The sequence below is a fragment of the Exophiala bonariae genome, assembly GCF_035927105.1.
Source record: "Exophiala bonariae strain CCFEE 5792 chromosome Unknown scaffold_1, whole genome shotgun sequence".
NCBI classification, from domain to species: domain Eukaryota; kingdom Fungi; phylum Ascomycota; class Eurotiomycetes; order Chaetothyriales; family Herpotrichiellaceae; genus Exophiala; species Exophiala bonariae.
Window position 1 is genome coordinate 1,147,085 of NW_027042476.1, and position 1,082,861 is coordinate 2,229,945.

Below are 1,082,861 nucleotides of genomic sequence, written 5' to 3' on the forward strand. Positions count from 1 at the left end.
GGAGGAACACTGGCATTCTCAAGTCCTGAACGTTCAAACAAGGTCAACTCTCGTTCTAGCCAAACTGCACGATTGCAGCACTCGCAGCGAAGCATGATCAGCTCGACATCCACAGGAACTGAGCAGGTAGGACAGCTCTTTGGAAATCGTGTATTCCTATCACCACATAGCTCCCTTGCCCGGGGAGTCACTTACAAAACTGAGCGCGGTACATTGTTATCTCCTAGCTCATGCTATCAGCTGTGTGGTTTGTTGCCATACCACTCTCAGTATGCCAGGTGTCGTGGAAATGACCAAGCTATGGCACGTCGTGCACGCTAATTTCAATAGGCTAAGATTATACACAAGTCTCGAGTGATGCAACTCTACTGGACAACTCAAAACGATCGAAATATGGTGTTAACTGACTAGTCGTGATGCACACATGTGAAGTACTTATGATCCGTTGTGAGGTGTGCACTACGGAGTTTCTAAAGGTGAATTCTGGAGCTCTCGGGCATGCTTCTAGACCCCCGCATTTCCATCAGTAAAACGTCTCCAAATCAGATGTCGATGCATTGCCTTCTCTTTCTTTGGAATACCACGAAAACGGGCGCAGCGCAATGTTTAACCACCACTCGACATACGATGATCACGAAAATACCTCGGATTGGAAAATTGGCAGCGAGGGCGGGGTTTACGCGGAAAGGGTCCTGCTCGTGCATCTCTCCACGCTCTTAACGCACGTTGGAGGCCCTGCAGCAACTTGAATGAGTCAGCATACAAAACTCGTCATCGACTTGGTCTTGACATCCATCCAATTATTGGAGCATCCTTTACGATAGCACTCGGCAATCCATGATGATCCGGTCCCGATCAGTGCCCACCGGTGGGAGCTAAATGTCCTGCACGTTTTGCAAACCTCGAAGCATCCACCAGCAAAGCCCAGACAGACACTGCCAGTAAGTACTGTACGTATCCAGCAACCACCATAATCAGTGAAGATTCGGATGAAAGCGGTTTGGGTTCGTGGGTATGTGCATACAGGTTGACTTTATGTCATGGTGCTGAGGTATATTGTCTGGTGGTTATCATCCCGAGGAGATTGTGGCTGTTTGCCGAGTCAGCCGAGCCTACCCCTTGGGTCTCCCAAATCAAATACCTAGAGGGATACTTCAGGCCAGGATGAAGACTGCAATGATTTGCACGCATCACATCATTGATGTACCGGTTCAGAGTTCCCTCACAACCTGCAATCCATGGGAGGGGTGTGCGGAGATGGCTGAAGATGGCAGGACCCAACGTGTTGCTGATACACTTAGTGCGTGCTGTGTCAGCAACGCCTAACGCTGTGCAGGGCGGCCGGCCAGCCCACCATCTGCATTCGTCCAAGTATCTCAGGTCGTTCACTCAATCACAGCCATTCACAGCTTCGCTTGCCCGACATCTTTCGACACCGGCGTTCGGACACGACAACCATCTATGACCCGTGAGTGGTGATTTTTCCGAGCCGTGCATCCTGAGGGAGGGGGCACAAGCTCTTAGCATACTCCGTACTTTGCTGGAAAATGCGCGATTATGAACAGAGGCAGGTGGCCGAGATCTTCTGCATCATTTAGCGGTCCAACATGAGAGAGGGACTGCACGATTTGGTAAGAAAGCTGTCAGCCCAGAGCAGAATGTTTTTTCTCTTCAAATACCACTCTGCCCCACGAGCCGGACCCTGAACGTCTCTGGTCAAGATTTCTCGAGGTAAAGACTACAATCATCCATCCCCAGGAACAATTTAGGGTTCCAGGATACAATACAACACCCAGTTACAGCGCACTTAATAGCAGTTGCCATCATCACGACTTCGAAGGCCACAATCTTACCCTTCGCTCCATAGCTCCCATCCCGGAGGCAGTGAATCCGGAGGGGTCATACGAGGCTTTGAGAGAGTTCGCAATCAAGCATCATACGTATAACCGGAGTCCACCAAAGCGCTATCAACTCCGAATTCAGCCTGTTCGAACTTCCGAAGTACATCTCAACAACGTCCACAATGGCATCCTCAACTTCGCCGACATCAGCATCATCGTCCTCGGACACACTCTCACTCTCCTCCTCGCGCTCATCAGCTCGCTCCAACATGCACATCGACATGCCGGCACCACAAAAAGACTTCACCAGTCCCCATGGCAGTAACACCAACAACGCGCCATTCATAATCGCCTCGATGCCCTCACCGTCACAAAACCCCCACAACGCAACATGGGCTTCATCGCCGTCAACACACCACCACCATCACATCCACATCCCGACGCCACACCCACTGGCCGCCACAGCATCATTCCTCGACAAACACGTCCCCCTGTTCGCGAAACATCACACCGAGTTCAGCGTCAACCACGAGGCGCGCGCCGCGAAGCGCGAAGCCCGCCGCAGCCTGGTCGATACCGCCATCCCCGAAGTCGACGCCGAGCATCTCCCGCCACCAACGACGGGCTCCGTCATCGCCACGGCAATCCACGCGGCGACAGCGACAGGCGCAGGCCCCGCGTTGGCCGACTCCCGTGCCGCGGACAACGCCGCATGGAGAGAAATTCTGGCCAAGAGAGACGCGGCCAGGCGGAGGTCTGGCTCGGATGGACTGAGAGGGCATGATTCGATCGCCGAGGAGGGCAGTGATTCCGATTCGCGCGAGTATAAAGGCTCGCCGGCTATAACGCCCTGATGGAGGGATGGGGAATCGTCCAACGTGAGTGGAATCGACAGATTATTGGGTCAGCGCAGCATTGTCTCCAAATATGATGGGTTTCGGCGAGCTGAATTCGCCCTGGGTTTGGACTGCGGTCGTTGGAAAGGCGTGGGAACAGTACATCACGGGCGTTGAGATGGACCAGTGAATCTCGCCATCGGTTAATCCATGCAACGAACCTTATCACGAATGCACACAGTTTAAATGACGGGAATTGATTCCATAGCCGCGATTTGCTAGTCAGCGACGCGCCACAGGTTGCCGTTGGGGCTTCTGAGTTTGTCCAAAGTCATTTCTGGATAGATAAGCACACAACAGCAAGAGACTTCTCATATGATAAATCATTATTGGACCAAGGCTCTTTCCTGACTGCACTAGTAACGAATACAATACTATGAAAGACCAGACGACAGGATCAACATAACATGAAAGGATTCGGGTCGTCAATGCGTAATCTCATACAGGCTCGAATGACTTGCCTTAGGCCTCGACCTCGACCATCTTATATCCCTCACTTATCATGCGAGTAATGTCGTCGTTCTTGTGTTGGAGTAGTGACAAAGCGTACGCGGTATCGTCCCATTGTCGTTTGTTGACGCAGCGACCAAGTCGAGCAGAGAGTTTCTCAGCAAGATTCTTGGCATGTTTGTCCTATTTGTGCACTTGAGTTAGCAAAAGTGCAGTAAATAGTCCCAAAAGATATGAGTTTCAGCTTGTTGTTTCGATTTGGTGTATTCTCGCACGCAAACCGTCAAAATCTCAGAAACCCGCAAAAATGGCAAAAGTTCAAAAACAATCGACAATCCGGATTCCCAAATGGTCACCCACTTTAGTACTAACGAATCGGCATGGAGCTTAAGTACGGCTGAGCGAACGGGAAGCCCTGTTTTCACCATCCTATGGTCGATTGCGGAAGATAATTCCACCAATGTTGACCATATTGCGTGTGAAGAGACCACCGAATCGAACAACAAGAACGAGTGACCAACTTGTGGCCCAGCTTTCTCAACCAACGGAATGGGGCAGCACAAACTTTTTCAATAAAACCACATAGGAATTTGAGGATCCTCTTCACCGCCTCATCTTCCATGACGCCTCCATCCAGAGGACCATCCTGGGTGAGAACACTGAACATGTCCACAAACTGGTTGTAAACTGCATTGTCCTTGGTGGCAAGCTCTGTGAAGAACATACGAGCGAGATCGGCAATCTTCTTGTCACCATCTTCGAGACATTTAGCCATCTCGCCCAATTGGCCTTTGACCTTGACTTGTCCGGCCAGAATCAGGAATGTCAGAGTCATGAGACAGGTACGCTTGACACTTTCATCGCCATCGTTCAATCGTCGATATAAGAAATCGGTGTTTTCGTCAATTAGATGATTGAAGCACACTGCCATGTCTCCCAATGCGATTACAGCATTGGATCGTACAATAGGGTCACTAGAGCGTTCGAGGATAGTGATGAGAAGCGGGAGGTTCTTTTCACAATACTCACTGCTGACACACATCAGCTTGGCCAGGCAGAGTGTAGCTTGCGCCTGAAGTTTTCGGTCCTTGTATGCTGTATTGTTCGCACAGATCTCGGTCACCAATGGCCCAAAGTTTGCAAGCAGTGAATTGGGTCCGTAAAGAAGCTCACGTTCCCGAATGTGGACAATTGCTTCGGTGAAGTCGTCTTCAGTTGTACCACCAATCAGATCGAGCTCGTCCTTTTCTTCTTCTTTCTGCTTCTCAGCCATGACTTCTTCTGCAGCTGTCTTCTTCCGACGAGCGGGTGTAGGGCCCGCAGATTTCTCTGGCGCTGGATTGGCATCGGACTTGCTCTTCTCTTGATCCTGTTTTCGTCGTTTGAAATCAAGCTCACAGAGTTCAAGGTGCACAATCTGTTTGATGGCAATGTGACCAACCGTGAACAGTAATTGCGACAGGGCGGTTGAAGGCTTATCATTCGGCTTTTCGAGTTCATCTTGTGGTGATTTGGGGTCGTCCTCATCACTTCCTGGGATTGGTACAGCCTCATCCTCATCGATATCCATAGCATCGGGCTCAGGTGACGAAGCTCTTGAAAGTGATTGAATGTTTTTAGTCTTTTGAAAGACAAGTCTGGTTTTTTGCCTGAGCACTTCTGAGCACAATACATCAGGATGATCGGATAAAATGTATATCGCACTGATAGCCTGTTCTGCCATTCCATACCAGTCTTTACTCGGCGACGTGGTGAGTAGAATTGAAGCGAGCATTCGGAGAACCTCATGATCGTTGGACATTTTGGCAAGACCGGCAGAGGCAGTCTTTTGCTGAGCCTTTTTGGCAGTGGGAATCATGCGACGGAGAGCCACACAGGTGAATTTGGCAAGGACAAAGTCCTTCCTGCCCAATTGTCCCAAGCCGACTCTCAGCATCGTATCAAGTTCTTTGACTAGGATTTCAGGATTTGCGAGAGCAATCATCCCAAGAACGATGATTGCTCCTCTCCTCTGTGATTTGGAGATTTCTTTGTTAACTCCATAAACCTGCCACAATTTAGAGATGACCAGGTCGGAAATATGACCAGCTTTGAACATGGTGCTAAGTAATTGTTCCAGTGATGTCAGCTCAGCTGGTGTCGAACCAAAGGTCAAACTGATCATATTTCGAGCCACAAAATTCGCAGCGTCATTCTGATTGAAAATCTCTGGTGCATCAAAGAACAGACCTTTGTAGCTGTCGATGAGATGGGTCTGAACACCTTTACCCTCGTCGTTGTTGCTTTTGGTCCAAATGAGTCGTAGCATGCGCCTGATGCCTTTTCTGGCTGTTTCCACCTTGAAAGCGTCGATAGTAACGAAGAAGTCCATGACCTCGATGACCTCGGTCTTGTTTGGTGAGGAGAGTAATTGGACAGCCGTTTCAGATGCTTCTTGGACGACTTCTATGAACCTGAGAGCCTCGAGATAGTATTTGCGTGTGAGTTGAAGTTTGCCAATTGCCTCTGATGTTGCTGCGTCCTCTTGGGCTTTTTTCACCGCTGCAATCTTCTCCTCCTCGGTCATTTCCTTTGGTTCCGAAGCGACTTGAGTGGCATTGTCCAACAACTCGTCATCAACTTTTTCCTCGCCATCAGCTGTTTCAGCGATGCCAGGGGAGTCTGGTGGAGGTTTCATTGCATCTAGTTGTGCTTCGACCGCTTCTAGTCTTTGAGTCCACTCTTTGTACGACAGTTGGCCTCCATGCATTAAGCTGAAAGGGTGAGAAGATACCAATTTCTTCAAGAGTTTGATGGCATTTCGCCGCACGTTACTACTTTTGTCTGTTAAGCTCTGCATTGCGAGCTCTGCAGCATGCTGTCTCCTCTTAGGAAACTTTTGCTCGAGCTCGCAAACTTTCATGAAGACTTGCATGGTCCGCACACGGCAAAAGGGAGCGGTATCCAGAAACCTCTGTTCGAGTGTGTCGAAAAAGGCGTTGATCTGGATTTTGGTGGTCTCACTTTTCTCTTCCTGTTTTGACAAGTCTGCAAGCAAGTTCCCGCAAACCTCAATGACAGCACATCGCAAAGTGTGTGCCTCGCTGTCAAGAAATTTGGCAAGGAGTCCCATTTCTTTGATCACCAGTCTGGGCTCGAGTTCGGAAAATTTGACGATGAAAGCAGAGACCGACTTGGGCCCTCTGGTGTCACTTTGGCTGAACTCTTTAGCAGCAAGCTCACGCAGGATCTCGGAAGACAACTGATGATGATCATATTGCTCCGACAAGATATGGAGGAACTCAGCCATTGGTTCTGAGAGATGTTCAAAGTAGGTCAAATTCTGAACGATGGAGGTTTGTGCACCAAGGGCATGACCATGATGTTTAACGGCCACGCACAAGACCTTGAAGCAAAACATTCTGACGGCAGTGATTTTGACCCTGGCTTCACTTTCCATGATCAAGTATATCGACCTTGTAAATAGATTGACAAATGTGTCACGGTCGGAAGTGGTCTGAAAGATACGATTGAGCTTGAGCTTCATGGCTCGACACATGACGTCCATAGCGCTTTGTATCTGAGCGGGCGAGTCCCAGGCATCGTCTTTGGCGACCGACTTTTTGGAGCCTTTGCCACCTCTTCTAGCTGGGGCGGCATTTGATTTTTCCAGAGCTTTGTTCTCCACGGCAGCAATGGTCCATTGGAGAAGGAAAGCATAGGCTTCAAGTAGAGTCTTGTGGTTTGATAAGGTGTCTTGTTCGTCATTTTCGATGTCATGGTGCGCAACATCTGCTGCCGCCGATAAGCCTGAAACGATGAGGTGGAGGATCTTGCTCAGCGACTGGGCTGACAGGAAGGACGATTGCCTACGCGAGAAACATTGTCAGTCTTTGGATCATCATAGGAAATGCAACCTCGAACGTACTTTAGCAGGAATTGTATGGTGTCGAATGAGATACTCCGTAGAATGCCTTCTGAGTTTTCTGCAACCGCATCCAGGACAGGATCGAGTACAGTGTCGACTAGAGATGGGGTTAAACTGTCTGGGTCATGCTCATAGTCGGCTAGGTCCGGATGTGCTTCTGGAGTTGGTATTGCGGTCGCATCACTGAGGTAGAGTTTGAGAGATTCATTGATATCGAAATCAACGTGATCTTCCATTATGAAGGAAGGGGGTGCTTGAGTTGGGAACAAGTCGGGGATCGTTGTTGCTGTCAGAATGGTGATGTTTTGTTGTTTTAGCTGCGGCCAGGCAGTGGCCACTGCAGTGACTTGTAGATGGCAGGCGCAAGTGCAGGTGCAGGTGCAGATGCAGGTGGTCGCCGCGACGATAAAAGGCTGACCGTGGTCGTGGTCGCGGTCGCGGTCGTGACTTCCCCACGACGACTGCAGTGTAAAAACAACTCTTTCGCTCCTTCTCTTTTTCGAAATTAGACGTCGCGTGGATTCACCTCAAGTTTGATCAGACTGAAGCACACTCACCATCCAAATCATCAATTGTTTGTCCTCGCCTTGGTAAGGGCAATTCTGCAGGCCCGCCGGTTTATTGACGGATTTCCCGAAGGGGCAAGTGGCAGCCTCCACATCCAAACAAAGGGAAAGGGAACTCGGCTTCGGGCGTTTGGCCTTGCATAAGGTACCCTGGCATTATTATTGATTGGCATCCTTCGGTTCAAGCCGCCCACCAACAACAGACGCCCACTGCCCACGGGCACTGAGTACTCACCGCCCCGCCGCCCGCGCGACCATGAAATTGCCCAAGCAAGCCCGCGGCGTCCTCAAGGCCTTGCGCTCAAAACAATCCGAAATCCCGAACTCGAAGGTCAAGTCTACCGACCCCCCTCCAGAGACTCTAGACAAGACGTTTGTAGTTCCTTCCATTCGCGAACCTCTTCTCCAGGAGCAGGAACAGTTGAAAGCATTCGAGTCTGTACCTGCATCCGCATCCGTATCACCTACGCGTCGTCTGAGTGAGCCACATGCACCGCGGCCCGTTGCATGGAAGTCTACTGGTACCATCCTAGGCAAAAGATCCAGACACGACATGGGTAACACGACTATCGCTGTACATGAGGATGAGGATGCCACTTCTCATGCCTCTGCTGCTCCTTCCAGAACAATGGCTCATTTAGAATCAGACGATGAAGGCTCCCTCGCAGACTCAGTTTCGGGCAATTCAGAAGATAGCGACGACGATATTGACGACACGGTCATGGAGGATATGCGCAAGCTTGAGGAGAACTTCAAAGGCATTTCTCAGAAATATCGACTTATCAATCGCATTGGTGAAGGTACTTGCCTGCCTAGCGCCTGCTTGCAGCTCCATCTTGACTAATTCTCCCAGGTACATTCTCTACCGTCTACAAAGCCGAACAACTCCAACAGCCCGATGAGATGGACCAAGATGAGGAAGACGTTGAAAGATATATCGATATAGAGCGACCTTCTAAGAGAGCAAAGACCACTTCTGCAAGGTCACGTTTCAGACCACGCATAGTTGCATTGAAAAAGATCTATGTCACTTCTTCGCCTCATCGCATCCTCAACGAGTTGGAACTACTCCACGAGCTTCGAGACTCACCCTACATCTGCCCACTGCTGACCGCCTTTCGACATCTCGACCAAGTCGTTGCTGTCTTACCCTACTTTAGGCATCTCGATTTTCGACTGTACTACCGTGAGTTTCTGGTCAATGATATGCGACACTACTTTCGAAGCCTCTTTCATGCATTGAGTCATGTTCATAGGGCAGGTATTCTCCACCGTGACATCAAACCTACCAATTTTCTTTATGATCATTCCCAGAGAAAAGGTGTCCTGGTCGACTTTGGCTTGGCTGAGAGACAAGGTACCGATTGGCAACCATGCTTATGCATGGAGTCCAGGGAGAAGCGGAAAGATAAATTCTTGAATTCTTATGCAGTTCAAGTTTTACAGTCACAGGCAGACTTGATTTCCACTGGCTATCCCAAATCAGATACTCGCCCATCGCGAAGAGCAAACCGAGCTGGCACACGAGGCTTCCGAGCTCCTGAGGTACTTTTGAAATGCACATCACAAACAACACGCATCGACATTTGGTCAGCGGGTGTCATTCTTCTCACGTTACTAGCACGGCGGTTCCCCTTTTTCAACAGCGCAGATGATGTCGATGCCATGATCGAAATGGCATCTATCTTCGGAAGGAAAAAGATGCAGGCGGCTGCGGCCATGCACGGGCAACTGTTCGAGACCAATATCGAGACCATTGGGGAGAGGGGCTTCACACTTGAAAAGATCATTATCTGGGCCAGTTGTCGAGAGAAGGAGAATGACACGTTAAGAGCAGGAGAAGCCCAAGCAGTCAATTTTCTACAAGGTCTGTTGGAGTTGGACGCTGGAAAGAGATGGAGCGCGAAAGAAGCACTTCAACACGAGTTCTTCACAGCACCTGTCGAGGATGAGGATGAAAGAGCAGAGAGAGAAGCTGTGGAGATGAATGAGGAAGCGCAGAGAGCAAGACGGTAATGCCCTCGATCCCACATTTGCACACAATCATCATATTCACAATCGACCATGCGCTCGATAAAAGGGAAACAGGCTTGCTCATATGTTTTGCCGCGTGCATGGGCCAATTGGAGCGGTCGAATTATTGTATTAATAGCATTTATACCCCCTCCACGTCTAGTCATGGTCATTTCCATCGGCCATAGAGCGTTTGGTGTTGGTGCTGAGTTTGATCAATGTGTGCAGGACCCGAGAAAGGAGACACAGATAAAGAAAAATAAACAGAACATAATTCTAAAAGCATAATTGACAAATGACGATCACTAAAACCATGGAATTTCCACTGTGACCTGATGAGAGATGTATGGTCTACATATTCAAGATCTCATTCCTGATCGACATAGTGAGCGCCTTACCACCCCAGAGGTCCAGATGTGGAGCTAGATAGGTAGCTATGTGCTATTGCCTGACTTAAATCGACTCGAGAGTTCTGGTCGATGGCAGTTTGAACCCAAGGGTTGTTGAACTCTAGTGGTCGATGTGTAGAACTGTGACGCTGATAACAGCGCGTGACGTGACGTTCAATGTCTAAAGCCTGGCCTCAAAGGATTCCGGGCTGTCAACATTCAAAGACATCTCCTGGAACTTGACGCGTTTCACCGATCAGCCCACCGCGAGAGAGATCGAGTGGTCGCGAAACAGGACTCGCTTTCTTAGGTGGCCACTTGTGTTCTGAGTTGCACTCTGATTCCCCAAAGGCCATACCCCGCGTAAGTTAGTAGAACGTCCGTATCGCATGATACTGGCCATCTCGCTGGGTCCTGCATGTGATGGCAGTGAAGCAGCCGCTGTAAGTAACTCGCTTCATGGTTGCAATTTGTTCCTAGCGGTCGCCTGGCTGAGAAGATGCCTTCAAATTCCAGGACTTGCACTTCGTGTCTTCAACCCGTCTCAACAGCGACAGTCGAGTCAGCAGCTGCTGAAGACGACAGAACCATAGCCTCAAGGCGCATCTCCGCCAACTGCTCAGGGGTGCGAAACTCGCCTTTCCAACCATATTCCGGCCACCCCTGAGGCAGAGTCGCTGACGGTGGGAAGTGCCACCTTTCCCGGCAACGATAGTCCTCCGGGCAGTCCAAATTACACAGACCGTAAGTCTTACAGTAGCACTCCTGTACATTTGGACAGTGGACGGGCGGGCGGCCGAATATCTGATGCCACGAATATTCCAAGACACGGCCGCTGATGCTGTCCTCCAGCGTCGTGTTGAGCACCCAGTCGCGATAGCGTTCGTAGTCTGCGCGCGGACGCTCGAGAACCTTTTCGCGTGACGCCGCGAATTGTGCGCAGCATGCCACTCCGACTGTATCAGGGACTGGTTCGCCTGGGAATAGTTCTTTGAACGCTTCGCCGTATACGACTTGCGTTTGCCCTGCCTGATCTCCTTCGGGTCGGGTGTTGGCTTGTTGAGGGCGGATCTCTGCGGGGCAACCCAGGGACCAGACACATCGCAGGTTGGCGTAGCCTTGTGACAGGATGTATTCGGGTTGTAAGGATTGCATCAGTGGTACTCCGTCTGAAAATAGTGCCGAATCAGTCAGACTCGGACCGGAGATTAGGGGACGACATTCTCATGCTGACTTACCAAAGAGTGGATCGTCATTGTGCCATTGGTATCTCAAGCTATGAAGGAACACCATAACATCGGGCAACTTGTCATAATTGTTTATGATATGTCTGGAAATAAAAGTGCCGAAGTCAGCAATGGAAAGCCTAGCACTCGCTTCAAAAGGGAGGCGAGATCAGGATTACTCACGTCAGGTAAACCATTGCCTCGCGACCCTTGTTCTTCGGCACCGTCAATGGTGCCGATGCATCGTCGACGACATAAACGTTTGCTTTCCAACGGGGGATGTATTTTTTAAACCAAGATGTATCGTCCCCTTTCATCGAGGCAACCACAAATTCGACATGAGGTCCTCCAGTTGTCGACTCTGGATTCGAGTCGTCTTGTCCTGTTGGCGCTATGCTTGTTCCAAGTTTCGAAGCAATAGGCATATCAAAAAAAAGATACGATAATAGCAATGTGAAGATGACCACCATTAACACAGCCGCTCGGACGACATATCGCGCACCGAACGGCGAGTGGACTTTGAGAAACGTCAACGACATCCAGCGAGTGAGCACAGCAACATCGAAACCGAGTTCCTTCCACAGATCCAAGAGCTCCTGTAAAGCGCCCGTAATCTAATAAGCCCAAAAGACAAATGTCGACAACTTGAACGCGGAATAATGTTGAAAGTATCTTTGTCGTCCCAAACAGTTTGAATAAGCATCAAATCGACCTGTGTCGAAAGCCACTTCAGTCCTAGTTAGGTAGTTAGCTCGTGGGTTGTCAAGGACTCAAGCCGACAGCTGGTGCGCTAGGCGAGTGTAGCAGTGGCACGGACACGCAGGCCGCGAATCAGTGCTGGGGGTTGTTGCGGCCCACGGGTAAGCTGCAGGTGCACACAGGTGTTATTTTTGGTGGGCGGGCGCCCCTCGGCCAAGTTGCTCGGGCATTTGCTCCAGGCAGCAAAAGGCAGCCTCAGGCAGTAATGACCATATTTTGCTTGGTTGTCCACTCCCCAGCCCCTCTGTCAACAACAAAACAAGAACCACTTTCGCCCTTTGTCGCCACTGGCACTGCCAAGTTGCTAACTGGATAACCCACATGTGCCTTTCTCAGCAGGTGTTGGTCACTTCATGTTGATAAACAATCCCGGCCGAAAAGCTGAGAGTTGAGGTATAGCATACGCTAATCCTTTATACAGTATGGAGGGAATACGAGAACACGAGGCTTAAGACATTATCATTTTTATCAGTCATTTTCACCATTTTCTTCATCACATTCTACCATCGACATTACCATCACGATATTTTTGGGATTCTAGTGAAAGGAAATGGACGCCTCGAAGAATGTCCGGAGAACTCTTCATGCTGGCCTTGCTAAGAAGGCACACTTAAGCGGGACGGCTAGGCGGTGCTTCTAAAAGTACCTTACGCATACTCGTCAGGCGTGCTCACCCAAAACTTAATCGCGGGCCTGGGATGGAGCATTTTCCATTTCTTCCCCCTCCCGACTTCAAGCAAAGGGAGATTGCACGCAGCACGACAAGCTCGAGAACCTTTGCCATGTTGCTAAGTGGATATTCATCCCGGCCTTTCAGCGAGTAACATACTTGATCTGATGTGGCTATCTCCCAAATGGTCCTCCCATCGGCCCCCATCTGCCACACTAAATAATGGGCTACTTGCAAACCCTGTTTGATCTGGCTCACGCTGTTGCCGCACTGTAACGACGCCGATCCGCCATGGTTAGAGTGCGACCGGTTGGTCTGGACACGCTAATTACCTGATCAAGCTAATTGAAACGCGGGCCAGTTGAGGCTGAGGAGACCATGCACGATAAGCCGAAGTTCGTACGGTTTGTCGCTCGTCTCCTCAATTCCTCCCAGTTTTCTACGTTCGTGACCTTCCGGTGCCACTTGTCTGTCGCTCATTCCTGTTTCCATCGCATACTCCCCTTTCTGGCACTGTTGAATGCGAAGATCGATAATTGAATTATCGTTCTCACTGGCGGATCAATTCTCAAGGACTGACTGGTCTGGCTGCTATCACTTCAATACTCCGCAAGGGAGCAGGATTGGAAAGGACGGACCACGTACACGACCCACGATCGAGCGAGGATCTTTTTACACATATATAAAATCCAGATGTTGCTACGTTGGACCCTCCTTCTTTCTGTGCTGAGCTATTCAGCGGCGCAATCATGCTATTATCCTAACGGTGACCTCTCAACCTCGGATGCGCCATGCTCGGATGGCAGCGGTCAAGCTTCTTGTTGCAGTAGCTCATACTACTGCTTGTCAAACCATCTCTGTCAATATCAAGACGGAAGACTCTATCGTGGATCTTGTACGGATGAAGCCTGGAACAGTGGCAATTGTCCTCAGTTCTGTCAAGACAGTGAGTTGCACTCATCATCTAAAGCAAATGACCGTCATACTAAGTCGATGTAGATAACCCAGGAAACGGAATACAGGTTTTCCAGTGTAGCATTGATCTGAACACATACTGCTGCAGTACCAACAACAGTGACCCTAATTCCTGTTGCAGTAAGGCCGATGTCGAACTATTTACGCTCGCTCCGATCTCAACAATTGGTCAAATCATTAGCACAACCTTCTCGAATTTCCAGGCCAGTCCTACTACGGCCCCCACAACGTCCAGGTCCTCTACTACTACCTCTTCCACTTCCACTCCGTCCATTTCCACGACGACTGGGTCCACATCTGAGGGAAACACCAGCTCTTCTCCAACAACATCTTCCAGAACGATTTCGGACACCTCATCCTCGACTGGCACCGGGACAGCCGCCGGAGCTTCGGCGACAGGATCTGGCGAGTCTGGAGGTGGAGGTGGATCGAACACCGGTGCGATTGCCGGGGGTGTTGTGGGAGGACTTGCGGTTCTGGGCGCTATCGGCCTTGGAGCATGGTGGTTGTTCGTGCGCAAGCGCAACGATAAATCTGGGGCGGCTGCTGTTGCACCTACGTCCCCGAACGACAACAAAGAGCATTATCAGTACTACGGAGGTCCTCAGGGAGGATACTATCAGAGCGCTCCACAACACGAACCGCGCGAGATGGATGGTGGTCAGACAATGATCCCGCATGAGATGGATTCCACACCTCAAAGACAACAACCCAACGCTTGGCATGAACTACCAGCCGAATCAATGCCTCGCCGATGACCCTTCTTTGTGCCCCGAGGTCGCCGCGACCTTGACGAGATGTCGAGAACGACGAAAATGATCTTCCCAGTTGATCTTCACTCAAGAGCCAAAGCAGCATACCAATTCGAAATGGCTGATCTGTGAGAGCTTATCTTGGTCCGAAGTGCACGACTGGGACGTCGCTTTCTATGTGGTAACACCTCATCAAGAATTCGTACTTCTATCTTATTTCCGAGCGCTTTCACACTGCATATATCACAGGCGCATTCAAGGCGGACAGATCAGACTAATGACATATATTTTGCGCATTCACACTGCTTTTTTCCCCTCTGCATTATATCCACTGCGTACCGAGCATGCGTCCACAGAATACTGGTGTTCAAGGCAAGGGAAATTCAAAGCGACCCAGTATTGGTAGTCTAGATAAATCAACATTCCTGAATTTGCGATTGTTCTCAAGTCGAAATGGAGCATTCTACCTTGACAACCACATATCTGCATTCGGTTTCAACGGCCACGCACGATAAGATGCCTTGACACCATTTGTGTATATGGACATCATGTACCAAATACACAAACAGCAAATGCATACTCGCGATAGACGTCCCATCACGCTCAAGCCATGAGATAAACGATCCTGAAGGATTGATGTGGATCCCCGTGCCAGTGGTGTTAGCGTTGAGGCTTGCGAGGAATGCTTGGCATCAAAATCACGGCGTCACGAGTCACGACTCATCGAGTAAGAGTAATTGGTCTCGGAATATATTCGTCTGCACGATTTCCATACAAGATCAAAGATTCAGAAATCTTAGCCTTGATCGGTTGAGCTTCGGATGTTCCTGCAGCGTAACGGTCTCGCCAAGTGTCTCGCAACAAATTGTCCCGCGGTTGGTGGTAGCTCGGGACAAATTTCACCTCTATCGATACAGACACGATCATTGTTGAGGACTCGATCTCTGGGTGTTGTTTCACGGCGTGCATTGGTGTCAACAGTATATGTGGCATTGATGGCGACTAGCAGCACGCCGGGACAGAACCGAAGATGTTTTGCGCCTCTGGACCCTGAACTAAAAGAAGGCCGCCAACGGCCACAATTGAAGGGGATTGTTTTTGATGTTGATGGGACGCTATGGTACGATTGTTTACTTTGATTTTCCGCCATTCCCTTGATCAATTACATTATCATATCATGTTTGCCACTCCAAGCAGTGCATGCTTATATGTTATATGCCATCCTAGTCTACCACAGAATTACATGTTCAAAGAGATGCGAGCAGCGCTCGACATTCCGAAATCAGTTGATATACTTGACCACATCCGCGATCTGTCCAACGTTCCAGATTCAGATTCTGGGTTGCAGACAGAGTCGCAATCGTCACTCAACTCCTCGAGTCAGCCAGTCGAAGCGGCGCTGTCCCACACTGCATCGCCACCAGACCCGGCGCCAACGTCGCCTCAAGCACGAGCGGTGGCCAAGATACGGCACATCGAGCGGACGGCCATGAGCTCGCAGAAACCTCAGCCAGGGCTCAATCAACTCATGGCTTACCTCAGCAGTCGCAGCATTCCCAAAGCTTTGTGCACGCGGAATTTCCCGGCGCCTGTGCACCACCTGCTGGACAAGTTTCTGCAAGGAGAAGTATTCGAGCCGATCATCACGCGAGACACGGAGGGCATTGCCCCGAAGCCGAGTCCTGAGGGATTGTGGTCGATTGCACAGGCCTGGGGACTGGATCGAGACGCCGACGATGGAGCCATACAACAGCTGCAGGCAGGTAGTGAGCTAGCCGGGGCTGACCCACTAGAACTGGCAAAACGCTACCTGGGCTCTGGTTTGATCATGGTTGGCGACAGTGTTGATGACATAACTGCAGGGCGGAGAGCTGGTGCAGCAACTGTATTGTTAGCGAACGATGAGAATGAGCATCTGGTGGAGCACGAGTGCACGGACTTGAGCATTAGACGCCTAGACGAGCTCATAGATATTCTGGAAAGGGGGTTTGAGGCGCATAAGTAGACTTGTGAGAGATAATGTGGTTTACATCTCAGCTGATATCGCTGGTGACTTTTAGAATGTTTGCTACCTCTGCGAGACGCAGCAGGCCCATGGGGATGATTTATGAGAATCAACGGGCTGACTATCAGCATGATGTATCACTTACCAGTTCAGTGGGGTGTTATAAGCATCAGGCTGAAGATTGTCGAAAGCACGCTTGTCACGCCTAGGTCGATACCGAGCTAACCTGATTGTCGTCCAGACACTTTACGAGTCTTGACTACTCACAGTCGTCTTGAAGATGTACTGTTGTCGATAGCCTTGAACGGAGCCTGGTAGCTCATGGAATTGCAAGTAACCCACGAAGTACGCCTGAGACGTGGTCTGCACCCCACGTGCAAATTCAAGTAGCAAAAGAAAGGCTGAGATAGGATGCTGGGCATCTGACTCCAACCAACGGGAGAATCAAAAAGGTTGGAGGATTGATGTGTTGGCATCGATTACTGCGGCTTACCAGGAGGCGCGTGTGGGAGGACAAATAGAGTGGGCGCAAAAGATGTGATGTCGTCCACCTCTGCTGTGTGTAACCATGCCTAACAAAGACTTGGCTCAACGTGAGCTGGAGAGTGGAAGTTAGTGGTTACGCCCCCTCCCCGGAACGCGGCTTAACGGCAATGGGCCGAACTTAAGCTCGAGAATTGGCCAGCCAACCGTTCACTTGGAACGACTAGCGCACTACAACTCTCATGCTCACGGCCTCAGGCTCATCGTATCAGAAAGATCAAACACATGTATCGGGCACGAAGCTCGGAAGAAGCAGAGCGGTCAAGGTTCCAGTGCGAACGAAAATCCCGCTGAGGCGGAGCTTTGGAGTTGCTAGCAGGTGACCCTACAGATCTGCATCCGCAAAGCCTGCAAGGGAGAACCAATGAGGCATGCAAGGGAGGCAAGCATGTCAACAGAAAATCCTGATGTTCCTGGAGACAAACAAGACTGCCACAGTTATTACTGACTCGGAGGTGTGGCCTAGATTCCCCTCGGTACACCTAAGAAGAGAGGTAGGTGCTCGTCCGTGCTATTCTCCTCCGCAAAAGCTCAGGCTTCCTGTCGCGTTGATAACGATGATAAGGATTGATGGTATGTGCGTATGCAAGTGCCATCTATGGACAGGATTCGTATTCTCGAGCCTTAATTCACCATCATTCACAATGCAAAGGTGGGATACCGAGTAGATCTGGTAGAAGTTGCAATCAGGATTGACCGAGGATCGTGGAGTTCTTCTTCACTCTTTAGTGGCGTAAGCGAGCATGGACCCCCCCAAGCATGCCAAAATCCGAGCCCCCCCGGCGCCTAGAACCAAATCCCTAGGTACCCAGGGAGCAGGTGGCGGGCGCGAGGTGCCCTCTACGGATGTCACCATCTCACCACCATCTCCTCCACAGCTGCTACTAACTTACTGTTCCCGCTACCGACCGCCTCGCTTCATCTCTTCCTGTTCTCCATCTCCTTGCATCTGTGTTTACCTCTTGGACAGTTACCAAACTAGTAATTGCTGTCTGCTCACTCGTACATCGACATTCAAGTCCGCAAGCGTTGTCTATTTACTTTACCTGCTATCACGGCGTCCTCCTCAACCTCGCACTGCTTCCTCTAAACCAGCTGTATCCGCAGTCCTCGTTTTTCGTCATCCAGCCTCCCCATTAATTAATTCCTCCACACCGCAGTCCATTCTATTCCAGACACCATCACAGACTCCTTCTCAACTCAGCAAGAATTATCACACCACGGGCGTGAAAAATTACCTTTACCTTGACTGTCTGAAAACCCGACCGAGATCCCCTCTCACTCAACCCGCTGAATCTCGTCACATTTGTTTACAACTGCACACAGCCAGCGCACATACAACTTTCACCATTGCCATGACACATGCCACTACAGAATAAGCTCAATCGCCTTCAAAAGCGCATGCGTGTTTCGCAGCGCATGCCACTCATGAATCCACAGGCTTGAGTCCATTTCGACATGGGATTTATCTCTCGGCGTCCACTTCTGCCTGCACCCACCGACTCATTGCTTGGGTCGGCTGATGAGACTGGACTTGGTACAGATCTTGGAACAGATCTTTCGCGGAGAACCGATAAGACTTGGGAAGAGATACCTGGCGACGGAACTCCCATCACTATTTCTCCCGCCCCAAAACACAACCATCTCGGCAAACTGCCAAAATCTGGCCAACAGTCTCAAACCTCACTCCTCATAGAATTGTTTGAAAGCAACAACACCTCAGAATCCGGACAGAGACGGCCTAGTCTGCGTGTACGATACACTCCTTCAAAGTCGAGAAAGAAAGGCCAAAAGGCAGAAAGCCACATTCTTGTGACCGAATCAAAGTCGACCAGGAAACCCTCAAAAACACATCGCATCGCTCTTGGAGGTAACGAAACACTCGCTCACAACGTCATTGAAGGGAGCATCAGTTCCCTCGATTCTGCTGGCAGCCTCCATCCCGCTGCCCCGGTCGAAATCGACGTTCACCAAGACGAGGCTTCTGAATTCTCCTCGCTAAGTGCCTCCCCGGAGCTCAGGTACGCAATTCCCGAGTCAGATATCTCTTCTATGCCACCAGAGAGCTCGTTGGGTATCGTCAATCCAGTCACCATGTCTCAATCAGAGCAAAGCGGAAGCCTTCCAAGAGCTCCTGGTTATGGCGGGACTACCTTGAAACCACCCGTCATACTTACGGATCGGAATGCAAGTAATGAAAGAATCACTCAAAAGGTGATCGAGAAATTGAGCAATAAGCCACGGGTCTCCGCAAGTGGCAAACGCCGGCGCAGTAGCCAGCACACAAGTCACAGCAGTGTCAGCCGTGAAGTCGAAACCGACGATCCAGTCGAGGCGCGAACGTACACTACAAAAAAGATCGACGACGATTGGAATCCAAGTGCCACAGGTTCCAGTCTATTGAGCAGCACACATTTGTCGGCCGAACCTAGAGCTGGTGATCAACGATCGGTACGATCTGGAGCATCAAATGTCTCCATCACCAACAATCCTAAACTACTACAGACAGTCGAGGATGCGATCAGACGGCTCATTCTGCCGGAACTAAATGAATTGAGAAGAGATCAACGACATCATCGGTCTCGCCACGACAAACTAAGCGATCCCTCTGACATTTCTAGCAGTACAGTCTCCCGAGAAGAAAGAACACGTCGAAAATCGTCTGGCAGCAAGTCGAAGAGACGAGTCAGTCACGATTCCGAGGCTGCAAAACCGTCAAGCTCCTCTCGACATCATAGACATCATAGATATGACGGATACGATTCCCCATCTGAGCAGAGCTATGATCAATCCGAATCTGTGGAAAGTAGCAGTGTTCGTGAAGACCAGAAACCACGTAAATCTTCCAAGAGCCACCGTGCTCGGGATATCGCGGCTGGTGCTCTGGGTGGTGCGGCTTTGACAGCAGCGGCGCTCAAGTCGCATGACTCTGGTTCTAGCCTCGAATTTTCCGAGAAGCGAAGACGACGACGCAGCAAAAGCCGTTCTAGTCGAAGTGCAAGCGTCACAGAGAAAGACGATGTCTTTACCAAACACAAGGTACCTCCCATGCCTTTCGTGAGCGAGATTGGTACAGACCTCACCCGCAGTTCACTCCAATCTTCTGTTGATGGGGGTGCCACCACGCCCACCAGGAGGGAGGTTCGTGAAGTTATTCGAGGTTCTCCACTCGATCTGTCCTCTTCTGGCACACGCACGCCTACCAGAAGCAACCTCGATATAAAACGTGGGCTTGGCACCCATCACGGAAACTTTTCAGAGCGCGACCTTTCGAGCCACGACATATCTAGGAAGGAAGTACTTGATGATGGTAGTGAAGTTTCGCATGACCTCGATGAGTCCGAATTCGCTCAACATGGCTTTGCAGCATTGACAGATCCAGAACGGGCTCGGGCATATGAGAGAAATCTTCATCAACAGCACCCCATCCGGCGAGGATTAAGTCCCATTCAAAGCGTTGCGAGCTATGCCACTACCACCGAGCCGAATCGGAATTCTTTTATGCATACTCGAAGCTCAGAATCTCTAGATTCAATCAAAAAGCGGGAGCAGATTAACGATCAGGTCTCGATCTCAACTCTCTCGTCTCCTCCCAGTACAGATCTGGCTCGCTCGATGCGGCCTCATGGCATAAGCCTAGAGAATCGTAGCGAGATCATGGGCCAGCATAAAGCCTCTAACGAAAGCACGCCCCGCCAGCTGGACCCAGAGGCTATTTTTGACGAACAACATCTTGAGAATGAAAGCTACCGACAATCTCCCTATGTTGATAAGGTCACAGCCGGCCGCCACGTTGCGAAACCAATCGGCGCAACTGCAGAATTTACGGAGATCCCGATGGGTGTTGAGTCTGCGGTTGCTTCGCTCATCAGTAACACTGGCTCACCTCGCCATAGTCATGCAAGCTCGTTGGATCGCCACGAAGTCGGTGGCACAGATAGCCCATCTTACGAGCGCGATACGAGATACATTGGTAGTCCGCTCAAACACCATACTGAGAGTTATACTGAAGACAGACTCTCATCGCACTCGGCGGGTCTGGTAGCTTCTCCAACACACAGCCCAACTCACTCTCTGCCTCGGTCACTTGCTCGGTCAACGCAGCAATCCGAAGGCCGATCTGCAAAATCGCTGCGTTCTCCTCATCTCATCTCTGGTGAGGCCAACACTCAGGCAGAGCTTTCTCCCGAATCAGACATTACTACGAACCCATCGGTTATTCAAGGCCCAATTGGTGGATTAAGTCAAGGCAACACGGATCATTGGCCATATGATCCTACACCTCCTCGTTCACGTGCAGACCTTGTCCTGCCGCCTGTTAGCCGAGATATTGGATCCGCGGGCGCTGATCTAATCCCGGAGGCCTTAACTATCAGTCACAATCATGATCTGGATCCTAAACGAGACCTGTATATGACAACACAGCCACTGGCGTCTTCCCCGGGTGCCAAAGATGAAGGTTACGAGACTGGAGCAAACGCTCGATCCCCAGGGCTATATTCACAACACCGAAGTCTGCACGATGACAGCTTCAGCCCCGACATGCATGTTCAAGACACCGACTTGGGTGATGATCCCTTCACAATCACTAAGCAAGATCAATATACTGATAGACTCTCTCATGGCATGTCCCCCATGTTTGATGGTCCTCTGGATCGTGGTCGCGAGCAAATTCAATCACGAGATATTGTCAACCTCATGGATCACCTCACAGTCCGCGATGCACAAAGAAACGCACGTGATACCGAGATTTTGGTGACACTCGTCCGAAGTGCGGCTGAGATGCGCAACTCCTTTGAGGATATGAAGAAGTTCATAGCAGAACAAGATGAGCAGATGCTGGATAACTCTGAACGTCAACACGAGAAGACACAAAGAATCGTGGGTGGACCTCGACCACAACCAACAAGCGGAGCTCGTACAGCTCGCTCAGCTACCTCGGAGGAAGATTTACCGAACAAGCGCCAAAATGTCTTTCGAAGAGCTCTACGTGGCCTAGGAACTAAAAACACTCAAGAATTGCAGAATATCGAAGCAATGCTTATGCGGCTGCTCGACGAGGTGGAAGGCCTTCGAACGACTCAAAACCCAGGGCCACGACAAAATCAAGTCAGGCACACTAGCTTCACGTCCGCCGACAATGCCAGGGCACCACCCACTGACACTGGATACGAGCCTGAGGGGCAGGCAGGTACTTCCTCAACTGGTGATCGATCCGGTTTCTTTTCCAATAATTCATCACGGCAAGCAGATTACCGTACCTATAATCAACAACGAGATTCTGGTAACCGTGTAAGCACTGTGATGGAAGACAATGAAGAGTACGATGACTATGATGCCCCACTTGGTCCTGCTAAGGCTGGTAACGTTCGCGCTAGTCAGACACCACTCGACACGCCTCCAAGACAAGACTATGCCCGCCAAGTGAGAGCAGGTTCTGTGCCACTGAACACTCCCCCCCGGACCACTCCTCAGAATGTTGGTTCACAAAGCAACGATAACACACCCCACCAGTCCACGGGTGACGGGTCGGGTCGAAAACACAAGTCATTCGCGGCAAACTTTATCCCAAAAATGGTGTCGAGGTGGTCAAAGACTACTGCATCATCAGCAGACAATTTCCGCACGAGTGCACAGAAATCACGACCCCGTTCAGAAATGTCGCGATCAGGTTCGAATTTAGGGGAGTACGAATATGAGCACGATCCCCAAGGTGACGACCCATTGCGATCAGACACATCCTTCCAGAGAGAGCAGTATTCTGATGACGAACATGATGGCCGGCCACCGTCCCCTTTGATTCCGAGTCAAATCTCTGACAATCCGAAATACCAGGCTCACCGAAACAGCATGAATCTTCAACATCCACAACCTAGGCAGGGTCCAACTGGTCGATTTCAGTCCCATCTGGAGTCAGAAGCTCAGCATTACAACGATCAATTCTCCCCTACTTCTCAAACCTCCTCTCAATGGGACCAAGGGTCTTCGCTCCAAACCGCACTACCCCCAAACACCGCATATGGAGAACATCTAAGCCCTATCCCTGATAATCCATATTCCGCAGATCACAGTGTGCACTACGACAGCCGCAGTGTTCGATCTGGCACTTCTTCTCAAGGTCCTCCCAGGCCACCAAAGATCTCAAATGACGAACCATTGGTACCACAACGCCCTCCCAAGGTACCCATGAGCCCATCTCAGGCCGCGAGACAGCCCACATATGTTGATCACGTCGCCGCGGCACGAGCTGGTAGCCCTGCATTTGACAAGGTAAGCCCTGCAAATAGATTTACTGTTATTTTACTGACAAACACCACAGTCACCAGTCGCAGCGCTAAGGTCGCCACAGAGTTCAGGAAGAAAACCGTCAGGCCCAAGGCCACTAGCCGGAGCCGGTGGATCTAAGGGAGATCTCAATGCCATCAAGAGGACACGTTTTCGAGGTAGTCCTAACCAAGTCGACAGTGAGGACGAAGCAACCCGTGCTTATTGAAAGATGGGAGACCTTGTACTTTGCATCTGCCTGGAGCAATGCAATCAATATTCGGATCCGTATTTTGCGTCTTGGGTCATTCATAGCTGGAGATCGACATTTCATGTGCCGGAGGAAGCCCGCAAAGAAGCATCTTTGGAGTTTCATGATGAGGACATTGATGACGTTTGAGCGACAAGATACCTAATTCATAGCTGACACATGTTATCGGCAGGTTGGAGGCTTTCGAGATCTTCATTCCGGGTGAATTGACTTTAATCTACTACATATCCCCAGCGACATGACTCCCCTTAAGACTTCAATCAAGGCCATATAAAGACCAAGAGAACCGACTCGGGTACATATTTCTGCCTCATTCTTGCATGCAAAAATTCTCCAGCCTTCTGATGACGCTCGCACACCGGCCATCGACTTGCCGCGTGAATACTTCCGCAAAGAAGAGACATAAAACCAGACTACAAACCCAGCCCACCACGACACCAGCCAGCCAACCGGCCGCGCCATCTTTGCCCGTAAAGCCCCAAACGAAATGCGGAATACCATATCCAACAATATGCAGCACGGTCCCATGCACAAGATATAGCGCAAACATATGCTGGCCGAGATATCGTGCGAAGCGACAGGTGAATAAGCGATGCCAGAACGACGGCGTCGGTGACGCTATGTGATTCCGACTCGTCTGTAACAGGAACACGAAGAGGAGGACGCCGATTGACTTTGGGAATTTCTCCTTGCGACTATAAAATGCGGGGATGAGGTTGTTCATCCATGTGAAGCCTGGTGCGGGCTTCTTGAAGCCGCTGATCGGGTAGGACATTAGGTACAGCGCAAATGTGTACGCTGCACGGCGTAGGATTCGTCCGGCACTCGAGGGTTTGCAGCTTGACTGCGTGGTGCTGGGAGACCCTGGGAGTAGGTCGGTTGGTGATGGGTCTAACCTGACGGCGCCGGAGGCGTGTTTGAGCGCGTCGTATTGAGCGAGCGCTGCGCCGAGGAAGAACAGTGGCCCTTCCCATCTATTCCAGATCGTATACAGCAAAGCCAGCGCAATGAGGAACCCAAGTCGTACCCGAGGCTTGCACTTCGCAAGACCAACCAGAGCAATGTACAGGTGCATTGACATTCGAGCCTCATAGCCGATCGTCCACAGGTGGGGGTCGTGCTCAGGGTAGAAGGGTCCGACCCTCCATACATCGCTCAGCTTGTACAATTCCTGCAGCCAGAAGTGCAGTTGCTGTGTCAGAGTAGCGCACTGTCTCACGCTTGGCTCGGTAAATTGAGGTCTGAAATTTACGTCCTTCTGGGCGATCATATCTCGCAACCCTTCAAAAAGGCCTGCGTACGCAGACACCGTCGTGATGAACATCATGCACATGACAGGCAGGTATAGCCTGGCAAAGCGTCTGAACACAGAACAGCTCAGGCTAGACAGGACCTTCTCATGGCGGTTCCCACTGCTGTTCGAGGGTGCCGTTGTCATCAATTGCAATGCTTTTGCAGAGCAGACGTACCCCGCGATCACGAAGAAGATATTGACGCACGTTGCGCCGTCATAGAGCAATCGAATAAACGGTAGTTCGATTATCGAGTGGTGTTGCTCGTTCACTCCAAACCCTACAGCTGTTGAGTCTGTGAATGCGAAGAGAAAATGGTAGTTGAACACGACGAGTGCGGCACAGCCTCGCAGGCCGTCCATCCATGTCGTTGGGCCGATGTTGGTTTTCAGTCCACTGCTGCTGATCGGGTCTTCCAGTATGCGAGAACGTATGGACTTGGAGAGTGCCGTGGGCACCGCACTCTCCAGTATGCCGGTAACACGGCTCCCTCGGAGGTCTCGCACCGTAGAGAGAAGCTGAGAGGTCGTGATGCGCCAATGGGGATTGTTAGTGGCGACGGAAGGTTTGTCATGGTGATCCATTGCAAGAATCCAGAGAGGCTTGGGATGACCCCGCAAGTTGTGTTCGGTGAAAGATGGAAGAAGCCCGTGAACTTACATGATCGATGCCACGAGGATTTAAGTGAGCAGACGTGCATCCTCGTTGTCGTAATCAGTTCATTGGAAAAGGGGTCGGGTTCTATTTGTGTTGGAGCTACCGAACAGTGACAGTTGATGTGTGCTTAGCTTCCTGTCTGTGGTACTCCAGAAAAGCGCTTTGAGTGGGTCAAATGTTTTGGACCCACTAGCTATTTGCTGGACGGTTAGGGGCGTTCTGAATGGGAGTTTTGGACCGCGCAAACTCTTGGTTTCTGTGGTTGATCACTTGTCTGATTAGCTACGAGTACTCATTACTGTGTGCGATCTAAATGTCCCGAGGAGTTAGACGTTTCGGCAACCGGTCAAAAACTGACGAATTAGAGTTGCTGCCAGGGGCTACAGCCTTGTGTCCCACGTTGGGTTGCAAGAATCGCGAACTTCACGTGTGAATGTTGACCAACTGTAGACAAGCACCGTGTGCCACCGTGTGCCATAGCCTACAGGATGCTGAAGCACTCCTTCAATCGTCGAATAGTGGCCGGAGCATGCAAGATCTGGGATGTCTAGTTAGAGCGACAGTGTTCAGCTTTGGTTGGGTCATTTTTGAACTGTGATTCTATTGGTTTGTTCTAAAGATCACCAGCCACCTCCAGGGGACTCTTGAGAGAGAAAATGCAGAGTTGGGGACGATCTCTTGCCGTAGCGCAGAATTGGCGGACAAGGAAATACATTTCCGAACGTGCTGCCCACGGCCATTTGCGGGGGTTGCAGACGTCAGATGTTGCCCTGGCTAGTTATGCTAGGTATTTTGGAATGTTTGGATGTCGGCAACTCGATAAGTTGACATTCGTCGGTTTGAGAGTGAAGTGAGGAGTAACAATGACATCAAGGTATTCTGTCATCCTGGGCCTGTCATCAGAACTGCAGTCCGGATCCCTCATCCGGACAACCACGTCCAAGTTTGCACCATCTATGCCTAGTAGTGGTCGCTTCCTAGCTACCTCGCTCCCCAGGTGGCTAGTGAGTGGCATAAACATCTTGGACATCCTGGATATGATTTCCAGGCGCATCTCGCTTTTTCAAATATTGAATTCGCAGAACGTTCCACTTGTTTGCCCTCCACATGATGCACGAGCTTTGCACACTCAGCATTCACGTGCGCAACAGCTGTAACTTGCACCACATAATTGAATTTTCATGCGTGGAGACGACTTCAATTTCACGACCTCATTCTTATGACAACGGCCGTTCACGATGGAACGACGAAATCGAACAAGTCACGCGTGTGATAGATGTCGGGCAACGCGGGCCAAGTGCTCTGGCGACCCGAAATGTGAGAAATGTGTCAGAGATGGTACAGTCTGTGTCTATGGTGATAGAAAGAGGGAAAAGAACAAGAGGTCAAGCACGATCAAAAAAAATTCGCACATTTAACGATCAGAACTAACAGTTCCCCAGATACATGGCTGAGAGTAAGGATCGGATCGGATCTCTCGAGGAGAGGAACCGTGAATTGGCGAAGATGTTACAGCGAGTGGCGTTGAATGTGACACTACCGGAAGACTTCCAAGCCCAGGTGGAAACCCTGTTATCAGAAGTATTCCAATCCATCGTCCTTGTATCTCGAGTTCATCTCCTGACACTTTGTTGGACCAGTCACCAGATGTGGTACTTGATGCTTGTTCTGCCACGGATCCTACGCCTCGGACACCGGCTGATTTGCGGGTCGACACATCTCAGTCACCTTCTCTGGACATAACTCGTGCGTCGCGGACAATGGCAGGCCCTTCACGTCTCTCTATACAATCTCAACATCGATTGATGGGCGACGAGCTACTGGAGAAGAAGAAGATTTCCCCATCAAAATGGACAGAAGTCACGACAAATGATGGCCTCGTGAGACATTTGCTCACACTCTACTTCTGCTGGGAGTATCCCACTTTCGCAAGTCTGTCCAAGGAGCATTTCTTGCTCGACTATAATTCTGGAAGACCGCGATTCTGTTCCTCCCTGCTGGTCAACATCTTGTGTTCCATGGGGGCCACACTTTGCGACATGAAAGAAGTGCGATCAGATCCAGATGACCCAAATACCGCTGGGGACCACTTCTTTGCAGAAGCGCAACGACTCCTTAGCAAAGAAGATATCCCCTGTGTTACCACAATCCAAGCATTGAACCTAATGGCCTTGAGGCAGGCCAGGTCTGGGAACGATGTCAGTAGCTGGCATTATGCGCGAAATGCGATGCGTATTGCGATAGACCTTGATTTACCTAGCGACGACCCGGAGCAGGAGCCCGAGGAGCCATATGTTTTTACTAGGGCCGAACGTCAAGTCCGTGTTGCTACATTCTGGGGTTGCTTTGCTCTTGAACAGTAAGTCATGATGCACTACCTACTGACAGCTCTGCCATCTTATTCTGACCATACCAGTGCGTGGTCATTATTGGCCGGCCGAGTTCCTCAGATAAGGCTCAGCGAGATCAAAATCCATAAGCCAGTGATTGTGGATGAAATCGAGAAGGAAGAGTGGAAAACATATACAGATTCTGGTCCCGAAGAAGAGAATAGTGGTTATCGCCAGGAAAGTAACATAAGGTTGATCTTTGCTGCATTTACAGACCTTTCGACGATCATACACGAAACTATACTACTTCTTTATTCGAAAGATGAGCTGTTAAACAGCCACAGGCTAGTATCGACATACTTGCAATATCTCCAATGGTATAGTGAACTGCCGGATAAGCTGCGAATGGGAGGAAATTCAACCCCAGTTGTTTTATTTGCACAGTGAGCTTAAGCCCCTTCTTTCGTACCTGGAAATCTTGCTCAGGCAGGCAAATGGAATACAGCGGAAGCTGACTATTGCAGCATGTATTTTCACTGTGCCGTTCTTGTCCACTTCCGACCGTTCATCAATCTGGCAGTCATCGGCAGTTCAATTTCTCCACGATCTATCTGCCTCGAAGCATCAAGAAATATTTCATCTCTGGTGAAGTCATACAAGCATCTCTACGGCCTGCGAAGAGTACCGATCTTCCTGCCATACATCTTGATGACGGCCGAACTGGCAATGATAGCACTTAGCAGAAGCGAACCGGAGGAGTCCACTCCTGACCTATATCCCAGCGACAACATGCATTACCTTGCAGAATTATCGACATGGTATCCTTCCGCCAAACAAGCTCTTGCAATCTGCAAGTTCTTCAGAGAGCAGAGAGGCGCTACGGTTCGTGGTGAGGATCCAGTACCAGGGGGCTCAAGCATCGACATGGATGCAAAATCAGATAATGATGATGAGCGCGACAGGGGTCTGATGGTCCCGGGCAACAATGTACAGACATTTTTCCGGCCGTCTAATCCGGACCGAAGCTTCCAGAGGCCGGCGTTGAGGCCTTCAGGGCCATGGGACGTAGCACTTCTCAGCCTCGGGTCGCCAAACTTCCCACTTCAATCAAACCCACTGGGAAAAATTGTGTCTGGGCCCGCCCAACTCAGAGGAGGCGCAGATGCCATGGAGAATTTGCGGGATGCATTGAAGACCCATGGTCTGACGTTCATAGCCTGATGTCGCGGAATGGCGACCCCCTCTCCGCACAGGCAGTTGAGTAGACGAGAATATGGGGTGGTTAACTCGATATGTAGCCACATGCGAAGACACGGAAGCTTCAATCCCAGATTTCCCTACTGGGCTCTCGTGAGCCCATTGGGACCTCCCGTGCTACGTGGCTTGCTTTCATCAGTTACGCTCGTACCCATGAAAACATTCCGAGCAAGCTGGTGCGAAGTCTAGAAGTCACATATCAGACTCAGTCGTTAGACTTCAAGTAGAGCATGCTATGGATTATCCACAACTATCGCTAACTAGGATATGGCATATTCCGAGAGTGATTCATCCGCCATATGTGACCCCCATAACGACAAATATCGAGATCCCGAATGCAAGGATGCCCGCTGGCTGCACATTGGCGGAAATGGATGAAGTGTTGTTAGTACTCTGAGGGGTATTTCCTGAGTGTCCTTGGGATCCATTGTCTGCTGCACTCTGCCCGCTTGCTAATGCATATATCTCAGTCCATGGGGAAGCCTCTTGGAAAGCACCAAGTACCATGCACGTTCCTGGGGCCTTGGGCAAAGAACCGTTGAACATGCCCAAAGTGCTGGATGGCCCATGAGTCGAGTAATCAGTGGTCACGTCTCGGTTACCCGTCGCGATGTCCATGTTGAGCCTGATACGTTCGAAAATGCGATACACGGTCTCTGGCTGGTATGCATTCACGAAATGGCCGGACTGGAAGATTCGAGAGAAGCTAAAGTGCCCGTATTGTCTCACAGCTCCGCCCTGATAAGTATGATTGGTGGTGATATATTGGTACCCGCTTTGGCTGAACCCGTCGTGACCGGAATAGTTGGCATTGATGGCATAGTCCTCAGCAGCAGTCCAGGGGGCTCGAGAATCCCTGTCGCCGTTGATGAGAGCGACCTTGATGTCATTTTGCAGGAGATATTCGATATTACTCTTGTTCGTGCGAAAACCATCCCCTGTACCTGCCGGGGGTCCGGAACCCAAGTCGAGAGTGTAGGCTTGGAGGACGGCCTGCGAGATGTAGGTAAAGTTCACTGGTACCCCAAGCGCCTCCTGAATCGACCTTTGGTTCAAATAGTTGTAAACAGGCAGATAGTAAGGACATGGATCAGCGCCACTAGTGGCACTCGTGCTTACTGCGATATCGAACACGGACCTTTCTGCTCCCAGGATCGTGGAACCTACTTCTTCCCAACATAGGGTTGTGGCATTTCGGCAGAGAGAGTTCACTGTCTCATTGGTTCCTCTGGCATCTGGATCTCCCTCCTGGGCGAAGGCCCGGCATTGGCGGATGAGATCATGGCAACCGTCATGTTTGGTGAAGTTCTGTGAAGCTGAGAGATAAACATCTTCGCTGATTAATGGCTCGTACGTGTTGTTGTAAATGAAGGAGGGCCAATATGGAAGGTCATGCTCCCAATCAATGACCCCATTGGTGATGCCTACATGATCTACGCTCCATAACCTAATTGGGGACTCGGGAGCTGATGCTTTGATTTGCTTGTCAAATAAGGCGGCAGTGGCGGGTGCCCAGAAGCCTCCTGCCTACTCGTCTGTAAGTGTGAATCCGAGGGCTTCGTAAGGGAGGGTAGTTTACAGAATTCCCCCAAAAGCCAATCTTCTTATTGCTTGACTTGTATTCTGGAAATCTATGAAGATAGGCTCAGATCAGCGTATACTCTGGGGAAGTTTCGATGTATTCCGGTGGCACTCACTGAGTAAGCCAGTGTTCGGCAAAATGCCACACTGCTTTCGCAGAGGAAACAGATGTGTTGGTGGTGGCGAAAATCGTTGGATCTGTGTAGGTCCCCTGGCCCAGTATAAGATTGCTTTCTGGTATGCGTCCATTATACTCGGTCAGAGGTACGATTTCGTTCGAGGTGATGTTATACGTGGCATTAACCAGACTGGTGTAGGAGAAGCCAGCACCCACTGGTTGGTCGATATACAGCACGTTGGCGTGATTGTTGAAGGACCATGGATTGAGAGATGTGCCGCTCCCATCAAAGTTCACATAGCATGGCCCACCCTCGCTATCAAGAGCTGAGTAGGATGAGCTCTCACCTGGTCCACCTGCGAAGTAGATGACTAGTGGCGCATTATCGGGGTCATTGCGAGCTCCAAAATAAAGAAAAAATGTATTGATGTCATAGTCGAAGCTCAGGTCCGCAAGAGCTTCGCGAGGAAGGTGTACGTAGCCAGAGAATGATTTTACACCTTCTGTGGTCTCGCAAAGGCTAATCTAATTGAAAATTTAGTACCTTCACTCTCCAAAAGTCCGTGGAGTTTACCTGTTTGTAAGATATTTTCACACCATCATTGAGACTTGAACCAATGACTTCCAAGTCGCTTGGCGGAACTGGAAATTGTGCGCTGACAACGACGTTGAATAGGTACAGAACTGAGACTTTCAAAAACTTCATCATCGACGTCGAAAAAATCACAAGGAGGGATTCTTGTCCTGGTGAACCTGTAACCCAGAGTGTGAGATGGGTTTTATACCCATCAGCACGCGAGAGACAGTGGCTCGATTGATGTGTGACTGACTGTTTATACCTCGTGAGCGCTAGCCGTGTAGATACGGGTATCATGTCACCGGTGCTCTTCCTACCCAGGTGGCCTGAAACGGAAGCTGGAACTGGAGCAGTAGAGAGTGAGTAAAAGTGGCAACAGCAGTCCGAAGGTAATGTCGCGAAGTTCTGGTATGAAATCGACAGAACGTTTACCAATAGAAGTTACTTCCGCTTACTTGATCGACAGAGAGCCTCAGTGGGGACAATTCCAGGCCTCCAAGAGCATGGGAGTGGAATCATCGTCTCCGTATGAGTAAAGATGTTCCATGTTGATGGAGGAGACTTCATGCGATCCTTATGGATTTATTGGGTCCGCTCACCAATCTTACCAGACTTTGTGTACCTGACCGATTTTCGGTCGAGGATGGAATAGTACCACCCCCCCCCCCCCATATCAATGATTGATGTTACAAATAAGGATATGTCGTGTCAACGAGGTCGAGGGCCCTGTCAACTTCTTCATGGCTGAGTTGTGGAGCCACATTAACCTTGACAGCCTCGTGAACGCTAACTCGTGGGAGTTAGATCAGTCAGGATCAGGCATCCCTCTAACCAGATGATTGGGAGCTAAAATGTACGAATACCAGCTGAACATACGAACATCAAGCAACGATCTTCCCATATCTTCATGACACTCAATTCTTGAAGGCTATCCCTTGGTCGATGCTCAATGATTGAGCTTCCTCAAGGACTCGAGGCAAGTTAATTTCCCACCTCCTTTCTTCGTAGCCTTGGCTCGCACAGATCTCGGTCTACAGCTATGGATGCCGCTCCTCGTGAGCGGCGACTTCGAGTGCAAAGTAGTCGATCTTCATCGGGTTGTCAAACCTGCAAGCATCGACGGGTGAAGTGTGACGAAAAACGTCCTCAATGTCAGAGGTGTCTGAGAGCAAACCGAATTTGCGAGTATCATGCGGACGAAAGTAATGAGTCCTCCACAAAGTTTATCAATTACACCTTGCCAGCAAAAATGGTGAGGGTACCGAACCTTGATGACGTTGAGAGACGTGCTCTTCACTACTTTCGACATTGTGCTGCTTCAAAGATGACGGCACCGTTTCAATCTCAGCTTTGGGATACGTACGTCTTTCAACTTGCAGAGAGATATGAATTTATTACTTCGGCACTTGTTGCGCTGAGCAGTGTGCATGAGACGTTCTCTTGTGGTGTTGAGAACCGGACTCGTTCTCAAGCAGATGTTCTCCGATATTACACCAAAACGATAAGGGGCATAAACCAATCAATGGATGCTGAGTTGTCGATCGACGCCGTGCTGATGACGATTTTAATCTTGCACACTCTCGACAGCATGCGGAGCTATTTTCAGAACGCTCTTCAGCACGCCCAAGCAGGAATAAAAATCATCCGGGAACGGCTATCAATGTTTCATGCTTCTGGACAGACATTATGGAGTGAAGCCATGCATCGAGAATTTCTTGCCATGCAAAATCAGGTTCGAGAGTTCGGTAACTCCGGAGTGTCCAAAGCCTTCGACGCACTCCAAGGATTTGAACCTCCTTCCTGTGATCAATTCAACTCCGTCGAGGAGGCGCTCTACCATCTCGGAATCGTTTTCAACGAGATGTACTGCCTGTCAGATTACTTGGAGGTTCTCCAGAGCTCAAAAATAGTCCTTTCTGACGTGTTTGTGAGAAAGATCCAGCCTCGCTACAAAACTGTCATTCTCCGATTCAAGAGCTGGAAACGTGGCTTGCAACATCTCAATACATTGCTCTCCAGTGATTATGACCACAGGCAGAGCCAAGCGTGTTTAGTACTCAGTATGTATGAATCACTCTTTAATGCTATGCTGGAGAGCTTTCCATCAGGAATATGCTTCGATAGATTCGACGCAGACCTGTCCCGAGCCTTGGATCTGGCCCACATGTTCATCGAACGTCAGGCTTCTAGCTCTACGAGTCATACAGACTTCTCGCTTTCGCTAGGCATCATACCCGGGCTTTTCGTGATTGCTTGGCGATCGAACGACAACTTTATTCGCGACAAGAGTTTGGAGCTTCTTCGACGTAGTGACAGGCGCGAGGGTGTTTGGGACAGCAAAGTTGCATTCCAAATCGTACAACGATATATCGCACTAAAAACTGCGAGTATCGCAGATACGCCCGGCGGCCACGTGCAGATTTCCGAGATTTTTTTTGACTCAGACACTACTTGTCAATTGGTCTGTTGTGTGATAGGATCTGAAATACCGCTTTCAGGAGAGCTCTTGCCGTTTGAGGGCTTATTAGGCGAACGCAGGTGTGTTGAGACAATTCAGCTCGGACTAGACTAGGTCATCATGGGGTGTTCTGCATCAGTCTTCACATGTTATCTAGCCACATCAGAATCTAAGTCGTCGATAGAGCTATATGTTGATCGTTGTTAGAATTGACCAACCACCGAGAGTCTCATTGTTGGCCAAGATCGAGTGGCCCTTTTCCCATATATGGAATTACGCTTGCCTATGTCATGGACAAGTTAATCCATCCCTACGTCGCTTCCTGTGGATGCAGCCAGGTCGCGAGCAATCACGCCGAGAACTCTGCAAGACAGAACGTTGGCCTTTACAAGCAGCCGAGATCAAAATCAGAATGAGGAGTATTGCCCAGACGGTAGTAGGTACGGACTTCGATCGTCTGGTGGTATGAAATGAAACAAATACCCTGTCCCATCCCCGTGACCGTGACCAGAAGGAGCAGGGAGACGGGGACTTTTCAACGGAGAGGTCAGCAGGGTGGCCGCTACTAGGATGCTGCAAAGGCGGAGTTCTCATTCGGCACATGTTTGGGAGGAAAGTAAGTACTGCCATGGACACTTTTGGCTTAACCGATCACAGTCTGAGGATTAACTTAGCACCGATACCGCTTGTAAAATATTGCTCAGGAATTCTTGAATATGTTTTGTTTACAGGCCACTGAGCCAAAGGGGCAAACTATATAACCCCCTTGCCACTTTAAAGTCGCAATGTATCTGTTCTCATGGACACAATAGCCACTACTGCGCCTCTCGCTTAATTATATACATGTCTTTGTGATATGGCCAATGATACCTTCGCCCCGTCCTTGGTATCCAAGACGAGAGTGGTCACCCCACCGAACAATCTCAGTGCGGCCACTGTCACCATGCATTCATTCAGACCTTGGCAACTTGGTTAGTGGTATGTTCATGTGTAGCTGAGGCCTTTTCAACATCCTTCGTCGCGTGATGCGGCTCATAAACCTCGGTTGCAATCTTATGTATCTGGCTATTCCCATGTTCATCGACAACAAGCTCGTGCGTGTTGCTGTCGAAGTGGAGATCCTGGGCGTAAACTGCGACGTCTTCACCGAACAGTTTGGCCATCTCTTCAAGGGGGATATTTTTCGTCTCGGGAAGAACGAACCAGGCAATGATAGCACCGAGCCCGGATATGATGATGAAGACAAGGTAGAATTTCCAGCCGATACTGGCAAATGCCTGTAGGTCGAGTCAGTCAGTGGTTGAGAAGTCTCAGAGAGCCCTTTACTCACGGTTGCCGATACTTGCAAATAAACCAGATCCGTAAGAGCAATTACTGCAATACTAAGTGCCAGTCCTTTGGCTCTTATATGATTCGGGAACAGCTCGGAGTAGAAGACCACTCCTGCGACGTCGACACCAATGCTGTAGATCAGTAAAAAGAGATACGCCGCAGCCACTCCCATCCGGAGGCCGGCTTTGTTGGTGCCTTCTTCTGCGAACGAGCTGACCATTGCTGCTTCTAGGATGAGTGATATGCAGCATCCTGCAACACCAGCCACCATCAAAGGCTTTCGGCCAGTCCAATCCATGATCAAAGCCCCGATGATATTGCCGATGATACCAACGGTGATCCAGCCACACTGGAAGATCAATTGGTATAGAGTGTCAAAGCCTAGAGAGGCATATATTGTCGGGCCTTGTGTATTAATTAGTTGATGCATACATGAATGGAAGCAAAAGTCGAAGGGGGAACCCACCATAATTGTTCAGTACAAGAACTCCCCTGTCACTAGATTAGTACCAAAGGTTTCCTTTCGTGCACAGAGGTCTGAAGATGCTTACGTGGACTGTCCAATGAAAGCGAATCCCATAGCAATGAAAGATCTCTTTCGGTAGCTGGGGCGACGGAACATCTCCATCCAACCCGGTTCCAGTTCTCGATCAATCTCCGCCTGCTTGGTCATCTGATAAAACTCACTGCGAGCAAATGCATTGTCCGGGTCATCCTTCCTCGCGTGGAGCTTGAAAACTACCTCTCTCGCCTCCTCGATACGACCTTTCATGAGGAGAAATCTTGGGGACTCTGGGATAACGAGACACACCAAGCACATCCTGTTCAAGTATCAGTTTCTGTGACCTATATGGAGTATATCTGATGGCTGATCGAATTGTTGGAATGGATGCTGTTCTGAGGGTGTACTTGCATTACAGGCCAGATCAAGGCGATTCCAAGTGGAGCTCGCCACTGTGCGTCAGGGGCGTCGACGAAGTAAAAGGCAAGACCCATATAGGATGCCAAGCCGTACCCCAAAGCGATATTGACACCATTCATTCCAACCATAAGACCCCGAAGGCCAGGGGGTGCTAGTTCTGCAGAGTAGAATGGCGTTACTGCGAGATAGCCCCAGCTTCCACCACCAGCAAAGAGTCGAGCGACGATGAACATGGGCGCGTTCCTTGCACCGCAAAGTAGGGCACCGCCAAAGAGTGACAAGAGCCCGCACTCATAGAGGGCGGCTTTGCGACCCCATTTGTCGGCTACCCAGCTAGCAATGAAAACATTAATTGCAGCGCCAGCCTGGAACACCTGTAGTTAGGGAAGTCAGTCAATAGTTCAGATACCTGTTCTCCTAAAATGCAAGCTGAGTTGGTTGGCATCGGGACTTACTCCTGACATGGCACCAATCTTAACGTCGGCGCCTACCCAGATCATCAGTCTACATTTCATGCCTGCTGATTATGATATGTGGTTACCTGCGGCCAAAGCTGGCGGATCCTGTGTAATATCCAACAAGCCCATGTATACGAGGAAACTGGGCTGTGCCAGCGTGACGCCAATGATGGAAGCTGGGTAGCCGAAGGCAATCTGGCCTAGCGAGACCATCCAGCAGATAAAAAAGTTCCATGCATTCCAATGTCTCTCCGTACCGAACGCCATGGTTGCTCAGATCGTATTCAAGGATAAGGAAATGCAGGGTAGGATTGTGGTCACTCTATCGCAAAACTTGATAGAGATAGAACTCCAACCTCTGAGGAGTTCGAGATCTCGATTTAAAGTGACTGTACTAAGTACATGTAGTATGATTTCGAAGATGGAGACAACCTAGGGGACAGAGCTGATGCTGTATCGCGGGGGTTGTGCAACAACCGAGACGTACCGCGGCTATCGGAAGTATTTCGTCCATGACTCCTCAAGAGTCAACCAGGGGATATGGCGGCTTTCATGACCACATCTGAAGGGACTTGGGGAAGCTAAATTGCCGTTGGGGCCCTATCAGAGTGTCGAGCGATCGGGTGGGACTTAGGAAAGCGAGAGATCCTGTTCCAGACCCCTGGTTAGGTCAGTCTCATACATATTCTCAATATCTCAGATCTAGGCCAAAGTAGATGATGCCCCAATTCGATGAAATGGCCTTGTTGCGGGTGGCGCTGGTCGAGTCGTTAGGACAGTGTCCTGCCTTCAATGACCTCGGTTGAGGACTGTTTAGCGACTTTCGTTTACGCATGGCCCGAGTTGAGGGAACCACCTCGTGTTTTTGACTGCTACAAGGAAGCGATTCTGAACGTTGGGCTAAGCAGTTGGGGTGCGGGGTAAGACTAATCTCAAGATAGTTAGCGAAAAACTTTAAAATAGCTTACATGTGTGGAGGTTGCAAAAGGTACCGACCACTTGGATGGGTAAACATTCTGTTGCTGGCAAGACCTTTACCCTCCACCATAATGATCCACCGTATTCAATCTGCCACTAGTGCAGTTGTCAGCTCGACAAGGACCAAAACCTCAGCGGGACAGGGTTACCAACCATACGTTATTACAGCTCGAGAAGGGTCTCAGGGATGTGGATAAGGCCATTCTAGATCGTCTCTACGCATAATTTATATAGGGAGAAGAACAGCCTCCATGAGTAGAGAAAACAGAGACAATTCGACAGTTCCTCAAGTGCATTGCCTACTGCCAAGCCTTCGACACATTCACAGCACTATAGACGCTTAACTTACCTTAGGTACTTTCTTACGCGTTGAGAGTACAAGATGTCTGCGGCTCGGATCTCCGAGGAGCAAAGGATGTTTCATAGCCGTAGGACGGACACAAACGTCAATATGGGTATTACTCCACCCCAACAACACGCCCTTCTCGGGAATGGAGGCGCCATTGAGATGCCCTTAGTCTCTTCCAGACAGTATTGCTTCTGTTCAGAAACTCGCCAGAAGGGTGAACATGTTTGAAACAATCCCCAGACCGAGACTCACTTTTCTCGGTGCCACGCCACCGCTCGTGGAGGGTTGAGAATTGCGGTTGTCGTCGCATTGTTGATGTTGTAAGGACGAGGATGCAGATCAGGAGTGAAGGCAAGCATCTCTATAAAGATATGCATCCCAGACGCACCGAATCGTGACGTGCAGACTAAAAGCACGCAGCTGCTTGTGCTAAGGTCAGTTCCTTCTTCTCCAAGATTGGTACCATTCTGTAGCCAACTTGAAGGACTGCCTGTGTGAAGGATCATCGATCTCAGCTAAGATGTCATCAGTCAGTCGGGGGCGCAGGAAATTGGAGAATGAAATTCTACTTTCTAATCATTGCTGGCGGAGACTCCTGTGTAGAAGTACTTCGTTTCCTTCACTATATCCCTGCTTTTGCTGAAGATGCAGCAGAGCAATTATACCATGGTGGTGTCCAAACCCTCCCCAAGAAGGAAGACCCAAATCGAAATTACAAAGAGAGCTCTGTGAAAACTCGATCAAAATTGAGGGTCTTCAGATATAATACTTGCGAATGTGCACCCCATAACAAGCCATAACCATGTATATCAAGTATGTCATATCCTCGTTCGTGGATCCCCATTATAGGTGGGTCTTTGGATAGACTAGAATTGCTTTATACTATGGGATATTGAGGGACAGAGGTACTCTTACTTTCGAGTAGAAAACTATAATCTAGAGTAATCATACCTATAATGAGTCTTCCTAGTACTATAGGAACATTTTATCCTCTCAGACGGACTATTAGGTGTTTCTTCAGTTGTCCTCTTATTCTAATGGAGCATCAACGTGCATGGTAATGGTGCTTGGCCTAACGAAGAGACAAGCGACTAGAACAGTATTAAGTTAGTATTAAGTATGTAGATGTCGGTACAAGACCGAACTCACCAATAGTGGCAACAGCAGAGAAAACAGCAGCAGCGATCCAGACATCCCTGAAAGCCCGAAGATAGCTATTCTGGAGAGCGTGAACTCCGGCGCCAATAATTTGTGGAGTGGCACCCTGAACTGCAATAAGGGCCTGGTTGTTGTGTGAGACCAGTGCTACAATGAACTGTTGTAGTGACTCGGGTGCTAGACCTAGAGGAATCACTGCAGCTGCAATGTCCTTGCCCAAGTTTTCAGCGATCTTGGTATTGAAGATCGATGTATCTATGGACAAAGTGAGTTGCATTGAGAAGATATGGGTGCAAGGTTTCAGAAATCGTGCTTACAGATGGCTAATCCCACAGAGGCACCCAGCGATCGAATAGAAATGATCAAACCACTTGCGACAGCGATCAGATGAGGAGGCGTACTGAGCTGGGCCAGTGTCACCAGACAGGTCAAGCTCATTCCCAGACCCAGTCCGAGGATCACAGGATAGATCCACGCCGCTGTGGAACTACCGGTGGTAAGACTAGACATACAGCCTGGATTGGTTTAGACTTTGAACTCTTATTCAAGAGCATAGGGAAACATACCGAAGAAAGCCACGAAGGCGGCAAAAGACGAAATGACTGGCAAACGTACATCCTTAGTGATTGAGGAGTAGATGGCGACGAGCAATGACGCCGCGATGGCTGCGAAGAAAACTAGCGAGAAGCGCAGGCCTATCTTGACTGGGTCGCTATCAAACAAAATCGACATCTCGAAGGGATAGTAGTTGGTCGCTGCAAAGAAGGCCATGCCATCAATGAAAATGACGAGCAGAGCGAGACTGAAGTTTCGGTTACTCCGGAAAGCATTGCGACCGAAAAGATCGTGGTGGAACAGGCCGTCCTTCTTGATCACTATTTGGTGAATGAGGAGTGCGACAATGAAGGTACTTCCGATAAGCAGCGGCGCAAGTACCTGTGCTGATTTCCAGGAGTACGGATTCTCTGCCCAAGACAACGCCATAACAAAGAGCACAACGCCGACGATGAGCATAAAGTAGGTGACCCAGTCTAGGCGCTGGAGCTTATGCGACGTGACGAGAGACTTCTGTAGAGGTCTCTGGGGTGGGTTGTAAAGCAGAGCGCACGTGATTGATGAAACGGCCAACAAGCTTGCGATCAGGTAGTAGAAACTCCTGAAGCCATAGTCTTTGACCATAGCTGAACCTGCAGTCAAGGCGAGAATGCCACCCATACCCAAGGCGGCGTTCAAGCCACCCTGAGCAGCTGGCCGGTACCGACGAGGCAGAATCTCCGACGTAACGGCGTAGAGCAAGGGCTGTACGCTGAAGGCCACGCCAGTGATGGCATGGCCGGCAATCGCCATTTTCATCGATGATGCACGGGCAACGATCATACTGCCAACAAAGCCGCACGCCGTCAGCACTACTAGGAACCACTTCCGTCCCCACAAGTCCGCTGCCTGTGAAATCGGTGGACCGAGGGCCACAGTGACGATAGCGATCGTTTGGGCGAACCACACCGAGTCAGAAATGCCGTTGAGAGGGCCCGCGACATCTCTTGCAAACTGACACACACGATCATCTTAGTATTTGGCATAATTCAGGCTTCTCAAGCAAAGCAGCAGATAGAACAGCAAGAACAATTTAGGAACAATGGCAACATACCGCACCAGCGCCGACCAGTGTCATCAATTGGCTAAGGCCAATCAAGCAAATCGACTCGAGAGGTGATTAGCATGATTCCAGTCGTGCGTGGGTTAGGAGGGGGTGTCACGTCGATGACTCACTAGATACACGACAATAATTTTGGCACTGAGGCCATGATAATTCTCGATATCGACGGTGTCGATCCTCTCGAGGTCTGATGGCGGAGCCGACTCGCCCGTGGTCGAGATATGGGCGGCCCCCACATCGTCTATGGTTTTGGTCGACGTTTGTGTCATATTCGCGTTGTACGCAATTTCGAGGTTGTGAACGTGATTTAAAAGGTGACAAAGATTTGGGTGTACTCTGAGTCAGGGAGATGCATTTTGTATATCTTCCCATCCGTGGATCGTGCAGGCAAGCCATCCAACCGGCTCCACATCTGGGGCCCCAGCGGGGGATGGAGACTAGAGTTCGAACAGGCTATTCGACAGCGACAGTACCTGAGCCTGAGGCGAGAAACTTCCAGCCATGTCACTCTTCTGCTCCAAACTCGCTACCTAAGAGCCCATAGGATATCTTGGCATCAAGTAATACTAGTACCTTGTGAGACAAGGTGCTGATGAGTTTCGTCAACCACCGGGAGACGTCTTTTCCTTGCGGCATCGCGCAACTGAATTCTTAGTCAAAGGATGCACTTCAAGTCCCTGCCAGTAGACTAGATCTGCACTGCATGACACGCCATTGCATTGCCCCAGCTTCGGGGCGTTGTTGGAGGCAAACGACCCTATCAACGGTTGCCCGCACCCGATCCGACAGAACTGCCTACTGCTCCACCTCTCCGGGTGTCATTGTTCGGAGTCATACTAAGCATCGGCTCTTGGTGTCACGTTCACTGCGGTCCGCTGTTTCAACTTTGACAGCAAACACTTAACCTCTATAAACAGGTTCGGGACCGATCAAAACGAGGTATCCTAAAGTGAGTGGGCAGGAATTGGGAGTTCAACACACTAGTTGCATTTTAAGCTAGCCCGCCTGAGCCAGCAGCAACTCACACAGGACTTCCTCTACGACCAATCTATCTTTCTTCTTGCGCCGAATAAATCTTAGGCTTCCTGACTTTGTAGATGAAGATGCCGGTGTCACCAACAATCAAGTCTGTGGTGCCCCTTCATGTCGGTCAGTTCTTGTTTGTTCGCATTGAGACCGACGACGGGGTCGTAGGATGGGGTGAAGGCGGTGTATGGGGCCACATCGAAGCTGCTGCCACTGCAGTCACTCGTTTCGCAGAATACCTTAATGGTAAAACTGCATTTAGCATCGAACACCACTGGAACGTCATGCACCGCTTCAGCTACTTTCAAGGCCTGGCTATTAATGCCGCGATCTCAGGTATCGACATTGCGCTGTGGGATATCAAGGGCAAGGTACTTGGTGTCCCGGTATACGAGCTGCTCGGAGGCGCCTGTCGCACTAAGGCCCGTATATACGGTCATATTTATGAAAAGTCTATCGAAAAGGTCCTGGAGGAGTGCAAGCGAAAGATGGCTCTTGGTTATACCGCCTTCGGCCACATCAACCCATTTCTCGACGAGGGGAATGATCAGGTTTACTTCAAAACCCACGTACAGAAAATGCAAGATGCCGCCGATAATGTACACAAAATGCGCGCCGTTGTTGGTCAGAAGGTAGACCTTCTTATCGAGCTACACCGCCGCCTAACTCCTGCCGAAGCCGTTACCTTTACAAACATGATTAAGGATGATAACCCTATGTTTGTCGAAGACCCGATTCGTCCAGAGAGTGCTGACGCTATGGCTCGAGTAGCTGATCGTATCGCCGTCCCCATTGCAACTGGTGAACGGTTCTGTACTATTTACGAGTTTCAGGCTTTGTTGGCGAGGGATGCTTTAGAGTACGTCCGCGTGGACGTCGCCGTTTGCGGCGGTATTACTGGCGCTAAAAAGGTGGCGGCGATGGCTGAGGCGCATAACGTTCAGATTGTACCGCATAATCCTCTCTCACCCATCGGGCTCGCTGCCTGCCTACAGATCGCTGCGAGCGTCCCTAACTTTGCCATCCAAGAGTATGCAACGGGTTTTGAGCAAGGCATTTTCAAGTCCTCGACAAAACATCTGGGTAGTGATATTGTGGATTTTGTCCCTGAGGTACACAATGGTTTCGTCGATATCCCCAATGGTCCTGGTATTGGCATTAATGTCGTTAAAGATGCAGTATCAATTCGACCACCGTTTTTCCAGCCTATTAGTATGAGACCACACTTCGACGGATTCGTGGTTGATCAGTAAAGCTTAGTATAGGTAGCTGGGGAAGTTGGAGACGCGAGAGCGGACGCCTCGCTGGCATTGAGGACAATTCTTCTAAGCACTGTATATCTGTGGAAGCCAAGATACAAGATTGCTGCCACGGAAGTTTTACGATTGAATGTTTATCTATCTTCCTGTTTAAAACTCCCTATGCCTGAAATTGTTCTGCTTTACAATCCTCATTGCTTCCCCGGGATGATAGGAAGTGTGATATAATTGGTGTGATGAGGCCCAAAATGCAGGTGGTTCACACCTCCGAATCTGTTCTCGTTCCTGTAAAGGAATTTATGGTTAGGACCAGCAACGCTACAGAAAACGAAGAAGAGGGTTGTCTGGAAGATATGGGAAGTTCATTGAGCCATTCAACTTACCTTTCCGGCGCTTCATGCCTGAAGATACCCACTCCCTGCGTATCACCACCACTAATTTCCAGAGAAATCTTCTCTCCTGGCAGAACCACGAAACTTGTCGGCCAGATCTCGATGTCAATTGCGTAGACTTCACCAGGGATGACCGGTAGAACATCTGTTGAGAAATAGTCACGATGGGGCCAGTGATCGCGGTGGTGGGGGTGATCCGCGTTAACCTTGCGCAGACTAACGCGTTGCCATCCTTTGCTGACTGGAACTGGATCTCCGATAGTGCCCGTGTAGAACTTCTCGTTGTTCTGACAATCCCAGTGACGAAGCGTGAGGAAAATGTCAATGTCCTTAGGCACGGGGCCTCCCAGCTTCGGTGTTACAGAGACATTGACATGTGTGACAATATGGCCAGTGATCTCGGTCTCCTGTTGGAAAGCCGCAGTCGTGAATCGGTGGAAGAAGGGATTATCAACTGTGGTCAATGGTGGATATGATAGTCTTTCGTGTAGGTCTGATGTGCGTTGCCCAAAGCCGAGAGAAAGATCAGGGCTCAAGAAGTATTTCGTATAGAGTGTCCTGGCGAGAGGCCACTCTGACTCTGGTCGATAAGAATAAACCTTGCCTGCCGCAGCTTCGAGGCTATCGTATTTAACGGAACCCTTGCGTATGGCAATAGAGACTTTGGGCTGCTTCCCTTCGGTCCAGCCAGCATAATCATCTCCCTTGCAAAACGCAGACAGGAAACTTTTCTGCAATTCAACTTCCGTGTCTGCGTAGAAAGGCAAATCGTGACGACCAGTCCCTAGACGCAGAAACTTGTAGCGTGACCCTGCATGGACATAGCCAGCGATATTGCCACGAAGGTGGACTACTATGTTACCCAAGTTGCCCACAGATAGAAGAGGCACTTCGATATCTTCCAGATTATAGTCTCGCGAAGCGTAGTATTCGTCATCTCGGAAGAAACTATCAAGGTTTTCGACATCCTGGTCACGCCGATTCGCAAGGAGCTCCTCCTGACTGAGATCGCCCTCGATGGTGTCCGGACCGCGCTGATTTTTCGACCGGCCGGGTAAGCCGTACTGATTCGACTTGACCTGTCGATTCATCCAGAACTCCAGAAATGGAAGTGTTAAGATACCGCCATGACGACAGCGGTCACGGTAGTAGTCGGCCATACCTTCGTAAGGAATAATACAAGCCAGACCTTTTGGGCGCCGTGCGGCTACTCTCCATTGACTGCCAGCGAAATAACTGATTCCCAAAAGGCCTACCTTTCCGTTTGACCAAGGCTGATCAGCAGCCCATTCGATGACTTCAAAGAATCCGTCTGTGGTTGACTTTGACATTGTATCTAGTATACCGGGCGACTGACCCACGCCTACCTCGTCGGCTCTTACGACCGCATAGCCTTCAGCGGTCCAGAATTTCGGGTCAGGGACCTCAAAGGCGGAGTGCTCAGACTGATGCTTAGGGTTTACGTCCTTCCAGGAATGGTGAAGAAATCTTGTTCAAGCAAAGTAAGTCAGTTCCGTCGTTTGCTTCTGGCAGGCTTTGCTATAGGAGCAGCAGTGACTCACTCGCTATACGCTGTATCCTTTCCATACGGGCCATATGTGACGATGACAGGGACCTTTTCGATTGCTTTGGGACGGTAGACGTTCAACCGAACGAGACCGGTATTGCTGGTCAGTTTAACCGTCACATTCTGCTCGTAGATGTACGGATGACCGGTCTCATCAATTGTGGCAATGTTGTCCTTGGTTTGGTTTGGCATTGCTCAGTCTCGTTCTTGCTCGCTCTATTCGTGATTGAATGCAGATAGTTTTTGGAACTAACGTGGTTTGGGGCGTGAACCGTTGAATAAATGAAGGAATTGGTCCACTTCATGCGTTCAGACTTACAACAGTCCTGATTAGCATGTGCTTGATCATCTCGTTCTGAGAATGACGCCCAAGGATACTCCCATCTCCCCACCGAGGATCAAGTTACAGCAGATCTAGTGAGCGCGGTTCCACACCAAACGGTTGGTGGCATCACAGCTAAGCGCCCGAAAGTGGATCGCCTATCGGCCGTATCGGGAACTTGGAGAGCTGGCTCGGCCCCGCATGCAACAACAGAACGGTCTCCACCAGATATATGCAAGTGGCAATCGGGAGATGCAGGGCTAGAAATCAGATCTCGCCGGCGCCAGGATAAACTTTTGATGGTACTACAATGTCGGTTGACGGCATAGTAGTCTTCGTCTCAGCGCTGTGTCTACATCCTCAAATCTGAACCGTCTTCGTTGTTGCCTTCGAGAAGCACTACACGATCTCAATCAAGCATGGCAGTTGAACGACTCGCATCAAAAGGTGCCCCGGCGACTGGTGAGCTCAAAGACTGTTGCGATGGGACGTAATCACTGACAGTGCCAACTTGACAGACCTTGCGCCAGTTCACTTCCTTTCACACGGAACTACAATGCTCCTTGGGGAAGACTCCCGCGTCAGAGACTACTGGAGAAAGCTGGGCCAAGATGCTTTAAATCATGGTGTTAAGGGAATCATCATTATGGTCGGTCCAGAGACTCTCAGTGTTGTTGCCGAGCAGCATGCTCTAATTGCAGTATACTAACCCCGCCAGGGTGCTCATTGGAATAACGACGGACCAGGAGTGAAGGTGGCCACGAACCCGGCCCCGACGTTCATGCCACTAGCCAATACGCACCCCAAACATTGGTCGGGATGGAAGCCCAATCCTGATCTCGAAACCAGTCGTCGTATCATCCAGATGTTGCAAGGTGCTGGAATTCAGGCAGAGGAAGATGCCAAGTTTGAATGGATGATTGACACGTTTCCCATCATTATCGGCATGTTTGGTGACAAATCACCCCCTGTGTCGATTGTGTCGCAGAATTCCTACTTTGACCCTTTCTTCCACATTCAAATGGGCACTGCACTGCGGCCCCTACGGTCCGAGGGGTACCTGATCATGGGGTCTGGTGGGGGTACGCACAACCTGTACCGTGCCGAGTGGCGATTTATGCTTAAATACAAGGACAACTTCGCCATGGAGAAGCCTCCGGACAAAGACAGTATCGAGTTCCGTCAATCACTAGAAGATGTGATCTGCAAGCATGGCGGTGGACCTGAGCTTCGCCGCGGTGTCGCGCGATTAATGAAACATCCCTACTTTCGTGAAGCTCACGGTACAGACGAGCATTATGTGTCTGTTTGTTTCGTTGCTGGCGCTATTGGAGAGCCCGAAGATCGTCGCTCACAAGGAAAGCTAGGAGCTGAAGCCTGGGAATTGGTGAGTCGTCGGTCCCTTCTCCATTCATCCCTTGAGTGCCACCGACCCATTCTCCTGACCCGCGCGCTCGAGAGACGTGGGCTAAGATTTTTTGCTAGCGCACTCAATGTGAGTCTCAATTCTCAATTGGGTCTTGGCCGAAGGCATGGTTAGTCAATGTAAGCGTTTGAACGTGTCTTTACGCTGGTTCTACCCCAATATTAGTATTAAATTGTAGCATTTCTCTGTTTAGCATTAGTGTAACTCGTTTTCATGTGGTCTTTCGCATAATACTGTTCTTGTTGTTGTTGTTCTCCATATTCTTTTTTCGGATCAACTCCTATTATCAGTGGGTGTTGGTGGGACAAGTCAATACAGTTCGGCTGAACCACATCCGATGCCAAGTGGGTATATCGGAGCTATCCAATTGCCATGTTACACCCAGAATTGGTATCCCGAATTCTACCTGATAGAGTTCTCTCTTTCGAGAGTTCAACTGTCTGAGCACTGTTACTGATGTGTAAGATCTGTGGCGAAACTCGAGATATCGGATAGTGAAGCATCTGCAACATTTCTGATCGCTAAGTAGAATCAGACCAAGATCCAACTCCGGTCCTTGGAAGCACAGCAAACACACACCTGGTACCCAGGAAACACGTGAAACATCCCTAGTCACTATGGTCAATATTTTAATCTTCGGAACTGGCAGTGTTGGCACAGTCTACGCCATGATTCTGCTCAATGCTGGCGCCAACCTGACTTGTCTCTGTCGCTCCAATCTGGAGGCAGCAAAGTCTCATGGATTTACCATCAAATCTTCCATCTTTGGTGAGCAGAAAATATTTCCAACTGTGGTGGGTTCGATCCAGGAGGTAGCCGATGCGAATTCATCCTCGCCCTTCGACTTCGTTGTTGTCTCGACCAAGGCAACTTCTCAGTCTGCAGTGGCTGCTGTAACATCATTGCGGCCGCTTGTCAAGGCTCACTTCACCACCATTGTGCTGATTCAGAACGGTATTGGCATTGAGAATTCCTTTCACGATGCCTTCCCGGACAATAGCATCATTTCTGGCGTTACTTACCTACCCACATCCCGGATTGGTCAAACCGTCTATTCTCATACGGAGACTCAGATATTACACCTGGGTCCATTCCCTGCAGGGCGAGCAAGCGCTGCCGAGCGGCAACACACGGACGACTTTGCAGCGTTGATTCGAGCTGGTGGCGGTCATGCATTGGTGCACACGGACGTTCAGGTCGAAAGGTGGAAGAAGCTGATTGGCAACACGACCTGGAATCCTATTTGCGCTCTTTCGCGCTGCCGGGACCTTGAATTTTTACAGTCATCAGTTCTAGCGCCGGATTTTGTCCGCAGGGTGATGCTCGAAGTCGTGGCCGTGGCCAACGCCATTGGTTACGGTGAGCATATTCAATTGAGCGCTGTTGAGAGTCAGATGCAACGCAGCGCAGCGCGCTCGTGGCCAGGCGTGGAACCTAGTATGATGTCTGATATGAGTCACACGCGAACGATGGAGGTGGAAGCTATTGTCGGGCAAGTGGTTCAGGTGGCCAAAGGAAATGGCATCGATGTACCTAGGCTAGAAACACTATACGTGCTTCTCAGCGGGCTTGATTGGGCTCTTAAGTCGAAGAAGCAATGATTCAACCATCCTGTCAGGGTGTGAATTACAGGTCACTCATGGTTATCTTTGAGGCAAGCAGATATTGAGTCATAGAATACAATTTTAAGCAGTCCTTCCTGAGATGCAATAATGACCATGAAACGGACCTCGCTTTCCAGGATAGTCTGGTAGTTCCTGGGAGAGGAGCTCCTTGTTCCACAGAACTTGAACACCCAGCATCCTGCCGATCAATGATTGTATCGTCCACGGAAGAATTAAGGCATATCACCACTCGTTGGCAACCATGTACATGCCGAAGCCTCGATCGTGCATTCCGGTAACTCGGGCGATGGTATAGCCCCACTATTAAAGACAGAACTTTGGTTAGCACATAAGAAGAGCCTAATGAATGTGCAATACCATACCTGAAGTAGCTGACAACCACTGAACATGTTCCAAAGGAAGATGCGCATGGGTAGTGGTCCACCAATAGTTACCCATTCCTGGTGCGTAACTGGAGGCCGGTGAGCTGGCACACGACGATGATCAGTGAGCCAATCTTGGGGGTTTGTGTTGGGCTCCCGCCCTGTAACGCCATTGTTTGCCGTCAAAAAGTTCTCTTCGTGCGCATCTACTGGGCCTCTCAACTCGTTTTCGAGCTGATTGGATCTGGTGGTGATCGGGTCAGCACCACGGAGAACGTTTCGGACGCTCGTGTTCATGGAAGTAGTAGTAGACATCGTTCAGCCAGTCCTGTCAGTTTCAATGAGTGGAGAGATAGCCTTACGCCTTATTCTGACGATGGAACGGATTCAGAAACGGTTTACACTTTGGAAGACAGGCAAGTCTAGGAAGGCGTTGCTACGGAGGACCAGAAGCACACCACCTGTGGCTCAAGTACCGCTTTCTTGGGACCATTTCAGGGATGGTAATCTGTGCTAGCTGTGATGGGACGTCTCCGGTATGCTCTGCCGCGAGGTCGGACATCTCTAAGGCGGTGCTGAGGAGATGAGCTGGTGCTCAATCTGAACTTCGGGCAGTAGCAGTCGGATCGGCCCCTCTCACGTCCCCACATCGTCCTGGTTGCACGGGGTACCAGTAGGCCCAGCTAGCGTCGCGATTAAATGGCTACCATCCTAAGCTCGAACTCTGCACTGTTGGAAAGTTTTTCCTTGCCTTCTACTCGACGACAAGCAGCACCATGGGTGAAAATTGCGACGAGACCCTAGGTCGAGTGAAGTTGGCGGCCATTGACGGCCGCATGAGAATCTTGCGCTTTCGCCAGCTTCAGTTTCAAAACCTTTACCAGTATCTTATACAAAATCGAGATGTGTTCATCGAGGCTACGCAATTTGACGATGGATGTACTAAGGAAGAGGCCGAGATTGAATTCGCGTCGGCCTTGATCGACCTGCGCAACCACTACGATGCTCTCGATTTGACCACCGACCTGGAGCAGGAGTACAGGGTGTCCAAAGGACAGTGCAACGAGGCGCACAAGGTCGCGATTGGTATTGTTTATATTATTCCAGATACGATCTCGGCGCTGTTTGGTGTGTTAAGTGCGCTGTGTGCCGCCATTCAAGCGGGAAGTTGCTGTATCCTCGAGGTAAGTTTTACGTTTGGCGTTGGTTGCTGGTCGGAAGGACGTATTCCATTGGCCACAAAACATCATTCAAACCTACGCTGACGATTTATCGATGCCCATAGATGGAAAATACTACGCGCAAGACATCTGTGTTGTTGCGCCAAATATTCTCTGAGTCAATGAACAAGGATGCGTTCGGGGTCGTCCTTTCCAGAGCCTCCCCTCCTCTTTTACTTCAGTGCGTTGTGGTCGATCAAGCCCGGAAGCTTAGGACCACCGATGACTCCAAGCCCTGTAGAGTTCTCACGTCGCCAGCAACACCGAACGTGGCTCTCGTAGACCGGACTGCTGACGTTGAGCTTGCCGCAAAAGAGGTCGTTGCATCCCGGCTGGCTTTTGATGCCCGTGGCCGTTATGCGGTGGATGCGGTGTTCGTCAATGAATTCGTAGCTGATGCTCTAGCCACGGCTGTGGTTCAAGCCGCCCAGAAGTATTTTGGACAGCACAAAATTGCTGGTTCACAGAGATCCACCCGTTATCTGAGTTCTAAGAGTGACATCTCAGACATCGCCCTTCTCGAGAATGAGGTGAGGCTTGGACGCGCCAAAGTTGTCCATAGTGATTCCGGGATGACAGTCGTGGAGGTTCTCGAAAGGTGTGTTTCATACAAAGAAAAAAGATTGCACAATTTGATACTGGTACTAATCAAGAACAGGTCGAGCGCCCTTGTGAATACGAAAGTGTCATCTCGCACCGTTATATTGATCCGGTCAACCAGTCTTGATGACTTCATCGACGTGCTTGACAATGGCAGCAGCCAGCTCTCAGTCGGCGCGCTGTTCGTTTTCGCTGGCCCTCGTGAGGCGAAGTACTTGGCGCAACATATCTTCAGCCAAGTAACGATTGTCAATCATATTCCTGCCCAATTACTGGGTGAGTGTTAGCCCGCTTTCTGAAGGAGAAAAGCAAGATTGGTGATAAAAATGCTAATAAAGGGTTATAGTTGGTCCCACAACACCCATCGGGTACCCAGTATCTTTGCGAACAAGGTACTCTGCATCCATGTTCGAGTACCCGAGTCCGCAATTCGCTGTAGGTCCAAGGTCTCATCTTGCGTCGAGAATCCTTGCTGGTCCAACGAAATCCGCTTGGCTCATGGGCATCGCTCAGAAGCCGTTGAAGCCAACAGGGCAGCCACCGCCTGGAGCATGGGGATTTTTCGAACAGGGCATGGTGATTGGTGCACTGGTTTATCTTCTGCCAATCCTGAGTGTATCATTGTTCGGTGCAGGTTACGCCAGTATCTGGGGCTATCGAAAATTCACCATCCGCTCCTAAGCGCGATTCGCGATCATGTCAGACTCAAACAGCGTGGATCTCGTGGATCGGGGTTCAGGAGAAATCGAAGTACCGGGTGGTTGCCTAGTAGAGAATACGAGGGGGGGGGAGACTAAAGATGAGGCTATCTCAAAATGACACATTAAGATTCTATACAAACTACTCATGGCGGATGTACCACGTTCGCAATGATAGCAATTAGAACGTAAATCACATTGATTGTCCGATGAACTCCAACTCCACTAGTTAGTCATAGAGATACAGTATTCTCGATATCTCACCGCTCGGAGAGGACTATAGGAGTGGCGTGCCTGGTGTCTGGTGCTCTGGTAAGTAGCTGTGGTTAGATCCGATAACACATATGCTCCATAAGCTTCGCGAGCCAAGAACGACATCCACAGCCTACAAAGTCGTGCTGATAGATTGCCAAAGCTGTACTTCTGTAATAACGCATACCTCATGTTAATATTGCCCGTCCTAGGCCAAAACACATTACAATGGTGGTGAGAATCCTCTTTCGATCGTTCCAGCAGCTGACTGTCACTCCACGCTTCGGCTCTGGGGCCGAAGCTAACTGATTCGGGTGTGCGGGCCCGTAGATTGGGGGACAATGCGGGCAGCTAAAATCATTCCCTAGTTCTCCACACTGATGCAGGCCTAGTCCGAAAAGCTCAGGTGCACGAAGGCTATTGGCATAACACAGGCCGTGGGGGACGACGAGCCACCATACTAAGTATACTAGTAGCTGATCAGGCGCATGCCACTTATCAAAAGAACTTTGAAGAATTGACTGTAAGAGAGGCATTTATGCTGCACTCCTCGGAAAGAGATATCACGCCTATAATCTCTGTCTAATCTTTCCATGTCACCACCGCTGAATGTTACCATCATTGGCGCTGGCATCGCCGGCACCTTCGCTGCGCGCGTTCTGCGGGAGAAGAACAATGTAAAAATTCTGGAGAAATTCGGGGCCGAACATGAACTCGGCGCAGCTATCAACCTGGGACCGAATGCCACCACGTTCCTCGACAAGTATGGTTTCGATAGGGAGAGGGCGGGTTCGGTCGTGGTAGGCCGTTCTCGTATCTTCGATACCAAGGGCAACGTGGTCCAGGAAAGCCCACTGCCAGATCTGCGAAAGTTGTTCGGCAGCGACTGGATTGTCCAGCACCGGGCCGATCTCTGGAATGAATTGTTTAGATTAGCAACTGCACCGTCTGACCAGCTCGGCCTGACAGGGGAGCCTGCGAAGATAATCTGGGGCGCTGAGGTGGCCAAAGTCGATGTCGAGAGTGGCGACGTCACGACAGTGGATGGCCGAGTTATTCAGTCTGATCTTGTCATTGGTTGGTTTCTGCCTACAATCACTTCAAGCATGTTGTGTTGGCAAGACGAAAATACGCTAACGGTAACATCAGGGGCTGATGGCATCAAATCCTCGGTGCGACAATGCGTCGTGGGTGAAGCCGCCTTCTCCACTGCTCGCCCATCTGGTTCCTCGGCTTTCCGATTCCTCCTGCCTCGCGATGTTGTCGATGATGTGGCTCCAGGCCTTTCAGTAATGGATCCAAATAAGCCCGCTGACATCGAGATCCATCTGGCGCAGGATGCAACGAAACGCTCTATTGTGTGCTACCCTTGCCGGAACTTCGAATTCCTGAATTTTGGCGCTCTCGGGCTGGACTCACACATTAAGCTCGATACCACGGAGTCCTGGTCAAGCTCTGGTAGTAGGGAGGACTTGTTGAGGTGTTTCAATGACTACGCACAACTTCGGCCGCTTCTGGAGTATGTCATTCATCCTCTCTTCACTGTGAAGTCTCTCCTTTCTATGAAATTCCCCCCTACGAATGATATAGAGCTACTCATTGACAGACTGAACGAACAGACAAGCCCGGAACATTAAGGTGTGGCAGCTACGTGACCAGGATCCCTTGCCAACTTATATCCGGGGCCGGACGGTCATCATTGGCGACGCTGCCCATGCCATGACACCGCATCAGGGCCAAGGTGCAAGCCAAGCGATCGAAGACGGGGAGGCGTTCAGTTTATTCACGGAGCAACAGGTGAGTCGAGAAAGGGTGCCGGAGGTGCTCAAGGACTTTGACCGCGTCCGACGCACAAGGGCGTCTAAAATTCAGAATATCACAAGGGATGTACACCAGAATAAGACGCCGGAGAATATTTGGAAGAATATGAAATACAACTTCAGCTACGATGGGGTTCGGGCGTGCATAACGAAACTGGAAGCGGGCGAAGAGATCTAAGCTAGACTGGCTAACTAGGCCGCAGTGTGTATAAGATATGTGTCGGACTGGGTTGTATGGCGCCAAAAAGATGAACAAGATCTCTCTTCCTTCTACTTCAAGGACATGTGACATTAGTCCGTGACTACCTCCTTGACGGGCTCAACGCCGTAAAAACACGTTTATCACAGTACCACGCTCTCTTTAACCAACTCGTTCTGCCAATCTTTAACATTTTGCTTCCTAGGCTTGACACATTGGTCAGGTATAGCACAGGAATAATGACTGGATACGAAAGGGGTTCGTTGACCATAACCATGATGTCCCAATCTTCTTCCTTTTCTGTGTTGGAGCATGGATGTCCAGTCAACCTACTACATTAACTACTTAAGATAAAGTATCTAGATGTATTTGGCAGGCTGCCGACACCCAAGGTCTCGGGGGCACCCCTAAGCAATCCATTCCTTCAAACCTTGTGTCACACTCTACACACGTCCCAAAGCCGGGGTCTCAGCACGGCAGATTTCTCGGCTAGTCTAACCCCACAATACAACTAGTGCTCCCCATTTCTATCAAACATTACTTCTCGCATTCTACTACTTCTCGACTTCATTGCTGCCACTTTTTATCCGGGGACATTGTTCTTGAAAGATTCCCAAAATTCCCTATCCTCAGGATCTTATGCCCCGTGGCATATCATTCTCAAAGCCACACCATGTCGATCAACTTGAGAAGCTCCCACGATGTCAACCGTGCAATCGTTCAGAGTTCTGCCTTTCAATGCAGCCACTGTCACCGGAACTTTTCGCGAATTGACCACCTGAACCGCCATATCCGCACTCGTAAGTCCAGAGACAATGGTCACCGAATCCCTTCTCCTTTTCTCCTTTCCACTCTCCATTCACGCAGGAACTGCTCCACGGGTTGGCTTGGGCTTGCACAACTAAGGCGCTAAACGCTAAACAGACACAATGGAGCGGCCTTATCGTTGTATCATTTGCAACAAGGCATTCGCACGTGCGTAAGTAATGCCATTGTCCCAGTATTGCGGAGACTGTAAGCTAAATTCACACCTGTAGTGACCTGCTCAAGCGCCACAATGCCCAGCATTCAGTCTGGTCTTCGAATCCACCGAGTGGTCGCTGCCCCCCTCAACAAAGCCAAAGAGTCATTCAAGCCTGTAAGAAATGTGCTTCGTCCAAGCTAAAATGCAGTGATGGGAAACCGTGCTCGCGCTGCCTACAACGAGGAATAGTATGTGAGTACGACCAGCCGGCACCGCAGTCATCAGCCGATGGCACCTCCCAGCACCAACGAACACTCCTGAACCATCACCAGACGGGATTGTCACCTCTCGATGAGGATATGGAGAATTGGGCCACATCATTGGGTAAGAACCGACCAGACTGTGTCAACACGAGAACGCGATTTGACCTCAATTAAACTGATGCTCCCAGATATGCTCAGTAACGCTACCAATACCAATAACGGTGGAAGTGAGCTTGACCGTATGCTCATCCCAGATACCACAATGTCATCTACCTTACACTTCGACTCCGAGATCAATGCCGCCACCTTGAGCTATGGTGAAGTGCTGAGAGATATTCTCGATTTTTCAGCCAACAGTCCGGTACGTTACAAACCCACGGATCTCGACGATCCTACTGGGGATGTATGGGATGCGTACCAGGGAATGGAGCAGGACTTCGATGACTTTGACAGCTTTTCGTTCGGGGCACTGCCTACTGTTGACGATGTGTGCGCTGCTCCGAGCAGAGGAAATCACGCAAACGCCTCTAACTCCAACCCGAAGGCTTCCACGTTTGAGGAGACAGCCGTGCAGGCGGGCTCACAAGCATTCCTGGCCTCCGGCTGGACCTGGGGACCGACCGCTATGGACAGCGATTATTCCGAGCATTCCAACCTTATCATCCCACCTCACTCGGTAGGGACGATAGACTTGAATCTTCAGCCGCAGAATACAGCTTCAAGTAACATGAAGCCAGATATCCGGCACCGCATATTGTCAGTTCTGCTCAATCACTGTGACAAGGCCCAGTGGGTGCGCATTAGTTCCAGTTTTCCCTCCGATTTCCTGCTAGACAACATGACACAGCGATTCTTAGCCTCTCAACGGACAGAGACTCTCTCGTGGTTCCACGCTCCGTCCTTCAACCCTCAGAAAATGCAAGATGAGTTCCTCTTGGCCATCATTGCTCACGGCGCATCTTTGACGCCGGTAGCCTCAATACAACGATTTGGTTATGTCGTACCAAATGTGTTGCGCTATGCCATTATCGATTGTGTAAGCTCATTCTTCCAACGTCGCAACTGAATAGGGCAAATTTTGCTTACATGTGAAAAGTGGAAGAAAGACAATACTATGTCACGAGATCTGCAATTGTTGCAGACTTGGGGTGAGTCTAGCCTTATAGTACTTACTAAGTAGTTGATCCGCATCCATTAACATTCTGTCTAGCAATATCAGCAGAACTTGCAGCTTGGAGTGGAAACAAGCGCCAGATGGAAATTGGCGAAAGTAATCTACAGCCTTTGATTACGGTTGCAACCCCAATCGACAGCTGCAGGTCGATCAAGTCAAACGGCTAACACAATGATACCATTTTAGATCCTGAGACGAGCACGCTGGCTTCGAGCCGACCATTACAGAGGAATATATCCTGAAGCAGAGGACAAGGGATCGGCACTCTTTCTCAAGTGGCAGAGTTGGATCGAGCAAGAAACCAAGAAGAGGTTCGTCACGCATACTAAGTAGTATTCTGCTGGGACCCCTAACCTAATCACTGAGTACAGACTGATTTATCGAACGTTTGCGTTCGATGCACAAATATCCATGACGAACCACGTCAATCCTTTGATGTCGTACTCAGAGATGCGAGTCCCTTTCCCAGAGCCAAACGAAATGTGGGTGGCACAGACCGCAGAGGAATGGAAAGCCCAATACATGAGCTGGTCCCAATACATTCCTCACGATCAATTTACTCTTGCTGACGCCGTTCGAGTCATACTCAGCGATGGACAATGGCCTAAGCCTGGATGTACACCCGCAACTACCCTCTGTGTGCTATATGGACTTTGGGGCAACGTATGGGAGTACAAACAGCTTCAAGAAACGCTGACGGCAGTAGATCTGAACAGCTACCATACAGAACATGACGCTTCGGGTTCTATGCTACCGCTCCGTCGTGAGATGCTCGTCAAAGCACTTAACCTGCTCAAAAGTAAGGACTATACCGTACCCGAGGGCTTTTGTTCAGCGGCAGTGGCCGAGCCTACCCTGGTTCTGGAATACCTCTATATGGTACTATACGTCCCGCTCCAAGGGCTTCAGGCATTTGCAGGTCGGGATGGCGAACAGGAGGCCCGGCGAGTGTTTCCCGCGTTGCAGGAATGGGTTCAAACCCGTGAGGCACGACAAGCCATGTGGCACGCCGGCCAGGTCTATCGAGCTGCCAAGCACAATCCGATGTGGTGCACTAGAGACCTGCGAGCGATGCTTGTCTACCAAGCGAGCATCGCTTGCTGGGCCTATGGTCTCATCACCGACGCTTCTCGCCGCTCCTCGCACCGAATGGACAAAGGCCAAATGCCGGCCACACGGCATAGTTTCAAAGTTCTGTGGATCAAGAAGCAAATAAGCACGCCCCACATCCCCGCAAACGTGGACGTGGACGGCACTTATCAATCATGATTGGGAAATGGTTTGGCACGCCAGTTTTATCTGTTGCATTCATTCTCTCATTGAACTTGAACAAGTCTGTAACACAGGTAATCAACCCGAGCTGACTGATTCAACACTGACATCTATAGCCAGCTGGCATTGGTTGCTGACCCAGTCCATACCCGCCACCATAGACGTTCTCCGCCGCCATTCGCATATTCATTGGCATCATTCTATCCTTTCATTGCTCTGTGACATCTGGTTTTTCCGTCGCAAACTTGATGTTGAAATATGTATCCTCCATTGCCATCTTCTTACATTTCTGCTCCTTCTCCTCATTCCACCAACTTGGTAGGACGTCAGCGCGTTTAGCACGAACGAGAAAGTCGTCAAACACAGGCATTGGGGCCTTCTCGCCATAGATTCCGTGTTCATGCTGATCCCACGTGAAATTATCGTCGCAGCGGAGGCGGAAGCTATCAGTAAGCAATTGGTAGGCCTTGGTCTCGTCCGGACTTTCACGGAAGAAATCTCTGAGTGCGGGATGAATCAACCTGTTTGTTGTGGTCGGTCGTGTGCATCCAGCCTTGTGCTGTGGCCAGTCCGTCGCCTGGAATTCTTTATTGCATCATATTAGACAAGCAAACCCCATGTATGTGTGTGGGCAAACCTTTGGAGCAGTATGAAACTTTCTTGCAGCGACCGCATCTTTTCAAATTGCACCCAGCTGGCACATCGACCTGGGATTTACTGCAAACCTTGCACGATGCGGGCTCGACCACTACATTCGAAGGGTCTGACATTCTTCTGGGCTGTTCCGAATGTGATCGGTGTTGAAGGAAATTTCTCTCTGTGGACTACAGAGGACGAAAAGAAGGATCAGCCAAGATTTCGCTTTGAGGAACTGCCGCCCCCCCTTCCCCCTTGGTATTATGATCCGAACTGTTGCCAGTGTCTGACCAAGGTGGTTCCTTGATGTAGTGGACACTAGAGAGGTTCACCAGAGAAGCAAAGGGAATAACTATTCGTCGGACTGTATCTGAAATGTATGGGTCAGATTGCTAACGAAGTTGACTACGAATAGTCCTATCTAGCGTAACGACTGTGTATATATAATGTCCCCTAAGTTGTCCATGCGTCCATGTGTCCATGGGGACATGGCAACATGGTGACCATTATTTCCTTTCCTGGAGGGTCCATGTCACGTGACATCGCCTTGCACAGCCCCGTAGGTATAGTTGCTTTCCTGGCCCTCTGGTGCCTGCAGGTCATGACCATTTTATTGACCTTCGTAACACTTGGGACCACGATGGAATCACTCACCTGAATAGCCTTCCTTCCTGTCCAGTGTCCCTTGTTGCTCGAACGGCCTCGGTTGGAAGCTTGCAGTCTGCTTCCCTGGTGGTCGGACGGGAATGACAAGATGGGAAACTTGACTCGACGCGTGGACGACCTTCTGTAGATTGCCAATACCCTTCTTCTCCCTTGATATCCTAGCAAGCGGTTGAGGGCAGCTGTGATGGTCTGGTGAGGAGTACTAGACTTATCTTATCGACTGGGCAGCGAGCCCTTAAGTACCAGTTTGCTTTGCAGGGCGTGCACGATCTGGCTTTCATTTCAAGTAAAGATTCCCCCAATCCGTGTTTTGTGTCATGGATTGGCGACTCTCTTTGTTTCCCTCCTAGCTCTGCGGCCTTCCAATGGGATATCTGCAACTTCACTTCAGGAGCAAACAGTACCTTGTCTCGGATTGGGCAGGGATAGGCAGGCGACTTGGAATGAGCGGCTCACGACGTGCAAAAAACGACTGAAAAAAGGTCTGTGGTAAAAGATTCCTGAGAACATGCATGTCGCAAGTGGCTTGCTGGGTGGTTAAACATGCCAATCTGGCAGATATCATTACTCTTGAGCGTATCGTCCGACATGGCGATGTTGTATATATGTACATAGTTTGCAGCATGACCTTTGTTGGCTGCGTAGGACATGGAGAAGCTGGAAAAGGACTGCTCGGCTTGGGGAGGATCTGACCGTCCCATGGGAGTCATCAAAACTCTCCAAATGCCGATAATGCAAACATCAGTCCAAAGCTGATCTTGAAAGCGACGTTGTCGTTGATGGCACTCCGGAGGTTGATGCCTTTTACATAGCGCTGCACACGCTCAACGGGAATCACATTGTATCCTTTCCGAGCAGCAACCTGGAGAAGAGTCAGCTTACTCTGCCTTGTTGAGCGGACTTTGAGCTGACTTGTCAGCAACATACCTGTGAAAGTACAATCCCCAGGCCGATTAACAGAGTGAGACTGGTCGAAAACGCGCTGACCAGGACACCTGTACCCAGACCCAGTATCGCGCCGAGACTGATTTGTTTGACTGCAGCCGGGTTCAAGGTCCTTCCATCCCTGGTCAGAGGTGTTTTGGCATCGCGTGAATGTGTGTAGGGAGAGCTGCTGAAAGAGGCCGAGTCTGATGGTGGACTATATGGGGAGGTGTCGAGACGAACGACACCGCGAGGTTGCAGGAACGGCACGGATATCGAAAGTCCGAAGGCGATGAGAACTGGTCTGGAGAGTATTCCCTGGGACAATGGGCGAGATATCGCAGGGCGGAGGGCAGTTCGGAGTAGCATGTTAACGATGGCAGGAGAGGTTGGAGTTGGGAGTGGTGGTGTAGAGTGCTTTTCTTTGTTGCAGCCGTAAATCGTACTTCAGGTGACGCGTTTCTTGCTCTTTGAGACTGATTCCAAGGTTCGACTTATGACGCTGTTCACATCCAACGGCGTTGTTGGTATGGAGGAAGGAAGATAGGCGAGGTGGAAGGAACGCAGTTGAGGGTCGGCGCCCATGATGTCATTGATCGGCTTTGGACTCAGCCCGTGGGGCCGCGCTAGACAAGCCTATTGCTTGTCGCCTAAGCAGAGAAGAGTGACCGCCGTGGCACCTAACAAGAGCATCCATGGCGATGGTTAGGTAGCCTCGGTGCTGCTACTCTAGGTACCTAAGGTACATGATAGCCCTGAGGCTATTAGGTGCCCAACTGCTTGTAAAAAACGTCTTTGGCGATATCCTTCTGTGAAAACAGGTTGACAGCACTGTCCACCATATTGCTACTGACTTTCTGATCATCTCGTCACGTCTAAACCCACCATCTAAGTCGGACTACAATTTGGTGCCAACGGGCTTACCAGATGCTTTGAAATTGATGTTTGTCGATTCAACCCTTCATCCCTGGAGCCTAGTTAGTGGGCATCGTACCCGAGAGGCCAGTCTATCGCCAATGAAATATTTATCGTAGCCAGCGGCTGCGAGTGGCCGTCTTCGTATTGTCTTTCCGGCGAGCCAACACGACAGTAAATCTTAGCATACACGGATGAGGACAATGTCCCACCACCACCGGAAACTCGACGGGCTGATTTCGCGGAGTCCACCCCAGCGCCACTGTTCAACCCTGTCGTTGTGGTGCTTTCCCGGGTCCGGGGAAAGGGGGTATTCCCGAGTACCAATCCTTCAATCTCTGATTAGTGGAACTATATATCAATCGAAGGGACGTCCTTCAGACCGACAGTGGTAGGTGTCTTGTGCTTCTCCTGTGTATACGCTCTTGAGTCAAAGTATTTCAGCTTCGCAAACCACTGCGTGCCCAATACTAGCATTCAGAGCTTAGTTCTTCCCCTCCCCACAAGCATGGGCTCCATGGCTCCTGAACTGCTGAACGGCACCTCTCACCATGCCCAGAATCCCGTCGAGGTTCCGTTATTGATCGTAGGGGCCGGGCCAGCGGGTGCTTCTCTGGCTTCCTTCCTCTCACAACCACCATACTCGATGACTGGACTCATGATCTCCGCTGCATCGACAACATCTCAGACCCCGCGCGCACATATCACCAATCCAGCCGCTTTCGAATGTCTACGAGACATCGATCTGGAGCAGACGTGTCTAGAGCAATCTGTTCAAGGCGATTGCATGGTGCATACGCGATGGTGCCATGACATGACTGGTGAGGAGTACGGTCGGATCTACTCGTGGGGTAACGACCCTAAGCGACGTGGCGAATACGAAGCTGCAAGCCCCTGCAATCACGTGGATCTGCCCCAGACCGTCTTTGAACCAATCGTGGTACAAAGGGCAGCTGCACAAGGCTGGGACGTCCGGTTTCGAACCAGTCTAATCGAATTCGAGAGGGAAGCCGATGGTCGGATTCTCAGTCGTCTGAGGGATGAACTCACAAAGACGGAATATACCGTTCGGTCCAAATATCTGTTTGGCGCCGATGGTGCTAGGAGTCAAATCATCCGCCAGTTACAGATTCCCATGATAAAGAAACCTGGTCAAGGACTGGCACTCAATGTGCTGGTCAAGGTGGATCTGAGTGAATTTGTTGAGGCGAGGAAAGGGAATCTGCATTGGGTTTTCCAACCGGACCAGGAATATCCAGACTTTGCTTGGAGTGGCTTGATCAGAATGGTGAAACCATGGAACGAGTACGTACTGCCTTGACAAACCATGAGACTACTCTCTTCACAGATGCTAACCCTCAAAATAGGTGGATGTTCATCCTATTTCCCAAACCCGGTACTGAATTCAAAGAACCCACACATGAACAATACCTCCAGCGATGTAAACAGATTGTCGGTCGTGACGACCTCCCTATCGAGATCCTCGACATCTCCAAGTGGAACATCAACGAGATCGTGGCTCAATATTACTCTGACGGCAACATCTTCTGCTTGGGCGATGCAGTACACAGACATCCACCATTCAACGGCCTGGGCTCCAATACTTGCATCCAGGATGCATTCAACCTGGCGTGGAAGATCAAATACGTCGATCAAGGCCTGGCTTCACCTTCTCTGTTGGAAAGCTTCAGCGTCGAGCGACAGCCTGTGGGTCTCGGCATCGTGACACGTGCGAACCAAGGCATCCGTGATCACATGCCAGTCTGGAAGGAAATGGGGCTGATGGAAGAGACACCCGAGGAACGGATGAAAATCGTCAACAGTCTCAAGACCGCTACCCCAGAGGCTCGCGAGCGGCGGAAGAGAGTTAACGCCGCCATCGAAGGCACCAGTCACGAATTCCACGGCATTGGTGTGGAGATGAATCACCAGTATGACTCAAGCGCCGTATATCTCGATGATGAGATCAAGGCAGGTAGACCGAAGCCTGAGTGGCCTGAAGATGCTGTCCTCCACCACCGTGTCAGCACGTACCCCGGACATAGATTGCCCCACGCGTGGCTGAACAAGACCATGCCGCTCAAGAAGCAAATCTCCACCATCGATCTCGCCGGACATGGACGATTCTCGCTCTTGACGGGAATCGGGGGCGAGAAATGGGTCGAAGCCGCCGAGAAAGTCGGCAAGGAGTTGGGTCTCGAGATCAACGCCCACACCATTGGTTGGGGACAGGAATGGGTGGATGTCTACAGAGACTGGTAAGTCGATCGAAAACCCCTTCCAGCGTTGAGCCATGTGCTGACTTGAATGCGTTATCAGGGAGCGTAGACAAGAGATCGAAGAAGACGGCTGCATCCTCGTACGGCCCGATCGATTCATCGCCTGGCGGTCATTCAGCGTGCTCGAAGATTGTGAGAGCAAGTTGCGCACGGTGCTCAAGAGCGTACTTGGTTTGTGAAGGTTTTGATGTGCGATGTCTTGAATCGCTGTTTTATCAGAAGCCCAATTGTCAAGGGAGTACAGGCGTTTGCACATAAGGGCTCCCACACCGTGCTTGTTTGTGTATGACTATCGAGGCTGAAGCCAGGATTCATTCCTCCCGAATGTCCTCCCGAACCCGCATCGGGTTTCAGGGCATTAGTCTGTGGAACGATTAAATTACTTGAGTATCATATAGCGCTGGCATGGATCTACATCTTGGATCTACATGGATCTGTCCACCAGATATTGTATAGTCTTCTCCGCCTACACTGGTGTGAACAATGTTTCTGCCATCTCTTCGATACCCAGTGGCTGTCTACCTAACAACTTCTCGAGCAGGGGATCGACCACCTCGGCTTCCCCCTGAGCCAATCCGTCATGCCAACCCGCCCAGCTCTCCAGGACCCAAAAGGCGTCTTCGGGAAGACTCTTCTTCTCGAACTTGTGATACGTCTCCGCTTCCTCCTTGCCGACCAATCGCACCTCGGCCTTCCTCCCCGTGTGGCGTTCCCAAAGCTTGGCCACGTCTTTGATGGTAGTTGCCCTGGGACCAGTCAGGCGCAACGTCTGCCCGACATATCTCTGATAATCGGCGAGGATCCTCGCGGTGCCCTCGCCGAGGTCGTCCCAGGTGACCCAGGCGACCGGCCCGTCGTTGGGTATGACGAAGCTCAGAGCACTCTGATCGCCCTTGCTGAACTGCTTGGGTTGATAGCCGGCATAAAGCCACCAACTCTCGGCGTAGATGCCCTCCCGGATCACGATGTACTGCAATCCGCTCTGAGACAAGTACTCGATGGTCTTGATGTGGGCCTGTTGGACACCGGCGACGGACTGCAGGCCAGTCTCGCCACCAAACATCAGGCTCGTGTAGATGATGGTCTTGACGCCCGAGGCTTTGGCCGCGTCGATCGCTTTCTTGTGGTGAAGCCAGCGGTCGACGGCTGGTGATGGGAACGACACCAAGAAGAGCGCGTCGGCTCCTTTGAACGACGATGCCAGGGACTCGGGTGACGTGAAATCGCCTCTCCGGATTTCGATGCCCGCATTCTTCGCTCTCGACGAGACATGGTCAGGGTTGCTCGAAGAGATGATCAGTTCAGACGGTGGGATCAGGTTTAGATCGAGTATGGAACTCAGCACCCGCGAGCCCAGATTGCCGTTGCTGCCCGTAAGGACGAGCATAACTATCCTCTGGCTTGTTGATATCTGGTTGCGACCAATCGTTTACTTGCTTTGTATGTTTCGCCACCACTTCGGCTTAATCTGTGACTGAATGAAAGTGACTCTTGATTTGTTGAGGTTGCCCTCTCAGCGAGAGATTCAAATTGATCTGCTCTTTTTATATGGCTTAGTACTCCTCGCACATTTGTCAACTTGAGCCTCACGTACCATGTTCCACAGAGTTTGATAGTATCATTTCTTGGTCGCCTGGAGATAAAGATGCCGATTACCGAAGGATGACGTTATTTCGACCTCCGCGGCATTTGCACATCACCAATTGCCAGGTAAGGACATTAATAAGAGTATCGGGATCATGCCTGTGTGGCTACTGTAGATACGATTCTGTTTCGAAAAATTCAGCTCACTTATGTCCATAGGCACCATTACCATCTGTGAATATTTGAATTGGGCAACCTTGGACGAGGCGCGATGGGTAGCCTGAGGCTGCCAACATTAAGGGGCCTGCCACAAGGGGGACCTCGGGCTTTCTCCGAGCGAGCGAAGGCTTTGAGGAGTGCCCAGGACGCCACGGAGTCCATCTGGGATTCACAGGAAGTTCGCACTCAACTACAGAGCACACCGGGTGGTTAACGCCTCGCACCAATAACTGTTGTCTAGGCTCGCGGCTCGACGGAAGGTGAGATTTTAGAGCGGCAGACTCACACATTTGTCGATCGGTCGACTAGTGTGGACGATATTACCGTTGACTTTGTCCGAAATTCGAAAGTTTTATTTACCCGCAAAGAACAACGTTTCATCTGGAGTCGTGTATCGCTGCTTGGCGATGCGCCACCAATCTTCCGCGAGGATGGAGGGGAGGGTTCGACGACTCGACCCAGACTAGAATTGAGTAGGTCACAAGTTGTGCTCGTTTCCCTTTTACCCGGTTCCGATTACGAGTAGGAAAGTGAACATCATAGCAGCCGTCAAGGTCAATCAAATTATCTGTGCGAACACGACGATGTCCTGATTGCAAGGTTTGCTCACACAGATGTCCAGGCGAAGAAATGAGTCCATGTTCCCATTCCATAGCCACCGACGAGCATTGATTTCCGACCATGCCAAAGCCATGTACTCGTACCATGATGGAATACTATTTACCACAGATTGTAGAATGAAAACTGTCCCTCCCAAATTCTCCTTGTGGATATCGTCAAAATGAACAGAATCTAAAGTCTATGCTGGCATCATCATCATTCCACCTGCACACTCTGGAGAAGATTAATCATCCTCCAGAGTGTATGATTTTACAATATAATTCGCAGACTGTTGCTCTGCTGTGTTGTAGTTTGTGAATTTCAAATCCGCGAACGTGTTCATTCCTCATCGGTGCATATCTCAACGTTTGTCCATCTCCATGTGCTCGACGGTAAATGTGACATCTCTTCGAATCTCGTTCACGGCTCGGTCGTAGCGACCGGAGCTGGTGGAAGAGCCATCTCCATGGACAACATCCAGTCCTCCTCGCTCAAGTTCTTGTTCCGAAGTTGTTACCATCGACTTGCTGATGGGGTATGTGTCCAAGTCCAGATCATACTCCTTGGAAAAATCCAAGTTCGTGTTGCGTGAAGGTTTGACAGAGTGATTACCCCAATTGTTCGTGTTTCCCTGAGAGGTGGGCTTCGTACCCTTTCTGCTGGTGCCGATCTTGGACAAGATGGGGAAGATCTCACGGAGGAAAACCCATATTCCAGGTAGCGTTGTGACGTAGACGGCAACCGAAGCTTCGCGAAAGTACCAATTCATGTAGACATATGATATGAGCGATGGGACGAGACAGTATATTGCTCGCAAAACTGCAGCGATGATGACGAAGGTTCCCATGCCAAAAATGACACCAAGGATACCCTTTTGCTGGAGAGAAAGGCGGGCATTGAGCACTGGAGGTATACCGATCGCGAGGATCATGATGTCGGTAGAGATGTTGAAGACCGCATTGACGATCTGGTAATACTCGTAGGACGAACATTGTGCTGCAAGGTATGGTCAATAACGTTTCAAGAAGGAGCATTTGGACACCAACCGTTCGTGGGTGGGACAGCCCAATATTGAGAGAGAGGTCGACAGATGAGGAACAACGCCAGCTCGTCACCAATAAATGCCAACACCACCCAAATCATCACGCCGTTGAGCAATTTTCGCGCTCGGAGGCCATCACTGTTCGAATCTTGTCAGCTTGAGACACCGGATGTGTTGGTGGTACTCATACGTGATTCTGGTGTACAGTATGAGCATGGCAGCTTTCATGCTCCAAATGGTGAGTAGCATAGCATGCTCCGATACAAAGACCCATTTGCTTCCATGCACACGTTGTCTTATGATTTCGGGGGTGAGGGCTGCTTCTTCTTCTGCCGTCATCAAGTTGGACCCTCCTCCAGTTGCCATTTCATTGAATGAAATGCATAAAATTGTATACGCGAAAAGACCAAAGGCGATGAAGCCATCATCCAGTTGAAGGCCTCTGATCCCAACTCGTCGGATTTTCGAATATCTGTGACATGTCCAAATTAAATTTCGAACACAGCAAAATCGGTATTGAAATTGGCGTTGACCTCCAGGGCACGGAACTCACAATCGCAGTACAATGAATAGAGCACCGACACTGTATAGACTCCATGATTCTGGCACGAAGCCCGGGTTTGGGGATTGGGTGGACATTGTTTTGACAGATGCAGGTGTGATGGGCAGGGGGAGTTTGGTTTGGGAGCACCAGGAATATAACGTCCGAACTTACATTTAACTCTCGTGCTCAGGCCCTTGAACATTGACTAAGTACCGCAGGACCCTCATCATTGCACTATTGAGTTCAATGCACCCGAAATAATGGAGCCTCCAACCCTTGATCCTTTGCAGACGACCTGGGACGGACTTAAAACATGGTGACCCATTGAACCAGGTCCATTGTCACTGCAACCTCGACCATGCAGCGAGAGCGTGGAAGGGAGACCGATACGCGGCACCCACATGGATGGTACTGTTGTCTCGAGATGGAAATCTTCCGTCCCAGGAGAGTGGTGGGGAAGTTGAAAAACTCTGATAAACGGTCGCCATGTACAGATCTGAATAAGCTCACCATCGGAATCGGGTAGTCAAAGTCATTCCAACAAAGTGGTTAGAATATCAGCTGGTCGCATCACAATGCAGGTACCAGTACGTAAGGGAAAACAGGGTATGCTCAATTCGCCTCGGAACAGTAGCTTCGCCGAGATTCATTCGCGATCGTTTGCCCCTCTTGGTGGGGATGTCAGACGAAGCGACGGACACATGTCTCGGTTTGGGAACTGTGAAGAAGCTCGAGAGCAATCCAGAGCAATGGTCGTGATGGCCGTCAGACCCTTGTGGAGTGATGAAATGGGGTTTGGGAAAATTTCAAAGCTTGCTGATGTGTAGGAGCGGAGCGGGAGTGTGCGAGCCGGCGGGTAGGTTTGATGAAAGAGGTTCTCCAGGGATAATAATACTACACCAGCAGTCGGAGAATAACCTTACACGGAGGGGCTCCAATTCATGAACCATTCAAATTCGAGAATACTCGTACTCAAACGAAGTCATGGAATTTGGAAATGTGAGGAGTCTGTCGAATGAGGGATGAACGTTGATGCACGCAAGACTACGTTGGCCCACCCCCTGTGCCCTCGCCACTCACCTACTACGAGTAGCACCAGTTCGGTCTCTTGGCGTAATTGATAGCACCACCCAGATCCGCCAATCTCCAACGGGCACTCCCCAATAGAGTTGTTCCAGGTGGCTCCATTTGCTGCATTCCGACAGTTTGCTCACAGATGCCGGTGTCAATCACCCGAGAAAGCGTACGGCTGATTTTCCCTGCCAAAGCTTAGGCCCCTAGGTAGGTTTCCGGGCACGTAGCTGGGCCCAATCCCTTTCAATCCCGGGCACGCCTAACAATGTCACATGCAAAGTACTCGTACGGTGCAGTGCAGTGTAGAGCCCTTGAAGCGCAGACTGAACCACCACCGGCAATGCCAAGATGAACCATCGGCTATTCCCTGTATGGCAAAGATGAAGGTCCATCTTTGAGCCTCCCTGGTCCGTTTAGCGTCGATGGTGTTTCGCTGACAGATTCCACTTCCACGTTGCTTTTCACTGCTGTCCCTTCACAACCAGTTAGCCTCATCAAAAAGGTTGAGTGAGACGTGGTCAGGTAACATGGAATCCCGGTCAAGTTCCACGCATCCAGAGCAGACCCTGCGTGCCGATCCTTCCTCTTTCGCGTCTTGATATATCATTCATAATGTAGGCATTTCCGTTCTTCTGTTGTTCTTTCTTGGAGCCATTATTTATCCCCATCGCCGTTGTCCACCATGTCCGAGGTCAAGCAACCAGTTCAAGATCAGGAGTCGGCAGCTTCTTCCACAGCGCCACCCGAGGATGGCGTTCTTATCAATGCCTCTGGACACGTCCAAGAGCTCCAGAGAAACTTTTCTCTCTTGTCACTAGCTGGTGTAGGACTTGTCGTCGGCAATGTCTGGCCGGCAATCGGTGGATCCATTCTGGTCGCCATCTTCAACGGTGGCCCTCCCGGCGTGCTCTATGAATTTATCCTCGTCTCGGTCTTCTACTGGACCGTCGCAGCCTCAATCGCAGAGCTGGCCTCTGCGATTCCTTCCTCCGCCGGTGTCTATCACTGGGCCAGTGTCACCCCGGGCAAGAAATGGGGACGCGTCGTAGGATTCTATGCCGGCTGGTGGAACGCGCTGGCCTGGATCCTCGGTGCCGCCTCAATGACCGCCATCTTTGTACGTCCAACCATTCGGAAAGTTGTTACCCATTCAGAGCTAACCGTTCAACTATAGTCCAACACGGTGGTGCAGATGTATGCCCTGAAGCACCCAGATTTCACCGCCGAGGCCTGGCACGTCTTTGTGACCTACGTCATCACGACTTGGATCGCATGCACGTTGGTGTGCCTCTTCAACAACGCCATGCCCTACCTGAATCAAATCGGCATTTTCTTTATTCTTGCCGGCTTCATCATTACAATCGTCGTGTGGTTCGTACTACCTGATTGCTGATTTGACCATACTCAAGCTAACGTGACCTCTAGCGCCGTGATGCCTGGCCGCGGTGGCCGCCCTGGTCATGCAACCAATGCTTTTGTGTGGAAAGACTGGACCGCCGATATTGGATACCCAAGCGGATTCGTCTTCGTCGCTGGCATGCTCAACGGTGCTTTTAGCGTGGGAACACCCGATACCACTACTCATCTAGCTGAAGAAATCCCCTACCCACAACGAAACGTCCCGATCGCCATCTTTTGCCAGGTGAGCATCGGTTTCGTGACTGGCTTGACCTACCTGATCGCTATCATGTACGCCATCAACGATTACGACGCCCTCTTCCTTTCGCCCTATCCCATCGCCGAGATATACCGACAAGCGACCGGCTCCGCAGACGGTGCTATTGGCCTGTTGTCGTTGGTCATGATCTGTATCGGCATCTGTGTGGTCGGACTGTACATTACCAGCGGACGAACGCTGTGGGCTTTATCCCGCGATGGTGCTCTTCCATTCCCTCGGATTTTCAGCAAAGTCTCGCAACGATTCAACATGCCACTCAACGCGACTGTCACAGTGGCGATCGTGGTCACCATTCTCGGAGCCATCTATGTTGGCAGCACTACAGCTTTTAATGCCTTTGTCGGTTCCTTTGTGTTGTTGTCCTCATCATCCTATGTCGCAGCAATTCTGCCCAACCTTGTGACCGGTCGCAAGAATATCGAGGTCTATGGTCCCTTCGAACTCAAAGGATGGAAGGGCTTCGCGCTTAATGGTATCGCGTGCGCTTACATGATCGTTTGGTTCGTCATCTACTCTTTCCCATTCGCCTTGCCCACCGACGCCAAGACGATGAATTACGCTGCCTTGTTGTGGGGAGGCTTCACTATTCTTGTGTCTGCGTGGTGGTTCTTGGGTGCAAGGCGCAGTTACGAAGGTCCGCCGATGGTCAGGGATGGAGGACGTGCCACCTTGGCCGATACTGTGAAGCAGGTTGACCCAAAGGTTCATCGGGTCAGAAGTGTTGCGTCTGGCAGTGTGGAATAGTATAACGTGTGTTTGAGATTCACATTCAGAATCCGGGGGCCTTATTCTGCCCTAATCGTACCTTGAGCAGTTTAGAAAGATTTGAACGAGAGCATTGCATAAAACGCTTTCATGGCAGTTTCACGAAATTCTACTGCACATTGGACCACCGTCAGTGAACGCATATACTCCCAGGTTGAGCAGCCAAGAATTGGCCCGGGATGTTGTGTTGATGATGCAGCAAGTCAGTTCGCCCGTAAGATGCTATCATGATCATCAATTTCGCAGTAGTCGCTACTGAACAGTTGATGCAAAGGAACAACATGAACGGTGCTGATCTCTTGAAGGATCCTTTACCCGGCCCGGCTCTCTTGGTAAATCAGGTGCAGGTTCTTCCGGGGTGCCATGCGTCATGTCAAATTTCTATGATCTCGGGTTGATTATTTGTCCCTCTCACGAGAAGTCCTGACATGGACAAGTAGATACATGCTTACGGATGCCTCAAGTGCCCGATCCAACTTCCATCCGGATGCTCAGGTGTGTACTAATGCCTCAGCGGTGTATGGTCTGTACTCACAATGGAGGTGAGTGCATTGGTGGTCTGACTGCACCACGAAACGTACCCCGGGATGCGCCTAAATTTAAATCTCAATCCCCACCACGTTTAAAAACAACAACATACCTCCGCGGCCAGCTCTTCATTCCCATTCTCTCAATCCCTCACACACGTTCAGTGCATCGCTTCACATTGTGCGGCTTATCGGCCTTGACATATATTGGTGCTTCCTCATGATAACGAAGACATGGAGCATCGTCGCATCTGTTTGGATACCTAAGTATCCTTATCTTGTCGACTCCTAATGAGGAATCTCATGCTTTGTCATATGTGAGCATACCGCGAGGGGCCGAGCAGTACGGTGGCCCAAGTGGTGAAATAGTTGGTGGAAATCGGCCACTAAAGTGACTAACAGATGAATTGACATTCCGCGGAGCTTGCACTCAAACCCCAAAGCCTCCAGCAAAGAATCAATTGACACCACCGACCGCATACTCTAATGGCGGCGGCCTCTTGCCTTTTGCCATGGCGCGCTGTCTCCTTCGTATGCGCTTTTAATGTTAATGTGGCCTGACGAACCTCCAAATTGTTACGTACACAACGCACCGGCCATTTCGGCCCCCGTTTCTCCCTACTGCCATAGAGCCTCGTACCGTTGAGTATATATAGTCTCCAGGCATTTGACCAGATCACCTATGCGATGTCTCTCACCACTCCACAGTTCGTCAAGATATGCTTGCACGCCTCGCTACCACTCGAGCCATCACATCTGCCGCAAGTAGCGCCAGAGCCATCCAAGAAAGAACCATCACTGCAGCGATTACATCAGTCAACAGCAACTCATTCTTCCACTCATCACCACCCAAGATGGGATTGACTCCTGAACAAGAGGCCATCGTAAAGTCAACAGCCCCCGTCCTCGCACAGCATGGCGCCGCCATCACAACCCATTTCTACAAACGAATGCTCACCAACAACCCGGAACTCCGAAATATCTTCAATGCCGCCCACCAGAATACCGGAACACAACCCGCCGCCCTCGCCCACGCCGTGTGGGCATATGCCGAAAACATCGACAACCTCGGTGCATTGACGACGGCTGTCTCTCGCATCGGACACAAACACGCCAGTCTAGGCATTACTCCAGACCACTATCCCATTGTTGGCGAGAACCTCTTGGCATCCCTCAAGGAGGTCCTGGGTGATGCCATCACAGATCCCATTGTCGACGCCTGGGCCGCCGCCTACCAACAGCTCGCCGACATCTTCATCAACTTCGAGCGTGATCTGTACCAGAAGGCCAAGCAGACCCCTGGAGGCTGGAACGGCTGGCGCAAATTCCGCGTCGCGAAGAAAGTCCCCGAAAGTGATGAGATCGTCTCGTTCTATCTCGAGCCTCTCGACGCTGGGGACCTCCCGCCCTTTGTGTCCGGGCAGTACATCTCGGTCAGAGTGTGGGTGCCCGAATTGGAAGTCTATCAGCCTCGCCAGTACAGCCTGTCTGACGTCCCTGACGGGAAACACTTCCGGATCTCGGTGAAGCGAGAGGATGGCGTGGGTGCCCAGCAGCCCGCGGGACGCATATCCAATGTCCTGCACCAGGACACGCCCGAAGGCGCCGAGATCGACGTCAGCAACCCGTACGGCGACTTCACACTGGACACAGAAACCGACGTGCCGGCCGTGCTCATCAGCGGCGGCGTCGGCCTGACGCCCATGATCTCGATGCTCGGCACGCTGGTCGAGAGCGCCAAGACGCGCCAGGTCGTCTTCGTCCACGGCGCGCGCAGCGGCAAAGTCCACGCCATGAAGAAGTATCTCTCGCACATCATCAAGGAGAACCCGCAGGTGTCCAAGGCCGTGTTTTACGAGTCCGTCAGTCAAGACACGGACCAACAGGGTGTCGACTATGACTATGAAGGCCGCATCGACCTGCCCGCCATCAAGGACCAGGTGTTGCTGCCCGACGCAAACTATTACCTGTGTGGCCCCATTCCGTTCATGCAGGCCCATCAGAAGACGCTCGAGGGCCTCGGTGTGCCGTCCGAGAGGATCCATTCTGAGGTGTTTGGGTCGGGGATCGCGTAGATGTGTTTGGCATAGATGCTCAGAAGTATGAGTGAGGGTCAAGCATATGTGTATATGGCGCTTTCCTTTCGTCGGTCATGCCATGGTTGTTACATACTGTAGAAATATACCGGCTGTGGTATCTAGATATTGCTCAATGTTACGAGGTGGATTTAGTTGTCAATGAATTGTATAATTTCCTAGAATCCAACACCGTATCACAGGTGCTGGCCTCATGTCGGTCGGTAGCGGAATAATTTGCAACCAACAATGCATTACATTTTCGATGACATTTGGATCCCCTGGAAAGGGCAACCTGTTTGCAGTGAGCATGATCTCGATCTCTGTTTTTTTCCAGAGCCTGTGACCGATGAGTTCCACCAAGTTGAGTAGCACAATATGTTTGATTTGCTAGCATCCAAGCGAATGGACCCCTGTGGTGGTGCTGGTGAAGGCACGACGCTGAGGGAAGTTTAGGTAGACCTTAGGTTGGTGATGATGAAGCCTGGCTAGGTGGTAACCGCCCCGCGATGGATTTTGTATGCTCCCGCAACGCCACTTTGTCATTGCAGGACATATTTTTTATCTCCGAAATTTGCACTCAATCAATCACCCACATCCTGATTGAAAGCATCAGTGGTTTAGTGGTAAAATCCATCGTTGCCATCGATGGGCCCCGTGTTCGATTCACGGCTGATGCACATTTTTTGTCAAATTTTTGCAGACAGTTTTTTTTGGGTGTGTTCATTGTTTGGAACAATTTGTGTGAGCCGTCGAGTGTGTGGACGGATGATCCCATCTTTCATCAACAACTCACACACAATAAAGAGCTCGAGGCATTGAGGAGCTTGACCTCGCCGTCATTAACTTGTCACACATAGTATACTGCCCGAGAGCTCATCACCAAAATGTGCTTCTATTTCTTCAATAGAGTCGCACTGAGGACCATCCATTTATTCAATTGCAATCGCTTATGATTCTGCTCTCCATGATATAAAATTGTCATTTCGCAGATCGGTAGGTAATGTATATATCTGTATCTGAACAAGAATAAAGGCCCAAGTGAAACCCGTCATTATCCCATCTCGCCCTCTACAACTTAGCCCCAGCTTTACGCCTGGCCTCACGGTCCTTATCTCTGAGCAGACGCCGCAGAATCTTGCCCGAGGGACTCTTGGGAATGACATCGATGAATTCAATCCCACCGGCGAGCCACTTGTGCCGGGCCTTCTCCTTCTCGATGTACTTGCTGATGCTGCGTTTGACGGCGGCGTCGCTCTCCTCCAGGCCCACGGAAGTCGACTTCACGATGTACGCCTTGGGGAGCTCGCCTGCTCGGTCGTCCTGCACGGGGATGACGGCACAGTCGGCGACGGCGGGGTGGTTGAGGAGGCTGGCTTCGAGCTCGGCCGGTGCGACCTGGAGGCCCTGTGTGGATTGGGGTCAGATGTTGGGGAAAACAATCATGGGGAGAGAGTCGGGTTGGAACTTACCTTGACCTTGATCAACTCCTTTATCCGGTCCACCACCCAGATGTGTTCATTGCCACTCGGCGATTTGCGGATCTCGACCTCGTCGCCCGTCCGCATGAATCGACCCTCGGGCATGTCGACGAACGTTTCTTTGGTGGCCTTTTCGTTCTTGAGATATCCCAGGACGATGCTGGGCGACTTGACCAGGAGCTCTCCGGGTTGATTGTACCCCGTGATTTCGTTTCCTTCGGCGCTCATGATCTTGGCCTCATAGCCCGGGATCAAGCAGCCGGACGAACCGAACCAGATATCGTCAGGCGTCGTGGAGCACACCACGGTACAGGTCTCGGTGAGGCCGTAACCCTGGCGGACCTGCCACGAGGGAAACTGGACGGAGAGTTCCTCGGCGGTCTCCTTGCCCAGGGGTGCGGCGCCGGTAAAGATCTGCTTGACGCTCGACAGGTCGAATTTCTTCAAGATCTGAGGGTTCTTGACCATGGCGATGATGATCGGCGGGACGATGTACAGGGTGTTGATCTTGTACTTCTCGATCGATGTCAGGTAGTTTTGAAGGTCGAACTTGGGCAGGATGATCACACGGTCTCCACGATATGTCGAGGCGTGGCAGATGACGATCAGACCGTAGATGTGTGATTGAGGGAGGAGACCGAGTGCGACATCTTGGTACCCGGGCTTGATCTTGTCACGGCCGATCCTGTCGTACACGGATATTTGAACCGTATTGGCGATCACGTTGCGGTGAGAAATCATCACTCCTTTCTACCTCAAAGTTAGCAGGAGTGGACGACTCGTTTGCAGGGAAATGAAACATACCGGTAGGCCCGAAGTGCCACTTGAATAGCATAGGAATGCGGTTTGTCGGGCGCCTTGGCCTTTGGTCCACTTCACAGGCTCGATGGCGGGTGCGGTTTCGCCCTGCTTCATGAGTTGTGAGAGGGTTTTGAATTCTTTCGGGTATTCTCCATCGCCCGGTACTTCGCAGATGAAGACCTTGTCCTTGGAGATGCCGGATTTCTCTGCGGCTTCCAATGCGACGGGCAGTAGTGGAAGGACGGTAAAGAGGAATTTGGCGCCCGAGTTTGTTAATTGATGCCGTAGTTCATCGGCGTTGTATGCGGCGTTGGCCGGCGACGAGACACCGTTGAGACGATGGATTGCCCACGACAGCGACATGATGTCGATCTGGGCCGGTCAGCGACTTGATTTCCCACTTTTGCACTAGACGTCGATCGGGCTTACTGTGTTGAGCGCAAAGACGCCGACAACCTTGTCATACTCGGTGCCCTCGTTCACCTTCCACCCAAACTCCTGGGCCAGTGCCCGAGACAGCTTTTCAACATGGTCCCGTTGTTGAGTCGCACCTATCGATCTCCCACTCAAAGCGCAGGTGTAGGTATCCCACGATTCGGAATAGGGCCGTCTTCCATATTGCTCGTCCAGCATAAAGTCGCATATCGGGACGTCATCGGGGATCTCTGGGAGTTTTGGCACCCATTTCTCGGGGTAGAAGACCATGATTACCGCGCGGTGAGAGGGAGAAGATTGAGAAGATCGCAGAACAGACCGTGGTATTTAGCCAGAGACCACCAACAAAAGTCCTTCGAAAACCAAAAAACAGCCCGCGTGCGTGAGGATATGGGAAACCTCCACCGGAAGTAGGGAAAAAAGAGCTGATGCAACTCGAACCAGGGAGATGCAAGCTGGGAAAGATAACTGGAAATCGAAACCCTGGGATGGCGGAGTAAACTCGCACACCATTCGTTCAATTTACCCGAGGTACAAGAAAGTCCCATGGGGTGAGCGTGGGCGTCTCCATAATCGAATTCCCGTGCTGAGCACCGACCGGGAGCTTTACTGCAGCTGGTAAGCCGCTGTGTCGCCTAGAAGCCATTAGTGGTGAACAATCGTTGGACTGCACCAATGAACCAAGCTCCATTCTGCTAGCCCACCGGCCCCGACTTGGAGCCTCGGACGTCGGAAGACGTCAACTCTTGGGGTATGTCTTCCGATGCCGTACTCGTACCAAGGCTGATGAATAACAAATTTAGGTACTCGTACGCCCAGGGTCGTAATTCCGTAGGAAATAATGAAGCATTGGGTGTTGTTGCGACAAGGAAAACACCTAGACCGGGCGATGGTGAACTGTCAACTACAGGGACAATTTCGAGGTTACTCCAATCCCCGCAGTTCGAGAAGCACGTCGGTTCATTTACAATAATGTCATAATGCCGGATGTGGCGTTTCTCGTGTGACTTGAAATCTTCACGAAGCAAACCCAATCCAAACTCAGACAGCCTTGTAAGCTGAAATTCCGCGTTTTGGACGATTTGTTGAGCACTGCGAATGTTCAAGTCGATTGGTGCTATGGGAGAGTCTTGGAGCCATGTAATTTACAAGGATTTTCTGTATCATGGTACAACTGGTTGGCGTTGTTGATGTTAGCTACAAATGCTCGATTGTGGTTGGTGGCCGGTGGCATTCACCCGGCGATTTTTCGGTTGACATTGGTCAGCAAAGCCAATATTCTCGATGTCGGCCCGAACAGTTGTGGAATACACCGTGATGTTGTAGTACAATAACCGAGAGAGACCCTTCACGGTAGGTCCCCCCAGAGAAAGCGTTTCTTGTTGAGATTTGTGCAGTGGTACATCATACGAAGGCAGAGAGATCCTCCAAAGGGATACTCTGTAACGGTCGGACGCTGACGTGAACCGGGCGTTAGTGCCATGCTGATATCATTCATGGGCATGCAGCATGAAGAGCATAGCGAAGCCAATTGCGGAACACGTCTCAGCGGACAGAAAGATGACACTTTTCTTCTGTTTTCGAAATTCGACTGTGGCTCATGTATTGCATCTGGTCGATTTGGCATTCGATCATCTCAACCTGGTAGTGGTGTCCCAGACCCATCGATAAATCAGAAACCGGCCATCTTCCATCATACGTAAGCACTGATATAGATCGAGAAGAATATGCAGACATCAAAGTATCAAGTTTGTGTTGGTCAGCCTTTAGCAGGCGCTCAAGGACAAGTTAAAGAATCCAAAGACAGAAATGCTGACCAAGTATTGAGCCAGTGACAGTCGACGAAGGTCCTGTCCTAACAACTGGACATGGATGAAAGTATCATCTGTCAAAAAGGCCAGGTGTATTGACAATATTAAATAGGTCCTCTGGAAAGCTTCCAGGTTCGAAGCATGCTCAACACCTCGCAGTCGAGTGACATACAAAATCTAGTCCACTATTCGGATAGATGAGACGTGCGTTGACCTAGTTGCCTTAGATAAGAGTGACTCTTATAAGTGAGACGAAGTCATGTCGTATATAGAGGCGAGCTCGAGGTGTTGGGGGTGATAGGTTTACTTCAACCTGACTCAGCCTCGTAGCCTTATGGAGTGTGAAGCCCGTAGATGTGAGCAAGACTCAAAAATCTCAATTGAACGGAGAAGCTCATCACGAGAACTCCGACGGCACGAGTCGAGGGCATTGCTACTGAATGCCACATATTGCGATGAGTCCTCACTAGATCCCACGGTATGCAGGGGGTGTGGGGAGGCAATGAAATGAAATGAGGGATGGAACCGCAATCAAAGAGAAGTGCGCTTGGAGAGTCGAGAAACTCGAGTGTGGCGGAGCACGCAGCCCGGAGCACGATCTCCGATTGCTGAAAAGGGTTCGACTCACGTGAAAATGACGTCGTTGTTGGAGATCAAACACTGCATCGGCTTTGGGATCTTCGCAATCTCATCTTCCCCGAAATAAGATTGAGACTCTTGAAACACGCCAGCAGATTTGCCCCATGAAACAAACACGAAATGGACATTCGATGGATCCCTTTTGGTGCTTCCACCTCGTGTTCAGGGATTGTCTCTCTCGATTATTGATACTATTTTCGACTCGTTACCGCCGTGGTGCGAAGGAGGTAGATGAGAACTTGTCGCTTAGCGTGGTCAAGTTCTGAATTTGGACGAATGCACTCTATTATGCATTTTTGGTAGCTGCGACACCTACTGGATGGCCGGTGCCCTTGTAAGCAGTCTTGTACGGATAGCGAAGAAGGTAATGAATTGGGGAGGTTGGTTGCTGCAGCCTTTTGACTTTGTACCCGAGTTAGAGGCTTGGAGATTGGTCTAGGCATGGCCAGCGGATGTGTAATCCCCTACCTAACCAAAGCTGTCGCTCGAGTTAGTGCATCATGCAATGCAGGTCAAAATGCCCCAATGCATGTTGACCAAGTTATCATGCTTGTTGCGATAACGCAATCGACTCTGACATTGGGATACTATCAAGCCTGAGTTCTATCCAAAAAAAAAGTTGACGAATCTTGCTTGACTCGGAAAGGTCACCACTGATTTCCCCGCACCTTGAGTTGCACAATCGAGGCCTGAGGTTGGTGACCTCCGCACCATGGTGGAAGTGTAATGAGAGACCTAACCAGTAGAAGATGCCGCAGCTCATGCAAGCGAACCACTGAGCCTACGATATACAAAACAAGCAGGAACAATGTCTGGCAATGCGAGAACTTATGAGTCTGGTGAAGTGGCACGATCACCAGATCTTTTATGGCACATCACATACTAGCATCGCATGATGATGGCAGTTGGGAGGTGAGAGAAGGATGCAGCCCAAGAGGACAGCGACCGGAGAATAGTTCCGCCTGGAGGGTCTGGAGAACGAGTTATGTGATACGGGGGAGAGTATGATTGAGATGTCGTTATTAATTGGGCGGGTTGGGTAACGAGATTTGGAAGGAGCGGTCGCTTGCCTATAGAGATGCTCGGTATCCGCAGTTGTAGCTTGTCAAGCAACTCGAAAAGCAAGAAACCATGCATGCTGTGTCTCTTTAAGCGACAAGACTTAAGTGACACTGCAGACGCCACACGTTTGTACGGATAGCCGTGCAACAAGTGGCATGGGTTGCCGCACACTATTGGTTCGGTACCTAAAGAAAAACACACTTGGAAGAGTTGCATGCAGCCGGGCCTGGTGCAGCAGTTGAGATAACAGCATTGGAGAGCCGTGTCGAGACGTACTTATGATAGGGTTTCAGGGTCTCGAAAAGCACAGATGATTCGAGCACAACGGCTGGGATAGGACTCGGTCTCGCACAATATTTCCATAGATCGACGAGCCTTGCAGACGAGGGAAGAGGGGATCTGGTTGTGCAAGACACGCCAGCAGTGATAGAGCAGTGTTTGCCACTTGGAGAGTGAAAAGAAGATAAACTTCAAGCTCGGGCAAACAACATAATACAAATACCAATCTCCCTCGGCACGTGGTCCCGTAATTTGATCAGTTATGTGTTGCCGCAAATTTGGAGACAGTGACATATTGTAAGTTGTAAACAATCACCTCGTCATGGTAGTGGCAGTGGCAGATTGAATCATCGGGATTTCCACCACAACACTGATTATTTGTTGAAGCGGAGTAGGAGGTGGTGCAGAGATAGGGAGTGGCAAAGCTGGAAGGGAAGGAGCAACGGGAGCAACGGTGATGAATGCCGTCACTACTTGCGAAGTAATAACCCAAGGCTCTCTCATGACACGGGCAAAGACAAGCGTTTCTTGGTGCCTTGCGGGCGGAACACTGACCCAGTCCCTCAAGGTCCCAACGAATGGCCAGTGGCTGTAGATCTGGAGTTATTCCCAATCCATGCTAGACCACCCTTGAACCATCCTGGTCATTGCGCGTCCGACAAGGGTGCTACTTTCCACTCCGAGCTGTCTAGTGAACCCTCGTAAAAGCTCTATTCATCACTTTCCCATTTTCTTGTTCAACTCCACCCATATCTTTTTTCTGTTTGCCTTCAGATCTGGGCGAGCACCATCCAAGCTGGCATCTTGATCCATATACTCCATAAATCCACATTTCCATATTCCAGATCCACTGCCATTCTGCCGCTTCATCTGCAACTCGTTGAAATTTCCACGAGCTGGTGCATGTGGTCCATCATCATCACCGTGTTACCCACGGAGCAGGAGCACTCATCATCGTACTCATCTCTCGTCTCTCGTCTCTCCAGTGTCCGTCCATGTTGATCTCAATCACCCCCAGTCGTGGCAGGAGGACATTATTCCCACACTAGTTAGTCAGTAGTCCTTCCTTCACAGCGGCTTTCCTTGAATCAGTGCATTTCCTCCCCATTCACCCATCCTCATTGGTGACACAGCTCCCCAGCAGCTGGTCTTGTTCTTGTTCTTCCTCTCACCTGCCTGTCGCTTGCCCACTGTTCCTTCCCTCTACTCTACGCATCACCACAGCACACAAACTCCACCTTCTGTTCCTTTTTGCTTTTGTCTTCTGTCGACATTACACCTCCATGCAACAATCTTCCGCATCTTGTACTCATATCCCATCCATCACTCACTAGATACTCGATACCATTCAACCGCGATTTCCACTCCTTCCCATCTACTGGTCAGTCCTTCGCGCCTCATGTCGCCGCATGCTTCTCTACGAAGTGCTCGTCTTTCAGAATAGTGGATCGGAGTCTGAACTCCTCAACCTACCGTGCAGTGCAGTCTTTGCCTCTTCACTGAGTCAATTCTCGGCACCACGAATTTCACCATCACTATCACAGAGAACTGCTGAAGCATCAGCCTCTTCCGATCGTGCATGAAACGCAAATCAGAGTCACGCCTGCATTCGCCAACACTCACACCCCCTCACAAGATTCCAATCCAGTGAAAAGCATACTCATGCACTCTTGATCTGAGCTATCTTGAATCTTCAAGAGGCAGGGTCCCAGTTCCTCAATATGGCCATCTACACCCATCCCCGATCCTGCAGGACACCCGCCATCTTATATGCCATCCTCCATTTATTCCTGGCTTCACAAGTCCATGGGCTTGCCATCTCCTATTGTTCACCGGAGAACAATGCTGGCTCATTTCCAGCTTGTGAGTGTCGACCCGGTTCCCTGATTAGATCCAAAGGTTAACCACGTTCACAGACAACTATATCTACCAATCCAACGGAGAGTGTCAGACACATTGTGGAGGTGACTATGCCTTTGCTGTGATCCAAGGACTCAATTGTTGGTGCTCCAACTACATACCATCAGACCAAGTCAGCACATATGACTGCAATCAAGCATGTCCTGGCTTCCCAGACGAATGGTGTGGCTCGACCGATGCTGGTCTATATGGATATTTCGCACTGGGCTCCATTACACCTCTGGGTACCTCTGCTGGATCTGCTGCTTCCAAGACTTCATCCTCGGTAAGTCATTTTCTATCCACGTTGCATCTGTAATTTTCTCTTCCGTCTTCCACGAGCAACTGTCCATCCTAGCTCTGATAACCCGGGATGTCCCTAGACTTCCGATGAGGATAGCCAGACGACTTTTGCCAGTGAAACCTCATTGGTTTCTTCAAACTCTCCAGTATGAAGTCATCCAATTTCCCTGATTAGCTCCAAACCCCTAGCAATTCACACTTCGCCATTGTGCTTGTGAGTTCCAGCTGACCACAGACAGACTTTTATATCCACCACTCGAGATTCCTCATCAATCACATCTTCCGGCCCAGCATCATCACCGACGGAAGTCTACACGAGCGTCACCACGGTGACTGGGGAAGTGCGCACCGTCATCATCACACCAAGTCCCACAGCCACTGCTGAGGGTACACTCGGACAATCATCTACTGGAGACGGTGGCGGCGGCGTCAACACGGGGAAAGTGGTCGGCATAGTACTCGGAGTTGTCCTCGGATTATGTGCACTCATAGGAATTGCGGTTTGGCTCTGGTTCAGACGGCGGCGTCAAAGCCGAGACCAGGCTTCGGGCACGGAGAGTACCTTTACCAACAATCACGGCGAAAAGTCACCGTCGAACAACGTCCCATCGCGGCAAGTTAGTCAACTGTCGTCCTCGGGTTTGCTGGGAAACAAGGCACCTCGACTCAATATAGCAGGAATTCCACCGGGCAATGATCCGAGAAGCGCCGACCCCTCGTCGTCTGCATTTGATCGGAGAAGCTTGGGGACGGATCAAAGGCTCAATCCATATGCCTTGTATATTCACGACGAGGCCCGCCATAGCGACGTGTCTCTGCAGGACAATCAAGACTATTCGCGACAGTTAAGGGTAGGTCTTTGCTCCCGGTGTGTCTGATTGTCTCAATTGTGCTAACCATTATCCAGGTTGCGAATCCGGACCCTTGAGACCTGAATCATGTCGCATATTATCTTGAATCACCAATATCGCTCAAAGAATCGAGCATTAATCACGGCCAGCTAATGAGAAGATGAAATACAAGGGGAGCCTCCAAGGCTAACCATCACATTCGCCATGACTGATTACAGTCTTGGGAGGCAAACAAGTTCAGAGGTGACTCTGCATTGATGGAATGATGTTACGACGAGACGCCCAGTTTTCTTCGCTTTGCAAGCACGATAAGCTTGTTCTATTGAATCACAGCATTGAAAGGTGTTCTCTGATGCATTGTACAAAAAGGTTGATGGACACGCAGCTATTGCCCGGGGCCCAAAGCGGGATTGCGCTCCGTGTCGATCATCAACGTGGCGTAAGCTATACAGACTGCTAGGCTGAGCTGCAAGACGAAAAGTCCAATGCTGTTGAGGCCATACAGGAGAGGATCTCTTGATGAACTGAGTTCGGGTGTATAGTCATTCAAACGTCGTTGCTTAAAACATGACTGGTTGGGGTCAGGCAAGACGGTTGTACATAGATGCTATCATCAGAGAAAGAGAGAAAAAAAGACATGTCTCGACTTGATTTCGAACCAAAGAGTGCAAGAGTGACTATCAGAAATTTCTGCTGAGCTGATCCCTCGATCTATGCCCAACTATGGAGTCTGGGAACCAAAAGCATGGCGCGGTGATTTTGTGAACAAGGCTGGCCTGGTATCCGTAGGTGTGCCCTGTGGAAGCTGGGACAGGGGTCGGGTTAGGCTGAAAGTTTTTTGGGTTCAAGGAAGGCCGGGTAAGGCCGTTTGCTTAAACGCCCGAGGGGTGACCTGAGCTTAGCTGGAACGGAATGAATGGAATGAATGGGATAAGGAATGATCGAGGCTGAGTTGGATGAGATATAGTCAATTAGTCCTTTGCATATCCCCAACAAGGCCGACTCATTGCCACACTGGCATGCTACTCGTACGCATTTCTATCATCAACTGAATGACAACTCTCACTTTGGCGAGGAGAAAAGAACCAGGAAGAAGCAAGCAAGGTGATGGACGATGCCCCCTCGGCCCATCTCCCGTTAGCCATGGGGCTGCTTAGCGTGGCAGATTCCTGGCAGCTGGCCCTTGATTCTTTCGAGTCATTGGGCTCGAATGCATAATCGACGTCACATGTCGGTGGGCAGCCAAACTTGAACTTGACGCCCCGGCCGGTCATTTACGTTGGTAGTGGAAAAAAAGAGCCAACACTTTCGGTCACTGCCAGTGGTGGGCTGGTGGGCTGTAGCTGGCTGCTGGCTGCTGGCTGCTGGCTGCTGGCAACTTGAACTGGACATGATGGAATGAGTCTCCAGGAGTCAGTCGTACGAGTAGATAGTTAAAACCCCATTCATCAATCAACTGCAAAAGGCACCACTCCACCACCTTTGTAAAGTACTGCACTGCACTGCACTTCGCCCTCATCGTCCTTTGCCTGTCCACCCACCTTCTTTCCACCTCCACCCTCACTTCACCTCAGATCACCACATAAAGCCAGCTCCCCAGCATCTCACCTCCAGACCTTCCCACCAGCCTCATTATTTGCCGCAATCACATCTCAAGAGTAGACTGGCCTTGTTCGGACTGATTCACCCCGTCTACTCCTTGTCCAATCCTGCTTGGTGGTTGACGTCCCATCTTGTTGGGGTTCCACGCAACCCTCCGACATCAGCCGTCACCAGCGAGCATCACCCCCTGACCACTACGCCCACCTGCAATGTCAGGGCGGCGTTATGCCGACGATGTCTCGGTTTATGATGACCGAAGATCAGAAGTCTCAAGAGGCGGTGGTCGAAGGGTCTACGAGGATCGTTATGTCAAGGAAGAAACAGAGTACCGCCGGGCTCCTGCACCCACCGCGGTGCGAGAGCGAGAAGTCGTCATTCGGGATGAAGTGAGAGAACGACCGTCGTCCAATACTCCCGCGTTCATGAGAGAAGATTATGGCCGCAGCGGTGCCGGTCCCATGGTTCTGAGAGCCAAAGAGAGAGAAGACTATGAATTTGTCCCCCGCCCTCGCCGTCGATCCCCCTCGCCAGAACTCGAAAGAAAGGTCGAAAAGGAAGAGATCATCATCACAAGAGACCAATCCGAATCCCGACCTCCTCCACGCCAACGAGAAATCGAGCGAGAAGAAATCATCCTCCGAAGAGACGACCGGGATAGAGCGCCACCTCCCAGAGAACGTGAGCGTGAAGAAATCATTATCCGGCGAGAGGAAAAGGAGCCCGAGTATAGGCCACCACCACCTCGAGAAGTCAACACCTCCAAGGAGGAGATTATCATTCGACGTGAGGAAAAGGAACCAGATCGTCGCCGGTACGACGACTACAGCGACGTGGGCTCTCGCAGAGGTGACTATGACCGGAGACCTCCAAGGAGCGAGGCCGACCGAGAGGAAATCGTTATACGGCGCGAGGAGGAGAAACTGGATTCTCGTCGTTACGACGATTATGCTTTGACGAGGCCAAAGTCTCATGAACGAGCAAGGTCTCGTGCTCGACGGTCCAGTAGCGGTTCAAACGACGAGATCATCATCAGACGGGATGAGGTGAGGGGCCGTAGTGGTGATCATGAACGTCAAGAAATCATCATTCGCAAGAGCTCCCGTTCACCGTCCCCATCGTCCATCTCTTCCGCCCCAGCTCCCCGAGCTGCTCAACCACCGCCGCCACAAGTCATCAACGCTCCCACAATTCATCAAGAAGTCATCACTCATCATCGTCACATCGATCACGGCTTCGAGGTACAGTACCCAACACGGCCAAGAGTGGTCTCTCGTCCACCATCTCCCCCTAGTCCACCATTACCTGCCCCAGTCCCCGTCCCAGCTCCGGTGAGAGCTCGTTCTGAAGAACGCATTCAAATCAGCCGGACACAGACCCGCAATGGACGCACTGAGAACGAAGACATCATCATCGACCGGAATCAGGGACCCAGTCCTCCAAGAAGCGTGGCGCCTTACTCCACTCCACCTCCTCCCCGAGATGCCTACTATGACGCACCAGTACCTCGCCGTGATTATCGAGGCTATGAACGCGACGTACAAGAAGAAGCTGAATATTACAATCAACGAGCCCTTGATAGGGCTTACGTAGGCGAGGCTCAACATGGAGCCACTCGTGACTGGGCATTGGTTGACGTGCCCCCTGGTACGAATCGAGTCAGAATGGATGGTGCAGGGGGTGGTGCACAGGAAATCACATGGCAACGATATAATGGTGTTCGCAGAAGCAAGTTCTTTCCAGATGGCGCCGATGAGGGCTATACTGGAGAAGTTGGTAGACATACTCCTCTGCCCGCACCGACACCTGAACACAGATACCCACCCTCTCCTGCATATAATGGAGAAATCGGGAAAAGATACGGCAAAGAGCGGAATCCGACTGACGGCTTATGGACCGAAGTCACCAAGGATTTGGTTGTGAAGGAAGCCATCCAGGAAATGGGTTACGAATATGAAGAGACTGACGACTTCTACTACATTATTGCTTATTTACGATATGTGAGTGATCTTGCCTGCTCTTGTGTCTTCTGATCAATAACTGACAATTCTCAATAGGAAGATATTGCCCGCCTAGTTGGTCTTTCGGAAGATATCCGTAAGGAACGCAAGAAGCGTATCAAGGAAATGGAGTGGGAGAATCGTGTTCTTCCTCCACCACCTGAGCAACGGCTTACCATCGAACCACCACCGCCTCGGCATGGAACTAAAGACTGGGCTCGAGAAGAAGAGAGGTATATTGAACGAGAGGTCGTTTATCGAGGAGGCCGTCCTCCACCACCCCCAGCTTGGAGACACTGATGTCGAACCGTCTCCAAAGATTACGAATTTCCTTATACAAGTGATCGATGATAGCGCCATCGCAGTATACCTGCAAAGATTCCTTCAAGCAACAACCACTACACGCATCACGCATCCATGAGATAACGAAGCGCGAAAGAGACGAAGCGAGATTTCAGAATTTGTTTTACGGATCTACCCTGTTTGCCCCACTTTCCCCGAGCGGCTTGCTTCTCGATCGAATTTTCTGAAAGCATTTCAGCAAGCGCATGGTTGATACATGTTGGATACTAAACAACGATTTGAAATGTCATTGAACGGGTCTGAGATTTCGTGACGCATCAACGATATGATATGATATGATTGACTATTTAAATGGCAGAGCCACTGTTGATATGATGGAGTTATATAAGTTTGGGTGAGAGTGCTGGAGAGGGTTCAACTGTCAGGGAACTTGAGGACGGAGACTGATGGATTTGGGTAGGAATGGATTTCTCGAGACATATATTAACAAATTCAAATTAGTGTCATGGTTGATAGAATTCATCCTTTCGTCTCCCAACGTGCCATTCAGATGCAGCGCATTATCACTTGATGGAAGTGATCCACCGGTAGTTCTTCCATCGATCCTGCATCGGAAATGGCTTCGAGTCTCCCACCCATCTCCTCAAACCACTGGTAGTTGATAATATTCAGGGGGCACCAAATTTGAGATTGATCATTGGAAGCGATACTGCTTGCATTCGTGATTTGATCGACAATGTGAAATACATGCATACTCGTACATCAATGATATGAGTCACAGCTAGTACGTCCACCTCGTACAACCCCGTCGATCATGGCTGCATGCAGTATATCGCTTGGCCGGACTCATCAATCAATACCATATAACATGATATATACCTGACAATGGGAAGTAGATGAGCAGTGATGAAACGGTTCTGCACGATTGTGCAACGACTTCCCCGCCCATCCCACCCCCTGGCCATCGACGTATCAAACACCTTCATATCAATACGACACAACACCCCAAAGATCTCAATCAACATCAAGAATCCACCACGAACGATATCACCCCCAACAACAAACAATGAACACGGCCCAGTTCCTCGAGGAGCTCAGCGCCGACGCCGAGTCTCACATCACGCTGCTCCAGAAACTCATCCAAGCGCCGTCGCCCAATCCCCCCGGCAACACCGCCGCGGCGGCCGAGGTCCTGCGCTCGTATCTATGGGACCACGGCATCGAGACAGAAGTGATCGCGCCAGACGGGCCGGAGAAGCCGAATTTCGTGGCCGACTTCGCGGTGGGAGGGACGTCGTCGTCGTCGTCCTCTGAACCCGCGCCGCCGCCGCAGCGCATCATCCTCAACGGACACCTGGACGTGTTCCCGGTCGACGCGACGCAAGACGCGCAGTGGAAGCACGGCGGGCCGTGGTCTGGCCACTTCGACGGCACGTACGTCCACGGGCGCGGCGCCGTGGACATGAAGGCTGGGGCGGCGGCGTCGGTGATTGCGTTCGCGCACCTGTTCCGGCATCGGGCGCGGCTGACGCGGCAGGGCAGCAGCGTCGCGCTCACGGTGGTCAGCGACGAGGAGACGGGCGGGAAGTTCGGCAGTCGGTTTCTCCTCGAGCGGGATGGTGGCGCTGGCGGCGGAAGATGGAAGGGCGACGTCATGGTCAATGCCGAGCCGGGCGGACTGCAGAGTATTCGGTTCGGGGAGAAGGGGACGCTGCGTATCACGTTCACCGTCGCGGCGCTGGGCGTCCATGGTGCGTACACGCATCGCAGTGAAGGGGCGGTGCGCATTGCGGCGCGCTTGATCGGGCGGCTGGTCGAGACAGTGCAGGCGATTGTGCCCGAGTGGGACGAGGACGTCAGGAGGCATTTGGAACGAAAGGATGTGAGGAGGGTGATTGACGAGATCATGGGGAGGGGCGCGTCCGAGAGTGTCACGACGCCGACGGTGAACATCGGCACGATCCGCGGCGGCGTCAAGGTCAATATGATTCCTGATCGCTGCGTTTTCGAGGCCGACATACGCCTGCCCATCGGCTTGACCAAGGAGGTCGTGCTCGAGAGCATCGACGCCTTGCTGCGCGCCGAGTTCCCGGCTTCGGCCAGCTACGCCGTGCAAGAAGCGGCGTCGAATCCCGCGTCTCATTGCTCACCGACGCATGAGATGGTGACGGCACTGGCTAACGCCGCCGAGAGGGTCACGGGCAGGAAACCTCTCGCGATCCCGTCGTTGGGCGCCACAGACGCAAAGTTCTGGCGCTATCATGGCGTCCCGGCTTATGTCTACGGTGTGGGGCCGGAGACCATGGCCGCGGCCGTCGATGAGAGAGTCAGTGTGGACGAGTTTCTGAGGGTGGTCAGGACACATGCTTTGGCGGTTTGGACGTATCTGGGTGGGGATGGTAACGGTGGTGGTGGTACGGGTTGAACCCAGGACACGCGGCGTGGACTGCTTGGGAGACGAAATGTGCTATTCCAACATAGAGCAAATGATTAAAATCGTGAACGAGAGAGATATGTGGAATAGAGAGGAAGGGGGGAAGATGCCTTCATGAGGGGTGGAATTTTCTTCTTAATTTCATCTGTCGAGGGTTAGTGTCGTAGCATATACTGGGAGCCTCTGGTGTTTCTCTTGATTCGTGTATATGCCGTTGCCCTTGTTTATTCTTCTTTATCCATTGGCAAGCTCACTCTCATCCATCACGGTAGTTGAAACACGTGATATCACCCAACAAAATACCTCCCTTGAAGTAGAATTTTGCGTCCAAAATGTGGCCTCATTTAGTGTCGGGTAAACCACTCACGACTTGGCAAACTCTGTCAACCATTGAGCCAGTTTCTGTGCATTTTCCAATGGAACGGCATTGTAGTTGCTTGCTCGGATGCCTCCGACGGAGCGATGGCCTTTGAGACCCAACAGGCCTCGTTTCTCTGCACCCGACAAAAAGGATTTCTCCTTTGCTTCATCGGGCGAGACTCCGGTGTCAGATTTGCCGGAAATGATGCGGAAGCAGATGTTCATTCGGCTTCGGACGCTCTTGTCAGGGACGACATGGTAGGTGTCTGGGTATTCGTCCAGGGTGTCATAAAGAAGTTTGGCCTTCTTGTCTGCTATCTCCTCCTGTCCAGACACTCTTTGCGAGCCGAATGTGGAGGCAAGGCTCTGGAGGACTAGTGTAGCGACGTAGAGATTGAAGATAGGCAGCGTGTTGTAGAGACTGTTGTTGGAAGCGATGGTTGAGAATGAGAACATGATTGGTGGAAGTGCTCCGGAAGTTGGTAGAACTGAGGAGAGTTGATGTAGGAATGTTGGTGGAGGGACAAGGGTGAGCAGGGATTTGCGGATAATCACCACAGTGATACCAGCGATCCCCAGGTTCTTCTGAGCACCACCCTATATGCAAGTTTAATTGTGTGTCAGGTTATTGGAAAGGCTGGAGTACTCACGAAGATGACGCCAAACTTGCGGACATCAATTTTGCGACTGACGAAATTGCTCGACATGTCGGCGACCACAATTCTTTCATCGTCACCGCCCAATGACTCGGGAAATTCTGGGAACTCGACACCGTCCACTGTTTCATTGTCACAGAAATAGGTCAGAGCACTATGGGGTGACAATTTCCATTCCTGCTCTGGAGGGATGACCCCAAATTTGCCATTGTTGCTCTTCCTCGCATCGACAGCCACATTGACGAACTTGGACCCAATCAACCTGGAGGCTTCTTGGCTCGCTTTGAGGGACCAAGACCCTGTGACCAGATAATCCACCTTGAGGTCAGATTCAATCTCCTTCTTCACGCGTTCCACTACCTCTGCGTCTTTACCTTCGCCGAGCTCGGCCACCGCTCTTCTTCGGCGCTTCTCAATCCAAGCACCGACCAGATTTTGCAGGGCAGCACTGAACTCTCCGGTGCCTCCAGCTTGCATGAAGAAGATATCATATTCATCTGTAGGAATGTCATAGAGCGAGGTCAGTGCTTCCTTGGCGTCGGCCAGGACTTTATTTGCTGTCGGGGAGCGATGTGAGATTTCAGCCAGGGAGAGGCCAGTGTTTTCAAAGTTGACGAATGCTCTGGCACTGGCTTCAATGACTGGTGTCGGCAAAGGAGCTGGTCCGGCGCCATAATAGGCGACTTCTGATCGATCCGGCATGTTTAGTTACCTATGAGAATGGAATTCTGTTGACTGTAGATGGTCTCTCGATGACGTCAGTTTGTCTGTCAATGAAGACTGATATCCCTCTAGAAGTTGAGTTTTTAATTCTTCGCCCCTTGCAAGGAGTCTGAGATTAATAGGTCAAGTACTTGATATGAGTCAACACAACAAATGAAAAATATGGAGAAAAGTCGTGATCTCCAGATCCCCCCACGCGCCGCACACTGACGCAAAGCAAATCTGCCACAAAATCTTGGCAGGAACCGGTACGTAGTTGGGGCTCGAAGAATCAGACGGTGGATGTACGAAATGATTACGAGTAGATTATGATTTGGGAGGAGATCTGTTTTGCTGCCACCGGGCTGCCACCGGGCTGGCTCATGTTGATATTTACAGATACCCAGGTAAAGATACTGCTCTAGGAGTTTCGACGACATCCATCGGCTTTCATTTCCTACTTGGACAATGCACTCCCGGTGTCACCTTTTCGAGTACTTCAATGCCACACTCTGTCTCACTTGACCACGACCAGCGATGACGGTAGTAAGGAGATAATTTTCTCAAGCTCAGAAATGTTGTAAGACGTCGATGGGCTTTCTTTCGCCGCATAAACCAGCAGTGGGAAGAAACTGTCCATTGTCCAAACATCCTCGTTTGTGTGTCCACGTTGGCTTGTAATCTCCACCGAACCGCTTTGCTGCTATAGGGGATATCTAAGGCTCTGGCAGAAATTCACAGAACTGTCGAACATCTTCTGCATCTCGCGGAATGACTTGAGATGGCTGTTTGGCAGGTTGGGCGCCAGCATGTGCTTCGGTAGCATTGTCGACAGTTGTTTTGAGAAGGCGAACAACTGGGTCGAGTGGGCTGTAATTCCAGGAGCATTCTTGCATCAACAGGCTGCAGGCTAGAGTCTGATAGTTCCTGGAGACATATTCTGGTTTTGGAAGTTCATTGAGGGCCCAGATGAGAGTTGCATTGGTCTCCAGAGCCATACATCCGTCTTTGGACGATGCTCGAATCCACTTTAGATCGTGTTTGAACCAATGATCAATGCAGTCACAGGGAAAGGTGACGTCGACTCGAACGATGGGTTCGGGGTTGGTGGAGATGGCGAGAGCATTAGCAAGAGCTGCCAGCGCAAGGATGGGTACAGAGAGAAAGCAGTACATGATGCGTCTGTATTGAGTCTGAAGGAGAGACTGGGGGTGATTGCAGACGCGTTGCTGTTTGGTATTTTCGGGCAAAGAGACTTTTGACGGTCGTGGAAGCAAGTGATGATGATGAAACAAGTAGAAGAGAAATGATGAAGCAAAGTGAAATGATGGTACGATGACGACTTTCAAGTTGGAGCACTGACTCACTAGAACCAAACCTTGCACTGGCAAGTGCCGAGAGTGTCATGGAGTAAGGGAAGGAGCGATGGTGCTCAACAACAGCAACATCCTGTTTCGACTGATGTGATGACACCGTCAACTTCAAGGAAGGAGCGAAGCACATACACCTCCCCTGGCCTTCCAGTATGGAAACAACGCGTTGCTGCTCGACGAACGATGATAGAGTACTGTGTTAGCCATGGCTTGATTGCTCAGTTACGCCTCCAGCATGAACATTGCTCAAATCTCACACGTGTTGGGTAGGCACGCGAGACATCTAAGATGCCAGTATAGAGTAGAGAGGGAGCGCAAAGAGGTGATTGATGAGTGTAAAGCAGCCAGTTGGTCAAAACGGCAAGTTAGCCGGTATTAGTTATCGGCGGCCGGGTGGAGGCAGAATACCTAAGTACTTACCTGTGGGTACTAGGTAGTTACGAAGTAACTAGTTAGGCTCCCCGTCCTTCTTGTCCCCGGCCCCTGCAGGAAACAGCTAAGTCACGGAGGCTGAGCGACAAGGTCCCTCAGGCAGCAATCATACTCGAACAGCAATAATGAATAACGAGAACCTCACTTGATACAAAACAAACGCCCCAGAGCCGATATCAAGATTCAGAGTCCTTAGCTGAACCCAGGATAATGTAATCGATTTTGAATAACGACTCCGGATTACTGTTGTTGTCTGGCCAGCTTCTACCACGTCCCTTCTCTTCAACATCACTTCATGCCACGACGGCCACACAAAAAATCTCGACGCGGTTGTTCGGAATGTAAACGCCGTCATATCAAGGTTCGCGACCCAACATTTCTACAGAGCCCCGATTCGTTCTTTTGCTGTACACAGGAGCGACCAAAGTCGCTAACATCTGGTGGTCTAGTGCGATGAGAATCATCCGACATGTGTGAATTGTAAAACAGCAAACCTAGTTTGTGCCTTCTCATCTCACACCAGCTCTCCGCGTTCGATACCAACGCCGGGATTGGCTAAATTGGCTGTTGTTGATTCCGGGCCTTCGGAGACATCCACGCCGGCGAAATCGGGACAAGACACAGCCCAGGAAGAGACTTCAGCATGTTCCTCTGCTCTTCTTGCCGACAACCCTGAGCCTGCCTTGAATATGCAGCACCTTGAGTTTCTCCTACAGTACTGTACAGAAACGTACAAGACTTTTTCTTCAGGACATGACGATCCACTTCACGATATCTGGCAAGTAGTGGTTGTCCGTATGGCACTTACTTTCCCCCCTTTGATGTACGAACTTCTAGCTTTTGCGGCCTTGCATCTCGCATATCTTCGTCCTGCCAATGCTGCTTGGTACCTCAGGAAGTCAACCGAACTTCAGACCGAAGCACTGAGTATGTTTACAGCCCAGAGTACCGTCGACGAATCCAATTGCGGGCCAGTACTATTGTTCACCTCGGCTCTGGGACTGCATATGCTCTGCGACCCTAGCAGAATGCAAGACTCTGGGTCCAGTCAGTACTTAGACCAAGTCATTGAAACCCTTGGGCTTCTAGGTAGGGTCAAGGGACTGAGCATAACGGGGTGGGAACAGCAGCTCAAGCAATCCGAACTCAAACCGCTTTTTCTAGTTAAACATCCGGCCAAGCCCTATGATATCCCACAACCCTGTATTGACTTGCTGATGATCGCGCAAAATTCCGACTTGAGTGCTGAAGCACGCGAGGCGTATACACAGGCCATCGAACGGCTTCACTGGGCCTTTGCCATATCCGAGACCCCTTATCGAAAACACTCGACGACCAAATGGCTTGCAGCGTGGCCCATTCAGCTCAGCGAAAAATACCTAGACTTGTTGAGTCGGCGTATGCCAGAAGCTCTCATTGTCGTTGCATATTTTGGTGCATTGATGGGTTTTTATGCAGACTGCTGGGCAGTAGGAGATAAGGGCATGGCGCTCATTCGCGCAATCAATGCACAAGTTGGCCCTAGATGGCAGAGATGGATGCAATGGCCATGTTCCTTTCTTATAAGTGATGGACCATGAAGCAATTCTCACAGTATGCGCCATATGACTGGCCTCCAATAGCTGGTAACGATGCTGCTTTTGGAACTTTGAAGGGTTGTGAAATAATACTGTGCACAACGGAACCAAGGAAGCCGACAGCAGACTACTGTGTGGCTTTCTCGCGTGGAACACTTGTCAACCGCTAACTCCCTGTTCCAGGATCCGGAGTCAGCCTTGTGCTGCAGATTTAACACCGACTGTGTTCAGTCGCCAGCACCTGTCAGTACTAAATTTATACTACAAGTCTTCTACAATTTTTAATTAGCTTGAAGTGCGAAAATCGTTTGGTTAATGTAGATGACTGTGGGAGGCCATAAAGCCACTCCTATACTTGGGAGCAAGTTTTGAATTGTGTGTCCGGCAAATTAGGCAGCAGGTTTCGGTCGCAGGGTCGTTGCCCCTGAGATAGGGCCTAGCGGTGAAATGCTAATCTGTTGAAATGTCCATGTACACCAGCTCTAGCAAGCTGCAGAACGAATAACGAGTACGGATACGCGTACCTACCTGGATCCGCCGATTGTGGATCACACACATCTAACAACTTACAAGTATGTCCAACCAAGCTTCGAGAATGCTCCTCTAAACATACGGAGTAGGCGTTTGGTTCCGGAACAGGTCCATCGCAACGCCTGCTACGTCTTTTGCTAGCCTTGGGGGTGTTGATTGGTGTATTTTGGCCAAGCCTTTTCATATCCCCCTGTTCTCTGCCTCGTGCACCGCCTTGTCCAACTTCGCTTCTTTTCCACTCCACCCTTCCTTTCGGTACCACCTAAATTTGCTTACTACTCGTACCGTTTGGGAGTATTTCACGAACCCGCGAGTGAGCAATGCTCGGGTCCGAGATAGCGCGACCAGTTATCTTTTATCTATCATGTCCACTCAACCTCCCTTTCTCTGCACTGCCACAGACGTACTATGGGCCATGGCGAGTCGCCAGACCCGGTGGACCTTTTCATCATCCCTGGTTTGAAACATACACGCCGGGACGAGGATGGATACCCGTGCTCTTTCCACGTATCTAGGGCTGGAGAATAGGCTCATGCTTTAACTTTAATATATAAAGTACCCCTTGGCGGGATCCTGGATATCTACAGTGTCGATCCATATAACCATCCAACCAGTCATTCATTCTACAGATTTGTTCCCTTGACAAACCAAGTTCATTCCTCTCTACAGTGTTTCTGGTCATCTTGCACCTTTCTGTGTTGAGTCCACTCATTACTTTGGGAGTTACTGTGCTCATTGCGACTTTTGCAACTATGAGTGGTAATTCGACCAGCGGTGATCATGCTGATGGACTCTTAAAATGCGCCAATGGGGACTTCAACATCTATGGTCTAGACCCGTCCCCTGTAGCGGCGGGTGTATTTGCTGTATTATTTCTCATCCTGGCTTGTGGCCATATCTTTCGAACAATCCGATCGAAGCAGTGGTTCATGATAACAATGATTGTTGGGGCCGGCTGTGAGTGCCTTTACCTCTATGCCTTGATAAATACTGACTGTTTCCTCCATAGTCGAAATCGGCGGCTTTGGTGTACGGGTAAACGGACACAATGACCCGTGTACTCTAGGCCCTTTCATCATACAATACCTTCTAATTCTCCTGGCGCCGTCGATTTTCTCAGCCACCGTCTACATGATCCTGGGAAGGACGATCAGAGCAGTGCACGGCGAAGCTTTGTCCCCAATTCGATCCACGTGGTTGACCAAGATCTTCGTCATTGGTGATGTCTCATGCTTCCTGATTCAATGTCTGGGAGGTGGCATGCTGGCCAGTTCCAAGGGTGATAAGAAGAAGTCGGATCTGGGCAAGATTATCATTTTGGCCGGTCTCGTTTTGCAGTGCATCATGTTCGCAATATTCCTGATCGTAACCTTTGTCTTCAAGAAGCGTCTGACCAGGCAACCAACGGCGACTGCAAAACGCCCGGAGATGCAGTGGCTCACCATGATTCATGTCCTCTACGTGGTGAGCTTGCTCATCTTGCTTCGAAACTTGTTCCGTGTTATCGAATACGCTTCTGGGGAGGATGGCTACCTGCTCACTCATGAATGGCCAATGTACCTCTTTGACGCCTTTCTCATGCTTGTCGTGGTTTCGATTCTACTATGGTGGTTTCCTACCTTGATTCGACCGCCAAATGCTTACATGTTGGACAATTTGGAGGGACAAATGCCTCTGACCAATAATGGTGGCAATACGCAGTACAAGAACCTGTCGGATCGTTCGCCTTCTCCCCTCCCTTATCGCCCGGGGTACCCATCATCAGGGTATCACTAGTGGCAGACGATCACATGCGACGACAAACATCCTCACCATTATTGGATCCACGAGACCATGCGGAGTGACCCTCGGGCCAAAGCTGGGAGTTTATGGCGAGGATACTTGAAGGGGGGATATGAGCTTAAGGAATATACAGGCTGGGCCAACCAGATTTGATAGAAAATGCCTTGGTCATTTTACTCTTCTGTTGGTGAAAAGCATCGCACGGATGCTTAGATAAATAATGGTACAGCGGAGGTGTTTGCAGAGATATTGGTCTTGAATGTTTTCAGGTCCATTGTAGAACTATTGATGTTGTTTCTAGCTTAGAATAACGGCGAGAGAAACCACTTACAAGTTATCACTGGAAAAAGCGTGTGTCTCAGATTTAGCGGATTGATATGTCATGGTTGATTTCTCTTGATCAAACATGTAGGCAGCCAGCAACTGACGTTGGACCATGCAGAGGGATCCCTGGAAAGGGGCGTGCTAAAAACAATAGTCCGGGACCCGGAAGTGACGAGTGCCCGCGGGTGCCCGCCGGTTCAGCCCAGAGTCCGAAAGCGGTGAGACATGTCGATCATCCCCACCGCCTGGGATTAATTCTGCCGGTCCAACTTTCCTGCACCACCAGTCAAGCAGTGTTTTCCACGATGCCTCGATCTCCCTTCACCAAACCAAAAAAGAACATGTCCAGGCGAGGTGGTCGCGGAGGTGGTAAGAGAGGTCCTGATCTTTCTTGGGAGGATGTTCAAGAAGTTCCAAGCGGACAAGCCACCCCCACCGAGAAAAAGAAACCCACACCCCGATTTCCGAAACGTACCTTCAATGTCCCACGACCGATCAGTACAAATGAACTTGCTGGTGTCAAGAGTTACCTGAGTTTTCGTGATGCTGTTCATAAGGGACCCTACTATTCTGTGCTTCAGTCGAGCAATTTGACCGATGACAAAGGAAAAGTGCACAAGCGGGCTGGATTTGATCCCTTCAATGACCAGGAAAAGTACACTGCAAAGTATCAGAGGAAGAAGCAGACTGTCCCTGATCTTAGTACGAGACAACATCGTACGTCCACTCCGATGACGCTGGGCAACGCTCATGATATTGTTGAACCAAACACTGACATTTGCACTGTCTAGTCCTCCACACCTTCCCACAAGAACTCTGGTCGACTCTAGATCCACAACGCAAAGACCCACTTTGGGCAACCGTCGAGAATGCAGCGCTCCTTGATGCACCACGGAAGAACTTGAAGCGCAGAAGAGAGGCCCTGCCGGAGGATGACGATGATGGCCGAAACCCGGCAGGATCAGACAACGAAGATGGAAACGATACAGACGCATCGGATCCTCTATTGAGTGGCTCTCGCAGACCACGAAACTCAACCAAGGCCGCAAAAGAACGACGAGACGACCCAACTACGAAGAAAGCACGAGAAAAGAGTGGACTGGATGCCGAAGACGATTACCCCGATGACGAAGGAAGAGACAATGACGACTTGGACGAAGAGAGAGATGGAGAAGACGAGCCTATGGATTCTGAATTCGAGGAGTCGGACGATGGCGGTGGAGATGATTACAATGCTGAGCAGTATTTCGATACGGGCGAAAATGACGATGATGACTTCGGTGGTGGTGGCGATGATGACGGAGGAACTTATTGAGGTTGAACCCCTGGTCTTACAATATTCGGACTTGATTATGACGGCACCTTCACGTGGAAAGTACCGCACTCGTCTTCAATATGCCATTGGCTTTTGTTCGCACCTAGGCGAACTGACGGCATCATGTGTCGTTCCGAATCAGCCTTTCGGGTCAACGTGTGAGCGGACTTGGGAAATTCCAGACCAGGATCTGTTTGATGTCGAGGACAAAACCATATGTCTCTGCACATATGAGGAAGATGGTTCAACTCAGACGCATTCTTGGCACCGAAGAACATGATACTTACAGGTTGAAAATCTATGCAACAGCGTTGGAGAAATGATGGAGCTGAGGCTGAGAATGAGCCTGAAAGCATGAGGAATATTCCTTCCATATCCCAAACCTCAATTTACCAAAACAGACTGGCAAATCCTGTCATATCAGATTTCGTTCGTACTAGTAGGAGTTGATAGGCTCTCTACGGTGGAACATTACGTTCTGATAAAGAAGAGCAAAAATCTTGACTTCCACCAGACTCTCCGACTCGTATCAATGATTAACAGTCTGCCCCCAGTGAAAGACTGGGTGACATAATGTACTAGCGCTCGTATGACATTATGTGTAGGTTTCAAAGACGACAACATGACTACAGACAACGGACAAAGCCAGGATGATAGATCCGCTCTTATACTGTTTGGTACCGAAACCGGAACTTCACAAGACATTGCTGAGGAAATCGGTCGATGCCTTGAACGATTACACTTCCAAACAGATGTCACTGGGCTCGACAACGTATCTCTCGGCCACCTGAGCCTCTACCCTAGTTGTCTTACAGTCTTTGTGGTTGCAACCACCGGCCAGGGCGATTTCCCAGACAATGCTCGCAAATTCTGGAAGAGTCTTCTCCGGAAGAAATTATCGCCGTCGACTCTTGCTGAAACGAATTACGCCGTCGTTGGTCTTGGTGACAGTTCGTATCCCAAGTTCAATTGGGCTGCGAGGAAGTTGGACAAAAGGCTACGGCAACTGGGAGCGACATCGATCATTGAGTCGTGTGAGGCCGATGAACAGGGCGACGACAGTACGGATGGTGCTTTCCTGGCATGGCTGCCCCAATTTCGAGATGTAGTCTTGAACAGGTTTCCCTTGTCCCCAGGTCAAGTTCTCATTCCAAACGACGTTCTCCTACCCAGCAAGTGGCGATTATCAGAGAGTACGTCGGGTTTTTCGAAAGCCCAGCTAACTCAGAATGGCTCACTAGGTGGTGTATCCTCTACTACATCTAGAGTTACGGATACATTCACAGCTACACTGGAGGTTAACGATCGAGTGACACCAGCAGACCATTGGCAAGATGTACGATTCATGACATTATGTACATCGGAACAGGTTGATTATTTGCCGGGGGATGCTTTGTCTATTTCCCCTCGAAATCTCCCCGTGGATGTTGCACTCCTGATCGAACGCATGGCCTGGGGACCTGCGGCCGATGTTCCTATCCATTTTGTTTCAACTAGGTCGCATTCAGGCCGACCCCTGAATTTTCTATCTGCAGATCCAATGTTCTCCCACCAAAATCTGACACTCAGAATCCTGCTCACGGAATACTTGGATATCAATGCCATCCCTCGCCGATCATTCTTCGGTGCTATTGCAAATTATACCTCAGACAGTATGCACAAAGAGCGACTGCTGGAATTCACCGACCCGCAATATCTGGACGAGTACTACGATTATGCCACTCGACCGAGACGAAGCATAATCGAGATTCTCCAAGAATTCGATACCGTGCAAATCCCGTGGCAGGAAGCGCCGAATATCTTCCCGACCCTGAGACCTCGCCAATTCAGCATCGCAAGCGGTGGAGATTTGAAATGGACCGCAAGTGGGCAGACAAAATTCGAGCTCCTCATCGCCATTGTAAAGTACAGAACAGTCATTAAGCGAATTCGCGAAGGCGTGTGCACGAAATACCTTGCACAGCTCCCGGTCGGGACAAAACTTGAAGTGTCTCTCAAGACAGAAGGCCGTTTCGCCAAATCGGATGACCTACTAGGTAAGAGCCATATTTTAATCGGAGCTGGAACGGGTATCGCACCGCTTCGAGCGCTGGTTCATGAGAAAATCGCCCGTGGTCATATCCTAGGAGATACGTCTCTCATATTCGGTTGTCGGAACCAGACAGCCGATTATTTCTTTAGTGAGGAGTGGAGCGCAATCACTGCTCAAAACCATACGACAGACGCAACGTCGTCCGCCGAGCGCTCCAGTCTCGAAGTGATACCGGCGTTCTCCCGTGATCAAAAATCCAAGGTTTACGTACAGGATCGGATTCGCGAGCGCTCAGAGCTCATATGGACGTTCCTGCGGGAGCAAGCTGCCACCGTGATTGTCTGCGGGGCGTCCGGCCAGATGCCCAAGGCCGTTCGCCAGGCACTCGTTGATGCACTAGTTGCCGAAGGGACGAAACGAATGGCAAAAGACTCGGGATCAGGGCACAATGGTGGCCTTGACGATGGTGAGGGTGAATTAAGAGACGAGCCAATTCAAAGCCAGCATGATGCAGAGGGTTATCTTGCCCGGCTGGAGAAGGAGGACAGATACAAGCAGGAGACGTGGTCATGATGGATATGATGCTGAGTGGAGGCCTGATATATGTCTGAATCAGCATCGTCTGCACTTCATCTCCATGGACTGCTCGGCACATGGCACCGAGACTAGCTCACGAGTCCATGCAATACGTCTGAAATGAAGGCATTGTTTCGGTTGATAAAGGCGCCCATCACATATTCACCATTTCTGGTGCGTCACATCGATCTCACATGGTATCACTAGACTCTCTGGAAAAGACTATATATAATGAAAAAGTGAAAAACTTCATTCATTTCGTTACATACATACACATACCTATATGTGCCCATCAATATGCGTGCCTACGCGCGAGCCCATACTTTTCCCGCGTTCGCATGACCACATCACCAACAGAAATGGCCGACTACAAACCCGCGCAAAAGAGAAAATGACGACGTGCTCCTGCAAGTATCTTAAAAAGGAAAATCAGACCTGCACACTCGTCTTATCGACACAAGAATTACAGCCACTCTTGCCGGCGGCGACCTGGCTTGGGGTGCGGGCGTAGCTGGGCGGGACGTCGAGGGCGGGATTGCGCAGGAAGAAGTTGCGCGGCCGCAGCAGCACCGTCATGGGCTCGGCGGGCATGACGGGGAAGTCCTCGGGGGCCGGGAAATGCGTCAATCCGAACGTGTGCCAGAGCACGATGTCCTCGTTCGCGATGTTCGCCGATGGGTTCGCCGCGATCCACGCTGGGAGGCCTGCCGAGGGCTCGCCCGAGGTTTGCGGGACGTGACGACCTGCCGGGTGGATTTGGGAGTCGTCGTCTGTTGAGATGGGAAGAAGGTGCTGTTAGTATTGCTGCTGCTTTGCTTGTAGGTGGGAGAGATAGAGGTGGGGATGGGACTTACATTTGGTGACGTGCACGGCGTGTCTGGCGAATCCGGCACGCTTCCACACCAGAGAGCCTTCCTTGGGTAGAAGGTCTGGAACCTCGCGGCTCACGAGCTTGTATGTCGAAGGTTTCTTACTGTACGGGTGGATCTTGTTCTCGTTGGAGATATCCCATGTCCGAGAGGTGCTTCCCTCGTAGTTGGCCTTGGCCTGGGTTGCTGTCGTATACTTTGTCTTCTTCGCGTAGAAGGCATTACCATAGAAGTTCTCCTCTGAGCCGACCTCACCGGGTCCTCGCTCCGCGTCGACCTGGAAGACGGTGTTTTTCTGGCCGTCGACGCTTGGGTCGATGCGCAGACAAAACAGGTGCTGGTGGTTGTGTGCGTTGACGCCGGGATAGACCTCGGTGCCCCAGCCCTTGGTGTCCTCGCCGGGGTTCATCGGATAAGTGTTTAGGATGCCGGTCAATTTGATCTCGAGCTGGATGGTCCCATCCTGGTGGAAGATCCAGTAGACGCAGTATTCGTAATTAGCGGCGGTGAAGATGTGGGAAATGATGAGCTTGCGGGCGCGGGTCACGATGACTGAATCGTCACGGAAGTCGGTGTGCTTGAACAGGATGCCGTTGTCCTCCTCGTGGATGCACACGGCGTTCTTAATCGTGCTGGCTGCACCGGCTCTGTTGACGAAATCGAAGTCCATGTAATGGATACTTCCTTTGCAGTCGCATCCCAGACTGAGTGAGTTAGTCATGTAGCCACCGCCGTACTCGCCAAGATCGAAGGCGTGCTTTCTTTGATGAGGATGCTCGGGGTTGCCGTATGGGACTACCATTTCCGCGAGAGAGAGTCTGTAGAAGATCGGGCGGAGTTTGTTCTCGTTTTTGTCAAAGTAGCTGATGTTGTTTAGGACAATTCCTTCTCTGTAGTTGAAGCCGATGTGGATTGACCAATTCTGCCACTCGATTGTACGGCCTTTCAGTGAAAAGCTGACGCCTTCAGGTTGAGTGATGTTGATGGGCTTCAGATCCGTTCTGAAGCCGCCCTGGGCTTCGATTGATTTGACGTCGTAGTTGTTGGGAGGTGCCTGGTTGACTGGGCGGCGGACTTTAGGCACATCGATGTGAATGATTTTCTGAAGATTCGAGTCGTAGATAGGGCAGAAATCTAAAGCATAGGAGTATTGAGAATCATCGACATGCGGGCGGTAATACATCAATGCTTGCTGTAATCGGACTGAGGTGCCAAATCTCTCATCGTACCCAATGGTCCAAGGATCGCAGTAGACCTTGTGCATGTCCTCACGAGGAATACCAATCAGAGCGCATTGCTCGATGACTCCGGGATCTGTGCGAACAATATGCTCCACGATCTGGAGATCCTCCATGGTGATCAAGGGCTGGACATTGGGAGTGGCAGCCCAGGAGATGACTTTCTGCTCGTTCAAGTCGACGTGACCATCGAAGACCTTACCGTCGGTGGAAATGACCACGATATCAGCAATACGATGAGGCGTCTGAGTGTGCTCGGGATCTGCCAGCCACTTCACCATTTGCTCCTTTGGGGGCTCCAAAAGAGTGACGGCATTATAATATAGCTTGCCATGCTGAGCTCGAAGAAGAGAGACAGCTGATTCAATCTCTAGGGCGGATAGAGGATCGAGTGGGTGAGGAGGGGAGACGGTGTTGGACACCTGTTGGGCCAATTGCTTCACCCGTTCAAGAACCATGATGATGACGACGAGACAGTATCAAGAGATTCCAGAGGATATAGGTACGAGTGATGGCGTGTCTGATATTAGGAGAGACGAACGGGAGTCAAGCTGGGACCTACAAGATTAAATAGGTGTGAGCCTCCTCACGATCGAAATAGGTAATGCTTTGCTTTTATCGGACGGAAGCTACAGCATGGCAATTGCCTGAACATGAATGGATGCGTTCCGCACTCACTCGGTATTCGATGTGGTTCATGGATTGAGTAACGATAAGATAAGGGTTCTGGAATAAGGACTCTCACTCGTGGAACTTTCGTGGTTGCTTTCCTCATCGCCGAGCTGGTCCAATTCTATGGCAATTTTACCCATTTTAGGCCTAGTTTCGTCCTTGATAGTCTTCATTGGTCAAGACTCGAGAGTCTCGGTGGACGAGAGTAGTCTTTGAGAAATGGCAAGTGACCACGAGCCGCAGTCGTTTTCATAATAACACGTTATCGCAATGTTGAATACAGACAAGTCAGACCCAAATTCAATAGTATATTTGTCCCATATATTGATAATTCCGTGGCATTCTATGGGTCCAGTATCCGATAACAGCGGCTGGTCGCATGGGTCGTCGAGACAAGCTTGGAAATGGGAAGCAATATGCAAGGCTCGGCTCAGACGTGGTAACCAAGACATGCGGTTCCTTGATGATTGGGCAGAGATGACGAGGCTGAGTCCACGTTCACAACTTCCGAGTTGTTGGGGGGTAATGCTCTTTCTCCGGATGATATTTGTCTATCCATATGTAGCATGACACCAAGCTGTTCTTCTGTCCTCTGAATATGTACAACTCTTTTCATTTCTCCATTTTTGTTGGCTGATGCTCTTGGTCTGGGTATCTCTGGCCCACTCCAGCACTTGGTGGTGAGCCGAAACATTGGATGCTTCAAGACTCGGGGATTTTAATGACCATCACCGTGGCCGTGACCATCACCATGGGCGTGTGTATCCTTGAAAAATAGCTGTTCAGCAATGACATAACCAGCAAAAGCTACTGTAGCAATGCCTAAGCCAGGGAACGATCCTTTGAACCGGTTGAATCTCGTGAATGGGCCACTGTATCTCCATGCTTCACTGCAAGCTGGTCAGTATAATCACCCATGGATTTCCATCGACAGGTGTCCTACTTTCGCACCCATGGATCTTTTGCTCTCCATTCTCTGCTTGTCGCGGCGTTGGTGAAGGCTTTCATGTCAAAGCCAGTGGGGTTGGGAGGTGCCATGATGATGTCGGAGTTGGGGAGTTCTGCGGAAAGTGAGGCTGGAAGCTTCTCACAGGCGCCAACGAGCCGTGCCTGACTGACCGTATTTGTTAGAGAACTGTCGCGTTCTAATTCTCGTGATGTAGCTTGACACTATGGCATGACGGCCTCATCTCGCAGTTCGTGAGGAGAAGGAAGGTGCAGTCATGATGCCAAGACTGCGCTTGGAGCTCGACATGATCCTCGGTTGTCTCTTTTTCACGAAGCGAAGTGCAACTTCTCCAGATTCAGTTTCGAGGTCTGTCTTGTCTTGTCACTCTGTCCCGCGCCATCCCAGTTCATACCCATTGACTCCTCATTATTGCCCAACTACACACACTTAATACACATACTCATACTGTCAATCTCTTGCGACCGTGGCCATGTCCTAGTCAGCATGAATCTCTCGTCCATGTCTTGCATTTGACAAGCTCTGTCCTTGATTCTCCCTAACCCATGCGCCCATTTGCGCGCGATGAACACATCTGATTCATTCTTCTTTACACCATCGTCCTAATAATGGCACCTCCTCGTTACTCCAACCAGTCCTTGAATGGACCCTACCACATCCAACAGAACCACCTCCAGTCGCACGGTGCCTCCCATCAGCATGGTGCCCTTCCTCCCCCAACCCACTTGGGCACACCTTCCTTCGGCGCCGGAGGGTCTTCCAACGCGAGCCCTTTTGCCCTTGCGGGAAACCTCAACAATGGCTTCGATCGCAGCATGCTAGACACGGGTATCTTGCAAGGCCAGATGGGTCAAATGGGTTTCCCTCGTGGCGGCCCGGTTCAAGCGCATCAAGGCTACGACGCTCTTGGTGGAGGACTTGACAATAAAGACGATGCCCGAATTCGAAATGTCTGGAAACACAACCTGAAGGAAGAGATGGCCACTTTGAGGCAGCTGGTCGATGATTATCCTTATATTGCTATGGTGACTATCCCTGGACACTACCTGTCTTCCTTCTGGACTCTACTAATTCTTCCTCACAGGATACTGAATTTCCGGGTATCGTCGCTCGGCCGATTGGACAATTCACCACCAAAGCAGACTATCACTACCAGACTTTGCGCTGCAACGTCGATCTCCTCAAGATGATCCAGCTCGGCATTACTCTCTTCAAATCTGATGGGTCACTACCTCCCCCCGATGCCGTCTCCTTATCCAAGTCTCAGTTCCACCAAAACCTCATTCCTACGCCTTGCACCTGGCAATTCAACTTCAAGTTTTCCCTTGAGACAGACATGTATGCACGAGAATCCACCCAGATGTTGACAAAGGCGGGCATCGATTTCGACCGTCATGCCAAACATGGTATAGATCCTAATGACTTTGGGGCTCTGCTCATCAGTTCTGGCCTTGTGCTTGAACCTGATGTGCATTGGATCTCCTTCCACTCCGCTTACGACTTTGGTTATCTGATGAAACTCATGATCTGCAAACCATTGCCCGAAGATGAGGCCCAGTTCCACAAATATCTCGAGAAATTCTTCCCCTCGCTGTTCGACATCAAATTCATCCTCAAGCATACAGGAGTCAAGGGCACCGTGAACAACAACCAGCCACTCACTCAAGAAGCCACCATGATGGTTCAACGAATCATGACAAAGTCAGGTCTACAAGATATCGCAGAGGAGCTCGCCGTTGCCCGAATTGGACAGGCTCATCAAGCGGGTTCGGATTCCTTACTGACGGGTCAAGTGTATTTCAAAATGAAGGAAAGGATCTTTAACGGAACGATAGAGGAAGATCGTTATCGGTCTCAAGTTTGGGGGCTCAATGCGCAAATGCCAAATTCAATGGCACCGCTCACTCGTGATTTTAACACTCCCAACATGAATGGTGCCACATTCTACACTCAGAATGGCACACCTACGACACCACAAACTGGCAACATCGGAATGGCTGCTGGCCCGTCTCACACCCCTATTCCAGCCCACATGGGTAGTATGACGCCTGGAGGATTTGGTAATTTTCAATACCAGAAGGCGATGAGCTAGAAGCCTCCATTTGAACACATGGGAAGCCACACCGGGATGTACATGGGCCCCAACACGAATGCTTACATGGGACGCTACATGCAAAAGTTCATGGGTAGCCCTGCGGAAAATCAAATGAGCAGATACAGAGGGAGCTACAGTGATGGGTATAGAGGGCCCAGACGACGGTCAACGCGAACATGGCCACCGCCACAATTTTAACCACACTGGTTTATGTTTTGCGTGGATTGGCTTGACTATCACACAACTTCTGGTATCTCTGTTCCCTTGTACGCCTTTGGCTGCCATGAACACACATCATTTAACCCTCCATGACCAGCCGCCTTAGGAATTTACTCTAATCCCCAGTTTTGTCCCTTTTTTGTAATCCCAAGGATGCGCCGGAGTTTGAAAATATTGTCACAGGATGATCGCACAGTGGGCAGGGTGCAATACGGTCGGGGCGCGAGCGTGGGATATTGTAGCACACTCCTGGAGTCATGGTAGAAGAGGTGTCACTTGGTGTACCTGGACTCGCTGTTGAGGCACTGGTGCGCAAAATGGTTTGGTCAACTGAGTGTCGTTTTGGAACGAAGTCCATTGGCAAAAGCATTGTAGGAATCTGTCAGTACCCTGGGTTATGTTGACCACACTCGACCATCAAATGAAAACCTTTCTTGTTATGTATTCAACACTTTGCTTATCACCAGCCAACCAATCCATACATAAGATCTCCCACACTGCTCACATGTCCTCCCTGCTGTTAGTAGATATTGCTTCATCAGTTGTCAAAGCATGCACTTCAATATCTAGGTGTATTGCGTCCAGTTAAATGTGATTTCAAGTCGGATCAAATAGCATATCTCCATAGAAGTGTAGCGTCGCGTGGTAAATTCTGCAAAGGTCTCATACATACCCCAAATCTGATCCTCTATTCACTACTCAGGTATCTAGTTAGGTACATTGCCCGATTGTCAATGTTGCTGCTTAACCAATGTAGGCACGCATGTAAACACCCCCTCCACAAAGCAATCTCTAAATCTCATCTCGTTTCATTCATGGATGAATGGTCATTCAAGTCCTGCTGGCCAGGTCTAGCCCTGACCGGGTCACGTTCGTTGTCATCGTAGCTCTTTCTGAGCGATGCTGATTTGCTTGCTCGTCCTTTCTGAGATGTTCGCTCATTCGTTGAGCGAGCCGCGGCGAGAATGCACTATTCCTTTTCAAACGAAAACTCGCTCGACTTTTCCAAGCGCGTCTTGCTTCAGGAGATCGGTGCTTGTTTCCTTTAATGGCTTGGTGCATGCCTGGCAATTCTATCAATGCCTCAAGCCATGCGGTTCAATAGTGGTTCTCGGCCAAGTAGGCTTGCTTCTGTCCAATCGGGTTGCTGGAACTGTGGCGTCTGGCGCGGTGTTCGTAAATTGTGTGACGGTGGTATTCATCTTCAAAAGAAAACTCTCCTCTCTTGAGCATATCTTCAAGATCCTAGATACCTCTTCCATCCCTCCCGATAGAGTGTCCTTTGACCCTCCTCTGAGACCCCCGGCTTCTCCCCGATTAGAAACCGTTCCCACCTGGCATCTCGTCCAGTGCCGAGACAGATGATTGTGCTGTTATCCGCCCAGCCTAGGATACCTTTTTGAGGGCGCGACGGAAGGGAGCCGAGGGCCGGGAGATATGAAAGGGTGGAGCCGTTGAGTCCGGTGGTTTCGTCGCCCATTTCGAAATGTGCGGACGCGAAGGAGTAGATGTCGCTAAACACGCGAGGGAGAAGAGGGATCTTGGACAGGAATCCCCATTTTTGATTCGTGCTGGTTTCTTCATCCGGGTTGGATGACACGTGGGGGGATTGTGAGCGGCGGTTCGTAGGGCTCAGAGGGCTTTTGGGTTGAGCGGAGTTATTTGATACTGGGAGGTCGAATACATGTAGGGTGGACTTGTCCGAGGTGACGGCCAACATGGACGAGTTGGGTGATATGGCGATACTGAAGATATAGGCTGGATCTACACCACGACGTAACTCCGCCACTTTGGCACAATTTGAAGTTGAGAAGACTCGGATCAATGTCCCTGCTTCACTGGCTGTAGCAAGGAGTTGTCCATCGGGACTCAGGTCCATCGCTCGTAGGGCAGAGGTATGCGCGGGAATGATGCTGACATTTCCGGAACCGAGTTCCACTAGTTGCACTTTTCCTGGAGAGCGGCCGGGGAATGCGACCAATCTCGACCCGAGGCAACTGAGGCCCAAAGGATTGTCCGCGGTCTCAAAGACGGCCGTCTTCTCGGGGGGTGAGGAGAATTTGTACAGGTGGAGGCTATTCTGAATTGCAATCGCTATCCATGATTTTGTCAGGCGGACTCGCAGGACTGCAGTCTTCAACTCGAGGGTGATTGCGACCTTTTGTTTGGCGTCGTCCCATATCACAACCTGAGGGATGTATCAGTCCGAGGCTGCGAGATGTCTCGTGTTCTTCAGGGAATACCTTTGTCTGTGGCCACCTGGGGTTCTTTCCACCTCCAACGAGTGCCAGATAGTTGTATCTTCCTAGCATTTCCGCCGTACCAACACCGGCGTTTAAGTCTTTATGTGTGTTAGGAATGGAGCCTTGTGCAAATGCGGGGCAATCGTTTACCTCTGGAGACTTTGAGCTCACATGGAAACGTATTGAAGACTGAAAATGAGAGATGGTGATTAGTACAAAGAGCATCCAGACCTTTGCTTGATGCTTCACTCACCACAAAAGCCTATGTCCAGACCAACAGCGAAACATGTAGCATCGTAGTTAAATGATGCACACAACGAGACAGGTCCCGAGGACTCATCGATGACGGGGCGAGTGTTCATGGTGGAGGTGTGAGACGGTCGTTTTCATGATGTGGTAGATGTGAGTAGGGATGAAGATCTCCGAGAACAGACGGAGAAAAGTTCGCTACGGATCGACATGGGATTCTTCCAGAGGTTTGGACAATGGTGATCTGTTTGTCGATGGTGTAGGTCCGGATCTAGTACCAAAGCCTGAAGGCCGCGGTGGTTGAATGGATGGATCGCCCGCAAATGCCAGTGCCTGTGTGACGAGGAACGTGTCCATCAAGCATGACGCAGAGCCTCGCTTATGGCAGAAAGTGAGCGGTGTGCATGGGGCCCTAAAACGTTAGCATGCTGCCTGCCACCATCCGGGCCTAAACTACCCGGAGGTTAGCATCCATCAGCCTTCAATTTGGGCGAGTTTAGCCTAGGGTGCCTACTGTCTAAGTAAGCGATTAGTTAGGCTCCTCCCATGGAAATCCCAGAATTCCAGCTTGATCGGAACAGTGGATGATCCCCACTTCCAGCTACCAAATGACTTAACCATGCATCACACTTCCTCAAGATCCAGACCTGTATCCATTCAGAAGTTTATCATCAAATGGTGCATGCCTGCGGGCTGATGACTCGGATCTTCATCCTCTACCAGATTCGCCTTTGTGGCTGTGCAAAGTGACCACCAAAGAATTTTGAAAAAACGATGTCATAAGCACCCTTCTGCCCACGCGACCTGATAAAGTCGTAAAACAGCTTGAAACCCTGGCTCTTTCATAGTCCCGAAATTTCCATCGGTCTTCCATGATTCTGACCAGCTACCTTCGTCTCGCCCAGTAGATTCCGCCCAGGACGTCTTGCGTTCCATCATGAGGTGAAATCGTCAACCATCGATCCCGGATAACCTTGGAATCCGCAACGAGCCATGTCTTTGAAAGCAGATGACAGCCTCGATAGTGGCCAGAAGTCGCCTCAACCATGGAAGTCGACAGAACCTTGGGTGCACGCCTCTGTGCCACCAGGTGCCTTCCCTGTTTCTCCCAACACCCCAGCTAATCCTGGTGTATCGGGACACCAGTCTTTATCAGCCGCCGTTAAAGCTCGGCAAGACCAGTACATCCGAAAAAAGACTATGAAAATCAAGATTGGCACCTGGAATGTGGCTTCAATCAGCGGTACTGAAAAAGACCTTGGTCCCTGGTTTATTGGGGCATATGGGGTCAAAGGGCTTTCGCAGGACCTTGCTGGTATCGCCGTCGAAACTCAACCAGATGGAACTTACAACCATCATGAGATTGAGTCAGTAGAGCAACAGGAAGCCCGAGTGGCGAGAAAGAAGACTACTTTGCCAAAAGTGGATGTCCCGGCAATTGAGCACGATGAAGATATCGATCTATATGTGTTGGGACTGCAGGAAGTCATAGACGTTTCATCCATGACAGAAGCTGTCAAACCTTTCACCGATCCAAACCCAGCCAAAAAGTGGAAGAAGGCGCTTAAAAGTTCCTTACCTGCCGGCTATGAGAAGATTGCCGAACAACAATTGCTGGGCCTTCTGATTCTCATCTATGCTTCGCCAGAGTTGGCTCCTACAATCAATTCGGTCAGTACAGCTAGCGTTGGCACGGGTTTGATGGGTTATCTCGGAAACAAGGGTGCGGTCTCAGTCCGCCTGATGATAGGGGAAACGACGAAGATGTGCTTTGTCAATTGTCATCTCGCTGCGGGAGCAGATCAGACTGCCTTGAATCGACGGATCTGGGACACAAGTCAAGTTCTTGCCCGAACGAAATTCTCACCCGTTACTCCTGATGGAGAAGTCACCAATGAAATAGAAGAAAAGATAGGGGATGAAGACTTCGGATTCTGGTTTGGTGACCTCAACTACCGACTAGATGATATCCCGGGCGAGGATGTCCGGAGACTACTCCTGCTACATACTCGGAATGAGTACGATGTGGCGAATAAATCCAAGCGCCGCATTGATAGCGAACTGGGCTACTTGTCTGCACCTTCAACCGAGTCTATCGTGTCTCACAAGCATTATGAATACAGCGATGTGGAACTGCCTGCCTCGGAAAGCGCCGCCGAACCAGCACTTGACCCAAAGTCTGATCCAGCTTCACTTCATACCACCATTCAATCCCTCTTGGCCCACGATCAATTGCGTGCTCAACAAAAAGCGCAAAAGGCCTTTCACGAAGGTTGGAGAGAAGGGGAGATCAATTTCCTACCAACTTACAAGTATGACGTTGGTAGTGTTGGCATGTTCGACTCAGGAGAGAAGAAGCGAAGCCCAAGCTGGTGCGACCGAGTTCTGTACAGGACACGCCGAGATCGAGAAATATATGAAGAGAAGGCGAAGCGATTAGAAGAGGCCCGGAAGAAAGACGAAGCCATGAAAGCTCGTGGCATAGATGAGGCAAATGCGGAACAAGACGTGTTATTCGACTATGATCCAGACACTGATGGATTAGCGTATGGGGATGACTATGATGACTACGATGAGGAAGAGGACGCCATACACGACGCTGAGCTGGTCCGTACAAGGGAGGAGTATGGCGACCCAATTGAGCTGGATCATTATATTTCCCACCAAAGGGTCCTCTCCTCAGATCACAAACCCCTCTCGGCCGTTTTCACTCTGACTTACGATGCTGTAATCCCGGAACTCAAGGCAAAAGTTCATCAAGAGGTTGCACGAGCTTTAGACAAGGCAGAGAATGAAGGGCGTCCGGCGGTCACTGTGGTAGTTGACAATCATCCTGAAGACACAAGCTCAAACGCTGACGATACGGCAGACATGAGTGCCGTCCAATTCGGCCGAATTCGATATGGTGAGAAAAAGACAAGAACTGTCACCGTTGCCAACACAGGACAGATCACGGCGACTGTGGCTTTCGTTGAACGACCTTCGGAAAACGGCGAGGAAGGGAAGATTGTACCATCGTGGCTTAAGCTTTCGATGGAAGATGAGACCAGCGTGAGTTCGGGGCAGGATGGGACGAAGCCTCCTACCGATTTTACTCTTTCCCCGGGTGACACGACCGTTGTGAACCTAACAATCGACATATCCGATGGTCAGCTCGTGCATGACCTGAATACGGGTGATTTACGACTTGATGACATTCTGGTTCTGAGGGTTACGGACGGAAGGGATCACTTTGTCCCTGTCCGTGGTGTCTGGTTACAATCATCATTTTTCCGGACTCTCGACGAGCTAGTTCTTGCCCCAGAAGGTGGTGTCCGCAAACTCGAAGATTTACGGAGGCAAGCATCTCGGGGTGGTAGTGACGCACATCACTCTGCCCCAAAAGAGTTGTTTTCATTGACAGAAGCTATTCCCAGTCATACAGAACGTTCAATCGCCGACTGGTCAATGCTACACGGAGCGGACACTCCACCATGGCAATATGAAGGAGTCGGCGTTTCTTGGCCTTTCAGCTCCCAAACATGGACATTCCACCAAGGTGAAGAACGAACTGAGTATCTTCTACGCTTACGAGAGGCATTAGACACTGCACAACCACTCGAGGAGAGCTTCGGTGCAGACGTTGCTTGTATCGTCAGGCTAGAAGTGCTTGCAGAAACACTCCTGGAGTTTCTACGCTCTCTGCGAGATGGGATACTGACCCCAGATGTATGGGCAGATGTGGAACAGAAGTTGAGCGCGGCCGAAAAGGGAAAATCACAACCGACACTGGAAGAGATACAGGATATGGTTATGGACTCGATCTCAAGATCTCCCGTGCACAGTGTCTCACTGACATTCATTACCTTTATGCTCATGCGACTCATCAACGAACTCGTGCCCTGTGGAAATCTTTCCTTAAATTCCGCCGCACCGACATCACCCAATCAGTCTCGAAGATCAAGAGCATCCACTCTGTCAAGCGAGTCAGAACCAACCTCTCACTCCGGGCAAAGCACCCCCGGCCGACGTAGTCTCTTTGCACCGTTACGACGACGCCGGACCCAGAGCATCTCGACATCATCAGAATCGGCAGCAGATCCGGAAATACCCTTGCACCAACGTCGGCATCAACTCATCCAAGCTTATACTGAGATTTTAGCCCCGATTGTGATTAGGTCAGAGAATGATGCAAGTGTGAAAGGACGGGAAAAGGCGACACTGGAGTTGCGCAAGAAGCGGGTGTTGGGGGCGTTTCTGGATGCTAGACATATATGAAGCGACACGAGCAACTCGCGTCAGAACATTGTCAACGACAAAATTCATACTACTTAGTACCTTCGTCCACAGTTTTTTTTCCATATCACTCATGCTGCATTCGACATGGAAGGTCGTGTAAAACTTGAGTGCTTACGTATGATAAGCTCTCTGCCAATTCTATCTACCATGGGTCACTACTGATGATCCTGCCTTTATTCCCGAGTAGGAGACAAAGCACTACATAATCAGTCTCTGCCAATTCACGCCGTTCCGAGATATAATTCTTTCTCGTCAACTCAAGTAGTGGAAGACCCAAATAATTTAACGAACGTTGTTCAAAGGTGCAGCTGGTGGTGGACCTTCGGCCGTCACATAAGCCTTGCTCAACCCACCATCGACAACAAACTCGGTGGCATTGACAAAGCTGCTCTCATCACTCGCCAAAAACAAAACGGCCTGGGCCTGCTCAATGGCTTCTCCAAAGCGGCCGCTGGGGAAATGGACTTCTCGACGATGCCTCTTCTGCAGATCATCGCCCAACCAGTCCTGCAACAACGGGGTGTTGAGGGGTCCTGGACACAGCGAGTTGAATCGGATGTTCTCGCGTGCGTGGACGATGGCCAGTTCGCGAGTCATGGCCAACACGGCACCCTTGGAGGCGGTGTATGCAAGCTGCGGGGTGGCGGCACCCATGAGGGCGACGAAACTCGCCACGTTGATGACGCTGCCGGTCTTCTTCTGGTGGCGGCGCATGCTCAGCACGGCGTGCTTGCTGCCGTACCAGACGCCCTTGACGTTGATGGACTGGGTCAGGTCCCAGATTTTCTCGCTCGTGTTGATGGCGTCGTCGTCCTGGGCGTGCATGATGCCGGCGTTGTTGAAGATGATGTCGATGCCGCCATATTGATCTTGAGATTCGATGGCAGCGGCGACGTCGGATTCCTTGGACACGTCACATTTGATGGTCGAGATGCGAGGCGACTCTGGGACTAGTTCTTTGACCTTCTCGAGTGCCTTGGCCAGTGCGGGCTCGGAGATGTCGGCCATCAGGACAGAGGCACCCTCGCGGGCGAACAGGATGGTGGTTTCCAAACCAATGCCTCCGGCGGCACCGGTGATGATTGCATTTTTGCCTGCGAGGCGTCCTGGTCTTTGTGTTGTGGCCATCCTGTCAACGGGCTTCTTGTTGTGATATCCGATAGCGATAGCGGGTCGATGCGATGCGATGCGGGTTTTATCAGCCAGATAGACTCCTGGACCGGAAAGTGTGCTTGCTGATGTCTTGGGGAACAAAAATTGATGTCAATTGAAACAAAGTAACCCAGATCCGATGACAAGTCTCACGGTGATATCAAAGACGAGTCACCTGGACAGATTCGACCGACTCCCATCAAAAATTCGGATGTGGAACCGCATTATCTAAAGCAGTATCACTATCCAGGACGACGACGGCCAATCATCCAATCAAGCAGAATTGCGAACAGCGGATTCCAGTCGAGGGCGTGGAAACTTAAGCTTCGCCCTTCCACATGGCTTACCTAAGGTGGTTCGAGTTGGATAATAGGAATCCGCGAAACGGGGGACTGCTATCCACTGATCGGAGTTGGGAGCTGAAGTGATAGGCAATGATGATGACCAGGATGCCGGCCGTTTGATCGATGATAAATGATGATGATCACCGGCACTCACAGCCTTGCGTCACGGCACGGCTGGCAGTTTGGATATTTTGAATTGCTTTCATTTCCAAACTTAGCAAGACATCCTGGATTCCTCAGACTCAGGCTTAGCTATTTCATTTATGTTCTTGATTGTCTGAATTGCCTAGGTCCTCGGCCTCCGCATACCGAGATGCATTGTTCTTATCTCTACTGCCTGATGGCTGGTGTGATGAATGTAACACTAGGCCTTTACTAGGACAAAGACACCGCACAAAGGGAGCTTCAATCTGGAAAGTTGGACGGGATTGCCCCCCTTCTGCCCCTCTCCTTCCAGGCTTCAGGGGAGCTTATCGACTTATCGGTGGCTCCACCATAGCTTGGTCCTTAACCGAACTTACTGGTAGATACCTATGGAGATACCTAACTGCTCCCTAACAAGAACGCCACTTACGCGAGCCTCCCAGGCCTTCCATGAGCTTACCTCCCCGCAAATACAACTGCTCCATCTTTGCGGCGTAGATATGCACACACTTTCAATACCTGCTGGTTGATCCTTTCCACCTTCAAGTACCTGTATATTTCTGGACAGTACATCTCGTATCCTACCCTCATAATCGAAACCTGTGCCAAAATCAATATGGGCAGCAAGAAGGAAAATGAAATCCTGACGCTGGATCAGCTGCAGACCGAGCTGGCAGATGACACAAAGATCAAACTCGCCGGGATTGATGTTGACGGCACGCGCCCATTCAAACCGGTCCTGCCTCACATGCTAATCTATTTTTTCCAGGTATCCTACGCGGCAAATTGATGTCCAAGAAGAAGTTCCTATCCGTAGCAAAAGATGGCTTCGGCTTCTGCAGCGTCACCTTTGGCTGGGACATGCACGATCAGACCTACTTCCGAGAGCTTGAAATCAGCAACAAAGAGAATGGGTACAAGGATCTGATCGCAAAGGTCGATCTCTCGAGCTATCGCCGAATACCCTGGGAGGACAATGTGCCCTTCTTCCTCGTCAGCTTCTATGATGGAGACACCGACAAGCCCATCAGCGCTTGCCCAAGGAGTCTCCTGCGAACCGCTGTGGCAAAGCTGCACAAGGCCGGCTACGGCGCCATGGCGGGTGCCGAGTACGAGTTCTTCACTTTCCGTGCTCCAAAAGATGATACCTATCAGAGCAAACATGCCTCTTCATCTACAACGGCTCCGTTTTTGCAGTCTAACCCCGTCAATGCTCTTCCTCATCTCACTCAGGGAATGTTTGGATACTCGTTGACGGACCCCATACATAACCAGGACTGGTTCTATGGGATATGGGATGCATGCGAGAAATTTAAGTGCAACATTGAAGGATGGCACACCGAATCAGGCCCGGGCGTGTTCGAGGCAGCCTTGGAGTTCGGGGAGATCACAGAGATGGCCGATCGTGCCAGTCTCTTCAAATATGTCGTAAAAGCAATCGGCAGCAAACATGGAATCACACCTTCATTCATGGCAAAACCAAAAGAAGGTCTTCCGGGGAATAGTGGCCACGTCCATTGCTCGATCGTGGACAAGTCCGGGAAGAACCTCTTTTACCGTGGAGAAAGAGATCCGAATCCTCCGTACCCAGATCTTGAATACGTCTCGGACCTAGGACGACAGTTTCTGGCTGGCTTGCTGGAAGGTCTCCCAGACGTGATGCCAATTATTGCCCCCACAATAAACTCTTATAAGCGTCTTGTGGAGAATTTCTGGGCCCCAGTCACTGTTTCTTGGGGCCTTGAACACCGAGCCGCATCGATCCGACTCATCGCACCACCAACAGCATCGGCAAAATCTACACGATTCGAGATTCGAGTCTGTGGCGCCGATTCCAACGCCTCGCTCGTCCTGGCTACAATTGTCGCGCTGGGATGGCGAGGAATCGAGAAGAAACTCGAGATATCAATCCCACCTCTTGGCAAGGGCGACGAGGTCGGCAGCTCAAGCGACAAAGGTGAACGCTTGCCAAAAAATCTCAAAGACAGCACCGCGAGATTCATGGCCGAGGATAGTATCGCACGTGAGGTTTTTGGAGACGAGTTCGTCGATCATTTCGGCGGCACGCGAGAGCATGAGCTGCGGTTGTGGGACGAGGCTGTGACCGATTGGGAGGTAAGGCGCTACATCGAGACCGTATGACGAGAACAAAGCAGTCGTTTTTATTTCTTCCGAATTTTGTTTTGGCGGTGGTGTTTGTGGGGAGTTTGATCCTGTGCATTTGGTTTTGACTCACATTGTCAGCGTGTACACGCCTCAACATTGACTTTGTGTTTTATTGTTCAGGGGTATTAACAATAGGTCGCGATGCCAAAATTGGAAACATGTTTCTCCAATAGACAACGAAAAATCACACCTTCCTTTCTTTCAAGATTTTGTGTGCTACACTGCAACTGAATGCTCTTGCTTTGGCGCACAACATTCACATTAAGGTCGACAACGCATCCGAATTGCTTCCCATCATACTCCCACCCGATCGATGAATCGAATATGAAATTTCAAGGATGAATTGCTGAATTGGCAGGTAAACTTCTCACTTCACTACAACTCGACGATGGTTTTTTCCCATTCAAGCGTATTGTCTCCCCATTGTTCACAACATCTACCAAACGCCAATTCCTCCCCAGGAATAACCATACATTCGCTCCCCTTTGTGCGAATGCCATCAATGAGGATGCAAATTTTGGCAACAGCCTTGTTCCCCCTTTCACCCATCATGAGCCACGGCTATAGCAATCCTCTCTCTCTCCCTCTCCCCTCTCACCTTGTTACATGATCTATTTTTGGAGACCTCCCAGTGAGTATATCTGAACTCTCCATTCCAACCCGTGAAATGAAGATGTCCATATTGAATTTCAACATACTGTGTTCGCAATACACAATCTTTCCAGAGTTTTTCACGAGTTTTCGTTACTCACATTTCCTTGTTTCTCTATTCCATTACTGTCTTACCAATCTCGTGTTTTCCTTGAATTTTATCGAAATGCGTCCCGGAAGTCGTCCAAGGAGAGAAGTGAAGCTCACTCAACGCCGGCGCGAGGCTGAGGAGGCTGGCCTTCTCAGATCCGCCAAGGTCACCAAAGCCAAAGCAGCCAAAGCGACCAGAACGGCCAGAACGGCAAAATCGGCGCCTAAGACGACTGGTAATGATGAAGATGATGACGAAAATAATGGTAATACCGAGGAAGCAGAGCAGGTCTCTGCCCCTTCAGCCGCCGGTAGGGTTTTGAGGGTCAGAAAGCCACACCAGCAACTCAAGAGACGAGGAAAGCAGAGAGGACCACCACCGCGTATTGATGTCCCTCTGACTCGCGCTCAACGCCGCGCCAGGGATACATTGGCTAATATTTACTACGACATCGATAAATATGCCACCCGACCTACAACCCAAGACTTCACCGCCAACGAGAAAAGGGCTTCTCAGAAGGAGGCGGACGCCGTTCACACTGTTCTCCGTCAGGCGAGAATGATTCGCTCTCTTGATCAGATCTCCATTGACAAGCAAGGGCTCGTCGTCAGCTTGCTCCATGGTTTCGAAACAGCAGATAAGCATGTGGCAGCCGCTGTGGCGCTAGGGACTGCTGATTGGTCTCTGGATGCTGTCTTTCAGGGTAGGTTCAAGGAGTTCTTCGGTCTGCCTAGCCCCAATCTTTCAATTTTGAGTATTTGTGCTCATTCCAAGACCTTCAGAGATGCCCTATTCAGACAGGATGCAGACAGTGTCGAGCAAAGGTTGCCAGCTTGGGGTGATCTCCTTGGCTTGATCCAAAAGAACACTTCAAGTCTTGAGCTCTTTGCCGAGGTCAGGGCTTTGCCGTGGGAGGCCGCCCTCGACCAAGCAAATGACCATTTCGCGTTGCTCCTCAAGCATGTCTTCATTGGTGCTCACAGCATGACCAACGACGCCACTCCCAATCGCGATTCCATTACGAGTGAGAAGAACTTTGGCATCAAGCCTGATGATGAGAGCGTGGTTCACGTCATCGACGGCGACAAGAGAAATCAAGGTCTTTGGACATTGCAATTGAATCCGACTCACAAAGCCACGAGGAACAACGCCACCGTGGTGGTCACGGATGAGACGGTGGACGAATTCAAATCGATTTTCAAGGACAAGCACCCGAATTTGAGATTCGATGACGAGATTGATATCAACCAAGAAGCCATCGAGGAATCGGTCGTCCTCGACGGCTACGAGGAAGCTTGGTCTGACTGGCTCCAACCGATTGGAAATCAACAGACTATTGAACCTCGGTTTGACAACTCAAAGTGCAAAGTTTGTGGTAAGAAAGGTACTCAAAGGACAAAGAAACAGAGGATCAGAGTATGTACGTGTGATTTCGTGGATTTACGAGACCACCGTGGCTTGGGAAACGTGCTCTTCGAGTTGGTGGAGACCGGGGTCCTGGGGACTGGGGTTCGAGCCTTGCAGGATATCAGCAAGGGGGACCCAATCGCCGAATATGTAGGAGAGATTTATCCACAAGTAGGGGATCGATACGGTTCTTCGAAATATGCATATATTGCCGACATTCCAGAAGACTCGGATCCTACCCAAGATGAAGCAAAATATAACATCGATTCCATGCGATCTGGAAACTGGACAAGATACATCAACCACAGTTGTAACTCCAATACCAAGTTCGGGTATATCAATCTCGGGCATCTGCGATGCGTCCAGGTCGGAGCCGAGAAGAACATCAAGTTCGGTGAACAGTTGACGATCGATTATGGTCATCAATACTTCCAATGCTCACCCTTTGGCTGCAAATGTGGGATGGCATGCTGTACGAATTGGATTGAGAAAGCATTTCCGGACGCTCCCGAGAACAAGCTAACGTTGAGAGATGCAAAAGCGAAATTGAAGGCCCCAATTTGGGCCATGAAGGATGACAATGTACCCTACAATAATCCACTCCCAAAAGCAGATATTAAACTGCCCGAGGGCGTCACAATGCCTGAGTACACAGATACAGAGCCCGAGCTAGCATCCATTGCTGAAACGCCCGAGTGTCCAAAACTGAGAGCGAGCAAGAGAAGGCAGGCTGAAGATGACGGACCTCGTCGGAGCAAGAGGCAACGTTGTTGAGGCGAGCGACTAGATCATTAATGTAACAATAATGATGCCGATGTGCAAATCTTCAATATATGACCCATTTCCTTTATTTTCCAGCGAGCCGTACTGGTTCTTGATAGTGGTTTCCTACTCACAGAGATATCAACAGCAAACTGTGCAGAGAAGGGCTGGTAGATCACTTCAATTACGGCGAGAACAGCACTTCTCGGCACCGCATATGGGCATCAGCAAGTGATTGCAATGACGGTCTCCTTAAGATCATCACGCTCCGATCGAGTAAGACGCGACTTCTTTAGATCTCACCGTCACCTAAACGCTCTGAAGTTGGGCTCGAGAAAATGACAAGGAGCGAGTCCATAGAGGTCAAGGTACGAGCTGGGAAGAGGCCCCCCTGGTGAGAAATCGTTTTATCTGATTGTAGCTGCCATGACTTTGAGGAATAGTTAAGCGGACTTCGTGTCGTATCTGTTATGTCCTCAGCCTTGTATAGTCTTGGCGGCACGTGCAAGGCTGTAATTGCATTACTCCAACTTTTTGATAGCACTGCATAGGCAATTCCAGCTGTGTCGCATCTTTCATCACTTGGCCCATCTCCGCTCAGTCGTCACATATCGACGCATGGCACTGCAGTGCCCTCATCAGCACGTGTCCTACGCAACATGGCGTCTGCAAGTCATTCGTTCTCTTATCCGTTCCGAAAGCCAAAGTCTGGCTGCGCTCTCTCCCTCCCGTTCAGCATGGTGGAAACGCGATTATAGGACGTCTCAATACCTCCGGGAAGATCGATCAAACCAAAATTCGGGTCGTTCAACTAGCGAGCCAAACCCCTCTGTCAAGCCTACTGTCAAGAAGTCTACTCCCCCGAATCCTTTCGATTCTGAGGGCATCGATCGTCTACAAGATGCTCTTGCGGAGGTGAGGGTCTTGCACCAGCAGAGGGTTGAGAAAGAGCCCGATCCCAGGAAAGGTCCGCAGAAAAGCCAACCAATCATCTATGAATCACCGGTCAAACGAATACTTGAGAGATCAGCAGCCCGGAAGTCTCACAAGAGACAGCCAAACCAGGAAGAGAAGGCATCCTTATATGACAATCTTTGGGCACGCATTCTTGCCACCCCCATCAGGTCATGCTTCAGCAGCGGCACGAGATTGCCCATCGCTCTCTTAAGTGACTGGGATGTCGTTCAAGAGCCAAAGACCAAGTCAATGTACTTGATGCCGACAGGATTGGCAGATCTGGACGGTATGGAGAAGAACATGGTAGACGCGGTGCGGAAGGAGGCATGGATACGTGAACCGAATTCACGGCAAGCCCTCGAACAACGTGATATTACCTCTAAAAGGGATGAAAGTGTCTCTGAGAAAGACTCCGACATTGAATATGTCAAGCCTGATAAGAAAGCCAATCCCGTCCTCTCATTCGCGAAATCCCGTGTCTTCATGTATGTCAACTACCTTCGATACCTTACAATCATGCTCGGTAAGCAACGACCCCCGACTGGGGAGAAACGCAACCAGGCAATGGAGTATAATGCTGCTCGTCTGTTGCATCCCAGGAATAGAGAAAAATTTGGGCTAGCTACTCACTACGAGCGCAACAGGGTGGACGTTGCTATGAAAACAGGCCAGATCGAGAAGCCACCTCCTGACTCTGAAAAATTCCAATTTCAGCACCTAAAGTGGCAACCAGAGATCAGCGAACGCTTGACCAATATTTTGCAGAAGCGAGTGGTGGTTGCCTTGCGGGAAACGATTCGAGTGCTCAACGAATCTGATCGAAAGCAGCACGAGCGAATCGTGCTTCCTTTGGCCATACCCAGAACTCGCTCACTTTCCGTCATAAAGCGTCACGGCTACCGTGAAGCGCTGTTCGCTCAGCTCAAGGCTCAACTAGGCGAGACAGATGGCAGTAAGCAGGTAGAAGGCTCTACGAACACGGCTACTTACCCTGATTTCGATGAACTGGTAGAAGGGCCACCAATCCACGAAGGCCAAGCGCCACAACCTCCTCCCTCATGGCTGGCTGGGAGTATTCTACTGCACATCGGCCGAGGCGATATCGAACAGCTTCTCAACTCCGAGAGCAAACCCACACCCGCATCACCATATCTTCCTCCACTACCCAAGAATAACATGATTCCAACAATGATACCAGTGGCTGGCGCTTACCGTCTGCCAGTCTTCTCTGTACATCATCTGTTCGCGAGGCCACCCAACGACACTCGACCCGCCCATCCGGAAGCCAGTGCCGACCTCAGCGAACTAGCCGACATCATCAACACCTGCCCATCATTCAATTTCGCATGGCCACCCGTCATGCCGGCCCTCCCACTGTACTCTCCCACGGGCGACGCCGCGCTCCAAGGCCCCGAAGACTTCCTGGTCCTCATCAAAGCATTCCCCGGCGGGCCCAAGACCCTGATCGAAGAGATCTGGCGACTGTGGCGATACATCGGCGGGCGCGCATACGGCCACGAGCCCGTCTTCCACGACACAGCTTTCCGTGGAGACCCTGTCCCGGAAGAAAGCCTCGACGAGCCAGCCACAGAGAAACTCAACGTTGATGTCACAGAGGAGCGACAGGTCGTCCCGCGCGCAGAGACACACGGTCCCATAAGGAGTCTTCAGCAGCAACAACAGAATAGTACACTGACAAGCGGCGCACCCGCATCGTCCACACCACAATTGCACTCTGCATCACGACCATCGATGTCCTCCTCGTTCGGCCTCACCATGTCGCGCAAGGAGTTCAAGACCTGGCTGGGTGACAAATACCCCGCTGCGCCGGATGCATTGGTGCGTTATGAGCCTTTGTGTAAATAGTTATCTATGGGCTGGGGGTGTCAAGGAAATACGACCTATGGAGATACATATACACGTGTAGGATTAAATGTAAAACCAAGGTATACTTCAGGGCATATATTAGAGTGGCCTCTCATTTCGACTCGGGACATAAATGATACAAAGGTTGAGGAATGTTTTCATTGTATAGACTGGCGCACTGCGTCATATGAGATACAGTCTACGCCAGGTAGATCTTTTCTTCCCATCTTCATATCCTGTGAGGCGAAGGCAAAAATATGCCCAGCCAATAGTTGCTGTGTACCGCCAACGTGATCGGTCAACTCATTTCCTCCGCGACTTCGATCCGGCCAGCCTCTCTCCGGTCCCTGCATAAATAGCCCTGGGCTGGATACTGTGAGATAAATTCCTGAGGGGAAATATGGAAAAATGCAAGGAAAGTAAACTCCGACGCTTGTCCCTGCGCACTCTCATGGCGACGCTAATAAACAGAAAAGAGGAAGCTCTTCCTCGTTGCACCTGTGACCTGGAGGGTTACTCATTACGCTTTCAGGATTGCGAAAGTGTCGATCCTCCCCCTTCTGGGGAAAGTGGTGAGAGACTGTGGTTGACTCTAGCTGACGCGATAAGCATCGTAGATGACTATTGATCGGGGTCCTCTTTAGCATGTGGCCTTCACGTTGAGAAATGGAATGTGATTTCATATGTATGTGGGGGCAGGAGATCTCACCTTCACCCGAGCGTCGACACCCACTTCCAATCCACATGCAAGCATTTAAGAAGGTGTATCTCTCGTCGCCGGTCTCAAGCTCGATGGACATCCGGAACTTGTACTGATTGGCAGGAACTTGATCTGCTTGGATGTTGTCATTTAAGCGTTCAAGGACTTCTTTGTTGCCAGTCCGCCAGCCCTTTGATCTCGCGGTGATGTATGCTGGGGGATCATCGTTGGTCTGCAGGAGATATGTGGCATCGATGCGCGTGGCGAGATCTCGGACGACCAGTTGGTTGTCTTGGCCTCCGGGCTGAGAAGTTGTTAGTCATATGGATCGACATGGAGAGAGAGGTTGAGGTGAGGGATATGTCTCGACTTACAATGATGATGCCTTTGCCCCATCTTCCTGCCCATTGTCCTCCCACAATACTGACCCAATCGCGATGTCCGTACAATGCAGAACCGACCGATATCTTTGGATTGAGCTTGATGCTAATGCGGAAGTCCAACTCAAGGGTTGGAGCAGGTATCTGAAGAGAACGAGCAACATCTCCCTCGTCAAAACGATGAAGTAGATTGTTGGCAGGTATTGATTCCTTCATGACGTTCTGGTATGTGGCACATTCCAACAGATGTTGTCGCTGTCTGGAAGTGTTCTTTGCACGGATCTGATTGCAGTAAATGCATTGGACCGACAGACACTTGTCCTCGTCTTTGGCTCGGAATTCCACAAAGGCAGCGTGGACATCGTCGAGAGGGGGTGCTGGTAGGTTCGAACCCGGAGTGTTCTTGGGAGTCTTCTGTGGCTTTGGAGTGGTGCGTTGTAGGGGAGTCGAACTTGGCCCTTGGGGGGTCTGAGAGGCCATGGACGAGGTACCATTTGGAATAGTCTGCATGGGGGTGGTGTGAGTAGGCAAGCCATTGCTCATGGCACCATTTGTGTGTTGTAGATTGTTAGGAGTGCCGAAGCCATTGGAGGTAGTGCCCATGCCATCACCGGAGGACTGAGGACGAGGGGCATTGGGATGGTTTTGTAGGCCGGGACACTCGAGCAGGTGTTGTTTTTGACGGGAGGTGTTCTTTGCACGGATTTGTTGACAATAGATGCACTGCACCGACATGCATTTATCGTCCTCTATGTGGAGTCAAGTCACCTTGGTCAGCTAACTGTACAAAAGTCGGAACTTGTAACTCGTGACAGTAACGTGTATAGTACAGTCTGATACTGGGGATGACCATTACGATACTGAACCGCGCTGACTGACCTTTGGCTTTGAACTCGACAAACGCCGCGTGAACGTCTTGATCGATGGTCCGTCCCATGTTTGATGTCTGCGATTTTGGAATCAGACCTTTTGTCACTAGGTCTTTTCACTTGTCACGAAGATGATGTTCTCGAGGACGATGGCTTGAGGTTTCGTGTACGGGTTGTCGCAGTTTCCAGCTCACGCGGTTTCCAAGCCTCGACCAATTCGGGTTAGCTCAGAAACTCGATTTCAGTTCTCAACCGAATCAGTCACACACGCATGGTCTGACGTGTCAATTCAGCCGTACCGCTTGAACACTCTAGGAACCACCAGCCTTCCAAGTCTCTCTATCGATGTGCTGGATCAGATGATCCAGAGATGTGCAGATTGTTGATCTGATACTGCCTATGGAGCTTAACACGTGGGTATACTTTCAGTAGCGCGTCGTTGATCGTCGACCGCGTCTTTGTGGCGATGATTCTGAACGTGAATGTGAATAGTATTCTCCGTCAGACGTGCTTGCTCAATTATTTTATTGCATTCCACTCGTTCCTTCTCCCCTCAATTACTGTTTCATCATGACCTAGAATGGAAGGAACTACCGGCGTACTGGCGATGAGAGTGATGCTAGGAATCAGTTTATTGAGTACGTGGGTAGACATATACCGTCATCTAGTAATCCCAGCATCCATCTTTTACAGTTTGTGCTTCTTCTCTCCGCTGGCGATCTTCCTGAATTCTTCTTGAGGAGCCCCGGTGACAAATCGCTGCATACCTGCCATCACTTCCCGAACACCTTGGGCTTCCAAAGCTTCTAGATATGGCGCCCGGATCAACTGCTTGATACCAATCAGACTCTCCTGGTTCAAGTGGTCTCCCAACTTGTCATCAATCTCGGCTAGGACTTGCTTCAAGAAGCCAGTGCTGTCATTCTTGTCTTTGCCGCTAAACACTTTGGTCACGAAGCCAGTGGCGACGAGCTCATCAATGGGGATTCGGCGAGACATGATCAATGCTTCATTGGCCTTGGTTATGCCAAGTCTTTGGACCAGGCCAAGTGAGGCACCACCTTCAGCGACAAGGCCAAGTGATGAAAAGGGCGTCAACAGGAATGTATGAGGTGTAGCGTAAATGAAGTCGCAGAAGCCCAACAATGCTGCCGACAAACCCACAGTCGGCCCATTGAGAGCTCCAACTAAAATCTTAGGGTGTGTGTAGAATGATCGGGTGATGTCGAGGTTGTTGGCAACGAAGCCCTTCAAAATATCATTTCTCGAAGCATCTTTATCTTGGGAACTATCAGCACCAGGTCTGGTCGTGTTCACATCAGCACCAGCTGAGAAGAATCGACCCTCGCCAGTAATGACCGTCACGCTGACAGTTGGGTCTTGCGCAATGTCTCTCAGAAGGCAGGAGATACGGTAATAGAGGGGTTGGTTCATGGCATTGAGTTTGCTTGGTCGGTTGAGGGTGATGATAGCAACACGACCCTCCTTCCGGTAGGTGACTTCTTCTGATCCCGCGACCATGGTTGCGATATGCTCGGTACTGTGTAATGGGGAGAAAGATCAACGTCGAGCTGGGAAAGCAGAGTCGGCAACAAATGACCACAATGATACTGCTGGAAAGAACGCAGTCGATAGAGAGCAGTTTCTCAGTTTAGTGTACAAGATGTTGAACAGGATGGAGAAAGATAAGTTGCTCAACATCCATCCTCCGTCTCCGTATTATGGTTAATTCGACCCTCGGTAAACGATCGCAAACCTACCTAAGCTAGCCCTGGATGGTCTCTGCAACGGTAAAAGTAATCCTTTGAGTCCGCCGAAAGTTGGAGAGAAATGTGGAGGCGGTCTGAACGCGTTTCAACCTCGGTTGAATGGTTCTTGGCATTCATTGCGGCTCCCCAGCGTCAACAGCCCGAGGACCCCGCGGGCTGTGACGGTACGGAGTTATCGGACTATTCTCGAAGACCTTTTCCATTCCTGTCCTTCTACCTTATGATAAGCGGGCAGACAGTCAACATTGTATTCTAAAGGGAGTTCTCAACATGTAGATACATTTCGAGAAGCTATCTTTGTACCCTTCTCAGAATCTGTCAACACACACTACCTATCTTTATTTTCATTTCCGAAACCAAGATTGGGTTAGTGGCTCTTGCCCTGTACATTCTTTTTCGGCTTCATTTCAGTAGATTGACTTCCGTCAGGTATCGAGAAAGCTCACAATTCCAGAGGACTGAGTGGTGCGCCTGAAAATCTTCCCCAGAGATCACAGACCAGAGAACTTTGAAGGTGGCCACATCTTCTATCGGTGATGGTGCTGGGCCCTGTGTCAACTTGCTGATGGTCGGACCATATCTTCTCCCCTAAAACCTGCGGGAGGCCCAAAATCTCAGCAGCCACAAGTAAAGGGGTACTTTTTGCTACCCAGGAGAACAGAAGTCGCTGTAATTTACGCACTGTCCGGCTTCCTCAACGATTGCCCCCCTCTGTGGCCAACAGATAGGTCTTTGTCTCCAAAATGAATCAGATCGAAACAGCACCTCGCAAGAATAAGTGAATTTGAAAATGCTGGAACCAGATCTTTGCTGGTGACCGTAATTTCGGAGAGTGCTCGGACTTCACGGCACTGTTTGGAGGGCTGGCAATAAGTCGACCAGCCTTTTCGCCGAAGATAAGTATATCGGCAGCCATTGAGATTTGTTTGTGTTCAAAAATGTCTTTTTGTCAAATTACAATAGCTTAGGCAGTGACACATCGATACTGGTATGTGGTTAGCCCGGCGGACTACGACGGATGTCGGTAAGTCATCGCTCTCAATCGATATATCGCAAATTAGAAAGAAACAGAGGTGAAGTATTGTGTGCTGGGACACATGAATCCGCACGAGCGCGCATCTTATCTCCCTTCCCAAAGGGCGTCAATCGCGTCATGTTCAAATATGAAGCATGGCATCACCGCCCGCGACAACGCGGTTTGTCCATGTGGGAGACACTGCCAGGCATTTCAATGCACAGAGTTGGAGCATATTTCAAACTCTCTTTGCTCGTCAGCGGCCAGAGCCTGGAGCCCGACAACCATTGATTAGCGGTGCTGGCGGAGATCTTGGCCCAAGCAAAAAGACCGAGTAAACGCGGTGCCGGTGGTGAGGCTTTGACAGCTTAGCCCGGATCTCGCATGAGGCGATATTCTGTGCGTAATGATCCACCGTGTGGTCTCGAAGGGGCTGAACAATTGATGAAACCAACCAGTGAGATCTGTGACGCGAAATTGTTCCTTCAAATGTCTATGCGTAGTGGAAGCCGATGTCGCTGACTTTGAATCAGCCGTGCTACGTGGAAAACAATGTCACCAACTTGAAGGGATTTCGAGCAGGATTTGGACTGGAAGAGGCTGAATTAGTGTTTGCTGACAGCATTCTGGCCCGTGGAGATCATGGATGTCCCCCGTGCTGACACGTCGATCCCCGATCTTGAAGTCCTCGCCAAGAGATCCAACATCAGATTTCAGATAGCAAAATTTTACGGAGCACTCTGCATATCGCACTGACCATCTCTCACGGGAAGTACTCAGTACCTAGACTTGTCCCTCGCAGCTGTCTATCGATGCTTGAGGCAGGGTTTCAGATTTCAGCTCTCCGGCCCAATGTCACATCCTTCGGTTGACCCCGGTTGACCCCAGTTGAGATCATGCTTCGCTCTTATCTCGGACGTTGGGCTTCAAACATGAGCAACTCCAATGCCTGTCCAAGCCGCTATCATAGCGCTTTGCTGGCAAACTTGCCGCCATGTCAAAGGCATGACGTGCCAAAGGTCATGCCAGCTGTAATCAGAGTTGAGACAGATGGTCGCCGCTCTGACAGGCGCTGCCACTAAGGCGGCTGGTATCTGAGATACATCTTATTGGTCAACCAAGAACTTCCAATCTGAGTACAAGCCGTCCAAATTCAAGCTTCGGCGATGTGGGAAGATTAAGCCTTGCGTGAAGTGGCCCAACAAGATCTTGGAAGAATGGACGAGATGGATTATGATGTGGGACCTCATGAAGTTTGGCTGCCTCACAGGCCCTGAACGGAATCTTTGTCGGAGCCTGTATTGTTCAGGCATAACACGGTGAGCACATTGTCTTGCGATACCAACGGCTATTTGGTGCAACTCCCCAGCGGAAATTCAGTCTCTTCTCTTTATCGAGTGAACATTGCCAATGGGCAGACCACACTCATCACCAATAACGTCGGAAACAAGGTGATCAACGCACTCGGCTACAATGTTCTCGATAACTACCTTTACGGCTACGGAACAGGCGACCGCACAATCAATCGGATCGGCCCCGACGGAAGCTCTCAAGTAATAGCAACTCTTCCTGCGGGAGTTACAGGCATTGTCGCGGGCGATATTGACATCAATGGACAATACTGGATCACGGCACAGGGAGTAAACTATTACCACATCGATCTTGCGCCTAGCTCCAATACATATGGACAAATCATCGAGTCCGGTAATACCAACCTCGCTACTGGCTTCAATATCATCGACTGGGTTGCCCTGGCAGCCGCTCCCAGTGTGTTGTATGCTGTGACTTCCGGTTCCAGCCAAACTCAGACTTATCTGATGCGGTTTGACAAGGGCACCAAGCAGTTTACAAATCTTGCAAGCTATGGCTCCATCGCAGGCAACACGTGGGGTGCTGGATATTCGACCACGGACGGAAATATATATGCTTCCGACAATGTTTCCGGACAGATCTGGCAGTTCCCCATCGATGGATCAGCTCCATCGCTGCAAGCCCAGGGCAACCCGACAAGTGTCAATGACGAAGCCAGATGTGCTTATAATGGGGCCCCTATCACTCGCTGATCCACCGAGAGTATCTGCACACATGGACTTAATGTGGCGTATATGGAGGAGGAGTTGTTTCTACTGGCTGAACGACAATGGGGTTTTGGGGTTTCTCTTGCTTGGGTTTGACGGGAATAATTTGGTCGTACTTTCTGTGCCATGCGGATCTGGATATCCGGCTGGCTTGGGGTTTCTCTCACTGGGGATAAGTAGATTTTCTTTTCAAAACTTGACACCGACTCGAGTCGGTAAATGGTGTCAGGGTCACCGACCGATATTTTATAGCTGGAGATTTTTTCTATTTCGTGATCACGACGATCAACTCTCAGATGGAATTTTTACCATGTGCCTTCATAAACAAACTTAAGATGAGCTTGGTTTCATCATAAATGGAGAGTGGCAATTCAAATCTGGCGGCAGACGTACAGTAGGTGCACTCTTGACGCGGTTTCAACTTGCTATATTCTTCATCTACTCTCCCAAGTATGCAGATGTCACCACGGAAGTCAGCCTGCTTGACTGTATTCAATCCCTTGAGGATCAGGATCATTACTTGGTTGGGTATCGGTCCAAGTACTTCGCATCAAGTGGTCGGAAAACGCAACATACCATTGTGCAGGTGATGGAATAAGACATTTACTCGCTTGACAATCCGCTTCTTCAGAATTGGACCCTGGCGGTTCTTCGTAGCGTGAGGGCCAAACAAGCAGCCAACAGTGCTTCATCAAAATATCCGAAGAACAAAATTTCCAAATCTCACGCAAGTTGCGACCTTCAGGTCAAGCACAAGTTGGACAAAAACACGCGTGTAGAACTGCCGCGAATCATCTGCAAGAAATATACCAAGGTGATACTCTCTCGTCTAACGTGTCTCGATTCTCGGGTGACGAACATGTTCGAAAAGAGTGATGATCTTTACGACGAAGATGGGATCCTGGTTGGCGTCGCTTTCATCGAGAAGTTTCTCATGAAATTGGACGATATCACCATTTAGCGGGTAAGTACGACGCATTGATGGTAGCTTGGTCGCGGTCTGCTTGAGTATACCTACGTAACTCGGGGTACGTGTATAAAAATTTCTGGATTGATAAGCACCGTTCATACCAGGTGATTGAGGCCGTCAACAACCGGTTTGGGCAATGCCCAGGCGGTGGTCAACGTGCTCATGCAATCTTACGGGCTGAGGAAGCTCGTGCTGACGACGATAGATGAGTTCCTGGGCCTGTCCATCTGTTTGGAGTTTGCAGCGGTGACTGAAATGTCTGCCGGCTGCACAGCAAAGCAAAGTAAAGCAGAATATATCCCACTCGTATCATGATGACGACGCATAGGAATGAATTACGAGTTTTACACAGCGTCGAGGCTCTGTCCATGAATCTTGGCATGCAAGGAATCGCCATCCTCCAATCGCGGATTGAGGGCCTTCGGGTCCGAAAGCCACTTAATCAAGCCCCTAATCGAGACCGCGAAGGACCGTGTCCTCGCACGTTAGGCTTGCTTAAGGGCCACGGGATGCACGTCAAAGTGCAGCGTTTCAGCCAAGACCTTCCAGGGCTTCCAGGGGTCTCCGGGCCCTCATAGGAGCCCGAGGGGCCTAATCTGCCTCAGCCTTCCTCGAAAGCACCAACCTTTCCAGATGTGTCAGCATGTTTGTGTAACAGAAGCACCATCTTCGTCCGACTTTCATGCTCAGACCTGCAAGAAACTATGCGTTTATGCATGCACATCCGACTAGTCAGGTCTCGCGCTCAATCAGCATCTTAGCCTCTTCTTCACTATTGCCAGGGGACTACCGAGGCCAGATTTCTTTGTCTGTTGTGCTTTTGGAGGATCAGGCATGATTATTGACTTCGTAGCACTGATGCACTTTCGACGAACGACGCGCCATCGAATTTTCCCTTGTCTCGAGTTCCATATATTCGATATGAAGCGTTGACTCGCTCTCAACTGTGGATGCTTCACTCATTCATTCTTCATCATCCACATCTGAAAGCATAACAGAAACTTGGAAACTGAACCATCCATCTCCACCCGAAAAATGCTCCAAGCAAAGCATATCCTCGTGCTTGGTGGAACTGGTACGCGATCTTCCCTTCCCACCCTGACGACCGTTTTCTTTTCCCCATACTCCACCACCTGACTCGGACAAGCTTTCCTGATACTGACTTCACATCCTCCGCAAAGGTCCATCTGGCACTGATTTCACCGACTTGGTCTTGTCCGACCCCAGTGGGGCGAAAATCACTCTCTACGTACGGACGCCTTCCAAGCTTCCGAGCGAGTATCGAGAGGCTGCCGACCCGTCACGTCTGCGAATCGTGGTGGGCGAGCTGGACGACCAAGCCACCCTGGAGAGGGCATTGACCGAGCCAACCGTTCCAATCGACGTGGTGGTCTCATTCCTGGGACCTTATGCATCCCTCAAGGCCTTCCTGCTGCGGACCAGCTCAACCCCTCTAGCAGACAAAATTCCCACCGTCCTGGCGGCCATGAAGCACGCCGGCGTCCGGCGCATCCTCGCCATCTCATCGCCCGCGTGGCTCGTGCAAGCCGAGAGTGACGACAAGGCTACACACCCTCACGAGTCTTCCGACCAGATGTCCTGGGGCTGGTGGCTAGCCATGCGCTTCGTGGCGTTTATCCTGCCGCAGGGCTCCGTGGAGATGGAGCAGATTGGCCGCCGCGTCGCGGAGGAAGGAATGCACGGCGGCTGGGGCCTGAAGTGGACGGTCTTCCGGATCCCTCGTCTCAACAACGGCCCGGACGACCTGGAAGTGTGTGCCGGATATCTCGGGCAAGATTTCAACGGCTCTAAGGAATTGAGCCGCAAGAGCATGGCCCGGTGGCTGGTCGGCGAATTGGCGGCTGGCGAGTGGATTGACAAAGCACCCGTCGTCTCAAATCGCCGCTGATTGTCGGCCGCCTAAGGATGGCGTTACTTCATGGTTATGATGAGGGCTACTCCGGGATAACGAAATTGGCGTTCGATGGCACAATGAAACAGGGAATGTATCCTGGCACAGGTAGCACGTGGAACAGCGAGATGATACCCATGGGCTTTTGGATGGATGGATAGACAGACAGTTTACGTATACGATAGAGGATGTATTCGGGAATGATCAGTAATATGCTCAGATGTTTTATCGGAATCTGGAGTGGCCCTAAAACAGTCCTGAATTCATTGAATTCATCCTGAACAGGAAGGGTCAGGTAACTGAAAATGATTTTGTTGTTTCTGTCTACAGCCTCCCATGATTGAGAGCCTCGCATACTTCGTCCCGATCCTAGGTATCCATACTCATAATCCACACAATCCTCTGGCTGTACGGTAGGGTTTCTCGCGGTAAGTGGGTATTGAATTGAGAACCGTTGGCTTGTGTCTTCATAGAGCATGAGATACCAGGCGATCTATCGCTGATTGCAAAGCCTTCGAGACTGGTGGATTGAAGTGACTCTCTTGAGACAAGTGTTGTGCTAAACTCTTTGTAAAGAGGAGGATTAATTGCTAGTTCGAACACGATTGTCCATCCCCGCCCTGGAAGACTGTATCCATGGTGGGAGACGCTCTGTCGTACCGTTGGAACGATTGATGAGATGCTGCTCACTAGCACGGGCAAAGGTCTGCTTCAATGTCGGAGACCGAGCATAACCCACAAAGTGTGGCTGTATGGCCTGGCGTATGGCGAGAGTGAGTTCCAAGGAACCGTTGCGTGGATCAACCCCTGCTTCCAGGGGCATACGAGCAACATCCTTCATGTGTAGGCGTTGGATGGCTGAGCCACACTCGCCGGTCAATCTCGAGTATGTGTTCCATGGCTCCACGGGTGGGAAGTGGTTGATGAATCTGAACCGCTGAATGGGTTCAAAAGGGATAGTTGTAGTCGTGGTTTGTTCTGTATTGGCTGGGTTTGCGTGAAGATGGTTTCCATGGTCATCATCCTCCCGTTTTGCAGCTTTCGTATTGATATCTTCGGTGGGCTGAGACATTGATTTGGCATGCGCGATTGAAGTACAGGGTTCCGAGGAGCTCGTCCAAGCCAGACACTTTTTCGAGAAGGGACCGAGCAAATCTCCGCCACTGCGTTTTCGTGAATCACTCATTGTCCCCGTAGAGAGTGAAGATTTGATGGCAAGATCGGCAGAGATGTGTTGCGACTAGGCATCACTGTGAGAAGGAACGTAGTGAATGGCTTTGCGAATGCTTGTGTGGATATTTATCTAACCGCAGTTTTAGTTAGCATGACTACCATCCGTTTGAAAATGGGTAAATTGATGACTGGGATGTTAGACCGATCCTCAGTCAAAGATGTTTTCAAGATTAGGAAAGCACATACTCAATTCAAAGACACAAAGGAGATGCATAAGAACGATATTGGTGGTAAACCACTATTGTCCCAAATCAGCCAGTAAGAGCGACGAGAAGTTGTGACAATTGAGAGGCATAGATCCTCTCTCATTTATCCTCTGGCTTTCCTTCGAATCATTTGTGCGTCTTCTTTCAGGGTTGGAGTGATAAGTCAACGTCAGGCGCGTGGCATATGGTTTGAGAGTGACGCAAAGAATCGTGAAGGTCTAGGTTGATTGCTTTGCCCTCTTCTCGCGCTCGACTGCCTTGACAGATGGGTTTTTGCGTGAGCCTCGATAGTCCTTTGTCGTCGAACTCTTTGATTTGGTGATGTACCTCTTTGGTAGTGAAATAATGTTTGAGAATAATGTGGCGGGAATGCTTGAGAGGTACATCGCATACTGCACTGGAATAACAACCACTGCGGAAATGCCGTTGATCAGTGTTGAGGCGTAACTGGTTGACTGGCGATCTGCATTGCGCTGGACAGCCGCGGCAAGTGCGACCACATCCTGTAGACGAGCTTCCAAGTCTTGGATTCTTGCCTCTATTTGCACGGATGAAATGGTAGTTCGCTTTTCATAGCGACGCATTGCTCTGTTGAGAGCATCCAGCTCAGGTGAGATCATCTTTTTGACGTCGGCAGTCGCCAACGCAGAGGCTTTGGCAGCAAGTGCTTCTCGGGTTTCGGGTTCCTGCTCACCAGTATTGGCGATCTTATCGGCAATATGAAGTTCTAGCGCATCTAATCTATGCATAATGTCGAACACTTGCTGAGTATCTGCTCGCTTAGAGTCTAACAAAACGTCCGAGTTGGCACGCCTCTGCAGGAAGAATGTTCTACGTTGAATGAGTTTGATCAGATGAGCAATCGGTCGGACTTCAGCAACTAGGAGGAATATGGTGAGATTATAGTTGGAGACCAATCCTTCAGAAGGTCGAGTAAGCTGTGATCTGATTGTATGCAAAAGCCAAGCAGCCAAAAATGGACAAGCAAAGCAGCTGAACAATGCCACCATTTCATGGAGGCGAAGCTCCCTTTGAGCGGAAGCTGCATCAGTGTTTAGTACACGTGGGATTTTGAGCTCTGGTTGGGAATGGGGCTTGCTTGAAGTTGTTGCCTTTTGAGGCATCACCTCGCCGGAGGGCTCGTTCAACTCATCGTGCTCTTCGATGGGCGAAATTGCCGATGGAGAAATTGGTTCTAAGATAGTAGAACTTTGTGAAGCTCTGTACCAGTCCCTGGTTTTTCGTGAGCAAAAGTGCAGTGCCAGAGTTAAAAATGCAAAACTCACCATGGAGATCTGAGGGCCCAGTTCATGAAGATTGCTGCCAGGGCCAATAATGTGACATCTGTGATGAATGCACTGCCATTGGTGAAGAAAATACCACCAACGGCAGGAAGCAAGGCCAACACTAGTGGTAACGAGTGCCAGTGAGAGGTGTCATCTTGATCTTGAAAATCGTTTTCGCCTCTAGCTCTCGGCAAGAAGATGTCGTCTGTTGATGAACGGAAAGATTTGCGCGTTTCAGAAAGCGTCTCGGAAAGAAATGAACTCCTCCGTCGATTCATTTGTGGATGGCCGTCAGCAAAGGTTGCAGCTCTTGCCAATGGACGATGCCTGAGTCCATGAGGAGAAGGACTAACATGGCGTCCAGACTGAGTTGAGGGGAGTACTGTGGATGCTGCCTTCTCTGCGTTTAGAGCCATTCTTCGCAGCCTTGTGTGCTCAAAGTGTTAGATAGACTGCCGATGCCTGTACGACGTACGAAGACCCGGGCTTAACGGCAACGTTAAGACTGTCAACCACGCGTTTATGGACGTTTGAGCATCTCCAAACAACATACAAACGATAGGAACAAGGTAACGAACGCGATGTCGACAAGTAATCAGACACGTAGGAAGACGAGAGAAGAAACTGGAGATAAAGTCTGGGCGATGGAATCCACGATCATTGATGATGATGAGAGGCGAGGTTAAAGGCGGAAGTGTCATCCATGCTTCGGGCGGAACAACTTTTCTTTGGGGCACGTCATTGGCAATCCCCAAGGCCACGTCCCCCTTTCATCCTCGAACCACTTACACCTCTCACTTGCTGCTGCCAACAACCTGTCAAGCTCAAACACGTTAATGATCAATCTCGTGCAACAACATTGGGTAGCCAGAGCATGTGAAAGAGCAGCGCCGATGGTGGCTACCTGACACGGTTAGTTGTGTCGATCAAAGTAGTCCATCTGCTTGATTTGGATATCAATGCTCGACATCAAAATGCTTCAACCGCGAATAGCTTCTTGTTTGCCGAGGGTATACCTCTGATGCTTCAATCTTAAGCTGGGAGCCATACTCCTGAAGAAGTCCACTGCCCGTAGTCGCACAGCTTTGACGATCCAAGGTCTATGGGGAGCCTTATTGAGGCCCATATTGGGCCAGATGTCTTTGATACTCCTAATCAGCTTAAATTGAGAGCCGACGGTAAGCATCTTCTGCGTCGGTATGTGTCCTCCTGACTGCAATCCTCATTCATTACACGTGTTGCTCATTGGAGAAAATCCTCTGGATTCTTTCAAGTTCCCAAGATTTGCCACAAAGAAGACAGGTTCAGCCGATTTTCGTTTCCCGAGAGCACTTAGTCGCTATCTCATGATGCGCTGGGATATTCTGATTGCTGCTCTTGCCCTTTCAAGCTGCCTACTGTCTGCTCCCCCTCTCGTCACTCATATACGGAGCGCAAATTTCGCTGCGATAGTCCTTATCCTCGCAACTATGATCTTAAACGTCCAAAACTTCATCAATGCCGTGATATGGCCAAGTGATAACCTGGACAATTATTGGGATGGCAGGATCCTATGTGATGTTGAAGCCAAGCTTTCAATCGGGCTCAGCATGAGTGTCACCGGTGCCATCGTCAGTATTCTACGCCAAACTACAATCATCTTGAATATCGACAACGTGACTTTGAGTCCAACTTCTAGACAACGAATGTTCAAGATCGCGTTTGAAGGCACAGTGTGTGTCCTTGTACCAACAATTATGATGGCAGTGCACTATGTGGTTCAATCTGAGAGGTACTGGATCTTACCGGTTACTGGGTGTACAGCTGCCTTTGACAACAACTGGGTCACTGCCATTCTCATGTTTACGCCGCCAATGCTGCTTTGTATTCCGGGCTCGGTTTATTGCATCATTGTGATTTGGCGTATTGTCAAGCAGAAGAAGGAAATTGCGTCGGCCATAGCCTTCCCTGGTGCGTCTTCAGCCTCACGGGCTCGTTTCACGCGATTGTCGAATCTGGCACTTGTGTTGTTCTGGCTGTATCTCCCACTGGCTCTCTACAACTTCCTGCAGAGCTGCTTTCCAGGAAGGTATCATCCATTTAGTTGGTCTTTCATCCACCCACCTGACTGGAAGGATTCAATCTACAAGATCTCGGGAGCTCCAGCCATTACGCTAGATCGTTGGGTGCAGATTGGGGTGGGCTACATGTGCTTCACATTCTTTGGGCCGGGAACTGAAACAATCGAAGCCTGCAAGTCTTGGGTGAAGCGTGTGCGGCTAGGCTTACAGGAGATGATTCCAAGTGGTGTAAGACGAGAAAGTTAGAGGGGTTTGAGGCAGAGATGGAGGCCAACTCTGGTCTCTGATGAAGGTGATTATTCCGCGGGATTGTTCAAAGATTGCAGTTCCTCATGTATTAGAAAAGTGACTCGGTCATCCACCCCGACCAAGCAGGTTTTGAGGATTGACCAGCAAACTCAATATCAGGAGTGGTGAAATTATACACGAGAAAGTAGTCCCAGATGTCCAAGAACGAAAGGCCTGCACCTAAGCCTCGTTCGCCCGTTCCGATTACACCAATTTTGTACAGCAATGTATCGATGCATGAATTCTCACGAAACCTGGTATGTTCTTTTTACTCTTCACTGGACTCGGTAGACTCCACGCGTGGTCTCTGAAGAACATCCAGCTTCGTCTGCACTATGCTCAAGGCAGTCCTGTTTTTGCCCTCGGTATCCTCATATTGACGCATTGCAGCATCACCTTCGAGGTAGACCAAGGTCCTGTTGCGAGTGATCAGTGTCATGTATTGTAGCAGGCGAAGGAGGAAATTGCTGGCATGCGCACTTACCCTTTGGGTAGTCCTGTGATGAAATCTCTCTGGGGACCCTCCGCGAAACTGGTCACACGAAACCATGAAGTTGTCCTGTTATCTTTTGGTCCTTGGCTGGTGCCAACGACGTATTTGACGAGGGTGGAGCCTTTTGCGGTCTCGACCACCTCTGGTTCAGCGCCTAGGCGGCCGACCACGGTGATGCGGGCCAATTGCGAAGGCCGGCTGGTAGAGAAGGCGCGAGTCGCGAGTCTGGGGACCTTGGAGGTCATCTGTCTCGTGAGGAATGACATAGTTCTGATGAGTGGTTGTGGGTGGCTGGTGCAAGGAGGAAAGGGAGAGCCGTGAGTTGCGCGGTGTCGCTGTTGGAGTTTGAGTGGAGACGACGGATTCAGAGGCTCGGGATCTGTGGTGCCGAGATCGACTTACAGAATCGTTGAAAGGTCTCGGGGGATGTTCAAGTCGTGATAACCATGGGAGCAACTGCGCTGTTCGGTGCAACTGGGTTTATCTTCAGGACACGCGATTTTCGCAGAACGCGACAGCGCCTAATCAGGCAACACTGGCGTCTGACAGGTTTCTACTCGAGTATTTCGCCATTTTGCACACAAAATCGATGTCTGACTAAAAACCAGGATAAATAAAGTGCTTGCATGGTGGCTTTTCCACAGGGACATCTCACACATCTTCAACAGGCGAGTAGCTAAAAACGCGTCAACAACCATACAGGCGCACGAACATGAGACGTTGAATCATATATCCATGGTGGATCGACATTGTTCTGTGTGATGGGATTCTACGCCCGGGTCAATCATGGCCTAGATCTGTACACAACCATCACTCACAGCGGTTGACACCTGGGCATTCCGAATCTCGCGCGAGAAGTGTTCCAGCTTACATTTCCAGAATGGCCACAATCTCTGTCAAGGTTCTTCTTCTCCGCACAGGCTCTCTCCGTCCGCAGTCTGAAGTCTGAAATGTGGTCAAAGGTCTTCACGGACCCTGGTGCCTTTGTTGCCTTTGAACCACAACGGATCGATGAATTGTCTCCGGAAATAGGTACAGACTTTGTTCTTTCATGTGAGCGATTTCGACAGCATCCTGTTTTTCCTTTAAGCCAAATTCCATCGTCTTGTACCTGCTTGTGCATACCAGCTCGATCTTACCTTCGTGCACACCAAGCGACAGCCATCATCTTACCCAGACATGTCTTCCCAAAACCGTGCCAGAAAACCTGAAATGGCCCCGATCGCCTGGGTGTTCATTGCAATCTTCTCAAGCGTTCTGATCATCGTTGCTCTCGTATATCTCTACGGCCTGAGATTGAGACATGATAAGAAGAAGGCTCAACGGAGAGCCGAGAACGACGAAGTCTTTGGGAGTATCACAGCAAATACAATCAGCGCAAGAAAAAGTTTCGATCATCATCAACATGCTTGATTGAGTATGACCTTGAGTCTAGCTCAATACTTCGTCCAAGCTCAAATCCCTGCAATCGAACATCAATCCCTTTGTTTTCTCCTTCCGGTTTGGTACACCACCAGTCTGGTGAAGGAAAGCATTCTTTGTCCTAATCGCAAATGCTAAACATATCCAGACCCGGGCCTTTCCATTCTATCACGACCACCCTTGCACTATTTACTTACGTCCCGCCTTCCCTTTCTTTATACTCAGCCATTCTCTTGCGTGCGAACTTGACTTGCAAGTCTCAATACTTTTAACCCTCTTTGGTCTGTCATGATTCCAACCACAGCTCTGATAGTCCTCATCACCGTCGCCGCAGTATGTACCATCACGCTGTTGGTCGCCGTATGGCACACAATATCAACAAAGCGGAGTCCTCCCGAGGCCTTCACGCACGAAGAAGACAAGATCGAACTCGCATCAACTGACAGCAGCGGCCCTCTAACGATAGTCCCACCAGCACGCTCACCTAATCCCGAAGCAGAATCTCCGCCACCGCTCTCTGCGGGCAGTGACATAGCCGCTAAGTTCCCGAAGCCGCCGAAGCCACCGAAGACCTTATCCGCGCAGCAAAAGGCTTCAAAAGAGCGAGACAGCATGCACGAAATTCTAGATCTCTATGGTAACGACGACAAGAAAAATGCTCCCCCCACGACGCCGGTACGGAAGCGGAGCACGACGTTCGCAGATGCGAAGTCTAAATGGGCATATTTTGGAAGACACGAGGATTACTATGTTACTTGAGAGAATGCCCGAGGCCTACTAACAGTGGATGGGAGAGTAGTATCTGTGCTACCATTTATTGAGTTCGATGATATTTGCTCAGATATTTGCTGAGATATACATGTGGTCCTTGTCGGCCGCAAACTAGCCATATATCAATCATTTCCCGAGTTGCCATAATAACTGCACATTTCAATGAGCGCAATGGCATTCCTCCAAGCAAATGAAGTTGAGGAAAGCTGGTATAAAATAGGTTTGGACAGGAACAAAGAGGGAAAGGATGTCTAACTGAAAAGATTGAGCAGGGGATAGTAGGTGTAATGGAACGAACAGCTTGGGCATTTTCAGACCTTTCGTTTTTGGTACAACTCAATCAATTAGGCTCAAAGACTAGTCGTCAATGAATGAGTTCGCATGCACGAGATGCAATAAACTTGTCTAGTTTTAGTTTCAGGGCTCATTAATCGTGTAGGAAGATAATCTTCTCAACAAAATGGTAACGGTGTCCGATCGAGATGACGTTTCAAACATTGAGAATAATGAGGCTGGCTTACCGGGTTAGATCCAACCAGGCGGCGCCTTGGTGTGACTGTGGAAGTCGACCTCCTCGAGGCTGGCATCGTCAATGTGTGCGACCTTGCTACGCACTCGGTCCGGGTTGCCGACGCCGGCGCGGCCGCGGCTAACAAATTGGACGGCGGTGCCCTCTTCTTCAATCTTGCTCTTGACGCTCTTCCTCGGCTTCGGTGCGTCTGGCAGCACAATGGCTTCAGGCTGCTGGAATGGTGTCAGTAGGCGGCTTTCTGCTTGAGCAAAGGGATACTGGGTGTGAGCTGCTGGAGGAAGGGGAGGAGTGACTGGTCGCGTAGCTCCCGCGAAATAGAGGGTTTCGAATTGAGTGTGTCGGCCTTCCTTAAGAGCCTCTTCCTCTCGTTGCAGCTCCTGCAGGAACGACTTCGGTGCTTCGTATGTCCCATCTGCCTTGAGAGCCGGACGCTCGAAATAGCCTGACTCATTGCGGTAGACCATTGGTAGTGTCTTTTTGGGCTGAGCAACCACTGGCAATTGAGGCTTGTTGGCTGCCATTTCGGCCCAGTACTCCGCGTTGCCTTCTTCAGCTTTATTCTGTGCTCGATGCTTCCTGCTGCGTCGGAATTTGACGATGATGATGTACATGCAGGGGACGAAGAGGAGGGCGACGCCCAAGAAGATGAAAAGTGCAATGGCTGACTTACTGGTGGCGGACTCGTTTCCGATCATGGTGAGTTACTTTGAATAGGGGTTCGTTCTGTGGAATGTTGGTGTACTCGGCGTTCAATGTCTTGTGATGAAGTATGCTAAGCTTTAATCTGTTGAAATTGTAAAGATTTTGGTATTAGTCGGCATGAAGAACGAAGCCAATGGCGCAGCTTAAGTATCGACGGAAGATCTTGCTACCAGGTCATTGTCTATCATTCCTGTGTCGCTTTGTTCCAGCAGTCCTTGCCCTTGATCTTTTTCTTAACATGCTACAACCAACCTTTGTCATCGGCTTTGCCAGATGAAAGAACCACGGCATGGATTTTCATTGAAGGTCTATCTCTTTGTTAGATATTGCGCAGCTCTTTTGGGCAATGTTGGTTCCATATCTCGGCAAAGGACGATGCAGAACGACTGACTACACGTATAGCAGTGCTTTAGCAATGCTTTGATTCTGCTCCGCTTTCTGACGAAGGAACATCGATGTCGAAATGTGGTGCTACGGACTATCTACATGAATGCTAATGGGAAATTAAATTACTTTTTTAACCACATCCCGCCTTTCGCACTGCATTGGGCCCCCTAATTCCTTCCGCCTTGCCGCTCAAAGGGCACATGTGTTTGCCCCCTGTTCTCTTCTGAAAAAATCCCCATGAGCTTCAGATATTTCACCATAAGTTAGACTATATTGTGCAATGCTCAATTCCCCTCTAAATTCCTTTCTGTATCTTCCACTCCCTTCTTCTCCTTGACATCTTCCAAACCATACTCGGTGTCAAGTTCCGTCCTTAGTTTGATCTGCTTTTCCAAAAACACCAGAAGAAAGCTAACCGCCGAGAGGGCGACAGCGAGTTGCCAGACCAGCTTTAAAGCTCTCGAGTACACTTCGACCAATTGATCTTCGGTCTCTTTCCCAAATGACTGGATGAATTGCTTCGAAGCATACTGGTAGGCATGACCAGCCGACAGCATTTGACGAACTGACGGGTCATCTATCATATGAGATAATTGGTCGAAACGATTGTTGAAGATTGCGGCGGGGATTGCCACCCCCCAGATACTTCCGAACGAACGGATGAATGACCAGGTTGCTGTCGCTGCCGCCTGGTCGCTTTCTTGAAGACCTGCTTGGCATGCCGGGAGAAGAGTGTTGAGAACAAATCCCGAGCCACCAGCGGCAATCATTTGAAAAACGACCCATTCTGCAGTTGGTGTATATTGATCTTGCATGGTCATCAAACCCAACCCAAGGGTACAGACACCGAAGCCAAAGAGGTGAAGTGGTTTATATTTTCCAAATTTGCTCAGAAGGAGAACAGCCACAATCGCTGCTGGGAGAGCGATGACGATCATTGGCAGGAATTGAACACCAGCCCTCGAAGGACTGGATAATAAAACTGCTTGGAAGTAAACCGGTAGGAAGAAGAATAGCCAGTACAAAAGTGCAGCATTCAGGAAGGTAACAATAAAGATGGTCAATGATGTCCTGTTACCGAAAAGGCGAGGAGGTACGACAGGTTCCTTGACCCAGGAGAGAGCCTCAAATACCATGAATAGTATGAGCCCTGCGAGCCCCAAGATGAGAGATAGCAGAATGCTCCAGTGACTCCACGGGTATCTCGTCCCCGCATATGTCAGGGCATAGAGGATTGACACTGTAGATCCGATCAGGATGATGTTGCCCACATAGTCAATGCGTTTGATCTTCTCGACGAATGTCATCTCTTTATTGTACTTGACATTGAGGAATACAAAAATCAACACCATGGCCACGCCGCCCACAGGGAGATTTAGATAGAAAACCTATGGTGCAAATGTCAGCACCGTTTGACTTTGGTTAGGTCAACTCACCCATCTCCAAGTGGTGGTATCCACGATTCGGCCTCCAACATATGGCCCTATCCGTCGTTTGTCAATATTCCGAGGGTGATATATGACAGTGTGCCAACTTACCGACTGCCAAGCCAATGAAGTAAACAGTCAGGACTATAGCTATGTAGTTGCCCCTTTCCTTCAGAGGAACGAGGTCGGAGATGATCACATCAATAATCATCTACAGTCTTCGCATTAGCCGAAGCAGGCACGGGATGGGAGCTTGTCTTGCTCAGAGTGTAACTCCAAGTTGCCTCATTCAAGCTGAAGGGACCTTACATTGATGCCTCCTGCGCCCATGCCTTGCACAGCCCTGCCACCAATAAGCATCGCGCCAGACTCTGCGCCACCGCAGATACCGCTTCCCAGGGTAAAAAGGGCAACGATAATGAGCGTAATCTTACGCCTGCCAAAAATGTTGGCAAGCTGGCCAAACAAAGGCTGAACCGCAGCACTGAATGAGTTGTCAGACATTTTGATGAGCGTTCTTTCTGTAGACCCGAGGCGTCACTCACCCAGTCAAGAAGAACACATTGGTGATCCAGATGTAGTTCTCTCCAATGGCAAGGTCATCAAGTATGACAGGCAGAGAGGTGACAACCACTGTGTTCTCCAGTGAGGACAAGATTCCAATGACTGTCAACGTCGAGATGATTGTCCAGAAGCGCCAGTCTCGCTGGAAGGGCTCGGCAGGTTTCTTTTCCACTTCCTGGTCCACATTATCAATTCTATCTTCCTTCTCGTTTCCTGGACCAGTAAACTTTTGGTTTTCTAAGTGCTCTTCGTTCGTAGTAGTATCGGTGGGATGATGCGGCTGTTCGCCATCACTGGTCCCCATTGTGGAGGGCTAAATCCGTATGCTGATATTGGCGATGGGAGGTCACTGCCGCAAGTTAAGTATTTTGACATCTCGAGTACGGGAAGCCAGGTTCATTTAATAGTGAGCTTTGCAAAAGCCCTTGTGTGGCAGGAAACCATCCCATCCGATTATATCAATCTCGCTCTTGGGGTAATCTGACGCTCCTCCCTGAGTGGGAAACCTCGGAAGGTTTTGCGCCTTACGAGGCGATACAAAACCTTCCGAAAGTTCCAGCCCAAAGCACATCATTGTCTGCACATACCTTCCGACAAGGCCCTCGATTTGAAATCGAGCTATCAGGCCTTCTTAATTAGATTGATCCACTGAGCATGTTTGCTTAAGAATGGCCAGAATTAAAAAAAACTCTCCGAAGAGTGTTCAAATCACCCTGCAAGCTCCATCCCTGCATCAAATGTTGCTCCAGTAGTGTCCACTTGGAACGTCGTTTCCTCAAGCTGAAGACAAACATGTCCTCTACACAAATCACGGATTCGTCCAGCCAGGCTTTTGAGGGACTGTCGACCGATAGCACCGCTCTTACTCGTATGAATTAATCGTTCTGCTGTAGCTGCTTCTTGCTTCAACATCGTCTTTAGAAGCTCCATATGCCCGCTGGAGGTGGTGGATGCGCCCGTACGCTCTGCTGCTGCAACGGCAGTGATGCCCTTTTCAGCACGCCAGAGTAAATCTAAAGCCACATGCATGAACACTGATATCTGCATCGAACGATGCATGCTGAATGAGAATCCACCCAGATCGAGGTTAGGAATCAAAGGTGGCAGAGATTTGTATGATGGCACAGCATCATGTTCGGACAAAGCTTCCAAGCACGACAGTATCCTGTAGAATGCCATTCTCAGCAACCGCACCAAGGAAACGTAGCAAGTAGTGAGTGCCAGAATTGTAGGGTAATCAATAAGTGGACCCCCTGAAGAAGTGTCACCTCGACTTGTCTGTTCTGTAGCACTAGGCAGATCGTGGTCGGTCCAGCAATGGCCCGTGTCACTCGTCCCTTCCGGAAGCGATCGTTTGTCGAATTCAATATCCGAACAGTCGGACTTTGCATCCTCTTCAGAAGTATCTAGATATGGCGTCAGTCGAGGTGCGGTCGTAATCGGAGTAAACATGAGAAACGAGCCAACGATGCTCGTAAATTCCTGCAAGGCACCGAGTATAGCTTTGATATCAAGGTTGCTCTCTGGATGGTGTGAATGTAGCGACGAATGTTGTGCTGGCAAGGTACGTTCCATCAATGGGCTATTTCCACAACAATCGCCGTAGACAAGCTTATCAATCACAGCCAAATGCTGGAGAAGGACCGAGTTAAGGGCAGCAAGTTTCTTCAGATGATATGACTTGTCTCGATTCATAAAAATGTGCGGCTGGATGCCTTTCTTCAACCATACTTCACTCAGACTACCAGCGGAAAAATCCAGTTCCAGCATAGATATCTCGGGTTGGAAATCAAGACCAGTTCCATAAGAGCTAGAAGTCGGGTGTTCTTTGTCGATTGCCAGAAATGTGTCTCCAAAAGCGAGACTCTCAAGTGGTAGGTTTGTAAAAATTGAACTTCCAAAAGTATCAAACCCAGTTGATGGCTTTTCGGTGTGCGTGGGTAGCGTTGGGAATGTTGTGGTAGTTGTTGAATCCAAGGTATCAACGCCCGATATGCTAGACAATGGTTCGGATCTTGCAGGTTCGAGCTCCGACAGATGAGTTGGCTTCCTTGACTTGACTTGCTGTCGTAATTGTTGGCGAGATGGTCTTCCTGAAGGCCGTGGCGCACTAGTTACACAATCGTATTTTGATTTCAAACACCGTGTGCATTTGCCAGCATCATTTGGACTTGAAGACTGGTCACATCTGAGTTTTTGACTTCGGCACCTGTCGCATGCAGATCGCACTTTTGGATCTGTGACCCGACCGCTGAATTCCTGATCATTTGTCATGGCTCCGACGGATGTGAGCTTGAAGTTTGGTGCCTCGATCCAAGATTCAATTTAGCTTTGCTGGATTCTTCGTAGATGCGGATACGGTGATCAAACAGTATGGTTTGGATAGCTTGTCAGGAAGGGAGGAAGGGGATAAGATAGGCGCCTAAGGCGTGCATCAAGCTAGTTGAGGTCTTAATTGGTAGGTATCCGTACCTAGGTAGGTAAGTAGGTAGCTAATTGATAATTGCCCGACCGCCCCCTATCCTAACCCCGAGGATCCCGTGCTTGGGCCCAAGAGCCTTTAGGTGTTCAACAGCGCCAAGCAATGGTCAGCACGCGACTTCTTTGTGCCTAACGAGACAAGTCGTGCTCTGTTGTCAACCTTAAGATTATCCATTGAAACATGAAGAAGCTATAGAATAACGCCATTGAGTTTGTATAAAGAGACTTATGAGAAGCATCCATTTACAGCTCTCCAGGACTGGACGGGCGGGCTGGGTGTTGGTCTTGAAAGCAATCTTTCCAATAACGTCTCCAGTGTTTCGACATGTTCCATCAACAGCTGCTCGCTCTTCAGAGTCACTGACATTCTCCGTATCTGCATATATACAGGGTTTCGACTCTGCAGTGACTTCATGCAGAGGTTGCCTACCGAGTGAAATGCCCGAGCAGCAGGATCTGACAGTCCTGTAACTGCTCCTGAGTTTTTACATTCGTGAATGTGAATGGAGCATCCTTTAAGTCAACATGCTCTGGTAAAGGTTCGGTATAGTTGGCATGAACATGCCATTCGTCATTCTGGTACTGTCAGAAGACCCACGAACGAGCATTTCTTTTTTAGCTATACTCACTGTATGGACATCAATAACCACACAATCAGTCCTAGATTCCTGCTTCAAGACGCGGAAATCTCGAGGCGGGATCTTGTCACCCGGTTTGTTTGCAGAATGGATAAGTTGCATAATAGTCTAAACGTAGTTGAGTAAGTGCCCATGAAATATGAGAAACTCATTCGGCAGGCTCACCTTTCGAAAATCTGGTCTCCTACTATGACGATGCTGAATCTGTCGGTGGTACGCACCACGAGGGCCATCGTCACGGGCCCTTTGCTGTGTTCCATCCCTGTGCCGGCTTCCACTCCTGCCGCGCCCTCCTTGGTCAGTTTGAGGTTGACTGTGATCCCGTGTATCATTACCACGGCCCTGCGGACTGTGACCAGCGCCATCAACATGACGCTCTCCGTTCTGATTGTCATGACCGCGCGTCAACATCCTTTTAGAGCTGGCTTTGACGGCTCGATTGCGATCGAGACCTAAGGTTACAGTCTTGATGGCGGTCTGTGGAAACGTTGTTGAATTATCTGCGGTTTCACCTATTGTGTCAACAGCATCAACCGCTAGGGGGGAGTCTTCGGTTACACCTCGCACAGTAGCCAATGGGTCTTGAGCAGAAGTTTGGGCTACCACCGCAGAGGCTGTAAGGCTATCTGATACTGCCGCATGTGGATCCACAGCTTGAGTCGTATCTTTCGTCGCAGCAGCAACGGCTTCTGGAGCGGATTGAGTGACGCTAGGAGGGAGTACAGTCACATCTGGATCTTCCTGAGTCCAAGATCCGCCCTCACGGTCAGTGTCCAAGAGTGACAAGTCCTATGAGCAAGAGTGTCAGATAATTACCGTCTCCATATTTAGTACTCACTGATATGATTCTCGAGCGAGATAGTTCCAGAATACGTTGATTGAATTTGCCATTTGTCCATTCATCAAAGGTAGCTATAGCAGGTTTCTTCAGGTAGAGCCCTGTTTGGAGTCAATCGATGAAACTGTTGACACAGAAGCTTGAGGCTTCTTTGAGGCTTCTACATGACTTACTCAGGGTTCCGACGAAGGTCTGATACAAGCGTGCTTGCTCTAGCGTTTGCCTTGCGTCGACTCGAGCAAATGCAAGTTTGGCGATGATTTTGCCATACTCCTATTCCTTGTCAGTGATGATGGATTGTTTGGATCGAGAACGCGATCGACTTGCCTCCCTTTCCTTAGAGGCATCTATGATGGCCATGATCGCGACAGCAACCGCAATCATAGCCATCACTGCTCCAACCACTTCAATGGCAGTACCTGCAGTTGCTGCCGCTATGATTCAACATATCACAAGTGCCCCAGCGACCACACCAGCTGAAATTGTAATCAAACCAGTGACGGTCAGTATCAGTTTTTCGATACTGACATCGCGGGAGAGACTGAAGGCTTTAGTTGTTCTGAATGGTACGAGGTTTGACATTGCCATACTGTTTAGTCAAGTCCTTCCATTGCTGGGAAGCCTCTGGCGGCAAGGAAGAGTCAATTTTCGCTTCAAGATCGGAAAGAGTCGAAAGGCCCTGTTCTTTCAACATTCTAGCCAGCCCGGGGGCAAGTTCCGCAAGAGATTTATTTCTGAGTCACTGTTAACTGTGGACAATTGACAGGAGCAATAGTGCAAACATGTCCGCAGTGATGGTATCCAACTCAGCCTTCATCGAATCGATGTCATCTTTGAGCTGCTGTGCTCGAGCACATCGTTTTGGATTATCAGGATAGAATAGATCCCCGATACTATTTCCCACATGCTCGGCACCTTCTGTGATATTCTTCGACACATTGTCGAACTCCTTACTCGCATCATCTTTGATTTCTTGTGCTTTGACTTCAACTTCTTTGAGCCCATGTTCTACTGCAGCACTAGCATCTGCAGCAGCAGCTACCACAGCTTTACCAACACCTTCTCGAGTCCCAATGACAACTTTACCAACGACGTCTGCAGTATCAACAACAGCAGCGACTGCTTCTGAGACAACACTTTGTACGCCTCCCATACTTTGAGGGAACTGAATTAGCCACAAGAATGTTAGACCGGAAACAATATTCAGAATTCCTCTATGGTTGTATATTGTCCCGACTCAGAGCACTTACCCATGCTTAAAAGCCCTGCGCAGAAATTAGCCACACATCTACCTAACACGACCGACTATCTTGCTTGCCAGGAAGGCATACCCTGTGAAGCTGAGAAATGACTACACCATTCCAATGATGAAATTAAGGTTGATGCCTCCGACTTTCAACCTTGGGATGCATCACCCTTGCTCAGCCGTCCTCAAACCCCAGGTGGACAATAAGTGGAAAGCATGGCGGTAAGCATCGGCGCGCTCGAACAAACAATTCGAGACATAAAAGGGCATATAGCTCCATCCAGATAAATAAACTCTTTTTGAGGCTGCAACCTTGTAATGCATGATCAGCTGGACAAAGGAAAGTCACATCAAGAACTATGCAGCCGTTGAGCAAGAGATCTGGTCACCGTTCTGCAGTTCGGGTCACCAAGCCAAAGAGCTTCTCACAGGACCTGATCGTAGCAGATATGGAGGTAGAGGACAACAAGGCATCTCCCGGCTTAAAAACTTCGTAAAATCCGATAAATCGTTCACCCAAGGGTCCAACCTTCCTTGACATGCGGGTGGATTGCAGTAACTAATGTCGACCACTGCTTATGCGGACAAAGTTATCCCGGAGGTCTCATGCACCCGCGGGCCCTCTGAGCTGACCTTATTTGCAACCTCCGTTCACACTTCGTTTGATCTCGCTGGAACACTTTCCGGTGACTCAGCGCGCATACATGTCGATTATATTTCCATATCGCATGCAGGGAGAACTTAATCATATACCTGTGCACTTTTTGAGGGCGCCTTTTCATGAAGCGCGTAGTTTGGAGCCGGGGGTAAGAAATGAGCTCGCGGAAAAGAAATGCAGCATAAGCTCCAGCTGAATTTTAGCGCAAATCGGAAGATGAAGCGTCATACACGAGACTACCTAGATCCTCGCTTTGATTGGTAAGACACGCGATATCCTTGTCGGACGATCTCCCATTCATCGCGATCCAGATGAGGCTATGCCAGAAAAGTTCTACATTCATGCACCAGAATGAGACTCGCATGACAGAAGATGTCTGTGGCACCCCAACTTGAGACCCGGTGCCACCGTCGACGGTCACATCAGCGAGGATTGCTCTTTGGATCTCTCGTTCTAAGCAAACGAAAGCAGACATGCACCTATTTCTCTCGACCCTTTCTGGCAGAAAATCAGCTTCGAAGGTTCAACTGATAGCCAATGTCCATCAAGCACAAGCCACTGAATGCTTCAATTGGTAGACCGTGATAAGTGTCTCTTTTACACCAATTATTACGTTGCTTCCGCAGATCACTCACTTGGCCCCACGAGTTGAATACGCTTTTACGTGGTTCTGTTTGGTCCGTAGCGCAAGCCGAACCTTCAGCAAAGGCAATGATACCACGACCATCGACTCTATTCTCGGGAGTAGGATCGTGCTCGCTGTTGGGACGCTGAGAGGAGACTTCGTACCCAGGCCGTCAAAATATGCGTCGGCTGAGGTTAACCAACTTGAAGATCTCAAAGAAAAGGCAGAAGTCTGGGATAGGCTGGCTAACCATGAGCTGAGTTTTCCACTATCTCTAGCAACCCACCTAAAAGTAGACCATTCCCATGGTCGCCATCTAGTTGGGACCTCGATATTTGGGAGTTTCCTGACGCCGGTCGTCGACGCCACGAAAGCGATTCGTTCGACATTCGCACACTACCAGGTTTCTGTGCCGGTAGTGCCGTCCTCCAAAGCTCTTGAAATAAGATTCAGACAAATTCCTAGGCTGGTACTGTCGACATTGGTCAAGAACGCAGCACCGTCATATAAAGGATGCCACTGAACCCTACTACAATCTTGAAACGCCATACCCTGTGTACCAGGTAGGTCCGGCAGGAGATCTGCTAACCCTACCACTTCAAACTGCATCATGAGTTTCGCTTATCCAGGTAGCTTTCGATAGGAACCTCCAGGCTACCTAGTTGAGCTGACATCACCGCAGACAACGTGAACCGATCTGCTCGAGTTGAGCAGCTTACCATGCAGATAGGAGATATTCAATTGTCCATCAAGCAGATGTTAGAAAACCTTGAGAAAGCTGACCAAGACACTTACGACTGTCAATAGGGGGTCTTACCGATGGTATCAACATGATAAAGGCTGCAGCTAAACTCATCAGCCAGAACTGGTCCAGAGAACTCAAGATCGGCAGCATGGTAGAAAATGGTATGGATCTATCCGAAACTGTCGGATCCTGCTTGTCAGGTCTGAAGATCGCCGGAAAAGTTATGAGCGTGATTGGTGCGCTTGGTGAGGTCGGCACCTTCGCGGCGGATATTGTTCTCGGAGCGAAACAAAAGGAACAGCTTCAAGGGTGAGTTTATTAGGAGAACACAGCTGACCCCAAGTTCTAATACAAATTAGCTTGATCGTGGGTGCTGCCTCCCAGAGACATGTCATGGAGTCTATCTACTGCATGGTCAATGCAGCAGTAAACTTCAAGTCTAGGTTGGCAGGTGTTATTGCTGAGAAACGTCTTTTGACCAGCAAGATCGGGCAACCCCAGAATCGCCTCAAACCTGATGGAGACAAATGGACGCAAGCGGATGTCGACGCTAATGTCAAGGCTGACATTGATGCTTTTGTCCAGGATTATGCCAATGCAAGTCCTCAGCGTACCTTCCTGATGACTTCTGCTAAACCTCATACAGGCTATACAAGACTCCGCTGACCAAGCTAACATTCTTGGAAACCTCGCACTCCTTGATAGCAACCCAGGTACAGAGCGATCACATAGATTTCCCATGCTGCACGTAGCTTACCGATTTTGTCTAGGTTCCAACTCATGGAAGAACGAAGATCCCACCTCAGACCAGATCCAGCAGTATATCAAGGACCATCCACCGCTAGACGACGCTGGAGATGATGTCGGTGTTGCGGGAGAGAAGGTTCAGAAGCCTGTTCCGACGGAGTTAGGTAAGGGTCTTGATCCAGTTTCCGATCCACCCAAGACAGAGGTCGAGAAGTGTAGTGCTTCATCTTGGAATGCGACTACTACTACAGCAGATGCACTGGATGGTGCCGCGACATAGACTTATGAGTCGAGTATAGGGTAAAGTCCTCTTCGCCGGAGATGTTAAGACGATGGCTTATTTGTTTTTATGAAACACACGCTTGTTTCAAAAATCTATGAATTTCAACACTCACATAGTGATCTCGCAAATCTCGGCTCATGTTCTTTCACTCGTTAGTGTTCAATATACCAGGCCAGATCATTTTCGGGATTCATTTCCATCTCCGTAAAACCGTTTCCCATGAATTTGAACCTATTGGCGCTTCGATACTCAATGTCAAAATCTTCCGTTCGAAGTTCACCGCTAATGATGCGTTTATAAAGCATCCCACTGCCACCGAACAATGCTGTCACCCTCCCGTTGATTTCGTTTCGCTTGTACCAGCTCTTACAAGGCGCTGTCCAAACCAGAGACTTGTGAATCTCGTCCCCGTACTTGACAAACTGATCTATCACGTCAGTTTTGGGGCAAAATGATTTGATATCTTCTTCCGCCATTTTTTTAATCCAGCGGATGAAGTAATCACCATTCCAGTGCATCGCCTCGAGCAGAGATCCGTGTCCAGCGACTGCGTTTGGACCTAAGACCGTAAAGTAATTCGGCATCCTGTCAGCGGCGACAGAAAAGTAGCCTTCAGGCTCCTCGCCCCATTTTTGCCTGAGATCGACACCATCTCGACCGATAGTAGGGAACTGGGGTCGAAATGAGACGTCAAATCCCGTTGCACATACCACTTGCATCGAAAATGTCAGCGGAAAGAATTTCATTGACGACAGCTTGTCACTAGTAAACTTACAGACATCCACCTCGTGTACCATGCCATCTGCGGTGTGGACAGCATTCTCTGAGATATGGGTTATTGGGCTTTGCGTAATGTCACAATTCGGCAGGAGAAATGATTCAAGGTAGCCTTCTCCGGGTGTGATACGTCGACAGCCCAGAGACCAATCGGGGATCAGCATCTTGCAGAGTTGAGCGTCATGTCCAAGCCTTTCCGCCATTTGTTCACGAGCTGCTCTCATGGCTTCTTTGTTTGCCTCCGAGTCTTTGATGAACTAGACAGAAGGCTCATTAGATGTCTGGAATGAAGAGGTGGAGGAGGGGCGAGGGACGGGGAGGCAAACCATTCTGAAAGCTCTGTTGGTACGGCCAATCATAGCCTTTCGATGTTCCCTCATGGCATCAGGATTTTCTCGAAAGTTCTTCTTCTCAGCTTCAGTATATTCCGGGTTGTTTCCTGACTTTCCTGATTTGCCGAGATGCTGTGATGGCGGGACACGGTAGTATATCCATGACGGGCCACGGGCGAAATTCATGACCGATGTGCCGGGTAGCTTGGCCATTTGAGGCACTATCTGAACTCCCGATGAGCCATTCCCAATGACTGCAATTCTCTTGTGGGAGTAATCATAGTCCTCGTCCCAGTAGGCTGAATGAACTTGTTTGCCCACGAAGTCGGTAAGTCCAGGAATTTCAGGCCACTTATACACGCTATAAATCCAGTTAGCCCATTTTTCAGTAGACTTCGCAGAAATAACAGATTATAGACAGTTGCTTACTCAAGAACCCCGTGGCCGGATATCAGAACATCTGCCCATTCGTCCCGAGTCTGGCCATTATGTGCCACGGTCACTTTCCATTGACCTCTTGATTCCTCCCAAGTCGCCGCAGTAACCTCTGTGTTCAATTGTACATCTCGATCAAGGTTCCATTTCTTTACAGTTTTGACGATGTATTGATGGATTTCCTGCCCACTGGAATAGAATTTTGTCCACTCTGGATTGGGGTCGAATGGAAATGCCTGTGTCGTGTCGTCATTTTAGCAAAGCTATACATATTTCTTCGAATAGGGACATAAAAACAACGCAACATACATATATATGTGATGGAACATCACATTGTACTCCTGGATACCGGTTAACAAGCCAAGTGCCACCAAAGTCCCCGCGCTTCTCGAATATGGTGTGCTCGACAATTTTGTCCATTTCAGGAAAGCGATGTTGAAACTTGTGAGCCATCAAGAGGCCGGAGAAGCCTGCGCCAACTGTGACTACCCGAAGCTTGCGGGCTGTAAAGGCAAGCCTGTCATCCATTGGAATGGAATATCTGCTTTTATCCGTGAGTGGGCTTTTCTTTTCGACTGTAGTGCCATTCGACAACGGTGCTGTTATTCCACGATGACCGTTAACGTATGGAGTTCCGTCATCGATAGGCAGATTTTTCGTTGGCTGCGGAGCAACGCGCTTGCTGTCTAATTGCTGCTCGACATATGAACCAAAGGCCTCATTCGGCGCCAGCGATTCTTCTGTCAAGGCCATTGTTGGGTTTGAAAGGAGGTTGAAATTGTTGCTGATGTTTCCTAGAACTTTGTGGCAGCGGGTTGTACAGGAGGGATAATACTAACGTTCGACAGAATTGTTATCTTAGCAACAATTCATAAGATGCGGTCCCTTTATTGACCACACGTCTAGACCTGTTCCACTGAGCAATATCAGTGATTTCGAGATCTCCGCATGCAACAAGAAACGTGCTAATGAAGTCGCGCCATGGCGATGTAGTTGCCTTCATAGCCGGATTTCTTCTCATGATAATCGAGTGTTATGCAAAGTGATTGGTCCCTGGAACATTGGGATCTTCAATGGTAGACCGCTGTCGACTTCGGCTCATTCGTACGAGTAGTACCTGATGGCGAATTGGCATTTACCTGGAGAGAATGTGGGGTACCTGCTGCCGAAATGCCGGGGCGAGGGGGCTCATCCACACCTGTGTGATTGGATAATCATTGCCGAATGTCCTGGGAGATCGGGCTTGGATACCACAATCCCCTCTTTCCCAGGTCATCCCAATGCCTTAGCACGTCTGCTGTCCTACCACCCCCTCGACCTACGCAGAAGTGAACGTCATGGCGCCTTTTACCTAATAAAGCAGACAGTGTTTCGAGTCTGGTCGATGTAAACACCGTTCTTCTCAAGCGATATCTGTGAGTGAATTCATCAGCCCTGCTGGAGCCTATCGCACTGCACAACAATAAATTCGACCATATTCGGGGGGAAAGCATTACGAAGGAAAAGACTCCTTAGTTGACCATGTCGCCTCAACGATACAACTACACTGGGCCTGTAGACTGCAGCATCATCCCAGACAAGTCACAGTGCAAAGGGAAAAGCGTGATTGTAACTGGAGGTCTGTGACTGCTCTATCATTGGACCTTTATTTGAAGCTGAATGCCTTTGAATATGGCTTTTCTGACAATATTCGATTCATTTAGGTGCCAACGGCTTGGGAGAAGCATATGTCCGGGCGTTTGTGGACGCAGGGTAGGTTCCACTATTTCCTGACTGGGTATACCCAATATTCTGACAACTTTCGAGGGCTTTTGTTACCTTCTGTGATATCAACAAGGTAAAAGGAGAAGCTGTTGAGTCAGAATTGACCTCGTGAGTATTCCTCGACGCCTTTATTGTCCATCATAAGAGTGCTCTAGAGTCGGTAGTAATTTTGGTTGACTCGAGTTAAGACAGAAAGTATGTTTCGTACAATCTGACACTCGGTCTTGGGAAGATCAAATAAGATTGTTCGAAGCAGCCGTAGCGAAATCCCCTAGCCAAAGCGTGGATATTGTCATTGCGAATGCTGGAGTTGGCAGAGGTTCTGGAGACCCCATGATGCAATTGGAAGGTAAGCTACAGTCTTGTGATATGCTGGAAGTCAATGACCATGTGCTGAGCCAAGTATTGGAAATCTAGATCCCTTTGTGACGCCCACGAAACCAAGCACACATATCATCGACATTAACTTGGTTGGTGCTCTATACACTTTCAAATTGGCCGTGCATTACTTCCGGCGGAGTCCGCAAGACAATGAGCGGGACCGGTGTTTCATCTTTATTGGGAGTCTTGCTGGTTTTGTTGACAATTTAGTATGTGCTTTTGTCATTTTCGGTCTACCCTCAAACATCTTCTTGATCTTGAGCTTTCTGAGCTTGGCTAACCTGTTGCTGTCCAGGGGAGTTGGGAGTATTCGGCCGCGAAGTTTGGCCTTCGGGGTTTCATGAGAGCTGTCCGATGGAATTCGCATAATCAGGGCATTCGAGTTGCTTATGTCGCCCCTTCGTAAGTCTTCATTGATGCTTCGTTATGCTTTTATCAGATTCACGGAAGCTAAAGGAGAGAACCATAGCTATGTCCGGACTGTCATACAGTCCGCCGAGACCTACGAAGGTATGCGGCGAAAAGGGATCGAGTTCGCCACTCCTGAGAGCTGTGTCGCGGCTATAATGAGAATCTCATGTGACAAAGGGATAAATGGTGAAGTTTGCACAGACCAGATCTTCACCCCGAAAACTAATTTCTAGTCCAGGACACTCATTCGTGGTCGTGCCATATTCTGTGGCAAAGGAGGGATTTAAGGATGCGGAGGAAGACGATTGGACTGATGAGAATTATTGGTTGCAGAAGTTCCAGAGGACAGTGGTAAATGTAAGAGGCGACTCATGGGATTGAGCTAGAAACTGCATTTGTACGGAAATCACAAGATCTTCAACTTGACTGGCTCTTTCGGACAGTCTACCAAGACTTCGTATTTGACATGGGCCTTTGCAAGCGGAAACATGCGAAGCTATGGAGCTTAGTTGCTTCTGGCGCCTTCTCATGTGAATGAGCCTTTCAGTACGGAATAGCCTATGGTGATAGAGCGTCCTAGATACATGATATTCATCACTAGGCTTGACATAGACTATTGCAGAAACACCATCCCATGTTCGTTACAAGACTGGCAGGTCGATGGCCGCGGCACCTCTTGGAGGAGCACAGCCCAATCTCATCATGCCTGGGGTCACTGTACAAGTAACCCGTGGTTCAAACAAGCAGCCTCGCCAAATGCATTGAGCTATACTCATTATATCCTGCCGAAGCGTCACCGATCTACGTGCGGCACTCGGGAATTGGTCAACACATCTTTGATCCTGATTCGATGGCAAACAACCGAGATGCCCCGTGCTTACCAGGACTAACCATTCGTCAATTATTATCATTGTTCTCACTAAGTAAGTGGATCCTTTTTGAGAAAGGTGTAAAATATTCCTTGTTGTTGAGGTGCTTGACGCTAAATGGGAGCTGAGATACCCCAGACTCGGTTATATAAGTACCCCAGAAACCCCGGATCATGAAGAGCTCTTCACTATTCTAGGTTCAATACTTGAGGCAGTGCGACCATACAGATCAAGCTACTCACAATGGCAGTAGACAAAAACTCTGTTGAGAAGAGCATGGCGGAGAGCCAGGTGGAGAATGCTACCCAAAATGAAACCCCGCATGACAGGGCCATGGCAATCGAGCATGTGGAAGGTGAAATTTGGCCCGGCATCAATAGGCAAACAATGTTGGCTTTCTTTGTATGCCTCACTCCTAGAAAGGAGATCAATGAGTCAAATGTGAAATGGGTTGCTAACGCGAAATGTGTCTTCTAGGCCATTTGCACCCAGCTGAGTGCCTACGAATTGACCTTGATCATTCCTGCTGTCTCGGCTTCCTATATCAATGCGGAGCTAGGGCCCAGCAAGAATATCGCCTGGATTAATATCACCTGGACACTCGGAGCATCAGTTCTCGTGAGCGTGGGAGGACGCTTGTCAGATATATTTGGCCGCCGAAACTTTATGCTTTGTGGAGCTGCCATCTCTTTCATCGGGACCATTGTCGGGGCCACAGGGCAAAGCATTGGCCAGATGATAGGTGCTGGTGTTATGTTTGGAGTAGGATCCGGGTTCCAAGAAATGGGATTTGCCTGCATCATGGAGTTCATACCTAATAAATACAGGTTGACGGCGCTTGGTGAGTATGCCATTAGTCACTCTTTGAACTCTATCTCGATACGTTGTATACTGATTTAAACCTAGGACTCTATGGAACAAGCGCAATCATGTGTCTCTTCTGTCCTCTCATTACGTACGCTTTCATTGCGCACACCAGCATCGGCTGGCGAGGTGCATATTGGTACATGTCAGGCTTTCATGCATTCGGTTTAGTGTGCATGTTCTTTTTCTACAAGCCTCCAACATTTGAAACAAAGCATAAGGAGGACGGAGCATCGAAGTGGAAGCTCGTTGCAGAGATGGACTACGTTGGTCTATTTCTTTTCACTGCTGGATGTGTTTTGTTCCTGGTCGGGCTGAGTTTTGGCGGTAGGCAGTACCCATGGCGGCATGCTGCGGTCATTGCGCCTATCATCGTGGGATTCTTCCTGTTGGTTCTTCTCTTCATTTGGGTATTCAACGCCAACCTCAAATATCCGTTCCTTCCTCCTAAACTCTTCAGACAATGGCGAGGGTGAGATCCATTTAAATATCTCTTTCGAAGTTACTATCAGACTAACAGATAATATGAAGATACAACGTGCTGGTGGTTGTTGGATTCTGCTGCGGCATGCTGTACTACAGTATGCAGGTCTTATGGCCTCGGCAGTCCTCTTTGCTATATGTGTCAGCAAATGAACCAATTTTGCGCGGGTTATACGCAAATGTTACCCTGATGGGAACCTGGTGTAAGTTATGGCAACCTATACATGGGAAAATTGTCGCTCAATAATTCTGACGTTGTCTAGTGTCACTCATCTCGGTTTGGGTCGTGTGCGCCAGATTTGGCCATGAGAAGTACCAGATACTCGTGTTCATCTGTCTCCAGGTTATCTTTATCGGGGCTTTGTCTACACTAGATATTGGACAAAACGGCAAAGCCATCGCCTTGGTCTTTCTCATGTCCTGTGTAATTAACCAACCTCTGTATATGCTTTTCAGCATGGTATCTCTCAACCTTGATGATCAAGCTGACATGTAAGTTATACCACCAAAATCGCTGATCAAGAATGATTCTTGCTAACTTAAGGATGCTTCCAGGGGTGTGGCGATCGGGGCAATCTCAACATTTCGTCTACTTGGTGGTGCAGTTGCCACTGCCATTTACGGTTCGATTGTAGACAATCAGTTTGCAACAAGGCTGCCAGGCCAAGTCCAGAAAGCAATTGCGGGCTCCGACTTCGATACGTCTAACCTACGAGCCTTGATCCAAGCAGCTGCTGTGAACACTGCCGCTGCCTATGCAAAAGTCCCTGGTATCACCGCCCAGATCATTACAACTGCTCAGTATGCAGTCAAACGCTCGTACATCCAGGCTTTCCAAGTGGTCTACTATACCGCATTGGGTTTCGCATGTTTGGCCATTCTTAGCGCTCTCTGCATCAAAGACATTGACCCTGCAAAGAAGACTTACGAAAAGGCTGTACATTTGGAGAACGAGAAGGTTAAATTAGCCCCTGACAATGGTGGCAAAGAAGAAGTTTGAGCATGAAGCGCCGATAACCACTAGCGAGTCAAGCAAGTAGATTGCTACCATCAACAGCATCTGAATAGATCCATCAGTACGTGTGCAGATATCTATATAGCTGTCCTGGGCAGGTGGAGGGGCGCTTAGAGGCTTGAGCTAAGCACATATAGTTTTTCGACTTTCACACCTTGTAATTGTTTTGAGGTATGCCATACCATTCAAATATCAGTATTTAAAGTCATCCTTCTGGGACACTCTGCTAGACACTCTGCTAGAGTACCTACGGGGCTTATGAGCATTTAAGTATTCTATTCCCTGAACACTCTGTCTTTCTCACACACGAGGCCGACCAAGCTGGAAATAGCAGAGCTCTGGCTAGGAAGACGAGATGGCCACTGAAACAATTTTTTGATGGAGGAGTTGACTAAGCGGTGAGGCAAGCGGCTGCCCCTTGAAGATAGGATAGCTGGTTTAAGAGGAGTCTGACAATTGTCTCATCTGGGTTCCTTTATTTCATGTCTTTCCATCATGTTGATCCCTCCTCTTCGCAAGCAGGTCAAAGATTCTCGAGCAGTCTGGCCTGCCTCCTATATCATTACACTCGTGGAGCAAACTCTCCAAGTCGGCTGTGTCATACAAGGCTGAAGCTTCCTGCCGAAATCGATCCTCGACCCCTTGCGGTCCCAACCAGGGCACGTCCGACAACGATTCCTGGTGGATCGTGCCATCTTTCATTCGGATCTTCAACTGGCAGGGCTGTTTGCCTCGTATGAGCTCCTGGTCGAACTCACTATTGGTGCAGATGACGCAGCGTTGTATGAGTCTCTCCAAATCTGCGCTATTGAAGTGACGGTATGCGTTCTCATCAATGCGTCCGAACAGCAAGGCGGCTGACACTCCATACTGGAGACTCATCTTCGTTTGCTGTACACTGTCGAATGGTCCTGAGCTGTCACAACCTGGGTACTCCTTTGCCACAGTTGTTGTGATAATTGAGATATTTTCAATGTGTCCCGAAGCTCCAGTGACCTTGGAATGTAGTCCCAATACGGCGGCTACAGGGGTTTGAATCAAGTTGCAACCCGCGAAAGGTTTGAATTTGACACCCATTATCCCGCTGCCAAGTTCTGATTCAATCACAAATTTGCGGAACCTTTCTGGTGCACTTGGCCCACAATTATATGCCTGGAACAGGCCATCTTTGCCCTCCAGGGCGGTTTTGCTGCTCAATATACCTGCCTTTGCTAACTCGAAACTGGAAATACCACTCCGACTAGCTATACCCATGTGAGTGTTGATCTCTTGGCCTCCAGCCCAGGGCCATTCATTCAGCCCTGAAGCCGTGTTCGCGGCAAGCCCCAGGGCACTAGCACCCTCGTCTTGAGTAATTGTCGGATCCGCAATGATACCCACTGCAGCAGCGCCGAAAGCGCCTATGATTCCACTTGGGCGGAATGAGGATTGCACGAACCAGAATGTCGGACTGAGGAGCCCAGCGCAACGGCCATATCGTAGCCACCGATTATGCTCCTCAGCAACTGATCTCCAGTCCAATTGTCTCGCTGAGCAAGGGCCAGCGCAGCCGGTATCACCATGACACCGATATGAGCCCCTGCAGATAAATGCATGTCATCTCTAATAATACTGTCCTGGGAGTCACCGACAGTGGCCATTGACGTTGACGACAGGGGTCTGGCTTACCTGTGAGCAAGTGCTGCGTTGGTGAACGCAGCCACCTCGGCCGCAAGAGGTATGTCAAGGCCCATGACATGTGCTGATCCCTTGCCAGGGCTTGCCACTTTGGCATATTGTAGAAGTGCAGCGCTCCATGGCGCTGCCAACCCAGAGATGAGAGCGCCAAGATAGTCGACAAGGCACTGCACCGCCTTTTCCCGCACTTCAGCCTTCACTATGCAGCTTCGGAGGCGCTCTAGATGTCCGGAGGCCAATTCAGTCAGTGTCGGTTTGATCTTCTGATGGTTTCCGTTGCGGAGTGTTGTCATTTTGTCCTTATAGCTCAGCGGTGTAGTGCACTACTTTCACCATACGTGTCAATTGCCCGTACTAGGGCGAGGCCTGCCAGATGCTGCAGATTTGTGACTTCTTCTGAGGCCCGATCCACCATTAATACGGACGCCGTCGCACGGAGACACGGCCGGGGTAAGTGATGTTAGTAATTGAGCCAAGCTGGGCCAGATCATCTCATGGCATCTCGGCTCATGTCGACCAATAGCGTCCAAACTCCGAAGAGCCACAGGACTCAGTGCCTGCACATGTATCTCATCGTGGCAGGACACGGCGGACGAGGTCATCACGCAAGACAAACCATCGGACTGTTCATTCATCTGACGCAGAATCGACGCATAGCATATTTAATGTCTTGGCAAGATTCTGCTCGCTGTTGTCGTGCTTGATCTCTTCTGAAACACAGAGCCCGTTAGTTGTATTTCCATCCTCATGTCTCATAGAATCCTGCTCACCGGAGCCTCTGGCTATCTTGGAGGGACTTTGCTTGCTCGGTGGACGAGCGTGACCCTGCCACCATACGAAAAGCTTTTTGCGCTTGTGCGAACGCAAGAACAAGCCGTTTCCCTCAAGCAATATGCTGCAACGCCCGAGCCTCTGTTCTTTGACATCAGAGATAAAGAAGCAGTTGATTCTGCGGTGGTCGGCAATAAAATAACAATCGTATACTTCCTAGTGGATGCTGTCAACGTGGAGGCTCAAAAACATTTCATCGCTGCCCTCGCCGAGGTGAAGAAGAGTACTGGATTAGATGTTCATTTCTTGCACGTAGGTGTCGTCTCCTAATTATCTCTACAGCAAATTCGTCCCTATGTCAATTCAAATAGGGAGAATGATGTTGATCTTCCTTGATATAGACGAGTGGAGCCAAAATATTCTCCAGTCACGCTGGCGCTCCCATTGACAGGCCACTTCTGGACAACGAAGAGGGCCTTTACGAGATTCAGAAGGCACAGATCCCGCCACTGCTCGCCCCGGTCCAGCAGGCAAGCCCCCCTCCCTTGATTCCCAGTTCTTCTCGAGCAATACCCTTGGTGATAAAGTCCGAGCACTAACACTGAGATTTCATCGCTCGTCAGGCGATTGACACCAACAATACTGTGATTGAGGAAGCCACAGCACATGGAGTGAGAAGTTACGTTTTTGTCCCGTGCGTGGTGTGTAAGTCAGACTTGTTCTCAGCCGCTCTGCAGTAGCTTGAGAGGCGTCTCAATTCTGGGACTAACAGTACGCAGATGGGAAAGGTGAAGGTTTCGGTAACCCCATTTCGATTCAAACGGTTGCTATAATCCGCGCGGCAAAAGCGACCAGGCAAGTTTTGAGTGTTGATCCTGGACGTCCGGTTTGTACATGACATCCATCTCTTTGACCCAAATCTTGTCAAATTGCTGATCGAAGATGTGGTAGATATGGCCCGTGTGCCATGTGCTGGACAACACGACGTTGTATCTAGAGCTTCTTCGGAAGATACTGGCTGGCGATAATCCCGGCCATGGTCGGCAAGGTTATTATCTCGCGGCTGCTGGTAGCGTTGCCTGGGTCGATCTGTATAGTGTCATAGCGAGAAGCCTGAAGAAACGTGGCGTCATTGATCAAGATTCTATAACGCAGGCTTCCGATCAAGAGCTGGAAAAGATGGCCACAGCACTGGGATGTCCAAAAGAATTCGTTGCTTTGCAATTGGGAGGAATGTAAGTGTTATATTTCTTACTCTGGAAGGTCAAACTGCAATGATTATACTACCAATCATGGCTTCCAAAGGGTTGATAGCTCAGACTGACCTTCCGAACAGTTGCACACTCTCGGCGGTACATGGGTCAGAGATTGGCTGGAAACCAACCTTTGCAGCTAGCCACATCCTCGAAACAGCGGATGAGGAGGTGGACTGGGTTTTGGCCAACCTGTGATTAAGTTCTGTGCAATCGCTCATCCCCCTGGAAACTTGTCGTGGTCTAAGGTCACTTTCCACTATGCTGCGGCAGAGCTCAAGATAGAGTAGAATCCCATAATGTAACATGGTCACTCTCCCAACCAGTTGAGCGCAGATAGGTTCTCCATGAAAGGATCCAAGGTAGCATCTGATGTATCAAACAAGTTCTGGAGATGCATTGCCGGATCTGCTAACCAGGACATATCCTCCCAGACAAATCCAGTTGGTTGTTCTGCCAGTAGGATGGCAGCGATGCCAGATACATGCACCGTAACGTTGGGAAAATAGCTCCGCCAGTCAATGCCATGAAACCAATCGACGTCGGAGAGTGGGGAAGAAGTCGTAGGGTGGTCGATCGCACTCGCTGTTGCTCCCTGACCATGTTTACCAGATGGGAGGTTTTCGAATGCCTTCAGTCTGTCAAACCCTTTTACGAAGATCTCTGTAGTGGGCCAAATGCGCGCCAGCTCACCCAAAGTTAATTTCAGAACTCGGATGTCCTCGGCGCCACTTTCAGCGAGGCCTTCAATTCTTTGTGTATACAACAGAGCCACAATCGCAACCGCAACATGCCAGGATGAGATTGCTCCAAGGAATTTGATCTCGCCTCTGGCCAGAAGAGTTTTGAAGATGTGAGTGACGCAAGAGGCTGATAACACTGCGGCCGTGTAGGCTTCCGGCCATGGTTGTGATGGATGCTGTGTGGACCAATTCAAATGAAGAACAGTAACGGTGGTGAGGTATGGCAGGTGTAAGGCTAGTACGTCCCGATCAAAGGTTTGTTCGCGATCAAAGATAGTCGACAGAGATAGGTGGGAGGGAAGGTTCTGAGTCCACTTGACAAGTTCTTCAGCAAGAGGTGCGGGAAAAGCTGCTTGTTCTGGGCTATGAGACAAGTGTTGGCCTACGCGACCAATAATGGCGCAGAGTCGAACCCAATGAACGAAAATCTCTGCTCGGGGATCTGTGGAATGGGACGGACCGAAGTCTGCAACGGTAGGTTCGAGAACATCACAGTCTTTGGGGTTGATGGTGCAAGGCCGTCCTTGACAGATCGAAGTCAAGCGTTCTCGAGCCTGCAGGCCACTGTTAAACCCGGCGGGACTATCGTACGGTGGTCAACTTACGAATAACGTCCACCAGATCCTTCTTCGCAGTCCTTGCATTGCTTCGCCCCCAACGTCTTGTATGTTCTTGGGCTCCCGATGAAGCCCCACCTGCTGAGCATACTTGATAGCGATACCAGTCCACCACCACGCAGCATCTTTATGCACTTGTGAGGGTCTGTTGCATTAATTTCAGCTGGAGTACTGCGTTCACATATAGATATACGCGAGAGAGATAAGGAGAAAGGGGCACAGGAAGATAGTGTCTTACCCACGTGGTGCCCACCAGTAGAACAGCATAATGGCTTGGAGGCAAACGATAGGGTTACTGTCTTGGTCCATATAAAAGAGCATTTTTGCTCGGTTATAATATTCAGCAGCTGTTGCATGTTGTATGATCGGGGGCCGAATCTGAGTGCCCAGAAGTGCTAAAGCGTTAACCAGCAAGGGAGAATGCATTGTATCGGAATTCTGCCAGAATGTTGCCTTATCGAGTACAGGGCACCATGGCCAGCAGTGATTAAAATACGTATCAGCAAAACTCTGCTGTAGCTCCGGTGGAGGAAGGTTATCCTCCAAACCAGTTGATGAGGACGACACGTTCGCAGCATCGTTAGTGGCAATCCTGTGAGAATCTCGAGCGAAAATCTGCAGAATACCATTATTGCCGAGATAGCTCACCGCTGGAGCTGGCGGGATCGCCATGCCTGCGTCCCCAGACACATCGTCGACAACATCAGCAGTCGGTGGCACAGCACAGGCTTGTAAGCGTGATGTTGAAGAGGAAATCGTGCCTCTCTGAGCGGCAGCAGGTCGTGTGCTTGCCACCGCCACCGCGTTGTGTCCTGGAGCATCAGAACCTTCAGGTATCTCATCAAGCCGAGTTAGGTCGCGGGTTTGAGACGACCGCGAAGGCTGATATCCGGTCTGATTCCATTCTGCGTCCAGATGACCGTTTCTGGGGCCACCGTTGATGGCGGGTAGGATATGGAGATGCACCGATGCTTGGGGCTCTAGAGCACTCGAGCCCCCAGGGCTGTCACGAAATCGCCTTTTCCGTCTCTTTGGAGACCTTGGCCTGGGTAGAGATCAGCCAAGGTCATTCGGACAACGACTGTGACGACTTTCAGCCATTGGCTTCTAGAGGCAGACTCACTGGCAGAAACTTGAAGACTCGATGCAATTACCGCAACTTGTCAAACCTTCTTGCGTCCGGCTTTCAAGGTCGCATCTCAACTACATTGGAAGAGGAGGATTAGTTAGCATGCCAATAACAAGCTGTGCCCCCCAATGAATCTACCTTTCTATCATGGCACGGCAAACAGACGCGTCGAGCCCGCAATTTACGGGGCTGGGGTATAGATTGACCATTCGGCATGATCATGAAATCGTGGTATGATAAGGTTCTTGACCATGGCAAGTTGTGACACTAACTTAATTCTCGGGCATGTCTGTAGCTTTAGGTATGAAATTTTGGGCATGGAGGAGCGAGCGGGGTGACTTGGATTGCCGAGGGAAATCTCGGGGGCGCCTCTGGGCCAAGAGCTTGATACCTTGGGTTGGTAGGTAGCTAGGTACCGAGTGAGGACAACTGCCATAATCCCTGCGCGGTATCACAGAGAATTGTCCTCGATATATTGAATAACTGTTTCGGTCTCAAGTGAAGGCCCACATCTTCAAACGCAGTAGATTGTGAATGTATAGGTACAAGTGCAGCATGGGAGGCCAGGGCCTTGGGCGCGAGTGGCACTCTAAATGCCACACGTCCTCTGGACATGCCTTCTTTCAAGCTCTTCGATACTCACGCCCTCCTTGACTTCTGCACGTAGATGATCACTCAACCTAACTCTTAGCAGCCAACTCGGTGAACAGCTCCAGGCATGACAGAAGCTATTGTTTCGAACATCCCCATATGGACTTCGCCTGGCATCGGTCTCGTCGAAACACTCCCAGAAAGTGTCGGCACCGACATTAACCATGCCACCCCAGTATTTCTTTATAAGATCTATAGCTTCGGAGAAGAGAGACACAGTTGCTAACGCATCGACTATATGGTGGTAGAGATACGGTGTCAAAGGTGTGATGGTGTCTGGATGCGACATGGCACCGAGAAGGGCATTGCGACACGTCGCTACTGGGAACGCCCCCGATAGGGTGAGCCATGCGGCGGAGGCGAGGGAGATCTGAGAATGTGGCCCAGAAATAAAGAGTTGTGAATGTGGTGAGATAAAACTCGATGCAGCATCTCTCAATTGTGAGATGAGTTGCGTATAGGGTTGTGGAGAGATGGAAAGGAGGGATGCAAGGGCGTTTATACGTTCCAAGCTGTACAAGAGAAGGCCGTGTAACCCAGCCGAGGTGTCGAGATTTTCGGCCCAGTCCAAGAACTTCCACGCAGTAGTCTTTGAGGAGACGAAGAGATGGGTTTCTGGATCGACATGTGAGATGGCCTTGAGAAGAGAACCCTGGATAGTGGGCCACAATTCGCGACCAGTGGCAAGGTCCCCTGTCGCAACAACATAATCATAGACAATGACACCAAAAAGTGTGTCGTAATCAACAATGTAATCTGTAGCTGGAATGAGCACTGGCTTCTCAAACAGGCAAGCTGGGAGAGAAGAGTCAGAGCGTGGTACTGCAGCGAAGAGGTACAAACAGCGTTTCGCAAGGTTGTAGTCGCGCAAGGTGTGGTAATTGGTGAGAGCTTGCAGGCGCAAATCGCCTATCCAGACACGGCGATCTCGACGTGGTCCATCTTCAAAGACCGTTTGCATACAATCCCTTAGTGTTAACATGGATATTTCGTCGATGGTGTTGAGAAGGGGGTCATGATAATCATAGAGCTCAACTTGCGTCGAAGAAGCGACTGAGCTAACGGCAGTACAGCAGAACTCCGAAAACTTGACCTTATATTTTGGTGAAGTATCGACAATGCGGACTCGTAGGTACCGGAAAGCGTATCGACGGGGCAATGCCACGTCCTCTGGCATAAAATCTATGTTTATGACTTCATCTGGCAGCCAGCTCGTGCTGATCCAGGTATCAACGCCTGTCATGTCTTCTATCACATCGATTGGCGATTCCCCAAACGTGAGGTTCAGGCGACATGGCGCATCAATGTTCAAACCCTCGGCCTCGATGCGAAAAGATACATGGCCCACCAAATGCAGACCAAAGTCTAGGATGAATTGGGTCCCCTTGCCCCATAATTTAGTGGAAAGTAATCCAATCTCACTTTCAAGGACTGGCTTCACGTTGAAGAATTGGGAATCATCGTCTGCGAAGCGAACTATGCGCACAGGGGCGTGTCTGGAATGAGACAGATCTGGAAGTAAAGACTGAGCAGTTGCTGCGAAGTCGTGATTGATGATTGTCGGTAGAACCTCTTCAATCTTCTGGTTTTCCGGAACCTCCGCCATCTCGAATGTGGTATGAGAACATCGGTGGTGCCCATTGCCTGCCTAAAACAATGTTGTTCTCTTTTTCTCAAACTTCAAAGGCGAGAAGCTCGCGAGATCAAAGCACCGAAATACCCCGGGCGGGCAAGCTGACAGCCATAAGCTGCGGATTGTGGTATGAGTTTAACTTTGTTGGCTTGAGATTTAGCATCCAATTGAAGATACTCGTAAGACGAATCAATTTTGAGCAGCAAATGACAAAAGCCGTCGAATATCCCGAGCAAGGTGGTCCCGAGAAAAATCTCGCCCTTCGAGATCTTTATCCCTGCAAACCTAGGACGTCCGCCGTGTCGGTACCAGGTACGAGTACGCGTTAGTGATCGCCCGTCCCCATGCTGGCGGACAAATCCCTGCTGGCTCGGTTCATCTTGACCCGGTGGAACATCGTTGTGCCGAGCTCACCACCAACTTACATCTCCAGAGCACCCCTCGAAACGGGGCCCCAGAGTATCGCCTGATCTCATGGGCCTAGGCCTTATGCAGATGTGAGGCGACTCCACCGGATCCGAGTGTATATATATACATGGCTAGGTGCCCTTGTTCAACTATCACGGACCCACGATCGCTATCATATCTCACCAATAATCGCCATCCATCGGTTTCCAACACTACCTTCCTCGACTTAGACAACAATGGGTCGCCTTCGAACGGCTGGTACGGCCGTCTTCCTGGCAATTGGAGGCTTCCTTTTTGGCTACGACAGCGGCATTATCTCCTCCACCATTGCCCAACCGTACTTTGTCGAGTACATGGGCACACCAACCGAGTCGGAAAAGGGTGGCATCGTTTCGTCCTTCACAGGTGGTGCTATCCTCGGCGCGCTATCTGTTTCTTACCTCGCTGATAAGCTCGGCCGCAAGAGATCAGTCTTTGTTGGCGCCGTTATATCATGTATTGGTTGTGCCCTACAGGGTGGTGCTGTGAATATCCCCATGGTCATCGCGGGCAGGTTGATCGCGGGTGTATCTGTCGGCCTCCTGTCTGCGATCGTACCCATGTATTGTTCTGAGATCGCAACCTCCGAAGATCGTGGCAAGCTGTCCGGATTACTACAATTTATGCTCTCTTGGGGCTTCTTCATTGCACAGTGGCTGGGCTACGGTTGCTTCCAAGTCAACAGCGCATTCCAATGGCGCTTTCCACTATCGTTCCAAGTTGTTCCAGGCCTTATCATGGCAGCTGGCATCTGGTTTCTCTCAGAATCTCCTCGGTGGCTTTGCGAAAAGGAGCGCTACGAGGAAGCGAAAGATGTTCTCAACAGACTTCATGGCACCGGTGACAACCAAGACTTTATCGATTTAGAATTTTTGGAGATCAGAGACACTATTGTAGCAGAAAAAGCCATTGCAGTTAAAAGCTGGAAGGAGATGGTCTCCCGAAAAAGCTGGAGAAAGCGACTCTTCCTCGGTATGGGTATACAAGCCTTTGGCCAGCTTTCTGGCATCAACGTTATGTACGACACCCCAGCTTCCTCTGACGTTAATTGTTCCTAAACTGACATTCGCAGCAACTACTATGGCCCTCAAATCTATGCCCTCCTCGGTATCGAGACGGGTACAGCCTTGAAGATTATCGGTATCTCAGGCACCCTCTCAATTGTCTATTGCGTCATTGGACTCTACCTCCTCGACAAGATCGGTCGCATCAAGCCTCTGGTGGTCTCGGCGGCTGGCATGGCCGCCGCGTTGCTTGTGAACAGCGTTCTATCCAAATACTACGTGCTTACGGATAACCCGAACCCAAACAACGACGCCCTCCGAGCCATGGTCGCCATGAATTTTGTGTTTAGCTTGTTCTTCACAATGATTGGCATTATTTCCTGGGTCTATCCCGCCGAGGTAAGCTCCCACTGCAGTGTCTTCTGAGCCTTTGGTCCTTTGATATGTGTAACTAATATTCAAAACTTCAACAGATCTTCCCCGCCGAGATCCGCGCAAGGGGTAACTCTCTGTCCACATTCACCAACTGGTCGCTCAATTTGGTCTTTGCACAGTGCGCTCCAATCGCCCTGAACAAATTGGGTTTCAAGATCTTCTATTTCTTCTTCGTCTGGAACTTGATCGCTGCGGTGTGCTACATCTTCTTCTATCCCGAGACGGCCGGACGCACTCTCGAACAGATGGATCAGTTGTTTGGTGACCAAGTCGTGCCACACGCATTGCAGGACAAGGAAGGTGCGGAGAAGGCTAGGATGAACAGTGTTGTGAGCCATGTGGAAGAACACCACCAGGCAGTCTGAGCTCGCCAATATTCATCAATCTCATGGGGAAGTGTATCTTACTGGGTGGCCGATCGATGAAGAAGGGGCTTTTGGCTTGCTAGGTAGTTAGTTGAGCTTTGTTGTACTTGTACAGCTCTTGAACGACTACTTCATTGATCGTCAAAAATCCTTGTTCCTTTGCTCTCCTTCGATTGTGACTGCTGCGTTCATGAGGCATTCTAGCCTGCCCTTGGTCCGGAAGCATCTTGGTTTCCCTGATTGACCGTGATAAGTCGTTTGCATACCCCTTGATATGATCTAGAGGCTGAATAATGCTAGGATCAAACGCTAGCACCAGGTAGCCAAAATCAGAGAGCAATGGGGTAGGCTCAGCACTGCCGGCGACAATACCGAGAAGCTGGACCATGATCGCCAAACCGCTGCCTTTATGCCCTCCCCATGATGTCAGAGCGCCCTGCAACGCCTTCAAAGGATCTGTCGTTATGTTTCCTTCACTGTCGTACGCTGATCCATCTGGAAGGCTCGTTCCGAGCCTGCTGGCAAGTACAACCTGAGCATACATGATGTTGCTCGTTCCGATATCCCAGATGATTGGTTGATCAGGGTCATCTGTGGGGAACCCAATGCAAAATGGGTTCGTACAGACTTTGGGTTCGTAGCCGCCGTGAGGTGCCACGATTCGCGAACCATTGGACGCAATGAAGACGATCAAGTCCTCCCTGGTAGCCATCTCAGCGTAGTATGCTAGATTGCCAGAGTACCAGAAGCCATTCGCCCCAACGACCGCCACCCCAGCAGCCTTTGCCTTCTCAACAGCTAATCTGGTCGCTTCATAGGCAACAAGATTGCCCACAGCACCGTGCCCGTCAAGATGGGCAAAGGTCAACCCAGATCGCGTCACCTCAATTGGTTGCACTTTGGGTGAGCCTGTGACTTGTAGCTGTTCGACGATACTCAGGACTCTCGCAAGGCCTGCAAATGGATGACCTCGCATTTCAGCGTCCACGAGATGGTCTGTGATGGTCCATGCTTGCTGGCTGCTGTATCCAGCTTTCTCCAGCACGCTGTGACACAGCTTGATGGTGTCTTCGATCGAGATTTGGACCTTTCCGTCATTAGAAGTCCCATTTGTGGGCGACGGAGATGACTTGTACGGAACAGGCTCTAGAGAAGCAGACATGATGATAGATCCAAAGGTGTTTAAGACTCTACCAAGATGATTGCGTTCACCATTGAGTTACATTTCAGCACAAGCATCCTGAGATACATAAATCAGGATATGGGTCTGGCAATCCCCAAACAGCCTCCCCAACTTGGCCACGGACAGCCGAGGATGGACAGAGCTTTGGACAAGTCTTGCAAATTCAAGGGCTCTACTCTCTCCGCAGCAGCAATGTTGAGGGACTTCGGTGGCTGGAGATAATCTCTCATAGGAGATGTAGTTGCCCTCGAAGTCTCAGGGAATATCAGTACCATTGGGACCCATTGGACCACAGAGCCGAGATGCCGAAGCACCAAAGGCAATCAACCGAGCGACGTCCCCCTTACTCCTCTGTCATGGACACCCGCACTTTTCGCCTGGGCGATGAACACAATCTTCAGAATTTTCGATTTTCTGAGATCCTCCTGCTGGTTTAAACTTGGTCCTGACGATCTGCGGGGTCATTAAAGACTAGAGACCTACCAAAAATGGTCCCCTCGGCTGTTTTGATCCCACATTTGCTTATGACAGCCTGTGTGAAGATTGGAGCGCGTCCCATGTGATGGTCCACGTTAAACGAACATTACACAGATTTAATATTCTCCTTATATGAGCCATTATCTCGTCTGAGTATAAGCGTTGGTGATTAAACAAGAAGATAGACAAAGTCAACATGGCTGAAGCACAGAGTCAAAGCATTACCAACACCTTGAAACCAAAGTTGAACATTCCAGCCTCTTCAGTGTCAATATCCGTGAAAATAATCGATGCCTCGACCATCTCCAACGTACCTGCTCATGCATTAGTTACACCTATGGTGCCTGGCTACAAGACAGCATCGCCAGCGCCTTCATATTGCTTTCTCCTTGAACATCCCTCCGGGCAGAAAGTGCTCTTCGACCTCGGGATCCGCAAAGACTGGCAGAACCTTGCTCCGGCCATTGTCGAGAGGTTTAAGAAGGTTGGACATCAACCTAGCGCTGAGAAGAATATCTCAGAGGTTCTTGACGATGCCGGGGTTGGGAAGGAGAATGTCAATGCTGTGATATGGAGGTACGTCAACTAGTGACCACGCGAATTGCCGCTTGTCCTTGACACTCGATGCTCTCCTGGTGTGTCATATCAAATGCTAACCATGTGAAATATCCAGCCATGCGCATTGGGACCATATAGGGGACATGTCCACTTTTGGGCCCGAGACCGAACTGGTGGTGGGACCGGGATTCAAGGACTTCTTCCTGGGTGAAGGTGATGGGAAGAACTCTGCCCTTGGGAGTGTGCAGTCAAGCGATGTCGAGTGAGTCAAACCGACTGCAAGTAGATATGTAAAGACCGCAAGACCGTGAAACTAACTTTGACGACGGTTAGAGGTCGGACTGTTCGTGAGATTCAATTCCAAGGGGTGGGCATCGGCAAGATTGGCAAATTCCCAGCTTTCGATTATTTTCAAGACGGCTCCTTATACCTTTTGGACACTCCTGGGCATTGTGTCGCTCACCTGTGTGCCTTGGTCCGGACGACCACGAACCCAGACACATTTGTCTTCTTAGGAGGCGATGCAGCACACCATTGCGGCGAGGTTCGTCCATCGGCCTATGTTCCGATGCCTGAACCAATTTTGAAGACCACGGCGAAAACGTCTGTAAACCAACACGATCAATTACCTGCTTGCCCTGGCTCCTGGTATGAGGATCTACAGATTTCGCGTGATCGCGACCCAAAGGGCCCACTCTGGCAACCAGCATTTGGTCACAATATGGAGGAAGTGATGACCACTATCCAAAGTATGCAGGAATATGACGGAGATGAAAGTGTTTTTGTCATCTTGGCTCACGATCCGTCTTTGCGATCGTCAGAAGTGCGTTTCTTTCCACAAGAGATCAACGACTGGAAGCAAAGAGGGCTGAATCAGAAGCTGAGATGGAAGTGGACGGAAGAAATTCTTGACACGTTGAATTGCTAGGGTTTCTTATGAATGGTATCGAGCTTGTATTTGATTCTAGCAATGTGTACCTACCTAGGTAGAGATTGAGATTCCTCTCCACCGCACTTGGAATTGATGCATACTTCCATTCCATGTCGCGACCATTTCAACCGTCCAAAGAATAACCCACATCCTCACCCCGGCCCATGGCAAGCAGCCTTGTCCGCATGGCCTCAGCTCGTTCGCCCCTGGGACCCTCGATCTGAAACTGTGCCCGATCAACCCACTTTCCAACGGCATGTTGCAAGACTTGCCGTGCTCTCTCGTTCCCATGACCTGCCAATCCAACCGAACCATGTAGCGTCATGCGCCCTAGGGACTCCTTCGCATTGATGCCCCTGTAGATACCACGGTGCAGGATGTTGCTGTCGTAGAACACTGCATCACCTGCCTGTAGCTCCACCACTAGCTGGTCCGGGAGACTCGGCTCGTAAGGCGCAGCATTTCTCTCTATGTCGGTCCGAATTCTGCGGTGGCTCCCAGGAATCACAATAAGTGATGCATCGTCGAAGAGCGCGATGTTGTACTGCGCATGTAGTTGCTGACCCTGCGGACTTTTCTCTTGAAGCTGCTTGGCTTCCTGCTCTTCAGTCACTTCAGGACGAATGTCGTCCCGATGCCAGCGAAGTTCAAAATCCGTATTTTTCGCTGGGCTTACGAGGAGATTGAACAATTCCATGACTAACTTGTCATCGCCCGCCGGATCATCTTTGAGACCTACCAGCTCCTTGACTACCGAGAGCACCTCATCGGAGAAGTAGAGTTCCGCGAATGTATCTCGAACGTTCATGTCTGGGTGAAGGAGATGTTGTACACCCCAGATGTTATCACCCTCCTGCCACTCATGCCAAGGTGGATATTGCTTCGGCACCGTTCGTATGTACGGCCACTTACCCTCACGAGCCCTTTCTGTTGTGTATTTACAGGCTGCTCTCATGGCCAGGAGTAATTGTGGTGACAGAAGCTGTGGGATTTTGACGAACCCATCTCTTCGGAGAGCATCGAGATAGGGTGTATCAGGTTTGACTGCCATGTTGAGCGTGACTATTTGACAGCGGAGTTCTGAAATGACTTTATAGTAGCGATACCTTTCTCTCTTGTAGCATTCTGAACGATACTCCAATGTCGTTAGTATGATGCAGATGAGACAAGTGGATATCAAGCGGTTGATGGATGATAGCCATCAATACATAGGTGGTTAGTGAAGCAGCAAAGCTTCTTGACTGGCGAAGGATAGAAATGCCGCCGCCCTTAGAAGACTAAAGGGGTGCTTGGCATCACTTAGTGAGCACTCCAACTTAATGACGACCCGAACATCACCGTTGACAGATGCACACCCCACCAGCGCACCTGATCTTAACCACGGTGGGTTATCTGACTATCATATCTGACACCATTCACAGCGCCCTTGAGTCTTGCAAAGCAGGCAGTAACAGGCCAAGAAAGACACACGACAACCGCCTGGAATATTCGCAGACTCACCAGAGGCGACGCAACCACCTCAGGTGCCCAAGTTCCGCTCACCATGGCAGTTGACCTCTCGACAACGAAGCTCAACCCAGATAGTCACATTTTACTGGTACGCCTAAATCTCGAAGATAGTTAATCTCATACTGAATAGCTCAATTGCAGGACCAACCGCTCTTGCGGCTTCCCCATGAACTTGTTCGTCGCAATTTCAGAAATACGCAACGCTATGTCGAACGAGAGAGAGACCAGATTCTGCCTGCCCTCAAGGACGCAGCCAATGCCGCCCTGAGTTCTTCCCAAACACCGGACCAGACTATAGCATCTCTAGATGCCATGATACAGAGAATGCATAACTTCAAGCGCAAGTTGGAGAAACTACATGTCGAGGAAGAAGCACTGCATGACCACACTGCGAAACGCATCAAACATTTACAAGACCTCTATGAAATACCCTCTTTGACGGACGTACAATATGAACACTGGTCACGGACTCGACTAGACAGACTCATGGTCGACTACCTTCTACGTTCAGGATACTCCAGATCAGCGAATGTGCTGGCCGAAACCAAACAGATATCCCACCTGATCGACCTCGATACCTTTGTGACATGTCACAAGATTGCTTCATCTCTCGCTCGAGGTGAGACAAAGGACGCCCTCGGCTGGATCAACGAAAACAAGAGCTCACTGAAAAAACTCATCACCTCGCCCAACAAAACCACTGACCTGGAGTTCGAACTCCGTCTACAACAGTATATTGAACTTGTCCGGGCAGGCACTACGGCCAAGAAACTCGAGGCAATGGTGCACGCTCAACAACATCTCACAGCCCATGCGGCATCCCGCTCACAACCTATATTGCACGCAGCCGGTCTCCTGGCACAACCACCGGACACCCACGCCGAACCGTACCGAGCCCTCTTCTCCCCATCACGATGGCACCATCTATCCAATCTATTCATCGAAACTCACCACAACCTCCTCGCTCTCCCCGTCCAACCACTCTTGCACGTCGCCCTATCAGCAGGACTCTCCGCTCTCAAAACCCCGGCCTGCCACAGCGCCTATAATCCCGCCAGCTCATCGACGCCAGGCCACGCACACATGGCGACCAACACATCTCTCTGTCCGATCTGCAGCATGGAACTCAACGACCTCGCGCGGAACGTGCCGTACGCGCATCACACGACCAGTTCAGTCGAGCCCGACCCCGTCGTCCTGCCCAACGGCCGCATCTACGGCCGCGACCGCCTGGAAGACCTGCAGCGGAAGCTGGCCATGGCGGGTCTGAGTGGCGACGCCGGCGTCAGCGATCTCCAGATCGGGAAGGAAGGCGAGGTCCGCGATCCCACCACCGGCGAGACTTTCAGCTGGGACCAAGTCCGGAAGGTCTATATCATGTAGGCCGGCAGAGAGGAGGGACCAATCAAGAAATATGATGACTACTGATCTAGCTTCAACGGGACGTAGAGCTTTCGCTCGCTCGATATTCTCGGCCCAAAAGCTTTTTATTGCCATCATCTCAACACCCGCTCCACTAAACAAGGCATTGCTAGCTGGCAGACTCATGATGAGACCTCGGAGCAATCCACAATGAAAGACACGAGTCATCGCGCAGATAGATAGTCACGAAGAATAAGAATAAGAATAAGAAAAAGGGTGTTTATGTTTCGCAATTTGATAATTCCATTACTTCATTGATGTTTTCATTCTAAGTGTAATTCGAGTTTGTGTGTGTGTGATCTTGATTACTCCCGCACTCCTGCACTCCCTTTGAAATGCTCCAGTGACGGGAGGAAAGAGGAAGGGAAGGAAACCCCCGGACACACGCACGAATGCATCCCGTGACATACATACATGACAGCCAAGAAAAAAGTAGTGATCGTCAGTCAATAGAGTAAACAACAATAACAGGGCGATTTCTTTTTTTAACTCCGTCAGATCTCAGCTTTACCTTCGGCCTCCTCGTACGAACACAAAGGCTTTCCCACAACTCATCCACTCACTCACTCACTCACTCCCGCTCCAGTTGAAGTGACATGGACTCAGGTTGGAACGGGTCGGACAAGAAAGACCCGATCATGGGAGAATCTGAGTGTTTCCCGCAGTGGGGTTCCTAGGTACTTCCTTCACAATCCCTCTCGCCCCGGCTCACCAAACGACCACAGTCCTTGAAGTTTGGATTAGGATTACTCAGAAAACACATTAGGAGATTAATCGGCTTTTCGAATAGTCCATGAAAAAAGAAGTGTAAGCTTTTTGGTTTCAGCAGGACAACGCCGCATAACTTTTGTTGGCTTTTTGTTCGTTTTTGAGGATTTGGGTTCGGAGAGGTTTGATACACCGCGACCGTGCAAAACAAGTGGAAGGTGCCGTTGTGGCTGGAAGTGAGTGGAAGTTGTTCAGGCGTGTCCGGTCCTGGTAGGTGTCTGGGCAGCGGAACCCGATGGTGCACCGCTTCTTCTCGCTGTTCCTCTCAGGCTCATACTCATGCTAACGCCACGGTGAGTATGGCTTGTACTGGATGCGTGCCGGTGGGCATGTGTCAACGTTGACACATCATGCTTGCCTATTCGGGTTTTGGTTAGTAAAAGGTGTTTTCTGAGCAGGAGGCCATTCGATATGAGTTGGCTTACCATCACAACATGCTCGGACATTCTCCAGACCTCCAAAGCCAATTTGTTCCTGTCTCAACATCTCTCTTCGAAGTTCTTCTGCTGAATCCTTCCGACCATCACTAACGACACTTGCATCGTAAATGCTTGCACCTTCACTAGCAGCTCCGCCAGGAGTGGCCGTGCCTTCAGAGGCTCGAGGTGTTCTTCCCGTTACCGAACCAATCATGCGAGAAAACCGACTCACGCTACTTGCTCTCAAAGTCCGGTCTTTGTCACCATCCTGAGTTTGATCGGAACGACTTCTTCGTAATGCAGAGTTAGGTGCCGTGCGGCTGGCTGTGGAATCTTGTGGGTCGCGTGTGGAAGTGCTGCTGACTGCAATACCAGGTGGAAGAGTCTGAGCCTGGGCCATTGACCCTCGAGTTGTCCTCGAGTTGTAGCTGGACAGGCTCATTCGACTCCCGTCCCGCACCAGTTTGGCCCCATAGCCAGCTCCATTGACATTGAACTCGTTCACATCATCTCGCGTTATCTCATTTCCTCCAGCAGTGTAGCTCTCGCCATTTTGTTCCTCATTGCGCACTAGCAAATACTTCAAAGCATTCAACCACGTTTCATGTCTTTGGCCAGTACTTGCTGTGAACCTTACCCGACGACCTGGGGTTACGACTTCAAGACTTTTGCGGTGCAAGCCGGGTGGCATGGGATTGTCATCGTTGACCACCTGAACGCTTTCAATCAAAACACTCTTTGCTTTCAGTTCACTTCTGCCAGCTGTCTGGGGATCTTGATCAGACCAGTAGAGAGTCTTCGTGTAAGGATGGACCCAGAAATATCTACGATGGCGTGTTTCAGACATCTCCGCCCGACCTGCTTTTCGAGTATACTTCCATAAAAACTCTCCGATCATAGTTTGGGTAATAGCCTGAATGATTCTCGGGTCAGTGCCGAAGCCATGTGTTGCGACTTGTGGATTGCCTGGGGTATTGAAGCGGACATCGATCTCCGAGGCAAAGGAAGACACTGATGAGCGACGCGACATCTGCGATGTAATCGTTCCCCGATTCTGGCGAGTAACATTGGATGTTCGTACGGTGTTGCTCTCACGAGTAGGAGATCGAACAGAGTCCCCAGGTGTCTTTGGTCGCCGCATAGCTGAGGCGGGAAATGCCGGTGGCCCCATGAGAGTTGTTGCTTGGTTGGGTTGACTGCTTTCGCGGGTTGGCGATGCAACTCTGCTACTTGCTTTGGCAATCACTTCTCGGTGATCAAGAGGTAGGGGGGGATGATTGGAGTTGGCACTAGACAGTCTCTGGCTCGACGCGCTAGAAGGACGTTTGATTGGTGAAGGGAAAGGGAATGCCGAAAATGAGTCCCGATCAAGTGCTTGGGTGGATATAGGGGTTAGTTCCTTGGGCTTGCTGATGGCAGCAGGCGTTGGTACTACAATAGGCGCTGGTACGGCCGTGCTGGTCCTGTTTTGTAAGGCTTTCTCTATCTCTTCGGCGCTAAGGAGCGTCTGTGAGGCTTGATCGTTGCTGGAGGAGTGGACCAGGACGGTGTTTTGGTGAGTCTTCTCGGATTCCAGCGATGTTTTCGGCTTGCTGGCCGCAGAATTACCAGAGACATCACTTAGGGGCTTCCTATGACCAATGTCAGATGCGACTGCACGTGGCTCTTGCTCGCTCGTCTCGTCTTCCATGATCGATGGGCCCTTTGTGTCTTTCGAGGCAGCAAACCCTAGTGCAGCAGCTGTCGACGCAAGGAGCCCACTCACGCCGGCTTTCTGAGCGGTACGGGGACGGCTAGGGCTGTCCTCCACTTGGGTAGACACAGAAGCGAATGTATTTGACTTAGGCTTGACCGGTGTCTGAACCGGTGGCTCGATTGGCTCTGTCATCTGGGTGTAGATGGATGAGAATGAGAAATTCTCAAATGCTGGTACTGGTGCTGGTACTTGGAGCGCCTTTTCTGGTGAAAGTGGCTCAGTGCCGTGCATCAGCAGATTTGAGAAGCCAAACGGTTGTGGAGGTTGTGCAACGTTAGTTCTGTCAATTTCAGATAGCGTTGGTTCTGGGTCTCGCTCTTCATCCCAAACAGTCTTCGGCGGAGTGATAAAGGCAGTGTTTCTGATCGGACTTTCTGGAAGAGTTCTCTGCGGAGTCCATTGTGTCCCATTATCAATGTTTCTAATAGGTGAATTGGGAAGAGTGGGGGGTAAGGGGAAGTCGAGTGGTGAAGGTGAGTATGATTTAGTGTGTTCGGCTGAAGCTGCCTTGGAAAAGTGAGGTGAAGATGGAGCACTTGTGCCTCTTTCTTCCGTAAGCACCGCACCCGAGGCTAGATCTGGTGTCGCCTCAGGTTGCCATGGTTCCGTCATTGTCCCCGAGTCAACCACCAGAATGTTCTTGCCGGTGAGCAGCGGGGTGTCAAGAGTGCTCTGCCTGCTTGGAGTAATAGCAGGGACGCCTGGTGTAGATGTAACGGAGGTTATGCTGGATCTGCCAGGAGTTCCAAAATTCGAACTCTCCTCGTATCCGCCCAATTCCGCGAAAAGACTCTGTTCAGCAGCTGGCGGGCTACGCTCACTGGTCACAGTTGCTGGAGAATCTGCACTAGGTCCTTCAGAGTAAAGATGAGTAGGCGTATTTTCCCTCGAAAACCTCGATTGACGACCATTCTTCAAGCGGAATTTGTGGGTTTGAGTGACAACTGGCGTCTTCAGGTCTTCATCATCGTCGTCTTCTCCTGCTGACGTAGAAGCAGTGCTGATATATGAATGTCTATCACCAATGGGCTTGAAAGAGAGGGTCGGTCTTGGACCTCTTGGAGCTCTAGTCCGCTGAGACAGCGATGCAGTCTCTTCGGTTTCAGTCAAATCATCGGTGCTATCACCTGCCATACTCTCGGCACCTGTCTGGAACTCTTCACTTTCAGTAGTGTGGCGTTCATCTGCAGTCTCAAAAGTGCTTTCATTCTCGGTCGCGGTGTGATACGCATCACTAGCGTCCGTGATGCCTCCCCCAGCATGACTAGGAACTGCAAGAAATCGCTGACTAGAAGCATGAGTCGGGGTGTCTGCAATATGGTCCTCCCAATCATCCTCATCGAGCTCAATGTCAGTTCGAGATCTCCTGCTGCTCCCGAGCATATTGGGATGTAGCGGCTTCTTGAACGCATCGGATTTGGATTTTGGTCGCTTGCTCCCACTGCCAAGGCCTCCGTCACCACGACGTTGCTCTAGTTCATCTCGGGCATCTTGTAGCATGCGCTTGAGTTCGATTTTTTCGGTCTTTTCGCGATGAATGTTATTCTTGAGGTTTTGAATCATTCTATGTGCATGATGTAGCGAGCTTCGGAGGGTCTCTGATTCCAAGCCTCCATGGCGTGGTGTTGCCTTGGTTGGAGAGGGTGGAGGGGAATCTTCTGGGGCATCGACATCTCGGAACTCCTCATCATGCTCATTGCCGAGGACATTTTGGGCATCAGGGTTCTGACTACGTAGCCTTGCAGCAACAGCATGAGCAAGCTCTTGGTTCTGAGCTGTCAGCTCGTCAAGTTTACTCTGTAGAGATGCCCGTTCGCTCTCACCCACGTCAATGGTTCTTTTCAGAGTGTGAATTTCCGAGTCGTGTGCCTTTTTCGCCGTTGTGTGATCTTCTGACAACTTGCCATGTTGTGAGCGGAGCTCATCCATCTCAGTCTGAGACCGAATCTTCTCAGCAAGGGCCACGGCCAGGCTTGCTTGGAGCTTCTTTTCACGGTCATTGGCCTCACGAGCAGCCGCCATTAGTTCATGAGATTGGGTTTCGAGGTTCCAATTTTCATCCTTGTATTTTTGTTCGTTTTCATCATGGGCCCTCAGTCGTTGGGTAAAAACCAAAGTATCCCTTTCCAGCCGATCTCTCTCCGCATTGGCCTGTTTAAGAAGTTCATCGCGTTCGGAAACAGCAGTTTGCAACTGGCGAACTTGGGCGAGTAGTGACGTGCTAATATCAGCAGCAAATTGAAGATCTCCAGCTCGATTACTGGGCTGATTCCTCTGTCGTCTGCTTGGAGCGGTGACTTTCGTTGGCGAGGCGGTGGCTTGACTCGAGAAGGTTGAGGGTTCCGCTCCGGGCTTTTCTTCTCCACTGACGGCGCGTGACTTGGGCCCTAGCAAAGCCCGGGCGATTTCTTTTCCCACATCGTTGTGTTCTTTCTCCAAATCTGCCAGTCTGCGTCTCAACTCGGGCGAGATTTCGGCGTCGCCTTGCTGCTGATCGACCTCGCGGAGCTTCTCTTGTAAATCTGCTTGTTGTTGCAACAAGGACTGACCAAGCTTCTGGGTATCTTGTAGACGACGCTCTGTTTCGGTGATATGCGCCTCCAAGCTGCGCTTGACCTGTGAGGGTGATGTGCTTGCTCCCAAAGTGATTGCGTCAGGATCAATGAGTGCAGAATAGCGGTGGGCATGTGCAGGGTGGTCCGAAGGTGTATAATCGATGAAAGGGTCCATCATTCCATTTGTTGACGCGTGTAGACCATTGCTGATTGAGGGGTCTCCTCCTTCCAGCACCGCGGTAGCCATGGTGGTGGAGGGAGGAAAGGGAGTCGTGGAAGAAGTGAGATGGGAGTGTTTACCGAAGTCAATGTGTCTGTGCGGTGGCGGAGATCATGGTTTTGGACAGTTGAGGCGCTCGGGACGAAGATTGGTCGTGATATGGAGTACTGGGACGGAAGGATAATTGAGGCTTGATAACGAGCGGAAATGGTTTGATCAACTTGAACGTGGTGCAAGCGATGTCAACAGACAAAAAGAAGGACTCGGTTAAGGGATGGAGAATGATTGGCTGCGGGGGTTGTTGACGCGTTTGGACAAGTGCTGGGTGATTAGTGGAGAATAATAGTCGACGAGGAGGGCGTGGATTGGAGCAGCCGGACTGATTGATTCATAAGAATACGGCGTAGCAATGGGGATAGGCAGGTAAAGAGTAAGCAGTCTAGGATCAACCAGGATGACCACAGTTCGACCTGGTGAAAACCGGTTCTATGTAAGACACGTGGAGGGATATTGAACCACACAAATTTCTGGTGAAACAACAACAGAAAGACGGTAGGCACGAGTAGGTCTTTAAAGTCGGTGCCTGAGTAGATTTCCCTGGGGCACAGTTGATCGGTGATGGATTCATGCCTGCTCTTTTTTCCGTGCTTTTTTCCACATCAATCCAGGATCCCCGTTGCTAGTCGTCTGAGGTGCGTTGTTCCCTACATTAGTTCGCTGCAACGGATGTAAGAATTGAGGGGGAATCCTGCGGCATTCACGGTGTACGGCGTTGGGGACCTCTCGTTGGACCGAGGAATTTGGACTTGAAGCTCCAATATTCATAATTGAGGAGGCGCTGGCGCTCCTCATTCATATTGAAACACAAATCAAAAGTGCTTAACTATACAATACGTACACATATTTGTGTGAAGTCTATTAACATGGGGCATAACCCGGGGTGGGCTTGGTCACCGTATTTACATTTCTGGTGGTGGGTGCCACAAAGCTCACGGAAATCAGCGTCAACAACATCTTATGAGATATTGACCTGTTCGTGCAGAGCTTGGCTATCCAACAATAAGCTGGATGTTCATGAATGTTCCAAGAGGGATCTCGTGTCGGAGCTCCAGGGCGTGTTCACGACCAATTTCGGTTTGGTCTCTCCTTCTCTCGCAATCCACCGATTCGTTCGAGATCAAGAGACTGGAATCGGTTGGCATCTTGCTGTTGATATGGTGGAAGGTTGTGGCGATTCAATGGTTCCATTCCAACACTGCCCGAGTCGGTGATGTGCACCACAACGACGCGGCCCTTTTGAGAGCCACCAGACTTGTCGTCTTCGTCGGGAAATGTAATGTGAATTTCGGGTACAGCTCCAGAAGGTGGGTTGGATGAATTATGAATGAGATTCATCTTCTCGTCATAGACGAAGACGGATTCATTTCTGTGGCCTGTGTTGAAATTGCTGATTGATGCCGATCGACGATGATGCGGGGACACTTGGTGATAAGTAGGCAACACGGTCGCTTCTCTTGCCATTCTCCTGCGGCGTATCGCATAAAGAGCTAACGAACAAATGGATGCCAGAAACAGAAGTGTAAAGAAGACGAAGATGAGCTGGTTCATTTCGAATGATGGCGAATCGTCGTCCATCAAGGTGTCTGAAGTGCGGACACTCAGGCCGTTTAATGAATACATGATAAAGGTTCTGTCCTTCAAGGATGTGTAACCGAATATAGAATGCTGTGCCTGAGGCTGATGTTGGAGTGTCGGAGATCAGGCTCTGGCTCAGCGATCAACCTGCAGATAAGATCTGGGGGCCGTGGACTTCGCCTCAGATCTTCAACGCCTTATACACGAAAGGTTGGCAAAGACACTGCGGTGTGCATGCGCCTGGTCGAGTAAGAAGACGCGTGGTCGTATCTCAGCTGCAGTTCACACAGTGCACCGGGCGTTTGCTGTGTGAGTCCGGGTAGATAGGAGGTGGTGGCTGGTAGAGTACTCGGTAGTGGGGAAAAACGAGTGGACGGCGAAGAATTCAGCAAAAGAGTGAAGCTGAAAACTGCCTGGGTGAAAGAAATGGTTCAAACGGAAAACGTTGAAAGTGCCGTAAGAATTGACGAGGTCCAAGAAGAAGGAAGAGATGGATGAAAGTGAAGTACAAGATAGTGATTATTGATGTTCGACTTGGTTGAGCTTGGTAGGGAGTTGCGATGGAGTGGGCAACTACTGACTCTAGCCTCTAGCCTCTCGCCTCTAGGTACTGCCCATGGCTCTCCAGGCGGGTCGGTGGAAATCAAAGACAGGCAAAGTGCCTATTTCGCATCCTTCACGCGATGACAGGCATGTGGACCAGTTAAAGGCCGCCGGTAAGCCCGCTCCCACAAGGCTCAGACACTGAATCGAATCATTACTCCACACCCTCATCTTGCCGTTAGTGTTTGCCATCGCGGGCGCTTTGAGAAACCAATCAATTGAATCAAGCGATCGGTGACTCGGAGGTTGGCTCTCTCGGAGCCTCCACTCAATCAATCTACCTGCACATGTCGCACCCAGAGTGGATGCTTCCTATAGAAATTCGTCAACAAACAACTTCGCTTCAGATTGCTCTTGCCCAGTTTGTTTGCCGTTGCGAGCATGGATCCTCGATTTATGATCGACTAGCCGTGTTGGTTCTTTGGACGCGCAATGCAAGAAAAACATAGAACAATGCAGCACCGCACCTGCTTCATGCTATGGACGAGTACCGCGCATTCAGACTCAGCACTTTCTATTACCAAAGTATCAACGATGCACCTGGTGTCGTATATTCTTGTTGAAGGGTCTCTTTCTCATGCATACGAGTAGCTTCCCTCTATTCTTGTTCCAAAAGAGGCCATGATTGACACCCATGCAGCCTGCATTAGGCTTCTTGAAATTGTCTCACCTTTTCGCAGACGAACATATGGCGATCCGTTTGACAGTACGGTGGACCATTAAGGACTCCTCTAAGAGTATACTGATTCTCCGTACCAGTCCAGAAGTTCGAGATATTTGACTCGATCATGATGGGCAAATATGAATTATCGCTCTGCTTGGCGAATCCTCGATTTCCATGTGTCACTGTGTGCGAGAATTTGGAGCCAGGATACCTACCTAGGTACCCAAGTAGGTAAGCAAGCGTGGACATGTGGCAGGAGAGCAATTCCTTGTCAGCCAGCAGACATCAGCTGAACACATTTCAAAAGCCTCGCCACGTCACTCCCTCAATGTGTTTGAGCAAGTCCAAAAAGACACCGGTTGGCGAGTCACAAGTCCAAAGCAGGTCAGGCCAAGGGATTGAAGCCTATTCTCAGCTCTCTCCAGATATCTACAAGTCAACTTGCCCCATTGTTCCTTAACCGCTTACTGCCAGCATTTGAAAACAACGCGCGGGTGCATGCAGAAGCGATGGAATAAAATCAATCGATTAACCATGGTCCATGGATATGCGTACTTTGGTAAGTCCCCTGCAACCCATGGACCACGGCAAGCCATCTGAAGCCGACATACTTGGGCCCTTGATACCTGTGGATTCCAAGGGTGGCGCCCATTTGAGTCTAGCGGGCCATGTTGGGGCCTCGTCCAGCCTATCCTTGGGGTTGGCTAACAGCCTAAACCGCCACCTGGCGTTTGACTCCAAGCCTGCCAAAGCCTGAAACGGCGCCGGACTCCACCAAACTGGTTGCGTCGATCTGGGGTTCCTAAAGGCTCTAAACTCTGTACAAGTCAGTCTTCTGGGTCTTTCTGTTGCCTGCGCATCATCATCATCATCATCGCTCCATTTCTGATATATCATCTTTTTCCGGGCCCTCTCTGGTTGCCCTCTTCAAACATATTTGTGTCTCTTTCTTCGTGTAACCCGTTGCACTCGGTTCTTCTTGTGTTCTTACCAGCCCAGTTCTGTTTGTTTCTGGTCCTTCTACTCCGCCAGTCGCCCGTCAATCCAAGTTGCCCGACTCCACTCTCATCAATTTCTCACCCTCGCCCTCACCGCAAACCGACTCATCTGGCCGCCGCTCCCCCACTATATTACACAAACCCGTCGTCTCTTGCATTCCACAGCCATCCCTTGCTCCATGCACACTTCGCAGTCGAGGCGCATGTCTGCTGGCAGATGCTCTCTCTCCCTTCCTTCGCGCCCTCACTTCGACCCATCCTGCTGCCACTACCCGTCTCCTGCGCAATCAGGCTAGGGCCATGATTCTCATTTGCCCTGCGGCTGCCTGCTGAGATTGTACCATCGCTTTGCTGGCGAACGAAGGGATACATGACGCTGCCAAACCTTACTTCTCACTGAACACATCTCCTCCCTCTTAATTTCTCGCCCTCCTTCCCTCGTCTTCTGTCTGGCGACGGCGTCTGTTAGTTCCCTTGGTGTACATCTTAACCTCATATATCTTCAAACCATCCGGTTCGTCTGGCCACAAATGCTAGATTTTCGAGAAGTCACTGATTGTTTTGTCATATTCCAGTTGATACATACTTGCTCCTTCTTCTCTTCGTTTGGATCTCTTCAACACTAGTGCGACGATTCACCACTTTCATTCTTGAACCGCTAAATCTGCTCACTGCAATTGAATTGGAGGGCACAATGGACGGTGGCACCACATTGGACAGCGTAAGTGTCTGTGACCCATCTGTCAACAGATTGTCTCTGACCATGTCCCATCTACAGAGCCGAAATGGTCGGGTTGCCGTATTTGAGCGTACTTCTAGACCTTCCTTGGGTATTCCTCCAGACTTCGAACTTGCAAAAACCGCTTGGAACTCGTCGAGTCGCATATGGGGAACTGGAACGTTCATTGATACAGGGCTCGATGGCGAGCCCACAAGACGTATGTCTTATGGGTTATCTCCAGAAGAAAGTCGATCTGACGTCTTTCCAGCCTCGCCAGTGCGTCAACTCTCATCGGGTGGGTTTGGCCAAGCGAGAAACATGACCAACTCGATTCTTTCACCAGTCGATGTTACCGATGAAAACAATATACAACCCAAAATGTCATGGAATTCCATGTCGGCAAATGTCGGGTTTGTCTCACGGCCCAAAGGCCAGCCTCTCTCGCCTACGAAGTACGCCCAGAATCATGGACTAGCCTCCTTTGGACCCTCCAACGGCACTTTTGAATCCTCAAGTCTTTTTGCTGGCAGTGCACCTGATACTGAAGACATACCAGCTGACTCTCAATATTCATATTCACGTAACCATCGTCCTCTCGACCCATCTAATCGCCTGGTTTCTGGGACACGTCCCTCAAACCCAGAGCCACATCGATCTGAGCATCAACCCAGTACCGCTAACTCTGGAAAACACTTTGGAAATGATCCATTCAGTCCCGGACAAAGATTTGAAAACGAACTGCATCACTCAAACAATCTTGTCAACATGGGCAATGCGACCAGCATGGCCCCTGCCGTCGGCCACAATTTCCAATTAGTCAAACCTGGAGTTCTACAACATTCATCCAGCGGCTCCAATCCATACCGAGCTACGCCTCCATCAGTCCCAACCTCCGAAGGCCGCGTCCTACCCGCACAGCAGATCGTTTCTTATTCGCCGTCTACGCAAGAGTATGCTGAAGTTTCTCACTCATTATCAACGGTAGCCTTCAATGGAGTTCAAGAACATGCTGGATCGATTCCCGCTCGCCGAACCTCGATGTATCAATCACAGTACCGAGATGGAAATGTCACACAGAATCGGACTTTGGGTCAGATGAATCTGCATCTCTCCAATTCGGAGTCAAAGTATCATCAACATCAAGCTCACTTGAATAGGCCATCCACTTCCCGGCTCGATCCTCTTGCTGCCCCACATTACCCTCTGCCCTATTCTGGCCGTGGATCGTTGTCACCCATGGCAATGGAATATCGAAGTAACATCCACAGCCCATACTATTCTGCTACTGGCACGCCTCCGACCGGACCTGAATCGGTTCGTAGTACTCTAGCAAGTGGCGCTTCCAGTCGAACATCGCACAATGACCAAATGTTGCTTGATCAGAAATTACGCAACCTCGACACATACCATTACGATCAGAATCCGTTCACAATGACATCTTTGCAGCATCAATTGCATCAAGTTCAGCAATATGAGCTTTCAGGTCAAAGCCTTGCTGTACGTTTGAACCCACATGCACATTCCTATGCCGGTCCAAATTATGCGCAGCTTGGTGGGTACCCCGTGGTCTCACGACACTCGGGTCGGGTTATCGATAATCAAGCAGCTCGAAGCCCGGTCCTAGAAGAGTTTCGAATGAACAGCAAGACGAACAAAAGACTGGAACTCAAGGACATCTATAACCATGTAGTAGAATTCAGTGGAGATCAGCACGGCTCACGCTTCATTCAGACCAAGTTAGAAACTGCCAACAGCGATGAAAAGGAACAAATTTTCAAGGAGATTCAGCCAAACCTACTCCAGCTGATGACAGATGTTTTTGGAAACTATGTGATTCAGAAGATGTTTGAACACGGTAATCAGTCCCAGAAGAAGGTGTTGGCGAACCAGATGAAAGGTCATGTGTGGACTCTATCTACGCAGATGTATGGGTGCCGTGTGGTGCAAAAGGCTTTTGAATACGTGTTGACTGATCAGCAAGCGACTTTGGTGAAAGAACTCGACGGGCCAAATAACCAAATATTGAAAATTGTCCGGGATCAAAACGGGAACCATGTGGTTCAAAAGGCCATCGAGCGGATCCCGGGGGAGCATATTCAATTCATTGTCGACGCGCATCGTGGTCAGATGATGAAGATGTCAACGCACCAGTACGGCTGTCGGGTGGTGCAGCGAATGCTTGAGTACTGTCAACCTCAGGTTAAACGAGTCATTCTGGACGAGCTCCTTCAGAACATTCAGCCACTGATCCTTGATTCGTATGGCAACTATGTCGTTCAACACATCATTCAGAATGGTGAGCCGCATGATCGAAGATTTGTTGTGGATTATGTGCTCAAACAACTTCTCAACTTCTCCAAGCATAAATTCGCCAGCAACATAGTGGAGAAAAGCATTGACTACGCAGATGAGGATCAGCGTGCTGAGATATTGCGTCAGCTGACGAGACCGGATGAATTGGGCTCGACTCCAGTACTTGGCCTGATGAGGGATCAATTTGGCAATTACGTCTTGCGTAAGTCTTGCAGCCCTAGCAGTACATCTTGTTATATCTACTGACAATGATATGTAGAGAAAGTCCACGCACAACTAGGAGGTGCTGAGCTCGTCGGGCTGGAAGCCGACATGAAGCAGAATTACCCTCTTCTCAAGCGAACAAGCTATGGCAAGCAAGTCGGAGCGATTGAAAAACTCTTGTTTGGAGGCAATGGGCCTTCAACTGCCAGTGCGAGTGAGGGTAGTCAAGATTCAACAGACCCAAGCACCAAGACAAGTAGTACTACTGCCGATACTCCGGACACTCCCACTCGTACATCAGAGGGCAAGTAATTGTCTTGTTCCCTTGGAATGCCACCCCTCCCACCTCGAAACACATCTGTACACAAGGGTGGAGCTCTGGTGACGACAACGACGATTTCACCAAACACAGGTAATCCATGACACTACCTTTTTCTTAATTCGACACGAGCATCATGTTCCCCATAAACGGGGACCATCACGTATAGAAATGCATGATTGCAGCGCATTATTGGTACATGCGGTCTTTTCTTTTTTTCCCCCTTCTACTGGGGCGTTGTGGAGAATGAAACTTGGGACACATTTCGGGCGCCGTACGGCAATTATTATGCACCCAACATTTTGGGCAATTGTTCATGGAATGGAAAGGATAAATATGCTTTGACGAACGACAAAACGACGACTGTGGATACCCCCCCGACTTGGAAATTCTGGATGAGCGATTAAGCAAACATAACTGAGGTGGCGAAAAGGGATGGTATATATTCAGCAGGTGGCCCTGTTTCATTGGTGTCGGAATGTTTATTGGTTCTTGGGAGACGGGCGTTTTGTGACCGAAGGGTTCTAGGACTGAATACTCCTGACTTTGGTGTCTTTGGATCAGAACAGACCTGGCAAAGCAATGCATCTAAGTGCCTCGTACAATCAAAGCGCTATTAGCCTATGGGGAAGACGAAGGTGAAGTACCATTCGTGCATCCTTATAAGGCTATGAATAGATCATAGAAGGCCATGTACTCGGTCCTCATGCCGGTGTTCGACATAATTAAGAACAAGGGCACATTAATGTTTCCACTCACATGTCCTGTCCACCAAGTACTCCGTACTCAGGCTGCTGCACGGTTAAGATGCCGGTGGGCTCTTGAACCTGCCTTGCGGTATCAGGTTACACCTTATTACACCTTTCCACGAATACACAAAACTCGCCTGCGGGTTCTCAAGCAGCGGACACAAGTGTCGATGAATTAATACATTTCGTAGCCCAATTTGCATCCTTCTGCGGGGCACCAAGCTAAAAGCAGAGATTGCGAATGATGGAATTTTGGGCCCCAAAAGTTCCAGTGCTGACGCTCGACGTGTCTTGACTCTTGACACTCTTGGGGCGGTTTTTTTGGTGTGTCTGTCTCCAAGACTGAGGTTTCCTAGGTAGGGACTTCAGTGGAGCTTCTTAGGCCCTGACGCCCCTAAAAGCTTGTTCTTATAAAGCGTGGCTTGAGAGAGTAGGCTCGTGCCTAACCCTCTCTGGGCAGTTGTTCTCAGGGGATAGATACTATTCGTATTATTATTGCTCTGCAGAAAGTGGCTGCTGGCTATGGTAAGCAGCCACAACTCTGTGGACCACGTATGTAGTAGTACCTCGTACCTTGAAAGCATCCTTCCATTCTAATTGAATTGATCCTCTTCCACGCCACTTGTTCGCTTCCCACGTTATCAATCAAATATCAACACGCGTACCGCGTCCATTTCGCCTGGAGGCTGCACCGAATTTATCAAACGCATATCAATTAGTAGTGTATGGATCCAGGCTGTGTAGGTCGAGCTCGAGGCCCTCCTCCGGGAAGCCAAGAAGCACAGTCTGTACCCATATGTCCCTGGTACTTTCCCTCTGCAAATTACATAAACAGAGATCGACTGATTCATTATGAGATCAACACATCTGACAGTCTGGACATTTCTCTCGTATCCAACGGTTCTCTCTCTGTCGCGTGCTTCTTATACGGCTACCAGGGTCATGGCTATATGCCGGCATTGTGGTTGATACTCGGTAGGGGTGCATGTCGACATGTCCATCATGGCAGATTCCCAGGGCCCTTGTACCACTATTGTTTGTGTAATATCGCTTGTTGACGTTGCTGGAATTAGGCAGGATCGCTCTACCTCTCGAGGTTTCAGGCGAACCGTGCTCCCGCGTCTGTTTTGGGTTTGGCCCTCCAACCTTGTTGCTCCCACGGGCGGATTTCCTCCATCATCCACTCTCAACCCGCAGCACTAAACATCTCCCAAAGTGCCTACGAGTAACAAAACAAACCCCATGCTCTCGCGACAACTGTACCATCTCGTCCGGCGATTCCGCTTTGGGTCTCGCTCGCCTTGGATCGTCGTCAATGGTCCCGTTACGTTAACTGTTTTGATCTTGGTACGTTATGCTAGAGTCCTGGTACCTGCAGCATCCGCCCCTGTGGCTTAGGGCTCCCCTACCCGTCGTCATGGGTCTATCTGGTTCTGAACCCAAAATTCCTTTCCCGAAATCAAATGTGCTTCCATCGAAACGGCATGTTCGGACTGCCCTCGTCTTCCCCAATATCTAGATTCTTGGGTCTTGAATCCCTTGTACATGTGAAGCGCGTTGAGTTGGTCAACAACTTCTGCTTCTCGCTAATTCTTTTGTCCCGTCCTTTCTTGTCACCTGGCCATGCTCTGTTCAATCACGGCTTTCCTCAGACACGACCTTAGGACCGCAACTTCTACTGGAACGAATTGACGAGATATTTTGTCCACTTCGTATAACTGTCTCGACTGAGAGCCAGAGGCAATGGCGACGACAATGGCTCCTATCGAGCTGCCCACTGGCCGAAGGTCCTACCTCAACACAGCACCTCTACCTGATATTCACGACCCGAATTGGATCCCTATGCTGGGTGGAGCAGCTTTTCAACCTCCTTCGCCTACAGTAGAGAAAGAACTCTCACCATACCAGAATGCCTCGTTTCCGCCTTCCGCCTCTTTCTCTCTCTTCCCTAACCAGGCCACCTCCCCGAAGCCTCGACCAGGCATATCTCACAACTATTCGAAAAGCTCATTAGCTCCTGAAAGCGTAAGCTCGGAATCAAGACCACAGAGTCCTCAGGAACCCGTCGAGCCCGTACCTGTGATCAGTGAAGCCGTACGGGCTGGTCACCCAGAGAGACTAGGACATCATCGACGTCCGACATCGATGGGAGGAGCATCTATCGAAGAGAAGATCTCGGTTGGGACAGAGACTCCTGGAGAAATGATCAGTGGATCTAGCACCGATGGCACATCAAGTGTGGTTGAGGATCAGGCTGCTAGCAACCCAGAGACCACCTTGGACGAAGCAATGATCAGCCCTTCGTCAAGATCTTCCATGACTTCTACACGAAAGGGTTCAGTCTTTCCTCCCACTTCCAAGTATAATCGCAAACCCGTCTCGATGGCTCACTCTATCGCCCCCTCCATGGGCCGACCTTCCTTTGTACCAAGCCTTCCACAGACGCCTGCCGAATCACCTCGACTCGGACCTACGGTACCTGTAATTCCAGCGGCAACACCAGTGGCACAGCTACCGCCTTCTCCCAGACTAATACCGTCGGAGCCGCCACCAGAGCCAGAATCTACCACTCCCAAGCTTCACGCAATGAAATCATCAGCTTCAGAGAGACGCCAACGAGCTTTGCATTCTCATCCCTCGAACATTTCTCTTCGATCGCGACGTAATTCAAGTTCAGATGATGCAGAAATAATATCCAAGCCACCTTCAGTGCGTCATAAACCACGAAAATCAACCGACTCACGGCCAACCACCCCTCGATCCACCATCTATGATTCTCAAACCCCAACTCCAGCTCCAACTGCACCTTTACCTCAACTTCCTCCTCAAGCACGAAGACCGTCAACGCATGGCAATGGCCCACGAAAGTCGCCCCTTCTCCCATCAGAAAACCCCGTCCCTTCATTACACCAATTCAAACCATCCGAACACTCCGAGTTGGCATCCTTCATGACCTCGGAAAACACTGTGGTATTCCGGAGATTCGATGATGTCCATGTCCGACTTCTGCTGTGTCTGCAAGATGAGATTGCTCAACTCGAGAAGGAAATCCTGGAACTAGAAAATCCCAACTCTCAAGGCTCTGCATCTGAGAAGCTCCTAAAGAGAACGAGAGTGCTACGGGAGTTGAGGAAGGTAGTGGCAGAATATGGTGAGTGTTTTGACATACAACGTTTGCTTTGTTTCAACTCGACTAATTTATGATAGACAACATGCTTTCCATGTGGAATAAGATGAAGGCGAACAGCGTGGACGAGAAGACCTCGGATGATCTGAAGCAGTGGCTTGAGAAACCACGAGATGGAACAGAAGCCGGTCTGGGCATTGACGTTCAGCAAGACCTCGCCTGGGCGCAGAACAGTAAAGATCTGAGCAGCATATCGCTCAAGCAAGAGAAGGCACCATCGATAAAAGATATGCCAACAGAGAACAAAACACCCAGCATGAAGAACGAAAGTGGTGCCAACACTGGTGGTGGTGGCGGCGGCGGCGGCTTTCTCGCACTATTTGGATGCGCCAGTAAGAGAAAATAATGATGTGCGATTATGGACACTTTTGCGGCTTTCTTTCATGCGACATCTCAACACTCGATTTCGTGTTGCGTTATTTCGGCTTTGGCCACGGACGACATCTGCGACTACGGCCTGGGGCTAACTACTACGATACCATATTGTCTACGAATCTGGATGTCATTTGATTCCAGCGGATAAAGCATGATGGGGTGTATGGGATGATTTTGAAATCGCCAGACTTGGGCATGGACGGGTCCGGAATTGGCCACAACAGAGAGCTATGGTGATTTAAAACCTTATGGATCCTGTCAAACACAGTTTAAAAATTGGAGGACTGATGGATAGACTATGGATATCGCTAACTTCAGGTAGTTTATTGGTCACTTATATATGATCAATCATAAGATATGACTTACTCAAATGAAATCCTGGTGGTGCATTTACCTCTTCGTTACGAGGTTTCTCCAATGGTGCCTCGTACCTTGCATAAGCCTCTATCGCGAATCACTTCCCTAAACAGCGCTAAAGCATGATAGGAATTCGGTTGTCGCAACCGATGAAGGTGTTGATTCCCTGCCTCCCCTCCCCGACTAGAGACTCATGGACACCCGCGGATAGCCTTTTGTTTTTCGCCACGCCTTCCCCCAGATTTCGGTTTATGCGGGAGGGTCACGTGCCGGCCTCTGAAAATTTCAGGGAAAAGAGCTTGCATTGACCACATCGTCACCGACTTGCTCCATTTCCATTAGTCACAGTAAGAACCACGGACCGTCGTCATTTCCTTCTGGTCTTCTTTCCTTCCGTCTACTTTTCTTGTTTTCACGATATATCATATTTTGTCTAATCTAGGATTCGTGTTCCCTGGTGCATCAGCAAGGAACTCGGGTGCTCTTCTCATACGACATTTATCTAAGGGGCGGTAATTTGTGGAACCACGCTTTCTTTCGTCCTCCGGTGCTTCAACCATGTTTCCTCCACAGCAGGGCACTTCGCTCGACATCGAAGCTCTCTCGGGGATCTGTGGATCAATATCGATCGCCTGTTGGGTAGTGGTATTTTCACCACAGATCATTGAGAACTTCAGGAGAGGGTCGGCCGAAGGACTATCCATTGTTTTCATCGTCATCTGGCTTGCTGGAGATGTGTTTAATATCCTCGGCGCCATCCTGCAGGGGGTCTTGCCTACGATGACGATCCTGGCTGTATATTATACATTGGCGGATATCGTTTTGATGATGCAGGTGTTTTACTATCGGGGTTTCACGCTGAGGGACGAGGTTCGACCATCACATTCTAATGGAGACGCTGAGACCCGGCCGCTCTTACACAGTGGCTCGGTAACTCAGCCGCCATCGAGGGATGAGAATGATCGCTCGCGTTCCATCAGTGCGTTGCAACGACATCTCTCTGTCGACGGAACCCATTTGTCCCCTGTCACGCCTCTGCTCGATGCCCCCAAACCCGGTGATCCACCAGCTGTCAAGAACGCCAAGCCCACTACGACACTGCAGACCGTCATTTTTAACAGTTTTGCTGTGCTCCTCGTCTGCGCCGCTGGTGTCTTTGGATGGTGGATTACCTCCCGCAAAGTGCATCGCAAGCACTCCATCAAAGACGAAGAATCTGACCAACTCGAATTCGATACTTTGGGCCAGATCTTCGGCTATCTCTGTGCGGTGCTATATCTTGGATCTCGACTTCCGCAATTGTTACTCAACTATAAACGAAAAAGCACGGAAGGCGTCTCGCTGTTGTTTTTCTTGTTTGCCTGTATTGGAAACTTGACATATGTCATGTCCATCTTTGCATATTCGCCCATCTGTCGGAAGCCGGGTCATTGTAAGGCTGGTGAGTCTGGGGCTATCTATGCCAGGTATATTGCGGTCAACGCGAGTTGGATCGCGGGTAGTTTGGGAACGTTGTTTTTGGATATGGCGATTTTTGTGCAGTTCTTTTTGTATCAAAAGGTGGAGGGTGATGACGATGAAGACGATCTATGAGATACTCTCATTCGATAGGTCGGATGTTATTGTCATTCTTCAAGGCTATTTATCTGCCTACCAGGAAATCACCTAAAAGTTCTCCTATTTGGAATGTGGGATTCGGGCTTCGGTCTTTTGCTAGCTTGGAGCAGAAAAGGCATTTGTAGTGAGCATTGGAAACGGACCGATGCTCACCTGGTAAACTGTCAGACTATGCATAAAACGGCGGAGCTTGAGGGCTTCAAAAGTACACCACAGAGGAATTAGACGTCAGAAGTTCTAACCATTCGATCACCAATCGCTCTAGCTAGTGAAAATCTCAAAACAAGCTAGGGGCGCTCTCATTGAGATATATATCTACTGGAACGAATCAGTCATGATTGGATAGCATCTGCAGATTTGCTGAGATGATGCGTAAGAGTGAAAGCACTCCAGAATAGACTGACACCTTTATGTGCCTGCGAAGACTGGGGAGAACGTGAGGTTTTATTCCCGCCCTGTTTTGGATTAGGGTACTCAGATAGAGGGGTACGGTACAGAGATATGCAAAGGATTTCAAGGCGGCTCGGGCCTCTTGGAGACAATAACAACTATAACCTGACATCTGCATCTTGCACAGCCGATCCCATATTCGTGGTTGCGCCTAAGTTTATGGGACAACGTAGTGGGTGTTACAGTACTAAGCTGAAGTCGACCTGATAATTCCGCCCCCACCGGTTGTCCAGCCAACCAGGTCACCATAGACATCGACGTCATATCGTAAACAGACGCAAAATCCTTGTGACCACCAAATAGCATGTGTGGATCGTCTAGATATTCTCCGAGCAACTGAATCTCAGCGGATTAGGCAAGCCTATCCCGTCGATCTTGGAGATTAATTGACAAGCACATGGTACTCCTAGACCCTGGCAACCATCACACACAGACCGTCACACCTCTCTGTCTGATATCATAAGGCTTCGGGATTTCTTCCTTCTACCGTTTCTTCCACATACCATTTCACTCTCGTAAGAAAGAACCCATTGAAGATTCCAAGACACAATATTCTAGCTTTCTAAGCTGCCAAGTTTCAAGGACCGATCCATTGGAGTGTATCGACGATTCAACCACTAATTCATACACCACACCCAGAAAACTCTCCCACCAAACAAAACACTCATCTCCCATCTCATCATCGTCAGCGACACCGACACCACCCCAAAAATGTCACCAAGCAAGCCTCTCTCAGAACGCTCCCCCAACAAACAAGCAACCTCGCCTTCAAAAACACTATCACAATCACAATCTCACTCCCTCGAGAAAAAGCTCACCGACATGAAATCCCCACCCAGCAATAACATCCTATCCAACGACCTAAAGCCCATCCCACGATTCGAAGTCACCACGAACACCAGTCTCGGCCACTCTCACGGCCCCAATGGCAACAACAACACATATATCAGTCCCAGCGACGCGATCCGCAGCCCGACGACCAAGAAACTGAGCGAGATCAAGGGCAAGAGATTCCAGTACGTACCAATTCCGCACCGTACCTAAAAACATACAGGCGACCCGAGATGAGAATAGAATGAGACTAACGAACGCCTGAAAAACAGGAACGCGAAGCCCCAGACTCTGTTCGCCAAGACGCTGGCGCTGCAGGGCTTGAAGGCACAGTCGGAGAATCTGAAGCGCGAATCTTGAGGGAGAGCGACACGAACATGAAGAACAAGAACAAGAGCTTGAAGGTTGTGTCAGAGCATGGCATTGTTGGCTCTCTTATTTATGATGGGCTACATACAGCGTCTTCGCTTTCGGATGGAGTTTTTTGGTGTTATCAGTGGATGGAGTAAGGCTAGATGCGCTGTCTGAGACTGTGATGTCCAGTCCTGGAGGAAGGTGTTTTCTAGGAGGGTATCCTGAAAACTTGGGACTGAGTGCACTGCACTGTTATGTTAAATTTTCGCCCGTTCGCTTCTTCTATATCGATTGGGTAGAGAGAGTATTATCATCAACGTGTCTTTGGGTATGCTGCTATACAGCAATTTTGCAGTCGTTTGTGGCTTCAGGTTCTGCGCACACACTTTTATTTTGAGACCCTTTTTTTTATTCATTAGGGCCCGTAAAGTCCTGTGTTAAGGAAAGCTCAAACCCCAAGGCTCACCAGTGGGTACCTAGGTACCCATCACTTCGTAGAATAAGGGGAGGGACTTTTCGTATTTACCAAGTACGGACACTACCGATGAGAATACGGAAGGGAACTCGTGGGTCGTGACTTGGGCCTCTGACTCATAGCATAGCAGCAAGAGTTCTGTAGCGCAGCGCCACAAGGCAAATCAGGTCTGGAAGGTCAACGAACCGCCGCTTGCACCTTGCTTTCCTCTGACACTTGACAATCTTTCTTCGTTCTGTGTCTTATAGTATGGCCACAGTAATACTGATTAACGCATAAAGTCTTTCAAATTTGTCAATCCCTTCAGAATCCCAAAGACGAAGGAGAAAATCTGGCACAGGCCAATATCGTTATTTAGTCAAATCCCAGCCAGGCCCGACTTTGCCCACACCCACCCAACATTCGAAGGACAAGGTATACCGTGCTGTTGTTTTGCAGTTCATAGTCCAGAATCCTCCTATCCCTCTGCAGCTCTTTGCCACCGTGGATCAGGCGCCCATCCGTAATCGGTATTCCTTCTCGGTCATACAAAGCATCTGCTATTTGATTCGTCAACCCTTTGGAGTCGATTTCAATGGTTATCGTTTTCCCTGTCAAGGACTTGATGAAAATATGCCATGTAGAGCTGTGGCCTTTTACAGCCTCAGGCTGTCCCGCTTGTTTCCTTCTGTCTGTGCTTCCCTGTTCCGAAGCTGGTTAGGTACAGATAACGCGGCTGAGGTGATGACACGAGAAAGGAGATCTGACAAACCTGTGGAGTACCCCAATCTGATGGGAGAGCCGAGCGAAAGGCATTCAACTGCAGTCCATTTCGATGATATGCTGCCTGAACCTCATTGAGAATTTCTTCCAACTCTTCTCTTCTTTTCATTTGACGCAAACATTCGAGGAGTCGAACAATGCATCTTTCGTGAGACCAGCTTGTGCTTGGCTTTTCGATAGACAATCGAACCAAGGGACATAGCGCATCAATCACTGACGTATACTTTTCTGAGACAAGCCATTTGGTGGTCAGATGGAACATGCTCCGCCTGTACTCTTCAGAATCCAGTCCACAGAGCTTCTTCAATGTATATGTGGGGGTGACGTCCGCCAACGCTTCGTCCCAAAAGGTACCTACGATATCTGTAGGCAGTAACCACGCACTCCAATCGTCCAAGCTGCCTTGCCCCAACCTCGGGGCCATGTGTGCTACCTGAGCAACCAAGTATCCATCCAAGGCTGCCACATAGGCTTCAATCCATGACCTTTCCGGCTGTAAGATCTTGCGTGGCCCCCAGTAATTAACATTGGCGGAGACGTCCAGATGTACAAGCCAGAATAAATTTGTTCGTAACGCTGCCACGAGTGGTGGAACCCTTGATCCATTGTCTGCAGTCTGCTTGAAAACGGCCTCACCTTGAGACAGAAGTGAGAGGCAGCGTTCACAGCGTTGAGGATCCTTATGGCATGAGCATACTCGGGAATAGAAGATCTCCCACATGAGAATCGAAAAGGACAAAGAATCTTGATTTCTTTGGTTCTCCACCGAGAGCCGGGTCCGATTTAGCAAAAACGCATTGACGCGTATTGCACGAAGGACCTCTCGTCCCAGCTGAGGAGATGTCCAAGGATTAAAGGTTGAGAGCAGACTGAGAGATTGAAAACATGTTGTGCTTGTCATGCTGTTCATTTTCTTTGAGAACGACAGACACTTCTGCGCGTGCACATTGATTTCTGGATAGTCTCTCCAAGGAAAGAGTGGCAAAGATCGTTCCGCTCCGACCCTGAGGCTATCTGACAAAGGTGCAAAAGGGGGAAGCTGATCCTGTGGTTTCAGGTAATTAGATACTATGCCAATTGCACACTTCTGTAATGTTGTCAGTTTGGCAGGATTCGCAGATGCTTGCTGGTAGGTCCATTGTTGCACCAGAGTGTGCATAGCTATTTCTCGGTTTCCAATCTTCCAGCGTATGAAAGAGTATCTGTGGAGCAACCCCAGGGCCTTGCGCAAAGCCACACTTGTCGAGAAAATAGTGGACAAAATTGGTGGTATCCATTCCTCATCTGTTGGTACCGGACTGTAGACACCATCTTCAGACCAGGAACATTGCGATTGACACGCAGATTCAAGAACAGCCAGTCCAATTCCCTCATGATTGAGGAGGGCCAAGAATAGCATGAGCTCCCATGTCCCTTCCGATATTTCTCGCACTTTTTTAAGCGATATCTTCCACGTCGTCCAAGTCGCATTTTGCTCAGGACGACGCTGTGGCCTCGTTGATGGCTCAATTAGTATGGTAGCGGCATCTTCTCTAAGATGTCGCCGATATTCTGATATGCTCATATTAGTCTCGCAAATGAATGCGGCAGCCTGGTCAACGGCCAGTGCTAGATACCCCAGATCGCGAAGAAGACTTTCAATCTCGCTCTTCAGAGGTTCCACCATCTCTGAATCCTCAAGTCCAGTTATACCTTGCAGAAGTGCACAACCCTCCTCAACGCTCAGCTCGGCCACGTCAACAACAAACCACGAAGATTTGAGAGACGAGTTTCGACTCGTTATGAGAATTGCTCCTTCCATTCCGGACCTGAGAAACTCAACTCGCAGAAAATGTACCATTTCATCATCATCCAGGTTATCTACAATCAAGAGATAACCCTTCTGCCTAATGAGCCAATTTTGGCAGTATAGCTGAGCCATGTCCGGAGCAATAATTGAATCTGTACTCAATGCATTGGCCATGGATAGAAAGCTATTTCTTAGTTGTGGCATGCTGGAGCCATCCAACCACAGGGTTCCACTTTGGAAGTCGTGCCGGTGACTCTCTGCAAAGTGTATTGCAAGCTCTGTTTTGCCAGCTCCTCCCATGCCGAGGATTACTATCCTCGGCTTGGGAAGGGCTGGTTGACTGGTAAAACCAAATTTCTCCTCTAGGACAGCTAGCTGCTTGTAGCGGGGGACGAATCGAGAGTTGGTGTCGAAAGGAATTATGAAGGGAGAGGCTCGCTGAAGCTGTGTGCCTGGAGGTGATGAAAACCGGTTCCGACGAGGGAGAGAACCTGCGTAGTAGTAAGTAGGTGCATAATTTGCGGAGCCAATTCATGTCAGCAGTCTGACCATGCAATTGAAACTCATTCCAATGCAGATAGGAAGTTCTAACCTTGATCTCCTCGCTCCAGGCGATGGGTCTGGGGCCGATCAACGTTCCTCCACTCCTCCAAAACCGCCTTCGTACACGCCGCCGCCGTCACAGCCGCATAATCTTGCCACCGCTTATTTTTATGAGAGTCCGCATAATCACACACGCTTTTGATCACGATCGTCGGCACAACATGCCCCGTACCGGCACTTTCCATCTCGAATCCAATCACTTTCTCTTCCTGAGCAATCTGGTCACGATGCCTCCCACTCTTCATCACTTGGTTGCTACAAGCCATTCGGCCAAAATGAATCGCAGGTGCTTGGGCTTCGTGGACTTCAGCGTCATTTAGAACCCGTCCATCAGTACCCACCCCCATCGCTTTTTGTATCCGTGTGCGCTCCACAGACAGACTGTCGGCGCACCCGAGGTCCTCACACGAGCTTTGCAGTGCTAGTTGACAAGCTTCGTCGTCCTGGCTCTGGCAATTATCACAAATACATGGTTCATGGATCTTGTTTGCTTGAACGCCCGTCTTCTGGCGATGCTTATGTCGGTGGTCAGCTGGATATAACTTGTCGTGTTCTGGTCCTGGATAGACTGACTGAGAAAATCCTGGTTTTGCACAAACCTGAGCAGAATAGGCAGCCGTCTTCTCCTCGAGTCGAGTCCGTACTAGATAGCCTGATAGTCTCCCTGCAAAAGCTCGAATTTCCGGGTTGGCCCGGCCTAAAGTGTCTTCCTCCTCTTTCTTGCGCACTAGCCTATCAGGCAACTGTCGACCAAAATCGGTCTGGATCACCGACGTACTGATGATCACGTCCCCCAGCAGGATTTCGGTGCCGTCGGCCGTGATAGGAATGCCGCCACAGACGCCTACCACCAGTGCGCATTTGATTCCCTGAAAACTAGCTCCCATGTTGGCTGCCACGGCGGTGGCGGTAATCATGCCCATACTTGGCATATATGCCAGAACTACATTTTGGTCTCCTATCCGCCCTGTTGTATAGGCATTCTTATCCGCAGCTGACTTTCCGTACGAGAAGCTGTCTGTTTCATACTCTTCATCTAGCAGCGCTTCAACGGCGTCTCGTTCGATGCGCAGGGCGCAGATGATGGCGATCTCGAACTCATCGCGGCAAGATGGTTGAGCGGGGAGTGCCATTAGGATGAACCAATCTGCACAGTGCCAATGACCAGGAGTCTAAGCCAGAGAGGCTAGTGAAGCTTGATGAGCCAGAACAATGACGGTCAAGGGCGCCGTTGATGGGATACAGTGGCTCAGCTAGGTGAGTTGAATTCATCTTGAAGATTGATCTCAATCAGGCTGAAATGTGTTGGTATGCCGTAGGCTGAAGTACGAGCTGAGTGGAATGTTGCGGTGGTGGTTCGGGTGTGTCACTACTCTCGTCACGTGATGAACTAAACTCCCGGTTATTTGGTAGTCTCGCTACTTCCCGCATATTATGGGACCCCCTAGTGGGTCCAAAAATCGGATCTCAAAATAAAGTGTATAGGTATGCAGAAAGCGGCTCTGTGACGGAACGAACATGACAGTGACTAAGTCGAGGCGTCAGGACAATGCTGGACACAGAGTACTTAGTATTGATAGTGCAAGGGGATCGTAGAATCAGCGGATCACATGTGAAGATTGTTTCCAGGCTTTTTGTGATTGAATCATATGATTATTATCTGTACAAGAATGGATAGCCTTTGATAAAAGAGCCAATCCTGAACATTCCATCTCCCACTGTGATTTGAATAGGTATCAATCTATCTGTGATAATCCAGCAGTACTATTGCCGTAGGATCAAAAACACATGTTCCCCTTCAACGCCTTCGCTTGCTAAAATGCATGGAATCATAAATCTGAGAACTCGTGACAAGATAGACCCCCGGTCTGGTATTCATCGTGATAGCTGGGACGAACAACTCGAGATTTGGGGATGGAGAATTCGAAATTCCATCAACTCTCTTTGTCATTCTTGGTGTCCAACAAAAAGAGTGTGATTTACTTGGCAGCAAATCTACTTCTGGCACGGAGCTTGCCACCAAACATCCACAAGGCGAAGATGCCAATGATACCACCAACAGTCAAACCAGCCAGAAGCGAGACACCACTACCGACACCCAGGTTGTGGAACAAGGGCCGGGAGAAATGAATGGCGCCCGCTGCAATGGACGATCTCACAAAGTCGTTACCTGCGAACAGGGAAGCAGCGTATTGAGGGTATGTGAGTGGGATGTAGATGAAGATGCACTGGAAGAGGATGAAAATGCCAATGGTGAAGATGACCACACCGATGGTTGGGACGATCCAGTGAATCTTGGGAGATGAATTGGCGGTCCAGGCAAAGAGGAACAGTCCTATTGGGAGCAAGAAGGTTGCTGGAAGTGCAGGAATCAGGCGTCGCTCTGGTTCACCAAGTCCTTGGGTCATCACCTCTGGTTCAAAAACGTAGCGTAGATACCAGACGTAGATGGCGATGGCGATGCTGACACCAACGGAGATGGAGAGGAAGATCAATCCGATTTCTCCTGCGTTCATGCCATAGCCTTGAGTGGGTGAATTGGGACCATTTCCGATTGCGTAGACCAAGGGGAAGACTTCGAAGAACGAGTAGAAGATGGCGTACATCAGAGCAGTGTACAAACTGGTGAAGAGCACAGCAGGGTCAAGAGCGTTGATTTGAACTGGATGCCAGAGATTGTCCACGATAATTTCGTTAACAGTCATATTCTCCTGGTCAATTTCCGATTGAGATTTGAGATTGTTCTTGCTGGTGAGTTTTCGAAGGCGGGCCGCACGACGGAGAAGGATGTTGGAGGCCGAGGTCTCTGGTAGGAGGAACAAGAGTGAGATGTAGACGGGAGCGGCGAGCCAGACGATCTCCCAGAGTGACCAGTGCCAATTTTCTGCTGGAACAGAGAATCCCGAGATGATGGGGCCGAGGGCAGGACCTGAATTTTTGTTAGTTTAGATATTTGTGTGAATTTCGAGGGAGGTTGACTTACCTGCAGTTGCAAAAGCAGCCCATCCAGTAAGGAAGTAAGGCATTTTGAGAAGAGAGTAAATATCTCCAATCGAAGCACCACCAGTTGCAAGGCAAGGACTGCCGAAGAACCCCTGCAAGAATCGGAGAACGACCAAAGCAGGGAAACTGTTGACCACAGCTGTGGGAATACTCAAGATAACGAAGATGCCAAGCGTCACCATATAGGGAGGATTTCTTCCAATGATGGGAATTTCCGATAGTGGTGAGAAGATTAAAGGGCCAATACCGTAACCCAGAACATACATGGACAATCCGAGGCTGGCGACGGTCTCGGAAACACCCATCTGCTCAACAACGTACGGAATTGAGGGTGTGTAGATGGCGGAACCCATGTAGACAGCTAGGGTGTAGAGATAGACCTGCAAGACGACCAAACCTTTCTTCTTGTTGGACCAATTCTGCGGGTTTTCTGGGTCGTCGGTTGTGTACCAATCAACAAGGATGGTTCCATCGGAGGTGACGGTTGGGGCGATTGGTCGACTGACCTGGGCCTTGAGGGCTTCTTGTTGGGTGGCATTGGTATACGCTTGTTCCAGGGATGCGCGTGTATTGACTTTTGACATATCAGCTCTGCTCACGATCTTGGAGAGTGATCTCTCGGAGGGAGCCATGGTTTCGCGGTCAACTGCTGTTGGCGCAGTAGTTAGAGGACTATGGCCAGTCTCGAGGTCTTCTTCAAGTCTCTTTTCCACCGAGTCTGGAGAAGGAACACTGGAGGCATTTGAGCCGATGGTTTTTCGATGGTCTTCGTACGAGGCTGGGATCTGGAAGTCGGCTTTTTCTTCTGGATACTGAAGATACTTGTTCTTGGTAATCCATCGGATGACCTGGCCCACTGGGGCATCTCTCAATAAGTCTGACATCTTTTTCTGTGTAGTGTAGTGTAATGTGATGGTGAATTGGCTGTGTAAAGGGAGGAGAAGGCTGAGAGATGTTGATTGTTGTGCAGTGAGGTGATGTTAGTCACGGAACACAGACCAAATGGGATGAGAGTGAATATGGTTAAGGTCAATTGAGCGTGGGAGGGAGTGAATATTATACTTCTGAATCTGAAGCACGTCAATCTACTTTACCTTTGCCTACCGTATGAGTTCAAGGATCATTATTAGCTGATTAAGTCCGTGTTCTGCGGGTGTTCGTGTATCCCGCCGAATACTGTACGTCGTGGTATCAGAGCCTAGCGAGACTGTCTGAATAATCAATAATGTGGACCCCTAGAGTCGGCCTGGAGATCACATCAAACCGTGGAGCTTAAGCCCAGAAAAGTCAAGTCCGTAAGCACGAAAAGCCGGCGGCTGGACGAAAAGGCTTGACGAGAGGCACGGGGGTAAAGATGGATTGCATGTGAATTGTGATGGGGAAGCTTGATTCAAAATGGGTTTCGTCCGAAGCACGCACTAGATTGCCGTTGATGCAATGGGGATAAGTAATACGAGTGAAAAACAACGAATGAAGTGTTGATCCAGGCAGGATGTGCAGACCCTGGGCTGAACCTTCCCAAGGTCCCCCACTGCAAAAAAATCAAGTTGGAGGCGATGACGACGCCAAGCCGCATTTTGTCAGCGGCCTCAACGGAAAATCCTTTTGTTATTTCCAGTCCCTTCTCTCGTCATAGCACACCGAGTGGTAAGCCATCCATCAGGCTGAAGACTCAGACTCATAGCCAAGTGAGTGGTTTTCTTCTCAAACTGTTGGATAAACGGAGATGGATATGGAATCAGCATAATTCTCCCTCTCAAGTCCGATATTTTAATACCCTGAGAACCTCAATTCCACAAGTCCGTATTCGTCCAATTCCCTCCACCGTTGTTCGGCATAACAATTATCCTTCAAGTCCACCACTGGCATCTGGCATTGACCACCACCACCTCCTCCTTAAGGCTATTTTCCACACGCAAGACAGCTAATCGCCCCAATCTGGTTCTTACTTACTTCGAGTCTGGAGAACGAGGGTCACCTAGGTACTTAGTATCCACATCAAAGATTCAATTACGAGTACGACTGATGCACCACCTCCTCCTTCCTTCAAAGTTGTCCTACTTCGTACGTACACACCCAACCTGGTGAAGACTTCTCTACTAAACGACATGCTTACTTATCAGGCCTCCTCCACTACCCGTCACTATTCGTACTAGCAGGGTTGACGCCTCGTATTCCCATCGCATTCCTCGCGGAAACACACAACTCGACCAATCGCCCTGGCTCTCTGCCGTGTTCCTGGTTGACTCAGCAAGCCGCCAAGGTTTTAACTCAAGCCCGACTGCCTAGGTACTTTACATAATCGGCAGGCCTGACACCCCACCTGATAGGAGTACTAAGCGACCAGAGTTCTGATGATACTAATCTTTATAGTTCACAAGTTCCTTCCAATTATGAAGTTTAGTGGATATTGGAAACACATCCTGAATCCTGATGTGACTTGAACCGACAGAAGTGGATTCAGGACTTCAAATAAGACAGGGCTTGAATCCTCTCACCAGCAACTAACTACTAGTCTATCATCAGATAGCCCAGGCCTCCACATCATCACCTGCATGGATGAAAGGCTCATCAATCTGCTTAATGCCCAGATCTCCACATAGCACACACTGCTCAGCGACGAGCCCGTCCAACTCAGCAACCAGCTTCATTCGTTGTGGACCAATACTAAGTCCCTGATTAACCTCGGTCTGTAGGTCTTTGATGCGCTTTCGTTTCGAGCTTCCGGAGTTCTCCAACACACGTTTGCCCAAACAATCGCTGTGGAATGCATGCTGACATGGGAAGACGAAGAACTGTCGGCTGAGCACCGGTAACGTACAGATCCAGCACCGTTCGCCCGACTCCACGATCGCATAGCGATGGTCTAATGCCGCTATTTCGGCCTTGATCTGTTCGGCCGTGTGCTGTGAAATATCCATTTCCTGTTTCAAATTGTCGATATGCCGGGAGTACTCTTCTAGCGCTTCGCAGATCTCTTCTTTGAAATCATCAATCACCACAAAATCCGGGAAGAATGGGATGAGATCTTCAATCTTGAGTAAGTCGCACTGTTTCAAGAAACTGATGGCATCTTTGATCGACGATGCCTCTTTGATCTTCTTCTCCGCAATTAATAACCACAGGCGTTTTCGGGTCTGGTCGTTCCCTTCTAGCCGATCTGCGACAATGGCCGCCAGATCGACATCATCGTGCTGAAGGGCAAGTTCTACTGCTTGTTGGTATTGCCCCATGGTACTGTATATGTGCACACAAGACTGTACCCGATTGTGCTGAATACATAACCGTAATGCGAAATCCGCATCGTATAAGGGAGGAGTGGGCTGAGTTTCAAGATAACCCAGCAGCGCGGTTTCCGAATTCGACGGATGGGATGCCATGATGGAGATCAGAGTGTTGTGGACCGAAGCCGGGACGCTGAAATCGTTCGTAACAACATAGTTGAGATATCTCACTGCCTGATTCTGCGGCAGCGGCACATTGGCATTTTCGTTGTAGGTCAACAGCGCAGGAATCATCTTCTGCGCGTCAATATTATTTCTCCTCACCAGAATCTCCACCAATCCGGTTGCGACATGCGACATGAGCACATTGCTATATCGATAAAATGTCTCTGGATTGCTCTGCTTGTTAAGCACCGAAAGGGCCTCGGTCCACTGTCCCCGTTGCACCCAGTATGAGAGGACGAAATCGTAGTCCGTGATTGTGTTGGCGAAAAAAAGCAATTCTTCCTCTCTGTCATGACTCGAGATCACTTCGTAGGTCGTTTTGGCATCAAGGTCTGACTTGTGCTTGTTGACGAACTCTTGAAACTCGGCTCGTGTCTTTTCCAGCTCTCTTTTCGCCCCTCCTGCATCCGTGTTCTCGATCAGTTCCGCCTTGGTGGCAACCATGTCGTCGAGTGCGTTGAGTTTGGCCATATAAATCTGCATAAGCCAGGTTGCTATCATGACTCTCTGCATGTATGATGACTTTTTGTAGGATCCGAGCTTGGTTGTCAGGTATTTCCGGAGTGCATCTTCTTGCCCATTGTCAATTAACGACAGGCAGACCTCTTCGAAGGCTTTGCTGCTTTTGCCCCATATACTTGCAGCCTCGAGATATTGTCCTTTACTTGACAGATAATCTCCTGAAGCCGTAGCCACTGAGTCCTTCTGGGTTGCATCTTTTGCGTATTTCAATGCAGCATCGTAGTCTTGATTCTTGAGCATAACTTTCCAGACATCCCGCTCTTCATCATTGGCTACTACTTCGAAAATCTCCTGGTTTGTGAATAGCCAGTATGTGTTCTTCGTTTGATCTGCAACAAGACCAAGTGCACTCTGCCCTGTCTCCAACACAACCTGGTCATAGACAACACTCCCATCGAGTCTGTTGACCGCAACAATGCGCCCCTCAGCAAGGGCCAGTACATGCCATTGTGACAGTACTACAGAAGAAATTGGGTCCTGAATAAGCTTGCGACCGCCACGTGCGGATATAGTCTCGGGAAAAATTGCTCTAGGATGAAGTTTGGCCTCATTGAAGACTTTGGAACCAAGATTGGAAGTGGTCGGAGAGGTGAGAAGTTTGCCTGTCAAGACACCCTGAGAGTAGAGCCATGCAAAGCTCCGTTCGGAACCAGCTCTGGAGTCTGCCGTCTCCGGAGATACTGAGAAAGAAGATGGGGCCGTAGCAGATGCACCAGGGGCGTCATGCGTGATAGGCGCCTCTTTAGAGAACAAGTCGGCATAAATAGATGCGGATCCTTCTCGCCCACGACCACCTGTTTTGCCTATCCAGTGACAAAGCCTCGAATGCGACGCAACAATGACCCTTCTCATATCAGCTCTACCTTCCACAGTCTCCGTCCACAAGCCCGTGACCGCTCCGTCCGGGATCTTCCATACCTGGGCCGAATATCGTTCTTCCCGTCGATAGAATTCGGATGCAGGCTCTATGTATGTCTCGTATATGTTTCCATCCACTGCGCCAACCAATATCTCTCGCGTCGATGCCGTCGGCTGGGAGGGGTTCCATGCGATCGACTCAATAGATACGCCTTTTAATCTCGACAACGCTCTGGGTGTCTTTGACTGACTGTGGAGGTAGAAGTTCTCGCCTAGGGTTGTACTGATGATGAGGTGAGATGCCGAGGGGTCGAGGAACATGCGCCGTATTAGCCCGACTTCAGTTGTCTTCTTGGGGAGATCGACATCTATTCCACAAGTACACATCAGCTATGTTTGCAGAATAAACAGAATGGTATCGACCAACCGTCAATGTCTGATGGGCTCTCTAAGTCGATGCGGAGAATGCGCCCCGTAGCGAGAGCCAGAATCAATACATTATTGGCCACCTGGCCTGCGACAAAATCCGAGGCGATGTTGAACTGCAACTGGACTCGTTCGACGTTGAAGATGGGGAGAGAGGTCTCGACACCACCTTGTGCTAGGCCAGGCGCCACATAGCCTTCATCGAGATCTAGCGCCATGGAGCGCTGTTTTGGAACGATCTCAATACATCTCGTGCTTCTTGTTGGTTGTGGGGATTGTTTGTTGTACGCAGGCAGGAACAAATTACTCTTGGATGTAGGCGAACTGGAGGGAGTGTCACTAATTGGAAGAAGTGCTGCAACTGCGTCATATTCACGTGACTCAACCCTGCACCATTTGCCTCGTAAACACTGCATGCTGTGCTCACTGTAGGCTCTTACCCAACCTCTAAAACTACCCCGGAGTAGCAATAATGTAATTTGGCCTACCTGGTAAATTGGAATAGGCAAAGAACACAGTCCCATTACTTACAACACCATGACTACCCGACTCCTCGTTTCTATTTCCGAAGCAACCGTTTGCGTTTCTCCGTCCACGTACATTCTCGTGAGACAAGCCAGACAAAACCCCTCCGGTCTCAGGATGACTCTGTAATTCTTTGCTATGCAAAGGGAAGCGGCAGCAAGTCTAGCTTGCCAATTGCCCCGGGCACGGATGATGCCAGCTTGTGAGGGAGGCTTGATGATTTCCGCAAAATTGTCGATAGACATGAAATTCACGTTGGCAGAATGTTCGGGAGTCTGATTCTGCACCGGTGTGGCGTTGAGCTCGTTGTTGCCATGTCCACATTCGGCGACCGTCAGAAGTTCAGTCGTCAGTCGGGGGCTAGAAAACGTAGCCAGAACATCGAGTTCCCCAATGTGACGTTCCTGGTCATAGACTGACACGAGTGCCTCCAAGAGATACGCCTCGATGTCTCGGCCACCTGAGTATCCCACATCTACTTGCATTGAGGCTTCTGAAAAGGTCAGATGGAGGCTTGTACCGGAGAAAAAGTCATCTAAGGTCCCATCGAACTCCTGACGGTTGTATTCGTACCACTCCCCAATGCCATAATCTCTGATCATGGGCTCGAGTGGTGGTACGAGGAATGCAATGCCAGCTCTTCTAATGTTGCCTGTGTATCTTTGAATGGCAGTTTCTTTCGGGTTTGACGCTGGGTCACGGAGAAGAGCCGAAGCGATGTATAGTGAGTCAGCTACAGAGACAGCAAAGACCTTCGACAGCTGATCCGGTTGAAGATTGAACGTTCCCGTTTCGAACATGGTTATGCATGCAAAACAAACTGCATGATCAACATCTTCGAGCTGCATTGACAGACGCGGTACATGACGTTTCGGAGCGGATCCGTAGGCCATCTCCTCGCCTTCTTCATATGGATTGTAGCGGGTGATTGTTGGCCTCTCCCGCGATATCGTCGCTAAAGTGCTTCTTCTTGTGCCGTTGGCTGCGCTTCGGACCCAGTGGGCCTTTTTGAAATCCATTTGGACTGTGCGTACGTCAACTGTTGCGCCGTCCAAGTTATTGTACAGGTTTGCAGCAAGGCATATGCCCCATAAGTGGGCGACCTGCTCGACGCTATGATCAAGTTCTTCTGCAAGCTTCTGAAAGTTGACTTTGGGCGGCGTGAAATACTCCATAATTTTGTCGATAGACATCACGTATGTATTCGGTTTGTTCTGCTCCACGGTTATCCTTCCACCCTGATGAATTACAGCCGGCGACCGCTGGACTTGATCTCGCCTTCGACGAAACAAGGCAATGCCGTCAGCAGCGCCTTCGACTAGCTCGTAAACTATATTCAAGCCAGGGGAGAGTTGAAGGATTATGATAGGATCTTCTCTGGAGCTCCTTTGGTGCTCGTGCCGTTCAGATCGGTGTCGTCTTTCAGCGCGGGACACAATCGTCTTTATACCACTCTCTGCAGCTGCATCCAATCTCTTACCAGAGCGTCTACCCAAATGCCTTTGAAATACTGGGAATGAAGAATTTGAAGATGGAACCGCTGTGATAATTTCGCCAAAGTGAGACAATTCTCTCGCCCGTCGATCTAACGCTGGTATGCTCCCCTCTAGCGAGGCTGGCTTTCTTTCGAAACCCAATCGCTGTGAATCGGATGGGGGATTCTTCTTTTGATCGTCGGTCAGGTTGTTAAAGTGAGGCCTTCTTTCTCCGAAGGATTGTTGGTCGTCAAAGGATGATTTTAACAACCACCGTCGATGAGATTTTGGACCTTGAAGCTTTCCATTGCCAGTTATCTCGGTCTCAGGAAGAGCAGTCGCATATTCCACAGCATCTCGGTGTGTCACATGGCCCGAGTGCTTGAATTCATATTCAATAATGAACTCATAGTCTTTGTTCGGAGACTGATGACTCAATGTTTCTGCCATTTCTCGAAGAAGCTTGATCTTGTCTTCAATCTCATAAGCAGCTCTGAAAAAGCTAAGTGGGCTGAAAATATGTTGGAATGGCTCCCCCTTGAAAGTGTGGCAGTATTCCAAACCTAAGTTTCTGAGTTTCTGTACTTTCACTTCGTCAAGTCTGGATAGATAGTGCTCAGAGGTTCTCGCGAATAGTGATAGCCAAGATTGGACAGGAGCCTTGATTCCCAGCGGAGCTTGCTGAGAGAATACTTGTGGGTTTGACCATATTGGTTTGCTGTGCGCCTGTAAGGTTCCCTGCTCAAGCCAAGTTGCCACGTCCCTGAAATACTGAATGACATTCTTCTTAGCAGTAGTTCCATTGTCCCAAGGTTTCAGGTAGGCAGTGGTCATCACCCACAAGAACTCATCCATTGTCAATCGATCTCTTTCAGTCGTGCTGATGTTGCGGCAACGGGAGACAGGCAGCCCATAATATCGGAGATTGGCGAGAGGAAGGGACCAGTATATGGATGTGTATGCTTTGGTATCTCCTGATTCTACTGGATCTAGCCCCAAAGTAACAATGCCACCACCTTGGAAGAGGGGATCATTCTGTTCAATAGTTTTGCTTTCCGACGAAAGATGGACCATGTTGGGATAGAGATGCCACGACGACATACCCAGGCAAATGTCTCCGCTCTGCAGTCGGAGTAAGGGCACTCCGTCCAGCAGCTTCTCCATCTGGACCATGGCGGATGTCCAAGCCTGTACGACATTGCCATATGTTTTCCGCGAAGTGTTGACGGGTAGCCGTAAATTGTCGAGGATTAATCGAAGCTGGGTCTGCCGCTTTGCCATGGCGGAATCAGCAACCCGCAGCCATGCACGTGCGCTCGCATCCCAGTCGGCGAGATCAGATCTGAGAAACATCTGAGCTGCTGCTGCGAGGAGCTCCTGCTCGACTTCTCCTTCTTCGACGAGTTTTCTCTCGACCTCTTCTTTTCTCGCCGCAATGATCTCGACCCAGATGGACGTTGCTTCTGGGGGGATCCCACATTCGAGCAAGCATGCATGCTAAGAGGTGGCATGCTATGGCAGGCCTCCCTGACGTTGCCGCCGCCCATAATGTAGTCCCATCTGCCCCAATGTTGCTTGCGAAGACACCATGAGCCTGGCCATCACCCCGTGGATTGGACGCATTGCTCCGAGCGATTTCCGAAGCACGGGTTCCATACGCTTTGATGAGCCTTGGTGTGGATGGGATGAGGCTTTTGAAGAGAATCCCGAGTTTTCGTGCAATGATATGGCGGTGACCTTCTTGGGCTTCTTTTAGGCGAGTGGCAGACAAATACTGACCTATCTCTTCAAACTCGCGCGGAGGAGTGATTCTATTGGTGAACAAACTGAGCTCGATGTTGAAATTCGCCACCGCAAATGTCGCTTCGGATCGCGCCGCTACTGCCGAAGTGTTGAAATTTCCAAACGATGCCATCCCAGCTGATCCTAATCTGATGTACCACCAGTACCAGAACTAGGTGCTCCTCGAATCGCTATATGTGAAAATGAAGAGAATCACCCTAGCACGACGGTCAGTCTTCGGAGACAATGGCGTCTGGCAAGCCAAGGTAATCGAGAGCTACGAAGCCAGGAAGTGGGTGAATGCAGGGCGCCAGGCTAACATGAGGCTGAATCGCTCACAACCCCAATTCTGCACCAGGTTATGCTGTAGCCATGTCCAAGAACCTGGGGTTAACATCGGAACAAACTAGCAGGAAGGCGCTACAGCTCTATGCTCCGCCTTCTAAGAGAACCCCTCTCGTTGTCCTGCCGTGTGATCTGGCCCGTTAAAGCGACCTGCATCCGGCGTTGTCAAGATTCAAGTCCACCTAACCCAACGAAATCAAGTCGTCTGTCATCTATAGCAATCCTGCTAATTCGAGTCAAAAGCGGTGGCCTGCCTGACTCCAATACTGGCAGCGCTGCTAGCATCGCTCTTTCCGTTACTGAATGAAAAATGGTACCTAGGTAGTCAGGCAAGTCGGGGTGGTGGCATAGATAGATAATAAGCTACTGAGCACTTTTCTAGACGCGAATCTACGATATCGAGATCGAGAACCGTCGACCAGAATATTGGAAGACTGATAACGAAGTATTTAATTTCTTGTGTCTCTTCATTTTTAAATAACGATATCGAGCTTCGATACCCCTACCCTGAAGACGGTCGAACACAACCACTAAATTTAAAACTACCTAGACTCCTAGTGCGCAACATATATAGATACCTTTCTCTCAATAAGACTTGGAATGATGGCTTCATCATTCGTAAAATCGCGCGGAGGATGCGGATCCCGTAACTAGACTATATTCAACATCCAGTCCCCTGGCATTTGCCATTAGGTCGACCACTACCTACAGCACGAAAGAATGTAGCCAGGGCTATGTTCCTGCAGAAAGGTCCAGTTTGGGGCAGTAGCAATATACACGGAGCATGAAGTCCAAGCAGATGGCCAGTCTATGCAAGATGTCTCGTGCCATCTTCAGTCCCAGGCACAGAATAAACCAACTCAACTACTACCAATGATGACCAAGATTCCCACCAGAGCCCTGTGCGAACCCAGCTCCATCGTCAAAGCCTCGTGCTCCCATCCGTCCCATTCCACCATTGGTTCCATGATCAAATCCAAGGTTGAATTCGAAATCAGGTATCGCGAGGAAATCCTGCAACACTTGTCGTTCAGGATGATGGACCGTCTCGTTCGAAGACATCATCATGCTGTCCAACCCGAAGAAAGCAGATTCAGCGGCTGAATGAAGGGGTCCAAGGCCTCCATTTAGATCTGTATCAGAATTCGGGATGGCGAAATTCGGGATACCCCCGCCATTTTCGCTGCCACTGTCGATCGACCAGTGGTGCGGCATATGGTGCTGTCGAAAGCTCGGGTTTATATCGGTCTCCTTCACCGAGACTGGCATGCTTGTGTTCTGCATCCTGTGGCTTGGTGCATTGGTGGCGGCGGCGGCACCACCTCCCTTGAGCATGGCCTGCCAGTTCTTGAATCTGTCATACCCGGAGACAGCTCCCGAAACGTCGGGTGAAGCAGTGTCCGGAGATTTTGACGTCGTGGTGAAGAATTGCAATCTTGCCTGTGCTCGTTCCAGAGCCTCAATGAGAGAGACTTCGGCTCTTGCCGATGCTCCACTCGCAGACATCTCTCGTATCATGGACAGTCCTGTCTGCAGTGGCTCTCTAAATCGGTTGGTTTGGTTGTAAATACAATAGGCAATGAGTACCAAAAGCGAGGCCCGGCAAGAACTGTACTCAATATATGAAGCTCTTGCTAGACCAATCCCGTCTCGTAACATTCGACATACTGAAATGGCCTCCTGTGCTGCTTGAACACAGTCGTCAATGAGGCTTGCTCTGCGTGATGACTTCTTATCGGTCTCAACAACACCAGTAGCGGTAGTTGCGTTGCTGTCCTTTCTCGAAGTTGAGTTGGGGGTACTTCCGGCAGCGTGGCGACTGAATAGAAAAGGTCGTCCAACAAACATACGTACTAGACAGTACTCCAGTTTAAGATGCATCCTTGGACGCGAGCTCGTCGACCGTATGGAGCCTGCTTGACTGTGGACTGCATGTGGTAGGTTCTCATACCACTTTGCTAGAGAGTCTTTCATAGTGATCAGGCGAGAGAGAATGCTTTGCAGCTCGCTCTTCTGGCATTTCCTGAGGAGTTGCATTTCCTTGAAAAAGTCTTCGAGCTTATGCAACAGGTGAACGGATGCCACCATGTGAGGAATATTGGAGGTTGAGCTAACGTGAATCATATCAACTCGGTCTGTGGGCAGATCGGCATCCACATCGGATCGAAGGACGGATGTTGGTCGTCCATGGAATATCCCGATCTTCTTCTCCACAACATACAGAGTCCACCAGACGCGATTCTTTGTTTCGATCGTGATCTCATCAACAGCTCTCCCTAGGTACTTACGATGCATGCCATTGACAATCGCTATTTTCATCGCTAAGTTAAAGTAGGTATAAGCGAGCCCAGAAGCATCAAGAGGAAGGCAATAAAGTCCAAGGAGAAGGCAGGCCTGTACACTTTCCAGTGATGAAATCTGAATGACTTCAGGTAGAAGTTTTGCTGCTTGTTCGAAAAACATTGTGCCAACCTCATCTTCGGAGAAACTCATTCCTCCTAGAGTCGATGCGCCAGATGGATTCAGTGATTCCAGATACGCGTATTGGGTACCGATGGCGAAAATCGCAAGTGCGATGCTGACCTTACCTGCGTCCTGTGGAACAAGTTTATTTGGTGTGGTGTAGAACACATTCAGGATATCCAACAGCCAAGCCCTATCGACGTAGAAGTAGTTTGACTCGGCATGGCGGAAGAATACATGAACGAGAAATTCTGCGATGTCTCGGGGAGGACAGCAAGCCAGTGCAGCAGAAAGACTGTGTGAGCTTGACAATAGTGGCTCCGCACGCCAGAATTCCGACACTCGTTCAGAGTTCGGCGCGTCTGGATTGCCACTGCCCATCCAGTCTTCCACATGTCGTTTGATCCGTTGCGAGAAATTCCAGTATGAGAATTCGCCAGAGTAGTGAGTCACATTGCCCTCAACAGGTCGAATCTCAACATCATCATCGGCTAGGACCGGCCCCTCGCCTTCGGCTTCAGAGGTCGTAGACTTATTGCTTGAGGTGTCGACTAATGTGTCCGCGACTCGCCGCAAGTTGGCTGTATCCAGATCTAACCCGGGAAGCTTGTGTCGTAGTATCCTCTCCAGAAGTCGAGCTCGATCCTTTAGTTCGGCTGGCTGATATGCCGGACTTGGGGACCTTGAAGCAGACAAGAATGTCAGCAACGATCACGAGGGAACGACAAAGATGCCCTCCTTACAAGATTGAAGTGCCTCCATCTTGCGGTGTTGGCTCGGACTTGATGCCTTTGAACTCGCAAGTCCGTCGAAAATGGGTACATCGTCGACATGGAATACCTCCCTCACATTTTTCCTTAACCCTACGACAGCCATCACATCTGGGAAATAGTTATTAGCAATCGAAGCTTGAAGAGCAGGAGAAATGCCCACGCCCTAACAGCACGTTTTCGTTCGTCTTCAGCTACCTTCCTTCGCTTCGCTTTTCTTCCGCTGGTGGTGTGCGGGGAGTCTTGGCCATCGAATTCTTCGTTCGGGGCTGCTCGCTCGGGAAAGTCGGCGGTCTTCATCCTAGTTGCATTGTCCTTTCAAGGATGATGGAGATATGCAATGCAGTGAAGGCGCTGGCTATCTTCCATTGACCCGGGTTTGCAGCTTCGACTGGGGCCGGAAAAATTGCCTCCGCCTTAGACAACTAGTGTTCGCCACGGAACGTGAATCGCGATAGAACCGTAGATCAGGTCATTACAGCGCTCCGCTTAAGTTGTGGATATGATATATTTCAAGATTCAATGACACAGAAGATCCAGAACAGTCGGAAGGTCTGTGGATCCCTTGTTGGAGGTGGGTTGTCCATTTTGTATGTACGCTAATGTGATCTGCAATCTTGGAAAGCCCAGGACGGAGTTACCCGTTCGCTACGAGTGCTCGTCACGAACAGCTTGAGGATCAGAAAGTACTTCGTACCTTATCTAGATACCTAGGTAGGTAACAATCGCTTCCAGGAGTAAGCCTATTCCATGGCGTCCCTGTCATACACTGGCAGGTACTGATCTAAATATGTTATAACATTCAATTCCTTGAGATATATAGGTATATTGATAATTCATAGCCGTTAAAATTGCCTGTCCAAAAATGGAAATTCCAATGAAAGTTCTCATGACCAGCTGCTTATCTCTATATGCGAGATAGAAGTGCACAAAGGGCGACATTATCGGAAGATGCCGGCTGATCCTAAGCCAGATCCAGATAACCTGATGTTGGCTGATATCCTCGATGTTCCACGGAAGCCTGGCAACCATCCTTCAGTCTCATCCAACCCGGTGTATAGATTCATAAGCTGCTTTGGGACCTGATATATTGCGGTTAAAGCGAAGGCGGCCTCGTCAATCCGATCCTGCAGCTGCTGTATTATGAGCAGACCGCTAAGAATTTGTTCCTTAGCGGGGATGCTGGAAGATGCCAAGACTACTGATATGAACTGTCTGGGCAAACCTTTCGGTGTGATGATCGTGTTTCCTGAACATAGCACCGTGATAGACGCTGCCTAGGGTCGGGGTTCTGTGTAGTCCAGGCAAAAACCCCAGAATTCAAAGGTTCATGAGTTGTCTCCTGTCAACGGGTCGAAAAGGATGATAAACTCAAAGTCCTCAGTGGAGCAGGCAATTCTTGAGCACAACGCTTTCAGTAGTTCTTTTCATAGACAGGCCGTCATTGACGATTGCTTACAAAGAAGCAAGAGATCTAGGAGGAAGATTGGTGGAGTTGGTGAGAAAGAAAACCACAGACACTGGCGTCAACAAGTGTCTGTCAACGGAACGATTCTTACCAGTTGAGAGCGAGTTCACTTGTATCAACTCATCTAGAGAACCTACCGAGTTATGGTTTCAAAGTAAAGGTTGCAATGGTGATAGAGGTTTTGCAGGTTTGTGAGTTCATGATGCCCGGCAACATTCCGACAAGCCGCTCCCGAGAGCGGAAGGTTTGCCGTGCTAATGTACTTATCACTCCACCCACCACATCAGTCTGGCCAACTACCGAGTACCCTGGTCTACGAAGGACCTGATACCACCAGAGCACGCTCAGTCTTGCATTTCGGTCGATTTGGCTGAGAGCACCCGTCCTCAATATATACCACTGACGATGCCGTCCTCATGTAAAGAGATCAGTGAGTGCACCTCGAACCCTTCTTCTAATTCCCAACGACCAAATCTAACCACCATCTTCTGTGCCCACAGGAGCCGCTCTCGCAGCATGCCTACAGAACACAGACTGCATCATGGTCGACCGACACACTCCACTAGAATGCCTGTCGTCTCCGCACCTTGAAACACTTCCAATGCAATGCCAGCAACTCAAACGGGGTTTCCGCGACTGCAAGCGCGGCATGGTAGATATGAGGAAACGCTTCCGAGGCAATGCGCCCATCTCAACCAGTCTCGAGCTCGAGGGTGGCGGCGATAAAGGAGGCCAGTTATACGGTGGAAAGCCGGCGTTTGATGTGGTGGAGAAAATGAAGAAAGAGCAGCGTGGTGAGGTGGAAGGCCTGGGTTTCGATGAGAGCAAGACGAGAGGCCTGTGATTGACTCTCTTTCGAGGGGATCGAGATGGTTCCAATTACGGCGTACGCCTACGACGACGCTCGATTTGTCCGACAAGTGGAAGAGCTGTTCTCTCTGCCCCTTGACCCACCTCCAGATTAAACGATCCAGAACTCCAGCTTCGACAAAGGGGTCCGGAGTGGATAGCCTCTGGCCTCGAATGACATGCAACGAGACTCGAAGAACTCTGACAAATGCCGACGTGTGCCTTCAAGTCCTCCCTCACGCCGTTGCGATGAGACGGAGTCGGCGGGCTTTGCAGGTGGCAAGCTATGTGGTATTCGTTCGCAATGGACCTCTCCGAAGGAATGCTTTTTGAGGGACAATCCTGGCGATCTCCGAATTGGATCTCCTGTTCAACAACGAGCAATAAGGTCTGGAGGTTGTCTGTATCAGACCCATATCATGATGCGCCTACACCAGGATTGATGGGGTCCTAGGGAAAAGCTCGGTATCGGACACGGGTCAACAGTACATATGTATCACTACTCCTGTACAAATAAACAAATATTTTGGCATCCAAAGTGATCATTGAATTTGAGAACCGCCATACCCACATATCGATTTTGAAGGTTCAAACTCTATTCTGCTTTTCTTTTTCATGGCCAATCTAGCCTAGCAAGCTATATTCCGTCCGGAGATCGGAAACCATAAAATACATTTCTTCTCCCATGAGCTGCAGGTCTGGGAAGGTTGATACTCCAGTCATGAGCATGTAATTTACCCATTCAAGGGAACCAAACGACATCCAACATCAAATTTATTTAGCCGGCGCACTAACGCTCAACTTCCGTCTCCTCTCACTCTCACTCTGACCCTTCGGGGGTTCCGAATAGAGCCAGAGGGCAACGAAAGCCAAGAAGCCACCAATGACGCTCCAGAGGCCGGTGATCCAAGGCCACGCCCCGCTGATGGCCCAGGACCGCGGCCACTCGTCGTGCGCGAAGTGGCGCACCGTGACCTGCCGCTTCTCCTCGATGCTTGTCAGCCACGGCCGCTTGTAGTTCACTTTGAAGGCGAAGATGCCGTGCTGGTCGGGAGTCGTGAAGGTCGTGGTGTAGATTGTGCTGTTGGGGGATGGTGGGGAAGCGGACGGGCTGAGTGCTAGGCGTTGGAAGGGTGATAGCATGCTGAATTCGAGTTGAACGGCGTCGGTGGTGGACGGTAGTGTGAATGGTGTCCAGTGTGTGCGTGACCATTGGGCGATTTCGATGTTGAATTTCTAAGGGAGAGGTTGTTAGTAGGCTGAACCAGACATAGAGGTAAGAGGAGAGCAAGTTACCACGTCGTTTTTGATTCGATAGATCTCCGGGTTCGAATCACCGATTTGAGTCGCATTCTGGTTCGCTTTGGTGGCTGGAGTGATTTGGTAGTGGTTGATATCTATCACTTTCAGAACCCCAACTTCCTTGAAAGTCCATTCCGTCAATTGCTGTGCGAATTCCCTATTGACGGTTTTTACGCTCTTGCCGTCTGGTGTCTTGACTGAGGCATCAAACCATTTGTCCTGGAGCGATTCAAGGGATCCCAGCACCACAAAGCGTGCGGAGTTGCGTGCCTGAAGAGCCGAGATGAGAGACAGCTGCGAGCCAGTCGCAAACACGTCTTCAACACTCTCCGCATCGTCCTTGGGGTTACATGCGTATGCAGTCACCGGAGCCTTCAATATGGGCGCAACAAGTGGGCTCGTGTTTCCAAGAGTCTGTCCGACTGTCTGTGGGAGGGCCAACAGTCCACTTCCTCCGAAAAAGTTCACCACATCTGCTCTTGAGGGGTTCGATCGGCTGACCAGCAGGACATCATGTTTCTCGCCTGCAGAGGCAGTGTCATAGTTGAAATGATCGACGACCACCGAGTTCTTGTCTGTCGGAAGTGTAATGTCGAATTCTAGTAGGAGAGACGAGATGGCAGAGGGTGTGCCTGATTCGGCGGAGAGTCCCAGTAGTACGTTTCCGCCTGCATTGACATAATCGAGGAGGAGTTTCGGCGTTAACGATGGGCCATAGCCTGTCTATTGTTTAGTAAGAGGGCCATGAATGAGACAGGGTAAAGCCAACCCTTCGACTTGGGAGGTGTTAAGAGCACATGCTCGAATGCAAGTTCTCCATGTCTGAATAGAGACAATGCATCGTTTCGCGGTGATTCAAAGGACAGTTTGAAATCCCGAGCTATTGTACCATTCAATCAGCATATGTAGGTTCCTCTTGGGCCCTGAACCGTACCTTCTAAATCTGCCCAGAATTTCGAATATAGACTCTTCTGCGATTCATCCTCCAAGACGACCAACAGTCTGTTTCCCACGGCACTTCTGGCGGAGACCACCCCCAGAAATGCCAGTATCAGCAGGCATAAGGAAGAGAAAGGCCGCATCATGATACAGCGACCGAAAAGTATAGAGGACGTGAGTTCACACAGCAGCACTCATTTGGCGTTCACACGGGCTTCAAGAATTGTTCCGCAATTGCTCACACGCCTTGAACTGTTACTCCGCAGAGGAGACGTGGTCAAGTGCAAGGCTTTGCCAAGGCCCCGATCAGCATCACGTGTCTCAGCCTTGCACTGTCTGGATTTCCCCTCCACCGTAACCCCCAAGCCAGCTCGCTCCTACCCAATCGCAGCGTTGATGTTCGAGCTTAACATCATTTCAATGCGATCGTGACTTTGAGCCCAGGAAGGAGGAGGGTATCAGTTTTACAAAGCCAAACAACCACGCAGAGCACAGAACGACCCTCACGACTCTTTTCCCCATCCAGAATACACCAACAGTGTCCTTGGTTCCATCCAATCTCCGGAGAGCAGACTGCTCAGACCTCCCACTTAAACCCCCTCTACCGAAGTCCAATCTCTACCCTCCATTCAAACACAATGTCCGGCATCCCACAACGATTCTGGGGCTCACCGGTCCGGTACCTGCGTTGGGCGGCGCACGAGAAGCCTGCGATTTTCTGGAGCTGTGTGCTCGGAGGACTCTCACCATTCACGTTCGTGGTGATTCCGCCTTTGAGGAGATGGGCGGGCGATGAAGAGCCGGCGAGAATACCTTTGACATATCCTAGTGAGTACTGCCTTCGTTTGTTTCACTCGAGATCTTGGTTGCGGAGCGATGGAACGACCGAGCGTTCCTGGTCGTGTTGAGGTCGAATGCAAGCAACAGGGCAATGGGGCTGGGGAAGCATGATTAGAGAGCAAATATAGGAGCTGGAGGAAGTGTTAGAGAGATACAGTCTACTAACCATGTTTTCTTGCAACAGTTCCCAAAGGACCGAGGAAGATACCAGAGGGCTTTGATGACCCAAAGTGAACGCGACTAAGCCAGACAAAATCAAGTTGTACGACCTTTGGAACATAAATAAAGAAAGATTACTGAAGTCAGTCGGAGCGTCTGGTTCACTTTGCAGTGCAGCAATGAGAACGACAGACAGTGCCGGACTGGGTAGAAAGAGTCGCTGAGACGATGGGCTTGCGACTGGACCGAAGACAAGAGAATAACTAACTATTCCTCACCTTTGTACATACCTTCTCCAAAGAGAGAAACAGAAGATGAAAAGATCAAAAATGGAAACTATGACGGTGTGAAGTGTATTCTGTTTTGTTTTGGAATCTGCTTGCCATTTTTTGGAAAACTATCTAGACTTTCCCCAATGCCTTGCTCTGCAACCCAACCCAGCACGAAATGAAGAAAGGAAAATTGAGGATTGAGGAGTGCAATAACCAAGGTTGTTCTCCTCGGCTGTCCTGTCCAACTGGGTAAAGAGTGTCCTTTCCGATGCCTCCACTTTGACAAAGCCATTGAACGTGGGGGTCGCTGCTATGCTCAGGACAGTGCTCACCACTCCATCCGGAGTTGGAGGCGGCTCGTGTAGAAGAGAAATTGTGTGGCAGAAGACAGGTCCGTCCGGGTCAATCCACCGCAAGAGACGCACTGAGTCTTCGCGCACGCGCACATTGATCGATTCGCTCTCCCTTGGCGGTCGTGCGAATAGCCTAGTCTTGATCCTCCATAAACTCATCACCGTCACCGTCTTCTTCGGCGTCGCCGGCGTCGTTGATGAATTGTGCGTACTCTGCGTCTGTAGCACCATTGGCCTGAGCATTGGGAACAACATTATCAGCACTGTCAGGCTCAACCGAAAAGCCAGTGACGTCAACAAGACGGGGATCAACAGGGATAAATGCAGCGAGTTCAACACCGGGTATGACAGGGGCAGTAGTTCCGGGAACATGAGTGATGGGGACATTGTTGGAGGCGGCTGCGACACGACTAAGACTAACCTCAACACCGGCGGGTCCAGCAGCGTCAGTGCCCTGGGATTCTTCTTCATAATCATCTTCGTCTCGTGCACGCTTCTTGCCAGCTCTAGCCTGTGCGAGTCTCATGGCGTGGTCGTCGACGGTCCCTTCGTCTTCCTCCATCTCGGACAGGTCATCTGGCTCGTTCTCGACATCGTGTTCAGTACGCGCCTCAAACCCCGCATCGGCTCTTTTCATGGCATCCATTCGAGCGTTCTCTTCCTCCAGGGTCTTGTACAGATCCTCGAGGGCATCATGCTTGCCTTCGTAAGGGCTGTACCACGGGAAATCCATCTTCTCGATCTTGGCACAGGTCAGCCAATGGATCTGATACGCGCCTCTCTTCAGATGAGTGTTTTGTTCGATGAGGGGCTCGACAAATGCCTGCAGGTCTTTCTTGAGCACACCCATGTGGGCTTCGAGAACGTGAGTGGCTTTGATGCTCATGGGGAAATATCGGTGGAATTCCTGGAAGTCCAGGTGCGAGAGATATGCCTGCCCACCTTCGGCGATTGCACAGTAGATGTTGAGGCCGCCGTCGGGAGCACGTCGGGTGCGGTCGTCGGAGATGCATTGGGCAAACCATTGACGAAAGAACCCAATACACATCCACATGTAGATGTCATTGGCATATGAGGGACGGCCAGGCTTCTGTGCGGCTTTTCGGGTGGTGTAGGCAGGGTAATGGCCCAGGATTCTGAGCTCAACGGCTTCTTTGACAATCGAGAGCTCTCTGGCTTTTTGCGCGATGGTCAGACGTGCTGATTTGGGGATACCTTCCTTTACCGCGTCCGACAGTGTCTCCCACTGGCCCACCAGGTGAATGGCTGCTTCTGTGAAAATCGATGGTGAGTGAAGACGGCAAGCAAACTCAATCCATACAGCAGGTGCACCCAAGATCGAGGTCCAGAGAACATTGTCGTGACGAAGCAATGCAAGGTCGGCAGTCTGATAGATGAACTTCTCGGAGCCGATGATCTCAGCGCATTCAATCATGGAAATCACATGATCGAGGACAACCTGCAGATTCTCACTGTCAAACACAGGCGCACGGCTGTAGAAGAGGCCAAAGACCCAGTCCCAGGCTTTGTCATTGGATTTGTCGACTTTCCCATTGATGAGGCGTGGACCGCGTGGAGTGCTTCCTAGTGTACGGCCAGAGTTGCTTACTTCCTGCAATCATACTGTGTTAGTCGGTGGTGTTTGCTCATCAGGAAAGTCACTGTCTCCAGTTTGACTTACCAATCTCACAAACCGTCCGTTATCATTGTCTGAAGTCGCTTCCAACCACTCAAAGTGATATTGTGGGGCATTGTTGCGTCTGGCTGCTGCGTTCAGGTGAGCACCGGGGTACTTGGCGATTTCTTTCTTGAAGAAAGTCGAATGGCTCTCCAAGACTTGTTGGTGAAGACGGTATGTCTGAGTGGTGGATATCATGATGAAAACATTGCCATCACGGAATTTGGGGAATTCTGACTGCTCAGAAGTCGTCATGATGATGAAGTGATGTGAAGGGGATCAGCCAGGTGCAGGGTGAAATTAAGGATGCTCTGTGAGAAGATACAGGTAAACAGGAGCTCATCCGCAGTCGGTGAGCAGACGAAGAGAGAGGCAATGTGTAGTGATAAAAGAAAACACGCGGACGCGGAGAGTCGAAGTTGAGGCAGATTGATATAGGCGCGAAGGCCGCGCTAGCAATGACAATGTCACCGTGCTGCCTGAGTCACTCTTCACAGCAGTGACAAAAGTGCAGATTAGGAACAGCGCGCTGCGCAATGGTCATAGGCAGTGGGTAGGCGCCGGGGTAATTGAGTGAAGTGAATTTGAAAGACGGTGAACTTTCTGTCACTTGACGACAGCGGTCACCCAAAAGTGATTCTGTATAGTGAAGGTGCAAATCCCAGCCTGACTCTCAACTCACGTCACATTGATATTTTTGCTTTCCGTAGCGGTCACCTCAAACGGTAATATGTATACCTCACCTTAAGAATACCTGCCACTCCTGTATCAACAACGTCGTAAGAGCCCTGTGATTTGCAAGACTAGTGCCCGCTAAGTTTCCAAAGAAGTCCTTGGAGAGAAGGATCCGGAGTCACATTTAATGACAAGAAAGCCATACAATACACACAGGAAGACCATCAGGCCTATGATCTTCTTTTGATGTGAGCGAGTGTCAGCCAAGAGAAGGGGGTGAGAAGGTGTATGCATTGGAGACTGACAAGGGATCCAAACAACGCTGGGTCGGATAGAGCCCCCTCAGAAAAAGCAAGGCGTCACGAAGCAGATTCGGAGGGCGGACTTCTGGTAATCAAACATGAGAACAGACATGGCACATTTCTGGCGTAGTGATCCAGCAGGAGAAGAAGCATTGAGGAACCGCAAGAATGGAGAACACGAAACCTGTATACAGCGAAGACGAAAGGTTGAGAGCGACAAGAACTTCAATCTTTGGTGGTGGCCCGGTGTATTCATGCATTTGGTTCGGCACCATACTTGTGAATTGTATGACCTGTCCGGCCACATATGGTGGAATGTGCAACATTGAACTCCTGAATCCACATCGAGGAACATCCAGATGATGGCGCTTATGGGAATTGCTGATCTAGACAGTAAAAGAACCCAAGGAGTGGCATGCCAAGTCATGTCGACATGAGTGAACAAAGGACCAAGGATAAGATGTGTCTCATTAGTAACCCTGACCGAGTTCATTTCCCATCCCATCCGTCCCACTGCATAGCAGCTTGCACGCGCCAATTCATATGCTAGGTACAAAAACATTTCAATCCGAATGACCGGCATCGCAGAAATGGTATATAAATTTGAGAAGTCCGTTTTGTGTAATACTCCAAGAAATCTTGTAAAGGTCCGGATACAAGCCGGCCGTCCAGCGCCAGAATCCAGAGGCCAAGTGCCGTTATAACATGGTGATCAATGTCTAATGGACCAGGCGAGTCTGCGTTCTCATGGTAATCATAAATCATAACCTCATCAATGGTGATGTAACAATCCAGGAATGATTCAAGGAAGCTGTTCTTGAAGCATAGCAACGCCATTAATGTAGTTAGAGAGTCCGGGAGAGAAGGCGTTTTTCGTGTCGGATGCGACTCCGCATTGGAATAAATCGGAGAAGAAGTTGTCGACTTCTGATTGGGCCAGAAAACAGAGCAAACTGAAACATCCAGAAAGGCACTACACATCATCAAAGACGGTATAGAGGGTGAGGCAGGTGTCATCTGCCATGCCTACGAGAGGGGTCAGGGTAGCCGGGGGGATATGCACCCATTATTTCCCCTCCTCTTCTTTCAGGATAAGTAGCCGGTATAGATGCAGATACAGGTGGCGCCGATCTGGACGATGTGGTATAAGGGGCGGGGATATACCCTCCTTGTGTCGTTCGACTTATAGACGGGGGTGTGGAACTGCCAGGGAAAACAGTCCTGGGTTCCCGTTGTTCCGATGGATAATAGCCTGGCTGAGAGATGGGTGGGTAGCCTGGTTGGTTTGACGAAATGGAATATGAAGCCGGATAGCCAGGTTCCGGAGGATAACCAGAAGTCACCGTGGGGCGGGGAGGAGCCATTCGTGGGTCTACTTCACGATGCCTTGGAGGAGGTCTGTCATAATCATCATCGAGGTCCATTTCTCCTGGATAGCGGCGGTCTCTTTCCTGGCGGGCTTGCATTTCGGCATATGAACCTACACGATCCTTAGACCGAGTTGTTGGGTTGTCGCTCACAGGCGTACCTTGCGAACGGCCCTGTCTGGCCCTTCTGTCTCGCTCACGATTCCATTTGACGGTATCTTCTCGTAGTGACTGTTCCATCGCCTAAACAGGAGTGATCAGTAAGGGTCCAGTTATTATCATAAAGTGATGTGTCCATACCGTTGTAAATGGGCGATAGGCTTTGACCCAGAATCCGGAACGTCCCTGCAAGGGTATAATCAGCACGATGAATTCAACCTCGGGAACCAGCAATGCGGCATACTTGATCGTTACGACCTGGGCGGCAAGTGGCATCCTGACCAAGATATTTGCAAATTTCATGCTGGATAACTTCTCGTTCAATGCCTTCTCCTGGGCAAAAATATTCCGAGTAATGAGGGCTGGGCCTGACAAGATCACGATCCATAGCCATAGTGGTATCCATTTGAGTTCGACTTCTTGTGGCCGCATCATCATAACGATCATTAGGAGCATAAGGAGACCTGCTCGCCGGTGGCACTTCGCGATATATCTCACCAGTAGTGGGATCTCGATAGATAACAGCCTCAGGTTCAGTGGTACGACCACCCATGGCACGAGGGTCAGGTCGAGGGTCGAGTCGAGCAGTAGCATTAGCTCTTGGGTCTGTCCGGATGTCCATGCGGTCAATCCTGGGATCAATTCGGGATTCTATCCTGTGGTCTATCCTGGGGTCCATGCGGGGGTCCATACGGGGGTCCATTCTGGTTTCCATGCGGGTGTCCATTGCATCAGTCATACGAGAGTCTCTGTCGTCTATTGTTCTTCTCTCTCTTGTAGTTTCAGTCCGGTGTTCTCTGGGCTCACGTTCTCGGGTATCTCTACGAGAAGAGTGAGAAGAGTGGCCAGTTTCTCGACGACGACTTGAACTGGAGTACTCTGGCTCATCAGGGTAGCGCGACATGGTGGGTGGTAGAGATAATAAAAGAGTTGGGGGAAGCAGGCGTGGAACAGGTCCTGGTCAAGTCGGGCAGCAACAGATGATCAGCAACAAATGGGAAACTAATAGTCAGAGGCAAGGAAGGCGTGGCTTCGCGTCCTGTAAGCTAAGGCAAGCTGCAAGTATGATCCAGGGAAGAGAGAGATCCACCAGGTCCGTTGGTCCCAAGAGTCCTGCAAGGTTAGATCCAATAACGGGTGCAAGATAGGTCGTCCAAGGAGAGTTTGAGGTGTGAAAGTGGTAATACCGAACCAAGGAAGAGAAGAAGACAGATGGAGGGAGGCAGAAGGCAAAATTGGATAGAAGTGAGAGTGGGCGAAGAGATGTGGGTGATGGGCGCAGGCAGCGAGCGCTTTGGGCTGAACTGAAGCTGCACACAGGATTGAAGCGAGAGATAGCCACCAATCAATGCACTGCAGCCCTGGTGCGTGGTCCTGTTGATCCACTGGGACTTGATGTACGGGAAACAAGTACCTTCCTGGGTCTGTCCGTATAGTGTATAGTGCTGTGAGTTTGATTCGAAGGGGGATGTACGGAGGTACCTGACGTTGCGGCGTTGCGGCGTTGAGAAGTGAGAGCAGGAAGGATAGAGGGGGAGGAGTGGAAGAGACAAGAAGGTCTGGAAGGGATTTGCGGTTTGACTAAAGTGCGGCCTGAGCCCTAGACGTGGAACCGTTGCCCAAGAAGTGGATTTTGGGGGGGTGGGATGCCGTAGTAGCCGCCGTGATCTGCAGTTTGGCAAGAGAATGGAAGGTGGGATGGAATTTGAAGGGAGAGAATGAGGTGAGAAAATCAGGAGAGGAAATGCCAGCTGGCACCCACCAAACCATTGAAACCGAGGCGAGAAGGATGAAGGCAGACAGACGGGGCAGAAAAGACCGGTTAGAGAGTCACAGGGCCACAAGTATTTGACCACAATCCTGCAGCTGGGTGGCTACATTCATCTAATTAATTGGCCACCACCCAGCTCATGGTTCCAGAAATGTCCAAGAATGTGATTTACCAGTGTTTGCTGACGGGGACAGACCTGTTGTTCCGCCCGCCACACCACTGCCAGCAGCGACCAAGGGCTCTTTTTAACTCGCGTTTTCCTGACGCACGGCAAAGTCTTCCAGACCACAGCTCCATGATGCTTTGCGCTTGACTCAAACTCACTGACCATCTGCTGATTTTAACGACCCAGGCTGGATAAGCAACAGGAACGAAAGGAACAGTTCTGTATCCTATCCTGTAAGTCTTCAAACCGTGTTTGCCGTCAATTCCACCGGACGTGAATGAGAACCGTCTAATCATCCTTACCTGAGGGTGAGACACAAGTGAACCTCCATTCTGGCAGCAATGGGTGGTCAAGCAACAACAAGGCCTGTCCTGGCCGTAAGCAAACAATCATGAAAGGACCGTCATTCAACGTGATTGTCCTACAGCCTCACCTGCATTGATGGTTCGTCTGCAAGATGCTCCATCGTTCTGTTAGCCGAAACTCTCTATCTTCCTGTGGCAACGATGATGAAAGCGTGGCATCGTTGGAGCCTCTCGTCAACGTCCCAAGGTTACCGGTCGGTGGTAGCCACAGGCTCACCCATGCTGCCATGCATGCCTGAGAAGCCCGAGGAGCAGTAGCCCGGTTAAGGAAAACTGGATCCTAGGCACCAATAGTACAACCTGGGCAACTGTTACGCCCCAAAAGCGTGGGAGCAACCGAAACATGGAAGCCCAATTAAAGGCCTTCCGTTCCCCATCTCCGACCAATCGTGCCGGGTTGGGCATCAACAAACGTGGTGGCTTCCACTCAGCTGCACTATCGTATCTACCATCCAAGTCCTCCGTCCGTGGTCACAGTGTTTTCTCCAATACGGCCAAGAAATGAGCCCAGCTGCATCATTGCTCCTGTCATTGGGCATCAACCATTTCGTCACTGGATGGCACCGTTTCCATGTGACACATCACGCCGTTGCTTGTGTCTGGGGACACTCTTCTCTTCTATCTACAGATACATCCAAGTCATCATCTTGTCAGGCTCAATCTCCACCCAGGTTGCTACTGCTACGTGTGGTATACCCCTGAAATCATGGTTCGGAATCGTGGGCATGGACAGACTGTGGTCCGCGGTTCTGTATTCATTACTAGGTAGGTACAAGAATCCATCTCAGAGTCCATGGGATCTCAAAATGGCTCGATATGTCTCGGAACGTCTCGCAGACTGTCGATCGGTCCGTCGCCATAACGGCGGGCAATGCTCACATTCCGGCAAACATGGCTTCAGTGCATGCTTCACAGACAGATCATCCAGCATTGATTTTGTTGACACAGTCAGATGCTGGTCACACCATGCAAGCTGTCCTCCAGGAGAATCCAAGCAGCGCTCACTTGCCGACAGGACGCCTAGCGACGAAGTACTCTCAACTGTGGCCCCGTGCAGATTTTGATATGTTACGGGCAAATGTAGCGGCGTGGAGACGTTCACGATGCTTGCATTGGCACCCCGAACCCTTGCAGGTGATCAGTTACAGCTTTGACTCTCCTCCGACGGTGAGCGTTTTAATTCTGAAGCCGGTTCGAGGATAATGCACGCGTATTCCTTTCTCCTCAGACCCAATGTGCAGGACTGCTTCGTCCTGGCTGAGTCCTATCAGGTGTCCTGTATCATGATGTCGGGAACCAGAATCAATCGGGTAAATCTCAACCAATGCTCCTTGCCGTAATCCTAACGGATCCGCCTGGTCGATCCCCAAGTCTTTTTCCGCAAAGGAAGCGTTGAAAATACGTTGAGCTGCAACATCGCCCTTTAGTGAGGTGGGTTTGGGTGCCTGCGCCTTTGCCTTTTGCAGCACGCCGTTGAATCTCTCTATCCATGCGAATACCTTAGGATATTGCTTCGCAGAAATCAGGTCCCGGGGAAGTGCTCCCTTGAGGCCATTGAGCCAATCAAAGGTCCAGATAGCTTTTCAATCTCGCATTAGCCTCAATCTGTAGGTCGCGACCTGCAGCGTACTTCCTACTCACCTTCAATATCTGCAAGTGTGGGTCGATCAGTCTTGAGCACCCAATCACGTCCATCCGCCAACAGGGTCGACTCTAGGAATTGAAACCCGCTCCTGATGGCGGCCAGTGCCTCTGGTCGATTCGCGTCGATACCTTCTTTGCTCCAAGGTCTGCTGGTAAGATCCTCTCTGTCTTTGACGAATTTGGGATCATTCAACAATGGCATGCTGCTCGGTATGAGCTGTGACGCTCGGTTGAACACGCCGGATTCGACGGCCCAGATCTCGAGGAATTTCTGGATCGCCTTTTCCTCGGGGTTGGAAGCTCCCAGAGCCCCATCTGGAAACAACTCTTCTAGCTTTCGCAGGATAAGCCGGGAGTCGCAGTAGACATCACGACCGATAGCAAGCAAAGGAATTCGTCGATAATTGATTCCCAAAGCTTTGAGGTCTGGTCGTGGGAGTACTGGGGCTTGTTTCTGGTTTCCACATTAGCACCATGCAATGAAATAGCAACCTAAAGTTGAATCGCCTTTTCAACTCACACATTCAGCATAATCAATCCCACGAAGTGCCAAGTACCATATCACTCGTCTCGCATAAGGTGAGAATGAGTAGTGATAGAGAACGATACCATTGTTTGGACCGTCCATGATGCCTCACAAGAACTACTGAGCTTCACAGCCTCCTGTCCTAAAGTTATGCTTTTCCCCGAGGATTGAGGGTTCTGTTAAATGCCTAAGAGCTTTGCGAGAAGGCCTTCGTGCAGCTCAACTCCTGCTCTTCAAACGTGAGAAGCTCAACGGGGTCGTGGACACGATGCTCCAACATTTGGACCTCGGCATCTTATCCTGTGCGGGGCAGCCTCCGGAGACGACGCCACAATCATTTTCATTACACTCGCCAACATCGTTGCTCCTGTGTCCTACCACGAAGACGTAGGTGAATTGATAATGACACTGGAATCCATTCTCCTTATAAGTACTATTTATTCTGCTTGAGGTCTATAGATGGGCGCACTACATTCCGCCTCGACTTCATGGTCTCGTCAAAAAGACCCTGGGGAGCCGTTCACCCTGATTGCTTGACACTTCTCCTCAAGAGCTTACTGTGCATCAATCACATAACCTCCGCGTACATATAGGTGGGCAGATAGGTAAGTCTGTGTTCCAGGATCGTGCAAAGTAATTGCATGCCGCAAAATGACTCCGGCACCAGTCGAGGATATTGTGACATCATTTGGGGTGTTGACATAACCATGAGGTCAATGACATGGTACAGGCACACGATGATTGAAATAGTCCATGCGAAGGCCAGCATACCGTCATAATTGCGCTACAGTTTTGTGGGTGAATATAGGTCATCATAACCCTACCTGTGATCTTTGAGCATCACAATAGTCATAACATCTGGAGATATTCAGCATTCCCCATTGAACAACATCATGTCAGACCAATCCGGCCGAAACAGTGGAGGCGATCTCTTTGATCTCGCAAAGGACGGCACAACAGTACCAGACGATGCAGCACGACCGAGACATATTCCTTCCGTTCCTCGTCCGGATCAGACCACGAGTGAACGTGACCCGAACGACCTAGGCAGTTCGACGCTTGCAGGAGCAGCAACCAATGCGGGAGATATCCCCCGAGTACGTTCAACCGGAACGCCAATGCATATCATCGGTCCCCATGCTAACAGATGGTGAACCAGACCACCCGAGACACAGCGGGCGACGAAGTCATCACGGGCACGGGCGATTCTCTCCCGGCCCAGATCGACTCCAAGAGATTGCATAATGTACCTGGAGGTGTCACACATGATCCCTTTGCAAAAGGCTCGACCAGGATGACCGCACACAAGACGACAGACTCAGACATTGTCGCGGGAGCTTCGGACGGTCCATTGGCAGACCGAGCTCCAGGGCAAGAGCAGTTGAGTGACGAGCAAGTAATGGACAACGTTGAACGCAAGTCATAGAGTGGCCTAAGAACACAGCAGTTCTGTGGGTAGCATATGTATATAACTATGGAATCCACGCATGTTCAATGCAGTGACTGTGCTTGACCATGCAATCAACCACCCGTTCATATCTACTAGAGAAAGGCGGTCAAACAAATTAAATCTCACCTGCCTCATATCTTATCAACCAAAAACCACACCGGGCCGGGTCAGCGAAAGGCTTATCGAATAGGTGGGCGTAAACAGCGTAAAGGGCCCCGGAACGGCCTTCCCGAACTGGGAATTTGGTGTCCAGATTGGCCACGAGCACGCGTCAAGTGGAGAGGAGAGGAATTGGAGGTTCTGCGTTCTTCTCCGCATTATTCTCAAAAGAAACAACCCACTGCAATTCCTGGGTCCCGCCCTTCATGTTGATCGAAGCCACAGTCAAATAATAAATACCAGAACTCCCACGAGAACCATCTACCAAGGGTCAGGTATCTCTGTCACTAATACTGCTCTAGCAGACAACGACTGTACATATTTTGAGGGGCTCTCCTCACTTGTTCCTACACTACCTCAGCGTCTAATTGTTTCATTCAACATCATGGCCTCGTTTCTGCGCCCCGCGAGCTTACGCTCCGTGACTCGTCTCGCCGCCGCCGCACCCTCGAGATATTCATTCAAGGCTGCTCCGATCCGAAGTCTCGCATCCGCCTCCAACAGCCGTAGTGCCGCTGCTGCCGCGGTCGCCCACGCCCCAGAAGCATCCTCCTCCTCCAATGAAGTGCCCTTCTTCGCCGACGAGCCCGTGGGACCAAATGTCGTGACCGCGATCCCGGGCCCCAAGAGCAAAAAGGCCATCGAGGAACTACACAAGGTGTTCGACACGCGCAGTCTGAACATGATGGGCAACTATCAGCAGAGCTACGGAAACTACATCGCCGATCTGGACGGCAACGTCCTACTCGACGTGTATGCCCAGATTGCATCCATCCCCGTCGGCTACAGCAATCCCGCATTATTGCTCGCGGCAACCTCACCCGAGATGGCCTCTGCACTGATCAACCGACCGGCGCTGGGCAACTTCCCACAGCACGACTGGGCGGCGATTCTGGAGACCGGACTCCTACGAGCGGCACCCAAGGGGCTCGACCAAGTATTCACGGCGATGGCGGGCTCGGACGCCAACGAGACCGCCTACAAGGCAGCGTTCATGTGGAAGGCGCAGCAGCAGCGAGGCGGCCCGGACGTCGAATTCACCGAGGAAGAAATGTCGTCCACCATGGCCAACCAAAGCCCCGGGTCGCCCAACTTCTCCATCATGTCGTTCAAGACGGCCTTCCACGGCCGGCTGTTCGGCACCTTGACCACCACCCGCAGCAAGGCGATCCACAAACTCGACATCCCCGCCTTCGACTGGCCGCAAGCCTCGTTCCCTCTGTTGAAGTACCCGCTCGACCAATACGCCGCCGAGAATGCGGCCGAGGAGAAGCGTTGCCTGGAGGAAGCAGAGGAGGTCATCAAGAATTACCACAACCCCGTCGCGGCCGTGGTCGTCGAGCCCATCCAGTCAGAGGGCGGTGATAATCATGCCAGCCCAGCGTTCTTCCGCGGCTTGAGAGAGATCACCCGTCGCCATAACGTGTTATTGATCGTCGACGAGGTCCAAACTGGCATCGGTGCCACGGGCAAGTTCTGGGCCCACGACCACTGGAATCTGCAGGATCCTCCGGACATGGTCACATTCTCGAAGAAGGCACAGACAGCAGGTTACTACTTTGGCAACCCTGAGCTTCGACCCAACAAGCCTTATCGCCAGTTCAACACCTGGATGGGCGACCCAGCACGTGCAATTTTGTTCCGGGCCATCTTGAATGAGATTGAAAGACTAAACTTGGTGGAGAACACCGCTCAAGTTGGTGACTATCTCTATTCTGGTCTAGAGAGCTTGGGACAGAAATATCCAGAGCACTTCAAAAACCTCCGCGGTAAAGGTCAGGGCACCTTTATCGCCTTTGACAATAGCAAACGTGATCAATTCCTCGCAAAGGCCAAGACCTTTGGCATCAACATTGGTGGAAGTGGTGCCACCGCTGTGAGGTTGCGCCCGATGCTGATCTTCCAGAAACATCATGCAGATATCCTTCTGGACGGGCTGGAGAAGGTGGCCAAAAGTTTGTAAATGATCTTTGTGCAAAGGTGGTTCTTTTGCCCGTGGCGTTATGGTGATGATCGTGGTGTGAGTTTTGATGCATAGTTGAGCTTGCTGCTCCTTGCAACCGACACCGACGTAGTTATCAGATTTCAGCTTTCAGCAGTATAATCCCAAACTTCGATTGATTCAATTGAGAGCTTCCATGATTTGTGTTCTTTGTTTTGGTGTGCGCACAGCCAGTGCCGCGTGGGAATGGAGAAGCCAATTGCCTGCGGTTATCAAGAAGCCACGTCATCCTCAAGGGAGCTTCCATCCCTTGGTATATACTTGATGCCATTGTCTTCCAACGACTCCAGAACCTCCTTGGGCAGTTGTCCCTGTACCTTAGTGGCGTAAATACCAGGCTCATACTCGGTCAACCTCTGCCACTTAGCCACCCACGATGTCTTGGGATCACCCAGTGCGATGAGCCCCTCGAAAACCTGAGATGTGCATTCTTGAATTGCGTCTTGTGAGTTTTTCAGGCCGAGGATCGCTTCGCAGTTGGGGCAGCCACCGCGGTAGAAGTCCTATGCGATGAAAGTCAGGTCTGCTGGAAATGAATGAAAGGGATTGGGGATGTGGAGACAGGGAGGGTCTACATTCATAGCCAGCACGACAGAGCAGACCATGCAGGCGCGAGCATTGCGACCAAGAGCAGAAGTCATGGTTGTGGCAGGGCGTCAAGGAGGTAAGATACAGAGAGCGGAAGGAAGCGTCGCGCTCGGAGTCTCGTATAGATGAGAGTCGATGGGAGTGTAATGATAAGTGAGAAGCAGGAATGCCGCCGCTGCGGTGTTCGTTGATGATGAAGAGGAAGTTGCAGGCTGATGAGAAAAACAGTCGTGGCTTCCCTCAATCCTGCCAGCAATTAAGGTTTCGGCAGATCGACGATTAGCGCGGATATGCTCTCCGCAATCGGACTTGGCAAATCAGGCGTTTGGAAGCAAAAAGAAAAGGCCTAGAGATTCGTCGCCTGGAGCCTTTCGGTGCTTGACTCGCCAGGTGAACCCCGTACGGATACAAACCACGCTGCACCCAGAACAGGCGAGAAAGTCCAGATTGGAGAAAAAAAAGTGGTTCACTCTTAACTCGAGGCTAGAACTTTCCAGCCATATTCCCCAGTCAAACACTCGACACTCGAAACTCGGTTTACATTTCGATACTCTCGACTGCAATCTTCACACGTGCCCACACACCCCGTTATGTCACGATAGCAATTGTTCTTCTTTCTCGGTCCGTCATCTCTTACCTCAGACTCCTTCGATAAGCCCACATACCTGTGCCTGCTCCGCCTCCAACAATCATGGCAGCGGCTTCAGATAAGACAGCCGCCACTGCACTGAAACAGAAGGGAAACAAAGCCTTTGCAGAACATGACTGGCCCACGGCGATTGATTTCTACACAAAAGCAATCGAGAAATACGACCAAGATCCTTCCTTCTTCTGCAATCGAGCGCAGGCAAATATCAAACTCGAGGCGTACGGCTATGCTATCGCAGACGCCACATCGGCCATCGAGCTCGATAAGGATTACGTCAAGGTGCGTCAAGATAGTCACGTCAAACTTTGGTTCCACGAACGCTTGAGCTGACATTGTACCTTTGTTTAGGCATACTGGAGAAGAGCTATTGCGAACACTGCCATCCTCAATTCCCAAGAAGCCGTTCGAGATTTCAAGATTGTGGTTAGGAAAGAGCCAAACAACAAGGATGCCAGACTCAAGCTGTCAGAGTGTGAGAAACTCCTCAAGAAGATCCAGTTCCTCAAGGCGATCGAAGTCAGCGATCCTCCTTCGGCCTTTGAAGGTCTCGATATCAACTCGATAGAGGTCGACCAGTCCTACGATGGAGTACGGTTAGAAGAAGAAATGACACAAGAATTCATCGACGACATGATAGAGCGCTTCAAGAACGGCAAGAAGATCCACAAGAAATATGTGTTCCAGATCATCAAAGCCGTACGAGATATTGTGTACGATGAGAACACCATGGTCGAGATGGAAGTTGAGCCTGGTACACAACTGACGATATGTGGTGACACCCATGGACAATACTTTGATCTCCTGGAGATTTTCCGGCTCAGCGGCTTCCCCACCGAAAAACACTCGTATCTCTTCAACGGTGATTTCGTAGATCGTGGATCATGGTCTACCGAAATCGCGCTGCTCCTCTACTCGTACAAGTGGCTGCGACCCAAACAGTTCTTCTTGAACCGAGGAAACCACGAGACAGACGATATGAATCGGGTGTATGGATTTGAGGGCGAATGCAAGGCCAAGTACAACGAGAAGACCTTCAAGCTGTTTTCCGAATCCTTCTCTGCTCTCCCCTTGGCTACCCTGGTTGGCAAGAAGTATCTGGTTCTACACGGTGGTCTGTTCTCAGACGACAAGACCACTTTGGACGACATTCGCAAACTCGATCGTCATGTCCAGCGACAGCCTGGTCAGCAAGGCTTGATGATGGAGATGCTATGGACTGATCCTCAGACTGAACCCGGACGCGGACCCAGCAAGCGAGGAGTTGGCTTGCAGTTTGGACCTGATGTGACGAAACGCTTCTGTGAGAACAATGGTCTCGAGGCAGTCATTCGAAGCCACGAGGTCAGAATGGATGGCTACGAGGTGGAACATGATGGCAGGTGTATTACCGGTAAGTTGAATTGACGTCGCTATTGAGTGAAAAGGACGACTAACATGCTCTCAGTATTCTCCGCTCCCAAATATTGCGATACGACCGAGAACAAAGGTGCTTACATCAACGTTGGGCCTGAATTGAAGCTTGAATATCATCAATTTGAAGCAGTACCCCACCCCGACATCAAGCCAATGGTAAGAGATTTGCGTCCGTGATTTCACCATGTCGATTGACTAATTCATTATCAGGCTTACGCAAATAATTCCTTGATGTCGGGCATGTAATGTCGGTCAAGATTGTAACGTGATTCTACATGAATGTGGAGTTTCGACTGCTTGGTCATTTGTGTCACTACAAACAGATGTTCAATGATAGAGGTGCCAAGGTGAAGCAAGCAACCACAGGGATTTAGAGTTCGGGCTGGTGCCATGTGTTTTATGTACCTGGGAAAGTTTGTCAGAGCATCATGATTCTGGTTGTTTGGCATGGCGCGGATATGGTCATTGTTGGAAGCAGCTTGAAGCAAGCGAAACTGGATCAATGGCTGAGCATCAGCCACCGACTAGGTGTCGTATGGATCTCACGATATTCGAGATTGCCGTGGAATCGGAATGAGGTACCGGTATGTACTGACGAGTAGTTATCACAACGGGTACACCAATTCCCTTCAGGCTTGAACTCCAGGGCATGCTGTCCAGCACATTCAATTTCTGTGCCACTTGGGGTGGAATTGATTGTGTGGCCATGCATCTCGCGACGCCACAGTTCAGGGTTCAAGTTAGTGAAGCCAGCGCGTGACCGTCAGCAACATGTCTTGTTCCACCCCCGCCTCGGTGCCTTGAAGCCACTAAATAACTCTGGCCGTGAGCGAGCCTCATTCGTCGACAGGCTGAAACCCAGCCCTCCTCGATACGTCCCAAACCCGCCTGGCGTTGTCTTTGCCCTACCAAAAGAGAGCCCACGGAGGCTTGAAGGACCACCCAGTCAACTGTCACAAGCTTACGAGGTCTTCCACAGCCTGCCTTGACGATCCGCCCCTTGGTCCCTGACGCACTTTCAATCCGTAGCCCTTTTGGTGTTGTTTCTGTTGTTTCTCAAGTCCCAGTGAAGTGTGCCTGATGACCGCCCGCTGTGCGCTCCCCTTCTCCATACTGGCAGTGCTTAGTGCCCAGTGCCCACCCACCGCCTGTCGGCCCCGCTCCAACCCAACGTCAATTATTCAAACATCCGGAACCTCACACCTCGAACCTCAAACCTGACACCACTGCATCATCACGCATCATCAACTTTGTACAATCATCAATCTTCCTCGTCGTCGTCGTCGTCGTCAACGAACCAGTCACTGTTCACTCATTTGCACGCCATTCAATTCCATCGATCCAACATTGTTTTCGTTCACCTTCATCCAGCCTTCCAGTCAGCGCCTTGCACCCTTGAATTGGCATCTCAAACTCAAAGGCACTTCTGTCTTCACCACCATCAGCTAGCGCCAAAGCCCAGTGACTCCCACCTTTTCCGCCTGACGAAACGCCACGACTTTCACTATCACCACGACCTCGCTAAGTAACCATCGTCGTCCACATTCGATCCATCGCAAATGTTGCTGCCTTGGGATATCTTAGTCATAACTTGATATCATCTTGCATCAGCTTCAATATTTCACACGTTTGTGGATAGTCACCTCCAACCTCGAAACCCAACCGCATCCAGGATTCCAACTTTGTACTGTGCACAACAATCTCAGGCAAACCTCCTGGATCTCCACCCCACTGGGTTCCAGAAAGCATGGACCGAGCTTGCAATTACGACTCGGCTCAGCAACTGGATGCATTAACGTCGAAATCATCCTCAAGGCTCCGCTTGAGTGGTGATTGGTCCCGAGTCAATCTATCAAATCCTGATCCTTCAGCCATGAACGCACGCCTCGCTGACCGAAAGGAATCATCTCAAGTTGATATATCAGAACAGTCTTCAGATGTGACGATTCCAACTTCAAGATCTCGGGTTTCAAACCCGGCCACTACCATCGTTGCTCCAGTGCCCATCAAGCCTGAGGTTCAACCAAGCTCAACAATCCCATCAATAGTCCTGCCCACAAAATCTAGGACAGCACCCGTCGCAATGAAAACCGAACAGCGGAGTCCCTTCCTCACCATTCTCCCCCACGACATTCACTACATTCTTGCAGTGAAATACCTAGACTTCGACACGCTCCTCGCACTCCGCCAAACGTGCAAAACAATATTGTCTCTGCTGGACCCGGACCTCGTGCACCGGATCCGGTCGGCACTCGTGCAGAAGTCCCTCGACAATGAAATCAAACGATTCCGCGAGTACCGCACCATTTACCCGCGGCAACGGCTCGGAGCGCTGTGGGATCTCCTGTACGCAGCGTTCGACTTTCGACTAATCGAGCGGCCTGCGAAAGAACTCTGCTGCTACGGTTGCCTGGAGGTGAAGCCGCTATGGTGTTTCGTGGAGCGCATGAGCAACAAAGGCACGGGTCTAGGTGCGAAATCAGCCCGCGACCGCGTCTGCAAGGACTGCATGCGCCGATATCGCGACATCGAGGGTCAGTGGTGGAAGGAGAACTGGGTCAAGAAGAGCGAGACGGTGCGGAAATCCAGTCGACGCACACGAGTCAAACGCTGGGCGCTGGAAGGCCGGAGTCTCGTGAACCCCGAGGAGGAAATCGGCGTGTGTTCGTGCTGTGGCAGTGGGACGTTCGAGTTGTGGTGGGGTTGCGTGACCTGTTTCGAGCTCGAGGAGAAGCGCCGCAGAGAGGAGGATCTCATGGAATATGCCGGGCTCGAGAGGCGACTTATCGACATGCTTGAGACGTGGCGCGCCAAAAGGGAAGCGAAGCGCAGATCTCAGCAATCGACGAGGGAGCGAAGGAGCAGGCGCTGGTGGATGCCTCTACGACTGGATCTGAACCTTCACTGGGAGGGCGGTCTCGCAGAGCGTCGGGCTGCACTGGCCGAGTGGAAAGAAAGCAGGAACCACAACGTGTCTTCGTCGTCATCCACACCAGCAATCGCCCACTCGAAAAAGACCTCCAGAACCGGCCTGCTCTCCTCAGAAGACACCGAGCACGACCCTCCCCGCTGGCGCGCCATCGAGCAAACGCCGCTTCCCAAGAGCCGCCGCGAGGCACGGTGTTCCAGCTGCTGGGTGCCAAACTGTCCGCGACGCACATACATCCTGGGACTGGCATATGAGCGACCCCTGCCGCGCGAGCGTTGGTGCGGCGACTGCCAACAGAACTACAAGACGAGACATGCCAGGAAACGCGAAATCAATCGCCGGCGTAGGAGGTCCCTGGGTCCTGACACGTCGGGCATTTTCGGCGATTCTTGGGACGGTGGGTTCGGGACGCTGTTTGATGAGGTCGAGAGTTAATGAGTCAGGGAAAGAAAATAGGAGGAGAGCTTGATCAATCTTTCTATGTACGAGTTGAGGTTAAGAAAGAGGTGGAGGAGCGATGCGAGACTCGATAACGATAGGAATATGGACGGATATGAAATGAAACGAAATGAAATCAGATGGAAGGAAATGACAGAGGGGCACAATGATCGGTGAACGGCCGGAATTGCCAAACACCATCTCGAATGGGATGTGGTATTTGCGCTGTGGTCATCGTTTCCCCAACCCATGTACGATATTGTCAGCTACAGACAGCTAAGTAACGGCCGCGTTGTTTTTTCACATTTTCATTGAACTTTTTGTCCCTTCAGGAGTTGTGTTTCTTTCACTTGTTCGGCGACATGTGTACAATATCATATCGCGACGGATGATCAATGGGCACCAGGACCATGGCATGTGGCGATGTTCAGCGAGCCCAGCGAGCCCAGCGACTACCCAGTGTGATGGTGGACGAACTATCACAGAAGGCCGAGCGGGCGTTTGGACGATGAGGCCGAAGCGATCGGGGACAGGGACGTAGAGAGCAAGAAATACTAAGTGACGGCAATGACTCTCGACTGGCTATCGCAACCACGGGCAGTGGAAATGTGAATTCACACTCAGATTCGCGCGGCACATATGATTCATGCATCAATCTCTGCTTCCCTCGTATGCGATATCGATCAACCCAGGTCCCTAACTAGGTAGATGCGATGTTGGTCAATCCCCAAGGTACATGCCTGGTTCACCTGCCGCGTATCAGCAATGCTGCCTGAAAGGAAAGGCACGAATCTCAGTTCCACATTTCAGAGTTTGAGTTCCAGCATACTCAGGTTGTCTGGAGGTGGACATTTACACTTTTTGTTTAAGCTTTATCGGTTGTGGATTTAACATTGTCCTTGCTTTCTCATCTATGTACTCAATCAATTATCGGAATCGGAGGGTCGGTAGGCATTTAGGTATCTACACACATCATGTTTCCCACAGTATGAGGTATTCGGCACAAAAGACGCCCTGCGCGATTCCATGTATACTTTTCCGACCGAGCACAAATACGAAGGAAATGCAACGCCGTAGCCAACGTACTGTAACTAGGTACTGCGGGGTGGATGGAGAAGCACACCAGTCCTCTGCTGACGTTGCACGCGGCTTTGACGCCAATCAAATACGAAGGACGTCCGTATTCCTCGATTCAGAGTTGTTGATCCTTTCCACCTTCCAACTCAGGCCTTGAAAGCCCTTCCAGGAAGACAATTGTACCAGGGCGCGCCAGAGCGCTAACGTATGCATTCGCTGCCTGGTGGTATATCATCGTCGCAGGATACATAAAGGCAGCTCCGGGACTTCTTTGTTCTTGGGACCGCACTGTCAGTTCGTCTTGGATTTTATCCCTGTGTTGATCCACTATCTTCAACCTCCCCAGCCTCGAGGCAGTGGCTCCGCGAAGCGTGATGACGATGGCCTCATCGACCGGCAAGATCGAGATCCCAAAATCCTCCGTCACCGTTGATGTATCAGTCATCAATAGCACGTCCTGGGTCGGCAATGTCCCTCATTGGTTCGTCTTTGAGCCATTATATCCGGGGTTCGAAAGGAATGGAGGCCCAACTTTCGTGTTTTACATCTATCACAAACCTTCAAACTCTCGACTCCTCTTCGACTTGGGGGTCCGGAAGAACTTTCGAACGCATTTTAGTCCACACTTAATGAAAGGGCTGGATGAGATCCACATGCAAATCAGCGTTGAGAAAGACGTGTCCGAAATTCTGGTCGAGCATGGCGTACAACCTGGCGATATTGATAGCATCATCTTCAGTCATCATCATTTCGATCATGTGGGTGACACTACCAAATTTCCAGGCACCACAAGGCTAGTGGTTGGTCCAGGGTATAAACAGAGATACTTACCAGGGTGGCCTGAAAATCCCGAGGCGGCAGAGACGACAAGTGATACGTATGAAGGAAGGGGAACTGTTGAGATTGAATTCGCGCCCAATGATCACCAGGTATTGACGATCGGGAAGTTCAAGGCGTACGATTATTTCGACGACGGGAGCTTCTATCTGTTGAGCACTCCGGGACACACGGTAGGGCATCTTTCCGCACTTGCGAGAACGACATCCAGCAGTGATGACGGTGGAGGTTCAACATTCATCTTCCTCGGTGGCGACATCGTACATTCCTGTATGGTCTTCCGGCCGACTGAGAAGTATCCACTCCCGGATCAAATCTCGCCCGCACCAAACAGTGCGCCGTTTTCGAATAGTACATGTCCAGGCGATCTCTTTGCATCAATGCACCGATTCCGCAACGAAGAAGATGGTGAGAGGAAATCACGGACCACCCCATTCTGCTTGGTCGCTGGGCCGGATGAAGACTTGGCCGAGTCTCAGAGGAGCACAGACGAGTTGGCAAACTTCGATGGCGAGGACAATATCTTGACTATATTTGCCCATGACGGGTCCTTACTAGACGTGTTGGAGTACTTTCCACAGAAGGCGAATGAATGGAAGAACAAAGGATGGGGTCCGCAGGGACATTGGCGATTTCTAGAGCCTTTGATGCAGTCCAAGAAGGAGGCTTCTCATTTGTAGTGTGGTGCAATTGACCAACGAGGATTTGTTGGTAATGACGATCTCACAGATAACATACATCTTCCAGTTTGCAGAAGCTATGTATAATTGCAGCTGGGTGGAATGGATCACGGAGCCCTAGGCATAGGCAGGTGCGACTAGGCTGAGAAGTGCCCACAGTCGTTTGATCAGCCTGAGCAAAAGGATACGGAAGAGACTCGGGCATTTCTCGATTCATTTCTTACTAATGCTCTAGAGTTCTTTCCAGCTTCGCACTCTGACCAGAGCTGCTTTCAAAACCGACATATGCAAATGATCGTCCTTCGAGTTTGGAAGGGTGAATAACCTGATCATTCCGATTTCTGCCTTCCCAAATTCCTGTCCGCTCCGCCGAAGCCTCGGGAGATCACACCCAGACTCTGGTCATCGATTCCTAGCATGAGAGGAACCAGTCCAAGAGCATGTGATATTCAGGGTCACGGGTTCTCTAATATGGAGGAACATCCGTCGAGTGGAGAAAAACCTATTGCCGAACTACTCGTACAAGAGAGGTGGTTTCGGGCCCCACGCTTATGTGAGGGCCCAGGGACGCCGCTGTGGCCGAGTTTTTTTCTTGCCCCAATATTTAGCCTCGATCTTACACTGTACTTTGCCTCCCCACTTTGGCTGATTTGGAACATCAGTGCTCCATGATACAAAAATCGATGCATGCTGAGGTACGGTATGTTTTCATAAAACTCCGCAATTACCCTATTATTTCTCCCAGTGCACCTCAAATCATTCACGACTGTTGTTTAATTATTCCCCCTCACGTTCCATCCAAAATCCACAACCGCCCCTCGGCCCCGTTTAACTCAGCCTTGCCCCTGAATTATTATCATTCTCCATTCCGCTCTTTACACAACTGTCTCCGTACTACTAGCCATAACGAACGACTCGACATGACTGTCACGACACATAGCGCAGCCTCAGATTCAAACGACAATGGCACTGACACACCAAAATCAGAAATTTCGTCATCTAGTGAATCCCTCGCCAGTACCAACAGCTCACGAAACTCATTGATAACTATCACGAGACGGACGCAGCTTGACTTTTCCGCCGTACAGGACATATTTTCAAACCGCTCAGATCCTGCTAAATCCGATGGATCGCCTCTTTGGTATATACTCACAACAGCCGTCCTTCTCTCCTATCACAAAGAGAAGCTCATTGGCGATTTGTGGACATATCTGGCATGTCAAGTCCAAGACGATACAGGTCGTCTATCCGTGGCCAGAATACTTCGGGAAGCGTGTCTAAAGTCTAGCACGCTGGTGGGGTTTCCGAGGGTAAGCTCCATTTGACTCGCAATCTGTTGACCTTATGATGGAGGTCTGAAATTGACGGTACAACACTCTCCCAGGCAATTAATGCGCTCTTCGCATTGAAATCAGCCATTGAAGGTTCAACGCCGCATCTATCTTCAATATTAGCTGCAGATAGTTCATTGCGCTCCCCATTATCATCAACTGAGAAATATGACCGGGGCCTCGCCTTCTTCAACGCCATTTATCGTCAACATACTTCCAGGGTCATTTCAGCCATGGATGCTACATCTGGTGGCGATTTGACCCACTTTGCAATCAATTGCATTTATGGAGAACTTTTATCGGAGCACAGTATCATCGGTGGATTGGACACAGGTCTCCTTGAGTTCGTCTGTTGTTTGGCAGATGGTTGTAGTCCACAAGCGAAAGGGTGAGTGAAATTGTCCTCTCCATGACAGAATATATTTCCTAGATTTCTCTTCGCTGACCAATATTGCACAATTTCACAGACACTTCTTTGGTTCTATCAACCTAGGAGCAACAAACCAAACTCTGAGATCGACAATTCTCCTTACGGAGAGTATCGCATTGCAGTTAAAGGCACCTTGTCCGTGGCTGGATGATCCGGAAGAACATTCCTTTCTTCAGCGAGCTCTTGGGACGCCGTGATTCGATGATGAAATCGGCTTCTGATCTTGCAGATGTCTCCACAACAGGTATATACTGATCTTGTGGCCGGCAGTACACTTGGGAGTGATACTTACAGAGAGGTATAGCTCAGGGGGAGGTCTTAGGGGAGGGTGATTGCGAGCTTCTTCGGTGATGTTCAGGGTTCTGGTGCATATTGCTTGGGAAGTGTTTTATATTGTCAGGGTCCAGGTAGAAGAGTACTCGGAAGACAGCGCAATCTGGTCGAAGAAGTGGGCAGGATGTGGAAGGAAAGTCAAGATCTGGCATGGGCAGGGATAGCCCACTGCTCAGTGGCAACTAGATCACAACATGTCCCTCAGCGGCACTTGAATCCTCTGCGCAGCGTTTCAGGTAAATACCTTGGGACTAACATAGATACCCTTTGTATCTAGCATTGAGACATGCAGTCACGATACAGCAAAGCTGTCCCAACAGATCTTGACTCAGACTATTCCTTCGAGCGACTCGTCCATGCCTGTCAAAACCCCTCAACTTAGCCCATCCGACAAGAACCCACCGACTCGAGCACCAGGGCCTGGCAAAAACCTAACTAGAAGGCGGCCTCTCGACATTGCGCCATCGAATTTGCAACCACCACAATCTCGGGCACTCAACCCGATGCGTATCATGATCGCATCGCCCAACGTACCTATCTCTTGCCCGGTGAGATGGACAATAATTCTGTAACGCGCCATGCAATCGGCTCCTCGGCGAAAAATAAACCCCCGAGTATGGACATACCCCGCCTTCCCTCAGCGCTTCCGACCAGTATTTACGCGCCTCAACTGCATGGTTCTATACGGGCGAGTTCGAGGTCCGTGAATGACATGTGGAATGATTCTGTTTGTTGAGCCGGTCATATGGCGCGAACGATGCGGCGGTTGATCGTCTTGTGGGAGAGATAAGGGTTGCATATTGTCCGAGTCGGTTGTTGAGGTATTTCCGCGCGCGGCTTGTTGTTGAGTTGGTAGAATAGGTATTCACTCTGCAATCTAGAGGTGCATGTTTGAAAGTATGGAAGACTACCTTGTATAGTTTTTATCTATGGGGGAGGGGGGTTGCTCGAGTCGAAGTCCTGTAGCGCTAAGTCGTAGTAAATTTCAAGCTAAGTAGTCAAGGGAAAATATGGATGACAGAAGGGAACGATGTTGTCAGAAGAATTAAATTTCTCAATAGCTATGTAGGCTTTCACAGCCAACGCAATATGTCCTGACCTGCCACTACCAGTAGAAAATTTATGTATTGCGTGTTCCCAAACCACTTGTTGCATCATGCAGCATCTGTAAACGTCGTCCACCATGATTTCAAGAACCTCAGGCTTGCATTACTGTACAATTACCTGCCCCTTCTCTGTTAGAAAAAAGACCAATGATCAGTACTTGAAGGTGGGAGAGAAGTAAACAACCACTTACAATTTGGGACCAAAATATCGCTTGATTATCTGCTTTTTGTTCACTTTACCCATGGCGTTCCGCTCGATGTTGTCCACTAGCTTGAGTATCGTTGGAATCTTATATGGTGCCATGTCTTCCTTGAGGCATTTTCGCATCGTTGCCAGATCCATGGGTGGTGCCTATACGTTGTCAGGTCAAACACTTCGCAGGAAAAGGGGACAAAATCTCGCGAGTTCCTTACCGATTGTTTCGTCTTCACCACGGCAGCTACTCTCTGTCCCCAGTCTGGGTCTTCCACTCCTACAACGACCACTTCAGAAATGATGGGTTCCAGGCCGGCATTTCCCAAGATCTTTCTTTCGACCTCGAGGGCCGAGATTTTGTACCCGCCGCTCTTGATCAGATCAACACTCTCTCGTCCGAGGATAAAGTAGGCTCCATCTGTGTTTCTCTTCGCCACGTCGCCGGTCTTGAACCATCCATCTGGGGTGAAAGTCTCGGATGTGGCTTCAGGCTGGCGGAAGTATTCAGCGAATAGATTGGGACCTTGAATCTCAATCAGACCAGACTCATCCTTGCCAGAAGATAAGATGATGGCTTTTGTCTCGGGATCCACAAGACGGACAGAAACTCCCGGAAGAGGCCAGCCCACACTGCCGCTGATGCGCTGCGCAGGGTCAAGGCCACAGCTAAGTGCCATTCCAACCTCGGTCATCCCATAGCGCTCTAAAAGCTCATGTCCTGTAATCTCACGGAATTTTTGCTTCGTCGATACTGGAAGAGCCGCTGAGCCACTAACAGTTAGACGGAGAGCTTTTGCACCTTGCCTGGCTGCAGACTCTGGCGGAGTTCCACGGATTTTGGTGTCGAAATATTCAATTAGTCGAGAGTACACGGTTGGGACCGCCATGAACATAGTTGTCGACCCCTTTTCGGTCCATCGGTCCCACACAATTTTGGGATCAAATTTGGCATACATCTCCACTGTCCCGCCTGCCAGAAGTGTTGCAGTGAGGCCGTTGATGACTCCATGCACATGATGCAGTGGAAGCATGTGTATTAGATGATCAGATCGTTGATATTTCCATGCTTGCACTAATGATCGTGCCTGGAATGTGAGAGTTTCGTGGGTAGTGACACAACCCTTCGGCCGAGATGTGGTTCCTGACGTGTAAATTATCAATGCGCGTTGTGTTAAGAGTGGAGAAGCTGTGAATTTTGGCAGGCTTCGAGTGTTGTCTTGGGTTCTGGGTTTTGACAATGGGTCGAATCTGAGTAGAGGGACGTTCTGAGCCTTGCTGCGGAAACCTGCCTCCAGACCTTGAAAGGATGGATGCAGGATGATCAAAGAAGGGTCGGAGTCCGAGATTGTGTAAAGTAGTTCACTGAGAGGGTGAGTTGTACCTGAACTGTTAGAAGGCATCCGTAACCACCGATTAGAGACGTTGACGTACATAACGGCACGCAGATGGCACCAACTGCCCAGATAGCCCATTGAGCAACGACATAGTCATATCCTGCTGGGACAAGAAAGGCGATCCTCGGCTCTTCTAGATGTACTCCCACGTTTGAATGGCTTTGTATCTCCAGGGCGTCTTGGAGCTTTGTCTTAAAAGCAGCAACATCGCTCAAGAGGTCCGAGTAAGTAAACTCTTCATTCTTAGTCTTATCGATAATAGCAGCCTTCAGTGGTTCGACAAGTGCGTGAGATCGTGCGTCAAGAAATAAAGGCAAAGATGGTAGGGAGTGAGAGACTCCCTGCGTATGGTTTGATGCTTCACGTTGGGTAGCAATGGCAGGATCGAGAACAAGGCCAAAGGTAGGTAAATTTGGTGCTCGCGTAACTTGGACGGCCATATTGACTGGTCAAGGATTTCAATCTGGATAGTAGCTTGGAATCTGTACCTTGACTACAATTTGGAGACTCAAGAGCCTTGATAAACCCATTCTGTCTAAGCAGAAAATCCCCATGTTCCGCGCTGACTCCATCAGGCAGTAGAATATTGCCGCAGCCCCATACTAGGCCGTCAACACACTGGTTCGAGGGCAATTGTCCGTTGCCTCTCCAATTCAGATATGGGCGATACTAGATCTTCCGAATATGGTCACCATAATTCTTCGGCACCAGTTCAAGATAAACGGCCGAAGAAAAATGGCCGTGGGTGAGGAGGCTCGGGAAAACGTTATCAAGAAACCCAAAGAGGACTAGAGGACTAGAGGACACTACATCTCCTTTGGTCATGCTCTCCCGTAGAATATTGATGCTGATGCCAAGCTTGCCGCCGACATTGCCGATCTGGCCGATGTAAAAAGGCCGATGTCTCCCTCCTCCAAACTCTTTTTCCCATTTCAATGAACTAGATTCTTGGAAAAGTCTTGGATTTTCTGCAAAGACCAGGGGTATCAAAAGCGCGGGGTTGTCTCATAGGCTGACTACGCCTGAGCCTCCTCAAGAAACACGATGTTATCCTGGATCTTGACCTCAACAAGCTCGCTGCCCAGGAGCTTCCAAGACTTCGTTCTCCATACCTAGGCATAATGGCCTCCGATCATACTTGAGAGGATCCCTATGAGCACAGGGTCCGGAATCACTTCTGGCACCGAAAGCAGTGTCTTCCAATCACATACCCTTCAGATCTTGCTGTTGGGCCGATGGTGATCATGATTCTATAGCCGATCATATTCATGCGGTAGTCGATTGCTACAGTATGTCGCCCGTGGCGCCAATCAGAATTGTTGAGATGCAGACAACCCAGTCATCTTATCTCCACAGAGAACTTCCCCGTTATACAGACCCCGGGTTGTCCCCAGACTGTGTGCCATCGCATGACATAAATACTGGTGGTGAGCCCGCTGATCTCAGGTTGCATTTTGTCAGCGCGACTCGTCAATTTCCTTCTCATTCGATACATAGTATCTTCTCCTCTGACACAAGCGCGTTTGAGAGCGATACCCCAATCTTCAAGCATAAAACACCATCATGAAGTCGGACGAGCCTTCAGCTGCCCCGGCTGACGCTGGCAATGTCCACAAAATGTCGATTGAGAACATTGAAGACTTCAAGGAGCAACCAGCAACAAATGGAGACTATGCAGGCGCAACAGCAAAAACGGACCCTGTCGAAATCGCATTGGTCAGAAAACTTGACTGGCGCATCATGGTGAGTAGAATGTCTTCATTGAATGGGCGGGCTGTTCCTAACAGACATGGAAGCCCACTCTGTGCACCATGTACTTTCTCAACTACGTCGACCGCAATGCTTTAGCACAGGCGCGTCTCAATGACCTCGAAGAAGATCTCAATATGACCGGCACACAATTCAATACCACCATCAGCATTCTTTTCGTCGGTTATGTCTTGATGCAGATCCCTTCAAATATGATGATTACCAGAATTCGTCCCGGCTTGTACATGAGCAGCTGGATGTTGATCTGGGCTGTTGTGTCTGGTGAGTCTACCCATTGCTATTCATTTTGCGCGAATACTGAGCCAGACCTTTCACTGACTGAATCCAGGCTGTACTGCATTGGTTCAAAGCTACGGTGGCCTCGTCGCCGCTAGATTCTTTCTTGGTATAACCGAAGCGCCGTTCTACCCGGGAGCAACTTATGTCCTTTCGATTTTCTACACTCGTAAAGGTTAGTTCATTCCAGCACCCTTGATTCGAGTGGGCAAGGGCTAATACAGATTCACAGAGGTTGCTTCGCGAATCGCACTTCTTTACTGCGCACAGATTCTCGCAACTGGTTTCTCGGGCTTGATCGCTGCTGGTGTGTTCGCCGGATTGTCGGGCGTCCATGGCATTGCAGGCTGGAGATGGCTCTTCATCGTTGAAGGCGTCGCGACTGCTGTCGTGGCTCTATTCGGTTTCTGGCTTCTGCCCGACACTCCGTTGACTACCCGCTGGTTGAAGCCTGAAGAACGCGAGTTGGCTCACAGCCGTATGGAGCGTGATCGAGTCGGTACCCAGGCCGAGACCTCCGCCATGGAGGGTCTCAAGCAAGCTTGCAAGGATCCCAGGACTTGGGTGTTCTGTCTCATGCAGAACTTTCATCTGTCGGCTTGTTCATTCAACTCTTTCTTCCCAACGTAAGTGCCACCATCTCAATGCATCGTTCAAAGCTGACAAGTGTTTCCCAGCGTTGTGAAAACTCTTGGATTCAACACGACTATTACCCTGGTGATGACTTGCCCACCTTTTTTGTTTGCAGGAGCAGCCGGTATCCTCTTTGGCTGGTCATCTGGTCGCTATCATGAGCGTACCTGGCATATTACCACGGGCCTAGGTATTGCAATTGTCGGATTTGTAATTGCAGCATCTACATTGAACACCGCTGGACGATACATTGCATGCTTCATCTTCCCAGTGGGCGCATATTCGGTCAACAGCGTCATCATCGGCTGGGCATCCTCCACGTTAGGTCAGACTAAGGAGAAGAAGGCCGTCGTCCTGGCAATGACCAACGTGGGTGGCCAAATTGGCTACATCTATGGTGCTTACCTCTGGCCTAAGGAGGACGGACCCAGATACGGCATCGGCTTCGGGGCCAGCGCAGGTTTTGCTCTTTGCAGTATTGCATGTGCCTGGGTTATGCGGATCCTGTTGAAGCGTGAAAACGCCAGAATCAAGCAGAGCACCACCGAGAACGTCAATCTCTACGGCTACTAGATGACAAAAGTGTTTGAACAGGATTTCGAAGAAGGTCCTCGGGCGACAAGCAATACCTATGATTATGGAGCAATGTGGCGAGCTCTTTTGTTGGCTATGAAGAATCTAAAAAAATGAATCCGTGGCAGATGAGACTGTATGCTGCGAGGCAATTCTTGAGGAATATAGCTGATTCTGGAAATGGGCTATGAAAAGAGGCAATACCGAGTGGGATATTTAAAACACCAGTTGTTGCTATTTACAGGAATGAAATCTAGAACTGTCATACCAAATGTGGAACTGCTCCAATGTCTCAGACACGACTGTGTTGGGTCTACTAATTACAAAATGATGATAACATGTTTATAGTGACAAATTGCTCTGACACTGACAATAATAGTAGGAGTTTCAAAGGAGTTTGAGATGAACTCCAGGCATATCCAAACCTTTGCCTGGAAGTGTTGCGTCTGACTTCAATTTGGTCCACCGAATACTGGTTCACCGTAGCTGCGCTTCACATTTCAATGACTTCCAAGCAACTTTAGTTGCAACGACGCCCAAGGTTCTTTCGACTTCCAAGGTTCATTGATTTGTACAAGGCAATCGCATCCCTTGAGTCATCTGTTCACCAATATTCCGTACACCATCTCTTAGTTCTGTGTCATCTTCTGAGTTCTACGATTCACTCGCGAAACGATTGCTTTACTTGCCACTTGCACGTGTCAATCATTCTAGCCGGGCCATTTCGTAACATCCCACTACCATACAAAGGCGGCTGCGGGCGCAGCATAAAAAGACAAACTTTCGCCTTCTGATTGTCTCCCCCAACTCGATTTCTCGGATACGAAAGCCTTCTGACAAGATCCAACCCGTGGTGGACTTTCCTTTGAGCCAAGATGGCGTTGCCAAAGAGAATTATAAAAGAAACTGAACGGTTGATGGCAGAGCCGTACGCGAAGACACCCATGTCTGGCGAAAGATTGTGAGGCTGATATACACATCATAGAGTCCCTGGAATTAGTGCTGTTCCACATGACGACAACCTCAGATACTTTGATGTCAGCATACATGGCCCCTCCCAATCTCCATATGAAGGTCGGTTCATGATGTGTTTCCGTGAAGAAGGATAATGAAGCTGATTGTTTCAAGGTGGCATCTTCAAGCTGGAACTATTCTTACCAGAAGATTATCCCATGACACCTCCCAAGATCCGGTTTCTGACCAAAATCTATCACCCCAACATCGATAAACTTGGACGCATCTGTCTAGATGTTCTGAAGAGTGGGCAGCCCTCCGATTTGGCATAGTTTGTACACTAACAATAACCAGGCAATTGGTCACCTGCTTTACAGATCAGAACGATTCTTCTTTCCATACAGGCTTTGCTTGGTGCCCCCAATCCAGATGATCCACTGGCAAATGATGTTGCTCAGCGATGGAAGGAGGATCAGGAAGCTGCCATTCAGACTGCCAGAGAATGGACCAGGACACATGCCATGACATGATTTAGGTACTAGCACTGGACTTTATCTGCACAGATTTGCATTATGATGCCAGTGAGTATGCCCATGCAGGCGTTGGGGTTGGTTTCGTCAGCCGTGTATCCGAATGGTCCCGATACAGCAACTTTGATTGAGATTTGATGCGTTATGATTGCATGACGAACTTGGTATAATATGAAAGGCTTTCGAAAGTCAATCTTCTCTTGCGAAATTGGGTTCCTGGTGAGTATACTGTTCTTTGTCGTATCGTCTTCTATCATGGCCTTTGAGAGCGTGTCAGTCTCATCGATGTGCTTTGTATTCGCTGCCCGTTCCATGCCTTGTGATATATCTCATGTGATGTGCACCCCGTCCGCCTTGATGACACTGGATCCGCTTTTCTGTTGACGAGAAGTGCTCGGCGACAACGATGCGATGGACAACGAGAGCGTGCCATTGGCCGATGATGGGGGATGAGCTCGGCGTCGACGCCCAGTTCAATTCTTCAAGATAGCATCCAGACGACTGCTCACCTTCTTTCATAACCACCGCATCATTCGACTAAGTGTTCATCATGACCACGCCGGTCAAAGACGTCGTTGCCGGCGAGCCTGACACTGGGTAAGTCCTATCATGTGACGAGCACCAATCGCTTGTGGCTGACTCAACTTATGCACAGTCCGTCCCTACCTCCGACGCCAAAGTCGGGCCTCTTCTCTGGGGCATCCCTGAGGCGAATTGGGAGCAAGTTGAGCGCAAGCAGCTTGTCTCCTAAGAGCCGCAAAGGGTCCCCAGAGAGGAGTGCCCTGACGAGGCTAGGGGGAGGGCACGTGATCTCGTCACCTCTGCCGTTGAGAGTGCGACGAGGCTCGCTAAAGCCTCTTTCTATTGTCACCACGGCCTTTCACCCTCTGGATTTTGATCCAGTGCGAGTCTTGGAAGCGGCCAGAGACGTCGCCCTCCCTCCCTCCCCTTCCCCCCCTTCTCCGTCCAAACTGGACGTTTCGACCATGGCTGGTGAAAAGCCAAGAAAGCGTGCCATCGTAAGTGAAGTCTCAATTGTGACTGGTGACAAGCCAGTGACAACAAACCCAGCAAACTCTCAATTTGTTTTCAGTTGACATTTTCCTAGATCGACAACATGGAGATGTTTGGCAAGCAGGTTGAGCCATTCCCGCAACTTCCTTTCGCGAGAAAGAAAGAGCGTGACTTTGACGAGGAGACAATCAAGCCTGCCCGTTCTTACGCCCGTCTCCCGCCGCCGATCCCGTCTCAAGAAGCCATGGCTCGCTCAAGTGCACAGAGATCAACCAGTTTTGGCATTGAACGAAACCAGAATACTGAGAGGGTCATCACTGGCAACTTTGCTTCCCTCCTCAACCTCCCTCCACCAACCTTGAATCAACACCCGACCACTCAATCCGACCCTAATTCGGCCAAAAGTGACGCACCATTGATGTTTACAACTTCCACCGCAGATGAAATTCGAGCGTGGGCAACCCAAAAGCATCAGCACGAGGGAGTGCGAGAAATTCGTCCAAGAATCAACACCAATCCATACCAAGTTCCTGGCAATGCTTTCTCTCAGCCTGCTGTCAACACTTCCTCTTCCCCCCATTCTGCTCATACCACACCAAGCCGTACTTCCAAACCTACGGGTCTCCGAAAGAACCAAATAGCAAGTCCGCTTAGCAAGTACGGAAACGCTAGCGAAGTTACTCTAACTGCTACTACCCCTGGACGCAAGAGCTCAGACACAAACGGCCTGAAGAGCAAGATGTCACGTCTGCAGATTGATCGCGATAATCAGGAGACTGATATTTTCGATATTCTCGCTGAAGGTTCTCCTTCAGATATCAAAGCAGTACCGAAAACTCCATCTGGCAGTCAGTCTGGGTTCAAGACAACCAGCGAATTCGAACACAGAAAGACAGGATTGCGTAAAGTGTCTGCCATCTTCAAACCCAAGTCTGCAAGTGAGAAGAACGCCCCAGACATCTTCAGCCAAGTGGAAATCCCCAACTTTGACGGCAGTAATTGGTATCGACCTGATCTTGTGAGTTCCACATTTCCTATCTTCTAAAGGACAAGCCTAACACGTACAGGAACTCTTCCTCCGCCGCACGTTGAACTGTTGGTCTCGTGACTACAATGGAGGAGATCCGAAGCCAAGACACCCCAACACTGGTAAAGGATGGTACTCTCGCAACTTGAAATGCACTACTTGTTTGGAGAATTGTTGCCCAATCTGTGACCGAGCATGCTGTGCATACAGATCTGCTGTCCTAGCGCTTGGAAATCACAAGAACAACACTAAGACCTTGAAAATCGCCGAGGAACGCATGCACCAGATCACCACAGTTTTCCCATATGGAAGAGAAGTTTCAACATTCCTCCAATGCACTGAAGGCGATGAAACCGGATGCGGCAAAATGATCTGTCCTGATTGCTGTGGCCAGTGTCCCACCGATATCTGCAAAGATGTCCAATGCCGTCGTTGCAAGAAGGACCCGTGGGCCATTTGTGACTGGCACGATGAGGAGGCAAACCTGAAGGCTTTGTAAAAAGTTTGGTCATTGTTCGACGATGAGATGAAGCATACTTCTTTTACATGTCCAATATCAGTGACACACGAATTGGGTTGGCGTTGGAATGACAGGATGATAGGATGATACCATGATGACGAGATGACATGACAAAAGTGCTGCTTTAGACTTTCCAGTTAGGCCACCGAGATGAATATTCCTCGACCTCTTGAGCAGGGATCTCAACCGTGTGACAAAATGTAGCACTATGGGCCATGATGATGGAATCGACGAAACAGATCCTGAGAGTGGATCAGAGTTTTTCGACCATGCTCAAAATAGCTGAGATCAAAATCAAAATCACGAATCAATCCAATGTTCTGGACCAACATGGCTTTTTGATGCTGGTCGGGTTTTCATCCGACCTCGTAGATAGTACTGGGTATTTGCCTGTCAATCAAGAAACACAGACCAGAGCTAACATCTACAGCCTAACCATAGGGCCGCCCTAGCAGTTCAAGCATTCCTCTCCACGGCTTCAACAATTGTCTTCGCCGTCAACTCAATAGCACTGACGTTAGGACAATGCCCGACCTCCAACTCAACAACGTCGACCTTCTCACCCTTCTTCTCCTGCTCAATGAACTCAATACACCCGCGCTGGAAGCTCGGCAGCAGCACCTCGTCCTTGGTGCAAAAAATCCACGTGACAGGGTTCTCCAGGTACGCCGCATGCTGGATCTTATCCGAAAAGCTACGGGACGAGTGGCACCACATCTTCGACACCCATTGCTTGCCCTCCTCCAGCGGCATATCGCTGAAGACGATGTGCGCGGACTTCTCGGCGTTTTGTTTCAAGAACTTGCCAGTCTATTTTCCCCCCGAGAGAAGCATTAGCAATTGCTCTGTTGTCATGATAACATCAGGGTCCTGATGGCAGGAAACATACCTCATCGAAGGGCTCCATGAAGTCGAAAGTCGGGAGGCGGTCGGCGCACGTCTCGGCAGACGTTGATCCAACAGCCCCGACAATGCAACTCAGGTAAATGATGCGGACGACACCGCCGCGTTTCCCGGCACTCTCTCGCTCCGCTTTACTCAGGCCGTGCGCGGCATCTGTCGTGACAAGGCCGCCATAAGAGTGGCCTACAACGACAACGTCTTTGCCCTGGTCGGCCAACGCTTCGATCTTTTCGTGGAAGTACGCTGCATCCTCGGCCAGACCCTGAGGTTCAGAGTTCTTCGGGTCGTCGGTGTAGGATCGCAGATTGTGCGTCTCTGCCTCGTAGCCGTCTTTGGTCAGGCTCGACACCAGGTCGTTGTAGAACACTACTGGGCAAGCCCCACCGGGGATGACCACGATCGCAGGCTTGCTGGAAGTCGGGTTACCTTGAGCCATTCTGCTTGATGTTTGATGTTTGGATCGACGAAGAGGATTACGTGCGGTGTAGATACGAGACCCCCGGTGTGTTGCTGATGCCGCTGCTGGCCCGGGTAGGTAGGTGTATAGCGATATTTATTTAATGGCTTCTCAATCCCTCTCGCTATAGTCTTAGAAATCAGATTCGGTGCCTACCGCGTGGCTGAATAATGAATGAACAGTAATGTAGTTCTTCTATACATCTCGCCTTGTAGATATTACATATCCAAGTGCGAGAACGGAGTCGAAACGGCCGTGCTTGTACCCCATGTCAGAAGTTTACATGTTCTGACCATTCTTCGGATTGACGAACATTCATCCGGTCAGAATGACTCGGTGTTGAGGCTTCGCAACGGGACTTGAGAGCATCATTTCTCGTCTGCTGTTTAGTTTAGCTTTGGTAGTCACGCAAAGTATGCTGAGTTGAGCTTAAACTTGTTTGCTAACTGCGTAAGAAATGTTCAAGTTGTTTGACGTTGATCGCCTTCAAGGGGCAATGCTTCGGCAAGCACTCGGGTATCCAGTACTGCGGAGTGGAAAGCAGGTATGGCGCTTCCACACCATTACTGTGGTCCATCGGAGTGGCTGTCTTGTGCCCCGCTGTACTTAGGTTGACAGTGTGTAGTTTGTTCTTCCATGCCCAGGTGTGCACTGCGCGTATTGACCGGTAGTGATGCGACAGGTAATAGAAGCGACCGTGCAGCATCATCCCCGGTGTCACATTGAGGGTATTTCGAGAGACTGAAAGTGGCCAATCTGTGTCCGGGAATGTTGATCCCAAGATCAACTCACCGAGTCTGTCAGGGGGCGACCACAAGAAAAGATGATAATGTGACGTGCCTTGATGAAGCCATGCATATGTCACAGTCTCTTGAAGAGCCTCAAACTATTTCCACCGTATCTCAGCGGTTCTATATGTAAGCGATTCCCCCGTACTAACAATTTGGAGGCAGCCTTGTGATCGATACTCGGGATTCCGTGTACAGAGTTACATGATAGCCTGTCGACGCCGGATGCTCCGTAAAAATCAATGACCTGCTTAGAAATGGGATGAAGGGAGTGCTTTCTTGATAGGGGTATATTATGCTTCGGATTCACGAGGTATTCATGGTTTCCGAAGATTCATCATCATCATTCTCAAGCTGTCCATCCTCAGTCTGCAAATTGAGTCCCAAGTTAGTTGGGATTAAAGGAAGCTACACCAATATGAAGATCACAGACCCTGCCATCCCATTCGACTCGGTTGTCGTGGTTATCGGCGCAAATGGCTATATGGGCGTGGAAACCTGTGAGAAATTGCTGCAAGCTGGCTATCGTGTGAGAGGCACCGTTCGAGACATTCTGAGAAATCACTGGATGATAGAACTCTTCGAGAAACAATGGCCGGGCAAGTTCGAATTGACAAAAGTGGAGGAATTCACAGTAGAGGGTGCTTTCGATAATGCATTCAAAGGTGTGTTGGCTTTCCAGATGCCAAAATACCTAGCTTAAAGCAAGATTTGCTAACATCCGTTTGGACAGGTGCTTCAGGTGTGATATATGTCTCAACTCCCATCGTCTTCGACGCGGATCCCGCCAAGTCGATTGACCCGATTGTCAAGGGAACCATCAACACCCTGCAGGCCGCCGCCAAAGCTGGAGTGAAGCGTTACGTGTTGAGCTCCAGCTCCAAAGCGGTGGAGTCAACGATATACAACGTACCACATACTCTGACCACCGAGTCATACAACTACGAAGACCTCCGCATAGCACGCGAAGAACCCATCGTACATACCTTCGAACGCGCGGTGAGTGCCTACAGCGCTGGTCGGGCCGCCGCCGAACTGGCTTTCTGGGACTGGATCAAAACCAACAACCCCCCATTCACCGCCAATGTGGTTGTTCCAGATGGAGTCTTCGGTCGCGTACTGGGGTTCACTCAGCTCAAGGGAAACTTTAAGCTGACTACTTCGAGTCTCATGCTCAAGACAGCTCTGTCTGGTGGGCGCGAGGGGGTTGTCTCTCATGTTGGTAAGCATAAGCGTATATTTCCATGTGGAGGTTTCGTCTCACCAAGTCTGTGGCTAGGCTACCTGACCGACGTTCAAGACTCGGCACGGCTCTTGGTCGCAGCTGTAGCTTCAAAATCGCTGTCGAACGAACGTATTTTTGCTTACTACCTGCATTATACCTGGAACGACCTTCGGCAGCGGGTCCGTGAGCTTTATCCCGATCGCACCGACATTGTGACGGGCGATGATTACGAGGATTTAGGTCGGGATCTGGGAGATGCGGATGAGTTGATCCGAAAGTCGGAAGAAATCCTTCGCCAAATTGGTCAGGTTGGCTTCAACGATTTGGACGACATTCTGAGGGAATTTGTTGATTGCTGCTACGCTGTATGAAAAGTGCGGGCGGATCGGACAATACTCAGAGCATTAGTGCTAGACCTGGCCTCAGCGTGCCAACGGCAGCGTTTGTCTTGTCGAACACATTGACTGCACATTGCATAGCGCAAGTCGGGAGAACAGCCTGGTGAACCTTCCGCGCGCCAGGTCATGCTGATGTAACTTCTGGTTCAACAAGCAACAGAAAATATGTACAAATTCGCCAACACCCCAATATATAATGAACACTATGTAGGCTCAGATACATTCAAATACCCCAAACCCCTTTTCATGTGTATCACAGATGGTGCAACGAGGTGGCAATCCAAGCGTTTTTGCCACAATCCAGCGATGGTTTCGAACATGCCTCACAGGCTATAGCTGACAGTGGCATTGAACGGACATAGAACAGCTCGCGCGTATGATATGCCAACCCGGTATAGCGTTCAGGAGGGGTTTTTTTGCTTCATGGGTAAAGCTGTAGATCCAAGAGAAGACGTGCGACGTATCGAATCTTTGCAGGGGAGTAAGATTGGTTGGGCACATAACGCCGGAAGTCGAGGCTTCGTGTGGAATACTTGCAATACATTCATCATGTTCCGTAGTGAGATCCATAGTCTAGTCCGCCTCTGCTTCCGTAGGTAACAGTTCGGCTGGGCGCCTTCCCATTGCTTAGCGTCGGAGCATACGCCCAACGTAACGGAGTCAGAGGAGCGCAATGGGTTGACTGACTGCCAAAATCACAAACCAAAGTTTTGCTTGACACATTGATATTGTGTGGGATTTGTCCAATATAGTTGTTGACGTGATAGACAGTCTGTTGACCCAATGTTTTCGATGCCCATTGATATAGAGAGGGACGCTTGAAGCCGCTGAAGGTAGATGAGTGTGACAATTTGTCCATGGAGTACAGTGATGGAACTTCAGCTATGTTGATTTGAAGTACCTGGAAAGACGGTATTCCAATAGGTAGTGGTTTGTTTGCAGATATCAGGCTTTCCTTCCCAAGCAGATATCTTGCCTTCATATTCGCATGCCAGGTCGTGGAGGATGTCCCACATTCTACGCTCCAAGTCAAAGCCAAAGAAGCTGACCGCAGTCTGTTCTTCATCAAACCATATCCTGCGCAATTTACCGTCGGTATCTTTCGTTGGGCCTGTGGCACCAAAGGAAACATCGTCGAAGATAGAGGAAGGGTCGAGTTTAGGAAAGTTTGCGTGTACAAAAAGTGGACGTACTTTAGCATCCTGTTCAGCGCCGGTAGACTTGCTCTTGAAGTCTTCTACGGGGTCGAACTGTGCCATAGCTGAGCCTCGCCACTCCCTAGTCGTGGTTGTGTATCCAAGTGCTCTGACCGGCTTGCGAACTGAATAGAAGCTCTCATTAAATACAACAGCCGACCATAGGAACGTTTCCTTGTCGCCCTCACCAGGAGCCCCCTGAGATTGCAGAGGGTAATAAAAATCGGGCCCGTAAAAGTTGTAGTATATGGCCAATAAAAGAGAGTTCGTATGCTGTTTCTTTGAGTAGAAGAGCTCCCCAGATTCAGTTGCAGAGTTCTCCCAAGGCGCAGGTACTGGAATACCTGCTATCTCAAAGAACCGTGGACTTTCAGAAGGGAACCAGAAATCCGGCCAGCGGATCATCCCGGTCGATAGGAATGGTTCGGAGTCAAAATATATGTCTGGGTCGACAACGGGAAAGCAATCCGAGTCGAGGAAGAGTACCTGTTCGAAGGACGAGAAAACGATGGACATGACTTTATACTGATACTTGTCGATTCCCAAATTTGCTTTCGTCTTCGATGGATCAAAAATCTCCTCAAGCACAAGACAGCGAGCGTTGAGTGAGGGAAAAATCGAATCGCATACTTCCGAGTCCCACTCATCCTGAGAGGCAAGAAAGACTTCAACAGGTAGTTTTGAACCAGTACTGCGGAGCATGCGGATTGAAACGAGAGCGACGGGAAGGTATTGGCCCCCCGCGGTGGTAACTATGCCTCGAGTACTGGGTACGAACGGGAGAGAATACCCTGCGGTCTTCAAGTGCTCTACAAAATGTTGGTGAGAGGATCGCAATCCAGAAGCCTGCTGGTCGGAGAGTGAAATGCGATCAGGTCGCTGATTGCTATGATCAGAAGCATCATAACCAATGCTCAGATCATTGATTTCGGGGTGGTCCACTGGAAGACATTGGGGCTTATGCTGAATTATTTGTTGGTACAGAGGCTGCCAGAGAGCTCTTTGTGCATCAAGAAGCGATTGATTGAAGATATTATGAGAGTGTGGAGCCGTTGGTGTTGATAGTGGTGTTGTATCTAGAGCACGCAAGTTAAGCCTGTAGAGGGTGAAAAGCGAAACGACACAGCCGAGGAGTATGGACAAAAGAAGCGCAGAGCGCGGGAGTCGTTGGGCTGCTGAAAGCAGCATAATCTAAGACAAATCGTACATGGCCTGATCCGAAAAAAATATATAGAATAAGATAAACGAAGTTATAGTGGTAGATGTGATGCTCAAATGTGAAAGAAGTGATAAAATAAACGACACATGAGGAGACTGAGACTGCTACAAGACGAGGCTTGCGTTCTGACTTCTAGTTAAAGTTCCCTGCAAAGCCACCCTCAAGTGCAACGGGTAGCCTGATGGATAGGAGAAGCCTCCCTAGCTCCCTAAACTAAAGGTGAGGATTAGGGGTGGCGTTCCAACCCCTAACCTTGCTATTCGTGCGGCTGTTTCAAGCGGTCGAGTAGCTCGAAATGTTGATAGCATCCTCGACCGGGAAAAGAAACACTCTGTCTATAATGACTTCGATGCGGAATGCTATTGAACGCGAATCTCAGACAAAGAAAGAATGTTCGTTGTTCAAATTCCAAAGTTGGTCCTAACAAAAGACTTTACTTACCTGTCGTAGATGTAGGTATGCTTCCGGGGACTGGTAAGCCACTCTTACATAGCTCCCTGGGGCGTCCGATGAACGGTTCCGGGTGCCGATTCTAGGTGGGCGGCTAACGACCAGATCATTAAGGCGGCGAGGGGTCAAGTGTGGCGCCCCCATGACGATGACGTCGCCTCTCACAGGCAGGCTGCGACTATTCCAAACACTTCTTCCTCGTAGGAAGGAGCCAACCGTCCACTTCGCAACAGTCTCACTTCAAGCCTCTATGCCTATCACCTCACACAGCCGTTTGAAACCAGGTCAACTCGTATCAATCGTCCTTAAAGCAGATCATCGCACTGGCAAGCAGGTTCAAGGAACCGTTGCACAATTATTGACACGCCACGACCACCCCCGAGGCATCAAGGTCAAACTTAACGACGGGCGAGTTGGCAGAGTACAACAAATCCTCCCTCAACCCTCAAACCAGACATCCTCGTTCTCGACTTCCTCGCAGCGCAAGACCATGACTTCCAACAATCCATGGGCCGATGCGCCTTCACAAGGCAGCCCGTATGGCAACCAGCAGCAACCTCAGCAGCAAGGACAGGATCAGAGATACTATGCCAACTACAACCAACCACCCAACCAGCAACAACAAGAAAACCCATGGGGTCCTCCTCAGCAGCAACATGGCGGCCATCAGGGCGGATATAGCGCACCTCAGGGTCCGCCCCCATCCCACCACCAACAACAGCCGCACGGGCAACAACAGCAGATGCACCGTTCCAACACGGACCAAATGCTCGTGGGCAATGAAGGCGACCGCGCAGCTCAAGTCGAGCACATGCAGCAGTATGAAGCCAATGCGCCTCAGAGCGAAGACGACCGCAATCAAGCTGCGCTGCAGAAGCAATTCCCCAACATCGATTCCAGTCTGATTGCTGCGATCTACAATGAAAGGAAACCCGATATGGCGGAGGTCAGGGAGTTGCTTCAGGAGCTGAACTCTTGATTCAGGACCTGCATCATCCAGATCCTGTTCCAGGGTGACCAATGTATTGTGTCATACATCTTTTTGGAGCGATGAGAGAACCGGGAAATTCCTTGGTTTGAAGGTGGCAAAGAGAGAGTGCAGTGCAACACAGCGTTAGTAACGACGACCACGTATATGTATATTTTTAAGCCAAACGAGGATTGTCATGGCCTTCACTTCTTTTCGTTGCGCTTATGCCTTGTTCTACAGCGAGATTACGAATGCCCTAGCTACTAAGAATGGCTGAATGATCATATGTTCCTTGATTGATCATAACTAACGACTAGGACATGCCTTCCTAATGACTCATGTTCTAATTGGCATCCAGCCACACTAATAGCAGGACCAAACCAATCGACATTGAAATATGCCATACGATAGATATCTGTGGCCTCCCTCATCCAGCTCCCATCCCACGCTAAAATTGCTGCACAAAATAAATCATACACATAAAACATTTCTTTCCCCTCTGATGACGGGGCAAAGATCCTTCCAACACGCCCTGAAACTTGCATGATCATATCATACCAAAGGGCATCATGATACTCGTTGCTTTTTGAAAGCATTTCCGCCCTGGAATTTCCCAGCTTCTCGTTGTCGTTTTCGCTCGAGTTCTTCTTTCATGATCCTTTCCGCTTCGCTCATGGGCCGCTGTGTAGGGATTGACGGTGCTTTTTTGTTGCCTGATAAGGCGTTCTTCTTGGTTGTGGCGGCGAATACATTCTTCGGTTTACTTGTCGTAGGTGATAGGCCGAACGACAGAGTGGGTTTCGTGGATGGTTGTTGTGTTTTCTGGACGGCAGGTTCTGCTGTCGTCGTAAATGTCGTCGTAGTGGATGTGCCAGGTCCGGTGGATTTCTCCTTGTCCGACGAGGAGTCATCACCTTCAGTGAGTGGTGGACTAGGAGGTTTTTCAACGGCCGCACCATCATCAGCAGATTGCTTTTTCGCCCCAAAATTTAGTCGTATCTTCTCGCCGTCCTTCCGTCTGATTCCTTCACCGGATCCTGGCAAGTCATCATTTAGGTCTTCTTCATCCTCAACACCCGCATCCATGCCATCCCGCTTCGCACGCCGTATTTGCTCGCGAATCATTCTTTGCTCCAATTCCTCATCTCCACGGTCCTGGCGTTCTCGTTTCCTCAAATGTTCTTGCCGTCGTAGGGCTTCAGGGCTGTTGTCGATCCATGAGATCATCAGTCCGCTTGCGCCTGACCGACCCTCGTTCTTCTCATCCTCGTCCACGCGGCAAATGCCCTCTCGACCCAGATATTTGGCGAATTCCGTCAAACTGGACCACTTGGTCGCATTCATGTGTATATGTTGCTTGTTCGAGATGTATTCTTGGTAAAAGTGGTTCACATTAACCTTCTTCTCTCCATGGCCGGTCCGCAGCAGTTGAATGAAATCTTTCATGAACTGGTTGGAGAAATCGTTTATCGCCCTTCGCGGGTCCTCGCCAATTACCTGCATCTGACGAACGTGGGATTCGGAGGCAACGTGACACTTGAAGCCGTTCTCATCACGCATTTGTCGGGAACAAGCCTGGCAGTACCATCGCAACCGTTGAAGTCCTTTCGACTTCATCTGGTTGGCGATGTACTTGGTTGATCCGACTTCTGCTTTAGGCATCTTGATTGTGGTGCAGGGAGAAGGGATGAGAAGATTGGGAGACGGCTTTTCGAAGGTCCTTCTGTAGATGGAGCCGTAGAAGCGTCGAAGTAATGAGATAATTGTCTTGTCGTTGAGTGGGAAGTGGATTGTCAAGGACTGGATGGAGGCTGCGACTTCTGATATTGATAACTGACTACGGCGGAGTGGTGAGAGTGGCGGTTGGTAGTGATCACGTGGGAAGAGCTTACCTAATGGTGATTGTCGAAATACTAAAACGATCTCGTGCATTTGCTGGGTCATGAATGCCAGAATTAGAGGTCAAACCCCCCCAATCGGGTGAGTTTGGGATAAATAGCCATTTCAAAAATTTGACTTGCTGGATCAGGAAATCCCCAATATGGATGTGTCGGTGTCCTAATGCAGCAAATTAAGGGGTCGTTCGGCAAATTGACTACTGGCAGGCGCTGAATCAATTCATTACCTGCTTGCTCCAGACTTACTGCAAGGCGCGAAATGCATAGGGCTTTAGAAAGCAAATTCAGGGTTCGAAAAAGGAAACGCCCGGGATGCGCAAACATTCTAAAGGTGTCACACTGTATGATAACACCTGCAAACTCTCTTATTGAAACATGGATTGATCTCAAATATGCTGGAAAGGCAATATAAAAAGCCTTAGTATTACTCCTTGTTTATGGTATATCTCCCTATCCTATCTATGTTCGTTAAATTGCGCTGCTATATCCAATCCAGATGACAGCCATCCCTCTTGTACACGGTTTTGGAAACGAAAAATGGAAATCGTGACGCTCGACAATACTCCAAAGAGTACAATCAAGGCTTGCTAAGCTGTTCTTTGCGGTAAAACTGTAAAATTTATTAGTCTGAGAAAAGCATAGATTGCGAGATATGTTGACTTACCATGAAATAACCCACGCAGATGCTCAAGTTGGCAATGAGGCCGACCCAAAACCACGCAGTGAAGATACTTGCGAAACCGGTGCTGATGTCTGGACTGATAGGTCCTGGGCCGATATTGTTTGGTGCACATGCTCGAGCGACTATCGTGGCCACCGAACCCAGAACTTGGGCCATGATGAGAGTGAAAGCAACGTGTACTCGGGTTAGTGTAGCAAGGAGTATCATGCCTAAGCCGACACCTTGTAGTGCATCTAATGTGCCGAGCCACAGCCATAGAGCGCGCGAGAGTAGTGCTCCTGTCGTATAACTACCGGCCCAAGGAAGGTAAAGTCCAATATTGCTGGTTCCCCACCAGATTTGAGCCCAACGAGGCGCACCGAGACCGATGGCGAAGAGAGGAAGGATCCAGCTGTGAGACTTGGATAACATTCCCAAAATCCACAGGATACCAGCCCAGACACCGATAAAGAACACCGCCACGAGGATGACAACTTGCCAAGTAGATGTGTGGGGACTACTCCAAAGGAACGACCAATTGCGACCATAAGGGGCTGAGAGGAAGAAGTTCTGGATCAGGACGGTAGCGAAGAACCAAAGTACAATCTTACGTCGGCCGAGACTGGTGTAGAAGCTGGGCATTTTTCCAGGTGCCTGTCGATAGTAGGTAGGCAGACCAAACCACATGAGAAGGCCGACTGCCCACAAGAGGCATGCGATGGGCAATGTGATGGCGGTAATCTTCCATGAGTTCGTGATCGGGTCAGATGTAGCTAGTAGACTATTGGTCTGGGTCTTGTTGAGGTACGAACCCCAATACCAAAGAGCCACGACGTAGACTTGTTGAGTGCCCTGGATCACACAAGCACGGAAGACCCAGGCTTTGACTTGGGCACCTCCCTCGTCACCAAAGTTCAGCGCGAAGAAGATCGAACCAGACGAGGAAGCCATTGCGTAGAACGCAGTCCCAACGTTCTGAACCCATCCTCTCCCACTGACAGTCGAGGCATAGTGAGCCAATCCAATAAGGATAAAAGCCATACCGTAGAAGAAAAATGGTAGTGACAGGCAAAGAACTGAGCTAAAGCGTCGGAAGAGAATCCACCAGCAGATTGAGGTGGCCAGATAGATGGATGCAACCACATACAGTTTTTCTGCTGATTGACCCACTTCTCCGGTCAATAGAGTGATTTGATACGAGTTCGCTGCGATGATCTGACCAAATGCCATGAAGAAGGCATAGACTGGCCAGTCTCCAATCCGCAACTGCATCCATTTTCTCACACCGGTTGGAGGCACATAGTCTTTGCCGAGCAAGAATTCATCTCCTAGGTTGTTTTGGTCACTTTCGTGTCCCTCGCTGTCATGCTCGCTTTGTTCACCAAAAATTGAGGGTGCTGCGGAGGTCACACGCGATTGCTGAGCGCTTGGTGTGTAATGATGTCGGCCCAGTTTGGCATCACGGAAACTGGTGAACCAGGTCTTCTCAGACTTGACGAGGAACTCTTCAATACATGTGGTGGATTCAGAGTTGCCGCCATTGAGAGTCTCTAGTTTCTTTTCGAATGCTCTCGAAAACTCGCCACTGGTGTCTGTAAAAAAGGGATCGACTTTTTGCAGCTTGAAGTCGGTCTTCTCCCCTACAATCGAACTGATTGAAAGCATCGAGGGGGTGGAGGAGATTCGATTACTTCCGTCTCCAAAAGCTCGAGGAGGAGCAAGAAGGCCGGATTCTGGTCCAAGGTGAGGGGTTGGGGGAGTTGAGTGACCAGTATAAGGACTGATACCAGGCCTCTGTTTGGGGAATTGGGTCAGTTCAAGACCAGGAGTCCTCGAGTAGCCAAATGCCCCGTCCAAAGGTGGTGATTGTGACCCGTCACCATCCGCTGGCACGCGTTCATAACGACCCCGAGTTCGTGTTGGCATAGTAATGTGGTCATCTTCATCAAAATCACTATCTTCTGGATCAGAGGCATGATCTCCCTCATCGCCGTACCTCATCACAGCGGTACCAAGTCCACTGTCATCACCCTCCACATCAGGCACTGGAGACAGGACAGTTGGCAAACCTGACTCATCACCATCGTGTTGATCATGGACGATAACATGGCCCGGCCCTCTCCGGGAACCAAGGGAGGCCGACCTTGAAAGTCCCTTCGACAACTTGGAAGAGTCCCTGGGCGTGTGGGACTGTTCATCGTGGCTTTGTTCTCGACTGTGGCCGATGTTCTTGAGCCGTGCCGCAAGTGAAGACAAGCCTGCATGGCTTGAAAGTCTGGAATGCCCAAAGACGGGGGTCTGCAGACCTGATGGGGTAGCGGAACCAGACATGGCGGGGGTAGTCGCACCAGAAATTGGTCGTATCATGTCCCCTGTTGCCATATTCCTTTTCGATGCTTCGACTTTGTCGTGAATTTTGACGGCTGTAGACTGCAGAACTTCAAGGTCCTCAACCCAACTCGCGACTGGAAATCTTTGTAAGCTACTCCGAGCTCTCATCAAAGCACGAACTTCCGTCTTGGAACTCAAAGCTTCCTCAATCGCTTGCTTAAATTGGTGGATCAGATGTACCGTGGAAACACTCTCAACAGTGTACCACCATCCTGGCATTTGACCTAATCCACCGACTCTGGCACCAACCCCAAGAGCTCCCTTGCGACCGAACTCGACAGCCACCAAGCCGAAAGGCTCATCTCTAGAGGGAATCAAAGCAAACTCGGCGCCAGAAAAGATGAATGGCGGAAGCGCTGTGAAAACAGGCTTGGAGAAGACTCTTCCAGGATAAATTTTCATCATTTTGTCCAACTTCATGGCTGCGAACTTGCCGTACAGATCGATCACAGGTCCGATAGTAATCAACTGAGCATTTGGATTTGACTCGAGAACTGATGGGAAGACATCCGCAATCAGGTCAATACCCTTTTGCATGGACCAGCGGCCAACGAAGACGAACAATTCAGCTTTTGGATTCTGTTCAAGCCCGGCCCATTCCTGTGCCTGTCTCTTTAATTCTGGACGAGCAGCTTCAAAGACAGGATCAACATGGATGTCTTCCTGTTTTGGAAGCTTCTTGTCCCATTCACCGGTGTCAGAAGGATCGGGATTCGGTAGCTTACCGACCTTCTTGAGACCCCAGAAAATGGGATACCGAGCATAAGATCGCTTACCATACTTCTTGGATACACCAACAGCACCAAAGCCCTGTTGATGGACTCGAAGGTATGAAGCACCTGCGTGTAAAAGATTGAAAACCTCTCCGAATTGGACGTAACGTTGAACAAGCTCGGAAGAAAGGTTGAAAACAGAACAGACCTCCTCACGCTCACGCTTGGTACGCATGGGCCACAGACCCTGGAACTCAGCATTGTGAAGAGAAAGACATGCGGGAATCGTTCGAGGAAGAAGATATAGTGGTGCAATTGAGCCGTGATAGTCGTTGATATGATAGAGATCCACGGGGAATCTGTTGATAGCCTGAGCGATGCACTGGTTCCAAGCAGAATAATAGATTGCAGACGACAAGTCGTCCATTCTCGGTGGGTATGGCTCGCTCTTTGTCTGCTCTCGGAACACGGGTGCGTCCAGGAGAACATAGGTGATATTTCGCAGCACATGGTACTGAACTTGCACCTCATAGGGCTTACCCAGAATCGTGACAGTCATGGGATCAGCTCTGTTGTCCTCGGGGTAGTCGACACCTCCGACACAAGGCACCACCCAGATGAGATCTTGGTGTCCAAGGTTCTTGCCCATCAATTGAGCCATGACGCCCAGTCCGCCGATCTTGATCTTGATTTGCCAGTCTTCGATATCATATTCCATTGTGGCAATTAGTACCGTCCGACGTCTTTCTTGATTGATTACAAGGTCGGTGGATTGCAGGAACTTCTGTTTGCGGGTAAATTTGGCCATGATTCCAGAACCTGCCTCTTCGTCATGTCGCTTGAATTGTTTCTTGAATATTTCAGGGATCAAGTTTGCCTTCTCTGATATTCCGATCTCGTTGAACTTGACGCTGTAGAAGGACTGCATGAATGCCCAGACAGCAACGGCAGCCAAGAAAACCGGAACAACCCACAAGAGTATGTACAGAATCATCTGGTTGTACATGCTTCCCGAAGGTTGAAGAGCAAATCGCATGGTACCGTCATTGATGACGATTCTCCAGCCCAAATGAGGTTTTGGTGGGGGCTGGGTGATGTTGAGTACCACTGAGGAAAGGGAAGATGGTGGAAGCCGATCGAGAACGGAATCTCCATCTGCATCGCCAAGTACATATGTTTGATCGGGCTGGCCATCAGGGTTGACTCCCCAAACATTTATCTGCGCCAAAGTTCCTTTGAGGCTCCATTCAGTCATGAAATGATGCTCCCACGTCGAATTATCCGTCAATTTCATTTCGTTGTCTAGACCTGCGTCAAATCCATATTGATTGTATGGTCCGTTAAGGAATAGGTGAGGAAAGCGTCTTGGTGTATGACCATCTAGATCAGCTTGTTGAATGTGGTCACTACTGCCAGCGAAACGACTGAAGTATTCGACGCGTACATGAGTGCCTTTCCACTTCTGAAGCTTAGTACCAGACCAAGGTTGTTCTTTGATCTCCGTCTGCCCACCCTTGTATGGTTGCCAGTCTGAGAAAGAGGAACCCCAGTTGGTTGAGTATCGCCATTGGTCTGCACCAGCAGCAGAGTGAGAAAGCACCAAGGAACCGGAATCAGTCTTGGTGAGAAGTGTAGACGAATAGTTCGCACTCTTAGTGAAGACTATGGGATTGTCAAGCTGACCGATTCTGAACAAGAATTTGTCCACGGCATTGGTATGTTGGTCACCTCCTTCGCTGGTCGCGTTTCGGACGATTATTGCGTGAATACCATTGGCCACTCCATTCAGGCGAGCGGACCATGACCAAGTTGATGATATTGCACCCACATAGTCAGGAGTTTCAGGGTTGCTCATAACATTGCAGCTGACACTGTCAGTATCAATTTCAGGGATGATTCCAGACTCGGTGGTGGAATTGAGCACAATGCTGTTTGTGACACTGTCACAGCTCATTTCAACAGAGAAGCGCAACTCAATCTCGACGGATTCAGTCTCGTTGGCGCCAACAGTAGACTGTATTCGGACGTCATGACCAGGGCTGAATTTGGTAATCATGGGTTTTGGACCAACCCATTGATCGATAGGCACATATGCACGATAATCGTATGCTTCCATATCTAGCTTTGCCAGACAGCCATTTGATAACTCACTTCCATTGATGCCCAACGAATGGACGCTTTCGAGTAATGTGTGCTCATCGTATGGATGAAAAAGATTCTTAACAGTAGTCCCGGCGTCAAAGGGAGAGATTAAGCTTGTGGTGTTCAGAGCAGTGTCGTTATTGTTGCAATCGAATTCCCATGTTCGTGAATCGTTGGTGTTGGAATATAACAACCAGATTGGCAGGTTCCCCGCCCCAGTGCCACTGAGGTCTTGGTGTCCAGGAAAGCCGGATCGAAGGACTGACCACATGCCAGTTTCTGTAGTGACTTTGCCAGAGCCAGGATATTGGACTTGCTGTGTTTGATTCGACAACTGTTGGAGGAAGAAACCATCTTGAAGAACTGGAAATTGGTCTCGAAGCTGGTTCATGTGGTGGATGATGTTGCGAACTGGGTGTGACGGGTCTCTATGGTCGAATGACACGGTATCGTCGTGACATCCACGACGAGCTGCATTAAGCGGCATTCGGTAATACTGCGTTGAATCGAGGTTATAGCAACCATGCGTTTGCCAGGCAGTAGCTGAGGACATAGCCTGCCGACCAAAAATGTAGTTGGAGGCAGTATTATCAAGGACATAGAAGGCCTGTTCCTCACCCCATAGAAGGAGCGGGGCTCCAGGAAGTTCGATGGTTGTCACAAAATGTCCCAATAGCTGGCGCTGAACACCGTTTGTGATCGCAGGCCAGCGAAAGACATCCTGATTCGTGACTCCAAACATATGTCGAGGATCAAATTTGCCAGTGTTGGGATTGACGAAGTCATTGGTCAACATGAAATCGTTCCACATATCTACCCAGTTGGGTGGTGCATCGTATCCTGCTTCAAGATTGCCGTCCATACCAAGGAAACGAGTGAGTGTGCGATAGACTGTATAGTGAAAGGCGCCAGAATCAAGACCTCCATGTTCTGGGGCTCGTAGGAAATACTTGTCATCAGAATTGTTGGTCATGGTAACCGCCGCAGTTAGATTATCCGGAAGCATGTCAGGTTGTCGACCACGGCCAATGAAAAGACTTCCGAAAACATTACCACCAGTAATTTCTCCAGGTAGGAAGAAGTTGTCTTTGCCATGACGCGCAGCACATTGACGCATCGCTTCATTCATGAAACCCATGGCTTCAACAGTACTTTGTGTAGCCTTGTCATATCGATAGCCATCGATGTCAAGCTGGGCAATCAACATGCAGTAAAAGTTCTCCAGCTTGCGTCGCACAGGCTCGTGCCATTCACGTAGACGATCCTGCACGGATGCAAACTTTGATAGTTGACGACGCCAGTCAGGGAAAACACCAAACGCTTCTGTGTCTCCATACTGATCGAAGTCACTGTCATAGCAGCCGACCATTGCTTTTGTTGTTTCTTCGTCGACTGGGTATCCTGTTTCGAGCCAGAACTTGGGATACTGGCACGTCTTGTTATAGTTGTTGCCAATCTCGAAGTCGTAGTATTGACGATTTGTTTTCCATTGAACCTGATGTTCATCAAGGCTGAAAGGGGTGGTGGCGTTAAGGTAACCATTGAATCCGATGAGATCTCCGAGTGTCGCGAATGTGTTATCCAAGACAACATACATACTTCTCGCATGTATCTCCTCGATTGCCGTTCTCCACATCTGGATATTACCGAAATGTTGGTCGAGGATAGAGAGGTCAAGAGGGGAGTACTGGTCATAGCCCCAAGGACTATTGATGAAGGGTGACCCTGCGATATACAAGCCCTGCCTAGGTTAGTATGACAGTGATGATTGAAGGACCTCGACTTGCCTTTACGCCCATGCCCTGTAAGTAATCTAATGTGTCCACCAAACCTTGGAGATCGCCACCATGTCGCATCTGGTTTGAATTGGTGTCATGTTCGAAGCTGGTGCCATTGATATTATCATTGGAAGGATCCCCATTGACAAATCTGTCTAAGAACAAGGTATACCAAGGGAATCTCCAGTTCTCTGGGGAAGGTGTGTATGTGTGGCCGGTCCACTCGCCCCAGTAGTCGAGCGGATCGGTAGCGGTCTTGTTCTCGTTAAGATTATATTGCACATAGGCCTCATCGTATCGGAAAGCGCTGCAAATTGTGAAAAAGAAAACGTAAAGAAACAGTATAAGGCTCGACATGATGAAACGATTGGGATGATTTGGGGTCAATAACGAAAGGTCGTGCAAATGCAACGGGCTTGAGCGAGTGTATGCAACCAACGAAGGTGCTAATAGTTGTAGATTATCGAGGGATAAAAGCAATCTCGAATTGAAGAAGGAAGAAGGAAGAGAGAACCAGTATTCGTACGGACGACCTGATCGAAACCCCTAGTCTTGATCTTTCGGGGTATGGCTTACCATTGGGAACTTTGAGGATCCCAGCGATGCTAATGCAGGTGCAGCTTCCTGTTCAGGGTTCTGCTGGGAATGAAAGGTACGGCTTGAGCCATAAAAATTGTGGCTTCATATCACAGCAGGCGTATCATCCATCATAGCTGACCACAGGTGGAGCGACTTATGAGACACGATAAGCCTCTGCGTTGCCTGCTGCGCCGTCTCTGTGCCATGGATCCTTATGCAGGAAGGGACTCCAAGTAGGACGGAAGCTCCTGTTCCATGAACGGCTGAGATTCCCATTCATCTGTGTTGGGTGGCCCACCAAGATTCATGGGCTTCTGTGTCAAGATGGAGTGAATATGCAGCAGGCACATGGTATGGAAAGTGCAGCAGAACTGTTGGATGTCGAGCCCACTGGCTCCAGCAGACTCCACCAGAGGAACAGAGAATTCACAGCTACAAGGCTACTCAAATTCTCCTGCACAAGATTTTTCCAGCGCAGTAACACCGAAAAGGCGGATGACGCCGTGGGTATTTTCGTGGCAGGTCTCATCGTGCTTGCCTCACATATCGAAACCAACCCAACAAGCTCAGATGTTGGTCAGCTAAATTTGGAGGGGCGGCAAGGCTGGAAGTATCAAGCGCCTCCTTTGAGTTGTGTGAATACCAGGCATGGTCCGCTTTTCTCCCAGGATGTAGGAAGTATGCATCAAGTGCTCCATCCCAACGGCGAGTTGTCTGACACGGTCAGGAGTGTCGCTTTTTGGCAGGGAGGCACAACACTCACATGGCATGAACTGATGTCAAAATCTGGGTTTAAGCCTCTGTTCGTGTTCATCCATGTTGGGCGCACTAGATGCTGGGCATACATTTTGCCAATCATCCAACATGGAAAGATGTAGCAAACCTTAATTTTGCTTGATAATGGAGTGTCTCACAAACACCCTGCCTGTACCCATGTCAGCAGCATCGTCATAGTGGGCAACATAATTCAAGCATCTCTGTGACTGATTTGATTGAAAGTCGGCACAAGGACAATGTTCAAGTTTGTCATTAGCCGAGAAACCCGACCTCGATTCTCGCTAATCAATACATATCCCAGCAAACAGTTGCTTGTCCCTTGATGGAAGAGGCTTCGAAGTTCCTAAGCCATCAGTAACTTTTCCGAATGTGGAGCAAGAATGATTACGAGCGTCCACGGTTGCAGGTTTCAGTCATGGATGACGAGTCCCGAGTACCTCGTACTAGTAATCCAGATAATATCGACAGGTCGCAAATGAAATCCCTCGGCATAGTCGGGCTGTGAGTGGCAGGCGACATTATCTCTTTCTGGCAAAAGGGGACCAGATGTGTATCTGGGAAGACGGAAGGAGTTTGGTGGAATACGAGAATGGCATGCACCTGCATGATTAATTTTGATGCAGGCACCAACCGTCTATTCCAACGTTGGGGACAGTACTCGGTATGGAATCTGAATCGGATTGATCGCGCGACGGAAAGCAAGGTTGTGTATGGTTGATTTTGGAGGTTGGAACAAACACAAAGGTGCCAAGGCGGCACTGATCTTCGACTAAATTTTCGCGCGAATGCACGCCTGAGGGACCCCTGCAAGTCCCTGTCTTATCGTTAAAGGCGACGCCGGAAAACGCCCCTGCCGTGTCGGTTCCCAGAGTTGCAGCGAACTTGCAGGGCTGCTTGACCCATGACCTTAACTATCCGTCACTAAAAGGCGGCCTTCCTTCGGCTCAATCCTGGCTGTGGTATCCGGCCACTCCACAGGGCTTGCTCGTTGTGGTCTCATCACCACACGCCACAGCCCAACACTCCATATTTGGGTCAAAGTGTGATTGTTTGGTACTGCTTCGTGGAAAAAGTCAAACATGTTTTACACGTGTATCCCTCATCCCTGGCACAAGTTACATTGCCCTGAGTAACGTTCGAACCACCATTGGTGATCTGCTGCCTGTCCCATCATTATCTGAAGCGCCTTCAGGGTTGAGCCCGCGCACGGATATTGTTATCCACCAGAGAACCCAATGTTGTCTTGCATATCCAGTAGCAATGTTTTCATCCCACCCGAGGTCATCCCAGCACGTACAACTATGAGTACAAATATCCGGTACCTGAATTGCAAAAATAGCATCAGCGCGAGTGATTGCCCCTGGCCGTCATAGATAAAGTGCTCCATGGCGTTGGCTAGAACCGCTTCGCCATTAGCGGTATCTTGCCCCCTGTTCGATGCACATGCTCGAGATTTTCCACAGGATTATCTCAACAATCCGTTTGCAAGCATTCGCAATCCCTATGCAAGGGTGAACATGTCCACATTGCTCGGTATTGCTGGACTGAGGCCTCTGAAAAACAGCACCTGGTGCCTTTGAAAGGATTAGCTGGTGTCCAATGTGGATGCCCGTAAGGCTGTAGACTGGGCTGGGATTTGCCTCATTGAAAGTGGTCGAGACAGAGTCACTGACCACTTATCGCACACCTCACTTGCCCAGAATGGCGAGTTGACGTGATCCAGCCATGGGTGACAGTGGGTGACAGTCCAAAGCCAATGCCACATGCTATGATACTGTAGATCCAGACGACCGGGTCATGAATTCCAAGCACCAGGCTGTTGGGTCGAGACAAACCCCCTCAGACTTTTATCTCGCCCCGAGTACAAGATAAACTCAGCGCACAGACATGATAGAGTGAGATCGTAGCTGCGCACGGTCGGTGTTAGGAAGAACCGCACAGAGGTCGACCCGGGAGATAGATTAGCTTGGAAATTTTTTGGTTGCGGGCGTGGTCTTAGAAGCTCACACTGGTGTGCCGGAGCCTGGTGATCTGTTGTTCCTGTGACGCCCACGTTATCGGTGGTTTGGACTCCGTGTTCACGAGCTGAATGCCTAGCTTTAGTCCTGCAATTGTCCTTTGCAATATCATGTCCACGAGTTATCACGTAGTCAGATCGCTTCACTCCACCCAACTGTAAATGGCCAGCGACCATGCTGCTCCGCATTAATGCCAACGATATGTCGCTCTTCCAGATTGGATCGCTCCAAGGGATCTTCGAAGTGAAAGACGAACTGTTGTGCTCCAGAATTCGCAAACATGTTCAAGAGTTCGAATATCTTTGAACTTCAGAGACCAAATCACTCCAGAAGTTTTCGGACTACATGATAGTCCGACATCTCATAGTGACTGTAAATAGGCAGGTGGAGATCTTAGTGTCTCGCAGCTCTCTGGCTCGAAGCTCCATCTTTAAGACATCGCCATGACAATCCGCGCCTTCAGATCTCTCTGCAGGTATGAGTTTGAGGAGGTCATGTAATCTTGTGGGGCTTCATATTACTAATAATGGCTTTCTTTGAGTCGTGGTCGATATGGGCCGGTCATACCCCCTTAAATATTGCGTGTCTTGCATGTCACTGGGCTGTCATCGAAATCTAGAGGGGGATTAGGTGACCACTAGCAACATGCCTGAAAGTGTATTCTCACTTCATTTAGCACGATTAGATATCCAATTATCGCGAGCACAGGCACCTGTTCAGGTCCAGAGCAAATACACCAACAATTACGATCTTTAGAGTTGTGAGAATTGGAAGCAGACAGTCAAACTCCTGAGAAGCATTCGGCATGTAGCGCAAAATGTCGTCCAGATCTGCGGCTATGATCCGCCGGAATCGATAAGCGAACGCGGAAGTTGCAGCTCCAGTTCATGCTCGCCAGACATTCAAAGTACCTCCAGCCAGTCTGTGGCTGGTGGTGAGGATCAGGATGAGGGTGCGTAGTTCGGGTCTCGTCTCGAGACTAGAAGCAGCTCTGAAACCCCCGAAGCCTCATCAAAGACATTCCCTACAATGCTTGTCCCCAATTTCTCAAAGGAGAGGCTTCCGCAATGACTCAACGCGAACCCCACGAGCCACGGACTTTGCTTTCGCGTTTGAGTGAGTAATCCGGGACCTAGACGTTCATACTCCTATGCTCCAGTCAGTCTCAAGAGAGCATCATCTGACCATGATACTCTCGCAGCATAGACGGTGTCCTCGTCCGCAGCGCCAATCCCATTCCCTACGCCTCCCAGACACTGCAATTCCTCCAGCGAAACTCCATCCCCTTCATCCTGCTAACCAACGGCGGGGGCAAACATGAGTCTGAACGTGTCAAAGACCTATCGTCGAAACTCGACGTCAACCTCGAGACCTCAATGTTTGTACAGTCCCACACACCGTTCGCAGAGCTTGTCCACGGCGAGAAGAACCTGCGGGACAAATGCATCATGGTAGTGGGCGGCGAGGGCGGACGTTGCCGCGATGTCGCAGAGATGTACGGCTTCACCAACGTCGTCACACCGGGAGACATTTACTCAGCACACCCAGAAATTTGGCCGTTCAGCAAGCCGTTCTTGAAAGACTACTACTCCTCTTTTGCCCGCCCACTACCCAAACCCATCAACTCTACATCCCCCGAGGAAAGTCTCAAAATCGACGCAGTCTTCGTCTACAACGACCCACGAGACTGGGGACTTGATCTCCAAGTGATCCTTGACGTCCTGCTGTCCCGAGAGGGCATCATGGGGACATATTCGTCCAAAAACGGTGACCTCTCGCTGCCTAACTCGGGCTACCTCCAGGACAACCAGCCGCCACTGTACTTCTCGAACCCGGACCTGTTGTGGGCGGCCAAATACCATTTGTCGCGCCTCGGACAAGGCGGCTTCCGCGAGTCTCTCGAAGGCCTCTGGCGCGCCGTCACTGCGCATTCCCACGGCTCCAACACCATCGCGCCAGAATTGTACAAGACCGTCATAGGAAAACCGTACACGGAGACGTACTCGTTCGCAGAGAGCCTTCTACTACGGCATCGTGATTCATTGTTCGCTAAGGAAGGTGCCTCGACGAGCTTGAAGAAGGTCTACATGGTGGGCGACAATCCAGAAAGCGACATCCGTGGGGCGAACAGCTACGATTCGCCGCACGGAGTCGAATGGGTGAGTCTGTTAACCAGGACCGGTGTGTTTCGAGATCGGCCGGGCCATAAGCCGACGTGGGAGCCGAGAGCCATCGTCGATGATGTACGAGCTGCGGTGCAGTATGCATTGAAAGACAGTGGGTGGGATCAGCAGCCTTTGGAATAGAAGGAAATCACAGATGATAGCATAGAAATGACTTAGCTCCCCAGGGATAGATGATAAAGAATTCACATTCAGTGATTCTAGCATTGGTCATCAGCTGTATATCCCTCGTAGCAAACGTCAACGAGGATCTCTTTCCTCATCTACACGAAATCAAAAACATCACCACCGCGATCATTGATGAGCCGACCGACCCTTTCGGTCCCCACGATCCTTTCCAACTTCATCGCATCCCACTTGGAGAACAAAGCGCGGATAGCTCCTTTCCCCTTGCCCGGGACCGCAACGCTTCCACCGTCACCACCGCCCGACTTCGCCCTCTCCGAACTCAACGCCAACAATGAAACCAACTCCGACCAGAAGATCGGATTCTCGGGTACGCCGTAGAACACAACCCGCTTGACGCCCTTCAGCCGGTATCGGAAATGATGGTGCGCACGCTCCGAGTACAGCAGCAGACTGTGGCGACCGTTGAGGAAGTGCGAACGCGCGCGAAGGACATCCTTGCGCGGCGTGTACTCTGAGATCGAGCCGAAGGAGAGGTTTGTCGCGTCTGGCGAGGTCGAGAGGTAGTTACGCAGCCGGACGAAGTCGAGGTATGATGGGACGAAGAGCAGGATGCCTTTTTGATGTTTCGGGTCTCGGAGGATGGGTGGTAAGATGGTTGTAGTGAAGGTCTTGAAGCGCTGGTCGGAGTCTTGGAGGGCTGTGGTGGAGGAGAAACGAAGGAAGGTCTGGGGGACAAGCATCGGGAGAAGGGATGAGATGGTGAGCATGGCGCCCGGGTAGCTGGGCTGGAGCTTGACTCGGCCAGAGAGGTTGTGGAGGTAGGTGGATGCCAGAGCATTGATTTCAGGGGTAAGGTAGTCGGAGAGAAGGATTGTCTGGCGGAGGTATTTGGCTTGCCCTTCAAGATACCAATGACGGACTCGGGAGAAATCACAGCCGTGCGAGTCCTTTGGTAGCAGGTTCATCTGAGAGAAGAGGTAATCGACATGTTGCCAATTCTGCATCTGAAGAGCATTTGCATGGTCGACAATAAGGACCTCGATGGACGAGAGGAAATCTGCATCGTGAGTCTTCTTTTTATCTTTGCCGCCCCCTCCAGTTGTGATCGTTCGCATCAAACCTAACGGAGATCCAATGATGATGTCCGAATTGTAAAAGCCCGAGAAGTATTTGATGGTTTTTCGGGTGAATTTGAGACCGATGCGGAAGTCTTCTTCATGATTGCCACCAAACAGTTGACGGAAGTCTTCTGGCTTATCCTGCCATTCATTCTCGTTTTCTTGAGAAAACGTGTCGAGAAATCTAGCTTTGTTCTCTTGTTGATCAGGCTCGCTGAGTTTGACTATGCTGTCCACAATTCGAACACACGCCTGCTTGGTAGGAACCACGATGAGAACTTTCGGTCGAGTGAATCCCTGATCTCGAATGTCCAGTACTTCGGATCCGGTCTGGGTGCTGAGTTTAGTGTTGTTCTTGAGCACTCGATCCCTTGTTTTCAAAACGTGGTTTAATGCGTGTAGACATGACGTGTCTCGTAGTTGAGCTGTGTTTCTGAGTTCCCGGCACCCATTAACGACGTCCTTGTAATCAAACATATCCGCCGCCATATTTCTCTGGTCAGTTGACAGTGCTGAGACGACCTTGGTGCCTTGATCAATGAGTCTCTGCTTCAAGAACAAATCTTTTGCTGATTTGACAGCACGGGAAATGTGCGTTTCTCCAGTGCGGGACAATTGTGTCCGACGTATTTGCGACTCAGATATCGATGATCGAGTTTGCCAGTCTTTTTTCTCGACCTGTGCTGCGGCATCCTTGACCACTTGTTCCGTCATAGCAGCATAGTGTTGCTCAAAGGGATCACTCATGATATGTTCTTCATCCTCAGAGTCCACTTCATCGTGTAGTCCGTCTTCTTCGTCCTCATCCTCCTCGTCTTCAGCATCTTGTAGTACCTCACCGTCTTGGACTCTTAAGCCCGCACCCTTGGCTGTAACCTGCGAATTTGTGGTGCTATTTTTGCTCGTGGTGATCGATTTCGTCTCGACTGAAGTAGGTTCGGTTCTTGCTTTCTTCCTTGGGGGTTCACTATCGGTCGTGCGAGCGTTCAAGGACTGCAGGAGGGCCAAGTAGGAGTTTGTCGCTGGAGCCTCATCCTCATCTTCATCCTCGCTGTTGGATTGGGCGCTGTCGAGCCCTGCGTCGTCTTCTTCCTCGTGGCCCGTGGACGCTTCATCTCCAGAGTTGACATCACCAGACGCTGGATCATCTCTATTCACGTTAGAAGAGTCAACAAAAGACGCATTATTGCAAGCGGAACTTACTCTTGTTCTTGTAATCGTGATGTCCTGAATGTCGAGCGGGCGTTCACCGCACCCCTTCCCCTTCCCCTTCCTCTGCCCCGACCCCCTCCGCGATGAGCTGCAGTACCTCCTCTCCTTTGACTCTGCGCAGGCATCTTGCAGTCGAGTTGAAGAGGATGGCACGACACCAGACGTCTCTTGTACTTGAATAGAAACTTTTATTGCATGCGGAGGAAGTAGTTGGAGAAAAATCCGCATCTTATCTTATCGTTCGCTAGCGGCATTGAGCCTTGCCAAGGCAGCCTTGTCCCGCCTCCTTTCATTGTTCAGCCTGATGAGATCTCTTGTTCATAGAATTTACAAAAGAGTAAGGTTAGCCGACAGATTTGCCAGATTTGGGGACTGTTAGACATCGCTTTGGATTTCAACAAACGCTTGTAGAGTATGATTGTGAACTGGAATACAATTCACGTCAACTTCCTGCCAACTCAGTCGTTTGATATCTATTTCTGACGCGAAAACAGCCTCTGGCGCTCTGTCCGTAACTGCGGGCCGATATGTTTCCTCTTGAGGCAAGGACACAGTAGCAAGTGCGAGGCTCTTGTCGATCTACATTAAAGGCACTTTAATCCTAGTGAGCTTCAATGAGGTGTGGCTTTCCCATCGCATCAGAGGACATCAGAACACTAACTTGCTACAACGTTGCGTGCAATGACTATATACAAAAACTCGTGGATAATGGAGTTCAAGTCAATGTTGAACTTTCTGATTGAATTGCAGTTCAGCTATGTTGGTTGATGTTTGGTAAGCTTTGAAGACCTTTCTGTTTTGCGATCTCAACGCCTTGCTTGAATAATTTGATCCACCTTTGCATTTCGAAGCCACAACTTCATCAATATGTGACACAGTTCTTTTCCAAGAGATCAGCATGCTGATATTTGATTTCTGTGCAATGTGGTTCGTGCAGAGTATGGTTTTGGTGATTTGTAATGACTGGCCAGCCCATTAGACCATGTCTGCAGCTTCTTCAGGCGTGAGAAGCGAGCTATCAGAGACATCGACAAGAGCCACCTTGGTCTCGACCTTGGCTTTGGCATCATCATCATCCCCCTCCTCACTGGCTTGATCATCTGCCTCGTTCTTGACGGTTTCCTCATTCTTAACGGCTACATCACTCTTGGGAGCGGCTTTCTTCGACTTCGTGGTGGCTTTGGCAGGTTCCTCGTGGGCAGTGTCATCTTTGGGAGCCATCTTCTTCGTCTTCGTTGCAGGTTTGGCAGGCTTCTCGTCTGTAGTTTCGTCCTTCGAAGCAGCCTTTCTAGCCTTCTTGGCAGGTTTGGTAGGTGCTTCGTCAGCAGTATCGTCCTTGACGGCCGCCGCCTTGCGTTTGTTGGTGGTCGACTTGCGAGTCTTGGAGGCTTTGGTGCTCTTCAAAGCAGGAGACGGGGCAGCGGTGGCAGGATCATTATCGTCGTCAACTTCGCCATCACCCTCCCCATCAGGCAAGGTAACACGGCCGCCCTCGAACTTGTAGCCATGCTTCTCCACGAGACCTTTGAACTTTGATGCACTACCGATCAAGTCAGTACGTGGTTCAAGAGATCAAGCTCGAAATCGAGATCGACTTACGCGTTCTTGCCATATCCGATACCGATTTCTTTCGCCACACTATCCCAGGCAGGCTTGACAGATTCACAGTTCTTCATGACGCTGAGGAATACCTTTATGGCGGCAGTCGTACCGTCTTCGGCTACCTTGTTAGCTTTGGGAGGCATATTGAGAGATCTCTATAACTGTTAGTTCCATGAGTGAGAAGATTCGAGGCTAGGCGAACCGAGAAGATTGAGTAGTAATGGCTTGAAGAGTGGGTTAGATAGAGGAGGATGAATCAAAGTACGAAGAGAGAAAGAAGTCAGGTAGAGAGAAGGAATTTTCGGTGAGAAGGTGTGAGAAAGAAATTGAGAAGATGAAGGAATCTTTGAGGTTCACTTCTGTAGCATCAGAATAAAGTGAAGTGAAGTGAATCTTTCGCGTATTGCCCGCCGAAATCGATTCACACCTCATTTAGATCTATACGAAATTTCGTGAGGACAAAGCCATTCAGATCGTGCACATTTCCGACTTGCACACAAACGGCGAAAGGTTAGCCATGTACTACTTTAAGCCACCATTCTTATTTTTGCTGTATCCAGCTCTGCCTCCTCTATCCTGTTGTCTCCCCAATCCAGAATTCAGTGTTCGGAGTACTTCAACATGGCCAGTAGAACTCACAAACAAGAGCGGAATCTACGAGCACGCAGGAGCCTTCACTACTGAAAACATATGTACGAGGCCAGACTCAATCAAGCTCATGTATTGAAAATGTTATACCTCTTCGATGCTTGCTTCTAATTGTAGCCAATGTCATCAGGATCTTGCCTGGACATGTCAACACCGTAGGTTTGCTTAATACGAGACTCGTTTCGACCTCCATGGTGTGTTGACCAAATTTGATGCTCAGTAGTCCACCATCCTCGCAGTGCAAACCAGACGGGTTCAACTGTGCTGGACTTTCGGCCAGGAGCACTCAGGTACCGGGTTCCACAACTCCGTCCTCAGCAACAGACTGCTCATCATCCACGTGCTCATTCTTGATAACAACCTGACCAGAATCGACCTCGTCATCGTTTGGCTCTGTCTTGATACCCTTCGGAGCAGCCTTCTTGCTTGGTCTGGCCTTGGTGATGACAGATTTTTCTTCCACATCGTCTGATGCCGATCCCAAGCCGTTTTCACTCGCGGTAGCATCAGCCATCTCACTCGCCTTGCGCTTAGTTCCGCCACCACGAGGTTTTTTAGTGGTGCCAGCACCAGCAGCGGCACCGGCGCCAATACCGGTATCTCCAGCTCTGCGAGCACGGCCGACACCACCTCCTGCCATTCCCCACTTCTTCATGATTCCCCAATGGCGATGATAGCTAAGAACAGTCAGTTACCATAAGTCTACCGGATGGATCGCAAGCAGCACAATCGACTTCCTTTGGGATGTAGAGGACGATGGTAAGAGAGCGAATGGAACCTTACCAAGCGTTAGCGCTCTTGGCACCAAGTTCCTTTGCGACTTTGTCGAAGTCGGGCTTTGAGGTCGGCGGAGAGTGTTTGATGCAGGTCATGATGAATTTGAAATCCTCATCGGAAGTCTTGGGAGCCATGATGAACGGAGAGACTGATGGTTGTAGTGGTTGATGCTGTGGAGGGATTTGTGGTGGCTGTCAAGAGGACTGAAAAGTAGTAAAGCTACTCGTCTTGATGTTGTGATTGAAGAGGAACCTTGATACTAATTCGGCAAGACGAGAAAATCTTTCGGATCAATAGAATGGATGAGGTTGGAAGGAGAGAATGGAGGATGCCCAGGATACCTTTATAGACGAGGAAGAAGGGAAGATTCAGGTTCACATGCGAAGCTATCTGTGAAAGGCTAACAGGGGTAGCAAAAATGAAGTGAAGTCGGTTATGAGAATGAGATTGGGTATTCAAGGCCGTGCAAAACTCACTTCTGGTAGTGTATACAATAAAGGTGGAGAAGAGAAGGTGAAATTTGTAGCTCTCATTTGGTCGATCTTGATTGTATGATCGTCTGAGCATGTGATTCTGTCGCTGCCTTGACTTTCAGCGCGTTGAGAGTTATAGAGACTGTATGACTATGGTTCTCGCGATTGCCTGGAATCCAAAGAATACCCAAACTACCTAGAACCCCCAAAGTCTCTCAATTCTCTCAAGTCTCCCAAAGCTCCCAAAGCTCTCAAGTCTCGACTCATGTGCGAAAAGATTCGGGATGTTTGCGCCAGCATAATAGACTATCTTATCGGAGTGTGTTTGCGAAGGAGCAACAAGGAACAGCACTCAAGGTAGATGGCGATCTACTCCTTCTCGCTGGCCTCCTCATCTTCCTCATCTTCATCGATTGAATTATCTCCATCCTCATCATCCTCGGCCTTGGCATCCTTCGGATTCATTCGCATACCTCCACGCATGGGTAGCTTGGGCTTGACGACTGGCTTCTCCTCGGAGTCCTTGTCAGCGTCTTCAGTCTTGACCGCCTTGCCTTTGGTGGCAGCAGCGGCTTTTGGAACAGTCTTGGCCTTCTTCTTCTTTGGTGCTTCCTCCTCGGCCTCATCATCGTCTTCGTCCTTGACAGTTGCGCTGGATTTCTCAGGTGCGGCATTCTTCTTGGCAGGTGCCTTGCGTTTGGCAAGAGCAGCCTTGGTTTTGGTGACAGTGCCTGCGGCAGCAGCATCGCCAGTAGTATCTTTGTTGGCCCATGCAGCACCTTCTTCGCTGAGCTGTTTCATGATTGCACGGAATTTGTTGCTGTTTCATATTAGCATGGTCCTCGAATGAGACATTTGGGTAGGGAGGGAGTAGGTGACAGCGAGGTGTGACCGAACGGGGAAGACTTACGCAGCGCCACCAGTGCTCATACCCATTTCCTTTGCCAAAGCCTCGAAGTTGGGATTGACCTTCTCTTTAGCATGCTTGATGCAAGCAGCGAGGAAAGCATCGTTCGAGACCGTCGTCTTACCTTCAGCTTTTGGAGGCATGATGAGTGAAGGGTTGATGGATGGAAGAACGGGTATGATGAAGAGGGAAGTCGATAAAGAGGATGGGTGCAACGAAGAGGCGAAGAAGTCGATGTGATGTGATGTGATGTTGTGCGAGAAGATTAAGATCGGTGGATCTGAAGAATGGACTAAATATGTGAAGAAAAACGCATGTTAGTTGGTCAACAAAATGTGACGAGATGCCAACTCCAATCAAAGCAACAAAAAGCAATGAAAGGAATGACAAGTAACGTCGTGTATGATATGCGATACTTACAATGACTGAATGAGTCAGGTTGACGATGGAGGAATGTGGGAAGATCGGAAGTGGATACAGAGAGAAAAGAAGAAGATCAGATCAATATGTAGAAAGTGGGAGGCTTTTATTGTGAATGAATTTGAGTCTCGCGAGTTCATGTACTGTAGAGTAGAACACTGCCTAGTGGTGTCTTGTGTACGGTGACAAAGAAGTTGTACTCAGTGAATGAACAGGTAGTGCTGGTCGTGTTGTGCTGTGTTGTGCTATGCCGTGACAAGAGGTTGTACTTTGTGAATGAACAAGCAGTGCTGGTAGTGCTGTGCTGTGACAAGAGACTGCTTGATACGAGCCAACCAGGAATGGATTTTGACCAAATTCTCATTCGCATGCCTTGTGTATGCAGAGGCGATGTAACTTCTTTCTTGGATGGACGTGCGATGGTGGTGGTGATGGCGCTGTGTGCAATTTTTGGTGGGTATGAGCCAGCTGGATAATGATCTTGATCTTGCAAGAATCATGCAGTAGCCGAAACTGTTGCTGTTGCTGCTGCAGCAGCTGCACCGCTGCCGCCCGTCACGTCGTCCTCGTCCTCGTCCAAGCGAGGCTTTTTGGTGGTGGTGGTGGTGGTGGGATCGGCATCATCGCCGCCCTCTCTCTTGTCATCGTCATCGTCCTCCTCTTCCTCTTCCACCGCCCTCTTCTCCTCTCCGGCCTTCTTGGCCCCTTTCCCCTTCCCTCCCCTCTTCCTCTTCACTCCCACTCTCTCCCTCCCATCTCCCCTAATCGTGAGGCCGAGCGGCCGCGCCATGCGAGAAACTCTCGCATGCCTGAGTGGGACCTGATTAGCGTTTGCATCTCACAGGGGTGCTGCAAAAGGAGAGGCTTGATTGAGGGCCATGGTAGGTATAGGGGGTGACGTTGTACTTACAAGGCCGTTGCCTCCACCCCAGGGTAGTTGTTGGCCTGCAGCCGCTGGTAATCAATCACCAGCGCTGGTTGCACTGCGGCCGCCAGACAAGCCAGAAGGAGTCTCAGATCAGCATCGCTGATATTGATTGGTTGTTGCGACATCTTGGTCGCTGTTGGTTATGAAGTTTGTGGTAGAGGTAAGGGTTCAGGTTGAGGACAGATCTGAGAACCAGATCTTTCACAACAGTGGTCGACAACGGTGCTAACTCGTCTCGGCGCCCTTGCAGCGAACGCTGGCTCGGCGAAACAACAAGCTGTGAGTCCATTGTTGCGCCCTGCCCATCTGGAGAGCAGGCCACTGATCTCGGCATCAAGCACTGATGACAATCGCTCCCGTTAAAACTGAGACAACGACCATGGCAGTCATTCTATCACTTACCGATGATAACAAAGCTTGTCTCGGGCTTGCAACTCATCGAACGAGTGCACGACAGCTTGGCCGTCAAAGAAAAATATTCAGATCGACGTTCAGATGATTATGGACAAACAGAATCAGAGTTGGGAGTTCACGGCGAACGTTGCCTACCATTCATGAGGCTGTATAGCGGCGAGATATATTGCCCTGAAGTATTAACAGATTGACGCCGCCCTCAGCTTCATCGATGCAGTTAGGGCAAACACCGTGGTTAACAAATGTCGAAAGCCTGAATGCCCATCTGCGCTTCAATACGAGACAAGATTCAACCGTGCCTGATCTACCTTTAGAACATACAGCAGTTGCGGTGTTGCAGATTATAGGTAAGCCGTTGATCTACAGCGGAGCTTTCCTGAGCATCAGATGGTAAGCAATCAAGAGTAAACCTACAGACACATCTTTTTCATCTTCCGTGCCAAAGTCGGTACATCGTACACGATTGGATAACATGAGCTCTGCCATGCCGGATAATCTCTGGGAGAGACAGAACATTCGACTTCGGTACTGCGGGCTGCGATCCGGATGCAGCGCGGCTGCCACAGCTTGAAAGTCTTATGAAACCCAGTGCATTATTCATCATCAGTGATGGAAAGCTCTGTGGCTCGGCGCGATTTTCCTCTGGTAAGAACCTTTGCAGGGCGTTCTAAAAATGACCCATTTCGGGAGCTGGCCATCACGGTATTGAGACAGGTCGCATGGAGTTTGGTTTGACAGTACGCGAACGTCAAACCAGCACATGACTGTATGGGAAAAGATGAGATGTATGGAAAGATTTCGGAGTGGTGTGACAATTTCTCGATGTTGAGCGCGGCAGAACTGGTAGAGAATCTGGAAGGCTGGGATTCTGGCAAGCTCACCCCTGTCTGAAAACTCGTGGGTTGTTGGGTGCCCTGGTGGTCCGTGGGGCCCCTCGGCCGTGCGCGCGGCCTTGCCCAAAAGATTTTCTCGACTTTCCGTAAGGTGACGGTTTGGTGGCTTTCGGGACCTCGCCTATTCTCGCTAGTGAGTTTCTTTCCACGTGGATGCATCGGAGACCCCGGGTCTTGTGGCTCTCAGGACAAAGTTGGGTGGGAATTTGGAAAAAGCCCCAATCAGTGGTTGACCCAGACGCATTCCACTCTGACAGTCTGGCACACGAGTGATGGATGACGCCGCCGCCAGGATGACAGCACCCGGTGCTGTAGGTCCAAAGTCAAATCAAAGACTGCCGGGTCCAGAATTGATGAGAAGTCAAATCGGTTCTAGACCTGGCTTTTTATTCTTCCCTTATTATCGGTATTCTGGGCTACGATCAATGCAAAGCCATACCGTACCTAACGACGCCTCGGCCTTGAACGGATGCGATCCAAAAGTCCCAATGCGAGTGGTGCTTTGGCTCCTTTCTCCTTCCGTTTCCAGGAACCTCAAAATCGGTCCCTCCAGTTCCCACTTGCGTACCATGGTGCTGGAACCGTTCACTCCACGTGGCATCATTTGCTCCATGTGGCTGTCAATGCTCCTGACTAAAGTGCGCTGTGGTTCGTAGATGGCTCTACAGTGTCCATGTGGCATCAGTGTCACTTGTCCCTGGGTGCATCACCAGCAAAATAAGTCTAGTGTGATTGCTTTTTGACATGAATTCATCTGATCAACGTAATGTACATTCTATCCGATCTTCTGTTCTGTTCGTTCCGTTTTGTCACCGCTCGCTAGAAAAATCCAAAGTATTGTACAAATCTCCCGCATTTGGAAGTCACCCTGCCTGCCTAGCCACCGTTCATCTCCTTGCGGTTTCGCCCAAGCCCCCCCGTCATCATCCGACGTTGACGGTTTCGTAACAAACGACGTGGCCGAACACCACAACGGCTGAACATGTGGTCTTGCTTCAGCCGGGAAAGATGGGAATCTCATTGACCCAACGCGTCTTTACCAATGATAATTCACGTTCAGGGCCTCCTGTCCAAACTGTGGCATGAGAAGTCTGTGCATAAAAGGGGTATCAGGGCGTCAGTCATTGGTGCTCACAGGCACAAGATGAGATCAACAAAACCCAGGTAGATGGCTGGAGACCGCGTTACAGAAATAATGGGACCGTGGCATAGCTCTTCGCCAGGCTTTTTCCCTAGATTGGGATGTCGATTTGTTGTAGATGTATTGAAAAAGTAAATGTTTTCGCCTCAAAATGCTTCGGAAAAATCTCGTTAGGCTGCCTTTGGACTGGTTCCTGGCAAATTGGAGGCTGATCCTCCGTGGCAACCCTTCTCGTGCCTTTTCATGTTGCTCCGTACACTGAAATATTTTCCACAACCCTCATGTTTACATTTGTACGGCTTTTCTCCAGTGTGAGAATATGTATGAATCTTGAGTGAACTGGGTCGTGAAAATGGCTTGTTACAGGTGGGACATATATATCGTTCTTGTGTTTGTGGATAAGCTGGAGGGTTTGCGGGTGGATAGTAATGATGATGCTGCCATGTTGGCGTTATTCGTGTTTCTATGGGTGGTAATCCTGGAGCAGCCAGGGGAGGGGGAAAATCCATCGGAAGTGGCCGCTGATGAGCAAGCCCTTTGTAGTTCGGAGCATCGCGTGGGACATCGATATAGCTACTTGGAGGCGGTCTGCTTAGGTGATCTTGCATGTTTTCTGTAGCCTGACGAGTCAGATGCACTGGAGACCAGTGATGAGAATTATCAGAGACCGGTGAGTATGTCGTCGAACCATTAGGATTCGATGGATATGTAGACGGTCGTTGTGTATAAATCTCTGGATTTGTGCTTGACGAAACGGCAGGGTAATAATTGCTGCGACCAGACACGGTCGATGGTGAAACATTTGTAGATGTTGGCCTTGGGAAGTCGAAGCTCGAGGCTGGTGGCAGTTCCGGAGTAGGTGGGGGCAAGTTTCGTGGGCTTTCTGATACCCGCGGTTTGTCAGGGCTTATTCTGTTACCCAGTGAGCCTGTAGATACTCTTCGAGAGGTGTCGAATTGAGAAGAGGGGTCGTTTCCTGAAACATGTTAGTCAACCCATTATAGAAGATCGAACCATGGCAACGAAATCATACTCTTGTCAGGTGGCTCAGTGACGGCAGATATGAGACTCGAGATCGAGGGCAAGAAGGGCCTTGTCTTTGTTTCTTGCTCCATTCTAGTAGTCGCTAATGAGAGACTTGGGAAAGGTAAAGGGTTGTATAGAGTTCGATCCGCGTGGTGACTTGGAAGAAGCGCCAGTGCCATAGTAATTCTCAGACACCAGATTATGGCATGAATAAAAGTATCGAGATTCCCAGTTCAGTGCTTTCGTTCTGAGAAACAAATGATGCTACTCAATTCCGGTGAACGTAATGGCCTGGACGAAAATGGACGTGGCGATGATGTCGTGATCTGAAGTCGTGTCGTAGTCTCGGACCCTGATCAATAGAGACTGTGGCAGTTTCCAGGTCGAAGCAGGACGATGATGGGTCAAGAATAAGTTGGTGTAAGAATGGATGGCTTGCGAGGTGGTCAGTTGAAAGGGAGACGGACCGTTGGAAAGGGCGAATTGATGTAGAAGACCAGTAGGTTGTGGAGTCGTGTACAAGTCCTTGGATCCAGTGATCGAGTTGGAACTACGACCTTGGGTAAGAGTAGGACAGGCTCAATCAAGAGTGCCCTACGCTGACAGTTTACTGACGGTTGACCAGTGGTTCAAGGATCCGAGGTGGACAGTCACTCGGCGGGGGCTACCGGTTGAGAGCGGACTGGCTCTCGAACCGAGCAATCGAAAAGGAAGGATCGTCTAGATAAGTCCCAAGTGGTTGGCCAGCGCGTCAACTAGTAACCATTGACAAACTTGAATAAGAAGTGTAAAATGTGTGCCTGGCTGGCAGTTGAAGGGTGTACGATGTGCAGGCTTGGTGGGAGATCAAAAGTGGGCAGCAGATGAGTTAAAAGGCGCCGTCCGGCCGTTGGCAGTACGGTAGCGGCAGGGCTAGCACACTGGTCGAGTAAGTGGTTGCTGACGGGGTAGGTAGATCTTAGCCCTTTGGATGATGGCGAATGTTCATCCACTTATTAGGTGGGATTGTTGGATGGTGTGTTGTGCGGAGCGTGGAATCTACTGCAAGCCTCAGGCACTGGACTCCCAAATGCAGACAGGATGTCAGACACCAAAGATGTCTACCAGAAGCTACTGTGCTCGTCGGTAGTAAGTCGACAGTGGATATCCGTACTAGGAGAGTATGTTACCATACCCTGTATGAATAGCTATCTTGCCGTGTGTTTGCGCCTGGTCTTGGCTGGGTGAAATGGATGGTCACTGACCAGGCGAGCTGGGCTTGAAGCGACTAGACTCCCTAGCATGTGTTAGCAGAGATGTAGCTTTGAAGACCACTTCGAGCATAGGGTTGAAGGAGTAATGCCGAAGTGGGAGTAACGACAGGAAAAGTAAGTGCAGGGGCCAGTGCGGGTTATACTTGATGTCCAAGTGACGGTGTTGGCTTCGTCTGGTAATAACCGAGACTGACAGAGAGGACGACGCGACTCACAGTGACCCAATTAGTGGGCAATCCAGGTTCCAAGCGAGAAGATGCACGGACAATTGGCTTTACGGGGTCGGCAGAGGCCGTGGTTGGCCAATTCCATGCAGTGATAGCGACGCCGTAATTTCTTTCGAGAATTCTTGCCGGGTGTCACTTGTTGCGGATCGCTTGACCCTGAGCGTCCTGGTCAGTGTTCATGGAGAATTAATTGTAAAAGGATGCATTTTGGCGATCAGGGAGAAGGATGGCTCGGAAACTGACGGGGGGGGACACGACAAGGGTTTGGCCCACATGGACATGTACAACGGCCTGGTGCCAGTGGCTTGAGAGATAACAATGCCGGATAGTGTTCAGCTTCAGTGACAGTGGTGTGTGTACCGAGTACGTACTCCGGATACTGAGGCCAGTCGAGCTGGAGCGGGGCGGATACTTACGAAGTACGAAGGAAGTATTTGTACTCCCTTCGACGCCAGTAGTGGACCACTTTCGGGACCAACGGAGTGGAGGTTTGTGTCAAGGGGAGCCAGACTATCAGCGAGATTAACGTATCAGTCCACAACTTGAAGGGACGACGATGAGCACTATAAGCTTGGGGGGATTCGACGACGACAGGGGGGAGGGGGATTGGAGGGGAGACTCCTTGAGTGACCAAGGCATCACCAGTGTGTTCGATTCACAGAGCCTAAGGGTACCGACTTGTGCGTACGGTTGAGAGGTTCCATGGAGCCTGAGGAACGATAGACGATGTACCGTAGCCTGTAGGATGGATGCCAGAAGGAGGCCGGACCCGGTGGGCATGAACGAGCCTGAAGCGCTACTGCCACAGTTGGCAATGGCGAGGCGGCAGGCTCGTCTACCACGGTCCACAAGCCTGAGGGGCAGTCTGCACTCTGCAGTCTGAGATTCCATGTCCCAGAGTTTGAATGAACCGGCTTGCCGAAGCGCGATCAGCGATCAAGCGGCAATCGTGGAGACTTCCAGGACTAAAGGGCAGGCTAAGCCAGGTAGTTCCAGGCCTGTGCACTAACCCCCCTGTTCCCAAGGCACTCGCACTCCGCCCCTCCGTATCGAAAAAAAAGATCATCATCACCCTCCGATATTGAGGCGAGCGTCAAACCTGTGGGTGCCCCCCGGCCCAACATCTGTGTTCTTATGTCAAGCTTCACAAACTGAGCACACTTGGATTCTGCATGTTGACCATCTGGGGGTTGCAATCCACAGGGAATTGACTGCCCGCCTGTCATCGGACCCGTGCAATACCTAGTTCAGTATTAACTTTCGCTTTGCTTTTTCAGAGCATCCTGGGTTGAGAGTTGGGAGGCTGATATCAGAGAGCCAAGGATATCTGTTTCATTGAACCTCGAACCCGATGTAGCACCCATAAGCGAACGGGGAAGAGCCTGGCGGCCGACTCAGGTGCATTAGGTGCCAACTACCTTGTGCAGTCTCCCACGACTCGGATTACACTCCAGTTCTCCTACGGAATTTTCACCTCTCAAAAGGACTCCGTACCACCATCTGACTAAGCCTGAAGTTGATAGAGCGGGAGATCATCTGCAGGTGGCGGTGAATCTCGCGCCCATTGCATCCACGAGCTATCCAACCCGAATGTTGATACAAGACTCTGTACGTTGCTACTGTTTACTGGAACTGGGGAGGACACTGGATGACTCGGGCGATTATCCCCAGGTCTTTCAAATGACGAAAATCGCTCCAGGCCTTCCAGTCACGAGCTCACCCTGGACCTCTTCCCTGTTCTTACAACCTGGACGCTCGCTTAATAGAATTGACAACTGACAAGGAATAATCCAACAACCCACCCAATGAGACTCTTTCGGAGATTATGCACAGGTTTTCACACACTCACTTGATCGTAAGGTACCGAGGACCTTGCTAAAAGCTGCTGACGCTGGTTTACAGGTCACAGTGTACCTCAAGAATGCAGGCAGGCAGGACTGCTAACGGTCTGTGGGAGCAATCACCCTCTAACACCTCGATCAACCGTGTCTCAGCCTGCCGGAATACCTGGTCGTTGTTGAATTTATCAGTTCAATTAGTTGCTCACATTCCTGCTCCCTCAATATGAGTGGATATTTTATCCTTGAGTCTTCAAGTTGTGCCGAAGTCTAGCGCCGCTATTTCTCGTCAATCAACCAGGGTCACAATTATCGTCATCCGAATCCCTGTTAGTAACCAGCTATGCCTGTCGATCGTGTCGCACATGGAAAGTTGGATCGTCCCCAGTGTCATCCTCGTCATTTCCCGAGGGGCTGCTGACCGTCACATCAAACTACTCCCATTCGCTGCTGGTACACACCCAACCATGTCATGTCCGGCGCACCCTCCAGCGTTTCAGCATCGCTGAATCCCTGCCATGGCACGATTCAAAGCGAGATGAGAAGGCACACTCTCACCGTCCGCTTCAATAATGATGACGGTTTGAAGTCCTGTTGTCCCTCCGTCCTAGATACCAAGCATGGTCTAGTTGTGGCTCTATTGTTTTCCCACGTGTACGGCTAGAATCTTTAGCTTCAAAATTGTCCCAGAGTCCTACCCGTATCCATACCTCGTCCTCGAAAGATGATGCCCAACTCCGAGAGGGTAGTATTTTATAGCCCTAGTCAGCGCTTACAAGCAGCTACGGGGTTGTGGCATTACTTCGGCTGTTGCCCGGCCCAATGTCTTCCCTTCCAACGCACAAGCCCCTCCTCAAGAATGCCTGGAAATTGTACGGATTGAGACAAATGCACCAACAGTTTCTGGCCTTGTGCAGAATTTAACCTCACTAGGCATGGTGCGGTGCGGTGTGGTGCAACTTTCCACAAAACATTGAGAATTTCCCCAGAGCGCCTTGCCTGGCCAGGCTCTGTCATCCGTTCCTGACAGCGGACGTCCCGTTTCCGGTAGGCGTGCAGCAAAAACCAGGACCGTTGCCTTGGGACGTGAGGCTGTGGATCCATGGCCCAGCAGCGCAGGTGCACGGGGGATTCTTTGATGAGACCACCCATCAATACACTGGCCTATATCGGTATACGGAGAATTGCTGTTCACAATCGGGGTGGACCTCACCGCACGTGTGCAGCTTGCCCTGGCATTCCCTCTTGGAGCTAGATGGCCGAGTATCTACAGCTAATTCTGTGTCATGCAGAAGGGCACCAGGTGGAGTTATAGCAATAAACCGTAGATGCTCTCCAGCAGGACATGTACGGCTCGATTAGGCATGTACTTGATCAGCCGATGTTCGAACATAAGTTGACTTTGAAGGATTCCCACTTCATCAGAAGGTACTCCATGGTTCGGGTAAGACGATGGAACTGCTGGTCCAGGTATTCGCGCTCCTCCATGTATACCAGTCATCGATCATGATATGAGGCATCTGAACAAGGAGCCAGCGGCTGGGCTTGCAACCGTCCAACGGGCTCAATTTGTTTCCGCGATCCACCATGGGTCGTTTGCGGCTGGAGAGACGGATCGTTGGGGCAATGGGTATTTCTGGAACCAAATTTGTCTCTGTCAGACAGGCTCAATTCAGAGTACGCCATGCCACGTGGCGATTGAATGCGCTAACGATGCACGGACACCTCTTCCTGAATTTAACTAAACCCTCGGTTATAACGATCGCCCTCTCAACTCGGCCATGGAACGTAAACTTGATACAGGCTAAGGGACGCCGTGCATCTGACCCTTGTCGGCTTGTTGGGATCTTCTTGTGTGAAGCCGTACGGATACTCCGTATCCATGTTCAGATGATGTGCAGATAATTCGTCAAACGTCACATTTGATTGGCAGAGCAGATGTGATGTGCTGGGGATCAACATCGAGGATTCCAGCTGTGAGGATGTGTGCTTGTTCTTTGACACCCATCCCACCTCGGCGTTTTAGATTCGGCTTCATTTGATGTTGCTGTTCCCTGGGTCAGCCTGGCTCTCAATGGCCATATGAACCATGGTTGAGCGCGTTCTCATCCCAAAGTCCAGTTGGAGTTACTGAAGCACGAAGGACTTTGACACAGGCACAGAAATTAAGCTCCATGGCGCTCTCAGCACACGAGGATCGCTGCATCGCTTGCATCACTAGGCCTCTAAGTAGCAACCGCACGGGCTCTGTTCAGTCCGTAATGTTGACCGTGCTCATACGAGTAGTCCGTCAGAAATTGCTCCACTGATCTCCCAGCTGGTCAGTGGTCAAAGCTCTAGTACGGGCAACGCGTCAATAAGTGACCACTGTGGCTTGAGCTGCACGAGGAGCAAGGTGAGTTTGACGCATGCGAGAGGCTCTATTGAAGTCGAGACCTTTGTTACTCGTAATATGCCAGACAAGGGTTCACCACAAAAACGATGTCGCGAAAATTGGCAAGACACGGGACCAGGCTTACCTCGAGAAGTTGAGAGCCACAACAGCATCTATGGTAGCGATTCTGAGGTATCGAGGATTCCACCCGTGAACAACAATTTACAAGCATACCTAGGTCAAACCCTGTTATGACCCTAGGCACATCTGTCTAACCCCTAATGTAGTTGGAACCTGCCTGTCTGCAGCTAGATAAAACGTGTTGTGATCGCCAGGGGATCACCCATCATTGGTACTTCCCGTATTTCGCCCAAGCCAGTATTTTCTGGTACCAATGTTGAAGAGTGGGTAGCCTGGGTGTTGTCCTCTAGAATATGGACACTTGTGGTCAAAGCTCACGGATAATGGCCATCGGTGCTCCTTCGACTTGCCCGATGCAGTTGCATTCATGCTTTACTACGGGATCCTGTCCATACTACCTAGGTATGCGTCCGGCTACTTCGTCCTTCACGTTTACTAGCAATAACCTAGGAAGCTGAAATTTACTTCCCCTGCCCCACTTTCTGTAGGGTGGGATTGTTCTTTCTCGTTGGGTTTTCTAGGGTGACGCACTCTGGGGCAGGCCAAACCTCTTCAGGTCATCCTTCTAGAAGCGAGCTTTTCCTTCAAGCTTGCTGCTATTCCGGGCTTGTGCTCGTATACGACCTGTCCAAAGTACGAATCCTGCGACTTCGGAGTAGCAACATTTGTACACCCCCATACTGACCAGTGACTACAGCATGGGTGATGTTCACAAGTACATCGGCGGTAGTTCAATTGATGGCAACGACTGTCTATCCGCACTGGAGCGATGGCTTGAAACTCTCTCATTACGCGTGGACTTGGATCAACCATCTCCCCGCAACGTTGAAATGCTGCGCAATCCCGGTTTTGAGCCCCACGCTCAACCAAATCAGTGTGTGACCTGGATTCCCGTAAGTAGGTCCTGATTGGGAAGGTGTACTTTGTCTGCAGATGCCGGAGCACGAGCGTGTCAGGAAGGCTCCCTTTGACTTTATTTGACCGTCGGCCATTTGAAACCCTCAGATCATCCACTTTGAAGGCATGGATGGCCATCTCGTCAATTTCCGCTCACTACGGATATGTTTATCAAAGTTTTCAAGCACTGTTAGTTCTTGGTTGGTCGCACTGATTAAGACCTCTACCAAGCGACAAGAGGGTCCTTTGACGGGGAGCTTTTATTCTACGACATTGCTCGATGCAGCCTTCCCTGGTCGAAAATAGTTTCAAAGCCAAGCAGGACTATAGAGCTGGTCAATGGCCACGGATGACATAGAGCCTCGGTAATTATTCTAAACGGTGTGAGTTGAGTCTGCCATGGAGGTTGGGTTCAAGTGCACCGAATGTTGGGATTAACCCACTAAACCTCATGATTCGAACATCAAGTATCCGTCCCTAGGTATCCGTGGATGCAACTAACATTTTAGCAGGCGCTCCGGCTGCACCCTTGTCAAGAAGAGGTGATGAATTTGAGGACTTGCAGCATCCCCCCCGTTCCAGCCCAAAAACTACCACGTGGCCGCCACTAGCAGCACGTCACACAAGTTAGCGTACTGGTTCGCAGGCCTGTCCCTCGTAGTTCCTCCACGAAGCACTTTTTCGCTCCTTCGAGTCGACATGGTCGTTTTACATGATTGACACAGTACTATCGAGGATCATGGGTAGCATTGCCAGCAAGAAGCGGTGAGCGCAGCTTTCGCAAGCGTCCCTCTTTTTTTCCTCGAAGGGAATCCCCCGTTCTGACGCAACTTGGGTATCTCCGGAAGCAGTGGAACCGAGCTCTCCATGACTTCGATGTCGGTTTCATGGCGCCGAAGACTATCAGGCATAATGCCATTTTAGCAATGAGTCGCTGACCTCTTGGGCTTGACGAAATTGCCCTGGCGATATGCATTATTTCGTCTACCATAATCATTGTCCCAAGCTCGAACAGGATCGGCGCTTTCCCCACATCATCTCTGCAAAGGTGTGACCATAAAGGTTTCCAATACTGCCTGCAATGTACGGATAATTTCTGCTCATCGAGACCGTTTGTGCTTGTCAACGCTAGCACGAAAGTACCTACTCGATTCCCAGGTTCGTCGCCGGCAGATCATGCCACCGGTTGGGCAAGCACGACCTCCGCCATGGCTAAATTATCAGCAGTCTCGCTTGCATCATGCAACTTGAATTGCCCGTTTGCTATTTACGCGCCGAGAGCAACGAAAGGAGGCCGGAAACATCGCTTCGGCGCAAGCTGTTTGGATTTAAAGCTAGGAGTGATGACCTGGCTTAAACGACTTATTTTTGGCAGGAATAGCCGCGCTCAAAGGATAGAACAGGCTGACAGCGGTAAATGGATTTTGTTGTGTCCCAATCTATCGAGCAGATCCTCAATTTTCACACTCATTGCGAGGTGTCGTTGTCGCCCTGCCCTGGCACCGTTTGACGTACACTGCTTGTGATAAGCTAGCATTGTTGTCTGATCCGCTTTTCCTATTCCAAGCCAGATCAGCACACACCGTCGGCATATTTTAAATTGGCTGATTGATTTCTTCCTCTACTCGGACTATGCATTCTGCTATCCAGGCTGTTTAGAAGTTTCAATTCCTAGGATTGGCCAGTTTTCCCTTCGGAGGACTCGCATCCGTACAAGGTTGTGACAGGAAAGCTGGCGCTCATTATTGATCTACCTACAGTGCCTTCCAATGTGTCAAATCCAGCTGGGTTTGAAAATTACTGGATTGCAAGTCGTTCCCCAAACGAGCTTGCAGTGGCTCACAATCAACCTAGCCAAAGTATTAGCAGTAAGCGATAGGACTACTTGTGCTCGACAGCGTCGGCGATTTAACGTTTGGGTACCAATGCAAAACTGTGCAATGGCAGCAGCTGAGAACTGTTGCCCCATGCAGATCACTACCGTCACGCTGCTTGATTTCCATCAATGATATTGCCATTGCAAATGATCGTCTGATCTAGGCTCATCTTTATGATGAGGAAGAACCCGCCTTACGAAGTTAGAGATATGGGTAAGCGAGAACCCCAAGCACTGAGGGTATGATTTTGATTGAGTACGAGGTACTATTGCACGTCCGTCAGCCGTCACTGGTGAAGCCAATTTGTAGGATTTGGGGATCCCAGTGCGGCTGATATTTAAGAGTATGTCGAGTTTCTGTCAGTGCCACATCCCCATCACATCGATATAGAGTTTTGATTTAGTTGGCATGGAAGCAAGTTTGCGTGGAAAGTACGGAGTTAGATTCCGACAGTTTCACGACCGCGCATGAGTGATCACACCATCCGGTGCATACCTGGACTCGTCAGCGCGACGAACAAACTCCACGAGCATTCTCTTGTTCAATAATTAATGTGATTGTTTGGCTCATTTTCCCAAGCTTAACACTGTCGGCAGTCGCCTGGGTTTTGCTTGCCCTTATCCTAGATGTGTCCCTTTGCCAACAACATGACACCGCTGATCTCTCATATATACTTATCTCAATCAAAGGACAAGGCAAGCTTCGGAACATGAATCACCCAGCACAGTGCCCTTCTGCATTGCAATTGAATCTTCACTCACCCCAGAGCTGTGCGTGCTAGCGCCCAATCTCTTCCTACCATCTCACGTGACTAGGAGCCTTATTCACGTGATCTCTCACCATCAATCAGGGTGGGTACACTCACAAGGACGAAGACTTCAACAACGCCTATGAATCAAAACACAAGCAGCTGGAGGGCTCTTGTCCATGTAGACAAATACCAATGAACTTATAGACGGAGGTAGTATGTTGCTTGGGTTTGAAACGTGCTATCATCAAACAGCGAAGGCAGGATTGACGTCATCTTCCACCCGTTGCGCAGCAACGCTGTGAGGGTCAACAAATTCTCCAGATCCTCCATGGTGTCGGTGCACTTGACCAACTGCTCTTGCGCATATGCCCTCTGGTCATCCAAATTATCAGCCTTCACAAAGCTCTATCGTAAACTTTGAATTCACAGTTTTGAAGCGTTTACTCTTATGACTATAGTTCTTTGACCCCTCTAAACTGCTTCACGTCAGCTCCTTCCCGGGTAGTTGTCGTGGGCGTTCCTTCTGTTTCTATTAAGATGGCTCTCATCCCTGCCGAACAGGATAAGTATGAGGTGAAGGAAGTCATCGGTAAGAAATCAATTGCACACTTGCTCCCTCGCGGAATTCAAACTCACACTGCGTAGGTCGGGGTGCCTTTGGTATCATCCGAAAAGTTCGTCGGAAGCAAGATGGCCATGTAAGCCTGCTGAATCTGGCGTAACACAAGGAATCGATCACTGACTCAACCAGATCCTATGTCGCAAGGAAATCAACTATGTCAAGATGTCCCAGAAAGAACGAGATCAATTACATTCCGAGTTTTCAATCTTATCATCCCTCAACCATCCAAACATTGTGGGATACTTCCATCGAGAGCACCTCAAAAGCACTCAAGAGCTTTACCTGTACATGGAATATTGTGGCGGAGGTGATCTTGGATGCGTGATCAAGGAGCTCAAGAGGAAGAATGAACTTGCCAAAGAAGAATTTGTGTGGAGAATATTCAGCCAGCTTGTCACAGCATTGTATCGTTGTCACCATGGCGTCGATCCACCGGAACCTGGCAGTGACCACTCTCGACAGAAGGAAATTCGACCTCCAACTGGGCAGAAAATGATTCTTCATCGCGACCTGAAACCTGAGAACATCTTCCTTGGTGATGATCAATCAGTCAAGCTTGGTGATTTTGGGCTATCAAAGCTTATGCAATCACATGATTTTGCATCTACATATGTTGGGACGCCTTTCTACATGTCACCCGAGATCTGTGCAGCTGAGAAGTACACACTACATTCCGATATCTGGTCATTGGGATGTATCATGTATGAACTCTGTACAAAGGAACCACCTTTCAACGCCAATTCCCACCTGCAACTTGTTCAGCGTATTCGGAAGGGTGTCTTTGACCCTATACCAGGCGTGTACTCCAAAGATCTTGCCAATGTCATTGCCAGCTGCCTCAAGACAAACCCCATGCATCGACCGGATACAACTTCACTATTGAGTGTCCCGTATATCTGGTTTGCCCGCCGCCAGCAAGAAATGGTCAGCATTGGTAAAACCCTGAGGACGCGAGAAGAGATTGCAGAGCAAAAGCTGAAGCAGGCGGAGGAGAGGCTTTCTGCTCTGGAAACCGACAAAGCCGCCATGAAAGTGGAGTTAGACGCCCGACTACGCCGGGAATGGGAGTTGAAGGCGAGACTTGAAATTGATCGACAAGTACAGATCGAGCTTGAGAGATTACGAAAAACTTTTGACAACGAAGTCGAGGTTCGTGTTACAGCCATGCTCCTGGACCGCGAGAGATCCTCAGAGTTACGGGCCTTGAGAGAAATCCGTAACCAATCGAAGGTGCAGAACAAGGAGAATCTCAACCCCAGTTCATCAGTCAACACTTCCGGAGAAGAAGACTTCCCTTCAGTGACTGATTTGACCGATCTGTCTGAACTCTCCTTGGACTCGCCCGTTCTGTCGACAACCGCAGCCATCCCGCCGAAGAAGGCGAAGACACCATTTGCGCGATCGAAAACCACCTTTGATTCTCCTGCTGATGTCCCTATGGGCGAACCTTCACCAATGTCCATATCTTCATTAGCACTTTCACCTCGACGGACTGCTGCAGCTCAAGTTACCGCTAATTCTACGGTGACCGCTCTTGGGGCGAAGAATATATTCGCACATGCAGCCCGTCAGAAAGCGAAATGGGAGCCTCAACTTGCATATACGACAGATGCAGAGGAAAATTTGGATTTCGGGGAAGACTCTGAGGATGACGATGATTTCCCAGACCTGCCTAGCCCTACGAGGCCAAAAACGAACCTTGTCAACACTGACCCTTTCAAAAATCCACCACCGGTCAGCTTGAGAGGCAGACCAGCTTTGATGAGACAAAACACCACCGCCACGATGCAGAAGTTGACCACAAAACCCACCATATTTCCTTCCAGTAGTACTGCTACGCAAGTACGAGCCGGCATTGCATCATCGAACGTTGGTAATGTTATCCGAGGCATCCCTCGAGCCACATTTGATGGCGAAATCAAATCCATCACAACAAAGACAACCAGTCCAAGCCGACGTCTTAGTAAGATACCCAGTCGAAACGATCTTCGAGAACAAGCGAGCGGCAACGGCAGTGACGGGAGCACTAGCCCAGTGAGACGATCAGCAACTACAACTGGATTGACCAGCAAACTAGCAGCTGGAAGAGAGCCTGTTGCCGTTGGCGGCTTGGGAGGGCGTACTCTGGTTGAATTAGCTCAAGCGCGAGCTGGCGGGCGCGACTCCAATGAGCGTGCTCTCAACAATGGTATGAGATCCAAGGCCGTTACCGACTTCCATGATCGAGTCAAAGAGTTGCCACCTGTGCCCATTTGGGATCCAGAGACGGCTGGAGACGACATGCCGAGTCCGTTCTTGAAACGAGATGTGAAAGCCATCCGTATGATGCGGTGATCCTTTGAGAACTCAGATGGCTTGAGGCGACCACTTACCAGAATTGTGAAGGCTCAGTATGACTTTAATGATGAGACGTGATGGCTATTTGTAGCAGGACAGTCTCCAAAATGTATGCAGGGATGTTTTTGGTGGAAGTGGTGGGTAATGCTGCCAGATACTCCTTCTCTGAGCTTGGTAGCTTGGGCATCGTCCTGCCTTCGCAGCGGACAGTTGGAAAGGTGTCTGCTGATGTGATATGGCGGATGTATTTTGTTCTTTTGACGTTGGGATTTGCTGCCAGACAGCGTCTTGACAATGTTTCCCCCCCAAATTACGCGTGTGGATGACTTGGCTGCCTGCAATCAGCGATTTGTTGCGATTACAGCATAAGCATAGCGTCTGGCGAATGGTATGACATGACATGAGAGGAAAGGAAGTCCTTTTGTATTGGAAAATCTTCTTTTGTTCCTGGGTGTGGGATCCGATACCAGGTAGGGAGTTGCTCTAGACAGTAGTACAGGCAATTACATTAGGTATCTGTGAAAATATTCATTCAGGGCATCGTAACAACACTCGGTCTCACAAATGGAGATGAGACGTATGTATGCGGAGACCGCTATGTCTCAAGAGATGCCCGCAAAGGAAAGTGCAAAAGCTAAAGCTGTTTGCACGAGCGGCATAATGCTCGTACCAAGTTGGCTGGCTGGGGATTATCATCATAAATCTCAGGGAAGAATAGTAACTCTCTCCACCCAAAAGAGGTACGTACGCGCGGGTACAGGGAAGTGACCAGAGTTGGGTACCTACCTAGCTCTGCCTAAGCATCCTCGTCCTCGACCTCCTCGATCTGTACATTCCGACTTGGCCTTTGAGGGAGCGACTCCGTAGCAACACCACCACCACTACCACCGGCCGTCTGGTTCCGTTCAGGCTCGTCCGCACCAGCATCCTGCATTTCCAGCTCTTGCAGAAAGCGGCGTTCTTCCTCTGCCAGTCTCTTGGCCTCCTCCTCGTCAATCCCGGGCTTGCTGTCTGTTACCGCAGCGCCGGTCGTCGAGGCCGCCACCGAGTCTTGCTTCGCCTGCCTCTCCTTCTCCTTCTGCAGGTAGCCCTCCGCCTCCAGTCGGTCCATCTCCTCGGGCTCGAGTAAGCGCCCCGCGGGACCGCCCTTGGCGGCTTCCTGCTTCCGGCGAACGACGTCGGGGACGAATCGGCCAACTGCTTCTTTCTTCAGATCGCGGATTTGCGGCGCACTGGAGTATGTTGTTTTAGATTCCACGGTGGCTGTTGGTCTATTGGGGAGTGAATGGTTCCCTTGAGGTGCGTTTGCAGCGTCGTTTCCGTCAGCGGCGGTACCGGGATTCCTCCTGAAATTACTGCGGGCGAACTCGCGTGGTATGGGCGGCGGAGTGTCTTCGGGCATGGGGATGCGGCGCACCGAATCATCCGTGTCGCTCCCCGAAGAGTCTCTTCGGTTATGGTGGGAGATTTTCCGCTCTCCGTCATGTCTTCTCTTGCCAAGGACGTTCCCATTGTTGCCATCTCCTTCTCTCCTGCGTTGGCTGTTAGCACCGCCGAAGTTTGGCGCTTTCTCGCCCAGTGCTTCTCTCGCTTTCCGCACCGCTCGAAGGTCTCGTTCAAGGTCCTCGAGAATGGCCTTTTCACGGGCTTTGATCTCGCCCGAGGCTTCAAGAGCTTTCAGGTCCTGAATCTGTCGCTCGATACGGTCGGGGTTTCGCTTAGCCAATTTTTCATTGCGGCGCTCTTGGAGTTCCGCGCGACTCTTTTTTAGTTGTTTCTGTTTCTCGAGTTTGCGCTGTTGCTGGGCCGGATTGATCGAGCGTTCTTTATCGCGGGCCATGGTGGAATTATGTCGGCCTGGGAGTTTGGTGGGAGGTCGTATCAACAAGGCAAGAGAGTGTACGTCAATCAAGTGAACGATTGGAGTTGGAGTAAGGCTCTGCCAACTTTGTCCCCACAATTACGGTGGCACGAGCGTCGCCGTAGGAGATGAATGATGATGCAGATGGTACGGAGTAGGGCGTACGGTGGACCAATTTACACGAAGTTTTTTGATGACATGGTTCTTAAAGGGCTCACCGGTCAGAAAAGGTGTCGACGGGAGCTGAAGTTGGACAAAAGGAGCGGCTGAGGGCGGTAATCAGGGTTTGACAGTTGCAGTAGTCCTGCATTACAGGCTGCAGCTACGGTTTGAAGGGCATAAAGTGGATGGGGAAGTGGTTATTCAGAACAACCTCCTGCATGAACGGGTCTCGTTGGAGGAGTGAACCGAGTCCAGACCAGATTGAAATAGCAATGCAGTGGTTGTTGCAAGCGATGGAACACAAACATATTTTTTGGGAATTGGACAAAAGAATTAGGTGAGGCAAGTACCTACGCGTACGAGGAGGTAGGGCAATCGGAGTGTGCACTTCCAGTCCTAAAGTGCCTTGGGCTTTAACTGAGATGCTAATCATGGTGGGGGATGACGGAACTGCTCAGGTCTCCCGGAAAGGAGGGGCGGCTGGAACAAGGCTGGCGGTAACCTCGCAGCCCGGCTGAGGGTTTCATGGAAGAGTCGATGGATCAAATAATAGGAGTATTTGTTCATAATCATCGCTACAGGGTAGACATGAAATCAGTTGATAATGCTTCCTATTCAGCACTATATGGGAGATTGGTATCCGTCCTTGCTCGTGATCCGGAGGAGGTATCTTCTGGAAGGTGGGATGACTTTTCAGCCTTCACTTCCACCCACAGGATGCACGGACAGGTGGTTAGACAGTCAAAAGTGTGGGATGAACACGGACAGCTCCAAGCTCGTCCCTGGTTCCTTAGGGGCCCGGAGGGGGGAAGTTATCGCGCGACTCGAGTAACTGGGTCATTTAATATTTGGGCCAACCCGTCCTTGAAGCTACCGGCTACAGGGTACAGATTGGGCCTTCTTTAACCATTTCTAAGCCTGTAAACAGCCCGCCAGGTGGCCGAGAGGGCTTCTGACAGGCTCGACAGAGTCAGCGCATAGGAGCCGTCCACCATTTTTCCTCGTGAAAATACTCAAAACTCCTGGTTTTTTGCTTTCTTGCTCGTGGCCAATAATTTGAAACATCCATGACCACCTTCCCCTGCTCGCCCACATCCATGCAGGTTGATCACGCTGCTCCTCCAGAATTCTCGTATCCATTATCCACCAGATATCCATGGATTTGAAGCTGCTCCGTCCCGAGTACTGCTTGAACAGCATCCGCCTCACAGACTGGACTTTTGCAAGTTGCATCTTGATCGCTCTTGTTGTTGCAATTGTTCAGGAGACTGAACGTCTCCTTTAAGTACACTCGTGTCCTGCCACTGATCTTTTATATACCCTCAACCTACATATATGTACATGGATATGGCTGAGGCGATGGCCAACACTACTTGTTCGTTCTGATTGAGCTGTACCTGTACAGACCCATCTCGAGCGTACCATCACACTAATTTACCACCGACCTACTTACTAGCCGCGCTTCTCTCCTCCTCCACCTCCTCCTCTCACTAGCAGTCCCTCACTCCTCTTCTACTTTTCCCTACGACTTGGTTTGTTCATCGTCGCAGGTGATGAAACAGTCCTCCACCACTTCCGTCTCCGCTTCCGTGCCCATTCTTCTATCCTGCACATACTCTATTTTGACCTTCTCCTTTCCTACTCACCCTCCTGTCGTTGTCCGACTCTCCTTGGCCTGAGGCCACTCCGCTCCTGACCCCAACACCCCTCTTCCTCTGCCTCTCCCTCAAACCCCCTCGACCACAGCCACCCGCCAGGAACGAGGCCTAGAAGGACTGGGTTAGTTTCTCGTTTGAGAGAGAAACATTGCAGCGCTTCGCCAAGTTGAGGCTCTGTTTTTGTCCAGAGGCGCCCTCTCATACGTCAAGCTACAATGACCAGGCTCATCCCTACTGCCATATCTCGCAGCCAAATCGCTGTTGGCACCCTCTTGCACCACTCTTGACGGCTTCCCGCACATCCTATCAGCTCTTAGAATTGCTATGTTATGTTTGATCTCCACGGGAACCCGTCAAAGCCACTGCTCATCTCAACGACATTGGTTACAGTCTCGAACTCTCCAGTCCACCGTGGACGTCCATGTCCGCGCCTCAGTCCGTCGCCGACTCTGTTTTGGGTTTGACTCAAGCCGAGTTGATCTTATTTCGCCAACAACAGCAGGTTCTAGCCCAGCGCAGTCATGCAAGTGGCAACGCCCAAGACCGTGGCCGCGGCACCAACAGATCTCAACCAAGTTCAAGAGGCGCATCCGCCGCCAGCAGCCAAGGTGTCACAGGTCGCATTATGCTGGACCCCCACAGTTTGCACAGTCTATATGTTCACATGGAAAATGTCATGCGAGGCATTCAAGAGCGAATCGGAAGAGTATGGTGCCCCCCACACCCGCACTCTTTGCGAGTAACCCACTAACCACGTTTTCCATCCGTATAGCTCGAGGCCGCCACCGAACAGTCCGTCCATAGTTCCAACAATCGTGCAGCTGGTACTGTCCAGGATGCCGATGCCCAGATCCGGAGGATGAAGCATATACTCGCAGAAATCGATCGCTGGGAAGACGAATTTGAGAAGCTGAAACACATTCGAGAAAAAGTCAGACAACTCAGAATCAAAGTCGACAACATGGGCGATAGACTAGACCGAAGCCACTCAAGTGGTCATGGTTCGGGCACGCGCCCACGACGTTGATTTGGCTTTTCACATTGAACCGCAATACCCAACCTCCCGATAACGACCAACACATTACGACAATCCGTTACATATTGCTATTTCCCTCCCGCCATATCCACTTATTGCCTCTCCAGCGACACCTCACCTCGTTATACTTCCATAATATTTGATCTGCGATTGATCAGATCTAATATGACTTTCCAAGTTTGTTTAATCATTTCTATTCGACGGCGAAGGCAGACAGAGAAGCCTCACGGCTGGATATTGATTGATGAGGCTATGTTTAATGATTGTATGAATATCAGGGGTGTATTACTTTTTTCGGTAATCATCATTCTGGGTGTTTCAGGAGTTGTTGTGATATGCTGTTTCTTACGCTATTTACTGTACTGTGGAGGTGGATTCTGGTTGAAAAGCGTCTCTAGAACAGTCATGGCTCACGCTATAAAAGAGACAACCTGGGACAATGATCAAAGTTTTCCGCCCTATTTGAGCAATAACTGACCATTGAGGTATTTGGAATGGAATGCTATGCACTGGGGCTCTTTGTCTTGTTTGTTTGATCCTCGTTGTCAATCTCCTTCCTAGTCTTTGGTCCAAGTGGAAATCTTTTGACGGTCCCACATCTATGGCAGTGAATCTCAAAAACATCAGCCCATGGCTTCACACCACCCTTGCTGGGGTTTACGATCGTCTCATGACTGGACTTTCCAGGGACGAGTAAAGCGTCACAGCGCTTGCACATTGTGTGTTTGACCTTGGGAGTAAGCCGAATTTGAGTTTTCCTGGACACTCCGCGAAGATGACTCAAGAGCCGGACCGACTCGGAGCCATGTCCATCATTTCTTTTCTTAGCAGTCTCTGTCATTTCAAGGGAGGATGGATTGACATTGGCAGCGGATGGTAATGGAGCGTGCTGTTCAGTCCCTGCGAGGAAGCTCGCTGCTTGGTGTAGGTATGACAGTCTAGAATGGAGGTGCTTTTGAGGGACAGATTGATTACCGCCCTTTGAGTTTTTTGATTTGGCCATGACTATTGCAGATTTGCCTCATCGTGTGCCCAGACTGTCATGCGGTAGCTACAGGCAAGCCGCATAAATTTTCTGTCCTTGTTGAAGTGTTCCAAGTTAGTGAGGCGACAGAACATTCAAAACCTTGCTGTTGCCCGGAGCTTTGCTAAGAGATAGCCAGATAGTCTTTTTTTGGCCTAGTATAGTTTACCCCTGCCACGTGACCACATTCTTCCCGCAGCCGCAATCGCAACCCAAAGTGAACTTGAACCCGCAACGGTTGCCTCCCCATTCTCGCTCTCTCTGAAAACGACTCACGCACGACCTCAAAAGCTCAGACATTCATCCCTCTGCGAGCAACCATCTCTCCTTCATCATTCCTGACTCTTGAACCCTCTTCTTCCAACTTTCTCTCCCACTTTTCCTCCCATCAGGCCTTTGCTGGTTCTGTTTTCGGTCTCATCGATCATTGTTCAGACCCCTCATCATCTTTTCTTTCCCGCCTCATTTCACCTCAGCCTTTCGCATCCTCTGCGCTCTCACCACAACAAACACCAATCACATCATCAACTAATCAAACATGTCTGCCGAAGAAGATCTCATCGATTACTCCGATGAGGAGCTGCAGTCCACTGAGACTCCCGCAGCAGGTGCCACCAATGGTGCTGCTAAGAAAGGCGACTTGACCGTCTCAGGCGGCAAGAGTACAGACAAGGGAAAGGGCAGTTATGTCGGCATCCACTCCACTGGTTTCAGAGATTTCCTGCTCAAAGGCGAATTGCTACGAGCCATCACCGACTGCGGTTTCGAACATCCTTCGGAGGGTTAGTCATTCTTCCTGCAAACAATATTCCTCCATCTCTGTTCCTGCTTCGAGCGTCCGTCCATCTCCAAAAGAAAAGAAAGGTGTCAATTCCACCACTGTCAATAGTCGGAGTGTTCCCGCAGCCCTTTGATATCGGCTCAGAAAGGTGTCACATATGCCTTCACCAATTTTCGCCTAGTTGGCTAGCTGCTTTCAGACTCGCAACGCAAAAGACCTAGACGCAATCAAAGTCTCATCATCGAAAGTTGATGAGACGACTGATGCGCACAGTTTGATACGCTGAGAATGCTATCACTGTTTTCTTGTCCGGATGACAAGCTTGCCTTCGTTGTAGTATTCGATAGGCAATGGATGGTCTTGTTTGGTGTTGCGAGCAATTTATCAAAGAGGTGGAGAGCTTACCTAAAGAACAACAATACCTTTGACTGAAGACATCGACCATACAAGGAGATGGACGGACCAAGCTGCGATATTACCACATTTTGATTCTGGAAAACAAGTCTAACATCCGCACCTCACTACAGTCCAGCAAAAATGCATTCCGCAAGCCCTTCTCAGTGTCGACATTCTCTGTCAAGCCAAATCCGGTCTTGGTAAGACTGCGGTCTTCGTCTTGACCACCCTTCATCAGCTTGAACCCATTCCGGGTGAGGCCTCGGTCTTGGTTATGTGCCACACTCGAGAACTCGCATACCAGATCAAGAACGAATATGCTCGCTTTAGCAAGTATCTTCCGGAGGTCAAAACTGCAGTTTTCTATGGTGGCACACCCATTCAGAAAGATATCGAACTCCTCAAGAACAAGGAATCTTTCCCCAACATTATTGTCGGTACTCCAGGTCGTCTCAATGCCCTGGTTCGCGACAAATACTTGTCATTGCGCAACGTCAAGGCTTTCGTCCTTGATGAATGCGACAAGATGTTGGATCAAATCGGTATGTACACAACCATTTCTCGAAAGCCATTCCCAATCTAACCAGACGCAAATCAGATATGCGCCGAGACGTTCAAGAAATCTTCCGTGCAACTCCCACTGAGAAGCAGGTCATGATGTTCAGCGCCACTCTTCCAGAGACAATCCGTCCCATTTGCAGAAAGTTCATGAGACACCCACTGGAAGTCTTTGTTGATGACGAGACCAAGCTAACCCTGCACGGTCTTCAACAATATTCTATCAAACTCAGCGAAGGCGAGAAGAATCGTAAACTGAACGATCTGCTTGATAGTTTGGAGTTCAACCAGGTCATTATCTTCGTCAAGAGTACACTTCGAGCAACTGAACTGGACAAATTGCTACGAGAATGCAATTTCCCAAGTATTGCTGTCCACTCGGGAGTAAGCCAAGAGGAGCGGTGAGTACCCAGAAATTGGTCTCAAATAGACGGCAATACTGACAAGAGAATAGTATCAAGAGATACAAAGAGTTCAAGGAATTCAACAAACGTATCTGTGTGGCTACTGATGTCTTTGGTCGTGGTATTGATATCGAGCGTATCAATCTGGCCATCAACTACGACCTTCCCGCCGACGCTGATTCATATCTCCATCGTGTTGGTCGTGCTGGTCGTTTTGGTACCAAGGGTCTCAGTATCTCATTCGTCAGCAGTGAGACTGATGAGACAGTCATCAAGGAGATCGAGAGTCGATTCCAAGCACCATTGCCTCCATACCCAGAAGGAGGTGTCGACTCAAGCACCTACATGGCATCTTAGATGGCTATTGGGAAAATTCTTGGAGCGCTGTGTATGCACAACACCAGCTCACGCTCTTTATTTCAGGGTTATTGACTTCTCTCCTTGTTCGTGTGTATGACCAATACAATGGGTGGTACTGGACACTTGGGGGATGGGATGATGCAACGAGGCAACCTCTTAACAAATTGACAACACTATAGGTTGATGCCAGAAATTGACAGAAAAGCTATTACCTTGCATGATGTGTTTCCTTATGGGCCTATCCCGAAAATCTTCTTGCTGCTCATACACCCCGAGCGTGCTACCTACTAGTTAGCTACCAAGGCCATTAAATGACATGCCAGTGCTTGTTCAGATCGCCTCTGTTTCGTGTTCTTTTAAAATCAGGGTTGTGTTCATGATTTCTATAGCATCCGTCTATAAATGCATATCTGTCTACTTCTATATGCCATGCTTCCTTCATATAACACGCTACAATACAACACCAAAAGTGCACGTATCCTTCCAATCGACATCAATAGGAACGGTACCTGCATAGTATCAAGCGAGGTGATCATCCTCATGCCCACGTCCAAATATTTCATCAATCGCCATCCATATGTAGTGCATACGCATAAGTCAATTCATCTCTGGGCACAACTAGTTAGAACTCAAGCGAAGCCTCCATCTACATCGCAAGGACCCAACCACATCTCGCCCCGCCCGCGCCCCGCGCAGTCGAATGTCGTTGCAACGTGTCGCATCAAGTCTCCATTTTAAGCGTCGAGCTTCAAGCGCTCCAGCAGCGCATCGATCTTGCCGAGCAGCAGCTGATAGTTCACGGCGTCGGCGGCGAATTCGTCGCCCGCAAGCTCGCCGTCGAGCGTCCGCACGGCCCCTCCCTGCAGGAGGATTGGCACGCCGGATCCCGCGTTGTTTTCGATCTCTGCCTGTGCTTGCTGGCTCTCTGGATTTCCGTTCGGGTGAACGTTGGGCAGGGCAGACGGCTTCGCGCCTCCTTCTGTTGCGGCGTGATCGAGCGGCTGGCACTCGGTGGCAGTCATTGCGTCCCGCACAGCGGCCTCTTCGTCCATGACTTCGTCGATGCCCACGTCTTCGAATCTCAGTCGGAACCTTTCCGACAGGTAGTATCGGATGTCGTCGACGAGCTCGATGCTGTCCGTCTCCTGGCGTGCGGTGATTCGCCCAGCTGACTCCTGCACCAGTTCTGCGAACTCCGGGTCGTCAATGTACGCCTCCAGTCGGTATGCGATGTAGCGTGCCGCGAACTCCTCGAGGCGTTGGACACGCGTCAACCAGGCGGCACGCAGGATTTCGTAGATGTCGATGACGTCTTCTGTTGCAGTGGCGTTGCTTGCGTCGAGGTCGAGGTGGGCGCTGGAACTGCCGTTGGTCACTCCGTTGCCGCTGATCGCGCCGCCAGACATACCCGTTGCGTTGCCGTTGGCCAGACTGGAGATGACCACCGCGGCTTTGGCTTTGACTTTGTCGAGGAACAGCATGTCTGCGGCGAAGAGTACGTCGACTGCCACATCAAGGCCGAAGTCCGCCTTTTCGGTATACAGGAAGGTGAGGATGATCTCGAGCACGGTGGGTGAGCAGTCGATGTTGACAATCTGGAGATGTGGTGTCGATTGTGCTTCGCGGAATGATGACTCGAACATTGTCGTGAAGTATTCCGAGCGCAGGAGTTGTGCTTTGTGGACAGGGTAGATCTTGGATTTGCGCGAGCGGGACTGTTGGGGTCGTGAGCGTGAGGGAGAGCGGGATGCGTTGCGTGATGTCGTTGATGTTTCGAATGGAATGCCGAGGGCTGAAGTGGTGGATAGTAGCGTGTTAGACTGTTGGTTGGTGCCTTTTACGGCGCTGTCTTCGTCATCCTCATGATCCTCATCGGCGCAAAGAAGGATATCGGCGAAGATGCCATTATCCCGATCCCACTTGATGTCGTTGACCTTGGCTGTATCTGTCTCCATGGCATGTCGCAAGACGTTATTCTGGAACCAAGATGCCAGTTGATCTCGGCCTCTTTCAACCTCATCCTGTCGCCGTTGTCGTGCCAATCTACGATCTGTATTGTCAAGGATGAGTTGTGAAAGATTTTGGATCTCCAAATGCTTGCTGATTCGATCGACACCAGCAAGAATTTCCGAATCCGTGAAGCCAGTTCCTGGCCCACCACCAAGATCGCGTGGGAGTTCGCCCAGATATAGGTGTTTTAATGCGATTCCAAAGGCTTGTGGTGGAATCGTTGGCGGTAGCTTCCATGAAGCTGTGTCCGGGGCAGAAACAAACTTGCTACTGAAATATGGTGAGCGTGCGGCAAGAATGTATTTATGTAACTGAAATGATTCCGTTGGCGTCGTGATGGTGATGTCAGCCGTTTTAGGGTGATCTCTTGTTAACAGCGAAACCAAATGAGAGGCAAGTGGTTGAAGTGGGTCGGTAGATTTGGAATAATCATATTGTAATAGTAGATTTCGTATTTTATCGTTCAATGCGTTATATAGGCATCTGATTCAATGTATCAGCATCTGCCCGCTTCAAACATGGACGCTTGGGTCAATAACCTTTCGCCTTGGAAAGTATCTCGTTCGCATAAAGCGCCAGACTCGAGTAGGAGTTGAACAGTTTCAAAGTGGCCACACAAGCTGGCCTTTTCATAGGGTCACCAAATGTCCTGATGTATTGATTTGAGAACAAGAGCGGTCAGACTTACCAGGATCAAAGGAGTATAATCATACTGATCTTTGGCATTGATGTTAACGCCCTCTTGAATCATTTCCTGACAGACCTTGAGGTCGCCACGTCTGGAAGCGGCACATAGTCTCTGGAAGTTTTCGCTGAAGTCCAGAGGATTGTCTTCTTTCAGTATGCCTTCCTCGATCAATTTCTTCTCGTCGTGAAGGCTCCTTTCGAGCTGGTCTTTTCGAAGCAGCCCATTCACACTCATATTCTTGTAGTGACAATGATGAGCTGTGTTTCTATCCAATGGTGACTCGACCCAAAGACAAGGCAAATGAATAACAAAGATGGAAAGATGGATCACCAAAGCCAAAAATTGTAGGAGAGGGAGGCAACTTCGTCATATTCATATCCAATGGCGGCCCGATCTGATATGTATGTCCAGTACCCATCTCGAATCGACAGGATTTAAGATTAGATTAGATCTCTGCATAGCCAACTAATATAGCAGGTATCGCGAGTAGTCTTCAAATCACGTGAAGATCCCACTGAATCGCACGGCCCACGCAAAATGATCGAAATTTCCACGAGGCTGAGAGTGCAGTGTGCGGGAAAGTTGCCCGCAGTCTCAAGTTGGATCTGGAACCACCACCACGCCTTCGACCTTTCGTAAAGGCTGACAAGTCTATCGCCAATTCAAGTCAACAGTCCTTCATCACACCCTTCTGCCCAGCATGGCTCACGATGGATCGTTGCATCTGTCTCGGCCTCTTGGTCCCGCCGCAGTTGGTGTTCAACCCACAGTGGCTCCTCTTCGTGTCGTGATACAACCCCAGGTCAGTCCAAAGAAAGAGATACAAGAGACAGTGTACCCGTTTTTTCAGCCTACTGACAATCGGCCCGTTCATCTGACAGGCCCTTTTCTCAATCCTGGATCACTGTTCCCGCCGCCCTCCAGACCAACAACGAGTCATTGGCACCCTCCTAGGAACTCGCTCCGATGCCGATGAGTCCCAAGTCGTCGTACACTCCTCCTTTGCCGTCAGTCACACCGAGACCACTGATCAGGTGGAAGTCGATATGGAATACCAAAAGGCCATGCTTGCACTACACCTTCGCGCCAACCCCAAAGAAATCCTGGTGGGATGGTATGCGACGAGTTCGGAACTTAACACTTTCTCGGCCTTGATTCAAAACCACTACAGCAGTCAAGGTGAAGGTACATTCCCATATCCTGCTGTCCACGTTACAGTCTCGAGCCAGCCGGGCAAAGACGTCGAAGTCAGGACGTACATTTCATCGCCCGTCGGCGTGAGCCCCGAACGGGCAGCCGATTCCGCCGCATTTATCCCCGTCCCCTACGCCATCAACTATAGCGAAGCCGACCGCGCAGGTGTCGATGCCATCCAGAACGCCAAATCCTCGGAAAACGGCACAGGTACTGCACTGACGGATATTGAGAATCTCGAACGATCATTGGAGGACACGTTGGGCATGCTCGACCGGGTGGCCAAATACGTGGAAAACGTGATTGAAGAGGAAGAAGAGCCCTCGACTGCCTTGGGTCAATTTCTCCTGAACACGCTCGCTCTCGCGCCCAAGGTTGACCCGGCCGAGATCGAGAAGGACTTCAACAACCATATCCAGGATGTGCTCACCATTTCATATCTGGCCAACATGGTTCGCACACAGATGGATCTGTCTAATAGACTAGCAACAGCACAATTGACGATTGGTGGAGGAGAGAGCACAGGAGCAGGTGGAAACGAAAAGGAAGGTGGACGGGGTGATCGAAGAGGAAACAGACAAGGAGGAGATAGACAGAATCGACAGAATCGGGGAGACAGCCTGTCAGTGGCCAATTTGTGAGCATGACGTGGCACAGTTTTCAATGCCGGCCTCATCCCGTTTTCCCTCCACGACTTGAAATTTTATTGCATGCATGCTTGGAACGACACCCTCATATGATCCATCTATGAAGTATGAGTCCATGCATTGCTCGGCAGCTTGCTGGCTGGCTTCGGCATGATTTGGGATGCAGTGGGAAAAAGTACGGCGTCCGGGGTGGTGGATAAATAGGTGTATCCAAGCAGTTTCTTAGACCGACCTCGTTGTCGATTGACGAGTGGAAATGTTGCTGGAGGTCGGAGATGTTAGGGTATGGTCGTCCTTGGTCGATGAACAGCTGATGACAGAACGGCACCAATACCCCTGGGTTCGAGGTGTAGGTAGAGGTCGTCACTGAACAAATGCCGCTCGATGATATAATACAATCATGGCGAAATGATCATATGAGTTCCGTTCCTGTTGATGACTCCCCCTTCATTGCGAGAGAAGCATCCCATGGAGTTCCCAAGGCTGCCTCGATATGGTCTGCCAACCACAGATACTCATAAATGTGTTGCATTATGACCATTCCAAACTGTGTTGCCGGGCCGGCGTGAGAATGCAAGGCCCGACGACGAGCGCCCTCTCTGTAGAGATCGATGTTATGTTTGATATTCGATCGTGGGAGAAGACTCGGGTCGGTCGATAGACGGCTCTGCTCATCGACACGCTCAACCAACCTCGCTCCTCGCTTTCTTACTGGCTCTCTCGTCAACGTCCATCTCGTCACCAGCAACACTCTCCCCCCTTCCACCACCAACACCACTCTTCGCATCGTCACCCCCACCACCGACAGCCGAGGCACCATCATCTCTCTCCCGCTTCTTACGCCTACCCCTTCCTCTCCCTTTGCCCTTACCCGTACCCTCCTCACCCACTACCTCACCAAGATTGACCAAATCGCCGACTGCCATCTTGGTGCCCTCTCTTCCTTCATTCGTGTCAAACAATTTCTTTTTATTGTCGATGTCGCGCTTCTTTTTGAACATTTCCTGCACGCGGCCCAGCTTGACGGCGTCGCGGCGCAGCACAAATTCAAAGTCCGACAGCTTCAGTTTCGCCCGTCCGCTGTACGATGCCGCGCTTACTGCGTTGTGGCATGTTTCGATGATGAAGTCCGTAAGGATCTCGTCGAGGACCCGCACTGTTTCAGGGAAGGGCTGGTTGAATGGCTTGGGTTCGGTATTGCTGGTGGCGTTGGAGGTTGTGGCGGTGTTGTTGTTGGTGGCGCCGTTGTTGCTGAGATAGCGCTGTGAAGAGGCACCGATGGGTGCGACGACGTCTGGGTGCGTGGGTGCGCCGTAGGCGAAGAGAAGGGCGGAGAGTTCGGGTCCGAAGTTCAGACTCGCCTTGTGTCGGCCTGCTCGGGCGCGTGGTTCCATTATAGAGATGTGCGGCCAGTTGGAGTGAGAATGAGTGAGCAGTGTCTCAAATTGCAGATCTAGGATGATGGATGGTAGATGAAGGAGAGGATGAGCGGGCCATGGACGAAGCAGCCTGTGACGAGCAATATGACGCGTGGTTGATGGTGAGCAGATGGGTAGACCCTATAATTGTTGAGTCGAATTGATTGACGTATCCATGTCTTGAGAACAACTCTTGGTTCACTTCACTGGACTTCATAGATGACATGGGGCATGAGGGAGGATGTGCCACCGGAGGAGTTCTCGGTAAGGCTGGAATTAAAGTTAGCGAGTCGGAGTCGGGAAATCTTTACTCCACTGACGAATGCCAGTGTTCAACTTCAACTTCAAGTCCAAGCCTGTAGCAAAGAACCCCAGTCCTGTTCTTGCCCCAACAGGCCAATCTGTTCTATTTTCCACATCGATCGCCTTCGCCATCCACGCCTGTCATACTAGTATTGGACAACAATTACAAGACTCCCTTCTTGAGTGCTTCCTTTCTTTCTACAATCACAACGAAAAACCACCAGCGAATCAGTCAACCAAAAAATCAAATCCCGCCCTCATCCAAAATGGTAAGTCATATCAATCAACACCTGGACCATCCCCCATCCCATCACCACCAACTCGCATGAGTTACAAGAAACAAACGATACATATCACATGGCCTGGCTCAAATCCTCCAGCCCAACCTACTAACAACCCATCAAAACACCCCTTAGACCGCAATATTCAACTTCCAATCCCTACTCCTGGTCTTACTCCTCTTAATCTGCACATCCACATACGTGCACTCATTATTCCCAGGACCCATGGACCGGAATAAAGACGGGTGAGTTTCTACTCTATTCTTCTTTTCCGCTTCCCATCCTTAATCCAACCAACAAATCCCATATGTTGCTTCACGATGACTGGAAATTGGAAACTAATTTTTGTTTTGTATTCAGCTTTCTGGGGATCTTTTGGAAATTCGCCAGGATAGGTGAAAGGCTGAGTCCGTATATCAGTATCGCGCTGGTGTTTATGGCGGTGAGTTTCCCAGATCTCCCGAGAAAGGTGGGGAGGACAGTAAGGACGGGAGGAAGAAAAGGGCTCCTGCTCTTCTCTCCCGACTTGTATTCCTCCTCCTCCTCCTCCTCCTCCTGTATAGGACCAGTCCAGCTGACTTTTCATCTTGCGTGGTCCAGTGCAATATGATCGTCGGATAGAGTATTGCGTTCCAGCCATCGTCCTGCCGAGCCGCAGCAGGCATATTCATGCTACCACGGTCTGAACATTTGGTGTTTTGGGGGGTTTTCTCCGCGCTTCTTAGGGTGCGATACGACGGAGTTAGAGGAGCCAGTCAAGTAGCGTTTTTCTGTCGAATGGAATTCTATTTTCTTTTCGTGCTTCCCATTTGTGGTACAGGCATCAGTGTAAACTATCGCTTCCTCTGGTTCTGCAGAAGAACACCGGAAATCAATCACCTGGCTGAGTATGAAGTGGTCTGATGATAGAAGTGGCTCTCATACGATGTCTGATTAACTTCAATCATCGACATCTGGAAAATAGCTGCTCGCCAGTGTGTGCATCAAACATGCAGCATCATCTCTCGCTTTGCAACTACTCTGCCAAGCCTCCTTCAATTCTTCCCGTCTGTTGTGTTCATCTCACCCTGCCTCAATTGTAAATGAAAGGGAAAACCTCATCATCTCTGACCCGCCTCGCTCTGACCCTGCCCCCCGAGACAGTCCCGTCCCCACCCTCGAGCTTCTTCTCCAGAAAAACCAACTCGTCTTTATTCTTGCCCTGCGCAATCACCGCCGCCTTGGGCATGCCCATGAACTCTCGAAATGTCGTTGAGACACGCTGCACACTAAGTTCTCGACTTCCAGGCGTGTCGAAGCTGGAATCTATGTTGAAGCCTTTGTCGATCTCGACAAGCGCTGTGACAGGGACTTCGTCACCAACTTTGCGAATGAGTTGTATATGCGGATCTCCGTACTTTAACCTGTTCTCGCGTGTCTGGTAGAGTAGAAGAGCATTCCCACTCATGAGTTCTTTCTTGGTAGGGCGGTTGCGCTTCCACGGTGGTCTGATGTCGAGGGCTTTGTAGCGATTTTCGAGGCTGCGGAGGTCGAGTGAGTGATCTACGTCGAATGGGTTCCGGGAGACTGGCATGTGGTGTAGTGGGTCAGTGATGAGTGGAGGCACTGCGCGAGAGCTTAATTCATCGTAGTAGTCGCTAGCCTCTCCGTCGTCTTCTGACTCGGATTCGATCACTACGCCACGTGCTCGAAGGGCGTCGACAGCCCGTTGTTCGTCTTCATCAGTCCATAGCGGTTGTGTCTTGGTCGGTTGTGGCTGTGGTTGTGGCTGACGTCGACGAGGAAGAGCTTTGTTGATCTTGCCAGCGACAGCGCCTGGGACAACAACGTCCGGTCCTGGATCCACACTAGGAGAGAGCGTCGAGACCGAACCTGATATTGGGAGCGGCAAAGTAGGAGCCGAGTCTTTTGATTGATCCCGTGGTCTTTTAAGGACATTGATGTTGTTTCTTACATCCGGAGCCTCAAGGGAAAGAGTGTTCGAAATTGAAGTGGACGGAGGTTGTGGGGGTAGCCGATTATATCTCTCCATTCGATCGCCGGATCTTGTGACTGCCAAAGGCAAGTCGTCATCCGAACTGGACGAAGGTGGTGGGAGCATCGGGTAATATCTCTCCACTCGATCGCCGGATCTTGTCACCGCCAGAGGCAAGTCCTCAACGGACGAGTCGTCTTGGGGTCTTGATCGTGTGAAGGCCAGGGGTAGATCGTCATCGGAATCATCTGCTGTTTGCCTCATATTCTCACCCAGTGTCGCTACTGCTCTGGTTTGTAGCTGCGGGACTCGACGATCACCAGGAAGTGCCCTGGCTGGACCCTCGGCAGCAATGTGATCGCTTGTAGTAACGGGGGTTTCAATGAGATTCAAAGGATTTTTCGAAGAGGATTCCTTCTGCAACGCATTTCTTGATGGAACTTTGACAATGAGTCTCAGTTTTGGAGGAGGCCGCTCAACAGGCGGTATTTGCGCCGCCAGTGGCTGAGCGTCCAAGCCCATTGACAGGTCACTGCTCTCTGTCTCACTAACTGCAACATTGGCCTCAGTCGAGTCTTTGCTGACCAGGCGTACTGCCTCATTAATCTTTTGCCACATGTCAATGCTAACTTTTCCGGTCTGAGGACGTGTTGGATTGACCTCAAGGAACAAGATACATTTCTCAACATCCAATGCGCCTCCCTTCGCATGTAAGCACTTCTTATGTGCATTTATGCAAGGCTTGCAGCGGTAACTTAGGCTTTCGGACGTTGCTTTTGTTCCTATTCTCTCCTTTGCCTTCTCAACGATGCCGAGTTGATGAGCTTGGTCTGAAATACCCCGCGGAGCACTTGATGCTGCGGGCTGTATCTTGCTTGGGGGAAAAGGTATCTGATCTCCAGATTTATGTACGCATTTCTTGTGTGCATTTCTGCAGGATTCGCAACTGGAGCTCAGGGTTTCAGACGTGATTTGTGCTTTGCCAGATGTTTCGGCTTGATGAGCTTGGACTAATATGACCGCCGAGTGACTTGGGGATTTCGCGCGGCCGAATAAACCAGCCACTTGATCCTCCACAGTGTTCTTGACAATTGGGTCGTGTCCATGTTGAGCAAGGTGATTTTGCTTGGTCAACTGAACGGGTTGAATATCGGGCTCGAATGACTCGTTCATTATTTCCGGATCTTGTATTTCATCTCTTGTGCCCAAGATCGGTGAGCCCAAAGCTGGAGGAGGCATCTTTTGGAACATTCTCTTCTGAGCATCACGTTGCTTTACCTGAGAAGTAACATCCTTGACGATCTCCTCTAACCTTGATAGCGATGCTCCGGTTGCAAGCTCTGCGGATTGATTCAAAGCCTGTGTTTGGTGGATATGACGATAGTCATCCATTGAACTATCACGAGAGCTATGAAGCGATGAGGAAGCCCGCGATGTCGATGCTGCCACATGTTCCACGACTGGCACCAATGGAGGGATTTGATGTGGACTATTTCCGAAGATCGTATGCAATCCACTTTGCGTCGACGGTATATTGGTCAAAGCAGCAGATCGTAGCCGACTTTCGGCCTCAGCCAGCATATCTGCAGCATACGAAGGCTTGTGCTTTTTGACTGAAATGAACAAATGGTCATCTCGATTAGTGCGCTTGAGAATATTAGCAACAAGTCGCCGAGACGATTCTTCAGACTCAATTTCTCTGCCTGATTTCTTATCAGAATTCATCGCTGCTGCGGTTGTCCTTCCAGTGATTTCAACATCACTGTCGTCACTCACGCTTCCCGGCGCTCGTGAACCATAATCCTGCACCGCTTTCCCATCTATTGTGCTGCATGCGCGGCACTGAGTGGCTAAGCCCAGGATCATTTTCCCACATTGGCTACATTTCTTGACTCTGTTGTCAGTAATGCTTCTTAAAGTGGTGTCACCCACCAAGCGAGAGGACGGGTTTGTCTCTTTTTGCGCTTTTCTAACAGATGTCTTTATGTCAGTTACAGTCGAAACGTTGGAAATGCGCTCAACACTATCGAGTGAATTCGTATCCGACTGGTTCTGGGCTGATGTTCCAGGTACAGCATTCTCAAGACTGTTGATTCTCTCTTTCCGAGGCTGACTTATACGCCCACCACGCTTTGCCATCTGCCGCCCAGCACGAGGATGATGGCCTATAGGTAGTGAAATAGTATCCGTGATTTTCGAGTCGTGGCTTGGAATATCTGCCACGGCAGTAGTGAGAATGGGCGACGGCATTTGTATCGTAGAAGGATCCTGATTGGTTTGGTCGATTTTCTGTACGTCTGTAGGTTTTGACAATCTATCAACTGATGAAGACGACATCATTCTTGGGATAGAAGTTGAGGACGAGACTAGAGCTTGTGGTACTCTCGAGTCCAGCACAGGAGAGACATCTGATTGTCGAGCGTTGAAACGATTGCCAGTGGTCAAAAGCAGGCATGATATGGCAGAGCTGCTGTGAGTGTATGGGCACTCATTCTGGGACAAGTGACAGGATCCCCGGGTTTCAAACCGAGGGCATATGTAATTTTTGAGTGAATTGGTGCGGAATGGAGAGCGAGAATCTTTTGCAGGCTTCCAAGCAAGGATACCAGTGTCTCGATGAGCGTACACGCAATCCTTTTCGTAATTTGTACATGTGCCATTGACCTTCCAGTAGTAACAGGTGATGTGCTTGCGAACGACATGGTGCTCGAAGGTGACGTGTAGCCCAGTGTCCCTATGAGAGTAGAGACAGTCCAAGGACGACTTTTGGCAGCGACCTTCGCGCCATTCTGCACATGTGAATGCCCTTGCTGGATTCCTGCCGTTGGGAGCATAATGTCCAGTGTCAGAGTGAGCAAAGAGACAGTGATCCTCAAAAAGGTTGCATCTGCCCTTTCTCCACCAAGGACAAGTGATTGATTTGTACAATGTGCCCTGCGAGGACTCCAACTTCGTTTGAGGGGCAGGATGATCTTGATCGTGTGTGGGAGGCCGCGAAGGAGGTTTGAGGTCATCCGTCGACGGCAGAATAGTGTTTCTGAGAGATGCAGAAGCGACAGTCGGTCTCTCAGTGATGCTAGCAGATCGAGATACATCTCCACTAGTTGGACCACGGCCTTGGTTCTTGAGGCATTTTCCGCAGACGAACTCCTCAGCGTCAGCACTAGGATATGTCAGCTTTGGTCAAAGCACACGTAGACAAAGATGGATGGATGAATACCCTTTGGGAGGTTTTGGGTTACCGCAGCTATGGTGATATCCTCTCTCACATCTGATACATCGGACGAGAGGTGTGAGGGAGCTGCCCGGCGTGCGGCATTCTCGACAGATCGTTTTGGTCTTCGAATCTGTGGTGGATGAGTTTGAGGCTGTATCTTCAGTTGGGATCTTGGCCCGTTTTAAGGCACCAGCGACCATGTTCTTGTTAGGACTGTTCATGGTTTTGTCAAATTGAAGGGACGATGAAAGTGCGGAGTCCGTCAAGAATAATTTTGGATCTTGCAAAGAAAGTGCGACTGCCTTCAATGGCACTCTTTGTTCATCCGCGACCCCGTCGACATTACAAGTTGCCAGCGAATGACGGTCTTCTGTTCCTAAGGATCTTAGTGCAGGATCAACAGACGAGCTAGTCATGTCGAAGTCATCGTCCGTTAGACGGGGTGCGAATGTTGAAGGTACTCTACTTTGACCCATATTGTTTGATAAGCGAGCTGCATGTTGTGCCTCAAGAATTCGCCAGAACACTGCTGTTGTCACCTCAGCTGTTAGTCTTTCTTGCTCTTGAGACTTTGATCCAGCCTCTTCTCTCTCAAACCCGCCACGGACTGGTGGTGGTGGAGATGGCTCTTGTACACGGTCGAATGTTTGTCGCGGAGGACTTTCTCGCCACACACGTCGAGCTCTATCTCCACGTACGTGTTCTGGTGATCCAGCCGAAGCTTGCTCAGGGCTGGCGACACCGGCATAGTGATTAGGACCTGGCCGCCAGACATCTGAAATGCTAAGTCTTCCCCCGCGGCCAAAATCCTCCCCTGAGGCGTACGGGGAGGGTCTATACACATCATGCTGCCGAGAAGCTGTCGGTCTTTTAGAAGTTGGAGGTGTTATGTCGCGTCTCATGGAACGCGGTTCTGTGGGCGGTGCTCGGGGAAGGTCCGAGGCTGCTGAAACCCGCGCCGTCATATTGCATGGTACCTAGATGATTCTTGATCACCTAACTAGCTCAGCATCCTGTAAGTCATCCGGATGAGAATGGTAGAGATTACTCCTGGATAGACATGTTGTTAGCATTTATGATAAATCTGCAATAAATCCAGAAACACGGCAAGGCGGAGACTTCATCAGGTCTTTTCAGTTTTTGGGTCTTCACTTTGCCCAGGTCAGGCTGATGTCTTGAACTCGAACTTCCCGGCTCGTGAAAGAACCTCAGCCGACAAATACATGAAAAGAATTGCACCAATTCCCAGTAGCTCCCAGAGCAGTCGTCTCACACAGGTCTTGATTGATCTTGGTTTGTGATTGATGTACACCGCTGCCATTGGCTTGAGCTTCCATGTCTCGGAAAGATCAGCCCCATATGAGCGGCCCAAAGAACAATATCTCAATATGGACAGAACCTCCAACGGAGACAACTCCATTGAAGAGGAGAAATCTGATTCTTGCCTGGTTCTGCCCTCACAAGACGATATATGAAAGACAACCGAGCGGGTGCTACTGACAATGATGTTCTTCGATTCCACGGGAAAATGCCTGCGTCCTCGTTTCTCTTAGAGTATGGGAAGTCGCACCCAAGAAGCAGACCATGACCAGCGGGGTATGATCAATCTGACCTTTTACCAAGTGCTCATCCTTTGAAGTAGATTCCTTGCCCCACACAGCATGGTGGCATTCGTCGAGATACAGTAGCATGGGCAATTAAGAACGTACCGCAGCAGAATTGACCGTGCATAATCTTGTCCTGGTCTTCAACGCATCACCCCATGCTGCCCCCCATGATGCACCAAATCAAGCAACCTATGCTTTTGTTCGCCTGTGGTTGGCTTGAGATGTCTGCCACTCTGCTGATTTGTGCAGTCTTGTATACGCGTTTTGGTGAACCCTGTCGAACACGTCGGAAATGTACAAGAACACCCAGTGGTACCCAAAGCGCGCGTGGCTTCAAACAATTGATATTCAATTGAATCCTGCCACTGGAAAATTTAATATATTTGAGTCAAGATAGACGTGAGCAGGCAGTGGCTTGCAATCGTGTTTGGTAATCAAGGAACAATCTAATGGTGGACATCTCGTACACGAGGTAGTTGATACTTTGACTCGGAGTGGAGGTTGATAATCGCTGGCACGGCGGGGCGGCGCTCGTGCTGAGGTTGGTGGGTGACCACTGGTGACACTGGCCCCCTCCCAGGCTTCGGGCATCATTGGTGCCCGGGACTCGGGGGCCAAGACTCTGCATGTTGGCGGTCCAACCACTGGAAGTGGGAGTGTCAATCCAATCACAATCACAGTCACACTCGTGCCTCTCCAATTTTAATACAAATTCGTCAGTTAATGTGTGCTACTCTGTATAAATCTATGTTCCGTGTTATGTTATATCATACAAAGGAGGAACAGCTTATGTGCTCTCAGATATCGGAGCTGAGTCCATGCCTTACTAATCATCACAAATATTAATACATGTTCCTAGTCCCCCGTGGCCTGTCCATGGTTATGGGGAGACTCGGTCGTAGGGAGACCAGAGGGAATTCCTTTCGCATCAAAATCTGCCTCAATGCGAGACGCGAGCTCTGACCCTGGATTGTGATCGAGGAGAAACCTCCACTGTGACATTTGAGGATCGACTCCCCTCACTTTCATCATCTGCCTGATATTCTCGGCCGCGGTTTGCTGCCCATGTCTCGTGAATGCAGAAACAAGCAAAACCCAGGTCAGTTCCGTAGGTTCGCACAAATTCAATCGTTCCATCTCTTCCAGCGTTTCCACCGCGTTGATCAAGGTCTCCGGGTTGCGACCCCAATAGGTGATGAGACCATTGTATAGGACATCATGAGCAGCCACAGCGCACATTTCCGGATCCCCCATGTTGACCAAGTGGACGAATTGAAGCCAGAGATGTGACACTCGGTGGTCTGAATGCTGTACTAGGATATAAGTCCAAAGCGTGAAAGCCAATTGGATTCCATCTGGGATTGTTGTCGTCAGCCTTGTCTCGCTTGGAGGTAAGGGATCAACAATAGCCAGCTTAACCAACGGACCTCGGTCGTAAACTCGGTCATAAACTGCCAATATGTGCGCCAATGACTCTGTCATTGGAAGTTTTCGTTCGAAGTAACAGACATATCTGACGATATTCATGGTATAGGAGACGAGAAACGGATCCTTCACAAGGTCGGGACTCCGGTGGATACTGGACATGATCCGATTGAGGCCTTCGAGATCACCGCGCTGGAAACAGCTTCGTAAAAGTACCAGATGTCTTCTAGCATCCACCGTGATGTGATTGCCTTCCATAAATCGGAAAACTTCCCACGCGACATCTGGCAGGCCCAAGGCGACCGCGCGCTCTAGAACGACATTGTGCAAAGCATCGTCTAGTGGAATACCAGTCGCCACCAACGCGGGCAGAATCTGGAAATTCAGCCCAGTGGATGAGCTCTCGACAGTGTCAATCTTGAGTAAATTGTAAAATCGGCGATGCAAGTCTGGCGTGGCTGCTTTCAACTCCTCGGGTGACAGGCGTGCGAGAATATCCAAGGCCTGCTTGGGCTGCTGATGATATGTATAATGGTCCATCATTGCGAGGCGTAGCACCAAAGGCACTGGATCGTAACGAGCAAAGACCGAGTCAATAATGTCTTGACAGGTATGGAGGTTGCTATGATTCAACAGGGCGACAAGGACATTACTTGGCATTTTATTTGGCCAGCGCCCGATCTCAGCAGCTGATTCAATCTCTTGGTCGAACATTCGCCGAACAGTTGGCTCCGTTTCGATAGTCGTCTTGTAGACTTTGCGGAGGTAGAAAAGGCAATCACATCGCATGTGCAAGCGAAACGTTGTGAGATCTCGCATTAGCAACATGACATCTAAGGCGGATTTGGCCGAGTGTGCTAGTGCACCAATGACCAGAGGGACAAGATGCCTGGTCAAGTAGCGAGCAGGAATGAGGGATGTGTTCCCGGACAAAGTCTGCGACAGCCTCAACAGGCTTGCTGCCTCTGATTGGAAGACAATAAACCTGCTTCGTGCTTGTCCAAAATCACCATCTTCTGGAAAGGCCAATTTACCAAATTGATAGTCCCAGTAGAGCTTTCTGGATCGTCGATACACAGAGTGCGATTGTTGAGCAGTGATCGATTGTCGAGCAGTGATGCGATGGCGCCTGGGCATAGAATCAACTTGGCGTATGCGTGGAATGAAACGCTGTGATGGCGAGTCGGAGAAGAATACAGTAAATGTTGAGTTAGCTTGCGAACGCTGGACTCGGAACCCAAATCCAGTTCGGGTCCTACATCGATCTCGCTCCTGTTCTTTAACAATAGGATTGCTTACGACCATGTGTATCTCAGGTTCCGAGTCATGTTTCCTGAGGCGGATATTCCAAGCTCTGTTTCTGTGCTCTTGACGAGTTCTGACCGCGCTGACTGATCGTGTTGACGGACCGTTGGTTTTCATTCTTGAATGACGACGGCCATTCCTGGCTTGGTCGCTAGTCCCAGAGAAAGTTCTCGAAGAGTAAGCATTTGGATCGAGGAGGGTTTGCGAATCGATGGGGAGATCATCGCTTGAGCGAGGCTGTTGAGACGAGAAAAACCGTGATGATAATTGAACGCATGTTGAACGAGAAGCAGTAACAAGGACAGGAAGTCGTCGAGTCGACCAATTGCTATGTTGGAGGCATGATAGAAATGTGCCAATCGACCTGATGGACATTCAGAAGTCCATGCATTTGGCTTCAGTCGAAAGGATACGTGTTTAGGTGGTGGTGTTGGTGATGGAGACGTGGTATTGGAAGTGCAGGCGTTCTGTACCTGTCGTGTCTGCGGTCCCTGTGCTGTCGCGAAGAAGTTGAAAATCGTGAAAATTGTAACCGGCCCGAAGTTAAGCCGACCCTCTCATAGAGCGCGCCCGTCCAACTCGAACTGCAGATCGACTATGTACCAGCATTCTAACTCCCCAGGCGAGCAGAAGAATTAATTCTACCAGGACTGTTCTAAGTCCTTTGCCCTTCGATACTTGGGAGACTGTCTTTGCCAATTTCCAGATCCAGCTGTCCTCCATTAGCCTTCCCCAGTCATGTCGGCCACTCACACGAGTCTGGACGCAGCCTCAGTCGATCGCAAAGCCCGCCTAGCCAAACTTGCCTCTCTCAAACGCAAACAACCCACCAACGAAGAAGCTGTGCAAGAAGAACAAGAAGGCCAGAATTATCAACCTTCCAAAACCGACGCTTATCTGTCTGGCCGGAATTACGATGTGGCTACCAAAGGCGCGAAACTTGGGTTTGAAACCAACCCATCCGCTGGTGCTGAGACTCTAGAGGCCCAGGCAGAGCGCATAGCCACTGCTACTGCCGAACAAGCAGCCAAGGATGAAGCCGAAGCGGAGAAGGGTATTGATCTGTTCAAGCTCCAGCCGAAGAAACCCAACTGGGACTTGAAACGAGATCTCGCAGAAAAGATGAAGATTGTGGATGTTCGAACGCAAAATGCCATTGCTCGATTAGTGAGGGAAAGGATAGAGAACGCAAAGAAGGAAGCCTTGAGTAAGGGGAGCACCTCAGACGGACAGCACGGCGAAGAGGTCGGCATTGAAGGCAGCACCCTTGTCGAGAGTATTCATTTGCGTGAACAGGAAGAGCAAAGAGAAGCAGAACTGGAAGAAGAGGACCCTGATGTGTCTTGAAGTATTACCCTGAATCCAAGACGTCTCAAAATCATCGGGAAAATAACCTGAACACCACACACCAGATATGCCTGCCCTCAGAGAAGAATCTTGAGAAGATCCTGGCCCGGGGTCTGGGAATTTCACGACGCTCTGAGCTTTTCTGTGGAACACGGATTGCCATCGAGCATGACCACGTCTAGCAGCCATCAAAATGGACGATGTGGTTACCAGACTTGCCATATTCTTCACGGTCGGGTTAGCATAGCACGGCACTGATAATTGGCAGAAATACTTTGCCATTCGGACCTCGAATGGGCATCCCTCCACGGTACCCTACAGGATCCGGAGTCTTCTCGCCAATGAGGAAACCCGTCGGTTCATGGACATGGGACCGATGGGAGCAATTCCGATTTATGTGTTAGGCGCAGCATATGGTGAAGGATGCCAAGCATCTCAAGGTTGGCAGGAGAATCACGCGATGCAAAATCCAATGTGATGGTGTGTGTCTCGCTCTTGGGCGAACAAGGCAGACTACTTCCGAATCGGCAAGGTTGCGCAGATCAAGCGTTCATGCTTTTGAGTGCGGAGTGAGTTGGACCAACAAGCCCGGGGACTTCAGTAGTCAATAGAATTCAAAATTGGGTATCAACCATGAATGAAACACCCAGTGCTTGATTGGCAGCAGGGAATGCCGACCCAATCACTTAACCTCCCAATACCATGCAACCAACGTACAATACTGCATGTAGTCTGCAGTGCCCAACCCGACTCATAATCCTCATTACTGATAGCAAGATCATACACAATAATACACCCCATCCCCCTCAAATATCACATGTTCATAGCCTGAGTTAACGCAAGCCGTTTGCTATACGGACTCAGGCTGCGTTCCTTCCTCTGCTCTCTTGCTCGGCCAGTCGAATTCCCATTACCATAGCGTTCACGCAAAGCCGGACTCTCGCGACGAGCGTGTCGTCTCCGCTCAAACGCCACATCTCCGTTCCCGTTCCCGCCATCGTCATCATCGTAGCCTTGCCCCGAGTCCATGGACCGCCTGTGCTTCGTGATTTCCCCTATATCCATGCTTGGGGTATGCGTCCTGCTGCGATGGCTGCCTCGGCGTGTGGAACTGGGCCGCCCACGTCGGTCGATCGGGCTTATGGTTCTGTGGCGCCGGCTTTTACGGTGAGAGCCGTGAGGCCTTCGTCTCGGCGATGGCGAGCGGGAGTGAGACGTCGACGTCGACATGGATCGGTGTTTGCGCTTGCCGTTGGCCAGCGACGGTGGTGTCTGGAGGCGGTCGCGGCTCACATTCTCGCTCGTGTAGAAGTGGCTGTCTCTCGTGCGGTCGTGGCTGTCGCCAGGGGTTCTCGAACGGGATTTGTTGGTCGAAACGGTTGAGACGGAGTCGGATGAGACCGACCGTGATAGTGATCTCTGTCTTGGGCTTCTGCTTCGGCCACGGCGATTCTCGATATCTGGCGCTGGACCGCCGTTACGATTGGCTTCTGCTTCGGCTAGTTGTTTGTCGGCGATACCTTTGCTGGTATAGGGTCAGTTGGAGTGGTGGGGTGGGTGTTTCTCTCCATATATGCTTACCTGATCAGTAAATCATTGGGACGGTCGTTAGTAAGTTTGGGTATCAGTTTCGGATTGAGTAGCTGCTGGGTTCTTGAAGGCCGAGAAATATATGGTCGTTCCTGAGTGGAAGCTTTGCATTCATATGAATAGTGGCGTGCATTAAGTCAGCATAATTTTTACCGGGAGCCAGGTAAAGGCAGCATATCTTTTTTCAAGCATTTCTGGCAAACAGTAGAAGCGCTGGCTTTTTGAGGCCCTAGGCCAGGTAAGGTTCGGTAGCGATTCATTGCAACTCTGTACCGAGACAAAGAATCGAAAAAAACACCCCCGGCCTCAGGCCAGGCACTATTCGATGACCGAAGAGTGAGAGCAGCTGATGGTGTTGAAGAACAGACAATCACAGCCCGTTTGAAGAGATTTGTAGGGTAGTGATAAGTCGAAAATGCGCAGACTGTCGGGCCTGTTCCCGGGTCAATCAGCTTGATATCAGGTATTGACAAATCTATTGCTCTGGCCCAAGAATGAAAAGCAATATTGGAGTCTTGAAGGAATGAGTCGAATTAAAGTGGAACTTTAAGCAGGCAGAAAGAAACAGGATGGATGTCTGCAAAGAACGTTAGGGTCGAAGTATGAATAATGCCAGAATGTGAATGGCAGCTGCCCATCCACGAAATGCCTAAAGTTCGAGTCGTCGTAAGAATACTACGGGTAGAAGCGGCAGTCAAAGGCCGCCTTTGTAGCTGAGGAATGCCCTATACGAAGCAAGTTCATGCCTAGAACACTCCTGTTAGGGACGCCTAGAACTATTTTAAGTCCTAGTCCTTGGCATCACGTGAAATACCAGACCTTGCTTTGCAAAGCCATCGGACAGAGATCCCCATCATTCTGACATCTTTCACGCACGTTATTCCAGGAGTAAAAGTGCAATCCATTGCCTTGCTTGAGTAGATGTGCAGCGACCCAAGGCATTGAAACTGTTCCCGCCAGAATAGTTCAATTTTCCAATTTTCGACCCACTGAATCAACCATCTCTAAGCCCTGAGTATCGAAGCGTGTTGGGGCTCGGGAGAACTTGGTTCCTGATGAAATCTTTGAAGCACTTGCATCCCGGTGATTATGACAGAGCAGACAATGCTTCTAAGCAGCCTGTTCTGATGCACCTATGAAGCGGTTGAAACTGAAGATGTTTTCTCGATCCGTCGGCCAAGTTGCTGGACAATCAAGTCTTCTTGGCTTGAATTCGTGGATGATCGGTGCACGGGTCGATCGTGGCTCGCCGCTGATGAGGACGGAGTTGCTCGCATATATGTCGTCTTTGATAACAGAATTCTGAGGCAGCTTCTTACTTACTTGACGTGGGTTTGTGCTTGCTGACTTCTGAATGCTGGATTGACAGCCTGGTCGGCCATGAAAGTCCTAGAGTCGGAAAGACAACCCAATTCTATTTCAAGGTGGGTGGAAGTGATCTTGTTTCTTGTGTATCAACTCAGAACGCACTTAGTAGGCACCGGCAGTGTTAGCAGCTTGGCCCTAAAGCTATCTCGCGCTTCTGGTCTGCAGGTAACCTTAACCTCTTCCAACGATCAGAAACGGGGAAAGATGAAGACGCTTTTGAGTGGTCCGGAAATTCAATCGGTCAGTTATAATAAGTGTCCCGACTGGCACGAAGAAGTGCTTGAATTGACTCAGGGTGATGGTCGACCTCGTCATTGAGAACGGCGGATCTTCGCCTGTTGTCAGAGCATGAAATCTACAAGCAGTGGAGGTATGGCGAACCAAGCAGGCTACCTTGGTTGAAATGATCTAGACCACTTGCAAGAACTTATCCAACCATCATCAACAGAAAATTCATACAAGGTAGGTCATCAGGTTTACAAATTCACCTTCAAACTTTCATACTCCCATTCCAACGCAGGAGAATCAATTGCGAATCGGTCTACGATCTAGGCAACCTGGCTGTTGTTCTGGAGTACACAAAAGTAAATCTGGGAAGACATCGTCGATACGTTCTACCCATTCGAGCAGGCTGAAGAAGCTTTGCAGTCTTTGTGGGATGGAAAAGTGGTAGGAAAGCTAGTACTGTCTCAATCTACTAACAGTGGCTGTCAGTACTGTACTACCACTCAAACGGTACCTTCTCCATCGCAGAGCAGACAAGGAGAAGATGACCATTATGCTGGTCCCCCTTGATTGCAGCCTCGGTTTAATCGGCGCGCGTGTTCACAGCGTCGCAATATAAGACCCCGCCAACAGCCACACTCCACGTTTTGATTTTTGGTCTGTATACAACCTAGGGCATAGTCTCGAATATCCGTAGTTGTCGTTGCATCTGTTCAAGTGTGTGTGCCCACAGGTCTACCAAGGGTCAAGGACGATCTGTTACAAATATAGGTCACGTGTGACTATGGCAGCGGAATCGCAAATACTTTGCTCCGATATGTCTTGGCATTTGGAACCTCATGTACGGTTTTTGGATCCCCAGATTCACGTTTCTCGTTCTCCAGCCTTAACGTTGCCCCTCGTGTCCTTCCATGTCTGTCATTGCCCTTGATCAAGGCGCAATGGACTAGGACAAATCTATCGTCAATCTCTCAGCCAACTTCAGTTTTCAAGCTGGCTGCGTAACCAAGAATCTACAGCCCTCATACCACAGTCTTTGGCCTCCTCACTCTCAATCGCCCATTTTGCCTTGTCCCTGCAATCTTCCACAGTCCAACACACAAGAGCCTATCTATCAGTCGAATCCATGGAGGCCTTTAGGTTGTTCTGCGCAGGCTCAGTTGATGGGCAAAATCTTGTGTGAAGACGCAAAACGGGACTTCGAAGCGTTACTTTTCGCTCGTGTAATCCACATTCATTTTCAATCCTCAGCTTGGTAGCCTTACTTCGTGCTGTTGGATACGACGTGACGAATCTCCTTGGGCATCATGGCGTCTTCTCAGGTTGGCTCTGTTCCGGCAAAATTGTCATTTGCAAAGGTATGTCTCTCCTCTTTCTACCACTGATCCAAATCTACCCTCAATCTAACACATCAAAAGGTTGCAGCCATGCGTGCACCCACTTCACCAGCATCAAATCCTAATCCTAACTCTACCGAGGAGAAAAATATCCGCAACAACGGGAACAACAATATCACCAATCCACGGAAGATTCCACAGGCAAACCAGGCACAGGCAGCCCCACCAGCCAGTATAAGGAGAACAAACGAACCAGTCTTTGGCAGGATGGATGTGCAAACACAATCCGACTATGTCGCAGCTGCAATTGAGGGGCTCTCTTTGGTCAAAGATGCCGCGACAGCTGCAGGTGACCTTCACAGTGGAGAGAGTGGTGAATCTTTGGAAGATGACCAGTCACATTTATCAAACTCTTCCACAAAACATCAGAATTTTGACACAAAAAGCATGGCATCCGTCACGACCTTTGCCATGGACGAAAAAGAGAGTATTCGTCCTGATGACAGTGCAAGTGTCAGAGCTGTAGATGACGATGAAGCATCGATTCCTCCGACTCGAGAATTGGCCTTCCATCGTGACCTTGATCACCCGGCAATGGCCTCTCGTCAAGGTCTACATCCCGGCTCATCTGGTGTTACAATCGCTCCACGCCGTTATCACACATTGACCTCGACCAATACTCCAAGATTTGGGGATTTGCCTGTGAGCCCTATCGCGCAGACAGGTATTTCCGATGAGGAATCTACCACTGGTCATCAAAATCCTGCCATCGACGAAGCTCATGAGCGCGCTGCGCAACTTCCCGTAGCACCTGACGAGAAGCTACTGGATGCATTAGCAACGCCAAAAGACCGTCTACCTCTTTTGCAACTGGAAGAAAAACTACTCGCCTTTATCGCACATCCGCGATCCGAGTTCATCGATCTTCCGCCTCAAAATGCATTTGCAAGACTTCTTGCGCACAAGTTGGCTGACTATTACATGCTCGCTCATCATATCAACGAGGATGGCACATCAATTCGTCTTTTCAAGCCGACGTTGATTACTATGCCAACCCCATTACACGTGCTTGCTTCGTCAATCCCTCTGGGACCCACTCAACCACCAGCTGCCATCACCATTAAAGTCCTGCGTAGAGCTGGACTCGATGCGCGCCAGCAGTCAATTGGAGGAAGCACTGCAGCCAGTTCATCGGCTCCGTCAAAAGCCACCTCTGATGCTGGACAAGAAACCAACAGTGAAGAGGGCATTACTTCGCCCTTGGAATCTACACCAGGGAAAGATAAATCAAAATTAACCCGAGAAGAACGTGAAGCTCAGTATAAGGCAGCAAGAGAACGAATTTTCGGTGATTTTCAAGAACCGATTCCCAGTGAGAATGTCTCTACTGGAGAGCACTCGGCCAGTCTGTCGCGTTCAAGTTCATCAAGTGGCAAACGCAAGACTCGAAAATCTAAGACTCCAAAAGATGACAGCTTTGAAGCTCGCTCTGCCTTCATACCCAGCTACACCCCGATGACCATGCAGAACATGCACCAACAATATCAGCCCCAGTACTCAGAGCAGACCTACCAAGGATCTTATCAGCCGTCTGATCCATATGGAGCAAGCATGAACTATGGCACCACTCCTACACAGTCATTTCCGGGCTACGATGCCAATATGTCGTTCAATGCTCCTAATCCTTATGCGACTCCTCATGGTAACAATCAGTTCAGCCCGGCAGAGTCTTGGGGTTCACTGCAACCCGCGGCGTCCACCAACTATTTCAATTACTCACAGCCTCAAAACAGCTATCAGCAGAACATCTCACCCATGGGAGCACAGGTCAACAACCAATACATGCAACAGCCTCATTTGGGTTTGCAACAAAATCAACCATGGTTGAATAATCAATATCAGAATCCCTATCCCCAACAGCCAGTATCTGGGAATACCAATTCTGCTGGATGGTCGGGATATCAAACCAATTCAAACGTGAATAGCTCTCAACCCTATGCATACGGAAATTTGCCAGGCCAGAATTTCAGTGGGAACCCCCAATACAATCCACAACACCCAGTGCCAGGTAGTTATTCTAGATCCTTGTTCAACCCACAGACCAGATCATTCGTGCCCAACAATGCCCCGAGTCGCAACGGAGGTCGAAATAGTCGAAAGAAATTGTCACCAGCGTCAAGTCAGAATCGAGTCACTGGTGCATCCAAGCCATTTGGCTCTGAAACACCTCTGAGCAATTCCCCTTATCCAGGACCACGCGGCTTCGATAAGGGAATGAGCCATTCATCCTCCCCTCAGCCCAAGGAAGATTCTCTACAGCAGAAGTACGGCGCTCCCGCCCATCTTCCAAAAAAGCCTCCACCATCTCAGGTCTTTCCTTCATACGATATGGAAAGTATTATGAACACTAACAGCGCTTCTGGTACGAATCCGACGGCTGCCAATGGAGGAGGAGCTGCATCAAGTGGCGGCAACGCTACTGGCACATCATCCGCATAGTCTCGTGGTATTCTTTGGCCCTTCGTTATCATATCGCAGCATTATCAAATCGGTCGATCATTCACGGAGAAAAAAGTTAGTACTGGGCAGGAGAGCCAGGCGTTTTTGGATATTGATCACGGGGGATAGGAATTTGCAAACCTGACTACATCAGTCAAATACGGACCCAAGAATACGATGCGGGTCTTGAATCAGCGTCTTACAGCCAATCGATGAACCCATGCATTTGCGTCGCACTGGACCTGTTTCGCATAATATGGAAAAGCATGAAATCGCATGGAATGGGCCTAGACACACACACTCCCGTACCTGACTACCGCTGAAGCTTTGATTCAAAATCGGAACAAGCAGAGGAGAGTCTTTTCTGTATGGGCGTTGGTCTGGCTTGTCAATATCTATGTACTGTAAGAACACGTCCAACGAGGACATGCAGGTCAAGCCAACAAACCAGCATCGCGTCCGAGCGACGAAGAATTGAGCTTTGGACTTTGACCGACATGGCAATGCCCTGTGCTAGCTACTGTACCTAGGCAGCTGAGTTACCTAGTTAGATAGGCAAGTAGCTTCAATCCGTTCTTTTTTGAAGAAAAGTAAAAACATCCATCCGTCTTACCCTAAAATCCCACATGGCCCCCTTTTTCTCTCGTCTTCTTATCCCATGTGTCAACCCTCTTCGTGGTCGTGTGGGGACGTATGTCTCTATGTACGTGCATGTGGTATAGCGTAATATAGATGTAGAATCAGGGAAAGTTATCACCAGCCCCTGCGAGGAGACGAATACGGCACCTAGTACTAACGAGGCGCCGCTCCAGACCTAAGATGGAGGGGAAATCATGGTCGATTTGCATGCTCAAGGTATTGGGCACGTAGGTAGATTGGTAGGTACATTTCTATAAGCTGTATGCTGCATGCTGTGAGCTGTGACAGTTATATACCGGTTCTGTCTCAATTTCGGGATCTATCCAACCCTTTCCCTCGGGCATCTTTATTCGTTTGTTTCTTCGTCCATGCATCGCCTGCCTAAGCCATCAACCACTGCTTCCTCATACGTAGTTACTTGCCAAGGGCATCTGCGCGTGTGGGACATTCATGTTCAAGGCCAGGCTCTGCTGGACAGGGCTCAGGTCGCGCAACTCGACGCTCTCGGGCTGGCCGTGCCGCCTGTGACTCGCGTGCATGTCGTTACTTCCATCATTATCCTCAGCATCATTGTTGCGGTCGTCAATGTCGTCAATATCATTCATCAGCCCCGTCGCCTCCCCGGTTTCTCGCACTACTGCCGTGTCCGCATGCTTAGTCTGCCTGTGCGCTGCATGACGAGATCCTCGTCTGCCGATGTTGATGTTTCCATCGTCCTCTCCATCTCCACCCCTTCCGTTGCGGTCCTGTTCGTCTTTGTCCCTTGCACTGGCGACCCAGATGGCTCCGGCGAGGATGAGCACGCTGCCGATCCAGCTCATCATGCCAGGGCTGACGCCGAAGACGAATTTGTCGCCGGCCAGCGCGAAAAGCATCTGTGTGTACACCATGCTCGTAGCGCGGGTACCGCTGCTGCTTGTCTTGGGACTATTGGGTGGAGGAGGGGGAGGAGGGGTCTCAAGATCGTGGCTCCATCGCCTTTCAGATGCGTCATTGCTTTCCACATCCCTGGGCTTATGTCCTGACTGACGCCTTTGGTGAGGTCTCGTGTTGAAGCCGTATTTGGCATGGCTTTCCGCCGTGGGCCCACCGTATGCCAGGCCGGCAGTCAGCAGGAACTGCATGACAAAGCCACAGACGCCCAGGCTCAAGAGTAGACCCCATTCGGTAAGGTTCGCAGGGAAGCGGAAATTGACGTCCGGGAAGATGAGGAGGGCGGCTAGTGAGACGATGGTGCACCACGCGGAGAAATAGTTGATGGAGATGAATGCGTGGGCGCGTGTGCCGATCGCGCGGATCAGGGTAAGTGCTCCGGTTGCGCCAAAGACGCCGAGCATGGCGATTCCGATGGCGAGGAGGTGCTGATCTGTGGTTGGGTCTTGTGGTCCGGCGGCGTGGGATGGGCTCGTGGAGTTTGATGATGCGGAGGTATTGCTATTGCTATTGTGGGTGGGAGATGGGACGGAATCGGGATTGCTGGTTGGTGAGGAGATCAAAGATGCCGGCTGTGCAATGAAGAGCACACCAACGAGACTGACGAAACCTGCGATCTGTTGCTGTTTACTGAATGTCTGGCCCGGGATGATGAAGCTGCAGATGTAGCAGGACAGGATGGGTGCCAAAAACGTCAGGACAGTGGCCTCGCTAAGCGGTAGGTACAGTAGACTGAAGTATAGACCGAAGACGCCGAAGAAACCAAACAGACCTCTGAGAACGAGCAGCCAGCGGGCATCTGGCGGGCCCAGCGGGAAGTGAGGCACGGCTTTGGTGTAGATTCCATAGGTGGTGCAGAGCAGAGTGGTGATGGACTGACGAGTGAAGATGATCTGGAAGGGATGCATAGCAGCGCCGTGAGGTCCTGGAGTTTCAAGCAATCGAGTGCTGACGTTCATACCGGCACCGAAGACTTGAGAGGCCAGGACCAAGATTGCGCCATAGTTCGTAACATAGAATGAGTGGAAAGCAGCCGCGATGCGGGAGCGAGGAGGTGATGCGGTTTTCGCATCGTGTGGTAGGATGGAACGTATGATGGGATGCTGAGTTTGCAGTTCATTGGAATGGAAAGATAGTTCGGAGAGATCGGAATATGTACTATCGAGCGATGGTCGAGAGGGGCGGAACGAAGGCACGTCTAGATAAGATGGACGGCTTTCGATGGGCAGCGATGGTGTATTTATTGTTCTCGACGATGATGGCGATGCTAGATTTGTATCATGGCGTGGGATGGATATGTCAACATCTGCCTGATGGAGAGAATTTGTATCCATGGACATGGTCTATTGGGCCATTCCAAGCTCGTGGGATCTTGGACTGCAACCTGGCTTGGTTGGATGGGTTGGAAAGTTAATATGTCTAAGCGAATATGTAAAATATTCATGTGTCGAGAGTGGGAATGACCGTGATGTTGGTATATAGTTAACAAAATGAAGGGAATGAAGCCCAAAGTTTCCTCATCAGAATACGTCGAGAATGAAAAATGGTAAAATAGCACTGGCAAGGCAGCCTGACAACCGTCAGGAAATAGAAGGGTGAAGTTGCAGTGAGAGAATTTGAGGGTTCTGCATGTGAGTCTGACGATGAGTTGATGATGCCTGGCATGCTTGGTACTATTCGGCAACCGGCCTGGTCGGCACATCGTAGACAAATCCAACAAGGAACACCAATCATGCCTTAGCGATATCGACTATCCACCCGCCCTCCGACCGAGTTCAAGTTGTGGCTGGGCGACCTGGATGATCAACACGGCTTGATTTGTCCGGCTAGTGCAACCGCAATACGGATGCATGGGGCATTTCCCCAGAACTTGAATGGATAATGGTTCGACAAGTGCACGAAAGTGATCAATATTCCTCTTCAAGTTCTCTGTCTACTGGTTGCTACGAAGCTGCTTCTGCCTCTCCTCTCCGTAGCGCCAACAAAGCTCTAACATCAGTCACGTACTGCAGCGCCTCTAACATGGGTATCAAATGAAGCAAATCGTTATCTGTTGGATCATTGATCCATCCTTCAATCGGGATCGCATTGTCTAATAAGTCATGTCAGCATTCGACAGATCCCTGGATCGATTGGAGGCCAACTCACCTTCATGGAAAATATAGCTGACGGGACTGTTGTCCAGAATAATCACCTTGCTCAGATCAGGCTCAATGCTGCTCAAATCCTTGATATAGGCTCCATTGCGGAATGTACAGTGCTGTCGGTAGTACCTGCCCGCGAAATACTTCCTTTCTACCTCCAGCCAGTCAATGACGGGATCGGCATATTCTTGCACCGAGGCAGTAAATATCACCAGTTTGAACCATTTGGACACCTTTCGGAGGAACTCGTCGCAATGTGGTCGTTTGTGCACATAATACAGAATGGGATGCTGGGGTCCTATCACTGGGGTAGCTTGACCTGGCTGTGGAGCGGAGAGGGCCACGGGGGTATTGAGTTTGACCTCGACCATATGACCCGAAGACATGCGGCCGCCTTTGGCCAAAGAATGTATCAGAGTCTCGTCAAGATCAAGAACCAACGTCTTCTGTTGTGGAGGCGAGCCTCGTCCGGGAGAACGGGGGATGAGATTGGAATACGATGGTTGTCGTCTAGGGATCAATGGGCGTGGAGGCTGAGGTGCATGAGGATACCTGGTGATACGCAATGATGGAGAAGGAGACCGAGGAGACTTGATATTGTCCACAGTGAGGGGGGTGCTATCACCGAGTGGACTTCCGGCCTTTTTCTGCTTGCGACGCTTGACGGCGTCCTGTTCCTTGATTCTGATGGACGATCTCCGAGTTTCCGACTCCTGGCGAACAGCTTTGTCTTGTTTGGTCTTGGGTCTCGCCTGATTCTGATCCGCCTTGCGTGCATCGTTGTCGGAATCGGAACCCAAGGTGGTCAGAGAGTCGCTGGAATAAGAGTGTTGCAATTTTGCATCAAGCAGAGGGCGATTGGAGAGCTTTTCGGTAGCGGCTGACAGACCAATCGCTTTGGTGGCACCACTCAAGGACGAACGATCTCGGCGTGGAAGACGTGGAACAATTGAAAACTTGCCCTCTTGAGTTCTGAAACATCGAGCAACGTAGACGACGGGAGCCCCAATGGCGGCGAGGATTGCAGTAATGACATCGGCCAACCTCTTCACATAACGCCTCCAGCCATTATCCCACTCAGAGACGGGGAGTCGCTCATCCAGGCCAAGCAGAGGGGACTTCTCATCTTCTTGATCGTGCTCATCCTTGAGGGATGGTTCGTCTCCTGGTGATGTGGGGTCTTGATTAAAGAGAGAGAAGGTGGAATCGAACTCTTTTTTCAGCTGGGGGATATGCTCATCGGTGTAGGTTCTCCCTCTTGGAGCTTCTTCAGAATAATCCTTTTTCAAGAGATTACCTTGAGAATGCGAACGTGGCCGAGATGGTTGAGGTTGGCCGATGACCCGGGATGAGATGAGGTTGAGGGAGTTCATTCTCGTGCGCGGTAGTCGCGCACACCTGGTCGAGGACTGGGGTGAAGTCAATTGACCAAATATGTCGACAAGGAGTCTTTGAAGTATTCGAGGGGCAGTTGACTGCGATTGAGGGACTGCAGGCGGGCAGGATGGGAATCGGGTTATGATGGCATTTCGGAAATCAACGAGAGTGGGGAAGATGGAAGCGGCAGTGGAAGGGGATCGAACTAATGAGGGAAGCAACTGAGGGCAAGTTTTACATGCTGTTGGAGAATCTATTACTGGTACAGTTTGAAGTACAGCGAGTCTGAATAGCGGGCAGGATAAAAAGAAATGAGAATGAAGATGTTGAAGATGAGGTGGAAAGCTGAGGTGCAGTTGCAGTTGTAGTGACAGACAAGGAACAAGGAACAAGAGCAAAAGTGGATGGGGAAGACTGCACTGGCAGTGGAAAGAATTGGTGGCTGGGGTCGCCCTCAGAATCACTCCAAGGCGACTGTCATCAAGCGGGCTGAGACGTGGGTGAGAAATGGCAGTGGTCTCAGCCTAAAGCCGAGGATCTGACCCCTGGGATGCTGGTTCTTCTAGTTAAACCTCAGGAAGAGGCACACCCAAGTCACCCCACTAACTACCGCCTAGTTCCGGTACATGTAGGTAAGAACCCCACCACATCGCGCTCTTCAACCCTAACAGCCTGAGGTCCACACATGCGAGTCATAACTTTTTTTGACCACCCACCACGATACCCTCCAAACGCATACGAGTACACATCAACACCATCGCAGCCATGATCCAGAACCACAACCATTCTCTCCTCATATGAAACAGAAATAACTATCGTCATCAATAGTCTTGGATCCTCTGCCCACCATGGCACCCACAAATTCCTCCACCACTCCGGGCTTTGCCAGCTTCCAAAGGCATCTTTCCACCGAGCCTGTCGATTCCTCCACCCAATATCTCGTCTCGTATGTTATAACTCGTGTCTCTTTCATCAATCCCAGTCCTAACCCTACCGCTCCAGTCTCCTCAAAAGACGCCAAATCAAGGGCTCCAAAAGATGTGCCGTGGCAACCACCATTCTACTCCTTCGCACCGTCGAGTTGACCAAACAGCCCGACTCCGCCAGACTCATCCAGAGAGTCTCGGAAGTGGGAAAGAAATTGATTGACGCTGCTCCCCATGAGCCTGCCGTTGGAAACATTGTCCGTCGCGTTCTGGCCATCATACGTGAGGAGGAGGAAGACGATCAAAAGGGAGACTACAGTGCTCCTGTCAGTGAGCCCGAATCCGACAATGTCACTCCCCTCGATCATCCTCAATCAAGATCCGTATCCCATGGTTTACCCAATGGCTTCTTCAACAGGGCTGATACCGCCATGGGCTCTTCACCTTCCCCTTCACGCTCGGGAGGTGCCTCTCGCCCTCCCTTGATGAGTTCTCACACTGGTGTTCCAGGCGCTGCTCGTCCTGGTGTCACTTCCATGTTCAGCATCCTCGCCCACCCCACCATGAGGCACGGCGGGGTGGAATCCCCTGGTCGAAGTGGAACATCCACCCCTCAAATAGGTTCTTCGGGAATCCTCCAAAATCTACGTCCCGAAGTCATCAAAGGCATCAAGGAGATCATTGATGAGATCAACGAGGCCGATGATGAGATCTGTGGCGCCGCCCTCGAACAAATCCACCCCCAAGAAACAATCTTCACCTACTCAGCCTCTCTGACCGTTCAACGTTTCCTCCTGAAAGCCGCTTCCAAGCGCAAATTCACCGTTTTCCACGCCGAATCCTACCCCAACAACCACATCAAAACCCATGCTCTCCTCACAGGCAAGCAGGACACCGCTCCCAGCTCCACCAGTCCTCAAGATGACGACGACGAAAACCTCCCCAGCGACACCTTTTCCAAACCTCTCACATCTGCAGGAATCACCGTCATCATGATTCCCGACTCATCTATCTTCGCCCTCATGCCACGCGCTAGCAAAGTCATCCTCGACACGCACGCCGTCATGACCAACGGCTCCGTCGTTGCCGCCGCGGGCACCAAGGCCGTCATCAAAGCCGCCAAATTCCACCGCGTGCCTGTCCTCGCTCTGGCCGCCACCTACAAGCTGTCCCCTCTGTATCCCTACGACCCCTACAGTCTAATTGCGTACGGCGACGCCGGGAAAGTAGTGCCCTTCCAGGACGCCGAATTACGGCAGGGTCTGGTCTCTGGTGTCCGAAATCCTCTGTATGACTTTGTCGAGGCCGGCGATGTGGATTTGTTTGTCACAAATCAAGTCCCCGCGGTCGTCAGTCCGGGCTATCTCTACCGCGTGGTCAGGGATCAATACCGGGATGAGGATTTGGAGCTATAGATTGTAGATGATGCAAATGAAACCCTCTGGTCTAGAATGAATTGATACCCCTACCCGCCCAATGACACGCTCGATTTTGTTTCAATGGAGATAGATGTACTACTTATACAATACAAGCTTGGAATATGTACATGAATCAACCGCCCCATCTATCTATCGACACAAGTTTGCGAGTAGAGTTCCATGCATCTATTCCACTCGGCGCAGAGGCTGGATTTCGTATTTCATCCTGGAAATGGGCAATCCCTGGCGGGGAGATGAAAGAATCCAGGCTCTTGATTTAAACAATCCGAAACAATCCGAACAACCATTGTTCAATCACGCCTCAACAGTGATATTAGTGATCTTAGCCTGTCTGGCGGCCAACCTCCTCCGCTTGCGACTGCCACCAATGCGGATCGACGAAGCGAGGGAGACGGGAAACTCTTCCTTGGCCAACTCGTCCCTCCGCCTCTCGATCTCGCGCAACTTCCACTTCATGCGTCTCGTCTTCCGATCGTCGCGATCGCCGGCCTCGGCAATGTCCGACTTCAACGCCTCGACTTCCTCGCCGTTCAGCTCTCGCTCCTTGGCCAATCTCCGCCTCCTCGCCTCCTTGTGCTTGATGACCTCGTCGTCAATGTCCTCCCATTCATCCTCTGCGTCTTCTTCTGCTTCTTTCCCGGCCTCCTTCGCCGCCACTGCTCCACCTCCACCACCACCACGCTCAAGCTTCCGTACCTCCTCCTCCAGCAACTCGAGCCCGCCCTCGCGAAACCGCGTCACCTTTCGCACGTTCATCAGTGTCATCTCATGCATAGATCGATCGTTCTCGCGTTCGTGCACCAGGGTCCGCGCCGTCATGTGCCACCGCACATCTTTGGGCCCGTCCACCAGACACAGGATCGCCGTCTCCGCTTGGTCTTTCGCCCGATTCTCCTGCCGTAGCACTCGTGTGTATCCGCCCGGTCGGCTCGCGTAGCGTTCACGTAGAGGCCCGAAGAGTTTCGGGATGTGTTTCTCGGGTTCCTGTGAAGTTGAAAACAATAACATCGAGATTAGTATCCGTGACACAGTGATAGATTGATCAGAGGAGTTTCTCCCTCCTCGAGGTGGAACGTACATAGAAGATCGCCTGGGCTTGAAGTCTTGCAGCGCCAGTATTCCTCTTTCCCAATGTGATGAGCTTCTCGGCCATGCGTTGGGCTTCTTTCGCTTTGGCAAAGGTGGTGGAGATGGTTTCGTGCTCGATCAGAGATGTCACTAGGTTGCGGAGCAGAGCTTGTCGGTGTGACGACGAACGTGACAGATGGCGGTACTTGATGGCCGACATGGCTGGCTCAGATGCGGCGGCCGAAGCCTGTCGGTTTGGATGGGAGTCGGGAGGTGTTGCAGGCAGAAATCGTGTTTCCAGGTAGCTGAGTAGTAGAGCCTCCTATCTGACTCCTTGGTATATCACTGGAGTCAATTCTCTGACCGTGGGTGGGAGACTGGTAGTTATTGATGGCTGGGTCAGGAGACAAACTTGAAGTTGCATGCATGAACTCGAATAATTTGGTCGGAGAGGTGCCCAGTGAACTTTTTGGAGGTGGTTGCCCTTCCACCAATCACCAGGTGACTTCGGATATGTTTCTCCGATGACAGATCCGTGTTTCTGGATAGTTTTCTGCATTTCACACGAATATCTTTATAGTCTTATTGGGACGGATGTATCATCTTGTGTTGTGGATGGTACCAATGTTTCTAGATTATGATACAAGGTGACATATCATAACGAGGACAAGGGCCATACGATATCTTGGGGTGGCTTTGATTGAATATGATCATGTCTCCTACTCCAACATTCTGACTTCTCTGGGCAATAGAACTACAAAGATACCTTACGCCTGCGAGATGTGTTGATCTCCACACCCCGCTTGAGCGATTCCTCTTGCCTAATCTAACTACAAGCAACCGAGGAAGAACGCTCCAAAGGGGACTAGTGCTAGAGCACCACTGACAACGAAGTGACTCGCAGCACCGGTGAATGTAGAGGTCGCAGCGGTCGTGGATGCGGTCCCGCTAGCAGCCTAGATAGTGGAGAGGAGGCCTGAGTCAGCACGATATTCGCAGAAATCAAAGATGGTGAAAATCGAAGAGACACTTACCCCCGCAGAGCCCGAAGACGCAGCTGTCGCAGAAGCACTGGTGCTTGCAGCGCCCGAACCTGAGCCCGAAGTGGTGCTACCGGTAGGAGCAGAAGAGGATGTCGTCGAAGCGGTGCCGTTGGTGCTCGTCGCATTCGCAGCGGCCACCGGCGTAGCGTCAAGCCCACAGCGTTCAGCCGCAGCACCCACACTCTCACCGTAGTACTGCCAGATGTTGAACTCGAGCGCGCATTCCAGACAGGCTTCCAGCTCGGTTGTGAAGGTGCTGTTGTCGCAGTAGTTCTCGGTTCGGGCGATGGTGATGACGCCGCCTGCTCATGTCTCATGTTAGATGCTGGTCGGTTTGGAGGACTTCTTGATTCGAAGAAGCGGTGATGGAGCAATCGGAGCCTTGGTCCTCTGAGAGCTCTCTTGATCTGGCAGTCATTGGGTGCTATTGCCTCCGGATCCCAGAAAGAGAGTCACTTACCGCAATTCGCGTGGCAGTCATACTGTGGGGTCCCTGGTGCCTGGCGGCGGAGGAGAGCTTCTGTGTCCCTCAAGGAGAGTGAGGCCGTGGCTGAAGCGGTAGCGGCAACGGCCGTGAGAGCAAGGATAGATAAACGCATGGTGGTGAGGGGGGAAACCCTGAGTGGCTCGAACACTGGCAGAGTAGTAGAAGTACGGGAAGATGGTCAAACGAGTGAGATACCGCACAGGAAGTGGGTAGGAATGTACAGGACAGGCTTCTGAGCTCTTGCGAAACTTGAAGGGAACGAACAAGTCTCGACCTCGCTGAGGCTGGGTCCCATGTATTTATTATGGTGCTCGTACTCGTAGGAAATGAATGGTCTTTATCTTACCCTCCGTATCCCGGAGCTTGCCCTGCCAAGGGCAAGCTCGAGCTAAGTTTACTCTGCTTTGCAGGGGCAGCATATTATGCCATCCAACATCATGGCTGGATGCGATGGCCGGGGTGAGCTGCAACACATGGGTGATCGGGTGGGGCATTGGCATCCATGACCAGCTTGTGGTTCCGCGAACCGAGACATGGTCTGGAGAGGTATGCAGAGCATAGATCCACGCTATGTACGAGCTCATGCGATGCGTGGGAGGAAAGCCGTCTGCTACGAGAAAGTGTTGTTCTCGGACAGGAAAGACAGCAGAGGATTAAGCGAGAAATGGTACACAGAGTTGGCCGGGGTTTCTGGTGGTCGGAATTTGACGAATCAGCGACGAACCCGGTCCTGTTGGAAAGAAACCATTGATCTTGGCAGTGAGTGATTTATCTGATAAGATTGGATGAAAAGACTGGGAGGGAAAAAATGAATTGCCGAGGATCAGTATATGGATTCCAAATGACATGTCAGTTGTTGGTTGATGGCATGCATAGCTCCGATAAAAGCGAGTCTGGCAGAACTTCGACGGCTGGGCCGGCATCTAATCTGATTAGATTGTGCCTACACCAAGGAGTTGGCAGCCTTACTGATTGGAGGCCATCAAAGGCTACTCATGTGCCAATGCTCTTGATCAGCTTGGTGCCTTTGGTGCCTTTGGTCCCTCACCTGACAGAAACCGTCTTGCTTTGCTCCAAAGACTATCCATCAGTTAGTTGAATATCTCCAAGCTCCACAATTGGTTGAGAGAATTGTTCCCAAGATGCTTAGACGTGGGTTCACACCGTTGTCGGCGTTGCTAGTCACATTTGAGCCACACTAGCGGTTTCCTTCCCTTTCTCTTGCTCGAGCGTGCAAGCCTACCAAGTGGCCGAATTCAAACCTACATAGAGGATGAGCTGGTTGGTGTGCTATATCTTCCGAAGCGCCCACGTCCAGGGTCTGAAATAGATGTCGTCCTTTCCCTCCATATCTAAATATCTCTCATTCGAGCAGACCAACAACTCCACCATTCTTCATCCATAGTCCAGTCAACATGCACGTGGTTGCAAGCCTTATCACTTCTGTGGGCTTCGTTGCCAGATTAGCTTTCGCACAGGACCATGGCGACGATGCTGCCCGAGAGATGGGTCCGGTAGCATTCATGTGGCCACCGGATCGTCTTTGGGGTGCTGATTTCGATAACCATGCTCCTTGTGGCTCTGCTGCAAGTGTCGGCAACCGAACCGTCTTCCCCTTGTGTACATTCTCCATCTCCACGGCTATAACTCGATGCCCATGCTGACTCATTGAAGTGAATGGACAGATCGCACTGGTAGCACAAGATGAATCCTGGCAAATCCAGGTTGCGATTTCGCACAACAGCAGTATGTATAAGATAGAACTCGCTACCAGACATGGTCAGCTAATCAATCACCAATACAGATCCTCTCTCAAACGATGACTTCGAGACTCTCATAGCACCCACGAGAATTCCGGAGCTCAATGAGGGACATCAATGTTATCCAATACCCAATCCGGCTGCGGATGTTGAGGCAGGAGCGAATGCAACTCTGCAAATCAAGTACACCTCCGACTTTGACACGGACTTGAACGAGACATTTTACGCATGCGCCGATATCACATACGTTGCAACCAGCCAATTCACCGTACAGGTTCCCTGCTTCAATGCCACAACCGATGACTTCGACCTCCCTAGCGAGAATGACGACGATGACAACAGTACCTCGACTTCGACAGGCACAGCTGCAGGAGCCTCCGCAACAGCTTCCGGTGCAGTGACCACGTCAAAAGGGTCTTCTTCAGGCCTTTCTGGTGGTGCAATTGCTGGAATTGTTGTGGGCGTGGTGGGTGGCGTGCTTCTTGTTGCAGGGGCATTTTTCTTCCTATGGCGACGTGGCCAGCAGAACAGACGTCTTCGCCAGCAGCAAGCCAATGTACGGAATGTCAAATGGGAGGAAAATCCACAAGGATCGCCACCATCTCAAAGCTCGAGTCAGGACATTGGCCTCAGAAAACTCTAGAACTTGATGGTCAAGGGGGGTCGCCCATCGATAGAGCTGTTCGAATGAGGATCGATGAGAAGTACATGAACGTGGGAGTCTGTCCTCTGGCAGACTGATTGATGAGATGATGAGCTTAATGCATACTTAGCGAATGAATAATGGTTGAGCGGTACCCTCCCTACGATGTGGGTAGTATTTCGTATCCAAGTCCCAAGTGGCGATCTCGGATCATGTCTTCCGTGATCAAGTCAAGTATTCAGGGCAACTACCCAGTAGTTGTGACACTCTATACTAATCCCAAGATCATTACAACAATGTGGTAGTAGAAGAAGTTCTGTAAATCCCTCGAATGTGAAGCGGCAAGAGCGATAAATCTGAAGCAGCAAGGAAAAGGCTTGGCGGCGAATTTGACCGACGCTTTGCCGGACCGGAATGCTCATCCATGATCTACTGCTCCGTACTACTACAGTACTACCTCATATGGCGCAAGAAAGCTGTGACTTTTCTCATCTTCGGTCTGAGGGATAAAACACTTGCACACTCCCCACCGCCACGAACACGCCTCATACTTTTTCCCGGTCATCTAGCTCCCCACGACCGCAGGGTTAAATTTATATCTTACTGGAAGCCCACCTGCCCGACTACATACCAGGTCAAAAGCTTATCGTTCGTGCTGTTCAACCTCGAGCTCTCTCTGACTTCAACCTCAACACACTCATTCTCCCCCACCTCAGCAACAAGTTCAGAGTTTCATTCACACAGGATTTGACATTGCTCACATATCGCAATGGGTTTCACAACAGGCTTCGTCAGTCGCGGTTCCTCCCTCCCCTCCTGCGAGTCTACTAACAGCAATCACAGTTAGGAGGCGTCACCTTGACCTACTCCATCCTCTACTTCTCCCTCTACATCCATCGAGCAAACAGGAACGTCCAGCGCACCCTACTCTCCCAGCAATCCAACCTGCTCAACTCCGTCATCGACCCTCCTGCGCCACTCCCAGACCCACCGGCATATGAAGTCCGCAAAGCCGGCCTGACCGAGGTGCTGAAAGACCGCTGGAACCGCGAAGTCGAGAAGCTCGTGCGCAACGCTCAGGAAACCGACTGGGCGCAGAAACGTGAACAGTACGAGGATCGCCTGTCCACCGTCTGGGGTAAAGTGCGAGCTTCGGAGCAAGGCCGCGAAATTGAGGCCAAGGCCAGAGACCTAGAGCAGAATGTTGAGGATAGGGCTAGGCAACTGGGCCAGACTGTCAAGGATAAGGTTGCCGAAGGCAAGGATGCTTTGACGACGGCGAAGGACGAGGCCAAGTCGAAATCCAAATCGGTGGGTCGAGAGCCAAGGTTACTTGAGTTAAAATGAAATCAGCTTCACAAGATTTGAACGCCGGAGCAGCAATTGGTTGACACTCAGTTGGGCTGTTTGAGAACGTCTTTGCGAAGATTGAGGCGGTTATATGGGGACAGTTCTTCGATGGGCGGATATGACCCAGTGGACTGACACGACTGAAGCGAAGCTATCTCGAGGTATTGCTGATCCCACAAATACCCTCCAAAGTCTTCTCATAGACGGCTCCTTCGAACGCATAGAGGGCTCTTGAGGCAGTAGGAGGATTTGTTTTCGCCAAACCCCGACAGCAGGCAAGACGCCATCTGCAAAAGCCGACCGCCAACCCCCCGTTACGCACATTCACCACGCACACAGTCAAGTCGTCGAAACCCAATACTACCGCCCACCAACCGTATGCGATGGGATGTCGTGTGGAGGCCACCCTGACCGAGATAGACTGAGGAAGTGGCCATCCCAAAGGAGACCCCTTCTTCTCGCCAACAATATACAGAATGCCAAGTGGGAAATTACAAGCTCAGAGGTTTCACAAGACTCTGGTAGTCACCCCAAAGAATTACCCTGTTGGCACTACCAGGTACACGACGCTTCGTTCAAACACAGCGCGAGCTCAGAGCTAGCAAGAGGAATAGCGCACGGTATCCGGAGATAATGTTTTTTACCCAATGGCAGAGATCCTCTCCACCTTGCTGCTCGAGTGGAGGAAAGCTAGCCGTAAGCCGGAACATGGGGCATCAAAGACCATCAGAGGCACATCACACGATTGGTAAAGGAAGTACTCGCAAAGCCGATGAAAGAAGAGGGGGGGGAGAAACGACCATCACCACTGTATTTTTGGTGTTTCGAATTCAATTCTGGAGACAAACAGAAGCAGCAAGAAATGGATGCAAGCTTGGTGCAATGCCCGAGTGATCATGTCCCACTTCGCCGCTTTGATTTTCCATGTTCGATTTCTTATTCAAGTTGTTCAAGAGACAAAAGCTCCATTTCAGCCGCTCTCTCGTTCCATTTTCGCCTTAACCGTCCATAGAGTCGTCGTAATACGCAATTTCAATTCGTCATTTCCTCGGTCGTGCCATTTCATTCTCATCCATATCATAGCCGTCGTTTCGTATTATTTCTGGTGGGAGGGCGTAATTTTGCCCCCGTTAGAGTGCATTTCGAGGGTGTTAAAGCTGTTTGAACTTGTTGTGTCTAGTAGCAGTAGAAGAAACCTCACTATATCACATCTCAACTCTGATCCTGGTTGGACAAGACCGTTTGTCATGTTTGCCAGTTTCACTCAGTGAAATACTACTTACCACCAATTTGAGACAAAGGCAGGCTTGTTGAATAGTCCCGAATCCTTGTCATGAGGGTGTGGGTGTCACTAGACCGGTGGACTGTTCGTTGGATCTCTGCAGACTTCTCTCCAGTTCCTTGACCCGAGCTCGAAGCTGTTCGTTTTCTCTCTTGACAGCTTCCAATTCGGCACGTTGAAGTGATGCTTCCTCGTACCTGGCTGCTGCAACCGCGGCGCCTGAGTTCGGGCTGCGAGGATAGGCGGATGTCGGGGCGGATTCAGAGCTGGACGTCTGAGCAGGGTGCGTGTTTGGATTGGAAGATACAGAACTTCGATGTGGATAGGACGTGTATGCGCTATATGCACCCTGGCTAACATGCGGGGAAGACGTGAGAGACGAAGAGCGGAAACCCGACGCAGATGTGGAGTTTTGTCGGCTCATGTCTGGTCTGCTAAGTTCCATGCTGGGTCTGCTGCTCGCCTGGACGCTCTGGTCTCGAGGAGCAGCCACTCCAGAAACGCTGGTGTTTGTGGCATTGGCGAGACTTTCTCGAATGGATCTGGCGGATCGTGTGGACAGATTTGAGGAAGAGCGGTGGCGTCGAGCTGATGTCGGGATGATGGTGGTGGCAGTCCCTGTGGTGGACGTATATGGGTCACTGGAAGAGAAGAAGTGATCAGAAGTGGACGAAGTAGTCGAGGCCACGGACGCTGTTTGTGCTCTTAGAGCGGAGAGTTCGCGAGTGAGACGGTTCACCTGAATGCTGTCAGAACATGAACTAGATATCCCGCGACAAAATGGACATGTGCTTACGATGCTTTCCTGCTCCTTCTCAAGCTCAAGATGTAGCTCGGCCGCTGTTAGAGGTCTGGGATGTCTTATAGGGCCTGAACTGTTTGATTAGCGGCGGCATCGAGGGAGAAACCACTATGTGATAAGCGACTGACCTGGTCCGATGCCCACTCCTGTGTTGTCCCCCAGTGTAGCCTGAGCAGGACGCGGAGAACTAGGTAGGCTGCCATTGACAGGTAGGGGAGGAGGTAACATTTGGGTGGAGGTTCTTCTCGAAGCCGATTGAGGCCACACTGGTGCTGCTGCTGATGATGGTGGGGGTGCTGCGGACGCTCCCTGTGAGGTCGAAGAGCTTCGAGGAGAACGTGGCACGGTGTTTAGATCCGGAGACATGGTTTTGTTGTGATGGTGGTGTGGTCGTGGAAAAGGTCAAGTATGGAGGGTGCGGGTTGAATGTCAAGAGGTTTCAGTGGGCCATGGGGCCAGGAAGTACCAGGAGGATGCAGAAAGTAGGAGGTCAGGAATGGAGGCACCGCAATAGTGATGTGGTTAAGACAGTGCAGCAAACAACCTGCTGGCTTTGCAGAGAATCCCAATTCACAGCAAATACAGAGGGTACGTAGAGACGGGGCATCAAGTGGTTGGTAGAGAGGGAGAATCACGATGGAGACAGTCCTCTGTGAAATTGAGTGTCGCGTTCTCGGACAACCAATCACAGGTGCACATTCAACCATTACTTCAAACCTGTAGAGCATGTCTCACTGGTCACAACCGGAACACTACTGATATCACTGTAGTACGACTTGATACTCAGTCAGGTAAGCATCCACCGGGTAGTTCCAAGCAACACTTCTGTGCTCAACCCGGAGATGTCATGGTTGCGTTTGTAACATAAATCATCAATTGTCTATATCTTGTTTTGGTCCAAACATATCCGTGTTGCTTCGATTGTAGCCATCAAGGGCGTAAACCTTTGGTAGCCTGTTGCTCCACTCCAACTTATGTTCGACTCTTGTGGTGTCCACTGCTCCCAACTTGGAACAATCTAATACGGTCCTCAAGGATGCACCATGTATCATGGGCTCCATGGGACAAAACGAAGCGATTGAGTTTTGACCCCTCCCCAAATCCAACTCCCATCCCATATGCAGCAAACGGTCCTTGGTAATGGTGACAGTCACAACGCACTCATCTTCAACTGCTGCTCCTGCTGTCCTCATAAATTTGACGCTGCCTCAGCGTGCTCTAGCCTGACTTCGGCTTGCTTGCTTACAGGCACATCGGCCGAACTCTTCCGTGAGTCGGGCTCCAAAGACGCATCGGAACTCGTGTCTCCGTCCTTTGTAGCGTTCGCCAACTTCGTAGATGACTGCGCTTTCGCTAGTTCATCAAGTGAACTTGGAGATGAATCCCGCTCGGATCGCGCGTGCTCCACGTGTGCACTGCCATCACCTTTCTCTTCCTCACCGATCATAGCAGCAAGAGACCGAAAATTAAACATCGGCTCAAGACTCCCTGGAGGCGGGGTTCCAGTTCCCGAGAATGTAGCTGGTCCAGATTCGACGAAGGATGATGAAGCGGATGAAGCATTGGACATCTGTCGGAGGTGTGAGCGACGAAATGGCTCAGCGGCCAACGGAATAGGAATCGAAGATGCCAAAGACTCTTGACTGGTTCCAGAAAGTGACAATGCCGGAAGATAAGATGGTCGGGGATTGTCTTCGTCGGTCAAGGATCTCTCCATAGGAACCCCTCCACCGCGCTCCACATTCTTCCCCTTACCAGAAACTGAATCGTCATCGACTCCGAGAGAAAGATTGCTTCTTGACCTTTCCATCAAACTGGATGTCGAGTCGCCAATACTAGTGTTGGAGTTCATTGTGAAAAGACTGCTTTTGCGGGCCGCCTTGTCAGCCTTCTTCGACTCCTTTTCCTTTTTCTTAGCTTCTTTCCGGGCGTCTTTTTCCTCTTTCTTTCGCCTTTCCTCTTCCGCTGCTAGACTCAATCGGATGGCTTCCATCATCATCATCTCTTCCAAATCGTCCATTCGACTACGTCTTGAACTACTACCACGAGCTGGCGGTAAGAAGGGATTCGGTCTTCCCTCAGCGCCTGCAGGAGAAGCGGCCTCTGGTTGACGTGATGCATGTCTCTCTGCAAGCAGAGCAAGTGCACTCAAACTTGGGTTAGGGCTAGGCTCCGCACCCTCAATGGTCGTGCGGCGAAGCATGTTACGTCGACTGAAAGTTGAGAAAGTTCTTGGTTCAACGGCATTTTGCCCATTCATAAGGTACGCTGCCGTATGTAAAGCGGTAGCTGCCGCTGCACGTCGAGCTGCATGTGCACGTGCCGCGGCTAATTTCGTCGCCCAGTCAGGGCGAATCTTGTCTGTGGTGATGACCTCGGGAGCACTGGCAGACAGGGAGGTTCCCCGCCGGCGTCCAGGCCCAGGTGATAGAGTTCCCGATGAAACAGACGTTTGTGATGATCTCGCAGACATGACTTGATATGGTTGCGACCCAGTACCGTACGTAAGCCCACGTCGAAAAGGAGGGGGTGTATAAGTGATGCCGAATTCTGGTGTTTTACAATATGGACAGGTCGCAACTTCCGAAACCAGGAGACCTTCCGCCTGTGCTTCCCTTTCTGTTTCGGAGACTGGGGGAGCGTTGGGATCTGGCTGTTCATGCTCAGGTTGATGTGGGTCAGGACGCTTTATTTGGACGAAACACTCTGAACAGATCGCCTGTTCACAGCATCGGGTAGTATTCAAGTATGGCGGGTAGTACAGAAAACAGATGGGGCATTCTGTTGCGTCTTTATACAGATAGACCTCGATTGGCTGTCCATTGACGAAGGGGTCTGGTGGTAGCTGAAATTCGCGCGGGGTCATGTCAACCTGAGAGTGGCTCCGAGAAGAGGTGGTTAGAGAAGCCAATGTTTTAGCACGGGTCCTGAAGATGTTGGTACTGGGAGAATTGGAAGGAGGTGGTGGTGATAGACCCGGTAATGGGAGAGAGTTTGGAGTGGGAGACACAGGTGCGGAGCTAGCATCTGACTGGAAGGATTGCGATCGAGGTCCTATGGGGATAGTGAGGTATTGTAGGGACTTATCCTTGTCCTTGTCGGAGGGAGTCCTTTTGGTGAGGCGATACTCGAGTTCGGGAGGTACCTCGTCAGCCGGAGGTATCTCCATTCCACGTGCCGCAGCCATAAGCTGGTGCTCGGCCCAAGAATCCGAAAAGTCGTTCAGGCCTCTCCAGAAGGGTGCCAGCCTGCGCTCAATCTGTAGGTAATTAGCATGCACCTTCGACTCACACTATCCTTTTGGCTTACCGTCAATTGTCGAACCATTCCCTTGTTGAAGTCTTCATTGCCCACGTACACACCTTGGGTAACAAGATAGCCGCCATCGACGTGCTCTTCCCTCATACTGCGCTCTCGCTCTTTGAGCCTGGCTGCCCGTTCTTTTTCGGCTTTCCTGGCTTCCCTCTCCTGTTTGTTCTCCCGTCGGGCTTCAAGTGAAGAGGCATCTTGTTCATTGGTTCCGCCAATTCCGAGAAATGAGAAGTCAGGTCGGCTCCCTCGTCGTTGCTGGCGAGAGGAATGAGGGGCTCGGATAGTCGGCTCGGAAGTATTGGACGGTGTATCTTGCCGTAAGACAGGACTTGCATTCCCACTGACTCTAGAGTCGGAGTTGCCCTGCCCACGTGCTTCTTTGGTCTGAGAATTTCCCATGTTGGGCTTGTTCTTGAATGATTTGAGCAGTCTCCCAGTACTCAACCACCCCAATATCGTGAGATCATCGCAACATTCTATGCCTTGATCGTGCTATCCAAGACACTCGAGTCAGTGGATTTGCTCCTGTATAGGAGAATGTACACTGTCGGAAAGAGCGGGATCCTTGTGAAAAAGAGAGTGTACTGAAATGGGATCGCGGACGGATTCCACGGACTTGGACCCAGAATAGAGATTGAGCGAGTAGGAAAGAGACTGGCGATATGTGAAGTAGGTACAAGATATGTAGTAGGTGGTAAATTATGATAGACAAATGCGATGGGATGTGGTGCAGAACAAGCGTAGGCTGCAGAAGCTGCCAAGTACAAATACGCAAACCTGGGCTTTAAACCTGGGAGCGGAGGGCAGTGGGCATGGATGGGAAGGATAATGATGGGTAGTAGTAGTAGTAGTGGGAGTAGGGGCAAGGTTGTAATCAATGGGGGGTGGTAGGCACAGCGCAGGTATCATTTAGGTATTATTGTTCTACCCGAAGCCCCGCGAGCTGAGTTATTCACATTGCAGAACCGGCTGTATCCGTTCAGCACGGAGGATGGGGGGTTGGTGATAGCGGTGGATTGAGCGATCACGATACGGAGTGCCTTTATCCGCTGACAGGGGCATTATTATCAACTAGTTAGTTCTCCGGACTGGTTAAAATGAATCATGCAGGGCCTCGGACCCCATGAGACCGTTGGTCTCGATTCCATAAACTACTACCAGAGGTATTTCCAACTTCCAACTTTCAAGGTTACTGAAGGACTATGAACTTGGGGTTGGTGGACTCTTAGTTATCAGATTCATCACAAACATTGACACAGCAGTTTCCCCGGCGGAGTTTGGTCACTAGATACCTGTAGGTCGGTCAGAGTTACAGCCTGAGCTGGGTTAGGCCCCTCTTCAGAATTCCGACCGCATGAGCAACTGGATTTCCAGTGTACCTCCTACGAGTACCTTACTACGAGGTAGTACTACTGAATCCCCTCGTTCCTGGTAGGGCAGTGGATAAGCATGCCGACCACACCTCTTTAGCCCTTAGCGCCCATTTAAGCCTGGCTTTCGGCTCCGTCCCCCTCCAAAAATTGAGGTGCTCTCCAATTCTCATCACTCAGAAGCCACAAAATATCTTTTGACCGGCCTCGGTCTGTTCTTGCATAATTTCTCGACAACTCTTGTCACCACTGCATGCTAGTTATTTGCTGTGAGTGACCTGAGTCTTACTGGCCAGCATGAGAGAGGATTTCACCAGACTGCATATTACTCCTTTGAATCCAGATCTACTTCCGATCATTCTAGGCCCGAATCTCGTCAACTCGGCGGCTAACATTTCCTTCAATACCATACCGACCTTTCCGGAGAACAACTACGGTTATCTTGATCTCCCAGTCATGGATGCGGAGAGAATTAAGAAGAAGGTTAATGGCGCCATACTCAAAGGGAAAAAAATCAAGGTCGAAGAGGCCCGCCCAAACAAGCGCAGACGGATCGAAGAATCTACGGAACGAACATCACCTACAGAAAGCGGAGCAGAGGCCAAGAAGTCCGAGATCTCGGAGAAGGAGAAGAAGCAGTTCAATGTAATAGCCGGGCACGAGCTTCCTGCTGAGCGCAAGGTCAAGCGCGGATGGACAGAGGTGGCCAAGTCGAAATCGGCGAAACTCCGCAAGGGAGAGACCAAAGTTCCAGCATCCAAGTACTCAGACAAAGAAGAACTTCTCTTCAGAACAAAGTTGCCTCAAAATCGTTCAGATGGCCTAGGCTCGGGGAAAGAAAAAGAAAAGATCAAACGGAAAAAGAGTGGTGATGTGGTCCATGAATTTGCCAGGTCATCTAAGCAGCCGTCATTCCTGCGCGACAACGTGGGTTTGGGTATCAAAGGACATCTCGAATACATGGAAGGGCAAGGTTGGGTGAATGAAGCTGGTGAGGTCATCGAACCGGAGCCCGAAAGGGTCTCACGCCTGCGACAAACGACGGCCTCGGTTACTCGCTCTAAACCATCAGCAGCCAAGATGCCGCAGCGATCGCCTTCTCCACCATCTTCGCAGTCCTCAGACAAGGATGAAGACTCATCTTCGCAAGGCTCGCAAGAAGAAAACAATTCACTGCCCGTAAATGAACAAGATGACGAGACTAGCAGTTCAGGGTCATCGTCGATTTCAGACTCGGACGCGGACCAGTCGGTGAGCAAGGGTGAGGCGAATGACAGCGATATCGAGCAGAAGGGAACCCCTGCTCTGGATGAAGTTCATCCATTAGAGGCGCTGTTCAAGAAACCGAAAAAGCCTACGTCTCAGGATATCGCAAAACCGTCATTAGAAGTGTCGACTTCCTTCTCTTTTTTCGACGCACAAGCCGGGGATGAGATTGACCAAGAGTCTCGAGTACCTGGAACTCCTTTCAGTTCGCAAGACGTCAGGTCCCGAGGTTTGCGGAGTGCAGCACCCACCCCTGACACGGCCTATCCAAGCAGATTCAATAGCTACGGAAGTACCGGTCTCCCGGGAGATGAAGTGGATGAAGACGATGAGGAGGAGGACTCGAGAAAGGCTGTTGGCTCAAAGCGTGGTCAATCCTCCACCAAGGCTGCTGCTGAAACTCCTTCTCAGAATCAGAGTGATTTCGAAAAGAAATTTTGGGAAAATCGAGGTGAGAATAGCCGTGCTTGGAAGCAACGACGTCGAACGGTTCTCAAGGAGAAGCGTCAGCGTGAGAACCGTGTTCGTAGACCCAAGAACTGGTGACGCTGCATTGTTACACCTTGTTGCTCTGAGTGGTATTGGAATCAAACCATGGAATGCCCACAGTGCGTCTCTCACGTGCAACTCCAACGACGATCTCAATACTGAGCCATATAGTATGATGTCGCTCTTGTCAGACCATAGCATTGGCACCATTTATACATCAACTTCTCCCGGCGCCATGAATTAATACTAGAACTAGAGAAACCGGCTGCTTATTTTCATCGAAGCTGTCCGGAGAGAAGTTAATGTATGCCAATACAATTGGATCAGTTTGCCTCTGACTTTGAATTGAAGCCGGCTGTAGATAGGGGAAATGTACACGGCTCATGAATGATGAGGGTAGGTAGGTAGCTGTCGGAGTACGAGCCTACGCGCGGTGCCTTAGGTCTAGAGTAAGATACTTAGTATTCACTCGTGTGGATTAGGTGCTTACCTAAACACCCTATTTGGGACTGGAGCTGAGAATCTGGTTCTCGCTTTTCGGAGTCGGCGGCACTGGCTTGACGTTTGCCAGACTCAGTGTGCCAAATGAGATCCAACTAAACTTGTTAGCCTGATCTAGCACTCCGGGGTTGTCCTTCCCATAAGTGACTGCCTGGTATTGTACTGAGTAGCTTATTGCAATAACTTCAGAAGGTTACTCACGACACGGCTCAACACCCCAATCTCACACGCGTGTTGTTTCTGATCGCCTTGATCATGAGTTTGCATGGACGCGCATAACACGAGATACACGCGACAAGAAACAACTGGCCAGACAGTGTGCAAGCAAGGAATGATCTCCTCCAGCTTCAACCTCCTACTCAATAATCTTCAATCTCTTTCTGTCTGATGCCGCCAAAAAATCAACGACGTTCTCATACCAAGTCTAAAAATGGCTGTAGCCAGTGCAAGGTACGGCGTATCAAGGTATGCAAATCAACTCCCCATAGGTTTCCCAAATCACTGAACCACCCCTAGTGCAACGAGCAGCACCCAACATGTAACAACTGCGAGCGCCGACAAATCTTTTGCGACTTCTCCTTATCGCCTGGGGCCAGTAATTCTCCTGGTAATGGCGAACATGGACAACAGCTCGAACGCTCGACCTCAGGCAGTATTAGTCAAAGGACGCCATCACAGGTAGCGGCCGACCTTTTCAAGCAGCCGGATCTTGTGAGCACGAAGAGCACCACCGATTTGGATGTTACAGATCTTCGGTTGATGCATCACTTCTCCAGTGTCGTGGCTCTTGATCTTGCCAACGACCGAACACCAGAGGCACGAGCCTTATGGCAAGTGCATGCTGTTGAACTCGGATTCAAGCATCATTTCTTACTCCGAGGCATACTGGCAGTGTCGGCTTTTCATCTGGCTTTTTTGCACCCGGAGAGGATGGCAGAGTATGCTGTGATCGGAAGCTCTCATCAAAGCATCGGACTGAACGACTTTCAAGCAACGTTACCCCATGTGAATGGAACCAACTGTCATGCGCTTTTCGCCTTTTCCTGCCTGATTATTGTTCTGGCATTCGCTTCTAGCACAAAGGCTAAAGCGAGAGATCTGAACAGCGAGGTTCTACACTGGTTTTATCTCCTGAGAGGTGCGAATATTGTGCTGAATATGCACTTCGAAGCACTTCGATCTAGTTTCCTTAAACCCTTATTGGATGAGATGGCACATATCGAGAACACCGCCGCCTACCGATTTCCTCACACCGAACAGATCACCAAGTTATTCCGGATTTGCAACTCGAAAGAACAAGACCCAGAATCTGCTCAGGCTTATGACCTAGCCATCCATTCTTTGCTCAGTACGTTCATTCAGGTGTCCTTACTCAGAGACCGTGGCGAAGGAACTGTTCTCGCTACCTTTGTCTGGCCAATCAATCTCTCACCACGATTCTTAGATCTCCTGGAAGAAAAACAGCCCGAAGCCATCATTATCCTTGCCCACTATTGTGTGCTTATTTATTGGTCAGAGACCACAGATTCTAATGAGAAGACCTGGTTTATCGTGGGCTGGGCAAAGTATATGCTGGAATCCATCCGAGAGATCGTGCCTGAGGCGTGGCAAGAACACCTAGAGTGGCCACAGGCGATGATCGTTGAATGAGTCAATGTGCCTAGTATTGAGACATACCTATTCCACACCCATGACTTTTACTGTTCAGATGCAGTGGGGTTCAGAACATCATGATGGTTTCATTGTTTGTCTTCTCTGATCTCGACCACAGTCGATTACGAAGCTTGGTGCCCCACCTCTTTCATCACATCACGACTAGCAATGTGTCCAATACAGTCAAAAATGACTAGGTGTACCTACGCGTTTGATACCTCCTAAGATGGTATTGATTGGACATCTCGGCATTTCCCCTTGGAAGGTATTCGATTTGAGCATATTGCGTTCGGGGCTAAGCTTGTTTACGAAGATAATACAGGAGCACGCGGGCGTTTTCTAATATGCAATCTGGGTTTTGTGGGACCATTTGCTTGCGACCACAGTCGTCTTTGGAGGTCTTGACTCTCGACTGAGGTGCGGAGCTTCAAAAGACTGCGACCAAAATCCAAAGGGCTACTCCTAAAAAACCAGCGTCGGAATGAACAGACGAACTGGAAATTTTGTACCATATATACACGACGGAATGATCGGCTACTACCGAGAAGAATTAAGTCGTGATGCTAGATTTGTCATTATTGTTTCATTGCCGACCGCTATCTACAACACAAGCTTCTTACATCAGACGTCGATATGCGTACGAGTACAAGCACCTGGAGGTGATTGTGGGGACCCTTTGGAACTGGTTCGCAAGCGAGAACAGTTCCGGGGCGTGAAAGGGAAGTTCGAAACGGAATAATGTACTCGTAGACAGGCCACGTCCTTGTGCAAGGATGATTTAATGTAGTGGGCGCACGTGATAAGAAGCCTTGACCAGTGCCAGTGATGTCTGTGGCTGACTCATGCCGGCGGCACTGGCGGTGTCTTCTGACCAAGGCTGCTCTATGCGTTCCTGTCAACTCCATCGATCATTTTTAGCATCCCTCATCATTCTTCGGCCGATTTCGTCTCATCCATGATCTTCAAATGAAATATATACTGATTGATGTCACTACATGGTGAGCATGATCTGCAGAGTTCTAGACCGATCGTTACCGGCCACGCGGTCTTCATCAGGTGAGGATTCGGTGCACAAGACGGCCTCGACCAGTGGATCAATTCTGAAACGACTCAAGACCTGAAGCGCCCCCTTGTCACAGCATGCTTTGCACCTCCACCAACCGTGCCCTCCTTGACACTGCATTGACTCCCCTTGAAGCTGCGCTTCGTCCACTTCTCTCATTCTCATCTATGCGTTCTCTTCTACCTATCCATTCATTCATTAATCCTCCAGCAAACACGTTCTTTTCTTTCTCTGCCGCCACCGTTCCATCCCCTCTCGACCAGATCGAGCGCATCACAAAAACTTTGTCGAGCAGGTCTCGATACCATTCTTCAATTTCCCACCACTTTTGGACAGCCCTCGGGGTGGTGGTTGAGCAGCCATGGTGAACAAGATTCTACTCGTCTTCGTCGGCTTCGAACTGGCCTTCCTGCTTTGCGCAGTCCTGCACCTGATCATCCCTCTTTATACCCAAAACAAGATCAAGACCAGCAACAACGTGGACAATGTTGCACCCAATGTCCTTCTTGATCACTGTCCTCTCTTGGGTAAGATCATTTCTGTTACTTGGTACAGTGGCGGAAGCATCTTAACTAACATCATTCCTAGCATCTATGGTCAACGCCGTCATCATGTTCATTACTTCTCTTCTTGCCGTACCCGCCTTGATTAACAAAACTAACCGCTCCTACCTTGTTGCACATTGCTGGGGCATCGTCCTCTCCGCGGCTCTCACCCTGGGAATTGGTTGCGCAATCTGGTTCTCAACGCTCGAGACACATAAGAACTTGGCTCCGGTCTGGACCGAACAACCCGACGATGTGCTATCAATGCTGCAAGAACGCTTCCAGTGTTGCGGTTACGACAACCCAGCTCTGTTCGTCAGAGACACTATTACTTGTCCGAATGCCTCCGCTGCCGCTCGACTCGGAGGCTGCATGATTCCCTTTGGTCGATTCGCCAACCAATTTCTTGACGTTGTCTTCACTACATTCTTTGGGTTCGTCGCGATTGATGTGATGACCTTGTTGGCCGCCATGTGCGTGATCACGGATCGCAAAGAGAAAGAGAGATACAGATTGATTGATGAGAAGAGAGGTTACGGTTCTATCTAAGATGTGGACGAGGTCAAGACTTGAGGAGATGGGGTGAGATTGAGGAGATGTGTCGAGGTCGGAGGAGCTTTTGAAAAAGAGGAAGACGGTGCACAGGATTTGATATTCGTTTCACAGCATGAAAAACATCACGCAAAAACACACCCCATCCAGAGGGACGCCTGGGACAGGAGGAAATGGTTGAAAGAAGAGATGTATGCTGTGCATTTGTCCAAGATATTAGCGTTTTCTCCAGCAAAGTACTGGCGTTTTGGGAACTGTCTTTTTTTGATAGAGAGAAAGTTATCGAGCCCATGTAGGAATAACGAGAGATTACGATTTGAATCATGAAAACCGACGACCGTTGCCATTTCCCACAATCCTCCCAGTTGCAATTCCGTGGACCTGAGCAGCGTTTTACCACCCACGACTGACCGGACGAACCGGTTGTTACTTCTTGGTCGACAATCTACAAGCTGGGTTAAGAAGCCAAGGTACTCGCTGTAGCTACACGCGATATGGCGCGTTCTATAACTCATGCAAATGCGAGCTCGAATAGAGGTCCTTTGATGGCACGAGAAGAAATAGACTTTACTCCTTCGATCCCCCGTCCCCCGTCCTCCCGATCTGCAGAGGAGCACCCGGATCGTCGACATCATCATCCACTTTCGCCGATCGATCGTGTAGGTAGGCTCCCATTGAATAGGTACATGGATATATATATGGATATTTATTTCTTGAACTATCCGAGTAGTGCTTTCCCCCACATATTGAAGCTACTTGCCAAATAAATATTGTGCTCTGGAACACGTAGCATACGCGCATATTGTCCCAGTCTAGTCAGGCGCGCACAGCTCTCGCCCTCACGATCTCACGACACGCGATCCTTTCTTTTCCTCATCATTCTTCGAGGACAGCAATCCATCGCCCAGCCCAGGTTCACTACCCGCTCAGGGGGCCCAGCTCCTAGAGCGAAAACTAGCGGTCTGCGTGATCGATTCGTTCAACTCAATATTCCCAAGGCCGATTGTCGTGTAGACAATAACTATCGTGTCAAAGCCCCCGTGATCGTCTCTCTGGGTCGATGAGCGATCAGTGCGGGTTTTGAGGCGTTTTTCGAGCCTCCGAAGAAAGGACCGGCACCGACCGCGATCGCCAGAGGGCGTTGATTTGCGTTCTTGCACACCGTGCTTTTTGGGGGGAGGGATGCACTGGCATCTTTTCAGGGGGCTTGTAGCTCTACGATCGGTGGGAAAGCTCTGACCATCGTGGGCTGAAAAACCAAGGTCCTTTATTTTTCTGTGGAGGTGGAAGTGGATCCGAGCTCTAGATATTGACTTGTACTTGTGAATCTTGACCTTTTTAAGGTTACTGAATATTATACGGATCTATTGGATTTGTCGGCTTTGATATGGCATGGACATTGGTCACGCCATCGTCGAGGGGAATAGGATTCGCGTTGACGCGCCATCTTCTACGCACTTTACCTTCTAGTGTGCCCGTTGTCGCAACGGCACGGTCGGACTTACAAGGGACGAAGGAAAGGATCCTGTCAGATATAGAGTTATCTGAGGATCAAGCGTGGCGTCTCGATGTGCGTGAATGCCATCTGCTTGAAGAGTCATCCATCTCCGACTTGGCAGGTTACTGCCAGGACAGGTATAATGACAAGTCGAAGGAGGCCAAGGCTCACTTGAGGCTTGCGTTCATGCTTCCTGGTATGCTGTATCCTGAACGGGCGCCGGACAAGATCGAATATGACTCGGCGCTGGAGACATTGAAGCTCAATCTTCTGGCGCCGATGATGTTGGTGAAGCATTTCTCTCGGTTTCTGCCACGCAAGGCGACGAAGCTCGAGGCTTTGTCAGGGCTGCCGGACTCGGCGGTTCTTGCACTAATGAGTGCTAGAGTGGGCTCAATCGGCGACAATCGATTGGGCGGTTGGTATAGTTACCGCTCATCCAAGGCTGGAGTCAACCAGCTTGTCAGGTCGACTGATATACATTTGAAAATGCAGAGTGGGAAGAACGCCATGTGTATCGGATTGCATCCTGGAACGGTCAAGACCGGCTTGAGTGAGCAGTTCTGGGAGAGTACGCCAAAGGAGAAGTTGTTCAGTGCAGAGTTCAGTGCAGAGAGGTTGATTGAGGTGGTGAATGGGGTGGATGAGAGCGGAAGAGGGAAGTGCTGGGACTGGAATGCAAAGGAAATACCTCCCTGAAAAGGTCTCCATGAGAGTGACATATCAGGCCTGGTGCTACAAGTTGAGGGAGAAGTACGAGGTATGTACTTAGCTTCACCGAATGCAGCAAGGTTTGGGCAATGACATCTTTTTGCCGTGGGGCTTATCAAGGGATCATCTACACCGACAATGTTTCGATATAGGCAAAGGACGCTCGAACGTGAGTTATACAGCCGTGAAGCTCCGAAGCGATGTACCTTGGAGGAAGACGGTTCATTCTGTTTGCACCATGTTAGGCGCCGGCTGATTAAGTTATTGCGTTTGATGGGCCACGCGATGACAATTTCCATTGCGTGGTGCAGCAAGGCTGACTGTGATTTTATATCATCAGTCCCACCGCATCCAACTGGCCAGACGGATTGCAGAGGACGGGTTAGAAGGCAAAGCCATCATGTGTTTGAACCGTCAACCAGCGGCGGAACCAGGCAGGCATTGATGATGATTCAGCGAGAGGGAGTGGCTGTCAGCTAGTTGGAGGGGCCACCCACCTAGTGACCCTGAGCAATACGCTAAGGAGCAAGCCTCTGACAGAAAAGTTGGGGGTTGTCGGTGACGGGTTCTTTAGGCCTGACACGATGCTCCAGCGAGTGCGGATCGAGTTGGATTTGTGTTTCAACAGGCATCAATAATAATGCAAGTGAGATACCTCATAATTGTTCGTACTTATTACCAGTTTGCGTAAATTCGAATGTTTCTCCAAACAGCTGGCCTTGCATGAGATATACAAATCCGAATAAATTGGAACGAGAGTTTCGAGAGCGAGAGAGATTTGCATCTCGCCTGAGCCTGTCCGTTCTGGACATGATCAAGCCCCGGGGGGAGTTCATCCATGGTGCAGACTTCAGTGGAAGCTAACACGCTACTTAGAAACTAGCAGTCTTTAGTGGCGTGGATCATGGTTTGGAGGGCCCGGGATTGGACTTTCAGGCATGGGCTCTGCCTCTCCCAGTGGGTGGGCACCCTCTGATTCAGTGATTCTCCCGGGCAGTCGGGGAGGAGAAAGACCCGCTGCAAGCCTCTGGTTCTGCCAATCACACTCTAGCCATGCAACTCGGTGGGCGAGCAGTTCAGTTCTCTGTGTCCAGTCTACTTAAGGTAGGCACTGCCACTATTCCCCTTTCTGACTCTTTCCTTTCCTCTCTCGTCCACTGTCCACATCTTTCCTCTCTCGAGTCTCTTGCCTTTCACGTTCAGGCTTCTGTCCCGTGCAACCACCAATATCAATCGCCTCCCTTCTGTAAGAGGTTACAACCTGAAGGAACTTCCAAAGTCCCTTTGTGGTTTTTTTCGAAAAAGCTTGAACTGGTGTGGTCGACTCCCGACTCCCGTCCACCTACGAGTACCACTTCCACAAAAAGGTACGTGTGTCAAACTGTTCTTGTTCTGGCATTGGTGTCTTGTCCATTCCCCTTCCATCCAAATGCGAACATCATCTTTTTCAACCTTGCCCCATCGAGAGACGACCAGTATCCAACGCGTCGCGTCGAATACCATCAGGACCTGGCTTTTCTGTTCAACTGCACAAGACGCACGAGAATATGTACTTGTATATTCCATCTCGACAATCCCAAATTACTCAACGGCTCCACCACTGTTACCTGCAGCACCTCTCTGGCCGGACCCCGGAAGCTCAAGAATCAATGCACGGCTGCTCTGCACGTTCCAACCAGCACCACTGCAACGAAAGAACCCTGGCCGCCAAGCCTAACGTCCAGCCCCCTCTGGTTGATGCACCTGCTCTTTCCTCCAATGCAACCCACTGGAAGTCACGCTGCCCATTGAGGTTCCCTCCTTCCCTGGTCCCCACCCTCTCTCTCACTCTGCATCCTCAAGGCTCTCCTTCACCGATTGGCACTTGCCCCTCGACCACACCCTCCCACTGTTCTTGCCCGCCTTGCCGAATGCCCACTGCCCTCTGCTCTCATTCTTTCTCTATTCATTTCAACACCAAACCCTTTTCTACTCAATTCAGCCCATACAGAAAGTGGTTACCTCCTTCTATACCCAAAACCCACTTCTTATTCCCCTTTCAGTTTGATTGTCGCACATCCTTCAATCCACAAAGCTTGAGTCTTCAACACGTACCTGTCATTCCCCCGGATTGACCTAGTCCTCTTTCTGCCTGTGCCTACATCCGCACCTCTCACTTGTCCGCGTACGTTGCAGTGACATACTTCACCATCCAATCCATAACTTCACCTACACGAAGTGTTCACAAACATTCCTACTGCCTCCACGATATCCACTGCCTCGCCTCAACTGGTTTCTTGCTCTTGCTGACTCAATTCTTACAGAGCCTTGACCAACATCATCAGCTGCTCCACGTGGCTGTAGCCTTTCTGACCAACAACTCTTAAGGTTCGTATCCCATCACCGATTTCCTCTTTCGTCTATTGACTCTTGCTTCTTTGGGCAGATCCTGTCATATTTGATTCGTTGCACGAGTGCTCCAACATGGCCGACATCACCGATCCCTCAGCTGGCCTTGACCATCCTTCTCCCGGCGACGATCTGACTGGCAATGGTGTCGATTCTCGAGGCACAAAGAGACAGCGAACATCGATGGCGGGAGATGACGACGACGATGATGACGAGAAGGGTGGACGTGAGCGCAGAAAGATTGAGATCAAGTTCATTCAAGACAAATCCCGTCGTCACATCACCTTCTCGAAACGAAAAGCTGGTATCATGAAGAAGGTCGGTCAAGTCCAGGACGCTTTTTGCCCAATCGTCCCAGACTCTAACTTTTGTCCTAGGCTTATGAACTCTCTGTTCTTACTGGCACACAGGTGCTTCTCCTAGTCGTCTCCGAAACTGGTCTGGTCTACACATTCACCACTCCCAAGCTGCAACCACTTGTCACCAAGGCTGAGGGCAAAAACCTGATTCAAGTATGCAATGCCTGCCCCGACCCATGTTCCTAAATTAACCTTTGCTAGGCATGCTTGAATGCACCCGAACCTTCCGGTAACGAAAATGGTGTTGATGCCGCCGATGATGTTGCATCACCTGATGATGTGCCCCCAATGCCCCCAACTGCTGCTGGAATGCCCCGAGCTGCTCCCCATGGTGGCTACATGACTCAAGAACAACAACAGCAAGCAATGTATTACCAGTTGCAACAACAACAAAACCAGGGCGGTCAATACGCAGGTATGCCACAGATGCCCCAGCATCAACGCGCATAATCCACCCTAGCTTCCTCACATAACGATACCCACAATTCGCGGTTGCTCTCAATCGAATCGTATGCAACACTTCGACAGTGACACAAGCCATCGTCGCAAGTCTGGTGAGAATCGATCCGAGTCATAACTCTACACCATCTACCAGATGTACCTCTTCTCCAATCAACTGGCGTTTTCAAGTATTTCATGAATCATCAGCCCGGGGTTCTCTATCAATTTCAGAAGTGGGAGTGTACATTCCAGATCCAGGTCCACATCATTACCTAAGTCTGTGTATGACTCAATTCATTGGAGTCGTAGGAAACTTATGGGGCACGGACGGCTAGATGGGAGGGCAAGTGGGTGCTATTTTATGATTAGGACCTGCTTCTCTCGTCAAGCACAGAAAATGTCAAGTTGATTCTTCACAATTGTTCGACTACTCTGCCAATAATGAAAACTCTATCGAAACCCATCATACTCAATTCTTGAACTCGATTCTTCCGGTCCTTCAGGCCATCTTGCATTCGTGCTCTACAATTTGCTTCCTACCCATGTCGGTTGTCTCTTTTCCACAAATGCTCGAACGCCTTCATGCAAATTCTCTCCCTCGTTTAATCTCCTTCCCCAGACTTCCACGATGTTTGTGCTTGCATGTTCTGCAGATCCATCTTCCCATCCGAGGATGATGCCAGCCCGACTAACGATCACGCTATCAGGAGAATTGCTTGCAATCTGTTCTGCATACTCCAAAGCCTTTTGAACAACGGGCCGGGAAAGCACATGTGCATCAGCCGGTGCATCATCAGTCACGGCATTGACAAACCCCCACTCCTTCATCTCCCTCGCGGCGACCGGCCTGCCAGTCAGAGCGAGCTCCATTGCTCGAGGTCTTCCCAAAGTCCTAGCAATCCTAGGCAATGCACCAGCGATGGCGACCGTGCCACGCTTAACTTCGGGAAGACAGAATTGCGCACTCTTCGCAGCCACGACCAAGTCCATATTCGCCACCATCTCCAATCCGGCACCAAACGCCAGTCCATTGATCGCGCCGATCAGCGGCTTCTTGCCACTCCGGCGACTGACGGCTCCGAAGCCGCTGGCTGGTAAGGTACTTTCCCCGCCAGTTGTCTTGGCCGCAGTGCGTGCATTGCTCTCGTTCCACTCTTTCAGATCGGCGCCGGCACAGAACGCTCGCCCTGCGCCTGTCATGATTGCGCATCGCAGCCCGGGCTCGTTGTCATACCAGGCCAGCAGCCTGTCGAGAGACCAATGTACCGGGGTAGACAGGGAATTCAACGACTTGGGGTTGTCGAGGACGATGAGGAGTATTTGCGAAGTAGGGAACAGAATCTTCGTCGAGAGTAACTCCGGTGGAGGTGTCTTGAACGATGTGGTCGTCGACATGCTGAAGGTTCTGATCACCCTTTCTGGTACTCACTTCTTCCTCTCAAGAATTCCACGTTTTTGCTTCTGATGATAGAATCGTTCCTACTCATTCGCGTCAGGCAGTGCAGAATAATTGGAGTCGAGGGCACCATGACGGCCAATTTAGGAAAGCTCCCTGAATATAAATACAGACTTCGCGTGATTACTTATCCAGGCATATTGCAGGTCACCGCATGAAGGTCTCCTCAAATTCAGACCAACTTCTCAAAAGCTTTCACCTACCATTGAAGCGGGTCACTGACCATGACCATTGAGTCTAACCGCTACCATTATCCATTACCGAGGTCATAAGGCTCCACAAATTCAGGAGATGATTAATCTTTTCAATTTCATCACAGGAGGTGTACTTCTGCAGAGATCTTATGCTGTCCTTTTGACGACATGTTTTGCAGAAGCGGCCGAGGTGGGCAGCTTAATCAAGTTGTTGAAGTCGGTCGCGAGCCTCAGGCTCGACTTCTCTGGAGAGTGTGGATATACCTGGGGACGGAGGACAACTAGCTCCGATGTTCAGGGAACTGGTCAGTTTTAAGTATGATTGAGGAATATTTCTAAGCAGGTAAATGGTGGAGTATCTCTTTTCCGGACAATCATCACGAGGTTTTCATTATCTCCGCCATCATGTTGGGATCGATTGTGAACGCGAGAACTTGAACAAAGTTCAATCGCGCCAACTCTGAAGTCACTAAATACCCCGCTTAGTCATAGTGTCATCAAAGGCGTATATACGCGGAGTGTCGATCAGATCATGATGAAGCTATAGGTCGACAGCCCGGCAGGAATAAATAGCCCTGACCGGACGTCTATCCATTGTGGAGTTAATGAAAGGACCATTGGACTGCAAGGAAACATCTGAGTTTGAAGTCTCCCGAGACTACACCCGAGCTATTAAAAAGAAGCAAAGTCAACAAGCACTTCTTCATCATGTCCTCCGGCGGCTTTGAAACGCTGCCGAACGGTGCGTCTAGCACCATCAAGCCATGGAGAGTGGATATCCCGCAGGAGAGTCTCGATGAGCTGAACGTCCTACTCAAACGGACGCCCCTCGCACCACCAACGTACGAGAACTCTCTTCCAGACGCCGAGGACAGACATCTAGGCGTGAGACGAGACTGGCTCACCGCAGCCAAAAAGCATTGGGAAGACGGCGGGTTCGACTGGAGGAAAAAGGAAGAATACATCAACACGTTCCCACACTTCAAAGCGCAGATCCACGACGACGCTCTGTCAAGCGACTTCGACATCCACTTCGTGGCACTGTTCTCCAAGCGCAGCGATGCTATCCCAATCGTGTTCGTGCACGGCTGGCCCGGCAGCTTCCTGGAATTCCTGCCTATGCTCGAACTGCTCCGCTCCCGATACAAGACCGCGGACGAGCTCCCTTACCACCTCATCGTCCCCAGCCTGCCTGGCTACACGTTCTCCTCAGCACCACCACTCGACAAGAACTTCACCATCGACGACGCGGCGCGGCTCTTCGACCGCCTGATCGTTCACGACCTCGGTCTCTCGGCATACGTCGCGCAAGGCGGGGACGTGGGCGGGCGAGTCGCACGCAGCCTGGCAAGCCAGTACGAGCACTGCAAAGCGGCGCACCTCAACACGGCCCCCATGCCCGCGCCGGACCCGTCGAGGCTGCAAAGCCCCATCAGCGCGCTGGAGCACGAAGGCATCGAGCGCGGCAACCAGTTCACGCAGACGGGCAGCGCGTACGCGATCGAACACGCCACGCGCCCGAGCACCATCGGGTTCGTGCTGTCGAGCAGCCCAGTCGCACTGCTCGCGTGGATCGGCGAGAAATTCAGGGACTGGACTGACGCCGACCCGCCCCTCGACACCATCCTCGAGTCCGTCGCCCTGTACTGGCTCACCAACTGCGCCGCCACCAGTCTCTGGTCGTACCGCCAGGTCTTCGGGCCGGACGCACAGACGCATTCGTCCGAGAAGTGGTACATTGGCAAGCCCTTTGGTTTCTCGTGGTTCAAGAAGGAAATCTCACCCGTGCCCAAGGCTTGGGTCGAGCTTACGGGGAACTTGGTCTTTCATCGCCAGCATGACAAGGGTGGTCATTTCGCGGCCCTGGAGCACCCGCAGGTCTTGTGGGACGATGTCGAGCAGTTTCTGGCCCAGGTACGCGGCCAGTGTGGGTTTTGAGTGGTTGGAAGTCAATGGTAAACAGCCAAGTGGTTTTCAAATGAAGTCTTAACTGGCGAGTATCGTATGTCTAATCGGTGTTGTATTACCGATCCCGCTTGAAGTTTATTGGTGGGCATACCGATTCGTGTTCGATCACAAATCTCGACTCTTGATTCTCAAGTCGAAAGTGGTGAAAACAATCGATGTGGAGTGATTGATTAGAGCCAAGACTGTTAGTATACAAGTGTCAGTAATATAATACGTGATCAAGGGATGATGCGAACTGGAAGGGATGGTAAGAGACAGAAGTGAAAACAAGCAAAAGAAGTGAGGTTGACACGATATTTGATTATTCATGTCTATTGGCTTTTGAACTCCTTGAACCAAGCCCATTGATCACAATATGATGAGATGCCACCAGCATCCATATCTATCAAAGCCCTCAGGCAATCACAAGAAGCTAGAAGTTGTTGTGTGATGGTAAGAGCTAGAAATCCGGTTTATAGCGGTCCCATCTTCCTCGTAAAATCATCACCCAGGGTCATCGTCTCATGACGGTCATGTGTGCATGTTGTCAAAACATTCGCAGATCACTTCTTCTCGCCCTGGACGAGCTTGACCTTTTCGAGAATCTTTGGGTAGAGAGGATGATCCTTCTCCAGGCCGGTGAGTTTGGTGGTAGCTTCATCGGCAGAAAGGGTGCTCAGGATCTCTGCAAGCTCCTTGCTCTCGTCATCACCTTCAACGTTTTGGAAGCGAAGAGCGTACTCGACACCGCGGACCAGAGCAGTGACGTCATAGCCACGTTCGGCGAGCTGAGCAGCAGGACCAATGAATCGCTCCTTGCGACCAAGTTTGCGGAGGGGAGCACGGCCGACACGAACGGGAACATCCTCAAGATGGGGGTTGGAGATACGGGCGATGATGGTATCAACATACTTCTGTTGTTCTTCAGGGGTGATGCCATGCTTTCCACTGATCAGATGAGCAGTCTCCTCGAGAGCCTCATGGACTTCCTGTCGGATCTCCTTGTCGGCCATAGCCTCATGAATGGTCTTGATACCCTTCTGATAGGCGAAGTAGGCAGCAGTAGCGTGGCTGGTGTTGACGGTGAAGAGCTTACGCTCAATGTATGGCTCAAGGTCATCGACCCAGTGGATGCCCTTGACGTTGGGATGACCAGACTTGAAGCCGCTGGTCTCGACACACCATTCGTAGAAAGATTCAATGACAACGTCGAGGTTGGCATCGGCAGGTTGGGTAGGGACAATTCTGTCAATAGCGGAATTGCCAAATTCAGCTTTGCTGCCAAGATCTTTGAGGATCTCAGGCTTCAAGTTCTTGGGGTCGGTGATGAGGGCTTTGAGGGCATCAGTTGCGTTGATCATGTTCTCACAGGCAATGACTGCAAGAGGCTTTGAGGCAGTGCGTGCAGAGATACCATCGGCGATAGGCTTGGCGATGAACTTGAGGACATTGGGGCCAACAGCGCAGGTGACAATGTCTGCGTTGGCAATCTGTTCAATGACATCGTCCATGTTGTACTTTGAGTTGATGGCACGATAATTGGTGATGGTCTTGCTCTTTTCTCCATCTTCACCAACTTCAGTGATCTTGTAGGACTTGGTGGCATTGATGCGGTCAATCAAGTCGTCAACAACATCGACAAAGACGACGGCGTAGCCTGTCTCGTGAAGAAGCTCGGCGATGAAACCACGGCCAATGTTGCCTCCACCGAAGTGAACAGCGGTGCCAGGCATGGTTGCTATTGAGTCAGATCGACGCGATGAAGAAAGGGAAAGTCACTGACGTCGCGAATGATTAGTGAGATGGACGCGAGAAAGGAGGGAAGAGACATACCGTTGTGATTACTTTGGCTCTTGGAGAGAAGACAACGTCGCGCGAGAGAGATTGCTGAAGAACTTGTGGTGTCACTTGAAGAAGGACAGCTGTGAGAATAAAGAAGTTTTTGAAGACTGGAAGACAAGTGAAAAGCTAGTGAGAAGGAAATATTTATGGGAAGTCGGTCAACAAAAAGCCGTAGTGAAGTGGGATGGCGACAGTCACGACCTGTGGCACCTGCACCTGAAAAGTGATGCAAAGTGAGCTTCAGGTTCCTTCCAGTGGTGAAGCAACCCCGCGTGCGTCACTGCGGTGAGACGATAAGTCAACCCCCAGGGCTTTAGGACAGGAGGTAGTGACGTCCCGCCCCTTAGGCTTGATAAGTCCCAACTGACGCCGAAAGGAAAGGGAAGCTTGGGCAGTTCTTGCCGCAAATTCAGCTTCACGATTGGCCTAATTAGACCTCCCTCGTCCCCGTAGTCCCCCCGGCCGCTCTCATCGGGCCACCATTCCACTTTCCGTTGCGCCCAAGCGCTTGGCCACACCTTCGATCTGAAACATCCTGGTCCTTACCTCATTAGCATCAGTAAAACAACCGACCGTCACATGCATCATATACTCGGTAGTAGACAGAAGAGATACATATAATTTTGATATTACCTGAAAGTCTCAGTTGGAGATCCATGATATAGTCAATCCAAGGTTGTTGTTACATTTAGTCATTCGCTTGCTATACTACGCCAATACTTTATCTCGCTTGTCAAGCTGAGCTACCAACAGGTAATACCTCACCCCTCAGATCCTGCCCTTCTCTCCATAGTGGCGATCTTTGCGCCTCCCCCCACAACATTGTGCAATGGACACAATAGCGGCAAGCAGCATCAATGCCGTAGCTGCCCAGGTCATTCCGAGGAACCGTCCTCCTTTATATGCTGCAATACCAATATCATCACCATACTTGTTGATGGTGTTTGTTGCTTTGACAATAATTGCTGTCGCAATGGCAGATGCAATTCCAATGCTGAGAAAAGCAAGCTAAGAAAAAACACACAAGTTATTAGCGTCAATCCCTCGTCTCGATTCGGATTGAAAAGACTCACAAAATCAATCACGAAATTGACCAAACCAGACAAACGCCCAGAGCTGAAAATGGCCCAGATGGCGGTGAGAATTGCAATTCCTGAAAAAGCAATCCCAATAATGTAGCACACCACCATGGCGTTCGAGGCGATCCGGATAGCACGCTCCGCGTCCTGAATCTCATCAGGCCAGTGGATATCCTCAAGAGTGATCCCACTTGGAAGTGCATCCTCCACAATCTTGGTGGGTTCGAAGTGGAAAAACGTCGTGCGGTTTGAGCATTCCGTGGTGTTCATGCTTGGGTTTTTAACTGTGCTGTTGGGCGAGTAAGAGCCTTGACAAAAATCCATCACGTGGACTCTGAAGAAGTCTGGCAGGTCGAGCGCTTCTGCAATATCAGAAGTAACATCGTTGATGAGATCATTAACCTCCTCCTGCAAGTCGTTGACTAGGTTATCGAAGAATCCTCCATCACCATCCGTGGTGTTGAACAGACTGGTGTGGCCTATCCGCGAGATATTCAGCTGCCAGCTGTCAGTGACGGGTTCATCCAGTTCGAGTACTCTTCCTTACCGTCATCATATCTGAATCTTGGAGGAATGATTTGGTGGATCCTGCGAACAGTGAGAGGATCGATAGGACCAATGCCGCAATGGCACAAGCCAGCGTCAAGAAAGCTGTCAGCCTCATATTGTATATCGATATTTTATATTGTCAATCGAACAATTGATTGGAATACTTTATAACCGACACTAGCAATATGGTGACAAAGCAGTAGTACAGGGAGACAAAATCTGGGGAATGAATCCAGAAAGCCAACGCTTTAAGAATCACGAAGTTGACATGGCCCAAGAGCAAACGCTCGCATGGGCGACTCACCTGTTTTATTTTAGATTTGCGTCAAAACCTGCATTGACAATGTCGTCTGAGATCGATCAGTTGGGCAGACGTAACGGCTGATGGTGAGAACAGGCCTGTTCACGAGGAGCGCCAGGGGTTTGAATGACCGAGGTGGAGGCTGGACTGGTTGGTTTAGATCGAATGAGTCCAAGCGCCGCCTTTGTTTCTTGAGAGAAACTGTGGAAACACAGCCTGGTGGCCGTGGGTGGACAGTGGACACCACTTAGCATTTGATCGTCCGGCGCCACCTCTTCGACTGGAGCTTCCCAAGCTGGCTGATGCCCTATCACCACCAACTGGAATCTCAGCCACACTGGGATCGTCATTCTCCACCAGGCCCGTCTACGTCATCTTATACCACGGGCTTCAATCTCAGCTGGTTCCTGGTGCAACTAACCAAGTTTTTCGACAATGAATGGCTTGAGCCGTTCATCGTCGCTTACAACTTTGGGTATGGTGGAAATTGAAATGATAGTACTCCTTCATGGCACGTGTTTTTCTTCTGCAGGTCAGATGCTAACTTCCGTACGGAGTAAGGCTGGCTCCGTGCAACCAGAGAAGGCAGCAATCAGCTCCACATCACATGCACCGAATACTTGGTTCACAGACCACACAGAGTAAAGAAGTAAACCTCAGTTTCAACGATGTATCTGTGGATACAACAACTATGTCTATTCGTTTGATTGTCCACAGTGTTCCGTATCAACATTCCACACATTCTGGGTAACAATCACGCGGGAATGTCTTTCACCCCTGGTGTAATTCCGACTCATTCAGCCAGTCTGATTTCATGTAGAGGTTCCGGGGTCTCGTGGTGAAACCACATCACAACGAGTGATCTTGTGCCAGAACCTCCTCAACATCGTTAGTGATGATTGGTACATGTGACCGGTGTCTTTTGCTTTTCTCAAAGCCCAGCACAACAAAGGAAGTCAGCATCTGGTTCCAGTCTTCCTAAAAATCTTTTCATTTGGAATCATACAATCCAGCCTTGATTTCAAAAGGTCTCGTGCTTGTAGCCGGTCATAAGCGAGTAGTGATTGACGAAAGCCAGCCTCGACTGTCTTAGCTGTCAATGAATGTGTGGGCCACGTTCAAGGTTGTATCATGGCAGCCTTTCAACCACAATTCCCGAGGGTTAGGAACGTCTGGGCAGGGCATTCAAAGTGTTTTGCTCCATAACCTACTGCCGACTGCCTTTGAAACCCATTTGACATTGCACACGAGTAGATACAAGACCTTGGAGAGGATGATTGAGTGTAAGAACGCCTCGTATCATCATTCCGAAACTCCAGAATCTGGTTGTAGATCTTGAGTATCGCGTCTCAGCTCTTTGATTGCTGTCTTGGTCATGTTTTAACACACGGCATTGTCAAATTCGGTGGGTGGTTCTTACTGCCAGAGCTTCAGGATTGACTCCATTTTCTACTAGCGATACGCAAAGAGACAACTGTGTACGGTCAAGTTGTGTATTCTGGTCCCCGAATTCAGTAGAGCCCGGAGGATTGTGAGAGTGTTCCCATTACCAGCAAGATTGAGATCTCTTCCAAAATGTCAACGACTTCTCTTGCTTTTTCACGCTTGGAATCTGTTGACGGCATGATAGATTTTGGATCAGGCTCGGTCCACGGGTGCAAAACTGATGTTGAAGTCCCACTGCAGCACAATTCGGATTTCCCTGAATGACTTGCTCAATAGAGGAATGCTGGTGGACCAAGTTCAAACGTGGTCGCGGATTCAACTTTCAGGTAGACGCGTTGTGAGCACGCTAGTACCAATACGGCTAGACCATCTTCGAAAGGGACCCGGAGCTTCTCAGCGCAACTCTTGATCTACATCAGATATGTACCTACAAGCACATCTCAGGCTCTTTGACCCAGCGTGCTCCCATGTCTCAATCGCCATTCATTGAGCCATCCAAGAGTTTGCAATGACCGGCACCATGGGTCACGCTGGAGCAGCGCCTTCCGCCATGCCTTACAAATTCATGAACCTACGAAAGATCTCTCGAGTGGACAGTGGAGATTTGATTCAAGAACTGCGCAGATTAGAGCGAAAGACATTTCCTTCGTCAGAAGTCTTCCCATTCGAGCAGAGTATCTTGAGCAGACAAAACACCGAGGTTCTTGTTGGGCTGTCTGATGCGCCAACCCTAGGTAGGCTCGTGGCTTATGCTGTATGTGTAAAATCTAATCATCGATTACTGCTTCATAAAGTATGTGTCTCACCAGCGCATAGACGACAGGGGCTGGGAGCAAGACTTCTGGAAATGCTCGTTCAACAAGCCCGTACATGGTCTTGCCGAGGAATTGACCTCTGGGTCCACCAAGAAAACTATAGCGCCATACGTCTATACACCACTTCTGGATTTCTGGTGCAAGACACAGTTGACGATTACTATGCTCCTGGGCAAACTGGGATTAAAATGTCACACCCTTTGCAGCCCTGAAACGGACTTTTGATACGTACAGGTGGCGCATTCTCTTTGCTCAATTACCCCTTGCAGAGCTCCAGGAATCACAGATGCCAACCCCTGCGAAAGGTCATAAAGTGCGTACAGACGCTGGTCGTGCCTTTAGGCTGCTCTCTAGTGTACTCGTCTCAAAGGTGCTACACCTTCAAATGCATTCACATCAGAGCTTATGAATGCCTCTCAATGAACGCAAGACGCCCTCACTGGGAAGTCTGTTTACTCTCTTGATCAAAGCTGCTTCGTGTGTGCCATATCTATCGTTTCCAATCAGTTTTCAGGTTCCACCTGTGGCATATGCTTCACTTCCATTCGACTTTCAGTTTGCCGCCACAACTTTCACCTCGACTGGTCCTCAAGTCCTCTATGGCTTGTCCAATGGCCCAGAATGGCTAAACCTCGACACTATTGGTCGGCGTCTATACGGAACTCCTCATGCAGACGATGTGGGAGCTACAACATTTCAGCTGACTGCTTCAGATGTTGCAGGAGCTACAACGACCAGCGTTGCCTTAGTCGTACTTGACTCCATGGTCCTGACGCTACGGGAGCCCATCACGGCATACCTGGCTGAACCTAGGCCGGCTTCATCATCGCCTCATTCGCTGTTCCTACGCCCGGCGCAGCCCTTTACATTCAAGTTTGATCGCAGCTTGTTTGGTGGTTCGAATGCTGATACCGAATATTACGCGATCTCGGAAGACAATTCTCCGCTCCCTTCATGGCTACAATTCGATGTCACAGAGCTCCTGTTCTCAGGTGATAGCCCTCCGTTGCGCTCGAAGACGGCGCCTGCACAAAGATATGGATTTCGGCTGATTGCATCCAATATCGCGGGCTTCGCTGAGGCGATTGCTAAGTTCGATGTAATCATCGATCTTCACATCCTGGCCTTTACGAACCCTTCTTACACTATCACGCTGACTGCGGGCGAGCCTTTGGACACTATACCCCTTCGAGATCTGTTGATGCTGGACGATCGGCCTATCTCAGATGATGAAATTGCGAGAGTTGTCATAGACGGACCACCCTGGGTCGAATTGAATGCGAGTGAAATGTCACTAAGTGGCTACCCCAAGTCACAAACCAATACGATCATTACAATTTCCGTGACAGATGTGTTTCGGAACAGTGCTAATGCAACATGGTCGCTTGATTTTGAGGAATCGCCCATTGTATCTTTAGGTGTTGTTGCAGATATCGAGGTCTCGGCAGGACAGCATCTTCAATACACTTTTGATATCCCACCAAAATTCTCGTCGATGCAAATAGACCTTGACCATGAAGATGGATTGAGTTGGCTCAAGTATAATGCAACAAACATGACCATATATGGCGATATACCTTCATCCTCACCAACCAACGTTTGGAATGTCTCAATCTCCTTCCAAAATGCAACAGTAAGTGCCACAGGTGTTGTCATCCTACGTGTGACAACGAGCATTAGACCGACTACAACAACCTCAACAGTGGACGAGACAAATACACCCAGTGGTCCGAGTACTTCTCTTGGAGCTACTATAACATCAAAGGTGACCCCAAATCGGCAAGCTTCGGATAGCGACTGGAACCCTGTCCTTCTCGCTGTCTGTTTGTCTGTTGTTGGATTCATCGTCGTGTGTTTGATCTTTCTCCTTGTGTTGTACCGCCATCAAAAAAGACGGAAGGATAAGGACAATACTGTAGACAACGCAACTCCTTCCCGACCGACATCGCCAAATGAAAACGGGACTAACGGGTTACAACCATTATCACTCTTATCGCTCACGTCGACCATTGAGCACCCGGAACCTGTGAGGAGTAACCTTCCCCTTAGACCACCGAGGATTGATCTTGCGTGGTCGAATGATTCTTTGCAAAAAGCAAAGTCAAGAATATCAGGCTCAAGATCTTCTGAGCAGCAGAGAATGTCTAGACTGTTTAACGTGGATTCAAATGCGGCAGGTCCGAAAGCTCCGCAAGCGTCAACGCAGGTAAGGAACGCGAGGAGTAGAGGAGGTAGTTCGCTGGGGGAATGGCAGCCATTTCCGTTGCAGGACAGTCTCCTGGCCTCTTCAATGAATCAGCCGATCGCTTCCACCAGCCTGAGCTGCATAAGAGGCGCAAGGAGAAGCTTGCAAAGCCCACCAAAACGCGGATCGATAGGACTTCCAGACAGGAGAAGTGGTGCAGGACATGGTTCTGGTATCATAAGCGACACTGGGATGGAACATGAGTGGGGAGACCCATTGACACCGTGTCCTGTGAATGGAAAACATCGCAGTACAGTGGCTCTTGAATCATTCCCTCTCCCACCTTCGGAGCCAGCAAGTGCTACAGCAAGATCTATTTCACCTTTCGGGGTACTCTTTGAGTCGATTGAGGGATCGTTGAGTTTTGAGGCAGAGCGTCAGAAGTGGCATACAGAGCGTGCTAGAGCCCGCTTAGAAGGAGCAGCCCGGTTCTCAAATCGGGGCTCTTCAAGGTTGATTTCCGCCTCGCGATACAACAATCACGAGAAGAGCAAGCTGGGGATCTCAACACTTTCGGGTGGGAGCGCTATGGAGCACCACCATGAAGTCCGCGATCAACTAGAATCCAGGGAGCATTCATGGTCAAAATGGTCAGGAACTGGTCCAGCAGCTCAAGACCTAGAACTGATGCGCAGTCCGCTTGGAAACACTGAAGCAAGCATGATTAATAGAAAGAGAGGCGGTAGCACCGCAAGCAGCAGACAATTTGACTCCGTCGCCTCCTCAGGCAGTTTATGGGAAGATGAAAGTCCTTCCAAAGCACCAGAAATCACGGGCGCACGTTTGCCATTCAGTCCGTTGACACAGTCACAAGAGAACATGAGCGGAGGCGATACGGAGGCTTCCTTGAGACAAGAGCGAGTGGCAGACAAGCGAAAGCCGGTGAATGTGGAAAATCGTGGGTTGAGAAGGGTTCAAAGCAGCCAACAGGGTAGTCTTAGTAGTCTACGGTATGTTTGAAATATATAATGGGACGGTTGGAAAGAATGAAGTTTCTGCAGTAAGTATCTGGCTTGGTGTTATGATAGAAAGATGCTAATTCATGTTAGAAGCCTTATGGCATATGAGGTAGACAGCGACAGGTATTCGACAGGATTGCATTTTGAGATGAATAATCATTTGATCAAGTCGCACAAAGGGATTCTTAGTATTGTAGTCGCCGTAATATCGCTCATTTACTTGGACACTATTTCTGTGGTGGCACGGGGAAGGTCTAGTTAAGTGGTGGGGGGCCCTTCGGGTGTGAGATAAGCGGATGTTAGGTGGGTGATCGAGTCTTCTGGGGGCTCGGGGTCAAATATGAATGCCTGAAGGCTTAGCGAGTGGTTGGCTTGGCAGCGAAACCTCACCGTTGCGTAGCAGCCAGCTTACCTGCAACTTAAGTGAATGATGCTGCGGGCTGGAGTGAGGCGGGACCGATTTTCAAGGTCGTCATTTTATCGCACCCAGAACCATCCAAAGCCTACGACACCCACCTCTTCCAACTTACATCTTTAATCCCTGCACGCGACAACTCGACTTTTCTCATTATTCTTGTCCTGCACTCAATTCTATCTCACCGTCCACCAGTGCTGAAGTGAACCCGTCGCGACCTCACTTCAGTCGATCTGGGCTGTCTCGCCCTCCTTTCTCCCCCCATTGAAATCTGCACTCCCTATCCCCGCCTCTTTTTCGAAGCTTATGACAACGCGCGACCGTACATGACCATTGCAATAATTCATCTCCATCAGACTATTCGAGACAGTCACCATGGGTCAGACTTTGTCGGAGCCCGTCGTTGAAAAGGTGCGGTTTTTGTCTCCCCCTTCTCCCCACTACTTGTCACCTGTTCTTCACTACCTGCACTCGGCGGCGCGACCCACTATCAAGGCACCGGATCTACCTCGTTAATTGCGTTTCACTCCTCACAAACATCCTCTCATGATTACGGTGGACAACCGTGGCTAATCAAAGTTTCCAAAGTTATCCGACAGTGGCGCAGATGACTGTGTCCTGTATGGCCTTTCGGCCATGCAAGGATGGCGCATAAGTATGGAAGATGCACATGCTGCAATACTCGACCTACAACCCGAACAGAATGGACAAACTCTGAAACCTGCTCCCCCTGATAAACGTCTTTCGTACTTTGGAGTCTACGATGGGCATGGTGGTGAGAAAGTGGCCCAGTTCGCGGGTGAAAACATACACAAGATTGTGGCCAAACAAGAAGGCTTTGCCAAAGGTGAAATTGAGCAAGCACTCAAGGACGGGTTCCTGGCAACAGACCGTGCAATCTTGTCAGGTCTGGATTTTCAGTTCTCTGGACAAGAAGATTACTAAGAATCGATATAGATGCCCGGTATGAGGACGAAGTCTCTGGCTGCACTGCTTCGGTCGGTGTGATCTCAAGAGACAAAATATGGGTTGTAAGTGTCGACCATTGGTATTTGTCAGTCTCATACTTCATCTGACTATCCCAGGCGAACGCTGGTGATTCCCGCTCAGTACTCGGTGTGAAAGGCAGAGCAAAGCCTTTGTCATTTGACCACAAGCCACAAAACGAAGGTAGGCAATTCTGTTCGTCACACCAAAGCTCGTTCTGACATATGCACAGGCGAGAAGGCTCGTATTAGTGCCGCTGGCGGTTTCGTCGATTTCGGTCGTGTCAATGGAAACCTGGCCTTGTCACGTGCTATTGGTGATTTTGAGTTCAAGAAGAGTGCTGATCTTTCACCTGAACAACAAATCGTCACAGCTTTCCCTGATGTGATAACACATGAAGTGTCGAGTGACGATGAGTTCCTCGTCATCGCTTGTGATGGTATGGTCAATCAAAGCATGAGATTCGGCGGCTACTTACCTTGCACGTGTAGGCATCTGGGACTGTCAGTCATCGCAAGCCGTTATTGAGTTTGTTCGCCGAGGCGTTGCTGCAAAGCAGGAACTGCATCTTATATGTGAAAACATGATGGACAACTGTCTGGCTTCCAACAGCGAGACTGGCGGTGTAGGCTGTGACAACATGACCATGATTGTCATTGCCCTTCTCAATGGAAAGACCAAGGAGGAATGGTACGATCTTGTTGCCAAACGTGTGGCCGATGGTGATGGTCCATGTGCACCACCAGAGTATGGTAAGTCCTTCCAGTACTCCCAAGGCGGGATTCTTTGGTCTAACGCTGTTCTATAGCTGAATTCCGTGGCCCCGGAGTGAGACATCAATTTGATCATGACAGTCCTGATGATGAGTATGAGTTAGATCTAGACCATCGATCTAGAGGATTCGGCGGTCGAAATGGCCGGATTATCCTTCTCGGAGACGGCACCGAAGTATTGACCGATTCAGACGACGCAGAAATGTTCGACCAAAGCGAAGAAGACAAGGACACAGCAAACCAGGTGAAGAAAGAGACCCCCGACACTTCCGACTTGGACTCGACCCGGAACGAGCGAGAAGGAACGCCAGGCCCGCAATCAGCCAGTGATGACAACAAAGCATCTAGCCATCGAGATGCATCCCATGGGCCCGGTACCGAGATCAAAGCAGTTGCTGATGAAACAGTGGAGAAGAAAGCTGCGTGAGGGATGGATGTAAAGGCAGATCCAGGCAGATCAAGTTTCATCACGAATCAAGATACCCCCCTGACCCCGTGCTTGTTGATGAAGTGACGGATTAACGGAATTCCGATGTATGACAGACCAGAACCATATCAAAGCCCAAACACATCTGGGCTGCCGCCTGGTGGTGGATGGGTTATTGATTTTCATGTTAAGAGCTACGAGCTAGGAACAGACGGCTACTTGCACAAGGTCCTTGTAGTAGATAACGATACATGACGCGTTTTGGCGAGTATCAAGGCGTGTCCAAGTCATGTTCCAATACAGAATCACAGAGCTTTATTGTCCAGGACTTTCGAGCCATCGATCTGCGGCAACCCGTGCCACAATACGAGAAGCTATTCGTATCATCGTATGTGCCAGTGCCACACGGCGGATGATGATGGTGATAATGACGTTAGATGTGGCTGTGCTTTGAATCGGGGATTGTGGCTGTGACGGCTGGGCGAAACAGATTATTGGCAGGATGTCGAGTCTCAAAAGGCCGTGATCTCGACCTTGAAGTCGACCCGTATTCCACACGCCATGGCCTGAAACATGGCAAAGTGCAGACCAGCATGACGTTGACTTGCAGCTTCCAGTTTCCTCGCATCGAAAAAAACAGGGAGAAGAGGACAAAAGCGTACTCGTAGCAGCCGTGAACGAGCACATGTTCCAACATTTGCCAACTGGCAATTACCTCACAGGCATAAGCTTTCGTCGGCCGGCCTGCTTTGGGCACCACTGCTACTGGCAGTCGGAGGGGGTTCCTCACCAAAAACCGCCCTTTAACTTTATGGTCTGGTCGGGCTTCAGCTCCAGTGGTGCCATTTGCTTTGCCCATCTTGTTATGCCCTTAGGTTCATCCCCTCCCTCTCAAGCTCTCCTCTCCGTGTGCCCCGTACTCCGTATTATTATTGTAGCCCATGCCTATCTGAATATTATTATTTCAACCTCCCCGTGCCCACTATTCTCCTAGTATTCCATCTCTCCACCGTGACGTTGGAAATTATTTACTCCTTCTTGGCACTGCTGGTGTGATCTGATCTCATCCTGAATCACCTCCTTCCTCACTCAAACAACTTCTCTTGTCGCGTCGCCCACACGTTCAAATGCAAACAGACTCAACTTGCTGACTGGTCTGGTGAAGCTTGTGTCCTAAACATCATCATGTCTTCTCCCTCATCTACCGGCTCCGCAAAGCGGAAACGCACTTCTGCCTCTGAGCGACTGAGGTCTTCCGCAGTGGAGCTGCAGCAACCTTCCTCCAGAGATGCTTCTGGCGAAGAGCTTGCCGATTCTCCTTCGGTCAACACTCGAACTCGCAAGCATGCACCCTCCCTCTCAAATGACCTCAACGTGCCTCCTAGCAAGCGCGCACGCACACGGTCGGGTGCCAAACCTGTCGACACCAACGGAGCTGCTATTCCAGACGTGAATGTCGAGGGTTCTGGAGAGTCCTCCAGTGCAACCGAGGACAGCGATGAGCTCGAGGAGTCGAGTGGAAAAAGCCAGAAGCAAGCCGATGATGGTGGAGACCTCCTCATAAGTGTCCCGAAGGCTGGCTTGAGAGATCCAATAGGTGGCTACAAGACAAACCCTCCTCCTGAAGGAAGGCCAGTTCGAGTGTACGCCGATGGAGTATTTGACTTATTCCATCTCGGGTTGGTCGCACCATTCCATTCTGCTGTGGTGACATACTGACATTCTTACCAACAGACACATGCGCCAACTTCAGCAAGCCAAGACTGCCTTTCCTGACACCTATCTGATTGTCGGTGTGACCGGGGATTCAGAGACACATAAGAGAAAGGGTCTGACCGTACTGACTGGCCGCGAAAGGGCCGAGACCGTCGGTCATTGTAAATGGGTCGACGAAGTTATCCCCAACTGTCCTTGGATCGTGACACCAGAGTTTCTGCACGAGCATCAAATTGACTATGTCGCACACGATGACGAGCCATATGGTGCCGACGAAGGTGATGACATCTATGCACCCATCAAGAAGGAAGGTAAATTCCTCGTGACGCAGCGGACCGAGGGTGTGTCTACAACCGGCATCATTACAAAAATTGTCCGAGATTACGAAAAGTACATTGCTCGACAGTTGAAGAGAGGAACTAGTCGTCAAGAGCTGAATGTCAGCTGGCTCAAGAAGAACGAACTTGATATAAAACGCCATGTCTCGGAGCTCAGAGACAGCATCAAGACCAACTGGAGCACCGCTGGAGGCGAAATTGGCCGGGATTTACGGCAATTCTGGCAGAGTTCTCGACCAAACAGTCCATCCCCGTTTAACAGACAACTTGGTGATGGCCTGAGAAGTCCCAGCGCTGTCAGTGCCCTCGACCATCTGAAACACTTGGAGGTTCCTGGTAGTGCCGAGAAACGAAGCGACTCACCTGGTAGAATCAGTCGAAGTGAGGATTTCGCCGCTGGTTATAGTCTTGGTCTGATTGGTGGCGTCAAATCTTGGGTAAGTTCATTTCTATCACAAAACCTGTTAAGGGCAAGCTTTCTAACGCTCATTTCCCAACTTAGATGATGCGACGTCGACGATCACTACATGATAGTCAAGCCCCAAGTCCCGAGGGTAGTGAGACCGACGAGGCTAGAAGTCCACTTAGCCCCGACGGAGACTCTTACTTCAGTGGTCTCAAGACACCGCCGGTCCGTGGCCGCAAGGGAAAGAGCAAGAGCGACCTTGAGGACGAGCAATTCGAACGTGAAGCCTTGGACGTCCTGCATTAACCTGTCCACCACAACTTTGTGCAGTTTTGAGACTTCATCGGGATCTTTGAGCTTGTCTCCAGTCATTACAAAACACCTCGATCGAGGAAGGTCATTGCCCAGTCTCATCATTTGAGCTCCCTCAACACCTCATGCTCCTCGAGAAAGCTCTCGGACTGAGCTGTGGGTGCTTCCCGCGCTGGAAAGCGAGCACACGGGGCGTCGTCTACATTGTTGGTCTTAGCACTCGTTCATTTTCTTTCTAGTGTATCAGTTAATTCACTCCGACCGCCTCCCTAATCAAACAGTCTAATATCATACACGCAGTGGCACTTGTGGGATACAAAAGGGGTACAGCTTTCAACTCAGCGTTGGGAGTTTGATATTTTTATCTTTCCATGTTCAGATCTTTTTCGATAGAAATGATAGAATTAGTACAGAAAAGCATACATACTTACATCATGATACTTCCTTCCGATTACTGGTGTGATAATCTAATCTGACTGAATTCAGCTTCTGCGATTACGAGCCCTAGATTAAAACGATATTGTCAATAAGCAGCTATCATAGTTCAGTGCACAACTTGTTGATGGAAAATATTTGTTTTGTCATTCGTGCCTAAACAGGGCATCTATTGTTCTGGCGGTTTTGATTTTCGTAAAGCGCCTCGACCGACCTTGTCTAATGGCAATGGCAGAAGGGGGAGAACAGTCCATGTTTTAAAACAAGGGAAAAGACTCTCTTCCGTCCCAAGTCATACTTCGATCGATGAATGCCGGGGGCTGTGAACTTGGACCCCATTCCCGATTTCATCCTAGGAATGGAGGACAAGGACCCCAGCTCATGCATTCATTCATCTCCATCACCGTCCATGCTTGACCACCTCCACGACTCCCAATGCTTTGCTGACTTATTTTTTTGGTAAACCCTGACTCCATGTGCACGAGGAGAGAGACACATGCAGTATCGTGATACCGTCGTTCCCTCCAGAGTCGTCGTCGTTGAAGAATGGTCGTTTCGCGAGAGTGAAATCGTCTATGATCTGGGCTTTTCCTTCTTCTCCTTCCACAGAGCGCTCAAACCGACACCGGAAACCTTGACGACCTTGAATCGCACACCGGGAATATCACCCTTGGCTTTGCCCTTACGACCGAAACCGGCGATCAGGACCTCGTCGTTCTCATCCACAAAGTTGAGGCAACCATCGTTGGGCACTGCGAGGCCAAAAAAAAGAGTACGGGTTAGCAGTTATATTCTTCCTCTAATTTTTTCACCACGAGAAAAGTTTCCCCTGGGGACAGAACATACCGAAAGCAGTGACCTTCTTTCCGTTTTTGATCAGCTGGACTCTGACGCACTTTCGAATGGCCGAGTTGGGCTGTTTGGCTTCGACACCGACTTTTTCAAGCACAATGCCCTTGGCGTGCGAGGAGCCACCGAACGGCGATGACTTGTAGGCCGTTCCGAGGAGTCGCTTCTTGTAGTGGAGATCGGCCCATCGACCCTCTTTGCGGGCGGCGACGAGCTTTCGTGCGGCGTTCAGACCACGGGGCTTGCCTCTGTTTGTCATTTCTAGAGCGGTGGTAAGATGTTAGCTTTGAGATTTCCCTCTTCTGTTGTGCGTGGGATTCGATAGAGATGTGCGTCTGCTCTTCCGGAAAAGACGCAGATTGTGAATGGGATGGAGAGTGTGGGAGTTGTTCGATAGGTTGTGTGGGATCTGTGGAAATGGGATCTGAGATCGAGAGCGTGTTTGGGAGATACGTACTGGCGACTGTGACAAGCAGGTATTGATAGAATGGGAATTAGTGGCGCTGAGGTCGTTGTCGATTCAAAGGTCGAAGTTCGCTGGCTTAAGAAAATCAAGTGTCTGTGGGAGCGCCAAGACTGCGGTTGGAAATGCTTTTGGTGGCTGTTTGATGGCAGCCCGGACCACATAGCTGTCTCACGTGACCTTACTTAGATAATCAATCAATTATCACGTGTGCTGGCTTGGTAGACTACGAGTCTCGTTCACTCTCTCACTCGATCAACAATCTCAAGGCTGTCAACCCAGACACCCATGATCTTGAGGAGATAGTCCATCTCATTGCGGCGAGAGCCCGCTCTCTGCCTGGAAACATGAATTCATCCGCAAGGAAAACACCTCAACTGGAGTTACCGTCGCCCTTTGATCAACGACCCAAGCTCAACACGACAAGGACGGCGCACCGCTTACCTCCACCGGCACTCTTCCAGGGACCTCCATCCAAGAATGCCTCACATATCTCTCTCGTCCTACCGGGTGACCGAGGTGCGGGATCAGACACAGATGCACCATCACATCGGATTATGCCGCGACCATCAGGCGTCCCACAAGCGACATCGTTCTCGGGACCCGCACTGCGCCAGCCAGCGACCGAAGCCGACGACCACCGCGCCGAGAGTCTATGGGCAGAGATGCAGAAGACGCTCGCCGATGTGGAGGTTTCAGCGATGAATACCTCACACGTCCTGGGTGCTTCGCACGCCAAAGCCCTTGAGGATCTGCGAATGGCGCAATTGTCCCTGGCGCATGCATGGGCGAAAAGCGAAGCAGACGAGCTGAACAACCATGACAACGACTCCGACGCTGAAGAAGCCGCCACCGTGGCCTCAAGCTCCTTCGGCACCAAACCCAGCCCGGGAAAGGGCAAGGCCGCCCATGCAGAAGGGCAAACCACGGCGTTCACGAGCAATAAGAATCTGGAGGAGGAAACGGAGCGAGACATCCACTTTGCACGGAAGAGGCGCGAGGCCAACGACCGCTATTTTCAACAGGTCAATCGTGGCGTGCTGGATGTGGTGAACAAGCTGGACGAGGTAGCTGGTGCGATGCGCAGGGTTGAGAGGGAGTCGAGAGAGATCTGGGATGAATCTTCTGGCGATGAGGATGTTAGTGACAGTGAGACGGGTGGGTCTGGGACGGACCATACGGGCTTGATGGACAGTCCTGTCATTGACAAAAAGGAGCGAGAAAGCTGAGGTATCTACCATTCTGATATTGGAAAGTGTTCGAATGTCCGATTGTCTTGTGCGATTGAGCAGATAGCATTACGCTGTTTAGCACACTTCCGGCAATCACGAAGGAGAAAAGCTCTCCACATGGAATACCACACAGTTTGCCGGGCTGTCGGACGACAATTATATCACAAGTCCAGCTTCGGAATTCGGAGCTCTGCAACGGTAGTACATCTAGTATCTACTGGAAACCGTCGCAGAGCATGGTTGTGCCCGAGTACGCTAGGTTCCATGGACCACAAATACTGCTTCGAAGTTCGCGTGCAGAAGCCAGTCCTTGATACAGCCATGAGCACTACTTACGTGGGATCTTATATGGCACAAGCAATTCTTCCTACAATCCTTACTCCAAGACAAAGATTGGGACTATTTGTGGGGCTATTGTGGGTTAGCCAACCGTTGCGGACAAGCGGTGGAGGAGGTGTTCCTTGATGACACTGGGTCGGAGGAGAGGTCTTCTTGAGATCTCTATCCTCAACGATGTTAAGGGGTCCAAGACGATGCATGAGCCTAAATAGCTATTACCATCCCTCTGATTTGGAACTGCATCGGGTAGAGAAACTGGAGGGGCTTGCCATGTTCAGACGTGGTTTGGTAACGCTACAAGCTGTCTCAAAATGAGATCGCTCGGAGAAAGATCAGACGTTCAAGTCAATCAGCAATAATCAAAGTCCGTGATAAATGTGTATATTTAGGGTGTCATCGCAACGTATAAAGATATTCTATATCACGATGATTGAGTCAGCCATTCTCAGGTGCTGGTTTCAAATTATGGTCAGTGTGAGCTTCTTCCTCATGGCTGTCTTTTCCCGGTGAAAGCCACTTGGACACCCACCCTCTATTGCCACTCTTCTCCCGACTGGTCTGGTCGTAACGACTCGCTCCTGCATCGCGGGAGTTCGGCCTTTGGTTTTGACTCTGGACTTCGTCATTAGCGAAGCGCACTGATGTACTTCGTTTTCGCGCGTGTGTGGAGTCTTCATCCCCTGGTCTACTCATGCGTGGTTGTGGTGCACTGCTCTGTCTGTGCTTTGCACCATTCGCAACGTGTTCTTCCGAGTCACCAACTCCATCATCTAACTTCCGCGGTTTTGAGCCTGACGAGCTACGTCGACTCCCTATCGATACAGCCTGTGATGAGGCAGAGTCACCCCGTCGACGATTTTTGAAGTTGTGGCTCATGAATGGAGACGGAGTGCGTGGCAGGGAGGCAAGGTAGTCTGGCTGACTTTCCTCATCATCAAGTTCAGCCCATATTCCCTCCGAATTTGTCTCTGATGGTGTTCGTAGTGTCAATCCTGGTGGTCGAGACCGTCCGACAAGAAGTGGAGTTTGCTCATCGATAGATCGCCTCGATGGTGAGGCTGAGCCCCTTCGCCGTCCTCCTGGAAACAACAGCGGCTCTCTTTCTTCGGAAGGAGATTGGACCAAACCCATTCCAGGTGTCAACGGAGTTCGTGGAGGCAATGCCTGGTGAGCTGCTTCTGCTGGGGTAGTATCATCCAACCTCCAAGACAAGGACAATACACCGCAGAGTAGAATCACAGTCCCCAAAGCAACGAACCCAGCGTGCAGAGGAGTCAGCCTCGAGGCCTGTTGAAAGTATATCAAACCATCTAATATCGCAATGATATTATAGATGCAAAATACAAATGGGTATAATACACTGGTGCTGCAAAAAAGTAGCCCCAGATGTAGATAATACAACTGGGTCAAGGCAAAGAACAACAAGGCAACAAGTATTAGCCATGATTGAAAGCGGTTGAATTGGTTGTTATGGTCAACGATAGTCCTGACCAGAAGCTCGACAGCAGATTTTGCAACGAGGAGTGAATGAGCGGACAGAATGCCTGAAATTAATGCATAACTCAAGCCACGGATGAGTCGGAGTCGGCCAAGGCGCAACTTCAGAGGCGGAGGAAGTTGAGCCGTAAATGATCGTGGGATCGTGAGCTGAGGTAAAGAAGGTCTTCGTGGAGATGTGCCTTGGGTCACAGTGGATGCGGATCGGGGTCGTTCTGATTTTGGCAGACTCTGGGCAATATACTGGTGAGATGACCAGATTTTGAGTACATGGGCGAACAAAATTGTTCCAACCACCACAACCAAAGTGCCGACCATCCAAATGATAAAATCACGCTGATTGAGCAATTCGAGAAGCTGACCCAAGCTGTGAGCGGGCTCAGCGATCGCGCCAAACGTAGCGATCAATGCGGCGCCGGAACACGTCAGAACGGTTCCAACAATCGAGAAACGAGTGAAGGGTTCGCCCAACAGCAAAGTGGCGAAGGCGGTGTTGAAAACCAAACCCGAAGCTTGCAGTGTTGACAAGACGGGCAGGGGAAGGGTCGTGATCTGAATAGTACTACCGACTAGGTTGGAGACGACAAACATGAGCATCCCTAGCTGCCATTTCCTTCTTTTGTAGGCAGGACGCCGTGTTTCTGGCAGATCTTTTGCATCTTCGATGAGATGGGATTTGCGCTGGAGGGTAAGGCCAAGGGATTGAATTGAAGTGGAGAGGAGGCCGACAATGATTCCGATCTAGCTAATTGTTAGTATAGATGCTCCTGCCACAAGGGACGATAACAAGGGGGACATACAGCAACGCTCCCTTCAGGCGATATGTCACCGAGTTGGCCCATGGTACGGGCAAACGGACCGTGGAGCTAAGGAACGGGCTGGTAAATCGCAAGTGTCCATGCGCATTGAAGTTGATGGTGGAAGCGCTAGCAAGCGGAGGGGCATTTTGGAAGTTGGATCATGGAGTGAATGAGATATTCCGATACATAGTACTAGAAAGGCGAAGTAACGTGAGGCAGGGGAAAGAGAGGCGTGGAGGGAAAGATGGTGGTCAGTGATGACAGTGGTGAAGTTGATCGTAGGGCGAGGGTGACAAGGCTCAGGGCTGGCGGAAGAGAGAGCCTTGCGTTGGCAGTAGTAACGGCGATGCAGTGTAGGCAAGTGCAAGTGCACGCATATGCTTGCATCTTGTGACTTCCTCTAGAATAAAAGTGACGACACGACGGTTCCGCAAGGGGTTTAGTCCCGCCTTGGCTGATCTCGCCAATCACAGGCGTGCTGCGGCAGAACGAATCACCGCCTCTATCAATCCTGGGGCTGCCAGTGCTGCTATCGCTACCAAACTGCAGGTGTCTGGAGAACGAGTATTTATTTCTCTCTCAAAACCGACCGTTGTTGTTGCTCCTTCAAAACGAACAGAGAATCCCTTGGCAGCTATCTAAAGAGTAATCACATCCGTACTTGGGAGATCCCCCATACCTTCGGGACGCCCCTGCCATTAACACCTGTGCCTGCTCCTGCTTCACCAGTACGAGGTGCCAGTGCCCCGAAGTACCCAACCAAGCAAACCTCAGCTTGTATCCATTGAAACTCGCACAACCCCATAACCCACAGCCATCATGTCGTCTCAAGCTCTCTCGGACGACCAGGTAAGCTTCGTCATCCACCACCTGCGACAATCAGAAAGGACGCTAATGTACCGAACCCCTCCAGGTCGCTTCCGAGTTGAAGAAGATGACTGCCTTCATTCGTCAAGAAGCCCTCGAGAAAGCTCGAGAGATTCAACTCAAAGCCGACGAGGAGTTCGCTATTGAAAAGTCCAAGCTTGTTCGTGAGGAGATTGCCGCCATCGACAGTCAGTACGAGAAGAAATTCAAGCAGGCCTCCATGTCACAACAGATTACTCGCTCTACCACCGCCAACAAGACCCGCATAAAGGTCCTCTCCGCCCGTCAAGCTTTGCTAGACAAGCTGTTCGAAAATGCACGGAAGAAGCTAAGCGATGCTGCTACAAAGAGTGGAAACTATGAGGAGATCTTGAAGGGTTTGATCCTCGAAGGGTTGTATATCCTTGCGGAGAGAAAAGTCAGCCTCAGAGTAAGGAAGGCCGACAAGGACAAGGCTCAATCAGCCAGCAAGAAGGCTGCTGAAGAGTACAAGAAGAATTTTGGGAGCGAAGTTGAAGTTACAATTGACGAGAAGAATTGGTTACCTCAAGATTCGTGAGTCTCGCGGGTGATTTTGGTGTTTCCACACCAAGGCAACTGACTAATCGCTAATTGCTTTCTTAGGGCTGGAGGCGTCTTCCTCTACGGTAGCGGCGGCAAGATCGAACTCAACAATACTTTCGAAGAGAGGTTGCGCATGCTTGAAACGGACGCTCTACCTAGCATTAGAGCTACACTCTTTGGAGAGAACCAGAACAGGAAATTCCGCGACTGATCACAGGTCTAGGTGGAGAATGTATACAGGGTCCAGAAGGAGTTCGGTGGTTCGCTTGAGGTCCAAATGTCCTCATGCTCAATAGGTGCTGCTACTAGTTGTTGAGGTGAGATGGGTCAACATAGAAACAGAATTCATGTTATTGATATGCGAAAGAAACCAGAAACATCAGTGTTGGCCACTTCCGATAATCTTTTGACCATGCCCAGTTTTCTCGCGACACGTTGATGACTTGTTTCTCGACCTTGTCCGCATGATGGAGTCATAGCCTACAATGACGTGAACGATCAGGTATTGAATCGATATTACCACCGAACACCACGCTCATAGAGGCTATCTATAGCTCAACTTAGGCTGTACTAACATGCAAGTTAACTCCCTCCCTGGCGCGAAATCTGCCCAGCCACTGGGTATCATCCTGCAGATCTAAGAACAGAACAGAGCAACTCCCGGCCCCCTGTCAGGTAGCTCGTAAACACCTATCATGCAATAGTATTCAATAATGGTATCCGTACCCGACTCAGACAGTCAGCCTAAGCTAGGCCCAACTGCATACGGATTGCCTTCTCTGTCTCCGACGGCTGAGAAGTATCGGACGTGACGGGGCTGGTCCCGCTACTGGCGGTGATGGCACTCACGTCGTTGGCGGGAGTATGGGGGTCTCGGTCTGTGTTCCCTGGTAGTCTAGAAATATGCATATGCGTGTTATGTACTTCATGTCTCTTGGTGCCTGGTAATGATGCATCGGTGCGTTGTCGCGACTTCTGCGCGTGCCCGTCTGTAGCGGGCGACTCTGTCCAGGACGCCGCGATCTCGCTGTTGTCTGCCTCTTTCCCCTTGTCCTTCTGCCGGTCGAGGAAGTTCTTCAAGAAACTTCTCCCTCGGTCTTCTGCCCTGACTTCGCCGCCATCTCGTGTCTTCCGGGTCTTCTCATCAAAGATGTTTTTCTTCGGTCTGACCTCGGTGCGCACGCTGTACAGCAGGCGGAAGTGGAGGGCTTGCAGCACATCTTTCGCTTCGGTGCGGCTCATATGCGAAGCACCCGTGTCAACGATGGCGATGAACGTCGATCGGACGGCGTCTGCGAGTCGGTCCACAGCTCTGTTGAATGCATTTTCTTCGCTGTGTGAGAGAAAGCTTCCAGGGCGGCCGCCGTCGCTTATTGCCACATCTAGAAGGTATGATGATGACCGTAGGGAGACGTAATCTAATGGGTCTGAGCTCTTGTGGCGACTGGTGTTGAAGGACGGAGAATTGGCGATGAGTTTCGTCAATGAATCAAGGTTGACCTCGAAATGATCAAGCTTCTTTGTTTCCAGCGTTTCGGCACCGAAAAGAAACTGTTGAGCCAGAGTAATGCGCGTTCGACATGCGGTAGGTGAGACTGGGGCAATATGTGCAAGCAACTGGGCTTGAAGCAGCGGTGTTTGGAGATGCCGCCCAACATCATTGAGCATTCGTTCTACGACATGCGACTGTACATCGGTGTCTTTGAAAGATAGTATTGTCGATAATAGCTCTTCCACTTTGCCAGCCACAAGCCCGTCGCTCATCAATTGTTGATCAATAGCTAATCGGCAGGTAGTTGAGGTCAATTTGCCCAGTGCAGCAAAGTCCATATCTTGGGCAATCGCTCGAAACAAATCAAGAGCTGCTAGAAGATATCTCGAATCTCGTCTATTGGGTTCTTTGGTGGAATAGTGTCGAGGTTCGATGGCTCCTGAATCTTGCAGGCTTGCGAGCTCCGCACCTAAAGTCTGAAAGACGCGGTTAACGTCTGCTGTGCTGATATTAGTTCTCGTCCATGCTGCGCTCGCTTTCGATAGACAATTGATATATGCCTGCCTGGCTGCATCATGCGGCTCGGTCACAACATTCTGAAATGTCCATCTCAATGCAGGATCGTCCAATTGGCTTCTAGCCGCAAGTTCGACCATGTGTCCTGAGAGATACGCCCTGGACCTGGATCCATCATCTCCAGCACGCCAAAGACCGTGAGGTATGCTAGGTAGGGGAAAGGACTTCACTGGTGGTGGCTCGTCCGTCCAGTCGTTGACGCCAGTCCGACCGAAAAAGGAAAACGATTTATCCGTGTTCAATACTTCCTGACGCCGCACAGCAGTCAAAAGCCTAGAAACGCCATCGTCGCCGTCTTCTGTCATTGCAACTGCAGCAAGAAGATTCCGATCCACTTCCCACTTCCGATCCAATGACTGTGGCTTGGTTGATTCTTCGTAATGATTCTCTGCTTTCTTGACTTTCTCCTCAGTCTCCTGGTCGTCGAAGTGATCTCCCAGAATACCTTGAATATCGAATTTGCGGGCATTTTGTTGAGCATATAGCGCTCGCAGCTTATCTTTCCCCACTAAGGGATCAGAGCGCCCCCTTGTGAATAAACTCAACGTCTTGATGCGCTCTGCCTCGTTCCGGTCCTCATCGATGTCCGGAGAGGACGAGCACGAGGTCACTTGCTCAGTCTCTCGACTACCAAGGATATCATCTAGTGAGACTAGAGAGTCTGTATCTTCGTCGGAACCGCGAACCTCAACTACCTTTCCGCCCTTGACAACCGTTTGCGTCGATCCAGGCAAATCAGCAAAGTTGAAACTGTGAGACGATGGCTTCGTCGCAGCATGGTTCTTGGCCTGTGGTCCAAAACGCGGGGCTTCTTTATATGTGGTTGCTGGCCGTAATCCAGATTTCGGGTGAGGACTGCGGATAGGTAGAGATGCTCTGGAGCCGGGTGTTGAGAGGGGAGAAAACAAAAGCCCCGATGGCGTTCGCTCTTGACCATTGTCTCTATGCCTTACATTCTTCGGTGTCCTCGTGGGAGAGACATCTCGAGAGAGGCTGCTTGTCGGTGGTGCTGGCTCGTTCGATGGCGATGGTCGCTTAGTGGGGACACTGCTTTTGGTATATGGCCGAAAGAAGTCAGAGATTGGACGTTTCTTTGCCGGAGAAGGCATGGGAGCAACTGCAGAACATAATCAGACAAAACAAGATCAATAGTACTTCCAGCAAATAATCAGAAGATGAAGACAAAGGTTCAGAAGAGGCGCCGTCAACGAGACATGGTTCCTTCGTTGCTCTTTGGTAGTAGATTGATTGCCTGCAACGCGCCAAGTTTCCGCAAAACGCGTAACGTCAAGTGGTTTGGCGATTAGGGCGATTGGGGTGCCTGGGAAGTGCCGGGGCTTGCCTGGCCACAAGCCCGTACACGCCTATACAAGCCTACGGAACCCTCCGAAGGCCCGGCCCATGGAAATGAGGGGCACTGATAGTTTGTGGCAGGTTTGGCTTTTGATGGGGTTGTTCAGGCATCGATATCAAAAATTCACTCACCTTTTGAAAGCTCCCGTCGGAGTCTCCCAGGCGATGCGTGTACGCCCATGACGGATGACAGCCAGTTTCATGTGCCTTGGGAGCTTTGGTCGATCCTGTTGTTCCTCCCAAAAAGTGCGTACACAAATCCTACCTGCATTGTGTTGTGTTGTCGAAGTGGTAAGTTGTGCGTAATGAGTCCAAAAGTTGTGGTCACCGTCATCTTTGTCCAAAAAGGAAAACAAGCAATTTATTTTATTGTGATGACAACCAGCAGGCACGAGCAGGCTAGAACAAGTCTCGCGGTAGTTTCTAGAAGATAGATACGAGGTACTACACATGCATAAACATCAGGCTTCCTAACGCTTTACTGCAATGCAGACCAGCATTTTCCTGCAACTGTCCAATCTCAAAACGAACCGAGCTTTCATACCAAAGGTCCAGCACAGCAGATACAGGATCGGTTATGGAAATATTTTCTACCATTCCTGAGAGTACCAGTGAAGGCTCTCATATCATAAGCAGCATCTCAATCAAATTGAGACCCTGCGGGTTGAATGGATGACTAGAGGTGCCTTTGTGAGAGCAGATTACAGGTCTGGATGCGTATTTCTTCATAATAAGGACTGAGAGCACTATGCTTCTGTAAGAATAGTCGACTGAGCAGGTAACATTTCAGTGTGCTTGTATGTAGCCTTTTATCATGTAGACATGAACGGACCTAATGAACGTGCAGAACAGTTGTCGACTGCTGAAATTTCAATATGAAAAATTTACTACTGCGAATCTTAAAGCATCAAGTGGCTGCAAACGCGATGCACGCTCAGGGCGATTCACTCCGCCGTAATCATCACTGCATTCAACACTGCCCCTGGAAGCATTTCGCAACGCAGCTCTGAACGAGTGATGTATCTGTCCAAACATTTCCGTTCCGAGTTGGAGTTAACGTTAATTCGTAATTGGTATCGAATCCTCCAGCAGACCAGGCCGTATACCCTAGGAATACATCGGAATTACTCGCGAGGTAGCTGAGCTCCTGACAAAGGAATTGTGCGCAGTTTGCATTGTTCAGACCACCAGTTTCGGTGAGCAGAGCAAAACGACCATTTGATCGTAGATAGTTCGCCAGATTCGAAAGGCCTCCTCGTCCATAGTTCGTCCCGACATTATTGGCAACGCAGTCGCAATTGCATCCTGAATTATTGGAATCCAGATATTCGTGGACCTCAAAGACCAGCTTGGAAGTTCCTCCGGACGGATCTGTGATGCCCATCAATGCTGGACCAGAACCATCCGAGTTTGAGGGGAGGTAGGTGTTTGCATGCGTCCAGCCCTTGCCTGGAAGCAGAATCATTTGCGTTATGGCTCCTGCCTGGCGGATAGCATTGACCGCACTCTGGAGCGTATCAGCCCATCCAGTGATACTGATCACTCCACCGTTAGGTGAGTTGCAGCTCTCATCATGGGGTTCGTTCATAAGTCCAAAGGCAACTCGGCTCTGTGAAGCATATTTCGTGGCCAGTTGAGACCAGATACTAGCAAACTGTACAGCACTGGGCCCATCTTGCCCTATGATTTTGCCGTTGAACCGAGCATAATTGTGTAGGTCGATGATGCATAGAGAAGCCCCAGCATCTAAGCATCCTGAAACAAGCGAGTCGTAGATGGCAAAGTTCTTTTGGCTTAATGTGTTCACACTAAGATCTGCTCCATCAAACTGATTGACAAGATATTGCCATGACACCGGAAGTCTGAAGGCGTTCAGCTTGTCGTCTTTGACGAAATGATTGATCTGCGCGACGTAGTTGCTGGGGTCGACGTAAGGAGGCTGGGTGATTTTTCCACACGTATCATAGGATCCGAAATCGAAGCCGGCAACGTTCACTCCACCAAATTGCAAATGACCGCCCGTGGGGGTTGGCGTGGAAGAAGACGTTGCGGCCACGGTGGGTGGTGTGGATTGTGTTTCGGTTATCGCCGTGGACATGATCGCTGTCGCTGTACTTGTAGTAGCACTTGTGGAAAGAGCGCTCGCTGTTACGCACGAGTGAGAAGTTTTCTTTATTCCTATATCTGAACAGACTTACCACTTGATGGCGAAATGCATTGCCAATAATAGTCATTGCCATATAAACATGGCCAGTTGTCGTTACAGCAAGTGGCACCACTCCAACCAATACCACCGCACTGGCCCCAGTTCGTCGCGCAGCTCGATGGTGCTGGGCTGGTGGCTGACACAGTTGTTGCTGTGGGAGAACTCGGCCCGGCGACGTCACGCGGTGGAAGACATTGGGAGTAGTAGTCGTTGTTGTAGGTACAGGTCCAGTCCGATTGACAACAGGATGCCCCATTCCATCCTATACCACCACATTGCCCATATGTTGGGCTGCATCTCAAATCCCCAACGTAAGGTCGACACTGCCAGTAATAATCGTTCTCATATTGGCAGCTAGAACCAGTAGCACAGCACGTCTCTCCTGCCCAGCCGATTCCACCACATTGACCGTATATCGCATTGCAGCCTGGCGAGGCTGCTTGCAAAGGGGTGAAATACAGTACAGCTAGAACAAAATGAACACCTGCGTACCTGGTCCACGATGTCGAACCCATCTTTGATCCGGACATTTCGATGCACGCAGAAGGAATGGAAGACGTGTGTTGGGTACCACGCTGATGCAGATTTCATCCGAGCCAGACCGACAAACATCTCTTATATCTTTTAACCCCTTGATCCAACATCGACACCCGCCATCAACCCTTTGAATCATGAACACAGCTTCTTTCAAGCCAAGTCCTGCAATGCAAATTAGCGAATGTTGACAGTCCTGACAATGGAAGGGCTGGAAGTTATTTCGACATCGTGCTCGGACCTTCCTACGGCTAGTACCCAAGTCCCGGAAATTTGGTACTTGAGTCAGGGAGTTCTCAAGAAAAGCCGTTCGCGTGGATGATGGTGCCACGGACTCCTAGCACGTCTGCAAACTGCTCATTCGCACTGGGTCGCACAAGGAGTAAAGCGATAAGCATCGAACACTAGATCATTCTAGGTTTCGATTGACATCTGTGACATCCATCTGGTCACAAACACGTGCATTGCTCGAACTTGTGTGCTTCGAAGTCCCGATTGACTATCCCACAGAGCCTTAAAACCATTGCTATCCGTTCCGACAAGGCATAGCGTCCCCGACCCCGAAGTAGAAGATCACTCTTGCACATTCATAATCTGCGATTTGATCCAGAAACATACATTGGAAGGCTCGCTTGACAACGATACCACGCACCGACCTTCGCCATCCTCATCAAACCCCGGCTTTCTTCTCGCAAGATTGGACTTCGTCATCACTTATCAGCTGCAGTACGCCGCGCCTCGACGCCAGATGGCCATCGATGTTATTTCACCTGGTACATGAAGGCATGGTGTAGTCATTTAGCGTGATTTAAGCGAAAGTTTTGTGAGACGTTGATGCTCCCCGAGGTGACGGCCAAGACAGATTATCGAGAACCGAGGCTATCAAAGAACTTAACTAGGGGCAGCCAGTAGCTGTCAGTCTGTCACACAGCGCCCAACAAGGGGCTAGATTTCAAGTACCCACTAACTAACTACGAGTACGACTCTTTCACATCTCGACGCCAAAACGTGCACAGGCGAAATCTAGACATAGTATTGTTAATGTCAAGCTGCTGATACGGAGGCTCATCGCACTCTGTGGCACCTTCTAGTTATTCTCACAACGTAGACATAGACACCGGCCCGCTCAACAAAATGGCAAAAAGCACACGACTTGGGAAGTGAAGCGCCACGTTAAGAGTTAACACCAACAGAGAGTTAGACAGCGGATCTTGTAATTTTAATTTTAAACAATTCCTGACGTTGAAAAGAGCGCCCACTAAATATGAAATCTGTGCTAACCACTAGGCCACTCATACTCTACAAGAAGCGGATGCCTGCCTCCAGATCTAGGAAGTTCTTAGAGTATGTGTGGAAAGGACAACGTTGATCTAGGCACGGTTGGCACCTCAACAACAAGGAGACCTCGGGAGGTACTTGACCATTTGGCCTCAGACGATGCTAACATGCCTAGGTACTTAAAGTCCGTCAAAAGCCTGCCTCCCCAATGGCTCGATATGCGGCGGCGATATAGGCCTTCCCTCTACCGGATCCAATGCCCACAGCACTCATCTTATTCATCACATATGCAATCGTCAAACGGCGATCCAAGTCCATTACAACAAACGACCCGCCATACCCACCCCATGTACAAACACGCCTACCAACGGGCAACCATTCAAGGATGGTGTCTTTCATAGGCAATGCGTACCCGATGCCCCAGCAAATCGGGGCGTTCAACACCAAATCCGTTCCAAAGGCTTGCTGGCGAAAGATATGGTCGATTGTACTCGATGACAAGAATTGTGTCTTGCCCACTTTGCCATTTAACGAAATCACCGACATGATCCGAGCGATGGCTGAGGCATTGCTGTGTCCATTACCAGCACCCCATTCTGACTTCTGGAATATCTCGGTATTGGCAAAAGCGGCATGCATTGGTGGGTTTGCGAATACTTTGTCAGCCATCGAGACCTCTTCACCCGGTGGAGGTGGGACACGAGGAGCAACACCAGGTGGTGGAATGACAGGCGACACGCGAGAAAGATCTTTCTCCAGTACCCCGAGCTGAAAGTCAGCTTCAAGTGGTCGGGCAATATCTTCTGCAATGAACGCTGTCAGTGATTTTCCGGACACTCGACGTACCAACTCGCCGATCAGCGGCCCAAGTGTGAGAGAGTGATACCCCGACGCTGTTCCAGGTTCCCACCATGGACTATCGGCTGCCAATAAAGTAGTTGCCTTCTCGACATCACAAACATCTTCTAGGGAGACTTGCTTGTGGAATCCAGGTAATCCGCAGGTATGCGATAACACATGCCGAACCCTGATGTCCAGTTTTCCATTGGCAGCAAATTCCGGCCAATACTTGGAGACCTTTTCGTCTACATCAATGAGACCTTGGTCGACAAGTTTCAGAACGGCTAGTGCGGATACCGTCTTCGTCGTTGAGAAAATGCAACTGATGGTGTCTCTCTCCCAAGGCTTTGACTTCCCTGCATCCGCATATCCTCCCCAAATGTTGACAACATCTACCCCATCAAGATTTACCGTGACAGAGGCGCCTAGCTCTTCCTCTGAATTAATAAACTCCTCAAGTTGGGCGGCCACCCCTCGAAATCCTTCGTCACAGTGGCCTTTGATAGTACTCATCTCGTGAATGGAAGTACGCTTCTCCAAAAGATAAAACAAAGCGGAGAGCATCACAAGCCTTTGATTGTTGTCATGCTTAAATCTCCTGATCACCCCACCTCGCTCCTCGTTAGTTAGGGAGCATTCATGTGGGGCCGGCAGATCGCATTAGGCTTATGCGATTGTTCCTCCGTTCCAGGATCGCTGGTTCGTCATCGTAACGATCATTCTGAAGCTTCCATTACGCGTCGTCGAACCTGACATACTAGTCTTCGTGTGCCGATGCTCAATGTGAGATATTTTTATGTTGCTGAACAGAACAGGTTGAAGGGCGTGACCCTCCCCGGAATTGAAATGGCACGCCTAACCCTCATGTCCATAGTGAAAACCCTGAATGGCACCTCATAATATGTTTCGGTATTACTACAACAGATTGAGTAAGCCCCAGGTGTGTACATTTTGTTCCCTTTCACGTCTTTCGAATGAGCCAGGGAGTTCTATTCATGACCAATATGTCAGCCTCTATCGATGACTTCATCTACTCCGCCAGGTTCTGCTCGCTTGTGGACGGAATTACAACTGAGCATCATGTGCCAGGCCTTTCCATCGCAATAGTTCAAGGCCAGTCTGTCTTCTCGACTGGCTATGGCAAAGCCTGTCTTGAAAATCCTACACCTTGCACAGCAGATACCCTTTTCGATATAGCATCGTGCGCCAAGTCTTTCACAGCAGCAGCTGTTGGCTTGTTGGTAAATGATAACGATGCCTATCCCGAGGTGCAGTGGGAAACTACAATGTCCAGCCTACTACCAGACGACTTCGTCATGTCAGGGGTCGGCTATACGGAGGCGGTCACCTTGGAGGATATATTGAGTCACAGAAGTGGTATGGCTGCGTATGTTATGATCCAATGTGCTAATCCAGAAAAGTAGCTAAATCTGGTCCGCAGTCACAACGATTCTTACATGAGCCATCGAGCAGCGACCCCGGACAATGCGCGATCCATCACAAGAAACTTACGAAACCTGTCAGTGGCAGCTCCTCTTCGGACACGATACCTATACTGCAACATGATGTACACGGTAGCTTCATACCTAGTGGAGGTGAAGAGCCAGAAAAGCTTCGCGGACTTCCTCCACGATCGTATCTTTCAACCGCTGGGTATGCAGTCAACAAGTTTGCAACCAAAATTGGCAATGATTAAAGGGCATGGTGATCGAATTGCAACCGGATACTATTGGGGCAAGGATGAATCGACATTTCATGAGGTCCAAAGCCCTAATTGCGAGGAAGGTCAGGGTGCTGGGTCTATCATGGCGAGCGCGAACGATCTGATCAGATGGGTGAAAGCATTGATTAATCGAGAGGACCCCATTACCGACAGAGTCTATCAAGGTCTTGTCCGAGGGCGAAGTCTAAAAAACCCATCTGCAAAACGACTGAAACCATTTTCATCCCCAGCAGTGTACGCTGCAGGTTTAGAAGTGCACTACTATAGAGGCCATGTGATCGTTGGACATGATGGTTCCATCTCAGGCTTCACAAGTCGATTCTTCTTCATGCCAGACTTCAAGTTTGGTGCAGTTTTGCTCACAAATTCCAGTGACGCAGGATCAGTGACATCTATTCTAATGCGTGAGCTGATGGACCAGGTGCTTGGAGTGCCAGAAATCGAGCGCCCACAACGAACGTTCAAGAAAGCCATCAGTGCAAAGAGTGATACCAAACCTGGCATGGTGCGGTCAATATATCAGCGCAAGGGTGTACAGAATCGCAGCAACGGAGGCAAAGGCAGCGAGAAAAGATACCAAGGCAAAGAACAACCGCTCGAGAAATCAGAGCATCGCGACAGAAGTAACCGAGATCAGGATACACCACTAGCTACTTACATTGGCGACTATTGCAACCCTGGATATCACACCTTGGTTGTTGAGGCTAAGGGCAATCAGCTTTTCGTTGATGCTACAGACCGCTCAAATGGGTTTACACTCAATTTTGAGCATGTCAGTGATCAGACGAAGTATATCGCACATCTGAGTGATATGATCGAAGGTGGCGACGACGCTGTTGAGGCAGAATTCGTGTTCGAGCATGGGAGGATAGTCAAGCTTGGACTGCAACTCGAGCCAGCTTTAGAAGACTTGATATGGTTTGAAAAGGTCTTGTGAACTCGAGGATATTTAGATATACAGTGAGCCAGTGAGTGATGGAGATTAGCTTTGTTGCTATATGGTATTCCCAATGTGAGCAACTCAAGGGTGTTTGGTGGACCATGGAGTGGTCACTCAAGAGGGTACCTTTGCATTTCGCGGTCTGTAGTGGACACACTCAGGACTATGCAATCTACATAAGCCCAAGGGTCTGGATGAATCAGCGGCTGAACTGACGACGAAGGTGCCTTAAGTTCGTCTGCCTAGAGCTCGTACTCGCTTTAAAGTTGGCTCTCGAATTACATCCTAGTTCTGAGCGGCGTCCCTGAGTCGCTTAACAGTATCTTCCGTTGTCCACACTGCGTTTGCCATGAACCGGAAATTTACCATTGCAGCGACATAGCCATCCCCTTCCGTGTTTCTACCTGCAGCAATGGCATCGCGAACCATGGCGACTTCAAACCCGGCTTCAATAAGGTCACGCATGTGGTTCTCCAAGCATAAGTTGCCCACCGGACCTGCCATGATAACCTTCTCAACTCGCCTCATGCGTAGTTGCTTGATCAGGTCGTTTGAAAGACACGACAGACCTTTGTGAGGCGATGTATTTGCCGTTTTCCCATCCATGAGGTACTTCTTCAGCCGCTCGGGATAGTCAGCTCCTGAACCGACAAATCCTTCTAGGTCGACTGGATCCTTGCGTCCAACGAACCCGTCCGGAAGGTTGAAGAGATAGTCAGCAATTGCACCGCCTTGAGCAACCCACTGTCGATCGGTGGGATAGTAATAATGGGGTGAGTGAATCACAAAGAAGCTGTTCTCTTTGGCACACTTCAATAGTCTCTCTATGTTGTCAAATACGTTGAGTTCCTTCAGTTTATCAGCTATCAAGTGGTAGTAGCTTCCAGTTTCGATGAGAAATTCATTCTGAATATCTGTGATCACGAGTGCCGTGTGGCTTTTGTCCAGCTGCATCTCGGAATTCCGATGAGTAAATGTGAAAGCCATCTTCGTACTCGGAGCGTGAATTAAGATACGCAGTGTTGTCAGGTAAAGGCTAGTACGGCTTCAAAATTCCAGCTTTACGCAGAAAGCGAGAATCATGATACGGTTATGGGAGGACTGGGCTGTGAGAAGAAGCGGTACTTATAGTGGGAAATCAATGTGGTAATACCAGCAACAGGGGCTGTTGTGCTTGGTATGAACGTTGATATAGTACTGCATGAATTCACTTCTCCTTTCGTGAGTTAGATTTGGTAAGCCGCAGCAAACTTCCTTCGACTCAAGAAGAACCAAGTATTGACTCTTTCTCTGCGTCCTGTCAAATCAAAGTGACATGTTGCATTTCAAGCAAGTGATTTTTTTCAGTTCTCGTACGCTAGGTTCCAGTCCTAGTAAGCCAGATGTTTCCAGATCTATTAGTGCCAGTGGTGCTTGGAGAGAGGAGACTCAGGCGGCAGACGCTGCATTCCTGTATCAACACATCGCCCTGACGCCACTGCGAATCGGGTATGAATGCAGGAGTTGTCTACAACAGCACTTAGCATCGAGTGCATCATTAGCGTGCGGACCAGGGGCGGCCCAGGGTTTATAATAAGCCGCTGGGATCAGAGTGGGGCCAGGACCAGAGCCGTACTTATTTCTCGAAGAAGAATATGCAGCATTACTATACCAGCCGTCTCATAGTAGTGGAGTTGCACTCTTGGATCGATCACATCATGGTTGACGGAGACTAATCTACGTATATAAAACCACTGAAGCAGAGTATATTAGCAATCTACGCAGCTGTCCTAGTCGTAAACACCCACTACAGTTCAGTCTCATAATAAGAATGGCGGAGCTGTTAACAGGACGCAAAATTGCAATTGTGGGTGCCACCGGCAGACTGGGCAAACCTACTATCCAGGCTTTACTCTCAAAAGGGGTCCACAAAATAACGGCGATTCAACGTTCTGAGTCCACGAGCGAGTTTGGACCGGGAGTACTCGTCAAGAAGGGGGTTTTTACTGACGAATCGTTCCTGGTGGAAGCGTTAACGGGCCAGGATGTTCTTATCGTCATTGTTCCTATCCCTAACATGGATCTTGGAGACCTATTCATCCACGCGGCGGCAAAAGCTGGTGTCCCATACATCCTACCAACAGAGTTTGGCGTGGATACGCCCGAGTGGGAGAATGAGCATTCTATGATGGCGCCAAAGATGGCGAGGCGCCGGCTGATCGCAGAATTGGGAGTGAGCAGCTGGATTGCTGTGATCGTGAACTTTTGGCTGGACACAAATATTCGAAATGGGCTATGGGGAATTGATGTCCGAAGCCGCAAGGCCGAGATATTCAAAGATGGCAATGCCAAATTCTCGACAACAACTCTCACACGTTGTGGCGAGGGAATCGCCGTGCTTCTCAGTCTGCCGGAAATCGATCTGGCCCACTACAAGAACCAATCTTATTACTACTCCTCTTTCGAGCTCTCCCAAAGAGATATTTTCGAAGCCGTCAAACGGGTTACAGGAACAAAGGATGCAGACTGGGCAATCATGGAGACAGATGCCGCACAGGCTGTTTTGGGTACCGAACCCAAGATACGCGATGGGAATGGTTACGCAGAGTGGTACAGACTTTTTGTGATGTTCTTCCAAGGTAGGCGAGGGTCAAACTATGAATATAAGGCCACTGATCTACGGAAATATGGCTTGCGGAAGGAAGACCTTGACGTGGCTGTCAGACGAACGATCGACGAGATGTAAAAACATCACGGGACGGGCCAGGCCAGCCGCATTGTTCACGGTTGAAAGTGGCTTTAACGAGAGCCTCCTACAAAAATTCATCATTGAGACAAGTTTCTGGCTTCCTCTTCCTCTTCCTCTTCCTCTTAAAACCAAAAGACGCGCACTATTTGGCAGCGAGCGTCCAGTGTGAGTACTGACACAATAGTGAACCATCCCAGTGACAGCCACACAGTTTTCCGGTCTAGCATTAAGACAAAACCTAAAGCACTCGTCTACACAGGGCCCATAACATCTTCCTGAATGATCTGTAAATCACTGTGCCTCTTCGCTGTCCTCAGTGCATTCGCCTTCTTCTCGGCAAGTTTCCAGCCCTGAGTCATGACAAACAATACCCCTGCCGCCATGACCAAGCTTCCCGAGAACACGAATCCGCCTCCAAAGTGGTTCTTCTTGACGTCGATTATACTCCCTACAATCGGCGTTCCAATCAGAATGCCAAGTGCTGCGAAAAAGAAAGACATGCCCATCCACGTTCCAATCAGTTGCATGCTTGGTGCGAGAGAGGCCACCACTGCCGATGGCAAAGACACTACCGCACCAGAAAGAAAGCCGTAGATGATGGCGAAGACGATCAATCTGGCCAGCGAATTGATTACAACACCAATGTATGCAATAATGGCTGAAGCAAGTGTACAGACAGCCAACAATTCGAGTGAGCCATATCGGTCGGCAAGGAGGCCAGGAATGATTCGACCCAAGACCGAGGCTGCATTGAGAATTGGCAGCAGATAGAAAGAAAATTCCTCATCAACATGAGCACGGATTTCTGCAATGAAGATAATGTAGAAGATGGGGATATACAGACCGGCAAAAGCTAGGAAGAGACCGGTGCTGAAGAGGATGAAAGGCACATTCTTGAAGGCTTGAGGATCAAATATTGCTCGCGTTGTTTCCGGTGGTGGAAGTCGTGTCTTCAGGACCAAGACACTCACAAGGAGAGTTCCGAGGGAAATGAAACCAAGTACCCTTGTCGCCCAGGGGAACCCGATGCGAGGCTGTAATCGATGAAAGACGATCGGGTAGACCACACTGCCGATACTGCCTCCCGACGCTACAATTCCAATTGCTAGAGCTCGCTTTGTGGTGAAATACGTGGCCACGATGGCCACACTCGGCAAGAACAAGCACCCAGTACCTAAGCCTATGCACAGTCCCTGTGAAAGGAAGACCTGCCAGTAGTTGTCTGAGATACTGTTCATCATGATACCAAACACGGTAAGGAATGTTCCAACGGCAAGCAGAATGCGGAAATAGCCACGATCAAAGATCGGTCCAGCCACTAGACTGAAAGACACTAGTAAGAATGCCTGAAAGGTCCCGATCCAGGAAATTTCGGAAGCGTTGTGGTTGTGTAGGAGAGAGGTTTGGTAGTATGTCTGGTATACACCAAAGGTGTTGACGATGCCCCTGGAGAACACTTGTGTAAGTCAATGCAATCAAAGAGAACTTGGTTAATTTGCATAGGACTACTAACCAGGAATTAAAGAAGAGAAAATGGGCACCCAGCACCTGGATCCATGCTTGAAACCCTCCGTTCGGAGCTGGTGGCATTGTTGCTGCTGCCAATGGGCGAACATGTTGTACTTCTTTCCGGGGAGACGCAGATGATGGGTCACCAGATAGCTGTGCATCAAGATTTTGTGGTATATCAATGGATTGTTCTGTCTCATCCGTGTATTGAGCTCTCTCTGTCCCAAGCATTGCCATACTGGGTATCAATATCCCCTCAATTCGGTGTATTGACTGTTTGAACTTCGCTCCTGATATCACGCGCTTTGGAAGGCTTACTATATATGTGTACTCACTCTACCACCTACCTGGCTATCAGTGACATTCACAATGCTTACTCACTGATGTGCGTCATAGACGTTCAACGATCTATTCGAAAGCTTTGTGGCGAGAATTATTTGTTATCTCTCCAACATATTCGTAAGACCATGATCGGGAAATGCCCGATGCCCCTCTATAAAATATGTCACCCTGGTCCGCTTCCACGCGGACCGGGGTGTAACTCCATTTTATGTTCTCAGAAATCAAACAATGCTATTGACTCCTCGTAGGTAACGGTGATCGGACGTTTTGCGGCTGTTGGGTTTGACTCACTCTTTGAATCCTTGATCTGAATTTCAACGTTGAGGCCGGAACCCTCGACTCCACTAGAACACAATCTCTCACTCAAAAGAGACTAGGAATGAGCTTCTCTGCTGGGATTCGACCTGCCTTCAACAATAATTTGTCCTTCCCTTGAGCACATGTTTGGCGCATGTTCTTCAGGGGTCCTTGATGTGGTGTCATTGTCTCCTCAAGATTTTTCTGCTTCCGTTTATGTGAAACCCGGAAGTGTCTTTGACCTGTGGGACTATGAGAAGACGATATACGACATGTGAAAAACGAGTGAGGGCATATACCGAGGACGAATTGCGACTTCAGAGCAGAAAGAAAGGCTGGATTACTGCCTGAGCTACATGAAAAGACAGCTTAAGTAAAAGGCATTCAGTGTATTGCCCTATAGATCCAAAAGACATGACAATATTACTAGGACTTCCCCGGGTTTCAAGTACGGAGTCTTCAGCCAGCAAAAGGGAAGCCTCCAAACGTTGTCGTCAAGAATATTGGATCTTTTTCCAAACGTGGCACCACTATAGATTTCAACTGCTCAATGTCCCAGTTCGCGAACAAGACACGCCCAGACAGGGGCCTTGCTTCGTGGGTGGCAAGCCACACGGTAAAATGAGCTGGTAGTTTGACTGGATTTGAGACGAATTCAGCTTTTGATTCGAGAATGCCTTCTACTAGGCTGATGATCTTTACGGATGGGATATTACTTACTGGAGTCTATGGTATCATCAAGCTGCAATTCGCCTTTCTCGTAGAGAGCAGTCCGGATGACTCCAGGTTGCACAATGAAGACGTTCAAATCAGGGTGCTCTATGGCCAAGAACTCATAAAAGCGAGCTGTTCCCACCTTTGATGTTGAGTATGACGAATTCTTTGCAAGGAATGGGAGACTTGGTGGCAGAAACGCGAAGCCGCTTGAGTAGGCTACGATTGTACCACCAGAGTTTTTGTATGGCAAGAAGGCCCGCGAGAAAAGATAGTTGCCTTTGATATTAATCTGCGGTAATAGACATATTAGGGTTTCAAACGACCCACAGACGATGCTGGAATTAGAGGAGACATACCTCGAATGTCTTCCACCATTCATTCGCGTCGCTGCTCTCAATCGTTTCTGGACTGGGGATGTAACCAGCGTTAGCAACGATGACATCCCACGAGCCAATATTTTTAGCAGCTGCTGTGACAGCAGCTTCGTCCACGATATCAGCAGTATGTACTACAACATTGGTCCCTGGATTCTGCTTTTCAACAATCTGTTTCGTTTCCTCAAGCAAAGATTTGGTGCGACCGAGGATATGGATGGTGCTAGCACCGGCTTGGGCGAAGGCTGCGGCAACCTCTCTACCTATGCCTGCTCCGGCGCCTGTGATGACTATGATTTTCCCGGTTTGAGATAGTTCGGGTCGCGTGGGATCAATGGCGTCGTATGTGTCGTTATGCCACACAGTAACGGGGGCCGGGTATGGCGGCTGCATTATGAACTATCAATCTGGAATCTGAGAGCTTGACCACGGGTGACTGGGTCTGTTTTATGTCACCCGTCCTCTTCGTTCTTATATCCCCAGATTTGCAGCACCAACATTCGGAAAGCTAGTGGGACTACTTTACCTCGGAGCCATCGAAGTGGATGAACAAGTGAATCAAACAGCAGTATCTACCAATTCGTTGTGTACTTAGTGATTCTGCTTATAAATATGATTGAGGTACGGCTATGGATTGGGAAGCAGCCTGCATGGACATAGCACATTAACGTGACGCAAGCCATTGTCGGTTCACACAAACTATCTATTGACACAACAATGTCTCCACCGGGAGATTACACATCATACCGAAGGAGGAGGATGAAGTATCTGAGAGCCAATACCGTTGCGCTGAAGCGGATTCTGGCATCATTGGATGAGTTGGAGGCGCGACAAGGCAGAACGAAGGCACAATGCTGGTCCGCATGGATGCTGGATTGGGATAGTCACTTGCTGGCCAATGTAAGGAGTAAATAATTGCTAGCAAACACGACGGGAGTAACTCCTGGATCTCCTTCGGCTCAGTACAAACATAAAACTGAACTCCCTCAACAAATTGGTTCATTAGAAACCAAGAAGGACTTTCTGCAAACCTACCTACGAACATGATTTGAGAAAGTGGCTCGTACTCGGTGCCTTCTTCTGGTTTAGTGTGCGGACCAGGATCAGCATTCACCGGCCATGTAACTGCCTAGTCATTAGTTCGAACATGGACCACTGAAGAAATTCTAGTGTGTTAGGCCCAGAGTCTGGTCGCTATATCTACTGAATCTGGTCGCTACATCTGCTGCATGTGGAAAATGCTCACAAGTGGAGATCCTCTTTGCACACGCCACTACTCAGCCTGGTGCCTGTAGTTCGGTGGCCCGCAGCATTTGTGGACTGTGTCTTTGATTCTGTGATTGTCTCAGGCTTCTCCACTTTTCCAGCCACCATGAGACTGTATAATCGCTGACCATAATATTATGTAAAATAATTCATAGCATAACATGTCAGCAACTGTCTCTGTGCGTTAAGAGCTTCATGATCGTGGAAGGAAGGGGCACAAGTCTCAAGGAATGGAGAATGCTCATCGTCTGGACAGGCAACGATAATGTCAATGCGCCACTGGTTTTCTCGTCTGTGGTGCCTGGTCTTTTCTCTGTGTATAGTTTTTAGCAGCTTGATCTGGAATCGCTTGGTCTGTATCCCAGTAAACCAGAAACTCTCCTTCGCCGCATCAAAATCCTATAAAAACTCTGTAAGGTCGCACTGTTGGGACATAGCTTCGAAGACGATCATGAACTGATCAATGTGATGCGTTTCTGAAAAAAATTTCCAAGCCACTCTTCTACACTAGTGCTTAACCTGTCTTCCAACTCCAAGCACAGGACAGATGGCATGATCGGCATGTCTTCACTCTACGTTGACAGTATCAGCATTGATCCTTCGCAACCTGGCTACCGATATGAATTTTATGTGATATCAAGGAAATCCAAGCAGCAGTCAACCCCAAAGTAGTGTATGATCATTTATCTGCTTACAAGAGGCGAGGCTTTCACGCCACCCTCATCTACACTACTTGCAGTGTTGATCTCGCCAATATACAACACCAGTTGCAGTCAGTATGAACTTCATTGCATGTAGGTCTCTTGTTACATTCAGCAGGAACCATGTCATCAAGATCAACCCGTCTATTCGTGTTGATAAGACCAAAAGAGTGTTCGAAGTGTCCCTCATACGGCATTCACGCTGCTTGGGCCGCTCAATGGACTGCGAACTTGGATCTTGCGCGAAGTCTCTTGCCGAAGATGTAGATAGCAGATGTCCCAAAGATTCCAGCACAGCTCAACCCACCGAGAAGACTAACACCCCTATGAACGCCCAGATTGATGAAGAGCGGTCGGGCGAAAACCACGGCACCGCCCGCAATGCCAGATCTCCAGATCGAATTGCTAGCAAAAAGAGAGGCGGCGTATTGTGGATAGGAAAATGGGATATAGATAAAAAGCGATTGCATGGTGAAGAAATGTCCAATGGTGAAAATTCCCACGCCGACCAGTGGCACTGACCAGTGGATATTGGAGTCAGAGGTCCAAGCAAAAGTAAAAAGCCCTATTGGAAGTAAACAAGACCCGAAGATCGCAGGGATGAGGCGATGCTCTTGCTCACGGAAGCCATTCTTGAGGTTGTCAGGCACCATGTAAAAATACAGGTAGGCGATGTAGCTCGCAATAGCCACAGTTACGCCAACCAAACACGACAAGAACGCGAGACCGGTCTCTCCGAGGTTGAACCCGTAGAAAGGAGGAAATACCAGGGGGAAAACCTCGAAGAAGGTATAGAAGACTCCGTAAAAATACCCCGTATAGACGTTGACGAAAAATATGGAGGGATCTTTGAACATGATCTCCATGGGCTTGATCAGCGCCGAACTTAGAATTTGGGATGTTGAGAGATTAGCTTGGTCAATCTCGCTTTGAGATCGTAGTCGCTCGTCACCCGTTATTCTGCGAAGCCGACGTGCTCGTCTCAACAAGATGTTTGGGGTAGAGGTCTCGGGGAAAACACATAAAAGTAACAACAGCACTGGTGATGCAATCCAGACGACTTCCCACCTAATATAGTGTCAGCAACGAAATCTCAAAAGGCCGGAATCACTACTCACATTGGCCATCTCCAGCCTTTTGCCATAGCAGCGAATCCTCCAATGACCGGGCCAAGCGCAGGACCTGCCCAGGCAGAGAAGACCCACCAACAGAGACCGTATGGGATATGTGTCAGCGCGAACATATCGCTGATTGTCGCTCCTCCATTAGCCAAAGCAGGACTGCCGAAGAAACCCAGCCAGAATCTCAAGGCCAGAAGACCTCCGAAATTGTTAACAACGGCGGTTGGGAAGCAGAGTACCCAGAAGACAATAAAAGTCGACCAATAGACTGGGTTCCTGCCGATGACAGGGATCTCGGTCAAGGGGCTAAACAGAAGATCCCCGATACCATATGCAAGTACATAGAGACCCAACCCAAGAGTGGTAGCGACCGGGCTGACTCCGAAATGTTGTACAAGACCAGGTTCGGATGCAGCGAAGATTGGACCAGCGCAGTAGACGGTAAAGGTATAGAAGCATAGCATGAAGACGACAGCGGTCTTCTTGTGCGACGACCAGTTCTGTGGGTTGGCTGGGTCATCGGTGGTGTACCAGTCCACCAGAATTTGGTTATCTCGCGTTCTCTGAGGCACAATTGGAAGAGAGACGGTACGTCCGATCTCGAGCATTCGCTCTGCTTGCATCCGTTCATTCGTATAAGGCCTGGTATGGCTGGTGCTTGCAGTATTGATTCTCCCCAGGTCAGCTAACTCAGGATCCTCGGGTCTCCAGGAGCGTGGGCGGTAGATAATATCGTTTTGAGCGATGTAGGAATCACTGCCTTCAACGGGAGGAGTTTCTTTGATTTCTACCTCGTCGCCCTTTAGCAGGGCGGTCCATGTGGCAGGAAGCTCGAAGCCAGGTTCGTCCTCTGGGTAGCGAAACAGGGTGTTCTTTGATAGGAAGCGAATAAGTTGCCCTAATGGCGCTTCTCTGATAATGTCGTGCATTCTGACATAGAACTGTAGCAAGATCGATGAGGAGAAGAGCTATGCTTGATGGTTGTGTAGGTACCGAGATTGTGGATCACGAAGAGAGTTACTATCCAGATAGGAGCGCGAAAAGTGGAAGTAAAATGCTGGCCCAGGAAACATATCTGGGCAAACTTTGCAAGCCATCACTGATGCATTTATAAAGACGATCGAGGAGCATTGCTTGGGGCCAAGCTGAAGCTGCCTTAAGCATGAACAGACCCTAATGACTAAGTCATCAATACATCAAGCCCATGAGTCAGCGGCGACTCAATGGTTGATTGAGCGGATACTAAGTATGTTGCAGAAGCGGAGCACAGTCCTGTCCGTAGGGATCAGGGCACATCATGGAGCGTTATGATAGCTTTGACCGACGGTATTGCTCGAAAGAGTCGCGATAGGCCAAAAAAGGGTGAATTTGGCGTAACGAGAAGCGAAGATCTATATTGAGCTAGGGACTAATTCAGCTTAACTCGGACCGCCCCTGGTCCGCACTTATATACCGTGGTCCGCACTGGGTGGAGGTTGTCAGTATCTTCCCGACCAGGAAATCTCATCACAGGGATACGTCCTGCGAGCCCTAGGGCACTCGCTTCAGCCATATGCAGGGTTGGTGATCGACGGGCTTGTAATCACCACTCCTGCTCTGCCGGCGGTGGCCCCTGCTCGTCCAACCTGGTCCGCAAGCTAAACCTACAATGGTATGGAACTTTTAGTGACTCAACACCACGGCTCAACTGCCACACAATCTTATTGTCATGACCAAGAACCTCCGCATATCTATCCTACACCTTGCACACGAACGTCCAACACGATGAATGCATGCGCGTTTTGCAAGCATGGAAAGCGGAAGTGCGACAGGGCTAGACCCTCGTGCTCCAACTGTATCCGGTGGGTGGCCAGAAATTGCTTGGTCGGCTTCCACGTTGTACTGAGACCTCACGATCTACCAGCCTGAGACGACATTGTGTCTACACTGAAGACGCAATCCAATCTCAATTTCATGCCCCGTTGCCTGGTCCTTCTGGTCACCGCCAAGATGGGCGACTCAGGCCCAATTTCGTCGAACTTTCGGGCATCTCTGGTCTGTTCAATCCGCGAACCCCAGAGCAATTCATAGTTACAACTGCCACGCGCGTTATTGGCTCACCAGACAGCATGCGCTCCATCTCAACCGATTTTTTCACCGGCACCCATCAACGCATCTCAACCATATCCAAGATCAAGTTTCATGAAGGGCTTGTATCACTGGCGACTACTCCCAATGCCGATTTCGCAACACTATGCCTGGCTATTCTGCTCATCCAGGAAATGCCGGTAGGCAAGGGAACAGTTGTTCAATCCCCCCTGTATGCCACAGTCAAGAGCTTCATCAATATGCTGGAGGCGTCTAATGACATCTCTCTTGACCTGGCTCATTGCAGAGTCCTTGTGACATTCTACGAGATGGGCCACGGTCTTCATACTGCAGCTTACTTATCCGTTGCCGGGTCTGCGAGACTGGCACGAACTTTGGGTCTCCACCGAAAACCCTGGCGTTCATTGAATGCCGATGATGGTAAAATCATGTTGGAGGAGAAGAAAAGAGTATGGTGGGCTATAGGAAACATGGACCGATTTATCAGCTTATGTTTAGGAGATGCTCATTTTGCGACAAATGACTCAGAGAGACGGGATCCGCTTCCCATTGAGGATCTATTATGGTCGGAGATTTCAGATATGGCAGAAATCGAGCATGTCATTTCCAGCGCACCTTCGCTTGACACACCTTTTGATGTCCGGGTCGGTCAGATGGCAAGAGAATGTCAAATATCTCATCTCGCAGGCCGGGTTGTCCGGCATGTTTTTGATCCTCTTCCAGATCAAGACTTCAATGTCGAGGAAGGCCTTCAGCTCGAACGCACTCTAAAAGCCTATTTACCGCTACTGGCCAACGAAGAATTGGAAATAGGCAAGTACTGTGGTGCATTCGGGGTGTGCAATAGGTTAGTGACACTCTCATCCCACCTGAGACTCAAATTTACTGACCGAATGATTGATACTGTAGTGCTCTCTTTGTGCTGTATGAGTTCATGCTAAGCCATTGTCATGGCGACTCTGTCGAGAGAGACAGGATCGTACAATCTATTAACGAGATTTCGATACGCGTTATCATCTTTGCGGAAGCGACACACCGCGACAGGGAGGTGAACTACCCCATAGAAACACAATCGCCCTACCTCATTTACTCCTTGTATCAGGCAGCCGTTGTGCAGAGTCGCCTCTGGAAGCAAGAGAATGATCCTCAATGCAAGCGTAACCTCGAGTCTCTCAACGACATTCTCCATGCTTTCACCAATAGATGGATGATAACATGTAAGTCCACTCACTGCGCGCGACCCAGAACGTCGTAGATGCTGTTTCTTTCACTGATGCGATCGATGAAAAGGGCAATATCTTGATATCCTGGAGAACATCAACGATCGTTGGTCGCCTATCGTTCTTCCTTTCCAAGGGGTCTTCATAAGTTCTGGTCAACCGACCATCACGTCCTAAAGCTACTGGTAATAATACATGACAAGCATGTCTCTTTCAAACCAGAAAACCCAAGAGCGCACTCACGCTGTAAGAACTTACTTGCCATGCCAGGACAAGAAGCTCGTAATTGATCAATTGGAAGTACTTACTTAGTAATAAGTGTTTCCTCTGGCCCTCCTCGCCGTAATAAGTATTAGATTCCAGCTTAGAACCCTTCTCGTAGGGAACTAGTACATCAGCTTTAGACTCCCAGCTCTAGACTGCAAGTGGGCTCTCGCCTGCTACGAACAATGCTAGTACTGTCAACAGTACTAAGTAATTACTTGATACTTAATGAATGATTGTATAGTAAAGATCGGGCGTTGGAGAATCGGAGGAATCTGATGCTTGACGGCCTATCAGAGCTCTAACTCAAGGTGACAAGATATAAGTACTACTAAGTACTACTGTATTTGATTCAGCGTCGCATATTTCATACTAGGACCCTGCTTGAGATGTGCACTTACACTACTACTTACTTAGTACCAAGTAGTAAGTACTTCCTCTCTTGCACGGTGAATAACGAGCAAACGTTAGATGTCTCTAAGTAAGTACTTAGTATTCTATGCACGCATAGGCCAGCATTCAGGTCAACGGAAGAGCGGATTTATTCCGCTCAGCGCTATCCTGAACTTGGATTCTTTCGTGAACTGTTCTGAACTATTTACCTTAAGTACTTAACTGAACAATGGCTATTGAGCACTTAATAGTACACGTATCATAGTACCAAAAAGCCTACGTTTTTAGGAGTGACAGTACTAAGTACTATCGCTCAGTGTGATTTCTCATCCCAACTTTAAACAAACAATCAAAGTGTGCCAGTGGCAAGGTCTTAATTCATGCTGAGACTGATCAGGCGTGGGAGAATATGGGTGCCATTCAGCAACCTGAAATCCGTTCGTGGAGCGCGATGCTGTATCGAGTGATAGATACTTAGTAGCTTACTAAGTAGCAACACGTGCTATATTATGGTTTCAAGTAAGCAGTATTCTCGATACCAGTTACGTAGTAATTACTAGTAGTGTCAACTGCCTAGCTTTGAATTGTGAAGCTGAAATAGTTTATTACACCTTCATACTAAGTATCATCCTTTCTTTGGGCAACGCCCTAGCATCCATCCACAGGCTGGGTGTTACGAACTGGGTTATGACCATGGTCACAAGATGCGGAGGCCAGGCGGTTAAGGAAGGTACACCAGGAGAAGTGAGGCCATGTCACGTGACCGGAGGTGCTCTGTACGGAGTCGCCCCGACACAGAGCAGGATAATATTTTATATACACAGTCATTACACTAGATAGGACTATTCGTAGTCAACTTCGTTAGCAATCTGACCCCTACATTTCAGATACAGTCCGACGAATAGTAATTCCCTTTGCTTTTCTGGTGAACCCCTCTCGTGTCCACTCTATCAAGGAACCCTATCCTCGCTGCTATTCTGTGCAACGCTGGCTTTTTAAGGTACTACTAAGTACTTATCTACCTGTTATCGCCTAGGTCACTCAGGGACGTGATGCTTAGGATGGAGAATTGCGTCGAGAGGCGTCGCCTAAGATAGCCGACGTTGAAACCATTGACTTCCAAGGAGCTTACTTCTCTCGTGCCCAATACTTAGTACTTACTAAGGCAAACAACGCAGATACAGAGAATTTCCCGCAAGCTTTCCGGGGGATACTGGGTAAGTGCTGAGTCAATGGAAAACCCCTGCTTGTCAAGACAGTTCCCAAATTGCTGCAAACATTACTAAGTAGTAAGGTGATACAAAACCGGCACGACTGTCTGGTCCCGATCAGAGTACACAGGATCACTCGCACCTCAACGACGCCCTGACCAGTAGACATTGATATTATTATCAGACTATGAGACTGCACGGAGGCTTCCCCAATTTAATAAGTACTAGTAAGTACTAGATTCACCCTTGCCGAAACAGCAAAACTTCAACCACTTTGTACAGCATCTCAGAAGTGATCAAAATTTTGTCTAAAGGAAAGTTGTGCTGGGTCTTCCTTCTAGACATACTTAGTAGTCTAGATAGAATCTGAACCATCACCGCGCATCCAACACCCTCAGCGGCTGGGCAATATCCTTGGTCGCGTCGTTCACAAGAGCGCTTTGAAATTCCCTCAAGTCCTCAAGACCATTGTTCTCACGTTGTCCGGCTGATTCCCGCCGAGCACGTTGAGAAATGGTCGAACGCAGGTCCCTATATTCGTCATAGTCGTGCTCGTAGTGCAAGGGCTCCTTAGACGCCTGTTTTCGGCTGGATGGTTCGTCCTGAATACTAGTATAGCCATATTGCTTCTCCTTTGTCGGTCGAGGGTGGTAAGGTTCAGCAGTATTAGATTTCTGGCGTGGTTTCAACGGGTTCCTTGGTTTTGGCAAGGATGATATCCATTTCAGGTACCACGACCGTCTTAGCCTTCTTTCCACTTATCACCTTCTTTGCCTTGATATAAACTACTTGCCAGTGAGTGTTACCAACCTCTCTATCATTGGCCCCGTCAATTGCATTCAGGATCTGGTTGCGCCGTAAAGTAGACATGCGGGCCCTTTGTTCTAGGACTGTCCCGTCGCTCCCTTTCACGCGGATCTTCTTTTCAATATGTTCAACAGGCGCTGAAATAGTATCCTTAATCGCTCGGCTCCAGTCTTCCCCACTCTTAGATAGGTGATAATACAGATAGTCTGGCGACAGCTCATGACTATCTATAACCTTAGTGCGCTCCTTATGGTGCTGGACTTTTTCGAATTCGTGATCTTCGTGGATAGATAAAGCTGACATGCAATGCTGGGCGTGTTGTGGACTTTGATCTTCGTAGAAGATAGGTTCTTCGAGCCGTTCTTCGAGAAGATGTTCATCTAGGACTTTCAAGCCTATATCAGGATTGATTGGAGCGAAGGAATCACGACGTAAAGGGCGGTCCATCTTTAATGAAGCCGAATCAACTAGTCTAGACAAGCTAGGTGCGATTTGCTTCGCTTGCGGGTGCGTTTTGAAAGATGGAAAGAAGGAAAGATGTAGAACGTATGGAGAGTTTAGACCAGGTCTGTTAGGGCAGTGCTGCTGCAAAGTGGGCATTGGTTGATGATATGCAGTAGAAGAATCGTGAGAACAACAATGCTAAAGACATACAGATCGATTTGAGTCGAAAGGATGAGAAGAACTAAAGTACGCAAGAGGCTGCAGGGTTAATCAGTCAGTCGGAGGACGTCCAATTATGCCAGATTTCTAGGGAAGTCGAGAGCCATGCTTGCTTTGCACAAAAGTTTCGGTCGAGCAAGACCGGGTTGGTTGATCGCTTGTCGAAGCAAATCCGCGACGGCGACAGTGGTTACCTGTGTCAGGCGAGCCAGTTGTAGGTAACCAAATCAAGTACGGCTGGTCTAGATGTAGCTGATATGAATGAAGAACTGCGTGGCTTTCTATTTTGTAGTAAGATCGGGTGGGCGAATAGAGGGATTGGCAGTAGAGGAGCGGGGCAAGTTCAGAGTCTACAGCAAGACGAACCAGTGAGGCGTTCAAGCTGATATCAGCGAACAATTGGCGTTTGACACTTCCGGCATCCCTGCCGCTGGTGCTGTTGCTGCTTGCGAACTGGCCTTTCGATGATCGAAAACAGCCGTCCTCCACTTGCGCAAGAGACACAGGCCATCCGGGCACCGGCATTTTGTCTCAAGATTCAGTGCAGTCATCATTTATGTCCCTGAGCCCCATACAGTCTCTCGTCTCCTCTTTCGACGAGTTGTCTTGATTACATCCTGGGTTCCACTTTCTGATCGCTTCGTGTCCGCTACTCGTTCATATTTTTCGATGCAAGCGGTTCTTGGGCCTCAGACACCTGCCCCTACATTATGATATTCGAACCATTGTCAGCCGAGGACCTTTGCGAATATATACTAGTACTTCGTAGCTCGGTTGCTATGCACGCCCGAAGCAGAGCTGAATCATATACGTTGTTCCCGGGTACTGAGTGCCCTCCTGTTCAAGATAATCGCATGTCAGGAGGTAGGTACCAGCTCAATACCAAGGATCTAGGTACCTGAGTCTTAGTAACATGTCGTAGGTAGCTTTTATTGCTTCGGTGGGCGGGTGCTTCAACGCAGGGAAAAGGAGCCACTGATGTATACAACGCTAAGTCTGATGTGGAAGAACTTTGAAAGTGCATTATTGGACCCGCTACATCTGGAGTAGTGTTGGCCGCACGCAAATGCATAAATTTCCACAACTGCTGCAAAGTTCCCGCACAGCCTTGATTCCCAGATATCATACAAATAATCGATGATCACCATGCGCCTCAAACCAACACCAACCGAACGACGAATGTCTTGTTCGTCAAGCCTATCACACTGTTGATGACAAAGCCCCGGATTCATTCTAAAACCAAGTCTTATCTTACAAGGAGTGGGGGCTCAACGTGCAAATGGAAGGATGATGGCAGTCAAGCTCTCCTGTGTATGCTGCAGGGTTCATGCGCGATGATGCCAACGACCCTTCTGGGAGATTCATTAACTAGTGCGCACTCGTACTATAAGAGATAGCATTGATCTCGACATCTGCCCCTTCGCCTGATGATTATCTGCCTCCGTACAGATACGAGTGCTCGAGTCAGTCCTTATACTTGGTATCCTAAGTATATTTATTGTGTGCGGGATTGTCATATGGCACTCAATCGAGTACTTGACAAGGTACATCGCACACTGGACAATATCTCACACAAGAGCGAGATGGCTCCCGAGATTCCCAAGACCATGAAAGCTGTCCAACTTGTAGGGGTATGGCCTCCCCTTTCCGTTTGCATCTGCAAAATGGACCTTCGAGGCTGACAGAATCGCAGTGGAAAAAGCCATACGAGCTACATGAGATAGACGTTCCCCAGGTCGGCGACACAGATCTTCTGGTCAAATCTGCTGCAGCAGGTTTCTGTCATACCGATTATCAAGTTTGGGAGGGTGTCTATGAATCACCGACCCCTATTGTGCCCTCGCATGAGCCCGTTGGCACCATCGTTGCGGTTGGTTCAAAGGTACAAGACAAATGGAAGGTTGGTCAGCGTGTGGGCGCATTGCTATTTCGGCACCAATGCCACCATTGCCTCAAATGCAAGACCACAAATGATATTCGATTCTGCGAGAACATTGACTTTGCCGGCCTGAAAGCCGACGGAGGAATGGCAGAATATTTCATTGCTGATGGACACAATGCTGTCTTGTTGCCAGATGAGGTGGATTTTGAGAATGCTGCGCCACTGATGTGTGCTGGGGTAAGTGACACATGATCACCAAATAGTGTTATGCTTGTCGTTGGCAACAATTACATTGTGAAGCAAACTGATCTTCTTCAGGCAACCACCTGGGCTGGCATCGAGGCTTCAAGAGTGAAGCCAGGCGACCCGATTGGCATCGTTGGCATCGGTGGACTTGGTTCTCTGGCTGTTCAATTCGCAAAAGCGCTTGGACATCCCGTGGTCGCAGTTGACAATCGGCCAGAAGGCAGGGCTCTGGCACAAGAGACCCCTTTGAAAGCTGACCTCGTTGTTGACTTCAATGACAAGGACGCAACCGAGAAGATCAAGAATTGGGCTGGCGATGGCGGCTTACCAGCAATCGTGATCACCACGGATAACAATGATGCCACCGACTGGATGCTTTCCACGTTGAGACCTCATGGGGTTGCGGTACCTCTTGGCTTGCCTGTACCCAATGTTCAATTCGACTCATTTGCGTTAGTTTTCCAGGAGCTGCTGATCGTAGGCTCGGTGGTGTCCACCAAAGAACAGGCCGCAGCAATGTTGGAGACGGTGGCCAAACACGGGATACGCTCCCACATCACTACTATCCCTCTTGAGAAGGTCCCGGAGGCGTTGCCAGGTGCCTATATGGATCCTCATCTCAAAGGTCGTCTCGTGGTGAAGATCGCTTGAGAATTCGCACGGGAAGTCCGAATTAAGTAAAATGGTTGGTGCGTCAATGTGTAGTTTCGAATCATAATAATGTTCAGCTCCTCCCAAAAAGCGTCATTGGTCTGGTAGATCCAGTGTGGATCGTTCCCAGCACTCTTAAGAGCCTGCTGATGACACAATTCTGGTTACAGCTTACCTGAGAAGGCCATGGAGGGTGTTGGTCTCCAGGCTCGAACTTCATTGGTGGATGGTTCACATCTTGGTGATCACTTGATATTGAACTTTGACTCAGTAGGAGAATGCATGGGTTGCTGGCCTCCGATACTTCGTATTCCCAGTCGTCCTGGACATTCACGGACTACAAGCCGGCCGGCCATGTAGACTGATGATGGCAGAAGCTCCGAGGCTGCTGGCGGTCGGGTCATGCATTTCGTATCTGGTGTTCTTTACACCAGTCGTGGGCTGCGAAATGGGTGACGTAAGCAATATGGGGTTAATCCGCAATTCGATGCAGGTCAGGCCGTGAAATACCGGGGATGACCGACTTTTGCTTGGCCCCCGACGATTTGTGGGGACTGATGCCCTATCAAGATGATCTATCCAACACAAGAGCTCCCTCCACATCGGCTGGGTGGCCGGGTTCTGCGGTGGGTATATCGTTCCTAGATGTCTGAGGCCTCCCTCTTCTTGTAAGAAAGCCTTGCCACGGTAAGCGACGAACTGTCCCTCGTCAACTTCAGTGCCCCGGAAACATTCCATTCAAAACATTTACGAAGCGTGAATCGTTGCTCCCAATGATGGATTCTCCAATCTCCGATGTGCAGTCTTTGCCGAGCGATGTCCCTGTTGTGGTCGTTGGCGGCGGTCCCGCTGGCATGATCGCCGCGTTGCAACTCTCGAAGAATGGAGTTCCATGCCTGCTCGTTGAGCGGAATCTTGATACAACCAAATGGCCGAAGATGGATATCACAAATTGCCGGAGTATGGAGCTTTTGAAGCGCCTCGGCGTAGATCAAGGCCTGAGGGAAGTAGGTATGTTCTGTTGTGGAGTTAATGCTTTTCGCCCACGTCACTGTTGAGGGAGGCGATCTAACCATGTGTCAGGTGTGCCTGATAACTATAGTTTCGATGTATTATTCAGCACAGGGCTTTCTGAGCACGGACGGCTCATAGAAAAATGGGTATATGCTGTCAAATCGTAAGCTATTAAGTAACTGTCCAAGACTGACCAAAGGCCAAAGGATCTCCCATCGCCACGCGCCTGGCGAGAAAAGATCAAGAATCAGAATGACGGTTCTATGCCGCGTGAACCATATCAAAGATGCTCCCAAGCGATTTTCGAGGCCTGGCTGAAACCACGGATTGAGGCTGATCCCATGATCACGGCCAGGTTCGGCATGAAGTTCGAGACTCTTACAGAGGATGGAAAAGGAGTTATAAGTTCGCTTATTGACCAGTCCGGTGAACGTCACATCGTGAGATCGTCTTATGTGATCGGCTGCGACGGAGCTGGCAGTAAAGTCCGTCAAAGCGTTGGCATCACCATGACGGGAGGACCAGTGTATGAGGCTGCCTTCTCCCAGACTCCCCCCTCTAAAGTCAGATACTAATGAGTAAAATAGTCCTGGAGCTATGTATCTCATCCATTTCAAGTCTCGTGATCTGGAAGTTCTGCACCGTCAGGGCCAATTTTGGCATATCTTCTTCCTGGCAGGCTCGGTTATTATCTCCCAGGATGAGAAGGATACTTGGACGATCCATATCCCAGCTTCGATCGACGCTAAGGCCTCTGACATGGACCCCCATGCAGAAATAAAGAAGGCCTTGGGCCTCGAGGAGTCGAAATTGGCCGTTACTGTAGATGAAATACTGGTTACAAGTATGTGGAGACCCAACATCTACCTGGCAGACCGCTATGTGTCAAGTGGTGGCCGCGTTTTCATCTCTGGCGACGCTGCCCATCAGAATATGTGAGTTGCCTATAATTTCCCTAAATCTCGAATTCGGGCGGATTCACTCTGTGAGCTTATGCCTGCGCTGACTGCTATTATCTCTAGACCTACGGGAGGTTATGGCATGAATACCGCAGTCGGAGACAGTTTTGATATAGGCTGGAAAGTAGCTGCAGCAGTCCACGGTTATGGAGGCCAATCCTTGTTGCAATCATATGAAGATGAGCGGAGGCCAGTGGGAATGAGAAACATCGATCGATCTGGTGCTCATTGGAAAGTGCACGCCACCTATGGAGAATGGTGCGGGCAGGCCAACGGCGCAGTTTCGTCTTCATCGGATGAGGGCAAGGAACTTCGAGAAAAGGTCGCACATCACGTCAGAACACACGACGGAGAGAATAAAGACCAGGGAATCGAACTTGGGTATCGCTACAAGTCTGACGTGGTTGTGCTATTGGAAGATGCTGGCACAGAGCCTCCTTGGTCGGAGAAGCAGTATATCCCATCAACCTGGCCTGGAGCTAGAGCTCCCCACGTTTTCCTCAATGATGGAGAGACAAGCATATTCGATCTATTTGGTCAGGGTCCAGCATGGACTTTGGTCGATTTTACGCAATCTGGTGATCATATCAAACAGTTCAAGTCCGTACTTTCATCCTTGAGAGCCAAGATTCCACTCGAGTTTGTCCATTTACCGGATGAGTCACATGTCCGCAAGATCTGGGAACGAGAAGCGGTGCTAGTCAGGCCGGACGATCATGTAGCCTGGAGAGCACCCACAGGCGATGGTCTGGATATTGATCCAGAAAAGATTCTGTTGATTGTGACAGGTCAGGGGCAAAAGGACATAGGTGAAGAACTGATGGCTGACCGAAACGATCATGAAAAGATTGTGTTTACTGGGACAATTGGAAACGTCGAACATGGCAAGGTTGAGCAGCTAGCTGCCTTTCAGCAGTAAGCCGAGTACAATTCGCAACATAATGAGCCAAACTATGATCAAAGTAGGCAACGTCAGGATGCCCAATCGGCGTTTGCCGATGCTGTACCCTTTGGGAGTCTGTATCCCGGAAATGTGGCTGGTGCTCACGCTTCCACGAGTGTTCTGCTCCGTATTTATTGAGTGTGGTTGCCGATATTGCTTGAGCTTCGTTCCTTCTCAAAGCGATAATCAACATGTCCGTATGAAGCGTCACATGATAGAGATACAGCAAAAGTCTCACAGTTCAATCCGAGCACTGCAGAGCTTGATGTGTATCAGAGATAGCACACTGTTGAGGGTGTTGCATTCGGAAATAGAACACTCGTGCGCATTGATCGCAAGATTTGCTGGTAGCGTAATTGTATGGGAGGCCATGGTTAAAGTATCATGACGCACAGCCAACTTACCTAGTTAGGTATTTAAGAGGCCCTGCCACATATAGCCAGGTGTATATAGCAGACTTCCGAGCTCCAAGGCTTATGAAGGTCCCCAAAAAATCCATCTTATCAAGCCTGGTCTCATCGGCCAACCCTCCCTGGTGATAATAGCGAGGTGAAGTACTTCGGCGCGTAGCTTGCTACATCATCAGAGGACTTTGGCGAAGGAGAGTTCTCAAATTTCGAATGGTGAATCCAGAAAGATTGATGTCATATGATAGCAACCACATGTACAATTTGTTATAATATCTCTCAAGGTAGTTTGAATGGAACATTTTAGACGATTCAGAGAGGCTTTTTGGAGTGACAGCATCTAGGGATGTTCCCTCAATCCACACCCTGTCTTTCTGGGCGGCTTTAGAACAGTCATTGGAGTGCAACGTTATGGCATTTATACAGTAACTTTGTTTGACGGCTAGGACGTATAGCGACCGTCGGCAGCCTACACTTTGCAGAGAATACAATATATGCCGAGAGGACGTGTATGGCGTACGGGGGATATGGGAAAGTCTTTCGGAGATCTTTACAATCGAAAGAGAAATGATACCTGATTTCACTTGACTCGTTCATAGGGTGGCCATATTCAGATCCAGGTCTATCTACACTCCCACAACTTCTGGCACGCCCGCCCACCATCAACCACACTCTGACTAGATGTTACCATTGCTCGCAACCTCCCGCTCATCTGCTGTCGCTAGCGACTCTTTGATCTCCGTGAACCACGCTTTTGCTGCAAGCGGAGGTACCGCATTACCGATTTGTCGGCTCTGCGACGTCTTTCCACCAATAAACTTGAAATCAAGTGGGAAGGTTTGGATTAGCTTCATTTCGCATGTCGTATAGAGTCTCTGGCCGTCTGGATGATAAACCTTCTCGCTGTTTCCACTGCACTTAATAGTGCCTGATAGAGTCTCTGGATTAAACGGATTCTTGGCGATTGAATGTGCACTGTTGACATTATGATCTGGCAAGCCGAAGGGAATATTTGAAATAGCATCTCGAATAGATGGCAGTGGATGTAGGTGGCTGCCATTGCCATGGGTTGGCATGGGCAGTGATGGAAGCTGTTCACCTGGGCTTGAAGGAATATTAGCTTGATATGGTGCAAACAGAGGACTTGTGATCTTACCCAGCAGCAATCATGATGAGTCGTGTACGCGTTTGTGGCACTCCATATTCACTCAACTTCAGAACCGCCCATCGAACGCTATATCCTAAGCCGGTAAACATTGAGATAAGCTTAATAAACCAGTCTCGATGTTTTTCCTTCTCCAGACCATCGGATTCCTCCACTGTTGCAATTCGAGGGCGAGTAAGACGGATGAGATCTTCTACCGTGGTAAAAGTAGCAAGGTTGGCCGCGTTCTTCTCCGCATTTGGTGTTGTATTTGCTGGTGAGAAAGGCTGGCAAGGAGGGCTCACATGCATGATGTCAACAAGATATGGACGTGGGTCGCGCATTACATGCCTGAGGAAGTCGGCACAATTCTCCAGTCGACATTCAGTACCACAACGATTAAAAAAGCGCTTGGTATAGGTAGCCATCGCATCTCGATCCATATCGAACGCCCACTTGATTTTCAAACCTGCGTCGAGTGCACCCTGAGAAGCACCACCGGCACCGCAACAACAGTCCGCTATTGTGTACTGCTTCATGGTTATGTCATCAAAAATGTGCTCTTGATGACTTCCACCCAGAGCTGTGACACCAACCCCACGCCAGATTTCTCGGACCTCTTTGTCACCGATCCGAATTGGCACCAGAGCTCCGCTCTTCTGAAGACGATGACCGCACATGGAATCTGATGGTTTTAGATGCTCGACACTGCCTCTCAGGTGTCTGGTACCTTCTTTTCTTCTGCGATACATTTCAGAAGCTAGAGGCAGAACGCGTTTCCATCTGCAAAAGTACAGTGGCTCGAGTGAACTTCCTGCGTCCTGCTCATAGTTCATGTTATGATACGGCTGATTCGTGAAGATGATTCGGCAATTTCGAACTACATCGTCCTCCGATCTCTCAAACTCGATCACCTGTTGGTCTTTAGGGTGGGCGTAAGAAACCCAAAGAAGCTCCTTATTTTCAAATTCGACACAATGGTCATCAGTGTTTGGATACACAAGTTTGTAGCCCTTGAAGATGATTCGATTGAGGCGGTCTGTCTTCCACGATCTGATATGGAGGTACGACCCATCTTTCAACTGAACACTCCATCCAGGGCGCAGATTGATTTGTTGTGGATCGATGGTTCGAGAAGGATCATTTTGAGAGGAATTTGTGCCTCGGGTATTGTTTCTTGATGGCGGTAGACGGACTACGAACTTCTCCATGTCGGTTGTCTTGCGAGAGTCGGGCTAGGCTTTACTCAGTCGGACGGTTGATGTAGAGAGTAGTAAGGATAGGCCGTTCGAGATTGAAGAATCGTGTTACCAGAACACTGCACAGAGGACAAAATACTGGGTGGGAGAGGGGGGGTTGTTATTTGGAAGGCTGAAGTCGACTGTGGTGATATTCTCTGGGAGACGAGATATTGGCAAGCGTTTTGGCAAGAAACTGTAAGAGAGGATGCTTTCCAAGAGTGTCTAGACTGATAGAATCGTTGAAGTAATAACAGAAGCAGTGACAGGAAAGTTCGCAGGATGCCCTGAAAACAAGAACGAACAAGACGAGTTAGGTTCGCGCGGTATATTTGTGCGATAGCCACAGCACATGCTATGCGATAGTATCAAACTTGAACACCTTGGGATGATCGCTGTTGTGAGAGCTGTTGTATTGCCCTGCTCGACAAGATACAAAGCGATTGTCTTCCAGAATGTCGCCACTTCCACTGTCGATTCTTGTATCCTTCAACTTCAGCAACAAGACAACAACGAGCGAGTGTGAGACTCCTCAGCCATCGCATAGCCCCGCCTACAGATTAAGAACGACACCACTATGCAAATTCTGCTGCTTTGGTGCATTCAGAAATGCACAATGTCCCAACAATGAAGCTTGCAAGACCCCTAGCAGAGATGGGTGTCCAAGATGTGGAAGTCCCACCATCTCTTGAGCGCATATGAGGGGGAAAAGACACTCAGTAACATTCACAATGAAAGAACAACTACATGATGAGTCATTTATCACGGACTTGATTGAGCATTCCCAGGAAGTCCATGAACAACTTCTATTGTCTGATGGAAACAGAGACAACGAGGCTGCATCAGTCAGGGGTTTGCTCACCTCCCGGGACATCGATGTTCCGATCCGACCACATCCGGTAAGACTTGCCTGTCTGACCACCTTACAAGGTGTGAAGGCAGATTGAAGCGACAGGAACAACATTCATCCGCAACAGGCATGGTGGGGCAACCAAAAATTTCCTCCATCCTTTTTTCCCTGCCAGATTCCGAGACCGTTCACAATGAGGGAGGATTATGGATCCCGCCTCTCAAACAACCCACCTCGGAGGGCAAATATCCTCTCCAACTCGTGTTGGCCGTTATCTTCCTTCTCTAAGTACTACATCATGTGGTGTATCGAATATTCTGAGCCGTTGAGTCTCACTGCCTCCGATCAACTTCCTCCCTGATCATTCCCTCGAAGCTCTCAATCTCTCCTCAGTCTCCCTGACACTACACCTCACGGCATCGGGAAATCCGTCGGTGCAGACGGACCTTCATCCCTTGAAACAAATCAAAACTACTGCATACTGATTTAGGTAAGACAGAATTCCCTTGTGAATCATTGCGAAGTCCTTAGGATGAGCCCACTTTTATTGTTTTAGATGTTAGACTGCATATCAATCTTGCTGAAAACTTCGGGTCTGATCGGACGATCTTTTTTGCGCGTTGAGTTACACTTCTGTGTATATACAGCCCAGCTAACCTGGTGATAGATCTCATCCCGGTGCCTTTGCTAAATCAGCAAATATGTGTGGCATTCTGGCTCTTATTCTCGCCAACAGTTCCTCCACCTCTGCCGCAGTTGATCTACACGAAGCCCTCTACCTCCTTCAACATCGTGGTCAAGATGCCTGCGGAATCGCGACCTGTGCGACTGGTGGAAGAATATATCAATGCAAAGGCAATGGTATGGCTGCAAAAGTCTTCCAAGACGGCTCAAGAATTGTCGATCTGCCTGGCTTTATGGGAGTCGGTCATTTAAGATACCCAACTGCTGGAAGCAGTGCCAATGCCGAAGCACAACCATTTTATGTCAACAGCCCGTACGGGATCTGCCTTGCACACAACGGCAATCTGATCAATGCGCCCGAACTGAAAAGATATCTCGACATCGAAGCACACAGACACATCAATACTGATAGCGACAGCGAACTTATGCTCAATATATTTGCGAATGAACTCAACGAAACGGGAAAAGCCCGTGTGAACGATGATGATGTTTTCGCCAGCCTTAGCCGGATGTACGATAGATGCAAAGGTGGATGGGCATGTACTGCAATGATTGCTGGCTATGGCATTATTGCATTCCGAGATTCGTTCGGTATTCGGCCCCTGGTCATCGGGTCCAGAAACTCTCTCGATGGACCTGGTAAAGACTATATGGTAGCTTCGGAGTCCGTGGCACTAGAACAGCTCGGCTTCAAAGTCATTCGTGATGTCATGCCTGGAGAGGCCGTTATTGTTCAAAAGGGACATGAACCAGTCTTCCGCCAAGTCCAAAAGCAGATTGGATATGCACCCGATATCTTTGAGTATGTCTATTTCGCTCGTCCTGACTCGGTAATGGATGGTATCAGCGTTCATCGAAGCCGTCAGCACATGGGTGCACGGCTTGCGGAGCGGGTCAAGAAGACACTCAGCCCACAAGAGTTGGACGAGATCGATGTGGTTATTCCGATCCCAGAGACTTCTGTCACCTCAGCATCTCTCGTGGCCCAAGTGCTTGGAAAAGAATATTGTCACGGATTTGTCAAGAACCGCTACGTGTTCAGGACATTCATCATGCCTGAACAGAAGGCCAGGCAGCGAGGTGTCCGACGCAAGCTCAACGCGATGGCTATGGAGTTTAAGGGTCGAAATGTTCTACTAGTCGATGACAGTATTGTACGCGGGACCACAAGCCGTGAAATCGTCAACATGGTACGTGAAGCTGGGGCCAAGAAGGTGCATATTGCTAGCTGTGCACCACCAATCACCCACGCCCACATCTACGGAATTGATCTCGCCTCGCCATATGAGTTGGTTGCACACAATTATCCTGGAGCAGAGGCGATTGCCAAACACATCGGTGCTGACAGTGTGGTTTACCAGTCGCTCGAAGATCTCAAGGCCGCCTGCGTTGATGCAGCTCGGGAAGCCAATAGCGAAAATGCGCCTCAGAATTTTGAAGTGGGAGTCTTTTGCGGTTCATATGTCACTCCGGTAGACCAAACATACTTTGAGCATCTTGAGCGGATCCGTGGGCAAACCAGAAAGTTCAAGGTCATGGATGAAGCACGACGCGCAATTGCTCAAGGGATTGCTGGCCATGATCAGATTCAAATGGCGACCAATGGCGTTGTTGTCAGTGAAAAGGGTACCATTGTTCCAGCTCAGAACGGAGAGATGTTGACTCCCTCAATCAATACCAATGGCCATGACCAACGGCCTTCACAGGAAGATGAAAGTCCATCGGTTCGTGATCGCATGGATATTAGCCTTCATAACTTGGGAGACTTCCCAGATACATGAAAGATTGTGCTGCACTATTGGTCAGGCGTGAAAGGTGAATTAATCATGGCGTATGGGATATGCTTCGCAAGATATCATTGCTTGAGGCAGGAGGCTCGCTTTGCTGCATTTCGGTGGGAATCTTCTATATACAGCAGCATAGGTGTTGTGCGCAATGTAGCCATAATGTCTACTTAGGTAGATAGGTAGCAACAAAGTACAATTGAGAATGTTGTGTTACAACAACCCTTTTTGATGCAAAACACGAAGCACTTCTTTCTCAATCCGTGTGTGGTGCAACCAGAAATTGTCCTAAGGGTCCAATCTACGTAATGACGCGCCAATGCCCACTGAGCAGATTTTGGTTAGGGCAGCGGACTCGATTGGTGATCCCAGCCATTCCGCACGAACGGGAGATGAAGGCTTGGTGGGCTGATCCGTAGTCCAATTCGTTATTTTCTTCAGCCTAAGGAGCCAGTCCCAAGCCTTGCGGTTGTCACTGTAGGGGAGGCTGGGGGTGGGGGCTGTTGACAACAACTCGCAATTGCAGCCGCAGTCACAAGATGCTACAACTCACTTAGTTACTGCACTTGCGCCTTCCTCTTCACCACCGGCATGTGAATTCTGCGTTACTACTTTCCAAATGCGACTTCCTCTACAACATTCGCTCCTTCCGCAGTCACTGCCAAACACCTTCCTTGTCGCGTGATTTCCCCTTGCGCAGCGATCTATTCCAACGACTTCCGAACCATCCTCATTTTCTCATGGAAGCCTCACGACAGTCTCGCGCATCTGGACGTAGGCGACCGTGCCACTTGACTGATTGACACATCTCTATCTTATCCGTACTAGTTCATCCTATCATCCATCACATATCTACCTGAACAAGCACAGCCGCGGCACCAACAATGTCCCGCCCGCCTATCCCACGTTCCTCCGTTGCGAGTGGCCTTGCGCCTCCTCTTGCGCCGCCTGGGTACCCAGGCAGTGTTCACGCATCTGGAGTCTTTCCACCGCCACCGCCGCTCAGTGCAGCACCTAGTCGCCCGCAATCCCGCGTTGAGCCTCCTCCTCTGAGCGCAACCCTTGGCCCAATGCCGGGAACTCTTGAACGCCCCATAGCCGGCCCTAGGAAGCGTCTTATTGTCACTTGTGACGGCACATGGCTCGATGCGGACAACGGGCTGTCAAATGGTCAGAAGCAGATACCCTCAAATGTCTCAAGGATAGGCTGGGCTATCAAAGATACTTCCAGAGACGGAATTCCTCAGGTTGTCAACTACCAGGCCGGCGTTGGCACCATGGGTGGGCGCGCCTCCCGCACTTTCAGCGGCGCCACTGGTTTCGGCTTGAAAGAGAACATGCGCGAAGCATACACTTACCTTGCAATCAACTGGAAGGCTGGAGATGAAATGTTCCTCATGGGCTTTAGCCGTGGTGCATTCACGGCACGAAGTATTGGGGGTATGATCGGAGCCCTTGGCCTACTGACCAGGGCTGGTCTACCATTTTTCAATGAAATCTTCGAGGATTGGGAGCATCGTTTCGATGAGCGGTACGAAAGCAAGTACCCAGAAACACCATTTCCAGATAAAGGTCCCTTCGATCAACATTATGTGGATGAATTGGTGAAGAGGGGCTTGACAATCATGAATGTGCCTATCAAAGCTATCTGCTGCTGGGACACGGTTGGCAGTTTGGGCATTCCGAAGACCGGGCTGTTGAGTTCTATTGGAATAGTGAACCCAGGCGTGCATGAGTACGAATTTTATGACACCCGACTGCATCCGTGTATCGAAAATGCCTTCCAAGCTCTTGCACTGGACGAACGAAGATCCCCATTTTCACCAGCTCTTTGGGAGAAGCGTGACAATGATCGTACGAATTTGGTTCAGTGCTGGTTTCCTGGCGTACACAGCAATGTTGGGGGAGGGTATGAGGACCAGGATCTTTCAAATATTACCCTGGCGTGGATGATGAGCAAGCTTGAACCATTCCTGGACTTCCGTTCAAATTTTCTAATCGGTCTTTGGGAGGAAAATCGACGTACTTATAAATTAAGTGGACAGAAGACTCGGCCATGGGCTTTTGGGGAGCTGTACAACTCTGTTAAGGGCTTTTACTCGCTGACGGGCACAAAAACAAGAACACCAGGGAACTACTACCGTACAGATCCCCAAAATGGCCGACCAACGTCTAAGAGGCTAAAGAACACAAACGAATTCATCCACGCGAGCGTCAGGGCTAGATTGGGCTTGCAAGGTCCGGGTTCGCAGGACCGAGGCATCTATGATCCACCAGCATTGAAAGATTGGACCTTCGAGGCGGAGATGCTTCCTCCTGGACAGGGCGGTAATGCCGACCACCTTGCGGTCATCTGGACGGATCACAATGCGAAGAACACTGGCGGACAGGAGAAGATACCCGAGGCGATCATCTCAGAAACAGAATTGGTCCTCCTGAAACAAACCCCTCGAACATATGACTACGTGTTGGACCTGCGGCCTTCCGCAAAGGAAAAGAGAAGAAGTCGCCGCGTTGAACAATTTGATGGTGCCCCTCCTCCAAGGCCATCATCTCAGGCACCACCGCATGCAAGTGGTAGAAGAACTGGAAGATTAAATCCTGATGGACTCCCCGAATCCGAGGAGGATAGAGAACGACGGAAGAGACGGAGTCACCGAGAGAGTCGAGATCCAGAGAAAGCCCGACGGCGAAGAAGTCGACGGTACGATGAATGAGATTGCTGCGACCTAATGTCCTGGATTCTGACCTCGAACTCGATCTGCTATATCCGCAACGCTTCTCAACATCCTCATACGTTGCCATTGTCTGGGAACGTGGTTCGCATCCGAGATATCTTTAGCTCAGCCATCCGTGGATACCAGCTATAATAGCATCGTGGCCCGCCATCGCGATTCTGGCAATAAGGTTGGCATTCTTACTTCGATAACCATCAGAACACGAGCCGATCTAAGCTCAATCTGCGGTGTTCTGACAAGTCATCGACTCATCGTGGAAAATCGACGAGGCAACATCATCAACAGGTGGTGCAGTTGAAGATTGTATCTCCACAAGCCTTGACTGATGCCGATCGCCTAGCGTGTGAAAGCGTGCTAGCATAAGGTGAAACGCGTGGCGTTGCCTCTCGTAGATTACTGAAAGCTTAAATTGGTCGACCCTACGTTACCCTATCGCCTAAATCGCCTAGCGATTAGTTTTATCAAGGCCTCGCCATGGGCGATGTCGAGATTGTGGCATTCTTTCAATGCCCCAACATGATCCATGCATGAAATGACATGTCTTCCTACCAGTCTGAATCTCCTACTTAACCAGAGGGATGCTCAACCCACAAGGCTTCATTCCGTGATATTCTCAGCGTGCATACTAGCAAGCATGGTAGATTGGTCGGCCTTAAGCGTGGCTGCGAGATTCTCGGCCCTCCTCTTCCCCGCAACCCAGCGCATAAACTCACCGTAACTCTGCGGCAGCACGTTGACACTGTCGGACGACAGGAACGTGTAGAAGAACGTGCCCGTCGACTTTCGTTCCTGGTCCTGGTGCTCGACCGGCCGCACGTGCGTCCGCACCATCACCTGGATGCGTGTACCGCCGCTGGGGTCCGGCTCCGTGTACGAAACACCCGCGGACACGTACAGCACCGATCCGACAGGAACTGGCTCTTCGAATGTGCTTGGGTCAAGGTTCAAGAACCGTGGTCGCGTGTGGCAGAAGGCGGCCGCGCAGGTGAATGCTAGTTCGAAGGTTTGCTTCAGGAGGTACCCTCCGAAGATCATGCTGTTTTCCGGGGAAGGCTGGAGGTTAGCTTTTGATTGTCTGGAAAAGAAGAAAAGGGTTTAGGTGTATGCTGATGGGACAGACGTACAAATTGTGACGGTTGCGGTATTGCGGTTGCATGATCTGTGTGCTGTGAATCGTGGTCTTGCTCATGTTCTGCACGTTCTTGGGTTGATGTTTGGGATTCTTGGAGTCGGCGTACGCGAGCGATTCGGTCCACATCTTATGGATTTCGATCGACTCCTCGGCATCGGGGGCTTTTTGCAAGATGTGGGCCGACTTCATGGCTTTTTTGTTCTTGTAGTTCTCGGCTCCCTTTGCGAAGATCGCTTTCTCGGCGGGCGTCGTCACTTCCAGTGGCGCAATGTTGATCGGTTTCTTCGTCTGAGGGTCCAATGCCACCATGGTGAAAGCACATGTCATGAAGACGTGTTCCGGTAAGATCTTCTCTCCTTCTGCAGGAGCTTTCGCTATTTGTAGCGTGATCTCCATGCTGCTTCGCCCGGTCGCGAATGTGACTTGGCCGCTCAGTTCTAGGTCGCAGATTTCCCTGATCGGATTTTGCAGTGTGATTCTGTCCACGGCGGCGGTCACTGTGCTGACACCTTCACCAGTGTGTTTGTAGGCTACGACGCCGGCCATGGCGTCGAGATCCATAAGGAGCGTCCCCGTCCGAATTTGTCCGGTGTAGTTCGCATATGTGTCGAGAAGCCATTTGTCTTGCTATGAACCCGCCAGAGGAGAAAAAAGTCAATTCAAGCTACGCAGGTCTTTCTGAATGGGAAGGCATGGGTGTGGGAGGGTGAACAGGCAATTCATCATTGGGTATACTAACAGCCAGTGGGAGCACAAGGCTGACGTAGCTATCTGACATTCTCTTTGGGGTCACATCTGGTTTCGGGGTTGGTTTCGGGTCTGCTGCCGCGGAACCATTTTGCGATTCTCTCAGTGCTTCTATCCATGGCGTGCGGATTCTCATCTCTGTGAGTGCTTTGTAGACCCCATCGGTCTGGCATCTTTTGCTTGTATGGAATGACCGTCTGCATGCGAAAGTCGTGGGCGGCAGGGCTGGGCTGCACCGCGCAGATGCCTTTGGTGCCCGAAGCACGCGTGCTATTGAGTTGTGACGCATCTTTGAGGTGATCTAAGCGGGGACGGGAGGTGGTGGTAGCTGTCGACCCCTCCACAGGGTCAAGCAGCGCAACGCTGCCTTTTCTTAAAAGTCAGTGGAGACTCGGTTGGGGAGCATTCAAGATCTCAACATCGGGTTCTGAAGGAGCTAGATAATATAAATGAGTGATATTGCGGAGAGTTGAGGACTTGGACCGATACTATCCCAGTCAATATGGACCGTAGTGATGGAAGACCCGCGGGTGCAGGCGGAAGAATTGCGGCGATATAGCGGAGCTTAGAATTTCCGCTCCGATGATGATTGTAAACACAAACTTGAACGAGAAAAAGATTAGACCGTTAGACTTCAAGTTGTGGTGACGATTTTCGTATCATCTATAGCATAGCTAAGCCTCTTGACCATTGAAATCGTAGAATCAGTAGGCCTCCGTTGGACATGCAAGCAAGGTGAAGCACATGGACGACGAGCATCAGGGTTTGTCTTTGGTCTATCATAAACGACGAGGTTGCTCTCATGTCAACTGACGATGACGACGATGAGCATAATGGTATTCCGGTCAAGGAGGCCTTGAGGTGAGGTGCAAATTGAATGTATGGGATCAAGTCAACACACGGTTTTTTACATCTATTCTTCCAGGCCACCAAGACGGCGCCAAAGGGGGAATATTGGCCTACCTAATGTATGTCCATTTGCAAGACCTAACGTATATTTCGTACGATCAGACAAGGTTGGCATCAAGTGGCACGAATTTGAGGTCACATCGCTTTCTCTTATCTCGGCCTTGAAAAGGATAACTCCATGTCGCCAGCAAGTATAAGGAGTAGTATAAAGGGATATGAAGTGCGTGGCTCATCCCCGTCTCGCATATTGGCGTTGGGCGAAGTAACCAGGGTACCCTACTAGCTGAAGAATAATTCGCTTCTCACAAACGTTCCTTTCTTCTATCCAGATGTATCCTAGCCACCCAGAGAAATTGACCAACAAAGGAGTTAAAATGGGAAGGGTTGTTATTGACAACTAACCAGATGCATCCAGATAGCACCTCGCGGGGCACCTCTCACACTCTTTCACTTCGGAGAGGAAGACTAGCCCCTGATTTGCATGGCGACAATCAATCTCGCCAATAGGCCTACTTGCCGATGCTGTATCATAAGTAGAGGGGATGTCCATCGACTTGGGATTTGAAAAATCGAACAAAGAATAGTCGTCAGCCCCACCTCCAGTTTTCATCAATTGGAACGTTGATCAATTTCCCCAGGTGTGGAGAATATGGCCAAGCAGCCTGCCCAGTGAAGCACGCCGCAGCTCACACTCCCCTGGAGAATATTTAATGCTCGGAGCTTCGCCTTCCGGTGGAAGTGATCTCACCTCGACCTTTTGCTTTAGTCATCCCCACGCTTTCCTTGTCTTATGGCATCCCTAGGAAGAGTCGTGCAGGCCTGCGAGCGATGCAGAAAACAAAAACTCAAGTGCGATGCGACGAGGCCTTGTACACTATGTATGCGCGCCTCAGCAGAATGTAAACCTCGTCAGGTACTGGGGAAGAGGAAGGCGACGCAGGAAGCACCGCCCCGAGAAACCGTGGTTACTTTTTCGAGCGAGTCCAACAAAATCCCGCTGGAAGTCGACTATGTCACTAGCAGGTCAAATGCTCTGGAACGTCGACCGACCGACGAACACATTCCCGCCTCTAGTCCAACAGAACAGCAACAGTTTGGCGCAAATAGTTCAGTCATCAATTTTGCGAGAAATGTGGCCAGAGACCATGATCTCGAGTCGCCAGATTTGAGCTCGACCATACCTGGCGATGCTGGCGACATTCGAGAAATTGGCTCAGCATGGGGCCTCCGAGGAATGCAGATGCCCCCATTACTCATTATGCGCTCCTTGATCCAAGCCTACTTTGACCGTGTACAATGGTTTATATTCCTTTTCCACGAGCCAAGTTTTACTGCCCGTGTGGAATCTGTTCTGCGAAAGCCTCAATGGACTAGGCAAGATCTACCGGTCGTGGTAGTCGCCCTTACAGTTGCCGCAATGGGTCTCAAATGCGTCCTACACGATTCTTCATGGCACGGACACCAACACCTGGAGTTGGAAGGGTTGAATCCTAGGCTGTTGCTTGCAGACTTCATCTCCGAGATTCGAACGCACATGTTAGATCTAGTTGATGATGGCCAGATCGAAACGGTACAAGTTTGTTTGATCTTGGGCACCTACTATATCTATAATGGCTCTGCACATGCTGCCTGGAGTATTTTATCATTGGCTGTCAGTACGGCATACGCTCTTGCATTACACTGCGAGAACCCCGCGGACGATCGAGATGTCGAGTTACAGGTGCGCCGACGGACCTGGAATCATGTCATCATTGCAGATACTTTCTCATCGATGATATATGGTAGACCAACCGGCCTCGATGCCGCCTTCGCCCGGGTACAACCTCTGTGTGAGCTGGACGACACTGCCATCAACGGCCCCTCATCTCGATCAGGAGGAGAGATACCACCAAACGGGGTGCGCTCCACCTTGGCTTTCCACGTCCTCAAGTACCGTCTATATTCGATCACCAAGCATGCTCTATCAACTCTTCGTCTTCTAAGACTGAACAATCCACTATCGGAAGAAGATGCCATGTCACTACTGGATACCATTCGTCAGACTGAGCATCAACTCTCGGACTGGCATAGTCAGATTCCTGACTATCTTACCATGGAATACTACAACACCGGCCTCCGTGATGGTGACGGCCATCAACCTCTTCACAATCAGAATTCCCCAAGAACAAATCAGAGCGACAGGTTTTTGATGCTACAAGCCATTACGCTCCAAGCTACGTACGACAGCAGCGTGATATTCCTACGCCGTCCTCTCATCGAACACAGGCTAAATTTGAATGGTGCAACAGGCACTGCAAAATCAGCATCGGAATATCGAGAAAGGTCACTGGACATTGCCATAGAAGCTGCTCTGAGAATTTCTCGTCTACCCCTGGGAGAACTAGAACATCACCTAGTGCTTTCTTTTGTCTTCATGCACTTCTTTACTGCGGGTGTCATATTATGCATCGTTCCTCCGACAGAACCATTCAGTGCTCGCTCACAAGAGTGCAAGTCTGGGGTCATGCGTATTATCAGAACCAGTCGGGCACATGGCAACAGTAGCAAAATGGCGAAACACCTCGATGAATTACTCACACCACTTCTTAGCGCTACGATACAACGAGAATTGAACAACGCTCTCGATCCACAATCAGTATCTCTGACTGCGGAATCAGTTGGCCAGTCTGCAAGAATCCAGAACGACGAATTGAGCACTGTTACTCCTCAAAGGAGCGAGCAGTTCCTTCTCGATCAAAGCAATCAATTCCATCCGCCACCAGATTTCATTGCCAATGACAGCATGCCACCCCCTACGAGGGAAAATCTTCAGCAGCAGTTTCCTCACGACTTATCACAGCCAGGCTACCAGAATCCAGGTCTGGCACAAGTGGATAACTCTGATTTCCAGTTCGATGCACATCTAGATGAAACATTTGGGGCATTTGGACAGAGTAAGTCTCCTACTTTGCATTTCTCAATCCATGTATATCCCTGCGCAGTATCCAGCCTACCAATTTTCTGACAATGGTAACAGTGATGTTCAATCTTCTTCCTGATGATCCATACAGCCCCTGGAATTGGGGTGGAACCTTAAGATGATCGTTAGTTATGGGACACATCCATATTAGATACTCAATATTTCCTCTGACCTTGTTTTTATTGGCAGTAGTAACCGGAAATTAAGATTGCTACTTGTCGAGTTGTTGACCTCGACTCTTGTGTGCAGAAAAGCTGTAGAGCTGGTGGGTAGGACATTGGTAAAGCCTGCGCGAGAAAAGGAGCGATGAGAAGTTCTTTTTCTTGGCAGTCTGTTTACCTAGGTAAGCAAGAGTTTGAGCTACGGCCTGTTCGTCGCTGCTGCATTCGATTCCATGCCCTCGTCGCTGCCTAAGATAATTTCCCTGTGCCTTGCTGACTTAAAGACTTTGCTTGACAGTTGAGGTGGTTGCCATCAATGCAGAGAATCTCTTTTGAGATTCCCCCCTTTCTGGCACCCGTGATTTTCGACAATGGACAATCTGGAAATTCAGTTATGGGACAGCATGGTTGTCCATCGAAAAACACAGCTTGCTCTTCATGCCAAAGCCCATGCCACAGTATCCAGCGGAGCAAATCCGAGTGCTTCTCACATTACTGACCATGATGAAGTTCTGACATCTGGTCCTTATTGGATCCCCAAAGCTCAGACTTTTATCCTGTCGCTCCATCTCGATTTTCACGAGAGCATAACAAATGTCTGTGACTGTGGAACAGATGCGGTTGATGTAGTTGCTGACTCCATTGGAACGGCTGAGGTAAGCTGATTATCCCCCTTTGTCTGTCGCTTCTAACCTCGTTTGAAGCTCTGGTCGGAGCTTGGCTACGATGTATGTCAGCTTGCTGTCACACGAGGTGATAGTGCTTTCGGGAAGAACTCTCCCACCATCGAGATGAAGATGCGGGTAGGACCAAGTGTTCTCCTTTGCTTCTCATTACTGACTGGTCGATAGTGTTTCGATCATCGTGATGACTCCACCCTCGATTGCCCTCCGGACATTCGAGTAGTACACTTAACGTCCGTTCGAATCGACTGTCTGCTCAAGCATGCATCCATGATAGCTCCACAGCCACCGAATGGCTCGGTTCATGCCTCGAAACCAGACCCTATACCCGTCTCATCACTTGACCCCTCTCCAATTGGTGGCTTCATGCTTCCCCAGGCATCAAATGACAGATCCGAGGGTATTGGAAATTGTGATCAGAGTTCTCACAGAGAAGACACACGCCTTCCGAGTACAATGGTGACGAGGATAAGATTCAGAGAGACACAGAAGCAAGACGCTTTTGCCTTGAGCGACGATGTCCTAGTACGACTTGTCGATGCTGTCCTACGCAAGGGTATTTGCACAGATGCGATGAGTCAAAGTCCTAGTATCAATGTGGTTTGCGAATTTCAGAAGCTATCACTGTCCGAATTTGCGCCAAACATCTTCAGCCGGGCTTACAGCAATGATTTTGAGCAACAAGCTATTTTCGTCAGGGGACTTGCCAGCATATTATCCTCATTCTCGCTGTCCAGTAGACAGAGTACAATCCAGTCAGGTGCTCTCATTACGAATGGTGCTGATGATGTGGACAACAACGGGCGTCGATTTGCTCGGGAGCTGTGCCGGAAAGCAATGTGGATGACACTGGCTCGTGGGCTTCGGAGCAGCAAATCAGCACGACGATTGACTCCACTATGCCCTATCCGGAGTGTACTTTCTGGTACACATTCAAGGCAGCAAACGGGCATTTGTCCCTCAGTGCTCATGCAAAATTTGGGTTCGGAAGATCTATGGAAGAGATCGGCGATGAAACGAGCCGAGGACGTCTATGGGGAGATTCCCCTGACCAGACAATGTCCTGAGATACCCGCAAGTTTGGACTCTTTCAACGAATGCTCCATATCTGCTGTCCCGTCAATCGATGATGTCTTGGATGCAGCAATGTCCGGCTATCATGACGTGCATTCCGCAGAAGAGGGTCAACGAGAGTTAGATATCTTCGATCTTCTTCAAGAATCAGAGAGTATAGGGGGGCAGATCGACGAAAGGAGAAACCAGACACGCAGCATCTCACCAGAAAGTGATGTGTCAATGCTTACGGCTCTGGTTCGAAAGGTTACTCACACTGTTGAACAAGCACATGCAGTCAAAACATTCGATGTGATTGGTGGTAACACTTTGCTTACTCAGAATGTCATCCGCATGCATCCGCCCTGGACGAATGTGAGCGTAAGGGATGATGTCCATTCACCAAGCTACGACGAGCGCGGGCCAAGCTCACAAGAAACTGCCGTATCGCAATGGGTTGGCGATATATTGGACAGGGAGCCATCTTCAATATCCGAACCATGGACTTGTTGCTCGGACAGTTGCACAGCGCTGGGTATCAACTGCAAGACCGCTATTACAGATCACGAGCTGATCTCCGTCATTCAAGACACCATATACGATTCCGCTGAGGAAGAGAACCTGCTTGAAATTTCAATGACGCTATCCTCCAGTGAAAGTGAACGATTGACGGACTCTTCATTATCAGACGTCCTTGGAAACGACCATCTCTTGTGGCACATGTGGAAACGACGAGCCAGTGTGGCTCCACGTGGGGAGGCGGACATTGAAGACATGAAGATCTTGTACGAATCAGATCCTGACATGAAGCTCTTCGCCAAAGACTGGAATATGGACAACAGAGATATGGGCTCAAGTAGCAATGGTGAGCCCATGCTTCAGGAAATGCCCTCTCAATTGGGGAAAACCAGCTCGTCAGCAAGCCCTACAGCAGATAGACGGTCTTACTTCACACCAAGTCGATCATCCTCCTCCTCCTCATCACCTGCACAAACACCCTCAGACGCTAAGCTCCAGCGCCGGGGGAGTATGTTGAAACGACTCTCATGGGGAGGACGGTCACATTCAATGGAATCGGCGGGGCTCAATATGACTAGTCTTGACGGTAGAGATTTCGAGGTGAAGAGAAGAAGGACTATGGAAGACTATGCGACGATGGAAAAGGAAACCAACGGCGATGCTTCAAACGAGATGCTCTTTTAAGACGAATGACAACGACATATACCCACACTGCTTTGGCGTTTGATAAAAAGGATCGTGTCTAGGTGTTTGGGGAGGGACTTCTTGCCAGTTCGTGCACTAGTTCGACATGTTCCGTGACCATTTTACGGGCGAGCTGGCGAAGGAAAAGTTGGCGATGAAATTTGGGAGGATGAGCGTTCATGGGCAATGCTATTGATTAGGAAGGGATGTATATCATTATCAAGTCACAAAAGACGAGTGAAGGACATTCGTCGAGAGCACATAACAGCATATAATAATAGTACTTGAAAACCTGTGGATACGAAGCACCCGAAATATTCAATTTTATGCGATGAGTGGTGAAGATCCAGCGTTTAGTTAGATCTCGCTTCTTTCACCCAGAATTCTGATGTCGACCTACGGAGGAGGTACGAAGTACCTACCTGAGCAGATACCTAGCTAACCCTTCTTGTTAACTAACTAGTTAGTTACTCTCCTCGGGTGAACCTCGCTGGGGATGGACTTGCTGGAATTGCTTGGGATTGCTTGGGAGGCGACGCCTATTGGCGTGGTGGGGTGCTTTTTGAGGATCCTCCAGGCCTTTGGCTGCATCCGACTGGTGCCCAACTTTTGGCACACGATCGAAGTTTGTCCATTAAAGCGACGCCTGAACGCATGGCATTTCTGCAAATTCCAGGCCTGCTAAGCCTAAAGTTGGTAGCATCGATCAACCCACCCTTTGCATCAAGTAAGTAAGTAAGGAACTAACGTAGTTCGTTCCCTGGGTTTCATTGCTTCGGTCGCCTCTGAGGTCACTCAATCGCCTACGGTTGCTCACTTCCTGCTACCCAGTCCCAAAAAATCTTGACGACGTAACCACATGTCCTGCACATGAACACTGGGTCAAAGTGCAAGGACCTGCCAGTGCTACTCTGTTTTCCAGCCAGAGAAAACAACTCGGTTCATCTTTCTCCTACCACTACTGGCCATCCACGCCCACCACTCTGTGCCTGGTCCAAGACCTTTGCCACTGCCCCTCTCTCTCCTCTTGCCGGGCCTGTACACCTGCCCCTCACCTTGTCATCAGGCTTGCACCGCGAAAAAGCAAAGCTGGCTTCCCTCAAGACCTCCAAGACCTCTCGCAAGCGCGTTCACCAGCCCTCTCTATGGCAACGTACTGCTTCATTTATTCCAGGAACTGAACAGTATAGGACCCGAGCCAAATTGTCCACCCATTCGCGCATACCCCTCATATACCTGGCTTCTGGGCTACTGCTGCTACTCTTACTTGTCTTTGCTCAGCTATTTGTATCACGAGACGTGAAGCCTCGACAATCCTCCTCTTCTCCGGGCTTTCCTTCCTTCCCCCAGATCCTCCTGAATCCTTTTGGAGATAGTGTCTACAAGCAGGAGGCATACTACGACCAGCTAGAACCTGGGATACAGTGCAAACCCAAGTCTCTTTTCTCCGCCGACCTCCCCACCACGCACGCCCTGACCAATATGGCCCTCGAAGCTGAGGCAAAGCGCATTGTTGCGCAGTTTGAATATTCTGTGGAAGATGTCAATAAAGGTGTCCAGGAATTCATCCGTGAGATGGAGGAAGGTCTGGAGAAGCAGGGCACACCATTGAGTCAAATCCCAACCTATGTCACATCGGTACCCAATGGCACAGAGAAGGTAGGAAAAGAATTCCATCTGTGATCTTGCTAACTGGGATAGGGCGTATACCTGGCTGTTGACCTAGGTGGTACCAATTTTCGCGTGTGTTCCGTCACTCTGCACGGAAATCAATCCTTCTCCCTGCAGCAGTCCAAAGTGGCCGTTCCACGATCACTTATGGAGGCTAAAACAGCTACTGAACTGTTTTCTTTTCTAGCTAAGCAAATAGAGGCCTTCTTGGTGGCCCACCATAGCGACCACTTTGAAAAGCACAAACAAAATCCCGTGGCGGAAGAGTTCTTCGACTTGGGCTTTACATTCAGTTTCCCCGTGAACCAGATAGGGATCAACAAGGGCAATTTGATGCGCTGGACAAAAGGCTACGACATTGAAGAAGCCCTTGGTAAGGACGTCTGTGAGTTGCTACAGAAAGAACTGGATGCATTGAAGCTACCCGTCAGGGTCGCTGCCCTTGTCAATGATACGGTGGGGACACTCATGGCGAGATCCTACACTTCACCAGGAAAGACTAAGACACTCATCGGTGCTATCTTCGGGACTGGTACAAATGGTGCATACGTCGAGTCATTGGACAAAGTCAAAAAAATGAAGTCCATTGACGAGGCTGAAGGTGGTCAAGCCAATTATGACAAATCGACAGGTTTGATGATCATTAATACTGAATGGGGAAGCTTTGACAATCCCTTGAAAGTTCTCCCCAATACTCAGTATGATGTCGACCTAGATCGAGAATCCGTCAATCCTGGTATTCAGATGTTTGAGAAGCGTGTCTCCGGCATGTTTCTGGGAGAAATTCTTCGTCGGGCCTTGCTGAGTCTTTATGAGCACAAAGACCCCAAGGTTGCCCTTTTCAAGGATAACTCATCACATGACAATGACATTCGAAGCACTACTACTGTTGACCCAAGCAGTGCCCTCTTCAAGCAATGGGGTATCGACACATCTTTCCTTTCCATTGTCGAGGAAGATCAGTCAGATCATCTGCGGATCACTAAGCAAACACTAGAGAGGGAGCTCAATATCGGAGCTGCTTCGACCGAGGACTGTGTAGCAGTCAAGATGCTTGTCCACGCCATCGGAAAACGAGCAGCCCGCTTGAGTGCCGTGGCATTGGGAGCAGTTGTCATCTCAAGCAACAAGCTGAAGGAAGACGAAATGGTAGACATTGGAGTTGATGGCAGTCTGGTAGAATACTACCCGGGCTTCGAGGAGTATATCCGTGAGGCCTTCAGAGAGATTCAAGGCATTGGCGAGGATGAGAAGCGCATTAGAATTGGTCTTGCGAAAGACGGTTCTGGTCTTGGAGCAGCATTGATTGCTTTGGTTGCCAACAAGTCCGATGTCCCTTTGTAAGGGAATCCATGGATACTCCTGGCAATCCGAGTGGCTGGCGCGATGGGTGGTACGAGGAGCGATGACGAGGGAGAGCCCTCTTATTCTTTGTAGCGACATCAATGAAAAGCACAGCAGACTATCAATAGCACCAATGCATATATGCGGATCCAGAAGATTGTCTTGTCGGCATGTACCTCGGTATTAGGTACCCACATCAGCACGAATCTTTTCTCCCCTACAAGGTACCTAGCGCCTGGCGGATGATGGCTGACTCGTGCAAATAAAATGACAAAAATTGTATGACTCATGAATATCATCACCAACATGACCCACCAAGTTACTGTCTTGATGTTGTACAACACCTCGATGTCCTAAACTGACATTGAAAACCTCTCCATCTCAATTCCGACGTACAGTCAGTAATTGGCGAACGAAGAAAGGTCTCACACTCCAACGGCTATGAGCAGCGATCTACAGTTATGGGCTCTGCCACGCCTCCAGCGCCTCCTACCGATCGATGACGAATCACTCAAAGAAATTATCACATATACCTCAACGCTAGGGAAAGAATCTGGGGCCGAGCATCTCAAGAATCTGTTGGGCGACTCACCGCCAGCGCTGGAATTCATCTCCTCCTTCAACAGCAGACGCCCAGACATCGCAACTTCTTCGAGTGGAGGCAATCGAAGATCGAAGAGCCCCGCACAGCCTTCTCGATCTTCGCCGGCTGGCGATGAGACCGGCGTGCCAAGTGTGAAGAAACGACAGTCGAAAAGGTCGAAACCGCCGCTGCACTCTGCTGGGCCGGCGCGGACGCCTGAGGGGTATGGGAATGTGGGTGGTGGGTACACGAAGCACTATGACAGCGGCGACGGGTATGCGTTTGGCGGTCGAGAGCCAGATGCTCTGCAGGTGCCTCAGGTTTCGCATGGCCCGTCAGGGGGTTCGTCTGCTACGTCTAGAGATGCGTCGCCGGCGGCGCGGGGAGTGCAGAAGATGCCGCCCTCTGCGTCAGGAAATTTGATCTCGGATTTTGGATTTGCCAACGTGCGGGCCAAGCAGTCGAAGAAGCCTGCTCATGTCGCACATTCGCAGCCGCAGTCCCAGTCTGGTACTTCTACGCCGCACAAAGGAGCTACGACGACCACTACGACGAGTGTCTCTGATCTGACTGCCGCGATCGCTGCTTTGGAGTTGGCCACGAATCCTACGTTGTCCTCACAGCGGAGGAAATGCACGTGCAATGCTTCGATTCACCCTTTGTTCTCGACTGCTCCAAATTGTTTAAATTGTGGCAAGATCATTTGTGCTCTCGAAGGGCTACAGCCATGCTCATTTTGCGATTCACCTGTTCTCACCAAGGGTCAAGTCAATGAAATGATCAAAGCATTGAAGGAGGAGCGAGGAATCGAACGGATGGCAGTGCACAACGCGGGACAATCACATTCAGGAGCGGGGACACCGCGGTTTGGTGGCTCAACCCCAGATAGTGCATCGGGTGACGAGGCATCCTCCGCAGCAGCTCGGGCGAGAGCACATCGAGATAAACTTCTGGCTTTCCAAAGAGAAAATGCTCAACGTACAAGAGTACACGATGAAGCGGCCGACTACGATGCGACACTAACGCCAGGCACAACACAGTGGATGAGTCCTGTGCAACGTGCGGCGGCTCTGAAGAAACAGCAGAAATACCTCCGAGAGCTCGAGGAGGCGAACCGACCTGAGTGGGAGAAGAAGAAAACAGTGATGAGTATGAGCATCAAGAACGGGAAGTTGGTCAAGACGTACGAACGTGGACAGGCCCCAGCGTTGAGTGCGAAGGATGAGGTCAATGACGCAGAAACTATTGAGCCCGATGACGCTATGGATCAGCATTTGAGCATTGGTGAGAAGGGCGCGTTCAGTAATAATCCCCTTCTCGCCACAGGCAAACTCGTTCGGCCTATATGGAAGGCGCCCGATGGAAGTCAGAACTTGAAGGGCAAGGGGCGTGAGTCGGGTGAGGGTGCTCCTCGTGCCAGTGTGTGGCGCAGAGTCCAAGATGACAACGACGACAATGAACAATGGATCTTGGATGGCGGCTTACAAGGCTACGGAACGGAGAGTAGGTTGATGGAAGATGGGAGTCAGCAAGAATGTGGATAGGAGGTCATGACATAGACAACAGTGCTCTTATGGAATTGTTTCTATCCGCTCGTACCTGGAAGTGAAATAAATGGAGGCTCCTTCTGACGCGGTGAAGCTGATGCCAAGCCATCCACAGTCGCTGCATGCTCAACAGTTGGATGTTTCAGGTGGTTGCCGGCTTCCTTTAGGCTCATTTTGGTTTCTTTAGGCTGCCCGGAGTATCGCTGGGTCACCCAATAGCGCCCAGCTAGAAGCATGGAAGCTGCAAGGCACCAGGGACAGGTCACGTGGATGTGTTAGGTTGAAGGCCACTAAAACGGTCACCTAAACCGCGTTGGGGTAGGGCGTGCACCCCTGTTCCCACTTCAAGTTGTTCACCGTGCGACCCTGGCCATTCTGCGCCCATTCATGCCCTGGGCCATGCATCCCATTCCCAACTCCCGCCCCTCGCCCTCGCCTCGCCCATCAGTGCCATCACCTTCTGCAGACCAGCACCACCGAGACCACCACTTTTCGACCTAACCCATTCGTAAACGCCCTGTTTCCATACCTCGCTTCCTCCGCGTACATTTTTGTTCCAAATGTTACACCTCTCGATTTCACGACTCGGCCGCTTTCCATCATCTACCAGCACCTATATTTCGTCGTGCCAGTAGACGCGTGATCCTCCGTCACCTACCTCTTTGTCCTCTCCCTTACGACACAAAGCACAAACCACGAGCCCTGGACCGGCCTCTCCATCGCGAACCTCGAAACCCAGAACGCAGCCCAACACCACCCTGGTCGATCATTCCACTCTTGAAACCCCATCGACGCAATCCGCCACACAGCAGATTCTGGGTTCCGGATTTATTGAACATGTGGTAGATCAATAACGGTGGTCGAATGACAGAGGCTTCTCGTGGTATTCCTCAATTGTCTCTGGCTGGTTCCTCGAAGATATGCTGCTAGTGTGCCGGCCACACTACTATCAACATGACTTCAATATTAGCCGTTGACACGATAGCTGCGGCTGGCTTCAGAGACACTGATCTCAGCAAGCTGATGGATCCCGATATCCCCCCTCTCGCCAGTGCCCGCGTCTTGCTGAGGCCCGACGATGCAGGCCGGACGAGCACGGCTGGTGGTCGCTCTGAGGATCTAGAAACCCCTCGGGCCCTGAGCGAGAACGGAAGAATAAATGGAGGAGAACAGCTGGACATTATACACGCTCTGGATGACTCCCCACCAAGAGTCGATGAGAGGCCGAATGGACAGAGCACCAAGAACGAAACTGCACTACTGTCCCTCGAAGACACTACAGAGCTGTTCAGGAAGAAGGTGGCCGATGCAAGGCAGGATACAGAGCATGCCCTAGCTGGAAGTGAAGCAGTCAGCGATGCAGTCAAACCAAAACTTACTCTGGATATGGGCCACTCCAATATTGCAAGACTGCCAGAGAGTGTCGTTGATCTAATCAAGGCAGAAGTGGAAAGGTTGTCCTTGTCCCATAATCAGATATGGCACATTCCTCTACGTTTTTCGGAATGTACCCACCTCCGGTACCTCAATATCCGCTCAAATGTCTTCAGAGAAATCCCAAGAGGCGTATACAAATTAAATCAACTCGAAATCCTGGACATCAGCAGGAACAAAGTCAAGAAAATATCGAGTGATATCAAAAATCTCAAATCCTTAAGGGTGTTCTCCATGGTTCACAACAGGGTGGAGGACTTACCTGTTGAATTATGCGAGATGACGAAACTTCAGATTTTGAAGATCGCCGAGAATCCATTACGGTTTAAGTTGAAAAAGATTGTTGAGGCAAAGGAGTCTGAGGTGTCTTTCTCGGAAATGACTGATCATGAACGGGAAACTGCCATCACAGTTGAAATTAAGAGATACCTACGGGATTCCCATCCCGTAATTGCCCCGATCGATATCGAAGCATCTCTCGAACTTGACGAAAGTCCAATGGAAACACCCAAGCCATTTAAGAGAGCACCCAGCAGCAGATTTCCTGTCATTCCGAGTACCAACAGCATCGACTCTGGATCCGAAGGGAACAAGTCTTCTCCAATTCAGCCTAATCCACCTCCTATACCTACCCGTTCACACTATCGCGTGGCTTCGGGGGCATCTGGACAACAGATGCCTATCCTTCGTAGACCAGGGATTGCACCTATAGTCAATCAGAGTAACAACGAAAGGAACCGAAGCAATAGCGAGAGTGTATTACAGGCAACATCAGCGGTCCGCCAGAAGAGAATGGGTATGTTGCGGCGTGAGAAGCAGCCGGAGCTGGACAGTATCGACGAGTTGAAAGTCAACCGAAACAGTCATCTCCGAGGTTTCAGTCACGGATCCGTTCTTAAACGAAATGGTGCCTTGTCATCCCCGGGTGGAACGAGTTCTTCAAGTCCTAACAGCCCCAGAGATGCAAGGAGACACAGACTTGCGTTCGTGAAACGTCTCTCAAGCTTACCCGAGCACAAAGTCGAAAATGAATGGAACAATCCAGTCATTGAAGGCGCCAAAGGTATTCTCTACGCTCTCTACCAGATTCATCCTCAAATATCAGGCTTAATTGCTGCCGTCAGGAACAAAGAGGTTCAAAGAAGAAGCACTTTGGAATTCACCTTTTTCAATGCTTCCACTCATGTTGATCGCCTGAACGAGGCCTTGGAGCAAGCAGATTTGGTTGATATTGAAGATGAGGACGCTGTCGAAAAGATTGAAACGACCGTCCGCCAAGACTGTGCAACATGTATCATGGCTTACACCCATGTGACCGCTCAGTTGCAAGACAACGTCAAAAAGATCGTCGCTGGAAGTGATGTACGATACGTTCGAACTTTAATGCTCCTCCTATACGGCAGTATGGTGGAAGTCAGAAATGCAATCCAGAGCTTCGGGGCAGATGTCCAAGTTACACAAGGTTTCGGACATGCGAAGCAGATGCCCAGTGCAGGCTCTAATATGATCCAAACCATTCCGGAAGAATTCAGCACACCTCCAAAAGCCGTTCGAGCAATCACACCTACCCGAGACAAAACTCGGCCCGCAAGATCAGGCCCGAGATTGCGGAGCGATACTGCCATTCAACATCCCATCCTGGACAACGTTCCTACATCTCAAATACCTTCTGTACCACCTGTTATCACAAAACCACTCGAGACACCTATACATTTGACAGGTACCACAATTAACGGAAGTCTTAATACTGGCACCTCATCGACTTTCTCCTCTAGTGGAAACACTCTGACATCCAACTCCAGTACTGGCTATCGGTCAAGGTCGAGCTCTCGGACAGCCATGATGAACGGTTCTTCGTACTCATCTGTTGCCAGTACTCCCCGATCCGGCGAAGTCTTCAATCTTCCTCAGAACAGTGCATATTCTACTCGTGTCAACCCAGCCACCGGACTTACTGACGCTCAAGAAGAAACAGTCTTCGAACAAATATTCCTTGCACTGACTCGCGCATACGATGCAGCTCTCCACACAATTCCAATCGCAAAGGCACAATTTCTTCGCTGTCTCGAAGCAGCAGAGGAAAACCGCCAACCAAAGGCTGTACACGATCTTTGGTCAACCTTGGTTTACCGAAGCAAACAGTGCATTGATGTTTGTGAAGCTCTGCAGATCAGGCTTGTGAATATGCGCTTGACAGATCCCAACGCGCACATGATGAGTAGTGGACGGAACGACCCTTCTTTGTGGCTGCTTTGCAAAAACTTTTTGATGAATTTCATCGATCTCCTCACTGAAATGAGGGAAGCCAAATCGCTCCGACTGTTGTCTCAAGAACTCATCACGATGCTCCGTCCAGTCCAGAAAGCCAGTAGAGAAGCTGGGCGTCTGATAGAATCGAGCCCATGGCGTTATCTTACAGATAGTGCGACAACTGCTATGCCCCCTCTAAATGCATTCATTCCGAATTCAAATCAACCTCCAGCGACCAGTGTCAATGGAAATGGATATACGAATGGCATCAATGGTGTCCCTTCTGGTTACCCTCTTGCGGCTCCTTCCAGTCACGGCAGACTTAGCCCATTCCCACCTCCATTGGTACCCGTTCCGCCACTTCCCAATGGATCATCCTTGACGCCGCACACAGCTACTAAGCACAACTTCAATGGATTCATTGTTCCGATTAATCATTCCTCTTACGGTAACAGTCCTGTCTCAGTTCCACTTCCTGCCACACCACTCTCGGCTGCTTTGGGTCCAGCTGCTCAGGCCACCGTACCGATTCCAACACCAGTTCCAAGCACACCGGCCAGTGCATACGGTGACCAGTTTTTCAAGGGAGATGTGTTCCAGCGCGCTGACAGTCTATTGAATATGCAGCAAACAGGGAGCATGAACTTCTTCGGCCGGAGATAAGGATTTCCACGGAATTTTTGTATCATCGGTCTTGTCCCTTCACAAAGAGACCACTCCGAAACTCACCCCAGATTCATCTTCTTACAGCAGTCCCTCAATGAGACTGCCCCTGGCATATCCAGATCTACAATACTGTTATTACTATTTCGAACACCAAAGTCATGGAAGAATGGACTTCGCCACAGTTCGCATGTTCTTCAATATCCATAGACGGCACGAGCTGCAGGCTGCATTGGATTTGGTAAAGCAGCCATTTTGGAACACGAGCGAAAGCACAGATGTATCATCTACAACACCCGCCGTCAAACGGCATACCTGATTCTACACCACAGCGATTGATTGTCCCGTATAATGAAAGCGTCGGAAATTCCACCACCGACGCCCGACGAATACCACGAAGTCCCTTATCGACAGGGTACAAAGACAGAGTGACGAGAACGAATTGACTGACTTGAACGGCTGCTAGTATAGAAGGAGAAAGGACTGGGACAGATATCAGGGGAACCGGATCAACAAAAGACACGAACTGAGTACTGCCCAGCCATGGCCATGGGTTTCGTTCTCAGGACTCGGGATTTCGTGTCACGAAACGTACGGATATAAGAGGTCAAGTTGAGTGCGAGTGATATATCTCGAGCGTTTCGAAGTCACGCCGCTGGAGAACGGTTAATGCAATGTGCCAGCGGCTGTATACTACGTACTATAGTGTATGTCTAATTAGTGTATGTCTCTAACAGGTGATGAGATGATCAAAGCATAAATAGTTCTGAGTCCGATGTGTGAGACATTTTGGTCACTCTTTACGCGCCCGTCTTTCTGATAGTTCTCTAAGGTGTCGGCCGTGCCTCACAAGCTTTGCCAACCAGCCACCACCCCTCCCCTTGGGGTCTCTCTCCATCACAGTGTCTAACCTGCCACTCGATCCCCATTTTCAGCTCTGGCGTTCAACAGCGGTGAAAGCGACCTCGTCACCGGGCTTCAAATCCGGCAAGGGTTGGACGGTCCTGACGACCCTAGCGGGACTACCCATGGCGACCGACCAGTCCGGAACATCTCTGGAGACGACGCTGCCGGCGCCGATGGTGCAGCCCTTGCCGATGGTGACGCCGGGCAAGACGACGGTGCCGCCGCCGATCCAGCAGTCGTCGCCGATGACGACGGGCTTGGCGAACTCGATGTACTCGCGCCGCGACGTCACTTCGGTCTCGTGCGTCGCCGCGAAGATGGACACGTTGGGCCCAAACATCACGCGGTGGCCGATCAGGACGAGTGAGCAGTCGAGTATTACTGTGCTGCGGGGGTTGCAGGTCACGTTAGTTGGTGTGGTGCTTGGGTGCGAGAGTACGGCTTCCAGCTATTATATCAACGAAAGGTGGGGGGCCGGGAGGGCCGGCGGGGGAAAGCACGTAGACGGAGTAAAACTCACTTCATGCCCGCGTAGAACCGTTCTCCAAGCGAGACGTTACAGCCGTAGTCAAGATAGAGGGGCGGTTCGATGTAGGCGTCCTTGCCGACACGGCCGAGGATCTGGGTGAGTTGCTCGTAGCGCGCGTTGGCCCCGTCGGTCATGGTGAAGGTCGGGTCGTCCAGACCCGGAAATGTCGTGTTGTACAGGTGACACCATTTGCGGGCTTTCCAGCGTGTCTCTTCTAGTTCGGGGACAAGGGAGTTGTATCTGTTGGATCCGGGTAGGGAGGGGGAAGGAGGTCAGCCAGTGGGGTTGAAGATGGGTGGGAGTCCTGAGAGATTGAGATGTGTGTGGATTCAGATGAGATGAGACGAGATGGGGGGGAAGTTATGCACATACAACATGCCGGAGATCATCTTTTCGTATTCCTCACTCCAGGGGACGTGTTCCAGCTCCTTTGCTGTTGCGATCGTTGTCTGGTCTTTCTCTGTGGCCGCCATGGTGCATTGAAGGTCTAGGTTACTAGGTGGAATTGTAGGTCCAGAATTTCTGGTCGTGCAGATATGTAGGGGCAAAACACTTGAATTGAAAGTCCCGTATGTGTTTGATTAGTTCGGAGGAAAGTTATTTACGATTTCAATCTACAAAGTCAGATATCTAAACTATTTTACACTGCACCAACAAGAAAGATCTGAGAACGACGTCATTCGAGTACATTGAACATCTGAGTTAGATGCCCGTGGGACAGTCCGAATACGGAGATCTAACCTCTCGTCGCATGAGATCTGACAATGACAGAGCCTTGGCCTCTCTCATATTCTGCCGATTATTCCCCCGAGCTGCTTCCTGCACAAGATCCATGGTGACTTAACAGCATAGATGAGGTACGAAATGCCGGAGAAGCCAAGCAGGAGGGACTAACATCTATCTGGGGGATGCCTGGGCCGGCTATTCAAGCACAAAGAATGGGAATGAGTTAAAACTATCAATGATTGATTATGATCCGTAGGATTGCTCCATTGATTTATGCTCAGAATGCATCTGTTAGGTCTGCCTTGCTTCATGCCCTCTAAACATGTCTGACAGTCCACGATCGTCCTGCTCGAAACCTAGTTACTCAAACAAGCATACTATTCTATCCACGAAAACAGTCGCCAATCACCGTCCGCAAGGAGTGCGTACACAACCAAGAGTCATCCCAAGTTGGTCACCTGTAGAACCAAAGAACGTCGTATGTCCAAGTATCATAAGTTGTCTTTACCAAAACCCGGCCTCCTTCAAAGATCGCTCAATGCCCTTCTTGCGTGCCCGGTCAAGCACCAAAAGGCTGCGATTGCGAAAATTGTTCTCAAGGACCTCATGAATATTGACAAACGTGCTCGCCGCACCCTTCTCTTGAGTCAATTTGATAACACTTAAGTTGGCTTTCCGGCCGTGTTCAAGTACCGAGTACAAATATGCGTGAAAATGAACGGGCTTGAGAGACAGATCTGAGAGGTTCATGTCAGTAAAGAGGATTCGAAGACAACAAAAATCAAGTACTCACAATTTTCAGCGTCCAGGCGTGCTCGAATAATGTCAGTACCTGCTCGTCGCTCGGTAACAACATCTCTCAGTCCGTATTGATGCCAGTGGTTCAAGATCTTCAGAAGTTCTCTCCTGGCTCTGGTTTTGGTGATCACAAGACAGAGTACTCGAGTCGCTGGTCGGACATTGAACAATCTTGCGAACCAATTTTGATTAATCTCAATCGGGCGCGATGCTGCAGCGGCAATGGCAGCGTCAACACTTGTGGCAGGTTGATACGTTCTGCGTACCGCCGTCTTCCCCTTCCCATTCTCGCCATTCTCGGCCCTCTCTTGAATTCCGAATTCATGAGACTCGGAATCGTCTGTCGAGTCCTGCACAATGCGGTGGTGGCCAGTCATTACTGGAAGGTTATCCCTGCCTCTTGTGTTCTTTCCGAACATTTTCTGAAACCAAGTTCGCTTTTGCGTTATAGTTAACTCCATCTCAGCCATTTCAGAATCACTGACACGTTGCCTTGAAAGACTTGAAGAGTTGGTAGAACCGCTTGGTTGCACCACTTGAGACCCTTGATGTTCAGAACTCTCGTCGGCATCCTCAGCTGCTTCAAGGCGTTCTTGCGGGTCTCGTGGAACAGATGAACGCTTCGCCAGCCATGACCATTTTCTGGTTGTAGCAGAACTCGTACCTTGCGGTCTTCGCTTTGGAGATCCTGGATTCTCATCGATCGTATCCAAGCCATTTCTCCTCGGGGCTAGACGTTGATCATAACCGCTACGTTCATACATCAATCTTGTAGACTCGGAGGGCCCTCCTCTCAAGGAGTTGATCGGTGCAGCTTTGTTCTTGCGAATTTTCAGAGGTTCAACACGAGTGAGCGGTGAACTTGGGTCAGGTGTCACCAGTCGAATGGTTTTCCCGTTTTTGTACTGAGGTGTGTTGGATTGGACGGGATCAGACGCAGCACGAGTGTTTCCAACACGGTTGTGCTTCAAGTCGTCAATAGTGTTGGTTGGTGATGTCGAACGATAATGACGTGTCGCAGTGTTGGATGTTGGATCTGAAGCAGCTCGCTTCTCGAAGCTTCTCTGCTTGTCGATCTCAGCGTCAATTCTTTTATCGAGAGCGGCCAACACGTCAGCAAGCACGGTCGGTTCAGCATCGCCCCAAGTTTGAACGATTTCCTCCCGCCGCTCAAGAAGTTCATGCAAGATTGGGGTTGCAGGAAGTGGTCTATCTCGGATGCTGGAAGGAACGTTAGGGTTATGAGCGGACACCGATGTAATCGATGATTGCACAGGTTGAATTGGGCTTGTCTCGCTGACAGTCGATACTGAAGATCGATTGAAGGCTTCTTCACAGATTTTGCCCAACTCGGCGCCAACTTTTCGGGTGTCATCCTTCCAATAGTGGCTTGCAACACGAGAATTCTTGACGTCGACATCAGAAGTAGATTTTCGTGGACGATAAGCCTGCGGTGGACTGGGGAGACTGGGCGTACTTTGACTATGACCTTCGGAGATGTGATCAATAGTACTTCGAGTAGGGAGGCGATCTATAGGACCGGTCTCGTAGAATAAGCGACGATTTGCGTCTTCATTTGATCCTTGTCTTCGGGGATGTTGAAAACTGATTCTACGCTTATAGCTCACAGATTTTCTGATACCTGGACGACGTCTCATGCTCGACAAAGAGCTCCTAGAAGTGGCTGTCGAGTATGATGCACGTTTCTTCTGTATCAGCTTCTCGAGTTCTTCGGAAGTGAAAGTGGGTAGGACTGGAATATCGTCTGGATACCGACCACTAGCAGCACGTTTCAGACTTCCTACCGAGCTCATAGATCGACCAACATTGGTCATGGGTCGACGGCGCATCGCAGAATTATAGCCATCGTCTCCAAGGGGAGTTCTTGAGGCGCGGAAAGGATCGTAACTACTCTGAGTAGTCTTGCTCGCTGCAGTGGCCGGATGTTTATAGTAGCCCTCTCTCTTATTGTCATCACTGACAATGGAAAACTGGGAAGTCCGTCGTGCATGACCTCTGGTGCCCGATTTCTTCGCTTGCTTTGGGACTGGTCTAGTAACATGATGGTAATCACTTGTAGAGTAATGTAGAGGGTCACCAGGATAATTCTCGAGCTGATCATCACGAAACTTGATCAATGCCCAGTAGAAAAGCTTTTCGTGGTTGGGTCCTTCATTCATCAGTCTCCGAATCAACTCATCTTCGTTCTCACCATGCCACAAAGTTGACAGACTCCGAAGAACCTCAGTATCAATCTCGGAGCGACGAGAAACACGCTTCGACTGTGTGTGGATCTCTGGCGGTGGTGCTGCACCTATGAGTGGTTGGGGTGCAGACAGGCTCGTATGATACATTTCATACTTGCGCATCAACGGATGTTTCCATATGTCCTCCATGGAAATTCTCTTGTCAGGCCGCTTTTGCAGAATGCGTTGGATGAGGTCGGATGCTTCAACACTCAGGGAAGGAGGCAGATAATACTCGCCTTTCTTGACAAGGCTCAGAGTTTTGCCCAGACTGCCACCGTCGAAAGGCAGAAATCCATTCAGCATCGCAAATAGGATGATTCCTGTGCTCCAAATGTCGGCCTTATCACCTCGATATTGTTGTCCATTGACGACTTCTGGGGCTGCATAATGTGGACTACCACATGATGTGTTCAGCCACTTCCCCTCGGGTTGAAGGGCAGCCATTCCGAAGTCAGCCAATTTGATGTTTCGATTGCTATCGAGGAGCAAGTTCTCTGGTTTCAGGTCACGGTGACAGATGTTGAAACGATGACAGTATGACAGTCCGGCAACGATCTGACGATAGAGTCGAACAGCCTCTCCTTCTGGGAGTGCTCCATTACCCGAGACATAATCAAAAAGCTCGCCACCCTCAACATATTCAAGGACCAAGTAGAGCTCGCCGCGATTCTCCCAGATATCGTACAGATTGATGATGTTGGGGTGCTCGATCAGTTTCATGATGACGACTTCGCGCTCGATACCAAAGGGCATTGTTCGTAAGCCAGCCGCAACAGCAGCTGAATCCTCACGATCCATTCGAGCCATACTAGCACTTTGAACCAATGCAGCAGACTTCTTTGATACGATCTTGACTGCAGCTGGTTGGCCAGTCAAAGCATGTTTTGCAAGGCGAACGCGTCCGGTCGCACCTTTTCCAAGTGTTTTCCCCAGTTGCCATGGTCCGACATGTGTTTTTCTCTTGGACTTTGCAGTTGCCGAGGTTGCTGATGAGGTTGAAACTTGTGAATCGCGATTGCTTGGGACAGTATCGTCGATGACAACGGATAGACGCTTGTTTTCAATCACTGGCACTTTGTTCAACAGTTTTTCTTGGACTGAAAGGTTGCATTCAGGTTTGAGGGATTCATGGTGGGGGATCCGACGCGAGGTTGAGATTGGCTCGCTTTGCTGTCGACCAGATTGACCACGCGCATATGAGGGAGAAGTTCTTGGTTGGATCTCAGCAAGTGGATGTCTTCTTGTTGAGGGCTTGTCTTGATTTGTATGGTTTACGGGAGGGTCCATGTCGTGTGAGGGACCGTTCTGTGAAGGGGACATGGTGGCTATCACTCGCGAATCGAAGGTGGTCTCTCAGATGGAGAGGGCCATCCAGGAAGATCTGGCTACAACAGTGAGCTTTGCGTAGGTAGACTGAGACAATCAACTTACAAGAAGAGCACAAATGTGCGCGGTAGAGATAATGCTGCGTTGTGAGCAGACAAAGATTTGAGGGTTGTCAATGTCTTGAAAATCCGAAGTGATGAAGTAGTAACGCGGGGGATGGGGGATGGCAAACGCGTTGTGATAAATGATATGTTTTGTGCAGGGCTCCCAAATCAGTATCACTGCCGGACTGTATAGGTTCAACACAGGCTGATGAGTACGGAGACCTCCCTTCCAAACGGCCTTGAGCTCGGTTGACCTGTCTGATTTAGACAAGATGCCTTTTCACACAGTTTTGCTCTGGGTGTTTGTTGTGCTTATGGTTAGATTCCTGACCAGTCGGAAAGGATGTGATTGGGCACGACTGAGGAATGCTGGCGCTTTGGGCATGGAAGAGGCCAACTGATGTTCTAGGTAAGTCCAAAAGAGAGCCAAAACCAAAATGAAGAAAGGGGATCCAAAAAAAGAACGACTTGAATGACACCGTCAACCTCACCCTCACTTGACGGTAACCAAGATGACAACGGTGGTGAAGGTTGTGAGATGAGGTAGCAGTCTGGCCTTTGAAAGCATCGACTGCCGTTCTTGTCCTTCCCATACCTTGGCAAGTGCGAAGGCGAAGACGAAGATGAAGAACCCCTCGACATTATTGATCATCAAGGAAGGGTCGATGGACCCGTGGATGCTACTTGAGCTTGAGACACCGTGTCCAGGCTCAGGAGCGACTTACCGAATACCTAGGTATTAGGTATGCAACGACTGATATTTGGCATCAACAGATGGAGATTAGCCTTCATCCAGAGCCGGGACTTGATGGACATCGTCGTAAGGAACAATCCATATGAAGTCAACCACTTCTTGTGCCAAGCCATGTTGAGTGGGTTAGCAGCGTGGTTACTCTTGCGTCGCCGATATCTAGATGAGTGAAGCATCCAGCTGGCATCTTAGTGTTGCTGCAGCTGATATACGAGGTATATGAAGAGTCCTCTACCCCATTTTACGGGTACGAATATTCTTTAGAAGATAGGGAGTTGACGTTGGATGTTGATGTTCCACTGCGGCTAATCTGGTGCAAGTCGGATGGCTGTGCCCAGCCATCGAGACTACCTCGGAGTCGGACAAGGATATGGATGACCTCGCACAGCGGCACCTACGAGTCTGGGTAAGGACTCGTCAGCTCTCGGGGCAAGCTAATTACTGGTTTCAGTTAGACAAGCCGGCCACCTAACTTATCGGTAGGTACAATTATTGCACAAGTTGAAGTTGCACATCCGGGACGGCGTGGGGAGCTCCCATGGAGCTCTAACTAGCTAGCCTCTTGATGATTGCCGGTGTCTGACGTCTCCCAGCCCCGTCTGTCTCCCACCTCGCTCCCATCCGGCTCCCCTCGTCCAATAATAGGGTTGGTTCGCTGCAACAAGCACGTCAATGATCCTAATCGATAACCTCATCTCATCTTCTCCGGAGTTACTGGCTCTCTGGTAGTGAGTGGTACGTCTTCATCTTTGGCTTCTGCCTGATACTGTATATACATCCCTTATCCTCTCCACCTTCGCATACTTCTTCTCCTGTTCGATCGGCCGGTATTCTGCATACCATCGCACTGCTTTCCTGGACATTTGACCTTATCCTTTGTCCTACTAATCTCTCATCATGAGAGCGGTTGCCGTCCTCTCGCTGGCCGTAGTCGCCTCCGCCTTTGTCATCCCAGATCAACAAACCCTCGAGTCTCTAGCCATCCAGGATCAGGTAGCTGATGATTCCGCCACCCATCCATTTTGGGATAGAGTTCATGAAGCAGAGACCTTTTGGGAAGATCTCGAGGAAGAGTTCACAAAAACCGTTCATTGTGCAAAACACAAGTTTGCGGATGCGGTTGACACCGTGCAAGATACCGCTGTCAAGTACAGCGAGGATTTTCAGAGCGCCTTTGCTGGTGATGCATGGCTAGAAGCTGCGGAATATGACGACGACTTGACCGAGTCTGATCCTCCTCATCATGGTCCCCCTCACCACGGCCCACCTGGCCATGGCCCTCCAGGCCACGGTCCTCCTGGCAAAGGCAGAAAGCCTCACCATCCTCCACATCATGGTCCTCCCAACCAGACCATTTACGAACTCGTGTCCAAGAGCAAATACACCACCAAGCTAGCCGCCGCCATCGATGAATTTCCTGACCTGGTCAAGCTTCTCAATGGCACCAAAGCGAATTACACTCTATTTGCCCCCACCGATCGGGCCTTTGAAAAGATCCCCAAGCACGCTCCCAAGCCACCTAAAGAATTCTTGGAGAAGCTGCTCACCTACCACGTCTCTCCAGAATTCTACCCAGCCGGCCGAATCCTGGTGTCGCGTACTCTCCCAACGGCACTTGAAGCTGAAGCCATTGGTAAAGTGCCGCAGCGTATCTCGACCCAGGTCGGCTTGAGAGGTTTGAGTTTGAACTTTTACTCCCGAGTGGTTGCCATCAATATCTTTGGAACAAACGGAGTCATCCATGGTCTTGACAGCATCTTACTGCCTCCCCCAAAGGCCGTGGATATTCTTTCTGCCCTACCTGGTGAATTCAGCACTCTGGACTTGGCACTTCAAAAGACCGGTCTATTTCCATCATTCAATGACACCTCAAGCCATCATGGTGGTACTCTGTTTGCCCCCTCAAACTGGGCATTCCAGCGCCTAGGCCCCAAGATCAATGCCTTCCTTTTCAGCAGATTTGGATTGAAGTATCTGAAAGCACTCGTCCTATACCACGTTGCCGACGACATCACCCTCTACTCTGACGCTATCTATAAGGAGGACTCGTCAGAAGCTCCCCCTCACCATAAAATCCCAAAGAGCGTGATCCATGTCGATCTTCCCACGGGGCTTGAAGGTAAGAAGCTAAGCGTCGATATCGCTCGCTTCGGCAGGCTCGTCACCATCAAGATCAACGGCTTCACGAGAGTCAGCGTCACAGATGGAATTGCCAAAGACGGTGTCATTCATGTGCTCTCCAATGTACTGATTCCGCCAAAGACTCCGGGTGTTTTCAGTGTTGCGGATCAAAGCATGACTCTAGAAGAGTTCAAGAACAGACTTGCCCCGTTTGTGGAAGACCCGGTCGACTCACTTGATGATGAAGAATTTAATCCTGAGTTATAAGCAACCGAACAAGAATTCAGAACTTGAACACACTCGGCTCCAGATAACAGTTGTTGGAGTATACAGGTAGCGGCATCTGTTGATGATGTTTGATGATGCAATGCCGACCCACGATCATTACCGCTTATCACGTAACTTGGAATTGGTTGGAGTTCTTGGACAGATGAATATAGCACGGAGTTAGCGAAACACGAAACATGTTATTTCTCACGAATCAATGTGACTTCTTGCCCTTGACCATGTTGTCCTTCTGCCATGTGTTAGAAATGTGCTGCAGTGAGCTTCTGGGTTACACTCTCGTCGTCCACATCTACCCCGTCAACATACCACCTGCCTTCAATTCCTTCCTCTGGAACAGCCACGCCATCTCCGTTCTTGCCCAAAACAATATCATTCCCACTCATATGCCTCTTTTTCATCTTCCCAGTTTCGTAATCAAAAGTCCAATCTTCCAGGCCATAACAGCGCTTCCATTTCATCTCGTCGTGGCGGTCCTGGTATTCATACCAAAACTGGACGGCAATCTTGTTTTCCGTGAATGCGAACAATTCTTTTCGAAGCCTGTAATTCGCTTCCTTCTCCCATTTCTTGGTCAATAGGTCGATGATTTCGGCCGTCCCCTTGATGAAGGACGAGCGGTTGCGCCAAACACAGTCAGGTGTGTAGCCGTTGGAAACTCTTGCTGGATCTTGTGTGTTCCACATGCCCTGCGCGAATTTGACCTTTTCCTGCGCGGTCTCTAATGTGTAGGGTGGTTTTAGGGAAGCCATGCTGTGTGTTACTCCGGTTATGATGCGAAAGGAGAGGTACTAAGTATTGAGGTTTGGAACAGGATGGGATATGCTGAGGCCTACACTACAAGATCTGACCCTTTTTAATTTCCCATGGCCCTTTTATCTATGTCGGGTGAAATGTCGTCCCAAGCTAAGGCTCTCTACACCCAGTCTGACCGCCGTCCTCACATTCCTCGAACCTCATCATATCCCGATATGAACGAGCCCACCCGACCCGCATCCCTGCCCACAAGGCCCTCCAATGATGACCAGGCAAGTTGAGCACTATTGGCGGAGGACATCGTTTCAGGGATAGTTCATGACGAAGCATGCAGTAGAAAAACCCCTCTTGCTGGTGGATGTGCGTGCGTCCAACTTACCTCGTCCAATCTTGAGCCTGAAATATTCAATTTCTGGGCAATACATTAGGCAGGTGGAAATCTATCACTACCGCTTTCGACTGATGATGGATCTGCCGCTGGATTATTCAGAAAGGACAAAAGCAGCAACGATTTGATAAAGCGCCAAAGCGGAGAGTTGAGTCAGATGTAAGCCTCCAACTGGGTCCAGAAAACTCACCAGCCTGCATTGCTGGGTGAGGAAACGCCCAACTTGGAAGCGAGTGTACCCCGAAAGGCTGATACGGCTTTCCCGCCTCGCAATGTTGGCAACAGTGGAACAGTCCATTATTCAGTTGCTGGGTCATGGAGAGGCCGAATTGGTGGTGATGATACTGCCAGATCTGGAAGTACATACATACACTCTGCACCGTGTCTGTGGCGGAAATTAGATTAGATTAGATGTAAGCCCGGAGACCTCAAGTATTGTTTGTCCCCCACCTCAAAATGCCCCTCCATCACGTCAACCGGCGATACCGCGGTTTGTTTCATCGAGTCTGAGTTCGCCGATCGGCAAGGAGTGCACTGCGACTCTCCCTCTTCACTTTCCAAATATTTTCTTCTTGCGTTGCAATACCAAGTAGATCAAAATCCCCTCAGCACAAGCGTCCAACATGTCCGCCCTCAAAGTGGGAGATAGTTTCCCCGACGATGTCGTCTTCTCGTACGTGGCGGTCGCTTCTCCAATGCAACCTGTGAAAAAGAGACGTAGATGTCAAGTCGGCGAGGCGTGTTTGATTTCGAACAACACTCGGACTCGGCTTATCAGAGCCTCTCTGGAGAAAAGTCCGAACTGACGAAAATTGTGTCATAGCTACGTACCATACACGCCAGAGTCCTCCGAAATCACCGCCTGCGGCATCCCGATCAACTACAACGCCTCGAAAGAATGGGCGGATAAGAAAGTCGTGCTTTTCGCCGTCCCTGGCGCCTTCACCCCGGGCTGCTCGGTGCGCCATCTACCAGGGTACATTGAGAAGCTGGACGAAATCAAGGGCAAGAAGGTCGATCTCGTCGCCGTGCTGGCCTACAATGACGCCTTTGTCATGAGCGCCTGGAGCAAAGCCAATGGGATCAAGAACGACGACATTGTGAGTTTGTTACATAACCCTTCAGACCCCTGGACCCTTTGGTCCTGCCTCCTTCTCGAGACGCCCCCAAGCGCAAGAAACCCTGACTATGCATGCATGGGGCATGTTGGGTCTATGCAGGTGTCTTGCATAATACCCGTTTCGTGTCGCTTCCTAGAACAAGTTACCCTCTTCCATCTATTCCTCACTCCTTGTCGGGACAAGGAGGGTCGCCCCAGTCGATCGGCTGGCATATTGCATTATGGAGTCGGACCCTCGCTTTTAGCTGGGAAGAAGACCCTGGGCTGACAAATTCCGGGTCTTGCGACTCGCATTCTTTTAGCTCTTCTTAAGCGATCCCGAGACGAAATTCTCAAAGTCCATCGGCTGGAACCTTGGCGAGCGCACCGCTCGTTATGCCTTGATCATCGACAATGGCAAAGTCACCTACGCGGAGAAAGAGCCTGGGAGGGACGTTACGGTAAGTGGGGATTTTCCTTCTTTCTGCTTCCACATGTCTTCTATTCGTCTCTTGGGTCCACTGTCGCATATCAATCTCCCCCTTTATCTTTTGAAGCATATGTCCGAGCACAATCTCTTCTTAACCCCCGACCCGCATCTTGTCTGGTCAATAGGATGTCTCGATGCTTGAACGCTCCGGTCCGGCGTTACGCTATTCCTCTGGTTCTACAACACGACCACGGGTGATTGGGGATGATTGGTTCATGTGTTTTGCACGTCTCATGTCTTTCTTTCCCCCCCCCCCCCACCACAGCGACAATCTATACCATTACAAGGATATAAGATTGTGCTAACGGTGATGTTTGTGTCAATTCTTAGGTCTCGTCAGCAGCCGCTGTGCTCGCGAAGCTGTAAAAGATGCCTTTCTCAAACCTGCTCAGCAGTCAAATACTTCGCTCATGTTGCTGAACGCTTTGGAGGAACGGGCAACACAGGTTGAAGAAAAATTAACATAGAAAGAGCTAGATTGACTAGGAGTGAACTCAACTAGAACTAGACAAGAATTCTTGATAGGCAGACGAATGCAAAGCAACATGGCTTGAACGACGTTTGTCGTCTCTTCTTTCAGAGCCTTCCGTCTCCCTCGATTGTAGTATTTCGAGCCCCCCTGAACACCAGACAGAACGCTTGCAATAAAGCCAACAAATCAAATCGTCATCACATAGTCAGACCATGTCACTTGAGATTCAAAAGATCCTCGAATGCTGGTAGGCCGTTCTCATCCAAAATCTCTCCAGGCTTCGACGCTGTCGTAAGATCACTCCACAACGAAATTTCACGTTCATCCAGTGAAGCAAAGTCCTGCGGTGATGAAAATGAGAAGGCGTCAAAGCTACCGAGGCTCTGGCTGTTTCTGCTACCGTCTGTGGTTGATTGCCTTTCCGAGGAACTCGAATGAGCTGGACGTGCTTTCAGGGCTTTGACCTGTCCCCGCAGCTCCGCCAGGCGCGAGTTCAGTTTCATGACGTTTTCTGATTGCTTCATGTATGACTGCATGAGGTCTTGATGCTTCTCATTCAGGTGTTCAAGCTGGTACTCGAGGCCTTTGAGATGCCGGTCTTTGCGCTCGCGAAATGCACGTTGTGATGCGCGATTTTGTGCTCTTCGGCGCTGAGGGCTCGTGTGTTAGACAGAGTCAAGAAACAGCAAAAGAAATATGAGGTAAGGGCCATGAACACACCAATTTTGTGTTCTGTGAGCCTTCTTTGTCCTCGTCTATAGAGTGATATGAGGAGTCGAGCTCTGGAAGCTGCAACTGGTGGTCGAAGTCGACTATATTGTTCATATCCAAAGGCTCCCAGCTTTGTTGGGTTTCTTGAAAGGCGCCTGTATTTGTGTTCGCATACTGTACTGTCTGATTGAGGTTCTTTGGTGTTCGATCGTCATTCATTTGACTCCAGATGAATACAGATCAGAGGGTGGTACATACCTGGGGAGAATTTGATGATGAGGAGTTAAATCCTTGTAAATTTTCATAGTAAACCCCATGAGAAGCAAAAGCCTCTGGATTGTTGTAGAAATAATCCATGTTTGTCTTGTGGAGTAGTATCTTGTCGAGGGGAGGCTTATTCCACACAAAGACTCGATGAAAGAGTTTTTACAGCCTCGCCGAGGATAGTGATGAATTCTTGACTTTCAACGCTCGATCTCGCGGGTTGTTGAAGCAATCGGGTTTTTGGTTTGAATCGATATCAGAAATGTCGGGGAAGAGAGAACCTAGATATCAACGGTTTACAAGCTTCTTTCTTTCTGAGTGATGCCGTGTCGAGAGACAACCAGATATACTTGGATTCCTTGTTGCATTGTTTTACTTGGTAGCTAAATAGAACTAGTGGCAGGTAAACTCGCCGCTAGATGGAGGGGCCGGAGAGAAGCGAAGCAGAAGCCAATGAATTGTCCGGTACACAGTGCTGAATCCAGTATGGCGCCAAATGTGCCGATCTGCGTTGGAGCTATCCCCCAACGGGCGACGACGAGGGTCCTCCCTTGCATCGTAGTGAATCAACTGTCGACTGGACAAGGAATATCTTTTTCGGACGTGGACAAATTACCTCGTACGTGGCGGTTACAGGTGCTCACTGGCAATACGGAGTGTCAAAATCGCGGTGATAACCACTGCTCGAAACCCCGTGAAGCAAAAATTACAAATAAGGCTGGCCACATAGAGCGTGATGCGAGTTTGGCTTTCGCCTTTCTTCCAGGCGGCGAGTCGATGAACAGATGGCTGTTGCCTGAAAGTAGCATGCGAAGAGGTACGATCATGAGTAAGAGCATTTGTGGTAGGTCATTAATATCTTGACCTTGATTGCCAAGCTGGTCTTTTAGAGATGTTGGAATTCGGTTCTTTGATGTACGACGAGCTTGAATCTGGGGCAACATTTAATTGCCACATGTAGAAGGTACCGCATTGAGAAGGTGCCTAGGCGCGAAATGGATGATTTGCCATGTGTTGGCTAGACGTTTTACCGATTGCTTGGTCTTGTTCTTATAAGACACAAGGTAGTGCAGGGGTTGGTAACTGCTGTCTGCAGGCCAAGGCCTCAGAAGTTAGAACCCGCAAGAATGACTAAGAAGTCAATGTGGGTCATCTTACGAAGTACCTCGTACGAAGGACTGGGCTCCGGGCACTGGCGGTCAGGACTAGGCGAACATGCTTGACGATTGGCACACCTAATTACCAAGTGTTAACTAACTTCACGACCAGGTGTCAAGTACTTGCGGTTGAGGTAAGATCTTCATAGGTAGATACTAATAGCCACCCAAGCTCGGCCACTGGTATCCCACACTCCGAGGGGTTCTCAGACTTTGGATATTCTTTGGGCGCGATTTAGCTAGAGTCTCGTAGGTCATTTCTAGAGAATCTGAGGTGCTTAACCTGTGGTTGAGAAACAGTCAGGTGGAACAAGTTCGACATCAGAAATAACTAAAATACGTAGGATTAGTATGGCCCGTGAGCACGTTGTCCGCCTTCTCTGAGTTGTTCCGGTCGTCATCTGCAAGATAGGTGTGACTCAGTGCCTTCCTCTAGCGAGTCTTCGAGATCTTCTGGTTATCGAGGCTGGTGGTTGTTGCGCTGCGGTGCCGGAGGCTCAATTTCGGCTCTTGTGAACTTTTTTGGAGGCCTTTTTCCTGGGTCTGTCTTTGTGACACCTCCTGAAAACGCGGTGCACTCTCTTTGTGAACGTCTTCCGCGACTGGTATTGTGGTTTGAGCGCACTCCGAGCTCCTTCATGAGCCCAACGGTCGCGAAGGTCACCAGCATGACCTGGAATCCACTGAAGATGTACTCTGACACCCAAATCGCCAAGCGCTTCAATCATCTCGTTCGCACGCCTCATTGGTGACCGGTTACCTGGACATCTGCCAGATCGCCAGCAGGTATCTATGGAGCTCAACACCTGTTGGCTATCTGTGAACACGCTCACCAGATTCGGCATTGGCCAGGGAATAGTAGCTGCTTGACTCTTGATCTCGTCGGCCTTCCCTGGCATTTTGATTCTGGCTTTCGTAACGACGGTGCCAGAGATGCGTTCGCATTGGTCGACGGCCATCTCCAAGGCTTGCGCTACAGCAATCATTTCGGCATGTCCTATTTGGTTGATACCGCGTGCCACAAAACAGCTTTCCCACCATTTAATAGCAAAGGCTTGATCACTGGGCTGGCTGTTGTCGAGACGACGATGTACGACACAGAAGCCGCATCCCTCAAGTTTCACCGGCTTAGGCCCACGCAGGCAGGCGTCCGTCCAAAATGACCACTCGGATAGCGGTTCTTGTGGCTGAAGAAGAGCTGCTTTCTGGGAGTTGAGAAGGGCGTCTCTTCTAAGTAAGATTATCACCAGGGGCCCCTTCGACATTAGCAGCTATTTTTCGGGATTGAAGACAATTTTATTAGGACGCTCAACTTTGATATGGTTAGACGTCGTGTCATCCATGTTTTGTGGAGCTGGTTCTTGCGTCTGATCTTCTCTTGATGAGTTCTCCGAGGCCGTGAGCTCCTGAGACGGATGGGGTTGGTCTTTAAGCCACAGAGTTGAAGTTGGTAGGGCCATGTTTGAGAATTGCAACATAGCCAAGTTGATGACTGTCAGGTTTGGTGCGCAATTAGATACTTATCTTGTGAGGACCTGAATCACGTGGCCTGACTCGCAGTGCCTGACGGAACCCAGTGATATGAGCCAGATTGTCTCCTTCCTCGTAGTCATTTTTGTATCTTGAAGGCTCTCGCTTCGTACTAGTACGCCGTAGTTGGGGCCTGCCATTAACAAGTGTCCTTGAGGGTTAACAACCCCAGCAATACCTCGCCTCTCTTATAAATCTTATAACTGTGTTCTAGACTACCTAGTCAGCAATCGACAAAACATCTGAGCAACACATAGCCGCACAAGAGGAGGTCGAGCGACGCCGAGCTCTCCTCGCGCCTCACCTAGCTGGCGACGTTTGGCTTCATCGATTTGTTCAAGTCAGGGTTGGTTGTCATCTTCGGGCAAGGCACGGTGGGCCAAGAATTCGATATGCTTTGCCTTGCTCAGCCTTGCACTGCAACCAGGTGTCGTGTAATGGCTTAGCCCAGCAAAATCTCAAGTCCTGAAAAGTGCAGAAGATCTAATAAATCTGTGATGGCGAGGAGTCTGTCAAATCTCAAGTGGATCTGTTTTCACTAGTGGTGCAAAGGATGCCTAGCTGTGGCCAATGGTGCTCGTGCTCCCTACTTACGAAGTACTTCGTAGGTACCTAGGCAGGGGTCATTGAGGGGGCAGAGGGGGGCTCCCCCTGAGATTATAGTTGACAAGGGTAATTAGGTACCTACGAAGTAGTACTCGTAGGAACCGAGTGGGAGGTATGTAACTAACAACCTACCTAAGGTAGGTACCTAAGTACGTGTACGTAGAGTACACCGAACCCTCCTCAGCGTCGTTGGCACGTGCACAGCTGAGGGTGGCAGATTACCTAATGTCAAGGATCAATACCGAAATTCGAACTCGGTCTTATTTAGCTGAACTCGGTACGATTAAGTTCTACCGGTGTTGCAACTGCAACCATCCCCAGCCATCGCAAAGCTCATTAGATATTCCTCGAATTAACAAGCGACGATTTCTGACGGTGCTTGCAAACTCGCCGGCCAAACATCGCTGCTATTATTACTCTTCAGGCTCTCGAAAGCTTCGAGATTTGATCTAGATCTGTAAGGGATCTCTCCCATTTTCCACAAGTTGGCGACGGATGGGGTTGCCTCTACAGGGCCAGGCTAGCAGCACCCGATCGCCAGGATTCGTGGCCCATGTAGCATTATCATAAAACCACCACTCGCAATAGCGTTGCAGGGCAACTCATACCCGAGAATCATACAACCAGCATGGTATCCTTTGCCACACATCCTTGATGTCTCCTACTCCGGATCCCACGACCAATGCCTTTACTTTCTTGAACTACGACTCTCCGGGTCACAATGCTTCACACCGACGAGCTGTCAAATCTCATATCTCAAGCAAGTACAGAACGGCCGTTCGACAGCAGGCCCAACCTCGTTATGCATTGCCACACCGTGCTACACCAGAGTCAATAACAACACTCACCAGAGCAGGTAGTGAGCAGACTACGTCACCAAAACCGAAGCGAAGGAAGCCTACGCCAGTGTCCCAACCCGAACCCGACGATTTGAACAGAATCCATCAGTCTGCCATCACTTCGACTTTGCCCTTGATTTCTGGAGCCTTACGAACAGATCCATTCAATTCCCTACCTGGCCGACAAACTCCTTGCGTCGCGGGCGCTTTGGACTACTATATCAAGATCCTGTCTCCGCTCCAAGAGCCACTGCAACTCACCATTGGCATGACAAGCCCATTGATGTCTTGGGTGTTTCCGGTCTTCATCTCCCATGAAAGTGCTTACCATGGAGCTGTGGCTCTGTCTCAAGCTTATATGGAAAAGCAAAGGTTCCCAATGTCACGGCCATCAGCGGAGGTCGGTTTCCATCGGCAAAGAGCGGTTACTTTGTTGCGTGATCAGATCGACAATCTTAATGGACGACAACCCGACAATGGTATGATGATAGCAGTCCTGGCTCTAGCCAGCCTGGATGTTGTCTATCAGGAGGACAGTGTGACCAATCGCAAAGGTCTTGCATTGCTCGTTGCTTTGAAAGGAGGTCTAGATAGCTTGGGGCACCGGGGTCTGATCAAGGCGTATCTGATAGCCTTCGACTACTTCTGGATGTTAGAAACCGGTGCCGCGAGTATCTTTCCTCTGTCTAAGCGAAAGCAGCGTCGAGAGTATCCTCGCATTCCATTCGAGACGAGCACCATCTCTATCGTCTCGACTTTGCCGCCTGGCTTTGCGGTTGTGGCTCAACAGGGCACCCTTGGAATGGATGTCCTTCGAATATTGTCTCGAGTGTCCTTGTCCCACTCATCTGAGTTCAAACCTGATGACGGCGAAGACCACCCCGATATTTTCGACACCTGCTCCTGTCTCCACGCATCTTCAAGCACTGAACACAGCCTGGAGAAAAATTTATGTCTTGCTGTCATCTTGTTCAGTTTCGACAAACACAACCCGTCTTCCTCGTCGGCAAAAATTACGGCCTACAGAGGTTCGAGGAAAGAGCTGACAAGATCGCTACCATATACACAAATACGTAACATGGAGGAACGCAACTGCCTGACCTGGATCTGGATAGTTCTCCTCGGTTCATGGAATAGTGACCTGGACTTCCGTGGCCATACCTCGGAACTGTCCCGGGTTTTCTTCGAGAACATTGAAGAAGCCAGACGCTGGGAAGATGTGGAAATATTGATGCGTCAGTTCTTCTGGCATGATGGACTAACGCGAAGGTGGTATGATAGTTGGTGGCAAGCACTCATTGCCTTCCAGGAGAACTCCATATCGCCATGGCAATCATCGTGGTCTGATGCTCCTGCCAGCCCCCAGCAATATTCTTCGATCCCTTTCAGAAGTTCGACACAGGGGCAAAGCTCTCGACCAATCCCCTCTCCTACGAATAGTACTAATAGTATTCCAAACGCGGCCAACAACGAAGGACAAACGACCCTGGTTCTCCCACCGATGGTGACTCTGGATACGTACTCCGGTCAGATCAAGTGACCTGACGGCAAAGGAAGATACTGCTTTCAACTCACAGCGATTGCAATGCTGACTTCGAGCATCTTGGGATCGGTCGAGTATCATCAAGATCTCGAATACCAAATGGACCAACACAACCATTCTCTCTTATCTCGCAATTAACCACATTGGTAAGCGACGTATACACCAGCTCACAAAAATCGGATCGCACCGTGAGCTCATGCCCCAAGCTCCCCACTGATCGGCTGGTGTCCATGATCGAACGCAGCATCTGGCACCTGGTGGAAATCACTCCTCCACAAAACCCCGTCAAGAGGCCGTACACTTCCATCAAGGTGACATCTTCTCCACAGAAGATACCTGTAACATCTCCAACCAGCAGTACCATATGTCCCTGCCCCGTGCCTGTCACATGGAAAGTCAATTAGCCAAAAACGTGAGCAAGGACAGGTAAGCAGGCGATGAATCAAGTCCGACGGCACGGAAGCTGGATACATTGAGGGAATGAAAAATCTCCTTCTGTGTGACATCGGGAATGTCTCGCAAACACACGATCTCAGACGGGATCTCAACTTTTCGATTCCAACTGCATGAATGGCGATGCATCCACCCGCTGCCTTCCACAAAGTGGACAGGGCGGTTTCGGGAACTTTTCTTCACGCACAAGACTCCTGAGCGCATGATTGGATACACGTATTTGTATAATGTGGCCAGACGAATTAATATATCTGCCAGTCTGTTTAATTAATATATATTGCTCCACACTCATTTACGATGTGTAACATGTATCTCATTGCCGATGCTGCTTTTCTCCTTGCATCCAGCCATAAAAGGAATGGATTTGGGTATCATGTATCAACTAAAAAAAGTAGGTATGTAGGTAAGGAAGGCATCATGCCTTCTCAAAACCGGAACAGCAAGAAATCTAAAAACAAAAATCCGTTTTGTAACTCGTACTCGTCAAGTAGTCGGTTACTGTTCGCTCATAAATTCCTTGCGTAGGCTGAATGCATGTGTGTATGTAAATGCGTGGAAAACCGCCAAATGAACCGCCAAATCCGTGGTGTCTGCCTGTTCTTTTGTCGCAGGCCCTCCGTGGCGCTCCCAAAATTGATGCGTGTTTATTCGTGTAGGGATTGAGAATGATAACTCCGAAATATATGCGTGAAACTGTGGTTTTTGTCACGAAAATGGAGAAGAATGTGTCGTCGTCATTGCGTAGTAGTGGTGGTAGTTGGTCCAAGACTGCTTCAAGCAGAGGAGTTGCGTAGAGTGTTATTAGCACCGGCTTGCATCCTTCGCATGGCCTCCCGATGGGCATCCTGCATATCAGGACGTCTCATAGCTTGATCCATACTTTGCTGCTTTCTTTGCTGCTCCCGCTTTTTGTATTCCTCAGTCATGCGTCTAGTCTCTCTCTCAGCCTGCATTTGAGCTCTGCTGTTTTCGACAGCCACTCCACTGGTACCATTGGTCATCGTACGCTGTTGCTGTGACAGTCGCCATTCTGCAAGTAGAGACTCTCGACGCTCTGCATTGGGGCGGGTGGATTCCTTGCGAGGTGGTTGTCGCGAGTCATACGAGTCAAGGCGTGTTCCCATTGACGAAGACATTTGCTGGCTGGCAGGTCTGACGGACTGTGGGAGGCTGACCGTGCTGTTGTTATGGTAAGGATTTGAGGGTGTTTGAGATGTGTGTGGCCGTGGTCCCGCAGAATTTGTAAGGGAAGATGAGGAGAGTTGCCTACTGGGCATCATGTATGGACCAGTTGATACTCGTCGGGATGGGCTTTTTGAGGCAGCGAAGACTGTTGGCACATTTTCGTCGATGGGTGTCGTTACCAAAGACGTGGTCGAACCTGGACTGAAACTGTTCCTGCTATTTCTGTGTCCAGGCAACTTCAACGATTGCATTGAAGCTGTCCTGGAAGGTGCGTTCACAGTACTGAGGCTTGGACTTGGACGTCGATCTGGATCGGAGAAAGATCGTTGAGCCGACACCGGATTGACAGCAATCCCAACTCCCCCATTGCTAGCCTTCACGGTTGGGGGCAGCAACTCTGGAGGAGGTACTTCGATTGCAGCCACGGTGGCTGCTGCCTTCTTCTCAGCTTCAGGTATTGGTTTCGCGAGCTGTGTTGGCAACTCTGTGTCATTACCGGCAATAGCTTCCGGCTCCTCACAAATGGGGATTTCAGCGACACTGATGTGCTTTGCCCATTCGTTTGTACGGTAAGACAAGACCACGTTCGACAATTGACTTGGAATCGAAGCAAGAGCCAGGGCAGTCAAGCTATCAGCAGTGGAATTTGACTCTTCTGTCACCTGCGATTGAGAGTAGTCCTTGTTGCTCTGTGATGCATCCTTTTCCGCAATCTCTGTCAATGAAACACTACTTGAGCCCAAGCCTTCATTCAAAGCAGTTGAGTCTGATGCTAGCTCTGATGCCTCCCGTGGCTGGATGGGAGCCTTTGTAGTCTCCACAGCGAGTTGAATACCAGCATTTCGGGATTTCCCATCATCCGATCCGATGGGAGAGATGACAATCTCTGGGGGCGATCGCACATCATCTTCTTCATGCTCGAGATTTGGAAGCTCGAGGATTTCATTGGCTTCATCCAAAGTTGCAGCCACAGAGGATGCCCTACTATAGGGCCTTTCCACATCGAGAAGATTTTCGTTTGACTCTGATGCAGATGCACCTATGTTTGATTGGCTGAGTCGCTTGGCCAGACCTGATCGTGGTTGTTGAGAATCTCTTTTGCGTGTGGGGAGGTCTTTACTCTTTCGTGGACCGCTCGATTCTTGATCATAAAGTTGTTGATAACTCGTCGGGGATCCCTTTGCTTTCTGATTGCCTTTTGATGCTGCTTTATTTGCAACCGAGGTGTCAACCTCCTCCAAGGCTTGAAGAGCCTTCCGGCGCTCTGCTTCCGCGATCACTTCGGGATCTTCTTCGATTTCCTCAATCACATCCACAGCGAGGGAACTTTGGCGTTTGTTCTTGGATCCATAACCAGAGATGCGCTTGGGTCCGAAAGCATTCATTTCCAAACTTTCTGCCGACGAAAGAACAGACGTTGGTTCCAGCGCAACGACAGATACACTTGAGTATCTCTTCTCAGGATGTGCATCCTGCCAAAGAACCGTGTTGCGTTTACTTTGTAGGCGATCGCCATATTGTCTCTCCCATTGCGTTTTCTCGCGATCATTTTGTCGTTGCAGATGCCGTCCTAATGCAGCGTCGATGGCCTCTTGTTGTCGGTCAATCTCTTCCTGGTCTGCTTCTACCACCATTTCCTTGGTCCTGATGACCTTCCACAGTTTGATCTGTGATAGTACGCCTATGATCGTGCCAATGACAAGAACTGCAATCTCCACTCGCATACCTCTCGTCAGTGGAAACGTTGTGGTGCCTAGTGGGAAGAGATCGTCATTGAGATCCCAGATATAAAACCAGAACTCCTTCATACCTGCCCTCGTGAAGCAGTCAATCCCGAGAACAAAGGCAGTCGCGCCACTGAAAGAGGTGGATCCTATCAAGGCATACGGCCGAGTATATGAGCTGAGTGAAAGCGCCCATGCAAGTATGCAGAATATGCCAATAAAGATTCCCTTTCCAATTTGATTGGTGATGAGACCTCCCGCTTTGAGCGTCAGGAGCCACATACTAAACGTGAAGCCGCCGAGAAGACAACCGAACCCCTCTGTGAACTCCTTGAACACGAGTGCTCCTGCACCAAAGATGACTCCAGTCATGAGGATGGCGACGAAGAAGCCTCCTTGAATGGCATTCGTTAAGGGCGGATGCATGACATACTCGACCAGAGCTGCGGTTGCCACGCTTGCGAGGAAGCCTGTGGACAAAAATATCTGAACCCATCGGCTCTTGACACCTATCAATGCGTAGATGGATCCCAACACGATCAGAAAAACTCCAGCAATGCCTAACGCTGGCGTTATCGTTGGTTCCCAAGGCAGATTATCTTCCGTTGTTGCCTCGCTTGAAGGGGAAGTTGCATTACCTGCGAGAGTGTTTGTGGCAGTGGGAGCCGATGCTGTCGTTGCCGGAGACTGCGTGGTAGATTTCTGCGTGGATGAAGCCGCAGTTGTTTGCGAGGACTCCCCATGTTCAGTTGTCTGCGCGGCGCTGGAGGTGATAGCCTTGCTACTGGTTGAGGCAGCTTCAGTTGTGGTAGTCGGCGAGTTGGTCGTCAAGTTTGGGAGATCTGTATCACTACCAGCAGTTGCTGAATCTTGCCGTATTTGTAGGGCTGCCCTGTCGGGATTAGATGCACCTAATGGAATCGCACATCCCAAAAGGAGCAGCAGGCTAACATAAGATGTCCGCATTTTATATTCGATCAAGTGGTCGTTTGGAGAGGATTGTCCTGCGCTCTGCGCGCAGCTGCCAGGACGATCAGTACATAAGACCCAATGTCCGTACTCGTATGTAGATGATTACACTCCCACGTCAGTCGGCTTTGTCTCTCGGCACGGGTAGCTGTGATCAATGTGGCTCATGAATGGGCGTACCGAGTAGGTTCGCTAGACAAACAATTATGCATTTAACAATATGAATATGAGAACGTGAAAAAGGACATTCACAGCAAAGACGGCTTGACAGGATAATCACCCGACAGCGTCGCTTTTCCCCACCTGAGGCGACAGCGAGCAGCCATACTTTTGAATCAAAATGACAAGCATCGCTGCTGTGGGCCCTGAGGATCGCTGAATGGGGGATAAGGCCAGCATGGAACAAGATTGGATACAGTGACGAGGCAAGCCACCGAGTTCCTGGAGCTTACCTTTTGGGACAAGATGATCCTCAATTTACAGTCCAGCAAGAAGCGAGGCGGGCACGAGGACAAGCCGAATGGAAACGTGTAAACTAGTTTCTGTGGAGGACTCGCACTAGGTGGAATATGTTACCAGGATGATCAATCAACAGGAGCATGGCTCGGAAGTGGCGACCTTGTCTGTGTTGATGCGACAGGAACAATGGGAGCGAACTCATGACGCCAAAATTACGTGTATCGCGTTGATTTGATTCTCAGGACTCCAGAGCACTGATAGCTGAATCCAACCTGAGCGGTCAACTGTCTATTTTTGTTACAGTGTGATGAAATCGGAGCTTGGATTCGTGATGCGTTGGATAGCGGAGGTTTTCACGCGAGGTCGGCTGCAGGGTGAGCAACACCAGTGTCTGCAGGTTGCAGTGATCTGCTCGGTACGCAAGGTTTTCAAACCGCCCTTGTGGCTTCAAGGAGCTCCGCAACCAAGTCAAGTCATGGGCTCTGGGTAGCTGCAGATTGGAGGGTTTGGCTTCCAGTGGCTGCAGGGGCCGAAATTGGATGAACCAAAGACACACGAGGAGGAGAAACAGGTCTCGCCAGACCCAGACGAGATGAGCCGCTGAATGTTAATGGGAGAGTTAATTTGCTTGGTGGACGGTTTTCCGGGGATCCGACACCTCGTTCTCTGAAATTGATGTGCTACGAGTATTCAGCCTCTTCTTTTCACATCGGTACCTCGTACTTCTTCTGCTTGATGACGAGTTCACGCGTAGCTAAAGGATGCTTTCGAGTAACGACCGACGTTCAGCACTCGGCACAGCGTGGTCATACAGAGTGTCTATATGTCTAGACCGATGACCAGCCAGTAATAGATCTTGTCGTGATTGAAGCAGCTCACCAAATCCCCCTCACAAGCCGGCACGACCCTACTCGTTAGATGGATCTTCCTAGCCGCTACCCTAGCTGAAAATCTCCGATCAGGGTTCCTTGGATAGTCAAGCCCGGGGCTAAAGAGCGTCAGGGGTCTCCCGTCCGGGAATAATCTCCTTCACCTAAGGCTACGACTACTCCGTACGAAGTATCTCTCCATGGCGGCTCCTCCGGGAATACTGATCACATCATTTCTTCTGGAAAACAAGTCATTACCCGATGGATCGATTCCCTTATCCGTCTTTATCAATCTATCGATATAGCATCCACTGCAATTGCGTACCCTTTCGCCCCCAGCTGGTGATTGATACTGATTGCTGACTCGCACTGACGTCTCAAATTCGCAGGGTATCTCAAACTACAAACGAAATTTAGGGCCAACAAGAACTGAAATCCTGAATTGCTACGTCAATATTAAGGGGGCTTCGAAACGCTTGGGCCGACTGCGCCCACCAAGAGTTTCCCTCAGCCTAATCACGTTCAGACTACGGACTTTGGAGCACGAATGGTATCGTGATTCGTATGCCTTCTACTAATCATGATGGGTTTTGAGGCCTCAGAGGATGAGACCGCACGGGCTGAACGGCCGCCCCGCCCAATAGCTAGCCAAAACCTACAGTTGGGCCTGACATAAACATCTTGTCAAGTGCTTTACAGGTGAAAGCACACAGTCCGCAGCCAGAACCGAACTTCCTCAGCCCATCCCACGTCTCATTCTCGTGTCGGTGAGAGATATGCAGGAACAGTGATTGGGCATACTGCAGACTTCCTGGCTCCTTGGCGTTGCCAATGCGATGGGATGCCTTTAATTCATGAGCTCAAGGAGAGCATCCTTCTAATTTTATGCTCAAATACCTCATCCTCTTGAAGTCATTATTGACTTTGATATGTTTTGCAGAATTATGGATCTCTCTTGCAGGGCCGTTTAGGTCTCGTGTCACATGATGCTAAGTATAAGTGTACTTTTTAAGGCCTCTTGGAATCGGTGGATATTCGCATCCTACTGTGCCCGTAAATAGAACAGCCAGCCTTTGACAAGTGACTCAGTGTATATTCACAGTTCCCCGATCTCTCTCCGATCTCAACATGGAGCGTTCCAAAGGAAAGTCCCTCCATCAAACTGGACACAGGATGACTGAAAGATGCTGGCGACGAGACAGACTGAATCTTGTTTGACACACAAGTAATTTGCCAAGCTGCACATACCTGATGAGAGTCCAAAGGATATTTCTCTGCAAATCCCACCAAACACTTCACTTTGGTACCTGTGCAGTCAAGGTCTCAGTTTCGACAATAGGGCCATGGTACACCTTCCTCGCCACCAGGAAATAATATATAGCACCACCCGCAACCCACCCGGCAAGAACCACTGTGCTATAGTTCATGTTCTGAGCCGTCACAGGCTGAAGACTTGGAAATGTGGAGAAAATCATTGCAAAAATTAGCCAGATGATTGCGATGATGTTGACCACTATTCCGCCAACTTTACCGAGTCTGAAAGGTCCATATTCGGCTGGCGAGAGTCTTGGGCGTCCAAAGCGTACCATATAAATAACCGGAAGAAGGTATGACAGATAAGTTCCAATAATGGCCATCGAGAGGATGGCATTGAAAGCAGTCGTACTTCCGAGGTAGATGAATCCCAACAGTCCCTGCAAGACCGAGACTAAGACGATCATTCGTACCGGCACTTGCAATTTCTGGTCTACGTGGGAGAAGTATTTGGAAAATGGAGCAGCATCATCTCGTGCGAAAGCCCAGAAGGTTCGGCTTGCGGAAGTGAGCCCTGCTGCGTTCGCTACGCTGGCGATGAGACATATGATCAAAGCAAGGATCGTAGCGCCAGCCTGAGAGTATGTGACATTGAGGAAGAGCTGGATGAACGGGAAACCGGTGGGTGATTCCAGCAATTCGGTAAGATCCCCAAGCGAGAAAAGCAAAACCAGGCAGTATATGAAGCCAAGGACTCCGTTTGCAACCACAGAACCGACCATTGCCAATGGAACATTCCTTGCAGGACTGGGCAACTCCTCGGCCAAATGTGCAGCGGCATCATACCTACTCAAGTGGTCATTTTTATGTCTTTTGTGATATACAGAAGCAGCATACCCAAGGAAGGGATAGACACAGCTCAGCAAGCCTACCAACCAAGCCAGGCTGTCGCTGGACCAACCACTAGAGTTCGAGATTTCGACGAAAACGTAATTGGCTGAGTGCTTCTCAGATCTTGCGCCAACCACTGACGTGATAACTAGAAAGCCCACGACATGTAGAACCCCGGCTGTGAGGTTGGCATGCGGAAGTATTTTCACTCCCCATATGTTGATCGCGGCACTGTAAACAAGAATGAGCCAGTAGAACATCATTCCTTGATATCGCTGTGGGACATATGAGTCGGGATGATTCAGTGTGATGAGGGCCTGGTATTGCAGTCCACCTGCGAAGGCTGCAGATGCGGTAAGTACGATCTGGCCTCCTATGGAGATCCATCCTGTAAACCACGATGCGACCGCTCGACTCTTTACAGGAGCAAGAACAGCCACCCAGTGGTATTGACCTGAGCATCGTTAGCCATGGATCCCTTCTCACAAGACGGCGTAAGCCACCTCCAGCAGTTGGCCATATGCTACTGATTTCGGCAAGACTCAATGCAATCGAGAGTGTGCCAAGGAAGGAAATGATACTGCATGAGTAAGTTTATGGATCAGAGTCGGTTCACGTGGCGGAAGACTGACTAATTGTAGAATAGACATGGTGCACCTCCGCTTATCAAAGCTGTTGCCACAACTGAGGAGAGAGCTTCCCATGTTGCGACTAAGCAAAGACACAAGCATCCCAACGACCAGATTGAAAATTCGCGACGCAGTTCCTGTTTGTGCCCGATAACAGCCAAGAGCTCTTCATCGTTTAGTGATTGGCGATGGGTTGGTACCCCTATCGCTACGACTTTTTCCCCAGCACTGCAAACTCCTTGCTTCTCAGTAGTCATTGTAACGATATGTTATTAGAGCTATTGGGCATGACAGGTCCATAGTCAGATGATGGTAGATGCCGTGATGCTTGGAGCGATGATATATACATGCTTTCCCGGCAGCTTGACACAATCCGCAACCTCGTACCTTGCTCCATCTAAAGCTTTGCGCCAACCACGGTAACCAGGGCCCTCAATATCCAATATCACCATCGTGATAGAGGTACGGCCAATCAAAGGGCATTTTATACGACGACAGCGACCACGAACAAACCTCCAGTCTTAACGAGCGAGGAGAAACGGACAGCGGACATTTTGCGGCCGAGGATGCTGGAGAGGGCAAGGGGGAAACTCAGTGACATTGCGGCGCACTTCCGCCTGTGTCCCCTACTGCCAATCACAATGGATTGCGCAAGCTTTGAGCTGCTGGTTTTGTTTGGCTGCTGAAGGAATTCCTTCCTCTCTCTGTTTCCTCTTTGGTCGATTGATGAGGGGAATAGTCTTATCTGGACTCTCAGAGCCAGAGGATTTCTGAGACTCAAGCTCTTCTCCGTAACTCTAAACGAATCCTGTGTCAGCTATTCAGAGCAAAGACCTTCAGATAAACAGGCTGGTCACATGTTTTCTTTGCATCCAAAACAGAAGTCCCATGCGAGCCAAAGAGTTTCAGGGCTTCTACAGTTAATGGGCAAAGCCATTCCGATGATTCCTTCCAGGTCCCGGAATCCGTCTGAATGATCCAATGTCATTCTGCCACAACGGATCTCCATTGTTACAAGTATTGAGTTGATACCCTGTATCTTTCCCACTCAGTATTGGCTTCTTCCGAATTTCACTCAAATAGGTAAGAGAGAATAGTGTTGCCCCTGCCAGGCAGGCATGATCTTTCCGATATAAGTAGGTATCTGTTCAACGTTGAACTTCTTTATCAATACATCAACACTCATTCTTTTTCAACCAAACAATCGCTATCATCCTAGACTTGAGAAAATGGCCCCTCATCCATTGGATATTTTGACGCTCGACGAGACTAATCGTGCTCGAGATATTGTCGCCAGCCTTCATCAAGACTCTGTTCTCAGCTTCAGAGAAATATATCTAGAAGAGCCTCCAAAATCTCAACTGGTTGAGTTCCTGGTGGCCGAACATGCAGGAAAATCAAGCACTCCACCAGCTCGCACAGCGCTTGTACAATATGATGTGATTGGCTCAGATCGAATCCCCCGTTATAACGAAGCAATCATCGACTTGGATCAAGGTAAAAGAATCAAGCATGTTGTCGTTGATAGCAAAACGCACCATGCAGGACTGACGCTGTAAGACTGATCAATCATGAACTTCATACTGGTACTGATAAATTTGCAGCAATGAGTTTGACGTTCTCGTCGAAGCTTGCAAAACCTCTCAACTATTCAAAGATGTTGTCGCAGAGTTCCAATTACCTGAAGGATTCGAGGTTATTGTTGAACCTTGGCCGTATGGTGGGCCCAAACCAGAAGAAGAAAACCCACGCTATTTCCAGGGACTTTGTTTCGGTAGAGACACACGATCTGGAAATCCTGACTCGAATTTTTATGCTTATCCTCTTCCGTTCATTCCCATCCTGGACGTGACAAAGGGAGAGATAGTCCGGGTTGATCGCCTGGCCACTGGTGGCAAGGGTGATGCCATAGATGCAACAACCGTTTCAAAGGATGTCATCGGGCATTGTAAAACTTCAGAATACGTTCCAGAGTTGTTAAAGAACGGAACGAGGAAGACTCTGAAACCACTTAATGTGCTGCAACCAGAAGGCGCCTCATTTTCTGTTGACGGCGGACTTATTGAATGGCAAAACTGGAGATTCAGGGTTGGATTTAACCCTCGAGAAGGAGCCACTGTCCATGATGTCCACTATGATGGAAGAAGTGTGCTTTACAGACTCAGCATCAGTGAAATGGTAAGTACGTTGACTGGCGTCTGCAAATGATACTGACTGTTCCAGACTGTTCCCTACGCAGATCCTCGAGGCCCCTTTCCCAGGAAGCAGGCCTTCGATTTTGGTGATGGCGGTGCAGGTAACTGTGCAAATTCGCTTCATCTTGGCTGCGACTGCCTTGGGGTGATTAATGTGAGTCTCTCAGATGGTCACGACGCCTTCCAGATACAGGAGTCTAACTTGTGCACAGTATTTTGACGCTGTACGAACTGGCCCCGATGGCACCGCCTTAACGGCCAAAAATGTAGTATGTCTTCATGAACAGGACAACGGTATCGCATGGAAGCACACCAACTGGAGAACCGGTAAAGCGGTCGTTACGAGAAACCGAGAACTTGTTGTTCAATTTATCATCACCCTCGCCAATTACGAGTACATCTTCGCCTACAAGTTTGACCAGTCGGGTGGGATCACGATCGAAACTCGTGCCACAGGTATTGTGTCTGTTGTCAATATTGATGCCGGTAAGACCAGTGCATACGGAAATGTTGTATCGCCAGGAGCCTTGGCCCAAAATCATCAGCATATCTTTTGTGTTCGAATCGATCCAGCCATCGATGGTTACAAGAACACCGTTCTGGCAGAGGAGTCCCATCGGGCGCCTGTCAGCAAGGACGCGAACCCCTATGGCAACTACTATGAAGTGAGGCAGAACGTTATTGAGACAAGTCAATACCTCGACGCTGCTCCACAACACAACCGTGTTATCAAGATGGTCAACAAGAACAAGCTGAATCCGATCAGCGGCAAGCCCGTTGGTTACAAATTCACCCCACCTGCAACTCAACTTCTTCTGGCGGATCCAACATCGATCCAGTCCAGGAGGGCTCTGTTCGCACACCATCACGTCTGGGTTACGAAGCACCTTGATGGTGAACATTATGCCGGAGGCCGATATACCCTCCAGAGTCGAGACGAAGTCGGCGGCGTTGCTGATGCTGTCAAGCGTAACGACAAGGTGGATGACGAGGATGTTGTCGTCTGGAACGTTTTTGGTCTGACCCATAATCCCCGAGTGGAGGATTGGCCTGTCATGTACGTTTCTCCTCCCGAGTCTACCACACCACGATCCAGCAAGCTAACAAGATTTACAGGCCCGTCGAAATCCATCAGATCAATCTCCGACCAGCGGATTTCTTTTCAGAGAATCCAAGTATCGATGTGCCATCGTCCAAGAATCAGGCATCAGTACTGACTACCGGACGAACCAATGGTGCAACCAATGGTGCCACAAATGGCACAAATGGAGAATGTTGTCACTGATCGTGACTTTCATATCGTTATAACTTGAATGATTGTATGACCATCATGTCTTGCAACGGGTCCTATATACTTTGGCCGAGAGCACATCTTTTGCACGCAATAAATAGATACAAGGTGACACAATATGGATAGCGAGTCCTGAATAGACATCAGTATGTTTAAGAGCGCGTTGCATCTACTCCTAAAAGACTCTGAAAATCAAAGTTAATCACGCAGTGGCCATGCTCGATGGAAAACAAAGTTGCCAGCCCCAAAAGTGAGCATAATGTCTTGAGTCAAATAGCCTCGCTAATCTCAATCTACTTTAGAACCATGCAGGAGGTGGTGCCCGGGCAGGTTCGATTGGCTGGGGACTCTTTCAACCCTAAATAGCCGGTGGTGTGCACCCTTTGAGATTTATTGGAAAGGATGGGAGGACGTGCGTTTGAGTTCTTTTTCATCACCGTGCAGAGCCAGCCGCGGCTTGGCTGCCGTGTGAAAGAAAGCCTTCCATGGTTTAGCTACGGGTAGTGACTGGCCCAGACCTCGCATGGACCACGACGATTCCCGAATCTCGCTCATCGTGGTGCATAGGGTTCTCGAAGATCTTTGGTTGAGCCTCCCACCATCCTCTATGGTAAGCACTGAGCCAGGCGCTCAGACGGCGACGCCACAAAAGATGGTTTGGGCATGGTGAAGAGTTTATCTCGGAAGCCTGGGAGCTTCGATTGACCTCAACTCCTTCTTCTCAACCATTGTGATTCATCATCATGCTCCCATCTTAACCATGACCACGAAGGCTCACAATCCATGGAGAAACATCCTCAATCACCGTTTGTTGAATCTGTTTCCGCGCCATTGACGTTCAGTGATACACTCTCCCCACTGAGGACAACCACCAGCCGGCGGAGCGATGTGCCTACTGCCCTTCGCTCGCCGTGGCGACATTCGGTGTCGACTCGCCATGGGCCCCTTCCAACATCGCGAACGGTGAGGGAGTTTAGAGCGGGCCGCCAACGGCGCAGACTGTTCGCTCAAGGATTCACGCAGTTCCTCATCACCGTTATTATGTGCGGTCTGCTCGCGGTTTGCCTGGCCGTGTTCGGGAGACTTTCTTGGATGTCGGTGCACCAAGTCAAGGCTTTCAATGCGTTGATTGTGCTGCTCTCTCTCTTCCTCGGGAACAATCTAACAAGCTCGTTCAAGGAAATGGCACTCATTGTGCGGTGGAGGATCTTGGCCGCAAATTATCGCTCACTCGACGAGTTCGACCTCATCATGCACTGCGAGAGCTTACGGAAAGTTTTGAAATTGTGTTGGGTCGCTAGAGAACGTGGACGAGCTTTGTTCTGGCTCAACAAAACGCAACTACTGTGTTTAGTGTGGGTTGGCGTCAACATCCTGCTCCAGATCCTCGTTGCCCTGCTCGGTCTTACATACAATCTGGACACCTCAACTATTCCGGCTCGGAGACTCGGTTTGATCAGTATCGCAAACTTTAGTATCATCGATGATCCATGGACCACCACCGATCCTGGTTTTGACTCACAGCTAGGCTCGTCAAACATTTATGGCAGTCAGTCTCAATACTATGCTTATCAACCTGTTGAGCCAGAACTCAGTGGGGATGCAGCTGTTTGGGGTCGACCGAGCAGCCCGACAATATACTACAACAAGAACTACACGACATTCACCTATGTGTTTGAAGACTCGAACCCTGCGAACCCTGATCTCACACTTCTCAGCTATCGAAACATCAGCGCAACCACCACATGCGTGAAACTTGAAATTGTGCAAGGTGGCAATGGCAGTAGTTCGATCCTCACCTTCATTGACGAGAACCGTGTACAACGGACGATCAATGTAGCTCGAGTGGGACCTGGAGCAATGACATACGTTGGCGTACTCAACTCGACCTGCGGTCCGCGTTGTACAAACATCATGGCACTGCAGAGTGCGAATGGCGACACCATTCCGACACCATCATTCTTCAGCTGCCAGAACACCATGACACCGATACATGGCATTGAACGCTATTTGATGGGCAACGCAACCGAGGCGGCATTCCAGATACCGGAGCTACAGACGCGAATGCTCGCAGGCGCCATCGGCTGGACAGGCTTCAACTTCACCATGGGAGACACATACCAGTATGCACGTTACCCAACGCAATCGTGGTGGAGTCCCAATTTCCCAGCCAACGAGACCCGGATCGCGATGAACATAATGGAGTATAGCATTGGAGCCGTGGCGTCCTTCGACTACAACGGGCCCCGAAGCAACGTGACCGGATACTATCCGATTCCAGCACAGGAGGTCGACATCCAATGGAAGTGGTCAGCGACCATCCTCGTGGTCACACCGTTTGTCCACCTGATCGCGCTGGTCTGTGTAATTGCCTGGGGCAACTCGGCCATCATTCGAGACGCGAGTTGCCTGAGCACGGCGAAGCTGCTGCGGCCGATCGTGGAGAAATTGGGCGACAGCGGATGTCTGCTGAGCGGGCAAGAAATCGCTGAAGAGTTGGAGTCAGTCCGCGTCAAATACGGCTGGAGGGAGCCCGCCTCTGCGTTGGTGTTCAGTAATGAGATCGACCAGCATTATGTCAGGCACGTTGATATCCTGGAGGAGCATGAGGGGTTTGGGGAACAAGGCTCCATGCCACAGGGGAGGTATGATGGATTGGGCGTGGAATCCGATCGAAAAGACCAGTGTTTGCGAGATTTCGATGAGCGGGCAGCTTTGCTACAGAGGCGCAGAACACGGCGATCCATGAGTCTGTGAGAGTTGATCGACTTTAGCACTTTAGATTTGTAACAATTTACTCTACTATATACTAGTACTTCATCTGGTGCTGGAGCCTGCCAAGGTCGTGGTCCATGTATACTTATCTCCTAACTCGATAGTCGGTAGTTCTGTGTGGTGAGCTAACTACAAACAATCATATTCACAGACTGTCATCAAGCGAATCAACAGGGAAGTCGTAACCTGCCCCTTGACGTCATGATATGGGCCATGGGCTTCGAATATACGAGCATTGAGTCTTTACGGGCGTTACTTACACAGGTCGTTAACATCTGTAAAGAGAATGCTGGGGTTCTGCGTTTGCCAATGATGTATCTCCAGAGGTGAGTGGTTGTTCCGGGAATGACAAATCGATATCATTATGGGATTACTCATCGTTGGTGGACACTGCCGCATCACAAACCACACACGCTAGGGGAAGGAATACTCGAGAGCCATCCTTCTCGAGTATCGGGATGTGACTTTCGTAATCCACCCACGATGGTCATTCTATGGATTATGCCATATGATCTCTAGGAATGGACCCCTCTCGATGTGCAAGTGAAAGTTCGTGAGCAGTCGTTCTTGAGTCAGCAGAGTAAAGCATACATTCAAACCTGTGTACAAGAATACTGTATACTCCTCATTTAATCTTGAAATGCCAAGTTGCTTCTCTGGCCCACTAGTCGTGTTAAAGTCATTGGCAACAGGAATATCATATCGAGGCAGAAGAATAGAAATAACATCATTCAGACACTTTCGCTGGCGAGGATGTCCCAGGCTCCCGCGTGTGACTACTGTCGACATCGGAAACGCAGATGTGATCGAGAAACACCGAGATGCTCACTATGTGTGATGTAAGCCCCGGATCCATATCAACAATCGTGTGAGTGGTTGGCTAACCTCGCCTATCAGAAAGAACAAGGAGTGCCGCTATACCGAGTATGCATGTGAACTACGCCGTACTGGTGGGACTGTGAACTGACTTGGTCATAGGCACATGCGATGGGTGTTCCCTGATCAGTCATCAATGCGAGAGGAGACACCAGACCTGGAGAGTAGTAGTCAACGTTCAAGTCAACCTTCTGGCGATGTAGTCGAATTTCCCGGCGTTTACTTTCTGGATCGAGACGTTTTCGACAAGTCCGGCGTCACCATCCCCGTCGCCAAGTTCCAACTGGACCAGAGTATTCTCACCACATTCGATCAGGCATCGGAGATATCAAGCAGATATTTCACCTGGATACATTTGTGGATGCCGATAGTTTCGAAAGCGAAATGGAAACGTATAACAGGACCTCTGGCTCGACCCAATTGTGATGTTAAATTACTGCTCTTTGCGATGAAGGTGCTTCTATGGACACCCCCTGATCAGGTAGCCTTGCGGAACCCACGACACCAAGACTACCTGCTATTGAAGCACCACCTTTCGAGGGCACAGGATGCTGGTGTCTTGAGTCTGGAATTGCTTCAGACCTGGATTCTGGTCACGATATACGAGTACTCACATGCAATCTACCCTGCCGCATATGTATCAATCGGCGTTTGTTTTCGATACAGCCTAGCTCTTGGGATAAATAAGCAGCGTCGGAATGAGATGGACACGGCTTCGACGACCAGTGACGCAACAGAGGAGAGAAGAAGGGTATGGTGGTCTGTTGTCATACTGGATCGGATGGTCTCACGATCCTCGGACGGGCCTGAACCCCGATCAGATGATTTGTTACCAGTTCTCGACCAGGCCTGGGACGACGGCAAGATTGACCATAGTGGCAGTTGTCCTGTCTCTGCACCGTCAAGCACAAATATGGGCATGCTAGCGCGACTTGCACAATCGGCTTTCTTGCTGGGAAGGGTGTATCGCTGGAAAAACCATCCCACAGGAGATGTGGATTTTGATCGGTCCGAAAAGCATCAACTTGACCGGGCATTGCGCGCCCTTCTCAACCTCACATATGAAGAAGGGGCTGTTTTTTTGATGGCAATCTGCCCACAGATAGCCCTCTGTTTCAGCGCTTTGGTATTGTTACACAGCGACGATCCCATCCCTAGATCTTCGCTAACAAGCCATGACGCCATATCCACAGTCGATGGATTGTATAAAGCAAGCGTGCAAGACGACACCACCGCTGCCATTCAGACGCTGATCTTCCTACGCCCAATCGCAACTGAATCAAACGCCAATATTCAACTGTTTTTCCGAAGACAGCCATGGTCGATTGAAACATCGTCCCCGTTACTCTTGCACTGGACCTATCTCACCGCTGTAACTTTCTTACAGATCAACAATTGTCTGCGAAAAGTTCAAGGCTCTTCGGAACTTGATGCAGCATTTCTAGAACACACCAAAGGTTTTCAAAAGGAGGCTGAACTGGGTGCAGAGTCCATGAAGAGAAAGCTGTCGCTGCTAGGGAAGCAGTGGTTGGCAGCAGATACATATCTCAAAATGATAGAAGCTCGGGAAACTGGGATGGATGATTGAATGGCTCTGGAACGGGGCTTCCATCGCGGCGGACTCTCGGATGCCATACACCGAATCCATCACAAGATGACGAGGCAGAGAGGTGCGCCACTCAGTACCAGAGTTCCTTCGATTGGCTTTGCTGTTAGACATGACGGACAACAATGTGGCTTGCGATGAAGCGGGCAGGTCGGTGAACAACTGAACTTTGTGAAGCAGCCTTGATGGTCAGACTACAGAGCCTTTTCGAAGTATCATCACAAAGGTTCCATTGGGAAGATCCACAAACGAGTGATAATAGGGGTCGCAGAATCACCGGAAAGACAAGGCTGTGACAGTGCTTCTCGATGGGGACTTCCTAAGTACACCTAGCCGTTCATATGGTCAAGTGTACAAAGTCATGCATTCCTTCCGCATGATTGAACATGGGAAAGAGTCCAACTTGGGACCGGATCCTTGCAGCCATTGACAGTATGATCGACTAGTCAGGAACAAGACCGGGGGTTGATGTAAAGGTCCTGTGGTGGGCAGTGTTTCACCAGAGTTGTGTCTGGGACTGGACCAGCGTCTAAAGTCTCTATATTTGGGGTCCAAGAAGGACGGGCAGTGGTGGGCTGAGCTGGACAAAATAATGGCTCGGTCGGATTGCTGGTCTTGCCTGTGACATGAGCATGGTCATGTCTCTATAACCAAGCAGATTCTGCATGCTGCGTCCTATGAGTAATAGAGCTGAGGGTTGAGGTGCAGTGGTGAGAGGCAAAAGAAAGATGGCAGCCTGGAGCACGGAACCTGAACCTGAACCTCGCCGATCAGTGAATCCCAAGACCCCGCCCTCGCCTATGATGCTCTTTGTCCACCTGAAACATGCTCGGGTTTAGAGTCTCTTAGGCCCGCCACAGGCCACAGTCACACCTGGAAGCCAGGAGTACAAGGCCTCGTAATCGTCCCTCAGTAACAATGGATACCTGCTCAAAGCACCGCCATCCATCCATCCTCATTCATCTGCGTCTCACCACCATCGTCCTCCTTGTTCTTCTTCCATTTCTTCCATCTTCCTCCCTCCCTCCCTCCCTCCTCATACGAGAACCCTCTCATCAATCATTCTATCAAGAATCAACCACGATCTCATTCGCCATGATTGACCACATCTTTCGCCGTGGGTTCCATACCGCCCATACTATGCATGGTATGATGGTTGATTCCGATCAGGGCGACGACAAGCCCGTTCAAGTGTCTCCCATCGCACTCCTAGTCTTGTTTGCCACGAGCTTAGTATTCGTTCTGTTCATCTTCGGAGTAAGTCCTCACGCATGATGGTTGCGTTGATTGTTTGGGCGCTGGGTGCTGACTTTGGACCATCAGATTGGATACACATACGGCCATGTCATCCCGACTCTATGCATGATTGAATCCTCCGAGACCGAGGCCTACGTGCCAGTCAGCAACATTGAATCTACCGAGCCCCCTGCCTACTCTGCCACTGCCACTCCCAAGCCTGCCCGGGGCAGCCGTCAAGATGTCGACGATGAGGCAGACATGGATGAACCCGATCTTCTCTTGGTCCGCAACAAGCCCATCACCGCATCGATCCGCCAAACCATCCTTCACCTCCGAGCCCGTGCGGGGTTCTTGTCTCGCTTCCGCGGCATGTCCATGTACCTGGTCTGGAGTTTCGTCAGTATGATCTTGATTTCCATCTTCAGTGGCGCAAGTGGCGTCCGCATCTACATTGCTTTTGCAGCCATTGTGAGCCAGACGCTTCTCGCAACGCTACACATGGCATGGATTCATATAGTCATCTCGGAACCCAGTGAGAAGAGATGGTACCAACGTATCCCGTCTTACCGAACATGGCCCAAAATTGCCCCAGCCACTGCTCTATGGGCTACCACCAACCAGGTTGTTTCGATTCTCCCAATGTTGGTCACTGGTTCATTCGGATCCCTGAAGCACATGAACAACCCAGAATATGAGCCTGATAAGAAGGATCTTTATGCTGTTGGCGCGCAAGCCTTCTTGGGCATGTTCCTCACTTTGGCGTTGTTTTTACTCCTGCAGATCCCGGCTAGTGTCACTTTGGTCCGAGTTGCAGCTTCTATGCTTCCTGAGGAGGACGAGACCATTGTGCCCTTTGATCGCACATTCGGTGGCAAGACCACACCTGCCATCGTTGGTGGCCAGGGCAAGATCGGATTGGTTGAGGCTTGGAGGTCCTTTTCCTGGGCTAGTCGAACACGCTTAGTGAGACTGATGATCAAAGTTGCTCTCATCTCAATCGCTTGCTGGGTTCTGTTCACCATGGTGTTGGTCGCTGAGGCCCACCTTCTGTTTGGTGACTCTCTTGGAGAGGTCATGAAGACAGTCCATGGGATTGGCCGTCACAATTAAGGGAAACCAGTTTGTCTCAGCTCTCGGTACACCCCGAGGGAATTGTTGAATCTTGAATACTCCATCAGAAGTGCTTGATTCCATGTCATGTGCTTGTACATTACGACCAAGGAAGATCACCTGCAAGGCACCCCAGAGAGGCAGCACTAGGCGTTTCTCTTCTTACTTTTGGCCCGGAAACAAGGGAATGAAGACCCTCGAGAGTCAACCGGCCCATAGCATAGCATAGCGTACTATATCAAATACCATCTCAGCATTGTTTCATCATTCCATTCTGTCTGGTTGTCTACGCTTCGTACGAGTGGAAAGCTGAGTGAATCCGCAATTGCCACGGCCTTTCTCACTGAATGCCGAGAAGTAGCCGATCCGAAGCAGTGGATGCTGCCAGTGAGCGCAACGAAAACGGCCCGGAGAATGATGGATCACTTTCACTGGGAGACACGGTAGCCCTTGGCACCAAGTTACCCCGAGCCTCGGCTTACGACACGCCCATGACGCCCCCCAGAACCAAATTCTCAGGCTTTGCGCGGGCACGCGGGTCCCCCATGGGTGATTTTGTCGCTGGAGCTCACTGGCACGCGGTTGACAATCAACACCCACCCACCGTTGGATTGATTCGAATTGGCTCTTGCCCTGCAGGTGCTTTTCTGCACAGTGCCGTCACAAAATCTATAGTAAACTCGGAAGTCAACTTTTTCTTCCCTTCCTCCTTGTCTGGGTAGCTATCAACTTAACGAGGTTTCTTCTCTGATCTCTGGCTTGTGCAATATCGCACTCCTCTCTACCAAAACATCCCCTTCAACACAATCTACCACACAAGCTTACAGACCATGATATCACCTCGCTGAACGACCTTGCTCATCGTCGTCTAACTACTGAGCACCCCTGCTCCTGCCCCTCCCACAAGCCTCTGGGCGGAAGATCATTTCATTCTGTTTCCTCCGCCGGCCCGCTCTTGGGGTGTGTACCAGAGAAAGAGAAAAAGGAAGAGAACATAACAAGTTTATCTTTCCTCGCCTAAGCACGAAACCGTCACTGCCACTGTGGAAAGAGAGAGATAACGCTGTCACGACTTTCTCTGACCAAGTTCGGCCAACTCTACTTTATTCCCTAGCAATACGTGCCTCGCTATGGCACCTACCATACCAACCTCGGTGGATCAGCTACCCTCGACGACAGAAGTCAAAGAGCAGGTCAAAGAGAAAGCGAAAGGTGCTGCCTCAGGACTAAGATCCTTGGCCGCCGGTGGTGTTGGCGGCATCTGCGCTGTCATTGTCGGCCACCCTTTCGATCTGGTCAAGGTTCGTTTACAAACGGCCGAGAAGGGTGTATACACAGGCGCCATCGATGTCGTGAAGAGAACGATAGCCCGTGAGGGTCTCGCTCGGGGTCTCTATGCCGGTGTTTCTGCTCCACTCGTCGGTGTCACTCCCATGTTCGCCGTAAGCTTCTGGGGTTATGACATGGGCAAAAGACTCGTGGACAACTTCTCGACTGTCCCAATCAAGAATAACACGCCTCAGTACAGTATCGGTCAAATCAGTGCTGCTGGCTTCTTCTCCGCTATTCCCATGACTCTCATCACTGCGCCATTTGAGCGAGTCAAGGTTCTTCTCCAAATCCAAGGCCAGAAACAGCTCGCTCCCGGCGAGAAACCAAAATACAGTGGCGGTGTCGATGTTGTGAGACAGCTGTACAAGGAAGGCGGTGTCCGCTCCGTCTTCCGGGGCAGCGCCATGACGCTCGCGCGTGACGGACCGGGTTCCGCAGCTTATTTCGCCGTCTACGAATACGTCAAACGCAGCCTGAGCCCCAAGGACGCCGAAGGCAATGCAACCGGCGAGCTCAGCCTTCCCGCCGTCATGACCGCCGGCGGTGCTGCAGGCATCGCCATGTGGATCCCCGTCTTCCCGGTTGACACCATCAAATCGCGGTTACAATCTGCCGAAGGACGGCCGACGATCAGTGGCACCATCCGCGGAGTCTACAGGAACGGCGGCATCAAGGCCTTCTTCCCCGGATTCGGTCCAGCTTTGGCGCGAGCCGTTCCTGCCAATGCCGCTACCTTCTTGGGCGTCGAATTGGCCCATAAAGCTATGAACAAGGCATTCGGATGAAGGAACGAGGTTTGCTGAACAAGCTCTTTCTCAGACGTTCTATATATCTTCGTCTACCTATTGCGCGTGGTGTTTCGGACGGTCACTTAGCATGGGGAGCACATAGATAGAACAACGTTCATGTTTTCCCTTAGGTAGCATACGTACAGATACCAGGTTTTGACGGTTGATGCTTACCCCGTAAATACATTTCGTTCAGATATTGTCCTAGTACTCATATCCCCGTCGAAGTGTGACTGAACACGTGCTTCTGCCCCATGGGTGGCCTCTTAATATGTCTCTTTGTTCTATCGCTGTTGCTACCGACCGGTGATGCTATCCTCCGTCGGCCACTGGCAGTGAGACTTAACCGCCAAGGCATTAGAAATCATAACCAGAAGGGCATCTCCGGAACGCGGCGCACGTCCTGAGATGTGTGAGACTCGTGTACATGGAGGTCCATAGTTTGATATACAGTGATGCCAGGTGCAATCTCCAGGGGCCGAGCCTTGCCCATCCAGACTGTGGGTGAGCAGCGTAAGAGTTGACGACAGCAGTGGCTCAGCCTCCTCCCACGGAACACCTCCACTAAAATCATCTTCACGCAAAATTGCTCGACAAGTGTTTGACTTTCCTGCTCCCACCCGAGCCCGCAGCAGTGCTGAGAGGACTTGCTGTAGGAGGCATCTTAGTCTCCTCACTCGGCCTCATTGCCGAACCTGATAGTCTCCTTCGGCCCTTCATTCTAGCCCACAACGCATTACGATTCATGATGAGCAGCCAGGCGAGGAAGACCGAGATCGTCGTCGGGATCGTGAAAGCCCAGTACACCCAGAAGCGGCTGCTGATGACCGTGGGCTGGTCCCAGTGCAGCGACGGCACGGAGAACAGTGCAGCCCAGAAAGTCGCGGGCAGGAATCCCATTGTCATCACTGCGATCGTCTTCATGCTCGTGCTGTCGTGCATTGTGGAACGCGCGATTGAAATGGTTGTTTGTGCGTCGCCACGGGCGAGGAGGTTGAATATCTGAACGCGTGTTAGATGCTTGAGATTAAGTCGCGAAGGAGAGGGAATAATGAGGTGCGTACCACCGTGAGTTGGTTTTCTGCCCTTTGCTTGATATAGTTGACGTAGTTGAATCTCTGTTTCAACTGTGGTTCGAGAAGCTTCGCGATACGTCGGATCTCGACATCGCGCTTCACAACGCCGTTAATTCCAGCCAGAGCCGTTGGCAATTCGAAGCTCAATATTGCGTCCAGCATCATCTCCGAGCTCTGCAAGTGCTGCATCATGTCCGCCAGCCCGACGAGGACGCTGCTAGCTAACCGGGAGTGGTCCGACAGCTGATTGAGCGCTTCTTCGGCGTCCAGGATTGGAGACAAGGGCTTGTCGATGTGGAAATGGCTGAATCCCGTGTATTTCTCCGCACGTCCTATGCGTTTATGCTGGATCTTCAGAAATCGATCGATATAAGCGATCTTCTCCAGTGCAAACATCAAGGCGAGATAGAGCGGATGCCCTGAAAGACCACTGTATCGCTTCAGATGCGAATGTACCGTGGGATAAGCGGCAGGCCCTCCAGGGCTGTCTCGCGACAGAAGAACCCCATCCGTAGAGAGGGTCTTGGTGTCGTATGTCCACATTATGAAGTGTGCTTGACAGTTGGCATGGAATTTGAGGAAGCGGTCATGATCTCCAGAAGGAGAATCTATGCATGGGAGCTGGAAGAATCCGGGGACATTCCATTGTGCCATGTACATCATGTACGGTTCGAGATTGAATGACCGCCATGTATGTTGGAATACAGAGGAGGCAGAAGTGACTCCACGGTCTTGGTGATAGTACAGGTGTACAATTCTGGTAGTTGTCGAGTTTGCGTTCGTAGGCTTGGGACACTCGATGAAATTTCGTAACGCCGCATCGTCGAATGTCTTGTCCTCGAGTTTGGTGTCTTTGTCATTGATCAGAGAGGACCTGATGTCAAGGACGTGGTATTGGCCGTCAGTTGGTTCCTTGCAGAGAAGGTTCTGGAGTAGTTGTTCGGCATCGGCTCTGAATGTGTCCATATGGTGTTATCTATAAGGTCTATTATGACTTATATCTGTGCGGAGGTACGTTAATTCAAATCTGAATATGATTAATATTGACAATCAGGCAGCAATGCCGTACAGAGAGTGGTAGAATGGAATCACGAGGCTGGACTTTTGGCCCCTCTTAGCCACCCCCCATGTCCTTGGTTAGTTAGCTGACCAGTGAGGCATTTGACCATGAAAACCCTGGACATTACGCAGGAAATCTTTTAGGAGGCATGGACCGGCTTGACTGTCATGATATTCAAGAGGAATGGTGTTTAGCCATGTGAAGGACGAGCTTATTCACTACATGGAAGGGTCGGGGAAGCATTACTCATAGAATAGACGCATACTTGGTGGGTGCCTGGTCTTTGTAACATCATCATGATCACCAGGGTCGACATTGAACATGATCAGAGACTGTCTCCAAGACTTTTGAACTCGCCTTGTCAATGCTGAGTGGACATTGGGAGTTCAGAGGGAAGACATGTCTTTCATGGCCTCTACCGCTTGCTCACATTGCCAGACATGCCACTTTAAGGCCGGATAAACTAGAACGGCTAGGAGCGTAGATTGTTAAAGCGGCCTCCTAGTGTCATCCTTGGATTGTCCCTTCCACTCCGCATATTACCCCCGACTCCCTGCGTGCTCTCGGTGGGCGTGGAGGTGGTCCGTCATCGCTCTCAATCCCTCTTTTTGGAGTCTCTTGCTAGTTTGCACATTGCCGGCTGATAAAATGGTTCTGTCCTTCATTCTCGTCCAAAATCGCCAGGGTAAGACTCGTCTCGCCAAGTGGTACGCTCCTTACACGGATGAGGAGAAGGTCAAATTGAAGGGCGAGGTAAGGAATACATTACTTTGTAGATGGACGATGATCATCCTGACGCATACCACAGGTCCATCGCCTCATTGCGCCTCGTGATCAGAAGTACCAATCCAACTTTGTCGAATTCCGGAGTGCGCCTTCATCTTCCTCATCCGGTGCCAACTCGTCTCACAATCAACCTCTCGTGCGCCAGAATTTATCCTCCACCAAAATAGTCTACCGGAGGTACGCGGGCTTATTCTTCTGTGTATGTGTCGATGCCAATGACAACGAGCTGGCATATCTCGAGGCCATACATTTCTTCGTTGAGGTTCTCGATCAATTCTTTGGCAATGTCTGTGAGCTGGACTTGGTATTTAACTTTTACAAAGTCTATGCGATATTAGATGAGGTGTTCCTCGCGGGAGAGATCGAAGAGACAAGCAAGCAAGTCGTCTTGACGCGGTTGGAACATCTGGACAAATTGGAGTGACCGACCAACTGGGACACACCGGCCAAACAAATTACCACTAGCCATCATGGAGGGTATACGGTCAGTAATGACCGTCATCCATCAAGAAGGGGTTTCTCTTCTGATATTCGTGCAGACTCTGCTGCACTGCTGCCGGATGGCTCAACAATCTGCAGGAAAATTATCTTTTCGGCATACACACACCGATATATGGCATTCAAGCAAGCTGAGCATCTCATTTGTAAAGAGGACGACTTTCATGATACTTCCGGGGGGGGGGGATAACTGCCTCACAGCTCGTCCACGCTTGGTGAATGTCCTGGAGGAGAAATCCGAGAAAAATCTCTCCTCATGCGCCAACGGCACTGTTTCACGATATCAGCAACAAGAGTGTGTTGTATCTCATGGAATGGTAGACGACACATTTGCGCCAGTCTGAATCAACCTCTTTCTCACTCCAGCTGGTCAGCCCCGTACATCTCAGCTGGAGCACAGCACCACTACATGAACAAGGACATGTTTCGAGCCACCTGGATTCTAGGCATTGCTATCCTGAATTGAATGAGGACCTAGCTTGGGTGAGAGATGACTCTCCGAGCATGCTTTCCCGCCTCCGTTGTCTCGCCATGGAAGGTTGTGGCACGAGTCTTGAACAACAGACACAGCATATCACGCACACTGTCATCTTCAAGTCATTGAGCGGTTGTGCAGCTTCAGACCTTGGGTTGCGAAGGAATTGATTATCATAGCACAAAGTCACAGCAGAGTGGTATCTGACGCCTTAGTATTACATAGTCACAGTATCAGCAATGATCCTCAACCTTTCATCACCACATACCGCCTTTCGATTCTCATGATTTATATTGATATGGGTCGTATCTCATGGGAAGAACAGAACTACTGTGTCAACCACTCACTCATTTCAGCGCAGCAAATCTCTTCGCCAGATCATCCACCGTAGGTACCTTCCCAGGCACAGCGCCACCTCCTGACGCTGCCGAGCCCTTCCCTTTTGCCGCCGCCGCTCCCACCGTACCCACCGGTTTTGACTTGTTATCATTCTTGCCCACCACTCCTCCACCGGGTAGTTTGACCTTGGGGCTAGGGTTGTCTGAGCGCGCACCGGGCGGGGCAACCGAGACAGGGCTCTTCGCACCGAGGCCTGCCGGCGGCGTGGCATTCTGCAACGATCCAATATCGATTTTATTGGGCTTTGACGGCGTCGAAGGAGCCGCGCCGTCCGCCGGGATAGGTGCTTCTTTTGACCCTCCGCCCATTCCGTCGTCGTCGTCGTCACCTTGCTCGCCGTCCACTTCCTTCCCCAGCTCATCGACCTCCTCGCGATGCGGCGGCCAATTCACGCCGTATGTTCTCGCGATCTCCTCAAGATACGCCTGCACCAACCTTTCTCCGGGCGGATCAACCCTCAGTTTATCCACAACACGCGCAGGCACACAATTGTCGACGTTATCGTTAGCACGAACGGAGAACTCCTTGCCAAAGCGATCGATCAGCATATTCCGCACGATCGCCAACTCGCGCACGTCTCTTGCCAGCCGCGGCGCCGCGTAGATGATACTGGCAGCGGCCTCCTCGAGGCCCGTCGACGAATCGTCCGCAGCACCGGCACTCAACGTGCCGTCCTTGATGTTCTTGTCGCGCACGTCCAGCAGGCCGGCTCGCGCCAGAAGTAGTTCTGTGTACAGCTCCAGGATTTCCATCAGCTCGACCGTGATGTCTGTGTGGATGATGTTCTCGACGCGGATGCGTGCCGAGGCCTCGCGGGACTGGGAGAGCAGTTCGGCCATCTCGCGTCGTGCGCTGATCGAGAGCGCCGTGTCTTTTTTCTGTGCATTGCGGAGCCGTGGGATGAGGAGCCGGAGTGTGGATTTTAGTTTTACCTGTGGCAGGGGTGAGATCATGGGGTCAAACAGAGCCGGGGGAAGAAAGAGAGCAAGATTCGTAGCAAGTAAATGGGAATAACAGGGCTGCCTACTGTCTGAGGAGAAGCTGATGGCATGGTCGGTCGTGATGTGGGGGTGTTGGAAGTTGCGGAAGTAAGTGTGTTTGGCGTCAAATGGAGATGATGTATCGAGAGTGTGGTATGGAGCGGTAACGAGATCTTAATACCTTCGGATTCTATGATAAAGACGAGTGGCTGTTAGTTAGTTGGTATTCCAGAATTGAAGGCTGAGATGGTGAACGGAGTAACATGGAAGTGGGGTGGAGTTGATTCTGCACAACTTGAAGGTGAAAATGAGGGGAGACACATGCCGCCAGCGCCCGGCGGGGTGGCAAGGTGGACGCCTGGACTCAGCCTTGGGCGGTTTCGGGTGCTAAACAAATAGCCTATAGAAAGTCTCTGCCCCTAATGATAACCAGACGAGGCTTTCAACACCGGGCATTTGTCTGTTTGTCAGGGCATTATTGCACGCAGGGCAGGCACCTGATACAACACCAGGAAACCTACTTGGGGAAACCCAACGACGAAAAATCAATCATCAACCTCGGATTAAAAATTCAGACTATATACTGTATATGTGTAGATATGTATGTACCATTCCATCCAACCTCTTCTCTCGAGTGAGAACAATAAAATATTACAAGAATATTCCTGAAAGCCTTCACACTTGCTCCCTTCTCACTTGTGGTCGGTTGCACTGCTCTCTCCAAATCTCATACTATCTCATCAAAACCATCTGTGAAGGTCACACTCAGCTGTTCAAGTAAAAATCTCCCATCTCGTCTTTCCCCCTTTCCTCCATCAAACCACCCATCGCGACTGGATTAAGTAGTCCAAAAGATCAAAACGTGGGCATCGTCAGAAAGATATGAATAGGCGTTGTCCTCTCTTTCGCTTCTCAAAAAAAATTCCAACAGGTAACAAACAGCAAGCAAAATCACACCATTGGAACACGCTCATGTACATTGGGGAAAGGGCTGAAAGTTCAACATCCCTGGTAGATGCAACCTACCGAGAGAAGGTGGACTGATCTCACCATCTCCCGGTATATCTCGGTAAAAAGCAGTCGTTTACTGTCCGGCTAAAGCGTCCAGCCATTGCCAGAATGAACCAAGATCGGTATTGAAAGTGTTTTTGTAAATGTGTTTGCAAAAGAGAAGGTAAATTTCAGAGGGTTTATTGAGGAGGCTTCTCTAGACCCGGAGAAATGGTCGAACCATATAAATATATGAACGAATGGAAGAAAAATGGCTTCGGAACTTTCGTGTCTGCATGGCCTGCTGCGCTCTGTGGGTATCGAACTCGGGAAATAAAACGCTCCGCCGTCAAGGCTACTGGTGATGTGTTGGGCATAGAACAAGGGCTACGTTGATAAGAGGAGGCATAGTGATAGAACTGATGCGACACTCCAAAGGGAGGCTTGCATTAGCGATGCTGTTCCAGTCGCCGTTTTCACTGACGGTTGAGGCCCGGTCTTTGATGCTGCTGCTGTGGGTTGTGCCTCGCCTGCACCGGTCTGAGCAGCGGTTTGCGTGGCTGTCGCTGCAGTTGAGTAGTCGAAGAGCGAGTAGTATTGAGATGGTCTCGGCGACGGAGAATAGGCGGTTGATGTGTCATTATCCCAGCCTGACCAGGTGAACGAACTGGATTTGGCTGAAGAGGAGGACCATGCCGTCGTGGTGACCGAACTGGTTGTTGCATCATCCGAGCTTGTAGTACTCGATGCACTCGACGTTGAAGCCGCAGCACTGGTTGATTGATAGAACTGACCTCCACCGTGGTTACCTGAAGTGCCACTTGAGCCAGTCGAAGGCCCAGACCCGCTGTCACCACCGGTGTTGAACACAACAAAGTTGGCTGTTGATCCTTTGTTGACTGTCACCACGCAGAATGCACCGCCACCTGCACCGTTGCTGGCACTTCCCATCATTTCATTGACTTTATTTTGGCTAGGATCAATGCCACAAGGAAGGCCATTACAACCTCCGTTCGGGCACTCAATTCTCACACCCCAATTCGGGACTTCGTTCCGGAAAGGTGTCGTTGGCTCCAGGTAGATTGGATTCCATCCCAATTTGATGAAAGTCTCCCCCGATGTATCGACATTAGCGCCTGCAACATAGGGCGACCAGTTGCCGACGTCCTTTGCCGTCGTCCCCCAAACACAAGCTTCCTCGGGACCTATTCCAGGTCCGTTTATGTAGTAATGTGCTGCGGTAGAACACCAATAACTTGGATCTGGAACAGCGAGACTGGCTGTGTCGTAAACCGGAGTGGGTATTAACATTGCTTCGTTTCCTGGAAGCACGGTCTGACAGAACGAAACGACGCCTCCCGCCTTGTTGACGACATTGATGTTATTCGATGTTGGCTGACAATATGGCTTGTTGGGAAAGGGTTTCTGCACGTTGCCATCCGAGTCACAGAACAATCCACCGTTCTATCAGCTGTTAGTAAAGTGTCCACAACGACGGAATGAGTAACAGACCATCGACTTTGGATATGAGTAGCTGGTGGCACTGGGATCCCATTGGACCGACACTTGACCCGGAGGGCAAGCATAGGGCATGTAGCTGCCTGGTTTTGGTGGCTGATCAGGGCTCATAGCCCAACCAGCATTCTGTTGACCTGGCGTTACTGGAACCAAACCAGCATCATAGGGAAATGCGCATTGTCCTCCACGTTTCTCGACTTTCGGTGCTGTTGTTTCAGGGATCGCCCTTATTTCCACACCCACCTCCCCATCCTCTGCTGTTGATCTAGCGTTGATCTCTCGAGTCGAGCGGTGTCTCTTGTGAAGCGCATTGAGGTGATCATGTGTTGCGTGCTTTGCGCTCACGATTGAGCTGAGTAGAAGCAGAAGCGCACTGGCGCTCGAGGTGATGGTTCGTTTCCGCATTGCTATAACAGGTTCGTGTTATAAGGAGTGCTGATACATAAACTCTGGACTGCAATGTGCTGTATGTTGTTTTTGTTGCGCTTTCTGACGCGGGGAGTAAGCTCCCGAATGAATGACTAGGGTGAGTTCGTTGTGGTAAAGAACGTGGGTGCTCTCAGAGCTTAGCGACAGTGACAATCGACGACGATCAGTTCCAGCGACGACGGAAAACAAACTTCGAGCAAGACAGCAAGGCAAAGGGCCTACATGTAAAACGAAAGACAGAGATGGATCGTGTCGAGAGCAGAAACAAGTAAAGGAGATGCAGATCTAGCTTAGGCGGAGGGCCTGTGCAAATTGGCTGTGACGAAGTCGCAAGACCAACAGAAGCCACCCTCGAGCGATGCAAGGCTGGTGCATTGCTGATCCATAATAGTCCACTGTTTATCTTGCAAATGGAGACAAGTCAGGGATGTCGGCCTTGATCGCGTCAAGACCCGACCCGCTTGGCGAGGGTCAAATTTCGCTTAGCCAATCACAAATTCTCCCGACTTGAGCTTGATACTTGAGCTTGTTGAGCAATATCCGAAATGGTCGAATCACGACCTTCGCCTCTTGGATTGTGGGTCTTGCATATCTCGCCAACCGCGCCTGGTTGAAGAGGCAACTTAACATTCGCTTCTCGCAAAGGGTGGAATGGTGCGATGCTCCAGTTGAGCCGCCAGATAGACTGTGGACCTCTGGGACGGAAATCTATGCAATGTTCCAGATTCTGATGATCCGACCACACGTTTTTTGCAGACGCCAGGAGTCATTTGCTGCTTGTTGACGAGTATACTGAACAGATGCCATATAACCATGAACCACGTTTGAGGGTGATACCTTGGATGGAGACACGGGCCTTGGGTGCTGAAGCCAGCCAAGGTTTCATCGGCCCCAGGTCTCTGAAGGATATCTGGCCGCATGTTTAGCTCATCTTGTTGGGGTAACGCCTTTGAACTAGACTAGAGCCCAAGCCATGCCGAGACTCCGTGAGAGTGATTTTGCCAGAGCACAATCACATGCAGTACGAGTAGTACTAGACTTGTCAAAATGTCACAGCTTTCTGATTATCACGCGACCTCTTTGGCCGTAGGCGGACAGTTGAAGCAAAAGTCGACGAAGATGATATCTATAATCGTATATTCTTGGGAAAGATCTGTATGGATGATCTGCCGACTGTTGACATGATGCCGCAAATCTGGCATGTTTGGCAGGAACCACGCGAAATGGAATTGATTGACATCTTCAAGTTGGGTGGAAGCATCTCTCACCAACGGGAGATTTTGCTCTTTGATTGCATTTCTTGGCAATAACATTCTATCACGTGACATATCTGGTCAGGATTCTGGAACATGCTCCCTTTTCTCACGAAAAACCCTGAAGATCAAATGTCCCACCCAGCCATCTACACGCTAATCATCCACCAGTTTGGAGGGTTTGCAACAACGGGCTCCATACCAAATCGTTCTCAAATCCCCGCCAACCCCAGCAGATACAATAATGCTTCGCTAATAGGACGAACTCCTCCACTTCATCCATCCATTCCAACCCCTCAATCCTCTCCTTTTCCTCACTGTGAATCCACTTGTGCCAGATCGTGTCAATGTCGGCTGCTTCTGCTCCAGCTATTGGCTCCTCTGAGGTTGCGATGAAGCCGTGATCTCTCAGTCGTTGTCGTTGCTCCTCCAGTCCCGAGTATTTCTCGAGGGTCTGCAGTTGAATTCCCCTTTCCAAAAGATTCCTCACCATCGTCTTCCCGAATGGGTCAAAGGGCCGGATGGGTTCGTAGATTACAATGGCCAAAGACGTGCTTGGTGGAAAGGTTTGATTGAAGTACTCCAGAGCATTGTCCGCATCTTCTGGAGGCAGATAGATGAGACAGCATTCGGAGATGATGAGCGTCGATAGTGCTGTGTCGATTCCTGTGAGTTTTATTCCTTCCTTTCGCAAACCACGAAGATCTTGCGCATGGATGGAGTAATCCGGCGAGGATAATGCCGTTTGCTCCTGAGATACTTGGACATCAGCAGCATGAAAATCCAAGTCACATAATGCCTTGCCTTCCTGAGAAAAGAGTGGACCCCGTAATTGGGCGATCTTGCGTTGTGTGTTTGCCGCAAAATCAATTTCATGGTAGGCCAGATCAAGACTCTGATTCCTCTGCTTCAACCGGAAATACCTGGTATCGCTGCCAGCTCCGAGAGAAATGATTTGTTTGCGTCCCGGTGGTTTCGACGATAGGAAAGTGTCGACAATTCTGTCAATGCCCGTCGTTCTCACATAAGTCCCTGACAACGTCAGATGAATTCACCGCATCACCATTCCCCAGGAAGTTCCTTACCTCGATTCATCAAGGGCAATCTTCTCTGGACGCCATCTCCCGTTGTGAGGAGTCTGGCGAAGGGATCTTGGAGATATCCAGCCTCAATGGCACTCAATCGAGAAGTTGCGGCATCGTTATCCGTGTTTCGCACCACTTGGTCATGATCGATTTGTTTACGACCTGCGCCTCCAGCAGCACGATCTGCCAATCCGCGACCTCTTCCTCGCAGGCCACCTCTTCGCAGAGAATTCAGATTGGGTATCTGTGGTGCCGACATCGTAATCAGTGAGACGGTTTGTTGAAGTGTGGCCTAGATTGAAGCCTGGTCCATGCAAGGTGAGGTCATGCGTGCCAAGGTTTCGGAAATCTCCTCGCGACTCACCCCGTTTGGGTTTGAGGGTCTAATATAAAGTTGGCCCTTGTGTAGTCTTCAGGGAGAAAAACTTAAACCTACACAAGTCCGATTAACCACTTCTCACGACTTCCTGCTTATTGATTTAGGACAGGAAGGATCGTAATTGTGGAGGTATAAAGACTAAAGTAAACTTTGTATTCATTGACCTAGTGAATGACTTGGAGAGTATCTAAAGAGAGAGTCTTTTTCATGCGCTACATGACGCTGTACACCAACAGGAACCTTGGTTCTCTAATTCGCCCCATTCAGTCTCCAGCATTGCGTCTCGCTTCGCAGGAACAGGATAGCTCTCTACCCACTAAACCCGTATTTCTTTGAGCTTTGCGACAACCTGATGATAGAACTCGGTCTGGAGCCGTGCGGCTATGACAGGATCGCTTTCATCATCCATCTCATTTAGTCCAAAGGCCTGGCGCCCAATTAAACAAGTCTTGACGGCGTCATACATGAGTTGACCTGCGTTGGTCAAGACATTGTTCAGAATTTGTCGCTGCTGAAGCAACAGGCTCCGGACGGGATAGGTGTCTTTCAGCTGACACGACTCCAGCCTCAGCTCCAGGAGCGCATCGATGGGCTTCCAGTAAATAATCTCCAGCAGTACGATCCCCAAACTATAATAATCATAACTCTTCCTGAACATGCCGATGCACGCGCTTGCTGAGGCGGCCTGAATCTCGGGGTGACGATATATATCATGAGCAGGATTTTCCGGCCCTGCTGCTGACAGCTCATGCTGGTCTAATGGCCGAGCCAGATCGAACCCGGACAGAAAAGGTTTGTCCAAGTCGAAAACATGATAGCATTGATCCCAGGGATGGTCCACATCAGCCCGAACTTTCTCATCCGTCGCGAAGAAAAGGATATTGTAGCTTCGGAGCGCTTTGTGTAGCCAGTTGACGGCATGCAAACGTTCGATGTGTTCAGCTACCGCGACAGCCAGTCTCACGCGCTGCGTGAGACTCGGTGTGCACAATGTTCTATCGCCGCGTTGATTCCGACGTAAAAATTCCAGGAGGGAGACAGGTGGCAAGCTGGGATTACAGTTTCTCGGTTTCTCGAACACGATGCCGCACCGCCGCGGGCTCGCATCCGATGATTTCACGACAGTCCGGTCGTAGAAAAAGCCAAGACAACTGGCGGCACGAAAGAGCTCAGAGCTTTTGCTCTGGCGAAGCATGGCTACAAGGGCTGTCATGCGATTGTGGGTGGTCATTTCCAGCCCACCCTTTGGTGGGCCGGGCATGCTGTGCCTATAATATCCATTTGAGGTTGTTGTGGAAGGCTGCTGTCGACTTTGCAGCCTCCATTCTATCCAAACATGTTTTGGCTCTGTACGTACGCCACCGCGGTAGAAAGTCGCCTCAGTTCTGGGATCCTCAAACCCACAGTCTGCTGACAAGCCGGGATCGTGAAGTTCAAAATGACCCTGGCTGAGCTCGGCCGAAGCGATATCGCTTGCGATATCCCTCAAGCCCAAGCCTTTGGCAAATGATTCTGTGAGCTGCCCATTCTCGACGGCAAGGTTAAAGGCCTTTGTCCTGGCCAGGGATGCAAAAGTGCTTCTCAAAGACACCACTCCTGCACCGTCACGAGTATCAGGAGAACTTCGAGTCTGAGACGCAGTAATGAGATGATTCGATGAGTCTTCAGCTCCTAGCGGCGATGGAGGGTCCTGGAGAGTCTCTGCTTGGAATAAGCTGAAAAGCTGACCCATGCTGGAGCTTAGCTGCATTATCCCATAGTTTGTCCGGGTCTGCAGATCGAGCAATCTTCCCAGCTGCCTCCTATCCAGCAGCTCCATCAAAAAGTCATTCAGGAACGCTAGCTTGCACAAAAGCCTGTCAAGTTTATCCTTGTCGCAAATGACCCAGCGCAAGCGCCTGGGAAACTTCCTCGTATCATCAATGTAGGACAGAGCTCTTCGCATAAGGAAGTGGGAATGTGAAAAGTGCTTCTGGCGCGAGGGATCATGGTCCTTGGCCTCTTCGGAGACATGTTCCACTTGCTCCTCTAGCTCCACCAAACTTGGCTTTGAAACGGCTGCTAGCTGCTCGTCGTACCGGCCAAACTTGAGAAGGAGGTCGTACTGCTGCTTCAGAACCTCCAGAAGCACCTTTTCGGACGCCCTTCCAATGGACAAGCTTCCTTCATCTTCAGATACTTCGACAAAAAACCCCCAATCGAGGAGCCGCGCTTGCTCGATTTCAAGCCGCAAGCGGATATACTGATATTCACCAGGCAAATTAGCGGCCTCAGAGAGAAGTTGGTAACCTGAATACCTTGTCAGCCTTACGGTGTCCAGTCCTGTCACTTTCGAGTGCAAAGTAGTCCGCCTACCTTTGACACATCCGGCAAACAGCTGAAACGTCAAAGAGACGGCAGCCAGAGCCATGTCTGCCATTTCGTTCTATTCCGTGTCAAAAGCCTCCAACTGTAGCGACAAGACGATGAGGAAGGGGATCTATGACGATAAGTTTATGGAAAGATCAAATGTACACCAGTTAGCCTTGCCGGGGCTGGAGGCAGTGAACACGAGAACATGCGAGCTAACAACGCGTAGGAAGTCGGCAGCCACGCATAGCTGCAACCATGTACTAGTGGAGCTTGGGTGTTTCCGCTAGTATCTCCTCCAGAGGAACACGAGAAATTGGGCACAAACTTTGGGATAGCCTCGAGGTGACGAGACAGCCAGCAGGTCAGCCTTTACGCGCCCTGAACGTGGCTGTGTACGCCCACTATGCAACAACAAGAGATGTCACATGAAGATTCAGCCCAGAGAAGAGGCAGTCAGTCCAATGGCAATTGACACCCGTCCAAAACGCCGCTGATTTCCTCAGTCAGGCCAGGCCGTTCCAGGAAACGTCCAGGGCAGTGCGGAGGACTCGGGGCGAAGGTAGCATCTGGCCTGAACGGTATCCGACCAACAATCACGTGCTAGATGTCTAGGCAAAACGAGCTCCCTATCGTCTGAGAATCCGTCCGACAAAGACACTGCACAGAGCAAAAGCTGTGAAACCACACCATCGACATGGTAGGATCGTCGTCAACTAGCGATGGGCGGACAGGATCGGATAGCTTGAACATCTCGGTGCAATCCTCCTTGGACAGCCTCGAGGACATGTCCAAGGCTGTGGTATTCTTTCGCAAAGATCGTAGCGAGTGCCATCCACACAAGTTCACGTCTGAATACCTTTCCGAAGATATGCTGGGTAGGGGGACCTACGGGGATGTGTACAAAGTCAGATGCCTGGTGTGCCGCCGAGTAAGTCTATTCGATTTTCGTTGGTCTCGACTTCGCCAGACTGATCATGACCGCACAGAATTATGCCAGAAAGGTCATCCGGTTCGCTCACAAAACCCTGCAAGCGGTTCGTGACAAACACATCAAGGACACTGACTTAGAGCTCCGATGCTACATGACTCTGGATCATCCCCACATCCTAGACTATGTTCATCACGAGTTGAACGATACCAAAATGCTGATTTACACCGAACACTGCCAGTTCGGCGATCTTAGTGCCTTGCTACGCGAGATCAAAGAGTAAGGCCAGCAATTAAACTAGTGTCGATAAAATGTCCTGACAGCTTTAGACCCTGTGGGACAGACTTCGCCTGGCAAATCCTCGAGGGTCTCGCATCTGCCCTAGCGAGATGCCACTCCGGGCTGAAGGCGTCTCGGAAGGATTGCCTTGTGCATGAGTACACTGAATTTGAACCCGAATGGCATCCTATTCTACATCGCGACATCAAGCCAGGAAACGGTACGCGTTTGGCCGTTGACCACCCATCTACTCTTCATTCCTGTTCCCCATTTGTTAACATCATCATTGCTAGTTCTCCTGGCCGCATGTCAGCAACAAGACCTGTTTGGCCCAAGCGAAGCCTACAGTGGAGAATTTGTGACGAAGCTCGGAGACTTTGGAACATCGTTCAAACTTGAGAAGGGCGGCAAATCCCCTTCCACACAACGAGTTGGAACCAGAGACTTCTGGGCTCCGGTAAGCTCGACAAACGTGCCAGCCAGATATAAGATGCAAGATTGACCACTTTCCAGGAAATTGTCGAAGAACAGAAACTCATGGGCTGTCGAATCACGAAATGGTCCGCAAAATCTGATATTTGGGGTGTTGGCGCTGTGCTGCATTGCATTCTGGCAGGCTTCGTCCCACCAGCAGATCAACCAACATCGATACCAGAGCGGATTAACTTAATCAGGCCCCAGGTGTCGCCCGAGCCTGGGCCTTTCTTGGATTTGCTCCTTCATGTCGTCAGTGAATGCCTAGATCCACTTGAAGACGGCCGGTATCGACCGTCTGCCCTCCAGCTTCTCGCTGTTGCGATCAAGTCAGACACTTCGCATAACGGCCTGCGACGAAGCGAGAGCTTTTGGCAAGTCTTGTTGACCACTGGCGCCGAAAATGCTGCTTTAGTTACCACCCACTTTGTGACTAAACACTTGCCATTGCTGGCAAATGCACAGACAGTCTTCAGTCCCAAGGAAATCGCGCTCATTATGGCAGTCGTATACTTGTACTGTCCACACCTAATCATGACAGCCCACTCTCGGCTTTGCCAGAGCTTCCAAGAGGATCCTCGGGGAGGCACAGCGTACCACGCACTTACGTATCTTGAAGCTCAGGATGGCGGCGAGGAAGCTGTGCGCCTCCAGCTTGAGCGTCTAAGATGGCCGTTCACGAAAGAGATGCTGCCCATGGCGGTTCGGCGGAACAAGTCCGGCCTCCTCCCAAGCAACCTGGCAGCATGGGGAGGCAATATTGCTCTGTGCACACGGCTGACAGAGATTGAGTGCGTGATAAGCTCCGCCCTACAACCGTGCAACACAAGGGAAAGCTTTTGCTAACTTTTTTTCACCCCTCGCAGGGAACAATCGCGATTGCTAATCTCGCCGCTCAAATCTCAACGCACGCAGCTTGAGGTGCACGCGACCGCAGAATTCGACACCATGTTCGAAATGCTTGCGTATAGCGTGCAGCAGAGCTTCAATATCCCCAGGGAACACGCGTCGGCCGTGGTAATCGAGACCGCCGAGAGGAGATATTCCAATATATTCCGAAAACTGGTCACACTCAGCGTCGATCTCAACGTCCGCGGCGACCGTGGACAGATGCCGCTCCACATCTTTGCCCATCACGGTGACTGCTCTATGATAACGTTTCTGCTGGCGCAGGGAGCGGCGATCGATGCCAAGGACAAGCAAGGGCGGACGCCCTTGCACTGGGCCGCGTGGGCTGGCCAGGCAGATGCTGTAGGTGTGCTTCTGTCGAGGAAAGCACACAAGGACGCCACAGACCGCGAAGGCCGGACCGCCCTCTATGGTGCTGCGGGAGGCTGCTATGTGGACGTTGTCCGTCTGTTACTGTCCAGGGGTGCAGATAGGAGTCTTGCAGGCGGCACCAACAAGGAGACACCACTAGAGAGAGCTAAAAAGAAGATGAATAAAGAGCTGATGGAATTGCTGAGCAGTTGATCTAATCACATAGCTGTAGAACCTATCTCTTGTATTCAAGGGCGGCATTTTAATGAGTAGCAGGACGCGTATATGAAAGACTCAATAAAATTACAACATACATGCTCCTGACTTGAGCATTCGGGTGACGAAAAAATTACTCCTCTCAATTCGGCTTGACCCCGTACTCCAGAAAGACCATAGCAATCTCTTCATTATCGTTTTGACAAGCTAAGTGTATTGGCCTGACTTTGTGATCATCAGTGCTCTGCAGTTCTCTCTCTGCCTCGGTGTCTAGGACTCTCCTCAAGAGTGCGGGATTATCCTGTAGGGCTGCATAGTGGACGATATTCATGCCTCTAGCGTCGACAATATTCGTCCGGGCTCCATGCTCGAGCAGCATATTGACGAGCCTCAAGTTCGAATCAGCAACGGCTCGGAAGAGCGGTGTCATGCCGGTGTAAGTGCAGAGGTTGGGGTCGGCGCCCGCTCTGATCAGGAACTCAGCAACATCCGTCCGCTTCGACTGGACGGAAAGGAACAGTGCAGTGGCGCCCCTGTCGACTTGGGCGTTGAGATCGGCCCGGGCAGCGACCAGGATCTCGACCACCTCCAGCGTGTTGGGCTTGTCGAACTGGGCGGCAAGATGGAGCGGCGTCCAGTTGGTCTCTTCCGTGGCATTGACCTTGGCCCCGTGTTTGAGCAGCGCTTTCACAATCTCGGGAGAGGCCTCGTGGCTGGCAACCGCGAGGCAGGTCTTGCCCGCCAACCCGTCCGTGTTGGGGTCCGCGCCGTTTTCGAGCAAACAGTGGACCAGTTCCGGCTTCTCATTGAGGCACGCCAAGGCCAACGGGCTATGTTTTCCGGACCCGATGTTATTGACTTTGGCGCCAGCCGCCACGAGAGCCCTCACAATCTCCATGCAGCCCTGATTGTCTTTGAGGGAGTAGCTGGCCGCCGCTACGACGAGGGGAGTGAATTCATCCCTTGTTGTAGACTCAATGTCGGCACCTTCCGCGATCAGGAGCTTGACGACCTCTAGATGGCCGTTCTGGCAGGCCTGGAAAAGGGCACTGCGTCCGTCCTCTGCCAAAGCGTTGATGTCTGCCTTGCGTTCGATCAGTGTACGGCACGCTTCTTCATGCCCATTTTGAGCCGCGATTATCAGCGGAGTCCACTCGTCATCCTCGCGACAGTTCACATCCGCTCCGCTGTCAAGCAACGCACGGCACAGTGTGGAACTTCCTTTCTGTGCTGCGAAGTGCAGGGATGACCAGCGACTTTGGATCTTCTTCTCTTTCTGCTTGGTTTTATCGTCTATAATGCTTCCCAGAACAGCTGCGTGTTCTGTGAACAGACTACGGAAGAGCTCGTCGAGCTCACTTGGTTTGTCGCGAGTACTCGATGTCGTAGTGTTCTCCGTAACTCCAGGAAATAGAGGGCGTTTAGATCGTACGGTGCCGGGGCCCGACACATAATCCTTGAAAAAGGATTTGAATGGCTGAGGTCTATGCGGACCTGGGCGGGACGCCAGAGAGGGCCGTATGATCTCTTCATCAGCATCTTCGAAAGTCGGAATGCTTCGAGGACTTCCATCAACACTGACATCGTCTCTCAGAGTCTCGTGAGAATCGGGACAGATGACGGATCGGCTACATAAGCGGTCAGAATAATCACATGGCCGACTGCTCGTGGACACCATACCCAGTTTTCTGACCGAAGGGCATGGAGCGCCAGCGGTCGTTGCTCCCACGAGGCCTAGAAGCCCGTCCGTCGAGCAAGAAGGAAAGCTGTCTAAGAGCTGAATTCTCGGTGTCTCCCATGGCCTCTGAACGGATTCCGTAGTGTACGGCTATCGGATTCTAAGTGGGGGAAAGTCACGCAGAGATTCAAAGGATGGCAAGGGCGACTGCGGCCTCTGGTGGTACTGAAGTAAAGTCTCTTGAGCACTTCCCCTTTTTTTTCGATAGAGCCGAGCATGCATTCACCCTGTCCTTGTTAGATCCTTCTTATACATCGTGACAGTCAGGAAGATACGAGTAGGCAGCCACTATCACAAACCTCGATGTACCAAAGGTCAGCCCCGTCAGGCAACCCGATTGTGTTGGTGAGAACTTCATGCGGTGGCTCTCGCACTCTGTTTGGCTCCGTGGTCTTAGCCACAGCCTCCCGTTCGTATTTGATGCATCGAAAGGACACCGCCCTGACACTTGGCTAGGCAAACCGCCAGGGGTTATCAAATAGTCTGGTCAGGCTATCGCCGACGACTTTGCTTGACAAGATCAATCCAGGCCGGTCGAAACACTGGGGGTTCAGCCTCACCAGCTTGGCAAAAAGCTCGGGGCGGTCCGTGGCTCCCGACCGCCGGCATCCATCCTTCTTCTAGAGCATGAGCAAGGTACGTAGCACATTGGTGAAGGATTGAACTCAGCCTTCAGTCACGACCAGCGAAAGCTTGCCTTTGCTTCAAATGTGAACCTCTGTGTGCTACGATAAGAGTGAGAATTAGAAAGCCCTACACAACCTATCACCATCATATGTCTGATGCACTAACCGTGCGAGGATCTACGAGAGTCCAGATATTATGGGCATGAAACAGATTAGATGGGCTTCGAATCAAGATATTCATTGAGATGAAAAGGGTCATATTCACAGCAGTGCGGTGAGTGCACAGGCTAATTTTGGGAGAACAACACTCTTTTATGCGAGCTTCAACCTTTTCGCCTCATCTTCTTCTCTGCCCTCTGTTGCAAGACTTTTCTGCGCTTCTCGAAAGTCTCACCAATGCCACCACCATTGATCGTACCATCCCCTCGTGGCCCATCAATCGTGTCACGTTTCCGCTTGTCTCTACGATCAAACAATCCTTCACTCCTACCTCTCCCAGACGCAACGGTCCTGTTGATCCGATCACCAAGCCCACCCAATCCAGTCCAATCTTCCCCACCAAACACCTCTCGAGAGTCTCGCTGCGACTTGGCCTTCTCTTTCTTCCGCTCTGCTTTACTCAAAGCGGGGAGTCGCGTGAAGTTTCGTTCTTCGTATGCTGTCCTCTCCCGCTCCTTTTCCCTGTCACGTGTTGACATGGCCCCACGCCCTTGCTGTAGAATCGTACCACCGGAGCCGATTGATGGCTGCGCCTGTGGTGCGGAAGAAACCTCTTCGTCAATGTATTCGTCAAGTAGTTGCGATCTGCGTTTGCGGCTAGGCTTCTCGTCACGGTCTCGGACACTTGCCGGCTCAGGCATGGTGGTAGGATTTATGCGCGGCGGCCTGTATGCGCCCGTCGCTGCTGGTTCGCCAGAGCGAGTCTTGAGAGCCGATTGGGTTGTGGTCAACGGTAGAGATGCATTGCGCAGGAGCGCTGCGGCTCTAGGCCCGACAGATGGCTCATGGACTGGCTGATCTGCCTCAACAACCGCGGACACTTCGTCTTCCGACTCTTCAGAGTCAGAGCCACGATTTGCTCTGCCTGCTGATGGTTTCGTAGCGCCGGAGGTAGTGGAAGACTGCTGAGTGGCCTGCCTTCGGGCTGCCTCGTCGGCAGCACGGACGACTTTGTCGATCTGATATTTGAGTTTGCCTTCTAACGGTCGCACGCCTCTTTCCAAGTAAACTCGGACCTCTACCAGTTTCTTGATCACCTCGTTCCGAACTCTATCGTCGCTCGGATCATGGCGCAGGCGTATAATGACGAGAAAGGCAAGATTCTGCAGGTACGAGAGGAGGAGATCGTTTTTCACATCGAGTAATGAGATACCATCACTGCTGGTAGATGAGTCGGAGGGAATGGCTGATCTCGCTAAGTTGAGTGCAGATGTCAAATTCGAGAGTAATCCAACAGGCGAAGTATCTATCGCCATGCTAACGACAGGCAACCTATGTGTAGGACAATGTGGCAGCTGTTCAACTTGATTTTTGTTTCTTCTTCCTAAAAAAATTATTGTTACTCCGCAGTTCAAGTTCTTCCGGACAAAAATTTACGGTCGAGCAAGAGGACATTAAGCGTACCCAAGGAGGAAGGATTGCCAAGACTGTAAAGCTGATGACATGGAATACTGCTAAAAGAATCCTTCTCTGCTCCTTCTCTGCCAAAGTAGGTAAGCATTCAACGTGTTGGACGGTGTACACCTAGCGTGTCATATACGTGGTAAACTAGGCTGTCAATCATGTTGTTGGTTTGGGTAACGAGAATTGACCGGATACCTTGGTCCCCAGCGTTGCGATCATCAGATAGGTCAAGAGGAAGACCCGGGGAGTCAGTTTCCAGCAACACCAGTTTTCCATCAAGGTCGGACTGGGTACCCGGTCCATATGATTCTCCTGCACATACGTTTACAATTCTGAAGCACTGCCTTCAACTTCCAGTCATGATCTGTCCCAAGGTAGGTGGTACCTTCGACGACAGCGTCCTTTAGCTTTGGTGACCTTGTCATCCTCAAGTCAGCGGCATCACACGCGTAAGACCGTTCCATGGGCGTTGATTTGATGTCGGCAGGTACTCACTCAATCTAACGGGTGCATTCTGCATCAAAAGCAAGAGAAAGACGGAAAGAAGGAAAACCCCAGCTATGTCATTGCGATGCGATGTTGTGGCCAAGAGCCTTTCAAGCAACTGTGCTACATGCTGTCACTAACTACTTTTCTATGCCATATAAGTCTTGCATTAGCAGGCTATCAACAAGATCCTGTTACGCATGATTGAGAAACTACAGACTTCTACAGATCGACCCACTACGATCGTTGGTCAGGGTAGTTGACAATCAAGCCGCTAATTGGAACCCTTACCGAGCCGCTTTGGCTGCGACCGCTAACCCGTGGTGTAAACCCAGTCGAGACACTATCTAACAGCTGGCCCAGCTGCTTCGTCTCCAAGATGACAACGAGGCCGCCAGGAACGATAGTCACTCAACTGGGCTGACTATCTTGCATTTTCGTGGAACATAACAACGACAGCGCAAACTCCAGTTCCTTTCCTCTCCATGAAACACACCGGCCTCTTCGCCTCTAACACCAACAGAACCTCAATGAATGGATTAACAGTCGATTTAGATTTCACAGACGTTTCCTTCCCACATTTCTCAGATACGTGCTAAGCGTGATGCGAACCAGGAATGTTGCGCATGACCATCCATCGGACAATAGATCTGGATAGGTCTACCACCGCAAACTCCGACACAAAAGCATAAAAACAGATTCACCTAGAGGTAATCGTCCTACAGAGGTCATCGTCCTACAGACCGAATCTAAGCCAAGAACGCTACAGAAATTGGAACGTCGCATACATTGTCCAAAGTACCACTGAGATATGCAAGGCTAAGTAGCACCAAGAAGCCAGGGATTTCATATCCTCTCAAGACTTAGCCACAAGAAAGACCGTCGCCGCATCCACCTCCCACGAGAATCAACATCAAATCTGAGCTCATCTATATAGAGGAACAGAACTCAACCATGGGCACCGCAACCACGGGCACCACCCTGCCTCCCAAACCCGAGATCTCGGTAAACACAGGGACGCCCTGAGATAGGCTGAACCCGGCCCCTGAAACACGTTTTTTTTACCCGCGGCGGACCGAGCCGTCCGTCTTCTCTCTTGACTTTCGACTCTCCGTCTCTCAGGTTCGACATTCCCAAGTTCCACCTAAGTCAGAGGCTTCAAGAATCTCGACGTCGAATGCCCAACTCACTATCGTGGGGCACGGTCTCAAGCCTAGCCTAGCGTATCAAGGCATGAACATGAGTCAATCACATATGCATAAGGTGAAGCATCGCAAGTTCCCCTTTTGTCATGGGCTCGTCGATTATGTCTATGGTATGGTATAGCATGGATGGATGCGGTCCAAGAAATCCGCTCACCCACAGATGAGGACATGCTATTCTCGCAGACATTGATGGCGCTCAAAACATCATATTCATTGACCGATCGACCTAACGTTTCCGACCCAGGCAGAGCCCAGGAGGGGGAGTGGGATATTTGCAAACATGCCGAAGGAGAAAGTCGTGCTTCTCGGTGCGACATGCCTCACTACAGGTAGGTGGGACATCCACGCCGACCAAGCGCTGCGCCGTCTCTGCATCTCTGTGAAGAAGACATACATGGGAGCGATGGATGTGGAAGCAGCCAGACAAGAGTAAGCGGGAATGGAATGGAAGTCGGAGATATGGTTAGGATACACACGCGGCGCGCGCTGACGACCAGGAGAGCTGAGGGCTGGACCTGGACGTGCCGAGTATGTATGTATGTATGTACGGAATAACTAAAAGGGCGAGTGAGTGAAGGTGGACCAGCGGTAGTAGTGGGGGATATGAGGGTTCATTGACCCTCGGTCCCGGGTCTGCTATGCCAGGGCTCTCTTGCGTACTTGGGGCAATTGAGGATATTGTATGTAGAGTGGCTACCTGAGGAAATTATGCGCCGAGTCGGAGTGTAGTCAGAGAAGCGATGGAACTGCCCACGAACGAGCAAGCCCAAGAGGAGGCCTCGCGCTCATGAGGATGCTTCTTTGGCTCTCCCGAGTCATGTAGAGTATCTGGCAGATGATTACAGTATGCTATGCTTAAGTATGCTAGAATTAACTCGAGTACGGGGCCCTCGAGACTTCTACGTTATGGCTCGTGGTTACTTTATCGCTTGCGTCTCCATTAGCCTCCTGGGGGGGCAAACTCCCCTAGGCACCTACATCTAGAGCTTATGCCACATGAGTTCCAAGGGATGTTAAGTGATCACAGTGCCCTTAATGCCCCCAGTGCCCCTTAGCAATCTCCTTCATCACATGCCGAGAAGTGCCGGCTAGGGGCTGAAAATGTGTTGTATTGTGAAAATATCCTGCCTGGAAAGGCCCGAGGCCTGAAGGAAATAGGTAAGAATACATAAGGGAAAGGCGTGAGGAGCGTCGGGAAAAAAACAGTTCCGTCGGGTCCCCTGCGCCTTTGGCTAAGGAATCTGGGATTCTCAGGCCACATGGCGTTCCGCCACAAATCTCGGACAGCCTCTTGTGCTTGGGGACGCTCATTTCTTCGCAAGCCCTCGCAAAAACCAGTCTGTCACCCAATCTCACGAGTGTCACAACTGTGGCCATCCCGAGAACCATCAAATCCCGGGCACAGGACCAAATTTGGCTTAGCCAACCACACCAAAATCTCCACACCATCTGCAGCTTCCATGCCTCATCACCTGCAGATTACAGGTCTTGTGACGGAGGAATGGCCGCCCAAACAACCAAGATTGAGTCAATGGCCAATCAAAGTGATTCTAGGGGTAACACCAATTCAATGAAAATGGTAAGCGTATCTGCAGGTGCTGCTTCAAAGGTTGGTGGCACTCGGAAACCGGTCGGTTGAACGCTTGCTGCACAGTCGATCGCTGCAGTACAATCGGCAACGGTTCCTGGGCATCTTGAACCGAACTACGCTGGCGTCATGCAGCATTTCCCACGTTGCGGGGCGAAAAGCAGCAAGTCGCTTGGCCCAATTTGGGGGGTGGAGCGGAACCTAAACCAAACTGCCACGTCAACGACATCAGCGGCCGGCTGCCAAGGCTAATTTTTGAGTTCCTGACGAATGAATGATCATTGTTGTTGATGAGATCTGATTTGCTGTGATTAGACGTCGTTTGAAGTATGAGGCTGAGAAGACAAAGGGATGCCAGTTCGGCCCCTGGCCTTTCAACACCTCGGAACTGAAGTATTGTGAAACATGTTTTGAAGACTGTAGGAAATTCGTCCCATTCGTAGAAGCAAGGAAATTCGTGCCATCGTTATTCGTGAATACATGAAATCAATGGCGGCTTCGGCTGGCTTTTGCATATGCTTCAGGATGTTTCTTCTCCGCCTTTGATTTCATCGACCTGCGTATTTTTCGGTTAGCGACCTCGTTGTTGGAACCGCCGATGTTCGCCCAGGAGCGATATTTCCACTTACGAGGTTTTCTTTGCGATATACTCAATATCTCGTCTGGTTTCTCGCGTAGCTTCTATACCTTCAGCGAAGTTCACTCTGGCAGTTTTCAATCTTCTCTGCGCGAGTGCTTGCAATTCCTGCAATTCGCGCTGTTTGGCATTCAATTGCCCAGATCTTGTCTAAATTAGCAGAGGCATCATTTCAGTCTCGCTTCAGTAACTCACGTTTGTGCCTGAGAGACCAGCGCACGATCCATTGTGATGGGATCAAAGGCATCGTTCATTCTCTGGCTTAACATATCGACAACATCAACGCCGCCGTGGTGGTGTGAGCTATAAGAGTCATAGTCGCTGTGTTGGCTGGGAGCATAACTTCGCCCCGAGCTCACCGAATAGCTACCGCCAGACGAGCGACTTCCGCCATACGAACTTGTTTCAGACAAATCCGATGGAGGTGACATGGCTCTGGAAATTGGGTAGCTGTAGGTCTGGCTCTTCTGTGGCATGATGACCGGTGGAGACTTATGGTGAGAAGCATAGTGGGTGGGATGGCGTGAAGTGGAAGTCATTTTCGGTGCTGTTGATGGAGAGGATAGTAGGTTATGGGGTTGGCCAGGTGAGATTGGTCAAGAACAAGTCAAGGTAGTGCAAACACGTCGAGGCAGTGGGTTCAACGAAAACCTTGGAAGATGAGAAACTCTTGGAAACTCTGAAGGTAAGTGATATGAAAGGAAGGAGAAGGAAAGAGGGTCTGGAAGACAACTGAGCACGCTTTTATAGGCAAAGAAAAGTTGACGCTATCACCCATTCCACCGGGGGATAGATTGCCAGCTCACACATGGTCACAGTGGGCCAGTATGATTCGGACAGAGAGTCGAGGGTGGTGTCATGCTGAGGCATCGACCCCGCTCGCAAAGTTGGATTGACATGAGACGGAGGAGGGATATGACCAATGTGATGAGAAGATTGAGGCAGGGTCGGCACCGTCCGCAACCTTCCGCCCAGCTGAGGGATGGCAAATTTGAAGCGGGCCCAGCCAAAGAGAGCGGACGATGGCCCTCCATGATGAAGCGGCGACATGGATGTTTGTTAGCTCCAGTTTGCGGGAATGATGGACCCAGCCGGTAGCCGATTTCCCAGGAGGAAACGGGAAGAAAGAAGTGCTGATTGGACCAGAGAGGGTTTTGCCAGGTCTTTCGGTGTGCTTAGTTGCGGGATCTAGAATCAAAAACGGCGGACGGGAGTGGCTGTTTGAGGAGCGAGCACGGGGGAATGGTGGTGATGGTATAGAGAGACTAGGGGGGTGGTGGGAAAGACTAATCGGGGGGGAAACTTGTGGCAATTGTCTTTCTCTGGTACAGGACATCAAGGAGGTTTCACTGTTGGCCAGTGTCAGCAGAACAAGATCGAATGTGAATCATAACATAGGATTGGAAGAAAAGCCACTGAGGGAGGGAAACCGGTCAGAGGAAGGCTCGATTGAGGCTGAATACTGTTTGGGTCGATCACAGGTGGATGGTGATGTGGTGATTGAGTAGTGAGCATTTCCATGCACGGGCAACACCAAGTACGAGGTTCTCGGCAATCCCTACAGCCCTCGGTGGTTTATTATTTTTTGGCCTTGTGTTGTTCGCACATTGCACGCAGACGAAGCGAAGCCGAAATGGGATGGAGGGGTGTATTTTTCTGCACGGGCCAGGGTGGAAATAAAGGAAAGGAGGCAGGTTCATGAGAGGTCGGGCTGAAGCAGCAAGGAGCTGGGTCAGGAAAGGGTCAAGCGTGGAGGGAGCGAGAGAGAGCCGAGCCCTGGGAGAAGTGTGGTGAGTGGTGATCGAATTGTGGAACGTTCAAGGTGCAAGTGCCTCACGCACTTTGCACCGAATATGCCAACATGACGGCGTGATCCGGTGAACTGACAGTCGGGTCAACCCAGGCCTGGAAGGTGAAGCCCAGGAGCCGAGCTGAGAGATGTCAGCGTGTGTGAATGTGGTGATGACGAAGTCGGCAGGCGTGAGAGTGGGATGAGATGGGATACGGAGGAGAGGGGAGGGGTGGTGATTCTGAGACTCATGATGGGCGTGGACAATCTAGGGGCGTTTTCAAGTATTCTAGGTACCATAACCTATCGGTTCCCTCCAGTTCCAGGCCTGTCTGAAACTGAAACATATCAAAGTCGCTTAGAACTGTTGACGCTAGGTCTACAAGATACGGAGCACTCAGAGTGTGGTCCCTTCAGGCGTGGTCTGTCGTTGGAATTTTAAATTGTGAATCCCTTCAGCCAATGTCCCCGGAATATTTGGTTTGATTGGGAACGACTGCTGGCAACCTTGGGCTTGCCGTGATGGCCGCTGGATGCCTGTAACCGCAGTCAACTCATCCCCTCTCGGCGGGCGATTATATTGAACCCCCACTCCAGTTCACTTCTGGGTGCCTGGAGGGCAGAGGGCCTGCCACTTGGTGGGCTTCTTGGCATCTCAACCACCCACATTTGGTGGCGTCCAAGTTGGCTCCGGAGGCTGCACGACATCACACTGCAGTCAACAATCACCTGCTTTCTTGACCACAATTCCCCCGTCGTAGATAACTATAGAATAAGCAATCACGAGTCCTCTCCTGCCCCAATTGCAGAAGTAGGATGTTCTTGGTATCAATGTCTATGTTACAATATCGTTCTGTATTAAAACCCTCCCGGGTCATTACCTAGGTATTCAACTCGACTCATGCCCTCGGATCTCGAGCACGCCTCGGCTACCTGGAGATCTAACTCGTTCATGCAATCATCGCTCGTCTGGGGCATAATTATACCACCAAGTTTTGTGTCCGAAACCGGTAGCCAGGACGGAATAGCCTGGTCCCATACCCTTGAAGTTGAGTGTCGTGCTCATTCCATGTTCATGATCCCAATGCACCGTCACCCTTGACATAAAGTCCACAACCAATGCTCACCCGATCGCTAGCTATGCTTGTCCAGAGTCAGGCGACCCAGCCTGTTGCCTCAATCCGCAGAGAACGAAAGGAAACCAAACACCGACCTGTTGAGATGCAGAATTTGCCAACGCCATGCAAGATCGTAACGATACTTACCTATCCTTCCTCCTGCGAGCCAAAAAAGACAGTGGCGTCAAGACGACAGTGTCCGGCCAAGACTCGCCGCTTTGTTGTGATCAACCAGGCACCCTCCTTGACAACATGGCATGGATTGACTTCGCTTTGCTGGACGATCCTTGGGGGTATGGAGGCCGAGAGAGTGGCAGCAAGCGTTGTCACCAACTCTAACTTTGCTCAAGATTCCGGAGGCCTATCACGTAGGAACACGTGTGGCACTCTCGGGTCTAATAGTGTCATCATCATCGTCCCTAGCACGTTGAAATCCACCGGCTTCGTAAGATAGTCAGTAAATCCTGCATTGCTTGCCGCCATCCTCTCTTCCGGCATTGCATTCGCTGTCAATGCCATAATCGGACAGGGTGTATATCCATGTAATTTCTCCCAAGCCCGGATCTCGTTGCATGCTTGGTACCCATTCTTCACGGGCATCTGGATGTCGCAGATGATGAGTGAGTAGTACCCATGACCACCTTTCTGAACCATATCAACGCATTCTTGCCCATTCTTGGCCGAGTCGTTGGCCAATGACACCTTTTTCAAATACCGTTGGATCACCATTCGATTGACATCGCTGTCTTCCACCAACAACACTCGGTTGTTTTGATCGCCAATCGTATCCTTAACAAGTTTGGCAATCTGCTTGAAGTCATCCGAGCTTGACTGCGCCACTTCTCTCGCCCGATCTTTGCTTAAATTTCTCAACTGCGCCGGATCGAATATCATAGCAAAAACCGACGGCTTCACCGGTTTGTGGATCAAAAAAGCTTTCCGCCCACTGGTTGTCAGTGTCGTAAAATCCTCAAGTATGTCTCGTTTCTGATAATGGTCCGTCACCACAACAAGGGCAGGGATCACTGCAGCAGTATAGTTGACCATCTGCCTCATAAACAACATAATGTCTGAGGTTGCAGGGAGATCAAGAACTATGTGCGTAAAAGTCGGAGGCTCCGGTCCATTGATCAATTCTAGGAAAGACCCAATATCTGGCCGAGTAGTCACATTGGCCGCAATCTGATACGGTACCACCTGTTCAATATGTTGCTTGATCGCAAATCGTGCATATGCTGCTGGGCAAATTATCATGATTGAGTAAGTCGGTGGGTGAGCCATATCAGCTGTGATTGCAATGCTTTGTGTGTCACTTTGACTTCGTCGGATGCCCGGGGACGAACTCATCGACTTATCGGCCAAAATCTGTCTCTCGCTCAGGAGAAGCGTCGACGTCCGAATAGGGAGAGAATCAGGCGTTGGGATCAAGGAGGAAATCGAGGATTGTCCAACTGTATTGATGGAGTTTGATCTTACGGACATTGAAGAGCTCTCCGAGGGAAGGACTGGGGGTGAAACAACTGGCGGGGATAAAGTTGGTGGAGACGAAAATGCAGAAGAGTGGTGCTCAGGTGATACTGCAGGCACATATCTCGAAAGTCCGGGTGTCTGGATTATGCTCTCAGAGTGCATGCCTAGACGAGGCGAGGCCAGCGTGTTAGTCCGGCTATCTGATCGAGAGCGTGGACTTGTGCCTGGAGCGGGATTCTGGCGCGCCTGACCTGTCTTGCTAGTCGGTGTTGGTGATGTCACCTCACTCGTAGAAGCCATCTCGACTCTAATGTAGAAACTGAATGTCGAGCCCTCACCCGCCTTGCTTTCCACGGTAAGGTCACCACCGTGCAGCTCAACCAGCTGCTTGGAAAGAAATAGACCGAGACCGGAGCCAGCCTCATGATTGGTACCACCACCTATCTGACCAAATTGTTTGAAGAGACGTTCGAAATCATTCGTGTTGAAGCCCCTACCGGTGTCGACAACTTCAAATGCAATATAGTTTGATGCTTCGGCATTCTCTGCTGCATTAGTCGCTGGGACCTCTGGAATGAAACATCGCATGTAAACCTCGCCTTGCTCGGTGAACTTGACTGAATTCCCGAGGAGATTGAGGAGGACCTGTCTGACTCTGAACGGATCACCTTTGACAGTAGCTGGAACATTCGGCTCAAGCAGATAATTGAGTTCCAACCCGCGTTCGATAGCTCGAGAGGAAACTGTGTCAATGACTTCTTCACAGAGGGTGCGAACCTGAAACCACTTGGGTACCAGTGCCATCTTTCCTGCTTCCACCTTGGTCACGTCCAAAATGTTGTCCACTAGCTCGCGCAAGTTATTTGCACTGTTCTGAATGGTATCGACCGTCCTCCTCTGATCATGATCTAGAGTAGACTCGACTAACCACGGCATGCTCCCCAGAATGCCATTTAACGGCGTGCGAATTTCATGGGACATGTTGGCAAAGAATTTCGTCTTCGACTCCATCTCCGAGTGAACCTTCTGGTTTGCTTCGTTTAGTTCCCTTTCAAGAGTTTTGCGTGTCTCGATATCTGTGCATGTTCCATACCAGGAGGCACGTCCACTTGTTTCAAGCAGTCCAGTCTCAACCCGGACAAGTCGGACCAAGAACCAACGGTACTCTCCACGTTTTGATCGCAGACGAATCTCGGTGAGGTAAGAAAGTCGCCCGTTTTCATCTTTCTCCACGGCAACGGAATCTTGCTTGATCATGCGGTCAAGTAGTACCTGATCTGGCGCAAAAAGAGTCATATGTGTGGGCATAGAAGGCGCCATGGTCCTGTTTGAATCGCTGGAAGAGCTGGTGTTTGGAGAGAGAGATCTGGTGATGGTTGCCACGTCATTAGGCGAGAGCACTCCGCATTTGTGAAGATCATCACGATGAACGTGCTTCGCAAAGCCTAGACCCCGGGCATCCTCCAAGGTTTGTCCAGAAAATGCATGCCATTGTTGATTGACAGCCACGATGCCATCACCTTCGACAGCTTCAAACAATACTTGTGGAATAGCATCAGCTAGTGCCCGGATTTTGTTGTCACGCGCCATTGTAGCCTCCCTTTCACTTGCCTCGAGGTTTTTGATATACTGTTCATGGACGTCCAAGAACGAGCCAATCCAATATAACAAGCGACCATTATGGCTCAAGAGTGTACTGGCCCGGAAGACGAACCATCGAAAGTCACTGTCACTATTGAAACGCTTAACCCGAATGTAGTGGGTGAATTGGCTTCCACTTTTGATGGCATCATTCCACAACCGCACCAAGCCACTTCGATCCGCAGAATGCACATTCTTCCAAGGATCCCGGACACGCCCATCTCCCTGACTTCTGAAGGCGTCAAACTTACGATTCGTCCACACGAGATCTCCACTACCTGGTTTAGCCAGAAACAGTTGTAGAGGAATTGCGTTCAGCATGAGGGAGGAGATCAGCTCAGGCAGCGGGCGTTCACTGTCATCTCTAGGCAAGCTCTCCCGATGCTGAGGAAACCTCCGAGATGCGGATGAACCGGTCCATAACTGATCGCTGATTTCACTTTCCGAAGCACTGCTTGCTGTTCTGCCAGTCAGGGGACTTTGAGGCTCGGCTGGCGCTTTGCCTGTTGCTGTCCCTTTCTTAGTCGCCTTCATGTTTGATGTTGATTTGTCCTGCGGACGCTTTGTGTTCTCATTTTCTTCTTTGATGACACGGCCACCTGGTGTCAGTGGGTACTGGTTTCCCGCCTTCAGCCTTCTGGCGGAAAAGTAACTGTCCACCATTTCCAGACCTGACTTGCCTGGTGTGGCTGGATGGCCAGTGCTGAAACCAAAGTGTTCAACAAGTGGAGTCGAGGCGACTGAGCTTGAGGGACTTTCCTTCAACGGGCCTGGACTGATATTGCCTTGATAACTGAAGACCCTTGCTTTATCCTTGTCCTGGGCAATTTGTCCGCTCAGCTCTGCCACGAGCTCCAGCTCGGACCCTTCGTCCGAGAAAGTCCCACCAAGACCAAAAGCACCACCATGCCGTGTATTGGGGTTCCCACGAACTCGGTCATGGATGATAGAATACTGCTGTGCCAATGAATACGAACTGGCCAGGTGAGGTAGCAGGGCTTCCAGTGAGTGTCGCAGGCTCCGTGGATAAGGATTCAATGTGGAAGAAAATGACAAGATAGCAATAGGGAAGCGCAAGTTGGATGTTATTGCGCCTCTGGACAACAAAGGCTGTATTAGTGGAATGTGGACCAAAGTTTTGGACATTTCCGCCCCGATTGCGTTAAGAGACTGATTTGCCGAAGTGGCATAATCGTAAACTGGAGGATTTTGTTCGAACGCAGTCTCATCAATGGACGCGGTTGGCTGTACAAAAAATGGGGATTCACTGGGATCAGGACGAGCAGCAGGTGACGGTGATGGACTCTGCGACCATGGCGAAGGTTCAGGCTGTTCATATTCGTCAATGGGCTGAAATGAACGGGAAGCTAAAGGATCCTCTCGTCGAGATCCTTTGCGCTCTTCATTTGGATCTGCCAGAGGCGTAGGTGGTGCACTCCGGTATTGTTGAGATCTAGGTGCATGCTCCGAATATGCTCGGGTCATGACCACGGGTTTCCTCTTACCAAAGAGAGAAGACACCGTGGTCCGCACGAGGAGCGCATCAGCCTCCACTTCGAGTGGTTGGATGGTACGGTGCACGTGACAGCGCAATGTCGATGAAGCAGACCCGGAGGAGTTATAGGTCACATCGAAAGGGAAAGGTTCGGATTCGGTGGTAGATAGGGAGCGGGGTGTGGGGGATTGCTTTGTCAACCTGGGCATCACGGGCGGTGCTGTAGAGGAAATATCATCTTGCTCCTTTGGTGAAGTGCTGTAAGCACGAACTGGACCTGCAGGTCGCTGTCGGGCACCTCGAATTTGGGCATCGGGAAAGGGGCCTGCGATAGAATGTCGGGAGAGTAGAGGAGGGCGACGAGACTGTGTTGTAGTGACTTCGCCAATACCCCTGCTTGCTTCAGACTGCCCACTTACAGAACGATATTCCAGCTCGGATGCTGAAAGAGAGTCAAACTGAGAAGGGTTGGAATCGCTGCCATATATGCTATAGGTTGCCTTTTGTCCCCAAGGAACATTTTCGAGATCAGTAATGTCACCAGGGATGGCCAAGGATGCTCGATCGGCTCCGTATGCTTCGGACAATATCTCGGTAACATTGACCCACCACATATCAAGACCTGGTTCCGCGTTCAACATGAGGATCAAATCGTATAAGTCCGGAGCTGGGAAATTTGGATCATCAGGGTAGAACTGACTCATGGGGGTCTGCCCTACGGGTGTGGAAGCATCTGAAGCTGTTTGTGTTCGGGAGAGAGGCGCAACTGCACGAGGATCGCTGTTGAGGGGTTCGTTCGTGGGTGATAACAGGGTAAAAGGTCTATGTGAGGGTCCCGAGCGTTGACTTAAGCCTCTATCGAGACGCAAGTTCATACGAGGGAAGGGGTAAGAAGGGGTCCTCACGGTACCAGGAGTCATGTCGAAGGAGGCTCGAATGGTTCGTGAAGAGCCCGTGGACATAGTGCCGGTGTTGATGGATTCATCGGAGCTGGACTCGGTTTGGGAAAGTGGGAGCAAGGGTTCACCACCATCATCGGCTTTTGCTGTGTCTGCAGGTGAAGTGTTATTTGAAGATTTCATCTGTTGCTTCTGAGCCAAGGCAATGCTCATTTTGCGCTTCATTGCGTCCATAACAGCAGGCTCGCGTGACAAGACATTGGTAACTTGAGAGTGGACCAAATGCGCGGATGGTGTCTGGGTGGTTGCAGCAGGCCTATTTTCCGAGCCGCCCTCCTCTTTCGCTCGTTTAACTGAAGCCGATGAAGAAGTCTGGTTCTCGTTGGAGCGCGAGGAATGACCGCGCGACGAAAGGCCGAGGCGGTTGGATTTTGAGGATTTCATCGTGATGAGTTCGAGGTATTATTGGTACATTCTGACCCTGTTGGGTTGATGGTTCGAGGGAGAGGCGTCGTTCTTCAATGAGTTCTGGTCGAGGCACTTCCAAAGCCAAGGTGTGGCAGACCGATTCACCTGAGGCCAACAACCATCACCAACGTTCCCTCTCGAATACAGCCTCGAGTTGAAACCCCTCATGGGAAGGTAGCCAGCATGGTAGGAGTAGTGAAGTGAGGGCGGGCCAATATGGAAGGGAAAATCGGCGGTGCAGCCCAGGCCAGGGTAGTGTGTGTAGAGGTAGTTGACAATCAGTCAGGTCTTGTCCAAGACGAGTGTTGTAGTAGTCAGAAAGACCGGAAGGTTTGGGGCGGGAGAAAAGATGGGCCGTGACGCCACGCGATGAAGAAGGCAGAGTGTGAAGGGGATTGGCCGGATAGTGTGAACAAATGGCCGGGGAATGACTTGGGTGTCTGCGTAGGAGACGGGTTTCGCGTGTTGAGGTATCAACTACGAAGTACGAGGAAATGGCAGTCGCAGTACCTAGGAGGAGTGAATGGGCAGGTGCATTGTGTCCTGCGTTCTGCGTTATTGCGTCTGAGAGCAAGTGCAAATGAGTGCAACAACTTGAAGTTTGGGAGGTGGTCATAGTTGGCAAGTGCGACTACCAGTGGCAGAGGAGAGTCCACCCATGGCTGCCCACAAAACACTAAACTAGGGACTTGCGATGACGTCGACGGCGAGGTCATGCAGGGTGGCTTGCAAAAAAACCCCTAACGAGCAAGCGCCATCTGCCACTGGCACTTTTGTTCTGTTGGTTCCTACCCTCAAGCCGGGATCCTTGCCTCCACGCTTTCAGGCACGGAAGCAACCTTCCAAGTTCCAACACTGGCGGGTGAAGCTGTCTAATAAACATAAACCTCGACATCTACTCGTATCACTGAGAATTCTCACACATCACGCGCTCTCCGAGTGTCGTGACCTCCAACTAGGAACATCCCTTCTCAACATTCATGTCTGCCAAGTATTCCTTTAGTCGCACAAGGCTACAGCCGTTCTTACCATCGAGACACTGCTGGGATGCAGGTGACCCCAAGTCTTGGTGCAACCTGTTAATCTCTTCTCTCACCTGCAGTAAATGAGGTTGGCCCATTCAATTGGCTTGGTTTTGCTAATCTTGAGATGCCATACCCTTCAGGTTGTTGCTCAATCAAGTCAGTCGAACTCTGCAGTCCTTCCATTTCAAGTTGCCTTCTTTGATGCCCCGAGTATTCGTACTCGTGCTACATTCGGTTGTGCTTTGGAGCCACAGCCGCCCCTACCCGATTATCCACCGGCTTTCTAACAAATCAGACGCTAGTTGACCCTTTAAATGACGAAACTCTGCCTGTGATGATGACCGGTTCGAAGAACTTTCTCCAGATCTTTTGAAGGATGAAATCAGCAGAACGCCTCCCTGGTCTCCGGGGCTCTCCCTAATCAATCCCCTTGCCAAATCAAACACCTCGTAATTGAGGAGTCCTTACGGAGTACTGCAACGCCAACGACGAAACACCATTGTTTCTCCCTTTCTGGTTGATTGCTAACAAGTCTTTTCATCACCCAGCAGTGGCCTCAACCTGACGACCAGAAAATCCTCCACTATAGCCTGAGTGAAACACGCCCCTCTCGCCTCACTTGGGGGACTGGTTCGCCCACTTTTCCTACTCCATACCAACATCACTACTGCCCTGACCAACGTGAAGATAACAAGCAATCATAGTATCTACGTAGCACTTGTCCCACAAATTCGCATTGCTTTTTCCTACTGGTGCACTGACCTCTGGCTTCCATGCCTATCTGTCCACAACACTCCATCCAAACGGTCGCTTGGTGACACCAGACCAACAGGGCTACGCAGTAGTCAACGGCCTCGAACGATTTTATTCATTCCAATTTGCGACACAGAAGTCATACATCAGAGAAGCGATCAGCGATCGTCACAAAAGGTAACTAGGTAGGTACATATCCGTACCTGCGCCAGAGGTCGATATGCATCCGAAACTCAAACCATTCTGGAGCTATCGGTATATCATGTCCCAATCCCTGGGCGCCGCACCCCAATCTTGTATTTGATCGTCAAAAGTGTACCAAATAGCGAAATTGATCTCGGCCCACTAGCACAACTACGATGACGATCACTTTCACTCCTCTCCCCTGCAAATGCCAATGACAGTGACAATGACGGAAGGGTTTGTTTACAGGTGGGATGACTGATCTCTCGTAACCCAGAACCACTTTATTACTCCCCGGACGTGCATTTCCTTAAAGGTTCGCACCTATCTATTTATATAGATGTCTACTTCGTCCTTTCGAGGCCAGGTACCTAACGACAGGTCTCTCTCTGTACAGCATGTTAGAATCCAGCTGTGAACTGAACCAGCTCCCTACCGATACATCAAATGCCACATGAGTCAACGTCGACCCAGGGCCTGCACACACATGTTCACTCACCCCCGCAGCATCCTTAGCTTAGGCGGGTACATAGTCGTGTTGTATTTGGCAGGTATATACGGCCATCGTAAAACGACCGTTGGTGTTATTCTTACACATCTATACCAACTCTTCCAGGCATAGAGTCACAGGCGTTGAACCAGACAGGATTATGAGAGGCGCCTTGAGATCATGGAGATTGTCTCAGTTGCACAATGGCCGAGCTGTTTACACTACAGGCGACGTTCGATGCGATGTTCCAGTCCATGTTCATGTTCGTAGGGTCAAACTAGGCTAACGTATATCCAGATCCAGACGCAAACACAGGGTTCGGGTCCAATTTTATGGACGAAAAACCAAAAACCAAAAACGCCTGCTGGGCTTTTACATTGGCAAACGTTAGAGCAATACAATGTACATAGGTCGGTAAGGCGTTCATACAGGTCAGACATTCACAAGTGCCAGACACCTGTCGGGTATTGTGCACGCGCCGGCGAGCATCCACAAAAAGGAACATGTGTCGAGTTTTTCTTCCATTCCAAGAGATCTCGGGTGTTCCTGTGAAGTCATGCCATAAGGCTGAAATAGCTAAAGTTAATGCTCGGGTAGAGTCTTCCGAGTCTGCTTTCAATTTTCTAGTCCACCTTGATCGAACCGTAGATGCGGTGAACAAATTCGTAGGAAGCGAGGAATCCTATGGTTCCTAACAGAAAGAAAGGTGACATTAGTAACGCAATCAAGATACTCTGAGCATTCGAAGGGAACTTACCAGTGAGAACAAAAACCAAGAAGCTGATAAGAGCCGAGTAACCCACATAGAGCACCGTGCCCGTCAAGCCACCAAAGCTGACTCTCGTAGCCCAGAAGCCCAGTGCATTTAGGAACACATAACCACCGGTCATACCAGCGCCGAAGAATGCTCTCCACTGCCAGCGGTAATCCTCGGCACAAAGCAGGAAGTACACGAGCAGAATCGTTGTGCAGGCCGAGGTGACAACCAGTAGACCATAGCAAATAAAGAGGAAACCAAACATGTAGTAGATCTTGCTGGTCCAGAGTGATGTCATGATGAAGTACAGTTCGACAAAGATGGCGCAGAATGGCAGAACCCCCGTCAGCAGGAGGGAGGGGAATGTCCGGAGTGATCGAGACACAGGGGGAATTTGTCGTGGAATCTGGTTGGTGCGGGTTGGTGACTCTATGGCTGGTTGGCGGAAGCCATACCAGGACCCTGCCACGCTGAGCGGAACGCTGATCAGGAACCAGATGGCGATGATGGCCAGCATGGTCGTCAGGGGTACGGCGCCGCTCGACCCCTTAGCCCATACGAAGATGTTCAGGAAGAAGAAGACCAGGAATACGATGCCTGGGACGAACACCGGAGTGAGTGCAATGTTCACCTTCCACTTCTCCCCACCAAAGCTCTTGTATGAGCGAGCAGAGACATATCCGCCAATGCAGCTAAAGATGGTGTAGAGGAGAAGACTGATGGTGGTCAACCAACCTCGATTGGATGGGGATAAAAAGCCCAGCATCGCAAAAGCCACCGTCACTCCGGTCATGACAAACAACTGGACACCACTACCGAGCAGAACACTCAGCATCAGTGGATGAGGCGGACTCCGAAAAACATCTCCATGGACAAGCTTCCACCCCGAGTCTTCTTGGATGTCTTCTTCAACAGCCGAAGTGCCGGAGAGATCATCCAGATTGATATTTTCCAGGCGATTGTATCTTGCGATGTCTTTGCGCAGTGCCCTCACCATGACAGTGCTGACCATACCAAGGAGGAAAACCACAAACACCGTTGAATTGATGAGTGAGAACCAATGGATCTTGGGGTCAATAATGTGGAGATATTTGTCCCACCGAGTCGCCCAGGCGGTAGTGGATGGGCGCCAGTAGACACTGTAGGTGTATGTCACTCCAGTTTCTCCTTTCTCTTTGAATGTGAGTGCGCTGGATGCAGTGGCACACTCGGCTTTTCCTCCTTCGAGATATTTACTGCCCGAATATGACTGCGGTTGAACCAGGACCCCCACCACACGGTACTTCGTGCCACGCAGGCCGGCTTTATGGTAGTCAATGATGATATCCCAGTGGTTGTGCAGAATTTTGGTGCCATCCTCTTTCACCTTCCCCAGTGGAAAGCCGGGACTCGAGAAACGTTCGTGAGTCAGGGGATCCTCTCGAAGTTCCGCTGCGGGCAGACCATCGATCAGGAGATTGACGTTGTATGCCTCTTCAATGCGGGAGCTGACAAACCCGGCCGCGCTTTCATCAAATGGAACGCTCTTGCAAGCGACTTTGCAGGTTTCATTCTGACCCATCCGAAGTTCAAAGGGCGATGTTCGTATGCGGTCGCCGAATATTATGCTGCCCAACGATTCCCGCACCCATTGGGGCCCTCCTTCTGGCCGACAAAACCGGAAAGCAGGGTGATAGTAGTCAAACGAGACTACCGCATGGATCTGTTCGTCATGTCGTGATATTGAGGGTGTCAAGGCATTGACTGTTAATGGGACCCGGTCGCCTAATGAGTACGATGATGGGGCGACGCCGGGGAGGTAGAATGCTGTGGCGGGCTGCAGGAAGACCGCGCACAGCAGTGCTGCAGATAGTAGGTGTATCATTGCAGTCGACGAGTCGGTGGATCAGGAATATGAGAAGGGAGTGGTCGGAATTCGATGGTAGAAATGGAGTTGCCTACTTGGAAGAGGCAGGATCACCTTCCACTCATCGTTGTGTCTCACAAGATATCTAGATGCAAACAAGGCAAGAGCAATTAGGGATGTGATTGAATAGTATCAAAGAACAATTTTTTGAGCAGCGAGTTGTTTAGTACTCTTTGTGCAGTGACCCTGGACTCGTGTCCTTTAGTTGGCGAGTCTCCTGGCCGAGTTCGCGCTGTCAGTCGCGCCTTTAACTTTTTGTTAGACAGCCAAGAGTTATGCCGTATTAGGTACGCATCGTCGTAAAAACTTGTACCGTGCTTGTAAAGACATAATTATGGCGGGAAACAAAAGGTCAATCTGTGCATCATACCTGTAAATTATCTCAATTTGTCGAAATGTGAAAGTGCACTAATATCTGCTAATGCCTGGTATAGGAGCCGCTGTATCATTTGCAGCCATCACTGGCAGACGGCAGAGTCGGGAGTTGAAGCAGGTGTACACAAGTCCCTGTCATAGTATAGATTCCGCGGACTTGTGTTCGAGTTAACTTGGATCGGAATCGAACGGAATCAGGATGACCATTTCTGTCCAAAGGATATGGAACTGGAGAGGTGACGAACGACAACATCTGTTCAAGGGGCTACTTTTGGCAATGCCGGGTTAAGCAATCAGCCATAGACCAATTTACTCAGCAACAAGTCAGTCGTTATTTCATCTCAAACGTCTTCTGTATCCTAGGTCTCGTACTCGTATACACACACACACTCTCACTCACTCTCTCTCTCTCTCTCTCTCTCTCTCTCTCTCTCTCTCTCTCTCTCTCTCTCTCTCCTCATCCCAGAATTTGTGAATTTGTGCAGCTTTTCGTCCTGCCGATCGTATCAAATCTTCCTCCTTCCACAATCACGTACACTCATTTAGCCCCAAATCAGGCCTTCAATGTGATGGATAGTAGACTGCTCCTCTGAACGCCAACTTCCTGCTTTGCATTTGCGTTTGCGACCCAGAGGAAAACCAAAAGTCAAAGTCCACAATAAAAATAGGAAAAGGTCGGGATGAGCTCAATGTCCCAAGTTCAGACCTCAGCGTCGGTAACAGCCACCATATGCTCGTCCTGCCATTCGTACAAATATGATTATGCATGAATATCAGCATCTTCGGCCGGGTCATCTTCCTCATCATACCAACCCGTCATATAGCGACAAAGCCGAAACGATGGTTTCATCCCTTTTACTGCCTTCTTTGAATTCGGCCATGTCGAGGCTGCCATTCTCATCCTTGTCCATCATTCTGAATATCTTGCGAACGCGTTTCTCGGGGGTGTCCTCATCCTCGGGTAATTTGACCATTGAACCGACCTGGAAAGAACGGGGTAATTGCTGTCAGCCTGACAAAAATCTCACCACACCGATGGGACCACATTCACAATCAGGGATAAGCGAACTCACCATCTTGTAGATAGCCTCGACAATAGCGAGCATTTCCTCATAGCTGATCTTTCCATCTCCATCGATGTCGTATAGCTGGAATGCCCAATCAAGCTTGTCCTCCATTTTGCCACGACTAGTCACACTGAGGGCGCATATGAACTCTTTAAAATCAATGGTGCCACTCTTGTCCGAGTCAAAGACCTTGAAGACATAATCTGCAAAGGAGTTGGGATCGCCAAAGGGAAAGAATTGTCGGTAGATTTTCTGGAATTCTTCCTTGGTGAGAGTCCCCGAAGGACAATCTTTAAGAAATCCTGAACATGTTCAGCCGCAGTCAGGGAGGTAGAGAACAGGCGTCGAGCCTACCTTTATACCATTGTTGTAATTCCTTCTTGTCGAAATGTGTGGACTTTTGTAGATCTTCTAATTGCTGGGGCGTCAACTTGGACTGTCTGCGCAAAAGCATTAGTTGTATTGCTCCGGTTCAGCTGTTGGAAGCACCGGAGCGGTGGCTCACTTCTGACCCATTCTTAACCCTCCTTAGGCCTTGCGGCCTTGTTAGTCCCAAGTCAAACGAATTCAAAGATTAAATCTCGAAGGGGGTCGAATCCGGGGTGTGGTGGTTCGTAGTCGCACTCTGAAATCGGCACGGAGTTTCTTCTGTTGCGATAGCGGGGTAGGGTGTGACTGAGGTGCGAGTCGGGTTGGACGCCTTGGGATAAAGAAGTTCGGAAAGGATGAAACGGAGCAAAGGTCGAAGAATAGAAGAGGTCAGGGTAGTATGATGGGTGCACAAAAGATTAACCAAGTCAAACAGCAGTGGGATGAGCAGAAGCAGAAGTTGGAATTGTGAAGAGCGAAAAGGCAAAAAGAGACGGGTCGGAAGGCAGACGCAGAAGCGTGTCGGACCAACAGGAGTTCAGTTGAGTAAACGCAAACGGGAATGCTTGTGTAATAAGATTTGCAGGGACAGGAGAATTACAAGAATAGGTGCCCGGATAGATTGATCACTTCAGCCTCCGAGATCCAAGTGTCAGTCCTGGGCGTCCACTCGGTACATGAGTTGTTCTTGTAAGCGGTTAGCTGGTTGGAAACAGTTTGTACGGAGGAGAAAGCTAACCGACTTGGTCGTATCGCAATAACGGGGTGCCCGGCGTGTGAAGTCACTGGCAGGGTCCGGGCTGATGACTCGCCTCAAACATAAAGGGTCATGTCACGGTGGGGGAACAAAGCAGCTCGCTTGATCTTCAAGTTCAGGCGTCTCTTTGGAGTCTGGACACCGAGTCTTGACTCTCGAGGCACTGGCACGAGTCACAGCCAGCCAGCCGCAACCGACAAGACTCCGAAAGGCAAGAGCCGCAAAGGTCAATATGCACCTTATTCATTTAGGGTATCCTTTGTTCAGGCATGATTCTTCTCAGGCCTAGAACCTTCGCCGCACAAGAAAAGCTTGGAACTATGTAAGCACTTGAACGATCAGCAACGATGTATGATTGTAACCAGTAAATGGCAAATACCGGGTTAGAGGCCTCGGTCCATTCTCGAGTTCCTACTTTCCAAGTCACCCACCAGGTCTCCGGTAGAGAGTACCGCGTGGTATCTTAGCCATCAACGAGACCTTTGACGGTTGCAGTGCGCGACTCTAGCAAGGCATGGCCAGTCTTCTGACTGAACTCCATGCTTCCGATTCTGGTGACGGAAACCTGAAAAAAATTCCCCGTTCGCCAGTTGTGTTTTGTCTATTCTAATAAAGCCGCCTGGTTAGTGTACAATACATCCACCACGTTGCTGAGTTTCTCGATCGTCTCCAACGCAGCATCATAGCCAGCATCACGCTCAACTTCATCATAAACAATCAAGCATCCCTCTCCCTGATCCAAAACACCAATGATGACCTTGTCAAGGATCATCTGTGACAACTTTCTCTCCACTTGTTGAGTATCGAGACCAACCATCTTGGCGACATGGTCAATTTCGACCTTGCTGAATGGCTCAATGACCTTAATCAGATTCTGTTCCAGCATAGCGTCATACAACCGTCGTAGGTGGTTGCGAATGAAGACATCACTACCCAGTTCGTAACGGTAGTTGGAAAGTGCCTGCTCGTATTCTTCCAGCGATCGATTGGAATGTGCTCGAGCCACGGCCTTCATGGCTTCAAGATTGGTGCCGGCATATTTCAATGCTTGCTTGGAGGACAAGAGCGAATTGACGTCGTCCACCAAGTTGAGCATGATCTTGCAGAGCAGCATATACTGTAAAGCTGATGTTGCACGTGCGGTATCGTCTTGAGCATGATAACCATCCAGAGCCTCGATGAAATACGAGAAAGCCGTGTTGAAGTCCTTGTCCTCGGCGTGTAGCATTCCACTCTGCATGTCCAACCCGGCCTGTAGTAGAGGTGGCGTGTAGACGGATGCTGCGGACGTCCTAGCTGATGTGAGAGCAGCTCTAGCTTTGGCCTGGTTTGTCAGTGCATGATAGACTCTGGATTCCAGCAATTGCACTTCCACCAACACCAGCTTGTCGTCGAGCCTCTTCAATTCTCGCAGTAAACCGTTGATGAGGGTAAGAGCATCGTAGTAGGCCTGTTTCTGCATATAGAGACTCACGAGTCTGGTTTCTAGGTTCTGTCTCAGGAATGATCTCTTTTCGGAATTGGCCCAGTCGATACATGATTTGGTGGTGGAAATCTGGAGTTCAAGGGTGTCTGGAATATCGGTGAAGAAGTCAAGGAGTTGTCGTACTGAAAACCCTATTAGTCAATGTCCAACAGGAATAATATATGATTCAAAATACCTAGTTTGGCTGTTTTCGCTTTGGCAAAGGATGATAAAGTTGACCTGCTTGTCTTCACCAACTCAGCAAGGTCATCTGTCCGCTTGCTGTCTCGATAGAGTTCTCCTAGGCCGACCAGGGCGTTTTCATAGTCTTGAAGAGCAGCTTGATTGGAACCTGGGGATTTGGCAAGGACTTCTTTGTAGAGACTTTCGGCCTGTTTGGGATCTGATTTGGCGAGCGATTTGGCCTCTTCGACCTTTGAGGGAGGAGGGACCATGACTGATTTGAGGGAGAAGAAAAGGTCGGATTAGGAAGAGAGAGAAACAATTGTTGGAGAGGACAATTGATCGACGCGCAGAGTAGGGGAGTTAGATGATTGATGGCGACGATATTGTTGTCATTTAGCAAACCCGCAGGCGCAGATGGAGACGCAAGCACGGCTGTGAATCCAAGCCAACTTTGGCAACGACACAAGGCTGGCACTGTTCTGATGGGTGGTTGATTGGTGTGTTGGGGATGACTAAGCCAAAGTTATCCTTTAACAGCCCCAAAGTTGAGCCTAGAGATCACCGTCGCGCCCCCAAACACCACCTAGCAGCTCAGAAGCCTCGCCTGGAACCCCTAGTACAGCTGTCCCTGCTTTCTCCAACTTGAAGAGTCCCCTCCTCTCCTCTTCTTCTGCCCCACAAAAAAGTTGAACTGCTTTTCTCCAACTCCAAAGTCGATCAAAAGTTGATCATCGAGTTCAACTCCTTCCCTTCTTCTACCTTTCAAGGCAATAGTACAATGTCGCTGGCAAGATGGTACGTCGACTCTCAACCTTCAGCTTCGAATTCTACTAATTCGTGTCTCAGAAAATAAAATCTCTCACCCGGCCTGCGGCGCCGCCAGGTGACGCCGTCCGCCAACCTCGAAATCTCGATCCCGCACATCATCCTTTTGAAAGAGCCCGTGAATACACAAGAGCCCTCAATGCTGTCAAGATGGAACGTATGTTTGCTGCGCCTTTCATCGCTCAACTTGGTAATGGCCACGTCGACGGGGTCTATTCCATGGCAAAAGATCCTGGTTCACTCGAAAGATTGGCTAGCGGGAGCGGCGATGGTGTAGTCAAAGTGTGGAATTTGACCAGTCGTGATGAGATTTGGCAGACAAGAGCTCATGAAAATGTGGTGAGAAGTGTCTGTTGGACTCCGGATCGAAAGTTGCTTTCGTGTGCCACCGATAAATCCATCAAACTATGGGATCCTTACAGTACCGACAACAATACTGCTCCACAGGCGACATACTTAGGACAGGGCGCTTTCACGTCCCTCTCTCATCATCGCGATCACTCTTCTTTTGCTGCTTCATCCAGTTCTATCTCCATCTACGACCTTTCTCGCCCTTCCTCTGGGCCAACCCAGGTCCTGAAATGGCCCACATCCACTGATACCATTACTGCCATTTCCTTCAATCAAACAGAGACGTCAATCCTTGCCTCCGCCGCCCTAGATAGGGCAATTATCCTTTACGACCTTCGGACATCCTCCCCTCTGGCCAAAACCACACTTCGTTTTGCGTCAAATGCGATTTCGTGGAACCCTATGGAGGCCTTTAACTTTGCAGTGGCCAACGAAGATCACAACATTTATATTTTCGACATGAGAAAACTCGATAGAGCGTTGAATGTATTGAAAGATCACGTGGCTGCCGTCATGGACGTCGAATTCAGCCCAACCGGCGAGGAGCTAGTCAGTGCTTCATATGATCGGACCATTCGACTATGGAACCGGGATCGAGGCCATTCCAGAGACATATACCATACTAAACGTATGCAAAGAGTCTTTTCAGCCAGGTTTACCCCCGACAATAATTATGTTCTTTCCGGATCAGATGATGGAAACATCCGATTATGGCGATCAGATGCTTCTAGTCGAGCTGGTGTCAAGTCAGCTAGACAAAGACAAAAGCTCGAATACGATCAAGCTCTGGTTAAGAGATATGCACATATGCCTGAAATCAGAAGAATCAAACGGCATCGACATATCCCCAAGACTGTCAAGAAGGCGGGTGAGATCAAAGGAGAGGAACTCAAGTCCATCAAACGCAAGGAAGAGAACGTCCGGAAGCATAGTAAGAAGGGCAGTATGCCTCGTCAAAGTGAAAGAGAAAAGATGGTTCTGGCGGCTGAAAAGTAATGCCCACCATGGGAGGGTGTACATGGGATTTTTGGATTTTTTGCATGAGACGATGTTATGTTAGCGAATGGATCCGTGATCACGGAGGGCGTGTGGCGTTTGACCATGAGAAAATGGAAGGACAATAGAATACCTAGGTACATAATGACCGAGAATACCCATCAGAAATCAACATGATAAAAGTTTGATATTTATTGGAAGAGTCGAAGGCACTTATAACAATTATTTGAAATTTGTCACAGTCGTTGAAGTCGACAGCCTCGTAATGCACATGATATTCACATTCCATCCAATCAGTCAATTATATTCCTAGAAAGGCTAAGTAAGATCGCCTTCCAACCTTTATATTTATCGATCTTTGATCAGTGTCCGCTTTACTCAACGACCTCGCAAGACAACCAAATCAGTTTTTCTCAGTGGAGTAAGATGAGCGGTGCAAAGAACAAGTTTGATCTAGGGACACTCTTGAAGAATCAACCACAATAGACTACGCATGTCTTGAGCCCAAACACGACAACCCCAACCGTCACCACATGCTCTTCACCCACCAACAAAGAGTAAAGTAAGAAAATTGACCCCGGCGTCAATAAGAAGGATGGCTCGCTTTGGTGCCAACAAATCCATCTTAGACTCATTCCTAACAGAGATTGTGTCCAGCATCCGCAGCAAAAATGGCCAGCGTATTGCAGAACTCATCCAACTGGATTTCGACAGTCTACCGCCTGAGCGACAGAAACCTTATGCCGAACTCAACGCCGAACTCAACACGCAATATCCAGCGTCGTCCAACGACATGCAGCTGGTGACGCGGTGCAAGAGCGTACTGTCACAGGACGAGTTTGGATCTTTCAGCTCGCCTTTCTCGGACAGCATTGTCCATTACTTTCGCTATCTGAGAGATTTCACTACGGCGAACAATCGTGCGAAAGCTTTGAAAATCAGGCAGTTGACGAGGTAGGTCGAGCGCTCTCTCACCTCTCGATGCTTGCCTTCATTCCATCTCAATATATTCTCTTAAACTTCCAGACCTTGACGCTAACACCCTCCCAAAAGCCAATGTGTAACCGCACTAGGCGACTCCAAATACGGAGTGATAATGATACCCATCGTTCTATCATTCTCACGCGTCCTCGCGGCCGTAGCAACAAACCTCGACCGGAACCAATCTCAACAACAACAGCAACAGCAACAATCCGCCCCAGCTGGATCCGCCGTCGCCGGCGGCGACACTCCCGGCAGCAGATTCAGCTTCGTGGAAGACGCGGCCAACGTACTCCGCGACGCCTTCATCAAATGCCTGGCCGGCTCCCCAGGCGTACCGAGAACGTCGCGCCCCAGCCCACCAGACGACAAACGGCTCGGAATCTACCTGACCGCCAACTCGTGCCTCAAACTCCTCACGCAATGCGGAAAGCTGCGCAACGCCCAGCAGATGTTCAGCAGCATCGACGCCCAGTCGCCACCCCTGGCATTCTACCCGGCCGCCCAGCGCGTCACTTACCTGTACCACCTGGGGCGATACCACTTCGCAAACAGCCACTTCATGCGGGCGATCGCAGCCCTGCAAGCCGCCTACGAGCAATGCCACGCCCAGGCGCTGAAGCACCGCCGCGCCATCCTCATCTACCTGATCTCCGCCAACATCTGCGTGGGGCGGTTCCCGTCGCCGAGGACCCTGCTCTCGCGGCCCGAAGCACTCGATCTCGCCCCCTACTTCGTCCCGCTGTGCAGCGCCATCCGCTCCGGTGACCTCGGCGCCTTCCGCCACCTCCTGACCCTTGACGACCCTGACACCACCAGCACCAACACGAATACCTCGGCCCGCTGGTTCCTCCGGCACGCCGTGCTCCTCCAATTGCAGGATCGGTGCGAGATCCTCGTATGGCGCAGCCTGATCCGCCAGGTCTTCCGACACGCGGGGTACCTGGGGGCCGAGGAGCGCAAAGTCCCCTTTCTGCGCCTGTATCTCGTGCAGCAGGCGGCGCGATGGGCCGTGAGCCGGACGAGACTTGAAAACAGCAACAACGCCAACAACGCCTCCTCCTCTAAAGACGATGACGACGAAAGCTACACCGACCCCGAACTGGCCGACATGGACGCGGCTATCCACGAGACGGGCTTCGACCTGTCGTCGGGCCAATACCTCGACATGGACGCATCATCGTCATCCGCCGACCTCGTCGACTCCCCTTCCGCCCTCCCGACCCTGCACTCCTACTCCCAGCCCTCCAGTCACTCGCAATGGCCAAGCATGCCGGAAATCGAAAGCATCGTGCTGAGCCTGATCCAGCAACACCTGCTGCGGGGCTTCGCGACACACACGAACCCGCGCTTCGCCGTCCCGGGTGCCCAGAAGCTCGGCGGGCCCATGAAGGCCGGCTTTCCGGGCGTGTGGGCCGTCATTTCCGCGCGGTTGGGCTCGACGACCAACGGCGGTGGTGGTGACCTGGTCGTGCCTGGCTGGGTGGAGGAGAGGAGTTTGCGGAGCTCGGCGAGCGGTGGTGGTGGTGGTGGTGGTGGTGTGGTGAGGATATCTGGCGCCAGGATGGCGGGTGCGTGATTGTGGTTTGTGTGAGGGATATTTCGGTTGGGCTGGGCTGCTTTGCTTTGCTTTGTGCTGCATTGCGACACAACACACAATGGGCGGAAAGTAAATGGTAAGGGTGCGACTTATGTCGAGTGTGGAAGAAGATCCTGGAGGTCATGGCACCTGAAGGCCAGCAATATCTTATAGCTAAGCTGGCTGGCTGGCTGGCGGGCAAGATAGCCACGAGGAAGAGCAGTGGAACAGCATACGGGCAGAAGTGATATATTTTCTCTCCAAGGTTATTTATCCTCCTTTCACATACTATCACATCAGGGCGCGATCTGAACACCCACCCACAGCTATAGGGATTTCAATAATACCCAACTCAATACTGAATGTCTGCGAGATGCCATCCATTGCTTCGAAATCATACCCAAAACGTGCATCACCTGTATGGCAACTATGCTGCATAATTCCGTGAAAGAACAACGACAAGAAAGGACAATGTGGTATATAAACATGAACAAACCCAATCATATCCACATCGCAACATATGCAACCGTAGGAATAAGTAGGGCCCGGCCCCCTTTCAAAGACAAAAGCTAAAAAAGCGAGCCAAAGAAAATTCGTCAACTCTGTCATATCGTTTCGTTTCGTTCGTCTCATAATATCTGATTTGATTTGATTCGGATTTGGTTTTTTCGCTTCAATGTGGAACCGGGGCTTGGACGTTGCCTCGGTCCAACACTAGGTAATTCATTGAGCTATGCTGTAAAATAGTGAAAGATGGAGACCCAAAAATGCGTCAAGACATTGCATGGCATGATCTTCTGATTTTCTTGCTTGGTCGGGAAAGAACAATAGAGCCCAATAAATCCTTTGGGATGCGACTACTGACTTTATTTTGGCTGACTTCAGATGATGGAATCGGCCCATAGACTTATCGGAAGCACCTCTGGGGGCTGTTGCCACATGATTCGGAGAACAATCAGAGACACTTTTCGGGGGACTCTCTACCCTATTTTGCTTCCTTCCAACTGCAACGGGTTTGTGGTGTCGTGATGAGTGAAAGAAGGTCAAAATCCGAACCCGTGATGATTTTCGACGTGATTGGTATGTCGACGTCTGTCATTGTATTGTCTGCGGGGACCTCATCTCGCGGATCAAGGAATATCGGAAGCAATGGGACTGCCAATGGCAATCACGTCTCCCAGGGCATATCCGCATCCTCGACGCGCGTACAAGTGAGATACCCGAGCCCACCACCACCGCCATCGGCCAACATGCGGAGATCCAGTTCGAGACAATTCCTAGTCAAGGGTTTGACGATATCGCGAGCGACATTCTTGATTTCGTCGATCTTGCGCTCGAACCGACGGACATTATCACGTGTATACAGCGTCGCCGAGGCGGAAGTCGTGCCTGGTGGTTGGATCTTCAGGAAGCGTTTCAGTTCGTCATGGTTGAGGAAGGATTCGGGGTTCGTGCTGCCGATTAGTCGGAAGATGCGGCCTGTTTGAATTGGAGATGGAGGTGGAGGTGCTAGCGTTTGTGGAGGGCCTGGTCGTCCAGGATTTTGCGCTGGAGCCAACGTGTTGGGATTCTGTGGGTTATTATTGTTATTATTCGCCGTGCCAGGTCTAGAGCCTGGCCCGTTCTTCAGAATTCCTCGGACTTCAGGTGTCGTGTTCTCTGCCAGCCACTGTCTCCATAAACTCATGGCCAGCCAACCCAGATAATCGTTGGACGGGTTAACTCTTTCCCCGCGGGATGTAGTCAACGTCAACCGAAACAATTTCGTCTCGATCTTCTGCTTCATCTCCTCCAGCTCTTCCACCAGATCCTCAATGAGATGGATCACAGTGATGGGCACTTCATACCCACCTCCCGAATGATCGGGTGGTTTCAGATAAGGCGATGCGGACGGCCATTGGCCAACGACGTGTGTAAGAGCTTCGGAGAATATAATCTTGCTTCGGGCGAGATATCCCAGTTTGAGATAACTCGGGGGGTATTTCGCGATCTGCTTGAAGAGTCGACTTGAGAAACGGAGCAGGTGATGGTCGATGCGTGGTCCTACCACCGGAAGAGCATCGTACATATCTGCGAGTGACAATAAGGCTTTACATTCTGAATAGGCCGAGGCGATGTTGCTGGAGTTCAAGACTGGGGGAAAATTGTAGAAGATGCGGAACAGGTTGTCGTAGTCGCGCAACAAGGGATTTGTGAGTGTGGGATCTGGAATGGTATTATCGAGTTGCGCAGTGGACTGTGACGCTGGTCCATGATGAGATAGAGCCAGGTTGGCCATTGAGCGGAAGAACGATGTGTGAGTCGGCTGTGGTCTCGGCCTTTGCTGTTGTGATAGAGGAGGAGGTTGAGATGGGCGGAAAAGTGGTCCTTCTGGTGTACGTTTGACCAAGATAGGTTCATCATCCTCTTCCAGATTTTCCCAATCGAGTTCGTATCGAAACCTTCGGCGCGGAGTTGAGGTCGATGACAATTGAGCCGTGGTCCCTGTCATTTCAGCTACGGACGCCGGTCCTGCCGCCACTAGGGGTCCAGGAATCGTACTCAACTGGGACGATTCTTCACCTATGGCACTCAGAGCCTGGGCCGCGAGTGGCGCCGTCGAATTCAGCGGCAGAGTTGTACTCTGCGACCATTCGGCGCTCGTGCTTGCTTCAAAGAAGCCCGAGAATTGCGCCAGGGTAAATCGATGTAAGAGGTATTTCTTCTCCTGACCGTCGCATGACAAGACGAGCTCGACATCGCCTGAGTGGGAGAAGAAGGGAAATTCATTCTGCGGAACATGTGTTGATCCGCCATATTGTGTTGCTCCACGGTGATGATGGTGCCTTGAACGGGATGTTCTCGAAGTTACGGAGCGTGCGCCACGCGAATGCTCGGCCACTTCGGCTCGAGAGACCATTGCCACTATTCGTACAGTGTAATGTCGATATGACTATTAGATCAGGCTGGCATTGGGGTCGGAGAGCATGGTCTATGGGTGGAATTGATGAGGGATCTGCTGGGGATGCACTTCGCCGGTCGTGAGGGAGCAGTGGTGGGATGCGAGGGACAAGCAGGAGAATTGAGAAGTGTGAGGGCTGTTGTGTATGGCCTTGGAATTTTAGAGGTTGTCTGCAAAGTCCCTCTTCAGCCTACGCGCCTCATTCTGAGGGAAGGACGCCTTGGGGTAAGGGTTGTGGTGGGATGTATTGGGGCGCTGTTGCGGTTGCGGGTGGTGAGAAAAACAAAAGCCTGGATGCGATACGGCAAGGATGATAGGCGGGGGGACAGAAACAATCAGCTATCACTGAGTGAGATGTTTCATGAATTTCGAGAAGAAACACCTGGTCAGGGAAGAAAAAGAACTGCAGCGGCCGCGGCTACAGAGACATCAGAGAGAGGAGTCACGACTCACGAGAAGCCCACCAAGGCTGATACTCGTAGGTACTCGTAGGTAATTTAGGTGTTGACCACCGCCCGCCGTGACGCCCCAGCAGAGTGCGGCTGGAACCGTGCATCTGACCAGCGGTCATTCCCTTTGTCTTGCGTCTGGGGAGGCCGAAGTGTGGCGAACGAGGGAGCGACCGGACAGATGAATGGATACAGCTCGTATGCAGGTCCATGCAGGCTTGGCCAGTCAAGGCCCCAGAAGACGACTGAGAAAGGCAAAGACCAAGGCAAGACCCATGATCATCGACTCTTGGGACCACGATTCGATTTTCATTTGCGGGTGCCCATCCTCGCTAACAAAGCCCATGAGAGGGTCACGGATTTGCAGTGCAGAGTTTTGCAATTGAACACTACTGAAGCTCAGATGGGTTGGAAAGAATAACTTAGGTCATGTTATTCCAGTCCAGTCTAATTGTACCCCAGGGCAAGCCTATTGAACGGGTGACCGAGTCTGTTTAGCCCCTGCTCTGCCGACTCTTCCCTCCCCCAACACACACTGGCAGTTGTAACTCTACTGGAACCTCAACGTGCAAAACTGAGCCACATAGGTATCCTGTCTTCATGTCAAGGATCCCAATCCTAGCATACTCACCTCAACCAACACCAACTAACATGCACAACACGACCATACAAAACTGTACACACACCGTTGGGGCTGGGGGACGACGCATGCTACTCATCGTGCTCCGAGTTCTTGTCCCACGCTTTCAAGTTCAAGTTCAAGCTCAAGTTCGCCAATGCCAAGTTATCCATCCTCTTCGAGTTCATCCATAATCGCAATGCTATGCTATGCTATGCTAATCCACTTCATGCTCGGGTCCAAATCAAAACACCGCCGTCAGCCCACTCTTGGACTGTCTTTTACTGAATCGTTTTCTTCCCTTGAGGGATTCCGCGTCCCCTCCAGAATGTTGCTTGTGTAGTATTCCTCGCCCACTGTGTGAGTGACTCCCGGATGGTGGGTTCAGATCCGTCGCGTGGTCAATCGTGCTCGCATGACTGGAAAGTGCCGATGACGATATGTTGAGTGAATCATCCGTCGAGTAATTGTTATTCGAGTTTTGTGTCTGTAATGAAATGGCAATCTCGCGTGCTCGGACAAGAGTGTCGAGCCATTCTTGCGCCGATGTGGCTGATGCCATTTGTTCTCCAGATGAAGGTTTCTGATCTTCAAAAACATAGTGCTTGTCCCGCTGTCAATCCGTTAGTCGGTCATATCACCCAGTCCACAACTCACAAACTTACTGTGTTGACAATCCACTGAGTAACCCCCTTCATATCAGTGGCACTGGAGATTTCAATGCCCGGCGAAAGCAATGATATCTCCGACTTGGACTTCTTTTCTTCACCTCCCGCAGCCGCGATGATAATCCGAGCACTCGACGTCACCATCACCAACCTCTGCCTCTTCTTCGTCGTGCTCCCTCCGAACAACCGTGATAACTTCCCCCCGCCCTCATTGCCGTGCGGACTGTGGGGATTGGGTGCGGATAGCACAGAAAGATTCCCCAATTTCAGTATCCTCTCATTGTTCCTGGTCAGTACTGGAGACCATTCAATGTCAAGTTGGCTAGGAGGAGGTAGTTCCGTAATCACTCTCGGCTTGGGCTTCTGGTTGCTGGGCGGGAGCATTGTCGGGTGTGTGCTGTGGCTCGATCCAATGTCAGGAGGATAGTTCGTTTGAGCACCTTCTCCATTGAGCTTGATGGGCGGTGCTGGGGGCGGTACATAGGCTTTCAACCGAGGTGCTGGTTGTTGCCACAACCCTCGACCCCATTGAATGCCTTGGAAGAATTGGTGATTCTTCGCGTGTTCGATAGGTAACCTCATCTGGGGGTCCAGTACCAGCAGTCGCTCAACCAAATCTCTGGCGACCTCAGGAAACCCTCGAGGAAACTCGTAATCGAGCCCGACAATCTTCTGGAATGTATGATAGTCATTGACAGCCTTGAACGGCGGCCGTCCCGCCAAAAGTTGATAGACAATACAACCAAAGGCCCATAAATCGCTGGCCTTGCAGGCGCATTTGTCAGTTAACAGCTCGGGGCTGACGTACTCAGCAGTCCCAACAAACGAACTCGCTCGATTCTCGGACGACGTTGAATCAGACTCGAATCCAACCGGTCTTCCATCGTCATCCTTCTTTTCTGGTAGTATCTTGGCGGTTCCGAAATCAGTGACTTTGATATACCGGTTGTCGTCAAGCAATAGATTTTCGGGTTTTAAATCTCGGTGTATCACTCCACGGCTGTGCATATATTCAATCGTGTCCAGTATCTGTGCCGCGTAAAACCGTGTACACTCCACATCGAAAGTCGACATTCTTTTCAACACTCCCAACAACTCTCCACCCGGACACAAATCGAGAACAAAATATAGCGATCTTTCATCCTGAAAGGTATAGTAAAGCCTCACCACCCCTGGATGGTCTGTCAACCGGTTCAGAGTGTCCTTTTCGATATTAACGTACTTGACCTTTTTCTCCTTGATGATGTGACGTTTATCCAGGACCTTGATCGCATAGTCTTTCCCACTCTGTCGGTCTTGAGCTGCAAGCACCGTACTGTAAGATCCTTCACCCAAGGTTTGGCCAAAGTTGAAATCCTTGACTCCCTTCTTGACAGCCTTCAGAACTTGCCGACCTTCGGCATCATATTCTCGTTTGACCCCTACAGCGGCCCCTCTTTCTTGCCAGTCATTGTCGGCGCTGGCTAATGGACGGTCTTCGATATTATATGGCGAGCTGGACAAGGGTGTTTGGATTGATTTTGGTGTGGTTGAGAGAGGTGTCGTTCCGGCGGGTGTATTTCCCATCCGACCTCCGGTCAAGCCCCTTGAGCTTCTCCTAGGAGGTAAAGGGCCGTTACCAAAGTTATATTGGCCTTGTCCATATGATCTCTCAGTATGACTATCATCTCTCGAGGGGACACCGGCCACATCCCCGATTCCGGAACGTTTTGATGACGATCGTTGAGGAAATGCGGCTGAAGCTGAGCCGTCACTACGGACTCTGTAGGAACCCTGGCGAGACAGATTGTTACCATTGGCAGCATTTACTGGCATCTGAGTGTAATAAGTCGAACCGGGTCGGGAGGCATTCTGTCGTGGGTCGTGAAGGTTCTGTGGAACCATGGTGGGATACTGTGGGAACTGCGATTGTTGTTGGTCTTGGTAGGTATAGGGGATATTCTGTCGGGGTTGAGACCGATCGGAGGGGCGACCATTCTGTACAAAGGAGGAATCGGTGGGAGTGGCGGTGGGAGTTGGCATATCTTCTAGCGGAGCCTCTTCGATGGGTGAGACAGGACTGTCAGGCCGCTGAGGGATGGATTGCAGATAGTCTCCGGGTCTCCCCAGAGCATCGACGAGTGGAGAGACTCGTGGGAAGGAAGTTGTAGGATGAGGTTGTAATGGGGTGTCTGGTGATGCATCATCTGGGTTGGCGATCCGTAAGGGACCTAAAGAAAGGTCGGCCATTGTTGTTATTGTCCAGGTTTGAGACTCGTGGACGAGGTGGCTTGGAGAAGAGATGGAGGTGTCAGTTAGATGACGTGCCTCTCTAGTTCAGCGACAAGAACTAGGTTAAGTATACGAATGGGTGCATTTTGACGAATTCGACATTGAGTGGAGAGATGGGAGCGGCCTCTCGTCTTGCTAAATGCCCCAGAACGATATGGGATGGGAAATGGTGGTGGTGGTGGCGGTGGTTGTGGTGGTGGTGGAAGCCAATTCGGATGTGTTTCAGAGCCTGTGCTGTGTAGTGAGTGGTTTGGGGTGTAACGGATCACCAGGTGAGTGTTTGAATTGGAACACTGGATCGTCGGTGGATGAGATGATAGCGAGCGTGACAGTATGAAGGATAGACAGACACAACACGGGCCGTTACTGAGTTGGATGTTAGTAGTCGGAAGTTGGAAGAAAGCTGCAGTTCGGTGATTGTGATTCAAGGCGTAGTGGTGGTTGTGGCTGAAGAGGCCGCTGGCAGGAAGCGACCAAAGAGGTACGAGTATCTCGTACCCTGTACCTAACGGAGTCGTTGCACCGAGTGTTCGTGGCCCTCGAGGTGGTGCAGTACGGCGTACCTAGGTAGTTTGCAGTGCAGCCTCAAGTCAGATTCCAGGTGATGGCTCCGGGTGTGTGCAGCGCTGTACGGGGTAGTGTCCAGGTCCCCAAATTAGGTCAGGTATTGCTGGTGTCTCAGCTGCTGATTCCAAGGCACTACTGCCCACTAGCTGCCATTAACTCGATCAAAGAGGACTACACAGCCTGGCTGCCCAATAATTTGTCTGTATTCTCCACGCTAATAGGGTGCTAATGCCCACACCTACGACTTTGTAGTACAGAGTATTCTGCAGGACACCCATGGAACCCCCGCTGGACTCGGTTCGTGTTGAGAATACAGGGTTGAAGACTGAACCAACCTCCAGGGCTACTTCGAGAAAAGATATTTCCGTACGGATTATTTCTCCACGACCGTTGTTCTGCAGATCACTGGCAACGACAAGATTGCTGTGGAGACAGAATCCCAGCTTCCGTACTTCTGAAATCTCCGTATTGAACTCTACAGATATCCATATTAAACTGGAGCATCGGTCTCCAGAGTGTTTGTATTCGTAGTACCCACTCATACTGGTCCTTTATATTAATACTCGCCTGTCATGAGGTTGATGGACAACGAAACATTCATGCTAACCCTTTCGACACCAAACACCTCTTCCAATCTACCATTCCCGCTCGAATCAAAATCTCAGAAGTATCCATAGGTAGCCAAAAGAGACCAAGACACTTTCAATAGTGGCCAGCAATCATCGCCTTTTGACCCCAGCCTTGTCATTCGCCACAGCATTACCCGTTGCAAGTGCGTTCGCCTTCTCCTCGATTGGAGTCTTCGGTCCCGACAAGGTTTCGTGGTCCAGCTCCGTAGCCATCTCCTCCACCATACTGGCTCTCCGATTCCGCTTGAAGTCATCTGTAGGCTTGTCCTCAAACCTCTTGCGGACTGTTTCGATCATCTTTCCAAACCAGTAGAAGTTGAGAGAATTCAGAACCAGGTTCGAAACCAGGTAAACTCCCGCGAGCCACACTGGGATGGCCTGGGTGTGTGTACCCGCAAACTTCATCACCTCCGTTTGAGCTAGGATGCAGCTCTCCTGGCCCAAACACAGCTGCCCGTCTCTCGGAGCAAAGATGGAAGAGTGTGCCGACTCGTGCAATTCGCGATATACCGGTATTGTGGTGTTCAAATGCATCGTGTGCCATACATCCTGATAAACTCGAAGAGATTGATACGTGCCCCAGAGTAGTCGACAGCTGAAGAACATTGCCAGCAGCATCATGCCGTTGTACCACTGTAGTTTCGAGCCCGTCATATTCAGCTTGTCACAGAACCAATGGATATTCAGAAAGGGCGACGACAATTCGTATAGGATGAACACTGGTCCGTAGTAATTGCAGAATGGGCGCTAGATGGATTTGTCAGTTCAGTCACGAGCCTACACCATCCACCATCAGTCACGGGACAGCACTCACAAAGCCCAGGGAAAAGACCGACAAGGCGGTAATGGCATGGGCCCAGATGCCAGGACCAAAGATCTTGACATAACGGGTGCTGACGACAATATCCCAAACGAAATAGCCCGTCGCCAGCGCCTGAATCAACCCGGATGCGCCTGTATATCCATACACGCGCTCGACGGCACTGTGCCGCATATCGTATCGTTCCTCATCATTGAACATGACCCACAGTGCGAGTCCATTGATCAGACATGACTGCAGCAGCGACACCACGTGCACATCCCAGTTGATTCGCGTGCGTCGTGTCAGTTTAGGGTAGATGTTGGGAAAGAAGAGATTGGAGAGCACGGGTGAGAACAGCGATTGCGTCGACTGGTACAGGATGAATGCGAATAGGACTTCGTGAATGTGGTAGGGCAGCGACGGGAGATACAGGGCTTCGGCGTATGGTTTGGTCAGGTCGACGAGCCAAGGAGGCGGTGGTGGAAAAGGATCTCGCATGGTTGTTGGTAGAGGATGTAGGTTCGAGGGAGATGATAGGATAATTCGGGTCGTAGGAAGGGAGTTCAAGGAATGAGATGATTCTTCTATTAGGGATTGTCGTTCATTACCGATTCCGAGGTGGTGGTCGCAGGAGCCTGTGGGGACTGTACGAGTAAGGCACCAAGACGGTTAGTGACGTTTGGGAGTGTGTCGTGGGCGACGCTGAGGCTGAAGTAACGCTGCTTTTGCCCAGTGGGAGCCAAGACTGACATAGAGGGAATTTGGTGCCGAGGGACTCGTACTCGTAAGCCTCAGTACTACACATAACCACCTCAAAGTACTTTGCAACAGAGGGCTCTATCGGACAAAGGACACTAATTCAAGTCACTTTAGACTACTCCGCATGGAGACACTGTGTCATTCCTACACGGGTTCACAATCGAGACGACAACTTGACATCGCGGACCTTCCAGAACGGACTCACCCGAGTCACTGGATCACACCAAATTGTGGCACAGGAAATCAGCCTATGCATGCCACCAAAACATTGTTTTGGTCCAAGTCATTGATGTTGCCGGTACATGCTCCAAATGTATTACCAAGGCATATCGACTCGTCGATGTCTCAGTCGATTCTCAAACGAACCCGTGCGATATTCTTTCAGCTCATGGCCATGCAGGAAACCAACCGGCATCCCTGACAATGTTGATTGGGGATAAGGACAAGGTAGGTCCCGCTCGACGCTTGATTTGGTATTGAACACCGATAGTTTTGAATGCCCTCGAGCCGTGAGTAGAGTGCTCTGCATATTTCATTGGGCTCCACTTCTGTCCATGCTGTCCAAATCTGCCGCTGTCCATGACTTTTATAGTGATTGAATTGGCAGCGTTGCGACAAGGGAGGATAGGGTTGACGGTGCTCCACTGATATGGCAAGAAGTTCAGCCGCCTCCAACACCTGTCCCGAGCCTTACGCTAGCACCCATTTTGTCAAGAGGTCTAGGGAAGACTCGAATGGACGTCTTCGGGCACGAGCAAGTCGGCTTCATAGAGAGACTGGGTAATTATTGGATCGTACCACCGGCCTGCCAATTCCGTGATCTCTTGCGCCTCTACTCATAAGCCCTACAGCTTGAATGGAGAGTTTCTTACTTAAAACAACTGTCTCTCGTCCTCGGACACGGCGCATCATGCTCAAGAGCTTGCCATCTTTCGTACACCTCACAGTGTCCTGTTGATTCCAATCGCCTCGAAAGAGATTCTTGCGGCTCGATGGCAAACAGCTATCACTCACTCGGAGAACCGTCGATGCTAGCTACATAACACCAATTGATTAGGCAGACGGACAACGACGTGAAAAACATGTTTGGCATTCCGACGTTTCCGCTTGACATTGTCTTTCCCTTTTGATACATACATATCATCCTAACCTTAATACGATATTGCAGCACTTGGTTAGGACAGCGCGGCCAGTGTGATCCGAGTTTTGACTACCTAGTTAGTGTATATGGCCAGTGGGACGGACACAAACAAAAGCGGACCTCCCACATTTGCGAGATGGGGTGGTTGAGCTATGTACTACAGCTACTTAGGCATGTTCACCAGGGCAGCGCCATACTCCTCTCCAAGCGATGAAGAAATTCTTATACTCGAGAATCGCGATCCGTAGCAAGACCCGGAACTCGAGAGAATACTTCGCTCTTGAGACTCTCTTTCCACAAGTCCTCATATTCGCAGTGGGAAACTATGTGTACCTGGCTACTTCCTCTTGATGCATTGATAGGCAGCACATCAGAAAGGAGGCAAAGCCAATGATTGCATGTTCTTCAGCATGAACTAAACCCCCAGAGACACATAATGATTCCTGATCCATATCCATAACCAATCCCTATGATCATAAACCCCAACAATTACAAGACGCCCAGTATCATTATGTCGTTAAAACCGATAAGACAACTCGACTCAACTCAACTCCGTCGATCAAGGTCCAATCTCAGAGATGCATGTCCTGCGCGGTCATCTCGAAGTACTCGAGTGCTTCTCCCCTTCCGCCATCTGTTCCGGCTGTCAACGGCTCCGTGCCCAAGCCACTGTCACTACCATGGTATTTGAGACCCTCTTCCGTGATCAAAGGTGGCGGTTGAAGATCCGAGAGACCATCGACGACGATCTGAGCAGTGTCAAGATCATCCTCATCGTCCAGTGTCGTCATTCCCATGGAGTTATCCTGACCAGCATCGACCTGGTTGGGACCTAATCCGGAATGAAGAACAACAGCAGTATCAGGGTCTTCCTCTACTGCCTCTTCATCCTCCTCGGCAATCATGTCTGTCTGGCCATTGACCGTTCCGACAATGCTACTAGCATAGCTCGTTGAACGCCTGCTGACTGAACTGCCTGTGCCGTAGGTCATGCTATCACTATACATGACGCTAGTGCCGTAACTTGTTCTTCTCTCAGTGCTCACATCGCTTTCGTCATCATCCATGCTATCGTCATGTTCTTCAGTGAAGTTCTCTTTGTTCGTCAGATCAGATGGCACCCCGTTCCAGCTTGCTTTCCGTCCGTTAAGGTAGCTGCTAGGATTGCTTTTGACCGACTGGCTTCTCTTCAGGCTGACTAGGCCAGTCGACTTGGGAATGGGAGCAAGCACCAGTGCCATGTCAGCCGCATTCCGACCTCGGTTGCCTGTAACGTGACTGGTGCTCAGGATTCGTCGGTCGACCGTGGATGTCCTCGGAGTGGATGTGGCTTTGGCGTTGATGCCTAGAGGGTTTCTCTTCTTCAATGCAACACCAACAGCACTACCAATCGTGGAGTTGCCGGCCTTCAATGATGTCCTCCGAGTAACAGTGCTGGCAGTACTAGGGACACGCTTCAGATTCATCGAAGCATCACGATCAGCGGGAGAGACCTTGGGCCGTTGCGTTGTTCGTGGTGCTCTGGCCGACCGCGCATGATTGACTAGTCCTTCCAGTATACGACGTTCGAGTATTTCGGCTCGCGCATTCATGTCTCGCATTTCGTCTTGTCGAATACTCAACGCCGTCTCAAGTTTGGCAACATCTCTCGTCAGTCGTTTTGTTTGATTGATGAGATCATCCTGCTCTTTCCTCAACTGGGCCATGGACTCCATCATGGCATTTTTCTCTGCGTTGAGTGATACAATATCTGCTTCAACCTTCTCCTTCTGAGCAGTCCTCTTTTCCAGCGCGATGGCTGCTTCGGTGGCTTCTTGTGCCTTAGATTCATGATGCTCAGCCATGAGTCTGGCTTGAGTTGTAACCATGCCAGCAATTTCGGCGGCTGTTCCCAGCACCTGCTCATGGATTTCATCCAGCTTGGACATGGTAGAAAGAGAGTCTCTGGTATCTCTATGGTGATTTTCAATGCCAGCGAAAACCTCTTTTGCAAGGCTTGCGTGGGACAACAGAGTGTCTAACTTATCGTGAACCTCACTATCATCGTATTCCTTCTGAACAGGAATTTGAGGTACGATGATCGGGCTGGAAGGAGCTGCAGGCAATGCTGGTAGCAGAGGTGGAATTGCTGCAGGAATCGAGTCGACACCAGACTTGATTTCTTCAGTGGCTTTGGCAAAGCTCTCAGTCTGTTGTTGTGAGTGCTCGTAGTGCTGGCTCACAACCCCAAGTACTTCTCGGATGGCAGCTAGGACTGCAGGGTTGTGCTCAGTCGCCGAGCTTTCTAGTCTCATCGTGGCAGCAAGTGCTTTGGAAATCTCTTCTCGTGTAACTCCATGCTCAAATGCATTGGATGTGTGGAGGTTCTCCAGCTTGGAATTAGTATCCTCGATTGACTCAAAAACAGTCTTTGAATCCGCCGAGACTCGCTCACACGTATCGGTAACAGTAGAACCCAGAGTGTCCATCAAAGACTTGAGGTCGTCCACGACAGCTTTAGTCTTATTGGTGGCCTCAAGATGTTCGCCATCGCGGCCCTCCAGCGCGCTAAGTTTCGCATCGTTGGCAAGCTGTGCGTCATCGTACTTGGTCATGAGTTCATTGAACTTTTCGTCGATGATGTCTTTCAGGACTGTCCCTGTCTCATCATGTTTGCTGAACAGAGTCGCATCTCGCTCCTCCATTTCAGCTTTACTTGACGAGTGATGTTCCATATGCTTCTCAAGTTCGCCTTTGATCATGTCTGCCATCTCAGTAATACTTGTTGCTGTAGCATACTTACCCATATCATCGTGATGCATACCAAGGACTTTGTTCAATTCCACGATGCCTTCTGCGCTGCCCTCGACCTTCACCATGAGCTCGTCTCTGAGATCGCCAATCACATTCTTGACATCGTCGATTTTTGTAGCCAGTCCGCCGTGCTCAATCTTTCGGGCTTCGAAAGCTTGGGCAGTGAGACCATTATCGGCTTCGAGTTGCTCACGGAAAGCTTTGAGGTCATTCTTCACATCTGTAAGATCTTCCTTATTTGGAAGCGTGGCGAAGTCAGGCAGTTTGATATCCTCGAGTTGGCTTTTGATGTCCATGCAGAGAGTCTGCATAACCTCGAAATCAGTCTGAGTCACTGGCGATTCATGACCACTGCCTCCGAGCCCATCGAGCTTCAATTTGAAGTCTTCGACACTGCCTTGAACATCTTTCAGTAGCAGTTCAATAATGGTGAAATCTTCCTTGTTGTTTGTCTCTGCAGCACGTTCTACCGACTCTTCGATTGCAACCTTGATGTCTTTGAGACTGCCCTCCATGGCATCAATCTGAATAGCTTTGGCAAGTGGTTCAGCTTCAGGTGAGAACACCTCATCTAGCTGAGCTTTGACATTACGTAGTAGAGTTTCGATTGCATCAGTGTCGTCCTTTGATGCCGCATTTTCTGGCATGATGACTTCCGGAAGGGGGACATCGCGAAACTTGCTGACAGTGTCGTTAACCTGATGGATTGCTGTAAAGATTCCATCAAGATCGTCTTTGTGCAGTCTCATTTCTTCAGACTTAGAGTGATTGATTGACTGCTCAACTTGGTTGATGGCACCATAGATTTCATCCATATCATCCTTGTGAATACGAACATCCGAAGGCATTGGTGGTGCTCCCATGCCATCCAGTGCCTCGACTTTAATTCGGAGCTGGGTGATCATGACTTTCAGGCCTTCTATCTCCTCGGAAATACGGTTTTGATCATGAATAACCATTTCTTGACCCCTAGCGGACGAAGGATCCGAATTTTCATTTTGCTTTTCGTTGAGTTGTTGAATGTCAGCGCGTACATCCTCGATTCCGGTTTTCAACATATCAAGAATTTCAAAGCTCGTGCTTAGATCAACAGGTCTGTCAGTAAGTTTTTGAATGTCGGCCCGGATGCCATCAACGCCATCTTGAAATGCATCGAGCAATTCACTCGTGTTGGACAGAATGCTCTCGTTGCCATCCTTAGGGGCAGAACGGGCAGACTCTAGGCCGTCTCGAATGACGTCAAAAACCTCATCGCGGTCGAGATTTCCTCCACTCTTGATCAGTGTCCCAGCCAGCAGGGTGCGCATATGTTCGAGCTCTTCTTTGACCAAACGCACGATGTCTTCGCTGTTACTACTCAAAGATGATTGTCGATCGTCAGAGAGATCATGAATAGCATCCAGTATTTCGTCCTTGTCTAGTGTTTCGCCACTTCGACTGACACTCTTGCTGATGGTATCCCTCAAATGCTGAAATTCCTTCTCCATAGCATCAAGAAGCTCAGGTGTGTTTGGTGCTCCGTTCGTTCGATTGGCAAATCCCTTATCCAGATCAGCTTGCATAGCAGCAAAGCCAGCCTTGACAGTGTCGATGATTTCGTCTTTGCCAGTAACGTCAGAATTGCGGTCGACGTAGCTTTCGATGTCGCCTCTCAGGTCTTCCAGTCCATCTTTGAGGGCGTCCAGCACCTGCTCAGTGTCCTTTCCACTTGCAGCTGAGTATTGTTGAAACTCCGTCTTCATACTGCTTAGAAATTCGTGCATAGCTTCGATGACCCGCTCACCCATTCCGCCCAGAGGATTCTGCTCACCTTCCAAGCAGGCTTTGATGGCATCGAAAAGATCCTCCCGATTAAACTCGATGTCCTTGGCAACAGGTGCTTGTTGAGACAGACCTTCTTTAATGGCTTCAATAACATACTCTCGGGCCGAGGTCTCCTGCTCTGCAACTCCGGCACGGACAGCCTCGAAAACATCATCCTTTGTGAGATCGTTCTCGCGCGGAGCAGCCTGTGGTAAGCTTGGCCATTCAAACTCTTCCAAACAATCGCGTACAGCCGTCATGACTTCTTCTCTGGTGACTCCAGGTTGCACTTGAGCTTCAGGCGGCTTGAAATCCACCAGGCCTTTCTGGACCGCATCAATGACTTCTTCGTAGGTTGCGCCGGTATCCCGTGTGATTGGCTCTTGTGGATGGTAAGATTTCAGTCCTTCTTTCAAGGTCTCGAGTATCTCGTCGCGTTCCAGGCCAAAGTGTTCAAGAGCAATCTCAGGTTTGCAGTCCTCCCAAGCATCCCGGACTGCCGCGATGAGCTCCTCTCGCTCGGCAACAGGATCTCTGACCGGAGCTTCCTTCGGCCGTGGAAGATTGGTGATTGCATCACGGACTGCAAGCAGGATTTTCTCTGCATCGACTGTTGGGCGAACCTGCTCGAGAGATCGTTCGTTGTTTTCTTGAACCACAAGGTGCATATGTTCTTTGAGCTCGGCCAGACCTTCTTGGACAACAGCTGAAATTTCATCTCTTGTCGCGGCCTGTACCTCTGATGTTGTTGATGTGGATTTCTTTGGTGAGCCTGGTTGGTCTAATTTCCGCGCGATCTCTCGTCCCATTCCAAGTACTTCTCCACGCAGTTCTCGTACCAGGACCTTAACCTCATTCGTTAAGCCACCTCCCTGCGCTAGGGACTGTTTGACACTTTTTAGCATCCTCATGATCTCCTCGGTGATTGCTTCAGATGCCATCGCAGAAGGTTTTCCTTCGTTGCTGGATTTGGTCGTTGACATTGCTCCAGCGTCCAGATACATGTCAACATTGGAGGGTGATTTGCTATGATCTGCTCCGGCTGAGCGAATCAAGGCCTTTGAGCCTGAATTGTCTTTCATGTCCTTCATGATAATCAATATGTCTTCGAGTTTTGACATCATAGATGGATCAACAAATGGCTGGGAAGGACTCGCTTTCTCAGTGCGAACTAGTGCTTGTGACTTGACAGCTTCCAGGGTATTCATAATAACTTCCTGTCCCTCCCGAGTCGCCATTTCCCTTAGGACCTTCTCGAGGAGAGCAATGCTTGCCGCACCATCAACACAAGCGAGCGAGGGAGATGCTGTCAACTCTCGTTCGAAAGCAGCAGAAAAACTTGAGGGGCTCCCAATACGTGGAAGTCCAAAACTCTTTGGTCGTGGCGAGCCATTGTGTGCTTTTTCATCCAGGTAGAAGCCCATGTTTGGAGTTGATCTACTTGCATCCGGGGCAGCCAGAAGGCGAGCATCCAGGTTGGTAAGCTTAACCTCTAAGCCACTGACCAAGTTCCGTAGACTTTGCTGTATGTCCTGATGTCGAGTCGTTGTTGCATCTTTAAGACTCATCAGATCTGAATAGTTGTCTTTACTTCTCTTGTTGAGACTCGCCATCTCCTTTTGTACATTTGTGACAATGCTAGTCAAACCCAAGATTTGAGATGACAAAGCATCGAAGGAGTATATCGGTTGGGGCCCAGGAGAAGCGCTATTCGTGATGTCACTGAGAGGTGGTGTATCTTGTCTGGCTCTCATTGCCTGTAAAGCCAGCATATTGGAGCCTGGAGGAGTGTTTTCCAAATCCTTTGCTCTGGCCGAGCTTCGATCAGTTGGAGTTGGAGTCTCTGATCCCGAGCGAACGGGGCTGCGTTCTGGGGATCTGCTTGTGCGGAAGTCCTCGAAGTCCACAAATTTGGCGGTTCGAAGACCTTTGTCAGGAGATCTCCTCTCCAAGGAGTCGCTCAATCGAGGAAGACTTGGGCTTTGTATATTCTGCACCCTCCTGTTCTGTGCTCGCATGATGTTCCTGTCTGGTGAAAGCGGAGATGGTGCAGGATTTGTTGTGTAAGAGCTGGGAGCATTCTCTCTAGCTCGAGCAGCAATAAGAGCGGCTGCTTCGTCGATGCGCTTCGATGTGTTTGATCTGGTGATTGGACTTCCCACTGTTGGGTTGAGTGGAAGGGGAGGAGGAGCTCTGTCTGGATCTGAGCTATCCCACCTGTTCAGGAGGTCAACATGGTGGTTTCGGCTTAGAATGATGGTTGTTGGGGACGGGTAACTTACATGGGCACGGAGCTTCTGCCAGACTCCGAGTAAGAGTGTTGATGCTTTACCAAGCGAGACTCAGCACGGTCGCGGGAGTCGTCTCTGGCCATTACTGAGTTGGTCAATGCCTCTGTGGGGAAGCACTGGAAGGAATGCTGTCAATTAAGATGAGAGGCCAATGCTCATAGTGTACATGTGGTATTAGAAGTTGTGCATACAGCTTGTTGCCAGCACAATGTGTAATTGTAGGCCAAGGAAAACAATACAGCGACACACTGAAACAATTGGAAGTGAGAACTTTTGCAGACAAGGTATAACAGTAGTGGCAGGTAGCATTGGTACATACATACTGTGACGTTGGGTCGATAATAGATAAGTCGGCAGCCTACCATTTTAGGAGAATGTCAACAAAGCTAATCTCAAGGCAGCCTAGTGAGTTTCTCTGGCCGACAACCAATCAGCAGCCTCCACACATTGCCTGATGCCAAGACTGCGAAATTCCAAAATGGATCTGAACTTCTCAATCGCGAATGACTTGATGATTTGCTGGTGCACTACAACTTCACCTCACGACCACATCAACGAAAAGTCGACCTCAAGATGGTAAAATGTAAAGAACCTCACCATCACTGCGATCATTGTCAGACCGCTAACAACTTGCAGTCCTCAAGGTCGGCCGTGTGGCCATTATCACTCGAGGCCGATATGCCGGAAAGAAGGTATGGAGCCCACGACTCTTTGACTTTGGATGCACAATCGGCGATTGCTGGATCACATAAAGCGATGGACTTGGACAACGGTACTAACACAATCCTCAGGTTGTCATCATCCAGCCTGTCGACAACGGCTCAAAGACCCACACTTTCTCATATGCTCTCGTAGCGGGCATCGAACGATACCCATCCAAAGTCACCCGCCGCATGGGCAAGAAGCGAGTCGAGAAGCGATCAAAAGTCAAGCCATTCATCAAGCTTGTCAACTACAACCACATCATGCCCACACGATACACGCTAGAGCTGGAAGGATTGAAGAACGTCATCTCCAACGACACATTCAAGGAGGTTTCGCAGAGAGAAGATGCCAAGAAGAACGTCAAGAAGGCACTGGAGGAGAGATACCTAAGCGGCAAGAACCGATGGTTCTTCACCCCTCTGAGATTTTAGATGTGGAGCGTGGGAATGAATGGTTGTCCTAGGTTGGCATTTTTATGGCGATTTCAGGCATGATGGGGTTTCAGTTTCAACTCTCCCGCGCTCCAACGGAGAGTGAGTCGAATAACTAGAGCACGATTCCACGATTTCCGCTGACAACCGCTCTTCGGAAACAAAAAGCATGGCTGCGACCCAGCAAACTGTGTGAAGGGTGGTTCAGCGCGAGTTCTTGACCTGGTCAGGATTGAAAAAAAGACCCAAATTCTACAATGCCAACTTTCGAAAAGCATATTCCTTGGTTGTTATTCGTGGTCTATGAATTTCGTGATTTCGTGATCTAAATTTCACTCGAGGTATAAATCATCCTTCAGACGTTGCAAATTTCTGAAGAGACCAGCCGCGCCACCAACCTCTGTAGACGCCTTGGAGAGACGGCCCATGGCAGAACTGGGGCGCTGTGTAGAATCTGATCTGGCATCTCGTGAATTCCTCTGCGCCTCCAGGGCCTTTTTCCGATCCTCGACGATCTTTGTCAGAGTATCCACGAACCTGATCCTTGCTTTTTCTTCACCAGTACCTTTCCATACTTGGGCCAAAAGTCGGTATTCTTCCACTCTCCGTGATGCAGCTTCGTAGCCAGCTAGTCCTCCAGGACCAGAGTTGAGTAAGTCTGTAATCTCGGCCCTGATGGCTCTCAAGACCTCCCTGGCTTTGTCGTCCTCCTCAGTATATTGGATACCCAGTTCTGGGGCTGAGACTGATATCAAGGACGAAGAGATGTCGGATGGTGGAATGGACCATTTCATAGCTTCGCCGAAGATGGTTATGACGGCTTCCAACCGTGCCTTGACTTCTCCAAGCATACGTAACTGGATAATGAAATCGGGATCGTGGTTGACAGCCTTGATTTCTTCTGTTTCTTCCGCCGCGTCCTCAATGTTTTTGGATGTCACGTTCCCTTCAGGCTTTTGGACACCATTGGCCATTTGCTCACCCACGAATAGTTCTATGTCCTGGCGCAGAGACTCTGATAGAAGCTCATGTAAGCCATTGACATCGCCACGCAGTACTTCCACCTCGTATGCCAAACGATTTCCACTCCGAATGATCTCGTCAGTCAAGGAGGTCAATTCTGAGGAAGAGCGAACATTGTAGGAGTTCAGCGACGAGAGGAAGGTAAGTGTATCGGTGCTGGCACTTTGAATCTGTGCTGAACGATTGGTCTTCTGGGCCTGGGTCTGTGATGACAGACTGAGGGTTGGAAGGGCTTCATTCAGGAAATCGACGGGGTCAAATTGAGGGTGTTTCAATTTGGCATCCAGCGAGGCACCCACATCCTCAGATCCATGGCTAGCCTGGGACAAAGCGGACATGGCGCGTGGTATGGTGTACTGCTGAATCTAACCTGCTGTCCTCAGCACTGGTTGGTTGAGTACTCCACGAGAAAACAATGTGGTGTCGTAGATACTTAATGCCGACGCCATTCGATCAGAGACTCGTATGTCAATGTTCAGCCGGCCGACTTCTTGAGGGTATTGTTCTCTGACATAGTGCCATCGAAGACTCTCTGGGCTGAACGGTTGTCAATTGAGTGCACTGCGGCAGGATGGTCTCGTAGCCTGAGTCGACAAGACGGTGGATCAAAATGGTTGTGAATGCAGCTTCAATCACGTGCCGGCTCGTCCTAGCGTCGGGCTGCATATCCGCAAAGGCGTCCAGGCGAAACACAAACTTCAGCCTTGTTGTTCTTTTTCCTCGTTGCATGTTTAGCAGCACAATGGAAACCATGGTGGCTGCCTGGGGGAAACTTGACTTTATGCATGGCAGTCCCCTTAGTATCTCTCTTTAAGGTTTGATTATGCCATGTGGTATTGTATAGCCGCATTCAACTTGTGCAAGAACACTCCCTTCATTCACAACGTTAGTGGCACCACCACCAAATCTGTCTACTATTCAAGGTAATTAGGTAGGTGCATCGCTTCACTTGCCCCAGATTAAGAACTTCAACAATTCTTCAATGACCTGCGAGCTCAACACGCTGCCTCTGATCTCACTTGATCTTACATTTTCCCTCCTGCAACTGTTCATCTATGATGTTGACTTCTCTTCCTCCTCCTAATATCTGCTCCATTCTTCAAACCACCACCACCTTACAAACCCCTTTCAAACTGAGCAGCCCATCATGGGTTGGCAAGTGCTCCTTAGACATTTGGCTGAGCTGAAACCTCCTGCCTCAATCCATGAGACTCGATCTTCGGATGAAGGTTTGGTGAGCTGTTATTTTTCCTGCTACCCAGGTGAAAATGAGCCACCAGTCGTGGTCAACATTCAGTTGTGCGCCTCCAACATTGACGAGTACCCCGAAGGCAATGCCTTCATGATCTTTACCACTGACGAATCTGTCAATCAAAACATCCCCAAGGCATTAGGCGATCTGTCCGAACGTACTCACGGTCAATCACTGTCCGGTGTGTTGGAGGAGATCTCTGAACTACTGACCCATGTCATCACTTGCGAACCGTCAATTTATCCACAGAAAGACACCGACTCTCAATCTGAACGGTCGGATTTCGAATTTGAAGATGATTCAGATGTGGAATTCGGATTCGCCAAAGAGCCAATTCTTCCACGCAATTTTGGAAAGCCAGCATCATCCACCCTTCCCTCGTCCGTCGACCCTGCCAGACTTCGCAAAGACCTTATTGCCCTCAAAGATGCTGGATTTCGCATTGGTGTTCTTGGAGACCTGAAAAGAGCAGGCATTCTTTGCGTGTCTCTTAGGATCGCCAAGTTAGGGCTGTCGGAAGAAGCGTTGGAAGCTTGGAACTTGCAGCGCAAACAATACTTTCTCTTGATGATTGCATACCCCCAAGGCTATCGCGACATCGACAGAGTTAAACAAGAGCCAACCTTATCTGGTCTGGCCCAGATACGTGTTGGTGTCTGTGACCACTACAAGCCTCAACTTGCGCATGTGTTGCCTCTCTTTCCAGGTATCAAGTCCGGATTCTGGTGTGATATGCGAACAGCTGCAACGAGCAACCAAAGCATTCTTCAACCACTCTTTATCGGCAAGCCACTCAACGAGCTCTTGCATGGTCATTTTCCTGCCATCATTCGAGCTCGGCTCAATCATGGTCTGAGTTGGTTGGGAGCTGAACAATTCGTTCAAACCATGCAGGCAGCTTCCTCAATCGAGGAGCTCGAAGACATGAGTCAATTCCACGTCAACGACGCGTTTACCAGTGAGAGTTTTCCTCCGCTGACAGTCACAACTGCGGACCATGTGGCGCAAGCTTCCTCCGATTGTTTATCATTGCCACTGGTTGCCATGCAATTCGCCATTAGGCATTTGTCACGCTGTACAGAATTCTGTCTGGTCTGCCACCGTTGTCTTGATAACTCATTTGGTGCACTGAAACCATATGTGTGCTCAAAACCGCTCTGTCTTTATCAATACATGGCAATTGGCTTTGGTCCAAGTATTGAACGAGAAATTGTTTCGCAGCCGCTCGTCGTTGATCTTCTGATCAGTTTCTGCTTTTTCGCAGCACAGGCCAGAACCCTGAAAGTTTTGCCAACTGGCATGGGTCTTCAAGTTCCGCTCATTCCGCGACCAAACGCTGAGGTCTCTACTGTCCAAAATAAGCATCACGGCCCATATGCGCCGAAATCCAAAGACGCCCCCACGCCCCAAACAACCATCAAAGAGTCGTTCACTTGCTTGTGGAAGCTTGAAGCAGAAGAAAATGTGATTGATGTCGAAGAGGACAGCTCTCAGAAACTACAACGTCTCAGACCAGGAAACTGGGTTTTTATCATATCAGATGACAAAAAAATGACATCTTATGGTAGGATCAAGAGAATACAGTTGCCTCGTGTGGAGCTTGGAGATGTCATTGCACTCGAAACATTGGAACAAGCCATGGCAAATCTAAAGTTGTCGAGAGGAGGCGCGCCCAGCAAGTGTTACATATATGATCACAACTTTGACGATCTTTCAGACCTCGACAAACATCATGGAATCCACACTTTGATATTGACCTTGCCTAGCGTTGAAGAAATGCGCAAGTATCTACTTTGTCAGGGTGCGGACGCCAAGTTGGGAGATTGGACAGCCAGAATGTCTCCGTCCGCTGTCAGTTTACTCCGCTGGATCATCGCGTCGAACACATCCAGCATCATCCAATTGAACCATCTTGACGAGGATGGCACCTTTGAGGAGCCAACTTCAGTTCAAGATCGAGTCGGCGGAATGGAGGGTTGGATCCAGTTTCGCTTTGCTCAGGGTGCCCCAGACAAGGAGAAGCGTTTCTTGGAGTGTGTGAAGAAAGCATGTCCGGAAAAGCAACATCCAACTTTATTCGGATGGCACGGCTCGGTTGTTGGTAACTGGCACAGCATTATTCGGCAAGGACTTCGATTCGACTCGATTGTGAATGGGCGCGCTTTCGGAAATGGTGTTTACTTGAGCCCTTATGCCTCGACAAGTGTTGGTTATGCACGTGGCAGCTTCATGATAGGGTGGAAACAGTCACACCTTCAAATACAATCCGCCCTTTCTTTGAGCGAGGTCGTCAACCAGCCCACACAGTTTGTCAGCCGCCAACCTCACTATGTGGTGGGAAACATCGACTGGATACAAACTCGATATTTGTTTGTCAAATCCAAGATACCCACCGAGTCATGTGGACAGCCGTCTGCCGTTTATGAGCAAGACCCCAGTCATACTGTGTACAATGAACGTGCAAAGCCCATCACTATTCCGATCACAGCAATCTCCAAGTCTCGACGGCCCGGAAAGAGCATCGTGTCAGATGTAAGTGGGTCGACGAAACGCAGTAAGATGGTTAGGGACACTGACCAAGCCACTGCTGAACGGCTCAATGATGATGCCGAAAGTTTAGCCTCAGATGACGAAGACTTGGCCGTCTTTGATGGTGCCTCAGACATGATTCTTGAAAAGAAACGCGAAGTAGAAGATGCTGATGGTGAAAAGACAGACTTCGTCCCAGGTTCGTTGGACGTCAGTGGAATTCAATTCCTTGCTCCACCAAAGGAGGCCTCAATGACTTCAACCAGGGCATTGATGCGATCATTCCGCGAGATTCTGGCAGTCCAAGAAGACACCTCACCAGCAAAATTAGGGTGGTATATCAACCCAGACATGGCGGAAAACATGTACCAATGGATCGTGGAGCTCCATTCCTTCCCACACAATCTACCCCTGTCCAAAGATATGAAAGCCGCCGGGTTAACGTCAGTGGTTCTAGAGATGCGGTTCTCCAACAACTACCCCTTCGCGCCTCCATTCATCCGGGTGGTCAAACCACGCTTTCTCCCTTTTCGTCAGGGTGGTGGTGGCAACGTGACGGAAGGTGGCGCCATGTGTATGGAGGCCCTTACGAACACGGGCTGGACCGCAGCGCAGGCTATTGACGGGCTGCTTCTCCAGGTACGTATGGCCATACTTGATGAGGAACGACCTGCGAGGCTAGCTACCAGAGGAAATGCGGGACGAGAAACTTACGGCATCGGTGAGGCGGTGGAGGCATACATTCGTGCATGTAGAAACCACGGGTGGACTGTTCCGGAGGGGTTCGAAAAGATGGCATTCGGGCAGCAGTGATGTCGACTGGCGTGGCCAGAATACATTTCGGCAATGAGTATGAGCCATGTTCCAGTTAATGCATATCAGTGAAGTAGAATGGGATTGCACAAGGCAGCAGTACGGCGAGATGCGGGATGGGCACTCTGAAATACTGGCGCTTGCTATTACGACACAACGACTTGACGAACGGACCACAGAGGTAACATGATGAGAAAACGAAAGTGCAAGGCTACTTGGTCAAGCATGGTGTGTGGCGCACAAAGGGTATTCATGGGCATTCCGACGGAATCAATAGCACAGGACGTAATTTCTCGTCACGTTGTTCCAGTTGGAACCCCATGGTTGGGGTCAGGGAGTCATGCAGGACGGTGCTCTGGGGTCAGGTCACTGGTGCCATTATGATATCGCAAAGGGTGCTTTGACTCGACAAAAGTGTAAATTTCTCTCCGTTGCTACCATCAAGATCAGAAAAAAGACTTGGTGGCTAGCTAGCTATGAAGTCTAGCAAATGCATCATCCTGCAAAAAAGACTGCCATACGACATAGCCTTGTCCCGCCTATGGAGTTCCGACCTCCCTTGAATGTTCTTTTCACATGCCACATGCGCAGCGCGGGAGCTAGTCAGAGGACTTACTGTGTCCACTGACTGCCTGCCATACAGTGAGAGCCAGGAGCGGGCCGACCACATGTCATCATGGCGTCGTAGTCGTAGATATGTTCCAACGGCGGACATAGTCCGTTTTCCTACAGATATGAGCCCGGTGGTTGGCGATCCCGAACTGCTTCCCGTTTATAGCTCACTTACAGTCGGGCTCCGCTCCATCTGTCGATGTGTTTCATCCGTCTGGATCTACACAGCTTGAGTTGCTGGGGACGTCGAATTGCATAGGGATTTACAATGATGACAGGTCACAATTATTCAATAGTGGAGGGATGAAGTGGCAGCAAAAGTATCTAGGGAGTGAATGAGGTCGGGAGTCTACTCCTGGTAGTTCCTAAACATGGTGTTTTACTGACGGATTCTTCATAAGCATGGCAGCGGCAGCAAGACGACCAGATCAAGGTTACAAGAGGTCAGTTCAAGCTAAAAGAATGTTGAGTCCTGAGAGACCAGACACGGGAGGATGGGTACGGCTTAGGAATGGAACGATCCGTATCGGCTGCACAAAGCATGTTCCCCGCTAGCAATCATGATATCCGCACTAGGATAGTGAGGACAACGAGGGTTGGCCAAGAGATGTTATTCGTGCATCCGTTGACGTTGACGCATGTCCATGGGAAGCGTGTGGCTGAGGGTGGTTATGGTCAAGCGGGATGGGGAGACAAGGCGGTTAATGGGCGGCTTGACATACCAGCTCACCGTGTCAGGTAAATTGCCGTGATATCTGCATGAGGGCAGGTAGGTTAATAATATCAATTTGAGGGAGCTGGGATTGAGTTTCACATGCCAGGCTGATAACAGCATGACGAATCAAAAAGGGTAAGTTGAGGTCGGCGATTTCATCATCGGGAGGCGAATATGGTATCTGTGACATGGGATGCCTGAGGCATGTTGAATTGATGCACGAAATCTGTCAGGAGCGATAAGGCTCTGACAGTGCGATACAATATATCGCTCATTCTCCTGGTCGCTTTGATCAGGCTAGGACTGTGGAGAGGGGTATGGCATTCTTATGACACAGCCAGCCGCGGTCAAGCAACACTGGCAGACGAGCCCGACACCACACGAGACCAGGCGTAGACGGATGATGTGTTAGTGTTAGCATGGTCTTAGGAACGATGTCGGTAGATGGAGTAAAGTGGTGTGCAACAAATGGTAGTTCGTATTTGAGGTCATTCAATTTCCTGAATGTTGATGTTGTCAGCTTCTGAAAGGACATTGCCTATGACAGGTTGCGCTTGAGCAGAAGAGTAGTAGTCAGGCTGGTTAGATTCGTGATAATCGTACTCGTACTGTCTGTTAGCCGGAGAGTGAAAGTACTGAGGGACTTCTGGAGAAGGGTTCCGCCGTCATGGCAGTCTGCTATCTGATTGACAGTCCTCGACTGTGGCTTTCACATGTCAAGCGAATTTCAAGTCTTGGCATCTGTCGTGCCACATTGCATGGGATGACCGGTGGATGGACCCTACTGCCAGGTCGGAAGATTTTCGGATGGGACTCCCAGGATCAGATAGTTCTCGTGGTAGGGGTACAACGGGGAGGGCATCCGTCGACGCTTGCAATTTAGTGAGAATATTTATACCTAGGTGACAGAAGTTACAGATGTGTGGCGGAGGTTCCATCCAGAGATGGCAGGTGGCTAATCACTCAACAAAAGATGCCTAGGTATCGTATACGAATTATGCACTCCGTAATGTGGAGGAGGAGTCGAAGAACAAAGAGGGGAGAGAACACGAAGAGAACGGAACAGGGAAGAAGGAGTGAGAGTGAGGGTGAGGGTGAGGACAAGGACAGGGCATCATGACGAGGACACAAGGCAGCCACCAAAGGCTCAGTTTCCCACACCTGGCTGCACCTACACCTGCATCATTATCATCGAACTTGCATCACAAGTTTCAAGGGCAAGAACGACCATGACATATCATACGACGACTGGTCCAAGATGATAATAATACTTCTTTTCCCTTCGCAATTATTTCAGCCACAGTAAGATCCACATGGTTATCCACCACTGAACCCTGTCTCCAAGTCTGCACCGGTGAGTTATGACCCCCATGGACTCCCGCGCACTTGATTCGATTTTCACATGCCATTTACCAACGCGGCGTCGATCGAAGCATGTGCAATATTTTTCTCCCTTGTTCTTGTTCAACCTTCGCGCCTCCCTCAACATTCCGTTCCTGTCTTTATTACAATCACTTCAATTGTATTCTAATCTCATCTTCCATCAACCCAACTCACCTTAACCCTTTCTTCATCCATCCTACTAATCACCATCACCCCTCACCAGCCTCCAACAACTCACACAATGGGTGACGCTACTTCCAACGGCGACGTGCCTCACTCGGCATTCTTCTCTGTAAGTTGACAACCACCAGAACACCATCGTGCTGCCTTCAGACTTGATACTGACTCTATGTTCCCCTAGCATATCACCTCATACCCTGTTGTCTCCGATTCCATCAAGCTCGTCCAGGAGAACCCCTATGGAGCAAAGTCAATTGATCTGACCAATGCTGGCTACAGCAAATTCGTCAAACCCACCCTTCCATATTTCCAAACTCCTGCCTCATACGCAAAGCCCTACGTCGTCAAGGCTGATGAGCTTGGTGACCTGTTCCTCTCAAAATTCGACGAGAAAGTCCCCATTGTCAAGTCGGAGACAAAGGAGATCAAAGGCACAATCTTCGGTTATGTACATTGGCCTCTTGAGAAGGCCGGAGAGACCAAAGACTGGGCCTTGAACACATATAGCAGTGAATACAAGAAGATTGGAGGCGAGGGCTACGTCACCGGTGGAAAGGCCGTGGTCACCACCTCCTTGATCTTAACCTCTGATGCCCTCAAGTGGGTCAGCTCATTCCTCCAAGCAAAGAAGGAGGAAGCCAAGGAAGTTGTTCAGGAAAAAGCAAACAAATAAATGTCGACATCCAACATCTCCAACCTCGATCACCCAATTTGTATAAACGATTCAACAAATAGCATACGATACCCTCAAATTAAATCAACGAACTGCGCCTATCAGACTTTGTTGTGTGGGAGAAATCCCAAATTCTGTTCGTGGCCAGCTTTGAGAGCTAGGCATGTTACCAACTCTCACCTTTGGAATCCTACTTTTACAACAGCCATCTACGTCAGAGGGACTATTCGTGGCTATGAGCGCGATTTCGACAGGCTTGTGGTAAAGGTGGCGATGGTTTTCACAATTATTGAGTGAAATTGTGCTTGACCACCCGCGCTTTTCAATGTTTGTTGCACGGCGAACGTGAGTGTGCCGCTGCTCACCCCAAGATTTTATGACTAGGCTTAGTTTTTCGGGGTTTACATAGATTTTTTGTTCAATGAAATACTACAAGACTGAGTTCAGATAATCAGCATTCATTTTCATTCTCTTGATCTAGTGCTGTTTCCATTCCATTGGCACTATCACTCTCTACATCGAATCGAAGATTTTGGCTGATTGATAGCCACCCAGATAGCGGCCAAAATTGCGCTGACGTCATATCTCTTCTTGATACGACTTAGTACTCTCTACATTCTCCTGGCATTGCCGTCTTCCTCTTCTCACAATCGTTCCCTTCAGAACCGAGTCCGCAATTCGGACGCCGTGTGACCAAAAGACACATATGGACACCAAATCACTGAGGATGAACCGCAGGAAATCGCCTTGGATTTGTGCATGTTTAAATACGTATTCCCTCAACATGCGTACCCCTATTGGACCAAGTCGGAATGAATTTTACGTAATCAGCCCAAGCTTTGAGGAAGTATTGCGTGTCAAAAGTCCGGTACTCGGTACTCATGTATGCTATGTAGACGCGTGGCGTCCCACTAATAAGCGGTGCTTAGCGTTAGATGGTCAACAACAGGTCAATATCTTAACTGCAGACAAGATGCACTGCGACACGGTGGAAGTGCTTGTGGACAATCTCCTCGAAAGAACCAAGAGTTCGATTCTCATCCTGCGACGGCATTACCCTGTATTCAGCGAATGAAGCTCTGAAGGTGACACGTGAAGCTTCTGAATCAACCCCAAATGGTCGGGGTTCCTGGACGCTCTAAAGCGTGTCATACCTGTCGGAGGCGCAGAAAAGGCGTAAGTCGTACCTCGTTTCCTACTAAGTACCTTGTAGTGAGAGAACATGTATCAACTCCTGCCCACCAGCCTTCTTTAGCCGAGTCACATAGTTCATGAGGATAAAACCACGCCACATTTCGCACGGCGATGTACTAAGTAAATGAGGCACTCCTGATTGGTACGAGCAGAATTGGACTAACGTGCTTTGCACAACTTCCAGTGTGATGAGAAGAAACCAACGTGTGGGCAGTGTATGCTCTCTCGCATTCCCTGCGAGGGCTATGATCGACACTTTCCCTTTGTCAACAGTGGCCAGGGGCATCGTGGCACCAGTGACCGACCATATCACTTTGAAGCTACGGCTTACTCCGTGGCGAGCTTGTCGTCGTTTCCACCATCATCCGCATGGTCGGAGATAGCACCAACTCATGTCTTGCGGCAAAATCGGCTCTCCGCCCCCGTCTTAGAGAAGTCACTTGAGCGGACTGCTTGCGAGTCCAAGTATCTCGAGACATATTGGACGTCTCTGCTCCCTCAAGGCCGGGCGTTTCCACCTCAAGTTGCACGCTATTCAACTACCAATTGGACGAGTGCCATCCAGGATCTGTACAGCGAGGACCCTCTTGTGCGCGTTGTCTTACTTGCAAATGCTCTCACAATGGCGGCCCAGCACAGTGAAGATACGTCACGCATGGTGCAAGGGAGGCGGCTCTACGGCTTGTCGCTACGGGCGATGGAGCGGTCGCTGCTGAACAAGAAACAGCAGAATTGGAGCAAGATTCTGGTGGCTTCCGGACTGTTGGCAAGTTATGAGGTAACTTTTACCAATTTCCTAAACATGATGTTTTTGTTCGACACGTGGTCTGACCAGTGCGCACTTCGGTGCTAATAGTTACTGCTCAATGCCGGTGAACGACGTTCATGGCTACCCGCTCCAATGTGGCTGACACACACCTTAGGTGAAATTTCTATTCTTGTTGCTGGTGGGCCCGAAAGCTTCGTTGAAGGGCACGCACACAAGTTATTTGTCGATTACCGCCTTCATCTGGTAGTTCACGACCCATCAATGCTGCATGCGAACATTGACCCTGTGTGCTGATAATGGTTTCGTGCAGATATACCCCTACATCCAGAATCATAAGCGCTGTCCCTTGAGCACCCTCGAGTGGAAGACTATTCCATGGTCAAACCATCCCAAAGGGCCGAAAGACAAGCTGATAGATATTCTCATTGAGATTCCAGGGATACTGGAAGATATGGGTGCTCTTGAGACTTTATCTACTCAGCCAGAGAAACGGCACTTCTTGGGTCAGGGTCTTGAAGAAAGGTGCAGGATGTGTGATTGCCAATTGCTTTCATGGTCAACTTCTTGTGGAGAGGATGTTGTTGCCTTTGTAGAAGGTCTCATCGCGTCCCAGGACCTAGAGGAAAAGCATTGAAGAGTCAGCACCACCATCAACCGAGCTCGCTATGGCCCACCTAGGAATGATCTACTGGTCAACCTGCAACCTCCTCTCCCAAATCCTTTTCTGGCTTCGCAAAGCCACTCACTCTAGCGAGGACACGACTCGGCTGCCACCGCGCATAGATGCGTATCTGTATAGTCGCAAAGTCGCCTTGCTGATACCATACTTCAAAAAGCCCGAGGTCGGCTCTTATTTAATCAGTTTTATAGGTTTTCCGGTTACTGTCGCTGCAAGCTTCCTTGCAAGACAGGACTCAGTGGGAAATTTCTCAGAGGCTCGAGCCTTGCTAGTCAAGGCCTTCCGTGGCGAGTGGGGTAAGCAGCTGCAGAGCTTTCTGGCTACTTGGCCATGGATGACCCCCAATGAATCAGACACGCTGGGAGTGGCAGAAGCACACAACGCCGTGAATTGAGGACGAATTACAGAAAACATGACGGCACCGCATGTACTCTCTGAATCTGTTCAACGTCTGCAAGCTCTGAATAACTCTCAAATGCTCTGTGCAATGCCGACGAGCCGGCCGATTGCGTACCATACCGATCTTTGGGTTCCACTCTCACAATCTAGCGTGCGAAATGCTTCTCTTTTTGGCAAGCGCCTTTGCGTCAGCCAATCAATGGCCATTTCGCACTCTAAGCAACCTCAACGACATGACATATGACGAAGAGCGAAACGGCGCAGAGGCATAGTAACGAAGTCCATTTATCAAGTTCAAGCCCTGCTGCCTCTAGTTTCCGCCCAGCGACTGCTTCTACAATCTTACTCACTAGCATTTTGCACGCCCACCAAGGGACTTTTTTTTCCGACGCATTCTTCTGAACTGACGGGATGGTTGAGCAAAATCACCACTTGAGAGATTTAGACGAGGAGGGTTGGCACAGGAACATCCGTTGCAACACACCATCGCCCAAAAGTGACATTGAGGGAGACGATTCGTCAGACACCGTGCTTCAAGAGGCACACGTAGGTAAGCAGGCTCTTGAGGGCTTTATTCACACACACCCTCTCTCAAATACCGCTTCTCCTCCAAGCATATCCCATTGTCACCTGCCAGGGCCAGTCGTGATACTGCAGCGGCGGCCTGGTAACAAGGACAGGGGGTTTGTCGAGGCATATGCTCCGGCGCTGGAACAATTTGGCATTCATCAAGACGAGTTTATCAGCTTCGTCAGGGCAACCAACAGAGCTGTTCGGGCATCTAAATGGCTTAGCGCAATTCAGCTCGCAGCCGCCGGCGCACCGTTTGTACCCAATCACATCGCCTTAGGGGCATCGGTGGCGGTCCAGGTAATAGCCAGCGTAATGGCTAAGGCGGAGACGAGGTGGAAGTAGGTGAGAGTCTTCTCCGGCGAAAATGTCGTTGAATTTTCTGCTAACATCGAGATTGCAACCGTGCAGAACGAACTCATTCCTAGATCGGGTCAACGAGGAATACTTTCGGCCCCGAGGTCTCTACTGCCTGCTGATGGCGTACACACCTATCAAATTGGGTGCTAACGCGCATTTTGACGTTGGCGAAGCTATACCCAGGGAACAGCCCTTGCCCTCGACGTCCTTGTTGCTGAAGGAGCAGAGTTTGGCAGTGCGTACTCGGAGGAACCTGTGAAACCCGATAGCGGGCACGGTCGAAGGAGAAGAGAGCCTTCCGTCCAATGTTGCCCCTTTGGTCTACCCCACAAAATTCATTGCGGTTCAAGAGGATCCCAAGTCGACAAAGTCCCGAAACACAGTAGAACGAGTAACCGAGTACCTCGATGATCGAGCGCAAGCTCGATACGTGAGTGCCTCTCTGTCTCCTCCCTTGTGTGGATAGAGATATGTTCTACAGATTCTCAGCTGATCACTTTTCTTCAGGCCAAGGAAAGCAAAGGAGACGTCCTCTCGCAACCATCCCCGCCATCGTTCAAGCATTGGCTCCTAGACCCAAACCATCCGGCGACCAATGGCGGTCTGCTTGGCTTGATTTCGGGAGGCTACCTGACGCCCAATGCCGACAAGGCCAAGCAGCGTATGCAGTCATCGCTTGATGCCCAGACCCAGGCGATTCAAAAACAGCAAGAGGCCATGATGAATAGCTTGCATCAGCAGCTAACGCTAATGAACCTCCCTCCAGAACAGGAACGGGCATACATACAGCAGTACAAGGATGCCTTTCAACTTCAGGAGCAGCAGCTGGCCCAGCAGACAAAACTGCTAAACAGTGGAGCAGGCCATGGGCGCCGCATATGGGTATATCTCACTCCTCAACTTGGTATATTCACCCGATGAGGACTAATGCTTTTCCTTAGACGTTGTCATATCTGATGATTGTTGAAATACCATCCGATGAACAGATTGCAACGGCCTGTGAAAGTCTCAAAGCCTCGGACGGCAGACAGTTCGGCCCTGAACTTACAATGCAGGCTGTGGAAATAGGTTGATAACGGCCTGGGTGTTTGCCAAGATGACCGAGGATGAGAATGAAGATTTGAATCTCAAATGCATCGAGGATCAGAGTACAAGGAGGGTTCGAGAAGTAGCCTCATTCACTAAGACCCGATGTGGTTCTGAGATTTATTGCCTACATCTCTTGACTGAGGAGCGACGACAATTTCCGAGCACTCATGCCCACCGTGCAAAAAGTCTTTGAAGTCTAAGGTCGCTTATACTGTAGTACAATATATACCGAGAACCCATGCTCAATAGTTAGTGGTCACTTCTGGGATGCCAGCCACTCGTGCTTGCCTAGCCGTTGTCTAGTTAGTGCGTCCTCGGCCAATACGCTGTCGAGAAGTAATTCAGATGCCGACGCGATGTAGAGATTGTAGGCTAGCCCAAAGGTAAGGGTGTTAGGGATACCCAAACGCCGTATTATAATCAGTCATCGCCCATTAGTTAGTGCCCAATCTACCTCACCTAGCTTGACTGAGGGTGCCACCCTTCGACCTTGGCTAAAGATTGGGAGGAGGTGGGGTATCGCGCTTCTTTTACTAGTATATGTTGTGGCGTTTATTAGCGATCATCCCCGTTACAATCGCTTCTCTTGCGAAGGCCGACAGCCAATAATGGAGTGCCGTTGAACCCCGGGCTTGCTCTGTGATTACTGACCATTCTTCTATAGGTTGCCGTCAATTTAAGCACCTTGCCAACAAGACGTGATCAAGCCGTGTCAAGCTCAGGACACGGGGTAACCCAAGTCGAGACTCTCCTCGTAACTAGAGCGTGGCGAACTCGGTGGATGCTCTACTCGACAATTTCCTCTTGACGGTCGTTTCCCCCCAAAGGTTTCCCATTTTAAGCACCACGGTTGACTCCCAGATTTGATATGCTCTCGTTCTAGTTAGACGCCGCCATTGTCTACTGAGGAGTGAGGACATTGTTTGGTCCATTGATGTCGTCCCAACTTGAACCTCAGGTCTCTTCACCTCATGATTTGATCACTATGTCGCAATGACCTTGAATTTATCTTTGTTCTCGAAGTTTGCTGCCCTGTCTTTTCTGGCGATTTTCGGAACCAGCTTCTTTATCGCCTTTGCGCTTCGCGATACTTTCCCTGAACATCCACATTTCCCTGGAACTTTTTTTTCCACTTCTCGAAATCGTCCTGTTCAGAAAATCAAGTCCGTGATTCGGATACCCTGTGTAGGGCCCAGGGGTATCTATGTAAATCAGAATACCGAGGATGAACTACAGGGAGTCGCGCTGAATTTGTGTATGTTTTTTAATTGCCGTACATCCTCCTGTTTGACCAAGTCTAAAGTAATTTCAGCCTTCTCCGAGCCAGTCGGCGGCTCCTATGCAACACTGGGTTTACCTTACACATTACATACACCCAACACGAGATATGGCAAGTATGGCTATGGAGAGAGATCAGGGGAGACTAACGAGACTCTCGTACCATGGCATTTACTATCCTGGGCGCAACTGCAGAATGATTGTCTAGCTCAAAACCAAGACCGATTTCAGGACTCGATGAACATTTCGACAAGGATGAGATTCTCCCCGTCCCATCGCGCTAAACCACGCCTGGAGGCCAGGACCATTTCTACAGGTCGGACGGCAATCGTGCTGCGTGGGTGGGAAGGCTATAACTTCACCTCGATAGACATGTATCACATCCGGTCGCTGGTAGCAGAAGCTGGGCTAGGCTCAAACGCCGACTATGCAGTGTTTCTACTTGTCGACATCAAGGACAAGGACAACGCCAGGCGCATCTTTCGTAACGACAAGAGCTACGAGGATGCTCTACGAGATCTGGTTCCTGACGAGTTTCGAGATATGACCGTGCTCTTCGACCAAGATTTGCTCAAGAGTTGGTATCCTCGGATTTCCGAGCACTCGGTCTTTTTCCAGGTCTTTCAGCCTCTTCAATTGTTTGCCCAACTCTTCTCAGGCTTCGATCATTATTGGCAACTCGAAATGGATATGAAATTCACTGGCAATTCGCGCCTTTTCTTGGACGCATTGTCCAAGTTTGCGCAAAACGATCCTCGTAAACAGTCGGTCGAGCGCTCGTCTTATTTTTACATCCCCAAGATCCATGGGCCCTATGAAGAGTTCAAAGCAGCGATCAACGAGAGCTTGTCTGGTGGTGGAATTTGGGGTCCCATCCAAATTGCGGACATCAAACACCCCATCGGACCTCAGCCACCTTGTAGTAGCCCGCAAGAAGATGATTTTACCTGGGGCGTGGGCGAAGAGGCCGACCTCATTCTCACAAATCCACTAGCAGACGTGAGGACCGCCAAGTACTGGCCGTTCAAGTCCTGGATGCAGGGATTCAAGAACGGAACAGACACATCGCGCTACTACAGCCCCGTGGCAATGGGAAGATACTCATGGAACCTGCTGAACGCCATGCACCACGCACAAGCCTCGCAAGGCCTGGCCCTGCCTTCCGAAGCATCACCCGTCTCGTTCGCCCTGTACCACGGCCTGAAGGTCTCGTTTCCACCGCACCCGTGGTTCCACCAGCCTCAAGCCCAGCGAGAGGTCGGCATTGAAGAGCTGGACTCGCTCTTCAACGGAGGCACTCCTGCGCAAAATGCTCGAACGAATAATGGCCTCTCGTTCGGTAAGGCCTTGTACAACCCGGCAGGCTCCTACAAGCTGTTCAATGGCGGAACTTGGTGGTGGGTTCCCGGCTACCCGGGCAGGATCATGAGGCACTGGATGGATCAAGATCGGGCCGCAATGCCCAGTATGCTAAGGGACATGGGGGATCAAATATGGGCACCGATGATGGCTTTGCATCCTGTCAAACACGGCGATTTGGGAGTCTAAATTTAGTCTGGAGTAATCTCTACGTTTCAAAAATAAAAATGCCACGATCCACTAAAGTCTCGCTGCTTCTGAAGAGCTAAGGTGTAAGGTGATGGCATGAGATTTCCGATGACCATGGTAGACCTGGCGCATCCTTGGAACCTTGCAGAATTCACACCCTGCGAAGCTCACAACACCTCACCGAACCATCGTATGGTCTTGTGTTTAATCCTTGCAAGGAAGCTGCAGCTGTCTCTTCACTCGGTGCACCATATTCTAACCCCAACTTATGAAGCTGCTTTTGTCTGTCCTACAAGAGAACTCCAACTCAAGATCCATAGATGATCAATGTGTAGTTTAGAGCCATGGGTACCTAACGTTAGCTACTTGGAATCTTTCACATCTGCTCCTGGTGCAGTAAAACTTCAAGTCCAGAGGAAGGGCATCTGATCGACATCAAATCCATCTAGCTCGGACAGATCGAGACCGAAAGGCATGCTGTTCAACAAAACATCGCTAGCAAAGGCATCGCTGGACTGGAAGTCTTGGGGGTGTTCTGCAGCTGCAGCTGCAGCAGCAGCAGTATCGCCGCCTATGGAGCCATTGACACGTGCTTCCGATGAACCAGACAATGCCATCACGGGGTTCATGTCAACCGACTCTCCTAAAGGGTGTCCATATACGGCGCTACGGAAGTCGGTGTGCGAATCTCCCTGAAGGTAGAATGATGTCAGTTGCTGGCGGTCGCCTAGCCCGTCCCACGTCCAGCTACCTTCTCCTTCGCCACTGTAGTGATATATAGCTGCTGAGGCGTTTTCTGGTGCTGGCGCATGCGCGTGCGAGACAAGGCGGTTTTCGGTCATAGCACTGTTGACCAGATCTAGCGCTGGGGCTCCGCTGGGGTGATGCGTCGCTTCTTCACCCAGACATTGAATCACATCGTGTTCGCTGGTCTTAGACGGAGCTTGAGCCGTCTCAGGCACGACCAAGCCCAGGTCCTGTCTGAGAAAATTCAACTGCTCGTGGAACTCGGCGGCGGCATTGTTGCCACATTCGCGCATTTGCCCTAGCAGACGCCATGCGGTTTCGGTCTCACTCTTGACTTCGTCGACATTTCCAAGTCTCAATGCCACAGCAATCGTCAGTGCCATGGTGGACGTGAATAAGATCAGCGCGTCCGTATATCCAAAAAGTGCAATGGATCCATCCACCCACAACTGGATCAAGATGTGGTTGATGTTGCGTGCTGCATAAACGCAGTGGTCTGCTAATGCTCTTGCAATCGGGGGGATGCTGTTCGACCTGGCGGCAGACTCTGCGGTGGTCCTGAAGCACTGCTGGAAGATGAGATATAAGATAGGTCGAGTCGCAAGGATTACACACTGCCAATTGATCAGCATGGTTCGGCGATTTCACCTTTCCGATAGCATCTAGGCTTGGTATAATGTGGTCCAACTCACTTGATTGAAGAGAAGATGTAACGATGAAATTCCCCTCGAGGCTGTAACCGAAGAATCCATCTTGTTCTCGACCGGGAGACTTTCGTTCCAGTCTTTCAGGCGCGTGAAAATACTGTGCACCGTCTGCAGAAATGTTTGTCCCCTCGACAGTCCTGAGACCACATACATGTCACGGGAAATGAAGCCCACAATCTTGGCTAGGTTCAGCTGAGCGTTGAGGATGCTTGGATTGGGAAACTCCGCCCTTTCCGCTGGGGAAAGTCCTTCCCAGGACGGCAAGGATGTACTGATATCTTCGTCCCTGAGCATCATGGGGTGCCCATGTTTCGAACTACACAAGCGTTCTAAATAGTGAACTGTCCACCAAACTCGATTGCGGTGCTCTCTTTCCACCGCCGGCAGCTGATGACTGCTGATGTTGCGATGCAAGCCCAATGTGAGGCTGACGCGCAACGCCAGTCCTATGTAGGCGTACGCCGAATTTGTGCGGTTTAGAGCATCGAAGTAGAGGGACTAGGTGATGATTTAGTAGAACCCCGGAATCTTCCACACCTAGCATGGCTCGGATTTGCATAGTCTTACCACTAGCATCAAAGTTTCAACATAGAGGATGGTTGCATCCTCATAATTGTCCTGTAGCAAGGACATCGCCGTCAAGAAGAATGCAGTGCCTAATTTTGAGAGATATGTGAGTTAGCTCAATGTGGAATAACAATCGTATCATGAAGACGTGAATTACCAGGTATCTTGCGTTCCGTACTCGCACTGACGGGTCCATTCGAGTAAAGTTCTCCCAGTGCATAAATCACAAACAGGCGACAGATCCAAATAGGATCTTCCACCCGTATCACATAAAAATCATCGACTCTCTCCAGGAAGGCAGAACCTAAGTTTAGATGATGCGTGTCACCAAGAAAACGCTTGACTAGCCGGACGAGGATCAACGCATAACTCTTCTCTGGCAACTCATAACTGTCGGCAACTCTTCGAAGTATGCCTGGATCATTGAAGTATCGATGCTCAGTTCGTAGCGAGACAACTCCATCATGACCTCTGATTGACTCTCGTAGTTTCATGCCAAAGGCAATCCCTGATGCATCTCCTAGGTAGACTGGCCGTGACAGATAAGCGGACTGAACGAGCTGCGGCCTTTGAGCAACCAAAGGATTCCCGGCTTCAGAGGCCATTGTCTCTGACGAGGGAGGCTGTGAAAGCCGGATACTGTTATCGCTTGGCTCATGTGGAGGCGTAGTTGAAACCCGTTCTTGCTGCATATTTGCCTTTTCCTCTAGACTTTCGAGATATCTGGCCGACTCCTAATCAGTAAGATGGCATATAGACCTCAGATAGATATTTATCCATTAGACCATCGCACCGACATGCCTTTCGACCGTTGGTACTTACTCCCTCTCATACATGGGGAAATTCCTTACCGCTCTGAAACAGTCACTTTGCGATCCTTGACTGGGTAAATGCAGTCTACCTTTTTGGTCGAAGTGCGACAATTTAGACAAGGCTGACCCCCAAAACATTTGATTTTGTAAGAGTGGCATCGTAGACATCTGCGAAAGAATATCAATGGAAATCTCTCTGATTTGTGGTAGAAGAGCTGGCGTACGCAACCTCGCGTCTCCGTTTACGGGGACTTCGTAGGTGTGATGCCTCCATGGCGACCGAGATGGACTTCACATCCAATTCAGATTCCTATGGTTGTGTCACTCCTATCGGTAACTGTAACAATACACCGAGTCGAGGAGGCTCAACTGAGTAATAGATGTTCAATCATATGCTAGGCGAGAGCGAAACGAAGTGTACGAGAAGTGCGGATGGTGTTGGAGGTCTCGGTAGTTCGGCTACATCTGTAATTGTGACCGCAACGACGTCAGCCTTGGCTGGCGGTTTTGACTGCGCACTAGAGCTTATCAATGCTATCCTTTTAGACCCGAAGATCGAATTGATTCTTGGCTCATCATGCGACACTGAACATTTCGACGGAGAGGCCGAATTGTCTATTTGGTATGGTCACTGAATCGTGAAGGCCTCTAAGGACCTCCATTATCGACTATATAAAACCCTCGAATGAGGCTTCGAGTTACAGTTGTCCTCACACAGCTATGGCTAGACTTAGTCACATAGCACTCCCCAGCAAGAATGAAGCTATGACTTACACCTATTGATAATAAGGGAAACCAGCGTCATCTTAAACCAGAAACTATGTCGCAGGTGCCAGTCCCTGAATATGGTAACATCAATAAGAGTAGCGGAAGAATACGTCATAGTCGCCATGTTCAGGGCATGAGATAAGTGGTGTTCCATCCCTTTCGGCTTGAGCAATGGCTTGCTCACGTCGTCGATTGACAATCTTGAAGCCCACAACCAGCGCCACCACCACGAGTAGACCAAAGACCGCGAGACCCATACAGATGGACAATCCACGTATATATCGAGGTGATGTGGGCGTGGTAAATATTTGACCGGTAACCACGCCTGAAGTGTTGGCAAGTGTCAGACAGAGTCCAATCATACTGGCTCGTTTAAAGTGACGAGCTACATTGTCGCATAGCCACATGATAAGCAAGGCAACGGTGGGATATATTCCCATTGCAACTGATACGAGTTAGTCTCTCCCAGAATATATGAGAGTGTGAGCTTCATACCAACTGTTGAGATATTAGCAAAAGGGAAAAAAAATTCGGAGTTGCCGTGAGACATGCATACCATAACAAGCAAAATAGCGAACACCAACCGTTTCCACCGAGATCAGAATAGCATAACCAACGATCATGCAGACAAAGCCTCCACCAATAGGGATGCTACGGTTTTTGAAACGATCAGATGAGATACCAGCGACTATGAATACGCCCAAGGCCCAGACGTAGACTGGTACTGTAAGCAGATTGGCGTGCACCGATGTATAACCCATTCCTTTGAGAATTGCTGGCAGGAAAGTTGTAAAACTATAAATGGTCAAGTCGCCACAGTAAAGGATTGCAACGCTTGGTTGTGTCAGCGAGATGATTCATCTGAGGTTGCGTACTCACAAGGCATAGAATTTGAGGTCTTTGAACACCTTCAAGGTCTCGCCCCAAGTGAATTTCTCGTCAATTCCCCAAGAAGGATTCTGAATATACCGTAGTCTCATCAACTCTTTCTCCTCAGGAGTAAGAAACCAGGCATCGAGGATATCCTTGGGAAACAGCCAAAGAAACACTGGAATGATGCAAAGCGTGAGAATGCCCTCCACGATGAACAGCCATCGCCAACTATACTGGATCAGCAACCCCGCTCAACGAAGTCGTGAAAGGCAACCCACCCTTGAAACTCGCCCGGTCCATTGATTTGGGTGAGCCCATATGCCAAAAGTCCACCGAAGGCACTGGCGATGGCACTCCAAGAATAGACCATGACCATGCGAGTTCCTCGCTCCTCCTTTTTGTACACCAAACCAAGGTACGTCTCTAGGCATGGGATAAGTCCAGCCTCGAATGCACCTAAAAGCAGACGGCATGTGTACAACCCCTTCCAATTCTGGATGAACCCCATACATAAGGTCACCAGCCCCCACGAAGTACAACATCCTGCCAACAACGGCTTAGGTCCAACAATTTTCACAAGTATCGCAACCGGCGCCTCGAATGGTACATAGGTAGCGAAAAGCAGCGTGACTGCTGTGCCGAACTGATTCCCCACAAGGCCAATATCTTTAGGCATGCCAGCGATTGACGCATTCCCCAGGTTGCCCCTGTAGCAGGCTGGAGTCAATTTCAATTGTTCTCTCTCTGGTAACAGCGTTGAGAGTTAACTCACCTATCTAGGTTGCAAAACATGTACATGATGCCGATGAGGAGAAGGGCGTATCGCTATGGAGGTCAGAGAGAGTGCAACGGCCCGAAAGTGGTCTTGACTTACGTCGAACTTGCGCATCATCTTTTTCTCTTTGATCGGGTCTATCATAATCGTACTCCCCAGCTCTATCATGGAGACTTTGGAATCGCCATCAGGCTGATTAGGCATTGGGGCGGGTTCCATATTCACACTCTTCTTTGGTTGGGACATGATGATTGGTCTCCACAAGTCTCAGAGTCGAGTAACAAATGCTGGATTCAGATTACACGAGTTACTGGGTTTGACTGTAGACACAATCGCATTCTGAGTGAAAGTGGCCGGAAGTGTGGGCATGCAACTGTTCCTTTCTTTATATCCCGGAGAGTCCTGTGCCAATGCATATTATCAGGTAAGATTAAAAGCATGAAAAAGCGACTCTTATCAGCCGAACAACGCCACGACTGTGGACAAGCCGGAATATCAAGCGAAGCACTCTTCAATTATGGCGGGAAATATCTCGAAAGACTTGAGTCTATGCAGCCAGAATGGGGCTCCGAAAAGAGGCTAGCCGATGCCGGCTAGCTTACCGGCGAGAGAAGAGAACTTACCGTCGGCGAGACTGCCTCATCGCCGGTATGTGACGCTGAACTTTCTCTAGCATCATAAGTCTGGTTTATGATTTGTCCCATGTTCAGTCCACATCCTCGACCGGGTTCGTGCGCCTACGATAAGGATGGATCCATTCATGGGAATGCGGGGAGAGGGAGTGTGCGAGTCTTCGGTATCTCTTTCAACCCACCGGAGTGGATCCGCCGCTCAGACGAGCACCTCCTGCGAGTTTCAATGGCGATGTCTCAGCTCACCGGTGATACATAAAAAGCTATGATGTGTCCCAGAAGTTTGAATAGCAATGGCTCGATTCAATCCGCACGTTCCCTGAACTCCAATTACTGCTGCAGAAATGCCTTCTATCGCCGTGGGTGGCATCAGAATCGCCATTGACAGAGGAGGCACATTCTGTGATTTGTAAGTGATCCATGAACCGGTATTTGTGTTGCTTCCTAATCATACTCGCGGTGAATAGCTGGGCGTCGGTGCCAGGTCGATCCGACGATATTGTCTTCAAGCTGTTATCAGTATCACCTGACGAATATTCAGATGCTCCGACAGAAGGCATCCGGCAGATTCTGGAGGAAGCGACTGGGAAGACTATTCCTCGCGGAACGCCTATCGCCCTAGAAGATGTTGAATCGATCCGTATGGGTACGACTGTTGCAACAAAGTAAGTTACGAAACACATTCAGGGACATTCTGCTAATTGACTCAACAAGTGCATTGTTAGAACGAAAAGGGCGGCGTGTAGCGCTTGTGACCACCAAAGGATTTCGTGACATACTTCTAATTGGTACTCAAGCACGTCCACACATATTCGATCTGTCTGTGCACAAACTGGAGCAACTTTACGAGACAGTCTTGGAGGTCGATGAGCGAGTAACCTTCGAAGCAGCGGCGGAGGATCCGAACTTGCCCCCAATTGATGAAAACGACCCTGAGTTAATAGTTTGCGTCACTGGCGAGATCATTCGCATCATTCAGAAGCCAGATACCGACAAAATCAAGCAGGACCTAGATGGCTTGTGGAATGCTGGGTTTCGAGATCTGGCCATCGCCTTCATGCATTCTTACGCTTACCCGGAGCATGAACTTACCGTTGCGAATTTGGCTCGCTCCATGGGTTTCAGGATCTCGGTTTCTTCTGAGTTACAACCTTCCATCAGAATGGTCACCCGCGCCCAGTCAGCTACAGCGGATGCTTATTTGTCGCCTATCACAGCAGAATACTTGGAAGGCTTCGCGCAAGGCTTCAAAGGTGGATTGAAAGATAAGAACAGTGGAAAGTTGCTGATATCCCAGTCGGATGGTGGTCTAACAACATTCGATAAGTTCACGGGTCTCCGAGCCATCTTATCTGGACCTGCTGGGGGCGTTGTGGGCTTCTCTAAGACGTGCTATGACGTCGACGATGGCACACCAGTTATCGGATTCGACATGGGCGGTACGAGTACCGACGTTTCGCGATATGGTGGATCACTCGAATATGTCTTCGAATCCACATTAGCAGAAGTCACTATTCAAAGCCCACAGCTCGATATCAATACTGTTGCTGCTGGGGGTGGTTCAATCCTGGCGTGGAGGAATGGACTGTTTGATGTTGGACCAGAGAGCGCCGGTGCACATCCTGGCCCTGCATGCTACGGAAAGGGAGGGCCCTTGACAGTCACGGATGCTAATTTACTTCTTGGCCGCATTATACCGATATACTTCCCTCAACGATTGGACCTAGAAGTTGTCCGCTTCAAGTTCGAACAATTAACGGAGCAGATCAATGCAGAAAAACAAAATCTACAAAAACTCACTGCCGAAGAAGTAGCCACGGGCTTCATCTCAGTTGCGAATGCAGCAATGACGAGACCTATTCGTGCACTCAGTGAAGGCCGTGGTTACGAAACAGCAGGTCACAATCTCGCCTCCTTTGGGGGGGCTGGTGGGCAGCACGCCGTGGCTATTGCGCGAGACCTTGGGATTGGCCGCATTTTGGTTCACAAATACTCTAGCATACTCTCGGCTTACGGCATGGCTTTGGCTGATGTGGTCGTCGAGATGCAAGAACCGACGTCATTAGTGTTCGATGGTAAGCCAGACACGGAGGAATTGCTTCGCCATCGATTCGCAAAGTTGCAGGAAAAAGTCGACCATGCCATTAGCCGTCAAGGGTTTGGCTCTCACAAGATCGAATACGAAAGATTCTTAAATATGCGATATCAAGGTACCGATACAGCCTTAATGACTGCCGAGCCAATGTTTAAATGTGAGACGTTCACAGATGCGTTTGTCGCAAGGCACAAGCGAGAATTTGGGTTCACTCAACAACGGGAGATCTTGGTCGACGATATCCGTGTCAAAGGCACCGGCAAAAGCCAAAATACTGAGCTCACGAGTCCATTTATTGAACTGAATCTTATCGAAGATCCGCCGAAACCGAAGGAATCAGAAACGTGCAAGGTATACTTTGATCATGAAGGTTGGTGTGAAGTCCCACTTTACTTCCTTCACAATGTCAAGCGCGGCTCACGAATTCGTGGTCCGGCGATGATCCTGGACAAGACACAAACGATCGTATTAGACCTGGCAAGTCAGGCTTCATTCCTACAAGACCATGTCATCATCGATCTTGTGGATCTTCATCGAAAGCAATTGGATACGCATGAAGTTGACCCTGTCGTGCTATCCGTCTTCGGGCATCGCTTCATGAGTGTTGCAGAGCAGGTAAGTGTCGTTGTACCCTCAGCCTTGTGCACATAGTAAAGAAGATATCTTCGGATGTTCATTGGTCCTCGACGCTAATTGTCAATTTCCAGATGGGTCAAACACTACAGAAAACTAGCGTATCGACCAACATCAAAGAGCGATTGGATTATAGCTGTGCTGTTTTCTCCGCTGCAGGAGGACTAGTTGCAAATGCGCCACATATACCCGGCCACTTAGGCTCCATGAGCACGGCGATATCATATCAGGCCAACAGATATCAGAAAGGGGAGCTCAAGAGAGGTGATGTTCTTCTCTCGAACCACCCCATCGCTGGAGGCACTCATCTACCCGACCTTACCGTCACAACCCCTGTCTTCGCTGAGACCGAAGGAGATGAAGATCCAGAAATTTTATTCTTCGTTGCCAGCCGCGGACACCACGCTGATATAGGTGGTATCACTGCGGGTTCCATGCCCCCGAACTCTACAGAGCTTTGGCAGGAAGGTGTCGCCGTCGAGTCTTTCAAGATGGTAAAGGAAGGTGTGCTCGACGAACAAGGACTAACCAGGATCTTGTTTGACGAACCTGCCCAATACCCTGGCTGCAGTGGCAGTCGAAACCTGAATGACAACATCACAGACCTCAAGGCTGCCGTTGCCGCCAACGAGAAAGGTATCCGACTCGTAGCTAGTCTAGTTCGAGAATACACCTGGCCGGTTGTCAAGCATTATATGGAGGCGATTCAAAACAATGCCGAGATGGCTGTCCGTGCCCTGCTAAAGGATTTTGCAAAGCGCTTCCAAGGGCACTCCCTTTGGGCGATTGACTATATGGATGATGGCAGTCCATTGGAACTCAGAGTTACAATTGATGCGACGGATGGCTCGGCTATCTTTGACTTCACTGGCACAGGACTTGAGGCAATGAACAACCTCAACACACCAATAGCCGTGACGGTCTCAGCCATTATTTACTGCCTACGCTGCATGCTTATGGTGGACATACCTTTGAATCAAGGATGTCTAGCACCCGTCAAGGTAATCTGCCCCGAGAAATCCATTCTGGCACCCAATCTCAAAGCCGCCACCGTGGCGAGCAACACCGAGACCAGTCAGAGACTGATCGATTTGATCTTTAAAGCGTTCCAAGTCTGCGGTGCCAGTCAAGGAACTTCGAACAATCTGACCTTTGGTTATGGTGGCAAGGACGCTGCAGGTAACATAACGCATGGTTTTGGCTACTATGAAAGTATTGGGGGAGGATCTGGAGCCGGAGCCGACTGGGAAGGCCAGTCTGGCTCTCACGTCCATTTTACCAACACCAGGATGACAGACCCCGAGATCCTCGAGCGTCGCTACCCGGTACTGCTGCGGGAGTTTTCAATTCGTCGAGGCAGTGGAGGTGCCGGACGCAACAGAGGAGGTGATGGGCTGGTCAGAGACATTCAAATGCGACGTGCTATGGAAGTCAACGTCCTTTCGGAACGACGCGTGCATCCACCGTACGGAATGCTGGGAGGCAAGCCTGGGAAACGAGGGTTGAATCTGTGGATCAGACATTACGAAGGTGAAGGATCAGAAGCGACCAGGACCATCAATCTGGGAGGAAAAGCAAAAGCTTTCATGAATAAGGATGACAGGATCATTGTCATGACTCCCGGAGGTGGGGGTTATGGCAAAGATCCTACCGAGGTGGAACAGTTCGAACTCAAAGACGAATTCCGATTATTCGATGCAGGGAAGAAGCAGATGAGAAACGCTAGAGGAAGCCTTGCTGATAAGTTGGCGGCAGCTCAATCAAATTAGATACTGCAGGATCCTGTGCAGGTCGCTGGTACAAAGAGATACCTCGGATAACTTGCATTTCACACATAAAGCACCTAAGAGTTTCATGCAATCCTCGTGGATGTCGTCTGATAATACCTGATGAGCACCTGAAGGCAGTTCGACCTGATTTGCAACCACCGTAATATTTTGGTACGCCGTATCACACAACAATATGATTAGTCTGAGCCCAAGCTCGAATGCACTTGCCAAAGATGTACATCGGAATAGTCAACAACGAGACGCCTACCGTCAAACCACCCCATGTGGCGAAGAAAACTCGAGGGCCGTGGTTTGTTAGGTAGTCATTGAGCATGAATGTCAGTCCGAAAGCGAACGAACTCTTGATCAACTGGCTTATAATTAGTATAGTTCTTTACCCCTTTTGGCTTATGGGGGAGACCTTACCATGGCAATACCGAAGACTTCACCTGGTTTGTTCGTGCAGACGTCGTTGGAATACGCGACAATCCCGGTGCAGCCGACACCGATTGCAAAGTTGAGGATGGCGAGGAAGACACCACACACGTACGGAGAAAGTCCATGGTGGACTGCTTCACCCAAGCCAAATGATCCGACAGTCATGGTAATCAAAAAGGGCACCATGATAACCAGACGGAACTCTGGTTCGAAGATACCACCGTTTCGCTTAGCCATGAACTTGCTAATGTCATCACACAAGCGTCCGCCAATGATTGTACCAAGGATCGAACCAATCAAAGGCGCAACGCCCACGAGATTTCCAACACCAATCGCAGATAAGCTGTATGGCGGTGCTGCAAAGATTTGAGCGGCTACCGCTCCTTGAATGATCATCCATGTGAAGACGGCTGAGTAGGTGAGACAGCTCCAAATCACAGCTGGGTGAAGTAGGGTCTTTACCGGTGATACACATAGCCAAAGAACTCGGCGCTGGTGTCGGATTTCAAATGTGCCCAGACCCAAAATCTTTTGTACCTTTGTTCGTTCTGGGCGTGTAGTTCCCAGATCCAGATCAGTGACTGGAGCGGCCATGTCCTGGGCACTCTTTTTCTCCCCGTCATTTCCACTATGGGTGCTTCCCTGTGAGCATGGAGTTGGCAAGTGTGATGGCTGCGCTATGGGTCGATCGAAGCTTGTCTCTGGTAAGAACAAAATGACACAGCCAAGGACAACTCCGTAGGTGATGCTTATGAGCCAGAAGGTCCATCTCCAAGTCAAAGCAATTATGACTTGCGCACTTATGGTTGGGGCGATGTTGATCGATGCCTTTGCTTGTAATTAGCAATAGTGGTCATAGTACCAACGGTGACTACCAAGAAGGACACTCACTGTCACTGCGAGGTTCCAGACGCCAACTCGAAGGCCTCTTTGATGCACAAAGAATATATCGTTGATAGATGCCGTCCCGGCCACGGACAAGAATGCTCCCATTCCAAACCCTGGAAGAAGTCAGAACAGCTCGCAGGTCAATACCGGTGGTGCTTACCTTGGAAAAGACGAGATACGAGCAGAGATTCGTATGATTTAGATGTAGCAGCCCAGATGCACGAAACCAGCGTCAGGAGGGTTGTGGTTATGTAGACAAGTCGTTTCCCATAAACCACCGACAGACATGCACACAGATAGGAGCTGACACCAAGTCCAATTATCAACGAGCCGTTGAGTAGAGTAACCTTGGTCAACGACGTAAAACCAAATTCGGCTGCGACAATGTTGAATCCTGGAACAAGGATAGGACCTATGACACCCATCGAGCAGGCACCCAGTACGAGGGTTCCGAACATGAGTTCCTTTCGGACTCGGCTGAAGTTGAGTGGATCATCTGGAGATGCTGATGGCTCCGGGACCAGAACGACATATCCTGTGTTGCCGTTGCTCTCGCCCTCGAGAGACTCAAGCAGAGATGTGCCCTGGGGCTGCGAGTTGGACGCTGGGTTGATAATTCCAAAAGCCATGGCAATGTTCGAGATGGTTTGACCTTTGCAGCGCCATGGTACCCCTCTCAAGGTAGTATATATATCCAGTCAAAAGGTCGTTCAACGACTGGTTGTCAAATTCCGTTCGCCCTCAAAGGTCGTTCACTGATCATGGGCGCAGAGCTGTTCCGCAATCGATGCTCTCGGAATTGGCCAATCACAACACCTCATGCAAGTGCTTAGCGGCGGAGGAGCCTCCCGCCGTCGATATTTCTCCATACTCAACGCTCAAAACTGAATCAGATTTCTGGACATGAACGAGGGAGATAATCTCGGTAGTTGGAGGCGGAAGTCAAGCCGCGGTCTTGATGATTTGTCTGTCACATCGAGGTTTGGTTCAAATAGCCCATTCGAAGCAGGCACTTCGCAGACCAACTGGAAACCCAGCACTTCAACTCACAATTTCCTCGTACTCCCATGATGCAATTGCCAACAACCACTGGAACCGTCCGGGTCGCCGTCACTCAGGCTGAACCAGTATGGCTTGATCTTGAAGCTACCGTTGTCAAAACGTGCGAGTTGATCGTGGAAGCAGCAGAAAATGGTGCAAAGCTGGTCGCCTTCCCCGAATGCTGGATCAGTGGTTATCCAGCATGGATCTGGTAAAAGGATGATCCCGAGAATATATAACCGATGGAGCTGACGATTCAAGGTCACGTAGTGTGGACTTCGACTTAACATCACGATACTTACAAAACTCGCTCAAAGTTGAATCCCCGGAAATGCAACGCATTGCAGACTGCGCACAGAAGAACAAGATCTTTGTTGCTCTCGGATTTTCGGAGAACTTCCACGATTCGGCGTATATTGCACAAGCACTCATTGGGAGTGATGGACAGATCTTGCTCAACAGAAGGAAGCTCAAGCCAACACACATGGAGCGAACAATATTTGGCGATGCATCAGGCGACTCGCTCAAGAACGTTGCGGAAACCAACTCCACACTTGGAAGAGTGGGAATGCTGGCCTGCTGGGAGCATACTCAACCTCTTCTCAAATACCACACTTACCTTCAACGGGAGTCCATTCATGTTGCAGCGTGGCCGCCGCTGTGGGAGCACCGTGGCGGTCCAGGTTTATGGTCCATGGGCATAGAAGGTATTCCATGACCCATCTTGAGCAGACTAATGACGTGCTAAGTGAACTCTGTAGGAGCTCAATGCTTGTCCCGAACGTACGCAATCGAGTCTGGGAGTTTTGTCCTCCACACGACAGCCGTGCTGTCTCAGAAGGGGATTGATGTCATGAGGACTGGGACCGGCGCTCTATTCAATACTCCAGGGGGAGGAGGTTCTGCCATATTTGGTCCAGATGGAAGGCAGCTGTCGCAAAATCTGCCTGGGGATGTCGAAGGCATAGTTTACGCTGATTTGGATTTCCAGGCTATTCTCCGCTCCAGGGGATTTTTAGACGTGTGTGGTCATTATAGCCGGCCAGATATGTTGTGGCTGGGCGTAGATGATACCGAAAAGAAGCATAGAAAGCCCATAGATCCCAAGCTCTGAAATGAAAGAAGTTGCCTGACTTTGTTGCTATTGACATATTGCTCATCCTCACTCGTCGCCACAGCTGCAACCCAGGGGGTTCTCGCAAAGGCAACTTAACAGTTGGCTTTGGCACCTTTGTGCTGGCAGATTCAATGCGAGGTCTGTGAACACAACTCTAGATCGAAAAACTTGCAATGCTAACGAGTAGTTGGTGAGATAAGGATGCTTTAATAAAGAAAAAGGAAGAAAGGGAACAGAGGTTCAATTTGGTGCGGGGTCCTCAGGCCCTAACTGCCTAAGCATGACCCGGAGGATAATCCAGGGCACCTATTTGCTCAACTAAGTTAGTTACCTAGGGAATTAGTAAGTAGTATTAGTACCTGTCTAGGTAAAGAACCCTAGTTAGTTAAGTACTTATTGAGTCCTGGAAGCTGACTTTGGCGGCACCGGCTTCGGGGGTCAGAGTCAATGATGAGCCGTAGTAATATCAATTGTTTTGGTTACTGACTAGGCACAGGACTACGATCCCAACAATATCACAATCTATATAGATAAATAGATGACTGACTACCTAATTAGGTAGTGAGAGATTATCTCAGAAAACCGTGGGCGACATCCCACCTACCAAGAAGTAGTACTGACAACACCTATCTTCTGGAAGGATTCTCCGGGTACCAACACCCTTATCTCTTGCGTCTACTCCACGAGACTGAAGCATGAAGTATCGTTCTCCGCTCTGTCCTTGACTTCAAAAAGAATCTCCATGAGTGAAAAGGCTGCCAAAGTTGAGATTGCATGCGAAGGATGCAGGAAGCGGAAGCGGAAGGTAAGAAGTGCGAGCTGCGATACTGCGGCTTGTGCTGACGCGAAACAACAGTGTAACGGTGCACGTCCAGCATGCATGGCATGTGTTGCGAGAGCGCAAGATTGTCACTATCTTGATGAAGAGGTATCTCGCAAGTCTGTTCGGCTTAATCATACTTGTTCAATCTCGGTGGCTGACATGTCACCAGGCGTAAGTTGAATGTCGATTATGTTGCCAGCCTCGAGGAAACGATAGAGGTCCTTCGAGGACAGATTTTAGAACTCAACAAGAGATCGGACAATGACGAACAATACCGAATTCGTCGAGAGCAGGAGCTCTTTGGTGACGAGCATCCCAATGCCACGCTTTCAGGCGACTCTAGTCGGGAAAAGCGATTGGCCTCGGCCGTCGACGAAGTCAGTGCCATGATCTGGAAGATCGATCTTGGAGCAGATGGAAGGCCACAGTTCACAGGGCCTTCAGGTAATTTCACATTTCAATCAGCATCAACTATGGTCGAGCAAATCTCAGCAGCACCAACGGATGAACGGATGACAATCTGTCATTCTGAAGTCCGTACCGCAAAGCAAGAGTTTGTGAACCACTTCATAAATCATGTCAATTTATATCATCAATTTCTTGAAGCATCTCAGATAATCGAAATAGATTCGATATCATCGGGAGGCATCGACACTCAACTGCTGCGGGATGCTATCCATGTAGCTGGCTCTCGTTTCTCATTGCGACAGGATGCGGACAAGATAGGCAAACTTATCATGGATGAGTTCGAGAGTAAGGTCCTTCAGACTTGTCGATCGCAGCCATCCTCATTGGTTGTCCAGGCATTGTGTATCATATCTTGGTATTGTCTCGCTTGTTCACAGGACAACATGGCATGGATGTACCTTCACATGGCGTCCGCCATAAATCTGCAACTTGGCCTTCATGTTACAGCACTTCAGAATCTACACAACCAAGCAGGAATCATGTCTCCGAACGATGCAAGATTATTGCGTATCTTGTGGTCCTTCGCTCTGCAGGACCGAATTCTTACTGCAATGCTAGGCAGACAATGCAGTCTCCCTTGGAAGCGCATTAAAGCGCGAGAGTTCTCCGAAACCCTTCAGCCTGATGCGAAGCTGGAAGAGATTACGTTCGGACATCAATGTCGACTCTGGTACTTACTCGATCAATATCTAGACCAAATGTACGCAAAAAAAAAGGACCAAATCCCTATCATTTGCTTCAAAACTAACAAATTATAGCTATGACTTTGACTTTGGTCGACTCGATTTCAAACGTCGGAGTAAATTGCTCATCGATGGCCGTGAGCGACTGTTCGACTTCCACCAGAGCGTGGATCGTCGACTACGAGAAGACGGCAAACAAAAGCCCAAATGCGTCATCGTGTTTCAAATGTCATATCAGACAGCCCTCCTGCTTGTGCATCGACCCTATCTCTGTGAGAAACCCGACACCTGGATATATCGGGTGGCGTTACGTTCAATAACCGCTGCGGCATCTTCCATAACACGCCTTGTGCACATATACCGCAAGACCGACGACCTAGCGAATGCGCCTCCATTCCTCGTCCACCACATCATGAGTGCGGCCATCATGCTCTTGCTCAACACAACATCTACAGACCAGGAGATCTGCCGACGGTCGATTGGTCGTTTCCGACTGTGCGTGTCGGCCCTCGAAGACATGCAACAAAGATGGAAACGTGCGGCAGATGCCATATTGCTGCTCCGAGAACTGGCTCACAGATGGTCTGTCGTGCACGTACTTCCGATTCATCTCAGTGCACCGTTGGCTGCCTCTGATACCAAGGCGAAGCAGCCCGCGGTCCACGTCGAAAAAATGCTCGGAGATCAAAGCAGCAACCCCGTTGGAATGGACCATGACCTCTCGACAGAGCCCGACCCTTTAGGATTCGACTTCGGTGAGGTTTACATGGCTACAGGATCTGTATCTCCCGAACCATGGGGATTTGCAAATGACTATGCTCTTCAGGATCTGACCGCATATCCAGACTTCAGCCAGATGTTCAATCACATGTGGCCTGATAACGGGTGGGATTGAGTTACTTGGTTTTTCGAATCACAGTTGGGTTTGATTATTTGAAACAACTTCAAACCCATCGAATTTCAATTGCGACAGGGAACATACTGACTAGGCCAAATCTTGGACGCTCTCGGACCTTCACCCCGCGACATGAGCGAAATGCCATGTGCACTCATCGCCCTGGGCTCAAATCGAAGGACTGCAAGTTCGAACACGACCGCAGGCGGTCTGAATTCACACGAGACGAACAGAGTCGGTAGAGATTCCCACTCAACTGATCACTTCTATGGAACCCACGCTGGATCTCAGCGAAAGCATCCTCAAAAGGACATCAAATGTTGGAATATTGGATTTCTGGATTATTCTGACGACTTCTTCCGGACGTATAATGTGCAGGCTTGAGGAGCTGTAAGAACATGCCAGATAATGCGAAGTCAGATGGAGTTTCTTTTTGATAGAACAGGAAGGGGATGTCATGATATGTTGAGTACTCCCGTGTGACTACTTTGCGTCGGACGTTTTCAAGCGCCCATCAGTGATAGGATACTGCTTGCCCTCGCGTGCTATAATTACTGTCCCTTGCTTGCTGAACTCCGGCTCCAGCACGAGCTTCAATCCCCATGGTGCTGTTGAACCTATTACATCTAAAAGATGTTCTTCGTTGAGTTGATGGAGTGTGATATTTGTATCTCTCAGCTGAAGAAATGAAATGTCCTTGACTTGAGCCTAGAGCCTAGAACCGAATGGGCTTCACTTGTGAGACATTCCGCAACCATTCCTATGACACACCGGCGTGGCTGCTCGATGAGCTGATAAGCATCACTCTGATATCATCGTATGTGTCTCAGCGGCCGCCCAGCATCTTTGAAACCTTGTCACCCAACTTGTCCACAAGACTTCTTCTCTGCTGATTGTGAATAGGGGGTGCATATGGTCCACCATTGCCGTACTGTTGCCCCGGATAAGGCCCAGCCGTTGAGGTAACAGGTCCAGTGGCCGCGGTGAAGCGAATGGTCTGGCCATGAGGCTGGAAATGTTCGAGGCCCATGCATAACACTCTAGCTTTGCGATTGTTCCAACCCTCGTCTGGCCGTCCAGTTGCATGATATATGCAAAAGACTCTCGCATCGCCGGGGTATGGTGAGACCAGAAACGAAGCGTGACCAGGTCCAAACGGTCCAGGACCACTCGGATCACTTTCGAGTAGTGGTGTTGGCCGTTTCACCCAGGAACGTTCATCTCTCGGGTTGCCGCCATTGTAACGTAATACGGCTAGCTTGTAATCACAAGTCCAACTACCGTTGGCACTGTAAACAATACCTTGGAAGCCCGGTATGCTCAGCCAAGTGGGGCCTTCATTCACGCCTCTCCTCCCACCATCGGGCCGCTCCCAGGGCAGGCTCGCACGGGAAATACATGTCAGGGTATTTGGAATGGCCTGCTCGGGGTTCGCGAGTTGAATGAGAAAGAGGTCTTGTTGTGTGTCCGAGCTGTCGCCCAGTGGCCAGCCAGAGTAGCAGCAGTACAACTCGTTCGAATTCAGCGTAAATACCGTGGCATCGATATTCCAGTGATCTGGCAACCCCTTCATCGGGCCGACGAAGGTCCAAGCATCAGCGTCCATTGGATTCTGGGATTCAGATCGCAATATCGTTGTGCGGTGTGATCGATTCCCTATTCCTCCATGTGCCGCACAGAAATACACATACCATCTCCCACCAAGATAATGTAGTTCTGGAGCCCAGATGTCTACCGACCACTCTGTTGTCCCTGAAGCCGGCTTCCAGGCGACAATTTTCTCACAATTGCGGAAGTTCTCGAGCTCTTGCGATGCCCATATTTCTACCCGGTTGCCTAATGTGAAAGTCAAATAGAAGCGGCCCTGGGCTGCGACCATCCAGGGATCCGGCATGTCGACATCACAAATGACTCGATTCGACATTGTGGCTTTCAAGCTTGCTCAATTGCTGTGACATACATAAAAGCTGTAAAGAGATCGTTTGGAGTTACCATTTGGGGAACTGGGTCTAAGTTGTTCACGGGCGTTATTAGGCGGTTGCTCTCGCATCGGGTTGTTGTTGCGAGCCAAGCCATGAGATGACGAGGCGTGTGGAAACTGTGAACGAATGACAACATACGTAAAGGTAGGTACCTGAGCACTTGTATCAATAAGAATGATGCACCTGGACTAGACATCACTTGGACCCATTGAGAATGATCACACCTGTGCACAATGATTCTTCTGACAGTATTGTCTTCTCATGATAGTAATGAGTTTACCTATTTGGCTCAGCTTCGAGGAAAGGGTACGGGTGACAGGGAAAGCAGAACAAAACCAAGAAGCAAATTTGAGTAAAGGCACTTTGAGTTGATTTTGGAATCGGAATTAGTGTAATATGAATCGTTGCACAATCGCCTGGGTATCTCAAAGTCATCAATCATAGCTCATCAGGTCATTACCCCCTTCACTGCTGAATTCGACGAAACATGACCGAGGCAGGGGTGTAAGCAGGAGTCGTTGAAGCCAACAATTGAACTCGCCTGGCAGCTGGAGTCACGGGTGGTAGCCTCTCGTCCACACTGGCTGGTTCTTGTTTGACATTTGCGGCACCCGATCTCCATTTTTGTAGGAATCCCAAAGCTCGCTTTTTCTCGTTTCGCCTGAACAGCCCGTCCGCATCATTTTCAAGTCGGGAAGTCCGGAAAGTCAGATTTCTCCAGTTCCTTAACCTAGACAAAGAGTAGCCGTCTGTCTTTATCGTGTGATATTCGTCCGCTTTACGCTGATCCTCGAGTATCTTCCTAGTGGGCGAGAGCCATTTGGAACCGAAGATCTCAAGGCGTGCGATCGCATGTTTGTTACCAAAAGCATCCGCTTGTCGTGTCAGATCTTGAACCTGCTCTGCCTTGTTGAACATGACCATGATGGCCGAATGAGCCACCCGTCCAGTATGTTCAATCTTCTTGCGAGCCCGGAATTCGTCAGACATAATTCTCATCTCACGAATGCGAATTGTCTTTTGCCTCCAAGTATTCAGCGCGGCACGTCCAATGTTGATTTTCACTTTCCGTCTCATTGACTTGTAGGCCGCCGAATATGTGGCTTCCTTACTACTCTTGACGAGCGCTTGCCATCTTCGAAAATATTTCACTGCCAGCATCTGTTCATGGGCCTGTTGAGCATGTTTTTCATCGGCTCTGATACGAGTTTTCTCTCTCCATGTTTGAAGAGTATGTTTGCTGGAGAAGTATTCTACAGCTGCCATTGCTCTTCGGTCGTTGACACGTTGCTGTTCGACATGGGTGTGCCATGTGCTCAGCACTCGGCGTATGATGTTGCGACCATAGAGGTGGTCTGCTTCTTGGTGCCTTTCGCGGAGGTCGGCCCTTCTAGTAGCAACGACCTGGAGTACATTTTGAGCAGCTTGACGAATGCTGATCGCATCCGCAGCAACTTCCATTTCCTTGATATCTGCAGTTTTGTTATGCCAGTCCTCAAGAGTTTTGTGTAGAAGTCGTTCGTCTCGTACTCTGACAAAAAGCCTCTCCCGTGCAGCAAGAGTCCAAGTTTTGAGAACAGAGGCGGCGTCACGCTTTGCTCTAAACTCTACCGCAACCCTTTCCAAATCTTGCATCTCTTTAATGGTATTGCGCCAGTGAGTGATCGCCTTGCGCGCCAAGTTGGTGCGGTACACCTCATCAGCCAGTCTATTCAACTCAGGATTCTCCCTCTCCAAAGCATCCTCTCTTTTCAAATACAATTTCTGGCGCCATTGATCGAGCGCCTGCGATGCTAGTTTTCGGCTATCGAGTGCGACGGCTTGCAGCCAGATACGGTTGTTGTCGTCGAAAGAGTCGGACGACTGAGGTCTCGTGGGGAAAGGTGGTATCACCTCAACGGATGCAGCACGTCTGCTAGCACCATATTCGCTTCCCCCATCAGTGAGAGTGCCGTCGGTCGTTAGAACGATATGAGCTTCCTGTAGAACATCTAGAAATTTTTCATTGAGGGGTGTTTCAGATTCTGTTCGTGCGAGATCGAGGAGCCAATTTAGACAGGGGTCTTCGACATTGGGATTCTGGCCTTCCTCTAAATAGACTGCCTTATGTTCACGTCGAAGAGATTCCGGAGTTGATTCAATGTGATCTTCCTGTAAGCGGAGGAGAACACGGTGCAGACGATCGATGTCTGCGGGAGAGAAATTGCGGATGTCATGAGCAAAGTCTGAGAGCTCTTCTGGCTTCATGTTTCATGGCCAGGATCCCTTTATTCATCTTGATTTCGGGCACTTGGTCAAGCTACTTGAAGAAGAAACGCGTGAGGCAACGACGCGTAAAAAGAGAGTACGGTGGGGCATTTTGTGGAATACGCGCGTGCGTCCAGCATTCGTTTCTAGCTAAATTGGTGAAAAAGTCAACAAACACCACCATCTAGATTTGAACCAGAGACCAAAAATTTCGGCGTCTATTATAGCTCCTATTCTCCGTATCATACACGCGTCCGCAGCCTCAGAGAATGGATAGAGTGTTCCTGCCAAAGCACACTCTACTGTGGAGCCCCGACCAACCGAACCTCCAAGGACATTTAGATCTCCAGATGCAGGTATTAAGATTATCTCTCTCAGACCCTCCTGTCGACAGAAATCCCGGGAATCAAATATATCTGCATGTGAAGTGGTGAATTGATATTATATGGGGGGGGCGCCTTAGGTATCGAAACCTCGCTAGGACCCAGCCTGAGCGAGAAGCCATCACCTCAATGAGGACTCCCTAACCTCACCTCAGAATCCGTAGTCGTTTCGATATGCGTCTAGCTTTTCCAACGAAATACCGCTCCCTCCACATACTATAACAACAACCTTGCTATTCGGCCCAAAGTTCTTCACGTACTTTTTCAATGCCCCGTTGTATATCAGGGAGAGGCTCGCACCACAAGAAGGTTCCACGAGATATCTCTGATCATTCGCGAAGTGCCAACATGCTGAACATGCTTCAGAATCCTCGACTACCACTGTTGAGACGTGGTCACGGAGTGCTTCCTTGAATGCATTCTCTGCAACCCTCAGAGCCCCCAGTGTCTTCGCCACTGAAGTGATCGCTGGGAGGGTGACCCATTCCTTCTTTGCGACGGCCTGTGCAAGAGAATCAGCACCATTGGTTTCGACGGCTAGTACTTGCACAGGCTGTCCTTTGTTCCATCCGTGTCTGTCCAGTCCTAGCATGATCCCGGAGAACATGCCACCTCCGCCTACTGAGCATACAATGGCATCAGGCCGTTCATCCATCTGGTCAACCATCTCATCTATCATAGTTGAAGCCCCTTCCCAAATGAGAGGATGGTCAAAGGGTGGAACATAAATCGCTGTTTCTCCTCGTGCCTTTGCCGCCTCCATCACAGTTTCTCGCAAATACTTGTCTGCGTAAAACCATGAGTCGCCATGAATGATGATATCCGTTCCTCCAGCCTCTCGGAGTTTTGTGATCATATCTTGATCGGTCGAGGTGGGAACCACCACCGATGCTTTGCACTTCAAAAATACTGCTGTAGTCACGCAGGCGAGCCCGGCATTTCCTCCGGAGGATGAATAGAAGTGAATGTTTTGACTACTGGATGCCGCATTCTGATGTTGTTGAAGATTGGAGAGCATATAATTCCCAATACCGCGGCTTTTGAAAGAAGACGAGGGCTGGGTGTTTTCAAGTTTCAAGAACACTCGACTGATTGGTCTGATCAGTATTTTGAACCAAGTATATTGCTATGTGGAACAAGACAGCTCACCATCCTGCTTTACCGGAGAGTTTTCTTGACTCAAGGAGTGGTGTTGAAGTCCACGGCTTCCTTTGTGGAGGACTGCCTTCAGACATTTTGCTGTTGGAATATCTGGTACACGGATGTTGCTTTGAAACGATAATAATTATGCTATTTAATGTTCCAATATCGACCTTGGCAAAGGGCGATCGACAGCACCCAATGTTGATATCTAACTCTAAGTTAACAGCGCCCTTTGACCTTGAGTTTTCACCAGTCTTCCAGAAGCTTCCCAGAGGGAGCAGTGTGGTTCATCAATTGTCCACTTTAGGCATGACATACGAGGGACTGCAGTCTAAAAGGAGATTGTCCATTGGCAGATCCTTCCCGGGAGCACGGATATCCGCGTGATTCAACCGGCGCGTTACTAAGTATTCTAAACCATCTTTCCTTTAAATAACGACGAATCTCTCTCGCATTCGAATGACGGTATTCAATCAGTGGACCAATCGATTGACGAAACTAGATTCATCCGTATCACCAAGATATGGATACGCGGTCGGTGACCATGACGCCTGCTCGATATGAGATTATCCATTGCTTAACTAGATATTAGTTCAGCACGTGAAATAATCGTTGTGAACTGCCTGGTTCGGCATTCAATGTAACGTCTCGGTGTTTGGCTGACCTATGTTGCATCATCCACAAACTGGAGCCCAGGCACCCAGTATGAGTTCCTTTTTATACCACACGAGAATCCTATCGAGTCAATATCTGTTCAGGTAACACATGTAAGATGGATCAAGGACCAGAACTAAAATCGTCAACGAAGCTCAGTCGGCCTCGGATTCGAGACTTGGGTTACCGCCCTGGCAAATTTGAACCAGGCCCGCGGAACTCAATCCTCGATGTGAAAGGTTAGTGTATGCTCTTGTCGAACGCCCGAAGTCGGAAAGGGAGAATGAAATATTGACTTTGTCGATAGGACTCCATGTTGGGCAAACCACCATCCATAGAGAGCCTGACATCCATACCGGAGTAACCGTCATTCTTCCACGGGACCCAGAGGACATATATCTCAAGCCTTGCTATGGCGCAACTCATAATCTCAACGGTGTCGGAGAACTTACTGGGAGCCATACGCTGAATGAGTGGGGGATTTTGCGCAGCGTAAGATTCCCGATAGAGGATATAAATCTTCAGTTCAGCTTACATCTCAGCCCATTGCCATCACAAACACGGTTAGTGTTGGAAAAGTGTACGATGCTCTCTTTCTTTGGGGAGCAGAACAAGCTCGCCTGCGTGGCGAAAGTGATCTTGAAGCAGTCCGACGTTTCACGATTCCTCTCGTGGCAGAAACCTATGACGGTATGCTGAACAACATATTCGCGTCAGTTATTGATCGCGATTCTGTCAACGAGGCTTTATCAGCGGCATTAAGTCAGAAAGAAGTACAAGAAGGCAACTATGGTGGGGGTACTGGGATGATATCTCATGGGTACAAGGGTGGGACAGGTACCAGCTCCCGCGTACTTCCTGGTTACGAACGTGATTACACCCTAGGCGTGTTGGTGCAAGCCAACTATGGCAAGAAAGACGACCTTCGGATCGGTAATGTCCCAGTCGGAGCATTACTCGCTGAGCCAAAACCCAGTGACCCGCCTCTTCCTGCTGGTGGAAAGGCAGTCGAAGGAAGTAAGTGCATGCATACACTGTAACGCCTCAGCAGAGGAGCACAACTAATTGAGTTATAGGTATCATTGTCGTGGTTGCGTAAGTGTCACCCAACAGCAATACGTCGAAAGGGATGCCGCTTACTTAGGAATAGGACGGATGCTCCTTTGCTGCCTCATCAACTACGGCGCATTGCACAGCATGCCGGAATGGGTATCACACAGGTAACGTTCTTGTTCCATATCAAGCACTCACCAAGCAGCTTGGGTGTTAAACATTCATACTATAGGTCACCGGCCATGCAGCTGGGCGAAACTTCTCTGGAGAGATATTCCTCGCCTTCTCGACAGGCACTTCACCGGATCGACTGGCACATGAATCCAACGGATTCGCCTATCTCCCCAAGCTGGAGACGGAGAAGGTGGAAACACTCAAGAATGAGACCATCGATTCGCTGTTCTATGCTGTTTCGGAAGCCACCGAAGAAGCAATCCTAAATGCCATGTGCAAAGCTGAAAGTTTAACCGGGTTTAATGGTGTGCATGTGAATGCTCTGCCCGTTGACGAGGTCAAATCTCTGCTCGATAGATACTCCATACCTCGACCGCACATGCATACCTAGGCAGTGATTAGTGTTACATCGAATCCCGAGCGAGTGGGTGTTGATAACTCATACCAATATAGCTGCTGACTGTCATGGCGGTCAGAATGTCTCGCCAATAAGATCTTGCGAAGTTCTGGATTGGGTTGCGCAGGTGTTTTGGGACAGTCATCAACATTTACCCAGAAAGCAAATATCAGACCACGTCGCCCATGTATTCTGTGCTCAATACATATTGCCAGAGTTACTTTGTGACGCACTTCTATTCTCAAAAATACGTGATCAGATCAGCTTAGCTGGTGCAGCATCCCTTTCCCCAAGAGGCTCAATGGTTAGCCTATCAACTCAATGTGTAAATACTCACTGGAAGACACCGGACCAGCTCTCGAAAGATCAGTCCACGCGTCCCAAAATGGTGGCGGGTCAATATTGAACAATTCATGTTTGTTGGTCTACTTCATCACGTTTACAACAGTCCGCTCGGGGTTTAAGAAGTATATAACATGGAGTTCGCGGGCATTGCAACACTGAAAACATCACCAACAATACTCTCAGTGTCTTGAATCAAATTCACTATCCCACCAAGTATTACCAATTCATATCAATTCCATTGCTACGGAACTACCATCACGATGCCGAACCCACGACACCACTTCAAGCGTCACTTTGGCTTCCCCAACACGGGTGCCATCATGGGCTTTCTTCCTGACAGTGTCTTGCATGATATGGTAGCCACACTCGGGGAGTTCATCGGTACTTTTTTGTTCTTGTTTTTTGCATACGCTGGCTGCCAAGTTGCCAATGACCCTTCCGAGAGAAACGGCCTGCCTGTTGAAGCAAACACATTGAGAATCATCTACATTGGTCTCAGCTTCGCCGTATCTCTGGCTATCAACTCCTGGTTGTTTTATCGCGTTAGCGGTGGTCAACTAAACCCAGCTGTAAGTATTCTATCTGTCAGGATACAGATGGTGGTTCACGAAGCTGACCAGATACCTCAAGGTGACACTGACATTGTATCTCGTTGGTGCCATTCCAGGACGTCGTACAATCACCATTTGCATTGCTCAGATCATCGCTGGAATCGCTGCAGCGGGTGTTGCATCATGCACATTCCCCGGTCCCATGAAGGTCGATATCAGCTTGGGAGCAGGTACGAGTATTGCACAGGGCTGCTTCATTGAGATGTTCACCACAATCCTGCTATGCCTTACTGTTGTGATGCTTGCTGCTGTGAAGCATAAGGCGACCTTCCTGGCTCCCCTTGGTATCGGAATGGCCCTCTTCGTTGGCCATTTGTGCAGTAAGTTCCATAATGCGAATCCCCTGAGCATAATAACTTACCAATCATTTCTCTCGAAGGTGTCGAATTTACCGGTGCTGGTATTAATCCTGCAAGAGCGTTCGGCCCGGCCGTCGTCAATCATTCGTTTCCTGGTTATCATTGGATTTACTGGATTGGGCCACTCATCGGCTCTCTTGTCGTTGCACTCTTTTATCACATCCTTGAGTGGCTTGACTGGAAAAGCGCCAACATCGGACAAGATTTCGATGACCTGGAGGCCCAACACCTCGATTCGAAGAAGCACACGCCCAGGCCGAACATCTTTGCGACTTCGCTCACTCCTGATCCCGTAGAGCCAGAACCAAAGCTTCAACCCGAGGAGGATGGTCAGGGAAGCGAAGCGACAACTCAGCATGAGTAAGATCATGTGAAAAGACGGTGCTTCGACCTTGCATCGCCAGGTAATTACAAATCAAAGCTTCTGCTCGTGTACCGAGCGGTCAGGAAGGAGGGAGGGAGGGCGAGGCGTGAGAAGGGTGCTATCTTGTTCCTGGCATAGGAGAAAGAGCAACATGCATTCAGCATTGACACACTAAATAGAACCTGTAATATAGTTATTTGCTTTTAGCTTTATTAAGCATTAATGAGAGGCATCGTTTTGCGTCAATGTCGCTCGGACGACCACCATTTCGTGCGCGCGAGTGTGACGAGAAGGGATGGTGGAAAGGATGCCTTCTGAAAAAAAAGTCAACTAGTTGATTTAGAGTACCCACGTACCTAGGCACCTAGGCAGATTGAATAGGCACCAAGTTAGGCATGTACCTAGGAACATAGGTCCGGTTTAAGCCTACGACGCCGAGGGCGAAGGTCCCACGACGGATGTTCTAACCCGTAGCCCCTCAGCGGAGAATGTCCTCGGCTTTCGTTAAAGCCAGCCAGTGGACAACAAGCTTAATGTTACACTCTAGTTAAAGGCCTCGGTGGTTTGCACACCATGTTAAGTTTATCAATGACTTCTCAGCAGGTGGTACGACATGATCGTCTTCGAATTCATGCGTTAGCATGCGACTGAACGGGCAACATGAGTCTGCGAGTTGACAAAACGCCTGACTGGCTTGAGAGCTATGCGACCAGCCACCATGACTGGCAGCAGACCGTTCAAAATGGTGAGGTCATCCATTACCGTCGAATTGGAGTCGTTGAAGGACTGTTCAACACCGATGGAATTGATTATGAAGGACGAGCAGATTTGACTTTCAACCTTCAAGTCGAATTGAAGACATCTCTCAATGTAGAAGCTCTGCGTGAACGATTCGTGCAAGCGTGGGCCGTTTTGAGGCAACGGCACGTTCTTCTGTCAGCTCGTGTCGCACAAGTCAAAGAGCTGCTGCCATTTGTCACTGGGCACGAGGCGGAAGAATGGATCTATGTGTTCAAGCCATGCGCAAGTCCACGAGATGCATACTTGGAAGCGCAAAAGCACCTCGTTCAGGTTGAAGACCAATACTCCACAGTCAGAAACGACGAGTTTTTCACTCACACGTTGAATTGCTCTCGTTGCCTTGATCCTTTCGTATCACTGAGCAGGTTCTATGTCATGCCACTGATTTCGAAAGGCAATGGTGTCTATGATGCGTCATTCATGATGACAGCCGGCCATGAGATTGTGGATGGGTTGACTTCTATGAGATGGATGTCTTCACTCATCCATATCCTCAATGAGTCTCCAGAGCAGTTGAGACTGAACTTGAAAGATCTTTGTCAGACTTCAGCGGTTCCTCGATTACCACCAGCACAGGAGTCACTTTATCCGTCAATGGGTAGCAGCCCAGCAAGAAAAAGGTGGTCTTGGTTGATTTCTCGTATCCTTCGTCACAAGAAAAAATTACCACCAGCTTCATTTCAAAATCCACTGCGAAGGAGGATACCGTTAGCCAAGGCACAGTCTTTGCCTCCAAAGTTCTCCAAAATTCTCGACTATTCTCGACTGCCGCCTCTGAACACGTATACTGTTCGGCCGACTTTGAGTGCGGCTTCTTCACAAAGGTTGGCGAAATTATGTCGGGAAGCACGAATAAGCATAGGGAGTGGTTGCTTTGCTTTGGTAGCCTTGGTCATGATGTTATTCGAGGAGAGATGTAATCCGAACATTCCAGCAAACGAACGCTTGCCCTTTGTCGGATCATTTCCAGTCAATCCCAGACCACTCCTGGACGGAACCCCAACTACGGGGAAAGAGGATAACTTGATGTTAGCGTTCAGCGAAGGCATTGCCCTCCGATTTCTCGCAAGCGAATTAGACTTTGAAGGGAGATTTCGACTGCTCGGCAAACAAGCTCATCGACAATTACGCCAATACCAGAAGCGTCCTCGGAATGTTCACGCAAAAGCTGTTTTGGGATCTAGCAGCCCTGAACAGCTATTACCGATCATGTACTTGGTAACGATGGAGCGCCTTGAGAGCAAAAGCTTAGAGACACGGAAGCGAGGCTGGAATATCCAGGGAGAGTATCCTGCTAGAACGAACTCAACACTTGCCACCTGTGGTGTCAGCTCTGTCGGGCCACGAGGTTCCATCATAGCATCAGGGAAATTCAACACAAGCGAGTTGGCGGAAGGACAAGAATTGGCGGTCGACTTCCGTGAGTTATACACGACTGTTCGGGCAAGGGATGGCGAGTTCTTGGTCGGAGCGGTGGGTGACAATGGGATACTCAAATTCGGAGTCAGCTATGATGGGTGCGCCATCGATCCTGCCCTAGCCGAAGAGTGGAAGCAGGTGATGGAGACCATCATGGAGCCCAAACAACCGTCATCCATGTCGAGATTGTAGCCGTTGTGTAGATGTAGTCCTGGTAGTCGAAGGTGAGCTCAACGATGTCCAGCGTCATCATTCCTCTACTGCTCGAATCAGTGTTTGTCAGCGCTATCTATATACTACGTGCATTGACTTCCAGCGGCCATTGCTAATCGAATCAATGCATGATCATCGCTGAAGCGTTTATGGCTGCGTGTTGCCAAGAAGATTTGGACAACCTGGAGGCAGCATGATGGTGGCGACTGAAATGTACTTGCCTACCTAAGAGACAATATCGTACCAAGGAATTCAATTCGGAGCCACGAAGCTCCGAAATTTGGACTGCAAGAGGGATATTGGTCAGCCTCAAACTCACCAGAAAACCCCTGCTACTGAGTTTACCTAACCAAGAGACCGAAGTAATTGGCGTAGTCAACCAAGACTCTGAACCTTCTCGGCCGCCTTCGCCCTCCCTTCGATGCTCTTACATAACATTGGTATTCATCAACAATCCCTAGGCTCCCCCAATCCTTCGCGTTGTATGGCTTCCTGGTTGGAGTAATGACTTCTCCACGAAAGCTCGGCAGCTAGTGACACCGAAAGGGTTTCCATCGTCGTATCAACATCTAGATTGTAGAGTCCCGAGGGAGCCCCAGCCGTCATATGATGACTAACTGTGGCACATCTGACGGGGTTCTGACGCTTCACCGAACCAGGACCACTTACCTAATACAACGACTTGCAAAGTCTGGCATGTTCAGCTACAGGGTAAGGACGTAGGTGTGGTTCAATTAGCTCATAGGTGCTGCACACTTTTCATATATATAAGGAGGTCAAGTCCTAAGTTTTCGTACTATATTCCATTTCCAAAGTACATCCATCGAGTTCTCCATCCATAAGTAACCAACAGCTTCAACGACTCTTAGCTCAACTCACTAACTCACCAACTTTCGAACATTCGACAAATTCAGAACAATCTCCAGTCTAAAGACCGCTAAGCCAAAATGTCGAAGAAGATCTTGACCATTTTTGGAGCCACGGGCAACCAAGGCGGCAGCACACTGTCGGCGGTGCTCAACAACCCAACGCTAGCAGCCAAATACAAGATCCGGGCCATCACACGCGACCCGAGCAAGCCCAGCGCACAGTCACTGGCGTCACGAGGGGCGGAACTGGCGCAAGCGGACCTCAACGACATCGAGAGCGTCAAGAAAGCGATTGCCGGGTCGCACGGCGTGTTTGCGGTGACCAACTACTGGGAGACGATGGACAAGAACGCGGAGCTGCAACAGGGCAAGAACATCGTGGACGCATGCAAGTCGGAAGCGGTGAAGCACCTGGTATGGAGCAGCCTGCCGCACGCGGAGAAGCTCAGCAACGGCGAGCTCAGCAAGATCGAGCACTTCGACTCCAAGGCTGGGGTGCAGGAGTACGCGGAGCAGGTCAAGGGCGACGACCTGATCGTCTCGTACTTCATGCCCGCGTACTTCATGTCGAACCTGCCGACGCAGATCAAAGCCAGCGGCGAGGACGGCGTGGCCACGCTCAGCCTCCCCTGGAACGCCGCGTCGACGTGGCTGCCCATGATCGACATCCGCAACGACACGGGCCTGTTCACCGTCGGGCTCTTCGAGGCCGGCGAGCGCGCCAACGGCTTCGCCGTCCAGGGCACCAGCCAGTGGCTCCATCCGCAGGAGCTCGTCGACACCCTGAGCGCCGTGTCCGGCAAGCCCGTCAAGTTCGTCGAGCAGCCCTTGACCGTCGAGGCCGCCGCCCAGAGCGGCAACAAGATCGCCGAGGAGCTCGCCCAGAACATGTTGCTGATCCGCGACTACAGTTATTTCGGAAAGGGCGCCGAGAACAAGCAGGATGAGAGTGACAAGTTCTTGGTCGACGGTGCGAAGAAGAGTTCTTTCAAGCAGTTTGCCGAGAAGACGCAATGGCAGTTCTAAGTTGGGTGCAGTTTCGGTTGTTGAATAAACATAATGGGGCTAAGGCAGTTGGTACAAGTTAAAAAAAAATATGACATAAATGAAACATTACAGCTCCTTCGTGACGCACCTACTCTTCTTGTTCTGATGAGGAATACATTGGCCAGTGGGCTTTCAAACGCCAGGTGTAAAGTTCTATCGGAGTGTTGTTCAAGTCTGGCGTGCACGCTATCAAAAAATCATCATGTACAGTTAGCAATCGTCACTCCGAGACCAAAAGTATTGATAGACGATAAGCTTCATCCAAGTCATTATTTTCTGTGCTAGCTAAGAGCGACAGTCACTATTTGAATCACCTTGATGGGAATTCAAGCAATCGTATTGATACAAGCGATAGCGAGTGCTCTGATACTTGTTGGGTATCTCAATAAACAATATTCCAACGCCGGGAGAATAAAGATGCCGACCCAAGTAAAAATGATGTCGTACCTTCCGGGCAGGTACTGCGCGAAAAGTACGGTTCCAACTATTCCTCTTCACACGTTTGTACTCGTCGAGAGGTTGCAGAATTAGATGTTCTCAATGACTCTGGCATTCATCGCCTGCTGGAAGCCATCGTTGGCGCCAAACTCAAAGGCATTTCCACCGGTGTTTTGCTTGGAGTTATAGCCACTTGGGCCATCACCGCGAGGGGTATGCGGTTGGATGTGCTGGAGAGCCTCTGGTGGGATAGTTTGGTTGGCGGCTGGCAGGAAGATGACCTTGCTGTTGGCAGTCTTGGCCATGGCTTGCATGGCTTCAAGGTATCTGATTTGCATTGCGGGTGCTGAGCTGAGGATATCGGCAGCTTGTCTCATGAGTTTGGCAGATTCCACTTCGGCACGAGCAGCAATGACCTTGGATTCACCAATTCTCTTGGATTGAGCAGCCATAGAGAGCGAGTCTTGGAGATCATTGCTGAAGATGATGTCCTTGATGAGCATGGATTCGACCTGAACACCCCAGCCAGAGGCGACATCTTCGATGATTTCACCGATGGACTGCGCAATTTCCTCACGGCGTTCAATAACGTCCTGGAGAACACGTGCGCCAACCACGTGTCGCAGTGTCGTCTGAGTTCTCTCGACCAAGGCTTGTCGAATGTTTGAGATTCCGAAGGCAGCCTTGTGAGGAGAAGTGATATGGTAGTAGATGACGGAAGTCAAGTTCAGAGTGACATTGTCCTTTGTCATGCAGACCTGTCGCGGTACTTCGACAATCTGGATCTTGACATCGACCTGAATGAGCCTCTCGGATAGAGGGTTGATCTTGACCAAACCAGGATCCACGGCGCGTGTGAAACGACCGAACTTGGTGATTAGGCCGACGTTTCCTTGTGATACGGGCTTGTATGGGTTGGGGCAGATGACGCAGCATGGAATGGCACCCATGAAACCGAGGCAAGCACCGAGTGAATTAACTGCAGATCTTGTGAGTAGGAGGGAAATTAGGAGATGGAGGGACTTGACATACTCATGGATCCATACCAGCCATGGGTCTCAGCATCGTGATCGCCCTGCAATGTCTGCGCGTACGATGGCTGAAGGTCTTCTCGTCGCGGAGGTTGGACCTTGATGATACCACCATTCTGAGGACGAAAGCCAACAGGTGGGGTGGGCGACTTGCCGGCGTCGAGTGCAGAACCTCTTGGAGAGTCCATTGCTGGTTGTGTTTTGGTGGTGGAGGTCAATAAAGACCGCGTCGACGACAGGGTGAAGGTTGAAATGGGTGTTTGTGAGTGTGGTAGATGAGTGGCGCGTGCGCAACTTGTATACGGGTGGATGAGTGGATGAGTGGATGAGAGATAGACGATGACGGAGGGATCGTGGGTAGATAAAGTACTACAGAATGTAAAGCGTCATGGATAATACTGTAGAATGCAGGGAGTTCTTTTAAGTGTTTGAGGACAAAGTCTGAAAGTGAGGAGTGGAGTGAGGGTGAGAGTGAGAGAGAATCTACAGGGATGGATCGACATGGGCCATCATTGGTGGCTAACATCAATGGAGCCCTTCTCGGGGTTGAAGGAAGACACTATTTCTGGACTGCGCCTTCAAAGAGGAGTTGAGACTCGAGAGCTCATGGGACCTTTTCTCTTTTGCCGATCCAACAACAAGACTGATTCTCCGAATCTGCTTTTGACTAGACTCTAGACTACCTGAATGCTTTAAGCTGAGAAGGGAGCGGCCTTGACACTGGTTACTTTAACAGTAACAGCCACAATGATAAGCCCAGCGCAGGGCCAGGCGCACCCTCCCCTGGAGATTCGAGAAGCGAACTTGAAGGTCGTTCGTATTCGAACCCGAGGGACACAACTGAAGCCTGACAGAATAGCCTAGCATTCTGCCTCGACGCATCATCTTGGCCCAGGGCCCTCGGCCGTCTAAGCGAAGGCTAACTTGGGGAGGGAGGCCCCGGGGTGCAGCCCACAGTCACTCTCCCGCACCAAAACTTCCGGGCAATGGGCGTGCTGCTGCTGCATGCCTGCAGTCCAGGGCAACTCTGAGGCAGTGCTAATTTCCATCCACTAGTAACCAGTTGGACCAGACATCCCTTCCATCTGTCAAACGCCATCTCGGACTGACTCGTAGTACAGAACCCTCCGAGTAGCCTGCCAGAGGACTGTTCTCCAGCTGATCCATCTTTTACTTTCTGGCCTGCCAGTGAAAACCACTCCTTCACGGACCGCTTTGAAGCCTGAGCCGAACTCCCGCGTTGGCCAAATGTCACGGAGCACAAGGTTATCAATCCTATGTTCCATTCTCCACTTACCCAGAACTTTAGTCCCTCGGCAAGAAAGCTTGGTCCTGGGAGATTTACACTTCGCACTCTATGACATTTGGTTTTGTCGCGAGGGCACCACCTTCATGCACCTCCACGCGTCCTGCAACTCACAATTGATCACCAACGGGATATGGCATGACTACCTACCCTTCCACATTACCATTTGCATTTGCATTGGCGACCCTCCGTTAATGCTTTTGATCGACGAATCCAAGCTAGCGCCCAGACAGAATTTCATCATGACACTCAAACGCTCGCCCCGAGTGGTGGGCTTACTCCAACCATGTCCTGCTCCACCTGCTGTGCCAGCAACGAGTGAGCCTTGCCTTGGCACAACAATATGATTGCTCCTGTACAATCCTTCGTGGCTGTGGATCTCAGCTCTCCTTTTTATATGAGGTCCCGTACCAAATCTTGTCATCACTAATTGATGGTGATCTGAAGGCTTCTGTCAGGCGATGATGGTCTTTCGGGTAATCGCAACATGGGCATCCACACAAAGCCAGAGCACAGCAAAGTCGATCTTTAGCGACCAGAAATGGGTATACCAAGGACATATTCCTTGGCCCTTTCTTGGATTGCATATCAGATATCCGAACTACTCCATTCCACAGACGATGACATCCGCCGAGTCTTCTTCCCCCAGACTTCAATCGGCACGGAGTGTTGGACTTGAGAATCGAGATAAGGAGTACTCGGTTCGTCCGGGAGAGCCATGGAAACCGGCACCAGCACACAACTGATCAGCCAACTCGCCTTCAACTTCTGGAAGCTTGCCAAGATAGGTTAGGCCCCCTTCCCTCGCCCCGTGACCTCGCTACGCCACATCTTTCATCGCTCCGCACTGGCACCTTATTGGCGTTGGTAAAGTAACTCTGTGCCAAAAATATCTTGCGCTATTCCCCAAATCCCTCTATCAAACGTCCCTTCGCGTCTTCTTTTGCCCCGACATCTCCTCGCAAGTGACGGCCCATTTGCCTCTTCTCAACGTGTGCATCGAAACTCAAAATCACCGTTCCTAACCGGGCAAACCTCCAAAGGTTCATCCTCATAGGCCAGCACACCTAGAACTGTGCTCCGGCAACATGTCCCGTGTGTTAACCTCTGAAGTACCAACCTTCAACGTATTCGTATCTCCACGACATCAGTATCCGACTGTTCCAATGTTCTAAATGTAGCAGCAAAGTTGTCGAAAGTACTTTCTCTTTATCCCGAACTTGGTTACGGGGAAACCACGTACCACACTCAATCCCGTTGACCTACATCTTCAAGATAGCACATAGTTCGACGATCAAACATCATTCGATTGTTACGGTCAACCGTGAACTAAGAAAAGAAGCAACACTAGGGCCATTGAGAAGTATATCGGGTCTCTAGAAAGAGGCTGATCATGTGGTAAGATGACATATCAACCCCCAGTTGAGGTTCACAAAGTGGCCAAATCACTGTGATCACTCGTCCGAATTGAGAACCAATCATCTTTTCGTACAGGAGTATAGGGGTATAGCTTGCCAGTGAGGCAAACCATGACCCTTGATGATTACTGGCCTGGAGAAAACCACTGTATAAGCTTTGATGTATGTCTACCACAGAGGACGGCCATCATGGTGATTCATGGCGTCTTGGGACGAGTGGATACACCCGGGGATTGAGCGGCACATGTATCTCCATGCAGCGATTGAGCCTTAGGATATCCAAGTCTGCAACACAGAGGCAGAGCCACAACATGCTCGATCTCCTGAGCCGGTGGGTTCTTGCAAGATGAAGCTAGCTCGACTTCCACTCTTTCTTTTTTTGCCACACCCTTCATTTCATGGCCACTCGTGTCGAATATACCTTGCCCAAAATAGCTCTGCAAAGTACAAATGAATTCCATAGAGTGAGGAGCGATCATGTCCATAGGATCTGCAATGGATGCGGCACCAAATACCTCCACGATTTGAAAGCTGAGTTTACCACTACCTACTTTGTACGCAGGACGTAGCGGGCTCATAGACGTCTATGCAGGAGCCCGTCTTCATCGTTTAGTCTAACGGGGATAATATGTCGATGCATCTCAGAAGACTGTACTCTCATACTTCAGGTTAGTAGCTCTTCGCTCGTGATCTCCGTGGGCATGGAATGAATGCCTCTCTCCTCTTCAGGGCGAAGTACTACACCAAACCACTCTCTCAAAGCCGCAACACGCTCCGCCTCACTCTTCGCTTCCACCAAGACTTCTTTCTTCCCGGTCCCTATCCTCCTCTCAACCTTTGCTCCAGTGAGGATGATCGATCCAATGGCCTTAGTCCTAGTCTCCTCGTCGATCAGCGTGCGCACCAGAACCAACTTGTACGTGAACCAGCTCTTCGGGTCCTTGTGAGTACGGTAATTAATGATTTCAAAGTCTTGAGGCAGCCACTCGAACTCGGCAAAGCAGTATGCTCCCGACCACTTATTTGTCGTCGTGTTCTTGAGCTCCAGCACCCAGACTTTGTGGTCCGTGGTATTCGGTGCTATTGCTCTGTGGACAAGTCGCACGAAAGAGCCGGGCACAGATTCCCGTTCTTCCAAGGATGCTTCGGTCAGTGGCATGGGAGTTATCGGAGAACCCGAGCCAAAGCCCACGTCGACCTATGAGGGCGTCAGAATATCATAATGGTTCCTCGAAGGGTCATCACTCACAAGGTAATGCTGGCCGTCGATGGTGACAATAATCACCTCGTGTTGCCTGTTAAAAACACACCGTAAGCCCAGAGAACCTCAAAAGGAAATACCATAACCCATGGCAGGACGTGCACGAGTAGACCACTCACCAGCCAGCAAAGCCCTCAGGGTCAGCACCGCCCATCAACGCATTACTGATCCTCGCACCCGAGACATAGAGGTCATATCCAAGCGACCTCAGGATCGTGGAGAAGAAAGCGTTGTTCTCCATGCAATACCCACCCAACCGTCGTTCGACCAGCTTGTGATACAATGCATCCGCGTCGAGCGGCAGAGTTCGATGGTGCGAGTAATGCAGCGCGACATTGCCCCATATCGTGGCGCAATTCTGTCGGAGTTGCAGTAGTGTCAAGGCGGCCAGAGGGTCTTGCTTGATCTCCGATCGAAGGGTCGCCAGTGAATATCTTGGGTCCGGGTTGATGAACGAAACATACTGGGCCAGTTGCGACTCGTTGTATAATGGGCGATGGCCACGTGGCGGTCCGTCCTCACTTGATCCCATGCTCTCGGTTCAGTTTCGCTCTCCGCTTCCCTTGTATGTAGATGTCGTTGTGATTGTATCTTTTTCACAGACGACAAAACGCAATACTATCTGAGCTATGTTAAGATCGCGTGGATTTCGATCTCTAATATTGAAAGCCCCTATATTTACCGTGATTCACAGAGTGTATTGAATCAGCTGTCTGAGTCAGTAGGGCGTGATAAGTTAGTCAACTACAAGAAATGGTAAGCATTTGGAATGCGAAATATTTGCCATCAACGATAATATCGATTCCGAGTTGGTGGTCGGCTAGTGAGTGATGGAGATTTCCGTTTCCGTCGGATAATGTACCCAAGAGATACGAGTACGATTGATCAACTCAAGTGAAGCTTCATTAGGTGCGTTTGCTGCCATGACTATCGGTTTGATGATGGAATCACCTCACAACAGCACATCTTTGCCCGTGAACAAGGCTGAGTTCACCAACGTCTTTCACGAGGCATCTGATCATGAATAATGCGTGATATTGGGAGTTGAAGAAATGATGATGGGCCGAAAGTGGTCACACCCTTCACCAAAATTGCCAATGTACGGGCAACATGTTTAGGTGCCGAGTACCGAGGGTAGGGAGGGTATTAGGGGGTCTGCCACCTATACTGCGCCCTAATCGTCTTGTTGCTGTAGCCCGTGAAAGCCAAAACAGCCGGAACAGAAGGACAACTTGTAACAATACTTCTCTGGCTTTAAGTCTTCTGTCATATGAATGAGAATCACCGCAGTCACGTTGCATCCCAGCAAATCTTCGCCCCGTCAGTAGAAGATGGGAACAAATCGCAGAATAAGACTGAATACGTGGACTGCTGTTGCTTGATAGCCTCAGACATGGTTAGTCTCAGCCACTTCTAAGCAATTACGAGAGCCCAGCGCCAACAATGCCCACTGGCCAGCCAACCCGGCCTCCTCCTGGTCCTTTAGCCTGTTTCATCACGGTAATCGTTCTAGAATCCGACCTGGGGGCCACGGGTCTCTGATTTCTGGATGTTCGAAATCTATCCTGCAATTCTTGATATTCTAGATACGATTTTCCACGTGTCCCCAACGTACAGCAACCATCCAAATCGAGTGAAATCGCACTTCTCTGGTCGAGACTGCTGGATTCTTAACACTTATCCTGCGCTTGACGCACTTACCTTGGTACTTACTTACTTGGGCAGGCAGGCGCCCGGCTCTCAGACCTCGTGGGTGACTGCCGGTCACTTTACGCCACATTGATCGACATCCCACCTCGGTATCAATTTCCAAAGTTACAACCAACTTGCTCAAGTAGCTACCCCACGAACAGATTGGTTCTTTTGTGGCGGAAATTCACAATCAATACTGTTCCTGACCGCGTAAAATTGGGATGTCAGTCAAGCTGTAAAGGCCACTTCGCCCTATATGTCAGCCATGAAGGACACACTCCGGAAATCGAAATCTTCCAAAACCGACTCGTCGAATGACTTCGATGTCAATTCAACGATAACGTCTCAATCCTCGGAGTCCCACTCTCTCAATCCATGGGCAAGTGAAACATCTTCTGCTGTAAATGGTGGGGAACCCATATCACGCCAGGTCTCAAAGGTATCGAAAAGCCCTGCCACTAGTTCACCAGATAGAGCAGTGGGTTCTCAGTCTCAGAGTCCGCCACCTTCGGCATCAAGACTTGAAGTGCCAGCGGAAAATGGTACCTCAGCCGACGATCCTACGAAGCCTACACGCAGACGGAAGACCATCACTAAAACTCCGCATACTTTCGAGCTGGCTGCTGATCTGAACCCGGTCAAACCAAAGGATCCTCCATCTCCCGAGCCACAGAGGCAGGAAGCTCCGCCCGTAGCATCTCCTGCTCCGAAAAAGAAGAAGCGCGTCTCTCAGATCGCTCCGCCTAACGGAAGCCAAATGAGTCCTGTTGCTGTGAACTCCGTGCCAGCCATATATCAAAGTTCTCCGCCCACCTCACCCAAGCCTGTGACTACTACTCCCTCAACTCCGAAACAGACTACGAATGCCATTGCACCGAGTCCTTCACCCGTATCACCGAAACAAAATGCTGCTCCTGTGTTCCAAGCACCTCCAACTTCCCCTAGTCAGCCAACAACGACGGTGGCGCCAGTCAATCCGTTCACAGCAACCCGAACGAAAAAATCTCTATCGACATCATCGCCATTGACAGCGTCTAATCCGTGCCGTTTCACTCCACCAGCCCTTCCGAAAGAAGATTTTCACGGCAAAGTCATCGTAGTTACCAACGGTGCTTCTCTAGTGGGACAGTCCCTGATACGGCAACTTCACCAGGCGGGATGCCGCGTTATATTCGGTGACACCAGTACTGACCAGTCACGGAGGTTCATCAGTTCCCTTGGACCTCCGCATGTTGTTCACTTCAATAAATGCAACATGAGTCGATACTCCGACATGCTGGAATTGTTCAAGTTGGCCACCACAATGTATGGCCATGTTGATCATGCCATTTATAATGTGGGTGACGATGGAGGTCAAGCATCTACCGTCGGCGAAGGCGAGAAAGGTTGGTTCGATGACCGGACAGGTATCAATAAAACCTCGCGGATGGGGTTGAGTGAAGTTGAACGCGAACCTTACGACATAGGAGATGTCCTCGCTGCAAGTGTTCGCTTTACACGTATTGCGCTTGCCTATCTCAAATACTCCCCAAAGTCGAAACCAAGCAAGAAAACGCCAATCAACCCATATTCTACACCTCAACCAGAGCCGAGATCTAATGCAGCAAAAGACGACCGAAGCTTGACTTTTGTTACAAGCATCGCCGCCTTCAAAGAGACACCACTGCTACCGATTTACCAGGTCACCCAGCATTCAATATTGGGACTGCTGCGAAGTTTGCGGTCCACTATCGATCCCGATCCAGAACGTGATGGGGTACGAATAAATGCGGTCGCTACAAATATCATGGTACCTCGTGCCGTCGCACAATCAGGAGGCCGCATGTCGGTGCAGCTACCCCCCGATAGGCCTGAAGACGTTGCGCGGGTGGTGGCAGGAGTCATAGCGACGAATTCATCAACACCTGGGATCAGCGAGTCTGCAACGGGCATTACCAATGGTGGTGGAATCTGGTACGAGAAAGGATTTGAACGAGGAGTGAGAGAGAAATTCCTCCATGGAAGGCTCATCTATACCGTTGGTGGAGAGGGATGGGACATTCAAGAAGGTCTGGATCGTAGTGAGAGTGTTTGGGTGGGAGGAAAGAGTAGTGAAGCACTTGCGAAAGGCATGACTGGCTTGGGTCTTGCTGCCAAAATTGCTGGATCGGAGAGTACTTGGATCTTGGACATGGCATAAACTTTCTGGATGGACACATACAATCAGACACTTTCTCTGAGTCGGAAGCATTCAATAAATTCTTTGGGAATGGTATGGACTGGAGATAAAATTTCTACTTCCTTTAGCATATACAGCAACAGACAATTTTGGGTTCCACTTCTCGACTTCTCGACTTCCCTTTCTTTCAACCGCTCACTACCCCGCCAAGTGGTTGGATCTGGACACGTTCATCGGGGTGTTATGCTGTGTGGGATAAGCTCAGATAGGCAAAGCTTGTGCTCGTTTAGGTGGCGACTCCGCAGCTGCTTGGTGGCCATATAGGGTCTCCCGGGGGCGCCCTAGGTAAAGTTGCATCTGATGAGTACCAAAGCAACCTCGTCGTTGTTTACTTTCTTCCTGCAGAATTGAAGATGTACGGACGTGATCTGTCGAGTTCAAAACTACTAAGATACTGAGGGTGATTTTGCACGCGCTTGAGACTGCTAGTGAGCACGACAAAGATGGGATGGCCATGTTAGAGTGGTCACGCTGCAGTGCCAGCGGCTCAAATGAGCTTATGCATTCCCATGTCGGTTTGTGTTTGTGGCTTGCGTCGAGACTGAGGCTAGCTTGAAGCCAACCCTCCAGCTGGGTTCGATTGATAGAATGACTCTTCTTTCCCTCTCGATAAGGCCTTAATCGCGGCAACTGTCGTCAAGAATGGAGTTTCGAGCTTCTTCTAACGCATCATCAAGGTGACCAACATTTCTTCTCCTCCTTCCCAGACCTGAACCGGACCTTGAATCACAATTCGACGCGCGCTTGCATAAGGTGCGATTGCCTTCCGGCACTTTAACGGAATGCCGTCAATGATTCGCTCTGAGACCCGACCATGAGCGACTCAACAAGTGCAGCCTACAATGGATTGGAAGATTTTATCCTCGATCCGATAGGCATTGCTCTTCAGGCCACGATTGGCGACGAGCAGACGGCGTATAAGGATCCTGAGAAGCAAGAGCGATACTCTCTCTTCGAGTCCGGCACCATCGATATCTGGGAGAGCAATGACGGTGCCGACGTGTTTCATCGGTCTTATCCCATCTCTCGCAGACTACCGGAGGACTTGTTTGAATCCTTTCATCCACAGGTTCCTAGAGGTCAGCGTCTGGCCATGAGATTGCTCCTCACACGACCCGTCATGGGGAGCAACCAATATGCGCGCATCGATGATCTTGGACCTACGGGGGACAGACAGATTAACTATCTACCCTTTGCAGCCAGCGAAATGCAAAGACTGATCCGGCAATGGGATCTCAACCCCGAATATGTGTGGATGAGACTCAATTCCCGCGAGGTGGGCAATTTCTATCGCAAGACTTCATGGAATTTTGATCTATCAAACCCGCAAGCCAGGCGACTTGGTAAGTAGCTGTTTGTTCCGCCATAGCAGCGCTCTTTCGGCTGTGGCAAAGCTGAATCGAATAAATAGCACTTGTCATCCATTTTCCATTTGTACTTCGGCCCGCACGAAGACTGAAGTATATTGCCGACCGTAAGGGAGGCCAGGTTCAGATCCCTTCTCGCAGGACAGCCAAGTCGGACTACAACCCACGACGCGATGATCCCTTTATCTGGTCGTTTGCGATGTCACACTCCTTGTTAAATGGACAAACCAGGGGCCTGATTGATGGTGTCACCGAATTCGCATTCGGCGATATCATGCGCCGCTTACAAGAGACGCGCGAACCATATTATGCTCACCCACTCAACGTACCCGTGGTATTGCTCAGCATTTTCTTCGACCACATCGCGTGGGAGATAGGCAGATTATGCCAGGCTGTTCGACAATTCGAGATCCTCTCACGAGACGCCCAGATCAGCTCGTTGGAGGACTACGACACCATCACCACCGAACTTCAATATGCACGACGCTCTCTGGACTTTCAATTGTCGCTGTCGAAGTTCCTGCTCGAGACGTCCAAGTTCCTGGAAGAGAAGATCTTTGCTAGGACAGTGACAACGGATCGCGAAGGCGGTATGATCGAGCAGTACCGTATGTATGTGTTTCAGACCAATCCTCATATTGAAGAGAAGTTGAACAACATCCAAAATCTCATCGAGAATAATCTTTCGACTTGCCAATATCTGCAATCCAGGACGAGAGATGCTCTTGACTATGTATGTTGTCCACCTCACCTGAAGACTCTGTAAACAGAAGACAGAAAGCGATATACTGACATACCGAACAACAGATCAAAGGACAGATAGCATGGTACGACAGCCGCGCATCCAACGACGACGCCGAAAGCAACAAGACCATGTCCTTCCTGCAAATGGTGTTCCTCCCCTCAACCTTCGTTGCCGCCATCATCTCCATGAACTTCTTCTCCTTCGATTCCAACCCGCCCAAAGTCTCCGGCTACATCTGGATCTTCTTCCTCGTGGCACTCGTGCTGACCGCCGGAGTCATTGCGACGTACTTCCTGTGGAAGAAGCGAAACCAGATGAAGAAAGATGCCGCGGAGGCGAAACAGCTGAAGATGAAGGAGGAATGGATGGCGCATAGAGGCGAGGCCGGGTCAGAAGCTAGCGATGGGCCGGGCGATGATAGCTACGATGAGCGAGGGCACAGGAAGAGACGGAGGAGGAAGAGGGCGAAATCTAAACCGATGGATGCTGAGGATCTGAACCTGGGTGCTACCCGCAGTAGGGAAAAGTGATTACGATAGGTAGGGCTGTTTTGTGCCCGTTGAGAAGAGAGGAACCATGTGAACCGTTGGTTTACGAGGGTTGATGATGGTTGAATATATACAAGCGATAATTGTGCATGCTCAAATCTGAGGATCTACATACCAGAGTGCTGGATCCAACAACATAGGAAAGGTGGTAGGACACCAGTTTTCACTGTATTCTAAGTTACTCTATACTCTATTGAGGGTCAATCTTAAGTTGAGCCTAATTCAGTTATACTGATCCCTGGATGGTCCTTCCTCTGTGGAAAGAAGCATACGCCCAAAAACAGAAATTCTCAACGCCCAATTAAGAAATCTGAAACTTTCCACGACCCAGCAAAACCCCAGCGTTAGAGTAGGCGGCCTCTCTATTGGTCAAAATGGATTTATTTCCTTCACCCCCCGAATTAGGACCAGAATCTATCCCAATTGGGCTTTTCACAACACAACAATGCAGAATCTCGAGGGTATTTTTGCTTGCGGCACGAGAGATCCTTGTTAGAGACTCAGAAATTTGAACCGACTTGAAAGTTGACAAGTCCGTAAGCAGAGAACTGGCATTTCCAAATCGAGAACAATCTGAAAAACTCCACGACACAGCAAAATCTCAGCGTTAGGGTTGGCGGCCTCCCTATTGGATCAGACCAGTATTCATGTCCTTCAAGGCTACCTGGGAACATTACTGGCCTACTTCCGGCTTTTCGTAATCCAGCAATGGTGGATGCATGTCAAGGCCTGTTTCCGTGGGCACGAGGTTTTGTGCTGCATCACACATATGATGACCGATGCCGAATGGAGATTGCGTGACTGCTGGAAGTAGAACATGTCTGACATTTCCGCGACCCAGCAAAATATTCCCAGTGTTAGGGTCGGTGGCCTTTTCATTGGCTCGTTTACCTTTTCGTCCTCAGCGGACTCAATATCTTCAGACATAAACGGGTGATGTTTTGAGATGGCCATGGAAGATCTCCCGATAAATATATTTTTAAAAGAGTGTAATGTAAGTAAATGCCAAAATCTAAATCAAGTCTACGATACTGCTGCCCGTCCATACCTGGAAAGCCTTTCGTCGGCGACCCAAATGCCAAAAAATGTCTGTTAGAACGCCCTCGCTATGTATGCATGCTGCTCCCGCAAGTTTCCTTCTCATAAGGCATCCTATGGAGTCCTCATCTGCGCATTATTCCGTCTGTCCTGTCCCAGCTTCTGTTTCATATATTCGAAGTCGTGAACCAACCCACAAGCTCAAGCGACCACACCGCACTGAATGGCGCCAATGACAGCAGGCGTATTGCGGTCAGTAGACAAGGTGGCGTCCGTGGCAGTCGTTGCTGCATTGCCGAGGGGTTTTTGGCCGGCGACGTCGGAGAAAACCTGGCATGAAACTTGGGTCACATCGGCACCATCGGCGCTGATAAGAGACAGGTCAAGTCCACGGGTACCGAGGTTGGTGTTGCCAACTGCGACCAAGGCGTCTAGAGGGAGGTCGGTCTGGACGAATTGATCGGATGACTGTTCGAGCTGAACGCGGACAGTTCCTGAGGACGCTGAACCGGTCTGTGCACCAGAAGACGATGCCGAGGGGGCAACGCCGCCTTCAGAGTTGGAGCAGAGAAAAGATCCAATTGTGACAGCATCGCCAGAGACGGATTCCGTACCGCCACTGCTGGTCGCGCTGTAGCTGGCGTCCTTGCCTGCGGAGAACACAGAGCCAACCGGCTGGGTGGCGGTCACATCGGAGAATGCTTGGCAGAAGACTCCAGAGTCTGAGACAGATGCGGCCACAGCTTGGCTTGACTGTCTCGAAGTGGCGGTGATTTGATCCAGGGGGACTGAGATGGTTGTTGCAGAGTCACCGTCGCCGGTCTTGATAGTGATCACGACTGAAGAATCGCGCACGGTGAGGGGGGCAGCGCATGCGATGGCGGCGAAAAAGAGGGTGGCGGCGCTAGAGATCATGGTGGACTTCATGTTGGCTGTTGGTTTCCGTAGAGGAGCTGTAGACGTTGATATTAATGAATTGACTGGCTTTTAAGAAAAAGATTATGCAAGGAGTGTGGTGGTTTAATATGAGAAAAATAGGAAATAAGGAAATGACGATAGGAAAAAAAAGGGAATTTTGGCTAGTTGATCTGTGGATGAGTTGTAAAAGATCATGGTATCGAGACGCATGTGCTTCTTATACCTAACTCTCCAGCAGGTCCGGGTCATCGAACATCTGCAAGGGTATCGTTCCAAATCCTAGCCAGCATCAAATCATCCACGCAATTCCTCTCAGGTGGACAGTGATTGCGCAATGCGTCGGGAGAAGCATACAAACTTCCGCTTCGGAAGTTCTTAGGAAGTATGCCCTTGGAGTAGCAAAAGGATTAGAATCCATACACTTTCGGCACCAAATCACCTCAAGGCTGTGATCCTGTGGAGTAAATCCAATCGCCTGCAGAAAATACCTTTTAGAGTCAAAGAGCCGTAAATAGTCCTCGATGGTCTTCGGCAAATCAATTAATATGATTACTTAACAGGTTGTCTTTGTGTATCCCCAGGAGACACGTATGTGTCCTGGGTAAGCGCTAGTCATGAGAAAGAGATCCCTTCCTAACAGGGTTGAAAAACTTCCAGAATAAGCAGCATGAGAACTCGCCACCATGATGGGGTCTTCAAGAAAATTTGTGATCCTCTTTGTCGGTGTATAGTCATTATGTTTGAGTGGAGGCGGGAACGATAGGGGACCAGGTAACGGGAGGGATATGAGGATGATGCATGATTAGAAGAATTGCCATCTGTAAAAAGATTCAGGTCATTCGGATATCCGGGACGATACTCTGCCACATTCGGCTGCGGATCATGAAAATCATTCAACGTGTGATTTGACATGATGAGAAGAGGAAGATGGCAGCAACAGACAGAAGTGCAAGGGTGAAAAGGTGAGGTGAAATGGAATAATGGGCAGATGAAAAGATCCTCAACCATTTGACCAAATTATGGTGCTCCGCCGATCCTCCGTGGGGTCATGAATCTCCTAATCGGTCAACTGTTGCTTCCATTTCAGGCGATCTTGGTTCACGTGTTACCTTGCCTGCACCTCCCACAATCCAGCTCATCCTCGATAGAAGTATATACCTATGGATAAACACCAGGAGCAATACTGATCAGATGCATGTGTGATATCCAAAGCAAAGGTACGAAAAGAAACATGTGACAAGTTTGAACAAAAGATAGAATTGCAAGGACTATTTATGAAACATCAATTATCTTCAAACAAGTGCCCATTGTTCAGTATTGGACAGCATACAGCTGTTCGTATGAATGACTCTGGTGAGGACAGCATTTTCTTGTGACTCTCAAATCATGGCGAGGCTGAAACGGAAGCCTCCCATATTGTCCCGAGCCGTCTTCAACTGGAGCATAGATCACGGCGTATATGGCTCGCTCGATACACATTCGGCTCAAGTCGCAGCCCCGTCCGCTTATATAAAGTGGGAAGTATGGCTGGTCAACCATAGATAGTAGTTGAAAGTTCAGTTTCTCGTAATCTTGTGTGGCCAAGATTGGTCGAATATATCTCTCCCAAATGCAACCGTAACGAACATCCTTCAATCTGATTCGATCCCCTGATTCGCATGTGAAAGGATTCCTTGGATTGGACGGTTTAATCGGTTGAGGAATGCTCATTAGAAGGAAGATTGAACTTCCAGGTGTCATAGCCTGCGCATTGTGTATAACCGGTTGGTGCTCTCACACCTCGAATCGATGAGCCACCATCGGCTCTCTGTAAGGTCTTGTGACGGCAGTGAATGACATGGTCATAAGAGATGAGCTCAGTAATGAGTGGTGCCTGGGTTCTCATGGCGCGAACCAATCTTTCCCAGGCATAGATGCAGTGAGTGATATGGTAGTCTTGCGCAACATATACAGCATCGTGCTCGCCCTTTCTCATCTCTTCGAGAGTGAAGACGTGCTCCGCACCAGGATCAGCGTACCAAGTCCAGTTGCCAACCTCGAGGAAACGCTCGGAGAGGACCGAATCGAAGCAGTCTTTCGGGGTCCAGAGTTGCATCATGACATCGAAGACACAGCCCCGATCTCGGGCCTCTTGGGGGCTGTAGCCACAGTCTTGAATCACAGCAGGCGTAAGAATGTCGGCATCGACATCGGCGGATTTAGAATCATCGTCATTAGGAACCGCGGTAGGGGTGGGAGCTGCAACAGCAGGCGCGCTCGCAGTGACTGTGACAGCAGATGAGCTGGCGCCGTTGTAGGAGACAACCGCCGAGCCAACTGTGGATAGCACGGCGGCAATGACGGCGACAAACAGGGTACCAGTCGCGATGGAAAGAAGGATGGATTGTTTTCCCCAGCCTGATGGTCTCAGGTATCCTTCTTTTTCGGGGGCTAGAGGAGCCGCCTCATCACTCGTCGACACAGATCGGTAATGATGCTGTCCACCCATATTAGTGGTGTTCCGATGGTTTGTGTTGGGGGTTTGAGGTCGGACACGAGAAGAAGGTAGAGCGTCTTGGTGTTCAGTACGATCTAGAACAGGTTGAAAATGATTGGGATATTAGGAATAGTGTAGAAACACAGCAAACAAACGAGTGAGTTTTGCTTTTTGACTACAGATGCAGGTGATACGCTGCTGAATTGAAAAAGGTTGATGTTGTTGGCGGAGTGATTGGGTTGGAGGGTTGTTTTGTATGAGTAAGAACGAATAAAGAGGTGGAGGAGGAGTTCTGAGGGCTGCGCGCAGGAGTGGCAACGACTCAGGAGGGTAATTGGGTGGGCTGAGGGTCCAGGGACGGGCGAGGGGGGGGGGATTCGTTCAGGGGCAGCAGGCAAGCCTAAGTTGAACTGGTGTGGCCAGTGCTCGCCCAGGCTAATCAGCAACCTTAACCGAAAGTCGATGCAACTGCCACCCGCACCCAATAAATTAAGATTACCGTATCGATAGCAGCTGCTCAAGTGCCTGTGGCGGCCGAGGAGCCACTACCTGGGCAATTACCATCACCTGATGAGCATATTTTGGTGTATCTACGCCTATCTGAGATCTGAGTGAGGGCATAAATACCTAGGTGCAAAAACACACCACCTGCACTCATATATGGAAATTAGGAGTTCCTCCTTCTCAAAACAGGGAACCCGATTGTCACTGATGCCGTTCTTAATATAACTCATGGTACTACTGAGTACTTGCGTCATTTATTGAAGCCCTGGGACTTCGCTGATGCGACGAGCAGTTCTTTTCTTGCCAAACGATGGAAGACAATAAATCCCTTGACATCCACGAGGTAGTGTACTCATATGATGTTTCCTGTCTGCCCTTCATGCAGACTTATGCAACCTCGTCGATACCCCGTCAGAGCTGAACTTTACCGAGTAGGCTCACTGGCCACTTGTTAACCACCTAACCAATGCTGCTCAGGTGCGTGTGGCTGTGCATCAGGCTCCAGAATAAGAACGATCTTATAACTGTGCCAGTTGGCTGCCTCCAAGTCTCCCAAAGCTCTCCAGCCACACCGGCCGAGCGCCTCAATTAACCGTATTTGGAGTAGCCGAGTAAGGCACCTCGAGCATACGAGAGTCTATCCTCAGGCTCCCTCCATACCGCCCAATGAACATCACGTATTCGGGTAGTACCTGAAACTTCAATGAGACCTTTAACCGACTTTACTCTTGCCTTTGTAGAATCGATCCGTCCCAAATAACATTCTAAGATATATTCGATTGTGGAGATAAATTACTTATCATCAACAATCAACCGTGCAAGCACTCAGATTGCATATCAAACAACGTCTTCACTTCAATTTCTCTCACACCCAGAACGGAGAATTTAATCACTCACGATCAACATGGGGAAACTACAAAGCCCACGAAGTCCACCACCCACAGCATCGTCACCCACTCGCACGCTTCCACGCATGGACCCTCCACCTCCGTACGAGGCAGGTTCATCACGCTCGTCTTCCGCGCACAGCAACGACAGACTACAAGGCGGGGAGTCGTCGCAAAGCCGAGCCGATCAGCGAGGAGATAATGCACCAGAGCTACGAACAGACTTCCAGCAGGAAGAACGTCCCGAAACCCGATCAGAGCTGACCAAAGCAAAACCTGAAGACGGCTGTTGCACGTTTGGTAGAGGCGCAACGGGATGCATGGTGTATGGGGATCATGCCCAAGGTACGAGCCGCCCATCGAACCTGCTTTTGATGGCATCTTAATTTATGCAATCAACTGGTTGGCTGAATTCGTTATCTAGGCTGTATGAATATCGGAGATCGCTCAGATGGTATGGACTTTCAAACGCTTCTCCCTAGATCGGAAGTGACTCAGACTGACCAAACTACCTTTTTAAGGCTGTATGAACTATGGCGACGATACCAATGGATGGTAAGTTTATAATTACGCCCTTCCAAATCCGGCATCGCTAACAAGCTCCAGCATGAACTACAAGTCGCGAGACGGATGCCTACTATTCAGAGCCACTAATGGAGGGTATGTATTCACCCCACGGCCAACAACTTCAGACTAGAACTCGTTCTCTGTCCCAAGAAATGCCACGGACTAACAGTCGTACTCCTAGATGTCTGAACTTTTGGACCAATAAATCGGGTTGTATGCAATGTGGCTGAGCGTTCAAGGGTCCTCCTGATTCTATGATCCCTTTGATGGATGTATGTTGTTGATGCAGTGTGGTGGCGAAGTGTTGGTCTTGATATACCCACATTTGCTTATAATGAGCACAGCAGCGTTTACGAGAATGAGAAACCTTGATACTGTCCTTGAGTGGCACTTGACGACAAAGATTTCCCAGATACTTCAAATTTGAAAGACGGTATAGCCTTTTGTCGCATTTGGTGTCGAGTTCTCAGTTGATGTTGCGATGTCGCGTCCATGTCGGAGCATCTGTCCTTATGTAGCGAGCTAGATCTGATTCCGATTGAACTGCGAGGAGACAGGCAATCTGAGGAATGCGATGCTGTGACATGGTTGTTTGCCCTCATGTGACTGGCAATATCGGTGCCACCATTCGCGGGATCGTTCTCCAACTCCTGGCGGTGGTTTAAATCGAAAGTAACTTTGGCTCGGGAAGTGTGTCTTGTTCAGGCTTGACGTCCTGTAGGGCCTGCACTTGCGACGATCTATCGACTTGGGATCAGGGGCTCGCTCAGTGTATTTGACCCATCCACGAAACCAACTGTTCTGACTCGGATACGGCTGTGTCAAGTTGCGCAAGGCTGGTGACAGCAGTCCAATTGAGAATTTCCCCGCGGGCGAGGTCATTCACCATATCAAGAGTGAGGATTGGAGGACAGGGGTTGCGCCGTGGCTGCCCCAGGGCTGTGATCAGTTGACAAAGGTTGAATGTCACCAACATAGCTTTCTCTCAACCTGTGTTCTACGGACCAGACCTTGCATTGCTGGAGGCTTGTGGGTCATTGCGAGCTCCAGACATGGAAGCATCAGTTCGAACTGGGAGTCCTGGCTGTCCTGATTGTCCTGATTGTCCCTGTTGTCCCTGTTGTCCTGATTGTCCTGGTAGTGTTAATGTTGTCGATGCAGATGGGTTGTCCTTTCGATCCGGGTCAAACGGGTTTCTCACGTCTCCGGCTCTAACCCATAGATCAGGATAATTGGCTTCAGCATCCGCTCGGGCCTGTCGGTACGAATCTCTGATTCCTTTGATCGCACCACGAACATCATCCGGCGCGTCAGCCGACCGTAGATTGGCTTCAGCGTCGTCTAGCTGATCAACCACACGACCCAGATCGTTGCGCAACTGTCGAGCTCGATTGGGTTGATTGCGGGTTTTGAAATACGTCAGGAGGGCGGCGATGATCGTGTTCGTGGCACCGAGAAAGATGGTGGCTGTCCTTGCCCTTCTGTCGTTGAAGGCTCCCAGGGCGGTCAAAGATGCAGCGATAAGCACCTGGAGGAATAGGAGCGAGTTCGATGTGATCGCGACAAACCAATATTGATATGTATGCCATTTATGCGCCTTTCGAATTCTATAGTTCAGGTTTTCGTATCCGCCTGCCCTTCATTAGTCTCTGTTTGGCGGCTTTGTTGCCCGGCTGTGCTTACCTCGGCCAACAATTGTTTCGAACTGCGCATGTCTACTAGCAGTGGTCGGAGGGGGGTTTGTTTGGTTTCCGCCGGACGCTTGAGCAGAGGCCCCCGCATCGTTGGTATCATTCAATGGATGACGCTGCGCATGCCTGGTATCCTGGCCTCCATCCTGAGACCCCTGAGCGTTGCCATCTGGGTGCTGTTCTGCAGCGTCGCCAGCCTGACCGGCGACACGAGCTACTGAAGATGGTGAGGGGACAGTTCTGGGTGTATTGTCGCTGGCAACACCGTTCCCCGGGTCTCCTGTCCCCTGTTGCCCACTTCCTTGAGGATTTACTTGTGCTCCAGCCTGTTCTGGAGTCGGGTTTTCCAATGACCGAATTGTTCTAGGTCCAATAGCATCCATGGCAGCAGCGCAGAGATACCTTTCCAACCAATAAATCCAGAAGCGCCTAGCTACAACACTTCGCGACAAAGCCAAAGAAAAGAACAAGATGTGAAAAGCAGAGAACGGAGGAACCCAGATTACTTTAGACTTGCCGTCATTTACATTACCATATCACTAAAGCGGGCAGTGATGTGGCAGGAAAGCCACTGAGCTACCAGGCGGTCAGGATCATTCTCCTCGACACAAAAACTCGGGCGTTATTCAGTTAACCAGCTCCTCATCGGGCATGACCTGGATCAACCGATCACATCAAGCCTAAATTCGACCCGGTTAAGCCCCAAAAACAAAGTCCGATCAGAAATCGTTGGCAAGGCTGTTAAGCCAATTGGATTAGAGGTTACCAGCCAGCCACCTCGAAAGGAGCTGAAAACGAAGCTAATTAGTGCAAACTCAGTCAGAAAATCTACCAGGGCTCTAATTGCATGCTGATGATCAACAAATCGCGAGTCGCGACGCGCAATGAGCACGCGCCTCTGGGAGCAACGAAAAAACAGCATGAGTATCTCCAAATTGTCGACTCCGTGCAAATTTGTTCTCAAATGGATGAAATAGGTCAGTTGTGGATGGGAGGTGCCCATTAACATCGCTAGTTAAAGCCCAAGGCGCTTGAGGCAGGCCCGACTCCCCCACGGCCACCGCAGCTTAACTAGAAAGCGTCCGGGTCAAGCTCTTTCAGCCCCTTGATCTTTGCAAAGTTACGTTGTACGAGGCTGGCTGATTCTTATGCACGATAACGCTTTGAATGCAACAACAGGGATTCACGATCGACCAAAGGCCAATTTTCGAACTCTGTTGCTAACGGCGAGGAACAGTCGTCACCTCGTCAAGTTGCTCCAAGCTATCAGCCTTCCAATGCGCCAGGTGTCCAGTCTGATCATCCTTGTTGGGTCGAATGCACGTGTGGGTTTACGGTTAGCGTCCCAAACTGTCCCGGGTGCCTTGCATGCCCCAACTTATCTGTACGGAGTAGTAGGGCGCGGGTCATCCACACAGAATTCTGTGGACCTCATCAACCTTCCATCGAGCACTTCATATCACAACGTCTGAACGAGACTCAAGGTGAATGGCGCCCGTGATGGAAAATCAGAACTGTATCTCCTGACAAACGAAGAACTTCACAAGACACTTCATGCAATGCCTACAGCTCTGAGAATGATGTGGTGGTCATGAAATTCGATTTCTATCTTCGTGAAGGGGAATCTTGCATTGTTGGAAAAATGCACGGGTAAGCTTTTTATCCTGAGCAACCTTTTGGTGCTCTATCATTCATCCATCCAAATGGGACGTCAGAGGCACAGCATTGAACGATCGTCAGGGTTTCCGTCAATAACACAACATGATCAATGGTGCTCCTAGGCTTAGGCTGACCAGCAGCCCTGGACCCATCCTATGACATAAATTTTCTTCTCCCAACCACGCATCAATCGCACATAATGCTCAGTACAACCCAATCGTAATGTCACCACGAACTCGTGCAGTCAAGTGGACTTCAGCCTCGAGGTCGAGCTTGATACCGACCATCAATGCCGCGGCCTTGAGCTGGCCGTTCTCGTCGGTTGCGCCTTTGAGGAGCTGGCCTAAAGTAGGAAGTTAGCCTCTTGTCAAGGTTGGGTCCGAAAGTTGGGTGCACATGGCCTTCCTTACCGGCTGGCTGTGACAGTCTGTCTGAGCTGGGTGGGAGGGGGAGTGCCGATGTGGTGGTCAGGGCCTTGCGCTTACCCGCGGCTTGTCCATCTTCACTTCCGCTGGAGTAGTCCTTGTTGGCGGTGCTGGTGTATGGTGCGCTTCGCGCAAGTCAGTATCGGTCGAGGCTCCTCGGAAAAAGGTTGTAAACTCACGTGGCAGACATGTTGACTGGTGGTGTTTTGGATAGGGTGATGGTGATGTTTGGTTGAGGTTCAAAAATATTAGCTATTAAGGCGATTTTTGAGGTCTTGCCGGAAGATTTGATTTTGGTCGAGGTTGAGGTTTTATTGTTGTTGGTTGAGAGCTGTGCTGAATTCATTGATAACTTGGAGGCATCGCTGCTCTTTTATGTTCGGAAGGCATCGAGCCTACTGAAACAGTTCTAACTGGAGACATCCTTATGCATTCTGCAATCTCGACTCTGGTACGTTTCTCTCACACATTGAAGGAGTCTTGCAGTACAATCCTTGTAGTGCAATATGGAGCATCGGGTTCTCGAAGCTGCCATTCCTTAAGTGGAGAAATGGATATCTGAGGAACGTTAGGAACGAATCTGGGTGTACAGTAGACCGACAAGGCTCTCGCATAGTTGCAATTGGGACACTTATCACGAGGCGGGCTAGACCATTTGGTATCTGAAACAAGGGACTCCTGGGTTTCAGCATGAATTTCTATCGCACCACGTATTTACTCTTCTCCACACCGGGTGACAATTCGTGGCCTGACTGTGTCCCTGGATGCTTCAGTTGCAGTACAATAATATCTTACTGCCCACCGCGTCGCCTAAGATGGTCACCATACTTTTGTCCTCGAATAGGGGTACGCCAACACAAAGACCATTATCGCTTAATCGAGCGGGATCTGCCGACTTGCAACCTGAAACGGAAAACGCATGTTGCGGGTATACGTGTGCGAGGAAACAGTTAGCCGCCGGGGGCTAGAACGAAATGGTGTTATCTCTTATGGTAGCCTTAATAGCATGTCCAGCAATGTTAGCGACGAACGAGGCCATTCGACAAGGACAGCAAAAAGACCGCAGAGAAGAACATCGAGCTCGACGATGCAACCTGATTGTCACCACGGTGATACCGTCCAAGAAAAGTCATGAGGTGCACAACCGACGAATTGTCCTAAGGGGCCAGAAGGTACGTACGAACGGATCCCGAGCCAAATCAAGCTGTCAACAAGACAGTAGTGCTAACACGAAGCTTACTAGCTCTACGTCGACACTGACGTGGCAGACCATGAGCACGAAAATGAGAAGGAGAAGGAACAAGTGTTCGAAATCGACGATCATGAGAACAAGGAACCGTTTGGACATCCCTTCGCTGGCTATTTCTTGCCATATCCGGATTCCAAGTATGAGGGACTTGTGTCAACGATATGTGAAGATCCACCGGTGCTGAACTGGATCTATGTTGACAAGGAAACCCATGAAGTCAAATACGGTGTGCGCCTGGATGCTCAAGGCAATATCACTGGACCCTTTGATTGTACTAGGCAAGACCGACGGATGACTCTTGAAGGCTGGGAAGGATTCGTTGCTGTCGAAGAATCGCCCGGCTTGTGGGCTCTCTATTTTGATCGTAACGACGATGGATTGCGGTCTAAGTTCGGCAAGAGTAAACGGGTTCTCGAAGTTGAGTTATGGAGGAAGGAGAAACGCTGGAAAAAAGATCCGCTTGTCCGACAAGAGGAACAAGCAAGACAAACATCCTGAAAGGGCGTCCAGTCGGTTGCTCGCGGAATAAAGAGATGAACGCTCAGTTGAGAAAAAACTTGGATAGACAGCTGAACCTCCACATTAAATTCGTATATATGTAGCAGGATCATCCTTGAACAATATCTCCGGCACAAGAAAGTTGCAAGTACCGATCGGAATTTGACGGGAATCTAGGTCGGAATTCCTAATTTGCAAACCAGCACATAGAATGTGAAAATGCTATCTTTGGTTGAGGTGGACTTTAGGTTTGGCACCACGCAAAAGCATTTGGACAGGAGGTGCAGATCTTTGGACTCAAGCTTGTTCTATCCAAAGTTCTAGATCAATGATTGTTTATTTCTCCTCGACACACAATTCGCAATTCTAGGGAGGAGTGCAGCAAGGTCCACCTGGAGAAGTACTTCCTACGTTACGTGCATCGGATCGTCATGCGTGTCAGATCAGCATTGGTTGCGGTGTATGCGACATTCTGCGCCTCATATTTATCACCAGCTGAGTGGCCTGATAGCCCATGAGGCGAGGGGGAGGCCCACTCTGGCTTCCCTAGAAACCATTATTGTTAGTAAGTCTTTGAGATTTTGAGTGACGACAATACTTTACAACCTCAGAACGAGCGGAATAGGATACTCACTGGCATTTGCCAAACACTTGTGTTTTGAACGACGGACCAGCAACAATATTCCATTCTTTGCACTCCCAAAACGTGATGCAGTAAATCAACGACGCCGGAATGATGGACTTTGCAAATACAACATCGCGACTTACTCAAGGCATGAAGAGCCCGGTGGATGATAGGTAAAATACGTTCTATGTTTTAAGCAATAACATGCTGATACGCCTTGAAGCACAAGAACAACAAACAACAGACCTCGTAGTGTTGAACTTCGACCTAACAGTATCCTTGGAAATTTTGAGAGCGTCGACAAGATTGTAGTCTACGCTTTCGGGGCGTTTGATCGATACTACATCTGTTGGCAGGATAAAACTGGAGCATTTCAACAAGGTACGGTCCCTCGGAATCCGGTCTAGACAAAGACTGACCTAGATGTAGAACGACATGGCTTGCCAAAGGACCTTGATGAGTGGCTCTTCCCGTTAGATGGAGGTACCAGAGACCTCACAACGCTCCAAGTGTCTCTCGGCCATCACGATGAATTCTTTGCCTTTGACAAAAACGAACGGATATCCCACAAGAATACTGACTTCCGCGAGAATGCAAGTAACATAAGAGATCGCTCAAATTCCCCAGACTATCGGCTATCCAGAATAGTACCGGAGCAACGCAGGAAATCACATACCTTCTCTCACTCAGATCCTAGCGAAGAATCACGAACAGAGTCTATGAGAAAGGGCTCCCCTCCCAGGAAGCTCCGGCCTCGCAGTATTGCAGTAGTTGGAGCCATGTCGATGAAATCGTGGCACGACAGAAAGCAAAGCCTTGATAATCAATTGCGAAGATTGGATGCAAGAGGAGCTTCACCTCCGCGTTATCTTCATTCGAGCCAACCACCACCTACTCGGCACTACGCATATTCGGATGCAGCAGTACAGACTGATATAGTCAAGGATGAAGATGTTGCCCTTACCATGTCATTGCATAACTTGACTGTCGCTCGATCAACGCCTGACTTCAGAAGAGCCCAGCGATCGAATGTGTCATCAATATCTTCCCTCAATTCGCTACTTTCAGACGATTCTGCCGTAACAAGTATCACCAGCACATCTTATTCTAGCACATCGTCGACGTACTCGAGAAACCCCATCTGTATGGGGCTGATGCAGCAATATTTCAGAGAGAGTCAGTATCGACTTGGAGATGCATTGAGCAGACCACCTTCGATGAGTGTCAGCCCCGTTTAACCACTTAGCTCTCCGTGCAAGTAACAGCATGCACGATTCTACACATAGTCTGCATTGGTATTGCCTGCAAAGGATGATCCGCCAATGAAACGGGTAGCCCACGGTGAAAGTCAGCAAACGCGAAGCATCGACAACGCAGTGATTGACAGCTGATCAGGTTCGAATATCTGAGATCGTACCGCCCTGACATATGATTAAACAAATCTTGAGTAACGGCTCCACTGTGCTATCGCAGAGTATGATGCCTTGCGGCAATGAAGAGCATTTTGACAGATCACAAGAAGACAAATCTCGCGAAATGGTGATTGGATGCATGGGACGAAAATCTCCAGAAGGAAAAACCACGTCTTTCAAACCTTTCCAGTTCGAGGATTGGTCCGCTGGACGAGATCAATGGGAGAATAGTCGGAAATACTGGACGGCTTGGTGACGTCTTTGGAGTTACGATATTGTTACTATCGAAGTGGTACCAACAGAGTCATCTGCATCACTCAAATGGAGGGACGAGAGACATCTTCGACGCAAAGGGCTGAGGAGCAGGTGGATAATTTCTGTAAAATACCCCCTTTTGTACTTTAGCATTTATTGTGAGCCAGAATGTCAGCGTAGGATTCTGATCTCTTCTAAGATCGTGAGCTACTCGCTTCCCAAACCCATCATGCGTACCATGGGTGAAGCAACTGTGGCAATCTGTGACATCAGAGAAGAAACTTTGAGAGAACCAGAAAGACTGCTCAAAGCTCAACCTGCGGAATTAGGTCAGAAATTTCTGGCAACGATTGTGGACGTGTCCAAGGAATCAGCGGTCTCGGCATGGATAGAAGATATTGTTTCCAAGTTTGGTCTACTCGATCACGCCGCCAATTTCTGCGGGACTCCTCATCCTTTTGATCCTGTGAAGGACTTAACCGTCAAAGATCTTGATTTTATTGTTGATGTTAATCTCCGAACTACTTTTGATTGCGTGCAGGCACAGAGGAAATCCCTCTTGCGAGGGTCTAGTATAGTTAACTTCTCCTCGGGATTGGGCTTGGGACCAGAGGAAGATCTCAGCTTGGACTCGGCTGCAAAAGGGGGTATCCAGGCTCTGACTAGTACAGGAGCGAAAGAATAGGTGCCCGATGGCATTCGCGTAAATGCTATAGCCCCGGGTGTAGTCATGGGACCCGGACTGCGTTCTCTGGTGCCGTTCGACTGGGTCGAACAGATTTCGACTGTTACACCTTTGAGACGAACTGCCGAATCCGATGATATAGCAAAAGCCGTTGCTTATTCACTGAGCAACAAGGCCAGCTATGTTAGCGGCATAGTACTCAGGCTCGATGGGGGATATCTCGGGACCAGTCACTGAATGTTTTTCTCACCCTATCGTTGACATGAAACGATTGAGTCCCATTATCTATTCCATATTACTTCAATCATCGCTTCGATAACCTGCGGTTTCACCCTTTTCATCACAACCTCGATCCCGGAATCTGAGTCTGGCAGGAGACCTCGGCAGAGCTGACCCCTACATGCTGCAAGCTTAAAAGCATAATGGAAGTGATATAATGTGAAAGACCGATTAGCATGCTCGGTTAGATTTGTCGCCCTCTACATGGGGTCCAACAATCGGAAATTGGTGCTAGGAACATCACATTTACATCGGTATAGGTGTAGCTGAAGGCAAGAATAGCCCGCCATAACATGAATCATGGAACTCCGCAAAACCACGAGTTGCGAGAATGTCCTATTGACTGATCAATGCTACCCGTTCGTGTGAGGCGAATAATTGTTTCAATGACAGTGCAAGATCATATAATTCAAGACATCGGAAGTCCGAAAATTCGAGTGCGAATCCTTTTCCGACCCTCAAAGCCGAGCTCATGACATTCTCAACGTGGACCGAGTTTGAGCGACGCTTGGTTTGCAGACCTCAATCACATGCCTGGGAGTGTTCATGTTGATAGACTATTGTCCTTGTGACAATATGTCACCCTCATAGACGAAGCTGCGTTGCTGTAGTGGTGGGTGCACATCAACTCGCAATCACCGAAGTGCTTAAGAGAGCTATAGGTACGGTCTCTATGAAAAACTGTCCTTTGTTCCTTGTTATTACAAGATCTCGAGCATCAACTTACACTGACGCATAAAGATTGACCTTGCGAATCTCCACCCACAGTGTGGAGAAATGGTTGGCTATGAGTATGGCGGGCCGGTGGACTGCAACGTTGAGCTTGATCTTACCAGTCTCAGAGGCAAAACTGCGATCGTAACGGGAGGGGCGAAAGGCCTAGGCCAAGCTTACGCTCTTGCTCTCGTTAACGCGGGCTCTACAGTGATTATCGCAGATTTGGACAAGTCCGCTGGACAATCTTTCGCGGCCCAACATTCGAGCCAACTTTACTTCGTCCATTGTAATGTCCTCATCTGGGAGGACCAAGTCCGCCTGTTCGCTGAAGCCGCCAGGCTTTCACCATCAGGCAAGATCCATCATGTTATTGCAAATGCGGGCATCTTCAAAGCCGACGAGGTCTACTCGTATTCAGAGCAACTGTCCGAGCCCAATTTGATCACTACCGACGTTAATGTCAAAGGTACATTATTCACAACTAAGCTCGCTATGCATTATTTCATCAAACAGAATGGAACAACGCCGTCGCTGTCTCAGGAAGATACAAGCTTAGTTATCATTAGCTCTGGAGCAGGGATCTACGATTGTATACGGATGCCGGAGTACTGCGCCTCAAAATGGGCAGTTCGTGGAATCATGCATGGCCTACGGCGCACAGCCCACTTCTATGGAAGCCGAGTTAATATGATCAGCCCCTATTATGTGGAGACGACTGTACTACCCAAAAAAGTTTACGAGTACATTAGAGGCAAAGGTATAGATTTCGCTACCTTGGAGGACGCGGGTCAGTGTTTACTGCGGCTACTCAGTGACCCGGCTATTAATGGTCATTCATTGTTCATTGCGCCACGAAAGTGGGCTCCTCGGGGATATATGGATTTGGATTTGGAGGACACAGAGGGTACAGCATTGTTAAAAGAGATCCAAATTGAGCAGATGATTAGTGAGCCCGTTGATTCAGGTCTGTTCCCAGAGGTGCGGCTATACATGTAACAACGGCATGAGGACATGCAAAAAGCATATGAGGCAATTCGGTTGGAGTTGGGCCTCACCAAAATAAAGTTTCAGAAATAATCGTCTGTTATATGATACAAGGTGGCGGGATTTACCTCGCTCAGGAGACTCCAGATATTACTCGAAGGTCTTTCCTAGATCCCATGGAAGCCAGAATATCGTAGACGCCCGCACGCTACAAGTTGTACGTGCGGTAGCCATAACGAGTCCACGCAGTGTCTGTGTGGATAATCTCATGGATATCGGAATACTATGCCAGTCAGAGGTATAGTTTGCATGGTCCCCTGTGGATTCGCCATCCTCAAAACCACACCAAACCCTAAACAGTAAAATCATCCGAAGCCTTCATATGCATCCATCAAAACCACGACTCATCACAATATCTTGAACTGTTCTCACTAATTCGACTTAACAATTTGCTGGAATTACATCCATTCATAAGAGGTTTTTGTGTATGAAAATTTCCCGCTGCGGAGAGATACATACTAGTACCTATTCCTCAATTCACCATCAGAAATTCAAAATGGCCCCATCTTTGCAATACTTCAAGGAGGCGTCCGCAGCGAAGCTAGAGCTTTACGCCGACAACAAGGATATCTTTATTGGAGATGTAGTCACAAGGTAGATCATCCGATCACAAGCTTCAGCATGACCTTTGTCAGCTAAGACCGGCAAAAGCATTACAGATGACCCGCAAGCTCCGATTACAAGTGGCTTCTTCGATGTGGAAAAAGGTGCCAAGTCTACCGCAACATTCGGGTTCTCCGAGGTCAAATATGTCATCTCTGGAGATATTGTATTCTCAGATGGCAATGGTCAACGAGTTGTGGCTAAGGCTGGGGAGGTGGTGTATATTCCCAAGGGTGCAACAAGTATGTTCGATCGTTCTGTATTTTTAAGCACAAAAGCTGATGACTGCGCAGTCACCTTCGAGAGCGAACAAGGAGGCAAAGCTTTCTATGTGAGTACATGATCTGTGCAGTGGGAACCTATCATATTGAACTGGGAGACTGATGGTCCTATTTTTCAGGTCGCTCAGAGACTTCTGAACCAAGCGAAGAGAGCGAGCTTCACATCTCGGCTGTGATTACGCACATGCTACTCGGCGATCTATTCTTGAGCTCCGACTAATAGTTCGCAAGTGGCCACGGTATAGACTCCTTCATCAACGGGACTCGGAGGATCTGTGATTGCGATGGCGTAGGCGAATCACGGGCTGATGACGATTCCGTCGCTGGAAGCTGATAGGTTCAGTTTATGATGGAGGAAGAAGTGACAAGGGTATTCAGCAAGTTGTGCAGTTTTTCACCCTGCTGGTCGCTCGAAAAGGGTGGGCTGCCATTGCGTTTACCAAAATCCTCACGATATCGGGACAGCGGAACTTGATACCACAATATGTCCTTCTAGAGAACACACATTTGACAACAAAAGATGTTGAATCTTTCGATAAGTGGTCGAAGAGCTTGGCCCGCAGCCGTCAATATGTAGATAGTGCCAACTAAGTTGGGTCGTAAGTGTCGAAACACAAAGCAGACATGTTGTCCACATGGCCTGCCGGTGGTGACAGCAATGCCTCCTCATCTGCAGTATCTGCACAGCTTCTATCCTAGCGGGGGCCGCTATAGTACCTATAGCAGTCCCCCAATCTAGGAAGATGTAGTTGCTTATATCAGATTATCTTCAACACTATTGGATATGATATAACCACCAATGTATCTCTCGACATGAGCCACTGATGACAAGACTTGGAAGTATTCTCAGGTCATGTCAGCTAATAATTCAGTTCTGCTAGCGCCTCTGGTACCAGACCGAATCAGCCTTCCGATCGGGTGCTTAGAACGGCAAGATAAATGTTCATTGTTGAGTAACAACAACTAGAACAAGATTACCTGGATTTAACCTGCGGTGGGAAAAGTATTGAATATGTCAATCGAAACCTCCTGCCCCAGTGAAATGATCAACGAGTTTAATTATCATATTAAGTAGTACTGTATGGTTGATCTAGACTTGATCGAATGAAATGAAAGCTATTCTATTGCGGCGAAAAAAATCGATTCGCTCGATTCCTAACCCTCCTACGACTTTCGCCATCTGTCGGTTGGCCAATGATTTATCACTCGGTGGGTCTAGAAACCATTCTTCCTGATAAAATCCTGAATATGTGCTGTTGCATTGGCCGCAGCGTAGTGGTAGGTCAAGAAATGGCCTGATCCTGGGCCTACATACCAGTCTGAGCCATTGCTTGCATTGGGAAACAAGTCCTCCTTTAGCCCAGCGACCCAGTTACGCGGTAGATAACAGTTACCAGCACAATTAAGTAGGTCATATTCACCAGAGACTGCGTCGATAGGCCCAGTGAAATTTGTGGCTACGCCAATCACGGAGTTCGAAGTTATATATTCTCCGAGAGTAATGGTGCCTTTTGTCTCCCAGAGAAGATTTAGTAACGCTGGGTCATAGCCTGGGGAGCGGAAAAAGGCCCATTGTGGTCCTTGAATAACCGGGGCGGTAAGATACCCGTTGGAGATGCCCGCGAAGCGCGTAGGCGTAGCTAGGTTAGCAATTGTAAGGTCAAGACCGGCGAATCCTGCCTCCTGGCCATTAAGATTGGCCGTGTAGCCGGTGAGAACCGCAGCGTCCATGTCCTTGGGATATTTTATCGCGAGCCCATTCATAAGGACACTTCCGGCCGAGTGGCCTACATTAATAACGTGCTTGAAGCTTTGACCTGCAAAGCCGCCGGTACGGAGAAGTTGGATAAGCTCGTGCGCAATTTCGATGTGCAAAAATTGCTGTACCACATTGATAGGATCTGGATGATCGGAGAGCCCACTCCCTAGACGGTCGTAGCTGAAAGTCGTATACCCCTGCTGGGCGGCGTAGTCGACGAATGAATACCCCGGGGCGTTGTCCCAGTATCTGGTGTCTGCACCTAGACCGTGGATGAGAAACTGTACCGTAGTGGCGTTGATGATACTGGTTGCTGATGGGAAACAGAGACGCGAATGGATACTCCATGTGCCACTGACGGTGGCCTTGCCGGCCACAATCTGCTTTCTGATCGTCGAGTTGGTGGCCACGCCTTCGACCAGGAAATTCGTCAGCTCCATCTGATTAGCTGGCTCGGTCAGGTTGAGTCGCACGTTCTCTGCGGAGGCAGTGATATCCACGAGGCCTTCAAGACAGATCGCGTGGCCACCCTCTGAACTACTGATCGTAGGATTTTTAAAGCCTTTCAGATACTCCGCGGGACTGCCCACAAAGCTGGCAGGGGACGCAGCAGTTGAATCAAGTGGAGCAGCGATTACACCACTGGCTAGCGCCACTATCATGGAGCAAAATGTTGAACGCATGGTTGCGGTGGTGAGGCGCCGCAAAGGATTTGGGGATGAGAGGCCGGTTGTCGTGATTGTGTGGACTGGCTGTGGAAGTAGGTTCTGGCAGCCGAGCTCAATGTCTGCACAGTTGGCGAGAAATCATTTTATATCATAGCCTTCCATAATGTCTCTTTTGTATCAATGACAGCAAGATCAACCTATGTTGCCGGACCCGACCCGGGTACGTGGTATCCGCCTCAGTCCGTCGACAAGTATTCACCTCCAGGGCTGTAGGTAGTCCACACAGCCTCTCAGAGATCTATGAACCCACCAGCGTTACTGGCGATGAAGGACATGTAAAGACGGAAACCCTGGTAAATCAATGGAGAGTGGGTCAATGATGATTGATGAGAATAGTCTAACTATCAATTCGGCCTCGGAGCCGCTAACCAAGAATTCGGGCTGGGCTTATGGTACGTAATATTCTAGGCTGTTGAGCTTTCATTGGGCGCCATCTCAGCCGTAGACAGAGTATCATTACTAAACCCTGAAAGGTGGACAAGGGCACCCAGCTCGTGTTGAGTTTAAGCAGCTAATGCATCGTATTGCGGACAGCTACGTATTCGTATGAAGTATAAGGCGGAGGTATTCAGGCTGCGGCAGATAAAATAGCTAGTAGGTACCTAGATTGAATAACAATCCTCACGTAGCGTTTAGAAAGAAGTATCTCCGTCATCTTCGTCATCTTCGCGGCTTGTTGCAGCAAAATCTTCTTCTGTGGATCAGTAGTCAATTATATACCTAGTTAGAATGGCTAACTGTTAATTCAGAATGTGTCGTGATGGCGTACTAGTAGTACCAGTGCTTTTGGCACGTTCGTCTGTGTCGAACTTAAGATTCCAAGGAGGCTTGACCACAATGGAAATTGCGAAATTATACCACCTCCATGTTGTACGTTGTTGTTGCACTTCTACAAAACAAGAATAGTTTCGTCTACATATTCAGCCTTGCCCCATAGACATCGCCTGCCAACAGACCATATTTGCTATGGAATCACAAATCAAGAGCACCGGGTTCATTCAGTGCTGTACTCGGTCTACAACAGGAATAAATATACAAAGCTCAAAATATAGGAGGGGTGGATATCAGAAGCGACGTCGCAGGTCTATGCTTGGTCGTCTATTTAAATGGCCCAATCATCCATATCAAGCACATTCGGGACCCAACCCTCGATCAGGTAGTCAAAGGGCTTACTGAGCTTTCCCTTCACCGGCCCATGTCTCACCAACTCTTCCTGGATCCTCCGGTTGTGCCATATGATTGCCGAGAAGATCATCTCGTACATAAGAGAAGCTCCCATGCGCGAATGTATGCTGCGTTGTGACTGTATTGATTCTTGTGCTGCCTCCTGACGAAGGCGTCCAATCAACCTCAATACATGGCTGTGCTCGTCTCCTGGTACCATTGAGCAGGAGGTCATCAGACTTAATGCCTGCTGGATGGTAACTTCACCTTGCTGAAAGTCGAGCCCGGGCAGAGTCTTCATTTTACTGAGCTTCATAAGAAATTAGAAGTGCGTATACAAATCCATACCAATAGTTTCGAGGGTAAAACGTTTGAGTGGGAAACCCTACCCGAGCGTTATTGTCGACCGAGGCTGTTGACAGAGCAGGGGATTTCGTGAATATCTGGATCACATTCGTAGCGCAATTGAATGCAGACAACAAGATTTTTGTGGTCCCAGACGTCTTTGAAATGGTGGCATGTCTCAAGTTAAAGGCATAAAGATTGATTCTGGCCATCAGGAGCATAAGTTGTGGGATGTTCTGTGATGTGGTCTCCTTGAGCTCTGCAGAGTTACTCAGAGCATCCAAGTTTATTTCGAATATGTCCACCAATCTAGAACGGTTCATCTCCTTATCATTGATGTCGTTACGCAGCTGGAGGTCGACCAGACGATCGATTCTTGCGCTTTCCAATGCTATCCGAATTGTATACTCAAAGTAGGTTGGAAAAGCTGCTCTGTTGAAGTCTTCTGCACGAACCGCATCCTGTGAAATGGAACAGGGAAGCCCAAGTTCAATGCTCAGACATTTTTCTATCAGCGATTTTCAAACAGAGACTTATCTGATTCATACCTGGCGTGAACGTAACAACGGCAGCACCATGTTCTTGTCAGCCGTTTTGAATCTTCCTCTGTGGAACTATGTGCACCAGCTCTTCTATACTCCTGATCCGACCCAGTCTTGTGTAGGCCAGCTAGTGTTGCCATCTGTAACGCCATCCCACTATAAATCCATCGCACGTCCTCACGAGTTTTCTTGGTGGGTAAAGGAACATGCATAAAATCAAGAGTGCTTGGCAAGGCTGTGCAGAATAGCTCTGAAAGAAGAATTGCGGTGAGATCAGCTGTGGTACAAGATCACAAAGCTCCGTGTAGAGATCCAGACGAGTACTTCGAGCCGCCGTGATGATTATTACCCAGAAGAGAGTAGGACAGTCTCTTTGGATATCAAGTGGTGGAGTCGTAGAGTCAAGGATTGGTAGGTGTGAGTGGTATCGCTGGAAATACCTAGATATCAGGGCTCAGTGAACGGTTTCGCCAGCATATAAATTCCTTACTCCTGAAATAGATCTTCAATCTCCGAGTATGTGAGTATGATATTTCCCAGTCGAACCAAGACTTGATCCCTGGCATTCACGGCAAGGATGCTCGTTGGGCATGATGGGTTTGAGTTGGCGGATTCTAAAGCGTCTGAAGATTGAAGCTCGCCTTGAAAAGATAACACAGATGTTGCGCGAATACTTTTGCTTTTCGTAATCTTGTTGATTGGGTCTTAGGGATTATGTCCCCTCGACGGTGCGACTTGTAGAGAGCTGTCAGGGCTTAAGCGATCCGTTAACTCTTGAAAGGTTGTTAACCAAGTCAATGCAAAGCAAAGTAGGACTGCGAGTTCAATCGATGTTGTACTGGCTAGCTGGGTTTGAAAACATACATTCAACCCTCACCTTTTCGTTGAGGTCGTTTTGAACGATGTCTCGACAATGCAGTCTAGATTGCGATCTCGGCACCGAGTACAGGGCTCCGGCGCCGATTTGAACGCATCACATCGCACCTGCTGCTGTAAGCTAAGCACCAGACTCCAGAGCACAGGACCATCTTACCTTATCATAACGACAAATAGAGCAAGCGAGCGCTCTCGGCATGTTGACAGACTCCCGATGTCTTATTGACACTTTGTAAGGCGGCTAAACAAGACGAGTATGTGATTTTGGCTCTCTGAAATTTCATTGAAGCGGATGGCCATGGATATATACATGACGGGAGCAGGTGCAGCAGAAAATCTAAGGTTATGTCGTTTCTCACGGCACCAGTAATTGTGCAACCAGGCAAATGTGAATACAGTCTCGATGCTTCACTGGCCACTCGGGGCGAGCGGCTTCTGGAAGCAGCCGAAGTCCGCCTTCAAAGATCGGGCTTCCATAGACTAATTTATTTCGCGACTGGTGCAAGCTGGCTACTGGATGCGATATCAACACCACAGGGCGAATGCTAACAGAACATGAGCAGTGAAAAGACTGCAGATGGATTCTCACAAATATGACTAGCGAACTCGAGAGGCTGCGAGATATGCTAGTGGCAGCCGACGTCCTGCACGACATCGCGGCCTTGCTTGGTCACGGTCAGCCCAACCTCTTCATATTGACCCTCTCCCTTCATGGCATCAATAGTGTTCTTCCGAAGCACATAAGCCATATAACCGAGAAGTACGAGCCATACACTATCAGGCATAGTCCAGATCACGATGAAGTCGTCTGCCGAGTTGTGTCCAATACTGTCCAAACAGGAGATGGCTTCAGTAAACCTGGAATTGGTCAGAGAACATTTCCGGAAATTCACTCCGATAATACGAATACAATAGAGCAAAGACTTGCCGACAGCCATGACTGTGCTGGAAAAGCCCACAAAACTACCAAGCTTACATCTTTGCCCTTGATCTATTACTGGATCACTTTGTAAGTCCAGTTTGCAATTTGATATCCTACAATGCAGAGACAGCAGCAGTAAAAGAAGCTTCTAACGGCGCATAGTCTTCACAATTCACAATGATTGCTGGAGCTTTACGCCAGGCATGGTATGCGGACGAATGATTACATAGGAGAAATCTTGGGCAACAAGGCTGGAAACTCTGTATCGGACTTGGGTTGGTCTGGATTAATGAGGATGTTCGTCCGCTCGTCATTGTCAAAATCTCGATGATGTTCGCCATCGTATAGGACAACGTGCTTCAAAACCCAGACTCCAAGATATATGCAATGATGTGAGTGAATGACAACGGGACAACGTGGTTCTGAGCTGCCTTGATAGTAGAATTACTTAGTATCACTGTCCTTGCGCTACACGGATCAGGGGTCCTTTTGCTGGCCATCACTTGCCACGAGCTGTGGCCCTGTAGCAAGCTGTGAGCCATTGTCTCTCTGTCCTTTGCAAGCATTGTACTGCCATATGAATTTATGTGGCCCTACCCAGAAGATGTCAGTAGTCTATCTATTAGCTCAATGCATGCAATCGGGCTGCGGACGATTAGCAAAAAACGACAAATACGAGAACTCTGGAATAGCCCCGAGTACTCGGCACTCCGTATCCGTACGCATGAACAAGTAAACGATGTAAGCAGCGTCATCAGGCTAACCAACATTGCGGACTCGGCGTTTCTCAGGGGGGCGTGGCTTTGCGTTTACTGCGAGGTCGCACAGACTGGACGCCTGAAGCTTACTTGCACATTGGCTCGTACCAAACACATCACTGGCGTCCAGTCACTCTCGTTATCATCTCAGCATTCTCATCGACACAGTAATGCAAGCCTGTGTCTGCTTCGCGCTTGTCATTCCTAGGTCAGTGAGCTCAGACTCGGTTAACATTGAGCCAGAAGGAAATGACGTTACTAGTAAGAGAACGGATAACCAAGCTTCCGCCGGCCGACTCGATCGGGTCCATTGGGGAGACATGTTAACTCTACATAGTCACTTAGTACAAAAGTTTGAAAGAGTTCTGACGCAAACCACTCGTCAATCAAGAAATCCATTTGAGATCCTACGATGTTCAGAGTTTCACTTAAGACCGCACTCACAACGTCTGCACTATCAGCGGCATTCTCAGGTGTGAATTGATCTTGTCAGAGTGTAGGACCTTCTGCAAAGTTCAAAACCAACTGTGAGGCAACTGTTCGACGTCGGCCAAAATGCTGCCCACAAGACAGGAGATGTTGACTTGTGCGACAAAGCCTCAAATTATCAGCAGCCTCTCTAGCAGATTACAAACAATCCAGGACTGGGATGTCTCTGCTGCAGATGGTCAACCTCAAAACTGATGAACTCTCCTGGCCGTGATGTTCCTTGCCCACTTGTCCATGGATAACCTCGAAAGGTACTCAATATCTGCAATTGGTCTTAGTATTGTGAGATACTGCTCTCCCGACTCGTGTTGAGTTATGGGGATTCATAACAGCGTCCAAGGCTGGTTATAAACCATCACACTCGCCTCGCACTCGATGTGAGGCAGCAGCCGTCCACCAGACCCCGTCTCATCGAGACAGCACTGTATCAGATTTGATCACGCGCATGAGGAAAGCGTCAACTCAATCGTAGTTTTCAGGCAGTAAGTAAGATTCCGTCTCTGCTAGTCGTCTTCCTGTTTCTCGGGACTCGGAGGTCGGAGAAGCAAGGTTTCCCCGCCCTTAACAGTAACAACAGTAACGACATCTTTAGCCCCCGGAGTGGTTGAACTCCTGCCTACGAGAAGTTCAGACAAGTCATACTTACTGTTGCCCCTGGATCAAATGCTCATAAGTTCGGTCGAAGAAAGCAAACTTATTTGAAACAATGATGCTGTGGCTCAATCTCACGCCTACCACTGAATCATTAACATGAAGGTTCTCCTGACTGGAGGTTCCGGCTTCATTGCGGCTCACTGTATAGACCAACTCCTCGAACGCGGTCATAGTGTTATCTTCACGGTCCGTTCGGACGAGAAAGGTCGGAAAATACTGAGTAACCACTCCGGCGTGCCTCTGGACAAACTCAATTATGTCATTGTGGCAGACATTGCTAAAAGCACTGCATTTGCGGAAGCAGTCAAGTCAAACCCGCCGTTCGATGCTGTCGTGCACACAGCATCACCTTTCCACTTAGGAATCAACGACCCTAAAGACCTTCTAGATCCAGCTATAAATGGCACTGTAGGTTTACTCCGTGCAGTCAAGAAATCAGCCCCTTCAGTCAGGCGAGTTGTTATTACCTCATCATTTGCATCAATGATGAATTCTGCTCAGCATCCAATGAAGTACGACGAAACGAGTTGGAACCCTATCACATCGCAGGAAGCCACTCTCAACGCCGCTAACGCTTATCGTGCGAGCAAAACCTTTGCTGAGAAGGCAGCTTGGGATTTTATCAGGAACGGAAATCCCGGATTTGATATCGCAACTATCAATCCACCCTTGGTCCTTGGTCCCGTCGTGAGTCATCTCAACTCTCTCGATACCATAAACACCTCAAATCAACGTCTCCGAGACATGATCCAAGGCAGGTGCAAAGATGGTCTTCCTCCCAGTTTCGGAGTCTACTTGTGGGCTGATGTCCGAGACGTTGCTCTGGCACATGTCCGAGCTGCCGAAGTGTCTGAAGCTGGAGGAAAGAGGTTCTTGATTGCCGCCAACACTTACGTGAGCAATGCACATATCGCAGGAATCATACGAGACCAATTTCCAGATCTCAAAAATCAACTCCCGATGGAGCTAGATAGCGACATACCAGATGATGTGTACGGCTACGACAACTCAAGAAGTACCGAGGTGCTGAACCTTGAGTATCGAGATTTAGAAGAGTGTGTTGTCGACACAGTCAAGTCCTTGCTCGCAGTCGGATCTTGATCATTGTTGGCCTTTCTCTGGTGATAACAGAGTTATAAAAATTCATGAGACTAGTTTCAGTGACAACCTTTTCAATTCCTTGAGTGGGCATAGTTTCATCCGCACTGGTCCAGTGTTAACCTTCAACCTTTTCGCTTACATGGATCCAAGGTTTTATTTTCAGGACTAAACATCCATTGTTAAAATGCTCCGTGGCATGACTCGTGATACTACCTATGTTATTCCGTGGCCATAAATACTATTGTCAACTTGTCAAGACCAAAGCAACGCTTCCACCCTACTCGATTCCCACTATCTACGATTCGCTGTTGGCTGAAGCCACTGAGAACTAGCGGCTAACTTGAAGTCACACTTTTTGAACAGCATGCTCGGTCTTGCTCTCAATGTGGCAGTTCCCCGGCTTATCTTCAACAATACCTTCACCATCAGCTGTCAAGTGCACCGCAACGGCATCACCAAAAAGGGCGCCGATTTCTTCGATGGGAAGTCCTTTGGTCTCAGGAATATAAAACCAGGTAACCACAAAGGAGATGACGCAGAGTCCGGCGTAAATGAGGAACATGCCCCATTTTCTATGCTGTTATCAGTACTTTTCAAGACAGGGAATGGGGAGAACGCTTACATGCTTTGCAACGCCACGGGTGCTGGAGTCGAGAAAGTGATGGTTCCAACAAAGTAGGCACATATCGCGAGGCTGACACCTTTGGCACGAAGTGTCGTTGGAAAAATCTCGGCAGCCCAGACAAACGTCGGAGCATCGATACACTGTATTTCTAAACGAGTGCTCCGGTATGACATGCGGAATAGGTAACATACCTGAAAAAATGCGATGAACAAGAAGATAAATAATATGCATGCAGCATTGCCTGCCTTTGAGTCTGTCCCTTGGTATTTCCACTGGAGCAGCGCTTCAGTGAACAAGATGCAGGCGACCGATGCGAATCCAGTTACTACAATCGTATGTCAGCTTTTGTGTTTTTGATTGGTACTGGATAAAACACTCACACAAGAGAATTCGGCGACCGAATCGGTCGACCAAGAACATAGTCACCAAGATGGAAATGGTCGCGATTGTTGTATACGATGCTAAGCGCCATGGTCAAACTCATAGTAACGCACCACCGTCACCGAAACACTCACCATACAATATCAGGGGTACATCTCCGGTCAGCCCGAGAGATCCAATGAGCAGTGGGAAGAAATTCGTGATGCCGTAGATCTGGAGTCTTATGTCAGCACACCACGTCTAGCACATCGTTGGAAAGCCAGTTTTAATGTTCAACTTACACCTGATCCTTGTTGTGCGAACCTGCTGATCTTAGCACGTTGAAAAAACTACATTTGCAAGATGGACACTCACAAGAGCAAGAAGACCGAGATCGACCGACGTCTCCAGGAAGGTTTTTTGAACATCTCCCAAAAGGTAGGATTTTCTTCTTTGTCCATTTCAACCTGTCTCAGAATCTGAGTGAATTCGGCGCTCGCATCTGCTTCGGATGGGTTGGCTGGGTCATGGTGAAGTCTCTTCAAAATGTCCCAAGCTTCATCTTGCTTCCCCTTCCAGACCAGGTAACGAGGAGATTCTACAGTTCATTAGCATGTTGGAGAGTTGTGAAATGGATTGGAGTGTACCCGGGACAAAGAAGAGGCCAACAATCAATGCCAACGGTCCAACGCACGCAAGTGCCAGCGGGAGTCGCCAGCTAAGAGTCAAATTCTTTGCGTGATAGCAGCCAAGAGAACCCCATGAACAACTAAAATGAGCTTATCAGCCAAGCCATGCGCAACGTAGATCAGGAACTTGAATAACATACACGATATAACCAATCCCGGTCGAAAATTGAGTCGATCCCGTCAGGAACCCTCGATGTTGTGGCGGAGCAACCTCGGTGAGGTATAACGGAACCAAGGTAAGCAGCATTCCTAGGCCAACACCTTGGGTAATGCGCATCACGAAGAGCATAGGTATGTTTACCGAGCCTGCAACGAGGGCACTTCCCACACATGATAGCACTGCTGAGCTGTTCAATGCTCCCTTCCGTCCAATCCAATCCGAGACGAAGCACTGAGCGATAGACCCAACAGCACATCCGAAGAAAAACAACGCATTTATTGCACTGAGAATGTTTGCAGTATCTGTGACTGATTAGTCTTTGCTTAGTCCTTCCATCATGCGTTGACGCTATCGCAGACGTACGTAGGCTCGTTGGGTCAAGGTCGTAATAGTTGTAGAATCCTGGTTGGCCGACACTAGTGACGAACACAGATGCTCCATAACCAAAGCTGAAGGCGGCGATGACGACAACAAGGCAGACCTTGACGTTGTATTTGGTAAGTTTGGCCATAGTTATGGTGAGTATCAAGCCAGAAAGATGGGGCTGAGGTTTGCCGAAATGGAGACTGCACGCTTGAGGGTCTTAGATACTTATGAGACATATATACTGTTTGAACAGACATTGTACTCCTGAACATATTCTGAGCTACCCCGTGGGGTTTAAGAGAAGCTTGAGAGCCTGCAAGAGATCCACTTCATCCCAAATCCAACACTACCGAAGGCCTCCAGCGAAGCGGTTCCGCCCCCTGATTCGTCCGCTTTCTAAGGGAGGCCGGGCGTCGTTGCTGATTCGCGAGTAGACGAAAACACATGCCTCCGGCGAATACGTGCACAGAACCATTCAAATCGAGCTTGTCTCGTACGCTAGGCCTCGGCCTCGGTTTCGACTATCAAGGTTGGGTCTGTGGGAGTCTAGACAGTTCTGGCGGGCGCTCACACGGCCAGCCTAGCTCGAGAACCTTTCGGATTTCGGGCTCAGAATCGGTGCTTCATAGACTACTCGCAAAGCCCAGGAGCGGTTCTTCGGTGGCCCAAAGCCTATGGAAACGGCGTAATCAAAGTGCAGGAGTCGGTTTGCTGGCCATCCAAGGGTGGGAAACGGATCGGATGGGGATGTCATTCTGAATTAAGGCGCTAGCATGTCGGTTCTGGTTCCTTGATCTACGAATGGTACATTTCGCAGATGAAAATACATCGTGAAGAGTGGGAAGTCTTCGAAAGCTAGGAAGTGATCGTTAAGGCCGAAGTTAAATTCAAGGTATGTCAGGAAGGCAAATAGTGGGAATACACAACAGCCATAGCGGAAGCCGGAAAACCGAGGGAAAGGTCCTTCTGCAAACGGACCACCGAGGTCAAAGACGACTTCCACTTGGTCCTCGTCCTTTACAAAGCGCTTTCAGTAGAAGATAGAGCCAAGCATACTATAACTCCCCATTTTGATCGTGAATGTGCTAACATCAAAGGTAGGTCAAGAGCAGTATTGTTTGCGCCCATACTGTTGCATTTTAGGTGTTGATTGATGTTAACGCACGAAACTATTCCTTGAGATTCCCAACATTCTCTGAAATGACGGTGACTTCGATTGCAATCATCCGGCTCAAAGATGGCGTACAGCCAGAAGACCCCAATACTTCTGCCGGAACGCTGCTCCAGGGACGCGTCTCTGAAATATTGACCTCACCAGGAGCTCAAAGGTGTTATTGGGGCCGAGCAATCGAGTCAGCGGATCTTTTTTATCTGCTGGTCGACTGGAATACTTTGCAAGATCACGTTGACTTTACGACGAATAGGTATGGATACTTGACCAAACTCAACATCAGGTAGATGATATCTCCACTGACACACTCATTTACGTCTCAGTGGGAAAACCGAAACAGACCTATCACCACTCTTCAACGGGGCACCCACAGTATATCACGTCGAGCTCACAGCATTCCCGCCCAATGCGATAAGCAAGCCAATGTCGCCCGTCGCAGAAATCGTCACGATCTACTTCCCATCAAATCTGTCTACAGAGTCCCAGCACAAGATTGTCTCCAACACGGGGAAGTTCAGAAGCGTACTGGCTGATCCAGGGGGCTGTAATGCAAGTTCTGGAGGCTGGATTATGGAGGAAGTCGAAGTACCGGGCCAGGGCAATAAAGGTAGAGCTTTCGTCATGATATTTGGCTGGGACAGTATCGAGGCTCACACAGAGTGTGTGAAGACGCCGAGAGTCCAGGAGCATGTTCACTTAATTGCAGAATTAGAAGGGACGGTAGGTCTGGAGATGTGCCATGTTGCTTTGTCCGAGGTGGGAGTATAGTTCCATTTGTGGAAAGATTGTAAAAGCAGAAACTCGGCACCTGCCTACCTGCATTCGGAGCAATGAGTGCGGATCGTTCTGATCTGCAATTAAATTTATCTTCCTCTGTACTAGACACGGTGGACAGTCGGATTAGCGGCCGAGCTGTTCACACGTGCTGCAATTGAGGGCGCATCTGCTCAAGTGGAGAAGCGCCAGTTGGATTTGGCCCAGGAAATTCCCGAAATGTAGGCTTGCCGACCATCATGAATTGTGAATAACTAAGTTTGCCATTGCGAGCAAGGGATTCGACAAACCCCGAGCTTTTTGGAAAAGTCATAGTCGGTAGTTTGGTGATGGAGCCTCATTCCAGTTACCTCGCTCGGAGTTCGGAAATAGAGCAACCTCACCACGACTGCTCCTCGAATACCGAGCGAGCGGCTCACGTATTCGGGTGGTTAGGAGCAAGATTTCACTGTCGCTGTCCCTGGCACTGGAGAACTATGCGGAATCTCTAGACGGGCTGCGGCCCTTTTGTGTAAGTGTCTGATTGGAAGTTGATATAGACAAGGATGCTTGGGCAGAAGCATCATCTCATCATTAAGGTCGGATACTCTTATCCCAGGCAAAGATTTTTGCGGATTAAAAAAATTGTACGGAAAAGAAGAAACACTTCCCAAAACCTCTTCCATTTTGTCTGGACATCTCAGAAACCAAACCACCGCACATCTAGATTTATACGTCATAAATTAAGCGTTTGCACCAACAACATGGCAGCCCACGTCTTCGATGCTGCTCCTGAGCCAATTTCGGAGCTGGGGCGATATAGGATTATGTCTAGCACGGCCGGGGTCAGAGTGTCTCCTTTGTGTCTAGGGGCTTTGTCGATTGGAGATGCATGGCAAGGGGTACATCAGCCTTCCAGATTCCATTTTACTTGGACGTATGACGAATTCTGACATCGAAAACTGCCTAGATGTTGGGCAGCATGAGCAAGGAGGCTTCCTTCAAGTTACTTGACGCTTACTATGATGCTGGTGGCAATTTCATTGATACAGCGGTACGTTTTAGAGATTGTGGTTGATCCGCGCAAAACTGAGTCCATTCTGCAGTGTAACTACCAAGACGAGCAATCGGAAAAGTGGCTTGGAGAGTGGATGGTCGAGAGAGGAAATCGAGATATGTTAGTCGTGGCCACTAAGTAAGTCTCATTATTGAATGCTGGCCGAATATCCCAGGCATTACTTACGTATTCGTCAGGTTCACTTCCGCCTATCGTAGCCACGAGCTCGGGAAGACTCATACAGTGAACTTCGCTGGCAACCACAAGAAGTCTCTCAATCTCTCTGTGGCTGCCTCTCTGAGAAAACTACAGACGAGCTACATTGACCTGCTGTACTTACACTGGTGGGTAAGTTGAGCAAGGGAGGGTTTGGCTATTTTACTTTATATCTCTGACAGTATCCAGGATTGGACAACATCCATTGAAGAGCTGATGGATAGCTTGCACATGCTAGTCGAGCAAGGAAAAGTCCTTTACCTAGGCATTAGTGATACACCTGCGTGGATCGTCAGTGCTGCGAACACCTATGCTCGAGATCATGGTAAAACACCTTTTAGTGTTTACCAAGGCCGCTGGAATGTGATGCTACGAGACTTCGAACGAGATATCATACCAATGGCACGCCACTTTGGCATGGCTCTTGCCCCGTGGGATGTTCTTGGTGGCGGAAAATTTCAGTCCCAGGCACAGATTGAAGAACGTCAAAAGACCGGCGAAGGCCTGAGGTCCATGTTAGGTGCTGGTCAATCACCCCAAGAAGTGAAGATTAGTGCGGCCCTCGACAAGGTGGCACGAGAGCATAATATGACGAGTCTGGCTGCAATTGCTCTGGCGTATGTGTCTCAGAAAACACTGAATGTGATTCCGATTGTGGGAGGGCGTAAAATCGAACACTTGCAGGACAACATCAAAGCATTGAGAGTGAAGCTGACCCAGGAGCAAATGGACTATCTGGAGAGTCAGACAGAGTTTGACATTGGATTTCCCAGCACATTTATAGGCGAGAACCCTGCCGTGACAGGGCAGAGTTCGCATATGCTGGCAGCGACTGCTCAGATAGCATACCCGACTCCATCAAAGCCCTTTGTCGCTCGATGAAACAGGCTCAGCAGAGCAGGTTTAAATTAAAAAAGTCGTTTGTTAGTCCTCCAAGTCACTTGTGACGGGCGAGAAATGAGATTGCTCACGAGGAATAGCGACCCCCACTACCTAGGTAGCAGACAGTTGTCCCTTGTTGTGACGAGGGAGCAGTGTCTCATAATCAGTGTACAGATGTCGTTCCTAAATTGGTCACCACGCCAATACTAACTCCTTCTAGCGTACGTTTTAGCCTCGCGACACCTTCCCCAGGCGAACATGGCGGGCACGCGCCACCCGCCCCTCTGGGGAAATTCATAAAAGTTGCCCCAACTCATCTGCGCCCTTGAACTTCTGTGTTGTGCGACCCCGCGGTTCTCAAGAAGGTGAGCCTCACCTCGCAACGCGATCGGACAGATGCAAGGATTTGCACTCTACGATTGTGTGTTCCTTAAGGATAACCCATCTCTTTGTGGCATAATCGAACGCTCCAATACCGATGCCTACGAACCCTTGGACGATGACTTGATCATTGGACACGCTGATGTGCCTATTGACATCTTGAACAATTTCATCGAGTCTGGTGTCCCGCCTCCAGGTTATTACTATGTTGAGTTCGAAGATGAATCATGTGGGAAGTCCTTGGTCGGTGAAAATGATATCGAGCTGCTGTGTCGAACCTTTCAAATTGGAGACAGTGTCAAACGCGAAGGTTCGCCTATGACTGGCACTGTCATCAATTTGTCCGAGTCTTATCTCCTCGCTCCAGTCCTCAGCTGTCCGGGCTACTTCAAATCCCCATATCCAAATCCTCAAAGTCTACCAACATGTGGCCCTAACTGCCAAACCACCGGCCTACCTCCGCATATCGCTCATCCTAATCCTCATGTCCTCATCCGCGATGTGCCTGCACGGGAGGTCAGACGAGCTCAAGATCTTGTTAAGGACGACTATTTACTAGCTCTAAACTGGGTTGGACGGGTAGAAGATGTGTCACACGATGTTGTTATCTGTATGGAGAACAAGGCCATTGTGGTTTTGAGAACACTCGATGGTTTATATCTACCCGTGAAAGACTACGGCAAGCCTCTGATTGCATTACCTGAAAGGGAAATGTGGCGTCCTGATGGTGTTGGGACCCTAGAAGGATGGAGTCAGACTGTCCCGCTGATCTACCCAAGAGTGGGACAGTTCGTTGTTGCAGACCGTTATTTACTTCGTAGAGGTCGTTGGATCCGAGGCAGTTATGACGCCAATGCCTCTGCACAAGGAACCATTCTCGAGATTCGGGCTGGAGAAGCTGCAGTGCATTGGGAACAGCATAGTTTTTCGAGCACCACACCTGATTCGCGGGCGCCTCCTTACGAGCTGGAACTATACGAAAACAGTCAGCAGTTCAAATCATCGGCCGATTTACGACTCCGGACCGACATGATTGTATATGACTCAGGGAAGATGCCTTCCAAGCACGATGACCTATCATCCATTCAAGACACTGCTCAAACCCAACACAGACAGAAGCATCCTGGAATCATTGATACCCGGGATATTTGTGCCGGGCAAGACATCGGGGTTGGAGACCATGTGCGATTTCGTGATCTCACAGCGGCTGCAGTCAAGTATACATTGCAGGGCGCCGAAAAAGTGCCTCATGGAAGTCTGTTGAAATTCGACCCAAATTCGTTCTATGGATGGGACCTTAATGAGTTCAAAATACTACATATTCATCAATTGCCCACTGTTCTCTGGCAAGATGGATCGGTCACCACGGTTGAGTCTTCTGAGATTTCTGGCTATGCCCTCTTCGAGCCAGAGTTGGCCCCTACTGATATCGTGCTGAAGCGTGAAGGCATGCGCCAGAGGGCAGTGGTTCCTAGCGGCCAGGGTCAAGCTGAGGTCAAGGAGTTCAACGAAATGGCGTTTTTCGAGAGCCCCCATGATCTTCTTCCAGAGAAGGTCGGGGTCATCCAAACCGTCGACAGTATTGAGCGAGTCGCCACTGTAAGATGGTTCAAGGAACCACACATCGAGTTACGAACAAATGGCCAAACTTTGTCGTCCCATTCGCGGTATGGACCGATTGGGGATGACATCGAGGATGTCTCACTGTACGAAATCATGACTTTCCCTTCATTGCAACGGAAACTCAGAGATATGTGTATCATTGCACCAGACGTCAAGCGGCTACACATCAAACAAGGCAAGGATGACTTGGGAAACGCTGTACCAAGAGAACCTCTTGCAAGCGCCAGTACAACGCCAACGTCGGCACCGAAAGTGTTCAAAGGATGGTCGCAAACACGAACCCAGGCGACTACCAACTCAAAGACGGACGTACACAACAAAGCTCTACACTCCATTGATTGGTTCGGAGAGATTGTCGCTCTAGGGCTGGATGGGTCAAACACAGTGAGACTTGGTGGGCAACATCCGTGCCGAGAAATTCACATTAGTTTTGATCGTGTCCTGGCACTCCTTGACAGTGATGGCTTCCCGGATGATACAACAGATGATAACATGGATCTTGACTCCTTGCTATTTGGCAGCTCGGACGGAATGGATGTGGAGCCCATTGAACAGACGGTAGAATATGAGGGGGGGCATCGCCTTGACAACGACAGCGACAGCGAGAACTGGGAGTCGGAAGGAACTGGAATCGATCTCAATGATGACGCCGAGTTTGCCGATGCGAGGGAGGAACAAACCGACAGTGCTGCTGATGTCGAGATGACCAATAATGGTCCCATCATCGCCGAAACGAAACCTCAAGTTAGACAAGCAGGTATCATTCGCCTCAGCGAGCTTATTGCCGATGAAAGTCCTGCACAGTTCGCTGTCCTGGAGCAAGAACCACCACCTGATCAGTTTGGCTTGCATTCAGTAGCCAGTGCTGGATCGTTTCTCAAGAGAATTGTGAAAGAACACCGTGCACTGGCGACATCGCTTCCAATTGGCGAGATCTACGTTCGGACATATGAGAGCAGACTCGATTTGCTGCGGTGCATCATCATAGGACCTCGGGACACGCCTTACGAGAGTGCGCCATTTGTTGTCGACCTTTATCTGCCGGACGGTTATCCAGCGTCGCCTCCAACAGCTCACTTCCACAGCTGGACCAGTGGGCTAGGTCGGATCAACCCGAACCTCTACGAAGAAGGCAAGATATGTTTGAGTCTACTGGGAACATGGTCAGGCAAGAACGAGACCGAGAAATGGAGTGAAAGTGCCACAATTCTTCAACTTTTGGTCTCATTACAAGGTCTAGTCCTGGTCAAGAGGCCGTTCTACAACGAAGCTGGCTTCGAAGGCTATGAACACGACAAGGCATACACCCGTGAATCGGAACTTTACAGTGAAAAGGCATTCCTCATGGCAAGAGGATTTGTGAAGTATGCAATGACCCAGCCTCCTGGTGGACTCGAAGACGTTCTGTCTTGGATATACCTCTCACTTCGAAACGCCGAATCAACTTCACTTCTCAGCTCAATCATAGCAAACGGGAGAACGCTGATTCAAAGATCAGAGGAAGCAAGAAAGCAGAAAGATGATAGATTAATGGATGCGGTTGGTCAAACGGAAGATGAAACGAGAGCATTTCTCAAGCCATTGAGTTTGGGAGCCGCTGTGATGTTGAAGAGGACTATGAATGAACTTGAAGGGCTGCTTGGACAGTTGTAGGCAAGTCCTGGTAACCCGATAGAAGTTTTAGGATAGACCTCTATGATGATATGAGAGATACCCACCCCAATGAGGAATGATTAGTCAATTCTTTGTCCAAGCATTGTATCACAAGGACGGGGTGTTCAGATGGACGCCTGTCGGAATAATTCTAGGTGTTGAGTTAGATTTCATAGGTGGCGAGACCCCGCCTGGAATTGATGGCCCTACGCACTGGAAGTGCCCAAGTCCGGCTAAGGCTTGAGACCCTTTGTTTGCCTGTGGCGGGAGGGGCACTTCGGGTGGGGTGGGGCATTCAACTAACTAGAAGTCCTCGGGCGTTCCTTAGGCTTTCATGCAGCGGCATCACCCACTCAGGCGGTCCAGAACCTCCACCACCACTAACGAGCTAACTGTCTACTATTGATCTCCAGGTTCTTCCTTCATCGAACTCCTTACAACTGCAGAACTCTCCATATTCATTGACTTCCCCGGATTTCTAGTGTTCATCCTGCCCGTTGAGTGAATCACATTTGGTATTCGTTGTCAGAGGTGCTGGCAGTCATCTACGGCGTGTGATCTGCTGCTTGTGAAGCCTCGCCTTTGTCACAGGTCTCTTTGTGAGGCTCATTCATAGGAGTGGTTTGAGGTGCGTGCTGAAAGTGTCAATTGGAACCCGATCCTGTTCTCACAAAGGACGGACGGACGGGACCTCGTTTCTGGACTCAGACGACACCAAAACCCAACGCAAAGAATTGATCATCCCCATCATGGCTTCTCCATCCCTTCAGCCAACTCGGCCTGCTGGTTGGGTTGACTTACGACGACCCGCAGACTACCCCATCATCCTAGGGGACAGCCTCAAAAGTGAGAGTGGAAAGGCGACAAGCTCATTCGTCAATATACGATACAATTGGCAGCCCAAATCTGGATTGGGATCTCGAAAGAGCAAACTCACCAAAGCTGGCGACAAGTATGATATCCGTGTCAGACCTACGGATAGCGATGACGAAGGTGGTGACTTTCAATACCAAGGGACAACGAACAGCCAGGCTGCCGGTGGCAATTCTAAGAATGCAACAAAAAGCCTTGCACTCATCTTCGACAAGTCAAAGTCCGCCTTCGTTCTGGAATCAATATCTACTTCACTCGACATGAACCTGAAGTCGAGCACAGGTTTCTCTTCGAAATCAGCACGGGAATTACCGCAACTCCCAACAAACAACGGCGACTCGCCGCGATCTTCAAACGATCACACCCAGCCACCTGGAAAGAGCAAATTGTCACCTCCGATTGAAGACGAACCAGGAGACTCATCCAATCCCTTTGACTATCGGCACTTCATCGCCGAAGCACGTGACAGCCTGGAGAAATCCACACAACAGCAGCAGCAACGGCAGGCAGGGGACCGTACTCCACTGAGTGGCATCTCAACTCCAGTTCCTCCCGGTGCCAGCCGCTTTGTCTCCACCACGCCTCAATTTCGAGCGACTGCATCTTCATCGAAAATATCATCAGCAGCCCAACAACGAAAGAAAAAGGAAGACGCCACGTCCTCACGTGGAGGGCTGGGCCACTCCCGAACGACCTCTTCCACAACAGCAAAGGCCGCAGCCGCAGCCGCATCTGTGAAACGGAACCCGACCTCCAAGGCATCACTGAGCAAAGAAACCATCTCGGACTCCGACTCCGATGCAGACAGTGAAACCATCGCCGTCTCACGCCTGCCCGCACCAAAGGCGTCCCGCCCAGCAGCAGTGAGCAATGCACAAAGGCCCAAACCTCCAATCGCCAAGGGTCACACTCGCAATGTATCAGCCAACATCGGCAGCTCGCCACACATCATCATCAACGACGACGATGGCGACCTCGAGATCGACATGGGCAGCCCTGAGCCCGAAGAGCGCAACCGCCGCAACCACCGCGTCGATCCGGAGATGTTCCGCTCCCACACCAACACACCGCTCGGCGGTCACAGCTCCAACTTCGGCAACACCAACAGACCTTCGCAACAGCGACCTGGCGATGGGTCGCACTTGAAAGACGGCACCGTCGGCAATACCTCCTCGAACAGCAACAGCAACAACAGCGCCCGACGAGACCGCGACATATCGATGAAAGACATCGAAGCGGAGGCCTCTCCGTCCGACGAAGATGGCGACGTCGAGGAATTCGAGCTGGGCAGCCCGCAGGAGAAACGGCCATCGTCCTCGACGCTGTTGAACTCGTCGCGCATTGAGCATGACCGGGACGAGGACGAGGACGATGACAATGACAATGCTCCGGCGCCCACGCCCCCGGCTCCGCGAACGGACCGTATGCAAGTCGACGATGACGACGAAGACGATGAGGATCTTCTTGCCGCTGCGTTGGAGGCCGCGCTCGACGAGGAGGACGAGGTGGCTAGTGCGAGTGCCGGTATTGGATTGGGGATCGGCATGAGTCATCATCAGCAGCTGAGCGATGAGAGCGAGGTTAGTGAGGAGGAATGAACACGCGAATTTTGGGGGTTCCGATTGAGGTGGAATGGTGTCGGCTATGGCTTGGACTTGGACTTGGACTTGGGCGTCTTTCTTGGGTATGCATGTCTAGATCCATTCAGCTTACCCGATGGATCAAAATGCTCTACGACACTGTGCTCGCGAGGGAAATGCTAATGAAAAGCAAGGTCCCAAGAAGCGTATGATACACACAGAAAAGGGAAAAGTCTCCAGACTTCCCTGGTGGGCGGTTCAAATTGTTGGCATGGGATTAGAGAAGCCATTTCCGTAGACAGTGTTGCCTTTTAGTCACCATCTTCACTGCTGATTGACCTTGTACTGGAAAAGAGTGCTCGGAGGAGGAGGAGGCTCTACTCATGCAAATCTATCACTGTGTTTATATCATTCTCTCGTCTGGTTTAACTGATTTCGAGCTCATTGTCCATTGTTCTTCTACTCGAACACCAGAGCCGTCATTCATCCTCTGTGGAAAGACGTATACACGTGACACATTGATTTCGCACTCCCTGGCTGTCCCAGACCTAGGGATTGTAGACTTACTCCTCTCCACCGCCACCAGATAACCCGCTACCACCGACCTGTTTCGCGCTCTTGGCACCACAGATGTCGTCCACCCTCAATAGCAGACAAGCACTCTCAACGGCGGTCTTGATGCTCTGCATCTTCACCGCCTGCGGTTCCCAGACTCTATACTCTTTCATGTCGACGACATTGCCAGTATCACCGTCGACGCCAAAAGTCGACTTTCCCTCAGCCTGTTTCGCACGGAGCTGTGTTAGTATGCGGATGGGGCTGGCACCGGCGTTCTGGATCAGTGTGCGGGGGATGACTTCCATGGCGTCCGCGACGGCGCGGTATGGCCACTGCATGACGCCCTCGATGGATTTGGATTTCTGTGCTAGGCGCACGGAGACGGCCATTTCGGTGGCGCCACCACCGGGGGACAGGCGTGGGTGGAACATGACATTGCGAGCGACGGACATGGCGTCCTGTAGGTTGCGTTCAATTTCGTTGAGGATATCTTTGGAAGGCCCGCGTAGAAGGATTGTGCAGGCTTTGGGGTTCTTGCATTTCGTGATGAAGGTGAAGTATTCGTCGCCAATCTTTTCGATTTCGAAGAGGCCAGCGCCGGTGCCGACGTCGGTCTCGACGAGGTCGTCGACTCGGTTGACAATGGTTGCGCCTGTTGCGCGAGCGATGCGGTTATTGTCAGTTTTGCGTACTCGTCGAAGAGCAGTAATGCCGGCTTTGACGAAATAGTGTTGAGCGAGATCGGAAACACCTTTCTCAGTAATAACTAAGTCGGGTTTCACAGCCAAGATGGCGTCGCACATCTTCTTGACCTGCTCTTCTTCGATCTGGAGAATGCGGTTCCAGGAGTCTTCGTCTGTGATTTCGACGTTGGTCTGGGACTCTCCCTTCTTGTATTCAAGCGGGCAGTCCAGAAGTACAATGCGAGGGTTTTCTATACGTCTGCGCATTGATGCGTGTGTGATATCCTTATTCAGCATCACCCCGTCCAAAACTCTTGAATCTTCAATCTCGCCGCCCGGCACCTTTTCGACTCGAGCGTATCGCTTGATATCTATTTCTTGTGGTTTTAGTGGTGATGCAGCCTTCGTGGCACCGTTTGTCTGGGGAGCGTTGGAAAAGAATGTTTGATCTTGTGACACCACTCGGACAGCTTTCAAAGCCAGCGAACACATGAGATCAGAGAATCTCGAACTCGTCTTAGTCCCGATGGAGGATTCGATGATCTGGTACATTTGCTTATCACTCGAGGTATCGACCGGTATTGAGACTTCTTCAACAATTGCGAGAGCATCTGCAAGGGCTTTTTTGAATGCTTGTATAATTACCACTGGATGAATGTTTCTCTCAAGTTGCGGAAGAGCTTGCGCCAGCATTTCACCAGCTGTTCCACACGTTAGTCATGTTCATCGAGATTTCTGTAGCCGATGTGTACCTAATATTATGACAGTGGTTGTTCCGTCTCCCACCTCTTCATCTTGCGTCCTGCTCAATTCAATCATGCTTTTGGCTGCGGGGTGTGCGACTTCGATCTCTCGTAGAATGGCATGACCATCATTGGTCAGTACGATGCCTCCCATTGGATCTAAAAGCATCTTCAACATGGCTTTTGGACCGAGACATGATCTGATAATGTCTGCCACTCTGCGCTTCGTCAGTCATGCATTTATTGAATTGCTGCGGGGGACTTACGTTTTGGCGGCGGTAATATTTGAGATCTGCGCCTTTCGACCGACTTGCCTCTCCCCATTACCGGTGTCTGTGAACCAGGTCAGCAGGATGATCTTTTGCATTGTCCACTACAAGACTTACTCATCACCACGACCGGCGCCTGCATCTTGCCGGTTCTTGAGGCACTACTCTTGTGTAAACGTAAATCGGGAGTGGAGTAGTTGCGAAGATTGAATCCAGGAATGGAAATTGTGTCGTTTAGTGAAGGTTGATTCAACGGACGAGGGTCTTGACAGATATGAGTATGAGATTGGGTCTTTGAATGCGGGATGGATGCGTCCCTCCAGGCAATTTCAAAAAGTTCAAGGCCGCAGATCTCCAACTTTTGCGCCAAGATTTATATTGCCCCTTTAGAATGAGGAGCAAGTGCTGCTTTAATTAGTGAAACCGTCAATATTGGCCATGGCACTTGGTTTCCAGGCTGTTCGACGACTAAAGTGATGAGATAAATGACCTGAAAGTGCAATGACAGGCAGATGATATTGGTATTTGCGCTTCATTACAGTCATGGGATATCTCGAGTCTTGTTAGTCAAGTCTCAGCCTTCATCTTGATCCATATTGTCACGTCCACGCTTTCCAGTACCGCTTTTACCACGCGTATGTCGTAGGGTTGCACCCTTCTTCCCTCGATCTTCATGTAACGCCTTCATTTCCATTGCAGCAGCTCTCTGAGCGTCTCCAACACGTTCAGCCAAAACCATAACTTCCTCTTTGACTGTTTCATACTCCTGTAGCTTCTTGCCCAGCGCCCCCTCTATTCTCATCCACAGCTCAACATCGTACTGTGTAACGAAGGATACTGCCTTACCACTTTTTCCTGCTCGAGCCGTACGTCCGACCCGGTGAATGTAGGTCTTGCTGTCATGGGGCAGGTCAAAGTTTACCACAAGATCGACCGAAGGAATATCGAGTCCTCGAGAAGCGACGTCTGAAGCGACAAGTAGATTCCGTGATTTTGCACGAAACTTGTTCAGTGCCGCTAAGCGAGCCTGTTGCGATAGTTGACCATGAATAGGCACTGCTGAAAACCCTAGCATTCGCAGCAAAATTGAAAGCCGTTGTGCTTCGTTGACTGTTCGCGTGAAGATGATTCCAGTCTGGCCCGCCAGTTCGTTCAGGAGATGTATGAGATAGAGATCCTTGTGCTTATGTGGGATGAAGACATACGACTGCAGCAGAGTGGAGACTGTCTGGTATTTGTCCTGAGAGACTGCGACTCGGAGAGGATTGGTCAACGAGGCTCTTTGGAGGGACTCTACCTTACTCGACATGGTAGCGGAGAATAGGTATGTTTTTCGACCTTCTTTTGGCAAAATCTTCAATATCTTATCCAGAATGGGTCCAAAATCGAGATCGAGCAACCGATCGGCTTCGTCCATAACCAAATACTTCAGCTGTCGGAGAGAGAATCCCTTTGTGTTCTCCAAATGGTCTAACAATCTTCCAGGCGTAGCCACGACGACATGAGGCTTCTTCCCCAGCGCAATCGACTGTGGAATCATGTCCATGCCGCCTACCAAGACTGCGCAGCGCACTGCGATTAATGACCCTAAAGCCTCCACAGCTTGGGATATTTGGTATGCCAGTTCTCTTGTTGGCGCCAGTATCAATGAATGTAGTTGCTGTGGCTTGTCCATCAAGGCTTGTAGGATAGGGAGGACAAAGGCGGCCGTCTTTCCACTTCCAGTCTCCGCAAGTCCTATGAGATCTCGGCCTTCCAATGCTAATGGTATGGATTCGGCTTGAATCGGAGTTGGCATTTTGTAACCTAGGGCTTCACATGCCTCGCAAAGGGAATCGATTATACCCAACTCTTTGAATGTGCTTGGTCTGGACGGTTTCACCAGGGTCTCCTCGTGACCACTGCCCTCTGCGCTGTCTTCCGAACTTGAAGACACATCTTCCTTTGTAGGGCTTGAGGTAGGCTCCTCAACGCTGAGCCTTCTCTTCTTTAGTGGCGGCATGGCTGCAGTTTTGTATGGAGTGAGAGGCCTCTGAATGGACAATGTTGAAAAGCAACCCTCTTCCTCGATCACGAACTTTTTTATTATCTTATCTCCACGTTATTTGAATTCATCTCGCTGCATTAGTCTCCTATTGTCTCTAACCAGAATGGTGCAGGCTTGGCGGCATATCTCTATAGTGGCAACACAATGCTCCAAAATGACCTCGTGTTCAAGTTATGAACCTGAATCCATCCTGAATCCTCTTTCGGATATGGCGCTCGTCAGCTCCTCAGTTTTCTTGATAGCCTTCTCGCTTTTACGACAATGATAGGTGAGTGCCCCGCGCACTTCTCAGACCGTGGCGCCCATGAGGCTTTGCCAAGTCTGCATGATTCCCGAAACTGCACTTGAACTCGAACCTGAAAGTAAAACATACAGAACTCACACCTCCACGGCGTTTACGGAACCTGCTGATCGTCTAGTGCCTCGTATTCAATTGCAAAGCATCATGGATGTGATCAAGACTGTCGAGTGTTGCTCCTCCAACCCAGCCTGGAGATTCCGAGGACAAAGGAAACCTCGTTCTCAAATATGCTGGTTCAGCCTCGACGGACATGGTGGTCAACCTTAAAGCTTCCACTTGAACTGGATTCTTACCTACCATTTTGTATCAAATCTCATTAGCATGGCTGCTTGGGTTGTACTTTCCGATAAATGGAAGCTCCAGGATGTTCAGGCTGGACTCAATGTCGTGATTAACATCATTTGCTTTACATTTATATTTATTTCGGCGTGGCTTCTTTGTCACACAAGCACCAAAAGATTGGCACGACAAGAAGATGTTCCGATCTCATCATTGTTTACTCTCACAACACCAGGAGAAGTCGTGGACATCGTTAGACTCCTCCAGATGAAAATTTTTCTCCGAGTTCACTTCCGCATTGCTCTTCAGTGTGGGGTCGTCATCTTCTTCAGCCTGGCAGCAACATTCGCAGGTCCAATTTCGAGATACTCCACTAGAGCCGGCGAGGCAGTACGCTTGCGGCCTGTACCAGGGTTGCAGGCATCTCGTACACTTTCGTGTGATGTGAATGATAATCTGGAGATGGCAAGAGGTCTTCAACCGGTTAGAGAGTGCTGAATTTCCATTAGATCAACTTTTGGATTATTTGCCCGACACGAGAACGGACTGGGTGTATCAGCCGGATGAGTGGAATTCGGTATACCTAGCCGACTGTGTGACCAGCCCGCGGATATCGATCGAGGTTGAGACAACGGGGAACTATACTGATCGTATACTCTACCTTTACGATCAAATACCGGCGCTATGGACGATGCTGACACCTAGATTTCGAAGGGATGACATCATCCATCAGACATGGTATGATGGCCTCCGAAACCCCGAGAGGGGTGTGTGGGAGCATGTGATGATCTTTCAATACGTGGATATGAGAAATGCAAATGAGAGTCACGAGCAAAATGCTTCAACACAAGAAACAACTATTTCGATAGGGATTTTGTACATGGAAAACGCCCCGGAATACAACTTGACCATGTCGGAAATTGACTCTCAAGACTGGATTTTCGGTATCGGACGTGCTTCACAAGCTTACTACTCGAAAGTCGAGTGCGACATTCGCCGAAATCGTCCGGAAGATAATAATCTCTGGGAAGCCTACCCACAAATTCGAACGAATTGTAACCTCGCGAGAGAAATGGATGCCTACTGGTCAGTAACAGCTATAGTGCCAGCAGATGGAAGTGGCGAGAAATTCGCAATCAACATGCCATCGTCTGAGGACCTGCTCCGCTTCTATCAGTCCTACATGATCGCAAAGGACACGTATTACCCCTTACCCTCCACAAAGCAAACAAGCGTGAGACTCAGCACTGTAGAACTCTCGATCGCCTTCATTGTTGTCTGCGGACTGATCCTTCTTGTCGTCATATATGGCCTGCTTCATTGGGTATTGATGAGATGGAAGTATAGAGAATCCCTTCAAAGTATCCCTGGTACCAAGGTGGACTGGGTGCTGCAGTCGATCCAAGAATCACGAACGGTATCAACAACACAAGTGGAATCTCAAAACCAGCTCGAAACAAGAATCTTCCCACTGGCACAAGTCCTCGAGTCAAGAAGAGAGCTTTGGCTTGGTGCGAATTACACCGCCAAACAGAATGCGATCGCAGAAGCATTTGGTAGAGTGTACTCTGCAAATCCGACCAGCGTCAACGAGAAGACTCCAAACACGGAAGCGGTTGATCAGGGTGCGCAAAACACAGAATTGAGCATTTCAGCATCTCAAGCCGAGCAACCAGGACCCGGGGGCACATCATCACATCCACCCAGCGAAGAGCGTCAGCAGCCATCGAAGTCCAAGCCAGCCGTTTCTGTATCCATTCCAGATATATGAAGCAGCAGAAACGGGAGTAGGGCAATATCGATACTTGGATCATTGGGTACTCGCAATACTGGTGTAATATTGCACTCTAATGCTTAATGTTGGCAGAGTGGTAGGCTGACAAGAATGGACGCCTCCCAGCAGTGAGGGGAAGGAAGGAGCAAATGTTTCATTGGAAATTCATACCATTTTCCTCAAATGACTATGTACCACATCGCATCAATAATATTGCAGAGCCATCGCTTGCCTCGCATTCGTGCTGGCAAGAGCTTTCCGGGTAAGCTTAGGTCAGGTCTTCATCATTCAGCATGATATTCTGCCTCAGAGCGATATGTGAAGACAACACTCTACCACTTTGTTCTTCTCAAGATTTTACAGCTGCTGGCTAGCGAGTGCTTTTAGCGCTCTAAAGGAAGTCGGCGTGCCCCGTCGCTCGAGATGATCAAGTGAGACGAAAGTCTGGTGTCATGATAAATCGGAAGGCTGAACCCCAGACTCATCTAGAGGCTTGGTCTACTTTCACCTCGAAGGTGTCATCGCAGCCAGGTTATTCATGAGTGGATAATTGAAGCCTCAGACATAAGCCTTCGCATCAAATTGGCGAGTTATGATTGACTTATGGACCAGGTCAGGAAGCGACGTGTTCTGGCTTCTGGTTGACGATGCTTGGCATCACCTTGGCAATTGCACCATTTGAAAACCACCCTTCTCCCGCCCAATCACAAGACGCAGATCCCTATCACGACATCGATGAAAAGGAAATTCCATTCACAGACATAATCCTGGGCATCACTAAAGACTCAAAATTCCTCACATGACGAAATGAGGGCTCTAGTATATATAGCCGCAAGGGACCGACATCTCCGTAAGGACGTCGCTTCTGCAACTTTTGCTGCCTCCACGTGGCACCCCGGTTGAACATCAATTCTGTCAGCGGAATGGCTGACTTCAAGGAACCTCGCCAGGACTCGGTCTCTCGATCTTCTGTGCGTAATGCAACAGATCATCAGGCCATTGACCCCCACAGTGGGGTCAAGCGAGGTCTTAAGACTCGCCATCTCAGTATGATGGCTTTGGCTGGCATTATCGGCCCTGGTCTGTTGATCGGTTCTGGAGGTGAGAATTAAATGAGTGGCAATCATCACAATGGAAGTCGAGTTGACCATCATGTAGGCGCATTGTCAAATGGCGGTCCCGCAGCCTTGTTGATTGGCTTTGGCGTCATTGGCATCATCGCTTTTTCAATCATGCAATCGCTTGGAGAGATCACCACCCTGTATCCCAGTGGGGGTGCGTTCACCAGTCTCGCTGATCGATTCGTGGATCCTGCTTTTGGCTGTGCTGTTGGATGGAACTACTTCATCATTTGGGCTGCTGTTCTGTCGAACGAATATAATGTCTTATCGTCGATCTTCGTTTTCTGGAGCGATAAAGTGCCACTGTACGGCTACTTCTTGATCTTCTGGTTCGCATTTCTTGGATTTCAACTACTGGGTGTTGCAACTTTCGGTGAAGCAGAATTCTGGCTTGCTCTGATCAAACTGCTCGGACTTACGGCCTACTTCATTTTCTCCATCATCTACGTTTCTGGTGGCCTTATCGGCCAAGATGGAGCGTTTGGATTCCGCTACTGGAACGACCCCGGAGCTTTTGCCAACGGCTTTCGCGGAGTAGCCTCCGTGTTTGTGTTCTGCTCCACCTTCTATGCCGGTGTCGAGTCGGTTGCAGTGGCTGCTACAGAGACAAAAAACCCCAAGGTTGCCGTCCCCTTGGCCATCAGACAGGTCTTCTGGCGCATCATTTTTGTCTACATTGGTAGCGCCATTGCGTTCGGCATGACATGTCCATGGAACGCCGAAGCACTGATCAATGGAGAAAGTCGAGCACTCAAGAGCCCGATGACGATTGCGATTCAAAATGCTGGCTGGGAAGGTGGCGTTCATCTGATCAACACTTTTATATTCATCACCTGTCTGTCCGCTGTGAATAGCTCCATCTACATTGGTTCTCGAACTGTTTTGTTCATGGCACAGGAGAAGAAAGCACCCAAGTTCCTCGGCTATACCGATGCTCGCGGAGTGCCTGTCTACGCCATCATCTTCACGAACCTGTTCGGAGCGCTCTCTATGATGAACATCTCCACTGGTGCCGGCAAGGCATATGGATACATTGTCAACTTGTCGGGAGTGAGCACCTTTATCGTCTGGGGTGCCATCTCCTTCGTCCACATCCGCTTCCGCTCGGCCTGGAAAGCTCAAAATCGAACCGAGCGCCAACTTCCCTTCAAGTCGCTGTGGTATCCATGGAACGCATACTTCGGACTGAGCGCCAACATTTTTCTGGCTTTAGTTCAAGGCTGGACGACGCTCAGTCCATTTGACGCTGGTAATTTTGTTGATGCATATATTCTGCTGCCTTTGTTCCCTATTATTTACTTTGGGTACAAGTTCATTTACAAGACGAGATATCATCGTGTGCATGAGATTGATTTGGATTACGGAAGACGACAGGATGTCGATGCAGTGGCTGAAGAAGAGGACAGTGGTGAGGAATATCAGACTGCTGTGAAAAGGCCTCTTTGGAGAAGACTGCTCAAGAACTTCTAAATTGACGTCATTTGAAATTTGATAGTGGTAGTATTTAATGACATCACATAATGCTTGATTGTCTATCACTTGGACGAGACTCTGACTCTTCAATTGGGGTATCTCATTTCAACATACAAAACTATTGTACACGCTTGCAACGCTCTCAAAATCCACTGTGCATCGATCTCGCCTAAGACACAGCCACTGCAGCACTAGAGCCTGCGCTCGCAGCTGAGGAAGCACCAGCAGAAGTATAATACTTGGTGTTCTCCAAGACGGCCAAGCCGGTCATGATGATCTCCTCGACGGCATCTTGTGACAGATCCCGATTTACGAAGTCAATGGCACAACTTCGCTTGAAGCCACAGTTCTTTGGCCTGATACGGGCAATCGGCATGCCGTACTCGTCGATGAGATAGTGATCCAGGACAACCCACGGAGTGCGACGTTGCCACGTCAACGTCCGTCCTTCGAAGGCAGGCGACGTATATGGTAGATCGCAGCACTTCCAGTTTTTGCTCTTGACGCTGATGGTGCCGTTGCGGGTGCCTGCTTCGATGGCCCGCGTCATGGGACTGAATCTGATGGTGCCGACCGGCTCCGTGGAACCCGGCGCTCGGAATGTCATGTTTGGTCGGCGACAGCGGAAGTCGATCTCGTAGAGGACGGTACTGTTGTCCTCGTCAAGGATCTTGGCCTGGCGGCCTTTCCAGCCTTCGTTCACGACATAGAATGTGCGAATTTTCTCATTTTGGAATTCGATGGCCTTGTCGATCTGCATGGCTTGGTGAGTTCGTGTGTTCTCAGATATCGATACGGCTCTACATACCTTTGGGGGCTTGCCTTCCTTGTTCCGACTGAAAAATCCGGGCATTTTGGTGTGGTGTGGGTTTAAGTTGGGCGTGATAAGTACTTAATGTGTGATGGGGATTTGGGTTGTTGAAGTTGTTGGTGTATGTTTAGGCTCTATGTTGGCTATGGGAGAAATAAACTGGATATATCTATGTTCTATACCGTTGTATTTATCTTTGAGCAGCTATAGCACTATGACGTACGAGCTTTGCTCTATGTCGATCCGATGCTTGAACCAAAAGCAGGCTTGGCGGACATCGGGCAGTGTGCCCCATAAGTGGAAAGATCTGGGCTTCTATTCAAGGATAAACCAATCACTGCCGCAGAAACAGTAGGCAGGGAAAGCCGAGCCTTCCCGTATTAGGGGTTATGTACCGCTCCAGGGCTCAGCGCCTTGAGCCCTTAACCACCCCCACGCGTCTCCAATGCAAAAGATCTTCAATGTCGCTACAGCCATTCTGACGTCGCACCACTGTAACAACATACTTTGATAGGTTCAACGCTACGACTTATTGTTGCGGAGTCGCGATAGCCGCGACGTTTATGTTCAAGCCCCCAAAGAGGCTGATAGAGAGGCTATGTCACAACTGGAACTCCCCGAACGATGCTAACCGCAACTGGGACTACGCTTCGCTGTAGTAGTGGACAACTATCGGCCAATGATCATTGAACGTTTCCGTCGGTAAGCTTTTATTCCTGCCTAAAGCGTGATCATGATCGATGTCAAACAACACTGAATCAGTGTACAGTGGCGGACTCTTCTGAAATTCACGATCAGACGGTCTGGGTTGCCCTCAACGGAAAGTCAGAAACCCTCGTGTAACGATGCCCGGGGTCCCGTCAGGGCGAGCTTGCGAGCAATGTCGGAAGCAGAAAAAGAAGGTAAGTCGATGACGAGTATGCTTCAGTGAGAGACTATCGGGCTGATAAATGAGCAGTGTGATGAGACAAAACCGACATGTGGGAGATGTAGTCGACTTGGAATTTTGTGCATTGGCTCTGGCGAGCGAAGGTTCAAGTTTAAGAGCGAGTTCGCGGGTCGTGAGCTTTCAAAGTCTTCATCCGCTAGTCCTTCCAAACGTTCTCCACCATTGGAGGTTCGAGGTTCACCAAGCAGTGATTTCACCATTTTTGTGGGTAGTGTCATTGATAGAGTTCATATCACATCGCAATCGGACCTCCGATATAATCTGACCTGGGCTTTTGGAGGCTATCTCCTTGAAGTACCAAGACGCCTTGGTGCCAATGCAGCTTTGGATGCTGCAGCAGATGCGTTGGTTACGTGTCACCTTCGCTTCAATAGTGGCGTAAGGGAGACCTCGAGGGAAGAACTAATCAAATACACATATGCACTGGGTCAGCTAAGGGTTATCTTGGATGATCCGACCATAGCCGCCAGTTCAAACACACTCTGCGCTGTAATGCTACTGACGTTATGCCAGGTTCGTCACAGACAAGTTGCGCAATGGGGTTCGCTAACACGTGCATAGTATTTCATTGGCTTGAGTGGGAGCTCCTTCACAAGCCACTCGGATGGTGCAGCACAGATACTGAAAGCTAGGGGTGGTCGATATGATGAAGAAGATAACTTCGAGACCATGATGCTTCTTTCATTAAGGGGTCCCATTGTAAGATCGTGGAATTATCAAACCAGGAATTGAGCTAACGAAACATCTGCAGCTTTTTGAAGGCCTTCTTCATGGAAGACACCGTTTTAGCCATGATGAGTGGGACCATCTGATAATGAACAGACTCGAGGACATGACCGACGTTGGTAAGGGGCTTATTTGTCTGGCACGAGTTCCAGACATCGCAGAGCGTCGCCGGTTCGCGGTCACCAATGGAGATGTGAACGCGTTTTCCGTTTTGCGCAAGGAAGCAGCAGAGATCTATGAAACAGCGGTCACTATTCTCACAAAGTTCCGGGTTCTCTATCTGGATGCTGCATCCAAGGCAACCACGACCAGTACCTCTGTCGCGAAAGACAGATCGGCATTCATTCCACGTGACTGGGTCCTATATGCAAACTTCCAAAGAATTTATGGCCTAAGCCTCTTCTCTGCTTGTTTTCTAAACTGTCTCCTTCGTTCTTTCAGTTCTGACGAAGAGGATGTGGGCCTACAAGAAGAAGTCGACAAATTTACGGTCGAGATCATCACTCTGGCATATGATTCAGAGGTATTTAGGCCTCTCGGCTCGTCATATATGGTACTGTGCCTCTTCATTGCATGGATCAGTAGCCCTGACCCACAGACAAGATCACACATCAACAAATTATGGAAAATCTGGCATACTGATGTACCAAGCATCAGCTCGTCAATTAACCAATTAGAGCACATTCCCATGGGCTCTACTCTTGCAGATGTCTTGGACGGGGTTGCCACCAAGTGGAAAGCACTGACGATGGAGGAGACAGAGTCAGATCCTCCACCTCTTTCCCCAGATACATGATTGTTCCGAGGGAATAACCCACAAGAGAAGTAGTGCACTAAGAGTTCCTCTGTCTGAAAATGGTGGGACTCATTGCCTGAGTTCAGCAGTCGAGGCGTCCGAGAAGGCTACTCGCACCGCGCATACTCGAACAGTCTATCGGAGAACTCTACCACTTTGCACGCCTCTGAATTTGGGGATGGCTGGGATGGGACTTCCCTGCAGTTGCACATCCAGACTCAGATCAGCGAAGTGAGGTGCGAGTCAACCAGAGGATCATACTCGAGGTTCAAGAATCAACACCTACCAAGGCACTGGGTTGATATGTGATGAAGCGCCAAGACTGGTCGGTATATCTGAATTTTGAGAAGGGTGCTATCTAGAATCACTACATTATGAAACACCTCGTCGGGACACCTCAATTTAAGGCTGATAGACCTCGAAATGGTCGGAAGACTTGATCAAAATCTCAATCGGTCAGAATCCGACCAGAAAGGGAAATCCTGGAAAAATTGCCCGCCCAGCAAATGTTTTGACAGCTCTTTGACAGCGATCCGGCAAAGCTTATCACGCCCTTCCACAAATTGTTATACCAGCTAGTCTACTTAAACTTCAACCCTAAACCTGAAGCCGGCCTGTCACTTCCTCTGCTCGATGCAGGCTGCCTGTGAAGCTGCATCAAGGAGGGGAATCTCTCGGGATTGCCACCGAACAAGTGAATGCGGTCTTGAATACCCTTAACGCGCTATGTAAGCTTCATTGAGTGAATGTTAAGATGGACTTGGGGGAGGATCCTATTAGGGTCGAAGCACGAATACCGCCAGATGTAAATGGCGGCCGCCTACAAGTGAACCATCTGAAGTCACAAGGGCGGTCACAATTGTTGGAAGGCACGCGTTATGTGAAGGCGTTCTTCACAATCGCTCCTGCCTCGCACGCTGAGGTGACTTCACCTGCCTCCCACCCGGGCTTCTCTCACCTTCTGACCACGCGTCACTTGACGGCTTTCTCACTCTCATCTCCTCACCAAAGAATCCCGACAACTGTATGAATTGATCTTGCCTTCCAAACACATCCCTCTACCCTTTTTCCAAACATGTCCTCGTTCAGCGATGATCTCATGTCCTCATTCAGTGATGATCAGATGGTGTCTCTGCCTAACTCATCTCCACCCGACAACTTCCTTGAGCGCTTGTCGAATGAGTGTCTCTTGCTCATCATTGACAAAGTGACCTTGCCCAAACATGCACACGCATACCCAAGAACCGACATACGATCGCTCAAGTCCATGTCACTTGTCAACAAGAAACTACGACAATTGTGTATTCTCAGCCTTTTCAAGCAACCAAAACCACGTTTGTTCTTGGGCAAAGACGAACACTCAGCCGAGCAGCATTTCAAGTCGTTTGTGAAAGCACCATTCTTTTCCGCAAACCTGGTGTGAGTTCGACACAATCAGCTGCAGATAAAAATCAAAAGCTGACAACGAAACAGGTCACTAAAGATGCGGATCGTCCCCTCCAACATGGCACCTTCAGATGACCTTGGCCAATCCCTTGTCGCTGCCCTCACTACTATGCCCAAACTTCGAGCCCTAAGCTTGAACCTCGATAACAAGGAAAGCACCACTTCCAACATAAGAGTAGCCTTTCGTGCCTCGAAGGCAACTCTTCCCACTGTCAAAGTTCTTGAAGCTTGCGAAATACCAAACGCCGCTTTTCTCCTCCGCGCATGCCCTTCCCTCCGGAAATTCATCACAGTGTATCCCAGCAAACAATGGAAGAAAACCTTCGAGGTTGTTGCCACCATGTCGAACCTTCAAGCGGTCTGGGTCACAAATGAGAAAGGCTGGAAACCCGGGCACTTTCAAGGTGAGATTCAAGGTACCGATTCTCGAATACTGATGAATGATCATTTACAGAGCTGTTACAGTATGTTGACAATGTTCGGGAGTTATGCTTGCAAGGTGACATCTATCGGTGCAAGCTTTCGGTGAGAATCACAGACCGTCCGCGTTCCAGAGCTGAGCTGACTAGTTTCAGAACCTTGCACCCTTTTTTTCTGATCTGATCGAATTGAAATCACTGTTCATCAGCACGGAGCAATGGGTGAACTACGCCTATTTGAGCAAGCGCTATTTTGATGATAGATATCTGGACGCGATTGAAGACTTGAAAGAGAACTCGCCGTACAATGAGGAGGCCGATATTGTCGCACGATCATTCTTCGCCGCATGTCCAAGTATCACTACTGTCCGGCTCGTGTCCCACATCACCGATACATTCCGATTTGTGCGTGAACAGACCGGTTCTGTTAATAACATCAGCAAAGGGGAGAAGGAAGACTGGCCATACTCTCACCGAGAATTTTCCGACTAAAAGCCATCAAAATTCAGTCAAGGATGGTATTGGGGCAAGTCTGTGGGTCACATACTTACGCTGGAGGCGGGCCTCGAGGACCACGAGCACAGTGAAATAAGCATGGAACCGTTCTCTGTGCAGCATTCGCTGACAGCGAGGCGGAGAAAGAACATGGAGCTATCTTACATTCATTCACTGGGCGACAACTTCTAGCTTGACAAGCATTGTACATGCTCGACTGGTCTTCACGCGTCCAAGATGAGATTTAAATCTCGCGAATTGCAGCTTATATCATGGTAGCATCAGATAGTGCAATAATAACGTTAGTCCATTTGATGGCACAATGCTTCATGATGAGACCTCTATGCCAAAAGGATCTAGAGCCGAGTCCTCATGTCTTGTGTACTCCATCCAAACTGCTATGTCATTCGCAATCTTCTCACCGTGGAGGTGCTTGACGAAAGCGAACATCAGATCCGTGCCAGAACAGACGCCGGAAGAAGTCCAGATATTCCCATCCACGACCCAACGTGCCTTGGGTATCCACTCGACTTGAGGTCTCCACAACGGAATGACCTTCCACGCCCCTTTGAAGGTGGTTGCCTTCTTCCCATCAAGAAGCCCCGTCCGCGACGTGATGCCCGCACCGGTGCAAACGGTAATGAGGTACTGCAGCTTGGGGTACTGAGCCAGAATGAACGTGACGATCGGATCGATGACCTTTGGGTCTGGCTTTCCCACGTTGGCCGGCTCCGGGTCGAAACAGCCCATGCCGCCGGGGACAATGAGGACGTCGAGTTGCGGCGCGGTCTCGAAGGTGTGAGTTGGCTGCAGGGTCTGCGACGTGGTGAACGGCGGCATGCCCATGTCGCCCGGCCATTTCCTGGGGAATGTGGACACAGGATTCATGGTCTCACTGATGATGGAGAGGCTGATGCCATCCGTGTGTGTACTGAGGACGTTCAGGACGTCGACGGGCCCACACACGTCAATCAGCTGGAAGCCGTCGTAGAGGACCACGCCGTACTTTTTGGGGTGGGCTTCCATGGTTGCAGTGCGAGTGTTGGGCAGCGGATAGTTAGTTGGACGGCAAGGATGCTTTCTTCCAGCGGATTCAGAGATGAGTCTTGGTACTATTGTAGAGTCATGAGGCATCTCTGGGAATATTGAACTGTTTATATATGAGTGCAATCGCGGATGATGACCATTGTGCGAGCCGTGGTTCACTGTTTGCCTGCTGACCATTTGTGGTCGCCATTCTACCAGCCGAGTCACGGAGATTCAGTAGCTTGCGAGGATTCAGGAAGTCAAGCGTTATCCTTCTCTAACACTGGTAGTCTTGAACCGAGTCGTTTCGTCACTCATCGGGATAGTGGCAGAATAAAGTGAAGTCGCGATACTCGGGTGTGCTGAAGGAAGCTCTCAGGGCCCACGAGTGTAACCCCTGATCGCGGATGTTTTCAAGTGTTTGGGTCCGTCCCCGCGCTGACGGGTATTCTTACCTCCCGCGATTTCCCATACGCCCGAAGCCCCCAAATCTTGCAACGGCAAAGATGGAGCGGCTGGCTTCAAATAGCTGACACGATGAACATGATTTGTCTCCGCATTCCCGAAGGAACCAGCTATTCGATTGGCCTATGATGCCCTGCACGAGAGAAATGACTCGAGCTCCAGCCGGAAGAAGCATGATATCACAGCTTACGCTTTGATCGTTCACGGCTGTTCGTTGCGCTTAAACCCAACCCCTTACGATGGAGAGTGCCAACGGTGGAGGGAATCTGAAGCGGGGAGATCGAGCATGTAAGCCTTGCAAAACCTTGAAAGTCCGGTGCAGACCAGACCCCGAGGGAAGTGATATATGCCGGAAATGCCAGCGGTCAGGTGCTCGCTGTATCTTTGAACAAGCCCGGCCACGAAAGCAGAGGAAGGTGGCTTCTGACAATGCCACCCAGGCCGTGGCGGCACTCGAGACCAGAATCACTGACTTGACTTCACAACTTGAGTTGGAACAGCACAGACGCAGCCATGATCATGAGAAGCATTCGGATAAAGATGTCATTGCTGTAAACAACCCTGTCAAATCTCAGAAAGTCTCCTCTAGCGCGGATAAGCAGTCCATCAGTCAACATGCGCCTGCCACTTCGAGTTGTGAGCCTCCTCGGCCATCGAAAAGCGGTCCATCCCATCAAGATGAACATCCCATTGTTAGGCTGTTGGGAGAGGGCCGCCTCAGTGACAATGATGCCACGCTTTTCTTATCAAAATATCGCCAGATGTGCGACTATTCACCATTCGTCTTGATCCCAAAGGACGCCACCATCAAATCGATGGCCCACCACCAACCGTTCCTCCTTCACGCAGTGCTCGCCATTTCGACCCAGGAGAACAGGGACCTTCAGAAAACATTTGAGTCGAGCTTTCGTGAATCTTTGCTACGAGCTGTCACTATCGAGGGTGAAAAGAGCATTGATTTGCTCCAGGCATTTGTCGTCTACTTGTCTTGGTATCACTTCTTCTACATCCCGATGAAGCAGCAGTTCAACCAGTTGTTGCAGATAGCTATCAGCATGTGTATCGATATGGGCCTTGACCATCCTCCCAGTGAAGCGGCCGCCCGCAAGATCGGACTCCAATTGGATCATCACTACACTCTAGGCGGAGCACAGTGTGACAGATTCTTCAGTAAGGCTGCCATCAGGGCTTATCTTGGCTGCCACTATCTTTCTGCGACCTCCTCGTGGATATGGCGCAAACCCAACAACTTGCACTGCACAGAATATCTCCTTGAGTGTGCTGAATCTCTAGCGAAGGACCCTGAGTACGCGACCGATCCACTCATACTCCCACTCATCCAGTCCCAAACACTCGGTGACGAATACCACGAGGCCTTCCTGTCAAGCAATTTCAACTACTCTGGCACTTCATGCTCAGCAAGGATCAAGGCCAAATTGGACGTCTTTCGCTCCACAATAGATGAGATCCTTCTGACAACCTCGGCCTCCGATCGCATCACTCTAATCCTCGCAACCCAATTCGCCATATCTCACGCTCACGAAATGGACCATTTGAATCCATGTCTGTCAAACAAGCATTTCGTCCCTGGGGACATCAAAGACTGGGCCTCGAACACATCCAGCCAGCACGAGGTCCTAATGGTATGTCTACAAGCAGCCACCGTATTCATCGAGACATTCCTCTCACTCCCTCTGACCGAGTACCCAAAACTCTCCGTTCTACAATGGTGGGGATTGATCTGCAACACCGCCTTCCTGTACCGACTCTCTCTGGGAACGCCAAAACTCCAACAATGGAACGTGTCGACCGCCCGTGACGCAGCAAGACTAGACCTGTACCTCGACCTCCTCTGTTACCGCATGCAATGCATCACGGGGTCGACATCCGAAATCGCCACAGGCAAAGACCTGTTCTCCCTCATGTGTCCGATCTTCAGCAACGTGAAGAACACCTACGAGCGCCTGAAGAAGCTACCCCAAAGCTCCAGCGCCATAGATGAGCAGCCTGTCCACGCAAAAGCCTTCACCGCAGAATTTGTTGCACCCGGCAGCAACGGTCCCGCCTTCAATATTGCCAGTACATCCGCACTGCACACCGAAGTGGTAAATCTGCACCCACATGATCTCACATCCAACCCGGCCATCCTGATCAAGCCGAGCTCCTGTCCAGCATTCAGATACTGGTCGCAAGCACCCGACCTCCCCGAGAATGATCAGAACGACAGCACGGAGACCGGCGTGGAGGACATGACGGCCCCTGCCCCTATCGACATCAACATGTTCTTGGACGTGACTTCCGGGAATGACGATGCGCCATGGTCATTTCATGACAACGTTAACTGGGAGTTCGAGCAAATTTGAACTGGTATCATTTGTCAGGGGTCGAAGCACGAATAACGCCCGCCAGATCTAAATGCGTCCGCCCGTTCACAAAAGACCTGATTCGGACGGCGAAAATTGCAATCTTTTTGCAATGACAAGTTACTTATTAAATAGCGAAAATCCTCACCTAAATTCTCGCGCTTTAGGTTCTTATTATTCTAGAAATAATTATCTACATTTCTTTAAACATATAGAAATATGTTCTTTATACTTTAGTTATACTATATGGGGGGGTTTTATCTAAAAGTACATAGTACAGTAGATATAGATGCTATCTTACAAACTTGTACAAAATTAGTACGCTAGGTATTCGCTGATACTGTATATTCCTGCTCAGACTAGAATATATATCTATATAGAACAAGGCATTGCAAGCTGGAATGATTCAGATATATCACAATACTCAGTGTCCCAAAATAAGCACAAATCCTCGATGCATACAGGCATGCCAAGCATGCCCTCCTGCCTAGGAATCACCCACCGAATACATCATAAAATACACCCATCGAACAGAACCTCCAACCCGACAAGATCCTTCAGTCCCTACATAACTAGAAACCAAAACTATCAAGCAAGCTATTTGCACTAGGTTCCTCGAATTGCGTAGGTGGCGGTTTGGTCGGTTTCTTGTTCTTCGCATCCTCCTTGTCTAGCATTGCGAATATGCCACCGCTGGGTCTGGACTTCTCCTCTTCTGCTGCCTCTTCCTCGTCGGCTTCTCTTTCGAGGTCGATGAATGTCTTTCGGCGTTGAATACCCATTGTCTGTGGCGACTGCGTGGGTTCGTCGGTGGTTGTTTGGCTGTTGATTTGTTTCGTTGGGCCCAGAGGTATGAATTCCCAGGTTTGAACGAGGAGAAGAGCGAGGGCGTCGCAGCCCATGCGTCGATAGAGACGAACACACCGCATGACGAAAGCCCATTCGTCCTTTGAACCGATGCCGGCGAGATTGCCGCGCCATTGGTTCTGTTTGACTAGCTGTGCACGTAACTGTGTGTACAGGGTGGCCATAAGTGGGTCGTTAGCAGCATAGCTGAGGCTACCGACCATCTGAGAACTGCTAGTGCCATTGTCGGAGTCGGCGTCGTCGACGATTTCACACAGTGGCTTGCCAATCACGTTGTGCAAAGGATGCACAAGCGATTGTGCTGCAAGAGAAGTATGACCAAGCGTGCTGTATGCCCAGCTGGCCATCCAACGACCTTGAATGCTTTCGAGTGCAAGTGGCAGAACAGTCTCATTCACCAGTCGTGACAGAACTGCTGCGGACAAGGCAGAGTTCTGTTGTGGATCGTTGTCATTGGTAAAGACGCGGGCAAGAGCGATAGCCAACTGAAGATCTCTCAGTTGATGTACACAGATATTGACGGCATCCCAAAGATTCCCGGCAAGTAAGAAAAACGCAGCTGCGTAATGGAAACGACGCTTGCTAAGCAGTGCATAGGCATTCTTCAGGGCACTCGATTTCCATCGAGGTTCATTGAAATTGTTCAAGAGCAGTTTCAGGGTGTTCTCCTTTTCGCGTACACCAATCGCCATGCGCCAAAGTCCTTGCAGAACATTCTTCTTACCCAGTGCCAGGTAATATAAGGAACAGTCCACGGGGTTACGATCTTCGTTGCGGGTGTATTCGGTGCGGCCAATGTTTTCCATCTGGAGGCGCAGAGACTCAACGTCGGACAACCAGCAGAACATTCCTGACTTTCGAGCAGCTTCCCAGGTCAGCTTACTTCCATGGAAACGGGTAACGAGATCGACCAGGATCTCCTGCGATGTGCTGAGTGAGGCAAAAGCGATAGCCCTCCAGGAGACTGGGTTGCTACCTGATGTATAAAGAGCCTGAAGGTAACGCAAACCATTGGCGTCAATAGACCGCTCGTGCTTCTCGAGATCCACGTAAACCTGAATGTCTCGGATAAGTTTTTCTTTATCGGCATTTCCCAGTTGATAGACATCATTTCTCTCCAAGTTGTCAATCAAATTATCAGAGATATCTGCAATTGCTCCTGTGTGGTCATTGTCGTTGATTGTTCCATTGATCCCATTGTGGAGACCAGCTTTCGATAGTTCAGCCTCGCCAGCAGACCCTAGTGCCCGAATCTCGAATCCAAGAAAGCTAGGAAGGTCATCTCCTTCACTAAAAAACTTTAGCTCGCTGTGCAGTCGGCGAATTATTTCTTTGGTCCGTTCAAATTTACCGAGCAATGTAAGGGAGGATAGGTATACCGGGTGAAATATTGGTAGGAGAGAGTTGAGCAATGACATGACGGAGGACGTTGAGTCATTTGTGAGTGCGGATTGTATTTCTCGAAGTGGCCGGGCATCTCTATTGTGATGAGTACTGGCGTAGCCTTTGAAGATGAAGAATTGAACACCTGATCCCACGACAAGATCACCACTCTTGAGCCAGCACAAGTCTGCTATTGATTGGGTTGTAAAGTCTCTGATGCGGACATGACGAAGATCTACCCACCCAGGCTCGAGATCAGGGTAGGCATACCTTACCTGACCTAGGACGACAATATGATAGTCGAAGCAAATGGCGACCAGTGGATAGCCTTGTGGTGAGACAGCCCATGCAAAGGTTTTGATTGTATCGGTCCCGTCCAATTCGTGTTCATATTCCCAAACACCAGTCTTTGCATCCCAGATACTTAGGCTACTGCTGTCCTCATTCACGAGCACCACTTTACCGTAACCACTGGCACTCATAGCTCTTGGTCTTTGGATGCTCGTTTCGAGCAGGGCTCCTGCTGCAAGTCGTGGTTTGGTTGAGTCTGGCTCTTCGAAGGATTTGACCATTTCGACAATACCATCTTTTGCCAACGCAGCAGTGAAGCCTAGTCCACTAGTTTGTTGAGGAGCTGCTGGATGATCATTAGAGTTCATATTGTCACATACAGACAAAAGTGAATTATGCTGGTTGTGCACATGGAGTTTGGCACCTCCTAGAGAGCGAATCATCTCCGGGAACCGGTTACCTGTACTTGGACGGCTATCATTTTTGGCAGGAAGGAGAAATTCCCATGCCTCTGTCGTGCGATCTCGATAGTAGCCAAGTATTACTCGACTGGTAAGAGCCCTCTCACTACCAACACGACTTTGAGTGATGCGCTCGGGAATTTGGCCGATTAGCTCAAGCTTTCCGAGACGCTCTGCCTTGGCTTCTCGGACATCCCATAGCTCCAGACCACGTGAATGCAAGATGACTGCATATCGACCTCGTGACAGAATCACGGCGTCTATGATGTCAACATTGGCTGCAAATGTACTTCTCCGAAGCAATGGAGCCGAGGAATAAGTATTCCTATGCTGCCACAAGCTGACATGGCCTTCATGGGTTGCTGAAAGCACCACAGTACCACGAACATTCCTTACAATGCGTTGTATAGGAGCACTATGACCGGCGAGTGAGGATATCAAATGAGTGCGACTCTTGCGGATGGCGGTGTCGAACAGATGAGTGATTTGACTGTCATACCAATCAATGTCACCAGCATAAGCATGCAGCAGGACGGACAAAGACGAAGGTTTCGAACCTCCTGCGAATATACAAAACTGGACGTAGTCATCTTCTGGATCTCTGAGTTGCGGCACTCTGATGTCCATGCCATCAACATGAGATATGTGAAAGACGGCAGGGGGGATCCTATTCTTATAACCGGCATTCTCCAAACCCCAGACTGACATGTGACCGAGCCCGTCGAGGACTATACAGATCTCTGGAGTCCGATTGGCAATTTCAATCAGATGTTCGAGTGCATGGTCTGCCACTTTGGCATTCGATCCCTGGACCGCCTTTTCTGTTGCTCTCGCAAAGTCTCGACTATCGATGATGAAAGCAAAGCGCCGTCTACTCATCGAGCCGACACTCAGCCTCCTCGGTTGTATTGAGTCATTCATATTGATGGTCCCCACCTCTTGAAGGACAGTCAGAGCGTGGGGATCGAATGTGGTGTATGCGCGAATATTGTTGTCGGCGCAGAAAGTGTAAAGTAGATTGTCGAGGCTCTGTTCTTCATGCCAGGGTTTTCGCCAGTGCAGGTTCGTTACGGTGGATGGGTGAGGCAGATAGCTGACGTCGAACCTGGTACCATCGGTCTCATAGGATAGTCGCCTCCAGATTTTGACCAGTCTATCATGCTGACCCACCGATGCAATAAGACCGCTGTCCGGGGAGAGATAAGCCATGGCAGTCGGATAAGCCAATTGCTGGTCCCATGTAATGATGGGTGTGCCGGAATCTGGAATATACCAAAGCACCAGCCTTGAGCCACCCAGAAGTAGCTCTTCGGTAGAGCCCCATGACAATGAAGTAATTTTGACTGTGTTGGGGTTCCTCAGCTCTTGAAATTGAACCCAACTGAGAACGCCTTCTTCCCTTCCTATCGGCCGATAAATATAGACATTGTCTGAATCACAGAGAGCAAGGCGCCCGGTGATCTCATCAAGGGTTATCGCGGTGAGGCTATCGACGGTATCGACGTAAATGGTCTGGAGAATGGTCTGGGGGCCATTGAGGATGATGGCTGCATTGCCGGAGATGTAGGCCTTTGAGGGGTTAGAACGATGGACATGGTTGCCGCCTTGTGGTAGTGAGTTGTAGGGTCCTTACGACAATACGTAGGCCGTCCCAATGCGCCGTGCTAATGGCTTGTCTCTTGGACTGGGGACGGCCTGGGAGGATAGCTCTCATATGGAGGAGCAGGGAATTGAAGGGGAGCAGAAGATGGCATGCATGTTAGGCTTCAAGACCAGGGAACGAAGGTGGACGAATTGAATTGTGTGCCAAAGAGCCGAGGGGATCATATATCCCAAGTACTGGGAGTAATTTCGTGGTTTGGCTTTGGTACTGATGATAATGGTAACGGCGTGGAAATGGATTGCTTGAACGAAGTCACATGTTGGCGCGTTGAAATTATGGAAGTGACGCGAGGCTCCGGGCGCGGAAGAACAAGAATTGGGGAAGCGACGTGGGGGCCGCTTAGGCTCCATTTTGGAGGGGGAGGCACGTCATACAAGGCTGCCTTCTGTTACAATTACCGACTAGGCCTCACAGACTGCATGATCAACGCCTTGCTACAAGCAACCATTTCACTTATTCATCATTCAAGACTGCTCATTCAAAGATTTAGACATCTCAAACTGAGGAACCAATCCATCAACACACCAACAATGGCCTACAAAACGTACGTTCCTCTAGGTATGGGGGTCCACAAACGGCTGATCTTTTGGACAAATCCACTAATGTCAGCCTTGCAGAGAACAACCCAGACGTCATGACAAAGCTTGCTCATCAACTGGGCCTTTCATCAGTTCTCTCCTTCCAAGATGTTTTCAGTCTGACCGAGCCTGATCTAATCGCTCTACTACCCCGTCCAGCAAGTGCCCTTCTCTTCATCTATCCAGAAACAGACCTTGTACGAGCGTACGAAGTTGAGCAGAAAGCCTCCGACAAACAATATGATGGTTGTGGTCCAGATGAACCCATCATTTGGTATCCTCAGATCATCACAAATGCCTGTGGTTTGATCGGCTTGCTCCACTGTACCACCAATAGCCCCGCTGCCGAATTCATTGAAGCAGACAGCGACCTTGACAAATTTCGCAAGGCCATCTTGCCTCTCAAGCCCAAAGAACGAGGCCAGTACGTGCACGACTCCGAGATCTTGGAGAAGGCTCATGCTGCGGCCGCGCAGACTGGAGATACCACCGCACCTCCTCTAGGTGAAGATCCCGGTCATGCTTTCATTGCTTTTGTGAAGGGCAAAGACAATCATCTGTATGAGCTGAACGGTTGCAGAGGGGGCCCTGTGGATCGTGGTGTTCTTGAAGAAGATGATGACGTTCTGAGTGAAAAGGCCCTTACCCTGGGTCCACTACCATATCTGAAGCGGGAGGAGGAAGCCGGAAATGGTGTGGTCAACTTCAGTTGTACTGTCCTCGCTCCAAGCTTCGTTGGTTAACATTGCCTTCTTTTCGGTCAATCATGTCTGGAGAAGAACCTCGGGACTCTTCAGATCCACCCAACCAAGGTTGGGCTCACTTTGCTTCCAGCCGAGCCTTTCTTGTACGATCGGAGAATATTTCTTGACATCCTCGATAGGATATGACAAGAATGAGATCTCTTCCTGCCGAGAAACACCGGTACAAGAGAACATTGCATGAACAGTCCTGCTCTCTCTGATGCCCTCTTTCGCGGTACCCAGTGCCTTTTCATAATTTCCTCCCCCGTGATAGAGACTACCGAGCATGATAAAGGCCTCTCCAACTTCCATTTCTGCATCCAACACTCCATGGTTGCCATCCGAGCCGAAATCTGGGGCTTTATCCCCCCACAGGTGACTTCCAGGTACCACTCTCGTTGCACCATTGGCTTTGGTCGTGTTGCAACCAGGCACAAACAGCCCTAGCAACACATCTCGTCCTTTCTCGTAAGACTCCGCTTGATTGTGACGAACATGATGGTTCTTATCGTCTCTATGCAACCCCTGAGCCGGCGTGCCAGGGGGAATGTCGAAAGTAATGGCAATCGACAACAAAGGATGACTCGTTGTGGTCAACGGCTTATCCCCATAATAATGTGTCGTCTCGAGCGCCAGAAAATGCTCACACAGGTCCTGATACAACGGATCGGCGAAGAACTTTTCCCGCACGGTTTCGCTCCTCCCTATGAGTCTGGTGACCGTCCTCGTCTGGCCCTGAAGCGCTCCGACCACAGCGCCATCGCTCTCCTTCTCCAGCCACGGCCGCACCTCCTTATCGGCCTGTTCCACGGTCGTCCGGTCGGTGAAGTCCGTCACAATCACGCAGCCGTCCTTCTCCACCGCCTCGATAAACAACGAAAGCGGAGCAGTTCGCGACAGTCGTCTGATCGAATGTGTCGACACAGAGTCTTCCTTGTCCGAGGAAGAAGAACTCCACGCGAAGCGGCGCGCTTGCTGTTGAAAGAATGCCATCAGCCAAAAATGATTTATTTTTCTTCTTCGAGCAGGGTTGAACGCAAGTCTGGAATATTGGTTTTTCGCAGTCGAGGCCCGCGTCCGTGGCCGGTGATTTATAGGAACTCACGACCAAGCCCGCTGACAAGCTTTAAGAGTGGAATACTCGGTACGACAAGATGACTCGAAACACAGAGGATTTCCCGCGGACGCCGAGGGGATTCGAGTGGACACGCAATATACTTTTTCCAGGACTAGGAATTCCGCAGACTTACAGCAGAAAAATCCCCCATGGTTCCGTTGCGGCAAATGCTTTTATTTATTTTGTTGGGTGTCAGAGGTAGTAGTGTCGTTTGGTTCGCTTATTGGTTTGGGGGCCGCGGTGTTTTCAAAATAACGTGCTGAGAGATTGATTATTTGATAGTGTGATCTCGTTTCTTCCTAGAATGAATAATAGTCACAGCATTTACGAGCTGGGAAAGTCTAAGGGCCAGCAGACTCAGACTCGCAGCGAGGTGCTGACGACGACTTTAAGCAAAATCGAGACTGGCGTGCCATCTGTCGTCCCACTTGGCAAACCACACGAGTCACGACGGTGCCCTGCCCGTGCGTGGGTTCTTTTGTCGAATCTATCCTTTTCCCTTACGCGTGCCTCTCCAAGACAGGCGGCGTCCAAGATGTCTATCAGTGTTGGCATGTTCATCTGCTTGGGACGGGGGACGCATCGTGCCGCTGTTCTGCTGGGAGGAGAGGTAGCGGAGTGGTGATTCCCTCGACATGCCGTTGGTTGGATGGGTCCCCCTGGCACATGGCGGCCTTGGCATACGTGGAGGCTCGGATAAATCGGAAACTTGGACGTCTGGTGAAGATGGCAAGAAGTGGGTTGCGCAATGCGAGGCTTGATGGGTGATGTGCTTGTAGGGAATAAAACAGTACTCGTGTCGACGATGAAGATTATGGACACCTATGGATTGCTCTCGTGTAATACCGGTCGGCTGATTGATGTCGAAAATTGCCTTCTGTGAGCGTTTCTACGTCATTGACCCATCGCTCGATCTAGCTGGGATCCGCGAGAATAAACTGTAGTCTCACGATTCTGGGGGGTTGATACGCACAACATGGTCAAGACCTATCTCCTCACTGAACCAGGCCCAGCAATCTTCCAGCCACAGGATCCCACTCCGATGCCCATCGGCGTTTACTTTCCAACTCAGCGCCCTTCTTCAATTGCGAGAGCTGCTCTGAGGCAGGATCGAAGAGCTCTCGAAGCACATCGGCCAATTCTTCAGGACTCCCAAATCCTTTACCATTGACACCCTCTTTAACCAGCTCCGGCCATGCTGTGAATCTACTCCAGCCTGCAACAGGGAGGCCAGCTCCAAACATATCGACAACCTTCATCGGCAGATCCACTCCACTGCTGCTGGTGTGCAATGAGATTCCCAGGTCAGCAGATCCCAGGAGAAGTGCATAGTCTTCAAAAGGTAAGAAATCGGTGTAAATGGTAACCATTTCTAATGCGTCGCTTGCCTGCAATCGCTGGATCTCATCCAGATAATGCTGTTTTTGAGGTCCTTTGCCTGTGATGATGACAATCAACTCTGGCAGATGCGGGTGAGATGAGGTCGCGCTAGCGGAATAGCTGCAGAGGGCTCTCAGCAAGAGTCCGAAATCCTCATCAGCTGTCCAAGACGTCGAAGAAACCAGTAGTCGAGCCTTCTGATCGATTATCTCATTGAAGTGCGGAGAAAGAAGCCGATACCTCTGAAGGAATTGTATACGATCCGAATTGCTCAATGGCCGATAGAGGTCTGCGGGTCGATCATGCAAAGTCAGGACAGGGCTATCCTTGATGAAATCTGATCTAAGGACTTGTGCCATAGCATCTGTGACTGCAAAATTGGCAGTAGCGAAGCTGGCAAAGTACTTTTCATATAACTTGGAGAAGGTGACCATGGGATGGTTCGCACCCAGCTTCATGGCCAAGATTGAATACCCAAAGTTGTGCCAATCCACGATAAGACGGGTTCTTCGAATCATAGACATAAAAGAGACCACAAATAGGGTTGGAATCGATGGAGGGTTCTACATACATTGAATGAGTGTCATGATGGATATTATATGAAGAGGCGTACCTGGACTAACAGCCATCTGGAAGGCCGTGTGGAGTATCCTAGGACTCTCCAGAGAAACCAGGTCTGGAGGATAACCTTCAAAGGACCCAATGCCAGAAATAATAGCTTGTTGGTTGTCTGGACTATTCTGGGTGCTGGTGGAATTGGTATAATTGATACATTAGGATGTGCGACCAATTCGGGCAGAGCATCAGATTCTTGACAGAAAGTTAGGACAAATCGATATCATTACAACGAGATGCTAATACCTAGATAACCGATCAACTGTACTGATCCCCCTAGTTTCACAATGCTTGATGCATGATATTGCATACGTGGACTCCTCCCAATGTCGCCGAGGACCAGGACTTGAACTGTGGATTGTTTGTCGAGAGGGTCGCATTGTGACGGCAAAGTCAGTAAGAAGACCGTAAATAGAGTTGATAGAATAAGGAGAATCGTTAAAATCATGGCTTCATCGATGCATATCAGTCGTACTAGGTAATATGGTTGAATATCATCCGTGTGGGAAGAAATGTCCAGGTAGATAGAATGGCAATGACGTCGACCAGTCAACCATGAGCACCAGAAACTCGAAAAAAGGGGGCCGATATGAAGACGGGCGAATCAAGTAAACATGTGCATCTGCTAGCCAGGGGCACGAGAATCCTAATCCCAATCTTGATAGCCTTAATCTTCCCCGTACTCGGACGCAGTACTTTACAACTTCAGCTTCCATCTTGACGACTGTCTACCACTGCCACCCCACCAAGTGTACTCAAAGTGCAGGCGCAACTTGTCTCCATCGTTCCTTCCTCATCAACGACTGCCCACGGCGACACGTGACGACCTCGACAATCTCATCCATGTCCAGCTGAATGTTGAACCACACTTCATCAATACATTCATCTCTCAACAGGCATTCCAACCTGTTGCTAAAGGGACCATGAGCGCGACTTTTACTCTGCCAGTGGCTTCTGGCGATAATTGCAACAATCATGCCCACAATCACGGCCACAATCACGCCCAGTCGCCCTCTCAATCACATTCCCATCACTCACCATCTCATTCACATTCCTACACCCACTCTCGCTCCCATCAACGCACCCGGGCTGGGAGTCGATTAGCTGCCCCTTCACTTCTCGCCCGGATTCCTTCCGAGTCGATCGTGCCCCAGGCTGATATGACCCATGACCACCCTCATATCGATACAAATATCACACATCACCAGCATATCAGTTATGCGCCTTCCCTGGATACTTCGTCTGCACCGTTCATGGCCAAGAGGAGGGATCCCACAAGTGCATCAACATATTCTCCCCCCGCCTTGACACGGCGGCCCACCACCCTACAACGGAACTTCTCTAAACCGACCAAGCTCCTTCTTCAAACCACCGAGAACTACTCTCTCCTCCATGGCATCCTGGCCGACCCTGATTCACGCCGCATCTTTTACTTCATGATTCTGAATCTGTTGTTTATGGTGGTTCAGTCAACATATGGCGTCCTAACTGGCTCTTTGGGCCTGATAAGTGACAGTATCCACATGTTCTTCGACTGTGTCGCCCTCTTGGTTGGTGTCTGTGCAGCGGTCATGAGCAAATGGCCTCCAAGCTCCAGGTTTCCTTATGGCTATGGGAAGATCGATACCTTGGCAGGACTAGGCAATGGCATTTTCCTGATGTTGATCAGTATTGAGATCATTTATGAAGCGATCGAAAGACTCTTCTCAGGTGCCGATGTCAGTCGTACTGCCGAGCTACTGGTCGTAAGTACAGCTGGGTTAGTGGTCAACATGATAGGGATTTTTGCATTTCACGGTGCCCACGATCATTCTCATGGGGGACATGGTCATGATCACGATCACGGCCATGGCCATTCTCACAACTCCCACGACCACGATTCCCACAATCACGCACACGACCATGACCATCATCATGACCATGACCATGGACACGATCACAAACACGACCATGACCATACTCATACCCATCAAGAGCTCGAAACTCCTCTGACTGCATCTGCATCTCCTATGAAAGGAAAACAAGCAGCAACCGGCCATCACCATGGAACTGAAAACATGCAGGGCATCTATCTACATATTATGGCTGATGCTCTTGGCTCCCTGTCGGTTGTGCTGTCCACTTTACTTGTTCGTTGGACAGGTTGGAGTGGCTTTGACCCGCTGGCATCTTGCATAATAGCAGTACTGATCTTTGCATCGACCATCCCCTTGATCACTTCAACAACAAAGATTCTTCTATTGTCACTCAATTCCGACATTGAATATAATCTGAGAAATATCCTCAGCGGTATTGCTCAGGTCAGAGGCGTGGTCGGATACACAGTTCCCAAATTTTGGCTTGAAGACATCAAAAAGGAACCTGGTCACCATGGCCATTCCCACGGAGGACATGATCATGGTCATTCTCATAAGAACAGTGATGGTGGATGTGATGGCAGTAACGATCCCACAGTCCTTGGAGTCATTCATATAATTGCAGCTCGGACTGCAGATCTCGAGGACGTTCGAGAGCGTGTCTCCTTATATCTTCTTCAACGAAAGATGGATATTGTGGTCCAAGTGGAACGCGAGGGAGAGAATAAATGTTGGTGTGGTGGGGGGCCCAAGACTGGGATATGAAATATATGAAACGACCGTTCCCCTATACCTTTCCTTTCTTTTGCCCGGGGAACAACTGTTCCTACTCTGAGGCCTACCATCGCATTTTGGTGATACTCGATTGGAATTTTGCTGTGAGGAGAAATACCTGATAGATCAATATACCTATGCTTGCACATCTGTGATATTATGAACCATTTCAAACATGATTAGAGTGCTCCTGCTCTTCACTTGTGACAACTTGCATATTCATGTATCGAATGTCACACTAGATTCTGCACTGCGTCCTCTGACACCATCTAGTAAATGCTAGGGTGTGTAACATCATCTCTGAAGGCGCTGCTTGCCAGTACCATGCGGATGGAAACTTGTATTGGCCTTCTCTGTTCCGGATCAAATCGAGCAAACCAGTCAATTAGTCTCGAGTATCTTGCCCCGAATCTTTCGCATTCTCTCCTCAATGGCTGTGGTCTAGGTATGATACATTGTTTTCCCACCGTAGGTATCCGCCACGAACACCCTCTGCGTCTGTCTACCCATCTTCAATACACCACCACCTCCACCACCATCCAGCCCCAGTTAGACACGAGATCTCTTCCCTCCCACCACAGCCCCATCATCAATCAACAAGCAAGACCAAAACCCCACCACCCAAACCCCAACCCCCGTCTGTCATTCAGCCAAGCAATCCCATCCCATCCCATTCTATCGCAGAACTCAAACCAACACCCAACTGCCCCACACCCACAGCGCCTCAGCGAGCGCGCCGAGAAACAAGACCAGGAACCCGAGGAGCAGACCGACGCCGACGCGCTTATGTGTATCCCTGCGCCACCAGACCAGCACGTCGCCGCCGTACTCGCCGACGCCGACGCCGTCGCCCTGCGAGATGCTGCGGCCGGGCACGCCGAAGAGAATCCACATGGTTGTGGCGAAGATCGCGGCGAGGACGGTGAGCGCCACGACGGCGAGGATCCGGCGCAGTGAGAATCTGTAGTGCAGGTAGAGGGTTGGGGGCCCGATCGGGTGCGGGAGCGAAGGTTTGCGTGATGAGGAGGAGGAGATGGTGGTGGAGGAGGCGGATTTGTCGCGCGAGTGTGAAAACGGTTGGAACGGCATCCGTGGGATGGTGATGCTTGGGCGTGAGAATGGGCTCGTGTAGTTGTGCGATGCCGCCGTGCTGACTTGGCGCGACAGGTTGCCTGCTGCTGTGCTTGGTGCGATGGTTGCTGCCGTGGGGGAGATGTCGTTGTTATTGTTCTTGCTGGTGAGGCCCAGACCCGCGCTCAGACTGTGGCTGTTGTTGCGTGCATGCATGAAGCTGAAGGCCACGGGGCTGTCGGCATCGTCCAGTGCGCTTGGCTGGTGTGACATGATATCACCGCCGCCGCCGCCGCGGTTCGCACGATGCTGCTGGTGGTGGCGGCCCGATTGGCCTGTGTACTGCTGGTTGCGGAGCCAGAGTAGCCAGATCTTCCGGCGACGGCCGAGTGCGGGATGTAGTAGATGACGTGCGAAGTCGGCGCGGTCAATTGCTCCTGTCGAGGTGTGTTGGCCGTGGCCGTACCAGCTCACGGTATTTGGGCTGAAGCGCCGATGGGTGTGGATGTTGTCGTTTGTCCCGGCGACGTTGGAGAGGCTCGCATGTGAAAGTTGGCGGGCGCTGAGGAGTCCACGGACAACACCGAGGAGATTCGTGGAGTAGGTCTTGTGGATGATGTTAAATAGTTGTTCGTCGTCGAAGGTTGCTTTGTCGGTGACCTCGATCTCGACCGTCACACGGGCGGCCGGATGACGACCGAGACGTAGATCGAGGAAGAGGATTTCTGGGGCAACAGGGGATGGGAAGCGGTCCGACCTGGATGTCGCGAGGCCTTGTCCAATACTGTGAGCGCTGGAGATGGTGGGTTTCGTCGATAGGGGAATCCTTGGTGGTTGGTCCTTTTCTTTCATGGCTTTGCCCTTCTCATTTGCTACTTCATTTTCTCTCTTAGAGTCAGTAGAGTTTAGTTCCTTGTTGACATGTGATAGTGCTTTGGATCGACGGAGTCGACGGGGAGTGACGACTTCTGGAGCAGGCTGATCTTCAAACTCGACCATGCTATTCTGTCGAGCTGGATAGGGAGTGCTGACGATTGACTCTCGGAACAATTTGTGGTCATTACTGGCATGATTGATGACTAGGTCAGCTGGACGAATCGTAACTCGACGAGCTGGATGGCGGGCGGGCGCTGATATCGCTCGTGACAGTTTCTTGTCGAAGTCGGTGATGGGATTTGAGCGGAGACCATCAAGTGAAGACCCGACATAGGTGTTTGTGGAATCTCCCATGTCACTGCTCATTTTGCTGATACGAAGCAACCCAAAGCCACCCGTGGGCGTGGGCATTATGTCCATACCCTCATCTCCAGGGATAATATCAACAACTTGCAGAATATTCTTGTTGATAGATGCTCGTGGTGAAATAGATCCTTCAGAGGTGGCTTCTGAAACCGCACTCAGGTGACCTTCCAGTGCTTGTAATGCGTCTTGTGGTCCTCCAACAGATCTCTTCGTCTCTTCTAGCGCCTGGTCCTCATGGTCGGGTGTGTTCACATTCATGAGCTGAAGGCCCACGCTAAGTGGCTTTGGTACCAGTGAATCATCACGGGATGCTGGACTCTGAGAAGTATAGAGTTTCGGAATGGAGCCACCTGAACCATTGCTGTGTTGCACAATAAGTGGTTTGGCAACACGTACACTGCTTGCACGTTGTAGAACAGGTTCCCCATCACTCGAGTCATCCGATCCCGAATCATAAAATGATCGAGGCTCATCTGGTCCAGTGATAGGGCCAATCACCAGGCTTGTCACCACATTAGCCTGTTCTTGATCTGGCAAACCAAGGGTTCTGGTCTTGGGATCATATAAAGGATCAACTGGGCTAGAAGCCGTCGTGTCTTTCGAAACTTTTCTTTGCTTAATCTTCTTTTTTAGCACGTTCATCCTCTTCGCTGCTCCTGGAGTTGGATTGGAAACCTTGGAAGGTTTGATTGCTTCGCTTGCTTCTGATTCTGTGGTTGTTCTTGACCAGCGGCTGACCTCTTGCGGAGGATTATGGCCTTGCCGTTCCTGTGATTGTCGATTAGTCTTGGTCATTCCACCTCGCCACGATGGTAAGATGGACAGCCTTGAGCTACGTGGAGATTCGTCTTCTGACATTTCAGAGCCCCTTCCAATTGATGCGACTTCGCTATGGAGTGTAGAAGTTCGACTGACGATGACCGGCTTACGGCCAAATGGTCGAATGGGACTTGTGGGATTGAACACCATGAAGAAGACTGTTCTCCGAGGATAAGAATGATGGGGAATACATGATTCCGATCTTCCGAAGTCTTAAGCACTTCCATCGGGTAGTATTTTGCATGCGGTGGCTCCCTGGAGGCTTCTCAAAGAATATTGCCGTTTGCGGAAATGTTGTTCGCAAAAAGTTGTCATTAACGCCCTCGGTGCAAGATATGCAGCAACATGACATATAGAGGAGACCTCCATCGGGTGCGGACAAAGAATTTTGAGGTGCATTTACGACGTAATTCAGGACAACAACACTGCTCGCAGTGATGAGGTACATGGTACCTAGGAGGGTGACACAAATAATCCACCTCGAGCCGCATTCCAATCTACCCCCGAAACTTGCCTTGGCAGAAAGGACAAATATCGAACCTGTTGAATAGTGCTTGACTCAAGCTCGGACCACTGTTCTCCTCAATCCGACTAGGGTCCAGGAATTGCTTTCCACATTTGGCGCAATACATGGAAATGCCTGGCTCTTGGATAGCCACAAAAGAAAGACTGCACCGAGTGAAATAGTGGTTGTTTGTACAAGTAGCCGAGGCTGCCGAAGTGAAGGTGATTGGTGCTGAGCATACTTCACAAATCTCACGAAGCCCCTGACCATTGGTACCTGCCAAGTTGAAATCTTCCGCAGGGACGTCTCGTGAAATGGGAGCGGTCACATCTGCGGAGACCATCCCGATGTTCGATCCGGGTATCAAGGATTGCTCGCCATACTCTGCGTCCTCTCGTGTTTCCATCGAATTCAATTGCATGTGTGCCGAGGCTGCCCATTGACTCAAATGTGCAGATGCCATAAAGTGCAGCTTGACCAAAGAAATAGCGTTTGCCAGGATCTTTCTATCAAGATCTATCCGAAGCAAGTCCATTGAAACCCCACTGAGGAAATTCAGAATATCTTCAAAGACCTCTATGTCACTTCGTACTCGCTCTGCAGCAGATGCCGTCAGAATCTTGAAAACAACCGTTGTGCGCTGTCTAGATGGCAAACAAGACTCGATCATATCGGACGGATGTAGGGAGATACAGGCCGCCGCCCTGGTTCGATCAGGATGGTATACCGCGCCCCAATGCCGAACTAGAACTCTTCCGTTGAGGTTGTATTCTTCATTGAAATCCGACTGTGGACCACGAATACTTGACTCGAAGAGCTCGGTAGTGGGTGACTGGTTGACAAATAGAGGCTCACAAGTTTGTGATTCGTCAATGGTGACCGTTATACCATGGTCATGTTCGGTGATAGCTGCTGACATTTGAGCATGACTCTGGAGACGAACTGAAAGGTAGCGCTTCCGAGTCAACGCACCGAAGCTCACTCTAATCTTCAAGGAAGCAGATATTGAGCTTTTCTCGTCGTCTCTGTCATCAAGAGTCCATTCCGTTGACTCCAGTCTTGTAGTTCGCGATGTTGTAAGAAGAGCTGTGCGTAAGCTTGACATTGAACGGATGTCTTCGGGTGTTACACTCTCGATGGGCATCTGATATCGAGCGAGAAGCTCGAATGACCAGCCACGAGGAACCGAGTCGGTTGTCTTGCATACCTGATGGATGGATATTGTATAGGTGTCGTCAGCAGTCATGAGCAAATGTGGACTCCACTGGCCGGTACCAAATTCTTCACTTGCGGGCAGCCATGTGAAGCTGCGGATTCGCTGTTCAAGTCTTGCATGACTGGGCTCATCTGGTGGTGGATGGCCCTGGAGAAAATGGTTCACGATACAGGTTCTGTTCCATTCACCCAGCTTCCCATTGGTTTCCCAAATTGACAGTAGCAAGTTGGATGTCAAGATAGTCAACACGCTTCTTCTATAAAGGCCTAATCCCGGAGGCGACCAGGCTAATGCAGCCACGTGTGAGTCTGACAGTTCTTCGCCTACTGAGAAGAGTTTGATAGTAGCCAAAGGCTGCTTGGGCCATTCTGACAGGTCGAATTGATTGGTACGAAGAGTGAAGGTATGCCATTGCCGATGACCGGACAAGTCTCGTGTTTCGGAGTCATGACGAGGCGTCAAAATGTGGACCCCCTCACCTGCTGCAATGGCAACCCCTTCGGAAGACCACGTTATGGCATTCTTGCATAGAGGCCAGACGGGCAATTCGACAGCATCCCAAGATGCTCGTTGGTGCTGCATGGTCAACTCACACCCGGCTTACCTCATATAGATAAATTTCGATCATTGCCGGAAATGACCAGTCGCCCGGGAATTTCGGAATCGACAGTCGTGTCTCCAAAACTGCTGGCTCCACTGATATTGCTGAGATCAAGTGAGAATGCGGATCAGGTCCTGTTACGTTCCGATTCTTAAAGTTGAGATTCTATTCGCTCTTTTGTTAGGTGAAGTGATGATGAATGTCTCTTTTTCATTTTGCAAATTCGACTGGTCACGACTTTTTCATATGATCACGTGAATGACGCCAAGACTTGCAACTTTGTTCGAGCCTTGCGTGCATTGGCCTTGTTACAAGCCAACACGCTGTAATAATAATGAGGCAATCCCCGTTGAAGGAGTTACGAGGTGCTTGAACGTGAGTGAAATCAAAAACACATGGCACAAGGCTGAGGCATCTGTCGGTTGACAAGGATGCCAGCTACTACATTGAGCCTAGCACGCGGGGGTTGAGAAAAGCTGACGTGATGGAGATCCTCCATCGACAATCTTGGTATTGGAAAAGGTCAATTTCGGGTTGGGGAGACATGTGCTTTGGTTTTGATACCCCGTACAATGATTAGACCTCTTTCCGGGGGTTTTCCTGGATCAAACGCCCAGTGATTTTCCTACAGTGAGATATGTACTCCGTACTTGTCAGCAAGGTGGACACCAAAGAGAATTGAGGTACAAGGTACTCCTCGCTCTTGGGTTGAACAACACATGGATTGCACGATTCCCCCGAATTACTCAGTACGAGGATTCGTAAAACAAGAGAGACTTGGAATAGTGCCGGAGACTGTCAACCATGGCGCGGTCATGTGACTGGCTCCATCACCAATCATGTGAGTGGGGCCGCATGCAGATTTGCGCTACGGACATTCCAATTTTAGATCCTTCGGTCACCGGCTGTGTAATGTCTTGTAAACCTTGGTATTGGGTGTCAGGGGCGATCGAGGCATGGACGTGTCGACGACCTTGATCGCTCTTTCTTTTTGATCGTTAGCCTAGTGGTCAATCCATTTTTGGTGACTAAAGGTTTGAGGCTAGGCAGTAGGAGGATAAGCTCCTTTGCTGGCGTGGCAATCGACCCAATGCGGCTCCGTGGCTAATGTACGACTAACGTATTGTCTCATACTTTATTTGTTGATTGCTCCATTCTGGGGCTGAGGAGCGTCAGATTCAATGGATCGCGTTGCTCACCTCCTCGTCCTCGAGAAATTACAATCTGACAAAGTTAGGTAAAGTTGGTACTCGTACTTGGAAACTGGCCCTGTGCGGGTGTGTGAATCCTCTTGTCCTCCCTGGCTCAAGTTGGGCACTCTCACTGCATTGCATGAAACTGCGCCTTGACACCGCGCCTATCACATGAATTGTCCCCCTGGCCAACCATGGCTTGTGCCTAGACAAACTCTCCTCGCGTACCACCCAGAACCCCCGGCCTCCATCAATAATATGATTCACTACTTGACACCTTCCATTCTCCCCCCTCCCCTTTTCCTTCTGAATGTTCATATTATTTCTCCTGCCCTTCGTTTGAAGTTTCTGCTATCCTGCACTTCATCGTTGCAGAGGCATCTTTACAATGGCGGCGTCCATATCGCCGTCGGTCATCGTGACCCAAATCCAAAACTATCTTGGTACCAACAATGAGACCACCGACGCTCTTTTCAAGTCCGATGCGGTCACCGCCATCGGTACCTACAAATGGTTCATCGGCACCGGCATCTTCGTCGTCGTCAGTGCTATCCAGATCATCAAGTATATGCTACGAGACCGTCCTCCCCCAGGTCTCAAGCTCATCCCCGGTCCTACCTCCACCATCCCCTATATTGGACGCGTCCATGATGTCGACCCCATGTGCCCGTGGTTTGCCATGAAGAAGTTCTGTGACGAATATAACGGTATCTTTCGCTCCACCATCTGCGGTGAGATGCACATCTGGATTGGTGACAACGATATTGGCTACGATCTTCTGTGCAAGAAGGCAAAGATCTATTCTTCTCGACCCATGGTGCCTGCTGTTCCCGGTAGCGACTCCCAAGGTCAATACCTTCCTCTGTTGGCTCATGACGGTAAGCTCCCCACTCTCCCCCTCACTGGTCATGGCACTTTTCTAACGAAATATAGATCACTGGAGAAACCAGCGCAAATTCGCTCACACCGTCCTTACCCAGGGCTTCAACCAGAAGTATTATGGCTATGTCAGTCATGAGGCCAAGCGATTCTTGTACAAACTTCTCGTGGACCCCAAGGACCACTTCGCCCTGACCGATCGTTTCTGCGGCCGTATCAGCGCTCGTCTCGGCTATGGTCGACCTGAATCTGCTGCTGCCCACTGCAAGAATGCTGGCGAATTTATTCCTCAAATTTCCCCATCCGGCCCAATCACCAACCTACTCCCCTTCCTTGGTAGCCTCCCTGAATGGATCAACCCATCCATTCGCAAAGTCCGCGAGCGTCGTGAGAAGGAAGAGAAGCTCTGGAAAGGTCTCATGAAACAGGTCAGCGAAGAAGTGGAAAACGGAACTGCTCCTATCAGCTACGCAAAGACATACTTTGAGCGCAAGTCCCTCGAGACTGGCTCTCGATCTTTCGGCTTCGACGATCATGAGGCTGCTTATGCCGTTGGTATGTTGGTCACTGTCGCTATTTTCACCATTGGTGGCCCTCTCTATTGCTTCTTCCTCGCTATGGTCCTCCACCCTGAATGGCAAGAAAAGGTCCGCAAGGAATACGACGAGGTCATCGGAGATCGTGTCGTCGAGGTCGGAGATGCTCCTAACCTACCAATCCTCAGAGCTGCCATCAAAGAGTGTGTCAGATGGCGACCACCAGTGCCTCTGGGTGTCCCTCGTCTTCTCGAGGAAGATGACGAGTGGAACGGTTACTTCCTTCCCAAGGGTGCCGTTATCCATGTCGTCGATCTCGCTCTCGCCCGCAACGAAAAACTTTACCCTGACGCTGAGACCTTTAACCCTGCCAGATGGCTCGAGAAAGAATATCCTACCTACAAGGAGCCTCTGACCGAGCACCCCAGACTCATGGGTCACCACGGTTTTGGTATGGGTCGTCGCATGTGTCCTGGTATCGAAGTCACTGAAGCCGAGTTGCTCGTCGCTTGCGGTAGCATTGTTGGCTGCTTCGAATTGAAGCCATATATGGATGCCAATGGTCAACCCAAATGGCCTGCAAGCTACGACTTTACACCCAACTTGATTGGTGGACCTCTACCTTTCGAGATGGATGTCAAAGTCCGAAACCCAGAGAAGGCTGCACGCATCAAGGCTTGGTACGAGGAGAGTGTTGCCGACGAGATGGCTGGCAAGATCGCTGCTGGTCTGTAAAGAACTGGTCAACTATGTTTGATTAATGAGAGCACACTTCGAGTCCATTCTCGATGTTCGCTTGTTTGTTATCACCGTGCAAGGCGTTGTTGGACAAGTCGGGGTTGTCAACCGTGAGACTTGGCTGTGCACTAATGCTCCAGATGAGGTGGCTGGACCTGGCTGGCGGTGCCAATATATTGGGGGACAAGTTTGTACAGTGAAACCCTCTCTCTGACAGGGATGATGGGCAGTGGAACGACATGCGCTCCACAGGTAGAATACTTTGAATGATCTTTTGGGTAGAGTGAATTTGACGAATCTTTATCTCTTACAAGACCCATTCCATTATTGAAAACCACATGTGTTGTCTTGTTTATGCATATGCTGTAACACCTGCTTCTGTCGTCTCACAATGTAACTCGTATTAGATTAATTCGAATGAATTGGATACCTGATACCTTGATCATCGTTAATATTTAATTGTGACAACAGCACGACGCGTACCTTCATGTGCGAGGCATGAATTATCACTACGCTGATTCGCAAGGGCAGCTCGGCTTAGCGGGACAAAGCCTTTGCGCAAAGCTTAATCCAACAGAACCAACCTCGATGCTCACGGCAATTGTATGCAGTCCCACCAAAGGGGGGGTTGGGAAATCATCCGTCTTATCTGCCATGATCGTTTGACCAGTGGCCAGACCTCCAACCAATTCACCTTGCCTCTGTCCTGTTACATTGGCCCCCGGAGCATGCTTAACCTTGGCCACGAGCACGATTTGATGGTTCCACATGTGAGCTTATCTCGATTGTGGTGTTCAATATGCACACCTAATGAGATGCAGGTCGTGGACTGTTAGAATGCTGGGCGTTGCTACATCGCTGCACCAGTGGTGGGCCACTACTGTTGGCCGTCTCTCATTATTACAGTGCGGTCTGGCTTTTGTCGCTTGAAATGTTCCTGTCTCGACCCTAAGCGAACTTGTTTTCAACAGCTTAAAGTTGGGCTCGTCCTGCCACAACTAACACGAAACATTCCGCCCAACTATAGAAGTTTGGTACCTTCATACCGGTGTCGATCATTTCTTTTAGGGAAGCTCGTGCACATTGGGTTCGAGTCGTTTCCTGCGCTGATATCAACATCCGTCAAATCACTCGAGGTCCGCTTCTGTTGTCCCAGATGGCTTTTGGGCGCGATACGCCCTCGGCGGTGGGACATGGCGCCAGTGAGAAGACCTACACGTATGACACCGGTGACAAAGCCAATTTCCGATCCAACGATGAAGAGTCACCAGCGTCGAATAGTCCGCCCGACGATTACAATGTCATTCAGGGTGACACTGCTGGTGATATCCAAGACATGCTTCGACTTGGTAAGAAGCAAGAGTTCAAGCGCAACTTCAATATCCTGTCCACCCTTGGTTTCATTAGTATATACATGGCGACCTGGGAATTCGTCTTGGTTTCATTGGCCGCAGGTCTTATCAATGGGGGATTCGGAGGTCTTTTCTGGACGTTTGTGGGCACCGTGACGTGCTACAGCACCGTCGTGTTGAGTCTTGCTGAAATGGAGTCCATGGCACCAGTAAGAATCTACCCGAGTCTATAAATTCGATCGTTGGCGGATATGCGCCGTTATCTGCATCTTGCGATCAGTGGTCGTCAATGTGCAATATGCTAACCCTCATTTTATTTCTCAGACAAGTGGTGGACAATACCATTGGGTGTCGGAATTCGCCCCGCCCTCATGTCAGAAGTTCCTCAGCTACTCGGCCGGCTGGATGAGTACACTGGGCTGGCTGGCAAGTGTTGCCAGCTCGGTATTTGTCTGCAGTACTCTGATTCAGAGTCTGGTTGAGATCTCCGACGCCGAATTTGTGTTCCCCAATTGGCAATACACATTGATCAGTATTGCTTTCCTGGTGGTCACCATCGTCTTCAATACCTGGGGCGCTGGAGTCCTCCCCATGATCGAGACAGTCAGCTTATTCGGCCATATCCTTGGCTTCATCGTGACGATTGTCCCACTTTGGGTAATGTGTCCCAAAAACAGCGCGACTGATGTGTTTACTGTCTTTGTCGACAGTGGAGGCTGGGGAAATGTTGGAACGGCTTGTCTTGTCACCCAGGTCTCTGTCCTGTACTGCAATCTTGGTAGGTTAAGCAACATCAATCAGAATTGGAGGACTGGGCTAACCTCGGGATACAGGAAGCGACTCGGCATGTCACATCTCCGAGGAAGTCGAGGACGCAAGTTTGACTGTACCCCGTGCCATGTGGTGGTCCTTCCTTATGAACGTCGTGATGGGTATTGCAGCTCTTATCACAATGTTATTTTGCATCGGCAGCCTGGATGACGCCATGAACGCGGAAGTACCGTACATCCAGCTCTTCATCAACTCTGGGTCCAATGCATTGGCCTACGTTCTCACCATTTTGCTATTTCTCCTCATCTTCAGCGGGAACATCACGGCCTTGGCCACAACAAGTCGTGAGGTCTTCGCATTCTCTCGAGATAGAGGCTTTCCATTCTCGCATTGGCTCAGCAAGATTGAGAAGAAACGCCTTGTTCCATTCAACGCGGTGTACGCCACAGCCTTCTGGTCTGCAGTTCTCTGCTTGATCAATCTAGGCTCGACAACGGCATTCAACATCATCATTTCACTCACGCTCTTGGCCTTGCTCTCGACATACATGCTGTCCATTGGATGTGTCTGCCTCAAGCGACTCAGGGGAGAACGTTTGCCAAAAGCACGTTGGAGCCTCGGTAGATACGGGCTACCCATTAATTTCTTTGCCTTCTGTTACTGTGGGTTTGCCATTGTCTTCAGCTGTTTTCCAAGCACCCTGCCGGTGGATACGAGTACTGCCAACTGGGCACCAGCCGTGTGGGGTGGAGTGCTTCTTCTGAGTGCCATCACATACTTGCTCCATGGCAAGAGACATTTTACAGCACCGGTTGTGTTTGTTGCAGGTATGAGAGTTGGTGGTCTGCAAGAGGCTGGATAGAGGAGGCCAAGGCAAGAAACTGGGTGAAAACATCCGAATAACATTGCAAGCTTCAGTCTAACTACGGCACGAGACATAAGCTTTTGTGGTCTTGATTGTTCCAAACGGAAAAATCTGTGTGACTGAATCCGTTTCCTTGCCCTCATGCTTGACATCGTCGCTGAGTCGTACTAGCAAATAGTGGTCACACTTCAAGTTCTTCTCTCCTGTGCATCCCTGGTCCACAGATCATAGATTGGTGACAACACCCCACTTCAACCCATGATGCAATGCAGCAGAGCAACTTTCAGCCTCAGATGCTTTTCCTCGGAATATCTAACCAGCGACGACCACTTTCGGACACTGGCAGCCACCTGACTGGGCTCACAACCGGATCCATCTTGAGCAACAAAGAGGCTCAACAAATCAAGACATCTCAAGCTCTGGCTACTTTCTGGGTTTTGGACGAGGTGGTGCAAATCCTCGTATTGAAAGGGGGCCAGACTTTGCTAGACCAATCAAGCGAGAGACATCTGCAAGCCTTTGGGTCTAATGCTGCCACGAACACGACGACGCTCCCAGACTGCGGCTATTGGAGCAGCACACACCTCCAGTCTTCTGCATGCTTCAACCTTGTAACTCTGGAAATGTCTCCAAAGTCAACTCTGCGCCCAAATAGAACCCGGGCAAGTCGTGTTCGCACCAACAGCCCCCACTCAAGACTTTTAATGATTGGGCTTGTGTATCGTTCTTTTCACCTTCAGTACACCCAACACGACCGAGATCCTGCGACATCCACTGATGGGTGGGCGGTTGCAAATATCAAGAGATGCTGCCGCACGACGTCCCTTCTCCGACCCTGTTTTCTGCTTCTTAATCCTTCTTGCTGGCTTATCTTCTCAATAAGCATTCATCCCATTCCCCCAATTACAAAGTGTCATGGAATACCCTCTCAGCCTTGTCCACTGCTGAGCTAATTTCATTTTGCCTGCCTATTTCATCTGAGCTAGAGTGCAGTGTTTGAGGCACACTCAGAAAGTAGAGTCTCAAGCATTCGACGATGTCAACAACCAGCGAGCCATACGTTACTTCACAAGCGACGACGTCAACATTGCTTACATATGCAACCCCGACCACAACCACACCGCCCCCGGTTCCCAGCGAGCCTGCGATTCAGACAAGGCCTTTTACGGGGCAAGCCTTACTGGTAGGAACGTGAGTTAAGCTGTGGCATCCTTTCGATCGAAATTTCCGCGTACTTATCAACAACGCGCAGGTGTGCCCTCCCACAATTCACAATCCTTACTTTCCCCGATGGCGGTTCGATCGAAGTACCATTGATAGGCTGTTCTGATGATCGCCCCGATTGCTGTCCTTCATTGAGTGTGACAGGGTCAGCAGGAGGAGCTGCCACTGAGAGCAATGTACCCTCTGCCTCTCAGTCACCCACGAGTGGAATGCCAGGTTCTACCACGAGCCCAACTGCGCAAGGTGTTATTTCAATGTTAAGCAAATACCCACTGACTGTTTGTCCAAGGTAAGGACGGAGATAAGTACCTTCACCAGACGAGCTGCTAACTATTTGTTAGTGACATGGTAGACCTTGATCCAGTATGCTGGTAAGCTCTGAGGAAAGCCTCTTGTGGAGTAAAATCTCTTCGTGATACTAATCAATTGCCAGTCCTATTGGATTTTCCCATTATGGACAACACATCATTGGCAATCTACCGTGCTACAGCACCCTGACAACCACAGTGTACTCCCCTGACGCGTCAGTACTGGCTTCGATAACGTCTGTTGTCGCCGCGTCCATAGCATCGGCCTCTACAACTACAACACCCACCATCAGTGTAATTGTCAACCAGTGAGTTTCCAAGTTCCCACACCTTTGCTTCTCCTCCAGGAGCTTAACATCGTCGACGTGGGGGAAAGAGAAAATGCTCTACCTGTTTGCCCCCTTTGCCTTCGCCGTGGCCTTCAGTCACCGCCCATAAACCATTCACAAGTCGAACTAAAAATATCACAAACTGACAAGATGAATTTCACAGAGTCTTTGCACTCGGACTCCCTTGTGCTGATGATGAGGGAGATGGAGAGCATTCCGGTCTCAGCATCGGCGCCAAAGCGGGTATTGGTGCTGGAGCAGGTGTTGGTGCGCTTTTGATTCTGTTTGCAATTATCGCGTGCTTTATGGTTGCGAAACGGCGGAGGAAGAAGAATAAGCAGCAGCAACAGCAACAACATGACCCAACTACTAGTAGCTCAGGGCTTCCAGTTCCGCAGATGATGGCCGGGACAGGTTCCGGAGTCTCCGACGGCAAACACCTCTCAGCAGCAACGACGATGACGCCAGGAAGTCCGATCATGTTTCCACAACCGCAAACACAGCCACAGATGAATCAATACATCCAACCCCAATACCCCGGTGCCATGGGTGGACAGCCGCAATCCCACGGCTACAGCCCAGCATTCGGACATAGCCAGCCACTGGGCCCGCCACAGATGGTGCAAGACCAATACGGCGGCATGTACAACATGCAACCAACCGCCTCTCAACCATATCCATACCAATACCCTTCCCCCAGCCTCATGACAGGTCAACAAGCCGGCATGGGCATGCCATATTCACCAACATACAACCAGCAGCCGTCCGCACCGCCCCTCCAGCAATTCTACCCTTACGAGCAGCAACACCAATACCAGTATCAAAACCAAAACCAACACCAATACCAACAGCAACGATCAACAATAAACCCACACGCGCCCGTCCCCGTAGAAGCCGACTCGGGCACCTCCGGCACGAGCAACTTCCACGCGTCGTCGTCGCTCTCCAGCCCCAGCCAGCCAGGCCTCTCCATCTCCATGACGACACCACCACCACCACCCGTAAGCCATGACCGCAATGGTGCGAGCCAGCCCACCAGCTCCGTCTCCGTCAACGGCGGGCCCAGCGTCGCGGAGCTGAGCTCACATGGTGGTGGATCCACTCCGAGCCAGGACCAGAGCCAGGACCAGAGCCAGCGGCATTTGATCAATAGGAAGTCGGTGCCGGGGTGGGGGTGATGGGGGAATAATACTTTGTTTCTTATGCCATTTGTGTATGTGTGTATATGTGTCGGTCGTTATCAGGTCGAGATTGAAAAGGTATATGGTGGCAGGTAGCACCGATGCATGCAGTTATGAAGGATACGAATGTTTATGCTTGCCTACTTCATGTGTGAAAAATGAATGAGCACCCGTTGCTTCTACACAAGTTTGTAAGAGCCGGCGGCCCGATAAATATCTGGCGGCTCTTTTATATGCCAGGTAGTTAACTTAGTTCTGGGTTGAGCGATGCCTGGCGTGTGAGTATGCGGAGATGGTTAAAATTGATTGACTGTCGACATGATCTTTCCTGTGTGTAACTAAAGATAATAGTAGTCATCCCGCTACACTGAGCAAGCAACCCGCATCAAATGCAGGTCTGAAATGACATAAACTCACAAGCGAATCGACATACTGATCTGCCTCAGTAGATGTTGTGTGCCCACGAGCTCGTCTTCACCGTCAAATGATATTGACCTGACAACGTGTTCAATTGGATGGTTTTAGATATGATATGTACTCATTATGTTTAAACGTCTGAAACAAATGCGATATATGTAGCGCAGTATAATGCAGTGGGGGTCGCAGTGCCATGCTCAACATGCTCACCATACATCGAAACGGAACAAAATAAATCAAAACGCCACACCTTATCATAGAGACAATGCCATGCGTTCGTTGAGCGGGAGATATCCCCTCCTTGCGTGAAAACGGACATAAGAAAATAAAACTTGCATATCCGACATGTGCCCGTGTCGAATTCTATACATTAAGCTCCTGCCCTTACGCAGCCATTACCTCTGGCGTCCACTTGCGGTCTTTGTTCGGGCCATCCAACAGCGTTGCCGTGCCTGCGGCACTAGGATTGGTCGTCGGTGGAAGGATGACGAAATCTTTGAAGTCGATACCGAGATTCGACTCGGCGAGGCTATGGAATGATGCGTCTGGGGCGAATGAAGGAAGTTGTGCCTGCTGCAGTTTCTGAGGCGGCTGGGTCGTGTTCTCCACGACGGACGGGGTTGTGCCTCGATGGGGAGTGAAGAAGACATCGTGGTCAGATGAGGTCTCGTGAGATGCTCTGCGTGGTGCGGCTTCCATGGGGACCGCGAGGGTTGCCGCTTGATATGTTGCCGGACCATCGATGACTGGTACTGTCTTGGCGATGAGCGGTTCCTGGTGCACAACATCGTGGTATACATCTTCTTCAACTTGTCCGTTCATAAGCGGTTGGCCCTCACCGTCAGAACCCCGATAGTTTTCATCTTCCTCTGCTATGATTGTCGAGTCAATGTTGCGTCGACCGTGTAAACTGGCGAATCTGACAAATTTTGGCGGGTCGAGGTGTTTTTTGGGCCGTCTGGGGCTCGATGTTAGTGATGACTTGTGATTGTGATTGGCCGGACTGGTTGGAGTTGTATACGGTTCAATGTATGCTTGGCGGGTCTCAGTTGCGCTCACAGGCATCGGGATGATGGGTATGAATTTGCCACGACTCGCATCCGAGCTTCTTCTTCCAGTCGAATCAGATGTCCGTTCGATTTCAAAGCTAAAATTGGTTCGCAAATTCTCGTTCTCCAACACAGGGCTCAGTTCGTTGGAAAAACCCGGAGGTCTCTTGACCTTACCACAACAAGCGCATCTCGAATACACAGGTGCGGACTGGGTCTCCTTGCCCTTTCCTTTATCTTCGGTCGGAATTACCAGGGAGAGCGGTCGGATGGCAGGATGAGGAATATGATCTCCTTTTTCCAATGCCTCGCCATCTATAATACTTCCTTCGGTGGGAGTGGCTGTTGCATCCGAATTTGGGGACGCATTATGAGATTCGCCACCTTTAGTGAAAGACAGAGTTCGTCTCCTAGCCTTTTTGAGTTTGCCAGTCTTATCTGCAGTATCACCGTTTGCCGGTGCTTTGTCTCCACCACCGAAAAGAGCCGTACTGATGGTGAACCGCTTGCCCTTTTCTTTCTTCGGAGATGCCGATGGGCTGACTTCACGGGGTTGTGGATCCGGTGAAGGCAATTGTTCTACCGGCTGTTCTGAAGGCTGATTCTCGAGTTGTCGGGTCGTGTTGAGATCGCGTTCGTGTTGTTGGATCTCTTCATCGTCGGACAAGTCCTTTGGTTGATTATGTGGATCATCCGGATCAAAAGCAGGGAATTTCTCCATATCTTCGGCCAACATAGATACAGGTGAGTCACTGACTCTAGGTGGACTGGTAGGTCGAGACGATGGCGCACTCACATTCGGCATGGAGTTGGCACGACTGTTTTGGAAACTACCAGTACGCTCGTAAGGGATATCGCCAGAATCGTGTCGACAACGTTCTGGTGATGAGCTGAACATGCTCTGTCTGGGTCGAGAAAAATTGGACAAAGGATTGGCTACAATTGTGGGCGAAGGACGTTGCAACATGTTCATAGAACCAGTTCGAGTGACTTCTGGCCCTCTATAGGTGGGCAGACCTCGATATGTCGAAGATCCGGAACTCGAAGGCCGTGAAGAGATTCCATTAGATGCCATAAATGTGGGTTGAGCATGACCTCGAGGACGAGGTGCGAAGATAATACCGTTGGAGTGGCCATGATGATTCATGTAACTGTAACCATGATGGTGGCTATGAGTGCTAGAATTGGATGGCCGACGATGGCCATTTGGCGTATGCGGAGGAGTCGGGACATTGGTCATTGAATTCCTTGAAATAGAATTGCGTGACAACGAATGGGTTCGTTGGTCCAGTGGATTTCCATCGTCTGGACTTGCTGGAGGTGTATTGGTAGTTCCACGTCGAGAAGCGCTTGGAGAGGTGCCTTTCGAACTGGTCTGACTGCTCGTTATGGAAGCAATGGCACTATTGTTCAAAGATCGAATTTCGGCCGGGCTCAATTTGGCAACGTGGTGTTTATTACGAATGGAATTCCTTTGTCGTTGCTTCAGACTCTTCTGCAGCTTGGCCATATCAAAGTCATCTAAACACGAATGAAAAATCAGTATCCGAAATGAAGCAATGAGATAGAATAAGAGTGGCCCGACATTCAAAAGAAAAGGACGAAGTCGGTAGAAGTGGGTCGGCTTCAACGGAGAGGCGTGCAAGTTATCGGGTGTGCAAGGGCAGTGGTGAGATCATGCAGGTAAGCGGATGCAATCGTTGATGTGCCCACGTCTGACAGAAAGGGTACCCGGACAATCCAGGGCCCAGGGCAATGAAGTGGTTGGGAGTCGGTAAAAGAGCAGGGGTCAGACGAGGGAAATATACCTCGGCAATAGCGCCAGCAAGCCTTGAAGTGAGACAAGAAAAAAACTTACCGGTGGTAGGACGTGCGTTAGCCATGGCTGGTGACGGATCGGAAGTGGGATGGTGCCGTCAGAATGGGACGCCAAACTGCGAATCTGTGCACGACACTGGCAGGATGTGACCTGGCAGTAGAGGCCTGGCGCCCACTGGGTTGGCCAAAAAAGAGTTGGTCCAGGTATGGAGTCGTAGGGATAGGCGTTGGTGCACGGATAGATGCGACGGGTGAGGCCCTACTTTGACACCTTCAGGCACTATCAGGCTGGGTTCAGGCGTGACACAAGTCAAGCCTAAAACGGACCGGACAGGGACAAGAATAGTATGTCAGGTTGGTTCATCGATGCGTGCTGCCTAGTATACTGAGTGATCCGTCCGGATACTCGCAGAGAATGGGGCGAGCGATGCAAAGAAGAAAAGCGAGTGGCTGACAAGTCAAGTGGATGATATGTCGTCAAGAAACGAAAAACCTGGTATTCCAGAGATTTGGCGAGGCGATTGGTGTTGCGGTTTGATCGTCAGGCCGAATTCTCAGATATTCCCAGTAGCGAATCGAGGCCGGGAGCTGGGAAATGATTGACGAAAATGGGTCAAGGGAAACCCGATGATGGGGCGATACTGTTGCTGCGGCGCTCGATATATTGAAGATGACAATTGTAGCGAGAGTGTGTTGGTGATAGCGAAGGGCTGTGTTACGTGAGTTGATGAAAGTGAAAGATGTAGGAAGGGGAGAAGGGTGGCGGCGAGAATCAAAAGGATAAATTGGTTAACTAACTTCGATCCCTTGGGTTGGCTTACGAGTAACAAACTGTGGGTGAGGAGCCGCACTGACAGTGGTGGTGTCAGAGGGCAGAGGGGCATAAGGATGGGGTTTGGGGGGGGTCTCTCTGTGCAGACAGCGGTACCGAGGACCGTCATACAATTTGTCGCCTAGCTAAGGTTACTTTGATAGCCCGGGTGTGCCCTTACAGCTTCGTTAAACCACCTCCGCGTCTTATGGCCTTCTAGGGGCATCTGGGCTATTTAACTAGGCACCTCAGTTACTTACCTGGCCAGCAACCACACATGCAGAACTCTTCCCATCCGAAATGGACTTCTTTCCCACCAACCCGGAAATGTCGTTCTTTCTGTTGTCTCTACTCGTACTTAGTATCTCCTGTCTCGGTGTGTTGTGTACGCCATCTCTGTCCCACGATTGTCATGACATGCCACTGGAGGGGAGGCAAGATCAGTGTGGTTGGTGTTGGAATGTGGAGCCACCTTGCTGCATCAGCTGTCTCTGTTGGCTGGGTTTTGCTTGGTTGACGCCGAATGTCTGAGTTTGAAGGAGTTGACACCAATAAGCACACTTGTTCAGTGCCTACCGCACCTACTTGCATGCCAACCCAAGCCGTCTTCAGGTACGGACTCCCACTGGCACCACTGTGAGAGTTGCTGTAGATTTGTACTGGCAGACCACCTTCCCCAAAGCCCGATTAAAGCCAGAGCTCACTGAGGGAAAGAAAATCGAGTCGGTATGTAACCCTGCAACAACTTGAATGCCCACCTCGGTCGCTTAAGTTGGGGTCACCAGCCACTCCACCAATAATGCACTTTGCCCGCAATCGGGCGTCTGCTCCGATCAGCATGAGACTGGCCATGGAAGACGCAAGACACCAGACGCAACAGATCGGCTGTTGGTGTTACAAAAATTCATCCACTCTGGACGCTTCGGTTTTGTAACCCGTTGATGCTAGACAACGAGTACCGAGTACTCCATACATATCGAGAATGGATACGAATATTTGATGTGCGAATTCTGGACAGCACAAGGTTCCGTATCTGCAAATGGACTCAGTCGTCAGCTCGCAATTTCACCCAGATCCCCCTGGCCCTAGCCGAAGCTGACGATACCCAATACGCAACGCGACACGGATATCTATTTGTTTACTCTTCGTATCTGGATATCTCGTACTCGACACTCAACAATTACCACAACAAATCGATGCTAGTGATCCAAATTTCCCATAACTGGCGTCAATCAACATTTAATAGAATGTGTGGCGAAACAGGCTTCATCCTTAGGTTATCGTCTATCATCAGCGTTGTGGGGAGACTCTTCTAGGAATCAGTGCTCTGACTCCTCAAACTTAGATTTAAACTCGACTCATCTTTTTCTCTGCCATCTGGCAGAATTTCCTATCTGTCGACAGCACCCGACGCCAGCCACAAGGAACATCAACAAGTCGAGGACGCTGAGATGGATGGCCTTGTTACCTCGCCTAGGGCGAGGAATTCGAACTAACGACGCAATCAAGATACCGGTAAGCATTGTAGCTGTCGTTAGGAGCGCTTGAGTGGTATGACGATCGTCGAGAATGTACTTGTGGTATTTGAGATTATGCAGCGTGATCACAGTCTCTATATCGCGTCGATCTCCAGATCATTCACGCGAGAAGTGCGTGTAAACACCCAGAAGTATTGACGGCAGCTCCTTATGTAATCAATTGTTTGCGAGACAACTGATTAAGTATCACTAGCACACGATCTTGGGCTGAAATACTGAGCCAAGAAAATCGGAGTTGCCTGCAGCCTGATGAGAATCGAAATCCATCATTCGGACCATAGCCTCACAAACCCTGAACAGCTAGCTTTTAGGTATAACTCTATCATGCCTTTCCAACTAATGCAAGGAAGCCATCGCCTGGGTTACTTTACGGGTAGTCCTGTCATTTACGAACGCAGCAGCACGCCGAGTTTGGCTCTCCATGCCATCTCCAATTGCGGGCGGCCTGGTGACTACAACTGGGGTCTACAATATCACAGACCATATGAAAAGGGAAGAGATGTTGTTGTCTACGTGATGGAAGAGAACTACAGCTCTGAAGATGTGACCATTACCGATGATCATCTCGGCTTGCATGAGTATTACTGACCCTTCTACCAGTTTCACCTGGCCAATCGACTTCGTTTCCTGTCAACGACCGTGAAGGGCTCCGTTGACAAGAAAAGAGCCCAGTTGAACCCTTCTCAGGTCTTGGGTGGACACGGTGCCCAGATCATTTCTCTCTTGGGCGGTGAAACTTACGGTGCCGCTCAGTGCTGCAAGATCGTGGTCGTCGATAGGCCAAATGAACAACACGACAAGGACTATACCTGGGAGCTTGCTCTCGATGTGGTGGCGCAAGACTTCACTGAGAAGAAGAGAGGCAACCCTGGTTTACACGGGGTGATGAATATCAGCAGAGGCTTTCCAAACAATCCCAAATGTAGAAGAGCTCTTGGCCATATCCTCAATGCTGGTGTTGTCGTTGTCGGCGCGGCTGGAAACAAACAGGTAAGGATCAAGGAAAACTTGAAGATAACTTGACGGCCATTCGAAAGTTACTGAGTCTCGTATTTAGATAGATTTCGATCAACTCCCTGTCACAGATCGAGAGCTATGGCAACTCCCAGAAGGGTTTGACGACAGGGTCATCATCATCGGCTCTTTAGATGACAATGGCAGAAAATCAAGTTTCTCCAACTACGGAAGAAGTAGGTCAACGACACAAAGTCCCAAGGTGTGAAAATCGTATTGTACAGTTTTAACACCGCTCTTCAGGGGTAGATTATTGGGTGAACGGTGAAAAGCTAGCGTTTGCTGGGTATGAAAGGTATGAGAGAGCTTCAGGTACAAGTCAAGGTACGGAGAAATGATGTGCAGCGCAAGAGTACTCAAGACGATTTGCGCACGATATCTCTTGAAGTCTACAACTGACACCATAACGGCAGCCACCGCCATTGCTTCCGGTGTGATAGCCTGCATGCTGGGAGCCGGCCAGGCCGACTACGACGACGAAATCACGATGCGGGACAAAGCAATATGCAAACGAGTCCGTGCAAGGCTTGATGAGTGGTCACCTGTGGACGCATCAACAGGCCTCAAGCACTTGAAAAACGCACCAGGTCTGACGTTGATATCGCCTCCGCCACCCGTCGGTGCGCCTGAACCAGCGATGATCAAACTAACACTCGACGACCAAATCACCAATGTGAGAGATGCATTGACCCGCAAGCAAAAATCGTCAACCGCCGTAAAAGGCTCGAAAGCCGCAAAAGCGGACCACGAAGAGTGTGAAAAGTTGAGAAAAGAGTTGGCGAGGCTTCATAAAATTAAGGATTCAGGAGTTGCGTCTTCGGCGGATGTTTTCATTCCATTGGCTCCTGTCGGAAGATAGGTGTAACTGAGCTGGCAACCTGTAGATTCCAGGTACTACTACCTCATGCCTTGCAACTTGTAAGTCGTCAATAATGATAACGATCCAAACCACTCAGTCAGCAATCTCGAGTTTCACCCACTTCCAAGGCTCAGAGACCGTAGGCGGTTCCAGGCCTTTTCCCAGAGTACCTCGTACGCCCACAGTAGATCCACTTTTCAAGATACAGAGAGAACCACACACAAGAAAACCAATCTCGCCTACGGAGGGCTACCCTTGCAAGAGGCCTCGACAATCTGAAAGAACAAGAACACACGATCAAACAAATGCAACCATGCACGCCATCCATCCATGACCCATGAACGGGGACCGGACTTATTGGTGTCCACGATAAACATTAGTCATCAGCGAAACAACCGAGCCCACGACTTCAGCAGAAATCATCATAACCGAGAGAGAAAAAATGTTCCGTAGCGAGGCTCCGCTCGGAGATTTGATATCTTGGAAAAGAAGAGAGCACAATCTTTAAGGATGCTTCGTGCACGCGATCAAAGCCTCGTGATACGCACGTTCGTCGCTCTTGTGGTTCGTTATCAATCGCACTCGGTACATCGAGCCTCATGCGAGTAGCTCGGGAGCGATATTACGCGTCGTCTCGCCTTGCGCCTCTCCGCCTCTATCGGGACCGCAACGATAACAAACGAGGCTTGACACAACAATCGCAAAATTCCTGTCACAAGACACGATTGAAGAATTCCAAAGAGCAAATCAGGCGCGACCAGAGAATCATGCTGTTCCCGCGCTTTTTTGATACTGATGCTATACGATATCCGTTAACATATGTACTCCTTATCCCACAATCACTTTCGCTCCGCTTCCTGCGCTTTCAAGGGGGGCTTTCCCTCGCTAAGTCATTATTTCGTCCTGTTTTGCTTCATTCAATGATTACTCCGCACAAACATACACGTTACTCCATACAGTGAGGTTGAATAACCTGATGCGATCCGTGGTTTGGTAAAACTGAAGATTGCTTGGTTGGCGGAGAGGCTTGCCGTTGGTTGTTCGGGGCTAACGGGGAGCCACAGATTTTCCTCGAATCCTCGCCGGAAAACCAGCGTCTCGAAAGGGGCACGCACAATCGGTGACTGTGTAACCACGATTCAGCTTGATACCGTGGCCATCACCTCGGTTGCGGGGCTAGGATATGCCGGCTGGTAGCTGCGCCTGTGGTTGACGACCCGAGAAGGGTTCGTGGGAACCAGCTGTAAATTATAGTGGTGCCAATGACCGAAACGCTCTCGGACCGCTCAAAACTTGTACAGCTGATCGGTGCTCTAGGGTTACTGGTTGTCCTCAAGAGGATCTGGAGCGAAAGTCGAACTCGGGAGCTTGGTTATTGGAGTCACACCCAGGGGTGACCCAATCAAGGCGCCCACAGACATCCAGTCAATGGTGCAATTTGTGTTGCTGCAAAAGTCTTTTCTCCGTGTAATGAAAAGACCCTGCTAGATCATTGCTCAAAGAGCAAGACCAGTGCCATCGCCAGTCCACCGATAAAGCGCGAGCACTTCACGACGCCAGTGTTGTTGCTCTGCCACATCTTCCGGGATCCGACCTCGAACCTGCTGCAGCGCCGAGCGCATGACTTTTCGGAAGTTTCGCTATTGAAACAGTGAGCACGGCGGACGAGTTTTTTCATCGGGGCGTTGAGCAAACGACAAAACTTACCTGGTATTGAGTATCTAACGTGGCCACACACGCTTCGTGTGCGCGAACAATCGTTTCACAAGCCTTGACCACATCGGGAGAGACATCGCCTTGCAATTTGTCTGCAAACAATAGGAGCAGGAAACTACCTTGGAGTAGATAAACTCCAAAGAAGAAGGGCATGAAGCTCAGGTCTGGATCGTCCTCGATGATTTCGGCAACAGCTTCAGCTGCACTAACGGCATGGCCGGTAGCGGTGACGAATGATAGGGATGATATCCATAGGTCATTGTCGTCCAATAATGCGATTGGGTCCCATTTGCCGGTCAATAATATATGGAGGACATGCATGATATGCGTTCCATATGCGACCACCGTCTTGGTCTGCAAGGCGAGCTCGGAGGCGCTGTGTGAGTCATTGGTGCCTGCCGAAACCACGGAGGGCGTGACGACCTCATTATGACTGGTGTCTACATGCCCATTGGATGCCTCAAAATCTTTCAGACTCTGGCCGTACATTTCCAGCTGCTGCGTGATTTCGTCGGTAGCTTCGTCCCAGCTCTTGGGCTGATGAGATCTCGGGCCGAATCGAGGTCGGTTGCGGGCGTGGTTGAGATCGAGGATTTCCCCGAGTATCACCATCAAAGGCAAAAAGTAGCCGAAAACGCTGTGGGATGTGCATTCAATGTTCAATCCACGACGGCGATGAGCCGGGTCGGAAGCCTTGTCGAATCTCCCAGCTTGGAAAGCTTCGTCGTCCATTGGCTGGAGGAGGCCTTCACACTCCTTGTTGAGGAAGAACATGGGTCGATTGTAACATAGCGCAAGATGACGGTCTTGCATGTATAGGAGCCACCATGTTCGGCGTCGTTCTTCCCTTTCTTCTTCCGAAACATAACCGACGGCCTTGCGGCGGTTCTCATCGACCGAATTCTTTCGACCGTCATTCCCCTGGTTATCGCCTGAGTTTTTCCCGGCTTCCTCCCCATCCTGCTCAGTTGAATTTGGTGGGAGTTCGCGTCCAAGACGAGTTTCGCGGGCCAAGGACCACGCTGCATTCCACCATCGCAGACTTGCGGCTTTCCGTTCACTGGCAGAAACGACCGTTGCCAGATGGATGTATGTGGCGAGGTTGTCAATTTGTGAGCGTTCGATTGCACTGCCAGGCGAATGCGTGGGTACCACCAAAGCACCCAGACCTGCATCGCTGGATATCATTTGGGGGTAGTTGGGATTCGGTGTCACAGCAGAGGTATTTGGATGGCTATGAATGAGCGGTTTGAGCATGTTTATCGTCAGTTCGAGTAGCTTTTGACAGATGCGCCCACGGGCATCAAGGTTGGTGGTCAAGAAGGCTGCATCGCTTGTTTGCGCCGCCGTCCAAAGCATACTTGCAAGTAGAGCTGGCGTACATGGTCGAGGATCGGTGGGGTGAAGTAGTGATTTTTTACGGAAGATATAGCCCAGCACGTACGGATTAGCCGGTCTTAAATAGGCCGAGGTGGTGCTGGTGAAGTATTGCTCCAGTAGATCACAAGCTAGACTTTGTGGAATGATTGACTCGATATGTGGAAGTAGTGGTCGGAGCACAGGGTATCTCAAAGTGTCGGTAATTCTCGGCTGATTGGGAAGAGGTTCGGTAACAAATAATGGGGATGTGAGAGATAGCCAGTCTGGGGATTCCACCATGGGAGCCTTGCCCATGAATGCCACTGAATAATCATCTCCAAGCGGAAATCCGAAACCGGTGTTGACGCCTTGAACGTGCATCGAGTCGAGCCCCTGCGTCGAGAATGCCTGATTCGAAACCGAGAAATCCATGGCTCGAGCTTGGTTCATCTGAGGCACCAAAGACTGGTCGATGTCATGCATCTGACCGGGCGCAGGCATGTTCAACCCAGAAGAAGGATCGAAACTGGTGAAAAATGCATTCTGATGGTTCGGATCGAAGGTGGCGGATGGAGGGGTGTTGTTCGAAGGAAGAGCATGGCTATCTCCTAGAAGGTCTTGACCGGCGTAAGAAGTTGTATTTGAATACTTCCTGCTCCCCAGTTGAGGCATTGTATTTGGCTGAGGGAGGTGGTTCATGTTCGAGTTTGAGAAAGTCGGATCGTCCATTTGATCAGTCTCCTTCTTAGGCGCGCGGCCACGTTTCTTGTGAGCTCGGGCATATTCACAGGCAAGAGAGTTGTCGGTGCAATGTGCACAAGGTTGTTTGCCATCACACTTGGTGCGAAGTTGGTTGCATTGATCGCATGCTCGACTTATGCGACGGCGAACGCCTGCCGCCTCCGCAGACTCGTCGCCATCAACCTCGGAATCTCTTCTCTTGCGACCAGCTTGCAGATTCTCGGTCTTGAACGTCTGATGATCTTGTTGGACGCCGGAGGAGAGTTGCTGGGGGGCTTTGACCGAGGTGATCAGTTCGGGGCGTTGTGTATAGTCGTGATAGTCGGGGTAAGCGTTATGCGTCTGGGTAGGGATTCGAGAGAGCATTTCGTGGAGTTATAAAGGATACAGGCACTAAGAAACTAAATGGTCGTTCATGACATATCTGAAATCATCTGCAATAGAACTTGCAATGCTCCGGGATCGATAGAGTGTGTGCTCGAAGACTGTAGAGGTTGTCGAGCTCACTTTTCGAGACCGGAGAGTGTCCAGGGCACGCAAGACAGCAAGCGAGTCACGAGTGACGGCAGAGGGAGTTCCACACGGAGCCTGGAGGGCACCTGGTGGTGGAGAAGGTCCAATTACTACTGGTAGAAAGTTTTTGCTCACGAATTACATGGGGAACTGAGAACAAAAAGGCCAGTAGAAATCACGAAGTCCGGGACTTTGGATGCATGGCCGAATGGCGGGGGCAGGGTCATGCAGGACTCAGTGTTGGTGTCAGCTAGCTCTAAAGGCGGTCCTGGGACGGTGGCAGTTAAGGTGAAGTTTCTTCCTGGGATACCGGTACGAGGTACAATCCACGAGTCAAACAAGGCCAGGCGGGCTCCAGAGTCGAGAAAGCTAGGTAGGATATTGGGTGGTGGATCGTGAAAAATGGATATTGACCGATGGATGGTAGAGGATTGACCAGGGACCAGGGGTGGCACGGGTCCAAAACGCCGTGGCAATTCTTGAGGGAGAGAGACGAGAGATCCAAGGAGGATAGAGTCAGCCAGACGATACGCCATCAGGTCAGGTCACCTTGACACCTTCTGGTCGCTTTCCTCTCTTGGGCAGGTGCATAAGCCAGCAGCTATTCTCGAAGAGGAGCACGGAGACAAAAGCATTTCTGTGCGTATGTGGAACGATCGGGTTCAACTATATTTCTGAAGGATTTCCAACACACATTAGCTCGCCCTGTGAACTATTCGTACACACACTGCTTCAGGGTCAATTTCAATTTCAATAAATCCAGGGCTCCCTGGGAGATACCTGGGCTGCTTCCAGGTGACAGGCAGATAGTTCTCCAGACCTTCGTTTTACCGAGGAAGGGAATGATTCATGAGTTTCTCAGGAAAGTGGCACCAAGGATCTCGCCCACCGGGGCTTTACTCTCTTTCGTCGAGGCGTGGAAGTGGGTCGTGGAGAAAGGCGGGGCTCGTCTGCTCAATGGAACCGGGGGGCTGAATCAATCAAGTCCTGCCCCCGGCATCGGTGCCCAGACCCCCCCAGCCAGTTCTTTCCAGGGCCTTCAGGCATGATGTGGCACCTAAATTACTTACCTGCCATGCCCATTGCCTCCTGAATCTCACTGGTTCGATCTCTTCATACCCTGTGTGACATGTTTGCCCAGTTCTCTCTTGCCTCGCACAAGAACAACCTTTGCACGGCAGCTTCGTATCATGGAAATAGATCCCTTCTATGCTCCTTCCGGAGTGACGCTCTCATCTTGCAAACCTCCGCTTCTTGAGTGCGAATGTGATCAGCTTCCCTCAGGTGCACTGGTCATACCCTTCGGAGTTCCAGAGACTTGATTCGATCCTTGGTATGGAGTACCCAACACCTCTTCAACTAATGCTGGCTTCCGCATGACTTAAAAAACTGCCGCCCACAGTTCTCTCGTGATGGTGTACACATTTGAGTTGCCACATAGGAATTTTATGTGATCACCGTCTTCATGTGCTTTTGCCATCAGTGGCCGTTCCAGTGTGGATTTTACGTCGCACATGGATTACTGAATTGTGGATACTGCTCGTTGTCCTCATCAGGGAAACAATCCCAAACTCTTGATATGCCACCCATAGCTTAGTCGATGTTAGCATTGAGTTTCTCAGCATCGTTGTGGATTGAATGGTTCACCGCCGATGGTCTCCTTCCCCCACAACGGGACCACAAATCCAATGTGCTGTTGAAGATATTGGCATTTCTCGGAGTTGGCCACCAAATCTGGGGTTTATGATTGTAGCGCATTGTAGCATGTGGCTTTTCCCCGAAGGTGTCTGGTACAACTTCAGTATCCCGCTGAGCGTTCGCGACTCCGCAGACTTTGTTGCCAGTATCACACGGGTTCGCGCATTGCTGGTGCATCGGAGAATGAGAACACATCGGCTAGCGGCCAATCTCCTGGTCTCCAACGCATCTCGACAGTAACTTGATCCTTGATCTGTGTTTCCGAAAATGCTTTTCTGCCTCCTATCTTTGTAAAGCGTGTTCGAGTGGTGAGATGTAGGGCGGTTATTGTGCAGGAGCTGCTCTGGTTCACGGAATCTTCGCCATCACAACAGGCACCCCCATCCGAGGATAATGCGCGGCATTGCCTTCAGCCTTTGGTTAGCGTTCGCTCACAGAATCGATCAGGTATAGTCGGATGACACTCTCGTCATTTTCTATCGCCTTGATATACGCAAGCATTGAGATTCATAGTGGTTTTCTGATGGATTGAATTGGTTGGGCATGAATGAAATCGTTCGTACTCTCACCTAAGGACTGGTCTTGGAACTATATCATCTGAGCATTTCAGAGAGCACTCCCCTTGGAGTTTACATTAGTTTGAAGAAATGTAATCTTAAGAGGTATGTGGTCCTAGTTGAACGGCATAGTATATCCGGCTAAAATGCACTGGTCGTCTATGTGGCTCCTGGAATATATCACCCAGCTTTGTGGCCACAGGCTCACTCCGATTGAACGCTTTTGACATACCCCGAACGGCTGATATGTCAACCAGACTGCTTGCAGCATTATCCGGCCTACATCTCCCGCGTACCGTCTTTGGAATGCATGATTTCTAGAGCGGCCATTGGCAAAGGCTGCGGTACACCCACCGGAGCCTGCTCCATCTCGTGGCAGGTACAAGTCCGATCCTACCAGGTAAACGAACAGGAGTAATTACAAGCACTATCCACAGATGCAAGCAGCAACTAAACACATATCCTTAGATCCCAATGAAGGCCCAAAAAACGAAAAAAACAATCAACAGCCAGGATTCGCGACTCGTCACCGACGTCGCTACTTGCTGACCGGCATCCAGCTTAAGTACCACTGAGCAAACGGGAAGTGCTGTTTTCCAGATCCTATGGTCGATTGCGAAGACCAATCTTCCGGCTTTAGCATATGATGCTTTGAGGGCGAAAACCTTGCCTTTACATTGGTTCATGTCTTTGAATAGTAACCAACTTGTCGTTCGGGGTGCATTACGGAGCAATCTAGGTAGCTACCTAGGTATCTACCACCATACCAGTACTCATGCAGCTATGAGCCAGAACGAACGGTTGATAGATCAGTTCAGGCCTCATGTCTGCCCAAGGTAGTAGCCAATACTATAGTTCAGCCAACTGCACTGCTCCACATCGACAAATCCGCCTGATTTAGCCGGATAGTCCAGAAACATAATCGGTCCGTCCTCATTTGCAACCTTCTCCCATGTGCCAGCCTCTTGCACACCGTTCAGAGTCTTCTGATAGCCTCTCACCCTCAAGTACTCAGGATCTGGATTTGGTTGTCCTGATTTCACAAATTCAGCAAAGTACCCGCTGACCAGTTGCACCGAGTACAGATCATTCGCATCGCGAAGTGGGTTGTAGAAATTCCCAAATGCCCAATCTAGGTCGGAGCCGTGCAGCTTGAAATACGGTAGATTCGGATTGCCATATGGATAGCCCGGCGTGACAGGAGCACCGGGGACGTTCTCGGGATTGTAGCCGTTGATAGTGCGTTCAAATTGGTAGTAATATGTTGCGGGGAACACGCCAGTCGTTGCGCCGGCATAGACGGTCGCTTGATCAATGCAACGGAAAGTCGTGTCAGTGGCGACCCGTTGAGAGACATTGAAGGAGTCGAAAGTCAGATTCCCAGTTGAATACAAAGGGAAAAGGCCAGAGTCAATGATCGCTTCGGCATACGATTCATTGATGCTAAGCCCGGTCATGAGGCCTTCAGTGAGATTCCGCACCGGTGTTGTCGATATTGTGGAGAAGGAGGCTCCGTCGTTTTCGGTGACGCCAAAGATGACCGGAACGTGTGCTGTGCTGCCGTTTTGATTGAAAACATTGAGTTGGGGAGTGTTGACGATCGTCCCATCTTGGACCACATACCGAGCGACGGTTGAGAGGGACACCAAATCGGTGGCATTGACTTCTTTCAGACATGCAATTTGATCAGTCAAATAAGTTTGCGTACAGTTCGAGGCGTTAAGGATCTGCGGCCCAGCCACGGTGTATGACTCGTTAATGGTATAATAAGAAGAGTATGTTGTACCATAATTGCTATCCAAACCTAGGGTCTGCCCACCACCAAGATTCGACATCGCAATTGCTCCTTGGAACAGATTTATAGCTGGAGGACTTCCCAGGAGAGTTCGCACCGAACCTGCTCCTGCGCTTTCGCCCATAATGGTAATTCTGGCAGGATCTCCCCCAAAGTTGGCGATGTTACGAATAGTCCATTGCAATGCAACGATTTGATCCCCAATGCCGAAGTTGCCCTTGATGTCTGTTCCGGGAATGGCTAGGAAACCCAAAGTCGATAGGCGATAGTTGATCCCGACGACCACGATATCTTCTCGAGCTGCCAGGTTGCCACCGTCGGTTCCAGCATCCGCTCCAGTGCCTCCTGTGAAGCCTCCACCATGGATCCAAAATAAGACAGGCCGGAGACCTGTTGTTGACCCGGCTTTTGGTATATACGGAGTCTGAATATTGAGGAATAGACAGTCCTCGCTGCCTCCGCTACCTTGGATGCATTGTTCTCCATAACCAGTCGCGTTGACGGTCTCTCCAGAGCCAGAGTATATTTGAGAATATTCAAAACGCTGCGGCGTTTCCGCATATCTGATGCCAAGAAATCGGAAGGACTTCTTATTGCGATACCCTAGATAAATATTTCCAGCGGCTGCAATAGATACCCCATTCGAACCATTCGCAGTCGAATTTGGTGGTTTGCTGTCAGTGTCCGATTGTGTGCAAAGCACAGGAAGCTGTGTACCATCCCCAGAGGAGGCACTTACAGACAACTGACCCCCAGCAGAGACTTGCACAACGCCATTCGCGATGTGATATCCCTTATTCGGCGTCGCACTTGAGTAAGATAGATATGAAAGTGCAAAGGAGAAGTCAGAGCTGTAATTTTGTAGAGTTGTTTGCGTTATTAGCGCTTCACTCAATGATTCACAAGCAGCTGCTCCATTCTCTGCGGTCATAGCATCTAGAACAATCGCACCAACGTGGTTGTTGTCGTCTGAAGCGTTCAAGTTGTTTTGATAGACGAACGTCAATGAACTGTCGGCATTTGATAATGCTGGAATACCCCCACGGACCGAATGATGAGGATAGCCATGAGTGATGAACGACAAGGCAGCCAGGGGCAGCAAGGCTCGAACCCAAGACATTTTACTGTTTGGACTGGGAGGGCACTCAAGATGACACTGTCACAGTAGAGATTGGAAATAAAATCACAACATATGGAAAAATCCCTTACCATTACCATCAACATATCAAGAAATCCTTCTTGACCGTTCAGGAAGGACGCAACAATCGTGCGGGGTGCTCTCGCGAGATGCGAGAGCCATCCATGGCCTTCATGCATGAAGACCTGTTTGATTTCAGGCATCTATCCGGCAACATGGAAATCGAGCTGGAGGATTGAAAGCCAGTGCAGCTCGGATGAAGGTGCCGTTGGACAATGAACAAGGTTATGTGCTCCAAACACTCGTCATAGAAAATGGTGTACGGATAATGAACCTGGGGATTTGGAAATACTCCTCATAATACCATGGGAAAGGCCTGCACGATGTCCTCTTTTGTGGAAAGGCAAGGATGGAGAGGATCGAGTGAAGCTGGGGTCGGACGAGGCTCTGGACCAATCTCCCATTACGCGATTTAGCCTGATTATCCACTAAAAGCCGTACTTCCACGCAAAGCGTCTGGAAGTTGTGGCATAGCAATTATCCATTGGATCCGCCTCGACTATGTACTACCTCTTACCTAAGAGTGTTCCGTGATCAGGTAAGGATCGAGGTCAATAGCAGTCTGAGTCAAGTTGAACTTCCGGACGGGATGGTATGAGCAAGTGAATATTCTACAAAGCCTGCTATTAATGTCAGGCAACTTTTTAACCCGACTGGAAGATAATTTCTTCATTGCTGACAGCTGCGAAACGGGGATCGTGGACTGGCAAATTCGCCTGATGCATTCCATGAATGTCCCCACAAATCCTTTGCCATCAGCAAGTCTTTCATCGATCAAGGTTGCCAATTGTTACAGCCTTGATATTTTGATATTCTGCAAGGCCACACTTGCTATCTTCGACACCCAAACCGCTCTCCTTGACTCCACCGAAAGGATTCTCGGCCGCACTAATAAGCATAGTATCAACACCCACCATGCCACACTGGAGTCTATCAGCAACACGCATGATGCGTCCGTGTCCCGCGAGTAAAAGTAGCCAGCCAAATCGAGTTTCGTACTGTTGGCGGTCTCAACACTTGTTCTTCGGTATGGAACAAGAAGATTGCCGCCACGGGCCCAGAGATCTCGTCGCGGGCTAGGTTCATTTGGGTGTTCGCCCCTGCGAGCACTGTAGCTTCGAAGAAGTTCAACCCCTTCTCTGTCGGCTGATGTGCCTCCAATATCGACTCGTGCACCCTTAGACACTGAGTCGGTGACAAGCTTGCTAACGGTCTGCACTCCGTTTCTGTTAACAAGAGGCCCGATACTCGTACCTTGGTCAATTCCTCTGCCAAGTTTAAGTTGTTGTACTTTCTAAGTAAGTTGCTCTGCGAATGAATCGGCCAGGCTTTCGTGGACCAGAAGACGATTAGCGCTCTAAGTAGGACAGGTCAGCAAATCAAGGTATCAATGCTCATAGGACGGCTACCACTAACCACGCAAACATGACCAGCACAACGGAATTACAGGCCGTTTCTTTCTTCCTTTCTCTAAAATTAGAATCCTCCTTATACAGTAGCTAAATCAATTGCACGACTTCTATCGAAACCTTTTAAAGCCAATTTGGGGGCTGCATTATCTAGGTATATAAAGGTTGCCTTCGAGTTGGCTGGGCCATGAGTCATTGGTCCCATCACATGTGCCGCGCGCTAGTCATCTGCCGAAAGATACATGAACACGTTCAAGTATGGAAGATCTTCATGAACAACAGTTGATCAACTACTGTAGCCATCAGACAAGCACTCTGACAAAAGTGGTTCATGTTATAACAGAGATGAGGATAGTTCACTGCTCGATTTACTTGGCTTTCTCTTGTGAAGCGTCGAAATCTTTTTGGTTGCCCATGGCTGGACGAACACCCGCCAGATAAGCAATTGGCGGAACAAATTCAACGAAGCCGATGTTGGGACTCGAAACGGTGTAGCCAAGCGCCTTCTGGGCCTCGGGACTCTACGAGGCCACCTCCTCGGCCAAGTTTGCCAGGTAAATGTTTTCCTCCTGTCGTAGATACCCCCTAACGAAGAACAGGCCGTGGACGGTTCGTTTTTCGTCTTTGGTGATGTTTGCTCCACCTGCGTGGTAGAGGCTGCCCAACATGATCCAACAATCACCTACTTCCATCTCTGCGTAAGCTACCTTGTCTTCTTCCATCCTCGGTACCCAGTCCGAAGGCCAGAGATGACTGCCTGGAATCGCTAGGGTTGCTCCATTGGCCTTTGTCGTCAAGACTCCGGGAATCATAAATGCCATTTCGAGATCGGTGCCGAATTGATAGCCAGTCTCGGTTTGATCGGGATGATTGGCGTGGTAGTTTTTGTCGTCTCGGTGTAATCTTTGCGCTTTGCCGCCAGGGCCGATTTCGAAAGTCACGGCGATTGTACACTGTGCTTCGCTCGTGTAGGTGTGCTTGGTCTCACCGTAATAATTGCTCGTCGTCTTGTCGACAAACTTGGCCGTACAGGCACGTACCAAAGGGTCGACCAGCCAGGTTTCTCGCACCGTCTTACTCCGTCCAGCCAGGTTGGCACAACGCCTTGTCTCGGGTGGGAACAAGTCGCCCTCCCATGGCACGTCGGCGTCAAGATACGGTCGAGTCTCTTGATTAGCCTGCTCCACCGTCGCTACGTCGGTGAAGTTCTTCACAATGCAGCAGCCATTCTTGGCGATAGCCTCAATGATGCCCTCGATGTCGGATCGATCGATCTTTTCCACGCAGTGCTTGGATGTTTGAGATATTGAGCCCATGATGGAATCTGATCAATGAAATGATGAACGCGCCTAGATAGATAAGAACTCTCTTGCAGACTTCAACGGTGGCGTCGTCATGACTGAGTTAGCATATCTACATATACTTTCGTGCCACATGGGTTCAGCTGCTCCGAGTGAATTGAAACCGTTTTCGGCGACGGCCTCGGGCCCCGCTTGCCACGAATGTCGAATACTCGTACCTAAGATAACGGGAGCTCGTACGTTTGGCTGAATCATGAAAGTTCAACCCCGCAAATTCGAGCTCTGGCCCGGGTGTTTTTATCAGTGGCGACAGCTGCGGCTGTCACCTACTCTTTGTGTCCGGAGTGGCTGTTGATCCATCTCTTCTCTTCCGCTGTCCTCAGTGTTGCTCGACGCCCACTCATATGCCTGCCAGTAAATACTGCTACTAGTCAGGAACTGCTAACTCTGCATGATCCACAGCAGGTGCGGCGCATATGTCGCGAAGCAATGCGTGTTTCGTTTGCCGAGGCAGGAAAGTGCGGTGCGACCGCTTTGTTGATGGTCCATCAAGGTGCTCGACATGTGTGAAGCTGGACCGTGAATGTGTTGCTCCTACATGGACCCCAGAGATTATCTGGCCATCGGACAGCTTCGCCCGCACTGCCGGCAATTATGTGCGGAGTGTAGATACCACAAGTCGCGGACCACAACTTTTCCCTGGCAAGCTCAACCCCTGTTACTATGTTCGTTATTTTCAGGTGCTGACTTGAACTCTCACACAGCGCCGGAACGTGCGCACCAAGTCGCACTCATTCTAGCCCCAACTCGTGACAGGTCGCTTGATCAATTATTGAGTCAACTTGATGTTGATATCGAGCTCGCCGAAGGTGATGAGACGTTGTGTGCCGGGCCATTTGGTGTCTTGCGTCCAAGAGGCTATCGAAATGATAACACAGAAATTCCAAGCACGCAAGACGACAAGGAGAGCTCCATGAACTTGGAATGGGAGGACTTTGTTCTCGGAGACTTCTCTGTGGACAAGCCCTTGCCAGGGCTTGAAGTCGGCTTCCTCGACAGTCCCAGTGATCATCGTGGGATTTACGAGCATGGCCTGGATCTATCTTTCCTTTCGCCAATGTTGAGAGATTCTACGACGGGCTTCGTCATGACGCCGATGGAGCCAGACGTGCCGCGCGGAGAAGACATGCAGCTTCTCAATCCTTGGAGGGCCCCCACCCCCCGGCTTCAACGCTCTGTATCCATTGACTACGCCCCCGATCTATTGGATGTCGACGTGCCCACAATACGCTTGTTGCTTGCCCACTATCAGGAGAAACTGATTCCTACATTTGCACCCATCCAGGCTCAGGGCAAGTCGGTGTGGGAACGCGTTCATATTCCAAGAGTCAACGAGACACTAGGTGAGATTCTCGTGAAAGGCAATTCCGGGGACGCGAAATGTACACTACTATTTGCCGTTCTCAGCGCTGCATCATATCACTTGGATGCTGTGGGAGACGGACCACCACACCATTCTGTGACAGCAGGGGGGCAGATGGCGACAATTTTCCGACACCGAGCTAAAGCACGACTGGTATCGTCACTCAAGACTCTCGTTCTCGCGAGAAGCAGGGACGCCTACGAGGAAATGCTGCTTGCGATCCTGAGCATGGTGACCGTTTGCGTATGGCAAATTTCTTGAAATCGTGAACGAGCTGACAAAATCTTAGGTTGTGAGTGGTGACATGGTCGATTATCAAGCATATCTACGTAATGTTGAGCAACTCATTGAGTCTAGCTGCTCGCCTCATCTGTTGAGGTCTACCAATATCCGAATGCTTCACAGTACCTTTCTTTACCTCTGGACACTACAGGCTAGAGGTCGAGTGTTAGGCCTTGGCCTGAATCAAACTCTCGACTACCGCAATTCGACCGCCCATTCCGACGTTTGGGAACAACTGGTTCCGGTAGCGATCGAATCCGACGATAACTATCATGAAGACTCGCCCAGCACTCAAGGCACGGTGTCGATATTCGAACAAATTTACTCGGTTTCCGAAACACTGTTCCGACTAATTGGTCGAGCTACATCTCTGGCTTCTGAGGCTGCACAACGGGACCACTCTATCGACGGCCCGCGGCTTGATTCGAAAAAGGTGGCAGAACTCGAGGACGCGATATGTAGCTGGAACAATGACATTATCCCCGCCGGAGCGGACATACTGCCTGTCAATGGGGAAAACGTACGATATCATTTCCAGGATGCCTTTCATTCAGCCCTGTTGATATACTTTTACAAATGCGTTCGGGGTATAGACACGTACGTTGTGCAACCTCATGTCGAGAAAACCCTGTCGCATTTGCAGTTGTACACAGAAGCTAAACGGCAATCTGGCGATCGGTCTTCAAGCATTTGCTGGCCTGGCTTCGTCGCGGCTTGTGAATCTTTGGATCACGGTGTACGGCAGAGGTTTTCACAATGGTTTCTTGATGAGACAACTCAAACGGGCATACTCATGTTTACAACTGCAGGAACTGCTGTCAAGCAAGTCTGGGATGCCCGCGATCGATCTAACAACAGAAATCTGCCTTGGTCTAAAGTACTTCAGAACGACAACATCCTCGACCACCTGGTACTCAGCTGATTGGCTCCTATAGTTTCGCGCTCGCCAGAGCCTTCGTTTGCTTAAGCAGCGCGATGACTTCGGCAGCGCCCTGCTCACCTGAGCACAACGCCCCTTCCATATATCCCTTCCACTCCCGCGAGTACTCTGTTCCGACGAAATGCATGTTTTGAAAAGACTTGCCGTAGACATCGGCGTGCCGGGTATAGTGGCCGAGGGCTGGAATTGGTGTTAAAGCGCCGTGACTATATTGCTCGTTCTTCCAGATTTGCTCTTGCACCTCAAGTGGGCGGTATACCTCATGGTCAGGACCGACATTAAAGATGCTTGCCAGCTGCTTCAAGATCGCATTTTTCCGGTCCTCGAGAGAGAGTCGGCTCCATCGTCTCGAGTTCTCGCCATTGACGAAGCAGGTGATGCAGTATGTTTTGGTTTCCTCAATGCAGGTGTCGCGGCCAGAGCTGACAGGGCCAACGAAACTGTTGAAGATTCCATTGAATCCCATTTCACGCCACCAGGGAGTGTTATAACAGACCACTACTTTGGTGTAATCCCCCAGTCGAGATGCGTTAGCGATCGATTCAAAGCCTTTGGGTAAAGACGGGAAGATGTCAATTGTTCGGAACATTGCACTGGGTATCGACATGATGCATCTGCGCGCAAGGATCTTTCTGCCTTCCACTGTTGTTACCTCGACATGCTGGCGCTGCTGCTTGACGGATGAAACAGGAGAAGATAGTTGTATATTCGCATGGCCGAGAAGAGCAGCAATACCGTTGGCTATTTGTAAGGTGCCTGACGACTAGGTCAGCCATGTCTCATGTTGTTGGCGATTCTGGACTCTTACCTTCGATGATGCGCAGATAGTTGCCGCCAGTCTCGTCATCCGCGCGAATGACCGGAAAGCCCCCGACGTGTCGACAGTAGTCCATGAAGAAAGCCGCAGATTCTTCCGTAGACTCAACTCCATGCATGACTTGAGTCCAGAGGTTTGCCATTAAGAGGGTCGATGGAAGTGCATCGAGATTGCGAACATATTCGTCAACTGTGGCCTTATCATCTTCTAATTGCGATAGGTCGGCCGGCTTGAGAGAAATGGCTGATATATGGTCTCGCACGCGTTCGAGGTCTTTCCGCTCCTCCTCCGAGGCCTGCAATCGTAAACAGGTGTACAATATGATTAGCGATGTGTCCACTTACACCTGGAGTCGTTCCAAACGGATGCTCAAAGCGTCTTCCGTCCTTAGTCTGCATAACAGCTTTACCAACTACACGTTGCTTCACCGTGTGCAAGTTGAAATGGCGCGCATATCGCCCGACACGGTGCTGCTTGTGTGGGTTGATCCAAGCTGCCCCAAGTTCCATTTTGCCGCATCCGGACTTCAAGGGTATGGACCATGTCTTTCCACCCACTCGATCTCTGGCTTCGAGAACCTTGAGCGACAACCCGGCCTCTTTGCATGATAGAGCCGCTTGAAGCCCGGAGAGCCCGGCTCCGATTATAACAACATCTAGCATGATTGTCGCTGTAGTGCAGTGTCCTTGATCGGGGGTGGAAGTGAAGAAGAAGAAATGTCTCAATCTGAAGTCAAAATCATGCTAAATTCTTAAGTTGAGAATGAACAGGATGCCCGAGGATCTGCTCAGAGGCCCACAAAATTACTGGCGGCCACGGGATTGACCTACACGGAGTCTACCTTCCTTTTCAGTTTTGCACCTTAGTACGGGGAGCCTGGCTTCAGATGTGCATTTGGAGATGCTCCACAATGAGATTCGGTCCGCTAATGGGTCTCCCAGCCTGATCGAAACATGATGGTGTGACGGACCACCATGCAAGTGTCAAATGATAGCCATCAGTCAACGAAGAGGGAGTATCGACGTGGGATATCAAGATCAACGTTTACTCAAACCACGACTCAGTGGAAAGAGAACCGGCTTCTCCAGCGCTTTGCCGAAATGACACCGGCCCTTGGCCACGTATGCGAGTTCCACGACGGAGAGCACTACCACCATCCAGATCTCGTCGATCAAGACGACCTCCGGGCTGAGTTCGCCCTTGCCATGTCGGCCATGTACAAGCAAGAAGTCCCGCTATATGGTGATCTTGTGCAAATCGTCCGAGAAGTCAACCAAGCTGTGATTGAGGAAGGTAACACAGCTAACAGAGCTTTTGAGGAAGAACGCCTTGACCTGGAGGGCCATGGTGCCATCAGATTGGGCTCAGAACAGGAACTCAGGGTGATTCGCAGAGTCTTTGCACTCATCGGGTTGTATCCAGTGGGGTATTATGACCTTTCTGTTGCAGACCTGCCTATGCACGCAACTGCCTTCCGACCGGTCTCACAACGGGCTCTTGCGCGCAACCCATTTCGAGTCTTCACTACAATTTTACGTCCGAACCTACTGGAGCCTCGGTCACGCGAACTCGCACTTTCCATGATTCTCCGTCGCAAGATATTCACCGACCAGCTCCTCGACCACATTGAGCAGGGCGAGGCACATGGTGGATTTACTCGCATTCAAGCCTCGTCGTTCATTCACGAGGCCTTGAACACGTTCCGTTGGCAACACTCTGCCGCGTGTTCATTCGAAGATTACCAAACACTCAAGTCGGAACATCCTATCCTAGCAGATATCTCTTGTTTTGGAACAGCACATATCAATCACTTAACACCCCGGACGCTGGATATTGATCGCGCGTACACTCTCATGAAGTCTCGAGGTCTCAAAGTCAAAGACGGTATTGAGGGGCCACCACGTCGATCTGTGCCAGTCTTGCTGCGACCAACCAGCTTCTTGGCATTGGAAGAACGCACGCTCTTCAGGGGTCGGGGTGGTCTTGCGACAGCGGTCTTCCAAGGCATGCACAAAGCCCACTTTGGTGAAATCGAGCAGCGTGGTGCCGCCGTAACGCCCAAAGGACGTTCCCTCTACGACGCGGTCCTGGCAGAGGTTAGCCACTTTGACTGGGTGAGCGATTTCAATGCTCGTCTGCCTGATAATTGGAATGATCTGCTTGAGCAGGGATTGGTCTACTGTCTTTATCGTGTTCAGAAGACCGACCTTTCCCAGGGTTTCAACAGAATTGCGCGTGCTGAGCCTGTTTCTGTACAGCAGCTACTCAAGGACGGAATTCTAGAGGCTATTCCACAAACATACGAAGATTTTTTACCTATTTCTGCAGCGGGCATATTCCGATCTAATCTATCAGAGAGTGGCAGCAGCGAATCTAGCCATTTCAGCAATGCAAGCAGTGGGACTGCGGAGAGGAAGCCTGACATGGAGCACGATCATCAGTTCCCCAAAGGCAACTGGAGCTTTTCCGATCAGGATGGGTTTGAAGAGGCTCTTGGGTGTAAGGTCATGGATCCGTATCAGTGGTATGCGAATGCACAGGGGGAAAGTCTGCAGGAATGTTCGAGGATACTTGGACTCGCTATCAGTGAACGTGTATAATATGTGCGGCGGCCTGTGGAAGCTTTTTTTGCATAATTCCTCAGGCATCTACGAGATGGTTGACCTATTTCATAGTAAATGATGCGGATGTGCACCGAGATTCAACGCCAATATCATTGTAGTATTTTACTGATACCATTAAGGGTGTCCTTTTCATCCTCTGCGCTCATCAGAGAGACTCGCCATACAGGGACTGCAAGAGAACTCCTCCCTCATCAAAGCATTGAGTCTGACTTGCCTTCTGAGTCTGAGTCATATACAGGACTGATCTGCACCATTCCTTTCGTGACCTTCAACTTCCATTGCATCGCGGCTAGAATATGATACAAGACGCCAAGTGTTGGTATTGGCACGCCGTGTGCAAGTCCCGCGCGCATCGGCTCCCCAACAAGGTTCTCGAATTCCAGAAATCGGTTCGCGCGGACGTCGAGTAGCATACTTGGTGCGTTGTGCGTGGCAATCCGATCCAGCGATATCATCTTCGCTATCAATTCTTCAGGGAGATCGTGCCCACAAGCCTTGGCTACAGCACGAATCTCCTGCATAGCTGGCACAACAAGGTTCGCGACTGTCTCTTCAGAGAGTTGAACGAGGCCAGTGTCGAGACCAGATATGGCGCAGATAGGATTGAGGCATGCATTGTACAACAGCTTTCGCCATCGTATCCAGCCTACGTTGGGGTCGTAGCTGGCATCACACTTTCCATTGACACCGTATATTGCGCAAAAGGCCTTGGCGGATTCTTGCTGTCGCGGTATCGAGATGTTCGAATTTTCGAAGGCACCAAACGAGACACGATCAGTGTCTGTTTGCGCGATAATGCCCTGGCCGGTCTGACGGGACTCGTTGAAGCTCGTACCGGAAATGACGATGTTGTTGGGAAAGGCTTTGATCAGAGGTTTCTCAATATTGAGGCCGTTCTGGATCAGGACAATGCTTGAAATCCCTGGTGTAACAGCCGGACTTATAAGTTCTGCTAATGTTGGCGGGACATCAGGAATGTTCTTCGTGGTGCAGATGATATAGTCAAAAGGTGGTAGAACCTCATCGCGAACATTGGGGATCGTGTCTCGGACTAGATGTGCGCGAGTATGTCAGTAACGACAACGCATCGTGCTGCATCGCAAATGGGTCATTGATGGAAAGCACTGTTTGCGCTTACACGTACCATTACTTGGCCTAAAGCCTTTGATGTTACCATGATCGACAGACTCAATGGTGAAGCCATGCTGCACTACATGGCTGTAGTTGGATCTAAGCACCGCCGTCACCGCAGCGAGTCCTCCTCGTTCCAGATTCAGGGCAGCAATGGTTCCTATTCCACCACATCCGATCAACAAACAGTTGGCTTTGCGCATATTTGAGGCTTGCATACTCTCTTGGACTGTATGAAATGTTCTCTGTGGCTATCTGTTAATGTCTGTAGGTAAGCGCTTGTCTGGTGACGTGTGACTTCAGTGGACCGGAGGTTATCCCACGTTTGGTCATGACTCTGGGGCAGACGCCCGACGTTTGGCATAACAGCTTGACCCAGAGAGTGACACACCTCGATTACAAACACGAACTCCGTCCTGCTTTTCGGTCCAAGGAATGCCTTGCGGATGTCTGCAAGGCTGCCATTTCTGTCATACTTTATTTGAGTCAGTCGGTCCGGCCCCACCTACTTTTCACGAGTTGGCCAAAGCCATCGGTAAACTCCCCCAAAGCCGTTCACAGGTAGAAGGACGGTGAGAAAGTGCACGGCTGTTTGGGTCGACCATTACGTCCCAAGAGTCACCGCTTGATTGCGAGATGCTTGACCGTAATTTTCATTATCTCAATGGTCCTGCACTGGAGTGTCCTAGCTCTGCAGAGCACGCATGACAAGAGAAGCGGGAGCGTAGCCATGCGATTACTATGAACGAGAAATCTATCTTCAAATGGGAGGGCAAAATGTACATCTGCAAGCACCGCTTCAGAACCCCTTGCAATCTCTGTAGAGTTTCCAAGTCGTACGACATCCTGTGGATGAAGAAAATCCGAGAGTGTAGTAGGGTCAGAGGACTTGTTGTATTGTACTGACAATATGGAGTTGCAGGATATGCGCCACGGCTGAGCACACCTCGATACAGTGACCACCTCAACACACCATTAGATGAATTTGTACGGATTCATGATCCCTTTGGGGTCAAAGAGCTTCTTGACTTGAGCCATCACATCCAGCATCGCCCTATCTTTGCTGTAACCCACGTATGGCTTTTTGGCGAGTCCCAAACCGTGCTCGGCGCTGATACTGCCGTTATACTGCCGAGTCCAAGCGTAGATCCATGGCTCAAGACATTCTTGGACGGCGTCGCTATACCGCCTAACAACGACATTCAGATGAATATTCATGTCACCCATATGACCATAGCCGAGGACGCTTTCTACCGGAAAATCATCAGTGGGGCCCAGGAGATGATGCGCTGTCAATTCTGCTTCCGTGGCTTTCACAACCTGGTAGAGATCCTTGTGGGGAATAGACAAGTCGTATTTGTAAGTGCCACCGGCCTTGCTCAGGGCTTCCGCGATGCCTTCACGCCAGCCCCACAAAGCCTTGATCTGAGAGCCGTCTTGAGCAACGACTCCATCGGATACGATACGCTCGGACAATACGTGTTCAAGGAAGCCTTCGAGCTTCTCATAGTCGTGACAAGCATTGCTGCCGCTCGTCTCCACTAGGCAGTAGAAATCGTGCTGTGTGTCCAGGGGCCGCTTGTTTTGGGTGGCTCGGTGGACATAATCCTGGCTGTGTTTGTCCATCATTTCGAAAGCCGATAGGACCTCTCCAAGACGTAGCTTAGCCTCTTGAAACGCAATCTGAACGTGGTCGTACGTGGGCAAGCCGAAAAATGCAACATTCACCGCTTTTGGCTTCGGAGGGCAGACAATAGACACACCAGTCACTATTCCGATAGTCCCTTCGCCACCGATAAACAGATGTTTAAGGTCATAGCCGGTGTTATTCTTTCGTAGGCCCGAAAGATCGTTTAGTACTACGCCGTTCGGGAGCACAGCCTCGATACCCAACACGTTTCCGTGTAGAGAACCGTAGCGCAACAATCTAAGGCCGCCTGCATTTGTAGAGATATTGCCTCCGACATGGCAGGATCCTTTCGCACCCAAATCTAGTGGGAAGATATGTTGTCGCTCCGCAAGGTACAAATCTGCGGTCTCCAGAACAACTCCAGCATCCACAGTCAATACCCCACTGACCTGATTAAAGTCTCGTATATGTTTCATGTTCGAGAGCGAGATGATGATCTCGTCAAACACAGGTACGCTGCCACCCACCAAACTAGTGTTCCCTCCTTGGGGTACGACTGCGAGATTGTTGTCGTTGCAGTATGCCAAAATTTGGCTGACTTGAGAGGTGTCGCGAGGTCTCAGCACTAGTTGGGAATTGCCTTTGTACTTTCCCATCCAGTCTTCATTGAAGCCTGTGAGTTCTGAGGACCCGTCAGGCGTGTTTCCGTCCAGGACATCGGGCGATCCCAGCGCCGATTTGAAGAAGCCGATGTGCGCTGCGCTCAAGCGTGCAAATCTGGCGTCGCGTTTCAATTGTCGTTTGTCCCCTGTAGAAGCTGTGTGCGCTGACCTATGAGCAATGCTGAACAGTACTGATGGCTTCGTTCTCCAGGCGGTGAAGGATGACGAAAGATGAGCTGTGAATGTCGGCTCACACGGTCTGCTCACTCTACTGACACCCCGGAGTCCTCCGCTCTTTAGAAGAAGCAGTTTCATGTCTGATCCTCGCTTCACCGAAATGATTCTCTGGTGCTGGTCTCATTAAAATCACTCAAACGCAGACGAGCCTTTTAGCCTTCATACTAGGCGAAAATAGATTACTTACGGTCAAATATTTTGATATTAATTAAGTAGTAATTAAAGTATTATAGCTAAAAAATATTAGTAATAACTAGTTAAGAATCTAAATTAGAGATCTTTCTAGAGTAGATATAAGATAGAGCTAGGGAGTATAAAGTAAGGTCGCTTTCATCTTACTGTGTCTCTAGTTGACGCTGCAAATTCTGTAACACGCACTCGGTAACACGTATTTACAAAGCTGGTGATTGTTCACTGCTGAGTCGAAGTCTCGAGTCCAATGTTGGATATCATCGGCCCCACTTGCCCTGGTTCGAGTTCGAAACAAACTGTTGCTTTCATTTTGCCGAGGTGTAAAATGGCCATGTGACTAACCAGATAAGAGATTAGTATCTACCGTTTGTTAGTTGGTAAATTGCAGCTCGATCGAGAATTGCTTGACCGTACTGGTTTGATCCCTGCGAGGCTTATCACAAGGCTCGCTCATGCAGGGTGAGTTCACACAAAAAGCAGGGCAGAAAATGAACGGGCTGATGTGGATCATCCTCCCGAGATACTCGACGCATTCCGTTTAGGGGTGCGACACAACAGAATATGCATACAAGGTTGGAATCCTCCCACTAATACTAATAAACTACTGAGGATGCTCAGCACAAGTCACCACAGTAATGTTGGCATCGTTCCCGTGCAATTCAGATGCAAACAACGCAATGGGCAAGGTATAGTGCTTCTGAGCATGGAATATCCACACCAGAGCGAACAGAAACAAGCCCACCGCGACCACGGCCGAAGCGTAGTTCATCGAACTCGCCGTGACGGGATACGAGGTGGGAAAGCATAGGAAAACGGTCACCAGCATTGCCCAAGCCACACTGATAATGTTGATGATGGGCCCAAGTCGTCCAAGGTTGAAATATCTTTTCTTGGGTAGTGATTTTCGTCCTTTAACCAACAGGCAGACGATCGGGATCATGTAGGAAAAGAAGAAGCAGATGGCTGCACTTCCGGTGATGCCGTATAATACCGTCGTGGGACCAAAGATGAGCAGTCCGATCAGAAACTGAAGGATTGAAACCACAATAATCGAATTGACGGGGAGTAACCATCCTGGATTGAGGTGGCCTTGCCATTTTGCCCATGGCAGTGACCCCAACTGCGAGAAGGACCACCAAACACGGCTGAGTGTTGTTACAATGGAGCCGCAGGCGAAAAAGAACAGGCCCAGATAGATAACACATGCAATAATGGCCAACGGTTGAGACCTCATGCTGTCGTGGAAAAGTGTAAAGATTGGTTGGGTCGAAATCAGGAGGTTTGCTGGTTCTGTGATCGAAAACAAAAGCGCTATAACCATCGGAAGCCCAGCAAAGCCGCAGAGGAGGACCAGGCCGATCATGACTTGAGGTATTTGCTTTGCAGGATGGGGAACTTCATCTGCCATGTGTGCGGCCGAGTCGAATCCATTCAGGGCAGTCAGTCCTGGCAAAAGTGCCAGGAAAAAAACCATTCCATTTGATGACCACCCTGTCTCATTATTGATGTCGACAAAGACTTGTCTTGGTGATGGCTTGGGTGTAGCTCTGACCAGGAGGGCAATCAAGATGAACAAAGCCCCTAGGTTGATATATCCGAGCATGAACTTTGACATAAAAGGCATGAATTTGAAGCCCCATGTATTGATGAAGAATGCGTATATACTGCAGGCAACATACAGGAGAAACACTTGGTATCCTTTCTGATCCCAGGTTGACCCACAGACTTGGACAAAAGCCAGAACTAGCTGTGCAGTGAATAAAAAGGTGGCAGATGTCCAGAAAGTCCAAGCCATCATGGTGAATGCTCCAGTAAAATAACTTAGCGGCCTAGCAAATGCTCGGGGTGCTAGTCGGGACGTCCAGAAGATTTGACCTTGTGAAAATTAGTATTTCCCCAAGGTGCTGATAGATAGTGGCTTACCTGAGGTATGAGGTAGAAATGCAGCAATCTCGGCCAAACTCAAGACGACCAAGGTTTGGAAGAAGAAACAGACAATATATCCATAGAAAAAGTACGGGCTTCCACCCGCCGAAAGGCTAAATGCCAGAAAGGTTCCGATGGACAGTGGCGTTGCGATGTACGAAAAGCCGATTCCCAATGTGCTCCAAAGACTGAAGTCCTGGTGCAAAGCAGTCTCCAGCACTTGGCCTTCAGTTAAGGATTTGGTCTTTGCCATGGAACTGTTCTCGTCCGGGGCATCGGCCAATTTGACCTCAGGGGCGTTTGATTTATTGCTCTCCATCATGGGCGAACAGCGTCGGACGGGATGGGAGCGTAGATAGATATTTGGTGGGTGGAAAGAAATAGGTCAAGGCAGAGAAGCTGTTGGAAGATATAGGCCAGAAATCATTGGGCCAAACAGCCACGGCTGGACCTCAGACCGAGCGATGCTCTGTAGATGTTTGATAAGAGATGGTAGGATCGAGAATTCATGAATTTTGGTTGCGGGACCCACCTTCCCGTACAACAAACGCTAAGAATGAAGATTACCGTAAAGTTCAATCAGCGGGGATTTCTTGCTGATTTGAGCATGTGGCTTGAGACCCTGAAGCATAGCATTGCGTATTTCAAGTCTAGCCTCTAAGTATCATGAATCTCGTCGTCTAGTTTCCGTGATAGCAATAATGTCTCTGGGACGCGTTGCTCGTTTATGCATTGAGGAACTCGCTGACCGTTCTCATGAACTTATCTCTCTCTTCCCAATGCGGCATGTGGGTGGATTTGTCGAACTTGACCCAATCTGCGTCGACGAATTTCTTGAATTCGGATTGCGAAAGGTCATCGGCACCCTCTTGTGCCCCATTCATCAGTAGCGTCCGTACCTTGATCAAATGCGCTCGGCCTTCCATGGTCCAGGTCGCCATTGTGCCAACCCAGTCAAACTCATCCGGCCCAAGGCTACCAATTTCGTTAGCCGTCTGTAACTGAGTCGTGTGCGATTAATCCGTGACTTACGTGCTTTTCCACACCGTATCATCCCTTCCCAAGTCGTCGTAGCAACGCTGGATTTCCGCTGGTAGGGGGTCAAGATTCATGAAATGTCGCTTGTAGAACTCATCAAGAGCCTCCTGGTACTCCGGAGTAGGTGTAGTGTCGAAAGTTCGTGTTTGCATCAACTGCTTGCGTAGCTCTTCAGGCATAAGATCCCGATAGCGCTTGTAAGTATCTGTCCACATCTTGGAGCTGAAAGGAGTGTTTGCCAACACCAGGCGTCGAAGTCCAGCCGGTTGCGTGGCAGCATATGCTGCAGCCAGCATCCCACCCCACGACTGACCAAGTAAATCGTAGTCATCTTGGATGCCCAAGAGGGTGACCACCGCCGTCACCTGATCAAGAAAAAACTGCTCCGTCCAGAAGTCATAGTCGCATCGTTTTTCAGGTAGATGAGTTGATTTGCCGGTTCCGATTTGATCAAAGAAAATAAGAGGCCGTGTCGGTGAAGCAAGATCGGTGAGACTCAAGAGATAGTCATGGCTCATTCCAGGACCTCCGTGGAGGATGACTAGTGGCCGACCTGATCGAATATCACCGGCGCACATGTACCAAATTTGACAATCCTTGCCCGCAGCTGCGCAGGGAAAATCGACAGATCCCTCAGTTTGTTTCATGGCGATGGCTGAGGTAGTAATGTAGTACCCAAATGCAAGAAAAGCATCGTTGATTGTTTCACGCAGGATTGGTGAATTTATTTACCGCTTTATGCCAAGATCACAGGGGATTGGAGGCTTTGAGCACTGGTTAAGTCTTCTCCACTTCCACCGTCTTCATCCATGTTAGCCTTCATTGGTACCTTTCCAAGTCCTGATTCACGATATTCCTATAAGTCATTGGCTTTGCCTAAGTTCAAGACTCACGTCGCATGTACAGCGAAAAAGCAGTAATTCTGATAATGAACGCGACTAAGCCAGACCAGGCCGTAGGCATCGTGGAAATGTTCTAGTCTGAGCAAGAACATAACAGCAACACCATGAAGACAGAATTGTGTGAGACGATAAGTTGACCATTCGACATGACCAGCACTTAATTTCCGGTGGCGAAGGTTGTCAAGTCCCAGAACGCAGCCTGACTGTGCCGTTGCTGTCGGGTATAGTTGGTGCTGACGAAGCACTCTCGCGACGGTGCTTCTTAATTATGCTATGCCTTTTTATTTTGAAGGGCAAATTTTGTCATACTCTGCTCTGGCAGGAATTCGTAAAGACAGAGAAAGTTCACCAAAAAGCTCGCCCTTCAGTACCGCCATGGTGACATAGTCACCATGGCGGTACCCTTTCTGCGGCTTGCTAATAATACTCGCGAAGCATGGACAGAATTCTGCAACCTCTGAGAGACTTTGATATCGCGGGACCTTCGTTTGGACGATGTTCCTAGCACTTTCCTTGGCGCAATTTGCGCGTATCACGGCTCACAGCCTTGTTATCCGAAGATCATTATAAGATCGAACATCACCATGCACGTACGAAGTTGGCAAGGGAGCAGTGCTTCCTGCCACCCGTTATCGAGTTGTACCCAAACGAGCTACGATACGAACCCGCGAGACTGGGCATGGACCGAATTCGCACTATTCAATACGATCTAACACTCGCGGGGATGTATCGCAAGGTTTGTCTGAGACACTGGGGGCCGACCTCCTCACGGCCAGGCCAACCTAAAAGGATATGACTCAATGATTTACAAAGATGGTCCTGTCATATACTCATTGCGATTTGGGATGATCCGGCGTTTAATGATTCAGATTTGGAAGAGAGCTCGTGGCAATACTTGGCCTCCGAATGTGATCCTGCACGTGTCAGATGCAGTCAATCCGGTCCACCTGACACACCATCGTCTAGACAATGATATATTTGACTCGACATTGGGCCTAGCTCGATTGAGGCATGTGTCGTTTCGATTTCTCGAGGCTTAGATCCACTCAATAACAGCGCCGTGCCTCGGCAGATCTAACTCACCAGAAAATTTGGACTGGTGGACTTTGAAGTCGTGTGAGGGATCGGGGAATTTTCCACCCCCTGCCACCCTTTCGACTTCCGGTCTCGACCCGCTCGACGCCTGACCAGGGGTAGATATTCAGGCTGAATTCGAATTTCTCTCTCTCCCCATGTTTTTATTTTTTGGCGCATGGGTCATACGAGCTTCAATGGGTCGATCTACCCGCATATCATGTGGGGACGCTGCTAGGCCAGTCCGAAACCGCATTCTTTCTCGTTACAAGGCTTCCAGAGACAAAGCTTGCGCCATTTTCTTTCTAGACAGAAAACTTTAGCCGCACTCGAAATAACACCACCTACACGGTCGGAAGATCGGTAGGCCGCAGATACGGTAGCTCAAGAATGAAACCTGGATTGAGATGATCTTTGATGAGGATTTGGTGATACTATACTCCGTACTCGCTCTTTGCAGGTCCAACAAGATGAAGATCTTAGCCTATATTCCAGCGCAATCATTTTTTCTTTCGCTTGGTTCATGTTCGGGCTGGATGTAGGGGGATGACCCAGACTGGCAGGACCGAGGAACATGTCTTCATGATACCACTATTTGGCAGATAGCCTTGTGCTCAGAAGTTCGAATATGCTAGCAATGTAAAGGCGATGTCTAAAAAGAGTCACCACCAACAGTATCAAGCTTGAAGGATTTGTGATCCGGGAATTTCTTGCCTTGCCCTCACTAGATTCCCTTGGCCCTTGTCGAGCGGTGCAAGTAAGGTACATAGTTGGTCAGTGAGATACCAAGCACATGCAAGGCCATCACGTAGGAGGTGAGTCGACGATGGTTTCTGGCTATTTACTTCGTACATGGAGAGCCTTGCGTTACAGTCAAGGGATCGCCCAAGCTTGTAATCAATCACGCTTGACTGTCGATCTGGTGATCACAGCCATGAGAATTGTGGAACACCCCGTAAACAATTTGTCACCAGTCAGGAACGAGATCGGTACAACCTCGGTGGCGAATTAAGCTTGTCAGAGACCGGCTAAAGCGAGAATTGCAAACGATTGGATGTGACATGCGTTGGTGCAGTACATTGCATGACGCGGGGCTTTGAACAAGGGTAGCTAACGAGCGCCGTACGGCTTGACTTCGTAGCGAATACTCTAGAATAAGGACAGGGGTATGGGGCGCCTCACGGGTGATAGAACTTGGTTTTCTAGGGCCGGCGGAGGCGAGCAAATCGAAAATACGATTGGTCATTTCACAGACATCAGTGATGGTAGTATTCAAAAATAAACTATTCGTATACAGGAAAGACTCTAAGAAGTCTGGATTAGGGAGAATTTGCGGGACTGGGTAGTAATAGCTGGGGAAGATGCATGATAGGTGGCATCAAGACTCAGGCAGAACATACTGAGCATGGGGCACCTTGGAGAGCATCCCCCACTGCGTAGTACGCTGGCTTTCTCGTGAAGTCTGCGTTGTAAAGTGTTGCTGCACCTTGACCAGGGAAAGTTCCAGGAATCCAGGAATACTGGTCGTCGAAATCCCATACCGTCACTCCCACGCATCCATCAACGTCCATACAACTGGCCACTGAATCGTAATAGTCCTGAGCCTGAATGGCAAATCCTGTCGAGTTGGTGGCATTTGCTTGTTCGAAACGAACGTCAAGTTCTGTGATGGCAACCTCAACCCCGAGGCTGACATATCCCTGTTTGGCTGCGACCTGCTCTTCACGGCTGGGTGTTGATCCGACGATGAAGTGAGACTCCAGACCGACACCATCGATGCGAATACCTCTGGACTTTAGTTCCTTGATCAGACCGTACACTGCTTGTGTCTTGTTGCCGGTATCTTCAATACCATAATCGTTATAGTACAGTTTGATGTCTTTGCCGGTGGCCTCGACTGCCTCTTGTGCGAACTGGAATGCGAGGAAAAAGTATTCGGGTCCAATGGTATCATACTGCTTGAGTAAGTGATTTGACAATTTGCGCAAAGTTATCGAGAGCTTACCCAAATACTAGACGAAAAGCTACCATTTGAGGCAACCGCTTCATTGATAACATCCCAAGCATAGCAGTCATCTTGGAAATGGGTAATCAAGGTCTTGATATGGTTTTCCATGACTGCTGTCAGGGTCTCCGGTGTCCAGGTACCATTCACAACCCAGTCACTCAACTGAGAGTTCCACACGAGGTTATGACATCGGAGGTATTTCCCATGGTCCTTGGCAATGTCGACTGCAACTTGTCCCCCGGTGAAGTTGAATACCCCCTGCTCTGGCTCGGTGGCGAAGAACTTCATGTAGTTTGCAGGGGTGATTTGGCCAAAGATGCGAGTATTGTTAAGAATGGTCTGGTACAGGATGTTGTCGTCTTCACCAGTGCCCTGTGAGTACGGTCAGCAAACACAGCAAAGGAAACACGAGTGCTTTACGGCATACTGGCTGATCTGTTGCGCTCCCAAAGTACAACTTTCCAGCTGTGTGAGCTAGATCGTTCAAGTAAGGAGGTCCGGTGGGTTCGAAGGACCCCGAGCAGGATGGAGTCGAAGGTGTCGAAGGCACTGAAGAAGCTGTTGCTGATACGACAGGCTTTGTTGATACACGCGAGCTAGCTGGAACTGACTGATGTGGCCACCCTCCTGTCGACGGCCATCCATTTTGTACGGGGTTTGAGGATACAAGAGTCGCATAACCTGCGAGGAGAAGAGTGTTGGAGCACCGCATGATCAATGATATCCGGCAAACAAGCGGTAGAGTACGTCTTTCAACGATCGAATCCGAACAATCGAGCTTGAGCAAATCTACCATCACCTACCTGTCCTTCGACTTGCGTCTTCATATACCTACTCCCGGCAAATATCTCAAAGACCTTGTTTGGAATCAAAATTGCACAATGTCGATCTATGACCGCTGCTGCGGAGAAAGCTTCTGCGGCTCAATGGCTACGCGTCGATTCAATCAACGATATCAGCCGGGTGTGTAGTGGAAGGGAGTTGGAAAGTGTATGGACGCGTACAACGCAGGTTCTTCCACGTTGTCGATATCTGCCTTCCCGATTCAGTTGCAGAGACATGGCATCCTAGTTTTCGGACACTCTGGGTTCAGATATTCTACAAGGTCTGTAAGTTTTTGGTTCGTTCGTGCCTTGCATCATCACGATTGTGGAGCCGAATTTGCAGTGTCGAAAATCAATTGATCAAGGGTGGGCACCCAGGTAGTCAACAACAGACCTAGCCTTGTCGACCTCGGTAAGACCTTTGAACACTCATGTCTCTCGTACATAATCTTTGCAATCGTTGTCCATAGAGCTCCCATCGTGGACCAAATGACCGATCCAATGGTTCCAGATTGGAATTTTCAGGCTAAGTAAGCATGAGATGGCTCCTGCAAAGGTTGGGGTTGTTGTGGGAGCCCGGATTTCCTCCACGGCTTGGGTATCCGTACCAGGTATGGGTCCGAGATCATTCTTCCTGATCGCTGTCGTAGCGATAGACTATGGACGGGCGTGAGGAGAAAGCTCCCCATGTGATTTGCCGTGATTGAAGTCAAAGTTTCAGAAATGAGTGCCGGCTAAAATGGATAAAATCAGAGCATAGACTTGGAGTGTCAGTCATCTTTATTTCCCGTACCACTGTCAGTAGACTAGATTCATACCCTGGCCCAAGAGTGGCACCTCCCGCCGTCCCCTAACGAGTTAGCCTCGTGCCCGGACTCTGACTTGGAATGCTCTTCATGGGGCCAATGTGGATGCCGCAGATGAGTCCACCACCACTTTCACCCACATCGCCACCTCCAGCTTCAATACTGCACCTCTTGAAGTCCTTGCATGAGCCAATCATGTCAACTGCCATGGTTCGAACATCCTTCTATCGTTCCCCGGTGCGTTGACCTTCCAAGCCATCTAGATGCCTCTCCCGTTGCGCATGTATCATCCTGGTCCCCGAATAGCTTGTTGTCCGTTCTGAGTAACTTACGGCTGATCAACGGAGCTTAGGGTCACGAGCAAGAATTGAGCCCTGGCTTCAGTGGTACGACGTGGTCAGGGTTAATTCAGATCTTTCAGGCTGAGGTAAGGGTATCCACAGAAATGGCCCTTCTGGTCCAGCCAGTGCCGGCACGCAATAGCGCACATCGAACGCTTTTCGCTTCGGATGTCCGTCTCCATTGAGAAATGTTCCTGCCGCCTCTGGTGCTTTAATGGTCCTTTCTCTCAATACCATCGTGTTGCTAGCGGTTAGGACCCTTGTCAAGGACTAGCTCGACTTCCCGCACGCTACTACCGAATGCATGCGGACAGCATGATTTTCATGATCCCCTCGTGAGTGGTAACAGTAGGTTACTTCTGACTTGACTTCAGTGTTGTATAAAGTCCTCTCTTTCCCCATGATTCTTTGAGTTTGCCTTCAACAGCATTGTCGTCAAACAATCGTACGATCATAATCAAGCCACAGAGAGTATCCATTGGGCTGTGAACAATAAACTCACTCGCCATGGGTAAAGCCTATTTTGAAGTCGGCGGTCGCCAATTTCCAGCGGTGACCTGGTATAAGGATCCTGCCTTGAGAAAGACCTACATTATTTTGATGTTTGTCGTCCTTACCAGTGCCACCAATGGGTACGTACCAAAACTACACTTTACACCTTGTATCTGCTAACCCAGCTAGATATGACGGCTCTATGATGAACGGACTTCAATCGCTTGAACCATGGCAAGACTATTTCAACCACCCAAAAGGTAGCAAGATCGGTATCCTGAATGCAATCATGTCTGTGGGTTCTATTACGGCCATCCCATTTGTCCCCTACGCAGCCGATATTCTGGGTCGTCGAACGGGTATTCTGGTCGGCTGTATCATTATGTTGGTCGGTGTGGTTCTCCAGTCCATCTCGTCCGGATTTGGCATGTTCTTGGGAGCCCGTTTTCTTCTCGGTTTTGGTGTTGCCATTGCTCACGGAGCCTCACCTTTGTTGATCACGGAGTTGGTCCACCCTCAGCACCGTGCCATCTTCACCACCATTTACAACACCACCTGGTATGCTGGTTCTATCGTGGCAGCATGGCTGACCTACGGCACGAGTCGTATTGACAACAACTGGTCATGGAGAGTCCCGACCATGGTGCAAGCAGTACCTTCATTGATTCAAATTGGTTGTATCTGGTTCGTCCCCGAGTCACCTAGATGGTACATCGCCCATGGAAAGGAGGATAAGGGACTACGTGTGTTGGCCAATGTGCATGCAAACGGTAACGAGCACGACGAAATGGTACAAGTCGAGTATGTCGAAATTCGTGACACCCTCAGACTCGAGAAGGAAGCCGAAGGAAATGGTTGGCTCGAACTTGTCAAGACAAAGGGTAATCGTCACAGACTCATCATCTTGCTCTCTGCTGGTCTCTTCTCGCAATGGTCTGGTAACGGTCTCGTTTCCTACTACATCACCAAGGTAAGATTTCCACCCAACCTCTGCTCTTCATCACATGAACTCACCAATTTCAGATCTTGAACGAGATTGGTTATACTGATGTTTTGACTCAAAATCTCATCAACGGCGTAAGTCTTCTGATCTATTGGCAGCTATGGATTTTGACTAACTGAGATTAGATTCTTCAAATCTTCAACCTTGCCACTGCTGTCACTGCTTGCTTTTTCGTTGACAAAGTTGGCCGTCGCAAGCTCTTCCTTATCTCCACCACTGGCATGCTTGTCACCTTCACTGTTTGGACCATCTGCTCGGCCAGATACCAAATTGAGAAGAGCAAGGCAGCAGCCAATGCTGTGGTTGGAATGATCTACATCTACTACTTCTGGTACAACGTTGCATGGTCTGGTATGCTCGTCGGTTACACTGTCGAGATTCTCCCATACAACATTCGAGCCAAGGGTCTCACAGTCATGTTCTTGATGGTCGATATTGTGAGTTGACTCTCGTTTAATTGTTCTATTCAAGTCTTGGCAAGTCAGAGATCTAACTCATCGGTGATAGGCATTGTTCTTCAACCAATATGTCAACCCTATTGCACTCGATGGTAAGCAAGCCCCCCTTCTGTTGATGATGAAATCGCAAGTTTAACGGGACTTCTAGCAATCCACTGGAAGTACTACATCTTCTACTGCGTCTGGCTCGCCATCGAACTCGCTGTCGTGTATTTCTTCTACGTCGAAACCCGTAACACTCCTCTCGAGGAAATTGCCAAGCACTTCGATGGTGATAGCGCACTCGTCGGTGGTGCCGCTGCTACCGACAAGGGACTCAGCATGGCGACCGATCTTGGTCTTGAAGAAACCATTCATCACCGGACTGCCACAGGAGAGAAGCGTCACGGAGTTGAGCTTGAGACTACCAACGTTACAGACAAGAATTAAGCGGTCCAGGATACTTGCCGCATGGCGATGACATGAGGAAGTGTAGGAATTCTGTCAGAGTCTCAGGTGTGAGACAGATTTCTCTCTGACAGCAGTCACAGTTAGTAATGGTGTAGTCGAGCATGATAGTATCAATTAGGGATCATAATTCACATACTTGACCCCGTGGAGACCTAAGTTCATATATCTCTAAACAATTAATGCTGGTTTTTGACCCTGGCTGCGGGTAGTCATAACATCCCATCTCTTGGTAAGCATCAAGTCCCATACTACCGCATGAGGAACGCTGCTTTCCCATCTTGTCATGAGAATCGCATCCTTCCTTCATAGACTGGACTATCCCAGATGATGTTAAGAAAGCGCGATCACGACCTCCCACGGACGCAACTTGATCGCCCACTGCCCATTGTCCCCCCTTTTCACCTCATTCTCCTTACCTTCCGATGCATAGTTCCTCAAGTCCGAGACGATCGCCTCTTCTCTCAGTCCTCCGTTGTCAAACAGAATATCCTTTACATTTCCAGGCACGGTCCACCAAGTATCCTCGCCACCGAAGTGTGTAATGACGAGACATCTCGATCGATCCCCTCCGTTTCCTGCATCATCTGCCGTTCGAAGATATGCCACAACATGCTCGTCTTCGAAGTCTAGCATTTCAAAATCTCCATACACAAAGATGTCTTTATGTGTCTTGCGGAGTTGAAGCACACGGCGCCAGTAGTGGAAGGAGGAATTTTCGTCCGCAACCAGTGTCTCTGCATTCCATTTCTTGAAGTCTGGATGGATCGACATCCATGGTTTCGACCCTTTGGCATTGCCTTCGGTAGGCGCAGGCGAGAAACCAGCATAGTCTTCAGCTGTGGGCTTCCACTGCACCGGGGTTCTTGCGTTGTCTCTGCCGATCAGGCGATACTGCTTCTTGAAAATCGCTTGCTTTTCTTTGTCGTCGGGATATTCTTCCAGCACCGTCTTCCAATGATTGATAACCTCTAAATCCTGATACTCTTCGAGACCCCAGTCCTTTGGGACATTTATCTGTGCAAGCTCTTGTCCTTGATAGATGAAGACGGTTCCCGATTGAAACGCCAGATGGCTGGCGATCAATTTCGAACTCTTCATCCTGTATTCTTCACTTTCATCACAATACCTGCTGATTGTTCTGCCTTGATCGTGGTTTTCCATGTACAACGCGTTCCATCCACCATTCTCAAGCATAAATCTCTGCCATTTATTGACGATTTGCTTTAGTTCTCGAACATCAAATGGTCTCGGCAGCCACTTGGAATTAGGCTGATGATCCATGTCAACGATTTCAAACTGGAATGCCATTGCCAACTCTCCACGGTCCTGTCCTACTCCCTTCAAAATCTCCTTTGTGTCAGTCACTCCTGGCATCTCACCAACACTGAAAGCACCGTACTCTTTTAAGATGCTCCCAATGCCTTGGAGAAATTCATGAAGTCTTGGACCACATGCAAAATGCTCCGCACTCATTTGCAGGAACCCTGGTTTGGTGATTTTGTTGTCCGGTAATCCTGGATCTTTAGATATAAAATTGATAACATCCATACGGAAACCATCAACACCTCTGTCGAGCCAAAACCGAATGACTTCGTGCACGGCTTCCACAACTTTTGGGTTCTCCCAGTTCAGGTCAGGCTGCTCCTTAGCGAAGATGTGAAGATAGTATTCCTGAGTGGCTTCGTCCCACTCCCACACGGAACCCGAAAATGCTGCCTCCCAATTATTTGGGGGAGTACGATTTCCCTCGCGATCATATCTAGCAGGACGCCAGTAGTACCAGTCCCGATAAGGGTTATCCTTAGAACTTCTCGATTGCTTGAACCACTCGTGCTGATCACTGGTGTGATTGACGACGAGATCCATCACATACTTCAATCCTCGGTCATGGAGACCCTTGATAAGCTGATCATGATCATTCATGTTGCCGTATAAGGGGTCAATATCACGATAATCCGATATATCATAGCCCATATCAACCTGTGGAGATCGCAAGATTGGTGACAACCAGACCAGGTCGACTCCCAGCCGAGCAATGTAATCAAGTTTGGAAATGATACCGGGGATGTCTCCTCGACCGGATCCTGTACTGTCCTTGAAAGAAGCAGGATAGATTTGATACACCGAAGACTCCCGCCACCATGCTGGCTGGATGTGCTGTTTGACTGAAGGACCAGTGCTCAAGACACTTCCCACTGAAGGGGCGTCGTTTGGAAGACTCATCCTGCCTTTGCTTTCGTCTCGTACACTGATGCTGAAGGGCAACCTTGAGTTTCTGCTACTTTACCAATGCTGAAGAATCACAATCGTAGGTTGAGCAACGTCTTCGACTTTTTATACCACGTAAGACCGGAACAAGAAGATTTCAATCATTAAGCCAAAAACACGAGAGGCAAGAAGTCACAACAAAGAAATGAGATACGGCAGGCTTTCCAGAATGAGCGACCTACCCAAAGGATATGAGCGAGCGAGGGCGAGCACAACAACCACCCTGTCCACTCAGTCTCGGCAAACGACGTAGGAGGAGACACAACGCGTGAAGGAACACCAACGACTGCTGGCGAAATCCGCTACTCCGCACTACGCCACGCGCTGAGATGGATCTTCAAGGGACTGCATCAATCCGTACATGGTAGTTCGAGCAAAGATCTCTAAAAATTGACCGAGTATTTCGCCGAAGAAAGATTTGGGAATTCAAGGTATGAGGAAAAGAATGTCGTGTGGAAGTGAAGAATTGGAGAAGACAGAATGGCAACGGATAGAATTCCTATCTTGGACGCCTAACAAACTTTGCCATCTGGCAAACAGGTTCCTGTCGAAATGATGCGCTTACGCTGTGATTTCTGACTTGTCAGCCTCAGCATCTACGTACCTGAGCAAATGTAGCTACGCTGACTCCTGAAATGGCGGTGTCAGAGAGGCACGTGAAGAATTTAAACAATGAGAACAAGACTTCGATCACGGCATCGAGGTCTGAAGGCAACCCGCGAACATACTGTTCCCTCGACCCCTGGAGAGCCAACAGGAACATGTCTCACTAGGTATGAATACATTTAATTAGGAAGCTTAGTTTAGGCCCGAAAGTCTATCCCGACCGTTGGAGTTCGTGTACCTCTCGAGGTACTAAGATAGTCGGGCATCCATGTCATCTCACACCGAATGATCTACATAGATAGGGGGATGATGAGTCGTATTAGACCAAGGTACAGCAGTTGGATATTCGTCGAAGCCGGTCGAAAGGCATGCATGTTTGTTGAGCAAACAAGATTCTCTGAGCCTTATACGAATGTACTGTACATTGCCGCGCAACCGCACGTATCTACAGAGGTCTCCAAGTACCTACAGCCAGGACAATCAAAAACAGGGCTACAGTCGACCTGGCCTTGTTGCAGCATTTCGTATTTATGACGAGACCTATAGTGCAATCAAACTCCAACGAAATCATACCTATCTATCCATGTTTGCGGTGGATAAGCCGACCCAGTCCCTGGTGAGATGATCATCCAACCAGGCCAGGGAAGGCAAGGCAAGGCAATTCGTCGAAGAATTCAAACAGTATCTAATGGCTGTGGTATCGCGGTCGAATCGAATCGAATCATGTCGGGTCGTATAATCTCGTATGACCTCGTGTCGTATCGTTGGTTCAAAAAAACCCAAATCCTCAAGTTCAATGGGTATCCATCTCCATCTGGCGCTCTGTCCTTTAATCGTCGAAACCCGCAAACCATGCATAATTGTACACAAACAAATTTCCATGTGAAAGAGCCTTCAACATAGCCACACGACTCCCCGCTTCCAAAGTTTCATTAGCAATGCAAAAGTCCACCACAATCAACGGAAAGAGTTCTTCGCCTTCTCTCTAATACGGCCCAAATCCTCAACACATTTCAGGTGTAATTCGTTCGCGTGATCCCACCATTCGCGGCACCTGGCATCTTCTTGCAGCCATTGCATATAAGTAGCATACCCTGCATAACTTGATGATCGCGAACGAGTCAGACCTATTCCTGTGTCTCTATCCTCTTCGTGTGCATCTGGACCATCTGATCGGATTGTGATCCAGTTGTCGAGCATATTCCCGCAGACCATGTCCTGACGGTGGCGAAAGTGCTCAAGCATGCTCGCATTGAAATTATTCCACTCCTTCATGTATGCCGCCATGTTTTGACAGTATTGCATGAAGTTATCCGGTGTGAGGCGATCCTCCGCTGGTGGTACCACAGCTCGTGGTGGACGAGGCATGGCAAGTGGACGAGGATTTTTGTTATTTGATTGCTTTCGTTCCAGATCGACATTTTTCTCGGCACGAGATTCAAAGGGAAGATTGGCGGCCAGTTCGTCCATATCCTTCAAACCACCAGCTTTGGCTGCAAACGGCGCATGTTTTGCAAGGTCGCTCAAGTCTACTCCTCCATTCATGGACTGCCTCTTGCTTGATCGTCTGGATGAGTCCCTGACCGAGTGATTGATACCATTAGTAGAAGTTCGATGGTGACCATTACCTGTCACAGGCTGGTCGTCCACGTCCATAACATCTTCTTCTACCACGACATATGGCTCTCTCGAACTGGTCGAACTCGAATCATCCTTTCCCTGGTGCGATGCTGCTCGAACTTCCCCTTGGCCAGTGGATGGTTTGAGATTTGAAGCCCAATCACCAGCAAGTTTTCCTGGCTGAAATGCTGTTGCTTTGTTGACAGGAGGATCGTCTCGACGGTGAGCTTCGGCATGTTGACCTCGAGGCCCAGTAGAACTTTCCGAGGAGGAATGACCTTCTTGATCAGCAGCTCTTGAAAGTCCACGACCACGAGTGACAGGCTTAACTGTGCGCGAAGTCTTCGAAGGAGACTTTCGTAATTGAGCGTCATTCAGATTCGGCCGGAAATCATCTGATGTAACCTTGTCATGCCACTCAGATGCCACGAAAGTACCATTAACATGGTGAGTTGGTTTTTCGTTGTGACTAACACCGCGATTAGTGAATTTCTCATTGAAGAAAGAATTGCGAGAAGATCTAAGAAGATCAGCGCTAGTAATAGCATCAGAAGCAGCGCGACGAGGGGTCTCTCGTGGCTCCGTACGTGGAGGAGTCCTTTGCGGATAGACAGTCGAAGGGACTGCCCATGAAGGAATGCCGTTGAAAGACTGCCCTCGTTGCGTGCGATTGGGACCACAATAATGAGACCAAGAATAGGGAGACTGATTAAGGGAAGTAGAAGCATACTTGGGACCATCCATATTTCCACCACGTCCATCGAATTCATTTCGGGGGAGCTCATCGGGGGAAGCCATATCTGTCCAAGGCTTTCGAGTGTGCTCCCTGGGTTCAGGAGGAGGATAGTGGTGTTGAGAGTCGTTGACTACTTTTGTATAATTAGTACTGGGGAAATGCCCAGTTAAAGCGGGATCATCGTCAGCAAAAGCTTGAAAACTAGGACCGGTCTGTGGTTTGGGCCGACTCTTGGGGGTTGCTTTTGGTCTTGAACCCATCTGTATGACCTCCTCTTCACCCGAAGATGAGGAATAATCAGCATGAACGCCAGTTGAGCTAACTTTAGGACTTGCACTGCGGTGACGAGGCACGTGCTCATATCGCCCCGAGCTTCGACCAAAGGGACCTCGATCTTCCCAAGCCGGTTCGACCGGAGAATTGCGAACGCTGGCAGACCGATGCAGGCCATCATCATGAATATCAATCCTCTCTCCACCGAGACCACCGTACTTGGCTGATGGACGTGATGTGCTGACACGTTCGGATCGCATTTCGTGATCTGAAGAGCGAGTGTGTCGTAACGGACTCACGGTGGGTCTTGCTCGAGATACAGGGGGAGATCGCACATTGTAAGGTTCAGATACATGGATATTTGGAGGCTGAGGAGGAGCATATGGACGTTCAGCTCTGACATGCGCATAAGCCGACGTGCGTGGGGCAGCAGGCTCATCAGCGTTGCCATAGGCACCTGGCATGTAGCCTGTAGGCTTCCGAGCACTTTGAGTCCTTGACAACCCGGGGAAACTGGTTGGAGGGACATTGGGGATGTGAGCCGTCTCAGCGGGCGGGGGCTGTTTTGGTGCAGTGGGATGTTGTCGGCTGGTTCGTGGGGGCATCTGAGGAGGATTCTGTGATTGTCTCATGTTGGAAAAGCCACGAGCAGCGCCAGCCTCGGCCTCAAATCTGCTGCGATCCCAGGCATTGGCATTTGGAGCAGGGCGGGCCCAGGCTTCGAATTTCCCAGCGCCCGCCGAAGCAGGCTTTTGATTCGGGGGAGGAAATGGGGAGCGTCTCTCTTGTTGTTTTGGAGGAGGAAAGTTGAAGGGAGTCCCTGCCGTTGTAGGCTTTTGAGCATTGGAACGGGCAAAAGAATATGGATCGGGGGTATATGTGGTGGCGTTCTTTGCAGCAAGTTTTGCCCTGCCTTGGTCGTATTTCAGCTTCTCAACGGGATCAATCAAGATCTCGTGGGCGGCTTGGACTGCCTGAAACTTTGGGACGACTTCAGCTTCATGACCGGGATTGCGGTCTGGGTGATATTGTTTGGCTGGAGATTATTTAGGGAGTGTCAGGAAACACAGACGGGGCAATTGAGCAGCTTACCCAACAGTCTGAATTGCCTCTTGACTTCTTCAGAGTCTGCCGTTGGGGGTAAATCCAGGTCGGCATAATAATCCCGCTTGACATCGGCCTTGACCATGATGCCGGTGGTGATTGAGAGGTGATCTTGACGCTCTCAGAGGTGGGATATGATAATCAACGGTCTTGCTTTGAAGTCATTCAACATGATTCCAACACCAAAGATCGACGGGAAATGTGGGCGCAGGGCCAAGCAGCGGGAACAAGTGGTGAATGGTTGGTTGAGATTGAAATGATAGAGGAGTTGTTCAATCCCGGGGTGTGATCGGTGACCGTTGTACAACTTGAAGTGAGGGAAGATGAATGGTAAGCCAGGAGTTGTTGAACAGAAGGATCAAAGTCAAGTTCTTGTGGTACTCGTACTCGGTGCTCCGGCGACGATGATGATATTATCAAACGAGGTGCAATGAGGAGAGTGGCTGTCAGTTGGGTAGCAATACCATTCGTTGATTTTGATGGAGGGACTGGGCGGGACAAGCCAGGCAACGCACGAGAATGAGTTGTGCGAGGGGATCTGTGAGGGCGTCTGTGGTTCCTGAGAAAATGCAGGGATTCAGAGTGTAAGTGTTAGATCAACTAGTGAACGAGTGAAGGTGTCAGTGAGGGAGTGAATGAATTGGATAGATGGAATAAGGCAGATGATGTGTTGGCAGGTTGTGATTTGTGAGGTTCAAGATGTAAATATGTTCACTAGGGCTCTGGCGTAGGCGCAGGCAGGCGCAGGCATGTCCAGGCGTGGGAGTCACAGGTGTCTGTGGCAGGCAGGGTTGACCTGCACAAAAACACATGTCGGTATTGGGTTTAGTGGGAGACCAGAGCCAGTTGTGGCTAGACGCTATAGCGCCTAGGGTTCCAGTTAAACTCCCGGCAAAAAGGCCCTATCCGTCCCAGTCTTGCCTGACATGCCCCGCCTAATGAGCCCGCTTGTCACTGGGCTTCCTGGTTATCCACAGGCAGCCTGATCGTTGGCTACTCATACTAGTTTGGTGGTAGATATCTCGAGGCAACCTTGCTGAGTGCCCACTGCCCATCATTGCCCAGTTGGTTGGTGGCTCGTGCAAAAGTCACTGCTGGATGCACCGTTGAAGCCACGGTTAGTTAAGGTACTGTTCGGTCCAGGCCGCAATGAATTCCAGGTTTCGGTGCCTGGCGCCTGGGATGTCAGCCTTTTAAGCCCCGACTCTTGGAGACTTCACATCTTGTCGTCGCGATCCTAAGCCTGAGCTTGCATCTGCATTTACATCAACCATTCATCTCATCATCTTCATCATCAAGCAATCACAGCATTGGCCTGTGCCTCACGCTTCTCCTCTGAATCTCCACTGCTCGCCAAACCGTTGGTTCCGTTCTGCTCCAAGCCTCGACCTTGAAAGATCTGCTGCAGGACCGACTGGATCTCCACCAAGAATCGATCAACCTCTTTCTCCGTACCCACTGTTATTCGTACGCAACCTTTGCACCCCAATTCCTTGCCACGGAATCTCATCACTACTCCCCGCTTCTCTGCCATGATTTCGTAAAGTTGAACTGCTGTCACATTGTCAGGCTGTCCTCCATCTTGTGCTGCTTTATCCAGTATCTCCACCAGCAAGAAGTTGGATGCAGTTCCTCCTCGGATTCGGCCAATGCCTGGAATTCCGGGCAGTTCTTTCAGCATTCGGTCGCGCTGTGCCACGATCTTGGCCTTGTACTCTTCCATGACTTTCAAACCCTCACCTTGTAATGCGTGGATTGCAATGACGCTGGTCGGTTCTGAAACGTTATAAGGTGCCTTGATATTGTTGAGCAATGCTGCAATCTCCTTGGAGGTGAATGCTACTCCCAGACGAATCCCGGCCAGTCCAAATGCTTTGCTGAGAGTCTGCAGTACGACCAAGTTGGGCCACTCCAACACCCATTCGGCCAGACTGGATCCTTCCGGAGAGAAATCAATGTATGCTTCATCCACGATCACCACCCCGTTCCAGGTAGGATGCTCCAGTATCTGTCGTATGTCTTCCTTTTTGATCAGAGCAGCCGTGGGGTTGCCTGGGGAAGTGATATACACCATCTTGATGTTAGGTTCGGAGGAGAGCTTGTCGCAGATGGCCTCGGGCTGTAGAGAGAACCCATCCTCGGGTTGAAGTGGGACCTGGACGATGGAAATGTCGTTGACGTCGGCGGACACCGAGTACATGCCATAGGTAGGAGGACAGGTAAGGATCTTGTCTTTGCCCGGAGTGCAAAAACAACGGAACAAGGCGTCAATCGCTTCGTCTGAACCGGTTCCCGTGAACATGTTCTCGGGCTTGAGATCTTTGCTTGTGTGGGTATGAGTGTTTCTCAATCGGCAGAACTGCTCTTTCAATGGGATCTGGTGGGGATCAGGGTATCGGTTGAGAGAGCCAAACGCGGAGAAGCCATGGTTATCTTTTGCTAAGCTTGGACCATAGGCATTCTCATTGGCGTCGAGAAGAATGTTGGTTCCGTCGTCTTTGTAGTCACTTCAAGTCAAACGTGAGTCAATCAGTCAACGGCGGGTTGAGACGTTGGGGAATGCTACTGAAGGCGGAGGAAGACTTACTCTCGGGCGCATCGATAGGGTTGCAGTTTGAGAATGTTCGGTCTGGCGCAGGTGGCCAGATCGAACGGAGAGGTTTTCATGCTCATTGTTGAAGAGGAATTGAGGAGTCCAAATTGTAGTTCCAGTGCTCTACTCGGGGCGCAGGACGATGACTGATGAATCGATAAGAAAATTCCCGGGAAATTTCCCCGCGTCAGGAAAATTGGAGATGCTTAAATAATAGTGGCACTTCAGTAGGCTTCACTTCTTGACCTCTCTTCTATCGTCGACATCTCTACCCTTCCTAGACTATAGTCCCATTCACACATCCCCGTACATCTACCTGTACTCCCCACTCCAGCAATGGCAGACCGGAAATCTGCCTATGGGGCACCTGCCTCCGATACCGATTTCCGAAGAACCTGGGACAAGGAAGAATACGCAGCCAAGGGCAAGAAAGAGGCAGAGGAACGAAAAGAAGAAGCCAAAGCCCGATACGAAGCAAAACTCGAGGGCAAGAAATGGCACAAGCCCGTCGATTTCTCCGCCTTGGACTCGACCTCTGCCCGTGGGTCGCGACTAGATGTGGCATCCATGGTCGGCAAGAGCACCTTGGTACCTGCAGGCTCCGGCGTGGGGAAGCGAGGCCGAGGCGCTGGCTTCTACTGCGAGGCTTGCGACCTCACCTACAAAGACAACGTACAATATATTGAGCATCTCAACTCGAAGCAACATCTCATCAACACGGGACAATCCGGTGAGGTCAAGAGAGCGACGTTACAGGATGTGAGGGAAAGACTCGAGATGCTCAAGGCCCGAAAGAGAGCGCAGGAGGAAGAGGACAAGAGACTCGGCGAGGTGGATATCCAGGCTCGGATTCAAAAGGCCGAGGAAATCGATGCTGCGGAGCGTGAAGAGAAGCGGAGGAAACGAAATGAGAAGCGGAGGAAGGGTAATAACGGCGACAACGGGATCAAGAAGGAAGATGAATGGGAAGGTCGCTTGGGTATCATCACCTAATTCAACCAGCGGATTGACAACTGATGGAGTACATGATCAGTGTCTCCCGAGAGGGCTATTGGCCTCCTATGGTCGACTTGACGCACACCATTACCACCACTCTTCTCATGGGATCTGGCCTGGAGAAGCTACTTTGGTAGCTCTGGCTCAAATATCAGGCAGCTGGCACCTGAAATTCCAGTTTCTTCCGGAACGTATCGCTTCTCAACCTGAACCACAACGGAAACCGAAATGTCTTTGTTCACAGTCATAACAACATCCGTGCAACTCGTTCAGGCGGCGTCGTCATGAGCTGTGCGTCTCAGCAATCCCTGAGCCATGATGAAGCTGTGTTTTGGCGAAGAGCACCCCCTATCGCTGAAATTAGTGTATGGGTGAGCATACACCACTGTTACCCTCTCGGAGAGCTATGAGACTTTTTGGCCCAATGTTTTTCGAGCCTGCGGAGCCTCTGATGTCGATGTTGCGCCGGCTTTATGGCCGCACCGATGCCAGCTGGCCTCTTCACTATCAGATATTACGGCAAAACTTGTTGCGATGTCCGCCTGAGACACAAGCTCTGTCAATATCATGAATCGAACATAAGCGCAAAGGAGGGAGGACTAGACGCATTGCGACGCTGATTACACGCTGGGCCTCAAAGGGCTTCATCAGTGCAACCAGGAGTAAAAGAACCGCTTTCCCCGGTGCCAAATCCTGGATACAAACACAGCTCATTGGCAACACAAGCATGACCTCTCCCACACCATCCGATATGTTCACCAGAGCCCAGGCTCTGGTTCGGTCAAGGACCACTCCAATCAGTGTTATCAAAGATATCCAACACTGGAGATTCCCCCAAAATCTCGTTGCAGCATGCCTTTTGTGATTTTTGGACCAGCAGAAAATTGACGGTGGGGGACAAGAGCTACCGTAGTGCGATCTTGGTAAATGGACCCTCAGCTATAAGAGAGCAGGCACCTTTACCACAGTGATAGAGAAACAAATCACTCTCGAGAGCCCTACCATTACCAGCAGCCGCGACTCGATCGCCGTTCCATTGAGCCAGCCCGTCTTGTCCCGCCACCGTCTGCAAAATAAGCTCAGAGGTCACTCCATGTAGATCGGCTCTGGGTGAGCAACACTCGTCATGCCTAAGAAACCAAGCCCGAAGGTGATGAACATTGGCTGCAAACTCCAGCCATGACTTTAGTTGACTGCCGTCCCCAGTGGTCTATACCACGAAACCATCGTAGACTATGGTAGGTGGGTACGTTGGCGGGCGGTTCCTCGTACTCACTACCCGAAGTCGTTTTACAATGTGCAACTTGGGCTCAAACCAACCACTTCATTCAGGAGGAACACTGTATCTGAGAAGGAGATGCCACCATCGGGGCCATCCTATCCCTCCTTTACGTGACCAAATGCCCAGGCACATGGGAAAAAGGAAATCTTGTACCACAAGTTGTCTCGACGTCAAGGCCGAGGATTAGGATTGCATTAGGATTGCATGTTGGCATTCGGAGACTTTCATGCGAAACGGTGAGTTGTTTGACCACACACACCACCTGTTCGTTGGACGGCTCGAGAACGATCACACGGAGTGTTGAGTCAAGCAGAGCAATGGGGGCGGTTGTTCTCGTTCGACCGCCCTGCTAGCTGGTCAGTTGGTCCCAACAGGCATCGGAAAATCGATGCCATCGAGATCTATATCCGCCGGGATCAAGATGCTCCACTGTTCGAACTCAAGCAAGTCAAGCTCTTCCCGATTGATTACCTCCTGCTTCAAAGACAAAGAGAAGAAAAAAGGTCAGTACATCCCGGCGCATGAACGACAGCTGGGAAAAGGGGACATACTCGAGAATCGTCCGGAAAGACAAAGTCCGGGGTGTGATAGTCACAAGGAGGATCTGCTGTTGTCACTGGGACAGTAGAAAGGTTTCGGGATTCCGAACCGTCAGTTCCACGGTTCAATGGTGAAGCACGCAGGTTGAAGTTCTGCGACGTTTCCCGGGCCAGGGCAGTCAATTCTTTGGCAAATTCCATTGGCACAGCCGAATCAGAGGCGACGTGCAAGCGGGTGAAGAAAGCGGTGCCGAGTTCCATAAGGGACAGGGCTCTCGCGACCTGCTGGTGCCCGGGGTTCTGTAGGATGCAGATGAATAGATTGGTGAGGACACAGATTGGCGCGACGAAGCTGAGCCTACGTGGCGTGAATTTCTTTGTCAGTTTATATGTAGCTTTCTCCGGGGTTAGGATGTGTCTCAAGCGAAGTCAACGTACGGTACAGGGGTTGCAGCATCAATGTGGACGTAGTTTAGAGTCAACATGGCAGTGTGACATGCTCTCAAGACCGTCTCAACCGATGTTTCGACTTGGGATCGTAAGACTCGATGCGGCGTCAGACCTAGAAGGCTTTTGCTCCACGGATGGATCAAGGTACTGTGTATGTCTAACAGTGTAGTGTGATAGAAACAATGGAGGTAGACAGCCTGTTGAAGTGTAATCCCCGGCGGAAGGCGATTCGGGTTCATGGCGCCGCCGAGCATGATAGTAGGTTCCAGACTCGATCTCAGAGCAGCAAGTTGCTCGTCGAGTTTGACAACCAAAGTGACCAGTTCCTGTGCTCCTAGGCGCATGACTCGAACACTTGATAGTTGACGGGTGACGAGTGAGGCGAATCGAGACAACTTGGCGAGAAGTGTCAAGTATGTCAGATTTAGTGACTCGTTGGGCACAAGCGATGGTTCGGGGAGTTCGCAGGTTACCTCATCGTCGTTTATTGTCTGGTCAATAGCGTCAGCCCAGGCACTCTCTGCAGCATTCGGAGATTCGATACTGACCGATGGCCTTCCAGATTGCTTCTCTATCTGCTTTTCGAGACAGTACAACGCCCAGAATATGCAGCTTCGATGCGAGCGCTCCGCGGGCGTTAGGTTCCAGCCTTGGGTGGGCTTTCGATGCAAACCCCTCCCAACCGCAAGTGCTAAAGCATTGTTACAAAGCATATACTCGAGACACGGGCTGCCGAAGTTCTGAGAGTAATAGGCCTATTTCAAGTCAGTCACACTAAGCCACAACTTGGGTGATTCTTCAGTATTCACCATGACGGTGAGCGCCTGAACACTTGTCAGAGATGTTCTGAACAAGAGAATCTGGGCGTAAAACGCGAGAGCATTCTCGAAGTACGTCCAAGCCACCCGATTGGCTTCTTGGAAGGACTGAGTTTCAGATAGGTGAATCCTGCAGCCTGACGCATATATCGCGTTGCGGAGCGCATGCCACGCAACATCGACATGGCTGGTCACTCCATTGAGGTAGGAAGTCAGTTGGGTCTCGAATGTCGATCGCTGCACGACCCCCATACTGGCGTCTAACGCATACTGGAAGTAGGCTAGGCGGAGTTGTCAACAAACATGCCTAGCGAATGCCACAGAAGAAGCCCAACCATACCTGAAGTGTACTTCCAAGCGGTGGATGGGTCTGGGTCTGGGACAAGCTTCATTAGGAGTTGGCTGGGTAATTTTAGTCTTCGGGTTATGTCGCCAGTCAGCTTTTCTGCTGAGGTCCGAAATCCCTGGCTGCCAGTTCGGCTCTCGACCCACGCAATTCCTGACTGTGAGCATAGGGAGAGACACGACCGAGGCCCTTTTTACGTAGACGAATTAGAAAATGTACCCAACAACATATGGAGCAGTACCGTGGTATTCCCAATTGTTCTGTTCAGGCATCAGTAAGGGGGAGATTTTGGTCAACGCGAGGGACGACGTACTAACTCGTTGGAGGAGAGGCCAACGTCTTCGAAGGATCCTTCCGTTGGAGACAATAGTCCTGGGTCTGGCTGCAGGACGCTGGGACCGTGGTTGGCATTATAAGAGCTGCTGCGTTGGTAGGTTTGAGCATTGCTTGGGGTTTGTGGGAGGATGTCTGGAGGCCGTGAAAATTGCTGCAAGTTGGCCGGGAGAGTTACAGGTACAATAGATTCCGAGCCATCGCACTGAGTATCAAACTCGAATGTCACAGGAGGCATGAAAGGGTTTGCGGTGCTGGACTGTATGCCAGTAGCAATCAGGCTCTCGTAGTCCAGTGGCACAGCGGTTGTCATGCGGCTGAACGAGGCTGCCGCATTCGCAAGAGAGTCCAGTGTTGTCATTTTCTTTGTAGCGGCGCCCGAAGCATTTGAACGGTCTTGCGATGAATCCAGTCTTGCACGAGGAGCTATGGATCTGGCGATGGTATTTCTTGGGGACAAACCTACCGCTGTGCAGCTTTGTCCTCGATCCAGACAGTTGGCACAACTTGCTGCGTTGGCTCTGTTACCTTTGAGATAACATCAATGCTTGTATCTTCAATAAAGGGGACTCTGAGGTACATCTGATTTTCTTCAATTTGCAATAATCACAAGCAGCCTCGCGCTTCTTGCGCGGCCGCCGGCCATTCGCTGCGGCCATCCAGATAGGCTTCGAAAGTCGATGCAGACTGGTCGACACTTCGCAGATTCACTTAAGTGTAAGGAGTAAGGCTATCCCTACACAGATCGGTTTTTGAGCCCAGAGATCATCAGTCGCCATGATGGCCAACTCAAGTCACTGTGCTCGAAAGATTCTCGACTGGCGACCAACAGAGATGATCCTCGGTCAATGCGCCAATGTCGTTTCCCCGCAGCCGTTGTGAGTCTGAGGAGTAGATCGAAACTCCGAACCAAAGAGGCATAGTGTATTGGCTCTGGGCAGGAAAAGCTATCCGAGGTGTTCTTCAAGTCAGTGCAGTAAAAGATATGATACTTGCGATGCAACGAAAGCATTGTCCGAAGACGATGAATGGCGAGACCAAGGTTCCACTAGTTTCGGGGACCTTGTCCTGACACAATCGCCTCACTCAACTCAGCCTGCAGAGTCCGTCTGTGTCTTCCATCCACGAATTAGATGGTGAAGGATTCGGCGAATACTTTGTCAGATACTCTGTTCTGGTGATTGTATGATCAAAAATGTAATTCAAGCCGAGGCCAGATTTTGGTTCGCTCCACCTTCCGTTCACTATTCAATATCTTTTCCACGGCCATGGAGCCCTGAGGCTATCACAAAAGGGGCTACAACTTCATGCTTTTCCAACATTATCGAATTACCTTCGTATACAAGACTCTCGGCCACTTCAGCCATGCCCTCCCGAATAAATGAGCAGGTGTCAACCTTGTTGTCAGTGCTCTTTACCTCTGCTGACCAACGTGGTGGATCGGCGGCGGCGAGTTTCGCGAGCTGCTTTGCGGAGCATGCTCACTTTCAAGCCGGCGCGCTGCCAGCGTTGCAAGGTCAGAAGGATAAGCAGATACTCGCAGTCTCACCGCCCAACAACCCCGTTAGCACCTTGTGTGCTACCAAACTATTCTTGACGCAAGAGACATACCAAAGCCTGCTGGACAAATAGCTGATATTTCGCACAGCTATCGAAGCCTCACGTGAAGCCTCATGGAGCGGTATCGCCTCACGCAAGCACACCGTTGTTGGTCTGTTCGCCAGTACCACTAATGAAAACCAATTTGTACTACTTGGGTCAATTGAGATTGTCCGGGCTGTCTCCAACGAACCTCTGAAGATGCGGTTCTGTGGCAAAGTCGACGTAGACATGGATGCGGAAGGTGTTGTGAAAATCAGCCGGTACGAGGCTTTTGCGGTACGAGAGGCACTATCTTGCAGTCAACCAGCCCTTATTTGAGGCTCTGATGCATCCTTGCGCAGCTGAAGGCTGTCGAGACAATAGCTAATACTACGAGACATATCTAGGAACCACCCTTGCCGAATATATGAAGATTATTGGAGAGGGAACTAATTCCTTTTCTCATGACACTGTTAGTGATGAGACGCAGACCACTTCCATAGTCTCAAGAAATGCTCGGGTTTCACCTCCATCAAATCTTCCTGCAACCAGGGATACATCATGTCGGAGGTCATGACTTCACTTCCTGGCAATAGCCTCTGTGTTTCTCATGAATTCCAGCCTTTCGGAACACAGCTCTGGCTGAAGTTGCTGGCACCTTTCCCCAGGCACGAGCATGGATGGGTTGTTCATGACCCGGGTCGATAATGCAGTCGGGCTGCATCCCGCTCCGTCCCTAGACTTGCCTCGACTAGACCTATGCATTCGCCGACCTAATCTGGTTAACCCATATTCATTCCCCATGGGGTCGCGGGCCGGAGTAGTCCAGACCATGCAGCCACACACCAGTGATTGGACTATGTTTACACAGCGTACTTCGTAAGATCACGTTACCACTCGTACGACAGCGATCCAGCTGTGAAACCGAACCTTAAAAGACTTTGAGCACCATCCATAGTCCGACGGTCATCCTGGATCCAGCTCCTTGTCTAACCAGCCCATTCATTACTTTTATCGTTGAAGATGGTCGTCGACTTCAACGCCACCGCCGGGCAGGTCATCAGTCCCAGCAAACTAGCACACGTTGTGCTCCGAACCAACAATCTGCCGGCGATGGTTGCTTACTACACGATGTTCCTGGGAGGGCAGGTGATATACGAGAACGAGATGCTGGCGTTCATTTCATACGACGAGGAACACCATCGCATCGCACTTCTTGGCGCCCCCGGCACTCAGCCCAAGCAGAAGACGTCCTGCGGGCTGGAGCATATCGCCTTCACTTTCGATTCTCTGTCCACACTCTTGTTAGCGTATCGGCAGCGAAAGCAAAAGGGCATCTCGCCGTTATGGCCGGTCAACCACGGTCCCACGACATCGATCTACTATCGCGATCCCGATGGCAACATGATTGAGACTCAGGTCGATAACTTCGACAACCCGGCTGCCGCGACCGACTTCATGAAATCTGCTCAGTTCGCAGAGAATCCTATTGGGACAGATTTCGACCCTGAAGACTGGATTCAACAGATTTCAGATGGGAAGCCTGAGGCAGAGTTAATGAAAAGGGAGGAAGTCGGACCACGTGGACTTCCAGATTTCTTTTGAGTTGCTATTTAAAATGTTCAATATGCTGGTACTTCGCACATTTGAGTATCACGCGACTTATCATCCCGAGGGGGGGGGGGGGGGGGGGTGGGGTTCTGACAAATTGCTCTCTGTAACATGATTTTACAATCAAGCAGTCAAATCATGTAGCATAGTACCTCTAATATGTGGACAACTTAAACACAGCCAAGTACTGGACATGAACAGAACGTGTGAATCAACGGCATAGCATATGATATGACACATAGCCAGGAGCTTTATCGTTGGAAGTCGCCCATTTGTTCAAGTGCAAAATCATTCACCTGGCTCTCTACGCCATCAGTAGAAGTGAACGCACGCGTTGGCTGTGGTTCTCCACTTTGAGACAAACAAGCGCCAGCTAGCCCGCTCACAATCGTCCAGATATATCGCGCTGTTTCCAGAGAATCCACACCGGTTGACCTCCATGCGACGTGGTGATCAGGGCGGATTAGTACCAGTGGCTTTTCATAGATAGTTCCGGCGAGGTGCTCTTGTGAGACATCCACCAGAGTGAGCGGAATGCTCAACTGTTCAGCCGCGTCTACCATGTGACTAGTACCATTATCTTGAGTAGAGAAGCTCAATAGTGTCCAATCTTTCCCAAACAAGTCATAGATTGCTTTCCCGTCTGACAGAAAAAGAGATGGTGCTCGCCCACCAGGCCAAGTGGTGGGAACAAAATGGTGTGGATCGAAAGGAGGCTCCATCTCGTCCTCTTCTCGCATTATGACCGGTGAATTATATCGGTAGCCCATCTCGATCCCAAAGTCTTTATTTTCACCATCGTGCAATTGATAGTGAGTGTGGATCTTTTCTCGCAGTGCGCTACCTTCATCGGATTCCACATCAACACTCTTGGGGTCATGTCCGGCAATGATAGCCTCCAGATCCTGGTGTACCTTGAAATGAACACCAGATTGTTCAACATTGCGTAGTGCCACCGGACGTCTCTCCAGCTCGTATGAAGCCAGTAAGCCAGCTCCGCCTTGGCCGTTAATGACGGCAGCCAACTTCCAGCCAAGGTCGAATGCGTCACCGATACCCATATTCATACCGTAGCCTCCGGTTGGGATGTTCTGATGAGCCGAGTCGCCAGCCAGGAATACACGGTAGCCTGGGCTGTGCCATTTCCTCGCGACTGCAATATGTGGTCGCCAGACCGAGCGAACCAGGATTTCATCAATCTCAATGGGGTAATCACCATACAACCCACCCAAAGCTCGATAGATGGCGTCTCTCGAATCGATCTTATCAGTATCGACGCTGAGTGGCAGGAAGAGATGAACTGTGAAGGTGTATAATTCGTCTTGGGAGATGATTGCAGCACCGAATCCACCATGTGGCTGCAGGAAGAAGATATGCCAGAAACGGCCTTGCTTCCTGATGCGCGCCAGGTCACGGGATTTGAAGTGGACGAGTAATGCACACGAGGGACTAGGCCAGTTTAGCGCGAGGTCTGAATGAAGAAGTCGTTACTGACATAGGCCCGCCATCCAAAGATATCTGAAATGACCTTCTCACCTTACTCGAAGCCCCATCGCAGCCTGCAACGTAGTCAGAAATGTAGGTCCGTGAGGCGCCACTATCAACATTGACAACAGTGGTTCGGACATGGTTCCTTGATTCCTCCAAACTTTCTACACGCCACCCGTAATGAAGCTCGATCAATGGGTCTTTATCGCAGATATCACGCAGCCATCGTTCAAATACTGCCTGTGAAAGTCGTTGCCAGGGTTCCCGAGGCTGGGTTCCATCATTCACTTCTTGGATACGCTTGCGGAATTTGTCAACCCCGGGGAGTTCCCACTTGGTCAGTGGCTTTTCCTGAGAAAGACCAGAAGATATAAGCACGTCCTGATCAACATCTGGAGGTACACCCTGCAGGCGCAGATCTTCTGCAAGGCCTAGCTTTCGAAAGATTTCCATGGACCGCGCGTTGGTGAGATCCATCTTGGGCCACTTGGTCGTGGTTTTATTGCGCTCAAACAAAATTGATCTGACACCATAAAATGAGAGCACATGAGCCAGGAGAAGGCCGACAGGTCCACCACCTGCAATGACAATTGTACCGGGCGACAAAGTCTGCAGAGTCCCATCTGGATGATCAGTAGATTGTGCCATCGTTGAAGGACGTGAGTGTATGTTCTCAGAAGCTTGGATTGTCTGAACGTAGAAATGTCAAAAGGATCCTCAACTCATAAGTATCAAGGAGGTTGTGCCCTGGCAGTCATGAACATTACTACTTTGAAGGATGAAGCCAACGCTGTACTGGTGATTCGAGGATATTGGGAAACAAGATTAAGTTCAATGGGGAAAGAGACTTACCCTTTTGGTTCGGTAATGCTACCAATCGCAACCTATGCCGATTTCCCAGCATAAAGTTTGAGCCCCGGAAGAACACAACTTGCAAGGTTTGCCTTGTGGTTATGGTTAGTTGCCGCTGATACCCTTGACACACTGGTTCCCAGTCAGTCTATTAAGAAGGTCGATAAGTAATTTCTCTCAAGTTCGATTTCGAATGCGCATGGTATGCATTAGCGATCTATCATCGCGCTCTATCCGACCAGCTGTGGCAACTTTTGCTTCACAAGAATATCAAAGTTGCATGCCTCAAAATGACCAGTGTCTATGTCTTGATAGTGGCTGTGCTGGGATTAGGACTGATCCCGCTGGCAAAGCTCATCAGGGTGGGCCGTCGACCGAAAGGGGTTCCTCCTGGGCCTCCCACGATTCCGATATTGGGAAACTTGCATCTAGTAGGTACAACCAGTATATTTCAACAATTACCATTGTATGCTGACACGACAAGATGCCAGCCAAGAATCCACATCTGCAGTTGCAAAAATGGGCAGAGCAATATGGGTGAGTTCTGCGTGGCTTCTCCTGCTTGAGGTACATAGTGCGCACACTGACGAAAGCAAGCCCTGTCTTCTCATTGCAACTTGGTACCAAGACCATAATTGTACTCTCCAGTGATGTGGCCGTAAAAGAGATGCTCGACAAACGTAGCAGTAATTATTCCGACCGACCCGATATGTTTATTGGTCAACAAGTTGCCAGTGGCGGCATGAGACTCGTTGTGATGGTATGCCAACATTCGGCCCAGCCGATGTGTATCCACGGCCGCGAGCCACTCGACATGGGAGTACGCTGACAAGTCATTGTATAGCGGTATGGCGATAAATGGAGAAGTATTCACCGTATGATACACAATATTCTCAACATAAAAGCTGCTGTTACGTACGCACCTTATCAAGATCTGGAAAACAAGGTCATGTTAAAAGCTTTCTGCGAAGACCCAGCAAATTTCCAGTCCCACATCCGACGTTATACTTTCTCGCTTTCGACGCAACTCATTTTTGGTCATCGCTGTCCTGATGTAAATGACCCGGATCTGAAGGAGCTCTTTGTGGTCAGTACAACTATTACTAGCCCCAATCTGTACTGACAGATATAGAATTTTAGCAACTGGGGAGAAGTAGCAGCTTGCGCCAGTGCACAAATCCTGGATTTGTTCCCTATACTTCAGAGTTTACCCAGATGGATGGCTCCAAACGTGAGGTATGCTGAATCGTTGTTCGAAACAGAAAGAGAACACTACCTCAGGATGTGGATGAGAACAAAGAATGCGTTGTCCAGTGGAGAAGGTCATGTGAGCGATCTCTCGGCAACGATATTCCAAGTGCTTTGCTGACATTACAGGAAGCCATGTTTCTGCAATGATTTGCTGCGTGCACAGGATAAAGAAGGATTCTCGGACGCGGAAGCAAGTTACATCAGTGGATCATTGTTGGAGGCAGGTTCCGATACAACAGCTGCGATACTGTATGGATTTATCCAAGCTACCTTGGTCTGGCCGGAAGTTTTGTCGAGAGCCCAAGAAGAGATCGACCGTATTGTAGGTCCTGGCCGACTTCCGAACTTGGACGATTACGAAAATCTGCCATACATTAGATGTTGCATCAAAGAAAGCATGCGCTGGATGCCAACAGTTATCTTGGGAGTGCCGCATGCCGCAATAAAAGACGACTGGTACAACGGTTACAGGATTCCAGCAGGGAGTACAATTATCAACAATGTATGGTGAGTATGCATCCCTACCGTCGAGGTGGAGAGGAGATTTGACGATTCTCAGGACGATCCATATGGATCCGAAACGCTCGCCAGACCCTCGCAGGTTCAATCCTGATCGATTTGCAAATGATAAGACCACCTTATTTGAATCGGCGACAGGGGATTGCACCAAACGTGACAATTTTGTTTTCGGCGCAGGTCGACGATTGTGCCAGGGGATCCACATTGCCGAGCGCTCCTTGTTCTATGGGATTGCTCGTCTGGTCTGGGGCTTTGACTTTTCGCCATCTTTGGGTGCTGATGGCCAGCCCATAAGCTATGATGTTGATGATCTGGTGGGTGGGATTACCGTTGAGCCCAGGCCCTTCAGCTGCCAGATCAAGCCACGAAGCAGCTATGTTGAAGGGGTCATATTGAAAGAAGCCACAGCGTGCAATGACTTGCTGGACGAGGTGACAGGTCAATGGAAGGAAACCCCAGAGGGTATGGCTTTCAGCACTTGGATGCCCGAAAAGATCGACGTCTGAAGGCCTGAGCTAACATGTTAATGGTTGTTCCGCCCACGTGACTAGGTTCGTAGTTAGCAGAAACCAGTGGCACCAGTGAACTAGATGCTGACGTCACAGTCATTATTGGCTGGGAACTACATCCTTTCAAGACACCTCAGCCTTGTCAACTCAACAACAACGCCTGATGTGATTTTTAGACCAGACAAAGTGTCTCGAAGGTTGAAGCAGCTTTGCATGTTGATAGCCTCGTCAAGAACCACAAAATACAGCATCCAGAACGAGGCTGAAATACAACGGACGAGCAAACGCGGCGCCCAAGTCGGCAGGATCATCTATCCAGAACCCAATGCAATTTCTGTGACGCAGTACATTTTCTAGTACCTGACATGATTCATTCTTTTCCCTTCTTCAACATCCACCTGCCCCTCCATCATCGAGCCACAGAGTTCGGTAACCGTGCATCGATTTGGAGAAGCCGGACTCTTCCAGACATCGATGCCATGGGCACGACCGGCTTGAGACCCCCTTATGTCATACTCAACCAACTGGATCCTGCCTGTGACTGATTGACGTTCGGGAGACTACAGGCACGTTACACAAAAGTAATGAACACGGGAAGCGACATATGGTCTACTTACCCCATCTACGTCACTAATGTTGACGTGACCTCCGACTTCTTATTTACTCTTGATCCATTCCGAACACTGCCTTCTATTCCCTCCCTCTTCTCACTTACCATTACCTAGCACTTCCATAATTCCAATACACTCAGCTTCATATTCGCAAACACCACGCAGTCTATCAAAATGACTTCGCAACCTCAAGATCCGTAAGTTCTACCTTAGCACAGACTAATTCTGACCCCACCATCTACAACTTCCTCATCTCGACAAACCATCTTCCTTGCGGGCCATAAAAAACCTCCCAGCGATGTGGTGGTCGGAAAAAGAACGCTACTTTTTCCAAGTCTCAATTCTGATCAGATCATATCCTGGATAGATACAAAGCCAAGAACAAGGACGAGCCAGGACTCGAAGAGAAAATCAACGACCTCAATGCCTTTGTTAAATCTTCAAAGTTCGGCATGATGACCACCCGCATTGCGGACTCGGGTCTCCTGGTCTCTCGAGCCATGGCACTCGCTGCTCAGGTATGTACCATTTACACTCACCTGTCCTTTCGCACTCAAACAAATCCCAACTCTAACCTCTCTCTTTACACTAGGAATCCGGCGGCCTCGACCTACTCTTCCACACGAACACGCAGTCTGGCAAGACATCAGACCTAGAATCCGACTCGCACGTGAACATGTCCTTCATCTCGTCGACGGACGGCAGCTGGGCATCCATCTCGGGGACCGCGAGCATCATCACCGACCGCTCCACCGTGTCCAAGTACTACACGCCGACGCTCAAGACATGGCTGGGCGACCTCGGCGACGGCGTGCACGACGGCAGCGAGAACGACCCGCGCATCGGCGTCATTAAGATCAAGGCCGTTACCGCCACGTATGCGGTCAGCAAGGGCACAATGCTCGGGCGGGGCTTTGAGATCGTCAAGGGCGCCGTGACTGGTGAGGTCGCCAACGTCAATGATCTGAGAGAGATCGACCAGGGTGAGGTCGAGAGATGGAGACGCGAGCATGCTTAGAGAGATTCTGAATGGATGGCCTTGCGTGCATGGAATGCAGCGTGCCATGACTGGTGATCAGGTCAATATTAGTGATGTATACCACACGTGGCACTAGAGACACGATGGGATAGATTCCTCCAACGAGAAAGATCTCCACATTACACTCTACCGTATTGAGTATTCCGAAGTCTCCGTTGCGCAGAGAAGTTGATAAGTGAAACTGAGCACTCGCTGTGCAACGGATACCTAAGTAATTCGGCAATCAGAGGAGAAGATGATAGTTAGACATGTCGGGGCAGAGTTCACAAATTTCCTGCTTCGAGTGTTTCCGGGCACCATCTTGATAGGTCAGTAACCAGTAGACGATACATCTGATTAAAGAGGAGACGAGAGATTAAATTGTGGAGAGATTAAGGCATTTCCTTCTAAGAAATAAGCAGATATATGCTCAAGGTATCATGAACCTCAAGTATTGGTGGCAATAGGTCGTAGGATCCGTCGTTAGGAATAACAAACTCCACCTCACCACGACCACAGTACATGTACACAGATGATACACAATGGTCAACAACAAAGACAGGAGACAGGGCTGGCTTTAGCCGGAACACTTTTTCCCACTTCCCATCGAGTTCCATGCATCCCGATTTCCGTCCCCCTTTTTTCTATATATACATGACAACTCCAACATTGACATCAAGGGTCCTGAAATAGCGCTGGAGAGGAGGATGAATGTTGTAATAAGACATAAATGCAGAAGACATTAAGAACGAGGATTAGATATGTGACCAAGAAGTGAGGTTTTGGGGGGGGGAAGATGCTCGAGGAAATCTTCAGTCCGAAGTGGTGGTTTCAGTCGCGTGACTGGTGAATGAGCGTTGCCTCGGACCCCATACAATCACAGTTGTATAGGACAATGGTTGGCGGGTGTGTCCAACCGGAGGATTGAATATGCTCGCTCTTGGATGAACCCAGATGACGTGGCTGCTGCTTCTGAAGAGTGATTCATCCTAGTAGTGGAAGGCCTAGAAGCCGTTGTCATCCCCACGGCCAAAACCGCCTCTATCACCACCTCGTCCACCACCACCCCGGAAGCCGCGATCGAAGCCTCTTCCACCATCTCTGCCACCTCGACCACCAAAACCAGACGAGTCGCGGTTTCCGAATCCTCCGCGATTGAAACGACCATTACCTCCAAATTGATCGTCTGATCTGTCATTCTGAAAGGCATCATTTATTCGTAGGCCTTCTGTTCGGCTGAATCCGCTCTTCTGCACCCAGACAGGAGAAACTACAGGCATCTCTTGAAGGCCCCACCCATATTTCGCGCAGTCGTTCACCAAATCAACTACTTCCTGCTTCGATCGACCACCACTTTGACCAAGAGCACTCAACATAACGTTGTACGCCTTGGCTTTGGTCCGGAAGTTGGTGTTTTTCACACCCGTTTCAACCATCTGCATGATTCGTGCAATCTCCGGTGTCAACTGAGATGGCTTTGTCATATCCAACTCTGAAGTGGAAAGTCGTTCCTCTGTAAAATCTTTGATGTGATTCCGTCGCTTCAATTTTTCAACCTCGTAACCTTCATCTTGCTGAAGGAAGAGGTAGCCAGTGCCGGACTTGCCTGCACGTCCAGTTCGGCCAACACGATGTACGTAATCGTCAGACGATCGGGGCAGGCCCATCTGGATAACGTGTGATACATTTGGGAAATCCATACCACGAGCTGTCACGTCGGAAGAGATAAGAATGGCACTCTTGGCACGTCTGAAAGCATCCGAGTTCCGCGAACGCTCTCGCTGATCAAGTTGAGAAGACATGACAATGATTTGGCAGGGCGCTAGAGGGTGGTTTGAAAATAAGCCGCCTCTGCTTTGGCCAGGATCCCGCATGTTTGACAATACTTCATGTGCCATATGAACCTCAGCAACAGAATTATAGAAAACAATGGCTTTAAACGGCATTGAAGATTCAGGATCTCGTTTGTTGTCTTCGATTGCGTTTTGAGCGACTTCCACCAGGGCAGGAATTTGATTTTGCAATCCCGGCAGGAACACAGTCTTTTGTGGGATTGTTTCGTGTGTTGCAGCTTCGTTAGGGTCGACAGTGCGGACAAATTTGAAGTTTGGTTTCATGGTCGATTTGACGATTCCAACAACCGATTTGGGGATGGTCGCGGAAAACATTAGTGTTTGCCGATCACTTTGTGAGCGCTCAGGCATGTATGATTGTATCTCCTCAATGTCGGGTCCAAAACCAATGTCGAGCAGTCGATCAGCTTCATCCAGAACGAAGGTCTTGATGTTTGCCATAGTGACACCACTATAAGGGTCGGACAGTAAATCTTTGACTCTTCCCGGGGTACCCACAAGAATATGGCATCCCTGTGATTGCATCAACCGTAGATGCAACGACTTTTGAGTGCCACCGACGGCGGTTTGCACCTTGACACCGGTGTTTTGTGTAATCTTCTTGGCTTCGACGGCAATCTGCTCAGCCAACTCCCTGGTTGGGGAGATGATGAGTGCTTGGGTATCACCGATTTGTGCGCGGCGACTTCCGGTCTTGATTCCGCTGTCCCCCAATAGACGTTGTATGATTGGCATGAGAAATGCCAGGGTCTTGCCGGTTCCAGTCTTTGCTTGAGCAATAACATCGGTGCCGTCCAAACATTCATTGATGGTCATACGTTGCACTTCTGTCATGGTATGGATTCCCATCTTGTTGACGAGGGTGTCAATAACGACGGGGTCGATTACTCCAGCTTCACCCAATTCGGAGAACTTTGTGAACTCTCGGTTGGCATCTGAGATATCCTCTGCACCAAGATCACTGGCATCTGCTGGATCTCCATCTTCTTCTACTTCTTCAGCATAGGCATTGTTGTAGCGGAATTGTGAGATGGAGGAGAATTTGTGCTTGGTGATGTGATTTAAGGGGGCATTTCGAAATACGAGAGGTGTGAGGCGCGGGAGATATGAAATCGACGAGGGTGAAGAAGATGGGATTAATCTGAGAGCCCTGGAGGCAAGGCGCCCCTGCCGGGCAACTGCGTACATGTTCGCGGCGACCTGGGCGAGTTTTTATGGCGATTAAAAGATGAAGACAAGCGCGATAAGGAGGTCGCGAGCTCAGAAGATGAGGAAAGAATGACGGAAGCAGGTATAAAGGAACGACAGAACAGGTCGTGGATAAAAGTGGTGATGATCAAGAAAGGCCTTTGGTGCAAGTTCCTGATGGCCGATAAACTTGTGACCACCTGCACTTGCACTTTTCTTCATCCCAAAATTTCTACGGAAGGGACCGTTCAACTCAGCCAATAACAGATAGCAAGACCCACTTAATGTTCGGCAACCTAACCCGATTAGTGAAAAGGAGTTTTTGCCCTCGGAATAGTTGCCCATCTTCAAGTTTTGGCTGGACACTTAGTCGGGAATATATTGTTCCTTTCAAGTTGTCAACTATGGCAGTCGCGATCTCAGGGCTGTAGCACCATGAGATGCACAACGGTCCTAAGCGGAGGCCTTATGGTATGTAAACGTCTATCTCAAATCGACTGAGCATAAGGACATCATGGAATAGACCGTACTCACTTGACTCACTTACATGTCTCTATCGCAATGATCTTATCTTGTGTCTGCCCCAAAGAGGATCGAAAATTGCCATCAATAGAGGCATATCTCTACGATTACATCAATACGAGAAGTGGTTCTACTTTTCTGTATATCTTGACGGTTCTGGCTCGGGATGATGGACCTATGATCTTTGCGGCTGATGGCCTTCAACCTAAAGGTTGCTGTCGCAGGTTGATCAAGTCTTGCAGTGCCTCGGTTGTGGTTAATACGAAATAGGTGTCGCGGAATGTCATGACCGAAGAACATCTCGAATCATCAATCATGACAACTCCAATGCATCTGGTTGCTATCTGTGCTATCTCGCATCTACTCGTTCGCTCTGCCAGGGGCTCTCTGGAGCTTACATCATTTGTGATTCTTCAGGATCCTTTTCTCACGCACACGTCGACATTGCTTCGTGTGTAAGATGCCTACTCGGCAACTGTCGCTATTCTGAGCAACGTGGTTGTTGCACGACATTCCGATCTTCCACCCGTTCCTTCACCAGCAAACGGTTAAGACGGCATTAAGTCCGTGCTTACGGCCAATAGGAAACACGCCAATGATTTGTAGCAATCAAGATCTCAACCCAGCGGCCTCGGTCTTCGCCCACATTCCGTAGGGCGTGTTCTCAATAAGGGAGCCCGTCATTAGCCGTGGAGGGGGAAGTTTGAACCCCCCATGAACTCTTCCTACGCACGAATAAACGTCGAGAGTTGTAGAATCATAGATGGAGTACACCATATTCGCCACCGCGTTTTCCCCACGCCTAACGACATCTTCCATATATTGAACGCCATTCCTCAAATATATACATCTGATTTTGTACCCCTTGGCCGCTACATCGCTAATCGTCTATCATCAAACGCCTGGAGCCGACACTCTAAGCAACTGTACATCGGACGTATAAACCATTGAGACCCTCATCACAATGGCACCCCCCACAGCAACCTACACAGAGACAACCACACCCTCGGCCGGGTATGACAAGCCAGATTCACAACCAGATGGCACCGCCACCAACGAGCCCAAGTTGACCCAACGTGGCGCCGAAGCAAAGATGCAATTCTTCCCCTCACCACCCAAGTTCACCGACAAACTAGAAGAACGCCAATATCTCAAAGAACGTCTGGCGCTGGCCTTCCGCATCTTTGGGAAATATGGCTTCGATGAAGGTGTCGCCGGCCACATTACCGTCCGCGACCCCGTCGATCCTCACACCTTCTGGGTCAACCCCTTCGGCCTTGCATTCTCCATGATCAAGGCCTCGGATCTTATCCTCGTCGACCACGAAGGGAAGGTCATCGACGGTGGACCGAACCGTCTCCTCAACACCGCTGCGTATATGATCCACGCTGCGGTGCACAAAGCCCGTCCGGACGTTCTCTGCGCAGCTCACTCGCACAGTATCTATGGTCGTTCGTTCTGTGCCTTGGGCCGACCGATCGACATCATCACCCAGGACAGCTGTGCGTTCTACAACGATCTAGCTGTATACGAGCAATTCAAGGGTGTTGTCCTCGCAAAGGAAGAAGGAGAAAATATCGCCAAGGCCGTGGGGAACCGAAAAGCATGTCTGCTACAAAACCACGGTCTGCTTACCGTCGGCCAGACCATCGAGGCCGCTGTCTTCTGGTTCGTCAGCTTGGAAAAGTGCTGCCATGCTCAACTCATGGCCGACGCTGCGGCTGCTGGCAGAGGTGGCGCCACAGTCAAAATCGACGATGAAGACGCTGCTTTCACGTACAAGGCTGTCGGAACGCCCAGGGCTGGTTGGTTTAGTGCTAAGCCCATGTTTGATGTGATGGCGAAGGAGGTGGGTGATGAGTACAAACATTAAAATATCCGCTCGCGATTTTACATCTTACAAAAATTTGAGAGATGTGTGCTACGATATTGATGGTTTTATTTCTATATATTTGATGCTGAGAAATGAAATAATGTTTGCTGCTACCTTATCGCTCAATCTCTGGACACCTTAACATCTGCCTACCGTACCAACAGCGCGACCCAGTAGACCTCTTGACCAGCCACTCCAAAATAAGTACTAGGTAGCGACTTAGCACCGCGGTCATGAATGCTGACCGAGAAAGGAGGGGTGAAAATTATGCTCGCGCGGGGTCAATTAGGTACTGCCAACTGCCTTACTTTAGCCCGAGGTCAGTCCAGGTTTAGTTGGAGATTTTGATGTAGGTAGCAGACGAGTCGGAATGGGAGGCTCGAGACACTGCACTGCAGAGACCTAGTTTATCCTTCCGAGGACAAATCTGGCAGGGACCCTAAAGGGCCCTAAGTTGAGATGCGTGACGCCGTAGCCAGAAACAATGATCCTTGCTTATACGAGAAGTGTAGGCTGGGCAGTGGTTTTCTTTTCAGGCTTACGAAACCCGCGAAGGGACGAGCTGGTTTTCAATCGTTCAGAGATATGTAAGTCGGGGAACGACCTGATCCAGACCTCGATTACATGCCTATAGTAGGGAGCAGGCAAATATATATAATGTCGAGGTAATTCTCTTACTTGTCTACGCTTATATCTCTGTTATAGCATTCTTTCAAATCGACATTGACCCGACACGATGGCTTCCAAACTATCAATCCTCTCACTGGTAGTCCTACTAGGCACACTTCTGTATCAATTTGTTCTCCGCGAACTCCTGTTCGCGACTCTTGGATTGGGGCGTGTCATTCTCCCCGTCTCCGAGTTTCCATATAAATGCCACAGAATCACGGGCGATCACAATATCCAAGCGTGTGAGGATATGTGGTTGGACACGCAGTCAAGGACTTTATATCTTGCTTGTTCGGACGCGCTCTCCAGAAGAGATTGGATGCCCAAGTAAGTGGCAGAGGGCCATTTCCTAAAATGCATTGTGCAGTTCATTTGAGACGAACCCTGAACTTGATTGACCTGTTCTACTAACTCGAATGTAGTGTTCACCGCTTGAACGCCTCCGGACGAGGTCTGAATGACCACGTTGTCGCTATGGACATCGATAACCCCTCAACCACAGGAAGTTTCACATACCGAGTCCTCAAGACTCCAGGGTACAGTGGTGTTTCTGGTGATGGAAAATTACAGGTAGTGAGCGTGTCGGGTATCAAGTCTGCAGATGCATCCACAAATCATCTCTACCTGGTCAACAACCGCCCATCTGCTGATCCGAAGACCGGCGTGTTGCTCGACAACACCAAGACTGGCGCCAATACGACTATCGATGTCTTCTCGACCACTCCTGGTTCAGACCTCATGAAACACGTAAAGACTTTTGCTGATGCTCAAATTTCAACTCCTAACAACGTCGCGGTGACCAAGGATGGCGGATTTTTCTTCACCAACGATCATGGTCCCCATAAGTTTGGGTTGGTGAGTGACCTATAAATGGAATCATCAGTGATTGCAATACCGCGATCGCTAACCCCATTTCTTGTCATATAGCAACATCATCTCTCTCCAGTTCTTGCTACTGGTGATCTCTCGTACTGTTCATCGACTGGTGTCTGCAAAAAGGTCGCAGGAGGTTTCAAGTTCCCCAATGGACTTCACCTTGCAAGCGATGGGCTGCTGTATGTTCCAGGTGCTGCCGCAGGGGGCATCACCGTCTTCAAACCCGCCCCAGATGGATCTGCAACGAAAGTCCACTATATTGATTTGAACTACCCGATTGACAATATCTCTGAAGACACGAATGGTGATCTCTTTGCCGCGACGCTGCCCAAATTGATCTCGGGTCTTGCAGGTTTCGATGATCCTCTGAATGCGCCAACCCCGCCTGCGACCGTGTGGAGAGTGAGGAGATTGGATAGGGAGGTTGCGGATAAATACGAGTATTCGCTATCGAAAGTCATTGAGGATCGGGATGGGGAAGCCCTCCCAGGCACAACCACCGCTATTCACGATGCATTGACCGGAAGATTGTTTTTAAGTGGTGAGACGTGATGTCTGCTCGTTTGTTCAATGTTTGGCTAATCAGTCTTTCTCCCGCAGGTGTGATTGCACCTTTTGTGACCGTCTGCGACCCAGCTTGACAACACGACCTGACTGACAGCCATGCTGAAGTTTAAGGCTAATGTGAGACTTACCATGTCATTCTTTTGCGAGGTTATTGCGGACTTTCGATAGCATCGAGCTCATTTCAGATCCAGACTTTTGCTTGCAGGAAATCACAGTTGACCAGGGGAAGGCCCGAACAGATCCCAGACACCAGCCCAGAAACACTGTCGCTATGACGAAATAAGGTCGTTTATCTATCGATAAAAGATCAAGGCGTCAAGATATTTCTTACAGTGGATCGTTCAAGAGCCACCATCGACGTCAGAGCAGGACCCTTCACAGATAGATTGACAGGGGAAAGACCCTTTTAGGCAAGCCGCTTGGACGGTTGATGCCCAGGATCACCGGCATGTCGGTGGGCTCTTGCCCCGACATTCCGTTGTCTTTTCTGATTTCAGCTTGGATTCAGTATCCGTGCGAGTATGCTGCTGTATTGAACGATGTGTATCCATCGAGGTTTCCTCCCCAGAGATTGTCTAATCGATCTATTTGCCATGTATCCTAGGTGACTGTAAGGTAGTGGACTATCGTCCAAGGAGAACAAGGAACCGTTCTATCAATATTACCTATTCTTCAGTAATCGCCATGCCACCCCGACATTTCTTCGAACTGAAGGTCCAACTATTCTCGGGCACCGAGAAAACTGAGAGCCTCTCTCTGCATGGACGCTCACTGGTCAGCCGCCAGAAGGTCTGAATCAAAACATCCACTGAAAAACCGTTTTCTCTGGGGAATAAGACCATTGAGCACCAAGGTCATCCTTGCCCTATGACCACTTGGCAAGCCACCTTCGTAAGTGAACCAGTCAGCCAGTGGGGTGGGGCATCGGTTCCAGAGCCAGGTTGAAGCTGAGATAGAGCATGGTTCTGGGCTGTCGTTCGCCCTCGGCCTTGTGTGATGGCCATTCTGTGTACCCTGAATAATAGCTGCTAGTCGTCTTAGAGTTCTTAGCATGGGTTTCATGCGGGTCTTATTCTGCTTGAGCGTTGCGATGTAGATACATATATGAGGGGGCGAGGTCAGCCTCCTACGAGTTGACCACATCGTTACTATTGCTCTACTTTTCGTGCCACCTATCGACCATTAGTATCTACGGTCTATTCACAGAGACTTCTATATTTCAACGAGTATAAATACACGAGTACACTCCAACCCTCAGATCTCAGACATCTCCTTGTCGCATTATCCTCTTTAGGCCTACCATCGAGGTCGGTACAACAGCGAACGCAAGTTCCGCCCTGCTTGAGCCGTAACGCCCCTCCATCACCTTGTCATCCGCCGTTGTGTCCCATCAGCACACTTCCAGAGCTCCTCCGCTCACCTCACGCTCCCACCTCCACAAGCAGGCCAAATCTCGAGAAGACAGACCTCATCTCATCTTACCACACCACAACCCACCTCCCAAAACCCACCAACCGACCCACCAAGAACCCCCCAATATGTCAGCCGGAGCACCACCCCCACCAACCATCACCGTACACGCCCCAGGCTCAGCAGTACCAGCACCGACACCAGCACTGTCCTCCACAACAACCGTGCCCGCGGCCTCGACGGCGCCGGTCAAAGCACGGCCGAAGATGCCCTCGCTCGTGAAATCGTGCTACCTGTGCGACGAGCAGAACCCCGGGGATTTCAGCCCGACGACGAAATTCCTGGAACAGTGTCTGCTGTGCTCGCGGAATTTCTGCCCGATCCACAAGTCCGAGCAGTGGGACGGCGTCTGCAACATCAACCACTCGCAGTACTACAAGGAGTGTCTGGCCAAGGCGCGCAGCGAGCTCGAGGGTCAGGGCAAGAATGTCGACCAGGCGGGCAATCGCTCCGTCGCCGAGATGCTGATCAACGAGGGCATTTATCCCAGCTTGGGCGAGCGCGAGAAGGCTATTTTCTCCACGAGTCCCGTCGACAATAGTGAGTTTCTTTTGTTTGGTTTTCCGTTCCCCCTTACTCCGTCACAAGTGTGATGAAAAGAGTGATGGTGGCTGACATGTTCTTTCTTCTCTTTCGTGCAGAAACCGTTCAAGAACTCGAAACCTACCGCAGTCTCGACGCGGCCATGACGGGTACCAGCACCAAGCCGGCCAGTCAGTTGATTGAAGAGCGGGACGTCCTAGAGGCGGATATTGCAGTCTGAAGGCGGGGTGTTGTTGGTCCAATGCATGACTATTGGTCCCGTCTTGCATTTTGGAAGACGCACACTCTCCAACCCATCAGGCGGCGAGACGGAGGAGTTTTGGGATCGACGAAGTTGAGAGAAGGCACAAGGAGTCAAAAATACCCCCCCAAGTTTTTGAGCGAACCAGCAAAGGAAAGATACGTATGTATTGCGCATGATGTGATGCAGAGAGCATGTTCGTCTTCTATGAAGACAAACGAAGATATAGCCAGTTGAGAAGGTCCCCAGTGGGTGCCAACCGAGGAAATAAGGAAAAATAAACCCAAAAGTCTTTTATAATGTGCACGAGTTCCATTTTTCTTATGGCTACGAGGTCGATGGGAATAGGCAACTCTCCTGATGGTGTTAATCGTCCGTACGTACTGCTGTGCTAAGAAGCCTCAGGGAAACCTCATATGCTTTTGAACTCTGAGCAACGAGGTCATCCAGGACCTATCCCTTGAAGGACCCAAACGCCATGCAAAATCTCGACAATCGACCACCTTCCATTTCATATCCTCGAGTCAAAGAAGACCAGGGTCCGACGGTTAATCAAACGCATACAATGGCTTCCAAAACACCCATAGCTCTCTGACCTTCACGCTCAAAAACTCCGACGACCCGTTCTGCTTCATTTCTGAGGCCTCTCTCTGCCTCACCTGCAACGTGTTCGATCCACTCCTGCACTGTCATGTTTGCTTCCTTGTCGCTTAAGGTCCCGGCTCCAAGTGCGAATAGATCTGCTGGTTGTGGTGTATTTGGTTCTAGTATCATCTCTATGTCGGCTGGTGACCATGTTGTGGTTGGCTCTCCTGGGGAGGAGAATGCGACAGGGACAATTTGAGGAGGTGGAGGCCGAACAGACGCCGGACGAGAACTTGGAGGTGCGTTTTCGATGTCTGAGGGTGGTGATGGAGATAATGTCGTCGTAGGGTCCGCTACCTGCTGTGTTCTGCTTGATCTCCGGGGTGTAGTTGTTGATTTGACTGATGATCTCCGTGTTCTCGTTCGAACCGGTGTAGGGGATGGCCCTGGTGGTGGTGCAACGGGACTCAATCGCACTGGCCCTTCCCCAAGTCCTGGAGTAGGAGGCATGGTTGGATATTCTATATCGCCATGAGGGGTAGCTACGGGACTTGGTAGCGGCTGTTCTTCAAGTGGCAGATCCTCTTGCACCACAATGTCGGCCACTGGCTCCTCCCACTTTTGAGACAGAGGTTCTTCTTGTGTTGTCTGCCCTCGTGGCTCTTCGGACTCTTCGGGCTCAACTTGCTGTTTCTTCGACTTTGTAGCCCTAGTTGCTTTTGCTTTCTTGGCCTTGGTCGCTCTCGGTTTTGCTGCTGCTTTCCTCTTGGCCTTTGTAGTAGCTGTGGATGCAGTCGACATCATAGACTGGACTGAGACGCCACTAGTGTCTATCGATTCGTCAAGATCTGGAATGTCATTGGTGCTCGGAGCTTCCGAAAGAATTGTCGCATTGACCGACTGTGTTGACAATCTAGTAGATGCTTTCGATGTTCGGGAGGATCTTGACGCACGGCCTTTCTTTGCCTTTGGTCGTTTGGTGGGGGCTGTGGTGCCTGCAAAGTGGAAGAAGGGACACTCGGGAGACCTGCGGTAGTGCTCATCGAAAGGGTTGTCTTTGGGTTCCCATCCATCAAGTGACAGTTTGCAATGGGCGCAGCTCACAAAATCATCACTCTCAGGTATAGGTGCGTAGTACCACCCAGCTTCCACCATTTTCTCTGTTTTGCAAGTCCATCCTCGTTTCGATTCATGTGGCCAACCTATCGAGAAGGTGGCTCTTCTAGCCTCCACATAGTGCTGCTCTGTAGGGTCTTCCATCTTGTTGACATCTGGGGTGCCATCTTGTGCAAGGCTCATCATTATTGCCCAGCCGCAGTCGCTTGAATGTGTCAAGTGCTCTTGAATAGGGTCATCATCGGATTCCCAGCCGTCGAGCGACCTTTCGCAGAGGTAGCACATGGCATTATCATTGCTGTTGGCTAGTGGTTTGTAGTAGAAGCCTGCTTTGGCGAGGGCTTCAGCGGTGGGGGTTTTGTGCGGCCATCCAATTTTTGACCGTTTGGAAGGAGGTGGAAAGGTAGCGAGACGTGCTTCTAGAGTCGAGAATTCCATCTTGTTATTTCGTGTAATCTGTTGAGCTGGGAATTCGAGGTGGTCTCAAAGGTGCTGTTGAAGGTGTTCTGAGGTTTGTTTGTTGTCACTGGTGGATCGAAGCATCGTGATTGGTCACGGCGCGCCAGTCTTGGCATCTGATGACGCGCCGAAAAATCCGTCATAGACTTGGACCTTTTGATATCGACGATCTTCATCTAGCAATCGACCTCTCTTCCAAATAGCGCCCTCTTTACCGCCAGCATGTAACATTCAAGCTTCGTTGCACTATAAACACTTTCTAGATGTTCGCCATGAGCTGTATTGGGTAGGGTGCGGCGTGTCGTGGCAGACTCACCTGCAGCCATTCATTCATTTGTGACCGCTACCAAAGCCGCATCAACCAGAAATATGGTTCTCGTAATATTTCAAGTTTAAGGCGTGTTAATGTTCTACCTCGCACCAGGACCTTCTAGCCATCTTCAGTTTGGATATAAATCGGCGGGCAACTGAATAATCTAATACCCTTCGACCCCGAGTGCCTTATAAACTGCCTTTAAGTATTTCTCAGAGTTTACATTCCCCAGAATTCCAGCACCCATCTTGTTCATGGTGTATGAGAATGTGACCTTCCGCTCAAGATCCATGATGATCAAACTACCGCCCCATCCACCCCAGAAGCAAACTTTGCCCTTGGGCAGCCAATCTATAGTCTGGCTCGTTCCGCCACCAGTGAGGCCATAACCTGTGCCAAAGCGAAGGGGCACTCCAACGACCAGATCGGGTCCGTTGGCCTGCTCTTCGAAGATTTTCTCAATGGTTTGTGGTGAAAGATATTTCTTTCCGTCAATGGTTCCACCTAGGGTTATGATGCTCAAGACGCGAACTAGTGATCGTGCATTGGCTGTACCGTTGACACCAGTCATGTCAGTACGACGCCAACTTGGTGTGTTTGCGATCCTTGCATCCATTGGTGGGTTCCCCAGTGATAGAAATGTCGGGCTGTTCTTATCGAGGGTGCTGAAGTCAATAGGCGATGGTGGTGGAGGAATGACTGGAGAGATGCGTGGCCAATCCTTCTCGAGCGCACCAACCTGAAAATCTGCACCTAGTGGACCGGCGATTTCTTCAGCCACAAATTGCTTCATGGGCTTACCACTCGTGCGTCTGATCAATTCTCCGATCAGGTGACCCATGACCACCGCGTGGTAACCACTTGCAGTTCCTGGTGGCCAGAATGGTGCTTGCTTCGCGAGGCGAGGCACGGAAATGGATAAGTCTTGAACCTCCTCGGGCGTAATGGGATCCTTCCAACCTGATACACCAGACGTATGGGAGAGGAAGTGACGAACCAAGACACCTTCTTTACCATTCTCGGCAAATTCAGGCCAGTATTTAGAGACCGGAGCGTCGAGGTCAAGTTGACCCCGGTCCACTTGTATCAGTGCTGCGAGGGTGGCGACAGTCTTGGTGGATGACCAGACATTGACAACGGTGTCCTTCTCCCATGGTTTGGTTTTTTCCTCGTCAAAGAAACCTCCCCAGATATCAAGGACATTCTTACCGTCGATGTTAAGGACGATGGAAGCACCAAGCTCATCTCCAGAAGCAATTTGCTCTTCGAGAAGAGTGCGAAGGCTTTCAAATGGAGCGTCAGCGTGACCTTCGACTTTGGCCATGGTGAGTATGGAGATTTACTTGCGGTCTGTGTTGTTGAGGAGAGGTTTTAGGGTTGAAATACAACAACCGCAAGCACCAAGCAAGTAAGGCCAGGATGGTTTTATTCATACAAGAGCCATCTGTCCCCTCTTCTCCCGGCACCGGATCTCGATTCTGGGACCACGCCCACCAAATAACAGACTACTTCCAACAACCTGTCCGCACGGACGAACGACGACGGCCCGAGGTTTCGAATGTAGTCCGGGCCCGAGTCTTGCTCTAGCGTGACTCGCCCTTCTGACAAAATCAAGCTTGGCGCTGTGGGGAAGCCTTCAACCTCCAACGGCCTAGTTGTCGAACCGCGGTCTGGTTGGAGGGATGGGACATTTCAGCTCGTACTCAGATACCTAGATGGGCATTGAGTTGTGGCAAGCCTAACATGTCAACCACCCTGAGAATTAGGCCTACATGATTTGTGCGTATATCACAAACATTCCACACGATAGTGCTTAGGTTGCCATGCAGGAGACTCTGGTGATGACAAAACACCTTGTGCAAGGCTCGGCTTGTCCCTCTTCGAGGCTTACGTTCCGACTGCTTCTTTTGAAGGCATACACCTTTGATAGGTCGTTGAAACCTCGGTAATGTACTCCACCTCCTTGCTTGTTCACTCTACCTTGTGAGCACGGTTCTTTTCTTAGTCAGAAGCTGGCAAACGAGGAGAGACACATTATTATCCTATGAGTGATTATGCACTCCGTGGAGCCTCCATCTCTCATTAGCATCTAAGTGGGCGTCCAACGTCACAGCATGTGCATGAATTCATCGTCCACCGCCTGCACCATTAACGAGTACGGGTTTTCAGCTCATTCTGGTACGGCCGAGCTACATAGTGGTCTTGTAACATTGTTGCTGCCTGGGCTGCAAGTGCAAAGCTCACCAGCATACCGTCAGTATTTTCCAGACTGGAAAGACCATCTTTCTGAACAGCCATGGCAAAAATCTATAATTTTTAGACCAATGAAACTGTGTAGAAACGTGAGCTGGATGCCGAACGGTGTGATGTTCGAGAGTTAGTGAGCGTGCAATGAGTTACACCGGAAACTGAAGTACTCGTTCTGAACCCCACAAGGCAAGACTATCATGTCTGCTTCGTACATCACGTATCTGACGCCCAAGAGTTGGATCAAAGGCTCTAAGCTGCCGGCTGATGCCACTTCAAGGTTCAGGTTCAAGTTCATAATGGAAGACAATCCATTTCTTGGCATGTTTGCACTGAGGCCGTCGATATATTCTTGGCCAATTTGCCCCTAATTCTTTGACAAATGACGTGCGTCCCTCAGGTAAGGTGGTTTGTTCTACGTGTATGCTCACCAACGCCGGGACACAACCACGCTCATTTGACAAGACGCGGTGATGCATGGTGATTTCTATAATGCTAATACCAACTCGCAACCGCCATACGCTCTCTCGGTACAATGACTCTTAGAGTTGTGCCCAGTGTTCTTGGGAAACGAGGTTTGCGAGAGCTGTATGGTACCGCAACCAGACGCCCTTCTCTGCTAGCAGCCCAAAGATGCCTGCCTACCCCCTACGGAGTCCGCTTCTACGCAACGGTTGAAGAAGACAGCAAGCGTGAAACCTATCCTCCACCAAATTTTGATGCCTCTAAAGCCAAACAGGCCTCGAATGCGCAGTCCTCGCCCGCTGCTACCGAGAATAGACCTCCTTCGACTGATGGTTCCACGAAATCCGATGCATCGACCTTAAGCCCAGCTGACTGGGAAGAGAACCCAGATCTCAGTATATCCAAGTTTTCAGAGCTTCCAGGGAAGGACTTCGGAGTCAACCAACATATTATAATCAATGAAGAGTTCAAGGAGGCCTTGAGGCAAATCTTGTGGAACTTCAAAGCACCAATTCGTTATGCCTTTGCGTACGGCTCTGGTGTCTTTCCACAGAGTTCCAGCAATAAAGGCGGAAATACAAACCTGCATTCCTCGCCGCCTGAAGCCATTTCCAAGGTTCAAGATGGAAATCAGAAAATGATTGATTTTATTTTTGGCGTGTCCTATTCGCAGCATTGGCATTCGCTCAATCTTCAACAACATAGGAGCCACTACTCTGCGGTGGGATCTCTGGGCTCATATGCTGTCTCCAAAATACAGGATTCATTTGGGGCTGGAGTCTATTTCAATCCATTTGTGACTGTCAATGGTACCCTTATCAAATACGGAGTTGTGAATTTAGACACTCTCTGCAAGGACCTATCGGAGTGGAACACACTATATCTTGCCGGTCGGCTACAAAAGCCTGTCAAAATCTTGCGAGATAACCCAGCCGTGCGGTTGGCAAACCAGGTCAATCTCATCGCGGCTGTACGGACAGCCTTACTCCTTCTCCCACCTGAATTCACCGAGAAGGAACTATATGCAACAATTGCAGGCATGTCATATATGGGGGATCCACGAATGTCAATAGGTGGGGATGATCCTCGCAAAGTCAATAACATTGTGGATAATCAGCTCCATAACTTCCGACGATTGTACGCTCCATTGATCGATAATTTACCCAACATCTCCTTTACCGACTCGGCTTGTTCAAATAGAGACTGGTTTGATGATCCGACCGTCAATGCCAAAATTTCACAGAACATGGACCCCGTAACTAGAGGACATATGGTTCGCAGACTGCCCAATGCCTTCCGTGAGAAGCTTTATTTCGAGTATCAGTCCAAGTTCAGGATACCCAGAGGAGAGTTCAACAAGTTGATGGAAACGACAAAGGACGAAGATCCGGATCGGATCCGGAGACGAGAGGGGGGACCCTTTGAGCAACGTATCGCCAAGGACATTGAAGGCGGAGGTCTACGCGAGGAGGTTCGTCAGGTCATTGTCAAAACCATCCGTTGGCCCAGCGTGTCCCAGAGTATAAAGAGCGCCATCACTGCTGGAGTTGGCAGAAGCTGGCGCTATGCCCGAGAAAAGCGACAGAAAGCCAAGGGTACAGCTACTTCCACCCTGCCCCAAGAGAAGACCAAGGAATGATGTCCTGGGACGTGAGCTATATAGGTGTCAGCATGAAAGGGAGAATCAGTAAGACGGGCCCTTTTGTAGGCCGTCACTCTTGCGTGACCTAGTCTTCGGGCTGAAGAACAAAAATATTTTGTGTATATATACAATTATATATTCCGGAACCATGATGGAGTGAGGAGCAGCTACTGTCCTGCCCTTCTCCCTTTACCACCAAAATACAAGAAATCTACCTATACATTCCACACTCGTCCGCCACTTGCGCCTCTCAACGATAACACTAGACCACTACAAACCTTTCCCATCTTCCTCCACCCCTTCCGCAATCTTCCAACCAACCTTCCACAGGACATAAAAGGGAATACCGACACTCCAGAAATACGCCGCACTCCGCAAATAACTGGTCTTCTCGCTCTGCACGGTCACATAGAGGACGCTGTACAGAACCCTCGCAGCGAGATATTCCGCCGCGCAGAAATTGAGCTCTCTCGTGTCCATCTTCGTATACGTCCCAGCTACCTTTTGCAGAAAGTGAGTGAGTCAACAAACGGCAACAAACAAAACAGTCAAAACGTTATGGATGACTATGTATTTACTCACCATAGCAGCTGCGAAGAGCGGAAATCCCTCCAATGCATTGAGATGGCACCCGCGAGCCTTCCACAGTGTGTCCAGAGTGGGCTTGGGTAAGGTAGACGCCAGTCTCTCGAGGTTCGGGCGCGGCACGAGATTCGAGGCAGTGTATTTTGAGGCGGTCATCATTGTCGTGAACATGTAGATGTGTGGTGGGAAGGAGAGCGCATAGGAGATCGGTATCGAGTGCAGTGCGAATGCCCGGGTTGAGAAGTACGGGACTGCCGTTCCTGGGGAGGAAGTTGGCTTGCTTGTGAGCGAGTCTTTGGTCGATGCCATGTTGGTGGTCGTCTGGCCTATGCTATTCTACGCTCTGTGGTTGGTGCTTCAGCTTTTGGGCGATGTTACTTTGGTCGCAAATTGGGATATCGAAGTCCCTGTGACAGGGCGACGTCTTAAATACATGCTTCCCAATGGATTTCTCAGAAGATACCTCATGGCGATATGCGAATCGTTATGTCAACGATTGTCTATGATGTTCCAGAAAAACCACCCATACTGAGTACTCTGCCATGACGTACATTTTCGCGCATAACGTTATCGACTTCCGAGCGAAAGGGCCAAACCCTTAATAAGGGGGCGTGGAAAATCGAGACGTATCGACAATCTTCAGTTGTTATTCACATTTAGGGGACTTTCATGTATCCGTTGATCTGTTGTCGGTTCAGAAGTGATTAACGGAGTGTCAAACGCTGATAAGTGACTCAAAAGCCCAGTTACGATGGTTGCTGAAAACGACCGCGAGGAAATCATTCCGTCTGACATGGCGAAGAAGGAGGTTGACACGTGCGAAACACGAAGCACCAAAAGTGAAAATTGTGAAAAATACCCTACCAGCAGGAAAACCAGAAGAAGATTCCATTCCCAGCCCAGTACTGTTGAAGCTTTACAAGCACTCGTGTGTGAGTTGCTAAGAACCCATGGCATTAAACCTCGAAATCTCCTAGAGCCCTAAGAACGACAATCCGAATGGAAAGAACATTGAGTATCTGAAGCCCTGATCAAGATGCCACTGGCGACATTATTGTTGGAGCCAACAAGCCGTGGCTACAAGGCACAAAGTATAGGTCCTGGAGGTATTATCATATCAAAAGAGGTATCACCACATCATGTTCCCAACTCCTCCCGCATCTATCAGACTCCGCCGCGTTGATGGTATTCAGATATATCCACCCTTGTCGTTCTTTCCCTCGCGTTCAGAACGAGTGAAAACCTCTTTGGAAGTGAGGTTGCCAACGCCCTCAAGGAGACCGCCTTTTCCCAGTTGGCCCCCGACACCCTCATTGACACCATCTTGGATGGCATCGACATTCTTATCGCCAGTGACTTTCGTCTTTGAGAGGTTGTCTAGAAGAAAATTTCACCGTCAGTCTCCATGTCAATCGGGGATCGAGGAGGGCAGGGGAATCTGGGTCCCGGCTGACCTTTGGCAACGTAGCTCGTCTTATTCTCACCCCACCAGCCGAGGACCTTGTCTTCGACCCATGGAACCCAGCTTTCGTACTGCCTGTTGTACCAGTTTTTGGATGCTTCCATTGTTGCGTATAGATAAACACTACCCAAGACTGGAATAGATCGTTGCAGGTGTGATTATATTGATTTGATATCGATTTAGGAGTGATTGATCTGTGATGTTGAATATCTGAAGATAAACAAGACTAGGGAGACTAGTCTGTACATCTCAGGGTCTTAAAGGAGAAACGATCACTCCTACCCTTTCGCAGAGGTGTTGCCATTGCATCATGGGATCCAACATTGCCCATGTGAAAGGCCAGGGCAAAACCCCGGTGTGGCTGATACGTCACTCTGGCTTCGATCTGAACGTGAGCGTGGCTTGTCACCAGTCCCAGCGGCTGGTGATCGATTGACAAGGAATATGGTAAAATCAGCCTTGCTTCCACGAATGATATTTGCCAGAATGTGAATAGGTCCAGGATATCCCAGGCAAGACGAAAGTTGGCAGAGGCCGTGTTGGAGGATATCAAGTTGGGAGCGCAAAGGAATGACGTAGGATGCCCGTTCCACAGGGCCACTTAGCGAGGGTCACCCTAGAAGACATGGTGGCCGCTAATTGGCCGTGTGATGCTCTTCTGCTAAAGTGGTCTACTGGTGGAGTGGTTACCGAAATAGCTCTAATACCAATGCCAAGCTAAACGCAGGCAGTCGGTATTCCACGACCTCCGCTGCCCTAGGGACTCCAACTACTAGGTACTTACTTATCCTATGAAGAACCTACCTATTGATTGTCTAAATCTGACGTTACTGATCGGACTCGCACTCCCGACTACCTCAGAGCAGTTTTGGCGCTGGTGATGGTCCCCATATTTGGGCATCAAAACCCTCTATGTGCCAGGTAAGAAATCCACTGAAGTAAGTCTATCTGCTACCACGAGGTGGCGGCAAAGCTTGAAATCGATTCTTTTTGCCCAACTGATACCTGCTGGTGCCCTCTCCTGAGTTTGGTAGGTCAGTGGTGCTCGAGGCAGGAAATATCAAATCCCCCCATAGTGCTTAGTGATGGAAGAACACTACCATCGAAACTCGTGATCGTCCAGCATCTTCCAATACAATATGGTCTTGCGTTGATTTCAGGTGTTTTTAATATCCACTCGGAGAGCTGCTGCCTATCGATCGGCGCACCCTGGTTGTTCACTCAACGATTTGACTTCAAAGTTTGAATCTTCATGAATAAAAACCAATACTACCTCCACTTCAGATTTTGGACCACACACAGCTCGTGAAGCACATTGGTCTGCCAATCATATGAATATAGATGTACAGGCCTGGGAGGGGAAAAGAATTCATTGAAACTGTCTGGAAAGCTTGTGATATATCAACGTCCAGAAGGCCATGAGGAGCACTCCACAGAACAATCCCTCGCCCCCATGGGTATAAGAAGGAGTACTTCTTTCCCTTCTTATGAGAATGTGCCGCTTTTGTCGAATATGCAAGTGTACCTTGCACATTCGACTTCAGACACTCTGATCATTCGCACAGAGCCCCAAAACGATCCTCATAAACGTCCCAGCCATGGGTCTCACGTCATGGATCATGCTCGTCATCATAGCTATCGCTTCTGCAGCATCTGAAGCACCCTCGACAACCAAGATGTTGCCTACCAAAACCACTATTCCGACCATGTCAACAGTGACTATACCCCCAACTCTCATTGCTCGCAAGTACATCACTTTGTATACAACGCCATCGACGGTGCATGATTTTCCAGACGTTATGACAGTAAAACCCTTCCCGATAGTCAAGATTGACCACTCGGACCTTAAGATTAAACCCAAGTGGAGAAAGTTCAACCCAGATGTTTTTCTCAAACATACCTGTCCCCGCGAGGCTCTTGTGGCTTTGGCCAATTGGCGGTTATTCTGCGACGTCCCTTTGAAGCCCATCGAGTGCTGGACCAGAGCGCCAACAATTAACAGGTGCTGCGGCAAATGGGTCAAGACCAACTCCACCTTCTACGAGAAATACCCAAGCTGGGGCGGCATTTACAACAAAGGGACCAAGGAGTGGGAGCCGGACCTGAACAACAAGGACCATCCCGGAGAACGCGAGATCATCATGCCATATCCGGAAGACTACAATATGGTCGACGATATCTGCAGAAACTGGAAGTTTGACGATGGCAAACAGTGGATGCATTTCACTCAACACTATGGCGAATACGGCATTCACGAGGTGACAGAGTACAAGAGACTGGTAAAGTGGGTGCCGAAAGATACACCCACCCCTTCCCAGACGGGATGAGTAGCAGTGACTGGTCAGTAAAAGAGGCACCATCCACTTCTCAGGTGGGAGGACTGTGAACAAGTGGATTTTGAGTGGGTTCTTCATGATTCAAGGCGTTGGAAATGTTCATTTTGGATTTGGTAGATTCCAGTCAGACAACAAACGTTGGTGGGGGATGGTGAGATTCTGAGGCAAATGCTACATGGCCAATGGGTTCGCGATCGTTTGAGGGGTGGGCAGGAGAAGAGTTCAAATGTGCGGTAGGTGGCCCAGAAAGGTCGGGAAAATGCGTTTGCGCTAGAATTTTCGTGATTGATTGCAATAGAATGAAAGACTCAAATCCGTAGTCATAATAAATCTGATGTTAACATAGTAATGAGAACAGCAAAGGTAGTCCACCTCGCAACCAACTCTCCCAATGCGGTACGGTATCCCTCTGTGGAGTGACTATCCTCGATATCATTCTCCATTGTGTCCATGCCCTGTGATATCCCTTTTGGTAGTGATCCTACAAATCCCGCTGTGTGCCAATAGCTATAATTAATTCCTGACCAGATTGCATCCGAATCTTTTGATAATACAACAAAAAAAGGGGGCGGTCCCCCTATTTGGGAATGATTGTGAAGGGGGAAAGGTAAGGACAGACATGGACAGCCTCCAAGATCTTTCCTATTTTGACCCCCCAAAAAGTTCAAGGTCAAAGCCTGACCTCAAGTATGCAAGGGAAGACATGCCTTCCCTGTGGCTCCTCATCATCTGCTCGTCTCAAACTCTTGTGTAGTTGTGGGGGTTATGCCCATCTTGAGAACTGCCGTAGCTCGAACGGTTGGGGTAAGGGAAACTATCGCTGTCCCTGTTTCGGTGTTTTGGGTGAATCTTATCCATGTGGTCGTCCATCAGTCCCTGGCAAGGGAGATATACGCCACAGGAAAGAACCGTGCATTTGATCCGCCCTCCTCCAATGTGGTCGTCTCGGTCTTGTGACTGTGAAAAGACCCTTGTGCAGGCTCGACACGCAAACTGGCCTCCAGATTGTCCATGGGGCAGAGCTCCGAACTCGACTTCTCCGCCCGTGTTGATCACATTTGCCAGGGCACAATCAATGGCCTCGAGGTCATCCCTGTTAGGATTCATAATGTCGGTCACGGAGATCGGGCCATCGCGAGGTTGCAGTATTGGACCTTGCCGTGGAAGATAGTTGCGGAGGCAGTCGGCTCGAGCTTGTTGGCCGTACTTCACTGAAGCACCATGCTGGCGAAGTACCAATATGTGTTTGTAAATCGACATATCCGGGAAGGGAGGATTTTCTCTGAAATATGAGTTGTCTATATGTGGTGCTGCTTCGCCCGGATGTTCGGGATTGAAGAGCTCATCTGTATCATCAGGCACTCGCGTTGGTTGATTCCGAGTTGGTCCCTGCCTATGCAAATCTTCTTTGGAGGGTCTTTCTCTGTCTGGGCGTCCATAACTATCTCTATCCCTACCACCTGAGTTCCGAGGAGCCATGTGTGAGTAATTATCGTCGTTGGCGACAAAAAACGTGGCAACATCAACAACGGTTTCGTCAGAATCAGCCTTAGACTCGGAGTCGCTATAATCGCGAACCTTCGAAATATAAACCGGTTTGTTTGGATTCTTCGTCTCGACCTTAGACGATTGATAGTCCGCGGGAGTTTTTTTGGATTTGACAGGAGTAGGGCCACGAGTTTTGGATTGTGTAGCCTTAGCAGTTTTAGTATATCCAAAAACACTATTAGAAGGCATTGGGAAGAAATATATCTACAGGGAATGCATCATTTGTCTGATCTGCAAATGGAGCGAAGTGCGGATTTATGTGCCCAACATATTGAGGCTGAGCAAGCAAAAATTCCATCGCCCACCCTCAAGTGAGTGAACTCACATGAGGCCGTCAGCCTTGCGTTTGCCTTGATGCATCCTTCATGCACTGGACACGACGCACACTTCAGTGTTGATCTCTCAATTTCGACCGGTGAAACCATGTCGACCGGAAACAATGGGATAACAAACCACTAAAGATGCCTGAGGCTACGCCCGTGGTCAGTGGGCAAGAGGGCAGAGCTGATAAGGGTGGGTGCCTGGTTGCCTGCTCGCGTTGGTTGAGGGTGGAGGAAATGGTCCAGAATGGTTGGATTCCCATCAGATACAAGGAATAGAAGAGACCATACAGGTAGGAGGGGGTGACACGGGGCCTTCATGAACACGAAAACCCTAAGCCTCACTACTCCTCGTTTGGAAAACTTGAGCCTTAATCGGGCGTTGGGTTCAAAGCTCGCATGGAAGTCATGAAGCCGGTCGAGACCAAAAGTGCCAAAGTATATGCCTGTGCACCACCGATATTCATAGGACGTGAGAGTTCATGCCATCGGACGCGTAATGCCTGCCATCAAAAGCAATGTAGCCGCTGAGGCTGAAAATGTCTGGGGGAGGGGAAACGAGGGATCAGGTAACACGAAGGTTGACTTGCAGTTGAGCCTCGTTGCCAAGACCAACTCAGTCTGTCACATGACTAGCTCCGAACCTCATCACGTGGATTTGTGAGTCTCACCACCGGGATATTTCAACGGAGAGCTGACCGTCTGCACCGGCTCCACCGGAGAGAACGAAGCACTCATCTATCCACCCCCACCTCCACATTCATGAAGGGCCGGCATGGCGACCGTTGAGTGCCGTATCGACATTTAGCCGGGAGTCCATTCATATGAGGAAGCAGCAATGCCGATAGAATTACTTCATTCTTCTTTATTGAGATCTTCCCCTTTGTCAACCTCCAAGTTCTTGTTCTTCCTAGATATATCAAACATTTACGGTCAAGAAACTATCAGACATCACAAAGGCCAATCTCGAACCATTCCAGGTTGACCACCAGCGATCACACCAGCATTTCCGGCTAAATCACGATTGTGAGACGTTTTTGGAAAAAGACTATCCCATACGAGTTCATACATTGATGACCGAAATGGCGTCTCGACCGAATGTCGGGTTTATTGGCCTGGGAGCCATGGGCTTCGCCATGTCTACGCACCTGGTAAAGACCGGATTCCCAGTTACGGGGTATGACATCTATGGACCGACGCTAGAGCGATGGCAGTCAACGTGCGATGAGGTGCCCAATTCTCGGGCCTCGACTGCGACCTCACCATCAGAAGCCGTGAAAAATGCGTCGGTGGTATGCCTCATGGTCGCAAATCATCATCACGTTCATTCGGCACTCTTCGACGAAAAGGTTGGCGCTGTTCACGCCCTACCAAAAGGGGCAACGGTGATCATTCATGCAACTATTCCCCCGACTCAACCAGCGGAGGTTCGCAAAAGACTGACAGATGAGTTCAACCGACCCGACATCAAGTTGATTGATGCTCCCGTGTCTGGGGGAGTGGCAAGGTCAATAAATGGTACCTTGACGATCATGGTATCTGCTGACGACCCGGCCAATCTTGAGCAGCCAGATGCGAAAACCGTGCTGGAGAATGTAGCTAGCAAGGGCAAGACACTATATGCTATTCCGGGCGGTTTGGGAGGAGGCGAGTCGGCCAAGGCCTTGAATCAGGTTATGTGTGGCATTCATATCGCCTCGGCTTCTGAGATCATAGGCCTTGCAGCAATTGTTGGTGCCGATACTCAAAAGTTCTTCGACTATCTCGTTTCCAAAGACTCGGCTGGAAACCCAGTAGTAGGGTGGAGTTGGATGTTCGAGAACCGTGGCCCTCGACTCCTGAGCGCGACGCCACCCATGGCTTCAGCCACCTCGATCATCGACAAAGATGTGGGAATTATTCGCGACGAAGAGCGGAGATTGAACGTGGAACTTCCGCTGTTAAACAATGCAAGCGATGTGATCACGGCTGTAATGAAGACTCATGCAAGCGCAGATGACAGTTGCATTGCCCAATATTACCTTGGCTTTGACTCTGACCGAAAGAATCTGGTTGTGGAGAGGGCCGGAAACCCGACAGTTGCAGCGGCGAACCATGACAAGTTGATTCAGGATGTCGCCAATGCTCATGCCGTGATCCATCTGACATCGGCACACGAGACGACCATTTTCGCCAAAGCACTGGATCTTAATAGTGCTGAGCAAAAGAAGCAATGGTTCAGTATCATCTCTGGTGCCGCTGGAGGAAGCACAATCTTCTCTGAAATCATCCCGCTTGCCTTTGCAGATCCGGAAGGAATCGAGCACGCCTTCAAGAAATATGCTCAGGAGAAATTCAGTGGTATCCTGGATAAGACGGTAAGTCGCTTTCAAGTTATTGTCATTGTGTTCTGATACTAACGATGGTGATATAGGTGGAGCTCATTGAAACCGCAAAGAAGAATCAATATGAACCCAAACTGTTAGAAGCCGCCACGGAGAATTTGAAGAAGCTGCTGAGTTAGTTGCTCGGCAGAAAGAGCCTGTGCTCGGGAATTCGAGTATGGTTTTTAGATTTTTTTCAGGCCTGGTAATAGTGGACAAACAGTAGCATGATATCCAAGACTTGTTTCAACGATGCGATGACCCCATAGAATCCAGGAAGACTGAAGACTGAAGCCCGCACGTAGGCATACCATGAGCTCAATCTCGGGTAACTGCCTTCGAGTGAAACAAGGTTCCGCTTTGCGGCTGCCCAAAAGCCTTTCCAAATCTGTTCATCACAAGGTCCAGCTCGTCTTGGGAGAAAATGACAGGTCTTAGATTCTGCTTCGCCTTTTGGAAAAGGGTTTCGTCGGTTCAGGGCCTCGGACATATTTCACTCGAGAGTGGTATTAATGTCGCTTCATCTCCATCGTAGTCGCGAAGGTTCACGCGTGTTGCTGTGCGCCTTGTGCAAAGTCTCTTTTGCTCCATGCTCACCGCGATGAGCATTTCTTATTGTCTAAGGCTTGAGGGTTGACAGTAGAATGTTTGGCTTACTGTGTGGCCCTTCAGGTTTCGATCGAAGTGCGGAGGTAACATGCAGGGAGTGGTGGACCTAGATGATGCGCTCCTAGGAGACAGTCACATTCACAGGCATACTCTTGTATACACTGCTGTCCGGAAGGCATCTTATGGGCCAAGGAGGGGTCTGAGAGGAGGTTAGACAGGAGGTTACGTAGGTTTGATGATTCTCTGAATTAGGTTCAAGATTGGAGTCTTCTGAACCTTCTGAACTTCGGTTCGTTGTTGTCAACTTCTTCCGCGTATTGACGCCGTCGAGTCGAAAGGGTGACGCACTCGAACCATGGCCATGTGATTAATTCGATCTGGAAGTTCAGCGTGGTGATTGTCGGTGTGATAGCAAAGCGGAGGAGATAGAGAGTCTATGTGAATTGCCCACAGCCATCGTCCTTTATGCAGCAAGCCTGCTCTCTCAGCTCAGACAAAAGACGTTCAGCTCTATGGAGCTCAGCCTCTCCAGTCCCATGTTGGGACGTTAGCGACAAAGCTGCAGCAAACTGATTTTAGGCCCAGGTCGTAGTAAGGATATCTTTTGGAATGCTATTTCATCAAAGAGAGATCAAATCGAAGACTGGGTCAGAAGAAGCAGACGCATCCTGAGTTGCCACTCTTGACATCAGGAGATCGGCACGGCTTCAGCAAAAGGGGTGCGTAAGCACCTGTGATCACAGCGCCCATTGGGAACCACGTACAAATGTGGAAGCATTTTGTGATTGACAGGCCGGGCACGAGCCTCATTGGATATCTCTTCAGCCTGTACTGAAGCGGAGTCTGATGCAGTGTTCAACGGTCCAGTAGATAAAAAGGATGGTCGGTAGCAACTGCCTGTCCATCGCAGCATTTATTCTCTTGCCTCCAATGTAGCTGCATGGACAAGGCCTTACACGCGTTGATTGAGTCAAAGTCGCATTTGAGTGTTCTCCATTGCGGTTAAACTTGCTGTGGGCTTTCGATAGGCTCCGCTCTGGCCAGCAATAGTCCCAAAGCCCCAACCAATGGCATTGTCGTTGACCGAATAGTGTAATAATTTGCTGAGCCAGGCCAGATGCCCTCTCCCCTTTCTCGATACCAACCTATCATGTTCGATGCGGTGCTGCCCAGTTGTTCCCCTGTATGATGCGCGGCCGGGTCTTGGTCGATCAGCTCTTCAGCTAGCCAGCATGGCCCCCACGCTTTCAGCTTGCCACTGCAAGCAACAACGAGGTGCTGAATGGCACGACAAGCGAGAACCTTGAATTATCCTTGACATGAACCAGATGTCGAGCATAATATCCACATCATACTGCAAGATAAGCGAAGAGATGTTTCCGATGCGAACATGGTTACTTCGTACACCAAGGTGACTTTGTGTGGCTGCGCAAATGTGGCGTCACCCAGACCCCAGTGATGGACGGAATTGGACCCTGTCAGAACCATTAAATCAACGACATGGCTGATAATTGTTTCTAGCACGCGCGATTGAAGCGTCTCAAATCGTTCTTCGGCATTGCTTTCGAGGGGTTGGATTTGTGGAAAGGAGATCAAGTCAGTCCAGGAACAAGTCGTGAGACGTGTCATCACGTCCCCCTGAACCAGATCACGTGCAGCCCGAACGTTGGAAAGCCAGCACTCTAACGTCAGCGTAATGTCTGTGCTCGCACATATCTGCATCAGTAGGAAGCAGGAAGCGCATCTTATGATGTTTGTACGTCTATTTGAAAGCGCTTCGAGTTATACATCGTTGAAATAGCAGCTTGCAAGTCGCCAAGTACGGATAACTAAACGTAACAGGAAGGTTAGGCTAGCTCCTCGCCTTTGGGCCATCACTGCCGATGCTCAGTCGGCACCGCCCGGGCCTTAACCACAGAGCTCCGCAAGAGCCCAGAGCTCATCCAGACCACAACCGGTCTCTGTACCATATCAGGTCAAGAGGCAACGACCATTTTGTCAAACATATTTCGAAAGGCTAATTATACCTCAGGTGTCTATTCTTGTTAGAAGTTTTGGCATATCAACTTCAGTGATATGGATAGCAAAGACGGCCTTCATTACGACCCGGAGTCTGGAGTTCGAGAAGGCTTACCTTGTGATGGGGTTATTATTCCAAGTGCTTTGCATGTCGAACCGGGAAAATTATACGATGCCATTGTCATTGGCGCAGGTTATGCTGGATTGATAGCTGCGAGGGATTTGGCTGTCCGCGGTACGCCTCTTACACTAATCCACAGATCGAAATACTCCTGAGGTATGCTAAGTCACCGAAGGCCACAAGGTGTTACTCCTGGAAGCTCGAGACCGTATTGGCGGAAGGACTTGGACGTCGGTCATCGAAGGATATCCGTACGAGATGGGAGGTACATGGGTGAGTACGAATGCACCAACCTCTGTACTCCGTTCTTGATTTGTTTCTCCTATCAGGTGCATTGGGGTCAGCCTCACGTTTGGACGGAGCTTTCGCGGTATAATCTGGTTGACCAGCTCGAGGACTCGGCAGAAACTCTACCAGGTGTCACCCACAAGATCTCTTACTATTTTGAGCATGGGAGGAACGATCTATCCGCCGAGGAAGACGTAAGTCGCCCACTATAGTCTTATGCCAACCCAACAAGCTTGCATTCTTAATCTATCTGATAATCAGGCGCAAAACATGAACACCGCCTTGACTGAGTTCTGCAATGTCGATGGGCAACTAGGGAAGACAGTCATGCCCTTCCCCCACAAGCCGTTCACAGAAGCCGAGCAATTTACCAAATGGGACAGGATATCGGCAGCCGAACGTGTGAACCAGATCAAGGATCGATTGACACCGGATCAGCAGAGTCTTCTCCTCTCTATCATCGTCACGGCGTCAGGTTCACCAGCAGACCAAGTGGCATTCACCGAGATCCTTCGATGGTGGGCTTTGGCCGGCTACGACTCACAAGCATACATGGACTACATTATCAAATGGAAACTCAAGTGCGGCCAGACCCGTCTTGCACTACGCATCTTCCGTGACGCATTGGCCTCCGGCAACCTTTCCTATCGCTTTTCGTCTCCTGTGCACCAAATCGACCAGTCTCGACAGCAACTAGTCGTCACCGCGAAGGACGGCCAACATATGTCCGGACAGTACCTTGTCTGCACCGTGCCGTTGAATACACTCAACGATGTCAAGTTCAATCCGCCACTGTCGCACAGCAAGGTATTGGCAGCATCCAGGGGTCATGTCAACCTCTGCGTGAAGGCGCATGCCGAAGTCGAAACAGCAGACCATCGCTCCTGGTGGGGTATGGCATACAATCGAAAGCCAGGCATCATGGCGGGCGCTTTCGGAGACGGACTCACTCCTAGTGGAAATGCCCATCTGGTTTCGTTCTCTCTGAACGACGCTTTCCAAGGTGGTTCCGATCATGGCTTCTCGCAAATCAAAGCTGCATATGAAGAGTTTCATCCATTCAAGATCAAGCGCCTGGTCAGTACACTTTCCATCTCTTCAAAGCTATGATTTGTTTCATTCTACAGCCAAGTACTATGTATGTTCTGCCGAAATGGACACTGACAGGCATTAGCTCTACCACCCATGGGCGACTGATCCCTATGCAAAGGGAACTTGGGCCATGTACGCGCTGGGCTTTGGCAGTCGCTTCAAACGTGATCTGCAAGCCTCACAAGGTAGGATTCATTTTGCCAGCGCCGACTGGGCTGATGGATGGCATGGGTTCATCGATGGAGCAATGGAGCAGGGTATGCGCGCCAGTGCGAAGATATTGACGGAGCTGCAGAAGGTGCCAGCTGCGAGGTTGTGATGAAATGTAATTGCGAAAGATTGCAAGACAATGTGACATGACAAGCGTTCTACCAATGGTGTAGGCGATGCAAAGGAGATTCATACAGACTATGACTAAGATCACGAATTCATCTTTGACGTTCATTTTGATTCATTACTTCCCTACCTCATCCTCTTCGCGGACGCCACGGCATTCGTCCTGGGAAGTATTCTGGCGATGCTACAGCTCGACAGGCAGCGGCATTGAATATTGAATGAAAGGGGAGCACCTTATCCTTCAGCAGGGATGAGCTGAATACTTCGACAACGCCACTGCCCGAAACAGTATCGGTTCTCACATACTACAGTGAGTGGTGAGTTCCGTCCACAACGTGGCTCTTGTTGACATTTTGATGTCAAGCGTTCTCCTATGCGCCCTTGATCTGGCATGCAACTAGATCGAAAGTGTTTCTGTCATTTTGATAGAGATCCTGTATATACCACCAGCGAAAATGGGTTCTTGGATCTCACGGAGCATGGTGCACATGCTCTTTGTCTTTAGATAAACCTAGGTGTGAAGGTCAGAGAGGCAGGGTCAATTGAGAAGAGACAGGGAAGAGCAAGATGGATTCACTAGTCAACGAGCTTCAGATCTGCGCTGTAAGTCATTTTTTGTTAGCAACACTGATTGATAAGGGGTGGAAGGCACGGCAGGCACGGTAGACTAGACAGGCAAAAGGGGTATCAATGTGGATCTTGAGTCTCCTCTCAACAACATCCATATGCAAAATTCATGTGCTTGGAGATGAGAGTAGGCTCCAGTCCTTGTAGTCTACGCAGGCAGGCATGCTCTGGTAAAGCTGATGGATAAGGCTGGTACGGTTGTCTCGGTCGCGACGACAGGACACAACACTTCTCACACATTCCCAGACGTCTCCTGCCAACAGAGCATCGAATGAGGAGGCCAAGATGGCAGCTATGTTGCTTCACAAAGCAGCAGTGCTCCCTCATGGTTCAGTTCGCAGGTGGCCAGAGATTACCATCTGGCCTAGACTCTGCACGAAGCGCCCCCGACAATCTCACATGGCGCGTCCGAATCTGATCCCAATCCATGCACGCCAAATGGGCTGGATGAGTCTGGAGTCTGGTTGAGGCGTTGTAACTCACTATCGTCAGACAGCCATTGAAGCGCTCAACCATTTAAGAAGGGCGATGGCAGTCACTTGCTCCCCCAGCATGGTGCAACGGCGGACATTGTCATGAGTGTTTGCACTTTCGCTTGCCGATCACAGACAGCGCGTTCCAGCTGTCCCATGAGCCGGTGAGAAAACCATGCGAGCGGCGAAGCTCTGAAATCTGCCGCGTGTGCCCCGTAGCTGCGCTTGCAGATCCATCTGTCCCCCTTTCTCTTCACGCTTCCAGGCTCAAGTCGAATCGTCGAGGGCGGTGTGCCCTACCCTGCAAGGTTGACAACAACTATCGCATTAATTTTGTTTTACTTCCCAGTTCTACCGAACCGGTCATGCCGATCGAATGAACGAGAGAAGAACATTGATACAATAGCAGTGATCTTCATTCGATGTGCTGTTTTACGTGATGATTGTCAGTCTTGAATCCCTGCAGAACGTGGCTTTTCCCTGCTTGCCATGTTTTTGAGCAGCGTTGAATGGGAAGCGAGATAGAGCATGTAGATCAATACTCGATCTCATCGTTTCCACGTTCTGACCTGCCCTCGGCGCTCGTGTCTCATCGCAGATGGCACAGAAGCCTAAAGACAGCAAAAGGGGAATTCTTGATTAGCTGAGAGCGCGGAGATCACAACCGTAAAGATAGAATAATGTCGGTAAAGAAGTCATGAGCATTACTGGATGTATGGAAATGGACAAGCTTGGGATATTAAACTTCCGGATTCCGAGACAGAATCTTGGCATCATCTCGGGATCAGTACACCCACCACCATCTTTTTCGAACTATGTGGAAGGTCGACGTTTGCCTGTTTCTGGCTTTGTTCCCGGGCCGGGCTGAAAATGGTCCACTTGGCCATGTTGAAGATGGCGTTTAACAGGCAAACCAAAAGACAGGGTCCCTTCAAATTTTAACCGGAAATGTGAAGTCTCTGGCTGGACCCTGAGGGGGGAACTAGGAAGTTGGTCCCCACAGTCAGTGACTGGAGGACTGTGGCTTCATCGGTATGCTCTGTGATTTGAAGGCTTCTAGTCTGATTAGGGCTACCATTTCACGGTGCAGGTTTGTCGCCGTCAGCTTCTTTGCGACTGCACTGGTCAGGTTTACTGGCCTGGACCTGCTTCTTTTGACATCAATAATGGTGATAGTCTAGTACATAGTTAAAGATCACGGGTTAAAGGGTATCATGCCGACCATAAGCTTCAATATTGGTTGGACGACACTTGAAACACCATTCGGTAAGCAAGGTGCAAGGAGAATTGCATTAAATGAATGTTGCAACTTATTCGGAGGAGAATTTTTCCGCAATTATGACTGGCCTGCGAAACTTCGACGTCTACCTACAAAGTACTAGGTAGTAACTAGGTACGTACGGATAAAGAGGGAATTCAGAATAAGGAAAGGTGGCATGCTCTGTACGTAACATGCACTGTACTTACCGTGTGTACCTTGAAATTCTGACAGCTCGCGATGTCATTCATTCGCAGGCCGGGCGATCATTTCGTTTAGATTGAGAGTGATTGTCGTTGGCTTGCAGGTCGCTTGGATAAACGGCGGCGTGGTGCGCTCTTCATCATAGAAATGACGATAATACGGATACCTCGCCGAAGTCATTGGGGAAGTTTGCAGACGCCATACATGTTGGAGACACGAATTCGGAACAAGTGACACAGGGTTTGAGAAAGGATAGCGTTGCTATTGCCAACTTGCTATTACCACGATCACAGTGGAAATTGAGACGACTGTCAAGCATTTAGATCAACATATCGCGTGCAAGGTCGCGTGCTAAGATCCTGGAAGTCTCGTGTAACAAATTGTCGATTTCACACATGGTCAACGTGGTTGATAGCTGATTGCCTTGCTGATCATGGTGATTCCATGGCATGTAGCCACGTCGACCACGTGTGATTACGAGGAACTCTCCTATTTGGAGAAGCTTGCGTTCTGCACAACTAACATTGTGCGCACACCGTAATTGATCAGTTGTGACGTGAAGGAGACGTCAGAAGGCGCTCAATAGGAATTGACTTGGGTGGTCATTTGCATCATATTTTCAAGTGGCTGACCAACGTGTGGAGGAGCAACCTGTGTCAGTCGCTGATCGCCAGACTTTTTGGAGGGTCGTGATGGTGTGCGAAACAAGGAACATGCCTGTGGCTTGACACCTAAGAACTGCCACGGAACACATTTGGTTAACCCTCTCTGCGCCTCCAGGCGTTCAGGGAGAAGAATCCCTCAAATACGAAGGTGACGAACGGAGGATGACCTCAAAGAAGATAGGCGTGATGGAAACGGTTAGGTCAGGCTTCTTGTCGTTCCGCATACGATGCCATCTCCGACTTCACGAGATAATAGTTCGATGGGTGGTTTGCAGGCGCATACGAAGGCTACCTCTTGAGGCCTACACGGGGACGCCTTTTGGGGCTGTCAAAGTGGTATCAGTCTCGCTCATCGCTGATTGTTGGAATAGAAGCCCTCAAGTATCGTGAGCTATCGTGACTTTTTCCCAGTGATTTAGCTGAGTGGCCTTATAACTCGCAACACCAATGAAAACGCCGCCTGGGGCCCGATGCCCTCCTTCGCTTCACCTTGTGGGTAGGGGGGCGCCAAAGATCGATCGGAAAAGTGCACTGACCGAGATGGTGACGGACATCTTGATCATGTTTGGTCACACATGTCGAATCAATGATACATTCTCGCTTAACGAAATTAATTAGTTTGATGATCAGCAACGCGTGAGGCATCAGTGCTAGCCAAATTCGGCGGCAGGAGAATGAAATGGGTACCGGCTGGTAAAAACTCCTTGAGCTGGAGTCCGGAACATGGTCAAGCAAACTGTACGAGGTAATGACGCCACAAAGAAAAACGTTGCCCCATTCTACTCCCTGCGTATCGAGCCCATCAGTTTCAGTTTTTGCTCGCTTTGAGGAACTAACTTCGTAGACCATGCCAGACTCGGAGTGGACAGGGTCTGTCCTGCAGCCCGATGAGCGATGGTGTGCTTTGGTTCAAGGGTAGCTGCAGGCTGACGTCGTCCTCCTGCCGCACGACTCAAATCAGACCGACTCGATATAATTGCGTCTCCAAAAGAGTCGACAATCACTCCACAGGCCACCCTTTCTGGATGAGGTGTGGTCCTGTTTTGTCTCCAGCTGATCTTGGAAGATACCTGGTCGGTCCAAACAGCTACTGAAAGCGACTTAGTTCGGGGAATTCCAAACGCACAGGCCTCTGACTGTGGAAGAAATGGGCGAATAATGGTAATCTCTGTTGTGCCTACCCCGGAAGAGTGACCAGGAATCGAAACTCTGAGATCGCCAATGGGGATGCGAGACAAACATCTTTCTCGGTGTTGTTCCTATGCCCCTTCAATTGTGTAAACCCTGTACGAGGTACCTGTTTCCAGCCCGGGGCAATTCGTACTCATACTATGGTCAGCTTGTTTCGAGAAGTGCTCCAGGGAAGTCCGTTGGATGGATGGTTACAATGCACATCTGCCTCATGGATGTACTTGGTATATAAGCTGGCCTGATTACTAAGTGTATCTCTCTTTATTCTCTGTGAGGATTTGAATTGGAGACTTGTTGCGAACCATAACAGACGATCAAGGACTCAGGCGAAGCGACGGAGTTGCATCAAGTCGAAGTGGTGTAGTGACCTCCTAAGACTACAAGTAACTTCCAGCTAAAATAAGGCTATTATGTTCAGAGTCTAGGGTAGCTAATAACCGAGATAACTTGAGTCGATGTTTTCTGGATAGTATTGAAATGCACCAAGTCGTGCCGTTCAGGCCTAGGCTAGGACTAAGTATAGTCGATTGTGTTTGCTAAACCCACTCTCGAATTGGTGATGATGCGATGGGTGCAAGTCGATAGTGATCTCGTTCTCACAAAGACTGTTTTCAACTAGCAGTAGTGAAGAGGGAGTGAGGCGGCGTCCCCGAGTGTCTCAGCATGGACGATCGTGTGCGAGATAGAGATTGAACTGCAGGATCGTCGGCTCTACCAAGTATCGGGACCGTGGTTGATGGGATATCCCCCGAAGGCAATGCGCCGTTTGTGGCCGTTTAGAATCATGGAGCGAATGATTTTGGTTTGGGGATAGGCATTAAAGTGCCGAACCCAATATTGTCTATGGGTCGTATGTACAGCTCTTTCCGAAGATGATACTCTGAGTAAGGATCGCCAGATCTAGATTGGGAGGTGTTCACTACTGCTAATCCGGGCGTGATCCTAGAACTGAAACGGGACGAGAAGCAGAGCGTTCACCGATGCCTATGAGTGGAGTGCGTCCAGGAGCTCCAGGGCCACCTGATGACATAAAATGGGTCAATTAGTATAGAATACTCAGTAGGAATACGGTCATTCTTTCACATGTAATATCTAGGTACTGTAGGAAAGAAAAGCCCATCTTGCGACATACTTGGTGTTACAGAGTATGATTTACAAAGACAAGAAACGATAATCATTTACAGTGCATGTCGGTTAACTGATACATGAAATGTAACAATGGGACGAATGAAAAGTCACCTTACAGCTGATGATGGGTATCCCTACTAGTAGAGTTGTAAATGTGATGACTGTTTTTGATATGTTCTCATGTTTGGAGAGGCAATCATTACCGATGAGCCGGCTGAAATCAACGAAAGGGATGATGATGAGCACTGCTGTTGACTGGTAAGGTAAAGATCGACTGAACGTGGGGCGGTCAGACAACGGGCGGAAGGGCAAGCATGGCACCCCTGCGTCACGAGTTGTGTCTCTGAGCCATGCATTCGGCCATGCGGTGCCATGTGAAGGACCAAGAAAACAACGTGCTCGAGTTAGCAGGGGACGAATAGGCGCTCCTCGGCATCTGTGCGATCACCCAGAACAGCCGATGACTAGGTGTAGTACGGAGTACTAAGGACAAGCCCTGAGAACGTGCTAACCCAGAAGATCATCACCCTGACAGGCATGATAGGCATGAGATCACCCAACTTGGGGTGGCCGGTCTGTGGCCTAGGGGAGCTTGCCCCCCGAATGGCTCGCTGCTAGGACTACGGGACCCAAGTTCCCAGCACTGTGGGCGTTGGGGGTAAGATTCCCTCGCGATCCAACGTTGGCTGTCGTAATGTCACTGTGACGCCACAAGTGCCAGCGGTAAGCGTGTGCGGATAGCATGGATCATCTCGTGGCTCAATGTGACCAGATTGCGTGGAGCTTCGAAATCGTCCTGGTGGTCTTCATTAAATGCATTTCGAACATTTGGAAGTGTCCGAGGGTCTGGGAGGAATCTGGCAAGGTCCTATACGAATGTCATAGAATTCGAGTGACCCCCTCGTGCGGCTGAAAAGAGATCGTTGCCGTGAACCGAGCTGGATCGCGATAGAAGGCCGGTATCTTGCGGAAGAAAGCTTCTCGAACCAGCAACCTGGTGTCAGGAACTTGGAAGTGGCGGCCGTTAATGTCAAGGGAAAAAAACCAAGTTGGTCGGCATGATGCAGGGAGAGTAGGAAGCTTCCGAGACCGATTCTTGACGGCCCAACATGCATGACTACGGAGTAGTCTATCTCCTAGTGAAGTCCAGAGCCAGAGTGGTAAACCTGAGAGCGGACTGTTCGTTCGATACCGGTAGGTGCATGGCATGGCACGGCATGGCAAAACTCTGGGAGAGTGCGACTGCTGTCGGACAATATGGGATATGGGAAAAGGGAACACTGCCTTTACTGGCAACGTCACGGCCTACCTTTTACCTCAGAGCGGTCTAGTGTTGGTGGTCCGAGGCATGTTATACTTCGTAATTCTAGTCTGCTCGTACGAAGTGCCAGGTTAACAAGGTCCAAGGGCCCACCTAGCCCTGGTCCTGGTCATTCTGTCTCGTGTCTCGACCTGGTCTGTTCCTTGTCCGTTGGAAGCACCTATGGCATTTCACTGGTCACTAAGCACACTTCCATCAACCAACGATACTGTGTTTGCTAGTGTCTTTTGGCTCCCCTCGGCCCTCGTAAAGCGACCATCGCCTTAGCCACTCCTGACTGTCCCTGATCTCTAGCTTGCCGACTTTTCTTTGTTGACCAGGAGCTGAGCCACGCATGGATTCATCGCCTCGCTTCGCATTTCTGGTCTTTTCACCTCGCCTTGAATGGACCAGGGCTACGGAGTATCTCGCTCGCTCCCTCTGATCCATTCCCTCTTGGGTCTTCAGTCACGGACGGTCCTTTTCAGTACGAGTAAGCCCCAAACCAGGATAAGGATATGCACGAACTAGGAAAATATACTCGCGGTCTGCTCGACTTCCCACGTCCTAATAATGCTGCTTACAGGCTCATCATGGTCCATTCGTCGTCCATGCAGCAAGTCCTAACCCATCTGCTACTCCCTACTGTTTCCACTTCCGTGTCAACTGTCTGTACCGAGTACGAGTAATCTAATCTTTTGCAAGACTGCTTTCTCGCTCGTTGAGCTCCCCTCTCGGCTACCATCCCGCCTTTTTTCCCATTCCTTGCAAGCACAACATTTGGATACTCCGCCTTATGCACCTGGAATACACCATTCATCTCGACCTTTCCCAACACAACTCAGTCCCGCTGTCCTCCAGTGCCAATATTGTCGCATCCGCTCACTACCTGACGTTCATTCTGGGCCAAGTCTGCTGGATTGTATCCGAATTTCACCTAGACGCTTTTCGTCTTTGGTCTAGGTGGATTGAGTAGTAACCTAAATCAACCAGGATACCGGTCAATTTCATGCCCTACACTACACATTTGGACATCCTGTTCTGACCTTTTCTTTCACCACATTGGCATCAGTGACAGATCCAAACACTTGCATGGAGAACAAACACTGAAGGTTTTTCATTAAAGAAGCCCTCACCCGCTCGCCCCGGAGTAGTGGAGCAGCCGTTCACCTGCCACTATCAGATGAAACCTACTGTTCCAACACAGACGTAACCCAGGTCCATCCACGTTTTGATCGACATTTATCAACTGGGAACTAGCCCTAACAGATACCAACAACTCTACGGAACCTAGGACGGCCCTTCATACCACACAGACCCTGAACTGGAGATCAGAGAAAAGCCACATTTGCAACCCTTGCAAAAAGCCTGGCCCTCGCTTCTTGACATATCTACCCACCATCCCCATTGTGCCACCCTTCACCATCTGTCTGGTCTGGGATATTATTGTCAAGTCTACTTCGCCAGCGTCAGCGCAACGTCATTGACAGCGACCCTTAATTAGCCATCTCCTACGACACTGATATACAGACTCAATACCACTGTCCATACGGCTTGGATCAGAATCTCAGCACAGGCATTTCCACTTGCATGTCCAGGAACACCACAGGCCGTTGCTCCAATCAACCGATTGACGAACCGCATCCATGTTACTAGCACTCTCTCAACCAAACCATATGCAGAACAACGATATAAGGTCGCCTCATGACTACCCACCTTATCATAAGGCAGCCCCATCTAGATATTCACCCCCCGAGTCACCTCGCAATTTGCCCTCTTTCTTCGAGGAAAGGGATAGCAAGATGAACAACTCCCATCGAGGGTTGCCACTTCCAGCTGCTCTTAGCTTGCCGCCTCCAGACCGTGGCCTTTCCACAGCCCCAGCTCCCTTGGGTCATCTTCCAGCCCCTCCTTCGCAATGGGCGGGCCAGGACGATTCCATGCGGAGTTGGCTTCACGCAAAGGCTGAGGAGGACCGACGAAAGCAAGAGGAGGAGAAGACTCGCCAGGAGGGTTTACGGCTTGACCAACGTCGGATTGAGCAGACCATGTTGAGGGAGTCACTGCAGGGTGGGATCCCGCCCCCCATGGTTCCCTTGATCTTTGCCGGCATGGGAGGAGGCAACCTTCCGGGACAGACCCTCGAGTGGGCACAAACGTACCTTGCAAACCTCAGCATCCAAAATCAACAGCAACAGCAGCAGATTCAAGCCCAACAACAGCAACTTCAGCAGCAGATCCATCAGCAGGCACAACCACAGATGTCGCCCGATGTGCACCGAGACAACAGAATGATTCCTCACAACCCATATGGAAGTCAGCCGCAACTTCCCCCCGCACAGTCTGCCCCTTCCTCAGTCACATCGCAGCCTACACAGTCTGCAAACCTTGGCCGGAATTCGATCTCTGGACCTCAACCATCAACTCTCTCACGATTAAACACTACGGAATTCATCCCAAATTCTACACCAGGACAGGCTCGTCAACCACTACATCCTCTACAGCATCCACAAACAAGTTCTACTGAAGGCTCATCTGGACCAGGACTATTTTTCCACCACTGGACACCCCCGACTGCGTCGACTGGTGGAAATCAACCTCCTACACCTTCTGGCAAGAGTGCTCAAGGTTCGCCCTTCTCCCAGACTGCGGCCTCGCACTTAAGGGCTGACTATCAGAACTCACCAAAGAAACGAAAGATCACTGGTGGGCAACCAATGGGCACCGCACCAACGTCGCAGCCCAATGACCCCCCACAGGCGTATTCATCTCGTTCCTCTCGAGAACGCGAGATGTCTCCGGGCCATCGATACCGTCCCAGACGGCATTCACGTCAGAGCAGCGACGAGTCTGCCCGCAATCACGACAGCAGTGGACGCACCATCGCTCGACCGAGCAGCCGCCAACAACGCAGGGATGAGCTCAGTGGAGTGGCACCTGACCCAAGAAGGCAACTAACGGGGTCATCGACCAGTGCATCGAGCGACGACAATCCTGTTCGGTATGAGGGCTTTAAGTCTGAAACGCGGTAACCGTGCCACCAGTCCAGTCCGGAAATGAGAGCACGACCGATGTAGCGAGATGGCATTCGAGGTGTGGGGTGTCTGGGTCCGTTTTCCGGGATCTGTAGTCGGGCTATTGTTGCATGAAGACGAGCAGATGCATGTCATCTCGAGACTCGGCTGGCCAAAAAAGAGTCTTGTCTAATGCCGGGGGCCACAATGACGTCCCCACTATTATTCTTTTCTTGTTTACTACTTAGGGCAAGGCTGGATGTCATTGAAACTTTACTCGTACAAACAGAACCAACAGAGGCTAGAGCGGGTTGCTGGTCAACAGGTGCACCAGATCATACCACGCCATGTCATGAAATTTGATTTCCATTGCTCCATATTTTTGTGATTGTTTTATTCTGGGTAGAGATGAAGACAGTTGGAGGTGATTACCCAATGTCGCTTACATCAACTGGGGGCGTTGTGGATTCCAAGGACCAAATTTGGTGGGAAGAATGTGAAAAGAGATCCAGATGTATCATTACTCAAACAGGAAAGGATGGTCTGGACGGCGTCGCGGAGGACCGCAGAATCGGGAAGTCAATGATTTCGGATCCAGGTTATTTTGAAGATGTTTACGAGTAGATTGTCGATGGACCTACATAAGCGAAAGTAGGCGACATGGTATGAGGATCGTGGGCTTGAGATCAAGGCGTTCTGCACTTCGGAAGTTGTGCCTGACGACAACGATGCAAGTTCAAACCTGAAACACACAGAGCACGATCCACCACGGTGCGGTGGAAATTAAGCAGTGAGCATTGAGCAGCCCAATACGGAATTTGGTTAAGTGTGCTGCTGCCACAACCGGCCGGCGCCACATGGGGGACTTTGGATTTTGAACTCTGGTGCACAGGACACAGTTCGACACTCCGCAAAAAAGGCCAAAAGATGAAACATGTCAGGACCCAAGAGGCACTGACGATTTCCTGCTGGGAAGTTTGTGATTATGCGTGCCGGCCCGCAGATTGCCCAACGGCGCAAGGTCAAGCCCAGAGCCTGATGGTGGAGAATGTGGCTGGTAGCAACCAGCAACAATATCAACAATCATCAACACCGCAGATAGATCGGATAGAACAGAAACACCGTGTTTTTCTCATGTATGTGAGGTCCCACAGTTCGTTGTGTAAGATACAGCACGTGCCTCATTGTAGCTCATGTTCCAAGTTTGAAACACAGGCGACTGAGCTTCCTTGATACAGTTTGAAGCTACAAAGCCGAAGCTTGTGGGAATGGGGAGGAGCAATTTTATGAAACAAGCTCAAATCACGTTTCAAAGTGACCCACCGAAATGGGGTGGGATCATGTGATATTCATCACCTAAGGTACCATGTCACATGAGCGCCAAGGCGGGAATGGAGTTTCGCCAAGTCACAATTTGAAGTCGGCCTCGCTTCCGCCGAGCTCAGCTTGCTCAGCTTCTCTCGCAAAGGAAAATCACCTCTCCTTCCTGAACATTCTCCCCTCGCCACCATCACACAGAAGATCAATTTGTGGTTACAAAGGCTACATGTTGACTTTCCAAGTACGATGTTGTGGACATACTTTCGCCCTCCCGCACAATATTACCTTGAAGTTGCTTTGGAGATGCGAGGGGGCCAATCGGGTATCCCGAGCTGAATCGGTCTTGGAATTCGGATTCAGCACCTCCCGATCAATATTGTCAAATCATATTGCCTGGACCGTGTTCCAAAGGAATTCGTTCAAAAATTTGATCATACGAGTTTGCGAATCATGTTCAAAGGTGTTGTCATACTTCACCTCTCCAGCTTTCCCCGCCACGTTGGTGCCTGGTGCCTGAAATCTGATCTTCCATGCCGGCGAATGAATCCTCAGTGGCACTAGCCTCGAGCTTCTATCATGTCTTCCATCGAACGACGGGTTCGCCACCCGCTACCTGGAAACCAAGACACTGACTGGTGCTTCGATCCATTACGCTATGGAAAATGGATTAATCCTACCATCTACGAGCTAGCCAATCGCCAGTCAAACAGCAGCTTCCCAACGGTGAGTTTTAGTCGCCCTCCTGACTTATGAAGAACAGAAAGACAGGAGTGATATTTAATGGCCTTGGTAGGTTGATATCCTACCATAGGCGCGCTAAGTGGAAAGCAATATCATGCATGGAGTCCAGGCGAATTGACCGCCTAGATGAATCCTCTATGTCCTGTCTAATGTCTACTCTCGTAAAGCTGCTCCAATCTCCACTCATTCATGAGTATCACCACCGCTGTCCAGATTGTACATTTGAATGAGGCGAGCAAGTACATTCTCCGGCAACGACATTCCGATCGTTAGTGTTCCTAGTGGCGCGCCCACTATGTTGCACGTCTTGCTTCCCCGGCTCTTTGGGATGTATTAACATACAGTTTGAGCACCATGGCCTAGCTGTCCATTTGCAGGCCAAGCTTCGCATGTGCAGAATGAAAATTTCTCACGGACGGATCCCAAGGTCAACAGCTGACATGGATTCCGCCATTGTTGTCGTCTTGAGCTGTATTCGATCTTGCAAGTCCCACCCCCGGGGCTTTCAATGGGCTCTTCTAGGAGTCAATTGTTACTCCGCGTCGAGCCTCCTTTTGGACAGCCAAAAAAGTTCGTTTGTAGAGGCTTTGATTTACTATCTCTGCTCTCGTAATTAGGTGGATCAGCTTCGCCTTTTTCGCATCCTCGACAACACATACACACGCAAACCCTATCCTCTGAAATCATGTTCCAGATTCTGCTCTTGTGGTACATGATCGAGTCTTGTTCTATGCAGGACTCTACCCATCTTGACCACTAGCAGCGACAGACGCTGGTGTGTTATAGCTCCACACAAGGATAATTCACACATGTTCGCTTCTGGGCGCATTTATCGTCATCTTGCTCCATGAATTGCAGGATGTACATCAGGCCGTTCCAACGTCCTTCATATGTCCGCTAGGGGACTAGCTCTCGGATGTCCAAATGCTAACTCGACATTGGACCACACTTTATGCAGTACTCTGTCCTTATCCTATCTCTGTGGCGGTTGAACTCGTCTTCACCGTCGCGGCATCCTCATTCCCCGGCACTCACCTTAAGCTGGCGATCAGATACGTAGCGCTAATACCACTTCTTGAGACAATTCAACGTGGTTGCCATCGTTGGTGCCCTTTTCCATCATCTCCCAGCTGAACCTCAGATCCAGCAAGATCACTTTTCCGCCCCAAGCATCTCAAGGCTCAACATGTTATGGCGAATCGCCACTCTTCGCATATCTCCTCCGTGATCTTGTAGTCATCGAGCCAGGAACCCCTCATCGAATTCAATGATGACAAAGAATGGAGAAGGACGAATCCAAGGAGACATTTACCAGATCAAAAAGCCCGTTCATATATGACTAAAAACGTTTTTCTTCCTGCTAACGCCATATTGTGGCAGTAGGTCGCTTGAGGTGCAAGGAGAAAGTACAAGTCACTGCCATTAACTCCCCACAAGGCTTGCTGATTGATGCCCTACCGACTGAAATGCGACGAACCCAAGCAAGCTGCCTGCAATGTCAGAAACGCCAAGTGCCATATCCCGAATATCAAGAAGGGCTTCAATGGTCCGACAAACACGAAGTTTATGTATGGTGTCTCTCCCCAGAGTAAACTACGAGAGCTTGGTCCAGATACCACAAATCTATCTTCCAAACCGCTCAGCCTTGCGACGGACAGAAATCCTCGAAGGAGGCCAAGTTTTCCTGAGGGGGAAGATGCTCGTCCACCAGCGCTGGAGACCAAGTCTTCCGTGTCTGAGGTAGGCACTTGGGACAGTTCTCGGTACGATGATCAACCCGGAGCAAGCAATTGGGAGGGCCGTTCGACGCGACCAATCAGGGTTACCGACCATGGAATACCCTTTGTGCGACGAATTTCATCCTCTTCGTCACGTGGATCTACATCAAGGGCTGATGGGTTTTCATTGGCGGAAAGACCAAGAGCAGAACACAAACATCATGTTGCACAGACTCTGCATGCACATATTCCACACACAGAATTTCCCTTACCTCAGGGAGTCATCGACGAGAGTTCAGATCTACTGATATTCTACGTCAATGTTCCCTGTCGCCAGAACTCCGTATTTGATGGGCCGAACAATCATTCGATGGCTGATTGTCCGATGGATGAATGAGTCCCCACCTATCCTCAATTGTGCTTTTAGTATGTCAGCTAGAGCTCTGGTGGCACGACGCCCAGATATTCTACAAGAGACTATCCGTTACCATAGGCGGCAGTTGGTTATCTGTTTGACATCATCACGAATCTTACACAACAACCTGCCTCAGATACCATAGAGCCTTCGAGCCGGTCTGCAGAAGGTTCAGTAAATCAAATCAAGCAAGCGGTGTTGGCATCAATCCAGCTGGGGATCTCTTCGATGAGTTCACCACCTTCTGTTATCTGGGAATCCTGGAACATAGTCTTTGAACCCATGCAAACAGTGCATCTTTGGGGAGTCCTTGGACTGACTTGGCCATAGTCATGGCTCGGACCGTCCGATCTGGGGGTACAGCAGCTTCGGCGATGGACCCCGTCAACGTCGCCAGGGCGCGATATGTGGGCTGCAAACGCACGCGTAACAATGCCACGGCGGCGCTCATGGACTCGTTTGGACATTGCCAGCTGCTGCTGCGCGAGGTCTGGAGTCGCTTGGATGCCGTTGTGGATCGCCAGAACCTCGACCTCGGTGTGGGAGGTGCTGGGCTTGGGGCTGGGCCGGACGGTGAGCAGCGTCCGCTTGTATTGCTCCATTGGTTGGATTTTATGACTGAATGTCGTCTGGAAACTGTTTACGGGTGATATGGTCTCTCAAGCATCTACCAACTTCCCCCAGGAACAGGCCGAAAAGGCATCTTGTAAGTTCCGTCTCTTTCGGGCCTTTCTCGAACGGATGAATTGATGAATGATCGAATGATCGCATGAATCTAAGGACTGCATCTGATTTAATGATTAACTGATATACCGATACGTTATCCTGTTCTCAGGAGCAAGTCTTTTAGGTGTTCCCGAATTCTTGGTTATCTGCTCCTACTTACATGTCCATCCCTCCCTCTTCTAACTAGAAGGACCAATCAACCCATACCTGAGGCGACATGGATCGTAGCGAGAGCAATACAACCCCTGCCAAATCTCGCCTGGGACTTCGGACAATTTGAATGGAAACCAAAACGTAACATGCAAGGACAAGGCTAACTAGGGCGCCGTGAAGGACCGGTTTCGATCGACATCGAGGTGGTCGGCGCGGACTCGGGCTGTGAAAGGGTTTTTTTGTGCTCAGGCTCATCATACCTACCTAGCCTCACACGGAGCAAGAAGAGCGGGTGGTTATTTGGCTAGGAAGCTATATATTGTATTGTGTGCGCACGGAACTCGGGATCACGAGGATAGCATGGCCTATATGGTGGACGAAGTGTTTGTCCACTGCAGTGTACCTAAAGTACTTGCTTGACACAAGTATGTGCTATATATACCCATGGGGGGGGGCATTGGATTCTAATCTGCTGTGTTGCAGAAATTGTTGAGCCATGACTAAAGTGGTACCTTGGAAGGAGTTGTTGGATAATTAAATGTTGCAAGAGAATGATATTCCACACAATACTTCGGATGGATGTGTTAAGACTTGCATGATCATTTGCACACGCCAGGCAATGAGATTGCTTAGGTTTATTATTATTACAGATTAAAGATTAAAGTACTAATGTCCGCGGGAGATGTATTTCTCCTATTTCATCCATGAGAGTTCTCAGGCCTCTCGCTCTTTTCGCCTTGCTTCGCTAGATGCGCTCTATTATTTCTAGGTCGATCCAATATTCAATCACCCACATTTATCCTTGTCGTCATCATCACTCAGCTCATTTGGCGTTTGCAATAGTGTTGCAAGAACGAATGTATTCGCTACGAATCTCCAGCCATTGATTCGTTTGATGAAGGATAAAGTGATTCTTCCGGTCCTTCCGGTTCTCAACAACGGAAATTGGTCACACTCGGGAGGTACCACTTCCTTGTGCGGACTTTTTCAGGTGCATTTTCCACTCTGCTCTGGCAATCCGCATGAGAAGATCTGGATCCTGAATAGGGATCCAGCTTGTAAGGACTTTCATACCATTCTCGAAATCCGAAGAGAGAAGGATATCGCGCATGCCGTCAATTAGTGCCGCTGATGTCGCATGGAGAATATCGAGAGTGGTGCCAAAGTTGTGATCACCACTATCTGGTTCTGCTATGGACGTTGGTGCTTTGGATGTGGAAGGACGAGCGATGGGGGAAGTATCATCGCCAAGGAGCATAAAGACGTCCCATACACGGAGCTGAGCAGGGAAAGGGATGGTGTAGTTGAAGAGGGTCAAGTACCAACGTGTGCCATAGGCTGTTGGGCCAATGTTGAGCTCATCCTGGTGTTGGAAAAATAATCAACGGGAGTCTCCCAATCATAAGAGCAAATTATGTTTCAAACTGAAGCAACATCGGACAGGTGAACTTACCAACTTTGTTCCCACCTCCCCCTTTCCCAGCCACTGCGTCTCAAAATCATTGAGAGCACTCATGAGACCACCAAAACCATGTTTGTAGAGTGCCTCGAGGCCCCGCAACTCCCACATCCTCGCAAGCATTACAAAACTCATTTCTTCATCATAGTATGCGAGTAGAGTGACGGCCAAAGCTGCCATGCCTTGAACATATCCTGTTTCTGCGAAATGCAGAGACATGGCATGAAGCACGCGGAACAGGAGCCGCTGTCCACCACGATACCGACGCCGAAACATGATATGGGAATTGATGGTGCGCGGTACGTCAATGTCAATCTGTACATCATCCGGAGATGGTTGAGATTGGTAAGTGTGGAAGAAGGCTATCAATTCGGAATCTGGAAGCGAAGTCTTATGTTTCGATGCCGAGGTGGTCAAAAAGCTATGCCATGCAGTCGCCCTCCACTTGTCTGGGATACCTTTCCAGGCCCTTTCAACGAGTTTAGAAGATGAGGTGTCGAAAGTATATGCACCAGTCGAACCGCTTCCACCACCAACGATGGGCAAACCGGTTTTGGGATCCTTGGCCGGGGCAACCGGCCGTGCCATTCTCCGCCATTTCTCTTCTCGTTCAATCTCTTTGCGACGGGCACGGGCATCCTCGATATGAACATGACCATCCTCAATTACGGATTGAGCACTAGTTGGGAGTGTCAACATGTCCATTGCAGAATCCATGAGACGCTTGTTCCGAGAACCAGGTATTGGGACCCGGGAAGAGGTGCTCCTTCGACCCTGCGATAGGCTCGTGTGGGCACTTTGCGAACTGGTCGGCCGAGGCGGTGTTTGTTCGTGGGTGTGCTTGCTGTGCCCAGATTTGGTACTTGGTGTCCGACGGAGGGTTAATTTTCGTCGTGGTGTTTCGGAGGCCAGCTGTAGGCTTGTAGAAACACGAGTCAAACGTTGAGCCTTGGGATCCTCGGCCCCATCGACAGGGTTGGTAGGTGCTCTGGCCAGAATGAAGCCATAACGATCGACATCTGCATTACCAATGTCTTTCCAATCTTCTAAGCCACCGGCCAATTCAAGTTCTTCTCGGGTGGGAGCCAAAGATGCAATTCCTGAGGTAGATGCGGTCATGCTCGGGTGTCTCGAAATGTCGACGTCGTCGTTTATGTCAGTGGTTGATGTGGCTCTTGACAGAGACGGAATGCTCATGCTTTGGTTATCAGTGGATAGTGTCTGTTGCCACCGAGCTCCCATCTTAGTGGCTAGGTTGGTGTTGGACTCAGTTGGGTTTTGGTCATCCGTACCCGCGGCGTAGAAGCTCCGGACCTTTTCCGAGAGCATTTCCTCGTCTGCGGAGAGTACCTTGGCCTGCGGCCTTTCTTGTAATGACCGAGCGGTCGGGGGAGGTCTTGTCGTCACAGGTTGAGGGGTTCTGAGGTCCATATTGGTTGTGTTTGGATCTTCCTTCCTCTCGTCGTCGATGATAGGGGCAAGATTAGGTGAAGGCTTCCTGTTGGATTGATTTAAGCGTTTGCCATCAATCAACATGCTTCCTCTTTTGGAGAACTCGATACTGCTCGAGGAGAGATCGTCTGCGAAGCCACCAGTAGGAATATTGATATCCAATGATATTCCTTTAGAGCCCAGAAAAGAGTCTTGTGTATTCCCATCCGCGTCTTTGGTCGCAGGTCTCGAGTCTGACCACCTCCCGTGATCCGGTTGGAATTGCTGCTCGTTGACTCGAATATGAGGGATGCTGACGGCTGCGGAGGTCAGACTACTGATCGTAGGAGATTTGGTGGTGTTGAGACTTGTCTGGGAATCTCGAACGGAGGTTGAGGAGGTAGTGTTGGTGCGAATAACGTCTCCATCCTGTGCGGACGCGTGAGAAATCAATTTCCTATTGGATGAGGCAAACGCGGTGTCCCCTGTTGCAATTGTTGGAGAGGAAGACTGGCGGTCGGATGCATCCGTGTCCAGGTCAGGGATTTGATGCAAAGAGGTAGAACTTAGCAGGCGGACAGGTGGCTTGGAGGGTGTAGTGGCCCCATATGGTAGGCCTTGGAGATTGAAGTCGAACTGGGAGATGGCGTTGGACGGTGAGGTTGCAGAAACCTTCGGAGAGGCAGCGACACTGGACTGGGACTTGGTGCGTATGCTCATGCCCATGGTCGCCCAAGTCCCGATGGTCGACTCGTGCCTACTACGACTAAGCGTAGTGATGAACGGTAGTGGTGGTGCGGAATGATGGGCGCAGTCAAGGACAGGGACAGGGACGAGGCCGGGGAAGTGAAGGGAGGCATGGGTTTGATTGGAGATTACTTCTGCAGGAGGAGCAGTCCGACTCGGGGTGAGTTGCGCGACAATATCTTTGTTACCACGCGTTATTTGCTGCTGTCTTGTCGTGGCTTGTTTGCGTAGCAAGTGTATGACTTTTGGTCGCGTTGGAAAAAAAATGTATGTGTATTGACCATGACCTCCTTAAGTTCTGTTCTGGGTCTAAAAAGCCCAGAAAGGGACATTTGACGACGTCATGGGTATTTGTCAAGCGAGACGAGTTAAAGTGGACATTGACACCTGCCAGTGCATGGCTATCCTTTATACGGTGCAGGTCTATCCATGGACATGAAAGCTCGGACAGAGTATCCTTGGAGCAGACGAGACACAGGTTGTATGTTGTATCATACGGCGGCGACGATAGGTATCTTTGGTGGTTCAAATTGTGCTACCACGAGCGTCTTGGCAGGCACTTTCTGAGGTACTTGGATACTTAGGTAAGTACGGGTAGGTACCTACCTAGAGGTAGGTATTGAGTTAGGGGCACCTGCAAGCGAACAGAGAACAAGGCCCCTGCGGGATGGTGGCTGAACCCCTACTGGGTGCCTACCTAACTAAGGCAGTTAGACCCCTAAGTAAGTCTAATGAGGACAGACGCTCAGCCTTATAAGTTACGAGTCAGTGATAGCCGCCGCCCGGAGTACCTTGGACTTTAAGTTAGGAGTGCCTGCTGGGACAAAGCACAGATTGGGAAGCCAAGAGCCCACCAGCCTGAACCACCATGACTCTTGTATTCCTTCAAAATTCATATCCCGACTCTCTTGACCATCGCTGGGCACCATTCCACACCGCTGTTGCTTCAGTTGCACGACCTCCACGTGCCAACGTGACCTGGCTACTCTTGCGTGAGAACAGGAACAGGCTACCAGGATGACTCCGGGCTTAGCAATTCTACACGTCGGCTCGCGGCCAGGCGTGTTGATTCTTCCTTCAGAAACGCTACTTCGAAGCCGAGTTTTTGAGGCTCCAGCTGAAGCCGACCATCAGCCACCGAATCTGGTGGGGCTGCTGAACACCCTGCATCAGGCTACTAACTAATCCAATACCTCAAACACTTGCTCATTCGAGCTCGCCGGTTCTACTGACTGCATTCGTCGGACAACTCGCCATATGTCCCATCCTGGTTCGCTCTAGACTTCGTGTTCCTGCCGATGCCCATCCCGTGGCTTGCGCAGTCCTCTGCGAATTCACCAAAACTACCTACCCGTTGTGCAAACTCTTACCGACACCTTCGACGTTCGGCCCGCAGCTTCAGTGCTGTTGCTCTGACACGCTGGTTTTTCCAGGCGGTTCTACCGTTGGAAAGCGTTCAATGGCGAGGTATAGGTAGGTTACTGTGTGGTAAAGTGTCGACAGTATGACTATGTTGAGGTTTGTCTCATTGTGACTTTTCTGTGCATCAATCATGCAAGTCTCACTTCCGTCAATATATGCACTCTTTTCTGCTCATTGCAGACACGCTTCTTTGTACTCAGCTAAAGCATGAATTGATTGTGCCTCCCCTTCACTTCTATCACAACTCTATCAACCAGAATGGCTACTGAAACCATATCCATTGAGAAAAATCAATCACGGGTGGACGAAATCGCCCTTTCAATCTCTCCAGCCTCCATCACAGCCGGAAGCGAAGCTAATGCTATGGAGGCTTTCAAGCCCAATTACCGATTCTGGCTTGTGTTTCTTGCTTTCGCTGTTCTCACATTGATGGTTGCCATCGACTCGACCTCGCTATCCGTGGCACTCTCTATCATTGCCCAAAAGCTCCACGGCACGGCCATCGAAGCCTTCTGGGCAGGCACATCCTTCCTGTTGGCCAGTACTGTGTCTGTCCTCTCCTCTGCTCTCACTTTTTAACAGACTTGCTTATCTTTCATCCAGATTCCAACCGAGCTTTGCTTCTTTCAGTCACATCTTTGGACGCCGACCCTTAGTGTATACTTCGTTAATTCTTTTCCTACTTGGCACCCTCATCGGTGCCACTGCCAAGGACTTCACGCTCCTTCTGGTCGGGAGATCAGTGCAAGGTGTAGGAGGCGGAGGTATAGTCTCCTTGACAGATATCATCATTACCGACCTCGTTCCTCTGCGTCTTAGGGGTAACTATGTTGGAATCATCTCAAGTCAATGGGCCATCGGCTCCGTAATGGGACCTGTGATCGGTAATGTTCTCCATCACTCCTTGTGCTGGTAACAATGGCTGACACTAACTCCGCAGGGGGCGCTTTCGCTCAAAAAGGGTTTTGGCGAGGTATCTTTTACCTGAATCTCCCTTTCATAATAGTAGGCTGGGTCATGGTCTTTCTGTTCTTAGAACTCAACATCATCTCCTCACCACTGGCCTCAAAACTTCGTCGGGTCGACTTCATCGGCACTCTCCTCTTTGTGGGTGGCACAACATCCTTCCTTCTCGGCCTTTCTTGGGGTGGTGTCTTACACCCTTGGACTTCCGCACAAACGCTTGTTCCAATCTTCGCCGGAGTGGCTTCAATCATGTCGTTCGTCATCTATGAAGCAAAGCTTGCCAGAGAGCCACTCATCCCATTATCTCTATTTGATACCACAACGGCCAATGTTGCATACCTCATCGATGCCTTGCACGGCTGTATACTCTGGTGCTTACTCTACTATCTACCCCTCTACTTTGAGGCCGTTCAGGGATACCGCCCCATCATTGCAGGTGTGGCACTCTTCCCAGAAACCTTCACGGTTGCGCCACTCGCCATCATCACAGGCTGTTTGGTTAGCAAAACAGGGAAATACCGGTGGGCAATTCTATCTGGATTCGCCTTGACAACAGTTGGAGTCTTCCTCAACTTGCGTCTCGATATCAACACCAGCATACCTGCATGGATATTCCTGACCACGGTCTCTGGTATAGGACTGGGCATGCTATTCGGCAGCATGGAATTTGCAGTCCAAGCCGCCAGTTCTGACGAGGACCAAGCATTTGCCGTTGCCACCTTCTCTTTTTTCCGCACCTTCGGCCAAGCAATAGGTGTGGCGGTGGGAGGAGTGGTATTCCAGAATCAAATGATGAAGAACCTGCGAGGAAGCAAATATTTTGCCGCAGACGCTCGCGAGCTAGCCAAAGATGCAGCAGCCTTGGTCCAGTTGATCAAAGACACTGCCGACACCGAGCAAAAGCTGGAACTACGTCTGGCGTATATGAGATCCTTGAGGACGATTTTCATCGTGCTGGGTGCCATTTCCTTCATATCCTTCTTGCTGTCCTTCTTCATCAGAGATTATGATATGGATCGTGCTCTCACGGGCCACCAAGGCTTCAAAGAGAAGCTGAGCCCTCAAGATGAGGAACAAACAATCATGGTGGCGAACGAGCAAATACCAAATATCTAGAAGATTAGGTGTCCTCTACAAACTCCAATACAGTATTTCAATCCACCTCCACCTTCAAGTGAAACTTAGTCGGGTCCATCACGCTCTAAGGAGATCGTAGATTTATGTGACGCTCATACTTGATCCTTCGAAAATCTGTTTCTGACATCCTATCGTCATCAGAAGCACTGGGTGTTAGCACCTCCCTGCCCGGTTGACTACAGCTTATGAGGGCATACGGTACTTCCCAGTCACATCTTGCGACGACTTCTCTTCTCTCAGTCGAGATGACTGCCGAGAGTGCATGCAATGCGTTTTGGGTGGCAAAAGCGTTACTTACGGGTAGTATATGCACCCTCGCAATGATATTGTTCCCCACGGTCGCCCAAGTTTTTTATGCTTGAGGCCACTTTCTTGCGTTTGCACTCACCTCTCGACAGTCATCTTTCATATCGTAAAGACAAACACATCCCGGACGTCCGACGAGTTGCTGCTGCTGCTGCTGTTGCGCTCGTAGTGGCGGAGTGTCTTGTCTTGGCCACTCAGGCTCGTTGGTTTCGGTGTTTTCGCGATTCTGTTCTCATTTAGTTGCTCCTCTTGCCTTTTGTACAAGCATTTGCTATGCCATGCCCAGAAGCAAGACATGTGTAATAGGCGGGTGCGATAGGTTCGAGAGAAGCAGGCCTGCACCTCCCCTGTCGGTGTGTTGCCGACTCTGATAGTGTTCCTTCCTCATCGATATAGTGGGAGATGGGAGCCGACACTCACCTTCCCCCTTGTGATCCTGCCGTAGAACCAAGTAGGCCTACTCTTGTGTCTCCTGCCCTCTCCGTTCTCTGCCCTTCTTCCATCTCTTCAATCACGATTCTTCCCAAAAGTCCCACAAACACCCTCTGCATCGTTGTCTCTCGTCTGTCGTTCCGTCTTCTCTTTTCTCCCCTTTCTTCACCGTGCTACTCCATTCAACCCAGAGCTCTCCGTACTTCCCAATTCTCAGCTCGTGCTTCATCGCACATTAGCACGAAGGAACATCCAAGCACCTAGGATAGGTCAGCACCGCTGGGAAATAGTGTCTTTTTCATGCCAAAAAGTGCTTCAGCTAAAAATCCCTAGCTTCACTTTGCCCAAAATATGCTACCAGCCCGTTGACTCCTGTCGTCTCCCAGCAGATCACTAGCAGTACTTGAAGTCAGAAATGCCAGTTGCCACAAAGTGCAACTCAAGACCTGGGTTCATCATTCTTCAAGAAGCATTCATTGTGGGTTCAATCCTCACTCAGTCAATGAAGGCGGCGAAGGATCTCTGAGCCAGGGTGCAGTGATGAGGAACCTCGCAGACCGGAGGGTAACCTTGTTGTCTTGTGACTAGATATATACCCGCATCTGAAGTCAGAACAATTGCAACGCACTAAGTGCTAACTGCAGTTCATCATTCTTCACACATGCAATCATTGGTGGGTCCCATCCCCACTCAGTCGGTGAAGGCCCCCGAAGGAAATATGATCCACGAAGCAATGATGAAGGGCAAGAACTGGAGATGGCTGCGAAAGATGGCGACTCTTGAAACATCTGGGTGCATGACCTTTTTGTATGCTAGGTTCATCCTCGATTCTCAAAGCTTTTCCTTTGGCAAATCGTCATACTTTCATATGGGGTACTAACTTTGCAAGACGGAAATGCCAACATTGTACGGAGTAGTATATAGACTCAAGGGGTGTGGAGGGTGCCGCAGCTGTCGTATGCCACTCCTGGGTAACGATGGTTCAAACCCACTTTTTTTTTTGGCTCACAACGAGAAGCAGCTTGCTAGAATTTGATTCAATGTAACTTGAAAATCTTTGAGACTTGGTCCAGATGTTGAGAACTCTCCGTTTATGAGGGCCATTGGGCTTCGCGAGACTTCTTGATTTGACTCTGAGAACCCGCCTACCATTCAAGCTTTGGACGCCTTAATATCAAGGTCAAACAGGCGATAGCATTTTGGCAATCCTTGGATGCTCCTATCTGTCGATGGCTACGGAGGAAATATACTGGTTCGAACAAGAGTGAAATCAGTAGAAAGTGAAGGCTAAGTGGGCGACACACGGTTAGGCATCTATGGCTGATGCCCAAAATGGGCACTCTTTATTCCAACAGGCTTTTGCGAGTGGGCACTTAGACAGCGCTCCACTCCTTGTCGTCGTGTTGAGACGCACGTGAGCTCCGGGTACATATCTCAGTAGGAGCGAGATGTCTGATTTATCTTTATTGATCTCGGGGTGTCAGATTAAGGGCAAGACGACAACGCCAACCTCGACCTTGATAAAGCTGACTCTACAAGGATACCAAAGAAGTACGGTTGCAGTATCTCAAGTTCTTGGCAAGACCTTAGATTAGGGAACCTAGCCTCTTCAGGAGCCTGAACCGCTATCGGCATGGCCCAGGTGGGAAACGGTGCCGGATCGTCACGGTTCGGCTGGTTGCTTATCTCAAATTTCATTCCTTTGTCTTTCTTTGCGGAGTGAGCACATCATCAGATCAATATTCGCGCACCTATGTGTCGGTCCGTCATGAGGTGACCCATGCTGGTACTTGGGTAGGGTCCGGTCTGGAAGATACACTGTGGTCCATCAAGGAATATCAATGCATGTTGAATACCTACGGTATCTGCGGGCGGCATCCTGCGCTGCTTCATACCATCTTATGACCCAATGACCAATGTCCACATCGGCTTCAGTCCGCTATCACGGCTCGACCGAACAGGAAATGCATCCTAGGTCTCCGAGTTGGAGGGCCGACCCTGCAGGTCCTCAAACTACCTGTTCATCATGCAAATTCTAGGGCAATAGTAAGTCAGTAATTTGGAACTCCAACTTTATATAAAAAGGCCTTGAGATCTAGGGAAAGTCAGTACCGTCTTCTGTGCCAACCGACTGGTCAATGCAGACTTATATCCGACTTACGAACAGTATGAAGCTAGAATACAACATTCCACAAGGCTGTACAAATTCTCTACCCTGGGGTTTCTCCACACCAACAATATGCCTGTGGGAACCTATCAACATTGAAATATCTCTCGAAGATGACGATATGGATATGGTGGGACTCGAAACTCGGCTGCGCCTCATTGGCGCCATTCACCTAGACCGATATCAATCTGTGGTTCGGCATGGCACTGTTGAATTTACGGGTGTTCACGTTCATACAGATGAAATCCTCAATATCTCCAAGAGCGTCGTCCTCAAAACTAGGAGGACTTCCACCACCATTGATCTCACATCTCTCGGTGTGGATGTCTCACAACTTCCGTCATCGCTCGATATCGTCGGCCACTCCTCCCGTGATGAAGATCAATTACTTTCCACTGAAGCTCCAATGCAGAAACTTTCGGTAAGATACAGATTGAGCGTGGAGACGCCTTCGAAGCACGGCCGCAAAAAGCATTCACAGCGAGAACTTCGGGTGTTAGGGACGAGTCTGAGCCAGCGGGAATGTCGTCTCGAAGTCGCCATGCTCTGGCCTAAAGCAGGCTACTCCGATACGTTGTCTTTGCAGCAGAGTACCAAGCACTTGCAATTCTTAAAGTTGCCATGTTCCTGTCCACCAGCCCCAAGGTCTCTCGTTGTTGATGTGTTGAGCTACGAGCCATTTATAATTCAGCAACAAACAGAATTCGCAACCGCGAAGATCGTACTTGGCCTGAAGTATAGCTTGACAAGTCATGAACAAGGAGTCCCTTCATATCCCTTCATGTCTGCATCCTGGACACTACAGTCTACAACGGAAATGCTGAATCCTCCGTTCAATCACCAAGAAACATCGATAAAGCTTCATGACGCTGTTATACTCAGCGGTGCAAAGCACAAGATCACCAGCTCAAACTGGCACCAAGCCAAATCCGAGGCCGATGAAGTGGAATGGACAGATAAGCAGGAACTGTGCTTGGCTGCCCCGATACGCCGATTCTTCGCCCCGACCTTCTTTAGCGATAAACTTCAACACACTTACAACCTGAAATTGAAGATGTGTTCTCGCTTACCTGGGGGTATTTTTGGTCACCGAACCCAGAGTATGGAATTCAACCTGCCAGTCACGGTGGTTAACGAAGCTCCAGGCTATGGTAGTGACCAGTCGCCTCCTGGGTACGAGTGTTAAGGGAGTGAAGAGATATCTTTTCGAAATGGACATGGATCGGACTTCCATTGTGTTCATTTAAGCGAGATAAATTTTGACCTCCCCCCCCCTCCCCCCCGAGTTGTTCTGTGAGTCCGCTCATATCCTAGTATTTTACTTTCTTTCAAATCCTGACAATTCTAAAGAATGAGCACACCTCCCAATCTGAACTGCATAGGTAGCAGAAAATTGGTCTCGCACTATTGTTTCCACAGCTGGATTTAATGCTCCCTTGTTCCATTCGATCCTATGTCTCATCAAGCCGGAACATCCGCTTCCTTGACTATCTCAACAGTAGCATCCGTCCGACCATCCCCAGACTCGGAACCAGGCGCGATCTTGGTAGGAACATCAGCAACTCCCACCTTATCATTATCATTAGCAGCCGCAGCCGCAGCCTCAGCCTTCAAACGCCTCGCGCGCCCATCACGGCTCTCGCTCTTCGGATCAAAATAAGGCTTCTCGCCAAACACCGTCGTGCGAATCCCGCGTCTCGGCGCCTCATAACTTCCCGGAATGACACGGTGCACCGTGGCGCGATTGTCCCAGAGGGCGACATTACCGACGTCCCACTTCCAGCGCACGGCGTGATCGTCGGCAGAGTGCAAATGCAAGTCAAAGAAGTCGAGCAACTTGTCGGACTCGCGCTTCTTCAGCTCGGCGAAGCCCGTCACGAAGCCCGGGTTCACGTTCAAGGCCTTCAGGCCCGTGACGGGATGCGTGCGCACGGCGGGATGATGGGTGTCGATTGGTGGGCGGTTCGGTCCGACACCCCACAGGTCCAGGATGGTGTCGTACTGCAGACGCGACGTGTGCACGGCGTGCAGGCCGTCGACGAACCGCTGCATGTGCTCGCTCAGCGCGTCGTACAGCCCGTACTGGCTGACCCAGGCCGTGTCGCCGCCGACGGGCGGATGCTCCTCCATGCGCAGCAGCGAGTACGACGGCGGGTTGAGCTCGAACGACGTGTCCGCGTGGAAGTCCCCCGACGGCCACGGCGTGTAGCTCGCGATCTCGCGATGATCCTCCGTGCTGCCTTTGATGATGACGTGGCGTTGCGTCTTCTGTGCCGGATGTCGGTCCAGTGTCCCGTAGTGCTCGAAGAGTGCTTCCTGGCCCGCTGTCGTCAGGTCCTGGTTCCGGAAGAATACCACGCCCCGCTCGGAGACCAGTAGTGCCAGTTCATCTAGTTGTTGTGGGGTTAGCTGGGAGAGTTGGATGTTTTCGAGGATGGTGCCGATTGACTCCGTCAGGTCGGTACGTTTGGCTCCAGTGGCGAAGAGGGCTTTCTTTTCGGGATCTGCGAATGAGGCTCGGTCTTTGGAGGGGGTGATTTCTGAGCGGATCGCTTCTGGTGGGATGTGTTCTTTAATCTTTGCGTTGAAGTGTGGGTGGATGGTGATGGGAAAGCCAGAATCTGGCGAGATATGCTTGCGCGATTCGAGGTGGGCCATGCTGATTCCTGCTTCGGGTTGGTATCTTTGGCTTTTGTTAAATTGCTAGGTGACCTCGTTAGAGGTAATGTCGATTTATCTATGTTTTTCTAGAAGATTATTGACTGAGAAGGCAGCGTAGATAGTAAGAAATGCAACAAGATCAGATCTAAGAATGCTGGGACTCTTCCTTGGCGGGTATGACTGCACCTCGTCCTATCATGAATTTGAATGTGGTGCAATATAAATGGTCTTATCGTCCTTGAATTGAATGATGTGTCTTTGAGGATGAATGGGCAACGTTGATTGGTGAGCGATGTAGATCGCGTCACATTTCCCTGAGATCGCGTCAAATGCTACGTATTTCAAGATGAGGTAAGCGAAGGCAGGTCACAAATGATGAATGAAAAGGCTGGAGATACAACTGTGTAGAAGAAGAATTATTATTGACCTAAGGCTCAAGTTGTTATGATTGTCATCTAACTAAGTATGTGAGGCTTTTGCTTTCCATTGTCTCCAATCTCATTGCCCCTTTATGTCATTCATTGCATAGTGGTAAGTCTATCGGCCAGTACAGTTAAACGTTCCGTGCTGCTCTGATCTGCTTCGCATTTCTTTCCCCGGTGTACAGCTGTCCACAAATTGTCGAAGTTGCTTTGCTATGCACAGAATATCGATTGTGACTGAGAAGAGACCAATGGGCAATTGGCTTGTCGGCCTAGTCATCATCAGAAAGATCGTCATCCTCGATCTGATGGGGTTTTGTCTGATGGCGCATGCGACCCCAAGGCTCTCGAATGACGCCTGGTAGGAGATAGTCTAGGATGCGAGTGGCGTAGCCCCTACGAGAACAGCAGCACCAAGAGCTCGGTTCTCCATTTCCGCCCAAGTTGATGCGCGTTCACGACAGGGTGTCACAGTTGCAACAGTGCGAGATAGACTGGTGATTTCATCGTTGGTACTTGCAGGAGGCTCCGAGTTCTTTGCAGGTGGGTTCAGACTGCAATCTGGAGACTTGCCAAGTGGAGCTGATCCTGCTGAGGCGATCGCCGTTGTTGTTTTGTTGCTCCCCATTGTTAGTTAGCTCTGAAGTAGTTGCAGGGGTAGCGAACGCTCGCAGATTTGCCGGGACATTGTCGATAGAACTATGCGATTCTGGAATAATGGTAGAGGTAGGCCTCGTGCTCTGGCCATCGTCTTGAGACGTGAGCGGCTCTGGCTTCTTTGCAAAGGCAGATTGCATCACTATGCGATCGTCAGCACTCCTTCCCCAGGGATATGAAAACCATGAAAGGGTTTAATCGACCAGGAGCCATTGTAAAATCACTGGAATGGATCATGACCCTGCCGTAGAGAACAGAAGCTGTCTGATTATGGAGTTGGAGACAGGACATCTGTTGACTTACAAGATTCATCTCTCGAAAGTGGTGCAACAAGTGTGGCGCTCTCCACGGTTTCCAGCAATGAGACACCACCACCGTCATCAGAATCGCTACTGGAGTCACTGCTGTTGTCAGACGTGCTGAAAATGGGAGAATGAGGGAGTTGATCCATCAACAAAAGAAGCGTTCAGAGCAGCAGTTGAGCGATATGGAAGAGGAATGACTTGTTCCACGTTGAAATATAGGAGGGAGCGTGGGAAGCCACAATGGCCAAGAGTTCCAATCGCAGTGAAGGACAAAGTGCGACGACGGTGACGAAGGTGACAATAGTGATTTCAACGACAATAACTCAATAGCTCGTGAGGAGTTCATCGCCGCGGGGTGATAGCAGGGAATTGCGCATCTAGTATTCTCCCGAGCAAGGCTGTGCAAACAAGGAGGTCATTCATGATATTCCACATCTGTCCAAAAACCTCTACGACACCAATGGGGTTGCTTTCTGATTGTCATCATTGAGGGATTCATTGTCTACGGCAAGAAAGATTGTGATGCATGATGGACAGAATGATGGGAAGCCTTGTCCTTTAGAATCAAAGAGCTAGACATGCGAGGTGGTCAAACTAACCCCAGAGTTTCTCCGAGAAAACCTCCACCTACGTCAACGAACATCTGCCTCTGGTGACCATGCCGAAACTCAATTACTCAGATTGACCTGCTGGACGCGGGGCAGAGATGCTTAAGCTGAGACCAAGCTGATTCGGATGTGTTTTTTCCTTAGGCTGCATTTCTCGTAGATTACATCAAGGACAAGAGAGTCGGACCTTTGACATTATTTGTACTCTGCTCTAAATAAACCCGTTACCCAGCCTGGTCCGGGACTCCTGCATCATAATGAGCAGCATACATGGCGGCAACAAGAGGAATATCGACTGGCTAACATTTGGAAAGAAGACCCAAGCCTTTACTCCGAGTCAACTCCTGGAATACAACGCTGCAGGAATCGACCCGTATCTGGTACAGGTTGCTGAACTACTCGGACAACAAATCAGAATCGGTCCAGCTGGTCAGCGCAATCTTGCAAATGCATTTGGAAGCCTTCCGCAATCGGAATTCTTTGGAGAACACATAGGAATTGGCTATTCGAGCGGTCATCCCGCTCGATTGTTGTCGAGTTCTGATGGCGGGTTCATCTTTCTAGGAGTCTGTGCAGCCTTGTTAGAGTATTACTCTGAGGAGGTTACCGCGGGAGTAATCATGGACATGCTGCGGATTTTTGACATCCCACCAAATTTCGCACCAAGTGATGTGCAGTGGCTAACTCTGGTCCGACTTTGCAATGGTGTGTTGGCAACTTCACCCTTCGGATTGTTGATCACCAGGTCGGGAAGCGCTCTGCCCTTGGAGGGTGCCAATGCCAATATTCGATTGATTGTGGATGGTTTGCTGGCTTTGAGTGACCTTGTCAAAGGTGTTGAGCAAACGATTTCGCTGTCAGTCGGCGTGGATGTGTACTGGTTTGCAGCTATTGCAGAGTACATCTTCGGGCTCAGCTATCATGTTGAGCATGAAGCTGGTACGACTTTGGCTGCCTCGCTTGGAGTTGATGTGGCACATGCACAGGTTTACCTGTCAACAAAACCTCCATTGTTTCGACGAGACTCTCCAGATCTACGCCCACTCATCGATCTGTACCCGGACACAACCCCAGTGACGGGCGGACGAGTGGGGTGGGAGAAGCTCTTCCGTTCATGCTTTGGTCGAGCATTTACAGACATCGACAAGCACCTCCTTGCTGATGGTGTTAGTTGTTTGGCAGGGCTAGTGGCAGCAAGTATTGAGCATACAAACAGCGACACCAAGCTCTTCTTCCTGCCTCAAGCAAGCACTGTTCCTGGTCTCTCTGGCTCTGGTCTAGTGGAAACTTTGACGGGTTGGTTTCCCGAGTTAAGACGACTGGCTCCACAGATGGGAAAATACGCCCATGCACCATTTCAAGAAGCACGAGATCGACTCGATGAGGTTACTGCAGCATTGTCAGCAGCCTGTATGTGTAGTTTCTGTGGCAATGCCTCGAGCACATCTACCGATTTCTGCAAACATAGCCTCATCATTTATGTTCTCAATTTAGGACTCGAGATTGCACGCACAGTCGTCATCCCTAACCTGTTCCCTAAACGGTCTGGTATCCTGTCTGCTTACCGTCGACATCACGAACGTCGTATGGATTTCGTGATTAACAACCGAAGACTAGAGAAGGCTGAAGACTTCATGGACAGCATGGCATCATTCATGCCGACACCCAGATCTTTGACCGATGAATGCTGTAACATATTCACAGGCTCGCGGCCTGGGCCCAGGCTGACTGAGGAGACCCTCGCTCTTTCGCATGGCGGGATTTTCGTCACCGTAACAGCTTGGAATCCATCCATCAGGAGATCAGAGGTACGACAACGAGCAGGAGTAGCGGTTTCTAGTGGCGCTTCCCATTTTCAGAGCAGAATAATGCATCAGGCTTTGTGGTCTCCAGGAGTGGGTCAACTGTCATGCAGTGAAAGTCTGGAGGTGTTACGGACCAGACCAAAGGACGTCCAGAGGATTGTGAAAATGAAGGACGGGTATCTTTATTTTTCATTCGTTTTCATTGATGCCAACAAGGAAGAAGAGGCAGAAAGAAATGGTTGGACATTCATGTAGACTAACTAGTAATTGGATGGTGAGTATTGGTTCTTTATTGTCCTTTCTACCTCTCGGAAATGTAGCTTGATCATAACTACATCTGTCATGGACAGCCCGAGAATTGTTACAACGATCTGACATATGTTGATCCTTGAGCCCAAGCTATTAAACCTCACACGAGTCTCCTTTCTCGAGCCTCGGCTATTGCCTGTTCTGCTGAGGCGTCTCCAAAATGATCAACGGGAAACATGTCCCGAGATCAGATCGTTCTCCGCATCACGGTCATTTCCGAGATGCATTTTAAACCATTCTTCTCGAAAGTGTGCTCTTGCAGAAAGTGCAAAATTGAGACAGGCGAAAATAGCTTTACCCTTGACGAGAGTGCAGACTGCCTTACACAAGATGACAACGAATGGAGCCGTTCCACTATGGACGCCTCCTGACCCCGAGTCCACGCCCATCGCTAGATATCGACAACATGTGAACAGGAAATTCGCACAGAACCTCACAGACTCACACCAGCTCCATCGATGGACGGTTTCAAACCGACATGACTTCTGGATAGACCTCTATCAATACTGCGGCATCATTCCAGCTTTACCGAAGCACACCAAGCTGGCATATGATCCGAAGCTACGTCTCCGCGACATTCCAACATTCTTCCCAGGGTTTAAACTCAACTACGCCGAGAATGTTCTTGTGCCGAACACGGCGAGAAGCCCAGATGCCGTTGCACTTGTGGGCTTGCGAGAGAATGGGCTCGATAACCCCGAGAACATCACCTGGGCCGAATTGACTGAGTTGGTGAGGATGGCTCGATCCGCGTTGATTCGCCAGGGAATCAAGAAGAACGATGTCGTCGCCGCACTCATGGCGAATTCTATTTGGATCATCGTCCTGTTCCTGGCTTCTGCATCTATCGGTGCCATATTTACCTCCGTCTCCCCGGACATGGGCGTCTCGGGATGCGTCAGCCGTTTTGCACAAGTCTCGCCAAAGGTTCTTTTCGCGGATGTGGATCTAGCCATCCGAGGGGTACGTCCTGGGATGATGACCAAGGTCCTCCAGATTCTGAAGGCGTTGCCTTCCCAGTCAGCAAAACCTCGGGTCGTGTGTGTGCCGACGACACATCGACCGCACCTACAGCGAAACCTGGAATACGTGAAACCATTGGGTATTTCTCTGCACACCTTCCTCCTGCAATCCAAGACCAGCGACAGATTAATCTACACACCTCTACCAACAGATCACCCGCTAGTGATAGTCTACTCGAGCGGCACGACCGGCGAGCCTAAATGCATCGTCTCGCCACACATTTCGATCCTGAACTACAAGAAGATCGCGTTGCTCCACAACTCGCTCGGCCCTGACAGCACGGTCTTCCAGTACTCATCGACATCCTGGATCCTATGGAACGTGATGAACGGGCACCTCTCCGTCGGTGCCAAAGTCATCTGCTACGACGGCGGAGCACTGTACCCAGACCCGTCGACGTTGCTGCAGATCTGCGCAACATTCAAAGCCACCTACTGGGGCACCAGCCCACGGTACCTGCTGGAGCTCGAACAGTCGAGCATATCTCCATCGGCGTTCGATCTCTCCGGTCTGCGCCTCGTCACCACCACGGGCGCGACACTGACCGGCGAGCAGTTTCAATGGTTCTACAGCGCGTTTCCCAAAACGATCCACCTCTCCTCCGTAGCGGGCGGCACCGACATCGCCAGTTCCTGGGTCGCAACCAATCCGGCAGGACCCGTCTACGCCAATGAGATGCAGATGTGGGCGCTCGGCCACGACTGCGACATCCTCGACACCACGACTGGCGAATCCATCGCGATCACCGGTGAGCCCGGCGAGCTCGTCTGCCGCAATACGTTCCCCTCGATGCCGTGCCGCTTCTGGGGCGACGTCGGACACAAGAAATACCGCGAGGCGTATTTCGAGAAGTTCTGGGTCGAGGAGACGGACCCTGGGGATGCGAAGGCGAAGAAGAAGGAGGACTGGCTTGACGTGTGGGCCCAGCACGATTTCATCCTGATGAACCCGAGGACTCGAGGCGTGCAGATCCTCGGCCGCTCCGATGGCGTGCTGAACCCGAGTGGCATCCGGTTCGGGTCGTCCGAGGTCTACAACATCGTCGAGGGACCGGCCTTCAACGCGGTGCTGGCGGACACGTTGTGTGTGGGCCGGAGGCGGAAGCACGATAAGGACGAGACGGTGTTTCTGTTTGTCATCATGGCGCAAGGCCACGAGGGAGAGTTTGACAACGCGCTGGTCTCGAGGATCAAGGACGCCGTGCGTGACGGCCTCAGTGCCCGCCATGTCCCCAAGTTCGTCTTCCAGGTCAAAGAGATTCCCTACACGATCAATGGGAAGAAGGTCGAGATTGCCGTCAAGAAGGTCATTTCGGGCCTGGATGTCAAGCTCAGCTCGACCGTGCGGAACCCTGCTTGTTTGAGGGACTATGAGCGATTTAGAGACGTCGAGAGGATGCCTCGTGCTGAGAGGTTGTGAAGCTACTACCATGTGATGTTCGGGGCGTTGCTATGATTTTGATCTGGTAAAGAGAGATGAAGAGCTGCAGTTATGGAGATGAAGACGGCACGGCGATACAAGTCAGAGCGTTGAACGCGAACCTCTAGAGTAGACCAGATTTCATAATGATAAATGAACATTCAGCTAGACATAATGCAAAGCATGAGTCTTTTACTGGCTGGCATGGCTTGTGTAGCTCTACGTAGACGGTACTTGAGTGCTCAAGAGGCACTATCTAGCCCTTGAATGCCTACTGTTCTTCAATATGAAGAGCACCCAATCCAAGTGATAAAATATCCACTATAGCATGTGCTTGACCGAGGACTATTCGGACTGCTTGTTTCTCAGTGTGAGCTCGGGCAGCTTCAAAGCTAAACTGCTTGCCACAACGCTGACGCTGCTCAATGCCATGGCGGCGCTCGCCCAGACAGGACCCAGTCTCCATCCACCATGGTTATCGTCAGCACCAATCGCAAAGAAAACTCCAGCTGCCACTGGTATAAGGCAAATATTGTACACAGCAGCCCACGCGAAGTTGAGTTTGACTCTGAGGAACACTCTCTTGGCCAACCTCACCAGCGACAAAATTGTTTTCAGATCTGAGTTGAGGAGGATGAAGGAGGCGGTGGTCATTGCAACGTCTGATCCAGAGGCCAGGGCGATCGACACATCAGCAGCTGACAAAGCTGGTGTGTCGTTTGTTCCATCACCCACGAACGCAACGACACTGCGCTTTCGGATAGCGCTAGTTGTGTAGTTCGGCGAGACCCCTTGTAGTTCTTGGATATAGGCGGCTTTGTCTTGTGGTAAGACGCCTGCACGAACATTCCCGGCCGGTATGCCGAGTTGAGCTGCAATGGCAAGAGCAGTAGTATGATTGTCTCCAGTACACATATGGACATCTAGACCCAGTGAGCGTAGACTTTCAAGCACATTCACTGCCTCGGCACGGATTGGATCCGCAATTGCGAAGATTGCAACAGGTCTGAATTTGCACCCTTCCTCCCGTGGTTCTTTCGAGTCATTCGATACTTTCCGAATCGCAAGAATAGACGTAGATCGCCCAAGTGCTTGGTACCTCTGCAGAACTGGGCTGACAAAGAAATCCTTGCTCATTGAGAGTGACTTGGACTGCTTCTCTATTGGTGTTGACACCAAATCTGAACTGGAATCTTCGAGGTCGTCATTCAGTGAGTGAAGCATTCCTTCATTTCCAAGGAGGGCCTCATAAACTATTGTTTTAGAGTCTTGCTTGAGGGAAAATGTGCCTGTCATTCCTTGACCAGGTATTTCCTTGAGCTCAGAACTTTCAAGCTGAAGGGTTGAAACTGTCTGGGTAGTATACTCTGCAATTGCCTTGGCAATCGGGTGAGTGCTGGAGTTCTCCATTATATGGCACATGGTAAAAATAGCAGTCTTGGGTAGACCTTTCAGCTGTTCTGATTCAAGCAATTCAAAATCTGTAACCTTCATCTGCCCTTCGGTTAGAGTTCCGGTTTTGTCGAATACTATCGTGTTCAAAGTGGAAGCATCTTGAAACGCCTCGCCACCACCTTGGACCAGAATACCTTGGCTGGCTGCCATTCCACCACCGACGAACAATGCAGTGGGTGCAGCTAAGCCGATTCCGCAAGGACATGCCACGACGAAGACGGCAATGGCGAATTTGAGGGACCAGAATGACCAGCCGCCCTGATCCACATCAAGCCAAGCCAATGGTAGAGTTCCTGATTGTCCCAACGAGAGCCAAATAACCCAAGTCAGAAGCGCGAGCAGAGTAATCACAGGTACGAAGTATCCCGTCACAACATCTGCCACCCTCTCAATCGGCGCTCTTCTTGCTTGCCCATCGCGAACAACATTGACTATTCGATCAAGCATTGATGTACCATCAATTTCTGTAACTTTGATTCTGACAGGGCTTGAAACATTGACGGAGCCTGAGTAGACATCATCGCCTAAAGACTTCTTCACTGGTTTGGATTCGCCAGTCAATGAACTTTCATCGAAAAGAAAGGCACCATCTTGTTCTATGACACCATCCGTGGGAGGAGATGATCCGTGAGGGACCTGCACCACGTCACCGATCTCTAACTGGTCGACAGGCACAGGAAGAATGGCATACTGGTTGTTTGAGCCCTGTTCAACTAGAAGGCCTTCGGATGGTCGCAACTTGCTCAACATGGCAACAGCATCTCCAGTCTTCGCTTTACTGTATGCCTCCAAAAAACGGCCAATGAGGATGAAAAATGTAAGGAATGTGACTGTGTCGAAATAAGAATTCGCGGAACGATCGTCATGGGTCGGCATAGGGTCACTTGTTGCATCAGCGATAAGGACGGCTAGAGAAGAGAAGTATGCCACCGAAGTGCCGGCACTGATCAAAAGGTTCATACTTCCAAATCGATAGAACCTTCGCAACCATGGAACAGTGCTTCTTGGTCGCCACATGGACCAGATTTCCTTTAATGCTCGACGATGGAAAATATCGGCGCCATATAACATGACCGGTGTGGTGATAAAGAAAAGTGCCCAGTCTATCCGCATGGCATTTCCACCCAAGATAGGTTGCTCGAACCACTTCCTGGTGAGATTTGACTTTGACACAAGGCTCATGAAGACAATACCAATGATGAAACTTGGTATGGCCACCACTGCAGTGAAGATCAGTCTCAAAAGTATGTGCTTTTGCTCCGCTTGCTGCATTCGAAGAGATCTTTCTTCCAAGGTGGGTGGGTGATATACAATTGCACTGAATGCTTCATGAGTATCTGAAATCGTCTTGATAAACTCCCGTACCGTCAATTTCGGAGGAGCCGGATTGTAAGTGATTGTGATCATGGGATCATTGACTGTGGGCCATTGTGTCACTTTGAAGGTGTGTTGTTGGAGATTGGCACTACCAGCGAAAGAAGATTTGAGGTTTTCCGGACAGTGATTGCAAAACATGCCCATAACTTGAATCTGAACACTTCTTTCCGTAGACTGAGTTATTCTAGGACCAGAAAGTGGCATGGTCTCCACTTCAACTGCATCATAGCCTAGATCATCGATCTTGCTTAGGATGGCGTTGAGGTTGTCTTGACCTTTGAATGTAACTGTGCCTCTACTTCCGACCAGATCAATATCAGCTGAGCGAACGAACTCCAATTCAGCAACACCATTTGAAATAGTTCCAACACAGCTACCACAAGTCATGCCCGTGATACTGAGTGATGTTCTGAAAAGCGTACTGCTTTCGTCCAGAGTACTGTCGTCATGATCAATGTGGTGGGTTGTTGCATCGTACCCAGAGTCCTCAATTGCCTGGACGATTCGCTGTAAATTTCCTTCAGGGCCCATATAGCTGACCACAACACTATTTGCCACAAGATTGACATCCACCGAATTAACGATGGCTAAATCGCCGAGAGCCTTTCGGATGGTTGTGGAGCAAGACGAACAAGTCATCCCACCAATCGAGATTGTAGCAGTGTAACAAAGAGCGGTTGGGAAGTCACTAGTGCCGTCAAGACTGGGAATTGATTGCTTGTGGAATTTAGGAGTGTCGATGCTCATCGAGACACTGTTGGAGTCCCGTAAGTGCAAGGCACTTGCCGGGGCGGACCTGGGTCTATTTTTGATCTTGGCCTGAGATGGATCTCGTTGACATGCCTGGCAATTTTTGATATGCTTCCGCTGTACCTTAGACATGAGCCGGGTGGAACGAGAAGCGGAAGAGGTAGCTGGTTCTGGAGTGACATCGTACTCCTCGGTGGAGCGTCCAAATGAGTCCACTGTCGTGACATGATGAACTTCAAACGCGGCCTTAAGTAGGGCGTTCAAGATGAGAAGTTGTGTTTCTGATTTGGTGTGTTTGACCCGAATTGTGTGCTCAATCAAGGAAACATGAGGCGGCGAATGAAGATCCGGGATATCACGTAGAACATGCTGGGCATGGGAGACACAAGATGGACAATGAATGTTGGAAACTAGAAATACAGAGGTAAGAGACATAGTGGACAGTGAAAACGTGAATAGTGGTTGCGAGCAAGCTGCAGAATGGGTAGGGCGACAGCAGAAAAGTGATAGAATGAAACTTGAAAGGAATCACCATGGGACATGGACACAGAGAAGGAGCTAGGGGGACTATGATATGCATTTTGATAGAGACATGCGCCAGTTCTGCGTAAAAGCAGATTACAACATGGAAAACTGCACCTTGGAGGGGAAATGAGCGACTTGTGCGTAGAATAATGATTGTAGTGACAATCAAGAGTCATAGGAGCGGAAGAAGCACGTCGCGCACCGCACCGAATCGTGCAGAACATTAGAGACTGCCAAGCCACTAATCGATGCTTGTTCAGGCCTTAGTGTGGTGTCACGTGTTGGAGGCTTGCAGGATTTGAAATTGGAGAAACTCGAAAGCGAAGGAGCGACCTGACCTCGACAGGTCGATTGGCAAGTGGCATCAAACATTTCAGCATCATTTGCAACCACCGCGACATCCAGTGATTGTCGGAGTCCATCATCGAGCCTTGTTTCTTGACAGAAATGTTGTGGTTCTGTTCATGATAGCTAGAACGGCGTTTGTCGTATTTTGATCCTTTGGTTCTCCAATCACGGAATTTCGCACACGTCTGCTGGACCCCACCGTGTCCCTTCTATTTCGCACCATTGAGGGTCAGACAACCTCCTCTCGACCCGCTATGAGCTTCGGCAATCATGTTCAAGTCGGTGTCCATGCCAACAACTTGGATAGCACGAATGATTCTTCATCCAAAACACAAATTCATTTCCAATCATCCATTGGTGCTAGCCCTGCAGAAGCTCTCAACCCTTTTCATGGCCAATTAGTCGATTTCTCCGTCGCTCCATATCCGTCCGCACGTCCACAGGCAAGACGGCTTCACCAGGGGTCCTTTGCCGAGTTTCCTCCACATGGTCATACATTCGAACTGCCTCGCAACCCGTTTGAGCCTGAGGAAATATCACGACCCGCTTTCATCGTTGATAACTTTCCAACAAAGAGTAACTCAACCTCTGCGTCCTTGGACCATCCACGGACCATGAATGATACCCTGGACACTGCCATCGATCTCGATGGCGCAACTATTGATGTTGCAACCGACCATTCCCCTGGCTTGGGGCCACCTAGCATGACAGAGACACCATCGCGGCCGTCTCGAAGAAATAAGAAGTATACGCTCGCAGACGGGACGATTGTTTCTGGGAAGGGACTGGGCCGTGGAAGACCTGGGGTGAAGCGTGGCCCAAGACATGCAAAGTATCACATGGGCGAAGAACAAGATGGATCTTCTTTACATATCGCAGGTTCTCCGGCGACAGACAACGCTCTCCCAATTAAGCGGAGGCGTATCAATTCTGGAGCATCCAACCCCAATATTAGGCTGTCTTCCTCCAGCTCGCTCTCGCTCGACTCGCGAGAGTCATCCATAGAGTATAATCCTATCGCCACACATACCCGGTCCGGCCGGCAGACACAGAAGCCACTCAACCTCCCCACCACCAAGGTCATTGCCAGTCCTGTGTCCAAAACTGTATCCTCAAATTCCCCGGCAAATGTGACACCTTCCTCTGCTATCAAAACCCATCCTAAAATCAAGCGTCGGGTATACCGTGGCCGAGAACAATTTGCCCTTTGCGAACACTGCTTACGTGGCCATGGTCCTGCAGGCAATGTCATTGTCTTCTGTGATGCATGCAACAAGTGTTGGCACCAGCGCTGCCACGAACCCCAGATCTCGGGCCAGACAGTGTCCGATTCCAAGGCAGAATGGTTTTGTTCTGATTGTGATCGAATCCTCCACGGGAAAAAAGGCAAATCACGAGTGAAGGGATCTGTGGCTCCCGCCAAAGTCGCTCCTCCCATACCTCCCGCGCCAACATTTGTCTACGTCGGACCACGCGTAGGAGGACGTTTACTGAATAATGATCAGAAACTTGCCTACCTTAACACACTCTCTAAAGAGCAACTGATCTCTCTTCTCATGGATGGAGCTTATCTGGCACCCGACCTGCCCATCTTCGAGACTCTGGTACAGGCACTTCCTCCAGGCGGAAGTCTTGGTGCTCAATTTACTTCCACGTATGTTACACCGGTTTCGCATGGACCAGGGCAAGGTGATGCAGATGGAGTCGGTGGAAATGAGGCGGCGGATGAAGGCTACGACGGGTATTACGATGAGCATGCTGCACTCTATCCTAAGCCTGGGTTTGGAGTCCAATTGCCACCCGAGCGTGAAGACCTTCACATGATGCTTGAAGGTAAGGAAACCAGAACATTTAGTCATTGGATGAGAGGTATGAGAGGCAATCATTACAGTGGGACAGGGAATGTCTCCAGGGTTTGAACATCACTGGCTCTATCGATGATGAAGATTTGGTTATTATCAGTGTTACCTTGGGAGTATTGGCAGTATTCAAGGACAGGCCAATTGAGAACACAAGTCGATGCTACTGATGACTTTTCTGCTCTCAGCAAAGTCCTCCAGTAGGATTAGTGTAGTATATACTATGATACGAGTATTCCCCTTAGAGAATGACCTAGGCAGTCTTTTCTGGACTTGAACGAGCCGGCTTATGATTGTTCCGAGTCGCCAGACCTGCTTCTTTGGAGTTTGGGGCAGCACTGGCTTATTTGGTATGTATAATCTCTCACGAGTCACGTCCTTCAACCTGAACTTCACCTCACCTCACATCATCATTATTGGCCAACTCGTTCGTCATTGGCAATGACCATGACATCTATATAGAGAAAATCTTGCTGCATGCAATCGTGAATGCATGCTATAGCGAGAAATTGATGTGCCTTGCCCATGGACGCGATTGGGTGTTATGATGGGCTAGCTGCGACATTTGTGCATGTCCTGCCTTGATTCATACCGTTATTTTCCCGATTGATGCTCAGACAATGGCCTCTAGCGTGCTTTGATGTGCCGTGACATGCGCTTCAGAGACGTTCATTGAGAAACACGAGGCTGTGTTTGATCCACCATGGTATCCTACACAAGGATCAGCAAGAGAAGAAGATCAGAAATGGCGGAGATGAGTGTGCATTCAACAAGTCGACTGCACCAGATATGTCACCAGCAGAGTCTCAAACTGCTGTCTTGGAGCTGCTACTTACCAAATCGGAGGACGCTTCACATTACGGTCGGGAAGCGGAAAGCGTGAATCTGGCCTGATCACTGTCAGCTGCTGGCGGGGTCCAGGCCGTGGTTTATTTGTATACATGACTCAGGCAGATTCAAGCCATGACAATGCGACCGCAGCAGCAGCAGCGCAGCAGCAGCGACAGAGGGAAGGAGCATGTTGAGAGGGTTTCTAGGGTATGACTTACCATGTGACCGACGCCGAGAAGTACCAGTGCAGATGCTCTGCACCCACTGCAGTTACCTCACAGAATGCAGTCTACGTCTCCCTCCCACCTTTCCAAATCTCTTTTCCACTCTTCATCTTTTCAATCGAGCGACTCACTCTTTCGCTTTTCTCTCTCGGTCAAGCAAACTCGCCCTTGATCTTTCTTCTTCGACGACGATCAAACTAATCCTGAACTTCCCTCCCCTTGATGAATCGACTTATACTTTGCTTTTTCTCTTCACCGATCGAATTGTTATTCTCTTCATCAAGTGACCAAGTCTTGTTCTTCCTTCCATTCATCAATCCAAGCCTTGCTCTTACTCTTCAACAATGGAGAGCATACGTGCTCGTCCTCCCTCCTCCTCAAACAGCGACGGTTTCATCTCCAGAAATGTCCTCTCGCATCTTCCACGTCCTCACATCACATTCACCGATGACGGACCAGGACATCTCTCACGCCTTGGTCCTCGACACGATAATGACCATGTCGACTATCGCAGCATACAAATCTTGCCCACGGCAGACGAAATACTTGCCGTGAGCAGACCAATCTACATGCCTCAGAAAGACCTACTGGCAAGCAACTTCCTCGAAATTGGCATGAACAGACATCTTGACCTGCTCTTCAGACAGCTGCGCTGTGACAGTGTTGAGAGTATCCGAGATATTTGTTACTCTGCTGCTCAAATGGCCTTCCTGAATCCACAGGGTCTGAAGGAAAAGCATGTCCGTCAGGAAACTGAGGCCGGTAACCGGTTTTTCATCTACGACGATGTCCACGTTGAAGAACTCCTGATACATCAAACAAAAGGAATGTTGGCCCGTCTCAGCTATCATTGCCCAACCTTCATGCGTGGTACATTGATATATGACTCAGGCCGCTTTCGGGAAGGTATGCTGGTTGCTTTGCTAGAGCTTGACGCCTCAAACAACGAATTCTCCGTCAACTTCATGGAAGTACACCTTGTACAAAGCACCATGTCGATGAACACTTTTGGTGGAGCTGGTATTCGAGCGGCTGTTCAACTTTCATTTCCACTCACCTCGACACGTGATCAGGTGCACCACATCTGTCGACATGCTCTGAGACTTCGTGACGACGCCCGTCTCGTGCTAGTAGAGTTCCCCAAGGTGTTGTATGCTGGGTTTCACAGCTGCCTGGATCGCCTACAGAAGATGCAAGAAAACGATGTTTCGTTTGCAAAGTACATCGCTCCATCCCTCAGCCTCCATGAAACGTGGCAACCCACAGTGGAAACTCAAGCCCAGAAGTGCCAATCTACTTTTGACGTCCCTCCGCCCGGGTATACGCAGAGACCAGGGTTCTCCTACAGCCTTAAGGGCATTGTTCCTCATAATTGTGCTATCAAGTCACTCACAGTCGAAAACCTCAGCGATGACAAGATCATCCGTTCTCTGCAAGATGAAACCACACTGGACAAAGGACAAGCTATCGCCTTCCGTGACAGTTTGTCTCGTGAATTTGCCTTTACCCAAGGTCCGCCTGGGTGTGGAAAGACATTTTTAGCGGTCCAGTTGGCCAAGACACTTCTCCAGTCAAGAGCAAACTCTAAGCCAATTCTCCTCGTGTGCTTGACAAATCATGCACTTGATAAGTTTCTAGGAGAATTGCGTGACGCTGGGGTCGGCGACATCCTACGGGTCGGTCGTGGTAGCAAAGAAGAATGGACTGAAGGTATCAATCTCAGAAACCGTAAGAAAATGGCCCGCTCTACGAGGGAAGAGACTCAAGCTTTTGACTTTGCGAAAAGTGAAAAGAATGATGCGTTAGGTGATTTGGATGACATGTGCAAGGCCATCTCGTCTCAACGTCGGCTCGGCTTTGTTGGGTGGCACTTCATCAAAGACAGCCTTGAGAGGAATAGTCCTGGAATTTATGCACAATTCTGCGCAAGCAGTGACAATCACATTGGACGGTCGTTCACCTTTGAATACTGGTCTACGGGTGGTGACTTGGATAGCTTGAAAAGTCTGCATGTGGAACTTGCATCGCGATTTGCTCAGGTTTCATTGAGCCATGACAAAGGTGCATCCATCGACGTCGAAAGTGTCCTCCTTGACATCTCCGAGAAAGCAATTGCTCAAAATGATGCGGTCGGAATTGGCAGTGTCTGGAATTTTCCTCTGACCGAACGTTTGAGGCTGCTCCACGAATGGGAACTTGACATCGACGCTGAGCAAGTCGCTCACAAACTCACTGCCCTATACTGGACCTTTCAGGATTATTCTACCAAAATCAAAAAGATCAGAGACCAGAGAGATGCTAGAACAATGCTTGCACATAAGGTCATTGGCCTGACAACAACTGCATGTGCCAGCAGAAGAGATGTACTGGAATCCCTTGGGATTGAAATTATGGCCTGCGAAGAAGCCGGCGAAGTTATGGAGCCTCACACTCTTTGTTCACTCCTTCCGACACTTCAGCACGCCATTTTCATTGGTGACCCGCTTCAATTACGTCCAGAGCTAAATGAACAATCGCTAACTCTGGAAACCGATCTGGGTTCTCGGTACCGGCTTGACGAGTCGCTGCTGGAGCGTCTCATGTTCCCAAGAGATCCTGCCTTATCAACACTTCCTTCAAGCCAACTTGATATTCAACGTCGTATGCACCCGGATATCGCAAACATTACGCGCCTGACTTATCCTTTCCTCAAAGACCACCAGTCGACCTACGATCGGTCACAAATCTATGGTCTTAAGCAGAGAATGTTCTGGTGGGACCATCGTGTTCCGGAACTTGAAGCATCTGATGATTTGAAGTCGCACGCAAACCTTCATGAAGTTGAAATGGTGGCAGGTCTTGTGGAATACTTGCTGAAAGGAGGAAATTACGCCCAAGGGGAGATCGCAGTTCTCACTCCATACTCGGGTCAGCTGGCCGAGCTCGTCAGACGCCTCTCAATAACTTGTAATGTCTGGCTTAATGACAAGGACCGTCAAGAGCTGCTTACTCAGGACTTGCTCGATTTAGGCGAAGATGGCAGAGTCTGCAAAGATGAAATTGCTATTTCTGACATGCTCAGACTCACTACGGTTGACAACTTTCAAGGCGAGGAAGCCAAAATCATCGTCTTGAGCACTGTACGAAGTGGTGGTCCAGCTGGCTTTTTGAAAACCCTCAACCGTATCAATGTTGCTTGCAGTCGTGCCCGTGAGGGATTCTATATCATCGGAAACTCGCGAACACTATCACAAGTTCCTATGTGGATGAGTGTCATTGCGTCGTTCAATCAAAATATCGGTGCCAGCATAGAAACTGGCTGCCACAGACATCCAGAGACTAACGCGGCTGTCAAACAGCCATCAGACTTTGCAACAATCAAAGAGTGTTCATTCATTTGCGAAGAGGTTCTTGATTGCGGCCACCAATGTGTGCAGAATTGTCATCCATCCGCTCTCCACGAGCGTCTAGCATGCCAAGAAGAGTGTGACCGAGTATTTCCCTGCGGCCACAAATGTACGAAGTTATGCTATCAGACTTGCAAAGAATGTGAGCTTTCGATCGATGATCTTACGCTTCCTTGCGGACACGAGGGCAAGAAGCTTTGCTCAGGGGCTGAATCCAAATGTGCTGTGGTCGTCAAGAAGACAACACTCGAATGTGGTCATGACTTGAACATTCTTTGTGGCGAGGATCACGATGGAATCACGGTTTGTCCAGATACGTGCGGTAAAACTCTTCCTTGTGGCCATCCTTGTCAGGGCAGTTGTCGGCGCTGCACCGATACCAAGAAGCATTTGCCATGCCCAGAGATCTGCGGTTGGCCTAAACGTTGTGGTCATCTTTGTAAGTCAGCTTGCCATACTGGGCGAGCTTGCCCAGCTGCTTGTCTCGAACAATGCACCAAGAGCTGTGAACATGGGCCATGCAAAAATCGCTGTTCGGAAGCTTGCGACCCTTGCATCAAGTTGCCTTCTCGCAAATGTGAGCACGAAAGTGCAACGAACATCATTTGTTGCCTTCCGAACCCTAGTCTTCCGTGCTCACGCCCATGTGAGAAAGGCCAGTCTGCTCTGTTTTCAGAAATTGAGGTCCATGCTAATTGTTGAAATAGTTCTCCTCTGTGGGCATACTTGCCCTTCACTCCACAATGAACCTTGTCCTCCACCAGGAATCTGTCCTCAATGCACTTCGGGTAGAAAACCCAGAAGTCCTGTTTTGTATATGCCTGATTGTGGACATATGGTCCGTCTCAAAGTCCTGGACCAGGAGAATCGTCAAGAATTCTATCACATTGACTTGGATGGGGCTATACAGTGTATCAATACTCATGCCCGTGGTCTGCAGCTCCAAGAGCCTAAATGTACATGTGGAAAACCATGCCCATCAGTGCATCGGTATTCAGCTATTCAGAGAATGGCCACTTTCGCCCAAACACTTGACCTTCTCTTAGCAAAGATGGGTTGGAGAATGTACCGTTTCACCGAGTCTGTCGAATTCTTCCAGCAATCATTGTCAGACAGCTTGGAGACCTTTATTTCTGAAATTCGTCCCAATCCTTTGGCCGCACTTGCCAACACTCGACACATTCTTCAACGTCAGAGAGAAGTAATTGAACTGCACAAATCTATTGTCAGATATAGGAATGAGATCATTATTCCAGTCGAGGAGAGCTTGCAAAGCCTGCACGTTGTCATGGCTCGCCGCGTGCCTTCTTATGCGATGTTGTTCCAAACACGATTTGACGTTTTGGAATACAGAGCAATGTCACTGCGGATTGCGGATGATCTGAAGTTAGCACGCCTTATGGTGAAGTTGGCCGACCCTTCCCAAGGTGTGCAGAGACAAGGAGTCAAGATGCTACAATTTGTTGTCAAGCAATCACATGCTTGTGTGACATATTGTCAAAAGGCTCTGTCTAGACGTCATGTAACGTCAGCCCAACCACTCGAGGCTGAGTTGCGGCTCCAAAAAACACAATTTCTCATGTTTGCGACCGAGGCCAGCTTGAGACTTTCACGCCTGGGATATGGCAGTGCTAGTGCCCTGCCGGTGCACTCTGCCATCAATGAGCTGCAAATGATGTTGGAGGAGGATGACCCTGATTTTACCGGTCGAAACGCCTTTATCAACACCCTCGGAGGATTTCAGGACTACTTTTTGTCAGTGGAAACTGACGAGGTTGGGGACATACCCGATATCAGCAATGAGTCGACTCGAACAATCGAAAAGTCCTGGAGCCAGCACGAGCTTGGTGGATTGATAACGTGCCCTCAAATGCATATCTATTCGAGAAAGACATTTCCACGGGGTTGTCCAGGTTGTGGAATCATATTGCCCAGTACACCTGAGATCAACGAACCCGCAAAACCACTTCGCGAAGCAGAGTTTCTCAAGGTGATGCATTTGCGTCTCAACACGAATCGACCTGCGCTCCCAGGAGGGAAATCGGTATCTTATTCCGGTGTTGCACAGGTCACGACTGAAAAGGAATCTCCTGTGTCTGAGGCCCGTACCCTTGTCCAGCGCCTCGCTGAAACACCAGGAAGTGACCATTGCCAAGAGATGAAGCAAGAGGTTGAGCAAGAAGCTGAGGAAGGGGTCGAGGAAGATTCCACTGAAGAGAGTAAGCAAGATGTGGAAACTCTCAAGAATGAACGAGAAATGAAGGATCTGGAGAATAGGGAGAAATTTCTGGTCGCTATGAGAAAGCTCGGCTTGTGAAAGACCACCCATTGCACCAGAGCGGGGATTGCCAAGCCATGTATGTACGAATATAATCGAGCAGGGAAGGAGGTAAGAAAGGATTGGCCGCGGATGTGGCTGGATGGAGTACGTGTCAAATTTACTAAGAACAGCACTCGGACAATTCATGTCGGTTTGTGGTCAAGGATAGATCAAGCCCAAATGCCCCGGAAGTAAGGGCTGTGGCCTTATGATATACGTGACGATTGCAACTGAAGTCATTCTGACATGTGGATCTCCTCAGTCGCCGCTTGTTATTGCACGCAGCTGGTAGCAAAGGGCCAGATGGTGGTGTCAAGAATTCCCAGTAATTCAGACATGGTGAAGTCATTCAACATGACATTTTCTCGATTCTCATCTGACGAGGCGGGCGGTTGATGCGGCTCCTCATTGCTACCCCAACTTGAAGATAGAGACACCGGTCTCAGTAAGTCCACTTTCCACAACCAGCTTATTGACCCAGGTGCTCATTCGGGATCGGAACAAAAATCATTCAAGTTGCATTGACAAGCTAACTAATTACCTGGGTACTAACTTGGTGAACTGCCAATTCTTTCAATCTTACATTATTATTGAGCTTACATATCAACACCCGACACGCCGTTACATAATTGGAAGCTACCCCCTACCCGATCGGTGCCATCAGTAGTAGTCCGTCCCCGATGGCAAAGCAAACTCACCAAGGGTAGAGGCTCAGCTCTTGGGACTTGGAATCCCCTTCTTGGCGATGAGGCTTTGTTGCCCATCACAAATTGACAATGCCTTGAGCATTGGTTAACGAGAGGTCCACATATCTCTCTAAAGGGACATTCGCATAAGCCGGCTCTACAAGCTCTCCAGAGATCCAGACCATTCTTTGACGATGATGTCATTCTGGTCAGACGTTCCATGACTCTGGAGTTTATTGGCGCGGCAGCAGTGCCTGCCTATTTGAGATATGATTTCTTCGGGGACACCAATTTGGGTTTTATTAGCCCTTATGGGGATTACAATAAGCCATGGTGCGCAATATGGACACAATATATGATTCTTGGAAGGGATCTGCCTCATGGCAAGGCATGATCTCGGCCGGTACAGCTTACGAGCGGGACCGCCCAGAAGCTCCTCCAGAGTGCCGGCATGATCAGTGATATCGAAGTTGCTATTTCGGGGGCTGGTAGGTTAATCAGATGCTCTTCAAGACATACTACCTTGTATATATATACTGTGTTGTGGTTGCGCGTTGACGATTTATCTTTCATTCAAAATCAACATCATCCAAACCCAACCCAGCAAGTTCTTTTTATCTGTTTCTTCTTAATTCTTTGTTTACATACAAATTAATCCAAAGTCTCTAACCAGCACCATACATATCAACGGAACAATCCTACATCCCTCTGCAAAAACACCTCTTGAGGAATATAATATCAGTTCCCGACATTAAGAATGCACTACAGTTTAGCTCTTTCCTTCCTTGCCATCAGCGGCACTCGTGCCCTCCCACATTACGCTGCTCGGGCCGCCGACACATCAATCACGGTCTCCCTCTCCAACGGCAAGACGCTGAACACTGACTCGAAGTTCGGCGAGCAGCTTCCTCAGACTATCTCTGTCGCGGATGGCCCTTTCACCACAGTCAACTTGACCCTCGGCGCAGACGTTGACCTGCAAGACCTGCGCTGCCAGATCGTCGACGTCGACAAGAAGCCCATCGTCGTTCTTCGAGGCGGGAACGTCGACATCACCTTCGCCGACGGCGGTGCAGGCGCCTGGACGCTACGCGAGCCATCCAAGGTCAGCAGCATCACCTGCGACCCGAAATTCAAAAAAATCAGCCCTGACGACGACCGACTCAACCTGAAAGTCATCCTCAGTAATATCCTGACCGAGACCACCAGCCAGACGGATTTCAAAGCTGGTGTTCTCGAGAAGACCAGCCCCAATGGTTCAGTTGGGCCGTACAAGACCGTCGAGTTGAAGGTCGGTGAGTTTGTCGCCGTCCAGACCCAGCGATGCCAGGTTCTAGACAAGGCTGGCAAGCCCGTCACTGTCAAGCGTAACGGTGTCACTGATATCACCTTCGCCGATGGCGGTGCTGGCGAGTGGACTTTCAACGCCGACACTAAGATCGAGAAGATCATCTGTGATCCGAAGTTCGTCGCTGACCCGCAGTAAATCTGTTGTTATCGGTCCCAGTACGGCTCAATGAGACATGGTTGCAACGAATTGGTGTGGCGGCGATGGAAATACTGCATAGCGTGGAATGTCTCCGTACATGATTCGGAAAGTATGGGTCCGGTTTGGGGCGGCGCTTGGAAAATGGAGGGCGTCATACATGGCTTGGGCGTTTTTGGGACCTAACATATCGAGACGCTCCTTGTCGATATGATTGTCCCTCAAAGGGTATTATTGATAGACAGTCTCAGAAAGTAATACATCAATGGATCATCTGGAAATAATCCAACTGTTTTTCGCCAAGGCTTCCTCCGATCCATCTCACCAATCTACACCCTTTTCAGACCAAGTACCTGAAGGCCGGATGATTGGAGCTGAGCTCCAACTCCTGCTCCCTGGTGAGGCCTTGGAGGCGATGATCTCGCTTGCCCATGTCTCGCTGGCGATTCTCCCACTTGCAGTACATCCACAAGACAATCGCGCACGCCCAGCTTCCACAGAGGAACGAAACCAGGATCGCATGTCCTTTGCGATAGGCCGGTGCGTCCTTGGGGAGGAACATCCACGGCGCCAAGACGCCTCCGACACTACCCAGCGTGAAGACGATGCCCGAGCAGGCCGCTCGTACAGTTGCTGTTGCGCAGTTGTTGACGGCCTGGAATGGTGTTAGTCAGCAGATGCAGCTGGGTTTCGAGGTGGTAGGGTAGGGTGTATTCACCCAGGTCAGCCAGATTGGAACAAAAGCATATAGGCCAGTTGCAGCGAGATATAGTGCGCCGTATTTCGCGGCGGGTCTGTCGTTCGGGAGGAATTCGAGCATGAAGAATCCGGCAATGGAAAATGGTGCGGTACAGACGATGACTAAAGCTCTCTTCTTGTAGCGGTCTGATAGATATCCAACTCCAATCGAGAAGAAGCAGGCAACAGCCTTGTTCGCAGTCAGTTTTCACAGATTGATCGGAGAGTTCAGAGGTGATGGACACTCACGTAAGGTCCCACGGAGAGGAGCTGGGCGTCCGTGTTCGAATAGCCCATGCCTCGGATGATTGATGGGGCAAAGACTCCGAACGATTGGGCGACAGTGCTTAGGATCATGTCAGTATATAGTCAACAAGACTGGATTTGGAGGAGGTCAGACTTTGAGAGAAAAAAACCAAATGCGCAGCCGAGGACATGCACACTGCTCAAAGCCTGCCAGACGTGCTTGAGGCGTGTGCGCCCACCCTCGGTGGTGCCCACGGAATCAGCAAGCAGTCTGTTTACAGCGGTGATTTTCTCTTCTTCGGTGAGGAACTTGGCTGTTTCGGGTCCAGCAGGGATCATGAAGTACGCAGCTACTGCGATTATGAGTGAGATTATGCCCTTAAGATGTATTAGTGACATTGTATTTTCACTTCCGGAACATATCACCTCGAAAAAGTAGATATTCCTCCACGTATGGATGAGACCCCATTGTGGGATTTTGCTAAGCCCGATGGCTAGAAGACCTCCAAATGCGCCACTGGCAGAGGCTGCTGAAATATAGATACTGGTGCGAAAGCCAAGCTCTTGTCGACGATAACTGCTGTAATCAGTGGTCCATACTTTTACGAAGTCCGAGAATACTAACAATTGTGAGAGCATCCACACAAGCCCAGGACTGATACCGCCTTCCACACAGCCGAGAAGGAATCGGACCGCATATAAGCTTTCGCGAGTTTCAACGAGGCTTGTCAACGTCGTGATGAGCCCAAAAGAGAACACCAGGGAAGGGATCCAGATATTGCCACCGAAGTATTTGCACGCGATATTGGAGGGCAATTCCACCACACAGTATGAGACGAATAGACACATCAATGCAATATTGTATCGAAGGCCAACACCCAGCTGTAGATCTTTCTCTAAACCCAGCAGCCTTGCATTGCCGATGTTCACCCGGTCAATGAATGAGAACAGGTTGATGATGAGGAACAAGATCAAGATCCGATAGTCAAATTTCCTCACTATTCTTCGAGAGAGGTCCTCGTCGATGACCACGGTTTCATGAGAAGCTCCGAGTACTTCGGCGTGCTTGTGAGGGCCATCTTCAATGTGGCCGGGATGGGACGTTGCTGCCTCGACTTCCTTCGATGCTGTCATGGTGTAAGAGCTAGTTATGAACGGATTTTTTTCCCCAAAGATCCTGGATTTCTTCAAGGATCATGAGTTGCATCGACGCAGGCTTTTATATCTGCTTGAGAAAGACGGAGTAGGTATGGGTATACATATGCAAAGCTTAAACCACGGAACCGAGATTTAGTGTTTTTGGGGCAACGGAACCGACCACTGTGCCCCGTGGGGGCCTATATTGTGTACGAATGCGGAGTGTTTGGGTCTATTGGCTTGACTCACATTACTTAGATTCGTACAAATTTATCATGCTCTTGGCCGCGTCAAAGACCGTCGAGAGATTACGCGTCCAACACGCGAATAGTCGTCGCCTCCGAGCTGAATTAATACTTCTCGAAACCGCCGCGTGGGCTAGAAAAGCCTTTTCGACTATATTGATGTTGCTGAGGAGAGCACAGGATCGTTTGTCGTAGCGGATGGAGCGAATGCCGAAACCACTTGATAAGCCCCATGGGCTCTGGCGCTGGCTACGGGCGAATCACCGACCAGCAGTCATACCTACCTCGACCCCTTCAGTGGTCTTGAGGTGAGTACAGCTTGGTTTCTTACATCAATGCCATTGGATCACAAAGAGAATTGCAACATGATCAGCATGCCTGGCTCCAGAGTGAGATACTGATCTACAAGAGAACCTCCCTTTAGCCAAAAGCTCAAACGAAGCTTTGCCGAGCACAAGGCCCTACTAAAAAGGGGCTTGAAATGATCTCACACCCTTGAAAGGACTGATAGCAAAACAGGACGAGGGAGTCATGCTGAATAAAGGCCAAAACTTGACGCCAGAGACTATCATGCGGTGTAGCGAATGTCTCTAACAAACAAAAATTTCTCACCACAGAAATCTTAGACAACAAGCCAGGAAGCTCTCCAGTGCCATGGGCTAAAGAGAGATAATGTTTGAACTGGCTACAATGGCGTGAGACTGTTGCGGTATTGTCTGAAACAATGTCTCTAATTGACCAGAACGATATAGGGACTGTTTAAGCAGAGACTCTTAGAAACAAGAGTTACCCCTCAGAACACTTACATCTAGCAACGTCAAAGCAACGGTGACAAGATAACGTATCTGCCGCTTTTATGTCTGAGACTAGATCCTCTGGCCTTTCACTTATGATCCCGTCAACATCCCCTGCAGCAGCCAGCATTGGCGATTGGCTTTCTCGCACCTCAGAAAGTAATTCAGACGCACGACATGGAAATCCTAGCTGGCCAAAACTGCCATCACGAAAGCAGGAGAGGCAAATTTCGATGCACTGTACGAGGGTGGTGGACTCAGACGAACCGCTAAATCTTGTCCTACTCGGAACGACGTTTGAGAGCAACTATGCCGAACACCCGCAGCGTCTTATCGCCGCCCAAATCGGTGCCAACGGCAAGGATGAAATGCAACGATGGAAGAAGAGGGTAGCTGCTCACGACAAATCTGCTCAATCTCTCAGCCAACACTTGCACGGCCGTCAGGCTGTCCATTCTAAAGTCATCCGAACGAAATCAATTCAAACAACAAAATATCAGGCCTCCTCAAGGAACATCCAGAAAGAGACTATCTTGCAGAAGCTCTTGCGCGTGCTGAGGCTTGGAAGGACAATAAGTTCAACCGGTAAAGCCACCACAGCACACCATACCAGTTGAAGTCGTTAGAGAGGATTCTCCCTGCGACATGGGAGGAATTCTCGCGGATGTGCGGGGAGCAAAGCTACAGTCGCAAATTCCACAATGCTCGAAATGCGGATTCTACCAAGGGGGAAGACGAAACCTTTTAGACAATACTTTCCTGTCAGGAATAGGCTGCCCACTCAAAGTTGTGTGAGAACGCCTTCACATCTACTCAGCAAGTACAGTGCAGCCCATTTTCGGAGGCTATGTGTAGGCAGTCTAAGTCTGTGAGTTGTCCTGTTATTTCTAATTGAGCCACATGCATCCATAAGGGATTATAAACTTCCGTATACTGAAGAGTGTGCTTGAAAGTGACTGTGCCGTGACCTGAGCCTACTCAAGCGAGACTCGTTTGATCTCGCGGGAGGAACCGCGCTGTTCCATTTCTTCATGTGAATATTGACCAGCAGCACCGAGGCTCTTGAATAAAGGACTTCACCGCTAGTGGACTAACGCGAGCTCAGATGTGAACCTCCATGCAGGCTAAAATGATGTAACTGTATTTCCCCGCGTCCAGTCGATCATTTCCAGGCCTGTACTCTGAAGAACCTGATCTTCGAGAATGACGGGATAAGCGTAAGCTTTTTAACTTGGCTGCAACGCCACAAACCTTGATCATTGGCGAGGCTTCATAATTCCTTCGAATCAATGTTTCTCAACCACATCGTGAATAACTGTTGCTTGATTTGCTGCCAAGTTCAGGATCATGCACGAAAGCATACCATATCAGATTCTCACACTGGTATCAAAGCTCGGAGCCAGAGCGACGTCATTGCTGATTTTGTCATAATCAATGCAAAGAAAAATTGGTACAAGGTCAGTTAATGGTTGGGGAGTTGCGGGTTTATGAAAAGCCGTCGCGATCAACAATACCTGTTGCATCTTGTGGTTGCAACCCCGGACGACACTACCGATGGCAAATATGGGGTTCTTAGTATGGGGAAGATCTTATACCGGGGAGATGTACGGCATGAATTTCAACTACATAAAGGGCTGCAGTACCTCCTGTTGCCATTTTCGGGCTATGCAGTGCTTTTCGTGAGTCTTCAATCCCTCAACATTGTCCGACAGACTTTCGGTTCCAATTGAATATCAATGAGCATGGCGGAAAACAAAAAAGCCGACTTCGAACATGTAGAACCATCACATGCATTTGTCGAAGAGAAAACCATTCATGCCCATAATGCCGCTTTAGCTGCAGCCTTGGAGGGAGAGAAGCCTAAACTCTTGGGTAAAGGTTATATCCGGCTTTACATGATATGCGGATTGTTATACTTGTGTTCAACGATGACCGGTGGGTGTATTATTCAAGAAAGCCACCACCTCGCGGACCATTGATTAACCCTGTTTAGGATATGATGGATCTCTCATGGGATCTATCAATGCCATGCCCAACTACATCGAATACTACCATCTACCACCAGAAGGGAACAGTGGCACCGGCATAGTCTTTGCAATATTCCAAATTGGTCAGATGGCTGGGGCACTCTTTGCCTGGACTGCCGATTGGCAAGGTCGACGGTGGCCAATCTTTGTTGGATGCATCGGTGTTTGCATTGGAACTATCGTGACAGCCACTGCTCCAACCCTCGGCGCATTCATTGGTGGAAGATTCTTACTGTCCTTCTTCGCGACAATTGCAGCAATTGCAGCACCTCTATACTTGATTGAGCTATCGCCACCGCAATATCGTGGAACAATATCTGGAATGTACAACACTTTGTACTACTTCGTGAGCAGTTGTCTCCCCTTGGATAGCTGTGTCTCTAATTTGCTCGATCAGGGTTCAATCATCGCAACCTGCGTTGTATACGGCTCAAATCTGCACCTTACCGGACCTATTTCATGGCGCCTGTCACTCTGGCTGCAGATGTTATGCCCAGGAATTGTGACTGTAGGGGTCTGGTTTTGTCCAGAGTCACCTAGATGGTATAGCTTGATCATGAATCAGAGTCTCGTTATATATCACTAACAGCAGTAGGCTTATCGGGAAAGACCGGGTCGAGGAGGCACGAATTGTGGTTGCTTCTTTGCATGCTGATGGCGATGTCAATCACCCACTGGTCAACCTGCAAATAGAAGAAATGAGTGAATCTTTGCGGGAGGAAGGAATAATGACGTGGCGCAAGTTCTTCGACATGCGTGTCTTGTTCTCGACCCGTGCTAAGAGATATCGTCTTATGCTGAGTAAGTTGGCATGCGTGTTGTTAAGGCCTGAGAATCTTCTTTCAAAGCCTACCAACCTTTGTGGATGTGGGGTTCGAGAGTGCCTTGAATATCATAGTCGTTGGCACAATCATGAGCTGACACAGTTGGTCTTTAGATGTGGCATTCAGCTGGTTTGGACAATTTTCGGGAAACAAGTGAGTCAGAAATGAAATCTGGAAAGCCTGTGCTAACATTCTGCTCAAAGCGTTGCGTCATATTGTTAGTGTCTCAAGGATGAAGTCGTCGCAGCAACTAACTTGCAATTAGATCTTCCATACCTCGTCGCCAATGTCGGAATCACAAGCACAAATACCCAACTGCTCCTAAACATCATTTATGCGATTGGAGGATGGATACCTGCCATTATAGGTGCCCGTCTGCATGATGTTGTGGGCCGCCGTAAGATGATGATGTCTGTCGCTTTCGGCATGGCAGTATGTCTCTCCATAGCTGCAGGTACAGCAGCTGGATACGTCCAGACGGGGAGCAAGGCGGCTTCTTCTGCCTCGATCGCCTTCATATATGTCTTTGGAAGGTTAGTTACCCTAAACGATGTTGATGAGTCAATCCTCCCCAGAACCAGCCTCCGCTGTGATCTGGGACATCTCCAACCATGACAATTGATACTGACCATGGGATGCATAGTGTCTTCGCGTTGGGCTACACTTCGATGCAACCCATTTACCCTGGAGAAGTACTATCCAACGATATGAGAGCCAAGGGTATGGGTGTATCAGCCCTTGTGAGCGGATGTGCTGGATTTGTCAACACATTTGCTGCCCCAGTCGCATTGAGAAAGGTAAGGTGTCCGAGCCCATCAAAAGGATACTCCTGGTTGATATTGTCAGATCAAATATTGGTTCTACGTTTTCTTTGTTTTCTTCGATCTGTTCGAGGTCGTGTTCATCTACTTCTTCTTCGTGGAGACCAAAGGTCGCACCCTCGAAGAGTTGGATGAAATATTCGAAGCTCGAAACCCCCGAAAGGCAAGTACCCAAAAGGCTACCATTGTTAGACGCGTCACTGGCCACGGAGACGGCGCGAAGGAGATCACTGTAGAGGCAGCTTGATGGCTGCAAGACGAGTTGGGCTATGAAAATGTTCGGTCCTCGGCGGCATGCAAAGACATCATTGTAGGATCAATGACCGAAGTTGTTGGTTTGCCGGTAGACAGGTTTTCCAGGATCAGAGACCTTTATTCTAGCTAAAACAGAAAAATAAAGATGCACTTCTCGGCCTCTGAGCCCCAATCCCTTGAATTTGGGGCCTCGGGAGGAGAAGACCCTAACAAGCTGATAGCCAGTTAGACGTCAAGCTGCCCGAGAGACCTAACTGTTCTACTTAACCAGTTTAACCTCTTCCGGTGCAACTCCTCCATCTCGTTTTCCTCGAAAGCCATCAGTCAACGACTGCTGCTTGGGTACATATTCATCAGCCACAACAATCACTTTGCGAGCTCGATATTTGCAGTGAGTCAATGTATCGTGCCGCACTCACAAGTGATGACATCCCTCGTGTTCTCCACCACGTCTGAATCCCTCTCTCAACCTGGGACAAAGAAGATACGCAACCCAGTAGCCGAGCGGAGAAAGGTCAATCGCGCCTGCATTGAATGTACCAGGCGCAAGATCCGTTGCGACGGAAGCCTGCCATGCAAGAATTGTCAATGGTATTCAGTAGAGACCAGATGTGCATATCGTCAGAGGAATCGAAGGACAAATCCGACATGGAAGTCTGTTTGCCAGAATACGCCACTGGATGATTAGTTTGCTCGCTGACTACGGACCCAGGGCAATTGAAGAGCTTTCTGAAGCGGTCCAAACCCGCAACGATGTACTATCACAGCTTTTGCCATCGATTGATTTTAATAACTTCCCTGGCTTGTCCAAGGAGAAAATAGAGAATCTGTGTAATTTCGAACACCCCGAATCATCTTCTCAGCCACGTGCAAACGATGCCACGCTTCCATTAAGCGTTTCGAATCCAGAAACGCTATCAGAGTCGGAGCACGAATGGAACGAATCTAGAGAGCACGACTATACCTCTCCTATCGGTGATGATGTCGATGGCCTTGCATCTCAAGATAAACATGGCTCATACCTAGGTATTTCCAGTATCAGTGCGGCTTTGCGACTAATATTCTTTGCCTCCCCAACAGCAAAGCAAAAGTTTGTGGAGTTAAGTCGGACCTTTCCGAGGCGTGGACATAACTCGATCATTTCTGGCCACACTACGAGAGGGAGCCATGTTGAAATGCTCCTCCCGGGTAACCTTTCGACACCACTCGTTCCCGAGCAGCTTGCCATTGATGCCTACTTTGAGCATCTCCATGGTACAAATGCTATGCTTGACGAAGAGCTGTTCAGAAGATCGTTCCAAGAGCAGGTGCGGACCGACGATGCTTGGATCGCACTATTCAATACAGTGGCGGCACTAGGTTCAATAGCATCGGGTGACGAGCATTCTCATGTTTTCTACTACAGTCGAGCCCAGGCTGCGATCGGGTACAGAACCTTCGGTACGGGAAATTTAGAGATGCTACAGGCATTGATACTGCTTGGAGGTGGTTATCTACACTATATTAACTCACCAAACACTTCTTATCTGATTATGGGAGTGGCCTTTCGCATGGCTATAGCAATGGCGCTACATCGGGAGCCTAGTAGAGGGCCAGTCCAGAGACATGATGAGGTAGAAGAGCCATCTCCATCAACCCCAGGTGTCCGACGCTTACCGAAGGCTGAAATCAGACGGCGAACCTGGTGGACTTTGGTATATACCGACACCACCTCAAGTCTTGCCCTTGGTCGACCGCCTACCATACGGTGGGATCCTGCTACTATGGATACTGCTCTTCCCAGCGATTATGCTTTATCTGAAAGCCTGGACACCACTACCATAACGAACCGTGATGGCATTAACACAATTGACTATACTGGGACTGCACTTCGAGTTTGTGGAGAATTCGCCAAGATATGCAGCAGGGTTGAGTACAGAATGGCCCAATTTTCTCGCATGGCAGCACGGGAAATCCTCACTTTCGAGACACAAATTCAAGCCTGGGAAAAGAACTGTCCCCAGATCTTCCAGCCCGGCAATCCATGTCCAAAAGGAGTAAGATTCTGCCGTGATCTTCTTCACTTCCGCCAGCAAGTTGTACGCATAGTTCTATCAAGACCGCATATTCTACGATTAATCGAGGACAACGCAGCGTCCACAACTTTTGAACCAGACGACTGGCGAGTTGTGGCAATGTGTCAAGAGGCGGGCACTAGCATGATCAACATTGCTAGCGCGAATCCTGGAAGAAGTCGAATTGCTGTCTGGCATTGTTCGTGGCATCTATTCCAAGCATGTATGATTCCTCTCCTTTCGTTGATACTGGCCTCCCGCGGCCAACTTGCACCATATGTCAACGAGGAAACGGTGACTGCTTGGATGGAGAGTCTTGAGAGAGCGATTCGAACTTTCAGAGATATGGAACCCTATAAAAGATCGACAGACAGGTATGGCAGTGTTATAGAAGCGCTTTATAATGGGGTCATCGCCGACAGAAGCATGAGCAATCAACCGACATCATCCCTCGATGGAATCATGTCTTCCGGCATTAGTACAACTATTTTTGATAGTCACGATCTACCACCGATGGAAGCTTTCCAAGATTGGTTTAACGCTGATCTTATGTTTGGCGCTGGCGACATAAACTGGCATTTATTTCCGGAGGAGTACATGTTGAGCTTTCCACAGGGAGGCTAGAGTGGAAGGTCTTTCTTGGTGACCAGGGTTCTGAAGCTACGGTGGTGCATCTTTCACACTAAAAGGAAAACATGCCCAGCATCTATGGCCCACAGTAGACCTTGGCACTGGACGTTCGCAGCCAACTTGACCTTTGGGAATTACGGCAACTTTCTTGAGGGACCGTGTATTGAACCATAACTCCCAGTGTTTCATGCTACACTGCACCATAGCCATAACATAGTCTGCAAGGTAGGGAAACGAACTTCTCATCATGACTGACGTTGAGCCGGAGGATACGCAAGCCTCATCACGGAGCAAATCTAACGATCGACGAGATCGGAAATCCCCATCGCGAGACGACCGCAGACAGCGCAGCAGATCACCCCGACGGGACAGAGACAGAGACAGAGAAAGAGAAGGAGACCGACCACGTCGGAAGGACGCAGGCTTCAAATGGAAAGACAAGCGACGAGACCACGGCGGAGACCGGGACGAACGTCGGGACCGAGACCGCGGCTTGCAACGAGGCTACAAAGACCATTACCGGCCCAGGTCGAGGTCAAGGTCACGATCGCGCTCTCCCCCTCCACGACGCCGGTCGCCAAGAAGACATGACAGCGATCGTATGGACAAGCGCGATTCAGATGACCGCGCATTGAAAGAACCGGGAGAGAAGGAGGCGAAAAGCGAAAAGAAGGAGAAGAAGGAGAGGAAGCCAGCGCCGCCGCCCGCTCCTACACAACCCATGATCATCGTCTACGTCAATGACAGACTGGGAACGAAGAAGGCGATTCCATGCTATCCTACGGATCCAATCAGTGAGTTCTTCCTCCACGATCGTATCATGGTATTTCTGCTAACGGGTTTCACTACAGAGGACTTCAAAATCATCGTTGCATCCATGATCGGGCGACAGCCGCACGAGATCTTGTTGAAGAGGCAAGGTGAACGCCCCTTCAAAGATCAACTCACCCTGCAAGACTATGGTGTCAGCAACAATGTGCAACTGGATCTCGAGGTCGACACCGGCGATTGAGAGACAGTGCAGAACGCCATGCGCTGCGACAAATCTTCCGCGAAAGCCCAGTTCGGTGCTTGAAGCTGATGAGACGCCCTCTCATCGACTTTTGTCTGACCACGTAGCCTAGGAGGACCGGGTCTGTCATACACCAGACTCATGAACCGACACTTAGGGATTTCAATGGCGGCTCACGTTATCTATATTCCACCTGAGGGTGGAATCCGACCATGGGACACCTTGAGTTTTCTGTCTCTGAGGCCGGAAAGTCACCCTACATAGCTTCTCGCTGTATGTTGGAACTGGAAGTTTGGACCTTTCGGCGGCCAATGGGGGACCCCCGGGAACCAAAGCAAGCAGCATGCAGAAATTATTCGGCCAACCCAGCGCTCCATCACGCAGGTCCGTTCATATGTAAAAGGCGGGCGGCTAGGCGAGATACACTGGTGGCGAAGATTGGCAGCTGTGAGCCTATGGCCCTCTCATCAGATCTTCACTGCCACTTCTTCACCTGCAAAGCTACACATCCTGCAGTTTTAAAGAAAGGCTGATTAAGAATTAGTTTGGGTTGCGGACTATGTAATCTATGTAGTTCATTTGTCATGGCTGTTTGGGCTTCAACGTTGAAGTTGTGGCAGTTGTACCTGCAGACTGTTGATATATTTGCTGGGAAGAAGAACTACCAGCCTTACCGGGCTGGCTTGTGGTGGTGGTGGTGGTGGTTGAATATTCTCCTCGCCATTCTTCCCTTAACCTGAACACCATGCTTTTCACTCAATTCATTGTGAACCATAGTCACTTTGTAGTGTCGGACGGGTATCATGACCGTGAACCAAGCGCCTAACTCCTGGACATAAGCAGTCAATGGGCTGCTCTCACAAATACTCATCATTGCAATCGCGTTCGATGGGACTTTGTCTCAAGTCTGTCGAAAGGCTTTCAGAACGCTGTCCAATTTCGTCATCATCTCTTCCCATTCCATCTCCTCGTCGCTCAATACTGTAATTGCACCACCAGCACCGATCCTCCATCTTTGTTTCTCCACTCCATCAACCTCCGTAATATCATCATCAGTTGCAAAAGCTATCCTGATACAGACATTCCAAGCGCCTTTTCCAGTTATATCCATGTACCCTAGGGCGCCCGAATAGATACCTCGATCTCTTTTTTCAAGTCCATGCAGGATCTCACAGGACCGCTTCTTTGGCGCGCCGGTCATGCTGCCAGGTGGCAGTGTACACGCAAGTGCTTTGATGCCATATTTGGTCATCTCCTTGCTCGCCTTGTCTGACTCAGGCATAAAATCCGCGCTCAAAGGGGCGTGTGCACGGATGTGGGAAACCATCGTGAAGACAGTTTCGGTTTCAATAACATCGCAGAGTTTGATAACTTCAACTAGCGCATCCCGTCCGACAGTAGAATACAGGTCGTGTCGGATTAAATCCGCAATCATGAGGTTTTCGGCTGATTCTTTTGCCGAAGCCAGAATAGCAGTGGCTTTCTCTAGCGTCATCTCCGGACTTTTCCTTACAGTCCCCTTCATTGGTACCATGTCAATGCTACGGTCGGTGTTCCAAGACAGGAATTGCTCAGGAGACGAGCCGAGAATAGTGGTCTTGTTGAGGCGGACGAAGGCAGCGAAAGGAACAGGGTTATGGCGTTGAATGTTCTTGTAAAGAAGCCATGAGTGGTGAAGTCCCGTGTTAGTCAACACGTCAGCCTCGGTTGTGAGACACAACTCGTAGGAATTACCAGCAAGTAGCTGGGATTGACATTCGCGGATTTGTGAGATATATTTGTCATGGTCTGGAAGTGATAACTTTGCGGATCTCTGAATTTGAAGAAGCTTTTCGGTTTCGGCATAATCGTCTTTGATGGGCCCAAGGCGTTCTAGGTCACAAAGTTTAGTCGCTATATCTTGAAGCCAGATTCCATCGTCCTCTCGCATCGATTGGACGTATGCTGTCCCCGTGTAATTGTCAAAGACAATGCTGCGATCGATCCATGCGAGGCTGATCTCCGGGGTTGATGTGGAAGCTTCACCATTTGCAGGCATATTCAAATTCATTGACGCTGTGCCAAACTCGTACGAGAAATAACCCATCAAGCCAGCCCGAAAAGGTAAATCTAAATCATCCACATTGGAGGCCTTGCTTGACATGAGCTTCTCGAGGCTCTCAACCATTTCGGACCTCTTCAGCGAGATCTTTTCAATAATTTCGGAATCTTGTGTCACTGTACAGTAGCCACCTGCGTACTCGATTTGAAAGCTATACTTGTCCGGGAAGGCATATATGCTGTACCTGCCTTTTCGAGTGGACTCTAGCATAACCACATTGTTTGGTGGGGCATCCTCGTAACACATTGCCGCAATGCGGTCGCTGCCCGCTTGTATCGGCATCTTGCTGGTGTTCGGTGTTGAACCACAGTGGTTGGTAAGCTCAGCCAGTTTATTTTGTAGCTTCAACACCCTTTCCCTGGACGTGTTTGCAGTAACGATCGAGGCTGCCGAAAATGTGTTTGGGAATTCATGTGTTGAAATGGATCGGGACAGAGAGTTGTGCGCCTGTGCAGCTTCCCACCATTGGACCAAGAGCTTCGTACAAGACGAATTTGATTTGCAAGATTCTGGGTGAAATTGGAAGCCATGAAATGGATGGACCTTGTGTTTGACAGCCATCAACCAATCCTCAGCATCCCATGCAAGCACCAGAAGATCATCCTTAGCCCCGCATTGCTGGTCTGCTAAGAACGGTCTGGAGGTACAGGATGGAAAGGAGCGGACACTGGGAGAGGAACAGAGGCTGGACACAGAGCCCGAGGAATTTGTGCGACTGAAAGCACGGTCTGGGACAAGTTCTCTCAGGCGAAAGCCAAGGCTGTTGTAATTTGTGGCAACAACTTCTCCAGTGTTCTCAAAGATGTCCTGATCCAGATGGAAGATCCGTTTCGCATGGCCATGACAAGGAAGGTCCATGCGAATGATTGGAAGCCCATATCGAACACCTAGGCTTTGGAAGCCGAGACAGATACCGAGTACTGGGACTGACTCCACAGCGGCGATCTCCCAGACCTCGTTGAAGAGGCCAACGTCGGAAGCATTCTTAGGGTTACCGGGGCCAGGCCCCAGTACTACCGCATCGAAATTAGACAGAAACTGTGCAAGATGCTGGCCGAATCGAGCCTGGACATCGCAGTCAATGGGAATCAACGTGACCGCCACACTCAGCTCATGATGAAGAATTGCAGCAATGTTCTCCGCGAAAGAATCATAGGCATCGACAAAAAGGATAGATCCCTGCTGATTCATCGAGAGACAGAGGGAAAAGGTAAGATTTTAGAAAATGTGAACTCATACAAGATTGAGCTCTGAGAGGATCTCTAGGTTGATAGAAAAGGAAAGCTAGGAATACGAATGGATAAGGGCGATATAGGAAGGTTAGGTATAACAAAGAGCAGCAGCAGAGGAATCAAACACTTACCACATGACTCAAATTTGAAGGCAACGAGAACTTCAAGAACAAACCCGACCTTGAGGAAGGAGCCTCCCGGAGCACACTGCAGTGGCAGTGACTGTGAGGTTTGAACACGAGGCAAACCGGAAACATTTTTCAAAAAGCGGCAAGACTTCCCCTTTTTCTCACAGCATTTTTGCCAAGACTATCACGTGGAAGGCACGTGCCATCACTTCCCTTGGGATTCCCGTCGTTTGCCTCTAAAACATTCATCCCTGGCAATCATTCCATGGGACGGCGCTTTGAGACTTCCGTCGGTAACATGTGCCCTTGAGAGAATCGAGTACTGGTCAAAGGTTGCCGGTCAACTCCAAGATGAGAGATAGTCTCGGCTATTCAGAAATTTCCGACATCAACAGCAATGACCGATTCCAAGGATGATCAAACCGACAAGGCTCACCACGATCCGCAATGGATTTCCTGGAATGGGGGATTTCTACATTCCAATAATGGTGGGTTCTCAAACTTGCTGGTTTGTGTTTGTCTAACTCACAATAGTCCTCTTCTATTTTGCAACCTCTCCTTTCTTCGACCAGGTCTCTGGTAATCAGTCACTACTAACACAGTGGGTGGGTACTCCCAATCAGAATGATATACTGGGGACGCGCCAGAAGTTCGAATCTCATCTTCGTCATCAACGCGGGACTCAGTATGTTGTGGAGCACGATCCTCTTGAAGCTAAGGTCTTCATAGATGGAGCAAACGGACGTGAGCCGTCCAACGTATGGGTTATCCGCAAGCAGCATCGAGAGAATGAAAGTGATAGCGGGGTGACGCCACTTGGATACTACTACATCGTCAATGATGTGATATATCAAGCCCCTCCAATTGCAAGCGTGCTTGATTACCGGATGCTGAACACCGTGTCGGCATTATCCAAAGTCTTTTCGACTTCGTCAGATCTTTCGATTTTCTCCGTGTCTCATGGCCACACATATCACAAACCTGTACAGAAGTCAACAACACATGCACCATCTTCAACTTCTCAGCAGAGCAAAGATGACACGCTTGTATCAGCAACTCAAAGCTCGACGGGTGATAAATCTGCTACGACCTTGTCACAGCCTCAACCATCAGATGATTTTGATAGCAGTGCTCGAACACTCCGGGAGGCACTGCGAATGACTTTACAGTATGGCAAAGAATACATGGACGATGTGCCGTTGGTGGGCGAGCCTGGGAACTTTCGGTGGACTAAGGCCAGAGATGGGTCGAACAGCCAATCTAAGAGCCAGACGTCGGGTGCAGTTTCAGTCCCACCAGGGCAGTCTCGAGCGCCCTCAGCTGCTCCAACAACTACTGCTGTTGTTCCTAGTACTGTGAACGCTTCCAAGGATGCAATGGGTGGCGACAAGAAGGGAGGCTCTTCTAATCGTGTCAAGCCGAAGAGGAGAAAGAGCAAGGCAGGCGATGTTAGCCCTTGAGAGTTCTTAGTACCTAGAGCAATAAACAGATTGATATACGAGTCACGAATCTAGTGCGCAAAATGATCAGGTCCAGTACTATGTGCAGTCACCTGAAGTAGGTACCTAGGTAGATATGGTGCTGATATTGAGTGTCCTCTGCTATTTCAGGCTCAGGCTGGGATTTGGAGGGCAAGGCTACCACGACTAGTGACTTACCGGGCCTAGCGCCTAAGGGGACAAGTGGCAGGCGCAACTCGCGGTGAAGATACAGGCAAGCGCTAGCCGAGGGGCGGAAAGGCAGCAACGGCGCGCAGGCAGTTGTGAAGCCTTCGTCATTCAATTCCACCATCAATTCCATTGATTTCCTCCTCCGTTCGCATTTCAATTCGTCCACTTTCTCACCAAATTCTTCATATCCTTTCACATCCATCAACCCATTTGTGTATTGCGTTCTTCTAGATAACCCCTCACACTCTCCATTTCCCTTGTTCCGGAACAACAAACCTTGGTTCTTCCCCGTTCTTCGGTGTGCGTAGTGGGGCAAGATGAAGCTCTCATTTAGAGTCAGTATTCCCTTTCACCGCGCGACTCCTATGTCATACTTACTCTCATCATAGGATCTCAAGCAACAGAAATTCACAATTGAAGCCGAGCCTACGGACACGGTATGATCCATCTTGTCAGAATACAATTAGGGGTTTATTGACATCTTGCGCGGTCCAGATTGCTACTGTCAAAGAAAAGGTTGCCGCCGAGAAAGGATGGGAGGTCGCTCAACAGAAACTCATCTACTCTGGTTAGTTATTTCCATACCGATCATTGGTCCCGTATGCTCCTCCTAACCACATAACTAGGCAAGGTCCTCGCTGACGCCAACACTGTCGAATCCTACAAGATTGAAGAGAAGGGTTTCATCGTATGCATGGTCAGCAAGGCAAGTCTGCTCCTCACATCTTTGCCCTTGGTCTATCTCTTCTAACGCCTTCCAGCCCAAGGCAGCACCAGCAGCAAAAGCAGGAGGCCCATCCACCCCTGCTCCCTCAGGAACGACATCGACTCCAGCACCACCTGCAGCCCCTCAGCCCAATCCTCCATCTGCGCCATCTGCACCCGTACAACCCTCAACCCCTACTCCCGCTCAAGCCCCTGCAGCCTCGACCGGTGCCGACCCCGCAACATCAGGTTTCAATGATCCTTCGGCCTTCCTTGTTGGAAATCGCAATGAGTCCACCGTACGCGAGATGGAAGCCATGGGCTTTGCAAGACCCGAGATCGACCGTGCCCTGCGCGCTGCTTACTTCAATCCCGATCGTGCCATTGAGTATCTTTTGAGTGGTATCCCAGAGAACATCCAGGCCGAACAGAGAGAGCGACAGCAACAACAGCAACAGGCTGCTCAACCTGGTGCTCAAGCCGCTGTTGGTTCTCCTCCACCCGCTCAGGCCGCTCAACCTGCAAGTGACGAACCTATCAACCTGTTCGAAGCCGCCGCCCAAGCCGGCCAGCAAGGTCGAGGAGGTGGCGGTGCTAGAGGCGGTGGCCCTGGTGGTCCAGGAGCCGGCAACCCGCAGAATATGGATTTTCTTCGACAGAGTCCTCATTTCCAGCAACTTCGTCAGCTTGTCCAACAACAACCTGCCATGCTTGAACCAATCCTCCAACAAGTTGCTGAAGGCAACCCACAACTTGCCCAGATCATTGGTCAAAATCAGGAGCAATTCTTGCAGCTACTGGCTGAGGTTAGTTCTCCTTCTGGTTCCTTCTTTCCAAAAGCACACCAACTAACATGGTTCTCAGGATATTGGTGGGGCCGACGCAATTGGCGGAATGGGTGACAGTGGCCCCTTACCTCCTGGTGCAACTCCGATCAGTGTTACCGACGAGGAGCGTGATGCGATTGAACGTCTTTGCCGACTTGGATTTTCCCGTGACCAGGTCATCCAGGCATATTTCGCATGTGACAAGAACGAAGAACTTGCCGCCAACTTCTTATTCGAACAACCTGATGACGATGAGCAATGAACGCGCGCTACGGCCTTCTATGGCTTCGATGCATTGATTGGGATTCGGCAAGAAGGGATTTTCCGACTTTGGGCTGGCAGCGGAACAACTGGCCTGACAATCTATTTTGATTCCTGTTTGTTGTCTCCTCCGCTGTGGCCCACAACAAGGAACACTCACGAGAGTCCAGATTCATGCAAAATTTATGACGTCCAGAGACAACAGTTGAGGTGCATCTGCCGGGCAGCATCTCGCTCACAGGAGACTTGGTCCGATTGAAGCGTTATTCTGCAGAAAAACGGACACGAAGGAGAGACTACCGGACGGGTATTTCACTCCCACCAGAAGATTCATAGCAATGACCATGAGGCAAGATGCCATCTTTTCGTTCTCGAAACACAAACCAAGACGAGCAATACTGAGGTACTTTTCATATTGCTTGGCAGAAAAGGGATTGGAATCATTAGGTAGTAGCTTTCGAAATCAGGTGCTTCGACACCGGTAATCCACAAGCAAGTCGAACCACTCCACAAAATTCGCTTCTGCCGCAATATTTTATTGGCTTACTCCTCTCTTCGCTAACAAATCCATCTAACTCGTGCTCATGCGTTCTGTTTACCATATGCCAGACCAGTACTCATGAGCCAGGTACTGACGTCTCCCGCGTGGAAGGCACAACATGAGTTGTAACATCACCATCACCGCTCTGACTCGGAGAAGACGAACTTGCCGTCGATTGTGCTATCTTATCCTGACCACCAGCTTCGCGCTCGATGACCACTCCATCCTGCACATAGACGACCTCATGCGCACCGCAAGCTTGATGGACAGCCCAAACGCCCAGGCCTCTGCGCCCAATGACCCGCGCAAGCGTGTTTCTCACCCCGTCGTCCCCAAAATCCATGTCGTCAAGGTTGACGTGTTGTCTGAACGTGGCGATGTTGTGCATGTTCAGCTGTGCAGGTGGCTGGTTGAAGGTCACGGAGAAGCTGAAGTCGGACACGGGCGGGTAGGTGTCGTGGAGTCGCCAGGCTGACAGAGGTGCAACGACGTAGACGTCTGTTGGCTCGTAGTGTGTGGTGAGGCGTTCAATGAGGCTTGGGTCGCAAGTCGGCATGTGTTGCATCAGCATGAAGACGAGTTCCTGTTGTGGGTAGCCCATGAGCGGGACGGTCGAAATGTTGAGTGTTTGGTTTGTGATGGGATGTGATATCGTGGGGCCCAGAAGGAAGTTCGGGGGTGGATAGGTTTTCCACCAGAAGACCTCGATGTTGTGGGCCTCGGAGGAGGTTGAATTGATTGATTCGACGATGAGAGATGGAATGGCAAGTTGGGCAGGGATAACACCTCCTTGATGGTAGACGCCCATGATCACAGCGAGGATGACATTGAAAATCCCCCAGCTTATCCAGAATACTCGATTCCAAATTCTTGTAGTTGGTACCCGTATACAACTCAGCAGGAGAGGGACCGTAGGAAGCAAGAAACGTGGTTCCTGGTGAGGAATGATGCTTAGGAGAAGAGTTCCAGATGCAGCAGATGCCAATCGTGCATTACTCAGCATGGTTTTTAGGATGCGAAGGTTGAAGGGGTATGCGGAAAAGACAAGGACGATCAAGGCTGGCCCAAGAAGCTGTGGTAGGTTGACGAAGAGATGTTGGTGATGCGGATGAAGGCCATGTTGGGCTAGATTGCCAGTCTGGCTATTGTACAGGAGATTATTGAGTGGTGTGATTACAGGAGCATTGCGGACGTGTTCGTACAAGGCTCGGAAAGACTTGGTAGCTGCCGGACCAGAATAATAAGCTGTATCAAGGGCGATGGCGAACGATGTCCAGAAAATCCCGGAGATTATGACCGTGAGAAGGCAAAAAGGTCAAAAGAACCGTCAGTTATGGCTACCAATGGTCCGAGAATTCCAGACTCACCTATTCAAGAAGTGTGGCAACAGCTGGATGCCGGGTATCACAACGAAGGCTGGAAAAGTGATGCGATTAAAAGAACCGGAAACAAGAAGAAAACCGAGTACAAAGCTGGCCGCAATGGCAGATCGTTTCTGTCTATCATCAGCATTCATGTCAGGAAGTGATAACGATGTTGGACTGACATTCTCGCCAACGATCCGCTCTATGACAACCAGACTCCATAAAACGAGAAGAGTCTCTACAGAATTGGAAAACGTATGGGTTTGAAAAGTCCAGGTGACATATGATGATGTTACCAGGAGTACGGCATGTCGTCGGTTCCTCGGGGATCGGACGAGATCATGAACGGCCCAGTCCTCGAGTACGAAACTCAGGACGAACATGACCAGGCGAAGCGTATAGTAGATGACAGCAGGGTCGACCAGACCATCTTCATCCTGGGCCCATATCCACTTCAACAAAGTCATGGGCAATCCATAGATTGGCCATAAAGGAAAGACGCTGCGGATGGGTTGGGAGGATGTCCATTCCCATGTCTGATGGCTCGGATAAGGAAAGATAGTGCCTGAGAATGTCAGTGCTCGGCATGTATATGAAGGGTGGCATAGGTGGACCTACCAGCTATTGGTTCAGGACCTTGAAAGATTTCATCGGGATGCAGATAACTCGGACAAAGTGCCAGATAGACACGAACAAACAGCAGACATAGATAGATCAATCGCCACATGCTTGTTGGCAGTCACCGTGCAGGATACGGTTCATGGTCTTTCATTGTCCTGGAGATAGGCAGGGTGATATCGATCAGACTCATTTCCAGAATGCGCATGAGCCTTGGTCAGTGGTGATAGTGGTGGTGGTGGATGGATGCGGAGAGGCTGAGCGCGTCGCGAATCTACACGGAAACGCGTGTTGTGTTTGTCTTTTTCAAGACGAAGTCTTGCACAGGAGAAGGGAGAAGATGCACAAAAATTCAAGGCTGAATACGCCCAAAAAAGTACTGTAATCCTCGCCTAGATCAGAGTTACAAACAAGCATCAAGTGCCAGTTCTCAGCGATGCGATTGTGAGAGAGATTAATTTGTCCCCTGGTTGGATTTAGTGTCATCCGCATGCAATTAATGAATATCCGCATCCGTATCCGCATGCGAACACTTGTCCCGTCCATCTCGGTCCCACTTTCCTTGGTTCTTTGGTGACGTCACTTGGGAACAGAATCACGTGAACTACCGGGCTGACATTGCTAGTAATAGTGTCTGTACTCGCGTGGAGTGTGGCCTGCACAGGCGATTGAGGGAAGTCTGGTGATCATGATTGATAGATTTCTCATAGAAAACTGCTTTGCAGAGCGCGTTAGATCCGATGATCAATTTAATATGACTTCTCGTGATGACTTTGGAAGACATGAGCGACAAAGACAAAGGTTCAATGCCATAGTGCCCGCCTGACACATGAAGCACACATAGACTGTCCCCGAACTACTTTCTCTATCGTATTCTACCAGTAGTTCGCAGCATGATTGATTGCTTTGCTCCAACGACAACTCTGTCTCTTCATCAAAGTGACAGCCTGACCAGAACAAGCTAGAAGTGGCCAACCAGACACTAGTGGAAGGCGCAAGGCTCCAGTCGGCTTTCCTGCCAGTTTGAGAGTGACAAGCCTCCTCCCACCTCTCAGTCATCCAAGGTGAAGAGACCGAACTCAATCAGATTCAAGTTGTCGCCATTATTGATCAGCATCATTGCAGTGACTTGCTGCCTACAAACTCCCACTTTGACTCTTCATATACCTGCCTCGTATAATCACGCCTGCTACTTTCCAATCGTCCCTGATCGATCCGTTCTCACCTTCTCATACTGTATGATCCTCATCTTCTTTGCGCATATCCCATCAAAGTATCTTTCCCTCTGGACCAACTGACCAAACCTCGTTCCAGTCTCATTGTCAACAAATTACCATCCTGGGATTTAGAACATCAGTCCATTGATCATGTCGAAATCCAACCTCACTCTTCAGAGTTCTGATGGCGAGGACATCGTCGTTGGTATGTCTCACTGCTGTCCCCACTTTCCATTCCGCGTTGCTAATGCCTTGAACAGAGCGTGAGGTCGCAGAGCGATCAATCCTCATCAAGAACATGGTTAGCGATCTTGGAGAAGAGGCCATGGACGAGGCCATTCCAATTCCCAATGTCAATGCCGCTGTCCTGAAGAAAGTCATCGAATGGTGCACCCATCACAAGCATGACCCACCCTCCACCAATGAAGACGACTCGGACTCAAGGAAGAAGACCACGGACATTGAGGAATGGGATCAGAAATTCATGCAAGTAGACCAAGAAATGCTTTTCGAAATCATCCTTGCTGCCAACTACCTCGATATCAAGGCCCTACTTGATGTCGGTTGCAAGACCGTCGCAAACATGATCAAGGGCAAGTCACCAGAAGAAATTCGCAAAACCTTCAACATTCAAAATGATTTCACTCCCGAGGAGGAAGATCAAATTCGTCGCGAGAACGAGTGGGCCGAGGAGTAAGTCGTTGCACCTGGAATCATGCATCACTCCTAACTCGAAACAGTCGATGAAAGCACTATTTTCTATGACAATCAAATCCTTGCACAGCACATCAGAAGGCGTTCAGGGAGGGTATGATGGATTTCTATGACTGGGAATGGAAATGATGGATCCGGCCTCATGATGACTTTTGCTTCCCTTCCTCGCTGTTGCTTGCAATTGAGCGCCACAGCGCACATACCTCATCATTAACGACGAACATGGAAGTGAACGCGAGCATCAAGGATATTCTTGATAGCCAATAAGCCCGAGATGTGCAGATCCATCCGTTTAGCTGGGACAGCTTCGGTCGCTGCATTCCATAGAACGTAGCACCAAAACGAAGTCATTATTGAGAGCACTCTTCGTCCTCACAGACGTGTCAATTTACCCCTTCGACTATGGAATACAGAGCACGGCAAATGAGAAGTCATGAGTTTTGCAATTTTGATTCATTTAGAAAGTTCCGAGTGAACATGGTTGTTCCTCCAGCACCAGGTTGATATCACGACCATCGAGACCCCCCTGGCCTCAATGAAACCCTTCCGCCACCGACGAATCTGACGCAGTACTGCTTTAAAATTCTGATTTCAAGTCTGGTCCACCTCACTGTGCCACACAGGACGAAGAAACTTCAATCATCTCGTGCATCAGTCGACTCCCGACCCTCCATCTTCTAATGAACCATTAACCCGTGCCAGATGTTCTGATCGAGGACATGGATGACACTCTCGGTCAGAGTGAGAGGAACAACACGGTGGTGCGGCATGGTGTGGGAGGAGTTATGTGGGCGAGTCATCTAGATTCCGATTCTGGTCTTGCGCCAATGTCTCCGCTTGGCGTTGTATCTGTTCAGTGGGACAGTATGTCAGTTTTAATGCATGTATGGAATTTGTGGCGTAGGGGGGTAACAAGTGTTGAAAGTTGATCCCAATGCTTCTGTGGTTCCCATAGCCATGACAAGAGTGTTGCATGATTTGGACTCGCTGGTGGCACGTCCAATTCAAATCCAACTCAATGGCCGTTCACAGCCTCCCTCTTCACATCACCTTCTTCAACACGGCAAGTCGTCCTTCCGCGGCATTGGGACCCCAAGAAGCATTTGAGAGTGGGCATGTGAACGGAGATGAGGGGGATCGGTGCTGACCTGATGGTATTTCCAGTTCTCAATCGAATCCACTGAGGGATGGGTCGGTTCTGCTTCTGCGCCTTCGCGAGCTTGACCTTCGTGCGGAATGACTTGTGGCTCTGTATGTCGTGCAAAAGAGTTTGTCAGTCAATGTGTTCCCAAGGATTCCTAGTCACACATCTCTCGTCGTCCCACTTCCACCATGAAATATCGGACGTTGGGTGATTTAAATCCCATTTTTTCGGGTTCCCCCCCACCCACATCTTCACATCCTCCATCTCCTTTTTATTTCCGGTCTATCGAGGAACATGCGTAAAGGAGATTGAACCTACCGGCATCTTGAAAGGTTGTCGAGCGACAGCGATATGTGAGAATGGTTGGTGTTGTTGGTGGATGTCCGACAGAAAATCAGTCGGGTTCCCTTTGAAGCCTGCGGTTGCAAAGCCCTAGCGAACGTGTGGGCTTGGCATGCCAAGATTTGAGACGGACTTGGTCACGTGTGATGCGTCAATGGGGCTCGGTTATTCGAGGGGCAGAGGGCAGAGTCTCCAACGCCGGGAAACCGCCGCCGTAGGTGAAGAGAAAGGCCCGAGGCAAGACTCTCGCGGCTTGCCCCGGGCTTCGAAGCTGGTGGCATGGCCAGGGCCGATCGCGGGCTGCATCTGTTCGATTGTTTCTCGGAGATCTCGTTTCGTCAATCCAGGTTGGAGTTTCTTCGAATACTATTTTTCTGCTCATAGCTATTCCCTTGAGATCCAGTCTGTCGCTACAATCTTATTCCTAAGGCCTAGCGTGTCGACAATCCTTGGAGGCATCACAACGACTTGGTGCAAGCATACAACGGCAAATCGTCATATACTACGGACCCGAGTCCACGATGTCATCGAAGTTGAGGATTCTGGTCCCCGTCAAGAGGGTTATTGACTACGCTGTGCGTCCCATTACCTTTGCCCGTACCCTTATACCATGGATGTATTCGTATTGTGCATACTAACATAAGCTCCGTATCCACAGGTCAAACCACGAGTCAAGTCCGACCGCAGCGGGATTGAGACGTCGAACGTGAAACACTCACTCAACCCATTCGACGAGCTCTCGATCGAAGAAGCAGTGCGCCTGCGCGAGCGGAAGCAGCCCGTCGAGGAGATCGTGGCCGTGAGCGCGGGACCCGCCAAATGTGCCGACACATTACGGACGGCGATGGCCATGGGGGCGGACCGGTCGATCCACGTCGACGTGCCGGAGGACAAAGCACTCGAACCGCTGGGCGTGGCAAAGCTGCTGAAAGCGATCGCGGAGAAAGAGAACTCGAACCTCATCATCCTGGGAAAGCAGGCGATCGACGACGACGCCGGCCAGACGGGCCAGATGCTCGCCGGTCTGCTGAATTGGCCGCAGGCCACGCAGGCGAGTAAAGTCGAGATCAAAGACCAGGAAGTCACGGTGGAGAGGGAGGTCGACGGCGGCGTCGAGACGCTCAAGGCGAAGCTCCCCATGATCATCACCACCGATCTGAGATTGAACGAGCCCCGCTACGCCAGCTTGCCGAACATCATGAAGGCCAAGAAGAAGAAGCTGGAGAAGAAGACACTCGCGGACTATGGCATCGATGGCTCACACAGGCTGAAGACGGTCAAGGTTGAGGAGCCTCCTGTGCGACAGGGTGGTGGCAAGGTCGATGATGTTGATGGCATGATCGCGAAATTGAAGGAATTGGGAGCCATCTAAATCGTGCGACAAACATCATATGGCTGCGCGAGAGGGATAGAAAAAAGAATTTCCCGATGTAAATGATCATCTTCTGTGCGGCGTTGGCGACTTGCTGTGCTGTTATGTAGAAGATTTGGAGGGTTCACTCTTCCTATACACGGGTCACCAGGAACAAACAAAATACATCCATGCATTGCTATGAAAACGCCAGTTTGTGTGCGGGATAGATTGCGGATTTCATGAACAAAAGCAGCAAAGTCTTGAGGATGCTGAATTTCGTCTCAATCGAGTTGTATTGAGTTCAAGCTAAGGAAGATCTATGGACAACGCTCAATGAGAGGATGTCCTCTGTTGAAATGATCTCCTAGGGATTTACAGGTGGCCTGGAGTAGAAGAATCGCAATCCTCACTCGTTCCATTTCTGTCTACCTGTTATAACGCCGACGCTATGCCCATGCTCATGCCAGCCCAGAAATAAGGGGAAGGCGTCCATCTTAGTCTCCACTCCAGCACTCCACCATCACCAATCCTATGATCCATTAAGCCATATCAACATGACATGACAGCGGCTGTGGCATGCTTGTCTGTGTGAAGTTCGTTTGTTTGGGGAAATTAACAACTCTTGTTGCTGTTTGTATGGTCGTGACATGAGGAATGTAAAATGTGTTGAATCTTCCGATTCTCTAGACTGTGCCAGCGATGGTCAGATCTCGAATCTCAGAAAGGACCTGTTCAACCCGATTGTCTAGATCACCTCGAGCGTACTGCTCTCTGGTGTCTGCATCGAGATATTGTTGAACTTGGGCCATTCGGCTATATGCTTCTGCACAAAATCTAAGTTGGATCTTGACAAGTGCTTCGAAAGATGGGTCGAGGTAAGGGACGCGGAGATCGATGAGTTGAGGGAGTTCGGTAAAGAGTTGTTCGTTGAGTTGTTCGTATGCTTGTTTCGCCATTTCGGCTTCACGCTCTGCACGGGGTAGTTTTGTCACATCCTTGTCGGGCTTTTCCACCAGTTTCTTGACCTTGGATCGCATTGAATCGTAATCAAGGAGTTTGTTGTTGCGTTTCTTGATACATTCATTGATATCGGGAAAATATGCGCAGAAGCGGGAGATCGGTTCGAGAACAGTGGCACTATCGGTACAATGTCAGCATTCGTGATTCTCGTAGTCAATTCTCCATCACCAGACGGCGGATTTACCGGTATGGACCATCAAGAGCCTTGATTGTTTCGGCGTCCAAGTCTTCGACGGCCTGCTTGTAAGACCTTGATACCCCATCTCTTGTACCAGCGTCGCCGTAAAATGCGTCGATTGTCTCCGCTATCCGCATTTGTGATGCTGTCATGGCTGTAGGTACTGGTCAGTCTGAGATCGATTGCAATTTGAGCTCAGATCTCTCCCACCTCTCAGACTATCGAGATAACCCTTCGCTTCCTTTTGCAGCTTGTTCGCTGCCGACTCCATTGTTCTGTACCTCCTGCGAAACGATTAGCCCTTTCGACTGATGAAATGGTGAGGGTAATCTAACCTCTCCTCCACTTCGTAGTCTCGATCGTTGGTCCTCTCGACATGACCTGATGAAACTGAATTAGCCAGGCTGCTGGAGAAGACAGACTCATGGTTAGGTACCCGTCTTCATCATCACCTGCGTCGTTGCGCGGTTCACGTTCTTCTTGAAGCCTGCCCACGACATCTTGGTGGTGTAGATAGTGTCTGTATGCGCTTGCAATGCGATCGTTGTAGTCGTGAGGTGACTCGTTGGTATCTGGGCCTTGGTGGACGATGTCGAGGACGAGAAAGAGGCATGGAAGGAACGGGCGGGTGTTCCACGTAGTGGTCAAGAGCATGCACCGCCACGCCGCTTGGACGTGCACGTGCCAAGGATTCATTGATGACGACGTTGGGCGACGGAAAATCATTACTCCGACGCAAACGGTGATGAATTTATAGAAACGGCGTCCGCCGCCGAGCCTTCACCATCACCCAACAGTGAAGTGGTGGCGTTTGACATACAATGCCCGCTTCACTCAACAGGCATTTCTACGTGAAATACTAGTACCGGTACCATTGACACCAGAGGTCGACGTACATTCATCGCTCGTTGATCAATCACAAATTTCTAATTGCTTTATTGAGTATATATGTGACAACGATCTGACTTGAAGATCATTGTCGTTAAAAAGAGTGCGAGTTTGGCAACCATCAGATTGGTATCATTGATCAAGAGCTCGTCTGGGCCAGGTACACTCATGAACTGACTCTAGTAGACACCCTCATTCAATTTATGCTAGATCCGGCCCTTGGCCTCCAGAGAGCTTGGGCTTGAAGCTGTACGCCGTTCGCGTTACTTCCAACAGCCATCGTATTACTAGTTGTGTGGCCACCCAGAGGATGCTTGGGAATCTGCCTCGGTGACTTTCTAATGCAAAATCTGTCATTTTTACCTGGTATCGATGGTGATGGAAATGAAAATTGTTGAGAACAATCCCCTCTTCGCGTAAATCGTTGGTACAGCAGTAGCAGTGGCTTTCACACAGCCTATGACAAACTCTAGGATGGCGATATAAAGGAATGGATAAGAGACCGTGTGGACTCATTGTGGCATCGGGAAAGTGCTGTAAGATTTTGGTAGGTGTGCGATTGAGTGTTACTGAGTTCCTAAATCCCGATCATTGCCGTACCAGAGCTCACTTTGCGCCATTCTGACAATAGTGGTCTTTACCGAGAAGAAATAAATGGTATGCAGGTCATACGTAGTCGGTCTGGGATATCTCATATCTCGAATCGGCCAGGCCAATGACTTCAAAAACGATCTGTTGGCGAAGAGAATGTCCCCCTAAGCCGTCGAATATCAAGTACCAAAAATGCCTCATAGAATGAGACTATCGAATAGACTTGGGATCTGAAGTTGAGGTTTGCGCGTCCATTTCAGATCGAGTCGATCATCAGCATGGATATTGTTATCAGCACCTACCTGTTGGTTGTAGTCCTTGGCTGAACAACGCATTCGGACCATCAATACCCTTTCCCTGTTGGTTGAGATATCAGACGGTAATTTCAAAGTCCACTGGTATCACTGTAGTGGCCCTGTAACAAGGAAATCCACATTCTTTATCACCGATATCAAGCTGTAGAGTACAGGAGTATACTCACCGCAATGCATGTTCGCGTATCATAGCGAGCGCTCCACCCGGACGTGATTCAGCCACATTGTCAAATAACCGGCACTAGCGTTCGAGAGTCCAACGACCAACAAAGATGACGATTCCAAGCTCAAAGATATGATCTGCTCGTGCTTAAATGACTGGTTGTATTGTGAGTCGAGAGTTGAGAGCGGCTGTTATTTTGAGCGTGCTGCAGGACCCATCACCAGCGGTACAACCATCCAGTTGCGGACTGGGGTGGAGGAGCCCTACGCTGGTCACCAGAGAAAATCCGCCAGCTCGTCCATGCAGAACAACATTTGAGATTGCTTGGCGACGCTCGGAACGAACACCACCCCTGGCAGGCTGGGACAATTCGGGTGTGCAAGGCACTATCCAAGACGGGTACGCACTTTTGTTCTATCATCAAAGAAATCTTTTGGTTGAAGCATTTTGAGCCGGGCCGCCGGCACCATGACATGAGACCCAATATGGCTAGCTGAAGAAATGAGTAGTTGGGTAGTAGACCTTACCCCATCGATCAAGGTGCAGTGTTATCCATTATTCCATCTGAAATGCGGAGGCGGCTACTCCCCTCTGACGAAATGCCGAGGGTTGTGACGAAGCCAGTCTCATGAGCCTAGAGTAGCTGTTGATGGTGGTGAGACCTGTGAAAGAGCCGAAAAGGATGAAACCATTCCTTCGGCGGAGGCTGGATATGCTTGCCTATGACCAAGCATCCTGTAAAGCTTGATTCCGCCACTTCCTTGTTCGTGCGATGAAGACTGACCATGGTCCCTCCATGAGTGCACAGTAAGACAAGATTACAATCAGTACCTAGGAGTAATGCCGTGACCGTTATTGTTGGAGGAGCGAGGAGCACAGCACATGTCATGAAGAGCGAAGATACCCAAGCCAGGGCACACGTGGAGTGGAGGGAGAGAACGGCCAGCGCATTATAGTGGTCCAATCCAGGAGGAGCTCGACTTCAGTTGTGGACTTGGCTCTGCACACCTTTCCTACGCACGGGCACGAGCGGTGTAGACAAGGAGTGGGAGGCAAAGAACGATGGGTAGAAATGATTCGGATGGACGATGGGAGCGTTTCAGTTTACCCAGGAACAAAACAGGAAAGACGTGGGCATGGGTTGCAATTGAAGTTCAGCATCAAGCTGCAAACACCTCACCTCACACAGGCGAGCGAGCACGCGCACGAGCACGAGCACGAGTACGAGCGAGCACGAACATGACGGACGGCTGCGTGCATCTGATACCATGAGCGTTAAACTTAGAATGGGCGATCCTAGTGGTTTGGGAGCCGCTGCCATTGGAGGAGCGTGTCGTCTGAGGTCCCAATGTAGTCGATTTCGAGATGCTATTTCGCACGACTTGGATATCTCGCCTGGAGTAAAGGGAAGTAAGTTCAAGGATGTGGTCGAGTGCATACCAAGCCGTCATCTTGCCTGCAGGTCAGAGAGACAGCGCGTCCTGCACTGCTGCAGTCTAACCACCGAGCCAGTCACCGGCCTACCTCGGATGCAAGTTCAATTTGGTGTTTGATTCTTTGAGCAGTTTTGTTTCTCGAGGCGGGGGGTTCACGACCGAGCGATGTTCTGGCCCAGTACGGGTCAAGTAGAATTCGAGTTACGACATGCTGTTACTCGATTGAAACTGACTCCACGCTGGTGACTCCACGCTTGGAGGGCTCATCCAGAAAACCAAGATCGAGTCGGAAGTCAGAGATGATTGCAAAGCCAGTGCCAACGGAGCGAACGAGCGAGTACTCGCAGGTAGAATAAGTGAGAATACAATCTATACCTGTTCTGAATTCTTTCCAGCCGGCTTGCTCACCAAGAACTGTGGTCTTCTCGTATATCTGTTGTTATCAAGAGGCATCTCCATCCGACACGGTGCATTCTGTCAATCCCTAAATTGTCATAGGCAGGTTGACTATCCGCAAAGGCGACCGTGGTCCGTGGTTCGTGGCGTCGACCTGCCCAGTGCCCCTCAAGCCAAACTTCACCAAAAACCTTGAACTCTGTCGACCGCCCGAGGCACACGGGCAGTTCGGGCAGGTCGGGCTGCCCACAGGCTAAACTTACAGCCAAAGCCCACCACTGCACCTGAAGGGCAAGCTTAAGCCTGAGTCCTCCGAAATCCGTGCGTGTCCCTCCGGGCTCGCTCGCCCTCGTGCTCTCCGTCATATTCACCCACGTTGGCAGGCACTTTACCTTTCAGACCTACGTTGCTCAGCGGTGACCGTGGAACCCGGGAGTTGACCCGGAAGGGACCCCATTTCTGCTGATACATGCTACAAACACAATCTGTAATTTACTCACCTTCACGTTCATCCCGCCGTGTCTGACACCACACTCAATTTGTCGGCCGACATTAAATTTTTGCTCCCCTTTCCACACACACAACTTGCTATTGTTTTTAATTTCCTTCACACGGAACCTGCAGTCGAAGGTTCTTATCATTCGAGAACGTTGCTCAAAAGTCTTGCCGGCCACGTTTACAAAAACCGCCTCATATACGAACACGCCTGCCTGCCAAGACTGAGGCAGCAGCATTGGTCAGCGGACATTTGAAACGCGCCCCCAACCCAACCAAGATTCCCAAATCTCCCCCGGAAGTTCAAGTTCACAGCCACCACAAATTTGCGCGCCTATTCTTTCACTTTGCCAGTGTCAGTCTGTGCAAATCTTTCAAATTCTGGGTGATGATCAAATCCTGGACCCTGACTGAGCCCTAAAAATTCAATAATACCAGCCAATACCGCCTACACGAGTACGTGTCCAAGTACCTTCCAGCACTTCTAAGCTTCCCCTAAATCTGGGCTTCGCCTTCTGCCATTATTTCATCATAAGGTCATCATCACCAAACAAACAGGCATCTGGGCACACCTCTTATCCCAACCTGTTTCCCATTCTTACTTTTACCACCGCCCTGTCTGGCTCTTTCGCCACCATCCTCATTCCTGACCACCTCAAATCTCCCTTACTTGTCGCGCAACATTCACAAAGACATTTTTAAACAGCAACAAAGAACAAAGATCGAGCCCAATTTAGATCCTTTCGACGTCAGATCGACCGCTTAAATCGCATCAACCCGTTTCACCAACCCGACCCTTATCTACCGCCACTAATACTCCAGAGATAGGGCGCCTGCCCAACACCATACCCCCCCACCCCCTCCCGCTATTCACATGAATCTAACATCATCACCCATAAATCACTCGCATCCGGCCTCCCCTTCATTTGTTCATTCTCCAGTCTCGCAGAATGATGCAAGTTCAATAACACGTTTGGCGGAGGACACGGCCCACCTGTCTGTCAACGGTAGTGCCGTGCCCGCCGTGTCGCACTCTACAGGTCTCTCTACTGCCCCTGTAGTGAAGAAGCCCAAGATGACGCACCGTCTCACCCGCATGTTTTCGCGAACCGAGCAAAAAGACATTGATGCTGCCAAAGTCGAGTTACAAAGCAAAGACGCTTCACCCGTTCGATCAGAGAATGGCCATTCCAATGGCTCAGCGAGGCCCTCGGTTGTCCGAGAGTCATCGTACGAGGAAAAGAGAGAAGGCAAGAAAATGAGCGTCTCCAAAGAGAAGAAGGGTGATGTCTCCCCCGATATTGGGACCCCCGTCCATAAGAGATTTGAAGCTCTTGAGGACGGAACCCACGCTCACTTTCTCAAGTCGGCGAGGCGTCAGGAGAAGCTCTCAGACATGCTCCGAGACATGCTTACCGGAGGCAAGAAGAAGGATGCAGATGGTGGCGAACAACAGCTGTCACTCATGTCATCCTGGGTTGACCAACTCAGATCCGAGAAGGATAGCCTTGCTTCAGAGAAGAAGGGCGGTCCAAATGCGACTGCCAACTTGGTCGAGAAGTACGGAAAATGTCAGGAAATTGTTGGTCGTGGGGCCTTTGGAATCGTTCGCATCTCTCACAAACCCGACCCAAACACTGCTGGAGGAGAATTGCTGTATGCAGTCAAAGAATTCCGCCGTCGACCACAGGAGACGTCCAAAAAGTACCAGAAACGTCTAACCTCGGAGTTCTGCATCTCATCTTCCCTTCGCCATCCCAACATCATTCATACTCTTGATCTCCTTCAGGACGCCAAGGGGGACTATTGTGAAGTCATGGAATATTGTGCCGGGGGTGATCTGTATACACTAGTACTTGCTGCTGGTACACTTCAAGTTGCCGAAGCGGACTGCCTTTTCAAACAATTGATGCGTGGTGTGGAATACATGCACGAGATGGGAGTTGCACATCGTGACCTCAAACCGGAGAATGTACTGTTAACCACGCATGGTGCTCTAAAGATTACCGATTTTGGCAACGGTGAATGTTTCCGAATGGCCTGGGAGAAGGAAGCACATATGACCGCCGGACTTTGTGGCAGTGCTCCTTATATCGCTCCAGAAGAATATGCTGGAGGAGAGTTTGATCCCAGAGCCGTGGATGTTTGGGCGTGTGGTGTCATCTATATGGCAATGCGCACTGGCCGTCACCTGTGGAGAGTCGCCCGTAAAGACGAAGATGAATTCTACGAGCGTTATCTTGAGGGTCGCAGAGATGAAGATGGCTATGCCCCTATTGAGACTTTACACAGAGTGAGTGTTTCTCCTTCTTTTCTCGTTGTTGAAAAGCTAATCAATCATCAGGCCCGTTGCCGAAACGTCATTTACTCAATCCTCGATCCTAATCCCGGACGAAGAATTACTGCCTCCCAAGTTCTCAAATCTGAATGGGGCAGAGAGATCAAGGTTTGCAAAGCTGGTGAGGAGGGTTATTGATTCTTCGTGGAACCAGCACACCTCGATCCCCCATGAGACTAAGTGAGGCGCTCATCTCCAGTCATGTAGATGGATGATGGAGCGACAGAATCATGAATTTACTCGTGTCGTGAAACACGAGCATGAACTTCACGAAATGATGAACGAATTTCTTTTCAAGGCTCAGAACATCGCTTTCGTGTCTAGTCACTCACGCCCCATATACCGACCTTCAGCTCAAATCCAGGCCTCAACGAAATGAATCACTGTCGGAAAGGATCAGTAAGCGTTGACCTGGAGTTACGAACTCTTCGTGGCATGATAAACACGCTAAGAGTTGCCACATTGTTGGATTCTTTTACCATCGCATCAATCGCTCGCTCGCAGATTTGCTTCATCGATCGAATGAATTCCTGTTCTTCATCAGCGTGTTCAACTCTTTGTCCATTTTGGAAACCAGCACGAGCACGCATCCTGTACCAACACCAATCACAAACACGGGTGGTCTACCTGAAGCTAGCACACAAGCATCATAATATTTGCCGGTCCGAAGCCGCGGCCGTCTTATCAGAAAAGAACATCAATATTGGATAATTTTTAACAACCACTACCCCTTGACTTTTGATGGGAAAAATTCTTTTCACGAGGCCCATGGGAAAATTCAAGGCTATGACGCCGACCGAGAACCGAGGGAACGCGAACTCCCCGGAACAACACTTCAGATCAATACCTGTAACTAGCAAAGTAAAGGGGATGCTGTCTTGATAACCAAATCCTTTCCACAAAAGAATTATGCTGGACTTTCAAGTTTGTTTCTTGTCCTTTCTTTGATCCCGTACCTTTTTGTTTCATTAGTGTTGTGACTTAAGTCTTCGAAAAGGCCGTTTCCCACCATTGGGTCTTCCTGTCGACCTTACTATCGTTTCGTCTCAACGGTACATCACAAGTCAGGATAATCAGGAGCATAACATTCATCCCGGTCTTAACAGCCATCCCTCCATCGCTTCTGCCACACGGCCTGATCCACCTTTCCTCTGTGCCCTTTAGGCTCGTATCTACTCAGGAGTTTCCGAGCAAGAAGTTCCGCCTCTTTTCTCACATCTTCCACCACCATCGGGTGATTGTAGATTCTAGAACACAGCCCCATCACTCAAGGAAAACCAGCTGTCGACACTACTATGTGTTCTCGCAAGCCACGTCACCTCTCGGTGACTCATTTCCTGTGTCGTTTTCAATCCCATCGAGAGTCATGCTCCCCCCCTTCTCTAGCGCCCTTCTGATCGCAATGGTGCCGGCCTGGATAGTGCGCTGGACCATTTGGGGTCTGGCAGATTCTACAAAGGAGGTGGGGATTCTCTCCCGTCCGGCTGTGTGTTTGTGTGTAGAAGAATGCATAAAATAGTCCATCAGGATTCCCGTACGATTTTGTTTTTAGAGTTCAGCGGTCTCCCTTCGCGCACTCACGCACGCAGGCGCGGAATTCGAGGATTCGGGATTTCGGAATGCGGAACTGGAAACTCGATACTCGAAACTCGAAACTTGCCGTTTTGGTTTAGATTTGTAGGGTTTGACGTGGTTTAACTCATTCGACATTACTTCGTATTATTGTTCAGGCCATCTTAGTTGGACCCAGGAGGATGACTATTGGGGGCCGTCTTTCCATATTGCAAGCGTGTATGCTCTGATCATGCATGAGCGCCCATGCTTTGCGTTTCTCGTTGGGTTAGGTAGGATTCTATGAAAGCTGATCCCGAAGTCAAAGATGGATGAAGGGGGGAGCACGATTCATCGGGGAAAAGCCCATCAACGAGAAGAATGAAATTTTAAGCATTGACATTTTGCATTTTTTTGGCATTTCTGTACCCCGATCCTTTCCCGTTGTGACCATCCTGTTCAGGCTGGGACATCAACATGGAGGAAAATGCAGCACAGCCACGACAAATTACACACGTAAAGCACCGAGACCTAGAACACGTAGCAACGCCCAAGTTGACGCCATCCATTTGACGGGTCATCTCGTACTCCTTCCTGTTGGACTACTGCACCGGAAAGACAAGAATGAAACCTCACGAGGAAACCCGTTCGAGTAGAGACAAAAAGCGCGTCGTGAAGTGATGAGAGCGTGATACTATTTTTCGCTGCCAGGTCGTCAAGGCGTGGGGGTAGGTGTCTTTGACCAGTCCTGATTTTCGAATTCTGTGCTGTTATTCATTCGCTTTCGTCACTCTCCTCGGCGGCCGCGGAGCCCTTGGATTTTCTCTTCTCTTTCTTTTCCTTCTTCTCCTTTTTCCTTCGCTTGCGCTCCGCGCGTTCTTCGGGAGTCTCGCCATCATGCTTCTTGCGTTTCTTGTCCTTGTCGACGCCGTTGACGGTCGCGGCGGCTGTTTCGTCTGACATTGCAGTGTCGGCTTGTTCACCATTAGGGGCGACTGGTGGCGCCGAGAGCACATCGGATTTGGAGGTGGTTTCTTTGGGCGGGACAGCTGCAGTGCCATCGGGAGCATTGTAGTCAGTGTACTCAGTGGTCCATTTTGCTGGGGTGGCTTCATTGGGACGACCATATTTCTGTGGAAATGTTAGCTTTGCTTCCAGTGTCACGAATGTGTCTAGGCTACTTACATCAAGCTTGCCATCGGACTTCATCTTCTTCTTCTCCAGAGCGACTGGACCCATACCCCATCTTCGAGGATACAGATCTCTCTCCATGATACATCTCTTGACCTTGGCAACGACTCCATGATCACATGTTGATAATTCGACAGTTGACATCTGTGCAATACCAAGAGCGATAGCCTCGCCTTTGGTGGTCATAAGGACGACCTCTTCGTTGATTTCAATTCCAGATTCGAACCGCAATAAACCGGGAATCATCAGCTTGGCACCATAGCACACTGCATTCACAGCACTGTCCTTGACGACTATCCGTTTATATGTGGTAAGTAGACTCTCGAGAGGAGAGATCACTTTCCGTAGGTATGCTTCATCTCTGTTGTTGTCATGCGTCCACTGCGCATCCAGTACATCGTGTAGTGTGACCATCCCGTCGCTCTCATCCATTGCTCCACTTCGTACTCTCCGAAGTTCTTGCATATGCGCGCCAACACCAAGTAGAAGTCCCAGATGAACGCAGAGAGTTCTGATGTACGTTCCAGCTTCACAGCTCACCCAGAACACAGCTAGATGGCGGTCGTTGTCAAACTCATACAGCTTGCTTTCGTGGATGGTTCGGATACGTAATTGACGCTTGACGGCAGAGATCAATGGTGGTCGCTGGAAAAGAGCACCGGTTAAGGTCTCGAGAGCTCGGGCGAATTGTGCTTCACCACCAGGTAACTTGTCGTGCAATCGGATCACGCAAACGTATTCCTTTCCAGCTCCTTGTTGCGATTTGACCAGTCTAGTAGCTCGGTCTATGCAGACAATCAGACACCCAGTGACCTTGGGATCGAGTGTTCCGCTATGGCCGGTCTTTTCCACGCGCAAAATTCGCTTGACCCACGCTACGACTTCATGACTAGAAGGATTGGAGGGCTTGTCGAGATTGATGACACCGGAAGAGATGTAAGATTTCAAATCGCGTTTGAGAGGAGTGCAGCCACATGGAATTGGAGTGAAATGTCCAGTTCTCACGAGGACTATATTGAGCGCGTGTTAGCCTTCCTGATCGCCCACCGCAGGATGTTCCAGAGACTGCTTACGCTTGTCATAATTCTTGAGCAAGAGCGGCCACTCAGACGTCGGGATTTGAGGGGTGACATTCTCTGGTTTGATGCTGTAGTCGAGTTCTTCGACCTTGCCCATGTTGGCGATGTCCGCTCGCCAAAGTCTGGAGGTGGTCGGGGGCTAGAGAGCAATGCCCTACTCGATGGCCAATTGGGGCTCCGAGATAGAGGTATGTGAGAATTAAGATACAAGTTAATACAAGTACCCACCAATATGCAAACGGATATATTGCAGACCTATATCATGCAATGATAGGAATATCTTGGGGAGAAGATGGGTGGTGGAAAAAAGTTGTTAGACTGCCAGTGGTAAAGCCTCCGTGCGGAGCTGCTCGAATTTCCTCTCATGCTAAGCTTAAAGCGGTTAGTGTGCACAAAAGCTTGGCAAGCTGCCACCGCAGCTTCCTGTATTTCTAAACCGTCAACAGCCACAGTGTTCCTTTGCTCTTCTTTTTTCCCTTCTTCATCCACTCTACTTCGTTCTCAGCTCAATCCGATTTTCACAGAGCCTCTCGGTATCCGAAGGACACGCAGGGCGCATTCAGCATCATGGATCGATTTTGGAGTGCACCTCCAGTCACTCGGTAGCTTACAGTGATTTGTTGTCCCATGATGGTCTGACTAATAACTTGTCCACAGAACGCTCGTGGCTGCAATGTTTGTTGAGTCTGCTCTCGTCCATGGGGGTCTCACGAGTGCTATGCACATTGTCTATGATACTTCGCGCCTGTTGAAATTCCTACCTGAGCTATGGCGGCTTCTTACCCCATTCCTATTGACTGGGCCTGATTTCTCATTTGTCTTCGACCTGTATCTGAGTAAGCTCAAGTACGGTCAAGTACTTTGCCCACAAGCTAATGCCATCCAGCGTATACATACGCCTCGGGTTTGGAGTTGAATTCCCCTCGCTTTGGTCAGCCTGGAGACTTCTTCACATACGTAGCGTTTGTGGCCACCGTCATTTGGGTAAGTCGATCTTTCCTTCTATATCCGACATGCCCCCTTCCAGTCTCCTGCCCATAAGTACATAGCACCTCACATATCTGCCCGCCCAGCCTTTTCTAGCTGAAGCGGTTCCTGGAGTTGAGGGAGATTACCCCTGTGGCACATGCAGCTCCATCATTCGCAATCAATCACTTCGGACTGTATGCGGTGCAGGCATGGTGGGAGCTCTATTTGAGAAAAGCTTGCGTAATACAAAAATTTGCGCCTTGCGGTTGTGGCTTCCTACATCCTTCCAATAATGAACATATTTTGTCTCTTTCAAATTCACAACAGCCCGTGGTTGTGCTTCAAGCTGACATCATTCAGCTGACTGCTGGAATCCTCCTGCAAGGTTGGATCTTCACTTCCGCGCTCATGATGGCATTTATGTATACTTATGCTCAAGACAACCGTGGCAAGAAAGCCCATTTCATCGTCGTTCAAATTCCCGTCGAATTGCTCCCATGGGCAATGCTTCTCTTGACTTTGATCATGAATGGCATTGGGGGAGCGCTGCAGCAAGGCATGGGTATTATTGCTGCACATTTGTATGACTTCCTCACACGTCTGTATCCAACGTTCCAAGGTGGGCGCAATTACATCCAGACTCCTGCTGTGATCAAACGATTTTTTGGTGCAGATAGAAGTTCCTTTGCCCACAAGGCCTATGGTTCGAGCTTCCGCAGTGGACAAAGTGTACCTCAACAACAGAGCGGGGGTTGGACAAGTGGTTTCTCAAGCGGTTGGAGTGGCAGAGGCGCCGGTAGAAGATTGGGAGGTGATTGATGCCAGCCACACCTGGATCACTTGTGCCAACATATTATTCCATGTACCACCAACCGATTGACGATTGATTAAATGATACCCATAGAAATGACGATCCCTTTACACATTACTGGGAAACTAGGATGGACTACGATACATTGAATTACAATTCCTCCAACTCCACGAGCCCCAAAGGATTGACAAAGCTTCTCCATCATGGCGATATCGCAAAGTCTTAACGATTGCCAAGACCAAGCCTTGTCGAGCCATTCCCGATTTGGTCGCTTCAAACAGTCTGAACGTCGGATACCACAACCCGGAACATCAAGTGCCTCGTCTGGTGCCTGAGATGTCTCATGAAATGATCAGCCCTCGGAAGCTCCATTAACCGGTCATCCTTCTTCCTTCGATCCAGCTATATTCATCATGTAATGGATATCCGCTTTGATCCCAGCCAAGCCTTTCGCCTGCTAGTTGGACGCATCCCGTTGGACAACCCCATGTCGAAACGGCAAATAAGACTTAGACATGAATGTTCTTGGTGAAAAGCCTATTTCCTCGCGGACCTTGTTCCAGCTCAAGCTATGGTGGGGAAGGGAATGTATGCTCTAACGTCGAATTCATGATGAACCTACGACTATCTAGCACTCCTTACTTGCCCACAAGGCTAGAACCAGGCCCAGTAGGCGCAGTCGACAAGCGATGCTACGACTGTGAGAGAAAAGTGGTGCTTGTGTCAAGCATTCTGTTCATCAATTGTCTCAACATTTATCATAAGATGGAAGATAGATTGTTGCAAGCCACATCTGATCTTATATTAAGGCTCTTGTTCCCTCGCTAAAGGTAAACCGTTTTCCTCCACGGCTTCACTAACTTTCCGAAGAGCCCCATTTCTATCTTTTTGTTTTTGTTTACAGCAACAGGCCGGTCCTGCCTCATTCCCTTCTCATCTCGCCTATTTTACGATCATTGTTTCCATTTTAGGATTCACGCCAACTAGACACAGGTTGTCATTCACTTATCGAGAGACACGTTACACCAATCATGGGCCGGTTCCTGCTTTACAGTCTTCTATCTTCTCTCTTTTTATTACCCAGTGTCTTCGCCCAATACAATGCAGTCTCAAGCATCCAGTCGCTGGCGTTGACCGTCGCCTTCATCCTACCTGCCGTATCAGCATATGTCATTCCAATTCCAGACTCCAAGAAGCGTGATGCTGAGCTGGAAGTCCGAGAGACTGCCAGTATTCGTGCCGGTGCCAGTGCCGCTGTTCAGACTGTTACCGTCTCCAACGAGGCCGGTGCCACTGCCGCCACTGCCTCTGGAGCTTCTGTTACGGTAACAGAAAGTGTTGACACAGCTGCGGAGGTGGCAGCAACGACTCTAACAGTGGTCAATAACGCTGGTATTACGGAAACTGTGACCCAGCTCGCTGCTGCTGAAGAGACTGCGGCCAATGATGCCACTGCTGTGGCCATCGCTGCAGCGGAGGGAGCCGCAGCAGAAGTCAAGGCCAAAGCCGCAGCCGAATTGAATGGCAACGTTAAGGACGTCAAAAATCAATGCATTGCTGCCGCCGTGAAGGCTGCAACTGATGCTGCTGCAGGCGTTGAAGCCGCCGCTCTGGCCGCCAACGCGACTGCTGCTGCGGTGGTCGAAGCCGCGGCTGCAACCGCGAATGCTACTGCCACCGCCGAATTTGATACCGCCACTGCCGCGGCCGCCACCGCTAGCGCTCTAGCAACCACAGCAGCGGCTGAGAAGGAAGCAGCCGCTGCAGACGAAGGTAAACCCAGATTCACTGCTTCTGAGGATGCCGCAGACGCAGCTACTGCTGCCACCGCCGCCACAGCTGCGACGACCGAAGCAGCTGCTGCCACTGCCGCCACAGCTGCAGCAACCAAAGCAGCTGCTACTGCTGCGGGCACTGTAAATGCTGCCGCTAATGCTGCCGCAAACGCCACTGCAGCTGCAGAGCTAGCGGCAGCAAATGCAAATGCGACCGCACTTGACGCTGTGGTTGTAGAGTCTATCGCTACACAGTGCGAAGCACAAGTTGCTGAGGTTGAGGCTGTCATTGCCGGCGACGCTAATGTCGCCCAGAACAATCAGAACAACCAAAATCAAGGCAACAATAACAACAACAATGGCAATGGCCGAGGAAATCGCAATGGAAATGGCAACGGAAACGGAAACGGAAACGGAGGAGGTAACCGTGGTGGAAATGGAAACCAGCAGGGAGGTGCTGGAGGTCAAAACATCAACGACGTCCTCGAACAAGCTCTTGACATTCTTGGAAGCGTAGCCGGACAGGATGTGACTGTTGTCGGTGTCGGTGCTGGTGCTGGTGCTGGTGCCGGCAATGGACGGGGCCAAGGAGGCGGGGCAGGCAATGGCCGCGGCCCTGGTAACAATGCAGGACCAGGACAGCAAGGACGGGGAGCTGGTGCCGGAGCCGGTCCACGAGGCAATAACAAGCGTGACGTCAACAGCACACCCTACAATGTTGTGCGCCGCAGCTTGAGGTCAGAGTATGTCGGCAAGGCATACTAGACAACGCCCTTTACGAATACGAAAAGAGGTGAGGCACGAGAGACGAGAGCGAGGCTGGATCTCCATCTGCGGGATTTTGCAGGACAATGGCAGAGAAACTCGGATACGAATACCAAAAATTACATGGCCCAAGAAGGTATCCCGGCGATACGAATAGTGGAACGAACGAATAAAATTGAAATGAATCAAAATGGGAAAACAGGCGCCTCACGAACAAATGTGTGCATTTTTTCTTTCCTTTTCGGGCATCTTCCTCTCTTGATAGGAGAAGACAGGTGAAGCAGCCATGCATCAGCGAGGTCCTGGCCCTCATGAACCAATGGGCCGGTAGGCGAGGTGTACAACAAAAAGCGGACAAGGACAAGGACCAGGATGATTCCACACAAGGATGGTGATGAAACAACCAGAACAGTCACATGAGGTGTGAGAGACTGACAATTACACAACACATGCTATCCTGGTTGGGATGTTTTTGGCATGACAGTGAAATTAGCATCACCATAGATAGAGCGAGTCTACATTCAGGGACTTCACATTGATATCAAGAAAACATCATCAGACAAAATGAACTTGGATCGAAGTTTTGCTCGCACTGCTGCCAGGACATACTTGCTTGAGCCTTCCGCACACATCACGGGAATCAAAGAGCTTGCCTCTAGTGGTGAATTTCGTCATGGCCAAGCAAAGAGGCAGTGTAGCACGTACGTGTTAAATATTCTTCTCATTGGAAAAAGAATATCATACTCGTGGATCAGTGGCTAGCCTGGCTCCATGTCTTCCTGCTCATGCTTGCAGGGAGCACCGGTTCCCGAGGAAAGCCGGACTGCTAAATGCTGCCGATGATCTAACTAAATGCTGGAATGCAGGAAGACCATGATACAGTTATAGTTTGATGATATCGAATTCTTGAAACACTCTAGCATGTATAATAGTGGACTCAGGCCCCGGCTGTTATGATGAAAGGGGTTGATCGTCATTGTGTGATTGCTCCTGAGTTTGCTAGTGCGGTAAGAGATACTATTCGTATGGTGAAAGCTCAATGGCACTTTACTGACTTGCGTAAGCGCTGTCGTATGGTTCTCGAATGGAAGCGGTATGTTCCTCACATGTTTTGGCAACGTGTGAGAGACCGATGGGGTGCATTGAGGTCGAGAGGGTGTCATAGAACGTCTGGCACATGGGATGGAAGGTGGTCTGTTGAGTGGCACCGTCATTTCACATCTTGACTCTGAGCAGATACTTCAGCTTGATCTGTGAGACATCGTACACGATATACTCGTTGTACAGGAGCCAAGCACCATCCTCATTTGTCGGGCCTGGAGCCTTCTTGGCCACATCAGGCATGCGGACTCCCTTCAGACTTGAATGAATGGCCCCAGCATCCTTCCACGCAAGAGGTGCCGTCTGACCAACGCCCCAGGTGGAAATCAGTCCCTTTTCTTGAGCATGCTCACCAGCATTATAGTCGGAGTCGTTGAGTTTGAGGGGTGGTGTGCCTAGCTCAGCCTCGCAGAGAAGAAGGAGGCCGGTCCCGTTGGTGTTGTACGAAGCACAATATCCTGCGGATTTGCTGCTCATGTCGGCGAGATAGACACCCTTTCCGAACATGTAGCCGGAAACAGGAGCTTCGGGAGGTGCGATACGTAGGCCTTGGCTCAGAATACCACCAAAATTGGTGACTCGTGATCCATGCCAAAGTAATCGGCGATCACTTTTGTCGCCCATGTTGCTGAATTCCGAGCTTTGATAACGGGTATCTTCGCCATTGCGTTCAATGCGGAATATATCATCAACTTTATAGCTGTAGCCATGGGTAGAACCATGTGTCTTCATAAGGTAGGTCTCGATCTCCCTGAACTCCTTGCTTTTACTTTCTAGAGGGGTCATCTCCTGCATGCCAAGCCCTTTGAATTGTCTGTCGAGAACATGGACCTTTTCTTGATCCTTCTTGTTTTTGGCCATTTTCATAATGTCGTTCGCCAGTTGCATATCTGTCAGTGTTTCGAGCAACTCGATCTCTCTCTGTATAATTTAATGGTCAACCATTGTACGCCATGCACGAATGCTTGGTGAGACTTACCTTAATAAGATCCATGTTGCTGAGCGTGGGCAGACGATTACGTCCCGAGACATGAGGGACGAGCGAGAAGTAGAGGTTGCTTCTGTGATCAACAGCATCATCAAAAGATGTTCCAGTCGAAGCTGCTGTACTTGGATCGGCAATAAGAGCAGCAAGCTCTTTTAGAACCTCATAGCCTTTGAGTAGTGTCTTTTTGCTCAACTTCCCCAAAGGCATCTTTGTTGCGTCGTAATTCAGTGCTGCCATGGTGGAATCGAACAACTTGAGATCGAAAATGAGTTTCATCAACTCCTGTACTGGCTTGTCCAGGGAAGATTCAACAGGAGCGGCATCAGCATCTTCTTCCTCATCAATGTCGGGTGTCCCGTTTTGTTTCTTCTTGAGAGGTTCGTCCTCATCCTCATCTTCATCATCTGATTCTGCGTAGTTGATCTCGATGTAGACGTACTTCCCAGCTTTGATCGGCCCATCTCTGTTGTCCCAAACATTGCCGTTTTTGTCCTTGAACTTCTTCTCGAATTCACGCTTGGCTTGACTGAAGTCGCCATCGCCGAGCATTTTCGACTGGCCTTTCTCACCAACACGGCCCCATCGTGTCCAGCACCATTTCGAGCCTTTGACATCATTGAGGATTTGTAGCTTATAGAACTTGTTATTGTTGGCGTTTGAGTTGGACTGATTCAATGTGGCATCCCAGGCGAGTCCATCATCGTCAACATAGACTGTGAAATTTTGTGCGTTGGGCACTTGTTCATCCACAGGGATGTTCAAGACTGGTTTTGCTCTGGTGGGTAGCTTTTGAGTCGAGGCTGGGGTGGACGACTTAGCACCCGGATGAGCACTGCTGTCCTTTCCTCGCTTTCGCTTCAAGTTGGGCTTTTTTTGAGTATCTGTGTCGCTGTCCACGTCAGCAATTGGATTGCCGTTGGCATTGCCGGTCCCATTGGTGACAGCTGGAGCTGAAGACGAATGGTCTAGAAGATAGTTGTCAACTGCCACCGCCGAGGTGGACTTCAGTGACTCTGCAAGCCAATCGTAGTCAACAATAGTCACATCAGTTCGCTCAAGGGCTTCCTTGACAGCCTTAAGGTTCTTCTCGAATTGAGCTGGAGAAGCAATCAGATGGGTGGATTGGTCAAGCTTTGAGGCATAAGATCCACCACATTTAGCAATCTCAGCTTTCAATTGGGTGACCGTCTTGGAGGCAAAATCGGGATGACAACTAGCGGAATAGGAGGCGAAGGTTACAGTGACCCCCTCGAGAGACGTGCTCGGGACTGTGGGAGGAGCTTTGACACGAACCATATTGTGCTTGAAGAGTCACAGAGGAATGAATGTGACTTCTCACGAACAAGAGATGATGGTTCTTTTTGAGGCTTCTTAAGGGAAATATTCGAGTGAGACACACCCAAAAGGCAGCAGCGCCTTGGATCATCCTCTGGGGGCTGAATATCAACTAGCGTCAGGCGCGTGTCGCGCTATGAACAGGCAGTAACGCGCTCTTCACGCGTTGTCACATGATCTTACATAGCGAGATGACGCAGATTCATCCACCACTCAATTCGGTGGCACATGTCGGTTTGGGCACTGCGGAATAATCTTCTGATACATAAATGATTTGTTATATTCCTCGCCGTGGTGATTTAATAGGACAATTCCAGTATGGCGGAGAAAGTCGCAGAGACCAATCCGTTCCTCAGACGTCCGCTCTATGGTGAGTGCTGAGTTTCCTACATACAAATTGACTGCGCTGATCATTGGACTCAGTCTATGACCTGCCCACCGAACTGCTATTCAGTCTAGCCTTTGTCGGTGGACCAGAGCCTCACCACCAAGAGCCAGAACAACCAGTTGAAACGCCTTCACGTACGACTGCTGACGATGGGGTCTCTGGGTCCACCTCATGTACTCTTTGCAAAGTTTCTTTCTCCTCGGTGCAAGATCAAAGACAACATGTCAAATCAGACTTTCATCGTTATAACCTCAAGTTGAGCGTCAAGCAGATGGCCCCCATAGATGAAGCAACTTTTATCCAGATGATTGGTGACCTGGACGAGTCCTTGTCTGGCTCCGAATCCGACAGCTCTGATGATGATGGCGGCGAAGACCAAGGAAAGCCCGGAGAGAGCACATTGGCAACCCTTCTGAAAAAGCAGGCGAAATTACACCATGACAATACGGAAGAAGATGAGACTCGCATAAAGAAAAAGGGGGCTGGAAATGCACCCATGTTCTGGATGTCCAGCCCAAAACTAGGAGAGGATCTTGGTCTTGGAATCTACAAGGCTATTCTGTCGCACTCGGACCAAGAGGGCGCCGCTTCGTCTTTAGTAGAGGTCATCAAGGGCAAACAGCTGAAGCCGACGATAGCCAAACAAAGCGGTGCGTCAAAGGCCTCGCAGCCCGGTCATAGCGATCCGCATTTCTTTTTGTGCATGATTGGAGGGGGTCACTTTGCGGCCATGATCGTGTCGCTTGTTCCAGAGCTGAGAAAGGGTCCTGGTGGTGCAGAAGAACGTCATGCTGTTGTGCAGGCTCACAAAACATTCCATCGATATACGACGAGGCGCAAACAGGGTGGATCACAATCAGCAAACGACAATGCCAAGGGCAATGCTCACTCGGCAGGATCTTCGATACGAAGGTACAATGAAATGGCTCTGGAGGCTGATGTCAGGAAAGTGCTGTCTGAATGGAAACGTTTGATCGACACTGCGGAACTCCTTTTCATTCGTGCGACAGGCACAACAAATCGAAGGACTCTCTTCGGACCATACGATGGTCAAGTTCTGCGCACCAGTGACAAACGACTACGAGGTTTTCCTTTCAGTACCCGCCGGGCCACCCAGGCCGAGCTCCTGCGCTCTTTCCAGGAACTTACTAGGTTGAAAGTCGGCAAACTTGTTGAGCCTGAACTGGAAGATAAACCTGCAGCTCAAACTGCTCCCAAGGAACCAAAACCCAAGCCTACTGCGCCCAAGCTAACAGAGCAAGAAGAAGCTGCACAGCTACACACAAATCAACTTCAAGCTCTCATCCGGAGGTCGAAAGCCCCGGGCGTCCTGAGTTACCTTACTAAGAATCAATTGTCACCTGAGTTCACTTTCTGGCCTGCGTCGGATCACTATCATGCTCCAACGCCACTCCACCTGTCCGCCTCTACAAACTCTCCAGCTCTCGTGCTGGCACTCCTGACGAAGGCCAAGGCCGACCCGACCGTATCAAACGGTGACGGCAAAACACCCTACGATATTTCCGGAGATACTAAGACTAGAGATGCTTTCCGTGTAGCACGGCACCAACTCGGCGAAGCTGCATGTGACTGGGCAAAGTCACACATACCCGTAGGAATCAGCCAAGAGGAAGCAGACGTAAAGTCACAGCAGGACAAATCAACATCGGATGCTGCAGAGTTACAGCGTCGCAAAGCGGATCTAGAACGCATTCATCAAGAGGAAGAGCAAAGAAGCGCCGGCAGGATGGAGCGCAAGGCTGGATTTGGCAAGACTCTAGCCGAGAAAACAGGCGCGGAGCGGCGAGAGGAGGAGACTAGAGGCTTGACCCCCGAATTGAGGATGAAATTGGAGAGAGAGAGGAGAGCAAGGGCCGCGGAAGAGAGATTCAAACGGATGCAAGATGCCAAGTGACATTGGCTACGCGCAGCGATCGAACGAATATGTGAACCGTAGATCAGACCATTTGGAAAAGCATTGAGGAAGGTGCTTTAACACGACTGTTTGTACAGTCCCTGTTGATTGAACCGAATCATGACTCATGTGCATCCTATGACACCTTAAGACTTGCCCGCTGCTCAAATATCCCGTCGTCGTCCGTCGAAAACTTCCTTCTTCTACACCACAATCTCATGCTCCTTGAACAAGGGGAAATTCCTCTCCAGATAATCCTGCGCATCGGCGAACTCGGCCTTCAAGACTTGGCCATGCTTCGCACTCCTCAATGAGAACTCACACCGATAAGGGTTAGGCCGAGTATTGAACCCATCAGTGTAGTCGTACGTATCATACACGGCACCTTTGACAGGGCGAATGTCGAAACACCACAACACGCGCGCGAGGGCGATGAAGAGATTATTACTCGCAAGCTCTGCGCCGGGGCAGATGCGGCGGCCCCAGCCGAAGCTGGAATGGCCGAGTTTGCTGGGATGGGCCTGGCCCTTCTCCTGGGACGTGGTCGATAGGTACTGTTTGGGCAGGTAACCGAGCGAAGACGGGTCGACGTCCAGGAAGCGCAGTGGGTTGAAGTGGTCTGGGTTTGGGTAGAAGGCCTCGTGTCGGTTGATCGCCCAGCTGTTGCCCAGGATGTTCGTGCCTTTCGGGATGTAGTAGCCTCGATATGTGTCGGCTTCGGTCGACGCGTGTGGTGTGCCGCCGAGAACCGCCACCGGCCGCCAGCGCAGTGCTTCCTTGCAGAGTGCCCGGATGTATGGCAGTGATGGCTCGTCAGTGTAGTCTGGGAGACGGTCTCGACCAATTATCTCGTCAAGTTCTGCGTGTGCGGCAAACAAGGTCTCTTGGTTGGTGATGATGGCGAGGATCGCGGACGATAGAGTCGACGCTGTGGTGTCTGCCCCGGCACCGAAGACTGAGGAAGGCAGGCTCGCAAAATCTCGGTCTCGCAGGAGCGCAAAGGATGCAGGATCTGCCGCTCGGTTCTCCAGAAGTTGTTTGGCGAGACTGTTGGGTAGTGGGCGGGCACCAGGTTTCTTTGAATTCTCGATGTCTTCTCGGACGTAGTCGAGGAGCTGTGCATTGGCCTGTTGCTCCTCAAGTCCCCAGCCCTTCACTTCTCGTTTCCAGGGCGCAAGGAAATCAGGGGTGTGTTTGAGAAAAGGGAAGGATTCGACGAGATATCTTCCTGGGACATTCACAGCGGCGTTCCAATGCATGATCTTCATACGCTGTTTGATGATCGGCGACTGCATGCTGTCAATGCGGTGGCCATAGGCTATCGTGAAGACAATTGAGGATGTAAATCGATTGAGCAGATTGTCTAGATCATCTGCTTTGTTGAACAGCTGATGGCAGAGCCTGGTAGCTTCGGCTTCTGCGACGGGTTTGTAGTTTTCCAAAGCCCGGGATGTCAGAACCTGATGCATCGCTTTCCTTCGAACCGACCAGTCCTTCCCATACGGCTGGACAAGGATACTCGACATATCCCAGAAGATCTCCCCCATGACGACGAAGCGTGGGCGAGAGCTATACTTCTGAGACCTCTTCTCAAGCAGATCAACAGCCACGTTCGGGTCGGAAATAATGACAGTCGGTCGACGCCCGAACCAGACTGTATAAATGGGCCCATACTGGCGAGACCAATCTTGGAACTGGATCCATGGATGCCTCTTTGGGACATCAAACTTATTTCCAATGAATGGGAGAGGCTGAGGTCCCGGAGGCATTCGCTTCCATAGTATCACATCATGGATCAGGACTCCAAGGGTGATGAGGAGCCCGAGGCCTGCAATTGATGACCAAATCAGGAAGATAGTAGACCAACCCATTTTTTTCAAGGTTTCCTAAGATTTCGAACAGCGAGCCTGGTATCTTGGGTTAAGCTCTGAAGGGTCAGTCTCGTGTAAATCTTGACACTCTCAAGCGGAGGACGCAATGTTGGCGAAGGAATTCCTGAGCGAAGGAGATAAATTCGATCTTCTTGTGAGCTCTACTGAGCCGCGGCCGAGAAACCCATTTTCAACAATGCACCTCATACAAATGTGCTGCAATGGTGTCACCGGCTAATGGACAGCCATGAACGGACAAATCATGCCGAGTCCCATTGTGGAGGTATATTGAAAGGGATTCTGCTATAGGCGGAGGTTGGTTCCCCAAAAGTGCGGAGAACACCCATCCACGAACTCCATCTCAAATCTAAGCCCTTCGGCAGTTGTCTTCACTTGCCTCATCGGAAAAGCCCCAGTATTTTGGGGCATCTCAAGAAGTGACGTGTTGAGAATACTCTTTGTCGCGGGTGGGAGATTCGGGTACGAAAAGCTGAAAGACTCGCACGACGGTCCAAACTGCAAGCAGGGTGGGCCAAGTCATACTTGTGGAGCAGTATCGGATGTGTTGACGAGCCGTGTGTTCAAAGGTTGAACTTCCCGCCACAACGTGAGTAGATATACCTTCGTGCGTGACGATCTTGAGAAGTCGTACTTCCAATTGAACTCGAACGAAACTATTGCAGCAACAGTTCGAAAATGCCAAGCTTCGCAAGGCTACCTGCCTCAGGGATAAAGGTGATTATCGTCGGTGCCGGATTCGCGGGATTGTGTGCAGCAATTGAATGTGATCGAAAAGGCCACTCAGTAATATTGCTTGAGAAAGTCTCGGAATTGAAACCCCTTGGGGATATCATTAGCTTTTCATCTAACTCAGGGCATATTTTTGAACGATGGGAGGGAGTCGTTGACGAACTTGAGCCATTAATTCATCACAGCAGTGGTCTTGACTTCTATGAATGGTCAGGAAAGTTTTGCACAAGGCAGGAATGGGACTATGACAAAACATGGGGAAGGCGAATCAATGGCCACCGAGGCGAGATCCACGATGCCGTATATCGCCATGCGAAAGCGCGAGGAATTGATATCAGGCTGGGCCAAAGTGTCAGCGAGTACTTTGAGACTGAGTCCGAAGCTGGAGTCATAGCCAATGGCGAAAAGCTAACTGCCGACTGCGTATTTGCAGCGGAAGGGGTGAAATCAGCTGGTCGAAAGATTGTGTTGGGGTATGAGGACAAACCCAGGGCTTCTGGGTATGCAGTTTACCGTACTTGGTTCTCTTCGGAAGAATTGGCCAAGAATGAGCGGACGAAACATCTCGTCAATAATGGCGATACTCACTCTGGCTGGGTTAGTACGACAACACTTTCGAAAGGACCTACCACTAACAGCTTCCCAGATTGGCGAAGACAAACACTTTCTAGCTGCCTCCATCAAGGATGGAAAGGAGTTTAGTTGGGTACTGACACATAAAGATGATGCCGACATTGACGAAGATTGGCAATTCCCAGGAAAAAAGTCAGACGTGCTCGCCAATCTAAAAGGATGGGCTCCGATTGTACATGATCTGGTCAATGCCACTCCTGAGGATCGGCTTGTGGACTATAAGCTTGTTTTCCGTGATCCACTCCCACATTTTGTCTCGAAGGGTCATGGGCGGATTGCTTTGATTGGTGACGCCGCTCACCCGTTCTTGCCGACCTCGATACAGGGCGCAAGTCAATCGATGGAAGACGGAGTTACACTGGCAATAACTCTTCAGAAAAGTGGTAAGGCCAATGTACCACGAGGGGTTCGTGCTTATGAAGCTATACGATATGAACGTGTTCACAGGGCACAGATGACCGGAGTGACGACTCGAGAGCAATGGCACAAAGCGGATTGGGACAAGATCTGGAAAGATCCAAAGATGCTGCATTTGAAGCGAGAAGCCTGGCTGTTGAATTTTGATGCGGAGACTCACGCTTATGAAGTGGTCGACGAGGTACTGAAAAAACTCGACAATGATGAGGTTGTGAAGGAGGATGTCATTCCGAAGCCCACTTCACATGGGATCCAGGCAGTGTTAAGTCAAGAACTCGACCAGTTAGTATGAATCAAGGATCAGGAGGATTGCCCTTCGACATGGTGTCGTTGAGTTCAGTAGAAATGGCGATGATATTTTCCAAAAGCCGGGCAGCTGTCCATGCTTCTCATACCGCGATACTTAGTATGTGTTCCGACTCTAGCTAGGAGCTTGCATGCACCACGGGGAGTGCAGGGTGGTCGTCCTGCAGAACAGAGGATGTCATACTTGCCGGCAACTCCCCGTTCTATCTTATGTTGGTAGGTGTTGCCTGTGGGCCAAAGATAGTTTCGCAATCAAGGGATGTTGAAACTCTACACGAGCATGCCGATGCGTGTTTCACATGGCATGAAAGCCTTCAGTTTCAGCTAAAGATTCACCCGCAATCACGGATGACTGAATTTGGGCAATGCATCATCCTTTGTGAGAAGGACAGGAACCATGGAAAGATCCTTATGGCAGGGTGAAAATTGGCTGTCGTAGGGATGGAAAAGCTCTTTATCGGCCACTCGGTTCTAACGATTGGCACCAGTCTTTGATGGAGCACTTTTGGGGCCTTAGGGTCAGCTTCCAACGATTTCAATGGACTCCAGGCGGGCTATCCGCACCGGGAGGAGACAGGCGTTAAGGCTGCGTAAAGGACTTGGGAGGGCGACAAGCCGAGGACTCTGGCTTTCCTAGGCGGAAATGTTCCATCGCAAGCCTATCCACAAGATCCAAGATGAATGCAGTTGAAGTCGGAAGCAGCTTGAACCATAATTTGCATCTCGAAATTTCACTTGTGCAATCCTCACGACCGCATGGGCATATATTGATCAAGCAAGGTTACGGTCTACTTCTTTTTTATATTTGTGTTACATTACGCCATTCTCACGTTTGGCACTTTGCTGGGGGTCATCTTCCAAAGAGGCTGCATCATCAGGTGTCCGTTCGAGGCAGCTCCCATGCTAGAAAAGGTAACGGTCATGAATAGATTCTGAGCCAGCCTGGATGAGGGCTATTGTCACTGTACCATGTTTAGCTCTCTTGTATTGCCCTTGATCGATGTGACCGCTACCGCCATTCGTGCTATCGTCCAACAGGGCAGCGAGTTCGAGAACGTATATGGCTTTCCGTTATCCTGGAACGTGGTAGCTGTTATGGGTGTGCCGAATGCCGCATGCATCAATGAGGTCACCTCAACTTGAACTTCTTGAATGGTGGGAATGAATACCGGGAACTACTTAGTATCCTTGGGGGCTTTCCAGTCTCTATCTGACCAGTGTCGTAGGGTACAACAGATCATTGAGTTACTCGCCCGGGTACTATCTGGTCTTCATCACACGTCCATCTCGTCTTTCATCTACTTCGTGTGAGGAATGCCTATCGACGTCTCGTTATACTCAGCCCTACCACTCCCAGCAGGGTTATTGAGATGTGTTGTTAACGTTCAGGATCAAAGAGCCACGTAAACAACGAGGTGATCCTTCTTGGGGGCCAGCTTAAGCTTTTGGTATTTGTTAAACCCTTCCAATTCAGGCTACTGGTGGCATGGATTTTGGTTGTCACGATCTGCTTGTGGAAATTTTGTGGAGTAAAAGGGGCCTTATTACGGAGTAACTAGAACGATTCCCAGCGCGCAACGTGCGCCCAGCTATTTTCGATCAGGCCGCATCTCCCAAGCATCCCATCCCTTGGAGGGCTTGGGCCTGACGGCCCTATGACGTCGGATAAGACTGGATCGATTCACCCAGATTTGACCATTATCGATGGAACAGCATAGTGCTAGACAATGTGTAAGGCGGAAAGGTCCAGATGCAAGCAAGATATCGAGAAAGACATTAACAATGCCCGTAGAACCAGAAGTAAACACCCTCGTGTCGTCTGGTCTGCCAACTCTAAAATCCGGTGCCCGAAACACAAATAGGCCAAAATCAGGGTACGTTGCGCATTCAAGCCAGCTGTCTCCGACCAGCAATAAGCATCTCAGTCGTCCGATAGGCTTGACTGTATCAGTATTCAGCCCAGCTGACACATCTGCGTACAAGGGTCAGCGGCACATCCCACGAAACCGTATTCTCTTGCGAGTTTGCACTGTAAGCTGGCATTCCTCGTTAAGTTTCTGGACTTGCTGCGCCTGGATTCTTCGATCGGTTTCGCAGGACTGGGCTCACACATACTGGGACATATTCGCTCATTCACATAAGCAGGATTGTTGATGGTCATCTATGTTTGAATGCATAGGGCCTCACTTTCCTTCTCCATAGCATACCTAGATCTACAGTCCTGGACTCTCAACCCAGGTTGGTTGAAAATTTAGACATCGACGCTCCTCAGTTTTACGAGTATCCGTAACTTCAAAGAATTCGAAACGCCCCCCTGGAGAGCCGATCTTATCCACAGCGCTAGGACCACCACCGCGGTCAGCTTCATTTACCAGTATCGCTAAGGCTCGGCTCATTTCCACAGCTGCATCATCGTCATCTCTTCTGTACATAGTACTCAGGGACTCCCATTGCGAGCTGCGCTTTTCCTCAGAGGCGCAAATTAATCTACTTACAATAATTGCTATCATCATAGCTGTGCGCAAGACTCCAACAACCGACAGGGTTCACGAGGATCGAAACTCGTGCTTACAGCTGAGCATCACCGCCAAAAACCAAAATACCCCGCCAAAATGAAGAAGAAGACCGTCTTCGTAACCATCACCCCGATTCCCTCTCATATACCTCGCCAATTGGCTATTGATATGCTTCACAGCCATCAGGAGATCATTGAGCTCAACCCTCTCGTAATTGGTGTCAAACCAATCAAAGCCCCCCAGTCGGCACCCCCGGACGAGTTCTTCTCAACCTGGTACGACATTACAGAACGAATTCAATATGTGCCGGGCATGGGAAGATTCGGGTCGGGGAAAATCAATTTCAATGGCTGTTTCCATGACATGCCTTGGGGTCTACAGACACATGTATATGCACCGATGGGTATAGACCTCCGAAACAAATGGCAGATTCGAGGTAACCAGCCTGGAGAACCCCCAGAAACCAAGGAACTTGGAAGTGGTGCGCCTCCTTCGGGATTATACCTCAGAGAAGATATCGAGATAAAATGCAATCCAGCGATGGTATCATTTGTGAAGAAGGAAATGAAGGCTTCCTCCAAGACTATGGTCGATCGTCTTGTGAAGAAGGCTGAATTGATCGATGCAGGTGTCCTCAGCGCAATGTTCGATGATGGAAAACTCAAGACCATGAATCCTGCGGATCGATCGCAAACATTCCAAACATCTGGTCATTATTCTCCGGGCTTACTCTCTCCTGCGCCGTCGTCATTTGGCGCTCCTCCCCAGTCACCTGGGCTTTATCCTCCATCAGCCCATCCAAACTCTGCCCATCCAAACTACGCCCAGAATCAATCAGCCTTTACTCAAAACCAATCAGCCTACGCGCGACAGTCGCAATACGGTCAATATGGCCACGCCCCACCACCCCAAGGCCTGGCCATCGAAATGCCAGGTAGCACGCATTTCGCGCCAGATACCAAGCCACCACAGCAACATCTGCATCCATCCAACAATCGCTTTTCATCAGCCGTGTCGGAGTTGTCAGCGAGTTCTCCGCATAATTCCAATTTTCAGATGAACAGTTCTGCGTCTGACCGACAAAGCTATGCTGGTTCAGTTAGCTCCCATCCTAGTTCCTTCCAACCGGGTGACGATGGCAATACAACACATTCGCCTGGACATGACAAGCGGGCATTTGTAGCCGAATTACCTGCAAGCTTTGGTCCAGTACCTAATCGTACACCAAGAAGTCCTAACCCGAGTGCTCCAATGAATCCCCAACAAACACCACCACAGCCCCAAGCGCAAGACGGGCAGCAATACAACTACAATCCAGCTGATTATGCTCGCATGTCATAATGTCATCTTTATTACGCAAAGCTTCTACATCCCCGCGGTGTCCACACCACATGCCATGCCCAACACCATAGTATAGGTCTTATCGTTTCCGAAGTCAGTGACCAAGGCAAACGAACTACTATATTACCTCCCAACCAACATGTGGTCTGGTCGGCATGGCCTTCGAAGTCTTCTTCTTGCAATTCGTTTGTACTACGACGAGTACCGGCGTTCTCCGATGGAGGCTCACGATCGCAACATGTCTAGCTATCGTCAGACGGAATATAGGGCAAGTCGACCAATTGTCGGAAAAGTAGCTTATGCTTACTCCATACTTTTATTGTTTCAGATACCCAGAAAGATAGGAGAGCACATCTCGCTATTCATACCGATGGGTTTCCGTCCGCGATGTCATGATCTGCGAGCCTCTAATTTTTTGGTCTACGGGATTTTGGATTTTCTACTTTGTGATCCAGGGCAGAATGCACTAAGGCGCTCTCGAATACTTTGGTGTATCATGGTGGCACGTAACACGGTTCTTCTACAGGAATTCATGATGTCAATGCAAATCTAGTTCACGAATATATTGTTCTGCTTATACATGACTCCGTGTGTAACGAACATCTAGGCTCAGCATACACCACCCTCTAACCACTTTCATGGGAAATTTACGATACAAAGGTACCTACCTAGATACCTAGGCTGGGTTGCAGCCCAGAGAGATTGGCGTCGATCCTTCCTGCAAGTTTTCAGCTCTTCGAAGGCACTTCAATTTCAGCCCCAGATCGACCCAACTCGCCCCAGGAATATCAATCCAGGCCACGGTCGTGTGCGAAAGGTCTGATATTGCGTGCTCGCTGCAAGGCTACCATCCAAGCCGGCCCCCACCAACCTAAAATCAAGAACGCCTTGCCCATAAAGACTGTCAGGATCCCGTACTGCTTGTGAGAAGCCCGACCTCATCTTCACTGAGTATGGTTTTGATTCCTCGTGCTGTTGAAACCATCCCTCGTGCTTGAAATTTATTGACTTCGGGTTCGGGTGATCTTAGCAGCAAGACGAAATGATATACGCTGCCTTCCATGACTCTGGCGTATAACACCAAGATGCAGGAGCAAACAAAAATCCTGACAAGATATGTTCGAGACTTGTGAGTTGGCTCGGGCCAGACGATGTTTATTCTGGAGGACGCAGTGAGCAACCTTCAATTTTTAATCCAAGATTCTGGATATTACAGGCACGTTACACTATTCACACCGACGACTACTCCAATATCAATGCACCAAAAGCATTGAGAACATAGGAGGGATATTTTGATGAAGATTTGATGATTGTTCTTATTATAGAATATCTGGTCCATTCCGCCATTTCTGCCCGAGGAAAGGGTCACGAAACGCCGATAATATTCCTCTCACTACCAACCGATCCTTCGAATACCAACATGTTTTGACTGCCAATACTCCAAGAACTGGTCTAGAGGAAATGTTCGTCTCATTTTCATTCGTACAACTCGTCGCCAATATCATACATGCACCATATGTTCAATCATAGCTTTGTGGTCATGTGCCATAGTGCACCAACTTATGGGGCAGAGCAGATGAGACCTTGCTCAAGCTATAAGAATACGACCGTTAGTGATCTGATCTCTGGAGTTATTTTAGCTGGATAGACTTACGATAGGCAACAAGCAGCAGCGGGCGCGCTGGCCAATGGCGGCGCAGATCTCGCCAAAATTATCAGCACTGGTGGGTGTCTCGGGAGCTTTCGAATATCGTTAGCTGTGTATACAGAATCGTGTGGTAAGAGCGAAAACTTACGTGCAGCACAGTCAAGGTCGGCAACACCAAGGACATCGGTAGCGCAGCAAAGAGGAGTGCTGCCGAGGCCAGAGCAGAGGAGAACTTGACGATCCATCAAGGTGCTCTTCCCTGGAAGGGCAGCGGCCATTGCGGTGGAAGCGCCAGCAAGGGCGATGACGACGGCTTGGAAATGCATGTTGATGGGTGTTGTGGAAAGGTTTTGAAGAGTTGTTTGGTTGAGAGAATGTGTTGAATTGCTGATGAAGATGCTTTGAGGTGCTTTGAGATGAAATGAGGAGATGAATTTTAGAGGGGACTTGAGGCAGACTTTATACCTCTTTGTCCGGGTCGGTGAGTATCTTCTTCATGTGTTAGCATACCAGAGTCAGTGGTTTTTCGACGCGCCAGCATTCAGGGTCCTCTCAGCTGTGTAGGGCCATGATTCCGTCGATGACGATGATCATTGCATGGGAAGTGAACGTGGACTGTCCACTCATGACCCCTTATGACGAGGTGCTGCAGCAAGGCTTCGCCGGCGACCAACTATGGCTACGAGTGCTTCTTTGATCTTGGAAGGATATGGATGATCGGCACATGCCTCTGAGGGACTGTTGTACCTGCGTCGATCGTGCCAGGAACGGCAAGACGTCTACGACATGACGAATCAGATGAGTTTCCCGCGACAAATGCCATCTCGAGTGCAAGATGTCCATTCATCCAAGGAAACCCCATAAGCAAGAAATTAGCATCATGGGGAACACAATGCGCATGCGTTCCACAGGATTGGTTTATTGGTTCCTTGCGCTTTGGCCTCTTGTCGAGTGGGTTTTGGTGGACTGGCGAAAGGTTGGTCATGTATACTATTGACTCCTGGCTATTTCCCAGTAGATACGGAGTACTGAGACACAACTATGGACATCATTCAAAGGCTTTAGTGTTGATTATCGGCCAGTACTCTAGATATGGAATGGTTCTTCGATGATCTCCGAGCCCTCTCGTCGATCAAGAAATTTCGAGAGCCTCCTGTGGCACTGTGTGGATGCAGGTGCAAATCATAGGGCTCAGCATTCGCGTGCCATATCCTTGTTCAAGTTGGATAGTTCAAACCCGCCTAATCTTGTCCGGGCAGTCGAAGCTTCACTATTTAGGGGTTCAAGTGTTTAGGCATGAACAAATGATGTCGTTGTGGCAAGGATTGTTCCTTGCAGTGATCCTCGGTGTACTCCAACCGTATGGAGTCAAAGTGCCGATCATTGTGGAGATGCCGTTAGGACGGATGTGGCTGTGGCCGTTCGGTGGGCGTCGTCTTGAGACATCTTATGCTCCGACCAGGATGGACCTAGACAGGGTAAAAAAAAGATTCATTCAATTAACCGTCCCCGGTAGTTTGCAATGGTATGGGAACTTGAGTTGCTTGGGAATAATTGCCGAGTGATCCTTTTGTTCGCTAAATCTGTTCATCCAAGATTCCCATGCCATGCCATGGCAAAGCTGCGTCCACACGACTGAATTCCCTGCATCAACTTCCTGGTCAAGCTGAAATTAGTAGGGTAAACATGCTATGATGTCAATCACTCTAAGCGAAGCATTGAAGATTCGTCCCCACTTCAACTTCGTGTACGAGGTACTGGTGGATGCATTGAGAAGAGCTGCGAGCTGTCACCGGCAGAGTCGACCGGCATCGCTCGGAGCTAGTATTCAAGTGATTTCATGTCCCAACTTCAACGACCATGCGGCGTTGTGGTGAGCAAGTCTGTCAGTGACAGCATTCTAGTGTAATCTTTACACCGCAAGACATTGCCCCGAGTCTCATTCAGATTGCAAACTACCTTGGTCAACGCTGTATTTGGTGTCCTCCCCTCGAAAAAGCGGCCGAAAGGAGCGTTGCTGGGCGTCGTAACACCTCAGCCCTCTACCATGGATGTGTGGTCGCCAATCTTGATGTATTGCTGTAGTGGGTACTCTGGAAAAAAAGTTCGTGTGTAGATCGTGCAAATCAGGAGCAGCAGCCTCGAGGTCTCTCCAGATTGCCATCACTTCGCCTAAACCTGCAAATACTTTGTTCTTTCGTGTCTGATGGCTCCACCCGGATGTGCCTACTAACTAGTAGTCTGTACTTGACGGAGCATCCAATCAAATAGATTAGGGGAGTAACGATTGTACTTTACTGACGCCGATCGTTGTGGTGGCGATGTTGAAATGGAGGGTTCTCTACGGCACATCTTGGCTGGGGATGAGAGGAAGAATCGGGTTTCAATTTGGACAGCTTGCACTACTAAAAATGGCTTTCCATCTGTAACATAGGGACCCTAAGGTGTCTCGACTTGTCAGCGGAGGGGTGTCTGAATGTTGAGGTATCAAGCGTTTCAAGTCCACCAAGAATGCCGCTGACGAGCAAGAATAAACACTATTTCATGAAGGATGTGTAACACTCAAGGGCAACAGAGTCATAAGAAAATCCTGGCGGTGCGGTAATAGTGGAAGAGCACGGTCATTAAACTCTGGTTCTACTCTAAGCGAGCTGGGTCTATCTGCAGTCGCTGTCCGCCAGCAATCTCACTCCTCTTGCGAGTCACCATCAGCTATTCACCTTGACGTCACGGATCCCTCTGACAGGAGCTCATTTGCAGTAACACAAGTACACTTGTATGTTTTACCATTGTTGCAAGAGTCTTGAAGTGTGTGACCATACATTTTATCATACACTTCTATGCGATTATGGAGCCGGAAGCCATTTTTAATCCCCTCACAATCCTTGATGTTGTTTGTTAGGAATCCGCTGCGAAGTGGTAGCTACGAGAGCTCAGAAGCATTGTGGGTATATTGAAGTGATTGAAACTCGTTTAGACACCCGGAGGCTAACAGGATTCCAGTATACGTATTTGCACCTGTCGGACTTGACTTCCTTGCCCAGGACTCCTCCGTCTGACTAGTCGTAGCGAGAAGACAAGACGCATCGCCTATATCCAATAATGTGAGATAGGCATTCAATCCTCAAACTCTATTTACAATTACTGCGTGTTGTTTGTTCTACGAACTTCATCGAAGTGATCGTTCAAACTTGTGGCTTGCGTTCGCGCTCGGGCCTTGAGTTTAACCTCCTTGATCCCCAAATTGAAAATCACTCATTCGAGTCGCCTGGAGTCGATCTCATTGGATATACTAATTTGGCTGCAAGGTCTGAGGCGCAATTTCCAAGGAGTATATGGGAGGCATACAAGTTGACTGTCAAAACGATGAATAAGTACATGGTATGTGATAGAGACTTGTTTGGCATGTCCTGGCTCTAGGATTAGCAATATGATGGCCTTCGACCCTTACAACACAGAGCCACTCCTTGTCGGCACAGATCATATGTAGTCATTCTAATCATTGCTGCCATTGTAAGCAAGTCTTCTGAGACTGTTGATGTCGCTCGTGGCTTCGTTATTCTTGATCGTCCCGATGAAAGACTTCTATATCACCTTAGCCGTGTCATTGGTTGCTTTCGAGATAGAGAGACCACATCGCATTGAATCCCACTTGAACTTTCGTAATGGTCTTTTGCCACTCGTAAGCTGCCACAGGGATCGACTTTTGTTGTCACGGTGCCAGCAACCGTCGCACTTGCTTGGACCTCACGGCAACCCCGATTGGTTCGCTGTCGACCTTCTAGCTGGTCGATCCTTTTCGGTGTCGACGATTTTCATCCCTGTAGATACCACCGTTGGTCGAATCTAAGAAATCAGTTTGCGACAAGAGCCACTACTTACTAATTACTTTGTCGTCTCGTATTATGATTTATTTTGTTCTGCCGATCATCATTGGTGGCGACCCTGTTTTCGTGAGCTGCCCGCTGTCCGTAGTCCAGAAAGTTGCTTGCTGCGCAGCGCTTCGGGTTTGAGTGTTCAGAGTGATGTTAGGGACTTGAGGTCTGGTTAATTGCAAGTGGGAAACATGTCTCGATCGATCAACTGACAGCTGCGGAACCAAAACAGTACCGTGCTCGCGATCTACCATACAGCCCCTTTTCCATAACACTGAGGACTTTGGACAAGATGTACATGCTATACTACCGTCAACAGAATGGTATGTGTGTATCGCAGGCAGCATGTTCCATTTACGTATTCATTAGTGATCGTACCCTGTCGACCCGGAATGGAGTATACAGTTAGAAGAGCGGACAGCAACGACCACGATCTTCACTTCGCGCATATGTCTTACGCAGCTATCTGAAGCGTAAATGGTCATTAAGTAGGAGCGGAGGCTTTATTGTCAATCAGCCACAATATTCTATTGAAGCGATCTTCATGCTCACAGCTCTCACAGCACTGATCACCGCTGAGGCCTACGGTCTATAAGAAGCCACTTCTAAAAACGTCAAGGTCCTGCCTATATTCGGAATTCTATAGAGCCTTCTGTGAGGAGGCTTGCGCCGAAGATCCGTTCGTCTGGTCCACTGAAGCAGGCGCAATCTCAAACACTGGATGGGAAATGTGATGAAAATAAAAGGAGGTTTACAATAAGACACAGGACCACTGATCCATCATCGACACAGTACTGCAAACACTGGGCACGAATAAGAATTTCCAATCTCCAAATATCGTTCCAAAACAGCTTTAAAATCATTGCGTACTGCATTGCTATAATGGACTGCATATACGTCGGATATTGTGATCATGGTCACAGAATTCTGGTCATCATATCCAACACAACACCCACCGTTGGGCCTTCACCCCATGGTCTACTTATTGTGGTCTTACTTTTCCTAGTCTTACTAAGTAGTTTTCTCTGTGTGGAAACTTTCGGATCACGAAACCAGGAAACAAGAATTATCGTGGAATGATCTTGGAATGATCTTCATACAGCCTCCCATCACGAGAATGAAGCGAGGTTTACAAATGCCCTCGCGGCTCTCTGACCTTCCATGTAAATCCCCTTTGCCACTGGTCTATGTCAAGCTTCGTCCAGGTACTGAGCAGCAATTAAGAAAGTTATGGCTTTCTCGACGGTTGTGCCTCAAGTTTCTGCACATGTGTCGTGATTCAATGGCGCATCCAAAAGCACTCCTCACCTTTATCCTCGCTGACTCAGCAAGGCTGTGAACCCCTACCATCCACCACGACGAGCATACACCGAAATGGACGGACCCCAAGAGTGAGTGACTTTGCTTGCTTGGTTGAATTATGTTGGATCTCAAATATGGTTCGAGATATGTTTAATACATTATGATCATGCCCTTATTTTTTTATACGTACGAACCTGGGTAAAGATTTAGCTAATGTCAAGGTTGAGACCTCATGCCGAAAAAAAAGATGCAGGTGCAAGTCGCAACATGCAAGAGTACCTCATCTACGGTATTCCGAGACTCCGATTCCTCGGTTGAGTCAGTTTACGGTTGCTAAGGTCCGAAATGCGGGGAGGAACCAGTTCATCACCATACATCCGGTATATCGCAGTTAGTCGCACAAAGATCGCAGTCTCTGTTCGTCAAGCTCATAACTCACAACTGGCTATGAGATTCTCTTATACCTAGCACTGAGTTCAGTAACGAATTTGCGAGTGAGGAGATGGAAATATTCACCAGTGCACGCCCTTGAAGTCCGAGGCCAAGCACGCCTCGGCAGCGAAATGGGGGGCCTGAGAAGTCATAGACCCCAAAAATCACTTGCTCATACTAGCAAGATGATTTCCGTTGCTGAAAGAGCCTTGATGGATATCTCGGGTCGCGGGTTGCATCGATGGCAGTCTCCCCCCATCAGTGATATTGCTCTGGGAGAAGTCTCCTTGACCCTTCGATGTCGGCGCTCAACATGCCTAAGCGATCACAATTCGAATTTATTGATGGTTCACCTGCTCACACACAGGTAGAGAAGGAACTTATCAAAGCTCAAGCGAGGTCGCACGCTGCCAAAGAGTCGCATGCGAGGCGGAGAATGGTATTTCGCAACAAAGGACTTTCTGGAAAGCAATACCGAGTTGTTCAGCAAACCACAAAACTTCAAACTCTGCCTACTATCAATGGGTCCCATGAGTACCGGCCCTTACGAAAAGGTTCCCAGTCCGCTTATGTTACCTCTGGCCAGTCGATCTGCAATCTTTGTGGATATCGCAAACGCCATCTCCGTGGCTATCAGTCCGACAGCCATAAGCACCCGAGCTGTGGATGTGAATATCAAACAGAGTTTGAAAGTTTTCGAATGATGTTCAACCGTCCAGCGCTTTGGCCTGACTGGGATTCTGAGGAAGTTGTCGATCTACAGTTCTTCATCGAAGTATTAGGTACCAGTGTTCGGAGTTACTCAGATGGCGGATTCTTCAACATCGTCGTTCCTTGCCTCGCCAACTTCGATGTTGGGATTCGAAACCTCGTCTTGGCGGTAGCTTGCACCCACCGGAACATACTGAGCCCGAAACAGATGGACCCTGCGGCCTCCAAAATCAAAGCTCTCAAGAGGTGCAATAGTGCCGTTGACCTCCTCGCCAAAAGCTCTGACGTCACACCATCTGAAGCCTTGCAAGCGTCTTGCATTCTACTAGCATGCTGGTATATGTTGAGACTAGATTCCAAAGGCGCTGCCAACTGTATGCGCGTGGCAGAGAAACTATGCCATATGGACAGCAATTTGCAACTCAGCAGTCGAATGGTATCGGCACGAAATACTACAGACCCAGAAGCGACCAGCAACTATCGAAGATCGACATTTGCTACCATCATAACAGGGGTCGTGGCCAAGAAGCTTATCGACACGGCGACCATTTCCGTTTATCATACGTGGACTGAAAGCCAGAATTACCTTGCCCTTGAACTCAACTTAAGCTCTCACTGGTTTCGATATCCGATCAGAGATACCCATGACTTGCTAGGGAGCATTGAAATCCTTTCTCCATTCTACACACAGCTTAGGGCGAATGTCGCATATCATGCATGTATCAGTCGTAGCTCGAGTATTGTACAAGACTTGCTGGGCCACATCGAGAAGATAGCGACAGCATTGAACATGGCAACTGGATCCAATGAGCATATCGCCTTTGTGCTGAATGTCATCTGGTACTGGCTTACCTACTATTACACTGGTTTTCATTGTCATGTGTTATCAGCCTCCGAAATGTCTTGGGACAAGTACACCATCGAGTTTGTAGCCCTCGTTGTGCGGGCCGAGAGGTATCTTTCGCAAAGAGCGTCGCAGAAGTCATCCCGCTACATCTTTCTACCTGTTGGGACCATCGTCCAACCCCTGTGGTTCACAGCGGTCCACTGTCGAGAGCCTACAATCCGGAGACGTGCAATTTCTCTGTTACTCAAGCACCACTATAACGAGTCGGGCGTGGATAGCTGGCTGGCTGGCCAAGTCGCGCGGGAGCTTGTGTATCTCGAAGAAAACCAACGAGATGTCCGTACCGCTTTGGACGTCGACGAATGCGATCGAGTCCTGTTGCGCGGATTCAAGTGTGAACATGGGCAGCTATACCTCCTATACATATACGCTACCGACGTCGGGCAACCCGAAAGCACCATTATGCACCGCCATCCCTTTTCAATCCCAAAAGATCCGCACGGAGTGGTGGATTCTATGAGAATGAATACCGATGTCTCATACCTCCACTTCTTGGTGGCACTAGTTGCTCAAACCATGTCAGATCTAGCTCCGAGAGGTTCTCTTGTTCCGATACTACGATGATGAACTTGTGGAAATAATCCTGCCATCACATGGAGAGTGTGACGATCTCAGCTGTACTCGCACCCAACCGAGCACCTTGACAAACACGGGCTGATGGCCTTGAGTCGATACCAGCCTGCTCTAAAGAGCTGCTGAGTTGCGGAGCACATATCGTTCTGTACAAGTGAGAGTCCCCGGCCATTCTGCATTCTCAGGACTCCCAGATTAACATGAGATAGGACAGGACACCCACAACACCGTCGTCAATAACCCTTATCAAGATTAAGCCTGGGCAGTAGCGCCGTCAGCGTTGATCCTATACCACGCCAGAATAGATACCTACTCGCTCACGAAAGACTTAGATAGTTGGGGAAGGAAGGATTTAGAAGGCGCACACCGGCTGGACTTGAAGGTTTGCCGGCCCATTGCAGTACGGTCAGCCTTGCGCCAGCCTTGCGCCAACCTCGCTGACATAACCATTCAGATACACCACAAGAGGGCCAGGAAGCATCCAGCTCGCATCGACTTATTGATGTCACTCTATCGGTCCAGAGCCAGCCTTCTTATATCTGCAAAGTGACCAGGTGAGCTGGTGTTGAGGACCAGCCTGTCTGTCGCCTTGTTCCTCCTCAGTCTCGGAGTTTTGGTCTTCTCGTAGTTTGCGACGGTGCTAACAACAAGTCCACATCGGACGATTAAAGGAGCAATCGATGCCGCCGAGCACGGGGAAATATGGCAATAAACTCGCATTGTGCAGAAGCATAATGTGTAGGTTTCCACTTTGCGACTGCTATTAATGCCAACGTGATATGGTGACATGGATATCCATGCCTGACGTCAGCTATGCTCGAAAGCGTGCAGGGAAGGCAGGGAAGTTCACTCCACATCTCTAGAAATTGATGCCCCGGTTTCCAGCAGCTCACGGATGGGAAGATCTGTACAGGTATGGTGTGTAGTAAAAGATTGAATTATGTATATGCCGCAAACTCCATGCTGGAATCCGTCAAAAAGCTTCGGAACATAGAAGCCTGAAAACCAATGCAAGTGTCCCGTTCCACTCACCAGACTCGAAAATGCTAGGTAGGGTATTTGGAGAAGCCGGAGCAGAAATCGTGATGTTCGTGACCAGATTGAAACCCCCAGAGACGTGGAAATGCCGATTCATTGCATCGAGTGCTTAACTCAAGATGCCTCATTTAGCCTGTTCCTTGGGTATCCGTAAATTTTCAGAATAGGAACTAGACCTGCCCATTCCATAACCCCCGATCCCAACCACCAGGATATCACTCATCACCCAGACTCTCGCGCACCAACTTCTGACATTTCCGTCTAAAAGCCTTGGGATCTTCCCTCCACATCTTGGCGGCGTCGACATTGGCAGGACTCTCGTCATTGGGACTGCTCAGCATGCTGATGACGGATAACAGGATGGTCTCGGGCGACTGGACGGGTGACCACCGCTCGGCAGCCGATTCATATCCGTATTTGTCTTCTTCCGGCGGATGGAGGATAGAGATACAGACATCGCCGGACTCGTAGATGTTGGGGTGAAAGATTGGGGTTTCAAACTTCATCTTCGGTGGCATGAGCGGGTATTCGTGTGGGAATGACAGGCGTGCGCGGAAGAATCCTCCTAGATGGGGGTTTGGTGCGTCAGTATAGTTGCTATGCCCTTGAAAGAGGCGACAGGATGTATATACCTCCATAGTACTTGCAGTCATCGTTGATCATGAGCATGACTTCCCATTCGAAGATGTTATTGTCGACTAGGCCGCAGCTTATGCCCGGAATGTCTTTATCGGTTTGCATTTGTTTAAACTGTCTTCCAAGCAGCCCTGCAGCTGCGGAAGTGGTGGCCATGGTTGGGGGAGGTCTTGAGGCGTGGAGCGAGGTACCAGATGGATGATATGGACAGAGAGGCGCGACAGATATGGGCGGGGTGTTTGGTATTGAGGAATGGTAAGTTGGGCTCAATCGACTTGGAAGGTGGCAAGAAGATGAGAAGGCGGTAGATTGTCTGCTAGAGGCAGTAAGGGAAGACAAGGTGCCTTTGTAAGATCAATCGATACGAAGCTATAAATGTGCGAGGCAATGCAGACAGCAATCAGTAGTGTACCATAGTAGGTGAATTGGAGTAGATGAGGTGGTTAAAGTGGGATGATGACCACCGAATTCGGGCCTGTCATGATGGGTGGGGGAAGATCTTAGGCCCCGTAGGCGCGAGCAGGCGCTAAACAAAGACGGTCCCTCGGGTTTGTTTTAAGGCTGGCCCCTGGCTTGGTAGGCGCATGCTGTGACTGGGGGCGCCTGCTCTTCTAGGGTCAACCACACCCGGGTGTCTTGGCTGAGCATCGACTTCGGATGTTTGCCGAGGCGCAATATATCACTTCAAGGTCGAATCATGGCAAAACCAGCAAGACATATAGGTTATAGGAATCATGTTTTTGAGTACAAATTGTACTCATACCAAATCACCGCTAGGAACGTATATCCATGTTCCTTCATGTTCAATCCAGAACACTCTGGCGCCTATCATGACCCAGCAACGTTCTATACAATCAGCCCTAGGTCGAGGCTGTTTTCCAACGCCCTGCAATGAACTTGCTTTCCCAAATACTCCAAACATTGCAAACGCAACCCAAGTTCATAAAGCAGGTTGAGCATAGTCTCTCATAGGACTATCATCCGTAAGTATCATCCAAACACCTCACTGTCCATTGCCAAATCTCCAACCCCCTTGAACTCTCATCCGCTCTCTCTGCTCTCTGTCATGTCGAACTTCTTCCAGTGTCAATCCATCACCACTCATAGCCCAGTTGGCGCTGCTGGTTCGCACTCGAAGGTTCTTGAGTCTATCTTTGTTGCCTTTGGCGAAGATTTCTTCCATTTTCAAGGGGGCGATCGGTCCGAAAACTGCATCGCCATCCATGCCTTCCTGCCGCATCAGTTGTGCAGTAAGATGACCCGGAGTGGCCCAATCAGGGATCGGGAAAGCATTGCCGTCATCATCGGAATCTTCATCTTCAGAGTCCGTGGGAATTTCAGGTAGATGAATAGCATCACCGTTAGGATACTGGGGCGATGATCTGACTGCTTGAATTGTCTTCTTCTTGACGATCGATGCTGGAGTCTTGGTGTGTGGAGGTGGGTTCGGTGCATCTGCAAATGGAATCTTACCCCCAGCGCCATACTGCTGCATTTGTGGAGGTGCGGCTCGACTGGGTGGTTGGGGGAACTGGCTCAGATGGCCAGCTTGTTGTGCTGGTCCGTATGCACCGTGATTGAAGATTGACGGCTTCTTTCCAAGCTGTGACTGGCGAATAGGAGCTCCTGAGACCATGGGTCGTGACGACGCTTCAATAATACTTTCATCCTCGGTCTTTCTCCGCTTAGCGTCGCCGTACTTCGGTGCCTGGGGGCGCGAGGGCCCAGCTTCTTCCTCTAAAGGTCTCTTTGCTGGCTTGGCAGGATTGGTGGGCAATGCATGATTGACAAAAGCACGATTTGCTGTTTGACCGGCGAGTCGAGAAGCAGGTCTCGCTGCAGACTACAGAATGGTTAGGATATTCAAGAGAAGGTGAGGAACCACTTACAGCCTCATTAGCAGCACGATCAAGTCGTTGCTGTTCCGCCTTTCGAGCCGCCTCCTGTCGTTTGCGTTCAATCGCCTGCTGCTGAGCTTGTCTCTTGGCTTGCTCAGCAGCCACTCGTTCTCGCTCCTTCTTCTCCGCTTCTGCGCGTTGACGTTGTTCTTCCTTCCGGGCTTGTTCCTGTTGAGCCGCGCGCTTTCGTTCCAATTCTCGCTTGAGCTCCAGCTTTCTCTGCGCTTCACGCTCGTCTTGCTCCTTCTTTCGCTCTGCGGCTACAAGTGCTCGCGGTTTGGGTGCTTGTCCATGCACAGAAGATTTGAGTGTCGTTGAAGTTGCTGATTGCAAAGACGCAGTGCTTGCCTTCTTGGCCAGTCCAGGGCGTTTAGGCTCAACAGGGAGTGTCTCTTGGACATTTGACGAAGACGATGGTCCACCCATTGGCATTCGCTGCGAGAGGGTTCCCACTCGGATCGAAACCGGTGCTGGCTTCGCTTTGTTGATTGGGGGATCTCTACCAGGGCGCACAGGTCGTCCAGTCTTCATACCTGGTGGTGGTGCGTCTGCCATATCGAATCGCTCTTCATTCTGTCGTCGTGGGCTTGATTGCGGTGGCTCGGGTACCTTTGCTCTGAGTGCCTTCTCATGCGCTGCTCTCTGTTCCGCGGCGTGTCGTCTCTCAGTTTCGCGTGCCTTTTCAAGTTGATCCTCCATCTTCTGTTTCACAACTGCTTCTTTCTCCTTCCGTTGCTCCTGCTTTTCCCGCTCGCTCGAGCTGCGGGTTCTTCTCGAATCTTTGGGGCTTGTAGGTAAAGGCTTATCTTGAATCAATGCATTGAGGTTGGGATACATTCCTGGCATATTGCTCGCTGCAGTTCTCAAGGCTTGTGGTGAAAGAGTCTCCATTTTAGCCGCCGCAGATATGCTTGCACTAGTCGTGAATAATCCTTTTGCAGTCTTCATGATAGATTGGAGCCTTGACTTGGAAGCACTCAAGTCGAGATATCGTCGCGGTGAACCTTGTGGAGTGGTGGTATGGCCGTAGGATGGATTAGATATGGAGATAGATTTTGCAGGACTTGCTGGAGGAGCCATTGCAGCCTTTGCAGGGGATGCCAAAGTTGCAGTCGAGGCAGATTTTGCGTGTCCATAACCCGGCATCAATCTGACAGGAGCTGGAGAACCAACCGGTGTTCTCATCCTTTCTTCGTGAGCAATCAACTCGGGAGCGCGAATGTCAAACTCTTCTTCTTCCGTGTCATCTTCATATCTCGACCCCAAGCCCTTAGCAGGTGATGATACAGCATTTGGAGAGGTAAGTGGTTTGATCCAGTCGTCATCATCGTCAATTGTCTGATTGGTATGTTTGGCATGGCCTTCCGTGTAAGCAGTCGACTCAGTGTTCTTGATGTTAGCAAGAGTGGAAGATATCGACTTAGAGGGTCGTGGAGGGGGGGCTTTTCCAAGCATGTCAATCTTTTCATGAAGTCGTTGGGTTGATGATTTCGAGTGAGTTTTGGACATCTGAACTTCCTCATCTGAATCGTCGTGGCCCAGGATTTCCACATTTTCGTCGTCAGTCGTATCCCCCATGTCGACATCGTCTCTCATTGTTGTATCTTCATCTTGAGGTCTCGCGGGATGGGCTTCCTGATTGTCTGTCAAGATCGTTGATCGCGGAGCATAGGGATTGGTGGATAGAGGTCGGGCTTGGTCAACATGGCTTGTCCTGGATATTCTCGCTCCAATACTAGATTTCATGGGTTCGCGGGCTGGTAAGGCGGCAAAAGTGAGGCTGCTCTTTCGAACCAGAGGTCGTTCGGGACTAGATTGGTCTGAGGGAGAGCCAACGTCATCATCAAGCTCTTGCGATATGGTTTGGTGTGGTTTGTTCGTCGTTGTAGGTTCATCACTTGGTATGATAGGGTCTGAGATAATTGCCAAGTGTGCCTTGGTGTTTTCGCAATTGCCCAGCTTGGTTGTCTGATCTTCCTTTGCGGAATGGAAAGAACCTTCAGTTGTCCGGTGTTCTTCGTGAACATCAGGTAGATCTTGCTCAGTCATTACATCAGACATAATCAAGTCTTGTGTCTCCGATGGTTGGACAATAGGCGACATATTTGTGTGCTGGTCGAGATCCATATCTTGACTCGATGTGTGATAACCAGAATCTGCCTGCGATTTGTATGTTTGCTGAGTTTGTTCAGCATTGTCTGTAGCAATTTCAAAGCGCGGTTTGTTATGCTGTACTACCTTCTGTGGACTTTGGCGTATTACAGGTTTGGATGAGAAGACATCACTCAGTGGCTGTTGTTCCAATGTCAGAGGCGTTTGTAAACAAGTTGTAAGCAGACTTACAATGCGAGCATCTACACCAGGGACATTGCGTTTTCTCGCCGTTCGGGGAGTCTTGCCGCGCACTTTGCCGGGAGTTTTAAAGACATTGGCCATGTCACTGTCGATGGTCAGTCAGGCCTTGAGTCAAAAGAGGACGTAAAAAGCTTACACATTGCTCTTGCTAAAAATCTCAGCCATGTGTTCGTTGAGCCATTGAAGTTGGTGTTGTGCCGGGAAGACAATCTCTTCTCTTTCATTCTGTAAGAGCTGAAGAGCGTTCTCTTTTTCGGCAGTGATCCACGATGCGGACCCGACAGTGGTGTTCGTGGTCGCCATGGTGAGGAATGGTGATCGACGCGGTTTTTAGTGGTCGAGCCCGGTATAGCAGGTAGTTAAGAGTCCTTCATTTGTTGAAAGCGCGAGAAGGATGAAGGCGAGAATAGCGCAGAGGATCTTTGTTGATGGAATGGTTCAAAGCGGACGAACGACCAAAGGTCGCTTTAGGATCAGTGACGCTGGATTTCAATGTTTGGGTGCTGACCAAAATGGCCTAGCTTCATTCGCGCCTACACGTGATCTACTTGTCTCTTGGCATGTTTGCACCACGCGTTCTTCAAATGATGCTACAGCTTGCATGAGAGAGGCGGCTTCATTGTTGCACATACAGGCATTCTTATAGAAACTTCCTGCAGTGAACTTGGTACAGAGATAGATTTATTACTATATGCAAGGATCTGGTGTATGCCACGATGATCTCCGGCCTTGGTGTTCATCATAAGCCACAATCATGCAACCGCAGAACGGCTGAGTTCAACCAACTAAGTTACAGCTAGCTGTCTACCTAGATACCTCTCCTTGATGCAATGTCCATAAACACCCGAAGGATGCGAAAGCAATCCGATATCAAGTGTGTCCGAGGCTCAATGGACAGGCCGAATCTCGCTGACATTGGTGAGGACGAGTCTAATTTGCCCCCGCATCTCGAAAAGGCCCTGGTGTAACTTCGAGAGACTAGGATATTTCCGAGATCGGAGCATCTCCATGAAGAATGACTCGGACTCTCCACACCCTCTCCTCCAACTTGGACGAGAGCGGCTCATAGATAAATTCAATGGTTCCCCCCTGCCCGGCGTTGCGAATCATATAACTCTTCTTCAAACTTGATATTCTCTCTAGATCCGTGTTCTAATATATATCTAGATTTCTACATCATGGCATCCAAGCGGAGCATTTTTCGCCTGTCTTCACAATTGCTTGCCGAATCTCAGACAGCTATTCGGCCACAACCTCGGCAATGTTCGCGGGCGGTTAATATCAATGCAATCAGACATTTCTCAGCCACTAGACAGCGGAGACTGATGGACTTGAGTGGTTTCACAGAAGAGCAATTGACTGTTCGTGATGCTATTCAGAAGATCTGCGCTCAATTCCCCAATGAATACTGGCAACAGCATGATCAAAGCGAAACCGATCCCAAGGAGCTCCATGCGGCGTTGGCTGCTGATGGGTGGCTGGGGATTGCTCTTCCAGAAGAATTTGGTGGTGCTGGACTGGGTATCTCTGAGGCGACCATGATGCTACAGACGATATCACAGTCCGGAGCAGGCATGGCAGGTGCACAGTCAATCCATGCTAATGTCTACGCCACGCAACCACTGGCTAAGTTTGGCAATAAAGAACAGCTAGAATCAACGATACCAGACATCATCAGCGGAAAGACGAGAGTATGCTTCGGCGTAACGGAACCCAATACCGGCCTGGACACACTACGGTTGAAAACCAGCGCCACGCGCCAGGGAGATAAATATGTGATTACGGGCCAGAAGATCTGGATCACCTGCGCGCAGGTAGCCTCCAAAATGATCCTGCTAGCTCGTACTACACCTCTTGAGGAGGTCACAAAACCCAGTGAAGGACTGTCGATGTTCTGCATAGATATTGACAAGTCGAACCCTGCACTCGAGCTTAAAAAGATCAAGAAGATGGGTGGCCGGGCCGTCGACGCCAACGAAGTCTTCTTTGATCACTACGAAGTACCTGCAAACACTCTCATCGGAACCGAAGGACAAGGCTTCAAGATTATCTTACACGGAATGAATGCCGAGAGATGTTTGCTGGCAGGAGAGGCACTTGGACTAGGATACGCTGCCATTGAAAAGGCAGCCAAGTACGCGAAAGAGAGGGTAGTCTTTGGACGACCTATCGGCAAGAATCAAGCTATTGCCCATCCTCTTGCAGACGCATACATGAATCTCGAGGCGGCGAAATTGTCCGCTTATAACGCAGCCCGTCTGTATGATCGGAGCACCAAGGACAAAAGCATCAGCCAGCATGCGGTCGGAGTGGCCTGCAACAGTGCGAAATATCTGGCAGCAGAAGCCGCATTCCGAGCATGTGAAAGGGCGGTGATGACCCACGGCGGCATGGGATATGCTGCAGAGTACGATGTTGAACGATACCTCCGAGAATGTCTCGTGCCACGGATTGCCCCCGTGAGTCGGGAAATGATCTTGAATTTTGTGAGCGAAAAGGTGTTGGATTTGCCACGGAGTTATTGATTTCGGATAGCCATCATGGTTCAATAGGTAGACACAAGAACAACCTGTGTACATTGTAATAATAACTCGTGAGAAGATCAATCTGGAGCCGGATGTAAATGTGGATATTTCTTGTGTCTATCAAAAAGCGCTGGTGCGGAGAAATAATCTTCATTATATTGGAATATAAATTTCAAACTTCTTGCCCCCCATCTTCCATGATTCATACCACGCAACGACGCTTAGACCAACCTACAACAATCATGTCGAGGATAGAAGAACTACCCGATGACTTTGATGAAAGGATCAATCTTAATGAAGCGCCGAGTGCGCCTTCAATTGAGGATCTTTATCAACAGCACATCAAGACCCCAAGAAAAGATCCCATCAGCGATCAGAGTTTTGAACAAATTGTGCAAGACATGAGCAAAACGCCACTGTTCATGAATAGTCTAGAAGAAGCGACAGATGAGGGTACGACAGTCCTGAAAATGCTTGTGCATACTTGGGCTGGCTTGATGCTGAGCAAAGTGTGACAGATGGACAGAATGACCTTCTCGAGGCTATCAAAGCTTTACAGTACGAAGGGACCAAGGCCGAAGTTGCCCAGGGATTCAAGGAACGAGGGAACGAGATGGTGGCAGAGAAAAAGTGGTCCGACGCCAAAGAATTCTACACCAAAGGCATTGCAGTCCTGATGGACAAAGTCAACGACAAATGGGATCAGGCTGAAGACCAAGAAAGTGAACTGAAACTGCGAAAGACGCTCGAGGAGCAGCTTTATGTGAATCGGGCACTTTGCAACCTCGAGCTAAGTGAGTCGTGGCAATTTGATAGCGTAGCTAAGGGAGATTTTGTGCTGACAGGATAGAAAACTATCGATCCACGACATTGGACAGTGCAGCAGCACTTCGGGTCAATCCGAGGAATATCAAGGCACATTTCAGATCGGCGTCGGCATTGTTTGCTCTGGACAAAGTGCTTGAAGCATTGGATGTAGCATCCCGAGGCATCCAAATCGACCCTAACAACGCAGCACTGTCGAAATTGCTAGAGAAGATCCGTGAGAGAGCCAAGATAAAGGAAGCCCAAGATCGACGACGCGAGGCAGAGAAGCAACGAAAACAACAGGAAGAATCCATACTACAAGCAGCTCTCAAGACGAAGAAGATCCAGCTGCGAGGGACCAAGAATTCGCCCAACATGGAAGATGCTGTCATTCGACTCTCACCGGATCCATTGTCACCGAAAAGCCTGCTGGAGTTCCCCGTGATGCTGCTATATCCAATGCACAACCAGACCGACTTGATCAAGGCCTGGGCGGAGAAGGACGCCATCACGGACCATCTCAGCTATATTCTTCCACTGCCGTGGGACAACAAGAATGAGTACAAGCTGTCGACGGTTGATTGTTACATGGACACTATCAGTGGTGGACTCATGAAAGTGGGCAAGAAATTGACGCTCTTGGAGGCCTTGTCGAATGGCAAGACGGAAATCGTGGATGGATTGGTGAGGATATTTGTTGTGCCGATTCCGTTGGCGTCCAAATGGATTGAGGAGGTCAAGCGAAAGAAAGGGAAGTCATGATGAATATATCACATTTGTTCCGTGGGAAGGCGCGACTCTCAAACACATTGCTGTCTTAGGTATCTGCCTTCCGCCTTGTCCTCCCGAAATCTCCATTATGATGCCCATTATTTCTCTGATTCACGTGGTTTGTAGTAACCTCACATGTCCCTACGGGTGTCAGCAGTAGCCACAAGGTTTTTGTCAGACTCTCCGCTCACACGCACACAAATTCTCATCCCATCTCATCCCACCATTCATCTTTGACCATCTTTCATCTCCCATCTCCATCACACAATCATCATTCCTTCAACGTTAATCACAGGCTAAGTTCCATGAATCCCCAGTCCCACCCTGCATGTCCACCCCCCCTGCAATCTTCCCAATCACCTCGCGCCATTCTCCGTCCGCGTGGTCTAGCTTCCCATCTCCTGCGGGCCGAATTTGTCGTTGGCGTCTCTTGGGCGTGCCCCCGAAACCCACATTTACGACGCCACCATATCCTTGACGTTTGATCGAGGATAAACAGCTTTTTGCACACCGCACCGCACACGCACAGCCGAACCTACGCCCACGCCCTCCACCACCAGTCATCACCACCACCTCGAGGCTACTCCGTGCATTCCCAGATCTCACAAATTCCCTTAGCTCACACCCAATCATCCACCTGGGATCGCTAAAGCAATCAATCATGAACAACCCCGCCCTCCCTGTTTACGCTTCCCAGGCGCAAAATCCTTACGCTGCTGCTGCCTTCTCTCAATCCCAGCCCGGTGGTTTTTACGCCCCGTCCAATGGCCCGCCCTACGACGCTGCCCAGACCTCATTCCAACCTACGATGATACCAAACCATATGCAAAGGCCATCCCACCCGCAGCAAGTTCACCAGCCCATACCTCAGCAGTTCTATCAACAACCGCAACAATCCTCTCACCCCGGTTACCCACACCAAGGCCCTACCTCAAACTCTGGCTCTCCATTTCCAGGTCAGTCCCTTCCCTCCTTCCTTGTCATGGCCAGTGTCCCGATACGAGTACCGAGTATCGATTGAGAACCAGGGTTGACAAGACATTCAGGCCAGACATCTTCAAACCGACCATCACCTGCGCCACCCAATCCCGGTTCGAGACATAGTTCCAATCCCAGTATCCCCCAACTTCACACACTATCCTCATCTCAAGCCACAATATCAACTTCACTTCCTACCGCAGTCGACCCTAACATGGCGGCGGCCATTGGAATTCAAGGCCAGCCCAACGCGACTCTTGCTCAACAAGCCCAGATGCAGAATGCAGCGCAGGCAGCCCGCGTTCCCACTTCGACCCCACAACAACAATCATCACAGCAGCAACAACAATCGCCAGCAGGACAACCGCAGGGTCAGCCTATGTCGCCACAGTCGGCCGCTCGTGAACGGGCTCGGGTTTCCGTGCTGCTAGAAATAAACACCCATTTGCTGCAAGAGGTAGTGTCTTTACAGGCTCAGGGTAAGGCTGGTAGCACTGCGAATCAAGGTCAACAATCCCCAACATCCCCAACATCAGCTACCGACCCCACCAATGCGTTGAGCAACAGTCCGGGAGAACCACCGAAGTCTGCTGGTGGAACAGGTTCCAGTAATTCCAAGCCTGCGTCTCAGGAATTTGTCGATTGTATGAAGCGGTTACAGGCCAATTTATCCTATTTGGCCGCAATTGCCGATGCGAAAAAGAAGGTCAACGGTGCTATACCAGCAGGGCCTGCAATTCTGGCTCCGCCAGCTCACTTGACACCTGTTCATGACCTTTACAGGAAATTAAATGCCCTGTTCCCAGAGGCCAGTCAGTCTGCGATCAGTAAAGCTGTACGCTACTCTTCGAACCAGGGCCAGGGCCAAAAGGGTCCCCCTGTGCTGGCTCAAGGTTGAATGTCGAGAAGTACTTTGAATCAAGTTTATGGCAGATCTCCCGTGGAGCTTATATGACCTGATTCACCCGCGGAAACACACTCCTATAATCAGAGTGATGGACCGGCTATATCAAAACCTAGGCTTCCTGGCCGAAGAGGATTTCCGCATTCAGCCAATCGCTGAACTCCGAAAGTCTGCGAACGCCAGGTGATGTTGAGCTGCTCGGAAGGCTTGGAACCAAAGTCACGCGGATGCGACTCTTGATTCCAGAGTCTTTCTAGGCAGGACCTCGATTCTACTCCAAAGATGCCCATTTCAAAAAAGGGGGCCCAGATGGAGACTGAACCACAAGACAAGACCGGAACCTCCCACTCTCACATACACGCATGAGTGGGCCCCACGAAACTTTTTATTCTAATCGCTTATGCCTGATACTTCCTTATGCTGGGGAAACCGATCAGGTCAAGGCGAGGGTCCATCCACTTACAGCATGACAACTGGCGGTGACCTTATCATCTAGGATGATTCAAACAGGAGGACAAGTTGCCCCATCGTGCGCAATTGATCGTGAGAAATTGTTCGGCTAAACCGCTTTCAGGCGGGCTTAAGATATACTTTCAGTGCGCAGAAGCTGGATGGATACGTGGAACAAGGAGGAGACATTTGGACAGCTCCGACCAGAAGACGTTCCAAGTATATATATAAACCACTGCTTCTTGACTGGTGCACGCCATTATTGCTGGAAAGCCATAGTCTAGTACCTCGGCATGCCAACGGCGGACTTTGAGAGCAGTCCTTATACGTGTTAATCCGGAACAACGGTTATACCGAGTCCATGTTGCATTACTAATATGACCTATTGTGTTAGGCCGTCCATGCCAACAACCAACAACCAAAAACAACATTATCATCACAACATCCGCTTCCAGGTCTAGCATTCTCCCTAGCCTGAATGGTAGAGAGAGAGACTCAAGAGGAAACCCCACTCATCTATCATTCCACACCAGCAAATTATGACCCTCCCCCTCAAAAGCAAACAAGGCTGCTGGACCTGTCGTCTGCGCAAGAAGAAATGCGACGAGTCGCGGCCGGCGTGTTCCGTGTGCACGGCGCTGGCGATCACATGCCACGGCTATGGCGCCAGACCGGGTTGGATGGATGACTCTGAAGCCGTAGTGAATGTGCTCGAGGAGTTGAAGGGTGTTGTTAAGGTTACGAGTCGCTTGAAGGGGAAGGCTAAGGCTGGAGGACGGGGAAGAGGTCCCGGGCCTGAGGGGGTTGTGCTGAGGCCGAAGTCTGGTTCTGCTGGTGGTGGTGGTGGTGGTGAGTTGAACTTGGATAGAGATGGGAATGGAAATGGAACTAGCAAAGGCGCCCTGGATGTAAGTACCTATGCATATAGTAGTTATTTCTATTATCCTTTGGAAGGAAGCCTGGAGAGCAAAGCCGCTGAGAACAAGAAATCTAGACATCTCCATCAATACCCCACGGAGAGCCAGGACCTGCAGCCGCCAGTCCTCCATCCACAGCATCGCAGCATTCTATACACGGTGACGAATCTATCCTGTTAATGCATTTCCTCGACCACGTCTTTACCCTGCAGTATCCACTATATCGACCACAGGCCATCGAAAGCGGGCGAGGCTGGCTCCTGTCGGCTCTCCTCCGGTCGAAGCCGCTGTATCATGCCGCGCTGGCGACGAGTATGCATCATCGACGAACACTCATGTTGGGAAGGCTTTCACCATCTGCCAGAGCGACTGCCTTGGTCGAGCAGGAGAGATATCTCGAAATCGCAATCAAGGCGGTCACAGAGCAGGCGGCGAATGCTTGTCCGGCGGTCGGGCTGGATATCATGCTCACCGTCGTCCAGCTGGTTTTCTTTGAAGTACGTTTCGTCCATCGCAGATCTCTCTCGATGTTGCACCTGGCATACCCCTACTAATGCGTGGTGTCCCAAAGATATTTGCCGGCAATGGTAGTGGATGGGAACCACATCTCCGTGCCACGATGAGCATGTATGATCGTGGATACAGCCACGATCTCAAACCATTCCGATTGGCTGAAAGATCCAGAATAATTCTGCAAGACGATCTGCCTCTAGGAGAAGAAGATGACTCCTTCGTGTCAGAAGAAGTTATAAGCTTCAGATTTCTGACCGGCACTATCATCTGGCTCGATATTGTCTCGTGTATCACAAGAGGGACAGCTCCTGTGCTCTCATCTTACCACCCGCGTGTTCTAGCCCCGGACTCCCAGGTTGATGTTGGGAAGATCATGGGGTGCAGGAATCGAATCATGCTTCAAATTGGCCGAACTGCCGCGTTGGTGGAGCAATGGCAACAGCAACAAATTCAAGAAGCTCGGAGCGGTACTTTCGAATGCAAACCGTTGAGGCAAACAGCATATGATATTTATCAAGAGATCCAGTGCGAAATCGCACACTTAGCGAAGGAAGATGGCTTCGTTTCAGAAGCCGACTCCATCTTAGATTTCGATTTAGCAACAGTGCCAGGAGAGGATCCAGAAATGCTCATCACACGTCTGTTCGCATGCATGGCATCGATATATCTGCGGCTAATCACCCAGAGGTCTTTTCCTTCAAGTCTGACTAGCCTAGACGAGTCGATTCATGTCGAAGCCATGACAAGACTCCGTGACAGGATCCCAGGAAAACTGCTGGCCGCTTTGGTGTGTCCTTTATTCATCATCGGTTCGATAGCCAACACCGAAAGTGATAAGCAGTATTTTCGAGATGTATTCTCGCAGGCGCCCTTGTCTGCATCCATATATCAAGACCGAGCGAAGATTTTGCCGGTTCTAGAGAAGATCTGGAGTAGGAGGCGTGTTGATTCGACATTTGGGTGGAACGACTTGCTGGCCATTGCTGATGGTGTGCTGCTTCTCTAAGACATATCATCACCCGACATAGGTCTTACCATGTCCATTGTGAGAGTGAATTCCACAGGAGCTCAAATAACATCAGACCCGGGACTATGACAAGACGAGGTATACAGTCAGGATTTCTCGATTCTCCATACCGATGCTACCTTCGCGACGTCCACACTGACATCTTTGGCCCCACCGTCTGAGGATAGTGAAATCCCAGTGCCTGCGGTATCCAATGGAAATATTTGTGCAGTGATCGTACATTCGCCTTGACCACCAAAAACCTCGACAGAAGACCAATCGAGCAAAACACGAAATCTTACGACATCATCTTTCGGTTTCAGCGGTGCGTAATACGTGCCTTCGTAGTCGCTGCTGAACGTGGAATCCCCACCAGCAGCAAGACGATTCACGAACAACCTTTCTGTGGAGAAGTCGTAACCGACGGTGGCAACGGCAGTGCTATTGGTATTGCTACGACCATCATCGGCGTTAGTCCGCAGATTCAGACAGACCCATTTCGAAGAGGGGGCAGGGGAGAATGCAACTGTAATATCCAGTGTTTTCTCGGAGATTGGAAAGTCCATATTTCCTTGTGAGAGAGAATGCCACTTCTTGGAAAGCAACTTGGGCTCACGTTCGAGATTCGGGAGACTGGAACACGGCGCCGAAATAAGCTGAACACGGCCTTCTTCGGTCGTTGTGAGTGTAAGCTGGCGAGGGATAGTCATTGCACTTCGCCATGGGTTAGTTGGTATGCTTGCAGCATAAGCCCAATCATTCATCCAAGCAATTGCGACACGCTCGAATTTGTCAAGCCCATTATAGGTGGCAGCCGCATAATAGTCAGGACCATAATCAAGCCAGTTCGGAGAACAAAGAGTGTCCTCATCCGCCGTGAAATTGGTTCCGTTGAAGTCTCCCACGAAATACTGCGTTGCTGATGAGTTGGTAAATACTGGGCCACCCGGATTTATACCCAAGACGAGCACCCATTTGACTTTTGACTCGTCGCCAGCTAATGGAAGTGGGAAAAAGCTCGGACACTCCCATACTCCACCAGTGGCATTGGCTGGACCAAATTCACCGACATTTGTCCATTGCTTCAAGTTTTTGGATGTGTAGAAAAGAACTTTATGAAGCTTTGATAGGGCGACTACCATCACCCAACATTGGTCAGGCCCATACCAGAAGACGAAAGGGTCTCGGAACTCTTGCCATTGGTCTTTATAAGGACTCGGCGGCAACGGCAGCACTGGATTTTCGTTGTACTCGGTCCAAGTGAGACCATCGTCGACACTGTAGGCAATAGATTGCGCTTGCGTCCCGGCACGGATAGTCCGACCAGTAGGAAGAGTGATGTCGTTGGGATATAAGGATGTATAGACCGCGATAAGCGGAGCAGGAATTTCTTCACCACTGAGACTCGAATCTAAGACAGACTTATTAAGCCCGGAAGACCTTGACTCATCATAAACAACGCTGCCCGAGAAGAAAAACTCATTGAGTGGCCCCGGACCTGGTTTTGCCGGAGGGTTCAAAGCACTGAGCGCCAGTGGCTGCTCCTTCCAGTGCAGTAGATCTTTGCTGATGGCATGACCCCATGACATATCCCCCCATGTATCGGCCGAGGGGTTGTATTGATAGTACATGTGATAAGATCCCTTGTGGTAGATGAGGCCGTTGGGGTCATTCATCCAATTCTTGGCGGGTGAAAAATGAAATTGAGGTCGATAACGCTCTTTGTAGTTGACTGGGTGAAGCGTACCTGACGCTTCATTGCTTGTCGCTTCCATCCCTTCCGATATATTTATTGGTAGAATAAGTCGTCGCTACTAAACGTGCTGTTTGCAAGTTGAGACTTGAGAGTGGTCACAGAGGAGGAGTTCCTCCCTTCTCACCGTCACATCGAGCCTACTTACCTAGCTACCTTAAGTAATGACATCACCTTGGGGCTTCGGGCAGCAGGCAGTGACTGCTCCATACAGTAACTTCTGGGAGACGTTGGTTGAAATACTGCTGATGCACTCAAGTGGTCCTATCTGAGAAGCAATAATCACGGATTGGTAAAATTATGAAACATGAAGATGGGTCTAGTTAAAGGAACACCGTGGTGAGGCGGCGGAAAACCCCTGTCCCTATCGCGCTTTATGTGATTGCTCCCCCCACTTGTGTGGGGGGTGTCTTAACCAAGAACACCAAGCCATCAGAGGCTCAACTTTCCCCCCCGGGGGGGGGAGCTTTCCACCTCAACGCGTCGGTCAACCTCCATGGATCCTGAGGATGTTGGCATATCTCATTCAGCGCCATGGTAGACCTCATCTCGATCCAGATGCGAGTTTTGTTCGCTTGTGTTCGCGTTAAGGAGCCACGACTTCCTGATACCAGACATTGATTCAAGTACCAGAATGGCCTTCGCAAGAAATATCATTAGAACAAAGGATGATTCTTGATGGGGATATGCAGCCGTCAAATGCTTTATATATATTGTCCCTTCCTCAAGACTCATGCCACCATATCTAGTTGGTACAGATATGGACTAGGCGCGTGTCCTCCGCCGTTTGCAGATGTTAGGACGACTCTTTCAGCGCCTCTTCCTGACGCCAACATACACGAACGGAAAGACATCATGCGAAGCCGAACGACTCGGCCGAGAGCCACCATCACAGTCCATCTTGCAATAGACGGCAGAACATTGGAGAGGCCTTGTATGGGTGAAACACGGCAGCCTCATGCTGCACCATCTCGTTCTGCAAGGCACGGCGGATCTTCTCTCAAGTGGCTCGCAAATGCGCATTGCACCATCATATGCCAGCCCAAAATCAAATGTGCTATTAAAGGTGTTAATTTTACAGAAACCAATTTCTCATCAAAGAGGTAGGGCCACAGGATGCCGTCCTATATTTCTAAGCATTGCGGTCAGAAGTGTGATTGGGCGAGCCTTGCGGTGCGGCTCTTGTAATGATTGGTCAGAGCACAACATGCTACTCATCCGAAGTAACCCTTGCAGGTTGTCTCGAGGCCGATGGCTCATCCGTGCTCAGGACTTAGTCAAGAGTGGTAACTTACCTTCTGTGAATGAGCGGGAGATCAATTTAGCTCTCCGAACAACTCACCCTGGAGGAGTATGAAATGGTTCTCCATTCTCGGATCTGTCATTTTGGCGTTTTCGTGTTCACTATTTAAACACGGAAGAGTCTTTCACATACTTGGATTTTTTGATGTCGATGGTTGTGTGCATCAACAAATATGATTGATATTCTACACTTTGTCGCAAGCAAGTTACAACAAGGCGTCAGCAGCGCCTTCCATTTGCTCACCATAGGATACTTTCAGTCACTAGAGAAGCATTCCGTCACCACAGCCCATTCAATACCTCCCGAGATGAAGAACATTGTTATTCTGGGTGGTTCATACGCGGGAGTTAGCACCGCACATCGCATTCTTAAACAAGCAGCAAAGTCTCCCAATGGAATCATGCCGTACAAAATAACACTGATATCTCCGAATACCGATCTCTACTGGAATATGGCCTCGCCTCGAGCAATCTTGCCTGGCCAGCTTACAGACGATCAAATCTTCCAACCTATTTCAGCAGGCTTCAAGAAATACCCTGCGTCTCAATTCGAGTTCATTCTTGGCTCCGCCACGAGCATGGATGTGACCAGGAAAACAGTCACCATTTCCACCACAGGTGGCTTATCTGATGCTGATGCTGATGCCCTCAAGTCTAGAGTGTTGGATTATGACCATCTTATCTTGGCGACCGGCTCACGCGCAAGGAATGACACACCACTAAAAGGCTTAGAGTCCACAGAGAAGACCAAGGCTGCGCTCCGTCACTTCCAGGGCCGGATCGAGAAGGCAAAGGTCATCGTTGTGGCTGGCGGAGGTGTCACAGGCGTCGAGGTTGCAGGTGAACTGGGGTTCCAGTATGGTCGGACGAAAGAGATTGTTTTGGTAAGCTTGATGGCCTCTTATTCACATGTCTCCCGCAAAAGAGTTCGGTCTTCCTCTCAAAAACGCTGACAGCCCCCACTTCGACCACCACACAGATCGCGAGCGGTACGAGGATTTAGAAGAAAGTCCAGCAAGCGTGTCCCATCTCGCCACTAAGGCTCTACAAGACCTCAACGTGAAGGTTAGATTTCAAACACGAGTGACGTCCACTTCCTCGACGTCAAACGATGGCATTGACAAACCTGGACTTCCTCTCACCCTGACACTTTCCGACAACACCACTATCCAGACAGACATGTATATCCCAAGCTTCGGTTTGACACCCAACTCAAGCTACATCCCAACCCAATACCTAACTCCTGATGGCTACGTCTTAATTGACGAGTTCATGAACGTCAAAGCCGACGGCGAGGCTGCGCTCCCGAATGTCTGGGCACTCGGCGACGTGGCCGATCTCGAATACGCGCAGTTCGTCTCTTGCGATAAACAGTCAGTCCATCTGGCGAAGAATATGTTGCGCACATTGAAGGATGGTGGTGGCGGGAAGAAGGCGGAGCTTGTGCGGTATAAAGCGTCGACCAAACGTAAGTGTTACCCACTCAGCCTTGTGCCCCTTCCCCACACCCGCCAAATAATCACCTTCCCTTCCTTCCCACAAGCCCACAACTCACCATCACGGTCGTCAATGCTTAGCTGGCTGCCACTAACAACCATTGAATACTATAGGCTTCATGGGTCTCCAAATCGGTCGAAAAGCAGGCACGGGACATTTCGGGACGATCAGAATACCGAGCTTCGTCATCGTTTGGGCGCGCAAGAATCTATTTATCGAGAATCTGCGGCCTACTGTAGATGGGTCGTTGTTCTAGACTTGTGGCTTGTCTGAGTAAGAGTTAGGCAGGGTGAAGTATCCTAACTAGAATCCTCTATGGGGATATGGGCGGTTACAAGGAGAGGTCAACATATCAGGAGCTTGCTATTGGAGTATACAATAGTTGATGCTTGTTATTGGCGAGGTAGATAACATTACTTCTCGAATATTCAGCTCGGAGTGTGTGGCTTCTAATTGCATTCACAGTTTCTCTCATAGCAGACTTTTCAGTAGACATAATCATCCTTGCGCAGCGTGCTGAAGCACTGACTTTCTATCTATCCACCTTCAAAAAACCGAGTCAAGTGATTTCGGCGGCGCACTCCGTCATTGCCCATTGATGTCACATTGATCATTTCCCGTCACCGAAAGTTTCATTAAAGCCCTCACATCTTCTCTATCAATCGCCACTGGTGTATTGATCAGTCCCTTGCGCAGTGTGCATAACTCAAGCAAAGCGGATGAATTGCCACCATACATAATTTGAGCATGTCGTCTTAATCCGTGGTAGCGTAGCAAGGCAGATGCTGGAAAGAAAAAACCTGCGCCTGTTGGAGAGTCATCGGCGCTTTCAACTAGATACCCGACTTCCATTGGCAGCCTTCCGAAATTTATTCAAGCCGTCCAAACCAAAAGTTGCTGGCGTATCTCTCGGAATAAATTCACTGAAGCACACAGTCCACACATTCTGTTCATTGGTAGTGTCAGTTCCGCTGGTGCACTGATCACTCTTATGGGTTGTCTGTGTGTACCCGACAAAGCGATTTTCCACTGGACTGAATTGGCGGCACAGATAATGTCGCGGCCAACCATCGCGGCCTTCACCGATGTGAGGACATTCAACGAGCTTCCCAGAATGGAGTTTGCGATGCTCGTAGGTACTCGTTCGCTCCCCCCCAATGATGGAGATCTTCCTCAAACGAGGTAAATTCTGGCTACCTCCCACACTTCCTTTGATGTAGCCATGAACTGGAACTCGTGCTCTGAAACTATCATCGTCGAGTTCAAACAGCAACAATTCTTCGATACTTGCTGGCAGGAAGGTCTCCAGGGACTTCGGTCCAGCTCCCGATCGTTCTTTGTCGCCGGTGGTCTCGAAGCATGTCCCGAAGAGCATAGAGGAACAGATGATCAATCTCTTGAGAGATCGGAAGTCCAGTAATGAGTGATGAACAAGCCCGGCTGGGTCCCACATCTGCTCGGCCTCATAATCCATACCGAGCCACAAATTTTGCACAGATGCTTGAAGTGGTTGTAGTGGAAAGCAAGGCTGTCGATCTTGGTAATGGTCTTCATGGTCATTGTCGGTAATGTCGTCGTCCCGGTAGGAAGGAAAATCTGCATTCAAAACGTCATCTCCATTGTACACAAAAGTTTTCAAGTTGTTGAACCGCTCTAGGAATTCCTTGAGATCCCCAATGTCAATTGAAAGGTTTTCCAAGTGAAACCTCTTCAGATTTGGTACTAAATGATCGACACCCCCCTCGGCGAACTTCCTGGTCCAGCTACTGTCATAAAGATTCATGTAGCCGTCTATGACCAGGTTCTCCAACTTGGGGTGTTTTAGGCATGGTAACAGTGCTTTCAGGTCGAAATGACAATCCCACAATCCTGAGGTTTCGATTTGTAGTGCCTCAAGATTGTGACAAGGTAGGTAGGGAAACACAGCGCATCCGGGGCGGTACACTGTTAAGGCAGTGATAAATTTGAATTTTCGGAGTGTGTGGAAGAAGAAGAGGCTTTGTGGACAATGCAATGGATTTCTCTTGCTTTTTGAACATGGTAAAACATCGACGATCAATTTACGGACTTTATTGGCGACATTTGTGTTGAGGACTTTTTGGACGAACGACAGCCGTGAAAAATAAGATGTCGACACTCGACTGGATACGCTCCATGGAAAACGAGAGGGTGGATATTTCGGAGGGACAACGCTTGGCCACAAAACACTGCGATAAATCTCGTCCTGCATGGAGTCATGAAATTGTTTACATGCGAGCATAGCATGTTTGAGATCTGTGGTACCAAGATAGCCTGCAATCATTGCCAGCACTTCAGCTGACACATCGAGGACGGTTAGCATGCTCATTCGAAGTCGGAACCACGCGTTCTAGGAAGATGATGGGATGATGGCTAGTATGCGCTTATGCGCGACTTGATCGGTGATGAGAGTGTGAGTGATGCCATACAATGGAGCTTTTTTCCGAAGCGCGAGGTAGAGGAATGAGGGAGGGAGGTGCCACAGCTGGTGTGCAGTGAGAGAAGAAGGACTCAGCGGGGGGAGAAAGAAAGCCAGCAAGTAACCGGAAGGTCTGGGAGGCAGTCGCGATCAGGAAGTGAATGTGACGGGGAAGGGGCTGCCTAAAGTTCAATGAGTTGAGGGCAGCGAGACCACTCCAACGTCACTTCAAACTTCATTGCTTGCAGTTCACACTATCGTTTTGTATTCAAGTGTCTAGTTTTCGTGCAGAGCAAGCCTGAGTGATGGAGCTCAATAAACCCAAGCGATGTCTTAGTGAAACCGAAAAAGGCTTGTGCGTTCAAAGTCTTGATCTTTCTCCTCCCTTTGGGCTTTGCGCCATTGTTCAGACTTTTATGACGATCATTAGAGCTTGATACAGATGAAAGTATGGTAGATTTTGTGTGAAGTGTGGCAAGCAGTGAGCGAGGACACGTGAACAGATGGACGATGCCTGAACTACTCATAGCCATAGAGGTGCGCGTAAAGCAGATGACTCGGGTCTACGAAGAACGAGTTCACATTCAGATATAAGGTAAGATGAATCTACCTTAGGGCAGACGAGCCATCATGACAAAATTTTGCGCCAAGGAGATTTAGCAGGGGAGTCTCATTTCTTTGTAGTCCCAAAAAACTCACGAAGTTTTCCCAATTCCAATCCACCAACGACTGTCCAGCTTCAGGGCCAGTTACATTTGGCTCTGATCCTGGCGGACGAGCTTGGACGACCTTCTACGTACATGGCCAGTGCCCGAAGTTCAGCCCTTGAAGATAACATCATCATGTTGAACTTTTTTTCCCATCCATGATCGATCCAGCATGTTCCAATGGCACAACCTTTCCAAAGTGATGGTCTCGCACGAGAATCCCCTGCTCTACCTCATATGCCAATATCCTGTCCATGTAATCGCCCATCATCTTCTCACGCACCAGGATAGCCCTCCTGCCAGCTATTTACATTGAAGCCCTAATTGCCGAGCCAGATAATCGACGTCGTGATGGTTAACCATTATCCAATGCTGAGAACAGATCCGGCCTTTTTGAGACCCTTCTCTCATATTCGTACAGCGGCTGTCTCAGTCTTTTTGACCTTTGTAATATCAAATGTAGAGGGGCAAACAATGTTGGTGTATTTTTCCTGCACAAATGACCATGCAACACTTTCCTTGCTGGCCTGATCAGCAACTGTCGAATGTTAAGGTGTCTGTGGTGGATAAAAGGACCTCAGAGTATACCATGAGACCATGTCAATTTGACGGCACAAGTAGTCGGTACAATCTTTGGCACATATGAATCTCTTGTGATCGTACCGGAAGCGCTCATAGACAATTACCGACTCGTCCGAAATGAGGCAGATTTTGGTCAAGTTTGGCAACCCTTTGAACCCCTTCACACTTGCTTGCAGGTATCCCTCGACCTGGATCTTGGCATCTCGGTGAGCATCGGGAGAGGCTAGGGTTGTATATAGCGTCAGCTCCTCGAGAGTGGCTGGTAGTAGATTCTCCAAGTACTTTGTTCTAGGATGATGTGAGTGAAGGAGATCGAAAGGTTCGAGTGCACATGGACCAAGGAGCCAAATGGAGTCCAGTACCAAGCGTTTAAGAGATTTGAAATCAGCCAGAGGGTAATCACCAAGCTTTTGTGTATCGTTTTCAGTGCTGGAGACGTGATCTGGCCATCTCAGCCATAAATTCACTACAGATGCTTGAATTAGTTGCAACGGAATGTGAGGCACGCCAGGGGGATCGCTCGTTGGATCGCTCGTTGGATCGCTCGTTGGATCGCTCGTTGGATCGCTCGTTGGATCGCTCGTTGAATCGTCGCTTGAATCATCTTCTGAATATGAATCCAGACAACGATGCATGACAAATGTTTCAAGACTTCTATATTGTTCTAGAAGCATCTCGAGGGACTTAGAATCGATCGCGGCGTTGCAAAGTATAATTCTCTTGAGGTTGGGTGGCAGATGCTGATTCTAAAAGTCATCGCGCATCGGAGCACGAGGTCCAAGAGCAGTCCCTGTGGCAACAATGCCGACTCCACTGTAGACCTCTAGGCTTCTCAATCTCGAGGAACTGAGACAAGATAACAACGTTTGAATTTTGAGGCTGCTACCGGAAGTAGTGTGCCCTTCCAAATGAATGAAGGCTTTCCAGGGTTTGCCATGGCAGATCAAGCAAGAGTTTGGTAGAGCACCCAATGACTGTCAAGACTTTGATGCCCTGGAATCGCTGAAACAGACGAAGCGAACAGCTCATTGGTTCTTATGGGACTGGATCATATGGGCGATCATCATTCTGCATGAATTCGACTTCCAGTCCACGAACTTTGGTCGCAAAATTAGAGTTCAGGATCTTTTCGATGAATAATCTTCGCTGACTAGGAGAGACAGAAATTCTGGTGCGCGGGATCCAACTTGAATATACAGCGGGACGGAGTGTCGATCTAGATTTTTCGGAGGTCCACGAAATAGTGCGGCAAATTTCGTCCTTCATAGACTTGTGAAAGCGGTTACAAGCAAGCATTGCGTTCTTCAGATCCCGGTTGTTAAGATTTTGCGCAGTTGTTGCCAGGACTTCTGGTGGGAGGTCCAGTACGTTCACCATCTTCGGTCGGTGCGAGGTTTGATTTTGGGGAACCAGCAACGAATGGGGAAGAGGTGCGCGAGCATTGAAGACGCTGTGAAATAGAGGCAGGATGCGCGGACCGACTGACCGGAACGCGCGAACGACAGAGAGAGTGAGAGTGATTTGACCAAATCAAGAGAAAAGCAAGAAGACTGAGAGTGATTTGACCAAATCAAGAGAAAAGCAAGAAGACTGAGAGGGTGAGTCTGAGTGAAGCAGTGAGAGGAAAGAGCCTAAAAGCCTGCGCCAGAGCAGCAGCACAGTTTCAATGTGCAAATTTTCACTGAAAGTCACTTACGTGTCCAGCATTCACTGAAAATCGCGCGTGGGGTCTCTCTTCTTGTCTTTCTATATTTATTATAGCTTCCTCTTGCAGATGAAATTGAGACTTCTCCATAAAGCTAGCAGCATGAGCTGGATATTTGTACTATCGGCCAGACCAACGACTGCGATAGTTAGACCTGCGATTGTCTCTAGACACAAGAAATGGCACTGTACTTCTTTGTTCAAACAAAGGAATCCAACCGGTCATCAAAAAAGCATCAAGCGATGACAGTACATGGAAGAAACTGAAGAGTAGACCTATGGCTAGAAACCCTTTCGGCATGGCGTATATCCATTTTAGGGAGAATCTAGTGAGTTGGGCCAATGATGTGGTGAGCGCGGTCAGCATAAGCTCTCGGCTGATGCGGAAGGACGGTACAAGGCTCGGCTCTCCACCACATCTGAACCCTCAAGGCTTCTCAAATCTACCTACTGGTAGGTACAGCATGATGATCACAGCATAACTTCATTCAGTGGTCTAACTTTTCTTATTTATTAATAGGCTTTCATGTATGCCCAAGGAGTCTGGCGCCGTGGCTGACAGCCACTGAGTTACCGTCTCTTCTATGCCATTCCATTCCTATCATGCTTGCATCATTTTCCAGTCATCTCAACACCTCTGCCATCACATGCTGAAACTGTGGACCATCGAACAACAGACCCACGGTACTATCGTACCCCTTTTCGATGTCCAGATATGCATTGCGTTTTGTGCGAACAAAACCAGCACAACGCCTTTCCCGATACCTTCCGATCAGCCGTAATTCATTAATCTAAGTACCAAATGTCCATTTATGCACTTTACCGATCCCCGTTAAGCGCCAACCATAACCAATATCTGCGACTAGGGTGAGTTCCGGGTCATCGTGTAGAAACTGCCGAGTACATGTTAGAATACTCTGTGAATGCCACCTGTCTAAATATTCGCTTCTCCACCACAGGTACACTCGTCGTCATCAAAGGTAGGGTCCACGGGCCCAAGAAGAATCTTGAATACATTGCCAGTGCTGGGAATAGTGTCGACAATATCTCTCCTCAGGCCCAAGCCGGAGTCCAGCACTCTTAACCGCTCTGCTCCCCGAGTACTATTGCCAAACCGAATGAACTGGATGCCGATGTGTTTGCGCGGCATATCATATTCATCCATAAATCGTACCACATCCCGAATGAAGCTGCTGAGGTCGCTTTGATCTTCCCAAACTCCGTCCGTGAGAATGTAAAGAGTGACCCCAGGCATGGAGGGTTTGCTGAGCCCGACAAGATTTCTGAACTTGTTGCGGGTTACTTTGTTCTTCCATTCGCGGAGAATTTTGTCGCAAGCAGTCTCAGGATTGGATGTTGCCGCAAGCTGCAAACCCCGTTCTTGGACTTTAGACAGTAGAATAGATGATTTCGAGGATTTGTGGGTTGCTGCAGAGACCGTGAAGTGAGCCTCGATAATTCTATCATCGTCCACCGTCTTAGTCAGATAAGACAGAGCCTTGAACACTTTGGCGACTTCGGGCCAGTAGTCCTTCATGGAAACAGCATCGTCAATCAAGAATATCTGTTGTTGCTGGTCAGCCTAGTGTGATAAATCTTCTTTGACGGCGGAAACTTACGTGGTCGCGGCCTGCAACACGGTTGAGATAGTCATGATTCGGTAACTTCTCATTATCCTTATCCTTTTTCAATGTAAAACTTTTCCTTCGGGATATCCAGTCTGAGACTTCTTTGAAGGACAGTTCGGGCAGCCTCATTGCAGGACCATGTTGGTGGACTGGACATAGTGGTTTTTCGAATTCAATGCCCGGGTTTACGTTTGGTGGTGTTGAAAGTGTAGAACTACCAGGAGAGTTGTTCGAGTTTGGCTCGGACTTCTTCGCCGTCGGAGGGTTTGGCACATCCAAGGCGGTTGTCCCCATACTATCAAGATCTTCACTTGGCTTTTCCTGATTGGCGCGCATCATAGCAGGACCAGAGGAGCCGCAGAACCGTCCCGCCGGTGGCCAGCCTTTATTGTTGTCGTCACCACGATAGAAGTAGTCATGGCACACTCTGTTTCTCTGCTGTCCAAGCAATTCAATGGTTTTATTACACAGCTGAAAAGCCCGAAGGCGTTGTTCATCGACTTCGAGACATTGCTGGAGCAGTGTGTGCCAAATATTTGGCGTCACATAGTCGCCGGCTCTGCGAAGCATCGCGAGGTGAGCATGCCAGGCTTTCACTTCTGGCAAGACATCGCTTCCATCGTGGAAGCAATCTCCATCCTTGAAACCGGGGACTTGGCTGAGAGCTTGCTTGCGCTGGTTTCGATATTCCTCGACAGCCTGTGGGCCGTCGGTTACCCAGCTAGTAGCCTCGCTAAAGATACATGCCAGAGACCAGATATCTCCATTCCGTTGGGCACGGACCACCTCGCGATAGGCTGGTCTGATCAAATAACAGCCTGGAGGCCCTAAACAATGTTTCAAGTTAGTTCCTTCTCAAGAAACAGTGGCACTAGTACCCACCATATGTACGAATTCTCATCGAAACCCCACCATGGTTCTTACTATTATCCTCATCGCTTAATCCGTAGTGGCTGTGACTGAAATTGCCGATTTTGAAGGTAAAGCGATATGGGGAAGCCTCCCCTTTGCAAAAGACCAGAATGTTTGATGGCCTTAGATCCTGATGTACTCTGTAGATAGCATTAGCTTCCGATCCCAGGGATTTTCTTAGGATCTTTTCCAGTACCCATGGAATGTACTAGTGTGGTCGCCTTCAAGGAGCTCGATATGATGGATTTGACGTAGCCCCACGGCGAGGTTGAATAAGTGCTCCCAGAAATCGGTCACATCGTTTTCCATCTTCGGATGACTAAACTTTTGGTAAAAGTCCCGCAAAGTGCCTTGATCCGCATATTCCAGAATCACATGATGAGAATCCTGTTGAGTGAAGCTTCCGTAAAACTTGACGATAGACTTGCTTGCGTTCTTGTTTAAACTCAAGGTCTTGAGTGCTTCCAACTCATTCCGATAAGAGATTGAGGCGAGGTCACCATTCAAATTATACGTTTTAATGACAAATTCATGCACGCAACGAGTGTCGACTGACTGAGAGAAATTTAGTACTATGTCATAAGGTAATGGGGTAGCAATATGTCAACAGTAGCACGAACCTCAACTTCAACTGTATAGCCTGTGGGAAAAGCACACATACAGTAGTATGGATGTATCCGCATGAAAGAAGTGGTTGCGGTCCTCCCAGATCCTTTTCTTCAAGTCCATAGATCGGCAAGATGGTGTTCTCTAGGATGTGAGAATCAATTTCACCCTCTTGAAAAGAATGCGCACAAAATGCCCATTGTTCCTCATAAAAGCGCCTAAAGGTGTCGAAGGAGAACTGGGAGGGTTGCAACTCGAAGGGCAGGTTCTCGTCGCTAGGGGCATGAGCCGTGAAACAACGTTTGATGAGATCGCCGCGGCCTATCAGGATCAGGATGGCTAATATACGCCGGCGTGATTGGACTGCAGCTGTATTCACATCTTTCTGAGTGAAACGTTGTCGGCAGACGCTCTCTAGCAGTGCCTGCAGCCTTGCTCCGGACAGATACGCTTGGAGTTCATCTTGTGGTACAAACATGCACTTCTGCAGCGAGCTGCCAAAGCGAAGTCCTGGCGATTGGTGTTTGGAAAGGAAGTGGAGGAATTCAGCAACTGGAGTCGCATCGCCGGGCGACAGACTGCGTGATGAGGCCATCACAGGGATCAAAATTTCAGATAAGGCTGTGAATAGGTTTGCTTTATGCCAGCAGTAGTAGTTATCATGATACGCATGGGGATGGCATCCATCAACAAGGAGCAAAGAATAACAATGGAGACCGTTTCGGGAATTCAAGAATGCTGAGAATCGTTAAGACTAGGTTTGAAAGACGAAGACTGTTCCAGGAAAGAAAGAAAGAAGAGTTGCCTGGCAAGGCTCAAGCGAGGCAGATGGCCCAGCCAGAGTCTCCGCCCCACATGTTGGCTGAACCATTGACCGGGTGCCAAAGGCGTGAAAAAGAGGCATGCATGCAGGTCAAATTGACCATCGAGTCACCACTTTCCTCGGGCTGGGGGTTGATGCATCTGACCTTCGAATCAGGTGCCGTTGCCTGTTACAGGCCACGACCATTTTCCGATTCAGACTGTGGGGGTTTGGCCAATCATTCTTCTTTTGGAAGGCTTCGAGGCAGCATCTTGTGCCAATTCTCCATTTCCCCACCAGACGCTCTTCACAGATCACACCTTATTCGCCGGTTCGAGATGTTCAGAATATCTGAGGCTGAAAAAGCTGATATTTTCTTCTAGGACCATTGCCCCCAATATCCTTGAGCGGCTTTCTTTTCAAGAACGCGAATTTAGATTTCCTCATTCCCTTGAAAACCCTCCGTTGCCTTCAATTTCATCTCCTGGTTTCGCTCATTGAAGCGAATGAAGGCGTATACAAGTCCCCAGGTCAGGAAAGTTGCGAATGTGAGTGGTAAGCTGAGTGCTAGGAAGAATCTGAGCGCTCCCCAAGAGACGTATTTCTGGAAATACCCATCATCGTCTGGCTGCCAGCGAATAATGTCTGTACTCATGAGAGTCTACGCATCCATGAGCTCAGATAAATTTATCTCAACACACAGAACTTACCGAAATGAATGTGGCTGGCAGAAAGAACATGGTGACCAAGGTGACGACTTTCATAGACACTGTCTCCTTTTTGGTTTCCTTTGTAAGCTTCTCCATCTCTTTCGCCGAGATCTGGGCTTCCACTGCGATCTTCCGAGTTGCCAGCATATTTTCGTACTCGAGAATTCCGAAAATCTGGAATAGTGAGCAAGAATTTGGCTCTTTAGATCACCATTAAACTTACCGTTTCTTTGCGACCTGCGATCAAGCGTAATAGGGCTTCTAGAGCAGCCTGGTGCATGTCTAACTCGCCTACTATCTCAACAAGTTTCGCCTCGAAGCGCAAAAGTCTCATGGCTGGCAACCAGTCATTCCCCTGGGTATCACGTAGCGATAGATAGTGTGTCTTCAACGCAATGATGTTAGTGACATCGCTCTTAAGGGCCAACAAGGCCTTGTTTGCTTCCTCTTCGACGTGCTGAGCTTGTTGTAAGTTGCTGAACCCCAAATCCTTGGGATCTTCTAAGTGACCATCAGAGCCAATGTCAAAGGGGAACGAGCGCAGTGGATCCTTGTGCGCGAAGATGTCGTTCGTTACTCCATGTTCGGTGAGTTCGTCCAGCCTTGTCTCGAGATAGTTGATATACCATCTCCAGCCCCGCCTCGACCAGTCACAGACCTCGAGGTGGACTTCAATTGTTGCATCGAATGAGTCGATCAAGTCAGCATAGCTATCCTCTCCTTTTTGCTTTCTCCGACGCACAGATTGCTCTAAATCATTTCGCATGGAGTCGTTGCCCTTCAAAATGATCCAGAATGCCTGGCCCGTCAATGTATCATAAGAATGATAAATCACGATTTGTTCAAGTAACCATGGCATAAGCGGATTGGTACTCTTATTCTCAACAGATTTCATGTTGTAGCATATGTGATAGCCTTGGCCAGACCGGCCAAGTTGCGGCACATCCCATACACCTTGGGTTTTTGACTGATGGGAGGCACGTCTGAAAGAGCTGAAACGGAAGTCTCGGGGAATAATTTGTTGACCAAAGGGAAATAAAAAGTCGAGAAACCACGGGTGTACTTGGTGGTAAGTCAAAGCAAATGATACCATGTCATAAGTGACCCAGAGCTCCGACCGCGAGTTGAGGCCATAGAAAAATCTCGTGATAAGTTAGTAAGCAAGCCACACGTTTACAAAGGGCTTGGTCTAACATAAATCGACACCTTAACAAGCTTTGACTAGGTGTTTCATTGAGTTCATCGGAGGGGAGAGAACATATTTGTTGGAGCTCCGTCAGAGTTTCGGCTTCTCGAAGCACAAAGTCTTGAAGTTCGACAAAGATGTTGTCAGCCGTTGGAACAACATTGGTGCCTTGATGGAAACTAACCCGGACCTCCTTCATCGAGGTCTAAGCATTCTAACAATGCATTCTCAGGGGCGCAGAACAAGCTCTCTAGCCGAGTCGCTAAACGATCAAAATACTGGCCGAGGGTGTTTGACTGAGTCTCCAGATGCTTTGGGTACAGTTCGTGGTTGCAGCATTGGTCACGGAGCAATTCCATCTCAAAGTATCATCGTTCTTGCTATCGCGTATCCAGATGTTGAGCCAGGAGAACAAGAGGGAGCAACTCGAGATCATAACTGCTTTGAGGTGACCGATAGGAATGTTTAACGGCGTGATGAGTTGTAACATGGTGCTCCAAAAATAGAAGTACCTGGCGGCTACATTGATTTTGATGGTTCGCAAAGTAATCTCTGGCCCGAAGTCGCAGAACTTTCAGGGATTCGAGAAGAAGTGGAATAAGCCAATGAACTTTGTCTTATATACACTGCTATCCCATTGTGCTCAGAGGATAATAGCCTTTGCTTACCTCGCCATTGAAAATGAGATTGACCGCCGCAAAATCGCACGTAGTGTTCGCGGCACAAAAGGAAGCAAGAGGCGCTCCGATTTTGACCTACTTCGCAGTTCAGGAGTTGGTTGCTGGAGGCCTACGGTCCCGTGGCGCCTAAATTGGCCAGGGGTCACGGTCTGACTCTGCCTAACTCAACAGGGGCCTTTTAAGTCCCTGATAGGTCACGTACGCCCGAAGGCCCGAAGCGCCCCCAAGTCACAGGCATTATGAGTACCTGAAGCAGCTGATTGTACCGAGTAGAAGTGAAAAGAGCATAGATTGTGACATTTTGCAAACTGAGTGCTCGATTACCCAGAGTCAGATGTCTGGAGGGCATTTAATTGGGATTCGATCATGCTCTTCATCTTTTTGACGCAGAGTGCGCTGCAAAGCTAAGCTCGAATGACCGCCACTAATGGTCCGTACAGCACACAAAGACACTGACCTGGACCCTTCACAAAGCACGGCAGCGTGATGTGGCGATTCGAGCAATCCACAAATACCGAGTGTCTACCTGCCTTGTAATATTTGAGGAGCATGGAGGGTGCAAACCCATCAACAACCACACGAATACCAATCGCTCCCAGAGTTGGATGGTCCCCGATTAGAGCTGCCATACTCGCAACGGCACTTCAAATACACTCGGATTCGTCCCACCACAGTGGATATCAAAGCGCTCGTCTAGGCCTCGATGAAAAGACCGAAAAGTATCGGCGTCCGCACCAGAGATGGCCAGCCGAATTCTATGGCCCTTCCTGATCAAGGCCGCAGTCGCGAAGAGCTTCACCTTGACAGTGAAATCCTGTTCTGGCACGACTGGCAGGGCATCTGTGCGAGCAAAGCTATGCGGTGATGGGCCTGGGTCGTACGGAAGCTTTTCAGGAGCTGCTGCCAACTTGCGGTGGAGAGCCCTGAGCACACCCTCGGTCAGATAACTCACCCGGCCATCTGGAGTTACGTCCTCAAGATAAACGAATATCGTTGGATCGTTGGTCCGAGTTCGCATGTGCAAAGTGATGACAGGCCATCCGACAAGCTCCATGTCCTTTTCCAGTGGTGCCGTGTCATATGTGAGGAGCTTGGTGTCTCGAATCGCCCGGTCGCCGTACTCGACTGTCGCCAGCTGGTACCATCGATTCTTCTTTCCTGCGCTGGCCTGTCGATCCACTTTCAAAGTATCGATACCTGCTTGCGGAGCAGCATATACGAGAGAGCCACCTTGACTGAGCAGGAATGCGGTGTTTTCGACTCCCTCCGGCGGCCACTGGGGCGTACTCTTATATGTTCCGGTGCCCAGAACATAGTAGTGTATGATGCGCACAGAATAGTCCTCAGGGTTGTCGATCTGCCGGACTTCCTCAGCAAAACGTAACTGTTCAGCATGCTGCCCCTCAACCGAGGGTAACGGATCGTTGTTCTCAGCCATTAGCGGGTCAACACGAACACCACCTCTGTGATCATGAGCTGTGAGAAAGATCTCAGTTGGGACGCCGGGCGTGCTACGAAACCGATTAATCGCTTCATCAGCAGTGTTGGAATCCATCCAAGACGCCCAAAATTGAACAGGCTTCTTCTGCATCACCACGTCCGTAACATGCGCGCCGGTGCAGGCATCAAATATCGCATGCCCATTCAAGCCCGCGTCATCACGGAATAATGCATTTTCATAATCCTCGAACGTCCAGTGCCTACCATTCTCCTCACGCGTCCGGAGCGCCTCTTGCAGCATCAAACAATCCAGATCATCATCCACGGGCTGAAGGGTCGGGAACAAGCTCAAGCAATCCTTCGCATTCTTACACCCGTCGAGTCCATTGTGCTGCCAAGGATAGATAATCGCACCATCAACAATATGTGGCCGACCAAAATCGATACCATAGACCCCCTTGGCCCAATCCTCAAACATGGAATCATTCGGACATCCACCCGTCCACAGTGCCTCCCAGAAATCGAAGTCCGTGGCGCGGGGAATCGAGGCAATCAAGCCAGGCGCATCACGCGCCGTCGCCATGTCCGCCGTGTTGCCCGTGTACGACACTCCAGTCGCGACGACCTTGCCGTCCGACCAGGCCTGCGCCGTGACATGTGCGATGATCTCCTCGGCGTCCCGCTGCTCATCCGGACCCAGCTCGGTCACCCGAGCACCGAATGACGATGTCGTGCCGCGCACGTCGATGGCAACGCACGCATAGCCTGCGCGCAGCCAGGGGTCGATCGAGCGTGGATCGCCCTCTCTGCTCACCGTGGCTCGCCCATAGCGTGTCAATACCAGGATCGTCGGTACTGGTGATCTTGGGACGGTGTGCTCCGGGAAATATACACTGATCGCTAGACGTGTCCCATCGCGCATGGCTAGGTAGTAGGATACGTCGCTCTTCCCGTAGAGACTCGCCTGGCTGTATGAATCCATTGCTCAGATAACCTCGACGCTGCTTCTGGTCCAGACTGAACTGGATGTCGTCCATGTGTCCATCAGGGTTTCGTGGGGAAGAGGATGAGCATGCAGAGAGGCTGTTTCATATATGATCATCTTGAACATGCCATTAGTATTTGGCGATCCCATTATTTGAATCCCTGAGTCGCTTGTTTACACATGCAACACGACACGCAGTGACGGTTACAGCACTAGGATGACACTAGCGTAGCTACATATCTCTGAGGATTCTGTAGCCTTGCCAGAGACGTTTCTTTTTCTGCGCTTGTCGCTGAGACATTCCTCGTCATCTTCTTCCGGCAAAGCGGCCTTCGGGCATTGCCGATCATTGGGATCTAAGCTGTCGATGACTCACAATGGATCTCACTCTAACCACAATCGAGGGAACAAACTCTTTACAGCGAGCGAGCAGGCTAGGTGGCACGAGACAGAGTATAGGAACACTGCCTATCCAGTAGCCAAATGCTACACAAGGCTCCACTAGTTAAACCGCGGAACTGACATGAGTGGTTAACTGGAACCTGGTTACTTCACACAGCCAAGAGCACCTGTATACTCGAAAGAAGGCAGTCTTATGATCCAAGAGATTACTTTTATTGCCCAGGCTAATGTAGGTAGTACAGCCTATGTATCATGGCCCAATCCTAGCTACCTTATTGAGTCTCGTATTCTCAATCGAGACAAAAGATAGACGCCGCCCGAACAACACCACCATGAGCGCTTTGCCTCGCTTCCGAGTTCCGACAACGAAGGGGGTATATATCCTGCCAGCAGTATAATGTGTACGAACAGCCGCACCGCCACCGCCGTTGACGTCCTATGCGCACGAGTCTTCTCAGTGCATCCATTGGAAAACGTCCGTGACCCATCCACCTCCGCCCCAATCCACCAGACTGAAAAACGGAGCCGCACAAAGAAAAAAAAAAAGGAAAACTGACATTTGCAATTGCTCAACTGAGATGTAAACACTGAACAAAACAGGAGGAAAAAAACTCAAAAGACTAAACCTCTCAGGAATGACGCCCTTGCTGAATCGACGAGGAATACCATACCATAAAATTGCCATAGAAAACTGTTGATGTTAAAGACAACATGTTCATTCGATCCTCTCCACCCACCTCTCCTCCATCCTGGTGATTATGTATAATTGCGGATAATTTCTTAATTTCGTGGCTGGAATGTCTAGATCAGAACTCTAGTGCCTTGCTCGTACTTCGTATGCGATCGTCGGGCAGGGCCGCCAGCCACAGGCATCGCTCAATAATACCTTCAATAGGATCAAAGCTATACCTGGAACCGGCATCGATGAATCTCAATAGCCCTTTGACGATAATGGCACAAGTTCGATATCGCTCAAAATTGATCAGCTCGTCCTGTCCTTGGCCACCAGGAATACGTGATGGCTTTTGCGCATTGTATGTTAGATCATGAACATACAACCCTAATGATTCTGTTAGTAAATAATCGCCCATGGAATTGAGAAGAACAAACCAATAAACGGAATGCAGCCATCACTGAGATCGGCTGATTCCATTTCCAGGCGAAGATCATGGAAATTTCGAACTGGTTGAACTAGCGCTTCCATATGCTTCAGAAGTGACATATCGGGCGGAGAGACTAATGCCCATGTCTTTGTAAGCCGAGTGCAATCGGTCGAGGTCAGAGCAATTGTCAGCTGGAGCATCGTCGCATAATTATGCAACCTCCGTGCATGGGCAGCGACGTGGATGTATTTGGTGATGACACGAGCACGTTCATGGATATCCTGCGTCAAGATGATTTCCGACATTGCCCACTTGACCACAAGGTTGAACCGGGTGATCACAAGGTCGATGCCTCGAATTCGTGTTTGCGTTAGGCAATCTACCCAGTCAAGAACTTCGGCAGCTTTATTATCCCAACGCATTTCAACAAGATCCGACCATTCAACTTCTGACAAGGCTGACTTCTCAACCAAGGTCATTTGCTGTGCAAGAACCTGAGAGTCACATGCGAGGACAAAGGGGAGATGTGCCGGTCCAGCAGGTAGGCGCGACATCGGTTGAGATGGGGGCTTCTCCCTCGTATGAGATGCCAAAGGGGCGTGCATTTTCGCCTGTTGGCTTCCTATGTTCATCTCATTCGGTACGGGATCGGATACTCGGGCAGACTGTTCCACATTGTTAAGATTGACCACTGAGGCATATGTCAGAGGATGAGCTGGAATTTCTAAACCGGATATCGCAGTGCCTGGGGCAGCAAGCATTGGTCCAATGGAACTGTCAACAACTTCGGAATAATTGATGATGTCCACAGAGATCTCAGATGATAGATCAGATAAGTTCTCATCTTCGTCCAAGAGGAAGGATCTAGCGCTGTCATTTGCAGTATCAGGGCGTGAAAAGCTATGACGGTGAGCATTCTTGTTCCCGCTAGGCGGAGGTCCCTTTGGTAAATGGAACAGCTGTGGAGGATCTTGCGCGAAGTAGCCGGGAGCAATGGGAGCCGGAACAACGGGTTTTGGTCCAGCTGTACTTCCATGGGCAGTATCACGCTTTAGAAGAGGCAGGGAACTGTCTGACACTTCCGAGCCCGTAAGAGATCCAGTGGGTAACCCAAAGATAGATGAGCGGCGCGAGGACGGTTGCTTGACACCCAGATCTGCTGCATAATCCGCCTGGTGAAGTCCGTCCAAAGACCCGTGTGGCATCAACTCGGTCGTGATTTCCCGGACCTGGACATCGAAAGATTGCCTTGTTTGCCTTGGATCTCTTAGATCGATATGCGAACTTGACCTAAGATCTGGAAGAGATCTTCTTTTCCCAGTTGTATCCAATGGATGTTGTTCCATTGGTGGGGACTTCTTCTCGTAACGACCTTCAAGTTTCATCAATGTTGCCTCTAAACCACCATCGTCATCATCTGGAATAGCAGAAAATTCGGCGACAGCTGCCTCAAATGATGGTCGTAGGTGTTGTGAGGAATGTGTGTTGATCATTGACACGGTTTTTTTCGGTGGTTCCGGGTCTCTCTTGATGGTCCGCCCCGTATCAGTCCTCATGATGAGTAATGAGTCGTGAGGAGAAACTGACGTAGTACTGTTTGTGTCTAGAGAGTCATGGTGGGTAACATGGTCGAGGTCTTGGACATTCTCAACACGGCGGAGATCACCTCCGGGTCGCCTTCTAAGGGTGTGAGCTGGTGCTCTATCCTTATCTTCAGCGTCTTTGCCTCCCTCTTTCGTGCTAGCCACGTCCTGATCTTCGGTTGATGAGGCGAGGTGCTCAGTAGAGACGCTTCCGTCCACTGGTCGAGGTAGATCAAGGCTTGTGTTGTTCTCGCGAACAGTTCTAGAACTGACTGTTGTTGGTGTTTTGACCCTCTCTTCTGGTGTCCTATGCATACCGTCAAACTGCCCACCAGAAAAGGAAGCATCAGCACCGAATTGCTCGAGTGTATCGGTACTCCCATCTGCGGAAGGCACATTCATCACCAGTCCCAGAACATCAGAACTTCTCTGTGTCGCAACCGCATCGATACTGTCACTGCGAGCTCCGTGGACCATTACGACATCATCATCGAAGAGTGCATTTGCATCGGGGTTTGGATTGAGCCCAATTATGTTACCTGTATCTGGACGAAGGGCGCCCGACATGGCTGGCAGATCCGGTCTCGTATCGTCCACAATCAGTATAGATCCACTCTGAGCTGTCCTGGCAGTTGCACGGTTATTGAGTTGTGGGGTTCTTGAACCATCCTCAGGGTCGTCATTTAGTACCATTGGCGGATTGCTTGTGAAAAAGGCTCCATAGGTGATGCGATGTTTTGAAGGGAACTTGCTCTCATAGTTTTGGCAGACTGCTGCACACAAAAGATCAATGCGAACCTCTCCTTTCCGAGAGTTTGGAAGCTGCGGTTGATTGCGCAGCTCGTCATGGGACTTGGATATATGCAGGGGCACGTTTGTCTTGTGGCTGCGAATGGGTACGTCTTGTACCGAGTGTGATGCAGTGAGCACTGCCATATCAAGTTGGGTGTGCTTGTTCCCCAACACCTTACGCAAGGAACCAAAGATGTTTCTGCCCGTCGGTTGCGTGGCAGATTGCGTCCCGTGCGCCCTTCTTGGCCCTTCGCGCATACCTTCAACCTCGTTTCGGTCAAGGGATTGGGTCGAAGTGGTGGAAACAATTTGTACAAAAGGGGCGCTGGGACTGTATAAGAGCCCACGGATGATGTTCCCCTCTTCACCCACAATATCTGGTTCCTCTGCCTCGGGTTTCCTGGGGGTTGACTCGCGATTACTATCAATCGAGCTCGCGCCTCGCTTGTGGCCAGACGACTTGGTGCCAATGCCTGAATGTGTGTTGACCTGCAAATTGGCCGGAGCATTCTTTCTACGATGCTGTACTGACACCGGGTGTGGCCCCTTCGTGTTGCCGCTACCCTCTGGATTAGGGCGCAAAAAGACCTTGGGTGGAAAACATGAATTTGCCTGCAAACTGCCATCACTTCCAAGTGAAGGTGGAATCTGGTCTGAATTGCTTGAGTGCTGGCGATCATGGAACCCACCAACGGTCTTATCGACCTCAAACCAGCTGTGGGAAGGCCCTCGCAAAATATCTGGCCGGGGAATTTCCGCAGGTGGGTGAATTGGACGCACAGCCGTCCGTGGTCGGGGAGTAGGCTGCATGTCTATAGGCCCTCCTGGTAGCAGGTCTTCCTCCTGATTGCCATCAAGCTCGAATCCTTCAGGATCCCAACAGAGTGAACATCGTCCATTCCAGCAGCGCTTCAAATCACGCAAAAGTTTGAGGTCACTATATCCATTTTCTGGACTGGCTTTAACATCGGCATACAGCCGGTTGACTTCGAAGCAGAATCTCTCTCTGAGACGAAGATCAACAAAGAAATCGTCCATGAAGTAGTTGAGGATCCAATGTCGCAAAGCAGCAAATGTGCGCACCCGAATGATTCTCCCATCGTCTTCTAATCGACCGATAGCCCACCGAAGGCGCGCGAGGAGAAGATCAAGAACGGTGTACGTCGTCATGTACGAGCGGAAGGTGAGAAAAAAGTCCGAGACTAACTCATAGTCCATGAAAGAGTCCGAGGAAATCTGGGCAATTATTCTTGCTGGGGTTGCTGCCGTGATCTCCCTGACGTTCTGACAATAACGAACGACGGAAGGATCATCGTATATTCGGGTGAGTTGATCGAAGGCGGCGGGCTGAACGGAAGTTGTCGACTCAGGGTTTGTCGCTGTTCCATAATCAGATTGATCATGTTGGATTGATGCTGTCAGGTCATCATTAGCTCCCAAATGGGCCGCGCCGAGTCTGGCGAATGCCTTGAGACTCGAGGCAGGAGGGCCTTGGAAGTAGTTATCGAAACGAGCGGTGGTTGCAGTTGGTGTTGCATCTGACGGAGTAACAGACGTTCTGGTGAAAGCAGAATTACGCAGAACTGGAGTGCCTTGGTTACTGAAGCGAAAGGTACCAATGCGATAGTGAGGGATGGGAACTTCGAGTGTTGGAGAGAGCTCCTCATTGAGCTCTTCGATGGACTCCTTTGCGGTATCTGGTCGGGCGGTGTCTGGGCGATTGATCACGATCCTCAAGGTTCTGGATTGCACCGCGGCCGACAAAGAGTGTCGGTGATCTTCGACAGTGGAAAACGACTGCGACCTTGCATGATTCGGAGCAGCGACCCTTCTGTTACTCGCGCGAACCGACCGCTTGGGAGAGGTCGAGCGGGCTTGGGAGGAATCATCCGACACAGTCTGCAAAGCCTTTTGGAGGGTTTCGTGACCTAATAACGCTGGAGCAGTTACAGGCGTTGTCACAGTAGCCGGCGATATGGGACTGATCGAATGCAGGCCTGGGGTTTGAAAAGCTGAGGGTGTAAGATAGAGGATGCCACCAGTACCGACATTGCCAACAGTAAAGTTTCGACCTCCTCTTGTGTCTGATGCCAGGTCCTGCTGCTTTTGTCTTCTAGCTGACTTTGTAGAGCGTTGTCTGAGGATCTCGGTACTGTTCTTGACGCGACGCAAGGAATTGGAACGTTTCTTGTCCGAGGTGTTGGGAGCGGAATTGTTTCTCATGTGACGGCGAGTGCCCTCGGTTTCGGGAGTATTTGTACTCTTTCTCGGACTAGAGCCATATTGCGAAGTGGATGGGACCGTGGTGGCGGTGATATGGGAGGCAACAGCAGGATCGAGGGAAATCAAGGAAACGCGACTGCTTGCAGTCGAATCCGAGGCCATCGCGGCCGCAACTGGAGCAGTGTAATCGAGGCGAGTTTTGGCTCATACATGGTCATGTAGGTAGAGGAGCATTTCGATGGACTGGGGCTTGCATTTCGAGTGATTTCGCAGTTGGTGGTAGAGTGTTGCGAGGACTCGAAATGCGGGTGTGGGGGGCCAGCTGGGTTATTGTTTCTTTGCGAGTAAGTGGTGACTGCCACAACCCCAAATTCGAGAGATGGAGCGGTTTGCAGAATGGAAAACAGGTGTCAAATGCACCCGAATCGTGAAGGAATGGATGGTAGTGGTGGATGGTGGTGGAGTAGGAAGAAAGAAGTCGAAGATGCCAGTGCCGATGAGTGTTCCGTATGGCGGGTAGTCGGTGGTGGGCAGAAGTTGTGATGGTGTTCTGCACACTGGCACAGGCTGTTCACAGAAACTCGGAAGGCGAGGTGCCAAAAGGTGACGGCGATGGCAAGCAGCCAGTGGTGGATCAGCACCAACACTAACTTCCAGGTGGTTAGAGGTGGCCCGTGGGCGATAAGTGACGGGTGTGGGTGGAGAGACAGGCGCAAGTGGAAGAGCCCGTGGCCGTCGCCATGGCCGCGCGGAAGCCCAAAAGCCAACGTCCAAAGCCCAAATGCCCAGTGCCCAGAGGTAGGACCTGGGTTGTTCAGTTCTCGTCGAGGCGGTTGAACTTGTGGGCCTGGCCCGAGGCCCTGTAGCCTAGAGTCCACAGGCTTCCACAGGTGGCTGGCAAAGCATCAGGCCATTTCGTTTAATGGCTGAAGCCCTGGAGGGGTGGATATCTCGGGTGGGTACCAGGTTCCTCTGCCAGGGAGGGTGCGGCTGACAGTCTTCCACGCGAAAAGCTTAGCTGAATGTAGCCAAAAAGCACTGCTGGGTGCTCAGCGATAGGCTCGGATTCTAGGCCCTTATCCCCTGTACTGGGACTTGGTGAGTCGATTGCCACCCATCGTTTACCGAGTATCAGAAGAAATTACTGAGGACGTTGAATCTCGCCTTGGACAACGCCTCGTCTGTTTGATGGTAATTAATAAAACAGACAATGTCTATATCTTGAGACTTTATTTAATTTCTTCATACAAAACTTGTTTTCCCGCAACCTTCGTACTACGAACATCGATGGCGATTGAGGGTGAGGGAACCAAGTGCAGAGTTTGTCTTCCGTTTTCCCGCTTGTGCCTGCAGCTTGCAACCTGCAGAGTGCAGACGACTGCCACGCAGAGACGAGTGCCCCGCCTGCTCCAAGGTTAAAGGTAAGAGTTCCAATTAGTCAGGCCCAAGTGGTCTTCTACAAGTCAGGTAGGGCTTGCGCTCGCTAGCAGGTGACTGGTACCTCCTACATGGCTCAGGCTCAGGCTAGATAACCTACATCCGTCCCTCCTACCGACGCGATGCGAGTAAAAAAAAAGGTAAATAATAATGGATCAAGCTGACACTCTCTACCACTGGCACTTGATGCGTATCTGACTTGCACTATCGCCTGCCATTCCCACAGAGATCCAACCAAATCTTCAAGTCTTCGAGTCGACTACGACATGAGATCCATGGCCAAGTCTTCCAGCTTCCTCGGTACGGATAAACCCCTCTTGTTCGTGCTTATTCCATTTTTTTATTCCGTTCCTTTCATCCAATTGTTCATCTACAAGCGTCTACTCCGAACCGAGTGAACTCTCCTTAGCTCATCACAGATGCAGCTCGATTCCCACCGAGTCGAGGGTCATGTTTCTACAGAGCAAAGGCCGAACAACGTCCGAGGTGTTGTCCTAAATTCAGGTTGACAGTTTCTTCGCCATTGTCTCAATTATGTACATAAGCCAGTGTGATGTGGAAAAGCCTGTCGCATGAGTTGGGTTGGCGGGGAATTTGAAATCACGTGTTTCGACTTCGACGAAGCATTTCTCGAGCAACCATGCCTCCTTGTAGCAGAGCCAAACCGGCCTTGTGAAAGAGCATTGTCCTTCCTGCAAAGAGATAACTTGTCACATAACGCAAAGAACGTCACTGTTATCTTAAGCAAACAAACGATTTGGAACAAGCAAACTCTCCTTGGCAAAGGTTACCCTGGACAAAGGGAAACGGGGAATTATATCTTATGCACGCCTTCGCATGCAAGAACGTTCTATTTCGAGGGACCTCTCTTGACATCTACTTTCCCTCGCACCTCCGAAAACTCGACAGTGAGATAAAATCTGACCATCCCAAGTGGGAGAGCCTGGAGAGAAGCATAGCTCCGCACTATCACAGTTACTAACCCCCGGAGAAGATCCACAAACGAAGCGACCATGGCACAGCGTCAACCAAGCCTTCCACGTATGAACAAACCACTCAACGACGGCAAGTCTCCGTCCAAAACTTCTCCTGCTCCTCGACGCCGTGGACTTACGATCGGTGAAGCACAAAAGCTGCCACACAACGAGCACGGACCCGACTATCTGAGTGCATACCACGCACAATGGCATCGTCCGAGCCTTCGAGAAAGCAGCCACACAGACACCAAACCACGTACCACCCAATCACGGCCCAAGACGTACCACGACACCAGCCCCAAGCGCCATACCGAATCTGTATCCGATCCAGAGTCTTCCCAGAAGCCAACTTTGATACAGAAGATCAAGGTCGCCAAAGACATGGTCAAGGAGACTCTTCAGGTAGGCAAGGAAACCGTCGGCTTCATCCGTGAATTGCACAAGCAGCATAGAGAGCTTTCAGATTTCCAACAGGAGAACTCTCAGCGCATCCATGGTGATAATCGTCGAGGCAGTTGGCGACCTCGTGTGCGGCGCTCGAGCATTGAATACGACTCTGACTAAGACCGATCTTTCGAATCGATGAGTCAAGGGTAAGTGATGCTTTGATAATGAGTGCTCAGCCTTGCTCGAATGGATGCATCTACTGACTGACATTGAACCACTCTGGCTGGAGACATATGCTGTGCAAACATGCGCACGTAGCGCTTCTGCAATCGAATGGAACCTCTCCCATTCGCTGAACTGGAGCATCGAACAGCTAGCGCAGCCCAAAGCCTACCCTGGCAGATTATCAGGTAAGGCCATCGAATCAGGGGCTGGTACGGTAAGAACCCTTTGTCCACCCAGTCACATCTTTTATTAGTTGAATCAATCGACCTCATTCCATCAAGTTTGCAACCTCTAGTATTATCCTCCAATCGCGTTATTTGTAGACTCAAAAGGTGATATCGCTGGCATTGATAACCTCCAGGACTTTAGTGCTACTCTAGACATTTCAATTGCTTCAATAACCCCTGTTGTTTTGCAGGCAGAGTGGACTTGCGGTAAAGTAGTAATTAAACTGCGAAAGAAAGTAACAAAGACCCGCCCGTTCGAGTTCTGTCGTCATATCCCGACTAGCAGACCGTTCTGTAAACCTTCTTCCACCACGGCCACTTGGCCTGAATAGCCCTCTCCTCAGCAAGAATCGCCTGCAAGTTCATCTCGCGTCGTCCACTGACAATGTCGATGTCTCTGATGCGCTTGATGCTGGTCTTGCGCGCGAACTTGTAGCCAAAGTAGCAGATGATGATAAGTGGTGCGGCAAGGTAGACTTGGAACCAGTTCTGGACACGTTCTCCAGCCGTCATCTCCCCGTAACCGACAGGTGCGAATCCGGTCCAGAATTGCGCGATCAACACTAGGATATTCAGGATGAACCCGATGTAGCTACCGATGAGCCCCGCTTGTGAGCGGAATGCGAGCTCATCAAGTGTGTGGCCACCAGCCTTCCATGCTTGGCGGAATCGGATGTGGCAGAGGCAAATGGACGCCCTTTTCATCAATGTCAGTCCATGTTTGTGGGAAGAATCAAGAACCGTGTCAGGGTTGGAAAACGTACCAAGTGAAAATTGCAGCGAGCCCAGATAGTGCAATCATCCAATTGAATGCTTCGGTCGAAGTATCGGGACCAGCCGCGACAATATAGCAGAGAAATCCAATTGAGGAACAAAGAATTATAGATACCAACGGTCTGCCGGATCGATCAATGTACCCCAGGATCTTTGGTGCCTGGCCTCGATCCGCCAGAGCCGCAAGAGTCCTGCTGGCTCCGTAGATAGAAGAGTTTCCGACTGAAAGGACGGCAATGAGGATGACAGCGTTCATGATGGACGGCACGGCCGAGATACCCGCATTCCGCACTGCGATGACAAAGGGCGACGCATTCGCATCCTGGGAGCTGGTTCCGTTCAGAAGGTTCGGATCATCGTAAGGGACAAGCACACCGACGACCGTGAGTGAGACCATGTAGAATAAGGCGATACGCCAGAAGACCTGTTTCACTGCCTTTGGAAGAGCCAGGCGCGGGTTCTCTGTCTCTGCTGCTGCTAGACCGACCAGTTCAGTTCCTGAAAATGAGAACGCAGCTGTGATGAAGACAGAGCATAGGCCTTTAAACCCGTGGTTCTTTGAATTGTTAGCAGAGTAGAGTATGGTCGAGAACGACAAATACTCACGAATGCACCCGGATTGTACCAGTACTGAGCGCCGATGTAACCTCGGTCATCTCCAGGAATTCCACCAGTATTGATGATGATTCCGAGCAGAATGAAGCCTATCACCGCCATGACTTTGATGATAGAGAAAACAAATTCGGCCTCGCCATATCCCCGTACGCCGAAGAAATTAATGGCGATAATGACAATCAAAAAAATGGTAACCCACGCGGCTCCATTCACAGATCTGCTTCCGGGCCAATATTCTAGCGTGATTGATGCTGCGACAATTTCCAGAGGGAGTGTGACCATCCACTGAAGGGCATAGCTAGTGATTGTCAGTCGCAAGAAACAAATGGTGCGTTCCAACCACTCACTTCCATCCCATAGCAAAACCCCATGCTGGATCCAAGAATCGACTGGAATAAGCCGAGAAGCTACCAGCGACTGGAAATGCCACTGCGAGTTCTCCCAAAGCATGGACAACGCAATAGAGCATGACACCTATCAGTCCGTAGGCAATGATCAAAGATCCCGGTCCTCCATTGGCCAATGCAGAACCAGAACCGACGAAAAGACCCGTTCCTGTAAAGTAGAGTGGTTAGTGATGGTCGAAGTCCGTTCGCAGGCGATTCATACCAATCGAGCCGCCGATTGCAATCATCTGCAGATGACGGGGCTGTAGCTTCATAGCCAGAGCGGGCTCAGCTGGTTGCTGGTCAGGCAGCGGCTTGCCATCGGCATCCACGACTTCTGGAGTGACACGAGCATTGGGATTTTGTTTGAAACTGTCAACGAAGCGGCCAAAAGCGGTCGGAGCTCGAGGGAATTCGATATTGCCTTCTGTCACGTCGGAGCGAGCTGCCGGGCTTTCGCCCTTGGCTTCAATATCCTTCTCCATGTGGAAAGATATTGTGGTATCCTGTTAAAATCGTCGACCAGGGTGGTCTCAAGGACAAGGCTTGACCAGTGTTATTTCAGATATTTTCCACTCAGATATGATCCACGAAAGTAAGCTGGGCTTCAAGGGTTTAAATGAAGATGGAAAGCAGTTGATGGGCAAGATAAGGCAAACTCAAAAGTAATAATGCTCAATATCGAATCGGTCCTTGCCGTGTGGATGTCACAAAATTTTCAAAGGTACATTTGCCGACGGTAGCCTTGCATTTTTGGAAAATAAGCAAACCTAGTGGAAACAACGTAGGATTTTCAAGCCGGCGTAGTAAACAGTAATGGTGCGATATGCTGCACATCACTATCGTGCTTGAAGGATCTACTCTCGTGGAGGCGGTTATGACGGCATCACGCGTGAGATTCGAAGTCAAACCCCGATGGGCGATCAGGCTGATCAATGCCATCCAATTGCCACAGTCGACGCCCCACTGAAAAGTGTTTTTACAACAATGGATTGTTCATGGCTCGTGTTGCAATTCGTACCGTTATCAACAATGTGGAGCATACAATCTGGTGAACGTGAGCCGTGCTCGTGTTTTCTTAATATCTTCTGGGGTGCTGCTCGTGTGATGCACACTTCGTGCTCTCGATGTGGAAACCCTCTGAGCGGTTGGACTCATAGCTTCTCGTGACTCGAGGGTACGGTAGCTTAACCATGGCTCGTGCTTGTCTGTCTGGAGTACACTATGAAACATCACCTGAAAAAGTACTCAAAAAACTCTGAAGTTGCAATGGCAGAAAACAAGCTCAATTACCAAGGAAGTTGGCACCCATCTTCTGGAGCTTAGTCCAGGAATATTTTCGGTCGCTTTCGAACGTGAGGGAAATATGTCGCAGATACCTGACTCGGGTTACAGCCATCGGCAATTGAAGCACCTCCTTTATCATCTAGCACAATTGCACTCAATGCAGTACAGCCTTGCTCCCGGACTGCTGAAGCTTGAATCAGGCCGCGGTGTTGCCGACTTCGCTTCTATTCGACCCTGGCTCGTCGAATAAAAGTTTTTCCGCGAGGGATTTTCTTCGCGCCTTGGCATTAGCAGGGATCATTTTGACCTTTTCCATCGCGAGGGCGTGATGTCCAACTATCATTCGTCTTATCATCAGTAAGCATTAAGAAGAATCTGACTGTCCTTTGCATACGAGTTTCGGTGTGTTTGATCCGGGTCCAAGGCGTTGTTATCCTCGCGTACCCCAGATTAAGTCATGCCTAAGTATTGCTTGTCATTTTATCCCAACCCTAAGTCTTCAGACTGATGAGCTACTGACTGCCTATTGATAGGGTTTATTCGAGCCCGTCACAAATAATTATTGAGCTTACAAGACCTCAAAACCCACCTCGAAGGACCAATTTGTACTAACATCAGATCTCTGCACAGCACCCGACTCATAGTCTCGAGTACAGAAGTTGGCAAGCTATCTGGAGCGCCAAGGTCTTCAATGAAAACGCAGCCTACACTACCCCGTTCTTTGCAAGAAACTCCCGGATCAGGTTCGCAATTTCAACAGTATGAGTCTCGATTGCAAAGTGGCCGGCATCGATCAAATGCACCTCTGCCTTTGGTAGATCTCTCTTGAAAGCCTCCGCACCGGGTGGGACAAAAATCAAATCATTCTTACCCCAAACAGCCAGCACGGGCACTTGAGACTTCTTGAAATACTCCTGAAACTTAGGGTATAAAGGTAGGTTATTGGCATAATCCTTAAAGAGATCCAGCTGGATATCATTGTTCCCAGGCCGCGAAAGCAGGGTGTAGTCGAGGGTATACGTCTCTGGCGCGATGACCTCCTGGTTGGGCGAACCATAAGTATACTGCCATTTGGTAGGTGCAAACCCCAGAAGCGCCGGTCTCAATACCTCACGGTCCTCCTGTGCCCCGGACGCCCAATACTTGCGTATCGGATCCCAGAAAGCACCGAGGCCCTCGTCATACGCATTGCCGTTCTGCGAGATAATGGCCTTGACGGCGTCCGGGCGTTCCAACGCCAACCGCAAGCCCGTAGGGGCGCCGTAGTCGAAGATATACACCGAAAAGCTCTTCACGGAGAGCTCGTCGAGGAACAAGGATATCGTTCTGGCAATATTGTCGAATGTGTATGCATATTGCCGGCTCTCTGGCACTTCGGTGAAGCCGAATCCTGGAAGGTCGGGAGCAATGACGTGGTACTTGTCGGCCAAGAGTGGGATCAGGTTGCGATATTGATGGGACGATGATGGAAAGCCGTGGAGCAACAGGATTGTTGGATTTGTCTCCAGTCCGGATGTTCTGTAGAAGAGATCCAGGCCGTCGACGTTCACATTTAGATATTTGACTGGTACCGCCATTTGAGCTATGTGTCTGCGTATGGATGCAATGGTATAGGAGCACAGGATAGTATGGATTTCCTCGGTGGGTGTAGAACAATTGGACCAGGAAAGATACAAGAGATGCGATGTTATGTATGTCTACTTTCATTCCCTCTGCACGATTTCCCTCGCCTTTATATCCCAGAAGCTGATGATGTCAACAATCCATCCTTCGTGAAAGCATCCCTGTGCGGATCCCCATTCGTACTCGAGAGAGGTAATGGCAACACCATGTTAGTCACGCTTCGTGGAAGCCACCTGGGCAGATGATCACAGGCTAGACCCCATTTTCACCCATATAGGCGTACTTTCTATAGGATCGCTTCGGCCCCTGCTGAAGTATCGAGTTTATTGGTGCAAAAGTGTTGCTGCTTTCATTCTCAACTCCACATTCATTCGACTTTGTCATCGAAAGAACTTCTTGGGTAAATGGCAATGGATGTGCAGGCTGCAAGTCAGACTTCTAAAGCAGCGTGAAGGTCGAAAGCGGCGAGTCTTCGCAGGGTAGGACTAATACGAAGAAACTTTCAAAAAGTGAACTGGGGGTGGAGCATTCATGCGCATCGCTGAATAATACGACTGAATACCGTGTTCATGAATCACCATCTGACCTGTTCCAATGAGTGATGGGGGTAGAGTGGTTTTATAGAATAGTCTTTTGGATGAAGCACGCAATTTTCGCTTGTTGTGAGACTAATGTTGAATATATGCAATCCCCCGGAGCATTAAAGTATTACAAGAAAGCCGTGAAGCGTTCGCCACATCCAATATGAACACGACAGCAGTGAGTCTCGAAATAGGAGACGGCAGAAGTACCACGTTCTGCACATGATAACCTTCCTTCGGCATTCTCAGATTCTGGGCCTGGACCTCAGCCCTGACTCCCATTCCTCGTCGGGGTGTAGAAATAGTCATCTCTTTTCTTTCCCTTACTTCTCCCAATCATGCCCGATAATGTCTCACTCAACGCTCTCATCCTGGTTCTTGTTCCTTGATCTTCCTCCTCTTCAATGATATCTCTGACTCCAGGGAGAGGCATGGTGTCACGGGTGTTCTGTCTGCTCAGGTCTTCTGCAGACCGTGCGTTCAGTACGTTGTCATCGCCGACTGGCATAAAGCGTCGCCGTTCGTCTTCGGTGTGATGACGAGCAGAGCGAGTACGCCGAATTCTCGCGCGCACGGACCGTGGGGCTCCCTCGCCATTAAGTATCGAATTTGCGACCAGTGCACTGAGAGAGGATGAGAGGGGCGGGAGCAAAGGCCCAGGAAGTAGACGCGAGATACTGCCACGCGCGGATCGGGTGAGGAAACCTGGCTCAGGTGTTACAAAGTCAAGTGGATCAGGCCCAGGAGGCCCTGGTGTTGTCTGTCCAACGGGAGTGCTGGGTTTAGCAGGCGAAGATGTTGCTCGCTTGAGGGCCTTGGAAGTGCTTGGCGTGAAAAAAGGCGTTGCTCCTGAATCTGCTTGAATCCTGCTGATCTGTGGTGTACGTGGTAACGCGCTTCCATCAAAGGCGTCGACAGGGCCCATCCAAGCTGGTGGTCTGTCAGAGTCTTCCCATGGCTCTGCCACAGGGGTAATTGCGATGGATGGAACCGAAGACGATGCTGTGGACGGCCTTGGAGGGGTACGCAAACCATTTGCCTCGCCATTGTGCTCAATTCCATTAGGAAGAGAGACGACTAGATCTTGCTCATGTTTGAGTGGAGTCCGTTCATCAATATCCTCTGCTTCCTCATCAATCAGATGAATAGTCTCATCTTCATCTGCGTCCTCGCCGTCAACATCATTGAGGCCATTTCGTTTGCTGGTGATGAGATAGACCCCGAAAAAGGTCAAGAAGCAGCCCGTGATGAACTTGGCGGCCTGAGTGGTTCCCGTGTGCTCGAAATCTCGATACAAGACAGCTGATCCAAGAATAACAGACAAGGTAAAGAGAACGAATTGTGTCGGGATAACCTGAGTAGAGTCGTAATTCTGCAACGCTCGATTCAAATAGCGAATTTGCATGAGCGCTGACAAGACCAAAATGACGACGAGGAAGTAGAAGATGGGATATGTGAACGCTTTGTACAGGGACGTTGACAGCAAAGATGCCACACCTTTCGTCGACAACGCTGTATATCCGCCGAACAGACCAACCAACCCTAGGTCAACAAGAATAGTTCTTCGCCCATATCGTGGACTAGCCCACAGCAGACCGGCGATGAGCAGACAGGTGAGCACGACATATAGAAGGAATTCCCATCGCTTGACGGTCTTCCACAGTTCACCCGGGCCTATTTTCTGCTCATTACTGCTGGCAGATAGAACGACCACGACGGCACCAGCAATAGCAACAAGAACTCCTCCGAAATCTCGCTTTCTGAAATGCTCCTTAAGCATCAAGGGTGCGATCAAGCAGTTTGATATCAGTGCCACCACACCCAGAGGACTCACAATCGAGGCAGGTGCGAAGCCATAAGCGAGAAAATTGCCAGTTTCACCAATGATCATGAGAATCAGACCTAACCACCAGTAAGGTGACTTGAGATATGACTGTCTTCCATGCTCATCATCTTCGTCCTTTGCATCACCATTCCCAAAGTTTCGGGGTTCGTACCCCTGTGGTAAGGATGAATCCCGTGGTCCATTGCTTGATTTCCGACCGAGATTGGTGCGACTCCGTTCCTCGGCAATTTCTTCTTGCTGTGTAGTCCCATAACCAGGGGATAGTCTGCCACGCGTGGAATTTTTCCTCCATTCTTTATGTTCGCGATCTATGCGGATATGTGCATATCTCTGGGTGTTCAGAGCGAAGGAAATGAGTAAATTGCCCACAATTGCAGTGACTATGCCAATGAATGAGGACCATTGTCGAAGTTGAGAGCCGCCACCTCCGCCATTATCATCTCTTGTATCAGAAGGGTAGGGGTCAGAGCCGAAGCGGGAAGTTGGAATGTGCATCGAGACCACGCCACCGGATTGCTGTGGTCAATGGGAGTGCCAGTGTTGGCTGCGACAACAACTCGAGGTTTAGTTTGAGGGCTGATCAATCTGAGAGCTAGGGCCTTCTCATGAGTGCATGGCTATGCTTCGGACAACTATACAAGAACGAAACTCCTTCATCGCCATCGCGGCGAAGTATGCAAGATTGGCAACGAGGAAGATCCCATTGCTCATCGATTTGGAGGCCTTCCAGCACCCGAGTCTGTTGCTGTTGTACCGCGGAGAGCCGCGCAAGGTCGCAGTCATTTAAGCTTGGCAAGCACGTGTAGGCCTCAATCCACTTCCAGATCTCATGTTGCTGCTTTTGGCAGCGAGTATTAAAGCAGCGTTCAAGAGAAATCCGTTTTTGAGACGCGTTCAGACGCGGCGAGGCGGGAATCTATTACAGGTACTGGGGTATCTTTATTTCAGTCACTCAGCATTAGATTCTCCAGGACTGCCGCCATTCCTGCACAGCAGGGCCAAGGCATTCCTTCGAGTTCGACTTTGAATGCCAACAGTGACCGCTTACTACCAGACTTGTCTCGACCTTCAACGCCGCCTACCAGACTGATACTGGCCCAGATAACCAGGCCGGCGTGAAAAACCACAATCGGAAGCCATATCGCGCACAGCTTTTCGCCAGTTTTGGAGCGTAACGCTGCATAATCGAGCACTTGCCATGCTTGTTGAATGGAACTATCAGCTATGTTGAAAACGTTTCCAGCCTTCGATTGGTACCTAGACCTGATGTCTGCAACGGGATTATTATACCCCGACAGTGGCGGCAGAGCAGGGAGGTCTGGACAGGAGATGTAGAGCCTGCAGTAATGATAAAATGCCATCACATCTGCTGCCATGACGCCCTGAAATTGACTCTCCCATCTATCAAGCCCCTGTGAGAGCTGCATTTGCATCCGTTCAAGCTCAGTATCTGGAGTCAATGGCACGAAAGGATTGCTCATCGACCTTCCTTCCTTCGTTAATACCAGCCGTCCAAGTGCTTGGCGAAGATATATTGCGTCCGAGATGATGGCCATGAGCAGGAGAACAGCGTCCTCCGGTGTCGTCATACCCCCTGGCAGTATCGATTGCAATTCGTCGTCACGAGCTCCATACACGAGTCTTTCATAGATGTCGTGGAAATCATGCGTTGATGACGGCATCTTTGTCCAAAGCTCCCGCGACGAGAAATTGGCTGCAACGCCTGTGTGTAAACTCTGTATGAGATCTGAGAGCCATAAACACCAGATTGGTGCGCTCGAACGGTCTTTCAGTTCACTCACATTCTCTCTCTTGGGGATGAAACTGACCTATATGATGAAACCCGTGGACCGAGTATATCCTCCAACTGAGAAGGATCATTCAATCTCATCCGCCGAGCAATCTGCAGCGTTCAGCCATCGCCATATACTTCAAAACACTCGCTCTTACCGTTGCAGAGGAGCTTAGAACAAGGGCGCTACGGTTGAGTACAACTGGGTCACCTCCCACCGCCCCATACCAGGATAACAATGTGCTCTGTGCCATGATCGTCTGATGAGCTCAGTTGATCTCAAAGGTTGCCGATTGTGACTTACAGCAACAAGCATTTCGAGGGATCTGGCTTCACTATTGTCGACTTCCACGATGACGGCCCAGAGGCTAGCTCCCGCATGAAAAAGATTTCGAGCCTCTTCCGAACCTTTCTGCGTATATACGGAACCAAGACAAGCTTGTGCCAGGCGTAGAGGCGGCGTGATTATCTCGCGTGATGGTGGCGGTAGCGGCATGCGATTTATGAAGACATGGGTGGAACAGAATGTTGAGAACATCAGCCTAAGATTTGCGACATCGGTCGCACCTGGCAGGGCCGGAAAAAATGCGAGATCAGCGGCCGGCCAAGTGAATCCCTTCTGCTGCGAGGCCTAATATCGTGAGCATAAGATCATTATTTTTGCGATGGTAAGAATTCACTCGACTACCCAACTCCATATGCATTAGCCTATCTGTACCCAATGCATCGGGGCTGGCCAATAAAGCTCTCTTGAAGTCTGACAGCAGACCAGGCTCGGGTATCTCATTGGCCACTTCGACATCGCGCCTCGAAGCATCGCGCTCTCCTGGCCAGCTCGATTCTGGCGATGTTATGCTCACCATATTGCATTTCGTCGTTAGTGAGCAGCTCATTAGAAGCCATGAAGTGTCCAAGGTACCACCACTGCCACCGCTACCATCTCTTGACCTGCGTCATCGGTCCTGTGTAGTTCTCTGGTGACTGAGTCAGAAATTGCCGAGGTGGGGTAGTCTCCCAGGCAAGGCCGGGGTGCCCCGTGCACAATCGCCTAACAGCGACTACCAAATTTCTGGAAGTTTGTCACACCATGAATCCCCATCCTCCCACAGCTTAGACACATCTGGAGACCCCAGATCCCCGTGTCCCATATCCTCCAGTCGAACAATCTGGGGTACGCAGCACCGCGATGGATTCAGATCAAACCTCGATGCGTGTGATGAACAAGACAGTGAGTTTCAGCACGCCACCATACATTACCTAATACGTGGGCAGTGTGAGACATGTGGTCGATCATTTGCACGGAATGAGCATTTAATCCGTCATCGGAGGACTCGTAAGTCTTGCGAGCGAACAGAGATTTGACAACCTGACCAACATGTCGCAGATACTAGCGAACGGCCCTTTCAGTGCCCATATTGTAAAATTGGATTTCCAAGATCCGATGTCAAGGATAAGCACATGAAGCGCTTTCATCCCACCCCAGAATCTGCACCTGGGTCACAACTATCACCTACAGGAGCTCACCTCAAGCCGAGGAAAGAACGCTCAAAGCTTGCTTGTAATGAATGTAGAAGGAAGAAGTTAAAGTGTGATAACTCACATCCATGTGAGACTTGTCGAGTCAAGAATCTTCCGTGTACAGTCTCTGATGCCAGCCGACCTCCGGGGAGACCAAAAACTGGGCAGTCGGAATTTTCTAAGCGCGCTGCGACTCGAGATGATGCTTTTGAGATTCCCCGACTCCCACATGGTTCGACAGCGGTATCGCAAGATATTTACGAACCGGAGACTATCGCGGAATCACTTACACACCTTGGTGACCACCCAAGCAATCACGTCCTTCTTCTCAGCAATCACTCGACAGCAGAATTCGATTTTTCACGTGTTCCTGAGACTGCCGACTTATCAATGGGCGACCCAGATACGATCACTCTTGATGCAATAGAGGCTGCATTCCCAAATGAAGCCATTCTCATCGACGAGAGCTGGGATCATCCTCACTTCCTTGATGGCTTTGACTGGCAACTACCTACCTTGGTAAGTCACAAACATGTACCGTTAGCTCTACCATTGCTCATCTCATTTCTAGGGTGTAGAGCATTGGTTAGACGACATCGATAGCTTCTCTCTCGAGAACGACAATTGGTCGAGGAATCCAATCTTTCTGGAAACAGAAAGCACTTCTCAAATGGATGTCGCAATTACCATGATAAGAGACTTTTTCCAACGCCGCTCGAGGGCACCGACCCCGACGAGACAGGAATCGAAACACATGTGGCACCAGTGGTATTCTGCGCCTCCACACCTTCAGATATACGATGAGGAGGTCATCAACGTCCTCCTCAATTTGGCCAAGACTCACATTTCCAGTACCTTTAGCCTATTTTCAGACTTTGAAACCACGCCAGACATGAAGGAAGAGCTTTGCCTCGCAATGGCTGCAGTTGGAGGACTTTTCTGCACGGTTTCAGAAAGTGCTAAGGTCGCTAAGAAGCTACACAATGATGCTCGGAGAATGCAACTTGAAGCGTGCCTGCCGCCACTCATGATCCATTACCGAGCGGCCATAGATGCGGCGAAGACATCTATCCTCCTCGAGATCTATGGGCTGTGCAGTGGTGATAAAAGGAGTTACGAGCTTGTTGAAGCTTATCACGCGGAAACTTTACGCACCATACGTTTGTGTTGGATATCTCCCTTTGATGGAGACCCGGTTGAGCGAGAAAAACAGCTGAGGTTGCTCTCTGAGGCTGTTCGTATTCTTGACAGCTACCGTGTACTCCTTCTATTCCAGCCTCCGTCTTTCTTCGATGCCTCGCGTGCTAGTGGTCACCTTGGAGATGAGAAATCCGAAGCTTTTCAACAGTCAACAGATCGATTGCGATATCTTATGAGTCCTGGTTGTGTCAATGGGGAAACATCAGGCAGTCTCGAGACTCTGGCTGAGATCAGCTCATATAGCTGGGCTTTGCATCCTCACGGATCAGCACATCCAAATGATCAACTTCTGTGGAATCTTAATTTCATTGAGCTTGCCCTCGAAAGGTGGAATCAGTCGAGATTGATGGGCCCTGAACTCCCAACGAATTCGCATCTTTCGACAATGTTACTGTACCATTTGACACATATCAATCTCCATTCAAATTTGAGATTGCTACAACGGTCCACGAAAGATTTCATGGCCCCAGCAAACAGTCCGAAAAGCAGCAAAACTTACCAAGCTATTGTCGCATGGGCAGCTTCTTCGCATTTCAAAATCTCCCATTGGCACTCTGAAGCCATCCAGAGTCTTGTCAGTGATGCCATGTCGGCAGCACGCCGTCGCACTCAGTTACAACCGGAGACGTCCCACATCCTTGAATCACCTCATCTCCCCTTCTGTATCTACTTCTCAACCTTAATATTGTGGTACGGAGCTCGCGCAAAATCTCAAACAGATCAGTCCAGCGATGTTATCATCGATAATGGCAGCCAGCTACTACTTGGACTCAAGGTGAAAGTGGCAAAGCACCTTGCGAGTGCCCTCAACGATGTTTTGTCGGAGAACAGTAAATGTCTGAGCTGATTAGGAAACAAGCATATTATACTCTCAAGATGATGAAACTTTTCCAGACTCAGATGTTCCACACCTGATTTTCGTCCGCGCAAATGGCCTGCTCATGATTCGCTTTCCTTGTTCTCATGAAAGCATTATTGAATTGGTTATCTGCACTAATCGATCCGTCTCGCTCCAGCCAGATCAGATACACCTTGATACTTGGTAACCGAGGCCTCCAGGTACTCAAAAATGGGGATCTCTGCAAGCCGACTCACCACAGGATGCAAAGTTGGCAACGCTTTCCAACCTAGATCGCTGATCTTGACATGAACGTCGTTCTTGTTGGCGACGGACTTGGATGTGACCGTGGACATGCCCTTTTCCTCCGGTATAAAGACAGCATAGTTCGCATCAGCGTCCTGTCGGTCTTTCCGCCCAGTTGCAGGGATATATTTGTGTACCAGAAGCCCTCCTATTGGATCTTCAGCTTGGTCCAAAGCCGAGGTATCTTCCTTGAGATCCTTCCACTTGAACTCTGCCCATTTTGCACCTCTCCAGGAAATGGTAACACTGCATGAGGTGTCATCTCTCGAGATGTCAATATCCGAGAAGAGTTTCGGCACGCCTAGCTCTTCGCGCCCGGAGAGAATGGGATCGGCCAGATTTTCAAACATGACTGGACAGAATGTTCCTTTGACAATCTGGCCGTCATTCTGTCGATAACAGACATCGTGGATGTACAAAGCCAATAGATCATATCCACCTCCACCGAGCCAAGCCATCTTCTCGAGCGATTGTACCGAAAAGGATGCCACTGCAACAGTATCACGCTTCTCAAATGAATACCGATCATTCGGGAACAGGTTGCGGAGGATGGTTGAACTGGTTTTGAACTTTACAGATGTTTTCGTGGTTGTGGACTCACGCAGAGACTGACTGTGGGAGTGCCCAAAAGCATCTTGTCTCGGCCCTGGCAGCAATCCGAAACTAAGAGGCTGTCTCCAGCCTTGAGCACTGTCTTTTTGCCGCCATTGATGTTGGCGAAGCAATTCTGTTGAAGCATGGATTTCGTCGTGGCTAAAGCCATACTCCATATATTCGTTCACTGTGGCGGCCGACGTTAGCGATGGTTCAACAAGATATACGATGACAGCAACGAATGTTCATCTCACATTTGAATCTGTGGTTCTCGCCAGGGTTGGATGCAGTCCCATCGCCACCTACTTCCACGCTATACTGTTGAATTCTCGTCGCTCGTTCGTACCGTGCCTTGTTGTACAGCTTCAATCGCTCCGGGACGTTCTCTGGCGAGACGCCATCTCCAAGCATGACACCCAAGGAAGCGCCGTCTTCAATTGCCATTGCTCCACCTTGAGCCAAATGTGGCGTGAACGGATGGGCTGCGTCACCAAGTAAGGCCATTCGCCCAGATATGAACGTTGGAAGAATGTCCATGTGGTACAGTGGATATATCTTCAGATCGGCAGGTTCAACCTTGCTCAACATCTTTACAATGCTCGGATGAAAGTCCTTGAATATTTCTAGCATTTGCGGTTTGGACGCTGACTTTGTGTAGTCATCTGACACACTTGTCAGGTGCTCCGGGTGTATGCAGACAAAATTCAACAACTTGTTGTTCGATGTCGAGTACATGACAATCTTTCGATCCCCCAGGTACCACATATCCATGGAATTATAATCTTCGGTGAGTGGTTTCGTCTCAGGGTCGTCAAGAATGAGCTGTCGCTCAAGAATAAAGCGAAAACAGTTGTGGGATCCCTTAACTGGCACTGGAGCATTTTCCATAATTGCTTTTCTCGCCTTGGAGTGGACACCATCAGCTCCAATGATAACGTCACCAGAGTATGAAGAGCCGTTTGCAAGATGTATGGTTGCACTTTCCGGATCTACACGAAGCACTTGGGAAGACGTATTGAGCTTCACAGGTCGTCCAGGCAATTCAGCTGAAGTTGCTGCTTTTCTCAGCTGTGTGTGCAGATGCGCGCGGTGTGCCATCATCCATGGCTGTCTGAAGTCAGTCCCTGCCTTGAAGTCTATGAGCCTTTTGAGGTTTCCACCCTTACATTTTGCCATCTGTGAGCACTGGCTGTGTTATCCATTTTCAGCAATATTTCATTGTTTGCACTCAGGATCCGAGTCTGCCATGATTTAGAAATTTGAAAGGACGCCAAAGATAATTGGAATGTCGGTCACCTACTTGTTCGCATGGAACGGCTCCACTGTCCTCTACGTTGATCCCCAATTGCTTCAGCACTCCGTTAGAGTTGACAACGATGTGTATCGCCGCTCCAATCTCGTTAGCTAAGCGTGACTGCTCATAGACTTCGACATGATGCCCCTGCCGCCTCAAAGAAATTGCAGCTGTAAGACCTCCGATTCCTCCTCCGACAATGATCACCTCGAGCTTGCGAGGACTGCCGCCGTTGATCCCATTAGTGATAGGTTCGTGGTTTTCGGAAGACATATTTGTGGTTTCATAAGCCGTGCGGAACAAGGTGTACGTTCTGATTGCAAGATTCTCCGAAGACAAGATCTCTTATACCAACGATGTATGCTCAAAGCATTATTGTTTTTCTGGGGAGGTCAAAATTGAGATGGAATCTTGCATTATTGCCTACCAGTGCATGGTTCAATGGCCTGACCCCAGAGGCAACCACCAATAGCATCATAATGGCCGGAATCTGGAGTTCTCAGTTTCCAGCTTCTAGGTAGTCGTCCTTGCGGAATGACAGGGTTCACCGTATTGAAGCAAAAGTTGCCAGGATGGATGGCCTACAAGAAGCGTGTTAGTCATCCGCAATGCCGAATGCCCGATGCCCGAGAGAGACCAGACAAGTCAACAGCACCTCCTTCTGCAACAAAATCGAGTCAGGTGTATATCTGGGTAGATCTACTCGCGGACCGTTTCTGGACTTGCCCAAGAGCATAGATCCAGGTACGACTCATGATGGCAGCTGCCGAGAAGAATCTCGCTCATACCCCACCAATTCCGAGAGCAGACACCCGCGCGACCCGTCTAAGAGTAAAGAGAGTGGGATGGGCCGAGCTTTGGTTACAGCAACCTCCACAATATGATGCACGACTCAAACAGGCAAATACTCTTCAAGAATGTGTAAAACAACGCGATATCCATGCTTCGAGGCTTGGCCTGTATTCGACATTGCGCACCAACTGTCTCACACTAATTGAGCTATGCCTAACCAGATCAAAGACCTCTACAAAATCGATCAAACATCGTTTGATTACATCTACGAGGAGAATGTAAACGTGCCTCTCAAAGACGACAAGGGTCTGGTAAGATGCAATGTTTACCGACCAAAAGAGACTGGCAAGCAATATCCGGTGTTGGTGACATATGGTCCATACGGCAAGGATATCCACTACAGCCAGTAAGTCCTACGATTGAAGAATTTATGCACGGGTGCCAACACAGTGTCAAGTTTCCATGCAGATTCCTTTAATGAGGTGCCTGAGGAGCATCATTCACCACATTCCGCATGGGAAACACCAGACCCCGGGTTTTGGACCAGGAACGAGTATGCTATCGTGCGAGCAGACGAGAGAGGATTAGGTCAATCACCCGGCGTACTCAATACTATGTCTCGAGGAACGAGCGAAGCATTTTTTGATGTGATTGAATGGGCGGCAAGCCAACCATGGTCCAACGGCAAAGTCGGACTTCTTGGAATAAGTTATTATGCTGGCAGTCAGTGGAGAGTTGCCGCACGCCAGCCGAAAGGACTGGCATGCATCATCCCTTGGGAAGGTATGTCCGATTACTATCGGGATCGGTGTCGCCATGGAGGTATTCTCTCAAATACGTTCATCAAGTTTTGGTGGAACCGACAGGTTAGCTCCATTTTCGCATTCTAGGGCAAGAACACAACTCACTAAGAATCTAGGTAATCACTAACCAATACGGAAGACCTGGGAGAGCGGCTAGAAATTGGGGATTTGACACCATTGAAGGCGATCTGTCAGAAGAAGAGCTGCTTTCCAACCTTCGAGATCAAACGGCAGACAACGAGAAGTATCGTTTTCTCGATGAGGACTACTACGCTTCAAAGGACTACGACATGGGTGACATCAAAGTGCCAATTCTGTCCGTTGGAAATTGGGGTGGGATTTTACTACATTTACGAGGCAACGTCGAAGGATATTTGAATGCTGGTTCGGACTTGAAATACCTGAGATTTCTTACGGGTCGCCATGATTTGCCCTTTTATGGAAAGGAGAACGTTGAAATGCAGAAAAGTTTTCTAGACGCATTCCTGAAAGATCACGATACCCAGGGCTGGACTACTGGGAAAGCACCGAAGGTCGGCTTAGTCCTGCGTAAAGGAGACGTCGGCTACAACGATGTCGAGGCCGAAAAGCACTATCCGCAACGATTTGAGAACGAGTGGCCGATTGCACGGACGCAGTACACCAAATACTTTCTTACGCCAGATCGGCAAATAGTTGAGTCTCAACCCGACAAGACTGAGCAATCTCAGGTGTCGTACAAAGCTTTGGGAACCCTCAAGGAGCCCCAGCTGGTTCAGTTCACGTCCAAGCCATTCCAACAAGAGACCGAGATCACTGGACACATAGTCGCTCATCTCAATGTCTCCTTGTCGGCCATCTCGAACACTGCTATAGCACCTACAGAATTGGATCTTTTCCTAACTATACGACATTTGGACTCGACAGGCAAAGAAATATTCTACACAGGTACTGTTGGAGACCCCGTGCCAATAACCAAAGGCTGGCTCAGGGTCAGCTTACGCAAAACTGAGCCGAAGCATCCACGATCCAAGCCCTGGCACCCCCACCGGGAATATCGATCCACGGACGTTCTCCCGGTTAAGACTGGGGAGGTTTATGGGGTAGATGTGGAGATTTGGCCGACTAATGTTGTGGTGGGCAAGGGTAACCGTCTAGTACTTGAGGTGTCCTCCGGGGATACGCAGGGCGCCGGCCTTTTCGAGCATAATTCGGACGTCGATCGGCCTCGGGAGTCGTTGGAGGGCCTGAATCATATCAACTTCGGCCCCGACCACGACAACTTCGTACTATTACCTATCATCCCGAGTCCGTGAGACAAAATTGGAGTACATAGACTAGACCAACAAGTCACTAGTTAGTGAAGATAACCAAGACCTTTGAACTAGATGATAAAAGTTCTGGGTGGCATGATCACGTTGACTCAAACCTCTACCCATCTCAAGTCAAGGCATAGGCCTCCCTAATCAAGAGCTTAGTATCAAAATCGTCAATAGCAAACAACACCATCTGCTCAGACAGCCATGGCAACCAAAACGCACAAGAACCCTAACAACTTGCGTACGCTGCAACGGCACATCACTGCTCACAACGACAAGTCTGAAGCCATCTTCAGCGATGCCCTGTCCTCCGAAGCGCCAATTCGCTCGGTGATGGGAGGAGACATGACGTTCAGCTTGATGTATACGACGTCGAAGTATCCAGTCTCTATGAACGGCGACAAGGACATTGAAGGCTACCAAGACCACCTCAAGACGCCTCCCGCAATCGTCGTTCCGGGTGGGACCGTTTGCCGCACCGTGGATTTCCCTCCAGAATTTGTGTCACCAATGCATCGGACAGTATCCTTGGACTATGGCGTTGTCCTGGAAGGGGAAATCGAGTTGATCTTGGACTCTGGCGAGTCGAGAATATTGAAGAGAGGCGACGTTGCGGTCCAGAGAGGCACGAATCATGCGTGGAAGAACACGAGCACGGAAAACTGGGCGAGAATGTTGTATGTTCTCCAGTCTTCTGAGGCAGTTGTTGTGAACGGCAAGCCAATGGATCACGATGAGGGTGGAATTGATTAAGTAGATATGGGACAGATATATCAGAGTGTACTGATACCTCAGTTTAACAGTTAGGACAGACGATCATCCTCTGGAAATACTGAAAATATTGCTGTCTAAGGTTAAGTCTTTCAAACTCAATAAGTGATGTTGATTCAATTTTTCCGCTACTAGAACATCCTTACTAGTTACCATTCGCCCCCGACTTCATAATGGAATATTTTATCGTTTATTCGGCCGCCTGTTTGCCTCCATGCTCGATTTAACGCCTGGAAAATGTCAGCGATGGATCCCACTTTCCTAAAACGCCACTATTCACACATACCGCTTGAATGTAGACTCCGACAAACATAACCTGCACTATTGCTGCTTCAGTACCGTCTCTTCCGCCCGGTCGTGAGGAGAGATCATGGTCTCTGCTCGTCTCTCGATAGGGAGGAACTCGACGGCGCGATGACACGTCGTTTGGGTTATGTTGTGTGGGAGGTGATTCCGAGTTTCTTGACGTTGAAGGTACATCTGGCTGCAACTGTCGGTGTCTGGTGTGTGCCTGTGTCTCTGACAGTCCTTCTTCCTCGCTTCCAGTGTGGTGGACATCGTACGCTTGTAGTAGATCGCGCACTGAGCCGCTGACGGTCTCTGTTCTCGAGGATGTTGACGTTGACATCGTCCCAGAATCACGGTTGTTGCCCTTCAACGCTCCTGTCGCCCAACACAAAAGGCTCTCAATGCTTTTGAGGATGTGGCTCATTGCAAGACGTTTGCCAGAGACGACTCCATTGGTGGAGTACTCATCGTACTAAGCCGTCATGGGATGTTGCAGAAAATGCCGAGGTGGAGTAGGTCCCCGGGAATTGAACTATCAGACGATCTCAATGAGTTGGTGCGGGAGATGAGGCTGTTGCCACTCCTTGTACCTCATCTCCCGAGAAGCTTGAGTTTCCGGGCCTCCGGTGCTTGTGGTTCCAGGTAAACGCCCCCCAGCAGTATTGCGGAGTGATAAGGCAGATCACTAGGCTTGCAGAAAACAGCGCATAACAATCAAGTTATTATACATGTGATGCCTGTGGTACGATGTAAATATCCTGTCGTACTTGTGTCATTTGTATGTATGAGCCGTCATCCAAGAGGCCTTGATTTGCGACTATGTCGACTGGAAAGCCCTCCTCACCCAAACCATTCTCTCGAATCTTGATTGCAGAGGTCGAAGGGACAGCACGATCACTCCGTCACCGGCAGCTCCAACTCCATCGTCTACAAACCACACTCACCAAGAATAGAACTCTTCTGATACAAGCTCTGAAGACTGACTTTGGCTATACTGAGATCGAAGCCTTATTCGAGTACTCTCTTTCGCTATCGGAGCTTCGTGCTCATTATGATAGCATCGATTTCGAAAAGGAAGTTCAACTGAACAAGACGATAGAGAATGGGGTTGAAAGCCTTGACCGATACGCCAGTGTGGGGATAATATATGTTGTACCAAGAAGTGGTCTTCACGCCGTGCTCTCTCCGTTATGTGCTGCAATAGCTGCTGGAAGTTGCGTGATTGTTGAGGTAAGTGGCCTCCGAAATGCTGGCTATCAACTGGCCCAATGTTCTGTAGCTGAAAGCAGAGAAAGATCCCTCAAACCACAAAGCAAACCAGTTCTGCTTTGCGGAGTATTCTTCCAGCGGGTTTAAGCGGCGACACCTTTGCTGTGTCCAAAGAAAGACCAGATTCATCATTCCTCAGACAGTGCACGGTAGTACTGCAGACCAACGAAGTCCTCACTACTTCAACCAAAGCGGGTTCTGATCTGCTTGAGTCCAAGAAGCTCATCATCTCTCCTTCATCAGCGAAAACTCTGGTGGTTGTGGATCGCACAGCCGATATCAGCCTTGCGGCTCGGTCTCTGATAGTGGCAAAGTTTGGGTTCAGCAACACCTCAGCCTACGCTCCAGACGTGGTATTTGTGCACGAAGCAGTGGCGAAGACGTTTTCGACGCGTCTCGTCGAGGTGGCCAGGAGCTATTTCGATGGCCTTGAATCAAACACCGGAAGTAACAAGACTTCGAAAGGTCCTGGCGGCTCAAAGGCACTTGAGGGACATAACGTGCTATTGTCCAGCAAACAGGGAGATATAATCGAATTGAATCAGAGGTAAGCGCACATAGACGATCTTCCCAAAGCCATGTCTGCGAGTACTTACTCTAAGTGATTCAACAGCTCTTCGGCAAGCCATACGCCGTCATGGGCAGCAGGCTTACCTTCGACAACGCTGCTTCTCTGCAAAGTAACCAGTACTGATGAAGCAATTGATCTCTCAGCCGAATTAGGAGGCACTGGTCATATTCAAGGACCTGCGGCTGCCTTGATCTTTGCCAGTCCAGCTGACGCCCAATACATAGCCAACAGCATTGACGCCAGTCTCACCTGTGTCAACACCTTCCCAGCGGAGCTTCTCGTCGGTCCCAAACTGGCCCCATCGGCAAACAGAAGTGGAGAGGCTTCAACGGCACTCTTTCCACGGTACAAGCGACATTTGTTCGAGGACTCCCGCCCAATAGTACAGAAGCAGACGCTTCAGGTGCTCAATGGTGGTACCGATTTGATCGTGCAGGCCGAGACCAAAACTTTCCGGCAGTGGGTTGATAGCGCGGAGGTTCCCCTCAAGCCTACAGGTCAAAGACCTGGCAAGGCAGTAGGCTTCTTTGATGCTGCCATCATGTTGAGTTTGGCGACTGTTGGCGTTCCTTTACTCGTTGGACTTGGATTCGTGGGCCGGTTTGCATTTCGCCGATATGGTGGTGGGAAATTCGGTTTCTAACTAAATACCTTTGCTTTCACCGCTGTGGTGCTGAGTCACAGGATCTGTACCCGAAACTATGTGTAGAATGTCAACACACCGCATATCTTAGTTGTAAGGCTTTGATAGCCTGCCTCATTGTTAGTGGTATTAGACTATTTGAGTAGCGAGCTATCAAAAGGGTCCAGAGAGAACGGATGTCAGGGAGTTCAAATGGTTCCGCCAAGAGGGTCCCGAATGCAGTCCTCTAGTTACCTAGGTTAGTTTCAGTTAAAAGGTATATCGCATGAGGGCCTGAAGCAGGTCTGGTTCCGGCACTCGTAGCAATAGCATTTTACCTGGAACTGCCACAAAGCTCCTAAGGTTCCTCCTGGGGCTCTCAACCCAAAGCGCCTTTCCTTATTAATCTAGTTGCGCGATACTTCGATTCCGTTCGACAGGAATCGAACTTTGGCGGAATGATCACTGTTACATTTGTACCATGCACCTGGAAAGTATGTTGGAGGAGGATTGATTCGATAAAATCCTGAGCATGATAATGAACTGAAGCCTCCGGAAAGGAGAAGTTTCAATCAGCTTTCAGGCACCTACTGAGGCAATTGCAGCACCATTTCCCAAGACACGACCAGGCTCTCCGTAAGAACCCATTGTGAATTGCGAGTTGCACATGTTCGTCAATTCCCAGGTCTCGGCCCCCAACACATTCGTGGTATTCACGTCGTCCCAATCACCCGCAGCGCCTGCACAAAACAACGCTGGAATGAAGTGGTCATCTGTCGCTTGCGCAGCGCGGTATTGAGGGTGCTTCATAAGCCTGGCCATTGCCTTCCGCAAATTCGGGCCGGTGTTTCGTGTGATCGCGTCTTCTGTTGCCTGGCGAAAATCAAGTGCCCATGTCTCCGGTGGTTGTTCCTGGCCAAGACTGTCTCGATACAGAAGCATGGGTCGCCAAACATTGCGATAGAGATTATGGACAGCTCCTCCAGTGCCAATAATTAAATATCCTTCCTGTCTCAAAGGACGTAATGTCGCACCGATACGGATATGATAGTGAGGATCGTACCGGGCATTCATAGAGATGATGGTGGTTGGTGGGCATTTACTAGCATCAGGGAACATTCGGATTAATACCATGTAGGTGTCGTGAATCCAATCGAATTTTCTATTCTCGGAAACATTGAATCCTTCCGCTTTGAGCATTTCAATACAACGGTGAGCTGTTGGTATATCTGGGTTTGGCGTCCACTCGGTAATGAGTGACTGCGTAACGTATGGACATGGTGATTTCTCTGGCTTTGGGTTGGTGGCCACTTCGATTTTATCCCCAAGACAATCCCAGTGCGCACCCTGTACACCAAGCGATGAGATGGGAAGAATTTCAAGACGAGCAGCAGAGCCTTGCTTACCATGATGATGATACCCTTTACGCCATGAGCAAGTGCCTCTTCGCCACATTTCGCCCAATATGCTCCCGATTCGGTATCCGCCTCAAGCATTCGGGTCGAACCATGGGAGAAGAAATGGACGGGTGTTAAACCTTGGACGGTGTCAGAGAAAGACACACTCAAACACTTCACTTCGTCATAGACGAGACTTACTCATGGTGGTTCCTTTTCTGTTGCTAGAGGATCACTGAATTCTTCCAAGGGCGGGTGTTTGCAATGAAGTTCGGCCTCGCGATGTCGTTATATCACACCGGGCGTAGTTATGCCGGAAGGGCGTTTCGGGTGGCGGTTATCGCATCCAGGTTACGCCACACGCTGCCGGCTGTGTGCATCATTGAGGCTCGGAACTGGTGGAGTAAGGCTGTGGGCAATGATTCTGGGATTCCCGGTTGGGGTCACAGTATCGCCATTGGTCAACCAGCTTCAGAACGGCGGGTCTCTGAAGGCAATCTTGCCAAAGCGGGGGATGAAATACTAAGCCCTTGATGGTTGATCAAGATCTCTCACACATCCTGAGCCTCGAGCAGAGAAGTTGGGACGGTAACGTGATTGCCGTGGGATAGATTCTCAGGAACGACATCTAAACCAGACTGCATAGGACCGAATATGACCGCAAGCCTCAACCTATCGTGACCTACTGCAACAGTTTGACTATATCATCGCTGGGAGATGGCAGGATGATGTTGAGCGAACTCCTTGCACTAGCGATGGCGAGTTGTGCCCTTTCGTAGCCTCAATCAAGAGGAAGTAATGTCCACACCGTGCGAGCAGGGAGGTTTTCCGCACCCGTCGTCTCTGTCACGTGCCCTAAACCACTTTAGAAGTCTTGGCAAACGCGGAGTCGCGTCGCCCGATTTCCTGCGTCCAAACAATCTTAACCAATTGGTGTCAATCGCGACTACTAGATTGATTTACACGATTCCTCGGTATCCATCCTTGAAATCTCACTCTCATCGTTCCGTGACACCGATGAATCCTAATTGTCGAATGCCCACGACTTGACGTCCCCAATCACCATCCACGAACCTTTTCTTACGCGACCACGGCAGTGATTGCAGGCCATCATGGGGAAACTCATTCGTCTTGAGCTGTATAGTAAGTTTGAGACCACGATCTAGCTTTGGATCGCATGTTGACAGACGACTAGATTTCAAATCCTACAAGGGACATCATACTCTGCTCTTCGGAGATGCCTACTTTACCTCTATCATCGGGCCCAATGGATCAGGAAAATCCAACTCCATGGACGCTATCTCTTTCGTTCTCGGTATAAAATCATCTCACCTGCGATCGACTCACTTACGAGAACTTGTGTACCGTGGACGAGTTCTGCGCAAATCAACCGTGAACGGGGAGACCAATGGAGTGAATGGTAATGAAGACTCAAGTCAAGTCAATGGATCACAAGAGCGACATGACCCAAAGTCTGCATGGGTTATGGCAGTTTATGAGGATGACGCCGGAATTGAACAAAAGTTCAAACGCACTATTACAAATCAAGGTGTTTCTGAGTATCGAATCAATGAGCGTGTCGTGACTTCTCAGCACTACAACGAGAAGCTAGAGGAGGAGAACATTCTCATTAAGGCACGCAATTTTCTGGTATTCCAAGGCGACGTGGAGGCTATAGCAATACAGAAGCCTCAAGACTTAACACGTTTAATCGAGCAAGTCTCAGGAAGTCTCGAGTACAAAGCGGAGTACGACAAGTTGAAAGCTGAGTTGGATGAAGCGGCCGAGAAGCAAGCCTTTCAACTTAATCGAAGACGAGGGATCAACTCGGAGATTCGACAGTACCAAGAACAGAAGCGCGAAGCCGACAATTTCCAGAAAAAAGCTGATGAGAGAGATCAAGCTATTATAACTCATGTTTTGTGGAAACTCTATCACCTTCAGCGCCAGATTGAAGAGTGTAGTGCAGACATTCAGCGACATCAGAATGAGATTAGAGAACATAAGCGAGGTCTTGAAAAATACGAACATAGTCTCGAAGCTGCAAAAAAAGACCATGCCCAGGCCGCAAGAGCTGTCGGCAAGGCAGAAAAGGCCATCAAAGTCAAGGAAAAGGAAATCGAGGACAATGTATCTTCTCTGGTTCCAATTGATGAACAAATCTTGGTGTCAACCCAGCAGCTGACAAAATATGCCAATCGAGTCAACACGATTGTCAAAGAGCGCAATACGCAAACAGCCACAGTGAGTCAGCTCGAGAAAGACCTTAGTATTGTGGAGAAGGCACAAATCCAGTGGCAGAAAGACTCGGATCAGAATGCGAATCGAATGGGTGGTCAGCTCAGTGCCGCAGATCTCCAGGAATACACTCGCCTGCGCGAAGAACTCAACAAGCGTGCTCTAGGTGATATAACTCGCGTGGACAGACTCAAGAACGAACGAGCGCCCGTCGAAGCCACATATAACAACCTGAAGAACAGTGTTGAAAGCACAGAGTATCGCCTGAAGTCTCTGGAAAATGACTACAGTGCAATAACCGAGCGGAGAGACGCCATCAAAGAGGTCGTACAGCAAATCCAGGCTGAAATTGATGCAAAGAAGACGGAATTGAATGCGGCCACATCCAAGAGGTTGCAAGCCACGCGTCAGCGAACCGAACTTGATGAAAAGCTTGCAGATGTAGCACGAAGGCTACTTGAGGCAGACGATGGCCGTCGAACAAGCGAGAAGGAGCGTCGGATGAAAGAAACCATCGCCATGCTCAAGCGTACTTATCCTGGTGTCAAGGGCAGAGTGCACGAATTATGCAAACCAAAGCAAAAGAAGTACCAAGAGGCCGTCAGCACAGTTCTAGGCCGCCACTTCGATGCTGTTGTGGTTGATACCGAAGCAACGGCAAAACAATGCATCGAGTATCTGCGTGACCATCGATCTGGTCAAGCAACCTTCATTCCCCTCGACACCATCCAGGTCAAAGCAATCAACACGAACTTGAAAGGAATGCACCGAGGCATGCGCCCTGCCATCGAGACGATCGATTACGATCAATCGGTATCCCGAGCCATCTCCTATGCTTGTGGAAATGCAATTGTTTGCGATGACCTCAGCATCGCCAAAGAGTTATGTTATAACCGCAATGTTGACGCCAAAGCCGTGACATTAGATGGCAGCGTCATTCACAAGGGCGGTCTCATGACGGGTGGTCGGGGTAGAGACCAGAACACTCGAAGATGGGACGATGCCGAGGTTGATCGTCTTAACAAACTCAAGGACAAACTAATGGAAGAATTCACTTCTCTTCCTCAGGAGCGGTCCCGAGTTGCAGAGGAACAATCCCTGCAAAATGAGCTCAGTGGTCTTGAAAGTCGATTGCGCTATACGAAGGAGGAGCTTGATGCCCTCCACAAGAACCTTCAAAGCAAGAAGCGTGAAGTCGACCATATAAAGGGCCAGCTACGAGAGGACCGTCCAAAAATGCAAGCTGAATTTGATAAGCTTGGCAAGATAGATGAGGATATCATCGAAAACGAAGAGTCAATGAAGAATGTGGAGAATGAAATCTTCGCCGCTTTTTGCCAGCAACATGGTTTCGACGATATTCGTGACTATGAAGCGCGACAAGGCACTCTTCAACAGGAAGCGGCCCGCAAGAAGCTGGAGTTCATCACCCAAAAAGGCAAGATTGAAGGGCAACTTAATTTTGAGCGAACCAGGCTGCTATCAATAGATGATCGACTACAAGCCCTAAGGGACAAAGAGCAACGTGACAGGACGACCATCGATGAATTAAACGAACAACGACGAGGCATTCAAGATGATCTCGATACCCTGAACAACGAGCTTGATGAACTTAATGCAGAGTTGGAAGTACAAAAAGAATTTCAATCAGAGGTTGCTGCAAAATTGGTAAAACAAAAGCAAGAATTCCAGAAGCGAGCAAACGAGATGAGTACCACCTTCAATCGTATTAGCGACCTGGAGGGTTCTATGCAACGTTATTCAACCACGAGATATGGGTTATTGCGTCGGTGCAAGATCGAAAATATTGCTATCCCACTCACAGAAGCATCGGCAGATCTGGAGAGCGTTCCGATAAATGAGCTTCCTCTCGAAGACGCGGACGCGATGGATGTCGACGAGGCGGATCCAACTTCCTCCGCCTTGAAGACCCACAGTGTTACAGACTATGGAGTCGATCCTGATTTTGACGCTCTAGACGACGACTTGAAGGATGAGGATGGTGAAGCGGTAGACCACAAACTTCAAGAGGATATCGTCAAGCTGACTGCAACACTCGAAAAGATGCAACCTAATTCACATGCTGCGCAACGTCTGGCGACAGTGGAAGCCCGCGCCAGGGATACCGAACAAGAATATGAAGATTCTCGATCACTGTACCGTGAGCTGAAAGCCCGGTTTGAAGACGTCACAGAGAACCGTAACGAGCTCTTCAACAAAGCGTTCTCGCACATATCTGAACAGATCGAGCCAATCTACTCCAATCTGACCAAGTCGGACGAGTTCCCCGCTGGCGGTCGTGCTTATCTCACTGCAGATGAGGAAGAACCATATCTTGCTGGAGTCAATTACCACACCATGCCGCCAACGAAACGATTTCGAGACATGGAGCACCTGTCCGGTGGTGAGAAGACAATGGCAGCACTCGCTCTACTTTTCGCCATCCACAGCTATCAGCCCAGTCCATTCTTCGTGCTCGACGAGGTAGACGCAGCACTAGACAATGCCAACGTTGGCAAGCTGGTCAATTACGTTAGAAATCATGCGGTATGTTCTTATCCACCTCTCCTTCCTCCTTCTTTTCCCGATTTCCTTCGTATACTGACCCGTCGACTTCTCAGGGCCCTGGCATGCAATTCATCGTCATTAGTCTGAAGACCGGCTTTTTCCAAGGCAGCGAGGCGCTCGTCGGAGTGTACCGAGACCAGAGCGCCAACAGCTCCAAAGTCCTAACCCTCGATGTAAGTCAAGTTTCATCTGTGAACACATCTCCGTCAACCCCTTGACAGCGTTTCTGGCATCAAAGTAGAACATCAACACTGACTTCTCGATGAAACACAGCTCCGCAAATATCAAGCCTAACTGAAACCTACCTTCTCTGCCACCCTTGTATTTGTTCAATGCGTACTCATACTTGATGATCCACCTTCTCTGTGCGCTTTCCTATCACCCTGTTCAGCATTTCGCGCGGCGCTACAATGTCCTTGAACGAAAGACTACCCACCACCTGATGTACGATCATTTCTGACCGGGAATGAGGTCACACATGTTTATATGAACGCAACGGGATCCTGTCTTTTTTTCTTCTCTTGATTCTTGAGCTGCTTGCTACTACGTTGAATGGAATATCTGCTCGCCTGGATCGACATTCAATCCACGGTGCGTATGATAGATATACACAGTTGGAGACGATTAGGCAGCTACATCAGCAATGAGATATGGACTGAACAGAACAGAATACAATCATTGGCCCATCGTACATATCCTCGCTACCTGACCTAGTCAGACGGCACTCCAGCCAATTCTTCCATCAAGCGAGACATGCACTGTGAAGTATCTCCTCCTATGCTTTGAGATTCTCTCTTTCTGCCTGACCCACGTACTGTACCTAGTCGTCAGTCTTGCAGTCATAGAGAGACAATGTCTACCCAGGCACCCACCGGGTCATTGCGGCTACTGTGGATATATGCTGATGCAGTGTAGCAAGATAGCCTGAATAAATATATAGGTACCCCCAAGTGAATTGAGGTGAAGACCACGTGTGATTGCAAGGTGCTTTATTCCTTCGATCCTGTTCGAACGATACACAGGGGTGTTGATTTCTCAACAACTGCCTACCTACTGCAGCGCTATAATGCTATTGTTGGGGTGTGATGAGATTGAAATACATATCAAGAAAATTCGTGATAACAGAAAAAAAAGATTCAGAAGCGCCTGTCTTTCCCAGTCTAGTGATGGTATAGTAGCCGGTGGCTGGGTTTCTGCTGATGCTGTCTGCCCAATGAAGAATTTCAATGCTGTCTTTCCGTCCATGACGCTGCTTACCCACCGTGTCGTATGCTCATTGGGCCTTTCCCCAACACAAAGGTCTATAGAAGATTTGTCGAATTGTTTGTATTCAAACAATGAGGAGAAATACAGGTCTTCATCTGCACTCCCGCCGCGCTAAATGTCGAGTTGAGAGCCGTAACATTGTCAGTTAATGAATGACTCCAGTTGGTGATTGGCCCATCGGAATAAGTAGAGGAGGACTGAATTATTCTTTCTTCACTTCCTCTTCTTTCCTGGCGGGCTCTTTCTTTGCCGCCTCAGAGACATCCTCTTCAGCCTCCTTTGCCTCCTTCATCGAAGATGACTCTGAGTCGGCTGCCTTTGCTTCCTCCACCTTTTGCTTCGGCTTCTCGTCGATGTCTTTGTCATCCTTCACACCTTCACTTGCACTCTTGCCGTCCTCTGACTTGCTAGCTTCCGACTGTTCGTTTTCTTCCTCAATCAGCTCTTGTTGTTCTTTCAGGACCTCGAGACGTTGCTTATTAGTTGCAGCACCCTCGGCGTTGTGAACCTCAAGTTCAATCTCGTGGAAGAGCTCCTCAGGAATGCTGCTCAGTACAGCTTGGAGAGCATCAATTTGTGAGTCGATTTCACTATCCTTGCCCGAGGTGTACATATACGCATTACTCAGTACCAGCAGGGTTGAAGGGATGTTGTACTTGAGTCTGAGGTCCAGCCACATTTGAAGGTCTTCCCGAAGCTTTCCGGGGGACATGCCATGAGTGCGTAGGCCACGCGATGCGCATGCCATCTGGAGTTCAGGAACAGACAGTGAATCCACACCCTCGTAAGAGATAGCTTTGTCATCTCGCTTAGTCTGTCTCATGCGATGGCGAATTTGATAGCGTAGCATGGCGTCGGTCCCAAAAGTATTGAGGTTCATGTATTTACACATACCGACCAGTTGTGGCCTTGACAGGTTGTCCAGTGTCAAGTCATCTTTGAAAATCCTGCACACCTTGATGACATCCTCCTTGGAAGGCGATTCTCCTGTTGCGCGAACCTTTCGGAAGAACTCGGTGAACTCTTCCTTCTTTGCGTTGATTGCAGAAACTGGAAGACCGGTCTCACGCAATGTGTTTCGGAGGAAAGTCGAAACTTGTTTTCGGGTCTCTCGAAGTCCAGCAGCCTTCTTTTCGCGGGATGTCTGACCCTCGTAGGTGGAGGGAAGGAGATTGGGGAAGAGCTTAAGGGCGACTGGGAGAAGGAGCTCTGCGAATGGAACAATGACGAAAACCGAGAATGGAACAAGCCGACCCAAATCCTGAACAGTTCTTTGCAACTTTGGCCATGTTAGTCAATGAAGGGAGCAAAAGAATGTCGAAAAGAAATTACCTGTCGGTTTTCACGTCTGCTTAATTCGTAGCCAGCGGCCATTTTCAGGGCTAGCCTTGATGAAATCTTGACCTCAGTGGCCAGCAGCTTGGTGCCATCCCAGTAATGGGCTATTTCCTTTTTAATCTTTTGCCCCAGGGTGAGCTTTTTTGGTTCCTCCTTCTTCTCCGTGACAGCCGTTGAATCGGCCTTTGAGGCATCGGCGGACTTTGCGGCTGCCAATTCAGTCACGGTCGCGTTTTCCAAAGCCTTGGTCTTATCGATGGCGGTTGCGCCGACTTTGGAGGTCCGAGTTTGCTCGTTGGACTCTTTCGATCCGGGAGCGGTCTGCTGAGCTGGGGTCGTTTTAGCTTCGTCTTTCGGGAGAGGCTTCTTTGCGTCGTTTATGTTAAACCCGGGAGGAGGACCGCCGTCGGTACCATGTGAAGTGGTTTCGGTGGCATATCCTCTTGAAGGCAGTAAGATGGCGAGGGCCCGGGACTGTGGGGGAAGATCTCGAGCAAATTGGGATCGAGCCCTCAAAAGGGAAGAGCGCGGAAGACGGGTATTTGCTGCTGGATATCAGTACATGACCGTCATTGACATGGTCCAGCCCAACATACATGGCAGTAATAACCTCCTGGTTGCAGCACTGCTGACAAGTCTAGGGGTGGAACTCATGATTGACGGAAGGTGGGATGGCTTGGAAACAGGGATCAAGTGGCAATGAACTCGGTATGAAAGAGAAGGTAGGAAATAAAAGGACTGAGGAAATTGTAGATGAAATCAAGCAATAGAATGGAAGAGTTTCTGTATTAATTTGGTTGACATGTTTTGAGATGAGAAAAGGAGGATAAGTTCGCCGCAGCCGCAGGAATCAGGACGTTCCAGAAGGTCGAGTTGAAAGTTGAAGACGCAGGGCGAGCACCACTGCGACCTCCACTGCCTTGGGGGATCAGCCGGTAGCCCAGGTACGAGTGCCTGAAGCCTGAGCCCGCGGGTTGAAGATTTCAGCACGCCAAACACGTGATGCGAAACGTGACCTTGGGCCTGCCTGAGATCGGACCTTGTCGGAATCGGGATAAATCCACCGGGGTTATCAACAGAAAATCTAACAAATGTCGCTTTTAAGTCCGTTGCATTCACTACTCGCGGATTGTGCGAGGTTTTGGATCACTGCTGAGGATCACTATCCCAACCTCGCCGTCTACTGATATTTGGAGCATTGGTAGACAAAGCGCACCTGAATGCCAGCATCCGCAGTGATGTCAATACGACGATACCTCTAGTCATGCGCCTAGAATGCCACAACTCCGGGACCCTATGCCGGCTTCAAGTGCTTACCGGTCCTTGTCATTCAACTCTAGCCATGTTTATTTATCAGTTCGAGAATCCTGAGTGGGCGAGAGCATTGGTTCATCATCGGATCCATCGCGCTTTCGCCGTTTCTGCTCTGGGGAGGAATCTGACGAAGTATTGCGTCGTCTTCGAGCTGCTGGTTCATATCTTTGTAACGATCGTCTGCGTTTGTGATGTCGTCGTCGCCTGTCAGGGCTTCGGCTTCGGCTTCGGCTTGCACTGCTTCGGCGCCCGAGCCTTGCGTCGTCGGGAGAACGGCTCAGGCGACGTTCGTCTTGTGGTTTGTTGCTCCTGAGAATATCAGCACGCCTGTTGCTTTTGCTCTCGTCAGAAGAGTAAGAAGGAGATCTTCGGGTTCTCCCATTATTTCGCTTGAGACCTCCACGTTTTCCCTCTCTAGATCTCGACCTTGATCGTGATCGTGCCATCGGTGAAAAATGCGACCCTCTTCGGCCATGTCTCGGCCGCTGGGGGCTTGGACTGCGACTTCGACTGACAGATGATACTGAGCGGCTTCTCATCCGTCTTCTTCTAGGTGAACGTGAGCGTGATAGATCAGAGCGCGTTGTAGATCGTGCACGTCTTTCACCAGTTGCTTCCGTGCTTTTCTTGGAGCCGCCTATCTTCTTGTCGGTAGGTGCCCTTGACTCACTATTGCTCCTGTTTACACTCCTGTTCCTTGATCGTGGACGTCTTCGACGATTGGCCGAGGGTGATCGTGACGTCGACGGTGATCGTGACCCGGATGCATGTCTGTCGTCACGGCGAAAGCGGGCCGGAGATCGTGACCTTGAGGGTGAAGATGTTATTGAGCGTGTGGGGGAACGACCACGATTGTTATCGCGTCCTCGGTTTCGGCCACCTGGAACGTACGAATCGGCTTCACGGCGAGTAGGTGGCGCACGGTATGGCGAGCGTCTTCGTGGTGGCGGCGATCTTGAGTATCTAGCTCTGCGATTGTCAAATCCCCGTCCCATTCCTCCGCGGCCTCGACCACGGCCTCGTTCACCTCGTTCACGCTGGCGAATCAAGTCCACATCTCGCTCACGAGTTTGCTCCTGCTCTTTTCGCTTGCTTGCCTCTTCGGCTGCCTTTTCCGCATCGATCTAAGAGGGTCAGTCGTGGTGTAGGTAGACCAAACAACAATTCGACCCACCTTTTCTTGTATGAGTTCCAGCTTCTTTGCTTCCAGCAGTTCTTTAGGGACACCTTGAGGATTTGACTGTGCACTCAGGCAGAGATTCCACAACTCTTTGCAAAACTTGGGGGTGTCCTTATCGAGAAAACCGGTGAGCGAGATCTGCAAGGCTTTGATGTCGGGCTACAAGGAAAAGTTAGTCACTCGGACATGATGAAGAAATTAAGATCCCGGATACGTACGAAACGCGAACCCTCGAGCAAGTTGAAGCACAGTTCGATCACAACGTCATCTTCAGAACCAAGAATGTCAGATATCTTGCCTGCAATCCACCTAGGAAGAAGATGTCAATGGGAGAAAGGCTTGATTTCTGAACAAAGAGCAACTTACTTTTTCATGACCTCGACATTGACCTTTTTCATGTCAACCTTCTGGTTAAACTCGGGTGGGAATTTCGTTTGCCGAAGCAATTTCTGGTCTACAGCTGTGGCCATCGTTGCTACTGCACTGTGGATACAATGGTGCAAGGCGTTGTCAATGAAATCCGTCAAGAATCTGGAGGACCAGTCTCGATAGTCTGGAGTTGATCGATTCTCCGCAGTCTCGCCCGCATATCAGCAGCGGCAGGTTTACCGAGAACGCTAAGCAGTTTAGGTTCTCACCCCAAACGGTCCTAGGCTTCCCGAAATGACCACCATCCTATTCTTGTAAAGTACCCAAGGTACCTAGGTATTGAGAGTGAGCTGTTCTGTGTAAATGGCCCGTTGAACCTCTCGCTCATCAGTCAATGTTATTCCAGGAGAAAACTTCACAGGTAGGTACGCATTATGGGCATGCTTCCCGCCAGGATGACGTCGACCTGGTCGTGCATGGCCTGCTGATCCTGGCACTGGCACTGGCACCGCCACTGATGGCACCTTCCCTCTGCTTCAGCAATGTTTCCGGGAAATGAACATGTCGGCAAGCACGAGGCAACGATTTGTGAGACCGTCTAAGTCATTTCATCGCCATTTGAGATCACCATCAGAGTTTTGCCTGGCCAGGTTCTCCCAGGGCCATGATATTCATCTGACTGCATTGTTAACCCGCTCACAATCATTATGAGTAATGAATCATGCCCGCCACAGCGGCTCTTCTGTTGAATTTCCAACTCCTCACTCGGCTGGTCTAGGGTGGCCCTAGTCTGATCATCCAGCTTGCAATCACTCCGACATCTCATTGCTCTTGAGATCTTTGTGGCATCTGCCGTTGAGGCAACCTACTCAACAGGAGCCCCCTCAGGTAAGTCCGGCTCCTTTTCTGAGGACAGCATTACTTATCTCTGACAGAATTAGGGGCCTCAAGATTCTGCATCTCCACAGAGAAAGTCGCCATCCGCCGAAAATTCTACACTACAGAACGAAAAGCCATCGATTCCACTGCAATCAGATACGGAAGCAACATTCAAGACGGCGAAAAACTCGGTTGACTCTCTGATTGGTCTTTTTGAAGCTGTACGACTCTTGTACTCTGTTTTCTTCGAGAACAATAATCTAATCCAAGACAGAGAGAAAGCCTCAACAAGGATCCTCCGTATCATCACCAACGCGCTCCTACTCAACCGTCGCCATACCTACGAGAACGCTATTCCTCTGCTCTCTCTTCGCAAAAGCAGTCCTCGACTGAATATCATCCCGAGCCATTCGTCAAAAGACCAAGTCTAAAACCCGGATTGACACAACGCCTTGAACAGATCCTGGTCAAAAGACAGACTCAATCTCTGACAGCTTCCAGCGGCCGAGCCTCGACCATTCGAGTCATCAAAGCAAGAAAGCCTCGGATCCGCGTCGTAACTTCAGGTCGGTCGGTCTCTATCATTTTCCCAGAAGGTATCAAGTTGCCAATCATTGCAACTATTCGACCTGCCCGATCATTTGACAGTCAAATGTCACGAGATTCATCACCACAGGGAAGTGAGTCGAATCATTCCCCCCATACTACTTCTGTCGGTGAGCCCGGCTCTTCGACAAAGCATCAGCAAGTATCAAAATTTAGTCCAAAGTCGGAAGAAGCCAGGACTCCTGGTGAGACACAAGCCCTTACCTCAGACTTCAGCTTCCCGTTCTTGGCAAGAGTTAGCAAAGGACGACTCAATATCTCTGAAGCATCAGTACCCCCTCCTACAGGCTCAGATATTTCGGCAGCTGGAGAAGTATTTATTCCAGCTCATGACCATCCCAGTGAATGGGAGAACAAGAAATTTCGGCCTACTGAGCTTGGCAACGAGGGTATTATACACAAAGTCGAACATAGTGAGACAAGAAGTGAGCCTTCCACTCCACAAAACCCACCTGGAGGCGACGGTCACGAAGCCAACACTCATCAGGAACTATCAAGAGACGAGACAGTTCCTCCACCTGAGCACGGCCAGAAGTCAAGCGGCCGGCCCCAGCCCAACGTCTTCGGAGAGATTATTGAACCAATCCCCGAGATCAGAATAACAAGGCCAAGTACACCCATAGTCATGATGGCAACCTCTCTTGGTACCTCCGTTGTTGCACCCGCCACAAGGTGTGCGGCAATTACGCCAGCCAATGTTCTTTCCCTTGACCCAGAATCTGTGGTCGGCGCGGTGCCTGTGAGCGCTCTGACCAGCACACTTGCGCTACCAGTACCATTGCCTCTGCCTGGACTGGCCACGGGAGGCAAAAAGAAGGCCAAAGTAAAGAATCTTATTGGTTTCGTGAGAAAACATCTGCTCCGAAAACGACTACTTGCTCTGGTCCTTGGTCGTCCAGTGGCAAATATCGTTCATCCTCTTCTTTCTCAGGCTGGCAATCTAGCAGGTGCTCTTCCACTGCCAGTAGACGGAGCCTCTGATTCTCAAGAAGGATATACCTGCCGTCAGCAATGGAATCCTATCGCACAACCACAACGTCTGACGAATCGACTCAAGTATGCCAATGGAAATGCAGGTGTGGAGAGTGCTAAGAGGTGTCAGATTTGTTCAGGTCTTACCGAATCAAAATATCTGCGAAGAAATCGAAGACTACTGCTGAAAAGGGACCGTCCAAGTATAGAACTGCTTAATCAAAGTGTAGCGCATATAGCATGTGCTATAGCGTTCAGATGCACATGCAGGGAAGGCTATCCGTGAGCTGCAAGAAGAGGGAATCGGAGAGACGCAGTTATGGGTGATGATTGTGCGTATTGTTAGACCCTAGATTCCGAGACCTCATGTCCTTGACTAGGGAGGATAGCGCCCCCATCCATAATGAGACAATAAACCATTTCTATCCCATTCTCCATGGCATTGCAGGAATGTTTGAACGCATCAGGATGATCCAAGTAGATCAAGACAAAGCGGCCATGACTTCATCCACACGCCTGCGTGCCTCAATAATTTCAGGCCCCAGGCCAGACTTGAGATGTTTGACTTTCACATCATAGTGCAGTAAGACGAGCTCTTCAGCACGCTGCAGGTCTCGATCAATGTCAGAGGTAGCGCTTGATTTCTGGTCTGTATGGACAGATAAATCGTCTTTGATCCCACCGACGTCTGGTTTCACCAATGCGATAGCTGCGGCATGGGACTATTATGAGGTCAGTCCAACCATCGCGAGTGGGTTGACGCTGGGAACAAATAGGTATGACAGTCGACCTCACGAGGGAGTTTCCCATAAGGATGAGGCTTCGGCGACCGCCAGTCCACACGAGACAGGCAGAAAAATCAGGGAATGCCTATCAGAGTGGACTTACACATATACTCAGCGATTTCAAGTCGGACAGGAAGGCTGCGACTTGCATAGTGGCTGATCTTGAAAGTCGATATTCTCCTCTCCCTCAGTTGTAGTGGGGGATGAGAAGAGTGATTGATATTCTGAGAATTGTCCTGCTGACGTAAAGTGCACGACCTGGCCGAATGTTGGGGTTTGCCACTGTGGGCAGAGTTTCGGCGCCCATGGTCATGGCCCTTGGGCGTTGCCAGGCATCACCTTGGCCGGCACGAATGCGGATACGGGCGCCCAAGACGCCCGGAGGCGTCCTCAGGACCCTCCCTTCAACTAGTCTAGGGGTGCCCACCCCTGCGTTCATGCGTTAGCCCTCTATTTGGCAGACACATGCCCCCGGAGAATCCCAATTATGCCTCAAGGATCAATGCAGGAAGGTCCCTTTGAGACATGGACATTGCATATCTACCTGGGTACTGTACCTGCATTGTCTGTATATTTGACCAGGCTAGGTACGAGGTAGTTCGGCATGGATTCGCCTAGGTGACACCTGGAGCCCTAGCACCACGTGGGAAGCGATCAATTCTCCTGTGGGATACGAGTAGCTGCAAGGCCGCAAGGGCATGAATCTGCACGGCAGCTGTCATCTGCGATCTGTGGTATCGACGCACAGTACTATGTATCTCGACTAAAACGTAAGTCGATGGCGATGCTTAGACGGGAATATTGGTCGATGGGCAGACTATGAATCACGGAAAGACATATATTCGACCGATTCTACAGCAGGCTATCTTGATATTACTTCGCTCGACATACTGCGAGACAATTATCACGAGACGCCATACCCGCAGAATAGCGTTCAGAAAGGCCCATGGCCTTGAGATCGACGATCATTTGGGGAGGCTTTGTACCTACTCGTACACATCTTGCTTCCCACATCCGTGCTTCTACCCGAAAGTTTTCGGAGACCTGCCCCTCGGCCCTCGAGTCTCCAATATCGACTGTCCCTGTTCCAATCTCACTCATCATCCAGACCCTTTCATGGAGCTCCACTGGTCAGAAGATGTTCTGTAAATCAGACACGATTGGAGTGGTGGTGGTGGTGGTGGTGGTGGTGTGAGCCAGTGACTGAGCAGTAAACAGTGAGCAGGAGTAATCTAAGCGATGTGGATTCGACTTTCGTGGAACTTGATCGTCAGTTTTTGAAAGGTCAACCTTTATAGTCTCTTGTGTCTGTGTGGGCCATTGATGGGCAATAATCACATGTCGCTATCATTCATGCTCCATGCTGCCGCAGAGTAGTGGAAAGGCAGATCAGAGCTAAATATTTCCAAGTCGCACCAAGACAATCTGTATCCATTTATATAAACTTCAGGAGCGTATATTCCGGATGGAGTCTCTGTGAGCCTGAGGAGCACTACTCATTAGTATACTCGTAGTAGTCAGTCTGCACAACGAATAGGACAGTACTCCATGGTGTCCCACTCGAACAATGTACCCCTTCAAACTGCGGGACGGCGGCGGCGGCGGCGGCGGAAGGTGACATTCTTCTTGCTCCAAAAAGTGCGCAAGTTCAGTGCCTTCGTAATCAACTTGAAGACTGTTGAGCACTGGCGCACACTATGGTTACAAGCACTGCACTTACTTCAAGCCCAGGGCATGCAGACATTGGCTTTTCCCACCAACTGCCCGTGATTGAGTTTGGGAGGGAGACTTGTCTCTGCGTAGATTGATACTGCTCCTGGTCCCAGAATGGCAGACTTTTGAACTTTAGACGTCCTGCTTGATCCTGGCAGCAGTCTGTGGGAACACAGACGTCTGCGAAGGATTTTGTTCGGGCCGACAGTTTCGGCATCAGAGAACGTTAAGAAAAAGGGGGTATATGGAGGCTCATCAAAGTGTACCAAACCCAGAGGGAGAAACGCGTCGAATCCTGGCGCAATTGTTATTGTCACACAGGATCTTAGTATGCGATTCCATAGTGTCAAAAACGCACTTGGATGAAATTGAAAGAGTCTTGATGGATGACATGTGAGCGGAATGGGAGTTTGGGATTCCGATCTGGACTCCATACCATGGAAGACGCGGCGTCCAGGGGATCGCGGGTCATGAACAGTGGTGTGGGTAGTTCAGTTCCAACCTCCGGATAGACCACCCTTCGTCCTGCATCTCAGCCATGTTGCTTTGTACGAAGTATATTATCGGAATCTAAAGCAAATCTCCAAGAGCTTGGACGCGAGGGCTACTTGATCAGGAGGAAGAGCAAGTACTCGTATACATACTACAGGCATACCCTGGTCAGATCTGACGCAGGGGGTTGCAATGAACCTGACCTGCCTAATTCAGGTATATTTGATGCTAACTTCCTAACCGAAACGACCTAAGCTAACCTCGGGCGAATGTCCCAAAAAATACTCGTTGACGAGCCTCCGGACTCCTACGAAGTAGACGGTTGAACACGAGGAGAACACTGCCCCCGACTGCTCGGCCTTTTGCCTGTCCCATAGTGGAGGCCTCCGTGAAAGCTTCATACCCAGTCTGATAGCATATGGACCCTGCCACGTCGGAATGGCTGGACTGTCTACTCGGTATTGTACTTCGTCGGCGTTGCTGACTACGACCTTCAAAAAACTATCTCACAGAGCCTGACTCTCATTGTTGCGAGTACCATGGGTTCTAGTGATATATCATTGCATTCTAGCTTGTACACATGTGTCGTAGAATCATTACCGAAACTATACCGCCCGAATCAAACATCCGCCTTTCACCAAAATGTTGATCCAAAGTCGTAGTAGTATCTATCTTTTGTTTTCCCTCCTAGTGCCACATCGTGTAGTAATATCGTACAGCCAGCCCTGAGGCCGACAAAGAGGGCGCTCGCACTACCTATCCTCTGTCCTCACACTCCACTGGATCTCTTTCCTAATCATCATCCGCCGACTTTCATCGCTGGCAATACTGGTTGTTTCACCGTTGTTGACTGCATCTTTGCTTCCTGCGGTACTCCAGGGCCCTACAGTTGTGCCATTGGTGACTCCGTGTATGGCATCACCGCTTTTGGAGATTCCGTGTCCTATGCCTCTTTCGGGTTCTTCCTCGGGTTCCTCGAATCCGGCACTCTTGTTGGCCGATCTCAGCTTGGACATCTGGAAGCTCATGTTGCTCTCCATCCGGCCTCGGGCACGGTTGGCACTGCCACTGCCGCTTGCGTAGCCATAGCCGTAGCCAGCCGCAGCAGAACCAATACCACCAAACCCCGTGCTCAAGTTCTTTAGGAAATTTTGGAAAGTTGGAATGGTCGCGGAGATTAGCGAATAGGCGATGTGGCCCTGTGTCCAGGCGCTGAAGGGAGCTTGGGAAAGAAGTGGATTGTCCATGTAACCAGAGTGGTTGAAACTGTTTATTCGGCATCCGATGAAAATGATAGTACTTAACCGGGTTAGCTTGAAGGGGATTCGGTGTGGCATATCACTTACAAGAGACGGAAGCTGAAGATTGCCACCACTGTCAACTTGCTGGATATCGAGGTCTGCAAGGTGTACACCAGGAAGATAACGAGGCCGACAATCGCAACTTCTGTTATGATATCGATGATACCGATAACTAGCCATCGTCGCGACTGCGAATTCTGTCAGTATTGTTCCAACTTTTCAACGGTTGAAATAGAATCAAACTTACAGTGCCTGAGCAATCGGGTTGACTTTCTATGACCCAAGGATTTGATATGTTGCACTGCAGGGCCATGGCGAGGAATGAACCAATCATCCAGGCAGTGATCAATCCCATGGCGATGTTGAAGACCAGTCTGTGTTGTTTCATCCGCGAAATGCGACTGAGGAAGCATATGACCGAAATCTTGGAGAGACCGATGACCAAGATATAGAATAAACTGCTTGTGTAGTACATCTTCTGGACTTCATCCTGTGCTTCGGAGGAGAGTATGGTGGCCGATTTCCCCAGTCCCTTGGAACATGCTCCCAGAACAAGAGACGTTTCAATGACGGCTAACAGGGTTGCAGCACCGAGTACGTAGTCATCCAACGCAAAGCCATGGCTGATCGTCAATCGAACCACCACCCTGATGATACCGAAAAAGAGGTAACAAGCCAGGCCGAGTGCTGCAGCGATCAGTATCCATGCTGCATGGTCATCTGGTGTGATAGTTGCAAATGGAGGTGAATAGCCCGGGGGTATAACGAGGCCGGTTTGCGAACTCATCGTTATGTCTCGAATACCAATGTATGGGGGTCTATCACAACGGCGATCGACTCAAGGAGGAGAGGAGAAAGTGAAAGGCGAAACTAAACGTCAAAGTAGTCCCAAAGCCCACCTAAGAAGCCGGAACCGAATGGCAGGTGAAAGTCAGTTAACATTGTACTCCACCTAGTCCAACATGCCCATTGCGACACTGGTGTGATAAACTGAGTTTGTGGAATCCTGTAGTGACCCGAGCGCTGCAAAGCTATGAGTACGAGTACTTCAATTACTGGTAGAGTCCACAACACCGGTTCGATTGGGCACAAGCCATTGTGTCGATCAGGGCGCCGCCCAGGTCCCACTACTTTCGAAGGCATCCCTTACTTTTGGGGTGGATTACCTGTCAAGTCGTGTGGTTGGAAATTTGAGTATTCCGACACATCTGGGCTCCATGAGGACCCAAGAACAACAACCGTTCCACGCAGCCTTGATCCTTGGTAGTTCCAGCTCTAGTGGGGCACGAAGCCGGGGAAGCGACTGGTGACAAGATGAGACGCATCGTGGCGCATGATTAGCCTACCAGCAAATGCGTCTATCGTGCCTTTTCTGCCTGGAACTGCTGCATCTGGCCAGAGGCGTCTCGCCAAATGTCTAAGGTAAGGAGCCTCGTTGAACATCTGGAATACTTTCAGCCCATTCAACTGAGCTTTTTGTTTGAAGTTTGCCTGCAGGAACCAAGCTGGCAACCAACATTCAAATCAGGAGGGGCGATTTCGGGAAGAATTGGCCTCCCAAGAGTTGGCAAAAGTCTTTCTCATGAGCTAAGTCCACTAACAAAGTCTACTTCTCAGATTCCGAGACAGTAATTGCGGATAGACTCTGACTCGAAGTGGGTTGGGGAGGTCTTCGTGCAGAATTGGACAGCACTGGAAGAACCTTTTTACCCACCTACTGCTCCGTAATATTTCCCCACCCGTGCTTTTGCATCCACCAGTTGTTCACCCACTGGCAGGTGTTGAAGTGCCGGACGATTGATGCCGAAGCGTCGTACGAGGTACAGTGTCAATCCTACTCGAGAAGATACAGTGGATCCCACGTGGTCGAGGATAACCAGCCTAGTCCACCTGGCGTATGTGGTTGTTTTATCTCCTCATTCTCTCTGCATCTTCCTCTTTATACTTTTCCCCGTCAACTGTTTGGTTTTTTGAGATTTCAATATACGAATTGCAGCCACCGACGTCTCACCGCCATGGCCGCTCTTCATCTCAACAAGGACGACATAGCAGATGTCGAGCTCTCAGAGCCCGGTGCTTTGTCACCCAATGAGGCAAAAGTCTTCGATGACTCTGTTAGCCATGTCCCTGAGAAATACCGCGGGACGGATGCCGACAGAAGGGATATGACGGTTATGGGCAAGAAACAAGTGCTGCGCGTAAGTCTTATTACATCCTGATTACATGACAGTGCCTGAACTAATGATTGAAATAGAGGAATTTCAGTTTTATAACAATGCTGGGCTTTGCGTCGACTTGCGTAGCAAGTTGGGAGGGCATTCTCACGTACGCATCGATCCAAGCGATTCAAAGGGACTTGAGCTAATCATCAATAGGTACCTTGGTTTCATCCTAGTCAACGGCGGTACCGGCCTGCTCTTCTGGGGTTTCATCGTCTGTGCTACTGGGCAAACTCTGGTTTATGCCAGCATAGCAGAAATGGCTTCCATGTAAGGACCGCCCTCACACGTGTCGCATGCAGGAACTCGCTGACCGGCATTGAAAACAGGTCACCTACAGCAGGCGGTCAATACCATTGGGTCTCTGAATTCGCTCCTCGCCGGTGGCAAAAGCAGCTAAGCTATCTGTCTGGTAAGTGTCGACGATCCCCCGAGGCATATTAAGCTCATTGTCATTAGGCTGGCTTACTGCCATCGGATGGCAAGTCTACCTCGCCAGCGTGTGTTTCTTGGTCGGTACTATCATTCAAGGCTTGCTTGTCTTGAACGATCCAACCTATGTATACCAAAGGTGGCACGGCACCCTGCTGTCGATTGCCATCGTCGTCTTCTCGATCACGTTCAATACGGTGCTCGCCTCCCGACTTCCACTTATAGGTGTGTTTGGCATATCCGATTCCATTAAAATTCTGGCTGACACGACTTCAAGAGGGTTTGGTTCTCATTCTACACATTCTCGGCTTCTTCGCGATTATTATTCCACTTTGGGTCATGGCTCCGCGAGCAAACGCATCGGATGCTCTCCTCACCTTTTATAACGGCGGTGGCTGGCCAACGACAGGTCTTTCTGCGATGGTTGGTTTGTTGGCTCCTATGGCTGTTCTTGTCGGATATGATTGCTCCGTTCACATGTGTAAGTCTGAAGCATGGCGTAGTTTGGTAGCCCTGTTAACGTGCCTTAGCCGAAGAGATCAAGGACGCATCCGTCACACTCCCGCGAGCGATCATGGGTTCGGTCATTGTCAATGTTACCCTCGTTTTCATCGTCATCGTCACTGTCTGTTTCACGATAGGTGATGTCGAAAGCGTTGGGGCTACCCCCACCGGTTATCCTTTCATTCAAATCTTCTTCAACGCGACTCAGTCCTATGCCGGCACCAACGTCATGACCGCGATCATCATCATCATGCTTTCCGCGTGCGCCGTATCTGAGGTGGCTGCTGCATCGCGCCAAATCTGGTCATTCGCCCGTGATGCCGGTCTTCCTGGTCACTCATGGTTGTCCAAGGTCTCTCATGGCTGGAACATCCCGCTCCCCGCTGTGATTGTATCTCTCACTCTCTCGGCTCTCCTATCCCTCATCAACATTGGTTCGACTGTTGCTCTCAATGCCATCACATCTCTCGGTGCTATTGCCGTCCTGACTTCCTACCTTCTGACCATTGGCTGCTGCGTTCACCGCCGATTTGCTGGACCCGAACTACCCGCACGTCGTTGGTCTCTAGGAAAGTTCGGCCTTGCTATCAATATCGCTGCTTTGCTATTTCTGACACCTTTGATCTTTTTCCTCACCTGGCCTTTGTACAAAGACGTTACTCCGGAGACAATGAATTGGTCGAGTGTCATGCTGGCTGGCACTTTGATCATTGCATTGATCTACTATATCGTCAAGGGCAGGAAGGAATATGTCGGGCCAGTCATGTACGTCAAGCGTGCTGAGTGAACGGGAAGTATCACATATCACACTCTTCTGCTGTGAAGCCGACAAGCTGCCTCGAGCTTCACACTCATTGTTCAGGCGAAAGTTGAGGAAGTGTCGATGCTAGATCGTGCAGCACTTTGGAGCAGAAAACTATAGAACTCCGTGGTATTTAGGCTTCGGAATGTCAATCACGACTTGCTTGGTGCTTTCTGGCCTCAAGATTTGGGCGAAATGGGTTTACGATGGATAAAAAGTTAGACAATTTATCGAACTTCCCATTCCCTTCTCAGTGTTTCGTTCCAGGTTCGTGATTACATCAAGAATTGGGCCTAGTGCACGCACGAACAGCCCCGGACATTGACTAAATGATCGTCGCTGGTCTAGAAAGTGAAGGACTCGGTCGTGGATGTTGATTCCAAACAGCCAGGAGTGCCCATATTTTGGTAACCTAGGTTGTATGAGGTGCATTCGCACCTGCGACGGATATAATATCTTCGCAAACAGCATTGCAAGGCAGTACTACGTGATCATGTCGTGTCACTTGAAAGTGTAGCAACAGTCTTAGAGAGTGAAAAATACAATGCACCAGGACAGCTTCACGACATGCATTTCACGATTCTAGAGAAGGCGATTGATTCATCGCCCAACTCTTGTACGTCGAATTGGGAATCCCATGTATGCAGCCCCGTGTTTGACGTTTCGCGCCATCCGTGCCTTGACCCTAACACGGTGACTAGTCTCTATATCTCACCCCACATCTACAACGATAGCATCAAGCATGCTGTCAACCCGTCAGACAGAGATCTCGAACATCGCATGACGCCCATTCCGTAGCTGATTTTGACCTTGTGATCTGATCCCCACTCTATTTACCTTGCCATCCGCGACGAAATGCGCGGCAAGGGCCGAGAATCTGCGGCACAGTCCACAAATCGATCTTTCCGCCCGCCACCAGTGCTGTCAAGAAAGAGTTTCTGCCGCCAGAAATGCAAAATAGGGGCGCCTGGGGCGCGTTGCCAAGCAGTCCAAGTGTGTCCAGACTGTCAGGAACAGTGGCTGCCAATGCCTGCTCAGATCGCAACCACCATCGTCCCCTAACATGTCCTGAAGGTTCGATGGCTCAAGGAAATTCTTCGATAGGCGGATGATGCATGGCTGTAGCTCGTCTGACCAATAACATGTCCTATGGCGGGTATCACAGCGCAATGGCTCGTTGCATTATCCGCAAGTAGACCTTCTAGGCCTCAGGATGGTCAGAGTTGTGTTTGACATCGTGCATCATCAGTCATTCGACAGCCAGGCATGTGTTAAGATGGAGGCCAATTCATTGATAAGTATGGTCGAAGAGATCGCGATCTCGTTTTCCATAATCCAAGCTCTGGGGCACCCAAATGTACTTTCATGAGAGACCCCTGGTCAAGGGCATCCAGTATGTCGATCACTTTCGGATATCCTAACCCCGCACTTTCCAACCGGTGATGAAGCATATATCTATGCCTGCCACCGTCGGGGATCCACCATGCCGAATGCGCGCTTTGTCATTGAGAAGGTCTAGAAGGTGTTCAAACTCGGCTGCCACCAATGCTACACATTGGAAGTCTTTGGACGCATCAGGTTCGATGAAAAGAGCTCGGACGTCTTCGCCTCAGCACAGCCTCCCGATGATGGTACTTACCTGTTTCTTGAGCACAATGCTCGGGGTTGATCGAAATTCCAATTATGTAGACGACGGTGTGCTGAAGCATGCAGCATCTATCCATTCGACGGGAAACTTGGTGGGACTGTTGTTCAAGGTCCTCCCACTGCCTATTTGAGCATGTTGTGATATCATGACATCTGAGAGCACAGAGCCACACGCCCGGCGCTAGGACGTACTCGCTAACAATGCTCAGTAACCCGTACCGTACTGTGCATGGTCGTTCAAGACGACGTCTTCAACGCGTGGCGGTCACGATTCTTCAAGCGAATACCGCTGATGCCCACAACATGAGACACGCTAAGCTCTGACCAGAACAGTATGAGCTCGTGACAGAACTCTTTGCTAAGCCCAAAATTTCTTGGTGCACCATTTCCTCATGATAGGTTATCATGGCGACTTTATCGAGTTTCGTACCTTTGTCGTTTTGCATGCTTCAGTACGAGAAACGAGGCTGAAGCCCGCTAAGTCGAACGCCCCCTTTCCGAATTGACAGGTGAGGGCATTTCCTTTGGAGCGAGGGATTCCGGTACTGATTGCGGAGCAGGATCGTGTGTTCAAAATTCGATCCTAGTCATCTTCCACGATGTCATGGGCTATAGCATTGCCGTCCAAGAAAGAGGGGACGTTCTCCGCAGTGACGAGGCTGAGATGTAGGTGTGATAGAAAGTCTACTCTGGGCCAGTCATGCGTAAACTTTTTGCCAGCTTGTACAAGCAGCTTCAGGGTCACTACCATCAGGGATCCCTCTCTGACGAACATATGGGACCTTTTCTCCTAGGAAAGTGTATCATTCGAAACTCATGATCATCACTTGCCCAGAGATGCAAGGCCGAGCACGATATCATGACTTTCCACATTCCTTTTCACTGTGACCACATCGCTGATCCTATCGAGATACGTGGAAATTAGCGTTAACTGGCTATTTCTACCTCAATTTGCCCTTGAGCGTCAGGGGCAAGCGTTGGCTTTTGTCCACGATGGTCCTGTCCCAATGAAAAACCTTCACTGACTAGAAAGCCCATTGACGACACGATCTGCCTCGATGGATGCATGGATCCTTGCACTAATTCGTGCTACCTAGAAGGGTTATGCAGTCAAATAGCTGCGATGCATCTCGGACTCGCCACTGTTGCGATGAGCCTTTTAAGTGCTTGTGTGAACAATCCTTGCAGGAACGGAGACATAGCCTACAGAGTTAGGTAACCTGATCTGGAAAACAACTGCGAACGCACACGGCCGGAAACAGCACTAATACATTAGTCACACAGGTAACGCATCATAAACGCAACACCCAGACAACACTCACCAAGTCCCGCCTCAGTGTTCCCCTTTCAATGCCCATCCGCCCAGTGGATTGACACCATGATCGAGCCGCCAATACTATCGCACGCCCATGAGCAAAGCAATTATTTCCCATGAACGCTGTGTCAAGCGTTCCCGCCCATTGGCGCTGTGACATTGAGGATCTCAATCGTCTTCGTTTTAGAGTAATGAGGTTCTCAGGCTATTCAGATTCTTTGACGCAATGACAGGCCCCGAATCGTTCAAAACTGATCACAAGCAGCACCATCTTCCCTCACCACAGAGACAACAGTATCGCCTGGGGGCAGGATCGCCGAACTGGAGTGGCAGCCGGTCTGCAATTGTGGCCGATCGTTGAACACTCACACGCATGGACAGGGAATTGCTGAAACGGCTTGCCTACTCCGTGCAGCACCACCAAGCAAGACTGTCCGAGTATGTGTGAACAAGCTCGAAGACAATAACAATGTCTCGCCGGTGACATAACAGCATCTGATGTTTGCCTGACATCAGAGTTTTCGGCGGCGCATGGCACCGCATTTGGGCGCGAATCTCACCCACGAGACGGACCGCAAAATGCACGGTAGAGATCGGAAAATGGCTGCTCACCTGCCTGCCTGACTATCTACTAAGATGGTCAGAAGACGTTCCGGATTGCGAAAACGCCAGCTAGTTAGGTAGTTAGCTATCTAGATATCGTACAGGGTTGGTACTGTAGTTAGTAGCGCAAGGAGGGCAGACATCTCGACAGGTGGGCAATCTTCGGTCTGACACAAGAAATTTGGAAAAGTTTCCGTACCGTCCCCAACTACCTAGCTAGATAGGTATCCAGGTACTTCTGTAGAACGATCCGTCCATCCCTCCGTTCCTCCCTCTCTACATGCAAACGCGCCTGACAAGGTAGTTACCACAAAAAATCTCGCTCCGACTCCGCGGAAGTTAGCCGTGTCTCGTTATCTCCATCGGCGGTAAGATATTGCCGCAGCTGAAGTGAGTTGTGAGAGCGCGGAGTGCCGTGAATTCAATTGATGAACAATGCTTGAGGAGAGGGTGTGCGAGGTACTGTACGCCTGACACCTCACGGGCGAGTCAATACCCTCCCTAACTAAAACCACTTGGGTATCCAGTGTCTTGGAGGCTTGAACTTTCCTTCCGTGAATTTCACTACTAAGACTATTGTTTGCTGACCATGTCTACGGAGTCCCGAGTACCTCCCTCCGAGTTTGCTCCTCCACCTACGATAAATGCGTCTTGGAGAGGTTTGGTACGGAGAGTCCCCGGTCTGGTCATGCTGACCTGGGGAAATGAAATGGGGGAGGTGGCTTGGCTTTTTTTTAGGTACTAGGTTGGCAAACATACGTATATCGCTTCTGCAGGATTACGAATTTTCATCATGGGGAAAGACTGCAGGGAGGTGTCAGAGACCTACGAAGTACGTGTTGACGGAGGCTGGGAGCAAGACGCCAAAGAACGAGCGAACAATTAATTTGATCCAGTACCGAAAGAACCTAAGGTCGGCTTTTGAGACTTAGATACCTAAGTGGTTCAGGTAGGTTGGTAGGTACTTCGAACGCCCACTTGGCATGTCATTTCATAAATATACAGAATGTTGGGGGCCCCTTTTCCGTTGGAGCCTCGCCCATCTGCCTGCTATTTCGTAACTAGAAGGAAGTTCCCAAGGTACTTCTGGAGCTGGACTAGGTGGCTGGAAATCGCGTTCTCGTTCTCGTTTTTGGTCTCGGTCCAGTTTCCAGATAGTTACTGACGGCTCCTAACGTTCTGCATCTGTATGCTCGTTCTGTTCACTCGCTCTTACTTCCAAGTCCAGCTCATCCATTGACATGCACTCTTTCCCGTCGTGAACTGTCAAGTGCAGCGACGAGCAGAGACTTATTCCAGTTCATCTTACTATTCTAGGCAGCTGCCCAAAAAGGGTGGGTGAGCGAGCGAGCAAACAAGTAGGGTACATAAATCTCTCCGTAAGTTGATGTGCGTTGTACTTCAGACTCAGACCTGCAAGAGACACTGTGTTGATCAAACGGATAATTGTGGTTCGAGTGTGGGCAAGATAGCTTGGGTACATCTCCAAATGAAGGATCCTAATAATCATGGAGGTGGGCGTTAGGTCCTGATGGACGTGACGTGTTGGAAGAGATTCCGGGCCTTCGCTTACAAGGCGAATCCTTGCGATAAAGCGCTTGAATACGTCCAATTAAGGCGTTCTGCCCTAGTCTCGTGCGCCGCACATGCGCCTTCGTACGGACGCGTCCTTGTATTTGAAGATACGCATCGGCGAGCCCGACCAGGAAGGCACAAAGCTGACTCATTATTGGACAAGACTGACTTGGATCATCGCTCTTCGTCACTTCGCTGACCACGCGGAGCCCTGATAGGTGGACCACCCGACTCCGGCAGACATACACAATAAGTAAGTATTAGGCACCTGACCGAAAAGGCCGACAACGATAGGCTGTGACAAAGTAATGCCCTGAGAAGCGCAGATTTGCTATCCGTACACCAAACTTGACGCAAAGTGGTGTGGTTGTAGAACATCGTTCCTGGCGGGGAATCGAAGACCAATCGGGCCGGTACCTTGCTCTTCCAAGGTGATTTGTGAAGTGGTGCCATTCACAGCCATGGTTTTGCGGCTCTAAAGTCCAAGGAAAAGTTTACCAGCCGGTCGTTCGAGGCAACGAGACCATGAGCAACATCACTGACTTGACATCAATAGAGCCTTGAGAGCGAGCTTGGTCCCTTATTCACCCGTCTTCAAGCGTTTCGGAATGTGCAGGTTAGATGCGAACAGCGTTATCCCATCCTCACCTAGTTACACTGTCCGATCCGGTAAGGTGGCTGATCTCACGTCAGAGGCATCGACAACCCCGGAAAATATTGATAGGATCCCTGATCTCCAATCAATCGTGTTCTTGGCATCCAAGAGGAAGGGGAGAGGATCCTGGTGGAAGAGCCTGACTCGAAAAGAGTCTCGATCACACCCGACCAATTAACGCCTTGTTGATGCGAAATCTGAGATACTGAACAGGATACGACCTCAGATACTTGTAAGCCTGCAAAGTTCATGGAAGTAAATGAGTTGATGTATTGGAAAAGACTCAAGCACGACTTGTGTCCGCTTCTCCATGCCTGTGCCGTGGCTCACGGTCTATTATCTTCCGGTGGTCTCAAATGGAGACTGGCTAGACCAGGAAGAGGAAATGGTCAATTCAACTCATATGGAATCCATGGATTTGTTCGGATTGTCGTGGATGAACCTTTTTGCGTCGAGGAAGAACAGAGTTTTGGTGGGTTGAGTGATACCGAGTGATCGAATTTTGCAACTTCTGATGATTTCACTATCAACATAATGCACAATCACGGCATGTGAGTACTGTTTCCTCTCCATCACGAAGTTACATCGGATTTGAACTTGCACTTGCCGCCCTACACGGGCGAGAGAATGCAGACGCAAGGCTAGCTTGTTTTGTCCTGACCATTTCCCGTTCAAGACATGAAATTGTAAAGGATGCCTGTCGTTGACTAGAGCCACCTTCAAAAGTCATCCGAAGAGCGTACTCGGTTTTTGGTATCCGCCCACTAATTCCGGATACAGTTGCCGATTGTGCTAGCTGTTGGCGAGCATGGGTGACTGGAACAGGCTTGAATGAAGGGTCGTATCAAACACCGATATCATGGTAAAGGGCTTGGCACCATTCGCAAGGCCTACCACCACACCATGTTTTTGTGAAGAGCTGCAGTAGGGCGTCCTTGTCTTTCCCCAGAAGAGACGAAGGAACGGACCAAACATCTCTGCTAGTCACTTGCCGATCCGCATCTCATACCCATGCTGATCGATCTTGGAGCAGTCGAACCAAATACATGCCTGGTCTGTTTCAAGGCCCCAGTTACGGAAAGGTCGAATACGGCAAGCAGGTAAGCACTAAGGCGACCGATGAGGGGGTCAGATTCTCTTTCGTGAGCTGTTCACCCTCTGGACCGATTTATCGCTCATCACCACCGATGGAGCTGTGGATCTGGTCCGAGGTCAGGCGCAGGCACCAATCACTGGCCTAGATGACCACCTTCAATGACCGCAATGTGCATTGGGAAACCAATTCGTTTTGATGGTCCAGGGGAGCGTGGCATGATGCAATAGGTTCATTGCACAATGCTGCTGTTCTGCTATGACACTCCAACCGATCATGTTTCCAGTACAAGGCTCCGTAGAAGGATACCTAGGTAAGCATCCCCCACTCTGACACTTCAAAGTGATATGGCTGCACACCCGCGACACCCTCGTCCCATCCAATCTCCAGGTGATATAACCCCGCTTACGGTCCGCGGCTCTGCCTTCCTAGCTTCTCAGATGGTATCGGACAGACAGACAGACCCGCATTGCGGTCGTCATGAGAAATTCAAGCAGGAATGGAGCAGACGGTAACAATGCGTATGGTCCATACTGATATCAGAGTCAGAGTCTACCTGTCGTTTTGCATGAGATCCTAGAATTGTCGTATCCTCCCACGTTCAAGGCAAATGCGGTGTGTCACACACCCATATTTGAGGTGTCGTGCCCAGATGTGCAGGTATGGTACACCAAAAGCTCGTGATCAACTTGAATCTGCCGACCAGCCCTCAGGGCGCCCGTAGTTTTCCTCGCAAATAGGCACTAAATTGTGGCATGGGAACAGGATCTGAGTACCAACGGCCCTGTCAACGCACCTCATCAAATCATATCATGAATGGAATCAGGACTTTGTGTACTGTGCCAGAAAGTGCAAGAAACGCGATGCAAGCTTCATAAGGAATCATACAATGAATGCAAACACCCTGTTTGATTGGCCTTGATCTGCTGTCTCAAGAAAGAAGGTCGGTGTGACTGTAGATAGTAACGTCGCAGATGCACGATGTTCGTCAAAAGGTGAAATGCACCAATCCTGGTTGGGTACGAAATGGGAAGTACCAGCCGCCGAACACAGAATTCGTCTTTGCGCAGAAATGGCAGTTTCCCATCACCGATCGAGAGCATTCAGGGTGCATGATTTGGATCAGTATATTCGGAAGAGGGCAGCATCTGGTAGGCCTAAGCATATTACCAAAGTCCCATGCTTTCAATTGCAGACCGTTCCGCGGGGTTGCCAAAATGGCCGGCCCCTGGAACGTTGACTGGGTTGGACAGCCAATCATGCACCTCGGGTCCTTCCGTAGCCCAGAGATGTTGATTGTAACCCTCAGAACGTTGAGGCCTCTGCAGAGTCCTGCAGCTTGGACAGGCTAGAGTAAAAATCTTCTAGAGCGAGTTCGCATTCAAGTCTCATCATGTACTTCGTTGATCGTGGCACCACCCATGGGCGGGTCTAGGAGACTGCTAGGTCCACGACCCGGGCTTGAGTCACTGCCAGTGGGTGAAACACCTGCGTTGTCCTGTGGAAATTCTTCTCGCAGACAAACAGTTTCCAGCATATTTGTCCACTTGCCACTCTGTCCGGCGTGGCTATGTTTGAGGTGTTGTCGGAAGTGGTCTGCTCTAAAGAATTTTTTGGCCTGGTTGCATTCCCCGAATTTGTGCACATTCGTGAGGTGGTCAATGCGGCGGTTCCAATCCGGTTGTGGGTAATTAGAGAATTCCTCGCCACAATAACCACATGAATCGGTCTGTGAAGTCGGGGTCGAGGTAGTTGGTGGTGAGGTCGGATGAAAAGCGGCTTCGTAACTGGAGATTGCTGCACACGACCACGAATGACGACGTAGATGTAGGGAATTTTGATGTCGTTCCGCTTCGTTCTTGTTTTTGAACCGATTGTTGCAGTATTGACAGGTATACTGCTTTTCCATTTGATGTGTTCTGTAGATTGGTTAGTCAACCTAGAACGCTGAGACGAGACAACAATAGCAAAACCATCAATCTGTCTCGAAGCGCGAGAAACTCACCTTAATTCTTCCTCAGTGTCAAATTTTTTGGGCTTTTTGGGACAACAATCGCACATGAAATAGTTTCCGATGCGGGTTGCTGGAGGCAGTCTGCTTTCGTTCACAGCACTTTGCAAGGACATTTTTCGAATCGGTGAGTGCGCATCGAGGGGCAATTGTGTGGGCAGATTCCGCGAGGGCGCTATTGACGTAGCAGGGCTCGAAACAGGTATAGCCGAGGTTATATATGGAGGCTGGCTAGGATCTAGCGGTGACAAGCGGTCGAAGGATGAAACACTGGTCATAGAACTTCCGGCAATTGATAGAGCAAGGGAAGATGCATAAGAATTGTGTCGGACGCTGGACGAAGTGGACGAAACAGAGCCATGCTTGGGCTGGTATCGGGCGACCGGTGAGTGAGAGTAGGAACCTGCACTGAGTTTCTGAAATAGTTCAGTCGGAGTGCCACGTGATGGTGATTTATCGTCCCGAGACACATCGGGGGGAGACCGTGCCCGCCGCTTCATACCCTGCTTAGAGGGTCTTCGGCCCACCTGCTGTTGTGAGTCACCCAGGTTTAAATTGCGAAAGGCCTGGTCCTCGGGCTCATCTGTCCCCAGGTCTGGTTCCGATTCTGCAAAGATGCCTTGATCATAACTACCACGGTGCGACTGACTGACAAAACTGGCTCCATCATCGGTGCCCATGAGTGAGCCGACGGATGAGGTGAGGGCACTTGCTCGAGGCTGGACGAAAAGCTCCGGATCCAGGACAAGGCTTGTGGCGGCACTGTCTATGGAAGGACTTCGGTGGCCCATACCATAGTCACGCCAGCCAGGCCTGGCTCCGGGGGACAAACCAGCTGATACCGGACTTGAGATCCATCTGGTTACGGGGTCGAAGGACGCCGCTGAAAGCTCATTGGTGGAAGGCAACGAGCCTTGCGCATCCTTGATCTGTAGGGAAAGCTTCTGCGCAAACGTTGTGGACTCGGTCGAACTTGACCTCTGATGTCGCGGAGGCGAATTGGACTTTCCAATCTTGGATAAAACGCGTTGATCATAGGCTTGAGATGAACGGTTGAAGTTCTGTTGCGCCAGGGGCATTTCGCCATGCAATCTAGAAATAGAACTGAGGGTCAGCGGTTTTCTTATTTCCCCTCGGAGCTAACGGGCGGCAAGTTGGCCCCCAAAAGCATAAGACACAAAACGGGTGGTGAGGTCTCTGGCGAGCCGGAGTCAAAACTGGAACGCCGATATGCGGCACTAGTTCCGAAACATCCAAAGACGTCCAGGTCGATGGTCGGTTGTGTTCGTGCAGTGGGCCCGGGCAAATCATGGAATGGATTACTAACCTTTGATTAAGAGTTGTAGGTGATGGCGGCCTTCTGATTAGGGAAGGTATGTGGCCACCCAACCTTGACTCGGCGGGAGATGGAGATCTGAGTGTTGAGACTGTGCTTCCTCGCCGATGGTCTTCTTCGTCGTCCAAGTCCATGTCATCGGGCCTCCGTAGCGAAATTGAGGGTCCGTGGGGTTCTCGATAGCTGCCATACAAACTCGAGCCAGGTTGTATCGGGGCCAAGTGCTTCTTGTTGTAGTCGAAAGGGTTACTGTTGCCCCAACTCCAGGCAACATCTATTCCATGGGCCAACTCTTCATTGAATCTGGGAGGAGGTAGTGGAGGAGGAGCGTCATCGAAACGGGCGCCTGGGATGGTCATGGCACCACGAGGATGGAGTATGTCGTGGGAGGGTTGTGAGCTCGATCGGGAGGTGGTTCGAGGAGATTGAGGTGCCGCAGCATCGTTCCTTTGAGAAGGAGTCCGCACCACATGGGTGGGAATCCTATGGATGTCCATGTTCCTGTCTCAGAGCCACTGCAACATCGGAAAGTTGGGAGGCGATACGAGATGAAATGGAACTCGGAGTGTACGAAGGGAGAATCGTAGATCGTGCTGGTGGCAATGGAGCCCAGAGTTTTGGTATAGTGACCTGTGGCGAAGTGGTCCTCTGCACTTATACCGCGGAGACCGAGTGTTTGGTCTATGTTGTCTGGTCAAGTCTTTCAGCTGGGCCAAGTCGGAGTGTAAAGTGCCCACGGGCTGGGATGTAACAATACCCCCGGCGGTCATGTACTGGAGAGATTCGGAGTGGAGATGATTGTGTCCAGGTTTGTGTGGTCATTGAACTGACAGGATGATGGTTCGACGGTAAGGACAGGATGAGGGAGTGCCAAAGCGATTTGTTGCTCTCTCAAGCCATGTACTGCCAGGCTCGGAGGTGCGTAGCAGTAGTATGTCAAACAAAGTCAAGAAGTCGAAGAAGCAGGGACCAGTCAGAGGAGACGGCAAGCATTTGAAGAAGAAACGAAGGAGGCACGCTCGCGTATCAGGCAAGAGTCAGGCAAGCAGCGAGTAGACGAGGCACGAGTCGTGCGCTGAGCATGGTGTAGCCCTGAGTCTGCGTAGGTCAATGGAGGAGTGCCAGAGGATGGTTTGCACGGCTTTTGGTCCGAGGTGGGATGGGACTCGAGAGGATGAGATGAGTGATTCTGCGGTCCTCGTTGGTGGATTGGAGTGTTGCGATTGACAGAGGAAGTGTCTCTGCACGTTGAATGGCAACGGGGATTGGAGGAAGGGCAGCAGGAGTCACTGGCAGGACAGGACTCGTACGCGGTACAAGAGTAAAGCGAGCACCGCATAGAGGATGAGAATGGAGACCTCGATGCAGATTGTCAAGATGGATCCCTTCGCCTGCGCCTGAGCCTGAGCCAGTGTGAGCCTTAGCCTTATTAGCCTCCAGCAGCCCCAAGAAGCACAGCGAAGTTACAAAAGTCGAAAGAGACTCGCGGGACGCCCCCCCCCAGGGCCCAGCTTGCATGGAAAAGCCACTTAAACCCGCCATGTTGCATGCGAGCCTATTGCCCGAGCCTAAGGCCATGCCTGAGCCTTAGCGCGCAAGCCCCATGTTCATTGCTCATTGCTCATTGAGACCCTGGCTGCACTACTCTCGTACCACTTGTACTAGCAGCCCTAGCCCTAGCCCTACCTAGGTAGGTAGCCAAGGCCATGGGCATTGGGCATGGTCCTAGCTTCCAAAGGTCGGGCCTCCCCCCAATGAACCCCCATCAGGCCATGCGATCCACGCTCGCATCATGATACATTTTTATGCTTCAGCAGGACGCACCGGCCGTGATGATAGGCTTTGGCAACGGAAACTCTGCTGGTAGAGACTCTGTTCCATGGCGATTGATACCCGTGGTTTGCCTGCAGCGGGCCATGAAATCCCTGGTCCCGTGCCCAGCATTTTCGGCAGCATCCTTCCTGACACCACGGGCAGCCGTGGTCCATGGTCCATGGTCCATCGACACTGGTTTGCCTCAGGTTCAGCCCTACGAGGAGAGGGGAGATTCTAGCGTGTCAAAGAGGCTTCTGCCGCCCGGGTGGGGTCTTCTTTCAACCCTCACCCTTGGCCAGGATGGAACCTCGGAGACAATTCTGCCTCGCTCCGTTCGACTTCCACTTTGGAAAGAAGGTCTCCAGCTCTTCCACCATCTGTACCCCGTATTAAGCACGCTCAAACATACAAATACCACCCCAATACTGAACCATTACCTCCATGGAACGTCGGTAGAGTCACCACCTAATATGACGAATCGTCGGTCCAACTGGTCCCTGGGCTCCAGTACAGCTGCTGTGGCAAAAGGGAACCAACATTATCACTGGACCTGCCCAAAACGGCCATAAGTACGAGTGCCAACCCTTAGGTATCTCGCACTGCCATCGCCTCAGCTTCATTCCTGGGCTTTCATGTTGCGAGTACGAGTGACACTGGTCAAAGTAGTACGAGCAGTGGTGTTTGAGACTTACTGCTTAGAGGCATCCCACAGATGGCTTTCGCGCCTAAGCTGAGAATCGTACGAGTAGGGTACGGCAGAACCAATGCATACGAGGTCGACTCCTCCCTACGTAGGTAGGTACCTATCCGTATCCGTACCGTCTACAGACGACGAGCGGCAGACATGTCATCCCTGTCGACCTACAGCTCTGCCCCGCTGTCCCGCGTGCATTCTTGCATTCTTGATTTCCACTATGCACGGAATTGGATGAATTGTGCATCCAACGGTAAGCCCTATGAGACTTCGGCCAAGTGCGCAATACTTACTCTTTACGTGTATCGCTCTACCCATCTGGAAAAATTCGGTGTGAGGCGGGCTGATCAAATTGTCAAAACTGGGATGATTCGTAGAGAATGACTGCCACACTCTGACATTATTGCCGCTCACAATTTGATCTTGGTCTCGCCACAAATATTGCTTTGCTCTTTTGACCTCCAGGTCCGAGCATATTCCAGACTTGTCATGAATCGTGATTGTGTGGCCATCCTGTGTATTTCCGACTATCTTGCAGCTGAGCGCTAAGCCTTACCACTTGACTGTACCACTCACCACGGACTCCGACCCCAGCCAGTTCTGGAAAGTCGTGCCTCCTTTGGCTTCAGCTTACCTCTTGACAAATGGTCTAACTTTCAAGATACCATGCAAACGTGCCGGAATCCTCTTCATCTCTCTGCGATCCGGGAGAAGCTAGGTGCATTTCTTTGCAATAGTGCCTCCTCGACCCATTGGTGTGCTCCCACCAGTGTATCTGCTTACCTTTCGCCGTCCTCACTCCGGAAGTGCTCAATTTGACTGCCAAGAATCACGTCCTCAAAATGGTCCAGGGTCATGGTCAGTCCTTGCGCCTCGTGCAGTATTTCCTCGACAGCATTCTCCCGACAAGGCTAGACCGATGCATTTTAGAGAGGGACTAGTAACTCCCTGTCAACCACCATGCTCACGTCATAGGCCAACCCGTCGTATTTCAATGGTGACGAGGTGTGACACTCTTTGAATATGAGGTAGCAAGCAAGGTCCCTGTCCCCAATTCATGGCAGCGACAGTGACAACCAATACCGAGTTCCAGACGGCAAGAGCGTCACAAAATGCATGTCCCATGACATGCTCATTTGACCCTTGTCAACCAAGAACCGTGGCTGGCCCGTGGATACTATCTGTAGCTCATAGGCTCTGGGAAACGGAATTCCGCCGCCTTTCAGCCCGTACGAGGAGCCACGCGAAGTAAATCTGCCGCGCGAAGGAATCCATGAGATAGATCTTGTAAAACCCAACGTCGAGCGTTTCCAACGTGTACATCCAATCGTCAGACGACCGTCCTCGCCAAACCAACACTCGGTGAGTCGCTGTACACTTGGACGATGCAACAAGCCTTCTAGCGAGTGTGCTGCGAAAATAGCCGCGAAACCTACCTCCAGGATGGACCAGGATGGACCAGGATGGAGTTGGACCACATCACTGGCACCCCACTCACTACTAACGTACGAGTAAGCATCCCAGGGACCCATCAGGCAGGCAGATCATATTTTGAAAGCAAAGGCCCAAGCTCGAGTTTCATAATAATCTCACAAAAGTGGAGGTTGAATGATCCAAGTGTCAGGCAAGATGAATGGATGGATAGGATGAGGTGGAATGATGGATAGTAGGCCAACTACGGATTATACTCCTCTCTCAGGATCGCAGCATCTGAACCAACGAGAAGGCTTGGTGGTAGAGAGTGGACACCCTCTTGTCGAGGCGTTTGCACAAGTAAAGACTTTGGTTTGAGGTCATTGGCATTGCGGAGTAACCATTCAAAAGGAGTCATATCGCCGAGAACCGGTGGATCGAAGGGCGATTACGTGGTGTGAACTCCGTTTTCCGTTCGTTGCACAAAAATGTTCGCTTAGTGCTGGCCGATAGAGTCGGTCTGAGATTCTGCACCCCAGACATTCAGTAGTGATCAGAATAAGGATATCACTCCCAATCCTAAGTGGACCCTGTTCAAACTCAGGAAGGATACGCATATTATCCGTATTGTGAATAACGAATATCCTCCTCTTTGGGAACACCATCTCCACGACGCTGAAACTGTCCAGTGAGAGTGGGTTCGAGGAATACTCGTTGTTCCGTAGTTAAACAGCCCGTTGATACAGGCAACTTGCAAGAGCACCTGCCGTGGCTCTTGTCGACTGTAGAGGTGTGCGCCTTCTTCCGATAGATACATCACAGCACTCTGAACGGGCATCAACAGCATACGAAGGATTGTAGCCGCCAAATTGTCTTTTGTTAGCTATGTTCAGATATACTCCTCGGTGATCCCTATGACTGGAGTAGTTCTTCATCATTTCAGCCTCCTAACATCCAGACTGTAAGTGTGTGGCGCAGCACGCACCCCTACCCGCCTATCGGCCTCTGGTACTTGGTAATGATGGCTCGGTTTTGTCGGATAGAGGTCCCTTCGTCTGTCAGCCTTCAGGGGCAAACTTGTGGCGAGTCATGTAGACGGGGCCTTTGAGTAACTCGCGAGTTGATGTTAGAGAATATTTTCCATTACACCCGAAATGGACTACCGAGGTACTTACTCTCGGCCTCTCCATCAGGTTTGGTTTGTACAGCACCCCGGTATAGATTCTTGGATATCTAGTTGGTTGTCAGTTGAGTCGCATCCGAACACTTCTTTGCGCACTGGCTCTGACAGAATAGGCGATTCAAGATTACTACCGCCCACGCTCAGCAAAAACTCTAGGCTACTATCATTTGTGAAGTCGGATTTGCCACTCTTGGCGGGCACTCACTTTGAGTCACTTCGATATTTCAGCTTTTTGTACGAATCTCTCCGAGTTATCCTCTGCACGTGTCGGTGGCTCCCTTGTATGACTCAAATAAATTCAATCCTGATAACAATCACATCGACAGAAACTCTCGCAGCTACCAATTTGACCGCTCTGTCTGTCGCAATCACCGAAAGTGCCGGTGGAATTCTGGTTCCAACTTTCACCCCTGTCAAAAGCAACCCTTCACCGCCAGGGTTTTCTCACCCTTAGACCAGCGGCATTATAAGTTGCCGAATACCGTTTCCATCTACAGATACTCGTGTGTAACTCCATACACCACAACCGTTCAAGCATGGATGTCCCGGGTCCACTCAGCAAGTGCCCAGGCTTTAACATCTACGTGGATGGGTAAGTCGCCCTACTGACTTGTTCAAACACCTCATGAATCATGAGCTGGCCCTTGCGCTACACTACTACGAGCTGTGTTCCTGATCAAGCAAGGTTCCTTCTAGCCCAATGGCGAAACCCATAGCAGTCCCCAAATAGCTAACTCTTTTTATGCACCTACAAGATTTACAGCCTTACGGCGCCATAAAGAGCTCCAGGCAGCAAACATTACACATATTGTGTCAGCAGTTGACTGGAAATTCGCAGAGAACTCACCTCTTATTCGAGGGTTCCGGCATCTACAAATTCCTCTTGACGACGTCTATGACTCAAACATCCTGGAGTACTTTCCGCGCAGCAATGATTTTATTCACCAGGGTCTGAATTATTGGACTCCAACTCGGGGGCGGGATGGTACCAGCAAACCCGGCTCTTCGAGTGAGTCTCCGCGTCAAAGTGGTATTCTCGTTCACTGGTAGGTCAAAAATTTCTTTCCCTTATCAGTACATGTACATCGCTCCTCATTTGCCGCTCGGCGCTTGTATGGTGAGGCAAGGCCGATCATACCACCTTCCTCATTCCACTTGCTCGGTCTCGCATTCCAGTGGCCCCTGCCTCTGACCAACTTGACTTCTCGACTCTGGGATCTGTGCCTTTGCAAGACTCTAAAAATACTTGTATTCACTCTTTGTGAAACGGAGCCTCTTGTGTGCGACAATGGTCTCTGGACTACTTGCGACTTGCCTGGTATCGTTGGTGGCTTGGCTGTGAAGCTAGAGCAAATTCGCCATAACAAAACTTCAGCGTGGGCAGCCTTGACCCTTGAGACATTTGACAGGGCTCGACAGACAAGAACTCCGGTACTTCGCACCAGACAGGGGGCAAGATAGCGCGCAACAACTCTCTTGAGCAATAACAGGGGGTATTGGTTTTGGCCCCCCTTTCTCGCCCTCTGGGTAGCAGTGAGCAACTGCGTCCACGTGACTTGTGATCCACGTGCTCGGGATGCTCAGCCCTATAAGGCTGAATACCCGACCCCGACCCTTGCACTCGTGACCTAAGCTTCAACATATCTTTACATGAAGCCCAATCAACTGAAATCAAAAAGGCATCGGATAAAGTCGCAATTCATCAGTTGTGCTCGAGTCTACGATGATTGTGTTTAAACGATTCGCAGAATGATGCTAATCTCTGGTGCATAGTGCCATGGGTGTTTCTCGTTCAGCCACAGTCGTTCTAGCCTATCTACTTTGGCATTCAAGACAACCTCAGGCAATTCGGACACACCCGAATGCTACGACGTTGCCATCCTCAGGGGAATCCGACATGGTACCTCTGCCGCCTACGCCCCTCTCTGTGGAATCAGCATTGGCACTCCTTCGTGAGGGGCGACCTCGCGTTGAACCCAACGAAGGTTTCATAAAACAGTTACGGATGTATGTGGAGATGGGTTGCCCAACAACACAAAGCGAGCTTGAGAATCACAAAATCTACCGCCGGTGGATGAACTCACGCAATGTAATGGACGCACTGAGCGTAAATCGGGCTCCGGAGCTTGAACACATCACTTGGCGCGACGAGGAGGCCGAGGAAGGCGACGAGACGGACCTGGATGGTATTGACGGAGAGGACGAAACACGCAGACGACGCCTTGAGGCCAAAGAAGATCATCCAGACCCCGAAATCACAAACCCAATGTTCTCCACATCAGACCCCAGCACAGCCGCTGGAGGCAAACGAACACCCGTAACAGAAGTTGACATCAAGTGTCGTAAATGCCGATGGTTGGTCGCGAAATCCAACTTCATCCTTCGTCATCGGCCACCACCACACCGCGACCCGACGGCCGGCGAAGCATGTGCGCACATCTTTCTGCACCCACTGTCATGGATGAAGGGTGCGTTGGGCGAGGGAACGCTGGACGGCCGTCTGACATGCCCAAACCCAAAGTGCGGAGCGAACATAGGAAAATTTGCATGGCAAGGTCTACGCTGCAGTTGTGGAGGGTGGGTCACACCGGGCTTTGGAGTGGGAAAGGCCAAGATCGACGAAGTCCCCGTCCGACAGGGCCCGTCTAGGAGCATCGGTGCTGTTACTGCTTCCGACCAACTTGCCTTGAGTGGTAAAGTGCCAGGAGATGGGGGTGTGAACACGATTACAGATGGTACTGCAGGCCTGTCCTTCCAGGACCAGGACAAGCAACAGCAACAGCAACACCAGCATCACCCTTCAGTACGACTTCCGCCGGGAATGAGGCGTGGAGGTGCGGGAAACCTATGAGTCTGGAGGAGCAATTACTGATCACGCTTCCTGTTCTGTGTAGCACTGGTGCATGAAACCAGAAGCCATAAGCCCATGTTAGATCCACCAAGCAATCCTCGATTCAACAGAGTACTTACCTCCGTACCCGGCACACCAATCAATGATTTGTCGAGAGTAGTAAGCAAACACGTTACCAAGCCAGCCTGCCTGCCTAATGCGCCATTACCGACAGAGAGCAGCGAGTGGTCCACGAGGCGATGCGACAAAAACCGCCAGGTCCATGGACGCAGTAGAAAAGACACGTTTGAAATCCTTGGCATGGACTCACTGGCCCCTTTCCCTTTCTTCCCACCTCACCGTGCATTTACTTGACCTACTGTGCCAATCTACATACGACGTTGGGGCTTATCCGCACCTCAGGGGCGGGGGGGGAGGGGGGAAGGCACAGAAGGCTGAAATGAAGCCCGACGTGCACCATGACCATTTACTCAAAGAGGACTTTAAAACGCAAAGAGGCTTAAGTAACGCCTCGTGCCGATCTGAGATTCTGAGATTCACACTGGACCTGGTGGGGACGGGGTTGGTGCTTATTACTCGGACGAGCAGCTTACCTACCCAGGTACCCTCGTGTCATTCCGTCGCCTCATTCCGTCGCCACCACCACCACCAGCAAGGGGGAATCGAAATCTGCAATTTAGAGATCTGACAACTACCAGATTCGGCTTGTTTGGAAAAACACGCCATTAATGAGTAAACATTCAACTATTAGTCCCTTCTCTCTCTCCCAACCCCCCCATGCGGATCTGTTGTCGCCTTCAAGGCTTCCAAATCAACCGGCTCTATCTAAGTCTACTAGTCAGTTCCGGGGACAAAGGCATTGCGCCACAAATTGCCGGAAAAGGTTCGCGGTTGGCCGACAGTTCACCTTCAACGTTGACCAAAGCCACCGCTGGCTCTTTCGCGTGAGATTATCGTTCCGGCCGTTACTGGAGACACCGACCCTGAATGCTCTCCCGAATCCCCGACCCTACGACCTAAGGGGAGGTATTCAATTACCCAGACTGAACTTCCATGTTTCGCACGGAGTTGAGTGTGGTCAGCCACTTTCGTAGAACGGCCGTTATTGCAATCCGTCGCTGTCAGTTGCTTACATACAGTAGTCAGTATGTCGACACGGGATGGGGGATGAGGGTGTTGAGTGGAGTCAATGGTTCTATTCGAGAGCTCAGAAGAGTCAGACTCGGTATTCACATGCGGAACTCCGTGCTTGGGAAGGGCGCGAGGCTGTGAGGCTGAGGTACTCGTCCCATCGAGTACCTTGTAGTCTTCACGTCCATTATTAATCACCGTGGGAGGGGTAAGTCTCCAGAGGCTGACACTGGGGGATTGCTGCCAGGACCATTATACAAATTGGGCCAAAACATCAAGGAGAGTTATCAGACCCAGCGCGTTTCGATGTCCCAGAAGGGTATAGAGATGTCTACCCCACGGGAAAACTCCGTAAGAGGTATTGACTTCCGTTCAGGTTGTCAAAGATGCTTCAAACTTCCTTTAGGTGCAGATGAAGCAGCACTTGGCTAGGAAGGTACCGCTCATTCTCGTGTACAGGTCCACTCCGTCGTCTCGGACGAGTGCTGAAAGAGCCCGGCATGAGAGGGCCCGCAACAAGGAATGACCAATCTTTCCTTTCAATGCGCTTTGCGTCAGAAAGGAGTGCCTTCCATGCAGATGTGCGTCATTGTTCACGAGAGCGTTGTTCTTCCTGCAGCCACAATTTCCCTGGACTGGAAACCGAAAGCACACATGAATTAATGATTTCAAGGTCCTGTCCACCTTTCAGTGATAGAAAGCGAGTAGTTTGCTTGTTCAAGCTGTTGCAAGCTAGATTCTGGTGAAGGGCACTCTTCGAGTTCGCTTGGTAAGGTCCAACCTCAATATACAGCAGCCCACCATATTATCTTGGTTGTTTTTGAGCATATGAAGACGGGGTGAAGTACCTACTACACGACCCACTTGAAGGGACTAGACATCGATAACACTCTAGGTCCCGAAAGTCTCGTCTACCCACATGAGGATGAAGAGGATGAACGTACCATGTAAAACTCCTTGCCTGAACGATCCAATGGACAGGTCCCTCTCCTCTCCTCGCTTGAATCCCTGTCTACTTTGCAGTCGGAAGTTAGACGGGAGGTCAATTCTTCCATCACCTACCTCGCACTCGTCACAGCCAAGCGATGTTCATGCTCGTATTCCTGCAGCTTCAAGCTCTTTCTGGGCATCAATGTTGTATCCCATCGGAGGTGCCAAGACACACATGTGTCAATGCTTCTCGCCATCTTTACAAGATGGGAAAATGGTGCAAGTCGCCGGCAGTTCACCGGTGGGATCTGGTAGGTGACTCATTGGCACTTCCTGACAGCACTTTTCAGACCGGCCATTTTCCGGGTCATCGTAAAGTGATCAGTCTTAAGCTGCAGACACGGGGTCTAGCAATTTTCGAGGGTATTTTGGCATATTCTGAAAGCTTTGCTTGCGAACAGATTTGGCAGTGATGTATGATGTGTTCGCATAGCATCCGAGTAAGGAAGATGGCTAAGCTGATTGGCAGACTCGGTAATCCGCCTGATAAGGCCATCCATCTGCGATATGCCAATCCAGGGGATTCAGCCTTGTAAGGCTTGCAAGTTCTTGTGGTCATGGTTTGATGTGAAAGGCATGTAATCGAAATCCGTCGAGAGCAAGAGCGCCGAAGCTTTCTGTGCACTCCACCTGGAAATTCATCGACGTACGACGGTCTCCAAACTCTGAACCATGCCAGAACGCCAGGCTAGAGGTTGACTTAATCCTTAGTGTTTTGGGGAATCCTTTCGGCGCCGACTATCCGTATTCGTATGCCCGTGAACCATGAAGTGGAGGTGGGGATCTAGGCTGCTTCGCCTGGTAGTCTAGGTTGCTTGCCTTACGAAGCCATTTCGTAGGCATAACCTGAACCATCCACACAGAACCTGCATTGCCCGACAATAGTATTGATGGGGTAGCTCGCCAGTTTCATCCCTTCAAACGACTAGAATAGCTCAACGCTGATAGCGCTTCAAGTCCCCAATCCTGCTCTCTTACTTTGAAATCCTTCGGGGACTCCGAACGTCAGTTGAATCCTCTAGCTTCACGCGTTGCTCTCGGGCGCGGGATACCATTCCTAGCTATCCCTCTCTGACCATCTATGACTGTTCGAAAACCGTGGATGTTATGGTTCGTATCGACTTGGTTTCGTATCGTTACCCATACCGGCCCCCGTAGGGCTTCAAGGCGTCCAGTGTTGGTCATCTGAGGAAGGTGTGCCGAGATGAGACCAATCTTTACACCTTCTGCATCCAGTATGCAAATTGCGAGCCAACCATCTACACTTGCCGGTCCGGATCCGGGCCAAAGTGTTGACGATGCCGATAGGTAACAATGATGACCCGACCCATAATGATTATTGTCTTGAATCAACTTCGTGAGGCTTCCCACAAAGGTTACCGAGCATCCGAAGACCGTGTGGATATTGGACTTTCTCGTCAACAATAGTCGGCATCTCAACAAGGCTGACGTTGGGATCTTGAAGGAAGGCCACCTGAGCCCGCCTTGCTGGGTTCTAAACTTCTTAGTTGCTCGTGCCCGCTGCGCTAAATCTGGGCTACGGGATAGACAAACTCCGTCTGTTGTCAAACATTCCTAGGGGGGCGGGGCAGTTGCACTTCCCCAATACGGACGCCCTGATAGCATAACATGTGGGTGTAATGCATGTGTCAGCAGAGAGCTCACAGCGAGGTGGATAGCTTAAGGGGAACTTGAGACTACGAGTAGGAGACGAAGTTTTGCGCATAGAGAATTTGGAATCTAGATTCGGATTCCGAGTCTATGATTCTAGATGGGTATCGATGTGCAGTGGCTTCCGCACTTTGGTTCCGCAGCGAAGAAGGGAAAGAAACAGCGACTCGCCAATTGTAGAGCTGGCACTGCTGCTTGAGGGCAAAGGCTCTAACACGCCCGATTTTGCTGGCGAAGATTCCAGATTCGAATACGTGCGCAAATAGTGTTTTGCAGAAGCGAATATCCATGGATATGCAATAATAGTAAACCAAATTTGCCAGACTGACTTGTCTTCGTATATTGCAGCGTGACAAAAATTTTCGATGAACTGAAAAGAGAAACGACGGCAAGCCTCCCGCACCGAATTCGTGTACTTCGTGCTCACACACGTTGCAGATACGCTAAATCGGGAAGGCACGGCACAGCATACTCGTACTTCACACAAAAACAGAGTACGGGATACGTGGCACGGTAGTTCGAAATGGTGCCAGCGATGAAAGTCTATCGATTTTGGTTGGGGTGATGATCATGGGGACCAGAGGAGTATTACGAACTGCACGATCCGAGCTCGTATTTTCTCATGCATCTTGCGAGAGAGTCTGTATGTCATCTGCAACGTCTACCACATCGTATCTAATTGCAGCACTGACCAGAGACCACCACGTGTCGAACTGGTACTCGTGAAAGTTGACAAGAAAATTACCTAGTTATGCTTGACATTCTCTGTCAATTCGGATTGGCCGATCGCGCTATGAGACGTGGCACTTTTCGTCGACGACTTTTTGAAGCATGAGTGACGGACAGGACTTGTATCTGGGTGGTGGATAGGCACACGGAAATATCTTCAGCCCGCACACAGATTGGATCTACGACTTGCGCAATCTCGGTGCTAGCAGAAAACCAACCAACCGTGAAGAGACTGGCACGAACGATGGATTCTTGTCATGTTGATTTGACGGCTTGAAAAACTGCATTTGCATGAGTGAACGGTCCTGCAGTATCGACACGGTAGTAGTGGTTCGTCGGGAATACGTGAAACTCAACTCAACTCTCATGACAGAATCAACCGACCGCAGTTAATGACAAGGCAAGTATCGAAGTGCTCAAGTCGCGAGTACGGGCTTTTGAGTTTCTGGAAGACCGAGAAAAAGCTAGTTTGCTTCAGCTCAAAGCTCGAGACTTCACGCCCTTCTGGCACTACACCACGTCTCCTTTGGGCGTGGCTGGGAAGAATCCAGGACTATTCAATCGCTGTTGATTTCTTTTGGCAATTTCCTGGTTGCGAAGCTTGTCGAGTCGCATCTGATAAAAGTTCCTAGCATGTCAAACATCAGTAAGAAGAGCTGCTAAACAGATCACTGCATTGCTTTATTAGAGTCGTCTGGGAAGAAATTGACACCAACCTGTGCAGATTGTAGATGCGAGGAAGATCTTCTGTCTTATCAGTCTCCCCCGTTCCCGCTTGAATAGCTTTAATCTGGCAAACATTAGATTGAATGGACGTGACATTGAGCCCGGTCTGGGGCATATTACTCACCTTGTCATCCCTTTCTCTCTCAGCCTTGCTCTCATCATCCTCATCCTTTTTCTTTCCCTTGTCCTTGTCATCATCTTTGGATGATTTTTTCGACTTTTTCTTTCGCTGCTTCTCTTCGTATTCGTCCTTGACCTTCTGAATCTCTTGGTCCATCAACTGTTTCTTCTTCTTGGCCGCTTCTGCCTCAGCATCCACTACAGGAGAGGCAAACCCCCTGTCACTGAGGTGACTGACACAGACATAAAAGAAGTCCTGTTGTGGACGACCGGCCTTCATGAGCGTCCGATACAACAAATTGAATGACAGACCAATAGCGTTTGCACACATACCTTATTGTTAGGTGTAATCAGAACCCTGTCAGATGGTTTGTAGCAGATGTAGCAAGCCTTGGCGGAAGTGTCGGCGACCGTTCTGAGATGGTAGGTGTTTGGGAATGGCGCGGCCATCGTGCTTGGATACGGCAGCTTCGGTTATAATCACGCTTGCATGATGTGATGTGCTCTATCATAGAGTCGGCCTAGCGAGGCTGATGGGACAAGAGGCACGCTCAGGTTTCGAAGAAGCTCACTTCACCTGTCCGATCGTGTTTCAGACCTGGCCATAAATTTGCCTAGCCCTATTCAGGCTAGTGTGTGTCTGAGGATGTTCACAGGCGAAAACCTGAATACTCTGTGTCAAGGAATGTGAAAGAGAAGTTGATTGGGAAGCGACTGGCAGTTCGCACTCTATACGTATACTGAATATCTATGTAGCTGTACAAATGATATACAATTAAACCTGTGGCATGATACGACCCGTGTCTAGTTAGGTCAGAAACGAGCCTCACCTCCTTCCACGGCTGATTCGATCCTTGTCATTACTGCTCTGCAACGGTGGACCATATCTATCACAGTCCCGCAAACATCGTTCGAGTACCCTGAGAACATTGTCTCGCTCGTGCTCATCAAGAGGCCTCCAGATTTTACGAACTGAGTTGTAAATCTCTTCGACTTGACTTCGAGAGCCAGTACATCGTGCGTACGCGCGGAATAGCCAGCAGACCAACCCTTGAGTGGCTCGCACTTGATGTGGTGCATGGGATGCTTCTGGCCGAGTTTCTGGATCGAAATCTGGGCCCTCCATAAGTTCAGATCCGAATTCAGTCTCTTGACCCGTCTCAGTCTGTGAGGCATCAGCAGCACTTGTCTCTGTGTTGAGATTCGAATAATGGAGTGTTGTGCCAGAAAGGGGCTCGGTGCTCTCGTTCATGTCCAGGTCATCTCGTGCAATATCTGGTGACACCAGATTATGGTCATTCTGAGACCAGTTTGGGATGATAGTTTGAGATGGTGGGGGAATGACATATTCACCTTCTTGCTGATCAAATCTGGGATCGCCAAGAGGATAATAGTTTTCTTTTTCGTTCGACGAAGCTTCCTTGTTCTCAGCTTCATCTTCAAACAACTGCGCGTGGACTCGTTCAATATGCTTGCGACGCTCTCGAGGAAAGACTGCCAGGTCAATAACAAATTCATTCCACGTGCTTAATTTCTTAAGGCTCGGTACTGTCCGGGGTGAGATGCTGGTGCCTTCTTTCTGCTTATCCTGCATGATCTGATTAACCATTTTTATGGATGGCAAGGTTGGTTCGATGCCTGCAGCTGTCGCTTTTTTGTATGCATGCCTGTCTTTGATTGCTTTTCGACACGCGTTCCAGACTGAATCTAAACGTTGAACGTTCCAAGTAGCATCGGGGTCCGACGAGCCTCCATGCAAAGCGAAGCCTTTAAACAGGAGTTGGAACAGAGTACTCGAAAAGGGCAGACCAAAGGTTTGTGCCATATCGTTCATCAAAACAACAATTCGATCGAGATCTCCCGTGACATTGACGTAATAAGCAATCAGAGCACGGAAGGTTGTGTGGTCCGGGACGAGAGGCATAGCCTCCTGCAATGCTTTGTGGTTATCAGGTAATAGATCCTTCAGTCTGGAGGAATTGAGCAGTGCCCTGTTCAGTTGATTTGAAGCCATTTGACGCCCGATGGTACGTTCACTGGGCCCAGGATATCGTTTGTAATATGTTGTCTGGCCATCGTCTCCTTCATGGATATGTAGCTGGGAATAGAGGCTTTTCATTCGCTCGTAGGTCTGCTCCGCTGCTTCAGGCTCTCCAGCATTCAGCAGTGATGCAATGACACAGTTAAGGACGAGGGTGTCGACAATCTCTCCAGCCTCAATGAAGTCACGGTAGGATTTTCGTATGGCATCCCCATCCCGTCGCAGGCCGTGGAAATATATTATACTGACTCGACCCATGCGATTCAAACGCAAACCCCGATCATGCATCTCCTTGAGTATTTGTTGGGCGACCACATACATGTTTGATCTCACAGCGATGTCGAAAAGAATGTTGAAAGTGACGTTGTGTGCTCTAACACCAGCTTGTTGTTCCATCTGCTTCCACATCTCAAAGGATCTCACCAAATCTATTCGTGTGACTTTCCCAAAAGATCTCCCAGCCAAATAAATGGCAGAAGCCCACTCCCAGCGGGTGATGGGCAATCCAGCTTCTTGCATATCATCGATGAGTGAAAGATATCTGATCATAGTCTTTTCGCTCTTTTGCCATGGGGTGGCCATTCGTTGCAAGAAAACCCTCAACGTACCTCGTGGCAGGAAGGCTACGCCAGGTTTAGGCAGTCTCTGATAGGCGTTGAACAAGACCCTGTTTGGAGTTTCATCGTTCAGTAATAGATTGAGAAAGACCTGAGTAACCCGGATTTCCTGTAGCGTTTGCGTTCTCATTCGCGCTTCAACCTGCTCCAGTGGAGACCGGTAGTTCTCATCATCTTTGTAAAAATCCGCATATGCTTGTGGAGGCGCAAAATCCTCGGACAGCTTGAAGGCATAATCCTCTAAAATGGTGGGTGTTGGAGAGTGGTCTGGATTTTCAGGATCGAACCGGGAGTGCATCGAATAGTAGTACAAGTCAACCAAGTTCTTGTAGTCCTCTCTCGATAGGACAACAGTTTGCTTCTTTGCCTGCTTCCGAGCCGAGGTTGGCGTCATTGCAGTCTTGAGATCGTGCTTTGCACGCGCCAGCTTTTCCTCCAATTCTCTGACCGACTGTAGCATTCGCATTTGTTCTGTGAGCAGACGGGTGTCTGTCTCAACCTCTTTCTGCGTATTCGTGGACGAATGTTCATCTTGTTCCAGCTGTTTCTGTATTTTGTCGACATCATGGAAGAATGCAACAGGCAGCCGAGTTTTGGAAGCGAAATCTAGGGTATTGGAGTCAAAGAAGCTCCAAGGACTGTCGGGGCTTGTTGTCGTTTTGGATCGCTTCTGGGGGCGTGTGGACTCCTGATGTGAATCTGCCTTGACAGCACTTGTGCTGAGACTTCGGCACTGTGCAAAAGAACCAAGGTTCCTCGACCTGTTGGATCTGCATCTTGGCCCCACCGGCCTTGAGACTGGCCTCGCCTTCCCACCATCCTGTGCTTTCGAACTCTCACAAGAGGCTGCACGCGAGAGGGCAGAATAGAAGAAGGATTCGACCCGGTTGCCATGGGTTCGATGAGGGCCAGTCCCGCGGACAGATACAGGGATTGAAGGTGCCAGGAAATCAAATAGGGTGGTCGGTGCTATTGAGGCGGCATGCTGAATGCTTTTGCACCCCGGAAACCTGGAAGATCGATGCATATGCTAGGGGACATGGTGTAGGAGCTGGAGCATCGGGTCACGAGAGTGGAAGCACCTAGGTAGATGAGGGATCAGTAGTTGTCTAAGCTGAGAGTCTGGGGAAACGAAGCCGCAGATGGAAAAAGTAGTGGTAGATAAATCCACCAATGACAACGCGTCATTGATTTTTCCACCGTGATCTCACGTGACTCGACTCCAATTCAAACCGCAGAGCGCCAACGCCTTCAATCATGTTCACTGTATTGTCCAGTGCTCTCTGTATCAACTGCTCGGATCTAAATAGCTGGTGTGCCAATCGTAGATTCCGCTCATACCCCCTCGGGCCCTCAACCCGCCATGGGCAGAATCAATCTGACCGCCCTTAATGTGCGGAAGACTTCTCTCGCCAGAGTCCGAGCGAGACAACTCCCATTCAAACCATCCTGGGTCGATGCCGTTGCCGACATTCCTCCTGCACAAATATTGACGCGGCCGCAACCCATCCAACATCCCGTGACGCACACTCGCACGAGAACTCTCCCCAATGGAACCACAGAGCAATACTCGGTCGCCACCGAGCAAAAAAAGTCCAAAGCCGCAGCAAAAAACAGACATCTCTTCACTCCCCGCAAAATCCGCTACGAAGAGGACTCCCTGCGGAGGAGATTCTTCAGTGATCACCCCTGGGAGCTAGCGCGGCCACGAGTGGTGCTGGAGACCGACGGGAATCAACAGAAATACGCAGACTGGTCAAGAGGCCTCATGCAACCGGGGATCGCGCTCTCCGGCGAGTCCGTGGTCCAGCGACAGCTGTGGCTGCTCGAGAACATCCCCGACATCACACTGGCTCAGGCCTACGACATCGCCCGCAAGGAGTTCTATGCGCTACGGCGGCGAGAAGAGACTAGGGACAGGATCGCCGCAGAGGAGGCCCGCCACATGGGCGCACGGTTTGGCATGTCTTACGGCGAGGTGAGCATGAAGATCGAAGGTGCCATCTACGACGACTGGGAGAAATGGGCCCGTGAGCAGCTGGTGCTGCAGATGTCCAGAACGGCCGCTTTCGAGGGTACGGCTGGCATGCAGGTGGAACAAGAGGTGGTGGAGGAAAATGCAGGGGATGAAGGTCAGGGTGCGGAAACTCCATCTTCGAGTCTTGGAAGGGATGCGTTTGCCAGAGAGGCCAAGAGCGCCCCTCGTGTGATAGACCAACGATAGCATGATGCCGCATAGACCGACATGGACCGGCTACCAACATTTGTACAAAATATATCCCTATAATTGTGGTCCCTTCAGACGAGCCAGTATTCACATACCGTCGACTGTTTGTCGCTCTACAGAGCTCTAATATTCCTAGATCAATTCGCCCTAATTTCACTGACTGAAATGGCTCAACTCTCCTTTAGGCAAAACCTTGGGATGAGCGCCCTTCTCAGACCAAGATTTCTTCCATTGCCAGGCTTCGTCCTTAGCCGGGCCATTCGACTTACCGTCCAGCACATTCACCACATATCGGCCGATGGTGGGCAGGAATTTCCAGCTGTGAAAGGAGCCCGCCGTCGCCAGATAGAGGTTGGACAGTCTCGGGTCTGGATGTCGACAGATCAATTGGTTCTGATCCGGGGAAATGGCGTCCCAGCAGATGCGCCAATCATCGGGACTTTGACCGCCAGCGAGTATCTCCGGGATGCGCTGGCGGATGATGTCTATCGATTGTTTCTTCAGCTTCTCCGGTACAGATTTCTGGTCTGGCGCTGGTACTGAGATTTCCTGTCCGGTCTGAGGATGGCGAAGGGTGTTTTTGAAGGTGTTCGCGTTGGTGAACTTGAAGAAGCGGTCTTTGTTCGGTGGTAGGACTTCACCTTGCGAGCCGTAGATTAAAACAGGCATCTGGCTGTAATGACTGGCCGAGTCCTCGGAGAGCTTGAACGCCGCGACACACACTCCCGCCGCCTGGAGTTGGCTCTGAATACTATGTTGAGAAGGGATCTGCAGTTCTTTCTCCAAGGGTGTCAACAACCACGGCGTCCAGGCACCTGTCGCGAGGAGGATCTTCGAAGCCGGGAAAACACGGCCATCTGATGTCCTCACACCTACCAAACCCTCGCCTTTTTCCCTCAAAAACTCAGACACGTCGCCTACCTCATGCTTGATCCCATTCTTCACTGCTTCAGCCATTATGGCTTCGACCGCTGAAGAAGCATCAGCCCAGCCAGCACTGGAATTCGTGTAGGCTTTATCAAACCCGGTCGTGTCGATGTTGGCCAGGACCCCTCCCCATGCATTCTTGACCTCGTCCAGAGTGATATCAGCAGACGTGTCTGGGCGACCGGAGCAACGAAAGTTGGCTCGAATTCTTTCCGATAGATCACTATCCTTCTCGTCCAGTGCGACCCAGCCAGTCTGATGGAAATACGGCTTTAGAAACGGCCACGAAGTCCACGCTTCCATGGCTTCGTACGCCAGATCCATGTAGAAAGCTTTGCTGTAATCCGCGCGGACGATCTTGTTGATGTCACTGGACGCCGCGCGTGGAGACGGAACACGAGCATGATCGAGGACCGTGATGTGTGATGGATTGGGATGAATTAAGGAGAGATGGTAGGCCGTGCTGGTCCCGAAAATGCCAGCCCCGACGATGAGAATCTCACTGTTGCCAGCGTCTTGGGAGCCCATCTTTTGCTAGATATGGTGCTTATCAGTATGAAACTCTAGAGCCACGATCCTACATGAGGACTTCATGGACGTCCGTCGATCATGACCGCAACAGGATGAGGTCGTTCTCCACGGCTCCCCAAAGGCGCCAAGGTCAGATATTTAAGTACCAAAGATGAATAGGTAGACAAGTACCTCCCTGCTTCACCAACAAACACGCGTTTATAAGAAAGTACCCAGAACGCCCTTGGATCTATTCAACCGACCACAGCCTTCAACCATTAGCTCTCCTATCTGCTGCCATAAGCTCTTGAAGTCTATTGATGATTACTGACATGGAAAGATTGAAAGACGAAGATATCAAGACGCCGCCCATTGAAGGGAAGGAGGATGCTGGGAAGCTACTCGATATCCCTATATTGCCCTAACCAAGTGAGGTTGATCTCGAAAGGGTCCTGAGGAATCCCTATCTCTAACAAAAGTCATGTCTACCCAGCGGTACAAAGCACGTATCTATAATCTAGCCTGTGCTTGACTGAGAGCTTCCCAATCCTTGGCCTCGAATGGAATATAACGATCCGACTTGGGTGGCAGCCACAGGAAGACATCGTCTTTTCCCTCGGGTGCCTCGGTCCCTACCAACTTTGGATCCACGCCTTCCTTCCGCAAGGGCACCTTGTTCTGCTTGTGATTATGAATATGCGTGCTCGCCTTGACCAGCCGGAGGAAGACCGGAACGGCGTACCGTGGGAGACGAGAACGAGTAAATTGAAGTAGATCGTTATAATCCACCGCAGGACCGGTGTAATTGGGATCCAGATCAATGGCGGCACATCCTGCGCGGCCTTCGTGGTTTGGCACCAGCACACCGTAGACATTGGCCTCGGCGATGCCGGGGAACTGGCCAATTGTCAAAGCGACCTCGGCCGTCGACACATTTTCCGACTTCCATCTGAACGTGTCGCCCAGGCGATCGAGGAAGTGCCAGCGACCTTCGTCGTCCCGCCGCAACGCGTCGCCGGATCGGTAGTAGATGTCGCCCTTCTTGAACACGTCCATGACATATTTCTTGTCCGTGGCGGCCTGCGCTCGCCAGTATCCTTGGAAGGCTGCCTTGTTGGGGATCGCCACGATCATCTCGCCTCCTTCGTCGTATGACGTCCTTTGGGCGAATCCCGTCTTCGGGTCCCTCCAGATGTCGCCCGTTTCATGGTCAATCTTGACCGGCACGTATGTCTTGTGCAGAGCGGCTCGGAGCAACAAGCCGTGGTGGCCAACACAAGCCTTTAAGAACGGGCCTTTGTCATAGTTGAACAGTGAAAACACTCCTTCGGTGGAATTGAAAAATTCACCAATCTCGGCGACGTTGAAGCGTGCTTGAAACTTCTCCCAGACATCCGGCCGCAAACCGTTTCCGTAGGCGAAGCGGAGGCGATGCTTCTTCTCTAGGGGATGAGGCGGGGCATTCAAGAGGTATCGCGCCGTCTCGCCGACGTAGATGAAGCCAGTCGACTTGGAGTCGTGGATGTCGTTCCAAAACTTGGAGACGGAGAACTTGGGTGCGATGGCGATGCTGACCCCCTGCAAGAGACAGCAACCCGATGAGATGGCGCCGGTACCGTGATAAAGAGGCATTGAGTTGTACCATCGATCGACACCAGGCACAGAATCACATGTCGTCTCTCGGTGGCCCCCAATCGACCATATCCGTTGGATGGTGAATGCACAGCCTTTGGGAAGACCTGTCGTGCCACTGGAGACATGTGAGTATAACAAGATCATCGGAAGAGTGACAGAGAGGGGAGTGAGGGACATACCTTGTATAAATCAGCGTCCAAGGAAAGCCACCTTGCGTGCCATTCCGCCATTCGTCACCCGGTCGATCTGCCGGTAATGAATTAATCTGGCTTTTCAGCGAATCATCCAGCACCACGATTTTCATTCCCTTGGCTTCAATCTCCGCCCGGCTGTTATTGACCCTTTGTTGACATGCACTATCTTCATCTACAATAAGCAAACGCGATTCGCAAACCTCAAGACAGTGAAGCAAGCCCTTGCCCTCGAGGTTATAGTTGATGAAAGCGGGCGCGGCCCCGATGGCCATGGTGGCAAACCAGACGAAGATGAAGTGGGCCGAGTTGGTCAGATACATGGCAATGAGCTCTTTGGGCTGGACGCCCTCGTTGATCATGTATTGGGCATATTTCAGGGTGTGTTCGTACAGCTCGCCATAGGTGTATGTTCCCTCTCGAGACCAGATGGCTTCCTCGTTCCATCTCTTTTTGCAGGTCTCTTCTAGAGTGTAGTATAGATTGACCTTGTCATCTTTTACCGCTTGCGCATAGTTCTTTTCTCCTCTTTTCATTCGCGCTATTGCTTCAAGGTCTTTCTGGATGTGGAATTTGCCATTGAGGTATGTTGCGACGGCGAGTCCGCCAGCTGCGATGGCGGCACTTGTTGCTGGAGGAAGAAAAGTAGTCAGATTCTGAGGGTGGCATTGGATTGTTGAATGTCTTTATGATCATACCGAGAGCCATTGTTCTTCAACAAAAGTTCTCCTCGTTGCACACCGTGCTATCGTACTCGTACTCGTATACTGCCCAGTTGCGTGCGGAGAAGTATGGGGGCTCAATGACGCAAGATGCGAGCCAGAACAAGTCTAAATGGAAGCCAGAAAGCACGAAACAGAACGGCCAGCAATGGAATTAGAAGTAGGTGATATTCACCGATACATCGTTGATGGAAGAGCAGTTGAACAAGATCAGAATGACCAACTGGACTTTCAGGAAGGGTCTGCATCAGTTTGACGGATAGGCCCCCTCGAGGATCTGATCTTCCTAGCCAGATGGGAAATTACCGAGGTTCAACGAAACTTGATCCAATCTGAGGTCGCCAAACTGAAGCAAAACCGGGTCCATTATTATATCCGCGGTGAGCATCCGTGGTTTGAGGGGTGCCTTGTGGGTGGACAAGATGCAGAAAGCGACCAGTCGAGGCCCAGATGACGAGATGTGTCTTAGGTAAGACACGATGCCAGAGACATATGCCTTCTTCAGGTAGACAGATATGTCGGTCGGTACATATCTAACTAGGTAGTGTTGTAGGAGCAGTAGTTGACGGAGTTTCATGCACGCACAATCCATTTTTAATCCTCAAAATAATGGCTTGCTGTATCTAGGTATGTAGAATATCAGGTCAAATGCTACAGTCTACAGGTTCGCTCAGGCTCCTATAATTTACTCTGTCGCCCAGATGATGCCCAAGAAACAGCATACGGATGCTCCCTCCTCTTGACCACCCACTTATCTATAGCCCCGGAGTTGATATAGTCTGGCGAACACTCATCTATACTCGTAACACCAATATTGCGCATCGCCGTCTCGAATTCGTCTTTCAGCATCTCGATCAAATGCTCAACACCTTCCTGGCCATAGCCAGTCGCGAAGAGTGCAGGCCTTCCAACCCCTGCAGCGACAGCGCCAAGGCACACCAGCTTGAGGATATCCGTGCCTCTACGTACGCCTCCATCCACAAAGATGGAGAAAGGACGGGCTCGACCCTGGCGAACCGCGGCCGAGCGTGGATGGTGCTGCGTGATGATCTCGGGGAAGCGTGCGTGGATTTCCATCAAGACGAGTAGCCCAGGCGGACTGGTGTCGAGGTTTCGTCCGCCGTGGTTTGACAGCACGACGCCATCCAGCCCGTGTTCCAGTGCTAACCTCACGTCGTCGGCGGACATGATGCCTTTGAGAACCAAAGGTAGTTTCGTCTGGGACCGCAACCAAGTGATGTCTGCCCAGTTGAGGTTCGGATCGATAAAGCTACCCATCAGCCGACCGTAGCCACCACCCTTCTTGTCGTTCGTGGCATTCGACGTCATCATGGGGTTCTGGATCGTTTCGTCGGCCTTTACACGCTCGTCGGCCTCACGCTTTCCGGCTGCTGCAGCATCGGTCGTGACGAAGATGCCCGTGATGTTCTTGTGTGAATGAATTTTGCGTAGCAGAGCCTCGGATTTATGCCTTTGGCGATCGACGTAGAGTTGGAAGAAGAAGGGGTAATCAGTCACAACGTCTTGAGACACTATCTCGCTAGCTGAGTAAGATGCATTGTTTGAGATGCACTGAATAATGGACTGCGATTTCGTAGCGCGTGCGATGGCAAGCTCACCATCTGGGTGAATCAAGCGAGCCATTGCTGCTGGGGAGATCATGAGTGGAAAAGACACATCGTGACCGAGGATGCTCGTCGCAGGACTAATCTTGTCCACCTTGCGCATCACCCTTGGCCGAAATAATACGCGGGTAAACAATGATGCGTTGAGGTCTTTGGTGATCAAGTCATTACATGCCGAACTGTAGAATGCCCATGTCTTTGCTGTTGCACTGTGTTGCGCAGCGAGTTCGAAATCGTGCGTGTTGATGATCGAGTCTAGCGGTGGTTTTTCTGCTGCTGAGGCCGGGGCGGATTGTGGTGTTTCGTTGGCCAGAGGTGTCGCCCATTCCTTTGTCACCGTCGTCGTATCGAGTGTGCCCTTCAAGGCGTCTTTGGGCAGATTGTTTTTTATTATCGAGGGAGAGTGAATTTCGTTATATGCTTGCGTGGCATCTCGGCCAGCGTATTTATATATTATCCCAGGACCACCTGGATGCTCTGGCGCGAATTTTGTGATGTCCCAGACTTGACCGTCGACGACTATCCAACAGTCAGTGTCTTTATTGTGAGAAGATATCTCGGAGGTCGAGATCTGTCTTTGGGACATATTGATAAAGTCTATGTGGTTAACAGAAAAGTGGGATTGGAAAAAAAGGCAAAGCGCTGTAGGTAATCTAATATATTCAAAAGCAGAGCAACTTGAAAAGAGTTTGACGATCTGATCTCCAATGAACGGCCAATTTACCGCAGAACATACCTCCTCAGAAAAGTCGATCCAGAGCCTCATTGACCGTAGTCCAATGCCTGGCCTCCGATATGAAAAGGGTTGAGGACTTTGTTTGGGGAGCTTGTCGGTGTCCAGAGCGATGCGGAGTGCGGAGTAGAAATCATTGACTCGGAGCTGCCGGGGCTTCGGAGTAATTAATGCCGGGTGAGTGTCTTAGGCGTGGGAATTGGAGTTGGTGATGTGCATCATTCTCATTTCTCCTCTTTCCTTGCGAGGCTGAGGATTGGTGATTGCTAGTAGAAGTCTTGTAGACCGATGTGGTCACTGTCGGTCCAGACCAGTCTACTTGCCAAACGGAAATTCCTTGGCCCCCTGAAAAACACAGCCTTCTCATTGACTCATCGCCATCTTGTTCGATTTTCCATTAGTACGTCTGCCATCATCCAGCCGTCGAGTCATAGTTTCACGCATGAATATCTAATCCCCAATCAAGATTCATCGCGGCCGAAATGGCACGGTAATTCATCTTTCCAGTCCATCACACAAATCTCTGGATACGCCACAATGGCTGATACCACCACGCCCTTGAGATATGTCGATGTGCGTACTCGAAGACAGTTTTGCGAGAGTGTCCAGCTAACAATATCAGATTGGGATCAACCTCGGAGATCCAGTCTTTCGAGGCACTTATCATGGAAAAAAGGTTCACGAAAATGACCTAGAAGACATTATCCAGCGTGCACAAGATGCTGGCTGCACGAAAATGATGATTACTGGTTCCAATCTTCGCGAATCGAGGCATGCCATTGATTTGGCCAAGCAATATCGTATGTCTTGATCGATTGGCCTTTGATTGGCCGCACTGACTTCCAAACAGCCGGGACATGCTATGCTACTGTCGGTGTGCATCCTTGTTCGACGCAAGACTTTGAGCGTTACAAAGGCGGTCCAACAGAGTTGATCAAAGACCTTCGAGCCCTTGCCCTAGAGGCCAAGATTGGCGGACACGCGGTTGCTTTCGGTGAGATTGGACTCGACTATGACCGCTTATTCCTATCGCCCAAAGAGACACAGTTGAAGTACTTTGAGCTCCAACTGGATTTGGCCGTCGAAATGCAGCTCCCACTTTTCCTACATTCCAGAGCCTGCAGTCCCGACTTTGAAAACATGATAGAAGCTCGACTGGATAAGCTACCTAAACGAGGCCTAGTCCATAGCTTTACTGGCACCGTCCCAGAACTGCAGGCATTGATCAATTTAGGGTTTGACATCGGGATCAATGGTTGCAGTATGAAGACCGAAGAAAACCTCCTGGCCGTCAAAGAGGTGCCACTGGAAAGACTCCAGATTGAGACCGACGGGCCATGGTGTGAGATTAGACCGTCACATGCATCATCCCAATTTCTCAAAGACGGACCTGCCGTACCGAAGGCAGTCAAGAAAGAAAAATGGCAAAAAGGGTTGATGGTCAAAGGCAGGAACGAGCCCGCTACGATTGTGCAGGTCGCCCACGTGATCGCCAAAGTCAAAGGGATCTCGGTGGAAGAGGTCTGCGAGGCCGCCTGGAGAAATTCCACTCGAATGTTTGGTTTGGGGGAAGCAGTGGAGAAGGAATGATGTACTTATCATAAAGCCATAGATAGACGTTGAGATGTTCCACTCATTCCTACCTAGGGACGAGATACCGTGGCATACGAATAATAAGCCTGCGACTATAGTAATCATGAATGATTTGTCCTTGGCTGATGGTTGATGGCTCAGGCTGATGACAAAACGTGGACCGTCATTTTGCATTCCAATAGTATCCCAAGGTCCCTGCTCACCCCTAGCATTTTGAACAGACCATGCTCTGTTCCTGGCAATTAGTCTGGTGAGCACAGATAACACTGTGAATAATGCATCACGCTCTGCGTCATCGACGCGCAACAAGAGGCTGATCTCTTTGCTTGGTCAACAAGACAACATGGAAGCAAGATGAGAGAACTCGGTGATACAGCTTACTCGTACGACCGTGTTGCCCACATTGCCTTGTTTTCCCTCATGTTACAAGCGAGGCGGCAAAACGGGAGCCCCCGGAGAGAGCAGAACTCGTAACCAAGTGGTGTTACCTAGAATTGTGGCACCAGGCTTTGATCTGGATTCGAGGGTTTGGCCCACGGGAATTTCCAAACCGAGATTGTCAGTTGGTGCAGAGTGGGTGAAGAGGGGGACGCACTGGGGGCTCGCGGACTTTACCATGACTCAAACTCCAGGCTTTGTCACCACCTATAACAAAGTAAGCCTTGGGCACTCTCGGCCTTGGACTCCAAGAGGGCTCTTAGGCTTTTGGCACGTCTCGAGTCCGAGTTTTTTTACGAGTCATCCCTCCCTCGTCCCTCGTCTGCCTGAACTGCTCGTGTGTCATTCAGCAATATTATTGCCCCAAGCCTGAGTCTCACGTGCTTCTCCCACACATCGCTAATAATTCTACCTTTTTCTTTCCACTGGGGTCCTTGGTACTAGTGCGCTAAGGTACCACGACGAGTAATCCGTCCGCCTTGACTTCGAACCATCGAAACCTTCAAGACACGCTCTCGCTCTTGTGCATTTTTCCTCCTCGCACACTCTCTTTCCACCCTCTCATCTACCTGCCCATACACGCGTTGGTCGCTGTTCATTCTGTCGTGCCCTCATCGCAGAGCCCTACAGACCTCACTGCAAAAATGCCTCCCCCTACTCTGAGATCTTGTCGAGACCGTTTCAGGTCAAGATAGTTGGCTGTCTCATCCTTTCCAAGGAGATCCACCCAAATCTTAAGCAATACGTCGACCCCAATTGCTGGGTCTTCAACTACACGGTTTGCCAAAGAGAAACTGTACATTGCGGACGCCTGAGCAATTCAGTTGCCTTCTCCCCCATACCGGGACCGCAATCGTAGGGTTTTCCATAGAGGACCTGTACTTTTCATCCAGACACGCTGGTAGTGCCCTGGATAACAGAGTTACAACAACTCACAAGGTTCACACAACCCAGAAAAATGTTTCTCTAAATTCGGTAAAATACCTCTGACGAGGTCCTCCATCAAAGAGGTCCTCAACTCGACTCTTGCATAAACCACCCCAAACCACCCCGGAATTTTCTTCACCACCCAGGTCTTACGCGAAAATCCTTCTCTCAGCATTGGAAGAATCCGCACTGCCTCAGCAGAATTACGAGTCAGCAAGTGCCCAAGGGGCTCTCATCCTCTCTTGCCGACATCCAACACCAAAATCCATCTTTTCCGACTCCAAACAACCATCAAAACCGTCCCAGAATGGCCGATACACAGTCCATGATGACTGGTCCCAATTCAAACGACCTGACAGCTTCATTGGCCGCCCTCGACACCACACAATCCGACTCCAATACTATTCGCGATGATAAATCTCAACCTCCAACACCAGATGGTTCCGGAAGGCCCGTTAACTTTGGCATGATTGCCCCCGGCCTGTACCGCTCCAGCTACCCGCTCTATGCCCACTTCGAAAAATTGGCCGATCTGGAGTTGAAAACCATCGTCACACTGGTGCCAGAACCACTTTCTTTTGATTACGAAAACTTCATTTCTACCAACGGCATCATCCATCACCACATTCCCATCCTTGCCAACAAGGACCCCAAAATATACTCCACTCATGAAACCGTGTTGAAGGTTCTGAATCTCATGCTCGACCCTACCAACTATCCCATGCTCATCCACTGCAATAAGGGCAAACATCGAACCGGATGTATGACCGCATGTTTCCGCAAAGTCACAGGCTGGACTCCTGATGCTTGCGTCGAAGAATATGAATTCTATTCCAAGCCCAAGGATCGTGCTTTGGACAAGGTTTTCATTGAAAATTTTGATGCGTCTAGCCTCAAATCCCTTGCTTTCGAGCGAGGCTACGTCGGTGGTGTATATCGACAGCCAGTTGGAGAATCGGGTAAATCCTCAATCTACACCAACAACACCGTAGGCACGTCAAATACCAGCGACTACGATTATCCTATCAACGACTATCAAGAACGTGTCAAGAGAGAGAACGATGCCATTATGGAGTCGGCTCGCTTGTGGTCACATCGATAGTAACAAACGTGCCCACTCAACACTCTCGATTACAACCCAAGAATTCTGGTAGAATCTACTGGATAACGATTTAATATGTACAACTACTCAGCAAATGCTACCCTCAAATAACACGTGTAACTGGAGCCTTACCGGAGAAGGTCAGACGTGGAGGATGCAACGGATATCATGACAACTGTTCATTTTGCAAGGCGTATGATGGAAGAAATGGGCGGCAGACGTCTCAAAAATTGTGTTTGTTGGCTACCTAGGGAATTGAAGACAAAGGCGACGAGGCCCAAGGCCTTCCAAGATCGACCTGGAGGTTTGACATTTGCATAGCATGGCATAAGGATTGTTTGGCACAGACCAACAATGGAGAGGAAATATTGGATTAGCTATTGGTAGAGCATAGCATACAATGCTACGGCCACCAGAAGGTCACCAAGAAATTGTGACTGTGATAATGTAATTACATCTTTGTCTTCCATTCCATTGTTGAAGACATGCTATGATCATCACGTGCAGTGGTTGTAGCGAAACAGAACCGCCACTTCTTATCACGGAGTCCTCCGACGTCCAATGGCGGGCAATACGCCTCGTCAGCTGTAGTGTTGGATCGACCACACCTGTTCTCTCTCTCGTAACAATGCAACCCTCAACGACAATGTCCCATTCTTAAAACCACGTCCATTCACTTCGCTGACTGTAGGTTTCTGTACCGCGAACAGCTTCATTGTTAGGAAATCTGTATCTTCCCGTCCGATTGTTCTTGGTGTTGTTTCCCCCCTCATTCGGCAACAATCTATGCAACGATCCATATTGGCTTTTGGAGGTTCTTGCATCTTTCTCTTGCCCTTGGTTGATCGCTAGCAATCCCTGGACCGTCAATTGTACCTAGTCTACAAATACAGAATTCAGCTCCTGGAAATTCCAGGAATCTCTCCAACATGACTTCCACTCAAGCTTCATCAGATCCCAACGCTCTTGGTCAGACGCTGGTCGAAATACTCAGTACGCTCAAAAGTATGAAGACCGACCACGCCCAGCTTGCGTCGAGCGTCGAGGCACTCCAAAGCCGCTTTGACGTCGCAACTTCACTCAACCAAGTCCGAGCTGGAGGGACAGCAACAACGAGTTCTGGTGCCAACGATTCGCCCAGTCTCGATGCCGCCCAATTGGCCAAATCCGCCGATGGCACTGCATCTCCGCCAACAGAATCGGCTTCCCTGGTCAAAGCTCCCTCGTCTCCCACGGCCAGGAAATCGTCCTCGGCTATTTCCCGCATCATCCTCACCACTTATCCAGGCCAGTCTGGCATCGATCCCATTCCCTTGGAATGGGGTCAAGAAGACCCTACCAAACGAGGCCCAATCGTCGTCAGCCGTCACTACAACACGATTCGAAGAAGAAATGCCATTGGCGCCCACGGCGGCTCCTATTCAATCTACCACGCCCTAGCCGTCGCCAGCAACAATCTCGACCTCGAACACAAACCAGACTTCACCAACACGGAACCCGCGGCGACGATCGGTCCTTTCCCGACCTGGTACGGCAAGAAGAAAATCGTGGCGATGGACCCCTTGGGCCATCTGGCACCCTGGCTGTTCAACGACATCATCAAAGACCAAGATGTCGACATCCGGCCCACGATCGCGGTGACCAAAGCACACATGAAGATCCCCGAACTGGAGCAGAGCGTCAGAGCGGGCCGGCTCAAGCCCGACGGCAAGATCTGCATCAACGAGAGCGGAGAACTCAGCGTAACCAAATTCGCCGTCGAGCCCGTCTGGTACCTGCCGGGGGTGGCGGAAAGGTTCGGGATCGAGGAGAGCGCGCTGCGCCGCGCCCTGTTTGAACACACCGGCGGCTCGTACCCGGAACTGATCACGCGCAACGACATCAAGGTGTTCATGCCGCCGATCGGCGGGCTGACGGTGTACTGCTTCGGCGACCCGGCCAAGATGTCGGACGAAAAGGTGCGGCTGGCGCTGCGCGTGCACGACGAGTGCAACGGCAGCGACGTGTTCGGGTCGGACATCTGCACGTGCCGGCCCTACCTGATCTTCGGGATCGAAGAGGCGGTCAAGGAGGCGCAGAAGGGCGGGTCCGGCGTCGTCATCTACTTCCGCAAGGAAGGGCGCGCGCTCGGCGAGGTCACAAAGTACCTCGTCTACAACGCCCGCAAGCGCGGCGCCGATCGGGCCAGCGAGTACTTCCAGCGCACCGAGAACATCGCCGGCGTCAAGGACATGCGTTTCCAGGCCCTCATGCCGGATATCCTGCATTGGTTGGGCATCAAGAAGATCGATCGCATGTTGAGCATGTCCAACATGAAGCATGATGCCATCGTCGATCAGGGTATTCCTATTCTCGAGCGGGTGCCCATTCCCGATGACATGATCCCGGAGGATTCCAGGGTCGAGATCGATGCTAAGATCCACGCCGGTTACTTCACCACCGGTAAGGTCATGACCATGGCCGAGTTGAATGCCGTGCAGGGTCGGAGCTGGGATGACATTGAGCATTAGGCTGGGGTTTGCTGGTTGATTGATTGGATGGGTTGGAAGGATCAGAGGTGGCGGTGGTGGTTGGTTGGTTTGTCGTGTGCGTTGATGCATGTTTTGAGTTCGAGAATGTCGGTGAGCATGCTTTATCATGGCTCGAGACAAGAGCGAGGGCTTCTATCAATACCTGGTCTTTGTAGCCTACACATGGAAAATACTCGGTTTGAAAGTTTGAACATCCTGTTTCTTTGTGCCCTCTCTTCTTGACTCTTTATCCACGACACTAATTGACACTCAACATGATCCTAGCAGGGAAGGCAGTGTCACAAGAAATGCTTCAATCTCCGTGCCCAATAGCCAACGGTATATTACTATGTACCTTGCGCCTTTTACTTACGCGTTTACATGAGGTGTTGACGACCTCAGGCCCACCCGGTCACCTGTTAAAAGATGCTTTTCCTGGAAAAAGGACATTAAGGACTATACAATCACCCCTCCAATCGCAACTAATCGAGCAGCTCAACTGGAGCCACCTTCCTTGATCCACGGCTCTCCAAAAGTGCCCACCCAGTCTTCGACTTCTTGCCTCAACGTCAAGATCTCTGGCACTTCGGTGCCGTCCTTGACATACTCGAGGAAACTCTTGACGGTTGCCGGGTTCTTCTTGCCCTTGCTCTCGGCGTCCTGTCTCGCACTCTTGTCCACTTTGACTGCGATGGAAACAGCACGGTCGACGATTTCTGCGACTCGCGTGAAGTCGTTGGGTTGGAAGCCTCGCGTGGTCATGGCTGGTGAACCCATTCGCAACCCACCAGGCTTCAGAGCAGACTTGTCACCGGGAACGGTGTTCTTGTTGGCCGCTACACCACAGAGCTCAAGCACGCGTTCAACCCTGGCACCATCGATGGCCTTTGATTTCAGGTCGACCAATACAAGATGGTTGTCTGTGCCTCCAGACACAACGTTGTAGCCCAGGCCGCCCGAATATGCGCCATTGCCCAACCTCTCGGACAAAGCCTTTGCGTTGGTAAGTACAGTTTGCTGATATTCTTTGAACTCTTTGCTCTGTGCTTGCTTTAGAGCCACCGCGAGTGCGGTAATTGTATGGTTGTGTGGACCACCTTGATGTCCCGGGAACACCGAGGCGTTGATCGGGCCCTCGAGGTCGTACAGTTCCTTCTCACCTTTCTTGTTGGTCCGGCGGACGCCCTTGCGGTAGAAAATCATGGCTCCACGAGGACCACGTAGAGATTTGTGAGTGGTGGTAGTAACGACGTCAGAGTATTGGAAGGGAGTAGGGATGACATCTGCGGCCACGAGGCCGGAGATGTGAGCCATGTCACTCAAGAGATAAGCACCGACTTCGTCGGCAATGGCGCGGAACTTTTCATAGTCGATCAATCGGCTGTAGGCGGATGTGCCTGCAATAATGATTTTGGGTCGGTAGAGTAATGCATTTTCTCGGAGCTTATTGTAGTCGATCAGACCAGTAGATTCGTCTAGACGATAAGGAAAGGTTTCGAAATATTTGGAGATCATGGAGATCTTCTTGGTCGGCGTCTGATAGCCATGGGATAGGTGACCACCATGAGGTAGATCAAGCCCCATGATACGGTCGTGTGTGTTGAGAAGTGCGGAATAGGCGTACAAGTTAGCCGGAGAACCAGATAGAGCTGTTTTTTGTTAGAACACTGCATGCATACAGCTCCCAGGAAACACACCTTGAACATTTACACCCCATTCCTCGGGATTGAGCCGGTAAGTCTGAAGAGCTCGCTTCTGACAAAGTCTTTCGGATTCGTCGATATGTTCATTGCCACCATAATATCGAGCACCGGGATAACCTTCCGAGTATTTGTCTGCGATAAATTAGCATTGCCTTGCAACCTTTCGACTTGAAACAGCTCACTCTGCATGACACTGCCCAAGGCATCCAATACAGCTTGAGAAGTGAAATTCTCTGAAGGGATGAGGTTGATGAAATGCTTTTGTCTCCGTTTTTCCTAGTGGGATGAGCTTCTGAATGTAGGTAGGAGCGAAAGGTGAACCCTCTTACCCTCTGCAATATCTCGAAAATCTCCGGGTCTGCATCTTTGAGATGGTCTCCCAGCAACTAATCTCTATTAGCCGAGGTGATCAACAAACTAAGTCCAGCCTCACCTTGTTCTGTGCTTCCGTGTGTGAAGAAGTCAGAGCCTTCGAGGTCGAAATCCCTCGGAAGGTAGATCTGCATGAGGTACACACGGATGGCTTTGTTGGTAAGGAAAGTGATGACCAGAGTCCCCTGGACACGATGGGGCGTGACATGGTCACGGAGTCTCGTTCTGTGTCTTGTACAAACCCGACACTGTGATGTTTTTTTCAGCACGCCACCACCGCTGGAGTGAAGAACAAAGATCTTTCTGTTGATATCAGGTGAAATGATCACGAAGTTTGGGCAACCACCTGAGATTTTTTTTCACCCAGCTTCGCTATGATCGAGCACTGCCACACATAATGTATGCAGCAAATGTCCAAGGAGCGCCTTTTGATGATGGAATGAAGTCCAGTGAGAACGGAGGTTAGCCCGAGGGGACAATTGCGCGTTGGTCCCGCAATCCAGATCGACACTGGGACAGTCACGTGTGGTGTGAGAGCTCTATCTCACTGGCTTCCTTCGGAAGGTATAGCGAGGGCACACTTTAACAAACCATCAACACGTCCGCCCCAACCTCGTCTTCTTCTCCTCTCCTCACAACTAAATCCAAGATGAAGAGAGCCTGCACGTCTGTTTCAGTCCTCGCACTCTGGCTTCGGCTGGAGGTTTGTGGGCTATGTTGACATGTCTCGGGTCCATAACCACCTTTTGGAGACAATATGACACAGTCTGATTGGATCAATACGTTGTTCTTTTTGTCGTCAGTCATGGACCATTGTGCTTGGATGGTGCTTATTCTATTCCGGGGTTATCTGACGTCCACTGCTAGGGTGTTGGTGTGTAATGCTTCAGCATCAATGGCTCTTGGCCTGATCCAAAGCCGACTGCGAGAGAGATCTGGGTACCTACTAGTAGGAGCCTTCCTGGTAAAGGGGTTGAATCATGGCAAGTCTGCATGGCTTGAATACTCGTACGCTCCTTCCATCCCATATACTGCTTTCACGTGACTTTTCCACTACCGGACTCTCTTCTATATCGACACTCATGTTAACGACGATCGATCCAAACATATGAGTCCATGTCCTTCCCAAGACATTTCTATCACAGAGAGCTTGTCTGGTTCCAACATGTGCCATCGAAGGACTCTTACAAGGAAGGTGGACCGAGCATGCTGAGTGCCATGGCCAAGACATGAATGCTGCAACTGCCTGTTGCTCAACGTGAATATCGCCTGCCTGTGAGGTTACGCTAGTGGTGACAGTCTTGTTTATCTTGAGTTCCTTTCAGTTGGAATATCTTCGTCTTTCAGATCCTCTCTCCCTCATCCCAAACTTCAACCTTCTCCCCGTCGATCTTTGAAAGATCGGTATTCAAAGTCTCCCTTGTTCCATACTCAAACCATCTCAATCTTTTGTGAACCCATCGCGACTGAACCCCTCACTCATCAACCTCACTTGCCGTCGCGATTCGCCCTCGTGCGTCCGTCGTCATGGCACCTCGGCGTGGAAAAGCGGTCGCTCACGCGAAGACCACAACCACTAACAACACTACCAAACCTCCCAAGCTCCCTGCCAATGACAAAGCTACCGACACTGATACCGATCTGTCTGACTACGACTCGGGTATTGACCAGCCTGCGCCCACCAATACCAAAGCCACTTCCAAGAAGCGCAAGGCCAAGAAACAAGCCTCCAAGCCACAGGGCAACAAGAAGCAATTGAAATATCTCAAGAGATATGGCGAAGCCCCTGAAGCCAAGTCATTGTTGGATGATGCTGATGATCAATACCCTGCTCTCGATGTCCCCAATGATCCCAACCCATGGGCTGGCATAACTCAAGTTCGTCAGGACCCAAAGGTCGTCTCTCTTCATGTCAACAGCAATGCCGGTGCAATGGGAACCATCAACATCAATATTGCAGATATTCTCGCTTCTGCTGGCTTGAAGCTGGCTCTCAATTCAGTTGCCCTTGGTACTCCAGGTGTAGCATTGGAGAATGCGCCTTCAGCCTTGTCTAAGAACGACAAGGTTGCGACCACCAAGAACCGCGTCATCAGATCCAGTGGCTTTTTGAAGATTCCAGGAGAGTTGCGTGACAAAATCTACCGCTTGTTGTTGCTTGGAGACAAGCCTGTCAATTTCGACAAGCGCACCGGCTTTGGCGGTCGATCTGTCGCTTTCTTGAGAACCTGCAAGACCATTGCTGAGGAAGGCACCGACGTCTTGTATGGCGAGCACTCGTTTCATTTGGCCCGCACTCCCCAATTTCGTGGCAAGTTCTTTGAGAAAGACTGGAGTGAGATTGCATATCAAGACATTCGCCGCTTTCTTGAGACCATCGGCCCTGTCAACATCTCCAAGATGAAGTTCATCTCGTTCGCCATGACCGATGGTCCGAGCCGTTTGACCCAAGCCTTGCCCAATGTCGAGCATCTCAGATTTGCCAATGATCCCACTATGCACCACATCCTTCGCCTGATTGGAGACAACGCGAGTTTGACTCGACTTGGTCTTTTGTTCTCCGGTCGCGGCAAGGTCACAGGTGCCGACTTCCACTTTTTGAATGCTCTCACCGAGATCAAATGCAACCAATTGGACCTTTTCGGCCGTGGATACCCGGGTGCCGGTGATCGCTTCCGCGTCGATCGTCACCTAGTGCCAAAGTTGCGTGAGCTCATGGTCGTCAAGAGAGAGGATGACGAGAACATCGACCTCAAGAAGCATATGTCAAAGGTTGAAATGGTTTACAAAGATTCGCACATTTTTGCCACCAATACCACTTACTTCTACTAGTCGTGTCTCTTCACGCTTGATACTAGTGGAAGTAGTACGCAAGACTACTTGCTCATTGCTGAGATATGGTGATTTGCTGGACTGCCTGGTTGTGATTCAGTCGCAGTCTGGAAGTCAGAATTCTATTGACAGCCTAATTGAGAGGCTCATTCGGAGGGCTTGCATGGACAATAGGTTGAATGATGGGTGGACTTGATTCCCTATGGTCTGACGATGACTGGGAAGGTGCTTACCAAAGGAATGCCCTCAGGCTCGATCGAATTCGTGTTTCAGAGATTTGCCATCAGGTCTGTCTCATTGTCGATCGCCTGAGGTGGCCTGGGATGACATTTTCGAGTAGAGTTCATTACGGCGGGCATAGTGTTTGTGACGGAGGAGCAGAGTTTTCGTGACAAAGGAATCCAGTCTTGAAGGTAGACGGACCGAGTCAAATTCAAACTCCATAACTTATAGCACATAGCGCCATAGCTACGGCTCTCTCAATGAGAACAATCAAATCCAATTGGAGATGAGTCTTTCTTTCCCATGTGCTGGGCAGCAGTTGTTTATGACTGTCGTCGGTGTCGAGGCCTTGAATACCAAGTGGTCGATACCGATCAATGTGAAACGCTGAGAAGGAGAGACACGAACATCTCTGGTAGCACGGCCAGCTGTTCTGGAATACCAATTCCATTAGCCCTCCACCATACACTTACCGTTACAGAGAAGCCCTTCCCATCTGTCTGGTAGTAGGTAATGCTCAACCGCTTGCCAGTTCGGCACGGAGACACACGGACAGTTCCATGCAGCCGACTATTGTCCGTCAGTCAACAATGTAGTCTGTCGTCCACACAAGAAGAAAACCCATGCCATGCCATGCCACGATCGAACGACCCCATCACATGTGAACAACCCTCATCATCACACACACCAGCCTTCAGTGCATCACTCGTAATGAAGTCTCATCACGCCTGTCCGACCCATGTGGAGCCATGCTATTTTCACTACCCGCCCGTTGATCCGTCGATCACCCGTTCCTTCGGAGAGCGAGGCTGCCAAATGTCCCCTTCATTGTCTTAGATTCTCAGTTAGTAGTAGAGTTGGATGTTACCCAAAAAGAAATCAATAAAAAAAATCGGGGATCGTCTCCTGCTGCTTTCCGGATGCGGAGAGGATGCTACAGTATGTGGATGCATTATTCTCCTGATTCCGAAAATAATGAGAGCTGCCTCGTGGCATTATATCGTAGATAGATGTCCACAGCAGTACTCGTAGTGAGGTGCTAAAAAGGGGGGGAGGAAGGTATCGACTACTGGTTGTGGTGTAGAGCAGAAAGCAAGTACTGGATCCGGTACGGAAGAGGCTCGCCTCTTTGTTTAATTAGTTTTGGACTCGCCATCCACAAGGATAGCTTGACGAAATGATACGAGTACCTTTTGTTTACCTGCTCTCGCTAGGAGCTGCGGGATGGTTCCGTCGCAGGTCCATTGCTACCTAGATTAAAAAAGGTACGAGATAAGCTACTTCGAGAATTTGGTTTTGTAAGACATTAATTCGATAGTTGTGGTGGGTGTCCATTCTCGTCGAAGAGACATGTACCCCATATAAAAAGACTGGAGATGGGATGTTTGTTTACTACCTGAATGGTACTCCGTACCCGTAGTCGAGTGACGCACTGGGCCCAGGGATCCACAGGACGGTGGCATGAGCATCTATTTTGAGAAAAGAAACTCGTGGGCGACGGGGAATATCTTACTCTTACCGAGTACTGTTTTTGCCTGTGACGCGAGAAAAGGTAACCTCGTAGGTCTCGGCTGTTAATCCGTGCTATCGATTGGCGTGTGATATCTAATCCGTTCCCGTACGGAGTACACGGTGCCATGACTCGGGCAATCAGAGTATCATAGCTTTCCCGGTGACTGGTGGCCCATGAGATGAGTTCGTCTTGCTTGTAGATGATAGATGTGCATAGACATCACAAGCAACAGTGCGCGAGATCCAATAGTTTGGTCTAGCAAGAAGGAACTTGGTATGAATCTAGAGATTCGCGTTCGCGCATGGATCATGGCGTCTGGTCTGCATGTCATTTGGACTCACGCAAGGCAAATACGTATCAGACAGAAGGGGTGAACCACGGTCCATGGTGGCATGGATCTCCAACCGATCAAATGAGAGCTCAATCGGTGGTGACTGGTGAGAATGGGAATTGGTGATGTGCCGCTGGTGCAACCTCTCTGTCGCCACCCGATGGAGAGCAACCCGCTTTCATTTTGGGCCGGCACCACTCAGGACATCAGAAGTCGGAACGGAGGTGACTGGTGAAGGGCTTCCAGATTGATGGACCAAGCTGGCGGGGGAGACTGGCAACGAAGAAACTGGAGAAATTGGCCGTGGGCGCAAGAGATGAAGTTGCAGTTGAGCAAATTTGACTAGCAAGGCTCTCAGGAGAACAATCTTCGTTGATTTGCCAGGCGAGCCTTGGCTCATTTCCGACAACCGCCAGATCAACAAGGGGCCCACCGCCAATATTCCACCAACCGTGGTTTGCGATTTGTGAAACAAGCAACGAGCAAGCTCTTGATCTGGCTGAGGAGGTGTCGTCGTTGGACAAATCGGTCTTTGCTCGACCATTTCCCCGTGATCTTTTGGTGCGCAAGCAAAGCAAGCAAGCGTGACCTGGCCTGGCCCCCCCGGTACGATCCCTCATGCGACCGGTTGGCCCAGGAATCAAACTCGAAACAGGTCCAAGGAATTTCTTTTGCAGCTACTGTCCATCCAGGCACGATGTCATTTCCTCCTTGTCCATGTTTCTCCAACCAATTCGAGCTATGTCACCACTACAACAGAGGACTGTATGATGTCTCGCTTGAACATGCCCCCCAGTTACCGTAGTTTGACGAGACCACCGTCGAAGATGGGCCGAGGATAGGTTTACCGCTACTCCTGAATTCTCTCTCCTATGAGCTTCTGTTTACCTCGTACTCCATCTCAACGGCCCTGAATAATGTGCCTAATTTGGGCCACATGACGGGGTTGGCCTCAAGCGAGGACATGTTGCTTCCCGCCCCCAGTACAAAGGAGTATTACCAGGATCGCGCTGCCCAATAGGGCCAATAATATTCATATAGACATCATTCAAGTCAGAGAAGCAAGATGGAAACCATGACATGCATCATTCATGGCGATCGCCTATCGATTATCATTTGACAAACCGGTTCAGCAGATGACATTGACAGCGACCGCACTGAACAACTCGTAGAAAAACGCACTGGGACTCGTGTCACGGGCGGGTCACCGCAGCGAGAGTCGGGAGAGAATAAAGGAAATTGGGATCCAGAGTTAGCGTATAGACCGCGAAATGACGGTGGATTGCAGTTCGGAGAGTGGATGAGTCGTGGTCGTAGCGGACCTGGCAACAGGCGGCGTCAGGGGTAGCTTTGACAAGGTCTTTGATAGCGACCTCCACATGGCGCAGCCTCATCAGCCCTTCTCCTTTTTCCATTGGCCCGTTCTGAACCCCGGTCGAAATTGTGGCTGCAATCTACCACTTGCCCTCCCACCGTCTTGCTCGACGAGCTCGTCCCATATATCTATTCTACTCAGCACGTTGATCCTCTGTTTTCCTTTCTCTCCATCACACAGATCGAAGTCCAACTTCCAGTCGCTCTTTAGCACCAATCCAAACAACCAGGTCTTAGTACCACTTACACTCGTTACAAACAACCAACCCTCTCAACCCATCCATCTTCTCACCAGTTTTATAATCAAAAACTACCATCCACATCCATCAAAATGAAGGTCACAATTGCTGCTCTCGCCGCTTTGGCAACCTCCGTCGTCGCCGTCCCAGCTTGGGGCGATGCAACCACCACCACTACCACCACGACCACCACCACCAAGCCAGTTGCTGCTTCGTCCACCTCGGTCTGGGCTGACTGGACAAGCACCACAACCACCACCACCAAGCCCGTTGCTGCTTCCACCACCACCGCTGCAACCACCACTGTGTGGGCCGACTGGGAGGAGCCAGATAGCTGGACCACCACCATCGTGACCGCCATCACCACCTATGTCCCAGAACCCACCACCATCGTCCACTTCGGCAAGACCTGGACTGTCAGCACTGCCACCACCTTGACCATCACTGACTGCCCATGCACCGTCTCTGTTCCCATCTTCACCAAGGTCTCAACATCTTGCAGCACTACCGCCACCCCAGTTGCCCCCGTGTCCACCTCGACAGCAGTTGCACCCGCTACCTGGGGCTCATCAACTGGCGTCAAGCCCGCTGTTGCTACCTACACTGGTGCCGCCAACGCCCTCGTTGCCAACGTCGGTGCTGGTCTTGCCGGTGTCGGTGCCATTGCCGCTTTCCTCCTATAAATGGAGCATTCTTTGGGGCATGGGCTTGGATAGGTCAGTCAGGCATCTGATTGGCCGCTCCAGGTTTTCATGGCTTCTCTTTTGTTCTTAACGCGGTGTCTCCCATGGGTATGAGGCGGCCGAGCTTGGTTCATCTGTGGGTCGGCGGTGTGCTTGTGATGCAACATGCTTGCACTCCATCTCAGATGACGCATTGGATAAATGATTTCGGCTCGGCTGGTTGAAAGTTTGTGGTGGGACGTTTTTGTACAGTTTTCTCTGGTGCAGAATTCCACCCCCTTGATATCCTGGGATTTGGTCATTTAGTTAATGAAAGGATATTTTTGAGGATAGCATTGCATCGTGTGTTTCTCGGGGCATCCAAAAATGTGAATTTGCTGCATACCACTGAACAAGAAAAGAGAACCTGTCTTCCTGTTGTCTTTTGATCTCGTTGCCAGTAATGTATATATAGTTCAGTATTTGGATGTCTCTAGAATCCGCATGCAATGAATGTCCTCAACCAGTAAAGATTTTGATATATGCTTATAGAGTTCATGCCTTCTCGATCATGCTCAGCAACAACATGACGGATGTCTATTTGTTCATCGAATCGAAGGGCAGACTTGTAGATGCGGCGGTATCTCGGCTTTAGTCGGGCTTCGACGGGCCGTCGTCGGCGTGTCCTCTTCATCCTACCATACGGGATGCTGGCTCCTTCAGAAGGACCAAAGGATGCTGGTCATGCCACTCTATTCAACACGTCTGGTTGTAGATGCTTTACGGAAGTTGCTAGTCTCTTTACTCGACTCTTGAAAGCCCTCGCCTTCCCTGTCCAATGGCCTCGGCAGCAAGTTGAACGCGGTACGCGTCAAGCTGTGCCAAGAATTCGGCCGGAAAAACCTACGGATAGGGCCAGCACCCCAATTATTGATTCGCGCTTCTCCATCTAACCCCATCTCCTCTTCTACTACTCCGCGCTGATCGCATTGATGCTTCATCTCGACTCCGCTGGACCGGCCGGACCGTTATGACAGCCCAACTTCGTCCTCGGCATCATCTTCAGGCAATGACAGCCATGATCTTAGAAGCTTGTACAGTCTCGCTTCTAGTCTTATTATCAGTTTCAACAGTTTCCAGTCCACCTTGATCCTCGAGGGACCCGCTGTTCTCGAAGATGCCAGGCTGCGGGTAGGCACTCCTGTCAATAATAAATACCCCCGTCAAGTGTGTTCAAAGACTCAACAGTCAACTTTCCTAGCCGGGCGAGCTCTCCGTTTCTCTGCCAAAGAACTCCCTACCTACTATCTAGGCAATTCTATTCATCCCTCCCGCTCCCATTTCGATCCCTACCTGCCCTACCCGTGAGTGTAATACTTCGATCGCCGTTCAGCACCAGCAGAACCATTGGCGCCATGTCACCCAATAACAGAGTTCAGGACTCGGTGCAGGCTTCATCTCTGTCTGATCCCGAAGCATTCTGGGATAAACATGCCAAAGAATTATACTGGCACAAGCCATATAGCTCTGCCCTCCGACAGACTACAAAGAAACTACAAGATGGCACCACACATCCTCACTGGTCCTGGTTTCCCGATGGTGAGATCAGTACAACATACAACTGTCTAGATCGTCATGTGAAAGCTGGCAATGGAGACAAGATCGCCATGATCTGGGACAGCCCGGTGACCGGATCAAAAGCGAAGTTCACCTACAACCAGATGTTGGATGAGGTGGAATTACTTGCCGGGGTCCTGAGAGATCAAGGCGTCAAGAAAGGGGATGTCGTGTTGATATATATGCCCATGATCCCCGCTGCAATATTTGGCATGCTAGCAACAGTCCGACTCGGTGCTATGCATGCAGTGGTCTTTGGAGGATTCGCCGCAAACAGTCTAGCTCAACGCATAGAAGATGCGAAACCCAAAGTTATTTTGACTGCTAGCTGCGCGATTGAGGGCGCAAAAGGGCCTTTGGCTTACCAACCCTTCGTCGAAGGAGCAATCAAGCAGAGCAGCTGGAAGCCCAACAAGACGATTATTTGGCAACGGGATAACAAGAGGTGGAATCCCGTCAACAAGGATGCTGGCCAAAGTGATTGGCAAGCTTTGATCAAGAATGCCCGTTCACGAAATCTCAGGGCGGAGGCTGTCCCGGTCAAGAGTACTGACGGCCTTTATATCATCTATACGAGTGGCACGACTGGTCTACCCAAAGGTGTGCTTCGTGAAGCAGGTGGTCATGCCGTCGGCTTGAATTTGAGCGTCAAATACTTGTTCGATGTCAAAGGCCCGGGCGACGTCATCTTCACTGGAAGCGACATTGGTTGGGTGGTGGGACATTCATTTATCGTGTACGCGCCCCTCCTTGCTGGAGCAACGACAATCCTCTTCGAAGGCAAGCCCATTGGTACCCCTGATGCAGGTGTTTTTTGGCGCATGGTGGATGAACATAAAGTCACGACGATATTCACTGCTCCTACTGCATTGAGAGCTATCAGGAAAGAGGATCCTTCGGACAAATTCTTCAAGGAGCAAGGCGACAAGGGCCGCTTAAAGCATTTACGCGCTCTTTTCCTCGCTGGCGAGAGATCTGAGCCTTCGATCATCACACATTATCAACAGTTACTGAGCAAATATGCAGCACCAGACGCTCGAGTCATTGATCATTGGTGGTCAAGTGAATCGGGCAGTCCAATGACCGGTATTGCTCTCCGTCCGGCCATTGGCGAAAAACAGAGCAATCGTGACGAACACAAGGCCTTGGCGATCAAGCCTGGGAGTGCAGGCAAAGCTCTACCGGGGTTCGATGTTCGCATTGTAGATGATGAGGGTAAGGAGGTTGGAGAAGGTAAGATGGGCAACATTGTTCTCGCCACACCATTTGCACCGACGGGCTTCACGACTTTGTTCAACGACGATGCACGCTTTTACAAGGGTTACTTGAAGCGATTTGACGGCAAATGGTTGGATACTGGGGATGCAGGCATGATTGATCAAGATGGGTATGTGCACGTTATGAGTCGGAGTGACGATATTATCAACGTCGCCGCACACCGCTTCAGTACAGGTAAGGAGGCTGTCGGTTCTAGGATGGCGAGGTGCGCTAACATTAAACTACAGGTGCCATTGAACAAGCGATTACATCACACGACTCGGTGGCTGAAGCCTGTGTCGTCGGCATCCCTGACGAGATGAAAGGACATCTACCTTTTGCGTTCGTCATTCCTTCGACGACATCCGACTCAAATCTACCTGCCACCCCATCCAGAGAATTCTTCACGGGTATCAACAACATCGTTCGGACTCAGATTGGCTCCATCGCATCACTCGGCGGTATTGTCCAAGGCAAGGGAATGATTCCCAAGACTCGAAGTGGCAAAACGTTACGACGGGTCTTGCGAGAGCTAGTTGAGAACGCTGCCGAGGGCCAATTCGACAAGGAAGTCAACGTGCCGGCAACAGTGGAGGACCGCGAGGTTGTGGAGGTTGCCAGACAGCGAGTTAAGGAATGGTTCGAGGAGCGAAAAAAACAAACTGGCAAAGCCAAATTGTGAAAAGTTGGAGGTACTTAAGTAATGATGCACGTCTCTTGTATATATTGGGCAATTCGCGACCGGCTTTTATTACAGCAGTATTTCACTTGATGACTGCGCGAGCAAAATGCCATTCATGTTCAAATTTAATGCCCAACGACCCCACTGCTTGCGAGTTGTGAAATGCCTGCCCCTGAGGCCGATGCAATATAGGCTAGGGGCGATCCGTTGCAGAAATCAACGACGTCATCAATGGGTCGGGTAAGGCTAAGCTCATGGCTGAAGCACAATGATCACCAAGACACACCGAGGAACTTTGCCATAACAACAGCACTTTTACGAGACGAGTCGAGTCGCGATCATGGGTCACTACGTGCGTTATAAACGGTGCTGGGGCTCAAGGGTTTAGAGAACGCCAGGCTGCAGCTTTCTTCACTCGGTAGGATAAAACGTCGTGAGCTAACACGGACCGTTTGACGTTGACGTTGACGTTTCATATATTTATATTTATTCACAACCCTTCTGTGTGCTAATTTCCCCGAGTTACACCTGGTCCAGAAGCTCACAGATTATCATCTGGAAGGCACTTGTCCTGGCCACCCTACTCACCATGGCAGTCCACCACGTCCTCGACGACTACTACCTCGCCATCACCCTCCTCGTCACCGTCGCATACCAACTCATCGGCTTCTCCATCGCCTTCACGTGTAAATTCGACAAACTGACCGACTTCGCAGGCGGGACTAACTTCATCATCCTCGCGGTTCTCACGCTCGCGCTGTCTGCCACGCACACGACGCGACAGATCCTGGTGTCGCTGTTCCTCATTCTCTGGGCGTTCCGGCTCTCGGGGTTCCTGCTCTTCCGCATCCTCAAGACCGGCACGGACACGCGCTTCGACGACAAGCGCGACAAGTTCTTCCCCTTCCTCGGCTTCTGGGTCTTTCAGATGCTGTGGGTCTGGACCGTCAGTCTGCCCGTGACGATCCTCAACTCGCCCAACGTCGCCGCCATGTATGATCAGCCGGCGTTTGGCACCGCCGCGGACATTGTCGGTTTGATCATGTGGGCCGGCGGATTCCTGGTGGAAGCCGTGGCCGATGTGCAGAAGTATCGCTTCCGGTCGAACGCGGACAGTCAAGGTCGCACGTGTGATGTCGGCCTGTTCGCGTGGAGCAGGCATCCCAATTACTTTGGTGAGATCATGGTGCAGTTTGGGATCTTCACCATGGCCGTCTCGCCGTCCGCGTACGGCTATGTGCCGCGTGGTAGCGGTGCCTACGCGGCGCAGTACGCCAGTATGGTCGGGGCGTTCTTTCTGACGCTGCTGCTGCTCTTCGTGTCGGGTCTGACGCTACAGGAACGGCCCGGTGCGAAGAAGAAGTATGAGAAGGATGGTCCGGACGGCCCCAGCTGGACGCAGCATCGCAACTGGCTGGAGAGTACGAGTATTCTCATCCCGATGCCGCCGTTCGTGTGGAGGGCACTGCCAACGGCGGTGAAGCGGTCTGTTGGGTTCGAGTGGCCGCTGTACGTCTTTGAGCCGAGTAAGCACGCGGATCTGAAGGCTGTGGAAGAGAGGAGGAGGGAGGAAGGGAGAGGATCGGCGCGAGAAGAGGGAAGTCAGGATGGTTTGGTGCGTGATCGGTGAGAGAGAGGGAAGTGGGAACGTCGTCGACCAACTACTGTCTCATCGACTTGATGAAATTTTTAGTATAGCGTTATGGATACATATTTATAATTGAGATCTGCAAACAGAAAGATGCCATCCGAGTCTATCGTCGACAGCTAATGAGGACCTGGGTGCTAAAGGCTGTGTCTATGGACCTTGTTGTTCACTCTTTGCACTTTGGACAACGATGGTGATTGACAAATTTATATCTCCCGGACTTCAAAGTTGGTCATCTGGATTAAAGGACGGTACCTACAGATGGTGGCAAGCACCTTGACCATCGATCGCTGGGTCAGTCATGAATGACGAAGCAAAGCATTGGGCTGTCCGTACCCGCAGGATTCGAAATAAGCCCATATTTAGCGATCACGCCTAGAAGCTTAACCCCCGGGCTGAGTTGTGCCCGGGTGTGGGTGGGGCTGCCCGGGGGTCTGGCTTTGGTTATAGCTGGGTGGTCACGGCGGTGGTTGTGCTTCGTGCTTGGAATCCCAGTGGACCACAAAAAAGAACCTCCTGAAACCTGCGCATCATTCAATTCCCGTTGCATTTATTGAATTGCGTGGATAGAGAATTGCGTGGCCGCTCCAAATCAAATCCTACGAAGTACGAGTAGCCACCTTCTACCCGCATTTTCTCCCCTGCTCATATTCCTGTCCACGTCCCAAGTCAGTGCTCCTGTACGGAGAAGTTGCAACTGCGCCCTACTATCCACAGCCGTACCTAGTCAAAAAAGGTGGGTAGCCGACCGAGACAAAGGTCTCTCAGCTGCCTCGTCAATTCGTCTCTGGGACTGCTTTCGATTTCTTCACCTCCTTTGTTCTTCCGACCGTGACCGTGGTGGCTCATTACCTACAACTGCCTCTCAAGAAATCGCACGTGTTTCGAGACAACATGTATTGCTGCAGAAGATAAGGGTTTGACTTGGAACTGCTTCAATCTGTCACATGTTTTCGAGACCTGTCAACCAACGACAGGCTGTCGCTGCATTTCGTCATTGTTCCTAGCCATTTGCTCTACAACATTCTCCCACTTTCATGGCGGTACCTACCTCGTTGCGGAGAGCTGTGCTCGCCGGAATCCTCATCATCGCCCTCTTCCTCTTCCTCAGGCCTTCCTCTCCATCTGCGCCCGACCCTCCGTCCTATCAAGGAACTCCAGATCCAAGAGAACAACCTACTCGAGCCTACCCTCCTCCCCAATCGCCCAAGAAACCCCAAGTGGACCAAACATCCATTCAAGACATTGCTTCCAAGCCCTTGAGAGAAAGATTAAAATTTCACTTTCCCTATGATGTGGAATCCAAGTTTCCTGCCTACATCTGGCAAACGTGGAAGGCAGGACCCGACTCGGGCAACTTTGAAGACAGGTTGAGGCCATTTGAGGCATCTTGGTCGACCCTGCATCCTGGCTTTGTGCACGAAGTCATCACGGACGAGGCCGCGTTGCACCTCATCAACTATCTTTTCGCCTCAGTACCGGAGATCATGCAGGCATACGAAGCGATGCCCCTGCCGGTTCTGAAGGCGGATTTTTTTCGATATTTGATCCTCTTGGCTAGAGGCGGCATCTACAGCGACATCGACACCAAAGCACTTCAAAGTGCTGCAGATTGGCTCCCCGAAAAACTCGATCGGTCTACGGTGGGTTTGGTGATTGGTATTGAAGCAGATCCAGACAGACCGGATTGGAAAGATTGGTATGCTAGGAGAATACAGTTTTGTCAATGGACCATCCAGTCTAAACCGGGCCACCCAGCTCTAAGGGAAATTGTGGCAACCATCACTGAAGATACTCTCGCTATGAAAAGAGCTGGCAGCCTGAGAATGGGACGAGCGCCGAAGAAGTCGATCATGGAATATACCGGACCCGGTGTCTGGACCGACACCATCTTTTCCTACCTGAACAACCGAGAATACTTCGATTTCAGCTCGCGGAAGTCCAACGTGACCTATTCGGATTTCTTCAACGTGCGGGAGCACAAGAAAATTGGCGATGTGATTGTGCTCCCAATCACCAGTTTCAGCCCAGGGGTTGGGCAGATGGGATCGGAAGGACCGGAGCATCCGATGGCCTTTGTAAAACATGAGTTTGATGGTAAGATGACACCGACATCATCTCGACGATTGTGAAGCTGACCCGAGTGACAGGATCTTGGAAACCTGCAGATGAACGGATGTAGTAAACAAAAAGTGGACATTGTACAACGGAGCGCGCAATGGAGACTGAATATAGCGTCGACGCACACGACGAGCGTCTCATTCCTTTCAAGCATAGCGAGGGTGTATGGCAAGGCACATAGAGGGAACCATCAGGACTGCCACATTCAGGTGGTCTGATTTGATTTGAATCATGTAAGATAGCACAGATACGCACGGGTCGGGGGATTCTCCGTGCAAAAGTATGGATGGTGAAAAGCACACACTTCTGGTATGTTATCGAATGGTATGGAGCTGTCAATGCTCGACCTACCTAGTATTATTGATAGCGAGTCGAGCATCCGTACCCACCAGGTGCACCAGGATAAGATCCTCATGCAGTGACCCGCATGATGCTCGCCTCCATCCAAACCATCAGAGCGGTGACCGTTAGAGAGGACTTGTGGGGAATTCTGATAGGGACTTCATCATCCGATCCTCGATAAAGCAGAAGGCTGGGAAACGCTATACGTACGTCCCAAGGCAATACCGAAGGCATCCTCATGCTAATTCAATTCCAGATGAGTTCTTGGACGTTTGGCACATGCCAAATAGGTATTTGTGCATGACCCTACCCGTGGGCCGTTTAATTCCTCCGAAAAGAGGACTGGGATCAACAGTGCTTGCTCGGTATCCCTAGTTAGTGGGACTTTTGACCACGTCGAGTTCCCGGTCGGTTTAGTTAGCGAGGCGGCTTCGAAAACAAGGGCTCAAACGTCGCTGACAGGTTGACGATTTCGGTTACCCAAGCCACCCCAAGGAATGACAAGCGAGCACCTGCCTGCTGACTCTGAGGGATGAAACCAGGCAAGTCCGGTTGGGGACAATGGACTGGATGGAACTCACTGGGCTGGGCTGGACTGCATCCGTCATCGTACGATGAACTGCACGAGTATCCGAACCTACTCGTAAAACTGAGACCAATTCATCTGTGATGATCTGGGGCAAAGACTGTCTCTCTATTGGTATAAATCCTCGGGCTCGTGCCCGTGGAATTGACGTAGATGATGGAGGGGAAAAGAGAGTTTCTTATGACATAGATCTGCATTGTTTGACAGGAGCTGTTATTGACATATGGTCCATGGAGTCCTATTCGAGTTTTGAACGGACGTAGATGATGTCCAACTGAATTCACACTATGGTCCATGTATGTCGCTCACCGCATCCTCCTGTGGACGGGCTACGCCTCGAGAGCCGTGGTACTAGTCGCGTTTCTAACGATGTAAGCAATGAATTAGTCTTTTTCCGTCTTGTTCAACCCCGATGCGATGTCATGCAGCAGCACCTCGTAGACAGCCAGAAAATGGAGATTGAGGTTTGCGCCTAAGGTCCAGTCAAGATTGCGTTGCGAATTGCCAGTTGGCGATGGCGTGTTTCCATCTGGACACACTACAGTTCCCGCCACGCGCCCAAGGCCCCTCTTTCAGCAGGCCGAGGGGCCCCGAGGCCTTGACTGAAATCTGAGCCTGATCGTGATCGTGATCGTGATCCTGCCCACAGCCTGAGGTTGGAGATGACAGGCTATGGACGCTACAGGCTGCAGCCCATGCCTGAATCGAAGCCCGATGCCCAAAGCCACGAGGGTGCACCCACCTACTAGGCCTATAACCTCAGGGCTACTAAGCGTTTCCTCTCCCCCTCTCCCCCTCTATTCCCCTCCTCCTGCTCGCTACTCGCTACTCGTTATTGTTCCAACTCAGACCTCGATTTGTCCCTCTGTCAAGTTGTCGTCATGCCTTGCCCCTGTTTCGAGCTCCACTTGGATTGAGCACCCGTTTCCATCTCTTTTTGTCGTGAATCGAATTTGTGGCTGTGGCAGCGGCAGCAGCGGTCCAGTCGTACAGGTAGTCCACCAGTTTTAGTTCCCGCTGCCACCCTCAGGCTCTGCAGACTCCAGAACAAGACAATCTCTCTCTAGACTCCCAAACCTCTTCTGAATCCCGTAACTTGATCCTGCTCCCTACCAAGGATTTGCGCATCTCGTACTTTGCTTCATCCAAACCAGCCCCGTCGTCCCACCATCTCAATCAACCCACCGCACTGCATCTCACCACCACTGACTGACCTGTGACTTGCGCATCCTTCACATGGGCTCAGCTCGCCGTTCGACATGAACCTCAGCCTCCACGGCTTTTAGTCTGAGAAGATGCGAATTGGCTGCTCCGATGAGCACAGCGACACTCCAGCCGTCGCAGCAACAGCCGCCGCCGCGTGCTGCCTCTGCTCAAGGTCATAGACAATCATACCTGCGCACCAGCAACCCCAACAATGCGAGAAGCGCCTCTCACCCACATCCCAGCCGCCAATATGAGAAGGACCTGGTTCTCAAACAGGCCGATGTCTCCAAATCCAAAGACGTCCTGTCTCCAGAGGACATCTCCAAAAACCCCGAAGACAAACAGGTCGGTCGTTCCTCAAAACACCTCAAAGTGACCGACTTTGACTTGATGCGAACATTGGGCACCGGTAGGCTCCTCCCCTCCTCATCTGTCATTTTTACTAACCACGCCTCTGTCGTCGCAGGAACATTTGCCCGCGTGTGGCTATGTCGTTTTGCGAAGCCCCTCCCCCAAGACAGAGACAAAGTGTTTGCGCTCAAGGTGTTGAAAAAGGTCGATGTCATAAAATTGAAGCAAGTCGAGCACGTCCGCAATGAGAGAGACGTCCTGGCAGCGGTGGCAGGCCATCCTTTCATCACCACGTTGATTACCTCCTTCTCCGATGATACGTCGCTCTATATGCTGTTGGACTACACCCCAGGAGGAGAGATCTTTTCCTATCTCAGACGGGCGCGGCGATTTCCCTTTTCCACCGTGCAATTCTACGCCGCCGAGATCACCCTCATCTTGGCTTACCTCCATGAGGTCCAGTTTGTCGCCTATCGTGATTTGAAACCCGAGAACATCCTACTGGACGTGGACGGGCATTTGAAATTGGTGGACTTTGGTTTCGCCAAATACCTACCGCCGGGTCAACAAGAGCAGTCGCCCGGAGGAGCGAAACCCGAGAGCGAACATTTGGAGCCACAAGCAAGTGGTGCCGGAGTGACATACACCCTGTGTGGCACACCCGAATATCTCGCCCCCGAGGTCATTCGCAACACCGGGCACGGGACGGCGGTGGATTGGTGGGCACTCGGTATTCTGGTGTATGAGATGTTGATCGGACAGCCGCCGTTCTGGGATCAGAACCCCATGAGGATATATGAGCAGATTGTTGCTGGTCATATTCGCTTTCCCACCGCACATCCCTCTCACCACGGTCAACGACAGAGTCTCCATATCCCCCGAGCCGCACGAGATTTCATCCTCGCCCTCTGCAAGATCGACCCCACCCAGCGGCTTGGTCACATTGCAGGTGGTAGTAAACGAGTGATGGATCATTATTTCTTTGACGGGATCGACTGGGATGAGATATATTACCGGAGAAGAAGAGGTCCCATTATTCCCCGCGTGGAATGGGTAGGCGACGCCGGGAACTTTGATGAATACCCGGACCCGGTCGAAGGGGAGGAAAGTGAGGGTGGGAGAGGACGATATACCGACGAATTACGCGATGAGTGGGAGGAGGCTTTTGCGTCGTTCTAGGTCATGGACGACAACGGGACGAAGATGTTTGGCTACTGGGCACAGCCTGAACCTATGGATGGATATGATATGGTTGCATCGACTAATCAACTAGACGTCATTTACAAAGTGGTACGCTACTGTCATGTTTGTGATTTCAAACAAGCTATGGAAATATGGTTGAGATTTAAGATACCACAAGGGGAATATGGAGGAACAGAGTCATGATGAATTCAAGTCAAAGATAAAGGTAGCCGTATGCCGGCATGAGGTATATCGTTTGAGGAGCACAGTCAGCACTGAATCTGAATGAAGTTGTTAAAATCCATGTATCACGAGAGAGCAGACGGTCTGGTCGTTCACATGGCTTGTTTGATCTACGAACCATAATATTTGGGAATATATTTGCGGGGAAGTGTCGACCAGGAACCGACCATGGCGACCACCAGCTTGACCAACCTGTCCCAAGAGTGATCAGATTGAGAAATTGATCTTCTAAAAAATAGCCTTGGTGACCATAACGAGCATCAGCGAACAACTACATCACTCCGCAACAACTCCTGCTGTCCCCTTGTGACCATTGCAAGTGATGTCTTGAATGTTTGCTGGGACTCCACTCCGCTCCTTCTCCAAAAGGCTACCATGACATAGCACCTGCCTGCAACTGCCACTGTAACTGCACCTCCCCATCCAACTCGTCTCAATAAGATTTCTCCGCCATTCCACCTTCATCAGAGCCGCCCCCTATACCATCTCGATTGATCCCAAGGTATTCCGGTCCTGCCGACTCTTATAACCATGGCTGGCGCGCAGCCTACCCCAGACCAGTTGTCTCAGGTCTGTGGCATCACACAGGTGGATGAATCAAGTGCCAGAGTTCTGCTTCGGGTGAGAAACATGACCAGTCCCGTTTCCGGGACCATACAGACTAATACGTGCATCTCTTGCTTTAGAAAAATAACAACGATCCCAATGCCGCCGTCAACGCCTACTTTGAAGATCCAGTGGGCTCCCTGCGAGAGGCTGTAAGTGACCCTTAGAGAAGGACGTTCCCGTTGAGGGGTTGGGTATTGATCCATGTGTTGTAGCCTCTTGCGAGTCAATGGGACAATTACACGGACAGCATGCCATGTAAGCTGATGGACCGTCGTTAAGCCGTTTGCAATTTGTGACACTGATGTTGACTTGGAGCCTTTAACATAGTCGCCGACGATGCCAGCATGGGCGCAGCCCCTCCCATGTCTCGCCCGCCCTCCAGGGTCGACAACTCTAGACCGAGGATCGATTACTCAAACAATCATGCCGCAGGTACGTTGACACCACTGTATTCAAAAGAAGGGCTATACTGATGGGCAAACTAGCCATGGCCAGCACCGGTTTGAGCCTTAGGGAACAAGAAGAACTGGAAGACCCCAACATTCAACGTGCCATCACCGAGTCTATGCGGTCCACTCTACCGGCCCAGGAGAACGGTATCACTGGTGCCGGTTCCCATTTTGGGCCGGCGAAACGTGACTACTATGAGCCGAACAACTGGGCGCTCACCACCTTTGCTTCCTCCCGAGAGATCATCGATCATCCTCCACCGACCAAGAGGCGTCGTTTGGACGACGAACCTGCTTTCCTCCGGGGCTCGAAAGAGACGGACTATTTGGCTCCACTCCTCACCATATATCACTCGATCCCTCTGGCACGAGAGGCTCTACTGGCGCGAACACTCAAGGTCCATACCTACGGTCACGATGCAAGCTGGTGGGCGGGATCCACTGACGAGAACACCAAGGCCTTATCCATGGACAACGATATCGAACTTGATCGTGAAGACTGCAACCTCTTGACAGAGGTGCAGTGTTTGATGGCCTTTCTGGACGCCACCAACCGTGCGTATGGCAGTGTGGATGCGTTGGCTGATCTTCAAGCCATTCGTAGCTCTCATACCAGTGGTGATTATTATGTCCGATTCCTGACCGCCTGGGCGTCGGCTGCCGTTCGTCACGCACCTCAGTCCTCAGTCGCTGAAGTGTTCGTTTCCGTCGCGGCCAAGGATTCTGCGGAACTCGTCGAACCCGAATTGAAGCCTCTCAAGTGCGTCGAGGCGCCCGTGAACAGAGTCCCTGGTGAGACCTTGGTCGATTTGCTCGATTTGACCGTCTGGGACGATGAACCCAACAACATCGATGATGTGTGGTTCGATCAAGTTGCCGAGGTGTTTACCGTCCGAATCTTTGATCCGGCCCAGGGCAAACACGGCCCTCTGGAGCTGAGCCTGGACCCTGTCTGGTACCCCGACCGATATATGATCGAGTGCAAAGATGCCACCCAAGAAATACGCAAACAGAGGCAATTGCTTCTGAGAGAGATCGCACAATGCACCAACATCCAGCATCGATGTGAGATGCTCAAACTACCAGACAATAGGGTCCTCATGTTACGTGACGTCCTTGACGCTGCTGCTCAGGCATCTGTGGAGGCGGTCGGAAACAGATCATCCACCACACGCCTCACAGATGATCAACTAGAGCAGCCCGATATTGAAGGAGTCGAGTTGGAGTTGCGTCGCATCATCGATCGCATCGATCAGAAAAGACAGTTGCTCGAGGATCGAAAGAGTGATCTACGTGCGAAGATGAAGGAAATTGCACGGCAACTGACTCGCCCAACTGCAGATAGCCCCAACCTCCCGCATCACAAATACACACTTCAAGGAGTGTCAACCAAGCCTAACGTCACCTACCTGCGCCGCCCCAACACTGATTTGCTCCTGGAGGACGATGAAGGAGGTTCCGACAGTTCCCAGGGGCAATGGTGGAGGATGGCCTGGGTTCAGGATGAGGTTCAAGCCCAGCAACAGAGCCAGCAAGCGAATGCTCCAACCATGGGACCTCTTACTCAAGCCCAGGCCGTAGCATCCACGAAGAACCTTGGCTTCACGGCAGGGTTGAGCTTTGACAATCTGACCAAGTCCAAGGCGCCAGACCTGGATGTCCCCAAACCGTATACCATTCAAAAGGTCACAGAGGAAGAAGTTCTGCTTGCGGTCAAGAAGGAGCACAGCTCGGTTCTACTGGTTTATGCCAGCGAGGATGCTCTTACCTATGAAGGAGGCGAGTTGAGCATGCCATTGAGACATTTTGTGGATCGCGACAATCGAGCATTCGCGGAGGAATTACATGCCGGAAATGAGCCAGATCAGGACATCTTGGATGACCGAGATAACGAGATCGAATTCGAAGATGTGCCTTTGATCGACCCCAATGGATCCAGCAGCTCGGCGCGAGAATTGACACCAATGTCGACGTCGAGCCCTGGCCGGGATGAGGACGGGCAGGCGTCACCGAAGCGATTGAGAGGAGAGAATCTCTTGAACATATCCGACCAACTACCCTCGTACGATGAAAGCACGGGGAAGCAGGAAATGCAGGAGAAGAAAGGCAACAAGATCGGTTTCCACGCGGAGCAGATGCTTCAAAAGTACGGAGACGAGGCTGACGCCGAGTCGTCTGACGAGCAGTACGAAAAGGCCTACTTCATGCACGTTGAGAATGATCATTAGAGTTAGTAAGACGCGACTGCAGAGCGAGGTGCGCCTGCCGGCGTGATTGGCAGTATCGAGTGACTGAGCCGTTGCAGATTTGGAGTCGACCAGGAAGAATATCGTGCTTTGGGCATTGGGACCTGATATCAAACCGACCCCCCAAAGACTTTGTCACCACTTTGGTAAGAACTGTTCCCGGGCTCGAAGTTCAGTTCATTTGGTCAGCTGTGGTGGTGTACGCGGGGAGAGCGCGTGGGGGCGAACGATAGGCCTGAAGGACCAGCCTACACCCTGGTGCTTTGCGACAAAAGCCGTTGCTTTTCCGGCCTCTCGAGCTCGGGGCACATCTTTCGGCCTGTGGGCTCTCAGTCGGGTCGGCGAAAGCTTCGTTTGGCTTGCCTTTCCCAAAGCTTTTCCACGTACGGATTAGCATTGATCCCCCGACACCTCAGATCCCAGGTCTACGGATATGCAGAGAGTGACATCCGTCAACCTATCGTGTGAAGCATCCCGTACTCGCCTCCGTGGAGAGACACCCTTTCAACCCAGCTGCTGGAGGGTTTTCCAGGCATAATAATCAACTCTACTCCTACTTTCCGAAAGTCTGGAACACTTGATTTCGACGGACCCAGATAGCACAACTCGCTGAGGAATCAAGCCCACGGAGCTCTTTCTCAGATATATTTGCTTTTAGGTAGAAACACAGCACACCGCTAGTCTGGGGCACCCGCCCTCGCCGCCGCGCCTGGATTTGACGAGATGAGCTTGGAGTCTCTGGCGCTGACTGGCCAGATTACTTGGGGACAATGCCGCTAAATGCTGCAGAAAACATCCTGGGCTTCACCTTGCTTCCCTACTACTCGTAACTTCGGTTCAACTCCGCAACCATGCTGGAGTGTGGAAGAAGTCTTGGTAGCGAGTAGTTACCGAGTATATCGAGTAGAGTGGTGGTGGTGGAGGACGGTCTGGCAGGAATCTTGTTTCCGACGATGCTTGCATCCTGAATACAGGCATTGTTGCGGACTAGCCATCGAAGGCATTGACCAATGGGAATTGCGAGGAAAACGGCAGTGCAGTTTCTGACAGCTATTGGGAATGCCGTCGAGACGTTTTGAGGACTAGATAGCACAGTGCACCCGCTCAACACTTGAAGGATGGCCCAGTCAACTTGCGACAACGGCAGGGAGCTGAATGGAAAATTGTGGGTCGAGGTAGATATACGAAGCATTGAAGCTGCAAGCGGGTACTAAGCCAGTTAGTTCCTCACTGGCATTATCCGTCAAACAGGTTCGGCTTATTCGAACGAAAGCTAATAAGTTCACCTGGGTTCGAAGTTTCACATTCGAGGCATCATTGGTGGACAGGGGAAACGTGCTTGAACAGGGCTCCTGATCCCTTTGATCAAGAAGTCATCTTTCTGAAAATGGATGGATCCGCTGGTTGTCGCACTTCTGTATTCGTAGATCCCTTTTTCCTGATGAGGTCAGGAGCGAGAAACAAAGTACAGTTCTTGAGGCAGACATGGCTCTCGAGACTCGAGACTCGAGAGCACCCCTCCAACTGAAAAAACCCCAGGCTGATGGCAAGGGTTGTTCGATAAGGATCAACCACATGAACCGGGGGGTTGAGGAGCGAGTTTCGAAATGTCGTGACTGGACTGGGCTGCATCTGGGCAGTCTGTTGGGTGTGGGCAGCAAAACGGCAGACATGGGATTGACTGTCGGTATGCTTGAACCGCTGATACGCTTATCATTCTGAATCCCTTTACGAGTACTTATGCTGGGCCGAGGGCTGCTATCCGTCCAGTCCACTCGTTAGCATGGTTAGGGCGACCCCGAGAGAGAGCAGCAGCTCATGCTGCGATGGCGATCTTCATGGCCCAGCAGCCTTATTTCAACCGTCGCATGCCCGCGTCCGCCCATCATCGATTCCGATTGTTCTCCCGGGAGGGAGGGTAGCCCACTCTGGCTGGCACCGCGGCCCTTGGGGCCTGCAGGCCCCCAGGCAAGGAAAACTAAGGTTCTGGCACTTTGAAGCTAGCCCATTGCCTTTGTGCCTAATAAGCCTGGGCCGAGGGCGCCTCGGGCTAGCAGTGGGTGCATCCTATCGCTAGTTGGGGCTTCGGCCCTCTATCAGCCTCTCACAGGAAAGAACAATGTCCCCGCCTGCTTCAACCACCCCCCTCCCCAACAGTCCACGGGGTGGGGGGTGTGTAAGAACTGTGCAGTGTGTACTTACGGACAGTCAAGGCATGGGCGCGGCCAGTTACTCCTGGCAAGCGTGGGCATGGGCTTTTGGGGCCGATCTGACGGGCTCTTGCTCAATTCTCATCACCTCTGGCGTGCGCTGCTCGGCTGTCAGTTGGTCACTACTGCTGCAATATGTCAAGATGTTTATTGATCGGTCAAGGTCTTGTTGATGGTTCCTACCCAGATTGTCGACAGTGTGCGTTGAAGGGGAGAGAGGACAGTTCATGGTCGAGTTCGATGGCTTATATATATCACAACAACCAAGGCCATTATACTTCTTCGCATTCAAGTTGGTCAGTCCACATGTTATCATATCACCACTGCATCAGCTACCATCTCATCTCGACTGCTTCGGACTATTCCACAAACCCTAGTCTACTGCGCCGCCACGCCTTGCATTCTAGCCAGGCACTGGTGGTTTGGCTCCCGAATCTCGAACTCGTCCCAAGCAGACAAGCCCCCTCCCCTCCCACTTCAAATCTTCAATCTTTATCCGGGAGGCTTCTCCATCCTTTCTTTCTTCACGGACATCCCACGGTTTATTCTGACAGGACACTCCCAAATTCGGGCATGTTGCCATGTGCCTTGTGATGGAGAAACACGCGACTGTGAAAAGAACGTTCCTCGGGTTCAAGTCCAGTGTCCACCATTATTAAACACTCCCCAAAGTATCTTTGGCTTTAGCCCACCTCTACCCATCATTGGTGAACGGTGCAGACAGCACCCCTCTCTTGGAGTTCCTGATCAAGTACAGGTCCTGTCCATTCATGCCGCCTGTTTAGTGCCTGGACGTTCGCACTCCACCATCCGGTCGCCGCGCAATCGCGATTTGTATCTGACCCTGCCTACCCTACGCCTCCAGCTTGGTGCTTGGGCCCGCCTGCAAGCCACAACCTGCCCGGATTGGCGCGATTGATCATCCTCGCACATTGCCAAACACGGGCCCCCGTCCGGCTTTATCAGGTCAACACCAGACTAACCTTGACGGAGACTTGAGTATCAACTGGGCTTGCCCGCTGCCCGCTGCCCACTGGCTACTCGGACTCGCCATTCGTCGCCGCCAGAATCTTCCGCATCCTCTCGACTCTCGAGTCCCTCTATCCCACTCTTTGGCCCTGAACGAACCTGCCTTGGGTCATTCGTGCCTGCCTTGGGTACTTTTTTCGCGTGAACGATCGACTCTCAACACCCTCTCTTCCATCCGTTTTCCACCACGCCTTCTATCACCTTGAACCATTCCATTGTCGCATCGCCTTTTGCGACGGCACCTATTCCGTGGTCCTTGCATGGTTGTTACTTGCTGCAATCTGGTGGTCAGTGGTCGCACTGATTTCTCGCGTCGCTTACTACGAGTATCACTTTGTCACCATCCACGCCTTACTGGTGGAGACAGACTTGTCGGGGTGGCTGCTTCAGGTACCTGGCAACTTTTTTATTGAAATCAACCACTTCTTCAACCACCTTCTTCGCCCAACATTTGGTGTGGTTTCGGATCACGGATATCACTACACTGGCGGCCTCGACGTTTCAGAATTAAAGTATCATCTTGAACGGTCTTGTCGGAGTCTTGCGTCGATACCCAGCTCGCAATTGCCGCTTTCCCTACTATGATCATTGTCAACTACACGCATCTACATCATCTCATCTGATTCAGAGCCTTCTAGGGTCAGGGTGCCCGAGGGTGTTTCTGTGTGTAGCACGTTTGCTGATCTTGCATTTGCAAAGGGTGGAAGTTTGAGTCCCCTTTCGTCTTATCTGAAACCACAGATACCCAGGGAACCATCACCATCAAGGGCCGTTTTGGAATTGCGATTGTGAAAGACAGAGGCAAGCCTGGGATCATCGTGACCTACGAAGACCTGCCGGCCCCCAGCATTATGAGCGCAATCGCTTTCAGTCCATTAGAGGGTCGACTGCATCCCACATTATCCAACCAATATCCACCATCATCGACTTCAATACCATTTGAATCGGTGTCGGCTGATCGACGCATGTCTTCGGCCAACGAAACCACCATGGCCTTCCCAACTGTCTTGTTGCGACGCCTCCCCCGAAATACGACCGCCGAGGCAGTTCGAACCATGTTGTTGTTCGCCAAAGATCTCCACGACACCGAGATTGTCCCCACCGAGTACGAAGAGGATTCCGGCTTCACCACTGCCATTGCTCGATTTGTGTCTCTGACCGGCGCCGCAGAGGCACAGGCCCTGCTGAACGGGAAGCAGAATACGGCCGGGCAGGCGAAGATGATCGTGGACGTGATCGCCGGCCCTCCCATTTCATCAGCGCCCCGACGCAACACCATCGACCCTCTGGCAAATCGAAAGCTCGCCCAGTCCGTATCGCCTCTTCTGGCGAATGCTCAGAAATCCTCTCGCTTCAATGGAACCTTTCAGTCGCTTGAAAAGACCTCTCCTCCTTTGCTTGCGTCGCCTCCAGATCATCCATCATCCGAACCCAATTCACATCTGCAGACCATCTTCTCCCCTCAGTCACCTGGCAACAACGCAGTGGCCGATCGGTCTCGCACCAGTGGTAAGCAGGTCATTGATGAAGACGGGGGTGACGATGATACGAGAGAATTCCTGAAAGACCCTCTGGCTTTTATGAACAGCTCTGCGGGTCGAGGGCCTGGTCCGGGTCGCAAGGGACCCAACGGACGACTTCCGACCGCAGCGTTTTCTGCATTGTCGTTGAACACCAGTATGAGCAATGGCGGAGCGAAGAACTTTGCGGCTCCACGGTCTGCGGTACAGGGTAGAAGTAACCACAACCAGTTCTCGCCGAATTCCGCACCCAATGGACCGTACTCTGCGGCAGGTTCATCCTACGTCCGACATAACTATCCTCCAGTCAACCCTGCGGATCAGAATCCGCCGTGCAACACCCTTTACGTGGGCAACCTTCCTATCGACACGTCGGAAGATGAATTGAAGGCCATGTTCTCGAAGCAACGTGGTTACAAAAGGCTCTGCTTTCGGACGAAACAAAATGGACCCATGTGTTTCGTGGAGTTTGAAGACATATCGTTCGCGACCAAGGCGTTGAATGAATTGTATGGTGCGCAGCTGCACAACAGTGTGAAAGGAGGGATTCGATTGAGTTTCTCCAAGAATCCCTTGGGCGTTCGAGCCGGTCAACCAGGCAGTGCCAATCCTGTCACGCCATTGAGTGCTGCGGGACCAGTCGGCATCAATGGCTTCTCCAATGCTGGCTCTCCAGGCAACTATGCGTCGACCAGTGGACCGCCACCTGGATTGTCCATGCCACCTGGACTCCATGCGGCTCTGAATGGAGTTGGGCCCGGTCCAGGACAGGGACCGGTCCCGAGTGGGCAATTCATCAACCAAGGCATGGGCATGCGTGGAATACCTCTAAATCATGGGCCTGGTGGGCCTTCGGCCGGAGGTAATTATCCTGATTACATGCTTGGTTGGTAAAGATTGACGAGGACAAGACTGGTTGTCATGTCGGACATGGAGACGAAGTTAATGGCACTCGGAAAGCAGACGAGTGCATCACATCTCGGTATATATGTCTATGTTTCATTTTGCGATTCTCCCCATTAGTTCATGAGACGGGATCGATAAATCACGAGCGGCACATTGAACTCATCGATGGGAGTTGAGATGGGTTGTCCTCGGATGAACGAGGGACCGGTCCTTGATGACATTGGGTTTCATGGGCAGTCATTGCGTTGCATTTTTGGGGGCCGCCTTGGTGTCTTTTTTTTCTTTCGGGTTTCTCTTTTCCTTTGGCTTGATCACATTCCAGCACGAGATTCCCCATTCAGCAAGCAAACGAGTCAGGGCAGCACAGGGGTCTGAGGGAGGGTCACATTTTACCACAAATGCGACTTTTTCGCTTCATGGTAGGAGGCGTTTGTGTTTTGGATTTTCCCTCTTTTTTTCATGACAACATTTGCGAGCAGTCAGTCAATCAACAGAACTTGAGAGGGACAGTCGCCGTGTGTATCGCGTCGTGGTGTTGATGAGAATTTGGGAGGAAACAGGACCATGGGCATGATACGTGGCAGGGGGGCGGCGGATGAGTCGATGGGTTGCGGAGAGCCAGGCCAACAAGGCCTTGAGTGATTCTGGGGCTGCGGGTCGGAATCAAGAACTCTGAGAGGTCATTTCTTTGCACACATTTGCACCCAGCCGGAATTTTTACAGTCTATCACATTACACCAGTCAGTCATTATCGGAAGTTATTGAAGCTCTTTGACGAGGTTTGGGTTTAGGTTTGGGCTTGAGATGGGCTGGCGTCTCATCACATGCCAGAGGCAGAGCAAGAAGACAGCGTTTGCATGATACTTGGTATCGGTACATTGAGACGTCCAGGCATGAAAGGGAATGGAATGGATTGGATTGGTGGTGGATTTGACACGTGACACCGGATATTGGACAGGCAGGGACGAATAGGTATCATCATCAACATCATCATTTCGTTTAGAGCGATATGGATTATGGAATGTGGACTTTGTTGCATCTATCTACAGTGCCTGTATTTCATTGATTATTCTCCTGTGTAGATTGAGTGTGAGAGAGTGTGAATGTGTCATCCACATGGAGATAAACACGCGTCTCCAGATATGGATCCCTAAGTACCCAGGTATCTATAAAATCATCCAGTCAGCAACGCCCAGCCGGAGACTCATGGTACAGTCAGCAACTTTGAAGATGAAATGGGAGTCGGCCGTGCGTGGCCCGACCGTGGAAGGCTCCGGGCAATAAACAAATACAATCCATCACAACCATGATTTTTAAAATTACTGGCACCTGGATAAATGAGCGCGAGCCGCGCGACGGGGGTGGGAAACTGGGATATGGGAAATGGGAAACCTTGAATGTGGTGGGAGAAATGCGTACTTGAGGATTCAAGATTACCGAGCGCGGTTTCGAAAAGTGGATTTTGCTTTAGGCGGAATACGGAGTACTTTGGCTACTGCTTCCCGGGAGATATCTCCGTCCAGAGGGGAGAGGAGAGAGGAGAGAAATAGACAGGTGAGCGAGCAAGGGAGGACGAAGACGAGGATGAAGCCGGGCAACTTCCATGGCACGACCTGTTCGTGGAGTTGGAGCAGACAGAGCTGTGGATTGGTGAAACAAGTAAATCAATGCCCATTCCTGGTATATAACAAGCTGCTAATGGGCTTCGATTGGTGATGGATGGCGGAGCCTGGGGGTTTTGCTTTAGCCCTAGCCCGCGAGTCAGACTTGCTGCAACCGCTCGGATGGTCGGGGGCTTCTTGACGGGGCCTCGGGTGGTCGAGACTCGTTATTATTGAGCAGTTACTCGCAATGCTGGTTTAGCTACCGTCCATACCAGACTTTCCTGTTTGTCCTGTACGTGTTTGCTGTCACTACTAACTATAATTGAATAGGATTGTTTGGGGATGGTCTTTTCCCGTTGCCAATTGGTTCTGTAGATACTTCTGCACCTTGTTCTTCCTATCAGATAGTCGGCTTCGAGAAAAAATGGACTCGTCTCGTACTCTTCTTGGGGCCACTACTGGCACGGGCGGCCAACAGGTCGAAACTAAACTTTTGACTCCTAGCTATTTACTCATGTACCATTACTGTATACCAACTTGCATTTTAAACTCCCTTTTCTTAATCCATGGTAGAAAGCCTGGACCCTTTCCTCTTGATCCCTCTTGTTGTTGTGGCCTTGAGTATCTGTCTCTTCCTCCATCCGGCAGACACTGCCCAAGCAGACACCCCCTATGGCATCCCTCTAGGCATGCCCTCAACCAGCCGATCCCGTCCGCGCATCCCTCTATTCCGAAGTCTCAGTAGCAGCACCGCCAAAGAAAAGGAACGCGACAGCGACGACAGACGAGGACAAGACTCCCCCAAGCCGACTCAAAGTCCTCTCGGTGGCCTGGGTTTTAGTCTGCCTACTCTCTCCACCCTGGCAAATCTCAACCTTCACCGTCGTGGTCGTAGCAAATCCACCACCAAGAGATCCAGTCTCGACTCGCGCTGGAAGTCGGGCGATCCTGATCTCGATCGTGATTCAGAACGTGACCGTCGAGTCGGACATGTCAACCATCAACATGTGCCAGGAGCGGAGATAGAGACCGGAGCAGAGCATCATCATGACCCTCTGCCCAATTCAAACTTGAAGCCTCCCTCCTCACCATCGACGTCGCCTATTCTACCTGAATCCAACACCCACGTTCCGACCACCAGTGGTAGTGGCACTAGTAATACTGCCGCTGCTAGTCCTTCCACCCTTTCTTCTGCACAAGCCACACCTTTACCGACACCGACACCTACCACACCTACACCTCCAACTACCACTCCAGCTTTTCCCACACCCTCCGAATCTGCCTCAACTCCCGCCTCCTCCGCCTGCGCCGACTCCAATATTTCTTCCACCACTGCCATTCGCCACTCGACCCAACTCTCAACCACCACCACCGACACCATCGCTTCATCAACACCTCCCCCTCCACCTCCTCCACTCCTCGTCGTCCAACGTCCCTCCACTCCCAACGTCCCCGTCATCTCTCAGCCGGGTCCCGACAGTCATGAAAGTCTTCCAGCAATGTTCAGAAAGATATGGGTGAAACGACCCGGTGCCTCGCCCACGAGAGTTGAAGTCCCCGAAGACGACCTCATCGACAGTGTTCGAGATGTCATCCTTCGCAAATATGCCAATTCCCTCGGTCGCAGCATCGATTCTCCCGACATCACCCTCAAGATCGTCAGTCGCGAGCCCGCCAATAAAAACATCACCACCGAGCGCACTCTCGGTCCCGAAGAGCCCATAGGAAAAACCCTCGATGCATATTACCCGGGTGGGCAAACCGTCGAGGAAGCTCTTCTCATCGATGTTCCTTCCCGTCGCACTCCGCGTGCTTCCCCTCGAGCTGGAAATCATCAAATTTCCTACTATTATCCCGATCAATACCGCCCGCCCGACGATGCCCGTGAATACTTCCCTCCCATGCCGGTCCATTCACCCCATCTGGCCCACGTACAGCATCAAGCTACTCTTCCTCATGCCATGTCTGTCTTGACCACGGGCCAGTTACCGCCCTTACCGAGTCCCGGTTCACATGGTTCGCGGAGACATGGGAATCGACCAGTGTACAGAAGGCAGCATACGAGTAGTCCGACCATCATGCACACCGTTCAGCCCAATGGGCAGGTCATAGGTTCGTCGAGTTGAATTTCATTTTCTCGTGACCATCACACTGACCTTTTCTATCAGAAACAAAATCCCAACTCGCTGGACCCGCCCCTTCCGCACCACCTCTGCCCACCCCGCCTGCTCAACCAAACGACCATCCCTCCACGCTCACTCCTCCCAATCGAGTCGGTTCTCCACATCCAGGCCAGAAGCCGAAGAAGAAGAAGAACGCCAATGTCGCCCGTTCCGCCAATGGTGATCCCACCTTGTCTTCCAAGCCGAACCCCGCCATGTTGCTGGACAACTCGGTCCCACCCATCAACGTCTTGCTCGTCGAAGACAACGTCATCAATCTGAAGTTGTTGGAAGCCTTCATGAAGAGACTGAAAGTCCGATGGAAGTCTGCCATGAACGGCAAGGAAGCCGTCACCATGTGGCGGACCGGCGGGTTCCATTTGGTCCTGATGGACATTCAATTGCCCGTCATGAACGGATTGGAAGCGACCAAGGAGATCCGTCGGCTCGAAGCCGTCAACGGCATCGGTGTCTTTGGTGGAAGTCCCATTGAGGACGGTCTGAAAATCGCCCCCAAAACCAACGGTCCCGTCAGCGAGGCCGATGCGTTGCCAGATCGAAATCTGTTCAAAAGCCCCGTCATCATCGTCGCCTTGACCGCCAGCAGTTTACAGAGTGATCGACATGAAGCGTTGGCGGCGGGGTGTAACGACTTCTTGACAAAGGTGAGTCGTGTTGATGTTCTGGCACATCGATTCTGAAAGCTTTTCTAACGTGTCCCAATCTCCACAGCCCGTCAACTTCGTCTGGATGGAACGCAAAGTCACCGAATGGGGCTGCATGCAAGCGCTGATCGACTACGACGGCTGGCGGAAGTGGAAACAGTATGCGCAGGAAAAGGCCAAAGAAGACCCGGCCAAGAAAGCCGCCGAAGAGAAGGAAGAAAAGGCAAAGGCCAAAGCGGCACTCAAGGCCTTCATGGCGCGACCTCCTCCCGCTGTGAAGAAAGACTCGACGGGTTCAGGCGCAGGTTCCAACAGCACATCGTCCGCGACCATCGAACGCTCCGCCACACCGACTCAGAATGGGTCCGTCAAGAAGAGCGGCGGTTCCGGTGTGGAGGGCTCTGATAAGAAGCCGCGCAGCCACAAGAGCTCGCGGAGCACCGCCAGCATCAGCACGGCCGCGGGTAATCTCGAGTCGATGGCTGAGGAGGACGAGAAGGCTTCTTGACTTGGCGATCATGTTCCCTTGGTTCGAAAATAAGTCTTAACGGATGATTGTTTGGACTTTGCGCAAGTCCGGAAAAGGAAGCGAGAATCCTGCTTTCCCTCCCCTCTTTCATCTCGATCATGGTCTCCACACGGAATAGTTCACACACCCCTTTTCCGTCGATGAGTGAGAATGTGCTACACCACCGAGTCATCCCAAGACTCGGTATGACGGCGCGTCATATCCTGTCATATCACATCACACATGAGGAAACGACATCGAGAGCGAGAGCGAGACCGGAGAGCAAAGAACACGTGTATGTCCAAACCTGTGATTGTGACTGTGAGCGTTTGGCGGTTGTATATATCAAGGAAGGGCCCCCTTATCCCCTGTCCTGTCCTACTGTCCTGTTTCATATTACTCTAGTATTGTGTATTGTGCAGGTTGGATCTTTTTTGGGGGAGCATTGTTTCCATCATGACGGCAGACGGGCAGGGCAATAAACGAGCGGCCCCCCTTCTCTCTTGTGGTTTTTCTTGTCTTGCTTTTCTTTTTTTCCCTTCTCTGTTCCCGTCTACTCTGAGCCATCTATCTGCTCAGGGCAGGGCAGGGCAGGGCAGGCAGGGCTAGACTACTCTGGTCAAAAAAAATTCCATGGCCAGATATCAGTTATCAAATACATATCAAACATTATCCTCCTCCTGCTCTTCCTCCTCCCCTTCCCCCCCAAAGTCAACATCTCCCTCAAGCCTCTTACCAGAACTATCTAGACATCTTTGATTCTCTTTTTCTCTTCGGCATATGATGTATATATCTTCTGCCATACTGTATATATGTATGTTTGTATGCATGTAGTAAGTAAACTGCCATCCGTTGGTCAAATCAAGTCCGATTCGCGAATCCTCCATCCAGTCGGAAAGTCTTTCTTCATCCAGTTTTTTGCTCCCCTCTCCCTCTCCCCTTCACTCGATGCGATCCAACCCACCGCCACCGATGCATGTGGGGTTTTTGGAAGAGTGAAGCGGAAGGGAAAATGTGTATTACATTCAAAACACCTAGGTCGAGAGGTCTATCGGTCGAGGGGAACGTGAACCTCTTCTACTGCAACTGGCACCAAACGGGCTGGGCCCTGCAGGTCGTGAAGAACAAGCATGGACCATAACCGAGACATCGTGCGTGGATCTTGAAGGTGGGATCTGAAGGTGGAATTGGAATTGGAATTGGAATCTTCTCTCTCTCGTTCTCTCGCTTGCTCTCATTTGCTCATTGGACTCACGCTCATACTCACTCGCTTCGTTTCGTTCACAGCTCGCCCATGTTCACACACGCTTACTCACAGCTCGCTCATCCACGCTGACTCGCTTTCTCTCTCTTAAAACGTACAAAGTACAATCCTCTGGAAACTAGAGTTCTAATCCACAAACGTGGGACGCTGTGGCGCACCCAGGCCATGGCCAGGTCTCTCATGGTCGCGCTTTCATCCACTCCGCGGCCGGGCTTGGCCCAAACCCATCTGAAAACTTGGCTCGCAGCTGCCTCTCAAAGCACTTTGCAGGTACAGCGTGATATGGATCATTTCCGTGACCTCGTTTCCTCCCGTGTTCTCACTGTTATGTGCATGCCCATGCCTACACAGTATGCCACCATGAAGTTCGAGTTCATGTGCATCATATCATGTATCTGGTTGGTTTACAACGTCAACTCCGACATTGTAAGCCCTCCATTTTGTATGAGTCTCCGATTTTGACCCCAGGTGGAAATACGAGTGAGTCTATCATCTTTTTTGAAGTCCTAAATTGTGGCGGCCACAGATGTGGTTTGGTATATGTTGGAGATTTTCGTCGTTCACGGTGGGGCCATCTGCCAAAAATCAAGACTGGCTATCACATCTTCTCCTGCATCATCTTCGTATGCATATAGAATCTGAAGCCATGTCAGTAGAGCGCCAACAATAGAGTTCCACGGGTCAACTTACTTCTCTCGTACTTGAATGTAACATTCTCACATTCTTACCGGTCATCACATGGATCAACTCACTGGTCTCGATGTGTCGAATCTCGATGAAACTGGGCTCAAATGCGAGGATATAAGGATAGTTCAGAGCAAAGGCTTGTGGTGTTCCCTCCCAGGTGATTTTCCAATCTTGTCTCGCACGCCAGCCATTGCGGTTGACAAAGAAACTGAAATCCGAGTAGTTGAGAAGGAATTCGCCGTTCAAGCGTTCGATATGGATCGGCTTGACGTTTTCTCGCCGCGTCACAAAATCCAGTGACGTGTCGGCCTGATCCAGTAAGGACTGTCGTTCCGTGGTTTCCAGCGAGACCACCTCGAAACCCCTGGCACATCCCACACACAGGGTCGAACGGAGATAATGCACCGACGTGGATTCGGCGGGGATATAAAATTCCTAGACGGGGTCAGTCAACATCGCAACCATTCGGAACGTTCTTCTCCTTACCTTGAAAGGTTTGAGCGCGTCCTGCCCACTGGTAAACATCTTGCTGAGGGCGGGCTTTTTCTTCCCCTTGGTCAGGTCGTCCATGGGTTCGTATACTTTGATGGTCGTCGACAAGGCGGACGTCTTGACCGAACAGACCAAGTGCCGTCCCAGGCCGATGCCGGCCTTGAAGAAATTGGCGTGGCCTTGAATCTTCCGCGGTCGCGTCGCCAAGGGATTTTGATTGTTGGGGTCCAGTGCTTCAAAGGGATACGACGTGAGGGTCTTGTTGGAGAGAACCAACAACAGGCGATATTCTTCGAGGGTGTCTATTTGAGAAACTTGGGCCGCCTCGAGGATCCTCCTGGGTTTGACGGTCTTGTCCTTTGGCCAACGGTCGGCGATATAGACGCCGCTGTCGGTGCCGTAGATGAGTTTTCGACCGCCGTCGGTCGGGACCAGACAGTTGACGCGATTTTGAGCATTGAAAAAACGCTCACAGAGGATGGTCTTTGTGTAAAAGTTGCTGCTCCTTTCTCTCAACTTACTCTGCTGTGCCTCGACCAGCTCGATGAATTTCTTCCTCTGCGTGACGGAAGTGGCGTACAGTTGCAACTCGTAGGCCCCCTTGCCGAGATGGCGAAACGTCACCGGGTAGATGTCTTTTTGACCCGGTGTGTTGGAGGCGGACGGCTTGGGTATCAGACTCGACGACGTGCGTTTGGCGATTCCCAGGCGAGGTATGACTTGATCCATTTCCGCAATCACGAGGAGTTCCAAGGGGATAGGTTTGCGGTAGACTCGGAGTTCCTCTCTCTTGTTGACCGTCTTGACCCGACACATCAAGACGGCATGATCAAACAAGTAGACCTGGACCTCGGAGTTGTCGGTCGGACTCTTTTTGAAACTCATCTTGGTCAGGATGACCCGATTCTCCTCGGTCAATTTCAAATCGGTGTACTCTCCCGCATTCCACTTGAGTTGTTGGTTGAGTTGGATCAGGTTGAAATGGTTCTCCGCCTTGCCACTCTCGGCGTTGACGCGGGCGAGGAAATCTTTGATGATGGCGATGGCCTTGGGGATGTCCTTCTTGTCCGGGTTGTCATCCTTGGTGTACTTGAGGACGTTGTCCAGCAGCAAAGGATAACGAGCCAGGCGCGTGGTGGGCTTGGTCAGATACCCGTTCAACTCCAATTTTCTCGACTCTTTCAATCTCTCGGTCTCGTCCACGAAACGGGAGAAGACGGGATTCCCACTCTTTTCCTTTTCGAATTCGTATTTGCCATACATTTGATTGGCGCCGTACTTGATAAAGGGGTCGAATTGGGGGGCCCATTTGAGGAACACGTCACCGATGCTGTGGACCACGTGTTGCTCTTTCTGCCTCTTGGAGAGCTCCTCGGCGAACTTCCCATTGACCCCCAGCACCTCCGAGATGTTGCCAAAGACGGTCCGGACGAATTTCTCCCGTTTCTCTTCCTTGATGGGCGAGGAGTTTTGACTCAATCCACGGAGAGGTCGGATCCAGAAATCGCGCAGGTATTCCAGATCCTTGACAAAGTCGCGCTCGGTGTACATGAGTTCGGAAATGACTTCTTGTCTCTTTCGTTCCTTTTCGTCGATCTTTTCCGCGACTTCCTTGGGGACACTGTTGATCCACAGCTTCTGTTCTTGATCGTCCGTATCGTGTAAACTACCGCGAGAGTTGGAGTGTCGTAGACCCGGTTGAGGTCTCAAGTTCAACCTGGCTTGTTGTTCCAGTCGTCTTGGACAGGCGATTGAGTAGCACAGATGATCTTTTGTACAGGTGGGGGAATAACATTCGGTGAGCAGGGTGAAGACCCCATTGACATCCTTGGAGGAAGCCTCTTCTCCCATCGTCTCTCTAAACTGGTAGACCTCGTGCGGGGCGTCTCTGAGTCGATGTTCGTAGGTGACATCGTGGAAGAACTTTTGGGCGTCCAGGGCGCGTCCAAGCAAGAGTGCGAGATTGCGGTCGGTGGTCTTGATGATGTAGGCAATCAAATCGACCGACTCGGCACCAGTGAAGGCGTTTTTGTAGGAGAGGTCATTCTTGCTTCGGTCGCCCACCCCGATCCTTTCTTGAAAGACGTTGGCCACCCGGGAGAGGAGCGCAGGATAGACCAAGGGAGACTTCCTCTGAGCGACCGTGGTGGTTGTTCCCGACGAAGAGGAAGCCGATGCCGTGGGTCGGTTTCTCATGCTGTCGGCCCGCGAACCGTTGACCGGGGTGGTGGTCATGTCGGAAGACGTGGAGGCGCTGGAAACGTGAGAAGCGGCGGATACCGCGCGGGCGGGGGTACTCCCTTCACTCGGACGGCGAGACCTGGTGGCGGGGGTGTAGGCGGGTGAGTTTGTGGACGAAAAGGAGCCCAAGCTGTCGGGTGAGGCAAACTGATCTGCGAAAGGGTCTGATTCGGATTCTCGGTGACGGGCAGGGACCACCCTCCCGCTGGTCAGGTGTTGGGGAGCATCGCGATCCATGGAGGAAAAATTGCCCATAGACATGGCGCGACCATCGTCGACTCGTTCTGGGATGTGTCTCCCTTGAGAGGTGGTTCTCGAGGCCGGAGGTTGTCCAGGACCAGGGGAAGCTGAATAGGGTTGTTGTCTAAACGCCCCGGCAGTTCCTGGCTGAAAACTACTTGGAGGAGGCCTGTACATGGTGGGTTCACCTGGCCGAACCATGGATCGAGAACGGTAGGCGTCGTTGTTGAGGGCAGGGGGAGGCATCCGATTGGGGATGGGTTTTCGATCGTAGGCACCACCCATGGGCATGTTCATGGGACCACCGGTGCGCGTGTCTATCCGTTGAGGGGGAGGATATGGTCGTCTGTCAGGGAAAGGAGGAGGCATATGGTTGCCGGGCGGTGGTGGTCTCATGCCGTTGGGACCAGGACTAGGACCGGAACCGTTCATGTATGGTTGACCCGGGGCGATTCCGTTTGAACGGTCGTAGTTGGGAGCCAAGGGTCGCATGGGAGGAGCAGGACCGTGCCGCATGGACATGGTATGCGGGTGTTGGTTGGCCGAAGTCATGGAGGCGGAACGGTCGTACATCATGTTTGTGGATTGAGTGGTCATGGTGTGAGAACGACCTGGAGGGGGCATGCCCCCAAAGATGTTGTTGAAGGCGGCATCTCTTTGGTGGTCTGGTTGAGCATTGTACCCAGCGGCTCGTGACCCATGGTAGCGTTGGTCGGGACCACCATAGTCTGCCATACTCAGTCAAGAGATAGCAGGTGAGGATAGATGTGGGCTGACGTGGGAAGGGAGAATGTCACCGGGTGAGCATGTGGAGGATTGATGGTAGGTCGGGGATATGGAAATAGATTGCGCGGCGCAGGGAGAGTGGCCAAGTGGGTGTTGGGGTGTTGGATGGGCGACCCGCAGCTGATGAGATGGTTGAGGGACAGGCCTGGTTCTTGTGTGTGTGGATATAGATATGAACAGAGGCTGAGGGTGGTGTGGATGGGAGGTGATTGAAATTGAGGTGTGAACTTGAGGTCGTTTGGTAGGTGTCGGGATGGGGGTTTGAGAGGGCTATTGAAGCAGCAATGGCGAGTTGAGACGGCCGCGAGTCATAGTCTGTGCGTACCAGGAGGTCAGGCACGACAGGCGGAAGAATAGGATGGCGATGTGTGGATAGAAATGGCGATGGGGATGGGGATGAAGAGGGTATATTGATTGTGGTACAGTAGTGGTGGTAGGATTGAACTGCAGTGTACGACTCAGACTCGTTTGGGTTGGATTGGATGGAACTGGGAACTGGGAGTGGGAGTGGAACGTGGATAGCAGCAACTCGGCCGAGCACTGTGATTGGTGGTGGACAGGGAGCAATCGTGCCTGCCTGCGCCTGGGAACAATATTGCACTTGTAACTTGCACCTTCCCAAATTACACTTACACTCTGCCACTGCCACCAACACCACCACTTGCTTTCACAGTCGCACCTGCCACTCGAAGCTCAACCACCACACTCCTTCCTCCACTGTCCCTGCAGCCATCGCAGTCATTCATCTTCGTTGAGATTTCAATCTATCCTCCCCATCAACTCGACCATCCCCTCTCAATGACCAACATGACCTCCATCATGGATGCCGCCGAAAGCGAATATGCTCCCAAGTTTGCTCCATTCTTTGGCATGGTAAGATGATCCTACATGGCTCCTCGCGTCAGTCCGTCAGCTAACTGTCTATCTAGGCTGGGATCGCCTTTGCTGTACGTTCCACACCTCATGTCTTCCATCTTCCTAACTCTCAACTCTACAGATGATCTTTGGATGTCTGGGAGCCGCCTATGGCACGGCAAAATCTGGCATTGGAATCGCTGGTGTGGGAGCATATCGTCCTGATCTGGTCATGAAGGTACCATCATCGCACACAAATTCGTTTCTCCAACTCTGCTCACATTTCTACAGTCTCTCATCCCCGTTGTCATGTCTGGTATCATCGCGGTCTACGCCTTGGTCATTGCAGTTTTGATCGCCAGTGATATCGCTCCCCCGCCTCACACGTACAGCTTATTCACGGGCTTCATGCATCTGGCCGCGGGTTTGAGTGTCGGGCTAGCTGGTCTCGCCGCCGGATACGCCATTGGCGTCGTCGGAGATATGGGCGTGCGCTGCTACATGCAACAATCCAGAGTCTTTGTCGGCATGGTCCTCATCTTGATCTTTGGCGAGGTCTTGGGTCTCTACGGCTTGATCGTCGGCCTGATACTGCACTCCAAGTCTTAGAATTCCACACATCCCACGTCCATCCGCCCAACTTCACATCGGGCGGTTCGGCTATTTATTTATGCGGGGAACACATCTGAGAATCCATACCGCAAAACACTTTTGGCATTAGACCATGGAGTCATAACAATATATCATATCTTACAATCTGTTACACACGTGGTCCTCGCTGGTGCTCTATGAACGCTACTGCAGAAACTTGCCCACGTTGCCCCCCACGTGCTCCAGATCGAGCAAGAAGGTATCATGGCCAAACAGACTGAGATCTTCGCCCAATTCCACATGCGTGACCTGTTTGTTGCCTGTAGCCCGTAGAGTATCAGCAATCTCCCGTTGCTGCCACGCCGGAAACAGAATATCACTCGCCACGCCCAGAACCAGCACCGGATGAGACCTCAACGGTGCGAGACCCTGAATCAGGTCTCGTGGCGGACCCTGCAGTGACCCATTGTCGACCGCCTCGTCCATCGGCGCCGAACTGCTCTGCTCCTCGTATTTCCTCGCCGGCAGCGTGAGACTACACGACGCATCATTCTGCACGTCCCCTCCCTGTCGCTTCCCACGCGTCACCTTGTCCTGATTCTGCTCTCTCCGAACCCGCGTACGCTCCTGATGCTCGTGTCCCAAATCGAACAAATCCATCGCCTTGGAGACATACAGCAGCGAGTTGGGGTCGTATTCGAGCGAGAACTTCTCGCCCGCGTGGTCGAGATACGTCTCGATCAGGAAATCCGGACACAGGGCCGGCTGCTTGCTGGGGTCGGCGCGGCGGCGCCCGAAGCGGTTCTCCCACTCGGGGCCGCTACGGTAGGTGACGGTGGCGATCTCGCGTGCCAGCTTCATGCCCGAGTGCGGCGGGATGCCGTCGTAGTAGAAGCCGCGGTTCCACTTGGGGTCCATCATCAGCACCTGCCGCTGCGTGTGCCGCATCGCGATGCTGTACGGGTGGCTGCGTGCACACCCGGAGATGCTGACGATCTTGCCCACCCGCTCCGGGAAGTGCACGCCGAACGCCAGGCTCTGCATCCCGCCCATGCTGGCCCCAACGCTGGCGTACAGCTTGTCGATCCCGAGGTGGTCGAGGAGACGGGACTGTGCCCGCACCATGTCGTCCATGGTCAGGATGGGGAAGCGCGTGGCATAGCGCTGGCCGTCCGAGGGGTCGAGCGACGCCGGGCCCGTCGAGCCGTAGCAGCCGCCCACCACGTTGGTGCAGATGACGAAATGCCGATCCGTGTCGACCGGTCGTCCTGGCCCGATGAATTTCTCCCACCACCCGGGTTTGGGGTTGGTGGCCGTGCTGTGGGCGTGACTCGAGGCCGAGAGGCCGGTGTGTAGCAGGATGGCGTTGCTCTTGGTGGCGTTCAAGCTGCCCCACGTCTCGTATGCGATGTCGAATTCAGGGAGCACGCCGCCCCAGTCGAGGAGAAAGGGCTCGCGGCTCTGGAAGACGAGGTGTTTGCCTGTCGTGTAGGAGGGCTCGGGTCCCGTCTCGTGGGATTTCCGCTGGAGCGCCAGTGTCTTTTGTTCTTGGGCGTCGAGGCACGGGAAGGACATGGCCGGGTTGCTGCTAGAATCACTGGTCGAGTCGAGTGTGTCTGTCTCCACCACGGCCGCCGCTTGGGCTTTGCGTGTGGTGTGGGTGTGTAGAGAAGCATTGCTGAGGAGGAGAGGGCTTTCAACCGATCTCTTCTCTTTGAGTGCTGGCCGAGTACGAGTAATCGAATTCGAGGAACGAGTGCCCAGAGACCTGGTCCCTCGACCCAGGAGGCGAGCAGCGATTTGTGCACCTCGTGGTGTGGCCATGTCGATTGTCAGGGAAGTATGTGAAGGAGAGGATATGGGAAGAAATCTGCGGGGTCTCGCCCTGTCTAAAAGTTATGAAAAAGCGATGCCATGGTACTGTCGACT

The 1,082,861-nt window shown here is 50.1% G+C and overlaps 384 protein-coding genes and 1 non-coding gene across 385 annotated transcripts; 202 read left to right on the top strand and 183 right to left on the bottom strand.

Moving 5' to 3' along the window:
* Positions 1-2,110: 2,110 nt before the first annotated feature.
* Positions 2,111-2,695, top strand: LTR84_000402 (uncharacterized protein; the record flags this gene model as incomplete). The annotated part of the gene is made up of 1 exon (XM_064844033.1): positions 2,111-2,695. One exon carries the CDS (start codon positions 2,111-2,113, stop codon positions 2,693-2,695), a length of 585 nt encoding a protein of 194 aa, XP_064711893.1.
* Positions 2,696-3,199: 504 nt separating this feature from the next.
* On the bottom strand, positions 3,200-7,330 carry LTR84_000403 (uncharacterized protein; the record flags this gene model as incomplete). The annotated part of the gene is made up of 3 exons (XM_064844034.1): positions 3,200-3,370; positions 3,753-7,035; positions 7,095-7,330. The coding sequence occupies 3 exons, from the start codon at positions 7,328-7,330 to the stop codon at positions 3,200-3,202; spliced, it is 3,690 nt and encodes a 1,229-aa protein (XP_064711894.1).
* Positions 7,331-7,916: 586 nt separating this feature from the next.
* LTR84_000404 (uncharacterized protein) lies at positions 7,917-9,676 on the top strand (the record flags this gene model as incomplete). Its single annotated transcript, XM_064844035.1, has 2 exons — positions 7,917-8,460; positions 8,514-9,676. 2 exons carry the CDS (start codon positions 7,917-7,919, stop codon positions 9,674-9,676), a joined length of 1,707 nt encoding a protein of 568 aa, XP_064711895.1.
* Positions 9,677-10,596: 920 nt separating this feature from the next.
* Positions 10,597-11,713, bottom strand: LTR84_000405 (uncharacterized protein; the record flags this gene model as incomplete). The annotated part of the gene is made up of 3 exons (XM_064844036.1): positions 10,597-11,231; positions 11,301-11,338; positions 11,472-11,713. 3 exons carry the CDS (start codon positions 11,711-11,713, stop codon positions 10,597-10,599), a joined length of 915 nt encoding a protein of 304 aa, XP_064711896.1.
* A 1,803-nt stretch (positions 11,714-13,516) lies between these two features.
* On the top strand, positions 13,517-14,450 carry LTR84_000406 (uncharacterized protein; the record flags this gene model as incomplete). Its single annotated transcript, XM_064844037.1, has 3 exons — positions 13,517-13,663; positions 13,717-13,739; positions 13,814-14,450. 3 exons carry the CDS (start codon positions 13,517-13,519, stop codon positions 14,448-14,450), a joined length of 807 nt encoding a protein of 268 aa, XP_064711897.1.
* Positions 14,451-15,687: 1,237 nt separating this feature from the next.
* On the top strand, positions 15,688-16,449 carry LTR84_000407 (uncharacterized protein; the record flags this gene model as incomplete). The annotated part of the gene is made up of 1 exon (XM_064844038.1): positions 15,688-16,449. The coding sequence occupies one exon, from the start codon at positions 15,688-15,690 to the stop codon at positions 16,447-16,449; it is 762 nt and encodes a 253-aa protein (XP_064711898.1).
* A 2,001-nt stretch (positions 16,450-18,450) lies between these two features.
* Positions 18,451-23,485, top strand: LTR84_000408 (uncharacterized protein; the record flags this gene model as incomplete). Its single annotated transcript, XM_064844039.1, has 2 exons — positions 18,451-23,262; positions 23,312-23,485. The coding sequence occupies 2 exons, from the start codon at positions 18,451-18,453 to the stop codon at positions 23,483-23,485; spliced, it is 4,986 nt and encodes a 1,661-aa protein (XP_064711899.1).
* A 352-nt stretch (positions 23,486-23,837) lies between these two features.
* On the bottom strand, positions 23,838-25,403 carry LTR84_000409 (uncharacterized protein; the record flags this gene model as incomplete). The annotated part of the gene is made up of 1 exon (XM_064844040.1): positions 23,838-25,403. One exon carries the CDS (start codon positions 25,401-25,403, stop codon positions 23,838-23,840), a length of 1,566 nt encoding a protein of 521 aa, XP_064711900.1.
* Positions 25,404-26,922: 1,519 nt separating this feature from the next.
* LTR84_000410 (uncharacterized protein) lies at positions 26,923-29,027 on the top strand (the record flags this gene model as incomplete). Its single annotated transcript, XM_064844041.1, has 4 exons — positions 26,923-27,057; positions 27,117-27,835; positions 27,893-28,057; positions 28,331-29,027. The coding sequence occupies 4 exons, from the start codon at positions 26,923-26,925 to the stop codon at positions 29,025-29,027; spliced, it is 1,716 nt and encodes a 571-aa protein (XP_064711901.1).
* A 324-nt stretch (positions 29,028-29,351) lies between these two features.
* On the bottom strand, positions 29,352-31,468 carry LTR84_000411 (uncharacterized protein; the record flags this gene model as incomplete). Its single annotated transcript, XM_064844042.1, has 4 exons — positions 29,352-30,590; positions 30,643-30,694; positions 30,761-31,287; positions 31,337-31,468. 4 exons carry the CDS (start codon positions 31,466-31,468, stop codon positions 29,352-29,354), a joined length of 1,950 nt encoding a protein of 649 aa, XP_064711902.1.
* A 1,195-nt stretch (positions 31,469-32,663) lies between these two features.
* Positions 32,664-33,911, top strand: LTR84_000412 (uncharacterized protein; the record flags this gene model as incomplete). Its single annotated transcript, XM_064844043.1, has 1 exon — positions 32,664-33,911. The coding sequence occupies one exon, from the start codon at positions 32,664-32,666 to the stop codon at positions 33,909-33,911; it is 1,248 nt and encodes a 415-aa protein (XP_064711903.1).
* Positions 33,912-34,750: 839 nt separating this feature from the next.
* LTR84_000413 (uncharacterized protein) lies at positions 34,751-36,776 on the bottom strand (the record flags this gene model as incomplete). The annotated part of the gene is made up of 8 exons (XM_064844044.1): positions 34,751-35,074; positions 35,128-35,534; positions 35,596-35,621; positions 35,681-35,950; positions 36,043-36,425; positions 36,507-36,538; positions 36,593-36,709; positions 36,767-36,776. The coding sequence occupies 8 exons, from the start codon at positions 36,774-36,776 to the stop codon at positions 34,751-34,753; spliced, it is 1,569 nt and encodes a 522-aa protein (XP_064711904.1).
* A 2,089-nt stretch (positions 36,777-38,865) lies between these two features.
* LTR84_000414 (uncharacterized protein) lies at positions 38,866-40,920 on the bottom strand (the record flags this gene model as incomplete). The annotated part of the gene is made up of 6 exons (XM_064844045.1): positions 38,866-38,927; positions 38,986-39,249; positions 39,312-39,509; positions 39,561-40,542; positions 40,643-40,696; positions 40,765-40,920. The coding sequence occupies 6 exons, from the start codon at positions 40,918-40,920 to the stop codon at positions 38,866-38,868; spliced, it is 1,716 nt and encodes a 571-aa protein (XP_064711905.1).
* Positions 40,921-41,754: 834 nt separating this feature from the next.
* Positions 41,755-42,930, top strand: LTR84_000415 (uncharacterized protein; the record flags this gene model as incomplete). Its single annotated transcript, XM_064844046.1, has 1 exon — positions 41,755-42,930. One exon carries the CDS (start codon positions 41,755-41,757, stop codon positions 42,928-42,930), a length of 1,176 nt encoding a protein of 391 aa, XP_064711906.1.
* Positions 42,931-43,315: 385 nt separating this feature from the next.
* On the bottom strand, positions 43,316-45,087 carry LTR84_000416 (uncharacterized protein; the record flags this gene model as incomplete). Its single annotated transcript, XM_064844047.1, has 2 exons — positions 43,316-44,816; positions 44,891-45,087. 2 exons carry the CDS (start codon positions 45,085-45,087, stop codon positions 43,316-43,318), a joined length of 1,698 nt encoding a protein of 565 aa, XP_064711907.1.
* A 686-nt stretch (positions 45,088-45,773) lies between these two features.
* Positions 45,774-46,757, top strand: LTR84_000417 (uncharacterized protein; the record flags this gene model as incomplete). Its single annotated transcript, XM_064844048.1, has 2 exons — positions 45,774-45,866; positions 45,936-46,757. The coding sequence occupies 2 exons, from the start codon at positions 45,774-45,776 to the stop codon at positions 46,755-46,757; spliced, it is 915 nt and encodes a 304-aa protein (XP_064711908.1).
* Positions 46,758-47,260: 503 nt separating this feature from the next.
* On the top strand, positions 47,261-48,244 carry LTR84_000418 (uncharacterized protein; the record flags this gene model as incomplete). The annotated part of the gene is made up of 1 exon (XM_064844049.1): positions 47,261-48,244. One exon carries the CDS (start codon positions 47,261-47,263, stop codon positions 48,242-48,244), a length of 984 nt encoding a protein of 327 aa, XP_064711909.1.
* Positions 48,245-48,490: 246 nt separating this feature from the next.
* Positions 48,491-48,945, bottom strand: LTR84_000419 (uncharacterized protein; the record flags this gene model as incomplete). Its single annotated transcript, XM_064844050.1, has 2 exons — positions 48,491-48,568; positions 48,631-48,945. The coding sequence occupies 2 exons, from the start codon at positions 48,943-48,945 to the stop codon at positions 48,491-48,493; spliced, it is 393 nt and encodes a 130-aa protein (XP_064711910.1).
* Positions 48,946-49,406: 461 nt separating this feature from the next.
* Positions 49,407-51,131, top strand: LTR84_000420 (uncharacterized protein; the record flags this gene model as incomplete). Its single annotated transcript, XM_064844051.1, has 4 exons — positions 49,407-49,814; positions 49,916-50,448; positions 50,509-50,726; positions 50,797-51,131. 4 exons carry the CDS (start codon positions 49,407-49,409, stop codon positions 51,129-51,131), a joined length of 1,494 nt encoding a protein of 497 aa, XP_064711911.1.
* Positions 51,132-51,993: 862 nt separating this feature from the next.
* LTR84_000421 (uncharacterized protein) lies at positions 51,994-53,398 on the top strand (the record flags this gene model as incomplete). Its single annotated transcript, XM_064844052.1, has 3 exons — positions 51,994-52,477; positions 52,550-52,919; positions 53,020-53,398. 3 exons carry the CDS (start codon positions 51,994-51,996, stop codon positions 53,396-53,398), a joined length of 1,233 nt encoding a protein of 410 aa, XP_064711912.1.
* A 950-nt stretch (positions 53,399-54,348) lies between these two features.
* Positions 54,349-57,089, top strand: LTR84_000422 (uncharacterized protein; the record flags this gene model as incomplete). The annotated part of the gene is made up of 6 exons (XM_064844053.1): positions 54,349-54,398; positions 54,457-54,557; positions 54,633-54,767; positions 54,835-55,682; positions 56,007-56,131; positions 56,192-57,089. 6 exons carry the CDS (start codon positions 54,349-54,351, stop codon positions 57,087-57,089), a joined length of 2,157 nt encoding a protein of 718 aa, XP_064711913.1.
* Positions 57,090-57,300: 211 nt separating this feature from the next.
* LTR84_000423 (uncharacterized protein) lies at positions 57,301-57,711 on the bottom strand (the record flags this gene model as incomplete). The annotated part of the gene is made up of 2 exons (XM_064844054.1): positions 57,301-57,613; positions 57,707-57,711. 2 exons carry the CDS (start codon positions 57,709-57,711, stop codon positions 57,301-57,303), a joined length of 318 nt encoding a protein of 105 aa, XP_064711914.1.
* A 1,392-nt stretch (positions 57,712-59,103) lies between these two features.
* On the bottom strand, positions 59,104-59,687 carry LTR84_000424 (uncharacterized protein; the record flags this gene model as incomplete). Its single annotated transcript, XM_064844055.1, has 2 exons — positions 59,104-59,256; positions 59,322-59,687. 2 exons carry the CDS (start codon positions 59,685-59,687, stop codon positions 59,104-59,106), a joined length of 519 nt encoding a protein of 172 aa, XP_064711915.1.
* Positions 59,688-60,741: 1,054 nt separating this feature from the next.
* Positions 60,742-62,691, top strand: LTR84_000425 (uncharacterized protein; the record flags this gene model as incomplete). The annotated part of the gene is made up of 3 exons (XM_064844056.1): positions 60,742-61,538; positions 61,601-62,491; positions 62,553-62,691. 3 exons carry the CDS (start codon positions 60,742-60,744, stop codon positions 62,689-62,691), a joined length of 1,827 nt encoding a protein of 608 aa, XP_064711916.1.
* Positions 62,692-62,978: 287 nt separating this feature from the next.
* Positions 62,979-63,899, bottom strand: LTR84_000426 (uncharacterized protein; the record flags this gene model as incomplete). The annotated part of the gene is made up of 1 exon (XM_064844057.1): positions 62,979-63,899. One exon carries the CDS (start codon positions 63,897-63,899, stop codon positions 62,979-62,981), a length of 921 nt encoding a protein of 306 aa, XP_064711917.1.
* A 1,377-nt stretch (positions 63,900-65,276) lies between these two features.
* Positions 65,277-66,596, bottom strand: LTR84_000427 (uncharacterized protein; the record flags this gene model as incomplete). Its single annotated transcript, XM_064844058.1, has 4 exons — positions 65,277-65,911; positions 65,962-66,095; positions 66,148-66,429; positions 66,511-66,596. The coding sequence occupies 4 exons, from the start codon at positions 66,594-66,596 to the stop codon at positions 65,277-65,279; spliced, it is 1,137 nt and encodes a 378-aa protein (XP_064711918.1).
* A 1,661-nt stretch (positions 66,597-68,257) lies between these two features.
* Positions 68,258-69,997, top strand: LTR84_000428 (uncharacterized protein; the record flags this gene model as incomplete). Its single annotated transcript, XM_064844059.1, has 3 exons — positions 68,258-68,692; positions 68,750-68,946; positions 69,001-69,997. 3 exons carry the CDS (start codon positions 68,258-68,260, stop codon positions 69,995-69,997), a joined length of 1,629 nt encoding a protein of 542 aa, XP_064711919.1.
* A 1,267-nt stretch (positions 69,998-71,264) lies between these two features.
* On the top strand, positions 71,265-72,620 carry LTR84_000429 (uncharacterized protein; the record flags this gene model as incomplete). The annotated part of the gene is made up of 1 exon (XM_064844060.1): positions 71,265-72,620. The coding sequence occupies one exon, from the start codon at positions 71,265-71,267 to the stop codon at positions 72,618-72,620; it is 1,356 nt and encodes a 451-aa protein (XP_064711920.1).
* A 609-nt stretch (positions 72,621-73,229) lies between these two features.
* On the top strand, positions 73,230-73,300 carry LTR84_000430. Its single transcript has one exon. It is a non-coding gene; the product is annotated as a tRNA-Gly (tRNA).
* Positions 73,301-73,691: 391 nt separating this feature from the next.
* On the bottom strand, positions 73,692-75,607 carry LTR84_000431 (uncharacterized protein; the record flags this gene model as incomplete). Its single annotated transcript, XM_064844061.1, has 4 exons — positions 73,692-74,027; positions 74,093-74,851; positions 74,906-75,274; positions 75,332-75,607. 4 exons carry the CDS (start codon positions 75,605-75,607, stop codon positions 73,692-73,694), a joined length of 1,740 nt encoding a protein of 579 aa, XP_064711921.1.
* A 5,242-nt stretch (positions 75,608-80,849) lies between these two features.
* Positions 80,850-82,258, top strand: LTR84_000432 (uncharacterized protein; the record flags this gene model as incomplete). Its single annotated transcript, XM_064844062.1, has 4 exons — positions 80,850-80,991; positions 81,045-81,313; positions 81,570-82,181; positions 82,238-82,258. The coding sequence occupies 4 exons, from the start codon at positions 80,850-80,852 to the stop codon at positions 82,256-82,258; spliced, it is 1,044 nt and encodes a 347-aa protein (XP_064711922.1).
* Positions 82,259-83,992: 1,734 nt separating this feature from the next.
* LTR84_000433 (uncharacterized protein) lies at positions 83,993-86,080 on the top strand (the record flags this gene model as incomplete). The annotated part of the gene is made up of 2 exons (XM_064844063.1): positions 83,993-85,780; positions 85,838-86,080. The coding sequence occupies 2 exons, from the start codon at positions 83,993-83,995 to the stop codon at positions 86,078-86,080; spliced, it is 2,031 nt and encodes a 676-aa protein (XP_064711923.1).
* Positions 86,081-87,149: 1,069 nt separating this feature from the next.
* LTR84_000434 (uncharacterized protein) lies at positions 87,150-88,508 on the top strand (the record flags this gene model as incomplete). The annotated part of the gene is made up of 1 exon (XM_064844064.1): positions 87,150-88,508. One exon carries the CDS (start codon positions 87,150-87,152, stop codon positions 88,506-88,508), a length of 1,359 nt encoding a protein of 452 aa, XP_064711924.1.
* Positions 88,509-88,880: 372 nt separating this feature from the next.
* LTR84_000435 (uncharacterized protein) lies at positions 88,881-90,235 on the bottom strand (the record flags this gene model as incomplete). Its single annotated transcript, XM_064844065.1, has 2 exons — positions 88,881-89,474; positions 89,528-90,235. The coding sequence occupies 2 exons, from the start codon at positions 90,233-90,235 to the stop codon at positions 88,881-88,883; spliced, it is 1,302 nt and encodes a 433-aa protein (XP_064711925.1).
* Positions 90,236-90,951: 716 nt separating this feature from the next.
* LTR84_000436 (uncharacterized protein) lies at positions 90,952-91,410 on the bottom strand (the record flags this gene model as incomplete). Its single annotated transcript, XM_064844066.1, has 1 exon — positions 90,952-91,410. One exon carries the CDS (start codon positions 91,408-91,410, stop codon positions 90,952-90,954), a length of 459 nt encoding a protein of 152 aa, XP_064711926.1.
* A 1,427-nt stretch (positions 91,411-92,837) lies between these two features.
* LTR84_000437 (uncharacterized protein) lies at positions 92,838-93,620 on the top strand (the record flags this gene model as incomplete). Its single annotated transcript, XM_064844067.1, has 1 exon — positions 92,838-93,620. One exon carries the CDS (start codon positions 92,838-92,840, stop codon positions 93,618-93,620), a length of 783 nt encoding a protein of 260 aa, XP_064711927.1.
* A 1,280-nt stretch (positions 93,621-94,900) lies between these two features.
* Positions 94,901-95,924, top strand: LTR84_000438 (uncharacterized protein; the record flags this gene model as incomplete). Its single annotated transcript, XM_064844068.1, has 2 exons — positions 94,901-95,105; positions 95,158-95,924. 2 exons carry the CDS (start codon positions 94,901-94,903, stop codon positions 95,922-95,924), a joined length of 972 nt encoding a protein of 323 aa, XP_064711928.1.
* A 671-nt stretch (positions 95,925-96,595) lies between these two features.
* On the top strand, positions 96,596-97,569 carry LTR84_000439 (uncharacterized protein; the record flags this gene model as incomplete). The annotated part of the gene is made up of 2 exons (XM_064844069.1): positions 96,596-96,971; positions 97,046-97,569. 2 exons carry the CDS (start codon positions 96,596-96,598, stop codon positions 97,567-97,569), a joined length of 900 nt encoding a protein of 299 aa, XP_064711929.1.
* A 622-nt stretch (positions 97,570-98,191) lies between these two features.
* On the top strand, positions 98,192-100,174 carry LTR84_000440 (uncharacterized protein; the record flags this gene model as incomplete). The annotated part of the gene is made up of 1 exon (XM_064844070.1): positions 98,192-100,174. The coding sequence occupies one exon, from the start codon at positions 98,192-98,194 to the stop codon at positions 100,172-100,174; it is 1,983 nt and encodes a 660-aa protein (XP_064711930.1).
* Positions 100,175-100,606: 432 nt separating this feature from the next.
* On the bottom strand, positions 100,607-102,742 carry CAO1 (Copper amine oxidase; the record flags this gene model as incomplete). Its single annotated transcript, XM_064844071.1, has 2 exons — positions 100,607-100,947; positions 101,032-102,742. 2 exons carry the CDS (start codon positions 102,740-102,742, stop codon positions 100,607-100,609), a joined length of 2,052 nt encoding a protein of 683 aa, XP_064711931.1.
* A 932-nt stretch (positions 102,743-103,674) lies between these two features.
* LTR84_000442 (uncharacterized protein) lies at positions 103,675-103,994 on the bottom strand (the record flags this gene model as incomplete). The annotated part of the gene is made up of 2 exons (XM_064844072.1): positions 103,675-103,846; positions 103,900-103,994. The coding sequence occupies 2 exons, from the start codon at positions 103,992-103,994 to the stop codon at positions 103,675-103,677; spliced, it is 267 nt and encodes an 88-aa protein (XP_064711932.1).
* A 537-nt stretch (positions 103,995-104,531) lies between these two features.
* On the top strand, positions 104,532-106,015 carry LTR84_000443 (uncharacterized protein; the record flags this gene model as incomplete). Its single annotated transcript, XM_064844073.1, has 2 exons — positions 104,532-104,948; positions 105,008-106,015. 2 exons carry the CDS (start codon positions 104,532-104,534, stop codon positions 106,013-106,015), a joined length of 1,425 nt encoding a protein of 474 aa, XP_064711933.1.
* A 1,459-nt stretch (positions 106,016-107,474) lies between these two features.
* HSV2 (Phosphatidylinositol 3,5-bisphosphate-binding protein) lies at positions 107,475-108,842 on the bottom strand (the record flags this gene model as incomplete). The annotated part of the gene is made up of 4 exons (XM_064844074.1): positions 107,475-108,425; positions 108,481-108,578; positions 108,631-108,669; positions 108,734-108,842. The coding sequence occupies 4 exons, from the start codon at positions 108,840-108,842 to the stop codon at positions 107,475-107,477; spliced, it is 1,197 nt and encodes a 398-aa protein (XP_064711934.1).
* An 880-nt stretch (positions 108,843-109,722) lies between these two features.
* On the top strand, positions 109,723-112,986 carry LTR84_000445 (uncharacterized protein; the record flags this gene model as incomplete). The annotated part of the gene is made up of 1 exon (XM_064844075.1): positions 109,723-112,986. The coding sequence occupies one exon, from the start codon at positions 109,723-109,725 to the stop codon at positions 112,984-112,986; it is 3,264 nt and encodes a 1,087-aa protein (XP_064711935.1).
* Positions 112,987-113,289: 303 nt separating this feature from the next.
* On the bottom strand, positions 113,290-114,135 carry LTR84_000446 (uncharacterized protein; the record flags this gene model as incomplete). Its single annotated transcript, XM_064844076.1, has 1 exon — positions 113,290-114,135. The coding sequence occupies one exon, from the start codon at positions 114,133-114,135 to the stop codon at positions 113,290-113,292; it is 846 nt and encodes a 281-aa protein (XP_064711936.1).
* Positions 114,136-115,263: 1,128 nt separating this feature from the next.
* LTR84_000447 (uncharacterized protein) lies at positions 115,264-116,789 on the top strand (the record flags this gene model as incomplete). Its single annotated transcript, XM_064844077.1, has 2 exons — positions 115,264-115,363; positions 115,417-116,789. The coding sequence occupies 2 exons, from the start codon at positions 115,264-115,266 to the stop codon at positions 116,787-116,789; spliced, it is 1,473 nt and encodes a 490-aa protein (XP_064711937.1).
* An 841-nt stretch (positions 116,790-117,630) lies between these two features.
* On the top strand, positions 117,631-119,736 carry LTR84_000448 (uncharacterized protein; the record flags this gene model as incomplete). Its single annotated transcript, XM_064844078.1, has 1 exon — positions 117,631-119,736. One exon carries the CDS (start codon positions 117,631-117,633, stop codon positions 119,734-119,736), a length of 2,106 nt encoding a protein of 701 aa, XP_064711938.1.
* Positions 119,737-120,342: 606 nt separating this feature from the next.
* On the top strand, positions 120,343-122,547 carry LTR84_000449 (uncharacterized protein; the record flags this gene model as incomplete). The annotated part of the gene is made up of 1 exon (XM_064844079.1): positions 120,343-122,547. One exon carries the CDS (start codon positions 120,343-120,345, stop codon positions 122,545-122,547), a length of 2,205 nt encoding a protein of 734 aa, XP_064711939.1.
* A 592-nt stretch (positions 122,548-123,139) lies between these two features.
* On the bottom strand, positions 123,140-124,564 carry LTR84_000450 (uncharacterized protein; the record flags this gene model as incomplete). Its single annotated transcript, XM_064844080.1, has 4 exons — positions 123,140-123,168; positions 123,257-123,551; positions 123,622-124,376; positions 124,507-124,564. 4 exons carry the CDS (start codon positions 124,562-124,564, stop codon positions 123,140-123,142), a joined length of 1,137 nt encoding a protein of 378 aa, XP_064711940.1.
* Positions 124,565-125,183: 619 nt separating this feature from the next.
* On the bottom strand, positions 125,184-126,017 carry LTR84_000451 (uncharacterized protein; the record flags this gene model as incomplete). The annotated part of the gene is made up of 1 exon (XM_064844081.1): positions 125,184-126,017. The coding sequence occupies one exon, from the start codon at positions 126,015-126,017 to the stop codon at positions 125,184-125,186; it is 834 nt and encodes a 277-aa protein (XP_064711941.1).
* A 2,511-nt stretch (positions 126,018-128,528) lies between these two features.
* LTR84_000452 (uncharacterized protein) lies at positions 128,529-129,343 on the top strand (the record flags this gene model as incomplete). Its single annotated transcript, XM_064844082.1, has 2 exons — positions 128,529-128,599; positions 128,650-129,343. 2 exons carry the CDS (start codon positions 128,529-128,531, stop codon positions 129,341-129,343), a joined length of 765 nt encoding a protein of 254 aa, XP_064711942.1.
* Positions 129,344-131,363: 2,020 nt separating this feature from the next.
* On the top strand, positions 131,364-132,237 carry LTR84_000453 (uncharacterized protein; the record flags this gene model as incomplete). Its single annotated transcript, XM_064844083.1, has 2 exons — positions 131,364-131,403; positions 131,510-132,237. 2 exons carry the CDS (start codon positions 131,364-131,366, stop codon positions 132,235-132,237), a joined length of 768 nt encoding a protein of 255 aa, XP_064711943.1.
* A 586-nt stretch (positions 132,238-132,823) lies between these two features.
* Positions 132,824-133,312, bottom strand: LTR84_000454 (uncharacterized protein; the record flags this gene model as incomplete). The annotated part of the gene is made up of 1 exon (XM_064844084.1): positions 132,824-133,312. One exon carries the CDS (start codon positions 133,310-133,312, stop codon positions 132,824-132,826), a length of 489 nt encoding a protein of 162 aa, XP_064711944.1.
* Positions 133,313-133,897: 585 nt separating this feature from the next.
* Positions 133,898-135,381, bottom strand: LTR84_000455 (uncharacterized protein; the record flags this gene model as incomplete). Its single annotated transcript, XM_064844085.1, has 2 exons — positions 133,898-134,912; positions 134,966-135,381. 2 exons carry the CDS (start codon positions 135,379-135,381, stop codon positions 133,898-133,900), a joined length of 1,431 nt encoding a protein of 476 aa, XP_064711945.1.
* A 1,053-nt stretch (positions 135,382-136,434) lies between these two features.
* On the top strand, positions 136,435-137,271 carry LTR84_000456 (uncharacterized protein; the record flags this gene model as incomplete). Its single annotated transcript, XM_064844086.1, has 1 exon — positions 136,435-137,271. The coding sequence occupies one exon, from the start codon at positions 136,435-136,437 to the stop codon at positions 137,269-137,271; it is 837 nt and encodes a 278-aa protein (XP_064711946.1).
* A 310-nt stretch (positions 137,272-137,581) lies between these two features.
* LTR84_000457 (uncharacterized protein) lies at positions 137,582-138,072 on the bottom strand (the record flags this gene model as incomplete). Its single annotated transcript, XM_064844087.1, has 2 exons — positions 137,582-137,729; positions 137,798-138,072. 2 exons carry the CDS (start codon positions 138,070-138,072, stop codon positions 137,582-137,584), a joined length of 423 nt encoding a protein of 140 aa, XP_064711947.1.
* Positions 138,073-138,985: 913 nt separating this feature from the next.
* On the top strand, positions 138,986-139,219 carry LTR84_000458 (uncharacterized protein; the record flags this gene model as incomplete). Its single annotated transcript, XM_064844088.1, has 1 exon — positions 138,986-139,219. The coding sequence occupies one exon, from the start codon at positions 138,986-138,988 to the stop codon at positions 139,217-139,219; it is 234 nt and encodes a 77-aa protein (XP_064711948.1).
* A 297-nt stretch (positions 139,220-139,516) lies between these two features.
* Positions 139,517-139,987, top strand: LTR84_000459 (uncharacterized protein; the record flags this gene model as incomplete). Its single annotated transcript, XM_064844089.1, has 1 exon — positions 139,517-139,987. The coding sequence occupies one exon, from the start codon at positions 139,517-139,519 to the stop codon at positions 139,985-139,987; it is 471 nt and encodes a 156-aa protein (XP_064711949.1).
* Positions 139,988-140,524: 537 nt separating this feature from the next.
* Positions 140,525-141,226, bottom strand: LTR84_000460 (uncharacterized protein; the record flags this gene model as incomplete). Its single annotated transcript, XM_064844090.1, has 1 exon — positions 140,525-141,226. One exon carries the CDS (start codon positions 141,224-141,226, stop codon positions 140,525-140,527), a length of 702 nt encoding a protein of 233 aa, XP_064711950.1.
* Positions 141,227-141,904: 678 nt separating this feature from the next.
* On the bottom strand, positions 141,905-143,915 carry LTR84_000461 (uncharacterized protein; the record flags this gene model as incomplete). Its single annotated transcript, XM_064844091.1, has 5 exons — positions 141,905-143,008; positions 143,057-143,103; positions 143,159-143,258; positions 143,357-143,531; positions 143,593-143,915. 5 exons carry the CDS (start codon positions 143,913-143,915, stop codon positions 141,905-141,907), a joined length of 1,749 nt encoding a protein of 582 aa, XP_064711951.1.
* Positions 143,916-144,319: 404 nt separating this feature from the next.
* Positions 144,320-148,721, bottom strand: LTR84_000462 (uncharacterized protein; the record flags this gene model as incomplete). The annotated part of the gene is made up of 10 exons (XM_064844092.1): positions 144,320-145,721; positions 146,523-146,668; positions 146,722-146,838; positions 146,896-147,519; positions 147,569-147,669; positions 147,742-147,841; positions 147,896-148,002; positions 148,063-148,109; positions 148,159-148,302; positions 148,351-148,721. The coding sequence occupies 10 exons, from the start codon at positions 148,719-148,721 to the stop codon at positions 144,320-144,322; spliced, it is 3,159 nt and encodes a 1,052-aa protein (XP_064711952.1).
* Positions 148,722-150,927: 2,206 nt separating this feature from the next.
* LTR84_000463 (uncharacterized protein) lies at positions 150,928-151,869 on the top strand (the record flags this gene model as incomplete). The annotated part of the gene is made up of 4 exons (XM_064844093.1): positions 150,928-151,151; positions 151,202-151,452; positions 151,514-151,555; positions 151,613-151,869. 4 exons carry the CDS (start codon positions 150,928-150,930, stop codon positions 151,867-151,869), a joined length of 774 nt encoding a protein of 257 aa, XP_064711953.1.
* Positions 151,870-152,024: 155 nt separating this feature from the next.
* Positions 152,025-154,169, bottom strand: LTR84_000464 (uncharacterized protein; the record flags this gene model as incomplete). The annotated part of the gene is made up of 5 exons (XM_064844094.1): positions 152,025-152,584; positions 152,648-152,906; positions 152,976-153,342; positions 153,411-153,652; positions 153,756-154,169. The coding sequence occupies 5 exons, from the start codon at positions 154,167-154,169 to the stop codon at positions 152,025-152,027; spliced, it is 1,842 nt and encodes a 613-aa protein (XP_064711954.1).
* A 768-nt stretch (positions 154,170-154,937) lies between these two features.
* On the top strand, positions 154,938-156,353 carry LTR84_000465 (uncharacterized protein; the record flags this gene model as incomplete). The annotated part of the gene is made up of 8 exons (XM_064844095.1): positions 154,938-155,034; positions 155,120-155,168; positions 155,223-155,288; positions 155,423-155,529; positions 155,598-155,770; positions 155,857-155,963; positions 156,031-156,158; positions 156,211-156,353. 8 exons carry the CDS (start codon positions 154,938-154,940, stop codon positions 156,351-156,353), a joined length of 870 nt encoding a protein of 289 aa, XP_064711955.1.
* A 731-nt stretch (positions 156,354-157,084) lies between these two features.
* LTR84_000466 (uncharacterized protein) lies at positions 157,085-159,188 on the top strand (the record flags this gene model as incomplete). The annotated part of the gene is made up of 7 exons (XM_064844096.1): positions 157,085-157,243; positions 157,319-157,682; positions 157,748-158,177; positions 158,237-158,286; positions 158,335-158,391; positions 158,452-158,680; positions 158,744-159,188. 7 exons carry the CDS (start codon positions 157,085-157,087, stop codon positions 159,186-159,188), a joined length of 1,734 nt encoding a protein of 577 aa, XP_064711956.1.
* Positions 159,189-159,683: 495 nt separating this feature from the next.
* Positions 159,684-161,173, bottom strand: LTR84_000467 (uncharacterized protein; the record flags this gene model as incomplete). Its single annotated transcript, XM_064844097.1, has 3 exons — positions 159,684-160,603; positions 160,642-160,814; positions 160,872-161,173. The coding sequence occupies 3 exons, from the start codon at positions 161,171-161,173 to the stop codon at positions 159,684-159,686; spliced, it is 1,395 nt and encodes a 464-aa protein (XP_064711957.1).
* A 454-nt stretch (positions 161,174-161,627) lies between these two features.
* LTR84_000468 (uncharacterized protein) lies at positions 161,628-163,102 on the top strand (the record flags this gene model as incomplete). Its single annotated transcript, XM_064844098.1, has 6 exons — positions 161,628-161,963; positions 162,053-162,229; positions 162,275-162,356; positions 162,431-162,537; positions 162,603-162,886; positions 162,988-163,102. The coding sequence occupies 6 exons, from the start codon at positions 161,628-161,630 to the stop codon at positions 163,100-163,102; spliced, it is 1,101 nt and encodes a 366-aa protein (XP_064711958.1).
* Positions 163,103-163,214: 112 nt separating this feature from the next.
* On the bottom strand, positions 163,215-167,650 carry LTR84_000469 (uncharacterized protein; the record flags this gene model as incomplete). The annotated part of the gene is made up of 4 exons (XM_064844099.1): positions 163,215-164,201; positions 164,253-164,409; positions 164,503-165,303; positions 165,996-167,650. The coding sequence occupies 4 exons, from the start codon at positions 167,648-167,650 to the stop codon at positions 163,215-163,217; spliced, it is 3,600 nt and encodes a 1,199-aa protein (XP_064711959.1).
* Positions 167,651-168,321: 671 nt separating this feature from the next.
* On the top strand, positions 168,322-169,928 carry LTR84_000470 (uncharacterized protein; the record flags this gene model as incomplete). The annotated part of the gene is made up of 3 exons (XM_064844100.1): positions 168,322-169,142; positions 169,197-169,527; positions 169,602-169,928. The coding sequence occupies 3 exons, from the start codon at positions 168,322-168,324 to the stop codon at positions 169,926-169,928; spliced, it is 1,479 nt and encodes a 492-aa protein (XP_064711960.1).
* Positions 169,929-170,007: 79 nt separating this feature from the next.
* Positions 170,008-171,090, bottom strand: LTR84_000471 (uncharacterized protein; the record flags this gene model as incomplete). The annotated part of the gene is made up of 1 exon (XM_064844101.1): positions 170,008-171,090. The coding sequence occupies one exon, from the start codon at positions 171,088-171,090 to the stop codon at positions 170,008-170,010; it is 1,083 nt and encodes a 360-aa protein (XP_064711961.1).
* Positions 171,091-171,784: 694 nt separating this feature from the next.
* LTR84_000472 (uncharacterized protein) lies at positions 171,785-173,074 on the top strand (the record flags this gene model as incomplete). Its single annotated transcript, XM_064844102.1, has 3 exons — positions 171,785-172,164; positions 172,262-172,408; positions 172,480-173,074. 3 exons carry the CDS (start codon positions 171,785-171,787, stop codon positions 173,072-173,074), a joined length of 1,122 nt encoding a protein of 373 aa, XP_064711962.1.
* Positions 173,075-173,201: 127 nt separating this feature from the next.
* LTR84_000473 (uncharacterized protein) lies at positions 173,202-174,128 on the bottom strand (the record flags this gene model as incomplete). Its single annotated transcript, XM_064844103.1, has 1 exon — positions 173,202-174,128. The coding sequence occupies one exon, from the start codon at positions 174,126-174,128 to the stop codon at positions 173,202-173,204; it is 927 nt and encodes a 308-aa protein (XP_064711963.1).
* A 492-nt stretch (positions 174,129-174,620) lies between these two features.
* Positions 174,621-175,969, top strand: LTR84_000474 (uncharacterized protein; the record flags this gene model as incomplete). Its single annotated transcript, XM_064844104.1, has 2 exons — positions 174,621-174,674; positions 174,728-175,969. 2 exons carry the CDS (start codon positions 174,621-174,623, stop codon positions 175,967-175,969), a joined length of 1,296 nt encoding a protein of 431 aa, XP_064711964.1.
* A 1,155-nt stretch (positions 175,970-177,124) lies between these two features.
* LTR84_000475 (uncharacterized protein) lies at positions 177,125-181,753 on the bottom strand (the record flags this gene model as incomplete). The annotated part of the gene is made up of 1 exon (XM_064844105.1): positions 177,125-181,753. One exon carries the CDS (start codon positions 181,751-181,753, stop codon positions 177,125-177,127), a length of 4,629 nt encoding a protein of 1,542 aa, XP_064711965.1.
* Positions 181,754-182,845: 1,092 nt separating this feature from the next.
* LTR84_000476 (uncharacterized protein) lies at positions 182,846-183,406 on the bottom strand (the record flags this gene model as incomplete). The annotated part of the gene is made up of 1 exon (XM_064844106.1): positions 182,846-183,406. One exon carries the CDS (start codon positions 183,404-183,406, stop codon positions 182,846-182,848), a length of 561 nt encoding a protein of 186 aa, XP_064711966.1.
* A 2,914-nt stretch (positions 183,407-186,320) lies between these two features.
* LTR84_000477 (uncharacterized protein) lies at positions 186,321-189,176 on the top strand (the record flags this gene model as incomplete). Its single annotated transcript, XM_064844107.1, has 3 exons — positions 186,321-186,347; positions 186,405-188,862; positions 188,920-189,176. 3 exons carry the CDS (start codon positions 186,321-186,323, stop codon positions 189,174-189,176), a joined length of 2,742 nt encoding a protein of 913 aa, XP_064711967.1.
* A 2,511-nt stretch (positions 189,177-191,687) lies between these two features.
* Positions 191,688-193,465, top strand: LTR84_000478 (uncharacterized protein; the record flags this gene model as incomplete). The annotated part of the gene is made up of 2 exons (XM_064844108.1): positions 191,688-193,083; positions 193,140-193,465. 2 exons carry the CDS (start codon positions 191,688-191,690, stop codon positions 193,463-193,465), a joined length of 1,722 nt encoding a protein of 573 aa, XP_064711968.1.
* A 944-nt stretch (positions 193,466-194,409) lies between these two features.
* Positions 194,410-195,444, top strand: LTR84_000479 (uncharacterized protein; the record flags this gene model as incomplete). The annotated part of the gene is made up of 1 exon (XM_064844109.1): positions 194,410-195,444. One exon carries the CDS (start codon positions 194,410-194,412, stop codon positions 195,442-195,444), a length of 1,035 nt encoding a protein of 344 aa, XP_064711969.1.
* Positions 195,445-196,629: 1,185 nt separating this feature from the next.
* LTR84_000480 (uncharacterized protein) lies at positions 196,630-197,109 on the top strand (the record flags this gene model as incomplete). Its single annotated transcript, XM_064844110.1, has 2 exons — positions 196,630-196,934; positions 197,022-197,109. 2 exons carry the CDS (start codon positions 196,630-196,632, stop codon positions 197,107-197,109), a joined length of 393 nt encoding a protein of 130 aa, XP_064711970.1.
* Positions 197,110-200,716: 3,607 nt separating this feature from the next.
* On the bottom strand, positions 200,717-201,865 carry LTR84_000481 (uncharacterized protein; the record flags this gene model as incomplete). Its single annotated transcript, XM_064844111.1, has 1 exon — positions 200,717-201,865. One exon carries the CDS (start codon positions 201,863-201,865, stop codon positions 200,717-200,719), a length of 1,149 nt encoding a protein of 382 aa, XP_064711971.1.
* Positions 201,866-202,711: 846 nt separating this feature from the next.
* LTR84_000482 (uncharacterized protein) lies at positions 202,712-204,619 on the bottom strand (the record flags this gene model as incomplete). Its single annotated transcript, XM_064844112.1, has 2 exons — positions 202,712-203,661; positions 203,716-204,619. 2 exons carry the CDS (start codon positions 204,617-204,619, stop codon positions 202,712-202,714), a joined length of 1,854 nt encoding a protein of 617 aa, XP_064711972.1.
* Positions 204,620-206,257: 1,638 nt separating this feature from the next.
* LTR84_000483 (uncharacterized protein) lies at positions 206,258-209,208 on the bottom strand (the record flags this gene model as incomplete). Its single annotated transcript, XM_064844113.1, has 2 exons — positions 206,258-208,932; positions 208,992-209,208. The coding sequence occupies 2 exons, from the start codon at positions 209,206-209,208 to the stop codon at positions 206,258-206,260; spliced, it is 2,892 nt and encodes a 963-aa protein (XP_064711973.1).
* Positions 209,209-209,517: 309 nt separating this feature from the next.
* Positions 209,518-212,905, bottom strand: LTR84_000484 (uncharacterized protein; the record flags this gene model as incomplete). The annotated part of the gene is made up of 2 exons (XM_064844114.1): positions 209,518-212,453; positions 212,578-212,905. 2 exons carry the CDS (start codon positions 212,903-212,905, stop codon positions 209,518-209,520), a joined length of 3,264 nt encoding a protein of 1,087 aa, XP_064711974.1.
* Positions 212,906-213,984: 1,079 nt separating this feature from the next.
* On the bottom strand, positions 213,985-216,650 carry LTR84_000485 (uncharacterized protein; the record flags this gene model as incomplete). Its single annotated transcript, XM_064844115.1, has 4 exons — positions 213,985-216,262; positions 216,324-216,369; positions 216,448-216,461; positions 216,514-216,650. 4 exons carry the CDS (start codon positions 216,648-216,650, stop codon positions 213,985-213,987), a joined length of 2,475 nt encoding a protein of 824 aa, XP_064711975.1.
* A 1,573-nt stretch (positions 216,651-218,223) lies between these two features.
* On the top strand, positions 218,224-218,662 carry LTR84_000486 (uncharacterized protein; the record flags this gene model as incomplete). Its single annotated transcript, XM_064844116.1, has 2 exons — positions 218,224-218,248; positions 218,319-218,662. The coding sequence occupies 2 exons, from the start codon at positions 218,224-218,226 to the stop codon at positions 218,660-218,662; spliced, it is 369 nt and encodes a 122-aa protein (XP_064711976.1).
* Positions 218,663-219,441: 779 nt separating this feature from the next.
* Positions 219,442-221,051, bottom strand: LTR84_000487 (uncharacterized protein; the record flags this gene model as incomplete). Its single annotated transcript, XM_064844117.1, has 4 exons — positions 219,442-219,903; positions 219,964-220,688; positions 220,739-220,849; positions 220,904-221,051. 4 exons carry the CDS (start codon positions 221,049-221,051, stop codon positions 219,442-219,444), a joined length of 1,446 nt encoding a protein of 481 aa, XP_064711977.1.
* A 1,614-nt stretch (positions 221,052-222,665) lies between these two features.
* Positions 222,666-224,465, bottom strand: LTR84_000488 (uncharacterized protein; the record flags this gene model as incomplete). The annotated part of the gene is made up of 2 exons (XM_064844118.1): positions 222,666-224,144; positions 224,214-224,465. The coding sequence occupies 2 exons, from the start codon at positions 224,463-224,465 to the stop codon at positions 222,666-222,668; spliced, it is 1,731 nt and encodes a 576-aa protein (XP_064711978.1).
* Positions 224,466-226,200: 1,735 nt separating this feature from the next.
* LTR84_000489 (uncharacterized protein) lies at positions 226,201-227,617 on the bottom strand (the record flags this gene model as incomplete). Its single annotated transcript, XM_064844119.1, has 3 exons — positions 226,201-226,797; positions 226,855-226,899; positions 226,958-227,617. 3 exons carry the CDS (start codon positions 227,615-227,617, stop codon positions 226,201-226,203), a joined length of 1,302 nt encoding a protein of 433 aa, XP_064711979.1.
* Positions 227,618-230,157: 2,540 nt separating this feature from the next.
* Positions 230,158-231,287, bottom strand: LTR84_000490 (uncharacterized protein; the record flags this gene model as incomplete). Its single annotated transcript, XM_064844120.1, has 3 exons — positions 230,158-230,594; positions 230,657-231,113; positions 231,180-231,287. 3 exons carry the CDS (start codon positions 231,285-231,287, stop codon positions 230,158-230,160), a joined length of 1,002 nt encoding a protein of 333 aa, XP_064711980.1.
* A 791-nt stretch (positions 231,288-232,078) lies between these two features.
* LTR84_000491 (uncharacterized protein) lies at positions 232,079-232,611 on the top strand (the record flags this gene model as incomplete). The annotated part of the gene is made up of 2 exons (XM_064844121.1): positions 232,079-232,282; positions 232,345-232,611. 2 exons carry the CDS (start codon positions 232,079-232,081, stop codon positions 232,609-232,611), a joined length of 471 nt encoding a protein of 156 aa, XP_064711981.1.
* A 568-nt stretch (positions 232,612-233,179) lies between these two features.
* Positions 233,180-234,757, top strand: LTR84_000492 (uncharacterized protein; the record flags this gene model as incomplete). The annotated part of the gene is made up of 1 exon (XM_064844122.1): positions 233,180-234,757. The coding sequence occupies one exon, from the start codon at positions 233,180-233,182 to the stop codon at positions 234,755-234,757; it is 1,578 nt and encodes a 525-aa protein (XP_064711982.1).
* Positions 234,758-235,008: 251 nt separating this feature from the next.
* SPT4 (transcription elongation factor spt4) lies at positions 235,009-235,437 on the bottom strand (the record flags this gene model as incomplete). The annotated part of the gene is made up of 2 exons (XM_064844123.1): positions 235,009-235,299; positions 235,372-235,437. The coding sequence occupies 2 exons, from the start codon at positions 235,435-235,437 to the stop codon at positions 235,009-235,011; spliced, it is 357 nt and encodes a 118-aa protein (XP_064711983.1).
* Positions 235,438-236,075: 638 nt separating this feature from the next.
* On the top strand, positions 236,076-237,692 carry LTR84_000494 (uncharacterized protein; the record flags this gene model as incomplete). Its single annotated transcript, XM_064844124.1, has 4 exons — positions 236,076-236,312; positions 236,382-237,423; positions 237,478-237,602; positions 237,657-237,692. The coding sequence occupies 4 exons, from the start codon at positions 236,076-236,078 to the stop codon at positions 237,690-237,692; spliced, it is 1,440 nt and encodes a 479-aa protein (XP_064711984.1).
* A 1,501-nt stretch (positions 237,693-239,193) lies between these two features.
* Positions 239,194-240,810, top strand: LTR84_000495 (uncharacterized protein; the record flags this gene model as incomplete). Its single annotated transcript, XM_064844125.1, has 1 exon — positions 239,194-240,810. One exon carries the CDS (start codon positions 239,194-239,196, stop codon positions 240,808-240,810), a length of 1,617 nt encoding a protein of 538 aa, XP_064711985.1.
* A 1,460-nt stretch (positions 240,811-242,270) lies between these two features.
* LTR84_000496 (uncharacterized protein) lies at positions 242,271-243,407 on the top strand (the record flags this gene model as incomplete). The annotated part of the gene is made up of 1 exon (XM_064844126.1): positions 242,271-243,407. The coding sequence occupies one exon, from the start codon at positions 242,271-242,273 to the stop codon at positions 243,405-243,407; it is 1,137 nt and encodes a 378-aa protein (XP_064711986.1).
* A 3,387-nt stretch (positions 243,408-246,794) lies between these two features.
* Positions 246,795-248,637, bottom strand: LTR84_000497 (uncharacterized protein; the record flags this gene model as incomplete). The annotated part of the gene is made up of 3 exons (XM_064844127.1): positions 246,795-246,959; positions 247,022-248,184; positions 248,235-248,637. 3 exons carry the CDS (start codon positions 248,635-248,637, stop codon positions 246,795-246,797), a joined length of 1,731 nt encoding a protein of 576 aa, XP_064711987.1.
* Positions 248,638-249,760: 1,123 nt separating this feature from the next.
* On the top strand, positions 249,761-251,449 carry LTR84_000498 (uncharacterized protein; the record flags this gene model as incomplete). The annotated part of the gene is made up of 5 exons (XM_064844128.1): positions 249,761-249,940; positions 249,994-250,228; positions 250,296-250,418; positions 250,476-250,869; positions 250,921-251,449. The coding sequence occupies 5 exons, from the start codon at positions 249,761-249,763 to the stop codon at positions 251,447-251,449; spliced, it is 1,461 nt and encodes a 486-aa protein (XP_064711988.1).
* A 1,011-nt stretch (positions 251,450-252,460) lies between these two features.
* UBE2N (ubiquitin-conjugating enzyme E2 N) lies at positions 252,461-252,933 on the top strand (the record flags this gene model as incomplete). The annotated part of the gene is made up of 3 exons (XM_064844129.1): positions 252,461-252,527; positions 252,578-252,709; positions 252,758-252,933. 3 exons carry the CDS (start codon positions 252,461-252,463, stop codon positions 252,931-252,933), a joined length of 375 nt encoding a protein of 124 aa, XP_064711989.1.
* A 550-nt stretch (positions 252,934-253,483) lies between these two features.
* Positions 253,484-255,473, top strand: LTR84_000500 (uncharacterized protein; the record flags this gene model as incomplete). The annotated part of the gene is made up of 4 exons (XM_064844130.1): positions 253,484-253,530; positions 253,589-253,952; positions 254,042-254,965; positions 255,015-255,473. The coding sequence occupies 4 exons, from the start codon at positions 253,484-253,486 to the stop codon at positions 255,471-255,473; spliced, it is 1,794 nt and encodes a 597-aa protein (XP_064711990.1).
* Positions 255,474-255,950: 477 nt separating this feature from the next.
* Positions 255,951-256,833, bottom strand: LTR84_000501 (uncharacterized protein; the record flags this gene model as incomplete). Its single annotated transcript, XM_064844131.1, has 2 exons — positions 255,951-256,304; positions 256,384-256,833. 2 exons carry the CDS (start codon positions 256,831-256,833, stop codon positions 255,951-255,953), a joined length of 804 nt encoding a protein of 267 aa, XP_064711991.1.
* A 1,227-nt stretch (positions 256,834-258,060) lies between these two features.
* LTR84_000502 (uncharacterized protein) lies at positions 258,061-259,238 on the top strand (the record flags this gene model as incomplete). The annotated part of the gene is made up of 2 exons (XM_064844132.1): positions 258,061-258,307; positions 258,376-259,238. 2 exons carry the CDS (start codon positions 258,061-258,063, stop codon positions 259,236-259,238), a joined length of 1,110 nt encoding a protein of 369 aa, XP_064711992.1.
* Positions 259,239-260,143: 905 nt separating this feature from the next.
* Positions 260,144-261,163, bottom strand: LTR84_000503 (uncharacterized protein; the record flags this gene model as incomplete). The annotated part of the gene is made up of 1 exon (XM_064844133.1): positions 260,144-261,163. One exon carries the CDS (start codon positions 261,161-261,163, stop codon positions 260,144-260,146), a length of 1,020 nt encoding a protein of 339 aa, XP_064711993.1.
* A 1,217-nt stretch (positions 261,164-262,380) lies between these two features.
* Positions 262,381-263,109, top strand: LTR84_000504 (uncharacterized protein; the record flags this gene model as incomplete). The annotated part of the gene is made up of 1 exon (XM_064844134.1): positions 262,381-263,109. One exon carries the CDS (start codon positions 262,381-262,383, stop codon positions 263,107-263,109), a length of 729 nt encoding a protein of 242 aa, XP_064711994.1.
* Positions 263,110-263,667: 558 nt separating this feature from the next.
* LTR84_000505 (uncharacterized protein) lies at positions 263,668-264,762 on the bottom strand (the record flags this gene model as incomplete). The annotated part of the gene is made up of 1 exon (XM_064844135.1): positions 263,668-264,762. One exon carries the CDS (start codon positions 264,760-264,762, stop codon positions 263,668-263,670), a length of 1,095 nt encoding a protein of 364 aa, XP_064711995.1.
* An 813-nt stretch (positions 264,763-265,575) lies between these two features.
* Positions 265,576-273,040, bottom strand: LTR84_000506 (uncharacterized protein; the record flags this gene model as incomplete). The annotated part of the gene is made up of 3 exons (XM_064844136.1): positions 265,576-265,608; positions 265,663-272,646; positions 272,699-273,040. The coding sequence occupies 3 exons, from the start codon at positions 273,038-273,040 to the stop codon at positions 265,576-265,578; spliced, it is 7,359 nt and encodes a 2,452-aa protein (XP_064711996.1).
* A 3,963-nt stretch (positions 273,041-277,003) lies between these two features.
* Positions 277,004-278,363, top strand: LTR84_000507 (uncharacterized protein; the record flags this gene model as incomplete). The annotated part of the gene is made up of 2 exons (XM_064844137.1): positions 277,004-277,173; positions 277,259-278,363. 2 exons carry the CDS (start codon positions 277,004-277,006, stop codon positions 278,361-278,363), a joined length of 1,275 nt encoding a protein of 424 aa, XP_064711997.1.
* A 140-nt stretch (positions 278,364-278,503) lies between these two features.
* On the bottom strand, positions 278,504-280,824 carry LTR84_000508 (uncharacterized protein; the record flags this gene model as incomplete). Its single annotated transcript, XM_064844138.1, has 2 exons — positions 278,504-280,637; positions 280,691-280,824. The coding sequence occupies 2 exons, from the start codon at positions 280,822-280,824 to the stop codon at positions 278,504-278,506; spliced, it is 2,268 nt and encodes a 755-aa protein (XP_064711998.1).
* Positions 280,825-281,674: 850 nt separating this feature from the next.
* Positions 281,675-282,444, bottom strand: LTR84_000509 (uncharacterized protein; the record flags this gene model as incomplete). Its single annotated transcript, XM_064844139.1, has 2 exons — positions 281,675-282,239; positions 282,299-282,444. 2 exons carry the CDS (start codon positions 282,442-282,444, stop codon positions 281,675-281,677), a joined length of 711 nt encoding a protein of 236 aa, XP_064711999.1.
* Positions 282,445-283,235: 791 nt separating this feature from the next.
* Positions 283,236-283,860, bottom strand: LTR84_000510 (uncharacterized protein; the record flags this gene model as incomplete). The annotated part of the gene is made up of 2 exons (XM_064844140.1): positions 283,236-283,626; positions 283,733-283,860. 2 exons carry the CDS (start codon positions 283,858-283,860, stop codon positions 283,236-283,238), a joined length of 519 nt encoding a protein of 172 aa, XP_064712000.1.
* Positions 283,861-284,568: 708 nt separating this feature from the next.
* LTR84_000511 (uncharacterized protein) lies at positions 284,569-285,249 on the bottom strand (the record flags this gene model as incomplete). The annotated part of the gene is made up of 2 exons (XM_064844141.1): positions 284,569-285,019; positions 285,110-285,249. 2 exons carry the CDS (start codon positions 285,247-285,249, stop codon positions 284,569-284,571), a joined length of 591 nt encoding a protein of 196 aa, XP_064712001.1.
* A 773-nt stretch (positions 285,250-286,022) lies between these two features.
* LTR84_000512 (uncharacterized protein) lies at positions 286,023-286,579 on the bottom strand (the record flags this gene model as incomplete). Its single annotated transcript, XM_064844142.1, has 2 exons — positions 286,023-286,335; positions 286,437-286,579. The coding sequence occupies 2 exons, from the start codon at positions 286,577-286,579 to the stop codon at positions 286,023-286,025; spliced, it is 456 nt and encodes a 151-aa protein (XP_064712002.1).
* A 13,244-nt stretch (positions 286,580-299,823) lies between these two features.
* On the top strand, positions 299,824-302,242 carry LTR84_000513 (uncharacterized protein; the record flags this gene model as incomplete). Its single annotated transcript, XM_064844143.1, has 3 exons — positions 299,824-299,875; positions 299,932-299,984; positions 300,038-302,242. The coding sequence occupies 3 exons, from the start codon at positions 299,824-299,826 to the stop codon at positions 302,240-302,242; spliced, it is 2,310 nt and encodes a 769-aa protein (XP_064712003.1).
* A 799-nt stretch (positions 302,243-303,041) lies between these two features.
* Positions 303,042-304,085, bottom strand: LTR84_000514 (uncharacterized protein; the record flags this gene model as incomplete). The annotated part of the gene is made up of 1 exon (XM_064844144.1): positions 303,042-304,085. The coding sequence occupies one exon, from the start codon at positions 304,083-304,085 to the stop codon at positions 303,042-303,044; it is 1,044 nt and encodes a 347-aa protein (XP_064712004.1).
* A 2,262-nt stretch (positions 304,086-306,347) lies between these two features.
* Positions 306,348-306,953, top strand: LTR84_000515 (uncharacterized protein; the record flags this gene model as incomplete). Its single annotated transcript, XM_064844145.1, has 2 exons — positions 306,348-306,632; positions 306,699-306,953. 2 exons carry the CDS (start codon positions 306,348-306,350, stop codon positions 306,951-306,953), a joined length of 540 nt encoding a protein of 179 aa, XP_064712005.1.
* A 1,571-nt stretch (positions 306,954-308,524) lies between these two features.
* SUB2 (Suppressor of the cold-sensitive snRNP biogenesis mutant brr1-1) lies at positions 308,525-310,482 on the top strand (the record flags this gene model as incomplete). The annotated part of the gene is made up of 4 exons (XM_064844146.1): positions 308,525-308,768; positions 309,295-309,705; positions 309,762-310,122; positions 310,176-310,482. 4 exons carry the CDS (start codon positions 308,525-308,527, stop codon positions 310,480-310,482), a joined length of 1,323 nt encoding a protein of 440 aa, XP_064712006.1.
* A 737-nt stretch (positions 310,483-311,219) lies between these two features.
* LTR84_000517 (uncharacterized protein) lies at positions 311,220-313,417 on the bottom strand (the record flags this gene model as incomplete). Its single annotated transcript, XM_064844147.1, has 3 exons — positions 311,220-312,978; positions 313,035-313,120; positions 313,184-313,417. 3 exons carry the CDS (start codon positions 313,415-313,417, stop codon positions 311,220-311,222), a joined length of 2,079 nt encoding a protein of 692 aa, XP_064712007.1.
* Positions 313,418-313,883: 466 nt separating this feature from the next.
* On the top strand, positions 313,884-315,018 carry LTR84_000518 (uncharacterized protein; the record flags this gene model as incomplete). Its single annotated transcript, XM_064844148.1, has 2 exons — positions 313,884-313,985; positions 314,065-315,018. 2 exons carry the CDS (start codon positions 313,884-313,886, stop codon positions 315,016-315,018), a joined length of 1,056 nt encoding a protein of 351 aa, XP_064712008.1.
* Positions 315,019-315,707: 689 nt separating this feature from the next.
* LTR84_000519 (uncharacterized protein) lies at positions 315,708-316,418 on the bottom strand (the record flags this gene model as incomplete). Its single annotated transcript, XM_064844149.1, has 1 exon — positions 315,708-316,418. The coding sequence occupies one exon, from the start codon at positions 316,416-316,418 to the stop codon at positions 315,708-315,710; it is 711 nt and encodes a 236-aa protein (XP_064712009.1).
* Positions 316,419-318,098: 1,680 nt separating this feature from the next.
* LTR84_000520 (uncharacterized protein) lies at positions 318,099-323,183 on the bottom strand (the record flags this gene model as incomplete). The annotated part of the gene is made up of 2 exons (XM_064844150.1): positions 318,099-322,164; positions 322,222-323,183. 2 exons carry the CDS (start codon positions 323,181-323,183, stop codon positions 318,099-318,101), a joined length of 5,028 nt encoding a protein of 1,675 aa, XP_064712010.1.
* A 1,497-nt stretch (positions 323,184-324,680) lies between these two features.
* On the bottom strand, positions 324,681-326,387 carry LTR84_000521 (uncharacterized protein; the record flags this gene model as incomplete). The annotated part of the gene is made up of 1 exon (XM_064844151.1): positions 324,681-326,387. One exon carries the CDS (start codon positions 326,385-326,387, stop codon positions 324,681-324,683), a length of 1,707 nt encoding a protein of 568 aa, XP_064712011.1.
* Positions 326,388-327,293: 906 nt separating this feature from the next.
* On the top strand, positions 327,294-327,902 carry LTR84_000522 (uncharacterized protein; the record flags this gene model as incomplete). Its single annotated transcript, XM_064844152.1, has 1 exon — positions 327,294-327,902. The coding sequence occupies one exon, from the start codon at positions 327,294-327,296 to the stop codon at positions 327,900-327,902; it is 609 nt and encodes a 202-aa protein (XP_064712012.1).
* Positions 327,903-332,392: 4,490 nt separating this feature from the next.
* LTR84_000523 (uncharacterized protein) lies at positions 332,393-334,921 on the top strand (the record flags this gene model as incomplete). The annotated part of the gene is made up of 2 exons (XM_064844153.1): positions 332,393-332,443; positions 332,504-334,921. 2 exons carry the CDS (start codon positions 332,393-332,395, stop codon positions 334,919-334,921), a joined length of 2,469 nt encoding a protein of 822 aa, XP_064712013.1.
* A 1,043-nt stretch (positions 334,922-335,964) lies between these two features.
* On the bottom strand, positions 335,965-337,833 carry LTR84_000524 (uncharacterized protein; the record flags this gene model as incomplete). The annotated part of the gene is made up of 1 exon (XM_064844154.1): positions 335,965-337,833. The coding sequence occupies one exon, from the start codon at positions 337,831-337,833 to the stop codon at positions 335,965-335,967; it is 1,869 nt and encodes a 622-aa protein (XP_064712014.1).
* A 603-nt stretch (positions 337,834-338,436) lies between these two features.
* LTR84_000525 (uncharacterized protein) lies at positions 338,437-340,010 on the bottom strand (the record flags this gene model as incomplete). Its single annotated transcript, XM_064844155.1, has 2 exons — positions 338,437-338,585; positions 338,642-340,010. 2 exons carry the CDS (start codon positions 340,008-340,010, stop codon positions 338,437-338,439), a joined length of 1,518 nt encoding a protein of 505 aa, XP_064712015.1.
* Positions 340,011-340,862: 852 nt separating this feature from the next.
* Positions 340,863-342,355, top strand: LTR84_000526 (uncharacterized protein; the record flags this gene model as incomplete). Its single annotated transcript, XM_064844156.1, has 2 exons — positions 340,863-340,960; positions 341,017-342,355. 2 exons carry the CDS (start codon positions 340,863-340,865, stop codon positions 342,353-342,355), a joined length of 1,437 nt encoding a protein of 478 aa, XP_064712016.1.
* A 318-nt stretch (positions 342,356-342,673) lies between these two features.
* Positions 342,674-343,667, bottom strand: LTR84_000527 (uncharacterized protein; the record flags this gene model as incomplete). The annotated part of the gene is made up of 2 exons (XM_064844157.1): positions 342,674-343,363; positions 343,458-343,667. The coding sequence occupies 2 exons, from the start codon at positions 343,665-343,667 to the stop codon at positions 342,674-342,676; spliced, it is 900 nt and encodes a 299-aa protein (XP_064712017.1).
* Positions 343,668-344,277: 610 nt separating this feature from the next.
* LTR84_000528 (uncharacterized protein) lies at positions 344,278-345,089 on the bottom strand (the record flags this gene model as incomplete). Its single annotated transcript, XM_064844158.1, has 3 exons — positions 344,278-344,403; positions 344,482-344,792; positions 344,951-345,089. The coding sequence occupies 3 exons, from the start codon at positions 345,087-345,089 to the stop codon at positions 344,278-344,280; spliced, it is 576 nt and encodes a 191-aa protein (XP_064712018.1).
* Positions 345,090-346,392: 1,303 nt separating this feature from the next.
* On the top strand, positions 346,393-347,380 carry LTR84_000529 (uncharacterized protein; the record flags this gene model as incomplete). The annotated part of the gene is made up of 3 exons (XM_064844159.1): positions 346,393-346,597; positions 346,652-346,723; positions 346,782-347,380. The coding sequence occupies 3 exons, from the start codon at positions 346,393-346,395 to the stop codon at positions 347,378-347,380; spliced, it is 876 nt and encodes a 291-aa protein (XP_064712019.1).
* Positions 347,381-348,149: 769 nt separating this feature from the next.
* Positions 348,150-348,727, top strand: LTR84_000530 (uncharacterized protein; the record flags this gene model as incomplete). The annotated part of the gene is made up of 2 exons (XM_064844160.1): positions 348,150-348,170; positions 348,224-348,727. The coding sequence occupies 2 exons, from the start codon at positions 348,150-348,152 to the stop codon at positions 348,725-348,727; spliced, it is 525 nt and encodes a 174-aa protein (XP_064712020.1).
* Positions 348,728-350,061: 1,334 nt separating this feature from the next.
* Positions 350,062-351,180, bottom strand: LTR84_000531 (uncharacterized protein; the record flags this gene model as incomplete). Its single annotated transcript, XM_064844161.1, has 3 exons — positions 350,062-350,751; positions 350,809-350,882; positions 350,943-351,180. 3 exons carry the CDS (start codon positions 351,178-351,180, stop codon positions 350,062-350,064), a joined length of 1,002 nt encoding a protein of 333 aa, XP_064712021.1.
* Positions 351,181-352,003: 823 nt separating this feature from the next.
* Positions 352,004-354,525, bottom strand: LTR84_000532 (uncharacterized protein; the record flags this gene model as incomplete). The annotated part of the gene is made up of 2 exons (XM_064844162.1): positions 352,004-354,073; positions 354,124-354,525. The coding sequence occupies 2 exons, from the start codon at positions 354,523-354,525 to the stop codon at positions 352,004-352,006; spliced, it is 2,472 nt and encodes an 823-aa protein (XP_064712022.1).
* A 1,268-nt stretch (positions 354,526-355,793) lies between these two features.
* On the top strand, positions 355,794-357,308 carry LTR84_000533 (uncharacterized protein; the record flags this gene model as incomplete). The annotated part of the gene is made up of 1 exon (XM_064844163.1): positions 355,794-357,308. The coding sequence occupies one exon, from the start codon at positions 355,794-355,796 to the stop codon at positions 357,306-357,308; it is 1,515 nt and encodes a 504-aa protein (XP_064712023.1).
* An 874-nt stretch (positions 357,309-358,182) lies between these two features.
* LTR84_000534 (uncharacterized protein) lies at positions 358,183-359,402 on the top strand (the record flags this gene model as incomplete). The annotated part of the gene is made up of 2 exons (XM_064844164.1): positions 358,183-358,209; positions 358,269-359,402. 2 exons carry the CDS (start codon positions 358,183-358,185, stop codon positions 359,400-359,402), a joined length of 1,161 nt encoding a protein of 386 aa, XP_064712024.1.
* Positions 359,403-360,829: 1,427 nt separating this feature from the next.
* Positions 360,830-361,562, top strand: LTR84_000535 (uncharacterized protein; the record flags this gene model as incomplete). The annotated part of the gene is made up of 2 exons (XM_064844165.1): positions 360,830-360,995; positions 361,057-361,562. 2 exons carry the CDS (start codon positions 360,830-360,832, stop codon positions 361,560-361,562), a joined length of 672 nt encoding a protein of 223 aa, XP_064712025.1.
* A 1,390-nt stretch (positions 361,563-362,952) lies between these two features.
* LTR84_000536 (uncharacterized protein) lies at positions 362,953-363,762 on the top strand (the record flags this gene model as incomplete). The annotated part of the gene is made up of 1 exon (XM_064844166.1): positions 362,953-363,762. The coding sequence occupies one exon, from the start codon at positions 362,953-362,955 to the stop codon at positions 363,760-363,762; it is 810 nt and encodes a 269-aa protein (XP_064712026.1).
* Positions 363,763-366,237: 2,475 nt separating this feature from the next.
* MCM1 (transcription factor of the MADS box) lies at positions 366,238-366,971 on the top strand (the record flags this gene model as incomplete). Its single annotated transcript, XM_064844167.1, has 3 exons — positions 366,238-366,480; positions 366,540-366,674; positions 366,723-366,971. The coding sequence occupies 3 exons, from the start codon at positions 366,238-366,240 to the stop codon at positions 366,969-366,971; spliced, it is 627 nt and encodes a 208-aa protein (XP_064712027.1).
* A 513-nt stretch (positions 366,972-367,484) lies between these two features.
* Positions 367,485-368,357, bottom strand: LTR84_000538 (uncharacterized protein; the record flags this gene model as incomplete). The annotated part of the gene is made up of 1 exon (XM_064844168.1): positions 367,485-368,357. One exon carries the CDS (start codon positions 368,355-368,357, stop codon positions 367,485-367,487), a length of 873 nt encoding a protein of 290 aa, XP_064712028.1.
* A 963-nt stretch (positions 368,358-369,320) lies between these two features.
* On the top strand, positions 369,321-370,550 carry LTR84_000539 (uncharacterized protein; the record flags this gene model as incomplete). Its single annotated transcript, XM_064844169.1, has 1 exon — positions 369,321-370,550. The coding sequence occupies one exon, from the start codon at positions 369,321-369,323 to the stop codon at positions 370,548-370,550; it is 1,230 nt and encodes a 409-aa protein (XP_064712029.1).
* Positions 370,551-371,122: 572 nt separating this feature from the next.
* On the bottom strand, positions 371,123-372,292 carry LTR84_000540 (uncharacterized protein; the record flags this gene model as incomplete). The annotated part of the gene is made up of 1 exon (XM_064844170.1): positions 371,123-372,292. The coding sequence occupies one exon, from the start codon at positions 372,290-372,292 to the stop codon at positions 371,123-371,125; it is 1,170 nt and encodes a 389-aa protein (XP_064712030.1).
* Positions 372,293-373,169: 877 nt separating this feature from the next.
* On the bottom strand, positions 373,170-374,144 carry LTR84_000541 (uncharacterized protein; the record flags this gene model as incomplete). The annotated part of the gene is made up of 3 exons (XM_064844171.1): positions 373,170-373,409; positions 373,475-373,978; positions 374,028-374,144. 3 exons carry the CDS (start codon positions 374,142-374,144, stop codon positions 373,170-373,172), a joined length of 861 nt encoding a protein of 286 aa, XP_064712031.1.
* A 2,152-nt stretch (positions 374,145-376,296) lies between these two features.
* Positions 376,297-376,816, top strand: LTR84_000542 (uncharacterized protein; the record flags this gene model as incomplete). The annotated part of the gene is made up of 2 exons (XM_064844172.1): positions 376,297-376,510; positions 376,593-376,816. 2 exons carry the CDS (start codon positions 376,297-376,299, stop codon positions 376,814-376,816), a joined length of 438 nt encoding a protein of 145 aa, XP_064712032.1.
* A 184-nt stretch (positions 376,817-377,000) lies between these two features.
* On the top strand, positions 377,001-379,796 carry LTR84_000543 (uncharacterized protein; the record flags this gene model as incomplete). The annotated part of the gene is made up of 1 exon (XM_064844173.1): positions 377,001-379,796. The coding sequence occupies one exon, from the start codon at positions 377,001-377,003 to the stop codon at positions 379,794-379,796; it is 2,796 nt and encodes a 931-aa protein (XP_064712033.1).
* A 789-nt stretch (positions 379,797-380,585) lies between these two features.
* Positions 380,586-382,397, top strand: LTR84_000544 (uncharacterized protein; the record flags this gene model as incomplete). The annotated part of the gene is made up of 7 exons (XM_064844174.1): positions 380,586-380,621; positions 380,799-381,117; positions 381,168-381,241; positions 381,296-381,380; positions 381,430-381,636; positions 381,689-381,949; positions 382,006-382,397. 7 exons carry the CDS (start codon positions 380,586-380,588, stop codon positions 382,395-382,397), a joined length of 1,374 nt encoding a protein of 457 aa, XP_064712034.1.
* A 1,185-nt stretch (positions 382,398-383,582) lies between these two features.
* On the top strand, positions 383,583-385,163 carry LTR84_000545 (uncharacterized protein; the record flags this gene model as incomplete). The annotated part of the gene is made up of 3 exons (XM_064844175.1): positions 383,583-384,076; positions 384,132-384,888; positions 384,954-385,163. 3 exons carry the CDS (start codon positions 383,583-383,585, stop codon positions 385,161-385,163), a joined length of 1,461 nt encoding a protein of 486 aa, XP_064712035.1.
* Positions 385,164-386,177: 1,014 nt separating this feature from the next.
* RPS23 (40S ribosomal protein S23) lies at positions 386,178-386,712 on the bottom strand (the record flags this gene model as incomplete). The annotated part of the gene is made up of 2 exons (XM_064844176.1): positions 386,178-386,356; positions 386,451-386,712. The coding sequence occupies 2 exons, from the start codon at positions 386,710-386,712 to the stop codon at positions 386,178-386,180; spliced, it is 441 nt and encodes a 146-aa protein (XP_064712036.1).
* Positions 386,713-387,263: 551 nt separating this feature from the next.
* Positions 387,264-388,145, top strand: LTR84_000547 (uncharacterized protein; the record flags this gene model as incomplete). The annotated part of the gene is made up of 1 exon (XM_064844177.1): positions 387,264-388,145. One exon carries the CDS (start codon positions 387,264-387,266, stop codon positions 388,143-388,145), a length of 882 nt encoding a protein of 293 aa, XP_064712037.1.
* Positions 388,146-388,922: 777 nt separating this feature from the next.
* Positions 388,923-390,826, bottom strand: LTR84_000548 (uncharacterized protein; the record flags this gene model as incomplete). The annotated part of the gene is made up of 2 exons (XM_064844178.1): positions 388,923-390,725; positions 390,785-390,826. The coding sequence occupies 2 exons, from the start codon at positions 390,824-390,826 to the stop codon at positions 388,923-388,925; spliced, it is 1,845 nt and encodes a 614-aa protein (XP_064712038.1).
* A 777-nt stretch (positions 390,827-391,603) lies between these two features.
* Positions 391,604-392,426, top strand: LTR84_000549 (uncharacterized protein; the record flags this gene model as incomplete). The annotated part of the gene is made up of 3 exons (XM_064844179.1): positions 391,604-391,633; positions 391,698-392,206; positions 392,276-392,426. The coding sequence occupies 3 exons, from the start codon at positions 391,604-391,606 to the stop codon at positions 392,424-392,426; spliced, it is 690 nt and encodes a 229-aa protein (XP_064712039.1).
* A 533-nt stretch (positions 392,427-392,959) lies between these two features.
* Positions 392,960-395,499, bottom strand: LTR84_000550 (uncharacterized protein; the record flags this gene model as incomplete). The annotated part of the gene is made up of 2 exons (XM_064844180.1): positions 392,960-395,400; positions 395,493-395,499. The coding sequence occupies 2 exons, from the start codon at positions 395,497-395,499 to the stop codon at positions 392,960-392,962; spliced, it is 2,448 nt and encodes an 815-aa protein (XP_064712040.1).
* A 1,107-nt stretch (positions 395,500-396,606) lies between these two features.
* LTR84_000551 (uncharacterized protein) lies at positions 396,607-397,734 on the bottom strand (the record flags this gene model as incomplete). Its single annotated transcript, XM_064844181.1, has 1 exon — positions 396,607-397,734. The coding sequence occupies one exon, from the start codon at positions 397,732-397,734 to the stop codon at positions 396,607-396,609; it is 1,128 nt and encodes a 375-aa protein (XP_064712041.1).
* Positions 397,735-399,843: 2,109 nt separating this feature from the next.
* On the bottom strand, positions 399,844-401,007 carry LTR84_000552 (uncharacterized protein; the record flags this gene model as incomplete). The annotated part of the gene is made up of 1 exon (XM_064844182.1): positions 399,844-401,007. The coding sequence occupies one exon, from the start codon at positions 401,005-401,007 to the stop codon at positions 399,844-399,846; it is 1,164 nt and encodes a 387-aa protein (XP_064712042.1).
* A 491-nt stretch (positions 401,008-401,498) lies between these two features.
* Positions 401,499-403,154, top strand: LTR84_000553 (uncharacterized protein; the record flags this gene model as incomplete). Its single annotated transcript, XM_064844183.1, has 2 exons — positions 401,499-401,881; positions 401,936-403,154. The coding sequence occupies 2 exons, from the start codon at positions 401,499-401,501 to the stop codon at positions 403,152-403,154; spliced, it is 1,602 nt and encodes a 533-aa protein (XP_064712043.1).
* Positions 403,155-403,442: 288 nt separating this feature from the next.
* On the bottom strand, positions 403,443-404,144 carry LTR84_000554 (uncharacterized protein; the record flags this gene model as incomplete). The annotated part of the gene is made up of 1 exon (XM_064844184.1): positions 403,443-404,144. The coding sequence occupies one exon, from the start codon at positions 404,142-404,144 to the stop codon at positions 403,443-403,445; it is 702 nt and encodes a 233-aa protein (XP_064712044.1).
* Positions 404,145-404,967: 823 nt separating this feature from the next.
* Positions 404,968-405,882, top strand: LTR84_000555 (uncharacterized protein; the record flags this gene model as incomplete). Its single annotated transcript, XM_064844185.1, has 1 exon — positions 404,968-405,882. One exon carries the CDS (start codon positions 404,968-404,970, stop codon positions 405,880-405,882), a length of 915 nt encoding a protein of 304 aa, XP_064712045.1.
* Positions 405,883-406,136: 254 nt separating this feature from the next.
* On the bottom strand, positions 406,137-407,631 carry LTR84_000556 (uncharacterized protein; the record flags this gene model as incomplete). The annotated part of the gene is made up of 2 exons (XM_064844186.1): positions 406,137-407,331; positions 407,399-407,631. The coding sequence occupies 2 exons, from the start codon at positions 407,629-407,631 to the stop codon at positions 406,137-406,139; spliced, it is 1,428 nt and encodes a 475-aa protein (XP_064712046.1).
* An 861-nt stretch (positions 407,632-408,492) lies between these two features.
* LTR84_000557 (uncharacterized protein) lies at positions 408,493-409,517 on the bottom strand (the record flags this gene model as incomplete). Its single annotated transcript, XM_064844187.1, has 3 exons — positions 408,493-408,671; positions 408,754-409,039; positions 409,107-409,517. The coding sequence occupies 3 exons, from the start codon at positions 409,515-409,517 to the stop codon at positions 408,493-408,495; spliced, it is 876 nt and encodes a 291-aa protein (XP_064712047.1).
* Positions 409,518-411,306: 1,789 nt separating this feature from the next.
* LTR84_000558 (uncharacterized protein) lies at positions 411,307-413,141 on the bottom strand (the record flags this gene model as incomplete). Its single annotated transcript, XM_064844188.1, has 2 exons — positions 411,307-412,159; positions 412,210-413,141. The coding sequence occupies 2 exons, from the start codon at positions 413,139-413,141 to the stop codon at positions 411,307-411,309; spliced, it is 1,785 nt and encodes a 594-aa protein (XP_064712048.1).
* A 1,179-nt stretch (positions 413,142-414,320) lies between these two features.
* On the top strand, positions 414,321-415,697 carry LTR84_000559 (uncharacterized protein; the record flags this gene model as incomplete). The annotated part of the gene is made up of 3 exons (XM_064844189.1): positions 414,321-415,147; positions 415,210-415,517; positions 415,591-415,697. The coding sequence occupies 3 exons, from the start codon at positions 414,321-414,323 to the stop codon at positions 415,695-415,697; spliced, it is 1,242 nt and encodes a 413-aa protein (XP_064712049.1).
* A 2,357-nt stretch (positions 415,698-418,054) lies between these two features.
* On the bottom strand, positions 418,055-418,642 carry LTR84_000560 (uncharacterized protein; the record flags this gene model as incomplete). The annotated part of the gene is made up of 1 exon (XM_064844190.1): positions 418,055-418,642. One exon carries the CDS (start codon positions 418,640-418,642, stop codon positions 418,055-418,057), a length of 588 nt encoding a protein of 195 aa, XP_064712050.1.
* A 1,799-nt stretch (positions 418,643-420,441) lies between these two features.
* Positions 420,442-421,637, top strand: LTR84_000561 (uncharacterized protein; the record flags this gene model as incomplete). The annotated part of the gene is made up of 3 exons (XM_064844191.1): positions 420,442-420,489; positions 420,552-420,977; positions 421,059-421,637. 3 exons carry the CDS (start codon positions 420,442-420,444, stop codon positions 421,635-421,637), a joined length of 1,053 nt encoding a protein of 350 aa, XP_064712051.1.
* Positions 421,638-422,413: 776 nt separating this feature from the next.
* Positions 422,414-424,529, top strand: LTR84_000562 (uncharacterized protein; the record flags this gene model as incomplete). The annotated part of the gene is made up of 5 exons (XM_064844192.1): positions 422,414-422,648; positions 422,721-422,797; positions 422,858-423,177; positions 423,239-423,586; positions 423,674-424,529. The coding sequence occupies 5 exons, from the start codon at positions 422,414-422,416 to the stop codon at positions 424,527-424,529; spliced, it is 1,836 nt and encodes a 611-aa protein (XP_064712052.1).
* A 1,108-nt stretch (positions 424,530-425,637) lies between these two features.
* On the bottom strand, positions 425,638-427,315 carry LTR84_000563 (uncharacterized protein; the record flags this gene model as incomplete). Its single annotated transcript, XM_064844193.1, has 2 exons — positions 425,638-426,064; positions 426,117-427,315. The coding sequence occupies 2 exons, from the start codon at positions 427,313-427,315 to the stop codon at positions 425,638-425,640; spliced, it is 1,626 nt and encodes a 541-aa protein (XP_064712053.1).
* Positions 427,316-428,893: 1,578 nt separating this feature from the next.
* On the top strand, positions 428,894-430,657 carry LTR84_000564 (uncharacterized protein; the record flags this gene model as incomplete). The annotated part of the gene is made up of 1 exon (XM_064844194.1): positions 428,894-430,657. The coding sequence occupies one exon, from the start codon at positions 428,894-428,896 to the stop codon at positions 430,655-430,657; it is 1,764 nt and encodes a 587-aa protein (XP_064712054.1).
* Positions 430,658-431,544: 887 nt separating this feature from the next.
* On the top strand, positions 431,545-433,377 carry LTR84_000565 (uncharacterized protein; the record flags this gene model as incomplete). Its single annotated transcript, XM_064844195.1, has 1 exon — positions 431,545-433,377. The coding sequence occupies one exon, from the start codon at positions 431,545-431,547 to the stop codon at positions 433,375-433,377; it is 1,833 nt and encodes a 610-aa protein (XP_064712055.1).
* Positions 433,378-433,995: 618 nt separating this feature from the next.
* On the bottom strand, positions 433,996-435,566 carry LTR84_000566 (uncharacterized protein; the record flags this gene model as incomplete). Its single annotated transcript, XM_064844196.1, has 3 exons — positions 433,996-434,434; positions 434,523-435,157; positions 435,270-435,566. The coding sequence occupies 3 exons, from the start codon at positions 435,564-435,566 to the stop codon at positions 433,996-433,998; spliced, it is 1,371 nt and encodes a 456-aa protein (XP_064712056.1).
* Positions 435,567-437,066: 1,500 nt separating this feature from the next.
* Positions 437,067-439,267, top strand: LTR84_000567 (uncharacterized protein; the record flags this gene model as incomplete). The annotated part of the gene is made up of 2 exons (XM_064844197.1): positions 437,067-439,119; positions 439,203-439,267. 2 exons carry the CDS (start codon positions 437,067-437,069, stop codon positions 439,265-439,267), a joined length of 2,118 nt encoding a protein of 705 aa, XP_064712057.1.
* A 410-nt stretch (positions 439,268-439,677) lies between these two features.
* On the top strand, positions 439,678-442,245 carry LTR84_000568 (uncharacterized protein; the record flags this gene model as incomplete). Its single annotated transcript, XM_064844198.1, has 3 exons — positions 439,678-439,962; positions 440,011-440,109; positions 440,158-442,245. 3 exons carry the CDS (start codon positions 439,678-439,680, stop codon positions 442,243-442,245), a joined length of 2,472 nt encoding a protein of 823 aa, XP_064712058.1.
* Positions 442,246-443,115: 870 nt separating this feature from the next.
* On the top strand, positions 443,116-445,260 carry LTR84_000569 (uncharacterized protein; the record flags this gene model as incomplete). The annotated part of the gene is made up of 2 exons (XM_064844199.1): positions 443,116-443,904; positions 443,947-445,260. The coding sequence occupies 2 exons, from the start codon at positions 443,116-443,118 to the stop codon at positions 445,258-445,260; spliced, it is 2,103 nt and encodes a 700-aa protein (XP_064712059.1).
* Positions 445,261-445,701: 441 nt separating this feature from the next.
* Positions 445,702-447,387, top strand: LTR84_000570 (uncharacterized protein; the record flags this gene model as incomplete). The annotated part of the gene is made up of 1 exon (XM_064844200.1): positions 445,702-447,387. The coding sequence occupies one exon, from the start codon at positions 445,702-445,704 to the stop codon at positions 447,385-447,387; it is 1,686 nt and encodes a 561-aa protein (XP_064712060.1).
* A 957-nt stretch (positions 447,388-448,344) lies between these two features.
* LTR84_000571 (uncharacterized protein) lies at positions 448,345-451,737 on the top strand (the record flags this gene model as incomplete). The annotated part of the gene is made up of 1 exon (XM_064844201.1): positions 448,345-451,737. One exon carries the CDS (start codon positions 448,345-448,347, stop codon positions 451,735-451,737), a length of 3,393 nt encoding a protein of 1,130 aa, XP_064712061.1.
* Positions 451,738-452,668: 931 nt separating this feature from the next.
* LTR84_000572 (uncharacterized protein) lies at positions 452,669-453,645 on the bottom strand (the record flags this gene model as incomplete). The annotated part of the gene is made up of 3 exons (XM_064844202.1): positions 452,669-453,029; positions 453,164-453,412; positions 453,545-453,645. 3 exons carry the CDS (start codon positions 453,643-453,645, stop codon positions 452,669-452,671), a joined length of 711 nt encoding a protein of 236 aa, XP_064712062.1.
* Positions 453,646-454,402: 757 nt separating this feature from the next.
* LTR84_000573 (uncharacterized protein) lies at positions 454,403-458,265 on the bottom strand (the record flags this gene model as incomplete). Its single annotated transcript, XM_064844203.1, has 2 exons — positions 454,403-454,635; positions 454,692-458,265. The coding sequence occupies 2 exons, from the start codon at positions 458,263-458,265 to the stop codon at positions 454,403-454,405; spliced, it is 3,807 nt and encodes a 1,268-aa protein (XP_064712063.1).
* Positions 458,266-460,023: 1,758 nt separating this feature from the next.
* LTR84_000574 (uncharacterized protein) lies at positions 460,024-461,514 on the top strand (the record flags this gene model as incomplete). The annotated part of the gene is made up of 1 exon (XM_064844204.1): positions 460,024-461,514. One exon carries the CDS (start codon positions 460,024-460,026, stop codon positions 461,512-461,514), a length of 1,491 nt encoding a protein of 496 aa, XP_064712064.1.
* A 260-nt stretch (positions 461,515-461,774) lies between these two features.
* LTR84_000575 (uncharacterized protein) lies at positions 461,775-462,284 on the bottom strand (the record flags this gene model as incomplete). The annotated part of the gene is made up of 1 exon (XM_064844205.1): positions 461,775-462,284. The coding sequence occupies one exon, from the start codon at positions 462,282-462,284 to the stop codon at positions 461,775-461,777; it is 510 nt and encodes a 169-aa protein (XP_064712065.1).
* A 1,015-nt stretch (positions 462,285-463,299) lies between these two features.
* Positions 463,300-464,631, top strand: LTR84_000576 (uncharacterized protein; the record flags this gene model as incomplete). The annotated part of the gene is made up of 4 exons (XM_064844206.1): positions 463,300-463,349; positions 463,500-463,776; positions 464,099-464,236; positions 464,596-464,631. 4 exons carry the CDS (start codon positions 463,300-463,302, stop codon positions 464,629-464,631), a joined length of 501 nt encoding a protein of 166 aa, XP_064712066.1.
* Positions 464,632-464,952: 321 nt separating this feature from the next.
* LTR84_000577 (uncharacterized protein) lies at positions 464,953-465,667 on the bottom strand (the record flags this gene model as incomplete). Its single annotated transcript, XM_064844207.1, has 2 exons — positions 464,953-465,387; positions 465,458-465,667. The coding sequence occupies 2 exons, from the start codon at positions 465,665-465,667 to the stop codon at positions 464,953-464,955; spliced, it is 645 nt and encodes a 214-aa protein (XP_064712067.1).
* Positions 465,668-469,659: 3,992 nt separating this feature from the next.
* LTR84_000578 (uncharacterized protein) lies at positions 469,660-471,384 on the top strand (the record flags this gene model as incomplete). Its single annotated transcript, XM_064844208.1, has 1 exon — positions 469,660-471,384. The coding sequence occupies one exon, from the start codon at positions 469,660-469,662 to the stop codon at positions 471,382-471,384; it is 1,725 nt and encodes a 574-aa protein (XP_064712068.1).
* A 1,229-nt stretch (positions 471,385-472,613) lies between these two features.
* Positions 472,614-475,715, bottom strand: LTR84_000579 (uncharacterized protein; the record flags this gene model as incomplete). Its single annotated transcript, XM_064844209.1, has 1 exon — positions 472,614-475,715. One exon carries the CDS (start codon positions 475,713-475,715, stop codon positions 472,614-472,616), a length of 3,102 nt encoding a protein of 1,033 aa, XP_064712069.1.
* A 2,626-nt stretch (positions 475,716-478,341) lies between these two features.
* LTR84_000580 (uncharacterized protein) lies at positions 478,342-480,421 on the bottom strand (the record flags this gene model as incomplete). Its single annotated transcript, XM_064844210.1, has 2 exons — positions 478,342-479,645; positions 480,334-480,421. The coding sequence occupies 2 exons, from the start codon at positions 480,419-480,421 to the stop codon at positions 478,342-478,344; spliced, it is 1,392 nt and encodes a 463-aa protein (XP_064712070.1).
* Positions 480,422-481,049: 628 nt separating this feature from the next.
* LTR84_000581 (uncharacterized protein) lies at positions 481,050-483,300 on the top strand (the record flags this gene model as incomplete). The annotated part of the gene is made up of 5 exons (XM_064844211.1): positions 481,050-481,375; positions 481,425-481,998; positions 482,044-482,169; positions 482,228-483,072; positions 483,132-483,300. The coding sequence occupies 5 exons, from the start codon at positions 481,050-481,052 to the stop codon at positions 483,298-483,300; spliced, it is 2,040 nt and encodes a 679-aa protein (XP_064712071.1).
* Positions 483,301-484,089: 789 nt separating this feature from the next.
* On the top strand, positions 484,090-486,063 carry LTR84_000582 (uncharacterized protein; the record flags this gene model as incomplete). Its single annotated transcript, XM_064844212.1, has 1 exon — positions 484,090-486,063. The coding sequence occupies one exon, from the start codon at positions 484,090-484,092 to the stop codon at positions 486,061-486,063; it is 1,974 nt and encodes a 657-aa protein (XP_064712072.1).
* A 771-nt stretch (positions 486,064-486,834) lies between these two features.
* LTR84_000583 (uncharacterized protein) lies at positions 486,835-488,545 on the top strand (the record flags this gene model as incomplete). Its single annotated transcript, XM_064844213.1, has 3 exons — positions 486,835-486,920; positions 486,979-487,005; positions 487,060-488,545. 3 exons carry the CDS (start codon positions 486,835-486,837, stop codon positions 488,543-488,545), a joined length of 1,599 nt encoding a protein of 532 aa, XP_064712073.1.
* Positions 488,546-489,658: 1,113 nt separating this feature from the next.
* Positions 489,659-490,912, top strand: LTR84_000584 (uncharacterized protein; the record flags this gene model as incomplete). Its single annotated transcript, XM_064844214.1, has 2 exons — positions 489,659-489,820; positions 489,887-490,912. The coding sequence occupies 2 exons, from the start codon at positions 489,659-489,661 to the stop codon at positions 490,910-490,912; spliced, it is 1,188 nt and encodes a 395-aa protein (XP_064712074.1).
* A 1,130-nt stretch (positions 490,913-492,042) lies between these two features.
* LTR84_000585 (uncharacterized protein) lies at positions 492,043-493,029 on the top strand (the record flags this gene model as incomplete). Its single annotated transcript, XM_064844215.1, has 1 exon — positions 492,043-493,029. The coding sequence occupies one exon, from the start codon at positions 492,043-492,045 to the stop codon at positions 493,027-493,029; it is 987 nt and encodes a 328-aa protein (XP_064712075.1).
* A 579-nt stretch (positions 493,030-493,608) lies between these two features.
* On the bottom strand, positions 493,609-495,074 carry LTR84_000586 (uncharacterized protein; the record flags this gene model as incomplete). The annotated part of the gene is made up of 2 exons (XM_064844216.1): positions 493,609-494,034; positions 494,097-495,074. The coding sequence occupies 2 exons, from the start codon at positions 495,072-495,074 to the stop codon at positions 493,609-493,611; spliced, it is 1,404 nt and encodes a 467-aa protein (XP_064712076.1).
* Positions 495,075-495,816: 742 nt separating this feature from the next.
* APS2 (AP-2 complex subunit sigma) lies at positions 495,817-496,378 on the top strand (the record flags this gene model as incomplete). Its single annotated transcript, XM_064844217.1, has 2 exons — positions 495,817-495,921; positions 495,977-496,378. The coding sequence occupies 2 exons, from the start codon at positions 495,817-495,819 to the stop codon at positions 496,376-496,378; spliced, it is 507 nt and encodes a 168-aa protein (XP_064712077.1).
* Positions 496,379-497,274: 896 nt separating this feature from the next.
* Positions 497,275-498,165, bottom strand: LTR84_000588 (uncharacterized protein; the record flags this gene model as incomplete). The annotated part of the gene is made up of 1 exon (XM_064844218.1): positions 497,275-498,165. One exon carries the CDS (start codon positions 498,163-498,165, stop codon positions 497,275-497,277), a length of 891 nt encoding a protein of 296 aa, XP_064712078.1.
* Positions 498,166-499,683: 1,518 nt separating this feature from the next.
* Positions 499,684-501,219, bottom strand: LTR84_000589 (uncharacterized protein; the record flags this gene model as incomplete). Its single annotated transcript, XM_064844219.1, has 2 exons — positions 499,684-500,760; positions 500,809-501,219. The coding sequence occupies 2 exons, from the start codon at positions 501,217-501,219 to the stop codon at positions 499,684-499,686; spliced, it is 1,488 nt and encodes a 495-aa protein (XP_064712079.1).
* Positions 501,220-502,656: 1,437 nt separating this feature from the next.
* LTR84_000590 (uncharacterized protein) lies at positions 502,657-503,840 on the bottom strand (the record flags this gene model as incomplete). The annotated part of the gene is made up of 2 exons (XM_064844220.1): positions 502,657-503,528; positions 503,582-503,840. The coding sequence occupies 2 exons, from the start codon at positions 503,838-503,840 to the stop codon at positions 502,657-502,659; spliced, it is 1,131 nt and encodes a 376-aa protein (XP_064712080.1).
* Positions 503,841-504,276: 436 nt separating this feature from the next.
* LTR84_000591 (uncharacterized protein) lies at positions 504,277-506,370 on the bottom strand (the record flags this gene model as incomplete). Its single annotated transcript, XM_064844221.1, has 2 exons — positions 504,277-506,249; positions 506,316-506,370. 2 exons carry the CDS (start codon positions 506,368-506,370, stop codon positions 504,277-504,279), a joined length of 2,028 nt encoding a protein of 675 aa, XP_064712081.1.
* A 636-nt stretch (positions 506,371-507,006) lies between these two features.
* LTR84_000592 (uncharacterized protein) lies at positions 507,007-509,466 on the top strand (the record flags this gene model as incomplete). The annotated part of the gene is made up of 6 exons (XM_064844222.1): positions 507,007-507,240; positions 507,299-507,519; positions 507,570-507,739; positions 507,813-507,976; positions 508,033-508,784; positions 508,860-509,466. 6 exons carry the CDS (start codon positions 507,007-507,009, stop codon positions 509,464-509,466), a joined length of 2,148 nt encoding a protein of 715 aa, XP_064712082.1.
* A 145-nt stretch (positions 509,467-509,611) lies between these two features.
* Positions 509,612-511,268, bottom strand: LTR84_000593 (uncharacterized protein; the record flags this gene model as incomplete). Its single annotated transcript, XM_064844223.1, has 2 exons — positions 509,612-511,097; positions 511,150-511,268. The coding sequence occupies 2 exons, from the start codon at positions 511,266-511,268 to the stop codon at positions 509,612-509,614; spliced, it is 1,605 nt and encodes a 534-aa protein (XP_064712083.1).
* An 888-nt stretch (positions 511,269-512,156) lies between these two features.
* LTR84_000594 (uncharacterized protein) lies at positions 512,157-513,308 on the bottom strand (the record flags this gene model as incomplete). Its single annotated transcript, XM_064844224.1, has 1 exon — positions 512,157-513,308. The coding sequence occupies one exon, from the start codon at positions 513,306-513,308 to the stop codon at positions 512,157-512,159; it is 1,152 nt and encodes a 383-aa protein (XP_064712084.1).
* A 3,913-nt stretch (positions 513,309-517,221) lies between these two features.
* Positions 517,222-517,848, bottom strand: LTR84_000595 (uncharacterized protein; the record flags this gene model as incomplete). Its single annotated transcript, XM_064844225.1, has 3 exons — positions 517,222-517,291; positions 517,365-517,517; positions 517,568-517,848. The coding sequence occupies 3 exons, from the start codon at positions 517,846-517,848 to the stop codon at positions 517,222-517,224; spliced, it is 504 nt and encodes a 167-aa protein (XP_064712085.1).
* Positions 517,849-520,624: 2,776 nt separating this feature from the next.
* LTR84_000596 (uncharacterized protein) lies at positions 520,625-526,228 on the bottom strand (the record flags this gene model as incomplete). Its single annotated transcript, XM_064844226.1, has 1 exon — positions 520,625-526,228. The coding sequence occupies one exon, from the start codon at positions 526,226-526,228 to the stop codon at positions 520,625-520,627; it is 5,604 nt and encodes a 1,867-aa protein (XP_064712086.1).
* Positions 526,229-529,326: 3,098 nt separating this feature from the next.
* On the bottom strand, positions 529,327-531,324 carry LTR84_000597 (uncharacterized protein; the record flags this gene model as incomplete). Its single annotated transcript, XM_064844227.1, has 1 exon — positions 529,327-531,324. The coding sequence occupies one exon, from the start codon at positions 531,322-531,324 to the stop codon at positions 529,327-529,329; it is 1,998 nt and encodes a 665-aa protein (XP_064712087.1).
* Positions 531,325-532,544: 1,220 nt separating this feature from the next.
* Positions 532,545-533,324, bottom strand: NCS1 (Neuronal calcium sensor 1; the record flags this gene model as incomplete). The annotated part of the gene is made up of 4 exons (XM_064844228.1): positions 532,545-532,724; positions 532,815-533,110; positions 533,163-533,248; positions 533,314-533,324. 4 exons carry the CDS (start codon positions 533,322-533,324, stop codon positions 532,545-532,547), a joined length of 573 nt encoding a protein of 190 aa, XP_064712088.1.
* A 1,211-nt stretch (positions 533,325-534,535) lies between these two features.
* LTR84_000599 (uncharacterized protein) lies at positions 534,536-535,854 on the bottom strand (the record flags this gene model as incomplete). The annotated part of the gene is made up of 2 exons (XM_064844229.1): positions 534,536-535,542; positions 535,596-535,854. The coding sequence occupies 2 exons, from the start codon at positions 535,852-535,854 to the stop codon at positions 534,536-534,538; spliced, it is 1,266 nt and encodes a 421-aa protein (XP_064712089.1).
* Positions 535,855-536,377: 523 nt separating this feature from the next.
* Positions 536,378-537,757, top strand: LTR84_000600 (uncharacterized protein; the record flags this gene model as incomplete). The annotated part of the gene is made up of 2 exons (XM_064844230.1): positions 536,378-536,380; positions 536,432-537,757. 2 exons carry the CDS (start codon positions 536,378-536,380, stop codon positions 537,755-537,757), a joined length of 1,329 nt encoding a protein of 442 aa, XP_064712090.1.
* A 595-nt stretch (positions 537,758-538,352) lies between these two features.
* Positions 538,353-540,317, top strand: LTR84_000601 (uncharacterized protein; the record flags this gene model as incomplete). The annotated part of the gene is made up of 2 exons (XM_064844231.1): positions 538,353-538,711; positions 538,811-540,317. 2 exons carry the CDS (start codon positions 538,353-538,355, stop codon positions 540,315-540,317), a joined length of 1,866 nt encoding a protein of 621 aa, XP_064712091.1.
* Positions 540,318-541,485: 1,168 nt separating this feature from the next.
* LTR84_000602 (uncharacterized protein) lies at positions 541,486-543,216 on the bottom strand (the record flags this gene model as incomplete). The annotated part of the gene is made up of 1 exon (XM_064844232.1): positions 541,486-543,216. The coding sequence occupies one exon, from the start codon at positions 543,214-543,216 to the stop codon at positions 541,486-541,488; it is 1,731 nt and encodes a 576-aa protein (XP_064712092.1).
* A 1,354-nt stretch (positions 543,217-544,570) lies between these two features.
* Positions 544,571-547,223, bottom strand: LTR84_000603 (uncharacterized protein; the record flags this gene model as incomplete). Its single annotated transcript, XM_064844233.1, has 2 exons — positions 544,571-544,939; positions 544,992-547,223. The coding sequence occupies 2 exons, from the start codon at positions 547,221-547,223 to the stop codon at positions 544,571-544,573; spliced, it is 2,601 nt and encodes an 866-aa protein (XP_064712093.1).
* A 1,328-nt stretch (positions 547,224-548,551) lies between these two features.
* LTR84_000604 (uncharacterized protein) lies at positions 548,552-549,761 on the bottom strand (the record flags this gene model as incomplete). Its single annotated transcript, XM_064844234.1, has 2 exons — positions 548,552-549,208; positions 549,276-549,761. The coding sequence occupies 2 exons, from the start codon at positions 549,759-549,761 to the stop codon at positions 548,552-548,554; spliced, it is 1,143 nt and encodes a 380-aa protein (XP_064712094.1).
* Positions 549,762-551,735: 1,974 nt separating this feature from the next.
* LTR84_000605 (uncharacterized protein) lies at positions 551,736-558,133 on the bottom strand (the record flags this gene model as incomplete). The annotated part of the gene is made up of 2 exons (XM_064844235.1): positions 551,736-557,976; positions 558,042-558,133. The coding sequence occupies 2 exons, from the start codon at positions 558,131-558,133 to the stop codon at positions 551,736-551,738; spliced, it is 6,333 nt and encodes a 2,110-aa protein (XP_064712095.1).
* A 490-nt stretch (positions 558,134-558,623) lies between these two features.
* RPL27B (60S ribosomal protein L27B) lies at positions 558,624-559,186 on the top strand (the record flags this gene model as incomplete). Its single annotated transcript, XM_064844236.1, has 3 exons — positions 558,624-558,633; positions 558,687-558,742; positions 558,842-559,186. The coding sequence occupies 3 exons, from the start codon at positions 558,624-558,626 to the stop codon at positions 559,184-559,186; spliced, it is 411 nt and encodes a 136-aa protein (XP_064712096.1).
* A 332-nt stretch (positions 559,187-559,518) lies between these two features.
* Positions 559,519-560,547, bottom strand: LTR84_000607 (uncharacterized protein; the record flags this gene model as incomplete). Its single annotated transcript, XM_064844237.1, has 1 exon — positions 559,519-560,547. One exon carries the CDS (start codon positions 560,545-560,547, stop codon positions 559,519-559,521), a length of 1,029 nt encoding a protein of 342 aa, XP_064712097.1.
* Positions 560,548-561,356: 809 nt separating this feature from the next.
* LTR84_000608 (uncharacterized protein) lies at positions 561,357-564,803 on the top strand (the record flags this gene model as incomplete). The annotated part of the gene is made up of 1 exon (XM_064844238.1): positions 561,357-564,803. The coding sequence occupies one exon, from the start codon at positions 561,357-561,359 to the stop codon at positions 564,801-564,803; it is 3,447 nt and encodes a 1,148-aa protein (XP_064712098.1).
* A 2,951-nt stretch (positions 564,804-567,754) lies between these two features.
* LTR84_000609 (uncharacterized protein) lies at positions 567,755-568,366 on the top strand (the record flags this gene model as incomplete). The annotated part of the gene is made up of 2 exons (XM_064844239.1): positions 567,755-567,805; positions 567,875-568,366. 2 exons carry the CDS (start codon positions 567,755-567,757, stop codon positions 568,364-568,366), a joined length of 543 nt encoding a protein of 180 aa, XP_064712099.1.
* A 1,816-nt stretch (positions 568,367-570,182) lies between these two features.
* LTR84_000610 (uncharacterized protein) lies at positions 570,183-573,410 on the top strand (the record flags this gene model as incomplete). The annotated part of the gene is made up of 9 exons (XM_064844240.1): positions 570,183-570,338; positions 570,417-570,432; positions 570,484-570,572; positions 570,640-570,851; positions 572,088-572,318; positions 572,389-572,564; positions 572,607-572,767; positions 572,845-573,219; positions 573,279-573,410. The coding sequence occupies 9 exons, from the start codon at positions 570,183-570,185 to the stop codon at positions 573,408-573,410; spliced, it is 1,548 nt and encodes a 515-aa protein (XP_064712100.1).
* Positions 573,411-574,419: 1,009 nt separating this feature from the next.
* Positions 574,420-576,252, top strand: LTR84_000611 (uncharacterized protein; the record flags this gene model as incomplete). The annotated part of the gene is made up of 2 exons (XM_064844241.1): positions 574,420-574,681; positions 574,739-576,252. The coding sequence occupies 2 exons, from the start codon at positions 574,420-574,422 to the stop codon at positions 576,250-576,252; spliced, it is 1,776 nt and encodes a 591-aa protein (XP_064712101.1).
* A 404-nt stretch (positions 576,253-576,656) lies between these two features.
* Positions 576,657-581,747, bottom strand: LTR84_000612 (uncharacterized protein; the record flags this gene model as incomplete). The annotated part of the gene is made up of 10 exons (XM_064844242.1): positions 576,657-577,613; positions 577,692-578,204; positions 578,274-578,362; positions 578,431-579,007; positions 579,964-580,298; positions 580,410-580,687; positions 580,733-580,954; positions 581,005-581,433; positions 581,499-581,551; positions 581,601-581,747. 10 exons carry the CDS (start codon positions 581,745-581,747, stop codon positions 576,657-576,659), a joined length of 3,600 nt encoding a protein of 1,199 aa, XP_064712102.1.
* Positions 581,748-582,477: 730 nt separating this feature from the next.
* On the top strand, positions 582,478-586,630 carry LTR84_000613 (uncharacterized protein; the record flags this gene model as incomplete). Its single annotated transcript, XM_064844243.1, has 4 exons — positions 582,478-582,542; positions 582,601-582,798; positions 582,848-584,843; positions 584,936-586,630. 4 exons carry the CDS (start codon positions 582,478-582,480, stop codon positions 586,628-586,630), a joined length of 3,954 nt encoding a protein of 1,317 aa, XP_064712103.1.
* Positions 586,631-586,811: 181 nt separating this feature from the next.
* LTR84_000614 (uncharacterized protein) lies at positions 586,812-588,585 on the bottom strand (the record flags this gene model as incomplete). The annotated part of the gene is made up of 4 exons (XM_064844244.1): positions 586,812-587,000; positions 587,057-587,896; positions 587,960-588,069; positions 588,117-588,585. 4 exons carry the CDS (start codon positions 588,583-588,585, stop codon positions 586,812-586,814), a joined length of 1,608 nt encoding a protein of 535 aa, XP_064712104.1.
* A 441-nt stretch (positions 588,586-589,026) lies between these two features.
* Positions 589,027-590,111, top strand: LTR84_000615 (uncharacterized protein; the record flags this gene model as incomplete). The annotated part of the gene is made up of 3 exons (XM_064844245.1): positions 589,027-589,208; positions 589,259-589,704; positions 589,759-590,111. 3 exons carry the CDS (start codon positions 589,027-589,029, stop codon positions 590,109-590,111), a joined length of 981 nt encoding a protein of 326 aa, XP_064712105.1.
* A 745-nt stretch (positions 590,112-590,856) lies between these two features.
* On the top strand, positions 590,857-592,983 carry LTR84_000616 (uncharacterized protein; the record flags this gene model as incomplete). The annotated part of the gene is made up of 4 exons (XM_064844246.1): positions 590,857-590,919; positions 590,971-591,053; positions 591,107-592,105; positions 592,164-592,983. 4 exons carry the CDS (start codon positions 590,857-590,859, stop codon positions 592,981-592,983), a joined length of 1,965 nt encoding a protein of 654 aa, XP_064712106.1.
* Positions 592,984-593,809: 826 nt separating this feature from the next.
* Positions 593,810-594,907, bottom strand: LTR84_000617 (uncharacterized protein; the record flags this gene model as incomplete). The annotated part of the gene is made up of 1 exon (XM_064844247.1): positions 593,810-594,907. One exon carries the CDS (start codon positions 594,905-594,907, stop codon positions 593,810-593,812), a length of 1,098 nt encoding a protein of 365 aa, XP_064712107.1.
* A 523-nt stretch (positions 594,908-595,430) lies between these two features.
* On the bottom strand, positions 595,431-597,212 carry LTR84_000618 (uncharacterized protein; the record flags this gene model as incomplete). Its single annotated transcript, XM_064844248.1, has 1 exon — positions 595,431-597,212. One exon carries the CDS (start codon positions 597,210-597,212, stop codon positions 595,431-595,433), a length of 1,782 nt encoding a protein of 593 aa, XP_064712108.1.
* Positions 597,213-597,746: 534 nt separating this feature from the next.
* On the bottom strand, positions 597,747-598,830 carry LTR84_000619 (uncharacterized protein; the record flags this gene model as incomplete). Its single annotated transcript, XM_064844249.1, has 2 exons — positions 597,747-598,683; positions 598,745-598,830. 2 exons carry the CDS (start codon positions 598,828-598,830, stop codon positions 597,747-597,749), a joined length of 1,023 nt encoding a protein of 340 aa, XP_064712109.1.
* Positions 598,831-599,510: 680 nt separating this feature from the next.
* On the top strand, positions 599,511-601,010 carry LTR84_000620 (uncharacterized protein; the record flags this gene model as incomplete). Its single annotated transcript, XM_064844250.1, has 6 exons — positions 599,511-599,631; positions 599,700-599,752; positions 599,884-600,409; positions 600,469-600,487; positions 600,543-600,612; positions 600,678-601,010. 6 exons carry the CDS (start codon positions 599,511-599,513, stop codon positions 601,008-601,010), a joined length of 1,122 nt encoding a protein of 373 aa, XP_064712110.1.
* Positions 601,011-601,621: 611 nt separating this feature from the next.
* LTR84_000621 (uncharacterized protein) lies at positions 601,622-602,695 on the top strand (the record flags this gene model as incomplete). Its single annotated transcript, XM_064844251.1, has 3 exons — positions 601,622-601,930; positions 601,992-602,292; positions 602,352-602,695. 3 exons carry the CDS (start codon positions 601,622-601,624, stop codon positions 602,693-602,695), a joined length of 954 nt encoding a protein of 317 aa, XP_064712111.1.
* A 660-nt stretch (positions 602,696-603,355) lies between these two features.
* LTR84_000622 (uncharacterized protein) lies at positions 603,356-605,107 on the top strand (the record flags this gene model as incomplete). The annotated part of the gene is made up of 1 exon (XM_064844252.1): positions 603,356-605,107. One exon carries the CDS (start codon positions 603,356-603,358, stop codon positions 605,105-605,107), a length of 1,752 nt encoding a protein of 583 aa, XP_064712112.1.
* Positions 605,108-606,075: 968 nt separating this feature from the next.
* Positions 606,076-607,023, top strand: LTR84_000623 (uncharacterized protein; the record flags this gene model as incomplete). The annotated part of the gene is made up of 1 exon (XM_064844253.1): positions 606,076-607,023. One exon carries the CDS (start codon positions 606,076-606,078, stop codon positions 607,021-607,023), a length of 948 nt encoding a protein of 315 aa, XP_064712113.1.
* A 548-nt stretch (positions 607,024-607,571) lies between these two features.
* Positions 607,572-608,701, bottom strand: LTR84_000624 (uncharacterized protein; the record flags this gene model as incomplete). The annotated part of the gene is made up of 2 exons (XM_064844254.1): positions 607,572-608,461; positions 608,515-608,701. 2 exons carry the CDS (start codon positions 608,699-608,701, stop codon positions 607,572-607,574), a joined length of 1,077 nt encoding a protein of 358 aa, XP_064712114.1.
* A 3,200-nt stretch (positions 608,702-611,901) lies between these two features.
* Positions 611,902-613,030, bottom strand: LTR84_000625 (uncharacterized protein; the record flags this gene model as incomplete). The annotated part of the gene is made up of 3 exons (XM_064844255.1): positions 611,902-612,435; positions 612,487-612,532; positions 612,618-613,030. 3 exons carry the CDS (start codon positions 613,028-613,030, stop codon positions 611,902-611,904), a joined length of 993 nt encoding a protein of 330 aa, XP_064712115.1.
* A 1,425-nt stretch (positions 613,031-614,455) lies between these two features.
* LTR84_000626 (uncharacterized protein) lies at positions 614,456-616,369 on the top strand (the record flags this gene model as incomplete). The annotated part of the gene is made up of 1 exon (XM_064844256.1): positions 614,456-616,369. The coding sequence occupies one exon, from the start codon at positions 614,456-614,458 to the stop codon at positions 616,367-616,369; it is 1,914 nt and encodes a 637-aa protein (XP_064712116.1).
* An 853-nt stretch (positions 616,370-617,222) lies between these two features.
* LTR84_000627 (uncharacterized protein) lies at positions 617,223-619,050 on the top strand (the record flags this gene model as incomplete). The annotated part of the gene is made up of 3 exons (XM_064844257.1): positions 617,223-617,751; positions 617,820-618,508; positions 618,583-619,050. 3 exons carry the CDS (start codon positions 617,223-617,225, stop codon positions 619,048-619,050), a joined length of 1,686 nt encoding a protein of 561 aa, XP_064712117.1.
* Positions 619,051-620,307: 1,257 nt separating this feature from the next.
* On the bottom strand, positions 620,308-621,033 carry LTR84_000628 (uncharacterized protein; the record flags this gene model as incomplete). Its single annotated transcript, XM_064844258.1, has 1 exon — positions 620,308-621,033. The coding sequence occupies one exon, from the start codon at positions 621,031-621,033 to the stop codon at positions 620,308-620,310; it is 726 nt and encodes a 241-aa protein (XP_064712118.1).
* A 1,678-nt stretch (positions 621,034-622,711) lies between these two features.
* Positions 622,712-623,512, bottom strand: LTR84_000629 (uncharacterized protein; the record flags this gene model as incomplete). Its single annotated transcript, XM_064844259.1, has 1 exon — positions 622,712-623,512. One exon carries the CDS (start codon positions 623,510-623,512, stop codon positions 622,712-622,714), a length of 801 nt encoding a protein of 266 aa, XP_064712119.1.
* Positions 623,513-624,908: 1,396 nt separating this feature from the next.
* LTR84_000630 (uncharacterized protein) lies at positions 624,909-625,450 on the top strand (the record flags this gene model as incomplete). Its single annotated transcript, XM_064844260.1, has 2 exons — positions 624,909-625,236; positions 625,413-625,450. The coding sequence occupies 2 exons, from the start codon at positions 624,909-624,911 to the stop codon at positions 625,448-625,450; spliced, it is 366 nt and encodes a 121-aa protein (XP_064712120.1).
* Positions 625,451-626,455: 1,005 nt separating this feature from the next.
* On the bottom strand, positions 626,456-627,532 carry LTR84_000631 (uncharacterized protein; the record flags this gene model as incomplete). The annotated part of the gene is made up of 2 exons (XM_064844261.1): positions 626,456-627,090; positions 627,142-627,532. 2 exons carry the CDS (start codon positions 627,530-627,532, stop codon positions 626,456-626,458), a joined length of 1,026 nt encoding a protein of 341 aa, XP_064712121.1.
* Positions 627,533-629,011: 1,479 nt separating this feature from the next.
* On the bottom strand, positions 629,012-629,579 carry LTR84_000632 (uncharacterized protein; the record flags this gene model as incomplete). The annotated part of the gene is made up of 3 exons (XM_064844262.1): positions 629,012-629,151; positions 629,219-629,358; positions 629,413-629,579. The coding sequence occupies 3 exons, from the start codon at positions 629,577-629,579 to the stop codon at positions 629,012-629,014; spliced, it is 447 nt and encodes a 148-aa protein (XP_064712122.1).
* A 670-nt stretch (positions 629,580-630,249) lies between these two features.
* Positions 630,250-630,980, top strand: LTR84_000633 (uncharacterized protein; the record flags this gene model as incomplete). Its single annotated transcript, XM_064844263.1, has 2 exons — positions 630,250-630,405; positions 630,477-630,980. 2 exons carry the CDS (start codon positions 630,250-630,252, stop codon positions 630,978-630,980), a joined length of 660 nt encoding a protein of 219 aa, XP_064712123.1.
* Positions 630,981-633,501: 2,521 nt separating this feature from the next.
* LTR84_000634 (uncharacterized protein) lies at positions 633,502-633,957 on the top strand (the record flags this gene model as incomplete). Its single annotated transcript, XM_064844264.1, has 1 exon — positions 633,502-633,957. The coding sequence occupies one exon, from the start codon at positions 633,502-633,504 to the stop codon at positions 633,955-633,957; it is 456 nt and encodes a 151-aa protein (XP_064712124.1).
* Positions 633,958-635,013: 1,056 nt separating this feature from the next.
* LTR84_000635 (uncharacterized protein) lies at positions 635,014-635,949 on the top strand (the record flags this gene model as incomplete). The annotated part of the gene is made up of 1 exon (XM_064844265.1): positions 635,014-635,949. The coding sequence occupies one exon, from the start codon at positions 635,014-635,016 to the stop codon at positions 635,947-635,949; it is 936 nt and encodes a 311-aa protein (XP_064712125.1).
* A 544-nt stretch (positions 635,950-636,493) lies between these two features.
* Positions 636,494-637,057, top strand: LTR84_000636 (uncharacterized protein; the record flags this gene model as incomplete). Its single annotated transcript, XM_064844266.1, has 4 exons — positions 636,494-636,591; positions 636,649-636,842; positions 636,894-636,931; positions 637,001-637,057. The coding sequence occupies 4 exons, from the start codon at positions 636,494-636,496 to the stop codon at positions 637,055-637,057; spliced, it is 387 nt and encodes a 128-aa protein (XP_064712126.1).
* A 1,039-nt stretch (positions 637,058-638,096) lies between these two features.
* Positions 638,097-639,323, bottom strand: LTR84_000637 (uncharacterized protein; the record flags this gene model as incomplete). Its single annotated transcript, XM_064844267.1, has 1 exon — positions 638,097-639,323. The coding sequence occupies one exon, from the start codon at positions 639,321-639,323 to the stop codon at positions 638,097-638,099; it is 1,227 nt and encodes a 408-aa protein (XP_064712127.1).
* A 5,891-nt stretch (positions 639,324-645,214) lies between these two features.
* Positions 645,215-646,219, top strand: LTR84_000638 (uncharacterized protein; the record flags this gene model as incomplete). Its single annotated transcript, XM_064844268.1, has 1 exon — positions 645,215-646,219. One exon carries the CDS (start codon positions 645,215-645,217, stop codon positions 646,217-646,219), a length of 1,005 nt encoding a protein of 334 aa, XP_064712128.1.
* A 346-nt stretch (positions 646,220-646,565) lies between these two features.
* On the bottom strand, positions 646,566-648,564 carry LTR84_000639 (uncharacterized protein; the record flags this gene model as incomplete). Its single annotated transcript, XM_064844269.1, has 10 exons — positions 646,566-646,791; positions 646,842-646,984; positions 647,036-647,169; positions 647,225-647,305; positions 647,360-647,438; positions 647,507-647,528; positions 647,580-647,802; positions 647,852-647,973; positions 648,034-648,355; positions 648,417-648,564. 10 exons carry the CDS (start codon positions 648,562-648,564, stop codon positions 646,566-646,568), a joined length of 1,500 nt encoding a protein of 499 aa, XP_064712129.1.
* A 1,055-nt stretch (positions 648,565-649,619) lies between these two features.
* On the top strand, positions 649,620-650,589 carry LTR84_000640 (uncharacterized protein; the record flags this gene model as incomplete). The annotated part of the gene is made up of 3 exons (XM_064844270.1): positions 649,620-649,873; positions 649,914-650,310; positions 650,473-650,589. The coding sequence occupies 3 exons, from the start codon at positions 649,620-649,622 to the stop codon at positions 650,587-650,589; spliced, it is 768 nt and encodes a 255-aa protein (XP_064712130.1).
* Positions 650,590-651,107: 518 nt separating this feature from the next.
* On the top strand, positions 651,108-652,498 carry AAD14_1 (putative aryl-alcohol dehydrogenase aad14; the record flags this gene model as incomplete). The annotated part of the gene is made up of 5 exons (XM_064844271.1): positions 651,108-651,245; positions 651,314-651,397; positions 651,450-651,538; positions 651,598-651,748; positions 651,806-652,498. 5 exons carry the CDS (start codon positions 651,108-651,110, stop codon positions 652,496-652,498), a joined length of 1,155 nt encoding a protein of 384 aa, XP_064712131.1.
* A 396-nt stretch (positions 652,499-652,894) lies between these two features.
* On the top strand, positions 652,895-656,155 carry LTR84_000642 (uncharacterized protein; the record flags this gene model as incomplete). The annotated part of the gene is made up of 1 exon (XM_064844272.1): positions 652,895-656,155. The coding sequence occupies one exon, from the start codon at positions 652,895-652,897 to the stop codon at positions 656,153-656,155; it is 3,261 nt and encodes a 1,086-aa protein (XP_064712132.1).
* A 749-nt stretch (positions 656,156-656,904) lies between these two features.
* Positions 656,905-658,626, top strand: LTR84_000643 (uncharacterized protein; the record flags this gene model as incomplete). Its single annotated transcript, XM_064844273.1, has 1 exon — positions 656,905-658,626. The coding sequence occupies one exon, from the start codon at positions 656,905-656,907 to the stop codon at positions 658,624-658,626; it is 1,722 nt and encodes a 573-aa protein (XP_064712133.1).
* A 545-nt stretch (positions 658,627-659,171) lies between these two features.
* CCT3 (T-complex protein 1 subunit gamma) lies at positions 659,172-661,003 on the bottom strand (the record flags this gene model as incomplete). The annotated part of the gene is made up of 4 exons (XM_064844274.1): positions 659,172-660,550; positions 660,602-660,810; positions 660,859-660,925; positions 660,979-661,003. 4 exons carry the CDS (start codon positions 661,001-661,003, stop codon positions 659,172-659,174), a joined length of 1,680 nt encoding a protein of 559 aa, XP_064712134.1.
* Positions 661,004-661,435: 432 nt separating this feature from the next.
* RRP3 (ribosomal RNA processing protein) lies at positions 661,436-662,863 on the bottom strand (the record flags this gene model as incomplete). The annotated part of the gene is made up of 1 exon (XM_064844275.1): positions 661,436-662,863. One exon carries the CDS (start codon positions 662,861-662,863, stop codon positions 661,436-661,438), a length of 1,428 nt encoding a protein of 475 aa, XP_064712135.1.
* Positions 662,864-664,051: 1,188 nt separating this feature from the next.
* LTR84_000646 (uncharacterized protein) lies at positions 664,052-665,259 on the top strand (the record flags this gene model as incomplete). The annotated part of the gene is made up of 2 exons (XM_064844276.1): positions 664,052-664,055; positions 664,076-665,259. 2 exons carry the CDS (start codon positions 664,052-664,054, stop codon positions 665,257-665,259), a joined length of 1,188 nt encoding a protein of 395 aa, XP_064712136.1.
* A 926-nt stretch (positions 665,260-666,185) lies between these two features.
* LTR84_000647 (uncharacterized protein) lies at positions 666,186-667,853 on the top strand (the record flags this gene model as incomplete). The annotated part of the gene is made up of 2 exons (XM_064844277.1): positions 666,186-666,363; positions 666,421-667,853. 2 exons carry the CDS (start codon positions 666,186-666,188, stop codon positions 667,851-667,853), a joined length of 1,611 nt encoding a protein of 536 aa, XP_064712137.1.
* A 172-nt stretch (positions 667,854-668,025) lies between these two features.
* On the bottom strand, positions 668,026-668,709 carry LTR84_000648 (uncharacterized protein; the record flags this gene model as incomplete). The annotated part of the gene is made up of 2 exons (XM_064844278.1): positions 668,026-668,610; positions 668,665-668,709. 2 exons carry the CDS (start codon positions 668,707-668,709, stop codon positions 668,026-668,028), a joined length of 630 nt encoding a protein of 209 aa, XP_064712138.1.
* An 803-nt stretch (positions 668,710-669,512) lies between these two features.
* Positions 669,513-671,138, top strand: LTR84_000649 (uncharacterized protein; the record flags this gene model as incomplete). The annotated part of the gene is made up of 4 exons (XM_064844279.1): positions 669,513-669,569; positions 669,626-670,129; positions 670,178-670,315; positions 670,368-671,138. 4 exons carry the CDS (start codon positions 669,513-669,515, stop codon positions 671,136-671,138), a joined length of 1,470 nt encoding a protein of 489 aa, XP_064712139.1.
* A 1,075-nt stretch (positions 671,139-672,213) lies between these two features.
* LTR84_000650 (uncharacterized protein) lies at positions 672,214-673,495 on the top strand (the record flags this gene model as incomplete). Its single annotated transcript, XM_064844280.1, has 4 exons — positions 672,214-672,557; positions 672,612-672,988; positions 673,039-673,109; positions 673,160-673,495. 4 exons carry the CDS (start codon positions 672,214-672,216, stop codon positions 673,493-673,495), a joined length of 1,128 nt encoding a protein of 375 aa, XP_064712140.1.
* A 330-nt stretch (positions 673,496-673,825) lies between these two features.
* LTR84_000651 (uncharacterized protein) lies at positions 673,826-674,524 on the bottom strand (the record flags this gene model as incomplete). The annotated part of the gene is made up of 1 exon (XM_064844281.1): positions 673,826-674,524. One exon carries the CDS (start codon positions 674,522-674,524, stop codon positions 673,826-673,828), a length of 699 nt encoding a protein of 232 aa, XP_064712141.1.
* Positions 674,525-675,228: 704 nt separating this feature from the next.
* LTR84_000652 (uncharacterized protein) lies at positions 675,229-677,352 on the top strand (the record flags this gene model as incomplete). The annotated part of the gene is made up of 1 exon (XM_064844282.1): positions 675,229-677,352. One exon carries the CDS (start codon positions 675,229-675,231, stop codon positions 677,350-677,352), a length of 2,124 nt encoding a protein of 707 aa, XP_064712142.1.
* A 572-nt stretch (positions 677,353-677,924) lies between these two features.
* On the bottom strand, positions 677,925-682,068 carry LTR84_000653 (uncharacterized protein; the record flags this gene model as incomplete). Its single annotated transcript, XM_064844283.1, has 2 exons — positions 677,925-681,923; positions 681,988-682,068. 2 exons carry the CDS (start codon positions 682,066-682,068, stop codon positions 677,925-677,927), a joined length of 4,080 nt encoding a protein of 1,359 aa, XP_064712143.1.
* Positions 682,069-682,547: 479 nt separating this feature from the next.
* Positions 682,548-683,338, top strand: LTR84_000654 (uncharacterized protein; the record flags this gene model as incomplete). Its single annotated transcript, XM_064844284.1, is given in 2 exon segments — positions 682,548-682,561; positions 682,576-683,338. 2 exon segments carry the CDS (start codon positions 682,548-682,550, stop codon positions 683,336-683,338), a joined length of 777 nt encoding a protein of 258 aa, XP_064712144.1.
* A 21-nt stretch (positions 683,339-683,359) lies between these two features.
* LTR84_000655 (uncharacterized protein) lies at positions 683,360-684,331 on the bottom strand (the record flags this gene model as incomplete). The annotated part of the gene is made up of 1 exon (XM_064844285.1): positions 683,360-684,331. One exon carries the CDS (start codon positions 684,329-684,331, stop codon positions 683,360-683,362), a length of 972 nt encoding a protein of 323 aa, XP_064712145.1.
* A 1,119-nt stretch (positions 684,332-685,450) lies between these two features.
* On the bottom strand, positions 685,451-686,359 carry LTR84_000656 (uncharacterized protein; the record flags this gene model as incomplete). The annotated part of the gene is made up of 1 exon (XM_064844286.1): positions 685,451-686,359. One exon carries the CDS (start codon positions 686,357-686,359, stop codon positions 685,451-685,453), a length of 909 nt encoding a protein of 302 aa, XP_064712146.1.
* Positions 686,360-687,610: 1,251 nt separating this feature from the next.
* LTR84_000657 (uncharacterized protein) lies at positions 687,611-689,071 on the top strand (the record flags this gene model as incomplete). Its single annotated transcript, XM_064844287.1, has 1 exon — positions 687,611-689,071. The coding sequence occupies one exon, from the start codon at positions 687,611-687,613 to the stop codon at positions 689,069-689,071; it is 1,461 nt and encodes a 486-aa protein (XP_064712147.1).
* A 696-nt stretch (positions 689,072-689,767) lies between these two features.
* On the bottom strand, positions 689,768-692,362 carry LTR84_000658 (uncharacterized protein; the record flags this gene model as incomplete). Its single annotated transcript, XM_064844288.1, has 1 exon — positions 689,768-692,362. One exon carries the CDS (start codon positions 692,360-692,362, stop codon positions 689,768-689,770), a length of 2,595 nt encoding a protein of 864 aa, XP_064712148.1.
* A 347-nt stretch (positions 692,363-692,709) lies between these two features.
* LTR84_000659 (uncharacterized protein) lies at positions 692,710-694,515 on the bottom strand (the record flags this gene model as incomplete). Its single annotated transcript, XM_064844289.1, has 1 exon — positions 692,710-694,515. The coding sequence occupies one exon, from the start codon at positions 694,513-694,515 to the stop codon at positions 692,710-692,712; it is 1,806 nt and encodes a 601-aa protein (XP_064712149.1).
* A 1,600-nt stretch (positions 694,516-696,115) lies between these two features.
* Positions 696,116-697,877, top strand: LTR84_000660 (uncharacterized protein; the record flags this gene model as incomplete). The annotated part of the gene is made up of 2 exons (XM_064844290.1): positions 696,116-696,605; positions 696,661-697,877. The coding sequence occupies 2 exons, from the start codon at positions 696,116-696,118 to the stop codon at positions 697,875-697,877; spliced, it is 1,707 nt and encodes a 568-aa protein (XP_064712150.1).
* A 1,159-nt stretch (positions 697,878-699,036) lies between these two features.
* LTR84_000661 (uncharacterized protein) lies at positions 699,037-700,865 on the top strand (the record flags this gene model as incomplete). Its single annotated transcript, XM_064844291.1, has 3 exons — positions 699,037-699,441; positions 699,557-700,010; positions 700,066-700,865. The coding sequence occupies 3 exons, from the start codon at positions 699,037-699,039 to the stop codon at positions 700,863-700,865; spliced, it is 1,659 nt and encodes a 552-aa protein (XP_064712151.1).
* Positions 700,866-702,301: 1,436 nt separating this feature from the next.
* LTR84_000662 (uncharacterized protein) lies at positions 702,302-703,907 on the top strand (the record flags this gene model as incomplete). Its single annotated transcript, XM_064844292.1, has 4 exons — positions 702,302-702,381; positions 702,434-702,463; positions 702,526-702,708; positions 702,893-703,907. 4 exons carry the CDS (start codon positions 702,302-702,304, stop codon positions 703,905-703,907), a joined length of 1,308 nt encoding a protein of 435 aa, XP_064712152.1.
* An 804-nt stretch (positions 703,908-704,711) lies between these two features.
* On the bottom strand, positions 704,712-707,259 carry LTR84_000663 (uncharacterized protein; the record flags this gene model as incomplete). The annotated part of the gene is made up of 2 exons (XM_064844293.1): positions 704,712-706,897; positions 707,235-707,259. The coding sequence occupies 2 exons, from the start codon at positions 707,257-707,259 to the stop codon at positions 704,712-704,714; spliced, it is 2,211 nt and encodes a 736-aa protein (XP_064712153.1).
* Positions 707,260-709,882: 2,623 nt separating this feature from the next.
* Positions 709,883-711,416, top strand: LTR84_000664 (uncharacterized protein; the record flags this gene model as incomplete). The annotated part of the gene is made up of 4 exons (XM_064844294.1): positions 709,883-710,086; positions 710,144-710,533; positions 710,601-710,733; positions 710,971-711,416. The coding sequence occupies 4 exons, from the start codon at positions 709,883-709,885 to the stop codon at positions 711,414-711,416; spliced, it is 1,173 nt and encodes a 390-aa protein (XP_064712154.1).
* A 1,496-nt stretch (positions 711,417-712,912) lies between these two features.
* On the bottom strand, positions 712,913-715,598 carry LTR84_000665 (uncharacterized protein; the record flags this gene model as incomplete). The annotated part of the gene is made up of 2 exons (XM_064844295.1): positions 712,913-713,056; positions 713,124-715,598. 2 exons carry the CDS (start codon positions 715,596-715,598, stop codon positions 712,913-712,915), a joined length of 2,619 nt encoding a protein of 872 aa, XP_064712155.1.
* A 3,223-nt stretch (positions 715,599-718,821) lies between these two features.
* LTR84_000666 (uncharacterized protein) lies at positions 718,822-720,915 on the bottom strand (the record flags this gene model as incomplete). Its single annotated transcript, XM_064844296.1, has 1 exon — positions 718,822-720,915. The coding sequence occupies one exon, from the start codon at positions 720,913-720,915 to the stop codon at positions 718,822-718,824; it is 2,094 nt and encodes a 697-aa protein (XP_064712156.1).
* Positions 720,916-722,923: 2,008 nt separating this feature from the next.
* Positions 722,924-723,718, bottom strand: LTR84_000667 (uncharacterized protein; the record flags this gene model as incomplete). The annotated part of the gene is made up of 1 exon (XM_064844297.1): positions 722,924-723,718. The coding sequence occupies one exon, from the start codon at positions 723,716-723,718 to the stop codon at positions 722,924-722,926; it is 795 nt and encodes a 264-aa protein (XP_064712157.1).
* A 583-nt stretch (positions 723,719-724,301) lies between these two features.
* Positions 724,302-726,330, top strand: LTR84_000668 (uncharacterized protein; the record flags this gene model as incomplete). The annotated part of the gene is made up of 3 exons (XM_064844298.1): positions 724,302-724,359; positions 724,468-725,363; positions 725,416-726,330. 3 exons carry the CDS (start codon positions 724,302-724,304, stop codon positions 726,328-726,330), a joined length of 1,869 nt encoding a protein of 622 aa, XP_064712158.1.
* A 7-nt stretch (positions 726,331-726,337) lies between these two features.
* On the bottom strand, positions 726,338-727,827 carry LTR84_000669 (uncharacterized protein; the record flags this gene model as incomplete). Its single annotated transcript, XM_064844299.1, has 3 exons — positions 726,338-727,104; positions 727,157-727,460; positions 727,510-727,827. 3 exons carry the CDS (start codon positions 727,825-727,827, stop codon positions 726,338-726,340), a joined length of 1,389 nt encoding a protein of 462 aa, XP_064712159.1.
* Positions 727,828-728,139: 312 nt separating this feature from the next.
* LTR84_000670 (uncharacterized protein) lies at positions 728,140-729,765 on the top strand (the record flags this gene model as incomplete). The annotated part of the gene is made up of 1 exon (XM_064844300.1): positions 728,140-729,765. One exon carries the CDS (start codon positions 728,140-728,142, stop codon positions 729,763-729,765), a length of 1,626 nt encoding a protein of 541 aa, XP_064712160.1.
* Positions 729,766-729,980: 215 nt separating this feature from the next.
* Positions 729,981-731,123, bottom strand: LTR84_000671 (uncharacterized protein; the record flags this gene model as incomplete). The annotated part of the gene is made up of 2 exons (XM_064844301.1): positions 729,981-730,840; positions 730,934-731,123. The coding sequence occupies 2 exons, from the start codon at positions 731,121-731,123 to the stop codon at positions 729,981-729,983; spliced, it is 1,050 nt and encodes a 349-aa protein (XP_064712161.1).
* Positions 731,124-731,895: 772 nt separating this feature from the next.
* On the bottom strand, positions 731,896-733,527 carry LTR84_000672 (uncharacterized protein; the record flags this gene model as incomplete). Its single annotated transcript, XM_064844302.1, has 1 exon — positions 731,896-733,527. One exon carries the CDS (start codon positions 733,525-733,527, stop codon positions 731,896-731,898), a length of 1,632 nt encoding a protein of 543 aa, XP_064712162.1.
* Positions 733,528-734,242: 715 nt separating this feature from the next.
* Positions 734,243-735,886, bottom strand: LTR84_000673 (uncharacterized protein; the record flags this gene model as incomplete). Its single annotated transcript, XM_064844303.1, has 2 exons — positions 734,243-735,516; positions 735,565-735,886. 2 exons carry the CDS (start codon positions 735,884-735,886, stop codon positions 734,243-734,245), a joined length of 1,596 nt encoding a protein of 531 aa, XP_064712163.1.
* A 406-nt stretch (positions 735,887-736,292) lies between these two features.
* On the bottom strand, positions 736,293-737,252 carry LTR84_000674 (uncharacterized protein; the record flags this gene model as incomplete). The annotated part of the gene is made up of 2 exons (XM_064844304.1): positions 736,293-736,542; positions 736,600-737,252. 2 exons carry the CDS (start codon positions 737,250-737,252, stop codon positions 736,293-736,295), a joined length of 903 nt encoding a protein of 300 aa, XP_064712164.1.
* Positions 737,253-739,966: 2,714 nt separating this feature from the next.
* LTR84_000675 (uncharacterized protein) lies at positions 739,967-741,234 on the bottom strand (the record flags this gene model as incomplete). The annotated part of the gene is made up of 4 exons (XM_064844305.1): positions 739,967-740,536; positions 740,587-740,961; positions 741,017-741,063; positions 741,201-741,234. 4 exons carry the CDS (start codon positions 741,232-741,234, stop codon positions 739,967-739,969), a joined length of 1,026 nt encoding a protein of 341 aa, XP_064712165.1.
* Positions 741,235-743,067: 1,833 nt separating this feature from the next.
* Positions 743,068-744,942, top strand: LTR84_000676 (uncharacterized protein; the record flags this gene model as incomplete). The annotated part of the gene is made up of 6 exons (XM_064844306.1): positions 743,068-743,192; positions 743,242-744,022; positions 744,076-744,129; positions 744,181-744,492; positions 744,563-744,605; positions 744,662-744,942. 6 exons carry the CDS (start codon positions 743,068-743,070, stop codon positions 744,940-744,942), a joined length of 1,596 nt encoding a protein of 531 aa, XP_064712166.1.
* A 351-nt stretch (positions 744,943-745,293) lies between these two features.
* LTR84_000677 (uncharacterized protein) lies at positions 745,294-747,186 on the bottom strand (the record flags this gene model as incomplete). Its single annotated transcript, XM_064844307.1, has 1 exon — positions 745,294-747,186. The coding sequence occupies one exon, from the start codon at positions 747,184-747,186 to the stop codon at positions 745,294-745,296; it is 1,893 nt and encodes a 630-aa protein (XP_064712167.1).
* A 1,608-nt stretch (positions 747,187-748,794) lies between these two features.
* Positions 748,795-751,655, bottom strand: LTR84_000678 (uncharacterized protein; the record flags this gene model as incomplete). Its single annotated transcript, XM_064844308.1, has 2 exons — positions 748,795-751,502; positions 751,559-751,655. The coding sequence occupies 2 exons, from the start codon at positions 751,653-751,655 to the stop codon at positions 748,795-748,797; spliced, it is 2,805 nt and encodes a 934-aa protein (XP_064712168.1).
* A 1,209-nt stretch (positions 751,656-752,864) lies between these two features.
* Positions 752,865-754,243, bottom strand: LTR84_000679 (uncharacterized protein; the record flags this gene model as incomplete). The annotated part of the gene is made up of 2 exons (XM_064844309.1): positions 752,865-754,077; positions 754,158-754,243. 2 exons carry the CDS (start codon positions 754,241-754,243, stop codon positions 752,865-752,867), a joined length of 1,299 nt encoding a protein of 432 aa, XP_064712169.1.
* Positions 754,244-754,499: 256 nt separating this feature from the next.
* On the top strand, positions 754,500-755,156 carry LTR84_000680 (uncharacterized protein; the record flags this gene model as incomplete). Its single annotated transcript, XM_064844310.1, has 1 exon — positions 754,500-755,156. The coding sequence occupies one exon, from the start codon at positions 754,500-754,502 to the stop codon at positions 755,154-755,156; it is 657 nt and encodes a 218-aa protein (XP_064712170.1).
* A 1,642-nt stretch (positions 755,157-756,798) lies between these two features.
* LTR84_000681 (uncharacterized protein) lies at positions 756,799-759,288 on the bottom strand (the record flags this gene model as incomplete). The annotated part of the gene is made up of 7 exons (XM_064844311.1): positions 756,799-756,915; positions 756,993-757,338; positions 757,419-758,185; positions 758,240-758,529; positions 758,589-758,624; positions 758,836-758,854; positions 758,908-759,288. The coding sequence occupies 7 exons, from the start codon at positions 759,286-759,288 to the stop codon at positions 756,799-756,801; spliced, it is 1,956 nt and encodes a 651-aa protein (XP_064712171.1).
* A 2,243-nt stretch (positions 759,289-761,531) lies between these two features.
* LTR84_000682 (uncharacterized protein) lies at positions 761,532-762,113 on the top strand (the record flags this gene model as incomplete). The annotated part of the gene is made up of 1 exon (XM_064844312.1): positions 761,532-762,113. One exon carries the CDS (start codon positions 761,532-761,534, stop codon positions 762,111-762,113), a length of 582 nt encoding a protein of 193 aa, XP_064712172.1.
* Positions 762,114-762,370: 257 nt separating this feature from the next.
* LTR84_000683 (uncharacterized protein) lies at positions 762,371-764,255 on the bottom strand (the record flags this gene model as incomplete). The annotated part of the gene is made up of 2 exons (XM_064844313.1): positions 762,371-763,568; positions 763,615-764,255. The coding sequence occupies 2 exons, from the start codon at positions 764,253-764,255 to the stop codon at positions 762,371-762,373; spliced, it is 1,839 nt and encodes a 612-aa protein (XP_064712173.1).
* Positions 764,256-764,943: 688 nt separating this feature from the next.
* LTR84_000684 (uncharacterized protein) lies at positions 764,944-766,735 on the top strand (the record flags this gene model as incomplete). The annotated part of the gene is made up of 6 exons (XM_064844314.1): positions 764,944-764,996; positions 765,057-765,219; positions 765,304-765,546; positions 765,592-765,786; positions 765,841-766,217; positions 766,270-766,735. The coding sequence occupies 6 exons, from the start codon at positions 764,944-764,946 to the stop codon at positions 766,733-766,735; spliced, it is 1,497 nt and encodes a 498-aa protein (XP_064712174.1).
* Positions 766,736-767,523: 788 nt separating this feature from the next.
* On the top strand, positions 767,524-768,367 carry LTR84_000685 (uncharacterized protein; the record flags this gene model as incomplete). Its single annotated transcript, XM_064844315.1, has 3 exons — positions 767,524-767,546; positions 767,717-767,867; positions 767,942-768,367. The coding sequence occupies 3 exons, from the start codon at positions 767,524-767,526 to the stop codon at positions 768,365-768,367; spliced, it is 600 nt and encodes a 199-aa protein (XP_064712175.1).
* Positions 768,368-769,371: 1,004 nt separating this feature from the next.
* Positions 769,372-771,408, bottom strand: LTR84_000686 (uncharacterized protein; the record flags this gene model as incomplete). The annotated part of the gene is made up of 1 exon (XM_064844316.1): positions 769,372-771,408. One exon carries the CDS (start codon positions 771,406-771,408, stop codon positions 769,372-769,374), a length of 2,037 nt encoding a protein of 678 aa, XP_064712176.1.
* A 1,486-nt stretch (positions 771,409-772,894) lies between these two features.
* LTR84_000687 (uncharacterized protein) lies at positions 772,895-773,803 on the top strand (the record flags this gene model as incomplete). Its single annotated transcript, XM_064844317.1, has 1 exon — positions 772,895-773,803. One exon carries the CDS (start codon positions 772,895-772,897, stop codon positions 773,801-773,803), a length of 909 nt encoding a protein of 302 aa, XP_064712177.1.
* Positions 773,804-774,539: 736 nt separating this feature from the next.
* LTR84_000688 (uncharacterized protein) lies at positions 774,540-775,900 on the top strand (the record flags this gene model as incomplete). Its single annotated transcript, XM_064844318.1, has 3 exons — positions 774,540-774,799; positions 774,895-775,327; positions 775,400-775,900. 3 exons carry the CDS (start codon positions 774,540-774,542, stop codon positions 775,898-775,900), a joined length of 1,194 nt encoding a protein of 397 aa, XP_064712178.1.
* A 1,553-nt stretch (positions 775,901-777,453) lies between these two features.
* On the top strand, positions 777,454-778,148 carry LTR84_000689 (uncharacterized protein; the record flags this gene model as incomplete). The annotated part of the gene is made up of 2 exons (XM_064844319.1): positions 777,454-777,925; positions 778,027-778,148. The coding sequence occupies 2 exons, from the start codon at positions 777,454-777,456 to the stop codon at positions 778,146-778,148; spliced, it is 594 nt and encodes a 197-aa protein (XP_064712179.1).
* Positions 778,149-778,721: 573 nt separating this feature from the next.
* Positions 778,722-780,308, bottom strand: LTR84_000690 (uncharacterized protein; the record flags this gene model as incomplete). Its single annotated transcript, XM_064844320.1, has 1 exon — positions 778,722-780,308. One exon carries the CDS (start codon positions 780,306-780,308, stop codon positions 778,722-778,724), a length of 1,587 nt encoding a protein of 528 aa, XP_064712180.1.
* Positions 780,309-780,805: 497 nt separating this feature from the next.
* LTR84_000691 (uncharacterized protein) lies at positions 780,806-781,966 on the bottom strand (the record flags this gene model as incomplete). Its single annotated transcript, XM_064844321.1, has 1 exon — positions 780,806-781,966. One exon carries the CDS (start codon positions 781,964-781,966, stop codon positions 780,806-780,808), a length of 1,161 nt encoding a protein of 386 aa, XP_064712181.1.
* Positions 781,967-783,424: 1,458 nt separating this feature from the next.
* LTR84_000692 (uncharacterized protein) lies at positions 783,425-784,993 on the top strand (the record flags this gene model as incomplete). Its single annotated transcript, XM_064844322.1, has 1 exon — positions 783,425-784,993. One exon carries the CDS (start codon positions 783,425-783,427, stop codon positions 784,991-784,993), a length of 1,569 nt encoding a protein of 522 aa, XP_064712182.1.
* A 273-nt stretch (positions 784,994-785,266) lies between these two features.
* Positions 785,267-785,890, bottom strand: LTR84_000693 (uncharacterized protein; the record flags this gene model as incomplete). Its single annotated transcript, XM_064844323.1, has 2 exons — positions 785,267-785,497; positions 785,579-785,890. 2 exons carry the CDS (start codon positions 785,888-785,890, stop codon positions 785,267-785,269), a joined length of 543 nt encoding a protein of 180 aa, XP_064712183.1.
* Positions 785,891-786,770: 880 nt separating this feature from the next.
* LTR84_000694 (uncharacterized protein) lies at positions 786,771-787,147 on the bottom strand (the record flags this gene model as incomplete). The annotated part of the gene is made up of 2 exons (XM_064844324.1): positions 786,771-786,958; positions 787,036-787,147. The coding sequence occupies 2 exons, from the start codon at positions 787,145-787,147 to the stop codon at positions 786,771-786,773; spliced, it is 300 nt and encodes a 99-aa protein (XP_064712184.1).
* A 1,494-nt stretch (positions 787,148-788,641) lies between these two features.
* On the top strand, positions 788,642-789,370 carry LTR84_000695 (uncharacterized protein; the record flags this gene model as incomplete). Its single annotated transcript, XM_064844325.1, has 1 exon — positions 788,642-789,370. The coding sequence occupies one exon, from the start codon at positions 788,642-788,644 to the stop codon at positions 789,368-789,370; it is 729 nt and encodes a 242-aa protein (XP_064712185.1).
* A 747-nt stretch (positions 789,371-790,117) lies between these two features.
* On the bottom strand, positions 790,118-791,116 carry LTR84_000696 (uncharacterized protein; the record flags this gene model as incomplete). The annotated part of the gene is made up of 1 exon (XM_064844326.1): positions 790,118-791,116. One exon carries the CDS (start codon positions 791,114-791,116, stop codon positions 790,118-790,120), a length of 999 nt encoding a protein of 332 aa, XP_064712186.1.
* Positions 791,117-792,329: 1,213 nt separating this feature from the next.
* Positions 792,330-793,750, top strand: LTR84_000697 (uncharacterized protein; the record flags this gene model as incomplete). Its single annotated transcript, XM_064844327.1, has 2 exons — positions 792,330-793,604; positions 793,661-793,750. 2 exons carry the CDS (start codon positions 792,330-792,332, stop codon positions 793,748-793,750), a joined length of 1,365 nt encoding a protein of 454 aa, XP_064712187.1.
* Positions 793,751-796,295: 2,545 nt separating this feature from the next.
* Positions 796,296-798,058, top strand: LTR84_000698 (uncharacterized protein; the record flags this gene model as incomplete). Its single annotated transcript, XM_064844328.1, has 5 exons — positions 796,296-796,473; positions 796,526-796,632; positions 796,689-796,841; positions 796,909-797,724; positions 797,822-798,058. 5 exons carry the CDS (start codon positions 796,296-796,298, stop codon positions 798,056-798,058), a joined length of 1,491 nt encoding a protein of 496 aa, XP_064712188.1.
* An 8,665-nt stretch (positions 798,059-806,723) lies between these two features.
* Positions 806,724-807,953, top strand: LTR84_000699 (uncharacterized protein; the record flags this gene model as incomplete). The annotated part of the gene is made up of 1 exon (XM_064844329.1): positions 806,724-807,953. One exon carries the CDS (start codon positions 806,724-806,726, stop codon positions 807,951-807,953), a length of 1,230 nt encoding a protein of 409 aa, XP_064712189.1.
* A 6,004-nt stretch (positions 807,954-813,957) lies between these two features.
* LTR84_000700 (uncharacterized protein) lies at positions 813,958-816,624 on the bottom strand (the record flags this gene model as incomplete). Its single annotated transcript, XM_064844330.1, has 2 exons — positions 813,958-814,371; positions 814,462-816,624. The coding sequence occupies 2 exons, from the start codon at positions 816,622-816,624 to the stop codon at positions 813,958-813,960; spliced, it is 2,577 nt and encodes an 858-aa protein (XP_064712190.1).
* A 1,701-nt stretch (positions 816,625-818,325) lies between these two features.
* On the top strand, positions 818,326-820,149 carry LTR84_000701 (uncharacterized protein; the record flags this gene model as incomplete). The annotated part of the gene is made up of 3 exons (XM_064844331.1): positions 818,326-818,615; positions 818,671-818,951; positions 819,008-820,149. The coding sequence occupies 3 exons, from the start codon at positions 818,326-818,328 to the stop codon at positions 820,147-820,149; spliced, it is 1,713 nt and encodes a 570-aa protein (XP_064712191.1).
* Positions 820,150-823,076: 2,927 nt separating this feature from the next.
* Positions 823,077-824,261, top strand: LTR84_000702 (uncharacterized protein; the record flags this gene model as incomplete). The annotated part of the gene is made up of 1 exon (XM_064844332.1): positions 823,077-824,261. One exon carries the CDS (start codon positions 823,077-823,079, stop codon positions 824,259-824,261), a length of 1,185 nt encoding a protein of 394 aa, XP_064712192.1.
* Positions 824,262-824,536: 275 nt separating this feature from the next.
* Positions 824,537-825,733, bottom strand: LTR84_000703 (uncharacterized protein; the record flags this gene model as incomplete). The annotated part of the gene is made up of 1 exon (XM_064844333.1): positions 824,537-825,733. The coding sequence occupies one exon, from the start codon at positions 825,731-825,733 to the stop codon at positions 824,537-824,539; it is 1,197 nt and encodes a 398-aa protein (XP_064712193.1).
* A 2,252-nt stretch (positions 825,734-827,985) lies between these two features.
* Positions 827,986-829,788, top strand: LTR84_000704 (uncharacterized protein; the record flags this gene model as incomplete). Its single annotated transcript, XM_064844334.1, has 1 exon — positions 827,986-829,788. The coding sequence occupies one exon, from the start codon at positions 827,986-827,988 to the stop codon at positions 829,786-829,788; it is 1,803 nt and encodes a 600-aa protein (XP_064712194.1).
* A 384-nt stretch (positions 829,789-830,172) lies between these two features.
* Positions 830,173-832,284, top strand: LTR84_000705 (uncharacterized protein; the record flags this gene model as incomplete). Its single annotated transcript, XM_064844335.1, has 1 exon — positions 830,173-832,284. The coding sequence occupies one exon, from the start codon at positions 830,173-830,175 to the stop codon at positions 832,282-832,284; it is 2,112 nt and encodes a 703-aa protein (XP_064712195.1).
* Positions 832,285-832,629: 345 nt separating this feature from the next.
* LTR84_000706 (uncharacterized protein) lies at positions 832,630-836,301 on the bottom strand (the record flags this gene model as incomplete). The annotated part of the gene is made up of 1 exon (XM_064844336.1): positions 832,630-836,301. The coding sequence occupies one exon, from the start codon at positions 836,299-836,301 to the stop codon at positions 832,630-832,632; it is 3,672 nt and encodes a 1,223-aa protein (XP_064712196.1).
* Positions 836,302-836,993: 692 nt separating this feature from the next.
* Positions 836,994-838,658, top strand: LTR84_000707 (uncharacterized protein; the record flags this gene model as incomplete). The annotated part of the gene is made up of 1 exon (XM_064844337.1): positions 836,994-838,658. The coding sequence occupies one exon, from the start codon at positions 836,994-836,996 to the stop codon at positions 838,656-838,658; it is 1,665 nt and encodes a 554-aa protein (XP_064712197.1).
* Positions 838,659-839,997: 1,339 nt separating this feature from the next.
* LTR84_000708 (uncharacterized protein) lies at positions 839,998-845,356 on the top strand (the record flags this gene model as incomplete). The annotated part of the gene is made up of 4 exons (XM_064844338.1): positions 839,998-843,342; positions 843,443-843,698; positions 843,747-843,755; positions 844,086-845,356. The coding sequence occupies 4 exons, from the start codon at positions 839,998-840,000 to the stop codon at positions 845,354-845,356; spliced, it is 4,881 nt and encodes a 1,626-aa protein (XP_064712198.1).
* Positions 845,357-846,802: 1,446 nt separating this feature from the next.
* LTR84_000709 (uncharacterized protein) lies at positions 846,803-847,531 on the top strand (the record flags this gene model as incomplete). The annotated part of the gene is made up of 1 exon (XM_064844339.1): positions 846,803-847,531. The coding sequence occupies one exon, from the start codon at positions 846,803-846,805 to the stop codon at positions 847,529-847,531; it is 729 nt and encodes a 242-aa protein (XP_064712199.1).
* Positions 847,532-847,871: 340 nt separating this feature from the next.
* On the bottom strand, positions 847,872-849,649 carry LTR84_000710 (uncharacterized protein; the record flags this gene model as incomplete). The annotated part of the gene is made up of 5 exons (XM_064844340.1): positions 847,872-848,186; positions 848,250-848,459; positions 848,519-848,615; positions 848,670-848,893; positions 848,942-849,649. The coding sequence occupies 5 exons, from the start codon at positions 849,647-849,649 to the stop codon at positions 847,872-847,874; spliced, it is 1,554 nt and encodes a 517-aa protein (XP_064712200.1).
* Positions 849,650-850,753: 1,104 nt separating this feature from the next.
* On the top strand, positions 850,754-851,308 carry LTR84_000711 (uncharacterized protein; the record flags this gene model as incomplete). The annotated part of the gene is made up of 1 exon (XM_064844341.1): positions 850,754-851,308. One exon carries the CDS (start codon positions 850,754-850,756, stop codon positions 851,306-851,308), a length of 555 nt encoding a protein of 184 aa, XP_064712201.1.
* A 1,125-nt stretch (positions 851,309-852,433) lies between these two features.
* On the top strand, positions 852,434-854,610 carry LTR84_000712 (uncharacterized protein; the record flags this gene model as incomplete). The annotated part of the gene is made up of 9 exons (XM_064844342.1): positions 852,434-852,626; positions 852,685-853,064; positions 853,116-853,261; positions 853,314-853,519; positions 853,656-853,695; positions 853,746-853,759; positions 853,808-854,075; positions 854,186-854,339; positions 854,389-854,610. The coding sequence occupies 9 exons, from the start codon at positions 852,434-852,436 to the stop codon at positions 854,608-854,610; spliced, it is 1,623 nt and encodes a 540-aa protein (XP_064712202.1).
* Positions 854,611-855,298: 688 nt separating this feature from the next.
* Positions 855,299-857,296, top strand: LTR84_000713 (uncharacterized protein; the record flags this gene model as incomplete). Its single annotated transcript, XM_064844343.1, has 1 exon — positions 855,299-857,296. One exon carries the CDS (start codon positions 855,299-855,301, stop codon positions 857,294-857,296), a length of 1,998 nt encoding a protein of 665 aa, XP_064712203.1.
* Positions 857,297-857,549: 253 nt separating this feature from the next.
* On the top strand, positions 857,550-858,314 carry LTR84_000714 (uncharacterized protein; the record flags this gene model as incomplete). Its single annotated transcript, XM_064844344.1, has 2 exons — positions 857,550-858,096; positions 858,154-858,314. The coding sequence occupies 2 exons, from the start codon at positions 857,550-857,552 to the stop codon at positions 858,312-858,314; spliced, it is 708 nt and encodes a 235-aa protein (XP_064712204.1).
* Positions 858,315-859,215: 901 nt separating this feature from the next.
* Positions 859,216-861,606, bottom strand: LTR84_000715 (uncharacterized protein; the record flags this gene model as incomplete). The annotated part of the gene is made up of 1 exon (XM_064844345.1): positions 859,216-861,606. One exon carries the CDS (start codon positions 861,604-861,606, stop codon positions 859,216-859,218), a length of 2,391 nt encoding a protein of 796 aa, XP_064712205.1.
* Positions 861,607-862,172: 566 nt separating this feature from the next.
* LTR84_000716 (uncharacterized protein) lies at positions 862,173-863,235 on the top strand (the record flags this gene model as incomplete). The annotated part of the gene is made up of 2 exons (XM_064844346.1): positions 862,173-862,263; positions 862,310-863,235. The coding sequence occupies 2 exons, from the start codon at positions 862,173-862,175 to the stop codon at positions 863,233-863,235; spliced, it is 1,017 nt and encodes a 338-aa protein (XP_064712206.1).
* A 527-nt stretch (positions 863,236-863,762) lies between these two features.
* Positions 863,763-865,239, top strand: LTR84_000717 (uncharacterized protein; the record flags this gene model as incomplete). Its single annotated transcript, XM_064844347.1, has 6 exons — positions 863,763-863,780; positions 863,835-863,882; positions 863,941-864,013; positions 864,072-864,133; positions 864,207-864,956; positions 865,015-865,239. 6 exons carry the CDS (start codon positions 863,763-863,765, stop codon positions 865,237-865,239), a joined length of 1,176 nt encoding a protein of 391 aa, XP_064712207.1.
* Positions 865,240-865,855: 616 nt separating this feature from the next.
* LTR84_000718 (uncharacterized protein) lies at positions 865,856-867,870 on the bottom strand (the record flags this gene model as incomplete). Its single annotated transcript, XM_064844348.1, has 3 exons — positions 865,856-867,024; positions 867,322-867,708; positions 867,762-867,870. The coding sequence occupies 3 exons, from the start codon at positions 867,868-867,870 to the stop codon at positions 865,856-865,858; spliced, it is 1,665 nt and encodes a 554-aa protein (XP_064712208.1).
* Positions 867,871-869,128: 1,258 nt separating this feature from the next.
* On the top strand, positions 869,129-869,675 carry LTR84_000719 (uncharacterized protein; the record flags this gene model as incomplete). Its single annotated transcript, XM_064844349.1, has 2 exons — positions 869,129-869,183; positions 869,239-869,675. The coding sequence occupies 2 exons, from the start codon at positions 869,129-869,131 to the stop codon at positions 869,673-869,675; spliced, it is 492 nt and encodes a 163-aa protein (XP_064712209.1).
* Positions 869,676-871,699: 2,024 nt separating this feature from the next.
* Positions 871,700-872,550, top strand: LTR84_000720 (uncharacterized protein; the record flags this gene model as incomplete). Its single annotated transcript, XM_064844350.1, has 2 exons — positions 871,700-871,753; positions 871,837-872,550. 2 exons carry the CDS (start codon positions 871,700-871,702, stop codon positions 872,548-872,550), a joined length of 768 nt encoding a protein of 255 aa, XP_064712210.1.
* Positions 872,551-873,215: 665 nt separating this feature from the next.
* On the bottom strand, positions 873,216-874,230 carry HOB3 (BAR adaptor protein Hob3; the record flags this gene model as incomplete). Its single annotated transcript, XM_064844351.1, has 5 exons — positions 873,216-873,669; positions 873,737-873,884; positions 873,941-874,014; positions 874,066-874,111; positions 874,167-874,230. 5 exons carry the CDS (start codon positions 874,228-874,230, stop codon positions 873,216-873,218), a joined length of 786 nt encoding a protein of 261 aa, XP_064712211.1.
* Positions 874,231-878,887: 4,657 nt separating this feature from the next.
* HAL4 (Pkinase-domain-containing protein) lies at positions 878,888-880,489 on the top strand (the record flags this gene model as incomplete). The annotated part of the gene is made up of 2 exons (XM_064844352.1): positions 878,888-880,306; positions 880,358-880,489. 2 exons carry the CDS (start codon positions 878,888-878,890, stop codon positions 880,487-880,489), a joined length of 1,551 nt encoding a protein of 516 aa, XP_064712212.1.
* Positions 880,490-882,676: 2,187 nt separating this feature from the next.
* CBF5 (centromere/microtubule-binding protein cbf5) lies at positions 882,677-884,269 on the bottom strand (the record flags this gene model as incomplete). Its single annotated transcript, XM_064844353.1, has 3 exons — positions 882,677-883,033; positions 883,088-884,103; positions 884,167-884,269. 3 exons carry the CDS (start codon positions 884,267-884,269, stop codon positions 882,677-882,679), a joined length of 1,476 nt encoding a protein of 491 aa, XP_064712213.1.
* A 470-nt stretch (positions 884,270-884,739) lies between these two features.
* LTR84_000724 (uncharacterized protein) lies at positions 884,740-885,960 on the top strand (the record flags this gene model as incomplete). Its single annotated transcript, XM_064844354.1, has 4 exons — positions 884,740-884,774; positions 884,830-885,008; positions 885,059-885,156; positions 885,502-885,960. The coding sequence occupies 4 exons, from the start codon at positions 884,740-884,742 to the stop codon at positions 885,958-885,960; spliced, it is 771 nt and encodes a 256-aa protein (XP_064712214.1).
* A 1,023-nt stretch (positions 885,961-886,983) lies between these two features.
* Positions 886,984-888,492, top strand: LTR84_000725 (uncharacterized protein; the record flags this gene model as incomplete). Its single annotated transcript, XM_064844355.1, has 1 exon — positions 886,984-888,492. The coding sequence occupies one exon, from the start codon at positions 886,984-886,986 to the stop codon at positions 888,490-888,492; it is 1,509 nt and encodes a 502-aa protein (XP_064712215.1).
* Positions 888,493-889,707: 1,215 nt separating this feature from the next.
* LTR84_000726 (uncharacterized protein) lies at positions 889,708-891,877 on the bottom strand (the record flags this gene model as incomplete). Its single annotated transcript, XM_064844356.1, has 2 exons — positions 889,708-890,514; positions 890,573-891,877. 2 exons carry the CDS (start codon positions 891,875-891,877, stop codon positions 889,708-889,710), a joined length of 2,112 nt encoding a protein of 703 aa, XP_064712216.1.
* Positions 891,878-892,234: 357 nt separating this feature from the next.
* On the top strand, positions 892,235-894,219 carry LTR84_000727 (uncharacterized protein; the record flags this gene model as incomplete). Its single annotated transcript, XM_064844357.1, has 2 exons — positions 892,235-892,286; positions 892,340-894,219. The coding sequence occupies 2 exons, from the start codon at positions 892,235-892,237 to the stop codon at positions 894,217-894,219; spliced, it is 1,932 nt and encodes a 643-aa protein (XP_064712217.1).
* A 203-nt stretch (positions 894,220-894,422) lies between these two features.
* LTR84_000728 (uncharacterized protein) lies at positions 894,423-896,090 on the bottom strand (the record flags this gene model as incomplete). Its single annotated transcript, XM_064844358.1, has 1 exon — positions 894,423-896,090. The coding sequence occupies one exon, from the start codon at positions 896,088-896,090 to the stop codon at positions 894,423-894,425; it is 1,668 nt and encodes a 555-aa protein (XP_064712218.1).
* Positions 896,091-896,786: 696 nt separating this feature from the next.
* Positions 896,787-898,182, top strand: LTR84_000729 (uncharacterized protein; the record flags this gene model as incomplete). The annotated part of the gene is made up of 2 exons (XM_064844359.1): positions 896,787-897,437; positions 897,487-898,182. 2 exons carry the CDS (start codon positions 896,787-896,789, stop codon positions 898,180-898,182), a joined length of 1,347 nt encoding a protein of 448 aa, XP_064712219.1.
* Positions 898,183-900,808: 2,626 nt separating this feature from the next.
* On the top strand, positions 900,809-902,053 carry LTR84_000730 (uncharacterized protein; the record flags this gene model as incomplete). Its single annotated transcript, XM_064844360.1, has 1 exon — positions 900,809-902,053. The coding sequence occupies one exon, from the start codon at positions 900,809-900,811 to the stop codon at positions 902,051-902,053; it is 1,245 nt and encodes a 414-aa protein (XP_064712220.1).
* A 1,560-nt stretch (positions 902,054-903,613) lies between these two features.
* TH1 (beta ketoadipyl CoA thiolase, th1) lies at positions 903,614-904,027 on the bottom strand (the record flags this gene model as incomplete). The annotated part of the gene is made up of 3 exons (XM_064844361.1): positions 903,614-903,646; positions 903,708-903,793; positions 903,850-904,027. 3 exons carry the CDS (start codon positions 904,025-904,027, stop codon positions 903,614-903,616), a joined length of 297 nt encoding a protein of 98 aa, XP_064712221.1.
* A 5,596-nt stretch (positions 904,028-909,623) lies between these two features.
* LTR84_000732 (uncharacterized protein) lies at positions 909,624-911,492 on the top strand (the record flags this gene model as incomplete). Its single annotated transcript, XM_064844362.1, has 1 exon — positions 909,624-911,492. One exon carries the CDS (start codon positions 909,624-909,626, stop codon positions 911,490-911,492), a length of 1,869 nt encoding a protein of 622 aa, XP_064712222.1.
* Positions 911,493-912,754: 1,262 nt separating this feature from the next.
* Positions 912,755-913,331, bottom strand: UBC15 (Ubiquitin-conjugating enzyme E2 15; the record flags this gene model as incomplete). The annotated part of the gene is made up of 2 exons (XM_064844363.1): positions 912,755-913,104; positions 913,172-913,331. 2 exons carry the CDS (start codon positions 913,329-913,331, stop codon positions 912,755-912,757), a joined length of 510 nt encoding a protein of 169 aa, XP_064712223.1.
* Positions 913,332-914,178: 847 nt separating this feature from the next.
* Positions 914,179-917,731, bottom strand: LTR84_000734 (uncharacterized protein; the record flags this gene model as incomplete). Its single annotated transcript, XM_064844364.1, has 3 exons — positions 914,179-915,018; positions 915,065-917,513; positions 917,565-917,731. The coding sequence occupies 3 exons, from the start codon at positions 917,729-917,731 to the stop codon at positions 914,179-914,181; spliced, it is 3,456 nt and encodes a 1,151-aa protein (XP_064712224.1).
* Positions 917,732-918,606: 875 nt separating this feature from the next.
* Positions 918,607-919,953, top strand: LTR84_000735 (uncharacterized protein; the record flags this gene model as incomplete). Its single annotated transcript, XM_064844365.1, has 1 exon — positions 918,607-919,953. One exon carries the CDS (start codon positions 918,607-918,609, stop codon positions 919,951-919,953), a length of 1,347 nt encoding a protein of 448 aa, XP_064712225.1.
* A 242-nt stretch (positions 919,954-920,195) lies between these two features.
* On the top strand, positions 920,196-921,522 carry LTR84_000736 (uncharacterized protein; the record flags this gene model as incomplete). Its single annotated transcript, XM_064844366.1, has 3 exons — positions 920,196-920,406; positions 920,472-920,747; positions 920,804-921,522. The coding sequence occupies 3 exons, from the start codon at positions 920,196-920,198 to the stop codon at positions 921,520-921,522; spliced, it is 1,206 nt and encodes a 401-aa protein (XP_064712226.1).
* Positions 921,523-922,192: 670 nt separating this feature from the next.
* LTR84_000737 (uncharacterized protein) lies at positions 922,193-923,407 on the top strand (the record flags this gene model as incomplete). Its single annotated transcript, XM_064844367.1, has 2 exons — positions 922,193-922,487; positions 922,578-923,407. 2 exons carry the CDS (start codon positions 922,193-922,195, stop codon positions 923,405-923,407), a joined length of 1,125 nt encoding a protein of 374 aa, XP_064712227.1.
* Positions 923,408-924,402: 995 nt separating this feature from the next.
* On the top strand, positions 924,403-926,299 carry LTR84_000738 (uncharacterized protein; the record flags this gene model as incomplete). The annotated part of the gene is made up of 3 exons (XM_064844368.1): positions 924,403-924,771; positions 924,858-925,277; positions 925,352-926,299. 3 exons carry the CDS (start codon positions 924,403-924,405, stop codon positions 926,297-926,299), a joined length of 1,737 nt encoding a protein of 578 aa, XP_064712228.1.
* Positions 926,300-926,406: 107 nt separating this feature from the next.
* Positions 926,407-928,074, bottom strand: LTR84_000739 (uncharacterized protein; the record flags this gene model as incomplete). Its single annotated transcript, XM_064844369.1, has 1 exon — positions 926,407-928,074. One exon carries the CDS (start codon positions 928,072-928,074, stop codon positions 926,407-926,409), a length of 1,668 nt encoding a protein of 555 aa, XP_064712229.1.
* A 1,453-nt stretch (positions 928,075-929,527) lies between these two features.
* Positions 929,528-931,107, top strand: LTR84_000740 (uncharacterized protein; the record flags this gene model as incomplete). The annotated part of the gene is made up of 3 exons (XM_064844370.1): positions 929,528-930,238; positions 930,282-930,822; positions 930,965-931,107. The coding sequence occupies 3 exons, from the start codon at positions 929,528-929,530 to the stop codon at positions 931,105-931,107; spliced, it is 1,395 nt and encodes a 464-aa protein (XP_064712230.1).
* Positions 931,108-931,680: 573 nt separating this feature from the next.
* Positions 931,681-933,007, bottom strand: LTR84_000741 (uncharacterized protein; the record flags this gene model as incomplete). Its single annotated transcript, XM_064844371.1, has 2 exons — positions 931,681-932,795; positions 933,001-933,007. The coding sequence occupies 2 exons, from the start codon at positions 933,005-933,007 to the stop codon at positions 931,681-931,683; spliced, it is 1,122 nt and encodes a 373-aa protein (XP_064712231.1).
* A 4,208-nt stretch (positions 933,008-937,215) lies between these two features.
* LTR84_000742 (uncharacterized protein) lies at positions 937,216-940,022 on the bottom strand (the record flags this gene model as incomplete). Its single annotated transcript, XM_064844372.1, has 5 exons — positions 937,216-937,845; positions 937,901-938,736; positions 938,792-938,961; positions 939,018-939,376; positions 939,483-940,022. 5 exons carry the CDS (start codon positions 940,020-940,022, stop codon positions 937,216-937,218), a joined length of 2,535 nt encoding a protein of 844 aa, XP_064712232.1.
* Positions 940,023-940,662: 640 nt separating this feature from the next.
* LTR84_000743 (uncharacterized protein) lies at positions 940,663-942,324 on the bottom strand (the record flags this gene model as incomplete). The annotated part of the gene is made up of 4 exons (XM_064844373.1): positions 940,663-940,890; positions 940,940-941,113; positions 941,163-942,081; positions 942,146-942,324. The coding sequence occupies 4 exons, from the start codon at positions 942,322-942,324 to the stop codon at positions 940,663-940,665; spliced, it is 1,500 nt and encodes a 499-aa protein (XP_064712233.1).
* A 1,097-nt stretch (positions 942,325-943,421) lies between these two features.
* Positions 943,422-945,227, bottom strand: LTR84_000744 (uncharacterized protein; the record flags this gene model as incomplete). Its single annotated transcript, XM_064844374.1, has 1 exon — positions 943,422-945,227. The coding sequence occupies one exon, from the start codon at positions 945,225-945,227 to the stop codon at positions 943,422-943,424; it is 1,806 nt and encodes a 601-aa protein (XP_064712234.1).
* A 1,211-nt stretch (positions 945,228-946,438) lies between these two features.
* On the bottom strand, positions 946,439-951,495 carry LTR84_000745 (uncharacterized protein; the record flags this gene model as incomplete). Its single annotated transcript, XM_064844375.1, has 2 exons — positions 946,439-946,692; positions 946,743-951,495. The coding sequence occupies 2 exons, from the start codon at positions 951,493-951,495 to the stop codon at positions 946,439-946,441; spliced, it is 5,007 nt and encodes a 1,668-aa protein (XP_064712235.1).
* A 2,318-nt stretch (positions 951,496-953,813) lies between these two features.
* Positions 953,814-954,311, top strand: LTR84_000746 (uncharacterized protein; the record flags this gene model as incomplete). Its single annotated transcript, XM_064844376.1, has 1 exon — positions 953,814-954,311. The coding sequence occupies one exon, from the start codon at positions 953,814-953,816 to the stop codon at positions 954,309-954,311; it is 498 nt and encodes a 165-aa protein (XP_064712236.1).
* A 554-nt stretch (positions 954,312-954,865) lies between these two features.
* LTR84_000747 (uncharacterized protein) lies at positions 954,866-956,846 on the bottom strand (the record flags this gene model as incomplete). Its single annotated transcript, XM_064844377.1, has 5 exons — positions 954,866-955,283; positions 955,351-955,916; positions 955,967-956,273; positions 956,323-956,530; positions 956,585-956,846. 5 exons carry the CDS (start codon positions 956,844-956,846, stop codon positions 954,866-954,868), a joined length of 1,761 nt encoding a protein of 586 aa, XP_064712237.1.
* A 1,506-nt stretch (positions 956,847-958,352) lies between these two features.
* On the bottom strand, positions 958,353-959,225 carry LTR84_000748 (uncharacterized protein; the record flags this gene model as incomplete). The annotated part of the gene is made up of 1 exon (XM_064844378.1): positions 958,353-959,225. The coding sequence occupies one exon, from the start codon at positions 959,223-959,225 to the stop codon at positions 958,353-958,355; it is 873 nt and encodes a 290-aa protein (XP_064712238.1).
* Positions 959,226-960,117: 892 nt separating this feature from the next.
* LTR84_000749 (uncharacterized protein) lies at positions 960,118-962,193 on the bottom strand (the record flags this gene model as incomplete). The annotated part of the gene is made up of 1 exon (XM_064844379.1): positions 960,118-962,193. The coding sequence occupies one exon, from the start codon at positions 962,191-962,193 to the stop codon at positions 960,118-960,120; it is 2,076 nt and encodes a 691-aa protein (XP_064712239.1).
* Positions 962,194-962,642: 449 nt separating this feature from the next.
* On the bottom strand, positions 962,643-963,986 carry LTR84_000750 (uncharacterized protein; the record flags this gene model as incomplete). The annotated part of the gene is made up of 4 exons (XM_064844380.1): positions 962,643-963,527; positions 963,649-963,661; positions 963,719-963,750; positions 963,795-963,986. The coding sequence occupies 4 exons, from the start codon at positions 963,984-963,986 to the stop codon at positions 962,643-962,645; spliced, it is 1,122 nt and encodes a 373-aa protein (XP_064712240.1).
* Positions 963,987-965,398: 1,412 nt separating this feature from the next.
* LTR84_000751 (uncharacterized protein) lies at positions 965,399-967,055 on the top strand (the record flags this gene model as incomplete). Its single annotated transcript, XM_064844381.1, has 2 exons — positions 965,399-965,527; positions 965,580-967,055. 2 exons carry the CDS (start codon positions 965,399-965,401, stop codon positions 967,053-967,055), a joined length of 1,605 nt encoding a protein of 534 aa, XP_064712241.1.
* Positions 967,056-967,201: 146 nt separating this feature from the next.
* LTR84_000752 (uncharacterized protein) lies at positions 967,202-969,513 on the bottom strand (the record flags this gene model as incomplete). Its single annotated transcript, XM_064844382.1, has 3 exons — positions 967,202-968,133; positions 968,201-969,122; positions 969,247-969,513. 3 exons carry the CDS (start codon positions 969,511-969,513, stop codon positions 967,202-967,204), a joined length of 2,121 nt encoding a protein of 706 aa, XP_064712242.1.
* A 728-nt stretch (positions 969,514-970,241) lies between these two features.
* LTR84_000753 (uncharacterized protein) lies at positions 970,242-972,130 on the top strand (the record flags this gene model as incomplete). The annotated part of the gene is made up of 3 exons (XM_064844383.1): positions 970,242-970,438; positions 970,490-970,898; positions 970,952-972,130. 3 exons carry the CDS (start codon positions 970,242-970,244, stop codon positions 972,128-972,130), a joined length of 1,785 nt encoding a protein of 594 aa, XP_064712243.1.
* Positions 972,131-972,337: 207 nt separating this feature from the next.
* Positions 972,338-972,886, top strand: LTR84_000754 (uncharacterized protein; the record flags this gene model as incomplete). Its single annotated transcript, XM_064844384.1, has 1 exon — positions 972,338-972,886. The coding sequence occupies one exon, from the start codon at positions 972,338-972,340 to the stop codon at positions 972,884-972,886; it is 549 nt and encodes a 182-aa protein (XP_064712244.1).
* Positions 972,887-974,011: 1,125 nt separating this feature from the next.
* Positions 974,012-975,675, top strand: LTR84_000755 (uncharacterized protein; the record flags this gene model as incomplete). Its single annotated transcript, XM_064844385.1, has 3 exons — positions 974,012-974,422; positions 974,482-975,008; positions 975,075-975,675. The coding sequence occupies 3 exons, from the start codon at positions 974,012-974,014 to the stop codon at positions 975,673-975,675; spliced, it is 1,539 nt and encodes a 512-aa protein (XP_064712245.1).
* Positions 975,676-976,233: 558 nt separating this feature from the next.
* On the bottom strand, positions 976,234-977,256 carry LTR84_000756 (uncharacterized protein; the record flags this gene model as incomplete). Its single annotated transcript, XM_064844386.1, has 3 exons — positions 976,234-977,001; positions 977,061-977,191; positions 977,253-977,256. 3 exons carry the CDS (start codon positions 977,254-977,256, stop codon positions 976,234-976,236), a joined length of 903 nt encoding a protein of 300 aa, XP_064712246.1.
* Positions 977,257-978,163: 907 nt separating this feature from the next.
* LTR84_000757 (uncharacterized protein) lies at positions 978,164-982,151 on the top strand (the record flags this gene model as incomplete). The annotated part of the gene is made up of 4 exons (XM_064844387.1): positions 978,164-978,194; positions 978,247-981,836; positions 981,911-982,030; positions 982,131-982,151. 4 exons carry the CDS (start codon positions 978,164-978,166, stop codon positions 982,149-982,151), a joined length of 3,762 nt encoding a protein of 1,253 aa, XP_064712247.1.
* A 1,174-nt stretch (positions 982,152-983,325) lies between these two features.
* LTR84_000758 (uncharacterized protein) lies at positions 983,326-985,115 on the bottom strand (the record flags this gene model as incomplete). The annotated part of the gene is made up of 3 exons (XM_064844388.1): positions 983,326-984,402; positions 984,456-985,006; positions 985,058-985,115. The coding sequence occupies 3 exons, from the start codon at positions 985,113-985,115 to the stop codon at positions 983,326-983,328; spliced, it is 1,686 nt and encodes a 561-aa protein (XP_064712248.1).
* Positions 985,116-985,807: 692 nt separating this feature from the next.
* On the bottom strand, positions 985,808-987,425 carry LTR84_000759 (uncharacterized protein; the record flags this gene model as incomplete). The annotated part of the gene is made up of 4 exons (XM_064844389.1): positions 985,808-986,899; positions 986,950-987,114; positions 987,174-987,264; positions 987,322-987,425. 4 exons carry the CDS (start codon positions 987,423-987,425, stop codon positions 985,808-985,810), a joined length of 1,452 nt encoding a protein of 483 aa, XP_064712249.1.
* Positions 987,426-988,031: 606 nt separating this feature from the next.
* LTR84_000760 (uncharacterized protein) lies at positions 988,032-990,000 on the top strand (the record flags this gene model as incomplete). The annotated part of the gene is made up of 5 exons (XM_064844390.1): positions 988,032-988,035; positions 988,127-988,212; positions 988,266-988,424; positions 988,478-989,865; positions 989,922-990,000. 5 exons carry the CDS (start codon positions 988,032-988,034, stop codon positions 989,998-990,000), a joined length of 1,716 nt encoding a protein of 571 aa, XP_064712250.1.
* Positions 990,001-990,263: 263 nt separating this feature from the next.
* Positions 990,264-990,717, bottom strand: LTR84_000761 (uncharacterized protein; the record flags this gene model as incomplete). Its single annotated transcript, XM_064844391.1, has 2 exons — positions 990,264-990,503; positions 990,670-990,717. The coding sequence occupies 2 exons, from the start codon at positions 990,715-990,717 to the stop codon at positions 990,264-990,266; spliced, it is 288 nt and encodes a 95-aa protein (XP_064712251.1).
* Positions 990,718-993,523: 2,806 nt separating this feature from the next.
* LTR84_000762 (uncharacterized protein) lies at positions 993,524-994,859 on the bottom strand (the record flags this gene model as incomplete). The annotated part of the gene is made up of 3 exons (XM_064844392.1): positions 993,524-994,070; positions 994,118-994,260; positions 994,320-994,859. 3 exons carry the CDS (start codon positions 994,857-994,859, stop codon positions 993,524-993,526), a joined length of 1,230 nt encoding a protein of 409 aa, XP_064712252.1.
* A 1,228-nt stretch (positions 994,860-996,087) lies between these two features.
* Positions 996,088-998,014, top strand: LTR84_000763 (uncharacterized protein; the record flags this gene model as incomplete). The annotated part of the gene is made up of 7 exons (XM_064844393.1): positions 996,088-996,270; positions 996,327-996,397; positions 996,448-996,561; positions 996,621-996,703; positions 996,751-996,948; positions 997,001-997,204; positions 997,254-998,014. The coding sequence occupies 7 exons, from the start codon at positions 996,088-996,090 to the stop codon at positions 998,012-998,014; spliced, it is 1,614 nt and encodes a 537-aa protein (XP_064712253.1).
* Positions 998,015-1,006,298: 8,284 nt separating this feature from the next.
* On the bottom strand, positions 1,006,299-1,008,761 carry LTR84_000764 (uncharacterized protein; the record flags this gene model as incomplete). Its single annotated transcript, XM_064844394.1, has 3 exons — positions 1,006,299-1,006,836; positions 1,006,923-1,008,020; positions 1,008,256-1,008,761. The coding sequence occupies 3 exons, from the start codon at positions 1,008,759-1,008,761 to the stop codon at positions 1,006,299-1,006,301; spliced, it is 2,142 nt and encodes a 713-aa protein (XP_064712254.1).
* A 5,144-nt stretch (positions 1,008,762-1,013,905) lies between these two features.
* LTR84_000765 (uncharacterized protein) lies at positions 1,013,906-1,016,220 on the top strand (the record flags this gene model as incomplete). The annotated part of the gene is made up of 3 exons (XM_064844395.1): positions 1,013,906-1,013,961; positions 1,014,125-1,014,415; positions 1,015,143-1,016,220. The coding sequence occupies 3 exons, from the start codon at positions 1,013,906-1,013,908 to the stop codon at positions 1,016,218-1,016,220; spliced, it is 1,425 nt and encodes a 474-aa protein (XP_064712255.1).
* Positions 1,016,221-1,021,251: 5,031 nt separating this feature from the next.
* On the bottom strand, positions 1,021,252-1,025,139 carry LTR84_000766 (uncharacterized protein; the record flags this gene model as incomplete). The annotated part of the gene is given in 6 exon segments (XM_064844396.1): positions 1,021,252-1,021,369; positions 1,021,458-1,021,531; positions 1,021,592-1,021,861; positions 1,021,921-1,021,945; positions 1,022,418-1,024,978; positions 1,024,993-1,025,139. The coding sequence occupies 6 exon segments, from the start codon at positions 1,025,137-1,025,139 to the stop codon at positions 1,021,252-1,021,254; spliced, it is 3,195 nt and encodes a 1,064-aa protein (XP_064712256.1).
* Positions 1,025,140-1,025,608: 469 nt separating this feature from the next.
* Positions 1,025,609-1,026,469, top strand: LTR84_000767 (uncharacterized protein; the record flags this gene model as incomplete). Its single annotated transcript, XM_064844397.1, has 1 exon — positions 1,025,609-1,026,469. One exon carries the CDS (start codon positions 1,025,609-1,025,611, stop codon positions 1,026,467-1,026,469), a length of 861 nt encoding a protein of 286 aa, XP_064712257.1.
* A 156-nt stretch (positions 1,026,470-1,026,625) lies between these two features.
* On the bottom strand, positions 1,026,626-1,027,927 carry LTR84_000768 (uncharacterized protein; the record flags this gene model as incomplete). Its single annotated transcript, XM_064844398.1, has 1 exon — positions 1,026,626-1,027,927. The coding sequence occupies one exon, from the start codon at positions 1,027,925-1,027,927 to the stop codon at positions 1,026,626-1,026,628; it is 1,302 nt and encodes a 433-aa protein (XP_064712258.1).
* Positions 1,027,928-1,028,419: 492 nt separating this feature from the next.
* Positions 1,028,420-1,030,443, bottom strand: LTR84_000769 (uncharacterized protein; the record flags this gene model as incomplete). Its single annotated transcript, XM_064844399.1, has 3 exons — positions 1,028,420-1,029,659; positions 1,029,724-1,030,366; positions 1,030,434-1,030,443. 3 exons carry the CDS (start codon positions 1,030,441-1,030,443, stop codon positions 1,028,420-1,028,422), a joined length of 1,893 nt encoding a protein of 630 aa, XP_064712259.1.
* Positions 1,030,444-1,031,135: 692 nt separating this feature from the next.
* Positions 1,031,136-1,032,668, bottom strand: LTR84_000770 (uncharacterized protein; the record flags this gene model as incomplete). Its single annotated transcript, XM_064844400.1, has 1 exon — positions 1,031,136-1,032,668. The coding sequence occupies one exon, from the start codon at positions 1,032,666-1,032,668 to the stop codon at positions 1,031,136-1,031,138; it is 1,533 nt and encodes a 510-aa protein (XP_064712260.1).
* A 684-nt stretch (positions 1,032,669-1,033,352) lies between these two features.
* On the top strand, positions 1,033,353-1,034,405 carry LTR84_000771 (uncharacterized protein; the record flags this gene model as incomplete). The annotated part of the gene is made up of 3 exons (XM_064844401.1): positions 1,033,353-1,033,388; positions 1,033,438-1,033,615; positions 1,033,666-1,034,405. 3 exons carry the CDS (start codon positions 1,033,353-1,033,355, stop codon positions 1,034,403-1,034,405), a joined length of 954 nt encoding a protein of 317 aa, XP_064712261.1.
* Positions 1,034,406-1,036,080: 1,675 nt separating this feature from the next.
* On the top strand, positions 1,036,081-1,036,875 carry LTR84_000772 (uncharacterized protein; the record flags this gene model as incomplete). Its single annotated transcript, XM_064844402.1, has 1 exon — positions 1,036,081-1,036,875. The coding sequence occupies one exon, from the start codon at positions 1,036,081-1,036,083 to the stop codon at positions 1,036,873-1,036,875; it is 795 nt and encodes a 264-aa protein (XP_064712262.1).
* A 929-nt stretch (positions 1,036,876-1,037,804) lies between these two features.
* On the top strand, positions 1,037,805-1,039,385 carry URC1 (putative GTP cyclohydrolase; the record flags this gene model as incomplete). Its single annotated transcript, XM_064844403.1, has 1 exon — positions 1,037,805-1,039,385. The coding sequence occupies one exon, from the start codon at positions 1,037,805-1,037,807 to the stop codon at positions 1,039,383-1,039,385; it is 1,581 nt and encodes a 526-aa protein (XP_064712263.1).
* Positions 1,039,386-1,039,880: 495 nt separating this feature from the next.
* On the bottom strand, positions 1,039,881-1,041,668 carry CBS2 (Cytochrome B translational activator protein cbs2; the record flags this gene model as incomplete). Its single annotated transcript, XM_064844404.1, has 5 exons — positions 1,039,881-1,041,034; positions 1,041,083-1,041,220; positions 1,041,271-1,041,364; positions 1,041,418-1,041,474; positions 1,041,522-1,041,668. 5 exons carry the CDS (start codon positions 1,041,666-1,041,668, stop codon positions 1,039,881-1,039,883), a joined length of 1,590 nt encoding a protein of 529 aa, XP_064712264.1.
* Positions 1,041,669-1,042,987: 1,319 nt separating this feature from the next.
* On the top strand, positions 1,042,988-1,044,292 carry LTR84_000775 (uncharacterized protein; the record flags this gene model as incomplete). The annotated part of the gene is made up of 1 exon (XM_064844405.1): positions 1,042,988-1,044,292. The coding sequence occupies one exon, from the start codon at positions 1,042,988-1,042,990 to the stop codon at positions 1,044,290-1,044,292; it is 1,305 nt and encodes a 434-aa protein (XP_064712265.1).
* A 3,771-nt stretch (positions 1,044,293-1,048,063) lies between these two features.
* LTR84_000776 (uncharacterized protein) lies at positions 1,048,064-1,048,654 on the top strand (the record flags this gene model as incomplete). The annotated part of the gene is made up of 1 exon (XM_064844406.1): positions 1,048,064-1,048,654. The coding sequence occupies one exon, from the start codon at positions 1,048,064-1,048,066 to the stop codon at positions 1,048,652-1,048,654; it is 591 nt and encodes a 196-aa protein (XP_064712266.1).
* Positions 1,048,655-1,050,048: 1,394 nt separating this feature from the next.
* On the top strand, positions 1,050,049-1,052,189 carry LTR84_000777 (uncharacterized protein; the record flags this gene model as incomplete). Its single annotated transcript, XM_064844407.1, has 2 exons — positions 1,050,049-1,051,702; positions 1,051,756-1,052,189. 2 exons carry the CDS (start codon positions 1,050,049-1,050,051, stop codon positions 1,052,187-1,052,189), a joined length of 2,088 nt encoding a protein of 695 aa, XP_064712267.1.
* Positions 1,052,190-1,052,778: 589 nt separating this feature from the next.
* Positions 1,052,779-1,053,819, top strand: LTR84_000778 (uncharacterized protein; the record flags this gene model as incomplete). Its single annotated transcript, XM_064844408.1, has 1 exon — positions 1,052,779-1,053,819. One exon carries the CDS (start codon positions 1,052,779-1,052,781, stop codon positions 1,053,817-1,053,819), a length of 1,041 nt encoding a protein of 346 aa, XP_064712268.1.
* Positions 1,053,820-1,054,874: 1,055 nt separating this feature from the next.
* On the top strand, positions 1,054,875-1,056,019 carry LTR84_000779 (uncharacterized protein; the record flags this gene model as incomplete). The annotated part of the gene is made up of 2 exons (XM_064844409.1): positions 1,054,875-1,055,934; positions 1,055,988-1,056,019. The coding sequence occupies 2 exons, from the start codon at positions 1,054,875-1,054,877 to the stop codon at positions 1,056,017-1,056,019; spliced, it is 1,092 nt and encodes a 363-aa protein (XP_064712269.1).
* A 2,181-nt stretch (positions 1,056,020-1,058,200) lies between these two features.
* On the top strand, positions 1,058,201-1,059,622 carry LTR84_000780 (uncharacterized protein; the record flags this gene model as incomplete). Its single annotated transcript, XM_064844410.1, has 2 exons — positions 1,058,201-1,058,501; positions 1,058,559-1,059,622. 2 exons carry the CDS (start codon positions 1,058,201-1,058,203, stop codon positions 1,059,620-1,059,622), a joined length of 1,365 nt encoding a protein of 454 aa, XP_064712270.1.
* A 777-nt stretch (positions 1,059,623-1,060,399) lies between these two features.
* On the top strand, positions 1,060,400-1,063,154 carry LTR84_000781 (uncharacterized protein; the record flags this gene model as incomplete). Its single annotated transcript, XM_064844411.1, has 5 exons — positions 1,060,400-1,060,489; positions 1,060,555-1,060,626; positions 1,060,690-1,060,732; positions 1,060,793-1,060,909; positions 1,060,963-1,063,154. The coding sequence occupies 5 exons, from the start codon at positions 1,060,400-1,060,402 to the stop codon at positions 1,063,152-1,063,154; spliced, it is 2,514 nt and encodes an 837-aa protein (XP_064712271.1).
* A 4,108-nt stretch (positions 1,063,155-1,067,262) lies between these two features.
* On the top strand, positions 1,067,263-1,068,825 carry LTR84_000782 (uncharacterized protein; the record flags this gene model as incomplete). The annotated part of the gene is made up of 1 exon (XM_064844412.1): positions 1,067,263-1,068,825. One exon carries the CDS (start codon positions 1,067,263-1,067,265, stop codon positions 1,068,823-1,068,825), a length of 1,563 nt encoding a protein of 520 aa, XP_064712272.1.
* Positions 1,068,826-1,071,007: 2,182 nt separating this feature from the next.
* On the top strand, positions 1,071,008-1,073,776 carry LTR84_000783 (uncharacterized protein; the record flags this gene model as incomplete). The annotated part of the gene is made up of 3 exons (XM_064844413.1): positions 1,071,008-1,072,553; positions 1,072,610-1,073,268; positions 1,073,336-1,073,776. The coding sequence occupies 3 exons, from the start codon at positions 1,071,008-1,071,010 to the stop codon at positions 1,073,774-1,073,776; spliced, it is 2,646 nt and encodes an 881-aa protein (XP_064712273.1).
* Positions 1,073,777-1,075,600: 1,824 nt separating this feature from the next.
* LTR84_000784 (uncharacterized protein) lies at positions 1,075,601-1,079,435 on the bottom strand (the record flags this gene model as incomplete). Its single annotated transcript, XM_064844414.1, has 3 exons — positions 1,075,601-1,075,678; positions 1,075,731-1,076,162; positions 1,076,214-1,079,435. 3 exons carry the CDS (start codon positions 1,079,433-1,079,435, stop codon positions 1,075,601-1,075,603), a joined length of 3,732 nt encoding a protein of 1,243 aa, XP_064712274.1.
* An 858-nt stretch (positions 1,079,436-1,080,293) lies between these two features.
* On the top strand, positions 1,080,294-1,080,950 carry VMA11 (v-type proton ATPase 16 kDa proteolipid subunit 2; the record flags this gene model as incomplete). The annotated part of the gene is made up of 4 exons (XM_064844415.1): positions 1,080,294-1,080,359; positions 1,080,416-1,080,433; positions 1,080,484-1,080,579; positions 1,080,633-1,080,950. 4 exons carry the CDS (start codon positions 1,080,294-1,080,296, stop codon positions 1,080,948-1,080,950), a joined length of 498 nt encoding a protein of 165 aa, XP_064712275.1.
* Positions 1,080,951-1,081,136: 186 nt separating this feature from the next.
* On the bottom strand, positions 1,081,137-1,082,756 carry LTR84_000786 (uncharacterized protein; the record flags this gene model as incomplete). Its single annotated transcript, XM_064844416.1, has 1 exon — positions 1,081,137-1,082,756. One exon carries the CDS (start codon positions 1,082,754-1,082,756, stop codon positions 1,081,137-1,081,139), a length of 1,620 nt encoding a protein of 539 aa, XP_064712276.1.
* Positions 1,082,757-1,082,861: the final 105 nt, after the last annotated feature.